Source organism: Penicillium oxalicum, chromosome VII (assembly GCF_001723175.1).
Source record: "Penicillium oxalicum strain HP7-1 chromosome VII, whole genome shotgun sequence".
NCBI lineage: Eukaryota > Fungi > Ascomycota > Eurotiomycetes > Eurotiales > Aspergillaceae > Penicillium > Penicillium oxalicum.
Window position 1 is genome coordinate 255,709 of NC_064656.1, and position 1,069,323 is coordinate 1,325,031.

General features: G+C 51.1%; 377 protein-coding genes and 4 non-coding genes across 381 annotated transcripts; 193 read left to right on the forward strand and 188 right to left on the reverse strand.

Moving 5' to 3' along the window:
• Positions 1-2,320: 2,320 nt before the first annotated feature.
• POX_g08615 (uncharacterized protein) lies at positions 2,321-5,739 on the reverse strand (the record flags this gene model as incomplete). The annotated part of the gene is made up of 10 exons (XM_050117386.1): positions 2,321-2,422; positions 2,477-2,512; positions 2,571-2,801; positions 2,938-3,028; positions 3,073-3,914; positions 4,381-4,472; positions 4,561-4,720; positions 4,777-4,887; positions 4,942-5,176; positions 5,546-5,739. The coding sequence occupies 10 exons, from the start codon at positions 5,737-5,739 to the stop codon at positions 2,321-2,323; spliced, it is 2,094 nt and encodes a 697-aa protein (XP_049965530.1).
• Positions 5,740-6,964: 1,225 nt separating this feature from the next.
• On the forward strand, positions 6,965-7,922 carry POX_g08617 (uncharacterized protein; the record flags this gene model as incomplete). The annotated part of the gene is made up of 2 exons (XM_050117387.1): positions 6,965-7,088; positions 7,474-7,922. The coding sequence occupies 2 exons, from the start codon at positions 6,965-6,967 to the stop codon at positions 7,920-7,922; spliced, it is 573 nt and encodes a 190-aa protein (XP_049965531.1).
• A 4,202-nt stretch (positions 7,923-12,124) lies between these two features.
• Positions 12,125-12,930, forward strand: POX_g08618 (ADP-ribose glycohydrolase MACROD2; the record flags this gene model as incomplete). Its single annotated transcript, XM_050117388.1, has 2 exons — positions 12,125-12,756; positions 12,825-12,930. 2 exons carry the CDS (start codon positions 12,125-12,127, stop codon positions 12,928-12,930), a joined length of 738 nt encoding a protein of 245 aa, XP_049965532.1.
• Positions 12,931-13,733: 803 nt separating this feature from the next.
• On the forward strand, positions 13,734-14,760 carry POX_g08619 (uncharacterized protein; the record flags this gene model as incomplete). Its single annotated transcript, XM_050117389.1, has 2 exons — positions 13,734-14,245; positions 14,385-14,760. The coding sequence occupies 2 exons, from the start codon at positions 13,734-13,736 to the stop codon at positions 14,758-14,760; spliced, it is 888 nt and encodes a 295-aa protein (XP_049965533.1).
• Positions 14,761-15,044: 284 nt separating this feature from the next.
• Positions 15,045-18,560, reverse strand: POX_g08620 (uncharacterized protein; the record flags this gene model as incomplete). Its single annotated transcript, XM_050117390.1, has 3 exons — positions 15,045-15,599; positions 15,676-18,390; positions 18,453-18,560. The coding sequence occupies 3 exons, from the start codon at positions 18,558-18,560 to the stop codon at positions 15,045-15,047; spliced, it is 3,378 nt and encodes a 1,125-aa protein (XP_049965534.1).
• Positions 18,561-19,178: 618 nt separating this feature from the next.
• Positions 19,179-20,063, forward strand: POX_g08621 (uncharacterized protein; the record flags this gene model as incomplete). The annotated part of the gene is made up of 4 exons (XM_050117391.1): positions 19,179-19,329; positions 19,393-19,451; positions 19,522-19,640; positions 19,757-20,063. 4 exons carry the CDS (start codon positions 19,179-19,181, stop codon positions 20,061-20,063), a joined length of 636 nt encoding a protein of 211 aa, XP_049965535.1.
• Positions 20,064-20,987: 924 nt separating this feature from the next.
• On the reverse strand, positions 20,988-22,445 carry POX_g08622 (uncharacterized protein; the record flags this gene model as incomplete). The annotated part of the gene is made up of 4 exons (XM_050117392.1): positions 20,988-21,373; positions 21,482-21,956; positions 22,072-22,179; positions 22,290-22,445. The coding sequence occupies 4 exons, from the start codon at positions 22,443-22,445 to the stop codon at positions 20,988-20,990; spliced, it is 1,125 nt and encodes a 374-aa protein (XP_049965536.1).
• A 3,544-nt stretch (positions 22,446-25,989) lies between these two features.
• Positions 25,990-28,124, reverse strand: POX_g08623 (uncharacterized protein; the record flags this gene model as incomplete). The annotated part of the gene is made up of 5 exons (XM_050117393.1): positions 25,990-26,617; positions 26,673-26,889; positions 26,945-27,319; positions 27,381-27,877; positions 28,048-28,124. 5 exons carry the CDS (start codon positions 28,122-28,124, stop codon positions 25,990-25,992), a joined length of 1,794 nt encoding a protein of 597 aa, XP_049965537.1.
• Positions 28,125-29,034: 910 nt separating this feature from the next.
• On the reverse strand, positions 29,035-30,140 carry POX_g08624 (uncharacterized protein; the record flags this gene model as incomplete). Its single annotated transcript, XM_050117394.1, has 2 exons — positions 29,035-29,344; positions 29,410-30,140. 2 exons carry the CDS (start codon positions 30,138-30,140, stop codon positions 29,035-29,037), a joined length of 1,041 nt encoding a protein of 346 aa, XP_049965538.1.
• Positions 30,141-31,080: 940 nt separating this feature from the next.
• Positions 31,081-32,273, forward strand: POX_g08625 (uncharacterized protein; the record flags this gene model as incomplete). The annotated part of the gene is made up of 2 exons (XM_050117395.1): positions 31,081-31,821; positions 31,911-32,273. The coding sequence occupies 2 exons, from the start codon at positions 31,081-31,083 to the stop codon at positions 32,271-32,273; spliced, it is 1,104 nt and encodes a 367-aa protein (XP_049965539.1).
• A 1,044-nt stretch (positions 32,274-33,317) lies between these two features.
• Positions 33,318-33,761, reverse strand: POX_g08626 (uncharacterized protein; the record flags this gene model as incomplete). The annotated part of the gene is made up of 1 exon (XM_050117396.1): positions 33,318-33,761. One exon carries the CDS (start codon positions 33,759-33,761, stop codon positions 33,318-33,320), a length of 444 nt encoding a protein of 147 aa, XP_049965540.1.
• Positions 33,762-34,961: 1,200 nt separating this feature from the next.
• POX_g08627 (Protein sly1) lies at positions 34,962-37,281 on the reverse strand (the record flags this gene model as incomplete). Its single annotated transcript, XM_050117397.1, has 3 exons — positions 34,962-36,424; positions 36,489-36,830; positions 36,924-37,281. 3 exons carry the CDS (start codon positions 37,279-37,281, stop codon positions 34,962-34,964), a joined length of 2,163 nt encoding a protein of 720 aa, XP_049965541.1.
• Positions 37,282-38,851: 1,570 nt separating this feature from the next.
• Positions 38,852-43,084, forward strand: POX_g08628 (uncharacterized protein; the record flags this gene model as incomplete). Its single annotated transcript, XM_050117398.1, has 7 exons — positions 38,852-39,893; positions 39,954-40,452; positions 40,856-40,958; positions 41,011-41,531; positions 41,598-42,240; positions 42,303-42,926; positions 42,998-43,084. The coding sequence occupies 7 exons, from the start codon at positions 38,852-38,854 to the stop codon at positions 43,082-43,084; spliced, it is 3,519 nt and encodes a 1,172-aa protein (XP_049965542.1).
• Positions 43,085-43,849: 765 nt separating this feature from the next.
• Positions 43,850-44,821, reverse strand: POX_g08629 (uncharacterized protein; the record flags this gene model as incomplete). Its single annotated transcript, XM_050117399.1, has 1 exon — positions 43,850-44,821. The coding sequence occupies one exon, from the start codon at positions 44,819-44,821 to the stop codon at positions 43,850-43,852; it is 972 nt and encodes a 323-aa protein (XP_049965543.1).
• Positions 44,822-47,444: 2,623 nt separating this feature from the next.
• Positions 47,445-51,885, reverse strand: POX_g08630 (DNA-directed RNA polymerase III subunit RPC1; the record flags this gene model as incomplete). Its single annotated transcript, XM_050117400.1, has 2 exons — positions 47,445-51,693; positions 51,791-51,885. The coding sequence occupies 2 exons, from the start codon at positions 51,883-51,885 to the stop codon at positions 47,445-47,447; spliced, it is 4,344 nt and encodes a 1,447-aa protein (XP_049965544.1).
• Positions 51,886-52,572: 687 nt separating this feature from the next.
• Positions 52,573-53,511, reverse strand: POX_g08631 (Phytanoyl-CoA dioxygenase domain-containing protein 1; the record flags this gene model as incomplete). Its single annotated transcript, XM_050117401.1, has 1 exon — positions 52,573-53,511. One exon carries the CDS (start codon positions 53,509-53,511, stop codon positions 52,573-52,575), a length of 939 nt encoding a protein of 312 aa, XP_049965545.1.
• Positions 53,512-54,364: 853 nt separating this feature from the next.
• Positions 54,365-57,074, reverse strand: POX_g08632 (uncharacterized protein; the record flags this gene model as incomplete). The annotated part of the gene is made up of 2 exons (XM_050117402.1): positions 54,365-56,792; positions 56,857-57,074. 2 exons carry the CDS (start codon positions 57,072-57,074, stop codon positions 54,365-54,367), a joined length of 2,646 nt encoding a protein of 881 aa, XP_049965546.1.
• Positions 57,075-59,228: 2,154 nt separating this feature from the next.
• On the forward strand, positions 59,229-60,857 carry POX_g08633 (uncharacterized protein; the record flags this gene model as incomplete). Its single annotated transcript, XM_050117403.1, has 1 exon — positions 59,229-60,857. The coding sequence occupies one exon, from the start codon at positions 59,229-59,231 to the stop codon at positions 60,855-60,857; it is 1,629 nt and encodes a 542-aa protein (XP_049965547.1).
• Positions 60,858-61,716: 859 nt separating this feature from the next.
• On the forward strand, positions 61,717-64,353 carry POX_g08634 (Sucrose non-fermenting protein kinase 1; the record flags this gene model as incomplete). Its single annotated transcript, XM_050117404.1, has 3 exons — positions 61,717-62,126; positions 62,284-63,116; positions 63,191-64,353. 3 exons carry the CDS (start codon positions 61,717-61,719, stop codon positions 64,351-64,353), a joined length of 2,406 nt encoding a protein of 801 aa, XP_049965548.1.
• Positions 64,354-65,395: 1,042 nt separating this feature from the next.
• Positions 65,396-65,698, reverse strand: POX_g08635 (uncharacterized protein; the record flags this gene model as incomplete). The annotated part of the gene is made up of 1 exon (XM_050117405.1): positions 65,396-65,698. The coding sequence occupies one exon, from the start codon at positions 65,696-65,698 to the stop codon at positions 65,396-65,398; it is 303 nt and encodes a 100-aa protein (XP_049965549.1).
• Positions 65,699-67,119: 1,421 nt separating this feature from the next.
• POX_g08636 (uncharacterized protein) lies at positions 67,120-68,517 on the reverse strand (the record flags this gene model as incomplete). The annotated part of the gene is made up of 2 exons (XM_050117406.1): positions 67,120-68,309; positions 68,382-68,517. 2 exons carry the CDS (start codon positions 68,515-68,517, stop codon positions 67,120-67,122), a joined length of 1,326 nt encoding a protein of 441 aa, XP_049965550.1.
• Positions 68,518-73,871: 5,354 nt separating this feature from the next.
• Positions 73,872-75,392, reverse strand: POX_g08637 (uncharacterized protein; the record flags this gene model as incomplete). Its single annotated transcript, XM_050117407.1, has 1 exon — positions 73,872-75,392. One exon carries the CDS (start codon positions 75,390-75,392, stop codon positions 73,872-73,874), a length of 1,521 nt encoding a protein of 506 aa, XP_049965551.1.
• A 2,002-nt stretch (positions 75,393-77,394) lies between these two features.
• On the forward strand, positions 77,395-78,937 carry POX_g08638 (Endo-1,6-beta-D-glucanase neg1; the record flags this gene model as incomplete). Its single annotated transcript, XM_050117408.1, has 2 exons — positions 77,395-78,256; positions 78,336-78,937. 2 exons carry the CDS (start codon positions 77,395-77,397, stop codon positions 78,935-78,937), a joined length of 1,464 nt encoding a protein of 487 aa, XP_049965552.1.
• A 967-nt stretch (positions 78,938-79,904) lies between these two features.
• POX_g08639 (Phosphoadenosine phosphosulfate reductase) lies at positions 79,905-80,918 on the reverse strand (the record flags this gene model as incomplete). The annotated part of the gene is made up of 2 exons (XM_050117409.1): positions 79,905-80,653; positions 80,744-80,918. The coding sequence occupies 2 exons, from the start codon at positions 80,916-80,918 to the stop codon at positions 79,905-79,907; spliced, it is 924 nt and encodes a 307-aa protein (XP_049965553.1).
• Positions 80,919-82,004: 1,086 nt separating this feature from the next.
• POX_g08640 (Phosphoserine phosphatase) lies at positions 82,005-83,530 on the forward strand (the record flags this gene model as incomplete). The annotated part of the gene is made up of 3 exons (XM_050117410.1): positions 82,005-82,808; positions 82,881-83,138; positions 83,195-83,530. 3 exons carry the CDS (start codon positions 82,005-82,007, stop codon positions 83,528-83,530), a joined length of 1,398 nt encoding a protein of 465 aa, XP_049965554.1.
• Positions 83,531-84,233: 703 nt separating this feature from the next.
• Positions 84,234-85,490, reverse strand: POX_g08641 (Lipoyl synthase; the record flags this gene model as incomplete). Its single annotated transcript, XM_050117411.1, has 1 exon — positions 84,234-85,490. The coding sequence occupies one exon, from the start codon at positions 85,488-85,490 to the stop codon at positions 84,234-84,236; it is 1,257 nt and encodes a 418-aa protein (XP_049965555.1).
• An 819-nt stretch (positions 85,491-86,309) lies between these two features.
• POX_g08642 (uncharacterized protein) lies at positions 86,310-88,066 on the reverse strand (the record flags this gene model as incomplete). Its single annotated transcript, XM_050117412.1, has 2 exons — positions 86,310-87,311; positions 87,371-88,066. 2 exons carry the CDS (start codon positions 88,064-88,066, stop codon positions 86,310-86,312), a joined length of 1,698 nt encoding a protein of 565 aa, XP_049965556.1.
• A 2,189-nt stretch (positions 88,067-90,255) lies between these two features.
• On the forward strand, positions 90,256-92,060 carry POX_g08643 (uncharacterized protein; the record flags this gene model as incomplete). The annotated part of the gene is made up of 2 exons (XM_050117413.1): positions 90,256-90,600; positions 90,678-92,060. 2 exons carry the CDS (start codon positions 90,256-90,258, stop codon positions 92,058-92,060), a joined length of 1,728 nt encoding a protein of 575 aa, XP_049965557.1.
• Positions 92,061-93,592: 1,532 nt separating this feature from the next.
• Positions 93,593-94,186, forward strand: POX_g08644 (uncharacterized protein; the record flags this gene model as incomplete). Its single annotated transcript, XM_050117414.1, has 1 exon — positions 93,593-94,186. The coding sequence occupies one exon, from the start codon at positions 93,593-93,595 to the stop codon at positions 94,184-94,186; it is 594 nt and encodes a 197-aa protein (XP_049965558.1).
• Positions 94,187-94,766: 580 nt separating this feature from the next.
• POX_g08645 (uncharacterized protein) lies at positions 94,767-96,047 on the reverse strand (the record flags this gene model as incomplete). Its single annotated transcript, XM_050117415.1, has 1 exon — positions 94,767-96,047. One exon carries the CDS (start codon positions 96,045-96,047, stop codon positions 94,767-94,769), a length of 1,281 nt encoding a protein of 426 aa, XP_049965559.1.
• Positions 96,048-97,574: 1,527 nt separating this feature from the next.
• POX_g08646 (putative amino-acid permease) lies at positions 97,575-99,332 on the reverse strand (the record flags this gene model as incomplete). Its single annotated transcript, XM_050117416.1, has 2 exons — positions 97,575-98,991; positions 99,076-99,332. 2 exons carry the CDS (start codon positions 99,330-99,332, stop codon positions 97,575-97,577), a joined length of 1,674 nt encoding a protein of 557 aa, XP_049965560.1.
• Positions 99,333-101,368: 2,036 nt separating this feature from the next.
• Positions 101,369-102,371, forward strand: POX_g08647 (uncharacterized protein; the record flags this gene model as incomplete). The annotated part of the gene is made up of 2 exons (XM_050117417.1): positions 101,369-101,587; positions 101,667-102,371. The coding sequence occupies 2 exons, from the start codon at positions 101,369-101,371 to the stop codon at positions 102,369-102,371; spliced, it is 924 nt and encodes a 307-aa protein (XP_049965561.1).
• Positions 102,372-102,843: 472 nt separating this feature from the next.
• On the reverse strand, positions 102,844-103,198 carry POX_g08648 (uncharacterized protein; the record flags this gene model as incomplete). Its single annotated transcript, XM_050117418.1, has 2 exons — positions 102,844-103,119; positions 103,169-103,198. 2 exons carry the CDS (start codon positions 103,196-103,198, stop codon positions 102,844-102,846), a joined length of 306 nt encoding a protein of 101 aa, XP_049965562.1.
• A 719-nt stretch (positions 103,199-103,917) lies between these two features.
• POX_g08649 (uncharacterized protein) lies at positions 103,918-105,560 on the forward strand (the record flags this gene model as incomplete). Its single annotated transcript, XM_050117419.1, has 2 exons — positions 103,918-104,128; positions 104,209-105,560. 2 exons carry the CDS (start codon positions 103,918-103,920, stop codon positions 105,558-105,560), a joined length of 1,563 nt encoding a protein of 520 aa, XP_049965563.1.
• Positions 105,561-107,392: 1,832 nt separating this feature from the next.
• On the reverse strand, positions 107,393-110,939 carry POX_g08650 (uncharacterized protein; the record flags this gene model as incomplete). Its single annotated transcript, XM_050117420.1, has 6 exons — positions 107,393-108,393; positions 108,455-108,554; positions 110,105-110,170; positions 110,239-110,398; positions 110,461-110,552; positions 110,604-110,939. The coding sequence occupies 6 exons, from the start codon at positions 110,937-110,939 to the stop codon at positions 107,393-107,395; spliced, it is 1,755 nt and encodes a 584-aa protein (XP_049965564.1).
• Positions 110,940-114,001: 3,062 nt separating this feature from the next.
• On the forward strand, positions 114,002-114,641 carry POX_g08651 (uncharacterized protein; the record flags this gene model as incomplete). The annotated part of the gene is made up of 2 exons (XM_050117421.1): positions 114,002-114,450; positions 114,515-114,641. The coding sequence occupies 2 exons, from the start codon at positions 114,002-114,004 to the stop codon at positions 114,639-114,641; spliced, it is 576 nt and encodes a 191-aa protein (XP_049965565.1).
• A 500-nt stretch (positions 114,642-115,141) lies between these two features.
• Positions 115,142-119,717, reverse strand: POX_g08652 (Peroxisomal biogenesis factor 6; the record flags this gene model as incomplete). The annotated part of the gene is made up of 3 exons (XM_050117422.1): positions 115,142-115,598; positions 115,667-119,423; positions 119,528-119,717. The coding sequence occupies 3 exons, from the start codon at positions 119,715-119,717 to the stop codon at positions 115,142-115,144; spliced, it is 4,404 nt and encodes a 1,467-aa protein (XP_049965566.1).
• Positions 119,718-122,747: 3,030 nt separating this feature from the next.
• Positions 122,748-125,547, forward strand: POX_g08653 (uncharacterized protein; the record flags this gene model as incomplete). The annotated part of the gene is made up of 4 exons (XM_050117423.1): positions 122,748-123,234; positions 123,364-123,617; positions 123,783-124,006; positions 124,065-125,547. 4 exons carry the CDS (start codon positions 122,748-122,750, stop codon positions 125,545-125,547), a joined length of 2,448 nt encoding a protein of 815 aa, XP_049965567.1.
• Positions 125,548-125,628: 81 nt separating this feature from the next.
• POX_g08654 (uncharacterized protein) lies at positions 125,629-126,291 on the forward strand (the record flags this gene model as incomplete). The annotated part of the gene is made up of 1 exon (XM_050117424.1): positions 125,629-126,291. The coding sequence occupies one exon, from the start codon at positions 125,629-125,631 to the stop codon at positions 126,289-126,291; it is 663 nt and encodes a 220-aa protein (XP_049965568.1).
• Positions 126,292-127,137: 846 nt separating this feature from the next.
• POX_g08655 (uncharacterized protein) lies at positions 127,138-127,299 on the reverse strand (the record flags this gene model as incomplete). The annotated part of the gene is made up of 1 exon (XM_050117425.1): positions 127,138-127,299. One exon carries the CDS (start codon positions 127,297-127,299, stop codon positions 127,138-127,140), a length of 162 nt encoding a protein of 53 aa, XP_049965569.1.
• A 358-nt stretch (positions 127,300-127,657) lies between these two features.
• On the reverse strand, positions 127,658-128,712 carry POX_g08656 (uncharacterized protein; the record flags this gene model as incomplete). The annotated part of the gene is made up of 2 exons (XM_050117426.1): positions 127,658-128,020; positions 128,113-128,712. The coding sequence occupies 2 exons, from the start codon at positions 128,710-128,712 to the stop codon at positions 127,658-127,660; spliced, it is 963 nt and encodes a 320-aa protein (XP_049965570.1).
• A 1,861-nt stretch (positions 128,713-130,573) lies between these two features.
• On the forward strand, positions 130,574-133,799 carry POX_g08657 (uncharacterized protein; the record flags this gene model as incomplete). The annotated part of the gene is made up of 7 exons (XM_050117427.1): positions 130,574-130,688; positions 130,800-131,029; positions 131,106-131,414; positions 131,505-132,129; positions 132,195-132,291; positions 132,362-133,505; positions 133,575-133,799. 7 exons carry the CDS (start codon positions 130,574-130,576, stop codon positions 133,797-133,799), a joined length of 2,745 nt encoding a protein of 914 aa, XP_049965571.1.
• Positions 133,800-135,017: 1,218 nt separating this feature from the next.
• On the forward strand, positions 135,018-135,752 carry POX_g08658 (uncharacterized protein; the record flags this gene model as incomplete). Its single annotated transcript, XM_050117428.1, has 1 exon — positions 135,018-135,752. One exon carries the CDS (start codon positions 135,018-135,020, stop codon positions 135,750-135,752), a length of 735 nt encoding a protein of 244 aa, XP_049965572.1.
• A 462-nt stretch (positions 135,753-136,214) lies between these two features.
• POX_g08659 (Tripeptidyl-peptidase sed4) lies at positions 136,215-138,285 on the reverse strand (the record flags this gene model as incomplete). Its single annotated transcript, XM_050117429.1, has 5 exons — positions 136,215-136,566; positions 136,644-136,941; positions 137,019-137,112; positions 137,184-137,325; positions 137,387-138,285. The coding sequence occupies 5 exons, from the start codon at positions 138,283-138,285 to the stop codon at positions 136,215-136,217; spliced, it is 1,785 nt and encodes a 594-aa protein (XP_049965573.1).
• A 2,789-nt stretch (positions 138,286-141,074) lies between these two features.
• POX_tR169 lies at positions 141,075-141,162 on the reverse strand. The gene has a single exon. It is a non-coding gene; the product is annotated as a tRNA-Tyr (tRNA).
• Positions 141,163-141,375: 213 nt separating this feature from the next.
• Positions 141,376-142,963, forward strand: POX_g08660 (tRNA (guanine(37)-N1)-methyltransferase; the record flags this gene model as incomplete). Its single annotated transcript, XM_050117430.1, has 4 exons — positions 141,376-141,616; positions 141,689-141,790; positions 141,853-141,927; positions 141,996-142,963. 4 exons carry the CDS (start codon positions 141,376-141,378, stop codon positions 142,961-142,963), a joined length of 1,386 nt encoding a protein of 461 aa, XP_049965574.1.
• A 400-nt stretch (positions 142,964-143,363) lies between these two features.
• Positions 143,364-144,152, forward strand: POX_g08661 (DNA-directed RNA polymerase II subunit rpb4; the record flags this gene model as incomplete). The annotated part of the gene is made up of 3 exons (XM_050117431.1): positions 143,364-143,554; positions 143,687-143,814; positions 144,025-144,152. The coding sequence occupies 3 exons, from the start codon at positions 143,364-143,366 to the stop codon at positions 144,150-144,152; spliced, it is 447 nt and encodes a 148-aa protein (XP_049965575.1).
• A 1,990-nt stretch (positions 144,153-146,142) lies between these two features.
• POX_g08662 (uncharacterized protein) lies at positions 146,143-147,829 on the reverse strand (the record flags this gene model as incomplete). The annotated part of the gene is made up of 3 exons (XM_050117432.1): positions 146,143-146,292; positions 147,568-147,653; positions 147,715-147,829. 3 exons carry the CDS (start codon positions 147,827-147,829, stop codon positions 146,143-146,145), a joined length of 351 nt encoding a protein of 116 aa, XP_049965576.1.
• Positions 147,830-149,210: 1,381 nt separating this feature from the next.
• POX_g08663 (uncharacterized protein) lies at positions 149,211-151,454 on the forward strand (the record flags this gene model as incomplete). Its single annotated transcript, XM_050117433.1, has 2 exons — positions 149,211-149,599; positions 149,723-151,454. The coding sequence occupies 2 exons, from the start codon at positions 149,211-149,213 to the stop codon at positions 151,452-151,454; spliced, it is 2,121 nt and encodes a 706-aa protein (XP_049965577.1).
• A 140-nt stretch (positions 151,455-151,594) lies between these two features.
• On the reverse strand, positions 151,595-151,807 carry POX_g08664 (uncharacterized protein; the record flags this gene model as incomplete). Its single annotated transcript, XM_050117434.1, has 1 exon — positions 151,595-151,807. One exon carries the CDS (start codon positions 151,805-151,807, stop codon positions 151,595-151,597), a length of 213 nt encoding a protein of 70 aa, XP_049965578.1.
• A 1,184-nt stretch (positions 151,808-152,991) lies between these two features.
• On the reverse strand, positions 152,992-153,792 carry POX_g08665 (uncharacterized protein; the record flags this gene model as incomplete). The annotated part of the gene is made up of 1 exon (XM_050117435.1): positions 152,992-153,792. The coding sequence occupies one exon, from the start codon at positions 153,790-153,792 to the stop codon at positions 152,992-152,994; it is 801 nt and encodes a 266-aa protein (XP_049965579.1).
• Positions 153,793-154,114: 322 nt separating this feature from the next.
• On the forward strand, positions 154,115-155,266 carry POX_g08666 (Ribosome biogenesis protein nsa2; the record flags this gene model as incomplete). The annotated part of the gene is made up of 5 exons (XM_050117436.1): positions 154,115-154,117; positions 154,195-154,205; positions 154,301-154,843; positions 154,972-155,184; positions 155,251-155,266. The coding sequence occupies 5 exons, from the start codon at positions 154,115-154,117 to the stop codon at positions 155,264-155,266; spliced, it is 786 nt and encodes a 261-aa protein (XP_049965580.1).
• Positions 155,267-156,211: 945 nt separating this feature from the next.
• Positions 156,212-158,770, reverse strand: POX_g08667 (uncharacterized protein; the record flags this gene model as incomplete). Its single annotated transcript, XM_050117437.1, has 1 exon — positions 156,212-158,770. The coding sequence occupies one exon, from the start codon at positions 158,768-158,770 to the stop codon at positions 156,212-156,214; it is 2,559 nt and encodes an 852-aa protein (XP_049965581.1).
• A 2,547-nt stretch (positions 158,771-161,317) lies between these two features.
• On the forward strand, positions 161,318-161,425 carry POX_g08668 (uncharacterized protein; the record flags this gene model as incomplete). The annotated part of the gene is made up of 1 exon (XM_050117438.1): positions 161,318-161,425. The coding sequence occupies one exon, from the start codon at positions 161,318-161,320 to the stop codon at positions 161,423-161,425; it is 108 nt and encodes a 35-aa protein (XP_049965582.1).
• Positions 161,426-161,439: 14 nt separating this feature from the next.
• Positions 161,440-162,020, reverse strand: POX_g08669 (uncharacterized protein; the record flags this gene model as incomplete). The annotated part of the gene is made up of 3 exons (XM_050117439.1): positions 161,440-161,470; positions 161,602-161,898; positions 161,947-162,020. 3 exons carry the CDS (start codon positions 162,018-162,020, stop codon positions 161,440-161,442), a joined length of 402 nt encoding a protein of 133 aa, XP_049965583.1.
• A 2,855-nt stretch (positions 162,021-164,875) lies between these two features.
• On the reverse strand, positions 164,876-165,109 carry POX_g08670 (uncharacterized protein; the record flags this gene model as incomplete). The annotated part of the gene is made up of 1 exon (XM_050117440.1): positions 164,876-165,109. One exon carries the CDS (start codon positions 165,107-165,109, stop codon positions 164,876-164,878), a length of 234 nt encoding a protein of 77 aa, XP_049965584.1.
• A 1,315-nt stretch (positions 165,110-166,424) lies between these two features.
• POX_g08671 (uncharacterized protein) lies at positions 166,425-168,971 on the forward strand (the record flags this gene model as incomplete). Its single annotated transcript, XM_050117441.1, has 1 exon — positions 166,425-168,971. One exon carries the CDS (start codon positions 166,425-166,427, stop codon positions 168,969-168,971), a length of 2,547 nt encoding a protein of 848 aa, XP_049965585.1.
• Positions 168,972-169,910: 939 nt separating this feature from the next.
• On the reverse strand, positions 169,911-170,168 carry POX_g08672 (uncharacterized protein; the record flags this gene model as incomplete). Its single annotated transcript, XM_050117442.1, has 1 exon — positions 169,911-170,168. One exon carries the CDS (start codon positions 170,166-170,168, stop codon positions 169,911-169,913), a length of 258 nt encoding a protein of 85 aa, XP_049965586.1.
• Positions 170,169-170,625: 457 nt separating this feature from the next.
• Positions 170,626-171,888, reverse strand: POX_g08673 (uncharacterized protein; the record flags this gene model as incomplete). The annotated part of the gene is made up of 4 exons (XM_050117443.1): positions 170,626-171,303; positions 171,374-171,538; positions 171,633-171,723; positions 171,785-171,888. 4 exons carry the CDS (start codon positions 171,886-171,888, stop codon positions 170,626-170,628), a joined length of 1,038 nt encoding a protein of 345 aa, XP_049965587.1.
• Positions 171,889-173,084: 1,196 nt separating this feature from the next.
• Positions 173,085-174,768, forward strand: POX_g08674 (uncharacterized protein; the record flags this gene model as incomplete). The annotated part of the gene is made up of 4 exons (XM_050117444.1): positions 173,085-173,214; positions 173,284-174,222; positions 174,279-174,430; positions 174,487-174,768. 4 exons carry the CDS (start codon positions 173,085-173,087, stop codon positions 174,766-174,768), a joined length of 1,503 nt encoding a protein of 500 aa, XP_049965588.1.
• Positions 174,769-175,856: 1,088 nt separating this feature from the next.
• Positions 175,857-176,120, forward strand: POX_g08675 (uncharacterized protein; the record flags this gene model as incomplete). Its single annotated transcript, XM_050117445.1, has 1 exon — positions 175,857-176,120. The coding sequence occupies one exon, from the start codon at positions 175,857-175,859 to the stop codon at positions 176,118-176,120; it is 264 nt and encodes an 87-aa protein (XP_049965589.1).
• A 1,557-nt stretch (positions 176,121-177,677) lies between these two features.
• POX_g08676 (uncharacterized protein) lies at positions 177,678-179,205 on the forward strand (the record flags this gene model as incomplete). Its single annotated transcript, XM_050117446.1, has 3 exons — positions 177,678-178,204; positions 178,270-178,887; positions 178,947-179,205. 3 exons carry the CDS (start codon positions 177,678-177,680, stop codon positions 179,203-179,205), a joined length of 1,404 nt encoding a protein of 467 aa, XP_049965590.1.
• A 261-nt stretch (positions 179,206-179,466) lies between these two features.
• Positions 179,467-179,830, reverse strand: POX_g08677 (uncharacterized protein; the record flags this gene model as incomplete). The annotated part of the gene is made up of 2 exons (XM_050117447.1): positions 179,467-179,700; positions 179,783-179,830. The coding sequence occupies 2 exons, from the start codon at positions 179,828-179,830 to the stop codon at positions 179,467-179,469; spliced, it is 282 nt and encodes a 93-aa protein (XP_049965591.1).
• A 916-nt stretch (positions 179,831-180,746) lies between these two features.
• On the reverse strand, positions 180,747-181,703 carry POX_g08678 (uncharacterized protein; the record flags this gene model as incomplete). Its single annotated transcript, XM_050117448.1, has 1 exon — positions 180,747-181,703. One exon carries the CDS (start codon positions 181,701-181,703, stop codon positions 180,747-180,749), a length of 957 nt encoding a protein of 318 aa, XP_049965592.1.
• Positions 181,704-182,663: 960 nt separating this feature from the next.
• POX_g08679 (ATP-dependent RNA helicase eIF4A) lies at positions 182,664-184,332 on the reverse strand (the record flags this gene model as incomplete). The annotated part of the gene is made up of 6 exons (XM_050117449.1): positions 182,664-182,952; positions 183,026-183,390; positions 183,461-183,819; positions 183,897-183,965; positions 184,049-184,123; positions 184,296-184,332. The coding sequence occupies 6 exons, from the start codon at positions 184,330-184,332 to the stop codon at positions 182,664-182,666; spliced, it is 1,194 nt and encodes a 397-aa protein (XP_049965593.1).
• A 565-nt stretch (positions 184,333-184,897) lies between these two features.
• Positions 184,898-186,557, forward strand: POX_g08680 (uncharacterized protein; the record flags this gene model as incomplete). Its single annotated transcript, XM_050117450.1, has 2 exons — positions 184,898-185,184; positions 185,378-186,557. The coding sequence occupies 2 exons, from the start codon at positions 184,898-184,900 to the stop codon at positions 186,555-186,557; spliced, it is 1,467 nt and encodes a 488-aa protein (XP_049965594.1).
• Positions 186,558-186,692: 135 nt separating this feature from the next.
• POX_g08681 (uncharacterized protein) lies at positions 186,693-187,629 on the reverse strand (the record flags this gene model as incomplete). Its single annotated transcript, XM_050117451.1, has 4 exons — positions 186,693-186,810; positions 186,913-187,075; positions 187,245-187,449; positions 187,525-187,629. The coding sequence occupies 4 exons, from the start codon at positions 187,627-187,629 to the stop codon at positions 186,693-186,695; spliced, it is 591 nt and encodes a 196-aa protein (XP_049965595.1).
• Positions 187,630-188,060: 431 nt separating this feature from the next.
• Positions 188,061-189,094, forward strand: POX_g08682 (uncharacterized protein; the record flags this gene model as incomplete). The annotated part of the gene is made up of 3 exons (XM_050117452.1): positions 188,061-188,264; positions 188,475-188,699; positions 188,810-189,094. The coding sequence occupies 3 exons, from the start codon at positions 188,061-188,063 to the stop codon at positions 189,092-189,094; spliced, it is 714 nt and encodes a 237-aa protein (XP_049965596.1).
• Positions 189,095-189,528: 434 nt separating this feature from the next.
• Positions 189,529-192,894, reverse strand: POX_g08683 (Alpha-mannosidase; the record flags this gene model as incomplete). The annotated part of the gene is made up of 2 exons (XM_050117453.1): positions 189,529-190,156; positions 190,244-192,894. The coding sequence occupies 2 exons, from the start codon at positions 192,892-192,894 to the stop codon at positions 189,529-189,531; spliced, it is 3,279 nt and encodes a 1,092-aa protein (XP_049965597.1).
• A 3,583-nt stretch (positions 192,895-196,477) lies between these two features.
• On the forward strand, positions 196,478-197,820 carry POX_g08684 (Acetate permease A; the record flags this gene model as incomplete). The annotated part of the gene is made up of 3 exons (XM_050117454.1): positions 196,478-196,872; positions 197,063-197,228; positions 197,536-197,820. The coding sequence occupies 3 exons, from the start codon at positions 196,478-196,480 to the stop codon at positions 197,818-197,820; spliced, it is 846 nt and encodes a 281-aa protein (XP_049965598.1).
• Positions 197,821-198,777: 957 nt separating this feature from the next.
• On the reverse strand, positions 198,778-200,145 carry POX_g08685 (uncharacterized protein; the record flags this gene model as incomplete). The annotated part of the gene is made up of 1 exon (XM_050117455.1): positions 198,778-200,145. The coding sequence occupies one exon, from the start codon at positions 200,143-200,145 to the stop codon at positions 198,778-198,780; it is 1,368 nt and encodes a 455-aa protein (XP_049965599.1).
• Positions 200,146-206,167: 6,022 nt separating this feature from the next.
• Positions 206,168-206,524, reverse strand: POX_g08686 (uncharacterized protein; the record flags this gene model as incomplete). Its single annotated transcript, XM_050117456.1, has 1 exon — positions 206,168-206,524. The coding sequence occupies one exon, from the start codon at positions 206,522-206,524 to the stop codon at positions 206,168-206,170; it is 357 nt and encodes a 118-aa protein (XP_049965600.1).
• A 790-nt stretch (positions 206,525-207,314) lies between these two features.
• On the reverse strand, positions 207,315-207,743 carry POX_g08687 (uncharacterized protein; the record flags this gene model as incomplete). Its single annotated transcript, XM_050117457.1, has 1 exon — positions 207,315-207,743. One exon carries the CDS (start codon positions 207,741-207,743, stop codon positions 207,315-207,317), a length of 429 nt encoding a protein of 142 aa, XP_049965601.1.
• Positions 207,744-210,196: 2,453 nt separating this feature from the next.
• On the reverse strand, positions 210,197-212,000 carry POX_g08688 (LETM1 domain-containing protein mdm28; the record flags this gene model as incomplete). Its single annotated transcript, XM_050117458.1, has 3 exons — positions 210,197-211,258; positions 211,350-211,846; positions 211,934-212,000. 3 exons carry the CDS (start codon positions 211,998-212,000, stop codon positions 210,197-210,199), a joined length of 1,626 nt encoding a protein of 541 aa, XP_049965602.1.
• An 883-nt stretch (positions 212,001-212,883) lies between these two features.
• POX_g08689 (putative membrane protein) lies at positions 212,884-214,723 on the reverse strand (the record flags this gene model as incomplete). Its single annotated transcript, XM_050117459.1, has 3 exons — positions 212,884-213,622; positions 213,712-214,605; positions 214,662-214,723. 3 exons carry the CDS (start codon positions 214,721-214,723, stop codon positions 212,884-212,886), a joined length of 1,695 nt encoding a protein of 564 aa, XP_049965603.1.
• A 1,081-nt stretch (positions 214,724-215,804) lies between these two features.
• On the reverse strand, positions 215,805-216,983 carry POX_g08690 (Arylacetonitrilase; the record flags this gene model as incomplete). The annotated part of the gene is made up of 3 exons (XM_050117460.1): positions 215,805-216,181; positions 216,257-216,696; positions 216,805-216,983. 3 exons carry the CDS (start codon positions 216,981-216,983, stop codon positions 215,805-215,807), a joined length of 996 nt encoding a protein of 331 aa, XP_049965604.1.
• An 838-nt stretch (positions 216,984-217,821) lies between these two features.
• On the reverse strand, positions 217,822-219,878 carry POX_g08691 (uncharacterized protein; the record flags this gene model as incomplete). Its single annotated transcript, XM_050117461.1, has 4 exons — positions 217,822-218,575; positions 218,656-218,817; positions 218,879-219,029; positions 219,095-219,878. 4 exons carry the CDS (start codon positions 219,876-219,878, stop codon positions 217,822-217,824), a joined length of 1,851 nt encoding a protein of 616 aa, XP_049965605.1.
• Positions 219,879-221,185: 1,307 nt separating this feature from the next.
• Positions 221,186-222,957, reverse strand: POX_g08692 (uncharacterized protein; the record flags this gene model as incomplete). The annotated part of the gene is made up of 5 exons (XM_050117462.1): positions 221,186-221,661; positions 221,726-221,911; positions 221,997-222,461; positions 222,550-222,745; positions 222,859-222,957. The coding sequence occupies 5 exons, from the start codon at positions 222,955-222,957 to the stop codon at positions 221,186-221,188; spliced, it is 1,422 nt and encodes a 473-aa protein (XP_049965606.1).
• A 616-nt stretch (positions 222,958-223,573) lies between these two features.
• Positions 223,574-224,299, reverse strand: POX_g08693 (uncharacterized protein; the record flags this gene model as incomplete). The annotated part of the gene is made up of 3 exons (XM_050117463.1): positions 223,574-223,625; positions 223,823-223,985; positions 224,107-224,299. 3 exons carry the CDS (start codon positions 224,297-224,299, stop codon positions 223,574-223,576), a joined length of 408 nt encoding a protein of 135 aa, XP_049965607.1.
• A 3,919-nt stretch (positions 224,300-228,218) lies between these two features.
• On the reverse strand, positions 228,219-230,010 carry POX_g08694 (Beta-glucuronidase; the record flags this gene model as incomplete). Its single annotated transcript, XM_050117464.1, has 4 exons — positions 228,219-229,032; positions 229,085-229,591; positions 229,667-229,766; positions 229,848-230,010. 4 exons carry the CDS (start codon positions 230,008-230,010, stop codon positions 228,219-228,221), a joined length of 1,584 nt encoding a protein of 527 aa, XP_049965608.1.
• A 1,036-nt stretch (positions 230,011-231,046) lies between these two features.
• Positions 231,047-235,087, reverse strand: POX_g08695 (Structural maintenance of chromosomes protein 1; the record flags this gene model as incomplete). Its single annotated transcript, XM_050117465.1, has 5 exons — positions 231,047-231,064; positions 231,129-231,803; positions 231,863-234,827; positions 234,904-234,997; positions 235,057-235,087. The coding sequence occupies 5 exons, from the start codon at positions 235,085-235,087 to the stop codon at positions 231,047-231,049; spliced, it is 3,783 nt and encodes a 1,260-aa protein (XP_049965609.1).
• Positions 235,088-235,611: 524 nt separating this feature from the next.
• POX_g08696 (uncharacterized protein) lies at positions 235,612-236,505 on the reverse strand (the record flags this gene model as incomplete). The annotated part of the gene is made up of 1 exon (XM_050117466.1): positions 235,612-236,505. The coding sequence occupies one exon, from the start codon at positions 236,503-236,505 to the stop codon at positions 235,612-235,614; it is 894 nt and encodes a 297-aa protein (XP_049965610.1).
• A 499-nt stretch (positions 236,506-237,004) lies between these two features.
• On the forward strand, positions 237,005-238,025 carry POX_g08697 (uncharacterized protein; the record flags this gene model as incomplete). The annotated part of the gene is made up of 2 exons (XM_050117467.1): positions 237,005-237,083; positions 237,226-238,025. 2 exons carry the CDS (start codon positions 237,005-237,007, stop codon positions 238,023-238,025), a joined length of 879 nt encoding a protein of 292 aa, XP_049965611.1.
• Positions 238,026-239,336: 1,311 nt separating this feature from the next.
• POX_g08698 (WD repeat-containing protein srw1) lies at positions 239,337-241,305 on the reverse strand (the record flags this gene model as incomplete). The annotated part of the gene is made up of 3 exons (XM_050117468.1): positions 239,337-240,688; positions 240,750-240,877; positions 240,986-241,305. 3 exons carry the CDS (start codon positions 241,303-241,305, stop codon positions 239,337-239,339), a joined length of 1,800 nt encoding a protein of 599 aa, XP_049965612.1.
• Positions 241,306-241,552: 247 nt separating this feature from the next.
• Positions 241,553-241,843, forward strand: POX_g08699 (uncharacterized protein; the record flags this gene model as incomplete). The annotated part of the gene is made up of 1 exon (XM_050117469.1): positions 241,553-241,843. The coding sequence occupies one exon, from the start codon at positions 241,553-241,555 to the stop codon at positions 241,841-241,843; it is 291 nt and encodes a 96-aa protein (XP_049965613.1).
• Positions 241,844-242,971: 1,128 nt separating this feature from the next.
• On the forward strand, positions 242,972-244,725 carry POX_g08700 (Aspartyl aminopeptidase; the record flags this gene model as incomplete). Its single annotated transcript, XM_050117470.1, has 6 exons — positions 242,972-243,029; positions 243,092-243,153; positions 243,213-243,314; positions 243,372-243,507; positions 243,567-243,659; positions 243,713-244,725. 6 exons carry the CDS (start codon positions 242,972-242,974, stop codon positions 244,723-244,725), a joined length of 1,464 nt encoding a protein of 487 aa, XP_049965614.1.
• A 321-nt stretch (positions 244,726-245,046) lies between these two features.
• On the forward strand, positions 245,047-246,240 carry POX_g08701 (uncharacterized protein; the record flags this gene model as incomplete). Its single annotated transcript, XM_050117471.1, has 2 exons — positions 245,047-245,282; positions 245,427-246,240. 2 exons carry the CDS (start codon positions 245,047-245,049, stop codon positions 246,238-246,240), a joined length of 1,050 nt encoding a protein of 349 aa, XP_049965615.1.
• A 282-nt stretch (positions 246,241-246,522) lies between these two features.
• POX_g08702 (ATP-dependent Clp protease proteolytic subunit) lies at positions 246,523-247,579 on the reverse strand (the record flags this gene model as incomplete). The annotated part of the gene is made up of 5 exons (XM_050117472.1): positions 246,523-246,947; positions 247,024-247,165; positions 247,228-247,253; positions 247,320-247,338; positions 247,403-247,579. The coding sequence occupies 5 exons, from the start codon at positions 247,577-247,579 to the stop codon at positions 246,523-246,525; spliced, it is 789 nt and encodes a 262-aa protein (XP_049965616.1).
• Positions 247,580-247,790: 211 nt separating this feature from the next.
• POX_g08703 (uncharacterized protein) lies at positions 247,791-248,945 on the forward strand (the record flags this gene model as incomplete). Its single annotated transcript, XM_050117473.1, has 1 exon — positions 247,791-248,945. The coding sequence occupies one exon, from the start codon at positions 247,791-247,793 to the stop codon at positions 248,943-248,945; it is 1,155 nt and encodes a 384-aa protein (XP_049965617.1).
• A 162-nt stretch (positions 248,946-249,107) lies between these two features.
• Positions 249,108-249,395, forward strand: POX_g08704 (uncharacterized protein; the record flags this gene model as incomplete). Its single annotated transcript, XM_050117474.1, has 1 exon — positions 249,108-249,395. The coding sequence occupies one exon, from the start codon at positions 249,108-249,110 to the stop codon at positions 249,393-249,395; it is 288 nt and encodes a 95-aa protein (XP_049965618.1).
• Positions 249,396-250,106: 711 nt separating this feature from the next.
• On the reverse strand, positions 250,107-251,477 carry POX_g08705 (Replication factor C subunit 2; the record flags this gene model as incomplete). The annotated part of the gene is made up of 4 exons (XM_050117475.1): positions 250,107-250,268; positions 250,332-251,144; positions 251,213-251,291; positions 251,353-251,477. The coding sequence occupies 4 exons, from the start codon at positions 251,475-251,477 to the stop codon at positions 250,107-250,109; spliced, it is 1,179 nt and encodes a 392-aa protein (XP_049965619.1).
• A 347-nt stretch (positions 251,478-251,824) lies between these two features.
• On the reverse strand, positions 251,825-253,134 carry POX_g08706 (uncharacterized protein; the record flags this gene model as incomplete). Its single annotated transcript, XM_050117476.1, has 3 exons — positions 251,825-252,402; positions 252,467-252,714; positions 252,815-253,134. 3 exons carry the CDS (start codon positions 253,132-253,134, stop codon positions 251,825-251,827), a joined length of 1,146 nt encoding a protein of 381 aa, XP_049965620.1.
• Positions 253,135-253,639: 505 nt separating this feature from the next.
• Positions 253,640-254,119, forward strand: POX_g08708 (uncharacterized protein; the record flags this gene model as incomplete). The annotated part of the gene is made up of 1 exon (XM_050117477.1): positions 253,640-254,119. The coding sequence occupies one exon, from the start codon at positions 253,640-253,642 to the stop codon at positions 254,117-254,119; it is 480 nt and encodes a 159-aa protein (XP_049965621.1).
• A 461-nt stretch (positions 254,120-254,580) lies between these two features.
• POX_g08709 (Inorganic pyrophosphatase) lies at positions 254,581-255,735 on the reverse strand (the record flags this gene model as incomplete). Its single annotated transcript, XM_050117478.1, has 4 exons — positions 254,581-254,716; positions 254,798-255,225; positions 255,326-255,445; positions 255,559-255,735. The coding sequence occupies 4 exons, from the start codon at positions 255,733-255,735 to the stop codon at positions 254,581-254,583; spliced, it is 861 nt and encodes a 286-aa protein (XP_049965622.1).
• Positions 255,736-257,407: 1,672 nt separating this feature from the next.
• On the forward strand, positions 257,408-258,811 carry POX_g08710 (tRNA-dihydrouridine(20) synthase [NAD(P)+]; the record flags this gene model as incomplete). The annotated part of the gene is made up of 1 exon (XM_050117479.1): positions 257,408-258,811. The coding sequence occupies one exon, from the start codon at positions 257,408-257,410 to the stop codon at positions 258,809-258,811; it is 1,404 nt and encodes a 467-aa protein (XP_049965623.1).
• Positions 258,812-259,592: 781 nt separating this feature from the next.
• POX_g08711 (ATP-dependent helicase fft2) lies at positions 259,593-263,000 on the reverse strand (the record flags this gene model as incomplete). Its single annotated transcript, XM_050117480.1, has 1 exon — positions 259,593-263,000. The coding sequence occupies one exon, from the start codon at positions 262,998-263,000 to the stop codon at positions 259,593-259,595; it is 3,408 nt and encodes a 1,135-aa protein (XP_049965624.1).
• Positions 263,001-263,515: 515 nt separating this feature from the next.
• Positions 263,516-263,960, forward strand: POX_g08712 (Vacuolar ATPase assembly integral membrane protein vma21; the record flags this gene model as incomplete). Its single annotated transcript, XM_050117481.1, has 3 exons — positions 263,516-263,610; positions 263,666-263,757; positions 263,824-263,960. 3 exons carry the CDS (start codon positions 263,516-263,518, stop codon positions 263,958-263,960), a joined length of 324 nt encoding a protein of 107 aa, XP_049965625.1.
• A 419-nt stretch (positions 263,961-264,379) lies between these two features.
• On the reverse strand, positions 264,380-264,979 carry POX_g08713 (uncharacterized protein; the record flags this gene model as incomplete). The annotated part of the gene is made up of 2 exons (XM_050117482.1): positions 264,380-264,814; positions 264,884-264,979. 2 exons carry the CDS (start codon positions 264,977-264,979, stop codon positions 264,380-264,382), a joined length of 531 nt encoding a protein of 176 aa, XP_049965626.1.
• Positions 264,980-265,422: 443 nt separating this feature from the next.
• POX_g08714 (putative mitochondrial phosphate carrier protein) lies at positions 265,423-266,935 on the forward strand (the record flags this gene model as incomplete). Its single annotated transcript, XM_050117483.1, has 6 exons — positions 265,423-265,713; positions 265,766-265,930; positions 266,003-266,256; positions 266,344-266,689; positions 266,766-266,785; positions 266,866-266,935. 6 exons carry the CDS (start codon positions 265,423-265,425, stop codon positions 266,933-266,935), a joined length of 1,146 nt encoding a protein of 381 aa, XP_049965627.1.
• Positions 266,936-268,335: 1,400 nt separating this feature from the next.
• POX_g08715 (uncharacterized protein) lies at positions 268,336-269,239 on the forward strand (the record flags this gene model as incomplete). The annotated part of the gene is made up of 4 exons (XM_050117484.1): positions 268,336-268,378; positions 268,526-268,626; positions 268,893-269,015; positions 269,114-269,239. 4 exons carry the CDS (start codon positions 268,336-268,338, stop codon positions 269,237-269,239), a joined length of 393 nt encoding a protein of 130 aa, XP_049965628.1.
• Positions 269,240-270,370: 1,131 nt separating this feature from the next.
• Positions 270,371-271,837, reverse strand: POX_g08716 (uncharacterized protein; the record flags this gene model as incomplete). The annotated part of the gene is made up of 5 exons (XM_050117485.1): positions 270,371-270,978; positions 271,041-271,100; positions 271,159-271,284; positions 271,428-271,505; positions 271,648-271,837. 5 exons carry the CDS (start codon positions 271,835-271,837, stop codon positions 270,371-270,373), a joined length of 1,062 nt encoding a protein of 353 aa, XP_049965629.1.
• A 5,380-nt stretch (positions 271,838-277,217) lies between these two features.
• POX_g08717 (60S ribosomal protein L33-B) lies at positions 277,218-277,781 on the reverse strand (the record flags this gene model as incomplete). The annotated part of the gene is made up of 2 exons (XM_050117486.1): positions 277,218-277,315; positions 277,457-277,781. The coding sequence occupies 2 exons, from the start codon at positions 277,779-277,781 to the stop codon at positions 277,218-277,220; spliced, it is 423 nt and encodes a 140-aa protein (XP_049965630.1).
• Positions 277,782-281,235: 3,454 nt separating this feature from the next.
• On the forward strand, positions 281,236-283,672 carry POX_g08718 (Glucose-6-phosphate 1-dehydrogenase; the record flags this gene model as incomplete). Its single annotated transcript, XM_050117487.1, has 8 exons — positions 281,236-281,279; positions 281,335-281,424; positions 281,473-281,734; positions 281,829-281,849; positions 281,950-282,300; positions 282,401-283,046; positions 283,114-283,485; positions 283,560-283,672. 8 exons carry the CDS (start codon positions 281,236-281,238, stop codon positions 283,670-283,672), a joined length of 1,899 nt encoding a protein of 632 aa, XP_049965631.1.
• A 2,001-nt stretch (positions 283,673-285,673) lies between these two features.
• On the forward strand, positions 285,674-287,486 carry POX_g08719 (uncharacterized protein; the record flags this gene model as incomplete). Its single annotated transcript, XM_050117488.1, has 6 exons — positions 285,674-285,787; positions 285,842-285,908; positions 285,971-286,042; positions 286,128-286,317; positions 286,393-286,508; positions 286,582-287,486. The coding sequence occupies 6 exons, from the start codon at positions 285,674-285,676 to the stop codon at positions 287,484-287,486; spliced, it is 1,464 nt and encodes a 487-aa protein (XP_049965632.1).
• Positions 287,487-289,163: 1,677 nt separating this feature from the next.
• On the forward strand, positions 289,164-290,036 carry POX_g08720 (uncharacterized protein; the record flags this gene model as incomplete). The annotated part of the gene is made up of 3 exons (XM_050117489.1): positions 289,164-289,230; positions 289,323-289,559; positions 289,645-290,036. The coding sequence occupies 3 exons, from the start codon at positions 289,164-289,166 to the stop codon at positions 290,034-290,036; spliced, it is 696 nt and encodes a 231-aa protein (XP_049965633.1).
• A 1,317-nt stretch (positions 290,037-291,353) lies between these two features.
• Positions 291,354-294,913, reverse strand: POX_g08721 (uncharacterized protein; the record flags this gene model as incomplete). The annotated part of the gene is made up of 5 exons (XM_050117490.1): positions 291,354-293,862; positions 293,950-294,178; positions 294,254-294,347; positions 294,425-294,582; positions 294,724-294,913. The coding sequence occupies 5 exons, from the start codon at positions 294,911-294,913 to the stop codon at positions 291,354-291,356; spliced, it is 3,180 nt and encodes a 1,059-aa protein (XP_049965634.1).
• A 462-nt stretch (positions 294,914-295,375) lies between these two features.
• POX_g08722 (uncharacterized protein) lies at positions 295,376-296,090 on the reverse strand (the record flags this gene model as incomplete). Its single annotated transcript, XM_050117491.1, has 2 exons — positions 295,376-295,606; positions 295,656-296,090. 2 exons carry the CDS (start codon positions 296,088-296,090, stop codon positions 295,376-295,378), a joined length of 666 nt encoding a protein of 221 aa, XP_049965635.1.
• A 2,342-nt stretch (positions 296,091-298,432) lies between these two features.
• POX_g08723 (uncharacterized protein) lies at positions 298,433-300,400 on the forward strand (the record flags this gene model as incomplete). The annotated part of the gene is made up of 3 exons (XM_050117492.1): positions 298,433-298,488; positions 298,571-298,727; positions 298,784-300,400. The coding sequence occupies 3 exons, from the start codon at positions 298,433-298,435 to the stop codon at positions 300,398-300,400; spliced, it is 1,830 nt and encodes a 609-aa protein (XP_049965636.1).
• Positions 300,401-301,824: 1,424 nt separating this feature from the next.
• Positions 301,825-302,358, forward strand: POX_g08724 (uncharacterized protein; the record flags this gene model as incomplete). The annotated part of the gene is made up of 2 exons (XM_050117493.1): positions 301,825-302,002; positions 302,105-302,358. 2 exons carry the CDS (start codon positions 301,825-301,827, stop codon positions 302,356-302,358), a joined length of 432 nt encoding a protein of 143 aa, XP_049965637.1.
• A 1,032-nt stretch (positions 302,359-303,390) lies between these two features.
• Positions 303,391-304,689, forward strand: POX_g08725 (uncharacterized protein; the record flags this gene model as incomplete). Its single annotated transcript, XM_050117494.1, has 1 exon — positions 303,391-304,689. The coding sequence occupies one exon, from the start codon at positions 303,391-303,393 to the stop codon at positions 304,687-304,689; it is 1,299 nt and encodes a 432-aa protein (XP_049965638.1).
• Positions 304,690-305,301: 612 nt separating this feature from the next.
• On the reverse strand, positions 305,302-308,221 carry POX_g08726 (uncharacterized protein; the record flags this gene model as incomplete). Its single annotated transcript, XM_050117495.1, has 8 exons — positions 305,302-305,637; positions 305,729-306,018; positions 306,138-306,315; positions 306,399-306,662; positions 306,726-307,007; positions 307,065-307,181; positions 307,258-307,818; positions 307,910-308,221. The coding sequence occupies 8 exons, from the start codon at positions 308,219-308,221 to the stop codon at positions 305,302-305,304; spliced, it is 2,340 nt and encodes a 779-aa protein (XP_049965639.1).
• Positions 308,222-311,870: 3,649 nt separating this feature from the next.
• Positions 311,871-312,947, forward strand: POX_g08727 (uncharacterized protein; the record flags this gene model as incomplete). The annotated part of the gene is made up of 2 exons (XM_050117496.1): positions 311,871-312,748; positions 312,815-312,947. The coding sequence occupies 2 exons, from the start codon at positions 311,871-311,873 to the stop codon at positions 312,945-312,947; spliced, it is 1,011 nt and encodes a 336-aa protein (XP_049965640.1).
• A 1,035-nt stretch (positions 312,948-313,982) lies between these two features.
• On the forward strand, positions 313,983-315,099 carry POX_g08728 (Sorcin; the record flags this gene model as incomplete). The annotated part of the gene is made up of 3 exons (XM_050117497.1): positions 313,983-314,023; positions 314,093-314,111; positions 314,209-315,099. The coding sequence occupies 3 exons, from the start codon at positions 313,983-313,985 to the stop codon at positions 315,097-315,099; spliced, it is 951 nt and encodes a 316-aa protein (XP_049965641.1).
• Positions 315,100-317,413: 2,314 nt separating this feature from the next.
• On the forward strand, positions 317,414-319,383 carry POX_g08729 (Efflux pump dotC; the record flags this gene model as incomplete). Its single annotated transcript, XM_050117498.1, has 3 exons — positions 317,414-318,039; positions 318,102-318,223; positions 318,278-319,383. The coding sequence occupies 3 exons, from the start codon at positions 317,414-317,416 to the stop codon at positions 319,381-319,383; spliced, it is 1,854 nt and encodes a 617-aa protein (XP_049965642.1).
• Positions 319,384-320,464: 1,081 nt separating this feature from the next.
• POX_g08730 (uncharacterized protein) lies at positions 320,465-322,103 on the forward strand (the record flags this gene model as incomplete). Its single annotated transcript, XM_050117499.1, has 3 exons — positions 320,465-320,559; positions 321,304-321,388; positions 321,573-322,103. 3 exons carry the CDS (start codon positions 320,465-320,467, stop codon positions 322,101-322,103), a joined length of 711 nt encoding a protein of 236 aa, XP_049965643.1.
• Positions 322,104-322,815: 712 nt separating this feature from the next.
• On the reverse strand, positions 322,816-323,859 carry POX_g08731 (Glycine-rich RNA-binding protein GRP1A; the record flags this gene model as incomplete). Its single annotated transcript, XM_050117500.1, has 6 exons — positions 322,816-322,856; positions 322,927-322,959; positions 323,097-323,326; positions 323,403-323,509; positions 323,604-323,676; positions 323,840-323,859. 6 exons carry the CDS (start codon positions 323,857-323,859, stop codon positions 322,816-322,818), a joined length of 504 nt encoding a protein of 167 aa, XP_049965644.1.
• Positions 323,860-326,472: 2,613 nt separating this feature from the next.
• Positions 326,473-328,418, forward strand: POX_g08732 (uncharacterized protein; the record flags this gene model as incomplete). Its single annotated transcript, XM_050117501.1, has 4 exons — positions 326,473-326,542; positions 326,605-326,954; positions 327,012-327,081; positions 327,142-328,418. The coding sequence occupies 4 exons, from the start codon at positions 326,473-326,475 to the stop codon at positions 328,416-328,418; spliced, it is 1,767 nt and encodes a 588-aa protein (XP_049965645.1).
• A 942-nt stretch (positions 328,419-329,360) lies between these two features.
• On the reverse strand, positions 329,361-329,813 carry POX_g08733 (uncharacterized protein; the record flags this gene model as incomplete). Its single annotated transcript, XM_050117502.1, has 2 exons — positions 329,361-329,464; positions 329,531-329,813. The coding sequence occupies 2 exons, from the start codon at positions 329,811-329,813 to the stop codon at positions 329,361-329,363; spliced, it is 387 nt and encodes a 128-aa protein (XP_049965646.1).
• Positions 329,814-330,220: 407 nt separating this feature from the next.
• On the forward strand, positions 330,221-331,545 carry POX_g08734 (putative eukaryotic translation initiation factor 2 subunit beta; the record flags this gene model as incomplete). The annotated part of the gene is made up of 4 exons (XM_050117503.1): positions 330,221-330,232; positions 330,480-330,585; positions 330,692-331,290; positions 331,372-331,545. The coding sequence occupies 4 exons, from the start codon at positions 330,221-330,223 to the stop codon at positions 331,543-331,545; spliced, it is 891 nt and encodes a 296-aa protein (XP_049965647.1).
• A 778-nt stretch (positions 331,546-332,323) lies between these two features.
• Positions 332,324-333,711, reverse strand: POX_g08735 (uncharacterized protein; the record flags this gene model as incomplete). Its single annotated transcript, XM_050117504.1, has 4 exons — positions 332,324-332,542; positions 332,622-332,971; positions 333,074-333,610; positions 333,672-333,711. 4 exons carry the CDS (start codon positions 333,709-333,711, stop codon positions 332,324-332,326), a joined length of 1,146 nt encoding a protein of 381 aa, XP_049965648.1.
• A 2,955-nt stretch (positions 333,712-336,666) lies between these two features.
• Positions 336,667-340,385, reverse strand: POX_g08736 (uncharacterized protein; the record flags this gene model as incomplete). The annotated part of the gene is made up of 3 exons (XM_050117505.1): positions 336,667-339,512; positions 339,652-340,189; positions 340,293-340,385. The coding sequence occupies 3 exons, from the start codon at positions 340,383-340,385 to the stop codon at positions 336,667-336,669; spliced, it is 3,477 nt and encodes a 1,158-aa protein (XP_049965649.1).
• An 844-nt stretch (positions 340,386-341,229) lies between these two features.
• Positions 341,230-342,176, reverse strand: POX_g08737 (uncharacterized protein; the record flags this gene model as incomplete). Its single annotated transcript, XM_050117506.1, has 4 exons — positions 341,230-341,285; positions 341,347-341,577; positions 341,641-342,049; positions 342,120-342,176. The coding sequence occupies 4 exons, from the start codon at positions 342,174-342,176 to the stop codon at positions 341,230-341,232; spliced, it is 753 nt and encodes a 250-aa protein (XP_049965650.1).
• A 948-nt stretch (positions 342,177-343,124) lies between these two features.
• POX_g08738 (uncharacterized protein) lies at positions 343,125-343,619 on the reverse strand (the record flags this gene model as incomplete). Its single annotated transcript, XM_050117507.1, has 1 exon — positions 343,125-343,619. One exon carries the CDS (start codon positions 343,617-343,619, stop codon positions 343,125-343,127), a length of 495 nt encoding a protein of 164 aa, XP_049965651.1.
• A 1,155-nt stretch (positions 343,620-344,774) lies between these two features.
• POX_g08739 (Multiprotein-bridging factor 1) lies at positions 344,775-345,324 on the forward strand (the record flags this gene model as incomplete). The annotated part of the gene is made up of 2 exons (XM_050117508.1): positions 344,775-344,930; positions 345,016-345,324. 2 exons carry the CDS (start codon positions 344,775-344,777, stop codon positions 345,322-345,324), a joined length of 465 nt encoding a protein of 154 aa, XP_049965652.1.
• Positions 345,325-347,534: 2,210 nt separating this feature from the next.
• On the reverse strand, positions 347,535-348,799 carry POX_g08740 (Eukaryotic translation initiation factor 3 subunit I; the record flags this gene model as incomplete). The annotated part of the gene is made up of 4 exons (XM_050117509.1): positions 347,535-347,894; positions 347,968-348,084; positions 348,182-348,700; positions 348,773-348,799. 4 exons carry the CDS (start codon positions 348,797-348,799, stop codon positions 347,535-347,537), a joined length of 1,023 nt encoding a protein of 340 aa, XP_049965653.1.
• A 942-nt stretch (positions 348,800-349,741) lies between these two features.
• On the forward strand, positions 349,742-352,905 carry POX_g08741 (C-1-tetrahydrofolate synthase, cytoplasmic; the record flags this gene model as incomplete). Its single annotated transcript, XM_050117510.1, has 5 exons — positions 349,742-349,862; positions 349,939-349,959; positions 350,013-350,062; positions 350,132-352,659; positions 352,797-352,905. The coding sequence occupies 5 exons, from the start codon at positions 349,742-349,744 to the stop codon at positions 352,903-352,905; spliced, it is 2,829 nt and encodes a 942-aa protein (XP_049965654.1).
• A 452-nt stretch (positions 352,906-353,357) lies between these two features.
• Positions 353,358-353,630, reverse strand: POX_g08742 (uncharacterized protein; the record flags this gene model as incomplete). The annotated part of the gene is made up of 1 exon (XM_050117511.1): positions 353,358-353,630. The coding sequence occupies one exon, from the start codon at positions 353,628-353,630 to the stop codon at positions 353,358-353,360; it is 273 nt and encodes a 90-aa protein (XP_049965655.1).
• Positions 353,631-354,821: 1,191 nt separating this feature from the next.
• Positions 354,822-357,136, forward strand: POX_g08743 (Isocitrate dehydrogenase [NADP]; the record flags this gene model as incomplete). Its single annotated transcript, XM_050117512.1, has 6 exons — positions 354,822-355,148; positions 355,707-355,717; positions 355,788-355,821; positions 355,895-356,033; positions 356,104-356,140; positions 356,212-357,136. 6 exons carry the CDS (start codon positions 354,822-354,824, stop codon positions 357,134-357,136), a joined length of 1,473 nt encoding a protein of 490 aa, XP_049965656.1.
• A 3,253-nt stretch (positions 357,137-360,389) lies between these two features.
• On the forward strand, positions 360,390-362,095 carry POX_g08744 (uncharacterized protein; the record flags this gene model as incomplete). The annotated part of the gene is made up of 5 exons (XM_050117513.1): positions 360,390-360,527; positions 360,643-360,679; positions 360,741-360,808; positions 360,882-361,264; positions 361,348-362,095. The coding sequence occupies 5 exons, from the start codon at positions 360,390-360,392 to the stop codon at positions 362,093-362,095; spliced, it is 1,374 nt and encodes a 457-aa protein (XP_049965657.1).
• A 241-nt stretch (positions 362,096-362,336) lies between these two features.
• On the reverse strand, positions 362,337-364,473 carry POX_g08745 (uncharacterized protein; the record flags this gene model as incomplete). Its single annotated transcript, XM_050117514.1, has 6 exons — positions 362,337-362,476; positions 362,540-362,870; positions 362,923-363,098; positions 363,192-363,463; positions 363,565-363,874; positions 364,005-364,473. 6 exons carry the CDS (start codon positions 364,471-364,473, stop codon positions 362,337-362,339), a joined length of 1,698 nt encoding a protein of 565 aa, XP_049965658.1.
• Positions 364,474-365,418: 945 nt separating this feature from the next.
• On the reverse strand, positions 365,419-366,729 carry POX_g08746 (putative exopolygalacturonase C; the record flags this gene model as incomplete). The annotated part of the gene is made up of 1 exon (XM_050117515.1): positions 365,419-366,729. The coding sequence occupies one exon, from the start codon at positions 366,727-366,729 to the stop codon at positions 365,419-365,421; it is 1,311 nt and encodes a 436-aa protein (XP_049965659.1).
• Positions 366,730-368,084: 1,355 nt separating this feature from the next.
• On the forward strand, positions 368,085-368,735 carry POX_g08747 (uncharacterized protein; the record flags this gene model as incomplete). The annotated part of the gene is made up of 1 exon (XM_050117516.1): positions 368,085-368,735. One exon carries the CDS (start codon positions 368,085-368,087, stop codon positions 368,733-368,735), a length of 651 nt encoding a protein of 216 aa, XP_049965660.1.
• A 606-nt stretch (positions 368,736-369,341) lies between these two features.
• POX_g08748 (uncharacterized protein) lies at positions 369,342-370,541 on the reverse strand (the record flags this gene model as incomplete). The annotated part of the gene is made up of 1 exon (XM_050117517.1): positions 369,342-370,541. The coding sequence occupies one exon, from the start codon at positions 370,539-370,541 to the stop codon at positions 369,342-369,344; it is 1,200 nt and encodes a 399-aa protein (XP_049965661.1).
• A 3,915-nt stretch (positions 370,542-374,456) lies between these two features.
• POX_g08749 (uncharacterized protein) lies at positions 374,457-376,390 on the reverse strand (the record flags this gene model as incomplete). Its single annotated transcript, XM_050117518.1, has 2 exons — positions 374,457-376,174; positions 376,246-376,390. 2 exons carry the CDS (start codon positions 376,388-376,390, stop codon positions 374,457-374,459), a joined length of 1,863 nt encoding a protein of 620 aa, XP_049965662.1.
• A 499-nt stretch (positions 376,391-376,889) lies between these two features.
• POX_g08750 (AMSH-like protease sst2) lies at positions 376,890-378,541 on the forward strand (the record flags this gene model as incomplete). The annotated part of the gene is made up of 2 exons (XM_050117519.1): positions 376,890-377,036; positions 377,102-378,541. 2 exons carry the CDS (start codon positions 376,890-376,892, stop codon positions 378,539-378,541), a joined length of 1,587 nt encoding a protein of 528 aa, XP_049965663.1.
• A 120-nt stretch (positions 378,542-378,661) lies between these two features.
• POX_g08751 (uncharacterized protein) lies at positions 378,662-379,018 on the reverse strand (the record flags this gene model as incomplete). The annotated part of the gene is made up of 2 exons (XM_050117520.1): positions 378,662-378,829; positions 378,905-379,018. 2 exons carry the CDS (start codon positions 379,016-379,018, stop codon positions 378,662-378,664), a joined length of 282 nt encoding a protein of 93 aa, XP_049965664.1.
• Positions 379,019-380,723: 1,705 nt separating this feature from the next.
• Positions 380,724-382,127, forward strand: POX_g08752 (uncharacterized protein; the record flags this gene model as incomplete). The annotated part of the gene is made up of 1 exon (XM_050117521.1): positions 380,724-382,127. One exon carries the CDS (start codon positions 380,724-380,726, stop codon positions 382,125-382,127), a length of 1,404 nt encoding a protein of 467 aa, XP_049965665.1.
• An 80-nt stretch (positions 382,128-382,207) lies between these two features.
• On the reverse strand, positions 382,208-383,083 carry POX_g08753 (uncharacterized protein; the record flags this gene model as incomplete). Its single annotated transcript, XM_050117522.1, has 1 exon — positions 382,208-383,083. One exon carries the CDS (start codon positions 383,081-383,083, stop codon positions 382,208-382,210), a length of 876 nt encoding a protein of 291 aa, XP_049965666.1.
• Positions 383,084-385,838: 2,755 nt separating this feature from the next.
• On the forward strand, positions 385,839-389,729 carry POX_g08754 (uncharacterized protein; the record flags this gene model as incomplete). Its single annotated transcript, XM_050117523.1, has 11 exons — positions 385,839-386,082; positions 386,152-386,334; positions 386,396-386,657; positions 386,707-386,727; positions 386,787-386,856; positions 386,907-386,999; positions 387,063-387,187; positions 387,239-387,502; positions 387,582-387,760; positions 387,821-389,399; positions 389,513-389,729. The coding sequence occupies 11 exons, from the start codon at positions 385,839-385,841 to the stop codon at positions 389,727-389,729; spliced, it is 3,237 nt and encodes a 1,078-aa protein (XP_049965667.1).
• Positions 389,730-390,471: 742 nt separating this feature from the next.
• POX_g08755 (Oxidation resistance protein 1) lies at positions 390,472-391,739 on the forward strand (the record flags this gene model as incomplete). Its single annotated transcript, XM_050117524.1, has 2 exons — positions 390,472-391,499; positions 391,595-391,739. 2 exons carry the CDS (start codon positions 390,472-390,474, stop codon positions 391,737-391,739), a joined length of 1,173 nt encoding a protein of 390 aa, XP_049965668.1.
• A 517-nt stretch (positions 391,740-392,256) lies between these two features.
• Positions 392,257-392,330, forward strand: POX_tR159. The gene has a single exon. It is a non-coding gene; the product is annotated as a tRNA-Val (tRNA).
• An 845-nt stretch (positions 392,331-393,175) lies between these two features.
• POX_g08757 (uncharacterized protein) lies at positions 393,176-394,947 on the forward strand (the record flags this gene model as incomplete). Its single annotated transcript, XM_050117525.1, has 6 exons — positions 393,176-393,476; positions 393,558-393,858; positions 393,930-394,027; positions 394,075-394,352; positions 394,403-394,570; positions 394,633-394,947. The coding sequence occupies 6 exons, from the start codon at positions 393,176-393,178 to the stop codon at positions 394,945-394,947; spliced, it is 1,461 nt and encodes a 486-aa protein (XP_049965669.1).
• A 796-nt stretch (positions 394,948-395,743) lies between these two features.
• Positions 395,744-396,802, reverse strand: POX_g08758 (uncharacterized protein; the record flags this gene model as incomplete). The annotated part of the gene is made up of 3 exons (XM_050117526.1): positions 395,744-395,995; positions 396,074-396,581; positions 396,642-396,802. The coding sequence occupies 3 exons, from the start codon at positions 396,800-396,802 to the stop codon at positions 395,744-395,746; spliced, it is 921 nt and encodes a 306-aa protein (XP_049965670.1).
• Positions 396,803-419,905: 23,103 nt separating this feature from the next.
• On the reverse strand, positions 419,906-420,966 carry POX_g08759 (Efflux pump himE; the record flags this gene model as incomplete). Its single annotated transcript, XM_050117527.1, has 3 exons — positions 419,906-420,159; positions 420,226-420,614; positions 420,692-420,966. 3 exons carry the CDS (start codon positions 420,964-420,966, stop codon positions 419,906-419,908), a joined length of 918 nt encoding a protein of 305 aa, XP_049965671.1.
• A 509-nt stretch (positions 420,967-421,475) lies between these two features.
• POX_g08760 (uncharacterized protein) lies at positions 421,476-421,613 on the forward strand (the record flags this gene model as incomplete). The annotated part of the gene is made up of 1 exon (XM_050117528.1): positions 421,476-421,613. The coding sequence occupies one exon, from the start codon at positions 421,476-421,478 to the stop codon at positions 421,611-421,613; it is 138 nt and encodes a 45-aa protein (XP_049965672.1).
• Positions 421,614-423,729: 2,116 nt separating this feature from the next.
• Positions 423,730-424,739, reverse strand: POX_g08761 (uncharacterized protein; the record flags this gene model as incomplete). The annotated part of the gene is made up of 3 exons (XM_050117529.1): positions 423,730-423,944; positions 424,007-424,553; positions 424,644-424,739. 3 exons carry the CDS (start codon positions 424,737-424,739, stop codon positions 423,730-423,732), a joined length of 858 nt encoding a protein of 285 aa, XP_049965673.1.
• Positions 424,740-425,309: 570 nt separating this feature from the next.
• Positions 425,310-425,861, forward strand: POX_g08762 (uncharacterized protein; the record flags this gene model as incomplete). The annotated part of the gene is made up of 2 exons (XM_050117530.1): positions 425,310-425,540; positions 425,661-425,861. The coding sequence occupies 2 exons, from the start codon at positions 425,310-425,312 to the stop codon at positions 425,859-425,861; spliced, it is 432 nt and encodes a 143-aa protein (XP_049965674.1).
• Positions 425,862-426,288: 427 nt separating this feature from the next.
• Positions 426,289-426,482, forward strand: POX_g08763 (uncharacterized protein; the record flags this gene model as incomplete). The annotated part of the gene is made up of 2 exons (XM_050117531.1): positions 426,289-426,331; positions 426,400-426,482. The coding sequence occupies 2 exons, from the start codon at positions 426,289-426,291 to the stop codon at positions 426,480-426,482; spliced, it is 126 nt and encodes a 41-aa protein (XP_049965675.1).
• A 1,093-nt stretch (positions 426,483-427,575) lies between these two features.
• POX_g08764 (uncharacterized protein) lies at positions 427,576-430,836 on the reverse strand (the record flags this gene model as incomplete). Its single annotated transcript, XM_050117532.1, has 1 exon — positions 427,576-430,836. The coding sequence occupies one exon, from the start codon at positions 430,834-430,836 to the stop codon at positions 427,576-427,578; it is 3,261 nt and encodes a 1,086-aa protein (XP_049965676.1).
• Positions 430,837-431,968: 1,132 nt separating this feature from the next.
• Positions 431,969-434,588, reverse strand: POX_g08765 (Vacuolar import and degradation protein 27; the record flags this gene model as incomplete). Its single annotated transcript, XM_050117533.1, has 3 exons — positions 431,969-432,790; positions 432,871-434,438; positions 434,570-434,588. The coding sequence occupies 3 exons, from the start codon at positions 434,586-434,588 to the stop codon at positions 431,969-431,971; spliced, it is 2,409 nt and encodes an 802-aa protein (XP_049965677.1).
• An 866-nt stretch (positions 434,589-435,454) lies between these two features.
• On the reverse strand, positions 435,455-436,720 carry POX_g08766 (tRNA (guanine(9)-N1)-methyltransferase; the record flags this gene model as incomplete). Its single annotated transcript, XM_050117534.1, has 1 exon — positions 435,455-436,720. The coding sequence occupies one exon, from the start codon at positions 436,718-436,720 to the stop codon at positions 435,455-435,457; it is 1,266 nt and encodes a 421-aa protein (XP_049965678.1).
• Positions 436,721-436,921: 201 nt separating this feature from the next.
• Positions 436,922-437,572, forward strand: POX_g08767 (uncharacterized protein; the record flags this gene model as incomplete). Its single annotated transcript, XM_050117535.1, has 4 exons — positions 436,922-436,972; positions 437,062-437,168; positions 437,293-437,445; positions 437,524-437,572. The coding sequence occupies 4 exons, from the start codon at positions 436,922-436,924 to the stop codon at positions 437,570-437,572; spliced, it is 360 nt and encodes a 119-aa protein (XP_049965679.1).
• Positions 437,573-438,253: 681 nt separating this feature from the next.
• On the reverse strand, positions 438,254-442,339 carry POX_g08768 (uncharacterized protein; the record flags this gene model as incomplete). Its single annotated transcript, XM_050117536.1, has 6 exons — positions 438,254-440,368; positions 440,425-440,496; positions 440,548-440,672; positions 440,730-441,201; positions 441,265-441,453; positions 441,512-442,339. 6 exons carry the CDS (start codon positions 442,337-442,339, stop codon positions 438,254-438,256), a joined length of 3,801 nt encoding a protein of 1,266 aa, XP_049965680.1.
• Positions 442,340-444,261: 1,922 nt separating this feature from the next.
• POX_g08769 (putative glycosyl hydrolase) lies at positions 444,262-446,639 on the reverse strand (the record flags this gene model as incomplete). The annotated part of the gene is made up of 3 exons (XM_050117537.1): positions 444,262-444,882; positions 444,950-446,200; positions 446,256-446,639. The coding sequence occupies 3 exons, from the start codon at positions 446,637-446,639 to the stop codon at positions 444,262-444,264; spliced, it is 2,256 nt and encodes a 751-aa protein (XP_049965681.1).
• Positions 446,640-447,145: 506 nt separating this feature from the next.
• Positions 447,146-451,556, forward strand: POX_g08770 (uncharacterized protein; the record flags this gene model as incomplete). The annotated part of the gene is made up of 3 exons (XM_050117538.1): positions 447,146-447,261; positions 447,329-447,529; positions 447,590-451,556. The coding sequence occupies 3 exons, from the start codon at positions 447,146-447,148 to the stop codon at positions 451,554-451,556; spliced, it is 4,284 nt and encodes a 1,427-aa protein (XP_049965682.1).
• A 211-nt stretch (positions 451,557-451,767) lies between these two features.
• Positions 451,768-452,496, reverse strand: POX_g08771 (uncharacterized protein; the record flags this gene model as incomplete). The annotated part of the gene is made up of 1 exon (XM_050117539.1): positions 451,768-452,496. One exon carries the CDS (start codon positions 452,494-452,496, stop codon positions 451,768-451,770), a length of 729 nt encoding a protein of 242 aa, XP_049965683.1.
• Positions 452,497-452,745: 249 nt separating this feature from the next.
• POX_g08772 (uncharacterized protein) lies at positions 452,746-453,618 on the forward strand (the record flags this gene model as incomplete). The annotated part of the gene is made up of 1 exon (XM_050117540.1): positions 452,746-453,618. One exon carries the CDS (start codon positions 452,746-452,748, stop codon positions 453,616-453,618), a length of 873 nt encoding a protein of 290 aa, XP_049965684.1.
• A 344-nt stretch (positions 453,619-453,962) lies between these two features.
• Positions 453,963-454,943, reverse strand: POX_g08773 (uncharacterized protein; the record flags this gene model as incomplete). Its single annotated transcript, XM_050117541.1, has 2 exons — positions 453,963-454,816; positions 454,889-454,943. The coding sequence occupies 2 exons, from the start codon at positions 454,941-454,943 to the stop codon at positions 453,963-453,965; spliced, it is 909 nt and encodes a 302-aa protein (XP_049965685.1).
• A 728-nt stretch (positions 454,944-455,671) lies between these two features.
• POX_g08774 (uncharacterized protein) lies at positions 455,672-457,002 on the forward strand (the record flags this gene model as incomplete). The annotated part of the gene is made up of 2 exons (XM_050117542.1): positions 455,672-455,877; positions 456,006-457,002. 2 exons carry the CDS (start codon positions 455,672-455,674, stop codon positions 457,000-457,002), a joined length of 1,203 nt encoding a protein of 400 aa, XP_049965686.1.
• Positions 457,003-457,223: 221 nt separating this feature from the next.
• Positions 457,224-460,334, reverse strand: POX_g08775 (Tripeptidyl-peptidase sed3; the record flags this gene model as incomplete). Its single annotated transcript, XM_050117543.1, has 6 exons — positions 457,224-457,502; positions 457,575-458,442; positions 458,500-458,575; positions 458,669-458,808; positions 458,868-459,350; positions 459,445-460,334. 6 exons carry the CDS (start codon positions 460,332-460,334, stop codon positions 457,224-457,226), a joined length of 2,736 nt encoding a protein of 911 aa, XP_049965687.1.
• A 1,485-nt stretch (positions 460,335-461,819) lies between these two features.
• POX_g08776 (uncharacterized protein) lies at positions 461,820-463,250 on the forward strand (the record flags this gene model as incomplete). Its single annotated transcript, XM_050117544.1, has 4 exons — positions 461,820-461,937; positions 462,002-462,162; positions 462,228-462,953; positions 463,044-463,250. The coding sequence occupies 4 exons, from the start codon at positions 461,820-461,822 to the stop codon at positions 463,248-463,250; spliced, it is 1,212 nt and encodes a 403-aa protein (XP_049965688.1).
• A 379-nt stretch (positions 463,251-463,629) lies between these two features.
• POX_g08777 (uncharacterized protein) lies at positions 463,630-465,174 on the reverse strand (the record flags this gene model as incomplete). Its single annotated transcript, XM_050117545.1, has 3 exons — positions 463,630-463,663; positions 463,731-464,811; positions 464,931-465,174. 3 exons carry the CDS (start codon positions 465,172-465,174, stop codon positions 463,630-463,632), a joined length of 1,359 nt encoding a protein of 452 aa, XP_049965689.1.
• A 1,325-nt stretch (positions 465,175-466,499) lies between these two features.
• On the reverse strand, positions 466,500-467,455 carry POX_g08778 (uncharacterized protein; the record flags this gene model as incomplete). The annotated part of the gene is made up of 2 exons (XM_050117546.1): positions 466,500-466,720; positions 466,801-467,455. The coding sequence occupies 2 exons, from the start codon at positions 467,453-467,455 to the stop codon at positions 466,500-466,502; spliced, it is 876 nt and encodes a 291-aa protein (XP_049965690.1).
• Positions 467,456-470,090: 2,635 nt separating this feature from the next.
• Positions 470,091-471,143, forward strand: POX_g08779 (uncharacterized protein; the record flags this gene model as incomplete). The annotated part of the gene is made up of 1 exon (XM_050117547.1): positions 470,091-471,143. One exon carries the CDS (start codon positions 470,091-470,093, stop codon positions 471,141-471,143), a length of 1,053 nt encoding a protein of 350 aa, XP_049965691.1.
• A 345-nt stretch (positions 471,144-471,488) lies between these two features.
• POX_g08780 (uncharacterized protein) lies at positions 471,489-475,478 on the reverse strand (the record flags this gene model as incomplete). The annotated part of the gene is made up of 2 exons (XM_050117548.1): positions 471,489-472,578; positions 472,633-475,478. The coding sequence occupies 2 exons, from the start codon at positions 475,476-475,478 to the stop codon at positions 471,489-471,491; spliced, it is 3,936 nt and encodes a 1,311-aa protein (XP_049965692.1).
• An 805-nt stretch (positions 475,479-476,283) lies between these two features.
• Positions 476,284-478,306, reverse strand: POX_g08781 (uncharacterized protein; the record flags this gene model as incomplete). Its single annotated transcript, XM_050117549.1, has 3 exons — positions 476,284-477,084; positions 477,141-478,026; positions 478,095-478,306. The coding sequence occupies 3 exons, from the start codon at positions 478,304-478,306 to the stop codon at positions 476,284-476,286; spliced, it is 1,899 nt and encodes a 632-aa protein (XP_049965693.1).
• A 469-nt stretch (positions 478,307-478,775) lies between these two features.
• POX_g08782 (5-demethoxyubiquinone hydroxylase) lies at positions 478,776-479,513 on the forward strand (the record flags this gene model as incomplete). Its single annotated transcript, XM_050117550.1, has 1 exon — positions 478,776-479,513. One exon carries the CDS (start codon positions 478,776-478,778, stop codon positions 479,511-479,513), a length of 738 nt encoding a protein of 245 aa, XP_049965694.1.
• Positions 479,514-479,831: 318 nt separating this feature from the next.
• Positions 479,832-480,523, reverse strand: POX_g08783 (Low molecular weight phosphotyrosine protein phosphatase; the record flags this gene model as incomplete). Its single annotated transcript, XM_050117551.1, has 2 exons — positions 479,832-480,328; positions 480,460-480,523. The coding sequence occupies 2 exons, from the start codon at positions 480,521-480,523 to the stop codon at positions 479,832-479,834; spliced, it is 561 nt and encodes a 186-aa protein (XP_049965695.1).
• Positions 480,524-483,219: 2,696 nt separating this feature from the next.
• Positions 483,220-486,191, forward strand: POX_g08784 (chitin synthase I; the record flags this gene model as incomplete). Its single annotated transcript, XM_050117552.1, has 4 exons — positions 483,220-483,408; positions 483,476-485,512; positions 485,590-486,108; positions 486,177-486,191. 4 exons carry the CDS (start codon positions 483,220-483,222, stop codon positions 486,189-486,191), a joined length of 2,760 nt encoding a protein of 919 aa, XP_049965696.1.
• A 581-nt stretch (positions 486,192-486,772) lies between these two features.
• On the reverse strand, positions 486,773-487,691 carry POX_g08785 (uncharacterized protein; the record flags this gene model as incomplete). Its single annotated transcript, XM_050117553.1, has 3 exons — positions 486,773-486,939; positions 487,051-487,549; positions 487,620-487,691. The coding sequence occupies 3 exons, from the start codon at positions 487,689-487,691 to the stop codon at positions 486,773-486,775; spliced, it is 738 nt and encodes a 245-aa protein (XP_049965697.1).
• Positions 487,692-488,599: 908 nt separating this feature from the next.
• POX_g08786 (uncharacterized protein) lies at positions 488,600-489,733 on the forward strand (the record flags this gene model as incomplete). The annotated part of the gene is made up of 2 exons (XM_050117554.1): positions 488,600-488,758; positions 488,909-489,733. 2 exons carry the CDS (start codon positions 488,600-488,602, stop codon positions 489,731-489,733), a joined length of 984 nt encoding a protein of 327 aa, XP_049965698.1.
• Positions 489,734-491,046: 1,313 nt separating this feature from the next.
• POX_g08787 (General alpha-glucoside permease) lies at positions 491,047-493,310 on the forward strand (the record flags this gene model as incomplete). The annotated part of the gene is made up of 3 exons (XM_050117555.1): positions 491,047-491,187; positions 491,531-492,139; positions 492,231-493,310. 3 exons carry the CDS (start codon positions 491,047-491,049, stop codon positions 493,308-493,310), a joined length of 1,830 nt encoding a protein of 609 aa, XP_049965699.1.
• A 287-nt stretch (positions 493,311-493,597) lies between these two features.
• POX_g08788 (uncharacterized protein) lies at positions 493,598-495,500 on the reverse strand (the record flags this gene model as incomplete). Its single annotated transcript, XM_050117556.1, has 3 exons — positions 493,598-494,493; positions 494,645-494,959; positions 495,176-495,500. The coding sequence occupies 3 exons, from the start codon at positions 495,498-495,500 to the stop codon at positions 493,598-493,600; spliced, it is 1,536 nt and encodes a 511-aa protein (XP_049965700.1).
• A 1,358-nt stretch (positions 495,501-496,858) lies between these two features.
• On the reverse strand, positions 496,859-497,705 carry POX_g08789 (uncharacterized protein; the record flags this gene model as incomplete). Its single annotated transcript, XM_050117557.1, has 2 exons — positions 496,859-497,067; positions 497,171-497,705. The coding sequence occupies 2 exons, from the start codon at positions 497,703-497,705 to the stop codon at positions 496,859-496,861; spliced, it is 744 nt and encodes a 247-aa protein (XP_049965701.1).
• Positions 497,706-499,982: 2,277 nt separating this feature from the next.
• Positions 499,983-502,309, forward strand: POX_g08790 (uncharacterized protein; the record flags this gene model as incomplete). Its single annotated transcript, XM_050117558.1, has 11 exons — positions 499,983-500,063; positions 500,124-500,268; positions 500,330-500,470; positions 500,536-500,600; positions 500,665-500,710; positions 500,773-501,215; positions 501,284-501,374; positions 501,439-501,744; positions 501,812-501,908; positions 501,970-502,096; positions 502,163-502,309. The coding sequence occupies 11 exons, from the start codon at positions 499,983-499,985 to the stop codon at positions 502,307-502,309; spliced, it is 1,689 nt and encodes a 562-aa protein (XP_049965702.1).
• A 462-nt stretch (positions 502,310-502,771) lies between these two features.
• On the forward strand, positions 502,772-503,389 carry POX_g08791 (uncharacterized protein; the record flags this gene model as incomplete). Its single annotated transcript, XM_050117559.1, has 3 exons — positions 502,772-502,827; positions 502,931-503,012; positions 503,192-503,389. The coding sequence occupies 3 exons, from the start codon at positions 502,772-502,774 to the stop codon at positions 503,387-503,389; spliced, it is 336 nt and encodes a 111-aa protein (XP_049965703.1).
• Positions 503,390-504,097: 708 nt separating this feature from the next.
• POX_g08792 (Deoxyribose-phosphate aldolase) lies at positions 504,098-505,065 on the forward strand (the record flags this gene model as incomplete). Its single annotated transcript, XM_050117560.1, has 2 exons — positions 504,098-504,658; positions 504,820-505,065. 2 exons carry the CDS (start codon positions 504,098-504,100, stop codon positions 505,063-505,065), a joined length of 807 nt encoding a protein of 268 aa, XP_049965704.1.
• Positions 505,066-506,966: 1,901 nt separating this feature from the next.
• Positions 506,967-507,107, forward strand: POX_g08793 (uncharacterized protein; the record flags this gene model as incomplete). Its single annotated transcript, XM_050117561.1, has 1 exon — positions 506,967-507,107. One exon carries the CDS (start codon positions 506,967-506,969, stop codon positions 507,105-507,107), a length of 141 nt encoding a protein of 46 aa, XP_049965705.1.
• An 854-nt stretch (positions 507,108-507,961) lies between these two features.
• POX_g08794 (uncharacterized protein) lies at positions 507,962-508,801 on the forward strand (the record flags this gene model as incomplete). The annotated part of the gene is made up of 2 exons (XM_050117562.1): positions 507,962-508,310; positions 508,560-508,801. 2 exons carry the CDS (start codon positions 507,962-507,964, stop codon positions 508,799-508,801), a joined length of 591 nt encoding a protein of 196 aa, XP_049965706.1.
• A 345-nt stretch (positions 508,802-509,146) lies between these two features.
• On the reverse strand, positions 509,147-509,389 carry POX_g08795 (uncharacterized protein; the record flags this gene model as incomplete). The annotated part of the gene is made up of 1 exon (XM_050117563.1): positions 509,147-509,389. One exon carries the CDS (start codon positions 509,387-509,389, stop codon positions 509,147-509,149), a length of 243 nt encoding a protein of 80 aa, XP_049965707.1.
• A 140-nt stretch (positions 509,390-509,529) lies between these two features.
• Positions 509,530-511,271, reverse strand: POX_g08796 (uncharacterized protein; the record flags this gene model as incomplete). Its single annotated transcript, XM_050117564.1, has 7 exons — positions 509,530-509,608; positions 509,667-510,122; positions 510,203-510,474; positions 510,547-510,812; positions 510,886-510,949; positions 511,006-511,092; positions 511,182-511,271. The coding sequence occupies 7 exons, from the start codon at positions 511,269-511,271 to the stop codon at positions 509,530-509,532; spliced, it is 1,314 nt and encodes a 437-aa protein (XP_049965708.1).
• A 1,316-nt stretch (positions 511,272-512,587) lies between these two features.
• Positions 512,588-512,821, forward strand: POX_g08797 (uncharacterized protein; the record flags this gene model as incomplete). The annotated part of the gene is made up of 1 exon (XM_050117565.1): positions 512,588-512,821. The coding sequence occupies one exon, from the start codon at positions 512,588-512,590 to the stop codon at positions 512,819-512,821; it is 234 nt and encodes a 77-aa protein (XP_049965709.1).
• Positions 512,822-514,738: 1,917 nt separating this feature from the next.
• Positions 514,739-515,506, forward strand: POX_g08798 (uncharacterized protein; the record flags this gene model as incomplete). The annotated part of the gene is made up of 1 exon (XM_050117566.1): positions 514,739-515,506. The coding sequence occupies one exon, from the start codon at positions 514,739-514,741 to the stop codon at positions 515,504-515,506; it is 768 nt and encodes a 255-aa protein (XP_049965710.1).
• Positions 515,507-520,997: 5,491 nt separating this feature from the next.
• On the reverse strand, positions 520,998-522,679 carry POX_g08799 (COP9 signalosome complex subunit 2; the record flags this gene model as incomplete). The annotated part of the gene is made up of 4 exons (XM_050117567.1): positions 520,998-522,218; positions 522,285-522,345; positions 522,408-522,566; positions 522,636-522,679. The coding sequence occupies 4 exons, from the start codon at positions 522,677-522,679 to the stop codon at positions 520,998-521,000; spliced, it is 1,485 nt and encodes a 494-aa protein (XP_049965711.1).
• A 1,273-nt stretch (positions 522,680-523,952) lies between these two features.
• POX_g08800 (GTP-binding protein RHO3) lies at positions 523,953-525,082 on the forward strand (the record flags this gene model as incomplete). The annotated part of the gene is made up of 8 exons (XM_050117568.1): positions 523,953-524,002; positions 524,067-524,117; positions 524,223-524,240; positions 524,332-524,348; positions 524,416-524,430; positions 524,494-524,615; positions 524,695-524,896; positions 524,964-525,082. 8 exons carry the CDS (start codon positions 523,953-523,955, stop codon positions 525,080-525,082), a joined length of 594 nt encoding a protein of 197 aa, XP_049965712.1.
• A 479-nt stretch (positions 525,083-525,561) lies between these two features.
• Positions 525,562-526,449, reverse strand: POX_g08801 (Octanoyltransferase; the record flags this gene model as incomplete). The annotated part of the gene is made up of 1 exon (XM_050117569.1): positions 525,562-526,449. The coding sequence occupies one exon, from the start codon at positions 526,447-526,449 to the stop codon at positions 525,562-525,564; it is 888 nt and encodes a 295-aa protein (XP_049965713.1).
• A 1,123-nt stretch (positions 526,450-527,572) lies between these two features.
• POX_g08802 (uncharacterized protein) lies at positions 527,573-528,427 on the reverse strand (the record flags this gene model as incomplete). The annotated part of the gene is made up of 2 exons (XM_050117570.1): positions 527,573-528,184; positions 528,311-528,427. The coding sequence occupies 2 exons, from the start codon at positions 528,425-528,427 to the stop codon at positions 527,573-527,575; spliced, it is 729 nt and encodes a 242-aa protein (XP_049965714.1).
• Positions 528,428-530,253: 1,826 nt separating this feature from the next.
• POX_g08803 (uncharacterized protein) lies at positions 530,254-531,526 on the forward strand (the record flags this gene model as incomplete). Its single annotated transcript, XM_050117571.1, has 2 exons — positions 530,254-530,929; positions 531,042-531,526. 2 exons carry the CDS (start codon positions 530,254-530,256, stop codon positions 531,524-531,526), a joined length of 1,161 nt encoding a protein of 386 aa, XP_049965715.1.
• Positions 531,527-531,574: 48 nt separating this feature from the next.
• On the reverse strand, positions 531,575-531,787 carry POX_g08804 (uncharacterized protein; the record flags this gene model as incomplete). The annotated part of the gene is made up of 1 exon (XM_050117572.1): positions 531,575-531,787. The coding sequence occupies one exon, from the start codon at positions 531,785-531,787 to the stop codon at positions 531,575-531,577; it is 213 nt and encodes a 70-aa protein (XP_049965716.1).
• A 1,458-nt stretch (positions 531,788-533,245) lies between these two features.
• On the forward strand, positions 533,246-535,102 carry POX_g08805 (uncharacterized protein; the record flags this gene model as incomplete). Its single annotated transcript, XM_050117573.1, has 7 exons — positions 533,246-533,385; positions 533,441-533,525; positions 533,693-533,850; positions 533,918-533,964; positions 534,039-534,134; positions 534,195-534,862; positions 534,959-535,102. The coding sequence occupies 7 exons, from the start codon at positions 533,246-533,248 to the stop codon at positions 535,100-535,102; spliced, it is 1,338 nt and encodes a 445-aa protein (XP_049965717.1).
• Positions 535,103-536,241: 1,139 nt separating this feature from the next.
• Positions 536,242-536,964, forward strand: POX_g08806 (40S ribosomal protein S27; the record flags this gene model as incomplete). The annotated part of the gene is made up of 3 exons (XM_050117574.1): positions 536,242-536,244; positions 536,399-536,461; positions 536,782-536,964. The coding sequence occupies 3 exons, from the start codon at positions 536,242-536,244 to the stop codon at positions 536,962-536,964; spliced, it is 249 nt and encodes an 82-aa protein (XP_049965718.1).
• Positions 536,965-539,293: 2,329 nt separating this feature from the next.
• On the reverse strand, positions 539,294-539,990 carry POX_g08807 (uncharacterized protein; the record flags this gene model as incomplete). Its single annotated transcript, XM_050117575.1, has 2 exons — positions 539,294-539,594; positions 539,926-539,990. 2 exons carry the CDS (start codon positions 539,988-539,990, stop codon positions 539,294-539,296), a joined length of 366 nt encoding a protein of 121 aa, XP_049965719.1.
• Positions 539,991-540,491: 501 nt separating this feature from the next.
• POX_g08808 (uncharacterized protein) lies at positions 540,492-541,361 on the forward strand (the record flags this gene model as incomplete). Its single annotated transcript, XM_050117576.1, has 1 exon — positions 540,492-541,361. One exon carries the CDS (start codon positions 540,492-540,494, stop codon positions 541,359-541,361), a length of 870 nt encoding a protein of 289 aa, XP_049965720.1.
• Positions 541,362-541,784: 423 nt separating this feature from the next.
• POX_g08809 (26S proteasome non-ATPase regulatory subunit 12) lies at positions 541,785-543,538 on the reverse strand (the record flags this gene model as incomplete). Its single annotated transcript, XM_050117577.1, has 4 exons — positions 541,785-542,954; positions 543,026-543,262; positions 543,332-543,388; positions 543,455-543,538. 4 exons carry the CDS (start codon positions 543,536-543,538, stop codon positions 541,785-541,787), a joined length of 1,548 nt encoding a protein of 515 aa, XP_049965721.1.
• A 1,650-nt stretch (positions 543,539-545,188) lies between these two features.
• POX_g08810 (Uroporphyrinogen-III C-methyltransferase) lies at positions 545,189-546,981 on the forward strand (the record flags this gene model as incomplete). The annotated part of the gene is made up of 2 exons (XM_050117578.1): positions 545,189-545,510; positions 545,603-546,981. 2 exons carry the CDS (start codon positions 545,189-545,191, stop codon positions 546,979-546,981), a joined length of 1,701 nt encoding a protein of 566 aa, XP_049965722.1.
• Positions 546,982-547,365: 384 nt separating this feature from the next.
• On the forward strand, positions 547,366-548,229 carry POX_g08811 (uncharacterized protein; the record flags this gene model as incomplete). Its single annotated transcript, XM_050117579.1, has 3 exons — positions 547,366-547,406; positions 547,480-547,932; positions 548,028-548,229. The coding sequence occupies 3 exons, from the start codon at positions 547,366-547,368 to the stop codon at positions 548,227-548,229; spliced, it is 696 nt and encodes a 231-aa protein (XP_049965723.1).
• Positions 548,230-548,405: 176 nt separating this feature from the next.
• Positions 548,406-550,875, reverse strand: POX_g08812 (uncharacterized protein; the record flags this gene model as incomplete). The annotated part of the gene is made up of 6 exons (XM_050117580.1): positions 548,406-548,811; positions 548,882-549,411; positions 549,474-550,153; positions 550,210-550,523; positions 550,662-550,768; positions 550,843-550,875. The coding sequence occupies 6 exons, from the start codon at positions 550,873-550,875 to the stop codon at positions 548,406-548,408; spliced, it is 2,070 nt and encodes a 689-aa protein (XP_049965724.1).
• A 1,361-nt stretch (positions 550,876-552,236) lies between these two features.
• On the forward strand, positions 552,237-553,413 carry POX_g08813 (uncharacterized protein; the record flags this gene model as incomplete). Its single annotated transcript, XM_050117581.1, has 3 exons — positions 552,237-552,497; positions 552,612-553,037; positions 553,096-553,413. 3 exons carry the CDS (start codon positions 552,237-552,239, stop codon positions 553,411-553,413), a joined length of 1,005 nt encoding a protein of 334 aa, XP_049965725.1.
• A 527-nt stretch (positions 553,414-553,940) lies between these two features.
• On the reverse strand, positions 553,941-554,578 carry POX_g08814 (60S ribosomal protein L37; the record flags this gene model as incomplete). The annotated part of the gene is made up of 4 exons (XM_050117582.1): positions 553,941-554,080; positions 554,199-554,270; positions 554,433-554,495; positions 554,575-554,578. The coding sequence occupies 4 exons, from the start codon at positions 554,576-554,578 to the stop codon at positions 553,941-553,943; spliced, it is 279 nt and encodes a 92-aa protein (XP_049965726.1).
• Positions 554,579-555,234: 656 nt separating this feature from the next.
• POX_g08815 (Pre-mRNA-splicing factor slu7) lies at positions 555,235-556,623 on the reverse strand (the record flags this gene model as incomplete). The annotated part of the gene is made up of 1 exon (XM_050117583.1): positions 555,235-556,623. The coding sequence occupies one exon, from the start codon at positions 556,621-556,623 to the stop codon at positions 555,235-555,237; it is 1,389 nt and encodes a 462-aa protein (XP_049965727.1).
• A 399-nt stretch (positions 556,624-557,022) lies between these two features.
• On the forward strand, positions 557,023-562,225 carry POX_g08816 (DNA polymerase zeta catalytic subunit; the record flags this gene model as incomplete). Its single annotated transcript, XM_050117584.1, has 2 exons — positions 557,023-557,257; positions 557,328-562,225. 2 exons carry the CDS (start codon positions 557,023-557,025, stop codon positions 562,223-562,225), a joined length of 5,133 nt encoding a protein of 1,710 aa, XP_049965728.1.
• A 478-nt stretch (positions 562,226-562,703) lies between these two features.
• On the reverse strand, positions 562,704-567,018 carry POX_g08817 (uncharacterized protein; the record flags this gene model as incomplete). Its single annotated transcript, XM_050117585.1, has 4 exons — positions 562,704-565,960; positions 566,034-566,496; positions 566,557-566,713; positions 566,783-567,018. The coding sequence occupies 4 exons, from the start codon at positions 567,016-567,018 to the stop codon at positions 562,704-562,706; spliced, it is 4,113 nt and encodes a 1,370-aa protein (XP_049965729.1).
• Positions 567,019-567,761: 743 nt separating this feature from the next.
• On the reverse strand, positions 567,762-571,403 carry POX_g08818 (uncharacterized protein; the record flags this gene model as incomplete). Its single annotated transcript, XM_050117586.1, has 8 exons — positions 567,762-568,331; positions 568,394-568,510; positions 568,574-568,702; positions 568,819-570,015; positions 570,294-570,914; positions 570,970-571,064; positions 571,119-571,266; positions 571,326-571,403. 8 exons carry the CDS (start codon positions 571,401-571,403, stop codon positions 567,762-567,764), a joined length of 2,955 nt encoding a protein of 984 aa, XP_049965730.1.
• A 641-nt stretch (positions 571,404-572,044) lies between these two features.
• On the forward strand, positions 572,045-573,971 carry POX_g08819 (D-lactate dehydrogenase; the record flags this gene model as incomplete). Its single annotated transcript, XM_050117587.1, has 4 exons — positions 572,045-572,362; positions 572,420-573,310; positions 573,375-573,719; positions 573,786-573,971. The coding sequence occupies 4 exons, from the start codon at positions 572,045-572,047 to the stop codon at positions 573,969-573,971; spliced, it is 1,740 nt and encodes a 579-aa protein (XP_049965731.1).
• Positions 573,972-574,768: 797 nt separating this feature from the next.
• Positions 574,769-575,997, forward strand: POX_g08820 (Aspartate-semialdehyde dehydrogenase; the record flags this gene model as incomplete). Its single annotated transcript, XM_050117588.1, has 3 exons — positions 574,769-574,799; positions 574,859-575,116; positions 575,192-575,997. 3 exons carry the CDS (start codon positions 574,769-574,771, stop codon positions 575,995-575,997), a joined length of 1,095 nt encoding a protein of 364 aa, XP_049965732.1.
• Positions 575,998-576,485: 488 nt separating this feature from the next.
• POX_g08821 (40S ribosomal protein S4-A) lies at positions 576,486-577,712 on the forward strand (the record flags this gene model as incomplete). The annotated part of the gene is made up of 5 exons (XM_050117589.1): positions 576,486-576,499; positions 576,564-576,791; positions 576,874-577,158; positions 577,301-577,456; positions 577,520-577,712. 5 exons carry the CDS (start codon positions 576,486-576,488, stop codon positions 577,710-577,712), a joined length of 876 nt encoding a protein of 291 aa, XP_049965733.1.
• Positions 577,713-579,797: 2,085 nt separating this feature from the next.
• Positions 579,798-580,447, forward strand: POX_g08822 (uncharacterized protein; the record flags this gene model as incomplete). The annotated part of the gene is made up of 2 exons (XM_050117590.1): positions 579,798-580,059; positions 580,206-580,447. The coding sequence occupies 2 exons, from the start codon at positions 579,798-579,800 to the stop codon at positions 580,445-580,447; spliced, it is 504 nt and encodes a 167-aa protein (XP_049965734.1).
• A 2,702-nt stretch (positions 580,448-583,149) lies between these two features.
• Positions 583,150-584,856, forward strand: POX_g08823 (uncharacterized protein; the record flags this gene model as incomplete). Its single annotated transcript, XM_050117591.1, has 3 exons — positions 583,150-583,875; positions 584,047-584,445; positions 584,539-584,856. 3 exons carry the CDS (start codon positions 583,150-583,152, stop codon positions 584,854-584,856), a joined length of 1,443 nt encoding a protein of 480 aa, XP_049965735.1.
• An 872-nt stretch (positions 584,857-585,728) lies between these two features.
• On the reverse strand, positions 585,729-586,324 carry POX_g08824 (uncharacterized protein; the record flags this gene model as incomplete). The annotated part of the gene is made up of 2 exons (XM_050117592.1): positions 585,729-586,134; positions 586,263-586,324. The coding sequence occupies 2 exons, from the start codon at positions 586,322-586,324 to the stop codon at positions 585,729-585,731; spliced, it is 468 nt and encodes a 155-aa protein (XP_049965736.1).
• A 640-nt stretch (positions 586,325-586,964) lies between these two features.
• Positions 586,965-589,096, forward strand: POX_g08825 (uncharacterized protein; the record flags this gene model as incomplete). The annotated part of the gene is made up of 3 exons (XM_050117593.1): positions 586,965-588,055; positions 588,112-588,141; positions 588,199-589,096. 3 exons carry the CDS (start codon positions 586,965-586,967, stop codon positions 589,094-589,096), a joined length of 2,019 nt encoding a protein of 672 aa, XP_049965737.1.
• Positions 589,097-589,998: 902 nt separating this feature from the next.
• POX_g08826 (Sorting nexin-3) lies at positions 589,999-590,717 on the reverse strand (the record flags this gene model as incomplete). Its single annotated transcript, XM_050117594.1, has 3 exons — positions 589,999-590,027; positions 590,124-590,445; positions 590,640-590,717. 3 exons carry the CDS (start codon positions 590,715-590,717, stop codon positions 589,999-590,001), a joined length of 429 nt encoding a protein of 142 aa, XP_049965738.1.
• Positions 590,718-591,561: 844 nt separating this feature from the next.
• On the reverse strand, positions 591,562-591,867 carry POX_g08827 (uncharacterized protein; the record flags this gene model as incomplete). The annotated part of the gene is made up of 2 exons (XM_050117595.1): positions 591,562-591,625; positions 591,680-591,867. The coding sequence occupies 2 exons, from the start codon at positions 591,865-591,867 to the stop codon at positions 591,562-591,564; spliced, it is 252 nt and encodes an 83-aa protein (XP_049965739.1).
• Positions 591,868-592,164: 297 nt separating this feature from the next.
• On the forward strand, positions 592,165-594,600 carry POX_g08828 (LEC14B protein; the record flags this gene model as incomplete). The annotated part of the gene is made up of 4 exons (XM_050117596.1): positions 592,165-592,537; positions 592,623-593,425; positions 593,501-594,266; positions 594,341-594,600. The coding sequence occupies 4 exons, from the start codon at positions 592,165-592,167 to the stop codon at positions 594,598-594,600; spliced, it is 2,202 nt and encodes a 733-aa protein (XP_049965740.1).
• Positions 594,601-595,204: 604 nt separating this feature from the next.
• POX_g08829 (putative transport protein Sec61 subunit gamma) lies at positions 595,205-595,634 on the reverse strand (the record flags this gene model as incomplete). Its single annotated transcript, XM_050117597.1, has 4 exons — positions 595,205-595,245; positions 595,326-595,353; positions 595,438-595,496; positions 595,550-595,634. 4 exons carry the CDS (start codon positions 595,632-595,634, stop codon positions 595,205-595,207), a joined length of 213 nt encoding a protein of 70 aa, XP_049965741.1.
• An 866-nt stretch (positions 595,635-596,500) lies between these two features.
• POX_g08830 (uncharacterized protein) lies at positions 596,501-597,900 on the forward strand (the record flags this gene model as incomplete). The annotated part of the gene is made up of 3 exons (XM_050117598.1): positions 596,501-597,012; positions 597,089-597,705; positions 597,794-597,900. The coding sequence occupies 3 exons, from the start codon at positions 596,501-596,503 to the stop codon at positions 597,898-597,900; spliced, it is 1,236 nt and encodes a 411-aa protein (XP_049965742.1).
• Positions 597,901-599,832: 1,932 nt separating this feature from the next.
• On the forward strand, positions 599,833-600,291 carry POX_g08831 (Thioredoxin; the record flags this gene model as incomplete). Its single annotated transcript, XM_050117599.1, has 2 exons — positions 599,833-599,855; positions 599,904-600,291. 2 exons carry the CDS (start codon positions 599,833-599,835, stop codon positions 600,289-600,291), a joined length of 411 nt encoding a protein of 136 aa, XP_049965743.1.
• A 1,339-nt stretch (positions 600,292-601,630) lies between these two features.
• POX_g08832 (60S ribosomal protein L21-A) lies at positions 601,631-602,482 on the reverse strand (the record flags this gene model as incomplete). Its single annotated transcript, XM_050117600.1, has 4 exons — positions 601,631-601,961; positions 602,120-602,167; positions 602,247-602,314; positions 602,447-602,482. The coding sequence occupies 4 exons, from the start codon at positions 602,480-602,482 to the stop codon at positions 601,631-601,633; spliced, it is 483 nt and encodes a 160-aa protein (XP_049965744.1).
• A 255-nt stretch (positions 602,483-602,737) lies between these two features.
• On the forward strand, positions 602,738-603,581 carry POX_g08833 (40S ribosomal protein S9; the record flags this gene model as incomplete). Its single annotated transcript, XM_050117601.1, has 4 exons — positions 602,738-602,751; positions 602,813-602,869; positions 602,945-603,043; positions 603,170-603,581. The coding sequence occupies 4 exons, from the start codon at positions 602,738-602,740 to the stop codon at positions 603,579-603,581; spliced, it is 582 nt and encodes a 193-aa protein (XP_049965745.1).
• Positions 603,582-603,945: 364 nt separating this feature from the next.
• POX_g08834 (uncharacterized protein) lies at positions 603,946-604,947 on the reverse strand (the record flags this gene model as incomplete). The annotated part of the gene is made up of 3 exons (XM_050117602.1): positions 603,946-604,370; positions 604,441-604,660; positions 604,741-604,947. The coding sequence occupies 3 exons, from the start codon at positions 604,945-604,947 to the stop codon at positions 603,946-603,948; spliced, it is 852 nt and encodes a 283-aa protein (XP_049965746.1).
• Positions 604,948-605,606: 659 nt separating this feature from the next.
• On the forward strand, positions 605,607-608,712 carry POX_g08835 (uncharacterized protein; the record flags this gene model as incomplete). The annotated part of the gene is made up of 8 exons (XM_050117603.1): positions 605,607-605,704; positions 605,778-606,269; positions 606,379-607,006; positions 607,440-607,570; positions 607,662-607,940; positions 608,047-608,179; positions 608,249-608,306; positions 608,423-608,712. 8 exons carry the CDS (start codon positions 605,607-605,609, stop codon positions 608,710-608,712), a joined length of 2,109 nt encoding a protein of 702 aa, XP_049965747.1.
• Positions 608,713-609,867: 1,155 nt separating this feature from the next.
• POX_g08837 (uncharacterized protein) lies at positions 609,868-611,213 on the forward strand (the record flags this gene model as incomplete). Its single annotated transcript, XM_050117604.1, has 5 exons — positions 609,868-609,973; positions 610,044-610,374; positions 610,450-610,506; positions 610,611-610,772; positions 610,874-611,213. 5 exons carry the CDS (start codon positions 609,868-609,870, stop codon positions 611,211-611,213), a joined length of 996 nt encoding a protein of 331 aa, XP_049965748.1.
• A 2,703-nt stretch (positions 611,214-613,916) lies between these two features.
• POX_g08838 (uncharacterized protein) lies at positions 613,917-615,698 on the forward strand (the record flags this gene model as incomplete). Its single annotated transcript, XM_050117605.1, has 2 exons — positions 613,917-614,407; positions 614,525-615,698. The coding sequence occupies 2 exons, from the start codon at positions 613,917-613,919 to the stop codon at positions 615,696-615,698; spliced, it is 1,665 nt and encodes a 554-aa protein (XP_049965749.1).
• A 1,480-nt stretch (positions 615,699-617,178) lies between these two features.
• Positions 617,179-620,298, forward strand: POX_g08839 (uncharacterized protein; the record flags this gene model as incomplete). The annotated part of the gene is made up of 2 exons (XM_050117606.1): positions 617,179-619,872; positions 620,005-620,298. The coding sequence occupies 2 exons, from the start codon at positions 617,179-617,181 to the stop codon at positions 620,296-620,298; spliced, it is 2,988 nt and encodes a 995-aa protein (XP_049965750.1).
• A 2,708-nt stretch (positions 620,299-623,006) lies between these two features.
• POX_g08840 (uncharacterized protein) lies at positions 623,007-623,297 on the forward strand (the record flags this gene model as incomplete). Its single annotated transcript, XM_050117607.1, has 1 exon — positions 623,007-623,297. The coding sequence occupies one exon, from the start codon at positions 623,007-623,009 to the stop codon at positions 623,295-623,297; it is 291 nt and encodes a 96-aa protein (XP_049965751.1).
• A 1,180-nt stretch (positions 623,298-624,477) lies between these two features.
• POX_g08841 (Glutaminase A) lies at positions 624,478-626,938 on the forward strand (the record flags this gene model as incomplete). Its single annotated transcript, XM_050117608.1, has 7 exons — positions 624,478-624,671; positions 624,745-625,037; positions 625,093-626,116; positions 626,180-626,382; positions 626,467-626,610; positions 626,671-626,806; positions 626,869-626,938. 7 exons carry the CDS (start codon positions 624,478-624,480, stop codon positions 626,936-626,938), a joined length of 2,064 nt encoding a protein of 687 aa, XP_049965752.1.
• A 928-nt stretch (positions 626,939-627,866) lies between these two features.
• Positions 627,867-629,784, forward strand: POX_g08842 (uncharacterized protein; the record flags this gene model as incomplete). Its single annotated transcript, XM_050117609.1, has 3 exons — positions 627,867-628,222; positions 628,315-629,654; positions 629,750-629,784. 3 exons carry the CDS (start codon positions 627,867-627,869, stop codon positions 629,782-629,784), a joined length of 1,731 nt encoding a protein of 576 aa, XP_049965753.1.
• A 2,081-nt stretch (positions 629,785-631,865) lies between these two features.
• Positions 631,866-632,547, forward strand: POX_g08843 (uncharacterized protein; the record flags this gene model as incomplete). The annotated part of the gene is made up of 2 exons (XM_050117610.1): positions 631,866-632,163; positions 632,264-632,547. The coding sequence occupies 2 exons, from the start codon at positions 631,866-631,868 to the stop codon at positions 632,545-632,547; spliced, it is 582 nt and encodes a 193-aa protein (XP_049965754.1).
• An 881-nt stretch (positions 632,548-633,428) lies between these two features.
• On the reverse strand, positions 633,429-635,286 carry POX_g08844 (uncharacterized protein; the record flags this gene model as incomplete). The annotated part of the gene is made up of 3 exons (XM_050117611.1): positions 633,429-633,474; positions 633,535-634,677; positions 634,733-635,286. 3 exons carry the CDS (start codon positions 635,284-635,286, stop codon positions 633,429-633,431), a joined length of 1,743 nt encoding a protein of 580 aa, XP_049965755.1.
• A 48-nt stretch (positions 635,287-635,334) lies between these two features.
• POX_g08845 (uncharacterized protein) lies at positions 635,335-636,520 on the reverse strand (the record flags this gene model as incomplete). The annotated part of the gene is made up of 2 exons (XM_050117612.1): positions 635,335-636,107; positions 636,388-636,520. 2 exons carry the CDS (start codon positions 636,518-636,520, stop codon positions 635,335-635,337), a joined length of 906 nt encoding a protein of 301 aa, XP_049965756.1.
• Positions 636,521-637,581: 1,061 nt separating this feature from the next.
• Positions 637,582-639,316, reverse strand: POX_g08846 (uncharacterized protein; the record flags this gene model as incomplete). Its single annotated transcript, XM_050117613.1, has 3 exons — positions 637,582-637,649; positions 637,717-638,641; positions 638,744-639,316. 3 exons carry the CDS (start codon positions 639,314-639,316, stop codon positions 637,582-637,584), a joined length of 1,566 nt encoding a protein of 521 aa, XP_049965757.1.
• A 4,268-nt stretch (positions 639,317-643,584) lies between these two features.
• On the forward strand, positions 643,585-645,934 carry POX_g08847 (uncharacterized protein; the record flags this gene model as incomplete). Its single annotated transcript, XM_050117614.1, has 3 exons — positions 643,585-643,753; positions 643,842-645,689; positions 645,747-645,934. The coding sequence occupies 3 exons, from the start codon at positions 643,585-643,587 to the stop codon at positions 645,932-645,934; spliced, it is 2,205 nt and encodes a 734-aa protein (XP_049965758.1).
• A 736-nt stretch (positions 645,935-646,670) lies between these two features.
• Positions 646,671-648,814, forward strand: POX_g08848 (uncharacterized protein; the record flags this gene model as incomplete). Its single annotated transcript, XM_050117615.1, has 5 exons — positions 646,671-646,827; positions 646,883-647,681; positions 647,748-647,996; positions 648,048-648,333; positions 648,395-648,814. The coding sequence occupies 5 exons, from the start codon at positions 646,671-646,673 to the stop codon at positions 648,812-648,814; spliced, it is 1,911 nt and encodes a 636-aa protein (XP_049965759.1).
• Positions 648,815-649,085: 271 nt separating this feature from the next.
• On the reverse strand, positions 649,086-649,491 carry POX_g08849 (uncharacterized protein; the record flags this gene model as incomplete). The annotated part of the gene is made up of 2 exons (XM_050117616.1): positions 649,086-649,195; positions 649,284-649,491. The coding sequence occupies 2 exons, from the start codon at positions 649,489-649,491 to the stop codon at positions 649,086-649,088; spliced, it is 318 nt and encodes a 105-aa protein (XP_049965760.1).
• Positions 649,492-651,830: 2,339 nt separating this feature from the next.
• POX_g08850 (uncharacterized protein) lies at positions 651,831-653,850 on the forward strand (the record flags this gene model as incomplete). Its single annotated transcript, XM_050117617.1, has 7 exons — positions 651,831-652,182; positions 652,259-652,476; positions 652,534-652,578; positions 652,661-653,003; positions 653,085-653,147; positions 653,234-653,438; positions 653,499-653,850. 7 exons carry the CDS (start codon positions 651,831-651,833, stop codon positions 653,848-653,850), a joined length of 1,578 nt encoding a protein of 525 aa, XP_049965761.1.
• Positions 653,851-654,593: 743 nt separating this feature from the next.
• POX_g08851 (uncharacterized protein) lies at positions 654,594-654,947 on the forward strand (the record flags this gene model as incomplete). The annotated part of the gene is made up of 1 exon (XM_050117618.1): positions 654,594-654,947. The coding sequence occupies one exon, from the start codon at positions 654,594-654,596 to the stop codon at positions 654,945-654,947; it is 354 nt and encodes a 117-aa protein (XP_049965762.1).
• Positions 654,948-655,520: 573 nt separating this feature from the next.
• On the forward strand, positions 655,521-659,456 carry POX_g08852 (uncharacterized protein; the record flags this gene model as incomplete). The annotated part of the gene is made up of 3 exons (XM_050117619.1): positions 655,521-656,012; positions 656,064-657,436; positions 657,497-659,456. 3 exons carry the CDS (start codon positions 655,521-655,523, stop codon positions 659,454-659,456), a joined length of 3,825 nt encoding a protein of 1,274 aa, XP_049965763.1.
• A 251-nt stretch (positions 659,457-659,707) lies between these two features.
• Positions 659,708-659,938, forward strand: POX_g08853 (uncharacterized protein; the record flags this gene model as incomplete). The annotated part of the gene is made up of 1 exon (XM_050117620.1): positions 659,708-659,938. The coding sequence occupies one exon, from the start codon at positions 659,708-659,710 to the stop codon at positions 659,936-659,938; it is 231 nt and encodes a 76-aa protein (XP_049965764.1).
• Positions 659,939-663,221: 3,283 nt separating this feature from the next.
• On the forward strand, positions 663,222-664,912 carry POX_g08854 (Retinal dehydrogenase 1; the record flags this gene model as incomplete). Its single annotated transcript, XM_050117621.1, has 4 exons — positions 663,222-663,284; positions 663,345-663,414; positions 663,507-663,940; positions 664,013-664,912. 4 exons carry the CDS (start codon positions 663,222-663,224, stop codon positions 664,910-664,912), a joined length of 1,467 nt encoding a protein of 488 aa, XP_049965765.1.
• Positions 664,913-665,095: 183 nt separating this feature from the next.
• On the reverse strand, positions 665,096-666,417 carry POX_g08855 (Protein fluG; the record flags this gene model as incomplete). The annotated part of the gene is made up of 2 exons (XM_050117622.1): positions 665,096-665,224; positions 665,281-666,417. The coding sequence occupies 2 exons, from the start codon at positions 666,415-666,417 to the stop codon at positions 665,096-665,098; spliced, it is 1,266 nt and encodes a 421-aa protein (XP_049965766.1).
• Positions 666,418-667,211: 794 nt separating this feature from the next.
• On the reverse strand, positions 667,212-667,922 carry POX_g08856 (uncharacterized protein; the record flags this gene model as incomplete). Its single annotated transcript, XM_050117623.1, has 1 exon — positions 667,212-667,922. One exon carries the CDS (start codon positions 667,920-667,922, stop codon positions 667,212-667,214), a length of 711 nt encoding a protein of 236 aa, XP_049965767.1.
• Positions 667,923-668,970: 1,048 nt separating this feature from the next.
• Positions 668,971-671,085, reverse strand: POX_g08857 (uncharacterized protein; the record flags this gene model as incomplete). The annotated part of the gene is made up of 5 exons (XM_050117624.1): positions 668,971-669,878; positions 669,950-670,130; positions 670,199-670,260; positions 670,302-670,594; positions 670,661-671,085. 5 exons carry the CDS (start codon positions 671,083-671,085, stop codon positions 668,971-668,973), a joined length of 1,869 nt encoding a protein of 622 aa, XP_049965768.1.
• A 3,434-nt stretch (positions 671,086-674,519) lies between these two features.
• POX_g08858 (uncharacterized protein) lies at positions 674,520-676,147 on the forward strand (the record flags this gene model as incomplete). Its single annotated transcript, XM_050117625.1, has 5 exons — positions 674,520-674,643; positions 674,709-674,734; positions 674,812-675,015; positions 675,089-675,465; positions 675,592-676,147. 5 exons carry the CDS (start codon positions 674,520-674,522, stop codon positions 676,145-676,147), a joined length of 1,287 nt encoding a protein of 428 aa, XP_049965769.1.
• A 1,272-nt stretch (positions 676,148-677,419) lies between these two features.
• On the forward strand, positions 677,420-678,391 carry POX_g08859 (uncharacterized protein; the record flags this gene model as incomplete). The annotated part of the gene is made up of 3 exons (XM_050117626.1): positions 677,420-677,474; positions 677,558-677,943; positions 678,017-678,391. 3 exons carry the CDS (start codon positions 677,420-677,422, stop codon positions 678,389-678,391), a joined length of 816 nt encoding a protein of 271 aa, XP_049965770.1.
• Positions 678,392-678,782: 391 nt separating this feature from the next.
• POX_g08860 (putative succinate-semialdehyde dehydrogenase) lies at positions 678,783-680,524 on the forward strand (the record flags this gene model as incomplete). The annotated part of the gene is made up of 2 exons (XM_050117627.1): positions 678,783-678,812; positions 678,992-680,524. The coding sequence occupies 2 exons, from the start codon at positions 678,783-678,785 to the stop codon at positions 680,522-680,524; spliced, it is 1,563 nt and encodes a 520-aa protein (XP_049965771.1).
• A 409-nt stretch (positions 680,525-680,933) lies between these two features.
• Positions 680,934-682,391, reverse strand: POX_g08861 (uncharacterized protein; the record flags this gene model as incomplete). Its single annotated transcript, XM_050117628.1, has 4 exons — positions 680,934-681,246; positions 681,312-681,915; positions 681,971-682,263; positions 682,315-682,391. 4 exons carry the CDS (start codon positions 682,389-682,391, stop codon positions 680,934-680,936), a joined length of 1,287 nt encoding a protein of 428 aa, XP_049965772.1.
• Positions 682,392-683,453: 1,062 nt separating this feature from the next.
• POX_g08862 (uncharacterized protein) lies at positions 683,454-685,062 on the reverse strand (the record flags this gene model as incomplete). The annotated part of the gene is made up of 2 exons (XM_050117629.1): positions 683,454-684,622; positions 684,702-685,062. 2 exons carry the CDS (start codon positions 685,060-685,062, stop codon positions 683,454-683,456), a joined length of 1,530 nt encoding a protein of 509 aa, XP_049965773.1.
• A 1,185-nt stretch (positions 685,063-686,247) lies between these two features.
• On the reverse strand, positions 686,248-687,892 carry POX_g08863 (Pantothenate kinase; the record flags this gene model as incomplete). The annotated part of the gene is made up of 3 exons (XM_050117630.1): positions 686,248-686,575; positions 686,628-687,508; positions 687,671-687,892. 3 exons carry the CDS (start codon positions 687,890-687,892, stop codon positions 686,248-686,250), a joined length of 1,431 nt encoding a protein of 476 aa, XP_049965774.1.
• Positions 687,893-690,270: 2,378 nt separating this feature from the next.
• POX_g08864 (ATP-dependent RNA helicase ded1) lies at positions 690,271-692,618 on the forward strand (the record flags this gene model as incomplete). Its single annotated transcript, XM_050117631.1, has 8 exons — positions 690,271-690,605; positions 690,672-690,747; positions 690,807-690,942; positions 690,999-691,353; positions 691,414-691,493; positions 691,565-691,910; positions 691,989-692,137; positions 692,227-692,618. The coding sequence occupies 8 exons, from the start codon at positions 690,271-690,273 to the stop codon at positions 692,616-692,618; spliced, it is 1,869 nt and encodes a 622-aa protein (XP_049965775.1).
• A 1,127-nt stretch (positions 692,619-693,745) lies between these two features.
• On the forward strand, positions 693,746-695,365 carry POX_g08865 (uncharacterized protein; the record flags this gene model as incomplete). Its single annotated transcript, XM_050117632.1, has 3 exons — positions 693,746-694,821; positions 694,886-694,971; positions 695,046-695,365. The coding sequence occupies 3 exons, from the start codon at positions 693,746-693,748 to the stop codon at positions 695,363-695,365; spliced, it is 1,482 nt and encodes a 493-aa protein (XP_049965776.1).
• Positions 695,366-696,185: 820 nt separating this feature from the next.
• Positions 696,186-697,612, reverse strand: POX_g08866 (uncharacterized protein; the record flags this gene model as incomplete). Its single annotated transcript, XM_050117633.1, has 2 exons — positions 696,186-696,512; positions 696,587-697,612. 2 exons carry the CDS (start codon positions 697,610-697,612, stop codon positions 696,186-696,188), a joined length of 1,353 nt encoding a protein of 450 aa, XP_049965777.1.
• Positions 697,613-699,485: 1,873 nt separating this feature from the next.
• Positions 699,486-700,685, reverse strand: POX_g08867 (Phosphopantothenate--cysteine ligase CAB2; the record flags this gene model as incomplete). The annotated part of the gene is made up of 1 exon (XM_050117634.1): positions 699,486-700,685. One exon carries the CDS (start codon positions 700,683-700,685, stop codon positions 699,486-699,488), a length of 1,200 nt encoding a protein of 399 aa, XP_049965778.1.
• Positions 700,686-701,089: 404 nt separating this feature from the next.
• Positions 701,090-701,401, reverse strand: POX_g08868 (uncharacterized protein; the record flags this gene model as incomplete). Its single annotated transcript, XM_050117635.1, has 1 exon — positions 701,090-701,401. One exon carries the CDS (start codon positions 701,399-701,401, stop codon positions 701,090-701,092), a length of 312 nt encoding a protein of 103 aa, XP_049965779.1.
• A 282-nt stretch (positions 701,402-701,683) lies between these two features.
• On the reverse strand, positions 701,684-703,291 carry POX_g08869 (Autophagy-related protein 29; the record flags this gene model as incomplete). Its single annotated transcript, XM_050117636.1, has 6 exons — positions 701,684-701,802; positions 701,861-702,565; positions 702,618-702,671; positions 702,739-702,926; positions 702,990-702,999; positions 703,066-703,291. The coding sequence occupies 6 exons, from the start codon at positions 703,289-703,291 to the stop codon at positions 701,684-701,686; spliced, it is 1,302 nt and encodes a 433-aa protein (XP_049965780.1).
• Positions 703,292-704,446: 1,155 nt separating this feature from the next.
• Positions 704,447-705,352, forward strand: POX_g08870 (uncharacterized protein; the record flags this gene model as incomplete). Its single annotated transcript, XM_050117637.1, has 1 exon — positions 704,447-705,352. One exon carries the CDS (start codon positions 704,447-704,449, stop codon positions 705,350-705,352), a length of 906 nt encoding a protein of 301 aa, XP_049965781.1.
• Positions 705,353-706,945: 1,593 nt separating this feature from the next.
• On the forward strand, positions 706,946-708,703 carry POX_g08871 (uncharacterized protein; the record flags this gene model as incomplete). The annotated part of the gene is made up of 2 exons (XM_050117638.1): positions 706,946-707,905; positions 708,050-708,703. The coding sequence occupies 2 exons, from the start codon at positions 706,946-706,948 to the stop codon at positions 708,701-708,703; spliced, it is 1,614 nt and encodes a 537-aa protein (XP_049965782.1).
• Positions 708,704-709,153: 450 nt separating this feature from the next.
• Positions 709,154-710,172, reverse strand: POX_g08872 (uncharacterized protein; the record flags this gene model as incomplete). The annotated part of the gene is made up of 2 exons (XM_050117639.1): positions 709,154-710,022; positions 710,085-710,172. The coding sequence occupies 2 exons, from the start codon at positions 710,170-710,172 to the stop codon at positions 709,154-709,156; spliced, it is 957 nt and encodes a 318-aa protein (XP_049965783.1).
• Positions 710,173-711,630: 1,458 nt separating this feature from the next.
• Positions 711,631-713,491, forward strand: POX_g08873 (putative membrane protein; the record flags this gene model as incomplete). Its single annotated transcript, XM_050117640.1, has 2 exons — positions 711,631-713,033; positions 713,143-713,491. 2 exons carry the CDS (start codon positions 711,631-711,633, stop codon positions 713,489-713,491), a joined length of 1,752 nt encoding a protein of 583 aa, XP_049965784.1.
• A 1,640-nt stretch (positions 713,492-715,131) lies between these two features.
• POX_g08874 (uncharacterized protein) lies at positions 715,132-715,682 on the forward strand (the record flags this gene model as incomplete). Its single annotated transcript, XM_050117641.1, has 2 exons — positions 715,132-715,221; positions 715,356-715,682. The coding sequence occupies 2 exons, from the start codon at positions 715,132-715,134 to the stop codon at positions 715,680-715,682; spliced, it is 417 nt and encodes a 138-aa protein (XP_049965785.1).
• A 224-nt stretch (positions 715,683-715,906) lies between these two features.
• POX_g08875 (uncharacterized protein) lies at positions 715,907-716,728 on the reverse strand (the record flags this gene model as incomplete). The annotated part of the gene is made up of 1 exon (XM_050117642.1): positions 715,907-716,728. The coding sequence occupies one exon, from the start codon at positions 716,726-716,728 to the stop codon at positions 715,907-715,909; it is 822 nt and encodes a 273-aa protein (XP_049965786.1).
• Positions 716,729-717,661: 933 nt separating this feature from the next.
• Positions 717,662-719,719, forward strand: POX_g08876 (uncharacterized protein; the record flags this gene model as incomplete). The annotated part of the gene is made up of 9 exons (XM_050117643.1): positions 717,662-717,710; positions 718,018-718,148; positions 718,206-718,360; positions 718,430-718,623; positions 718,706-718,813; positions 718,872-719,081; positions 719,146-719,242; positions 719,313-719,392; positions 719,502-719,719. 9 exons carry the CDS (start codon positions 717,662-717,664, stop codon positions 719,717-719,719), a joined length of 1,242 nt encoding a protein of 413 aa, XP_049965787.1.
• Positions 719,720-720,290: 571 nt separating this feature from the next.
• POX_g08877 (Protein yae1) lies at positions 720,291-721,100 on the forward strand (the record flags this gene model as incomplete). Its single annotated transcript, XM_050117644.1, has 1 exon — positions 720,291-721,100. The coding sequence occupies one exon, from the start codon at positions 720,291-720,293 to the stop codon at positions 721,098-721,100; it is 810 nt and encodes a 269-aa protein (XP_049965788.1).
• Positions 721,101-725,898: 4,798 nt separating this feature from the next.
• Positions 725,899-728,382, reverse strand: POX_g08878 (uncharacterized protein; the record flags this gene model as incomplete). The annotated part of the gene is made up of 2 exons (XM_050117645.1): positions 725,899-727,639; positions 728,264-728,382. 2 exons carry the CDS (start codon positions 728,380-728,382, stop codon positions 725,899-725,901), a joined length of 1,860 nt encoding a protein of 619 aa, XP_049965789.1.
• A 6,048-nt stretch (positions 728,383-734,430) lies between these two features.
• On the forward strand, positions 734,431-738,355 carry POX_g08879 (uncharacterized protein; the record flags this gene model as incomplete). The annotated part of the gene is made up of 3 exons (XM_050117646.1): positions 734,431-734,492; positions 735,299-735,565; positions 735,865-738,355. 3 exons carry the CDS (start codon positions 734,431-734,433, stop codon positions 738,353-738,355), a joined length of 2,820 nt encoding a protein of 939 aa, XP_049965790.1.
• A 1,031-nt stretch (positions 738,356-739,386) lies between these two features.
• POX_g08880 (uncharacterized protein) lies at positions 739,387-741,555 on the reverse strand (the record flags this gene model as incomplete). Its single annotated transcript, XM_050117647.1, has 3 exons — positions 739,387-741,139; positions 741,215-741,324; positions 741,397-741,555. 3 exons carry the CDS (start codon positions 741,553-741,555, stop codon positions 739,387-739,389), a joined length of 2,022 nt encoding a protein of 673 aa, XP_049965791.1.
• A 1,001-nt stretch (positions 741,556-742,556) lies between these two features.
• POX_g08881 (pH-response regulator protein palI/RIM9) lies at positions 742,557-744,394 on the reverse strand (the record flags this gene model as incomplete). Its single annotated transcript, XM_050117648.1, has 4 exons — positions 742,557-742,561; positions 742,621-742,802; positions 742,867-744,124; positions 744,205-744,394. 4 exons carry the CDS (start codon positions 744,392-744,394, stop codon positions 742,557-742,559), a joined length of 1,635 nt encoding a protein of 544 aa, XP_049965792.1.
• A 4,221-nt stretch (positions 744,395-748,615) lies between these two features.
• On the forward strand, positions 748,616-751,249 carry POX_g08882 (uncharacterized protein; the record flags this gene model as incomplete). The annotated part of the gene is made up of 2 exons (XM_050117649.1): positions 748,616-748,664; positions 748,794-751,249. 2 exons carry the CDS (start codon positions 748,616-748,618, stop codon positions 751,247-751,249), a joined length of 2,505 nt encoding a protein of 834 aa, XP_049965793.1.
• A 637-nt stretch (positions 751,250-751,886) lies between these two features.
• On the forward strand, positions 751,887-752,516 carry POX_g08883 (uncharacterized protein; the record flags this gene model as incomplete). Its single annotated transcript, XM_050117650.1, has 1 exon — positions 751,887-752,516. One exon carries the CDS (start codon positions 751,887-751,889, stop codon positions 752,514-752,516), a length of 630 nt encoding a protein of 209 aa, XP_049965794.1.
• Positions 752,517-752,902: 386 nt separating this feature from the next.
• Positions 752,903-755,533, reverse strand: POX_g08884 (uncharacterized protein; the record flags this gene model as incomplete). The annotated part of the gene is made up of 7 exons (XM_050117651.1): positions 752,903-753,955; positions 754,036-754,394; positions 754,445-754,505; positions 754,567-754,769; positions 754,851-754,926; positions 755,059-755,292; positions 755,342-755,533. 7 exons carry the CDS (start codon positions 755,531-755,533, stop codon positions 752,903-752,905), a joined length of 2,178 nt encoding a protein of 725 aa, XP_049965795.1.
• Positions 755,534-756,523: 990 nt separating this feature from the next.
• Positions 756,524-758,449, forward strand: POX_g08885 (Alpha-glucosidase; the record flags this gene model as incomplete). The annotated part of the gene is made up of 3 exons (XM_050117652.1): positions 756,524-756,995; positions 757,069-757,849; positions 757,921-758,449. The coding sequence occupies 3 exons, from the start codon at positions 756,524-756,526 to the stop codon at positions 758,447-758,449; spliced, it is 1,782 nt and encodes a 593-aa protein (XP_049965796.1).
• Positions 758,450-758,765: 316 nt separating this feature from the next.
• POX_g08886 (Molybdopterin synthase catalytic subunit) lies at positions 758,766-759,302 on the forward strand (the record flags this gene model as incomplete). Its single annotated transcript, XM_050117653.1, has 1 exon — positions 758,766-759,302. One exon carries the CDS (start codon positions 758,766-758,768, stop codon positions 759,300-759,302), a length of 537 nt encoding a protein of 178 aa, XP_049965797.1.
• Positions 759,303-759,586: 284 nt separating this feature from the next.
• On the reverse strand, positions 759,587-760,666 carry POX_g08887 (Protein SCO1; the record flags this gene model as incomplete). Its single annotated transcript, XM_050117654.1, has 4 exons — positions 759,587-759,708; positions 759,768-759,816; positions 759,864-760,091; positions 760,190-760,666. The coding sequence occupies 4 exons, from the start codon at positions 760,664-760,666 to the stop codon at positions 759,587-759,589; spliced, it is 876 nt and encodes a 291-aa protein (XP_049965798.1).
• Positions 760,667-761,113: 447 nt separating this feature from the next.
• POX_g08888 (uncharacterized protein) lies at positions 761,114-761,845 on the reverse strand (the record flags this gene model as incomplete). The annotated part of the gene is made up of 1 exon (XM_050117655.1): positions 761,114-761,845. The coding sequence occupies one exon, from the start codon at positions 761,843-761,845 to the stop codon at positions 761,114-761,116; it is 732 nt and encodes a 243-aa protein (XP_049965799.1).
• A 695-nt stretch (positions 761,846-762,540) lies between these two features.
• Positions 762,541-765,059, forward strand: POX_g08889 (uncharacterized protein; the record flags this gene model as incomplete). Its single annotated transcript, XM_050117656.1, has 2 exons — positions 762,541-763,059; positions 763,113-765,059. The coding sequence occupies 2 exons, from the start codon at positions 762,541-762,543 to the stop codon at positions 765,057-765,059; spliced, it is 2,466 nt and encodes an 821-aa protein (XP_049965800.1).
• Positions 765,060-765,614: 555 nt separating this feature from the next.
• POX_g08890 (Quercetin 2,3-dioxygenase) lies at positions 765,615-766,582 on the forward strand (the record flags this gene model as incomplete). The annotated part of the gene is made up of 2 exons (XM_050117657.1): positions 765,615-765,963; positions 766,068-766,582. 2 exons carry the CDS (start codon positions 765,615-765,617, stop codon positions 766,580-766,582), a joined length of 864 nt encoding a protein of 287 aa, XP_049965801.1.
• A 1,097-nt stretch (positions 766,583-767,679) lies between these two features.
• POX_g08891 (uncharacterized protein) lies at positions 767,680-769,362 on the forward strand (the record flags this gene model as incomplete). Its single annotated transcript, XM_050117658.1, has 4 exons — positions 767,680-767,813; positions 767,908-768,502; positions 768,562-768,924; positions 769,021-769,362. The coding sequence occupies 4 exons, from the start codon at positions 767,680-767,682 to the stop codon at positions 769,360-769,362; spliced, it is 1,434 nt and encodes a 477-aa protein (XP_049965802.1).
• Positions 769,363-769,589: 227 nt separating this feature from the next.
• On the reverse strand, positions 769,590-775,463 carry POX_g08892 (uncharacterized protein; the record flags this gene model as incomplete). The annotated part of the gene is made up of 6 exons (XM_050117659.1): positions 769,590-769,621; positions 769,706-769,835; positions 769,916-770,998; positions 772,984-773,309; positions 773,376-774,654; positions 774,735-775,463. The coding sequence occupies 6 exons, from the start codon at positions 775,461-775,463 to the stop codon at positions 769,590-769,592; spliced, it is 3,579 nt and encodes a 1,192-aa protein (XP_049965803.1).
• A 1,002-nt stretch (positions 775,464-776,465) lies between these two features.
• Positions 776,466-776,684, reverse strand: POX_g08893 (uncharacterized protein; the record flags this gene model as incomplete). The annotated part of the gene is made up of 1 exon (XM_050117660.1): positions 776,466-776,684. The coding sequence occupies one exon, from the start codon at positions 776,682-776,684 to the stop codon at positions 776,466-776,468; it is 219 nt and encodes a 72-aa protein (XP_049965804.1).
• Positions 776,685-777,411: 727 nt separating this feature from the next.
• On the forward strand, positions 777,412-778,401 carry POX_g08894 (uncharacterized protein; the record flags this gene model as incomplete). Its single annotated transcript, XM_050117661.1, has 2 exons — positions 777,412-777,705; positions 777,805-778,401. The coding sequence occupies 2 exons, from the start codon at positions 777,412-777,414 to the stop codon at positions 778,399-778,401; spliced, it is 891 nt and encodes a 296-aa protein (XP_049965805.1).
• A 144-nt stretch (positions 778,402-778,545) lies between these two features.
• On the reverse strand, positions 778,546-780,145 carry POX_g08895 (uncharacterized protein; the record flags this gene model as incomplete). Its single annotated transcript, XM_050117662.1, has 2 exons — positions 778,546-779,967; positions 780,023-780,145. 2 exons carry the CDS (start codon positions 780,143-780,145, stop codon positions 778,546-778,548), a joined length of 1,545 nt encoding a protein of 514 aa, XP_049965806.1.
• A 642-nt stretch (positions 780,146-780,787) lies between these two features.
• On the forward strand, positions 780,788-782,563 carry POX_g08896 (DNA replication regulator sld2; the record flags this gene model as incomplete). The annotated part of the gene is made up of 2 exons (XM_050117663.1): positions 780,788-780,938; positions 781,032-782,563. The coding sequence occupies 2 exons, from the start codon at positions 780,788-780,790 to the stop codon at positions 782,561-782,563; spliced, it is 1,683 nt and encodes a 560-aa protein (XP_049965807.1).
• Positions 782,564-782,748: 185 nt separating this feature from the next.
• On the reverse strand, positions 782,749-783,917 carry POX_g08897 (uncharacterized protein; the record flags this gene model as incomplete). The annotated part of the gene is made up of 2 exons (XM_050117664.1): positions 782,749-783,659; positions 783,713-783,917. The coding sequence occupies 2 exons, from the start codon at positions 783,915-783,917 to the stop codon at positions 782,749-782,751; spliced, it is 1,116 nt and encodes a 371-aa protein (XP_049965808.1).
• Positions 783,918-784,318: 401 nt separating this feature from the next.
• Positions 784,319-786,251, forward strand: POX_g08898 (uncharacterized protein; the record flags this gene model as incomplete). Its single annotated transcript, XM_050117665.1, has 5 exons — positions 784,319-784,415; positions 784,483-784,530; positions 784,598-784,779; positions 784,850-785,118; positions 785,177-786,251. 5 exons carry the CDS (start codon positions 784,319-784,321, stop codon positions 786,249-786,251), a joined length of 1,671 nt encoding a protein of 556 aa, XP_049965809.1.
• A 992-nt stretch (positions 786,252-787,243) lies between these two features.
• POX_g08899 (uncharacterized protein) lies at positions 787,244-788,252 on the reverse strand (the record flags this gene model as incomplete). The annotated part of the gene is made up of 4 exons (XM_050117666.1): positions 787,244-787,622; positions 787,690-788,017; positions 788,088-788,156; positions 788,222-788,252. The coding sequence occupies 4 exons, from the start codon at positions 788,250-788,252 to the stop codon at positions 787,244-787,246; spliced, it is 807 nt and encodes a 268-aa protein (XP_049965810.1).
• Positions 788,253-790,172: 1,920 nt separating this feature from the next.
• On the reverse strand, positions 790,173-792,498 carry POX_g08900 (Exodeoxyribonuclease 1; the record flags this gene model as incomplete). Its single annotated transcript, XM_050117667.1, has 3 exons — positions 790,173-792,216; positions 792,286-792,433; positions 792,486-792,498. 3 exons carry the CDS (start codon positions 792,496-792,498, stop codon positions 790,173-790,175), a joined length of 2,205 nt encoding a protein of 734 aa, XP_049965811.1.
• Positions 792,499-792,885: 387 nt separating this feature from the next.
• On the forward strand, positions 792,886-793,539 carry POX_g08901 (uncharacterized protein; the record flags this gene model as incomplete). The annotated part of the gene is made up of 3 exons (XM_050117668.1): positions 792,886-793,057; positions 793,117-793,201; positions 793,257-793,539. The coding sequence occupies 3 exons, from the start codon at positions 792,886-792,888 to the stop codon at positions 793,537-793,539; spliced, it is 540 nt and encodes a 179-aa protein (XP_049965812.1).
• Positions 793,540-794,406: 867 nt separating this feature from the next.
• On the forward strand, positions 794,407-795,500 carry POX_g08902 (uncharacterized protein; the record flags this gene model as incomplete). The annotated part of the gene is made up of 4 exons (XM_050117669.1): positions 794,407-794,587; positions 794,713-794,893; positions 794,950-795,413; positions 795,475-795,500. The coding sequence occupies 4 exons, from the start codon at positions 794,407-794,409 to the stop codon at positions 795,498-795,500; spliced, it is 852 nt and encodes a 283-aa protein (XP_049965813.1).
• A 1,385-nt stretch (positions 795,501-796,885) lies between these two features.
• Positions 796,886-798,553, reverse strand: POX_g08903 (DNA primase small subunit; the record flags this gene model as incomplete). Its single annotated transcript, XM_050117670.1, has 3 exons — positions 796,886-798,023; positions 798,091-798,288; positions 798,363-798,553. The coding sequence occupies 3 exons, from the start codon at positions 798,551-798,553 to the stop codon at positions 796,886-796,888; spliced, it is 1,527 nt and encodes a 508-aa protein (XP_049965814.1).
• Positions 798,554-800,127: 1,574 nt separating this feature from the next.
• Positions 800,128-801,562, forward strand: POX_g08904 (Circumsporozoite protein; the record flags this gene model as incomplete). Its single annotated transcript, XM_050117671.1, has 2 exons — positions 800,128-800,626; positions 800,694-801,562. 2 exons carry the CDS (start codon positions 800,128-800,130, stop codon positions 801,560-801,562), a joined length of 1,368 nt encoding a protein of 455 aa, XP_049965815.1.
• A 1,338-nt stretch (positions 801,563-802,900) lies between these two features.
• POX_g08905 (Threonine synthase) lies at positions 802,901-804,834 on the reverse strand (the record flags this gene model as incomplete). Its single annotated transcript, XM_050117672.1, has 5 exons — positions 802,901-803,603; positions 803,669-803,844; positions 803,937-804,477; positions 804,552-804,697; positions 804,793-804,834. 5 exons carry the CDS (start codon positions 804,832-804,834, stop codon positions 802,901-802,903), a joined length of 1,608 nt encoding a protein of 535 aa, XP_049965816.1.
• Positions 804,835-805,542: 708 nt separating this feature from the next.
• Positions 805,543-806,770, reverse strand: POX_g08906 (NADP-dependent alcohol dehydrogenase 6; the record flags this gene model as incomplete). The annotated part of the gene is made up of 3 exons (XM_050117673.1): positions 805,543-805,833; positions 805,919-806,530; positions 806,594-806,770. 3 exons carry the CDS (start codon positions 806,768-806,770, stop codon positions 805,543-805,545), a joined length of 1,080 nt encoding a protein of 359 aa, XP_049965817.1.
• A 1,036-nt stretch (positions 806,771-807,806) lies between these two features.
• On the reverse strand, positions 807,807-810,447 carry POX_g08907 (AP-1 complex subunit beta-1; the record flags this gene model as incomplete). Its single annotated transcript, XM_050117674.1, has 5 exons — positions 807,807-808,248; positions 808,335-809,265; positions 809,358-809,995; positions 810,045-810,279; positions 810,327-810,447. The coding sequence occupies 5 exons, from the start codon at positions 810,445-810,447 to the stop codon at positions 807,807-807,809; spliced, it is 2,367 nt and encodes a 788-aa protein (XP_049965818.1).
• A 177-nt stretch (positions 810,448-810,624) lies between these two features.
• On the forward strand, positions 810,625-811,218 carry POX_g08908 (uncharacterized protein; the record flags this gene model as incomplete). The annotated part of the gene is made up of 3 exons (XM_050117675.1): positions 810,625-810,860; positions 810,892-811,069; positions 811,132-811,218. The coding sequence occupies 3 exons, from the start codon at positions 810,625-810,627 to the stop codon at positions 811,216-811,218; spliced, it is 501 nt and encodes a 166-aa protein (XP_049965819.1).
• Positions 811,219-811,405: 187 nt separating this feature from the next.
• On the reverse strand, positions 811,406-812,516 carry POX_g08909 (uncharacterized protein; the record flags this gene model as incomplete). The annotated part of the gene is made up of 2 exons (XM_050117676.1): positions 811,406-812,200; positions 812,271-812,516. 2 exons carry the CDS (start codon positions 812,514-812,516, stop codon positions 811,406-811,408), a joined length of 1,041 nt encoding a protein of 346 aa, XP_049965820.1.
• Positions 812,517-813,382: 866 nt separating this feature from the next.
• POX_g08910 (uncharacterized protein) lies at positions 813,383-815,871 on the forward strand (the record flags this gene model as incomplete). The annotated part of the gene is made up of 4 exons (XM_050117677.1): positions 813,383-814,079; positions 814,158-814,182; positions 814,236-814,799; positions 814,866-815,871. The coding sequence occupies 4 exons, from the start codon at positions 813,383-813,385 to the stop codon at positions 815,869-815,871; spliced, it is 2,292 nt and encodes a 763-aa protein (XP_049965821.1).
• An 843-nt stretch (positions 815,872-816,714) lies between these two features.
• On the forward strand, positions 816,715-817,264 carry POX_g08911 (uncharacterized protein; the record flags this gene model as incomplete). The annotated part of the gene is made up of 2 exons (XM_050117678.1): positions 816,715-816,897; positions 816,953-817,264. The coding sequence occupies 2 exons, from the start codon at positions 816,715-816,717 to the stop codon at positions 817,262-817,264; spliced, it is 495 nt and encodes a 164-aa protein (XP_049965822.1).
• Positions 817,265-817,806: 542 nt separating this feature from the next.
• On the forward strand, positions 817,807-818,577 carry POX_g08912 (Mitochondrial FAD-linked sulfhydryl oxidase ERV1; the record flags this gene model as incomplete). Its single annotated transcript, XM_050117679.1, has 2 exons — positions 817,807-817,949; positions 818,067-818,577. 2 exons carry the CDS (start codon positions 817,807-817,809, stop codon positions 818,575-818,577), a joined length of 654 nt encoding a protein of 217 aa, XP_049965823.1.
• A 557-nt stretch (positions 818,578-819,134) lies between these two features.
• POX_g08913 (putative coatomer subunit alpha) lies at positions 819,135-823,282 on the reverse strand (the record flags this gene model as incomplete). The annotated part of the gene is made up of 8 exons (XM_050117680.1): positions 819,135-819,389; positions 819,464-820,548; positions 820,616-821,211; positions 821,270-822,236; positions 822,299-822,634; positions 822,705-823,024; positions 823,096-823,145; positions 823,253-823,282. The coding sequence occupies 8 exons, from the start codon at positions 823,280-823,282 to the stop codon at positions 819,135-819,137; spliced, it is 3,639 nt and encodes a 1,212-aa protein (XP_049965824.1).
• Positions 823,283-824,150: 868 nt separating this feature from the next.
• POX_g08914 (uncharacterized protein) lies at positions 824,151-824,675 on the forward strand (the record flags this gene model as incomplete). Its single annotated transcript, XM_050117681.1, has 1 exon — positions 824,151-824,675. The coding sequence occupies one exon, from the start codon at positions 824,151-824,153 to the stop codon at positions 824,673-824,675; it is 525 nt and encodes a 174-aa protein (XP_049965825.1).
• Positions 824,676-824,963: 288 nt separating this feature from the next.
• On the forward strand, positions 824,964-826,439 carry POX_g08915 (uncharacterized protein; the record flags this gene model as incomplete). The annotated part of the gene is made up of 3 exons (XM_050117682.1): positions 824,964-825,988; positions 826,066-826,280; positions 826,342-826,439. The coding sequence occupies 3 exons, from the start codon at positions 824,964-824,966 to the stop codon at positions 826,437-826,439; spliced, it is 1,338 nt and encodes a 445-aa protein (XP_049965826.1).
• A 981-nt stretch (positions 826,440-827,420) lies between these two features.
• Positions 827,421-829,110, forward strand: POX_g08916 (putative secreted protein; the record flags this gene model as incomplete). Its single annotated transcript, XM_050117683.1, has 3 exons — positions 827,421-827,680; positions 827,765-828,963; positions 829,022-829,110. 3 exons carry the CDS (start codon positions 827,421-827,423, stop codon positions 829,108-829,110), a joined length of 1,548 nt encoding a protein of 515 aa, XP_049965827.1.
• A 965-nt stretch (positions 829,111-830,075) lies between these two features.
• POX_g08917 (Efflux pump dotC) lies at positions 830,076-831,764 on the forward strand (the record flags this gene model as incomplete). The annotated part of the gene is made up of 2 exons (XM_050117684.1): positions 830,076-830,682; positions 830,770-831,764. The coding sequence occupies 2 exons, from the start codon at positions 830,076-830,078 to the stop codon at positions 831,762-831,764; spliced, it is 1,602 nt and encodes a 533-aa protein (XP_049965828.1).
• A 470-nt stretch (positions 831,765-832,234) lies between these two features.
• On the forward strand, positions 832,235-833,723 carry POX_g08918 (uncharacterized protein; the record flags this gene model as incomplete). The annotated part of the gene is made up of 2 exons (XM_050117685.1): positions 832,235-832,249; positions 832,314-833,723. 2 exons carry the CDS (start codon positions 832,235-832,237, stop codon positions 833,721-833,723), a joined length of 1,425 nt encoding a protein of 474 aa, XP_049965829.1.
• A 145-nt stretch (positions 833,724-833,868) lies between these two features.
• On the reverse strand, positions 833,869-836,540 carry POX_g08919 (uncharacterized protein; the record flags this gene model as incomplete). The annotated part of the gene is made up of 2 exons (XM_050117686.1): positions 833,869-835,046; positions 835,100-836,540. 2 exons carry the CDS (start codon positions 836,538-836,540, stop codon positions 833,869-833,871), a joined length of 2,619 nt encoding a protein of 872 aa, XP_049965830.1.
• Positions 836,541-836,804: 264 nt separating this feature from the next.
• On the forward strand, positions 836,805-837,305 carry POX_g08920 (uncharacterized protein; the record flags this gene model as incomplete). The annotated part of the gene is made up of 2 exons (XM_050117687.1): positions 836,805-836,831; positions 836,910-837,305. The coding sequence occupies 2 exons, from the start codon at positions 836,805-836,807 to the stop codon at positions 837,303-837,305; spliced, it is 423 nt and encodes a 140-aa protein (XP_049965831.1).
• Positions 837,306-837,636: 331 nt separating this feature from the next.
• Positions 837,637-839,326, reverse strand: POX_g08921 (uncharacterized protein; the record flags this gene model as incomplete). The annotated part of the gene is made up of 3 exons (XM_050117688.1): positions 837,637-838,552; positions 838,626-839,069; positions 839,151-839,326. The coding sequence occupies 3 exons, from the start codon at positions 839,324-839,326 to the stop codon at positions 837,637-837,639; spliced, it is 1,536 nt and encodes a 511-aa protein (XP_049965832.1).
• Positions 839,327-841,856: 2,530 nt separating this feature from the next.
• Positions 841,857-842,969, reverse strand: POX_g08922 (Farnesyl pyrophosphate synthase; the record flags this gene model as incomplete). Its single annotated transcript, XM_050117689.1, has 2 exons — positions 841,857-842,774; positions 842,859-842,969. 2 exons carry the CDS (start codon positions 842,967-842,969, stop codon positions 841,857-841,859), a joined length of 1,029 nt encoding a protein of 342 aa, XP_049965833.1.
• A 1,826-nt stretch (positions 842,970-844,795) lies between these two features.
• On the reverse strand, positions 844,796-845,862 carry POX_g08923 (uncharacterized protein; the record flags this gene model as incomplete). The annotated part of the gene is made up of 2 exons (XM_050117690.1): positions 844,796-845,426; positions 845,489-845,862. The coding sequence occupies 2 exons, from the start codon at positions 845,860-845,862 to the stop codon at positions 844,796-844,798; spliced, it is 1,005 nt and encodes a 334-aa protein (XP_049965834.1).
• Positions 845,863-846,803: 941 nt separating this feature from the next.
• POX_g08924 (Acetyl-coenzyme A synthetase) lies at positions 846,804-850,553 on the forward strand (the record flags this gene model as incomplete). Its single annotated transcript, XM_050117691.1, has 6 exons — positions 846,804-846,889; positions 846,947-848,147; positions 848,207-848,467; positions 848,521-848,650; positions 848,709-848,986; positions 849,045-850,553. The coding sequence occupies 6 exons, from the start codon at positions 846,804-846,806 to the stop codon at positions 850,551-850,553; spliced, it is 3,465 nt and encodes a 1,154-aa protein (XP_049965835.1).
• A 569-nt stretch (positions 850,554-851,122) lies between these two features.
• POX_g08925 (uncharacterized protein) lies at positions 851,123-853,228 on the reverse strand (the record flags this gene model as incomplete). Its single annotated transcript, XM_050117692.1, has 1 exon — positions 851,123-853,228. One exon carries the CDS (start codon positions 853,226-853,228, stop codon positions 851,123-851,125), a length of 2,106 nt encoding a protein of 701 aa, XP_049965836.1.
• Positions 853,229-853,545: 317 nt separating this feature from the next.
• On the forward strand, positions 853,546-855,063 carry POX_g08926 (uncharacterized protein; the record flags this gene model as incomplete). The annotated part of the gene is made up of 4 exons (XM_050117693.1): positions 853,546-853,648; positions 853,856-853,962; positions 854,019-854,642; positions 854,704-855,063. The coding sequence occupies 4 exons, from the start codon at positions 853,546-853,548 to the stop codon at positions 855,061-855,063; spliced, it is 1,194 nt and encodes a 397-aa protein (XP_049965837.1).
• Positions 855,064-855,767: 704 nt separating this feature from the next.
• On the forward strand, positions 855,768-857,271 carry POX_g08927 (putative formamidase; the record flags this gene model as incomplete). Its single annotated transcript, XM_050117694.1, has 5 exons — positions 855,768-855,842; positions 855,913-855,931; positions 855,997-856,285; positions 856,350-856,626; positions 856,693-857,271. 5 exons carry the CDS (start codon positions 855,768-855,770, stop codon positions 857,269-857,271), a joined length of 1,239 nt encoding a protein of 412 aa, XP_049965838.1.
• Positions 857,272-857,385: 114 nt separating this feature from the next.
• On the reverse strand, positions 857,386-858,823 carry POX_g08928 (uncharacterized protein; the record flags this gene model as incomplete). Its single annotated transcript, XM_050117695.1, has 2 exons — positions 857,386-858,518; positions 858,631-858,823. 2 exons carry the CDS (start codon positions 858,821-858,823, stop codon positions 857,386-857,388), a joined length of 1,326 nt encoding a protein of 441 aa, XP_049965839.1.
• Positions 858,824-860,147: 1,324 nt separating this feature from the next.
• On the reverse strand, positions 860,148-861,567 carry POX_g08929 (Peptidyl-prolyl cis-trans isomerase D; the record flags this gene model as incomplete). Its single annotated transcript, XM_050117696.1, has 5 exons — positions 860,148-861,088; positions 861,152-861,238; positions 861,316-861,325; positions 861,393-861,460; positions 861,555-861,567. The coding sequence occupies 5 exons, from the start codon at positions 861,565-861,567 to the stop codon at positions 860,148-860,150; spliced, it is 1,119 nt and encodes a 372-aa protein (XP_049965840.1).
• Positions 861,568-861,923: 356 nt separating this feature from the next.
• On the reverse strand, positions 861,924-862,817 carry POX_g08930 (D-aminoacyl-tRNA deacylase; the record flags this gene model as incomplete). Its single annotated transcript, XM_050117697.1, has 5 exons — positions 861,924-862,070; positions 862,150-862,376; positions 862,445-862,487; positions 862,573-862,751; positions 862,811-862,817. The coding sequence occupies 5 exons, from the start codon at positions 862,815-862,817 to the stop codon at positions 861,924-861,926; spliced, it is 603 nt and encodes a 200-aa protein (XP_049965841.1).
• Positions 862,818-863,407: 590 nt separating this feature from the next.
• Positions 863,408-865,425, forward strand: POX_g08931 (uncharacterized protein; the record flags this gene model as incomplete). Its single annotated transcript, XM_050117698.1, has 3 exons — positions 863,408-863,575; positions 863,745-865,276; positions 865,365-865,425. The coding sequence occupies 3 exons, from the start codon at positions 863,408-863,410 to the stop codon at positions 865,423-865,425; spliced, it is 1,761 nt and encodes a 586-aa protein (XP_049965842.1).
• Positions 865,426-870,226: 4,801 nt separating this feature from the next.
• POX_g08932 (uncharacterized protein) lies at positions 870,227-871,788 on the forward strand (the record flags this gene model as incomplete). Its single annotated transcript, XM_050117699.1, has 4 exons — positions 870,227-870,470; positions 871,014-871,141; positions 871,246-871,528; positions 871,592-871,788. 4 exons carry the CDS (start codon positions 870,227-870,229, stop codon positions 871,786-871,788), a joined length of 852 nt encoding a protein of 283 aa, XP_049965843.1.
• On the reverse strand, positions 870,338-870,589 carry POX_g08933 (uncharacterized protein; the record flags this gene model as incomplete). The annotated part of the gene is made up of 1 exon (XM_050117700.1): positions 870,338-870,589. The coding sequence occupies one exon, from the start codon at positions 870,587-870,589 to the stop codon at positions 870,338-870,340; it is 252 nt and encodes an 83-aa protein (XP_049965844.1).
• Positions 871,789-872,588: 800 nt separating the features above from the next.
• Positions 872,589-873,372, forward strand: POX_g08934 (uncharacterized protein; the record flags this gene model as incomplete). The annotated part of the gene is made up of 2 exons (XM_050117701.1): positions 872,589-872,995; positions 873,126-873,372. 2 exons carry the CDS (start codon positions 872,589-872,591, stop codon positions 873,370-873,372), a joined length of 654 nt encoding a protein of 217 aa, XP_049965845.1.
• Positions 873,373-874,296: 924 nt separating this feature from the next.
• Positions 874,297-874,764, reverse strand: POX_g08935 (uncharacterized protein; the record flags this gene model as incomplete). The annotated part of the gene is made up of 1 exon (XM_050117702.1): positions 874,297-874,764. The coding sequence occupies one exon, from the start codon at positions 874,762-874,764 to the stop codon at positions 874,297-874,299; it is 468 nt and encodes a 155-aa protein (XP_049965846.1).
• A 948-nt stretch (positions 874,765-875,712) lies between these two features.
• POX_g08936 (uncharacterized protein) lies at positions 875,713-877,710 on the reverse strand (the record flags this gene model as incomplete). The annotated part of the gene is made up of 5 exons (XM_050117703.1): positions 875,713-876,039; positions 876,121-876,447; positions 876,540-877,014; positions 877,077-877,230; positions 877,314-877,710. The coding sequence occupies 5 exons, from the start codon at positions 877,708-877,710 to the stop codon at positions 875,713-875,715; spliced, it is 1,680 nt and encodes a 559-aa protein (XP_049965847.1).
• Positions 877,711-878,582: 872 nt separating this feature from the next.
• On the reverse strand, positions 878,583-879,182 carry POX_g08937 (uncharacterized protein; the record flags this gene model as incomplete). Its single annotated transcript, XM_050117704.1, has 3 exons — positions 878,583-878,774; positions 878,991-879,070; positions 879,101-879,182. The coding sequence occupies 3 exons, from the start codon at positions 879,180-879,182 to the stop codon at positions 878,583-878,585; spliced, it is 354 nt and encodes a 117-aa protein (XP_049965848.1).
• A 537-nt stretch (positions 879,183-879,719) lies between these two features.
• On the forward strand, positions 879,720-880,067 carry POX_g08938 (uncharacterized protein; the record flags this gene model as incomplete). The annotated part of the gene is made up of 3 exons (XM_050117705.1): positions 879,720-879,753; positions 879,820-879,920; positions 879,984-880,067. 3 exons carry the CDS (start codon positions 879,720-879,722, stop codon positions 880,065-880,067), a joined length of 219 nt encoding a protein of 72 aa, XP_049965849.1.
• A 735-nt stretch (positions 880,068-880,802) lies between these two features.
• On the forward strand, positions 880,803-881,909 carry POX_g08939 (uncharacterized protein; the record flags this gene model as incomplete). The annotated part of the gene is made up of 1 exon (XM_050117706.1): positions 880,803-881,909. The coding sequence occupies one exon, from the start codon at positions 880,803-880,805 to the stop codon at positions 881,907-881,909; it is 1,107 nt and encodes a 368-aa protein (XP_049965850.1).
• A 130-nt stretch (positions 881,910-882,039) lies between these two features.
• Positions 882,040-882,876, reverse strand: POX_g08940 (uncharacterized protein; the record flags this gene model as incomplete). The annotated part of the gene is made up of 4 exons (XM_050117707.1): positions 882,040-882,245; positions 882,306-882,341; positions 882,411-882,489; positions 882,580-882,876. The coding sequence occupies 4 exons, from the start codon at positions 882,874-882,876 to the stop codon at positions 882,040-882,042; spliced, it is 618 nt and encodes a 205-aa protein (XP_049965851.1).
• Positions 882,877-884,821: 1,945 nt separating this feature from the next.
• POX_g08941 (Dihydrolipoyl dehydrogenase) lies at positions 884,822-886,843 on the forward strand (the record flags this gene model as incomplete). The annotated part of the gene is made up of 4 exons (XM_050117708.1): positions 884,822-884,960; positions 885,103-885,182; positions 885,448-885,930; positions 886,004-886,843. 4 exons carry the CDS (start codon positions 884,822-884,824, stop codon positions 886,841-886,843), a joined length of 1,542 nt encoding a protein of 513 aa, XP_049965852.1.
• A 556-nt stretch (positions 886,844-887,399) lies between these two features.
• POX_tR168 lies at positions 887,400-887,471 on the reverse strand. The gene has a single exon. It is a non-coding gene; the product is annotated as a tRNA-Glu (tRNA).
• A 1,057-nt stretch (positions 887,472-888,528) lies between these two features.
• On the forward strand, positions 888,529-890,547 carry POX_g08942 (uncharacterized protein; the record flags this gene model as incomplete). Its single annotated transcript, XM_050117709.1, has 3 exons — positions 888,529-888,838; positions 888,934-889,851; positions 889,943-890,547. The coding sequence occupies 3 exons, from the start codon at positions 888,529-888,531 to the stop codon at positions 890,545-890,547; spliced, it is 1,833 nt and encodes a 610-aa protein (XP_049965853.1).
• Positions 890,548-891,705: 1,158 nt separating this feature from the next.
• On the reverse strand, positions 891,706-891,777 carry POX_tR167. The gene has a single exon. It is a non-coding gene; the product is annotated as a tRNA-Glu (tRNA).
• Positions 891,778-893,371: 1,594 nt separating this feature from the next.
• Positions 893,372-895,813, reverse strand: POX_g08943 (Phosphoribomutase; the record flags this gene model as incomplete). The annotated part of the gene is made up of 10 exons (XM_050117710.1): positions 893,372-893,550; positions 893,611-894,287; positions 894,349-894,647; positions 894,705-894,888; positions 894,955-894,964; positions 895,042-895,060; positions 895,140-895,459; positions 895,515-895,575; positions 895,631-895,741; positions 895,805-895,813. 10 exons carry the CDS (start codon positions 895,811-895,813, stop codon positions 893,372-893,374), a joined length of 1,869 nt encoding a protein of 622 aa, XP_049965854.1.
• A 318-nt stretch (positions 895,814-896,131) lies between these two features.
• On the forward strand, positions 896,132-897,872 carry POX_g08944 (Delta 8-(E)-sphingolipid desaturase; the record flags this gene model as incomplete). The annotated part of the gene is made up of 2 exons (XM_050117711.1): positions 896,132-896,334; positions 896,402-897,872. The coding sequence occupies 2 exons, from the start codon at positions 896,132-896,134 to the stop codon at positions 897,870-897,872; spliced, it is 1,674 nt and encodes a 557-aa protein (XP_049965855.1).
• Positions 897,873-898,113: 241 nt separating this feature from the next.
• On the reverse strand, positions 898,114-900,210 carry POX_g08945 (uncharacterized protein; the record flags this gene model as incomplete). Its single annotated transcript, XM_050117712.1, has 1 exon — positions 898,114-900,210. One exon carries the CDS (start codon positions 900,208-900,210, stop codon positions 898,114-898,116), a length of 2,097 nt encoding a protein of 698 aa, XP_049965856.1.
• A 446-nt stretch (positions 900,211-900,656) lies between these two features.
• Positions 900,657-901,277, forward strand: POX_g08946 (40S ribosomal protein S20; the record flags this gene model as incomplete). Its single annotated transcript, XM_050117713.1, has 3 exons — positions 900,657-900,698; positions 900,860-901,083; positions 901,193-901,277. 3 exons carry the CDS (start codon positions 900,657-900,659, stop codon positions 901,275-901,277), a joined length of 351 nt encoding a protein of 116 aa, XP_049965857.1.
• A 326-nt stretch (positions 901,278-901,603) lies between these two features.
• POX_g08947 (uncharacterized protein) lies at positions 901,604-903,641 on the reverse strand (the record flags this gene model as incomplete). Its single annotated transcript, XM_050117714.1, has 4 exons — positions 901,604-903,095; positions 903,151-903,184; positions 903,452-903,538; positions 903,596-903,641. The coding sequence occupies 4 exons, from the start codon at positions 903,639-903,641 to the stop codon at positions 901,604-901,606; spliced, it is 1,659 nt and encodes a 552-aa protein (XP_049965858.1).
• A 978-nt stretch (positions 903,642-904,619) lies between these two features.
• On the reverse strand, positions 904,620-905,695 carry POX_g08948 (uncharacterized protein; the record flags this gene model as incomplete). The annotated part of the gene is made up of 3 exons (XM_050117715.1): positions 904,620-905,165; positions 905,219-905,448; positions 905,542-905,695. The coding sequence occupies 3 exons, from the start codon at positions 905,693-905,695 to the stop codon at positions 904,620-904,622; spliced, it is 930 nt and encodes a 309-aa protein (XP_049965859.1).
• A 308-nt stretch (positions 905,696-906,003) lies between these two features.
• Positions 906,004-910,553, forward strand: POX_g08949 (Structural maintenance of chromosomes protein 4; the record flags this gene model as incomplete). Its single annotated transcript, XM_050117716.1, has 3 exons — positions 906,004-910,248; positions 910,320-910,397; positions 910,458-910,553. 3 exons carry the CDS (start codon positions 906,004-906,006, stop codon positions 910,551-910,553), a joined length of 4,419 nt encoding a protein of 1,472 aa, XP_049965860.1.
• A 673-nt stretch (positions 910,554-911,226) lies between these two features.
• POX_g08950 (uncharacterized protein) lies at positions 911,227-913,278 on the forward strand (the record flags this gene model as incomplete). Its single annotated transcript, XM_050117717.1, has 2 exons — positions 911,227-911,281; positions 912,947-913,278. The coding sequence occupies 2 exons, from the start codon at positions 911,227-911,229 to the stop codon at positions 913,276-913,278; spliced, it is 387 nt and encodes a 128-aa protein (XP_049965861.1).
• A 2,722-nt stretch (positions 913,279-916,000) lies between these two features.
• Positions 916,001-917,179, forward strand: POX_g08951 (putative extracellular glycosidase; the record flags this gene model as incomplete). Its single annotated transcript, XM_050117718.1, has 2 exons — positions 916,001-916,803; positions 916,882-917,179. 2 exons carry the CDS (start codon positions 916,001-916,003, stop codon positions 917,177-917,179), a joined length of 1,101 nt encoding a protein of 366 aa, XP_049965862.1.
• Positions 917,180-919,293: 2,114 nt separating this feature from the next.
• Positions 919,294-922,967, forward strand: POX_g08952 (Bifunctional cytochrome NADPH reductase; the record flags this gene model as incomplete). The annotated part of the gene is made up of 6 exons (XM_050117719.1): positions 919,294-919,414; positions 919,490-919,735; positions 919,828-920,268; positions 920,340-921,326; positions 921,422-921,883; positions 921,955-922,967. The coding sequence occupies 6 exons, from the start codon at positions 919,294-919,296 to the stop codon at positions 922,965-922,967; spliced, it is 3,270 nt and encodes a 1,089-aa protein (XP_049965863.1).
• Positions 922,968-923,534: 567 nt separating this feature from the next.
• On the reverse strand, positions 923,535-925,066 carry POX_g08953 (uncharacterized protein; the record flags this gene model as incomplete). Its single annotated transcript, XM_050117720.1, has 3 exons — positions 923,535-924,199; positions 924,312-924,930; positions 925,031-925,066. The coding sequence occupies 3 exons, from the start codon at positions 925,064-925,066 to the stop codon at positions 923,535-923,537; spliced, it is 1,320 nt and encodes a 439-aa protein (XP_049965864.1).
• Positions 925,067-926,051: 985 nt separating this feature from the next.
• POX_g08954 (uncharacterized protein) lies at positions 926,052-927,146 on the reverse strand (the record flags this gene model as incomplete). The annotated part of the gene is made up of 2 exons (XM_050117721.1): positions 926,052-927,032; positions 927,087-927,146. The coding sequence occupies 2 exons, from the start codon at positions 927,144-927,146 to the stop codon at positions 926,052-926,054; spliced, it is 1,041 nt and encodes a 346-aa protein (XP_049965865.1).
• An 835-nt stretch (positions 927,147-927,981) lies between these two features.
• Positions 927,982-929,451, forward strand: POX_g08955 (uncharacterized protein; the record flags this gene model as incomplete). The annotated part of the gene is made up of 1 exon (XM_050117722.1): positions 927,982-929,451. The coding sequence occupies one exon, from the start codon at positions 927,982-927,984 to the stop codon at positions 929,449-929,451; it is 1,470 nt and encodes a 489-aa protein (XP_049965866.1).
• Positions 929,452-929,655: 204 nt separating this feature from the next.
• On the reverse strand, positions 929,656-931,972 carry POX_g08956 (uncharacterized protein; the record flags this gene model as incomplete). The annotated part of the gene is made up of 3 exons (XM_050117723.1): positions 929,656-930,000; positions 930,074-931,815; positions 931,897-931,972. 3 exons carry the CDS (start codon positions 931,970-931,972, stop codon positions 929,656-929,658), a joined length of 2,163 nt encoding a protein of 720 aa, XP_049965867.1.
• Positions 931,973-932,007: 35 nt separating this feature from the next.
• POX_g08957 (uncharacterized protein) lies at positions 932,008-932,360 on the forward strand (the record flags this gene model as incomplete). Its single annotated transcript, XM_050117724.1, has 2 exons — positions 932,008-932,201; positions 932,246-932,360. 2 exons carry the CDS (start codon positions 932,008-932,010, stop codon positions 932,358-932,360), a joined length of 309 nt encoding a protein of 102 aa, XP_049965868.1.
• A 1,653-nt stretch (positions 932,361-934,013) lies between these two features.
• POX_g08958 (uncharacterized protein) lies at positions 934,014-936,101 on the forward strand (the record flags this gene model as incomplete). The annotated part of the gene is made up of 4 exons (XM_050117725.1): positions 934,014-934,165; positions 934,244-934,380; positions 934,462-935,145; positions 935,236-936,101. The coding sequence occupies 4 exons, from the start codon at positions 934,014-934,016 to the stop codon at positions 936,099-936,101; spliced, it is 1,839 nt and encodes a 612-aa protein (XP_049965869.1).
• A 339-nt stretch (positions 936,102-936,440) lies between these two features.
• On the reverse strand, positions 936,441-937,652 carry POX_g08959 (uncharacterized protein; the record flags this gene model as incomplete). Its single annotated transcript, XM_050117726.1, has 1 exon — positions 936,441-937,652. One exon carries the CDS (start codon positions 937,650-937,652, stop codon positions 936,441-936,443), a length of 1,212 nt encoding a protein of 403 aa, XP_049965870.1.
• A 753-nt stretch (positions 937,653-938,405) lies between these two features.
• Positions 938,406-939,986, reverse strand: POX_g08960 (uncharacterized protein; the record flags this gene model as incomplete). Its single annotated transcript, XM_050117727.1, has 1 exon — positions 938,406-939,986. The coding sequence occupies one exon, from the start codon at positions 939,984-939,986 to the stop codon at positions 938,406-938,408; it is 1,581 nt and encodes a 526-aa protein (XP_049965871.1).
• Positions 939,987-940,475: 489 nt separating this feature from the next.
• On the reverse strand, positions 940,476-945,039 carry POX_g08961 (uncharacterized protein; the record flags this gene model as incomplete). The annotated part of the gene is made up of 7 exons (XM_050117728.1): positions 940,476-941,684; positions 941,749-942,210; positions 942,279-942,294; positions 942,364-942,718; positions 943,874-944,450; positions 944,513-944,694; positions 944,784-945,039. 7 exons carry the CDS (start codon positions 945,037-945,039, stop codon positions 940,476-940,478), a joined length of 3,057 nt encoding a protein of 1,018 aa, XP_049965872.1.
• Positions 945,040-946,684: 1,645 nt separating this feature from the next.
• POX_g08963 (uncharacterized protein) lies at positions 946,685-951,597 on the forward strand (the record flags this gene model as incomplete). The annotated part of the gene is made up of 4 exons (XM_050117729.1): positions 946,685-946,731; positions 946,805-949,076; positions 949,413-950,795; positions 950,860-951,597. The coding sequence occupies 4 exons, from the start codon at positions 946,685-946,687 to the stop codon at positions 951,595-951,597; spliced, it is 4,440 nt and encodes a 1,479-aa protein (XP_049965873.1).
• Positions 951,598-952,548: 951 nt separating this feature from the next.
• On the forward strand, positions 952,549-953,873 carry POX_g08964 (uncharacterized protein; the record flags this gene model as incomplete). Its single annotated transcript, XM_050117730.1, has 3 exons — positions 952,549-953,169; positions 953,305-953,749; positions 953,803-953,873. The coding sequence occupies 3 exons, from the start codon at positions 952,549-952,551 to the stop codon at positions 953,871-953,873; spliced, it is 1,137 nt and encodes a 378-aa protein (XP_049965874.1).
• A 1,294-nt stretch (positions 953,874-955,167) lies between these two features.
• POX_g08965 (Plasma membrane ATPase) lies at positions 955,168-958,264 on the reverse strand (the record flags this gene model as incomplete). Its single annotated transcript, XM_050117731.1, has 3 exons — positions 955,168-955,953; positions 956,004-957,745; positions 957,865-958,264. The coding sequence occupies 3 exons, from the start codon at positions 958,262-958,264 to the stop codon at positions 955,168-955,170; spliced, it is 2,928 nt and encodes a 975-aa protein (XP_049965875.1).
• Positions 958,265-958,845: 581 nt separating this feature from the next.
• POX_g08966 (uncharacterized protein) lies at positions 958,846-960,814 on the reverse strand (the record flags this gene model as incomplete). Its single annotated transcript, XM_050117732.1, has 3 exons — positions 958,846-959,099; positions 959,944-960,050; positions 960,582-960,814. The coding sequence occupies 3 exons, from the start codon at positions 960,812-960,814 to the stop codon at positions 958,846-958,848; spliced, it is 594 nt and encodes a 197-aa protein (XP_049965876.1).
• Positions 960,815-964,382: 3,568 nt separating this feature from the next.
• Positions 964,383-964,625, forward strand: POX_g08967 (uncharacterized protein; the record flags this gene model as incomplete). The annotated part of the gene is made up of 1 exon (XM_050117733.1): positions 964,383-964,625. The coding sequence occupies one exon, from the start codon at positions 964,383-964,385 to the stop codon at positions 964,623-964,625; it is 243 nt and encodes an 80-aa protein (XP_049965877.1).
• Positions 964,626-968,196: 3,571 nt separating this feature from the next.
• On the forward strand, positions 968,197-968,406 carry POX_g08968 (uncharacterized protein; the record flags this gene model as incomplete). Its single annotated transcript, XM_050117734.1, has 1 exon — positions 968,197-968,406. The coding sequence occupies one exon, from the start codon at positions 968,197-968,199 to the stop codon at positions 968,404-968,406; it is 210 nt and encodes a 69-aa protein (XP_049965878.1).
• A 4,838-nt stretch (positions 968,407-973,244) lies between these two features.
• Positions 973,245-973,397, forward strand: POX_g08969 (uncharacterized protein; the record flags this gene model as incomplete). The annotated part of the gene is made up of 1 exon (XM_050117735.1): positions 973,245-973,397. The coding sequence occupies one exon, from the start codon at positions 973,245-973,247 to the stop codon at positions 973,395-973,397; it is 153 nt and encodes a 50-aa protein (XP_049965879.1).
• An 11,016-nt stretch (positions 973,398-984,413) lies between these two features.
• Positions 984,414-985,683, reverse strand: POX_g08970 (uncharacterized protein; the record flags this gene model as incomplete). Its single annotated transcript, XM_050117736.1, has 4 exons — positions 984,414-984,604; positions 984,709-985,074; positions 985,202-985,349; positions 985,444-985,683. The coding sequence occupies 4 exons, from the start codon at positions 985,681-985,683 to the stop codon at positions 984,414-984,416; spliced, it is 945 nt and encodes a 314-aa protein (XP_049965880.1).
• A 997-nt stretch (positions 985,684-986,680) lies between these two features.
• Positions 986,681-987,304, forward strand: POX_g08971 (uncharacterized protein; the record flags this gene model as incomplete). Its single annotated transcript, XM_050117737.1, has 1 exon — positions 986,681-987,304. The coding sequence occupies one exon, from the start codon at positions 986,681-986,683 to the stop codon at positions 987,302-987,304; it is 624 nt and encodes a 207-aa protein (XP_049965881.1).
• Positions 987,305-987,789: 485 nt separating this feature from the next.
• On the forward strand, positions 987,790-989,873 carry POX_g08972 (ABC1 family protein lscO; the record flags this gene model as incomplete). The annotated part of the gene is made up of 3 exons (XM_050117738.1): positions 987,790-988,544; positions 988,662-988,893; positions 988,953-989,873. 3 exons carry the CDS (start codon positions 987,790-987,792, stop codon positions 989,871-989,873), a joined length of 1,908 nt encoding a protein of 635 aa, XP_049965882.1.
• Positions 989,874-990,417: 544 nt separating this feature from the next.
• Positions 990,418-991,176, reverse strand: POX_g08973 (uncharacterized protein; the record flags this gene model as incomplete). Its single annotated transcript, XM_050117739.1, has 1 exon — positions 990,418-991,176. The coding sequence occupies one exon, from the start codon at positions 991,174-991,176 to the stop codon at positions 990,418-990,420; it is 759 nt and encodes a 252-aa protein (XP_049965883.1).
• A 981-nt stretch (positions 991,177-992,157) lies between these two features.
• Positions 992,158-993,068, reverse strand: POX_g08974 (uncharacterized protein; the record flags this gene model as incomplete). Its single annotated transcript, XM_050117740.1, has 2 exons — positions 992,158-992,784; positions 992,835-993,068. 2 exons carry the CDS (start codon positions 993,066-993,068, stop codon positions 992,158-992,160), a joined length of 861 nt encoding a protein of 286 aa, XP_049965884.1.
• A 1,237-nt stretch (positions 993,069-994,305) lies between these two features.
• On the reverse strand, positions 994,306-995,571 carry POX_g08975 (Ran GTPase-activating protein 1; the record flags this gene model as incomplete). Its single annotated transcript, XM_050117741.1, has 1 exon — positions 994,306-995,571. One exon carries the CDS (start codon positions 995,569-995,571, stop codon positions 994,306-994,308), a length of 1,266 nt encoding a protein of 421 aa, XP_049965885.1.
• Positions 995,572-996,009: 438 nt separating this feature from the next.
• On the forward strand, positions 996,010-996,416 carry POX_g08976 (uncharacterized protein; the record flags this gene model as incomplete). The annotated part of the gene is made up of 3 exons (XM_050117742.1): positions 996,010-996,037; positions 996,149-996,210; positions 996,276-996,416. The coding sequence occupies 3 exons, from the start codon at positions 996,010-996,012 to the stop codon at positions 996,414-996,416; spliced, it is 231 nt and encodes a 76-aa protein (XP_049965886.1).
• A 396-nt stretch (positions 996,417-996,812) lies between these two features.
• POX_g08977 (Dolichyl pyrophosphate Man9GlcNAc2 alpha-1,3-glucosyltransferase) lies at positions 996,813-998,712 on the reverse strand (the record flags this gene model as incomplete). Its single annotated transcript, XM_050117743.1, has 3 exons — positions 996,813-998,190; positions 998,259-998,421; positions 998,475-998,712. 3 exons carry the CDS (start codon positions 998,710-998,712, stop codon positions 996,813-996,815), a joined length of 1,779 nt encoding a protein of 592 aa, XP_049965887.1.
• A 998-nt stretch (positions 998,713-999,710) lies between these two features.
• On the forward strand, positions 999,711-1,001,347 carry POX_g08978 (Protein gar2; the record flags this gene model as incomplete). Its single annotated transcript, XM_050117744.1, has 2 exons — positions 999,711-1,000,307; positions 1,000,373-1,001,347. The coding sequence occupies 2 exons, from the start codon at positions 999,711-999,713 to the stop codon at positions 1,001,345-1,001,347; spliced, it is 1,572 nt and encodes a 523-aa protein (XP_049965888.1).
• Positions 1,001,348-1,002,697: 1,350 nt separating this feature from the next.
• POX_g08979 (uncharacterized protein) lies at positions 1,002,698-1,004,259 on the forward strand (the record flags this gene model as incomplete). The annotated part of the gene is made up of 2 exons (XM_050117745.1): positions 1,002,698-1,002,842; positions 1,003,025-1,004,259. 2 exons carry the CDS (start codon positions 1,002,698-1,002,700, stop codon positions 1,004,257-1,004,259), a joined length of 1,380 nt encoding a protein of 459 aa, XP_049965889.1.
• A 1,706-nt stretch (positions 1,004,260-1,005,965) lies between these two features.
• POX_g08980 (uncharacterized protein) lies at positions 1,005,966-1,007,245 on the reverse strand (the record flags this gene model as incomplete). The annotated part of the gene is made up of 8 exons (XM_050117746.1): positions 1,005,966-1,006,035; positions 1,006,100-1,006,326; positions 1,006,388-1,006,421; positions 1,006,484-1,006,573; positions 1,006,640-1,006,799; positions 1,006,869-1,007,063; positions 1,007,125-1,007,136; positions 1,007,209-1,007,245. The coding sequence occupies 8 exons, from the start codon at positions 1,007,243-1,007,245 to the stop codon at positions 1,005,966-1,005,968; spliced, it is 825 nt and encodes a 274-aa protein (XP_049965890.1).
• A 2,260-nt stretch (positions 1,007,246-1,009,505) lies between these two features.
• On the forward strand, positions 1,009,506-1,010,625 carry POX_g08981 (uncharacterized protein; the record flags this gene model as incomplete). Its single annotated transcript, XM_050117747.1, has 3 exons — positions 1,009,506-1,009,793; positions 1,009,990-1,010,237; positions 1,010,295-1,010,625. 3 exons carry the CDS (start codon positions 1,009,506-1,009,508, stop codon positions 1,010,623-1,010,625), a joined length of 867 nt encoding a protein of 288 aa, XP_049965891.1.
• A 5,113-nt stretch (positions 1,010,626-1,015,738) lies between these two features.
• On the reverse strand, positions 1,015,739-1,016,254 carry POX_g08982 (uncharacterized protein; the record flags this gene model as incomplete). The annotated part of the gene is made up of 3 exons (XM_050117748.1): positions 1,015,739-1,015,845; positions 1,015,929-1,016,136; positions 1,016,228-1,016,254. The coding sequence occupies 3 exons, from the start codon at positions 1,016,252-1,016,254 to the stop codon at positions 1,015,739-1,015,741; spliced, it is 342 nt and encodes a 113-aa protein (XP_049965892.1).
• Positions 1,016,255-1,021,382: 5,128 nt separating this feature from the next.
• POX_g08983 (uncharacterized protein) lies at positions 1,021,383-1,022,429 on the forward strand (the record flags this gene model as incomplete). The annotated part of the gene is made up of 2 exons (XM_050117749.1): positions 1,021,383-1,021,494; positions 1,021,783-1,022,429. 2 exons carry the CDS (start codon positions 1,021,383-1,021,385, stop codon positions 1,022,427-1,022,429), a joined length of 759 nt encoding a protein of 252 aa, XP_049965893.1.
• A 2,123-nt stretch (positions 1,022,430-1,024,552) lies between these two features.
• Positions 1,024,553-1,026,127, forward strand: POX_g08984 (uncharacterized protein; the record flags this gene model as incomplete). The annotated part of the gene is made up of 1 exon (XM_050117750.1): positions 1,024,553-1,026,127. The coding sequence occupies one exon, from the start codon at positions 1,024,553-1,024,555 to the stop codon at positions 1,026,125-1,026,127; it is 1,575 nt and encodes a 524-aa protein (XP_049965894.1).
• Positions 1,026,128-1,027,788: 1,661 nt separating this feature from the next.
• Positions 1,027,789-1,029,310, forward strand: POX_g08985 (Argininosuccinate lyase; the record flags this gene model as incomplete). Its single annotated transcript, XM_050117751.1, has 2 exons — positions 1,027,789-1,027,843; positions 1,027,971-1,029,310. 2 exons carry the CDS (start codon positions 1,027,789-1,027,791, stop codon positions 1,029,308-1,029,310), a joined length of 1,395 nt encoding a protein of 464 aa, XP_049965895.1.
• A 319-nt stretch (positions 1,029,311-1,029,629) lies between these two features.
• Positions 1,029,630-1,031,109, reverse strand: POX_g08986 (uncharacterized protein; the record flags this gene model as incomplete). The annotated part of the gene is made up of 2 exons (XM_050117752.1): positions 1,029,630-1,030,525; positions 1,030,791-1,031,109. The coding sequence occupies 2 exons, from the start codon at positions 1,031,107-1,031,109 to the stop codon at positions 1,029,630-1,029,632; spliced, it is 1,215 nt and encodes a 404-aa protein (XP_049965896.1).
• Positions 1,031,110-1,032,123: 1,014 nt separating this feature from the next.
• POX_g08987 (putative succinate dehydrogenase [ubiquinone] flavoprotein subunit) lies at positions 1,032,124-1,034,406 on the reverse strand (the record flags this gene model as incomplete). Its single annotated transcript, XM_050117753.1, has 6 exons — positions 1,032,124-1,032,343; positions 1,032,406-1,033,794; positions 1,033,861-1,034,024; positions 1,034,089-1,034,162; positions 1,034,233-1,034,287; positions 1,034,365-1,034,406. 6 exons carry the CDS (start codon positions 1,034,404-1,034,406, stop codon positions 1,032,124-1,032,126), a joined length of 1,944 nt encoding a protein of 647 aa, XP_049965897.1.
• A 1,059-nt stretch (positions 1,034,407-1,035,465) lies between these two features.
• POX_g08988 (26S proteasome regulatory subunit 7) lies at positions 1,035,466-1,037,001 on the reverse strand (the record flags this gene model as incomplete). Its single annotated transcript, XM_050117754.1, has 4 exons — positions 1,035,466-1,036,345; positions 1,036,413-1,036,642; positions 1,036,706-1,036,820; positions 1,036,907-1,037,001. The coding sequence occupies 4 exons, from the start codon at positions 1,036,999-1,037,001 to the stop codon at positions 1,035,466-1,035,468; spliced, it is 1,320 nt and encodes a 439-aa protein (XP_049965898.1).
• A 354-nt stretch (positions 1,037,002-1,037,355) lies between these two features.
• Positions 1,037,356-1,039,306, forward strand: POX_g08989 (T-complex protein 1 subunit delta; the record flags this gene model as incomplete). The annotated part of the gene is made up of 7 exons (XM_050117755.1): positions 1,037,356-1,037,400; positions 1,037,454-1,037,505; positions 1,037,558-1,037,580; positions 1,037,639-1,037,668; positions 1,037,731-1,037,760; positions 1,037,818-1,038,390; positions 1,038,449-1,039,306. 7 exons carry the CDS (start codon positions 1,037,356-1,037,358, stop codon positions 1,039,304-1,039,306), a joined length of 1,611 nt encoding a protein of 536 aa, XP_049965899.1.
• A 681-nt stretch (positions 1,039,307-1,039,987) lies between these two features.
• Positions 1,039,988-1,041,332, forward strand: POX_g08990 (uncharacterized protein; the record flags this gene model as incomplete). Its single annotated transcript, XM_050117756.1, has 5 exons — positions 1,039,988-1,040,053; positions 1,040,141-1,040,814; positions 1,040,873-1,040,902; positions 1,040,966-1,041,189; positions 1,041,244-1,041,332. 5 exons carry the CDS (start codon positions 1,039,988-1,039,990, stop codon positions 1,041,330-1,041,332), a joined length of 1,083 nt encoding a protein of 360 aa, XP_049965900.1.
• A 1,022-nt stretch (positions 1,041,333-1,042,354) lies between these two features.
• Positions 1,042,355-1,045,259, forward strand: POX_g08991 (putative dipeptidyl-aminopeptidase B; the record flags this gene model as incomplete). The annotated part of the gene is made up of 3 exons (XM_050117757.1): positions 1,042,355-1,044,719; positions 1,044,802-1,045,071; positions 1,045,132-1,045,259. The coding sequence occupies 3 exons, from the start codon at positions 1,042,355-1,042,357 to the stop codon at positions 1,045,257-1,045,259; spliced, it is 2,763 nt and encodes a 920-aa protein (XP_049965901.1).
• A 331-nt stretch (positions 1,045,260-1,045,590) lies between these two features.
• On the reverse strand, positions 1,045,591-1,054,408 carry POX_g08992 (uncharacterized protein; the record flags this gene model as incomplete). Its single annotated transcript, XM_050117758.1, has 3 exons — positions 1,045,591-1,054,056; positions 1,054,153-1,054,242; positions 1,054,337-1,054,408. 3 exons carry the CDS (start codon positions 1,054,406-1,054,408, stop codon positions 1,045,591-1,045,593), a joined length of 8,628 nt encoding a protein of 2,875 aa, XP_049965902.1.
• A 2,631-nt stretch (positions 1,054,409-1,057,039) lies between these two features.
• On the forward strand, positions 1,057,040-1,059,436 carry POX_g08994 (uncharacterized protein; the record flags this gene model as incomplete). Its single annotated transcript, XM_050117759.1, has 1 exon — positions 1,057,040-1,059,436. The coding sequence occupies one exon, from the start codon at positions 1,057,040-1,057,042 to the stop codon at positions 1,059,434-1,059,436; it is 2,397 nt and encodes a 798-aa protein (XP_049965903.1).
• A 1,665-nt stretch (positions 1,059,437-1,061,101) lies between these two features.
• POX_g08995 (uncharacterized protein) lies at positions 1,061,102-1,061,242 on the reverse strand (the record flags this gene model as incomplete). Its single annotated transcript, XM_050117760.1, has 1 exon — positions 1,061,102-1,061,242. The coding sequence occupies one exon, from the start codon at positions 1,061,240-1,061,242 to the stop codon at positions 1,061,102-1,061,104; it is 141 nt and encodes a 46-aa protein (XP_049965904.1).
• A 2,868-nt stretch (positions 1,061,243-1,064,110) lies between these two features.
• POX_g08996 (uncharacterized protein) lies at positions 1,064,111-1,065,028 on the forward strand (the record flags this gene model as incomplete). Its single annotated transcript, XM_050117761.1, has 2 exons — positions 1,064,111-1,064,421; positions 1,064,743-1,065,028. 2 exons carry the CDS (start codon positions 1,064,111-1,064,113, stop codon positions 1,065,026-1,065,028), a joined length of 597 nt encoding a protein of 198 aa, XP_049965905.1.
• A 1,246-nt stretch (positions 1,065,029-1,066,274) lies between these two features.
• Positions 1,066,275-1,067,249, forward strand: POX_g08997 (uncharacterized protein; the record flags this gene model as incomplete). The annotated part of the gene is made up of 1 exon (XM_050117762.1): positions 1,066,275-1,067,249. One exon carries the CDS (start codon positions 1,066,275-1,066,277, stop codon positions 1,067,247-1,067,249), a length of 975 nt encoding a protein of 324 aa, XP_049965906.1.
• Between the last annotated feature and the right edge of the window lie 2,074 nt (positions 1,067,250-1,069,323).

Below are 1,069,323 nucleotides of genomic sequence, written 5' to 3' on the forward strand. Positions count from 1 at the left end.
GACAAAGCGGTTGAGCTTCGAAGATGAGGAGTGGACCTTGCGGCTGCTGGACGACGAAGGTTGTATTTTCACTCAGAATTTAACAATAGTCAGGCTGCGAGAGGAAAGAGTCCATACTCTATTGACATTACGAATCGATCGTGTATACATTCTCTCTATGGATCTCAACTTCTTGAGTACGCTCCAGGTTCACAATGCCTGGAAGATACACCGGCGAAAAGAGGGATTATTGAGCACACAGGATGAGAACCTGAATGCAGGAGAAAAGTAATCAGCCATTCCGACGGTCGCTTCCTGACCTAGTCTCGGCCTTGGCTGACATTCCAGTATAGCCCGATATCCTTCCTCTTCCTTTGCATCAGTTGCATCAATTATGTCATTTCCGAGGACGAGCATGATTTCGGAGGCATACGGGTTTGGCTAGGCGGCCCATTCACGGCTGAGGCATGTCGACATGTTGCAGGTCCTCGAACGAGACGGATTTTCTCCAGTAGCAGTGTATAGGAGCATCAACACGCTGCGCCTGCGGAGCCCAAGTTGTGTCCCATGTTGATCATGGGTGACACACCATACCCTTCTGACCTTGAATTCCTCTATAGCACCAGAGACTATAGCCATGGGCACCGTCCGAAAAAAGGAGACTACTCTCACCTACCTGGGAATTGAAGACCGGGAACAATGTAATCTTTCCGGGCCACACGACCTCAGCCTTCGTCGTTCATCCATTCTGCTGTGTTCGCATTCCAATAATGACCGAGACAGTAGTAACGCTAGCGTAGGAACCCAAAAAATCGCCTCCAGGACCGATACATGGCTTTGTCGTAATCTGCACGCCGCTCAAAAAGGGTCATACCCGGTCCAGACCAGTGAGGTACCCAGGTCTCGGGGAGAAGAAAAAGAAAGCAGATGAGGGTGGAGAAGCTAATCTACACACGCCCTGAGAAGAGCGACAGCACGGTTCATGCTGCTCGCTCCCCATTTCGGATTCTGAACGCCCAACTCGGTTAAATCTCCGCTCAGAGAGAACGCCACGATGTGCGAAAGATCTGAGCTAAACTAGCCCGCTTCCATTCTGGATGAGTTGACGATGCGCCCCTCAGTGCCATAATTTCTTGAAGGTGTCTTGATCACCGTGTCTTCTCACCCGCCTTGTAGGATGTGGAACGAAGGAAGAAAGAGAAAAGGGGGCGAGTGGATTCAACCCGGATGAAGTGACGCTTGTGACCGCGTTGTTGGCGGTACGAAACTCTCCGAGGAGTGGAGTCGGATCGTCTGATAGTTACTCCGATCTGAGATGGGAAGACACTACACTTGAAACGGTTGGTGGTCGCTCTATCGAATAGAAGATCTTTTTGCCGATGGAATTCAATATAAAAAGAGAACAAAATATAAAAAGACTAGGAAAAAAAATGAATCTAAAACACGGAAAAGTAATCAATGTAAGATGACGAAGGGTTCCACGGGATCTCGCTCGTAATTCATCGAGACTTACTTGCACTTATCTGATTACTGGATTGGGACCGCGTGGAGTCCAGCTGGACCAGGGTTGTCCCAGCCTGGTGGACAACGATCTCTTGCAGTCGAAGATAGGCTCATCATGTACATCAACCTATCCATGTGCATATAGTGCCGTCTGAATCCAGACTTCCCCGCAAGACCCCTAATGTTGTTATGGTAGTCCTTTTACAGTTCGACTTCCATCAGCCATCTAATTCACAACAGATGCCAGCCGACGAGTCCAGACCACAATCTTTTTTTTCTCCTGGAATGGCAGTACGCGGTTTTAGCGCCCCCTGTAGGATTAAACCGAAATCTACGGCTCCGGTAAGTGTCCCAGGCTGGCAATATATCCGAACACTTCTGTGGCAACGGCTAGTGAGAGATCCGAGATCTCGATATGGAAGTGGTGACGTTAGAGACCGGGAGCTCTCAGTGGAGTGTGTATCGTTAACTGTGTACTAGTCAATGTTGTGGTTCAAGTCGGTTGGGTACATTTATTTCCACCTCAAGTGCATCTGCTTTCAGGTTTACATCACAACGCTAGGGAACGGTAAATTCGACGCCGAAAGAGGCTATCTTTGACGCTGTTTCAATTTCTACTGTCACCACATTAATCATCAGCAATTTCCCAAGTCAACTATGCCTTTTTTTTCCGGCTCGGGCGGCTTCGCAAGCTTGGATAACGCGTATTTCAAGTTTTGTTTTTTTTATAATTTGGGATGACTTTGCAAACGGGGTGGATACAAAGGGATAAGAAAGAAGAGACTGGAAGAAATTGTGCTGAATGGAAAATTAGTGGCTAGACAGGTGCCGCGTCCAATCATCTCCAAGTCTTGGATATTTGCTGTGCTTGATCATCCAAGATCTTCTCCCATTTATCAGAACCCACGAGAAGCGCATTAGGCAGTGGTCTCTCGTCACGCTATTCAACGAACCGTCAGCAATGATTTGACATTAGACATAATGGAACGCCTACCCTGGCGCTCGGTGTATCCTGTTCATCGCCATCATACTGCACAAAGGAAAAAAAAAAGTCGGCACGATCATACCAAAATCCTGGAAAATCTCACATTATTAAAGTGCTCATCCATCCGCATCCTCAAAAAGCACTTAAACGGCATCGTTTCCTGAAGAATAAAGTCGTACAACTCCCTGGCCCGCGGATCAATGTCCGGATTCAGCGCAGCAGTAACCTCGTCCCGGATGATCATCCATCCATCATGGCGGTCCAGACCGAGTGCGTAGACCAGATTGCCCAGGTGATTCTGGAAGATGGCATGATGAATCTTACTCCAGATGCTCTACAGATCTTTCGTGCAGCCTGGAGAGGTCATGCACACCTTTATGCCAAGATTCTCAAGTGTGGGCAAATGCACCTTGATGTCTTCGAAGTCTCGAACAACGAAGCCAGTGATTTTTTTTTGTCTGGCGACACACACGAACCAGGGTGTTTTGACCATGGGCTTCCATCCCGATGCCATACTGCACCAGCGGGAGGAGGGCAGCGCGCAAAAAGCCCGCCACATACCTAGACAGATATTAGTCGCCTTTTCCATCGCATTCTAAGGAAACTCTCTGAGCCACTCTTGTTTCTGCTCGACAGATTCAAGACCAAGGACAATCTCCGCATGCGTCCGAGGATCGTTCGCAGGCTGCTGAGCCAGCGACCCCGCGATGATTAGCGCCTCATTGTTCGCGTTTGCTCGAGCCTCCAAGTCCTCACGTAGTATGCAGCCGATATGACGCGCTTTGTCTTCATTTGCTTGCGAGTGTCCCTGCGCCACCTGGCTCCCCGATACAGAAGCGACCTCATTGAACCACCATAGATCCGACGGGAAGAATTTGTACAGCTGTTTCCCGACCAGCTGGCCGCCGACGGTCTGACAGGGGCGGATCGCCCGTACATCTGAAGTGATCTGGCAGGCAATAGACGATTTGATATGGTAAGGGAAGTTGAAATATGAACGCACGGCGAGTGTGCGCATCGACGCTTGCGTGTCTGCACAGCCGGAAACTGTCTTCACCACGACGGCGCTAGGGAAGTGTTGGAAGACACAGGGCAGTTGGAGACGGAGACAGGGGACAATGACCCTGTCATCGCTCTCGGGAAAAGGGACTTCCAATTGCGCTAGAAGAGGCTGCAGCAATTCCTCGAATGGGCCTGCGAGGGAGACTTCTGCTCGTAGGACGGACACAAAGGCCAATTTTGGCGTGAGAAAATTGGGCAGGTCTTTGGATTCAACTGGAGGCGGGCCTTCCCTTGCATAGCCCAGTCGATTGAGCCCGCTGACCAAACCTTCGTTCAGAACCTGACAGAGAAGGCGTTTGGCCACCTCGACCGAGCCTCTCTCTCGCGAACTGACAGCACAGCCATTTCCAGTGCCTCTCTGGCTATCGCGGAATCCGCGGATGTTCTATGAAGATTGGAAACCCGGCTGACCTGACGAGATATGCTCTGGCTTCTACGAGTTCCAGCTGGAGCTAACTCGATCCCAAATAACATCTGCATGGTGCATTTGAGACTGCCGATGTGCGTGAAATCAGCCAAATTTGGAAGAATTACGCCGCTGGTCCATCTACATATGCAGAATACGATATACAGTTCTTCTTGGCAGACAGGCAAGATTTCGCAAATCTACCGGTCTTAGTCCTGCTCTGTCCTGTACCTGGAAAGTAAACACGGGGCGATGCGGATGTCGATTGCATGGGTGATTGACAACTAGTAAATTGCAATTGCAAATTTCCAATATTTCCGAAGACAGACACAATACAACATGACAAGCACAATAGAGAATGAGCATCCTTTTCCTTTCCCTCTTATGTGGTGACTGTTCCTTCGAGCTAATTGCTCCAGCAATCCTCGATAATCTTCACATTCACTGCGCCCTGGATGATTGGCGCAAATTGGTGAATAATCTCCATATCTGCCGCTGCCGTCTCGTAGAGCTCCATCTCCCACCGGGAAAAGAACACTGCGAGGGACGTATACAGCATCATATACGCCACACTAGAACACCCTGCCTAGCTTCAAAGTTCACTGGGAAATTGGAGAATACATACTTCTTGCCGATGCATTACCTTCTCCCCTCGCTGAATGCAATCCCCCACTGGTCCAGTGTGCGGCCATTGTCGTCCAGCTAGCGCTCGGGGATGAATTCGTGTGGGCTTGGGAAATCTCTTCGTTCAATTCGACAACGGGGTGGATCATCGATATCTGAGTCTATTCGACCTCATATTAGGATTTCGTCCTCCATTAACGGAACGTATGTTACGTACCCCACCGGGAATATGGTGACCGCCGATATTCACTCCACTCTTGGGAACGACCCTGGGAAGGAAACCCGGCACGGGGTTACTCAACCGGAGACACTCTTTCGTCACCGCCGTCTGGAAGAAGTCAGACTGTGATTGAAAAAAATGAATCCTGGCTAGGAAACGTACCAGATAAGGTAACGTCATGATCTTGCGATGGTTAAATTCCTCGCGAATGAAAGGACTCACTTCCCGCAGCTCTGCTTCCAGCTTCGCCTTTACATCGGGATTGTTAAGCAGGAAGTATGTTCCGAAGGAGAGCACGTAACTGGTCGCCTCCATACCGGCCACCAAGTCATTCAGGATATCGTCGAAAAGTTGATCCTGGCGAAGCAGCTCGCCGGTCTTGCGCTTTGCTTCAATGCTTTGCTTCAATGATCAGGTCGAAGTAGGTATCGCGGCCCTCGACGGGCTTTCCCGCATTGTGTGCTGCTAGACGCTCATCTAGCCATGTTTTAAGGAGCTAGAAAGTCTGATGGTATCAGATTCAGCGAGAATGCGAGGATCGACCTCCTGCAAACTCCTCAGTCCCGGTTGAAGTATCTCCATCACAAAGGTAGGAAATGATTCAATGCTTCAGCTTAAGATCGGGTAGTAGAATCCTGTGTGATTGGACTTAGCGACCTCTCCCGTGTGGCACAGAAGTTGTTAACTTACTGGGCCAGGTTATTCTAGTAAACCTGTCAATGCTCAACATGAAGGAGTGGTAATGATCCGCATCAGTCGATCAAACCCAGCGGCCGATTGAACAGCAGGTACGACACCATATCTGCCTGTGAGGATCCAGTGGGTCAACGGGGTTTCAGTCCAGCCAGGAATGCGGTGTTTTGCCGCGACTGACCGGTAGACGCGTTGGATGACGGAAAGGTTGCCATCGCTGGCCTGACGTGCCATCGACTCGGCCGACTTGTTCAACAGCGTCGCCATTATCGGGGCAAGGTCGTCAGTCGTCTTCTGGGAGAACAAGGAGCTGACGATGCTGCGGTACTACTTGTGCTCGTCGGGATCGATCCATCGCTGCCGAGCAACTTATAGACGGCAGAGTCTTTGCGGTAGCTCGTGCCCGAGTTGTAGATACTAGGCATATACGAGTTTATCTAAGTATCCCATGAATCTTACACAAACGACCCGTGAACTTGGCACAGATGCTACTGAAAATCTCAGCGGGAAATATTAATATGTGTATAACATCACAATACGTAACCAATCTCAAGAGCCACGAGATCTCATCCGGATGGATCGACGAAAGATAATTCATCACATTTGTTCTTTACAAAAATCGAGATTGATGGCTGGGGTTTTTAGCTCTATCTGAACGGGTCAAGTTCCGTTCATCTTACGCTTAACAAGTACCCATCCGCAGCTTCAGTGCACCGATTAGGGAAACCCCCGTGTGCACAGAAAGCTCACTGGTGGAATTTCAATTCGAGAAAACACCATGCCAAATTAGATCCAAATCTACCTTTTTGACGAAATACAGCCAAAATGTCTTCCACTAACACAACGGTGATAGATAGCTACGTTGCACATGCACACTCTGAGCACCTCTGCTCCACATCCAATCCGTTGGTACAAACTAGCGCGTGGGAAGCTTTATTCGAGGTTCTGGGCAAATCACAAACCCGGAGACTCCTCGTCATTTCTGGCGAACATTTGTTCTCCTATTCCCGACCCTCTCCAGTTCTCCCCAATCAAGCATCTGCCCCGGGTCGATGGCGCGTAGCCACCGCCCTTTCGGAACGTGGACTCGACGGTTTCCTGCGCACGACTCATGCATATCCTTGGCGTGGACCGTGATGACCGTTGTCTGTGGAGTGTCTCATCTCCTAATTCCCAGTGGACTGGGTCGTCTGAGACCCTCTCTGGCCCCGGGCAGATACCGCCAGTGAGGAACCGACGGTGGGCATCGACGCCGGCGAATCAACCACATCTCATGAGTCGTGTTTTCCCGATCATGAAAACCTGACCTGCGATGGTTACGCGGACCGTTCCAACGTCGTTGGACCCACACTCGGTCGTTGACCGCTTCGATCGGCGCGTGGAGCTGAGCAGCTCAATCCACGTTGCCAGCCATCCCAGATCTGTTTCAAGGTCCCGGAGAACTTGGGCGTGGATGCGCCGTTTGCCCCCAGCCCCACGCCATCTTAAAACAATGGAGCCCAAAGAAGCGAATGAGTCCGTTGACCCACTTCACTCAGGGCGCCTCTATCCTGCTTGTCTGAATTCGACTCTCTCGAGGGTCAATTCCGAACTCCCGGAGATGATCCAAATGCAGGGTAGCACCTGGTGGCCACAGCGGATCGGGAGACTAGATAGAAACAGGTTACGCTTGACGGCACTCAGACATCGGAAATTCATGTGAATCGGACCGGCACTTCGTTCGACAGGATCTGACAGCAGATGATTGATTTTCGATTGAGAGTGCGAGGTGATCAACTTCGGCGATTGCCTAACAATCTACTTTGGGAAGAAATCCCGACCGGCCATTTAAATCCTTTGTTTATGTTCCTCGATTATTTGTCTTTTCTAGTGTTTTTTTCTCTTTTTCTTTTGCGTGGTGAGTTTGTAGTTTATTGCATATCTTGGCGACAACGTTGATGCCAATACAGAGAGAAAGACAGAGAATCGGCGCTGACTGAATGTCTTGATCTCATTTCACAGAACCATTACTTGATATTGTAGACCTATTCTATCCCTGGGTACCACAAAATGGAAAGAAGAAAAACCTCATACAGCTAGACAACGCAGAAATTCACTCCAGTGATTTGATAGACTCGTACAAGCATTGCACAGAGCACACTGCAATCCCACCAGCCCGAGGAAAGCCCGCCGCCACTGGATCGATGGAGCCAGAAGCCCCTGCCCCAGTGTCTGGGTCTTCTTGTGTGCAGTACGAGAATCGATCGAATGCAGGCCAACGAGTCAAGTTTGGGATTGTGTATTACGCTTCAGATTCGTCCTTCGAGGCCCGCTACAGAGTTCGGCGCTGCGCTAGGGAATCCGCCATCCCCAGTCGGGCTCATGGGTCCGGTGCAAAGGCTCAATTATCTTCGTCGCCACGTGTATTCCTGGCTGCCGCACGATCGCTACACTACGATCCCGTGTCTTAGATTTACGATGGAGCCGGTGGGATTGGAAATATGTGGGTTGACTTGGTGGCGACGGCCACACTTTTGGTACTCTGGTGATGCACTGCATGTATTGCCGATGATCGTACAACGACAGTACGCAAGAAGGGTTGTATTTACGGTATAGCAGGTGTATACGAATTGAAGTACATGGTACTTGTCCTTCACCTCTTCTGCTCTCTCTCTCTCTCTCTCTCTCTCTCTCCTCTCTCGCTATGTGCTCATGCATCGCTCAAGCAGTATTGACTGGACTGATCTCTACAGCAATTTCCCCAGAGAGAACTGTCAATTCCCGCAAATCTCATCTCCAGCGAGTGAAAGTGAGTTGAGACGTCCATTCATTCTGTTATTCTAGACGGTCTCGGCGTTGCGGCATTTGTTGCAACATAAATGCCGTGAGCCCATTTTCATAAAGACGGAAAGCCTGTTGCTGACATTCACTTCGTATGACTGTGATACTATCAAATGCATCCCAGAGCCACTTTATGGTAATCAGATTACCTTTCAGCACAGCTAATGTACCTTCTTTCATTTCAATCTTTACTACCGACGTGGTCTGAGTTTCCATTCTGCTCAACAGTAGCCTGTCTCAGAGTTGATCCATTTGCCGCTAACTTCCGAGCTCCATCGACTACGCAATCGAGATCTCAACCTCCCTTGCGGACACTGCATTGTAGTTTCTCCCCCCTGAGGTAATTGTAGAAGGCTTCAGATATGGAAATTATGTTTATTTTTATTTTTTTTCAACATTGAACATCAGCATCATAGGCAGTGGATATATTTCCTTATATGGGTGTCAGTTTCCGATTGATGGTCAACTTCGTTGTCGAGGGCCCAAACTCCGGAACGGAGCAGGGTCTTGAAAGATGTCAGTGAAATGAAATTTCTTGTAATTCCTTCTTAGTAGTCAATCTCGTAAGCCTAGCCTTTCTTAGCTTGCAGTGGAAGAGGTAAGTGAAAAAAAACCCCCGTTTTGACATTGACTGTACAGAGCCTCTTCCGAATCTATCGGTGAATTCACTTGCTCAGCGGAAAAACAAATACTTCCAGCACAAGAGGACTAATACCTATCGGCATTGGGAACCACGCACATGTCTAGGTAAAAATTAGGGCCCGAAAACCTCCCCGTAATAGCAAAGCCCTCTACGAAAATGTGTATTATTTACTCGCTGAACACGAGCCCCCTAAATGAGGGTAGGGACATGTATTTCCGTGTCAATAACAGAGCTCCTTCCACTGTACCATGTTGTCTCTAGTGCTTGCAATGATGGCCTCCGGCGGTCATCGTGAAATATCTTCTGCTCACGATGATTGGATATTGGAGTTGAGGTGATACTCTTCGGCAGCAGGGAGGTTGTTGCCCCTTTAATTGGTGGAAAGGGTATTTCATCCATGCTCTTTAGAATACACCCTGTAATACTGTAGGACTGGAGGCTTCTCATCGTATCTTCCGTAGAGACCTAGCGAGTTGAAAAATGCGCTCTCCAGACTTTCACCGGGGATGTTTGTCCGCATTATATGGATATTGGAGGCTACTGTGTCACCGAGGTGTCATTGCAAAAATATATCTGCGTAATTTGCATACAATTACTTACCTTAGAATAGAGTTAAGAATCGAATTCAATCCGGAAAGTTGTACGTGATGTGGCCTTTCTGCCATGTAAGTGATGAACCGCGTGATATAGCATCAAGTCAACTTTAGGTATAAACTTAGCCCATATTCCACCACCAGGAAAATACGTGTGTCTTTTCATAGCATTGATCTATCGCTAGTTTTTACTTCAAATATACTAATTTGCAAGGTTCTTTGGGTTGCAGACAGAAGCAATAAGCTGAAAGGTTGAGAGCCACTCCGAAGAAAGATACTCAACCCAGAATCTGGCTATCTTCGCCCGTACCTACACCCAAGCTGAACCTCATCTTCTGAAAGGGTTAAAGGATGCCTGCAACTAAAAGACAGCCACTGATCTGCGAGATTTATCGGCTTGATATGAGAATTCATGAGATGTATCCTATGTATATCCTCAATGAAATTGGAAGCGGCAGCCGTGCCTATCCTAAATTTTTTTGGAAGACAATCCTTTCGTGAGCCATGGACGTTGTGCAAAATACTCATGGAATTATATCGCACCTAGAGAGCATACCCTAACATACCGGGCTTTGAAATTGAAATGTTGCAGGAAATTATCTGAAGTGAGAAAGGTTAGCTTTAAAGAGTCTACGTAGTAATGCAAAAAGCGAAATTCTTGCAATTCAAATAGTTCAAGGTTTGCTGCACATTGACTCTTTGAACACCACGTGAAGATGCTATGGTTGATAAAAGTAGGCCAGCTCTCGACGATGGGACGAGTTTACCCCATGATCAGTACGATTATTTGGGCAATTCTCCGGCAGAGATGGTCCAGACTAGGAGAAGGAAAAAGAACTTGTCAAGATAATTTACAGTGCAAAGTCCGCCATCTGCCCTCGATTGAAACAGAAAGGGCATCTATCTCCATTCCCAGTCTACAGCTGCCATGTTACTCATTGAGTACCCACAGACCGATGGGCCTGACTTGCGGAGTGTCGTGAATAGGATAGGCGGATGTCTGGGGTCACTTCTCTATCAGGTGAGATATTGAGCGTTCTCTGTAGGAAGTTTTTCATAGCAAGTGCCACAACAGCCGATCGATCCTTTCGCTAGTGAGACCATGAGTGATCTTGACTCTCAATGAAGAAGAGAAAGTCAGTCAAGCCCGCTGATAAGATCATCGATTGGCTAGTCGCTGCCATGTCTATCTCACTTAGCGATCTTGTGATATAAATACAACACTCGATCCTTGCTCCCCTGGAATAGTATTTCACGTAGAAGTCCAACTCAGGCTCACACTGGGATCGCCAGACTCCTCAAGTCCAATCGATCTTTCCACCTCCTGCTGCGCACACTACTCTCCCGTCCGAGGACTTTGGTGTTTCAGATAACACTGGTTGGTGATTCTGGATTAGCACTCGCGTTGGATGCAGGATGATTTTCAGTAGTCACTCTTGACTCCTTGACCTGATGAAAGGAAGGTGCGAGGAGAATTGTGTGGCGGTGGACCAGACGAGTCGGCCGTTGAGGCTACACTATCGTGACAGAAGAAGAGATAGTCACTAGTCTCACCACAGATGACGGCCGGCTTTTCAGAATCTAGGGAATGAACCACTCCGGGCCCACGGAGACCTGATTGAAATTGTGACCTTTGGCTGCGTGGAACTGATATCTGCAATGCAGCTTGCCGTATGGAGCTGCAGCCCGATCGAGTCATTCGGCATGGATCATGTCGAATAGCTTAGTCTATTTCCTGCTTCTGGTATCTTGATCACTGCTTCCTCGCTGTCAGGGCAAAACAGCCTGTGTCTGAGCCTTGGCTCTGAGTAAGTTGATAATGCGGTGGCTCAATCATCATCATGCATATGGTGCAGAGCTTTGGATCGTGGCCCATGGCTTTTCCCAGTGGCTCTGAGAAACAAAACTTCTTTCCCCCCCCCAGAGGCTGAAAAGAACTCAACACATTTTCGTGTAAGACCCTTGAGGTTTTGTGATGTCGAGTACGATACTGAAGGCGCCGGTCGGGTTTACTACATGAGGCACAAGTGCGCAGGAACTTTTATCTGATCTGGATGAAAAGTCTGTCACGGTCTGGAGGTAGCCCGGATATTGGATCATTGTTGAAAATCTGTACTCGTCTGAACTCATTATCATATATCATGAGAGGACAAAGCCCCATCCTTGATAAGATCTAAAGCTTTCTCGGCGGTGGTGCTGAATGAAAGCCTTGACAGAGTCGGGAACTCCTACCAAAGGTCACCTTATATGCATTTCTCGACGGCGCTTTACTTCTCGGCATTGGCTTGTGAAGGTTTCACGATAGTCAGAAGCCCACTCCACCCCACGAGTCAAGATTTCCGCATTCGGAAGAAAACGAACTTGTCATCGTAAACGTTCACACGATCAGACAAGACCACCTGAAAGTTGAAAAAAAAGCGACCGTTCGACTTTTGTTGCCCACGTGACTCCTCCCAGGTAAGACGTCACTGGAGGCAAAAACAGGAAGAATCGAGTATTGAACATATTCACTAATAATTAGGTCTATATTCAGCCTTTCAATCGCTGCACTAGACCCCTTGAGGTCTCACTGGGTGATCTGCATTCTACCGGCGATATGGCCCGATCCATGGTTCTCGCAATGTCCGACATTCCGACAGTGTCGGCTCTCTACCGGTCAGGATTCCTGGCAAAAGTGGACTCGGAGCGAATGCCGGTGCAATCTCTGAACGATACTGTCTCACTGGTGTGCTCAGACATCACTAAACTCAAAGTGGATTGCATTGTCAATGCTGCCAATCGCTCTCTGTTGGGTGGTGGTGGTGTTGATGGTGCCATCCATCGTGCTGCCGGGAATGAGCTCGTCAAAGAATGTGCTACTTTGAACGGCTGTGCAACCGGTGATGCAAAGATCACTTCTGCATACAACTTGCCCTGTGAAAAAGTCATCCACACCGTCGGTCCGATCTACAATGCTGAGCGACGCAAGGATCGTGAGCGTTCCGAACAATTGCTTCGCTCATGCTATCGCCGTAGCCTCGAAGTGGCCGTGGAGAATAATATGAAGTCAATCGCTTTCTCTGCCATCAGCACCGGCGTGTATGGTTATCCAGGCAAGAAAGCCGCAGCCGCAGCCAGTGATGAGGTGCGAAATTTCCTGGAGCGGCCGGAGAACAGCCACAAGCTGGAGCGTGTCATCTTCTGCAACTTCCAAGAGAAAGATCAGATGACATATGAGCGAATCATCCCGTCAGTGTTCCAAAAACCCATCATCGTGGCCCATTTACCGGGACTTAAGAGCTGATTTATCTTTACAGGTCAATTTTCCCGCCCACCGAGACGGATGTCTCTCTCAGCTCCGACTCCGAAGACTCTGATACAGTCGAAGCGGCTGAACCAGACGTCATGGAGCAGGGCATTTGATGCAGGTACTCCAAGAGCTCCAAAGCTTAGCGATAGTGACAACCATGGTACCAAATTACCTAAACGATCAAGATCAAGAAATTCCATTCCATTCCAGTGAAAAAGTTCAATATCGAGGGTAGACATTGCGAGCCAACAAAGCAGCAGTTCTGACAAAAAGACCGGATGAACTCGGACCTGGTGGAGGACGGTCAAGTTCAACTCATCTCTTTCTGCAAGTGATCACAGGCTCTTAAATTAGATCTTGACAGCTCGCTTCCATGGCAAGGGAGCAGGCATGAGACTTTCACGTTCAGCCCCCGGCCTTTGAAGGGCAAGAGGTCTTGGTGAGCAGGGCACTTCTGCGACGGTTCATGTAGCCGGACGTCCTCTTTGTTCCCCAATATTGCTCAAGACTTTTCCCCTTGAAGACCCAGTCTTTTGGCACTTGATATACACGGTGTCACTCTTCTCGTTTCTTCCGAGGTTTATGAATTTCATAATTGAACATTGAGAACGTGGAAAACAATACAGTTGATATGCGGGCTCTTCCACGATCACCTCGCGACAAACGATGCAAACACACATCGATCCCGCTCTCCACTTCTCCGATTTCCCGTAAGTTTAACCAGCGAGGAACCACCGCAAACCAAGCACGAAGATCATCCCACGAAGCAATCTGCACATGGTCCCTGGAGTCAACCGAGTCGCATGAACTGTGAGCCATGAACTGCGAATTCAGTAAATTGTGAACTCTTTCAGTTCCTTTCACACCGAGCAAAACCCTTTTGTCGCCCATCCATTTTATTGTTCTCGTCGAAAACATGCCACCGCCGAGCCGCATATTCCCCAAGGTATCGAAGCTGCGCGCGATCAATCACCCCCCCGCGGCCAAAGTCGATTTTCGCAATGGGAAACCTCTACCAAAGCAATCTGCTGCTCCTCCACAGCTAGCGCCTCAGCCATATCCAGTTTATCCCTCAGGAGCATCAGGAGCATACGGTCCGAGCCTCGCGCGCAGGCGGCTTTTTCCACATCTTCGCGATGCTTTCGCCAGCTTCCGCCAGCGCTGCAGAAGCCTCCCTCAACCGATCCAATTATCATTCCGAACCTTTGTACTCATGTTGCCAGCTATCCCGATCGGCCTTTTCATCCACGAAAATGTGTTCCGATTAGTGAAAGTCAACGGTCCGTCAATGACGCCGTACCTGAACGAGGATTATGACCTGATGCATACTCGGGCCGATACGGTGCTTGTAAAGCTATGGTCCAAGCATCAATGGATACCATGGAAAGATGGCCGAAGAATAGAGAGAGGAATGGTGGTAATATTTAGGTACGGTGCTTCCCTTGCCTTGTTATCGATCTCGTGAAGCGACGATCCGCTCGCAAAGTTAATCGCTGTTGCGTGAGCGTCCGCAGTGCAATTCGTGCTATTCGAAGCTAACAATGTGCTTCTTCAACATCATGTACAGATCACCTGCCAATCCATTCCGCTTAGCTGTGAAGCGCATCGTTGGTCTTCCCGGTGACCGTGTCACCCATCGCGACTTCCCCGAGAACGACTCGTACCTCGTCCCCTGGAATCATATTTGGGTGGAAGGTGATGCGGCGGATCCGCACCGCTCGATGGACAGCAATACTTACGGTCCGATATCCATTAGTTTGATTGAGGGTGTGGTTGTTGCGGTGCTGGGCCCACGCATGCGCTGGCTAGATTGGAAAAGCTGGGAATCTGGCGACGTGGATGATGCCGGGCCAAATGGTCGATTGGGCCCGAATTATCGCCAGAGTATGCGGAATCGCGTACTAAAGGACGCCGTCAAGTTGGAACGACCCCCTGAGTGGTAAAGGCCTGCGAGCCCAAAGATACCCGGAGTTGTCTCCATCTGAAAAAGAGACTTCCAGGAGAACTGTCCAAGCAATATGCCCGAAGATGTTCTTTGGGAGGACATTGTATATTTACATTAATATTCACTCGTCACGGTATAAGTATTTACAAGAAAAAAATAAACCCCCATCACTGAGATATGTCCCTGGTATGATCCACCTTATTCGTATGCGTTTCCGTGAAAAAAGGTTGTGCAGTAATTGGCAGCGGGTCGAAGGGTAACTCTCTTGACACGAGGTGAATCTTAAGTAGAGATAATGCGCATTTCCTCCGGCATCTCTTCCTGCAGCCGGTCAATCTCCGACGAAATGCTCAAGACCCAACGGTCTCTCTCCACACGGCTACGGGCTTTGAAGACAATCGTTCGGCCAAGCTTGCCCAGTGTTGACACATGTCGCAGGGATCTCGTCACTTTGCCCTGGGTAGCTTTATGCTCGGTGCGGAAGAAGCTCTTTCGTAGAGGCTGCCAAATTACGAAGGTAATTGCCGTGTCTTCGTCCTGGCTTGTGAATGTGTCTGACGCAAGGTACACTCGCGGGAGAGCATGCACGCCCGGATTGTTGCTGTCAAATGTTTGGTTGGCGTAGAGCAAATCGGCTTCAGTCGCAAGTCCAGAGTAAATGTAACAATCGCTCAGGTCAATGGTGGAATCATGGTCTTGATGAATGTGGGGGACTTCTGTACCACTCCGCTGGCGAAGTGTGCTCCGAAAGATGACTAGTTTACCTGCTGTAAGGACAACCTGGCATTTGGCAAATGTCGCATGGCGGCGGGGCTTGCGATAGAGCTGACCAGCCATCTGAATGCAGAGAATTGAATCATTAGCACCAAGTATTCTATCGGAAGCTGTGCACGAAGCCCAATGCCTGTCTTACCTTGATCGGCCGACAACCAGCCAGCGCACACATGTTATGTAAGTGTGGCGATGCCTCGGCCTTCTTCAGTTCCCATTTCTGTGCAAACTGCCCCACGATTGACTCCAGCTCTTCATCAATCTCGAGAATTTTCAGATTTCTCTGACGCACAGAGTGAAGTTCAGCGGCATCGTCAAAACAGCGCATCTTCCAGTATTTCACCAATGCATCCATTCCCCTGACCCACTGATCTCTCGTAGCTTTGTCAAAAGCCTGGAGGCGAATAACAAGTCCGTTCTCGAGAACCATTTCGAAAATCCGATCGGTCTCGAACTCCTTGGTCGCACCGTCCTCTTGACGATTGTCGTTGGGCTCTGGATGAAAGTCTACCGAAGGCCCTTCAGAGATATTGGGATCGGCGGGAGAGCTGCCATAACACATGTTGCGAATTTTGGTCACTTTGCAGAGATCAAGATATCCTTCGGCTTGTCCAATATTGTGCACATTTCTCCGATACTGGGCAAACGCCTCTTCGTCATGATGCCGAACAAAATCCGGGTTGCCACTCTTGAGCCAGGAAATTTCCCCGTCCTCTAGAGGAAAGGGCTCAACGTCCCACCACATTGGCATTCGATCCATGATCTGGCGCGTAGTTGGCATATCCGAACCTTCCATGAACTGTAACTTTGGCGGTCCAGGCGGCATTGCCCTCGCTGGCCGGCAGAAAAACAAGAAGTGATCATGTGAATAGAAATATAGTCTTTTGAAAAACATCTTGTTCATCCGTTGATGTAAGCCTTTCTGGGAGGTCAGTCGGATGAGGAAGCCTTCGATAGGAGGAGGTTCCACTTCTTTGGCAAGTCCCTTCTTGGTAGCTGTGGGATAATGATATCGTGGTCGTAGCTCGAGTTCATGTGCGGACTGCATCGCCATCGTTCCATACATGTTCTCTTCCTGTGCCCCGTGAATCCATTCAAGGCGGTCGTATCTCCTCCAAGCAAGACCCATCTTTTGCGTCTTTGACCAAGAACTCAGGACCTCAGACCATTCCGGGCAATCTTTCAAAATCTCTATGCAGCCTTTGACAATAGCCGAGGCTACAAAGCCCTCGTGTGCCGCAGCCCGACCTAGTACCGTCGTGTGCTGGCCGCCATCATTCTTCAAGCCGAGCCGTTCTTCAAGTTGGCCGAATGGGTTATTGAAGATGAGGGAAACACCCAGATCAGGCACGCTAATTGGAAGCATGCTCGGGCGCCGCCATCCAAGAATCTGTCGGATCAACGTATACCATTCCGTGGCATGAGCTGCAGACTTTGGACGGATGATAAATATTCGGTTGCCACGCTTGCGGGGATGCCATATCACGATAGTTTTGTCGAGAGCTGAATAGAGGTTCACTTTCGTAGTCTTCTTATTCAGGCGCACATTCCAGTAAGGTTTGGATTTGCTGCTCGGGCTTTGAGCATCTGGAATCACACGAGTGCGGTACATTTGCAGAACGAAGGGGCTCTCGTCGGTGGATCCTTTCCGACAAACGACAAGAAATTCTTTCCATCTTTCCACGGTCCGAGATTCCATCCGTAAAGAGTCATTCTCCTGATAGTCTTGCGGCAAGGTGTCTTGGAGCGTCTCCTCGACCAGGACGAGCATCTTCTCTGCCTTGATGATCTCCCCATCTTGCACTTTGCGCCGACGCGGACGGTTCGCAGAGATCGCGCCGTGGGTTCGAGTAATTCGGGAACGCAATCTTTGCTGCTTATCCAAAACATTATCGTCCAAGTTGAATCGGGCGATTTTCTTGGTGATTTTCCGGTGCCTTGCTCGTTCATAAATGGAGCTTTCCTGTCCCACATCGTCCTCATTTTGCGGCTCCTGTCGATCCAAAGTCTTTCCAGACGCAGCAGATGCTTTACTTTTTGATCTTTGGTATTGAGGCCTGGGCTTGAGCAGTCTAGTTGTAGAGTCAGCTTCGCTTGGAGCCGCAGAAGGACTCGAAGTGAGGGGACTGCCGTGCCTATCCTCGACGATAGTCAAATGCTGCGACCTTTGTGACCTCTCTCGATTTCCCAGCGATGGTCTCGAAGGCTGAATAGTGGAGGAGGTCTGGCCCGTACCAATGCTGCTTGCGACTTCTTCCCTCGCGGTCACGTACGACGAGGCTGTTTTACCATCGTCGCTCGCATTATCACCGTCACTCGAAGCCTCAGACTCACCGCTGCGAATCTGGGCACTCGCCCGTGGAGTTGCATCGGAATCTTCTTCGGATGGGCACCCGCCTTCAAGACGCGTACTCGCACTTTCGTTCTCCGGTGTAGGGCGAGCAGTAGCATTTGATTCTCCGGATAGATCCTCGTCCTCGGGTTGCATCTCGATCACTTCGTTTTCCGCCGTGGGGTGAGACAGGGTACGCAACTCCCCGGGGCTGTCTTCATCATATTCGACTGATTCCGCTGCGCTATCATCCTCTGTGCCTGATCGATCAGGTGAATCGCTCAGCGTAATGATGGCTTCTTGAGCCGGTTGATTGTCCATATGTTCCGGGTCGTGGATTTCCTCCTGATTATAGTGGGCAGCCACAGGATCGATGGAAAAGGAGAGCGACTTCGACGAGTAATTCTTGAATCGTAAGCGAGCATGGTGCCATGATTTTCGATGGCCATTGATCCATCCCTCTGGAATCGGTCCAACGAAGAAGCGTCGGCTGGTCATATGGAGATGATGGGCAGATGCATGGCGCTGGGACGAGATTTTTCATCAACCAATGTTCTTTTGCTTATATCGTGCCACTAAAGACCTACCAATTGCTGCTCCGTATATGATCCTCTCCGCAGCCCCTGATATTGCCCCTCGTCCATCGCGCCTGGGCACTGCGAGCCAGTCTCGTTGGATTGGACCTGGGGAGTCATGGCATCGAGGTCAGATGCCTACCACGAGTGATCCTCGCTGAGCATGAGTGGCAGAGTGATGAATATCGAGACGCAAGGACACACGCAGAGTCGGAACACTGGGTCAAGATTGAGGATGGTCCGTGTTCGGATCGACTCCAGGCACTGTCCAATTCAATGCGAATGCTCAATCCCGACGATCGATCCAGTGGACCCTCGTGGACTGGCCAACACAGTTCATGACGTCACCTGCAGGCAACTGCAAACTGCATCGGGCAAGCTCCATGTGCTAGTTGTGTTTGCAAGGTTTGCACTGTTTGCTGCAGAGCCACGGGGAGTGGAGAGATACACGTAACGCTGTGGTGACTCCTGAGAGTCCTGAGGCGCCAGAATTCCCACTATTGTTTCACCGCCTGCCCGCCATTTGATTGGGAGCTGTTGGCGGTGAAGGAGACGTTGAGCGTGGGACGGGGGTTCTGGACAGCTGTAGATATTATTGTTCCCCGCCTTAAAGTGGGCTGTTTGAACTAAGTTTAACTCATCGCCCCTGGCGCGCTTCGTTCGCATCTCCTTTTTCTTTCCTCTGCACAATTCACTTTTCACCTCCAAGTATTCTACTGTATCTTGCATCTCACCATCATGCCTCGCACCAACGAAGTCCACGCTCCCGGCACCTGGTTCAGCACCATCCCTCGTTCCTTCGAGGAAGTGCCGATTGATACTGCCAACGGCAACGCTATTTCGACCGTGGAATTCCTGGAGGCTGCAGGATCCTTGGTCACTCTGTTTGGTTTGTGATCATATTGCCTCTATTGGATGCAAGACCCTGATGCTCATTGTGCCCTTCAAATAGATGTGATTGGAGGCGTTGGCTTGGCCGCGGTCAAGAGTGATCTGACGGGAAACATTACGGTATGCATCAGACCTGCTGGATGGGACTCTGGACATATTTGAAGATTGCCCCGCTAACTCTTGCATGCAGAAAGTTCAAGAGCGGTACAACAAGGCTCCTGCGGAATCCCAGACTCTGCAGGATCTGGTCCGAAATGAATTAAAGTCCGGACAACACAAGGCGACCGAGGGACTCCTTTGGCTCGTTCGGTATGTCAAACATTTCCCCTTCTGATCGGTTGGCAGTGCATGCACAAGTTGCTTCAGATCAACTTTGACAAATCAATGCCCGTAAATGATGATCTAACGCCACGCTTCGCTCACAGTGGCCTTCAATTTACCGCCTCTGCCCTCCGCTTGAGCATCAACAACCCCTCCGAGGAACTCAACGCCTCTTTCCTGGGAGCCTACAAGGCCCCTGGTGGACTCAGCACTCACCACGGCTACCTGATCCGCAAGGGTACCGAAGTTGCGATCAAGTCTGGTGTGCCATACCGCAAGGATTTCTACGCCAAGTTGGGTGAGAACCAGGCCGAAGTCAACATCGCCCTGGAGAAAGAGGTCAAGGCGTTGGAGAATGTGGTCGACATTCTGCTGAAGTTCCAGTCCACCCCTGAGGCTCAGTGGAAGTAGACAGCCACAGCATCATGTCGGGTTCGGCTGCGGTAGAATCGCTCATCCGCACCGTTTTTGCGCTCTGTACATACCCTTCTTTTTTTTGCCTCTCTCTCGAGCGATAGCATTCTCTGTTTGCCATCATAGCAAAATCAAAATGCCCTAAGCCCCGGCGGCTTTGCGACTGACGCGTGGGTTCTTTTTGCTTGGTCGATGATTATTAGACTTGCCACACGGGGAACTTTTCCAGAACGACTACTTCAATGTTGACATTGGTGCTTTCTTCAGTCGACATCGAGTACAGTACGTTATATTGATAGATGCAATGGACTTGGGTAGTACAAGATCTCACTGGAGGACGATTCCCGATAGTTCCCCCCTGCTTAGATTCCTAAATGGATGGGTACCTAGTAACCTACAAGTCACGATTGATATGCGAAGCAATATGCGGTATCAGATACAGCCTACCGAAGAAGGAAGTAACAGGGCTCATAGGCAGATCAAGTGACGATGTCTCTTTGAATTGTCATTATAAGTGGTACGAGTTCGTTGGATAGAATCTAGTCCAACCAGGGATCTGGAAAGGTCCAATGGACCTCGGGTAGGGAATACCGAAATGGTTTTACGCTTGTGACAGTATTATATCCATCCACTCACCTCACTTCAAAAGGGGGGTGAGTGCGCAGGACTAGGTTTCTCCGTGGCACCAGAAGTTGAATTCCGAGTAAAGACAAAAAAAACCCCCCCGACGTTCAAGACTCCCTTTAGGCGGCCGGCTGAGATTTGAGATCTGAGATCATCTCCAGCAGGCTCCTTGAAACAGAAAGAGAGACAAGGCAACCTTGAGGTCTCATGGCCTTAGACAAGACAGATGGAAGGAAAGATTAAATATGGGATATGCAGCGACGTGTGACACGCTCGATTAAAGATATTCGACACGTATTATGACTGACTCCCGGACACGAAAAAGGTTTTATGCACATTGACCCCCTGGAAATACGTCCCATCAGATGCCATCTTTTTGGGATTCAAATCCTCCTGGCTACTTGTCCGACTGTCATGGTTCCCCGAGGTATGCACCGTCGTGATGATTGCGCGGGAATCCTCGGGATCCAAATCTGGTCGCCAGTACCGAGGGGCGGAGGGGTCGGAGCGAAGTGCATTCACGCTCGAAATGGGTATACTGTCCCCCGTCCGCTTGCTGCGACTTCCTCCATGGCTTGTATCGCGGAACCAGCGGAAAAGAGGACGGAGGGTGACAAGACTGCCGGCGGCGATGCCGAGGCTGGCTTCCACATTGGACCAGATGGAGATGTCGGTGGTAGCATCTGTACGGACGGACGAATAAACAAGAATGTCAGTTCAATGATTGCAATTCGTCACATTTGTGGAATTTTGGGGTTTATGGGGGAAAAGAAAAGAAAAGAAAGACTCACATAGGAAATCGGGATCCTTGTAATCATGTAGGAAAGGGATGCGGACAATGACCGCCGCACTGGCCACACAGCCCATTCCCAGGATTCCAGCCAAAGCAGTCTTTGTCCGGACGTTCATGTGAAGTTTCCAGACCAGGAAGATGGGCAAAAGACCCAATGTGAGATCACAGAGAGTGGCGGTGACACTGTAGACATAGGCCATATTGATGATGATGTCCAGGTCCAGACAGTGACCATGAACAGGTGCGGTGGGGTCGAGCTGTAGGCGTACTCGTTGCCAAAAGAATGAAATGGGCTGACATTGCAGCGTCAACATCAGCCAGAAGACCAGTCCTATGATGCTGGTGACGGCAATGACCCCCCAGAGGATCAGCGTATGAAGTCTGATGACCGTCAGGCGCAGGAGTGCGACGGCGATGGATGATTTGGCAATGGCGCATACCCAGACATAGCTTGTCTGGCCGAGCCACCACCACTTGAGAGAAAGAAAGAGATCGAGTTAGTAATTATCATCCCATGACGAGCTGGAGCACGGGACTCAAGATATCTCTGCCAATCGGTCGACCGGTATCAGCTATCATTGAACTCACAAACATGGCTGTCTCCATCGTCCCTCGCTCCATCAGCACCTTCGACCTTTGCCCCATTCCATAGAAAGCGCCGGTGATTCCGCAGAGGGCAAATAGTACATTGAGGAACTATATATGAGCCAAATATCAGCCAGTGCCCTTTTTTTTCTTTTTCAAAAAGGAAATGAAAGAACAGGGACCAGAGAAATTTCCTTGAAAAATTCCAAGCAATCACGCACCATTGCAAAGACCATCAGACAATCGTCCCAGCCAAAGGCCTTAACAAGCTTGATTCGGACAAAACATCGCAAACAGACTGCGATGAAGGATAGTCCCAAAAAGACAGTAGTAACCACAAAGATCGCCGTACTGCGACCCTCAGACAATGGCTGCATTGTAGATAGCCAGCTAGGTCGATTCACTTGATCACCTGTGGAACATGGTTTTGAGTGCCGAAAAAAAGTATATTGAGCGCCGAAGAAGATCACGTCTGTCTCATCCTCTTAATGGCGATTTGTGAGAAATCAATCGACGATGAGGGAGGTCATGAACAGGTCAAATGGAAAGCTGGACAGATGACACCACCGACAGCTAGCTAGAATACTCGTGTGGATAGAATCAAGCGTTACAACAACGGCTGGAAGTGGCGAAAAAGACTAGCCCTGCACGTTGACCAGGGGTGCATGCGACACTTTTGTGTATAAGTAGCTCTCGAACAATCTGACTTTTATTATCCTGCGGCGCTGAGTCTGATGAAGAAATCCACACTTTGACCTGCGGTTTTGAGGGGGCCCAAGGGGGAAAAATGGAATTAAATGGAATCTCCTGTATACGCACCCGAAGGCCCACGGAAGCACAGTCTAGGCTAGCTAGTTCAAACCTAGCGCTTGTGATCGACAAGCCTTTGCGCCAGACAGATGAGGCAATGATGGGACTGGGGGGATCGTCACCATCATGGAAGACATAGAAAAGAGGACTCCAGTTCCCCATCGATCAGTAGTGTCGGCAATTCCAAGACATTCCCGGGCCACCAGAACGTGAACGTGCGCATGGCTGACTGGGATCTGGTCCAGAACGCAGTTAGTGAGTAGAGTCCGGACCATATCAAGTGGGCTTCTGGACCAGCGGAATGCATGTGTTCCTGTCGAACCTCGTCTAAGCATGACCATGGCTCTTATGCAAACCCAATGGCTTGTGCTTGCCAAGGAGAGTGGACAGTCAAGACGCAGCGGCTCACGAGGGCGCGCATTTCCCCACGGATATCCGTGAACCAAGAGTAATGATGCAGTGGTGGACGTACTGGAGATGGTTAACAGCGGGTCCAGAATGTCAGATTCTGTTCGGAAAGCTTGCCCCACTGGAATTGTGTTCACTGGACACCGTTCCAGTGGAAACTCACTCGTTCACTCTCACACACACACACACACACTCTCTCTCTCTCTCTCTCTCTGCCCTGAGAAGCGAACAAGAAAAATAGCATTATACGCCTCAACCAATAATGACCGTTCTGGATTCGGGAATGTCTTAGTCGAGAACCGTGTCTCGAGTTGGCTGGACCTCGACAAGTCTCCCCTTGAGGCCTGTCATCCAAAGTCAACTGGAAAAATGACCCGAGGGACACCGGCATGCACCTCTGGTACAGAGACAGTAGAGGGGTGGGGCTATGTATAATAGACATTTGAGCGATGCGCCAGTGCACAGCATGATTCACCTTCTACCCGATAAATTAGGTTTGTAATGAAACCATCGTCGCTAGTCGCTGCAGTACTATGCCCCGAAGAGGCATCGCTCAGCGGAGGCCAGAACAAGAAATGGCAAGAACCGAAAGATCCCTGCCAAGATCGTGCCTGTCGGATGTTTACGCACAATCACCTTGTCGAGAGAGAACGGTAGTCGGCCATGAGTATACTCCTGGCACCATCAACCCGCTGTTCCACAACCGAGTGATGCACGATGTACTGCTCCAGGGCCATTTCGAGAGATTACTAGAGTCCTGCAGGGCATGTAGAGCAAATCTCCTAAGCCACGGTGCGTGAGACTCGAGAGATAATTGAAGACTAGACCTCCGTGGCTGGCATCAACTCGATGGAAACTTTCCTGTCAGGACAGGACGCCCATACTGGGTGCGATTCTCTGGTAACCGAGGCACAGTATTCCACGCTTGTGAAGATAACGCCCTGCCAGAACGGTAGAGGAAGGTCCCCGCGGGCTACCGCAAGCCTAATTGATCCTTCGAGTGGAAAGCCACAGCCAGGCCTGGGACTCAAGCCTTACAGGGTATAGCTACGGGTGCGCATCAGCAGGAGGGAACGAGCGCCCTTGGGATTAGGAAGTACCTGTCACGACTTCGAACCATGCGCTGCAGTCGTGCAGCGTGAAGGAGACGGTGTCTTTGGGAGCTGTATGGTTAATGGCCAGTCCAGTATCCCACTACCGAACACCTCAGTGCCGAGTGAAGATTCTCAAGTCGGAGAACCATAATGACCTTGGGCCCTTCCCGTTGGGTGGATCGGCCCAGTCCCTCTCTCTCCACTTGAGACTCAAAGAGGCGAAAGGAGTGACAGCCAACAACGCAAATCCCTGCGACTCCCATCCATGATTTGACCATAGCCGAACCAGCCTTTCTCTTTTCCCTGGCGGATCGCATCTCCTCCAAGCGAGGTTCGGTCTGCGGATTGGAAGAGCTTTCAGGAAATTGCTCGGCCAGTGTAGGTCCACTGTCTCCACGCTCGGGAAAGCAAGTGGAGATCGACGTCGAGATATCGGCACCACCAAATCACTGGAACGGAACGGGACACCATCTGGTTAGGCCTGTGGAGTTTGGATCTTTTCGCGCAAGTGGGACATTTCTGACCCAGGTCAATACTGTATGGCAGAGAGGAGAGAGAGGGTGTACGCATGTCTTTGTGTCCGGTAATCCGGCTATTCACGGGGATCAAATACGAAGAGATCCGTGAAATATGTGGATTGATCACTGGATGGGATCGTCCGCCTCATGTATACTGTAGATAGGAGGACACGGTGATTCTCAGACAATAGTCTGTCGGACAGTGAATTGCACGTGGAGAAGATCAACCCGACGTTGCATCGATGCAGGTGGATGCCTCAGAGAGCCCCACTCAGCAGCCACGAGCATTGGAACCGTTCCAATGGAACGGTACTTCTGAGCGAATAGGTAGAGACGGGACGTGGACTCCTTCGTTCACGTCGCGTAATATGCGTTTTCAAGGTGCTTCTTCATCGAGGAAGCGGGCCTGGCATCTTGATCAGCAGGCAGTACAGTAGTACCGGCAGTACCGGCATTGGTGCATCATTGCATACTGATACACAGAAGGTAACTTGAATCCTGTCGGGTCTGACCTTGTTGGAGGTTGCCGTTCGCATACGCCTGACTACACACATATAGTCTGAAGATCGGCGCGTGCATCAATTAAAAGCCGAAGCTTAGATACGAATGCACATCGGCACCTTGTAGAGCTAGAACTGTACCTTCCGCCCTCGCGGGGGGGGGGGGGGGGGGGGGGGGGGGGCGGGTGGACCTACAAAATTTCAAATGGGGAGCAGGACGAGAAGTGTCAAGTGCACCTTTGGCGGTGCTGGGTACTAGAAAATATCTCACATGTGGTCGCGCACCGTCAAAGACTTGATTGATCAACAAAATGTAATGGCTGACCTCGGATCTGGAGACATCCGAGCATTGTGGCTATAGTCAACTATGCCTCCAATAACCTTAGACTGCAACGACTCCGGGCTATGCACACTCAATTCAATGTCCGTGAAAAAGGAAAATCAAGAACGCTCATTAAAGAAGAAAAACGAAAAGAAAAGACAAGGGGGGCGGAAATGCCCCGCAGAGCCGCGAGTGCCTCTGCATGTAGCAGAGGCTTATAACAGTGAGCGTCGTGAAGATTACGGCAAAAGATGGTGACCGGAACCCGACTAGACGGTACCCGTGTAAACACCTTCAAAGTCTAGCGCTGCGAGCATTCCATTGACGCTGTCAATCTCGCGGCTTAAATCCTCCACATTTACCGCTAGACTGCTCACTTCATCGAATTTGCGTCGTCGGTTCGCATCAGCAATCATCTCGGAGACAAAGAACTTCTGCTCTTCCAAGACAATCAACCGTTCCCGGAGGGCTTTCTCTTCCGCCTCGAGCGCGGACACCGCGCTACTGGCATCGCTGCCTAGGCTACTGTCACTGCGACTGGCGGCCGCTCGCTCGTTATATTTGATGGATGCAAGTGCTGTTTCGGGAGGGCGGGACCCGGCCGAAGGTCCATTGTTCGGGATGCTTGGGGAGGACGTTCGGCTGGTTCCGCCATTGTCGGCATGTGCAGACTTGAGTACTTTGGGAAGAGTCTTCAATGGGAGCATATGCAGATGTAAAAAATTGCTGGCTTTCTGATAGATCGCTTTCTGTAGTCTCTCTTGTGAGGGAGATTCGGTTGGTAGGTCCCGAATGCGTCTAGCTGCGATATCGTATTTGGCAAAGGAATCGATCAGTCGTTTGCGAACCTTCGAAGCGTCCGCGATCTGGGCCGAAGATGGGGGTCGTCGCGGGTCCCTGCTGATCGTCAACAAGCTGGAATTTCAGTCAATTTCTCACAGCTTTAACATACTGGAGAGTGGTCAAAAGCTTCTGGAACCGAGGCAGATGAAGACGAATGCCTCTTTCAAATTGCACAAGGTTCTCGTACGCTCGCACTTCGGGCGGGGTTCGTGACACATCTGCTTGAAAATCTCGCCGACTGAAGATTGTCCCTTTGCACTCCTTGCATAGACGAATGTCAACGTTGACCGAACCCTTTGGTGTTTGTTTTTCGGATGTTTTGGAGACTAGAAGCTGGTTTTAGTGCCGTGTTCACAGACAGTACCTTACTGGTCTACTTACTCGGCGCAACACTCAACCCAATTTCACTTGAGCATGCTGTGCTCGGATCACCACAGACCACTCGCCCGCAAGTTCGGCAGTGGTGCCTCCGAAAGGAATACCCAGAGAAATCTTGTTGGCAAAAAGGGCATCGCGAGACGGTTGCATCGTCTTGCCAGCTGACTACAGTTTGCTCTAGAGCTTTCCGTTGGTCGTTATGCCAGCTAAGAGAGAATATTTTTGCGGAGCTGTTTTGAATCTGCTCGGGTGGTAAGCTTGCGAGTAGTTGGGTGAGCCGGGTCAACCGTGTCTCGAGCCGAGAGACCTCAAGGAGGTCTTTATCAACGGTCTGTTTCCGGATATTCCGGAACATATCGGTGTGGTTTCTGATAGCTCCTATTAAAGGTCAGCACAAGTAATGCCCACGAATTGCTTCCGTGTGCGTGAATCGACTCACCGTTGTGGTCGTTGTATCCTTCCCGGGACTTGTAGCATGTCTCACAGACCCTAGCCCAAATACCTCGGACTGGCTCATGCAATGCGGACCGGGATAATTTGATCTGATACATGGTGTGCTCATCGCAGAAGAGTTTCCCACATTTGCGACAGTTCACACATCCGTTGGTGGAATTCAGTCGTTTCCCGCAAGAGGGCTCAAGGCAGACGTCATGAAAGCCCACCGCTTGCCAATGCTCCTTTGTGATCAAGTCTTCAGGGTCCAGAACCTTGTGCGTCACCGTAGGCTCCGACATGCCCATGCTTGCAGCCGGGGCGCGATTGACGACGGAGGTGCCATGGTTCTCGTTCGACTCGAAGACATCCAAGCCCTTCAGCTTCTGATTGAGCACAGCCAAAGGCTGAAAGCGTTTCGCCTTGTCCATTTGGACTTTGAACCAGTCCTTCACTTCGTCTTGTCTGTCGTCCTCGAGGTTTTGATGGCTGTCATCGAGGTGCCTAGAGCGCGTCAACAGCTGCACCGAGCGAAAAGGGGAATTTGATTAGAGGCAGCGAGATTTTACCTATTGAGCTGCAAGAGAGTCATCTTATAAAAGTGTCAGTTAATTAGACTTTTTCTGCGCGCATGGCATGTCCATCTTCCGACATCTCAGAGGTCACTAGCATACCATGTCTTCACTGCAGATCGGGCAAGAGAGCTGAGCTCCGGGCGCTGCCGGCGGCGCAGATATTGAGGTTTCGCCATTTTCCAAGGATATTCGCGACGTGAGATCCTGGGTCTCTGCGGAGAGAATGGATGTGGAGGCCTGGGAGCTTAGAGAAACGCTGCTGGCTGTCGGCGATAGTAGCCCAGGTTTCGACTGCGGGGACGGGGCTGATGGAAGCGCGCTTGGAGTGCCTAAAACACGACCTCCGCCCAGCGTCCTCCTGGACATGTTTACGGGAACATGAGCAGTACAGCGTCGGAAATTATCCTTTCAGATACGCACCACACGCTGGTCGGTCAGGTTGATGAGGGATTGGAACGGACAGACTAATCATACGTTCGGGGGCTTGATGATGATGTGGTGGACCCTCACTGCTATCTGAAGTGCCTTAGGCATCAGTCGACCTTGAGCCTCGGGCGATCAGTTCCGGGAAGATTATGACGGCATCAATTGATGACCGCTATGTCGTTCTCAACATAAAAACGGCTACTGCCTACCACAATCATGTTTAGGTGGTGCGAAGATCCTCAAATTGAGTCGACTTGGACTTTGGTCAGAAGCTATGTTGAAGCGGATGCGTTTATGACCGAGGAGCCATGGACTGGTTGTTTTGTTGTGATCAAGTTGCCGAGACACCTCTCGGTGGATATATCCCCAACTCCACAGCACGACAAGACCCGTCTTCCAGAAATTCCGGGCCAACATGATCTACCAAGCATGTATGGAGGCGGGTGAATACCTGGTATGAGATAATTTCCAGAATTCATCCATATAGATTTGTTGAAATGGATCTGACCGGGGGCGATTCTCGATTATGGAATGGACGATTTCCAGACACCCTAGGAAGTGCCCGGAAATTACCTAACTGGTACATCTATGCCGTTTCCCAAGGGGTTTGAATACCTGTGATCCACTGGTAAACTACAGTAATTCGAATATAGCTGCATTTCATCTCTCGTTCAAAAAAACTTCCTCGGTCTCACCGGTCGACTCAGCTTCTTGAGCATCGCGAGCCGCCTCTTCTGCAGCCCTGGCCTTGAGAATTAGTGCCAATAGGAGGCCTGCGAATTGCTTGACCTCTTCGCGCGAGGTGAGACGCCAGGGTCTCCACTGTTTTATTCGAAGAAAATCATTCTCACTCTTCGGCTTTCCCTCGTCCTCTGGCACTCCAACCCCAGACAGGAATCCAATGTATTCATCGCTGGCGAAAGCTTTCGCCAAGTACAGCTCCTGATCGTCTTGAGAAACAACAATTGCCCTAAAAACAACTGTGTACTCAGCATGTGTTCTGTAAGGAAATAGTCTTCAAGTATGTCGACCTACCGGCTGGGGTGCATGCCCTTCGGGGATGACATGCTCAGAGCGCAGACCAACTCCGCTGCTTCCTGCCAGAATACCGGGGCACCATGCTTTTTTCGGGATCCAACCTTAGTCTCAACGAGCAGCTCTATCTGCCTTGTCAAATCCGAGACCAGCAGCCCGTCAGGATGACATTTCATTGTGCCCTTCTTGAATTTTGCGGCGAGGCGTACACGTTGAGGCGTCCATCCCATCATTGATGCCAATGCTGGGTGCTCAGCGCAGATTGCAAAAAGAAATGTGAGTAGCGATACATTGACGACCTCTTCGTTCGGGCTTCTTACGTCGTTCCGGTATGCTTTCACTTGAGCGAGACTTTTGGTGTGAAGCTGCAAGACAAGAGGATATTTGAATTGTCCCAGGTCGAGGTCGCCATTAATTCCGTTGACCAGGCAATTTAGAAAATTTTGGAAGGGGCGGAAATGAGCAAGCCAATTCGTGGCCTCAATGTGAAATTGACCAAGCTCTAAATCGTCGCGAGCCTTGTGTATACCCTGTCTTTTACTCCAGAGAACTCTCAGTTGGAGGTACTGCCTGAATGTAATCTCAGACCCAGACCTCAAGCCGGCTTGTTTGTGAATTGAAGTGCCCCAAACTCGGCGTTGTCGGGCCTCCTTCTCCCAGTTTGACATTTCCTCGGGCACCGATATACTTAGGTCTTTGGGAATCTTCTGGGGAATCTTGGGACGAGTCATATCGGACGAGTGAAACAGTAATTGCAATATTTGGACGAAAAGTTTGTCGGAAAGAAGAACAATCGGAAAAGTGGAAAGAGTTGAAGTCAGCGAGGCAGGTAATGTTGTGTTTTGTGATAACACGTGAAATATCGTCGTACGACTAAACATGAAGGCACGTGTACTTTCTCATCTTTTGGCAGGACCAGACCTGACAAGATTGTCAGATACTATCTCAGCAATCGATAGGGTCTTTCAGTCCATCAGACGGTTTATAATACATAACACAACTACTACTGAGTTCGAGCCTTCGGCAACAGGACTTTGAAAGATCTTAATCGCATGTGCTCCATATGGCGAACTGTTTTGAGTCAAAATTCTCATTAAGAGCAAAGAATTCTTGCCCTTCGCAAAATCTAGTTGAAGGTTGAACGCTATTGAAATAGCTTTACCCCGGGACGGCTCTTTGACTGCGCATCGCACGTCTATAGGAGGTCAGCGAGGACTAGTGCCAGTCCCCTGGTGAGGCATCATTCTCCTAGTGAGCTACTACATATCTGACTCTACGGGTTTTTTCTGGTGGTGTTTTAGTGGTCTTTTTGATGGTCTTTCTTATGGTTCTCCTGATGGAGTGTTCTCTTGAGACTTGACCGGCTGTTGTATCTTAGTAGAATGATCGCAAGGTACGTTTGATCATGTCGCTCCCAAGTTATGCCAGGACAGGATTTACAAATAATTCCAGTAGTAGCATGGAATGGAAACTAGCCTCTCGAAACATGGTAGCGGTTCTCCGCCGGGCGTAGCCTGATGCAATGTTCACACCCACACTCAAATTAGTATTATTCATCCCCCCCCTCCCCCCCATTCTTCATCAACGTTTTTCCTTTCCTCACCCCTTCTATACTCCTTCGTTTTCACTCTTCCCAAACTTCACTGTTCTTTCCATCCCTCAAATGACAAGATGGATCTCTCACTCGATGATACTGCAACAAGCTGCGACTCTCTCAGGACTAGGTATAAGAGGGCTGTTACGGACCTTCTGAGATCACTCAAATCCGACCCAAAGCTCAATTACTCGAGCAATGATCTCATGGAGCTTAATGTCAATCTTGGAATGTTCAACCCTGAAGATCCAGACTTTGTGGCGTCGCACGTCTGCCTCTTCAAGCCTATACCGTCCGATGAGTTCGAAAAATTCACCTTTGATTTATCAAAGGCATCTCGAGACACACGCGGCTCGCACGATGAGTACGATAAGCGCTACTTTGAAATCTCTGAGGATGTTACAGAAGGCCGCTGTCAGCCTGACCGAGAAGAGGTCTTCGCCATGAGTCAAGACGCAGAACGCACCGCTCAATACTTAAACATACGCTACGAATACTCACGCGCAAAGACATCGCGCTTCAAGACTCTTGCTATCATCTCTGGTTGGACTCAAATGGATATTGAAAACTCTTTCTCAAAGCTCCCAGAAGGTTTCCTCAGTGGCTTTCAGCGGTGCCAGCAAATTCCAGATTGGGACATCAGGGCCGACTACGAGTGGCAAGACAAGAAAACAATTTACCCGCATGTTATGCTTGTTATGCGCTCTGGAGCGGTCGCGGTTGAAGGAAAACTTTTTCTCGGCGAGCTTGGATCCATCGCCCAGGTCATCAAGAATCGCCTAGCGCAGAAGGAATTTGTGACAACCTCGCTATTCCCGGTACGTTCCGTCAAGATCTACTTACAGAATCTACGGAGCTACAAAGCAGTGAATGCTAACGTGTTTCCAAATGAATTTGAACTCTATAGGTCCTTGTGATCGCGCTCTATGGACCGCGAAATGGTCGTCTCATCCAGGCAAGATATGACAAGTCCGGGGTCTTGAAAGTCAGGGCTTCGCCAATCTATTCCTTTGCGGAAAGAGAAAAGGCACCCTGGGACCTCTTCCTACGCTATCACACCAGCAAGCAATGCGATGGCCCAGAAATTGAACTTGGCTATGATCAAGTGGAGTCTGAGTATGTCCCCATTGAGACCGAATCCTGCAGAGGCATCGATGTTCTTGCCCGGGAACCCAAGCACGTCCCCAAGAATGGTCTCGAACCTCACCAAGCGAACAAAGAGAACATCCCCCCTGGCAATGATGAGGAATGGCAAGCTGACGAACAATGATAGCTCCTGCCGTGTCGACCTGGCTCACGGTCCTAGATTGTCAGAGACGGCTTGTTTGTCGGCCGCGGCCTTGAATGGTAGGGGCGCACTACCCTATTCATTTAGTTGTCATTATTTTCAATGACTCTGGTAAATCAATACTCTCCAGCCCTCGTGGAAGCATGCTCGAACAGTTTCTACAATAAGTGAGGCAGATGACTCCTGGAAACAAAGGCAACGATTATGTTTCTCGCCCAGACCACCCACCAGGTCTGTGGAGCAAACCTCCCAGGACATAGATGGAGCATCCTCGGCATCGTCTCGACAAGCGGCCAATCTACTCATCTTAGCCTCTTCATATATCTAGCTGCAAGACCTTCCGAGTGATTCCAGCCAATCACTTCTGCTAACAGATACGCTCCGGTCAACACCAAGCTAGTGCGGTCCCAAAGGGCGCTTGCAAGACATGCGAGACCAACCACGTTTAAATGACGTTGCAAGACATTCGGGACCCTTCCTTAAACGAATGGTTTTGGCTTAGTAAGACATTTTGGCTTAATGCTTAGATACCAGATGAGTAACGACGAGGGTGGATTCCATAGGTTCAAATTCACGAAGTTTTACTGTACTATCTAGTTACCAAGGTAAAGAAAAGTCATAAGAAGCCGGCATAGATTATGTCAAGTTATATGTGTAGTTCGACAAAAGACTTCTAATCAGATAGGTTCAAACGAGTGTTCGGTGTGTATTCGATATGTAACGACCGTGATTATGTTCATCAACGCTAATTAGAGCAGTTCCATCAAAAACAGACGCTTCCCCCGAGTTTCCCAAGAGATTCAATTCTTTTTTTGTTCAATTTGCCGATTTTCTTTCCAGGGGGTTTTTTGTTTTTTCTTTCTTTATGTGCTTTCGTTGATTTCTACCTCTCGCCATACTCGCCTGCTGGACAAAAAGGTGGCCCAGTGAGCGTCATAATTGGGCAGCATCAAAAGGCAAATGAAAAGTCAACCCGGGTCATCATTTCCAGGCTGAGATTTGATGTCGAAAGCCTCCCCCAGCGATCTAACGCTCGTAGTCCCGATGATAGCTGGTACCAGTGTTCGGGTTGTCATATTCTCTGTGGACATGAGTGGTACCATCGTCTCGACGGTCAACATCCCGATGACGGTAAACTCCATTAGAATCCAGACGCTGCCGGTGATGGCGTCTGCCTTCATTGGTACGATAGTCTAGATGTTGGTCATAGGCGCCGGTACTGGGATCGTAGGTGGTACTACCGTAGCCCGTATCGTAGGTGGTACTACCGTAGCCCGTATCGTAGGTGGTGCCATAGCCAGTCCTGGCGGCGCTGTATCCCTGGGATCCATATCCGGTGGTGCCATAAGTGCTGTAGCCGGTAGGATCGTAGCTCGTCCCGGTGGTGTCGTATGTTGTGCCCGAGGTATCGTAGTCGTAGTTGTCGTAAGTACCACTCCAGGTACGGTTTGCGCTGCCAGAGTCGGTCATTTTCAGAAAAAAAAATATCTTTCCTACTTCCTTAGAGAGAAGTCGGTTGAAAATAAGTGTTTTGTTGATGGTTGAAAAGAGAGTATGCGGCTTGGTGATTGCAGATTTGAATTGACCGTCGAGTCGCTTTCATGCTGTCTCTTTATAATTGATTCCGGTGGCGCTCCGTCGTGTACTCCCTACTACCAGCGTGACTATTCCCTGACATCATCTATAAACCCGGCTCACGAACGATTCACCATCGTGGAGGCAAACAAGACGACTGAGGCAAAGAACCGAGGTTCAACATGACCTATGTGGCCGAGAAGTTGAGCCTGTGTTACTAAGAGATTGCTCTAGGTTGTCGCCATGGAAGGCGAGATTGATTAGTCCGCGATTTGATGTCCAAAAAGATGTTGCTCAAAAAGCATATGGCGCCATCCTTCAAATTTGAAAGACGACCTTGGTCCAAATCATCCCTTTTTTCAACTCACGGTTATTAACCATCCTTGCGTATGAAAATTATGAGGATTTCATGACCATTCGTACTTAGCCACTCTGCGCCAAGGCTGGCGACGGGAACCCGACCAATTGTGCTGACTTCGTCAGGCCAAACTTCATTTGCCAAAGAGACCCAGGGCTACCACTGGCCTTCGCCATGCTGCAATTGCAGTGTCACTGGAAAAAAAAAAAAGCGTGAATATTTCATTTTGACAGGGTGTTGGAGAGGATTGATCAACCCGGAAAGACATTTAAGGTTTTTGCGCCGATACATAATGCTCCATGTATACCAGAGCACTAAAGTGCTAAATTGGGTTGGCAAACGCCTAACGACGAGGGGAAGTCCCCACAAAAATCTACCTACCCAAGTGGCTTAGTTGATCTATGGGGAAATCCCAAGGAACGGAATCCAGGATCCCAGACGCAGGTGTTTGTACAGAGTCGGAGTTACGGAATATACAGTCCTCCTACTGCTAGAACGACAACCTGCTACAGGATCTCTTGCTTCTGGACAGGGCGTGTCTACGCGGCCCGAAACGGTGTCCAGCAAAACTACACCTAGCATTTCAGACCGGGCAGTTGCGCACGTCATTGAAAATTAAGAGGTATAGATATGATACAACAATGTGATCTTGTAAGCTTGATTGATAGCACGTCATCCTTTGATCCGGCTCGGAACGCGGATTGTGAATACTGCACCAGCCGAGGCAGAGACCACGTCTAGCTCTCACGGCCAAGAGGAGCTAAGGAGTCTCTGAGGAACTCGGTCGCATTCATCAAGTCGGTACTACCATAGACGACCCGACGACGACCGGTATGACGGTTAGCGGATGGAGCACCATCTGCACCAGACTGGCCGCTTGTCCGCTTGACCCAATCCTGCAGATTTCCGTATTCATCCATACTTCCACCACCCACTGTAAAGACGATCGCCTCATTGAAAGCTTGACGGCGTTGTCCAAATGTAGCGTTGATTCCAGGCGCAGTCGCACCCATGCCCCCAGCGGTCTGCGCATTGCGCGATGTCGATGCAGGGGGCATGGCACCGCGTGCGTTCGCACTGCGTGGATCAAAGTACAGGTAATTCTCAGTTTTGGCGATGGCAGAGCTTGACGCTGTAGTGGGATCCATGATGGACTCGGTGATCTTTGTCACAGTGAGATCCTTGTTTGCAGGCAGGAAGTTCTTCACGCCTGAGATGAGGGAATCGAAATTGGCACCCAATGCACCCGAGGTGATGCGGTCAGTTAGACGATTAGAAAGTGAAGAGAACCCCCGGAACAGGTCGGAAGATTGTTGTTCAGGAGCAGCGGTGGTCATCATGGTCATCCGAGTAATTTCGCGGACCTGCCGAACATAGGCCAGAGGTGAAACATCCTCAACCCCGGCCTTTGACAAAGCCTCTTCAAATTGAGTCATCTCGGCCCGACTCAGCTCAGTCTCTGTACTCAGGAACCAGATCAAGAAAATACGCAGTTTATCAAGGGGGTTGCTACCCTTGGCGTTGTCGTTGATCAACTCCAGCAGCTGTGTCTTGGATTGTTTCGTGATATTTTCTTCCAGTTCAAAGAAATTATCCAGCTGACGGTCCTTGATGCCTTTGAGCAGGGCAGTAGCAATGTTCATATGCATATCGAGTACCGCCTTACGCTCCCGCAATTCAGGAAGAAGGGTGATAGCGGCCTTCAAGTGCTGTGCGGATGCGCTAGTATCGTTCTGAAGATCTTCGATGGAGGATGCTCCCGTTTTCTTGGTAATTTCGTTCGCATCCTCTTTGTACCGAGTCAATTCTGCGTCAATATCCTCCGCAACCTGAGGGAAGGGTACTCCAGCATTACGCTGCCAGAAAAAGTCGTTGCTGTTCAGGTCGTAAGATTTCTTGGTGACTTTACCGGGCGCTTGCTCATCTGCGTCCAAAGTGATTCTATTCAGACGCATTTGCAGAACATCCTGCACCAGCGACTGGTATGTCCAGGAGTGTGAGAGCATAGGAACCAAGTCGACATTACGGTCCATGACGATCAGAACTGGCCTAGAAGAAGGGACCCCAGGTACTGTTCGCTGGTTTCCAGAAAACAAGTTGTCCTTTGAATTGAGGATGTGGTCGCGAAGCTTTCGGTCCAGCTTTGTAGCGATCAGTTCCGCTGCACCTCCCTTAGGGCACCGAATGATCGGAATTGTACCTATGACCGCGGAGTCAGAATGAAGGAGCTCCGAGACATCGCAATCCTCGAGCACAGCACTCACCCATTGTTACGCTCACACTGAATAAGCCACTGACAACTTTGTCGACAATAGTGTCCAGATCATCATCACTTGTCTTCCCACTGTTTATCTTGTAGTACGCATCATTGCCAAGGCCCAGGCTGAAAAGGTCTGGTTCGGCAACTATGAAGTTGAGATACTGATCGTAGACCTGGGCAATGTGCTCCGACGCCCCGGAGGAAGCTATTTGTGAAGCGAAATCTTCGAGAAGTGGACGGGGCACGGAGGAGAGAAAGTTCACATAGGCTGGGGAGTAGAGGCCTTGTGTGAGGTCGCGTGTGATGGCCTGTATATTGGTCTCGTTGGGCTCTATCAGATAGACAACTGGAACATCGGGAATAGGGTATCGTTGGGAATGTATGTTCCTGAGGGAGTTCTCAGTAATTAGCCATTGTCAAGCATAATTTGCAAGCATACGGGGAAGGAGATTGTACAAGTGAATTGTCACTCCCCACGTCCGAAGATCGTTTACTCGCAGGACACTGCTGATGACATCTCTGCCCATGCCGTCAAACACCAACACTTTCCAGATCGGATCACCATCCTCGTTCAAAATGGGAGTACTTTGAGGAATAAGACCATTATGCGTTGCTGGATCGTGAGCGATATCATCTGCAGGCTTTGGGTCATGATTTAAGTTAAGCAGTTTCTGGATCGAAGCTATTTCAGGTCGGGGTTCAGTCAGCTGTTGAGCGGTTCCATTCGCCAGATCGCGGGGAAGAGTATGCGGCCACCTACCGACCTGTCGATCGCGCAGGGACATGAGATGCGCCATATCAGACCTGAGCTTCAGAAGCAACAGGAAGAATCACAGTCACGGTGATAGTAAGCCAGTGACATAGGCTAAAAGCCGGATGAGGATTGAATGGTAGCTGAGTCCCTTGTCGGAGCTAATATCGTCCTCTCATTCATTCACTCCAGCTGGCCGCATCCCGTCCTCCGCCCGGGACCAGGTTGACCAGTAATGACCACGGTGCTTCAACTTGCTGACATAATACCTTTGCACAGAACAAACTGTGCAAACTACAGCCGCTACTGGAAGCTGTAAGATTTCAAAAATAGGAAAACAGAGTTATGATACACGGGTACGATAATGAAATGATACTCCAAAGACGATACAATACAGAGCCTCTTCTTCATACAGTAGGCGTCTGTCTCATTGTCGAGTTCGTCCCCTTGAAAATGAGACTTTACTCCTTCAAGAACGAGGCAAAATATTAATCTCGCTTGGATATGAATTAGGAAGATGTATATCTGGATGAGTAGACACAGTTGAAGAGCATATATAGACATACCAAAGCTTTACATGCGCTATGGACATGCCGTATACAATGTATACTGTATTGTATTCATTTCCATACCGAGGCTGTCTGTACTTGCGTGACAGCCTGGTGGCCCGTGTTGTCCCAGACTCACAGTAGGAACCTCCTAGCCCAACTTCCCATCCATTTCATTCACCTTCACCCCCTCTCCTCTTTTGCCCCGTCTCCCTTCTCTTTCTCCGTAATACAAATGACTATGATGCTAGGTTGACTCTTTGTGTAAAGAGTGCGGTGCATCGCTTCAATCATAAGAGAAGGTTTTCTGAGGCATTTCTGAAGGAATCATCGGAGACCCGAGGCAAGTTCTGCAGAGGCCAGCAATCAGCCTTGACCAAGTACACACGTGGAGAAAAGGAGACACCAGATTGAGAGTGGAATAAGGCCTCGTCCAGTCGAGAGACTCGTGATTTATCTCTTGCCTGTCACCAGTATACTGCAAGTCGCCCTCTTAAGTCGTTTTAAGATCCCGACCAAGAGGCCAGGCAGTTGCTGTCAAGGCGTCAGTCACGGGCAAAAACCACAACATCTTGCAGCGGAAGGCCTGAAAACGGGGGCAGATCAAGTCTTGCGTGGAGTGCCCCAGGCACTCGCAGCTGTATCACCCTTTTAGGCCTTTGACAGTGTTCTGAACAGAGGAATTGTTTTCTTTTTTTTCCCCTTCAGAACGAAAGGAGAGGAGGTGAAACTTGTTGCGGAAACTTTCAGAGCTCGTGGGAAGCGGTTTTTTTAATACTTTGCGACACATCCGATACTGCAATTCGTGTGATACCTATTCTGCTCTTCGTGTTCACTGAGACCCTGCGCTTCTCACCCACCTTTCCATCGACTCTAAGCAATCCGCACGGCTTTCGGTCAACCCCCGCAAAATCCTCGGTCGAACTATTATCCGAACACAAAAAGTTTGTGGCATACACGGCAGGCGGTGACAAGGTCCTCGGGAGGATTTGATGCACGTGATTTTGCGAAAGTATCTAGCAATAAACGTCCCTGACACAGTCAATTGAGATTGTGGAAGGCACCACCATGGAGCAGTCGTCGGCTCAGAACCAAATGCCGGGTCTGCCCCATGTGGGCGCATCCCAAGGTGTTGCATCAGTGGTCGACTACTGGCCTTCACTGGATATGATGTACCCCGATTCTCACCTACAATCGCAGCCAGCCCAGCCATCTCAAGCCCAGAATCCACCTACGCAGCAACAACAAGCGCCAATGGGAATTACCTGGGATCACCCCGTCTTTCAGCAACAATCACAGCGCGCATCACACCAGCAGAATCCCCTGAACGCGCATGCGGATCCAAATCATGGCATTTATTCTTCCATTACACCCCCATCCTGGCAACACAGTCCATTACCATCCTCGGCCCGATTCGATAGCTCCGCTCAGTATGCGCCCCAAGCCCAAACTGAGCCATATCAGCAAGGCCAGCTGTCCTTCGAACCAGGCTCCATGGCGACACCAGAAAGCTCGGCCTTCCCTTCCTACTCCTATCAACCGAGCTACTTCCACCCCCAGCACATCTCCTTGGAGGATACATTTTCTACTAGGTCTTCTCAACCACAGCAGCCGCCCCAGCCACAGCCATCCCGACTTCAGCATCAACAGCACCAACAGCATCAGCAGCAGCAACATCAACAACCACCGCCACCACAACTACAACCGCAACACCGACACCAGCAGCAAACACAACCGCCACAGCAACAACCACCATCTCGTCCACAGCCGCAACGCACACAGCACCTCGAATATACAAATGGGGGGCCGCAATCTACAATGCAATACTCGTTGCCGGCAAGCTATCCGCAAGACCTGATGTCGAACACAATAGACCTTACCGACGATAATTATTCGAGCTCAGCAACAGCTTCGCAGCAGACGATCGACCCTTCATATCTAGACGGGATCACCCGTTCTGCGAGTGCATCTCACACTCTGCCGAACAACTTCCCATTCGGAAGCCCGGTGGACTTTCAAAGACCGGACGGGCTTTTCAATTACTTTCAAAATGACTTCCCTATCCAGTCGCAGATTAATGTTGCTCCTAATAATGGAGGACCTCAACTTGGTATAAGAACGCCAAATTTCAATTACTCTTCCCAAGCTTCTTTCTCATCATTTGACATAGGTGTCCTCGCTCCGCGGCCGTCTGGCGTTCCACACCAACCCGTCCAAGCCACCCAACCAACCAAAACCCAGCCTAGTAAAGCTTCTCAACCCAAGAAGGCCGCGAAGAAGAGCCAGAAGGCCCGCAAGGAGGTTTCAGACAGTGGGACCTCTGACGACTCCGATTTGGAAGTTGATCCGGAACCATCCCCACTTCCTCCATCTCGTCCAACTGATTCGCTTGAGGCCGCCGGTTATGACACGACGAAGGCTGTGTGGTCTCCACGTAACTTGCGTGTTTCTGCGGAGAAGGTAAAGGCTTCTTTGGTAGCATTTAAGGATGTTGTGAAAGCACTCCGTGATGGCTGGAAAGACCAGGTCCAAGCAATGAAAACTGCAGAGAACCAGGGAGAAAATGAAAAAGCAACTCAAATAAAGCAATCGGTCTTCCTCTACCGTCGCACCATGGAGAAGGTCATTTCAACAACATTTGAGACAGGTCATCCTGTGATTATTGAGAAGTACGCACCCCCTGCCCCCGTGCCCCCGTGCCCCCTATTCGTGAACATGTTCATCTACCTGTCAATTCATCATGGTCCATATCATCCACATCAAACCTTGTCTTGTCATATGGAAGTCATCAGATGATTCAGCCATATAGAGAGATTCGAAAATAAACTTCGGATCTCCTGTTACAGGATGAGAGGTTATTGATGAAAAGAGTCTCAACGTGGTCCTTGCTACTGGTGAATCAGCACATTGGGCATTCTAGGACAATCTCCTAGGACATTGCCATGTCTCCTGATGCGAGTGTGGATGTGCCGCATGCGTCTTTGTTTTCTCCAAGTGGCTTTCCCGTCAGCGCTGTGCATCTGTGGGGCCTTGTTCATGACCATAACGCTAATTTGAATTCTGAAAATGTAGGCTCGGCGAACACCCAATGACTCTATCGGTGTTTTACTCGTTCCTAGCAGATCGATTCCAGGCCGCAGATATGGATGGCTCGCTAACACTCGGTCTTCTGAAGGTGCGTTTGGCCCTGTCAATGCTTCGTGGCCACCAACTAATAGGTACTCTAGCTTCTTGCACGGTTCGTGACTGTAGACGAGGAGATGCTCCAAAAGACGAATATGGCCAAGTTGCTTCCTCGATTTGTCAAGAAGGGCACATCATCCACTAAGGAACTCGCACAAAATATCCTAGACAATGCTGCTGCTTCTACCAAGAGGAAACAAAGTAATGCGAAGCCCGCTAAAGAGGAGTCACCTGCTAAGGGCGACTCGCCAGCGGCGGAAATTGCGGGTGTTAAGCGTCCACGTGATAATGAGGGCCAACCCCAGCCTGCTACGAAACGCATGGTGGTCACCTCCAATCCCAAGGACACTGCAAAATCATCACCTGCGCCGACTGGTCCCATCAAGCGTGGTGAGAATGGTACACAGAACAGCAAGCCTACTACTGCGCAGGCCGCTCCTCGTCCCAAAGCTCCAATTGCCCCCCCTAAGCCTACTGTCTTCTTCGGCGCACTGAGTTCCGCCTCGAAGAAACTAGGCACTACCAATGCAGAGAGAAAGGCCGCCCAAGCAGCCGCCAAATCAACGTATGACCATATACTGTCATTTTTCAAAATTGATTGGATTATGCAGAAGCACTGACATCCCCCTAGGCCACCTCCAGAAACCAAGGAAAAGACAACTGCGCCTGCTCCGAAGCCAGCATTTTCCTTTGGCGATCTCATGGCGGATCTAAACAAGCCAAAGGAGGTCGTGGTAGCGAAACCTGCTGAAGACACCCCGCTGGAAACCGACGAGGAGCGAGAGAAGCGACTCCGGAAGGAAGCTCGACGCAGACTCCGTGTCACCTGGAAACCTGATGATTCCCTGACCGAAGTGAGACTTTTCACACATGATCCCGAGGAAGAACTTGGCCCTGGTGATGGACCTTTACGTAGTATGGGTGACGTCAAAGGAGAAGGCAGTGTTCTCAAGCTGCACAAGGATCTGGAGGAGCTTGAGGAAGACGACCTCGGCGGAATTCGGGAGGTTTCGTTGAATCCATATACGGAGTTGTCTCCGATCCTCGTCGAGTCTTCAGAGATGAAGACGACTAACTTTATTAAGCGGGGCGGTGATGAGCAACCCGTCAGCGCGGAAAAGGCTGCACAAGACGAGCGTGAGACGATGACGCTCATGGTTTTCCATGCATCACCGGCCGACGTTCCATCTACTCCCAAAGAGCCTGCTGCTGCTGATCCTGCCGAAGGCACCACAGAAGTGATTCCCTTTGGCGAAATACCCGACAATGTGAGGGTATGTACATAGCGCCTTTAAGATCGTTACGGTCACGAAAAGTCCACTAACCGCCATACTAGGTTCGGCAAGAGCGATACTACGATTTTATTAACCCTAAGCCCGCACCGGTCTCTGGTGCAGCACAAACTCCGGCAGCGCCCGCTGCTTCTGCTCCTCAGGTTGGAGCTCCTGGTTTCGACATCTCCAATCTGCTGAAACTCATCAACACTGGTACGGCGCAGCAGCCACCTGCAGCTGCGCCAGCACCACAGTCCCAACTGCCAGCCCAGCAAGCACCTCTGGCGGATCTCGAGCGAACCATCAACATGTTCCGTCAGCAACAGACTCAACCCACAATTCCTCAAGTTCCTCAAGTTCCGCTTCCCCAGGTCCCCCAAGCCCCTATCATACAGTCGCAAGCTGCGTCTGGTGGTGTCAACTTCCAGCAGCTCATGAATGTCATGCAGCAATTTCAGCAGGGGGGTGTCTTCCCTCCGAATCAATCAGCGCAACCACAATCGACAATAGCCCCTAATCTGGGTGCCATGTTCTCCCAATTCCCCGGGCAGACTCAACAGCCCACTCCGTCGGCTCATTATGAGGACCCTGAGCGTAAACGAGTGCGTGACGGCGGTCAGTACGACGATCAGTATGACAGCCAGTGGAGTCGTGGCAAGCGAACTAAAGCCAATGACCCTAAACCCGTAAGTACCAAGAATCTTTGAGTCTCAATCAAGCACCCAGAGCCGATGAAGCTAATTAAATTGGGTAACAGTACAAGGTCGGATTGGTCGCGTGCCGATTCTGGAAGGAGGGCAAATGCAGGAAAGGCGATAACTGTACCTTCCGACACGACCCATAATCTCCGCCGCCCAATAACAAAGCAACGAGCGGAGTCGTTCACCTGAGTCAACTTTTTGTTTCGTTTTTTCGCCTCGCATCCTGCCCATTATGGCTACCGTGACTCTCAAGCTTTACTTTGTATTTCTACCTTTCATCTTTTACGACAACGCATATCCTCAACTCGAGCTTTCTTACACGCGAAGAAGGCTCGGAGTTCTCCATTCAATGTTCACACGAGTCATCTAAGATTCGGTTTTGGGTGGTACCATGTTGACCTTAACTCTCGAAAACTTGCATATCGCCCATTACATGGATGCATCGGATGACATCAGGCGTTTCTCGATATCTCTACGCACTTCCACTTTATCTTTTTTTTCTCATGACTTGGTGACAGGTTTATCTGGGATCTCATCGGCCCTCATTCCTTTGGAGTTGTTTGCGTGGGTTTTATCCCCGGCTTGACTGGCTGCAACCATGCATTCGATGGCGCACGTGTTTCTCACTTTGTGCTTTACCAGAACATTTCGCAGTACGGTAAAAATGTGGTTGGAGTTGGGGCCACAATCACATGTACAACAAGATATTTATTTATTCTTATTTAAGATCGTGGACATTCAATTGATTACCCTTGCGCAGAAAAATGAAGTGGGATCGAGACGCGAATGCTATCATTAAAGCCGAGCACCTATGCTTCAGGCGACGCATCGTACCTTGTATTATAGTCATGATTAGGTTTACGGACAAGAGTATGTATCATTGCGACTGTTTCTGAGCGAGTCTCATGCTATAGGGGGAAAGAATCTGGTCTTCTTCCGACTAGACGTGAAGTACCTTCGTACATCCGTTCTAGAATCGTCCGCATAAGTTCAACATCAGAGGACTCATTGCTCCACTCTCTCAATGTTCGGATCGACATGCTAATGAGCGCAGACCAATTTGGTGGCAGCTGAAGTGTCCAGCCAGGCTTGCAGGCGTGGAAATTGCTCAGCACGGCAGCGATAATCTGCACGGCGGCACCGAAGGTGCTTCTCATGATATTCCAAATCCACTCGTGGCGAAACTGGTACCACCAGTACGGAATGATTTCTGCGCAATTGTTGAGACCTCTTTGGGCATGAGTAAAGATTTCCTGCAAAAGTGCCGTGTTCTCCTGGGCTTCGGGTGGTAATAAGTGGACGTGACATGCTAAGTAGAGTACTGGACGATATATCTTTTCGAAAGACATGACGCGCCGACCCCAGAGGTAATACTGCACACGCTCAAGGTCCCTTGCTTGCGATGCGCTTGAGACTAGTTGTTCTCGTGTCATGTGATACCTACGTAGATAAACAGTGAGAAAACGAGCGAAAAAGGTAATCTCGATGGCAGTTGGATCTGAAGGATGGTCATATGAAATGCGTGGTTCCATTGGGTCGCAGTCGCGTTGAACATACCATTCGTCAACCACTTGAACGGCATCTGCTGTCCTACGAATCACCCGGGTGGCGTCGTTGATCCATCGTCTTTCACCGTCCCGCCATAAATCGATAAGTGTATCGTTGACGGTCCGTCGATTGCAAATAGCACCAATGTAGAGGATCCAACCTTTCGATTCGTCTGATTCGCTGAGACTGAGCTCGCTTTGGGTCTTGGCTGGACTGCTTTTATCTTCATCCATTTTGTCCTCCGGTGATGTGGAATTGGTCTTTGAAGGAAATGGATCGGAGTAGCCAAGGTTCTCCAAGCCACTACTCCATAAGGGCAGCTCGCTTTGCATTTCGCTTGAAAGTGATTGGAATATGGTTAGCGCATGGCCGCAGGGTCGTGCAGGGAGTACTCGCCAACATATTCGCCGGTGCTTACTGTTCAGCCTGAATACACGACCAATAAAGACGGGACTCCAGATTATGATAGTCAGTGTCAGCCGCCCACTGCTTCCTGCATATGGATCGAAGGCGAACTTCAAGCCTACATGACGCTTGTTGGAAGCAGAACCAGGCCTGCAACGGACGCATCAAATGCCTGTGATAGGATCCAGCGAGCAGAAAACAGGAAATGTCCGTGGGGGATGTATGGAGCGAGCCGAACCGTTGCTTAGCCGCATTAAAATACGCTTCCGCTAGCTCCAGATTGTTGTCCGACGGGGGTGGCTTAGGTACGAGATCCAAATTGGGATGGACATTTATCAGAGGTACGAAGTTTGTTGCTGAACAGCATCCGAGTGCACATGCAAGGAGCTACAGAGTCCGCTCAGAACTCATCAGGCCTTCCAATCAGCTTTCGTGATCCGAATTTTGAACAACAGAAGGAGATTTGAGTAACGTGTCAACCTACCACCTGACAAGATGGCCCATCCCATCCTAATCCATGAAGGGTGACCTCTCTTGCATAGCGTTCAAGCTTATCTCTGTCGACGACAGGATTTCGCGGGTGTATCACCCGGATGTATCGGTGGCATAAACTCTGAATTTCATCAAGTAGCAGCCCGGCCCCAAGCTGCCGGGGCGGTGACACCGCCGAACTTGGTTGGCTATCTAATGAATCAAGGAGGAACGAGCGGATATGTTTTTCAGCTTCGGTGACAACTTGATCGTAGACCGGCCATCGGATGATGTGCTCTGGGGAGTTGGCTGCATACAACTTCAAGGGATCATGGTCGTCTGGACGATCTTCGGTCCCAGAAGTACTCGCGTGTATATGACTGCTGCCCGAGCGAAAGTCATCGCGGGGACTAGACTCGCTTTGCACTTTAGTGTCAAAAAAAGAGCTCCTGATGGATCGACCGGAGGACAGAGTGGATCCCCCGTCTCTCTTGATATCCTCCAGTAACGAAGTAATATGTCCGAGTCGGGAAAGGATCTCGTTGCTGGCCGAGTCAAAGCTACCCCTTGAAAAAGCGGCAATAGCTTAGCTACAGTCCTTTTGAGGTCGAAAGAAGCAATGGGGTCAGCCACACGTCAAACTCACTGGGTAGGATGAGGCGAAGTCTCAGGGTAGATGCATTCGACCCCTTGAATGGAGCAATAGCTACAGATTGGTCTCGCATTGTCGCACCGAGTCTTGCGCAGGCGACAAGTCTGACAGGCGGTTGGAGCTCGTGTGCGACTTTCGCGCTTTCTGGCGAGTCTGGGCTCCGCGATATCCATGATGTTGGCTTCCAAAAGGAGGTTCATTAGTTACCCTGTTGAGAAAAGCTGGGTTGGGGTTATGCAATAGCCCTCGGGGAGTATCGGGGAGCCGGGGAGAATATATTGTTCTCGACGTCTCAAATGAGGCGTGCGTGACCCAGGGACATCGTCATGTAGAAAAGAGAGGGGCAGAGTCCGGCCGTCCTAGTTGACAAAAGTCCCAAGCTGGGACACAAAGAACGGTGATTGATCCATCCCAGGTCTCCCGCTGCCTTTTTCATATCTCGTGGGTCGTGTAGTGTGGCCGGATCAGGCAAAGGCAACTGGTCGTGGACAAAGAAAGCAAGAATTCGTGACTTGGATTCGTCGGCCAATGCCTCGGGCACGCTTGTCAGACACTCAGCTTCGAGCAGGGATGCGATCTCGGGTACCCAATCCAGTTCCATTCCCAAGCCAAGTTCTCGCTAGACATTCTCTTTCCAGGTGGCTTGGCGGACTGTACATGCCTCATGTTGTGGAAGACTTAAAATGCGCAAACTGCACAAATTGGAAAGTTTGAGTGCAACCTTCAGAGATGTGATGCCAACATAGCTCCAACGACCTTCTGAAAGGTCTCGCTTTTCCCAGGAGCTTCGTGGATGCTTGGCTGTCACGTCCGCTTAACTTGTCGGACCGAGTGAATGACATCAATTCAGCCAAGCTCTCTCCTTCTGGATGACCAAAGCTTGAGCCCGAGCTCCAGTCAAGTGACACTGGTTCGTCGATCAAAAGTCCACAGGACTGCCATGTCGAGGCTCGGGATGGGAATGTATTCAAGGCATGTCCAAAAAAAAAAAGAAAAAGAAAAAAAGAAACATCTATAGTGTCTCGAAGTTTTGGAGGAAGTGGATGGAAAGTTACATATTTTACGGGATCAAGTCGGATAAGCATGTTTCCTCTTTCAATGCAGAAAAGCAGCCCACATGACTGTCCCGTGACGCCACGGGATCACTACACTGGGCTCCAATTCGAGATATGCATTATAGTGGGATCAAGCTGCGATATTAGAGGACGTGAAATTGTCCATTTATTTCATCAACATCGCTAACGTTAAGAAGGAAAAATACAGCCGTTCCTGAGCGCTGAGAAAATGGAATGTACATGTATCGAATGGCCCTGCATAGAGACCAGTGCATCCAACGCCGAACTAATAGGGATGAAACAGAGATGCAATAGGAACCACGCCACAAGTAGGAACAACGATCACATTTCCGACACCGGAAAAGTCTGCGATCAACGAACTCTCCGCTTGCTCTTGCTTTGGGGCACTTCACACAGCTCAGTCCAAGCATCTTCAAACGCAGTTTTACGGGCGCCAATCTGGCCTTCGTAGAAATCGAGCTTACGAACGACTTCCATGGCGCCAGTACCCAGACCCATCGTCTTGCCCATAATAATACATTCAGAGACACCCTCGATCAGATCCGTGCGACCCGCTCCGCCGGCATCGAAAAGATGGTCGGCAGTCTTCTCGAACGAGGCCAGCTGGAGGACAGAGTCACGCATCTTGGCCAAACCAAAACGGGTAATACCCAGCACCTCGCCCTTGTAGGTCATCACGTCGGCGAGCAGTTGCATGTGACGCGGATCAATGTCCATGTCCTTCATGACCTCGCTGATTTCAGTGATGATGGTACTCCGAGCAGCTTCGATGCCAAGCACCTCACGCGCTTCCATGACATTGTTGGTGCGAGTGCGGAGACCATCGACACCAGCAGTGGTCATACACTGCTTCAACCCGTAGCCTTCAACCAGCAGGGTGTTGGTAGTGCCCTTTTCATCAGTTCGGATGATCGCACGCGCGGCCTGTGGATGTCCCATGATCTGAATATTAGGCATCATACGCTTCAGATGCTTGAGACGCAGGAAGGGGTCTGCACTGGTCGCCGCGATTTCGGTCTTGGAAAGTCCCTGCTTGCTGGCCGGGTCAAGATCAATCAGGAGAGTGATGGCATTGCGGCTGGTGCGGAATTTGAGATCGTCTCCCTTGAACCGCTTATGGTTCTTAATGGCGGCCACGATTTGGGGCATGGTAATTTCAAGCTGCAGGTTGTCGATCGTCTGTTGGTTGATCTTAGCAGTAATGTAGGCTTCGCTCCCCGTCCACACTTCAGTGATTGAGTGTATCACGTCCCGCAAATAGGTCTTTTCAATGCGACCCTTCACAATGCGAGCCGAGGCAATTTGATCCTTGGTGACTAGCTCACATGCAATAACCGGAGTACTGATCTCTTTCGACGCGTTGATAATTTCCTTAATACGAGGCACACCTTGTGTGATACTCATACCGGCAACACCTGCGAAATGGAAAGTTTTCAGTGTCATCTGGGTACCGGGTTCTCCAATAGACTGGGCACCGACGGCACCCACAGCGTGACCCGGCTCAACCTGAGCCTTCTTGTACTTGAGCAGACAGGCGGTGATGAAGGCTCTGAGTGTGGTCTCAGTCAACTTTCCAGTGTGATCCAAGCCTTTGCGACTTCTGGCATCAGAGGGATCAATATCACCACCGCGAGAGATCAGCTTCTCCGCCTTGTCTTGGACGTATTGTTCAATGGAGTCAAGGAAGTCACGAGCACTCTCGAACTGATCGACGCCATGATCGCTTCTGTCCATGTAACCGAGTTCATTGCCCATGAGATCCTTGCGAACAAGCTTCGCACGCTCTTTCTCCAGCATCTCGGAACAGACATCCATGATTTCCTGCGGGAGTAAGCTGCGCTCGTCATTGTTGTAAGTGGTCGACTCGGAGTGGATGAAAGTCCGGTCAAAGTGAACTGGTTTGGCCTTGCCCTCCATGTCAACGGGGTCCAATTTGTCATCACCATACTGGAACTGTACAATTGCAGCTGAGGAATTTCGCACGGTGTCATCATATCTGGTGGATAAATCCTCTAGGGACTTCATCAAACGACGAGACATGTAGCCGGTTTCGGCAGTCTTGACAGCGGTATCGACCAGACCCTCACGACCAGACATGGCGTGGAAAATGAATTCCGTGGGCAGCAGACCTGAGAAGAAACTGTTTCGCACGAAACCCTTTGACGGGGGCTGGCGTGCGTTTTTGGGGAAATGAGGGAGAGTTCGGTCCTGGAAACCATCCTGAACACGCGAACCACCGATAATTTGCTGCCCGACAAGAGCAACCATTTGAGACACGTTGATACTGGAACCCTTGGAGCCGGATGTGGCCATGATCAAAGGCGAGTTATACTTGCTGAGCTGGGCAATACATTCGTCACCGGCTTGTTGACGGACTTTACTGAGAATACCAGACAGCTGGTTTTCCATTGTTTGTAATTCGTCGCAACCGGGATATTTCTCAAGTGTGCCAGACTTGTACTTTGCAATGACTTCATCACAAGCAGCGTAGGCCGCCTCCACCAGGTCGTTCTTCGACTGGACCAGTCGGGCACTTGGGTATACGTCTCCAATTCCGATAGAAAAGCCGATGTTTGTGAACCAACGCGCCGACAGCTTTGAAAGACGGTTCATACCCTCAGCAGCAGCGGGTGGACCATAATCACGAAGCATAATGTAGAACACGTTGTCCTTCTTACCGGAACCAATTGTGGATTTGTCCATGACACCGCACATGACTTCGGAGTTACGAATCACGAGCCAGCCATCATTTGGATCCAAGTCCTTCGGCCGACCATCTTTTGGTTGCTTAAACTCTCGACAAGCAGCGTCAAGATTCACAAGGACTGGGTCTTCCTTGTTAGGGTGCATCAGAATGTTGAAGACTTGCTTACCAGTCCACAGCATCTGAGGTTTCAACACGGAGGGCGGTGGAAGATCGAATTTAGTTTCGTGACCCAGCATGTAAAGACAAATTTGAGTGAACGAACGACGGTCAAAGAAGTTGTCCTTGCTGCTTAGCAAGTAGGCCGCACTGATAAAATCCTGAATGGCAGAAATAATGGGCTCGCCATTCTTAGGCGTAGCCAAGTTGTTCTTCACACCCATCAGCTCCATGGCTTCTGCTCTTGCCTCTTCTGTTTGAGGCACATGCAAGTTCATTTCATCTCCATCGAAATCTGCATTGTACGGATTGCAAACACATTCGTTCAGACGGAATGTACGATGCGGTCGAACTCGGGCAAAATGGGACAGAATACTAAGCTTGTGCAGCGACGGCTGTCGGTTGAACAGAACGATATCGCCGTCCTCGATGTGACGCTCCACGGTGTCACCCTCCTGTAACTCGTTGGCAACGTGCTTCAGGTTACCGTACTTCAGCATCATCTTGAAAGTAGAATCCTTCTTCATGAGATAGTTCGCACCGGGCCACTTCTTGGATCCATTCAACACTCGTTTCTGGAGCTTCTCTTTGTTGTAGCGAGTCACAACTTCAGGATAAGTCATGTTCTTGGCAACCAGTTCAGGCACAGCGACCTCATCAACTCGCAGATTAGGATCTGGGGAGATGACCGTTCGCCCAGAGAAATCGACACGCTTTCCAGACAAGTTTCCACGGAATCGGCCTTGTTTACCCTTGAGTCGTTGCACAAATCCACGGATAGGCTTCCCTAGATCCGCCTTGTTTAAGCCGGGCACATCGCTGTTGATGTAGACAGCGATTTGTAATTGCATATAGTCCCAGCACTCCATGATCGTCTGGACAGGAGCGCCCTTCAGCAGAGCGTTCTTCAGGTTAATGTTCGACTGCACGATATCTCCAAGCTTAGCGGTCAAGTCGTCTTCCGTTGAAGCACCCTCCTGACCCACGGAAGGTCGGATACACACTGGAGGAGCTGGAATAAACTGCCACAAGAACATTTCGGGCCGAGCTTCTTTCGGATCGAGTCCGAGCAGCTCACAGTCGCTGTTGGAAATTTTCTTGAAAAGCTTCAAGACCCGCAATGCATTCATGTCATCCTGTGCTTTCTTGAAATGTTTCTCGATTTCTGAGTTGGCGTTTCGTGCCTCAGCGAAAGAGTCATCAAAGACGGTTTTGCTGATGGGCGGCTGCTTCTTCACGGATGTTGAGGAGTTGAACGCGCGGAATTTGTCGTGGATGATCTTCAAAGCACTGGAGCCAGCCTTTTTCACGACACCATTGATTGCCTGACAGTGCTCGCATTGACGAGTCTTCCGGCACCGCTCGTTAATACGCTTAGCGATCTGCATTCGTCGGAGATTGTCCAGCCCCGGTCGGCGCATTTCTCGTAAGAAGGCACGACGCTCTGCCTCGGGAAGTAGGATGCGAGAGCATTCCTTGCAAATCTCTTGGAGGATACCGATCACGCGCTTAAAGTAACCGACATGGAACGCAGGTAGAACAAGCCGGACATGACCAAAATGCCCATTGCATTCTTTCAACATGTGTCCGCAAGTCTTGCACTGTGCCGTCTTGTTGGAAATACCCATGCGCGCATCAAGCGGGCCGTTGGAGACAACCGCTCGGTCATGATCGAGATCGAAGAATTTGCGGTCCGAGACTTCAACGACAGCTTGGCTAACAATGTCATCATTCGTCCTATATGAAGCAGCAGACACTGCGTTAGTGGCTGACTTCGCGCGAAGTCAAGATTCATTTGACTTTGCATGCAATAGTTGTCGATGAATTTACTCACAAGACACCAAACTTTAGCTCCTTAATAACTTTGGGAACGCGATCGATGACCTGGGCTTTACCCAGGTCGATCTGAGAGCTCTCTGGGGGCTGCATTGCGCCGTGGTCAAGGACAGGACATGGCAAGGTGACTCAAGGCTGACCAGGCTGTCACAGGCGGGAGGCGGAGGGGATCAAGAATGACCCTGGTGTAATTGGTATTCAAAGTCCCACCGTTGCTCAAGTCTGCTGAAAGCAACGCCACGGAGATGAAACACCAATGCCGATCGTGAGTGACGCGATCAAGTGGTTTAGGGCGATGGCTAAAAAAGAATAATCAAGAGTATCAGCCGCGGCGGGGTCCGCGAACTTTTTTTCTGCCGAGGAAGCTTACACCGCTCTAATGCATGAATGATGACCGACACATTGGGGTAGCCAATGAGGGTACCGAAAACGAAACCACGCGTAGTATACCCTACGTGTCTGCGGAAGGTTGGAGTCAGTATCTTGCAATGTTGCTCCTGTAGACCATTGAATATATTTAACAAAACACATGTGCATAGGTTGATTGCGTGAAGTATCAGCATAGGTCTGTGTCCGATTGTGAAAACCCCAGAGTCTACTACCATGCAACCAATAAGACACTTCCAGCGCCTCGCTGACAGCGACCTGCAGAAGGATCTGAATTACTTGTGATCTCTCAAGTCCCTCAACACAAACGTGACTCGTGGCTCATTGATGATAAGAACTTTCTATTTTACACATATAGACTTGTTCTGCATGTCCATCTTGGCAAACTGTGTCTCAAGACTGGTTCAATCTCGAGAAGCCACTCTCGGGGGGCTGCAACCAGTTTCTCTTGTCATATTCCCAGCCTTCCGCGCCCTCAATGACATGGAAAGTGTACGCGTATCGACTACGGGGACTGGTGTTCTTCTCGCTCTTGTGGAGCACGTTTCCATGAATGAGAACAAGAGACCCAGCTTTCACTGTAAGAATCTCTAGATCTTCATCAGTGGGTTCCTCAACCTTGTCCTCCTCCATTCCCTTTGGTAACGAGGAACTTTCATTCACAATGAATTCAGTTCCCTTGTTGTCGGCCTTTCTCACAAACCGGCGGGTGATGTGCCCGCCTTTTCGCCCCTTGTGGGAGCCTTTCCACATGCCCAATGTCGCGTTACCAGGTCCGGAGTCCTGCAGAGCATACCACCATCCAACAGCAGACGGTGGATCAGTATAAAGAAACTCAGAGTCGCGGTGCGATGGAACTGCTCCGCCAATTGATGGCTGTTTGCAGATGACCATGCTTTGAAGTACGCGCGGATCAACGAAGCCGAGAGATTTGGCGATAGCGGCATTTTTCTCATTGAGAGAGATCGCCTTGAAAGGTGAAGACAGCGAGTGCAAAGAGTGGCCAATTTTATTGACAGCAAGATGCTTTGGTTTGACGAGCGCAGGACGGCCCGTCAAGGGATCAGGCTCAGAAGTAAAAGCGTCCGGCTCGAAGAAATAGCGGATCTTGTCACCAGAGTTCAGAAAGTAGTCGTCACCCACGTGATCGGACTGCTCATCATCACCAGTGGTAAACTGCGTGAGGGGATGCGACTCCAGCGAGAACTCATTCAGCAACTTGTTGGTCTCGTTCAACACGGCGTCGATCTCCTCTTGACTCAGGTAGTCAGGGATGACGAGATAGCCATTCTCGAGGAATGAAGCCACTTGGGATTCAGTCAAACCAAGCATCTTAGTGCAGCGGTGACTTGTGTCGGGGATCAAAATGGAGATGTCTTTGGATTGTGGAAGAGGCGGGGAAAGGCGATAAGCGATCTGGAGAAGTGGTCGACTTACCACAATTAGGTTGGGTTGGCTATCGGAGGTTGCCGTCGGCAGTCGGCAGTCGGCCTACTCGTGCCCGAGATAAGATGAGCTCGATAGGCAAATCGGGGACACCGCCACTACAAAGGTGAAACTTGTAAGGAAACTTCAAATTCTTACGAGCAATTTGTGGATACTGGTACAATTTGACAGAAACATCAACATGTGATACACGCGATTTGGGCTTGTGCAACATCAATTTCTCGAAATTCGCCGTTTGCATGCGTCTTGATCACAAGTTCTGTGATTGAGCAAGACCGACCTACTGCCTTAATCTACTTTGAATTTCAGGTTTCAACTCAGGTGAGTCGTGGCCGCCATCTTCATAGTAAAGTACTGCCTACTGTGATTAGTGTCCACATCCCCAATTAGTGTCTGATTGAAGAACCCTTTGCGAGGTTGTCGCCTTGATCTGCGGTGGAATAAAATATGATTCCATGTGCATCGCATTGAATACCGGAAAGAATCAAAACTGGTCAAAAGTGGTTTTTCAAATGAAGAAACAATACGTAGAGCCAAATATGGCAAAAGTCAAGCAAGCTCTTAAAAACGCCGAAAATTGTGGGATATCTGAAGAAAGTAAGTACTGGCTTTCTGATGCAGACTTGTCGTGCCGTAAATCATTTTGACCAATTGCTCCAAGGATGGGAACCGGCAAAGCATTGAACCGTCTCATGAAAGTCGACGATAAAGAAATTTGTGCTTCCCTCATGCTCATCTATCAGCTGGCATAACCCATAGTCACCGAAGGTCGAGGGGGTGCATATTTGCGCACAGCCCTGCTAGGGCTACAGCCCACGGAACCAATGTCAATCGTTTTGAGTTCACGGCTCAATGCATCCATGCCGGGATTACCAGTTACTGCCCGACTAGCAGCGACTGGATATTCTGGAGAACCATAGGAAACGGGCACTTTGGCGGGAAGAGGAGGCCCAGTGCGGTAGTCGTAGAGCGGGGCTCGAGAAGTTGGAGATGGAGATACCGAGCCTCGCGATGAGCGTGGGCGCTCTCCAGGAGATGGATTACCATAGCCCCGACCGTGTGAAAAGCTACCGAGACCCTCCTGGCCCCGATCTGTGCGAGGGGGGGTCCGGTCCACGGGATCACGATTGTGAACGTGTGTCGGACCGTATGCTTGGCTTGGTCGATCATACTCGGCAGTCGTGCGGAAGCCCACACGTGGTGGCCCAACAGCGCGAGCAGCATCATTACCGCGAGAAGTAGGACGCTGAGAATGTTTAAATCGTATGATCACTTCAGGCTTGCGGCTCTTTCTTTCAGGCTCGGGTGCCCAAGTGTCTGTGGGAAGGTGGTCGGATGGATCAATCTCGCGTCCATCATCACCAATAATGGGTTGATCGGGGTCTCGGCGAGGTTCGACTTCGCTACGAAGCGCTGCATCTCGAGCTTGAGATAAAGACTCGTATGCGGGTAAATGCTCCGAGCCGCCAGCTGAACGGGAGGATCGCGGGTTCAAAGAGTCATATGAATCCGGCGAAAATGGGACCGAAGAGCCCCGAGACATTGCGGGCGCGGGACTCACTGATTTTCTTGCAATCACCATACGCGAGTCGGAATTGATGGAACCCCCCCTGTGTCTGGCTGAGCTCCGATCGTCAATGGGCTGTGGAGATGTTTGGAGAGGATAAACAGCATTCTCGTAGGTTGTGGAGGCTGGTGCGGGTGCGTATGATTGCATTGAGGGTGGAAGCGTGGCGGAGCTGCTGGATGCTGACAAGGGCAGCGGGATCATCATCTCATCTTCAAGGTGGCTCGTGCTCCCCGTGCGGCTCGTTCGTCCTTCATAGACTCGGTCTTGCTCTTCACCTTCATAGCCCGCTACCAGACTTGCTGGCATTGATGGGGATCGGTTGTCTACATACACAGCGCTATATGGTGTATAAGGCTGCTGTGAGTGACCCGTCGACGGCTTCAAAAGTGATGGCGGTTGAGCCATGCGAGTCCGGTGCACTGGGGGCGGTGGCGGTGGAGCATCTTCTTCTTCATCCTCAACTCGCGGTTGCATTGTAGCGTACTCCGGGTGATATGGATCCGCTCGAGGAGCAGGGAGAGCCTTGAGAGCCCCCGGGTGATACCTGAAATCGTCCACTGGGCCGGAGGACGAACCTGGTCGCGAGTAATGCAACGGCGCAGGCTCCTCGGCATAAGCTGATATGCGCGGCGTAAAAGTCGAAACATGGCCGAACGTCATTGGGTTTGCGGTATATTGCGGGGACACGATGGAGCTTTGCGTGTTTTGCTGCTCAGTATGTCTATCGTATAGCATCATGTTTGAGGCAACCGTGGGCTCCATGGACGGCTCGGGAATTGGGCGATATTCCTGGGGGGCCTGATCAAACTCGCCATGGCTACGAGATGAGGGTACATGGCGGTTCTCGTAATGAGCATGGTGATATTCGGCAGTCATTCGAGCATCCTGGATGTCGTGTCTGCTCGTATTCAACGGGTGGGGAGATTGAGGCGGGGCGGAACCTGGGTTATCGCGCTCACGGGGGTACGTTTCGACAGGGCCATGTGTTTCCCTTGTCCTCATACCTGAGCCGGAGTGGTTGTGGGTCGACATGTCGCGAGTGATTTCTGATGGATTGACTGCATAAGTTGTGGCATCATGCCGTGGAAGCTGGGTGGGAGCGGGCACGCTATGTGGTTGCTCTCGTGCGGCTGGGCGTGATAGATGGGGATGTTGAATCGCGGCGGGGGCGGAATGCGTATGCTCTACCGCAGAAGGTCTAGGGGCAGGGGCAGAAGCCCCGGAAGGACCGGTAGGTAGTGGACGCCTTTTCACTTTCTCTAACGTTCGAGGACCTGATACGCCAGTAGACGAAGGTGCGCTGCTGACGGCCTTGCCTTGCACCCTTTCTGCTGCCTCCTTTCGCTTGACTATTACCGCTTCATCCTGTTGTCGGGTATCATAGTAGGTCATCTCGATACGAACATCGCCAGCGTATTTTCCGCGGCACTGCAGGGGATGCCAATGATCGTTTTGGCTCCCTCCTGGAATGATCAAGTTCTGCAGGTCAATCCAGGTCTCTCCAATCAGATCGGTCTTCTTATCGTCATTGAAGATTGACACCTTAAGTTTGAAGTAGTCTGGAGACTCGTGCACTGTGAAACGAAGCTCATGGTCCCTGTAGAGGCGCCGATGTCAGTCTTCAATCGAGAACGTGCGAAGACGCCCTTCCGCAAACTCACCATCTTGGAGTCTGTCCACCACGTAAATCTGTCGGCGTCTTTTTTGCTTCTTTACCTAATCGTGCTGCACAGTAAGGATTCTGCTTTCCCATGGTCTTTCGATTAGGCAAATTTTTCGCACGATCGATGATCGCGACCAAGGTGCCAATCGCAGGACCGTCAACAGACATGTCCGCAAAGATACCGGCGGCATGGTTGATCTTGGTCAGCTTTGACATGATGGGTAGAACAGCAAGTACTTTGGAGCTTGCTCGGTCTCAGTTGTGATTACCGAGAGCTCAGTTGCATCAACAAGGCTAGTCAATGCAGCGGCCTTGGAGATGATGTCGAAGATGAAGAGCAGGAGGAGGGGAAGAGATAAATGCGCTGTGCAAGGAATGTCAAGATTGGTATTGAGGGGGCTGGGGATCCCCGCTTGAGATCAGTTGATTGGGCAGAACCCCTGATCAGATCTGATTTGAGTGTCTCGAACGCGGTGGATCCGGGAAATGTGACAATACATGACCGTACAAGAAGTACAAGATCGTTGATCAACAAAGCGACTGTCTCGTAGCTGGCCGGGGGCTCTCCGAGTCTGGTCCAGAAGCAAGTAAATAACAAACTACTCTCTGGAGGAGTCCGTCCGGTTGGGTACAAATCCAGCCCACTTCTATTGCAAGCTCAACCTCTCATGACTTCAGCCCTATCCTTACCACCCCCGTCTTACACGTGCATGTGAATGACCGCCCATCTCTCCAACCTTGCAGTGCAGAGTAAGGTCTGGAATGTACTTTGATCACTGACAGGCCTCCCATTCCTCATGCGCATTCTGATATCAGACTGTGTCCAGCCCCATCAGAAATTCAAGTCCTCGAAGGAAAAGTGGATTGACGGTCGGGATGCATGTAGTGGCGCCCATTATTGTCATGTATGCAGCATGCACCATGTACAGATTCCCCAGCCACCACACCCGCTAACCGCTGCATGGGAGGTGGAACAACGCTAGAGGGGCATGTTTCTTCCCCACCAGGCGGTGCAACGATTGGCGAACTGACTAGAAGATTTGATCATCATATTTCGGCAGAAGAGACGTTGTGTCCCTGTTTTATCTGACCACAAGATGATATTTCCACAGAGTCATCATCGGGCGCACAATCGTCTACCTGGACTGATTTTATAAACTCTGCTGGAGTCAAGTGGAGAAGCATGGGTCAGGTCGTTAAATTGGCCGGGATTGCCATGACGACAGGTAAAACCTGCCGCCTCTACGACCGTACCCATACAATACTACTATACAATGAACAGAAAATGTTCAACGTACATTAAGCGCTACGCAATACCTATCGCGAGCACGGTCTCGCCTATAAGGATTTTCAGTGCCATGAGCGACATTGTTTATTGAGAATGATAGATTATGTATGAAGAAGGCCCCACTCACCGCCAATGAGTGTAGTGGCAACTGGACACTAGATAGGAAGTCGGAGTGTGGCTCATATCATGCAAGTTAAGGAAAATTGGCTGTTGCCTGCAGCCTTGCGCACGCTCGATTAAAGCCAGAATGGGCTACGCTTCTTGACATCGTTCAACACACGTCAGTCGTTTTCTGCAAAAATAGAATTTCTCGTCTTCAGAGTTGATGGAGCTGCCTATGTAGGTAGTGCTCAGTCAGTTTCTGTATTAGGCAGTACGTCAGCATCCATCCACGATGCCTTCCTCTAGGCACAAGAAAATATGGAAGTCAGGAAAGCACATCCAGGGCAAGCCCTAGCAGACTTTGACTGCACGCGCCTAGTCCTGCTCCCATGGATAGAAGCTGTACAAAACATTCTATAGTCAGTCGGAAGCCGACACAGCAGCAACTAGAGGAGAGGGAAAGGTTGAATCCGAATCCGCACGCAACATATAGCAAGCCACAAAACAATGAGAACGATTTCAAAAATAATCGTTCCAAAACAGCACTGGATTGTATGGTATTCCCTCAATTATCTAGATACACAGATGACTCGGGAAGACGTTTGAGTAAGTCGATGGATAATAGAGAACTCTACAGCTCACGGCGTTACACAAATCCAAAGGCAGACTCTTCCAATACAGGAGATCTCGCCATGAGAGGACATCCGGTGCTAGGATAAGTGCCTTGTGGCCTTGTAAAGCTAGACCAGCTTGGCGGGAGGGCGGGAGGCCCAAAAGGCTTATATGCCTCAGGCTCTAAACATCTTGCCGCCATTCCCAAATTGGTGCAACTTTTTGGATCGGCAGAAAAAAAGATCCGCGACGTTTTTGTGACCGAACATCTCTGCGTGCCACAAGGACTCAGAGGAAAGTATTGCCACCAATTTACCGAAACATCTTGAATCGTATCCTTCACTCGACTGCAATATTCGCCAATCGTCATGGCGGCGCCCGTCCTGCCCCTGCAGCAGGTGAAACTTGCTTCGCTGCCCTCCACCCGCCTGACACCAGAGCAACAATACTGGCGCACCTTCAAGAATCCCCTTCTTATTCCTTCGCCTGCCAATGGCCCAGTCAATCTAATTACACAGCCTTCGGCGCCGTCCTCGCCCGCTGCATTTCCGTCCCTGACCCAACCGCCAGACGTTTTCACCGTCACCACCGGCGCACGCGTGCAGATTTACTCGATTCGTACCCGAAAGCTTCTGCGAACGATCACTCGATTCGATGACACCGTGCGGGGCACCGATGTCCGCCCCGATGGGCGGATTTTTGTGGCGGGTGATGACACAGGGAAAGTGCAAGTGTTCGACGTCAACTCGCGTGCGATTTTGAAGACGTGGACGGATCACAAGCAGCCGACATGGGTGACCAAGTTCTCCCCCAGTGACCCTACAACACTCCTGTCCGCAAGCGACGATCGCACTGTGCGCCTGTGGAATTTGTCCTCGGACTCAAGCGCGCGGACCTTTGTCGGTCATACCGACTATGTCCGAAGCGGCTCCTTCATGCCTGGCTCAATGGCCTCATCTGGATTGCTCGTTTCTGGCTCCTACGATCGAACTGTCCGCATCTGGGACCCCCGTGTGGAAGGTCGCGCCGCGATGACGTTCAAGATGGGTGCTCCTATTGAGACTGTGCTACCTATGCCGGCGGGCACCACGGTTTTGGCGGCCGCGGACAACAAGATCGGGGTCCTCGATATTGTGGCTGGAAAGCCGCTCCACATCATTCAAAGCCATCAGAAGACGGTTACATCTCTCGCGTTGGCCTCTAATGGCGAGCGTCTCATCAGTGGTGCTCTTGATGGCCACATGAAGGTCTTCGAGACGACGGGATGGAACCCTGTATCGGGGACCAAGTACCCGTCCCCGATCCTCACGCTCAAGGTGATCACCTCTGGTCTCGCATACGAAGATAGACATATTGCTGTCGGTATGCAATCTGGTCTTCTGTCGGTCAAGACCCGACTTTCTGGTCAACAGAAAGTTAAGGAGCGTGAACGCCAGAAGGAAATGCAAGCCTTGCTGGAGGGCAAGTTGGAGGAACACGACCGACAAGTTGCAAAGAAACAGAAACTCCGCGGTTCCGGCTGGGAGAAGCGTCTTCGTGGACGCGACTTCACCGGCGAGGGAGTGGACATTATCATTGAGGGCCAGGACCGCAAGCGACGCAAGAAGGAACAGCCATGGGAAAATGATCTGCGCAAAGGACGCTATTCCGTCGCACTTGACCAAGTGCTCTCTTCCACCGACAAGACTGCGCAGCTCACCCTCTTCACAGCGCTTCGACACCGCTCGGCGCTGCGTGCCTCACTCAAGGACCGCGATGAAGTCACTCTGCAACCCGTTCTGCACTGGATCTACAAACACATCCGCGAGCCTCGTCTTGTGAACCTGTGCGTTGAGGTTGCGATGAACCTCCTCGACATTTATTCAGGCAACCTCGGTCAGTCTGCCCAAATTGACAAGCAAGTAGAGCGTCTGCATAAACGAGTACGGGACGAGGTCGAGATGGCCCAGCATGCGTGCCAAACGAAAGGTATGCTGGATATGTTGAAGGTCACCTAAGTAACCCTGTTGCCTGCGTTCAAGCTGGCTTGGAGTTTGTGCATATTATCGGCAGGTGTCTCAGGGATCTGGATTGCTTTTTTTTCTTCTCTTTCGTTTCTGTCGGTGTACATGGCGGGCCATCAAGCATTCTGTATATTGCATAGTACTCAAAAGTTGATCGATGCTCCATGAAAATTGTCCACAATTCAAGCCCGTTGTCTATCGCTTCCAATGTAATCTTGACAATCGCAATTGAAGGCGCATCTAGTATCTTGGAATTAAGGTTGTTGGCTGCGCTCAGGTCCATCTGTGCTGCTCCGAAGTCCGCAGCCATTTGCCTCGACTACTCCGCCCCGTCCGTCAACCTCAGGCCGGATCATTCTTAGCTTCCTACAACCCACCGCTGCACGTGCACTCTCTCCAGACTAGAGTCAATTCATCCGAAAATCAGGCGAATCCTTGATACACGCACGATCCAGACCCGAGCATCAGCGACACCCCTTTTTTCATTGCTGCAGGTTGATCCTCTCCTTGTTTAACCTTGGGCAAGTGACTGGCACGTTTGACGAGTCACCCAAGCGGACCCCCATCTTCCCCCTCTATCCGCCCCGCTTCCACCTCCCCTCGGCCACCGAAGCAGCAGAAAAAAATAGAAAAGCACTACAGCTGTCCAGCTCCACCCTCGGCTCTATTGTGGGGAGGGTTCGAGACCGGTTGATTGGCAATGCGCTGAAGAAAGGAGAGCAAATATCGAGCCCGTCTATTTTCCAAATCGACAAGCAGTTGGAAGTTGAAATCCACGGCACAGTCAGCACCTCAACCGCTGGGCCGACCCAGAAAATCAATCACGTCACGATAGTCACGCCGGTACTTCATCATGGCCGCCGCCCTCAACGAGGAAGACCTGTCCGTTTCTCTTGCTCCCTCGGAACTCGATCAGTCGCGAGACCGCAATCGCGAACGAGAACGAACGAACAAGACAGCAAGTTCGAACCCGTCCGGAATGGCGATGCCTCCGCCCTCGCGACCGACCGGCCGTCTCGACTCCACGACTCAGTCACCAGCCACAATGCGCGACATGCAGCGCCTTGATCAGTACCAGACCGTCAAGATCCTCGGTGAAGGTTCATTTGGCAAGGTCAAGCTTGCCATTCATCAGCCTAGTGGCCGACAAGTTGCACTGAAGATCATCTCACGGCGCAAGCTTCTTTCGCGGGACATGGTTGGGCGGGTAGAACGAGAGATTCAGTATCTTCAACTATTGCGACATCCACACATCATCAAATTGTGAGTATGGGCACTACGCTCTCGTCTTTTGATCGCACTCGATGAGGTGACTCGCATTACCTCTCTTTTTACATCATCCCACTTCGTCCGGCTTGCCGCGGGCACAACGCACTCTGTTTCGAATCGACTGACCAGGTTGCCCCGCTTTCTTCATTAGGTACACCGTGATCGCAACCAAGACCGACATCGTCATGGTCCTCGAATATGCCGAGCGTGAATTGTTTGACTACTTAGTTCGAAAGGGAAAATGTGGAGATGACGAGGCACGCAAGTTCTTTCAGCAAATTATCTGCGCCGTCGAGTATTGCCATCGACACAAGATCGTCCACCGAGACCTGAAGCCCGAGAACTTGCTCATCGACAGCAACAAAAGTGTTAAGATTGCTGATTTCGGACTGAGCAATATCATGACGGATGGTAACTTCTTGAAAACTAGCTGTGGTAGCCCGAACTATGCCGCACCGGAGGTCATTTCTGGTAAGCTCTACGCTGGTCCCGAGGTGGACGTTTGGAGCTGTGGTGTGATCCTCTATGTGCTGCTTGTTGGTCGCCTGCCCTTCGACGACGACTACATTCCTGCTTTATTCAAGAAGATCGCTGCAGGCAACTTCCATATCCCAAGCTACATTTCTCCTGGGGCGGCCCGCCTCATACGTGCAATGCTTCAGGTTCACCCCGTGCACAGAATTACCATCCCTGAAATTCGACAAGATCCGTGGTTTACCAAGAACCTACCGGCGTACCTTGAGCCGCCACGTGAAGAGTTCATCGCTACAGATGTCGATCTGAGCAAGATCGACCCTCGGAAGATAGGCTCAGGTAAGCCGGTGCCTGTGCAGCATAAGATTCATCAAATTGCCGTTTCGAAGCTCGAACGGAGCATGGGTTACGACCGAGAAGATATCGAAGATGCATTACGCCATCCTGAGCCGAGTGCCATTAAGGATGCTTTTTCCATCGTCGTTGAAAATGAAATGATGCAGACCAATTGTAAGCTATCGTTTTGGCGATCCTCAGTCTTGGCAATTAAAATTCCCCAGCTAATAGGTACCTTCTGAATTTAGCGCCTACCGACGACACTTTGCTCGCCCAAAGTGTGTCTCCACCGCCCAAAGCAACCGTTTTGTCGTCCTCTCAACGCGCCCACACAGCACAGCGAACCCAGGAAAAGCCCGCCAGTGACCCAGAAGCCTCGAATGTTCCTCAACGTCAGCACACGGGAAAACAGCCACCTCAATCCGAAGACGTGGAAGATTTCGAAGCTCCACGTCTCAGCCATGTCCGGATTCTTCCGACAAGCTTGCCATACGTTCATGATCAACTCATGGAACAACGGGACCGAGAGCTTAGAGCTCGTCTCGAGGAGCGACGACGTGAAGCATCTCGAACGGATGAAGAACGATCTGGCTCTAACCGCCAGGAGTTAACTCTGGAGGAACAAGCCGCCACAGTGCGCGCATTGAAGCCTCATTCACGCAGCATTGTCGATTTGGATAAGCTTAAGTTTGAACCGCCCATTGGTCATCCAATTACTCAACAGCCGAAGAAATCTCGAAAATGGCAATTTGGCATCCGCTCACGAAATCAGCCTTACGAAGCGATGTTGTACCTGTACCGCGCTATTGCTGCTCAAGGCGGCGTATGGGACATTCAACCGGTTGATTCAGGGTCAGATGTGAATACTGATGCATCCAACTCGGATAGCCCAAGGCCACTGCAAAGCAAATATCCCGACCTTCCGTCAGACTACTACATTCCCAAGGATCCCTGGTTCATCCGCGCTCGCCTGCTAAAAGAAGGTGTTAAAGCTCCAGGCTCCTCAACAAGTGTCTACAATAGTCGAAGCGACCTCGAAGAACTCCGTCGACGCTTCCACATCTCCGGCATCTCCGCTCCTGTCGAAGACAAGGAGAAGGACATGAAATCTCCTACCTCTGATAATGGCGGAATATCTGCACCTTCCTCTGCGACCCAAGCTTCCGGCTTACCCGCCATCTCGCATGGAGTCTGGGTGTTTGTCGATATTCAACTTTATCAACTCGAAGAGAATAACTACATGGTGGACTTCAAGTGTGATGGATACCAGAACGTCATCCGGCCTCATGGCGATACCGAGTGGCACCCTATCAGCAAACGATATCTCAACAAAGAGAAGGAGATCACTAGTCCATACCCATTCCTCGACGTGGCATCTGACCTTGTCGCACAACTAGCTGTCGCCAGCTAGGCTGCACGAAATTTGCACTCCCCTTATGACTTCAATTTTTTCCAAGGGCTGAAATGCCACTTATTGTCCAATTCTCTCTCTTAACTCGGTGCATGCATAGATGTGGGTTGCATATGTTTGTACATGAACTTTCGATTTCCATTTGATGATTTCTCTCTATCTTTCCTTTTTAGCTACGCAAACCTTTGCTTTTATCCACAAGCAAGCGTGTCTTTCTTATTTGTTTCTTCTCATTCAAATGAGATGAAAGTGTGTGATCATCCTCCTCTTTGGCTCGGTATAATCGACCTTCGCAACCCCCTATGTCAGTATATTTTTGATTCGGGAAATGTGCACCAAGGGATGCAATGGGAGGTCTTGAATGATGTAGATCGGTCACTGCTTGGCGAAGGTCACATTCGCGTGGACCACCTACTTGTGCCCTCAGGTGCCCGGTTGCTGAGCAGAAAGCCAACTTTGAGTCTGATGATAGGCTTTCCCAATTCAAATTTGCAGCAACCTCCATTACCAGAGCCGGTCGGGCATGGATCGTGAAAGCTTGCCGAGCAGAGGTAGACTCTTCAATGAATTTGACCGGACGTGGCTTCTTCGAGTTTTAGACTTCACCCGTGGATTTGCATGTACTAATTAATAAATCAGAGAAACAGAGATCCTATTTCCTACTAGGTTGCCTGCTTTCAACGGGTATCGCGACTTCTAATTTACTGAGACAGAATCTTCGTTCCGGTACCTGAGAGAAGTAAAAATTGCCACCTTACTGAAAGGGCTCTCAAATTATGGTGGCAAGGCTTGAATATGTCTTGGAATTCTCATCTTCCTTTATACATAACTCTTTTAGCACGCTATGATAGTCAATTGTCAGGGGTTGTTTCAAAAAGAGAGAGTTGTATTGGACTCGCCCCATGATAACTGTGTAGATCATCACAGGACAGCCCTCGAATTGAGCGAAATGAGAGCAAAAAAAAAAAAAAGACACGCATTGATCTACCAGGATCAAAAAAACTGAAGTAGAGAGACAAAGAATCAAAGTCATCGATCAGACTCAATTAATCTGAAGCTGTCGAAGTCGAACGACCAAATTGTCCATGATGCGTAAAATATCACGAGTTAACCGTTGCTTTTTTCGGAGCTCATGACTTGCAAATGATAGGATGTGCTTGATTTGGTCGCAATTGTAGTAGAAGCGGCCATTGCCCAAGTCTTCATACAAGCTGATGTCCTGGCTTGCTTTGTCGAGAACAATGGCCATTGCCTCTGGGGGAATGAAGTAGCTGTTGTTGACCCACGCGGTGAGACTGTCGATGAGCTCATACCGGAGGCTAATAAATTGCTCGAGAAGATGCATGGTGGATTATGAGAAACAATGAAGGAAATTACTTCAAGCAGTTGTGTGCGGACTCTTTTGGTTCTCGTGGCAGCACAAAGACTTGGTTTGTTGACGGTGACAATGGATCGCCGAGAGAGGATTTCGGCACCGTGTGGAAGGAACAGAATGCACGATAGTATGAAGACTGGAACGCTTGCTTCCAGTGATTCTGAAGATCTTTATACCAGGAGATTGAAGCTAGGCATTGATGACATGAGTAGGGTTAGCATAATGATATGATCTCGCTGGCACTTCATTGTTTCATCATGTCCAAGTCTGGAAGCTATTTAAAGATTCTCATATCTTTTACTGGCCGAAATTGAGCGAGAAGGCTTTTTTCCTTTTCTAAATAAACTGCGCTGGACTTATTTTTAGACCGCAAGAGGTGATTTCTTTCATTCTGAATGGAAAATGCCAAAATTTACCTACCCTAATCAAGGACCAAGTGTGAGAGAGCCCAGGACGGAAGGCTGAGCCCTACACACTTTGTGTTGACATGCTTCATTTTAAGAATGAAAATCGAACAAAGAAGAAATCAGCCGTCAAATCTATTTGTCTGTCCGCTCCATGTAACATATTTAGCAACTCAGAGTGACGTAGCACAGCTACCTACCTCATGACACAGGAACCCTGGTAACTCGATAAATGCACGGTCCGTGGTCAAGACCAAGATGTCTCTTGCAACTGTAATATACTTCTTCATGCAGTCTGTCCGTCGCGGTGATCATTATCTGACGGGTCAATGGTAACAAGCTATCCCTCTCAGTTTAGATGGAGCCACCGCCTAATCGATGCCCGATTTGATGTTTGGTCTGTTAATGGAGTTTTTGTAAAGTAATTGACGGGCTGCACCAACCATTCTTTATTCGGGGTCTATTATCAACCATCAGATAGGAGGAGGAGGAGGAGGAGGAGGAGGAGGAGGCTAAGAAGGTAAGAAGGGGGGCTGGAGGGCGAGAAACCTGATATTTAAAACTTATCACGCACACAACACACCACCCTTCGTATATGGAAAACTGGAGAAAGCGTGCAAGGCTTGATAGGTACTACGGAATCAGGTCTATTCGTTGATGCACGTTGAGAGCCCCTTGATGCTAAATAACCTGCCAAGGTCCTACACTGCAAGGAAAGCGGGGATGATTCAAGCAGTCTTCATCGACTCCCTAGAAAGACGGATGCAGAAGGGATCATCATAAAAACTCATGATCTAGATATCATTAATACAAATAGCACCTGCCACAATAGCTGAGATTGAGTCACTTTGCACATTGAATGTTGGGTATCACAACATCCAACCCGACGGAAGAGAGAATCGGTCTGCGGAAGAAGTAGAAGCTGAACCATCACATCGACCAACGCCTTTTCAAGCAACAAGAGCCCTATCAATTCGGCCCACCTCTTCAAGTCCGTCCATCGGCACCTTGATCTCTCGGTTTCTTGATGGCACCTCGAGTAGACACACGAGGTTCCCCTCCTGCCCGAGAATTCCGTTGTCTGTGAGGCTGAGCTGCCGGAGCAGAATCGCCATCCACAATTGCAGGGCGCTCGTTACAGGTCGTGAATGATCCACCATGGCCGTGTTCCTGTGATGACCGTCGCTGTGGATGTTCAATAGCGCTGGGATAAAAGGTCGGGAGGATCTCAATATCCGGGAATCGTACCGCAGTCGTCCGCCGCTCGTGATATGGTGAAGCTGACAGGCGAGCATCCGAAACCCCCTGTGCCTGCTTCAACCGAGTCTCATATTCCCGAAAGTTGGAGAGATATTCACGAATCTGGCCAACGAGATGACGGATATCGTCAAATGTCTTGTTAATCCCTACCTCCCGCTGTAGCCACTCTGGGACTGGTGCGATCAAGGCGATTGGTCGGCGCCTTCCACTTGCCAAAACCCGAGTAGGAGCCATTTCGTCCTCTTTACCGTTCGCTCGCATGGCCTCCCGACGACGAAGACGAAGCTCGAAGCTTTTCACATGACCCCATACTTGCATCCGGCCCAGGGTTTCTAGCAAGAGGTCACACTGTGTGAACGGCCATGAGTCCACGCGGTACTGGGCTCTTTGATAATGCTTCCTGCAATAGAAGACCCAAGCTGACTCAGGAAACATTCGTGTCGAGGTTTTGTTTCGGCCAAAAAGATGCGAAACCACCTTACGCAGGTGAAATCCGTCTGGACTAGGGCCTACGTTGCATTGACTAGAAAACTCGCATACCGGCGTAAAGTCGGTACTTTCTGGTTGATTCTGTGGCGTGTGACTCTTCGTGACCGCCATCTGTCGAGTCTGGGGCTCGCTCGATCCCTGCACTGCAGGAATATGCTCGGGTCTAAGATATCCTGATCCAGGTAAGGTGAGAGGATAGAAAGAGAGCGCTGGCTGAGACGTGATGGGAGGGAGAGGCGAAGCTTGAGTATTCGTACCCCAGAACTCAGCATCGCCTGTGTTCAAGATTATTGAGCGAAGAGGAGGGAGTATGATTTGAGATGGCTCTGGTGAGGGCCATGCCCACTGACTGGCGCTCAACCGGGTAAAAGGGTCTCCAGCTATGAGTCCCTCTGAAGCCTCCAGTCGGTCCCTGTTCTCAGATTCCTCTAGTACATCTTAGTAAATCTTTGGCAAAGGCTCTGAAGTCAAAATTCGGGGCTCTGCAGAGCAAGACATACCTCGTTCTACGAGCTCTTCTGGCTCTTGGCGACTTCCCGGGAGTGAAGACCAAGGGTACTCTTGATCATTCAGATCGGAGGTGCCTACCTCACGATCGTCCGTACCTGGAAGTTGACTGCCCGGGTTGAATGCCATGCTGTCTTGAAAAAAAAGAAAGCTGAGATGCAGGAGAGGTACTGCCTTGTGTCTAAATGGCGGAGGGATAGTTGACTGGGGATACAAAAGAGGGAAACGAAGATGACGAAGGTATAAAGTGAGGTGAGCAGAGATTCGTGTCTCAAGACGAAGAATCTCTTCCTTTTTGTGGGCTGTATTTGTTTGTATAGGGCTGCTAGAGCTTCACACAAGATTCAAGCATCTTCCACGCGTCGAAAGCAAACATCTACCTCGTATCCACAGAAAGTCATTACTATTAGCTATCAGTCTATAACAAAATGTTTGTTACATTGGAATGTTCCTGATCTTTCCTAACGCATCAATTTGAAGGTGATGAAGGATGTCAAATTCAACACGAAGCTTATGGAAGTGGATCAGTATGATTTGCTGTCGAATATTACAACTGTAGCGTGACAGACGTGACGAACACAAATTATCGATTAATAACATGAGAAAGAGACAGCATAAACGTGAAGCCTGCAGGTGGATACTGCCTAGTCAAAGATCTCTAGTGGAATATAGCGAAGCTAACATAGCTTCAACCCAGTGTTAGCAAAATTCTAATTCAAGAGCCCTAATAATTCGGTTTTTCGCGTGTGGAAACATGTCAGCCTGACTATTCAAGAAGGATGATATCAATCATTGCTTTTCATGAAGATGGAAAAATTCACTTCTCGACGAAATGAGCTTTGATTAGAACTTTATAATTTTGCGCATTTATTTTTGTGGGGCTCAATATTGAATTATAAGTAGAGTGAGAAAGAACTGAGGTCTTCTTTTATTAAAGATGACTGCTGGGTGAGATCGACGTTAACTGATGTTCGCCCCGAAGTGAGGGTATTCGCAGTTCAAAGCAAAGGTATAGCCAGCTGTATATTGGCATTCCGAAAGTGAGGCCTATCAGAGAAAGCATCCAGCCCGAAATACATCAGGGCCTGCAGAACAAATTGAATTTTGGTATGTCTGATGTGGGGATCTCAGAGCGCACCATGACTGAGTGCCCTCTCTGATGAAAATGATGGAGCTAATGGGAGCTTGAAGTACCACATGGTTCGGCTCTGTTACAGCTCGCGTTGCGCTCGGAGTGGCCTCTGTCTCTCTCCAAATTGGTCGGTCCCATACGCAGAGCTGATTATTGCTCTCGGCTGCTTCTTGGCCAGTGTGAGTGGTCCCTTCAGGGCTCCGGATTAAGCACGGAAACCCTGCAAGCTGTCCTTCTTACATGTCCATTTAACAGACAGCGCCGACGTTTCCGTGTCTGTACGCTTGATTGAAACGTGAGTAGGATTTTAATGCCAGGGAACTTGACCATAGTGTCTCTGCGCTTGTAGGAAGGGGTGGACTCTATCTACAATCTCGAGGAATAAATTGGCCGGTGGAAGGATTGAGAGCAGTCTTATCCTCTTGCTGGCTTGAGAAAGCAGATCATGGATACTCCTGAAAAGCAAGGTAAGATCTACAGACGTTCGAATCCAGGACGCCAGGGAGCTACGCAGTTGCCAGAGTTGTATCTTTTGATTTTCGGTAGACAGAGAGGGTGTGTATTTGCGAGAAATGGTTATGATTTGAACAACGAGAACGAACATTGTATCGATGGGCTTGATATTCAGGACCTCGCAATCGAGCTGACCGTCATGTTAGCAGAAGAGTGAAAGAAAGAGGGATGGGAAGTGAGGTTTATGAATAGTCTGTATTTCCCCGAAGATAACCACCCCCCACTTCTGGAACTTTGGTCGTTCCATTAAGCTTGTTCATACAGAATTTCTGGGGCTTTTTGCAAACTTCACGAATATTCCATGGGCTAAAAGCAAATATTGCTCAATATTCCAGGCCGTAATGTAATATTTAATCTAATTTGTGAGGCAATTAATTATATCTAGGGCTTTTGCGTGGTATATTATTACAGTTTATTTTATATACTTAAGGAAAAGAAGTTGAGTTTTAGTAGTCATATCGAGCTTCGAGTGTATCTCAATACCTAATTTCCAAGTGAAGGCAAAGCACGAGAAGGGTGATAAAATCTTACACATGAGATGGCCGCCATATAAGGCGAATGCGGGTCAACCCATTTCCAGAACTGAATGTTGATTCTGTCTAGATCTGGTAGAGAGCTGAAATAGGGCAGAAGTGAGATCGAGAAGGGCTCTGACTAGTACCACGCCCATGAAACTTTTCAGGATGAAGAGAAAGTTGGACCTCTTGTTCCCAGACACTTTTTTGGAAAGGTAGACAAAGAATCTCTGCCATAGAAGGCACATCTTTTGGAAAGATATGAGGCGCTGGTCATGTATGATCTCTGTGATCTATACTCATCAGCATGAATCAAACTTGAGAGACAATTGACCAAGTTGCAGTGTTCACTATTTGGTATGAGATTACTTGAGTTCCTCATAGATGAGCAACATCTTACTTTATTCCACCCGCTGAGTAGAAATTATATCTGATCAAATGGGGTTGGAATGTATGGTAAGAATTTGTCTCTATCAGAGCCTCTATTTAGACCAGCGCCGATGTTTCCGTATCTGCACGCTTGGATGAAACGTGGGGAGGATTTCAATATCAGGAAACCTGACCGCTGCACCCCTACACTTGTAAGAAGGGGTGGGCTCCATCTGCAAGTGCAGGTGGTCCTCGGGAATGAACGGCGAGTGTTCATCAACCTCTAGGCCTGTCTCCTCCCTTGTTCTTCCTGGCGAACTCCCGCGAGGTATCCCCGAATGCGTTCGATAACCCGTCGGATATCGTTGAAGGATTTTCCGGTACCAACCTCTTGGTGTAGCCAGTCGGACACGGGTGCCGTGTAGGCAGTCGGATGACGACGGCCACTTTCAAGAAGTCCTCGAGGCGTCGGAGCAGTTGGCTCTTCACTGGCGCGTAAGGCCTCACGGCGTCAAAGGCAAAGTTCGAAGCTCTGAACTTGTCCCCATCGCTCCATTCGCCTGAGTGTTGTCAGAAGTAGGTCGCATTGGCCGAAGGGCCACTGTGCGACGCGATAGTGAGCCCGTTGGTAATGTTTGCGACAGAACCAGACCCAGACAGAATCTGGAAAGGCTTGGGTTGAAACTTTGTTTCGACCAAAGAAGTGTGACACTAGCTTCCAAAAGTGAACACCATCAGGACTGGGGCCTATCAAACATGGGTGGGAGAATTCACATTGAGGAGTAAACGTCGTAGTTGCTGGAATCATGTCGACTGTTGTGGTTTCTCTCGGGCCTTGAACTTCACGAGGGTGCTGAGCTAAGCTCACTTCAACATCAAAACAGATATCATTTGTCTCGATATCTGAACGTGGTTGTAAGGTGAATTCGGTCTGAAAGAAAGACGGATTGATTCAACGACCGATTTCATGTTGGGCGAAACTCATTTGTGGGAGACGACGACCCCTAGAGAGATATGTGTCCAGACCTAGCTCAGTGATTGAAGGAAGGCGGATCTGAGCTGACCTGTGGGCTGCACCCTGAAGTGACTCTTCGCTGAAGCTACTGAGAGCCTGAGTTGACCAAGGATATTGTGGGCCGCTCAGATCAGAGGTGCCCACCTCATCATCTCTCACACTAAGCAAATGATGGTTCCAGTTATGTGCCATTCCGGTGATAACGAGGAATTGGAAAAGTCGGTACCGGTTATCGTGGTTTCAGATGGAATCAAAGATCGAACAATTCACGATAAATGTGAAGATCCGATACCGAGGGAAAGAGGTGAGAGGCGAGAAGATGTGAGTGAGGCCAGTGAGGTTTTATATCCCACAGAAGACCGCGTTCTTTCTTGGTCCAGAAAATGGTTGCTTCTCTGAGCTAGCAGAAATCCTCCTAGTCTTGAATATTCAAGCATCTTCCAAGTGTTAGAAGCAAACATTTGGTCACCTCTGCCCATCATGAGAAACAGTAGAAGCTGCAGCTTACGATGCTGTTCGTAGCATCATTGGTAGCCACCCATGAAGCAATCGTCACATCGCGAGCGTCACTTTAATTGGGTCATCAACTCTTTCAACGCTTATAAATATCAAGACAGCAATTATGTCACAAGTATTAAAAATTGAATTCATAATTGCCCTGTTGAAGAGAGTCTGATGCAAGAAGATCATGGGTCTTGGAAGAATACCCGCTTGCCCAAAACAAGTTCAAAAAGCGAGAGTAGACGAGTCTGAAATGGGCAGTTGAGATTGTCGACCAGCAACTCGGTGCTTGCAGATGCGTATAGCGTACATCTTCGGTGAACTTCCATCCTTGGAAATTTTGTAGAAAACGAATAGGCATCACAAAGCACCGTCAAGAGCGTGACAGTATGTTTGAATAGAGGTTCGGGGGACTTATGTTTCTCTCTGGCTATGGGTAGATAGTATTTAGCGTCTCAGCTGCAGAGTGAACAAGGGAAGCCTGAAAGATTGGGGGGGACAGAGTAGAGATTTACACAGTCGATGGGAGACATGGGAATAACTTCTGCTAAGCGGAAGGCACCGGCCACCTGCACCGGCACCGTCAAACGAGTCAGCCAGAAGGCGGAAGGTTGCTCCACGAACCTGGTTAATCTTGCGCAGCGATACACAGATGTCATTCAGAGAACTGACTACTCTGTAGGTCCTAAAACTGCAACTTCTTGATTCAACTGTCTTCTGTATGATTATTCACTTGATTTTCCTGCCCCGAGTAAGCCTAGATGCTCCAGACCTCACGAGTTCGGAAGCTTGCGCTAGGTCTGGCGTGTTCATAAGGTAGATCAACTCAATCAAGTGTGGCTAGCAAAGATAGAACAAGACGGGGAGATTAATTTTGCGATTATCTCTGGATCAAATGATTTCAATTTAGTCGGGTGTCAACACGAGAGTTGCTAGAGTCCGACTTGATGTTATTGGTTGGACGTTCGAGACAAAGCCAAAGTGATTATAGCATTGACGGTGCTTTACTCACTGAGTTCAAATACAATAGGGATGAGGATAGTCTCCTTATTTGACTTAATACAACTCGGTACCACAGAAACGAGAGAGTCGAAGCCATCAAACTGACCATTGGGGACACGGCGCGCCGTGAGCTTTGCTCTTCGACTGCTGCAGCCATGCAGTTCTATTTGGCATCAACAAGGTAGTAAACTCTTGATAACAGGATTTTATTGACACCTTAATATTTGGCATCATAGACTGCGCCATCTACTTATTGGTATCGGAGGATGAAGATGTAAGCACTTAAGGGGGAAAAGAAGAATCTTCAATTCGACATCATCACTTCCAGCAACAGATCTTTCGTACTCGCGCCCAGTGCTCACAAGCCCCTCGTTATTACACGTCCAGTAATTGCATTCCCGTCATGTCTGGTGCTTCCAAAAAGTGTTGCCTGCCTTTACTTTCTTTTGCCGAATTTTTGTTTGTCTGCGGGGCCTTCGGGCTTTGGTTTGCGCACGGCGCCTCTTGCAGACACTCGATTCAATCCTCTCGGACGGGGGGCCTGTCGACGGCGAGACCTTGGCTCGAACCCACGATCCTCACTGGGATCACTGTCGGAATGTTCCTCGCCCCCAGTTTTGTTGCCGCGTCTGTTTAGGGGCCGTCGCTGGGCTTGCACGCTCGGGTGAAAGGTCGGGAGAATCTCTATGTCTGGGAAGCGAGCAAAGCTTTGGCGCTCACGATAGGCCGTAGACAAAGAGACATGTCTGTTTTCATCTGAGAGAGCAACACTGTCACCTGTCTCCTCCTTTGACTGCTTGTTGTTGATCTTTTGTTGTCGCGCATTCGCCAGGTCCTGCCGGATCCGCTCCACAATGTTGCGAATATCATCGAAGGTCTTTCCACTGCCAACCTCCTGCTGTAGCCAATTAGGGACAGGGGCAGTAAATGCAGTCGGATGACGACGGCCGCTTCCAAGCAATCCGCTTGGCCCGGGTCTGTCAGCCTGGCCGTCGGCTCGCATTGCTTCCCGCCGACGAAGCCGAAGTTCGAAGCTGCGCACATAACCCCATCGCTCCATTCTGTCAAGAGACTGTAGAAGCAGCTCGCACTGGTTAAAAGGCCACTGCTCAGCTCTGTACCGCGCGCGCTGGTAATGTTTTCTACAGTAAAAAACCCAAACACTCTCGGGGAACAGCTTTGTTGATGCTTTGTTACGCCCGAAGAGGTGCGAGACCACTTTGCGAAAGTGTACCCCGTCAGGACTGGGACCCATTCTGCAAGGTTGTGAGAACTCGCATATGGGGGTGAATACTGTCTGTTCTTTTGCGAGTGCTGGTTTTGGAGATAGTAGCGTCTTGTCCTCCTGTTTGACTGAAGTATGGGTGGATCTCTGGTGGGAGGCAGCATTGTGTCTGCTTGTGGCGAGTTCATGAGGGGTCCAAAAGGGCGTATTGCTTCCTGGGGGCGGTAGCTGAATACTCATGTCCTCACTTGTGCTGACTCTGTGTTCATTTCTGTAATTTGTTGGCAGGAGAGATGAAGGCCCAGTGAGAGAGAAGTGAGGTGTGGCTGAATGGTCGTTCATCGCTCGATGAGAAGGACCGGAATATGGCGCATTTGCATTCTCGGAAGATGCTCTGCTGAATCCGAGGTCCGTGAGTGAGGGCAGACGTGGCTGAATCTGAATGATGCCCGGCGGTAGAATTCCCAAGTAACCTGAGAATGAAGCAGCAGGTGCGTAAACGTTCCTAGTCTGCTCTTGGGGTGAAGGCACATAGCCTACAGTTTCGGAGGATTGACTTGGACCAGTGACCAAATCTGCTGAATGGCTAACAGGAGTGAAATTTCTGACATGCTGGTCTTGAGGATCAGCAGCTTGCGAGGACCATGGATATCCGGGTCCGTTACTGAGATCCGTAATACCCACTTCAGCATCATCAACTCCATGAATCTGGTTGTCATCCGGCAAGGTCATGGTGAGACAAAAGGAAAGCGGTTGCAGCCTATGAGAATAGATGTAAAAATAGCGGATGATGGTGAGGTCGAAACCACGAGAAGAAAGACTGAATGACCGGATCAGGAGAGGAGAGGAGGAGGGAAAGGGCCTCGATGTTCGAAATTGGCGGCCTTTATATCACACGGAATGGAATCTTCCTTCTTCTCCTGGAGTCTGTTTGTATCGCGAACACTCGCTTGTTGCTGGTCTGCCTGTGGAAACGCGACTAGAAGCATCTGCGAAATAGGCAGATGCCAATGAAGAGCAAACAATTGATCAAGCATGCTGCTAGAGCATACCACTCAATGTTTGATTTATCTTCTTAGATGGTCACTCAACCTCGATCCAAGCTGCGTGGTATTACGAGGATCATGGGGAATACCGATGCTATTGCAAACACCTATTCAGCAAATGCTTCATCCTTCTCGCAACATGAAGAATCATGCTGTTGTTTGAACCGTCTGATCCGGAGGTAACTCAAACGAGACGTAGGAGATCTCCCTCGACACTTGACACTCGACTCCCGAATCTCACCTCTTCCATAACAGTATGGAGTCACGACGGCACGAACCTCTTCATCCCGACACGGTGTCATCGCTTTTCCAGTCAGCAGCTGCCTGCCCAGCTGGCGGGTGCAACTCCTAGAGAGCAGAGGGTTACTAGCAAGCTAGACAACACGGCTGCTTCCTGCGAAAATTCTCAAGCACATTCTGGGTGCTAACATATGTGACTCTTCTCCAGGCGTCATAACTTCGCGCGATTGTAGTACGTGCGCACGGTCACGGCATGGTTTTGACGCTTCCTTGGGGTGATTTCCGAATACTGATACAAAAGGGAAAACAGGCCATAATTGCTGCATGATACTGGAAGCTCGATGTATCTCTCATCTTTGCCGAGGGAAAGAGATGTCAGGTCTACTGGGATATCCTGTCCTAGATCAGTGGGCCACAAACAAATAAAAACCATCTCTCTCGACATTGTCTTTCAAGGTCGCCCAACATCAAATTTGACGGTCAAATCTTGAAGGGTTTGGGATTTCTTGTCGCGGTTTTATTGGCATCTTGCTGAATCAAACTTCCGTCGCTCGGTAGCCTTCCGAGAATTGCACCACATGCTGAACTGATTAAGGCGCACATCCAATTATGACGTTCAAATAAACACCAGTATGCTCAAGATGCACCTCAGAGGCTTGAAGTCTCTCAGTCTGCCCTCTCCGGGTCAGAGGATTTCTTGGGTCTACCTGCATGATCTCACTCGTTGAGTGAGCGAGGCTACCCAATGCACACTGCTCTGCTGATCCAATTCGTACAGGGCCTGTTTAATGAAGGTCCGTTCCTATGCTTACCTGCAGCGCTTCGGCAATTCCGACGAGTGAGAGTGGCAAGTGAGACCCAATAACAAGCTGAAGACCGTTGACGAATTTCCCAATGCAAATGCGAAGCTTTGCAGGTGGATAACGCAAAAAAGAGCGAGGAGAGAGATCACATTCTCCGAAATCCCCGCTGGTAAGCTTACACTAATTCACTCTTCTCGATGATCATTGCCCTATCGAGTGAAAGGCTTGATCGGCTTGGCTCAGCGTGGTATTGTCGGGTTGCTCAGGAGAGCGGGGGAGGTGAAGAATCGCCACGACGCTATTCCCGAGAGGGAAATTGGTTCATTTAGAAAAGAGCATCAACCCCTTCTGAGTTCAAGGCAACTCCCACTCTGACAGATGCACCGGACTTTTCTCCTATGGCTTGAAGACAGTGCCAGGAAAAAAGAGTACCTTCGTTATGGCACTCGGCCCACAATGCATTGACCATTCAAGCAACTTTTCGGGTACGCGGAAAGCTTGTTTGAGGGCCAATTTGAGGAGTATAAGAGGGCCGTCTCACACTTTCAAGGAATCAGTTTAGCAGTCTTTCATCGACCTTTTGTGATCTACAAAACTTCATCAGAAGGCCTCTATCATTTGATCTAGACCTTCTGTTTCGGAAAAATGGTCTACGCAGCCTGGGCTCTTCTGAGCCTCGCAACACTTGGTCATGGCTATGCGACCGAGAAGCGTGCTGGGTCAGCCTCTGCATTCAGCTCCAATTCCGCCGGCAACTACAAGCTATCTTCGATCGCCGCTCCGGTCCAAGGAAGTGGCAATCCTGGGTCAGAATCGACTTGGAAATTGAGCATTGACGATACCAGCTCGGGACATAAGCAGACCATCACTGGATTTGGCGCGGCTGTGACAGATGCGACAGTCACCACCTTCAACCGGCTCTCGAGCTCCAATCTGCAATCGTTGCTCGAGGAGCTGATGACCAACTCTGGCGCCGACTTTAGCTTGATGCGTCACACTATTGGCGCCTCGGATCTTTCAGGTGATCCTGCATACACCTATGACGATAATGGCGGCTCTGCGGACCCATCCATGTCGGGGTTCAATCTCGGTGATCGAGGAAATGCCATGGCGCAGATGCTAGCCAAGATGAAGTCGCTTCAGTCGAAGTTGAAGATTCTCGGATCTCCGTGGAGCGCTCCAGGCTGGATGAAGCTGAATGGTGTCATTGATGGCACCACCAATCAGAATAACTTGAATGACGGATACCTCAGCGGTGGTACAGGCAGCTCCGGCTATGCCCAGGCGTTTGCGAACTATTTCGTCAAATACATCAAGGCCTATCAGAATCTTGGCGCCAATATTGATGCTATTACCATCCAGAACGAACCTTTGAACAGCCAGTCGGGCTATCCTACGATGTACGTCTATGCAGACGAATCCGCGCAGTTGATCCAGAATTATGTCGGACCTGCTCTTGCCAAAGCCGGTCTCAACACTGGAATCTGGGCCTATGATCACAACACTGGTAAGCAAGTTCTCCTCTCGTAAAAGTCACTCAAGCCTATTTTTTTGAGACCTAACCGGACTCCCCTATTCAACGCAAGATGTGCCTTCCTACCCTCAAACCGTCCTCAACACCGCAGGACAATACGTGGACTCCGTGGCTTGGCACTGCTACGCCTCCAATGTCGACTGGGGTGTCCTGACGCAATTCCACAACTCCAACCCTTCCGTCAATCAGTACATGACGGAATGCTGGACTCCCGCCGGGACATGGAACCAAGCTGCCGACTTCACCATGGGCCCGCTCCAGAATTGGGCGTCGGGAGTGATCGCTTGGACTCTGGGCGCCGATGGCTCTGATGGACCCCATCTTTCCAGCGGCGGTTGTGGAAATTGTCAAGGCCTGGTGACCATCAACGGTGACAGCTACACATTCAACCCAGCCTACTATATGATGGCCCAATTCAGCAAATTCATGCCGCCTGGAGCAATAGTACTCGACGGAAGTGGCAGTTACACTTACTCCAGCGGTGGTGGTGTTCAGTCTGTTGCTTCATTGAACCCGGACGGAACTCGATCTGTCGTGATTGAGAACACGTTCAACAATGATATTTATATCACGCTCTCGACTAAGAGTGGACAGCAGTGGAGCGGGAACATTCCGAGCGAATCGGTCACCACTTGGGTACTTCCTGCGGTGTAATGAGAGGACGCAGATCTGGGTCTCATCTAATTGATAGGGCGGACTCATCTTGTCGACCTTGATCGATCAATGTATATAAGTTGAAGATGGTACTCATTCCAGCGCTTGGTCTCCAGGATGAAAATATGACAAAAAAAAGAATTTTTCTATGGGATGGTGAGGAATCAAACATCTCGTCATTTTATTTGGCCGTAATTTGACTGGAAAGGATCGCATATTATCGACCGAGCAATCATGGGTGCACCCTCCCAGCATTGAATTGGTCGTTTCGTTCACGCAATTCCATTGTGAGAAGCCCTGACTTTTCTGTTCAGATTCAGAATCCTACTAGACAATCACACAATTACCAAATACAACTACATTTCATGAAGCTGTAGTCGGAGCTCATCAATGGATTGGTATCACAGCCATTTCGATTGCTGGTCTTCTCTTCATACAGCCGGGAAGACGCCGGGCGCTCCCGCGGAGCCGACTGTTAGGGTTGTGAGGTCACGTGAGTGATGGCACCTGGAGTTACTGAGGCAATTCTTTGATCATTTTATTGAGAGGAATTTCACGGCTGGCGAAAATCATTGAGAAAAAAAAACGCAAATATCATATGCTGCTTTTGTATTCTATCATGTCGAGGTCATTAAATAGTGAGTCGTGGATCAACACCCTATATACCAGATCACACATAGATGGAAAGAGGTAGGGTGAGAGGGAAGATGGCCAAACACTGAGAGTCTTCCTGCTCAGTTGCCATGATTGTTGTCCAACAGGAGATGCAACCCCAGATCAGAATTCGTGATGTGGGTTGGGGGTAAGGGGGTGATCGCTAAAGGCAGGACAAAAAAGTGCGATGGGTGGGGAGAGCCCCAATAGAAGAAGGCCAAGAGTGAGAAGAACAAGAGAGACATAAAAACAAGAACGCCGAAGAGGGTATGCAAGACGTAAAGGGGAAGGATGCAGAATGAGGAAACATAAATTACTGGGCGGCGGAAGCAAGAGATGACTGCAGTGCCTGGGTCATGGCCTCTTCTTGTCGCTTACGCTCCATCTCCATCAAGTACTGGGCATATTTGGAGCGAGGATTGTGGATTCCACATTCGGTCTTCTGCTGACCCTTCCAGCGACCAGAGCGCTCGTCCTCATTTTCAGCGACAGGCTGTGTGGAGTGCCAGTCACCAATGCTCTTGTAGCCTCGGTCAAGGAGCTCGTTGTAAGGCACGTTGTGCTCCTTCACGTAGGCCTTGACTTGTTCAAACGACCAGTTGGCCAAGGGGTTGATCTTGATCAAGCCTGCTTCATCGACCTCGATGACGTCCAGGTCGCCACGCTTACCACCCTGGCTACGGCGACGACCAGTGAGAACAGCGTGAACATTCAACTCTCTGTAGGCACGCTGAGCGGGCTCAACCTTGGCCACCCAGTCATACAGCTGGTCGTCAGCCTCCCAAAGACGAGCTCCATACTTGGACTCGAACTCGGCAGGAGTGTCGGCACCCAAGGGCTTGTAGACATGGATGTTGTTGAGTGGGTAGCGTTTCCGGACCTTGTCCACAAGGCTCAGGGTCTCGGAGAAGTGGTGAAGGGTGTCAAGGAAGATGAGGTCAACCATTTGAGGGCGTGGCACATTCAGTTTTGACATCATGTCCAATGTGACCAGACCCGTCAAGCCAAAGGCAGTGGTCTGGAACAGGTGAGGCAGTGATGTGATACACCATCTCAGGATTTCTGTGTATAGATATCTTTGAGTCAGACCCTGTTCTCCAGGCAGAAAGCGGGGTTACCAGGTCGAGGCACCCGCATTGAAGTTAAACATACCTTGAGGCTCGAGAAATTGCAGTTGACGGTTTAGGAATTGAAGATGAGGCTTGGTGAAGACTATCTCGGGGACGTATTCCTCACTGGAGCCCCCGCTCACATATCCAGACTCAGTGTTGGCATCTCTGGAGTCGATGCCATTCTCGACATCAGAGGGATAGTTCTTTGCAGGCATCGTGTGAAGAGTCGGAAGATAATGCGAGTGCAATGTACAAGATGTGATGGATGTATAAAGCAAAGAGAAGGCTGGGACTTGTCTAGCAACACAAAAGTGACGTGTTGGACAATGGAAGGCGTGAGATGAAGGAGGCCGGTGTCGGTGCTGGTCTGGATATAAAAGAGGAACGAGTGGATTATCGAGCACGACATCATCCTGGCATCTTCATGCCTAGCATTTCTCATCCATCATCCGGTTCCAATGCCGTCCGATTCTGCCGGGCCAGCCGGGGGAGCAATCACGCAATTTTGGCGACCGCCTTCAAGCACGCAATTGTTGCATTTTTGGTACCTGTGGGGTACCGAAATCTCCAATTTTGTCAGAGTGCCCTGTCAATCGCATGCCTTCTTCAAGATTCGACTAGCTAGACGTAGCGTAGCGTCCATCTTGATTGGAAATTTTGCTTATGAAAGAGCTGATCCATGCGCCGGGTCAATAGCGAAGGGCGTGCGCGATCATTGCTTCTCGCTCATGGAGAACCCCATCCGGCTGACCAATCCATTCCTTCGATGGATGAGATTGCATCGCCTGTAAATCCTTTAATCTAATGGATGATGTTAGAATTGGTCTGAACATTGAGACAAAGACTGACTTGTCAAACGTTTACCCGATTTGACATGGATCCTGAGCCTACCTAGTACTGGTAAATTTGCGACATATCGAAAGTTCCGGTCTCGCCTTGACTTTGATGTCGATGGCACGGAGCTTCTCCCTTGGGTCATTATGCTGAGCGGTGAAAGATATTCACGTGATTTACAGTAGACATGGTCCTTCGTACGGCGAATGCGATGCGATGCCCAAAAGGGTCTGAAAAAACCACCAGCCTGCCCGATCCGCTCTCCAACGCGGGGGGCACCTTCCCAGATCTTGGTCGCAGTCAGGTGACATGGCGGGCCTTGGGAGTAACACGTGCTGATCACCCACCTGGGAAAGTGGGCTTGCAAGTGGACTCAGAATCAGCAAAGCTGCCTGAGGTCGTGTACAGTGCCGGTATCTCAGGCTATCCATCTTTTCTATTCATTCTTATTGTAAAGTTCTTCAGAGATGGCTGAATCCACTGCTTCCCGCCAACGCCCCTCGTTGGGCCAAATGCGCAGCAACTCGTTCCTCCAGGATCACCAGCAGTATAAGCCCCCCGTCAACCAGACAATCGGAGAGGTTCTGGGTGCGCTACCGGATGAGGTCACACTGAGCAACCCTATCAAGCCCGACCCGGAGCGTGTTACAGACAGTGGAATCATTCACAGTCTCTTCAACCGTCAGGCCAATCCACTTCCCCAGGGTACCCCGCGTATCGTCGCAACCATTTTCTACAAGTCCGCCAATCCAGTGCACCCGACGTACCACCCCGACGTTTCCCCCGCGTTGCGTCCTGGAAACAAACTTCCGTCGCCCCAGATCCCTTCGGGCTCAGCTCCGTCTGTGGACATTGAGAAGATTCCACGCGAACCGCCCGTGCCGGAGCCCGAGCCGCTCGACCACCTATACGGACCTTATGTCTCGCAGCTCTGTCTGACCAACTTCCTGCAAGTTTTAGAGTCTCTCCCTACCCCTTACCAGCGTACATACACATCACACAGGTGTCTCGACCGTGAGGAACAGCCACATGTGGTCGAGGTGACATTTTCCCCGCCGCCTGACCCGGCGTACCTCTCGTTCGACGATCTGCGCAAGCATGAGAGCATCTGGCGCTTCGAGCGCGAGTGGAACGTCGAAGTGGTTCTGCAGCAGGAGAGCGTCTTCCGCCGACACAAACGACTGGCGGTGTTCGATATGGATAGCACTTTGATTGAAAATGAGGTCATTGATGAAATTGCCAAGTTTATCGGTGTAGAGAAGGAGGTCTCGGTAGGTTGCGCAACACACCACACCGCGCCGTAGACGTTGTGGGCGATGTACTGATTCGCAGTGATGCCGTAGGAAATCACCGAGCGTGCCATGAATGGCGAGCTCGACTTCTCCGCCTCATTGAAGGCGCGTGTCAGTCTGCTCAAGGGGGTCCCGGCCGATGTTTTTGATAAACTCAAGTCTGTCTTGACTATCTCAAGGGGGGCCCGCGAGCTGTGTCGCGCTCTGAAGGCTCTTGGGTTCAAGATGGCTGTTCTGAGCGGCGGGTTCCAGCCTCTGGCCGAATGGCTTGCTGGTGAACTTGGCTTGGATTTTGCCGTTGCAAACCACGTAAGTAGCTCAAAGAAACGTCAGATTACAGCGACTCACGAATTTTTCTTCCACAGCTGGAAATCGACCCGACATCGCAAACCTTGACCGGCAAGCTGGTCGAGTCTAAGCCCATCATTGACGCGGCCCAAAAGCGCTCGCTCTTGCAGTCCATCGCAGCGGAACACAACATTCCTATTTCTCAGACTATCTCTGTGGGCGACGGAGCCAATGATCTTCTCATGCTGCATGCTGCAGGCTTGGGAGTGGCCTGGCGCGCCAAGACCAAGGTCCAGCTTGAGGCTCCAACTCGTATCAATGGACAGAGTCTCACTGACATTCTCTACCTGCTCGGCTTGGATAACGAGGATATTATGGAGCTATGTACTGGGCCGGCTCCTCAAGCTCAATGAGCGTCTTTGAGACGATTATTCGTCTTAGGTAGCTGGCTGGGCAGCTACTCGGCTGGTGAATCATTCACTGGTACCTGACGGGCCATGCACATGGACTCGGTCATTCGCCACACAACTCAAACACTTTTGCTCGAACTTTCGATGTTAAAGAAATCGCGTTCAACGCGCCAGCCTCATTATTTTACTTGGCTTGATCCATGGAAATTCTTTTCTCATATTTTCCCACTTGAGTCAGTGGAGTCAAGGCCCAGTCGTGGCATTGAATATTCATGTTCTGTCTCTGAAAGAAACCTGCGGTTGCAATGTAAATTTCCCCGAACGGCACAGCAGAGCGCAAATATAGCATCACGTAAACAACCGTTGAATCAGGTATGAATTACTTCCAATGAAGCCACAGGCATCCGAACCAAAACCATATAGTGAGAAAAGCGTCCTAGTATTTTTTGCGTGCCAGTCCACGCACGGAATCAATGTTCATGCAAGATGTACAAGAGAGCAAATATTGACGGTGATACAGAAAAGTAAGAGCCAGTCCCAATGTTGAATCAGATAGGAAAACAGCCCCCTGATACCGACCAAACCAATGCAATGTTAACGCCAAGTGAAACACAAAAAAACCATTAAGAAAAGGATATCCATGAGAATTATTAAGCCAATTGAAACGGCCTGGCCGCCCCTCGAACCATTTTAGAGGCACCGTTCTTCAAGCGACAGGTTTGTCCGTAGAAGCCGAGGCTGAATCCACGGCGGAAGTCACGCCTCCACTTGCAGCACGGCGTTTCTTGAGCACATTCTCAATGAATGCCTCACCCGCCTTGTAACTGCTGCGGACCAGAGGACCAGAGGCGCAGTACAGGAAGCCCATTTCCAGAGCTCGCTTGCGCCAGAATTCGAAACGATCGGGCGTGACGTACTCGTGTACTGCCATGTGACGTTTGCTGGGCCGCATGTATTGGCCAAAAGTGACAACGTCAACCTTGACGGCGCGCAGCTGTCGCAGAGCATCCTCGATTTGCTCGTCGGTCTCACCGAAGCCAAGCATTAGCGAGGTCTTGGTGATTAGATCCGGCCGAGCTTGCTTGGCAGCATCCAAAACCCGAATTGACTGCTGGAAGGTGGCGCGACGATCCCGAATGTGCGGTGTGAGCGCCTCCACAGTTTCGACGTTATGGGCATACACGTCCAGGCCGGATCGCGCAACCAAGGCAACCATATCCATGTTTCCCCAGTAATCACCCGTCAAACACTCGACGAGGATGTTGGGCGCCTTCTGCTTAATCTTGATGACAGTTTCAGCGAAGTGGCGGGCGCCGCCGTCTGCCAGGTCATCGCGATCGACACTGGTCAAGACGACGTAGCCAAGTCCCCAGCGTGAGATTGCTTCGGCGGTATTTTCGGGTTCATGGGGATCGAGAGGCGCTGGAGTGCGGCTAGTCTTCACGCTGCAGAAGCGGCATCCGCGCGTGCAAGTATCACCCATCAACATGATCGTCGCTGTCGCCGCGGACTTGTCACTGCCACCCCAGCAGTCGGAGATGTTGGGGCAGCGAGCCTCCTCACAAACAGTATGTAAGTTGAGACCTCGCAGATCCTTCTTCAACCGTTGGTAGTTCTTGGAGTCAGGGATGGGCGTCTTCAACCACGAAGGCAAACGAGTCATTTCCTTCTTGCGACCAGCGGGCCCGACCAGGGCCGTTTTGAGCTCATAAGCCTCCGAGGCGTCAAGAGGCTCCTCTTTGCCTCCTGATACAAAGTCGGAAAAGGAGGGGCCTGCATTCAATTTGTCTTTGAAAGTTGTGGCTCGCCGCCGCGTCATTGCATCGGACGAGGTTGAGGTGGCGGAAGAGGCATCAGTTGTGGCATAGCTGCGACTTGTGATAGGGAATACCGAAGAACCCAAAAATTGGCCAGTCGATCGAACGGACGATAGACGCTGGAAAGCTCTCGTAGAGGCTGACATTGTGGCGAGGGTGTGAAATTCTCGGACGTTTGCAAGTGAGAAGATCAGAAACCGTCAGGGAAAGATAAGACGCCGATACTACAGAATCCCGCGGGAAACCGTTCTGCGTTCTGACTAAGACTCGCCGTCTGATCGGAGCATGGTTGTTCCGCCGATCTGCAATAAAGCAATCCGGTGCCAAGGTTAAGCTACTGTTGAGTTGTGGGGACCGGAGATCACAGCCCTGGGCAAGGAACTACGGTCAGTAAGATTATTATGCAAGCCCCTACAAGGGGGGCAGGGTCGTTAATAATGATGTACGTTTGCCGGATACAAGTCAATAAACGCTACCCGTACGGCTGAACGAGGAAACTGAGATCTTCCTCGTGTTGATGGCGAAAAGAGATCCTTTGATTTTTTCGTTTTGGACAAATGAGATGTGATTAAGATTATGTATGGTGGTAGATGTTGTAGTAAGCTAATAATTCAATTTCCATGCGACCGATCGTCGCAATGAATCCGTAATGAGTTTTGGAACGCAAGCCGCCATGCAAGGGTATGGAAAAGATGAAAACAAAAGGATAGAAAAAAAAAACAGGTGACAGTAGGGAAGATTCGAGTCAATTGAAGATAGAAATGGTAGGAAAAGAAATCCAGTGAGTGAATGCCCGATAGAAGAGCAGGTGTGACAAAGGAAAGGTTGGAAGCAGAGAAGGGAGCGGAACGCTGAATGAGACAGGGCGATAAAGAGTGGAGGTTCTCTAGTAAAAGACAGTGGCAGCCTGACTCAAGGCAATTGTACGAGAAGTTGAACAGGATAAGGGAGGGTCAAGAGTTGTCTCAGACGTGTGTTTCGAGGACTTGGGCGAGTACTTCAATAGCTGATTTCAGCATACCATCAGACTGGCCACTGATGGCGAATAAAAGGTTGTCGATGATCCGTTCGATATGGTGACGAAGATCCGCAGTACGAGAGCCGGGCGCTGGGTCTTTAATGCGACCAGGCGACGCTGTGGGAAGCTGAATTCCCAAGGTGCTGTACGCCTTTGCGGGGACGGCCTCAATGTTGTAGTGTTCGCTTCGTCTTGATAAAGATGGTTTTCGTCGCTGTAACTTGCCAAGTGAATGGAGGTAGTTGCGTGCGATCAGTGCCGCACACAGACAATCCAGCAAGTTCTCTGCGACGGCGGGAAAGATTGTTCGGAAATGTCGCAAGAGAGTTTTTTCATCATTTTTGCGAAGGAAAACAATAACTGGAGAAGCAAGTCGTAGCATATAGCGTGGGAAATCTTTCACGGAGTGCTCAAGCTCACTGAGCGACCACTCATGGTCATCCAATGTCCATTGGTAGTCCCATGAGGCTTGTTTTTCAAGTTGTTCCCCTTCAGACGGACGTGGCGTATGACCTGGAGAGTGTGTGCGCAGAGACGGGGATGCCCTCGGACTAACGCTGCCCGAACGAATTTCTGCCTTGGGCGAACTCTCGTGCCCGCTGAAAGTCGAGTCAAGCCTGTCACCCGTCACCGTAGACGTAACGCTGTCAGAAGTCAACGATCCAGGATCTGAGAACATATCGTCGTCTGTGGAGTCAGTATAGGGACGAGTGTGACACCTTGATTCGTGGGTCTCATAGCCACTGTCAGAGGGGTCTGGAGGCGTCTCAAGGGGGGTGTCAGGGCTGAATGCGGAAACCTCTTCTTGCCGCTGATCTGGAGTCATCGGGATGCACGCCGAGTGATGAATGATGAATGGCGGTGCAAACGGTGGGCCTGGTGGCGCCATGGAGGGAGACAATTGTCGTGAAATGTCAACAAGTTTAGGCTTGCTGGCTACAGCAAATCTCTGTTTCAGGATGTTCGGTCAGATCGCGATAGCCGTGTGATATGGGGGTTTAAACTTACCACTGGTTCCTCAAGGGTTCTTGCCTCGGCAAGCAAATTCAATTTTGGCATTGACAGATTTTGTTCAATGATCTGGCACTTTCGACGATTGAATTCCTTGGGGTTCTCGTGCTTATCAAGCCTGTCGTGTGGAACACCTTGCAACCATGTCTCACAATACGAGAAATTGCTGGGTATCCAACTCGCTCCGCTTGAAACCGTGGTTGTGCGTGGCCGTTGAGGTGTCGGAGAGGCGGAAGACATGGAGAGTTCGACGCTGTAGTGTGAAGCAGGCGATTGGGGTGTTCTTTTATCTACACCTCCACGTTCCTCACTTGAACTGGAGGCTGCCAGAGTTTCTTCGCACTGTCGAATCAGATTCGAGTGTGCCTCGTGGACATTGGTGACATCCGTGCGCCGCTTTTCAGGTGCCTTGGCTTGCCGGTCTGCTGGTCGATATGGTTGATAGGAAGGTTTGGAATCCACAGCCGCATCCTGGAATGGTCCTTGATACGATCCCTTCTGATCCGTCCTGGGCTCAGTGCTCACAAACTGTGAGCTACTCATGCACCTTCTAGCAACGGATCCTGGTTGCAGATGATTTTTCTGGTGAGGGTTGGGATCTTTTTGAGTTTCAAAGTAAGATGCATCAGGCCCAGCACTTGCCGGCCTGGATTCGGAAATTGGAGGGCTGGGTAACAAGCCAAATGCGGCCATGCTCGATGATGTTAGATTTTGGTCTGATCGCCACGTTCTCAATGCATGGCCCGCCGGCGACTTCGATGACTGACGCGTAGGTCTCGTGGAGAAAGGCAGCGTCCCATCGCAGGAGGCCGATACTGGTGACGATGCGGATACAGGAGACCCTGGCAGCCTTAGTTGGAAAGGTTCCTTCATCTTCCGCACAGATCGAAAAGGTGAAGCACAAGATGATGTTCGGTCTGCAGTCCTGCGTGGAAGAGGCACAGAAATCTCATGCATGTCTGCTGATGGCAATGTCGGAGCTGGCGCAAAAGATAAGGACGGTGGATAATGTTTGCTTGTTCGGCGCCGAGGTTGATATGTAGGAGACCACCTTCGCGGGGACGGTATAGGGTCCAGAACACAATCCCGGATCGTCATACCATCGGGGTCTATTGATTCACTCCTGGAGGCTTGTCTCTTTATTCGGGTTTCAATTCGAACCGGTGGACATATGGGTTTGGACACTTGTGGGAGCCCAGGCTCCATACTGGTAGCCATGGCACCGGTTCCTAGATGGATTGAAGACCGGTTACTGCGTTTGGGCTGATCAAAGTGACCTGTCCTCCTCGAAAGCAATCAAATGGGTTGTATTGCCGTAGCGTGGTCGGGATTGCAATGGCACAATGGTCGGTGCCGTCGATTGTCGCAAGATTAGTTGTGATCAAAACAAAAGCGAGAGCAGTCTCCTAGGCAGGGGCTCAAATTGTCCTTATACCAGCACAGAGGCGCTGAGTTGAAGGCAGTGGGCAGGTGGAACGATCACCAGGACATTGAGACCTCGTACAAAGCCCCTTGACAGGATAATGGGCAAGTTTACTCCTGTCACGACAGATCCCTGGCACGTCTTCTCTTTTTTCAACCGATTTGCTCAGAGGAGAGCGTGGAGCGTTGTCACCCCTTCTTCTAGGAAATCAATCTCCTTCTCTCCAGCACCACTTTCAGGCTACTATCGGCCACGAGTCAGGGCAATAATAGTGGGAATGAGCTTACGCTATCCTTGCATTCCAGACAGAAGTGAGATTGCGAGCACCAATGCTACGTGATTGGGCCCATCATGAGTAGTCATGGAAGCCAAGGGTCTGCAGGAGCCCGTCAACGTGGGAAGACACCCTCGCTCAGTTGTCACCACCGTCATCGGTCTCATAGCACCGGTGATTGAGTGGAGTCCGGGAATGAGACATCTGGGTTGGGGGTGAAGCATTGTCAAGTTCGCAGCCCAATCAGCACCCTTTGAAGGGCAACAGGATCGACCGCAGGGTGTTCACGAGCGAGCAGCAACCGGATCAACCGCAGGATGTGTCTCGTCGCCGCGGGACAACAGGGGAAGGGGAGCTGCCCCTTGCATCGGAGCTCCTCATGCCTGGCTGCAGTCTGAAACTCGACTATAAAATGCTTCACCATGCCAAGAAATCGTCATGCGCAACTCTGCAGCGCGAGGTCAAGCTACGAAGATGCGGGCTGTTCTTCTGTGACTGCGTCAATCAGTAGTCCCCGCGGGGCGATCTCAAGTTGAGTCTCATTGTCAGAAATTCTGAAATGCTCGCCCTCGGTCTCATAACACGTAGGAGTTCTTAATACCCATGTCCACTGGTTCGTTCATGTAGCCTGTGGGAAAACGAGTCATGGGGTCCATCGGCTTTGCAGTAAATAGTCTCAATTATTACGGCTTCCGAGTCCGATCTCGATCTGTCTGGGTGGCGCTGGACCAATTTCTGGACAGGTCCAAACGCTGAGTACGGATCGGAAGATGACATGTATCAGCTTGACAGCCTCGTTCTTGGAGTCTTTCAGCCGTCAAAAATCTCCGCAGCGTGACCACGGACGACCGCGCTACTCCCACTTAGAGTTCCCGCGATTCATCACATCTCGCAGGGAGCTGATGCCGCGCATTTCTTGGAAAGCCTAAAGCCGGAGGTGAACAAACAATGCAAACTCTCCGTTATCAAGCTTATCGCCAATAATCATCAGAGGAGAAAAAAAAAGGATTGCGGCTTGAATCTGAGGAATGGAGCACCTATTCCCGACTGAAATCTGAAAAACTTGCACTTCATTACACTCGTCACTTCAGGGACACGATCTGTTCATTTTTCTCGATCAATCGAGTTGACCTCCGCCCGGCCTCTTCGGTCTTGAGCCCTGTGCCCGACCCCCTTCCATTCCCCATGCTCTCCGAATCATTTATCGCGTCGACGCTGTCTTCTGCGAAAACCCCGACGGCCACGTTACGCGATGTGGGAATTTGTCTGCAAGAATTCCAGCCTTCCCCTCAGCTTCGGTCCACGTTCAAGAAAAGCTCCACTTCAACCAATTGCCTGGCTGTGACTCCGTCACATATTTTCTCCGCCCAGGCGGACAAGGCTGTGGTCCATGTCTACAGTCGCGAAAAGGGCAACCAAGAAGCGCTGGTGCCATTCCCGGAGCGAATTCGCAGCATCGCGGTCGCCGATGCCAAGTATGGGGATGTGCTGATCCTGGGAACTGAGGGTGGTCGATTGATTCTGTGGGAGGTATGATCAAGCTCAATCGAGGATGGAGAGAAACCGGTTGGCAAGCAACTCACATGGCTTCGTTACTTTGATTCTAGACATGCACGGGACGTCAATTGGCAACGACTGCTTCCCATCTTCAGCCGGTCACTTCAATTGTGGTGGATCCCACCTCCAATTTTATTCTCTCCGGCTCCGACGATGCGAGCATCCATGTGTGGTCTATCCCGAATATCTTGTCTTTCTCCAAGCCAGCCCACGGTGCCCGGGACCGCCAACCGCCAAATGCGCCCATTCGCACATTTTCCAACCATCGTGCCGCCATCACCTCGCTGGCTGTGGGACACAGTGCAGGCCGACACAATATTGCCTTATCCACCGCCAAGGATAACACGGCCATCGCCTGGGACTACCAAACAGGACAAGTCCTCCGCACATATCTTCTCCCTTTCTCTGCGACATGCGTGACTTTGGATCCCGTCGACCGGGCCTTCTACGTGGGATATGAAGACGGAAGCGCTCAGTCGGTAGATCTTTACCGGACCAACTCAATTCAACATCCTCTGCATGATCCCTCGCTTCAGGCAACGCCCGCTCAGGTTTCCGCTGAAGACCGATGGCTTCCTCCCACTGCGGATTCTGGCGCTGTCAAGGCCGTTGCTCTTTCTTACGACGGCACGGTCTTACTATCTGCCCATGAGAGCGGCAAAGTCCTATCATGGAACATCGCGCGTCGGAAATTCACAGCCAGCGTCGCCGACTATACTCATCCTGTCACCAATCTGGTCATGTTGCCCCCCAGTGGCTTATCCTCCCCATCACAAAACCTCAATCGGGTCACACATACCATCGTCAAGCCACGCATTGACAATTCTTTCGCCGGTCCAGCACATGCGCCTGGGGCAGTCCCTGCCGAATACAAGTTCCACACACACATTCTCGCATCTTCTACTTCCTCCAAATCACCTAAGTCTTTTTTTTCTTTCTCTCAGGCTCTTACCCATGCCTACTTCCCCGATTCGATGATCGAGGAAGGTCTAGCCGAGCTTGCTGCGTTGCGCCAACCCGATGCCTCAAACGTAATTCGAGTCACATCTGCCACTGCTTCTGCGAGCAATTCGGCACCCATTCCCATGGAAGAGGACAGCCGAGTTGCAGATCTTGAGGAACAGGTAGCCATGCTCCAGAAAAAGCTTGCGCTCAACGACACCGCGCGCCACACAAACGCAAGCGAGGTTGTCCAGCTGCGCTCCAACGTGGCCCAATTACAGGATTATATCAGTGAGCTTCATGAGAAGCAGGAGGCGGCCCATGCGGACAAAGTGAAGCGGCAAGTGAGGAAAGAGGAGCGCGAGACCAAGCGCCGAGAGGCTTGGCTTGCTGCGGAGAAAAAAGGCCGCAACGGTGACGCAGTGATGAAGAAGATGGAAATTGATGAGGGCTCGCTGACCAGTGATTCTGACGAGCAAAGTGATGAGTGAGCATGGCACTCCCGTAGCGTCCTAGTTGTTCATGTTACTTTTCGAGACTTCCGGCATATGAGTCACGGCTCGGGAAGCAAATCAGTGCAGCAGTATAGCACTTACACTACGCATTCAATAAAATCGTTTTCAGAGAGACGAGGGCTCAAGCTCATCAGTCCACAACCAAGTCGTGAAAAGTCATTCCTTGCACATTTCCCTCGAGTAAAAAGTGTCTCCACATGCTTGCTAGATATTTGATGATAGTCGTCTGGCTATTTCTCCCCCTCTTCGAAACCGACTAGGTCTACTGCTCCATCTGTCTTTTAGCGTAATCAACGAAGGTACTTTTACTGTTCCACGTGGATCCTAGACGTCCCGCTATTTGTGATCTATCACCTCAGAATGTACCAGACTCCTGTAAATAATAAGGTTTTCAGCTGCACAGCCCTACGACTCGTTTCACAAGGCGATCGAGATTCCAGGCTTTAGGTAGCTAGCGCGAAACAAATAATAAGACTAAAATGTCCGAGGCTCCAAACGCAACCCACATCTTGGCACCACGCACGACTAGGTTTTGAAGGCTGTCGGCTGTGCTGCCCCAGTCCATTCTCATTTTTATTCTTATTTTAAGCCCCGAGGGGTCTTTTGTCTCTAAGATCTATCTGATTTCTGAGATCTATCCGACTACCAATGAACTGTATGAAAATCATGCCTGTTATACCCACACCGCGACTAGTACTCTCCACTAGTACTCTCCTACTACCTGATTCCCACCTTATTGCTTGGTAGTTAAATGAGGTACAACTTGGCCCTAGGAAAATTGGACATCCTCTCAACTGGATGGATATGTTTTCGGCGAGCCTGTGCAGGTATGGGCTGCAGCGCCTATCTCTCGAAAATTTTGTTTCGATTTGATTGGTTTTAGCACAAGGTTCTTGCCATACGCAAGGTCAGAATCGATCTAGTCTCACTGTGTCCATGGGCGTGCAGCAATCAGTGTGTGAATTGGTTGAGTTGCTTTTTCATCTGCCCATATTCGGGCATTCCTAGGCACCGTTCGTTTCCCCAGGCAAACCTCCAGCTCAACAGGGAGTAGTACCTACCTACTAGGCGAGGAAGTCCTATCTACGGTATTTTGCCTCCGCATTTCCAGTAGGTCGCCCGCTCGCGCCTCATCCATGATGTCAAACTTGCCTCAGATTAACGGAGATCCATATATCTGTGAATGGCCGTCATGCTGACCTCCTGACACGGTCATAAGCAGAATATACGGGCCGACCTACCTAGTCGCAAGTGTGAGCCCGCCCACTCTACAAATAAGCCATTTTCAATTACCAGATAAGGTGCGTGCTGTATTCCAGAAAATGCCTTTTCCCAAATCAACTCGTTGAATTTGGCTCTAAGCTCATTGCACTCGATCCGGACTAATACAATATCCTACTTCAGTACCTGATCTCCTCGTACACCCACCTGACAAACCTTTGATCCGTCCCGTGCTGAAGTTCCCGATCCGATACATCTGCCAACATAAAAACCTCCTTAACTGAAACATGTCCGACTCATACACAAATTCCTCCTTCTACTTCACATCCACCCACAACAACACCGACGGAACCACCTCCTCAACCGGACACCGCTACAAGACCAGCTCTCTCACCGAACCCGACGGTACAACCATCATCCGAACCTCGCGCCAAGACCTAGGTCAATCCCCCATCATCGAAGAACACCACTACAACAGTAGCAGCCAGGAACAATTCGCTCTACCTGGTCCAAGCCGCACTGTAGCCGGTGGTGTGCGCCGAATAGCCGAGATGGACGACGAAGAAGAAGGCACGTCTGAACTGTCCGCCTTTGGACCGGAGACACCGCGGCTGGACGACGGGGCGGCGGTACCGTTCGGGACCAAGGTGATCGATGTGGATACGGGGGCGTATGATGAACATACGCATTTTTACGGGGACAAGACGATGAGACATCATCGGGAGTTGAAAGATGTGGCTGGGCGGAAGTTTACGCGAGATGTGGATTTCGATCCGTCGGGGAGGGCGACGAGGGCGCATGAGCGGAGACGGTTTGAGAATCCGGAGACGGGGACCGAGGTCGAGCGAGAGAGTGAGGTGGATGTTTCGGAGGTGTTGTAGATATGAGGTAAAATCTCTTTTCGCCTGGGTTCTAGATGTGGAAGGTTAAATGGGTGGATGGATGGATGGGTATTGGGTGCTTTCGCTTTAATCTTAGGTGGAGATGGAGAGTGCTCCTCCCAGGTGTGCAGATCTTCAAAAATTTAGGTACAAGGCTTCCAACAAGCCAGTTGATTTACCTACGCGATGATTGCATACAGAGGGTTTTCCCATTCGAGCATCACGCTCAGTGGATGATGGGAAACCAAGTCTCAAGTTTCCATCGCATGTTTACAGCACCAGGTGCTCATATAAGCCGGATTTCTCAAGTTGCAACGCAACACCCCTCGGTAAAAACCGATTTCAGGATTTTGAGAAGGCAATCGTAAAGAAGATTAGGGATAGCTCGTGAAGAGGCAAGCCGCTTCTTGGGTCTAATTGCACATATTTATATTTCCAAGGCCCAGAGGTTGTCCGAGCATGGCATCAACAATAGGGGCAAAAAAAAGGTCTCGTGGTCTCGTTGTCATGATGGTGCGCTGTGCATGCTCAATATGCTCTATTGGAGAAAAAAACCCCTGAAAGCCAGGGGAAACACCATTCAGGGGAGACGAAGGCGCCCTTGAGACAAGCGACTGCGTCCTTGTTCCCACCAGCTGGGGATTTGGTACGCCCAATGACAAAACATCCCGGCCAGAAATCCCATCGCATCGTTCTTGAACCCGACCAAAACGCCGACGGTGACCATCATCACGGTCCACCGACGCTTTCGTTCCTCCTCGCTGCAAGAACCTTCAGTCCCACTGAGATCCCTAGCCCCCCGTGTGTTGAGACTCTCTCCCACACTTAAGAGCTCCAGTCCCGCAGCAATGACCATGACCCCCAAGAAGGCATGAGGGAAGCGCCTGAGTAGATCAATCAAGGATTTTCCAAAGAATACGCCGATGACCAGCTTGAGACTTCCCAGGAAGATGACACTGGCGCCGGAACGAGCACCAAAGCGGTGCTGTGCGGCCAATCCGCCGGATCCATGGCAGACCGGCATGGCTCCGAACCAACAGCCCAAGAGATTCATTCCAGCCACACTCAACCCGACATGGGAGATGGATGGAGTCTGTACATTGGGTAGCAGATCGCCTGCCAAGTACACAACCGCAACAACCGAGTTGAGCGTCGTCAAGGGAATCTGTCCGATACCCGCATCTACCGCACCCATCCACCACTGATGAGATGTGGGAACGACCAACCATGGATGCCAAATACCCAACGCAGGGAGGTGCTCCGCCACCGCGGTGCGGATGATTGCAAATACCAACCCGATGGCAGATAGCACCAGTGCATATGGGACCCGCCCACAGACACTGGTGATCATCAATGCGAGGAATGCCACAATCGCCCAAATTCGATTGTCCGCCCAGGATGGTTCCACCCACCCCAGTGGATGCAGCATGCCACCACATGCCGAGAGGATCAATGACAGGCCCGCACCGGTCTGGATGCCCTTGATAACGGGGACAGGAATGACATTGGCGAACCAGCGAAGCAGACCGGTCAGACTGAAGACCAGCAGACAACCTCCGACAAAAATCCCCGCAGCCGCAATTGCGCCGCTGGAAAAATTGCGGGCAATGGCCACCGCGGCGATGGCTTTCATGGGTTGCACCGGCAGTGGAATGCCAAAGAAGAGACCCGTCAGGATGTTGTACACTCCGGAGAAAATCAACGTGCTGGCCAGTGACACGCTGCCATTGACAGCCAGCGCAATCGCGATGGGTAGAAAAGTGCCCAAGTCGCCGAGTGATCCTGAGATTTCGGCAACATAGTTGCGTTTGAAGGTGCGCAGATTATACGCAGAGATCTCGCGGAGCGTTTGGATGGTCATATCTCCAAGATGAGGGGGGGGCTCCTATTCTTGCAGTCCTGTGCTGTCTTTCGTACTGGGGACTTTGTTCTTTTTTTTTCAGTGTCCGCTCATCGAAGGCGAGTGCCTTCAGGGTATGCACTGATGTGAAAGAGGATGTTTCGAATAGCCCTGGTCGGTAAGAGTAAATGAGTAAGGGACGCGCGTCGGTTGATAACAATCGCCCGCTTCCTCAACTGCGAAAGGCGGGGCTCGGCGAAGATAATGCGATTGGCAGCCGAAGGGCGGGTGACGTGCGGGTGAGGCTGGAAGTGGACTAGGCGTGTTCGTGGTGATCTTCATTGTAGTCAGTCCTGTAGTCGACGAGATACATCCGGGCGCACATTACGCTGCTGACAGACTACAATTGATTTGCGCGGCTCGAATGATGAAGAAAATGTGCAATATTGGTAATGAACGTGTGATTCAACAATTTCAAGTTGAAGTCGGGGCTTGGAAGGTCTTGGGATAGTATGTCTTCATAACTGGTGGAAGGAAAACTGGTCCACACACACGGACTACTGAAAGGCTCGAATCCATCCATGTGAGGCTTTCTACGGCTGCCAAAGGATGAGCACCTAATCCGCCAATTGGAGCTGAAAACGCGCGGCAAGGAAAAACGGTGACATCTTGCGCAGGCCGATGCGTCGAACGCGATGCTTACACTGAAACCTGATCCATCCTGGGCAGGTCGTGCAACTAATCGATACCTTACCTGACATCCTAACGTCGCGCCGTGAAGCGTCCCCGTCGGCAAGAGCTTTTAACGAATCAACCCCCAGAATCTACAATCCCCCAACCACCAAGCAGAGAGATACTTTTCAAGCAAGGAGTCCGACCTACACAGCTACAAGATTACGGCGGTTGGCTGCAAGCGCGGTCAAAGCCCACCCGTGATCCCGACCTCGACACAAGATCCTCCCCAGCCGCATCGAGGACTGAGCGTCACCTCTCGACGTAGCCCCAAAGGAAACGAGAGGTGTAACAACACCTTGATCGTCCAGTGCAGATCAAAACGCAACGGGTCAGTCAGTCGAGGCAGGCCCGGGTAGGGTTCGGCTGCGATGCAGACGCACGTCCAATGAATGCCTGCACATCCCAAAAAGGAAATCGCCACAGCAATACTGCTTGCCGGACTAGCAGCGAACCGCCAACCTACGAAAGAATAGAAAAGATAAAAGCTCCGTCAGTAGCATCTGCCCCAGGTCCATGACCTGGAGGACAGGACACCATGGCAAGAACAAAGCAGAAGAGGAAGGGAAACGAGGCAGGCATGTCCTTTCGCTGGTATTGTCCAGATCAAGTTATAACGGTAATTTCTCAGAACGAGGTCCACTTGACAGTGAAGCCTCGAACACCCGTCATGCGTGCTTCGTCAACTAATACTCACCTCAAACCACACTCCACAGGGCTGTGCGGCCGCAATCCCCTATCGATCCCTTTCCGGCTCACCTAATTTTCGAACCTACCTTCGTCTGAAGACCCGGCAGATCCAGACGATTCTACTGTTCAAACAACAGCCTCTTGCACTGGGAAGGGGGCAGCTGCATCTCGCTCCCTCACTGTATCAGTGTCGGATGGTGTGTCGGGCGTCTCAAGGTGCCGGAACCAGTCATTCTTGGACTTGCGCCACCATTCAAACACTGCGATGACGGTGACACCGCCCATGATGACAATAGCGTAATTGAACAGACCAGGATCTTGATCAATCGCATTATTGGGATACTGGGGGGCACAGAGCACTGCGAATGCAAACGTGTTCCAGACGAAAGTCACAAAGGCAGCAAACACCCCGAACCAACCCATGTCCCAAAAGCCGGGACGGAAGGAGCCCCGTGTGATAAAAGCCCGGCCAATCCCCACGAGGCCGTAGGCAGCGATCGAGCCCGCCGCGGAGGTCGACACCAAGCTGGAGAATGCCACTTGGGAAGGGAGCTGAGTGCAGAGCAAGAGTGCGGCGATGATCGCAATGAAAATCACGGCGTTTCGGGGTTGTTTTCTCTGGGAAACCCGAGAGAGCACGTCGCTGAATGGAAAGACACCATCACGGGCAACAGCAAAGACGAGGCGGGAGACGGCAACCAATGAAATCGAGGTATTGAGAATTGCGCCGATCATCGAGACGATGGTCATGACCACATGGGCTCGAGGCCCCAGCGCGAGAGCGTACATATTGATAAACGGCTGAGGCGCGGTGGTATTGTAGAACGTCTCAATCGGTGGCATGCAAAACAGGAACAAGATGATGATGGGGAATCCGCAAAGCGCGGAAGCAACCGTTGACCAGAAGACGCCCTTGGCAGCCGCCTTCTTCGCGGAAATGGTTTCCTCGGCCACATGGCCCGAGGCGTCTTCGCCAACGAGACAGCTCGAGACGAGGAACCAAGAAAGTACCCAATTCAAACCGGGTGCAGTCCCTTCGCCATTGTATGTAGTTGTGAAAACGTACTCGGCGGACTGAAACCCATATGTTTTGGACACTCCAATAGGCAACCAGATGAAATTGAGCAACATGTCAATGACAATGACTGCAAACCCCGTCCGGAAAACCCATGCGTACATTCGAGGGGGCAGGAAATTCAGAGCCGTCGCCAGCGCCAAGAATGCGAGGGAAAAGGCCCATGCAATCGCACGGGCTTTCACGTCGGAGGTGCTAATGGGGAAGGTCGTTTCTGGACTGAAGACCACAATCTCCGACAGGAGATAGTTGGCCACGCCGAAGGAATCACTCGCCAGAAAGGCCGTCCACGCCACAAGTGTCCAGGCAGCGATCAGATAAGAGATGAAACGGCCCAGGCGACCGCCACCCCAGGACCTAAAGGCCCAGTAGTAGATCGATCCTGCGGCAGGATAGGCAGAACAGGCTTCCGCAAGACATGCCGCGGTTATCACGCTGAGGATGCTGCCGGAAATCCAAGAGCTCCAACTAAAATGATATGGTTAGGAGGTGTGAACGATACACTTGAAACCCCACGAAGAGCATCAAATACAAGATATAGGGAACTCTTACAGAGCAGCGGGACCTCCATTGCTGAGGGCAATATAGAAGAGGACTCGAATCCCTCCAATGCAGTACAAGGCCGAGAACGAACAGGCAAAATTGTCAAAGGTGCCCCAGCCACGAGCCAAGACTGCACGGTAGCCAAGCTTCAGCAATTCCCGATCATCCTCACTCGTCTCCGCGACGCGATTCTCCGTTTTGGAGGTGACCAAGTCTCGCTCGGTCTTGGCGCCGTCTGACACGGGGAGAGCAGCGGGAGCGACCATCTTGGCAGAGTCAAATCGGGTTGGCATGGGACTGAAACAATTGCACTCGGCCGTCAAACACCCCGAAAAGCTTTCCAGTGATATTCAATCTCGAACAATTGATGAAACGGATAAAATGGAAGATGAATGACTTCTGCAGAGATTTTTTGAAGCCCTCTTTCTGACGCGGGCACGCCATCATTCATGGCTGGGTTGATTGGTTGATCAGCACGTTTGGTGCTCCGAGGTGGGGATGAAGCAAAGTTTACTTTTACTAGTCTCTTCGAGGTCCACGCGCAAGTCACCGCGTCCGTCGGCACGGCACGCGATGACTGTGGGATTTTCTTTTTCTTGGAAAAATCAATGACTGACAATTCGGGTGAGACTCGGTGACAGAAAGACAAGTTTCAAATCTGAGAGCATTGACAAAATAGGGCCTTGACATTGAGGTGGGTTCCATTCCATGTTCTTGCTACCCATAATTTTGTCGGGTCCGTTTCGAAAGATACATAAACCGGCGCGCTCAACCATGCGTGAGGCGGGCTCAAGTGTCGCGACTCAATGAGTAAGGCGCAATGCATCTTAGGTTCTTCTAATGAATCAACATCAGATGACGTCCAAGTCGTAGTCCAGGGGTACTGAGGCATATATAAATGTGTCGCTCATGTATCTTAGGTCCCGTCTGAATTTAAACAAAACTCTGGGCCACACTAATTCAAGGTTCAAACATACCATAAACTTCGAATCAACAGTCTAGGTGGCCATGTCGGACATGACATATTGATTAGAATAGAAAAAGAATAGTACTGCTCTCACCTCCAAGATTTCAATAAGCCATGAAAGCCGGGCTTATTCAGACTCAATCAGCTGGAAGAAGTCTCCCATACTCAGGATTTGGCTCTGCTTGAATGTGCAGTATTCAGTCTTCACGTTGAAGAAGTATGACGAGGTGTGAAACCTTTCGGCTGGATGAAATGCACACAACTCCGACGGGCATCTTTGCAATGGTGTTTCGAAGAGATTACCTAGACACTGAATCATGATACGTACTGTATGTTAATTCGACAAAACTTTCTTTCTTAGGGGTATCTTGGTCATGCGTGCATACGCCTGTCGCACTCATGTCAGAACAATTTTTGCTATTCGCCCCATGGCGTGAGCGGGTGAGATACGCCACTCCGAGTCACGATCGACATCAATCTACAACCCTGTTCCAGATAAGGTGATATGAAGCGCCTCGACATAGTTATAGCATTTTGAATATTCTTGATATGATCGCTGACGAATGGTGTTGCATAGAGCCTCTTTGAGCGAGCCACAATCTGTATTGCATGCTTGCACTTCTAGAGATTAACAGCTTCGGGCAATACAGGCCGTATATGCTCATCCAAGTCGTAAATATGCCCGAAAAATTAGGGGAATGGCCTCAAATCACATCATGCAAGTTGTGCCGAGACCATAGCTGAGGCTGAGGATGAGGCTCATGCCTACAGCTACAGCTTGAGGCGCGCTTCGCAGTGTGGTACTAAAGCAGATCGTTTCCCCTTTCACGGAATGCTATTCGCGGAGGACAACATGGTGAGCTGATACTATGACCATGGGACCCCTACCAAATGAACCGATTTCTAGTTCAGCTTGAGTTTTCTTTGGCCCCTTAGGTTCTACCCTTGTCTCTTTTCCACTTGCTGAATTCCAGTGCGAACTGGTGCGCAGAGCCCAGTGCAGTCCTCACTAGGATGGAAAATGTGCGCTTCTCCCATTGAGACCAGAAATTAGTTCGTTGTGCCTTTCGCCATTACACGATGGCCATTTCTTGGCGAAGGTATTGCTTGATCACCTTGCATATTTGGCATAAATATCGAACGGGTTCGAGTGCCTAGGCGTTGAATTTCTGGCAAGGGGTACTCTCGGAGGGGGGTTACGTGCCAGGCCTGCGTATCAGGCATGACCAAAGTCGGGAAGGGAGGGGGGTAGTCAGATCGACATATAAAGGGGTGCAAGACGTGGTCATGTAAAGACCCAAAGATCCGGGTATTCCGTTGGGTCTTACGTGCATGATGCATCTGTCAACCCTTCTCATCGCTGCATCAAGCATCTACAATGCCGTTCCCTGCTTGGCAACCTCCCAGGACACACTGGCTCCCCCTCCACCCACGAAGCCTCGCTACACGTTCGATGACTTGTGGAAACTGGAAAAAAAATTCTGGGATAATTTCCTCTACCCAGCAAATTTGAAGCAGACGCAGGGGAACGAATCAACTGTGTTTACAAAAGATGTGAGTGATGCCTGCATTACGCTCCCCGAAGGCGGTACCCACCAAGTGAACGCCAACCCATGCCCTTTTGCAATTCTAGGTGCAAGGTCGAGTAGATATTACTCGCACATTCGACGGGGATGAACTCAACCGAGAATACATTTTCGGTCTCTTTTCCGACCCGAATCATGTCAGTCTTGTGGGAGTCCCCATCGACTATAGCATCACCCAGTTCGCTGCCAACGACAACATCGCCAGCGCCACGACGGTGGTTACTTTCAATGCGACGACGTTTGGAATTCTCCTGCCCGTGACGATCGATACCTGGATCGCATTCAACGAGGACGGGAAAATTGAGCAATATGACGCGACTTTCCGATGGTTCGAGTATCTGCTGGATTTGATCCTGGATAGTGTTGGCAAGAAGATCAACGCGACTTCCCCTACTCAGACTGTGGCCTACATGTCTGACCTTTTGGCCAAGACGATCTGTGCCACTCATGAAGCATCCTGTACGGGTGCGAACCAGCAATACAACAGCACCGAAGCCTGTTATAAATATCTGACTGAGTCTGTGCGCTTCGGCAAGAGCTACGAGCTCGGTCGGAACACCCTTTTATGTCGCGAGGTCCACGAGCACATGGTCCCCTACCGACCGGACGTCCACTGTTCCCATATTGGACCGTCGGGGGGTAGCTACTGCGTCGACGATACCAGCTACAGTCAGACTGTGCTGGCGAAATACTTTAATGAATCGTGGATTCCATTTGGCTATGGGAAGGACCAAAACGTGTGGTTAGCTTGAAGGGGATTCTGGGCTTTGACGCAAGGAGATTCTGCACTCGGTCTTTTTGTGTCCCTCATTGGTGAATGACCAGTGGTGTGTTCCTCTCCGACGAGTCATCGCCATTTTCTATAGAAATAGAAATCTTTGCGACTTGGATCATGTCTTGACAGAGCCACACTTGTCTCTTGAACGATTTGATTCGTGGGCAGTCAGATGCATGATTGGAATCACCTTTTGACTGGTCGATCCTCCTCGATTGCGGGGGCTTCCACGTGGATCATGAGATGAGACCAGATCATGCCACAAGCAATATTAGGTATTTTACTTGAAAGATTACTATACTATGAGACCAGTATGTAGATCAAGTCATGCATTTTATTGAAGATCACGGCTGATCCGTCCAAGTTCAATGCTGAACCAGCCCCTTTGGCAGGAATTTCAAAGGTTGGATACAGTCGCCATCTTCAACAGACCTATATCACCCCAGTACTCACGTGCTTCCACCAGATATCTCGGCAATGATATGCTGGTACTTTGGGTGGCTCCCGGTACCCTGAACCTTACCAATATCCGCGAAAGTTCCAACGACAATTTGTGGTTGAGCAAGCCCTAGCCCTCGACGGGACTGAACTCTGATGGTTGCGCTAAAAACTTTATTCTCGGCTCGTTCCTGAATGCAGCATTTGCTCCCCTGCTCGACCATGTCGATTACTTCCGCCCGTATCTCAAGGAGGTAGACGGCCTCAAGTTCAATGCGGCTCTGGACCTGCCTCTTGCAGAGTGCATGCTGTCTGTTACACAATCCATTTACGTACCCACAGCACTCCCAACCCACCGATTAGCATGGTTGAGTGTGGTGGCGCTGTGCGATAACGTGCGACCAGGAACTTGGGAGGTAACTTTAGGGTACATTCGGGAAGACCCTCCACGCTTAAGCGCGGCCGGTGGATCCCGCAGGCTAACCTCGAGCGGGCGACCGGAGAAAATTTAAAGCCGAGCCTAAAAGGGTGTCGTGTGACTGTGAAGAAACTCAGATGCTCGAGACATTCACCGCAACAGTGTCAGCAGAGACCAAGTTTCAACTCTTATACAATCTTATATGAGACGTCTTGTCATCAAATGCTTTCGGAGTTGAACCTTGTGTCAGTGAGGCCGGTGGCCATATTGCACATCACTCGTGATTTGAAGTGTGTTCCTGTGGGGGTGAAGCGGCAAGTCTCCACTGTATCCTAGTCAATGGACTCAATCCGGTGGTCCACGAATCCACGATGGCCAAAATTTTCGCTCAGATCGTGACGATCCACTCCAAAGGGGCGAGATTCGGAGGATCTTTCTCCATTCAAGCTAGTGTTAGTCATGGGGGAAGACACGTCTTGATCCGTGCAAGACTTGCGTCTTTCGCAAACATCCGCATCTGCAATTTTGCAATCTGCAGCATCTCGGGAAAGGATTATGCTTCTTGGATGAGACGGGCTGACCGGCGTAACGAACACGAATACTCCGCGCATTGCAGGTGAATCCACGTGGTGTGACCGAGTTAGTATCTGAACTTGATCTCGCAACCATGACGAGAAAGCCATATTTTGGCCTGCAGGGCAATGCATTGCTGCGCGCAGCGCTCATGCTGGTCGTCTGTCCGACTTTCACCTGCTATGGCTACAACATGAGTGTGGCTGGTGGTCTTTTGACGCTCTCGGCTTTCAACACCCAGTTCCCTCGCATGGACACAATCAACACGACGGGTGCGGAGCAGGAGGAAAACTCGCAAATCCAAGGTATGCACCCAAAACCATGCGGAACTTCTCGACCTTCGGAATCACATCTCTAACCAACATGGGGTTTTTCTTGCGATTAGGAACGGTGATTGCTCTCTATACCGTGGGCGGTATTTTTGGCGCCCTCTCCTGCGTCTACCTCGGTGATCTTCTCGGGCGTCGCAAAGTCATCTTCTTCACTACCTTTGTCTCAATAATTGGCGCTATCCTCATGGCGACCTCCTTCCAGTTCTCCCAATTTATCGTCTCCCGGATCATTCTTGGCCTGGGGACGGGCGGCTATATCGCAACGGTGCCAGTCTGGCAATCGGAAATCTCTCCGGCAGATAAGCGCGGCTCCAGCGTCGTGACGAACGGTATCTTCATGGGCGTGGGCGTCACCCTTGCTCTGTGGCTCGACTTGGCATTTTACTTTGTGCAGGGTAGCTCTGTCTCGTGGCGGTTCCCGCTTGTCTTCCAGGTGGTTCTGTCGGGAACGGCCATGGCATTCATCTATTTCCTTCCTGAATCACCTCGCTGGTTGATCAAAACGGGTCAAATTGACCAGGCACGACTCGTCCTCGCAGCTCTCCTCGAAGTCGACTCTGATTCGCCCACTGTGACTGAGAATGTGGAAAATATCGAGGCTTCCCTTGCTCTCTGCGGATCTGGAAAGTGGAATGACATGTTTACCAATGGGAAACAGCGACTGTTTCACCGTACCTATCTCGCCGCCACGGGCCAGATGTTTCAGCAAATCTGCGGTGTCAATCTCATCACATTCTACGCCACCAACATTTTCGAGCAGTATCTTGGCATGGACCCCGTACGAGCTCGCGTGCTCGCCGCTGCCATGGGTCTCATGCAGCCCTGTGGTGGTTTCCTCGCCTACTTCACCATTGACCGTCTGGGTCGCCGTCCACTCATGCTGTGGAGCGCCGGGGCCATGGCCATTTGCATGGCGGGACTTGCAGGCACGACGTCTCAAAAGCACAACACCGGTGCTCTGGTGGTTGCCGTGATCTTCCTTTTCGCCTTCCAGTTGATCTTCACAATTGGCTTTGCCGGAATGACATTCCTCTATGCTGCGGAGATGGCTCCGCTGCAGATTCGAGCTGCGGCCAATGCCGTGTCCACCAGCACCGTGTGGGCATTTACATTCTTGCTCGCTCAGGTCACGCCCCTCGGCTTTGCGACCATCGAGTATCGGTATTACATCATTTTTGCCGTACTCAACGCAGTTATCGTTCCATCGATCTACTTCTTCTTCCCCGAAACCAAGGGCTTCTCGCTGGAGGAAATTGACGCGATATTCGAGCAATCAAACAATATCTTTGATCCACCTCGGATTGCTCGAGCCATGCAACAGGCACAGGCTAAAGGTGCTTTTTTGAAAAAGGAAGATGGAGCCGCCGCATGCGAAACTTCCCTCAAAGAGGCTGCCAAGTCTTGAAAATCTACGAGCCAAATCTGCTGTTATATGGTTGTGCATCTGTCGTGATATGCTGAAAGACTGTCATATGAAAAATCTTGAATAATTAATGAACGAATGATGCTTGGATCTAACCTCGCTATTTCAAGCTTTCGAGTGCAGGACACTCAAGTGTATATGTGCTGTGGAAATTTACAGTCAACCCATAGCCAGACGTGATGACTTTTTGAGAGACATTGTAGTGTATTGGCTCAGGAGAACTGTCTCCCTGTATGATTGCATCCGCCCTTTTTGATGAAAACTTTTGCCAGTCAAGTTATATCAACGTAGTTCATGCTCTTAAAGGCATTCATAGTTGCTCGAGACGCTCTGGTGAATCTATATGCAGTAGTTTGAATTTTTCCCCCCGTCGTCTTCGCCTGAATGAGCCATCCTGGAGACACTCATGCAGGTGGTCTCAATCTTCATTACCGGCTGGGCCATTCAACTGGACGTCCTCGGCCATCAGAATTGGGATTCAAATCCCATTTGGGACTCTTTGAAGGATACTTAGTCTCTTACATACTAGACCTACGTCCGTCGATACCCTTCAATTGCCAGTACTTGCCGTGTATAAGCTAGGTTGCCAGAAGATCAGCCAGATCTGCTTGACTCCGTGTGTACTCATTCCAAAAAATAGCCTGATTCTATTGTGTGGTAAATTCTAAACATTCTGAATCATGAAGTTCAATAGAATGAACTGCCGCAACTGACTAAAGCTACGTCACACATGTGCGTCACATCCCTTTTCCCTGTTGCGCACGGGAGTCGCATACCTCGACAGTTGCACGGCACTCACTCGTCACCTTTCCCTTTTGCCATAGCATAAATCTCGAGAGGCCAGTAACTCCTGGAGCTCCAAGGGATTCAAGATACACCAAATAAGGATGTCTCTTGTCGCTCTGGCCTCTTTCAGCGCACTATGCCCATTTTCTCTCACTATATTACCCTGGCGAGGAAAGCTGATGTCAGGGTCATCAGAGAGTAAATTCGTTCATTTGAAAAGTCAGAAAAAACTGCTTCATTGGAAAGATCTTCAAAGGTTCTTGGTTTGTGGAAAGCGAGCTGTCCACGTTGTGCCACTGACTGGCTGTTCCGGCAGAGCCGTCTCCGGATTAGCAGTGAGTGTCTGACGCGCAGTACTCTGGGTGTTTTGTCCCCTTTATTGATCACCTGTTTCCCCGTTGGACAGCATCTTATGCTTTGAAGCAAATTCATGTTGGCAGGTCTTTTGGCGCCTCGCGCTTTTCTCGTCATTGATGGGTTTGACCTTGCGTATCAGGAGATATCTAGTCAGTCTGCAAGCATGTATGATCTGCCTTCAAGAATCTCCAATCTTGGACACAGTTCTGGTATAAGGGACCAGGTGAGAAGAAAGAGGAGGTGAAAAATGATTGTGTGGAGGTAGATGAAAAAGTGAGAAGAAGGAGGAGAGGAAGGAGAGGAAGACAGAAGGAACCTGCCGTTATTCAAAGAACTTGAAATAGAACTGCCAGGACCCGTACAGGATTGGGATATATGAGATTCAATAGCTAACGAACTAAAATGAATATCATGTGATGTTTTCACTGGGTACGTATCCGAAGAGGTAAACTTGAATCTATTCAGAGAGTCGCAGAAGCAAGATTGTATGTAGGGAAGTATATAGGGAATCTGAATTACAGACAAGTAAGAGTTATCATCTGGACCACTATCCATTCTTCCATCTAGCACATCCCCTTACCTCAACTAGCAAACCCAATCATCCGCAACGCTGTTCAATGCGACAGCCCCATTGTATTCCTCCAAATTAACCAAGGCAAAGCCCAAGCATTCTACTGGGGGTTCTTCACATCATCACCACTGTCCGCGGAAATTGACAGCCTAGACACCATGAGTGCCTGGGATAATTGCCCAGGTATGCTTTGGTTCCTCCGAGACTCGATTCCTAGGCTATTTGACTCGATGGGGTCAAGCCGACTAGTGACGCTTGCCCGAGCTCGCGTAGCCCACTGCGACAATCTTTCAGGGTCCCGAAGGCACCACAGCAAAACATCCCGGGTAGCTTGGGAATCTTCCAGGGCGCTGTGGCCTTGTCGTCCAGTCTGGATAGATCGGTGAAGAAACTCTCGGGCCAGCGTTTTCAAAGACCAGAGTCTTTTGTTCGAGAAATCCGGGAAAATAGCTTCGTTGGTCAGGATCGATGTGTCCACGATCCGAGGGTGGACGATTCTCAATGCATCTAGATCATTCCGGATGGCATGGCCGATCAAGACCGTTTCTTGATCCGCATATCTCCACAGGCGCTCGCGAGCCTTTTCCCAGCCGTAGATCACTTTGCCTTTACGTCGAGCAGCCTTCATACTCTGGACACTCACTCCGCTCCAGCGAGTGTTCCATCGCGTCACTTTTTCTTTTGGCTGGACGTGATGGTCGATCAGGATTTCTCCAGTCAAGAAATCGATAGCGCTTAGGTACGCGAGTTCTGACTGGTTTCCACACATGACCATCTCGCAGTCAATTGCAATGGCTTCTCTGGTGCCTCGCAAAGGCATCTGATGAGCCCCCTGATTGAACACATGATGGGCCTTGGGAAATGGCTGAGGAGTCATTCTGAAGAGATCCACAGAAAGACAGGAAATGGGCGCGCTTGCACCCTTCTGGAAATGTCCGGTTTCGCGTTTTTCGGCCTCGAAATCCAGCTCCACCTTGATTCCCCATGCTATCAGACGGCTTTTTGGATGGCAGTGCGTCCGAAGGCACATGAGAATCCTTTTAGACTCATCTGGAGTCAGCGGTTCACAAATGCCATCACTCGTGACATCTGATGTCGGATCTGAGAAGCGAGGAGATCAGAACTGACTTCATGACTGAGGTCGACGTGGTAATGATCTTACTGGAATCAGCAGAGATACCTCCAGGCTCGGCTCGGTGATTCTCTTGATTGAGATGATTATCAAGAGTATCAGAAGGGGACGAATGAGTGAGCTCGGTGGCCTTTGAACAAATGGATGGTGAGTGAATGGTCTTAAGACGTGGAAAGTTCAGGGAGACCGACAGATAGGAAAGACTGCATTCTGTCTCCCTGTCTGGGCCCAGATACAGAGACAACGATGTTTCACACAGCTTAGAAAGGGCGCATTTCAAGTGAATGAGACTCAAGAGAGAGAATACCGGTTGAGAGGTGTCGGATAAGAGAGTTTTAGATGGAAACTAACAAAGGTGCTTTCGCGAGGTGAGCTATTCTCAGAGCAATAAATAAGAGAAAAGTCAGTTCTGGAGGTGCTAGGTGAAAAGGAATAGGAGAAGATGGGAAGATTGTCGTGGGTGATTCTGAATGTTTGTACACACTCCAAAGTGAGGCCATTCGCGAAAAGATCAAGATTAGTCCAAGCAAACGTCCCGTGGGGTCTCCACGTGCTGCATCACTTTCGTTCAAGCTCTAGAGGATTCTTTCGAATTCAATCAAGGCAAAGGTCGAGACTAGAAGCCCTAGCCTAAAAGGGCAATATCTCGATCGACAAACAATCGCAGCCTAGAGCCTGAATACCTTGTCTAGGCAGTGAATTATAATTTAGTGCTAGATATTGAAGTGCAACAAATTAGTAGATGGACTTACATAAGTACCTTATTTATCTTAAGCCCTTAGTGTTTATCGTATAAATAGCTCATCTGATAAGCTTATGATACATGCTAATAATCGTCTAGGCCGTGAACAGAAGCGGGTTGACGAGAGACTGACAGAGGAAAATAAGAGCGAGGAAACGCGGAACAAGCGGGGTAAATCAGCTTTATCTGTTTTTCTCGAATGAGGAGCAGGGGAGCTTGATACGACCACCTAGTCTCAATGATAAGCCTCTATTAGGGTTCTTTTTCGTTCATGCCTTTTTATCCATTGTAACCATATGGATATGACAAAGTTCGCGAATGTCGGTAACCCTGGGTTTATGAAATGAAATTTCATGGAGCTGTGTCGATGGATCGGAGAAATTCTTGTAACCAAGAAACGTCAATACACGCATCACGGCGGAGCTCAATCACGGAGTTTTGGGCGTCATACCCTTCCATTACATAGAAAGCCCGAGTGCATGCAAATCGAGTGAGTCACTTCGGCCCTAGTGATTGCGCCAAGGCCTTGGCTTGCTATTGAGGCCCTGCGGCAGGATATGAGCCTCCGCCATAAGGAGCTGCTAGATTTAAAAAGCCACCAGAAAGTTCAAAGATGATGTTCTTCAATGGTATCCTCAAGGCTACTCCGTATGACTGGTCACATGACGAGACGACCTTGCCAACGTGGCGGGAGCTTTCCATTGGAACGTTTTCTAGTAAGGTTGTACCTTGCTGACTGATCCAAGCTGATTGGTTCTCAGTGATCCCTTTCCCTCGCATTGGCGTTGGTTGCGTGAGGTCCACAGCAACAGTACCCTTCACATACACGATCCCTCGCTCAATCTCAACCCCAAGTCTCTTGTACATATTCATCATGCACTTTCATCTCCAATGCTTGCTCTTTCGCAACCACACGCAGTTCATCCAGCTCAACGAACCCTAATGTCCGCAACCCGACCACTAGGCGTCTTTCCCACATTGGCTTTGTCTCCTTGATTTGCGGACTGTGTATGTGCAAGTCAGTATAATAATCTATCATATGCGTGAAGCAAGGTGAGCAGACGAAACTTACTCCCTCAAAGCCTGCGACTGACGCGACACCCACTGATTCAAACTCCTGGTCAACGACATGGCCAGTAAAAACACCACCGAGGCTCCCGGCACTTGACTCTGATGTATGCTGAACACCGCCGCCAGGGGCACGGAGATCGCATAAATTGTGCTCGCCTTGACTAAGTCGTTCAGATATGGTGTTCGGGAGAAGTAAAAGATTGCTAGCCTTGTCCAAATAAACCCCTCTAATGTATACACACTGAGGGTATGGAGACTCGGGATGCGAAAAAGATATGCCGCTGCGGTTGCAAAGGGCCGCATACAGGCGGCGACCTGATAAGGGGGGCGTGTTGTCAGAGGGTCTCCTCGGCGCAGTGTGCGTACCAGCATCAAGCTCGTCCACGACCAGACCAGGCTACACAATAAGTCCAGCTCATCGGGGAGAGGGACCGCGGTTTGTGAGGTATAGAATTTGCTTCGCGCTGTACTGAGCCAGTATCGGAAGTACTCGAAGAGGCCAGTGACGACGTGCAAAGAGAGGCCAAGTTGGCTCTTAGCGAACTTTCGGTGATATGTCGGGGCGTGCCAGATGGTGTGGTAGAATAATACGGCGGTGAATACGACAATGCGACTGAGCAAGGCCACAACTTTGGGGTCGTACCGAAGATCGAGGTGTGTGTGAAAGGTGCAAGGATTGATGTGGGAGAACGCGTGTAACATTCTGTCGACCGATGCCCGACTCTCTACGAGCAGCTTTCAAGGTTCTGCGTCAAAAATAAAAAGAGAGAATATACCTCGCGGCAATACGGAGAGGGATTAAACCCTCTTCGACCTTGCGGCGCTTCGACTAGGTTTATATCTTGTACGTTGAGCTAAGTCCTCTTTCTGCTTGAGCTATATTGCGCAAACATTCTTAGCATGTTCATCGATCAGCAGAATTCCTGCGCCACACAGATAGGGTGGCGAGGAGATTTCATCCGTCCAGCAGCGCTTCTCTTCAGTTATGACTTCGGGGTTTCGATAGGTACGTAAGCTTTCTGGTCAGAATTCATCAGCAGCTCTATTTCCACCCTCGCATTCCAGCCGAGTCTACCTTGTGGTTCACGATATGGAAGTCCCCGGAAAATAGTGCCAGAGCCGCATGCATCTTCATGTCATCCATTTCCCCCCTTACTTTGCTTCTGTAAAGCCCTAACACCCAGCCTCGTCTACAATTAGACTTACAACCCTTGGATGAAGATCAGTTGCCGGATTTAGATTCTCATGCAGACACCCACGCATGACACCTCCTCTTTCGCATTCCCACCAACTCCATGTGTCCTCCCAGTGTGACTTGACTACTCGTAAAAGCCAGCCGGTCTCGTCAGAGGCGAAACCCGCAAAAGAATGACGTCGACAACACCAATGGGAGCTACGTGATTGACAACTCCAGCCTTCAAGGGCAAGCCACTCCCTGTCGAGCATTTTTGGTCTGCTGACATGTTGCGAACATCAAAGAAGCGTAGGAATCACAACCATTTGGGTGGTAATCAAACCCAATCATCTCATGACGCCAAAGATTAACTTGGGTGTGTTCTGGAGGACTCCCGGGGTAGGCGCCCGAGGAGGGGGTCATGAGTAGACTGATAATAACCGTCGCAACTGTAGCTCTTTGGACTAGCACGAGCATGTTACAATGCTGACTATATGAGTTAACCCGGTATACCATACAAAAAGCTATGGAGGTGTGGGTAGCCGTTGAATCAGCCAGCTCTCAGTTGTAAAATAACTTCCTTCAGCTCGACAGATACTCTCAATATCATATTAACAAAGTAGATTCTACTACCCGCATATAAAATTCTTGTTGGAAAATAGGAGGGAACATTGTTTCTTGGTTCAGAGATCTGCCAACGATGCGGATCACAAGACTATAGATGAGTTCGAGATATAGTTAAAAGAAAAAACTGAAGCGCAAAAGCTTGCGCTTGCAGACCCAGCAGATCAAGAGGGAACAAGATCAGATTAAGCAGAGACCACTCGATAGATCTCATACTCTGTGGCCGTCCAAAGTACCTTTCTTTACCGCTTAGTTATCAAAGATATACTACTCCATGGATGGTAGATTTTGAGTGGTGCGGGTGCTATTTGCCAGTAGAATCATAGCGCCTTACCCCGGATGTCACAGACTTTCACGATGCCACTGTATAGAAGTATTTGGACCTTGATAATTCAAACTTAGATCCGCTTTCTTACGGGTGCGAGATGTGACTGTGCGACTTGATGCGTACCGCGCATAGTATATGTATATCCCAGGTACCATCGCGTAGGCTCGGATGCATTTCAATGCAGTGCCCAAGTGACTCTCTATAGCATTTCAATCGCTCATCGATGAATCAGCTCCGGATTGGTACTTTTTGCGGCCCACATCGGCCAAGTCTGCTGCAACTCGGATGACCTTTTCGCTTGAATAGAACATGTAGAATTATACGTAGCATAACCTATAGTATAATACTCACTATACTAAGTTCACCTCATAGAGACTAGGGACGGAAGAATAAATATGATATACTACTACTAGGAAATATAGTTAACAGGGCCTCTGGAATATAAGGCCGCTAAAGATACTGTTACGGGAAGCGTCCTGGGCGAAGGACACTCACCAGACCATAAAAGGTCACTCATGGCCGCGGCTGCGGATATTGCCCAAAGTCCGATATACATCATCGCCTGAGGCATCCATAATCTCATTCATCCTTGAATACTGATGGACAATTTTGGCGCCTCGGGAATTCAGAATTCGGTGTACGATAAGGGCCAAACTAGGCCGCACTATTAGCCCCTTCATAGCGGGCGGAAATATCAATCTCGACCAAAGATGAATCGAACGAATTGCAGAAAGCGGAGGGTGAGAGCTTCGAAAAGAACGAACGGGTCATTCGGCCATTCCCGGGCCATCACCTCACATGTATTTGCGTCCCGATTAGTCCAGAACCGGGCTTGATTAAATACCCATCTTGAAAAGGCACCGGCGAGGATATTGACAGCACTGGACGAGTGGAAGTCCCGGGTTGTAATGAACGAATTGCGCAGAATTTTATGGGATATTGATTTGAGCTGGAAGGGGATCCAGTTTGATGGCCGATGCTGACCAGAGATAATATTCCTCTTTGATTTGGGAATCGTCCCACTCGCCGTGCCCTGCCAAGCACTAACAAGCATTGAGCTGCCAATGCCTCAGCGGCTTAGCTCGATGCATGTCACGCGAGTGTAGATTCGGATGAAGAGGGTGAGGCAAAGTGGAGAGCCTCCTCGCGGGAACTGGATCATCTTCACTGTGGCTACGCACTTTGGTTAATTTTTGCGATCCACCTGTATTTTTGTGGCAGCAACAGTCTGCCTTCTCTTAGCGCTATCATGGGGCGGCACTACATATGCATGGCACAACGCCCGCATCGTCGTCCGGCTAACCACCGCGGGTGTGTTATTCTGCTCGTTCTACGCCATCGAACGCTGGAAGAAGGATAACGCTATGATTCTTTGACGATTACTTCGCAGGCGAAGCATAGGTGCAGCTATCTTATTTGGCATCTGCCTCGGAGGCATGTTCTTTGTATGCATTCCCAACACAGACTCCGCCCTGGATCCTGCGAATCAAGACATTACTCATCGTTTTAGGTCAATGTTTACTGCATACGCGAATACCGAATAAATAAGAATGGCCGGATCATTTCTAATCAAGACTTTAAGCGCTGTGGTTCCAACTGGTCAACAACTTTTCTGCCGTGGAATTCGCGATCCTAGTTATGCCATTCATGTTCCGTGTCGTCGGCGGACTCGTATCCGCTGGCTTTGGGACCGCTGCAACGGGATACTACACACCTTTCGTCTACGCCGGCTCAATCCTCATGTTGATCGGCACTGGTTTGCTGACAACTGTCCAGCCTCATCCGACCTCGCGGGCTGAATGGATCGGATTCCAGATTTTGTGTGGAGTCGGAATCAGCTTCGGAGAGGAACAAGGAATCTATATGGTGCAGACAACCCTCCCCGAACAGGATGTAGCAATTGACGTTGGCATCATTCCCTTCGCACAAACATTTGGTGGGACTCTCTTTGTGTCAGTGGCGCAGACTGTTTTCCTAAAGAACATCAGCGAAGCACTCAAAATGATGGCCCCGAATCTGGATCCTCAGAGTGTTCTCAATAGTGCATCCGCAGGCTCTGCTCAGACTCCACGAGCATTACAAGCAGTGTACGCCCCAGCAATCAAAAACGCTCTCCGGGCTGGCATCCATGATATTGGCAACTGTCTCAAGTTTAGATGCCTTGCTGTATGATTGGAAAAGTTTCAAGGCGAAGGATGATAATGGAAACAATGGACCTAGCAGGGACCGAGGAGCAGAGCAGGAGGCACCGGTTCGAACAGAGGGAAAGAAGGTGTAAGAAGTTTACTAGTGCCATAGGACTAATGCGCGCATTGCATAGAAATTTACTTATTTCATGATTCAGACTACTATCGATGTGTCGGGTCGAGTCAATAGTGATGTCTACTCAAGATGAAAAGTGATTCGAAATGGAGTCCGGCCAGAGAAAGGTAAGACTCAGCGTAAAAGGCTTTGAAATTTATATATATTGATAAAACCGCTTGCATCAACTCGAGTCTGGAAGCGCCCCTTACTAGGTAGAACGACTTTTGTGGAACGTTGAAAAAGAGAAGACGTTGCTTGAACTCTGACGTTTCAAGTCCTGAAGATGATAGCCAAACTACTTGTTGGATTTTTTTTTTAAAAAAGCTCCTCATTCATGAAGGGAAAAAATGTTCATTGACATTGTGGGGTGTGGAAACAAGTCAAAAATAGTCGAGGTTGCGAAGAGGTATAATGTACAATGAAATATCGAGAACTGGGGTTGTAAAATTGTCCAGAGCATGGTCAAAGGCACAATTACTCAACCTCTTCCATGGGATTGGCAAGATGTTGGGTGCGAACGATGTAATCGTCCTCTTCCTCGTCCTCTTCCATCCGGCCATCAGTCATATCTTCATCATCACCTTCCAATGAGGCATCAGAGTCGCCATTCACTGCTGAACTCTTGCCCTTCTTGCCAGCAGCAACCTTGCCTTTGCCCTTGCTGCTACTAATCGAGTGGCTACTGGGGCTGCGAACAGCGCCACCGGGCCATTGCTTCAAGCCCTTGATCCGGCCGTGGATACTGCCGATCATAGCGCCATCACCATTACTGGTGGGCGACCCCAATGGGACAGGTGAGCCAGTCGTGTCACGATTAAATGCTTCCATGGCCTCTGCTATCGTCTGAGAACCGTTGTTGGCGGTATCCTGCTTCTTGTCGACCGACTCGAATGTTTGGCGGATTCTTTCAAAGTGCTCTAGTTCCTTGGCGCTGCAAGAGGTTAGCCTCCCCAAAAAATATACAGAAGTTTCAGTTGGGAACTATGATTCAAAACTTACCTGACACTGGGCACGAGTTCCCCTTGCGCGGAGAGGAAGTCTTCTTCCGTCACCGTCACAGAAACGTCCTCGGGTGTTGCCAGGTGGTCAAAAAAGTAAGCAGTGGAGACAGGTCCACCAGGGAGCTGTCGGATCTTTTCATCGACGGCGGTCGACTTTCTCGTAATCGCTTTGAGCATGGCATCAGAGCAAAGCGCGTACAGGTCAGCACCGGTATACGTGAGAGGGAGGCGTTCTGCCACACGGTCCAAAGACACATCCGGGTTGAGTGCAAACTTTCGAGTAAGGGCCTCGAGAATGGTTGCCTGCTTTCGGTGCGTATCAGACACACCCAGATACAACATTTTGTCGAAACGACCTGGACGCAGCAGGGCTGAATCCAGCAAGTCAGGACGGTTGGTCGCACCGATAACGAAGACGCCGCCGCTGTTTTCCTCGCCACCGTTCATGCCATCCAGCTCAGCGAGCAACTGACTGACAATACGATCCATGACACCGCCACTGTCTCCCTGGTTGCCACGCTTGGGCGCAACAGAGTCCAGCTCGTCAAAGAAGACAACACATGGCCGGGCGTCACGCGCACGTTGGAAGACTCTGCGAACATTCGCCTCAGATTCACCAATATACATATTGAGCAATTCTGGCCCCTTCACTGAGAAGAAGTTCAGAGAGAACTCGGTCGCAATGGCCTTGGCCAAAAGTGTTTTGCCAGTTCCTGGAGGCCCGTAGAATAGAATACCACTGCGTTTCTTCATACCCTTGGCAAAAAGCTCTGGGCGTTCAAGAGGGAGCTGGATCGTTTCAATGAGAGCATCTTTAACGTTTGTCAAGCCACCAACGTCCTCCCAGCTGACGTTGGGGATCTTAGGTGCACCGATAGAATCAGCAAAGTTCTTGCGAGCCGCCTCCACAGCAAAGTCGAAATCGGCCTTTGTAACTCCACGAGCGCCATCTCCGCCAGCGACGAGAACATCTCTCACGCATACTTCTTGGCCAGAAAGCTGCTTCGTTGCTGCTTCGGCAAGTGCCTCGAGGCGAGCGGTGCGCGCAGTCGCAGCTCGCTCAACGACGTCCACAAGATCTCCGGCGACCAAAGCAGCAGTTTTGAGTGCCACGGTTCCCAGATCGACATCGGCAGCCAGTTTAATCCCACGCTCCGCGACCACGTTGCGTAGGATACCCTCTCGCTCCTTCTCCTCGGGTGCACCCATCTCGAACTCGTGGGTGAAAAGACTGCGAATCCCCTCTGGAATTTGCTCCACGTCAGTCGTGGTGGCGATAATGACTCGAGCCTCCCCAAGAATCTCATTCATAGCAGTCACAATACGGTCCGCTGTCAAGACCTCGATGTGCTTTATCAGCAAAGCAGTGCAGTTTGCACCGCAGTGAAACGCGCGTTCGGCACGAGCTTTGAGGTATGCCTCGGTCTTCACGTCACCACCATTCGCACCACCTTCGGTAAGAATGTCATAGGCATCGATGGGGAATGTGTGAAGGCCAATATCTGCACAGGCGCGTGTTGCGACAGTTGCCTTGCCAATGTGTCGCTGCTGGGATTTCAACAGAATGACAACGGGCTTCATGCCTAGCTGAATGGCCCTCGGGCTCGTGGCAGCAGCCATCAAGTCACGAATCCGGGGCTGTAAGGGGCCCGTGAAGCCTTGTGGGAGATCCGTCACAATTCCATGGGGAGCCATGGCTTCACTAGGTGTCTTGGGGACAGTCTTGACGCCAAGCCAGTACTCCCAGCCGTTACCCATGTTGCCAGGCACACGACTGACATCGCTCCCCGCCTGGACCATCCGGGTGCTGCTAGGATCGATGACCGCAACGCCTCCCCACATGTCCTCGCCCGCTTCATCCACTTCTTCTGTGCTGGTGGGGGCTACATGGCCTACGCGGAACCAGGCGACACCAACCTGACGGGGTTCCCGACCACCTCCAGACTTGCTCTCCTGGCTCAGCTTAGCTGTAATGTCATCTTCTGGGCCAGCACCTTCACCCGCCGCTGTACCAGAAAACACAGCGCGGCCCAATCCTTCATCCACGTGAATACCGACAAGATCGCCACTTTTCAAGATCCGTCGCCGAGACTCAAAGTACTGTTTCAACCCAGCAAAAAGGGCCGGCTGAAGAACTCGGTCCATCGACAAGGGTGTGGAAATCTTGAGAAGGGTGACCTCCTTCGCCAATGGTGGGTTCTTGATAGAGCTATTCTTCATGTGATGCAAAAGACCCGGTTTTGTGATGTTGGTGGCAGTCGCAAAATTCATTGGAGAGATGCGGAGATATTTGGGATTTTCGATATTACTGAGCAGCATTGGAGGGACAAAGACCGACGGTGTAAGACGTGTTGGACCCAAGTGCGAGATACTTGAGCGACGATCGCCCGCTTGGTTGATGGCGTAGCGTGGCTTGGCTGATGGAAGACCGGGCAGGCCAAACACCTTGACGGGTCGCCAATCTCCCGCTTCCTCTGTCATGTCATTGTTGAGACTGCCAAACTTGAGCGATGCGAACATATTTTGTTGCGGCTCCTCGGCGGCCTCAATTTTGACCCAGTCGCCAGAGAAGCAGCCGATCTTGGCAAGCGTGTTAATGTCGACAAAGATGAACGAATCCACATCTTCGTCGTCGCGTGGTCGCGGGTGCAGAGCTTCGTTTGGGACCTGTTGCAAGAGACCCTCCACCTTGAAGACTTTCCCGCCACCACGACCGGGGCGCATGGTAGCAGAAGTGAAATTTGATGCTACGGAACCCGGGGTATGAATACCGTCCATTCGCCGGCCACCGGCGCGAGGTGTTGCCGAGGTCATTGAGGACATAACACCCGAGGGTGGCTGGGGCAGCTCTGGCGCCGAGAGGGAGATCATATCTTCTAGAGAGTCATCGGAATCATCACTAGTTGAGGTTACTGATCCCTCGGTCTCAGACTCCTCCGCAGCCGACACTGCCTCGGTTTCCGCGCCACTTTCTCCGGCCTTTTCTTCGGCGGCGGAAAAGAATTGTTCATTGGAGGTGTCGTCTGCTTCATCTTCTACCACGTGTCGCAGGAGCGCGGATCGAGTGGGCAAAACGTGCGGCTGAGCCCGGTTCCCCTGCTGTGAACGAGCTTGCACAAGCACTACCTTTGTGGTTGGTCCTAGAAGACCTTGGGATACCGGCTCGCAGAAGGATACACGTGCCGGCGGGGCGGGCGCATAAGTGATCGGGTGTGGAGGAAGGGGAAGAGGCAGGACATCGCCCATGTGAACAAGTCGCTGTGTAGCCAATGCCTCGCGAACGGCCGCAGTCAATCGCTGCTCGGCATCCGCGGTTGTCTTTTTCCCTGGTTTTCTTGCGTCGAGGGTTTTGGCGTTTTTCAACCACACTCCATTGGTGCTGGTGGCGTTGGAAGAAAATCCACCGCCAAACCTGCTCTGTACATCGTCGTGGTTACGCAGCAGATGTTTCTCCACCGTGACATACACGGTATCGAGGTGTAGCGGGGCCACGTCAAGCAGTCGGATCTCTACCGACCGGTGAGTCTGGAGCGCATTGCGCGACCCGTCGAGCTTCGTAAGCGCCTGGACAAAGGGCTGTAGCGTGTCGGCAGAATCGGGGAATAGGACCGTAGATTGTGAGATTGCAGTCTGGGAGCGCTCTGAGCTGTGTATTCGCACAGGCAAGATTGTCCAAGCCGCGTCTTCCACCGAAGAAAGGATCGGGGAATGCGGGGAAACAGCTATATAATGGATCCCATCATGTGTCGCAACATCTGAGGAAGAGAACAAACCAGATTTTGTCAGCAAAAGGATACTCTGAAACCAATCAAGCTCCCGGGTCCCTGCTTGAGAATAACCTAAACCGTCTTCCACCCACCTTGAAGTGATTGTTGCGGGAAGAGGTCCTTGGCCAAGTCCTCCGATAGGAGACCGACATTGCCACGCAGCTGTCCATCTAGCGCCAGTCGTGCAGTCACCGGGTTTCTATTTCGAATGCGCCTTTTGGCGGCGCGTTTCCGCCGCTGGCGAGGCCGAGGGGAGCTCTGCCCGTACTGCTCAAAATCCATCTATGCGGTGACTCCAACAGCTCCCGGAACAGGTATGGTGGGAAAGGTCTCAATGGAAGCTCCGAGGCAGTTTAATCACGGACAATGATGCACAAATATTCTCAAGCCCTTGACTCACCATTCAGCCGCGTCGAAGACTTGCAGCTGTCTATGTTCATCGCGGGGAAGAGGGAACAAGTTCACCGGCCCTCAGAATCCGGGGGAAATCAACATGCGGGCAACTCGGCACCGCCCGCTATTCTGCCACTGGCTGTCCCGAAGCCGAGGTTCATGATACGCGCTGGATCAGCCTGGGGGAGTAGCTCCACCTGCACTCGAACCCCGGAGAAGTGTCGGCTTTCGGCTTTCTATCCTCTCGGTGCTGTGCCTTGCCGCCTTCTGCGAGCATCAGGCATCTCCCAGATGATACGACCGCAAGGTACGGCCTTCTCCCCGCGCACGGTGAACTACAGACCGCATGTCTAGGCTGAAGTAGCGTTGTCAACCATGGGATTTCTATTACTCCAGGAGGTAGCCCGCGCGGAAAACGCCTGAGCATGACCTTTTGAGACTTGCTGTAGGCTGAAGTCTCGCCCCACGGACATGAGGATACGACAAGCAGTCGTTGAGCTCTTGAATTTGGAGTTGGGGACTGGCCATCCGGGTGGGATCCTTCCAGTTCATCTAATCTGGCTTGATCGTTGGAAGCCTAGCAAACAGTGTTCTGGATTATAAGCTGGTCACCGGATATACAGGCCCTTCATCGACCACCAAATAAGAGTGGAAATGAGACTGGCTCATTCTAAAAAAAAAAGAGTGATCAAGAATTATAATACACCATCAGTAGTCGGCCAGAGAATGCGATTGGCCGTTTTTTCGATCCCTCGACTGGCCAACAAAGCACCACAGTACCGGATGATCTCACGTGATAGACACACGGAACGGTTTAATTGCCGGATGGACGTTGGCGCCTACTGGCGCCTAGAGCGGTGCCTATTCTGGTATACACTACAGCCTCATCGCCGCTCTGTGACTCAAGGCTTCCAAGCGAATACAGACACTTCGGAAGGATGATAAATAGAAGGAGAGCCCCGTAGAGATTTTGGAATTGCTCGAAGTTTGGATACCCTTTCGGAGATTCGCAAGGAATTGCAGCAGTTTGATCGAGGACTATGCTGTGCGCCATATCCCTGTTCGAGTCTCCTTCCATTACAGGCAGCGACCGCCACCGCAGTTGAGCGGTTGCATCCTGCTCAGGCTTGCTGAGCTCAATTAGAGCGCGAGAGAGCAAATACATCCCTCGAGTTAGGAGGTATTCGGTCATCAAGAGCTCCCGGACCTCGCTCGCTGCTATCTGGCTATGCAAGTGAGTCTGTGACCCGCAGGAATCCGAGGGCGCGGCCTTTTAGTTCGGTGCAATCGAGTGAACGAGATGGCCCTAATGTGCTCAACTGAACGCCAGTGACGATGGAATCTGGGTCGAGCCTTGAAAGCACCAGGCCATGATGGCCTCGCCTAGCCGTCACGAGCTCGACGTGGTCCCGCAGTCATTGCAATTGGGACAGGCACTCGACAATGATCCAGGTGCAGTACACCACTGCACATTCCCTCCCTAGGGCCCCAGATAGGATGGCTCTCTGATGGAAAAGGGACCCGCGGCCCACTGCCTCTGCGCTTCTTGTCCAGTCTTTCCCAACGGATTCTGCGGATCCCCCTTTCGAGGGTTTCGCCGGAAGAAGCCAGCGGAAAATTGAGGCTCTTAGGCTCCCGAGGCCACGCACGTCCGCGTCGAACCAACGCTTTCAAACGACGCCCACCGTTCAAAGATCGGAGCCATTCTGGGTCCGGGGGTCCCGGCCCTGTTCCATTCTGGGAGAGTCACGAGTGGGGTCTGGTAATTCTGGTACCATTACCGATTGCACGGCGAAACACGGGAAGATCCCATGATCGTGATCACATCCGCTGCCGTGACTCTCTGGAGGCTTGAGGGGGCCGGAAGATCCTACCTGACATTGTAGCCCGCGGCACCAGAGACCTGCTCTCCACAGTATCGCAAGGGCACCGTCTGAACGTCTCCCGTAGAAATTCCATGACTCCTCCATCCGTGGGAATAACAGCATAGTCATACATACAATGACGGTGCTGTATGTCTCGTCCCTCGTCTGGTACGGCTGCCGCCCACCCGGACGGCGGCTCCGACGAGGCAGAGTGTAACAATACCATACCGCCGTCATTTCCCCAATCATCGAGCACAAAATCTGCTCAGCCATTGCGCACGATGCCCCATTGGTGCTAGTGTCTGGGACCTCCAGGCAGACATCTAACACGCAAGTCCATCTTCTCCCTGTGCCCTGTCATCTTCATTTCATAATCTTTTCCTTTCCGCCATCAGTTGCCTGCTTCTCGACGTCGAGTGCTCCATTTGTTTCGCCTCAGCTCCCTTTGTAGGACTCTGTCCTGACCCTCGTGAGGTTATACTCGCTGGTTGAACGTCCTCAGGTGTGCATCGCTCTGGCTATCGATAAGGCCTTAGAACGGATCGACAACCGCTGCGCTCGCTGCGGCAGATTATAGCATCGTCTCCATTCCGTTTGCCTCCAATACATCGTTGGGGGGCTGTTGTATGCGATTTGGAGACTTGCTCTCGAAACTGCGCCGTCGTATACTCCGTCACTCTGTCCAGTGCCAAAGGCCTGCAAGGTCGCCTTCAGCTTGCCATCGTTCGTCGTCATCGAGCCTCGCCTCCACATTTGACGACCATATCATATGATCATCATTTATCTTTGTGGTCTCACTTGTTCAAGCCTGTCTCTTGGAGTCGAAACGCTCGATCCGCTGTCTTTGTAAATTCGACTTAAAGCTGTGATCTCTGGGCCGGAACCAGCTCAACCAAGGCTTTGATTTGAGTCCCCGCCGACGTGTGGAATAGTCGAAGCATCTCCAATTAGTGAGTGTCTCAAATTAGCCATTCGCCATGAGCAAAGGGGGGGAACCAATCTGCGATGCAAATTCATGATACTGACTTCGCGCAAAGTACAAACCTGAACCATCATGGCGTCTACACAATTTGAGTCGACCCGGGTGCATCCGCGGCGTCGGCCTGTTGTGAACACATCTTCAAACTTGGCAAAGACAGACGAGGAACCAACCGCCTCCAAACTCCAATTGAAGAAGGGTGAGACGTTCAATGCGCCGACAAGCCCTCCATCGGCGGAGAGCGATCCCGTAATGAACATTCGATCCCTTCCTCATCGATCGCCAACCTCGCTTGATGCGCTTGCCGCTAGCGAGGAGAGCATGTCATCGATTTTTGAGCGTCTGAATCTCGACGAGAATTCCGAGGGCCAAGGCGCGTCAACTGACAACCAGTCTGCTGGTGCATCCACCTTGAATTCAGCGGCTGATAAGGATGAGCACAACTCGTTTCCGTCGGTGAAGAAGGTCAGCACACAGCAGGAAGACCACGACCACGATTCTGATAGTGGGCTCGGGTCATCTGTGAGTGATTGCGACTCCATGTCCGAGATAAGCGAGCAAGGTGCGTGACGTCCGACTCGTCCACTCTAGAACAATCGCGAAATCCTAGCTTAGGGTTGTGTTTTGCTGCCTCTGGAGCAGTGGAAGTGTGCCTGCTTGCTAACCCCAGGATTGTTTGCTATTTGTATAGACAATCACGATGCTTCCGTGGAACAGGACTCCACCATCACCAGTCCAATCGCTGCCTCTCAAGGCACCAACCCTAGACATCAATTACCTCTTTCGGCATGCAAACAAATTGAGCGCTACCTCCTGGTGCCACTACTTAAGGAGCCCAAGCTCGAAGATTTCCATCCTCTTGTTCGATCTGTTCCAACACGCATCGCCAACAAACAGATTGTCTGTCTTCGCGATCTTGAGAAGATTCTCTTGTGGCTCGCCCCCGTAAGTGCACTCAAAGCTTCCCTCACTTGACCTCTCTGGCCCAGCACTTCCCATCATCTCTCACTTACCCTTCACCTTACTCACACACGTCCCTCTACTTTCTCGTCATCTCTCACTTGCTCTTCACACCCGTGCAGAAGCTGATCGCCTTTCTCGCACTCTTAGAAATTCTCAAAATCGCGATCCTCTTACCTTTCCTTTTGCGAGTACACTATCCAGTGTCTCCACACCTCGGTCTCTCACCTGAACGCCAAGGATCAGCGTCTCCCCGCTGATCGTCCGTACACAAACGGCTACTTCCTTGACCTAGTTACTCAGGTCCGCCGGTACGCAGCAATGGTTCAGGCCAGCAAGGCCGAGGCCCTCCAGTCCAACAAGGACAAACCTTCGTAAGTGATATCTTTCAGTCTGAACTTGTATAAACCTTCATCCTGACCTCTCTCGCAGTGTTCCCCCTGCCTCCCTTCAGGGAGGTCTTTCAGTCAACGGTTGTGCCGCTGAACTGGTGATCATGACGGACGGCCAAGTCATTTCCTTGGCCACTGGTAAGCCCTTCGAGGGCGCCGTCTCGATCAAGCGTGCCCACGAGACCGTTGATGAGGTCACCGACGAGGGAGTTGTGCGCTCCATGGCTCGTCGCAAGAAGAACGCACCGCCCATGGACATCAACCAGAAGTGCGCTCACTGCGACAAGGTCTTCAAGCGGCCGTGCGACCTGACCAAGCACGAGAAGACTCACTCCCGCCCTTGGAAATGCCCGGACACGACCTGCAAGTACAACCTGGTTGGTTGGCCAACGGAGAAGGAGCGTGACCGCCACGTGAACGACAAGCACTCGGAAAACCCCATCATCTTCAAGTGTGAGTTCGGCGGGTGCACCTACACCTCCAAGCGGGAGAGCAACTGCAAGCAGCACATGGAGAAAGCCCACGGATGGAAGTACAACCGCCAGAAGAGCAATTCGCGGGCTCGAGGCTCCAAGAGCAAGCGTGGCACCTCCCTCCGCGCTGCGTCTCATCAAGACTCCCCCAGCACTCCCGATGCCATGACCCCTGCATCCGGCCAGACCGACTTCAACACCCCCAGCCTCGGTCCCACTCCCTCGCCTTGTGAGCCATCTCTCATCTACTCCGATGGCTCCTCCTTCATCAACTTTGCGGACCCGCCTGCTCCGGTCCCGGGCAACGGCTACTCGGCCTTCTACAATGCAAGCGTCGTCAATCAGCCCGAGGCTGCCATGTCCTATCAGGCATCTCCGGAAGGAACCGCCCCCTCCTACCAGACTCCTCGCACCTACCAAACTTCCCCCGATGCCACTATGGCCCACGATTTCCAGTTCACTGCAGAGGACATCGCGAATTTGGGCAGTCTCGGTAGCCTTGAAGCTCAGTTCGCCATGGGCAATCCTAATGAACTGGTTTCTCATTTGAACATGCATCAATCGATCGTTGCGTCCATGTCCTCCGTGCCCTCTGCCTCGTCCGTCCCCGATCTGAGCGGATCTGTTTCTGCGTCCCAGGGTAACTCTCCCTGCGCCCCTGCCGCTTCCGGGGGCAATCTGTGCGACAATATCGACTGGACCCGTGTTGAGTACTCGCTTCAGAACAACATCAACGACCTTCATGGCGGCAATGACAACGGTAACGATCAAGCCATGATGATGTCGGGTCTTTCGCCCACAGCTCAAGGTCATCTCATGTTGTTCTCCCCAGACAACGGTCTCGCCGCGGCCAACATTGGCGCCTCTTTCCCCTACGGTGGACAGGACATGCAGCAGAACTTGCAAGACTTCAGTGGTCAGGAGTTGCAGGACTTCACTCTTTTCGAAACCCCCATGCCCACATACCCTGCCGCGAATCTCACTGACCCCGCCTTTAACTGGGTTGGTGGTCCGTGGCCTGGGATGGACAAAGCCATCGCGTTCGATTAGGTATTGTTCGTCGATGAACTTAACCGGTGCATGCGGATGGAGAAAGAAGCTGTAGCCGCAACTACGAACCAACTGTTGGCAATGCTCGACCTACCTCTTCCAACCGCTGCAGACGATGGAGGCGTTGGATTGACCGGAGATGATGTTTTATTGGAGCCGAACCCCGCCAACACCCTTTCGTTATCCCCTCCGTTGGCCCATGTGGCTAGCTCAGCCACTGTTCAACCCGTCGATGCAACTGTTGGACTCTTTGGAGGAGATGATTTCCTGGCCCAGATTCCCGCCATCAACACTTCTTTCTTCCCTTCGTCTGCTCCGATGCTTGCTTGGTCTGGTGTGCAACTTTTTGATACAAATGCTGGTTTCTTTAGAGGAGATATTTTCCTGGCGCAGACCCCCGCCAACAACGCTACCTTTACCACTGTCTCTCCTTCGATGATTCCGCAGCCCACTACGCAACCCACTGATGCAAATGTTGAACTCTTTGGAGGCGATGTCTTCCTGGCACAGAATGGCGATGTCAATGCTCTTTTTGGCCCTATGTTGGCTCCTATGGCGGCTCCACCTATTGCGCAAACCATTGGTTGGAATAATGAACTCTCCGAACAAAATGTCGACCTGGCGCAGGACCCTGCCACCGATTTTCTCTTTGCTCATGTGCTAGCTCCGGTGGTTGCGCAGCCCGCGGACCCGTCCAGTGCTCCTCCTTGCCTCCCCCCTAATACTTTCCTTCCGACCCAGTAGTTGATGACTTGATGACTTTTCTTTCTTCCTTTGTTTCTTTTAGCTTGGAGCAGTTTGGAGGAGCCTATTTTTTGGGAGTTGGTGGTCTCTTTTTGGTGTCCTTTGGTGTGTTTTGTTCTGAATATCAAGAAGCTGCCTCCTCCTTGTAGGCTAGCTGGCTTTGAGTGATTTGCATTTTTTATGGTTTTGTCTTGACCGTCGAGAAACTGCCTGTCGGTCTGTAGGATAGCTTTCTCTGGGCCATTTGGTCTTTTCTCCACTGTCAGGTTGAACTGCTACAATGCCAAACATGTTTTATTTTGATTGAGATCCCACATCACCGTGCGTGTCTGCAAAGTCTGTATTGAGTCTAGTCATGATTCTTTTCTCGGAGCGCTACAGAAGGAGGCATCGTCTCCATTCCACATCTAGGATCGGCTGTCTTTCAGACTCCCCAGCGCCTGTATTCGCATCACGGACGCCGGGCTCCAGTGTGGCTTGGGCCGTGGATGTTTCCAGTGGGGCGATCCAAGATCCAATCTTATCGGTGTCGGCCCGATGGATCGCAGAATGCCACACATGTCATTCGATGATGCTGTCCAGGAAACTAGGACTCTGAGCTGGTCAGAATACTAGTATTGATGAGGAGGGGGAACCGGGCTATCAAACGGTCCTCGTCACATTGCCTGATCACTGTGGCCGCTTCAAGATGACTGATATAGAAGAGCAAGAATGGGAAAATGTATTTGAACAACAACCCATTTGGACCTGGGAGAGACCTCTCATGATGGTTGCTTTAGGTAAAGGACTTGACGGTACTCGTTGGCGATGTGATTACCACTTGGAAACTGCTCTGCAAGACGCCAATTATAGACCGGAAGGCACAAAGTAGCGTGCAGAAGGCGCAGCACCTGCAGTGATCCAAGGACCTCGACGTTCTGACTTAGCGGCGTACTGATTATCGGAAGCCCCCACAGGCGTCATGATCGTGATGTTCTTCTGCTCCATCAGATATTTCCCCACCTTCATGGCTTACGGTAGGTGTCGAGGTCTCCACTTTCTGTCCATCACAGTCGTGGTGTATCGTGAGGGTGTGCAAACAAGGCTGGGCCATGATCCGTCAAGTTACTAAAAGAATTATGCTTGGAGAGCCGGAGCTTTCGCCTGACTTGCTTCCCCTCGGCTAAGTTGGATGTGGTGCAACCCTGTGGCGATTTATTCGCTAAGCCTATGAATACAGCAAGTGCGAGCAAAGTGAAGAGGAAGCATAACAATGGTTCTCGTAAAGTAGAGCGAATGAGGGTATAACAATGGACCTTGGAAAGTGGAGCGAATGAGGAGAGAACTTTGGGACTACCAAGACGCAGAGCAGGCTGCAGGGAAATCCTCAGTCAAACCAGATAATCAGTGCAAGTGAAGCGGCCAGCAGAGAAGTTGCCGGGCAAGTTCTCACGACGACCTGCGTGTCGTTACTGGGAACAAGGAGGTCCCCGCCTCGGGGTGCTTCCTTTGTCGTCGAGCCTTTGATAACATCGGCGCTCTTCCAGCCACTGGGGGCTTGCTGGCTTGGATTTGAAAGGGGACGCCCAGTCCAATACCTGGTCACTGTGGACCATTCCTGGGCATTGGGCTCCCAAACTTCAAGTGACCGAAAATCTGGGTTTCGGAATACCATCACGGCGCCTTCTCTGCCTGCGTATTCCAGTGCCAATTCAAGAGAAGGAGTAGTATAGATTCCAGGCCCAAAGTCCTGGTCCATGTTGTGGGGACTTATCACGGGGAAAAGACAAGCCATCGATGAGACAAGCGCGCGTCGACTCAAGCCGCGAAAGAGCAAGTCACCACCCAGCGAGGGGAGCACATTGCGCTGAATCTCTCGGCATTCCGTGACTTTTTCCATTCCTGAGTGATCTTGATCGACTGTACTTGCTGAGGGAATGGTTGTGGATTGCAGAAAGGAAACAAATTTTCCAAGTCGTATGTCTTGACGGTCGAGGTGATTGACGGAGGAATCGGAACATGCCTGGCTGGAAAACCGGCCACCGACAGAACTGGTGGAGGCATCAAGTAATTTCGGTAAACCGCCCCGAGAATTCTTCCTTCATCGTGGAGCAGAGGCAGCATAGTTCGGATACGCGCATTGTAAGGAATCCTGATAACTTGGTCCTGCATGGTGAACTCGGGACTGTCAATGGCTGCAACAAGGTCATCGAGGCCTGCCAGCCAAAACAGGCTGGACATGGGTCCAACCAGCCTTGGGACCTTATCACGAGGATCTTCAGGGTCGAAAACTTCCGCGATGTCATCCGGCAGTGGCCCAGGGTAGCCATCCTCCATGGTCCATACGGGGCGAAATCCATTCGCAACTAGATCCCGGGGATCCTTCTCGACATAGTCGGCTGCGCCATTCCTGATCGATTCTATCTCCTCGGCAGTGGACATTTTGCGTTTCTGAGAAGGAGGTCCGATGCCTGTGTCGTCTTTGCGAGAGCTTTACGAAGGGGTAGAAGCCGAGCTCATTCCAGATGTGCTGGTCTGTGAATTAGACCCGGTGCTGCTGTCTGACGGGGTCCGCTTCCGCTTTAGGTCCGACATCGTCACGGTGACACGATGAAGAGGAAAATGATAAACACAATACCGATGCGAGGGTAATCTCTTGAGACTCGAGTTTTGAAGTATGAATCGAGAAACAAATTCATCCTGGTCGGTTTCTATGTTATCCGCTGCCCATGGTCCAAAGGGATTCCGAGGAGAGGAAGGCGCCGTCCATCGAAATGGAAGGAGCGCATGTTCGATCAGGGTGACAAGATCGGATTGGTCAACTATACGCAGCAATGAGAGAAGGCCACTCCGACATTCATCATAGAAGCAAGATCGGAGGTGATGGAGATGCTGGGCACCAAATACCCCCTTCAGCAGGCATCAAAATGCACCCTTCACCTTCTCTTTCGTCCATTATCTGGGTCTTTACATCGAGACATTGACTACTTCTCAGAGCCTGATCTTAACGGCTGACGAGGTCCGTTTTCGCTTTGGTTACAACATCGTCACAATGGGCCGCCGACGAGGAAAAGTCAAAGACAAACTTCGATGCGTGTGAATTGGTTCGATCATGGATGATATGGAGTATGGGCCGAGAGACGTTCGACCTGTGTGATCTCAAATTCAATCTATAAGACATCCAAGGGGCCACCTCCACGCAACACAGAAATTAAGTTGCGCCCTCCTTGAAAGGTATAAGAACTCTGGTTTTTCTCATGAACGAATGTTAACCGGCGCACTCCGAATCCCTCTCGCCATTTCAGCGACTCGAAAGACATGGATGTAGTAAATGTCAGAATTGGTTTTTCTCATACATTGGCCGGAGGAGTCTTCAAAAACAAAGTACTCAAAAGAAAAGCCTTCAGAAGAGCCATTGAAGAAGTGCTGGACAGAGGGCCTATCTTCCACTAGTAGAATTCCTCCAGGTATCCAAAGACCCCCCACGACATTCAAGTATAGCGGCAGGTTCCTGGTGCCTCCCAATACACCAGCGCCTGAAGGCGTGAAATCATCTGGATTCTAGGAGAACATATGTGGACTCGTGCGATGACAGCATGGCATTTGCAGCCTTTTACAAAGCTCTCGCTGGGTCAACCCGTCATGCGTTATCTCGTGGGAAATATTTCTGGTGATCAGATCAAAAAGACACATGTAGATTCCACTTGTCGCCCTCGTGCCTGGTGCCAGCTCCACCCGAGTGCCACCAGTACCCCAAGTACCCCAAGTCCCGGAAGTACCTCCACGCCTATTTTCTGCGCGGCTGGCACCCCGAGGTACCTCTTCGCCGGGTCTTTTTCTGGAGAAAGCAAAGCAGTGACGACATTTGCCCTTTGGCTTTCTGGTCATCGTCCAGGGCACCGCCCAGCGCCCATTCAGGTTTTATTGAAGTCTGATCTCCAGCATCTTCCCCATGTCGTAATGGTCCTATTGCCCAAGTGTGCACCACGCGTTCGCACCTCCATCCTTGCACTAGAACGCTGGCGATCGCATTGCTGACCATCTGACGCGGTCCAAGAAGAACCGACGGGGCGCATGGGTGGGTTGCTGCTCAGCCCAGTCCAGTCCAGTCCAGCCCGCGATTGAAGCTCGGCGATAAGCCGCCGACCACCATCCCCAACCAGGCAGACAGATTTCTCCTCTCTTTCCCCTCCCCCACCACCATCACTCAACGTGGTATTTTTCTTTGACGTTACCACCCATGTAACCGGATTGAAGAATTGCATCTGAACTTCCAATCGCAACCCGCAACCCCGCGTCCACGATGTCGGCGCTCGATGACATGGCTATCGCCAACGGCGGTCAGCTGGCGGCTGACCGCGATGCATCATCGTCAGCCCCACCAAACACTCAGATCCTGACGGGGAAACAAGAACACTGTAAGAGGCTTCTGATCGTGGAAGATAATTAGGCAGGCGCCCGTCGTGACCGACGCGCCGCCTCTCTGTTAAACGATGGACTAATCTTTTCGGATGGACCTCGTGCTGTAGACCTCAAGCGTGAGCTCATCTCCCGCCAGGTTCGCGGCGAAATCTCCGAACTCAACTCCCCGACTGCGCTTCAACGCTTTGGCGCACCCTTTCGTTCCGACTTTGGCGAAGTGGCTCCAGTCGACTCCGAACTACCTATTCTGCGATACATCTTTGTGCACCACGTTCGCAACTTCCCATTCCTTGACAAAGCTCAAGAGAAGCAATTTTGGCAGGACAAACTACAAGTGGTGCGTTGAGTCTCTTCAATGAGAGTGGCTGGGCGCACACACAATCCACTGACGCGTCTGTTACACGGGGTGTTAGTTCCTCGAGTCATTCGCCAACAAGCATGTCTCGTCCTCAGAAGATCGTTTGGAGGAGACAAAGCGCCGGAAGCTCGCCCGTAAGAGTGAGAAGCTAGTGGAGCTGATGATGGTATCTGGAGTCCCGACCGCGTCGGGTTACGAAGAGCGCATCTCATTCTCGGAGATGGAGGTCGTGGAGCGGGGTGCCAGTGAAAAGGGGCTGTTGGTTAACATGCCCGAGGGCCATGCCATCAACGGCTGGGACGTTAATGTGGCCGCGGTCCGGGTGACTTCGATCAAGCGGACCGTCCGATATCATCCTCATGCAGTGAGTGTGATCGCTCTATCCCAACGAGGCTAGGTTTCGTCATGACGCAGAGATTGTACTGAGAGCTTACCTTCTTTTACTACTTGACAGGAATTCATTCTCCGCGTACGTCAAGAAGGAAAGGGGGAGATTCATGTCGGCCGGAGATACGGTGAATTTGTCAGACTTCATCGCAGGCTGCGCACGGAATTTCCGGGAAAGTATCTACCACCGTTGCCGCGCAAGAACAAGTCATCCACAACGTCCAGCTGGTTTGGTACAGCAGACGACGACAATGTGTCCATCTCGTCGCAGTCAACACAGGGCAATGGTTCCGACGAAGCGATCCCGACTTCGAAAGCGTCGCTCGCTGCGGACAGTGTCCGTCGTTCCCTGTCCAAAAGCTCGCTGCGATCCTCCAGGTCTCCGCGCGCATCGACTGAGGTCGTATCGCGGGAGACGGTGCTGTATCGTGAAGAGCAGCGAGTCTCTCTCCGTGCATTCTTGAGAACTCTGTTGCAGAACAAACGCATCGCCGAATCCAAGGCCGTCGAGGAATTCTTGACCGCCAAGCCAGTCACTCTGAATGAGGAAGAATGTGCCGATATCCAGAAGCGAAAGGACATGGACGCTGTGCGAATTGAGGAGCAGAAGAAATTCTACGAAATTGCCCGGCAACGTGCCGCTGAACTGGACGTGTACATGGAACAGTTCCGCAGGGACATCGTGGAGAGTAGTATGTCGTTACGACCCCCGCACCCAACAATCCGCTTTGCTAGTTTGGCACTGACCAATCTATAGATGGGTTGACGAAACTCTTTGCCGAGATACGGGACAAATCGTGTATTGCGGAGCTGAGCCCTCAATATCAAAAGTTCGCCGAGTGGCTCAGGATCGAGTGAGTCTCTCTTCTATACTATCGGTCGTGGCTGGCGGCTCAGAATATCTTGACTGACTGGCTGAATTAGGGTTGCCGCGACGGTGTACCATGTGTTCCTCGCCGAAGACAATTCGCCGGAAATGTTCGCTCAATTCAAGCGAATCCACGGTCTGGTACCTTACACCCTGATGAAGAACGTAATTCGTATTGCCAACCCGGCGGCCGTGATGTCCAGTGTGCTCGACATTTTCCTCGCACAGCCCTTTGGTTCGCGATCGCTATTACAACGGATCTTTTCAATGACACTGCATGAAGGCATCAAAGATTTCCAAAAATCGATCGGTCCCTTGGCTGCCAAGATTGATGACCCCATCTTGACGGGAAAGCTAAAGAGTTTTGTTGACGCAGACGAGGCGGTCAAGAACATTATCCGAGAAGAGGCAGAGGACGAGGACGTGGATATTGTGGTTGCCATTCTGCGGTCGGAACTCATTGAGCCTGCGCTGACTGCCGACCAAATTGGCCGGGTGTTCAACGGCTGGGTGGCCTGGAACCATGCGGTGGACAACGTTGATCTGGAGATGCAGCAGGGAGCCCAATGGTTTGCCAACATGAAGCAGCTCCTGAAGCTGTACACCCGTCAGCGCGATAAGGCGATGATGCTCAGCATTGTGGAGGAACCCGTGACGCTGCAGCTGTTCCGTGACCTGTTCACCATCTTCTACGAGCCCCTCGTGCGGGTCTACAAGTCTGCGAATGTGTACAGCAGCATCACCGACTTTGCCCAATTTGCCGACGACGCGATCGCTGTGATCGAAAGTGCCCAGCGTCAGGATGCTTCGGCCGATCCGAACCAAACGGTTCAAGCATTCATTGACCTCTGTGCCCGCCATGAGGACAACTTTTACAAGTTCATCCACGAGGTGCATCTGCATGATAACGGTCTGTTCCAGTCGCTAATGGCCTGGATTGAGGAGATCCTCGAGTTCCTGCGCAAGGGTCCTCGCGGGGGTAAGATGGACATGAATGCTCTCTTCCAGGGGGCTGTCGGTGTTGGCCAGGTTGACAAGGACGTGGCTTTGCAAGAGATTAACGCCCTGATCAAATGGCAGGAAGATCGTAAGAGGTGGCATCTGAACAAGACGCGACAGAAGATGGCTGCCGAAGGAACCGGGGGGGATACGATCCCGGGGGCATCTGCATTCCACAGTCTTGATTTTGGGTTGGATGAGGTCAGTTTCGCTTTCACTGTCCCCGTAAATCATGAGATGGGAGGGACTCTTTGAGCTAACTTTGCCCAGGCCGATCTGGAAGATCTCACCATCTCCGACGAGGCATCCGACTCGGAAGATGAAAATGAACAAGATGACGAGGATGATCCGATTGCGGTTGAACGGCGTCGCCGCATCAAGAAACAGGATCAGCTCCGCCGTACGGCTGGTGAGCCTGTCAAGCCGGAAGTGAAGGAGATTCCGAAGCTGATGGATTCGTTCGTGGTCATGCTGCGCCATGTGCTGGCTGATTGATTGGAAGCTTTTCGATCCTGAATAGGTGGTTCATGACTAATCTCAATCCCGTATGTGATGGAGAGGAAGGTTTAGATTCTTATTGCATGATTCATGATTCTTCTTGTCTTGCCACATTAGATACTGTTCATAATAGTGCATCTTTTCGCTCGGTTGCATTTTTTCATGAATCTGAGCTTTTACCCTTTGGACTTGATCTGATCGATCAGCCCAGAACGGATACTTTGGGAATGTTATTTCTGGAGGTTCTTAGCATTGCATCTCATAGACAAGCCATGAAGATGTTTCAAATTGTAATGCGAATGGATCGCAACAATAGTGGCCCTGGATGTGATCACATGCGAGAAACTCATCCCGGAATGCAGACCATCGCACATGACCGCCCACGTCTTCACGTGCTTTGATCTTATCGCACTCACTCCTCGAGTCCCACCGATAAGGACCCTGGAGTTTCCATGGCGACCACATGCAAAGTAAACGCCCGCCATTAGGTGGGTATGTACGTAGTAAGTGACATTGAAATCTTCAGTACTTCAATTTGACATGCTGATCGCACAGGTTTTCGCGATCTTGTCTCGTCTAGATGGAAGGAAGTCATGTGTCTCTAGGACTTGTGAGCAAATGGCATTACCGAGTTAGAATGGTTTTCAGTCACTAGGGACAAAAGTGCTTGCTAAACGGGCTGTTTATAGAAGGGTCCTCGGTGCCGTAAGGGTAATTGACCGCGTTCCTCTACAAGTACGATCAATCGCATTCATTTCTGAAGTTGAACAGGCTAGAATACTCTGTGTTATCAGTAGATATCCATATATTGCGCAGAGCTGCCTTTTTGGCGAGGGAGAACCCAGCGATCTCTCTCTTGGACTTACCCTGAAGCCTAACAAGATGCGAATATTGAAAATGATCTCTCACAGCCTCTAGGTGTTACTACTTTGACAGGAGCCCCCTCGGTTGATTTCATGTTGGAGCGACGGAGGGAGGTAGTTTTGCAGTCCATGGTGTACTCTATTTGTGTCTATCACACTGACAGCGCGTTAGTAGGGTGCTACTAGCCGAAAACGGCAAATCCAATCAGATTGCGTAGCTCACATGTCTCGCCATGTTCCAACCATCAACCACCAACACCACTACAACTACCATTACTACCTTCACCACCACCACCAACAATCATCGCCGGGCGACTCTTAGACCCCGCCGATGAGCGCCAAACTATGAACAATGCTGGAAGACTCGGATGAGTTTGGCTGGCATGATGAGTCGGACGACGAGGAAATTGCCAAGGTACTCGGATCATCCAGCCAGGCTACAGAATCATTCTACTCGCAGCCCATCTTCTATCCCGACTTGCCATCCAAAGCCCCTCGAACTCCACAGACAGCATCGCCAGGAAAGCGCAAGCTTGAACATTCGAGCTATTCTTTTGATCAAACCGTCTTTAGCGATACATCTCCAACCCCGTCTCCATCTCGATCTCGATCTGGATTTGGATCTGAATCTACAGCTGCATTTGCACTGGCAACGCCGACATCAACCCGCGCCTCCCAATCAACTTTTCAATCACGGTCTCAATCTCAATCCCAATCTTCAATCCTCAGAACTTACCCTCCCTCCTCAGCCGAGCTCTGCATGACACCTACTCCGGTCCGAAACCGCGACGCCCTCAGCTTAGACACACGACCCGATGAATCTGAATTATCCAAATCGGCCTGCTCCATCCTAGAAAAACACGGCGTGGTTCTCCCCAATAATGCCTACGACGAGCTCGTCGAGCTTCTGAACCGGCACGATTTGAAAATGAGGGGCGTCAATCGGGCGAGGGATATTCTACGAGTGGCGATGAAGAAGAAGGATGAGGAGATTACAAGGTTGAAGGAGAGAAATACGAATCTGCTGGCGCAGAATGAGATGGATCGAAGTATTATTGATAGGATGAGACGGAGGGAGCGAGGTTGAATGTTGATGGTGCTTCAAAGGTAGCTGGATAGTGCTGGGCATATCCTTCCTTTCCCCGTTTTTCTTTTTTCAACTTTCTCATGACTTGTGGATATTGTGCGATGGGTGGCATGCTTGAAGGTCTTTTCTTTTAACGACGTTATGAATTCAATGACGGAGCAAGTCAAGTCGACTTTCTTTCCCTGCTTTCTTTCTCATTAACCGTCCTGTCCGGGATCACTCTCAGACTGAGCGTCTTATTAGCATCTGGCGATGAGCATACCAATCCAGTTCAATTCGAATCTATATGGCAGGACTCGAGAGAATACTTAGCGAAAATTCAGGTTCCTTGTACCACAAAGAAAAGATGCGACAAGTGTAGAATCTTCGACCGTATATGCATTAGTATACTATTTTAGAGTAAATATACACAACTCTTCCCTTTGAGAAGCATGCTTCGGGACCTGGACCAACGGTCTTTGTTTATAGCCACATCACCAGATCCTTCAACTTCTGGAAATCAGGAGTTCCCAGACCAGTAACAGGGTCCCAGCCCTCGGTGGCGTTCCAATGAGCGCCGGGAATAACCAGACTGCCGCTCACGGGCTGGTCGCTCTGGGGGTCAATACCGCCGCACCCGTAGGAGCTTCCGCCGGTGATGTCGTTAAGACCCTTCTGGCCAAGGGAGTACAGGAAGGGGTTGAGGAAACCAAGAGGTCCCTTGCCAGCGCGCAGACGGGCATCGTTCAAAAGACCGACAATGGCGGCAAAGACGGGCGCGGCAGCGGAGGTACCACCAGTAAGGCCCTTACGACCCTGATAGATGATCTCGTAGCTGTGGGGAAACGGTCAGAAAAATGAAGGGGGGTGGAACGGACAGCGTCGTCGAATCACAGGTCCAGAAACACTTACTCGGGGTACAGGGAGTGGGCGGAAACGTCGGGGAATCCACGACCGTTAAAATCGGTGTATTGGCCATAGTATTTCTTGGTTTCCTTGCTGATCTTCTCGAGGTAGCCCTCAACAGCGGGATATTGGTACCAAGCACGAGGGAAGATGGAGGAGAAACCGCCGGAAGAGGCATTCCAGGCAACCTCGGGCATCACATCGGAAGTACCGCCGACAGCAGTCACGTATGGGCAAGTGGCGGGGAAGATAGGCTGGAATTGGGGGGTCTTGCCATCGCGAGACTGGCAAGCAGAGCCCACACCTTCAACGGACAGAAGAGTCAGAATCCCGAGGTATAGATAGTTATGCATCAACCAGTCAAAAGGGGGGAGACCTTACCCTCGTCACCAGAAGAGTGGAGAATGGTCAAGCCACGCAGGGTGTTGAGACCAATCAGATTGCAGACACGCTGAGCATACTTGATAGGAACGGTCTATAGCGAAGGCCATCAGTTAATGAACTATCCTCCTCGCAGTGAAAAGTTATAAATGACACAATTCATACCTGTTCATCATCACCGTAAGAGTTGGAGATCACTTGGGGGAGCTCAGAGTTATGCTTGGAGAGCAAGTACTCGTAGAAGATCAAGTACGGCTCGTTGGAGTCGCTCGCCTCAGTTGGCTCGTCGGCATCGGGAATAAAGGGCCTGCACGATATGTTAACAGTTCACTCTTTCCATCCACGCATCTTGCGTAACTGTCACTTACGCAACACCGCCAGTGATGTACTCATGAACAGGCAGAGGGTGCGCGACACCGACGATGTTTTGCACATCCAAGTTCGCCTCCCCAATGTCGTTCACATTGGCACTCTGGTTGTTCACACCACCATTCAAAACCTCCACCGTGAAGCTCTGAGAAGGGATGTTGAAGGTCTTCTCGTATGTCTCCAAGTCGGCGTAGATGGCGGATTGGTTCAAGAAGCTGCCAAACCCGATGCGGCTCCCGGCTGCCGGGTCAGCCTGGTAATCACCCACGTTGTACATCTGCTTCAGACACGACGGAGTGATGACCTTCTGACACGAAGCGTCGACCTCGGTAGTGATTGTCTTGCGAGCCTCGATATGGTGTGACATGATTGGAGCTGGGGCGGCGCTGCGAGTCTTGCCAAAGTACACCGTCGGTGAGATCACATCAATGTGGTCGGTCAAGTGGTCCGGGATCGAGTACTCGGCGGTGCGCAGCTTGACCGAGTCGCCATTTTTGTAGTAGGCGAAGGAGGTGTCAAGCAGCTTGTTGATCTTGTCTACGCTGCCACTGAAGCTCACTACGGCGCCATCACGGGCCACATTGGTGATGCCCGCGCTCTTCAGCCATTTCATGACGGGAGCATCGTCCACCACGGGGAAGTGCGTGTCGATGTCATCCTTGCTCAACCACTTTCCATAGGAGCCCTTGCCGGGGGTCGAAACCTCGGCGAGCTTTGCCTCGAGCTTGTCAAAGTTCTTGCGAGTCAAGGCAATCGAGAGAGCCATATTCGTATCGGTAGATGGCTTATCCACTAGCGACCACGAGTTGGGGACACCTCCAGCCGCGCTCTCCCAAACAACGGCCATCGACTGGCCGGCCAGGGCGCACAGCAGCCCAGCGTAGACGGTAGAATGCATGATGAACGCTTGACAGAAGCTCTGACTTGCCGTCTATGAGAATAGGAAAGGTCGAATGCACGGCAAATGGGGAGGGGATCGACAGGCCTATTTATCTCACCGTTCAGCCATACAGAAGATTGGTGGCGGTCGAGCGGCTCGCTCATGCTCGGGTCAGGTCAATCGGTTCGAGGCGAGAGAGCCGACTAGCCATTGTGTTTGCCGTGTGGAGAGAGAAAGATTTCTCCACGATCCTTTCGTGCTCAAGGCATCGCCCGGCGGGGCTCCGCATCTCAGAGGTTACATCGCGTGCGATGGGGTGGACAGTGCGAGCTCTGCAGGGACTGCTAGCTTGATCATGGATGGTGCTCTCAGCACCTCATGTGCCGAGCAGGTCTTGTTGATGGAACCTCGGAAAGAGGAAGGTGGATAACCACGCGACATGACTGTCGAATCAGCCCTTACCGTCTATCTCCAAATCCAAATCAAGAGGCATACCAATTTCATTACCACACAGATATTGTTAAGAAATCGCACTAGAGCCCGATTGGAGGTGCGGGGGCTCCAGCGACGAAAGAGCGACGAGGCGGGAGATAGCGATTGTCCACTGGTGTTTTCTATTCGCTTGGGGGACTCTCCGGACTCCGGCGGGCTTTCTGCTCCACGAAGCTTGGCCTGAAGAAGCTTCGCCAATTTCGCTGGGCGATTGCTTGGTCGCTCTTAGTTTTCCCTCGTAGGCGGCAGGATTTTACTTGATCTTCTGGACCATGGATTCGTGTTTGTCCTCATCCTCGATACTGATGGTATGAAGGCGTATTTCCAGGACATCTCAATGGCCGTGTGGTAAATCCATCGGATGCTCTCTGTGTGTGGGTGTGTATATTTGTGTGTCATCTGCCTCACCGCCGAATTCCGAGGTGGTTCGATAAGAGGAGAATCCCTGCAACAGCGTCATAGGGTTTCCGAGGGGTGCGTCGCACAGTCCCCAGCCTCCAGTCCTCGGCTTCTGACCCTTTACATGGATGGCTTGGAAACATGACAACGGTTGCTGTTTCCCAGTGGGCTCATTCGCCCGCCGGTAACACGGTGTGTGGACCCTGCATGGATGTGAAGAGGTGACAGGGCGGTGGTTTTGGCGATGGGGGCGCAAGAGCGCTTGGACATCTTATCAGTTGCATGCAGTCTAAGATTGGTAAATGGAATGAATAACCATCAGGGAATTACCATGAATGGTTTGTCACAATAGCCTGTGGATGAGTGGCTATTGTCAAGATCGTATGGCGCGTGGATTCAAGTGTCAATATGCAATTGTCTCATTCCGTCCATTTTCAAGAAGTTACGCCCGTCTCTCCACGTGAGACCACCGGCCGGAATTTCTTCATCTGCGAACGCTGTCGGGTACTGGACAGTGGTCGCGGGACATTGCTTTGGAGATTCATGATCTGATCAGGCCCAGCTCTATCGCCAGTGTCCCCGTGGCTTTTCGTAAATTGCCCTCTCCGGCCTCAACCGCTTGGTTTTTGCTATCATGGACTGTGGATATACCGGTTGCCTCGCTGGCTTGGGAATACATAAACCTAATTGTAATCATATCAGACAAAAGTAGTCACACCGTTGGGCTTCCCCAATTTGAAGGCCTCGATATTGATGGGAAGTGCGGCGCTCAACGACATGATACGACCTAGCCTCCCACCAAAACCCGAGCATGTGCCGCATTGATGAAGCTTTGGATTATTTCAGATTGAGTTTTGCGCGGATCGACGTGGTTCAGGGTTGGAATATGGCATTTGTTGTCCCTGGGACGCATCGATCCTCATGTGGATGCATGGACGCGTCCATGTAATAGAACCCGAGGACTTGGTTTTCGGCTGCAGGAACACCGGCAACCTTAACTCTCTCTGAAGGTTTGTGTTCCAAAAATATGCAGTCTTTAAATAGACGGTTCATTTGTCAATGCCCCGGGTGTGTGATGGGAACAATCGTGCGCCACCTGCCCCTATCTACCAGCTGATCGGAACTGGCATTAGCTTCAACCTGCACTAGGAGCTGTCGCACAACATGGATGGGGGAAGAGATCTAGTTCTCTCCCGTATATCAAATGCCAAATCGAACGCGTATATACTCATGTAGGTTGTCTCTCTTATTACTCTGATAGTGGCTTCTGAACAAAGTATCTTACCGGGCCGAATCCTATCCATGGGCCACCATTCCATATACTGGGAATATCATTTTTGCCAGGCACCCAGATACATCAGGTACAGTCAGCAACTCAAACCCGGGCAACTAGGATGCCGGATGTATACCTAGCTATAATTATCTCAGGCACGGGTTATAATTCGGTACATTGACCCAGCAGGACTGGGTAGCATTGGCAGTTTCGGCCATCATCAGCACGCTCAAGAGGCGGGACCCGCCAGTATTTTTCACCTTCTCAAGACCAAGGCCAAGGTGTAGTACAACTCAAGACATCTATAAATCAGAGACTGGGGTAGACTAAAAACGAGCACAGAAAGAAGAGCACATTTTCATGCGTGACAGATGGTGATCTGCAAGGGACACGGAGAGGCGAGAACACCAGGTGACCCATCTGCCAGGTACATAGTATGGATGCAGAATGCAGAATGGGAGATATGACGGCATTGGACCAAATATTTAAAAGCCCCACCCCCTTGCATGTTGGAGTGTACATACAGAAATCGAAAAGAAGTAGAAATTTATCGATCTAGACCCGGCAATCGAGATCAAAAAAATATAAGAAGACCGAGGGTGGAAGGGTATGGGGCCAAAAAACAGCAAAAAATAATCAATACTCCCTCGAACCGGAATCGAGCCGGTGACCTTTCGGTTATATGATATTCCATTACAGCCGAACGTGATATCCAACTACACCATCGAGGGTTAAGATTGATGGTGGAAACTGTCAAAATTAAAACATATTCTTTCAACTTTCCAGCCAAATGCAGTATCGCATCATCTCCGACATTCAACCCGAACTCTTTCTTGACCAAACAACAACGGACAAGACACTCGACCCATCCAAGGCAGACGGCCTTCTTGTCAATGGAGTCGAAAAAAGAGAAGCTTCAGGAGGTTCCACGTGAGCTACCAGCCATGTTTCGCCCCCCCGTCAACCGGGCGATGAAAACGCTCGATCGGTCCTTTTTCCGCAAAACTGTGCCCCTCGCTGCCGCCAAGATCTTCGAAAAGTCGCAAATCTCAAGCGTGCGTCAAGCGCTCGGCAAAAACCACGATCTCCTAGCTCTTCCCCGACTCAACGTCATTCGCGAGTTCAAGGAGCAGGATGGTGCTATCCGCAAAGGCCTCCTGCTACGAGAAGACATCAAGGTGGATGGTAGGTGGCAGTCTTCTTTTTGCGATCGACACAGGCCTCAGCTTACAATGGAGATCTGACTTGGGAGAACAGACAAGGCAACTTGGTCGCCGGTCATCAATGAGCTCGTGCAGAAAGGGACTGTCGCAGTGACGCCCTACGACCTGGAACTGGATTATGACTACTGGAGCTACGGTATAGTCATTCCGCGCGACCATGCCCGCGCGCATGGGACATCACCACTAACAACACTGTAGCTGAAATCGCTAGTTCGATTCTTCCGGAGGAGATGGAAGAGGTGCCTCAAGGATTCACGCAAGTGGGGCATGTCTGTACGTTTCTGCCCCGACCCCTCCTCTCACGATCCGACCAGGCGCATTCAAACTCACATGAATCATAGTACACCTGAACCTCCGAGAACACTGGCTCCCGTATAAACATATCATTGCAGAGGTCCTGAAGGACAAGAATCCTACAATCCGCACGGTCATTAACAAAACCGAAGATGTTGGCTCGCACAGCCAGTTCCGCACATTCCCTTTCGAGCTGCTCGCGGGTGATGCCGACATGAATGTGATCCAGCACGAGCAAGATTGCGAATTCAGATTTGATTACTCTCGGGTATACTGGAACAGTCGCCTGGAGACCGAGCATCGTCGTCTGGTAGACACCTTCGGAGCCGGTCAAATGGTTTGCGATGTGATGGCTGGAGTTGGACCCTTTGCCGTCCCGGCGGGCCGGAAGCGCATTTTTGTCTGGGCCAACGATTTGAACCCCCACGGCTATGAGGTGATGCAGGATGCAACTGTACGCAACAAAGTGCAGGATTTTGTTACACCATTTAATCAAGATGGACGCGATTTCATCCGTTTCGCGGCCAAGGCACTCCTCGAGAGTGAACCGGTCACTGTCACGATCAAATCAAAGGCCCGGAGAGAGAAGAAGGGCAAAGCAAACGACGGCAAGCCTATTGAGCAGCCACCGGATCAGATTTATACCCGTCCCCGTTTTGTTGACCACTACGTGATGAATCTGCCAGCGACCGCCATCGAGTTCTTGGATGCTTTCCAGGGCCTGTACACTGGCAAAGAAGAGCTTTTTGCACCCCACACCAAGCAGACCCTTCCCATGATCCACGTCTACTGCTTCTCCGGCAACTCTGACAACGAGGTGGATGATCACAAGGACGTTTGCGAGCGTGTGTCGGAGCGCATTGGGTTTACCATCACACCGGAAGACCGAGTCGGTGGGTCTGGTGATCAATCCATTGAACTGAACATTCACAACGTGCGCCTGGTCAGTCCCAAAAAGCAAATGTTCTGCGCAAGCTTCCGCCTGCCACCAGAGGTTGCATTCCGGAAGGTTTAGTGGTCTATATCTAAAGCATGAGAAGGCGTTGAGGTATTCCAAAGGAGGAGTTGAAGAAAAAAAATTCAATAGAGAAATTTAAAGATTTGATACCCAGCATCGCAAGCTCCTATTTTGGCTGTTCTTTGTACAGGTCTAATATGCTGTGAATTAACCATATATAAGTCTAGATTGACATCATCCAATCACGACCTGTAACCTCATCATCGGTCAACTCGCACCGCCTTTTTCTGCCCCGCAGACCTGGATGAGCTTCAACGAATTGATAGCGACTTTGAAATCATCAAACCACGACTCCACCACAACAAAATCTTGAAGACTTCTCTGCAGACCCCACAAGAAGTCTGAAATCCGCCAAGGAAACATCCTATTGATTGCACACTGCGGCGAAAACATCACGATGAGCGTTCAACTCCCGCCCGCGACACACCGGAAGCGCGCTCTCCCCCAAGGCGAGCTTGAAGCCGCCTCTCAGCTCAAACTTGGCGCCGATCAGCACACACATACACTCTCGCTTTCCGAAGCGCGTCTCGTCATTCACAAGGTGTTGGAGAATAAGCGCCGGGGAGGAGGCAAATATGAAGAGCCAGAGTACGTAACGGGAGGGGGTGCGCGAAGATCGGACCGCCTGATCCGCTGATCAGACGGCGCGCGAAGAGGCAGGAAATTTCAAGACGAAAGATCATGTCGCTGACTGCACGGCCCGTGACTCTGAATTGACAGGAACTTGACGAAAACGCTCGATTATTTGGACGTGTTTGCCCGGTTCAAGGACGAGGAGAACATCAAGGCGGTGGAACGGTTATTGAACTCGCACACGGAGCTGGAGATGTTTGAGAGATCGCAACTGGGTAGGTGCTGATGGTGAATTCAACGTTTGCTAGGCAGAAGACTGCGCATTCTGCATAATGCCACGATTGAATGAGTGACGAGACTCCGTAATCGACTCGGGAGACTCTCGTAACGAATCATGGCTATGTTGAATCCTGCGCTGTCATACCCGGGCCTGTGAAGCTGTGTTGGTTCCCGATTCACGCTGATCTTTGTTTTTGAATTTTTAGGAAGCTTATGCTGCGACAATGCCGAAGAGGCCAAGTCCCTTATCCCCAGTTTGCAAAACAAGATTTCCGACAGCGAGCTTCAGGAGCTCTTGGATGAACTGACCAAGCTGCGTAACTTCACCGAATAAGACTGAGGGAATTGGGAGCATATGAAGAGTTTTGGGGGGGGGGGGGGTTCATCAATAGCAATGGCTCTATTGAGCGGGGTGCCACATACTGTAAATGATTCCTGATTGTCTTGGCTCGGCCACCATGAGCCTCCTGCGTGTTTTTCTTCCTGCGCCGAAAGGGGGGGTATCAAACATTTATAGGGAGTTTACAGGCGTTTTGGCTCTGGTACAAAAAGCAGCATACGAATATCTGGGCAATAGCATGGAGGCAGGGCATTACACATACATCTTTGTGAGTGGTAACTGAAGCACAGATAATAAACGTTCAGAGGTATCACCGAGGTCATGAAGACGCTGAAGCTTTGAATCTCACCATGACCTAGTAGGTTCTTGTCCTGCATCCGTTTGAACTACATAATTCTATATTTGACCAAGAGTCAACCACGGCCCGCACCTGGACCTAAATACTTCGCACACGTACCTGACAGTGCACCCCTTCAATAGCCAGACTACCAACTGCATCACTCACCGTCACCTTGATTAGATCTAATCCCAGCGAGGACACATGGTTCAACTACCTCTCATCATCGTTGGAGGTTCTCTTCTATCTCATAAATGGATTACATGTGATTAAGGTGGTCAAGTATAGGAAGCCTATGTCCACTCCGTCTGATGTAGGTATGCCTGTAGATAGAATCACTATGGATGGAAGTGACGGGACCTATCATGGATGGATATTACCGCCGGGCTCACCGGGCATCTGGGAGAGATGGACGGATGAGGGCGAGAATGCATCTATCTCCAAGATTGGTCCCTGTCCGTGTACTCTCTAGATACACAGAAGGCTTACCAGTCAGCGAGCGACTCGAAATTTGATGTTGATATATTTATTTTTATATACCTGCAGCGATCATGTATATATGTAGTATGTGCCGGTCGTGAATTATTACAACATCCTTCTTGACTTGAACTTTCCCGTGATCCGAGAGCATAAGTGAGAGTATTGCACCTTGAACAGCCACGTACAAATGCCCTGTCTGAACAGGATGACTCGCGGGCCCAAGATTGAGATCCCTCGCCACCGGGCAGATGCTCCATCGCCGGGACTTCATAGACTCCATTTCCCTCCCAGCTGGCTAACCAGTGATCCCTCTTTTCCCAGAAAGGTACATGTACGCCAAGCCCATGAGCCTAAAACGGTCACAATGGCAAACCGGGGACTGAGTGGCTGTCTCCGTAGGGCCTCTGCGGCTCCACCGTGTGGGTCCTGCGCTCCCCCGGTTCAACGCTTCGATCAGGCCATTGAGCAGACGGGGTCGTTCAGTTCCACTCTTCAACTGGTCAGTCGACTGATTAATGTGGTCGGAGCACAGTGTGCCTGAGTTTTGGTTGGCTGGCTGAAGGGCGTGGCTTGGTACTTTCGTCCTAGACGCGTAGAGTAGTAAAGTATGTACTGTGTAGAACATCCAGAAATCGGGGCAGCTTGTAAAGATCATTTCCTTGCGCGGAGGACTAGGATAGCATGATCGGGCACGAAGAGAAGAGGAAATCTCCGCTATTACCTTATAGATAGTTTCTAAGGGTTTCGGTTTGAGCGGATGCGGGACTCAAGTGTGAACCTGCCTAGTCGACTGCTGCAGTGTGGTTGATTGTACGTAAAGCATTGCATTCTCGTCGGGGACGAGGCCTGGAGCGAATTTAGATGAAGGAGACCAGCAGAATCCACACTCCGAATGGGTAGAGGTTTGGGGGATCGGGAGGCTTAGACCCAAAGCGGATATATACCCTCGGGGGATACTCAGTACTGCTGGACCTCTGGAAAGGTTCATCTTCTTGATCACTGAGCAATGACATGTATTGTGAGAATCTTCTTTCTTTTTTTTTTCTTCCCCCCCAACTTGTCCGAGATTCCACCGCTCTTTTTCTAGGCAGAATCTCCACTACATGTAGGTTCAGTACGAGCATGTGTATGAATGTCGATTGTCATAACAAGATATGCTGGAATGGTTCAAGGTTGGCAGACACGGTTTCGCCAGAACTCGGGTAGCCATCTTGAGAGGAACAGTGCATGAGGTGCAGAAGTAAACTCGTCTCGTGTCTTGGGCTCGTGGGATCGAATCATGATGATTGGCTCCTCGATGCGCTGCTTATCACCACACTGTGATTGGTTAGAATATCCATGGCTTCCTGCGGGGACGGATGTTCAAATGGAGAAATGCGCCGGACTGGGGAGCCACTTAAGGCTTGACCTCTTGTATTTCCCCCCCAGAGTCCTGCCAGTGGACAATCTTGATTAACGCACTATATACACGCCGTCCACGGTACGGTGCCTCGAAGGATTCTCACCAAGTGCCCAAAGGTAGATCTGAGTACCTTTTTGGAAGCTTCGAGTTAGTCATAGACAGAGATCGCTGTCGGAGGCTGCGAAGAGGAAGTCCGTCGGAGGACATGCAAAAGTGCCTCGGCTCGGGTGATGGGTCCACGACTTGACTGGAAGGTTTATTGCCGTGACAAATGGGTGTGGATGTGTCTGCTTGTACCACTATTTAGAAAGCGGATCAATGGCTAAAATGAATCAGACTGTGGAGACTGCATGAGGCGAACCCTTGTCATGCGGCTAGGGTCTAATGGGGTCTTTGGACACTCGAGTGACGGTGTACCTGTACAGGCCACTGGTAGTCTGCACTCTGTAGTCTACAGTAGTAAAAAGCAGAGTAATTTCCATACCATTTCGAAAAGTTCAAGGACTGGGAAGATTCTCATGTAGCACAAAAGAACAGGAGGAAAAATGATGTTCAGAGTTGTGATCGGTGGTGGAGAGCACCCTTCAAATCAAGAGGTGGTGGCTTCGATGGTGCTGCGACTACCCGTTACCTAATTGCATGCTCGGTTGCGGACGCTACCTGTGAACTCAGTGTTCAGAGTAGGTAGTCTGGGGCTGAGGATCTGGAATTCGAATGACAATCATATCTTATCTCTCTCCCGCATCATAATTACTCCTCGCGCTGAGTGTTGGACTTATATTGCGCTCATGCTTGTATCGCGTGTACTCCACACCTGCATTCGTCCACGATTCATCTTCATGTGAATCTCAGCAAACCCCTTCCGCATGACCCAAATTAAGTCCTGACACCACCCTTTTGAAAAGCAAAGAAAACAGCAGGCCATCCGCCTGCCCTCACAATCCCCTGTCCGGTGCAAATTGAGCCACTAGATGGATCCATACGGTCGCATGTAATCATCTCTCAGTAGCATGGATTATTCATGATTGACGAAGGCGGACCCGTCGCGGTGCTTAAGTAAGATGGGGTTCATCGTACGTAATATGATGGCGGCTCCGCCGGTGGACCCAATCAGCGTGGTGGTGGTTATCAGAGATGACAATTGCGCCGACCTAATTTTTATTCATCGGAATGGCTCCCGTTTCAACTACCCGTGGTGGCCAGCACGCGACGAGTCGGACGAGATGAATGACACTGGCTGAGCCTCGCGGAGACGCGCTGGGGTTGGCTGCAGCGCCTTTTTCGTTACGAAACCAAAAAGCAGATCGCTTGGGACTCGGAATCCTATCTGCACGAACAAGCATGCATTCCATGAATTTCATCGTACAGGGTGAGGGAGAGGATCCCTCCGGTGCCAATCACCGTGCACCCAGCTGGGTTTTTCTCGTGGGCGCGGAGAGTCTCATGGCCCATGATTGAATGACCAGGCGTGTGAATCCATCCAGACTCCGTTGCCCCCCAAAGGAGATCGATTTCCCGTCCGGAGTATATGTCCTGGAGTCGATGTCATCATGTTTCCGCCAGTAGAGTCCTAGACGATAGCTCGCAATCTGGGGAACCTCCCTGTGCATCTTGCTTGAATTTTAATTTTAAATTTTTTTTTGGTGAAGAGAGAGAGAGAGAGGTAGTCCGTTCCATCTTATCTCCTCGACACTGCGCACCTTCTCCAACACCTGTGGACCATTCTCGTCTTCAGATGAACATCCCCGGTACTCAGCTTTGATTTTCTTTTCCCTCGCAGTCACGGTCCAGGAATGACAGCGCGTACCATTCGTCATCTCATCTTGTTGCAGTCTCTCGCAGGCACATCGGCCTGATTAGATTGACCACGGGATATACCTGAGTCGATCGATCGATTGATTCATTTGACTGGGATTTTTGCTTCAGGTGCACTATCTATCTGGGTCCGATTGCCTTCTGGTCCAGTCCTCCACCGCGCCGAAAGGACAAGTTCAGACCCGGTCGATCACGACAGTCGCGCCCTTTCTTATATCCTCTACCTTGTCTCCGGTCCCGGGGACTCCACGCCTCCTCCTCAGCCTCGATTCTCGAGTCTCGGATTCTCGCAGATAACGCACGTTATTTGCCTTGCCATCCCCCCCCCCCCCCCCAATTTTTTGATCGTTTCTGGTTCTTTTGGGGATTCAATACCGGCCGCCGATAAGCTCCCTGCGAGCTTCTCATTCGATGTACGCACCCGCTCCCCTGGTCTTTCTCCTGGGCCCTTTCCAGTCCCTTATCTCCGCGACTCTCTCCCTCTCTCCCTCGTGCTCCTCCAATTGTCCACTTGTCTCTTTTTCGTTTTTTTGATTTTGCATTTTATTCTCCCCCCGAATTCCCCAGAATTGGAATTTCTGCAAGCCCGAATGGTCTCATTACATGAATACCGAGCCTTTGGATGGTCATTAGCTAATGCCTGACTGCGGTTCCCGTTTACCAGACCTTTTCTAGAGACATACTCTATCTCGCCAATCCCGCTCTCTTGTCCCCCTCCGGACTCTCCCACAAGCCCACTAGATTCATATACTTCTCGGTGCTCCGAGGAGAATCTTGGTTACGTGACGGATTCAAAACGTCACCCATTGCCCCGTTATCAGGGCCTGTACATCCTATCTCGATTATCGCACCGGACACGGGACGACTCCGCTCACTCGCATTCCTCATTGAAGTCGACTCCCCAAGCTTTTCTTCCAGCTAGCTTACCTCCACCAGTGTGCGGCTGGTGGAGTCCCTCTCGTCAATTGGACCGCCTACCAGATCTATAAACGATTGCCGGCCTCGCGGGCTTTCTCTCATGGCGACCGTTATCACCATCCAACCTTCCTCCACGGCGGGCTCCACAACCCCCGGCGCGTATTCTTCACAGGCTCACCATTCCCCCTCTGACTCTCTCCGTCGCCGTCCGCACCCGTCTGCCTCCGCGACCCCTAACACGCTATCTCCCTCGCCGGTGCACGGCGCACCAAGTCTAGGTCGGGTATCAGGCCGGGATGGAGCTAGCTGCGACGCTTGCCTCGGAAGAAAAAGTCGTTGTGCCATGAACGACATCACCAACAAGTGCTACTCGTGTGATTTCCACCGGCAGGACTGTACATTTACCCTGTCAGCTGGTCCTGTAGAAGCCAACACGAAGAAGAGAAAACTCCCGGACACGGCGCGGGACCATGGAGAGATTACAAAAAGGTGAGTGCCCTCGGTAGTACTCTGTGATTGAATGTGTGGTCTAGGTGTCTTGGCCAGGCCGCGATGGCACCGACAGAGATAGATCATAAGCTCCGTGAAAACTAATCAAAGGTCTCCAAGCAGACTTTCCACCGTTCAGCCCGTTCAGCCTGCTCCCGAAAGCGAAGCGGCGCATCCCGCCCAACCACCCTCGATGATTCGCTCCGGCTTCTTCAATCAAACCACCCAGCACATTGGGATGACCACGGAGCTGGAGCCGACGCTGTTGGAATACCTTCCACTCGACGAATATGATGAATGCACCGTGTCCGCCTCGCGCATCCGTCGGTGTGCGGATGACTGCACCTTTATGCGTGTGGTCAACACGGTACCCATTGGCGACTCGCAGGCCGTGTCGCTGGATGCCATTGAGAGCCTGGTCGCTCCCTATGGCTCCACCCTGGTGGAGAAATTCTTCGAACATGTCCACCCGTCATTTCCCATTCTGATGGAGGATGCCTTTCGTCAATCCTATCGGGAGCGAAGGCATTTGTCTCCTCTCCTGCTCGCCGCAGTCTACGTGTTGACTCTCAAGTTTGTGGACGTGGGCACTGGATCGCAGACGGCAAGAAGGCCTGACGCTCAGCGGTTGGAGAGCACTGCCCTGAAGCTGTTGATTGACTCCCTTCCGTACCCCAGCATCTCCACAATCCAGGCCGGTCTGCTGTTGACCCAGAAATCGACCCTTGCGACAGCCTCCCTGAACGGTCAACTGGTCACTGCCGGCTTTGAGCTCGGACTGCACCAGGACTGCACGACGTGGCGTATGAAGACATGGGAAAAGGGTCTGCGAAAGCGTTTGGCCTGGGCACTCTACATGCAGGATAAATGGTCCTCACTCGTCCACGGCCGGCCCTCTCAGATCTTCGCATTCAACTGGACTGTCAAGGATCTGGTGGAGCAGGACTTCTCAGATGCCTTTGCATCCGGAACGAACTCAGTCCATGACGATGGGGATGTGGGCCATGGACCTCTCTTGTTCTGTCACATGGTGGCCCTCACCACCATCCTGTCCGATATCCTGGACCGATTTTATACCTTGCAGGCGATCGAGGATTTTCGCGCTGCAGGAAATCAGCGCACTCGGATCATTTTGGACAAGGCCAAACCCGCACAGATTCGACTAAAAGAGTGGTTCTCATCCTTACCTGCGGCACTGAAGATGGAATCCTCCACTGGCGAAATTGTGGAAACCATTACGGATGAACATGCCCGGAACGGCGCTTTACACTTGGCCTACTTTGCAACGGAAATCACACTACACCGCTGCATCGTGCGTTCTCTGGCCGGTGATGGTGCGGACCCCTATCTGGCCCACATCTGCCGTTCGGCAGCCAAGACGCGCCTGATCTCCGCCATGGACTTTGTGAACCGATTACGACCGGCTCACTTGCGTTCCTTCTGGCCCGCCTCTGCGCGCACCAATTTCTCATTGATCGGGTCGTTCGGGATGTTGCTGCGTATCACCGCCCCGACCAACGAAGAGGCTGAGTTCTACCGCATCCGCCTGTGTGAATATCGCTGGACCCTCAGTGTTTCCCACAAGAATGCTGAATTCATGGGCTTCGCGTTGGAAAGTCTCGATCATGCCACCATGCTGGACAAGCATGTCCCCGCCAAACCGAGTATCGAAGAACTGATGGCGAGTTCAGCCAAGCAGCCCTCGCGACCCACCATGGGCTCGGGTGGCTACGACGATGCTCTCGGCGAGGTCGACATGCACGGTGGAACGGGCGCAAGCTCCTCGGTCATCTCTGGCCTTGCCTCTCCGGCGACAAGTGTCAGTGATATTGACGGCGACGAGATGCCAATGTAGTCTCTCTGAATGCGCTCGTTGAAGCTCACTACATGCCCGACCTCCCCCCTCCCCTCTTTTCCTTTCCCCGATCCATAACACACCTCCTCTATCTCTTCAACCTCGACTCCTGATTCCCCCCCCCTTCCGCTGCTGCGGAATCATCTTCTGCTTCTCACCACATCTCTCGGCGTTGACGGACCTTTTTTCTCATTTCGGACAAAGGCGCTTGATGAAATACCACTTTGCATGTTTGAAACGCCGTGTCTCCTCATCCAACCAACGGGATGGGTTGAGTTATGTGTATGCTTTTCTTTTCTTTGGCTTTCTGTTTTCTCTTTGGATCTCTTCAATCGCTTTTCTGAACTTGACATGAAAGGACTATTCTGGTATGGTACATACCATGTTGGGACATGATATTCAGTGATTGATCGTTAACTTGGGGAAAGTCACTTTGCTTTTTTTTGGAATAGATTGGAATAGCGTAGAGCAGACCTTGAATGATTAATGAATTGATTTCAATTTGACTCTTAGAGTTTGGGAATATAAGAATATCAAGGAAACCTACATTTCTCTTGTTGGTAATCCATGCCCTGTTCCCACCCGTAGCCCGGTCTTCCATATTAGGTACCTCGAAAAGTCGAAACAGGACTCTTTCCATGTAGGACGGAATGAGGGATTCGGGAATAGGCTGCGCGGCAAAGCAGTCGAGATCCCAGCTCAGGTAGTAGATGAAGGAAACCCCAGGGACATCATTCAGTATTTCTTCAAGATACGTGGGATTGACCAAGGTCTTCCTTTTCACCTTTTCATTGATGAAATCAGTATTTAGTGTTGCTGTTACCTAGACAGGAGTAGGGTTCAAGGAGCTGAGATTTGTAGAGAGTCATGTCTACATTATGGATGATGTATATATATGTGTGGGTCATTTTTCTGGACTTTGGTGGTAGTGGTGGTTGATATTAATCCTACGTTGCTTGTCTGGGGGAGAAGAAGGGTGATCGATATTGTGGACAGAGGCACCTTACTTATGGGCTTGAATTGGGAATCGGAGAGATTGCCTCAGCTAGGTACGTGACTGATGGAAATAGATCGATGGTATGCGATGAGGTTCTGATCTCTTTGGATTTTGGAATCATGAACGGACGTTCTTCGTCGGGTGCCCTATGGGAAGATATTTTCCAAATTTTTAGGAATTTCGCGGGAAGAGTTCATAATGCTGATACGGACCTCTACAGATACCAGACTGGAAACCTAGTCATTTGCAAATTATCGAAGAAGAAAACACTGGAAAAAGTTGCATTCCTCAAGAGGGGGAAAATATTGAAGAGGAAAGAAAGTAAAGTACAATGCGCAAGAAAGCAGTCCCCCAAACATCCCATCTATCTGTACATAAGCTTGATGCAACTATCTCAAACGCATCAGTTCCTGGCAAGTCAAAATGTCAAATGTCAAATATCACAGTGGACCCCTCAGAGGTGTCCCAAAGCTCTCGTTATAGGATAGAATTTTCTTATGACATAGTCCGTCTTCACTCGGGTGACTTCATCTTGCAAGACTATGACCGAGCTTCAATTGTAGATGTATCCTCGCTGTCCTCAACGACAATAGCGCCTTCCTCCAGCAACTGCTCGGGTGTCTTCACCCTAACTTCCATCACACGCAGGATCGTATGACGGTGCTTGCTTCGAACTTGTCGAACATGGCGCTGTCTCCGCTTGGTCTTCTCCTTGATACGCAGCGGCTCGGACTCGACACCAACCACGCGGACGCGACACTCAAACAAACGTTCGTCGAGGTGTGGTGAGCCCTTCATCGTTAGATCTCGGGAACCCAGGGCGGTGGCGCGATTGAATCGAAGAATATCGCCCGATTTGACCTTGGGCATCAGGAAAGGAAGACGGACGTGGTCGCCCTCGGTCAACAAGTATGGACGAGCATGCAGCTCCGCGACAATATAGTGTGGCGATTGACCGACAAGATGAGGCAATCGGGACAGGAGACTCTTGCTGACTTCGAGAGGAGATTCAAAAGTAGGCGCGACGGGTTGCTTGGCGAGAGGAACGTCGGCGCGAGTTCGAGGCGTGGAGGATGGAGAAGAAGGGTCGTATGAGGGAACCTTGGGAGAGTGCTGAACTTCTGGTTCGGAGTCTTGGGCACGACGAGCAGCGCTCAGCGGTAATTCAGGGTTTGAAGACGAGGAGGATTGATTTGAGATCTCTTGTTGCTGTGTTCGGAGGAGACTGGTTTGGTGCAGGCAAGCTCGTTGCCGAAGGGGAGCCGCTGCGGTGGAAGTCGAGATCGGAGTGAACAACCGAAGGTCAGCGGCTAGACCACGGAATACTGATCGTGAGAACATTTTGACCGAAGTCTCCTTCGCGTAGACACGGAGGGTACGGGCGGAAATTGAAGGACTCTCTAGTTTGACCAGATGCCGTGCAAGAACGGCCGAACTGTATTTCCCTCGAGAAAATCAGTCCTTGCGCTTATGGCCGCCCGGCCGTCCGTAATGTATCACGTGATATACAGGGAAGCTCACGGCGGGCGCGATAAGGGAGGTCACATGATCTGCTATCTTTTGCCGCAGAGAACGACTTTTTTCGGTAAGCGATTAGATCTTGCAGGTCAACCTCCATACCTTGACCATCTAATACATTTGTGCTCATAAGTCGTCGTTCAACATGGTATGTAACATTCTCTTCGTATTTAAAAAGTGACTTCAACTTGAACAGATTCGACTGACAAAGTTTCCGACCTACAGCCTCAGAACGAGTTCGTGAAAAAGCCCCCTCCTCTCCCGCCCGCCTCAGATGGCTCGATAGAATAATTTTCCAGCATGTCAAGACTGACACAGTATCCTTTCATAGGTATATCGAGCGCTGGCAGAAGCAGCATGGTAAGCGGCTGGATCACGATGAGCGTGTCCGCAAGCGCCAGGCTCGTGAGGGCCACAAGCAATCACACGATGCCCAGAACCTGCGCGGTCTCCGGGCCAAGCTGTACCAGCAGAAGCGCCACAAGGAGAAGATTCAGATGAAGAAGCGCATCAAGGCCCAGGAAGAGAAGAACGTCAAGTCTTCCGCTCCCGACGAGCCTTCCCAGACTCCTCTGCCCCAGTACCTGCTCGACCGGTCTCAGGCTACCAACGCCAAAGCCTTGTCCAGTGCCATCAAGGACAAGCGAGCTGAGAAGGCGGCCAAGTTTGCCGTGCCTTTGCCCAAGGTCAAGGGTATCAGTGAGGAGGAGATGTTCAAGGTGGTCAACACCGGAAAGAAGACCCACAAGAAGTCCTGGAAGCGGATGATCACAAAGCCTACTTTCGTTGGCAATGATTTCACTCGTCGCCCCGTCAAGTACGAGCGATTCATTCGTCCCATGGGTCTGCGTTATAAGAAGGCCAATGTTACTCAGTACGTCCCTGCTTTCCACAAACATCCCGCAGCCTTGGAATCGCTCGACAGGCTCTTGTGTTGACACTAGACCTGGTCACTTTGGATACGATCAACGATAACTAACATTCATCTCTCTCCTCTTCTAGCCCCGAACTCGGTGTGACTGTGCAACTGCCAATTCTCTCCGTCAAGAAGAACCCCAACAACCCTCTCTTCACTCAGCTGGGTGTTTTGACCAAGGGTACCATCATCGAGGTTAACGTTTCAGAGTTGGGTCTTGTCACCACCACCGGTAAGGTGGTTTGGGGTAAATGGGCACAAATCACGAACGTGCCCGAGAACGATGGCTGTGTGAACGCGTGAGTGCCCCCCACACCAACCTCATTCAAACCTCGACCTCGAAATATTAACTCAGTTTGATTTAGTGTTCTCCTCGTTTAAAAAACTGCATTTTCCCGCCCAACCTACCAATCGCCATTTATCACCCCCTCCTAGCAGATTCCGACTATCTGCATTCGATACCACCCCATGTTGCGGATCCAACTTTGAATTGTTTATTTTCTTCGTCTCTCTTCCGTGGTTGATAGAAACCCGCTATCTCTCAGGCGTTGTGGCGCGAATTCTGTCGATTTTCTCCCCCTTTTTTTAACGAGAAAAAGTACAATAGCTCTTGCATGACCCAAGTTGCATTTCGAAATTCGCGCGAAGATCGTATGGCGTAAAGCTATTCGAATACATTGCAGCAAGATTTTGATGACATTGTGAAGGAGGCGAGGGCTTCAAAAGGGCCACCCGTTTCCGCATTACGTATATAGCAAAGATGTTTCCTAAATGCAAATCGATCGTCTTGAATAGGCATCTGGTGCAGAGCACAAAGACAGTCCCGCCGAGTATCTTGATTGTATGTATCCAGCAAATCCCATAACTGGGCATTGAGGATCGAGAGACCCGATAAACACCAATGAGGCTCCACTCCAGTTATCCACGCTCATACAGGACAACCTTTACAGAAGAAAGAAAAATTGTGAACAAGGGAGAAGACGTGGAGAAGCGGCAACCTTTGCCATGCAAAAGGAAAGAAAAAACCAAACCAAAGAGACAAAAACTCCATGTGAACAAGTCAAATAGAGGAGTGGCTCGCCCGGGGGCGCAGAGTATAGAAACGGAAAAAGGAAAAGGAAATGCAATGGAGTCAGATAGATCCAAATCAAATTGGCCATCAAATGAACCCCCAAGGGAGAATCCGAGCGCCAGTGCAAGAAAAAAAATAATCAAGGAACACCAATGGACACCAGTAGTCGTGAGAGTCGTGACAAGAAATGGAAGGAGACGAAAAAGACATGTATGGGAACAGAGGAAAGGCTGGGAAATGAGCGACAGAGGATATTAGACATTTTCTTCTTCAAGAGCCGCTTTGATTTTTGCAAAAAAGCCCGCAGGCCAGGCGGTCAGCTCTTCTTCCTTTGGAATGCCCCGGGCTTTGCAGTGATTGACGACATTGGCCAAGATGCGGCCAAGCATGTCTTGGGTGACGGGCACGGCGCCCTCCAACTGGGCGTCCGGATGCAGGAAAGGGTCACGGGGACCAAGCATTTCCTCAATCGTTGGGCGCAAGGTCTGATCTCGCTGAAGGCATCGCTTCAAGGTTTTGATCAGTCCGGAAGGTACTGGCACGCCGCCGACACCATGGCTAGGAAAGTCAATTTGCACACGAGGATTCGGAATGGCCATGATACGCTCGTAGTACTTGGCAATTTTACCAAAGGGCGGTTGCCCGTACACCATCTTGTATAGGATGCATCCCAGACTCCACACATCGCTGGGCTTTCCCAACTTCATCATCTTACCCATGCTTGCTGGCAAGCCAAGCGAGGCATTGGAATCCACCAACGCTTCGGGCGACATGTAATTGGGAGTGCCCACTTGTTGTTCTCGATGAACATTGACGGTGTTGTCTTGGATCGCGTTTGCAATTCCAAAGTCAATCAATTTCAGTCGGCCCTGGACCATGAGAAAGTTGGCTGGCTTCAGATCAGAGTGTACAATGTTGTGCTCATGTACAGCTTGCACGCACTCAAGCATTTCTTTCCAGTAGAAACGAGTAAAGTTGATATCAAACACAGCATCCTCGGCATTGAGACGGTAGGTCAGGATTTTCTCCAAATCCGACTCGCCGATTTCCATCAGGACGCTGAGACAGTGTTTGTCCAAATTGAGCTCCCAGTCGAACAATCGCACCACACGGTCCACGTTTTCGAGTTTCTTCAGGAGATCAATCTCACCCTTGTACCCAGTCAAGGTCACTGGATCCACGTCTTCCAAATTGACGCGCTTGAGCGCAAAAATCTTGTAATTCTCGGCCATGACACGATACACCCGAGAGCTGCCGCCACGACCAATGCAATCTAAGCGAGTGAAATGCTTGTGATTGATAGACACTTGTGTTCGCTTTTTCCTTGACTGGGATGAAGACGCACCGCCTGTAGCGGTTGCGGTCTCTAAGACTGACATCTTGGGAGGCGGAGGCGCTGGCCGGTGTGGCGTATTGCTGCTTCTGTGGGCGAGAACCTTTCGTGCAGGACTCTCGGCGGGAGTCTCTGCCGCTGCATCTTTCTTTTCGGTATCATATACAACAGAGATTCTCTCGGGCTTATCTAGCAAACCGAGGCCCTGTGATTTGGCACGCTTGAAGGTTGGTGGAGGTTCATTCTCTTGATCCCTTGCAGAGGGTAATAATGGTGGCAGTGACGGTACCTTGAAGACAGGCTGCTCTTTCCCACCCGAAGACTTGGAAGAGACCTCTGAAGAGGCCGGCGTGGACTTGGATTGGGACTCATTCGATTTGGGCGATGCGGACCTGGAAAATAACCAATCTCCACTGGCTCGGTTTGCAGACCTGTCGGAACGAAGACGCTGCTGATGTTGGTCGTACCCGTTTTCTTCTGAGGTAGGATTGGGATCTGCCCATGATACCTTGGGCGAAGATGCTTTCGTAGAGCTTCGGGGCTGGTGATGACGCTCGTCATCGGCCTCTTGTCGCGCATCATGCTCACGAATGATATCCTCATTCATCATGTGATGTTCTTCATTGTTCTCCTCGCTTTGCCGACGCAGGACTCCTCTACGTGCTGGTCCATTGAGGAATGTTCCGGTAAGCCGCCCGACGCGCTTCACTCGTAGGGAACTGTGTGGTGCGACTTCGTCACCGGCGCGACTGCGCAAAACCGAGGATGCTCCGACTCGGGACAGATAATCATCTTTATGACGCGACTTCCACTCGCCATCCGAACGCTCACCACTGCCATACCCCTCACCCGATTGACGATCTGTTGCGCGTTTTGCGGAAGGCGAGACAGATGAAGGGGAGCGGGTGTTGCTCCGCGACGCATTGATTCTGACGCTTCGTGGTCGCGGCGCGGGCGTTATGAAATCGTTGGGGCGGTCTTGCGCTTCCGATTCGGCATTGTGACTGTGTGCCAATGGGGAACCTTCGCGAGAGAATCTGGCCGACGAGGACGAGATGGCACCAATTCGAACGACTCGTGGAACAGGACTCCCATTGGATTGATCGTGAGGCGAGGCGTTCCGAGGCGATTGGCTCTGTTGTCGCAAGTTGGCGGCCGACCGGCGCTCATATGAGGAAGGTTGTTGTTGTTGCCGGTATTGATACTGTTGTTGGCCTCTGTGGAGATGAGGAGAAGATCCCAACCCATCTCCGTCCAGGAGCGCCTTTACCGAGGCGCTGAACTTTGGCTCTGGCACTTCATCATCAGAGCTGTCCCCAGTATAGGTTCTTGCGACCGATGGTTTAGACTCGGCGTACTGTAGCGCTGGCGACGCCCGTCTCGACCCGGAACGAGAGACCACAGGACGGGACATTGGTCGGGCGGATTGTTGATATAAGGCGGAATTGTAGGCTGACGAGAGTGAATTCGGGGACGCCATGTCGATTTCAGCCCTACATTGAAGTCGTGTATCAATGCTGGCCTTTGGCGGCCCGAGGGTATCGTATGTTTGTTGTTATTCACAATGGGAAAGTCCAATCATCTCGAACCCGAGGATCCATCGCGATTTGTGACGGCGCGCTGATTATCACGTGATACTTGGTTGTCATGACAACGAGCTCCCTCGTTCATGTATTTGATCCGAATGACTTTGGCAAAACGTACAATACAAACATGAATCCCCTGGTTGTTCTACGGCTCGCACTCGATGCCGATCAGGTGTCTTTATTGAGTAATAGGCTGCTGATATATTCAAACGACATGTTGATCAGAGTAGCTGTATGTGAAATATACATGGACAAAAAACGGCATGTAGCCCTCTTACAATACAATACATAGTTTCAGCGCAGCGCGCCTTTATGTTGATGTCACCAATCTCTGCCCTGTACCCACAGTCTCAATGATCTGCCCCCAACTTGAACATTGTTTGAATTTTCAGCACGAATCCAATCCTTGGAGGCAAAAAATCTATTGGTTTGAATCCTTCTGTAAGCACTTAGAATCATTCATGCTTCTACCTCCTACTCCCTCGAAGTAATCCTGAAAAATCGAATATCGAAACAGATCAATATGCAGGTAGGTAAGTACCCAAGCTCGAGGCACTACCCCAAGCTAGAGGTTGGAAGTTGCAGTGGATTGGCGGAAATATATCCATTTCACCAGCCTCGGGACAGGTTCCAATTGCTATAGTGAACTTCGTTCATGATTCCCCCCGCTCACACACCTATGTCAACTAATATCTCTGGAAAAGACCCATCGAGTGACTAATTCATCCATCTCATCTGGCAATTTTAGTATTTATCCCATATTTTGTATCTTCGATCTATGCCGCTCACTTGAAATGCCCAGTCTTTATGTTTAGGCAGACAGCACTCTATTCGAACATATTTGCACATTTTTTTAAAAATGGGACTTGAAACTCACCTGTGGAACGGCACATTCTGCACCAGTAAAGTTGATAGTCATTCGTGTATACTGAATTGTTCGAATACGAAAGTGCCACATGTTTGAACGTGCTCAATCATCAACCAATGCAAATGTCATGCACGAAAACTATCCGCACGAACTTAGGCAACTCACTCATCGCACACCAATTCTATGGCGCTGGCTCTAAATGAAAGTGCCGTGGACAAGAAAGAGCGCCTTCGAATCTGGCATGTTGAAAGGTATCGAAATCAACTTACGTGTCAAGCAATGCAGCCATTACTTCACCGACGTCTAGGCCTACCTACATTACATTGGAGGGAGGTAAGGTTACTATCTTCTGGCCAAGTATGACTCAAGGTAGTCCAATAATTCGGACAACTGCGCACTTGTTGACTTCAGCTGTCGAAGTCTCTAGGCGCGTGACAGCTCAAAGCCCTTGGACGAGTGAAATGCGCGAAATAAATATGTAGACTGGAATTGTCTTTCCGTACATTATCCATGCTGGTGTCCCATTTCTCCCCAGCTCTATGCCCGGTAGACCAAGAGCCAAGAGATAACAAAAAAATCATAAGCGGATGATTGAAGCTACGGTCTCAAAGGTGAAATTAACACGCTCGGTTCAAAACTATTGGGCATAAGTTCCGTGGAAGCGGTTGGTTACATGTGCAGGTGCCCGTCGAACGGAGAATGGATACGAATGTTTGTCCTGTCTGCTTAGAAAGTAACCATACGTACCGAGTTGTTCGATCGTGAGGTTTCTTCCGAGAAGCGGGATACTTGGCTCACTCAGTCCAGTTCCTTAGCGTCCATGAATAATGCAGATCAGAAATCATCATCAATAGATTTGGCCAAGAAACACAATCAGGATTCGATCTGCACTTGCATTCCAAGAACTGCCAGCCTGCAGGGGTAGCTTGGAAACGTGCCGAGAGAGGAAACACATAGTGCGCACGAGATCTCTCACTGCGTAAAGTCAAAGCTCAGATGCTCTTAATTCTCACCTGCCATCTTGGAGTATTCGCTGGAGAATCAGGGAGTGCAGAAGAGTGTGTTTTGCTTTTGACACGCAATGAATTGTGGGGAAGAAAAGAAGCCATGCAGAAAGATTTCACTGACGAGTTGTTCTGAAAATGACTGAAGCAATCCTTCCAAGAAATTTAGATGTCCACCGGACCTTGCATCCTGCAAGAAGGAACCGTCGAAACATGGGTGCATACAAAGTGACACGACGGTGCATGTCATGAGACCCAAGAAGATCAGTAGTCTATAGACCCTCAACCCAGGCATAACGATCCCAGTCAAGCCTCAGCCCTCGATGCAATTGTCCGCGACACTCGAGGGCCAGATGAGAATTCTTCTGCGGGAACCCATGCATTGCTTTTGACACGAGTCATCTCCCGGAAAAGACGAAACGCACCAAAGCACAAGCTGCATGGCGATGCCAAACGAGATTCTTGCACATGTTAATGGTCCGGGCTGCATGGCAGTTTCATGAATTCCATTTCACGTGTAATTCTTGCGACACACTACCTGCCATCAGGGGAAATGATCAATGCTCATGATGGGTTCATTTGATGGCCAGTGTCATGGTCGAAACGAAGAAGACTTTGTTCTATACCCGGACAAACACTTGGACCCATCCGAAGTCCAGAAGACCTGCGAGATCTAGTCACCTTGACGGTGTCATCTCAGCAGCTCTGGTGTTGTATGACATCTATGAAGCGCGTGTAAGAAATGAGGAAAGAGTCAGTTGACAGGAGTACAAACCATTACTCCGTGAGCTCTGATGCTCTCGAAGCGGAGAATTATAAAAAAAAAAGCAAAGCAACAAGTTTCACGCCTCACCTCTTACAGTCGCTCGTGTCTGCTTCTCGGCCGGTCAAAAATAGCGCAGTGACAAAAACGTTCTTGGGGACCAATCGCAGCAAGCCAGGGATCAAACGCCCCTCTGTGCCTCGACCACCACCCAGTCCTGTCCAGAAACGATCAGTCAAAAGAACTCTCACCACACAGATATTGCGTCCGTAGAGCCGACGGAAGGAAGCGAAACCCGTTGGTCGGCTTGATGGGGTATCGTAGTCGGATGAGAATCCACCTCCGTCACAGATGTCAACAGACTTTTGGGGCACGGATCGGGGGAGGCTGTTCTTTTTTTAGTTCGTGACGAACCACTCTTAGATCCGCGCAAACCTATGCGGAGTAAACAAGCTTGACAAGCAAAGTTGCAAGTAATCTATCTGTGACGGGGGGCACGAACTGCTCATGATGGAATCTTGAGGTTGGGCGACGTGAGGCTTGGTACGGTGGACAAGCCTGAAACCGCGATCGCTTCAAGATCGCCCCTCCCAAACCGTGCGCCGAACTTTGACGGTCGCATTTCGCCCTGTGTCCCCATCCGTAAGCGATCAGGAGTTCGTGCCCATGCTGCAAGTGGGACTTGTATACTGTTTCAAGAGACTGTGAGGAAAGTGATATCATCATAAAAAAAAAAAAAACCAATCTTCATCCGCTCGTAGCGTGTGGATTGTGTGGATTGAAGACTGGAGCTCTGAACTGCGAAACTTGCGTGGTGGAGTCGCGAAAGCTTAACAGCCGCGACTGGACTCGCCTGAAAAGAGAGTCAACTTCTGGTGGCCTCGCAGCACTAATGTACGTTGCTGACAGGCTAGCAGAAAGACAGGCTGTCTGCCTTGTTTTCGATTGTCATAACCTCAATTCCCAGCCTTTGAACCTACACTTGCCGGTTGTACCCTCCTATCCGACTCAAGCCATGTGACCTGATCTCAAATGTGGTCTGACCAGCTCGGCAGTTCTCGGAGGGGACACAACACTAGTGATCTCAATTTTGAGCAAACACCTGCATCCATCGACTATGGAATCACAACCTTGCCAGCACGAGTCTTGTGGGTGCTGTGGCGCATTCTGACTCAGGCACAGTCCCATCCACTTTGACTTTGCGTCCTCCTTACGAGTAATTCTGGGCTAGCACATCTCTCGGCGGAGAGAGGGAGAGTCGAGATTCTCGGTCGAATGCAGGAGCTGGAGTGGTTCCCACTCCCGAACGACGGAGCACTTTTGCATCTCGGCCCTCCAAACTACAGGACTGCCCTGTGCGCCACATTCAAGGTACAGTAGTTGGTGACTTGATCTGTATCTGAGCTAGGTCATGACTCCACTGGACGGCTGTCAGCTAGTAGGGCCGTGACATTTGAAGATTGATAGTATGATAGCCTGGGAAAGCATGACTGAGCCTAGTAGTATACTAGTGCTGATCTCAAGATCGGGGCCCAATTTTTCAAAAAGATCCTATACGGAATAATTCAGGTCGGCTCTTCAGTCTAGCAGCATTGATGACTTGGACCGATTGATCAGGCAGCCACAATGGATTGGTCAGTCTGTTCCAGCGGTGACTATGGGAGGTATTGAGTGGCGATGGACGTGATGGCACGGCGCAGCCGGGCGCCGTGCTACCTCTGCCTCATCCTCCGTCATGAACCTATCCGTTGAATGCCGAAAATAGCAGCGGGCAGGGAAGCGATGAAGGGGTGGAAGTTTGGAAACAGCCCTCGACCATGGGTTCGATTCCTCAAGCATGGATCTTGTTCGCCTTCTGGGGTTGACTGACTCCTTATTTCGGGAGCAGGGCGTTTCAGATTCCGAACCACAGCCAAACCGGGTTTCTGAGCACTTTCTTGAAGAGAGCCTCATTGGGACTGAATGTGGCCAATGGCTGGAAACACACTCCTTTTACCACCGCCGACTATCAACAATCCGACAAAATTCTAGTGGGGGGGGGTATCTCCTCATGATTGAGCAGGTTGGACTGGTCGGACCGGATTTTACGCATCACCGCTAGCAGCCCAGAAAATGGGGAAGAGCTTGTCTGGATCTGATCTAGCGTGCCTTCTGATCGTAAGTCTTTCGGAAAACTCACTTTGGCTTGACCAGGGCCTGTCTGGAAGCCAAGACGCGAGTTGACCCCATTGAGCCTAACTCCTGCGAGGATCTGCATGTCGCATTGCGGTGCCTGGTACCTGACCTGGACCCACGACGGCTTATGGTAGTAGGTTTATGGGGACAAAGTCAAACACCCTGCATGATCTTGTTAGTATCATTATCCAGTGCACACGGAACTAGTACTACCATCAGAAATAGGGTGGTTTATCCAGATGTACTCGGATTTGTACTTTGTACGAGTTTATGAAACCCCTGCCGACCATTCTCAAGAGACCAATCATCGGCGATGAGAGAGAGAGCTTTCCAATCTGTCGCGTTTGCAGTATTAGGCACGATCGCAACCTGATGGATTTGGAGGCTTTTGCAATACCACAATCAGAGCATTGATCATCATGTTTCTTCCCATTTTAAAGCGAGGAGACGCAAAAGACGCAAAAGGAAGCCAGAAACGGTTAGTGCCTCCGAAAGAGCACGTTCTATTGTCACTGGACTGATGGACCCTAGGGGTTATGATCCACTCCGCGTGAGAGCGGGAGTCGAGTGGACCTTGCGGAGTAAACAAACAATGACTGCACTGCAAACTCGACATTGATGAAGCTCACACAACTGGCTGGACGCTGCTGGAATCATTTCCGACTCCTCACCAAAACTCAAAAAAGGGGACATGATCCGCCAAATTCTTACAAATGTAAGCCACAGACTGCCGTCAATCCGTCAATCTATTGATCCGTATCTCAGCAACCATGTATTGTTACACTGTAGGACCTAGACTAGGTGCGGTGGTGTACACCGCTATGTTTGTACCCACAAGTATACAGTAGTAACAGTAACTCGGGGCTGTTCAAAGGTCAATCCTATGATAGTGAGTAGGGAAATGGCTTTGGATCAGATATTTTAATATACTAGACGTTCCAGGTATTTGCGAGTCCAGCAATGAGAAGTCAGAAAGAGAAAAACCGAGTGCTTCCTGTTCTTAAGTTTTGAACACATTCAGTTTATTCGATTTAGGTGACAGGGGCGTGGACCATGGAGATTGATTCGATCACTATATCCGCGTGGCGACAACGCATATTGATCCTTCAACAAAGGCTTTCGACAACCCCCCTTGATTGTTTTCACTTGATCAACATGAGAAGCATGCTGAACGGAATAGTAGCGAAGCTTAGCCACTGCTGGATGCGAGATTGGAGAACTCAGGTGTTCGGAATTTGGCCAGTTCGTACAGGAATACGTTGGTTGATTCTTTGGGCGGGTCTATTGGACTAAACTTAAACAGGCTTAGCTCCACCAGCGTCCAGCCCAACTTGGTCGCCCTCAGGATTGCAGAAGCACGCATGATTCCGTGATCCATCACGAGCCTGCACGCCGCGGATGCTTCTCGCCCGTTGAACCACATTGTGATCCTCGCAACCCCTGCCTGATTGGGGGAATTTCCCACGGCCGTAGACCCGGTTCTCGTCTATCATCAACGTCGGATCTGAGCGACTGGACCACGGCCGAGGGAATGATTAGTCTCGACCGCACAGTCGGATGGCTGCTGTCCTGAATTGAGCTTTGGCTATCATCGACGGACTCGCTCGAGACAGCCCCTTTCCCACGATGCGGGCGGCCATCACCGAGTTGTCACACGGCTTAACTCTCATCATCAAGTCTTCTGAAGTATATTTCACAAATCCGACCAGATGGTAATCAGTCTTTGCCGCAAATTGATCTTCTCACAAATGATGGAACACCTTGATGACTGTCCAGAAGCCTATCAGACAAGATCAAAGGACATGCCCAGGCCAAGACTTGGATGAAATTTTGGCCAAAGTTGAAGCTCGCGCGCTGAAAAAGTTGGCAATTGTTGAGACGACGCATCGCTCCACTCAGCCTGGGAGTGGATCGCGGATCAGCTGCCCGGTACCTGTCCGTCGCCATCTGCAACCCTCGATTCTCCAGCCACGAGAAAGGGGCAGCACTAGGCTAACTAACTGGGAGTTGGCCGTAGTGCACACCCTAGTGAGTTAGCGGCCGCTCCGTAGTGGATCAAAAACTCTGGGCAGAGATCCACTTGACGACTTGCGAAACTGATAGCTCCATTATTGAGCGCTGAGCACTCTTTTCCCCGTCGAGCCCGGGGTAACACCCACTGAGTGGCTTTTACAGTTTGCTCTTTGCACAGGGCTTGAAGGGCCCTCTCCACTTAGGGCATGGTGCCGCTCCATCGTGCTCCCGGAACTGGTTGAAGGAGCCAAAAGGGGAAGAAAAGAGGGAAAAGTGGAGCAAAAGACGCTAGTCGTCTCAGAGTGTGCTATTCTTTGCTACGGAGTCAGAGATGGAGTCCAGAGACACCATGGTTCTTACGGCAGTGACGGTCTCTGGCTGGCAGCCGTCCCCAGCCGGTCAAGATCTCGAGGACGGTCGAGCGAGGTCCAGGGGTTATATAAAGGTCAAAGATCGTCGCCTTTGAACGAGGTTATTATTCACTCTCATCTTCATCTTTCTTTTCTTTCGTTGCTTCAAAAACGGCTTCTGGTCCGTTCTGCACTGTCATTTTCACATAATCTTTCCTTGTTTTCTTTTCCTCGTCCAATCGCTTTTCTCGTCTTTATTCGATATCTACTTCAAGCCACCGTTGCTATACACTCACTACAATCTCCTCGTTCGATCCAATCTTCGCATCGACAACCGAACCAATTGACCGTCCACTCCTGAGGATCATATCAATCATGCGTTCTGACATTCTTTTCCTTGCCTCTTTGGCAAGCACTGCTTTCGCTTATCCTACCGAAGTCGCCGTTGAGCGTCGCACTCTCGGTCTGCTTTCCCACCTCCTGGGCAACGCCGCTTCCGATGTCGTTGGTCTGGTCGACGCAGTTCTCGGTGGAGGTGTCCACGGCTCCGTCTCCGTCTCCGTTCTCGGTGGACTCAGCGCCTCCGGTGCTGCTGCCCTCGGAGGAAGTGCTCTGGGATGCTCTCACGCTAAGATCGGTGCTGATGCTCGTGCTGCCTTGAAGGTGTGGCTTGCTGGTCAAGCCCACATCAAGGGTCACTTGAAGAGCTCTCTCATGGCATGGTGCGAGGGTCATGGCTCTCTCACTCTCGATGCCGACGTTATGGCTGCACTGTCAGTCTTCATCCCTACCTGTGCGGAAATCGCCGCCAAGGATTCCATCTACGTCACGATTGATGGCATTTTCCCTTCTGCTCATCTATCTTCGACTCTCGTTCTCGACGCTTCCCTCCAGGCTAGTCTGGCCGCTTTCCTCCACGCTCACGCCCACGCTGGCCTCCACGCCCACGTCTCCGCTGGTCTTAGCGTTTGTGCCGCTGGTGGTGTCCTGGGCAGCTTGGACGCTGGAATCAAGACTTCCCTTGTTGCCTGGTTGAACGGCTCCGACTGCCCTCTCGAGGCTAGTCTCCGCGCCTCTGTTCTGGGCTGGTGCCACGGTACTCACGTCGGTGGTCTGGTGGAGATCGGTGCTATTGCCGATACTGCCCTCTCTGCCATCTCCGTTGGTGCTTCCGTTGGTGCTTCCGTTGAGGCCTCTGGTGTTCTGTCCGTCCACGCCCAGGGCTCCCTCGCTGCTTTCCTCAACGGTCAGGCTGCCGCTGGTATCGATGCTGGTCTCCTTGTTGGCCTGAACGCCTGTGCTGGTGGCAAGCTTGCCGCTTCTCTTGATCTCGAGGCCCGCACTGCTCTTGCTGTCTGGCTCACTGGCTCCAGCTGCTCCCTCGGTGTCGAACTCAAGTCTATTGTCCTCCTCTGGCTGTCTGCTGCTGTCTCCGCTGACGTCTCTGTCGGTCTGATTGGTGGTCTCACTGGCGACATCTCTGCCTTGCTCGGTGGTGACATCTTTGGTCACCTCAGCATTGACCTCCGCGGTGCTCTCGGTCTCCTTGCTGGTGGCGAGAGCCTTCTTGGTCTGTCCTGGGGTGCTCGTGCTGAGTTGGCTGCCTTCCTCGGTGGCTGCACTGGCCTCGACATTGGTGTTTCTACCCAGCTGATCATCTCTCAGTGGTTCACCGGCTGCAGCCTTCCCGGTGCTCCTTCCCCCTCCACCTCTGTTTCCACCCCCAACGGTGCCTCGAGCAGCAGCCTCATCCCCTCCGGTGCCTCTCCCACCGGCTCCAAGCCCTCTGCATCTGTCCCTGCTGGTGGTGTTCCCACCGGTGTTTCTCCCACTGGAAGTGTCCCTGCTGGAAGTGTCCCTACCGGCTCTGCTTCTGGTTCTACCTCTGGCTCCGCTAACGGCTCCAGCTCTGCTTCCGGTTCTGCTTCTGGCTCTGGCTCTGCTAACGGCTCTGGCTCCGTTTCTGGCTCTGGCTCTGCTAACGGCTCTGGCTCTGACTCTGGTGTTTCCGCCACTGGCAGCTCTGGCTCTGGCTCTGCAAACGGCTCTGGCTCCGTTTCTGGCTCTGGCTCTGCTAACGGCTCCGGCTCTGCTTCCGGTTCTGCTTCTGGCTCTGGCTCTGCTTCTGGCTCTGGCTCCGTTTCTGGCTCTGGCTCTGCTAACGGCTCTGGCTCTGCTTCTGGCTCTGGATCTGCCAACGGCTCTGGCTCTGACTCTGGTGTTTCCGCCACTGGCAGCTCTGGCTCTGGCTCTGCTAACGGCTCTGGCTCTGCTAACGGCTCTGGCTCTGCTTCTGGCTCTGGATCTGCTAACGGCTCCGGCTCTGACTCTGGTGTTTCCGCCACTGGCAGCTCTGGCTCTGACTCTTCGTCCTCTTCTTGCGGAGTTCCTGCCTCTGAGACTGGGCCTGCTTCTGGCTCTGGTGTTTCCGCCACTGGCAGCTCCGGCTCTGGCTCTGCTAACGGCTCTGGCTCTGCCAACGGTTCCGGCTCTGTCTCCGGCTCTGGCTCTGCTTCTGGCTCTGGCTCTGACTCCGGTGTTTCCGCCACTGGTAGCTCCGGCTCCGGCTCTGCTTCTGGCTCTGGCTCTGCTAATGGCTCTGGCTCTGCTAATGGCTCTGGCTCTGACTCCGGCGTTTCCGCCACTGGCAGCTCTGGCTCTGGCTCCGCTAACGGCTCTGACTCCGGCTCCGGTTCTGGCGCTGCCTCTGCTTCTATGCCTGCTGGCGGTGATGCCGCTCCTACTGCCACTGCCTCCGGCTCCAGCCACACCGCCAGCTCTACATCCTGGGCTACTACCTGGACTGTTGGCGGTGGTGCTCCTGCCCCCACTGCTGCTCCTGTCGTCACCGGCTCCAGCGGTTCCTACAGCGCCTGGACCGAGACCGTCACTGTCTACCAGACTGTCTGCGGTTGCGAGTAAGCGGTTGAACACTCTGTCAACCCAGGCGAACAGAAATCTACACTACCTCTCTCAATTTCTCCATTCGCGCTGCTGTTCTTGCACATTCCTCACGCCAAGATGATTTTTTGACACCCTTCGATTGGGGATCCCTGAAGTCACTGAGTCAGGCCTGTCCATGATGTCCGGCTCAGCTCCATTTCCTCCCGAACTCTCTCTCTCTCTCCGACTCTCTTTTGCCGATAGCGTTCTTTCCCATGACTCTCTTTCCTTCCCTTCTGTGGATCTTTAATTATAATATTAATCTACAATAGGAGCTACAAACATACTTTCGCTTACAAATTCAAGACCACTTGTCAATTATTACAATATTCCAAGAATGTAGACATTTCTCTAAAGCTTGCATGGTGAAACGAGACTCTTCGCTTCATCTGAAGACAGCTCCAATAAACCAAATAGTCTCATACTCGCAAAGTCAAGTCTTTTGAAATTCTCTGGTACGGCCATCCAATACTCAAGGCTAACTAGGTCCATGGCAAGCGAGTCTTGTTCCAACTTCTCTCAATTCTTATGCAGCTCATCCATCGTGATTCTGCATGCCCATTTCCCATTGACCATTACATGTCCAGGTCTCCACAGGTAGGTTATCGCAATGGAACCCATGACGAGCGAGAAATTGGGATCACTGCAGCGGTAGTGAACTCACAGATCTACGGGCTTGACTAGCGGGCGTCTACTGACGAGAGGCCGATTCTCACATATGTCTATAAGAGCCAGCACTCACAACCTGATCGTCCTCTCTTAGGTGGCTGAGGGGCTACCCGTGTGTGATAAAGACGATCTGACCCAGTTGTAGGGCTGACCTGATGCAACCGAGAAAGAATTAGGTATTATGAAGTAGGGAGACGCAAATGCACTATTGAATCAACTCAAGGACGCCAAATTGATCAACCCAAAACATTAAGTCGTGTGGTCATGATAATGACGGGCAGCATTTGTGTTTGATAATTCATGAGTATCCGTGGAGAACAAAGAGCACATCACTTGAAGAACTAGGCTGGGGGAAATGGGTATCAAGGAGAAGAGATGGCAAGAGGTATGAAGAGATACGGGCTTTCGAGACATGCTGAATCCGCTTAACATCGTCGATCGATTATCAATGTCTGTAGGCTTAACGTCAGTCCGTTTCTGCCCAGCCCTGCTCAGTTTCTTGTGCATGATCAAGAGACGGCTCATTACGCCGGGGCGTTTCAGACTGTCACCATTGCAAACCATGATGAAGCGAAGTGACCGAATACTGTTTAGGGTACGAGAGTTTGCGAAACGTCCCGCATGGAGCTGCAGAGAGATCGTGGCCTGTGTGATCTCGCAATGTCAAAATAGACCCATCCGTCGTGGCCCATGATTCGCAGAATAGTCATGAATGCCCAATTTGCCCAAAGGTTTTGTGCGATAAACGAGCCGGAGGCCAGCACAGTATTGTTCATGTTCGGTGGAGAGAAGAGCCGTGATGTTTGATATGCATGAATGGATCGTAGCAAGAGGAGGTGTAGTTTGAAGTCGCTATGGAGAAGAGGCTAGCAAAGGAGGAGGAATATTCTTCCGAGCGGTGAGCAGATTGCCATGGATGGTAATCGATCAGTGACTCTGGCTTACCATGAGCGGCACTGATTGTCTAATCTCTGCGGTTTCTTGTCGAACTACGACTGGATCGACGTCGCCCAGCACGGTCATTATGGTCGGGGCTCGAGGACCGGCTGAACGAGCGGCGGCGGTATCGACGAGGCGACGGAGAGGAACCACGACCGTGTGACGGCGAGCGTGTCGGGCGACGGAACCGGCGAGGGGATCGAGAAGATGAGCGAGCATCGGGAGGGGTGATGTCTGGCCGATGAGAGCGACGAGGAGATCGCGAGGGAGAGCGAGCGCGCGGAGGGGTCACATCTGGTCGACGGGGACGACGAGGGGAACGGGATGAGTGGCGAGCATCCGGAGGTGTGACATCTGGTCGGCGAGATCGCCGGGGAGATCGTGAAGGAGAGCGAGCGCGTGGGGGAGTAAAGTCTGGCCGACGTGAACGACGAGGAGAACGGGAATCGGAACGACCGGGAGGAGGAGTGCGGTCCGGGCGCGTAGACATACGGCGAGGAGAGTCACGGTATCGTTGTCTGGAGTATTGGCCAGCAGGCGAGCGCGAGCGGCGTCGATCATGATGACCTCGTCGCCAGCCGCGATCCCCTCGCTCTCCTCGATCTGAACGTTCCCGCCGTCTCATATCGTTTAGTTCACGCTCTCGAATTCGCTCTTCTTCTCTTTCTCGCCGAGCCGCCTCAGCAGCCCTCTCGGCTTCGAGCTTTGCGAAAACATCAGCCATGGATTACAGCCAACGATGGAGCGGAAAGGGAGCATGATCGGATTCGTACCTTTTCTTGCATCAACTCCTGCTTTTTAGCTTCCAGTAGCTCTTTGGGAACACCCTGGGGATTTTCCTGGCCACTCAGGCAGAGAGACCACAGTTCTTTGCAGAACTTTGGCGTATCTTTGTCAAGGAACCCAGTGAGCTGAATCTGAAGGGACTTGATGTCCGGCTATTGTGGAAGTTTGGTGGGTTAGCATTTTCGAGGACAGACCAAGCTATGCAAAAGGCGGCGCGGCGTGGGAGTCATGAGGCACGCAACATACAAAGCGAGTGCCTTCTAACAGATTGAAGCACAGTTCAATGACGACGTCATCTTCGTTTCCGAGAATATCGGAAATGCGCTTAGCTATCCATCTGCAATGACTGTCAGATCCTTAAAACCTTGAGAAACCTAAAATCCGGGGTAGCAACTCACTTCTTCATAACCTCGATATTAACTTTCGTCATGTCCACCTTACGGTTAAATTCAGGAGGAAACTTGGTCCTCTTCAGAAGCTTCGAATCCACTGGAGTCGCCATTTTGGAGGGCCAGAGAGCTTAATGGACAACGTGGATCGTGAACGCGTCTTGAGAATGCGGAAAATGGGGGAAGAAGATGCGGCAGATGAGAAGCTATTCCATAAGGCGGTCAATGTACTGCCATGGCCGTTTGTCTTTTCAGAAGGCGGTCTGAACTGTGATGAATGACATCAGACAGCCGGGCGGTCTGGTGATCACGAGGCACCTGCCTACTAAGGTCTCACCATACAAACACTATCTAATCTCACCAAGATGAAATATCCCAGCATCACGTAATGCTTTGAACATTTCCACAGAATCAACTTGTTTCTTGCCAAAGCTTTTTTTGTCTAAGCTGCAGTATGGGGATTTTATTCCTACACAAAAATGAGAGTCTTCGAGGGAACGAACGCCCTCGTGCGACTACCCAAACAACAGACCGGAAGCTTAAGCTCCTATTACACGAAAAAAACGAGGAACTGCGATAGTAGATTCTCGGCAGCAGATGCGCAAGACGGTTTCGTATTGAGGTTGTCAAAGCAACGTAGAGACTTTCAAGCTGAATCCATTTTGAAAATTCGTTTTGACAGTATGCTGCCAAGATACGCTTAATTAAGGTGTTCGACTCGGAGGCGTTCGGCGAAGTCGAAAAGGGCGGCGTGTCAACTGCCAAGAAGCAGTTTCATCCCGAGTTTTGGCAGTCATGCAGCTTCTTGCAATATAAATCAATCTCATGGAGACTATAGAGATGTCTCATTGGCGAAAAATGCCTGTACCCCAGGGCAAGATTGAATGCTTGGGAGTCGCATGAACCAGAAAACCAAATGCGTTTTGGGACTGGAGAAGGCCCTTCTCAAGGCATTTCAATAGTCTTTTCGGGCGCTTTCAGGCTGACATTATTCACAGCAAATGTAGCATTGACCGGGGCGCCATGAGATATCTACTGTTGGTGAAACTCGCACTTACAGCTGCCGGGCAAGAGGTGCCCTCAATAGTGTGTAGAGTGAACAAACGGAGACCCGGTGATCCCAAGACTGGCTAATGCAAGTAAAAAGCAAACCATCGAATGCATCACGATTGGAGCTAAAAATAATCCTCCCCCACACCAAAGCCTTACGAGACGCTTCTGTTGCATGCGCTTCGTATCAGCTGTATCTTTCCCCGCTTCCAAATCTCCAAATTCCTCACTTCGCCACATTCAAACTCGAGTCGATAGAATGGCGAACATCACTAAATTTCCTGTCCAGTCAAATATCGAGCACGACGTGCAAGCCCAAGACGGGCACGAATCTGGAGAACCGGAAACTTCCAAGCTCGCATTTTGGAGCCGACAGGGGCAAGTGTCTCGTTCGGCATGTTCAAAAACCAGAGCACCTTTCCTTGACTGATAAGAAGAAATCTCACGCAGATTTTCAGGATCTCTGATCTTTAACCTCGCAACTTTCTCCCTGCCGGCTCTATACAGCACCCTCAGCAAGCTGTGGGTGGCACGTATAGATTCGAGCCTTGTGGTGTTAACGGATATCTACACCTACATCGGCATCATTTCGGAAGTCTTGAATGAAGCATTTCCCCGGTCAGCTTGGAATGTGATCGGAGATTCCAACACACGGTCAGTTGGCCCACGGTTACATTTGGCTCACACCTTGATATTGGTCACGGCCATTCAAGGGTTCGTTCTGACGATTGTGTTTCTTGCCTACCCGCAATGCCTGGCGTCAGCCTTTGTCCCAGAGGAGGCCAGAGACACGTCTATTGTCTATGTGCGATTATCGGTGGTTCAGTTTTTGACCTCGGCCACCGAGGCAGCTCTGTCTTCCTCGACTCGAGCTCTTGACAATCCCGATGTCCCGTTGGTCCTCAGTTCAGCCAAGTTTGTTCTCAATATGGTACTGGATCTGTTGCTTGTCTCCAACTTCCATGTTATGAAGCAAAAGCCCACTTTGATCACTCAAGGTGTAGTGAGACTAGCATGTGATGTGATCTCCGTGCTCGCTGGTCTGTTCTACTTTTACTTTGTTGTGGTACGCAAAGCGCAAAAAGAAGCAGAGGGATCTCATAGAATAACGCCGACATTTGCGGCGTTCAGGACGCTCTTGAGACCCAGCGCCTACACTTTTGCAGAGTCTACAATTCGAAATGCAATCTATCTTTGGTTAGTCAATCGCATTATACAAATGGGAGAGGTCTATGCTACTGCGTGGGGTGTCTTCAACACCATCCGCTGGGGCTTGGTCATGGTCCCCGTTCAAGCATTGGAATCGTCGACGCTGGCCTTTGTGGGCCATGCTTGGGGAGCCTTTCGCGCAGCGTCGGATACTAATCACCCGACAGCTTCGCGGAAGGAAATTCTGAGTAAGTCCAGCTCATCATTCTCAGTCAATCCCGAACCTTCCGCTGATATTGAAAAGCGATTGTCCGACCGGCACTGTTATCGTGTGTCATGGCTGCGGGATTTGAAACAGTCATATGCATTGCCCTTTCTGTTCATGGCATTCAAAATTTCGCCCACTATCTATCTCAGTCGAACGACGTGGCGGCAGTCACTCAGGAAATGTGGCGAGTGAGTAGCCTCCTTGAGATGAACATGGTGACGCATCTGCTGATCTGTCTCTGCAGGCAATTGACTGGACCTATATTTTCTACGCAGTCAACTACCAGCTCGCAGCGATCTTACTGGCAGCTTCGCCTCGTTGGTATTTATACCAGGCTCTCGGATCAAACTTCCTATGGATGCTTCCATGGGCTATAGTCATGACTTTAAGTGCGTTGCCCAGGTCCGAGGCGTGGTTATACTACGCTATCATATTTGGCGGAGCCATGGTCTTTGATTTTGTCGATGTCGCTCTCACACTTTCTCTCTGGATCTGGAGGTTGTCCAAGGGGCGTCTGAGAGTTTAGTTTGGCCGGGGCTGTTTGCGTGATTCCAGCAATTAGGCCGGAGCGTCTTTTGATAGGAACATCTCACATACCCGATTGCTCGAGATTGCCTTTGTCAATCTAACCGAGGTGATTACTTGCTGCACTAATGATGACGTTTGCCGATCAGCGCGGCCCATGTTGACCTGTAGACAATCATTTTGCCTATTTGGACTTGAGCTCTTTACTGGTATCGCCAATGACTGGCACTTGATCCCCTGTGGAAGTAACTACAGAGCGAAATAATGCGCCATATAATCTAAAACCATGACCAAACTTTAGCTACACTATTCAAATAAAAATCAATTCAGCCTTGATGCATTGCCGACCCGCAAAATAAATATCAAAATTAACATGAGACTTATGATCATGTTCATCATTCATATTCCATAACGGATTCATGATTAGCAATTGTGTACGCGGAGATACAACAAGCCAGATATCTACTCGAATCTGATCATAAGTGGCCACTGAGCACGCTAGTTCAGCCCGTAACAATGCCTGCCTGTTTACGTCACATTATTGAAGTATTCAGTGCATTGGGATTCATATGAGGCATGTGCTAATCTTGGATTATACCGATTGCAGATCATTGCATCTATGCCGCGGGAGCCGAGAGATCGCATGACCAAGGACGAGAGCTATCAGAAAAGCAGGGGTCTTCGATGAACAGGTTCAACTTCATGGCCATTCTCAAGCTTTGGAAATGGGACATATCAGGGGCCTGGGATTTGGCCATTGCATGGGACTGCTATCATCGATGAAGTTCTCAAATCTGAGACAAAACATTACAGAAGGCAGGATGGTCTCTTGGAGTTACACAGGTTTCAATGTAAGGGATAGAGGATTATTTTACAAGAATGGTTAGATAACAGGGGAGAAAAAAAGCAAAGAAAGATTGATGAGCTTGGGTTGTGTCGGTCGCACTGAAGTACCTTGCATGGAGGTCTCAGCGACCACAGCACTTGTCCAATGCCAATTGTTCGAAAGAAAAAGACAAAAGGTCCCTCACGGCCCGAACTATGTTTGGAGCAAATCTTGCAGTTCAACTACAGCAGCCAATTGATGCAATGTGGAAGACTAGGAACTGGCTAGATCGCAACTATGGATCAATTGCGCCGGTTGTCGGCGAGCGAGTTGTTCGATGTGACAGTCGCACTGACGAGGAAAATCAACGGCCCTTGACGTCCCTTTCTGCAGCAGAAGAAGCGGATAAATCAAAGGCCAGATTTGTACTTGTCCTGATCTTCTCAGCCGTGTGCTTTGCGCTCACGGGCACTTTTGTTCTAGCCCTGGTGATGACAGAGTTGTCGAAAGTGGCGAAAGAATCATGAGCTAGTACGACTGACGGGATGAATTGTACAATGTGAGTTTATCTTGATCAACTATGATCCAGAAACTCTGGGTTATCGCATCGTTTGGTGCTCACGCTAATATGGCCTATATTGCGGTACTCAGTTGTCCCCCTAAGACGTGCAAACTACCAGCATCTTGGCTTATTTGTCCGGAGAGGCATCTGCATGGATGACAGAACCACAGAATGTGGATCCATTATGAGCATGTTTTCATCAAGGCCCGAAGCCGAGAAAACATCTTTGACCATTCGATTATGGATCAAGTATTCAACATGACTCCGAATGTCAAGACCTGCTCGCCGAAATTACAAGAACCTCGATGTGCCTTGGAGATCATGAGGACGGGCCTGAACTCTAGCCGTCATTCTCAAGCCTGAGCGACCGGATGATTGCCCATTCATTTGAATTCAACTGGCGAGGTTGATTGGAAGTGACAGAATACTGAAATGAGTCGCTCTTAATAAGTCCATCTGAGGCATTTTCATTGCAGACCAAGGCTTCTTTGAACTTGACTTTCAGTGAAAATCGAAAACCATGTCCTTGCGAGTTTTTTCATTCCTTTTCCCATTCTGAGCCGCTCGCAACGCCGAGGTGTCGTCGGGTGACCCCCCCTGCGATTTGGGGGGAGGGGGGGGGGGGGGGGGGGGTAATACTGAAGCGGACAAAGAGAAGTGACAGAGGTGTACTCAATGGAAAAGAATCAAAGCTTCGTAATTTCATTCTTCCCTTTAGACCGAGTACGCGGCAACCACTCAGAGCCCGATCATCTGATGAACAGAATGTAAGATGAAAGCATGTGTAACCCATCATTGGAGATTGACTCCGCTGATGACCGGGGTGACCAATGTCTGCTTTCATGCTGTACGAGCTTTGAGAGTCTCGTCTTAGAAGAATTTTCATGCAACCTGTAGCTTCAGGGAGATAGGTGGGAGGTCAGCATCGGGGCGAAGGCCTCGAATCTGCATAGTTGATCAGCCCATTCTGGCGATGGCACGTAAACAAGAGACATGTGGTTCTTTGGCGTTGAGGAAGTAGATAAAATCAGTGAGACACCCTTTCAGCCTCGTGATTGCATGACTCAGGTACAAACTCCAAGGTTGAGAAAGTAATACTTGTACAGAGAGATGCTTGCTTGCTCGATCATGAGCTCTTGGTGACTGTATGGTCGACAGGGATGTGTTGATCCAAACTAGTCATCCCGAGTACAGGGTACACAAGACGCAAGACCTTCCCCTGCGACATGAAATTCGTATGAATCAGCCATTGATAGGTGACATCAAAAATTTGTACAAGCAATGTAGTTCAACCAGTCCTGAGCAAGGTGGTGCCACCTAGAAACCGAGGAGCCATTTCCCGTGCTTCAGAAAGGAAGTTGCATTGGAGATTGTAGGCGCCTTGCACACTCATGCCCAGTAGAGTTTACCAGGCTCTATATCTTGCGTATCAAGATCATATTCAAGGTCTCCGGAGTCAAAGATTCCAGAAAGACTCGCTCCGGAAGCATCATTCGGGACCAGCAGTCAACAGCTAGTCGACATGCCCGCAAGAAGAATTCTTTTCCTCACCAATAGCGAGCTTGGACAGTGTAATGTCGCTCTCGCAGTTGCCGAGGAGTTTCTGCGCCGCGGCGAGTTTGCTGTCCATATTGGATCATTTAAACAACTAGCCCCCCTAGTCGAGGATATGAATCAACGCCTTCATTGCGGACAGGCGGCGATCTTTCATCAAGTTCCAGGTCCGTCAATGAAAGATCTTGCCGATCGTGTTCCCTGTGACCATATCTCGCACCGACCCGGTGTGAGAGGGTCAGTCCAGGGCTATCGCAAAGTTTTTGGAATCTTGCAGAATTGGCGACCTGCAGAATATCTCGAGGCGTATCGAGCCTGTGGGCTGATGATTGAAGATCTGCGTCCAAACATCGTCGTCATAGACCCCATTTTCCAGCCTGGTCTTGATGCATGCCGGAATACCACAGTCCGAGTGGCTATAATCTGGCCGGTACCTTTGAAGGACGTGGTCATCGGTATCCAGCCCAAGGGCGCCATTTTATGCAGGTATCCAGCGTAGGTTTTCCAATGTTGACTCTCCAGATTCCAGCGCAGCGAGGAAGGGCTGATGATCTTACCAGAACAGGCTCGGGCTTCCCGTTCCCAGTGCCTTTGAGCCTCGTTCTTTTGAATATCTTTTTGATAGTCAGAGCACTTTTGATGATGGCCACTGCGAAACCAGAGCCCGATAAGCTCCAGGGTGGCAAGAGACCCAGCGGAAGAAGTCCTTTCCCACTGATTCAAGCCTACACAAAGAATTGGCTGAACCTAACTCCCGCATTCGAGGAGTTGGATTTTCCGCTCAATGTCCCGAACAACGTCATCTCCTGTGGTCCCGTTCTTCGTGGACATCTACCTCTCTCGAAGGCGGATGCCGAGATCGAGGCGTGGCATGCGAAACCCACTATCCTGATCAGTCTGGGATCGCACGCTCCGCTATCAGAGACCAACGCTTTGCAAATGGCAAAAGCGATTCAAGCAGTCTTAGCTCAGCAGCCCGATCTCAAGATTCTTTGGAAGCTGAAATTTGCCTGGGAAAACTCGAAGAAATTCAACGAGATTTTGAGACCATCAATTGAAAAAGGTAGTGTGAGAATCGTTTCATGGATTCGGGCAGATATAATGTCCATCCTGGATTCCGAACGTGTTGTGGCATTTGTGCACCACGGCGGGGCCAATTCGTTCTTTGAAGCATGCAAGTAAGTTCTGATCATGTCTATGGCCTGCATAGCAGCAGAAGCCTGATATGTATCTTTAGGGCTGGCGTATCTCAAGTCGTGTTACCGCAGTGGCTTGACACTTACGATTGCGCGACTCGGGTTGAGTGGCTTGGGATTGGAGTCAATGGCAGCCGAGCTGCAGCTCCAGATATTGACGCTGAGGAGCTTTCTCAAGCGCTGTGCCGTGTGTTGACAGATGAGAATATACGATCTCGTGCAAGAGCTGTCAAGACTCTATGCAAAGAGGAAGGACGCGTGAAGGCTCATGACGAAATCCTCGAATTTTGCACACAATAACTGGATTCCACGGCAGACACCTACCAGGCGGCCCAAGCCGCTAAGGGACTGTACTGAGCAATGCAATCGATTGGAAATAAAACATTTTTTTGCCTTGAAATTTGACACTCATCCGATAGAAAAGGGTTTCATGAAGTCTCCCCATGCCGAAGTTAGGCTGGTCCAGTTCGGCGCGACTGCGCGCCTGCATTGTTGCGGCAGCTCGGTGAAAGATTCCAACCCCAGCCAATAGCACAGCCATCTTCATTGACCTCGAAATTGTCACGACAACTCCATCACAACCCTTTCAACGGCCTCTCTGGCTTGTTGGAGCTCATTGTCGACCTTGCCATTGGCATGTCGTGACTTCACTTCATAATGCAGTTGCACAAGTTCTTTCGCTCGTTGTAAAGCCTCATGTTTGGCCGCTTGATTATTTGCAGTCATGGAAGGATCATCCTCAGTTCGTACATCTGCGGAAGACACCGTGACGAGAGAGAGGGCCTCCACGTGTCCCTAAATAGAGTTAGCGTTTGGGTCTCGATGCTTCGTCACGGCCTGGTAATTTGTCGCCGTTAAGTGTCAACAGAGGACTCACACAGGCACGCAACGAGGTGATATCGGAAAGGATCTCGGCGACTTGCATTGAGAACAAGCTCCAGTGCCTCGTGTTGACTTTGATTCTCTTCCAGGTCCAGGTATACCACTTGTGAAGCTGAATGTCGATGGGGGAGGAAAAGTGGGGCGGTATGACTATCTTACAAAGAGCTGCCCGAGGAAGGACCGTCTTGGCAATTCTGCCGTCACGGGCCCTCAGCGAGCGGTTGGAGACAACTTGTTGATTCTTCACTGCATTCGTAGACAAGGTCACGGCAAACGATTGGACCTAGCGATCACATCCAAGTGCGATTTTCTTTTCTCTTTTTTTGGGGAAGGAAATCAAGGAGTCGGCGAATGGGTTGCTCTTGAAAGTGCGCAACACTCGACTAACTGGACGAATTTTAAAACGAGTCGATGGTAAGTCTAGAGTGCTGATACATGAAGAAAAGGAGAACCTCTCGCAATAGAGTCGTAGAATTCAAGAGGACTAGAGAAAGAATTCAGAGGAAATGAGAGTAAGAGACTCTACGATGCACCAAGAAACTTGTAGAATCCTATGCCGTGAAACTACGGCCTGCTGGAAGGGACCTTGCCCTGTACTCTCATGGTTGGCTCCAGAGGCGATAGACTCAGGCGATCAATTGATTACTGGATCAATGCCAAGTTCCTTCGAACGAAGCAGCGTCCCTGGGAAGCCAAGATGGTGAGCGGGGCGAACGGGTTGCTCAAACTGGAGAGCTCAAGCCGGTGGGGTCGCTTCAGGTTCAAGTGGCTCTCTGTGTCTGAGACGCATGGTGATTTCGAGTTTAGACATGGCAAAAAAGGTAGCTCATGCAAAATCATCAACAGAACGCTTCATCAGGTGATTTGACAGCTGGTGTAATGATAAATTCATCGCAGGGGACGTGCGAGCATGCGACAATGACATGGATCGCTGCTTGCGTTCCATCAAGCTGCTGCTTCTAACCCGCCAGGTCTTCTTCGGTGACGGGAGGCAGGGCCACGACACGGTACTTGCAAGTACCATCAGGTCGGAAGAAGGCCTCGTTTGTGGTGATGTGCTCTGAACCGTGATCGTCCCTGTCCATGTACTCTTGTTCAATGAGAATGTACAGGACCTCGTGGGTGAGCCAGGTCCAATACCATCCGCCCTTTTTGAGGGCACGAGTGAGACGCTTCCGGAAGAGATTGTTGTCGAGCCCGGCCAAGAATCCCTGGATGAGTTTGGCGTCATCAGCTTGACGCAGGCGAATCTGATAACGGCGGAAAGCGCACGCCTCGTCAAAGTACTCCTGGAGCGGGCGTCCGTTCTGATGCATGACCACGTCGAGCTTCATGGCGAGGGCAGCTCTGGCCTCTGCAGCTGAGAGCTGACGCTTGTCGGGGCCACAAATGATGGATGGACTAGCGCACGAAATGTCGTGGCGGGTCTCATCCTGAGAACCCGAGGAAGGCGATCCGGGGGGGCTATCTGAAGCGCTGCTGAGGGAAGATGAAAGTGAAGGTGCAGGTTCACTCGCATCAGTGCTGGAGAAGACCCCTGGCAGATTGTGCAGCATTTCAAGCTGGGCGATGCAGCTGGTGAGAGCATCATTTCCCAGCTTGGAGCGTGCCTCATGGTCGTAGAGGGGCGCCAGGGTCTGGGCGAGCAGACCGCGAAGGTGACGAAGGCGGTGCTCTCCGCCATCGGAAACGTTGGCCAGGATTGTCAACATCGAAGAGATGATGACAATCAGATCGTTCAGGACCTTCGAGAGCAGCTCGTTGAGCTGTCCTCGTCCTTTGAGCTGGTCCTTGATTCCCAGCAGACGGGTGCTCAGGATGTCATTCTGGCGACGAAACTCGTACGACCAGAGGAGGGCGAGAGGATACTGTCGGGAAGCCGACAGGGCACGAGCGACCTGGGTGTTCACAGCCATGTCGACTGTCCGGCTTCCGTCGGGTCACAGACGATAGTGTTGATGGGGTTGTAGGAAGCGAGGAAGACGTTGGCAGCTGTGAAAATGGTCGGGAGCAAAGTTTTCAACAGTGTAGTCGCTGAGCATCCAGTTGACGGAAACTAAGAGCGGTTGAGAGGAGAAGAGTGAGTGCGAAGTGAGAGAAAGCGAGGAGTTTATAGCTGGGAGATCTGGCGCTAAGCTGAGAGAAGCGTGAAGAAGCTGATCGGTAGCCTTCAGAGGCACCAATCTGAACCCAAATTGCCAAATTAGGAATTTAGCCCTAACACCCAGAAAGGCAAGGATGCTGAGATGCCTTAACTCTAACCACAAGACAAACAACAAGACGCAAACAAACGTGCCTCCTACCATTGGGCATACTTGAACGGCGTCCAGGCAGCCTGGGGATACTAGCAAACTTCGCTTAATCAACGAGCAGTAGAAAAAAGATGCAGGAACGGATTGAGACCAGACCAGTCTCGAGTCTACTCGTACCATGTTCAGCTGTCTATGCCTCACGCAGATACAGTACCTGCTGTATGATTGATTAGTCAACTATAGATGGAAGAAGCGTGTTTAACCGTGAGGAAGGAATCATATTTTGGCCCGATCTATGTGATTAAGTACGAGAAAACGACATCCTTAACCAACGAGAGCGAGCTACATACAAAGAGAAGCGGGAGAATCGACGCGGAGACGAGGGAGAAAAAACCGCAAGAGCATAAGGAAGCATGAGCATGTCACGCCTTCGTAACATGTGGGAAAGGGAAGACATAGAAAAAGCATAGCATTGTCCCCTAGAAAGATGGCCGACCTTGATGATCAGTCATTCGAGAATGGTCCCATTACATACCATTAACCCCGGGGAAACAAAAAGCCACTTTTGACGCAGGTTCTGCGATCATAAAATCCGCATCAAGATATCATGAAAAGTTGGGGCGTTTAGATGAGGTCAGCAACGTTCATGGGCATCTCCTCGATCTGGGTGCTGTAGAACTGCTCGATCTCACGGAGCATGCGAACATCGTCGGCAGTGACGAAGTTGATGGCAACACCCTTACGACCGAAACGACCACCACGACCGATACGGTGAATGTAGTTCTCACGGTTGGCGGGGAGATCGTAGTTGATGACCAGGGAAACCTGCTGGACATCGATACCACGGGCAAGGAGGTCAGTGGCGATCAGGACACGAGAAGAGCCGGAACGGAACTCCTTCATGATAACATCACTAAAGTTTGGGAAAAAGAAAATTAGTACTTCAGAAAGTGACTCCAGAAGAGGGGAATTAAGATGTAACATACCGCTGGCCCTGCTCCATGTCACCGTGCATGGCGCTGACGGTGAAGTCGCGAGCAGTGAGCTTGTCAGTGAGCCAGTCGACCTTTCTGCGGGTGTTGCAGAAGATGACAGCCTGGGTGATTGTGACGGTCTCGTAGAGATCGGACAGGGTGTCGAGCTTCCACTCCTCCTTCTCAACGGCGATGTAGAACTGCTTGATACCCTCAAGGGTGAGCTCCTGCTTCTTGACCAAGATGCGGACGGGGTCACGCATGAACTTGGTGGTGACCTCGAGGACGTCCTGGGGCATGGTGGCGGACAAGAGGGTGACCTGGGTAGACTGGGGGAGCAGCTGGAAGATATCGTAGATCTGCTCGGTGAAACCACGCTGTAGGGAAAAAGAGACAAGGTTAGCACTGTGATCATCCATGAAGATCGCCAGTGAGGGGTGTACGTACAGACAACATCTCATCGGCCTCGTCGAGGATGAAGAGCTTCATGTGGTCGGTGCGGAGAACACGGCGCTGGATCATGTCCTGGACACGACCGGGGGTACCGACGACGACCTGGGGACCCTCACGGAGAGCGGTCATGTCCTCACGGACATTGGTACCACCGATACAGGCGTGGCACTCAAGGGTCATGAAGTCACCGATGGCAACAACAACCTTCTGGATCTGCTGGGCCAACTCACGGGTGGGGGCGAGAATGAGAGCCTGGCAAGCCTTCAGGTTGGGGTCGATCTTCTGGAGAGCAGAGATGGAGAAAGTGGCAGTCTTTCCGGTACCGGACTGAGCCTGGGCGATAACGTCGTTACCTAGACGGGTCGTGTTAGGCTGAATGGCTGAAAAGACATCCGCTAAGGATGCATGAGGAAAATGCGAGGCGACTCACCCCTGATGATGGGCATGATAGCACGCTGCTGGATAGCAGAGGGGCGCTCGAAACCGTAGGCGTAGACACCTATTTGGTCAGGTTAGCGATTTTTCCCAGACAGCCCCGCCACGGGCGGGATGTCGGTCCACCCCACGAAAGGATTCACATACCGCGAAGCAGCTCAGGCTTCAGGTCCATGGCATCGAAAGAGTCGGTAACCTCATCGTAGTTGGACTCGATCTGACCTATAAATTCGCAAGGATTTTCATGTCAGTGGAGGTTCTTTTGATAGTTTGTTGCGTCTTCACCGGCTACCGCCATGCAGAGGGGGTTTGAGACGTAGGGGTCAAGCCTATGTACACTGCGACCAAGGGCATGTCGCTCAAAGATAAGCGACGGGGAAGTGACGGTACATACCTTCCTGGAGGTCCTCAAGACCCTTGTCGGCCGACATGATTGTGATGGGTGGTGATTGATCACAGGCGACTCTCCGCTGTGACCGGGTGGGGTTACGTGAAGCGAACGTGCCCTGTGGGGGGAAAGTTCGCGAGCGAGTGTCGAAAGGCTAGTATCAAAGGCTCTTCAAGTTTGAAGAGCGCAACAAGATACTAGAAAATGGGTGTGATATGGATGTTGTTTTGGATTCACAAAAAGGTGGGAGAAGAGAAAAAGGAAAATTTCCTCGGCGGATCGTGCCTTTTGCTACAACGCTTTTTTTTTCACGGGTGGGCAGATTCTGACCGCCTGCTAGATTTGAGGGGCCATGTGCACGGACCTCTCGCCAGCGGCTTTGGGCAGATTCGTAACAATAATCATAAAAACGATTATTATCTGTTTCCACTTCATTTCTTAAAAAAATCTATTTGGAAGATATTTTTCTTCGGGGAAGTGCTAGGCTCTTGAGTCATCCGTCTGTTGGACTATCTTGGCCTACACTCTTGTTGCTTATCGGGAAATCTCCGGAGCAGCGGACAGAAAAAAAATTTACTGGAGCCCTAAAAGGTTTAAAGTGGCGGACAATGCCTGACATCACAACTCTGCCCATCTATTCGTCAGTGACGGACGACCAAGAAGGCGACGAAGCAATTCCCAGCCATCCACTTGGTGTGAAGCCGACCGGGAATGGATTACTGGCCTCATGGAGTCTGCGCGACTCTATCGGCTCCTTCCAGCGTCTGCCCGATGAATTGCTACTGGAGCTGCTCGAATACCTGAATGGATCAGACTTGCTCAAGCTTGGACGCACGTGCAAGGCGTTTTATGCATTCACACGTGCTGAAGAGTTATGGAAAACTCTTTTTGTTGGGTAAGAACTTGCTTCCATGGATGCTTTTGAATCCTCCCATGCAATCTGAAACAGGCCTTACGCAACATCGTGTCCGAACTCGCATAAGAGTCAAGATGGTGTCCATGTTTGAAACTACCCGTGATGGAAAAAAAAGGCTGCAAACGCTGGGCGATCGTTGGGAAGAAACCCGTTACTGACTTGTATGCTGCAGATCTCCGCCAGAAGATTTCACCTGGCGAGGGACATGGCGCTCCACGTATCTCAATCTCCCCCCATCGAAAGTCTCAGTGATCGATTGCTCCAATCTTTACTCTGATGCCCTCTATCGTCCCTTCAATTGCGCGCATATTTCTCTCGAGCCCTATGTGACGAAGATCCCCACGCGCAACCAGATTCCTCGTTTGCCTGATCTTTCATCAGACGAATTTCATGAGCAATGGGCCGACAGGCCCTTTATCTTGACCAAACCTGTGAAGGATTGGCCCGTTTATAATGATTGGAATATTGGAACCCTCTTGGCTCGTCATGGCAAGGAAAAGTTTCGTGCAGAGGCCGTAGACTGGCCGTTAGAAACCTACAGAGACTACATGGCAGATAATGCCGATGAGAGTCCGCTGTACCTGTTCGATCGTGCATTTGTCTCGAAGATGGGTCTTGCGGTGGGCCCGCCCGAATCGACCCCTAACGCGGCATACTGGCCACCAGCCTGCTTCGCCGAGGATTTCTTCGCCGTCCTTGGCCAGGACCGTCCAGATCATCAATGGATGATCGTGGGCCCCGAGCGCTCAGGCAGCAAGTTCCACAAGGACCCGAATGCGACCAGCGCCTGGAACGCAGTTCTTCGGGGACCGAAATACTGGATCATGTTCCCATCGGGTGACAAGCGGCCTCCGCCACCAGGTGTCTTTGTCTCCGATGATCAGAGCGAAGTCACTTCGCCATTGAGTATCGCCGAGTGGCTGCTCAACTTCCACGCCGAGGCTCGGCGCACTCCAGGCTGTATGGAGGGTATCTGTGGCGAGGGCGAGATTCTGCATGTTCCTTCAGGATGGTGGCATCTTGTGGTCAATCTCGAGTCATCCATCGCTATCACTCAGAATTTCATCCCCCGGTCACACATTGGTGCCGCGCTGGATTTCTTGGCGAACAAGCCGGATCAGGTGTCTGGGTTCCGCAAGAATGTCGAGAATCCCTACGAGCACTTTGTCGACGGCATGAGAGAGGCTCACCCTGAGCTCCTGGCACAGGGTCTTGAAGAACTGCAGAAGAAGGCCGACGGCAAGAAACGCAAATGGGAAGAGATTGTCCACGGTAAAGGTGAACAGGATGAGGGTACCTCGGGCGGCTTCAGCTTTGGATTCGGGGATGACAGCGATGTTGAGGTTCCTTGAATTCATCCGACAAAAAGAAGTCTACGTCTAAATCGGTACGCCCGACGCGAAGTGATTATGATCAACATCCATGCGTCCAATTTGTGAATTCAACCAACGACACCAAAGAGATCAACCAATTTATTAAGATCAGCCTCAGTGGCAGGCGATGGATTTTGTCGCCGGAGCGTCATCAGCAAATACCAAGTATCCGACAAATGCACCAACAGCAACCGCGAGCATCACCATGCCATTATAAGTCATGAACAGAAGCCTGGCCAAAGAAGGTTGGCGTATCAGCATTGTTCCCATCCCCGCCAGAAGGGGGGGGGGGGGGGGGGGGGGGGGCTTCGATGGGCAACGGGCATTGACTCACATAATGAAAAAGCTGTAAAAGACCTGTATGGCATAAAGTGCGGCCAGAACAAGTCTTCCCCGACGTGCAAGGGCACTCCTACTGTCCCTCCCTACAATTAATGGTGAGCTCTCGGTTTGAATCTCGTGGATATTGACTGCGACCGGAACCGGGATTGCATCAACTGCGGAGCAAGGCATCAATGAACGGGCTCTCGCCGAAGCAGAGAAGATACTGGGAACCAGGAACCTTGGAAGCCTCGGTCTGCTACGCCGGTGCAACACAGCCCCTAGCTGGCATGTATCTAGGCCACACAGCGGACACCAAGAAGGATAATGGAAATTACAACATACCTCCACCTGTACTTGTCGATACAGCAATGCTGTTCAACCTCTGGTTGTGGCCAGACTCGTATTTCCGAGTTGCTTGTCGCACGCCCTCGTAACCCGCCGTGAGGAGAACAATCAGTATAAGCGAGAGAAGGAACGACACTGGCCCTGTAATGCGCCACTGGCGGAAGATAATGCAGAGGTTTTTCGAGGACCAAGTGAATATCATCTAGAAGATTGGGCAAGTCAGCTTCCATTGATTAAAATGTGAAAACAGCGTTCGTCAAAACTACTAGAAACTGACATTCATGCTGCACTGGCCCATATCCATGTCACCATGGTCCATGCCCCCATGATCCATACCCTCGTGGCCCATACCACCGTGATCCATGTGCATTGAGTGGTCCATGATCGTAATTTTTCTGGGATCTCTCCTTTCTTTTCAACGACAGGTATCAGATGCAAGAAAGTCAGGTCTGGTCCAATCTCGGTGATGCAAGTTCCAATATACTCCGATATCCTGGGCATGAGGGGGATCAACATCACGATCACGGGACGCAGCGCGCGGTAAGTGTGCAAACCATACAAACACCGATAAGCCCGCCAACTTCCACTTGAGCCTCGCAGTCCCGCAACCGCGCGCAGCTCATGACTTTCTCCGACGCCGACCTCCGCAGACTGTTCGCTCTTGGCCGCTCTCTCTCTCTCCGATCACCATTCCCCCCCCCGATTTCTTCTCACCCGCACTGATCGACTTCTCAATCCCCTCTCTGACACTCAATTTGGCCATCCAAAGAACAAATTCAAGAAGAAAGTAAAACCAGACAGACCCATCTTGACATGGCCGAGACAGCGCCAGCACAGGCCGCCGTGCCCGTCACCGGCGCGCCAACCACTTCTGCTCCTACGAACGGAACCACGACGGTCTCCGCCAATGCGCATGCGGAGCAAACCACGGCGAACCGAGGCCTGCCGTACTACGAGAAACTCCGACGGGATCTTCGCGACACGATACACAAGAAGCGTCTAATGGATAAGAGCATGGTGAGTTTTGGGGGGAAAAAAGGAATCTCGCGTCGCGTGTACACTTGCGCCAGGAAAGATCAAGGCGATCTTTGCTCAGTTGGGAGCGATGCGGTTTCACTTTCTTAGACGCAAGTGTATCTGTGTTCAGAGATATGGGGATCGTGAGCGGGCGAAGAATAAACTATACGGTTCTTGTGGCAGGAGAGCTAACGCCGTACCTTGAACCAGGCTCAACTCGAAGACCAGATTTTCCGATTTGAACAGAACTATCTGGAGGAGACCACGGCGGGAAACATTATTAGGGGGTTCGACAACTATATCAAAGGTTCTTCAAGTGGATCGAGTCTCGGGGCATCGGGGCTCAGTCTGGGATCAGGTGCTGGAGCCCGACGAAAGGCACAGGTCACTGAGTCAGATCGGGTATTCTCCCGGAGCTCGGCAAGCTTTAGATTGGTATGTTGGGCATCAAGCAGGCGCAGCGTGGCCGTTCGAAAACCGCATAACAAATGGGGGTTAAAAAAAGGAAACTCCAGCTCGTGATGCTAATCGCAACATATAAACAGGATTCCCCCGGTCCTTCTTCCGCCCAAACTACACCCTCTCACGCAGCAACACCAACATCGACAGCCGGCGGAAATGCGCCGTCGAACAAGAGCAACGTCGGAGATTCAGGGACAGCCTCCAAAGCTAGCGGCGGTGGAGGTGGTGGCGGCTCTTCCAAAAATAAGAAAAAGTCCAGCGGCGGATCCAAGAACACCAAGGGGAAAAATCAAACAGAGGATCTCTCAGATGATGCAGATTCCAAACCACCCGTCAAACGCTTGAAGATCAGTTATGGACGAGACTAGAGAGAAGTCTTCTTTTGGTGGTTGTATGATTCTTACCAGCTGGGCTTTTCTTCCCCCCCCCCCCCCCCCCTTTTTTTTTCTTTCATGTCAAAGCGGAGATGGCGTTTTGGGGTCTCTCTTTCAATATAACATCGCGGAGTTCTGTCGGTGATGGGATGAGGAATGGGTGCGCTGGCACTCAAGAGGTTGACGTTTATCCTAAATTAGCCCTACATGTACATTATGATTCAGAGGACGGTATATTGTGATTGTCGGCAACATTGGATTTGGGAAAGCCGCGGTCACGGGGTGGCCATTTTTACACCAAATCTTCTGTGCTACTTGAAATTTGTAATGACAGTCAAGTGGTAATGGCCGGCCGCATCAGCAACAGTAAGGTTGCCGGAGTAACAAGTGAAAATGTCCAAGATGCACACAACTAGGGCCCGAGGCACTCAAAGCTGCAGACGGTATGTGGCGATCTCGAACGCTCTCAGTTCAATGTCCACAATGACCGTGTTATCCTTGCTCTTCGAGAATCCGAGTTCTTCCTGGTCATCCTCAAGAACATTGCACTTCCAAACGCGCTTGACAGGGAGGGAGCTGTGGATCGAGGCACGGGCCTTGCCACCCATGGACTCATACACCCGTAAAACAATACTCTTACCCGGCCGAGTCGGAATGCCGCCTGTCGAGATATCCTCATCATCTTCACCACGCTTGACAGTATCCATGATGACGGATGGATTGCCTTGCACCGACAACGAAGCGAATACATCGCTGCACTTTGACGTTAACGCGCCTGCCTGCTCGACCACCAGCGGGTGGTTGAAGTTGTAGCCGGCTCGCACGGTCCGGGCGTCGAGATTGCCTGCGTGAGGGAGGATGCCGTAAGTTATATGGTGGCGGCCCATGTCGGCGTGGGCGTCGGGAGCTTTGGGAGAACGCAGTAGTGATAGACGCATCATGTTTCCGCAAGTAGCAAAGCCGTATTTGGAATCGTTAAGAATTGAGACACCGTAGCCGTGCTCCGAAAGATCAGCCCACTTGTGACAGCAGACCTCGAATTTGGCCATGTCCCAGCTTAAGAAGAAATGTCAGTGGCTCTGTGGGGGGAGGAGGAGGTTTGGTCCATCTTCTGCGGTTGGAATCCTCATGCGAAATACATACCTTGTGTTGTAGTGCGTCGGTCGTCGCACGATACCATACTGAGTCTCATAAGACGCCTCCGTACTGGTCACATCAACGGGGAATTCAACCTTGAGGAATTTCATCGTCTCAAACCATTCAACTTCGCATACGATGCTGACCATTGAAAGATCGGATGAGGAAGATGCCTGAAGACTGATGTATGTCATACAAGAACTCTTGTCGCTGATTTGGGTTTTGGTCGCGACGGTAACGAGCTCTGGGTAGTTCTCGACGATCGAAGTCTTGCCCGACTTGAGCTCCTTCCGTGACTCCAGGTGAAAGACTTCCACGTCCCAGGCCTGCCAGTACAGTGGCTTGTCATCGAAAATGACCAACTGACCTGCCTTGCCACCCTTGGGAATGACCTCTCTCTGAGCATCGATGTCAAACAGGGAGAATATCACACCATCTTCGACATCGACCCGCAATTTGCCATTCTCGAGGCGGAACACTCCAGGCCTGATCTCGGATACAGTCACTCTGCTTGCAGCACTGATTTGAACAGGCTTGCATGGAATGACACCTGTGGGGCCATCGATCAAAGCAAACTTGGAACCGTGGGCGGCAACTAGAGGTGCGGGAACCTTGACCACCTCGGAACGAGGCCAGGGCAACGTGTTCAATGCCATCAACGTCTGTGTTCCGTTCAATCCCAAGGCAGCCAAGGCCTCGTTGCGGAGCCTTTTTGCGATTTGGAACATCTCGGAGTAGAGTTCATCAGAGTCGTCGTAGCACATTTCGATAGAGCTGCCCGGTAGGCAGTCGTGGAATTGGCAGAGAAGGGTGCCTTCCCAAATTTGGTCAATTTCCTTCTTGGGATACTTATAATTCTTGTCCAAGCCGCGAAGCGTCGCCAGCGTCGCCAACAGCTCGATTTCCCGTAAGCGAAATTCCGACTTTCGATTGTTTCGCTTGTTGTTGGCCTGGGTTGTGTAGGTACCACGGTGCAGCTCAAAGTACAACTCGCCATACCAGGTCGCAAAATTAGTACCAGCCGCAGCTTTTCTCTCCAATCTCTCAAAGAAATCGTCGACCGAGTCACCCATCTTGACTCTGGGGAGGGACCCCACCTTATCGCTGAGGCCGCGGCACCGACGAAGCTTTTCCAGGTGCTCAAAGGTTGGACCACCACCCCCATCTCCCTTGCCGAAAACGAGAAGGGACGACTTGTCTTGGTCCATGGACTTGTGCTGAGTGATGCTGCGCTTGAGATCTCCGAAATGGGCCTCAGCTGTGTAGGTCTCGGAGGGGGGCATATGACACAAGACCTGGCTGCCATCCAGCGCAACCCACTGGAACGTAGTGTGGGGGAAGTTGTTGATATTGTTCCAGCTCAGCTTCTGCGTGAAAAAGCGATTCATGCCCGCGAGGCGGCAGATCTGGGGAATCTGGGCCGAGTATCCGAACGTGTCCGGGAGCCAAAAGGTACTTGCCCGTTTACCAAACCGGCTCTCGAAGAAGCGCTGCCCGTAGAGGAATTGACGGACCAGAGACTCACCGCTGGGCATGTTTGTATCGTGCTCGACCCAACTGCCTCCAATCGGTTGAAAGTGGCCCTTGCGAACCCACCGTTTGACGCGGTCAAAGACGGATGGATAGTACTGTTCAAGCCACTTGAATTGCTGCGCTTGGGACACGGCAAAGCGATGCTCTGGATACCGCTCCATCAAGTCACATTGGTTGGACCATGATCTCGCAACTTTGCGCTTGGTCTCTGCCCAGGGCCACAGCCAGCATGTGTCAATATGGCACTGTCCGATGGCAAACACAAACGGGCTGGTGTCTTCCGCGTAGACCGCAGCGGAGTCCACCTTATCCCCCAGATATCGCTGTGCGATCTTTCGGGCCTCTTTAATCGACTCTTGACTTCCATCGCCTGCGATGAAAGCGTCCATCATCGCGTTGGCGACCACATTGGCTTCATGGGCCTCCCACGAGTCACCGGGGAATTCGCGAGCAGCATCCCCGATGATCCAGAAATCGTAGTAGAGCGCTCGAGCCTCCAGATTGACGGCCACGATCTGCGCTTTGCTGAGCTGGTAGTACTTGTTAGGGTTCGGCGGTTGAATGGAGTCACCGCCAGGCGCATTACCAAACATGCCATTGCAAGCCATCTCGATGTAGAAGACGTGAGTCTTTCCATCACGCCAAGCATCTGGGATGATCCATTCGGTCCGCTCCCCGCCGCCCGTCAGTCCTTGCAGAGGATGCCCTTTCTCCGTCCAGACCATTCCCTCGTTGTTGGCATCCCAGTGAAACTCGAGCCTCTCCTTTCGGAGTAAGTGCGAGGGGACCGTCAGATGAATCCGGAACCAATGAGTCGACCAACTTGGACCAAATGATTCCCCAACCTTGGTCGGTCTGAACTCATGGGAAGTGGCATCCTTGAAAGTCGGCCGGGCCAGATCTGGGACAGAATAGACGGACAGCTGAACATGCTTGTCGTCGGAGACCACCGCCTCGTAGTATTTGGCGACCAAATTCTGCCCTTCATACTGCCCATGTGCCGTGAACTGACGCAGTCGCTCAGTATAGATCCGGTTGATTCGCTGGCCGACCGGACGCTCTGCGAGCTTTGGCAACGACTGCGAGGCCGGGGTGGGGACCAAATGCGGAGCTTCTCCACCCATGGCTGTGGGAATTGCTTCTTTGAGTAGGTGGAGAAACCAATCTGAACTCGTTGCCAACTGCAGAGTTGACAGTTATGCTTTGTTTCTTCAATTTTTTTTCTTTGAGGATGGTCCTGATGAATCGGTGCAGGAGAGCATCGAATGTTGAATGAGAATGCCGAGAGAATCAGGGCGAGGAAAGAAGGAACGCAGTGGGTGGGGCGCCTGAATGCGGAGAAGCTCCAGAGTGTGACCTCACCCCGCAGAATCCACTCGCTGGCGATCGACAGCGCGCGGAGCATCGGGTCTCGCACGGGCGTGGTGATTCTTCCGTGGAAGATGATCTAAAAGGACTGTCCATGCGATTTGATCCGAGTATAATTGATGCTTGTTGCAGATGCCAGTCTATCGAGTGGTTGCAGACCTTGGAGGTTCTATCCGGTAGAATGGGAGTTTTCTCTATGAAGCTTGCGATTCTGCACCAGGCCATGGATTGTGAGGTACCGAGGGCATGTTGGTGGTTCAAGTTGACGGAGGTCAAAGGGATCAGCCCGATTACAAAGAAATAAGAAGAGTTCAAACGTAGTCGCAGCTCAACTCTTTCACAATAGTCCACCTTCCCCCTTGGCTTGAAACTTTCAGCTAGGATTGCCCATCAAGTTCCAGTGCAGTCAATCGGTAGGCTGCCTCTCAAATCTCGGTAGCTTGATACACCCTTTGAAGTTGATTTGGCTACTCTCGCTCCCCTTCGTTCATTTTGGACCAAGTCATCTCGGCTCCGCCCCAAAGCTCTTCCTTCAATGCTGGAAATCGGGATGATCGGAGCATCAAAACAGTGCCGAGGGTAGAGCCATAGGCGCTACACTCCCCGGTCAATACCAACGCATGAGTTCATACGCCTAGAAGACTTGATTTAAGTAATCTGGATCTTCAAAAATTTCATTGAGTGGTATTCATGTGTAGGTAGAAGAGGGCTCATGACCAACAGCTGTCATTCCAAAATAGACGAAACACAAATCCTGCGATGATGCTCCCACGCGCGCACCAGGCGTAAGTAAGGAGATTCACTTTCGCACATCGGGGGCTTTTTTGCCGATCAGGTGCCGTTCTAGGATCATGCCTGCACTGACCGCTGTATCCATGACTCGGGATCAATATCCATCTGGATGTGGAGGCCGTGGAGAGAAATGAGCGAGATGCGCTAGTAGACCAGCACTGGTTTATACTTCTTGCGGCATGCCGAGGGGGGCGATCTCCAGGTGTTTGAAGAATATGTTTATTTCAAGGCCCCTCGACGGGAGGAGCGCAGGGGATCCAGATGGTATCTCTTTGGTCAGTAATTGAGCCCCTGAGCTGTCACAAGGCGTCAAACTTGCCATGTAAATGGCGCAAGTAAGGTAGATGTGAGCCTTTCTGTAGTGTCCCAATGGAAGAATCTTGACTTCCCCGTCTGTCTGCGCCAGAGACTCTCAAAGGAGATGATACCCTTGCCATGCTCCCGGGAATATTCAGATATTGGACTTGAAAAACAGGTTCAAACGCCTGGTTGACCGAGGACAAGCCCTCTCACTGGTATCGCTCTACATGACGCCCACTGTCCATTGACGTGGAAGTTTATGCAAAGCTCTGAATCTGGAATCAGCCACAACCACAACCTACCACACCGCTATGTGACTCCATTCACAACATTCTTTTTTTCTCATCCAAGAGAATGCAGATGGGGGATGGAGAGGAGATTCTCACAATCTCAAACTCTTGGTTTAAAAAGTCAAAGGGATTGCATGTCCGCCACGAGACAATGTGATCGCACGGGCCCCAGTGTTTTAGGCCACAGGCCAGGAGGGTCGGCACTGCAGAGCAGTTTCGCCGCGATCACCAGTAGATCCATCTAGATCCTTGTATGCATGCACTAGCCACGAACTCGATGTATTTTCGGTACAAGTGGGTAGAGTCCATGGCCTTTGATACATTCTGCAACATGGTTCCAGACCCTAGCAGATCTCTGCCGAGTGCAGCAGGTAGTCTGCATCCTTCAGAAGCGCGCGTTGGTTCTGAGGGGTAAGAAATCCTCCGAGTCTTTTACAGGTCTGGAAGATGGATACCCACTACGGTTCGTGCCGAGATTAACCGCGTTCGCTGGAGCTGCATGATCTTGGCCCTAAATGTCTGGATCACCGGGGAGCCCTGGTTCGCAGATGCTCTTGCAGGATGATCGTCTGCAGTGACATGGGGGGAGGAATGAAAAGAAGTAGCTACTATCGTGAGTGATAGAGCAGTATCTCGTCTCTGTCAAAGGATTGGAGTCATGCAGGGCCGGTCCTCGAGGACTCAATCGAGGATTCCAAAGTGAAGATGGAGAAATCCTCGAGGGCTATGGGCGGGATGATGTGGGTCCATTTGACTCGCTTCTTTTGCGCTCTTGCGGGGAACGGCGGCCTCCGGAAAACAGTTACGCTTGCCGTTTGTGTTGCGACACATGGCCGTCTTGGAATTAAGTGCAATGAATCAAGATCAGGTGGGTTATCACTGAGAGAGAAAAGCCGGTAGCCGTTCTTCCAGAACTAGCTAGATCTACACTTCCAAGTCATTTATTGTCAGTGACGATTTGTCGCTCTTAGTTCCCTGGACTCGCAAAGATCAGGGTCACGAGCTACTCCCTGAAGCTGTACAGACTCCACTAGGATTTTGCACCCTCAATTGTATCCCTTTCTGTATCTGCTCATAGATAATTTCATCTTGCAGGAGCAGTGCGAATGCGGTCGGGTATTTCGTCCTCGTGCGCGAGCCTAGACTCCCATGACAATTGATGCTATCGTCTGCAGAGCCCCATACGAATGTCACAAGACATTTCATATTGTGTCTTAAGAAATTCCATGCTTCAGACTGACACCAACACTGTCCGGGGAGCATGACATGAAGTAAGGGAGTCAGCAGAAGAAGAAGAGATAGTGCGACGAAAGAATTGAAAAAAAAAAAAAATTTAAATTAACAAATAACCGACATCCCTCGTGGGCACATGACAATCGTGATGCACGATTGAGTTGAAACTCGTTACGGGCCTACCCGCTGATTCCACCTTGTTCTCCGGGATTTGCATCGACAGAGTCGAGACCAGCCTGTCAGACTCCCGTTGGAAAAAGACCGACGATGCATTTTCCATGTGTCATGGGCGTTTGTGAGTGGACAGAACTGCCGGATGTCGCCGTCGTCCTCGTATGCACGTGGACCTCATCGGGGATTCCTTCGGTCATGACGGGTGCAGATCAAATGCATGTAGATGGAAATTCCAGATATCTGCTTTCACGAACCCTGGCAGAACACAAGGAGTCTGTTCGACTAGGATACCCTGGGGCTTTACTTTGAATCAGTCTCATTGCGTTGCGTCGCTGAGACGGCAAGGGACCTCGCCGGCGTCTCTTGTGCTCTGAGAGTGTTATAAAACGCCTATTTGCTCCGTCTGGAGCATCTATATGCTACCTAGCCGTGTGAATTCCTATTACAACAGACTGGATTGAGATTATTGGGATATATTCCAGCTTCTCCTCACTATATCTACTTGTCCATTCCATCCATCTCAATCATCATCGTCATCACCATCACCACCATGGACCCTATCACCAAAATCGTCGACATGCAACATGAACCATTCAAGCAAACAACCTCCATCCCCTCCAGTCCCACATTCATCCCAGATTCACAAAGCTCCACTCCCATCTGCTCTCAATCTGACCGCGTCGAATACGTCTTGATGCCTCCCCAATCGCCCATTCTTCCGGCCAATCCCACCACGCCAGCGCAACATGATCCCGAAGCTTTGATCCTCACCACCCCTCCCTCTCGCATGATGGCCAACCCGGCTCCCCTGGGTCTGTCTGCCTTTGCCCTCACGGCATTTCTGTCCAGTATGATGAATCTCCGTCTGGGCGTGTCGATTGCGGCGGAGAATGTCGCGTCGGGGTTGATCTATGCGGGTGCGGTGCAACTGATTGCGGGTATTTGGTAAGTTTTCTTCTTCTTCTTCTTCTTCTTCTTCTTCTTCTTCTTCTTCTTCTTCTCTACCCGTGTGCAGCAAAAATGCAATTCCAATTTCAAAGGGTGGGAGAGGGCAACAGAGAACCGAGAACTACATAAAAAGAATCTTGAAATGACCCCGGTTGACTAACTATACTCGAACTACTTTACCCTGCAGGGAAATGTTCCTTGGAAACACCTTTGGTGCCACCTCCTTTACATCGTACGGCGCCTACTGGATCTCCTGGGGTCTACTCTCGACTCTGGAAAAGAATCAAGTTGTACCCGCGTACGACGCCTCTGCCGTCTGCCAGAAGGAAACGGTCACGGGCATATTTCTTCTGGTAAGTCTGATGGATTCCATTTCAATCTCTCTTGATCTCTTCAACACACCTACCTGGAGCATGCTTCCCTCTCTATCAATTTTGAATGTGTACATGGATACACTACCTACCCTACCCTACCATTCATACCTACTCTAACTCTGTATACCCACCCTTCGCCATGTACCTGATATACCCATTGAACCCTCCCAACAAACCTCCCCAGCCCTACACACCATATCTAGGGAAGTGCGGGGGGTCAGTCCACCCCGGTACCAAGCCCCTACCTTGGAATTAACACTAACAAATCAAAACCCCCCACCTACAGTCCTGGTTCACATTCACAACCCTCCTCCTCCTCTGCACTCTCCGCACCAATCTCGCCACCATCCTCATCTTCTTCTTCCTCGACCTCAACTACCTCTTCCTCGGCATCGCCCATCTCCAATGTTCCGGCCAGGGCCAGTTACCCACGACCATGCTCAAAGTGGGTGGATCGTTTGGACTCTTGGCTGCGTGTGCGGCGTGGTATAGTGCGTTTGCGGCGCTGTTTGATGCGCAGAGGGGGTTTGCTCGGGTGCCGGTTGGGAAGTGGGTGGGGGGTCTTTTTTAGAATTTTGGCGGGGTGATGATGGGATGAGTGGTGAGTGGTGAGGGCGAGGGTGAGGTGTGGTCAGATCAAGTATATAAAATTGTGGGGAAGAATTGAAGGTCTGGAGGATTGTTGATGAGATGAGGTCACCCTAGATGATGGGATGGGGTGATTGATTTAATGGAGGGGAGGAAAAATAAACACGGGACGGTCCAGCAAGGGCTGGAGGTTTTCGGATGGGATGATGTTTCTCGGATGGTGGTATGCTCTCCTGTTCGCATAGTAGAGAGATATGGCCTTGAGGAACTCGGATTCGGTTGTTGTATTTAGAAGACACTCCCTTTGGAAACGGTACTCGATGCACTCAAATCCAACAGTGGAAAGAAGCTCTAGTGAGATTGGGATTTAGGTCACGGAAACACACTTAAACTGAAGAAAAATGGCTCATGCACTGTTCAACTTGGTGTCTATTGAACCAAACCTACTGTCAGCACAAAAAAACCCCCAAACGAACCATCATCTCCAAAAGATGTTATTGCAAGAATAAAAACGCCCCCGGAGAAAAATGCAGATTGCCAACACCCAAACCATGTCCATGCTTCCATGTGCCCGCCCCCCTCATGCCGATAACCAATGCCCAGACGGTGCACGAGACCGCTGCCCGACATATCCCATACGCTGAAGACCATCAAAACACCAATGTGCATCGAATGCAATCCCAAGTGGGACCAGAACCAAAGTGAAAGAAGCAAGAGAATCAAAAAAGAAGGGGAAGAAAGGGAAAAAAAAAAATGCTTTGCTCAAATGCAAATCCCAGAAGTCGTGGACGTCGTGAAAAAAAAAGGACCCTCGAAAAAAAAAGAAAACAAATACTTCTCTCATACAAAGGAGAAGAGAAAGAGGTGGGGAGAATTGTGGAAAAGCGCAAAATAGAATCGACAAAAAGGGGTTCAAGAGGCAGCAGATACGACACTCGTATCACACCCAGGTGGAATCAGATCGCATACACGTGTATGGATCCACCGGCCCGATCAACTTGATCTGAGCCTTGAGCTGCTCGCGTCGCCGCTCATCCTTGGAGATCTTCTTCTTCGCACCCTCGAGCGTAAACGTCACCGAATGTTTCCCGTGCGGCACACCAAACCCGTCCCGAGGCACGCTCTGGGAAAAGAGCTTGGTGGCCGGAGAGTGCGGGGGCGTCAGGGTACTGGGGCCCGGGAAATGGCCCGTGATGGGAGAGGATGGGTTGGAGACGGAGGTCTTGCTCTTGGATTTGTTGGGTGATTCCCAGATGGCTGGCCCGTATCGCTGATAGTTGGTCATGGGAACGGCCAGTTGCTTCGGCCGAGGTGGAAATGAGCGTGGACTGGCGGGACTCGGGGGCAAATCGCCACCCACCGAAGCAGTCGAGATGGACAGTGCGTGAAGTTGCCCGTTGAGGTCATGGTTGGGCACGTACTTGCCCTGCTCGGTCGTCTTGAGATGCCCCGGTGTCGGGAGCTGGTCGACCGGAGCGGTGGAGGGACGAGGGAAGATGTCCCGGGCCTTGGACTCGCCCGAGTCCCGCGAGAGGGTGCGGTGCACATACGTCTTGATGGAGTCTCGCATGCCAAAGGCGAGCCCCAAGCCGGCGCGGTCCAAGGACTGCCACTTGCCGCGGGACGCGTTCAACCGCCCTTCCTTCCTCCGTGACTTGGAGGCTCGGGAGCCAGTGCTGACGAGACTGGCCGGCTGCGCGGCCGAGGGGGCCAATTCGGGGAAGAAATCCCACTTCTTCTCCCGGAAGTAGTGATTGGTGCCCCCGCGGGTCTGCGACCACTGAGAGTATCGACCGTACGGGGGATCCGAGTTGGAGGTCAGCGATCGTCCTATAGATCTGGCGGCCGACATGCTGCTTCCATTTTCACCATTCTCTGCCTCCTCGTCCTCCCCATCTTCTTCGTCTTGCTCATAATCGTCGTCGCTCTCCCCGGACAAGGCGTCCTGGTGGCTCAGGGACAGGATCGAGTCCGTGCGGGACCGGGTGTCAGCGACGGTGGTTGGTGGAGAGGGCGAGTGGATCCGACCCGGTCGGAGGACGTGTGGCCCTGGATTGGACGGGGCGTTTGCGGGGGCGTGACGATCGACCACGTCGTCATAATCCGAATCCGTACTGACGAAGATGGGATAGCTCTCGGAGGAATAGCGGGGGTTGCTGCGACGGTCGCTCACGCTTTCCGCCATACTGTCGTGGTCGTCGTCGTCGTGATCACTGTCACTGTCACTCGAGTCACTCCACATGACCGAGATTTCAGGCTCGTCATGCAGCAGCAAGGGTCGGGCGGGGAGCGGTTTGTTGAGACCCATGTCGTGGCGGTGCACGACGCCGTGGGAGGGGGGATAGACATGAGTCGAGAAGAGCACCGTAGTGGAGGAGGGGGACGTCGTGGTGGTGGGTGTGGATGTTGCGTTATACGTGGTGGCGGGCAGGGTTGGCGGCACGACTTGCTCCAGACCTTCGAGCGACCGTGACGGCCGGACGGGGGTGGAGAGCGAGCAACATACATCTTGGAAGAGAAGATGGAGTCGGTGCAGAGGAGATTGGTAGTTGTCAAGTTGTGGTTCTCGTTGATCGGGAGGCAGATGTAGTTTGATATCACCCACGGTGTGACGCCGTCAAAAGGGTGTACAATCGAGGTGGGGGCCGTCTCCCGGTATTTACGACAAACCAGGGCGTGTGTGGATGGGAGTGAGATTTGGGGGGACGAGGTGGACGATAAAAGGATGCGATCGGCGAGATGGATGGGGTCCGAGGCGTCGTGGCGGCGAGAAAAGAGTGAGAGGCAGAATGATCAAGCAACCTCGGAGAAATTCGAGGACGAGTTTCGTTGTTTCCTGTCGACAAAGAAGACTTGCAGACCGAGGTCGTGGATCACGAAACTGTTGACAGCGCGATCCACCCACGAAAGGAGGGAAACAAAGACACAGGCCGGGGGGAGATCGTCGGCTACTAATAATAATAAATGGGGCCAGCGAGAGCCTCTTTCGGGTCTCAAGTGCACTGCGCAGAAAGCGAGGAGGAAGCATGCATCTGAGTTCAGGCCCCAATTCACGCGCATCCACATCGAAAAGGGAAGGGAAGCCAAAATGGGGACATCAATCATTGACCAGTGAGGAATTCAAGGCAAAATGGGTGTGGGTGGACCATCCATGATGACTTCAACCCGGACCGGGACGAGAGAGAAAGAAAGTCCAGAATTCAAAAGGTTAAAAAAAATAGAAAAGGAAACAAAAAGAAAAAAGACAAAAAAAAGAAAGTGTAAGATGCCTGTCGGAATTCAACGTGGTCCGCAAAGAATGGATAATTAAACGCCATCATCGCGTTTCCGGGAGGATGGAAGAGAGAGACAGAGAGCGACTGAGACGGCGTGGTTGTTGCCGGAAAAACAAAAGGTAACTTGACCCGATGCAGTAATCCTTGTTTTTTTTTTCCATGACATTTTTTTTCTTCTGTAGGTTCCTCGCTTTCTGTGTTTTTATTCACAAATAGAGAAATCCAACAAGAAAAAAAATACCGCTTCAAGGCGTCATGTTCAAGGCCGTCAGGACGTCGAGTGGGGTCATGAGCAAAAGCAAACCACGCGAGGGATCAGAGACATCATGACGATGACCCGGAGGAAGATCCCCCCTCTCCTCCAGCGCCGCTTGGCAGGGTCCGTTCCTCAGGGCATTTTCAGGCACTTGTCAGGAACTGCAGGCGACAATTACAGGAACCGTCGAAGCGAGGAACGATATACGCATCTGGTATGTTAGACCGGCAGACCTCTGGTTATGTCCACCAATCTGGATCTGGATCTCGAGAAAGAGGGACAGGCAAAGACTGACAACGGGAACCGAGACGTACTCTGACCTCCAGTGGAAGCTACGTACTCACTGTGGGACCCACGGCCATTTCGTATGGAATGCAAAGTCATGAGCAAATCTACCTGGGCGTTCGAGGAATGCACGTAATCTCGGCGGGAGGGGGCCTTTCCGATCGATGATGCAGTCCTGGAGACTTGGCCCGGATCGTCTCGGCCGGACGATGCGATGTGGATCCATTGTCGGTCGCGCACCTGAGGTTCACCGTCTACAGCTCAGCTCTGGACAGGGCGAAAGTGTCTACTACTAGTGACTCACTAGTAGTGAGTGTCTAGTGTCGACCAGACACTGGACAGGCAATGTTCTGGCAACGATGGACAATTTCGATCCTAGGCCTGTCCGGTTTCTTCATGGAGCAGGGCAGGGCGTGGTCACGGCTTATTGCACTAGATCTACCGCAGCTTGGTCCATATTTCTAGCCTTGACCTCCCCCTCTACTCTGCAACGAGATAACCTTGTGTATACATGGGCACCTGTGCCCATGCGAAGCGAAAAAAGTGAAAAAAAAAAAAGTTTAACCTGACCAAGACGAAGCACCGAGAGAGTAGAAGATGATGTGGACAGATGTGTGAATATGGATCCCCACTGGTAACTCTAGTGACTGACGGTAGACTCGAGCTGGCCCCAGTTCCCCCCACCGACAGCGTTGAGCCTCAGTAAGCGATCGGCGTCGCCGTCCACAGTCCAGCCCAAGTTGGGATCCCGATGCGACGAAAGGGAGTCAAGTACCTTCACTGGGTCGACCACCGAGTAGTCAGTACAGTCAGACCGCATCCATCAGCCATTCTCTCTCTCTCTCTCGCTCTCTCTCTCTCTTGTGTCTTGGCATACCCCATAGTCCTATAGAACCAGATATTATAGAAGCCGTATCCTTTGCAGCCGAACTACTCTCCCAGTTCCAGTACCCCTGCATCGAATCATGTGCTGACCACTTCAAATCAAACCTCCCACGCAGGAACAATACCAAGAACCGAGGGATCCTCAGAAAAAGCGAAGGAAATCAGAACAAACGGAGGCAATAATATCAACCTAGAGTATAATAACATGAATAATTGACTCTCTGACTCTCCCCCGAGAACCCCCCCCCCCCCCCCCCCCCCCCCTTCTCTCCCCCTGCCATCAGCACGAATAGACCGAGCACTTCCCAAAGCACAGACGGTTTACTACTGGGAGCCCAAAAAGCCCTTCCAGCTGCAAGGGATAAGGGAAAACAAAAAAAGAAAAAAAAGGGAGGTCCAAGTCAAAAGCGGTCATCGGGAGGTTTGGTTGGTCCCAATATGGAGTGGGGGAGGGACTCGTACACTGCCCAGGCGATATGATTGATCGGGCGGGCAGACGCACTTGTGCATTTTGGAAGGTCAAGACGGTTTTGAATGAACAATCCGGGCTCCAAGCGCGGGTCAAAGGGTAGATGAGGAGAGTTGGGATTCAGATCTTCATATTGATCGGGTTATCGGTTCCATGAGAAAAATAGTAGTCAGTTTGAAAGCCAGTTTAGTAAGGTGTAGTTTTTTTTTTTTTTTTTGATAAGGATCGTGAATCGTGAATCTACACCGCTGGGGGAGAGACGGCGAGAGGTACAAGTTTTAAGTAAGTGGAAAAATGTCACTACTGTACTTGGATCTTTATGATGGCAGAGGGTTAACCCGTGTCGTCTGCCTTTTTCGCCCAAGGTACATTGAATGACTCCCGTTGATGTTGTCCCTGTATGATCACGACGGGGCCACAGGTGATCCCATCTGATTGGAAGCGTCGTTTACTTCCGTGTGTGCCTACATACTACTTTCTACTATCCCAGTCATGCCGTTGCGAGAACAACGAAGAATTGATTCTCAACTTGACCGCGACTCTGCACCTCATCTATCCTTCGCACACATTCGACGCAAAGAGGGAAATCCAAAAAAAAAAAAAAAAAAAAAAAAAAAAAAGAGAGAGAGAGAACCCAAATTGGCAATCAATCAGAACAAACAGAGTCCACAGACACGGGACCATTCTCCCATCCCTACTGCGTCGGGTCTACAAAAGACAGGCAGGATGTTCATGGACTGGACAACTCAACGAGTCCTCCCACCTGGACAGTCGCATTCCCAATCTCAAGTCAATAGTGATCGCTCACGCAAGGATGTCCAATGACCTGCAGGTGAGCGGAGAGATCCACTCGGGTCCACTTGGGTCCAACGAACAAGTAGGCGAATAGGCGAACAATAATCATATTTCCTGGATGATAATAATGATGATGATATGATGTCCTACTACTTAGGTATGCGTATGGACTATCTCGTAGATGGAAAGATTGCCCGAAATCGAGAATCCACAAGACAAGGCATTCCTCTCAGAGCGGTGGTAACGAACTATAGGAAGAACCTTGATAGAAGCTTTTGTCGGAATCTATTCACTATACCTGTCACCCCTGTATACATAGGTGGAGGTACCAGAGTGCCCGGACTCGGTCAAGTACTCCATTCTTGTGCCCCCACTACCCACTCACCGAAATCAGACCATGTCCTTTTTCTACCTACTGGAATCAAGCCACTACATACTTTGTCAACCTCCCAAAAAAAAACCACTTTCCACGTCCTAAACTACAAAGAATCATCAATCCGAGTATATATGGAAGGATAGTACCAACTTGAAACCCCAGTCTGGAGCCCTCAAAATCTTCCCCCCACCCACAATATATCAGACTAGACCCTAAAATTAGTAGGTAAAACCACCACCGCAGCTCAAATAGATGATCCATCCAGATTTCTCATTCAGCTCAACCCTCAGCGCCCCCAAAATCCACCCTCTAATTGTATACACCAACGACGGCTACCTACTCAGTCTATTTAGTCAATGGAAGGAGCCCGGCCTTTCCTCCTCTATCCGTATCTCCTCCTCTCACGAGCGCATCCCGTCCACAATTATCCGACAAGCTGAACCGGAATCCGAAACGTTACTACCCACCTACCTACGTCCTGTCTGATCCGATGGAGAGGAGGGGCTACGTGATGGAAGCGCGGTCAATGCTGAGACGGGATTGAAGATGGTCGGGGACCTGATCTGACGCGTGCTTCTGTTTTCGAATTCGAATGGGATGAGCTTGCCCTTTGATTTAATTCTTTATTTTACAAGAAATTGATATTATTGAAAAGATAGATAATCCTGAAAACTAAACAGGTGAAGACAGAGAGAGAGAGAGAAAGAAGAAGGATAGATCCAGCAGAGCCACATTTCCACAAGCCACATTCCTTGAAAGATTTGGGGTAAATTGCAAAGAATTACAGCGAGATAGGTTTGTAGGAGGGAAGGAAAGTGTGACCACCGGCTGGTCGAAGAATGTGGAGTCAATTGTATCGAATGAGGAGATGAGAAGAAAAAAATGAAAAGAATTCAGAAAAGACCAGAGAGTAGTGAGAGAGAAAAAGGAAAAAAAAAGGGGAGGCAAAGAAAACGAGATCGTGGTGATTCTATCCGAGGAATGCGAGTCAGATCACAAGGCTGTCTCCGGGGCCCCCCCGCTGATGACAAGATGGAGGACTAGATCCCCAGGATAGCGATTGTATATACACGGTGGAAGCCATGTCGCGAGGAGAAGTTTAATTTGATGATGATGAGAATGAGGAGCTGAAACTCATCTTCTACCTGAAAGACAAGCGAAGGCGAGTGTTGTCAGAAAATACCCCGGGAGGTCTAGTCTGCCTGGGCGTCTGGGCCGGTCTTTCGCTTCTAGCGGGGCTGCGGTTGAGGGGAAAACAGACGAGAGGAGAGAAAAGACTCGAGTGACGGGTGGCGCGGTACATGGGAGACTACTCCTCGCTACGCTACCCCCGGATACAGTCTACTTCTATCGATGGAGGGTGTCTGATACGTACATAATGAATAGAAGCTGCTACATGTACACAACTACCTATGAACTATGAACGTACTTTTGAAAAGAGTCAGAAATTCAAAAGTAAAACGTCAAGTTCTCCAACTCAATACACTGACTTACATCAAACATAACCATAATATGTACATACTACCCGCGCGACGGTTGGTTTTTCCCTCCATTAAAGTTTTTTTTTATTTTTTTAAAAAAGAGAGAGAGGGAGAGAGAGAAAAAGCAAGAGTCAAATCAAAATAACTCTATCTAGACGAAAGAGTCCCCACGGTTCGTGGACGTATCGTTTCCTGGGTACAAAACCAAGGCACACACTAATCCAAAGCAAGTAAGTCTGCATCTCCATCTCCATCTCCCGTCCGATCCAGACCTCCAGGTCACTCGTCAGAATAATAAGGTTATCCTATCCATCACATTTGCACCTTTACACATCGGCTCCGCGGTTGATCGGTTCCAGTCACGGCCAGAAGCTCGGTTCACGGAATGACTGTAGAATATCCATACTTGATACTTAGTTCGGTAGTACACGGACAAAATCTAATAAACGGAAATTCGTGAAAATGAAAAAAAGAAAAGAAAAGAAAAGAAAGAAACAGGTTGAATGGCCTAACTTAATTTCGCTGCCCTCTCCATCATCTCCCGAGTCAATTCCTCTCCCGGCCGACGCTCGTCCCTCAATCGCCCCAGCCGTCGGAGTTTCGAGATCATCTCCTCGTCTCCAAAATGGCTATTATGGGCAAATTCCGGCTCCCGCGCAAACGCAATCCGGGCCGCATCTACCAGGATCCGTGCCGTCATGCCAAACACGCGATAGTGTGGAACCTGCCCACTTTCCTCCTGTCGGGTCAAAGTGTCCACGGCGGTGTTCTGGTCCTTGTTGCTTCGGCTGCGTGGTCGGATGGCGCGATGGGCGCTGTGAACAAAGAATTGGTGCACTAGACGGAGAGGGGTGTGTTCCCCCATTTTCTTTTAGCATGACCGGGTCATTTGTTGGAGGATAAAAGCAGAGAGTGAGGAAATCAGAAAAACCCCCCATATTGAGGAATAGAATCAAAGGGGTAGCCAGGCAAATTGAGAGAACAGGGGGTTCAAAGACAATGATGTCTGTCCTTGAGAAAGGAAACGACACCAGATGAATCCCTCCATCCCGAGGAAAGGGATGTTTTGTCTCTCTGGTCTCTCGCAGGGCAGTGCAGTTTTTCTTTCAGCCTCCAAGCCTCGAGCCACATCTGCGACCCGCACCGAGAGCAGACATAAAACACGAGATCAAGAAAGAATGGACAACCAAACCACAAAAGAAAGAACCACCCGGGTATGACCACACACCGCATGCAAGTTCATCGGCGCGCCCTGTCTTTGCCACGCGTTGGGTGACGAGCCATGTGCAACTGCGGCCAGTTGATCAGGCCACCTTCCCCCCCAGGCCACAACGTCTTTTAGACCCGATGGTAATGGAATCTGGCAAAGGGCAGTGCCAACCACTGGACCTGCAGGAAGCAGGGGTGCAGATGGAAAAAAAAAACAACCGAGCCGCCAAGGAGAGGGTGGGACAAAGACAATCTCAGCGAGAAATTAAACCGAGAGGCAACGGAATGTGACCCGGACAGGCAAAAGGGAAAATGAGACATGTGCCGAGTGACAAGCTCCGCTCTTCACGCTGGCCCTTTTCGGATCTCCCCGAAAAAGACAAAAAAAAACTTGAATCTCGACAAGAGGAGAACAGCCAAGGATACACTTACTTCGCCAATTACTATTATGCCACAGACTCCACGAGCCCTTGTACCAATCTCCTTCTCCTCGCCCTCGGAGTTTTGCAATCGTAAGAAATCATCAATCGCGCAGTAAACACCGCCGCAACTTCCCGGGCATCCAGTCGAGGAATCAGCTCCGTCTCTGGATCAGCATTGATTCCCGTTGCCGGGTCAAACGAATGCAGAAGCGCCACGCAGGGTCGCACCACCAGCTCTGTTTTGGCCAGGTTGGCCGGGAGTTCGCAGAGATGTTCCACGGAAAAGGGTGCCGGGAGAGGCTGATGGATGCCGGCGAGACCAATCTCTTCGCAGGCCTCGCGGCGAGCGGTTTCAAAGGCGGTTTCTGAGAGAGTATCTGCTTTGCCTGATGGGATGGGAACCAGCAAGAAAAGTATCAAGGTCAGATCAGCGGAGAACCGAGATGGGAGCATGCGTGAGGTGGAAACCAGTTTGAAGTGTAGATTGTCATCTTGACAAAAAGGAAAAAATGAAAAAAAAAACGAAAAATGAATATGCAAGAACAACCATCATCACCCGTATCGTGCTTATTTTGTTGTCTTTTCCGTCGAGCGTCGTGGGATGATTTGCTCTCTCAAAGCCGGGGCTGCGTTTGCGTGGTCGTTTGCCCGGATATTCTTCACTTGACTCCAGACCAGATTGCCACCTGATCTCGGAGACTCGTATAGATCTATAGACCTACACGTCTTTCTCACTCCATCTCTCATCCTTCTCTTATTCTTCCGGGCCAACGGATCCACGATTCAAGATGCAACAAAACAAAAATATAAGGAAAAAAAAAAAGAAATACGTACCTCCAGGTACAGCTTCCCCTGCATCTGGACATCCAGGAAAAAAGAGAAGAAAATCAAATATGTTAGTTCAACTAGCCAAACACCATGAATCCAAAGCATAACAGGTCTCCTTTTCTTAAAAAAAACCAAAAGGCTGCGCTGTACTGCGCTGCACTGCGCTGGACAAGGCACGCATACATGAACTTAATGTCTTGGCCCGAATGGTAATCACCACCGTAGGTCACCGTGGAGATCAGCATACAGCAGTATCAGGACCGCCGCCCGCCGAGACAGCGGCATTTCGCCGTACGCTGTCGGTGGGGCGTGTACCTGCGCAGACGATCGACAGCTTCCTATTGCGGGAAAAAAAAGCATCAGCTCAGGGGGCTCTTGTGCCGAGGATGCAGTCGTGTCGGGTTAAGATTGAGGTTTTTGGGGGGGGTTTCTTTTTTGGATTGAGTCTCCTCCTAGATATTGTCCCGCGGTTGGTGGTTCATCTCAGAATCATGCGAGGAGAAGCCTCCCATCACGACTGATATTTCCTGATTCTCCTGACTCGGGAGAAACTTGGGGATGGTCATCCACGTCTTCTGGAATAGAGGAAGGTGACCATGAAGTGCCAGTATGAATGTAAAACAGCATTGAGACAGCCGTCCATGAGTCCTCACGAGACAGACATGAAAATTCAAATCTTGCTGAAGATTTCCAAGACAACCCCCCTCCTTTCCAGACCGTTCATAACAGTGACCTCCCGAGATAGTTTCTCGACCTCCAGGGACAATGTATCCACGCGGCTGCACACGCAGTTGCAAGGGTCCAGACTGTCTCGCAGAGCGGATATCCACGGAAACATTTGAATGCAGACTCAATATCTTATGCTGCACTCATCGTGCAAGCTTTGAATCCCTTCGGACTTCCACAAGGCAAGCTGAAAGACCCGCTCGTACAACGACGGATGGGTGCTTCGGTATCAAATCAGATACGTACCTGCGAAACAGCATTGAGAGGAGCCATTGGAGCGGGTCGTGGCTGAACAAGTAAGCGACGCTGTGCAGAACAAGTGAGGCGCCGGTTGCAGTGAGTGGGATGGCTGGGCAACGAGAAATGTCCGTGGGGCGGAATGTTCTCTGCCAATTCGTCGAATGGTTTCAAGCAACCGAGCGTGTCGATGGCTCATTCCTTCAGGTCGAAAGGACAATGATCACCTATGCCAGGTCGGTTGCAAGCTTCCTCGGTGGGCAGTAAGTCCCTCAAAAGCCCTGACAAAGCTTCCGGTATCAAGTCGAGTGGATCGCAAGTCTGTCTTGGCCGTTCGCGGGGAAAAGTATTGGCTCGCCGCGGTCTCTCCTCATTTCGTCTGGGGGCGGCCAGTTTCCCCCACGGGAAACAGCCGAGGCTCGGTGGTTAAAAAGTGGATCCCGCCTGGAGGACCAACCTGGACCACAGTAGAGCAAAGTAAGAGCGCGAGAAAGATATCAGAATGCAGCCCCTCCCGTATAAAGGGCTCTGACTGAGCATGTACACGGGCTATTCGTGCTCAACTAATGCGTCGCAGATAAATGCGTGGCTAAAGCACCACAGAGTGAGCGCCGTGCTGCGGGTCACGTGTACCAGAGCCAGCCCTTGGGGCGATGCGTTCCGATGCCGAGCCGGCGAAGAGTGGAAGACTACTTACAAGACCTAGAGCTAGAGAGTGAAGAAAAAAAAATCGAAATTCAAGAGAAGGGGGACACATTGATTGGCAGGTACTAGCGATTGCAAGCCAGTTTGAACAGACATCATGCAAGAATACAAGGTGGAAATGGCCAGAACAGATGAGATGGAAGCGGGCGGCCCTAATATAACAAATCTATCGACATCAATAGCGGAGTGAATAAGACATGTGAGAGAAGGAGAGGTAATCAAAAACAGGGTGGTCAGCAGCCTATGGCTCAGGGAATGAGGAGAGGAAAAAGAAAAGAGGGAGATAGCCAGGGACTAGAAAAAAAGAGAGGAAAAAGAAAATCTAGGGAAACATGACCAGATATCTCATCTAAACCCACAACGCGCCAGCACAAAGATCCTTCGTGCTGTATATCCCCGATTCGCCAAGCTCACTGGTTCGCCTTTCTGTCTTCCCGGTAAACGGGTGGGTCTGCGACCTTGGCACCCTCGGAGAGAGCCTCCTTGGCCTCGGAAGATTGCTTGTCGATAGTCTCAGCAGCGGCCTCCATGCGGTTCTGCTCCTCCTTCTCGTCGATATCGTCAATATCCTTGGGGGGTGAAACGCCCTTGCCCTCATTCTCACTGTTCTGCTCGTTTTCCTCCTCGATCAGCTCTTCCTGCTCCTTGATCACCTCCAGGCGCTGCTTGTTGGTCGCGGCACCCTCGGCGTTGTGCACCTCGAGCTCAATCTCGTGGAAGAGCTCTTCGGGGATACTGGAGAGCACAGACTTGAGGGCATCAATCTGAGAGGCCATCTCGGACTCCTTGCCACCTTGGGTGTACATATACGCGTTGCTCAGAACCAGCAGGGTCGAAGGAACGCCCTGCTTGAGACGAAGGTCCAGCCACATGGTCAAATCTTCACGCAGGCGGGCCGGAGACACGCCGTGAGTACGAATACCACGGCTCGCGCACGCCATTTGCAATTCAGGGACAGACAGGCTGTTGACGCCCTCGTAGGAGATGGCCCGATCATCGCGCTTGATCTGTCGCATGCGGTGGCGAATATTGTAGCGCAGCATGGCGTCAGTCCCGAAGGTGTTCAGGTTCATGTAGCGGCAGATGGCCACAAGTTGAGGGCGTGACAAGTTATCCAGAGTCAGATCATCCTTGAAGATCTTGCAGACCTTGATCACATCTTCTGTAGATGGCGACTCGCCGGTGGTGCGGATCTTGCGGAAGAAGTCGGCAAATTCCTCGTTCTTGACTGTCGCGGCCGTCAAGGGAAGACCACTCTCCCGAAGTGTGTTGCGGAGGAAGGCAGACACCTCTGAGCGGGTCGAGCTCAATTTCAAAGCCTTGCTCTCCCGGCCCTTTTGGCCCTCGTAAGTGCTCGGAAGCATGTTGGGGAAGATTTTGAGAGCGATGGGCAGCAAAAGTTCGGCGAAAGGCACAATAACAAACATCGAGAAAGGAACCAGACGTCCAAGATCTTTGACCGTACGTTGGAGCTGTGGTCAACCGGAGATTAGCAATGGCACGAGAGTTCCATCTGGGAGAGGCCGGAAAATGATAGAATCCACTCGCACGGAAGGCGCTTACCTGACGGTGTTCGCGGCGGCTCAGCTCGTAGCCCGCTGCCATCTTCAGTGCCAATCGAGAGCTAATCTTCACCTCGGTGGCGAGCAACTTGGTACCATCCCAGTAATGTTGAATCTCCTTCTTGACCTTCTGACCAATGGTCAACTTCTTGGGCTCCTTCTTCTCCTCTGAAACGTTCTTCGAGCTCTCCGCAGCAACGGCTTTGCTTGACACCTCGGACGAGGAAGCCTTGACGGCGTCTGGCTTGGGCTCGGCGGTGGGTTGCGCAACCGAGGACTGTTGTTGGGGGAGCGGCTTCTTCGCTTGCTCCGCATTGAATCCCGGTGGCGGATATGACTGGGATGAGGACGATGATGTATTGTGCTCGGTAGCGTATCCACGGTGCGGCAAGAGAATTGCCAGAGCAGAGACTTGTGCTGGAATCCCTCTGCCATTGAACAACAGACCGTTCGCCGCAGCCAGGGAAGCCGGACCGAGCGCGCTGGCGCGAGAGCGAACTATTTCGGGAGAAAAAAAAATGATTGTACAGATTAGCCAATTTGGCCGAGTCATTTTCTCCAAAAGATCGCAAAACGCATACTTACCGGTCAAAGCTGGCCTTAAAGCACTGGTTTGGCGCACCAGTCGGGCTGATCGCATGGTGGCGGACATTTGCGGGAAATGTTGGGAAGGAGGAAAAGGAACAAGCCCGGAGAATCGAGCAGACGGCAATGACGGATGGCGCAGCAGCGGCAGCAACAAATATACTGGAACCCGAAAGCTGCAAGTGAAGGAAGCTCAGTACCTCGAATATCAAAGTGGACTGGACAATGCAATGATAAGAATCGTTGAGGATGACTTGAAAGATGTTTTGTGACGCCGGGAAACCATCACGTTCTTATCACGTGATGTCATCCGGCTTCGGGACTTGGGGGGTTCGGAGTTAATTGGATGGCCGATTCGCCCTGGAACTTGCGTGGTTTCTCTTCTTCCCCCGCCAGAAGTGGCCGGTCGACGGCGATCCCGCCAAGGCTGACGGAGCCGAACGGATATTCAGTGCCGGAGGTCTCGCTGCGCCGATCGGGCGAGACTGTCCAACCCACCGACGGTTGAGATGAGGACGCAAGTATGCGTTTCTTTTTCTGGTTTCTACCTCGTGTCCTGATTTCATCTCTTTTTGATATACGGGGGGTTTTTTTTTCATAAAAAGTTCGTGGCAGCCTGGGCAAATACAACTATCACATTTAACACATCGGAGAGTATGAACATTGATATCGTGGAATCATGGGCTGTAGTAACAGAATGCAAAAAGTAGGCCGTGAACACGTTAAGTCAAACGAAAAGAACACACATCGAATCGAGTCAGACTTTCGCAGTGGACCGGACCAACCCGTCCAGCCAAGGGCTAAATAATTTAAAAAAAAAAGGAAGGCGATATAGGACAATGAAATGTTGAAACAAATCCTACTGGGCGAGAAGGGGCAGTTTCTCAAAATGAACATGTGTCTGTGGGCAAGGGGTATCTGGAGCGGAAACGATTAAAATGCTGCAGCGGCTAGAATTTCTCGCGGACAGGGCGATCTCCAGTCTGGGGCGCGTCGTGAGCGGTAGACACCGAGGCCGACGTGGAATCCAAGAGCGGAATGCGATCAATGCTGCCGCGTTTCTCCATGGGAGCAGGAGCACCGAGGGCCCCACTCGCTGGAGTATCAGAGTCGGGCAGTATGAGCGGACTGGTGGCATAGTCGGGAGAACTCTGCCACCGCGCCACATCCTTCTTTAATTGCTCCAATTCCTTTTGGAAGCGCTTACCAAAGACATCGATATAGTAGGTGGCACCGTTGTGGATACTCCAGATGAAGAGAGCAGACATGTAGAGTCCACTCGCCCATCGCGACCAAAACCAGATGGGGCATGGAATCATGGTGGATAGAGCGAACGAGTATTGAATCAACATGAAAGCCGGTTCTTGCAGCGACTCGGGGAGACTCAGAACGAATTTGCCGATCCACGCCTTGGCGTACGATTTGCGAAGCCAGGTGAAGCTGGTCGGACGTCCTGCGGCGATCTTGTCGGCACGTCGAACGGTGATCATAAAGTGGTACGTGAGCTGCCACACCAGGTACGGCACGGTCGCCCACACAATCATTGCGCCAAGAGAATAATGCTCGGGATCTCCAGGCTGACTGAACTTGATCGCATAGACTGCGGGGAACCGCTCCTTGAGCATCTCAATTGGAGTGAGATGAACAATGCAGTGGAGTGTGGCCGGCGGCATGATGTGGATAAAAAGGCTATTTGGGGACGAAAAAGTCCGGGCGTGTCAGCTTCAAGAGTTATGACTTTTCTGCCCTCCATCTGTCCCGAAGTCGAGAATACATACCTAACCACCTTGTCCATGCTGTGAAAAACCAACGAGTTCCGCCACATGGCAATCGCCGCCGCATTGTTGCCAAAGGTCAAACAATAGGTGCTGATGAACAGTCGCTTCGACCCCGGGAAAAACCAGATCGAAAACATGCAGAGGAGGTTCACGAAATAGCACAGATCGGCCAAGAAATAATGATATCCCTTGGCGTGATAGGTGTACCAGCGAATCGGCATAAAGTAGGCGAGCTGTACCGAATACCAGTAGTAGAAGAACTGTGGATAGGACCCCATCAGGTAGCCACTGATGAAGATGTTGAGCACTCCAGCAATGAAGGAGATCTTCTCGCGCAGGGTCACCGTAGCAGTCTTGTTCCATTGCTTTCCCAGGCGCTCCACGCCCTCCTTCATGCGGCCCCGGTACTTCTCCAGTTGCTCATCGGCGGTGGGCACGCGACGCCGGAACTCACCCACCACACGTTCCTTGGCATTTGCACCCCTCGATCGCAGCTTCTCACGTTGTTTGCGCACCTTTTCCCGCTGCAGAGTGATTGCATTTTGCCATTTCTCAAAGCGCTGCGACAGTTGAATATTGTCCAGCAAGTCGAAGATGGTGAGCTTATCGAGCGGAGGAAACGTGTCCCAGTCTTCCTGGTAAGAACCACTGTTTGAGAAAGAAGGATTGCGCGAGAGTCTGCCGGGGGTGTCCGCTGGCAGGTAATCTTCATCGTGGTCATAGTCGTCAAAAGGATTATCCATGATCTCGTCGATGGAGGGAGTGGCGGCCACCGAGTCCGTCCCCACGGTGGAAGCCGACTTGCGGCGCTCCCGCAGAGTTGAGTCCTCCATCAGAAATTGTTGTTGAAAGGAGAAGATAGTAGGGCCGTCCCGATAATGGGGATAGGGTCGACTGAGAAACCGACTAAACGTTAGCATTCCCATGGTGCAAGCGAGCGAGCGATCTACCGCGCCAGGAGGTCGAGACCGCCGCCGGGAGAGCGGCCGTCAGCCTTCTTATCTGCGCGCATTCCCTCGAGACCTCTAGAAACTTTTTGTGTCTTCTCTTTCGGGGGAGGGTAATAAGAATTTTGAGGGGGCAAAATCGTCACGAGAGAGAGCGTTCCGTACCCTTGAGACCGTAAGAACCACGGCAAGTATCACGCGGGGACTATCGTCGTGCTGTGGTTGGTGAGCGCGATCGAACGGGATGCAAGCACGAGCAGCTGCACGCGGAAAACGGCTGAACCGATGAGTGGTCGAGTGGAGGCACCAGCGAGATGTTGAAGGTCAGGATGGGTCAGGACAAGCGCTGAGGAATCGCAGTGGGAAGCATGTGGGCAGGTTCATGAAGCTTCGGCGTTGCAGGGGGGGAGGGCAGCTCCAGCAAAGCCAAACAAACCAAAGCGCAGCGTCATCACACACCGTCCCGCAGGAGCTCGTCATTGGGTCCTACTCAAGACCCAATCAGAGTGGCCCGTTGCGCCACAGGCCCTCCCCATCGATAACCCGATTCACCGCTGCCACCACGCCAAGCCTGGCGCTCAAGTTACTCCACGATCTTCCACGATCCACAGAATGGAGTTTGGGAAGATCTTCGCTATCGTCAACAGAGACTTTGAGTTACTGCATGTATATATGCTCAACAGTGTGGATTTGATTTTCAAGGTCTTGATTGATTCACACTTGACTCATCGGCGCACGGTGAGCACCAGGTATTCCCACATGGAACAGAACTCAAACTCGGATTGATTGCGACACTATATGTAAGCGTTGCGTGTCAAGCATAGATATCTCGAATTCGGTGGAAGAAAGGTCATGGTAATACCTCCGTTTGACTGAGCCACCTATAGGTATTGCCCATCCATTGTATATATATGTATGGGGAACCGGGCGGAAATACTTAAGCCTTGTTACGTCCCTAATTACTGGATAGTGAATTTTGGTTTTCGTACTGGCACACCTTCAACTTAATCCATCTCGACAAAATATCATTGCAGCACTAACGCTCATCTCGAGTCTCCGCCGTATTTACAATAGTACCCCAATATCAAGATCATTCAGATCTCAATTTCTCGGGTGCTCATCTGTCACATACACAGAAGGCGAACTTCATCCAGCCCTAGACTGCTCTCGCACCGGCTTCTTGACATTTTGATCCACACCCAGCCACAGAAGATCTGGCCGACTATAGTGTCCACAGACGTCGATGAACGCTTTGGACTGAAGCACTTCATCCAGATTCAGCGTTGCATAGATGATTCCCTCCTCCGTCTCGGGGATATCCGTTGAAATCTGACGCCCATCCGGGGCAAAAATGGCGGAGCTTCCGCCCCCTGGTGAGCCCATGATATTTCCTGGTAAGTTCTGCATCCGATCTATTCCGGCTTGACTGATCACGGCCGTTGTGTGCAGCACGAATGCCTGAGACTCGATCGCGTATGTGCTGGCGATGGCTCGGGTGCCTGGTGCGAATCCATTATCAGTTTCTGTATCGTATCATATCATTTAAACTCCACTCCTTCATGTCTTGCCGACGAGTTCTTCTTGAAGCAAGCACTCACCCTGAAGGGACATGGACCAAAGTTCCCCGCCACCGTTATGAGAGAACAAAGGTGGCCATGCCCCGACATGGATCTGTTCTCTCTGTGCGTAGGTGTGGTACTTGAGCAAAGGCTGCGTGTGCTCCCAGCAAGAAAGTGCGCCGATCCGGGCCACCGGGGTGTCAGTCACGGTGTTGAGGCACTCGGCAGATGCATCTCCAAAGACCGTTCGCTCCATGTGCGTGGCTTTGATCTTGCTTCGAGTTGTGAGGATTTCCCCGTCGGAGCCAATGATCGCTTGCGAGATATACAGCGAGTTATGGCGGTTCTCTGAAAAGCCGAGGACGACGATGATCTTGTTCTTTGCAGCGCAGCTCTGAATCTGGATCATCTGGGGCGAGTCTAACTTGAGGGAGTTGAGGATGTACTTTGAATGCAGTGGTGGGTCGACGGGGCGTGACCTAGAACGTGTGTCAATGATTGAAGTTGTAGGCAGGCTTGCCGGTGCTGGCAGACTGGCTCTTCATTCACCAGAGACCGGGACGATGAGAGGAAGAAGGTTTTCTCACCAGATCCACGCTGGATAGCCGGGAATCCAACATTCAGGGAAAGTGATCACCTCGGCCTGATTCTCAGCTGCCTCGGTGATGAGCGCGCAGGTCTTTCGCACAGTTGCCTCGAGATCGAGCCACACGGGCTCAGCCTGGGTCACGGCAACTCGAACGTGAGTTTTCCTGGCATCAGTCATTGACGCTGACTTTGACACCATCTTGCTCGGCTTTGACAATGTAGAATTCCGCTGTTTGGTCGTACAAGTGGATCGTGGGTATGGCGACAGTCACACTTTTTGTATATGGTAATGAGTGTCCAGTGCCCGGTAATATCTCAACACATCAGTCAGACAAGATCTCACTTCACCTCCGCTCTTTGGGGTTCTCCCCCCTCATCTTTATAAACCGACCAAGATGCCCCACAGGAATAAGCTTTGGTCGGCCGATTTATCACGGCGGCGATTTCGTCTCCGCCGATAACGAATTGCCCGCACGCCAATCAGCCTTCACCTCATCACTCTGTCAGTCGGAAGATGCAAACACAACACACGTCTACGGAGTCTTGAGTGGTGGGGGATCAGTCAAGCCTCACTCGAGACATATGCTATTTTGATGAGTTCTTTTTCACGAATGCAATTTGTAGAATGCTTCGTTCTGATCCAGCTGTCGATTTCCAGCATCCTCGTCGGTTGGAAATTTCCATGGGATGTTGCACGATCAAACTGTATAGACCCGACCCCCCATGCAGGACCTAGGTAGGTATTACTGGAAATTTCAAGCCCGCGGAGAATAAAGGCGAGCTACACTTGATGCTCCAATCAGCCAGATGCGGTTCACTCATCACGGACCTGTTCTGACCCATGTTGTGTTCATATTCATGTTACTGTGAGCGATGTCCCGCCTACATGGTTATTTTAGGAAAGACACATAGCTGTACTTAAGTGATGCTCGATACTTCCTCGACATCCTGGTCAAAATTCGCATAACTGCGCCTCCATCATAATGAACATTTCTGATTCCGGGCTATTCTGCGGCTTATACCCAAAAGTCTAGCGTATCCAATCCCAGGTCCCACGGATCAAAGCCAGAGTAATCGAAATAGTCGAGACTAGCCCAGTCAAAACCCGCATCAACTACTTCAACGTCGTCCAGCGCTGAACTTTGAAGCTTCAGTGACCCTGTTTCACAGGAGCAGGCCAGCTCAGACTCCGTCGTCAGCTTCGACTGGCGCTCCATCGATACAGGAACACTGTAACGTATCGGTAAAGCTTTGATAATGTTCCAGCGATGAGCCAACTCTCGGAGTACAGTCATGGCGTTGCGGGCCCGTTGCCACCGTGAGCTCATGGCTTCCAAGGCGTTGAAGCAGACGCGGAAACGACTGATTGACTGGCTTTTCAAAGATGGTTCTGTCGAGGTCGCATTGAGAAGTAGGGTGATTGCTGCTGTCTGTACGCTGTGTACAATAAATGGTGGGGCTTTGTCGAAGTGCGCCAGTCTCTCGTATGCTCGAATCAGTCTGACAATCTCTGCTGCTTCCACCGCCATGGATCGAATGGAGAGGCGATGGATATGAGATCCCGGCGGCTCATTGAGGTAGGGACGGTGGATGAGTAGTTGAGACATGTGGTATGACATGTGACAGAAAATGAGGGTAGGTTCGGTCACGTCTTTTGTCAGTCGCAGCCTGGAATTTAGATCTCTGCGGAAAGACAACAGTCGCTCACGGGCATCGATCAGCATGCCATGTCGTTTTTCCATGTCGAGATCCAAGAACTGAAATGAGTAGCTATACCAGACTCAGAATTTTAGATTCAATATTCAATTGGCAGAAAATGAGATGAGAATAGACGAGAATCCTCTCCTTACATGCTGTCCATGAATTGATCGTGTATGAACCAAAGCCGACAGTGGTAGTCAAAGATAACTGCTTGGAGTGGCACATCCTGGTCAACAACGTCCAGATAGAAGGGTGCCGAGACTCGTCGCCAAGGAATGAGACAATTACGTCCCAAGAGCGAGGTTGCGATTCTATTTTCACGGGTTAATGTACTTTCATCCTCAATGATGCCAGCAAAGATCTGGCACACACCTATCCAAAAGAATGACACTCCAGAGGGACTTGACTCTCAACTGGCGGGATTGCAGCGCTTGTGGATTGGAAGCTTCGGACTCATTTGTCTGCAGAGTTTCAAGGGAGCTGACGGTAAGTCCAAGGTGAAGTGCCAGGCTACAAGCCATGCCTTGGGAAGGTACAAAGTCAGTACCATCGTTCTTTCGTGACCTCCTTGGCTTGTTAGAGTCGTACCGTTGTACATCCATGCCATCTTTTCATTATCGAGTGCAAGTTCCCGCCAGCACATGATAGAAAGCGCCTGGATCGTGCTGAGCGTGGGAGTTTCTCGACAGGTCTTTAGCGCGGTGGCCTCGACGATGGCGGCCATTTCGCTCCCATAACATTTCCCCTCAACGCTATCTGCGTACAATGAGCCAGCAGCCAGGGTTGCCATCCCCAGAAACGTCATGTCTGCAGTTGGGCTGTCGGCCATTTCAACCAGTACATCTTCGTCAACCAATTGATGAACAGGGTTGATGAACTTTGTGAATAATGTCACTAGATTCTTAACAACTTGTGAAACATCGAGGGAGTTTTGATCACTCCCATGTTCGCACCAGGCGTGTTCATGTTCAAAATCAGGTTGAACAGGGTTAATCGTAACGCCTGCGCTATCCGTCTCGAAGCAAAAATTGCCCGATGGCCCAATAAGGGAAGTTTCACCCCCTTCGCTTATCTTGAGCCGCCACAAAAGAGAACTGACGTCGTTGATTGCCGTTGAGATGTTTGTTCCATGATCCCCTTCCAGATCTGCTTGGACAGGTGTTCCTGAGATTGTATCATCGGCTGTCATTATCTCGGCAATACTCTCCGACACTGCCATGGAGGGATGCAGATTCTCCAACCGGCGAATCTCTGCTTTAAGCAATTGAACTTGGATTTCGAGCTCATTCATATAGTGCGGGTCATGTTTTCTCCTACAATCTCGCGTGATGAGTCGCCGAACTCGATGCGGGTCTAGAGCTACCAGGATCATACTTTGCTGGTTTCTCGAGAATATACTGACATTCTAGATCCCGTGTACAGCACCATGAACACGCCGGCCGTAGCTTATCGCACTACATGTTAGAAAGCCATTAGCTTGATGCAGGTCTGGACCCCAGCGGCAGGGTATAGCCGTGGGAAAAGGTAGACGCAAATGTCGATGGGCAGATACCTTGCGCTTACGCTTCCGGCATGCTTCGCAGGCTGGCGCATTGACTTTGCGTGTGTCATCGCTCCCCGAATTACACCCATCCATTGATACTGATACGAGCTGGGTCGTTTCGGACCAAGGGAATGACAACTCGAGATTTCGAGAGGGTTTCCTGTGAAATGTGTGAGCTGCAACACAAAGGCGCCAGCTCGACAGATTTATTTTCTTCGCTTCAGGTGTTTTCAGACCCGTTTCCGAGGTCTCACGGTCAGCAGTGCATAGCTGGACGTTTTCTTATATTGAAGAAGAGCAGAATGCACGAATGACATGCTCAGGTCTACAGACCAAAGAGGGAAAAGTTGAGGTCGGTGGGGCGTAAGCTTCAAGACGAGTTGAATCATGTGCTCTTCCGTTACAACTTGTGACTACTGCTCGATCAAGTTAGTACTTACTAGACCACTCATGGAAGTACCAGTGATGACCCTGTGTCCAATAATGACCGACACCGGTCTCCGCAGTACGTCACTATGAGTGGGCGCCAGCCGCGAATCACAGGTACCTCCTCTGAACAGGTCTGAAGAGGAACCCTGGCATGTTTGTGAAAACGGGGTAATTGAATCTTGACCGAAACCGAAGCTTTGAATCCTAAATAGTCTACTCGGTAGTCCGTCTGCCTTTGGAAATGCGCAATGAATTGTGAAATACACAAAGAGTTCATGCCTGGTATTTGTAATATCATCACTCGATCTGATCAATTCAGACGCAGGCCGTAACAAAAAGGTTATGCACCTTGGATTCTGCTATTCACGCTCAGAAGAAGTCGGGGAGCTTTCTCCCTTCAAGCGGGAAGTAGATGTACCTCAGTACTGATCCCAATCTCCAATACAAGCGCTTCCACATTCATGTGCTTGATAGAAGTCCAAAGACCTTCTCTAAGTTGGGGGGTCACTCCACAGAATTAAGGATCAAATTCAGAGGTATCTCATCAGGATCCATTGAATGGATAGATCGGTCTTTGCAATCGGATTCGTGATTCGTTTATACTCCGTCCATAATGCTATACAGCCCCGTTGAGCTCAAGACATGCAGATATACCAAACAGGATGCGAATTCTTATACAAGAAAAAAGAAAAACGAAAAGGGTATTTCTAGTATCCAAACGACGAGTTGTGAGGCATTTGCGGCATAGCGGGCCAGTACCCCGCCGACGGCTTCACGCTTGGCATGAACTGCTGTCCATAGCACGGCGATAGATAAGCTGGTTCGATAGGAAGATCCTTGAGAGTGGATGGGGATTGTTGTGAGGCCATGACGTTTGATGCCATGGCCGCGTTGTATGCTCCGTATGTTCCTGGGCTATGGGGGCCACTGGAGTCGCTTGCTGTGGGGGAGAGGGGCAGCCCGTGGGAGGGACCAGGCCGCCCTTGGGAGTTGGGCGGGCCGATTGAGAGGCCGTCGTCGAGTGATAGATGGGGGTCGAGTCCGTAGACGTCGTCTTCTTGGTCTTCTTGTTCATCTTCTGTCAAAGAGATTGGCGCGATATAGATGTTTGAAGAAAGGTCTTCCTCGTGGCAGATGGCTTCGGGCAGATGCGTGTGGCGGAGTTGGATGCGAGCGTTGGCATCTGTACACTGCACTTAGCAAGGTTTGGTTCCTCGAGGATTGCCGTGGATGAGTCCATCACATACCGAGATCTCCGTCCAGGAAGCGCTCCTCCATCTCTCTCACAAAGTAGATCTCATCTAGTACCTGCACGCGGTTTGCGGGCGTAATCTGGCGTCGAACATCTTGTCCTGCATCGCGGAGCTTCTGTGCAGTGATGCCGTGGCTGTCTTTCAATTCGCACAGAATGTGGACGAGTAACTTTAAGCGATCTGGACTCGGGACGAGAGTGATTAGCTCAATCCATCAGGTCATAGCATCCCTTCCCCCTTCCGCGCCGTCGTCTTTCACACTCACCTCTTTTGAGCAGGTGATCTGGTTCCCGATGAAGGACACCGACAGGCCACCACGCCGGCTTGGTCTGTTCCGGGTCGACACGCTGTGCTACTCCCGCAATCACCTTGCGTCCATTGTATGGGAAATGCACTTGCTTCCTCGGCTCGACGAGTTTAATGTAGGACTTGGCGATGGTTCGACAGTTCAACTGCTGAAAGTCTTCAAAGGCCTTTTCGTAGTATCGGCGAAGTAGATCTCGGTCTCCGACTCGAAGGACCGTGTGTCCTGGGCGAGGCGTCGGCGTGGGAGAGACTGGTTTGTATTGAGGCTGAGCGTTACTGGTTCGCCTTGAATCGCGTCTCCTTCTCTTATTCTGGTCTAAAAATTGGCATGGGATCATTTCCGCCGGTCCAGCCGGTCCGGTGCGCATCAGACCCGGGCTCGAATGGGTCATGAACGGAGATCCATCGAACAATTGACTGGGGCCTGGATTGTGACACATCAGCGCCGAGTCTCCAAGATGTTTGCATTGCATAGCTTGAAAAAGAAGAATTGGACAGGGCTCCCAACTCACTGGCATTCATGGATGGAAGGGTGCTGGCGACCGGACTGGGGTTGGCCAATTTCACAAAGTTGTCAGTCACCTCGGGGGTGAAGATGGCACCACCGCAGCCAGCCATTGAAGCCGACGCTTTCACGCGGAGCTCGCCATTGTGATCGAGATAAATCATGGCATAGTGGGGATGTGGAAAGTCGATCCCCGCGTCTGGCTGTTTGTATTGCCCTTAGAGTCAGTCAACCAGACTCCACACGACAATTCATCACCGGTCATAAGTTCATATGAATTGAGAGGAGGAGGGGGGTGGAGAGGGTCATGTTGTACCATTTGCATTTGTCCATGCTCGCCGGGTGAAAGGGATGCATCCGAATGTCTGCGTTCAAGACCATCACCAACTCCCAGGTGTGGTCGATTCATATCCATGACTGGCTCTTGGAAACCCGGGCAGAGTATACAGTGAGAGAGGTGTCCTGGACCCTTCCGAGTGTGGGATTCTGTGCAGTTCTCTCGGTCGTACAATTATAGATTGCTGTGATATGATGGTGATGCTGGTCCGTGAAGTGATGCTCACACGAAAAAAATCGAAACTAAAAGTATTTCGATGTGGTCTGAAAGTCCACCGGGGAGGGTAAATTTAAGGGATTTTGACTTCTTTTTTCGGTGTGAGACGCGGCCGATGAGTCGAGCCAGCCAAAAAGAACCCGACCAGCGACGTTTCGTCCAAATGGTGATTTGATGGAATATCGCATCCGCCGCCACCTGCAGGGAAGGGGTACTTACACACACCGCAGCGACTCTACGAAGCCAAGCAGTCGAGTTCGGGCGAGATCTTGCCGGGAGACGATGGACAGAGTTAGTCCTTCCAGTAGGTACATTGGTACCTCACCACCAGAAGTACATCCTGTATGTATGCCCAGACGGTCTCGGTTCATATCTTTCTGTTTTGGGAGGGGGTTTCGATTGCCTTTGGTTTTTATTGAATTTAAATTGGAATTTGATTTGATGGCACATTCTGCTCTTTCTTCTTTGGTCTCTGCCTTCACGGGCAAAGGATCGAAGATGCGGCGGATTCCCCACAGCCCACAGGGTGGCTTCCAATCTACAGTATGCAGTCGACGATGGGGGGTGGAAGCTATTCCCAACTCATGCAAGGATGAGGTGGGAAGAAAGAAACAAAAAAGAAAGCGTGGGGCTCCAGTCGAGTGGCAAAGGGTGGGCCGGTCTGTCCGTAGGTCGCCTTCCGAGTATGATGAATCCCGTCGTCGGCCCTGGATCGTAACCGACGTACCTTTGTAGGGCAACCTTGTTGGACGAAGGCAGTGGAGATGTTGCGGTCAGGACTTTGATGCCCGGTCGATGCGTAGCATCATGCATGGCACCTTTCATGCACCCAAACCCAGAGTACGGAGCCCGTGACGGGCATGTCGACTTGGGAAAGGTCCTTGGTGGACCTACCACCGAGTCCACTTGGATGGACGAGTTGATCGCAAAAGTGACACAACAGCGTGAGGTATTCTCCATTGTTCACACCACCACTACTCCGAGTGTCTATCCTTGAAGGGGCTCACTTACTGTGGTCGTGTAAATCTGCCTCCAGTGCCTCAAATGTACTCAACTCAGCCCAATTGACGCTCGGACCTGATTCCCCGGCCTCAGACCGATGTGGGAGATGCACACCAAGACGAAGCCGATTCACCTTGCGAGATGCACAGAATGACTGCCCGACCTGACCAATGAACAGCTTCAGGCTGAGCGATGTAGGCATGATTCGAATCTCCGAGTATCCCGAGAAAGCATAATCTCCTTTGATAGGGGACCGTACCGGAAATAATTGACCACCGACAAGAAAACGCAAAAGACAGAAAGGCAAAGGTCAAAGCAGCTCTGCGCAGGATCACACTCACGAGGTCCAAATGAGGACCGGACGAGACTCGATCCCGGCTGGATCGATAGATCGACTCGGCCGTAAATAGGAAAATGACTCCCGGACGAATGAGTCCAAGGGAGCGCGCCGATCCGACTGGAAAAGAAAAACTATGGATCATACTCCTCGCAACCTACCACTGAGAGAGGACGAAACTAGTGTTTGAGATGGTACATGTACATAGCATAGCACGTCCACAGACAACACATGGAGTCGTAGTGCAGAGGTATAGAGCCACAGGCGCCTCTGGCCGCGTTGCTGAGAGCGCCAATGCAGCAAGAGCTGGAGATCACGAAAACGGTGAAAACGCGAACAGACACACCTGTCTGCGGGAAATAACTAGTGAGGCATATAACGCACATCTCCAGGCCTCCATGTGGTGGAATGAGCCCTATTTCCAAATATCTGTTTAACCGTCTTAAGCAGGCCAAGTGATTCACAAGGAGAGCCACCCCCCGTCCAGGCTGGGCGTCGCCAAGGATTCCAAGCTCACGCAGAGTCTATTTTGAAATCATGCTTCATCTTTCCCACAAGTCCAGCCATGATCGAGTCTGATATCCTCATAGGGTGCCAGCTCCAAGATCTTGCTGGCTTAGAGGGGGCAATTCATGGGTCAGTGCATCTTGAATCGAGCGGTGGTAGCGACGCTTCGAGTTGGAAGAGTGGACGCATAGGGCATCAACTTGCCAGCACCATCCATTGCCCGGACGCTGTCATGGCTCATTGACTTTGAAATGAACCACGGATCATAGCCACAGCAAGGCCAGAGAGTTTGGTGACCCCCAGACCCCTTGTTTTTACTTAATCGGGGGGTGTACTTCTTTGGCATGACTCGCGCGCGAAGCCGAGACAGCGTTCTGCGCGGGGACGCGGAAATAGAGAAAAGACTGTGAGCTTATCTTGATGGAAATCCCGTCCCTTGAGCTGCTTGATCAATCAAACCCAAGAGTGTGGTGCAGTATGTCCGGCGTGAGAAGAGAATGTTCAAACTCGGTATATGTCAATCTCAATCAAGTCAGAGATCCCGGAACTTTGGTTCGATGGAGCATAAATCTCGGGCACTCCTGTAACACGGCGAGATTCACTGATGCAATGTATATCCCCCGGATGGGATTGCCAAATGACTATGGTGATAGTCTCACAGCCACGCCTTGATTGGGTGGAACGGGCAAGAATAGAAAGGGGGGGGCCATGAGAATTGGTATCTTTGGTTTGAACCTGGAACCCGCTGGGGTGGTCGGTCCTGCGCTCAGGTGTCTACGGAGCCCATTGTCCAGTAGGAACACTTTCCTAGATCCGGATCGACAGCCAGATCTTCTTCTTCAAAAAGGGCATTGTGTCATCCGACGGAGAGAAAGTTTGAGTCGATGTAGGGTGCTGAAAGCTTCCATCTTAGCAGTCTCTGGTCAAGCACCTGCCAGGTCACAGGCAACACAAAGATGTTACCTCATTTGCAATGGGCATCGAAAGACCGTGTCAATGCGAGAACATGCTACTTGAAATACAAAAGGTTTCTCAGAGCTATTAGTGTTCAATGATCGTTGTTTCGTGACTGGGTCAATATCTATGCAATGTCCATACCTTCCCTTTCCTTTGCGAAATTGAAGGACCGGGGGAGAGAGGCCTGTCTGTGCGGTCGAGCTATCATAATCCCCAGTCGGGCCGGTGCCTTTTACGCGGAAAACTCTCCCTGATTCCGAGCTTGTGTGCCAGCCAAAAGAAACCGGGCAACCAAATGGTTGTGGTCTCGCAGGCCCTGGCGAGTTCAGGTCTGACCGTGCGAGAATCTCCACTTGGGCGTGGCTCCAGCCCCACCCACAGGCGCTCTGCTAAAGACCCACAGGAGGTGAGAATCATCAACACCCAACGAACCAGGCCCAGAAGACAGGAAGAAGTAAATCCAAGCGCAGAACGGGTTGCATAATTCAAGCGACACAGAACATTTCGGGACAGTGTGTACATATGCAGGAGACTGGCTGGCACAACTCCGGCGTTTCAATGGTCGCAACTCAAACCACCGGGCAGGCATGGAGGCATGGGCGGAGGATAGAATGATTCGACGTGTCGAATGGCTTTGCTACCACCCCTGATTGGAAGTCCTGCCCTTCCCAACCTTCAGCCTCCGATCTTCAGACTAAGGAGCGAATACGGGGCCCCTCGTCGCGAATTAGCCTCATCATGGCGTAAACTCAAAGCTTGCGAGACCGTCTCGATCATCCACAATAACAATGATTATGCAGTCGACCCAGCTTCCGGGTCAACCTCCTGCGGAGGAGCATTAGCTCAGGGATCACCATGGGGCGTTGGCCGCTGGTCCAAGATCGACCAGTTTCTCCCCGGGCATTGTCTTGGGTCGAAGGAGAGTCTTCGTGGGAAGGGAGGTGGCGTACATGGCGCGGGCCTCCTATCCCTTGCGTGACAGCGGGGAAAGGCGAGATGCTGTTCTGTAAAAGTAGATGCACAGCATCACAGCATCTTTGCATTCCAGATTCACCACACAATGCCCTTGTACAAGCTCATATTATTGTGCTGAATTCTCATCGTGCTCGAGGCGTGTTCTGCACCCTCCCGCGGGAAGATCAAGCGGGTCTGGGTACAGCCCACCACTAGGTGACTATCCTGACTTCGACTTCTCCTGTCACTGCCTAGATTCAGGCATCTAGACGAACCTTTTCAGCATGACTCTATGATCGCCCTTCGACGAAAGAGCGCATGCTGGAGGTCCAGAACGACCCTGGGCTGGCGTTAATGCCGAGTCCTGCGGCCCCACGGAGACGTGGCGATTGCAACATCCTAGGTTCAGGGATCAAGCTTCTCGGATTCGCATGCTGATCGTCGCCAAAACACGCTGGCTTTTCTTTGATCTCAGCGCCTTGAGGGCAAACGCCGGCCAACAATTAGTCAATGACAGATCTGGGGTGTCGCCAAATGGAATCATACTCGCCGGGATCTGCTTCATGCCATTCGAAATGTGTCAGTGAGCATCCGCCCGGAGTGAGCTTTGACCAGGTGCCAGGTACCCTCTTGAATGCAAGAAGGAAAGCGAAAACGCTGGAGACAGAACTGAAAAAGGTACAGTTTAAGAGTTGCGTATACGTCCATCCGGGCATGGGTCCCTGCTGTCGTCGGAGGTGATGGCTCTCGAGAGTCAATTTTTAGTCACTCCGCCAATATCGGACATCTTTGCATTAGAACCAGCACGTGGTCTCTCCGAGGGTTGTTGTCTTTTTCAGTCATTTCTCCGCTTCTCTCCTGCTCTGTACCAACCTACTCACTCTTCTCATTTCTCTCTCCGGCTCGTTTTTCCTCGCGAGTCCAGTCCGTCAGAGGTCATCAGCATCATGATGAGAGAAACCGCAAGAAATAGGCTGGCGTTTGTCTCTCAATACGAACTCACGTCTCTCGGGGTTCCAGTTTATGCTGATAGGAGCAGGAAATTGGCATGAATGCAGGTGAGGTCGATTTGAGATGACAAATCCAACTTGCTTGGCAGATTGCGCGCGTACGCGCCATGCCATTGATGTGCTGTAAACCACTTCTTTGCTGCACTCAAGAAGACGGCAATGTTGGAGTGGGAGCTCGGCAGGCGCTAGCCTTCATCAGTCTCCGCGCTTTTTGAAAGTCAAAGTCACGATAACGCTCATTTTATTGAACTATGTACATTGGAGAGGAGGCGAGCAGACTGCAAAGACCTCTTCCGCAAGAGTCACAGATCTTGAAGGCGGAATGAGGCGTTCTGAATCGAGCCTTTTTGGACTGTTTAATTTCCAAAGCTCAGCAACGCAGCGCTCGATAATGGCAGCTCGACCCGAATGATTCCATCAGTGTCCGCTTGCACCGTCTCGCCAATCGTGACATTAGACAGCCGAACGGGGTTCCCGCCGTCCAACTCGTAATTATAGGACCATCCATCCCAGGTGATCCCAGTGATGGAGTCGGTACCATTCGCCATCAATCGTCGTACAGGGATGGGGTTGCTAGAAATCCCGGGCACATGAAACTGATAGCTCGTAGATGGTCGCACCACGGCGGTACTCCCTGTATCAACGGTGTAGTTGTACTGCTGCATGTTGACTACCCCAATCCGGGACAGCTTGCCGTCCACATAAGCCGCATAGGCCGACTCTGTTTCCTGTTCCATAGGGAGATTGACCACTTGTACATCTGCATGGCTCCTGTTTGTCCCCACACTCAGCATTGCTGCAACAAATGCGTTGCCGTAGTATGGAGCCTTGGTTCCAATCGAGGTCTTGTTGGTTTCGATTGGCTGCCAGGATGCGTAGCGGTAATTTGTTCCTTGGTGCATGTGTGTTCGCCGAATGTTTTGAGAGGCACAATAGAGATTGAAGTCCACCCCCCACAGGGCGGCCCCGAATGAGTTTGATAGACCGGGTTTGCCTTGGTGGTAGAGGGAGTTCATTTCTCCGAGGATGTACGGGACTCCCTTGGCGAGACCCTTGGCCTCGAGGCTTTTCATCACAGCAACGTGACTTTGGACTTTGGCAACGACTGCGGTATGATTCATGAGGGTACGAGCCAGCGTGACCCCGGGAGAATCTGCACCTCCCATGTAGCTAGCGGTTGTCAGATGCCAGTAAGAACAGAGACTTCCATGCCATGACTCACTTGTGCATTGAATTCAGTTTGATGTCTGCATCCGAATCAATCCCAGCCTGCCATGTTTTGACTGGGTCTAATCCATTGGCGGTGCCTGCAAAGGACGGAGCAAGATAATTGTACTCGTGAGCCAAATGGGGACAGGCCCTCATTAGCTGACGGTGTATGATCCGGGATTTGGACAGCCACTCCTCCACGTAGTCAATTTCCTTCCAGTTTTTCGGACGCACTTGACGGTTGAACAGGTCTGGCTCATTTCCCAGCTCCCAGTGGGCAAAATTGCCGTGGCTGAGAGCTTTACAAGCCAGCGGCACTGTGGCAAGTAGCGTGTTGAGGCCCTCGGTCGTATTCTTCCCCAGATTGAAGCCATGGCTAAATTTGACCCCTGGAAAAGTATCGTAGGCTTCGAAATAGGATGGTCCAATAGATATTATGGACGGGTAGTCTTCGGAAAGGGAGGGTATCACAGTCCCATTGATTTGGGTCTCGAGGTTCGCATCATACAAGGCAAAGTCTCTTTTTGATCCAGCCGTCATTAGCCCCGGACTTGATCTTGTTTACTTGTCCTCGTGCGCTTAGTGGGACTCTTACTGAGTGTTACCCCCAACGCGAATATAAGGTTTGACGCCTTGTATATGGCCAAGGTTTTCCAATAATTGATTCGAGAATTTGTTAGGCTGAGATTTGTTGCCTGGGCTATTTCAGTACCTCGCCAAATTGATTCCGTTCAAGGATTGAGGTGATGAATCCATGTAGAAGAGATTATTCATACCTGCGAAATCTGGGAATGAAGAGAATTCAATTGAGAACGAGACGAACGGCGCTAGAATGCTTGAAGCTGCGTCCACTGGTACATCTTGACTGACACGAGTTACCAAAGTCGAAGCTGTGGCTGTCACCACCGTGGCGGCACCACAAAGCAACGAGAAGAGCATCATTGACACGACGACTTTCTGGAAAGATACTCAAAAGGAGTGCAAACCAAAATCAGAATGAAGTCTCAATACCAGAGTCGCTCTGTATTAATTGTCATTGATCACAACATTGCCAAGGCGAGACGATCTGCCTTTTATGGCATGCCTTCCAGCTCAGATCTGACAAGCTCGTCGAAGATCGGGGAAGTGTAATAAGTACGCGTCTTTGTGGTATGGTTACTCCAGCCCAGAGGTGAGATTGAGGGTCATGGCGCCCATCTTCAAAAGCCGACCGTCCAACCGCAGGCGTGAAAACGGCCCATTGAAACTGATGTAATGGCGGAAGTGATTAGAAATGAAACCTGTGGAGGACGATCGATGCGAACAGATCAGCGATGAGCGTGGAGGCGTCCCCGACGGGGAAATGCGGGGGTTACATTCAGACTCGATCTGCAGACGTGGAGAGGCCGACTGTCAACGTGTCAGCGAAACAGCCAGCACAAATCGGTTATTGAGAGTCATTTTGACCTGTTCGAGTCGGCAATTGACGATGCGTTTCGCCTGTCAAACAAGACGATAAATGCACATTGTCTCGATTAAGCTTTGTGGCGCTCCCCGTGAATGAAGAAGAAGCCCGACAGTCAGAGATACCACATCACATTGGAGGAAGTAAACAGCACAGAAAAACGGCCGGTCTAATAACAAGCCGACCAGTACATCTTCTGCATTTTGCTTCGTCAGGGAGTAGGGTGAAAAATGGGGGTTGGGCGGGCTCTAACGCACTTTTCAACCCGTGTAAGCCAGAGGTGATCGAATCGATCATCGCCATTTGCTAACATATCAAAAATCGTAATAGAGTCAAACAATAATTATATTGAAAGAACAATTCCCTTAAACCAGCCGTCCGTGGCCATTGCATCATCATCCGCTGACAATCAAGGGTCCATATAGATAAATGTGAGGGGGAAGTGGAAGTGTTTACAAAAAAAAAAGACAAGTATGCTAGAAGGGGAGTCATAAATTCCATCGCGATGGATGATTTTCTGATTTAGCATCCTTAGGTGTATTTCCGAAGCTAAAGCAACAAGGTCAGTAAAGTTGACGAGACGCGATGGTGCATAAAGGGACCTAATACTCACATCGAGGGTCAGAGACTTGCTGCTGTTCTCTACCTGATCACGGTAGATACCAACAAGAGCTTCACTGTTTTGGAACAATCCTGCCTTCAGACTGATGACGATGAATTGCATCCCAGGGGCAGCGTGGTCGTGGATATAGTTGGCGATGCGAGCAACGTTGGTGTTATCGAGCGCAGCATCAACCTCGTCCAACACGAAGAAAGGTGACGGTTGATAAGAATGAATGGCAAATAGTAAAGCGAGTGCGGCCATGGTCTTCTCGCCACCGGAAAGATGCTCCATGTCTCGGAAACGTTTCAATGGGGGCATAGCATGATACTTAATACCATCCAAGTATGGCTCGTCGGAATCTTCGATATCCAAGTAAGCTTGTCCGCCCAAAGGATAATTGGTACTCCGAGTCAACTCGCGATAGATCGGACCAATCTGTTCAGAGATGTGCGTGAAAGCTTTGTTGAAAAGATCGGATCGTTTCTTCATGACCGCTTCAAAGTCTTCCTTGGCCCGTCGAGCGTACTTGCGAGCATCCTCAAAGTCCTTCTCAGTGCTTCGGAGCTTGTTTTCAACGCTTTCCAGGCGCTCCATGGCCCTGGTGTTCGGAGCCATTTTGTCCAGTTCATTGTTGAGGGCCCGCACTTTCTCAAGCAGCTCTTCCTCAAGCTTTTCGTCGGTACCCTACACATTGAGCCGTTAATACAGAGACTCAATCAACGACTGAGTGTCAAGCCACATACCTCTTTCAGCGACTCCCCGAGGGAATCAAAATCGACTTCGATTCCGTAATCTTGCACAACAGGAGTCTCGTCCATGTCATCCCCCTCGTCCACGTCCATTGCGTCGGGATCGGCCGCACCCTGCACCAGGTCATCGATCGGAAGCTTGTCAAGGCCGTAGGAAGAGTCCGTGAGCGGAACATCAATGTCCTCAAGCTTGCATCGTCGCAGAAGTGCATATCGGCTGGAAGAATTTCGCTGTATTTCAGCCTCAAGGGCATTGATTTGCTTAAGAGTGCCTTCAATATGCTTGCTGCGCTTCTGCAGTTCTCTTCGTTGTTCGGCAAGGTTTTCAGCAGCTTGCACATAAATTTCCTTTTGCTCCTCGAGGTTTTCGCGCAACAGCTCCAGTTCTGCGTTAGACTCATCGAGCGCATTGCGGATCTCCTCTTGCTGGACCTGGAGCTCCTCGATAAGACTCAGGTCCCGCTCGTACTGAGCCTTGAGACCACTGATCCGATCATCGGTGGCTTGGATTCGCTGCTTCTCAAAGCTCAGTTGATTCTCGATACGACTCTTCTGCGTTGTGAATTCGAGTTTCTTCTGCGAAGCCTCCTCTTGCAGTGAGCCTTGCTGCGCTTCGTATTCTCGGATGTTCTCAAACCCTAAACGTTTGCAGAATTTACGATAGATCTCGTCCTCTACCGTGCTGACGGAAGCTTGGGTATTCTCAATGGTTTCGTCCAACTCATCGAGGTTCTCTTTCCTCTCCGTATATTTCGGTCGCAAGTCTTCATGTTGACGTTTGACGAAGTCAAGCTCGCTTTTTTTGCTTTGGATGTTTCGTTCAAGTGCTTTCAACTCCTCCTTTGCGTAGCTTAATCGCTGTTCCAGACCGACGAGCTCCCCTTGGAGTGTTTCTTCTTCAGAACCACGCCGATGGCTCTTGGGAAGAGTAGCAAGATCACCCATAAGCTTATCTTTGAGTTTGTGAAGGTTCTCAACTTCAGAGTCCTCCCAGCGCTTAGACGAATTCTGCTGTGGACCACGTCCACCGGTCATAAGGCCGCCCTTGTGGATGACGGTGCCATCTAGAGTCACAGCCTTGGCATCGACGTTTCGCTCGTAGCACAAGTACTTTGCTGTCGCAAGATCATCACAGACAATCGAATTGCCACAAGCGTAGCTGATCGCCCGAGCGACAGAATCATCGTAGTCGATGGTCTCAATGGCGGGGCGCATTCCCCTGTGCATCCCCTTCAGGTTCGAATTGAAAGCTTTCACCTGGATTGTCTCCAAGGGAATGAAAGTAGCCTGACCAGCACGCTGATCACGCAAATGCTGAATGCATTCTTTAGCGGTCTTCTCATTGTCGACCACGATCGCGTCAAAGTGACGACCGAGAACTGTGCTCACTGCGTCGGCATACTTCCTCTGCTTTGGGCGACACAAATCACTGACACGGCCTTTCACACCGGGGAAGATGCGCTTCAAGGTCGAAACAAGTTCCTTGGCCCGAATCTCACGCTCATTCTGCTTTTTGCCATCGTCGGCTTCGAGCAGCTTTTTGAGCACAACCTGGAGTTTTTCCTCTAATTCAGTGCGCATTTGGGAGATTTTGAGACGGTCGGATGTGAGCGCATTCAAATCCTTCTTTTTGCGATCAATCTCCTTGGTGGTTGTTTTGATAGTATCGTTCAGTGTTGCCTTCCTCTCATTCATGGTAGAGGCTTCTGATTCCAGATTTTTCAATTGCCACTCTGTGCTTTCGAATTTTCCCTTGAGACTATTCACGGCTTCGGCTTCGGTCTTTCGTTGCCGGCGCAGGTTGTCGAGGTTCAACTGGTCTGCAGAAGAACGCTTGCTGACTTCTTCTCTGAGCTTGTGGTATTCCTGCTGGTCCGCCTCACTCATTTGAACACCTTGCTTGCTCATAGTTTTCTGCCATTCCGACTCCCACTGCGTCTGTGCTTTTTCGACAAGTTTGAGGTCCTTCTCGAGCTGCTTTGCATTGCTTGCCTGAGCTGCGCGCTCTTTGTCGATTTCCGAAATTCTCGATGAGTAACGCTCGACCTTTTTCTGCGTAATGTCAATTTTCTCGTCGATTGGGACGAGAGAATTTTTGAGGTCTTCGATATCTTTTTCTTTCTTAAGAATATTCTTCTCAGCTTTCCCAACGTCCCTGCCAACACGGGCGTGATCCTTTTTGGCCTCCTCGACGTTGTTTTCGTACTTTTCCATGCCACGACGGTATTCTTTGAGTTCCTCCTGGTATTTCTGGATGTCGGCACTGGACTCGTCGATGAGACGCTGGAAATGGAAAAGCTTCCACAAGATATGGGTGATAATAGCCTGATCACGCTCCTCTGCCTTCTTGGCATAGTTCTCTGCTTCTCTCTTCTGCTCTTGGTATTGCTTGACCTCCGAGTTGATGCCTCGCCGGCGATTGAGCTGCACAGTCTGCTGCTCTGCAGCCTCCTCCGCCTCGGCTTTGAGCTTTTCGTACTCTGCCTTGTAATCTAGACTGCCGGAAATCTGCTCGATGAGACGAGTAAGGTCTCTGGGCGACTGCGAAGCGATAGCTTCGACATCTCCTTGGAATACAAGGAAATTGCGTGCACGAATCAGAATATTCTCTTCCTCCAAGGCTTCGTTGTATTGTTGGGCAGTCACGATTCGGTTGTTGATGCGGTACTCGCTGACTCCTGAACTGGTGATAGACCGGCGCCACTGTTGCTCCTCACCGGCGTCGTCCTCGTAGACCGCCATGACCCAGGCGGTTTTGGGATCGTTTGCGCCACCTGTGTCCTGCGACTCATCCATAGCATCGACATCCTCCTCTTGCTCGCCTTCCTCTCCATTGGCAGTTGGCTCTCCATCTAATTTCGAAGTGCGCAAGACACGCCCACGGTAAACCAAGTCGCGAAGATTCGTGGATCGTAAGTGTGACGATTTGATTCCCAGAACGAACGAAATCGCGTCCATCCTTCTCGATGTTAGCTGGAGTGCGCATTGACAACCGCGGGTTGAATAAAAAGAATGACGGGTGATATCCGACTTACGAGTTCGACTTTCCGGAGCCATTAGGCCCAATAATTGAAGTGAAGTATGCATCGCCAAAGAGAAGGGTATGGTGACCTTTGTAAGACTTGAAATCTATGTGAACCGATGTCAGCTATTCTGCGTCGCGCAACAACTCTTTGTGAGTTTCTTACTAAAAAGCTCCAGTCGAATGAGTTTTCCCATTTTGATCCGAGTGAGCTTCCGAGGAAGCTGAGCTCTCACAAATTCCAGGCGTCGGAGTCGATTCCAGCAGCGGGAATTATGAGTAAAGCACCGGAAGTCGCTCGTGGTGGGAGGGGCGCGATATGGGGAACCGCGTCGGGGGACGCGCCGGCGCAATCACGTGATATGCGATATCCGCTACGATGTAGTGACCTGCTGTCAAGTCCGCCTACCTGGCTGTTTGAAGTCGAGAACATCATCATCTAGTGCATATATGCGTAAAGCCATGGAGTTCCCTGATTTACAAGATGAGATGAAGATGCAATTTCTGGTCTTCCTGATCTATATTTGCCATATGCGCCGTCATTTAGGGCCAGTTTCACCGACGCTCCTTGCTACTGTTCTGAATGTTCAGCGATGTTTGGATGTGTTTCAAGGGTTCCTATTAATACAATTGACCGAGAGTCTGTTCAAATATTCCGTACAAGGTGACGAATGAGAACAATAAATATGTCTCAGGCTCGGCTCGGGACAGTCGATATGGATCAATTACTTCTGGCCATCCTGACGGGGTTGCCCAAAAGCAAGAAATCGCGGTCAACCATGCCGTTGGAATCCATTCGGAAGGTACCTTTGTGGCCATCAATCCTCATCAGAATGAAGTCTTCACTCGTAAAGATTTGCCGAACGGACAAGAACAGCCTCCAAATGCCGTGGCTCATTCTTGCGACTGGAGCTTGGAAGAACTTGGGCTTCGGCTCATTGGAGCCACCCAGAAGCTTCTTGCTATCTCTCTCAAAGCGCGCCACGGACTCTGCTGATACCACAAGCTTTTTCGAGATATGAATCTGTGAGGGTGCAACCTCGAACTCGTACTTCTTGAATGGCATCAAGCCTCGAACCTGGAATCGAATTCGGGGTTGCCCTTGAGAGTGAACCGCCTTGATGGATCGGATCATGTTACCCGTCCGTACAAAGAAGAGCGTCCCCATCACACTCATGGACACACAGATACCACCAAACAGCGCTTGCTGCCACATGGGGAGAACAGTGACAGGATCTCGAAAAACGGCGTTGGAGTTATAGACTGCATATGCGAAACAAAATGCCGAAAGACCGTATGCACTGATGTAGTAGCTGCGTTGCGAGCGCGCTTGATACAACGTCACATCGCCTTCATGAGCCACTCTGCTAAACAGTCTCCCGAGACCACCGGCTCTGGGTTGAAGATCCTTCGGCAATTCGGCGAACTGTGGATTGGAAGGCGCAGCCCTTCTTTGGGCTTTGGGTAAAGGTGCAGATCGAGTTGCTCTGGAAGCGAATGAGCGCCATGAAAAGAGGATTTCTGACTGTGCAGGTTTGCGTCCTGGAAAGCAGGCGACGCAGCCGCGAGGGCTCCGGAGCCAGACTGCTCGGATGGCGGAAGGTTTAAGAGACATGTTCGACGGAGAGTTGACGGTTCCTATCCGCGGCTAAGGGGTCAGCATGACAGTCACGGAATTGGGCTTGTGGTGCCATCACAAGCAATTGAGTGCCGAAGCATTGCCGCTGAGGAGCACTGTGAATCCAGTCATAAAAGCGCATGAACATCACTTACCAAAACCTTCGGGCGGTCGTCAAATTGCTCTCCTCGGAAAGTGCCGCCAGACGAAAACAGCAGCGCGCGACGGCAGAAAAATATTCCCGTCCCGGCCGCCGGTGAAGGCTCCCAACGCTCTCAACATCGACAAGTACCCATTCTACAGTCCACTCAATTCGCATCTCGATCATCTATACTTTCGGAAAAAGCGCTTACTGACGCGGTGGTGAGCTGTCGAACGCCCCGGTTTTCTTGCCGCCTTATCTGCTGCTCCGGAGAGTTGCGGACGTTTTTTGCTATCTCCGTCTACCCATCACCAAGACCAATTTCTCCGGCGGAGCTACAGAACTTCGAACAAAATGGCCGCGCGACTCCCCGTTAGCCAGATGCCGGCCATGTTTGTCCGACGACAGCCCAGAGTCCTCCGTTCGTCCCGACGTAAGTTTTGCTGCCAAGACCTGAGTTCTTTATGGAGATGCGAGGGAGCTACCCATGTCCTCACGACCGGCGCATGTTTCCAAGACGTTGGCAATGCCTACAGTTTATTGATCAACAAGGCACTAACGGCGATTCTGTCCAGGCCTTCAATCATCCTCCTCCATTCAAACCCAGAACCCCGCTTATCCTCTATACCCCTCCGTCATTCAACTCCTGCACCAGAAGGGAATTCCCGAGTCGGAAGTTTCCAAGATTCCCGCATCTGGCCCCAAGGGTCGTTTGCTTAAGGGTGATGTGCTCGCCTATCTCGGCCAAATTGCCGCCGAGTACCCAGCCAACCAAGCCGCATCATTGGCCAAGCTTACACACCTGGACCTGAGCAACATCAAGATTGCGGCGCCAGTTTCCAAGCCCGCCGCACCGGCCGCGGAAGAGAAGAAGGAAGTTGTCGTACAACCGCCGCGCATGACCTCAATCGCGATCACAGTCTCTTTGTCTGCTGTTCTCTCTGCGCAGAAGAAGATCCAGGAGAGCCTGGGTGTCACTGTGCCCTTGTCGCGCTTCCTGGCCATCGCGACCGATCTTGCAAACGATGCGCTACCACGCGCCAAGAACGAGAAGCCTTCTTCGGACGAGCTGTTTGATGAGGTTCTCGGAGCTGCACCTGTGAAGACGTCGCGTGGCGAATACATTCCCGAACTCAACGCCTTCGAGGCCCCCGTGACCCGTCAATCTCAGCCCGTGGTTGAGGACATCATTGACATCCTCAGTGCTAAGTCGGGCAAGAAGGTCGCTGCTAGCCCGGTTCCTGCTATGGAGGCGGGCGCCGCGCAGAACGTCTTCAGCCTCAATGTTCCCGCCGGCGAGGAGCTCCGCGCCAAGACCTTCCTCGAGCGAGTGAAGACTCTTCTGCAAGTTGAGCCTGCTCGCTTGGTGCTATAGAGCTTAAGTTCCCCTTACGATACTCTCTTCTTCCTCTTCCCCCTTCTAAACTCTCCTCACTATTCTTCCATCTTCACCATTTGTCAACTCATGTCATCTTCGATCCGTGATGGAAGGGTTCAGATTTGTATTCAGTGTAGCATAGATAATTTCATACCGGCCCCGTGGATCCACGGGCTTTCTTTTTTTTCACCAGTAGTTCAAGGGTCTGGATACGCATCTTTATTTGCGCATTTTTGTGCAGCGGCTTGACACGACTGTATCAAGCGGTTACTCTAGTAGCTTGGCGGATCCAGCAGCCATCTCCGGGGATTCTCAATGCGTACCGCACTCCGCAATGGTGGGCGATCACCAGTGTTCACCACAAAAATTCTACCATTACTGGGATAAAATTGCTGGTGGCTGTGGAAGGAGGCCTGAAGTATAGTTGTCGGTGGGGTTTCAACCTGCTCGTAGGGGAACAGGGTGGACTGGACGTACGTACTTGGGGATTAGGGTGCCGCTGGAATAGCTGTATATGCAATCGGCAGTAACAAGATAGCCCAGCTAAGTTCTAGGTAGCCCGCACATCCATATAGGGGCCCGTCAAATAAGACCCTAGTGTTAGATAGACAGAGCTAGATTGGGCATCAAACATAGGAATATTCTCGATGGGGGCAATTGAAAGTGTATGTGTAAATATCCATGCAAGAGAAATTGACTCAATTCAGTACAGGAATAGATTTAGTCCCACCGAAGGGAAGAAAAAGACCGAGGCAGATGATATTGAATTGCAAAGAGTGGTAGTCGTATCGATGTCATTAAGAGGAACTGAAAGCCGCTGGAAAGGGAAGAAGAAAAAGAAAAAGACAAAACCAGATAAATCATGCGCTATTCACATTTTGACCAAACGCCATGCATATGTATGATCCACGCCGCGATGGATTGGCCCCCAACACCTTGAGCGCCTCTGCTAGAACCGAGATGAATGTAATGCTGCGTGGTAAGAGACGATCTTATGCATAAACCCTGAAGATTACCCGTGGGTGACGAGGGTTGTAGGGAAATGTGGAAGTATGGAAGCAGAGGTGGCAGGGAAAATGGAAGGAGGGGCAGAATGGGTAAAGGGATAGTGAGGAGCAGGGATTGGCGAGACTGTGGGGGACAAAGGCAGCAAATAATTTCGCTGAGATTTTGTAAAATCAGGACCATGTCGAGTGTCCAGGCGGCCGATTTTGCAAACATAAAAGACCGCAACTCCGTGCCAAGTGCAAGAAAGTAAAACAGAAAAAAAGTCCTCCGAACCCCATGACCATGGCGTCGTGACACTGATCACCGGATAACTCCCCATTCCGAAAGCTTGCTTCCTTCGCGGCGCGACTCTCGATTAGCTCGCTTGTCATGGATCTTCCAGAAACGAAGGGTTTCATCACCGGCACCCGTAACGACAGTTTGGCCGTCAGGGCTCATGGCGAGGTACAACACACGGAATGTATGGCCCGTCAAAGAGACGACTTGTTCCATCCGCGGGTATTTCCAAATGACGATCTGATTTTGGCTGTAGCCATGAGTGCTGATAATCTCGTCGGAGTTTTTGGACCAGGATAAATTACAGACTTGGCTGCCTGTATCAACTTCCTTGATCAACGCGCCAGTCGATGTGTTCCAGAATTTTATTGTGCGATCGGCCGTGCCGCCCCCCGAGGCGAGGAGATGGTGTTGATGCGGTGACCAGGCAATGGCCTTGACAGCCGCACAGTGATCGTTGAAGCGATAGAGGGGTGTTTCGTTAAGCTTGTCCCAAACCATGAGCTTGTTGTCATTGCCTCCCGACGCGAGCTGGCCATCCTCGGTATTCCACTTCAATCCGCAGATTTCCTGCTTGTGGCCGGATAGCCGCCGGAGATATTGGTCAGGTGAGCGAACGTCACGGTGGTAGATCAAGCGGTCACGAGAACCAGAGGTTAAGATGTGATCATTCCACGCCAAGGCACCGACACGGTTGGTATGGCCAACCATCGTCCGAAGTCGCCGACAATGCTCTGCGTCCCAAATTTGCACGAGACCCTTTCCGGTCCCAACTGCAAGGTGTGTGCCTCTTTGAATCCAGCTCACACTAGTGATGGTGTCATCTTTCAGTTCGCAAAGCTTTGTGACTTGGCTTGACTGTGAATTCCACATATAGACAGAATTGGCCAGGCCAACTCCCAGCACATTCGAGCTCCCCCAGTCGACCAAATTTAGATAAAAGTCATCTTGGAGATCCGGGGCGTCGAGAACTTTGAAAGGGACCTTGTTGATGAAGCGGGGTTGTTTTCGGGGCGTTTCAAGAATCCGTTGGCTTTCGTAGCGAATGGGGGAGGTACTGTAGAGTTCAGAGCGGGGGTTCAGATTGACCGTGTGCGCGCTTCGAGGAGTCTTGGATGGGGTTGGGTGGCCCGACCCAGGTCTGGTCGGGCCATAATTCAAGATGTTTTTGTGCGGGGTGGACGGAGTGATGCTGGCTGGGGGGAGGTTGGCACCAAGGTGGGAGGGAGGGGTGTGGGATCGCGTCTTATCAACGATTCCCTTGCTGAAGCCGAGCAAAGGGTCTGATGAGAGGGTGTCGAGGCCAGGTTGAGGAACAGTGTTGCCAAACAGTTCACTGCGTAGCACTTTTGAGAATGTTCTGTTTGCCTCTTCGACTATTGACCGCTCATGTCAGCAATGCTGGTTGTACAGATGGTTGTCGGGCAAGAAACTTACTCTTTTGGAAGTGCAGTTCAGAGTGGGGAGCCCGGCGCTTCGACTTTGAAGGGGTTGCGGGACATCCATCCTCGTGCAGCAGGTTATAGGTGGCTTGCAAGTCTTGCCCATCACGATTGGGAATGAAGCTTGAGGGAACAGGTCAGTCAAACACTCATTCAAATTTCAACTCGAGTGACCAAAGGCGACACAGCCGGCGGCTCATCAACCCATTCAACGTTGCCAAGTAAACGTACCGGTCACCATAAACTCGTTGCCGCTTTCGACACGGGCTCATGCCTGGCGTGCTCTCGCGCTGACGTCCTGCCTCTTCCATGCCTCGCAATGCCTTCTCAAGTGCGCGTGCGTCCACAGGCTCAGACCCCACATTCTCGGATCTTGGACGAGCTTGCACATGCTCCTGATAGAAGATTGTCTTTTTGGCAGGCACACTAGGAGGAGTTGTCGAGAGCGGAGGAGAGACCATATTAGCCGCTGCTTGAGCGCGAGCTGCGCCTCTTGTGACCCGCCCACCGCTACTCATCGTTGCTGGCTGCTGTTGAGGATGCTTCCCCATCTTGGCTGCAGGTCTTTCGCACCTGAGAGCAGCCGCTTGCGCAACAATCGAGAATTGGCAGGGTTTCGCATGCGATAATAATGATTCTGCCAAATAGTATCGCCACGAGCTATTGCAAAGAGAAACGGCAGGGTATGACCACAAACGGCGGGAGGCGATCAGTCAGCCGAGCCAGGCGGAGCGCTCTCGTATGTTGGTTGTGATGACAGAGGGTCTCTGGACCATGAACAGGCGCTTGGACACAACAATGGCTGAGACCAACCCACCACTCTCGCAAACGGAAGATATAGCGTCGCTGTTTCAGCAGCACAAAGAAAATGAGATCCGAGAACTGAGCCGAAGGGGGGGGTTTCGGATGGAATGGAATGTCTACAAGGGAGGGCTGTTGATGGCTTGTCTCAGGCTCTCGACATCCCTCTCGCAAGTCACGCGTCGGAAGCGCTATACCCTTCTTGGGACTAGCGCAGGGCAGCCGGCTCCTGACCACACCACAGAACCGCTACATCCTGGGGGGTCCTCACTCACTAAGGACCTTTAATATGGGCCTCGCGGTCTCAAGCCTGAATGACGATGCTTTGTCGGACCATCTGGATCCACATTTTACTCCGCTGTCTTAATCCGTTGTGTTCGATCCGCTTTGAAAAACCGCCATGCAATGTGGTTGGTGCGGATTGACTGTATGTCATCCTGAATGACCAGAGCTTTCTTTGTATGTGTACTGCAGGGTCGCAGACGCTCAAATCCATGTTTCGTTATAGAGGGCGCTCGGGTTTTTTGGGTGCAATCATAGCAGTATCCACGACTCGCCGAAAACCTGCATTGTTGACTGGTCGCGCGATGCGACGCGTGCGTCTTATCGAGGGGTAGAAGGAGCTACGACACCGGTTTCTCATTGTTCACATTGGAATTTCATGATAGGTTGTGGTGAGCTGTGAATAAGAAACGGATCGACGCGACTGGCGGTGTCGTCGCGCCTCTGCGCGAGCTCAACGCGCCAAGCTTGGGCCAGCCCGGTCGTGGACACTTTACTCACTAAGCCTCGGGAATTTACTCCACTGGAAATGATGGCTTATCGCCTCACACCTCTCCAGCAAGGGCTTGCTGACCAGGAATTCAGTCCCGTCCGTTGGATCGCAGTATCGTTCATCACTCATGTCTGATAATTTGAGTGCCGCCTCATGGGTATACTGTATGTATCTGATACATTGAAATGCACATTTGGTTCGATTTTATACTAGACCCATTCGATCCGAATCCTGAAGGATTATGTGTGTATACACTGTCCACGTGTCGTTCGGCATTACGAAAGCTGTACCTCCACTTCCACAAAATTAGAGTCAGAATTCGAATGCTCTGTCTGAGGGGGAAGGAGATGCGAGCAGTCACGGTTTGATGCGATCTATCCGGTATTATCTCGGCAACACGACACTGGAAGGTGGTTGACAAGGAAGCGATAACGGTTCAATCGGTAGTGGCACAGTAGTGACTCCCACGCGCCAGTTACCGCCAACCGAAACCTCCCCCGCAGAAACCCTGCCCTTTTTTGTGACACCTTCCGCCGTTGGGGTTTACTATGCCTGCAGCGTCCTCCAAATCGGTCTTTTCCTTGTCCTCTCTGCGTCGCGGATTTTTTCATAAAGCCTACTACTCCTCGTATCCGAACACCATGGCCTCCAAGCAGCCCGCCAAGGATTTCTTGTCCTTTGTCAATGCCTCCCCCACTCGTATGGTTCTTCCAAAAGCTTCCAACCCCCCACCTAGAGCTTTGCCGTTGACCCAGATCTAGCGTTTCATGCCGTTCAGTCTGCCAAGGATCTGTTGACCAAGGCCGGATTCGAGGAGATCAAGGTATTTGACCTACCAGTACTGTTTGGTCCCTGCTGAACTGGTCTGACGCTTTTGATCAGGAGAAAGATTCTTGGGCGAACACCTGCAAGCCAGGTGGCAAGTACTTCTTGACTCGCAACACGACCACCCTGATTGCTTTTGCCATCGGAAAGCAATGGCAGGTCAGAAGCTGCCAGGCCCCAATATCCGTGCTAACCGACCACTGACATCTCCCACAGCCGGGCAACTCCATCTCCATGATTGGTGCCCACACCGACTCTCCTGTTCTGCGGGTGAAGCCCGTGAGCAAGAAGAGCGGGGAGGGCTTCCTTCAAGTTGGTGTTGAGACATACGGAGGAGGCATTTGGCACACATGTATGCCTTTGAATTCTTTCACTGCTCTTTGTGCTTTGACGCATGACTGACTCAGCCAGGGTTTGACCGCGACTTGGGTGTCGCTGGTCGCGTTATGACTCGCGCCAACGATGGGTCGATCGTGCAGAAGCTGGTCAAGGTTGACCGTCCAAGTAAGTATAGGGAGGCTCATGGTGAATTATGCATCTTGCTGACCATGGGACAGTTCTACGCATTCCAACCCTGGCCATCCACCTGGATCGGACGACTGACTTCTCCTTCAACAAGGAGACGCAGCTGTTCCCTATTGCGGGTCTGATTGCCGCTGAACTCAACCGCACTGGTGCTGACGGGGCGAACGCTCAGGAGGCCGAGAAGGTCGATGACTTTTCGCCTCTCAAGGCCGTGACTGAACGTCATCACTCGCACTTTGTCGAGCTGGTGGCCGCCGAGGCTGGGGTTAAGCCCGAGGACATTCTGGACTTCGAGTTGATTCTCTTTGACACCCAGAAGTCTTGTCTGGGTGGCATGCTCGAGGAGTTCATCTTTTCTCCCCGACTGGACAACCTCAACAGCTCTTACTGTGCTACAGTCAGTCTCATTGACTCCGTCGCCGAACAGTCTTCCTTGGACAACGAGCCTGCCATTCGCCTGATTGCCCTGTTTGACCACGAGGAAATCGGCAGCCGCACCGCCCAGGGCGCAGACTCTAATGCTCTGCCTGCTATTATTCGCCGCCTTTCGGTTCTTCCATCATCTTCTTCGTCGAACACCGATCTGTCGACGGCCTACGAACAGACTTTGTCTACCTCTTTCTTGGTCTCTGCTGACATGGCTCATTCGATCAACCCCAACTATGCCGGCAAGTACGAGCAGGATCACAAGCCCGAAATGAACAAAGGCCCTGTGATCAAAATCAACGCCAATGCTCGGTACGCGACCAACTCCCCGGGTATTGTTTTGCTCCAGGAGGTCGCTCGGAAAGCGGCGGCGGAGAAGGGTGAGCCCATTCCCCTGCAGCTGTTCGTCGTCCGTAATGACTCCAGCTGCGGTAGCACCATCGGGCCTATGCTCTCTGCTGCCCTGGGTGCTCGCACACTGGACCTGGGTAACCCTCAATTGAGCATGCACAGTATCCGTGAGACCGGCGGTACGTACGATGTGGCGTACTCTATTCGCCTGTTCACCGGTTTCTTCCAGCACTACTCAGAGTTGTCCAAGACTATTTTCGTGGATTAGATACATCTGTCATCCTGCACATTAGTGACTGAATAAAAACAAAAAAGGGGGGAGATAATCTCCCGGGATGGGACCTTGATTTTCTCAAGTAAGAGCATACAACAGGCCCACCTCTACGGGCACGAACTGGAGCCGAGCTTAGACGGCGGGAGCCCTCCCGCGGACCTGGTGGCGCTATCTTGCCTTGGCACAGCCGCTATCGGCACGTGCTTGCACGGAGTTCAATCCGCTCCCCCAACTCCACAGTCGTCTTATCGGACATGACACTCAACGGCGTCTAATCTTCAGTCAGCAACATTGTCCATGCCCTCATGACCCTCTATGACCGACGTCGGTGTCTTTAGGGATGCAGAGCACATCGCTGATGTCTCTGGCATTGCCTTTGACAATGTCGATGTCAATAGCTCAACGGCAGGCAGCAGCGCCGGCATTCGTGGCCAGGACCGCAGCCGTGTCAAGAAGCTCCAGACAGCCGCAAAGGTCGCGTTCATCGATAGAGCGCTTCGTGACTTGGACATCTTGATATATTGCCAGCTTTCTGCGCTGTACTATATGGAGTAAGTCTTAGATCGACGGTACAGATACGGGGCCCATCCTACAACTCCGACAGTTGTGAGACGCTATGCTTCGTGTTTCTCATGGTCGCAGTCGTAACGAATTCTGAACCTGGACGTTGATACTGATGGCTTGTGATTCAATAGCTGCTCTCTGATTCTTCTTGCCCTCCGTGCCATTGTACAATTAATATTCTTCACGCCCAAAGCGCCACCCTTCGATCCCACACGAAATCAGCCCTTCATTGGCGCTATTTTCGCCAGTAATATATTCTGCATGCTGTTTCATGGCTTTTTGATTCGCCCTGAAGTTGGGGAATTCACTCGTGGATATCAACATGGCGGGCTTTTTATCGACTTTATTGGGCAAAAGCCTGTACCCACCTTCCGGCTCCTTGTGTTCGACGTCCTCATCCTCCTGGTGGATCTTATCATGCTGGCATTGATTATCGAGCGAGTCAAAATCGTCGGCTCGAGGTCCCTCCTGGCTTCTCTCAGTGCAGGTAATACAGCCACCGCAAATGCCGACGCAAGTGCAGAAACAGCGCCGGCGGATACGCAGAATCATGACGCGGAAGAGCGAGGCGTGCGGAATAGCGACGACACAGCTGCAATCGATGGTTCCTCCACGGATCATGCCACCACCCATTCTGGACCTTCTGATGGAGTTGATGATGAAGCCTTCGACGAGAGGACAAGCCTACTTGCGGACCCTGGTATCGCCGGCAACGGATCACCGCAAAGGGGCGGCCACCCCTTGGATTTGTTCGCTTCTGGGCAATCAATCATCATGGAGATGGGCATCTTCAGTACAATTCGTGATCAGTGGCAGCATACAACAATGCCGGTTCGACGGAACGACGCGGGTTACACCCCACCGCCTCAGGCTGCGACATTTCTTCGTGAGCGCTTAGGGTTGCAAATGGGCGCTGATGGTCGGCTCGTGCGTATCAACCAATGAAGCCCTTATCATATACAGAGCACTGTGTTGTAGTTTGCATCGAAAATTTACATACTCCAAGGTTCGATTTAATTGCAGAAACGGGTTTGGTATCAGCCGTCAGCACGCTTACTGCATCATGGTCTGTAGCTGCATCGCCAATTATTCGAAGCTGTAGACTTGCACAAGGATATCACATAAGGCAGATTACACTCACTCGGGCCACTGACATCGCATTCGGATGATCAATGAGCAACTCGGCGAATTGCGTCTTCATCATTTGCAAACTCAATCCACCCATCCTTAGACCGCCGGTGGCTTTTCATCCCCATCCCCTCCCTTGTTCGAGCTCTGGACCCTTCGATCCAGAATCTCATCCACGATGCCCAAGTCCAACGCCTCCTGCGCCCCCATGAAGTAGTCCCGCTCCATCAATTTCTCAATCTCATCCAACGACAGTTGCTTCTTGCCGGTCAAGTGTCGCTGGTAGATCTTATTGAGTTGCTCTCTCACGCGCAGAATCTCCTTGGCATGGATGGCGATATCGGTCGCTTGACCAAAGTATCCTCCGGAGGGCTGATGGATCATGATTGAGCTGTGCGGGAGACAGTATCGCTTTCCAGCCTCACCACCGCAGAGGAGAAGAGAACCCATTGAAGCGGCTTGTCCGACACAGATTGTGCTCACCGGGGAAGCAATGTATGTCATTGTGTCGTAGATTGCGAGACCTGTATTGGTGGGAAGGCGAAGCGTCAGACTTGGAATACAAGCTATAGTGAGAAACACCGGTACTTCATATCATACCTGCTGTTACCGAACCTCCAGGTGAGTTGATATAAAGGTGGATTGGCTTCTGAGGGTTATCGGCTTCGAGGAAGAGGAGTTGCGCGACGATTGAGGCGGACATTGTTTCGTCGACTTCGCCGTTGAGACAGATGATGCGCTCCTGATGATGAATAGATCAGCAGGGTCTCAACCCATCTGGAAATTGGGGGGCTTCCAACGTACCTTGAGGAGACGAGAGAATATATCATCTGCATTGAGTCAACCAAGACGTTAGCGTACGAGCCCGGTTCAAAGGGCTCATGATCGAGTCGTACAAGTGTGCCAGCCCCCTCCCTAGCGAGCAATATTAGCGAGATCTTTGAGACCTTTGAAACATGCTTTAAGCTCGAGAACATACCACTGTCTCCGTCACAAATGGCGTTGGTGTCCATCCTCGTGGCGGCGTGCGTTCAAGCACTGGTATTGAGGCCGAGAACTGGCGCGATCCAAGAGCGGACTGAATACGCGGCGTCACACAGCGAGCCAGGGGTCGGTTAAGCTGTTGAAACCTCGTTCTGAAGAAAGCGGTATTCATTTTCATTCACTGTCGAGTTTTTACGGTCTTGTAAACACCGACCTTGTGAAAAAAGAACGTAAAAGATAAGAGCTGTTGTTGCGACGGGGCTGCGGCGATCAAGCGGAGTTTGCGGAGACAGCGACTGATAAGCGTGTGTTATCAGCGCTGAAGTGATAGTCGTCGCGACTTTTCCTGCACGACCTCAGTAGTCTCTCCGGATCTCTCAGACATGGAACTGGGCAGACAATACACTTTGGACATGCTACGACGGCCGAGAAGCCCGTTTCGGTCGCAGAGTCTGCTCATTTCACGCAAATGGGGTGGCAATCTCTCAAGCAAGCGAATGCTTGCCGATAAAGCGCCAATCGATGAGCTTCCTGCATCAAAACGTCTGCCGCAATCACCTCTGATCACACATCCTCGGCCTGATTTGACTCAATCTCGAAAGAGCCGACCTACTCATGCGGACAAGTCTGAGCTCGAGAAGAATCCATGGGCAGTAGCGCTTGCCTCGCCCGTGCGAATGTGCACCGTAACGGGCGCGCGTATACCGCGTGATCTGCTCGGTGAATGGGGTCTGGTGCGAAAGCCCGATACGGAAAATCACTACTTGCTTCCAGTTGGTCTCATGAAAGATGCTCTTCGGACGCGACCTAAAACCGAAACCGTCAATCCCGAGGAGATCTCAGATTCACACGCTCAGGAATCAATCACCGAAGATTCAATGACACCAAAGTCAATTCGCAATGAGAAGCCAGGACAACAGCTCCTTCTTCGAATGATGAATTCTATGCCGCTGCTGCAAAGATTATCTAAGCCATTATCTCGAAATAGTGGGAAACGTCCGGCCATTGGCAAAATTTTGCCATTCAGATGGAAACACCCATTTGGTCCTATCACTTCTCGCGTCGAAAAGCAATTACTCTGGAGGCCCGATATGGTAGACTATGTGTTGGAACAACGACGAAAAGGTGTCGTCGAAAATCTAGAAAAGGCCCAGCGGAGACACGCTCGTCTCGATCAGCCAAACGGAGCCTGGACTGTACTTCAGCTTCGGGACACATCGGTCGATGCGCTTTCGGATGCTTTGAGCCAACTGGGAGCCCTCGATCGGATGGCCGCGGGTGTAGTCCTGCTCCTTTCACCCACTCGGGGAATTCCGCGGTCTCTAGAGACCGTATACAATCCAACCACCCAGAGCGAGATTCCCGTTTTCGACTTGTCAGTGCTGCTCGCTGCTTCAGATTTGGCGAAGCTCCGCAAGACAGAGGCTCAGCACTTTCACCAAGACGCCCTGTTCTTTAGACCGGATAATCGCCTCGGTGTCGATACTGTGCTCTCACTTTGGAGTTTGCAGCGATACATGGCAGGCATCGTCTCTTGAACACGTCGAGAGCCTCATTCAGAATCTCGAATTCCGAGGAAACAGGGCATCCATTGACTCAGAACTACGTGGTCAATTCGTGATGAAACCTCTGATTAGAAGCTACGATATGCTCCATTGTTTTCTTTTCTGGGCGTTTTCAAGAGGTACACAGCTTTGCCCATGAATGGAATTTCACACACATCATCAGGCGCCGCAAAGGCCTTGCACAGTCGCCACAGCCGACTAGGCCAATTTTACTACGGAACTGCCTACAAGATTATTCTTCCTCTCTGGCATTTTGCCTGGAGACAGTTGATCAAATTAAATCGCAAGGCAGCAAAGCTACATGAAGTCGATACGAGGAATTTCTCTTTTCGAAAGTCAACAGAAGATTGGGGTGTTGGCAGACGTCTCCAGACGCCGAGCCCCAACAATATGCACCGCCGTGATCCGAGACTGCTCCCTTGAGCTAAGAGTCGAAATTCAACTAAAAGATGCTTCATTGACACTTTCAAACCTCTGCTGGTCTGTGTTGATGGTGACAATGACAAGTATTGCGCAAGAAAGAGAAGTACTTTTCTGTTACTCCTGGAATCCCATGCAGTATCCTCGTCTCCATCGGTACTCACCGTTTTGATATGCACTCGGGAAGATATTCAAGGATACTCTACGCTGGCAGATTGAAATTCTGCGATGTGTAGCCACTCTTGAGACACCTGATATGTCGATTGCGATAGGATCTGCCCAAAATTTTATCGCGAACAATCCCTTTAAATTTGCATTCATTGTGCCAGGATCATACCTAGCTTTGCGTAGAAATATTCGCCCCAGACAGAAATAATCTACAGTGGTGATGATCTTCGAACAGATTCGAAGATGGAGGCGTAACAAGTGAGGTCTTGGCGCTCTCTGTAGCCACTTAACTTTGAAGCTCTGGTCAAAAACCTAGCACTGATACAGAGCGCGCTTGGATAAGCGAATCACGCATAAAACATATAAGGGCGACAGAAGAAATACTGATGATGAGAAAAGGGCGTTAGGGTATCATGATTTATTTTCTTCCCGCAAACCAAAGATGTGATGATGAAATGCCGCAATGAGTCGAATCCAGCCAAACTCCGTCTAATCACTTCAAGTGCAGAGAGACTACACTCTCCAGTCTAGAAGGGCACTTTTGCACTATCCCCGAAGCACGTTTGCAATACGTAACGCAAGGTCGAGCACAGAGAGATGTTCATCGGCGCCATCCACAAGCCGTCGGTCCAGTTCTGAGAACAGCATGACAATTTTGTTCTTCTGAATGTCGGGAATTGCCTCGTTAAATACGACCCGTCGGTATAACTGCATTAATTAGCATTCACATTTTGATTTGATTTGTTTTTCAAGACGATCATAAGCACATACCTGAATGACCAATTGCGTTGCACTCCAGCCATCCGCAACTAGATCGGTTACTACCTTTGAAACGGCCTCATATGCCGAGCCCGTCGGTTTTGGCTGCATGGCCTGCATTAAGTTATCCAAGATATTTTCGGGAACGACACCCGCGATCTCCTCAATAGTTCTGACGGTTATAACCCCTGATGTAGAGTCATCCGCATCTACCATTTCAGCATCCTCGTCACCACCTTTGCCTCCCGTGCGCGTTGCACCCATCAGGCGAGCTGCGCTTTGAAGATACGTAATCGCACGACGCAGATCACCCTCACCACATCGGATGAGAGTGTCCACGACACCATCATCAAGCTTCAGGTTCTCAGCACGGGCGATCTCGGCAACACGCTCGCCAGCCGCAGCATTGTCGAGACTTTTGAATCGGAACTTGCTGCAACGACTGGCTAGAGGCTCGATGATCCGTGTGACGTAGTTGCAGACGAGACAGAAACGCGTGATGCGAGAATACTGTTCCATTGTGCGACGGAGCGCAGACTGGGCGTCCTGAGTCATGCTGTCTGCCTCGTCGAGGATGATGATCTTGAAGGGTGGGCATGGATATTGCGCACGGTACGCAGCATCGAGGCCGGTAGGTTGGGAGAGTTGCGCACGAGCAAAGTTCTTGACCTTGTCACGGACGATTCCGATACCGCGCTCGTCGGAGGCGTTCAATTCCAGAATGCGGGAGCGATAGAGGGCCGGACCGAAGAGAGATTTGGCCAATGCGAGGATTGTTGAAGTTTTGCCTGTTCCGGGAGGTCCATAAAAGAGCATATGGGGGAGCTATCGCAGGATGGCCTTTAGAAACTAAACCCGCCTTGAATTGTAGCCCGTCACTGTTAGGAACATACATTGGAAGCTTGTAGTGTCCGTTGGAGGACTTTTGTTGTGTGATCCTGTGCAGCAACGTCATCGAGCGTCTTTGGACGACTGGCCACATGTCAGCGAGTCTTGCAATTTGAGAGAGAACATCGTATGCGGCAGCACTCACTATTTCTCAACCCATGGCTGTAGCCGAGTGTTATCTTCCTTGCTGTCGGTCTGTTTCGTCTTGGATCCGCTCGAGGAAGCTGCAGCGGCTGCTCGGGCCTTGTTATTGAAGAATGTCGATGCCATTATGTGTTCTTGCTGGGTATTCAGGTACTGCAGAACAAATTGGATGCTAAAAGAAATCGAGCCAAGCTGCGGTGACCCAGGCCATGAAGCCGCACGCCGCGAGTAAAGAGACGCGTCTGCACGTGACACGCGTAGCACTTCCGCCGCCGCATCGAAAAGCAGGTGGCCAATCAGGTTGACTGAAGTCTATCTCGGTAATTGAAGCTTCCACTCTTATCAAAGTATTTCGATCCTCATCGAGGCAAACACATTTACGCGATAGCTTGAGGGATTAAAATAGTGTATTCTCCTCAAATGATGCAGGCTTGAACGCTTCATAAGACATAACATTTGCAATTTCCATGCTCTCAGAGCTCATCCCGGACAGGCTCCTCCTCATACATCCGTTTCTTCGAGTTAGGAACAACATCTTCACGGCTGTTCAGATCTTCAAGCGAATCTTCGTTTAGATCAGTCCCATCCCAATTACCATTTTCAACCATGTGCCCAATACGATCAATGAGTCTATCTTGCTCGGCATCATCATCCTGATCATGGTCCAGAATATCGTCAACGATGGGGACAGGTCCTCCTGTCATGGCAGTCGCGGCCTGGTGGATCGTTGCTGTGATATCGCTTGGCATCGATTCTGGTACGAGTTCGCTTCTTCCCTTCGACATTCCAAGAGCCGCCAAGATGGTGAGCATGAATCGCATGCTTAATTTCACCGGAAGCCAGACCAGCCACCACATAGGGCCGTAAAGCACGCGACGGAAAATAAGCCAGGAAATGGTTCCGACGAGAATGTAGAACGCGGTTTCGAGGTACCATGTGTCCGATTTTTGAGAACGAAGCAAAGAGTTGGCTAGGCTGCGCGAATTGGCAAGAAGCGTGTCAAGGCTGCTGTACGATTCTGATAGGGAAGAGATGGCGGCGGTAGATTGTTCTACGGGAAGTAATGTCAGAAGAGGGAGCGCAGACCAAGGCCAATCGACTCAGTGGATACTCACCAAGGGTTTCTTGGGCAAACTGGCTCCGAGACAGCTCGGCCTGCATCAACCTGTGAGTTCGGCGCAGAGCAGCAGTCACGTCGTTAGAGGCATTCAACACCAGGTCATCCTGCGTGAGTTTCTCTGATTGATTCCGCTTCTCGGAGGATGAATGCGACCTCATCAGCAACAACTCGCGCTCTTTGCGCTTGGCTAGCTCCGCATTTCGTTTGGCTTGTAATTGAGCTGTCCGAAATTCAGCTCGTGTTCTAGCAAAAAAAACATCAGCATCACATTTACTTATGAGATTGAACTTGGCAATTTCCTGGCAAACGTCTCCCAAGACCATTTTCTAAACAAAAGACGCACCTTTTCAACTCCTCTGCCAATCTCCCGGCCATCGCTACAGTCCGCTCCTTCTCGACTTCTTTATTCCCACCAGTAGCTGCAGATTTCCTCCTCCCATCGAACCCAGGATCCAATGCCTCGATATCCACACGCAAGAGCTCCAACTCTGCTTCCGCATCTTTTAATTGCGAGTGGATCTCAGCGCCGAGTTCCAAGCGCGCCTCATCCCCTTGACCAACCGAAGTTGTGAAATTGCGAAGACGGTCGACAAGAGGCTGGAGCTGACCAAGTGCAACGGACAGCTCCTTGAGGCGGGCCTGCAGAGCGGCTGCGGCAGACATGGTGGGCTGTAGATTGCGGTAATGACTCGTGCACTAACTCCAAGGACGGTTCGCTGAATCTCAAGCGCAAAAACAGAGCTCAAATTGAACGCCTTGGTTTCGCACGATCTCAATCAGGTCGTTTCAAGCTTTATTCAAAGTTCGACATGGCTTGAACAGCACAAGTCGAGGCGCACGTTTGAACAGCTGGCGTGGGCGTCACTGCTTGCCCCCATGCGTGTTTGCATTTCAGACAAACATGGATCGGACATCTCGTTCGCCCGCACCGCATTCCGTCGAAGAGTAGACAGATCCACGCGCGCAAATTGCAATCACCTCCCAAATAGCTTGTCTTCTTGGGTGTTATACACGTTCACTTGTCCGATCAGTCTGGATTCATCGAGACCAACGCCGATTCAACGAATCAAAAGGGCGCTGACCCCCCCAATCCTCTTCTCTTCACGCGGCCAAAAAAACCTTCCGGCTTTCGGATCATCGCAGACATCTCTACACAAGGTAACTTGAAATGTCGCAAGACTTTGAAGCCGCTCGTCTGACCCTGAGATATCAATCTAACACCATCATCTCAGTCTCTGAACGGTCCACCCATTTCTCCATACAGGAACACCTTTCGATCCGTCCACCCTCTACTGTAACAAATACAACCACGACCACGACCGCCAACATGTCCATCCCAATCCACACCATCACCACCTTCCGCACAACTTTCAACCCCTTCAGCCACGCCTCTCGACCTTGCCGCCTTGTTCTCTCCCTCCTCCGTACCCCCGCCTCGGCCTCTCCCGCGAGCCCAACACACATTGACATCAAGGTCAAGCAATTGCCGCGGAACTCGACAGAGCAGCCGTCCATGACGGTCGGCTTCAAGGGTGGAAAGGAGGTCACGCTCGAGGTGGGCAAACGAGGAATGAAGATTGGAGATGTGGTGGAGGAGATCTCTCGGATTGGCAGGGCATTGGAGCGTGAGGCTAGTCTGAAGGGTTAAATGGGGGTTGCATGGCTTGTTACATATAGATGCCGTTGTGTTTATGCTTGGCCTGAACTGGATGGTTGGCTTGCACTTGTATAATATCCTTTGTGGGTTTTAGTATCTCACAGTGCTGTTTTTGGCGCATCGCAATATGACCAATGATCGTGTTGGTGCCATGTGCAAATGATCTCAAAGGAGACTCGTTTTGGGAGAGCGCAGCTGTCTACATTGCGAGCTCAGGTGAAAAGTGTACGCTACCGGCCAACTAGGGACACCCGGATGGCCGACCTGGGCTCTATCCGGACGATGATCATCAAATGTGAAAGGCACTTGGGGCAGCTGTCTCGTACGCATCAGGATACCGTCTTGGGCTTTCCATTGAACTTCTAGCTCCACCATGCATTTCATGGAGAGTGAGTAGTGGGTAATATTTTTTTTCTTCAATTTAAACTGATTTGCTGTAGGAGTAATTTTTTTTAAACAGCAGCACCAGAGATGAAGAACCACTTGTCAATGCTGCCATCGATAGGCGCAGGGGGCAGGTTCTCGCCACGGGGGACGGCAGCGACCTGGGACTGCTCGGCACGGTTGTGCTCGAGCTGAGAGTTGGCGCTACAGATGGGAGAGTTAGCACGGATGAAACCGAAGGGATGGAGCGTAGTTCCCGAGGAACAAAGATCGGTTGAAACGTACAGGCTGATTTCACCGGGGCTGGTCTTGCCGGTAATGAGCTTCTCCCAAGCCTCGGAGCACTCCTTGATGACCTCCTCGGCGTACTTCTTGTTCTTGCACTCGCCAGAGAAAGCGAACTGGTTCTCGGGCTTTCCGTCGGGGATCTTGTAGATGCGGAACCACTCGTTGGTGGCACGCATGAGACCGGGCAGGTGGCGCTCAACATCCTCGATGTCGTTGAGCTTGGAGGCCAGAGGGTCGTTCACGTCAATGACGATGATCTTCCAGTCAGTCTCCTCCTCATCGATCAGGGCCATGACACCCAGAACCTTGACCTGCTTGACCTGACCGGGGTAACCGACCAGCTCACCGATCTCGCACACATCGAGAGGGTCGTTGTCACCCTTGGCCTTGGTCTCGGGGTGCACAGAGTTGGGGTCCTCCCAGGTCTGTTCCACGAGTCAGCATTTGTGATGATCATTCGACGGGTTCCACGATCAATGGGGAGGGCATTGAACGGGCGATGTGACAGGAGAAAGATTCACTTACGCGGGGGAAGGCACCGTAGTTCCAGAGGTAACCCTTGTGGGGGAAGCAGTTGCGGACGAAGCGCAGCTTGCCCTTCTTGGTGTCCTGCTTGATGGGGTTCAGGAATTCCTCCTTGGAGATCTAATGATGCAACGATCCGTCAGTATTGAGAAGAGGACCATTACGAATGGCATTGCCGACTTCATCGCAATGAGGGAGTCTTTGTTCTGGCGGGAGGAGATGCTCGAACGTACCTCCTGCTTGGCGTTGGTCCAGCGGGGGATCTCAACGACCATGTTCAGGATAGTCTGCTCCTCATTGGCGTAGAGGGGGATATCGTGGAAGGGAGAGACGGGGACGCCATCCTTCTCGATGTAAACACGGTGCTCCAGCGTATAGGGCTGGCCGATCTTGCGGACGGTGTACGACATTTTGGGAGAGGCGGTAGAGAATGGACGAGAGAGAAGAGGGGACCGGGTGCGAGGGGCGAAAGAAGTAGAAGTAACAGGAAGGACCAGGGCCGACTTGGTGGGGGCAGAAAAGGAGCAGGTCGAGAGAGGGGCAGCTGGCCTGCAAGTGGGGGGCGCCAGTGCGGTGGATAGGCGCCCGACTCGGCAGGCGGAGGCAAAGGCGGTGGGAGACGCAGCCCGTGAAGAGATGGGCAGTCGGGCCCAGCGGTACAACGAGGACGACGCCATGAGTACTTCGTGAGGTACTACCAGTGTCTCTCCCCAAGAGGATCGTTCCACTGGCACAATGAGAACGACCAAAGAGGAGTAATTGGGATTAAAAAAATAGAAAGGGACAAAAAAAATGGAAAGAACACAAAAAAGGTGATCCAGGATCGGCTCCTCCTGTCGACAGAGTTCCACTAGAGGAAGTCTAGGATATCCTAGGATCGCCGACTGGGTGGACTCGGAGACGGGAGAATTGGAAACGAGACCTGGCCCTGATCAACCTGGCAGCCCAGCAAAGTCAGTTGGCGCAGACCCGTTGCTGACCGTGCTGTGATTGTCTGGTCTGGACCAATTGACCGAATGGCGTGACCTGGATGGATCCTCAGTGGGCCGGATCGAGGGAAGGATAGGCGGACAGGCACGACTCCAATACTTGCACGGGGAGTCCCTCAGAGGAGAGAGTCCAACTGGAGTGCTGTCGGGTCTTATTGTCCCTCGGAATTGGGGTTTGTTGTGAAGTGAATTTCCCCCTTCGGCCGGTCTTTTCGCGGGTGGAGCCACCGACATTCGGCATTGCGTAAGTCCTCTGATGTGGGTTTCGGATTCGATGCCTTAGAAGGAAGATGTACTTGAGGAGAGAGGGCCATTGCGATGGGATTCAGAAGATGCTTATACCCCACGATCTATACATTGAAGCTGTCAAGAAACTACCGGAACCAGGAAGCACCTGAATACGAGATTTTGCAGGTCTCGTGCTCATCTTCCTCATGCGTCCATAGAGACCATCCTTTTCCAGCAAAAATTTGTACATCAGGAACTGTACATAGGCAGTACAGTACATACTGGGTACATATGTATGTACCAACATGGTCAGTCAAAAGTCTGCAGCGGCATGATATACCTATACTACACAATAACTCAACAAATTATTCGTCCAGTCCGAATTTTTCTCTGTTTAATCCATCAGAGGTAGGTCTTGGCTGAGCTTGCACCACCTTGTCCAACTTCGAACAGATATTTATTTGATGTGGAGGGGAGGTGGAATCCAACTCAAATCCTAGCTCATGCACATGAAGCATCTCCTTCGTGATTGCTGACTAGCTGTGAGCACAGCGGAAGATTGACTGTCTCACATAATTAGCGACCCAGCTGCAGAAATATACAGTGTCGCGCCAATGTACCGCCCTCGCCAAGGCACTGATTGCGGTATCGAGACACCACTGCATGAGTTTCCTATCTGGGCTACCAGGAGAAAAAAAATCTTATCACGTCTATCTCCACGTGACATAGTGGATTTATCCGACGGAGGCGATAATCGAAGTTGGAGATGAGTTCATTTAACGGCGCGATCGAGGAATCAACAGAATCTTAACGCCCTCAGCATTGTGAAACCCGCTATGCTATGATCAGAATTCTACGCTCCGCAATGTCTACAGTCGCTGAATCCGCCGCTATCGCCCCGGCCCACGTGCCGCGGGTGCCCATCCCACCTCGAGGCGTCGACTATCGCGGTAAAATTGTCCTCGCCCCCATGGTTCGCTCGGGCGAACTCCCCTCCCGCCTCCTAGCCCTGCACTACGGCGCAGACTTAGTCTGGGGCCCCGAAACTATCGACCGAGCCATCGTCGGTGCCGAGCGTCGTGTGAACCCGCGCAACGGAACCATCGAGTTTACCCGAGTCCCCTCGAACGGCGGCCGCGCCGAAAAGGCTGTCAAGGAATCGGTCATCTACCGCCTCGACCCCGAGCGTGAGAAGGGCAAACTTGTCTTCCAGCTGGGTTCCGCCAACCCGGATCTTGCTGTGCAGGCGGCCAAGGTCGTTGCTGGCGATGTGTGGGGGATTGACCTCAACTCGGGTTGTCCCAAGCCATTCAGCACCAGTGGCGGGATGGGTGCGGCTCTGCTGCGAACCCCGGACAAGCTGGTGTCAATTCTCGAGGCCCTAGTCCGGGAGGTCGGCGAACCCTACCAGATTGGCATCTCTGTGAAGATTCGTATCTTGGAGACCCCTGAACTGACCGAGGCCCTGGTCTCGCGTCTCGTCCGTACCGGCATCACCGGACTGACGGTCCACTGCCGCACAACGCCGATGAGACCGCGCGAGCGAGCTATTCGCGATCAGCTGCGTATGATCGCAGACATCTGCCACAAGGCAGGTGTGGCGTGTGTGATGAACGGCGACGTGACCTCTCGCGACCACGGACTGAAGCTTATGGAGGAGTACGGCGTTGACGGAGCCATGATCGCCGTCTCGGCCGAGGCCAACTCGTCCTGCTTCCGCACCGAAGAAGCTGGCGGACTCGCTCACTGGCGTGATGTCGTCTACCAATACATCAAGTTCTGCATCGAGAGCGAAAACCGCTACGGCAACACAAAGTATCTCCTCAACATGCTCATTCCTGGCAAAGCGCAAGAGTTCAAAGAAGCCAAGCAATCCAAGACATACACGGACGTCTGTCGTCGCCTCAAATTCGACGACCTCGTCCCTCAGGCAATGCAGCTCGACGAGATCCTGGACCTCACCCAGAAGCAGGAGTTGAATGGTCCCACTCAGCCCTCCGCCCCGAAAGCCGTGCAGAACGCCAGGGACAACAATGAATCTGCGCGTGCGGCCGGAGGCGATAACACGAGGCCTAACAAATCCAATGCCTCCACTACGTCCAATGTTGGTCCCATTCGCACCTCGTCTTTTCCACACCCAGCTAAAGCAGCCAAGCCTCCCTCTGCGGTCGAGACAAACAACTCTCCCTCCACTCCCGCCGCCGCCGTCGCCGTCGATGCACCGGTCTCAGCTCCAGAGATTTCGCAACAGCCTGGTGTGACTGCGTGAAACCTCCTCATTTTTCGCATGGTCCCCACCCTGTTTTATTCTCTTCTCTTCTCTTCTCTCCTCATTCTGCATAGCCTGGTTACCGGTTTTTCTTTTCTTTCTCTTTTTGTTTGGAGGTTATGATATCTCCTGGATGGGACATCTCATACCTGGATACTCCTCCTTTTTCTTGTCTATAGATTCCCCTTCAAAATTTACACATACAATACACTTGATTTGACATGAGACGTCTTTGCTCTTGACATTCTAACCCCCATTTTCATTGTAGATTGATTTTCCAATATTCACTTCTGAGATCAATGAAGACACAATCTGCGGGTCGATTCTCACTTCAACTCGCTGGTTTACATACATGCCTATCTCTCACAAATCTTTTACCTTATTTCTACTTCCATGTTGCCTTCAGCGCGCTCAGCCCTGGTAATCGAATACAATAGTGCCGATCTCGACCTGTTTCTGCATTCTACCGATTGAGTGGAAAGGAGCAGTGAAATTCAATCGCCATGCAGCCTTGGCATTGAAAAATCATTTACTTTTAGCAAAAATGCTGACATGCTAATGTATATATGATGGATGCACCCTCGCTCCGTCATGAATCCCGGCAACTCTCAGCCATGGATGATGAGACAAAAACAGGCCCAAATGAAAATGCAAAAGAAGAAAAAAAAGGAAAGAAAGGAGGGAAGGAAGAATTTTCAAGGAATTAATGCTCAAAACCAGGAGCCACTAGCCAACCCGCGCTGCTCGTTAAGGGGAATGCAGCTTGGGGATCGTCGACCGGCTAATCTGCTTTGGATTGAGCGTTGTGGCCATCCTGCTTTTCCATGTCCGCAAGAACCATGTTTTCCACGGCCTTCATGCCAATCTCCTCGCTCTTCTTTGAGGCGGCGGAATCATCGTCACCGGCGACGGCCTGGTCCAAGGCAAGCTTAGTCTGGCCAAGAGCGTAGATTTGCTCTTCAATAGTGTCACGAGTCACGAAGCGGAAGACCTCAACGTCGCGGGTTTGACCAACGCGATGGGCACGATTTTCGGCCTGGACGTCCTCTTGAGGGAAGGAGGAGTCAAAAATGACGACCTTGTTGGCACAGGCCAAGTTAATTCCCGCGCCACCAGCCTTGGTCGAGAGAAGGAAGACTGGGATTTCCACCCGTTCATGGAAAGCATCGAGAATGGACTGGCGGTCCTCGACGTTGGTGCGACCGTCCAGACGCACAAACTCGATCTTGAGGGTCTCGAGGACATTTTCGAGGATATCCATGACCATTGTGAATTGCGAGAAGATCAGTGTGCGGTCACCGTTGGCAATGAAGCGAGTGAGCAGCTCACGAAGCTTTTCGACCTTGCCCGAGTCCATCCACTCCTCATTCTTGAGCTTGTACCTGCCCAAAGAACTCGGGTTCTCAAGGCACATGTGGTGGCACTCAAAGTCATTATAGGCCTGCAGCTCCTCTTCAATGATGGCTGGGTCGGAGGCCGCCCACTTGTCTTCTTTCAGACAGCTCTTGGCCATCTTTTTGAGGATAGCGTCCGTATAATGACGCCGAGCGAGTAAGGGGTGGATGGCCGCCTGACGGAGCTTCATTAGGATGTTGGCGGACTTCGAGCCGGTCTTCTTGCCAGCAGCACGGTCTTCGAGGAGCTGTCGCACTTGCTCCTTCTCGTGGTCGTAAATATCCCGCTGCGACGTCTTCATTTCGCAGTATTCTACGAATGAGTGCTTGGCTGGCAGGTCGATGACCTGATACTTCTTCCGGCGCAGGACAAAGGGCTTGAGCATAGACTTGGCACGCTCGATCCGCTGTGCTGACAACAGCGCAGCGTGTGATTCGTCAGACGTCCTTGCCTTGTTGGCAAAGACAGCCTGCAGATCATCCTTGTGATCCTTGAAGACCCCAGGGAGGATGAACCCAAGCAGAGACGCCAGCTCTTGCAGATTGTTTTGCAAAGGAGTACCCGTGAGCAGAAGTCGGAACTCGGCGTTGATCCGGATGAGTTTTTCGTACAGAAGAGACTGCGAATTCTTGAGCATGTGCCCTTCATCGAAGACGCAGACACAGAAATCCATGTCGCGCAGGAACTTGGCGTCGACCTTGGCCTTGGCGATTGTGTAGGTGGTCACAACGACGTTGATTTCATCCCGGTCGCTTTCGAGCTGTTCACGGATGAAGGCGCGCTCGTTCTGGTTGGCATAATAAGGACGGACTTGCAGCTCAGGCGAGAACGTGCTGAACTCACGAAGCCAGTTCTCGATAGTCGATGAAGGGACAACGACCAAGTGAGGCCCCTTGACGCCCTTTTCGTACAGGTGGGACAGGAAGGAGATGACCTGGCACGTCTTCCCGAGACCCATATCATCCGCGAGGATGCAGCTCATCTTCTTCTCGAACAGCAGAGCCAGCCAGTTGAGCCCCACGATCTGGTAGTCCTTCATGACCAGGTTCTTGGCCATGATTGATGGCTGGGAGATGAACCCGGACTGATCATTCGACTGAGTTTTTCGTGACTTGGCGACAGGCCGAATCTCATCTTCGGAATCGTCAGCTGCGGGTGACGGATGAGTGGAAGATGGTGTTGCGATGCCTGAATCATGGGAGCCACCTAGCGTTGCAAGGTCAAGCTCGGCATCACCACGCTTGCCAAAGACGTCAACGCCCCACTTCTTCATCTCCTCGGCCACAGGCTTACCCAAGGCCTCGCATTCCGCCACGAGTGCATCAATCGCCAGGTACCCGGTCCACATTTCTAGACACTTATCGACGATTTTGTCGCCAATGGGCTTAGGAGCCTTGCGGCCCTTGCCCTTGCCTTTGGGTTTGGCGTTCTCGTCGACGGGGGCAGTGACCTCACGCACCTCGCCCAGACTTCCGAAGGGCTGCTGAGACGTGATGAGCTCTGCAGTCTCCTCAGGAACGGCGGCGATATCGGCAAGATCGTGAGGTTTGCAAGTGTTGAAGAAACGCAAGACCTTCTGTTCCAGGTCCCCGGCGTTGACATCCTCCTCGACCACATCCGAATCTTCTGAATCCGAGAGTACGGCCTCCGGGGTGAGAGAAGGAGCACGGCGTGGGCCTTTCTGTAGCCGCGAGGCTTTCTTCTTGGGGGGTGACCCATCTGAATCGATCGTAATTGTGTCTATGGGAGCTGTTGGATCACGACTCCTGGGGCCACGCATGAGACGACCACGAGGCTTGCCATCGTCTTCCTTTTGGGAAGTAATATGTCCTTTAGTGGCAGCCCATTTATCTTGGATGGTCCCACGGGCCTTGATCTTCTGTTTGGCGATGTGTCCCACATTACGGTTTGGTTGAGCGTTGAGTTCGTCCTCGGACGATTCAATCTCAATCACCGAGTCCCGGGCGCCAATTCCGTTTGCCTTGCTCGATTCATCACCAAGCAGGTCAAGAGCAAGATCAAAATTTCCATTGGCTGACATCAGAGCATCCACACATTCTTGTACAGACTTCGTCGGCAAGATTTTCAGGATACGTTCGACCTTCACTTTCACTCGGAAATCGGCAATGTCCAGCAAAGTCGAGATTGGAGCGTTCACAGGTTGCGCACGAGAAGGACCTGTCTGGCGGATTTTTTTGGTTGCTACGCCCCGAGGTGCACCCGACGGACTCATTTGGTCGGCAGACCGTTTAATTCCAGCTGAAGAAGGGTCGTAGAAAGCGGATGAGGTGATTTCTTTGAAGCGATCCATGGAGCCAGCCCCGTTGCGTATAGGTGATTCGGCAACCTTCTCAGGGCTGCGACTGGTCTTTTCAAACATTACAGGCTTGATATCAATGCGATTCTCATCGTCGTCCGAAGACCCGCCTCGGTAAGTGGGACCGTCATCCATGTTGAATGTAGGAGTTCGTTTGGTAGGTCGAACAGTGGTGACGGGAGGACGAAACGATGTACCAGAAGGGGCCATGAGCGAGCTTAAAAGGCCGCCACGGGGACGCTGGGGTGGAGGAGATGAGGCAGATGCAATAGGCGAGGAGGCAGCAACTTGGACGGTTGGATTGTTTTGACGTGAATAGGGCAAGTCAACCAGCTGTGTTGCCTGGGTCAATCGTTGTGAGGGAGTGGTGGTATGCGCCGGCAAGGTGGCGATGGTCTCGTGGTCACCTTCATCGTCGGAGGTGCCTGGTTCAGGCTTCTTCATCCTCGTCGGAGTGTCAGGTACAGTGTCGGTCATGATTTAGGCAGCGCTTGTCCTAGTCTGGCAGTCGAGGCCCGCCTCCTGTCTGATGTAATTCACCACTTTTTTCTACTTTCGTCAGGAACGCTTTTTTTCTGCCCGCGGAGACGCGAGTTGGAGACGCGCGTGAGTCACGTGATTTATATTGATTTTTTTCTTGAGCTGAAAATCCGAGTTCCTAGATTAGCGGAGCTCGAAGTTAATCTCGATGATTGAAATTCTTTCTTGAATGAGTGGTGTAGCTTGCTCTTTGACATAAGATATTGTATCCTCCTCACAGTACTTTTCCTCCCAATGATTGAATGAACTGTGCTGGGTTGGTGAGCAATTGGAGGTATGGGTCCCATGTGACCGGGAGCTTCCCTCTGGACGGGTCTCCGCAATAGATCAGATAGCCAAGCTCCACCCACTCTGATACATGTGGGCGGCGAATCCTCTGATTTTCCGCACGAAATTAAGACAACTCTGACTATTGGATTTGCAATTGGATCATTGCATTCATCCCCAAAAAAATGTCTGCTCGTCGTCCCCATGGACAAAGCTATGCCGATGCTGCAGCCCAGCCGGCCCAGGGCAGTGACTCCGACACCACACCAGCTGTTCCCGCGTACGTGCGCCATTCTATCCCACCCTAACAACGTGGTCCTGACTCTGGTTTATAGTGATGTGATTTACAAACTACTTGCTTTCACCGCTGCGATGGCTGTTGGTCCTATTGGTATCTACTTCCTGACTGTGAATACGATCTTCAGAGGTTCGTGCTCCTCAAAAATGACCGCCCTCTTTCCGCTGGAGTGGAAACCCAACTAAATCCAAACAGGCAACTCGACATTTGCCGGAATTGCGGCTGCTGTGGCTGCGAATGTAGTTCTTTTCGCATACATCTACGTGGCCTGGTTGGAAGATCAGGGCGATAGAAAGGCGGCCGAGAAAGCCAAGTCCAAGAAAGCGCAGTGAACAGCTTGGCGTTTTCGAAAATTTCTGTTTGTTTTTTTTTGTCCTCCTTGAAAGAAGAGAATCATTGTTCCTAAGCCACATTTCCCGCCATCTCACAGCCCAAACAGTCTTGTCACGGTGCTGGGGGCTTCGAAGTCGACTCTAGCCGCCGTGAGTGCCAGAATCGATAATGAGTCTACAGTTTAATCTCTGGCTATAGGCATTCTCTTCAAACTTCAGTCTAGGCTCTATGAAACTCCAATTGCGCCTCAAAAAGCTCCCAGATATCTTTTGTTTTTTTTCGCAATCTCGTGCGCACAAGAGAAGTGGTTGCGCACAGGAGGCGAGCATCCATAGAACCCACAAGTTCTGATATCTTCAAAATACGGTATGCCCCGGAAGAACACGATTCCGAGCCCATGATTGTCATTCTGAGCTCCTTATGCGGGTCTGCGTTTCACAAATTCCTCCAAATCGGACTTGGTCGCCACACCGAGCACAAACTTGCGAGTCACATCCGTGACCACCGCAAACTGCTGCTTCTCACGCTTCTCCCCGTTGGGCCCGGACTCGCTCTCGAAAAACTGTTCCAGCTCTTCCAATGGGGTCTCCATGGTAATCACCTGGTAAATACCACGCTTCCGGTTGAAGCGTTGCATAGCCACGGCCACCGTATCGGTATCCTTGACGGTACCATGTTGAAGGAGTTCCTTCAGTCGGGGAATGCTCAAGTAGCCGAGGAGGGATCGCTTCGTCGCGTCAATCACGGTGAGGTGGGTGTAGTCGCGCTCGTAGGCGGTCATCATCGCAGCAGCGATCGAATCATTAGGAGAGACAGACAGCGCAGGGGGAGGGTCCAGATCTTCAACGGTTGCCTATCGATTGACCTTCATCAGTTCCCGCATTTGTTGCCGATATTAAGGAGAAGAGGGGCGGAAGCGTACCCCGCGGTACTTGTCAGCCCAGGCGCCTTGCAGGCCGGCCGATCGGGCCTTGTTTTCACGGGCAAAGGCCTCACTGCCTGTTTGATAAGAAGCCATTGTATCAATAGAGAGTCGGTGTTAAGAGGGAGTTAGGAGATTAGCCGGGGAATCGTTGCGGCGTTGGTTCCGTCGTTCTGGTGCCTTTTTTTTTCGGACATTCGGCGCTTTTCCTCTTTCACCGGCGCCAAGACGACAGACCAGAAACGTCATACTCTGGGGGGCCGTTCGCCCCGTTCAGTGGAAGTCTTACGAGCCCTGCCAGTCAAGTGACTGTCAGACTCGACTCACCTCTCTCCTGTTTCACCACCAGGACGTTCTCCAGAAATTTCTCTTTTTTTCATCACTCGCTGGCCCTCGGCGAGATATCCTGTGGTATGTGACATATACCCCAACTTCATGCTCAATCAACAATCAACCCAACCGGTCCCGATCGCTGTCTCCACTTTTATGGACCCGCACTGACAGATTCAAAGTGTGGTATTCGTTGACAATAAATCAACATGCTCCCGGACTCGGTCATCGCAGCTCTCGCGGCACAACACCCCCTGGGTGCTTTGTCAAAAGGTCGACCTGGTGGCGAGGTAGTCAATTCTGCCACTTCTCTTCGACGAGAGCCCTTTTCCGCGTGGAGTGCGATTGATGACGTGAAAAAGACCGCCGACTCGATCGCCCACGAAGCTGCGCGGGAGTATACGGTGGCCAGCCAGAAGGCACAGGAGAAAGCGGGCCACATTGAATTATGGACTCCCAAGTACTACGCTGCCTGTACTGTGGGAGGGCTTTTGGCCTGTGTGAGTGTTATTTGCCAAATTTGAATCAATGGGGCTCTGACGGGTGGTGTAGGGTCTCACTCACACCGCGGTGACTCCTCTGGATCTGATCAAATGCCGTCGTCAAGTCGACTCCAAGCTTTACAAGAGCAACATGCAGGCTTTCACAAAAATTCGTGCCGCTGAAGGCCTTCGCGGTGTCTTTACCGGTTGGAGTCCAACTTTCTTTGGCTACAGTGTAAGCTACTGCGTCTCTCTCAGCGTACCTGTCCATCCGCGGTAATTTGGCTTACAAGGACTATCTATCAAGGCCCAAGGTGCTTTCAAATATGGAGGCTATGAGTACTTCAAGAAGTTCTACAGTGATCTCGTTGGCCAGGAGCGTGCAGCCAAGTGGAAGACCTCTGTTTACTTGGCAGCCAGTGCCTCTGCGGAGCTGATTGCCGACGTCGCCCTGTGTCCGTTTGAGTCGGTCAAGGTGCGTATGCAAACCACCATTCCTCCCGACATTCGAGGCACTTTTAGTGGCATGTCCGCCGTTGTGGGTAAAGAAGGTGTATCTGGGTAAGTGTGGCCTCTGAGTTCATCGCTTGTTCTCGTCGAGACCAGGGTTTAGCTGTTGAGAGGGTGTTAATCGTAACTCTTTGCTAGTCTCTACAAGGGTTTGTATCCCCTCTGGGGTCGCCAGATTCCCTACACGATGATGAAGTTTGCATCCTTTGAGACCATTGTCGAAATGATCTACAAGAGCCTGCCCGGTCAAAAGTCCGACTATAACAAGGGAGCTCAGACCGTCGTGGCCTTTACCGGAGGTTACCTGGCTGGTATTCTTTGCGCCGTCGTCTCGCACCCTGCAGATGTGATGGTGAGCAAATTGAACGCGAACCGCCAATCTGGAGAAGCCTTTGGAGCGGCCATGAGCCGTATCTATGGTGACATTGGATTCCGCGGTCTCTGGAACGGACTTCCAGTTCGGATTGTGATGATTGGTACCTTGGTAAGTGATGATGACCATCTGAAGAGATTTGAGCCGCCAACGTCACTGACACATGTTTTCTCTCTTTTTGGTGCAGACCGGTCTTCAATGGATGATGTACGTTTGATTCCCCTCGTAGTATTCCGTGGACATGATTCGTTCTGTATCTGTTTGTTGGCTCGCTAACATTTTCGCAGCTACGACTCATTCAAGATCTTCATGGGTCTCCCCACCACTGGTGGAGGTTCCAGCGAACAGAAGAAGTAGGGAATCGGTGTCGTGTTGTAGTGCGGAGTGTGTATCTGCGTTAGCCGCCCTTTGATAGGATGGAGCTCTTCCAGTTTTAGCTTTCCTCATCTGGTCTTTACTCTTCCTCGTATAATCTACTTTTTCGCCGTCCATACATTGAACCTCTCCAAACGCTTTGTGCTCGTTTTTTTTGGGCGTGGTATAGTACGGTCTTTTTATCGCAGATGTACTTTTTTATAATGATTTTTCCTTCTTTTCTCTTTTCTGCTTTTTTTTTAGACATTTCCCGAGGTATCCAGCTTCGGTTCAGTGCTGTCTGGCTCTAACCGTTGTACCAGGACTGTAGTGTAGTGGTCTCCTCTCCTGTCAAAGTGCTGCGAAGTTCTTCGGACTCACTCGACTCCATCCGTACTTCCTCGAGCTCCAATCTCTTATCAGCCCCGTATTTTAGTCACCGACCCCACCAATCGAGCCGCCTTATCTTATCAGTCACGACGTCACCAATCGTAGGCGATCTCTGGCCAAGCCACCAACTTGATGGACGAGCACTCGAGGATGAGAGTGTCACGGATTGGACGTGATGCACAGAAGTCATTCCCCTTCTTGTTCGTATGTCAAAGTCATCATCGGTGCCATCAGATGACGGAGACCACAGTCACGCCGAAGTTCGGTCGACTCTCCTCCAAGGTTTGGTCAATCCTAGGGATCCTTTGCAGTGCGTAGATGCCCAAGACTAGATTAGATCCTCCATCTCCCCGACTTATTCTCGTATTCTACAGGCCTGCTTGTGCTCCTGTTCCAATATTTCCTTATATCATATTGACTTTGGTCTTTGTATCGGTCTCTCTCTTCCTCTCTTACCCCCCTTTTCTATATCATTTGATTAAACATATCACCACCCCAGTTCGCGACATTACCTTGACGATCAACCTCAGTCCCTCAAGTGCTGAGAGTTTCCCCCCCCTCCCAATAACTCTCCAGGTGAGTGTCCTTACGATCGGTATCTCGAGGAAGATCCGCTCGCGTACCTGCATTCGTTATGATCCCCAGTCTTGTCCCACCAGTTCCTTCACTTTTGTCTTACTGTGACACCATTCTGTCGCCCCCCCCCCCCCCCCTCCTTTTGTGCTTCTCCCATTTGCCTTTGTCTTTTACCCACACTGCACCTCTACCTTGATCAGCCCAAAAATCACGATCTGCACTGCTTCGCATTCGAAGCTATCTTGTACTGGGCAAGCTCCGCCCTTAACCTCCGCAGCTCCACTACACCACGCCTCGCCGCGCTTATCAGCCCCAACGTCAACCCATTTCACTCACGACTCGTTTCTCGTCTCACCCCTCGCGTCTTTGGTAGTCTTCGTTGAACCTATCTCTGATTCAATTCCAGCATCTCTCTTTCCACACCCCTTCCATTCAAGATGGTCGATCACGAACAACCAATGGTCTCGCACGGCCGTGGAGGTAAGCTCTGTCGACCCAAGATCGATCCGCGCCTACGTCGTTACTCCTCGCCCCATAGACCATGAAAAACCTGGTTTGGGAGCGCGAAAGTCAGCATTATACGTGCTGGAGACTGACTACCTGCGCTCGATTGTGATAAATACCTAGGCCAGGGGAATATCGGTAAAGACTCGACGCAATACGTTGATGGCGAGATTGTGCGAGAAGGTATCTACGGTGATCAGGGCGATGGCGCATACTCGGCGGGTGTAAGTCGGTTTACTAGTACTCTTCTCATGATGATCACTCCTTTTCTCCCTCTTTTCTCGGTCCTATTGTTCCTCAAGTCTTTTTGAGTTCCTTCACCTTGTATTCACACTCGATCTGTCTCTCCTGCTCCTCCTCCCTGTTTATCGCAAACTATTTCCCCAACTTTAACCTTCAGCCCTCACTTCTCTCTCTCTCTCTCTCTCCCTCCCTCCAATCCCCAATTATCAACTCTCCTTCATTTCTAATATTAACCCACCCACTCTAGCGCGGCGGCGTCGGTAACATCGGATCCCCCCGAGTCCGTCCCACATCCAAAGTCCCCCACGACGCAGAAATGATTCCCGAACTCGCCGTCCGCAATTCCACCGACGAAAACTATCACACCGGCGTAAGTCCACCTCCCCATCAATATCCCTCCACATACTATTCAGATTACTACAACTATATACCAATTCGTACCTATCCCCGACTAACCCCATCTCCCAGCGCGGCGGCCAGGGCAACGTCCACCTCGACCCTGAATCACGCAAGGAGAAAGAGGCAAAGAAGAAGAACCCGGTTCATGAGGGTCTGGCGGATAAATTGAAGCATAAGCTGATGGGTCGGAAGTAGTTTGGTGTGGGATTTTTGGGTCAGGAGCTCTGTCAAGGGGACCAGGGAGTGGGAGGGGGAGGGGGAGCCTCTTTATGATTATCTCTTTTTTCTTGTTTGATCTTGGTTCCCATGTTTTGCTTTTGTCAATGTTGTGTGTGTTTTTTTTGGGAATTCGGAGAGATGTGTCAATTTGATATCCCCTTCTACATTGGAGTGGTGTTGTGGGACTCGAGCTGGAATGAGAAACGGAGATGGAAAGTGTCTTCGAATCCGTAGTTTCATAGAACACTCGGGCATTGTTCCAGGAATGTCAGAAAAGTTATAGGTTCAGCTGCTCCAGGTTCAAACGGAAGAGTCTACATTCTTCACTCTCGGATTGTGCCTAGGGGGGTTCACCAAGATATCCAGGATCATCCGGTGAGAGACAGTGTTTTTTCAGGGGATCAGACCATCATTGAAGCTCATCGATTCCATGTCAAAGTCCGGTCTAGTGGCGTACATGAAAAGGAAAGTACAGACGAGTGACTGATATGGGCCAGTTAAACGGGTCATGCGAGCCACACCCCCCACATCACCTCCAAAGAGGAAAAAAAAAGAGGGGGGAAGCGGTACAAGAAACATCGAGGATCATGCACAAGAATGAATGCTTACACAGGACAGGCAGAATCAGCAGAAGGACTGAACTCGGCACCAAGAATGGAACCAATCAATAAAACAAAAAAGACAAGTAATCATCAACGTGTCGGGGAGTCCCGCATCTCCATATCCTACCCAGGGAAGGACATGAGTAAAAAACCAAAACATGCATCGTGACCTCATGAACCCATAAAGAGAAGAATGAACAGCAAGCGATCAAAAGGTAGCAGTCAAGGAGAACGGAGTGGGCCATTCGAGGGAAGATTTCGCAACCCTCCCGCTTTAAAAAAGCAGATTTGCATCACACTCTCCAAGCGGCAATAGAAGGTACAATGAGGGGAAACACCGAGATAACGCCATTCCGAGCAATAACGCGCTGATTAATAGAGTGATGGGATGGTGATATATCTCTGTGGGAAGTAGTAGGTCGTTCTTCGTTCGCCGTTCATCGGTTGTCATTTGTCGAAAGTTGGATAAACGGGGGAGCGACAGTCGAGGGCATTGCCGTCATCCTCACCCCTTGCTGAAACGCTTTTTGAACCAACTCTTTCTCTTATCTCCATCTTGCGTCTGAGGCTTGGGCAGCGGTGGTGGTCCCTTGCTAGGCGTTCCAGCCGCCGAGGGGCCCCATCCGGGCATTGCGGAAGTGCTCGACGCGGCGCCCCTTCCTTGACCGTTCATGGCGGATGCACCATAGCCTTGAGAGCCATATCCGGGAGACCCACGCTCATCGGACCGTTGTTGTTGCTGTTGCTGCCAGGCCTGCTGCTGCAGTTGGTCCATGGAACTGTTGAGACTGCTGGGATCGGTGGATTGTCCGTACGAGTCTGTGTAGCCCGAGCCCGATCCAGACATAGCCGCGACGTTGTCGTGCGACCGGTCATAATTCTGTTGCTGATACGCGTGGTGCCCGCCGTAGCCGTTGCCACTCTGGTCCGTTGACATTCGTGACATATGACGTGGGCGCCGACTATTGCCATTTTGATTATATGGGTAGTAACTTTCGGGGGCCTGGCTGGAACTGCCATAGCCATCGATCACGCTGCCCGGGCGGGACTGCGCGTTGCGGCCGTAGTAGGCTTGGTCGTTGTGCCCACGATTAGGGTATCCGCCATTCTGACCTGGATTTCCTTCTGTCAGTCGGAGACTCGACGTGTCCAAGAAAACGGGGCAATTCTCATACCTCCATGGTAGCTTGTTCGGCGACTGGTATAGTCGCCCATCTGCGACGCCGCATCATCTGCTAGTCCGTGATTAGTCTTCGGACTCCCGAGTGGGGAGCGGGACACGCGCGAACGAACCCGTACGGATATATGAACCTGGACGATTGTTGACATAAGTGCCATAGATAGCTGCTTCGAATGAGCGGATCGTATCCAGCGGACGCTCGTGGCGTGGACGCGTGGGGTTGGACCAGTCGGGGTCGGCTGTTTGCGATTAGAAGAGAGTTCTCGCAGACCAAAATAAAATATGGAGCGTGTGAAGACAGAGAGGAGAAAACGGGGCCCACGAGCCGGACTGTATCCTGTGTGTCGAGGCCATCGGGGGGGGGGGGGGGGGGGTTACGTACTGATGGGATTGCCATACTGATCCTTGTGCTCCATTGCGCGCAGAGACCCGAGGTTGGATTTTTCCAATGCGACCGCCACTAATCCCGTCTGTCAGCTTTTTGCTTCACTGCGGGAGATGAGACTTGGATGGGGTCAAGAATGTCGATCCGGGCCCACGTGGGTCATGGGGAGGTCAAGGAGGACCGGGAAAAGCAGGTGATAAATGATTCGCAAACCTACTGGGTTGTAATTCGTTCATTGCGACTGTCGGATCGGCCTTGGTCTGGAGACTGCGGCGATGTTTTTCCTGGGAGGATTCGGAGAGATGAGACTTGTGGCCGGAGGCGCTGGATTTATGGGATGATCCAGACTTGACGCTGAATCCACGATTCCGGCCGGAAGATGTGGTCTGCTGCTCGGGGCCCGCCATCTTTTTAAAGAGAGACTGGTGGGCTCGTGGATTCGTGTGGGGACTTTTCGTTGGTGCTTTTCTCGCTCCTTAGCGTCTGCAATTCAAGGCAATTTCCAGGTTGACCTGGTCGGTGGAGAGTGCTGGGGGGAAGGCCTGTCACTGGGTGATCAATCGAGCGCGCTGAAACGGTGTTGATCTGCTTTGGTGCACAGAGCCTCGTGCTTTGGCGGCCGTTGTGGAGCGCGCGGTGATAGTGCAAAGTGGAAACTGCCAAGCCCGAATTTGGAGCGGAAGGGTAATCGGTGTAGAGGAAGGCAGTCGACTTATGTCGAGGGGAAACTCAGGTTGATGGGGAGGAACTTTGGCGGAGGGGAAGTGGTTGAAAGGCAAGAGAGAATGGTCGGCGTGGAAAATCCGGAGAGGGCTTGTTTTGGTTCGGGCCAAAGAGAAAAAAAAAACAAAAGTTCGACCGTGAAATGGCTGGGGACAGAAACCACGGCTGGTGGTGTGACTTTGGGTGTCGTACGGCGGAGATGGCCTTCTGCAGGCAAGTCCTCGAGCAACCAGCCACAGGTCCGTGGGTCGGGCACAATCTCTACGGATAACCCAAAAAAAGAAAGAGGGTCGACAGAGTGAAGCGACTGGTGGGGGAAAATCGAGAAAATCGAAATAGCTGAGAGAGAGAGAGAGAGAGAGAGAGAGAGAGAGAGAGAAAAGAAGGAGAGCGAGAACAAGCCAAGGTTTAGTCGTGGATGCTGGCTATACCCGAAGGTTCCAGGTTTTTCATGTGTCGTGGAAAAAGGTGCCTTATGCCAAAGAAGATCCAAGATCAAGAAAGAATCCACCGACGCAGAAAGAGGCGTGTGAAGATGAACCGGCGTCCATTCGGGCCTCTTTAAGCCACGCCAGTCCAGTGGTTGACGACACACGCCACGCAATGTCCGCAGACCAAAGAACCTTGGGTACAGCGATCCAGACCAGGCACTGAAAAAGGCACACCTACAAGCCCTTAACACAACTCCATCCAATCATCATCACGAAGGGACTCGACGGGGACGGAATAGTGCATAGGCAGACACCTATCAATCTACCACATAAAAGCTGGGACTCTTCTACACAAATCTACAGGAAGTGGGGACTGTCGTGTATGGCGGGATTGCTCCATAATTCTTCTCTCTCTCAGATCCTCATGTCCACCGTCTACCCGTCACGATCGAGATCGACTGCGTCTTTGACGTCTCGAGATTGATGCTCACTGATGTCCATCTGTTTTCTTTTTTTTCCCCTTCAACAAGCACCTATTCAGAATGGGAAATTTCTATCACTTGAGTGAAAACATTGGGAATCAGAGTCGACTGTGCTGGTGCAACCAGTTCCTGGCCACCCGCGAGCCGTGGTAAGCTACACAGCCCGGTCCATTGCGTGGATGCGATTGGCGGTGTTCTTCCCACGCACTACGCGGACGAGACTTCAGGCCTGTGGTCGGAGCCGACTCATCGCCTGCCAGTCTCGTTTGTGACGAGTTTCACTGGTAGTTGATGATTGTCAATTATGAGTGAGATAGTCGAAAAAATAAAGATCGAGGAGGTTGACCATGCAACCTTGAAGATCACCAACGGTGTCTGGATCACTTCTTGTGGGGATCCATCTCATCTCCACCGGATTGAAAGATACAAGAATCGCTCTCGACTTGATCTGTGGCCGTGTCGGACACCACACCTTATTCGATGCTACACTCCCCTCAAGGATCCTGCAGGCCAAGGTGCATAACAGACCAACTCTGCTCGGGACCCATCCACTCCCAGCCGATGGTTCATGTCCCTCTGATCCTGTCCCGTCTGCACGATCTCGCCGAGCTCAGAAGCTCAGACGCACAGACGATACCCACTCCACCCAACTCGCTGGCTGATCGGATCTGCCAAGCTCCACTCCCCCATCACCGCGTTCACTTCTCGAAAATTCTCAACGCGATCGCTCTGCGGCACGCACTGCATCCCTTGGGAGTATGATGTATGATGATGCACCCATGACCATTGATACAACCCTTCTTTCGGCTACCAGCTGGGGAATCACCATGGTGTCAAGGCATCATCATTGTACTTTTTTTTGGACTTTGATAGCTTTTATTATTATCCTCCCCCTCTCCCAGCATCTCTTCCCCTCACACCCGAGACATTCACCCCCGCTTGTCGTAACAACGTTCTAATTTAGGATCTTTCAAGCCACGGACCACTCGGAGACCTTCAAATCTCACAAGCTCCAGCACTTGGCTTGGATCAACGCCTCCTTCCCGGATCTTGCAAGAAAATGTCAGAAACGAAAAGATCAATCGAGTCCAATTTTTTCAAGAGAGGGTGATTTATTCCCCCAAAAAAAGACCACAGTGCTGGTCCAACCCCACAGCGTGACACTCAAGCCCGGTGATCAAGAATGAGGTTTCACTGACACTGTTACCGTAAGCGGATCTCGAAAAAAACAGTGGGAGACATGGGTGCCTCGCTCGAAGATCAAGTCTTGATTCTGGAGTGACGGCCCAAGTTTGAACTCTCATCAACGGGCGTCTGGTCCGGAAGATTCCAATTGGTGAGTGTAGCCGGAGCAACCATCATCTCGGCAGGAGATGATCAGACTCAACCTCCATTGGAGGACTGTCCCTGAGTCCAATCGAGCAGTGAGCAGTGAGCACGAGCTATGGACGAACGCCCGCGACAGTCACTGGACACGAACTCCCAAGTCTTGTACATACTGTAGTAGCACTGTTGACGGGACAACTGCTAGGCTACAGGCTACTGAGCACTCCACGGTCGCGCCCAACAAGCATAACCCAGCGATTGACCTCGTCTGGATGAATCCGTGTTTACTGATGATCGCCAAGCGAGCTTCTTATCTGGTCGGGTGTCCATGATGGCCTCGGTTGATCTGTCTTGCAACAACCAAGCACCAAAGAAAAAGCGACATCAAAGAAAAATTGCACAATTGGTGTGTATCGGTCGCAGTGATGGGCTCTCTCTCTCTCTCTCTCTCAGTCTCTCAGCCCTGGTGGAAGTGGAGCGCTCTGCCCCCTAAGCTCGGAAGCTAGCCCAGCCGGGTTGCGGTGCCGACGCCTTGATCTCATTTCAATCCATGGAATTCACCAAATATCAAGATAGCCACTGGGCCTACATAGGAAGAATCCATTGAACATATCAAAGACTCTCAGTAGTCATGTGCAAGGTGCATCATACTCGGAATACTTGTTGCCTCGAGCATGAATGCAGCTCCATGTAGATGGTTTAATCACTGCGCACTTGATCCACACAAGGCGAATAGGGTCCACTTGACCAAGCCAATTCCCAGCCCGGTATATATTTTGCATCCAAATTTCACCATCACACACCACCCATCTCACCTATCTTACACCATCCAGGAACCCAGCTATCACCCGCAATTAGAAGCCAAAGGTCGTCGCGGAGATTTTCCCAGCCAGGCACACCCTGGTAGTTCAAATCGACTCCGTACCTACCTACCTAGAAAAGATCCAATTACCAACTAGCCCGAACAACGGATCACGAAGGTGATACCTCGACTTTGATTATGATATGGATACTTTTTCAATACCTTCACACGACGCTACCTGGTCCCGCCCTGCTACATCTAACCTACTAATACCTACTTAACTAGCAGCTCTGAGCCCGCAGCTAGATACCCAAGGTATTCATTCAGTCCATGCTTTACATCTAACCTATGTAGGTTATTATCGGTACCTACTTACCCGTCTGCAAGATTCAAAAGTAGACCGGACCTCCAGTTTATATGGCCTTGCTGCTAGGTAGCACGTATCCTGGTGAAAAGGTCGAAGAGGATCCAGTCTGGAGATTCCTCGGAACGAAAAAGAAAAAGAATAAAAAGGAAATTCGGGTTTCAAAATTGAATATATTTGCTAGATGCCCGATAATCCCGACTGGGGTCGGGTCATCCTCGAACACGACGATATCTACATGTCCACAACGCCGATACTTTCATGAAAATGGCACAGTACTGCTCACACCCCATTGTGGAGATTTCAACGTGGTCACAGCCCTGTATCTGCATCCAAGAGAGCGAGTTGGAGGAAACACGCGCTTGAATGGGTACAAGCCTGCGAAAATCGAAAGAGTGCACTGGGGGGATTGATCGATTTCTAATCTCATACCATCAAAGCAGAAAAATCAGCTAAAGAAATTGAGCTCCCCATTCTCTCAAAAGAGGACGAGGCATGAAACAATGGAAGTGCACTATGCTAATCAATTGTCTACTGGAGGAGCTCCTGCTGTATGACTGTATAGATTGGTATCATAGCGGAACCGACGTGGATCTGGATCGGACTAGTAGGTACTCGAGTTTGTTTGGCCCTTCAAGTTGAGTTGATTTGAATTTATTGAGAATGAGCATTTTGGTTGTTCTTTTTCTTCAAATGGCAAGAGTGGTGAACAACATATCTGGTCTGCTCTACCAAGAGCGGTTGGATGGAATGGAAGATTGATGTCTCCAATGTGCGAGCGTGATCAATCTGGAGAACTGTATTTCTAAATGGTGGGCTTGTGCGTGAGAAGACTGAAATGAGTCGTATCAATTACCTGGGATTCGCAATCGAAGGAGTTGGGCAGATGCTCTACGGAATACGTTACGGTGGGGGGTATTCAAAGCAAGCAGTCATGAATGCTGAATTCGATTAAGTGTGATATCAAAAAGGGGCATACAAAGCACATAGAACAATCACAGACTCGGTGCCCACGTAATTAGCTTCTCGAGGTCGATCGAATCTGGAGCTGGAGCTGGAGCTAGAGCTGGATAGAGTGAAAGGATAGAAAATTGATAATGAGAATGTTTGGCGATTCGAAAGCGTTAAATGTGCGTTGGGAGCTAGCGGGGAAGGGGAATAGAGCTGGAGAAGAGTGGACGCCAAAGACCATCATATCAGGCAGAAAACAACACATGACACGAGAGAAGATAAAATGTGGAGGGGAACACGCAAGAGGAAGAGGGCGAGACAGACACCGGACAAACTGGTATCATACTTGTGATCATCAGGAGCTCGAAGAGAAAGGAATCCCAGATCACAAATATAACGCAGCCGTAAGCGACAGAAAATGACCGTCCTTCCTCCTCGCCCTCATCCTCCGCCCATCCCCTTTCATCCCAGACAGTGAACGTTGTTAAATTTTTTTGATTCGTAGGCCTGGTAATATATTGGGCCCTGCCTTCTCCCACGAATGAAACGTTATCAAACCGCCAACTCCCATCACCTGACCATCAACATCCGGCTTCGATCCGTCTCGACTTTTTTAACAGATTCCATTTTTGCCTGACACCGAAAATCCGTCTGCGCGCAGAAAGGATCGAGGGAATTCGCCCACTAGATACAACATAGAGAAGCCGTTTAGATGTTGGAGGGGTAGAGCATGACGCGGACGGTGGCACCGAAGGACTTGGGGGGGAGGTTGTGGCGGAACTTGGCGCGCACAACACCGGAGTTGCCTGCACCATGGAAAAAAGACCATATTAGTCACTGTGCAAGACAGAGAAGAGCCGGCCGAGTATCTCGCTTTCACGAGTCCCGAACAGCCCAAAACTGTGCAGAGATGAGGGATTCTCTTCTGCTGCGGAGGAGATGCGTACCGTGAGGGCGGGTGACCTTGCCCCAGATCACACGAATGTTGGAGCCGCGGACCTCACGCTTGGCCCGGTAAACGAAAGCGACCTTCTTGCCCAAGTAGAAGCTGGCAGCCTTGGGGTCGGTGACACCCTCGATCTGGACCAAGCTGGTGTTGGGGTTCAGGTTGTGCTTGCCACGCTGGTAGCTCAGGTGGCGACCCCTGCGGAAGAAATGCGTATTAGAATGTTGATTCAGAATCCGAGGTGGTGATGCATTTTCAATGTCGTGCGTTGCGTTCCTTCCAGACAGTCGAGCGCAAACGAGTTCGATCACAGAACGCTCAAGCATGACGCCTAGAATGCGTGGACGAAATTCGGACCGGGAAACGTGATGGCGGATTCGGTTGCAACTTACTTGACGTAGACTATTAAGAAAACATGCATGTTAGCCAGCTATTCGCATATCATGTCACCAAGCCATCGTGCGCCTCTTGTATGCGCCGCATCTTAGGCCCCCTCTTGGCGATTCCTTTTCCCCTCCCCAAATGCCCATCGGTCTTGCGATTTCAAGATGGCGGTCCGATAACAAGTTGCGCGGTTCTTCTCCCGGGATGATGCACTCACGTCGGTGTCCTTGTTCCGAAGGCATTGTGACTGCTTTTCTCTGAGCGGCGGGCAAGGATAACAAGTCGAAAGAATGACCCGCAAAAGATCAGAGGTCGTGGCCGGTTGTCGTGGATGTCGTCGCTGATAGAGTCGAGCGCACAATCAATTTGGGAGGTGTGGTGGCCACTTTCGCCCTAACCCCAATCGGGACCTTAGCGACAGGGTAAGCGAGATCCCGTGATGGATCCGCTAGCCCCGACCGACTGATAGGGGAGAATCGTTGTTCCTGAGATCTCCATCGGGTGGATGGGGTCACGTGGTGATAGAGCGGGTGCCATCTGTATCGATTGCCCTCCTGTCCGCATTTCGCGTGGCCGGAACATCCTCTCCATGCCTGCACACGCCCGCCCTCTCTACTTGAAGCTCCTCCTTGAAAGTCCCTCCATTCCACCAAGCCAAAGCCGCCGGCTCATTTCCCCTCTGAATTAAGAAACCGACCTACAGCCACAGCCATTCAATGTAGACAGTGGGGGGTGAGTATGAGATGGGACGAAATTTCATATCCTCCTCGATTGGAGCGAGGGTTACAATTCCACATCGGTCTGCCAGATGTTGTCCACTCCACGGGACTTTCTTGTACTCTGTCAGTTTATACGATTTTACCGTAGTCAACGTTCGGATCACCATGGGCCATCCCTTCACCCCACTGTGCTTAGCCTCCCACAACCGAAGTATGCACCCATTGCGGAGTGTAACGAAGCACTTACATTCATAGTATTGTACGAGAAAAGCCAATGTGCAGATGGGGAGGGGGGGGGGGGGGGGGGGGGGGGGAGATATGGATACTCGTTACATTTTGAAGGTCATTGCCTCCCAGCTCTAGATGGTACTGGACTCCGTAGCCGATTTCACACTGTGCTGGTTGCCACGTTCGAGCTCGCGACCCTGATTCGAGCACGCAATATAATGACCAATGCTGACTCGTATCATTGGACATCCCGCGCTGCAGGCTAGAGCATGAGTCTCTGGGAAGTGTTTGCATTCTGACCCATGTGCCTTGTGCAGATGGAGATGGATCCCGCGCGCGTTGACACGGCTGCGTAGTCACGATTACTTCTCGATGAGACCAATTGCCTGTCAGGCGGGAAGCCAACGTACTGGCACCAGCGGTTAAAATGCAAAAAAATGGTCCGAATGCGGCCTCAGCGGGTCCCGGTCCCAACTGGGCCCTTGACGGTTCGGCGTGGGCATGACGGGAAAATACAATCCGTTTGGGAGTCATTTCCCAGTAGATGGTGGGATGGAGGATGACAAATGAGCCGATCGCGGGCCCTCAACCAACTTGGTCACCGGGAAGATACGTGCGGACCAGACTTGGAGTCCAAATCGAGGATCTTCTAACGAGACTTGGTGATCGAGGACCGACGGGATAAGAGTATGTGACGATGTGTAATTGTGTACCTTCTGTGCCTCTGTCCCCATGTGCGTCCGATTCAGAGACCACTGTCAATTCTGATGACGGAGGGTTGAGTGGGAGAGCGTCGAGACTCGAGACAAGCTCGATTGGTCTCCCCTTGGACCTCAGACGCCCTGTGAGTGACCATGATGGTCTGGCCGTCTCTATCTGCATTGGCTCTGACCGACAGTGCAGCTGCCGCAAGAGTGTACATTACATGACGGTTGTCTGCGGCGAGCTGGTGAAGATCCGCGGGCTGGCGCGGCTGATGAGTGCCGGGCTGTCCGAGGCCCCAATCACGCCATTGCATCGGACGTATCGAGTTATCAACAGCTCTTTGACGATCGAATACCGAGTCTCATGCCAAACCCTGCTGCTGTATCCGAAATGGGGAGTTGAAACCTTTCAAGAATCTTTCTAAAAAAACCTTCTCTTGTAGATTTGACACTTCAATGTCCGTATTTCTCCTGTCCCACCTGATCTTGGTCATGATGTTCCGAGGGCACCCCGGCCATCGAAGCTGGCCGTGGTCGATGGTGGAGTCCACCATCCATACCCGATGGCTTTCAGGCTGTTTCTGTTTCGGTCGTTACCTTACACGATAGGAACCAGCCCCATGGTGCAAAAGATCCTCCGGGTGTTTAAAGTCGGGCGGACAATTGAGTTTTCTGGAATTTCTGGAACTCGCTGTCGGCGTTTCTCTGGACCGACCGAGCACAGAGATCAGAGAGACTGAGGCGGGGTGGTTGACTGTTCAACAGCATGAAGCGGTGCTGCTTCATGAGTGTTGAACTAGACAAGCCTCGCTGGGTGGGTAATCGTCGGTTGGGGGCAGGGATTGTGTGGTGCACAAAAGTTCAACCTGCGCCTTCGAGTCGTTATCAACATCGCGTTGGCGGTCAGGTCACGGGAGATGAGATCTGAGATGTGCATGGGGATGGCTTGGTCATATGCTGACGGGGGATATTATCATCATCTCCACGGGTACGGAGTTATGGTCGGAGACAGATTCAGTATTACCGCTATGGAGCAGGCAACCTTACGCAACTTGATTGATCAGTAATCTACCCTTTTTTTTTCTCCTGGATTCTTTTTTCCTTCCAAAAAGAAAGAAAAAAAAAACCACAGAATCGAAAAGGAAAAGAAAAAGAAAACAAAAAAGGAAGAAGATATCGAATGCCCAGACTAGGGATACCTTCAGGTAGTTTCAATGCCATGGAGTATGAAGTGCTTTCCTCATCAACCTGGTGGATTGGGCGGAACAAAGAGAAACATGAAATACATTGGAATGAATCGGATTGTGTCAAGGAAAAGTGAACCTCTGACCCGTTTGCACCAGTACAGACAAGGAAATGAGGACCTCGGGGCGCACACATCATCGGTGTGCAGGATAGGGCCGGACCTACTGGGTCGCTTTTTACCCACCAGGATAAAATGACCGAATACCGAATAGTCCGGCGTCACTGGAATCGAGCAGAGCAGCGGACTCGAGAGGGGGGTTCACAGAGAGAGAGAGAGAGAGTACGTCCCCCAAAACGACCACCGGGCTACACTCCTCCAGCCCCACCAACAGAGCTACCCGTACGCAAGTGAGCCCCTTCAAAAAGTGTCCTCCGCCGGATCCTGTTGGAAAGCGCTTTTCTCTCGTGAACTCTCTCTCCGCTTATCCTATTTCCATTCTCACTTTCTTTTTCTTCCCCCTCATTCCCATCCCCTCAGTAAACAGTCATCCCCTGCCAACATGACGAGTCTGATCAACCAAAACGATGAGCGCCAGAACGCTGGGTAAGTCGCCTCTCTGTACTGCCTCGTCTCTGACATCACCTCCCCTCCCCTCCAGCACGGCGGCAGCGTGCCGCCAGACCACCGCAACCCCGGCCTTAGACCTCCGTGGGATACTCGACCATTGCGGAACAACCCTGCGTCTCTCGTGGGCAGCTTCCTGGTGACTTCCTCACCTCTTTACGTGGTCGACAAGCTCGCCTCTGTTCTCCGCTGCTGCGTCGATTGCGAAATGGAGTGGCCACCGTTCCCGCGGTCGTCGTGCCCCTCCGCCACCAGCCCCTCGGTCCCAGCCGTTTCTTTACCCAGACTTTTGGCCATTGCCCAGTCGACCATTCAACACCTCACCACTTGTCTTCATTCTAACAATGTTTGTCCCATCCAGCACCGTGGAATTGAAAGATGACACCGTCATCGTGGTGCTTGGCGCCTCGGGTGACCTTGCGAAGAAGAAGACGGTATGTATCATTCGCGCCATTCTGAGCCCTCTCGTGGATCTCATCCATCGCGGGCTCACCCCCCGAAGGCTACAGCGCTAACCGATTGATCCAGTTCCCCGCTCTCTTCGGCCTCGTACGTGCAGACAGCCATGATCACCACCCCGGCTGAACGTGGTCGGACCCCCTCCCCCCCCCTCCGCCACTTACTGACCTGTCTTCTTGTCTGCCCACAGTTCCGCAACAAGTTCCTCCCCAAGGACATCAAGATCGTCGGCTATGCGCGGACGAAGATGGACCACGATGAATATCTCAAGCGCGTGCGCTCCTATATCAAGGTCCCCACAAAGGAGATCGAAGAGCAATTAGATCAGTTCTGCCAGCTGTGCTCGTACGTCTCCGGCCAGTACGACCAAGATGACTCGTTCATCAATCTCAACAAGCACCTTGAGGAGGTCGAAAAGGGTCGCCAGTCCAAGACCCAGAACCGTGTCTTCTACATGGCTCTCCCCCCGAGCGTTTTCACCACCGTGTCCGAGCAATTGAAGCGCAACTGCTACCCCAAGTCCGGTCTGGCTCGCATTATTGTAAGTTCGCGCCTGGCATGCTTTGTCTTTTCAAATGGAGGAACCATTGGTCCTCACGGCCCACGCCCCCCACTAACCATGATGCGTGTGGTCGGAATAGGTCGAGAAGCCCTTCGGAAAGGATCTCCAGAGCTCGCGGGACCTGCAGAAGGCTCTGGAGCCCAACTGGAAGGAAGAGGAAATCTTCCGCATTGATCACTATCTCGGCAAGGAGATGGTCAAGAACATCCTCATTCTGCGATTCGGTAACGAGTTCTTCAATGCGACATGGAACCGCCACCACATCGACAACATCCAGGTGAGATTTCTCCGCGGCGCATTGGCAGGTCACCAGTTGGAGAGGTTCGCGAGTCTAACCAGAACATGTCTGCACCAGATCACTTTCAAGGAGCCCTTCGGTACCGAGGGTCGTGGCGGTTACTTCGACGAGTTTGGCATCATCCGTGATGTGATGCAGAACCACCTTCTCCAGGTTCTGACCCTGCTCGCCATGGAGCGTCCCATCTCCTTCTCGTCCGAGGACATCCGTGACGAGAAGGTCCGCGTTCTGCGTGCGATGGACGCCATCGAGCCCAAGAACGTCATCATTGGCCAGTACGGCCGCTCTCTGGATGGCAGCAAGCCCGGCTACCTGGAGGACGACACCGTGCCCAAGGACTCCCGCTGCCCCACCTTCTGTGCTCTGGTCGCCTACATCAAGAACGAGCGCTGGGACGGTGTTCCCTTCATCCTGAAGGCTGGCAAAGGTATGGTTTGGCCGGACATCGCGTGGCGGTAAGACGACCTGCTAACCTTTTTTTTTCTTTTCCCCAGCCCTCAACGAGCAGAAGACCGAGGTGCGCATTCAGTTCAAGGACGTCACCTCTGGTATCTTCAAGGACATCCCTCGCAACGAGCTGGTCATCCGTGTTCAGCCCAACGAGTCGGTGTACATCAAGATGAACTCCAAGCTGCCTGGTCTGTCCATGCAGACGGTGGTGACCGAGCTGGACTTGACCTACCGCCGTCGTTTCTCGGACCTGAAGATCCCCGAGGCGTACGAGTCTTTGATCCTGGATGCGTTCAAGGGCGACCACTCCAACTTTGTGCGCGACGACGAGCTGGACGCCTCCTGGCGCATCTTCACTCCCCTGCTCCACTACCTCGACGACAACAAGGAGATTATCCCCATGGAATACCCCTACGGTAAGATTGGCCCTTCCTGTCATCTGACCTCCGCCACCATGGCTTGATGCTGACCCGCTCTCGTCTTCTCTCAGGCTCCCGGGGTCCCGCTGTCCTCGACGACTTCACCGCTTCATACGGATACAAATTCAGCGACGCTGCTGGTTACCAATGGCCGGTGACTTCCTCCGCCCCGAACCGACTGTAATGACCTGACGCATCCGCAGGGTGGGGAGGCCTAAGCGCTGTTTACGATGATATGGAATGTGGAATCTACGAAGGCGAATAAAATCCATTTTCTTTTTCTTGTTTCTCTCTCTCTCTCTCTCTCTCTCTCTCTCTTACTTTGTCCATGAAGGTTGTCTTGATTGAAATGGCTCCGTCTTTTACTGTTCGTATCAAAGAATATATCTGTGGAATCATCTTCGCTCAAGTCTCCTTCTGGGGGGCCCGGGCTTGTGGTCGAGCGCGGAGGTCTGTTGGACCCTCAAGCATCTTGATCCGTAACTGGCAGCCCCTGTAGAATCTGCCGTATATCCCTAGTTGTTTCCCACACTAGGTATTGCCGTGGCTCGGAGAGCTGTATACCGATTTTCAACCTTAGATCACAAAGCCAGGTTGATAGGCTGGAGCCCGTCCACTTGGACGCGTAGCGAGGAGACACTTGTCGGTGGACACATGCGCTCATGATGATTTCATCATGATTCTCGATAGGCGGCGCCCTCTTGTTCTGCTAAAGGGCAAGGCTGCCCCACGGACAGAATGCATACATCTCATTGCAGTCTAGTGAAATTTGATCCTACCTTATGTCTTGAAGGCCCGGTAGACGTCTCAAGCCCGCACCGTGGATTGTTTGAGGATTCTCCTCCCAACGCCTACGACCCGGAAGTATAAATACAGTACTGCTTCACGTAAGCAATGCCTCCACATCAAGAATACACACAATCCATACTACGCACGTGTAAGGCTTCTCACATGCTATTTATACATGTAAAGGTTTGCCGAAGTAGCCCTCTCGACGCGTCAGTCCAGGCACCATGATGGAGTTGATCTGATCCACGTACACCTGTCACCCCTCTGGACTCGCCGACGAAACTACACCTGACAGATTGTGGCGCGAAGATCCATCTGAATTCCATCAATTGGACCATCCTTAAGCTTCTCGAGTACGTAACCGAACCGCCCCGTCCAGCCCCAGTGCGCTTTTCCCCCTTGGCCGGAGCGGGTCCAATTTCACGCCGGCCGCGACAAGTGCGGCCCGCATGAATGCGGCGGCCAGACCACGCCTCTGCTCTTTTTTTTTTCTTCCCTTTGAACGATCTTCTTTTTTGACGCAGTGTACGACTTTTGATCCGGGACGGAGATCCTGCGATATTTGATTTCAATCCGACTCGACGTTTGACCGACCAACAACCGATCGACTCGGCGGACCGTTGCGAGCGCTCGCACTTCTTTCCTCTTCGCGGACTCTACGAACACAGTCACAATCGAAACAGCCACCTGGGTTTACTCTCCTATCTATATTTGTGAAAACATTTCGGCGCGCAACACTACAATTAGAGAGAGGCGTCTTCTTTTGCTGGTCACGTGGCCCCGTATAACAAACGTGATACTCGCGCTTCAGTATTGCGACAAGCTCACCTTGCACTCGTCTGTCAGGAGAGGTTCGGAGGAAGTGAGAAAGCGCATGAGCATACCCGCCGTCTAGCCATGCCGCAGGCAGCGCGATGGGCGGGCACGCCGTCCATCAAGGGACGGAATGAGTCCACGCGCATGGCGCTGTTGACATTCAGTCTGGTGGGATTACAGTGCGTACCGCCCCCGAGAGCAGCACAGAAGTGAGATCAAGATCATTGGGCAGGGAGACAGTAAAGACCGAAAGAGGGAGACACAGAGAAAGAAAGCGCGCAGAACCCAAAATAAAAGTGTTTACTCTTCGGTGACTGACAAAGTACTTCGTTGAGGATGTAGGTTTACGTGGGGCACGGAAATGACCTGTAAGCAATTATCGACTCTGCAGTCAAACAGTCCGACTGCCCACACAAGTCCATCACTGACTGTGACATCCTTCGTCTCAAGATTGCACTCCGTACCTTCTCCAGCTCGGCTTGACGAAATCGAAAACCTCTTTGGTGTGGATCGCGGGGCCCTTGTCCGGTTTGATCATTCAGCCTCTGATAGGCGTCATCGCAGACCGATCCCGCTCAAAATGGGGCCGACGGAGACCCTTTATGATCTTCGGGTCGTTTGTTGTGGCAGCATGTCTGATCATATTGGGTGGACGTCCGAGATTGTGGGAAGATTTGTGACTGATCCGGAGAAGGTGAGTGAGGTGCAACTCTCAGGGAGGACTTGATCTCGGCTGAACTGTGCGCAGGCCAAGAATGTCACGATTGCATTGGCGGTGTCCAGCATCTATGCGGTTGATTTCTCGATCAATGTTGGTGAGTAGAACAGTCGGGGGTTTGGGTTTGACCATTGGAGCCCAGACTAATGTCTGCTATAGTGCAAGCTTGCTGCCGCAGTTTAATTGTGGATACCCTACCGATTCCATTACAGCAGGCTGGATCTGCCTGGGGTAAGCTGACGATCTCACCAGCTCGAGCATGGAGCACAAACGGGTCCGAAGCAGGTCAATTATTGACTCATCAACTTTCATATAGCGGGCCGGATGTGTGCCATCGGCCAATTGATCAGTTATGTCATTGGATCCATCGACACCGTCAGTATTTTTGGAAGTCTGCTGGGCGACACGCAATTCAAACAGATGACGGTCATTGCGGCCATGTCTTTGCTCCTTGCCGTCGCTGTGACTTCGTATTCTGTCAAGGAACGAGTCTTGATCTCCGCAAGGTAGGTGGTTGGAAAGACGCGGAATAGGCCACATGAAGCATGACTCGGACTGATTTCAATTCAAAAAAAAAATAGAGACTCCGATGGCAAGGGAGGCGCCATTCAGGCGATCTCGCAGCTGTTTAAAACGATCATGGAACTTCCGCCGCGTATCCAAGCCATTTGCTGGGCCCAATTCTGGGCATGGATCGGTATGAAGCCCCCATCGGCAGCCCTTTCATATCTTAAAGGGCACAGTTTTCCCCCGGACTGACTCCTCGGCAGGATGGTTTCCCTTTTTGTTTTACAGCACGACGTGGGTGGGTGAGACATATTTCCGCTACGAGGTCTCAAAGGACCAATTCACCAAGACCACCGACATGCTTGGCGAAGTTGGCCGTATCGGCAGTCTGTCCCTGACGGTCTTTTCGTCCATCACATTCTTAAGCTCTGTGCTGCTGCCGTTTTGCATCCAATCCCCCGAAACAAAGCGTACGCGCTTCACTCCCCGTCCTCCCCCGGGCATCGCTGCGATCCTCAAGAAATTCACCGCCGTCCGACCCGACCTCCAAACCGCATGGTTTCTCTCTCAGATCATGTTTGCCGCCACTATGGTCTTTGCGCCGCTCGCCCACTCCCGGGCGTTTGCGACCATCCTGGTTGCCCTCTGCGGTATTCCCTGGGCCATCAGTGGGTGGGCCCCCTTTGCATTCATGGGAGTTGAAATCAACAAGTTGACCATGAACGGTGGCGCTCCCGGCACACCGGCGCTGGCCGCACAAGCCACCCGCTCCGGTGTGACCATGATCACCTCTGCCAGCCTGCGCAATTCCGCCGCAGACACCGAGCTGGAGGTTCTTCGCTTGAACCACCGCGACATGGACAGCGATACGGACGAGGAAGATCCAGTCTCCAACATTCCCTCCACGGGCGAACTGGCAGGGATCTACCTGGGGGTGTTGAATGTGTACACCACCCTTCCCCAATTCGTGGGCACATTCATCAGCTGGATTGTGTTTAGCTTGCTGGAGCCGGGGGCACCCCCGGCCAAGGACAGCGACGCTTCAGATACGCAGTGGATGAATCTGGACCGGGACAAGCCGAACGCCATCTCGATCTGCCTGTTTATCGGCGCAATCAGTGCCCTGGTTGCGGCGGAGGCGACTCGACGCTTACGGTATGTTCCTTGAAGAGTGGGCTTCGGGTTGTGAAAGAGAATCACGCTGCATACCGAGTAGATAAAGTAGCTGTCCAGATCCCACCCGGTCCGACTACTCCAGGGGTGGGGGGAGGAACATTCAACGAGCGAGCCCGAGGGATTGATGATTGCCTCGACCAATGTCGGCACATGTCATCCACGGAGTACCGTTTCCAGCGAGGAACCAGACTGGGGTGTGAATCAGTATATACCACCTCATAATCATAATTATAATGTCTCGATGATGCGAGTCTTGGGCATCCATTTCAACCTTGTACAGTGCTACCTACTCCGCCCTTCGTCAGGAAAAAGAGTAATCCTCCGGGGGGGGGGGGGGGGGGGGGGCCCTTGCAGTGGCTGATGTCTCAAATCATGTGACCAACCCTTTTTTTCAAGCTTAAAACGCGGAAAGTTTCGCCAAGCGGTGAGCTAACCGTTTTCGTATCGAGCTACAGCATGTGAACGACGACTTGTCCAGTATTATTTTTTTTTTCTCTTTTTTCTGGGCAGGCATTAAGTGCTGACTGCAGAATGAACATCACACTCTCTGGACGACTTCTGTGTCCCACGAATGAACCAGCATGTATACCACAGCTGGCCATTACCATTTCCCCTTTACTGTGTTTAGCAACATCCGTACGTCCATCAATATATACGGACTGGTCATTATGGAACTCTATCAAACCCACACACCGCTATACTGAACCACATAAGGTGTGCAACCCCTCACATCGGGACAAAATGACAAAATGGCCGTCGGCGGATCTCCTTTTAAAACTCGGAGACTTCTGAAGGTGAGCTCGGCAGGAATCCCCGGGGGGTCTCGTCGGATTGCTAAGCAACGGTGGGCAGGGAGGTAAAATAAGGTAAATTAGGTAATTAGGTAATTGGGTAATTCATTCGGTGAAAAAGAGAGAGAGAGAGGGTACAAGACCGATGTGAGATCTCGAATGGGACTATCGGTGGTAATTTCCATCTTGGGTAAGAAGTGGGTCGTGAACTGATTTTAGGGTTGAGCCATGACGACATGGATGATGATGGGGGTGGTTGTAGTGCGGTGGAGAGCTTTTCTTTTCTCTTCTTTTCTTTTTTTTTTTTTTTGGTAGGGTGATGAATGTGATGAAATATTGATCGCGGGGGCTGTGCGATGGACATTGGGAAATGGGTACTTCAGTCGAGTAGAGAGTACTCCCGCTCAACTTGGGATACGAGTGGGGGGAAGGATTTCATTACGTGTGGGCGGTTGGACCGGATTCGAGTTGGTCACGATATGGACAAGGGAGAAGAAGGTATGGGGGAAATTGGTAGTGCCGTGCAACACGACTGCAGTTGTGAAGGAGGAGCCATCCTAGGAGCTGACGGGGGGGGTAACCAGGCATTGAAATTGAATCATGCCAAATCCTCATTCTGGACAAGCGTTGGCGTTGAAAACCGGTGGATCTGGTGAATGTCACTCAAGAAGCTGGGGGACGTGGTTTCTCCGGGGGACGACTGGGGGTGTTTCTTTATAAAATTGACGACATTCCCCCCTCTTGACAGCGGTTCATCAGTTTCATCCGTTGAAAGTATCCAGTTTTTACTTCCTCTTAACTCATTCCCCTCAACTTCTCGACCTTTTCAATCCCTTTTCCTCAATCTTACTCTCAAATCCTCATCAATCTCCTTCACCATGTCTCCCAAGGTCCTCGTCGTTCTCACCTCGGCCAACGAGATCCCCAAGATCCAGAAGCCCACGGGTTGGTATCTGGTATGTCCGATCTTCCCCAAGCTTTTCGCGAGAGATGGTTCCTCCGACTTACATGTTCTTCTCTGTGTTTGTGTGAATTAGCCCGAGTTCGCCCACCCCTGGAAGTCCTCCATGAAAAGGTCTCTTTGACCATCGCCTCCCCCAAGGGCGGCGAGTCCCCTCTGGACCCTTCCTCCGTCGAGATGTTCAAGTCCGACGAGACTTCCACCAAATTCCTCGCAGAGCAAAAGGCTCTCTGGACCAACACCGAGAAGCTCTCCGATGTTCTCGCCCGTGCCGATGAATTTGACGCTCTCTTCTACGTCGGCGGTCACGGTCGTAAGTCCTCGAAGCCTTTCTTTCCCCCCCTTCAAACACCCAATAGTTTCAATTTTTAACCCATTTTTTTCCCTTTCTATTCCAGCCATGTTCGACCTCGTCACAGACTCCACCTCTCTCTCCCTCATTCAAACCTTCGCCGCCGCCAAAAAGCCCGTCGCAGCTGTCTGCCACGGTCCCTGCGTCTTCCTCAACGCCACCTCTCCCTCGGGCGTTCCGCTCATCTCCGGTGCCACCGTGACCGGTTTCTCCAACACCGAGGAGGACCAGGTCCAGCTCTCGGACGCAATGCCCTTCATGCTGGAGACCGAGCTGCAAAAGGTTTCGGGCGGTGGCTACGTCAAGGCTGATGAGCCCTGGGGTGAGAAGGTCGTCGTCTCCAAGACCGCCGGTCTGGGGGGTCCTTTGATCACCGGTCAGAACCCTGCTAGCGCGACTGGAGTCGGTAAGGCTATTCTGCAGGCTCTGGGCTTGTAAAAAAAACCAAAGACAACGAGTGTTCTGGATGAAGTGTTTCCCCCCCCCCCCCTCCATAATTCTCCAATGACCCCCTTTTCACGGATGAGAGGAGAATCTCAGAGTGCAGTTGGAGAATCGGGGATGGATTGTGTAATGATATAATATCAATGACGTCATGTGATTCCATTCCGTGCCGACAATCGTAGTACATCAAATGCCGATCAATAGGGACAGTGTCGTTTCCATCTATCTTGGATAGCAGGTACCACTGTAGTGCGGGCACTGCATTCAAGGAATAACCGATGATATGATATGCGGGACATGAGTACTAAGGTTGGACCCATCCTCATGACACATGCTCACTCCACAACTACCTAGCAGATCCCTCCCATCCATCTTGTCTAGAAGAGGGAAACGAAAAAAAAAAGAAAAAAAACCAGTCACATTGGAATTCCTCCCAGATTGTCCAGAAATTGAAAAAAAATTTATATTAATCGTCGGGTGGGTAAAATGCGACCAAAAAAAAATAAGAGAGAGAAATAGATGTATATATGTAAAATCACCAGAGAAAATCAAATCCAATAGCGAAGAGGGGAATAGAGCAAGCAGGAACAACAAGAAACAACAAGAACAGTAGTGGTGTCAGCTGTACATCAAAAGGGTCAATTGAATCGAGCCTGAAGAAATCAAGAAAGATGCTCAAGGTCCTTGCCGAAGCTCCGACCAAAGCACAAGTCCCATCGTCGAGCCCGAGTTTCGGTCCGTGGATATGGGGGGAATTAACACACATTAACACACAGCCCACTGCATAAGGGTTGAACAAACGGATATTCAAGGATCAAGGACCCGAGGACGCTCCAGCATGCTCGAGTGGAAGAAAAGTGGGAGAAGATAGAAAGAAACTGAATCAAGATGTAAAATCACAAAAACCGAAAAAAAAGATGACCCGTTATTCGTATCATGGCGTTTCGTTGCTGTGGCTGTCACCTCCTCAGTCGTGTTTCAAATTTGGGTCGTCGATACGGCGAGCGGAATCTGGAATGCCAAAGCAGCCAAGGCCAAGAGGCACACCAAGAAGTGAGAGGACGTGGACCCGTGAATCTAAAAGGGCAGGGATGCTCACTCCCCGCATTGCCCGCATGGGGCAGTATTTTTGAGGACAGCGGGGCTGGAACGAGGAACGGCGAGAATATTCAAGGAGAGAGAAAAAAAACAAAATATGCAAGGCATTGGAAAGAGGAAAAAGAGAATGCCAGAGCCCTCAAAATCTCCAAGGGGGGAGCATAGATGAAAGACGGGAAAATAATCTCGAAAATTTTTGTGTCAATGTTCATATTAGCGCGCGGCTTCCATGTTGCCAGTTAGCTCGGCCACACGAGCTTTGATCCGGGCCACACGAGACTCAATGGTCTCTTCACCACTGGTATCGCCTTCGTCGGTACGCTCGGAATGGCTTGTCCGCACTTCAGGTTCCACGACGGGCGCAGTAGCTGCCTCGCGGCGCTCGGCCGCATTGCGACGAATCTGAGCCCAGCGGTCTTCGGTGCTCGCAAAACGGCCAGGGGAGGCGTCTTGGATGGGTCGGTGCTGTTCGGGCATGCCATTGCCATAGCCATTGGGTGGAGTTTGAGGCAGATTGTTCTCCTCGTGATAGGCGTCCACGAGAACATCGTCGGGAACAAACGCAGGTTGATCGACGAGGGGACCCTGGTCAAATTTGGAGAATTCCTGGGCAGCAGCCGCAGCCTCGCTGGTGCCTACTCGGGAGAGCGCATCATACTCGACAGCACGACGAGTTTTTGGTGGACTTCCATTGCCTGGAGCGGCCGGGGAGAATGCGCGCGGCTCCTCATGTGTAGGCCCGGACGTCGGGTCGGGAGTCGAGGTGCCTTCCACAGTAGGCTCAGCCTTGGGCTCAATCTTGGGCTCGGGCTTGGCCTCGGACGCTGAATCGAGAGGTGCAGGCACGGGGGCAGGAGCTTCGACCGGGGCAGCAGGAATAGGTGCTTTGTGGACCGGCTTCTTCTTGATTACGCCGGGCTTAGGGGAGGACTTGGGCCCGTTTTGCGATTCTTGAGCCTTGGCCTCCAGCGCGGCACGGGCCGCCGCCACCGTGGACGTTTCTTTGCCACTGGTTGACCTTCCGTCTGGCTGTGACGGCTCAATCTTCTTTTTGGTGCCAAACATGCCCTTGAACCCAGCATTTCCGGTCTTCTTCTTGGCTTTCCTGCTCGCATCGTCGAGTGATTGTTTAGACGGCGCCTCGGCAGACTCCTCGAACACCACGGTCTTCACATTTTCATTCTTTTTCTCCGTACTTGTCTCTCGTGGAGCTTCTTGCTTCACGGGCTCGGGAGAGGGCGAAGGCGAAGCCGGTGGCACCGCAGCTCCCGTATCCTTGGGAGGCGGAGGAGTTTTGGTGGTGCTGCGGACCGAAGGAGGAGCAGGCGAAGCGGGCGGTTGTTCTCTCTGAACATCGATCGAATGGGCTTCAGCTCCATCCGCGATGGAACCCGTTCCCGCGCGGGTGTCACTCAGATAGGCTGCCCGGAACGCATTCTTGTCGTAGTTACTTGCCCACTTCAACGCCGAAGAGGCTTCATTCACGATGGCCGGTTGGAGTGTCATCACCGAGTTCGTCTTGGTGGATCGCGCGTCACTGCCGGGGTTCATTTGAGCCTGCTTCGTCTCGGCCTCTTGTTCGCGATGTTTCCTCTGCAGCGCCGCGGCAGCAGCCTGGATTCGCTTGTGCTGATCCGGCCCAATACTTGACTTGCTTTGAGGAGCCTGGTTATTGGTCCGCTTGTACGATTCCTCAATGGAAGGAACCTTTTTCGCGGTAGACTTGCTTCGGCTGAGTTTTCCGCCCGGCTTGCGACTCCCAAAGCTGAAGAATCGCTTCTTTTCAACGAGGTGAGCCCCAAACTCGGGCTCGGGCGCCGCGCCCTTGACCTGCTCTTCCAGAACAAGCCACTTGGTGTCCCGGATGCGGGTCTCGATGAGGGCGCACCGACCAAAGACTGCCTTTCGAGCACTGGGCTCGTCGGCCGAGAGACTGCTGATCCAGACCCACCAGAAGGAATCATCCAGGTCAAGACTGGTGATACTGGCCAGCTCGGCGGGCTCGAGCGGATCGTCCGCGCTCATGGTGCGGCGGTGGGATTGGGAGCTTTGGCCTCGAGGGGTCACAATTGGAGGGAGGACCTTATCCGGGGGCAGGAGAAGAGGACCGACTCGGTCTTTGAGATTCTCGTCCGCAAAGCCCGAGGACATAAAGTCAGCCCACGATGGTGTGGTTGGACGGCCCAGGTCGCCGCCCTGAGAGTGCGGCGCGGTCCGGATCCCGCCAAACACATCTGCCTTGGAGATGGACGGCCGAGCCGGAACTTCGTCTTCATCCGACTCGATCGACCCGCCAAAGCCAATGTCTTCAAAGCGAGACCACGAAGCGTCCCGCAAACTGGTGGACTGTTTGATGCTCGACACGCTGGATTCATTGGTGGAAGAGATGCATTTCAGCACTCGCAGACATTCATCAGTCAAGGCTTTGACGGGATCTTCATAGTTGGCAAACTCCTGCAGGTGCCAATGCTCGTCCCGATATTCAAAATTCTTGGCTCGGCGCAGAAGCGCGAAGGGCGTGGGCGAGACGGTATCAACGATCATCACCACCTTGGTGGTGGTCACTTGGAGCAGGGTGGGAGTTTCGGGAGGATACTCCGTCGCTTCCACCAGCGTTTGGAGAGACAGCGGCAAAGAGGAAATTCCGGTTACGCCTCGCGTCGTATCGGGGGAGAGAGATCGCAGGTAGGCGAAGAATAAATGACTTGTCGCGTCAGCGGCACTACACCAAGGGTTAGCAATAGTTTCTTTAAAAAAAAAGAAAACCCCAGCACGGTTTCGCCCATGCTACGGGAGGGTGCATTCGTACGCCGCCCAATTCCTGTAAGAAGCTTCGAATCCCTTGCCAGTATCGGTATGCTCGAAAGCCCACCAGCCGGCGTATCGGGAGAGCTTTCGGCCTCCGAGTCCATTGGACTTGCCGTGCGCCGCGATGGCGGCCAAGAGATCGAAAAAGTCCAAGATGATCTTTGTGCGCGCATCTGAATCGACACTGATGGGAATGAATGTGGCAAAGGCGTCACGGGCAAAGTCCGAGTCTGGCAGGTATAGTTTTAGTCCCATGTCACTTCATCACATGCCATTCTCCCGTCTCGAATTGTCCGGTCACGTACCTTGTTCGCCCACCTTGAACAGTTCGTAGGCGTCCCATGTGACCACGCCTCCGGCGAGTCGACTCCAGCACCATTTCAATACGCTGCACAGAACCTTTTTGCCCACGGAGTCGTCAGCCGTCCGATCTCTTGTCTGTCGTCCGAACCGTCGACGGGGAGGGGTATGCCTACCATTGGCTCTGTGAGCCGCAGTTCCTGCATCAACTCATTTCCACTCACGGGGGCACCCTTGTCAAAGGACTGGTTGAAGTAATTTCGAACGAATGTACGGGCGGCGCTCGGATCGGAACTCGGACGGAATGGCAGGAGGAGGAATGGCGTGTCGAGTGCTGAGTGCTCCGTAGGAGATTAGCGATCCGAAGAATGCGCGTGACGGGCCGTTGCCGCGCTGCCTCTGGCCCTCATCGATGCTTCGACTCCGGGACCTCTGGCCACCATCGGGTTGAAAGAATGGGAGGTGTGCGACATACCGCGAGCTTTGATCTCATGGGTACACCCTCGAATGAGATCCTGGACTTCTTCCGGGGCCACTTCGGTCCGTGCCCAGGCATCCGACCATTTTGGTCGTGCGGGAAGTGAATCCGCCGCCGCTGCGGGTTTTGCGTGTTTAAGGGCGTTGGCGTCTTTGCTGCGAAAGACTCGCGAAAAGAACGCTGGCATGGTGGCAGCAGAGGGTCGGTTGCGCGCGATCACTCGGCGAGGCCAAGGAATTGGGTCAGAGTCGAGACTGCGCGACCGGGATCTACCCAAGACTCTTTCGGCGGGCTGAGAAAAAAAAGTCCACCAGGCACGATGATGTACCTTTTTCCTAAAATAATTCTGTTCCAAGAATGTCGGGCGGAGATTCTGGATCCAGGCAATGCTGGTCGCGTCGGGCACGCAGTGTGGACAGGAAGATTGCGTGGGGACAAAAAAAAATGCAATCTGGAAGACGAACCAGAAATCACAATGAGCAGCAGCGAGAAGGTCAATTCTGATGCCGAGAAAAAGAGAGAGGAAAGGAAGGCAACAGGGAAGAAAAAAAAACCAAATTAGTCGTCAGAGAAAAGAAGCAGCCCGATGGGCCGGGATGTTCTGCAGCTCGGGGGTAGGCTCAGACGACGAGTCGACGGGAGTGTTCCCCTAGAGCGCGGAATCGCTAATGCTCGGGCGCAGATCGCTGGACGGGTTCTGCAGGAGAGGACTGTCTGAGTCTGGCGTGGTGTAGAGAGGAGCAAGTTGAAACGAAGAGACTGTGGAGAGAAACACAGAGTCTGAGGGGTCACCGATGGGGAAAAGAAAAGGTCGCGATACGATCCGGGAGCTCTCTCCAACTGCCCAGACCGCGTGTAGATGGAGATGCACTTTGTTCGGCTGGTTCCAGGCGGGTTCAGGGGTAATCGGTCGACCCTATCAAACGGACCACCTTCGGCGTAGATTTCCACACGCCGCACACCCTTTGGACCAAAAGAGAAACACACGTGAAACCATGCGAGATGGTCCAGTGGCCATTGATTGCCCCGTCCCTCAAACCTGTCTCGACTTTCCTGCACTGGATTGGTCTATATCGAGGACTTGAATTCATCTTTGTCACTTGTGCCCATGAGCCCAGGCTCTCATCATTGACAACACTGGACCAAGCAACCACAACTCCAAGCCCATCGCGATGCAGAGGGCCTGTGCGTGTCTGTACCGGTGGATGATGGTTATGGTGATCCTCATCATCTCCAAGTTCCAGCCTCCGTGAGGGTCCACTGGCGTTGTTCAGTCCAGTCGACGCCCGTTTGGCAGCCTGAGCCATGGTACTGCAGACCTGGCCAGATGGGAGCATGAATTCCAAGTTGGCAGGACTGATCATAGCACAGCGAATATCCACTAGTATTTTTTTTTGGTGCTGTACTCAAAGGATACTTTGAAAAAGAGCATTGTAATGTGTTAGACCTGGTATAGTGACTCAAGGCTGCAAGGGATTACATCCCCCAACAATTCTTTTGCGGTTATACCTCCTCTCCAACCTTATCTAAGAGTTGATCCACGCTCTAAGGTTGCTCCCTCATATTTAATAGGGCTTTTGGTCGAGAACAGATGCCTCCTGAAGGGGGGAACGCCTTCTTCCGGTTTACAGCCTGCGCTTTATCGAATCTGCTCTTCAGATTCATGCAAAGGTGACCAGTCAACCACGCCAGAGCCAATCAGTGGCCCGAGTGACCATGTATACGGATCACTCAAGAGGCGTTGTCAGCGATCGTCCACTTGGCGTCCGAGCGGGGGTGTGTCATGGGCACACCGGAATCATCAATAACCTTAGCCTCCATGCTGAGTCGGACCTAGCAACATATAATAGTATGACAAACTGCAGACATCAAGAAATATACCTCTCGCATATGTGAAGGCTCGTGCAACATCAGGAGATGCATTAATCACAAAGTCCCGACGTAGGTGACACTGCTGCAATCAAATTAAGCATATCTAGGAGGAAGGGCATTTCAGGGCACATGACATGGTACTTACGACCGGGCGTTGACCGCTTGTCCCTGATACGATATGGTAGGACGGACCTTATCGTCTCTTTTCAGAAAGAGTGCCCATCCTGCGCCACATCGAGCCACACTGGTCCAAGAGTTATTTGGTCGAGCGTGACTTGTAGGGTGATCATATGAACCCTGTCCCTTTAACCTCATTGGTAGGCTCTGGCGCCTCTCAGGGAATGAATTAATCCTTAGTAGGCGATCTGTACAGCAGCCTACCATATTAGTTTGCTGCTAAATACTGATAGACACCCAAAACACCACCATGTTCCAAGATCCAGGCTCGATGCTCACGCTTTAGAAAAGTCTAGAAGAGTATGTGAGGTGTCTACATATGTTACGGGGCACACTTCCTATATTTTCCTTCGATCCATTACGCTATCCCTCTCATCGTTCGCTAAGTATCCACCTGTGTATGCTTGTTTCATTCCCTTTCATCACATCTCGTAGGTGTGGAACACCTGTGGACCCCAGAGGCTTGATCTCTCTTCACTTCCACGAATGCAACCAGTTTATCAGTCCCTGCCTACAACGACCGAGTGAGTGAAAAGCTCAGGGAACATCGATTGTCCGAGAGAGCTCCATCTCGGATAGAAGACCGATGCGTTTGATGGTGGACCTGCAGTGGCGGCGGTGAACATGCGGAAACTCCGGTGAAGTAGCTGCTATTTGGTAAGATGTTGAAATCTATGCACGCATGTGATGGTGCCTTACTAGTGACCCGATGAATTTTTACAAAATAAACCAGTCCATCGGTATCTATTGAGCCATAAGTCGGTATCACCGTTTTATAACAAAGGCACTCGTTCAACTATGGCAACTTCGAGATGCAGAGTAAGTATGAGCCATGCTTACTCACCTGCAGCATCCTGCTGATTCAGATCAGTCAATTGGAATCTAATTATTACGATATTGATGCTTTGGAGCGATCTTGCTGTGTTGCATATCATATCTCAGGGCTAGAGAAAGCTCGTACGCATACCGAAATCAAGTGTTCTCGAGCTTGACCACACTGCCTGGTCAGATTTCTCCCGTCTGGGATACCCCATGTGTTGAGTCACGTGTGTGACTGGGTGAGGTGGAGTGTGACGGGATGTGCCGAGTCTGCGCGTGTATTAATAGAACGCCTAAGGCATAAGCGGATGACCTAATCGATCTTTTCCCTTTTGCTTTCCCCCCTCTCCAAGGGAACGTGATTCTATCTTTAGAATCAACCTTTTTCTGCATCGTCAATCAGCCCCTCCGTTGTCTCTATCGACTCCACGCTATTGTGCCGCGGGTTTGTGGCCCATTCAAGGAGCACCACCAATATCAAACTGGGCTCTCATAGTATTGTCTTGACCTCCCTGTTTGATTCCCCGACTCCGGGTTAATCCTGTCTGCAAAGCCTGTCAGCTTTCTCCGACCACGGGGTACCCAAGGGCCATTCTGCCTCCCCGAGCGGCACAAGCAACACTTTGTAAACCATTTCTGCCATTCAATTCCGCGTCGTATTCTTTCTGCGCGTAGGAGGAAGAGCTCATCAGATTCTTTGTGAAACCAAGATCTCGAGGATTCATCCCCGCCGGTAGCTGTGAGACACGCGTCTCGGAGGAAGCAAGACAATCTCCATCCCCGGGGTTGACATCTTGCCGCGCGCGCCTGTTGCGCAACGCCTTTGCCCTTGCCGATCATGGGTCGAAGGAAGATTGAGATCAAAGCGATCAAGGATGATCGGAATCGTTCAGTGTAAGTGTGGGCGCAACATCTGTTGGGGGCCTCAAATCTTCCCGGGTCACCTCCCAAATCCACCGTGCTGACTTGATCGCAGGACTTTTCTCAAGCGAAAGGGCGGTTTGTTCAAGAAGGCCCATGAGTTGGCCGTTCTATGCTCGGTCGATGTCGCGGTGATCATCTTTGGTCAGAATAAGAAACTGTACGAGTACTCTTCATGTGACATGCAAGAAACTCTCGGTCGCTATCAATATGTATGCCATGAGACTCAGGAGCCAGTGGTGATCGTCGCATCTCGCATGCTCGGTAGATGGCTAATTTGTCCCAATCTTTCTTCCTCCAGTTCGGTCCACCCCATGAACACAAAGGCCCTGATGATTTTTCTGGCAAGCGCGATGACGACGACGACGAAGATGATATGACCCCGGCCCCCGAGGAAATTCAAGCCCAGCAGTCGCATCCGGGAGTTCCCGCTCATCTTCAACAACCAGGTTTCCAGCATATCAACCATGCTCCATCTGCCTCTCCGCCGGTGGCTCACAACGGTCTTCCTGGGATGCGACATGGCACACCACAGTCGCAGTCGTCTCGTCCCACATCCCGGAACCACGTTCGTCGCATCAGCTCGAACCTCGGACCTCAGGGCCATGCGACGCCGCCTCCACCGCCGCCCCCGCCGCCCCAGAATGGGTATTACATGGCGAACCCATCCATGTACAATCCGAATGTGCATGGGCCGGTCAGCCAGGTTCGACATGCAGGCCAGTACGCACAGTTCGGCCAAGCCCCCAATGGCCCTCCCGGAAACCCATCGCAGATGCATCCGCAACATCCCCAGGGCCAACCACTGCATCACCCTCACGCGCCACACCACTTTCAGCATGTTCACATGGTCACCCAGCAGCAGATGGGAATGCCATCCGTGTCGCATGCTCCAGTGCAGCAGATTCCACCGCAGCCGTTTATCTCGGAGCCAGGGAGAGGGTCGATGCCCCCGGCGTTTGCACCAGAGTCGCAGTCCGAACGAACGGTGCCCGTTGTGGAGAACTCGCAGGATAATCCTGCAACTGTCGTCAAAACCGAGCACAGCCAATCGCCGCCGCAGCCTCGACCCTTGTCCAAATCGCAGTCTCGCAGTATTTTCACCCCCATCGACGACCGGGGCTCAGTCTTGGCGCGCCAATTCGGATTCTATGACTCCCCGCAGAGCCAAAGCAACCAACTCTTAAAGCCCGAATTTCCCCCGGAGAACGGCCATGAGGTCAAGTCGGCTCCTACGATCCCCGCACCCGAGCCGACGCGGTCGCTCTCCAGACCGACGGCGGTGGATCTCAAGCCGCCATCACGGTCCAACAGTGGCCCATTGCCCTCAAAGCGGCCGCAACTCAAAGTGCAGATCCCAAGCGAGCACTCCGACCATGGTAGTGCTACAGGCGAGTCGTCCTCCCGCGACTCTGCTGGTCAGAAGACGGCGACCCCAGCCAAGGATCCTCACCCTGCTGGAGTTGTACTTCCACCCCCGTCCCCCTCTGCAGGTGTTATTCTGAGTGCCGGCGCACAAGGGCCACCCAACCCGTTTGCTCGGCCCCCTCCCCCAGGATCGACAGGCCAGGCCAATTTTGCCGGCAGTGGAACCGCCGCCGGAAACGGGAACAATGGCTCAAACAACATTGAAACTCCCATCTCGGCGCTCCCGAGTCGTTTTGTTTCGGATAACCTCCTCCCTTCGCCATCCAGCTTTTTCCCCGAATGGGGCTTTGGTCGCTCCGGCCCCGACTCGAACCTCCTGCCCAGCCCACTGACTTTCCCCACGCCGGCGATCCCTACCGGGCCAAGTTTCTCTCGAGAAGATGAGCAGGACAAGAAGCGAAAGTCTCCTGATGGGGGCAGCTCTGCGGACGGGGCGAGCAAGAAGCCCAAAACTTGATCACATTTGGGCCGGATCACGTCCCGCGAAAGCAAAAACCAAAAACCAAAAAAAAATGTTGCAGCGATCGAACGTTATCGGTCAGGGAGAGACGTCCTGGTTGATGATACCCCGGCCTCTCACTCTCGTCCCTCCCCTGTCGTGTGTTTTCCTTGCGTCAAATTGTGGTGTTCTTCTCCTTTCTCTCCCTTTTTTCCAGTTGAGTCTATGATCTTTCAACTCTCTATACCCGATTTTTGTTAGTTCTGTCAGATTTTGCCATTGATTGACTTGCCCCCGTTGTCTTTCCTTCCCTTCTCTTTGAGTCTCATTATCGCCTTGTCCATTGCTTCTTGACGGATCTTGTTGTGTCATGGGACGGTCCGGTTGGCCTCCGTCATTTCCACTCCCCTGCTCTCTCAGTTTCCCCACCATTTCTCTCATCTCTCGGTATGGAGTTCTCCACCAGGCTTGTAAAATTGGCGCTGGGTGTTGGGGGCCGATGTACATAAGCTCATCTGATCTACAATACTAATCCGATGTCTATGACCGTTGTTGGCTCGCCGTTCAACCGCAAACCCCCACCAAAGCATGACGCAATTCGCAGCCAAAAAAAAGGTCCTGTTCGGCCACCGTCGCAGCTCCTTTTTTTTTGCGCTCCTCGTACTTTTTGCCTCGTTCGCCTTCACCAAACCTCCCTCCCTTTTGTGAGGTATATTTGCATCGCCTCATGAATGATCATGTCCACATTTGGCTCCATCGGGATCGCCTTCCACCCCCTCCATTGAGTCGACCCACTTGGACGAGCTTTGTGCTCTGTCACATTTCTCGCCTTACGTAGGCAGCCCCCCTGAGCGAAAGTCCGAAAGCCCGAAACGCCCCTGCAACAGCTCAGCGTCGTGCCTCTCGATGGTTCCATCTGTTGACACACTACGTCAAAGTCGGCCGGTGATTACCGCTTCGGGCCAATGAAAGTGGGGAACGGCGTTGGAGAAGCGGGGGAGGGGAAACGATCGAAGAGATCGCAGTCGAAGAAAAGAACAAAGTCGGAACCCGGTGAGGTGCACTGGCTTTCTTATAAATACGAGTTCCAGCACCTGTGTCTCTATCCTTTTTGATTCCACCAAGGTACACACACGGACTCTCTCTTCATTAGAGCATTGACCCACCCAATCACCCACAATCCCATTGTTACTTGATCCAGTATAACTCCGACGATCTTATCTCAAAATGACTCTCACTGGAAGCTGCATGTGCGGAAGCGTGACATACTCGGCCGAAGGTAACTCTTCCACTGTGTTTATCGACCATGTCCATCCCGATTGTTGATATTGCATGAGTTGAGGCCGATGGGAGCTAATGCGAGACTTGTCCGACTCTACAGCCACCGAGTATCTGTCCGCCTTGTGCCACTGCACTGACTGCCAAAAGGTACGTTGGCGGAAATGGAGCCCCTACTCAAGTTCCGTCCTGTCATGCTCGAATCCACGGAGGGATGCATGGATGCCACCTTCATCAGACAGCCATTGTTGACTCCATTTTTCGTCCTGTTTGAACAGTGGACCGGTGGTGCTTTCACCTCCAACGCCGTCGTCCCTCGCTCTTCCTTCAAGGTTACCAAGGGTATGTAGTTGAATCTCTCTGTTCTCTCTCATTCTCATCGCGAAAGAAAAGAAGAAGAAGAAATGCCCTTTTTTTTCATTGTGTCTAATCATCACGCTCCAGGAACCCCTTCCACTTACGATGCCATCGGCAACTCGGGCAAGATCAACAAGCACTTCTTCTGCAGCAAGTGCGGCTCCGGCTTGTACACCGAGCTGGAGGTGATGCCCGACAACACCGTCATCAAGGCGGGCACCCTGGACGGTGGTGCCGCGAGCTTGGGAGGCAAGGTGGATGTTGAGTTCTACGTCAAGGACCGTCCTTCTTACCTTGCGGCGGTGCCGGGCGCCAAGCAGGAGCAGGCTTTCGGTGCTTAAGCGGGGGGAAAGCTGAAGGTTTTTCCTTTGACAAAAGCACTGATTTGATGATGATGAACGACGACGTTGATGATAGATTGAAAATGATGATACAGAATCTGAACCGCACTGACATGAGAGATACGTTGCCATGGCGTCCTTGTGTATATGTAGGATTGTTTGATGTATGCGAAGCATGGCCAAGGAGGTTTGTAGGTTTGTACCATGTAGTGGGTATCTTTGGAGACATCGTAACTTGTATTGTACCTAGGTGGCAGCCATTGAAATGAGAGAAGATCTTGCAATGAGATGGAAAGATAGGCAGTTGTCCTGTGAAATTCAGTTCCAATCCCTAGAAAGATGTATGAAGTTCAAATGCGAGTTGATCCTCTCCTAGTGGCTGCACCTTTACGAGGTTTTGATCTTTTGAATTTTTGCCCTTTCATTACTTTTATTTTTATTTTTCAATTTCTAACTTCTGAAATTATTTATCAACCAGGTATGGATGAACATCCATGTTCATCTGCAATTCTCACACTACCACCCAATTCACATCTCCTTTTCTCCCTTCTCGGTACATTTTCCCTCGACGTGCCGAAGGAAGCCGGTTGCCGCCAAGTTCCAACTCTAAAATGAAGACCCGCACCGCACCGGAACATGGCCGGACTTGACCAAAAAAATTGAGTCAATGCCCCCCCCCCTCCTCATCTAACTGAAAGAGTAAAGTATATCAGCGGGGTCATTCGTCTAGTCCAGGTGGAACTGTTCAACTCTTGAAGCTGACCAACACATCGCGGGCGGGGGGACACGGCCCAAGGGAACCTGGAACCTCCTGGCTACTGATACCACGCCGAGGTCGGACAGGAGCCGTGATATTCCTTCATCGTGCACAGCACCGGCAGCAAATTCCTCTCTTTTACGAAAACATCGAGAAAGAACCCGGAGCGTCGGATTGGACAAGACGGATAGAAACTAGATTCTCACATTGAAAGGAAGAATTACACAAGAAAAACTAAAGGGCACTGAAGAGAAAAAACAAAATTTCTCATCAAGATGGCGCAAACATCGACCATCTCCCGACGGGCTCAAAATGCCTCCATCGCAATGGGCTCCAGTACCATGTGGGAGGTCCTCGTCGACACTTGGTCCTCGACCAACCCAAACGGCTACATCAACGTCGGCGTCGCAGAGAACGCCCTCATGCACGCCGAACTCCAACAATATCTGAACCGTGAAAGACTCAATCTGCCCGTCGAATATCTCACCTACAACGACGGCGGACACGGGTCGACCACCCTCCGTCGCTCCATCGCCCACTTTCTCAATCGACACCTGCATCCGGCGAAACCGCTCGACGCAGAGCAAATGGTCGCGACGAACGGGTGCTCCTCGGCTATTGAGCATGTCTCGTGGGCGTTTACGGATCCCGGAGAGGGCATTCTGCTGGGACAGCCGTTCTACGGGACTTTCATTCCGGATATGACGACGCGACCGGGCGCCGCGGTGGTGATGGTGCCGTTTGGCCAGGTGGATCCGTTCAGCCTGGACGCCGTGTCCAAATATGAAGAGGCGCTGATATCTTTTCAAACGTCGACGGGGAAGCCCGTCCGGGCGCTGATGCTGTGTCATCCGCATAATCCACTTGGACGATGTTATCCCCGCCAAGTGCTGATTGAATTGATGCGACTATGTCAAAAGTATCAGATCCATCTGATCAGCGACGAGATCTACGCGCTGTCCGTCTTCGAGAACACCGTGGACGAGTCCCCCGCGCCGGTCAAGTTTGAATCCGCCCTCTCTATCGAGCTGGATGGGATCATTGATCCCGGCCTCGTCCATGTACTCTGGGGTATGAGCAAGGACTTTGGCGCAAATGGAATTCGGCTGGGCGTTGTCATCTCCCAGTCTAGTCCGGAGGTCTTGGGTGCTTTGAAAGCGACCTCTTTGTATTCATACCCCTCAGGGATCGCAGACTATCTCGTCGGTAAATTGTTGGCCGACGACGACTTCACCGATCAATACATCCAGGAGAACCAAAAGCGACTCGCCGAGTCGTACGCCTTTGCCGCCAATTTCTTCAAGGCGAACAAGATCGACTATGCACCCGGTTGCAACGCCGCTTTCTTCCTGTGGATCAACCTTGGAAAGCGATACCGCGAGCTGCATGCAGATCTTGCCTCGGAGGAAGCAGTTGGAGAGAAGGTGATGCAGAGTCTGTTGCGCGAGAGAGTCTTTTTGGCTGATGGAGCCGTATTTGGATCGGAGAAGGACGGATGGTTTCGACTCGTTTTTACGCAGCCGAGAGCTTATCTGGAGCTTGCTTTGGAGAAGATCTTTAAGGCTTTGGAATAGGCCAATGATCCATCTTTTGATTTCGAGACATAATTATCTCTCTGGAAATTATTGAATTTTTATAATTTTTGATACGGAATAAGTCTGGATTGTGTCTCGTCCTGCTTCACCATGACTTTTTCAGATACACGAGCGAACCCGAGGTCGATTTTACTGTAGCCTGGGGCATGTCCTTCACGATGAGCTAATAGTTTCTCTCGTTTTATTTGGAAGCCATGAGCTCTTTTTTCTTCTTGGCCGAAGCGGATGACCCTGGGAAGAATAGAAACTTCCCAGCTGTTGCAAATGCATCATCCGTGGACTCGCACCAAGATTACTTCCATCTTTGGGGCATGCAAGCATTTCTGGATATTCGAAGCAGTACAAGTCTAGTAGAGGTAGAGACAAGAGAATGTTCTAACATGGCCGAGGCTGTTTTTGTTCCATGTTTTGGCTTTTGGAAAAGAGGCATTACTATCATTATTGGTTTTCTTCCAAGAAAAAAAAACAGCGCGCACAACCCGGGATTCACCAACATGGGAAATAGTCGGCGCCATGTGAATAGACCTTCCAAAATCCATAAAATTCAGGCTGATTGCCAAACTCCTAATAACCGCTACCTGATACTGCTCCTCACTCCGTAGGACACCAGTCAAGATTACCCTCCTGGTTGTTACCCCACCAAAGAGGGAAAGGGTGCTGCCGTCCACCGGCACCAAAGACTGCAAAGGAGAGAATAAACAAGACCGTGAGACTGGCACCATCGAATGCACCAGTGACCAGGTACGAGTAGTCCTTGAAGATACGAGGACGGTAGTTGCGCAGGTAGTACTGGACGTAGAATCCTGCAATCGTCCAGCTGAGGATCACACAAGTCTGGCTCTGGTTGTAGGGAATGTAACCCGCGTATTGGATGAACTGTGGCAGGTTGATTTCACCCACGTCGAAGCTTCCGATTTTGGGAACAAACTATAATAAAGGTCGCATTAGTATGCATGAGAAGTTTGCGCGTTTCTGACTGCCTGTAGACCTGGAACAATGTTGGAAAGAACCGCCGTACCTTGAAGAATACTCGGTGGGCAACCACAGCTGCAGCACCGATAGCAATGCCAATGGGAACAATCGAGTATCGTCCGCCGCTCTTGTAGAGATACGACGCCAGAGCCCATGCTGTCGCGTTGGTGTTGTATGCCTGGATGGTAGCACCGCTCCAAGAGTTATCCCCGTTGGAATTGACGAGCGACTCGCGATTCCCCGAGACAATGGAGATCATCATCACATAGTTGATGAATCCACCTAGAATGGTGCCGTAGATTTGGGTCGCGAGCATCACGCGCGGTGCGATTTTGACTGTATGGCAAGAAAGCAATGAGTTTTTTTGAAGTTTATCTTCCACCCGCAGCCAATTCAATTTCCACCACACATCTACTGTCACCGGGGGATTAAAATAACTAGGATTGTGGACTTACGGTATTCGCCCATCTTCAAGTCCTGCGCAAGGTAGACCGTGTTCGAAATGACGTTGTGTGACCACGCAGCAAAGTACATGTTTCCCACGGGGCGACCGGGCAGGATAAATCCCGCAATCATCTTGGAAAGATTGTTGGTCGCAATGCCGTTACCAAAGCGGGAGAAAAGAATGGTGCTCTAATGTTGTCATCATGGTCAGCTTTTGGGGCTGTGGTTTGAGGGAAGAACGAGACGATGTCCACGCGGGAGAAATGACTTACGAAAGGCGCAATGATGATGCCGGTGAGCAAGGACACCACATATGCCCAAACGGGAAGCGTGATGTTCTCTTTGAGCACAACAATCAGGCCGAGAATGAAGCTCAGAACCAAAATTCCCGCATACCAATACCAGGGGACTTCTTTGTAGTGCTTGGTCATGTGTTCATGGTGACGATCATCAGAGCGGCCCTCTTTAGCGCTGGAGTAAGCTCGCTTGATGTCTTTACCCCAGAACAGAGCGCAGTGCGCGATCAGAGCACCGATCTAGAAGAAGAGTCAATCATCAGCACGACTGCCTGGGGAGGAGGAATCAGGTGCATGACTTACCGCAGCATTGGCCATGAACATCGCAAATGCAAATGTGCCAGTCAATCTAGGTATGCCGTACTTTGCCAGTTGGCTTTCGTCAAGCTGTCCACCAGGGAAGATCTTCGCAAGAGGATAGGCTTTTCCTTCCTCGGTGAGAAGTCTCGTCGACATGAATGGGAGTGACCTGGAGCCCCACACGTTACCGTAATAGATCCCAAGCATGATGAACGAGCAGAGAAGGAGACCAGCGGTTTGGTGAAGTTGCAACTTGAACGGAAGCGAAGTTTGAAAGGAAGTAATCTAGAAAAATGTTAACTGGTGACCCTAGGATTTCTAGGTGGAAGGGTTTGTACTTACGTATTGCCAGTCAAAGCTGAGCGAGAAATATCCCAGTCCTTCATTGTTGGTAGCACCACCAAACAGGGTCGTCAAGACGCTGCCAGTGTTGCCAGTGGCTTTTTGAGATGCCAGGCACTACAAATAAAGTGTTAGTTCGGATTGGGGAGCTTTGATCAGTCAACATCTTTTTCTTCCTCCTTAAGCAACTTACTGGAATCGAGATCGAGTTCAACCAAGGAAAGACATACGCAGGCAGGATCTCATAGAGCGCCATACCACCGAAAGCGTACCAGAACACCCGGAGTGGCTTGGAGTTCTTCACGTCCTGCCAGTGAAGGGCTTGTAGACTTTTCACGGTAGGCAAAGTACTCCAGTAGACAGCTTCAGTGTGCCACACCGCAATTGGACGCATCAAGCCAGCTAAACCGTAGCCAAACAGGCCGATCGAAATCACGCTCAAGATTACCTGAGCCGGCCTTAAAGGCATACCATAAAAGAGATCTTGGGCAGCGAAGACCTGGATGGTAATAGCCGCATTGGAGGCAGATGTGGCCGTGATCGAACAGATGGCATGTTCCTTCAAAGACCATGGTCCATTATTCAGAAGCTTTGCCACTTTCACATAGAATGGCAGGGCTCCTTGACCACCGCCACTCCTCCACCGTGCCTCGAGTTTGTCACCACGAGGTAGGATCTTTGCCCACCCGTTGCCCAGGAAGTAGGCAATCAAAACGATGAATGTACCTTGGATTGTAATGGCCGTGGGTTTGAACTAAACATTCCCATGAGTAGAACATGTCAGCGACATACCGTGACAGAAGTGCGACGAATCTGGAAAATAGATATCAAAGTGGCTCTCCTACCTGGTAGATCTGGTACATCACTGCCGAGAAGCATGACAGGCCAGTCGCCAAAAACATACTGCGGACAGTCAAGGCCCGATCAAAATCATCGCGGAGGGGCAGCAGATGGAGAGCCGCGTCGGCACCGGTGACAATCACCACGTCTGCACTCTCACGATCCGACTCGACACCGTAATTGCCCACCGGTTGGATTTCATGATCGAGCTTGTCCGGGAGAACGGTGACGGTTTCTTTTTCATTGACGACCTCTTGCGAGTCATCGGAGATATGGTCCTTTCCAGCCAAGGAATCAGGAGCATTTGACCGAGCCATGGTATCTGCGAGTTCGCTTTAGTAGAAAAGCGTGGCCCAGCTGATTGTTGTCTCGTCGATTGCACCTGCCCACCAAATAGGGATGAGAAGAGGTTGGGATCTGGCTTTCCTTTTATGAACAAGCCCTCATCAACGTGACAGCAGGCTTGCCATCTGGAACACCTCAACCCCCGTGACTTGTGATACCATCGGGTATTCAAATGAGACAATTTTCCGGCTCCTGTGGCTTATGTGCATCCTTCCGAACTGTGAACCTGCCCTCATTTTGATGACAATACCGGAACTCCGGCGAAACACGAATATCTGGAGTTGAGCTAAAAAGACTAGCGCCTGTTTGAACCACCCGGGGGTGTTGATGGCGTTATCTCTATCCAATACCCAGTGGGGACAACAACCGCACGCTTGGCCCCCGAGTTGACCTTGTCAGTACAGTACTTTTTCCGCCGAGTCGATGAGATGAGAATTAAGCTGGTTTGCCAGGGGATGCGTTCGGCAAGGCTCTAGTTTGAATACGCGAGTCCATATCGTGGAATGTGACAGCAGCGGGTTCTTCCATCCCCTCCGAAAGAAGGTAACCACGTGGAGGTCAACGGCTATGAGAAAGAAAGAAAAAAAAATCGTGCCGAGAAAAGGGTCCACATCTCTGTTCATTCACATTTTGAAGCACATCGAATATTACAGAGCGCGGTGAGTCCAGAGAATATTGCTACACCTGCAATCAAGAGAGCGGACCTCAGGGGTCCAACGCTCGCTCAAACCTTGTGAAATACTTGACACGTGCAATTACTACAGCCGTCCGAGGGCTGCTCGAGTTGCTCACAATATGGCCGTACTTCTCATTCTCCCATGGACTCTTGAGAGATGACCGTTATGTGTTGCGGTGGTCACAACTTGGTCCTCCGCCCCGTTGCGACTATATGGGCCGGTGCCAAGATTGCGCCATCTTCCCCAAGACTGGAACGCCGACGGGCTATCCATGAGATTCCCGACGATAGCAGTGGCGGAATTTGGATTGGCCAATCTGTACCCCTAAATACCTCTTGGCTCTCGTCTACGAATGCCCCCAGGTGTGCAAATGTCTCTCTTGTATGAGGGTTGAGCACCACCGACGACAGGTGATAAGGAGAGGCGGCCTGACCTTGCGCCCGCTGGTTGTGGACCACAGGCAGGAAGCTCTATGGAAAATTGATCCGCTTCCTTTTCTTTTAATTTTTACAACGCAATTTTTAAACTGGAAAAAAGAAAAAAAAAGAGCGATTTACCACTGGGTCACCGATGCATAATGCTTCTCATCCCGCGAGTCCCCCCACTCACTCACACTCAGTCTTTCAATCACTCATATTTTGAAATATGCTCAATATCTTAGCTATCTTTGCCCCAGCCCCATCTCCACGACTCCCTGCGTGTCTGAGATTATGAAAGCCGAGGCAAAAAGGACCCCCCTTCAGCCCTCCTTGCTAGGTAGGAGTCGCCATGGCCGCGGGGATCACGCAACCAGCGCCACCCTTTTGCTACATCCAAACCGAATGTAACCTTCCCTCCTCAAGATAAAGGTAGATTGTTGGTAATTTAGCTGTGCGACGGTACGGTGATAAACGTGATTGATTGGACGCCACTATCCGGCCCGTACAGCTCAGGGCAATTAGGCTTAAGCCGAAGCGCCCACTTGGCCCCCGGACGGGTGGATCTCGGGGTCTTCCTTTCCATAGTATAACTGTACGACGGGCCACCTAGCGAGCAATTTTGACTTTTGGTGTGGTCATGCGTCTCGTTGGGTACGATAAAGGTAGCCCATCTCGGGCGTCCTGCGCATGGTGCATCCTGCATGCATGGTGATTGCCTGCAGGAAGATAGTCAACAGAAGTGTTGGTTTCTCAATCAGAAAATCATTTGAAACTCACTTTCCAATCATACCGGGGCCCATCCCAGGGCTGCTAAATAAGGTTATCTCATTCTTCGAGCTCGGCGGTCAAGTCGACCTGATCGGCTATACTTCCCCCCCTTTCTTTTCCCCTTGTTCTCGAATGATCCAAACTCCATGGGGGAATTCGATCCGATCCGATCCCTATCCATAAGAAACGATATCGCTCCTGGTTACCGGAAGAGATGATTGACAAATCACCAGAGGCTACACAAAAAGTGACGAAGCCAACAAGACAAATGCGAGGCTCTGTCGACAGAAAAGGGCGAGGACGGTGCTTTTGGATGGTATTCATCAATACAGCAAGGAGGGTGCGAACTCACCACCACCCCTAGGAGCGAGTGGTCCTGGCTCCATTGTCTTTTCCGATGGAATTATCCTCCTGCAGTACTGGTCTCTCCCTTTCGATTGTAAATTGTTGTCTCCATGACTATCTGTCATTGGAAATCACCGGGATAGATCAATGGACAATTGAGTCTCGGCTCCAAATCAAACTGCGCGTTTAGAAAGATTTGTGAGTATGGCCCGGTTCCTTTTTTGTCCGCACGCGAATACAGCGAAATCGATGGTGGGCCTGGAGCTCGGAATCAGACCCGCCCCTCGTTGACCACCTCCGGACCAGGTGGGTTGTCATGTCTCGCTTCAAAAATCAAGAGTCCTGCACATAGAAGCAACACAAGACCGGACCGTTTTACCTTGGCTCCAACATCATGATCTATTGATTAGGCAATAATTAGGCTATAGAAGTGGAGATGATGTCCCTTGTAGGTCGAATCCGGGGCTGTGTAGCTCTGTGCTGATAGCGCTCCGCTAACCACATTGAGACGCAGCTGATGAACGGAAAGTGCACACCACAATCTCGTCAGATACGGGACAAGGCCTATCGGTTGCAGCCGAGACAGATTTTATCTCGAACTGCGGGGAAACCATCCCTGTTCTTGATATCAGGAGGTTCTACAGAAGGGACACGGATTTCGAGGTGCATTGCCTTTTCCCGTTACTTCCCGCTTCTATGCGGGAGAGACCATGTTCCGCGTGTAGGGAAGTCAAGGTAAGTTTTTATCTGAGCCATTGTGTGAGTTTCGCCATACGTTGTGTCCGCCCTGGGACACCAGTCGGAGAGCTATCCTGTGCGATTGTTTCAACAAGGGTTGTCTTCTTGTCAAGGACCACTAGTTCACCTTTAGGGAGATGAACATCTCTCTTGCGCTGCGGATTGTTTGAGGAGTGGTGGACGGTGTCAATTCGGGCAATTATGATTTGAGGTCAAAAACACATGATAGCTCCACCTGGCCGTGCGGTTCCATTCATGATGTGAATCAGAGTGGCAAAGAGTGGAAGAGAAGCAAAGTTCACTGGCACTCGGGCTCGACGGTATAAGCACGAGGCTCATGCCGCCCGGGTCCACCACTGGCAGTCCATCAGGCGCTCGTCCAGTTATCGGGCTCAAGTCCCTACTCGGGTACCCCCAGCCCTGGACCTCTCAGGTGACCTCTGGACGGAAGTTGGCGCACTCGTGTGACTAAGCGAACACAGGCGGGTCCAGGGAGCCGCAGCTGGGGGTGGGCAATTAACGGGTCCTGATTACCCAAGAACAAACGACTCGAGCCTCGGCGGATGAAGCAACGCCAATCATCGAAGCTTGCTTTCAATTACTTTCCACCAAAGGAGCTTATCACTTCTTAGCTGTGCCACTTGGCAGACACAGAATCGATAGAACCATCTCAAATGGCGGGGCTTTTACGATTACTGAAGATGCAGTACACCTTACCTGCGGACCCTCTCACCTCATTCGCTGGCAAGACTGTGCTGTTGACCGGCGCGACTTCGGGACTGGGCTATGAGGCGGCAGTTAAGCTTCTCAATCTCGGCGTGGACTCTTTGATCATTGGAAGCCGCAATATGGAACGTGGCAATCGAGTCAAGCACGAGCTCGAGACCCGTACCAATCGACCCAACACCGTCCAGGTGTGGGAGCTTGAGATGAGCAGTTTCCAAAGTGTAAAAAAATTTGCAAGCCGTGCCAACACCGAGCTGAAACGGCTGGATGTTGCGCTCCTCAATGCCGGATTGTGGAATCGTGAGTATCGACAATCCCCCGAGCACTGGGAAGAGACCTTGCAGGTCAATACCTTGTCAACATCGTTATTGGCGATGCTGCTTCTGCCCAAGCTCAAAGAGAGCTCAACCGAGGCCGAACCGACGCATCTTGGGGTTGTCTCGAGCCAACAATTTGCACAGGTCAAGGCCGAGAGCTTGCGGACTGACGGTCCGCTACTGGAGCATTTGAATTCTCCGCAGCGGTTCCATGGACCTAAACAGTATGGTATATCCAAATTGCTACTGGAGTATATGATGAAGACCATTGCTGGATTGGTGCGTGAGGACAATGGATCCGTCCCCGTGATTGTCAACACCATCAGTCCTGGCCTGTGTCGATCTGCTCTGGGTCGACAGTACGATCGGTTCTATGAGCGATGGCTGGTTTGGATCATGTATAAGCTCTTTGCACGGACGACTGAGCAGGGTAGTCGCTTATTGGTGACTGGAATTTTGCAAGGCGCAGAGGCGCAGGGCAAGTGCTGGCGGAATGACGGGTATCTGGAGTAAGTTTCGTTCACCCAGGGACCCTTTCGGCACTTGAAGCAACAAGGTTCTGACTGTTTATCTAGCGAATCCCGAGCATTGACCACCAACGAAGAAGGCAAGGCTTTTCAAGCAAAAGCGTGGAGGGAAATCTCGTTGGTCCTGGAGCACGAGGCCGCAGAGATACGCGTTCTCACGCAGCAACCCCTCGGTACCTGAGATATGCATACGAGTACGAGTACGTACCGGGGATTGCTGGTGCAATGTGGGTCTTCAGTCCCCAAATTTTGAACCCACTTATAGTTGTGTAGAGAAATCCATCTCCCTTAGGGTTGTCGGCCCTAAAACACAGCTGAAAATATGAGCGCAGATCGCCCTGCCAGATGACAGGACCGGATGGGCGAAGTCCATCTCCAAGGGGCCCAACGGCCCAAGGCGTAGTCGTGGATTGCAAGCCCATTAATCTACGGTCTCCTGGTGCTAAGAGATGACTGTGCAGCTGCCTCTGGCGGCTGACGCAGGCCTACCAAAAATCTATCGTCACGCTTTGTGAATCAGGAGGCTGCCAAAAGACCTCTTGGCTTCGGGCCATGAGGAGTAGGGCCCAAAGTCCAGGGGTTCGTGATTGGTGATCGTGCTTGTCCCCAGGGGTAATCCGGGGTCACTGTACCTTGCCAGCAAGCTAGCAGCCTGAGTACCCATCCAAGCGCGTGGAGAGAACAACAACTCAGAGAGGAGGATGCACAACAAGCAGTGCCCCATTGTAGGCAATCATCAAGCCTGCATTCTCTCGGGGCATTGGTATAGTCGAGCAAAGTTGGGATCGACTATAGGGTTAAGGTTGTTAAGGCTGATCTCGACCGTCTACTGCAGGTGTACTTTGTGGTACCCGTGCTGCAGCACCCGCTCGTGTCGCCCCAGCGGGCCGTTCGCTTTCTCGGCGTCGGGCAACAAAAAAGAGAACAACGAAGAGAAAAAAAAAAAAAAAAAGACGTCCCCGAGCCCCACGGCTCCGCTTCGGACGAATGCAAGTCATCCTCAACGCTATCGGCTCCTTTTTTCCAACTTCTACAACTTCGCTCAACTACTTGGTTGATCATACTCTTGCTCCCCGGCCACTTACTCTGAAATTCTTTCTTCCTTCAAGTTCGTGGGGTTTTCAGGACTTTCAATTACGAATCGTGCCGGGGCAAGTCCAGTCGTGGTCATAGCTCGTGCTGCATCCCGTTATCATTGCGTCAGAGCCAGGCCATCATGGCTTACAACAAAAGCTACAATCCCGACGCGCTGCCAGCGTAAGATTCCTATATGCTCGACAAGACACAGGATATACATCTAACGTTTGATTGTTATCACCTCCTCAGGCATGCCGAGCCAGAGCAGGTAAGAAATGCTCCTTGAGACGCCTCCGACGTGGCTGCCTGCTCCACCCAGGATCCGCGACGATGGGCAGTATGAACTGACCGAACAACGCACACAGGTCGCGCAGATGCTCGGAAACATGGAAATGTCCGGAGGACAGGCCCATGCGGCACACAGTCAGAAACCTCTCCCCTCTCGACCACAAATGCAGAAATCGTCTAGCGGTCCGTCGCCGCCTCGCGCGTCCGGGTCAACCCCAACGCCGCCGCACGCATACAACGGCCGACCCTCACCCGCAAATGGAGTTCATCCAGCTTCAGGCCAAGCTCGACCTCACCCGTTGCATCCCTCGCCACCACCTCCCAACTATGGCTTTGGACCGCCCCCCTCGCAGCCGCAGCGTAATCGGCCCCCGCCTGCCTCGCGACCCCCTCAGTCACCTCACCCCCCACTGTCCGCGCCGAGCGATGACCCGCAGCAGCTGTTCCCTCTGTTTCGCGCCGCAAACACCTCCCACACTGGTTCGCTCACGGAACATGAGCTCGGATCGGCTCTTGTCAACGGAGACTATACCTCATTCCATCCGCGGACGGTGAAGATGATGATTCGCATGTTTGACCGAGATGGCAATGGATCGATCAACTTTGACGAGTTCGTGTCGCTATGGAAATACCTGGCCGCATGGCGCGAGCTCTTTGATCGCTTTGACGAGGATCGCAGCGGACGTATCAGTTTGAAAGAATTTGAGAATGCGCTGGTTGCCTTTGGCTATCGCCTGACGACGAAATTTGTGACCGTCCTCTTCCGTGCATTCGAGAGCAAGGCCAAGCAGGTCAACGGGCCCTCCCGCGGTCCGAATCAGCATGGGATGAGCTTTGATCTGTTTGTCCAGGCTTGCATCAGCCTGAAACGGATGACGGACGTGTTCAAACGCTATGATGAGGATCGCGATGGATATATCACCGTGAGCTTTGAGGAATTTTTGACCGGTAAGTCAGACCCAGTGTAGTCTTCACCTTCGGTGTTACCCTCCTGAGTGATGCACTCTTCGGCCCCTGCGCCCCTTGCCTTCTGTGCTAACATTCCATCTACAACAGAAATTATCCTTCTTCAGGATTGATTCAGTGTTACTTGGCAGTCCCTAGTCATTGTCGTGGTGTTTTGATTTTATTTTTATCCGAGCATCTCGAACGTTGTGTTTGAATTTTATTTTCCCCATGTCCGCCATTGGTCTGTCCCAGCTGCAGTTTTCATTCTGATTCTGATGCCAGCTGGGAATTTGACCTCGGCCTTTCTATACCCAAGTCTTTTTGCCTTTCGTCTGCACAAGAGATGAAAATTCGAATGTTGAATGGAGCTGTTCAGCCATTTTGAAAGCCCTCGTCAAATCTCTGACGCCAATTCTTGCAGCATGTTTGATCTTAGATTCAGGGGGATGAATTCCCTTGCTGAAACACGGTCGATTGATTCATATTGTCAAGCTCAGTAGATCACCAAGGCTCGCGGAGACTGCGTCAACGCAAGTGTTAGTCGAGAGCACTATAATCGGTGCCGAATCCACGTGACAGTCAGCTCAGCAACAAGACAGCTCCTCCTAACTTGACAGATTTGCTTGTTAAAGGTTACTGGGGCCAGAATGGCGGAAAGCTCGACTAGGTAATCTATCAAAATCGGAGATGAAGCAACACGCACCAGGCAATGAGCGGACGGGTGACCTATGCGGTGACCCTCCGATGGCCGCCGAACTCGACAAAGCTATAGTCTGCCCCGGTCGCTACCTAAACATTTCTACACTGGCAGGAACCACGATGATTGACTGCCTGGGCATCAAATTTGAGGTTTGTGAAAATGCGCCTTGCGACTGTAGACTCAGCTTAGGTTGAGTCGGATGATGCATCTGCATCTATTTTCCAGGGCTATGGTGTGTACTTGTCTGTACCGAGTACGGGCTGTAACCCGCAGGAGGTTGTTGTTAAAATGGACCTAAAAGAAGAGCCTTGGGCGCGTCCGCGAACCTATTCGGCCTTGACAGCGGCCTGAACTACGACTCGTGGAGTTTTCGTTCGATCCATCCTAGCTAATGATTTTCGCGGTCCTTTTATCTCTGAAAGGGACCGTCACGATGTCAGGTGAACACCATCATCTACACCAAAGCTGCCGTGTTCCGGTGTTGTTTTTCGATTGGGAGTCGGGTATATTCTTACCCAAGAGATTTACTTTTCCATCCCGTGAAGGTGGAGTCAATTGCAATCTCAGATTCGGGTCGGTGGAGCCTCTATTGTATTCCACACAGCTCCAGGGGGAAGCTGTCAAAATATTCAAACTTCAGGGACTTTTTGATCCCCCATCGTAGGACGGTAATAATCATCATCAGATGTTTGCATCCTTCGGGTCAGTCAACAGACCGAGCGCGAGATTCGGACGTAAACTATGACCGGGCGACGCATCCACCTCCATTAGCCTGCATGAACCTTGCTGTCCACTTCGTGCGGTGCAATGGACGACGCCGGTGGGCACCTTTTTGATGTGGGGCATCACGATTTGTACAAACGGCTCCATTGAACCATTCACACGTGAAGAAATTTGGGTGCCTTGGAGCCTACATATTGAATTGAAGAGGCTTGTTTGACACGATGGAGCAACGGCCAAGAATCAATCAAAGATCCTTAGTGGCTGCCATGGCTTGCGATCAACCGAGCGTCCAGCTTGGCTACCGAATGTCGGAGTTTTCAGAGTCCTGTCTTTTCACTCCGATCGATGCTCCGGACCGCGATCTCATCAGGAAGAAGATTCTGGACATGCAGCAGAATCTGACAGTTCATCTCGTTGAAGGATCCAATCCTGGGGGTCCTCGTTAGCCGAAGTGCGTATCATGTGTTGGTGACGTCAAAAGAGTCGGCACTTCGGCACTGATAATCTCCGACCACCGCGTTTATTTTTCAGTCACCTCCGCGCGACTTGTCTACGGCATCCCTTTCCCACGATCGTTGAACCACGAAACTCGGCCATTCACATGTTACATGTGACTGTAAGCTGGACGTGATCATCAGCTTTGCTGCAATTATTGATCTTTTCCCACATTTTCCCTAGATCTGGTGCTAGCTTGATTCCAGACGAGGGCTCGGATCTCTCCACAAGGTCCATATCGATCGATCGATTCTAATCGCCGAGTACCTTTGACCGACCATCTCCCCACGTTTAATTCCGTTTACATAACAACAACATTCCCTCCTTTTTTTCTTTTTTTCTTTTGCCCCAGGTCTTTCCACAGCAATCTACACTCTCTTCTTTGAACAAAGGTGCAGACAATACAGCCTTTCCACATGACGTCCGCTCAGCAAGACCGCGATTCGGTGAGCGGCGACACGGCGGTTTCAAAAGAACAAGCGGAAAACTCCCCCACCCACACACCTTTCCCCGAAAGCCAACAGCAAACGCTTGAGCACAACCAAGATGCACACACATCCCAGGAAGCAGATACTTTCGGGAAAAATAATGAAGACGATATCATCGAGAAGCAATCCTCTCGGCCGCCGCTGGAGCGCACTACCTCGCAAGCAGCCAAGATGGGCAAGAAAAAGATTATCGTCGTCATGACGGCGCTGTGTCTGGCGCTCTTCCTGGCTGCGCTCGATATGACGATCATTTCAACGGCTCTCCCGACAATTGCTGCAGACTTTGGCGCCTCGGAAAGTGGTTTCTCGTGGATTGCATCGTCGTACTTGCTGGCAAATGCGGCCTGTATTCCACTTTGGGGGAAGCTCAGTGATATTTGGGGTCGGAAGCCGATGATCCTCTTTGCCAATATCTGGTTCCTGGTCGGTAGTTTGATATGCGCCTTGGCAAAGAACTTGGCGATGATTCTGGCAGGTCGGGCCATTCAAGGTGTTGGAGGCGGAGGTATCATTATTATGGCAAACATCAGTGTGACTGATCTGTTCAGTATGAGGTAAAGTTATTTCCCCTGTGCGATTTGTAAATGCTTGAGTCCTTGCTGACGTGTTTGTGCAGAGATCGTCCGATGTATTATGGTATATTTGGAGCAACATGGGCCATTGCAGGGGCTCTGGGTCCGATTATTGGTGGCGCTTTCACCACGAGTGTGACCTGGAGATGGTGTTTCTACCTAAACTGTTCGTGTTCTTATCGCATTCTGAAACCGAGACACTAGCTGACCAGAGATACAGTGCCCATCGGTGGCTTCTCGCTGCTGATTCTCTTTTTCTTCCTCTCGATCGAATCTCCCAAGACTCCTCTCTTGGCCGGATTGCGGAGCATCGACTGGGCAGGGACATTCTTGATTATCGGGGGTACCCTCATGTTCCTGTTCGGACTTGAATTCGGCGGCGTCAACTATCCCTGGAAGTCAGCGACCGTTATTTGCCTCATCGTCTTCGGAGTCGTTGTTTGGGCTCTTGCTATGTTTGCCGAATGGAAGCTGGCAAAGTACCCTATCATTCCACCGCGATTGTTCAACGAGTGGTACAACGTCCTGATTCTTATGGTTTGCTTCTGCCACGGCTTTGTCTTCATCGCAGGTGCCTACTACCTTCCTTTCTACTTTCAAACCGTTCTCCTGGCATCGCCGATTCTCAGCGGTGTCTATACTCTGCCCATGGTTCTTTCCCTGTCTTTCGTGTCGGCTGCGACCGGTATCGTCATGAAGAAGACGGGCCGCTATCGGGAACTCATTATCGGTGGACTCTTCTTCATGACTTTAGGCTTTGGTCTCTTTATTGACCTCAAGCCCTACGCCTCGTGGCCACGAATTATCATTTTCCAACTCATCGCCGGTGTCGGTGTTGGCCCCAATTTCCAGGCCCCCCTTGTGGCTTTCCAGGCCAACATTCGACCGGCAGATATGGCCACCGCGACTGCAACCTTTGGCTTTGTCCGCCAACTGTCGACATCCATGTCTGTCGTGCTTGGCACGGTTATCTACCAGAACGTTATTAGCGGACAATCTGACAAGATTGTCGCGGCTATCGGTCCCGAACGCGCGGCCGCAATTTCCGCCTCATTCGCCGGAGCCTCCAAAGAACTCATTCAAAGCCTGAACGAGTCGCAGCGCAAAGTCGTTCTTGACTCTTTCACTTTTGCACTGAGCCGCATGTGGATCTTCTACACGGCCGTTGCGGGCCTCGGATTCGTCCTTTCGTTATTCATCGTTCCACGTGAACTGTCCAAGACGCATACCATTCGCAAGACTGGTCTTGAGGAGCAAGAACGAGCGCGTCAGGAGCTAATTGATTCCAAGCGCAAATCCGACGGAAAGCCTGAAACCGAGGCTTAAAATTCTATTTTTTATTGTCGTCTTGCTCAACCCGATATACCCTTTGCTATACTTTTCAGCATCTAATAGGTCTTTTCCCCCCTTCAAAGTATCTCCTCCCAAATTGGAGGGGAGTTCTCTGTCTATGTATTTTAATTGTTCTTCTTGGGAAGCAACCTCGATACGGTGCTATAGCACCTTGTTTTGCCTTGTATAATTTGGGTCAAATCTGTTGCAAATCTCCTCCAGCTCGTGGTGCTAAGAAATGTGGGTATTGTCTGGCATTTTGGGGATGTGAAGGGGAACTGGAACCGATTTTACTCATTATAATGCCAATTACACTCATCTCTATTCTACAAAAAGGGACTCTCAAAGAATTGAAATTTGTAGGAAAGTAGGAGCAGTACGAGCATTAGTCAAACCATGGTATGAAGCTGAATTTGTGCGAGAATGCTGCATCTGGCCTTAGTAGAGTGTGTGGATGTTGGATGATATTCGGATCTGAAACTCGTATAAATTCAGATACTTTCTCGCAATGGAGCGATTTCTCATGGTTTACTGGTGGGTGACTAGTAGGAAATTCTGTCAATGGCGCTGTGTTGGAGACTACGTACTAACACCCGACTATCAGTAGGCATGTAGATTAGCCCAGTCACTTGACTAAGTTCAACACTCATCCTACACCCATAACTCGAACAAAAACATCCCGCCTCTGCGCTACTCCACCCTCCACAAAACAAACACTGCAAACATCGGCATCTTACCCGAGTCATCTGCTTACGCCGACACTTGAATTCAATAGCGCTCTCCCCTTCAAAGTCCGAATCACTGATCACTTATCTCTATCTACTGTACATCAACAAGTATATCGACAGCCCCAGTCACAGGATATTCTGTCTGGGTTTCCGGGCAGCACATACTCGTGAATTAAACTGCACATATCCCTCCCGTTTCCAAAGACGAGCTCTTTCTGCCCATCTGGATCTATTCTTTTACTTTTTATTGAACGATTGAACACGTCTATCTTCCCGTCTTATATCCAATCAATCCAGTCCAGTCCCATTTTGCTGGCCAGCTGGGAGAAAATTGAACTTCAAATTCAATGGCAGCCGTGTTGCAGGGCCATCAAGTGCATCCCGATGGGAGAGCGTGGAAAACGCATTTTCCCGAGGGTGATCTTTGGGTGTTTGGTTATGGGTGAGTTGTTTATTTGCGTATATTAGCTAGTATATTGTTTTTTCGGGGGTCAATTTTGTGTGTGTCTCTCACCCTCTCTCGTGTTTTAAGTTAGTCTTTTTTTCTTTTTTGAAGCTTATACAATTGTGAAGCTTTTTGCTTTTTGCTTTTTGCGCTAAGGCTGATTAATTTCATTTTTTTATTTCCCCCTCTGGGTATCACTAATTCATCGTTCAAATGTAGGAGTTTGATCTGGAAACCACCACCACATTATGGTAAGTTGTCATTAGTCTACTCAAAAGCACAACATGGCATGGATCCCTTCCATGAGATATTTTGGTGGTGAAGAAAGACGAAGATGTTCATGCATCGAAAATATCCAATTCTCTTTCAACTAAATGATTTCGAGGCTAATATTGTCAACAAAATCCAGATCAGCGCGTACCAGGCTACATTGATGGCTTCGTGAGACGATTCTGGCAGGTATGATTCTTTTTCCCTGTTTGAAAATGGATCAGACTTTGCCGGTCTGTTTGGTATTGATTGCTACTGGTCCATGTGAAAACACGATGATCGGGTTCTTGGGGAGGAATTGTAGCTGACATCTGGGCTCGTGATGTCTCTTTTGAACAGGCTAGGTGAGTCTTCTCTGCAGTGAGCTGGGAATTTTGGATTTCCAGCCGACAAAACCTGGCTTTACTTGCAATTATTCTCGACTTGCAGGCAGAAGTTGCTGTAAGAGAGCTAACAACGGGGTTCATTTAGCACTGACCACCGTGGAACACCCGAACAACCAGGACGCGTTGTCACTGTGATCGACCGCGAATTCTGGGAAACGCTCGATGATCCGGTACGTGATCTCTGAATAAAGTCAAGCGAGCAAAATGTCGAGATCAACGACGACAACCCAGTCTCGTCCTCGACCATTTTCAGTGAAATTTATCGTGCCAAAAAAAAGATTTCAATGGCAAGGTCTCCATGTCTCTTGTCGCTTATCATTCTGACCCGATGGATTTTGCCCACTCCAACTGCAGCATGCCGAACTTGAATCCGAATCTGCCTCAACGGGAAAAGTCTGGGGTGCCGCATACCACATCCCAGCCTCCCATGCCGAGGAAGTTCACGATTACCTGGACGAGCGTGAAATAGATGGGTACAGTGTGCGTTTCACTCCTTTCCACCCTACTCCAGGCTCGTCTGCGGACCAGCAAGGTCACCCAGACTCGATCATCCCAATCACCTGCATGGTGTATATTGGACAGCCGACCAATCCGCAATTTCTGCGTGAACCGGAGCGTCGTGCACCAAAAGATGTGGCACGGGTCATCAGCGCAGGGCATGGACAGAGTGGGAAAAACACAGAATACTTGTATCTTCTCGAGAAGGCGTTGGAGGGATTGGGACTGGGGACGGCCGATGTGCATGTTGCCGATCTGGTGAAGAGGGTCAAGGCTATTGAACTGGCTGGTCTGGCAGATCAAGAAGAACAGCAGGCAGAGCGAGACGTGCAGGAGAATCTGGCTCGGGCGCCCGAAGAGAGTGTGGAGAGACAAAGCATCGAATAAGATCAGAGGGGGTAAGGGGAGACCTTTCCTGCAATGGAGGGCTGTCGTTCCAGGGACATGTGGATATAGATTAACATTGTTAGAATCAGATGCACATACCTCATTCTTCGAGAGAGCCCCGACGGATGCGAAGTTAGAAACGGGTCGAGAAAAGCAGCAAATCGGTACGCATTACGTGGGAAATTGCATATGACACTCATCGAGGCTCGCCCTTGCCAGATAGAGTCGTGCATGCTTAAGAGAAAAACAAAAAGTCACAACAAACACACATACGCCCATCGAGATTCTGGTTGGGAAACGAGGAGATGGAAGCAAATTTCAGTCCGTATTTCATGCCCTTGTCCAGGAACGATCAAAATCCATTGGGTATCAGCCCCGTGCTGCCTCAAGTTCAAGGTATCATCAACGCTGCTTTTCGTGCACACAGGACGAGACAAAGTGGAGAAAAAAAAAGAACAAGTCAACAAGAGACATGAAAAGCATATCCAGGGTGAAGATCTCTTGCGAGTCTCAGTTCAAAATGAAAAGCTCCCGGTCCACGATTTCATGAAAAAAGCACCCAGTCCCGATCCGATCAAGTAGAGCAATGCGATCCGTCTCGTTGATTCGAAAAGCAGGTCGTCGTCAACGTTGCGTGTATTTGGGGGTGAACAAAACAAATCCAAAAAGACGTCAGTGTAGAGGGTATGGCGAGCATCAGGTCGTGAGTGCGTTAGTTGCCTTCGGGAGCAGGGCCCTGGTTGTTACGCCAGCCTGAAGAACACCAGTCAGCTTCATGGTACACAAATTTGAAAGTTATTTCCCTTGCGGTGAAGAGACTCACCACCGCCGCCACCGTAGCCCGAGTTACCGCCACCTATCATCGTCAAAAACAGGTTAGTTTCACTGCAGGCTCATGTACGATACCCAAAATTGCAGATGGCCGAGGATTGAGCACCCTCAACATAACCATCCGCTCACATCAAGACTCAAAGGTGGGATCCCCCAACTTACCATAACCGCCGCCGTAGCCGCCGCCACCATAGCCGCTGTTACCGCCGCCATAAGGCTGCTGCTGCTGCTGGTAACCACCACCGTATCCGCCACGGTTGTAGCCACCACCACCGCCGCCCTGGTAGCCTTGGTTAGGGGCTTGGTTGTATCCTCCGCGGCCCTGGAAGCCACCCTCGGGGCGGCTGGGGCGGTCAAGAGCCTTGTCAACACGAATGACACGGCCATCGAATCTGGCACAGGTCAGATTTCTTCATTCAGACACGCGATCAAACATGATCCCCAGGTTAATCAACGCATGGTGCTTACTCCTTGTTGTTCATCGCGTCCATGGCGGCATCGGCCTCGGCGTCAGTCGCAAAGCGCACGAATCCGAATCCACGGCTGCGCATGGTGGCGCGATCCTTGACGACGATCTGAATAGAAAGTGATGAGATTCTACGAGCACTTTGATCCAGAGAAGCATGCCTCGAGGGGGGATCGAGAGTCTCGGGGCATGGTGATACTCACGGCCTCTTGGATCTCGCCAAACTGGGAGAATCCTTGACGCAGAGCGTCATCGTCGGTGTGCCAGGAAAGGCCGCTTCATGTGGAGAAACGTCAAGTTAGCGGGGCATATCGTGATGGGAGCGCATGGTGCAGTTGACTGCTGTCTCCTGAGCCGATACACGGGAAGCTTCGGGCCAAGAGGGAGATGGCAAACTTCAAAGAAGCGGGGTTGAAAACTCCGAGGGGATCCAACATACTGAACGAAAAGCTTCGACATGACGTTGAGAATGCGCGTGCAACAGGAAAGCTGTGGGAAGATGGATAAGCGACCACCGCCTGTTTAGCACTCTTGAAGGAGTGGACTTACGAGGAGATGAAGAGACCGAAGAAAGGTGAAAAAATCGATCCAGGGACGGGAGTGTTGGAGTCGAAAAGAGAAAGAGAAGGAGAGAAAGAGGAACCCCCTCCCTCAAAAAATAATAAAAGGTTGTGCTGCGCCAGTGGCCGCGAAGTCGGAAGGGCGATTGCTTAGTGGTAGGTGAAACGAGTCAGCCCGTCCAGAGACCGTGTAACAATCACACTGCTTTAGGGCTTTCTAATTTAATCCCTGAATTATTTGATATTTATTATTTGCAGAGTCCATCTTTCTGCTGATCCATCACCAATGGAAGAATGTGCTGAACCCAAAACTCTCATTCTCACTCGAAACTCCGGCGCAAGCGGACCAGTGAGCTGCTCCTCTGGCGTGCAGGACGATGTGCGCAGTAGGGGCAGCAACGGGAGTTGACAGCTGACAAGGTCCCGAATGGTGGCCAAGCTGGTCCAAGTGGGGGGGTAAAGAGGGGGAATTGAATCGTGACTAAGGGAGAATCCAGAGATGGTCACTCTGAGGACACTGTTTTTTCTGGCTGGCTGCCAATAACGATTTAGTTTAGGTGTCATGATTTCTTTTCATGAGGGGCCCGGACTTTGGTCAGAGCAGGGACTCTGAAAGTCACAGAGAGCGATGGTACCATTGGTGGCCGATGGGGAGATTTCCTCAAAGTGTGGTTGGTGTATTGAGGGGCCACCACTGGCCACAGAAACAGCTGGTTCGTCCTAAGCCGCATTCGCCATGAGTGCTTGCACCCCTCAATTCTGGCTAGCGGCAGTGTGGGATATTTTCCACCTTCAAAGTCCCGCCGCGGCGCCGCGCTAGCCTGTAAGTTGCTGCACTGTCGGGTCGTAGCGGCCGCTTCTCACACACTATGCCCATCCATGAGAGGTGACCCGAGGCTAGATCTGATTCTGGAGATTGTCAGCCACGGGGAAGTTCCCACCGACGCTAGCAAGCACCAGCTGACGACCAGGGCACCAAGCCCCCTCATCGGCCTCGTGCCGTGCCTTGGTTGCTTCAGCTCATTCCACAGGCCCGCTCCGACAGACGGGATCTTCCTGCCTTGAATACGTCCTTTGGCTGTTTCATTCACTCTGCCCAGGGGGCATCGAGTCGGAGTCTAGTTGCGATGGAAGTTGGCCGACAGGCAAGGAGACTGCGGTGGGCACTGGGCACTGGGCACCAGCTACAGTCTCCACTCATCAGTTAATCAGCAGCTCAATGTTCGAAACGCTACAGCAGCAGCCTTGCAATCTGGGTACCTTTGAGGCCACCCGCAGTTGGGGCGGGGCTGTTCCCAGCCATTGCGATTCCCGACCCATAATTCGATTTGGGTCAGTACCTGACTTCTCAGAGCTAATGCTCGACAACAGGCGTACAGCCGAGCAGCGAGAATCCCGAGTAAACGAAGAAGCATGAATCGTATGCGACAAATGGGCCAGGTCCCATGAATAGGAAGCTGAATGTAATTCGCTGGTGCTCGATCCTTTTCCCCATGTCGATGGCGGCTGGATTTGCTAGAAAAAAAAAGAAATAAACGGGGCAGCGATGTTGTTCTTGGCCCATATCTCGCAGCCACTAGAAAGGTACATGAGAACTCTGAAGTGCACAATGAGCAGTGCAGTACGGTAGCAATGAGTCCACGGACGTCTTCAGGTCGCAGAAAGGTTATCCGAGATTAGAGAGGCCCTGCAATCCAGGTCTTCTTGAGCCCGCGCCCGCGCCCGCGACTGCAAGTATCTGCATCGATCATCTGACGGGAGAATCATGTAAGCCATCCACGAGAGTCCCATACCCATGCACTGTGCGGCGTGCAGTGGGAGACAAAAGGAGCCCCAGGACCCACTGTCCGCTTGAGCGTATGTATCTGTTGCTCTGAAGGTGGGGACAGCATACTGGAGGATCCGCACCTGGATCGACCAGATCTTCCAATGCGATTCTATTGAAAACACAGCGCTCAGTCAAAGAGTTTCCACACCATCACGCATACACTTGAAAGTCAATCCTAGCCCATCAATAATTGCCAAAGACATGGCCGACGGTATACTTACGGCGAGAAACGATGCACAATCGTGATCAAGCTCGATCGAGAACCATTTCGCTCGACGCAGCTCACGAAGAGACATGGGAGAGGGGAAAGGTTGCAAAACGGAAAGCAAAGCGTCCAGAGAGGGAAACCAACCCATCGCGCATTGGGCATGATTCAAAGCTCACTCGCGAAAAATGGGTCAATTTCGATGATTGATGACTGCCGTTTCCATTCGAGACTATGGTCTGAAGGAAAGTGCATTCTCCAGAAGTGATACGGCCACTGGTTAAAAAGATGCGTCAAGAGCGAAGCAGTTCAGGAAGGATGTGGTTGGAAGATGAAGGGGCGTGACTTCCTCTTACTACTAATTCCGAGGGGGCGTGATATGCCCGTGACTGGCAAGTCAGGTTGATGAGTGTGAGGAGCTCGACAAAATTCCCAGAGTCTATGAGCATTCTCGAAGAGGTTACGATTCACTCTATACCATGACTTACGATTATGTACAGCAGTGGCTGGCGAGTGTACCAGAAGGCTCGCTATCCGAAGCAGGCTGGGGTAAGCTGTCGTCTGGAAAGATGCATCACCGCGTGGCTTGGAAGACTCACGCTCAAAAGCAGACTCGACTGCAGTACCGCGACCTACGACCCTCGAAAGCGAGGGCGAACGCCACGTTCCACTGGAGCCAACAGAGATTGTCCCCTCAATGCCAGCATTAATTACCAGAGGCAAAGAACAAAGAAAGCAAGATTTCACTGCACAAGCTAGTCATCGAAGTACCGTCAACCCTTACGAGCGAAAACCTCGGCGCAAGACACGGGATGACAAGTACGAGTACAAGCGGCAGACTTCAAAGACGATTGGGCAGTCTGAGGGAAGAAGAGACAGAGTCAAAGGAGCACGTGTGAGCAGAAAGTACACAATCAACGATGCATTTCATGCCTCAAATGTAACTCAAGGCAGACTGACTGTTAGTACACAATCAGCTTCAAGTAGAGTGAGTGTCGAATACTGATCAAAGGCGCAGCTTCGTGACAATTTCAATGTTGGGATCTTTGGCAAGGGGAAAGCCTCCCGGCCAGTCAAGCTCCGAGCAGGTACATTTGCAAATTGCGAACTTCTGGATTGAATCGCGGCTGATAAGACTTCCCATGAAGTACAAGCAAATTCCTTTTCTGAAACGAAATCTCTTGCATCACCCCATGCCTCAACTGAAAGAGCCGCGATTGCTAATGCTTGCCCTCCGAGAGCAACTGGTGGACACTCTGGGCTGCATCAGACGTCTGCCAAGAAGTCACGCTCGAGCGCATTCGAATGTGACTTCCGTAAGCCTTCCAAATCGCTTGATCGATATGAATTTCCAAATCACCGTGCATTATCACCGATTTCACGCGCTCAAGAGGTCCAGAGCGAATTCCAAAAACCACAGCACAGGATCTCCTCATCCAAATCCGAAGGCTTCAAGATACCTCAGGAGTGGGCGCAGGCCACGAACTTGAAACAATGTTCTCCCTCAATTGCGCGATCTGCCACACCATACTCATGGTCCATCAGTAATGGGACAGTATCACGAACGAGCCAGATCCTCTGTGACAAATTGTTAGATATTCTACATACCGGTCTATTCCAGAAGAAAGAATACCCAGGCTCAGGTGATGCAACGAAAAAGTATTATAATCTTGAGGATTTGAAATTCCTCTTGCGGGCTCGGAAAGCATCTTGGGAATCTGATTCCCCAGCTACAGTTTCCAACTCCGACGTCGAGATGATGCGCCAAAGCCAGTACTCTGGCTCAAATGCGGTCAATTGTCATGCTGATTTCATTACTTCCACATCTGCCGGGCATGACCTCTTTTCTTCAGAAAGGGGAGCTGGCTGCCAATATCCATCAAAACAACGACAGACGTATCAAGTCCCAGCCACCAGGACGATCGCTCAGCCCATACCAGAAGCTTTACAAGCAGAAGTCTTTACGATCCATGCTATCGAAGACGATAATTCATTCTTTGAGAATCTTGATGCAGCGTACCGCGAGATAGTTAGCCAGGAGAGCCTTCAAGAGACGGCACATGACAACTTTTTCCCCGTAAGATCTGCGCCGACAATGAGGGGTCTGTCTTGCACTGCTCCTGAACTAAAAGACCTGTCGTCTTTTCATCCTGAAAACGTCTCAATGCATCACAAGCTAGATTCATTCGACATCCCCGCGGCGAGATTAGCCAGTCATGCCATCGGGCCTGCGTCACATCCTTTTTCTTCACATGAGGCTGGAAATGTGAGAGCCCCGTGGCTCAGAAAAAGCACTACAATTATGGAGAGGACACTCGACAAACCCGCAAAGCGTCTCGAGACTCCCACCGCCATCACAATTCATCAGACGGAATTAGATCTGCCTGTTCCACCGGAATTCTGGAAGCAGAAAAGATTGTTCTAGGCACAGAAGTCTGTCTTTGTATTCGCATATGAATTCAGCTCCATCAGCAATAGGCTGTGTATATCTTCTGTCTGATAAGTGACTTTCTTTAATGGATTTTTTTAATTTCGCAGAAGTTTATACCCTAGAATGACCAAAATTGAAATACTTGCAAATTGAATTTCTTGACGTGAGATCATCCATTTTGAGCGTCGGTGGATTTCTTCTTTGGTGGATGGGCTGGATGAATGGGGCCCAATGGATGAACTCTTCTCTATGTGCATGGATCTTGTCTACGTCAAAAACAGCCCCTTCGCCGAAAACCATCCCCATTTTTGTCATTTGTGTCCGTCCCAGGTTTGGAACTTCATAGCTGACGTGTATGCACAATCTGCATTTATCAATTCGGCGATTTGAATGTTGAGTTTAAAATATTCGGACACTCAGGGAAATGATGGAAGAATGTGCAGTGAGGCGGCTAGAGACCAACGTCCCTTGAACGTCGATAGTGTCGGAGAGAGCCATGAATTACCTATCAAGCCTTTGAGTGATACTGAATCAACATCATCATTTCATTTACAGTAAAGATAGAATGAGACAATGCCAAGAAAATTGATGCGAAAATGATTATTCTACAATCAGTTGTAGAATGGGTATAAGATAGGTGCTCCATCATGGGTGTCCAGTAGCATTTAGCCTGCCAGGTATAACGCATAGAGCCCAGATGATGCAGAGACGAGTAGTCACATCCTGCTTCTCTTGAAAGAAAGAGTGTTCATAGTCAGTGGCGATGACTGATGTAGGCCTGAAATGACTCGTGGCTGCGCAGTCATCAGCCATTCTTAAACACTGTCAACGCCATCGTTGGTTGGGGGAGATGCGCCGATAGTTCATCGATATGAAAACCGTTCGAAGACTGGCGAATTGAATGAAAATGCGAATGCACAATTATTGGAAAGTCTACTACAGAGTTGCAGCCGCCTCGACGACACCGGCACCCTTGAAGAAGCCAGGGTTGGTGATCTGGACCTCGACAGGATACTTCCATTGCATGAACCTCGTCCAACCTGGAATATTGTCAGCAATGTGCAACTACCTCCCATTGACCTGCTTCTTGTGCGCATTAAACGTACTCCAGTAGGCACAGCGACGGCCCAGGTACTTGCCAACAAATGGCACTAAGACCATTGTCAACATGAGCTCCAGTTGTTCGATGCTTTCCCGCCACTCCGCCTCGGCGTCAGAATAGTCGTCGGAAAGGGTCTCCAAATCTGAATCGGTGGTTGACTCTGAGGGTAAAGAGGCGATATCATCATCTGTCTCCGAGGTGTAGGAGTCTTGGCTTGAGGGCATCATGTATGCGGACATGGAGAACGACGGATTGGAGTCGGAGGAGGCAGGAGGAGGGGTGGTCATCGTGGGAAAAGGACCTTATGGTCGAAGCAACAAGGTAGTTGGTGTGGAATTAGAGCTTACGGAGCAGTGGCCTGCCTACTCTCCGGACACGAATGGAAGCATCAGCTTGTAAGTCACAAATAACAATAAAGGTGGCGGCTGCCTGTGGACCTTAGAAGTTGCTGAGCTCCTCGGCGACGCCAAACGTAATGACGAAACACGTGACCCAGACATCGAGGCTTGACTCAATATCACGTGAGTTCAATCCGCGATAACAGACTCTCCTCTCAACAGAGGGCGGCGATCTTAAGAATTCGATCAAATTCGGCTTTGTCGACTTCTCCACGAATTTGCGACAATATTGAAAGCCCACACGTCACTCTTTCCTCCCGTGTGCTCAAGTGCCTCGAATCAAACAACCACCCAACATGGCGGACACTGTACGTTGCACATGATGCCAATTTTGCCGACTCTCCCACATTTTCTTTGAGCGTGCACAACCTCCCCCGCTATTCGCCTTTTTTTAGCTCGCGCAGACTCGACTCTCCGCAAGCTGAATAGAGAGACTTTGATCTGTTTCCCGAACCAGACTTCTGCTCTATCTTCCAAATCTTTTTTTTCTCATCTGTTTCGCTATCTTCCTTCGAGCTTGAAAGCTAATTCTGGTCCCTTCTTTGGCTATAATAGGAAGTTGAACAAAAGCAGCGCAAGTCGGTCGCCTTCAGCGAAGGCTCCGTGATCATGGACACCAACGGCGAGGTTACAGATACCCCGGCCGCCGAGAAGTCTGCCGGTATGAACTCTACCAATACATCGAAGCCTCATACAAGACCAACATAGCTCGAGCTCCGCAGGCTTATTTGATATGGACCAGCTAATGAAGTCATGTTTGTAAATAGACAAGGAGGTTGATGAGATGACCGACATGTTCAAGGGTCTCTCCAAGAAGAAGAAGACCAAGAAGTCCAGCAAGGAATCTGGCGACGCTGAGGAGCCCGCCGCCGCCGACGGCGAATTCGACGCCTCTGCCCTCAAGAAGAAGAAGAAGAAGTCCAAGAAGGACGCCGGTGACTTTGAGGCCAAGCTCGCTGAGGCCGGTATTGAGGGTGAAGAAGACAAGGCTCCAGGCGAGGAGCCTCTCCCCGAGGGTGACGCTGAGGCCGGAACTGGTATCTGGGCCCACGATGCGACCCAGGTCATTCCCTACCCTCTCCTTGTCTCCCGTTTCTTCACCCTTGTCCAGAGCCACCACCCCGATCTGCTCGCCAGCGGCACCAAGGCCTACAAGATTCCTCCTCCCCAGTGTCTCCGTGAAGGCAACCGTCGTACCGTTTTCGCCAACATCGCCGAGATCTGTGCTCGTATGAAGCGTTCCGAAGAGCATGTCACGCAATTCCTCTTCGCTGAGTTGGGTACAAGCGGTAGTGTGGACGGAAGCAAGCGTTTGGTCATCAAGGGTCGATTCCAGGGCAAGCAACTGGAGTCTGTGCTCCGAAAAGTACGTCACGACAATCTCCAACCGAACCTCTTCCTTCCCAGATCACACCCCTTTGAAGTATCTGCTGACTCTCTTCCTTAGTACATTGTCGAGTACGTCACTTGCAAGACCTGCCGCAGCCCCAACACCGAACTCAACAAGGGTGAAAACCGTCTCTACTTCATTACTTGCAACTCTTGCGGATCTCGTCGCTCGGTCGCTGCTATCAAGACCGGTTTCCGATCCCAGGTCGGCCGCAGAAAGCGTGTCGGTTAAAGGGGATGCTGAGGCTGGCTGGTTCGGCAAGTTCTGGAAGAGGGAGTTGTCTTTATTTTTTTTACTCTTCTTTATGGCGTGTCAATTACTTGGATTTCCAGTTGATGACCAAAAAAGGGGACTTCCCTAGGCTGGTATTGTATCTTTCTACTGCATGGAATTGAAATGAGAGAACGATACGAAAGATAGAGACAGCTTGACATGAAATGGACCGATATGACCTTTATTTTTCTACTTTTCGAACCCCCCCCCCCCCCACCTGTTTTTTTGTCTTTCAACACGCCCAAGTAGGAGCCAAATGAGCTGACCCTATGAACTGAGACTCGACGTGACATAGAAATGACATTTGGGCACCTAGCAGCAGCTCGCCATAATTGCTTACATGCTTTGAGGCCTTCGCAAATCTTAGTCATGATGGTCTCAGTCACTCCGCTTGCCAGCGATGTCATCCCGTGTGACTACAATACAGTCCTGGAATTTCGGTCTTTCCTCTCATACACAAGGTGAAGTATTTTTTGCAAACGCTCACGCCAGTCCCCGTCTTCGCCTACTGAGCCCAAGTCATATGACGATTCGGTTATATTCATGTTGCTGCTGGACATCTCCCACAATATAATTGCAATTTGCCTGCCTTCAAACGCTCAAAAAACACCACGGCAGCTATCCCAACGAACAAAGAAACATGTAAGAAATTGTGACCCGGTAGATGACCTGCCATTAATCCTGGTTGTTTTGATCTCATTCGATGCGAGGAACTGGCTTTCATGGTCCAAGCAACTTATCCGCTCGCGGTGCTGACCTTCAGTTGACCCGCAAAAGCGTTGAGATTTCGTGTCTGGAGGTAAACTGTCCCCGGGCCTTTGAATTTGCAAGCGAGACCTTCTCCGGAGCTCAAGCCCGAAATGATGCCGCCGGATGCAACTCGCTCAATATCGTAGTCGCAATTCCAGCAGACTAGATGACCGTTGTCTATGAAATAGGTCTCGCCACGGCGGAGCTGCGAAGTCGCAAGTGGACTGGTTAGTCGAGCGTACGGGGACAGGGACGGACCACATCCGTGGATCAATAGAACCGACCTCTTTCTTAATGATTGCTCCAAAGCTTTGCATCCAGAGGAGCCCACTCCCGGCGATCTTATACACAAAGAACCCTTCCCCCGAAAAAAAGCCCTTGGTGAGGCTTTGTGCCTGGTATTTGTGGCTCACGCCCGAGGTGCAGGCTAGAAAGGAGTCCCTGCCTATTTTCCATTCGGCCTTGCTGTCTACTCGTAAGACAATCAGGTCGCCCAGAACTGACGGAGCGAGTAGAAGCTCGCCTGGGCCAGTGTAGTGAGACATGGACATTTCACCGCCGGAGATGAGCTTCTTCCATCCAAACGTGATAGTACCTCTCAGGGTAATGCTCGACGACATAGCAATCATGACACCTAGAGAATTTTCACAAGGAGAAACCACAGTCAATTTCTTTTCCCCTCCCTTTCTTTCGAGGATATCTCCACACATTCATAGGGGGAATCCAAATCTCGTACCTGGCTTCACCGTCAGTGGACAACCCATAGCCAGCTGCAGGGTGAGCAGTGAATTTGAATCGCGATGACTGATTCTGTAACTCCCCCCATTGAATGTGCCCACGCTATCTTCATTGGCCGCCTGAGCTCCGATGAACTGGCCCGGTGCGGGGACGCCTGGAAGTTGCACGGCGGGTAATGACTGTTGTGAGAGAGAGGGAGTTCGTGATTTCTGGAACTGCCCGGCTGCGGTGTTTTGTTGCTGATTTTGCGCGTTTTGCTCGGCATACTGTTGCTGCAACCACTGCTTATCCTCATTCATCGGAGGAGTGGGCACTGGCGGGCTCACAGACAACGGAGGTCCTGGATATGATCCTTGATGAGGCGGTCCGTTGGGAGGCGGCGACTGAGTGGGCGGCGGGGGATAACTAAAATTGGGGGGTCCTTGGGCTTGAGATGCTTGTGGTGGCGGCGGAAAAGCTGGACGGGTCAGAGCAGAGTCCAGGCTGGAGGCAGTTGTGTCACCATGGGACATCTTACAAGTAACATGGGCGGGCGCTGTGGAAAATTGGGTCAATACGATTGACAATTGCAGAGAGTGAGGAATCAGAAATCTTACCTGACATGGGCGGGGGAGGGTAATGAGTCTGTTGTGCCATAGTGAGGGACACCAGCGATGACCGAGTCGCCGCTGCCACCGAATTAGAGGTTATTTAAAGATGGTGTTTAAATGACTTGCTCCTGGAGGCAAGATGGACGGTGAAAAGCCAGAAAGTAGTAAAAGTGAGAGAGGGAAAACCAAAGCTTCACGGCCAAGTAATCCCTAAATACAATATCGTAGAGGAGAGTGAGGGGCAATGACAGCAGTTGAGACGGAGGGCTATCATTGATCTATTAATCTCACATGCACCTACGACCAGCTGAGCTTTCAAAACTCCGCACCCAAGAGATGGAACTCACTGCTCCCTCGCATCTTATTAGTCAATGCCAAGGTTCATGGGGTCATAAATGAGCTGCATGCCAAAAGCCCGTTAAATGGACGTACTGCATCCACTTTCCCTATCACAACCGACTACTGCGTGATACTCCCACCTGGCGCGTACACGATGAACTTGAGCAACATGATGGGCTGCTTAGATTTGGCGCCAGGTCATAAGTGGAGCCGGCCAATGTATTCCCGCAATGAGCAGCCCCCGTCCCGTTTGCACTTGAATTGGGCCAAGGATGGCCGAGGAACTCTCTGGTGCGCCACCTCCTCGCGGGAGCGAGCACCCCTCCATTTTCGGGATAGGACAAGTGACTGTCGTTGTCTCAACAGGCAAGATAGGTTAATCATGCTACTTGCCTTCCCTTCTCTGCCTCGCCTTCTTCCCGCTTGTTGGGGGAATCTATCGACGTGCGCAGGCGCTGGTGTGAAAGGCAAAATGCCTAAATGTGAAGGATGCTCCAATAACGTAATCCACGGCCGACCGGTATACACGGTCGAGCGGCACACCCACCCCTATAATAGATTTTTAAGGCATGATAAATCAGTCAAAACGCATTAATTTAGCTATACCTATCGTTTATTATAATGATTAGCCCTATGCCTAATTTCTCCGCATCCTCTATACTTAGGCAGAGCCCTCCTGCGCGGCTGATCCTGCTAAGTAGGCAAATCGCCCTGTTTATACGATACTACCTTATTAGCTTTAGCAGGTTAAATTGGCTGCTAAACTAGCTATAGGCCCTCTTTAATCGATAGGCCCCCTTCGTGTATAATCCGTATAGTCGATCGAGTGCGCTTTTGACGTTTCTTTTATTCGCTACGCGTAGATCGGCGTTCTCCCGCGCTAGTAATGCACTACTATGTAATAAGAGATAGGCGCCCTTGATAATCTAATTAAGTATAAGTTTTGATAGCGTAGGCGGGCTATGCGATCGCTATTTAAGAAGCTCTTTAAGTATAGAAGCTTGCTTCTCTAGCTGTATTGCTATCTTGGGCGTTTTTAGGGTAAACTAGCTAGATCTACTACTTAGTCGGCTTGGTAGTAACGAAGGCGTATAAAGCGATATATTAAGCTTAGAAAACACTCTTTCGGTATTAACTAGTACAATACTAGTAGCTACGAAGCTGCTTTGAATAATATTTAGCTAAAAAGCTTCTATCCTAGCGCGAGGATAATCTGCGAGAAAATTAAGCTTGTCGATATGATTATAGCCTATTCGAGCTAGGTCGCTCACGAAGCGACCGTACGCACGCTTAAGTACTACAAAGCACCTAATATTAAGCGGCTATAGTAAGTAAGACGAATATAAAGGTATACAAAGTAGTATAATATCGTTTTCGGTATATATTCGATCGAATTAAGATATAAAATAGCTACCGTAACCGTTAAGGATTAATAGCCGAAATCGCCCTCGTATACGCGAAGTAGTGCATAGAATAAAGAGCTTTTGAAGCTAGCGAAGGCCGATCTTATCGGTAGTCTAGCTGTTATTCGACACTTCAATTCGCTAATCCCTAGGGAGATTTAATTCAAACTAACTAGCGATATAAACCTAGCCTTTGAATATAATATAGGGCGGTAGCGAGAAGCTATTAGCGTATATTACTTCGATCGTAGTAACCTATTCGCGATTACTAGGCTATAAAATCGATCGCCGACTATAGTATTTAGCTCTTATAACCACCTTCTGCGATAATATAAGGCCTATCACAAAGCCTGTCTTATCAAACTTATAGATATCCTCTAGTTGTATCCCGTTCTTATTAATCGTACGTTACACTATTAAAAACCACTCTTTAATAGCCTTTAGATCCTTATTAAGAGCGCGCTAATAATTATATCGCCTAGAATAGCGCGATTAAAGCTTATCGCGCCGTTTCACGAAGGTTGATGCCTAATTAACGCTAACGGTCAATAGGGGGGTGGTTCCACGCGCTACAAGAAGGATATTAGCTATCTCGCGAACAGTAGAGGGCCTAGGCGCTACCCCACGCGTATCTATAGAGAGGATCTATTTAGTAAGCGAATCCTCTTCGTATTGTGTCAATTTATGGCCAGATAGGCGCTTATCCACGCGTGCTGCTCTCCCACTCGCGCGTGCAGCGAGAGTTCGGTAGGGTATATCATATAGCTTCGCTACCGCACGTATAGATTTAATACGGTCATTCTGAATATCACCAAGGGCCAATAGGATCTTCCCCTCTTGGTTAACCAATTTTTGGCTAGATTGACTACGAATTGGTGGCATGGTGGGTAGTTGAATTAGATGCGTTGGTAGGAAGACGCGATTGTTGATGGGGTGTGCCGCTCGACCGTGTGTGCCGGTCGGCCGTGGATTACGTTACTCGTCCTTGCCTGACTCCCGAGGCACCGGCTCTCCATCAGTTGACCCGTGCGGTCTTCGACTGTGAAGACTGTACACTCACGGTTTATCCCGCCTATGTTCGGACCAATGATCAAAATGAGGTCAATGGCTGACATCAAGGAACTTTTTGCAGACGAAAGAAGATAGCTTCCTACTTCAACCAAAGATGAAAGGGATGGGATTGATCATTTCGGAGAGCTCGCAATACCTGAGCCGTTGGTTGCATGGATGCGTGGAAGTTAGTGACCCTGTCTGGTCAGTCAAGACTGGATATCCCGAATCTCAACATCATTGATGGCTCCTTCCAACATGGCCACAATATCACTCCGTCCTTTCCTTTTTGCGTAGTCCAATGCACTCAGCCCCTTGGAGTCACACGCGTCAACTCGGGCTCCTTTGAGCAGAAGAAGACGCACTATATCCGCAAATGACGTCTGAGCCGCAGTGATGAGAGCCGTCTGGTTGGTGGTTCGCTCGCGACCGTTGATGTCTGCTTGTGCTTCCAGGAGTACCTCCACCATCTCTACCAGGCCATGGAGAACGGCTATAGTAAGCGGCGTGTATCTGTCGGAGCCCGTTGTTTCAACGTCGGCTTTCCGAGACAGTAGAAGACGTGCTACATCCAGGTGATTCTCCCGGACCGCCCATTGTAGTGCAGTCAATCCTGCAAAATCTTCGGCCTCGATGTTCGCTTGGTGATCTAGAAGTAATTGTACGATTTCCGTCGCACCCTGCATGGCGGCGAGAATGATTGGATGTGCCATTCTTGTTCTCTCTCGTCCATTGGCTCTGGCGCCATGTGCGAGCAGAATCTCGGTCGCTCTTGTATCTTTTTCATTGATCACCTCTTGCAGAGCGGAGACCTCACTTCCCAAAGTGTCGATATCGATACTTCGTCGCAGCAGAATCTCAATTCCCCACGTGCTGTGACACATCGCAGCAACTGTGATGATTTGCTTTAAAGCCGGTGGGAAAGTTGTCCCAATTTCAATCCACTGAAGGATGAAAAAATAGAGCAAGGCATCATAGCCAGTGGTGCGGACCCACTCGTAGGCGTTCATATCGCTGGTGTCATAGGAATGGTCAGAGTCCAAAGACCTGGAAGCAAGCAAATCCCGGACATACACAGCCTCATTCTCGGCTGTCCCGATAGCTTGAACTGTTAGCTGAGAAGCTTGCAGCATCTTATGTGCTTTCCGGTGAGTCAACGCCGGTTGGATCCACTTCGATTCTTTGACGTTGCTCGATATATGCCATGCAAGCCATCCTAGCTGTTGACCAAATGCAACCCACCAGCTGAGGAAGCTGGGAGATGATGGCCATTCCCGCGGCCGCCTCAGCCCTTGCGTAGTGAAGAAGTCTGTTTCAGGATCAGAGTCCAGTATTTGACACACGTTTTCCAATCCCTTTTCTTGGGCGGATTTTGAAGGGTCGAGAAGTGCCCGGCGACACAGATAGCCCAGTTCATAGGCAGAGATCTGAAGTTCAACTCCATCACTCCTTTCGCAGATCCACCGAATTAGATGAAAGGCATTTTCCCAATTATTCTGTTCGATGAGCTGCTGAATGCGCTCCCTGACGCTGGGTGCATCCGCCGACAACTCTGGAAGAAGATCTCGCTCTTTCAGAACGAGCACAATGCACAAGAGTGCATCTTCCCGTGAGCCGAGACCACAGTTCTCGAAGCAATGCACCATTTCGTCAACTCGGTCATGGTGCACTGTGAAAGCCTCGTAAGACCCATCACGATGCAAAAGTCTTGTATCTCCGCCGAGCTCGGAGACTCTGCCAAGTGCCGTAAGAAGGTATTGCACGAAAATATCTTGAGCGACCATCATCTCAATTTCATTCTTCGTCCGCATGACAAGAATTTCTTTCGCGGGGTGGTGCTCGTCTGAATCCAAGTCAAACCAGCCAAACCAACGTCGCGAATGATCAGCCATTTTCGCAGACGTCAATCGTGCGTCTGTCTGTCGGTAAACCCATTTATGAAACAGGCGGTAGGTTTCCTTTTGGCTTGCTTGGCTTATGCTCAGACCGATCATGCGACTGAGTGGTCGGTGTAGGTTTTGTTCCTCGGACTTGTACAACGACCAGACTGAAAGACCTATCATTGCCTCCAGCTGATTGACATTTATTGTCCATCGTTGTGAATCACCGCAACGGGTCATTGCGAGAGGAATCATTTCTCGTATCCGAGGGGAGGATCCATTTGATGCACGCTGGCATTCTATCTGAATATTGAATTCAAAAGACTTTGTAAAGGCGTCACTCCATGCTGAAAGAAGGTTCGTTGTAGATTCGATTGCCCGTGCCAAGCTTTGAGCTGCATCCCGGATGGGCATTTTGTTCCAATCAACGATGAGGCCCTGGTTGGACATTGAGGTCAACTCAGCCAGACGAGTCCTAGTTCGAACAATTTGTTTCACACTGTTCGTGCCGGAATGAGTCGAATTACTGGAAAGGTCCGTTGAAAGCTGAGAGGAGGTGGAGGGCGTCAGCATTTCAAACGATTCAATTCCGTGAAGATGAAACGTCAAGCAATCAAGCTCTTGGTGTTTGTTTGATATGATTCCTCTCTCATCGCGGATCCTGTTCTCATCATGTGGCATGCGCTCTGTTCGAAGACAAGTTCGCAGGATGGACATGATGAACGTGGACCCCAGTTGTGCCAGAATCACAGAGGCGTGGAGACCTCTTAGCCCAATGAACTGAAAAATAAAGCCCAGCAAGGTCGACAAGACAGACACGTAGATCTCCATGGATCGACCGTCGTATTTTCGAACCCGGACCGACTTGATATACTCCATCTTTTTGGTCAGTGTACCCTCGGACCCTTCCTTGACCGCCAAGAAGGCATTGAAGACTTGGTCGCCGACATTTTGCTTGCCGGGCTGAAGCCAGAATAATTTACTGGGCTTGTTTGGTTTGAAGTAGATTTCATCTGATGAACGTTCGATTATGATGGCGCAGAATAGCATTCCAATAAAGAGCAAGACTGATCCGAGGATATAAAATGGAAAAGCGTAGGATGGCACAGCACTACCGTCTTTTTCAAATGTCGAAGGGAACACAAAGACTGTGATACCAGCATACACCATCGAGCCTGTAAAGAAAAAATCATATTACATCAGTCCCGTCCGGTTCGAGCTTACGGGTCGTCCATGAACCTATCCTTCAAGGACATCGGATGGTAGCCCGGTTGACTGTAAGGAAGGCTGAGGTGCCCAGCAAGTTCCACTTACCAAGTTGCAACAGAACCCCAATGATAGCCACACAATAGAACCAAAACTGGCCACGACATTTGATCCCCTTATTCAATGATAAGTTCGGGACATCCAGCTCAGGCGTATTGACAACCGCCTTCAAATCTTCAAGCGACAACGCCGAATCCCTGGCCGACCAAGCACCGCATTGAAGCGCATCACGAAGTGTGCCAATCTTTATACGGTCCTCCTCATTCTGTGCTTCGTCATCATTCCACATCACAATCTCCACGATCTTAGGTCTACCAAAGACCCTCGATATGCCCCCTTCATTGAAGAGTTCTGCCGTAGACTCGGACACGCAGGGTAAGAGTTCCGCCTCGGCTTCAGCAGGCCCTTCTTGCGCTCTACCAATGAAGGCTCGAAGAGAAGATCCGCCGCAGACGCGGATCACAGAGACTACAGCAGTCAGGACTCCCAGGGGCGATAGTGCAAAGATGAAGTTGTCGAGAAGACTGATGGATTCGGACAGAAATTGCTTGGTCAGTCGTTCGCCAAAGAGAGTAATTAGAGGTGCCTATTTGAGAATCATGCTGTTAGATCAATCTGCTCTCATCAAAACCCGGGAGCAAAAACATAGTTCTGATGGGAAAATCGCCACGCAGTCTGGTGAAACCTACCAGGTCCGTCGCGAGGTTATTAGTAAAATCCTCCCAATCATCAGCCAATACGCAGGGCACAAAGATCAGAATACACAAAAGAATAGATGGCATCGTTTCACAGGATTATCATCATAAGTTTAATTCTCGCCGGAATAATAAAAAGGCATTGTCAATAATGAATTCATCTATCAACATCTCCCGCGCGATGGACCCGATTTAATAAAACGGCTCATAACCATCGGCCAGTCGTTCAAAAGTACTGCACTTGGAATCAGGATTGCCTTCTGCCCGAGCCGCCCGGCTTGACTCATAATAGATCGAACAGGTTGGTTGAAAATGCGAAGCCATACCTCTCCGGAACTACTTGCAGGAATCCAAGCGCGCGCCCCGTTCCATGGGCCCTGGTGATCCAGTGAAATCGCATTGCTTTCTGGCGCTAGCAGCGGCCCGCGTCGGGCGCCCAAGTACTGCGCCTCGAGCTCGTAGAAATGGTGCGGCCCTGCCCGCCCTCGATTTCCACATGTCCAAGTGGATAAGTAGACTGATCGACAAGTTAGATTGCCATCTATCGAGATTTTGGCGGGTTTGAGCGCCAACCCAGACACCAGACTCTGGCCTTACATTCCCGACTTCGCGCTGCTATGAATAAATACCCCCAGCTTCCAGCTCTCTCCAATGAGGGCTCCAGTGAGATGATCTGTGTTTACCTGCTATGTTTCTAATTTGGATACTGATGATTCATAGGATGCACGAATCAAGATTGCAGCAGAGACGAGTTTGATACCACCCAAAAGCAAAGAAAAACGGCCCTCCATTGTAACTAACAGCAACCCGAGCCAGCGTGAAACCGAGTCCAAAAAAACGCCATTCGATGAGATCAACACGTCCACTCGCCTGATGCAGGGTACCCTGGATGAGCTTCGACCACGGAGGCCGAGTGGAGCAGACAAGACGCTTAGAAAATGCTATTCACAATGTTGGAACCAACCGTGGCACCCGCACCGAAGATGGCTAATGGTCATATTAGCAGGGGGGGTTTCCCTCAAGAGCTAGCCAGATGATGGTGACTTACCGGCATTACCCAGTTTCTTGCCGAACTTCTTGCCGTTTTCCTCGAACTTGCTCTTCTGTTCTGGATCGTTGGAGGCCGGGTTCGACCCACTTTGGGCGACAGCGAGAGGCATATTGCCATAGTTCGTAGGTGGAGGGGGTGAGTAGATACCCGCCTTCTCGTCGAGCGGCTTCACATAGCTCTTGGGGAAGATACCTTCCTTGCCGGTACGTTCGTTGCGACCACGCCACCCTGGGCACGTGTGTTAGCTTCCCAAGCTTGAACCAAAAGGTAACCGAAATTCTCTGGACTCACAGTCATCATTCATGTGCTCCAAAACGACAATACGATCATTCTGCGCCAGCGCCAGATCGCCCGCATCTGTTGGGGTGTATGCCCACAGGGCAGTTGCGAAGCCCAGCGACGGTGGGGCCTGAGGGTATGCCGGCGGCGCCACAGGAGGCGGAGTAGCATACTGGCCGTACGCAGGCGCCTTCTCATGCATGGGCAAGCTGGATGGCTGCGACACTGGTGGCGAGTAGGGGGCAGGAGGAGGCTGCGCCCGAATAGGTAGAGGCAGGGGTTGCACCGACAATGGGGACGGGGTGGTTTGATTCTGGCGAGCGGCAGCTGCGCGAGCGTCGGTCTCGGTAGGTAGTTGAGCCAGGATGGCGTTGAGTTGGTCTCGCTGAATGACGGATGAGTCTGCAAGGAATTCGAGCTCCTGTATCCTGGCACGTTAGCGAGCGCTTGGGGGGGGGTTCGATCTCAAGATGGGCCGCTGGCAGACGTACGTTTTTCAGAATGCGAAGCGACCGGATGGTCATTGCTGACTGGAACTCGCTCGCCATGATGGATGCGATCGTCCTGCGCGGATGAGGAACAAAAAGACCTGAATGTCCAAGATGGAAGTTGAAGAAAAAAAAGACTAGCCAAAATGTTCGGTCGGGTCAAGACAGAAATCAAATAAAAAAGGCAGGGACAAGGAGGTGTGATCGAGTGGAGGGGGGGCGTCTTGGAAGGTGCTAATTGTGGAGAGTCCAGCACAGGCCGTGAGGGGTGGTTTGTCTCACTAGACTCGTCTGCCTGGGGCCAAGACTATATTTTGAGACTACGGTCAGTTGCAGGTCGGGTGTATCACATTCATGCCTCGATATCCAGGTCATACATTTCATGAGACGACCACAGGAACAAGCAAGGCCGTGTCGAGCGAATTTGGAGCCAAAAAGAGAAAAAGAAAAAAGAAAAGGTCATCAATGATCAGAGCCCAACAACAATTGGGGCATACAATTGACGGACGACTCCCGGACACAAAGTTCCTGCTGCCTGGCCCCATAACTCGCGTGGATGGTTGGGTTGAGCGGGGCTCCATCGATGCCACACTCACGGAAGGATATCCGGATCAGATTAAGGTTGAGGCTCGCCGATGATCAGATGAGGGTTCCTTTCTACCTGCGAGCTTCTACTTATTGCCGTTCTTCAGCCGGTATGATGTTGGCCCCGAGACTGAAGACATAGCTATCTAGGACTTTGACGCCTATCACTACTTTACCCAGTGTGCAACAGTGTATAAGTCCATGTAACAGGCACCAACTTCTGGATTTGAATGTTCATGCCTGCAAGCAAGGGGCCGTCTCTGGTGAAATGTAGAATGATTTTCAGCCCTACATAATGGAAATGGCGCATAATCGACATTAAGATCAACCGGACCGAGCAGGCTACAGGCTATGGGATGGAAGCTGTTACCACCAAAAGGTCATGGCAGAGATCATCCGTGTCGTGCAATCATCGTCCCCCTCTCAATTACTCCACTGTCTCTTACACAACACGAGTCGATAGCCATCAGGATCCTCAAGAGTGACGCCCCACGTGTTCCAATACGGATTCGGTGATTCCACCCTCTTTCCACCGGCCGCGAGCAAAGCATCTACGACGGCGGGATCGACAGGTCCATCCAGATAAATCACCAGTAGATCCTCTTCGGTCGGGCGTGGCTGCATCTCTTCACCATCTTGATCATGCAGCTGCACCAGTTCAAGATGCCACGAAGCGCTTGGCCAGCCCAGCATGAGAAGTTCATGGCCACCTTCAACTGTCTCGGCGGGCTGGGCGCGCCAGAGGACCTCTAGGCCCAATCCATCCTTCCAAAACCGCTCGGCAGCGGCGAGCGATCGCGACGGACGTGCAATGCGAATGTGGCTGGTTGGGGTCGGACGACTACCTGTACCACGCTCTGCAGCCATTGGTAAAGATGGATCTCGATCTGGATGACTGTCCTCTGTAGGGAAAGTCATTGCTGGCTCTGAGTTGCAATGGAGATTGATAGTGACTCCAAGTTGTTCACGTGATGTGATCTTGCCCCTAGCAAAGGATGTGCGACGAGGATGCCTTTAGCTATTATATACTTCCGCCGTGGGAAACTGATCAGAATCACCCTACTCCTATGTTGAGATATTGTGGTGTCAATTTGACAACTCCCGAGGCCCAAGATTTGTCATATTGAGGGGTCGAGGCGAGGGCTAATTTGTAGTTCAGCCATTCGGGGATGGCGGGGACCCGAATAGGCAAGGGACTCATGTGCAGTTGTGCACGCCTGAACTTGTATACCGCGCCTCTTTCCATGAGGCGTGCTTTAGCAGAATATGACCAAAGCAGAGTGGAAACCATGTCTTCTTGCAATATTATCCACTGTGGATTTCGGTGTCTTAGTACGTATGCGGTGTCCCAACTAGGAGCTTGCCTGCAATGCTCAATTTCCTTCTCTTCGTGAAGCACGAGGCAAATGACATCAAGTGGGTCGGTGAGATCACTGATGCGGGTTCCTTTACTGGAGCGCGATCCTAGTTTTTCCTAGTACATCATTCAGTGAGACGGGTTTTCGAAGAAAAACCCGAGATTAAATGGGATTACAGAGATAATTTGGCAGAACGCTGTGATCGATGGATGTAGAAGTGTGTGTCGACATGGTCCGACGAAATTCCCGGTTCGTGAACGGATAAATTGACGAAAGGGGGGGGGGAGTTTTGATGTGGCAAATTGGGGCTTTATACACCATGGGGGCTTTTCCTTCTCGACACTGAACATGAGCGCTGATACCTAGCCATGGAAAGAGGGAAGGGAAACATTGACCATGGATAGTATACTAGACCATTTCCGAGGACACATTATCAGCACAATTGCCACATTTACAGCCATGATGACAAACTTGGACGGAATCTCGAAATCGACAATCGAAACATCGAGGGATGACCCTCCACGGCAAGACCCGCACTAATCCCTTTTAGGACTAGGGCATGACTCCCCTCCGCCATTGATCGAGAAGCTTCTGTGCCATATAAATTGCATTTTCAACCTCACGCGAGCGTCGTTGCACTTTACAACTACCTACCACTTACTACTACTCCCCATTACACCCTCCCCGTCTATATACCACCCACACTTTCTTCAAAATGAGCGACTGGGACACTGTTACCAAGATTGGCAGCAAGGCTCGCGGCGGCGCTGCTCCCCGCGAGACTGTTGTCAAGGGCAAGAGCGCCTTGAACGCCGCTCAACGTTCAGGCTTGATTCTCGGCACAGAAAAGAAGTACACAACCGGCAACTTGGTAGGTTTTCTTTCCCCCTCCGGCACGTTGCAATGGTCGATTTCTCGTGAAAGAGCCAGCGCTAATCACGATTGCATCCTTGCAGGCCTCGAAAGCTGGCGCTCCTGATGGTCAGCACTTGACGAAGGTTGACCGCAGTGACGACATCATCAAGCCCAAGACTGTTGGCCACCAAGTTGCAGATGCTATCAAGAGGCGCCGAACCGAGGAGGGATACAAGATGACACAGAAGGAACTCGCCACAAAGTGCAACACCACAATGACCGTCATCCAGGACTTTGAGCGCGGTACCGCCACACCTGACCAGAAGGTCCTCAGTGCGATGGAGCGTGTCTTGAACATCAAGCTCCGCGGCACTGACATTGGTGCGGAGAAGTTCCCCAAGAAGAAATAAGCCACGCAGCCTCTGCTACAAAGCGAAGCTTTCTTTTTATACGGGCAAGCTGAGAGCGGAACATGATTGAAGCACTGCATTTGTTTTCCACCACCGAACTGGCTTTACGGTGGCCTATTTACCACTTCCTCTTCCTCTTCCTTTTTTTTGAACTTTTTTTGTCCTCACGACCATCATGTCTAAGTGGGAGGCCACTCTCGATTATTTGGGATGCCTTTCTTATTTCTGTTTCTTTATGGTTTTATTTTTCAGCTGGCTGTATTAGCGTCAGTCAACGCATGGAAATGGGCTTAGAGAAAATGTCATGAAACTGTATAAACGAGACATCAACCTGTCACCTCCTGTCACCCGAGTCATATTCATTTCTCTTAAAGGCGAATCAAGCCCTTTACATTTCTGCGAATGATGACTCGGTGTATCTGATTACGATTGCCGTTGATTCCTGAATTTCCTAGAGGTATCCAACATGAACCGGGAAGACTGATGAATAGAACGGATCGTTCTCTACAGGAAGATGCAAGGTATTGCGGTATCAATCTTCATATTGGGTCTCCCCACCTACCTATCCAGTCATGAACTTGATTTTCATGCCTGAAAGAAACTTAATGTCTGAGCTCCGGCCGTTGCAGAGCCTGTGCTTATGAAATTCCTTCTAATGCTAGTTGGCTACCTACACAGGTTCGAGAGATTCGCTTCCTACCGGGCAATTCCATCTTCAGCGGTGAGCAAAAGCAGCAAGATGCAAATGGAAGTCGTGGCCTGGCAAGCCCTCAGATAATCAGCAGCGGATTTCACTATCCCGTTCAAATGGCCCGAATGAAGATCTGGGTTCTGTTCTACTTTTGGTAGAGGTAGAGGTATAAATTAGGTTGAAGACCTTGATAGCTCATATTGTACGCCGGCCACATCCAAAAGGTAGGTACCTATTCCAGCTTCAGGTGGGAGTGCAGGGTAGATTGGGAGCAGTACACTTGTCAACAATGCATATGGATGTATATTTGGAGCGGAAGAAAATCGCACCATTAGGTACCCGGCGATCAGAGGTGGAAACATAGATGGTAACCAGGTTGTCAATCTGACTGCCCAGCTAATGACCCAGGACCACCCAACTCAACAAGCGCACGACTACAACGTATTCCAGCCGTATGCATGGACCTACCTCCATCCAGTGTTAGAGCTGAAGCGAGGCTCAGATGGAACTACAGAGAAACTGATGTGTAGGAATGACCGAATACTTTAACCGAAGAGCAGCAAAGTTTACGAGCTGGTCTTTTTGGGGCAACAACTGAAGGTCTTTTAGTACACCTATATATTGTAGAATTGCGAAGAAGCAGAGTCACAAAATTGACAATTCCATAACGGCTGACGTAGAATCAGCCGGGGCAGGGATGTTCATGATAGTCCCCCTCGTCATGCCCCCTCGTCATGGCAATTTGTAGAGTCTACAGTATCCGGAGATTGGGCTGTTCAGCATTAAAACGTGCCCATGACTACTTTCGACATGCGAACCTTAGGTAGTGCGCCTCGAGGGTGCTGACGGGTGGCTGGAATAGGTGAGGTATTCCATTTGAAACACAAGGGCTGCCTGGTCCAATGAGCTGCTTGATGAAAAGCTTAGCGCGATATCATGTTTCTCATCTAGATGTAACTTGAATTCGAGCTCATTACGGTGCGATACTATCAGAGCTCGTTCGACATATGCTTGGAACAGGTGCTTCATAGACGTAGGTGTGAGCGAGTCGTCCAAGGTGACAGTTTTGCAAAACTTCGTGTTGTCTATTTCGCGATTTGATCGCGATATGCATATCCTCCCCCCAACTAGCTCCTCTTGTCGCCAGGTGAAGAATCGACAAATACCCCGACCAGCGCAGAATGGGAAGTGTGCCATCTGATTAAAAAGGGAAGAAAAACAAAATGAATATTCAAAGGGTGGTACCAACTCCGGTTGATCGTGGAATCGAGTTTGTGATGAGATACCTAGCCTGAAGGAGGTCATCATATCATTCCGTATGCCGGACTCGAGGGTGCAAAGCGTCGAAAAAAAAAGCAAAACGCTGCCCCGAGTCTTCTGATTGTATCATGAAAAACAAATTTTGACAAAAGACACATCGATTGACTCGCGTCGAATCATCTTCGTTTGAGCCTTCGTCTGCTGCAAACTCTTCTTCGTCACAACATATCTTTTCTTTTTCTCTTCAACGTGTTTTTTTTTACTTCCGCATCTGCTCACGCTCAACCTCGTACATGAAGTCGAAGTAAGGCTTGTCGAAGTGGTGAATGCGAACGTAACCGTCCTCACCACCGGAGGCGTAGGCAGTACCCGCGGGATGCACATCAATGGTGTTGAGGGGACCGAAGTGACCACGGACACGGCCAATCTCGTCTTCGAAGACCTTGTGGTAGAAGCGGGCCTCGAACTTTCCTTGGCGAGCAGATGTTGTTGTGACATCCATAGCAGCTTGTCCACCACCCAGGATCACGTAGTCCTTCTTGGGGGTAATAGAGGCGGAGTTGAGGGGGGTATCGGCGACGTAGGTCTTGAGGATGGCGAGGTTGCTGGCCGCCATGAGCTAAAAGAACAGGTGACATTGTTAGCATCAATCTCCTCGAAAAGGAAATAAACAGTCGCGCTAGTGAGCTCACCTTGGCGGACTTGTCTTTGGAAGCGGTGATGAAGTAGGTGCGGTCGGGAGAGAATTGAAGGTCGTTGATCTGGTGGTCGAACTCGTGGGCCTGGACGTTCTCCAGTTGGTCACCAGACTGTGAAAATGTCAGTATATAAGCGGTTGTGAAGCAGATGCCAATGAAACCATCAGATTGCAAAAGGTGAGGCAAGTCGGCGAAAAGCTCAGCGTACCTTAGGATCGTACTGGCTGACGCTGCCATCTTCGTGTCCAGCAATGATATATCGGCCCAGGTAGCTCCACCCCGCAACGGTGGCCTTGCTCTCAGTGCAGGTGATTCGCAAGGTTGGCTCCTCAGCCTGAGCATTCAAGTTGCTCAGGTCACCGTCACCGTAAGCGATATCGAACACCGCGATTGTACCCAGGAAACCCATGCGCTTTTCCGTCACAGCCAACAACTTTGATCCATCGGGAGAGAAGGCCACACGCTTGACAGCGGTGGGGAAATCCCAAGTCTTCACGCACTCGCCAGTCTTCACATTCCATAGCCGAACGGTGTTGTCTGCAGAGCCGGTAGCGAGGAGGACGGTGTTGGGACTGACGTCGACAGTCCAGACGGCACCCTGGTGGCCAGCATATGTTCCCAGGCGCTCGCCGTTGGCAGACCACCATGCGCACACAATCTTATCCTTGGAGGTCGAAAAAAGCAGGTCGCCATCCTTGTTGAACCTGATTTGGGTCAAAGACCGTTCCTGGAGAGAGATGCCGCACGGGCATGATTAGTTTTCTTCATTGCATTCCAGCGCGGTAGAGATATCACGCACATGGCCGGACAACAAAATAGGCCGCATCTTGATGGGTTGCGACTCGAGATTTCCAGTCCTGAGTCGATAAAAAGATTCGAGGGAGATCGGCCAACGATGGATGGGGGGGAGGAAGGGGTCGAAGGAGGCGGGTATACCGGAGGGGGTCAATCTTGTCAACCTCACTTTCTTTGACTAGTGATTTTCCATCGCACACTCGAGCACCCAGTGCCAAGACCTGACCCGTATCGGATCCCACTTTCCGGAGGAACTGATACTCCGATATCTTCACGTGATGCGACCCCTCCAGCCCTAACCCTACAAAGACTATCGGAGTTATGGAACTCCAGGAGTGCTTTCCCGCGGCGAATGACAATGACTCATCGGCTTTCCGATTTTCAACGTTACCTCGCATGCCCCAGGCACCAGTAATTATGGGGCATCTCGGAGTGCCTCATCCGTAGGCCCGAGTCAGAGGTTTGGATGGACATGGGTCCAACAACTCTAGGGCGCATGGCAACAAGAGCAGAATAGTTGAGTAAATCGAATGTGTCGGACCAAAAACAGCAAGTGCAATTGCCAAATCTGTGACAAATTCAAGCAATTCCTCTGTCCAAGCATTCTTTCTTCCTGACAATCCTTCTTGACGAGCGCCGTTTTCCCGTCTTCAATTCCTGGCGATACCGATCTGCAGCAAGCTAGCTCCGAGGGTCGAGGTTCTCGCCCCGAAAGAAGCAATCACGCATGCTGTCTTTCCCCGCCGCGGGACCCCGCTATCGCTATTTCTGCGAAGCGCGAACCGCCAAACTTTGCCTCCGCATCCTTCCTCCCAGGTCTTCAAGCCCATCCTCCTCCTTTATCTCTTTAAGAGAGGCCCGAGGAACCGTCGTGCGGTCTATATCATCATCGACTAGTTGTGCTTCCCTCCGCCAATCCATTCACAATCGCACGGCTATTCCCCGTTGTCGCAACTTTTCTAGCTCGTCAATCATGGCGTCCAGAATCGATGGCACCGCTATTGCGAAGAGCATCCGGGAGGGCTTGAAGAGCGAGATTGAAAAGGCACAGGCTAGCAATCCTCGTTTCAAGCCAAACTTGGTGATCTTCCAGGGTAAGTCAAATCTTCTATGCGACTCTGAACGAAACAGCGTGCAAGAGCTATTGGCTAACTAGTACTCGACCGATAGTGGGAAATCGTTCCGATTCGAGTCAGTGTTGCCCAAGCTTGTAGCCACTGGTGTGACACGTCCAGACTAATCAGGCGACAACACAGGCACATACGTTCGAATGAAGTTGAAGGCTGCTCAAGAGGTGAGACTGCGCCTTTGCTGAACAAATGCGCAACAGGCCTGCTGACTCTACTCGACTTCCTTCTTGCAGGCCAACATCATTTGCACACTCATCAATGTCCCCGAGTCTAGTACCGAGTTGGAGCTTCTCCAGGAAATCACAAAGGCCAACAATGATCCTTCAGTCCATGGTATTCTGGTGCAACTGCCCCTGCCCAATCACATGTCCGAGCACACCATCACATCAGCTGTGGCCGACGAAAAGGATGTCGATGGATTCGGTGCGATTAACATCGGTGAGCTGGCCAAGCGGGGTGGACACCCTCTGTTCACTCCTTGCACACCTCTTGCTGTGATGGAGCTGTTGAAGGCAAGTGGCGTTGATCCCGCCGGCAAGGAAGCCGTTGTCCTGGGTCGAAGTGACATTGTGGGTAGTCCTGTCAGCTATCTGCTGAAGAACGCAGATGCCACCGTCACAGTCTGTCACTCAAAGACACCTGATATTGCGCGGGTAGTTAAGAATGCCGACATCGTTGTGGCCGCCATCGGTAAGACCGAATTCGTCAAGGGCGAGTGGCTCAAGCCCGGTGCTGTTGTTATCGACGTCGGTATCAACTACAAGGAGGATGCGACGAAGAAGTCTGGACAGCGTCTCGTTGGTGACGTTGAATTTGATTCCGCTGTCCAAGTCGCCTCGCAGATCACTCCAGTTCCGGGTGGCGTTGGTCCCATGACCGTTGCTATGTTGTTGAAGAACGTGGTCTCCGCCGCCAAGCACTACTTTGATAGACAGCGAGACCGTCACATCACTCCTCTGCCACTCAGATTGCAGACACCCGTTCCATCTGACATTGCAATCTCCCGTGCGCAATATCCCAAGCCTATCACTACAGTAGGTTCGGAAGTCGGCATTGCTCCTCACGAGCTCGAGCCGTACGGTCACACCAAGGCCAAGGTCAACCTTGGAGTACTTGATCGCCTGTCACACCGCCGTAATGGTCGTTACATTCTGGTTTGCGGTATCACCCCTACGCCCCTTGGCGAGGGCAAGTCTACGACTACTCTCGGCCTCACTCAGGCTTTGGGTGCTCACTTGAACCGCATTGCGTTTGCCAACGTTCGTCAGCCCAGTCAAGGCCCGACCTTTGGTATTAAAGGTGGTGCTGCTGGCGGTGGTTACAGTCAGGTCATCCCAATGGACGAGTTCAACTTGCACTTGACCGGCGACATTCACGCGATTACTGCGGCCAACAATCTCCTTGCCGCTGCAATTGAGACTCGCATGTTCCACGAAGCTACACAAAAGGATGGCGCTCTTTACAAGCGCCTTGTGCCAGCCAAGAAGGGCGTGCGCGAGTTCAAGCCTATCATGTTCCGCCGATTGAAGAAGCTCGGGATCGAGAAGACCAACCCCGACGATCTGACCGAAGAGGAGATCCGACGCTTTGCTCGACTGGACATTGACCCCGAGACCATTACTTGGCGTCGTGTTCTCGATGTCAACGACCGTCATCTTCGTGGCATCACCGTTGGCCAGGCTCCCACTGAGAAGGGACTGTCCCGTGAGACCGGCTTTGATATCTCCGTTGCCAGTGAGTGCATGGCCATCTTGGCTCTCAGCAATAGCCTGGATGATATGCGTGAACGTCTTGGACGCATGGTTGTCGCTACCTCTCGCAGTGGTGACCCCGTGACCTGCGACGACCTTGGTGCGGGAGGCGCTCTTGCGGCTCTGATGAAAGATGCGATCAAGCCCAACCTCATGCAAAGTCTTGAGGGCACTCCCGTCTTGGTGCATGCTGGTCCATTCGCCAACATTAGTATCGGTGCTAGCTCCATCATTGCAGACAAGCTGGCTCTGAAGCTGGCGGGTACTGAGCTTGATGAAGACCACGACGCCAAGACCGGTTTCGTGGTCACCGAGGCTGGGTTCGACTTCACCATGGGTGGTGAGCGGTTCTTCAACATCAAGTGCCGCTCGTCCGGTCTTTCTCCCGACACGGTCGTGATCGTGGCTACTGTCCGTGCCTTGAAAGTGCACGGTGGTGGTCCCGAGATCAGCCCTGGCGCCCCCCTGCCCGAGGTGTATCGGACGGAAAACGTTGACGTTCTTCGCGCTGGCTGTGTCAACCTGCGCAAACACATTGCCAACGCGAAGCAGTACGGTGTCCCCGTTGTGGTTGCCATCAACCGCTTCGAGACTGACACTGAGGCTGAGATTGCTGTGATAAAGGAGGAGGCTATTGCTGCTGGTGCCGAGGACGCGGTCCCGGCTAACCACTGGGCTGAAGGTGGTGCGGGTGCTGTCGATTTGGCCAAGGCCGTGCTTGTCGCCAGCTCCAAGCCCAAAGACTTCAAGCTGCTGTACGATCTGAATGGCAGTATCCAGGAGCGCATTGAGCGCATTGGTAAGGCCATGTACGGTGCCGAGAAGGTTGAGTTCAGTGAGCTCGCCCAGAAGAAGGTCGACACATATACCAAGCAGGGCTTTGCCAACTTGCCCATCTGTATTGCCAAGACACAATACTCGCTCAGTCACGACCCTGCCCTGAAGGGTGCTCCCACCGGATTCACCGTTCCCATCCGGGATGTGAGATTGGCCGTGGGTGCTGGATACCTGTAAGTTTTTTTCCTTTTTTTTCTTTCATTCTCTCCACCTTGGCCTAAACAGTCCATGGTTTCTACCTGTGCTCTGAGCGTTTGAGGGTCGATCCAGCCATGCCTTTGAGACACTCTGCTAACCGTGTTGAATACAGCTACGCCTTGGCCGCTGATATTCAAACCATCCCCGGATTGCCCACTGCCCCCGGGTATCTAAACGTGGACATCGACACAGAGACTGGAGAGATTGACGGGTTGTTTTAGGGTGTGAACTTTTACCGATTGATAGGACGGAAAGCAGATAGATATGACAGTTTGTATATATTTCACATTTGGTGGCTTTCCAGGGATGGACGACATGGGCACTTTTTGACTTTTTCAACAACGACATTCATGGCGACCGACTGGCGACCGAGCGAGGCCAGTCTGGAGTAGAGGGATTGATACCTTTTCAACATTCAAAGCCCGCATGTTTTCGGGTCATCTCATTTTTCCTTTTTTTTATTTTTTTTTAAAAAAAAACCACAAGAGAAGCAAGTATCATCAAACTATTAGATTTTCACACCCTTTTTCTCCCCTTTCCAGGGATATATAGGCTCGTCCGGGCATTTTTTGTGGGCTGGATCTACCCGTCGGAGTTCTCCAGGGGCATAGCCTTTTCAGACCTCGAAGCCTTCCGCGCCTCACAGGATCCGCCTATCGCTTAGATGATGACATTACAGCAGTGAGTCAACCCAAATGGATTCTTGGAGTGCCAAATGGCCCTCTCGGTGAGACTTTCGGAGGGGCGCTCCGAGCTCCGGTGGGCGGTCGCGCACGCCGCCTGCGTGCGGGTCGGGTGTGGAGACGTGCAGAGCGTCGCTGAAGCTCTCTGACTCGCCCAGGTACCGCGGCGAGCACGGTGAGATAAGAGCTTGTCCGTCATCGAAGGGCAGTTGAAGATCCCCAGACTCGTGGGTCAATGTGGTGGTGAGATCACATAAAAACATTAATAAAATCACGGTGCGGCTTGCTTCCTGACCGAAACATAAATACGGACGAGGTACCTAGTAATAAACCCGAGAAATTTATTTGCCCACCAACGGAAAGTCCTCCATCGTCCAGTCGACAATAGTACCTCTTGTATCTACCTACCGACAGAGTACTACTACCGTAGGCCCCTGCAACGTTTAGTCCAGCGAAACCCCCCAAGAACTGTTGGTCGTGGTTCCTTGTGAGCAAGTCGGTAAGGATCTATCACCGTGTGTTGTTTCAGTGCAGCAGTCCCTCGTCTCGTGACGTCCGGCTTCGGCGGTTTGCTCAAACTGCGGAGGTGGACAGAGTTGCGGGCCCAAAGCGATCAAACCTACTCATTCACCACATCACTTCGTCGCAGCGCTTCACTCTCCGTGCAAGGAAAGAACTTTTTCTTCTTCCGCTCGTCTTCTTGAAATCCGAATTCGCCAGTCCTTGTGGTCGAAGTGATTTTCCCACTCTCTCTCCGGGAGCTATCCGCTTTACCAGTGCGCTTGTCCACTTGTCCACTCGGTAAGTTCAGCCCCTCTCTTCTCCCCATTCGTGTCGCGTTGGAATAACTGGCGAAATCCGGACCATCCCGTTGCTTGTCCGGTCCGATTTTCTCTGGAGCTCCAGCTTCACCTGTCTCTCAAGGTTATGGATGAGTTTGAAGAGCCCTGCTGGCGAGGACTTTGTTCCTCATGCCCTTGACTTTTCATTTCGCGATGAAGTCGTTGATGGTGGTGAGCGCACCGGCAGCGGCTCTCGACCATGAATCCGTAGCTTTGGGGAGAAACAACCTGCACAAGAGCAGACCACCTCACGACCTACGGGCACCCGCGGCCAGCGGAAAGAGAAAGTGACGAGATGCGGGAAACCCGGGGGCTAGGCGCGTTTGACTCCACACCCGCAACTCTCCTTTCTGCCGAAGATCGTTGGTCTCTTGCTCTTTTCCCTCGGCTCTTTGTTGTCTCTATGCCGACGGTTTGACGGCTTCACACGTTTCCTTCGGTTCACTCTATTCACTTTGCCCCCCCACCTGGTCCCAAGTTCGGCCGATTCCACCAAACAGAACGCAAGTTTCTTGTGGAAAGCCGTGAGAAGCCACTGGCATTTGCGCTAACCATCCGTCCACGGGCTATCGTAGTAGTGTTGAGCAGTTGCAAATCGCATATCCCGCCAACATGATGAACGGCTATTCCCTTCGGTCCGCTTCCGCTCTCGCGCGCCGGTCCCTGGCGACCCCTCCTACCGTTGCCCTCCAATCTTCCTCTTCTTCTTCTGTGGCTGCTGCTCGTCTGCTTTCAACTTCCTCTACCTCCTCCGCTCTCCCTAGCTCTCGGCGATCATTCTCTTCCGCCCTCCGTGTCCCTCGTCCCTCTCGTGTTGCCGCCTCTACTCGTTGGTCCGGATCGACTCCCTCTCTGTACCTGAACCAATCCCGCACCATGGCCTCCGAAAGCACCAAGATCAAGGTCAAGAACCCGGTGGTGGAGTTGGATGGTGATGAGGTATGATTGAGGAACTACCCTTTGCCTTTTTATAGTTTCAACTCTCCGCTGGACCTCCCCAGTTGGTCACGAGCTTGCCTCGCCGCGTGCATCCTCGGGTGGATAAGGTCCCTGTTATCTCGTGAACACGGGCAAAGTCGGAGTGGCATTTACTTCGGAGTGGAACTCTGCATGTGCCAAAATGCCATTCCACCCGAAGCACGCGGTGCAGGGAATTAGCCAAGTGGCCGGCGAGGGGACTCTGGACATGATGCATACAGAGCATTTCGAAGCTGACACGAATACGATGTCGTTTGACTATAGATGACCCGCATCATCTGGCAAGAAATCAGGGAAAAGGTAAGCTTCAATGGGTACCTATCCCTGCCCTCTCACTCTCTTACCCTCTCTCCTTGCGATTTTTGACCCCACCTTTGTGGGCTCATGTCGACCTGATCTGGCTCTTGACCCTGCATGATCTTCCCGTGAACGTGGTGGCACCTGCAGGCCAGATTGATACGTCACATTCCACCTGGCCGCCCCGCAAATTCGAACTGAGGCTAATGCTGCATGATATAGTTGATTCTGCCGTAGGTGTCGCTGATCTGGATCCTGAAGATGGGTTCTATCTTGCAGCCACGATGCTAACCCCGGACCCAGATACCTGGACATCGATCTGAAGTACTACGACTTGGTGAGTGATCACCACAGCATGTCCAGTATATCTCTTAAAAGTGTTTTGATCTAATCCAGAATCTCTTTTCCAGGGTCTGGAGTACCGCGACGAGACCAACGACCAGGTCACGATTGACGCCGCTGAGGCCATCAAGAAGTATGGTGTCGGTGTCAAGTGTGCCACCATTACTCCCGACGAGGCCCGTGTGGAGGAGTTCAAGCTGAAGAAGAGTACGCTACCCGTGCTTTCGTGGACGACGCACGTTCTCAACCCGGATAGATTGCTAATCTCGTATCACAGTGTGGTTGTCTCCCAACGGTACCATTCGTAACATTCTGTAAGTCCTAATCCAAGGTGCTCATTGAGCACGGGGTGCAAGCCGAGCACAGTCACTGACCAGTGTCTCAGCGGCGGTACCGTTTTCCGCGAGCCCATCATCATTCCTCGTATTCCTCGTCTGGTGCCCGGCTGGAACAAGCCCATCGTCATTGGCCGTCACGCCTTCGGTGACCAATACCGTGCCCAGGACCGTGTCATCCCTGGACCCGGTAAGCTTGAGCTGGTCTACACCCCTGTCGGTGGCGAGCCCGAACGAGTGCAGGTCTACGACTTCTCGAGCGGCGGTGGTGTCGCTCAGTGCCAGTACAACACCGACGAGTCCATCCGCGGATTTGCCCACGCGTCCTTCCAGATGGCTCTCATGAAGGGTCTGCCTCTGTACATGAGCACCAAGAACACCATCCTCAAGCGGTACGACGGCCGCTTCAAGGATATCTTCCAGGAGATCTTCGAGAAGGACTACAAGAAGGACTTTGACGCCAAGAAGATCTGGTATGAGCACCGTCTCATCGACGACATGGTCGCCCAGATGATCAAGTCCGAGGGTGGTTTTGTCATGGCTCTGAAGAACTACGATGGTGATGTCCAGTCCGACATTGTTGCCCAGGGCTTCGGCTCCCTGGGTCTGATGACCTCCACCCTGGTCACCCCCACCGGCGAGGCCTTTGAGTCCGAGGCTGCTCACGGTACCGTCACCCGTCACTACCGCGAACACCAAAAGGGCCGTGAGACCTCAACCAACCCCATCGCTTCCATCTTCGCCTGGACTCGCGGTCTGGTCCAGCGTGGTAAGCTCGATAACACTCCCGACGTTGTCGCCTTCGCCGAGGAGCTCGAGCGTGCCTGCGTGGAGGTGGTCAACGATGAGGGTATCATGACCAAGGATCTTGCTCTGGCCTGTGGCCGCAAGGACCGTGAGGCCTGGGTCACTACCAACGAGTACATGAACGCCGTTGAGCGCCGTCTGAAGGCCAACCTCAAGGCTCGTCTGTAGACCATTTGGAGTGTTTGATTTGTTCTGATTCATCCGTCGTATTCCTTTTCGATTCCCTTGTTGTGAGGATCCCTGTGTCGATTCTTTAGGGTGCATGCCTTGATGTCTTGGTTGACCATTTCCCCCCCTTGCAAATGAGCCCCGGATCTGTTCCGACATGCGCTCACCACGACTTTGACTGGGCTTGTTGTACAGCCAATTTGAATAAAATAAAATTCTTTCATCGTTACAGAACAGTTTTTGCTGGCTTGAAACATTTCCCACGGAGGTCAAGAAAAATAAGGCGACGTCAAGAGGAAGTACCTTTGCTCAACCCCATAATGAGTGATTGAAGACTAGAAGCAGGATGACGCGACGGAAAGCACAATTGACGCCGAGCCGGGACAAGGACGCAGGAGTCTGATCGAAATCATACAGCCTTATAGGGATGCCTAGACTATACCGACTATGTAGTTCGAGCACACTTGCACCAAGCACGCAGCCGCTGTTGGGTACCTAGGTCGCGTCGCACCCGACCACCATGAAAACGAGTCAACCCATCAAAACCTGGCGGGAGCCCAGCCCAAGCCTAATAGGGCGGTTGATATCCAATACCAACTTGGGAACAACAATCGCCATGTTTTCTCGGCATTATTACCCTCCAACAAGTAAATCAATCCTCCGACCTGAGCAAGACCCGCACGACAGGAGCCGAGAGCGTCTCCCCGACCAATTCCATTCCTTTTCGCTGCGCCACCCCCAGATCCAGAGTGCTGCTTTTGAAGGGCTGCTCTTAGGCCGCAAAAGCCGAGGATAGGTTGAGACAGACCTTTGGATTCATCCGTTTTTTTGGAAAACTTTGATCGAATGGATTTTTTTTGGTCCCCCCCGGGGTGAGGCTCTTTGCACTTTGTCCCCCCACGTCCCTTCCCCCGAGAGGGGAGAAAGGGGAAAGAAGCTCTCGTCAAGACTCTCTAGTCTGGCCGGTAGAGCCTCGTTGAGATAGTGCTGTGTACTGGTCTAGTAGTAGAGATTACTTTTGATGCGCGTCTCTCACAGAACCAGTGAATAGGGCACACCGCCCCCGCCCCCCCCCCCCCCCCCCCCCCCCCCTATCTAACGCGAGTTTCTCTGCCCGCGGAGATGGTCAAGTGTCTCTTACATACGATGAAGAGCTACATCGAAGGCCGTGGTGCGCTCATCAGGTGCAGCAATGGTTGATTATCGGAGCGCAAGACACAAGAAGACCTGCGAACTTAGGAGATTCAATGGGGGGTGATTCAACAGACATAGTGGTAGCCGGGCTTCTCACTACTGACTGGGGTAGCCCGGGGAGGAAAAGGAGAGAGAGTGGTTACTAGGCTCGTTCCCCCGTTCATCCATGGCTCATTCTTGGGGTCCACGTATTGGAGATAACGGATGGCTGAGCACAGACTTTTTTTATGGTGTCGATCTTCGGCGTCTCCGGAAGGTTGTGTAGGTCGAAGTTGGGGCTGGAACGGATGGGTTGAATAAGTGGATGTCAGGTAGACGTTTTCGCAAAAGCGGCTGCATTGCCGACTGTAGGGTTGGACGAATAAGGTATCTTATCGTACAGACCGGGCACTGTACCGTTTGCACATTGTCTGCAACGACAATGTTAATTTTGTTATAGTCTGACCGATTGACCGATTATTTGTGGACCCCGAGCCTCTCCGCCTAGGAATCATCATTGGCGCATCAGAGGGTGTCATTCTACTCTTGCAAAAAGAGTACGTTGGCTTTTGGGCTGCTTCTGGCGTGTAGACAGGGAAAAGGCATGAAAAGAGAGAAATCTGGATGTTTACTTACCCTGTCACCCTAATTCTGGCGTCTTCAAGATTCCATGCCTCAACGGCAAGGGCACGTGGTGGTTACAGTGTAGACTCTTGTATCGGTGCTGGAGCAAAAGGACCGGCGAAGCAGGGAAGTGGTACCTATAATTTTGACTGGTCTCCGTCTCTTAGCAATAAGGAACTCGTGTCTGACAAACTTAAAAAGACTTGTCTAATTGGGTACCAGTTCTTGCATGACATTAAAGTAGCAAGAGTGATCATCGCATCGACATTTAGAGCAGCATCAGTAGCTACCTTAAGGGAGCATGGTTGCTATGGTGGGCGCAGCGCCTTATTTCCAAATTCGCTCGATTTTTCTTTAGAAAAAATATGAAGAACATCCAGACAAATACCACGAGGTGGTTAGTAGCTATTTGGCTACGGGGAGAAGAACATAAGCCACTTGAGTAGCTTTGAGAAAAGTGGAGACGGCGTTTCCCGAACGTTCTCGGCGTTACTACAGCAGTGCAAGACCCGGCACTTGGGGTGGGAAAACTTAACAGACCTCTGCACGGAGCGTTTCTTATCCACCGGGGAGCCCATCTTATTTTTGCGACACAGGAGTAGGAGGGTCGACACAAACTACATGAGTACGATGCGCAGATCATACGGTAGGAGATGCGACAAGCCACCGTAGTGGGTCTATGAGGCTTTGCGTGGCTCAGGTATGTCTCCCAAGATCGAACGGCCCCATAACCTTATTTCTACCCAATTAGAAAGTGTGCAAGTATGATCCATACCAATCAAAGTCTAGAATGAATCCCCCCAGAGGCTGGTGCGTCACCGGACAAACTCGGCCCGAGTCATTGACGTAACCGTGCTTCAGCGTCGCGCTACAGTTGCCCGATGCGGTCTTCCAGAAGAGCTGGTCGAGCCAACCAGGAGCGGGAGAGATGAATTTCCCAAGGTTGCAGGGAGCTTACAGCGAGTTAGCGACACTGTGATGGCGAAACGGAGTGACGATCGCCTACTGGCGCTTGCATGGAAACGGAAGAAGGCCAAGAGAATTATCGCCAAGCTGGGGCGGGACCTACCTAAACTCCTTGCCCATCAGTGGCACAAAGTTGCGAATTTCACTTCCGTGTTGTGGCGACAGTTTCTTAGCTATGCTCGGCAAATGCATGGCCTTTGGTCATTTTCGTTTTCTAATTGATCTCTGCCTCGTGTATCTCGACCGATCCCCATCACGGCGAATGGAGACAGCCCCCTGAAGGGTTGTGTTAGCACTCACCCACCTCTCGTCGTTTGAACATATTCAAAAGCCTGTTGAGTGTTCTCAACTTTCCTGTCCGAAAGCCGCTATAGCCAGCAAACAAGTGGTCTTCGGGACTGGGCTTCGCCAACGAAGCTGGTTGTGTAGCATTCCTGACTTTCGCACCGTTCAATGGACTGTGCGAGATACTGGTTCGTGCACCGTCAGGATGCTGGTCACTGTGGTCACCGTGGTCACCACTATCTTCACCATCTTGTCGATCTTATTCGTGGCTGCTCGACTATGGGCTAGATTCAAGATCGTTAAAGCACCTGGACTTGACGATCTGCTGATCGGATTAGCCCTGGTAAGTCTAATCTCATCGAGGTGTTCATATCCTTCTGGAATATGCAACTCGATTTTCCCATGAACCAACTCTTGCGGTCTTGCGATAAGTTCCACAGAACTGATGTTCTCAACAGATGTCAGGTCTTGTTCTCTATGCCATGATCTTTATTGGTAAGAAACACGCCGAGCTCTTAGTATGTTCATTTTGCCGTACTCACACCATTTGTCCCAGAAATACGCAACGGTCTCGGTAAACCCGAGGAGACCCTTTCCCAGAGTGTAATTGAGGAACATCTTCGAGTGCGTCTTTCCCAACACTGAAGTGTGTGGCACCTCGGTACTTCACTTACTAACATGTTTCATCTATTGCCAGGTCCTTTGGATCTCAATCGCATTCTACAACCTCTCTCTTATCCTTTCCAAGCTATCCGCTCTCTCCCTTTTTCTTCGCATATTTCGATCTCGAAAATTCGTCATCTTCACATACTCATTCATGGCTGTACTCAGTGTTGCAGGGTTTTGGATGGTTCTGAGTTCTATATTTTTCTGTCGACCTATATCCAAGTTCTGGAACGTCAATTATCCAGAGGACAAGGGGTACTGCTTGCCTAAGCAGGCCACTTGGTACTTCAATGCAGCCTTCCAGATCGCTTCCGACGTGGTGATTTTGATCATGCCAATGCCTCTGCTGTGGAAATTACATCTGCCTTGGAGGCAAAAGTCAGGCATCATGTTGGTGTTTGGTGTGGGAATTGTGTAAGCCACCCATCGAAGCTTCTACCGAACACCTTTCGAAATCATGGATATCCACTGAATGTGAGTTTACTAATTCTCGCCAGTGTCATTGCCACGAGCATAGCTAGAATGCTCGAACTCACCGAACTCTTCACCAGTGATTTCACCCGTACGTACCCAGAGATTTCCAACCGCCAAACTTTTCTCACTCAGAGAGAAGGAGAGAAAGAGAGAGAGGAATACCCCCCAGCTGACTTTTTCTTTTTCCGTTTCACAGAAAGCAACGCCAAAGCTGCCTTGTGGTCCGCATTGGAAGTAGATGTGTCCATCATCTGCGCATGCATGGCGCCAATTTACCCTTTTCTTTCCAGCATCTTCTCCTGGTGCTTCCGCCCACAGCCTTTACACTCGTCCCCCGCGACAAAGAATCACTCTCACTCGACTTTCGCCCACCTCACTTCTTCCCGTAAACATTCCGTCCACGAGCCCACATGCCCTGACGGTGGTGTCATCTACAACGACTACTTCTTCTCTGGCCCCGGTTCCTACACTGCAAGTATCTCCAAAATCAACACGAGTGAAGACGGTCCCAGCCACAAGGCCATGGCCGAGGGGGAGGATGGAATTCGTGTTGTGAGAGAGCTACGAATGGTCTCGGATGTGGCTCCCACCCCTGTATTAACACCGGGATGGGATCACGGGAAAGATTTTGAGATGGAGGCCGGCTTACATTTTGAGCCGCAGGCTTTGCATTCTGCAAGCGGGATTGAACATCATGACTTCCAGTATGACTGGGACTTGGCGGACTTTGAGTTCCCTGACTACAAAGAGCGGATGAATGCCCCTGTATGAATACTTTACGACTTGACTCGCTGTACATTATATAATATCATCACCGGCTTCCAGATTCTCCAACCCGGAATCAAGGGAACAGCCGATGAAAAATATGTCTAATGAGATGGAATACGATCAAATAGAACATGAGCCATGAATTCAGATTTATCAATGACACATATCTATAGGTATGTGCACTATACAATCCTACAGAGCAGTCTAATAGAACAAACCAGCCACCACCGACTCTGTAGACTCATCATAGCTTTGTTCGAACGCCATTTCTCCAGCGCATAGCCTGTTCGATAGCCTTGGCTACCGAAACACATTTCTCCTCGCCAAATCGACCACCTACCACTTGCACACCAACAGGCATACCATCAATCAAGTCAATATCATCTATGAATCATCTGCATCAGCTTCCTCTCTTCCCAAGAAACCGAAAGGAGGATGATAACTTACACTGCTCCTTATTGAACTGGTCTCCTGCATTCCGCGGAACATGCGCCAACCACTCATGATCTGGTATATCCTTTTCGCGCGACACGATCGTTGCCGGAACTGCTAGGGCTGCATAACCCAACAAGTTCCAGATACTGGTATATCCGACGTAAGCGTTGGACTTGACCCAGGTCCAAGGTTCGTAGCCAACCCAGGGTGTATTCGGCATGATTAAAGCATCGATTTTGGACGTGGCCCAACGCTCGAGATATTCGCTCTCGTACAGATATTTGTCTGCGTTGAGCTGCACCAAAAACACAAAATAATTAGTATCAGATCTGCCTTTGCAGCACTGTAGGTTCGGAAAGTTTTTCAAGTCATAGGAAAAAAGAAGGGCTTTATACCTGATGAGTCTCAGATGTGGTCAGGAGGTCCTTTCCTGTACCGACGAGCATCCCTTCAATCAGTGGCTCTCCGGTCATCTCAATCTTCTTCCGGCAACCCTCGCCGCCATCGGAAAGAATCGCCTTTTCCCAGAGCTGATATGCGTAGGCATGTGATGAGGCATCCCATTCAAAAACTACCACGAGATTGTTAGACCGAGAGAATCCTTAAGAAGCGCCACAGGACTGCCAAAGAGAGACGGAGAGGAGAGAGAGAGAGAGGCCCATACCTTCATGACCGGCATCTCTGAGTGCGCCAACGACTTCACTAACCGCCCTAGCAATCGGCGGTTGCACTTTGACAACCCCATCATCCACCAAGAATCCAATCCTCAATCGCCTGGTTGAGAGTGCCGCCAGGCTTCGTCGCCACGGTACAGGGGTGACATGCTGATCAATCTCCCAGGGCAACGCAGAAGGCAGGGCCTCCATATACCGTTCGATAGTCGCCAGACTGCAACTCATGGGACCGGCGACGGAGCGGATGATATCCTGTCCAGGACTATATTCAAGACAAACTTAGCTGAAATGCGAATGATAAGGCAAAGGCCATAACTCAGACGAGTTTGGATCTAGCCTGGACCTCGTAGTGCATCAACTTACTGTCCCCGCTCATACGGATGTCGTCCAGGACTCGGCGACAGACCGTATAATCCGCATAAGCTAGCTGGGATTCGAATTGATCCTCCCAGATCCGTTCCGATTCCAAGTGCGCTTCCCCGGGCAGCAACGAGGGATGATTCCCCACCAGAACTACCTCCTGAAATTAACCTGCGATTGAGTGGATTGACGCATTGTCCAAAGACGTGATTGTACGAATCGGACATCATCATGGACTGTGGGAGGTTGGTCTTCACATATAACACTGCACCGAGACGACGGAGCGTACGCGCGACGGCTTTGTCGGCAGGAGCTGGATTGTTGGTCAAACCGACCCAGCCTGAAGATGGAGGGAAAAACAAAAAAAGAAAATTAGCCTCAGTCTCTTTGAAATCCACATACTTTCTTTCCACTGAGTCAATCTCTAGTTGATTCACTCTCACCTATCGAAGTGTCAACCCCCTTGACAGAGAACAAATCCTTGATGGAAACAGGAAGTCCATGCAATGGACCAACTGTTGCCCCCGTCCGCGCAAGATGATCATCCAGGAATTTCGCAGTCGCGAACGCTTCTTCAAAAAATATCTCCGTGCAGCATGTTGTCAATTGATGCGCCACGGACGCACGCTTGGCGAATGCCCGGGTCAATTCTAGCGAAGTTACCTCGGCCGAGGACAATTTGCGGAGAAGGGCTGTGATGTCGGTTTCTTCCGTGAGAGCAAGTTCGCGCGGTGTCAGTTCATTTCGGATTGTGCCGAGTGCGTCTGGTTGAGAATTGGGCGCCGGGATCGAGGGTAGTCGCCATTCGGGTGGAATGAGAGCCAGTTGGCTGGCGCGCTTTTCAGCAGCGCGTTCCAGGTAGGATGATGTGGGTGTGGATGTGGATGTGGATGCGGATGATGTAGTTGTCATACTTGCGGCGCTTAGGGGCTGAAGTCGATATACAAGTCAACTGGGCTGATCAAAAGTCTGTGTCTGTGTTTGGGGTCGTATGTACTTAAATGGTACTTGGGTGGTTAGATTGTAGGGTGATCCCGTTGATAAGAAGTGCGGAGTTTGCGGGGAATGGGGGGAAGAATGCTACATCTAGAATGTACTTACTTGATTCGGCAACCGTGTGGGGGGGGGGTGGCTATCTGCGCGGTTATGAAGATTTTTGGTGATCAGACAGGCATCGCTACAAAGGGTTGAGAAAAGGGGGAAGCGAAAGAAGCAATAACAATAAAAGATGGTAGATTTGACTCCATTGTAAGCTCGCTATCCTTCTGACCGGGGGGGGGGGGGGTATTTTTTTTATTTTTTTTTCGCTATTGCTTCGCCGTGATCTCGGGCCTTTCACCTCGTCGAGGCCAAAATACCGAGTAACCCCGCACTACCTCGCACTTATAGCCGATCATCACGTGTATCGTATGTTGAATCTGAACGGACCTCTCACCTCCGTGCAAAAGAGGCCCAGGTGAGTAGATGACTCGAAATCATGGAATTGCAGGTTTACACTACATGTGCCTCATAGATGGCTACATTCGCAATTCTGCGGGCTATACTAATAACGGTGGGAATAGATATGAGTTAAAACTTTTATAAAGCAGGCACAAAAGGAGAAAGAAGAGTGAACCAAGGTGAAAAACGAATATGGAGCAAAGATTGGAATGAAAAGAAAGAATGGAAGCGAAATAAATTGAACTTTCTAATGGATAATGAGGGTGGGGAGTTGTATTTGATTGCTTCGACTCTCCTCGTCGCTATCTCTTGTGCAGATTCTATTGGATATACACTCTAACTTCAGCAAAGTGGGCCGCACGATACAATAACTTGTACACTCGAGGAGCTCCCATCGCCATTAGGTGGAAAGAAAAATCAGGAAGAGACAAATGTGCCGTTCTTGCACTCGAAGCCCAGATGTGGGTTGAGCTTGGCTGTCGCATTGATGCAGATCACACTGGGCTCGGCGAGATTTTGCGGAATGAGGTTGATATTCTGCAACTTAAAGTTCGTGCAAGAGCTCGCAGTATTGCACTCAATGATAACAGCCTCGGTATGTTTCAAGTCGGGGAGCCCGACGTTGTACCAACATGGGTCCGAAGCGCACGATCCGTCACCGGGATTGAACGTGTTGATGGTTCCGGTGAAGTCCTCCCAAGTAAAGTTTTCCATGGCGACAGATGCATTGTTGGCTCGAGGGGTCTGTGACGAGCCTTGGTTGAAGTAGCTCTGCGTGACAAAGATTGGAAAAGTGACGTTGTACACACGGATATTCTTCCAGCTGACGTTCTTGACGAGACCTTGACCACCAATCCAGGACTTGAACCGAGCTGCATAGACCGCATTGATCACCGTCACATCTTCAAAGTGAATATCCGAGACGTTGTTGAAGGACTTGGCATTGGATCCCAGGGAGCCGATACTCATGCCGTGACTCTGGTAGCCGATCGTGTTGTGCTTGAAGACGACATTGTGAGAACCGTCCGAGACCGCAATGGCATCATCACCGTTGTAGATGACACTGTCGGTGATTCGCACATTGGTCGCCGAGACATCGAAGCCATCCGTGTTGAAAGGGAAAGAATCATTGTCCGACTCGGCATCGATGAATGCGTGACTAATGTCGATGTTGTCCCCCTTCACCTTGACGTTCCACGCGATCGGTTTCCGCGACTTGAAATATTTCATTGAGCCATCCGTGGTCTGGAAGCTCATCAAGTGCGGCCGAGAGGCAATTCCTGTGCCATTGGCCGGGTTGGCGTCCCACCACGCCTGGCCGTAGGAGATGATCCATCCAGCGTTGATGTTTTCCGATCCGACAAAGTCGATTTGCGGCCCCGCGAATGTGAACCACGTGTGACCGTCCGAGTTTGGCACGCGATCCGTTCCATTCACAATGCGCTGGACCTGCGGAATACTTTGAGGCAAGTGAAGGTTGCCCTTGACCTGGATTTCCACATTGCTCAAGTTTGTCGCACTGATTGGTGTGAAGATATTGTAGTCCACGCCTTCTTCAAAGACGATGATGGCATCCTGGGCACATTGGGCAAAGACGCGGTTCACTGCACCCGAGTCGTCAGACGTCTTGTCCTTGGCCGCTGGAATCACACAGCGATGCGGTCGACGCGACGATGCCAAAGCAAGCCCAAAAAGCAGGGAGAACACGGGCACGTGTGAGAGCAACATGATGCGGTAGGTCCGGTTGGGCTGAACAAATATCAAGCATGGTGGGATTGTTAGTGGTCGGGGGTTGGTTCTATATACGTTTGATGAAATTCAAAATGACTGCCCCAGATTCACTCTAGTGATTGGGATCGTCACCACATCATCTCCATTCCCCGAGCTCTTCGACCCCATTAATGCGGGGATGATGGGCGGAAGAGTCCGCTTGTGGATGGACTAATTGCTCCGCCGCGGTGGAGTGGGAGTTTCAATTCGTGGAAATACAGCGCAGGCATACAGCAGCTCAAGCCTCCTGGAAGAATCTCAGGGGCCGTGGAGAAGCAGCAATAAAATGTCAATTGGACTACGACTGACGACAGATTTGAAGGATAATCTCAGCTTCTGGGTGACAGCAGTGATACCAGCAGGCTTCGACCCTTAATGTATAATATGTGGGTCAGAGATTCATCTCTTTACCTCTAATCCTCGCCCGGTAAGATATGGAACCTGACCGATGAAGCGAGAGACTGTTATGTTATTCGCAGCAGCAGTATATTGACATTTTTGATTCTGACCAGATTGTGCAAATTGGCGATTTGGGTTTTTTTTATTTTGGCAAGATCAATTGTGGAGCTGTCGTGAAGCCATAGTATCACGTGATAATTATGACCGTTTTTGCACCAAAAGGGAGAGTTCTTTTAGTAGGAATAATCATAAGTAATTATTTACGGGCGAATGACCTCGGATCAGGGTGACCAATTTAGCCAAAAAGAAAGAAAAAAAAGAAAAAGAAACGAGGAATCACGTGTTTTGGCGGTGAAGGGGTGCCGATTAGAATACATTCACCCAGACTATTCGACCAACCTGTCGCTTGGTATGTATATCTAACTGCTCATTGAGAAGGTTCCTACATTCTCAAATAAGGAGAGTAAGCTTTAGGTAGCCAGCTAGACTCAGTTTCGTAGTGGGGCTCTCGGAATGAATAAAGTTTTCAGAGTAAGTGGAAAGGTTGACAATGGTGGTACATTGCTACGAACTGTACTAACCTGCGCGACGCCTACAAATAGACGTGACATAAGTACTGCCCTACTCCCCGTCAATTCCATCATCAATTCTCCAGTCTTGCACAACCTTAGAACCAAACCAACAGTCCTTGCCAAGCACAGAGCCTATAGAGCACTTCTTGAATTTCTCCCACCTCTATCGACTTTGGCAACCATAAAAAACACAAAAACACAAACCAAACCAAAACAGCTCATCAGTCCCGGCTCAATATCACCCATCCATCCAAAACAGAGTATTCTACAAAAGAAGGGTCTCCGTCCATCTGTGCAGAAGAAACAAAAAGCAAAAAGGATAGAGAAAAAACGGGGGAAAAAATGACAACCACCCTCCAAGACCCCACAAACTCCACTCGATCAACCCCCAACATCACCGTCGAACAAGCCAACCTTCAAATCGGCAGCTCAGCCGTGATCGCCGCCCCCTCCACTCGCATCTGGGACATCCTCACCGACACATCGACCTGGCCAGAATGGAACACGTTCGTTCCACGAGTGACGATCCGGTCTCATCCCGATACCGAAGCTGAAGATACCGAGACTCTCTCGCCTCGGCTTCGTAAAGGGACCCGAATGACATTCCACGTGCACATGAATCCAACCTCGACCAAGCCGCAGACTGCGCGCGATACGCAACTCGTGGTGACTGAGTTTGTGGTCCCGGATCCGAGCACGAAGACGCCCGGGCGGATCGTGTGGGTGGCGGATGCGGATGCGCCGGGAGGGTTTATGCCGTCGCTGCTGTATGCGGAGCGCGTGCATGAGATTGTGGATGTGGATGGACACGGGGAGGGTGTAGGAAGTAGGGCCGAGGTGCGCAATTGGGAGCTACAGACGGGGTATTTGGTGTATTTGGTCAAGTGGATGTTTGGAGCGAAGCTGAGGCATAATTTTGAGCTTTGGATGAGTGATTTGAAGAGGTTTGTGGAGGGAAAACAGGGGGGCTCCTTGGAGAGTGTGGTTGCTTAGATTAATGTCGGAACTCTGTTTATGTTTTACATGCGACCTAATGCGTAAGTATCTTCAGGACTAGGTTCCAGATTGAAACCTGAACCTTTCGATTGCGAAGCAGCAATGATCAGCACTTAGAGAGTCAATTAAAGACAATGCCCGCTCGGGCACGTTTGATAGTCAGGTACGATTTGCAATAAACAAGCTGAAGAGAGGTACATGTCAAGTCCAATATATGTCAGCAGGATGAAGGTCACTCTCAGTAACTCCATCTTTATTTCCGGGTATCTCCAAATATGTCAAACGATCAAGCAATCAAGCCAACAAGAAAAAAAAAACAAGCTCTAAACGGGCGAAAATGGTACAATAAGTTGTAGAATGAAACAAAAGAAAGGGCAGAGTAGAAATGAGTAAAAGAAAAGAGCCCCGAAGATGCGTTCAGGGGGAGAAGAGAAGGGGTGAAAATTAGGGCAAGATGTGGCACAACATCAAGGCTGCCAAAATACTTCATAAGTCAGCATCCAAAAGTGAGTCGTGCATGATATAGGAGGACGGAATTTTGACCCGACAGTCGATCAAGTCCACAAGTGAAAAAAAAATCAAGCGCGGAACTCTCAACGATGATTAGGAAGACGCCAAAGTCACCCAGTCACTCGTGAGAATCCGCTGCGTAGGATCTTTGACCACAGCCGGCTGCACGAGCTTCTCAACGAAACCGTAACGCGGTACGCGGCACCCGTTTGAGCCCGCGCGCGTAAAATCTAAAATTCGATGACCGTCCTTGGCCATGGCCAGACGCTGGAAATTGTTGGAACCAGGATACAGAAGCAGGTCGCCCGTCGCCGCCGCAATCAACGTCGCGGCAAGAGAGAAGACATCTGATGAGGGTAACGGGGCAATCTCGCCGGATCGGAGCGATGCGAGGGAAAGTAGCTCCGGCGCCGTAAAGGGGGGCGTGAAGGCTGACATGGCCGCTTGGTTCGCACTCGAAGTCGAGTTCGAGTCCCGGGGGATTTCATAGGCAGAGGAAAAGTCTGCTAGGAGCGGCTCGTATGGAAAGGCCTCCGGCGAGTCCGTGGTGACTGGTCGAAGAAGCACGTTGTGAGGCTTGATATCGCCGTGAACCATGCCAGCCGTATCGTGCAGCCAGGCCAGGCAAGTGATCAATTTGCGCGCCATATCGCGCCACGAGTCGGGGCCCTGGACTGGTTCAAACATCGTGGCGGTGGAAGGGAACTGTTTGCGTAGATCGGCTTGGTCCTCAATGAACGTGGATAATGCGAGCGGAACCGCAGACATCACCAGCGCATCGTATTCAGGAAGAAACCCGTGAAAGGGAACGACGTAATCTTCACACCCGGGGATCAGACTCAGGCGAGTCATCGTCAGAGCCTCGCTCTGGAGAACCTTGTGCGCATCACGGCGCAGCGGCGCTTTCACTGCCAAAATGCGGCCTACGGTGGCCGGGGAGCTCGGAGGCGTGTGGAGAGGGCCCGTCGGTTGACTCTGGATACACCGGGCTCTATATACGATACTCCATGCGCCACGGCCAAATTCGAACGGCCGGCTACTTTGATCATGGCAAATATCAATTTCACCCGGGAAGATGAGGGGGGTACCGACGTTCCTCCTCGTGGCCGCGGAGAGTGGCTCTGAAGACGGATCTTCTACCGGAGAGGTCGAGTGCCGAGGTCGAGATGTGCCCTTGCCAATGGGGGTGACTGGTGGAGTCAAGGCCGAGTCTGCTGGGGGAGAGTGTGGCGGGCTGCGCTTCGCATGCGCTGTATTCACTGACAGACGCATGGGCGACGTGCAAGAAGCCATTGTCCGCACGATTTACCCTTCCCAAAGAATTTCAAAGGCTCAAGTCAGCCCGTAGTGATTCTTGTCGTCGAAAGGGTTGCAAATGAATTGATTGTAGTCGAGTCCAGGGGGGGAAAAAGAAAAGAAGTTGACCAGTATTGATAGGTCCCGGCGCGGAATCCGGGGCGCTTAATGAGCAATTGTTAATAGATAACGGGGATCATCCGGAAAAGACCGGTGATTTCGGGGTATGCGCAAGACGGATAATGGAGTCCGTAGTCCCGGCGGTATTGGTGAGATCCTTGACCTTGACGAAGATGACTCGTGCTGCCGTGCAGGGGCAAAGCTGCTGGTGTCGAGTATATCAGGCCGTTTCACGATTCTTGAGTGATGACGTCCGTGGGCGGCAAAAAGGCAATGCGCCAAAGGATGGTACCGTCGCCGTGGCTCCAAACTCAAACCGTCTGGTCTGGCAGGTGAATGGCCCTTTTATATGAGCATGGTGAACTGGTCGTGGCTGGTTGATCGTTTTGAGGAGAGGAAAGGACAGACAATGGAGCCGAAAGTAAGAGAGCACAGTCGAGGTGATGAGTGAAAAGGGTCAAGGTCGATTAGGATCACTGGGGCCAAGGGTCGGAGGGAGCGCGTCACATTCAAGGTCGGGGGTTGCATGGACTGGGACAGTATGGACAAGTCGCAAATCACTCGAGCAAGAGGCAATTGACGAGTGCGACAGACTTGGGCCGGGTGGTGGCACACTCGCCTCGAGTCGGCTTACGGACGTTTATCCACAACCTGGTTCGTCGTCTCAAGTGAGCGATAAAAGGCGATGGTTGGTGACCAGTCGCGAGGCGTTTGAAGGAACAGGATGAAAGGGGACTCAAAGAAATGCAAACTAGAAAAAGAAAAGAAATTTCATTCAACCTGGACGGCGCTCCCTACTGTGACTGTCTGGGGGGGTAAGTGGTCCACGATCCGACAGTTCCCATTCTCTTTGGCGCGTCCATTTCTGAAGAAACGGTGGTTCTTCCTCTTTTTTCTTCTTCTTATTTTTCCATTGGCACTATCTTTGGGGGCCAGACCATATACAGAACGGTGACTCGAGCGCCGTCAGCAGACTCCCGTGGACGCGGAGCAGAGAAAAGCGTCACGATTGTTCGGGAAGAGCCTCTGTGTAGAAAGGAACAGACCCCACAAAGTTCCACTCCGACCGCACGGGTATCCGGGCTGGGCTCTCTGGACTGTGGTGGATTCTCCGGATGGCCCAGACAAGACTTGTGGGCTGTTGATTGATCACGATTCCTCCCATTTGGCCGGCAACAGAATCAAGACACGAGAAGAGTCCCCGTCAGATTCTCAGATTCCCGGGACAGGACCCTGGTCTCGCTTCGACTTGACAGCACGCATTGTCGCCGGGGGCGATCTCAGGATCATTCTACTGTACTACTCTAACGACTCCTAGTACGCAGGCAGTGAGTGCTTGGTACCCATGTCACTGCCAACGGCAGACAGTCCTGGCTGGTAGCTCTACTTGTCAGCGACAAGAAGATCTGATCTTCCATGGCCGTGGATGAGTCCTAGACCGGGAGAGGTGAAAACCACCTCTCGGTGTTACGGTAGTAGTCGGAACCTCTGTGGGGGGGCTAGTGATTTCCCGTTTAGGGACTCTCCCTGCTTCAAAAGGGGGGAGATCCCTTCCGAGGTCTCTGGATCGTCCAGTCCAGATGGCAGTTTCATGTTCTTTTTCGTGTAGCTGGTGACTCAGTCAACTCGATCCTCGGGTACTGTAGTTGCGACTCACCAGGCGGGAAATGGCAGATCACACTAATTTTCCAGAAATGCACGAGAGGGAGAGAGAGACAGGGTGAGGATTTTTCCTTGGGATTGGATTACACTATTGAATCCTCCATCCACCAAGCTACTGACCCTCCGTCCCACGAGGCAGAGGAAGGTGAGGAGGCTGGGCGCACCGTGATCGGTCCAGACAACCCAATGTCGCCCGGCGATTGGCTCCCCGGCGAGGGTTCATTAAACTGGCTTATCAAACTCTGCATCTGTCAACGGAAACGAGATTCCTTTTCCTCTTCCTTTCCCTTTTCTTCCCTTTCTTTTTCCGATCACGTACAAATCACCGTCATTCTCTGACCAGGATGGTGGAAGCTTCAATGTAGCATCCGCCAGTTGACTTGGGTGTAAACTGTGTGTAGATCCCTAAATTCAAGCTGATCATCCTTTGGGAGCGGAAACACGTCTCAAGACGCCCTGTGCACCCATCGCGGTACTCCCTGATCATTGCTGTACTGGTCACCAAACCTGGGCTCCACCTCTCCCGCGTTGGAATATTATCGAAATGGATCCCATAAGATTGAGTGTAAACACCCTCTATCCATTCCTCGATTCTTCAATATCAAGCTGGTCAAATTCACGCATTAAACGTCTTTCCCTGAACTGCACGTTCAGGGTATGAGATAACACATCGCTATCTGCATGCGCCCAGGACTGACGCCAGACTTCTCGCCACGAGATGATCCCCAACTGCCGCCCACTCGACTCCACCAGTCGAGGTGAAAATATGCAATGATGCATCGCCCCCCCCCCCCCCCCCCCCCCCCCAAAACGCCAAAACGGTGCATTGCGGAATCCCAGCCACCCCAAGTGTCCAGCGACAAAAGTGACACCACTACTGGAACCCCAGTCAACACCATCTACCCGATGGACGAATGAGGCTCAACCTGACCGGGACAAGAAACAGGGCTGCAGCGGCAGAACCGGGGGTGATGCGGTCATCCAGCATGCGTCGCGACGAACGCACACGAGACACGCTCGAGGGCTGTGACAGCACCGCCTACTAACGCACAGCTGCATGTGCTGGAAAGATTCTGAATCACAGAATCTACTCGATTCGACATATGTGTGATGGAGTCATTGGTGGGTCCCGTCTTGAGTGACGCTACCGGTGAATCCATAACATTCAATCATGTCCAAAGACAACAGGTCCGGTACCTGTACATTTAGGTATCGACAAGTTTGACTGCCGAGAAACTCCCGTTGCCGCCTGTCACCCATCTCCCCTTAGAATCCAAGACATACCAGATCCTCGTACGCTGGACACTGGACCAAAATTGGAACAGAATCAGCGCAGGAAAAATGTTCCAACAAGTAATTACTTCTAGTTTACTTTTTTTTCCCTTCCTTCCCACGGCATCACATTCAATTGAAGGAGACTATGGATAACCTGCCAAGAAAAAGTCAAACGATCGTCAGGAAAATTTCCAACAGGTCATGTGCGCGGGGCGGGCTCCTGCAGGGTGCGCCGGGCCTATCCGTGAGGCCAATCATTTGGCCCCGTGCCCTCTCCGCTGGCTCGGACGCCGAGATCGACGGCGGAAAATGAGCCACCGCAGCAGGACGCTGCAAACAAAAAAAAAAGAACGATCGAACCCCAGCAATGACGAGCGAAGCTGTCGAGTGAGCATGATCTCGTCTCATCGCGATGATCGTCAATTTCTTGGGGATGGAGAGTTTCGATTCAGACCTCCTCAAAAAAGGAGCATCCTCGAACAAGTCCCGAGATGTGCACAAGGGGACATGGGCATGTGCGCCGAACCTTTACTAGAGTTAACCCTTTGATTGACAAAAGCGTTGCATATCTGGAAAGCTGTGCTCGGGGGGCCGAGAAGTGGATGAAAAAATGACGTCGCATTTGTACACTGATGCTGAGGGAGACCATGAGATCACAAGAAGCTCATCAGGATTATCTTACAGGAGTTGGGTTTATACAAATCTCACTTGTGCAAGTCTTGGCAACATGAGAAATGATCATGAACGTCGTGATACGATAGTCTAGCGCTGTAGGGAGTTGACCGCACAAACACTGCAGGCTCACAGAGGGAAAGAAAAAAACAACCATCCCGCCACCGCCGCGGGTGCGCGATGTTAGTGCATGCGCTTCGGCACCACCATGAGATTGCGTCCGGCGCGAAACGAGGTCAAAGTACCTCCGATCATGCGGCTGAATTGGGTCGGCGTCACGGTTGGCGCTTGCTTTTGGTACTCGAGGAGGATGTCCCACATGACCACCCCGGGAATGCATCGAAGACGAATATCTGTAAAGTCGTAGTCGAGGTTTTCTTGGAAACACATCTCCGGCTGTTGACTGGCGTCGGGCAGCGGGACAGGCCCGTGGCCGGGTTTGAGCCGCTTGCGGGCATATGGTGCCAGTGATGGCACAGCCTCAACAATCTCGTTGGTAGGGCGGTCCACGAACAAGATCTTGAAGAGCTCGCTGAGGGTGATATGATTGCGAGGGCCAAACACCGAAGACAGTGCCTCGAACAACCCTTCCACATGCTGCCGCGTTTCAGCCGGCAAGGGCCCGATCTTCTTGAGAAACTCGGGATTGGTCTCGGGCTCGAAGAAAACGACGGTACGTGGTTCGCGTGGGAAGAGCTCAAACTTGTCGATCAGTATCGGTTCCGAGGGTCGTCGGTCGTATGTCAGCACCGAATCGTCAAAATTGTGAGACGCATTCATGGTTCGGAGGTCGTCGACGAGCCGATCCCAACTCTTGTAGAGCCGATGGTGCAGACTTGCCAGCTGATCGGACAGGGCCGCTTTCTGCGTGGCGATAGTGTCATCAAGCTTTTGTAAGTCGGCAGCGGTCTGGCCGGGGTCGCCAGCGGCTCGAGAGAGCGCTCGGGAGGTCTTGTCAATTTCGATCTCGAGGTATGCCAGTTCATGTCGGCTATGGGCAATTGAATTCTCCTTGTGCAGGGCGGTCTGGGCTCGCTGTCGCGCTGTCTTCGCGGGGGACTTGACAATGGGGACCTTGGGGTCTTCCTGATCACCGGCCTCGATATCATCGAGGAGGGTCTGATGTCGCTCGGTAAATAAACGAGGACAGTGAGGGACGTCGGATCGATCCCGCTTCTGACAGACTGGGGCAAGTTTCAAGGGTGGAGGCTTCCGACGAGCAGACACAGAGACCTTGTGCGCCGCAGCTCGCTCTTCGACTCGCTCGCGACCCTTCAATGTCACCTCCAGAGGCTTGATAGTGATCCAGGAATGCTCCTCCTCATAGCAACTTGCCACCTCAAATGCTTGCGCCGCCACCGTCTCCGTCAGCAAGGCGGGCCGTCGACGCTCGGCGACGGTTCGGGGAAGAACACCCTCCACCTCGCCGGGCGGCATCGAAGCCAGGATACGGACACTTCCGTATTTATGTAGTCCTCTCTGCTGCATACAGCTCTCCATCATCGCACTCCACCATCGTTGGGGCGTGTAGTGGTCGGCTTTCTGGGCTGGAACAGGCGGGCTGGCCAAAACAAGAAGGGTATCGTTTCGAGGCAGTGCCTGGCCTGCGACTTCTCGGTCAGGAGAGTTGACTTGTTCGGGGAGGTATTCCTCAAATATTTCGGCCCAGTCACGGCGAGTGTAGATATCTTCGGAAATAAGTCTGTAGCTAGGATCGCTTTTCACAAGTTCGCGGAGCCAAGGCTCATAAGAGGGAAGGTCCGGCTCGACGAGGAGGTGGCGACGTGGACGCAAATATTTATGTATCGTCGCGGATAACAAGCCAACATTGGGCCAGAGGTCAAGAACGTCGACGGGGGAGTTTTTGCGCAGATATGGAGAGACGCGACGCACGACATCGGCTACGCGATAGAGCCCGAGTTAGCATGCGCCCTTGGATGCGTGGCGAGACGGGTTGGAGCTTCATACACACCACAGAGCTTGTCGCTAACGATGCTAGCTTGTAGTACTGTCCTTCGCTTGAGCTTCTTCAGAATGTGAGAGTGCATATCCTTGGTGAGCGGATACTGCTCTACTGGCAGCCATCGCTGCGCAAGCGCTCTCTTGGTTATAGACATGCTGGAGCAGAATGATGACGATCAACAAAGGGAACTATACACTGGAGAATTTGACACTCCAATTTGATCCATGATTGGATCGACAGGACAACAGCTTGTAATCACTGGAGTTCTTGGTCAAAATGGTGACGGTCAAGCTCGTCTGCTGCGTATATTTTTTTCTTCTCGAGGTTTCAGAAGATTCTTGGGGAAGCGGAGAAACTTGCGGCTTCCGCACGATCGCCCAGCCCGCATCAGGCCCCTCTCCCCTCATCGTCATCAAAACAGTCCGTGTCCCGTGTCTGCCTGCAACCAGTTCTCCCACCTCACCAGTCTCGCCAGTCTCGTGCCAAGGTGGTGATTTTCGCGGAGGGCCTCGGTGGAATCTCTGATATTTTCAGAGCAATCTTCAATCCCATGGTCATGCCCATTCGAGCGACAACTGCCTGAAGAGGGGCCACATCCGTGATTATCTGTCACGTCCTGGTCTTCTACCGATTTTCATACAGCCCCCTCCACCATGGCGTCCCAAGTTGCCCTTTCCGTTGCTGGCGGCAGTCCGCCCCAAAGTGTCGAGAAGATCACTCGTATCGCTCAAGATTACGACTACAACCCGGCCGTGGCTTTGAAATACTGGCTCAGAACCGCCTCAACACTGATGAGAGAGGTTTGAAGCGCCCGCTCTATCCAAAGCTTCTGATAAACGCCTACTGACATTCTGCGCTGAGATAGGCTCAAATATATGAGCGTGAGGGCCACGATGAACAGGTCTACCTCCTTCTCTTCCGCCATGCCCAGCTCGTCCTAGTCAATTTATCCAAACATCCAGATGCTCAGAAGAATGAGAGTGATCGTCAAGCTCTCATCAAAGCGGAGAAAGAGGTTGAGAAGAATCTGGCTAGACTTGAAGCACTGAAGCCGCGCATCAACAAGCGCTATGAAAGATATACCCAGCTGATGCGGGAGCGTGAGTCTCGAAGACTCTCGCCGGAGGTAAACGCACACCCTGCGGACCCTGCTTTAACTGGGGTGGCAGAGCCCTTGGAAGCAGGTGAGAACCGTGATCTCGCAGTCCGGCTTGCACATCATGAGCTCGACCGCCGGGCAACTGTGCGAAGTCGACGAGCGGCCGGCGAATGGGGCGAATGGGCAAACGTCTACCAGGCAAACCCCTCGTCTGCGGATATGGAGCTCAGCCAGCGGATTCAGAATATACGAAACAACATGGATCACAAATCCACCTCGAATCAGTCTCCCCATCAGCGACAACAAGGCTCGCTTGATGCAGGCTCGACTATCTCGGCAGCCTACAATTACCCCAGCGTACCGAGGCGCCAGATTGTAGAACCGGCCCTTTCTACTGCCCACGTTGCTATCCGAGACAACAATGCCGAACGCCAGATGCCTCCGATTTTGCCTCCGAAACAGCGCTGGGAACCAAATCAAGCGACTCTCGTTGATGGGGCACCGGGATCGAACGTACCTCCTCTACCCCCCAAACACCTCTCGGGACCTAAGCTTCCTGAGAAGCCGCGGGAGCCTCTCACTACTGTGCCTACGAAACCAGAACTCGACCCAGCAAGTTACACCTTCAAGCCATCTGCATATCTGGAGAATGGCAGCCCTCTGCGCTCGGTATTTCTTCCTGCGACACTGCGCTCGCAGTTCCTTGCCTTCGCCGCGCCAAACACCAAGAACAATCTCGAAACTTGTGGCATTCTCTGTGGTACATTGGTCTCGAACGCCTTGTTCATTTCCCGGCTTGTCATTCCAGAGCAAATAGCCACGTCTGACACGTGTGAGACCGTCAATGAGTCTGCGCTTTTTGACTACTGTGATGCTGAAGATCTCATCATGCTCGGCTGGATCCACACTCATCCAAGTCAGACCTGCTTCATGAGCTCACGTGATCTACACACCCATTCAGGATATCAGGTGATGCTTCCTGAAAGCATCGCCATCGTCTGTGCGCCCAGCAAGAGTCCTGACTGGGGGGTTTTCCGTTTGACAGATCCTCCTGGTCTCAAGACTGTACTCAATTGCACCCAAACGGGCCTGTTTCACCCACACGGGGAGGCAAACATTTATACGGGGGCCCTGCGACCTGGCCATGTTGTCGAGGTCCAGCAGTTGAACTTTGAGACTGTGGATTTGCGGCCTAAAGGACAATGATTGCGTGGTTGCACATTATAGATCAATCTTCTTTTATTTTCTTTTATTGCCTATGATACCCAGTTTTTCCTCTGCTTCGTTTCTGTGCTATTCAGAGCAGTTCGAGTCAACCAGTGAGGATCAAAATTTAAGTCTTGCCATGTGCCCCCCTCGGATTTTTAGGCTGGTGAAAATGTCCAGTCTTCGACGCCGTCCGTCTTTTTGACGCAGACCCCGAGCTAGCTCGGGTTTTGTTAGACGTTGTCGGAGATCGGCGTCGTTCTTGTTGACGTCGTGTCCTCCTTGGGCCTATCTGCGATGGGGTTAGACCCGATCTGTGATCTCTACAAGATGTTTACTATGTCATTCGACGGGGTGACCTACCATTGACTCGTCAAAATCCGCACCGTCGTACTTGTGGCCATGGGAGCGGCCCTTACGACCTACTTGGGTGATCTCTTCGACTGTATAGTCGCGGGATGTGCAAGTATGGACCATCTTGCAGGGTTGACGTGCGCTGAAATCCCAATGTCTGTTTTCTTTTGCGAAATCGCACTCGTCTTAACTGAATATTTGAATGGCTATACACACGGATCTGGTTTGTGCAAAGCATTTAAAGGATATGGTCCTTCTTCTGGATTGCCACACTGCCGTCATTCGAGGTGTGAAAGGCAACCCCGGGAAGAAGGTCCGTCCTATTGATTGATGACATTTTTTTGGGTTGTTCTGGGCTTTGCGTGACACAAGAGTAAACTCGAGAGAGTTCCATCATCAATCTGGGCGATAGACACTCCACATCGTCGGGCACCATGGATCAAGTATTTTTAAGGGTATGCAATTCAATCTTCTGCCTTGGGACTGGAAGGAAAGTTAAGATTCTGTCCAGCCGCGCTCATTCAATGATAGACCCTTGGACATGTTGTAAGTCTCCTGGAACGGGTACCTGCTCCCTAAACTAGTGTCCGAGATTTATTATATAGACCAAGAGAATAAAGCCTGACGAGGAATAGATACTGGGAGGGCATCGCCACATACCGGCAGTATTTACGTACGTTCGGTGACCGCCCCAATGTACAAGTGAACATCAATATCCATCACGGTTCACGCATGTACTTTTAATTTAGGAGGAACTGCCCAGGTAGTCATCAATCACTTGTGGCTCGGTGAAATCCAAGGCTCACATATACTACGAATCTGTTGAGTGGCAGCCCAGACCACGCACAGGCCATTGAAGGGAGGTCACCTTACTCCAAAACACTTTCATTGCGATATATCTACGTTGAGTAGGTATGCTCAATCACAATATATATTCTAGTCGTAGGCTATCTGTAGACTTCGCATGCTTAACTTTTGAACCTGAAGTTACTCCGGCGTGTAAACGCCCAGGGGTCCAGGCCCGCGGCTGGTACCTCTTGGATGTGGGGCGTACGGTCCTTGCGGAAACACTTGGCTGTCATTTATATTTCCACAGGGGAACCTACACCCCCATAGGGAGGTTCTTCCACCGGACGTGTGAGGTACCAACCTAGATAACGTGGGTTGAAAATTGCTTCTCAGCAGCACAAGAACAACGCTTATGGGAATTTTTGCCTTTCATTTCCAAGGCGGGTCCCTATCAAAATTTTCAATACCTCCTTTGGAAGCGTATTTGCGCTTACAGAGGCTAATATCGATGGGTCCTGGGTATCGTCTGCGCCAACATTTTTGTTCAGCCTATCAATTCAATGATCCACAATTTTGGGGGCCGCAGTCATACTACGGGGACCTCGAATCAGCCTTTTTTGCCCGAGTCTCCATTAGAGTCTTGCTAAGCCTCTCACGCATGCGACAAACATTGATACATAGACGCTATCTTATGCAATACAATTCTAGGCGATACCGAACCAGCAGGTGAGACGGCTGACAATTCTCGCTTATTCGATACCCGGCTTGAGACCAGGCTAAGGGAATGAGCCAGATGGTATGACCCACTTAGGTACTTAAGGTACCTAATACCCTTATTATCTTTCTCTCCTGTCCGGCCGAAATCTGATTCGAACAAGGCAAGATTCCATAGAGCCTCTCTGCGATACTCGGATTTCGAGAGCGTCCTGGTGGCTGCAGTAGGCCGAACATGAACATGGAAAGAAGCCAGGTATGTTTCCCATAAAAAGGATAATTTCATCCGCTCAAGGCTCCATTCTAAGTTGTCTAGAATCCCCAAATGACTCAAAGGCTGGACAGCTGTCCAACCGAAATCCTACAATTGATTTTCAACATCTTGTCGCCGACAGATTACCGTTCACTTTGCCTGGTCAATCACAATCTTCGTGCCCAAGCGGAGCCCTTCTTGTACTCCCAGATTCAATGGGTGTGGCAGGAGGCTCAGACCCCTCCTCCAATCATCAAACTTCTCCGATCGGTCACAGTGAGACCTCATCTAGCATCTTACATCAAGTCCATTTCCCTGGACGGCAAATCCTTCTGCAATGGTATCTACAGCAAGAGGATTCCCACTCTCGTGGACCTTGAGTCCGAGACGCAGATTGAGGAGCTTACCGCATTCGTCAGAAACACTCATCTGCCGTATGCTGACCGCTGGATCAGAGACCTTGTGAAAGGCACCATCGATGCCTTTGTGGCGCTTCTTGTGGCACAATCATCAAACATTCAATCTCTAAGCCTGGGCCCCGCTTTTACTCAAAGGAGTGAGATTATTGGCATGGTCCTCCGCACGGCTCTTTGTTCGTCCGTGGAAACCAATCTGCCCACATTCCCGCTCCTTGAAGATGTCTCGTTTCATCTTCGATATCGAGAAGATCGAGCTCGGGGCAACAAAATCAAGAACACGGCCGATGTTTTGCCACTGTTCTATCTTCCAGCCCTCAGACGCCTGTCAGTCTCGATCGAAAGCTCGCCAGCATTCTCATGGCCGACGTTACATCCTCCTTTAACGACGAATTTGACCGAGCTTGATTTGACACGCGTGCGTGAGAATTGTCTCGGCGGTGTCCTGGCCGCCACGAAAAATCTTCGCTCCCTGCGCTGGAAATGGTATTATGATTTTGGCCTCGACGACGAGGTGAACAAGCCCATCATTGATCTTGATCAGATCGGAGCTGCTTTATCCCATGTCGGAGCAACACTCACGGACTTATGCATCGTGGCCGACTTTGATATAGGAGGAAACGATCAATGTCTTCCTGGGATCAAGGCGGAAGGTTCCATACACAAAATTCTTAACTTGGTCAACGTGCGAAAAGTCCAAATCCCATGGGCCTTTCTCGTCGGGTTCGTGCAAGACACTTCCAAGCGGTTGACCGAGGTCATTCCAAGAAACATTGAATATCTCATCATCACAAACGATTTGAGGCTGCAAAACTACGATGGAATGGAGCCGTCCTGGCCGGAGTGGGATTGGACAGACGAAGCCATCGTGGCCTTGCTAGAGTCTTGGCTACGGGGTTGGAAAGAATGTATGCCGAATCTACGTGGTATATCGTTGGAGTGGATGGATGAAGGGTTTGAAGAATGGGATCCGCATATGAGGCAACGACTGAGGGAAGTGGGTGCTCATTTCGGAGTCCCACTGGACCTCGTGGTAATCAGATCTGCATACGCTGCGTAGTGTGATAGCGATATACAAAGATTTCGATCGGGCCCATTGACTCTGGCATTGAAGTATCATCATCCAGACTTGATAAGAAATCAAGAACTAGATGGGGCTGTGGGTGAGCCGCATAACTGAATCTGGCTGATTTCAGGCTTTCCGAGCAACTCCTCGAGATCGTACGGCAGGGCCGTGTCGCCCACGTCCAACGGGGTCATTCCCTCAGCCACGACAAACTTGTTGCAGCCCCAGACATCCTGCTTATTCTTAGACTCTGCTTTGGTAAAATGTGCGGTGCACGAGTGAGGGGGCTCACTTACATCTCTGTCTGATCCACAGGGATCTGTCTGAGTGGGGCTGGTGTCGCCTTTATTCAAGAGGACTGCAGCGATTCTGGCGCTCTTGGTAGCAAGTAAGGGCATGTCGTCCCCTTGCGAGTAATACAACTGCGCAACCATCACTTCACCGCAGTTGCCACGGTTTTTGTGTGTTTTGGATCCAAATCCCTCCTTCTCGAATTCTAGTTGGCAAAGCTGGAGAGTTTTGAGCACTTTGGTTTCCGGATATTCGTAGGCAAAGATTCCGGCGTTCTTGGAGGAGGAAGCCAGAAAAATCTCATTCTCAAAAGCCAGCACGACCATGGCGGTGGGTACATCTTTTGGAAGAATGCCGTACTGCTTAGAATCGGCAACCATTTCCGCATGTGCATCATGTGCGATTTGCCAAAGCTGCCCGTCAGAAAGGTCCTTGACGGATTTCTTGAATTTCAAATGGCTGCTGAACATGATCATTCTCCTAACAGCCGGCTTGAGTGTGATATCTTTCGGCCAACTTATCGCGACCTGGTAGTCAAGTCTGACTCCCAATGGGCCTTGAGGTTCATGTCGTACTGTGAAGTCTTGAGCGGCATTGAGTAATACGCCAAATCCCCAACAGACGAGGAGAACCAGGTACGAGACTCTGAAACCAACCATCATCTACAGCGATCTAGTATCAGAGAAGAGTGATCACCACGTAAAGATAATGTACGAGAAATGAACCCGACTTACCAAAGACGGATATTGTACCAATGATATGAGAACAAGAATGCCGATAATGGATCAAACTGTATATTTGCGGATTGCGGCCAATTTATATCACCCAACACGCATTTGTCTCCTTGAAAGTCCATACAGTTGATAAGACTTCTTTCAGAGCTTCCCGTTCAAACGGCGTCTAGACCCATCCCGTCCCGGCTTTGATCAAATAGAGCCAATTCCAAGTTGGTAACATCAAGCGAGTGATTAAATGACCTCGTAAGTAGAGGTGGATCTAGTAAGACCTCTTCGATTCTTCTACGCTGCACCGAGTACAATTGTCTTCTATGGTCTCGCCTCTTGAGCGGCCCACTATCATCGCTTATAGCTATATAAGCGCTAGATCTATTACAAGTGGAGTCAAGATTGTGGGCGAGTATCATCGTGGGTGCAGGGATAAATTTCAGACTAGCAAGGATACAAGCGCGACTTTAATGACAAATTGTTCAGCATCGCGGGACGGCAGTCATGTAAGAGGAGCCATTCAACCTATTGAACCGGATCGGTAGATAGATATTGAGTGCAAAGAAAATCTCTCAGTCAATATCTACCAGTAGAAAACTTCCATATGAGACTTCAAACACAAGAACCAACCTTGAAAGGAAAAAGAAAAGAAAAAGGAAGATTAAAAAAAAAAAAAAAGTTGAGATATAGCGCACTCATTTACTGCGAGTTTGTAACGCTCTTCAGCAAAAATCATTCTAGAAGGCTGCCATAAGGAGACTCGACCGAGGATAATTCGGTTGCACAGGCCGACTGGAGGCCGCCAGGAGTCTATCCGAAACATTGAGCAATCTGACATCAGCAAGACCAGATAGGACCCACTTTCACCTGCACAGTACAACCTTAATGCACCGTCTCTGCTGATCCTACCGAACCTCAAGAGCCTCCACCTCGGTTTTTGGAAATCTCAAAAGATTTGTTATTGTTCTTTCTCGGCCGCTTTGGTCATATGAGGCACAGATAGCCCATCTTCAAGACAGTCATCTCTCAAAGCATGGCTAGAAAGAATCATCGTCGACAGGCTCGAATGTATACTCGGGAATAATCTTGCAGTAACAATAGGCTTGGTTTCTCAGGTTTGTCACCCGCTGAGATAGGAAGTACGCACATATTTTGCAACGGAAGTAATTGCCCAAGTCACAAGGCATCTGCCAACCGCCCAAAAGCCGACCAAGCTTACATGCAGCGGACCGTCTTGGCGCTTTCAGATTGCCAAGCTCGGCACGGTCAGGGGTCCCTGAACACGGCACAACCTCGTGGCTTATTTGGAATAGGCGACGGTCAGCATCAATTGACCCACAACCGGATAAATGAGGCTACTAGGAGACTGTGAGTGGGGAACCGTCTACAAATCCTTCTAGCGGGCCCACGTGGTTCATCGCTCTCGACTAATCCATGCTGTTCCCCTGGACCCTCCACGAAAGAAGTCCACCTCGATCATGGGGCATGGTAAGCACTTGGTGGAAACAAGAACAAGTGAGACAATCGATGCGAGACTAGGTGACCACAACGGGATCGAGAAAGAGCCGCAAATTTCAGGGGTGCGAACGTTAGCCGATGAATCGACAGGATGGTATCCATTCCTCAACTGAGGTCCCAGCCTATCGTGAGAATTCACCACACACCCACCAAGATTATCTAGCATGGGGGCCGAAAGCTTCGGTCAATGCCACACGGACCTGTCACTTATTCTGGTGTAGCCATCTTGGCAAAGTCGACGTTGCATGAGTTTTCAACAGTACGAAAAGTCTATTTCAACCATTTTCACATTTTCACACGCCGGATAAATCTCGGTTCGACATTACCAGCCTGACATTCAAAGAACGAAGTTTAGCGTCAAGCTTCCGACGGCTCACATTGTGGTATCAAAAACGCCACAACTTCAAAGCGGTTTCGGGCGGCCGAGAGAGTCGGAGACGACTCCTCTCTCTGCCGGGTTTGCCGGACTTCTTCCGCGTGCCGCTATCATGTCGCGGGCGGATGGTGACTACATGACACGCCTAGACTTCGGGTGGGCGAGATTACTCATGAAGGGTTCTATGTGGGACACGATACTATTGCACCAGTGAATGACCGAAGCATCCAAAAGAACTTGTCTGCTCGGACGAGCCAGGAGCAATGTCCGTCTGACTGCTACCGAAGCTGACCTAACGCATCCACAGTTTCGGTCGAGAATACAGTCGGAAATTCGAGGACTTTCTCACCGTCAGATGTTCTAAGGGCATCGAGACTATCGCTTAGCACTGAAAGGCGGGTTTTGCTGATGGTCTACTTCAAAGGTTTAGTGATGAGAGACTGGCCGATTCGAAAAAAGACCGAGGAGGTAGGTAATGTCGCCAAAAGTTACTCTTTTCATCTCTGTAAGCTCTAAGCTAATTATCGAACTTCCAGAGCAGTGAATTTGGGAAGCGAGTGGGCCTTTTAATCCAGAATCAACAAGATGTATGGCAGACAAACACAGTTGGAAAGTAACAGGCAAGAGGAAGGGACTCAATCCTACTGAACGGCAGAGATCACTATGTCCTGATGGTGAAATACTATATATGATAGTTGGGACGCCCACCTATTTTCTATGCCGTACAAGCTTCCTCTCTCTCTCTCTTTCTTGTCTTTCTCTCTTCCCGTCGCTCTTTCTGCCTTTCAGCTCAAAATGCTGAAGCCACGATGGTGTGGTCTACTGCTTCTCACTGCTTTAGTGGATCGTGGCCTTACGAATCCGATCGCGGCGGGATATGCGCTCGGAAATTTGAGCTCGTATTCTAGTCAATTGGTAGGGAGAGATACTGGTGATGATTTTGATCCATCCGACCTTTCGTTCATTACGAGAATGGCTGCTATTGGTGACTCCTATTCTGCTGGAATTGGGGCTGGTGCTCGCCTTCAGGGAGACGGCGGTAGGTCTCAATCTTCCCTCCAATCGTGGCTGATGCATCGAGGCTAATGTTTATTTGTTTTCGGGAAAGATTCGGCATGTAGTCGATATGACAACGCATATCCAAACCTCATTCATACCGACCTTCGGCTAGGCGATCCGGCGACCCGGAATTTCCAGTTCAAGTCATGTTCTGGAGCAGTTATATCCGATGTGATTAGCGACCAGATTCCCCAAATCAGTGGGAATCAGCAAGTCATTCTACTTTCAGCTGGTATATCTCGCCAGAGAAATCTCACCATTGGCCTATCGGGACTAACGTGTGCCGATTCTAGGTGGAAATGACGCTCAACTCACAAGCATTCTCAATCAATGTGTCTTCCAATGGGCAGTCCTCAATGCCAATCAAGTGAAAACCGCAAAGGCAGCAAGCCAGTTGGATCCAAAGTTTGCCTGGGCATCTTCCGTCGACTGGGACTCCCTTGGTGTTGGCTGCGCCGGGCAGCTGGCTCAAACCCAAGCAATCATTGAGGGAAGCGAGTTTTCAAAGAGTCTTGACTCTGTCATCTCTGCGGCTAAGTCAAAATTAGCATCCGAGTTAGTTACCTTCCCTCTTGTGAATTTTTCGAAGGCTAATTGAAAATAGTGGCATGATTTACTATACGGGGTTTGTGACTCTTTCATTTTTTCCAAGCGAAAGACCAAGATATTAATGATGCTTTTCAGCTATGCCAAATTTTTCGCAGAGGATCTCTCGTCTGATTGTGATCAAGTCAGCTGGTCAACCTGGATTTACGTCAGTAACCCGTCTGCACTGTGTTCAAGATGATGCTGATGTCTTGCCAGAAACTTTACAACATGTTTCAGCCCGAGGCAAAACTGACAACGCTGAACCGAAGAGCGATGAACGCTCTTGTGGATTCTGTCAACTCGAAGATCGTAAGTCATCCGAATTTGCCTATTCTGTTGATTTGATTGATGAGCTGATCGCGTAATTTGTAGTCGGATGCGGTTAAACGAGCCGGAAATCAGGTGCAGTTTGTGGACTACGACTCTTACGTGGGCTACTTCAACGGCCGCTTCTGCGAGGCAGGAGTTGATGAATCCACGAAGGAAAGCAACACAAGGTATGTGGTGGAATATTTTTTGATTATATACCGAGCTGACTCTTAGTCCAGAACTGGTCTCATGTTCTACGAGCTCAACACCTTGGATCCCTTTGGAAGCAACCCTTGGAAGCGCAGTGAAGAAGATATTCCAGAGGGCACATTTGGGGGCACAGTGAACCAATATGCCCTCATCACACAGCTAGTGGACCCAGATGCGAAACTTTCTGAGGAGTCTCTAGTCGATAGCCAAAACTCTGCCGTTACTTTCTCGAGGCGTGCGTCAATCCAAGCCTCGGTACAACCCAGAACCATCCCGAATCTTCTTCCAGACGGGTAAGCAATATACATTTCTCCTTACAAATGAGGAAACTGAGATTGAAAATGTGGAGTTACTGGTACTGACAGCCCATAGATACGGACGTGTTTTCCATCCTCAGCCATTGCTTCATCAGCTTATCGCCTCGCTGGTCATCTATCATATGACCAATCAGAATGAAATCAGTCATGGATATCCGGAGATTCCGCAGAGTTTGGGATTCGACTCTTGTCCTTATTACCCTTCAGATGGCTCTAACTCCTCAGCAAGCGGACGTGCGTATTGTCGAATTTCTACTGGAATCCTCGGAGGCTAACACAGTTTCATCCATCTAGAGCAAGTCGCGGTAGCGTCTTACATCAACCCGCTGGCCGACCCTTCGGCTTGGGATCGCCTGGTTGGATACTCTTCGAGCAAAATGCCCATCCTGGTTGCTAATGTAATGAACGGTCCGGATTCTGTCGTGGATGACCACTGGACCGATGTCATTCAACGAGCTGCGGGCTCGGGTAAGACTGTTCTTGGATATGTGCGGACCGGCTATCTTGGCGTGAGCCAACAGAAATTCGTTACACGGCTGGGTTCCGGCGATTTGGCAGACTGGACTGCGCAGATCGAAGAAGATGTTGACATGTGGTATTCGCTGTACGGTGATAAGATCGGCGGTATCTTCTTCGACGAAGGTTGGCCTGAATGTGGTGCCAATAACGAATACGTCGACCTCTACAAGTACATCAACGCCTACACCAAGCGAGCCCACCCTGGTGCTCTCACCGTTCTGAATCCTGGATCACCTATGGCATCTTGCTTCGAGGACACCATGGATACTTTGCTGACATTCGAGTTGGATTACACGTCGTACAAAAACTCCTACACCCCCAACGACTGGCCAGCAAAAGACCCCAGGAAGCTCTGGCACATTGTCTACAATGTCCCCGAATCGGCGATTTCCGAAGTCATCAAATTATCGCAAGAACGCGGTGCCGGATTCATCCAGCTCACTGATGATCTTTTGCCAAACCCTTACGACAATTTGCCTAGTGATTCCTATGTGCAGAGCATGCTGAATGCGGTGGACGGCGGTTCTCCCATGAACGCCCCTGCAGCTGACTGGGGCTCAGGAGGGACAATTGGAGCAACCGGTGGCCTGTCAGTTGCCAAATCCGATTACAGTTCAGCCAAGCTATCTTGGAATGCAGCCTCCAATGCTCTGGGGTATCATGTCTATGCTGGAGATAGCCTTGTCGCGAGTGTTCCAGGCTCGATGACCAGTGTCACAATCGGAGGTCTCCAGCCGGGGTCGAGCACTGAATTCCATATTCGCGCCGTCGGTGGAAACGGCGACATGGGATTCTCTACCAGCCGAGTGACGGCTCGTACTTCGTCTTTGCCAGACGGTAAGACGGTCGCCAACTACCACTCCGTGCCCAAAATGGGCTCCACCAAAATTCAAGCGGATATCCTGGTCCCGTTTGCATTCATCCGTCTCTACATTTGGGACTCGGTGGGGTGTGATTTTGATACAGACCCAGGATGGAGTGTCAACTTCAAAGTGGACGAGTATGTTTGCACCAAGTACATGGTTGAGGGCACCACGCTGTACAAGTACAGTGGCGTCCTTCCCAAAGGGTCGACTGCACCGCCCTGGTCTTGGTCAGTGGTGGGAGATGTCTCTCTCGACATTTCTGGCTATACTTACACTTGGAATTTGCCCATCGGAACTCAGACTATCGACACAAGCAAGTTTGTCGTTCAAGCTCAGGGCTACAATCCACTCATCAACGCCTATCAGCCGTCTCCTGATGATTACGACTGCAAGGGCTCGTCGATGTGCTCCACTCCTGACTTCCTGAAATGGTGTGACCACGCCGTCAACTACCTGCAACGAGACGACTACAAGAGATATGCCACCGAGTAAGTCCTCTCCCGTTACTTTTGCTTCTTCAAATGACCTCCCATGGGCGCTGCAACTACTAGAACATCCTGTAAAGAGAATTGTTGGATCCGTACTAACGTTCGAGCACTAGTGGACTAAGCCTAACTGGAAATTGCTGGGGTGACAACGTTCGAGGCTGTGCCGTCTTTATCCAAGGTGCCAATTGCAGCATCAGTGGCAACGACCTGTGGAACGACTACCAGAACATTCGAAACGTTGGTGGATGCAAAAAATGTGGATCATTCCACCGAGGCGATGGCTGTCTGATCACAATCAATTATGTCTCTGACTGTGACAACCATGGCTAAGTGCGGCAAAGGTAGAGACGAGCGAAGCTTGGGAGGCGCTATATTTCCATATTTCCGTGAACTTCTTCCTAGATTCAGTCTGCTTCAAACCCATATTTGTATAGAATCACTTTGAAACTCCATGGGACCGGGTCACGCCCGGCCTCCAATTCTCCCATAAACCGTACGACTAACAAATAAACGTATCATCTTCTATCTGATCTACTTCTTTTTTTTTTCTCTGTGCGCTTTCAATTTCGCTTCAGACTTCAATTGAGCTGTGTGGATATACATGTGGGAAACGGTGTCAAATAAAGCACCGGAAAAGGATCATTCGTCAAGCACGTGATGGATCCAGTTATTTAGATAACCTCTTGAGAACATAAGGAATCGCGCGCGTTCCTGCCAATTGTTTCCACCCGTCGCTCATGTCATGCTGTTAGGCTCCAGCAATGCATTGCAGTGACTCTGAGCTGGTCAAAATGCCCCCACATAGTAGACATCGACGGCTCCGGTGGATCATCCCCGCCGCTGTCACCACGCCTTCATTCCCGAGCGCCGACTCCCAAGCAACCCACTAACTTTTGTGCCTTGACGAGTTCTTGGTCTGATCCACTCCCGCCGACATCACCACTTCACTAGCGCCTAGCTTGTCTCGGCTTGCGCCAGCTTCTCCGAACTGCCAACTCTCGGCTCTCTTGACATTGATTTCTCCAGCGTCCTGATACCGTTTTCTTCGTCATTCCGACCCCACACTGTCTGCATGTCGTCCTCATTGCAAGGCAGTCTTCCTCCCTCCGATCACCCCGCTACTAGCAGCATTTCTCACTCGCCTTCCACCTCAAGATCCGGCTCACGGACACCACAAGGAAACTCGGGCGCTTCCTCCTATAGTCAATATTTCTCTTACCCTGTCAGTCACGTTTTCACGGGTCTCTATCGCCGCTTGACCGACCCAAGCATTTCTACTTCCGCCATGCCTTCCTCGGTTCCGTGGTCGACCTCGTCGTCTTCACCAGAGGTCTTCACGCCGCGCCGGACAGCCTCGCCATTTCAACCTCCACCGCTGACCCCTCTCACCCTCACAATCCCCCGAGGCGCCGAGTTGCTGCAACAGCAGCTCCTCACCCGCTCGCTCGCCGAAGAAATCCGCCTCCTGGTGCCGCCCCGCCTCCAGCTTATGGAGACCTGGCGTCTCGCATACAGCCTTGACCGCGACGGTGCCTCTCTCTCCACGCTATATGATCACTGCCAGCAATTCTCCCATCGTAGCCCGCGGGCGGGCTACGTGCTCGTTGTTCGCGACTCTTCCCCCTCCGGCGGCGTTTTTGGCGCATACATGACCGACGTCCCACACCCGGACTCGCAGTTCTTCGGCACGGGCGAATGTTTCCTCTGGCGGGCGAGCGTTCTCCCACCTCCAACGAACTTGAGCCTCGCATTCAAGGGGGATGGACCACAATCGGTCGAAGCGCTGGAGCGAGCAGGTCTCCCGCCCCCGCCATCAGCGGACACTACCCACGCTGGTCGATGGAGTACATTCCGCAGCGACCCACGGAACAGGGTGAAGACCGAGTCGTCGCCGGCTCGAAATTTGAACATGAGTCTCAAGACCAACCTGGCTGCGGCCAGCGGTGGCGCGCTGGCGCCTCCGTCACCGTCCTCCATTGACACACCGTCACGAAGTGGGGCCAGCACGCCCGAACGAATTCGTTTCAAGGCATTTCCCTACAGCGGGGTGAATGATTATATGATATTTTGCGAGACTGGATTTCTCAGCTTGGGTGGCGGGTGAGTTGGGTTTCTGTTCTTTGTCTCTTTTTCTGCTTTTTGGGCCCTTTCTCGCGGCATCTAGGATCACTCGTCCCACTAACCCTTGCATTTAGCGACGGTCGATACGGTCTCTGGTTAGACTCAAGTCTAGAAAAAGGAGTCAGCTCTCATTGCCAGACGTTTGGAAATGAGCCTCTTGCCGACGAAGGCGAGAAATTCGAGGTTCTCGGCGTTGAGGTGTGGTACGTAGGAGCTTAAACGAGTTGTGTTGTGCTCCTTTGCGCTGGGCATTTTTAGTGATCAGGTGTAGAGAAATTAGTATTTCACATCACGTCAATTGGCCGGGTGGTGTAGTTGGTTTCATCACGCAGGCCAGAGTATGCCCGGGCAGCAGCTGAAACATCCATTTGCCATTCATGTAGGCACGACGTTCCTAGGAAGAGTTAGAATCCCTCATTTTACGAAAATTATCCGAAAGCGCTCCATATATATATTGAGGCCAACAGACTGGCCAAGAGTTCGCCAGCAGCACTCTCTCAGCCTCTCCAAGGGGGGGGGGAAGGCAGTACGCGAATTGACCGAACTTGAGTCGCTTTCCATTTGACCAGGGGCAGAAGTCAGGGAGCTAGGTAGGAAGCAATCTTGAATAGCGCAAGTCTAGACTGAGGATTATTCTCCGGGAATGAAGCAAACAGCACAGAGAATGTGTGGATCCGTTCTTTCTTGTTGCTCAAGATTCATGATTCAAAAAAAACGCACCAGGATATCCACATCTGGCCGGATGGTGTAGTTGGTTATCACGTGTCGTTAACACCGACAAGGTCCTGGGATCGAACCCCAGTCTGGTCACTTTTTGCCTCCTTTGCCCTCATGGAGCTCAATATTCCCTTTTTTGGTAGGGATCCCGAGACTTTGTTCGTTACGACGCCGTCCGTGGTTTTATCAATGGACCCGTTGCTTCTCTGAAAGTTCTTTCCTTCATCCTCAATGCGTTTCGCCTCTGTATGCATAGTGTTGGCGAGGTAATGTTGCTATTGATCCGGATCGCTGAGCTCTGCCACCCCGTTGTTCTTAGTGTAAAATGGCCAAGAGTCTGGCCAGGCCCGCCCGAGGTTTTATAACTACGTAGGTAGCGTAGTGGGGGGAGTGTATAGTAGTAGTTTATATCGACAGTCGGCGAAGCTGACCTCGACAATGGCCAAGAACGCGCTAATCCTTTTTGGTAGCCGAGGGTCGACGTCAGGTTCTTACAGTAATTAGGCTTAGCGTTACCCCTGTTACGCATATAAAACAGATTCGAAGTATTCCATTTTATATCCTCCGCCTACTAAATTTAACGCTATGAAATCAACCGAGCGATCCTCCGAGACAAATACTCTGGACGATTATTTTGATCGTCTGATTCGGGAGAAGGTTGCGTCCTTCTACTTTTAAATTCTTTGATAAAACAAGAGAAATGTTATTCTCGCTAGCAGCTTATCGTCCATAGCACTCTCACTAGTGAAGACGGAGACTGCTCGTCCGACGGGTGCAGTGGGCTTTTTACTCCTGACTTGGAAACCACGGCCGACAGGGCAGTGATGACATTTGCTATCGATCACATGAACGAGGAGTGGACTTTGTGGGGCCGGCATAAACGGGCTACCATCGTGCAACTTGTGCCGACATCCTAGCCGCCGTTTCATACTTCCTGAATGACTACGCAGATGGCAAAGCCGACCCTGCGAGTCTGCGTGACCTTGTTCGGTCGACAGGCCCCTCTAGCTACAGATCGAGCTACTCGAAAACCCTGGCCCTCTCGGTTCGGCAGGTATCCTGCAGTGTGGTCGACGATCCCCAACGAGTCTCTCAATAAAGGCAACATCCGTCCGTTCATCACGGAGGTCTCTAGTGATAGTAATATCGACAACGTAGACGCCATTGACGCCATCTCCCCTATGTTCTTTATCCTGAGTCCTGACCTCTCCAAGCTGCTCATTGCTCCCCCGCCCTCAAGTATATGGGTACACCGCTTGCTATTTATGTCATACTACCAAGCTCTTCTACTGCTTTGCTCTCCTGAGACTAATAGAACAGTTCTTGCCCTAACGGCTGAATGCACAAGACGTCTTTTCACGAACGTATCTAATGGTCTCCAAGGCTCAACTGCAGTTTTGCTCATCCTCAAACACCTCTTGACACTCCATACTTGTCCTCTGCAAACCCTTAAAATGCCTAAGCGCAAGCACGAATCATCTCCACCTCCACCCCCACCGCATGGAGTCTCTCCGTCCCAAGGGACATTTTGTTCAGCACCTAGCTTCACTGAGACTGAGGTCGAGAAGACCGAAGATGGCTGGAATTATCTTCAAACTCGCGCACATGAACGACTCAATCGGTTCGAGGTCACAAAAGAATCCGAAAAGCTGCTTGACTGCTTTGGGGGGCTGCTTGACTGGCTTCCGCCAGGAGGAGGAGACTCTATCGCGCACGTCATTCTCGATGCGGAATCGACGAGATGCTTGTGACTACCTTTGAGAATATTCGCACTTGTCTTCTCCAACCGAGTACGTGCATGCAAACTTAGCGTGAATATGTGACTGACCTCTTATAGTCAGAGCGTCTGGCGGAAAAACACCCACCCCTGTTGACTCACCGCTTCAAAAAAGACGCGAGAATGCTCAAGCCATATATGAAGTGATTGAGGAGCTGCAAGTGCGAGATTCGAATTTCCGCAAAGGCTGTCTCGAACGTGATAGAAATCGTTGTGTGGTGACGAAAGCCATATCGTTCGACAAGGCGGAAGAAATAGGGTCGGCGGAGGATGTTCTACAGGGAGATCTCGAAGCTGCGCATATCATTCCCTGGTTGTTTGCAAGCTTCGACCCCATGGTACTTTTCCTAGAGCCTTCTTGTTGAAGAGTACATACTAATTAGCGCAGAAAGGTGCAAGCATCATATCGAATATATGGGAAACCCTCTACCGATGTTTCCCTGAGATGCGCACAATCATGCGAAGTTCCAGAATTAACGAGATTGAGAATGGCCTCACGCTTCACCATTCTATCCACCGTGAATTCAGTCGCTTCGGATGTGCCTTCGAGCCGATCGTGCGTCTCTGTTCTAGCTCTGGAAACTGGAAGGGTTCGTTTAGGACTAATTATTCACTTAGGCCAACGCTCCGCATACGTACAACTTCGTTACATTCAAGCGCTTTCCCACCAAAATGAACCCATTCCTCCCCCACCAGGTCACTTTCGTAGATGCATCCCAGCCTGAGCCAGAGTCCGGTCTTCCACACCCGGTCTTGTTAGACTGTCACTATCGACTTGCGAAATTCTTCGACGCGAGTGGGATGGGCGAGGTCATTGACAGAACTCTTGATCTTTTAAAGGAACTCAAGACTGGTTCAGTCTTAGCTCGTGATGGTACTACTGATCTGGGGTCTCTGCTTCGATACGCGGTCTGGGAATCTGTCACGGTTTAAGCTGCAAGCTGTATGGTTTGGCTAAAAGCCATCGAGTCGTGGCACGAAGTCCTGAACAGGGGATAGAATCGGCGCTAGACCAGGTTCTCTGCAGGGCGCAGAACCATCGTCGCCAACTCGGTTGAGCTTTTCCCGGCTGTCACTCTTCTCGCCTTTCCTTTGACACTGCTCTATGGAGAAACAAGTGACCTGAGAATGAGAATGGATGAGGTGCAGCTTCAATTGAGATGATCTAAAGCGATGATCGTCCCTGCGGACGTGTGCCGAAACTCCCACCCACCGTGCCTCGGAAGGCAAGGCGCTTTCCTTCCGCATCTTCTTCCAGACGACGCGTCCTTTTCCCGCAGCGACTCCGCCTAGCACCTCTGCTCATCCCCGCGCTATGGAGATCTCGAGATCATGGTTTCAACTTACCCAGGCCAGGCCGAGAAGCGCACAGAGGAGACTGCAGCCGGGTTGGAGACAGCTCCCTACGTATAGATATTCGCAATGGTCGACGACAGGACCGGCGGTTCACTCGTCAGTCAATCACAGTCACCCGAACGCTACTACCTGGAGTTACCGGCCAGCGTATTACTACAGTGCTGAGTGCGTCTTCTTTGATAATGAAGTTCGAGGAGATCAACGATGGTTTGCCGTCCGCCAAACTTACCCACCCGGGGCAGACATGATGATCCTCATTTCGACGCTGGAGGAAATTGCGGGCAATGCATGGGATTATAAAGGTCTGTTGGTTTTTTCTGTTGATTTCCATCTGAGTCTCTGTTGATTTGCTTCACTTTAATATAATTATCCTTTAGAATTCGATGTATTGGAATTCCATGATTTTATCCCGCGCGAGACGTGAAGAGCACACCAAAAAGCAGATGTACCCAATGGCAATGCACAAAAGCTCGAAAATGGTGTCGAACCAAAGGACTTGGGTCCGATTAGATGGCACGCGGTGATTGAGCCAGCGGATAATTCCCCTGTCAATTGCGATCACCGCCCAGAAAAAGTTGACTGCGAAGAATAGAATACTCGACACCAAGAATAAGAGTGCAGGGCGCTGCAGTAGAAAAGATACATGTTAGGCCCGCTGAAATGGGATACCAGTCAATGGGTTGGCAAGCTTTGCGGTACTTACCTTGATTTGTCGGTCCCTTGTGTAGGATCGAATTGTGACAATTCCAGCCCAAGCCAATATCTCTGACGAAGCAAGCCAATGCACCAAGTAACGGGCACATTGACTCCAGTGAAAGGCCTCCAACACAGCCCGAGGGGCCTCGTTAGAAACCTCTCCACATGCATACGCAACATACAGTGACCACTCCAGCACACATGTCAGTGCTATCACGACGAGGCAGATTGCATGGCACAGAGTCAATGAGGGTGATGATCGGCCTGTGTGACGCCGTTGAAAGATGTGAGCCAGTCTATAAAGGAGATGGAATGTCGTGCATGTCGCGAACAGATACGCAAATTGCTGAATGAAAATGATGATCAAATTGACTCCAGCGGCTTGGGGTTGCGCAAGTTGAAGAGAGCTGACAACCAGGCCGAGAGTGTCCGTACTAGCAGTATCGATAATATGAGCATGAGGCAGGTTTAGGGAAGTAACACGACCGGATACTCCGCATTCGGAAAGCTGTGGTCTTTTCAAAGATTGTAGTCGGTCCAGACGTGATTCCCAATCGGTTCAGCAATACACTTACATGAAGTAGGCGACGCAAGAGACCAGAAGAGATCTACCAAGGATAAGATCTTTCCCTTGCCTTTTCCTTCTGAAGATGACGATAATGAGGCCCGCAAATACGATCCATTCTGCCAGGACAGCGGCTAGGATGATTGCGTAGGAGACCCGTGACTGCTCCATGAGGTCGCGAGCAGTCGAGTTTCCGTCTGCTGTGGAGAGCGTGCTGAAGATTCTAGTCTCCAAGTCCCAAGCTCCCGGTGCAGTTTTGAGGTCTTTAGAGCACGCTTGCAAGAGCAAACATCTGAACGACCCTGTTAGGTGAGTGTTTGATCAAATTCAAACAAGTAAGCACCTTATGCCCGAGAGCTCTTCGGGGCCTTTTGTACCTAGCTGGTCATCTTGTGGCCTGCATGACTATTGCACCAATAGGTACTAAATGTGGGACAAGTGGTGGCAGACAGAAGTTTGGGGCCAGGTCGTTACGATCCAATGGGATCGGGCCCTCGCTCACATATATCTATTGTAACGGGCGATGCGCAGTCAATTGACTCTTGGCAGCTTTCTTGAGTCGACCAATTTGTCAGCGCGAGTGCTGATCCCCGTGCGCTGGACAGATTCGCCTCCCACAGGCCATGTTGCGCTGAGAGGATTAGATGTGCGTAATGGGCTCACCTCGGGCTGATTGGATTGACAGCTTTCTACTTCTGGTACTTGACAGATAACTTATAGCACATCCCTGAGCTAGAAGTGGCCAGTGACCATTGACATTGCCACCCCGAGGTCCGCTAACTTCATGCTTGGCGACTCTGAAACATTGAGCTGCGTGAGTTTTTCAGACCACTCAGGGTGCGCTTGCCCTATGAGTATTTGGTCTTTCGATTGAATCTCACTGCAGGATCTTTATTGAGCCTTTACTTGGTGATTGCGCGATGTCCGAACCTTGGCCGCATTGAGTCGGTTCAACTATGGAAGTCAAATTGCGGGTGGAGCTTGACATTCATCTGGACAGCCGCTTGATCATGCTCTTAGCGGCTTCTATTGGATTGGTGGCGCACAGTCCTAAACGAACGTAACACTGGAGTCACCTTTTGTGACGGCGCGGGCTCATTTCCTTACCAAATATTGCCTCAAGCAATCCACGTCAAGATTCTGCTGCGGTCAGCGACGCGAGACTGTGGGATCTGCCCGCATTTTGAAGACGAGGGCGGAATTGTGATCGCCAAAGACACTTTGCGCCCTTTAGTGTACCATAACATCGCATTGCCATCGGACTGATTAGGTGGAACTCTTGGAAGTAGCCGGGTGTTCAAGCTGGGATGTCTGTCAACGCGCTCATTGTCGGCGTGACTCGAGTCGTCAACACAGATGATCTGATTCATGGCGACCGAGACTTGCTCGATTTTGAAGGACAAGAATGTTTCGTGTAACTCTCGATTCAGTTCTAGTTTGGTTCTTCAAGAAGCAAACCATCAGTCTCATCCGTAGTTTCGCATCAAGGTTTCATCTCGCTTTTCACACACAAAAAGCACACCCATGTGAGTCAAGTCGGGGCTTTCTCAGTCAGGAAACTACGAGCCTCGACTCTCCACCATGTAAATTCAATATCCGCTCCTACTTAGTAGATAACAAGACTGATCAAGCTGTTAGTCAGGTGGTCCATGAGGATAGATAGCACGCCTCACTCCCCATCAATCTTACCATTCCCATCTCCTTTTATTATCTATTCCCACCTACCACATAGGGTATGCTTTACAGGTTATCAGTCCTGTCTTGCACGATTATTACATCTTCACACGAAGACCCTGATATATCGGGCGCTTCTAAATAGCCTCGCACTTTCCAGCACCAGTGCGCACCTTTTGCCACGCTCAACGCGTTTTCGAGGTTCAAAGCTGCTTCCCGCGTGGCTTGGTGGGTCCCGACAATTTTAGACTCATGGATCGGACATTCCAGTGGAGAATTGCTCATACAGACCTTAACAGAACGAGTTCAAGAAACTATGCAGATAGCCAATTTTGGGGTGAGAGTGAGTGATCGGCTCAAAGCATAGCTTTCATGAAATAGCAACTTTGAAAGAAGTGTCAATGGATATCTACATCGCTTAAAATGTCACATGAGAACCTCGATCGATTGAAATTGTACATGTAGTTTAATAGACCTACAGGTCTACAAGGCAAGGAAGCAATCTGGAGGCGAGACAACTGGGATTGGGAAGTCTAGGGAGAAGAAGAAGAGAGAGAGAGGGAAAACCCACGATGGGGAAAAACCCTCAAGACACATGACCGCTGCTGGGCCTAGCAAACATCTGAGAGGGTAAACTCTCTCACACCCCCCCCAGGACCAGCAGCAATGTGAAGAATATCATATATGATGGTGTGATATAATAAAATTTTGAAGGGGAGGTTAGTTAGGATCTCTTATGTGTAATAATCTAGCACGATTATCTTGACAAATCCTATTGGGCTTAGTTCGGTGAGCTCTGATCCGTTGGATAAAGTTTAGTTTCTAACGTGAAGAAATCCCTCCCTGGTTCGGAATTAGGTCTCTTGGAATTTAGATTTAGGATCTAGTCGGGTATTAGGAGCTCTTTTCCTTAGTTGTATCGGTAGAATTTTGCGGTGTTAGGAAGGTTGTAAAATTAGGACATTTTGGTCCTCTGGCATGGTTAGTAGTATACTTAGAGGGTTTGGAGCGGGTTAGAGAAAAATTCGTCCGTCGCGTAATTCTGGGTCTTTTAGGGATTAGACTTAGGGAGGTAGGAAATCTTAGCCTTGTCCTTTTTTCTGTTAGAGAGGTGGAATTTTTGGAGTATAGGAAGGTTGTAAAATTCGGGTGTCTTTATAGGTATTGTAGTGGGGGATTCGGTTGCATGTACTTAAAGGCGGATATTCAGTAGTAGGAGATGCCTGAGAGCCTTACCGCCGAGGAAGGTTATCTAGGACCTAGCTTGCGGGATCCGGCATTATCATCGACGTGTTTGATCAACGGTTTGGATTGAGGATTCAGGACGTCTTTACAGTCAGATCCTTTATACTTGCAATGTCACACTCTTTTTGATTCCTGCCTTTGGTACCTGATATCGGATCTCACGATTACCTTGGAGGATTCCAGGACTTGCACGCTGGTGGTTTAGTTTGGTTCCTCTATGACTCGACCTGTCTGGTGAGATCAGACTGCCGTGAGCATTCCCCTCTTTTAGTGACCGACGCAGGGGCTTTGCAATAAAGGTGGCTGAGATAGAGGACTATACTATTCCTACGATGCGATTGTGAAAGGATCCGCTGCTAGATTGCTGCTGAGATTACTGCTAGACTGCTAAGACTGAGACGACTGAACGACTACTGCGACCGCTACTATTACGACTACCGCTATGATTGAGAAATTCTGCACTTTTCTGCAAAAAAGTGGGTAACGCGTTTGACCCTGACGAAAAATTGAGAGAAATTGAGACTATTGTTCGAAACTATACCTTATATTATAGCTAAATACGCGACTTTTATATATAGGGGGCTGCTCCTACCGAGGGTCTTACGGCTAATACTATGCCTTTGTTCGACCGGTATACCTAGCTCGTTCGCGGATTATTAGCCGATCGATACTAAGAGGATCGAGATATATTGATTCGATTGCTAAAAATGTCTCCGGACTAATTATATTAACAGATGAACTTAGTCTATCCGAACTTTATATAGAGTTAGTTTATCGCTTTGAAAGGTTTCTATAGGCGGCTAATATAACGATCTTACTAGAAGAGATATGCACTAAAACGGTAGTTACAAAATTCTTCTGTAGAAGAAAACACGAGAAAAACGTACTAAACGGACGACGAAAAGCGATAAAAAGAAAGGAACGGCTATAAGAAGAGAGTGAAAAACTAGAAGAAAAATCGAAAAGAATCAGGAATAGCGCTACTATCTAGACTAGCTACTAATTTTACGACTTCGTTAAATTTAAGAGTTAATTACCTTGCGAATCTTGCTATATCCCTCTAGATACTATTATACCTAAAAAACCCCAAAAATATCCGGACTAGACAGAGCCTACGAAGCTAAAGCAATTATCGTAATCTAAAACTAAACGACTACAGAATATCTTTAGATATACCTATAAATATAACCTCTTTCGATACCTATCGTGATCCTAGTAATCGAGCCCCTTCTGAGTCTGCTAAAGGATCGCCTAAAGGGTTTAGCGAGAGAGTACCGCTACCGCCGCCGCTACCGCCGAGACTAGCTCCTTCGCTATACTAACGCAAGTTTATACGCCTAATTCAGAGATACAAACTTTGCGATATATAGTTAGGACTACCTAAGCTAGGGACCCCTAGTACGCCACGATTCGAAGGCAGAAATATATCAGAATTCTTAGATAGTTTTGAACGTATATATAAGCGCTATAATATAAGAAACAACGCGCGAATTTTGGAGATCCTTCTAGATTACTACGGTTAGCTATAGCGTGTATAGGTTAAGGCGAATGCTAACTAGTAAGCGAAGAACAAGGAAGAGTTTTTCTAGGACTTTAAAGATTAGTATCGCGATACGGATAGCCTATAGGCTACCTATACCCGTACCTAGCTACAGAGTTTCTGCAGGAATCGTATCGAATAGGACGACTTTTACGTATACTTAACTACCTTTTCGTCTGTTTCCTCGTATCTAGTAAAGAGAGGAGATATTAGCGATTTAGAACGATATACTTAGTTTATCGAAGGACTACCCGAAAAGTTAAGATCGAAATTAATTAAGAAGGAGAAAATTAATATTAACTACCCTTCTAGGAGCAAAAGACGGATCTCTTTCGATTAGATCGAAAAAGCTACTAGGGATCTAAATCAGGACTAGAAGGATTACGATCTCGCGATAGGCTACGTAGTGCCCGAGAAAGGAATCTAGGTCTACGCGGATTCTAGAGAAAAATCGTACGAGGGACGGAAAATAATAGATACTCCGAAAAATAGAGGTTCTGCGATTAAGAATACGAGCTCTCTAAGAGGATAGGATTTAGAAAGTTTAACGAAAGCTTTTAACGGTCTGTCGGTAAATATGCTAAAGGTTATTAAAGACTAGCGGAAGGCTACCGATAAACAGAGAGTCTTGTTTAGTACCTAATCGCGAAAAATAATAACCGAAATAACCCTGCTTATATACCTGCAAGATAGATATCTGATAGTTACTACTAGTATAGGAATAAAGGGTATCGGGTACCGGTTATCCTGTCTATCTAAGCATAAAATAAAGGACTATACTACTACCGGAATAAACTAAATCGGGTAGTACTCGGAAGGGTTAGTAAGAATAGACCGGAGGCGCGCAAGAGAGGTGACCAATTTTGGAAGGATATAGTTCCGGACTAGTACTAGTAGTAGAAGAGTTAACGCGTAAGCGTTAACGCTATCTCTACTATTACTACGCCTTAATTATATTTAGGGGTCTATTCTTACTTACTCCGTAAATTTACTACTTAGGTAGATTTAGTAGGGATTTCCCTTAGAAAAGACGCTAATTTCGAAGGATTAGAAGGGAGCGAAGACGAAATGTAAGGGAGAAGTCTTCGCTATTAATAGATAACTAGCCGGTCGCAAGCGCTCTAACTAGTCTGGAAATTATGCGAAAGTGCGTAGTATACGTCCGAGTAGATACCGTCTAGCGACTATTAATAAAGACGATATAATAGCGGATATAGCACTAGCCCCTTTGCGAATTTCTTCTGCAGAAGAAATTTATAGGCGGGAACGGATCGCTAACTAAACGTTAGCCGCGAGATTCTTCTGTAGAAGAAATCTAAGACTAGGGTAGTCAGACCTAGAGAGCTAGTCAAGACGTAAGATTTTCGACGCCTGCTTACCCGTCTGGACCGGGAAATTCGTCGACTATCCAAAAGCGCCTAAAACCTTCCGCGGATGCTACTACCTAACGTAAGGAAGAAATTGCTAGAAAATTGCTAGCTATTCCTATACCGCCTACGATTATACTAGGTGATCTGATATTTATATCACCGTAACTACGTAGCTAAGTCAGAAATATTGCGAATTCCTTCGAACCTTCGGTGCCTATGATTACTACGGATACTACGAATGCTACTACGCCCGTATACTTCGCTACTACTTAGCGAGTTGCAAAAGTAGATAAAGTAACCGCGCGGGTGCAGGATCTTAGGAGATCGGTGCGAATCTCTGCGCCGCGAAATTCGGGTACGGTCAAGGAATATACTAGAGGGCTCTTGCGTACAAAGGTATACGTGTATAGGCATAAGCTTGAAGCTACGATTGATTAGGGATTATTAGTCAATCTTATTTCCCTAGAAACGGCACGTATATTGAACCTTGATATTCGAAAAGATCTAAAGCTATATATAGTGCCTGTTAATAGCCGAACGCGTCCCTTTTACGGAGTTACGGAAGGCTTGCCTATTTTAATCGGCGATATTATAACGCACTCTTACTTATAATTCAAAGGATTATATAGCAGAGATTCTCCTAGGACGAATCTAGTTACGCGATATAATAGCTTCTACTACGGAGAAAATTATAGTTCTGTTAAAATAGTAGTCTTTTCGGAAGACCGGACTAGGAAGTTAGTCTTTAAGGTATATTCTCCGAGTAAGAAAACTTCGGTCTAGGAGCACTAGCTATAGCCTAAAGATTTTGCAGAACCTGCGAATACGGAGGTGATTTTTTAGGATATCCGGAAGCCTATCGGCGATACTTCCGGTATAATAAATAAGACGCCGACGCTAAAAATAGGCTGTAATTTACTATACGTTTTAAGTGCCCTCTAAAACGCTACAAAAGCACCAAAAATATTTGAAAATACAAGAGACGGAAAGATATCAAAAATTTTGGATAAATTAAGATTTAGCTATAACTATAAGATTCCGCGTAGGTAGCCGCAGGATATTGCTACAAGATTTCTACGACTAAGGTATCTTTTACTATAAATCCGAGCCCTAACCCTACGGGTATAGGTATACCGGTTTACACTTTGTTTAAAAGAGTAGCGGACAAGATTAAACTAGTTAACGCGACCGAAAACGATAGATCGGTGCTAACTAGTTATGCGAATTAGAAGGAAATCTGCGAAAAGAAATACTTTACTAAATATCGCGTCTGATATTAAAAGTGAATTTAATATCTGCTAATACCGCGGATCTCTACGATCGCAAGAGGTACGCGTCTAATACCTAAAAGGGAGCAGAAAATGTTAATTAGAAAGGATCTTCTGCCGAAAGAAAAAGGATTATTACGCGAGATACTATTCAAAAGAGAAGGTTGTTTTGCGTAGGATTAGTCCTATATATCTTTGATTTTCCCGGAAGTAATACCGCGCAACGTATCAAGACGATTCGGTATAAGGCCTAGTAGTATCCTGATTTCGAATCCCGCTAGCGCTAAAAGGTGTGTTAAAGAGATATTACAGGAAAGATTGCAAAAAGGGGTCCTAGAATATTGCGATAGTCCCTACCGAAATCCTTAGTTTTTGTACGCAAGAAGAATAGAAAATATCGTAGTAACGCTATAATATATATTAACAAAGTAACAGTGAGATACGAATATGCCCCTAATACGGACGAATTCGTTAAAGAATTTTCAGGCATAGTATATATCCGCTATTAATCTATTTTCCGGGTATAACTAGATAACTCTAGATAGTCGCGATCGAAATATAACGGCGATTCAGACCCCGATCGGTTTGCTAAGGCAGACTATATTATTGCAAGGGGCTTCGAATTCTGTACCGTAATTCTAAAGAGTAGTTATATAGATCCTAGCTAATATTCTGCATATTACTAAACCTTTTATAGATAATATTCCGGTTAAAGGACCTAAGACCCGGTATAATAACGAGTTTGCAAGACTAGGGATTAGGAGGTTTGTCTTAGAATATATACAAAATCTGGACAAGACCCTGCACCTTTTAGAACTTGCGGGAGCGAGAGTTTCTGCAGAAAAATCGTAACTTTAATATCCGGCCTTGAAATTGTGGCTAGGTATACGATTCTAACGGGCGCAGACCTAATAAGCGGAAAATTTCTAAGTTAGCCGACTAGCCGGTCCCTATTAATCGCGATAAGGTGCGCTCTTTTGTTAGTCTTGCGGTCTACTTTCGAATTCTGGTAAAGGATTTTTAGTATATTATAGCGCCGTTATATACGATATTACGGAAGGATACGATATTCGATTAGGGTAATAATAAACAGAATACCTTTAAGAAGATCAAGGAGATACTATAGTTTTCCGGCGGTTATACTAGTCGATTATAGCTAGAATCCGTTAGACCTAACGCTTATAGTAGACGCGTTAAAAATAGGATAGGGTAGCGTTTTGATATGCAGAAAAGAGAAGGGGTACGACGAGTAGCACGATACGAGTTAGGGGTTTAGTCTAAATCAGAGCAAATACGATACTAGAAAATTAGAATATCGAGGAGTAATAAAGGCGTTCAAAAAGCTACGTATTAGCTATACGGGTAAGGTTTATATTAGAAACTAATACTAATATACTAGTTACGTAGTTAAATCGACCGGCTTCAGACTTACCTAGGGCCTTAGTAACGCGATAGCTTACTTAGATTCGGCTCTTCGATTTTGATATAAAGTATATTCCTAGGACGAAAAATAGTGCCGCTAATAGCCTATCTAGGAAGCCCGCTACGCCTAAAGAAATAGAAGAGCAAGAAAAGGAGAGAGATATTAATAAATTTATCGTAGCTAAAATCTCTTATCTTCGCGTTACGGTTTCCCCGGTAGAAACTATAGTTTCTGTTGAAATTCCTGTTTCTTAGGAGATTTCTTCTATAGAAGAAACGACTATCAATAGAAATTCTGGACGGATTATATTCAGAAGAATCTTAGAAAATTGCAAGGTTCTTAACGATACTGTGTAGGCCCGCTAAGATATCTCGTAGTAAATTTAGCACGTTCAAGAAAAAGGCTTTGAGATTTGTAGTCTAAGATCGATATCTATTTTACAGAGGGTATAGCAGAGAGCTAATTACGAAGGGTTTTGACGATATTAGGATACGAAAAGAGACGCTATAGCGCTTTATAAAGAATTAGGCTATAAAGGCCGCGAAGCTACTTACAACCTGTTAGCTACGCGGTACTATTAGTTAGGAATATATACGAGACTACGAAATTTGTGCGCGCATACTTCGAATACTAGGCGCGTGATCCCGTTAGACTATATAAACCTACGGAAGCGCAAGACCGATACGAATCTAGGAGAAATAGTATATTAATACTACCCCTACCTAACGAGGAAGGTTAAAAAGGAGTTATCTAAGCAAGAGATTTAGCTAGTAGGTAGCTAGAAGCAAGGATTCTCTAGAAGGTGATAGCAAAAGCGCTACCGGATTCGTTTAGGAGGATATTATCTATAGGTATAGGGTGCCTTAGGAGATTATTATTGATTTTAGTCCTAAATACGTTCGGAAATACGAAATTTTTTGAAATCGTACCGCGTCGATACTATTTTAATTTCGGTATACACCCGTAGGCGAATAGGGCGATTAAGAGAGTAATACGAACTCTGAAAGACGCCTTATCTAAAATAACAAATAGGTATAAACTATCAGAAGGTTAAACTAAAATAGTCCTAAAAGCTACCGGCCGCGATACTTGCTAACAGAGCGACTTTGCATGCGTATACCAGTATCTTACCCTTCCGATTTGTTTATAGACAAGATACTATCTTGCCGTAGAATTAGATATGCCTACCTAGTCGATACTACCCTAGGAAAAGGTAGAGACACGCGCAGATCTGATTACGTTACGAGCCGAATAAATTAAAAGACGAGACTAGGATATCTCTAATACGATAATACGGCTACAGAGGCTAAGAGCTTAGAAAAGAATATCACGACTCGCACAGAAACCTGCGAATTGCGCCCTAAAAGAAAAAGATTTGTCCTTCTCTATAATACTAGGTTAGAGGACGATATAACGTCAGAAATAAGCTCCGATTTAGATAGATAGGGCCGTATCGAATCAGAAAAGATCTGAAAAATAGCGTATACGAAATTAAAGAATTAGACGGCACCCTATACCGACAGATAAATAAGGTAAGCGCTAGTATTAATAGTAGTAGGCTAAAAAGATTTTATTACTAGGCGCTCTAGGATAAAAGAAATTTGGATAAGGATAAAGAATTAAGGCTAAGAACGGATTGCTACCTACTACGCAAAGGCGCAGAAGAGGACGGCCGCCGCGAGAGGGACAGGGTTAATTTAATTCGATATTTTTCTTTGTTAAAAAGGTAGTATATTAATTAGTTGTTTTACGAATATTTCGGATTTTTTTGTATTTTTGTTGATTTCTCTTAGAAGTAGATTAAATTTATTAGATTTGCTAATTTTGTCTTTTTGAAATTTAGTGTTTTTGAGACTGTTTTGAAAGGTAATAGAAAAGGAGCTTGCTAGGGACGGCAAGATTTTTGGAGGGGAGGGAAGTCTCCGGAGAGAGCTTAAATTATAATATTTTTCGCTAAGTGCTCAAATTTCTTCTGCAGAAGATATCGACCTATAACGATACGTTAACTCTGCGAATTTCTTCCGCGAAATTTCTTCTGCGGAAGAATTTAATATAATGACTAGGCTACGATATCCGCCGCAAGCTAATATCTTGATATTATGCCTTCGATGCTAAGTGATCGTTTAACAAAATCACTTCCCCTACTAAGATTATCGAAGAATTACGTACGCTACCTACGGACCAGGTCTATAAGACGGCAAAGCTCTATCTGTATAAGATTTGCGAAAAAGAGTAGGTATTTTTAGACTCGGTCGCGATCGAACTCTATACCTTTGTGAAGGATAGCGAATTTTGGAAGGGATATAAGACTTAGGAAGATTTTGAGGATAGCTAGACGGTAGCAAGAGAAGTAATTAATCGTCGCGAATATAAAAGAACTATATCTAGCAAGTAATATACGTAGCGCTATAAGCTTAGAATAGGGACGCTAAAAAGATTATAATCAGAGTCCGAACGAAAACGTTCGCCGAAAAGGTTAGCAAACTAGTAAGGAGCGGGATTAGTTTCGAAGAGATATAGCTCCGAGTTAATAACGCTATTCTCTAACGACTTAAGAAAGGAATATATAGGCGGGGGATCCGAAGAGCTAAAGAAGTTATGCAAGGTGATCTCGATAACGCCTATAAATCGCTAGATTTAACGGAACTAACGCTAGAACGGTTATCAAAACACTATCTATCGATTAATAAAGATAGATTTATATGAATATTATCGGATACCGCGAATTTTAGATAAGGTAGACAAGGATCAGAGCCTAGCTCTAGATAAGGATAAAAGCTAAATTTCTTCTGCAGAAGAAATTAATCGCAAAACCTAGATCTAGAAGGAAGCCGAATTTCTTCTGCAGAAGAAATCTAACCGCGTAAACGAGCCCGGAACTAAACGATAACGATAAACGATCGCAGGAATCAGAACTATTAACGGAGTCTGCTACTAAGAAACCGAAGACATCGCAAGGTTTATTAAAGTTAGCACCCTACGGATGCAAGATAGATACTTCTAGGCTAGCTAAAGTAGTTCCGAAGACGAAATTAGATACTAAAAGTAAGCGCGAAGCGCTAGTGAATTTTTCGGCTTGTTAGTAGGTCTATCCGCGAAAATGCGACCGAAATTAGCCCTGATTCGATTTGTAAGGGGTATACTTAGCTAGTATATCTTTTGTATATTTACACTAACGGTATCGATTACAGGACTCTAGTATAACGCTTGCGATGCCTTTACGCCCGGCTGGTACTAGGATAGGGCTAAGAAGGAATTTGAGGTTTAGTTTAAACTATCCTCTAGAAAAGAACTTAGGAGCTACTTTCGATTCCCTCCTAAGATGCGAAAACCTTTAGTGTCGAATTTCGAGAAGATATAGTATCTGACTTTTTAGGATACAAGTTTTCGCTATTTTGAAGGGTTCTACTAAGTTTTAGGAAGAAAATAGAGAGGGATTAGAACGTTAACGGAAGCGTGGTAGTACTAATTTTTGTATGGCTACGTAACGATTAGGACGGCTATTATCCTCGCGGTCTAATAGATATAATCGAGGAGGAATTTAACATATATGACTAGCATTACTAATCGCGAAAGCATACACCAAGGGTTAGATAGGCTAAAAACGCATGGTATAGTGGTATCTAGTAACTAGTACGGCGCGACTATGCCTACTACCTGCTCTATGTTCTGCTGCGACCGGATCATTAATATCGGCTGATTTCGTTTCCTTACTACGCGAAGAGTGTATATCCTAGTAAACAGACTGCTTTCCGCCATCTTAATATTAATATAACGGATCTCCTTGTATCCTAACGAATAGCGAATGCAATCTAGGGGATAGTTTTCTTTGACGGATGAGAACCTACGAAATTGCACTGAAATGCTGCTTGGGATGCAAAACCACCTCGCCGAGTAGTGGCAGAATCTACGCGATCGTGGTTACTAGAAAGACGGTTTAATCTATAAGATATCGGCTGCGATATGGACGGCAGAAGATAAGGAGAAATTTGGTCTCTCCTAGGAAAAAGTCATCTGTAAACAGGGAGATATACGTATTTCGAAGCCACACCTTCCTTATAGATTAACAGGACCGGCGACTTGTCTTCGGCGAACGGTTTTGCCCTGGTTTGTTAGTATCAGGGAAGATCATAAGACCCTAGATAGTCCTGAATCAGGCACTTAGTCTGAACTTTCGGCTTATTATCGCGATTTTTCGTTACCTGAACAGACTCCTTCCGGGTGGTCTAGTCAGAAATATAGTAGTCGGCTTGCGTATCCTTTTTCTGCATCAATTCGGTTACTAGAATCAAGTCCGATCGGAGATGCGCTAATCGGTCGCGAAAGATGGGATTCCCCTGTAGTTATCGAAGAATTAGACGTTCTTTTTGGCCGGAATTAGCAACGAGCGCACAGATTAATCCAGGAGCAGCGCGACCGGGCGAGACGGGCCTACCTACTATATTTTAAGATAACGATAAAGGCCGAACGGTAGCAATTTGGCGTACACTCTTATTTTCTGCGAAAGGAGAAGGGCCTATCGGTTTTGCCAAATTTTGTGTAGCCTAGTGAGTCAGCCTAAGGGTCTTTAGGAGATCTGACGTTACTATCGAGGGATACGGGAAATTAACCAAGGGACGGTAAATTATAGGGGGGGAGGTTATGTAGTGGGGGATTCGGTTGCATGTACTTAAAGGCGGATATTCAGTAGTAGGAGATGCCTGAGAGCCTTACCGCCGAGGAAGGTTATCTAGGACCTAGCTTACGGGATCCGGCATTATCATCGACGTGTTTGATCAACGGTTTAGATTAAGGATTCAGGACGGTCTTTACAGTCAGATCCTTTACACTTACAATATCACACTCTTTTTGATTCCTGCCTTTGGTACCTGATATCGGATCTCACGATTACCTTAGAGGATTCCAGGACTTACACGCTAGTGGGTTTGGTTTGGTTCCTCTATGACTCGACCTGTCTGGTGAGATCAGACTGCCGTGAGCATTCCCCTCTTCAGTATCTAGGCTTATATTAGAGAGCGGGTAGGTGTTACGATTAGTTTCTTCGTAGGTATCCGGGCGGGTAGTCTTTTGGTTAGGCCTATTTAATCGTTTCACGGTTATATCGGTTATCTTTTTGACATTTTGGATCTTTATATTATAGAGCCTTTCTTGCACAATCTGCTTAGTAGAAGGGTTTCTTTTGATTGAGGTCGTAGCGAGGTAGGGTTCGAGGCGATCAGCAAAGTCGAATTCTACTATAGCGATAAGATCCCGGAAGGGTGGTCACGTGAGTCATGACTCACGTGAGTACCCCCGTTCGGCCCCGTATAGCCCCGTGACTGTCCTTACAGACCCGATATTTAAGAGATACTATAGATATACTCCAAAAATCAACCTTTCTTTACTCTTCGAATCATATCTAGTAGCAAACCCTTAAAAGGAGGCGCCTTCTACGGCCCTCCCCGGAGGGGGGACCCCTTCCGAAAGGAAGCGCGAAGCCCTATATACTTCTCCCTCCCTCCCTAATCCTTACAAAAACAAGCACTCGTGGAGAAGGAAGGCAACCCTTATCTAAAGGACTCACGAACGAAGATGATAAGGGACCGGCTTAGGGGGGACCTCGTGAACCCTCGAAAAACGGTCCCGGGGGAGGAGGGCGTTTACCCCCGATATAGCCCTTACGGCCCCGCCTCTCCTCCTACGTTACCGATCCGCTATAATACCCGAGGACCTCGGTTACTAGCAGACCCTTACTACCTTCTCAGAAGAGTCCGGACACCCCTATACGGCTCCTTACGGACCCTTATACCTAGGAATAAACTATAAGAAAGGGGAAACCCCTATAGGTATAAGAGGCTACTATTCACGATACTCCCTATATCTCCTTAATCCTTCCTATTTCTAATAGATACTACTTCGACTTACGGACCTACCTCCGCGGACCCTCTCCCGCGAGAGGAACGCCTAAACACTCCTGAAACCGACCGGGCCCTCTCCTTCTTACCTCCGATCGTGCTAAAGCCTACCGAACGTAGCTTCGAAACTATATCCCGGACGACTACGCTAAGGCCTATAGGATATTAAGACTACCGCCTTTAGTGTCTACCTATAATAGAACACCTAGGCGTAGTCGAATACCTCCTCTTCCTCCCGGGCGGCGCCCGCTACTACCCCGGAGGAGACCGACTAAACTAGCTCTTCTCCGTCTCCGGTAGTTAGCTTAAATCTCCTAGAGATCCGCAAGGTCTTAAAAAAAAGGTGCCTAGTATCCGTCCCTACTCGGGAACGATCGCCTAAGACGCCGCTCGCGTATACTTACGCGATTACGAAAGGTTCTTCTATAAGGTCTCGTACCTCGTAGGCGCAGGAATTCCGGACACCGACAAAATTATCTACGCCTAAGGGTCCCTAACTAGGCGAGCTAAGAAGGTATAGAATACCTATCGCTAATAGATCGTTAACTAGTACGCGGAACCGATTAAGACCTAGGAAGGTTATCGCGCCTAGATCCTTCGGGAATTTTCCGAATACCTTAGCCCTAAAAGCGCTAGGATCGCTTCGCTAATATATATTAAGGATCCCTTACTTTCGCCGAATACGCTATAAATCTGTAGTAAGTAGCTATTAATACCGAGGTGCCCCTTCTAGAAGAAGTCGTTATCTAATACCTCCGAAAGGGTGCGAAAGCTACCCTCTAGAAGAAGTAGGCTAAGGATCGCGAATACCTAACTACTCTCCGAGTATGATCGACCGCTTTATCTAGTATAAGAGGGGAGAAATAATCTCCGGTTAGATCGGAAACTACTCCCCCTCTAAGGCTAGAGACGCTAATAGCGATTTCCGGATAAACGCTATAGCCGGCGGTCGCGATAGCTCGAGCACGGCCCCGCGAGGGAAGGTACGTAGACGGGCCCCTATAAAATACTATATATACGGGAAGCTAGGTTATATTAAGAGAGACTACCCTAAGGGAGTCCCTTTATAGCAAAAAAATATAAGCGGCTAGACGAATTAGAGGCCTTCGCTAGCTAGCTCCGACCTCTTGCGTGCCCCGCTTCTAGGACCTAACCCCTCGAACCTAACGCACACGAAGCCTCCCTGCTCGCTATCTAAGCGGGTCTCCTCTATTAGGCCCGAGTTAGCCCTCGGGAAGTACTAATACGCGCCCTCTTAGACTCCGGTTCCTCCTATACGTTTATCTCCTCTCGAGCTATAATATTACTAAGAGGATCCGTTCGCCTAAAGAAGCCTCCGGACGCCCTCTAGGTAAGGCTACCGATAGGCGGTCCCTATATACAGAAGGACGCGCTCGCGTCCTACTAAAAATAGGGATATAGACCGGAAGCGTGAAGGCCTAGATCCTAGATATCCTGACCTTAAGATCGTCCTTAGTCGGGACTTTCTAAAGTAACAGAACCCGACTATTAATTAGGTTAGCTCTCGGCTAACTATCCGTGATTACAGCGAATATACCTTATCGAACCTTGCGAGGCTCGACCTAATCACGAACTCGAAGAAGCGGGTATCTTCCTAATATCGTCTAAATAGATATAAGTAAATACGCAAGAAAGACGAGGGCACCCTTATAATCTCTATTAGGGCTCCTCGAGATAACTCCCCTCCTCTAGAGGCTCCTATCTTATACCCGGACCCCCGGATCCGGACCCTTATAGGGAAATATAGGAAGATTATCCGCGACGAACTCCCTAATACCTTGCCTCCGGAAAGGGAGATCTAGTATAATATTAATACTAGCGACGCGAAGCCCGTGAATATCTATACCTATTCTCTCTCTAAAGAGAAACTAGACGAATAGATACGCTAAGTCGATCTCCTCTTAAAGAAGGGACTAATCCGCCCTTTAGCTAGCCCCTAGGGTTTCTAGTCCTATTCGCCCCTAAGTCTAATAGTAAGTAGAGGATATATATCGATTACCGTGCCCTAAATAACCTAACTAAGAAGAACGGGTATCCGTTACCCCGGATCTAAGACCTTCTCGACTAAATCGGGAGCGTATAGGTCCTAACGAAGATCGACCTCGCGTCTAGATTCTAGCAAGTGCGCCTAACCGACGTCGCGTAGTACCTAAAACTACCTTTAATACTATCTAGGGAAAATATAAGTAGCTTGCGATACCCTTTAGTCTTTATAACGCCCCGCAACCTTCTAGACGGTTATAAACGAGGCCCTTTAGCCCTACCTTAGTAAGTTCGTAGTCGTATACCTTAACGATATCCTTATCTTCTCGGATAGTATAGAAGAGTATTACGAGCACCTTAAAAAGGTACTCGAGATCCTCGAGAGGGAACGACTAATCGTCTAACTAGGGAAGTACGAGATTATAACTAACGAACTAGAATTCTGCGGATATATCGTCGGGAACGGGAGCGTACGGCTAATACCGGCTAAGATCGATATTATCCGTACGTAGCTATAACCTTAGAACGTACACGAGCTACGATAGTTCCTCGGCCTCGCGATATACTATCGGCGGTTTATCTACGGGTTCGCGGAGATATACGTGCCCCTGCACGAACTCCTAAAAGAATCGGACGCTAAGCTCCGGAAGCTTAAGTTCCGCCCTATCCGGTAGAATATAGCTTATAAGGCTACCTTCCGAAAGCTAAAGAAGAAGTTATCGGAAGCCCCCGTTCTCTTATAACCGGATCTTACGTAGCTATTTACTATCGAGACTAATACTTCTAAATAGGCGATCGGCCTAGTCCTGCTCTAGAAGGGACTAGAAGAGGCACTCTACCCTATCGTATACGATAGGCGGAAGCTTATAGGCGCGAGCTTAACTACCCGGTGCACGAGAAGGAGTTACTAGCTATTAAAGAGGCCCTGCGGCTTTAGGACAAATATATTAATAACGGAACCTAAACGGAAATCGTGACGGACCACGCTAGCCTATAGTACCTATAGACGACCGTTACCTATAGTAAGCGCCTCGCCCGCTAGGTTAGCGAATTTTAGGAGTATAATCTTAAGATCCGATACGTCCGGGTACTAAAGCTTCGTGCCCGACGCCTTAAGCCGACGACCGGATTTTATTAAAAGGTTACCTACTAACGTTACACGAGATCGACCTATATAGAAGGCCGCCCTAAAGCCGTGAACGTAACTATTAAAAGGTAGCCGAGGATAAATAGTTAGCCGCGACCGTTAACTTCTTAGATACGGGAGTACTTCCTAATAATAAGCTCCTGTCTAAGGTAGTAACTCGATACTCGGATTACCTCTCTATATAAGACCGGGAAGACGCTAACGACCGCTAACTAACCTTTACGTATAAAGATAGCCTAAAAGTACCCTACCTAGAACCGGTATTTAGGGGTGATCTAGTTAATAAGATATACTTATAATACGGATATCTAGGATAGCTAGGCCTAAACGGTGTCCTAAGACCGAGAGCTTAGTAGCCCTAGATAAGAGCGGATATAGAGACCGCGGCACGTAAGTACCCTTAGTGCTAGGTTTCTTAGGGATCAAAGAAGGCCCTAGAACGGAAACGGCCTACTACCTAGTAACTAAAGGGATTAGGCCTTTCTAGAGATAGGGGATCGACCTTATCGGACGACTACCGATAACACCGAACGGTAATAGATAGATTATTATAGCAATCGACTACGCGACCGGATAGCCGATAGCTAAGGCCGTCCCGGAAGCTACGGAAGAAGCGCTTAGGACCTTCCTCTACGAGGAAATCTTTATAAATTACGGAGCGCTACTCGAGATCCTCTCCGATAATAGTTAAACCTCCTTTCGGGTACGGTTAGCTACTACCTAAACCTACTAAAAACTCGGTACCGGCTAACTACCCCCTACCCCGTACGAACAGGAAAGTAGAAAATCTTAAAGTCTACTCGGCCGTATATTAACAAAGTACCTTATAGGAAAGCTAACGAAGGCGTAGGACCTATATCTAGCGTAGGCGACCCTAGCTATAGGTCCGGGAACACGCGGTAACTAGATATAGCCTATTCTTTCTAGTTTACGGGGTCTACCCCCGCTTACTAGGTAACGACCTAACAAAAGAACCCTTAGTATTCGCAGGACGGACTAAAGAGCTCTAGGACGTAAGCGACGCCCGTACTAAAGCGAATAAACTACTACTATCCCGAGCGATCCGGACTAACAGGATTAGGGATAGCTAGGTAACGAAGACAAGCTTCGAAAAGGGAGATTAGGTCCTCGTTCGGAACGAATTAGTACAGAAATTCGAGAGTAAGTAGTTCGGACCTTTTAAAGTCCTTACGGCACACCTACTTAGTATATATATACTAGAAGAACCGAACGGACGGGTCCTAAAGAACCTAATTAATAGTTCGCGGCTAGTCAGAGCTAACGTAAAGGACCCGGGAGCCCTATAGATATCATAGGCGGCATAAGTAGTACTCCGGAGACAGGGGATCCGACTAAGACGACCCCGAGAGCTACTAAAAATTATCGAACAGGATAATACTCCCCCTATATAAGGGACTTATCTACCTTCACGAAGGAAGAATAGAATTAATTCCTAACGGACCGGGCTAATAGTACACGCCCGAGCAAAGTAGGAGAGGAGAACGTTATAACAGAAGCCCTCGATCGGAGCCGAAACGCATTAATAGGGAAAACAGAAAGACTAAGAAACGCGCGATAGACTAGGAGGAGCTCTAAGCACCTATATCTAGGGACGAGCTCTAGGACACGGACTCGTTAGGATCTAGTAGACTACTACTAGGGGACGTTCGGAATAGCCGGGACGCTAACTAAGACGAACGGGATTTATTTAACGGACCTCTCGTCGTAGTCCCTACGAGGTACTAATACTAATACAAAGTATATCGAATTTAACTACCTATACTAACGCCGAAAGCACACGAAAAGGAGATTACTTCCCTAAACGCTTCTTAATAGAGACGAACGGGTTATCGTCGCTATTACTATTATTATCGTTATTATCGTTATCGTTATCCTCGAGCTTAATCTGCCTATTCTCGACTAGGTACGCCTCTAGGATCTCGAGATCGCTCTCTAAAGCCGCGATTATCTCCGGAATCGCCTTATAGGCCTCTAACGCGACGTAAAGTCGTTCTTGTTATAAACCTAAGGATCCTTTAGGGGACTAGATAGCCACGAATTCTTAAAGAAGGTGCTATTATCCTTAGCCTTACCCTTACCCTTGTCCTTCCCCTTCTTAGGCTTATTATCCTAGCCCTTCTTCTTTTTAGAGCTACCCTCGCCGCTATCGTTTATACGGGCCCGCTTCTTGCCCTTTAGATCGCGCTACTAAAGGTTAGCTAAGGAGATCGGGAATAAACGAAGGGGAATATACCTTTTTATCCTTAACTAGCACGTAGGAGGGATAATCTTGTTATAATATTCCTATACCTAAGGGTCGAGGAGCTTATCCCTCCGCAAGGAGTACTAGGACGCGTTACTATTAAATTAGTAATTTCTATAGCCTCCGGCCCCTAACGGACCCTCTCGCTTAGTCCCGAAAACGCGATAGGAATCGAACGGACTATTTAGGTTGCTATATAACTAGTATTCCTTACCGTTAGGAGCCTGTTTACCGACCTATTAGGTAAAGGCTACCCGAACCTTCGTGAGGGTACCGTAATCCTTCGGGTTATCGTTCCTCTAGTCTACGTCTCGGACTCGTAAGCTATTCGTCTAGAAGTCCTTCGTATAGTTAGTCTTAAACTAACTCCCTAGAGGATTACTATAGGTATCTAAGCCCGTCTATAGCCCGTTAGTCTACGCGGTATTCGGATCGAAGTCCTTCTTGCGCGTATACGCGAAAATCTAGGCCGGAGTATACTTTACCGCGATAGCCCTCTTCCTTGTTACCGGAGCTATCCGCGACTAAGCAGTCTAGACCTAACGCTTAATAGAGCTACTAAGGGAAGGCTCAGGAGAAGACGACGGAATAGGAGCACGAGACTCTGAAAACTCCTGATCGCTTATAAGCTAGTCCTTAGATTACCGAGGGCTCGATAGAGCGTTAGCACAGGAAGTTTAAGGACGAGAGGAGATAAAGGGGCAGGAGCGAACTTAGCAGGAGGATTAACTACTAGCTCAGAAAGAGGATAAGGAGGAACTAAAGACCTATTAGCTACTTAAGGGTCTAGTTCGGACTCGGAGTGAGCTACCCGGCCTAGGAAAAAGTCTTAGAATATACGGGACAACCTAGATAGTGTCAGAAGGGATAAGGAAGAAAGATAAAGAGAAGAAGAAGCGATCGAGGGGATTCACCTATACTTATAGCGGGGGATCCTTTGTTCCCCCGGACTACCCTAATAGGAGCTTTTAGCGACTATTAGCCGCACACGGTAGTTGTGAGTAGCCGAAAATGATATTGCACCTTTTCCTTTGTTAAACCCCTGCTATTTTGACTTTACCGTGTATATACAAACGCACTAAGGCGGGAACCTACAGACATAACCGAACGGAGCAGCAGTAAGCTTAGGCTATATTACCCTAAAGCTCGGGGCGAGTTCAGTCTAAATAGGGGAGGATAAGATCCCGGAAGGGTAGTTACGTGAGTCATGACTCACGTGAGTACCCCCGTTCGGCCCCGTATAGCCCCGTGACTGTCCTTACAGACCCGATATTTAAGAGATACTATAGATATACTCCAAAAATGGACCTTTCTTTACTCTTCGAATCACAGCGAGGGCGTAGTACTCATCTTCTTCTTTATCAATTTGTATTACTATATTTGCGCCCGTATTGTCTTCTTCTTCAAGGTTCCTTTTAGATTAGGATTAGGATCCCTTTAAGGTGATCGAATTCTTGTTCCTATTATTCTTTCTAACAGAAATTAGCTTTAGCTGATTTTGATCCTAGCTACTGGTTTTCTTGATCCTGTTATTATATATTATAGTCCAACTATTTAGCGCTATTCTATTTAGATTATCTATGTTCCTCCACGGGGCATTCACCTAAATACCTTTAATAGATTTCTACTTTGCGGTTCGTGAGTTAATGACTAAATATACGCATTCCTTGGTAGTATAGCCCTTCCTTCCACAAAAGAAATAGTTGCCGTTCGGAGCGATCTGATTTAGGCCCTTAATCTATTCTTTTGCCTATTCCTATGGCGATTTACCTCTCGGGGGCATATGTTTGAATAGTAGTATTTATGCTTGATTGATAAGGATAAGGATAAGGATAAGGATAAGGATAATAGTGAGGATGATAGTGAGATCGGTAGGGAGCGTAGGGGCTTAGTAACTATAAGGGTTAAGAATTAGTAACTAGTGATTTCAAGCTTATGAATTACCTTAGTGAAGGTTCGGAAAAGGTCTGGGGCGGTAATCTTTGCGATATTTTCGTATCTGTTTAAATAGTCTGCTAGTCTAGCAGCCACAAAGGTTAGGATATTACTTGCAATTTATTAAGAAGTAGGGAAACGATTATACCTAGGGTAAGTTAGACTTCTTCCGTTGCTTTGGTGTAGGCACTACGAAATTTATGCAAAATCGATTGCCGATAGGTAGTTAGTTCGGTAGGTTCGTAGAACCCTGGTCACCTTCTTTTTGCTAGGAATAAAGCCGGTAGTATAGAGGGCCTTTTTTAAGCTAATAATATATTTATTAGCGAATTCGCATCGGAATCTTATAGCTTTGACTATTATATCGATGTCCTTCGAGATAGATTGTTGGAGCTATATCTGTATAGTATAGGAGTGTTCGACCTAAGTTTCTGCTTCGTTAGATATCACTTTAGGCCTGTTATATTTTAGGTTAACGAGGCGATAGAGTCCTTTCTTTTTAAGGATTTGGTATATATCTCTGAACTAGTCCTCGAAGTCTTCTATTCTTTCTAACAATTTAAGTAGGTTAAGGGTGAATTCTTTGGGGGCGCTAGTAAGTTAGTTTACTAGCTAGCCTCGGGATTTTAGGGTAAAGAATTTGCTATAGTCCTTACGAGATACAGGGAATTCTTTAACACCGGCCGCTTAGCCGAGGTCTTCTTTAGCTATAGTTAGTATTCAGGGATATAATAGAGATTTGGGTAAATTTAATAATTTGGGTAATTTGGATAGGATTTAGGGATAGAATTTAGTAAGGAGGGAGGTTTGTAGGGGATATATAGTGTTGTTATTAGTGTGTTGTGGTAGGGTTTAAAGTAAGAGATGTTGATGTTGTGGTGGTCCTAACAAATATTAACAGACGCGTCTTTCTTTTGTTAATATTGGATTTGGCTTCTATAGCCTAGTTAAATTTGTTGTATTTGATGAGTTTCTGGCTTCCATAGCCTGGTTGAATTTGTTATATTTGATAAGTTTCTGGCCTCCACAGCCTAGTTGGATTTGTTGATTTGTATTGGATTTGGTAATTAAAATTTGGTGATTTAGTGATTGAAAATTTGAGAACTTGTGGTTTTCACAAATTCAGGCCTCACTATTGCGATCGGGCTCATAACCTGATAGACCTACAGGTCTACAAGGCAAGGAAGCAATCTGGAGGCGAGACAACTGGGATTGGGAAGTCTAGGGAGAAGGAAGAAGAGAGAGAGAGGGAAAACCCACGATGGGGGAAAAACCCTCAAGACACATGACCGCTGCTGGGCCTAGCAAACATCTGGAGAGGGCAAACTCTCTCATAGTTTTTTTTGTAAAGAAAACACTGCATACATAAGCTTGAAAAAAAGCCACCCAGGATCAGAAACTTGGGTCGAAATCATGCATGAGCCCTGAGGACAGAAAGGAAAAATGATGACCTCGTGGCACGGATTACAGGATGTGAACCACGTGCACATGTAGTTGCGGTGGGTTTGAAATCATTTGAATCGATTATTCGATTCCTGGCTCATTAGCGGAATCGATGTCTCGACAGCCTTCAATTTCCATGGAACACCAAGACAAAAGCCCGGATGGAAGACTGTCAAAGCAGCAGTCGTGATTACGATCATTGCACCCTCAAGGATCATAAATAGCACCTCATCACCAGCCAATTTTCCCTGGAACCCTTCTCGGAGCTCTGCAACCCGATATACTGAGCGAACAAATATGGCGATTGCAGCAACCGCGAGACCTATCAAAGAAAAAAAAAAGAAATGAGCGCTGCACACTCAAGCATATGTTTGGAAGCCACACTTACTTGCTAGGAATGCACGCCAAAGTCCGCGATTGACCGTAGATGCCCCAAGTCCAGGATTCTTGCGATGCACAGCCCAGAGATAATAAGCTGCGCAGCTGAGAAAGACCAAGAGTGAGACAACTTGGAACGCGAGACCAGCAATCATGATATTGATGCCCATGTCTCCTTGGGCTCGAGCCTCCTTGCTTGTGCCATTTGACAATGATGCGATGGCGCCTCCGGCAGCTTGCAAAATCAGGCAGATGACATCGCAGCAGATGAAAATAATTGCAAGGATACGGGGCTTGAGCCCGAAGAGAGAATGCCCGTATATCATGGTGACGCGGTAGAAGCAAATGTAGATCACAGCGCTGATGAACGCAGGGGCCACAGTTAAGCAGACGAGATATCTGGACCCCCAAGCCAAGAGTTAGACAATCATTGATTAAATTGAGAATTTGCAACGCAGTCAGTTTGGACCACTTACATCACAAAGTTGTTGAAGTTGAATGGGTCATAGTGAAGCAGAATGCGACCAACATAGCCTACTATCTCAAGAACCAGACCTCCTACCATTCCGACCAAATGGGTCCATGTTCGGTATCTCGTACTCATCCATATTTGAGCCGCCAGCGCCAATGCAAAGATGACCAAAAAGACAACATTGGCGGCCACGTTTGGCTGATAAGGAATGACTGCCATTGATAAAGGGCAAGTTTGAAGGGTACAGGGAACGTACACTTGGGTCTTGTTTGATGCCATGGTGATTGAGTACTATTCTTCGACCAACACGCTCCGTAATGCCTTGCCAGATGATGATATTGTGTCCTTGGCAAGCGACAGACTGCCGGAGCCAGACAGTCTTTTATAGGCCATATGAAATCTCTTGGTCCGACCGAGAGAAACATGAGCTATGCTATTGCGCGCATTGGTTCTGCCAGGCAACCACTTTGGCTGAATTTGATTGAGAAGGTCTCTATAGATCTGATACCACAAATAGATATTGCGACGCTTGATTGCTTCCAAATTCGGCATGGCGCGATCTCCACCAAGCGGGGGTAAGTTGCAATGGCAGGTGGGCCCTGCAGCCTCGGGTCATGATCGGACTCAAGTCATCTACCCTGAAGCACCTCACACAATGGAGAGTAATTGATGAAAATGATCATTACCGAGCTTTAAAGATCGTAGAAGGGCTACGTGTCTATGTTATATATTCAAATTATTTTCAGCAGAGTTGGGAGTTTTCCTACATTGTGTCCATTCTTTGCAAGATGGACGGTGGGAGTAAGACGTCCAACACCCACCAGCGACGGCTGCAACAAGTCGACGGGAATGAGGAGCCATCAATCAAGCCAGAGCGAGATACAACAGCGCAAGATGAGCATTCAGCCGAGCTATTGTTCACCTAAGTATAGAGGTAGAAGTTCAAAATCTATCAAATCCCAGTCTGTGGCGTAGGCTTCCAAGTTTCATCATACCTAGTGCTTAGTGTTTAGTGCTTACCCGTTCTCAGCCCATAACTCCTCGGCTTTCTCACACAGGCTGCGAGATACCTTCCTCGCTTACTCCACGCTTGCGCCACGTCCTTCAAGCCTAGCGAGATACTGTGTTCTGGGTTCTAGGCGAACACGGCATGATCTAACCCTTCTCGGACATCTAAGCCTCATCCATTAGACTTTCGCATGAGAACTAAGCTGCCTACTGTGAATCTGTTCTTGATTTTTGTAGCGTGAATTGACTGGGGGACCACACCCGGAGAGCAATACCCGCCAGATGCCCCAGGCCCATTTATACTCTTGACCCAGCAGGTCAGTGCCGTGTGATGAGGTGTATCGTGCATCACAATGAACTTTGGGGACCGTAGTCACTTTTGCGTCTATCTCATCTTACTCCTAATGTTGCACAACAATAAAAATAAAATAAGTCACGGGCAGATATCGTTTCCCTTGAAGATTGGCACTGCCAAATAATGACCGCCTCACAACATCACTCCCATCCAGATTCAGATGCGTCCCGACAACATCGCTTGGGAGGAAGCCGAAGAGGTCTTCAATACTTGGCTGACCTGTTTCCCCAAGGTCGAAATTTGACGATTTATTACAAGATTACTTAACTTGCGCACAATATAGACACTGTCATCAAATTTGCTACACTCAAAATGCTGGATTTGATTCCACATTCAATGCCAATTTCCAATTTCAATGACGAATCCGTAAAGAATCCTCGATGTTTGATATTTTAGTCTCCGCTAGTTGGTCAAATACTTCATTTCTTAGAATACAGACTTTGTGAAGAATTCAATCTTGATTCAAGTTTTGTGTCACTCGCTTCGCTTCGTAGCCATTTCCAAGGGGGGCGAAGTATATCCCCCCCCCCGCCTCCCCCCAAGAAGGCTAGCAAAGGAAGAAACTACTTTACTAAGTACTATTTCTTGATGATGTAGAGCCTTTCTTACTTGTGCTAGCTCTTCCATTAATTATACTCAAGGCTGACGGGTTCAGGTCGATGAGCGTGCCGTTCTCGAGGTGCATGACGAAGTCGCCGTCTGCGCGACCTTTGATCCATGTCTTGATGAAGCCGTGAATAGCGAGGCTGCCGCTCCATGTTTTTTTTTTATTTCGAGATCAAATATAAGTATCTATCGGATGTAACAAGCCCATAGAAGGAGAAAAAGACTCGATCTTCTGGCCAATACGATGAATGTAGACGTACTGGTAAAGACAAAGGCCCACTCCTTGGAAAATCTGCGACGGTAGTGGTTTCATTCAGAAGTATCCCAATAGACTGGTCAGAACTTGCACAGTCCCGAAACACAGAATCGTTCGTTGATCCTGGATGAAGAGCCGTTGATGTAGCTGTCAATCGTCGGTTACGTTTCCTTCTCGGAGATGTTGTAGGCCATTGCAACGATTGTGCGTGCTTAATGGTAAATATTCGGTCGTTCCATTCCGACAGAACTTGATCCGATAATCCATGCTTTTCCGATATGGTTGGATTTCCCTTCATCATGTCCTCTCCTCGCTTTTGTAATTTAATTTAGATGCCTTTGTGATGGGATAGATTCAGGTCGTTACTCGGCGTTGTCCAAAATTCTTACCTGTCATCGGAAAACTCCTCGGTCCTTGAGCCAATGTATCTCTTGTACAACGAAGACACGACCAGTGTCAAGACTTCTGTGTTCCATGGTCGTCAAAAAGGAAGCCAACACCTCTCTCGAGACAGTAGAATGGAATTTTGGTTCTGCCTCACAAAGTGGTCCATAGCTTTGAAACCTAACATGCGACACTATCAACAAGCGTACTTGAGCAAACATTTTAATCATGTAGCCGACCTTGCCTAACTCAATGGTTCTTCCCTGTGAAAGGATCTTACAATATAGTTGTAGCTAAGACCAAGCCAGTTCGCACCATTCAAGTGTTTTATTAACAATAGCTAATCCTCCATGTGCTAGCCAAGACTAAGCCAGTTCGTACCACCCAAGTGTTTTGTTAACAATAGCTAATCCTCCATGGGCATCACCCAAAGCTACACATTTCCTTCTGGTATCCACGTCGGAAATTTTGAGCAGAGTTGCTCTTTTGCATACTTTTCGGCCTGTTCATACTCCTCCCTTCCCAGAAGTTCCACCACGTGCGCACGTATCTCGATCAAAGTCGGGGGGAGGTCGTTGCCAGTGTTGGAGAGCTTTTTCCATGCGATCGCATTGAGAAGCTCCGTCGCGTGATCCATGCGGATTTCGTCTATTCATTCCGAGTTAGCTGAGGGTCTCGGCATAAGCCCTTAAAAGGATATTCATGCTTACCAAGACGCACGATCTCCTGTGGTTTCATCTGGTACAGTGTTTCGATAGCCTTGTACACCTCATGGCTCGGCTCGAAAAACGCGAGAGCCATTTTGGCATCCTCATGTATGTCGCCTCCATGAGTTTTTTGATTCAAGTCTCTGATCATTTCCATGGTGGCCTTCATCTCCTCGTTCTCGGGGACGTTGAGGAACATTCTCCTTGCAGCCGGATTCCGCGGGAGCTTGGAGTCCCGGACGAAGGTTGAAATTATCCTTCGTCTTTCTTGGAGGGAGCGTCTCTGGAGACGTGTGGTGTTCGCATCCATGCGCATGGTGGCCTCATCCAGGCGTTTGAGGGCCTTCTCCAGGGCTTCCCTCGTCTCTTGCAACTTCCGGAAGAAGTCAATGCCGCGCTGGTTGGCAACGACATCTTCTTCGGCGTGCAACTTCATGGAAGCTGCTTGGATGATGATCGTCTTTTTGGCTGCACGGACCGGGTCTCGATCGCTCGCGGGCTCGGTTTCACCGGCGAGCAGGATCAACTTCGGAGTTGGCGAAGTAGGAGCCTTTGCGATGGATACGTTGTTTAGTTAGTGATTCAGGTGTAACAGATACAGGCAAGGAAGCGTCAAGGTCTTTAACTTGTGGTGACTCACGCTCTGTGCCATCCGAGCGGGCACCGACCATGTTTCGAGCGATGGCCGCTTAGCTGGACGCTCTGGGGACTCAAAGTGCATAGAACGTTTCATCATGATGATCTGTAGATTGTTCGCACTGTTTGATGAAGTTTTCAAGTACGAAAGATGATCAATTCTCGCCACAATGAAGAGTTTACAGGAGTTCATGTTACAATCATGAAGCTCGGTCATACTACTGTTGTTGCTACATCCTTTTGGGAAGGAGGGTTGGACTGAACTCGGAAGGCGAGGAAGGTAACAGTTGACTCCTTTGTGCGAACCGCTGCTGCTCATGGGGTTCTTGGCCGCACCCAGTGGACACCAGAGATGGACAGCACTACTCTCGAGTATGGGCCTGGTCCAATGGGCTACTCCAGCAAAGCGCTAGGTATCTCACTTCGGAAGTTCTGTCGTCGGATACCGTCAACAGACTTGTAGTGTCTCCCGTTTCTGGCGCCGACGTCTGGGTTCTTCATCGGGTCACGATTTCTGCCCTTTGGACAACGTCTGGTGTCTACACTAATCCTTCCTTTCCGCGTGAGAATCCTTCTCCTACAACAACCCTTTCTCATCCGGTTCACATAGCAAAAGCTCATCAGACAAAGCTCTCCCGTCAAACTTCTAAACCTTTTTTGGTTGTTTAAAATGGACTCCTTCGACATCTTTTGGGAGTTCGAGGACCTAGAACGACAAGCCCTTATTGACCGCCTGATAGAACTTGATGACGCCCTATCCTCTGTTGCTCGAGCCAGTCTGTTTGCGTTGAGGTTTTGCGATATTGACATCTTTCGAAGGGCAGTCAAGCCCGAGGAGAAAGATTTCACATGGACCTTAAATGCCTCTTGCAGCCCCGGGCAAGTGATCATGCTAGGATTTGTGAGTTAATTGGCTTGAGGCTTTTTGTGGTTTGTCCGAGCTCATCATGGTCCTGTTATACTAGGGGCTGGCAACAATGTCGTTCCAAATAACGAGCCAAGAGACAACATTCGTTCAGAGAACGCTAAGCTCCGGCGTATTAACCCAGAAGATGCCGCCGGTCGGATCGAGGCGATCGAGGAGCCAAAGACGCCTGAAGCCGAGATATATCGAAGCTCTGTGGTAGTCCTATCCCGGTTATCAGTTTCGTCAAACTTTTCTGCTCGTACGCAAAGCCCAAGACGTGGTGGCGATGTCAAGAAGCTCGAACTTTCAAATTGACCTCATCTATGTGGAGAGTCTCATTCAACGTTCCATTGCTGACTTTCTCAACTCACTCTAGGCATTGATTCGTGATGGGGAGCAATGTGTCCTCACAAAGCTGGTTCAACCCACGCTTCATGTGTCGCACATCATCCTCTTCAAACTGAATGGGTGACAGGCCGGAACGACCCGATTTGGCTCTGGCTTCGAGCGTTTTGGGGTGAAGAGAAAAACTGTTTATGAAAGCAAGAGCTTCTTCGGAGTGAGGAAGACCCTCTGATTACCGAGTTTGTCGCCAACCTGATGACGCTGAGTCTTCAGGCCCAAGGCTGTTGGAACGCCGGTCTCTGTGCTTTTCGCCCCATATCTGTCGATGAAGATAAGACCAACATGAAATTTCCTTTCACGTTGCCGTTGCCCATGGTCGGGGCTCGCCAGACAGATTATGTCTCTCTGCAATCCCATCCCTATCCCGAACAGCGGCAGGGGTGAGTGTATAACCCAAAGGAGGGCGAGGGGATCAAGGAGATGGGACTCTTCCACTATGGAAGTGAAGAAAACATCCGTTCCGGGTTTATACCCGAACTGAGCGCGGTGGATCCCAAAGGCGATGCCCCTACCGTATTTCGAACTGCTTGAGCTTCGGTGGCATCTGTCGCGAATCATGGCCATGCAGAGAGCAGCAGTGGACGAGGATGATGACGTCCATAGTGATTCTGAGACACCTCAAGTCCATTTTGAGTGAAAGGTTTCACCAGCCAGAGCCGAGAGTAAATAAGATGCATAGGAACTCCCAAGAAGATGGGTTTCTTCGTGGCTGCAGGGTCCAGCCGAAATCGTCGCTCGCCCTAACCAGAACGACCCTCCGTTCCGGCCAAAGCTAACTCGGCCGCACGTACGTCGCAGTTCGACCCGTCACAAGGGAAGCTCGATGAAAAATAAACCTCGGGGAACGAAAGCTGGATGTTTGTCACTGAAGAAGGCAGAGCCCCCAGAGGGGGTCTTCGATGGAAGCTCAAGATTGGGAATGGGCCCGTGGCCGCGTGGGTTGCCAGCCAGGTTGGCATCGCTGTTTTTTTTTTCCTTTTTCAAAGCGCTTTTTGATTGCAGAGATTGTTCTGTATTAATATCACTCATCTATAGATATCCATAGAGTCATTGCTATCATGAATATACACGTGTAAAATACAGTCAAATGCTACCAAGAAACTTGCTTCAAACGAGCGCATGATCTTGAGGCCTCATTATCGTTCCTTGCATTGATTGATCTTCAAAACCAGGTCCTTAGGCTCACCTCATCCCTCGAATAATTCAAGCAGACGAGCACTGATTATTGCCCATGTGCCTTTAGTTAAGGAGAGATGCGCGTGCCAGAATGCTCCAGATACAAATGATATACCATCACGACTGCGACACTGAGCCGTCGGCTACTCGTTCAGCACCACGTTCACTATTTCGCGCCTCTAGATCCGGGAATAGGTATAGGTATGGTGAGAGACAGCTCAATTCTTCTCTATCGGGTTCTATCGTGGCTTCTTAGGTGCTTCCAACCTCCTCCCCCAGGGATTAAATCTCTTCGATAATCGGACTATTCTTTGGTATTATGTTTGTCTCGTTTTCGTATCCAACATTCTCATTATTGCCAAGTTTATCAGAAGCCTTAATATAGTATCGTGCCCTCATCAGGAGCACACCAGCCAGTAAGATCCTCAATCAATCACAGAAACACCATTCAATCATACAAGTCGTACATAATTTCGTCATCATCACTGTAGTCGTCCTCGGCCATCATCCCATTATCAAAGAAGCCACCGTGTTGCTCACTCATGTGCCTATATATTGTCTTTTCATCCGACTTCTTGCCACAGAAGTAACACCAGTGCACTCCACAGTCAGGAATAGGGCAGTGGATGTGACCACATCCTGAAATCTTCTCAGACATCGTGCCGCAGCCCGGGCATGGCTTAGGATTTTGCATTTTTTGGAGATTTTCCCCACGCCTTGTGGTGCAGTCCTGACAGGCCCAGTTTTGAAGGATTGGCGGAGCTCCCCCGGCACAGATTCGTTCCATGTATTCCTTGGCTGAACAGCAGCGAGAACACCAGGCGTAGATCATAGTCCCCTTATCACGAATCGCATTTTCGAGATCTCGTACTGCGTGGATGCCCTTACCGTACTTGGCTAGAGTCTGTGGAGTAGGGAAGCGACGACAGAAGGGGCAGACAAGAGCTGCAGTATTGATGATGGTTCCTGGAGCGTTGAGGCCATACCATCCGGCCAGGCAGTCGGTGCAGATTCGCTGAAGGCATCCCCGTCGGCCGCAGGCAGAATTCAGTGCGTTTGGGCGAAAGCTTGCGAAGCAGAGCGAACACTCTGTCTTTGCAATTTTCCGTTTATCGACTTTGGCCTTGAGCAATGCGATAATTTCCTCCGTGTTGAGAACCGGCTTTCCGTTATGAACAAGGGGGAATTTCCGAGCTGGGAAAAGCTCGATGCGAGCATAAAATTCTTCAAGGCCAATGGCGGAAACTATGGCGAAAAGAGATTTATCATAAAAGTATCCTTTGGCATTGCTGTCTGAATCGTGGAAGAGCCATGTTTTGAACGGATTCTCGGTTGACAGAAGGTTTGCTGTGAGTTCAACGTCTGCGGCCACATTCATCCCGGCGGTGCATGGGGGACATGTAAACGTGCCATGCAGTTGCGACCCTTCTCGGTATTCGCGGGGCCAGATCATTCGATTGTGGCACTTTTCGCATTCTATGAGCGGCGCCTGGGTGCCATTACGACAATAGTGACACTTCGGTCGTACATTCAGATCCGCCACATTGTATACAACGTACTGGCCCCGGCAGGATTTATTCATACATTCAACCCAAGTTGCCTCGGATGTCGTCGTGAGATCCTGGGATACCCGTGCATGGATAGCGATGTCTCTTTCCTGTGAACTGCTGTATTCGGATACAAGGCATACACCACACTTGTTCCCCTCACCCATGATGGTCACCGACCGTGGGTAATGACACTCATTGCATCTGACAAGGGGTCCGATAGGGCCCGGTGACTTCTCAGGGGTCCAGGGGAGACGAGCGGACAAGGGGGCGTTCAGATTATACTGCAATATTTTGAACTGAACAAGTTTGGCGAAACGAAGTCGATCAGATGGTTCTAGGAGGGTTGTGAGCCTGGAGACATCGTTGGTGCTAGAGACGCGCTGTTGATGGAACCGATAGTTGTCGTCGGCATCCATCAACAGACTGAGACAGCCCATTGTCCAATTCTCTGGAATTGAAGGATCGTTCCATTTATCTCTGAAGCAGATCAATTGTTCTGCTGCCACTTCCATCAAGGGTCTCAGGCCGACTTTGAGGCTGAGAGCCGCGACCAAAGCGCCAGCTCGAGCGGACAGTCGAGTGCCTGGAATTATTAAGTGGAAGAGGATGCGCCAGAACTGACGCTTGTGGTGGTCCAGGGCTAGTGCCGTTGGAATCCGTGGCACTCGCTCCATATCAATGTTAGAAATGTGTTGGGGCATATCTTCTGGCGAGTTGACGAACGTCAGTCGCGTCAGGATGCGACTGATGCGTCGCAAGATGTTGCCATTGCAGGAGCGACCAATCTCCAATAAGTCTCCTCGGGTAATATTGTCTATTGACTCGTCGAGGCAGTTGGAGTCCATCGCCACGGGGCCATCCGTAGAGGATTGGGTGAAATTGAGAGTCGGATCCAAGAAGACACATGGGAACTGTTCCTCAGCAGCGACATCTTGTATAGTGGAGACGATCTCTGTTGTATAATCGTACGATTCGTCCAGCCACTTCTTCATTTTGGCCTGTTCATCCTCATCTCCCAGGGCTTCGATACTTCGACTGAAGGCGTTGGCTAGACTGTCTCGTCCAGCGTAATTCTTATCAGAGCACACCGTCCTCCACAGCGATCCAAAGACTGGGTTCACGGCCATGGCACAGACATCGGTCTCAAAAATTTCCAGTAAATGTTTCGAGGCAAGGTCTCTGTAACTGGGGTCTTCAAACCATCGTATAGAGAAACTCTGGAGGGGCTGAGGCTTCTTTGGCATCAAATTCTTCATTGATGATAGTGTCATAACCTGAGAACTAAGATTGCCCACTGTATCCTGCGACGGATCATCTTTGGAATGAAAGAATCGCGGGGCATGGCTTGAAATCTCATTCTCCACATCGTCTATGCCTGCAAGGGAGATGTACCGGGAAAACTTGGCGTACAGGCTTTCCTCTTTCGACTCGGTAGAGGTGTTGACAGCTTCGATACCCATCCATGACAGAAGCGAGTGAATCGTCACAGAAGATATAGTATGTGGGCACGTGTAATCCAGATGAATGCAGACGCCGTCGGTCATAGTCGCCAGGTAGTCGTAATAAGCCAATACACTCGGTTCACTTCCGGTAGACAGCACAGCGAACACTTGAGCGCGCTTCTCACCATAAGCCAGCGTCTTCGCTGCAGAAACCCAGTCAACGAACAGCGGCCCATAGCCTCCATACATCTCGGAATCGGCCTGACTTAGTGCTGCAAGTTCCTTCTCGTTGTTCGAGCTCCTCTCCCACGAGTACTCAAAGTTGGCATGAGGCGGTGCATCGGTATAGACAAGTATCAGCGTTTTTGCCTCCGGTCTCATGAGCTCGTATGCCTTTGCCAGTGCTGTCTTAATGGCCTCGGGAACGTCACCGCCCCCTGAAGCCTTAAGATCGGCGGCCATTCCTATCAGATTCGGGCCATCTTCAGATGTGTTCGCCGATGCGCCCTGCTGAGACAGCCAGCCAGACCATTCAAGGAGCTCAAAGTCTTGATAGTCCCGATAGGCCAAGAGACCAATGCGTGAAAAGCATCCGGTGAGCGAGGATATTCTCAGGATCTGAGGTAGCGAAATTTGGAGAGCACGGGAAAAATTCTGCATCGAGTATGTCGAATCGACTATAACGAGCAGGTCGTGTTCCATCTCTTTTATATCCATGATTCTCGATTTCAAGGAGATGGGAGACAATACATGTTCAAGAGTCTTGGGTGACGAGACCCGACGTATTGTTTTTGTACTCATATTTGGCCAGGCAACAGGCAACCATAGACGGGCACGGTGCTCCGTGAGTCAGACGCTAAGCTTTTAGGGCGAGAGACGGGACCTGTAGTTCTTGCACTAAAGCAGAACCATCTTCGTACAGCACAAGGTCGGCTTCCCTTTCGGGTAAGACTGGCCCAGCTCGCCATTTTCACTGCCAAGCGCTGCGAAGCAGGAAGCTGGCCGCACTTGCGGTACATGCGTCGCCAGAAAAAGAAGAGTGGGAGAGGGGAGGAGAAGAAATGTAAAAGACACGAAGCCTCACAGGTAGACTTTTTCCTTATAATCCAGTCTTTATCTTGATAAGTGATGCAGTTTTACCTAGGTAATTTGCCAGAGGGATAATATCTTACCACAGGGATTATATCTTGCCACAAGTCGCGAATATAGTTTCCCAGTCCCAGTTTGCTTCGAAAAAAAAAGTCTGCACCTCAGGGATTCACTGATGCAACGCTGATGAGTCAAGAGTTGAGCTTGGGTGATTGGAGTGAGACCACCTCTCAGGACATGGACTTGGGTATACTCCTTCAGGGCAACTCCAGGCCATTGTGGAGCTGAGACCATAAGTGGAAAATTCTCACAGTCATTCGGAGGGACAATCCGTCCCTGCTTCCAAAAGAAAATGATGACTACTTATTTTCATATAGGGCAATGCAGAGAGCGTGAAAATCCAAGCAGGCTGGACTTTTCTTTACGCGGTCTGGTCCCCTGGGCGTGGAATCGGCACTTATCCAGGAGGCAGAAATTACTGGGTATGGTAGAGCATGCAACCCAGTTGGGAAATCTTGGACGAGGTAAATGGACACTGGTTAAATCAGAGCGATAAGCCGAGCCGTACGACTTCTCGCCATCGCGCCTCTGCTAGAACGAGGCACCGGGGAAGGAATTTCAACACTGAAGTAAATTGAATTGTCGTTAAGCCATAAGGGGTATGAATCATGGTACAAGAAGCCAGTGAACTAGGATTTAAGTTGAAAAGACATAGGCAGAAAAGAAAGAGCGTGTGAGGGGGCGAGCGCCGCGGATCAGTCTAGTAGGGCGAGTTGACAATGTCATCGCGACCAAGACGGCTGCTCCATCTGCCATTGCGGGCGCGATTCGGGGTCATGGGCCCCGCAATACTCTCACGGGTGGGTTTCTGGAAGCTACGCTTGGCAACCATATTCACCTCGTTGGGGAGAGCGACAATCACGTTTTTGTCGGAGCCGAAGCGGAAGTTGTCTGCCATGACGTCCTCTCCATAACGCTTGATTGTATACGGGTCCTTCCGGCCCGCAACGATCTTCTTGAGACTCCAGGTCACGATGAAGGGACCAGTGGCAGTAATGATGGAGGTTTCTTGAGAATCAACACCCGTATTGAATCGGGCAGGGGTGAACGCCAGAGGCTTCTTCGTCTCATGCTGGAATTGGGCAACATGGGCAGGCTGGAGGCCAAGACGACGGGGCTGAGGTTTGGAATCTTTGGCAAAGGACTTCTCAAATCCGAGCTTGCCTTCATTCTTGCCCTCTTTCTGCAAAGAATCGATCAGAAGAAGATAAGTCCGGCAAGTAGCCAAGACCCAGCGACCATCCGCGGAGACATCCAATCCGATGATCGGCTCGCCAAGAGCGGGAATATGGGTCTTTGCGTTAATACCCAGTCGATCGAACATACGGATATCACCCTTGTTAGAAGCGACGGCCAAGTAGCCCTTCTCGGTTGTGGCCATGGCGGAGAAATCATTCTTGCTGGCGTACTGCTTCAAGTCGGAATCCACCAGTTTATTGCCAGAAAGACGAGGATCGATCCGGAAAAGCGCGTTCTTGGAGGCACCAACAAAGGGCTGAGCGGCAGTCATCTGGGAAAATTTCTGTGAAAGATGGTCAGCAAACCTTGCACATACTGGCGAACAAAAGACGGAGTGACACTCCAGTCAAATTTTGAACTCACGTTCTCCGGAGCGAATGTCTCGACGGGAATATCGTCATGGACCTTCCACTCATCAACCACCTTTCCATATTCCAAATCCATGCGATAAAGAGCGTTCGGGTCATCGCCGTTCTGAAGAATCATGTTGCGATCCTCTGCATGCAGCATGACTTTCTTTGGGCTAAACAATTTGCCCCCGGGGGTCTCAACCTTGGAAATTGTCGTAGAGAATTCCAAATTGTTGTTCGGAGTATGCTTGAAGACACCGATCTTGGATCCGCGCACGACAAAGGAGCGGTCATGTTTGTAGCCCACAGCAAGTTGAGAGTTCTTGTTGCCGTCTTGCTCGTGGAGGTTCACGTCATCTTCCTCTTCGTCACTATCGTAGTGCTCACTGCGTTGTCCGTCATCCTGCTCACTCTCGTCCTCCTCCTCTTCCTCTTCCTCTTCCTCTTCCTCCTCGGGCTTATCTTCCGCGTCGTCCAAGGTCAGTTCTTGGAATGCGTCCATCACGTATTCCCGATCGTTCTCCTTGACTTTCTCCCATTTCAACTCGTTCAGTTGCTCCCACAATGCTTGCATCAGGCCTTCCTGGAATCTCTCTTCCGACGACTGGTCCTTGAAGCGTAGTAGCCAGGAATATGCTGAGCCGTCTTCCGCATAGTGGTTGAAGATGAAGGAGAGGTACTCAAAATTGAAAACAGGGTTAATGTCACCCACAACTGCCTGACCGAGCCAATCCTTGTCCTTGCCGCTAATCTGCAACCAGTACTGCCAGTTTCCGACCTCTGAGACGGTCGCGATGACCTCGGGATCCTGCAAAACGAATGTACCAGAGGCGAAATCGAACATGTGAAGCTCCGCTCGCTCCTTCGCTAATACCTCCTTTGCCTCCGGCTGAGCTGCGGCTGGTGGTGCAGTAGTTGGCTTCTCGGGGCCCTCGGGAGCTTTGGCCTGTCCCTTGGACTGAGCGTATTTGACATCTTGCGCCATGGCAGCTGCCGAGTCGGCGGACGTGACCACACGTTCGGGCGACTTGGCTGTAGGAGAAGAAACGGGACTGGCGGACGGAATAGGTTCCTCTTGTTGATACTCAAATTCTTTGAGCTCGTCGTCAGTGGCTTTTTGCGCGCTACGGCGATACTTGCGCTCGTATTGGCACTGCAACGCCGCTAGTTCAAAGGTAGCGACCTTTTCCGCGGGGACGGAAGGATCACAAATAAATTCGTATAAATCGCCTTGGTCACCACTCAAGTCATCCCAGGCAAGGATCTTATTTCCGTCACGAAGCTCCGAGCGGAAGTGCAAAGACTGGTCAAGCAAAAAGATTTTTTCGTCTTTGTCCAGAATGTCTGCGACACCCTGCTCGTCTTCGTCGTCCGCGAGTTCCTCCTCTCCTTCTTCGTAGGCTCTCTGAATCACCAGCTGATATTGGAACTCTTGGCCTGTGCGTCGGATTGTCGCAGCGGCGTCCTTGAATATAAGCTCAGAATATCCCTTGGGTGATAGTGGGCGAACGATGTAGAGCTGGCCCTGGGGAATTTCGATGATGGACTCTTTGGAGGTGTCTCCAAAGAGGAATTTCCCAACTAATCAAACACAAATCGCGGTCTGTTAGCTCATATCCACATTTGTGACCATTTTGGGTGAAGGACCTGCACGAGATATAGGGCCGCGTGGCGGGGTTCCGAGAGGATGAGGGGTGTTTTTTTTTTCTTACCGTTGCGGAGCATAAACATGGTTGCGAGGGGTAGCAGCACGAATGACAGGGATGCGGAGGAAAGTGAATTTGAAAAGAGGAAGAGGAGTATTAGAAGCAAAAAAGTGTTGTGGGGTTGAAGGGAGAGATCCAAGCAAGCGGCCAAGCAGCTGTTTCTGCCACTGCCAGAGATCAAGAACAAAGTTAATGAAAGGAAATCTGGAAACGATTGTGAGAAAGAAGCATCACTGCATCATATCTGGAGAAAACGGACTTCGTCATTGTAATCGTGGCGTCCGGCACGTGTGGCTGAGATAGATTAAGTAAGCACACCGCGGTGAGGTGGACCAATGGCGGGCAGGTATGAGTGGCCTGCATAAGCAACTCAGCATGGATTCACACCATGGCGGACCTATAGGTACCGGGTGAGAATGCGACCAACCGGCCTGCATTGTTGAGACAATAGTCCATGAAATTGTAGATTCGGTTCATTTGTGCCATGGGTGACATGAATCTTTCATACAGACACTGGAGATATGCTGGCAGCACGAATGCCCATGATGTATAACAAAAAGTAGGCAATGTCGGCTTTTTTCTTGTATTCTTTGCTACATCCAGCAGTGCCTGCTAACTCACTACCTCAGTGTCTATTGCATAGTGATTGAAAGAGTTGACTTCAATGCTCGACCATTGTTGAGACGTGGTCAATTAATGGTATGACGTTTTGCCACAACTTCCAAGTCCACTTCATGGAGCATTGGTTGTTTATAGAGCTTTTCTCAAATGTGTTCTATCATGATGTTGCTCTGCTGCTGGCATCATTTGACAGGTGTTTTATTGTGCTTGCAAAATGCATGGGAAGAGCGGTATCTAAATCGAGAGTCTTGCAGTATTCATGATCATCGCTCAAAGGTCGGGGCCGCTGTTATGGCCATTCTCATCGTCTATCTCCGCATCAGCTTCCATCTGGTTCGCGATCTCCTCCAAGGTCTGCTCCGCCTCTGGCTCATCATCTGAGGCTTCGTCCACAGCTCCGTCGCTGCCTTGCTGACCCTTCAATTTTCCACCTTTTCTGGGCGGCAGAACTTGCATAAAAGCCTCCCCCCAGTCGCCTAGTTCGAGCCACTTCAACATAATGTCAACCACATGGTTTGTGGTCAGTACCTGGCGCGAGGTCATTTGAATGTAGTCACCAATCGGCAACTTTGCGGTTTTGAGCCCCTTGGAGACCGCAGATTTGTAACAGACAGCCTTGTGTCGGTTTTTATCCACAAGCCCTCCAATGATATAGGTACAGTAGGGTTTGAGTTCGGTCAAGACGTTGTCACTATCGCTGCTCAGATAGATCACTTCACCGTCCTCGGGTTTGGCATCAGCCTCGTCGGCAAATGGTCCGACCAGTTTTCCCCCTTTCGGAGAGGTCATTTGCTCCTTGGCTATCTCCGCAGCATGCACAAAGTCTTCCTGAATAATCCGGATTCCTTTCCAATTGCGATAAGGCGAGAGCACGTTGTCGAAGCGTTCCTTTAGTTGTTTATTGAATGAGCTGAACATGAGATGCGAGCGCCACATGGCGCGGCTGTTCTCTGAATAGGACCGTGTGAGCTGGCCGGCGAGAGAAATGCGCTCATGGGGGTTCATCAAATCATCATAGCCACAGTCAATCACGATTGATAGAGGTAGGAGAGTAGATCGTTTGGACTTGGAACGAGTGGTCTCCCACTGCTTGCGCAGTGCCTGAACGGCTTCCTCGCCACCAGCCTCACGCGCTTCGTCAACCATGCGCTGACGACGCTCCTTTTTCCGCGCCATTTGCTCTTTGCGCTTTTCCTTGCGCTGCTCGCGTCCAGCCTCCCATAGCTCCCTCTTACGGAGTTTCCTGAGCTGGTTTTTGGAGAGTTTGGGGGCCGAATCTTGGTCATTCTCTTGCGCCGTTCCCTCCGATGATTGTATCGGCAGGCCAGAGGTCTCATTGCTGAGAGTCAATTGGGATTGCTCAGGTTGCGCATTGCTGCTTGTAGCTTGCGACGGCTCGTCGACAATGGGCACAGCACCAGTCATTGCTGGGCCAAGCTCGGTTTCAATCGATGCCTCACTATGCTCCAGCTTTGCGACTTTTCTCGGTCTCTCTTCTTCGTCCATTGTGCAGTCGAGAATGTTTTCTTGTATCATAGTGAATGTTGATGCGCGCGTGAGCAGGATGATTTTCTGTACATCATCTGGCAAAAAATCCCACTTACCGCCCGCAACCAATCGCGCATGCCGGAGGTTGCTCACGACGAGGTGAACCACGTGACATGCATCACCAACTTCTCCGCTGGGCAACTCCTCGATACGGACTCTTAAGACTCCTACCCTCCCATAACCGCCATCATGCCTCAGGATATGCCCCCAACGGGGGGCTACGCGCAAGTTCAGTACAAGGTACACAAAAGATCCTTCTCCGAGTTCAGCCAAGCCAATGGACGCTGCGGCACAGTGATTCCCGCTAACCCTCGGTGCTCATTATCTAGCGGAACGTGCCTGCCCGTGGCTTCAAGCCTTTCTACTACATGGTCGGCATGCATGCGATCATGGCCTACGGTTTCTACAAGTACTTCCACGGAGTCCGTGAGCAGCGGTATGTCCGGCGCAACTGCGATCTTTCCAGGCTCCTCCGTTCCCGATGCGGCCCATCTGCCCGTTGAGCAACGCGACTTGCCAATTCCCGATTGACCAGCGATTGATATATGTGTTTTGTGCAGTGAGCTCGCCCGTGAGAAGATGTGGGGTCGCCTTTACCTCACTCCCCTCCTCCAGGCCGAGGAGGATCGTGACCAAGTCCGCCGCTACTACGCTGACAAGGCGCGGGAGAAGGAGCTTCTGGGCACTGAGCAGAAGGTTTACAACTCGGACCGGTACGTGATCACTAGCTCTGAATTGCATGGCTTACGCCATTTGTCAATTCTTTGACACTGATATTTTTCACGAAACAGCTTCGTCCGACCTACTTTCGTCTACACTCCCTCCCAGGTTACTCAATAGATTACCGTTATTTGAGGAACTGCTATCGCAATGTCATTCCTGTCCAGCTGTCACGAGTTCTCATGTACAACGCGGCTGGCATGGGGGGTTAAGAGCTGGTCCTTGATTTCACAGTGGAGGCAGAACTGGTTCAGACAATCATCACAGAAACACAGTTCGGCCTGTCTCGAGGAGCCGGGGACTCGAGGAAAAATTATGTAGATACACTGGTACCCGAGAGATTTAGTTACTGTCTTGCACTGAAATCTTTTTCTTGTTTTACGTCGTGAGTTGGATGGCTAGAGTGCGAACACACATTTAGAGATTTCGTAGGTGAGTACAATAGAATCGGCTATTGTCTGTACAGACATGGAAGGCTTTCTATTTTTATATTGGCCACAGCCGGGGGTATTCCATAGTGCGCAAACAAAAACGGAGAACTCTCATAAGTAATATCATGGACGAGATTCTGAACATCGAGAACACACGCTCAAGATGAATGAAACGACCACACCAGCAGGTTTCGAACATAAAGTGAGATCAAGCTGAGCTCTCGCGAGGACAAAAAGGCAAAAAGAAAGACGCTAGACCAATTTCAAGGCTCAGAGCCACGTCCTACTATTGAAAGGAGGAACTGAAATCGCCCGGACTGTTGGAATGTTGGTAGATGTGTATTGAACCCGGCGAACTCAGACACTTTATTTAGCCGAACATGTCGGCGACACCAGAAAGGTCGGGACCGTCGTTGATGTCGACGCGCTGAGCCTCCTGCTGAGTCTCCATCTCATTGGTCATGTAGCGATTTTGGATTGCAGTTCGTGCTTTGCGCCGTTCCTCCCGCGAGCCCAGAATCTTGCCTTGTTCGGCAATGCTCACACCACGAAGGGGCTCAAGGAGCTCGAGAACCAAAGCTCTTTGTTGGCGGGGAGATGTGCATCGCTGGAGAGAGATCTCCGTGTGTGAGACCTTTTCTGGAGCAATGCCTGGTAGAGAGAGGAACACGGAGCGAGGTGTTTCGCTGCAGACGCCGTATAGTACCCAGATTGAGGCGATCAGTTGGGCCAGGTCCTTTTGCATATCCACGAAATATGATTCATGAACCGAGGAGATACAGGCCTGCAGAACGTCGGTGCAAATGAACTCACGAATGGTAGCAATTGTCGGACTGTTGTGCGGGGGCGCGAAATCGGCCAGAATGGATCGCACCACCCGAGTGATAATGCTGCAGCAGCGTGTGTCGCGCATCCGTAAAGCGTGGGTACAGAAAAGCATGACAGGCTCAAAGATCTCTGGCGATGATAGGACAAAATGACGAATAGAGTCTGACAGCTCAGGTGGTGATTGTGGTGCACTAGGGTCTATTTCGGCTCGATCGGGGTCTAAGCGGATGGAATGTAAGTTTTTTGAAAGAAGCGACATTTGCTGCGCGAGTTCATTTCGACCATGTTCGATCTTCTGAACAGAAGTCCTGGAAGCGGGGCGCTTCTTACCTCCTCGTTGGGGATCGAATAGGCTCGCGACCATAATCACAGCAGCGTACGTCAATTGACGAAGAACACTTTCTGACTTCATCTCATCAGTGAGATCCCCGTCCATGCCACCGTTCTTCCGCTGCTCAATCGTTTCCCATTCAGTCGTAATCTTGCGATCGAGGCTACGGAACAAAGTGGCGAGCATTGGCGGCAAGAATTGGGCACGGTATCTGACCGGGCAATCGTCGATCAAACAACGCGAGATATTGAGGAGAACAGAGAACTGGTGCGATGAAAGGTGCTCTGCATCCTTGAAAAGCGCTTCAGACAAAGGGCCTGGCAATTCGGCAAAGCCGTAGAAATGGTCACGCATTCTGCTCATACTGAAAAGCATTGAGTAGCATGATTCTCGTACTGCGCGAATCTTCCCACGGACAGAAGATGCGAAACCTTCGAGGGTTGACCTGGAAGCAGTAATCTTGGCATAGAACTCGTCCCGACTACCTGTGGAAATACCAGCTTGCCAAAAGCGGTCCGTTAAAATGCGCTCCACCACAGCCCGTATTTCATTACTCACTGCCCAGTTGGCCGGATTGTGAAAAGCATGAGCATGGGTGAGTAACTGAACCATAGTGGGGAGGATTTGGGGAATCAGATCTTGCCACATGTCGCATGCGACCTGGTAGGCAGGGGAGGTTCTTTTCAGCTTGTCGGTCGACACGGCCAGCATAGTTTTCGTACCACGTAGAGGTAGCATCTGGAACTTTCGAGTCATCTCTTCCTGAACAACCTTTCCTTCATTATCCAGGGAGACAGAGGACCAATCTTCTAGTCTATGGGCCTGTTTTGCCTGCATATAAGATCCGACATTCTCCAGACCCAGCATGATGCAGAAGCCCTCGAATGTCGAGCTCATGCGACGGAACTCCTCGTCTTGCCATGCCTCTCGAATGGGCATCAAGAAGCTTGCCAATCGGCTGTGGCGCAGATTTGGATCCAGGCTACTGGCCCGCTGGATGATGATGAGAAGAATGGATGTCAACTCCATTTGGAGTTTGTCGTCAACGTGGTTGGCCTGTGTGATCTCTCGAATCTTGGGCTCCAGCAGATCATAGAAAGTAGAGAAGTAGTCAGCGTAGCGTATCGCTAGGCGCCGCAGCTCGTGGCTGGCTAGACCATGCAATTCCTTGACGGCCTCCGCGTAGACAGGGAATTCAGGCTGGTCAGGAAGACGCGTCATGAGGATGTGCTCAAGGACTTTGAGAGCATATGCGGGGTGGTTATCAAGTGCTTTGGAGGAAATGTCGACCACCAATTTGATGACCTTTTGCTTGATCATGGGATCCTGAGATTTCTCATTAGTGCAAATCTAGTGTGAGACGTGAGATGGGCACTACTCACATCAAATGTCCTTTGCATGAGCCTGTACGCCCAGTTCTCCACTGCATGCTCTAATTCTCTTCTTTCCTGTTCCTATTGCACGGGTCAGGGACAATTGCGCAAGGTAGCCAGAGGAATCCTTACATCTTTTTGGGGCGCCTTTCCGTGAGCCTCGATCCATTTATTGAAACCCTTTATCACGGCTTCCACGACCGCAAATTGCGCGTCTGCTCGCATCAGAGGGATCGATGACTTGCTGTAACCTCCCACTGTTGCCGATCATCAATACTGTTTCAAAGTTCGAAGTGAGCCATGAGGATTCTTACTTTGAAACGGCTCTACACCATTGTAGAGATTGTCTAGATTCTCATCGACCCGTGCCAGAATCTCGCGCACGGCCTCTTGGGCGCGTTTCTGCGTGATACTTTCGATGATCGACGAACAGTATCGACGATAATTTCCGAGGAATGCATGTCTCTCTGGAATTGTGTCAATGTCTTCGACCAAAAATTGGATAGTGGGATCCTCCGAGTCGGTAGGAAGTGACTCCCAACGTATCAAGCGTTGAGTGCAAATAGCGAGAAAGGTTGGGGTCTGATTGACAACGAATTCCATCGTGTTGATCTTCTGAATGCTCAAGAGTCTCGACCAAAGATGAAGACAGGGAATTGACACAGTCAAGCTTTGGTGCTGCATGATAGTCAACATGAAGTTGAAGAATGGGGGAAGGTCAAGACGGTGCATTGTGTCGCGCAGGAACCTCTCATCCTCGAGACATCCAGCGACATATGAAACCATCTGTAAAGAGTAATCAGCCTAGATCCTCATACAGACCACTCAATGGTTTCAGTATTGACAAACCTCAGACACTTTCTTCGAAATCAGATACTTTGGCTCATCGACATCTTCCGGCCCCACGACCGACCATTGATAAAGGTTCTGAAGGGTGTTCAGGTAGTCATTCTCGAAAATGAGACACACCAGGCCGTGAGACTCCTCATTTCCCATGTTGTTTCGACCATAGAGCGAATGCAACGCCTCAACTGCAGCCTAGAAAATCCCTTTAGACCCCATATTTAGACGCTGGAGTGTCGGCGCGCTTGCTTACCAATAACACTTGCTCATCTTGACAAGTCAATGCCCTAAAAATACTGGCTACGACTTGGCCTGCGATGACTGCCTTGTAGATTGACCAAGACAGCGCCGATCTCAAAGTCATCAGAGCCTTGACGGCCGCATCGCGTGCTTCAGACGAAGTAGACACATTTTGCACACAACTATCCAAGAACTCGCAAATTCGCACGAGCCAACCTTCTTGTCCGCATCGCTGAACCGAGTTGAGTGTCTTTTCGGCATGAATTTGTTCCACGATTGCAGCAGGAGTGAAGATCTCGACAAGGGCACGATTCAGTTCAGTTCCGCGCAGAGACGAGACCGTATCCTCACGAAAGAAGACATCCTCTGATAAGGTCTCCAATACGGAGAGCACCAGTTCATTGTGTACTAGCGACACCCCCCAGAACTTGACCAGTGCCTCATCCATATCCACCCAATCTAAGCCCCAGCTCTTCTTTGCTGCCTCTGACCAGAGCTGTGGGATCTTGTTGCGGAAATAACTTGGGTCCTCGGGACGAATGTTCTCCGCAAGTTGTAGGATCATCGATCGCAGGGCCGTGGATTCCTCCGGGTTGGTGAAGGAAAGGTGACGAAGAACGTGATCTAGTAGAGTTAGACCAAAATACCGTACAACAGCTGCATGATCTTCGCGTGAAGCCAAGAGGAATCCATTGCGAGCCGCCGCCTCATTCGCCTTCAGAGCCTCGACGAAGGACAAGGCTTCTTTCCGAAGCTCGTTCGTGGATGTAGGACTGTGGATAACTTCTAAGGCACGGATAATATCCGCCATCCCAGCCTCTGATAGATCTTCAGCCGCCATCTTGTCAACGCGATTAGTGGTTATTGGGCGGTGTTGAGCACAAAGCAACAGAAGGGTCGGAGGTTGGGAAGACGTCAAAAATGTCTCAGGCGCGTTCGGACGCCAACAGAGTGAGAGTTGCGATTGTCCTCGATGCAAATGGAATTTTTTGGAACTCTGAATAGATGCGATTGGTGTACCAGCCAATTCAATTGCTCAAGGCGTGGTGCGGTGATTGATATGGCCGTTGAACCTGTCCTTCAGATGATTTGGCAGTCGGACACAGCACCAACGGCCATTCAACTGCGGTAGTCTCGTGGGATTTAGATGGGTGTGAATGAACGTGTACGTAGGTGATCAATCGGAGCGGATGAAGGTGGAAAGCAGTTATTGTCAAGCAATCGCCCTAGCTTGTTGAACGAAGACTGTCGAAAGCCAAGCGACGCGGAAGTTTGGTGATTTGCTGGTCCGCGCTGAGGATTCTCCGCGGGCTAGGCATAACTATGGTCCTTTCCAGACACACCGCTTCTCTCTACTATTTGAAGACGATGAGAGAGACAGAATGCTCTAGATCTCCATCATCTTTCACATTTTAGGTACTCTAATTGTATCATTGAATTATCAGATGCCACTTTGTGATTACATTTTGCAACATATCTCACCCTCGCTGAATCGTTATCGATCTGTGCCTGCCCCTCTCCAATTCTGCGGCCAACACACCCACCGCCTAAGATTAGCGCGCAGGAGGCCCACAGTAGGTCTGTCTGGCGCCCACGTAAGTACTCGGTACCTATGGGATACATACCAGAGCCTTCACTATTCTGTTATGACGAGGAGTTCTATTGAAGTCGGACTCACAAATAGCAAGGCAATAAGCGAATACCATCTCGCAACTATCATAATTACTTTCATGAACTTGTCTAGTCCTGCTTTGGTTTGTCTCTCGCAAGATCGAGCCCATGCAAATCAATAACATTACCCTAATCCTTCTCTCGGGTACCTGTATCTGGTGAAATCTCACTCCCGATAAACATTGAAGTATATCCGGACCTCGGATATGGAAGCAGCTCTTCTCAAGCCGCCAAACGACCAGGGGCTACTTCTATTCGACGTAACTCTAAACCCGCCGGGTGGACCAAACATTGACCGAGGTAGGACTTAGCACTGGTAGATAACCCTTACTTACACTTGGTGATACACCGAAACTCGTTCTGTAGGTACTGTACATACCATGGCCTCCAATTACAGGCATAGATTCTGTTCTCATCGACCCACTCAAAGTAGTAGCGTGCTTAAGGTTGCCGTCTTCAGCCACATACCCGGATGAGTGAGGTTTCGAGTGGACTGTTCCAGATTTATTGATTTGGTGCTGCATCAATTCCTTCGTGTGACTGCGAAGGATATAGCAGTCACTGTGAGAACAGGTACCGGAAAGGAGTGGCATCTGTGCAGGGGACGGCTACATAGAAGACGGGCGATATTCGCCATAGAAATTGGTGTCCGCAAGACTACCCACTTCTGGCTGAGAGTACAATTTTACTTATGCGAATGATAAAGCTGATTAAAGAAGCTTGGGCCTTTCATTTGATATTTTAGCAGTCACTCGGCCGCCCAAAGGATATGGCCGGTTTTTCCTGACTCAAGAGTCCGATCCGTCCAGCTCGTGTCAATTATTTCCCCGCGTCTATGCTCTCTGCATTCAACGAGGCACCGCAAGCACCTATTTACCAGACAGTGAGTACTGATAATGAAATTAGCTGGGTACTATGCAACAAGGTAAATGTGCCGAGAACTTCTTGGTAGCTAAGCTCGGGGGCACTATACCGCGCTGCAGGTTGAATTTTCCGCAGGGGTATTTCAAGATTAGATTACCTAAAGTCTGTGCATGGAGTAGCCAATTTGAACAAACTTGACAAGGGTAAGTGGGTAAGACTAAGGCTGCATTACATGACACGACAATCCCCCTTCTCACATCTTTCCAAGTACGTTGCATCCTCACTCGACGAATCATCTACCTGCCCAGGCTTGCGCTTGACACCTTCAATCTTGATGCTTTGATCGCCCTCTGCATGCCACCATTGCAATCGAGGTACTTTGATAGATTGAATTTCCTGATAATCAATTTTCCACCTACCCCCGCTGACCGCAACAACAACCTTGCTCTCTGGGAAGTGGAACTCGGGCAGGTAGATCTCTGTTGGTGCTTCACTTGTCGTGGCAGCTTCTGCGGTTAAAGTCATCGTAAAGGTGCAATTACGAAGGTCAAAGACGTGACTTTGCAAAGAACCGCTCACGTAAATCGGACTGGGACGGATGTATGCCTCTGCAGCCCGGTATCCCTTGGGGGTCTGTGAGCTGACACTTGAGATCGACGGGCTTGTGAGGGCGCGCTTGAGGTTCCGGGGATCAACTTCTGGCTCATCGACGCTACTGTGACTCTCGGAGTAAGCCGGTGATTGGGGGTTCAGTGAGGTATAAGTGGCCTTATTTGGAAGTTCCATGTCGTCGCGAGAGTAAATCGACAAATCTTCTCCATTCCATAAGTCACCCCACTTGTGGTTGTTCTAGGAAATGGTCAGTATCACGTCCCTTAATTCTAACCCATCTTTGCACAATAAAGAAGACACCAACCTCTGTTTGATATAACCAGAGCGTAAAGCCATTGGCGGTGCTGCCTTCGAGCGCGAAATGATTTGCATCCATTGCACTTGTTTGGCTGCTGTAGTCTCCGTCGTCATAGGCCTTCTTGTTGTCCATGTCATAGGGGATACCAATCTCGGTGAAGAGTAAGGGATGATTGCCCATGTATTTCAAGCTTTCCTCCCGAAGAAATTTCAATTGATCACGAAGGCAGTTGCGAATTGCCGTTTCTCCCACCTTCACGGCGAATGCCGGGGCCCAGTACTTGCCTCGCAGAACACCAATGACATCCACATTGTAAAGCCGATTCCAATGCTTTGTCAAGAGCGTGAGGCCATCATAATAGTGGACAGCATGGACCATGTTGGGATCATCATCTTTGGTCCCCTTCAAGTCAGGGGGCACTTCCATAACAGGTGGCTGGCACAGTAGAATAGCTGCGGGCCATACGTCTCGAATAGCATCCCGATAAGCTCGATAATGATCCATGAAGTAGGAATTGGTGAATATTTCATAGGTCAGTGGCTTTCCAGTGCTTGGTACCTTCGAGAAATAATCTTTCTGGAGCAGAGTCTCCGTGCTTGGATCCCAGACACCATGCTGGGCCCATATACATTCCCCTAATTTCCAGTCAGGGTCGCGCCTCCAACCATACTTGCTATCGTCATGGTTCTTGGGCAGCCAGGCCGATTGCCCCTCTGGATCGACGAGTTTTCTGCCTGTCTTGTAGGGACCAAAGCTACCGAACGCCCAGGTCGTCTGCTCACACGCCCGGCCAGAACCGGTCAACATGGCTTGAAAGGCGGTAGGCGAGGTTCCAAGCTGAAGCTGCTGGTCGGGAGGAATCACAGAGATATCCTGGAATCCAATAAGCCCACGGTGAGGCTCATTCATGGTCTCCCAACCAATGACTACCTCATGCTCAACATCTGCAGCTTCATGGATACGAAACGCTAGATGCTTGCACGCTGCAATGAAATGAGATTGGAGATAATCTTGGATATTCATTCCATCAATGACCGCTTTAGGCGCAAAGTCACGACCTGCCCAAAAGAGTGTGAACATAGTCTGGCACACCAGGCGCGTGTAATTCGTACTCCAAATCATCTTCGGAAATTCAGCAGGATCGTCATAAGTATTGTGAACCAGCGCAGCCTCAGTGGCTTTGAATGCTCTAGGGTTCAGTCCTGCCGCATAGAGTGTCCACATAGGTGCGCCTGACCCCCCAGACAAACGCGACCACTGCCATCGTCAGCTTTGTACTCCAGTACGCAAAGCAGTTTGCCGTTCAACTCACAACATCCTGGTGGGGATCCATAAAGATATAAAATTCATACTGCTTCGCAACTCTGAGGACCTCAATCGTGAATGAGATCCATTCTTCATCATAAATACCCGGTCCAGCGTGCTCGATCGCCTCCCATGTGAAGATGTATCGTATGGCGTTGTAACCCCATCTACGTAGTCGCTTGAAATGGGTGTGTGCCTCATCCAACGAGAACGGGCGACCCACGAAGGAAACGTCATCTGCCTCAAAGAATCCTTCCGAGACGTACGAAGGCATATCCGGACTTTTCGGATACTTGGCATCTCCTGCAACATTGATGCCCCTCAAGACGATCTCTCGGTTTTGGGGATCGCGAAACACCTTCCCATCAACGTGCAGTTGCAAGAGACCCATTTTAATGTATTCACGCAAGCTGGCGAGCTCACTATCTTGGACAACAACAAGCGAGATAGAATCTGGTCTTGAAACCTCAATTTTGCCGTGGAAATATGGTAGTTCGAGAGGTTTCTTGAGCTGCCTCTACAGATCAGATGGTTGCTGAGGACTCGCTAGCTTGATGGAACCGCGAAACCCTATAGAAGAAGTTATCAGCCATTATTGACCACGGGTTGACCCTGGGCACAAACTGTACATGAGAGGAGCCGCTGATAGTGAGAATTGAGAGCAAGCTTCAGTTATGCCTTCCACGACAAGATTTAATGAGGGCGATTTCAGATCAGCCACGAGAAGAAGCAGCGTGATGGATATGCGGAGAGCAGCTGACCCCAACCCTGGCATGGCAGCCCGATAACCGATAAGCCCGCCGGCCCGTGACGTATCTGCGCTAACCGATCGACCACCAGTTCTCCAACACACCGAGAACCTCCCCACTCCCCTCAGACAGATCGCAATCGGGGATCATGTCGAGCAAGGCTGCATTGAAGGCCGTAAGAACCGCCTTGGACACCAAGGACTATGCGGCTGCTGCTGATAAAGCTAAGGCACTAGTCCAAAATGATCCCCAAAATTACCATGCGTAAGTTCTTGTCGCGTCTTTTTGTTTGATCCGCTGAGCTAATCCTGTTATCAATTCATTTTACCAGCAACGTTTTCCTTGGACTAGCGAACGACAGGTTGAATGAATTTGCTGCATCGGAACAAGCATACCTTGCTGCGACAAAAATCAAACAGAGCGATCGCACTGCTTGGCAAGGGCTGATCAATTTGTACGAAAAGCAAGGCGGGTCAAAGCTGGATGCATACCATGATGCGGTTCTGAAGCTTGGTCAAATCTTCGCAGATTGGTACGATCGTGACAAGCTCTCTCTTATATTTTAGCATGATCTAATATTACTACTTTCTAGTGACGAGAAAGAACGATGCCAGGATGTTGTCGACAAATACATCAAACTGGCTCGAAGGCAGAACGATAAAGCTCAGTACCGGAAGGCCCTCGAACTACAACTTCCGAACTCTCCGCTCTACTCTTTCCTTGAAGGCCGACTCGCCCACCCGTCCCTGACCTACCTTCGTATGATCGAAATTACCGAGTCGCTCGAGAAAGAATACATCAACCGAGAAATTGGTGAACGAAGAACACGTCTCGGTGCAACCAAAGAAAGTGTTACGATCGAGGTCAAACGTGATGCATTCCGTAAAAGCCAGCTTGAGGACCTGTATCGAGGCCTCATTGATTGGACAAATGACGACGCCGTGCGTCGCCAGTATGAAGAGAAGCTTTTGAGCCGGGCTTACGAGGAACTTGAGCTCCTCGGCACTGGAAAAAAGCCGGCCAAGAGGAAGGAAATCCTGCGTGCGGCGCAAGATATGGTCATCATCAAACATCCTTTTGAGCTTGCTTGGAATATTGTACTCGAGTGGAAAGATATTGAAGAGTACTCCGAATGGGACGTCGGTGTGCTGCGCGAGTACATTGAGTTTTTCCCCGAGAGCGGGTTGGCAAAGGTTCTCAAGGGTTTCCTTGCTACTGAACTGTCCCCTTTTCCACGGGAAGATAATGAAGCGAAAGAGGTTGCAGGCAACAAAGCCTTGGGCAAAGATGCTGAAAGTTCCGAGGCTGTCGAGGCCTTCGACGCTACAGATGCTGCCGAAGCAGGGACTGCAGACAGACTGATTCTCATGGCGGAGGGACTCGAATCAGCTCCGTCGTCTGTAATTGCTCACCGAATCATGGCCGATCTCTACTTGCTCCTCGAAGAATATGAGAGTGTCGTGGACGTTGCTCGCAAGGGCCTCCGAAACATTGCCGACTTCGTCAAACTCACCGGATGGAAGTGCCAAAATAACACGGACGCCTTAAATATCATTCTCGCGAACGCTCTCATCCCGTACCAATCGCCTCGACACCACCCGGAAGCAAAATCCATCTTCGAGACTATTCTCCAACAGAAGCCGACCTCCACTGTCTGTCTATTGGGGATCGGTCTCATCTTAAAGGTTGACCAGGATTACCAAAATGCAGCGGATTATTTGAACCGTGCGTTGGAGCGTGATCCCACGAATATCAAGATACGCGGCGAACTCTTCTGGTGTAAAGCCTTGAGTGGCGATCTGGAGAACAGTCTGTACGGTCTCCAAAGTGCTCTTGATCAATTGAACGAACAGCAACCGCAGAACAAGTCGTTCAAATCCGAGCTTCTCTACCGAATTGGTTATTGCCAATGGCAGCTTGACACTTCCACGGCTGCACGCAAAGATCGCAACGGCGCTTACGCCAGCTTCCTCGCGTCGATAAAGGCCAACATGAATTTTGCACCGGCATACACAAGCCTCGGTTTCTACTACGCAGACTACAAGAAAGACAAGACTCGAGCACGCCGATGTTTCCACAAAGCTTTCGAGTTGTCTTCTTCGGAGACTGAAGCTGCGGAGCGCCTTGCACGAGGCTTTGCTGATCAGAAGGAATGGGATCTAGTTGAGGCAGTTGCGCAAAGGGTTGTTGACTCAGGATATGCTAAGCCTGCCCCAGGCTCCAAGCGAAAGGGACATAGTTGGCCTTATGCGGCTCTGGGCACTGTCCAGATCAACCGCCAGCAGTACGCAAAGAGCATAGTTTCATTCCAAGCCGCGTTGCGGATCAGTCCGGAAGATTACCATTCCTGGGTTGGATTGGCAGAAAGCTACCACCATTCTGGCCGATACATTGCAGCCACAAAGGCGTTTGAGCATGCGCGGGAGCTTGAGTCGACTCTGTCGAAGGAGGAGAAAGATCACATTTGGTTCGCGCGGTACATGATGGCGAATGTGAGACGTGAGCTCGGCATGTATGACGACGCCATTGCCAGCTATGAAGATGTCCTGACTACACGCCCCGATGACATCGGTGTCTCTATCGCACTTTTACAAACATTGACTGAGAGCTCGTGGAAAAGTCTTGATTCGGGTCTGTTCAATGATGCGGCAGAGCTCGCCTGCAAAGCTATTCGAGTAGCCGGATCACTCGTGACTGCGGACAGCAACATTTTCAATCTCTGGAAATCAGTGGGTGATGCTTGTTCAAACATGACCTTTATCAAGAAAAAGATGAGCAAACTTTCTTTTCCGGAATGCAAGGCCTTGTTGACGTACGATTTGGATCCCGTTGCATTCGATATCATGGCAGAGGTTGATGGTGTGAGCCGGGATTGGCTTGACACAATTGACAGTGCCGGCGAGCAATCAGCCGATTTTGGTATCTTTGTGGCAATCCTAGCATACAAACGTGCCCTCTCAGTATCGAAACAAGACGCCCACGCGCAAGCCGTAGCATGGTACAACCTGGGATGGGCGGAGTACAGGGCATACCTGAGTGTGCACCGCGAACACGGAACTAAAGGCAAGAAGCCTCGGAAGTTCTTGAAGGCCTCGATGCGATGCTTTAAACGCGCCATTGAGCTTGAGGCTGGCAATTCAGAGTTCTGGAATTCGCTTGCGGTGGTGACCACCGCCATGAGTCCAAAGGTGGCTCAGCATGCTTTTGTAAGAAGCCTGCATCTGAATGACCGGAGTGCTCAAGTCTGGACAAATTTGGGTGCGCTTTATCTTCTGCACAACGACACCCAGCTTGCAAACGAGGCATTCACGCGTGCCCAGTCTACCGACCCGGATTACGCTCAAGCGTGGGTGGGTCAGGGTCTTCTCGCGCTTCTTTACGGAGATGCAAAGGAGGCGCGGGGCCTCTTTGAGCATGCCTTCGATATCTCTAATTCGTCTGCGATGTTACCCAAGCGTCAATACGCCCTCACTCTGTTCGATCATCTGCTTGGAGACTCTTCTGCATCGAACGAGGTCTCGCAGCTCATTCAACCTTTCTTTGCTCTGCAACAGCTCTGCTCGCAAAATCCATCCGATCTTCCCTTCATGCACCTTTCTGCCTTGCTGGCCGAAAGGATGGGCGAATTCTCTTGTGCCGGGTCTAATCTGGAAGTTGTTTGCCTGGCCATGGAATCGGAGTTTGAGAATACCGAATCTCCTTCCTCCTTGTCTAAATTTGCTCAAGCGAATGCAGACATGGCTCGTGTGCATCTCGCGAATCATCGTTATGCGGAAGCGGCCGAAAAAGCTGAGACTGCGCTGACATTGTCAGGTGAAGAGGACGCCGAATCATTTGACGCTGACGCGTGTCGTAAACTTCGGCTTTCGGCTCACCTCACAGCAGGTTTGGCATTCTATTTCCTCAAGTCCATGGATCAGGCCATCGATATGTTTGGAAATGCCCTCCAGGAAGCCAATAATGACCCAGACGTCGTGTGTCTTTTGGCCCAAGTGCTCTGGGCAAAGGATGGCGAAGAAGAGCGTTCTTTAGCACGACAGCAACTATTTGACTGTGTGGAAAGCCATCCTGAGCATGTCGGTGCCGTGACGCTTCTCGGGGCTATCGCCCTGCTCGACGAAGACCGGGACGCCATTGAAGCGGTCGAGGCTGGGCTTCACAACATCATTACGCGCGATGACATTGATATTCACGACCGCGCCAAAGTCGTGAAGCTGCTCGCCGCTATTTCAGCCATGGGATTCAATGACAGGGCAAACCTACCCGAAGACCTTCGCCAGATCGGCGAGGCGACTGCAGCAATCATGCTATCGCCCAGTCAGCCTCAGGGGTGGATGGAACTTTCCAAAGTTTCGGATAGCTCTTATCCAGCAGAGATTTCCATTCAACGTGCTCTCCGCAGCGTACCCCCTCACGGAAGTCTGGATGCCACCGACCTCTGCCAGGCTTACGCGCAAGCGGGCACTGCCGAGGATGGCTTCCGAGCTATCATGGTGGCTCCATGGAAAAAGGACGGCTGGGAAGAATTGAGGCATGGCTTGTCCAACGTTGGCGCGTAGTCACTCATTGTTGACCGATACTGTCCATTCTGTTGTCAGATAAGTCATTTGTAACGAATCCAGAAAAAACAGCCTTTCGCGCGTTTCGGTCCCTTCTCCATCCACTTCGTAAAGCGTAAATCGATAAACAATACCTGACACAGGCCAAGTTGCGAGGATGAGGGTTGAGATGAAAGGGGACCACCATTAAGTCACGGATGCTTTCGTAGTCTCAGGAGTTGTTCCCCATGGAATCGATCCTTTGCAGCAGTCTGGCCTTTCTCCCCTCCCTCCAGGGTTTGTCCAGACTGTCAATTTTCCCGCCCAGAATTGTACAAGACCTTGGGTCCAACAAAATCATGCCGCGTGCCACATCCACATTGCACAAAAGAAGTTTAGCACCAATAGGTAGCTTTTCCAGGGAGATGCCTTCAATGCGCTGAACCTCGATCGCAGCTACCTTCGTGCCGTTGACGTCCTGTAAAATCAGCCGATGGGGGCCATAACCACTGCTTCCAATGTTACTAGAATTCCCAGCAGTCGTGGTACTAGTCGTGCTGCCATTCTCCCTCTCTTCACCGGCACCTTCCACATTGACTGTGCGGATAATTTCCCGTCCACGGATCGCTTCGCCGCGCTCCACACGTTCAATTGCTTCGACCTGGCTCCAAAGGCTCGATCCAATATCTTCGATATCCAATACTTGGACAGGAGTCGAGCTCATGAGGCGTCTCTCTTGCACTGCAGGGTCTGATATGTCCACAGGAAAAGCGGAAGTCGCATCAGTCGCCAGAGATTCGCGGATATCCGATGCGAGCACACGGAACAAGGCCGTCTTGGAGAGTGCCGAGACGGGCACGTTACGCGGCGAAGAAGCCAAGAACGAGTTGAGCCATGTCAATGAAATGCATAACGACTTTGTGCTCATGATCTGCGCGGCAATCTGCTCTGCGTTGGCCATTTTCTCTCTTTTGATACCTCTACTTAAATGCTTGGTCTCGGTAGGTTTGGACAGACAGTCCGAAGCTCGGATAAGCGATAAGCCAGCGCAGATAAGCCCACCGCTTAACGCCGAGGCCTCGGGGTAGCAGTCAAGCTTCCTCTGCCTTTCCAAACAGCATCGACTCCGACCGTCGTAACCAGACAGGCCAGGGCATGAGTAGACTGGACAGCCTAGTGGACATACAGCCTTGAAGTCAGATACAACGCAATGTCTACAATCTCATCTCCTCGGCCGTCAATTGCCTCGTCGCGTGCTCACTCTCCGACACCCACCTCTGCCCGGCCATCTCTCGATGTGATCAACACAAGCTTCGCTGGCGGACTAAGCGCTTCATCAACGCCTACCACCGGCCGTGCAATCTCCCCGAATCCACGCCGTAATCGCTCTGCGCTTCGAGATTACTACAATTTAAAGCCCCCCGGCGTCGACTCTGCTATTCTTAGCGGGAGCAACCGATCACGGAGTGTGCCTCGAAACACCGATGCGGGGGAGATCTCGAATTCCGATACTTTAGCGTCAGGGACGGAACTGGACAATGCGGACTTTGACCCGCAGCGTTACGTCGACCATCTCCTGTCTACCTCATCCCTTTCCACGATTCTCAAAGCTGAAAACACCTTGGTGGGGGACATCCGCACCCTTGATGGAGAGCGGAAGGCTTTGGTTTACGACAATTATTCCAAGTTGATCCGTGCTGTTGAGACTATTGGGAAAATGCGAAAAAGTATGGATGAACGCGGTGCCCCCCTGACCATGACCAAGACGCTGGGCCCGGCGATTGCTTTTGTTGCGGAAACCGCAGGAGCATTGATCAAGGAAGGCGAAGAACAAAGCCGCCGGATCAGAGAGGACAAGGAAGCCGAGTCGGACAAGCCTGGTGATCCGGAAATAGAAACCGTACGGTGGGTTCTCGCTGCGCCGGAGCGTCTCGAGAAGCTCGTGGCAGATGGCAAACAAGAAGAAGCGGACGAAGACTGGATGGAAGTGAAGCACCTGCTCGACGCCTGGGGCGAGGTTCAAGGAGTCGCAGAGGTGCGCGCCGCTTGCGAGAAAGTCATGACAAAACCGAGCGATGGTTGAAGCGTTTGCGCTCTGTGTGAGCTACGCTTGACTCGCCGTTGACTCGTCTCCGACAAATTCGGCTGCTAAGACTCTGAATTACCTGGGCGGAGAATGGAGAACTCGCCTCTGCTAATGGCCATGTGCGTTGTCCCGCATGTGCCGAGCCCACGACAACAAGAGAGATCCGATGGCCAACTTTCGCATAGAGGCAATTTGGTGTCCCTTTGCCTGTTTTTGTGCGGCCGTCCTCCTCCTTGTATCTGCATCAAACCTTGTACATACACATCTAGATACCCCTGCGCATTAAAACTGTTTCATTTTCATATATGTGACGTGACCTCCTTGGATCTTCTCTTCTCCGCTCAGACCTTCCCAGCCAGGACATCATGACTGGAGAAGAGACTCGCCTTCAAGCCATAGTCATTATTCGACTTGATGTCCAGATACGTATACGCATCACACTTGTAATAGATCGGGCGCGACTTTTTGTCGACAAGCCCACGTGCAACAAGGGCGTTCAACACACGCTTCACGTCCTTCCGATCACTAAAATCATCCGTGTAAACACAGATCAAGCGCGCTTGGCCGGACCCATCATCAGTAGCTACTTTAGCGGCATCGCCCAACTCCCCTTCATCCCAAGCCGAGACGACCGTCTTCCACACCGAATCCACCGAATCCACAGATGGGAAAAGCATCCACTTGCCGGCCGTCACGCCCGTCTCCCGAGCCAGTTTAAAGATGTCTTGTTCCAAAGTGCGACGCAAGGGATTTAATTTCCTCGTCAAGGCCGCCTTGGTCTTCGCGCCAGATTTCTCATGGGCCTCACGAAGCTCCGACGCTTCCTCCTCGTAGGCGCGGAGAAGCGCAGTGCCTTCTCTGACAAAGGTGGCGACGTCACCTTCTCCGCCATGCGAGCAGGACTCGCGCATCCAGATCCAAGGGCCGATATCCGAGGCCCTTGTTCTCGAGGGTGAAAGTCGAGACAAGAAAGCGGCTGAGGACTCTCCGCGCCCCCGACTATCCCTTGGGCAGGAAGTCAATGCCTCGACGTCATGGTCATCCAGTGCGGAATTTGTCGGCTCCGGCTTGGTGCTCGGTGCACTGGAAGTATATTGGATGGTGGATAGGAGACGTGGATGAACATTTGCCCAGTATGATTCGGGGTCATAAGTGGCTACTTGCTCTTCTAGTCGCGCTTTCTCATCCTCGTCGCCTGTCCTTGATGGTCAACGTGGCTGTGTGGATCCGGGGATTCAAAGATCACGAGGATTGTTCGGGGACCTACCGTAGAAACTGGATTCATCAGAGAACATCTCTTCGACGATCGACATGGAGGACATTTTAGGGTTGGTTCTCACACTGTTACGTTGCCCTGTCACCTAGGAGAGATGGAAAGGACGACGAAGGCTTGGTTTTGTCACTCGCTTGATGGGTGAAACGCTTATATTTAACTCCTAGTAGGTCGCAGATCCGTTGTACTGTATGACTTGACGATATCCTTTGTACCATGGATTGATCAAGACACGGCTGACACAACATCAAAGAGAGGTGTGAGGTATTTAAACGTAGCTTTTATAAAGGTGGTATGGATATGTGCCAGACCGGGCTCACAGTTGCCATTCAAGCAAGTACTCATTTATTGGGCTCATACCAAGTCTATACTTGAACATGATGCTACTGATCCCTTCTCCCTCAACCAGAGGTACCGATCGCAGTGACCACACTCCAGCCTGCATGTTCATTCACCAAGTTCATTAAATCTGTCTTCGAGACTTGGCGCAAACCTCATTCTTTTAACGTCCAGATTTCGATGCTTCATCATCACGATCAGCTCTGGCTGTCCCCAACGGCGGCTGAGCACTCCGTTCCCATCGATTTCTGGCCCAAAAGGCCCCACACGCCACCCCATGCCGGGTTTTATTTTTCGAGCCCATCACCAGTAACGATCCTTGACTGGATCTGTTTATTGAATGAAGTGACTTGACCGATCGTATATAAGAAGATAATTCACATCGTCAAAGATCATCTGCAGGTGGTTAACAGTGCCTGGCCGACTCTCAACGCCAAGATGAGTGCCATCCAACGACCAAAGTCTGCGTCGACCGTCTTCCTCGACCAGCCGCCAAGCTGTCTCGAGTTTTGCCCTGAACTACCTGATCACCTCGTCATAGGCACCTATCTGCTCTCTGAGACGAAAAATGCACAGGACGAGGTTGAACAAACAAAGACGGGCAGTGTACAATTGTGGAAGTTGGACCCGAAAACAGAGACACTGTAAGTTGACCGTGTTTCATCTCATATGTATAGACCATTGATGTTGCTTTACGGGCGTCCTTATCCCGTGGAAAGAGAGTAGAATGCATAGCAACTTGTTGTTCGAATATTGATGTCTTTTTGGGCAGAACCCTGGTGCAAAAGATATCTCTTCCATACGCAGTGTTCGATCTGCACTTCCACCCAAGGGTCAAGGACAAATTTGCCATCGCCAGCAGCACAGGGTGTATATCTCTGTTCCGAGTGGACCAGGCACAACCACATCTCGAGCAACTATGGACAAAGAGTGTCCATGAAGACCCTTCTGTCCCCGCTCTCTTCTTTGCATGGACACCTTCCAAGTGGCTGTCCCGACCAGAAGCGGAGGGACTCGCTGTTACATTCTCCGATGGCCGAACCACTGTCTATGGCACGACCGAAGACATCACGAAAGAACCCTCCATTGCCGAGTGGGGGTCCTTTGAAGCCCGACAAATGATCGAGGTCTGGTTCGTTGCGCTCCTTGCGATCCCCATGGCGACAACAGGCGATGCACCCACATCCCCGATGGCCTCATTCATGTTCACGGGGAACGATTTTGGATCTCTGCATACTCGACGGTTTGACACTCAAGCTCTGGATGACGCACAGGAAGGAGGAGGGGAACCAGTGATGAACCTGCTTCTTGAACACGACGATCGCGCGCGTCATCATACCGCCGGAGTGACTGCGATCCTCCCTTTACCAGTGCCGTTGGTTGACGATGCTCCGCTCGTCCTGACTGGCAGTTATGATGAAGGGTTGCGGGTCTACCATGCGACGCGAAGAGGGGATGTCTTGGCTCAGCACGGCCTTGATGGTGGCGTGTGGAGATTACAACTTCTTTACTCCGGTGGATCGGACTCGGGGCGCCAATTCCTGGTCCTGGCGAGCTGTATGCATGCTGGGACTCGTCTGGTGCGGATCACGCAGACCCAACAGGATGGCCTGGGAGAATGGGCAATCGAGGTACTGGCGGAATTCACAGAGCACGAGAGCATGAATTATGCCAGTGATACCTGGAAAGGCGCGGCATCATCGGATCTGCTGTGCGTTTCAAGCAGCTTCTACGATCGGCGGGTGTGCGTCTGGAGGGCAAGTGTGTGAAATGGACGTTGAAAAGGGAACATTTCAAAAGATTCAAAATATGAGACAGTCGCAGACCGAATGGCTGCTACAAAGACGCTACGACGACGCCATGCAATCAGAAGGCAGATGTACTAGTTTTGCCGTACTAAAAAAAACGGGTTGTAGATGCCGAGGCAACAACAGATTGCGCTAGATGCTCCGTAGAAAAAAGTGCAGTCACCTTCAATCCGCGCTTGTAATTAAACGATAGTCTCTAGCTCGCGAGCGTAACCAAGTGTGTTCTCGATCACAGTGCCACTGGCCACCAGGATATCCTTTTCCGATCTCGTCGCCGCTTCGGGCTCAACGGGGAAGTATATCCGTCCATCACGAAGAATCCAGCCTCGCTGTTGAGCAAACTCGATGACTGCCCCTTCAGACTCGAGGAAAAGCAGGTTCTTGGCGTTGGAGATGGGGAGGGAAGGGTACGCCTTCTCGGAGCAGTCTGCAATCTCGCTGCGGATGGTGCCGACGAGAACCTGGGGAGCGCAAAATTAGCGATTGATCCGGCTAGATGTCAATGAGATGTCGTGAATACGAGTTCTACTCACATTGGAGAATAAACCAAAGTCCTCGGATGGTACACGCTCCGACTTTGTCTCGCGCCACACCTTGTCGTAGCTTCCCTCCATCAGATTCCGTTCCAACTCTACCGGGTACTTGATATATGCGTCGTCTTCCACACGACCGCCCTTCAGGCTAGCCTCTTCAACCAATCCCTCCAGCACCGTGTGGAAGTTGGCGCTGTCACCCATGCTCAAAAGCAGAAGCAGATATAGACCTGTGATCTTACTCCGCTGGCTGGTGCTAAAGTCCAAATTCGCAGAGTCCTGTCCGGGGAGTCCAGAGTGTCGTTCCAAGTCATAGAATGGCTGGAGCTGCTGATAGTAACGTGTGAAGGACTGAGCATCGGTCTGCCGGATGGAAGCTAGGGCACCAAGCTCAAGCACTTGTCGAGCAACAGCGACGAGTTGAGGTGGCGTTGAAGAGGTTGGAATGAGGGCATTTTGGGTGAGGAGGGCTCGCTTGGCTTGGCTGAGGAGGTTGTTCGCGGCGTCAAGCTGCTTCCGCTCCAGAGCGTTTTGCAGCTCGGGAACAATGGACTTGAGGTCTGTCATGGGGGCTGATGAGTCTGAGAGAAAAAGTGCGGACGGCAGATTTGGATGTGGAGAGGACGTCTGCGAAGCTGGCTGAATGCAATGACAGGACGGCGTTGATGTGTTGTGCTGGACTTTGAAGCACAGCTTAGAAGGTGAAGGCGCGGCCATGACGGAGCTGCCGCGGTGGGCGGTCAGCCGAACGTCCACGTGATTGCCCAGACGGATTATTACTGTGATGACCGGACGAGTATGGAGATTGGGATCCCTATTTATGGATTCGCCCAATGTGATCATGAAAGAGATGATTTCCTTTGCGCCACTTAGAGCCATGACTCAGATTATCAGCCTTGAGAGGTTTTTTCGAAATACAACATACTTGGTCCAAGCGACTTCCTCGTCCAATAGGGCCAATTCCGCCATCATTGGAAAGAGAGGCGTTCCTAATCCCGTTACTGGATCCCAACCTTGGGTAGCATTCCAACTTGCGTATGGAACGAAAGCACTTGGAAATTCAGAGCTAGTTCCTCAGTGGCAGCCTCGCGAACCACCCTCTGTGATATCTGTGAATGCTGTCCGTCCGATGCTATAAAGCCATGGATTCAGAAATCCCATGCGAGGTCTCCCGTTCTCCAGTCGGATCGCGTTCAGTTGTGATACTATTCCCGCAAAGACCGGCCCAGCTGCACTACCGTACATTAGTCGTCTGAGCGGAAGGCCGACAAGTCCAACGGAAGAGGGACGAACCTCGTTCCACTGATTTTCAGCCAAGTCTCATGGTCCCGAATGATGAAGTTCTTTGCCTGAACCGCGACGTCGGGAGTTGCCCTTCCACGAGCGTTGTAGTACCCATTCCATTTGCTGCCGAGGCGGCCAAGGTAGTCACTCACTGCGTGATCTTGGTAATGTGGACGAGGAAAAATGTCCGAGAAGCCTCCACTCGAGAAATCGATGGCGACTTCAGGGTCAATGCCTTCAACTCCCCCTACGGCCGTGACGAACGGACAAGACGCGGGGAAAATGGCCTGAAATCTGGTCTGGTTGGTCCCATCGTTGCTGAGGCATGAACCGCCTACACCAGAGTCTCCGCTACTAAAGATTACCGACACGCCCCGGGCGCTCAGCTGTGCAAACAAACCACACACCGATCTTGCATACGTTGCGGGGACACTTTGCTCAATCTCTCCATATGAAGTGGTAAGCACCGCAGGGAGCTCGTGGTCGGAAAGGCTGAGCAGAAAGTGCAGCTGGTGATACTGACGGTGCTCGCCCCGCCGTGGTGTAAAATGTCACTGGATTGCCGTGTGCCAGAGCTGCCGCATACTGTATGTCAAGACTGGCCTCTGTGCTACTGGCCGAAGAGTTTTCCGGATTCATCCCTCCGTTGCTGAACACAACCTCAAAGCCAGAACACGATGCATCTGCAGAGAAATGATGCATGAAGTCATGGAAATCAGCATGACGAGCGTATTGGTCTAGAAATCCCGAGACCCCTAGACGGTTCCGAGTATCGGGTGATGCTACTCTGCCCTCCAAACCATACAGGCTTCGAAGACAATCAGGCCGCATCACGATACCACACTCCGCGACGAGATCCTTTGCCGTGGCCACAATCGGCTGGTCAAGCGGTAGTCCCGCACGTTTAGACAGGTTTCGGCCCTTTTGAGCCTGAACCCCTCCAAATCTTGTCGTTGGCTGGATTGATAGCACATGAGGGAGAATCTCACACGGCACCGAATACTCGAGTGTTCTCACCAAAGACCGTTGGCTGGTGACGCTGTGATAATAGAAAAATTGAGTGCGAAGCAGTCTCTCCACTTGAGACACCGTTGCTTGAAAGGCGATCCAATTTCCGCGTATGTAAAGTGTCTCTTCAGACACGCCTTCAGTAGACAACCATGTCAAAACCATGTCAAGGACACTGGGGTCCGGTCGCAAAAGGTCAGCAACTTCATCCCGTTTCATATGCTTCCCATACCGAGGATGACCTGGTGTAGACACTTGAAGCACACTCGTCTCCAGTGTACTCGTGCCTGGGCTCTTGATCTCGAGCCGGAGCGTCAGGTTCGTGGATAACTCGGCTGGTCCACCCGTGGACCACCCTGCTGGCAAGTCGAGGAGCTTCTCAACGGTCCCGGAGCATATCTTGCGAGAGGCACATGTGGGAATCCAAGTGACTGCTTGAAGGAAAATCACCCAGCACACCCAAATCATTTCACAGGCGGAGACCCAGGTGTCTCAGACTATGATCTTGAGCTGCTGTCGAAGATGAGCTGTACTTTCGTCTTCCGTAACCGCCAGAAAGCAGTTCTCACGGCAAGACTTATACCCAGGAAAAACTATTTCAGAAGATTTACCATTGCGCTTACTATAAATCGTATTGAATAGGGCGCCAATCGAAAGTGAATCCATGAGAAACTAATTTCTTGGCCACTCGTTTCTTTGTCTGCGGCCACGGGCCGCAGTCAGGACTTCGGCGTTGAGGCAGGGGGCCAAAGCAAGCCTCGACACAACCAAAACACAAGCGATAATCCAGCCTGTCCATAGAGGGTATGCTATTAGATCCTCTGGTCATAACTTGCATACAAAGGATAACAGTAGAGACTCGGGCGAGCGTAAGACTGTTTGTGCCGACTGGGACGGTCGATAGCTCCGGGAAGGTCTCTCTGATGAGGCTGGCGCCCGAGTCATCACCGTACATTAGACCGATCACCCACAGAGTGCACAGAGTGATTGAAGGAGCTTCTTTCCATCCTTCTTCTCCTATTGTGCTTTTGTTCTGGTACCGTGGGCATTCCAGGTATCATCTTGGCCAAGCAGGGTCACTACCGTACACAGGAACCAATAGATGCAAAAGCTGTTGAGATCTTGCAGTGAAACATGTCGAGGGAGAGATAAATCATATGCAATCAATAGTTTGATGCACTAGCAAATATGAATTCCTTTCCCCCATTTCTCAGCCCCGAGTAACCAGGGCCTGGAACCTAAAAAGGCCTCGATGAGGACCAAGTATGCAACTGCAAGTACATCGTCGGCTCGGTTGACCAAGTGGGGATGACAGGCCGGATCAACTGCTGATCCGAGACCCGAAAATGCGGGATGATCGACGTCACTGGAGAAAGGTCCCGCGAGTACCGTCGTGCATGTCGTGCATTTAGCATTTTCTCTCGACTCCACTTTGACAAGAAGCTCTGGAATTTGTCAACAGTGCACTGAAAGGTTGCACCCCACGTTCCACACGGGATGTCACGTTGATCGTGTGCTTTCCTCCATCTCCCCCTCTTCTCTTCTTCAACTCCCACCCCCCCCAGTCAGTTCGATCCTCTCTTGCTCTTAGCTCCGCTCTCCAAGCTATACGCTGTGGAGCCTATCACGCAGTCGAAAAGAGATCGATTCGCGCCCGTTCTCTGAAGCTTGTCAATCAAGTGGGGACTCTCTCATCTCCCTTCCCCTCCCTTGAAGCACAATAACTGGGCCGGCTGGAGAAACTGTCGCTTTTGTGGCTTGCAGACTCGCTCGGGTGTTCTGAGCATCTCCTTCGGCTAGGCGAGGTGGTATGATCAGTTTGAGATAGTAACGACGTCATTTCCACTTCTCCTCAACCTTTTGAGTATTTACTAGGATCGCCTTCTGCACTTTACGACTCTGTCATCATCCAACAGTCTAAAAGCTTGACCTAACCCCACTCTTTCTATCATTATGGCGGATCTCGAACCCCAGCAGGTTCGCCGCTTCTCGGCTGATAACCAAACGGTGTCCAAATCGGAGATCCCCCTCAAGGAACGATTCTTTCGTTACTTCCAATTGGAAATTACTGGTATGGAATTGGGCAGTGCAACGGGGAAAACCTGAATATCGTTTGGCTGACAGGATGACGACAGCTCTTCAACAGCAAATGGACCGACTTGCCGATACCTCCCTAGTGGGCGGGGAGCGCGCTGATGCCACCGATCACTGTCTGGCTGGCATTGTGCATCTCTCCAACGAGGTCAAAGATGCAGCCAGTTACATTCCGACCTACGATCAAAGAGTTTACGCGGAAGTGAGTCACCACACAAGATCCGGGACCCTGTTTTCGATGTTCTGTGCTGATTCATTCCATGACAGGCCATCAAAGCCCTGCAGGAGAAGCTCAATGAGACACGAGCCGCCTTTGAACCCCGAGCCAAGTTCAGCTTCAAGACCAAGAAGAACGGATCTGCGGTCTCTTTGTCGGACGCGGCATCGCTGGCCGCGGATGGTCGCCGGAGTATTCCGGGCTATCGCTCCCCCGGTGCTTCGTCACTGGGCTCTTCCACTGCCAATACACCCAACTACCCTTCCACCCCGTTGAATGAACCCGACAAGCAGCTTCAGGAGAGGCCCGAAATTGCTCCCACCTCTTTCCCTGTCACATCCGACCCTGATTCAAAACCCCGGTCTTCCCCTGAGACCAAGTCAACACCCACATACGAGGTTCAGGGAATCTCCAATGTTTCTGTGGACAACCACAAGGGTCTGCACATCATGCTGCCTGCCTCTGGTTCCGGCCCCACGGTCCCCGCTTCTATCACATCTCTCCGGCATTGCATTGTGGACATGTCGATTCCGACTGCGGACGGCAAGCCCTACGCCAGTCTGACTGTGAAGAATATTGAAGAAAGCTTGTTGATTTGCGGACAAGTGAATGGACCAGCGCATATCACTGGAATGACTCGCAGTATCATCGTCGTCTCATGCCGACAATTCCGCATGCACAACTGCTCCAACGTGGATGTCTACCTCAGCTGCTCCAGCAACCCCATCATCGAGGATTGCTCTAACATCCGCTTTGCCCGAATCCCCAAGGCCTATGTACGTCTCTCTCCCCTTTCCATCTTATTCGGTGTCTCTTCGTTGTCAAGTGCTGACCTTTTCTTTTTTTTTTCTCTCTTCTTTGACTAGGCGCTGGACCATGATCGACTTGACCATGACGATCGTTGGAGTCAAATTGAGGACTTCAAGTGGATCAAACCCGAACCCAGCCCCAACTGGAGCCTGTTGGATGCGAGCGACGCGATTCCCGAAGAGGTCTGGGCGGAGATTGTACCCGGTGGACCGGGCTGGTCGCTGGAGGATATCCTCCATGCCATCAAGCTGGTGAAGTATTGAGCAAAGCTATCGCATTGTCGTTACAGAGGGCAGCCACTGTATTTCGATGTACTCCCATACAGACTGTCTATTACCTAATACCAAATTTGACCAATCTTAGCTGAAGCTTGAATTCGGATTCCCTTTCCAGTGTATAGATTTGAGTACTGTCTTCGGTTACGAAACGAAGTTGAGCTAGTCCGCTTGAGTATACATCTGCCAGTCTAACGAGAGGAAATCCAAGTTGGCTTTAAACCTTTGTTGTGTTATTATATACAATCCTACATTGGCTGTCATGCTGTGGAAAAATGGCTCCTATTGAGAAGAGCCAACAACAAAAAAGACAAGTCTGGTATCGAGCAGACTCGCCCCCAAAAAGGAATACGAGATGATATCCACTTCACGCAAGCTTCGAGTCACGAGGTGTATTATCCCTGCACATTGACCACACAGATCGAGTCAGCACCATCCATGCACCGATCCCAACACAAGTTCACTCACATTTGACCAAAGTACTCATCAAACTTCTCCTCGGCGACTTTGACACAGTCAAATCCATAAATCTCCCTCTGAACATCCGCATCCGCCCACTTATCCGGAACCGGGCCCTTGCCCTGCCGCAAAGCCGCAAATTGACGGTCTCGCTCCTCCTTCGCAGCGCCATCACCCAGATGTAACGCACGACCCGAAGCAGCCGCCATCTCGACCAAGGTCTCAGCACGGGACTTGCGAACCCGTTCATACACCCGCAGCGCCTTGTTGATCGACTCGGGCGTGGTATCGGGCAACCGGGAGAGAGCCACGGCCAGAACGGCACCGTCCTCAATGGCCTGCGCAGCACCCTGGGCGAGATGAGGCAGCGTGGGATGACAGGCGTCGCCGATCAGAGCGACGTTGTCGTAGACCCATGTCGGGAGGGGGTCATGAACGCGTAACTTCCACTCGCAGACTTCGCCTTCGGGGACGTAATCGAGCATTCGCTTGACCATGGGACAAAAGTCTTCGAAGACCTCCATCATGGCGCTTTTGGATCCCTTGGTGGTATAGGTGGCGTTGGTGGCGGCGGCAAAGTTGGTGTCGGGCTGGGCGGTGGAGAGATTGTAGATGGTGTTGTTGGAGACGGCGTAGGCGATGATGTGTCGTTTGGGTCCGATCCAGCGAGTTACGCGCGTGCTGTTGATCAGGGCCAGGAGTTCCGGGTCATTTTGGATCTGCTCTTTATGGATCATGATCCGGTAGGCGGCTTGGTGGGTATCGCGGACGCCGACGTTGACATTCAAGCGTTTGAGCATCTCCTGCCGCGCTAATGATTTGATTCCGTCGGCGGCGAGGAGGACATCGCATTCCACGCGAAAAGAGGGTTTACCTTGTTCACGCGGTACAGCTGTAAAGGACGGCCGAGATCCAAAGTCGACGTTTTCCGCATTGATGCCAAAGTGGAACTTGATAGCGGGTTGGGCCTTGCATCCCTCGAAGAGTCCCCCGGCTAATGAGGCTCGATGGCCTACCATGTGCTTGTATCCATAGGTTTTTTCAATGTATCCGAGCTCGACATGGGCAAGCTCATTATCCGTTGCACCGTCTAGACATTGGCATTAGTCTGATGAAATATTCCTCTCATGATCGACCAAACAGAAAGACAGCTTCAAAAGGGGAAACGAAAAGGAAGAGCAATAGATCCATGCAATTAGTAGTACACACCTCGAACAGACGTCTCCGAGATATCCACAGCTTCGGCTTCAATTCCACGCCAAACTCCCAATCCATCCAATACGCGGGCCATGTTTGGCGCCAGCTGAATCCCCGCGCCAACGAACCCCAAATCCTGTGCGTTTTCGTAAACGTCGATGCACTTGAACCCTCGTTTGGCCAGCGCCAGAGCCGTCGTCAGACCGCCCATCCCGGCGCCAATAATGGCAATCTGCAAGTCTTGAAGACTCGTCATTTTTGCAAACCCCCCAATTAATGAGTGACCGTAAGATCAAGACAGAGTCCGTGCTAGAGAACAGACAATATCAAAGAACATCCAAGAATCAAGAGCAATTCCAACGAGAACGGACTCTTTGGGGGAGTGGGACAGAGGGGAGAGACGATTCTTTAAGAACAAATACCTCAATCTCTATTCAACCGGGTAAAGTCTCGCGTTGAGCTGGATGCCGTGTCCATGTCACTTTTGCAATGGCCAGTGAGTGGAATCATCTTGATTCATCGTTCAACGCGTGAACTGCCCGTCCACCGGCTCGGTTGAGGACGAGAGGAGAACGAAGAGCGGCTGAGATATTTGCCGCGCTTCCCCACATTTACCCCACAATCTGAAGCTGATGAATATGAGAGAGAGAGAGAGAAGCAGTTTGTATTCGTGCGAAAATACTAGTGCTACCACTTCATTCAAGAAGAAATCAGCAATTTTATCATGCAGTAGTCCCGTCTCCTCTCGTTCTGACTGAACATGGACAATAACGCCAGCTGGATTCCTAATAAAAGTCCCGAATCACGGAGTTCATCGGAACTTCCCCACACTTTTACTGGTCTTTGATTTCCTGCCTCCCTTCTCCGAGACTGGCTCCCCTTCCAAGAGTTCGGAGTAAGTCTGTTTCTGATTGCCATCTAAAACTGCCGAGCCCGGGCCGTAGAGCTCTCTCTCGGTTTTCAATTGGGCGGATTTGACCAGGGCATGCGCGGCATTGACACTGCTAAGTGGCCATGGGGGTTTTCCTAGGAGATTCTAGCAAATTCCTGGCATCCGGGTGGCGGAAGTGGATCTCAGAGCCGGCAACTCTATGAAAAGGCTTCTTCTAACCTGAGGAATGTAGGAGATGGACTCACCATGAGATGTCTCTGAGTCGCCGTCAGCTCCAAGGTTCTACAGATACAGACCATAGGTGGAAGTTGAGTGGAACATGCCAGGTGGTGTGATATAATGACAGTACCAAAAGAAGCATTATTTGAATCTTGAGCCACATCAACACCTCCGCTCAGTATATTGGCATTGATAATGCGTTCACAAAATGTAATACAAATGAAAATGGGATATATTTGACATGTCGAAGATGAGAGAATAAGCAGAAGAAGGGAGAAAAAAAGAATTCTCAGATGTGTGGGATGAGGATTCTCGCGTAGACAGCACTGTAGATACGCTAGCGCGATAGCTGCAACTTGGACCAGAAACAAATTGCCCAAAGCCCATCCAGGAAGAGGTGTCAAGAAGAAAGTGAGATGAGCCGGAGCTCTTCAAATCAAAAAATAAAGTAAACAATCAACATGTGCCGTTTACAAAAGACCGGCGGGGACAACGCTGCCAACGGTAGAAGTCAGGCTAGACAGACCGAGCATAGACAGCAGACCGGTGGAAGTGCTGTCGACCTTCACCAGGAGGGCAGAGACACCGTCCTGGCCAAGAACGCCAAAAAGCTGGTTGGGGTTGGCAGCAACGTGCTTGGCGGCGGTGGTCAGGTCGGACACAGCGGGGACTTCGGCAACGACGGTGCCAACTGCGCCCTGGACAGTGGACAGGTCGAGACCGCCGAGGATGCTCAAGATGGATTGGTCAACCTGGACGTGATGGGGTTACCGTGGAGGTCGGTGACGGTCATGACCTCGGACAAAAGGCCGCGCTTGACACTGGTCGCGACACCAGACACCACATCCTCCACGTGGCCAACAATGGAGCCAACCAGAGAGCCAGCCTGAGAAAGACCGAGGCTTGAGAGGAGATCCTCCACCACGGCGTTGAGCTTGACGAGAGCAACGCTGCCATCGTGAGTGGCAACGGTGATCAGGCCGCCAGTGGCACCGTCGATGTGAAGCTCCTGAATGGTAGGTGCAACCTGGATGATCTGTCCGACAGATCCCTTAATGCTTCCCATGTGGAGGCTGCCGAGAAGGCGAGCCACGGTAGGCTCCAGCTCAACCTGAACCATCTTGCCGGCCTCATCGGTGACGCTCAAGACATCATCGACCTTGTCGGAGGCCGTGCCATAGACTTGGCTGGTCACTTCACCGGTCGAGACCTGGGCGGAGCCAGCGGAGGCTTCCGCATTGTAACCGTTGGCAGCAACGGACACGCTGCTTGGAACTCCCGAAGAAACGGACACGCCGGAAGGCGCGCAGCTGGGGGTAGGAAGGGTGGGGGGAAGGACACCGGAAGCACCGTTAGGGAGGATGCTCGTGGGCAAAGCCGCAACAGCGGACGCCAGAATGGCAGCGGAGAGGGCGAAGGACTTCATTCTGATGGTTGAAAAGAGTGAATGTGCTTGTAAAAAGCTAAAAGAATGGACGGTATAGAAACCGGGGAAGAAAGAGTGACTGAGCTAGAGAAGCGGGGAGGAAGAGATATTATTCTGGGGAGAGAAGTTGTGATAGTCGGGTGAGGGAGCTTGCTTAAATATCGCCAGTCTTCATCCTCAGGGGAGATTGGCACGATCCCAAGAATGGTTGATCCAGTATTATGCGCACTAGATGATGGAGACCGAAGCCTCAATTCCCGGACGATGAGACAATACAATACCACATGGTCCATTCAGTCCCCATCAGAGCGTCGGTGAAATCATAGACCCTGTTTGAGAACAATAATAAGACGAGATCTCAACGTGTGTTGACACTTCGGGATCCACTCTAGCGATCCACGATGAATGAGAAATGACATTCGTCTCTCTCAAGAACTAGCGGAGAAACCAAAACATCTCTTAGCTTGTTCGTTAGCTTGCCATGAGTGTTCATCCTCATTACCCACGTGCAGATCATGACTCCACCGATCTGCATAGTCCTCAAACCCACTGACCTTGAACGAAGTCTCGGTATTCATTGCATCCAAGCGCTCGTTAAGAACCAGATTACATGCTTGGAGGCGGATAGCACGAGCACAAATGACTTAAGAGAATATGACAAAATTTGTGGTCGTATTCAATTTGGTCATTGTCCAGCGCAGATTCCTGGTGTTGCAATAGTAAGAGCGTTCATACTCGCTCACTCAGATTCGTGTCTCCACTTCTTTTCGCGGGAAATTCCCCTCCAGCCAAGACGGCTTATTTCGCAGATGATCGGCATAAGAAGTGGGAAACTAAGATATAGGTGATCACCAGATCACCAACAAGTTGAGGTGATGGAGGCTGGCGTCATTTTGTGATGCTTAACACGGAAAAGAGAGTGCCTTGAGGCGTGTCGGAGATCGGCAAAAAATCTCTTGGGTAGGACACGTTTGGGGTGGCTTAAGTTCCGGAAACTTGCTGATCATCAGTAGTGCGAATTTTGGGTCCATGGCTCCAACTCCTGCCCTACAATGGTCATGATAAACTTACCTTTACACCAAGCCAGGATCTCCTCTCGCCAAGTACATGCAGAGGGTAGCCATACGTTATCTTCGACCTAGGAGAGCCCCGCGTAGCGCGTACTGAGTTCGATTGCCCGACTCACATCTGTCGAGTTGTGGCCTGCGAGTAGGGTAGCTGCTTCCCTTAGAGGCAGCAAAGTTGATGATTTCTGCCATTCATCGACGGATAGACCGAAAGTTTCAGACGTGGTGATCGGGTCTTGGTACGCATGTCAAGTGAGTGTACGCGTTTTACAAGCTCCGATGGTCGATGATGGCGATGGGTCGAGTCAGATCCTCACAACGCGATCCGTCCATAATGGCATGGGGTCCAACAGCGAGCATGTATTCCTATTTGATACGAGTTTCTCACACGTGCAGTCCCACACGGCAATCACGATCGTCAAGCCAGAATTGCGCCAGGGCCAGAGAAGTGCCGAGACGTGGCGGGAGATTTCAAGCCACGCCGCTGGTTGGGGGACCTGTGGAGTCCGAACAATTTCGAGACGCGGTTAACACACAATACCCCTGACGATCCCCATCTTGCATAGACAGTCGAAGCCAAGACCCCAAGAATGAGGGAGATGTGAATCGTCCTGCTCGGACCGGAAATTAGGTCGGTATTGACGAACTTGAACCTATCCATTACTGCTGTCGTCCAAGGAAATCAGCCGCTGGACCGGACAAGTTTTGATGCCAAGCGTAGACCCTTGAATGTGTGTTGGCTTGTTCCTCTCTCAGCCCCATGGCCACGGTTGAACAGCAAATTCCTTCAGGATGGATGAGAGAGGGTTCAACAGCAGGGTCATTAGTGCTGACTTTGCATCAGGTCTCATGCTTTTTGGTGCGATGCGGTTCCAGATAGGACCACGTCCGGGATAGTCAACTTTGGGATGTGAGAATCCTTCTTTGATAGATTTGAAGAGGAGAGGCTCCTTTGGTCTCAAGTTTCCCTTTACGCACGTGGTCCGGCTAACTTTGGCGGTGCGAGTCACGCCCTGGTCTTCTGTTCCCGCCGCCTTACGCACCAGTCTCGTCGAAGCTGCAGAGAGGGCAGCATGTTATCAAACTTCCTCACGTTAGACCTCAAAGTAGTCTTTCATTTATATCACGAGTTACCCCCTCACTCCTCCCTTCACTCATCTGAAAAAGGGTTGCATGCTTTTTTAAAGAAAAAAGTCTCATCTCTTCCATTTGTCGAGACGCATCCCGCTTATAGAAGGCCTCCGGATAGACTAGCCATCTTATCGAAATAGGATCATGCACCAATTCAAACAAGTCATAGACGTGAGCCACCAGAAAAAACAATAAGGAAGAATTTTTACCGTCAGGTGCGAGATTCAGAGAGACCACGAGATCTGATCAAACGCACAAGGTCCTGGAGAAACCAGCAGACCACAGATATGTGCAGCTGCATCTAAACTCGGTTCGCGATAAGAAATTGATAGGAACGCGTAACGGCATGTGTACCTGGGATCACTTGTACGTCATAGCAGAGCATCTCAACTAAAGTCAACTTTCAATTCACTTTGGACATTGAGCTTACCATCCACATGCACGCCAGCCATTACCTCTGTGGAGGCGCCCGCTCCTTCAGTCAAAGCTCAACTCGTCACCGTCGCAATCTGCTCCTCACATTTGACGCGTTTGAGACTCTATTCTACCCGAGCCCGCCCGTACCGGATCAGTACGCTGCGATCGGCCACGCGTTCGGGCTACCTAAAACCGTAGTTACCCCCAAGAAGCTCAAGGCTGCATTCAAAGATGCTTTTGGCACACAGTCCGCAAGATATCCAAACTATGGTCGGGCGGACGTGCTCGAGGGACGATATGGGGGACCCAAGCAGTGGTGGGAGGAAGTGATCCGCAACAGTTTCGCGCAGGTGTTGGCTCAGGAAAGCTCCGACGGTGTCTCTTCCACGTCAGTGTCGCGTCGCGGCAACACTGATCTACCTTCTGGGATGGTCGGGTCGTTGCTGAATCGATTTGCTGGGGATGGAGGGTATCTGCTATACGATGATGTGATGCCGTTCTTCGAGCGGATGCGTGAGATAAGAGCGACATCTTCGTCCTCAGGCAAGCCCTTTGATCGGATTGTTGTTGGTGTAGTATCCAATTCGGATGACAGGATCTCGGAGGTCTTGAAATCGTTGGGTCTACGGGTTGGCTGTACGCGTGCAGATGTCGACCGATCCAGTACAGAACTGCCCGGATTCGAAGAGCAAGTCACTCGAGGGGCCGACAGACTAGAGGCTGATTCCGCAAGCATGGACGCTCAACAGTCAACAGATCTGGACATGGTGATCACCAGCTATGAAGCGGGAGCCGAGAAACCCAACAGGTTAATCTTTGATGTCGCAAAGCGTCAGGCTCAGCGACTGGTGCAGCAGCAGGGTAGTGGGTTCGAGTCAAACTTGGCCTTTTCGGGGGAAACCAGTGACTGGGCTTGCGTGCATGTTGGAGACGATTACCAAAAAGACCTCATCGGTGCTACTGATGCGGGCTGGGAGAGCTTCCTTCTTGAGCGTGGCGATGGGGGAAAAGACCCAGCTACTACCATCCGCTCCCTGATGGATTTATTAAAAAGGCTGCAGTTGGACGGGTAAATAAAAAGTGTAACATCTAAGCCTCTCATCAGAGAACAGCCATCGCATTGGGGCGGGAGCCCAAACTACGTAGGAACAAAAGCATTCACAACATTGCATAATTGATCGTCAAACAACAATAATAGAGCCTTCAATTGAACTCGGAGGAAATGACCCAAACACTTCATATACAAATTTTGTACACCAATTAATCAACGCCACAGAATAATCATCGCCTATCCAGAATCAATCCTCCTAGTCGCGTTCCAAAAGCGGCAAATCCATGAAACCCAAAGTTAAAGATGCATCGCGAGTGAAAAAAAAAAAAACAAAAAAACAATACTATCAGACGGGCCAAATCTTCACCTACTCCCACTGATTCTTGCCAGCGAGAGCCCCCAGCCCATTGCCAGCATGCTTGCCCAGCAACTTGGCAATATTTGCACCGCCGCTGCGCTGCTTCATGCGGAGCTGCTTCTCCCGCTCCTTCTCTCGGGCAGCAGTGTACGAGTTGATTGCTCCACCCTTCTTGGGGCCCGAGGGAGCATGCTGAGAAACTCGATTGGTGTTTGAAGAGGCTGTGCTTGAAGTGGATGAAGTAGAAGAGCCAGTGTTCATACGGCGTAAAAGCTGAGGCGGACGGAATCCAACAGGAGAGTCAGCGTTGCCTCCACCATGGAAAGCTAACTTGCTGCTTGCAGACGGTCCTGGATTGGTGGTAGAGGCGGAATTTGATGAGGCCTGGCGAAGAAGAGCAAGACGATCCACCACCGTGCCCCGTGTGCGGCGCGGGTGACTCGGCACAGCGAAGCCATCTTTGGACTGCGATCTTGCTTCCTCGGACACGTCTTCAACCTGGTTGACCGGTGGGGCTGACTCATCTTCGACCGTCTCGTCTTCGTCAATGAAAGCATCTTCATGGAACGAGTCGTATTCGGGTGTCTCGGTCAAGAACGAGAGCGTTTCTCGGATTTCTGCAAGAGTGGCAGGTTTCTTGGACATGGCACTAGCAGGAGTTCGGCGGAGATGGGGAGGTGGTCGATTTGAAGCATCCTCAGCAGATGGTTCCAGAGGACGTTTGCGCTTTTTGCTATCCTCGACAGACTCATTCTGGTCCTGCGTAAGGTTCTGCGCAGCTTCATTTTGAGAATCTCCTGTTTTGTCCTCAAGGAAATCTAATTCAAAATCATCTTCTTCCTCTCGGTCCTCGATGGCTTTGAAGAAGGCTGCCTTCTTAGGATCTTCCGCCAGCTGGCCAACCTTGTCGTCTGCGAGGAGCGCACGACGCATCTTGGCAAATTCGCGCTGCTTCTCACGCTGGCGAGCCCGGCGTTCGTCATCCGAGTCGTCCAGATCCAAGTCGTCCTCCCCGCCACGTCGACGACGGAAAGCGCCCGTGGTGATGTCTTTGTACAACTTCGCAACTTCTTTCTCATCGCGCTGCCGTTGATGTAGTCTATAAATGCGGTTATTAGCATGAACATATTCAGCGGATATTCGAGTCACATACGCATTCATCGCAGCAAGTTGCTTTTCATCAACAGTCTCTCCGCTCTGGTCATTGATCATTTGCTGATCATATGCATCTTCCTCCCCTTCGCTATCATCGCTTGCTCCTCCTAGACCCGCATATTCGTCTTCGGATTCCTCGGCGGCTTCGTCAATGATATTTCTGGCTTTGCTGTTCTTCTTGTCGAACGGAACAGTCGACTTCTTGGCTGCCTTCTTCATCACATTAAACGCGTCGGCATTGATCTCAAAATCACCGTCATCCTGATTCTCCTCGACCGTTGATAGATTCGTCGCTCTGCCACCACGTCTGAGTTGTCTGTTCTTCCGCTCAGCATGTGGCGACTGACTCTGGCCTACAAGAACAGTGTCGACGGTCGAAGCAGGCGGGGTATCACGGAAGCGCTTGGATGGATCAAAGGGCGAATACACAAATCCTTGATCCTGCGTTGGGTCCGGCATCTGAGAGAATTGCGAAAACCGATGCGTGGCAGGGGATTCTGATACCCTGTTCACATTCTGGGTGTAGGCAGGCGCAGGGTCAGACTCGGCAGGCGGTTCCTGACTATCATGGACAAGGATTTCCGAGTCCTCGTGGCGTAATCGGGGAACGGGGAGACCGGGATCGGGAAGTGAGAACGGTATGATCGAAGAGGCTGGCTGACTTGAATCATCTTGATCGTCGGCCAAAGTGCCGGCGAATGCTTGAGTCAGGCCCATTGAGACATCCCCGGGTGTCTCTAAACCGGGGAACAATGGTCGCTGCAAAGACTGCGGCACTGATGGTGGGTTGGCAGGTGTATGCTTCATTGGAGTGGTGGGTACTTGAGGCTCATCATCCTCGTCATCATCTACCACTCGGGTTCGGCGCACTCGTCGGCTATTTGAGGCCTCGACTGGACCCTCCGCATCGGACATTGCATCCTCGGACATTTCGTCGTCACCTGAATGCTCATCTTCGCTAGCTTGATCGTCAAGTAATTCGGGGCGCTCCGCAAGGTCCAAGACTCCTTCGCCTTCATCCTCCGCCTCATCCATTTCGTCGTTTCCATCATCTGCTTCATCATCGTCTGAGCCTGAAGGAGCGTAGAAATCTTCATCATTATCATCGCTTCCATAATCCAGACCGTTGGCGTTTTTCTTCTCGGCCTTTTCTTGACGTGCAATCTCATCGGCCTCTTGTCGTGCCTTTTCCATCATGTTTTCAATGTCGTCTTCCATGGCAGCACGTTCTTCGGCAGTTTCGATGACGATTCCCTTCGCTCTGAGCTCTTCAATACGTTCTTTGCGGTCTCGAGCAGCTTGCTGGCGTGCTTTGAATAGCAAATTGGCAGACAGCTCAGCCGAGTTCATGCCAGTGCGCTTGCGGCTCGGCGAAGTCAAGTGGGCGAGGGCTTTGAGCTTGAGCATAGACGTAGATTCTTCAAGCTTTCGGGCAGGCAGATTCTCAAAGACAGCAACTCGGCGAGCCTTGGATGGCGAAGTTACAACCTCCAAACCATCACTGTCCGAGTCGTCCTTCTGCTGTCTGGCAACTTCTTGCCGAGACAAAATCACACGAACCGCAGGCCGCGTGGGTTTGCGAACCTCTTGCTTCGTGATGGCAGAATTTTGCAGTGGATCCACAACAATACGAGCGGTTGGAACATTTGCTGCGGCCACGACGGCAATGTCCGTTTTCTCCGCATTATGACCACCTGCTTGATCTGCATTCTCAGTGATGAGCGTTGAAACAGGCTTCTCCGAGTCCGATGGTCCTAACACAGGGGACGTGCCAGGCGTTTTGTCATCCTTCTTTGGACTTTCTCCATCAGAGGATTGCTGTGAGCCTGCTGTGGAAGATGAGTTGTTTGCTGGAGCGTCGGCAGAAGCAGGCTGAGGCTGCATAAAGTTGAATTTTGCAAACAGGCTCTCTTTCGTGATTTTCTTCTTTGTCTGAGCCTGATGAGCCAGCTGCATGTTTCGAGTCATTCGTTGGGTCTCCTGTCGCATCTCTTCCAGTGCCTTTTTGCTCGCTTTTCGAGGTTGTCGTGGTTTTTGGCTCAAATTCTGGCCTGATTCCCCCTCTTCGCCTTCCGTCTCTTCTCCGGAGACAATTTCAGAGCTGAAATTTTCCATCTGAGCGCGCCGGGCTTTCCGTCGCTCCTCTTCGATGCGTTCACGCTCTTCACGCTCCTGACGCTTTTGAGCAACAAGAGCGAGGAACCTTGCGTTGGATTTGGGATTATCGAAAGAATCGCTCCCGGGGTTTTCGGCGGCATCCCCATTGTGAGACGCAGTGGATGGTACGAACAATGGCGACGCAGACCGTGAATATGCAGGAGATTTGGACGAGTGCCGCTCAGAAATGGGAGATTGAGCTTTTCTCGTGTTCTTCCGTCGCCGCGGGATTGCTGAAGGTAATTCGTCATCGGTTGATTCGCCCACGGGCGAGGAAGGTCGGTTTACTGGGTGTTGCTTGTGCTCATCTTCTTTTCGAATCATTTCTGACAATCGTGCTGAGGCGGAGCCCTGTTGAGGCTTATGTGAGTCTGTCGTGACATCACTATCACCCTGCATTCGAGCAGCCATGCGCCCTTTGGGCCTGACAATTTGATCCTCTTCGTCCGATTCATCGTCCAAGTAATTGAGATTGTGACTCTCAGCAGAGATGCTCTTGTTGCCGAAGTCCAGCTTCGATATTGACGTGCGCGTCTTCTTCATTTCGGAGTCTGATTCCGAGTCACTGTCAAACTGAGCCATCATGGCCTTGATCTTCTGGCCGGGCGTCAAAATGCGTGGGGAATTCCCAGCGGACGAGGGGGAACGCGCTGAGCGCGTCGAACGAGGCGTCGATTGTGTGGACATGGTGGAAAATGAATTGGTGGGTATTATGTAGAGTAATTTGTGAGTTTCAAAGTGTCGTCTTTCAGATCATTTCGTTGGGTTGGCATTCAAGGATTTGGTGTATCATGAAGGATCCTGAATTCGCGGGATCTCTCAAGGGTGTACAAATTGAGTGGGTGACGCGATGATGCGCGTTCTTCGCGTTGCCCGGTCGCGCGGCGTGGACTCCTTATCTTATCGTTACTTCCCCATTTGATGAGCTACCGTCCATAGGGAGGCTGTTTTCGGCACTTATGCGCTGAATACTCAACCACCGCTCATTCAATTGACTTATTCTAAATAGGCGCATTTTGTAGGCTAGCTTGCAAAGTGATATTTGGATACTAGACTCCACTCCAATAGCAAATCCTTTGCTATTCGTTTTGTGTCTTTTCTTAGGATGTGGGCCAAGTACAGAGTGCTGGCGGGACACTGCTGGTGCATCATCCTTCTTTGTCTCATCTACTGCCTGGAAGACCTGCTGAATTGGATACTTGGAGATGTCCAAAACGCAAGCCCAGCTACAACCTATCATACCGCTGAGTACAAGTGTCGACAAGGTAATAATTTTAGAATTTTTTTCCATTTGCCCAAAGCGGTAATCCATATTGTTGCGTTTCACATTCCCACTGAATTCATACCCTTTAAACACCCTTATTCCATAGGTTGTTACAAGAAACGCCACAAAAGCCCTCCATACAGTAAGAGTGCCAAATAGAAACGAGGAAAGAGGCCAAGTGACGCTAAATAAGATGGTCTCTCGTGGTGTACATGCCTGCGAAGCAATCTATTTCACCACCTCTTTTGGGGGGGCAATCTCGGGAGCGACCTCGGCCATCATAGCGTCCATCTCATCCGCAAGTTGATCAGCCAGAGCAACCATGTGATCGTGATATGTGGGTGCATATCTGATCGCAGTCCCGCTCTTAGGTTTCTTTGGGAGGACGCCGGGCAGAGCCAATCGCTTAGCTCCGTCGTTCAGGGTCTTGGTTTGTTCCTTGGATTCGTCATGTGGAGCCGCAACAGAGGTAGCCTCCGGAGCAGAAGCATCCTTGGGTTTGTCCGAGACGTCATGATGCGTCTTGGCAACAGTGCGCACTCGCATGAAAGGATCCGGAGCAGCTTCGCCACGAGCTACAGCAGCGGCACTCTTGCGAGCAGCCTTGCGCTCTTCTAGCTGAGCACGGCGTACGTTCTCGTAATTCAGCTTCTGATTTCGCAGGTTGATTTGGTGGACGCGCTCAGCCTCAGAGAGCTTTTTCTCGTTGGCTGTTCGTGGTTTGAGGGATGTGCCCCAGGAGAGCTTAGGATTGATAATCTCATCCAGTTCTTTCTGAAGCTTTTCAACCTTTGCTGCATCGCCTTCAGCTTCGGCAAGTTTGATGTCGCGCTCAAGATCAGTGCGTCGGATGATGTTCTCATCTGTGTAAAGGACACCTTGCCGTCGCAGCTTAGTGGTCATCTCCTCGGGGGTGAAGACGTGGTTGATCAGGCGATTGATGTCAGCGACTTTGGTCGCCAAATTGCTTTGCGTGGCCATCTTGCAGTCTTCCACCACCATAGTCTTCCGATACCGACTGTATTCAGCCTCGAGGGGAGTCAGTCGAAACTTCCGCGGGTCAGGTTCATATAAGGAGCACGTACCTCTGTGAATGGAGAATCGGAACAAGCGATGAAGGGAAATTCCCGGACAGCTTTACCATGAGCAAGTTTGGCATATTGATCGGTGACGAATGGGCGACCATTCTTCCCCTCCAAGGCATAGGGTTTTCCGGTGTTGAATCCTTCAATCAAGCACATACGGTATTCATTCATGCCCGTCTCGCTGTTAGGACCAATGTTGACACGGGCGTAGCATCCAGTAATGGCGTCTTCGAACCCAGGGTAGAAACAAACTTGGGCGAAGTTGCTGCGACCGACACGCGCGCGTTGAATATCCCGCAGCTCAGCAGGTGGGTCGTCCTTCGGGGCGGATGGAGAGCGTCGATTGTCAAGTTCAAGGTCGCTCTCCATGTCAACATCCTCGGAAGATCCAAGAGATCCTTGGGAGCCATGGGAGCGGCGACGCGATTGCGTGGTGTCTCGGCGCCGAAGCTCATCCCGCTTGCCCTTCTGTTCACGCTGGCGCTTGTAGGCCTCGATCGCATCGGAAGTCTCGCCGACTTTACGGCCACCCAGAGTAGTCTTCTGTCGGGAGCTCTTGCGTTGAGAATCGTCGTTACCAGCAGATCCAGACTTGCGCTTCGCCTGCTTGGCAGCTGCACGAGCTTCCTCGCGCTCTCGGGAGGCTAGAAGACGGCGTAGAGCGAGATCTTGATTGTGGCGGTCGACCTGTTGAGCTCGCTCGGAAAGCAGCTCTTCTCTTTGGATTTCGGGCATGGCCATGATCTCTTGTTTCTCTTTCGCGGAGTAGTAAAGCTTCTCGTAGGGAAAGATGGGTTTGTCCTCGTCGTCAGAGGCCTCGCCAGCTTCGGACTCGGATTCAGACATCGGGGCTGACTGAAGGGAGTCGTGGGATTCTGCGTCAGATCTGACATGTGGGGTAATGTCAGTAAAATTCCACATATCAAAGATAGGGGAAAGTGTGGGATAACAGACACTTCCATGTCATCTTCATCTCTTCGGGGCTTTTTTCCACGACGAGTGGATATCGCAGTGCCTTTACGGCCCATGGTCTCTGGTGACTGTTCGCGATCTGAGGAGTGTGGTGAAGAATGATCTGGTGAATCATCCTTTTGAGGGGGGGACGAGTGCTCCTCGTCAGAGTCACCTGCCAGAGCCAGCAGCTCGGCGTCCAAATCGTCCGCCATGGTGATTGCCCGGGGTACCTGTGGACCGTTTCTGCCTGGGTCTGCGATCCGTTTGCTCTTCGGAGGACACTCTCACAATGGCGCTTTTTCAGCCGCCAAATGTCTCCGTTGTATTCGTTTATCAGGCGAAAGCACTCCTGAGAGAGGCTATATTCTTTCTGCACCCCTTGGCCGTATAATCCGTTCAGCTCAATGAGCCCCCTGCTTGCCTCTCCAGACAGGGCACACAGTTTTATAGGGCAAGCTGCGCAAGAATTGCAACAATCAAAGAGTACAATTTCAAAGAGATGGGACGAGAGGCGTATATTATTTGCGTCGCGAGTTAGCGTTAGCCGTCGGCGCATGACGTCCGACCGCCTTGACTGCAAGCGCGCGGCTAGCGGCTGTACCTTGTTCCGTGGTGGCGTCAGACGGCCACTTACAGTACACACTTGAGTCTCCAAACTTCTTTAATCGCCTATGTCTCATCATGGAAAGCATGGCTCTACGACGATCTTCAATGAGGCAGCTGCAGCGCTGTATGAGGACGCCATGTCCTCTCTACCTCGATTTTCTGGCCCCACGTCTTGGCCAACACACACGCCGTTTTGCTTCTACTACTTCCGAAGCCCCCCCATCACCGAAGCCTCGATACGTACTCAGCAAGCAACAGCGAGAGTATCTCGACAGTGCGCTCCGAGTCAATCAAGCCGGTGAGATTGCTGCCACTTTGATTTACAAAGCGCAGACACCGCAGGTAGTCCGGTCACATCCACATCTTCGACCCTTGATGAAGCACATGTACGAACAAGAGGCTGGACATTTGGAAACATTCAATCGATTGGTGGCCAAGCATGAGATTCGACCGACGGCAATGTATCCTGTGTGGCACGCTGCGGCAACATTCCTAGGATGGTCGACGGCGGCTCTTGGGCGTGAAGCCGCGATGGCATGCACCGAGGCAGTCGAGACGGAAATTGGAACACATTACAACGATCAAGTACGGGAAATTCTCTCATGGGAGGCGGACGCCGAGCGTCGTGGCGAAGAACTGGATGAAGAACTGAAGGAAATGCTGGGAATTTTCCGTCGCATCCGCGATGAAGAATTGGAGCATCTTGATCACGCCGTGGCCAACGACGCAAAGGAGGCCAAGCCCTACGATCCATTGGTTGATGTCATTCGGCTGGGATGCAGAACCGCTATCAAGATCAGTGAAAAGATTTAGAGGAGTGCGCCGGCTCCGCTCTGATATCGTCGTTTGGACTCTCAGCTCTGAGATAATGTGAAGAACATGTAGCACCAAAGATTGTATAATACTCTGCTGGACATATCGAGGAGATTGTTGTCCTAAAGAAATATCAATCCCATGGGATCGATCTCCATTTCAATATATCATACATTGTCATGATGCACATTCTGTTCAAGCGGAATTTTGGGTACAGTCATCTGGGCATATCTGTACAAAACGCTTCGATATTGATGCGCGCCCGCTCCATCTATAGACTCGGAGAAATCAGGTCGAACAAGACGGGGGCTGAGCAAACTAGCTCTTGCGGCTCTCCAGGTACTCGAGGAAGCTTTCCGAAAAGCGTACAACCTGCTTATAGACTTCCTCGAACCCATTGGCGCCACCGTAGTAGGGATCATCCACCACTTCACCCCCGCCGACTCGAGCATGCAGTTTCCCGCCCTTTCCAAAGTCACCAAAAAGTCGAACTTCGGCGACCTGAACGTCATCGCCCGACGTGGCTGCTTTGCGGCGCAATCCCGCAACCACCGAGTCTCGTACTTCTAGCAGATCCTGCAGATTGGACTGGTCCATCCCCAGAACATAGTCGAATTTCACGAAATCCTCCTTTGTGACTCTGCGCGCCGCATGCCTGTACCCCGTGATTCCGTGGCGGCGCAGGGTGGCCATGGTTCGGCTATCCGGACCCTCTCCGGCGTGATAGGCCGCGGTTCCTGCCGAATCGATCTTGCCAATAAGATCGTGGGTCTGGGCAACATTGCGAAAGACTCCCTCTGCCATTGTGGACCGGCCTGCAGTGGTGCGGAGTCAGGTTGTTGCGCGTCAGCACGTATACGAGGCAAGAGACACTCGACGTCCGTAGTACAGGTAGGTGGGCTGGGTTGCGCCAGCTTTGGCGGAGAGGGGGCGCAGGATTACGCACAGATGTTGCCTAGGCAGACGAATAGAACGTTGACCGGACGTTGCGCAGAAGGATCGGATGCCATGGTTGGACGGGTGTTTGACTGGGGAGGGGGGGGACTGAATGAATGAGATGAGTGTGACTTGAGCGAACTGAGTCCACACTTGAAACCGATCTCCAAAAAATCGTGGATGATGCCGTCGGTGGAGACCAGGGGAACAGGAACAGCCCGTTATCGATAGCGCTTTCGTCATCGGGTTCATTCCGCTTCCATACTTCACAATGAGGTCCATCTTGAAGGATAGATTGTTCAAATTGCATACTGCTGTATGTTGTGCGTCTATGATCCCACTAGTGCGACCATGAAAAGAAGATTTCATATTTTCTCTCGCACTCGACTAGATTCAGTCAAGTGTTACCTGCAATGCAAGGTTGAATTCGCTTCCCCCTTCCGTGAGGGAACACTGAACTCGTGCAACCTACGCCCGTCCCATCAATGGGGCCTGAAAGCCCACAAATATATGACAAGTAGATTAAGTTTCAATCTGTATTACCTAGCGTCGCCAAATCAGAAATCCATATGATGTGCCACTTCATGAGCCTCACGAACACCGGTCTACAGCATCTACATCAGCATGGATACTCATCTCTACTCCTCCATACTCGCAGCTTGGTCGTCTTCGACAAGTATATATAAGCATATTGTCGCAGGTACCCTAACCGCGATTCATGTGTGACAGGGCTGTGTAAATGGAATTGTACCTACTGCCAGCTACCGTACCTCCCCCGGGCCTTCATAGTACGGGCTGTAGTACCTCCAACGATAGATATGCCAACCCAACTTAAACACCTTTCCTTCGCAATTTTCCTCAAAATGAGAGATCCTGGCGAGGTTCCACCCGGCCGGCCACGCCTTCACACATTTGAGAACAGACCTGTATTCCCACATCATTTTGCCTCTCAGACGCTTCCAGCACAGCAAGGTCGTGGTAGTTCTGCGGCTTTTCAGTTATTCCATATACCAGAAACTCGCAATGCCCGATGATCATGGACGATCATGCGGCATCCCTCCCGCTCTGAGTGATTGTCCGTCTGTTGGACTCTTCCCTGGATGGCAGTCCACTAGAGGCGGGGATGAACTAGGAAAATACTACCTGAAAGTACAGTACTACTCTTGAAGGCCTATTCTTAGCAACTTCAAAAACCGACAGGGTTCCGACTGTGATCAGTTCTTGATCCAAATGGATCCGATGACCGGCAGGCAGCAGAGTTCTCCGATTCCGCATGACAAGAGGGGCTTGGCACGTCTACCTCGAGATATGCAACGCCGCAGCGCTTGGCAACATTCTTGGGCGTTGCAGCCGCCATTGCTGGGACATCCAGTCGGAGAAATCCGTTCACGTTATGTAAGCGCAAGGAAGTAGTGTCTGAGGACTAGTAGGAGGTGACCCGTCTGCGGCAGTGCAGATGAGGAGTTCAATCTCACGTCTGAAAATTATCGGGTGTGTGACTAAAAAAAGAACCCTCCCAAAGGAACAGAAAGAAAATATTTTTTGCCTTACCCACTTTCCAGGCCGTTCCCATGTTCCACGCTGACACGACCATCAAAATTCAAAATGGTTCCTGTACTTCGACAGGACAGACCAAGTAGAGATCGATGTGACCCCGCCACAGCGCAGCACGGAAGGGGCGCAGTCCACAGAAACCGTGGCTGGGCAGATACCTGGCGTGCCTGTCGTTGGCCCAGTGACGAGTTGAACTTGGCCCGCGGTGGAGAAGCCCTCCACTGGCCGATGCTCTGCCGCTGTCCGCCTTCAGTGCCAATTATCGATGACCCGCGGCGCTGCTCACTGCACGAAGTACATTCTGCATCTGTCCACGGGTCACCCCAGGCATCCAGGCATCCAGGCATCCAGGTACACATCTCGCAGTGCGAATGAACTGGGCTGCTCGCAAACTTCCCCGTCCACTCCCTTAGCCTGTAGCAATTCATTTCGAGCAGTCAATTACCTCTGGTCACTTTGGTGTTCGAGCCTGGAAGTCACACCTCAGGACGACTGCGACGAGCGGCGACTGAAATCCACACGACGCTGCGGTCTGCGCGCGGCATCTTATTCGCCTGGTGCCCACTTTGCCGTCATCGCTGCGATCGGCTAGAAAGGCCCTGTAAACACCAAACAAGAGACGAGGGGAGTTGGGGATCGTAGCATACCAGTTTGACTTCTTGCAACCTCCGAGGAAACCAATTTTGGTGACATTGTCTGGCCACTCTGTGTACGGTCGCCATTACTCTCTGATTCTTTTCCTTTCCCTTTGTTTTTCAACAAGGCTCGGCAGTTTGTTGCACCCGAAACGCCAATTCGTATCTTTACTGTGAAACCCTCAGCTGAGTTTCAGTCCCGTGTTTGGCCGTGGAAGGTCTTTTCCAACCCGCCATTCAACTTGGACTTCCGACTGGGAGCTCCAGCTGACGAAACGCTTCGAGTCCTCTCCCCTGCCACGCAGCTGAAGCGCGGGATCTCTACCTGAACCCAACCCACACTGCAAGTGTCAGACGCGATGGCCTATAATCGTGTTGGTAGGTCTCCCCTCCTCCTCTCCCCACAGCCGCCGGGTGCTTGGTGTGCTGCGCCGTTCTTCCAAAACGAAAATTGGCCTGCATTGCCGGTCGATGCAGGATCGTACTGCGACTGCGCAGCTCAAGAGGGCGAACTTTCGAAAACAACTCCGTGAGGGGGCTTTGCCCTTGCAGGGCAAGCTGGAAAAACGAATCAGTCTAACATGCCGATTTCAGATCCCTTTGGGGACGAGCATCGCTCACCGGTCAATCCTCCTCCCGTGAGCCATTATGATAGTCGCACACCATCTCCTGGCCGACCGTTGGATAGCTATCAACTTCATGACAACCCTTATGGCCCTCCGGGCCATTTACCAATGCCATCAAGCGATCGTCTGGCGGAGCAGCCCACAGTGAGTTGAAGCATCTGCGAGCGCGCAGCCGGACCATTGCTCTGACTGTGCTCATCAATATCTCTAGTACTCTGTCGAAAACGTTCATAACTCATACGGCCACCACGAGGCTTACGAATCACATGCTGGTGCACAACCCTACGGATACTCCCAACATTATACCGTCGACCCAGAAGCCCACCACGACGCTTACTACACACAGCCTTACGAACCAACCCCGACTCCTCACGACGACTATGATCTAGGCCAGTACCCCGAGGGGGGTCAAACCCCATACGACGATAATGCGCCCATGCTGCAGGTCGAGAATCCGTTTGGGCCGAATCCCTATGAGGCAGAATATCAGGACGAGCCACAGCCGACACCCAGTCCGGCGCCAATCAAGCGATGGAAGACAGTGAAGGAAGTGCAGCTGTTCAACGGCAACCTCGTACTCGACTGTCCCATCGCTCCCAAGCTGCTGAGCCAAGTCCCCCACGCAGAGCCGCCCGGTCGTGACGAGTTCACCCACATGCGGTACTCGGCTGCCACTTGCGACCCGGCGGACTTTTTCGAAGAGCGATTCACACTCCGGCAGAAGCTGTTCGCGAAACCTCGTCATACCGAGCTCTTCATCGTGGTGACCATGTACAATGAGGATGACTTTTTGTTTGCCCGCACCATGTCCGGCGTGTTCAAGAATATCGATCACATGTGCTCCCGCACGAGTAGCAAAACATGGGGCAAGGACGCTTGGAAGAAGATCGTCGTGTGTGTGATCAGCGATGGTCGTGCCAAGATCAATCCTCGCACTCGCGCGGTGCTGGCTGGATTAGGTGTCTACCAGGACGGTATTGCCAAGCAGCAGGTCAACGGGAAGGACGTAACGGCGCATATTTACGAGTACACCACTCAGGTCGGGTTAGAAGTGAAAGGAACACAGGTCCACCTGAAGCCGCGGTCAGGTCCTCCCGTTCAGATGATTTTCTGTCTGAAGGAGAAGAATCAGAAAAAGATCAATTCGCATCGTTGGTTCTTCCAGGCCTTTGGTCGGGTGCTCGATCCAAACATTTGCGTCCTGCTGGATGCGGGTACCAAGCCCGGCAGGGACTCCATCTACCATCTCTGGAAGGCATTCGACGTGGAACCCATGTGCGGTGGTGCCTGTGGAGAAATCAAGGTCATGTTGTCGCATGGAAAAAAGCTGCTCAATCCGCTTGTGGCTGGACAAAACTTCGAGTACAAGCTGAGCAACATTCTCGACAAACCGTTGGAGTCTGCATTTGGCTTCATCAGTGTGTTGCCCGGTGCTTTCTCGGCCTATCGGTTTGTTGCGCTTCAGAATGACAAAAACGGACAAGGCCCGCTGGAGCGCTACTTTTTGGGAGAGAAAATGCACGGTGCCAATGCCGGTATCTTCACAGCCAACATGTATCTGGCCGAGGACCGTATTCTCTGCTTCGAAATTGTCTCGAAACGCAAATGTCGCTGGCTGCTGCAGTACGTCAAGTCGTCCACAGGCGAAACTGATGTGCCAGATCGCATGGCCGAGTTTATCCTTCAACGACGCCGTTGGCTTAATGGCAGTTTCTTCGCTGCCGTCTACGCCATTGCCCACTTTTATCAGATCTTCCGCAGCGACCACAGCTTCCTCCGCAAGTTTATGCTCATGATTGAATTCATCTATCAGACCATTGCCATGATCTTTGCCTGGTTCGGCATTGGCAATTTCTTCCTCGTCTTCCACATCCTTACGACCTATCTGGGCAGCGATGAACTCCTGGGAACTGCTGGCAAAGTCCTGGGTATTGTCTTTGAATGGCTCTACCTTGCCACTCTGGTCACCTGCTTCGTGCTTGCGCTGGGCAACCGGCCCGGCGGTTCCAACAAGTTCTACATGACCATGGTGTACTTTTGGATCTTTATCATGCTATACTTGTCGTTTGCCGCAATCTTCGTTACGGTGAAATCCATCCAGAAGGAGGCCGCATCAGACAGTTTCTCCGTCAGCGAGTTGTTTACCAACAAAACCTTCTTCTCGATCATCGTCTCCCTCGGCTCGACGTACGTGATGTGGTTTGTCGCGTCGTTCATCTTCCTGGATCCATGGCACATGTTCACCTCGGTAAGTTTTTGAGTAGGGAAAAGAAAGAGGCGGGCCTATTTGTTCTCCCGAAAAAGTCTAATCTCAGTGTTTCACAGTTCATTCAATACATCCTCCTGACCCCAACATACATCAATGTGCTCAACATCTACGCCTTCTGCAATACCCATGATATCACATGGGGCACCAAGGGTGATGACAAGGCCGAGAAATTGCCTTCTGCGACGCTGAAACCCGGCGGCAAAGTCGACGTCAACATCCCCCAGGACGATGGGGATCTGAATGCCCAGTACGAGGCCGAACTGGCCAAATTTGCCAGCAAGCCTCCCAAGGAAGTTCACGCCGTCTCGGAGGAAGACCGTCAAGCCGATTATTACAAGGGATTCCGCAGTGCGGTCGTTTTGGCCTGGGTGTTTTGTAATTTTGCCCTCGGAGCCGTGGTCCTGAGTGCCGCCGGCCTGGAAACCTTTGACAACTCCACCAAGACCAGCAGCACCAACCAGGACTTTACCCAGAGTCAGCGATCTCTGATCTACATGGAAGTCGTTCTCTGGTCGGTTGCGGGTCTGTCCCTGTTCAAGTTCATGGGCGCAATGTGGTTTTTGGTCGTTCGTATGGTGAGTTTCTCTGTGCCTTTGATGAGTCTCTCGGGCGTCTCTTTAATTTCTCCGCTAACTCGTCACAGTTCCGTGGCGTTTGAGATCCGTCCTGGCATCGTGTATTGTTCAACGTGGGGACGATTTGTGCTTTCCATTTCCAAGCCTTGCGTCGCGAGTGGTCCTTTTATACGATATATTCCCCCTATGTTTCTGCGTTGGAGATGGAGCGTTGTGTTCTTGCGTTGATAACCTCGGCGGGTCCGGTCTGGTCTTTGGAGATTGATGTGATACATTCATGAATGGGCACGAGGGGGACGAAAATGAATTGGGGCCATGTATTATACATGTGATGAATCTTTGTTTTATCTCTTTTTGAATGGCGTCTTGGTTTTTTCTGTTTACCCCTGCTTACTCTGGGGATTTGTCTCACTGCCGACCAGACAGACCGTGGGTGAGACGGTTGCTGTTCTCCGAGTATGGGGGTTAGGATGCTGATGTACCAATGAAGTCTGATTCTAGCATCTGCCACTTTTCAAGTATCAAGCCTTTCGTGTGGTTGGTAATCTGGTACTATTTCTCTCAGAATCTCTTCACTGGAGAGATGGAGGACATCCCCGATCGAGATCCCACTTCGGCGGTCCATATCCTCACGCATACCCGTTCCCATTCAGAGGAGACATGCTCACCCCGTTTGATTCTTCGAATGTACACACAGGGCAATCCCACCGAGAACCAGCGCCAGCCCCAACCACGTCTCCTTGGCAATGACCTTGCGCTCAACATACCATTCTCCCAGAACGGTGAACAAGAACGCACTGGAATTGGCCAGCGGCACAGTGAGGGAGAGTTCTGCAGAGCAAAATAGAATTTGAAACGGTCAGTCCAACGAGCTCACAACCCCCCCTCACTTGACGTGTTGGAAAGAAGTGCATTTCACCAGCCTCCAATCTTGAAACGTACCGTGCTTGCCCACCAGCAAAAAGAACCAAATACTCCCCGTGAGATTGATCACCAGCGGAATCGAATAAGCCGGCGTCCGCAGAAGATTGACCACCGTCCAGAAGACCGAGACAATCTTCGTCCGTACCCATGACTGACGCGCAGAGGAGTGCATCCACGCCGGCGCGGGAATACCACCCGTATCACTCTCCTGCTGAACAACGTGATCGTGCCCATCACGGTGAGAGTGGCCACTCGGCTCCCCATATTCCAGCTCCTGCTCTTCTTCCCGCTGACGACTGCCGCTTCTCCTCCTCACCTCGTTGCCTCCATCAAGATCACCGAGGTCGATGACGTCCGGCTCGGACGTGGGCAACAATTCCTGCGCATCCTCTGCGCCACTGTTGGGGGATTGCGCTTGTGACCGCCCGCGGTCGAGAGATATCCTGTCAGAGGATGGAGAAGAAGGAGAGGGAGTGGCGCTGGTAGTCGTCGTAGTCGTGGACTGTTTTTGTCGTTCCTGACGCGCGTTAAAAATCCGCCGCGGCGCGACGACTAAAGGGCGTCGTAAAGCCCCATGCGACGCCCACGAGGAGGAACGAGAGGACGTAGTTGAAGACAGAGGGGGCTGGGTGGCCGGGGATACTGGCGTCGGGATCCATGTGGGGAGGAGAAGGTCGAGAAGCTGACAATTCGAATGAATAGAAGGAGACACGGAAAGAATCCCTTTGGCCTCGTTTGACGTCCTGCTTCACGTTGGTTTCCCTCGAAATGGTGTCCGGGGCGTTTATTGGTCCGAGCGTTCCGAGGAGAGGGTCGGACTGTTCGGTCGGGAGAATTTTGGAGATGACGGAGTCCGGGGAGATTTGGAGAGTATACAAGCAACCTGTGTCCCGGTCCGATAAGGAGATCAATCAGCCATGGCCCTAAAGTTCTGAGCTCGACTTGATTGCAACCGGGTCGGTCAAATGTTCATTTTGAAAAAAGTCTCCGGAGGTCGAGTATGGCGCTACTCACGGCGACCGGACACTTTTCCATGTGCCTGACAAATCGACACCCACCGACTCAATCTCCGTCAGGGACGGAATGGACATGCAGGTGGTTTAACCAACATGGGCTTAGTCTGTTGACACAAAGGGCCGAGCTTCTTCCCTCTGGACAGCGGAAAAAATCCGGTGCTGACATGGTAGGTCGGCTCAGACTGTGAACGTACTTTTTCAAAGTCGTAGATTGGAGATGAGGAGACAGACATGGTCTATGACATGGATACGAACTATCAGAAGCCCGCTACAGTTTCGAATGTAGTGATGCCTCACCTTGCATTTCTAATCAATATCAAGACCGACACAACCAATACCGGGGATAGAATCAAACTCAGATGATGACCAGCATCATCTATATAAGATTCGGTCCGCCAATGGTCCTAGAATGAAGCACTCATCCATACCATTCACCAAATCTCTGGAGAACCCAACAAAGAACGGCTGGTCTTGTGCTTCATTCTGCAATATTGCATCCAAGCTAACGACATCGACATTGAACGATCCTATCAAGGATGACCTGTGATGCAATGTCGCTCCCGTCAGACCCCAAACTCGAGGGCTTTGAGATAATTCAAGTCAATTACAAGCAAATCGGCGACCAAGGCATCCAAGCAGATATTTTGATTCCTCGCAGTCCACACACGGGTGCAAGACCACTGATTGTTCGCGTACATGGCGGTGTTCTGGTATCTCATCCCCTCTCCAACTCTTGCCCTATTTCTTTTTTTTTTCTTTTCTTCTTTTCTTTTCCCCCCCCCCCCCACATCTTCATCCCACAGCAAACATGCAGAGATCCAGACAATCAAGATATGCGGCGTACTAAACCTCTTCCTCAGATCATGGGCGACTCGCTCTACATGGATTGGTGGCCCCATTGGGTATCCGATCTCGCTCTCCAGCACAACGCCATCATCATCAGCCCCAATTACCGCCTCATGCCAGAGGCCACCAGCGCCGATATCTTCACCGACTTGACAGATTTCTGGACCTGGTTGCGATCCCCTGCCCTCAAAAAGATTCTCGCCGCTCACTCCCCTCCGACCAGCATCGATCTCGACCGAATCTTCGTGACGGGCGAGTCCGCAGGCGGCCTGCTCAGCGTCCACTTAGCTCTGACGTATCCCGACGAGATTCGAGCCGCGTCCGCGGCCTATCCGGCCGTGGCCTTGAATGCAGAGGCGTTCACCAAGCCACGGCTAACACCACCTTTTGGCATCGATGTTCGCGAGGCGTTGGTGAAGATGCATCTCCACGTGGCAGCGCTGGGTACGGTGAAATCCTCCATCACGTCTCAGGACAGGTTGCTCTTCGCTCTGGGTACGATGCAGCACGGGTATTTGTTCGAGATGTATGAGCGGGGCGCAGAACAGGTGCCCCGGGAGGTTCTGTATCCTATTCTCAAGGTGGCGGATCCGAATCTTCGGGTTCCTCGGGGGGGACTTGTGGTGCTGCATGGTCGTCAGGATACGGTGGTGCCGCTGAGTGATAGTGAGCGGTTTGTGGTACAGGCTCAGAAGGTGCTTGAGAGGCGTGGGGATGGGGGAGCAGGTGTTTCGTTGGTGGTGAGGGATGGAGAGCACGGGTTTGACGCCTCTGCGCGTCTGGAAGAGGACTGGGTGCAGAGCGCTATGGAACAGGCTATTCGGGTCTGGTTGGAGTGAGACGAGCATGATACCCTGGCTGAAGATTTGAGGCGATTCATCATGTCGTGATTCTCTATATCCACAAAGGGTGGACTATATGATTCAATCGATTGTCTGTTTTATACCATGCACGTTTTCTGTTGATGGGAGATTATGATGATCCGTTTCGAATCAACTCCCTCATCGATACAGTCTCCATCCCACGTGTAGTTCATCTCCAAGGATGAGATCCACACCCATACATCAGGAACCCAGTCTCGACGAATACGTAATTGAATTAAGGACGGGGAAAGTGCCAGCAAAGTGTAATTCCATCTCCACTCTATCGCCAATTACCCCCACTCACCTGGTTGAACCTACCTGGAAAGTACCCCATTAACCGATCTCAAGACTGTCGGCATTTCGACTCGTGCAGACCCTACGGGTACGGAGTAGTTCGTGACACAGTGGAGTACACCAGACACTTGCCAACACGCACCTGGACAATCTGCAATAGAAACGAGTCAAGGTAATAATGACCAGGAATCATTCACCCTCGGTTACAAATTCCCTGGAGCGGACTGGTCGGTTATCCTTCATCTTGTGGAGCATGGCCATCTGGGCAGGGTTCAAATGCCGTTTTTCGTGGCCGCCGTGGAAGATGTCACTGCGAGTAGTAAATGATGCTGAACATGACATGCCAAATGCCGCCCTGGCTCCATTTGATAAGGTGCCCGGCTTTTTCCACTAGTGTCAACCTAAATAGTTTTTAACATTCAAAACGAACGCGAGGTGAAAGCATGGTGGAAATTCCAGGCTAGCTCGAATGCAGGATAGTGAGCGCGCATCGAGAATCGAAAAAGGTCCTGGACTCTACTGTACCTTGATGGGAATGAATGAATCCCTCACTACTGACGGCAGGGTTGATTGGAGGCATCTCATTTCATACTGAAAGCCTCAACTAATGTAATGCAAAAAAAAAACCCGTCAATCTCGGGCAGTATTCAGGTTTCCCGTATAAATCATCAAGATCAATGCAAATGGTCCAGGTCATCAGGTTCACATGCAGTCTTGGTCTTAGATGCTCCCAGCACGTGGCTTGGCACGGGACAGAGCTTTCCTCTGATTAATTCTCGACTTCTCGTTTGTGGTTCGGTTCACCTTCTCACCTTTCCCTCCTCGGCCTCACATTGGTCTTCCATCCCACGTCGGAATTCAGTTTCCACCCCGCCGACCGCTCCGAGTTGGACGAAATTAAAGTTGAGACCAACCGCCGAGAGAGCCCAAATTCGGGCGTGATTCGGCGGCGGGGAACCCGTCTGGTGGGCCAGCCGGGGGCACATCAGACACCGATGGTCGGAATTGGGTCTCCGGTTGGCGGCATGTACGAGGCCATCGACTCTGGGCAAGAGAGAAAGACTGGAGCTGGAAATGTGGGTAGAGGTGGGCCGTCTGTGTTTGATCAATCAGTGCGATCAGCTCAGACCGGGTTGGTCAGTGGCTGGGTCTCTCACGACAAAATTGAGCCCATCCAGACCGGACGTCTGCCGGGCTCGTGCAGGACCCTGTTCGGTGCTGTCTAGTCTCCAGACTCCTCCTCTGTCTCCTCTGCAATCCAAGTTTCCAACCAGGTGGGGATGTTTACCCCACACAGACACGGATAGACACACGCTCTCTCACGGGGTCATCATGTCTGGATCTGGGGTAGGTGGGGGTGGAAAAAGTCCGGGGCAAGATTCATATATCTTTGCTACCGACTCCGCCATGAGCATGGAGTGTCTGTTTTCTTTTCTTTTTTTTTTGTCTCATCATCAGAAGTATCTACCCCAATTCTAGGCCGGCGCTCTTCTCGATCTCGAATTGGCCATGGCTCACGATGATCTCCCCAACAAGTCACTGCAAGCGGACACCGTTTCTTTGACGGAGAAGATGGATGCGAGTGCCGTCCACATTGAAATGGGCAAGAAGGACGAGGCCACACTCCTCGAGAATGCCAGAAATGCCACTGAAAAGGAACATAAGATGACCCTGTGGCAGGGGTTGAAACTATACCCCAAGGCTGTCGCATGGAGTGTGACCATCTCGACTTGTATCGCCATGGAGGGGTACGATGTCTGTCTCCTCTCGACTTTCTACAGCTTTGCTCAATTCAATGAGAAATACGGCCAGCAGTTGCCCGACGGAACATGGCAAGTGCCCGCGTCATGGCAATCGGGGCTCAGTAATGGTGTCAACGTTGGTGAAATTATCGGTCTGCTCCTCAACGGTTTCCTGTCGGAAAGGATTGGGTATCGGTACACAATTCTGGCATGTCTCCTCAGCTTGACGGGTTTCATCGCTATCTTCTTCACGGCCCCCAGCGTCGAGGTGCTTCTTGTCGCAGAGATCCTGGCCGGCATTCCGTGGGGTGTCTTCCAGACATTAACCATTACCTATGCTAGTGAGGTATGTCTCCCTCTCCCGTTCGCGTAACTTTGAGCCTTTCGTGGAAGTAGGCCCTACAGGTGCATCATCTCTAACCATGTCTGCCGCGCAGGTTTGCCCCGTCGCTTTGCGTGGATACCTCACTACCTACGTCAACTTCTGCTGGGGGATGGGTCAGGCGATCGGTCTCGGTGTGATCAAGTCCATGGTCAATCGGACCGATGAATGGGCATACCGGATTCCCTACGCCCTTCAGTGGATGTGGCCCGTCCCCCTCATGATCGCAATCTGCTTCGCTCCGGAGTCGCCCTGGTGGTTGGTCCGAAAGGGACGGCTCGACGAGGCCAAGAAAGCCTTGCTGCGCCTCACCAGTCTGGACCGTGAGACGGATTTCGACGCGGACGAGACCATCGCCATGATGGTGCACACCAACGCTCTCGAAGAAGCCATCTCCCACGATGCCACCTACCTGGACTGCTTCCGAGGCACTGATCTCCGCCGGACGGAAATCATCTGCATGGTCTGGGCCATTCAGAATCTCAGCGGAAACGCCTTCTCCAGCTACTCCTCCTACTTCCTCCAGCAAGCTGGTTTGCCCTCCAGCACCGCCTATTCATTCGCCCTTGGCCAGTACGGTATCAATATGGCCGGCGTCTTTGGCTCGTGGTTCCTGATGAGTGCCGGAGTCGGACGTCGATCACTCTACCTATACGGTCTCTGCGGTCTCTGCACGATGCTGCTGGCGATGGGTCTCTTGGGGTTCGTGCCAGAGGCGCACAAGACGCAAAGCGCCATGGCCACGGGCAGTATGATGATTGGATGGGCCCTGTGCTACCAGCTCTCCGTCGGATCGGTCTGTTACTCGCTGGTGTCGGAGCTGTCGACGCGACGATTGCAGATTAAGACCGTCGCCCTGGGCCGAATCCTGTACATCATTGCCAACATCTTTTGCAGCGTCATTACGCCGTATATGCTCAACCCGGGTGCGTGGGCGTGGGGCAACTTTGCGGGATTGTTCTGGGCGGGCTGCTGTGCGCTCTGCATTGTCTATGTCTTTTTCCGCGTCCCCGAGCCTGCGGGCCGCACCTTTGCCGAGCTGGACATGTTGTTTGAGATGCGTGTCAGTGCGAGAAAGTTTGCCACGACCAAGGTGGACGTGTTTACTGGACACATGGAGAATACTTCTTCGTGAGCAATTTTTCAAGTCCAGTTGCCGAGGGAGGAATGGGGTGGAAGGGAGGGGGGCATTGTCCTTTGCCAGCTTCTGTATTTCATATCATGACCCTTTTTAAGATGCAATTGAATGATGACCTTGATGATTCATCTATATATAAAACATGACATGAATCCATGAGACGATCCATCTTTACCGTGAACCATACCATCTTCCGTCAATATATTTGATCAAATTCTGACATGAGGTATATAACACAGGTAATATTCCCATCCTCCCCGTCACTCCCATGCATTCGGGGTAATTTACCGCACGAAAAGGAACCCCGCTCCAGCCAACGCCGAAAACACACCCAAAACCACACTACTCAAGATACCCGAGTCCACCATTCTCACCGACCCCGCGGCATTATGCTTACCCGTCGCAGTGGGTATATGGAACCCGATATCAGTCTGCGTATACGAATGCGTCGACGCCAACGCCAACGAACCCAACTGACCCGGCTGCCCCGGCACCACCGTCATGGTCTGCACCACCGTGACCGAGTCGACAAACTTCCAGGTGGGCGTCGCGGTCGAATTCTTCGGCGCAATCTCCACGATATTCGACCGATCACTATTAAAATTGGTCTTGGCAATGGCAATCTCCTTGCGTTCCAGATCGTACACGACATACGCCGAGCGTAGGAAGGTATCGCCGAGGAGAATCTCGTTTTCCGGGGCGGGAGACAGACCGAAGTGGCAGGCTGGACTGCCATTCTCGAGTTTTTGCTGTTTACCATTGGCATCTTTAACGGGGATGGCCATTTCGGAGAAGAGGACTGAGATGACGGGGCCGTTGGGACCGGCAAAGCCAAAGTCCAAGGTGCCGTTGTATTGGTTGACTGCGTCGCAGTCGACAAAGTCGAATCCGGAGGATGAGTCCGTGACGACGTTGGCGAAGGAGGCGAGTTCGTCGTATAGATCTTGGGGTACGTAGGTGAGGGTGGTGCCGGAGTCGAGCACGGCGGGGAGCGCAAAGGATTTGGGAGTGAGGACTTTGGTGCCGTGGGTGGGATCGTTGACGGCGAGAGAGGTCCAGGCGACGGTCATGGAGGTGATTTGGCCTGATTGAGCATCTGGTTGGACTTTCATGGCGACGAGATCGCCGTGGAATTTGGCCGTGTCGTAGCCGCCAAAGAGGATGTTGCCGGTTTGAGCATCTAGAGAGTTTGGTTTTTCGTCAGTACTTGTGCTTGTGCTTTCTTTCCTTCCTTCTTTTTCTTGTTTTTTGGGGGGGAAAGAAAGAAAGGAGATGGTTGCGATGCAGGCGCTGTTCCTGTTTTGTTTCACAGGTTCTAGATGGAAACGTACTGATATCATTCAGCCATAGACTGTAGGAGCGAGACTTGATCAGACCCTGTCCGACCATATGCGAGACGAGATTTCGGTACGGCTGGCCGCCCTGAGCAGCAATGGATTCATCCGACTCAAATCCAATGCCCATCACGCCGGTGCCGATATCTTTGACCTGCGTCGCGACGGCCAAAGTCATCCCCTTGACGGTGACCCCACCAATAGCAAAGTCATCTCTGATGTAGTCTCCCATGACTCCGGACCCGTCCAAGTACCCGATCGTGAAGCCCCCGTGCTCGAGGATACTGACCGTCGACGAACTCAGCTCGTCATCTTCAGGGACCCAGAAGAAAATCATCGTTAGTCTTGATTCGCAAACTCTCCATAACGCTCTCCACCGGCAAAGATGAACAAAAGACGAAATAATGGGAGAGGCAGCGGGGGAAGACAAAAAAAAAGAATAGCTATATTCTCAAATGATCCTTTGCTTTTTTTTTTTGATCTTCGTCCTCCATTCTTTGATCTTTCTTTCTGGTCAGGTAGACTTACACGATCCACCAATACATCCCGTACTGATCTCGATACAGGCGTATTCCCCCATCATCCAGATATCGCTACTCCCCGTGTCGATCTGCAACTGCACCGGCTGGCCCGGTGTGCCCACCGTCGCATTGACCCAGAACATGCCGTCCGAGTAATCGTTGCTCAACGCGGCGGTGACGGTATCCCGCTTGGCGAGGGAGCGATGCGCATTGCGATACAGTGGCAACGAGACGACCTGGGGTTCAGCAACCACGGTCGTCAGGAGAGCACCGTGGGCAATCAGAAGCAGTCCCGTCAGGCTGCGGGGGAGAGAACCAGTCCACCAAGCCATGGTTGTAAGCGGTTGGAGACAAAGGCAGATCCACTCGATGCTCAGAATTGAATGGATGCCTGGTCAAAGAGTATACAAGGTCTTGGTGCTGGTGTCTGTTCTCGTTCTCTTTGGTATCAAGAAGCGCTTCACCGTTTGCGATATACTCTGCGAGAGGTAGACGAGAACAGAAAACAAGAACACGAACACGAAATGGGAAAAAAAAAAGACAAAAGGAATGGAAATCCCTCTTCAGCTCCCAAATTGATATGAGTCGAGGGAGGGGGTCCAAGGCACACTATTTACCACGTGCAAAGAAGATTGAACCAAACAAGAAAAGAAAAGTCAAAGTCAGGAGTCAGGCCCCCAGTCAGTTTCGCAGACGAACCAATCCAACTCTGCACCAAAGCGCCCGGCGCCCGGTCGACTAGGCGAGAGAGAAACTAGTGAGAATTGGGGGTGAGCCGGTCCTAATCTACTGGGGCCAAAGAAGGGCACAGCCAATTGAGGGTCTCCAGTTTGTCCACTACACCGAAGGCTTGTCTCTCTTGTTCTGGTCTTGGCAATTCCGACGGAGAACGGAGATCCCGTCAGCTGGCGATGCTGACTGGATCGGAAGGGGACAAAAAGCTGACAGGGAGGTGAGAAGGGGAAACGCACAACCCAGTTAAGCTGACTTGAGAGCTTGGATGTTATTCATTTACACGGAGGAAACCTGTGGGAGACCAGATTCTAGTATCCATACGGTACTACTACTAGTATGAAGAGAGTCTTAGACAGTCGCTTTTCTGTTTTTCTTCATCTATTGACACGTGCTGGGTGTGGACCAGAACTGGTTGGGTCAGTGAGTGAAAGGACTGTTCTGGGGCAAAAGGAGCATCCTGTTGCCCCTGATTAGGCTTTGATCAAGACTGCGTCTGCGACACGTGGAACTTGTATCTATGGAGCGATGGTGCGATGCACATTCTCCCTGAATTGCACGGCCAGATGCGTGGGGCGTGGAAATCGAGCTCCGCCGATGGTGGGGAAAAAGTTGCGTGACGAGGGTCTCTTGAGCTAAGCGCTTTACGCACGGCTACGGCTGCGTCTACACACGTCCCTCGATCGAGTTTGAGCTTTCACGACGAGGTTACAAAGCTTACTGAATGCTGACGAGTGGCCAATGAGGTCTTTGCGCCCGACCAAAAGGGACAGAATGCAGCCGCAGAAGCGCACGGAGGAGGGGAACAATATGGGCCAGAGGGGTTGGCCATGCATTCTGCCAAGAATCCACAACTGTGTCTGCCAGTCGAGAGGAGGTAGTCCAGCTCCCGATCTCCGCTGCATATCCTCGAGTATCCAATGGAGAATCTTATCTTCCAATAATAACCATCCCGTCATCAACGAGCTGTGAGCATCCGGAGAATGGAGCTAGGAATCGCCCGCACAATCTGCCACATGAAGAAAGCCGAGTCTCGAGTGGCCGATGTGTCGTATTCAAGAGCCCGGGGAGTCACATCGGCAGCACCGAGGACGGTGTTGACGACCGCTGCGGGATAATTTTCTCGAAGATACTCGGCCATCAAGTCGTGACCATTGGTGACGCCGCCTAATGAAACAAGAAGAAAAAGGCAAGAAAGCCAAAAGTTAGATTCTGACACGCTTCTGCCACAGTAAAAGCTCTCTTCCCTCCCAGCTTCAAGGGTACCTACCGCACATCCACAGATTCCCATCACGAGTGACTCGCATGTTCTCATCCCAACGCTTGGTCTCGGGAAAAGTCTTCTTCATATATGAGATCAGGAATCGAGGTGCCGTGGCGACCCGGCCCTTGGTGATCCCCGCATGTGCGGCCACCAAAGATCCTGTGCAGATGGTTATGATGGTGGTGCCGGCCGTGTTGTGCTGTCGAGTGAACTCCAGATACTCCTCTGCCGGAGGCATGGCACGAGGGGCCGGTCCCGGCACGAAGAGAATGTCGAGTGCGCCCGGAGCGACCGCAGAATCCTGGAGAGAGTCGGTGACCTGGATGGAGAGCTGAGATGTCGCCGGGGCCATGGTGTTGGGACCTTCACGCGTGATGTAATGGATCTCACAAGGCCGGCCAAGATCCACGAGGTGCTGAGGCATACTGATATCTTCGAGCCATTCGGGACTCGCCATGAACAGCAGGTCCAGGGCCGCCAGGTCCAGTAGTTGCACGCAGTGGACCAGCAGAACACCGATGCGGAGAGGCTTGGGGGCCATTTTGGCGAGTGCTAGCACAGTGTCAAAGACCGGATCTCTGTTAGAGTATAGCCTTCACAGTTTCAATGAAACAGATCAAGTCAGACGGGACCAAAAGCTAGAATATGCCAGCTGTTTAAACAACGATGGGGTGAAAAATATGAAAGAAAAAAAGCTACTCAAGCGAACGGGCTCGACTGTTTGAAAACTCATGCAGGTCCTGCGGGAAACTCGTGACTTTCGCTTGCTAAGATGCCATGACTGGCTGTCAGAGGGAATTCGGAAGTCCCGATAGGATCCTCTGGCACTCACGATAAGGAACAGACACTACTTGCATACAGATCAACTAGGCCCGTTTCGAGCGTCTGACGCAGCAACCTGGACTTTTTCGTAGTGAGTGGCGCTCGCCCTGTCGGAGATGGGTCAGTACTTGAAAAGCCCCAGCATTAACAGGTACTGCAGAGCACGTGTTTGTCGGTCGGCGGTGACATGATCGAAGCTTGGAAGAGACTCACCTTTTAGTTCTCCTCTTCGGAGAGAACTGAACACCTCGCTTCATCTCGTTCCAGCTCCTCTCCTGATGGCAGTGCACTCGGTCCACTTAAGCGGAGGCCAACCTCCATCTGTACTACAAAACCACGTCAGTCCGGAAATAGCCCCTGTCCCCCCCCCCCCCCCCCCCCCCCCCCAACCCCCGACCCTCAAAAAGGAGGATTATCCCACAGTATCGTCCCAGTGCATGGGCCTCAAACAGGCTACACCCTCCAAGCGTTGTTGAATCATCGCATAATCTGCGCAATTGAGCGCAATGCACGTCGACAGTCGTACCATCTTGCGGTGGGACTTCTCCTCCGGTCAAGATATGTACACCGGAGGAGGTGTGAATGGACAGATCGAAGGCTTTGATTGTGATACCGGACCTTCACCAGGATCGGGATTTCAGGTCATACACGAAGACTCCTTCGGGCTGGTCTGGCCGCAGCTGAATCGGAATTTATATCGCACCCGCTCGTCATTTGTCCGCTCCCCTGCAATTACCCATCACATACCATATGGCTTAAGGCCAGGCAGATGTTAGGTGGAACCATCTACTGACATCGGGGACCACCTGGTATCTAAGTCACTGGGTCACTTGGCCAGGGTTGAGTGTTTACACTTCTATGACTAGCATGGCCCGAACCAACCATTGTTCTTTCTGGAGTATGGGGCCCCGCAATTTGACCTGACTCCTTGGACGACTCTTGGATGCGTGTTCCAGTCGAGCAAGACGGACGGTTGTGGGCCGCGCTCGGGCGCCTTCCAAACCCCAAAAGTCCTTTGCATGGAGTCAACATCGTTCTGAGTACCGCCGGGTCGAAGGGTCTATTAGGCACGTTTCCAGGGCCTATGGTGTGGGGAGTGAGGAGAAGAGGTCACATCCTCTCTCTCGATTTGGCATGTCTGACATGTTTGCAGGGCGCGTGTGTTGTTTTAAGTTGTGTCTCCCGCCATTCTTGGGTCAGTGGCAGTGGCGTCCCGAGTTAAAATCGAGAACCCGGGCCGGGTGTTGAGGCAACGGACCACCTCGCTGCCGTGGTGACTCGCGCGACAACATCTCCCAGTCGGCGCATGTTTCGGCCCAGTGATCGCAGATTCGGGGGGGATCTGTGACCAGCAAGATAAGGTGTGTCACTATCCTCCACTACAAAATGTTCGCAAATGAAGGACGGGAGAAAACTTGATTCCCCAGACCATCAAACTACATACTCGATGGACCCGACGGTGCCTTTCCCCAGCCCGCACGAGGCTTGTCACGGGAAACCTTCTGCTTCCCCGCATCGGCTCACCTTAAAATCCAAATCGGCCCGCTCTGCGAATCATTGGCAGCCAGTCGGCCTTCCTCCAATTTCCAGATCGTCAAAAGCCATGGTTGGTCGGAGCAGAGCCCTCCGCCACTGTCGTAACCATCTAGAATGACGGTAGAAGTCCGAGTCTGAATGCCACGAGGTTTTAAAAAGGGTATGAGCCGGCACAAGAGAGATCGGAGGAGAGCTCTCCGTCTCATTGCTCGTCTGAAGCTTCATCCAAGGACCACCACGGCTACGGAATCACTGAAGGCTTCTCTTTGCGCTCACCAAAGCGGAGCACTGTAGTCCTGCTTTCATTGCGATGCCCTTTCAAATCTGAACCCCCAAATCGCATCTGAAAAGGTTCAGGAAAAACTTATATAAAGGCTTGGGTACCCGGGATATTGTCCTCTTCATCAGGCTACTCATCAGCTCAGCCAAATACAGCTCTTGACGGGATATCTTTGAGAAAATGGAGCCCATCGTACAGACGGCGCCGAAGGGAGGCCTCGGCTTGGTCATGCAGAACCCTTATCTTTGCGGAGTGGCCTCGGTATGTTCAGACGGTACCATTAGCCCCCATGGTCGATTCACTGGCTAACGCTGGAAACAGTTCTCGACCTTGGGCGGTCTCTTGTTTGGTTATGACCAAGGCGTGATCAGTGGTGTGATCACCATGGAGTCCTTTGGAGCACGCTTCCCTCGTGTCTTCGTGGACAGCGGATTCAAGGGATGGTTTGTCTCGACTTTGTTGCTGGGTGAGTCCACGAAAAGCATGGACCAGGCCGACGGCTTATTATCAAGCTAACATCTGCTCAGCTGCCTGGGCGGGCTCGCTGGTCAACGGACCCGTTGCCGATCGCATTGGACGGAAATTATCTATCAATGTGGCTGTGGTGATTTTTGTCATTGGGTCCGCTATTCAATGCGGCGCAGTTGACATTCCGATGCTCTTTGTTGGTACGGATTCGGATCCTAGTCCTCCAGAGCTATTTACGGCTTGAGCTAATCTTGAGCGCTGACAGGTCGCGCTATCGCTGGATTTGGCGTTGGGATGCTCACCATGGTTGTTCCCTTGTACATCTCCGAGGTAGGTGATTCACCCTGGCATCCCAGCCCCTGGAAAACGAGACTCAATCCCATGATTCCTATAGGTGTCCATTCCTGAGATCCGCGGCGGGCTTGTGGTCGTGCAGCAACGTAAGTGCTTTGCCAACACCCGCGGAGTGGGGGATGTAATACTCACTGGAACCATGTCGCAGTGTCAATCACGATTGGTATTCTACTCAGTTACTGGATTGACTACGGTACCAACTATATCGGAGGAACTCGCTGCGCCCCACACGTTCCTTACACTGGTGGGACAAGTGCAAAACCCCAGTTCGACCCTTACCAGGATGTACCCGCTGGGGGTTGCACCGGCCAGTCTGAAGCCTCTTGGCGCTTGCCGTTGGCCATTCAGATTGTTCCTGCGGTGATTCTTGGAATCGGAATGATCTTCTTCCCAGAGTCTCCACGATGGCTCATGATGAAAGAGCGAGATGATGACTCGTTGAAGGCGCTGTCGAGGCTTCGGCGGCAGGATCGCAAGTCTCCGACTCTTCAGAACGAGTATTTGGAGATTCGGGCATCTATCATGCTTGAGAATACGTTTGCTCGGGAACACTTTCCCGGACTTTCCGGATTCCGACTCCATGCTGCCCAGGTGAGATTTTTTTGTTTTCGATTCGTTCCAAATGGGCAAGAAAAAGACTTGACTGACTTGATGTTAAGTATCTTTCGCTGGTTACCAATTGGGCGCGTTTCAAGCGCTTGGCTATTGGATGTTGCACCATGTTCTTCCAACAGTTTATGGGATGTAACGGTAAGACTTCATTGTCCAGGAGCTGTAGACACCGATATTCTAATTTTTTTTTTTGATTTCACAGCAATGATCTACTATGCACCCACGATCTTTGGACAGCTCGGTCTCAGTGGTAACACCACTTCACTCCTGGCGACCGGAGTCTATGGCATTGTCAACTGCTTGAGTACTCTCCCAGCATTATTCTTCATTGATCGCGTTGGCCGCCGGGTGCTACTCATGGCTGGCGCTACTGGTACCTGCATCTCCCTTGTTATCGTCGGTGGCATCCTGGGGGGTTATGGAAACCGCTTGATGGATCACAAGTCCGCCGGCTGGGCTGGAATCGCCTTTATCTACATCTACGATATCAATTTCTCTTACTCCTTTGGTATGTGACGATCATTCCCACCCACATCTCCTGCAAGCAGCAGCTTTACCCTGACAGTGCACAATAGCTCCCATCGGCTGGGTCCTTCCATCCGAGATCTTTAACCTGTCCATTCGATCCAAGGCAATCTCCATTACCACCTCCGCAACCTGGATGTGCAACTTGTAAGTTGTGCTTCAAGCTTAAGGCTCTTTCCGAATGCGGGCTGACTTACACTCTCGGTAGCATCATTGGTCTCGTCACTCCAGATATGCTTGATTCCATCACATGGGGCACTTATATCTTCTTCGCTGCCTTTTGCCTGTTGGCGCTTGCGTTTACATTCTTCTGCATCCCCGAGACCAAGGGAAAGGTGAGACACAACGACAAACCAGATAATGGTCATGGTTGTATGATGAAGCTAACATTTTCGACACAGACACTTGAGGATATGGATCTGATCTTTGGTGACACTGCCGCACACGAGGAGAAGGAGCGCATCAAGCACATTGAAGCTGAGCTCCGAGGCGAGGATCGCGAGGATCTCAAGCCTGACAACACACATGCAGAAATTGTCAATGTGTAGCCTAGATCATTTCTCTGGGCCGGCTGCAATGAGGGAGAATTGATGTTGAATCCATGGATATTCTAGTGATTGTACACTAACCACATGACGGGTGTTTAAGCCCCCCGATGGAATTGGTTTTCCAACGTTCTTCTCACGAATGAAAATAAATTCAAAATGTCATCTCCTCGTTCCTCTGTTTAGATTTTCGCAATGATTTAGCAAGTCAATCACGCAGCATCCCCCCACCCCCTCTCTTTCATCAAGGACTTTTCCAACAACAATTCTCAACACAGAGTGTCTATCGTGCCGCAAAGACACACCCGCACGAGTCAGTTGGCCGCTCCCGCCCGCAGTGGATGTCCATGTGGGTCACGCCTCCGTCCTTATCCTTATCGCCACGCTTTCCCCAACTTACAAACTCCACCTCATCAACTTTCGCGCTTGGCCGTCATCCCAATCACGAATATCACTCCGCCCGCCATGTCTTCACAGAAATCCGCTCCAGCATATGTCTCGAATGGACAGACCCTCTCCAGGTTCGTCAAGTTGATTTTCATCCCCCTCCCCCCCCCTTTGATCCACACCCACACACATACATGCATGCGAACCATTCAACTAACCTCGCCATGAACACCAAAGCCCTCCGCTGACCGTTCGCTTGAACCGCTTCGTTGAGAGCGTCTACCTCTTCTTGGGCTTGTACTTTGTCAGCTTGTTCTCGGTACGTTGCACTCTCTTTCTGTGGAGCACACAAATCTAAGCGGTAGCTCTTGCTTGATATCTCGCCTGATGAGGGGCGGGAATGTTTTTCAAACACTTGAATGCGGAACATTCTCCAGATCAAGCTGCGACCATACACGGAGAGAGGAAGAGAGGGACTGACACCATTTCAATCAACAGTTTGATGCAAATGCTTCGGCCCAGAGCTCACAATTCAACATTCACAATCGAAACTCTGTTTCGCGTGGGACATCGAGTTGGGGCTCCCGGGCTGGTGGTTCGTCGGGTCCTGCTTCGCGACGGGGAGGCAATGGTGGGGGGCCGCGCCTCGGTCGCGTGGATGATATTCGAGGACCGGAGTGCAAGAGCTGTCAATGATGGTTTGGGGTGAAAACTTTGTGTCATCTTGGATATATATTCGGGTGGGCTGGGGTTGGGTTTGAGAAGTTGAGAAGGGTATTTGGAATTTGAAATTGAGATTCGGTTTCCTCAGAATTGGAATCGTTTGGCTGCGGATGATGATTGGGGAGTATCTGCCGAATAGATGGTATCACTTTCCACTGCTTTGGGTAAGTAGTGTTTACCTGTTTGCGCTTTATCGTGTTGAGTCGCTTTTGCGTAGATACTCTGGATTTTGGAGGATGGATACACTGGGTCGATGGAACTTCCGACAGAGGAGTAGGGAGGTTCAAAGTGTCACTGTAGATGGACGGGAAACCGATGGATGCTACTGATGGGGAGTGAATCATGCCCACAAGACTTGCCCGAACTATGTCTGTTCATGTCTATTCTTCTGGATATGCCAGTGCTAGCTCACTCATATATTGGTTGTCAACCATATCCAATGACGACCGAGATCTACTTCTCCAAAGGTGAAGCGGACGACCGAGTCCAACTCTCCCGCCCGGTGGATATTGAGGCTTTTAGATCTTCACGTGATGATCACATCCCCCGCTCCGCTAAATGTTGTAGTCGGCATGGCTGTTAAGGGGAAAAGTGTCCTCTGGTTTCTAAATAAACCCTAATAGACCTCAGAAAAGCTGTGTACCAAACTGGTGTCCCTACTCAGCAACCTCAAAAGTCAACATGTCGACCATTCCCACCACCAACGCCGAGTGGACAGAGGCAATCTCTGCTCTGTCGGCGCAATTGACAGGCGACGTCCTGCCCGTTCCGCCCACCAGTCCCGAGCAGATCCCGGGCATGATTGATCACACCCTTCTCAAAGAACCCATTGAGCCTCAGCAGATCGACACTCTCTGCCAGGAGGCTCGCCAGCACAATTTTGCCACGGTGTGCGTTCGCGTGGGATACGTTGCGCAAGCGGTTGCCAACCTCAAAGACCTGCCCAATGTGGGGGTGGCCTGCGTGGTGGGGTTCCACGAAGGAACGTATGAAACGGAGTATAAAGTGTCTGAGGCCCGGGAAGCAGTGGCCCTGGGCGCCAGTGAACTCGATATGGTGATTGATTATCCCAAGTTGAAGAAGGGAGAATATACCGCCGTCTACGAGGACGTTCTGGCGGTGCGTCGCGCTGCCCCGTTGCCGGTTCTGCTCAAGGCGATTCTCGAGACGTCCGAGCTTGAGAAGGAGGAGATTATTGCTGCTACGTTGCTCTGTTGCATTGCAGGTGTAGACTTTGTCAAGGTGAGTTTGGACTCGAGTGGGCAACTTTGGAGAGAGAAGGAGAAAGAGAGAGCAAAGAGAGCGATTCTCTCTGGATATTCCGGGAATTTCTCAACTCGGTATCGAGACAGGCGTATATTGTGTTGAATCTATTCTAACGATTGCGATATTTCCCCAAATAGACCAGCACTGGATTCAAAGGCCCCGCGACGGAGGATGCTGTCTCATTAATGCGGACCGTCTCTCAAGTCGCTGGGTTCCCCAATGTTCAGGTCAAGGCCAGCGGTGGTGTCCGGACTGCCTCTGACTGTCTGCGCATGGTCAAGGCTGGAGCAACCAGAATCGGAGCTAGTGCTGGTGTGAACATCGTGCGCGAACTTACCAGCGGAGAGACTCAGGCCCAGTCCACGGGTGGTGACGGATACTAAGTTCCCGCTGGAAATAACAAAAAAAAAAGGAAAATGTCTTGATCAAGATCTCTTCACCTTGATCAAAATGCATAATCTCCAAAGTTCGGGTCTTTGTCCTGCCCTTTGGACCCGTTGACACCTATTGGGGAAAAAAATGAAATTCTCTCTGGCACAGCTCTACAAATCATTTTCCTCCCAGAGAAGATTTCTTCGGAACGAGCACCCTCGTTTCTCACCCCAGATTGGTTCTGGAAGTTCAGTCCTCCGTTTGTTGAGGTTGTGGCCCTCGTAGCCTGGCATTTGTCTCTTCTTCCTGGTAACGATACGCGTTCTTCCGATCAGCACTCTTTGTTTTTAAATCTCCGAGAGGAACTTTTCAAGGGGTAACGGGACCCCAGCCCAGCCTGGTCTATACTTCTGGAGGACAATCATGCGCCGATCTTCATCTACAGTACAGGGAGCTACGCGTCTTGAGGACAGATCAAGAAAAAAAAAAGGAATCCAAAACACAGGCCTCGTCTACTGACCAGTCCTGTTCTCATTGTTATCTCCCAAGAGTGTATTGTACGGGTCATCGACTTGTTGGCTTGAGCGCGCGATTAAAGACAGTCGTCTGGATTGCTCGCCTCCGTGAATTGATTTCCACATTTTCACCCCAATAAATGCAACATCGCCCATCACCCAGGAAGTCGGACTTGCCCTTCCATATTCATTTAGTTCAACTGTATTACCCCACTACCCTCTCTCTCTCTCTCCTGGTCAATGGATGTTACACACTCCCTTCTTCCACCTATCTACCTACCTTTGCCTCCATCTCGCCCTTCCCATTCTAGCACGTTCATTTTCCAACATCCACAAACCCACCACAGAGAGAAAAAAACATCATGTAGAAGCCGGTTGAAACTATTGATATAAAAAAGAAAGTGGAGCCAGAACCACATTTAGTCCCATCCAACTGTGGGGAGGTATATGTAGTGGCAATATTCCCATAGAACAGGAATGACATGGATGGGGTCTAGCTGACGACCGGATCCCAGCATTGCACAATGAGTCCCTGGGTATATGAGGTACATGTAGTCATGGACTGCCTCGAAAGCAACAAGTGCAGCTGGGGACCCGACGTCTGCTAGCTACCTATAGATTGTCATTGTGTGTCTGCTTATAGTTCAGCTCTCCCTACAATGTAGGGGGCTTAAATGTGAAAAAAGAAGAAAGAAATAGAAACGCACAAACAAAAAGAGGTCCACCTACTCAGGACAAATTGTGATTGATCCGACTTGGTAGATAAAACCTAGATGGGTCTGGTTTTGGTTGCTGGGGTGGGGGGAACAAAGCTTGGAAGCTTGGTACGGATCGACACTGACGTCTTGTTCGTTCGGTTTGACGTGGGATTTTGAGATATGGATCTTTCCAAGTATCATAATGAGTGGGTAGGTGACTGTGCTCTTCAATTGTCGGACTGGTGTCTCATGCCTACGTTTTTCCCTTGCACATTTGATGGATGAACGTTGCATATACGGGTTCCTTTTCGAGTGGCACATGACTTGTCACGACCACAACCGAGGACGGGACTATCCTCGATATTGAATCATGAATTTAACGGAATCCCTATGAAAATGACTCGCCTAGTAAGCAAGTAAATCCCCAAATAGTACCGCTGATCTATATATCCTATCGCACCTTTACACCTCACCCACACGTGCTTGAATTGAAAAAGCAACAACCTGAGCGAACCTCGGCAAAGAATGCCAGGCCAAAAATCTTGAATCTACAGCCCAGTCCAGAAGGTCCTCGACAAATTCCATTCTCCACCCATTTCTGTACTTATTAGCCAACTTGTCATGAACTCGTCCGCCCTCCAAGTCAACAGCAATTCATCGACCCAAACCCTCTGGTCAACATTTCCGATTCGAGTAACGATGAGCTGTCAAACCCAAGCAAGATGGAGACCACGAAAAAGCCCACATGGTAAATACCACTACTACTCTTACGACTACTACGACTACGACTACGACTACGAATACTCCAACTTAAGTAGTAACCACCCCATCCCAACCTAAACCAAACTCCCATCATCCATCTTCCGCCTCGCCTCCCTTTGAAACTCTTTCCATACTGATCTTGTATCCATCCACGAGCACAACGAACCAACAGAGCTCCATCTTCCCTCCCACAGCCCTCATACTCCATAATTCATCATAAAGTGGAGCTGAACCTCACCCCCGGGTTCAAATCCTCTCTTTCTCTCTCTCTCTCTCTCTCTCTTCCCTCACCCAAAAAAAGAAAAAAAAAATAAGACCGGTCCAGTTCATCGACCTTTTTTTTGCCCCTCCCCCCTTTCCCCCCCAACCAACCACCTCCGTCTGCACCGACGTCATTCCGAGGTTTGACTCTTCCGATCATCGAACTCGCTCTATACAAAGTGCGATTCACCGGTGCAGCAATCGCTCTGGATCGGAGTGGGATTCTGTCTCCCCCTCCACTCACTTTTTCCCACTCTCTTTTGACCCACGAAATGATTCAAGAAGAAAATGGAGAGAAAAAAAAGGAAGGGGAAGAACCAAAGAGGGAAGAGATAGAAGAGACACGCGAGGAATCCAGTGAATCAAGCGATATATACCGAAGAGTTTCCTCATTTCAGATCGAGTACAAAGTACAAGAAATTTTTGAATTTCTTACCTACTCCTTTCTATTTTTGAGAGGAGGGGAGCTACCTTTTTTTTAAATCTTGATAATTTCTTTCCTTTTCTTTTTGAGAGAGGTTTTGTTCCCCTTGCACCGGCGCTGTCGATTTACATCTCTCCCTCCCTCTCCCTTTCTCTCTCTCTCAATCTTTACTCAAAATCAGAAAGACCAAAAAAAAAGAAAGAGAGTGACCCAAATTACCAAAATCAATGTGCAGTATCTTCCCTATATGCCGAGCAAACTTTCCATCCTGGTGTTTATCGCCTCGCCTCTAGACTATGCTCGGTATCGGCATGCAGCGCTGTACTTTGAGTTTGAGGGAACGCCCATCCACGACACCACGACCAAGTCCAAGTTCAAGACCAGGTCCCCGCTAGGGATCCAGGAGCCCGCGAAAAAGCCAGATGCAGAGCTTGAATCTCCATCCTCGCGCACGCCAACTCCAGGTCTCTCGAGCGGCGTCGAGATCCCCGAAAGCCAGGCAGATATCAAATCCTGCATGATGGAAGTGGTGGGATCACCGGGCTTTTACAGCTTCCATGAGCGGATCAATATGGCCTTGCCTGTCGCGGCGACAGGTAAGTCATCCAGTACTTATGGCGAGGTGGTGGTGGTGCGAAAAAGAAAAAAGGAAAAGGAAAAGGAAAGAGACCTTCGACAAATTCAATGCTGAAATACTTTCGTGACCTACCTCTCCCGCTCCTTTGATCAAGACTTTATCTCTGCCATTCGGTTTGCTTTGACTTTCTCTTATTTTTTTTCCTCCCTTCAAACCCATCTCAATCTCTTGTCAGGCCCATTTTCTGACTGTGAGATGACATACACAGGGCTGGCTAGAGCTGCATTGGTAGCGTATATTCCAGACACGGTCTCGGTGTCGTCGTTGCGTGCGGTGATCTCGGGCACACCGGTCGCAGGTCAAGAGATGGACTGGAATAGCCAGAATTGGGTGGGCGATGCGCTGGAGCGTTTGGTCACCGCAGGCTACTTGACCCCAGAGCAGAAGGACAAGGGACTGGACGGGATGGTGGACATCATACTCGAGGCAACGGACGAAGAATCGGCTTGAATGTGGACGGGGAGAGATGGTCACACCAAGCAGGAGATAATGGATAGCGTCGGAATGTCTGTCAGTTTCTTGACTCCAGGGACGCCAGAATGTGAGGCTATCTCTATATGATTCTTGGGAGTGTAAAATACCCTCGTCCAAGACAGAGAGAGAGGGAGAGCCCGACAGAGATTTCATCCATATCGACTGTGCGGACTTGGCTTGTCAAGCAAACAGCTCTCGTAGACCCCCGCCAGGACAGGATACACCGAAACGCTCCAAGTTGAGCTGAATATCATATCCGTGGAAAGAGAGAAAAGTCTGTTGGACTAATAGGCTGGCCCATGCAATAACATAAGCCCCTCGCTAAGAAATACAAAAGTTCAACGCAAGCGGGGCCGGGAAAGCAGGAGATACCACCGCCTCAAGCTTGCTTTGAGCAGGGAAACATATCCCGAGAACAAAAGGGAGAAAAAGCACGCCCGAAAGAAAGAATGAAACAGAAGAAAAACGCGCTGAGTGAGCCAATTCGACGCTGCAATGAGAGGAGGGAGTAATCACAAAAGAAGAAAAGGGTGAGAGGGGAAAGACGCCATGTCCAAGAGTCATGCACAACCGATCGCATCGAGAAAGAACAACCACGTCAAAATCATTTCATGAATCTTATTGTCTGGAAAAGCCGCCCTTGAGCGAGGGGGGAAATGTGGAACAAAAAAAAAGAGTGTTCGTGAATTCGTCTCCGTGATCTTTTATTTGCGGCTGTCGTTAGGAGCCCAGTGGATGGGCTCGAAATCTTGATTGCGGAAATGGGCCTGATTGTACGGCGAACTGGAACTGAATAGTCAGCAGTCGCCCCCGATCAGGCTCTGTAGAGGTGATCGCTCACTTTTTAAACGGTGCAGTCACGGGCAAATGATTCAAGTTCGGTTTCATCACCAAGGGATTCAGTCGAATCTGCGGCCCATCTGTTGATCGGCTGGGGAGAGTCGTCATGGGTGGGGGCGCCGCGGATGGCAAAGAGGGGGTGGGTGAAGATACAGGAATAGGCGGCACCAACGCGTTGGTTTGCATTTGAGACGGGTACATCTCCTGGGTTGGGGAGAGTCGATATGGACTGGCGGGGCTTGGCGACACCGAAGGCACGGGCGACATGGGCGCGCCGCCCATGGCAAAGGCCGGATCCGCCATCAGGTTGGGAATCGCCATCAAGTGAGGGTTGGCATCAAAGGACAAAGCTCCCTGGTCCCAAGAAGCGTAGTCCGACGTCATCGCATACTGAAAGTTGACCACCGGTGCCACATTCACCGTCTGTTCGGCGCGGTAAATGATATCATAGTGGCCCCTGAAGAAAGGGAAAATTTCCGAGTTAGAGCACAAATCTCGGGCAAGTGGACAGGAAGGCAAGAGTGGGGTCATCCTTACGGTCGGTACAGAAGACGAATGGTAGCATCGCTGGGACAGGTTTGTGTGAATGGATGAGGAGTCACGGTATCGCCCTGACTGCGGTCAAGATAGAGGACCTCAACCCCGAACCCAGCATTGGAGATAACGCCATCGGTCAGAGCTTGCAACCCGACTTGGTCAATCTCACTCCGCACTGTGTCGATCTCGGTGGCACAATATTGATCCAAAGGAGCGGGTAAGAAGGGTTCATACTGCGCAGGATTTAATTTCATCCAGGCACTCGTGAGAAGCTACCATCCCGGGGTGGTCAGTCATCGATGTGGGATTGTTCGGCATAGAAACTCGCACCATGGGCCACTCACTCGGAGATGCATCACGATAGAGTTGGAGTTGTACTCGTCGTTGAACGCATTGACCAAAAATGACTCGTCCGGGTCGCTATTTTGAATGGCGGTGGAAATCTGCGCGAACATCTCGTCTGTGGCATCAGTGAACATCTCGTAGAGATGTTCCGCGTAGCCCACTTGATCTAAAGTATAAGCTAGAGATTTGATGCGGATCCGTTCCTGCTCAACACGCAAGATATCGCGGAGAGAGAACAAGGTCTCGAAGTAGCCAAACGCCATTGCTAAGACGCGTGTGAGTTAGTGGTCGATCGGAGTGGAGATGGTTTTGCGGTTTGCATGATCCCCTCCTCTTACCTCGCCAGCCACAATTCCCATCTCGCTTCATGATACGTGTCATGGGGTGAGTGATCGTCAGTGCCTGGTAGCCGTCAGCAATAGCGCAAAGTCCAGGGCGGTTCCAACATGGAGACTCACATTTGTCTTGGTGGCAAAGCTTGGATCGGCGTTGGCATACTCCAAGGCGATACTATGACTGGATTGTTTTGGCGAGACCAGCAGTCCCTATTCATGGACAATTTCAGCCGCGGTTCTCTTTCTTTCTTTCATCCATCGCACTCTCTCCGGGTCCTCATTCGTCACCGAATACATACTGGGACTTCCGGTTCAAACTCATTCGACAACTTTTGAAACCGCTGCATCTCATCCGGGGAGAGCGCGTTCATGTTGCTGGAATTGCTCATGATGAAGGAGACTGGCTCCAAAGCTGCCAAGTTGGACAAGCCAAGAGAGCGGAGGAACGTTGACGGAGCAAGCGCGTCCTGATAACAGCCAGGGAACTTCTGTTTTTCCGGGAACGAATGGTGAGGACCCCAATGACTCCAGGCTGGTTGGGACAAAGAGGACATCGCACACAGCCGCGAGAAACAAGATGGTGCGCGTGTGGCCACGGGTCGCCGGGGGGAAGGGAGAAGGGTCGTCTAGAAGCGTGCGATGGATATCCTCACGGGGGAATCGTTGTACTTCACCAATCTGGAGCTACGTGTCAGTCGTGGCCATCAGCCAGCCTCTCGACCAGGCCCATAGGGTTCATGGGTGGTTGTGTGTCAACTCACGGGACATAACTTGACATCGCCTATTTACGCTTCTTCTTCTTCTTCTTCTTCTTCTTCTTCTTCTTCTTCTTCTTCTTCTTCTTCTTCTTCTTCTTCTTTTTTCTCTCTCACACTCACACACTCACGCGATGTCGGGGGAGTTGGCCTTGCTCTCGGGTATCGATGTTACACAAGGACCCAACACAGTGGATCTGACCTTTCTCGTTAGCCTAAGCGCGACCATGCAGAGATGCTTCCGGAAAAAAAAATCACGAGCGCCCAAAATGTAAAGCAAAAACAAAAATAGAGAATACCAAATATCGGGGTTGCAGGGGGGAACAAAGAAACAAGGAAGAACCACGATCCAACCGCCACGGACGTGAAAGTAATGTGATCAGAGTCCAAAGGTCCGCGACGATGAATGGAGGTCTTTTTAATCAGTCGCTACCAATCAAACCGGGAGATGGATGATGAAGCTTGCAATGAGCGGCGACTGAGCCACGAGACGAGAACGCTAGGCAGCTTTATTGCTCCTGCTTCACGCTAACACCATGATTTGCGGCCCCCCTTGGATCCCACGCGACCAAAGCCTATTTGACGACCAGAGAGGCAGGGTCAGGTCCTTAGGGCGGACCCTCCATGGGACGTCAGCTTGACTCATTGCAGAAGCGAGACCCTCCATCGGTGGACTGGCGGACTGGCCAACTAAGAGTTGGGATGACGAACCCCATCACCACCAGGTAATGCGTGGAATGAATGAGCTTTGGGCAATTATCATCACGGGACAGGGATTCACAGAGGAGATTGGATATCACATTTTGGAGGGCCGAGTGATTGGCTCTTGGACCGGATTGCGGCAAAAGAGGCGGGGGAGGGAGCGATAGCACCGGGAATGGGCTGATGTCAGGGAGGTTCACGGTGTGAGATCTCCAACGGTTGCTCTGCCGGCTTGCGCGCCCTAGAGGATGATCCTCTTCGGCGAAGGCGCACGAACCACCCTGGAGGGTCAACCCCTCAGCCTGACGATGCCGGATCGGGATTTGCAGACTAGTCGGCTAGCAAATGAGATGGCGGGAGATGCCTCGGTGGAGGCCGGAAATCATTCCCGATGGAAGCTGGGCCAGCGGCAAGGCAGTCGTCGTCAGTGCAGAATCAATAACCGGGTCGTGCTCGACGGTGCAGTCGAGAAGAGAGCGTGAGAGTTGAGAGAGAGCGGGGGGGGGGGAGACAGAGAGAGGGAGCAACATCGTGGTCCTCGTCCACCGTCAGACCGCCCGACCATCTACTCCAGTCCAATCATCCCATCATTCAATTCAGGAAGTTCGACGTGGCTTGGCCAAAATGGAGGAGCTCTGGAAGCTCGAGAAAAAAAAATAACCCGACTTATGGTTTTTTTTCCCCGAGCGGGAGTCATGGGGGCCATTGAAGCGGGATCATCGGGATCAGAAAATAAGTGAAAGAAGAACACAGAAGAAAAAAAATAAAAATAAAAACAAGAACTGGGGGACAAAGAGGAATAATGCAATCACAAACAAACGATACGAGCCAAGTAGCAGCAAGGCGAAGGGGTCATCGAGATCATGACTCCATCCAGAAAAGAGAAAGTGGAACACAAAGCTGAAGAGGCGAAAGCTCAGACCTTTTGGGGGATGACTTCGGCAGAGGAGGATGGCTGGATCACCAATGTTCGCGATGCTGACCACGGAGGAAGGCGTGAGGGTCGATTTGGTCACGGTTCTTTCAGAGGGTGAGGCCACCAGGTCGGACTTGATGATCTTTGGGACGGTTCACGAAGGGGGGGGAAGGGCTGGAGATGGGATGGTGAAGGATGAAGTAATCGGGAAGTGATTGGAGGTCCAGGAATCAATCGCGGAGAGCAGCGAAAGATGGAAGAAGCAAAGAAGAAGAAGGAAACATTAGCGGGCGCGGGTGTGGACGAGGAGGGGGAGAGATGAAATGGAGCTCGAGACCCAGCAGGTTGGGTACTCCGCACAAATTGAGGGTCAAGTTGGGCCAGCTGGACGATGGGAAAGGTGATGGAGGAATACTGTAATTACTCATACGGCCACGACCAAAGGACGGAGACCAGAGCCCGATCTCCAGGCTCCACGGGTCCTGAGGGCCTTACGCTGAAACACGAGGCGGCGCAGGAGATGCATGTTTGTTGCTTCCGAGACGGATCGAGATCTTGGATACGTACCCAGAGGTAGCGATGGACACCAGAGGAGATTGGAGAGAGAGCATTTCCCCCCGGTCCCGTACCTTCAGCCGGAGTCAAAGTACACCGTTGTGAATGGAACCACTCGGCACAGGATTCCTGCGGTATGAATCACCGACTGGGGCACCGAGTACAGTACACGACTACAGGACTACATAATAGGCCTCTTGAAAGTCCGTGGGTCAAACAGAGAGTCAGGCTCGTGGGGCGGTGGACCGAGGTGCTCGTTACACAAGAATTGAACTGGACATCTTGAAAAAGCAAGCCACAAGGGACCATCATAATCAATGAGACCCCAAGCAAGCAGCAGGCCAAGAACCCGAGTCACGATTCAAACTCACCGTGGCGGCGACAGCGTCCGACGGCATTCTGACGGGGACTGGGGCTATTGCTGACGCGCAACGGCAATCTCGATTAAGTGTGCCAGAGATGGGACTAGGATTGCGCCTCTGACAGCTCGGCTGGAGATACGGAGGAAGGAAGATCTGCTAGGACTCACATCCTCGACTGATGTGGCTCAAGGTATCGTACTTTACTCGGGAGCCACGGGGAGCCAGGATCGTGGTCATTGGGTCGCCAAAATCCAAATCATTTCCAAGCGATCGGATCAGGATACCACGGTGCTTCGAGAGACAGTTGGGGACTCAAATGGATGGGTGCTCCTGTTTACATGACTCATCCTGGATGTGCCTGAGATGTCCTGTATCGCCCGGAGTGATCGGATAATTGCACCTTCAGAAGCGCAGGTCGGTAAGAATGAACACACACCGCGGACATTGTTCTAGGCCAGGTCCGGGTAGAATATAGTTGCGACTCGCCAGTCGTCAAAGCCCAACTAGTCACGAAACAGCCAGTCGGTTCGGTGGCTCATTCCATGCGCAACTAGCGTCACCCGGCCATGGGACCGGTGATGGAGGGAGTGAATCCCGTCCATCAGGAGGCTGCTTCAAGAGGCCACACGGCGGACAGCGGCCAGGGACGACACGAGTCCAGTTGCAAACTGCACCAGAGAGGCACCTTATCCGAGACCATCTCATCGAGTGCCTCCAGCCACCTCCCCGGTGTCTCCCCGCGTTTTTGCCCTCGTCTTCATTCCGGTATTTCCACGCCACGAGCCGTTCGTCGATTGATCCCGGTCCGTGCGCGTCTGTCTTCCGCCCGACAAGAGGCCGTGGCCATTCCACTCTCCGCCATGGGACCAGCGACACGAGAGCGCGATCGCTGCTCCCAATCCAAGGATTCCGATCGGATGCCTGCGGTCGAGAAGCGGATCCCCAGTGCCAACACAACCTCACAGATGGACCAGGTCAAGGTCAAGGTCAGGACCATGGGCCATGGCCCATGGCCATGCAAGAGCATGCGCCCCTCGGACGGGCTCATTCGCAACCCAGCTCGATTGGTAAGGATGGGCGGTGACACTCCACACTGCCATCACCGTGGTCATTTGCTTCTCGTGTCCCTTTGTGGTTTCTTCTTCTTCTTCTCCATCTCTATTGGCTTCCTACGGATTATCCACCAAGGGACCAACTGGAGGCTTTGTCAACTCACTTGTTGCTCTTCGGGGATCCGCGAGAGGGATGAAGTCTTGCGGTGGGAAACTCGCCCCATGGTCGATAAGCTTGCGCCGAGTCCAGCGGAAGAGTGGACCAGATCCTCGTTCAATTGATGGGTGCCCAAGCTATCAACCGGCCAGTGGTCGCTGCCAAGTAGCTTCATTAGCATAGTATCCACTCCATAAGCGCGAGTGTAGCGCGCTGCTCGTTTCGCAGGATTCAATCCAACCTCGCCAGAAAAAATAGTGCTGATTACGAATTGTGTGTTGGTGGTACTCTGCTCCGTAGTGGGACATTACGGAAACAACAGGGCTCTCAGAGGTCAAGATCCAGAGCTCCACGCGCCCTGGTCTCTAGAGAAAAGTGTAACCGTGTCTCCCAAAGTCAGCGGTAGAGGTGTCTCCGGTCCACCACTCGACCAATCCGGTGAGCCCCACAAACCATCTCCAGTTCCAAACTGCTCTTTTTTCTCCCCACACACAACGGCCGATTATGGGACTCGGCACGTGATATATCCACCAACACGACCCCGGCCTCGGACCGTTCCACAACAAGACCGATGGTTCTAACTGTCCACAGAGAGAGTGTCCCGTACCATGGAGCTCGTCTGCCATGTCCGGGGTAAATGCACCAGTTTCACACAGCGGAGCAATCTTGACAATTCCTACAGCATGAAATCCGACAAGGAGAAAAACTGCTCACGCTGTCGGCCCTACCCATTGAGTGCCATCAGCATTGAGATCGACCGATGATCGGTCGATCTCACCCACACACCCTCTCAACGACACGCGCCCCGTCTTTCAACTCTGCAACGCTGAACTCGGCTATATCTCGGCCTGTATGGTATATTCACAGGGCGTGCGCAGTTTCGTCGATGATTGGCTTTTATTTTATTCTTTTCCTTTCAAAGGGTTTGCCCTCCAGGAACTTTCATCCTCTTCGTGTCGTCTACTGATAAGCGGGGTCCACGAAACTCTGCTGGATGCAATCTTGAGTCCAATCACTGCGCAGATCACTTTGACCTCATCCAGAAGGGGAGGGGGGGGAGGGGTTGTTTGTTTTCCATTACAACCGTGGGGATCCAGCGACCATTTGCAAAACAACCACATAACGGTGGATGCAGACTCCAATATGTCCTGGACTACTGCATCAATAATACACCGAGTTCTCGCTGGTACATTTGATGGAGTCCAACTTCTCTCAGGCTTGATCGACCAGGGCTAAAAGGACCTTCTGGTCCATGGACTCAAAGTACCTACTAATAAATCATGCTTATTCAAATTTCTGCCGCGCGCAGTGGCCTCCTCCTCCTCAGCCCCACCGCCGTGCACGAATGATTGCAGCGTGAATGTACCGTCAGCCTGGTCCCCGAGGTCATTGCGGAAGGATCTGTGCAGCACCCAGTAGTTCAGCGCCAGAAGAAAGAACAAGGAAGAAGAAAGAAAAAAAGCAAACCCTTGGATTGTCACTCTGTCTGGACAGTCAGGGATCGAAGCGCACGATCGTCATAGTTTGAACTCTTTAATGGCACCTTCCACTAGGGAAACATGTACATGATACAGTGTCATGCGAGTACGGGACCTAGAGACAACCATTTTCTCTCACCAGAGGAGAAAACCGGGGGGGGGGGGGGGAATTGGCAAAGAATCTGTAAAGTAACGCATATGCCTCCTGTTGGCTAGAATGAGCAATTCCATCCTCTGCCTTGACCGGATGCATGAAGGATGCTTGTCGCATCCGTAATTTCCCAAGTTGGGAATAACCCATCTTAGTGCGGGATGTACGCCGACAGAGGTGCATTACTTCCATATTGACTTGGTCACCATATGAGCTTCAGTCAAGAAATATCTGAGCCCCCCGCACGAAGCTTGATCTCTTCGATTGAAAGATGATGATGATATTGTCTTGAACAGTTGAGACGCTTGGACGTACCTCGCACCTCGATACAGTATAAGCTGGCGTAGGCACGTATCAGATATGAATGTATTTTGGTTCTGCTTGTACACAGACCATACAAGTGGTCACCACGTACATACAGTAATACTATTCCAGCCTCCTAGATACCGCGGGTGAGAGTCAAAGACCACCTTCAGTAGAGGACGCGAACTCGATTCTTTGTCCTCGGCGAAAAGATCCTACGAAGCTAGCTGACGGGATGTAGCTAGACCCTCTTCACCTCACACTTGACTACAGCCCTGTACACAAGTACTGACAAACGTCAGTACTACTACTACTACCTATTGAAATCAGTATACCTACTAGCACTCCGTTCATGCTTCAGCTTGTACAAGTCACCCAGCAGGTACTACGCCCCAACACCTGACTCAGACCGCACAAAAGAAAAGCCCGCCGCATCCTTGTCCTCCCACGCCCGGTACCTAGAAATGTTTGATCAAACACTGCGCACGCTGCATCTGTACTCATTTCCACATCACCCCTCTTCCTGGGGACGAGACACTGATGGAGAAATAGATCTTCAATATAAAAGAGCGCAAATCGAGAATGTAATGAGCAAGCCTGAGTACGTCAGGCCAGCCTCATCACCTCATTGCTAAAATAACCTGCCTGCCTCTACTCCTACCTCCTACTCTGATCTACTGATGTACGTATCTTCCAATGTACTTGGTATCTATCAGTAGGATTAAATACTACTAGTAAGATCAAGGTCCCTGGATATGAACCCACTCAAGTAGACAAAACCAGACACCATCATCCATCTCACAAAAACCCAACATCCCAATTAGACAAACACCAACACTAACACAGTTCACCTCATTCTTCTCAACTCTAAATCAAGCGAATAAATTGCAAACCCCTACCAACCCCGACTGACCCAGTCACACACACAGCCATACCAGTCCGAACGCACGGTCCCTGAGCGGCTTGGATTTGCAATCACATACCCAAGTCCACACCGTGGCACCATCGCAACATGGCACCAGTAGACGCGGGCTGGGCTGCCCGAGTAATGATTTCTACTATTTACTGCATCCTACTGGACTTGACTACTAATTCTCTTCTTACAGGTACGATGTACAACTTATATTTTTGCTTTATAACTGCCTAGTCTCTACCGTCAATGTCCCTCCCTTTTTTTTTCTATAATTCTCTCTCACTGGCACTGATCGCTTCTCATTTTCCTTTTGGGTTTCATTTCGATTTCGATTTTACTATTGTTTTTTGTTGGCGTGAGATTCGGCCGGAAAGCACGGGACGTGCATGGCGTTTCAGCTTGAACTGTTTGACGCCATAAACTCTCACCTCCGTTCCTGCCATGGGTGGAAGCGTGTAGATACGAGGTCGGTACCGTAGGACCGGAGTACTTCTCTAGATATACACTACGTATGTAGGTTGGAACTACCTCAATTTTTGGCTCAATAGACCAAGAAAGAATATAATCTCATGGGGCTCAGGTTTCCCCATCATTTTCGAGGGAGGAGCAAAAATCCAGTGGGAGCAGCTCATGATGTTAAGTGGTACTGGGTAGATTTGATGTACGAGGAGGACGACCTAACATGTACTGGGCTGTATGCCCATAGAGAGAAAATGACCTTGACGGAAAGTACCTTATCAAGTCGAGTACAACAATAAGACGGGCATCATCACTTTAGCGGTAGATATGTAATAGGGAACTACTATGTATACGGTTTATCCTTGGTAATTTGCATATTGCATGTGGACGTATACTAATACTTACATGTACGTACTAATGTACCTTTAACCTAATTATTTATACTCCTTTACTACCTCGATATGAGAGCCTGGTCTCCTATACCGATTACCGGTAACTCCTGACAAGACAAAAAAAAGTGTGTACATGAATGTATATGAGTACATACCTACGAACTCTGATAGCTCGTCCAGGGAGGCGGGATCCCCCGACCGAAACCGCAGGCCGGGGTTATGACTCAAGCTAGTAGATGGATTGAGCCCTCGAGTACCGGTTATTCTAGTCCTATACTTGCTCAAAAGGGGGGGGGGGGGGTTGACTACCAGTGCTAGTCTGGTCAGTAACTTCAAACCTTACTATATAGCTGGTGGGTCTTGCCTGGACCGGCGAACTACGCATTCTTCTCCCTGTAACAACCTATGTAGAGGGCTGGTAGGAACTCTCCATGATGCTTGGGGCTATGTGGGTCAGTCCTCCTGCAAGATCCCGTCGCCGATGCGATCCGGGTAGAAAGGTGACAAGATAGTGGTTGTTTCTTTTCACAGTGCAGACATGTTCACAAACTATTACCCTCTTGCCTACTCCTAACACTTCAAAGTCGTCTCCGATCATCCTTGGTTACCCAGGTCCAGAGGCCAAGACAAAGGAGTGGGTCAGAGCGGGATCCCTTGGCCGGTGCCGTCATTGCGATTGAGGTGGTGCTCCTCCCTGTAGCCATGAACAAGAACCCCCTCTCCCCCCCCATTTAGGGTGTTGTAAGTTGAATTTTTTCCAGTTCCCGAGAACTCCGAGCCTTTCCCTATTTAATCGCCGTTAAACGTATCTCGTGACGAGGTTCGAGATAGAAAGTATGGGAGGGACCCAGGGACAACACCCTCGTCAGCTACCGATAGATTGAACCCCCCCCCCGGGTCTCAACTCACTCGGACATCTCCGAGCTGGCCGGTCAGCTGGCCGGCACTTGGAACGACACTATCATCTCAAACTAAGCCACTCCAGTCCATGTAAGATATGGATCCCTGTGCTACACCGGGTCTCCGTCATCTCAGACAAATGCCGGTAGCCGCTCTGCCAGCTGGAGCCGCACGGTGTAATGAGGCTCCGCCGGGGGTATGAGCGGTCTCAGGCAAGGCTAGTGCCGGATCATGTATCAGTTGGAGGATGTCAATGCCCGCGACCATGACGTTCGCAACGCCATCTGTCTCGAGTCTGCCTAGTCGGGTTTCGACCGATGGGGTTGGGAAGTCTTGATTCAGAAACAGGACATCGGTGCAGGTGTAGCTCGAGACCGGATCAATACAAAGGAGGGATGAGAGTCTGACATATGAAGTGAATCAGAGAGGCAGCGGCCAGGCTACGCAGCGGAAAATGAACCAAAGACAGTGCTCTTCAGAAGATGCGCTCCCGAAGGTGACGCGGATCAAATAATCAGTTGAAGGTCATCTTATCATTATTGAGCTGGGGCTATCGGGCTTTTCAATCGTGTCGAGGGCAAGTTTCCCCGTGTAGGTCCTCAGTACGCAGAGGCGGCTGACCGAATCATGAGGGCCCGAGCACCAGAGAACATCACAGTAAAGGCCCTCATTCTCTCGACAGTAGGGACAACGTCGAGTGGATCCAGGGAGTAATGACGAAAGAATCGTAGCGTGAAAAAGGTGGGATCGAGGCTATTGATCAGTCTAGGCCATCCTTCCTCGAGAACCGTCTTCTATCTGGCCTCAGAAACTGGGGTCGCGGCTCGTTCATTTTTACACAGAGGGCGTAATGGTTAATTTTCCGGTCGGTTCAGTCGTGAATTGTAGGCGAGGAGGAGAACACGAGTTGGTTAGTGCGGCTCAAGATCGAGTCCTTCGTCAACGAATCCGCTCTGGCCAAAAGCTTCAAAGCAGAGCAAAGGCCCTCAAGGGCGTGATTCTCGGTCGATCGTCTTTCCCTTAGACGACATCACTTATTTGTTGGCTGAGAAGTCCACGGCCCTTGAACTCGGGCTGACGAAGGGTTCGGGTCATCAACCCCATAGATGGGCCATCAAGAGCACCAGGGAAGGCCGGTCCGCTTTGGCCGCTCTCTTCCGGGCGGAATCCTTCGCCGTTCAAAGTCGCTTGCCAGAGGTTTCTGAGGGATGAGTTCCAGCTGTCGAGAGCATGCAATCGCTCTGCATCGCTGGCACTTTCTACGGTCACAATACCACTCTGCTGGTCAACCTGGGCCTTGAGCTTCCCGTCAAGGATCAAGAAACTCAGGATATCCATCACCTCGGGTACGGAGATCTTGATGCGTTTGGCAATGAAATCGATGGAGAAGCGAGTGTAGGGCGCAACCAGTTTCAGCAGTGCCTTCATACGCATGTTCCGGCTGACCTCATCGATGTTTTCTGCGATGAAGGGGTCGGACAAGACATCAGGATGCTTGCTCAAGACGTCCTCATAGGCGTGGATGTCATCGCGCTGGAACGCATCCACAAGGTCGGTCATGGCCGAGATTCGAGGATCGCTTTTGTAGGGCTTAGTCTCTTGGGAGTCGAATGGATTGATGTCCGACTTCATCAACATGGTGGTCAATACCAGATACTTGAGGACCTGGATTCGTTGCATCGAGCCGGCCTCGTCGTAGTTGCGAAACGATTCGAAAAAGTCACTCTGGGCCTCCTCCCAATTTTCCTCACTCATGTGCATCTTGCCACCGCACTCGCGGATGATGCCCATGATTTTGGGATGAGGAACGGCCGATCGGACCCGCAGTGCCCGCTGATAGAGGACCTTCAAACGCTTGTTGTTCTTCATCTGCGCGTACATTTGAATCTCAAGCGCAAAAAGCTCGAGCAAGTAGGTGCCCTTGCTGGTGTCATCGGTACCATCCTCCCGCTGGCAGGCCTTGTGCAGCTCCTTGACCTTCTTGGCGAGTTGGGTGAATTCCTTCCGTTCCAACCACAACCGACAGAGCTTGATATTGGTCTTGAGCCAAAGACGCTCGTTATTGGTATTCTGGAAGGAGTCGAGAGTCAGCGAGTAGAACTGTTCCATGCACTTATAGGCCTGCGCGTCGTCGGAGCCTTTCTCGATATAGTCGAGCATGTTGTTGATGGACTTTTCGGAGTAGTTTCGGGTGACGGCAGACTTGACGTAGGTCAGAAGCTCTCGGTAATGTTCAACGGCCTTTCATTAATGAAGCGCGTCAGTTCCCAAATGTCATCTGGAAGTTCCGCCAGGCGGGCTTCTTACATCACTGTAGCGTCCAAGCTTGAATTCAAGCTTGATGGCTTGCTTCAGACCCTTGAAGCCCCTGGGGTGAGCAATTCCAGTTAGCCCTCTTGGCCATTCAAGTTGAGAGCTTAGGCCTGTTACCATTCACTCTTGTCTTGTTCCATGGGAGGCAGGCCGAGGAATTCGTCAATGGCCTCCTCCGGGTTGTCGGCCTTGATCTGCTTGGCATTATAGTATTTATTCTCAATGCCAATATCGCCTGACTCTTCATCCTCGTCATCCTCGTATTCAAAGTCGTAGCTGCGGGGGGAACGAGTCAGTTCCGTTGCTGGAGGGAGACGAGCGGGGACGAGGTGGGGGACGCCTCACTCCTCATCAGCCGAATCTTGCATGAAATCATCATCGTCCGACATCTTGAAGGGTCACTCTTTGTGAGTGAAGACAGCTGACAGAAGAGCTCAGGAGAGAAATAGCAAGATCAGGAGCAGAAGCCAAAAGCGAGGATCGAAGAAAGAGGACGTTGGCCTGGTACGATGCGCTGGGGTAGACGTGGGGAGAGCGGCGGAAGGTGGTGAGGAAAGTGAGAGGAAAGAAGAAAAGTGAGGTGGATTGTTGCGAGAGGCAAGAAGCTCGAGATGTGGAAGGACACGTGAGAGGATTTGGAAGTGGGAGGTTAGTAGGTTTGGGAGATATTTGGAAGAGAAGGACAGCCGAAGCTTGAAGTTGCTTCACATCGGAAGGAGCTGCGGAGCCTCCGCCTGGCTAGCGTCCCCGCCTGAGGCCCTCCGCTGCTCACATGCTGTCATGCGTGCGCTCGTCGCTCTTCGCAAGTGCAGATCGAGGTCAATCCCGGTCTGCAATGGTTGCTTACTGACGAAACCATGAAACCTTCTCTATGTGACCTGGGTCATTTCAATCCATGATTTACCGGGGGAGCATGGAGATTGAAATTCTCGGCGTTGTGCCAGGTACTGTAATGATCCAGTTCGGCGATGGATCCATCGCCAGAAATCCAGCTATTTAGCTCCAGATCCACCCAAACAATGCCAGACATTCTTGTTGTGCCACACAGGGCATCATCGAGCGGACTTCTGCCTCTGGCACACAGAAATAAAGTGCGAGACTGCGAAACTCTCACGCCTAAATGAAATCCCATTGCGATGGTTACGTCGAATCACCCGAAGATCCATTTGGACATAGGTTGCCCGTACACATGGAAGGGGCTTGGGTGCTGGTCCACTCGAACTTGATGCGCAATCCCTTCAAGAGACGGGGATGCGCCTTTTAAGAATATACCTGGGAGGGCCCATTCATTTCCCATAGATCCTCTTCTCACCTTGGCAAGTACTTCAGGGCCTGAAGAAGAGGCTGCGATAGCCGAGCCGAGTGGACACCTATGTTCGGGGGTCCTGGCAATAGCAGAGCCAAGCGGGGAGCTTATTCGCCGATCCCTTTTTTCAGGGCGATGTCATAGACTCGGGGCAGTGCTGGAATCGAGTGTCTTCTCTCCTCGATAATCACTGTATCTTTCCCCCTCCCTCATATCAGCTCCTCAACCATCGCGCCGACAATTGCACTGACCTCGGGCCTCTCAGATCCTGGTCCGCAATCGCAGTCCGATATACTCCACAGGAAACGAACCCCCTTAGCCGCAGCGCTCGTACATCACATCACATACCCGTCGCAATGCCGTTATGCGGTCGCCAAAAAGTCGTCCAGCGCAAGATGGTGCTGCTGTTAGTTGGGACCCGACCGTCTCCAGGTGGAAGTGCAGGCTTGTGCTTACGATTTCGATCACAGGGGCGACGGTGCCTGTGGCAAGACGTCGGCGCTGAATGTTTTCACAAGAGGGTGCGCAATCCTCGACCTTCCTCCCGGCCCCTGGGCTGTCTCTTAGCTAGCGTTCCCCACACGCCTTCCGAATGGAACTGAGAGCTAATGACCCTGAACATTTAGATTTTTCCCCACTGTCTAGTAAGACGACGTTTTGATTTCTCTATCGGACGACGGAAATGTCGCTGGGAGGGAAAATATACTAACAGGATTTCTCGGAGCTGTTGTGCAGTGAGCCTACGGTCTTTGGTAGGTCCAGCGCTCTGGAAACAAATGCCGGGACAAGAGCCCTGTTGCTGACTTGGTTCGATTTCAGAAAATTATGTCCATGGTATGTCAACCCCATCGAACTGAACCCCCCATCCGCCACAAGCCCAGATGCTGATTCGTTCAGATATCTTCGTGGACAATGTACACATGGAACTCTCCCTGTGGGATACAGCGGGACAGGAGGAATTCGATCGGTTACGGGCACTGTCCTACGAGGACACGCATGTCTTGATGTTGTGCTTTAGTGTAAGAGCGACCAGCCGACGGCATTGGGAGCCAGGAACCGATCCGGGCCAGAGGGGGAAGTGCTGATAATTGATTGCAGGTCGACAGCCCCGACTCCTTCGAGAACGTCGGTTCCAAATGGATCGCTGAGATCAATGAGAATTGTCCCGGTGTCAAGGTCGTTCTGACTGCGCTGAAATGCGACTTGAGAAAGGACGAGGAGATGAATGACAATCCCAACGCAATCACCTTCGAACAGGGCCTGGCCAAGGCCAAAGAGATCGGGGCAGTGAAATATCTAGGTATGTCCTTTTCCTTCAGCTCTACGCTGTCCGCTTGACCATGCGCAGACTAACGATTTGGTACTAGAATGCTCGGCCGTCCAAAATCGCGGCATTCGAGAGAGCTTTTATGAGGCTGCCAAGGTTGCTCTCGAGGTGAAACCCGTGGGCGGAAACAATTCAGGCTCATCGTGTGTGATCCTATAATCTACGGTGCTCTAGACTCTCTTCTCGCTCTGCTATCTCGAACCCGATATCCGCTCTCCGGGACGGACCGCCGCCGTGCGCGCGTCCAAATTTTCTTTCTTCGATCTCCTTTTTTTTTTGCTGTCACGCTCGTCGGCTGAATCTCCTTTGCATTTTTGTGTCATTGAATATATGATTGTGACGGACAAAGGGTCACTATCATGCATTGCTCCGTCGCGAGGATTTCTCGAAGCGTTCCAGCGAGGTTGGCTCTTTCTTCACCTCGCCTTGCTCCATTTTTTTTCTCACCCCATGTTTGGCTTCCTCCCGTGTCTACCTACCGGGCTGCCCATTCCCCCTTATTTACATAATGCTTATTGACTCGATAATTGTACGACTCTACCGTCATGGTCAGCGCTATACCTCGAGGAGCACGAACAAGATATGATGTCACGCACTGTAGATTGACCGCGAGGCAAAGACGATACTTTTCTCAAGGGTCATTTGATCAGATCCTCCTCTTGAACGGGATAAACCTCTTCAATCCTCTCCCCGAGTCCATTCTTTCCTGCAAAATCCTGATTCACCCTCCGCACAAACGTACTCACAAAGTTACTCGCCACCTCATCAACGCCCACTCCAGTAACACCCACCCCCTCCAAACTCGTCGCCTCCCTCCCCTCCAACCCACACGCGACAATCTGTCGCAAAAACCACATCGGCTCCTCCGTGACATTCAACCCGATTCCAAAGCTGCTGATATTCCTTCGTAGATGGACCCCCACCGCAGTGATCTTCTTGGGCAATCCCGACTGAGCCGCATTCGCATCGTCCGCCACCCACACCCCGGGGTCCTCCGTCGTGAACCCCTTGACCCCGTACGATTTCAACACGTCAATGACGCTATTCTCCAATACCCGGATGTGGCAGCGGGGAGTGAGATTAAGTCGCTTCAGGTCCAACACCGTGTATGCGACCATTTGGCCTGGGCCATGGTACGTCGTTTGACCACCGCGGAGAGTAGGGTGGTATTCTGCTCGGGGAGGGTTCGCCCCTGACGGGGTCAGAAGCGCACGAATTGGCTCGAGAGGCGGAGGCAGGGACAGGTTGAATGGATCTCGGTCTTGAGGGCTGGTGTTGGAGGGGGGCAGGTCGCGGCGGCCGGTGGTGTAGACTGGGTTTGGGGTAAAGGTAATGATGGTGGGGTCCGGGGGTGGCGGGAGAGTCTTTTCCGCGGTGGAAGAGGAGGAGTGTGCATTGAGAGACGCTTGAGATGCTGGCGAGGCTAGTCGCTTGTGTTCGAGAAAGCGTGTGGCGAGCGCTTGTTGGATTGCGGAGACTCGCGCAAAGGGCGTCGTATGGGGGAGGTGGAGGTGTGCGAGTCTCATTGTTGTGAGGATTTGCCGCTTGTTGCGGGAGCTAGAAGGAAAAATGCGCTTCAATTATAGCTGGATAATTGTAATGGTTGTTTTTTTTTTTTTAGTGCCAGAGGTGTCAAGTAGTTTTTTTTTCTTTTGGTCGAGGTTGAGATTGAAAACCATCGGATTCCCTCGGAGAGCGTGAGGTTACGGAAACTTTTAGGTTGCGGAGAAAGACAGAGAGCTCCGCATTGATAAGGACCGGATAAGGCGTGACGGTGACGGGAAAGACGGCTGCATGCATACCTGCTGCGGCGACGGAATTTGGTACAAACCGCTCATACTCCGTCGCTTCCAAGTACATACTGTCACCCGCACGCTCCCTTTGTACATACCTTATCACCTCTGATGAATCTTACCTAGAATAGGTAATGCCTACAAAGTCATATACAGTGGGAGGGAAACCCGAGTCCTGTGGTAAATCTCGACTGAGCGAACATCACATCACGTAGATGGAGGATGCTTCATCTCGTTCGTCACTCGATTCCAAGATTTCCGACCAATCTTGAAGAACTCGTTCAACCTCGAAAGGCAACCATTTAGTGTAAGTCAAGTCTATTACTGTGAGTCATAATACGTGTTCTGATCTATTCAGAATAGCAGACCCTGCCTAGCAGCTAGGTACTAGGAGGCAGCGCACCCTCGTACAGTCCCGCCCAGGACCACTCAATAGGTGTCTAGTAAAAATCTTCAAGCTACCTTCTTTTGAAGTCGTCTATGGCATAGCAACTAGATGTCAACTGAAAAGAGATATGGATCCATGTTGGTACCACTAGGTTGGCACCAGTACCATTTGTATCATGTACTACTCTCTCCGACAATATACTTACTTTCTAAATTTGGGCACCCACACACATTGTTCTTTCAAGTACCCCTTTACTAGCTGTACGACAGAGTAAGCACCTGTACCCTGTCGGATCGGTTAGTGGAAGCTTTTCACGACATAATAAGTAAACATCTACAACACAATTAGACTGAGATTTGAAAAAATAGCCCACAGTCCAGACACACTATCAGTGCCGAGTGCCAGATCTCCACCTGAAACAATTCCATTTCTTCCATTTGATCGCTTCTCCCCCCCCAAACCCAGAGGCTATACCCCGTTGACAAGACCTTCTTGGGAGGTCTCGGAAGGCAGCAGGATCCAGTCACGTACTCCGCCCGTCCAATCGGCAATACGACCCTCGCGCACCCGCACAGTCACGACACGCACGTCGCCCTCAATGGTCATGCTGGGCCGCCGGGCCGCGGTATTGCTGTGCTGTTGTTGCCCTTGTCCGAAGATGTTGATCTCCTCTTCCTCGAAGGTGTTGTTCTCCAGGTGGCGCTCCTTGCACCAGCGCTCCTCCTCGGAACCGGGTTCCAAGAAGCGTGCCTGGCCCGTGATGGTGGTGGAAATACTAGACAGGGCACTGGTGTTCAAGTTCAACAGCAGGCTGGCCAAAGAGGACCGGGTCGCGGCGGGTGGGGGAGAGCCGTCCCGTTCACCCTGCCCACTCGGCGCCCGAGTTGGGGGACGATGGGACACCCAGTCGTGCACAAGCAGAGAAACCCGTGGGTTGGAAAGGAGATGGTTTGTTTTGCGGGATGCAGTGTTTGTGGTCATGATGATGGTCGGATACGGGTCGAAGGGGGTTGATGGCAGGTAGGTGTAAGACATCAATGAGATGTGAGGGGTCAGATTGTCACATGTTGCCAGATGCAGCTGTCGGTTGTATTGGTCAATTAGGTCAATCAAAGTCAATGGCGAGAGACCTCATCCCGATGCTATCGGAAAGAACAAGCGAACCCGACAACGGGCTTTCTTAGTCGGCCGTGGTGGAACACTTACAAAGCGGGAGTTCTTCAGGCAGGACACCACCTCCGAAGGTAGAGACGTTGCCTCATGGGGGTGAGTGGTTGTCGCAGAGGGTTCATAGGAGAGTGGAGGATTGATCGAGTCCGCCATATTGATAACAGGGCAAGTCACACAGGGTCTAGCGCACAAGGAAGAAGAACGGTCGCCGTGGACAATCGTCCGGTCTGGAAGAGCCGGGGCGTGGGGTGATCATTTTGCCGGGCGGTAAGTGAGCACCATCGACGTCATTCTATTGGCGTATCGCGATGGCTGTGACAGATCCGCCTTTTGCGTGTTTTCCACAGCTGGGTGGATGCCGCGTCGTCTGATGGCATTGGAGTGGGTTGTAATTGGTGTATTGTACAGTACAGGGCAATTGTCCATGGGTCACGGAATCCAGAGAGATTCAAGTCTGCGGTAGCAGTGATCATGGTAAGTAAATGAAGACTCAAATGGTCAGAGTCTTCTTTCACTCTTCGAGATATCGCCTCATTACGCCCTGATTCTGCCCTTCACACTTTATCGTTTGTCCAGGAGGCCGAAAATACCGTGAAGACAATCTGGAATGTGGAGTCATGTCTGCCCGACGATTCGCCAAAGGGCTTGGAACGATGTGCGGAATCGATGATGATCACCCGTCACTCAGTGTTATGTTTACACAATACGGTACAGGAATCTCCGTAGCTCTGAGCTTCGCAGAGCGGAATCATGCTGTCGATGAGTCCATAGTACGTACGTACTAGGAAGCCCCCTTGGTACCTTCGTGATGATTGGACACCGCCACAGATACCGATACGGTATTTTAATGTCATCATGACTTGAGGATCCGACACACAACTGGTCTGCGGTTGCCCAGCACTCAACGAAATGTTTTATAAACAGACAGTTCTCCCTCGGTCCCTGAATAAGAGCCGCCACGTAACATCTGTTCGATCTTGCTGCTTGATTGGCCATCCCATCATCATCAACTCCACGAAATTGCCACCCCTGCGAGTCTGGCTCCCGTCCTGCATCCCAATTGTTGGAACCTTCAGTACGAGTGTATCGTTGCCGAAGCTTGGGCCCATTGAGCTCCCAAGGGCCCTACCCGCAAAGCTCCTTTCCCCGCATCTCCCGCCCCCGGAGCTCCAACTCCAGGCTGGTCGGGTATTCCTTCAGACGCTCTCTGGTTCGTGGTAAGCTCTTGTTGTTCGCTGGTTGTATTACCGTTCCACCGACGATCGGATTGTAATCTCCTTGTCCACGTCTCATCACCTCTCGTCCTTTCGAGTCGTCCAATTCGGAGCTTTGTCCTCCGCGGTCACCTCACCACCACCGTGTCTAGGTACTGGAAGACCCGTCCTCTAAGAGCGCTCCTGAACACGACGGTATTGTACCATACGACAACCTGACAGGGTATATTGAGTGACCTGCAGTATATTGGCAAAGTGCTGCACACTTGCACAGTCTGACCCAGCTGCCATCCTGCATCCGGACGCCCGGATGCCAGTGGCCGCACTGTAGCTCTCTCTTCTTCCATCACTCTGCCACTCTGCCCCTCTTCTTACCCCATTCTGACACCCTGAGCTTTCTCCTCATTGCGACCTTAGCCTCTTCATTCGTGGGCTGTCTCCTCCCCCCCGTTAGTCACCCTCTTCACGTGTTGGGTGTCCATCGACGACCCCGGATTTGAATCCCCACATCCATCTCCTGTTTCTCCCTCCCCAAAAGGCCTGCTTGCCTCCAACAAGCTTCATCGATCTGAGACGCTCTCCCAGCTTCTCCCGCTTCCGTACCAACCCACGCTTTCTTGTGCATTTCCTTGCATCTCTCCCATTCTTGACAGGTCGCCCATCCCTTTGGTCCTGGGTTGTTCTCAAAGGAGCTCGCCTGTTCCCCGTCCATATCCATCGTTGCTGAACTACACTGTCATCTCGTTGCTGAACTACACTGTCATCATGTTGGGCCCGCGTCTGATCCGTCCGGCGACGACCGCGCTGACGCGACCGTTCAGCTCCTCCGTCGCGGCGTACCGCGCGCCTTCCATCAGAGACCTGACCGCGAATTCGACGGAGGAGTTCAACCGCCGGCAGAAAGAGTTTCGCGAGAACCTCGAGGAGGCTCGCAAGAGAAAAGAACTGCAAGAGAGTCAGTCTGTCGATGCTTCTGCTTCTGCCCCTGCATCCTCCTTCTCTTCCTTTGATCCTACTTCCCGTGAGTCTGCTCCCACTGCTCCGCACGTGAGCAATGCGAGCTTTTACGAACGAGTTCGCCCCGCTTATGACGCCGCGGAGACGCTTGACCATGGGGCACTGGGCTCACTCGCCATGCACCGCTATCTAGGAGAAGAAACCACTGCGGAGTCCGGGTCGAAGCGCGGCCCTCTATCTTCCCTGATCTACGGTACCAAGGAGGGTCAGCACTTCGACAAGGATATCGAGCGATCTTTCTCGCAGGTCCTCGCCCGTGGCAAATATGTCCACTCGATCGTCTTTCACGAAGTCAAGCCCGACAAGGTGGACGAGTACGTGGACTTGGTCGGCCAGTGGTACCCTCGCATGGCGGGTGCCGAGGAGAACCGCGTCAACCTCGTGGGCAGTTGGCGCACTCAGGTCGGCGACAACGACACGTTCGGTACGTCAACCCTCTTTGCTTTCCCATCCTCCCGCTTTTGGTTTATGGGTGATGGCAGAATGCTCGGCTAACTAAATGGCCTCTCTCTCGTGGTGGTTCCCGTGCGAATTAGTTCACATTTGGGAATATCAAAGGTATGAGGGCTACCATGCCTCTCTACACAACATTGCCAGTCATCCCGAGTTCCCCGACTTTGACCGCAAGCTCAAGAGCTTGATCAAGAGCAAGAAGACCTCGTTGATGCAGGAGTTCTCCTTCTGGCCCACCACCCCGCCCCGGAAGCTGGGCGGTTTGTTCGAACTTCGATCGTACACCCTCCACCCCGGTAACCTGTTGGAATGGGAGACGCATTGGCGTCGGGGTCTGCACGCCCGACGGGAGGTGATGGAGGGAGTGGGTGCATGGTTTGTGCAGATTGGTGATCTCAACACGGTCCATCATCTGTGGCAGTTTGCCAACCTGGAGGAGCGAAAGGTCCGCCGGGAGCAGTCCTGGGGGGTGGAAGGTTGGGCGGAGACGGTGCATAAGACGGTTCCTTTGATCCAGAGCATGCAAAGTCGGATTCTGGTCCCGATGCCGTGGAGCCCCGTCGGTTAAACGGAGGGCACCCTGGCCCCCTCCTCTTCCACGGAGAGGAGTGCGTCTTTACTGATTGGTGGTGACCCTCTCTCCGTCGTGGCATCTTCTCACGAGATCGTGTGGCGTTCCCTGCGGTCCCAATCGTTCCTGCGCGATGGCCTGGCCCTCCCGCACAAACGCTCTCGAAGCGCTCTCGAGCAAGGTGGAGCTGTTTGATGATGCTGTCATGGTCCACTGTCCCATAGTTCTCATCCAGACCAGGAATGATATATAGCACATCCATTTTAGTCTTCCCCTTTCCCGCTGTATACCATCTCCTCTTCCCCCTCCCTCCCTCCCTCCTTTCGAAAACGAGTAGAGATGACTTGCATTGTCCGATGCTCCATTTTTGACCCGTCTGGGTGTCGGATCACCCCACCCTTCTCGTTCTCTCGAGGTGGTCGATCGCTTCCCCTTGTAATGCATTGCAGTGTCCTCTTTGGAAGTATCACCGTCACCGCATCGAACTACTGCATGGGTGTGGACTGCGGGTATGGACTGCGGACCACAAGGGTTCACTTGTGACAGCCAGCCGGTCCTACCTTGCTTCCGGGCGACATCATGGCGCCTGGTAGAGGCCAGTCATACGCGAGTGGCTCCATAGGCTGATGCGTTTCTCTCTGGGATAGTAGAAGTACTACGACACTGGGATGGGGGAGGTTTCTTCATTAAAGCGAAAGAGAGAAGCCTCTTTGGGGTCCCTCGTGTGACTGGCCTGGTTGGTCCACCGTTGCACGTGGCCTCTCGACTGCGACAAGATTCGGGTTGTGATAAATTCGCGTGGGCCAGACCGGGCGTCATAGGCTGAAGCCACGCCATGGCCACGCAAACCCACCCTTTGAGACTATCCGTTGTAGGGCCTCTCTCTCGGAGCAAGAACATCAATAAACATGGGCAAATGAGGTCTGTCACGATGTTAGGACACGACCACATTCATCGTTCTCGATTTCTCCGGGTCCCGTAATGAGAGGGTGTCCACTCTCAGATCGGTCGGAGCGATGGCCTCTGACGCAAGAAGAAACACAAGTGCCGTCACGCATTGTTTACTGCCCACGCCCAGTGCCCACCCTCCCCGACTGCGTCTCGCCCGAACGGCTCCGTGGGCGTCACTCCGGGGTCCCCCTCCCCCCAATCCATGGCGCCCGCTGGTGATCCGCTCCGCTTCCCCCCCAACACCTGCGGGGCCCTTTTTTTTTGCCAGACTCGAGCCGCTTGTTCGTATTTTTCTTTTCCTTCTCTCTTCTTTGTTTGTTCTGTTCCCCTACTGCTCCGCCAGGTCTTCCACTTTACCTCACGACGTTACGAATTTTCTTTCCCCGGTCTCGGTCTTGCGCGCCCTTTTTAGAAGCTCTGAACTTCTCCCGTTGCCAGTATCACCTTGACCGACTTCGCGTTGTGTTTTTTTTTCGAGATCCCGCGGTGTCACTGCTACTGGAGCTTGTCTGGAACAGGTTCATTGTGTCCAATTCAGAAGGATTGGAGCGCATTGGAAGCGGCGCAGAGTGCAGAGCGCGAATTGTCAAGGCGACAATACACCAAAAGAAAAAAATCAACAGAATAAACCCCTCAAGGCCAGCGTAGCTTCGAGCTCGATTTGGTCCGCTGCTGGAATTGATCCAGTCCACCGGGTGAGATCAACACGATCAGACACGGGTATACAACCTCGAATAAGACCTCGGCTGTGGATTACTCGCAAACATGGTGTACATTCGGCAACAAGTGTTGCCCAACTTACGCAATTACAAGTATGCGGGTGTGGATCATTCATTGGTCAGTCGCTATATCTTGAAGCCCTTTTACAGCAAGTGTGTGATCAATCTGTTCCCCATGAACATGGCGTAAGTGATTGCCCATATCCAACAAAAATCTCTTGGTGATTCCTCGCGGTGGTAGGCTGGCTGGGCCCAGTCGCTGGACGAGCGACGGGCCCAGCTTTGGCCAGAGTTTTTCCTCCGGGCCCTCGCTGGTCGTGACGGAGGTCTGTCATGCGCAGAGAACCATATTGGCTAATCGTGCTTTGGTTGCTGTGGCTTTGCAGACCCAATCTCGTAAGTCCAATTGACCCGGTGTGTCCTCTCGCGGTCTTCGAACCCGAGACGGACGGTGAAGCGCTGTATGAGCTCAAGATTGATTGTCATCGACTAGATTACTTTGACTGGATTCATGTTCGTCGTCTTCAATTTCTTGACCGTGATGTGGTACAATCCAAACATGGATACGGACTGCCCACCATGGGTTTACGCAAGTTGCGCCATTGGCATGTTCCTGTATCAGACCTTTGATGCTGTGGATGGCATGCAAGCGTAAGATCCCACTGGTTACATACATGTTCCCCCCAATCAACACGACCGAGTACTGATCTTGGTGTAGACGGAGAACACGACAAAGTGGACCGCTAGGCGAGCTCTTTGATCACAGTAAGTCACCTTGGAATCGGCAACCTCGTCGCGCAGAGGACCCCTCGCACTGGGAAGCTAACGATTTCATTCAGGCGTGGATGCGTGCAACACCGCCCTGGGAGTGCTTATCTTCGCGGCTGCCATGAATTTGGGAAACTCTTGGATGACTATTTTGTGTCTCTTTGGATGTACGTTCCTCTATCTTTGTTTTATTCGAGAAGGATACCTCCCTCTAACTTGTTATTCAGCAACCATGACCTTTTACGTGCAAACATGGGACGAGTACTACACCAAGGTTCTGACTCTCGGTGTAATCTCTGGCCCGGTGGAGGGTGTCCTGACCCTTTGCGCGGTCTACGCCATTACCGCCTACCAGGGTGGAGGTAGCTTCTGGCACCAGCCTATGCTGGAGACCTTTGGGGTGGCCAAGCCCAGCTTCCTCTCGGAACAAGTGTACAGAATGCCCTTCACTCAATGGTACCTCGTTTACGGCGCCTTTGTGCTGTTCTTCGCCACTGGCTCCAGCATCTGGCATGTCATGCAGGTGCGCCGCCAGCGTGGCCAAGACCCATACACCCCGCTCTATGGCCTGTTGCCCATGATTGCGATCTGGACCCTGACCCCGGCCTATCTCTACCTGCAACCGGTGATCCTGGAGAACTACTCCATCCCCTTCAGCCTATACGTTGGTCTAGTCAATGCCTACGCGGTTGGCCGGATGATCGTCGGTCACCTGGTGCAGTCTGGCTTCCCGTACCATAATATTCTGCTGTATCCCCTGGCCCTTGCTGTCCTGGACAGTGCCGGATCAGCGGCCAATCTGTGGGCCGCTCCTCTCCTCGGACAGGGTCCCTATCAGATCATGTTCGTATTGGGATGCCTGGGCTTGTCAATCGGTATCTATGGAAGCTTCGTGGTAAGTTGTTGTCCGATTGCCCGCTCCCTCCCCTTACCCGCAGAGCAGAGCCTCGCACAAGGAAGTCAACACATCACTAACCCCCGGGCCCTGTAGTACGACGTGATTACCACCATCTGCGACTACAACGATATTTGGTGTCTGACCATCAAGCACCCCTTCGTCGAGGAGACCGAGCGCAAAGATCTGGGCGACGCGATGAAGCTCTCGGTCGATTCAGAGCAGAAGAAGACCTTGTAGGGCGGCGAGGCGCTATCAGCACGGTGACAAAGAACCGCATGATGGGGGGGGGGGGGGGGGTGCATCCATCGACTGAGTAGAGAGGACGAGGGGGTGGCCGTGCAACTTCCGTATGGTGCTGTATCGGTGGCCCCTAAAGTAAACCCAGTGGAGCGTGGAGGATGAAAGTAATGGAATCTTGCTATGAAGAGATCGCAGTGCATAGAGAGAGAGAGAGAGAGGACTGAGTGAATGGGGCAAGGTGCATGTTTTATGACTAGTCAGAATACTTTGTTTCTAATAATTAGCTTTTCTAATGGGAGAGGGGGAGGGGACATACTGTGAGAGGTTCAAAAAGTACCACACACATGAATGCCCATGTTGCTACACCTTTGACAGAGCCAAGATACTCTAGCAGGGCTACCTCGATATCTACAGCGTGCCATGTGCAGTATTGCAGTCGGGGAGTTGTAATTTCTTATCTCGGTAATTCATGATTCTTTAGGTTATTTAATTATACCTTGGTAACTATGGCCTTCGCCCTGTCAGCGGGCACTGTCCCCCGCTGATTGGCGTGCGACGTCCCCAAGCTACAGTATCGGTGTGGGCCACTGATACTCCGTCGACAGAATGTGGATGTCACTCGTGCCTCATCTATGTGCACTCCTCTTGCGGTCCAGAAGATGGGCCGACTTATCTCGGCAACTCTCTTTGCAAATGTCTCAACTTGGAAATTTTGATACACAATGAAAGAACAGGGAGCGGTGAAGAGAATCTCATCCCCCGAAAATGTCAAGTCCCCAAACATAGTCACGTCACGAATGAATGGTCCAGCCGCAGATATGGACAAGTGTCACGTGGGGCACGCGATCGAAGACGATCGAAGGGGTGAGCAGCACTTGACTGCCTGCCCAATTGTCCAGGCAGAACCTTGGCTGGAATCAGTGGCAAAATCCATCCGGGAGCCCCAAAAGCGGTGTGATTGGCGGAATGCCCCCCTCAGTGCCACCCTGTAAAAAGGCCCAGTCAAGCGAGGGCTCTAACCCTACCCCATCAAATCCTCTGAAACTTCTCCCCTACCCTCCCCATTCCCGTGTTCACACAAGGCCATCGCTATCAGCGCCATTCATCAACTCACTCGCTGATCAAAATCCGTCAAGATGGTGAGTTTCGCATCACCTCCATCTCGAGCCCTGTCCGTCCGAATCGACCTCGAAATTTTGACCCCACCTCGAGCAAAATTGGACAACTGGACATACATGGAGAAAATCGCCACTGGAAAAAGTCATCAACATGCTAACGTGACCCTGCTTCCAGGTTCTCGCGGTCGACCTCCTCAACCCCACGCCTCAGGCTGAGGCTCGCAAGCACAAGCTGAAGGTACGATGAAACACCCGTTCGCAAATCATTCGACTCGTTGGGGGGGAAAAAAGGGAAGATCGAGAGGGATGCGGAGACATTCTCCGGGCAGGCTGCAAATCGGTGCGGAAGACGCGGATAGGATGCTTCAACCCCATGAGGCATCACAAATCGTACTCGATTGCCCGCGCCGCACCTGCGGTCGCCCTGGACGCATTCTTTGTCTCCTAAATCTCAACTCGATGCAAAATATAAATTCCCAATCCCAATTGTCGAACTCGAAACAAACCGAATCCCGTATGTCGATCTTGCTTGCTGATAAGCTTCTTTGCTTCCCACAGATGCTTGTGCCCCAGCCCCGCTCCTTCTTCATGGACGTCAAGTGCCCCGGTTGCTTCACCATCACCACCGTCTTCTCCCACGCCCAGACCGTCGTCATCTGCGCTGGCTGCTCCACCGTTCTGTGCCAGCCCACCGGTGGTAAGGCCCGCCTGACCGAGGGCTGCTCGTTCCGCCGCAAGTAAACGAGACGCGCAAATGAAATTTTTTTTATTGTTATGTCTTGTTGAAACGCACAGAGGATAGCATGGAGCAATTAGGATGAAAATACCAATTCCGGGTTTTTGACCTCCTCTTCGGGTCGGTAACTACGGAGGCCGCCCGTCAAAATGTCACATACCAAATCAACCTTTCTTCTTTACCTTACGCCTCTTTTTTCGGGAACCCCGATTTCTCCTTTTTCTCGCGGGTTTTGGGGTGACAGGGTGCGGAAGGAAAGCGACGGCTGTATCGGCTTCGACTCCAGGAATGAATGAATCACGACCGTGACGATTTTGAAAGTTACTTGGCCTTCAAGTGCTATCGATTCTACCTTTTGTCGGCGTATTGAAGCGGGCCGGACACGACTTGCTCAAGCGGTTTACCCGGCCTTGTTCTCCTTCTGTGTTACCCTATCATCCTGAACCTGTGACGAAAAGCTCTTTTCTCTCTATATCCCAAGCCGGATTTGCCATGTGACACTTGACGGACACTGCGTGTCCTGAGTCATTCCTAAATTCGCTATTATATGCTTGATGAAGCTGTTTCAACAGCGTTGGCTCTAATTTCTTCTTTCTCCTCTCTAATCTCCCTCAACACCGGTTTTGGTGTCTTGTGTTTCCGTTGCGCATTTTATAACAGATAGAAGATGGACCCATGACCCCCATTGCCCCCAACCACACTTTGTATCCCCTTTCAACCCCCAAAAAACCGCCATTCGAAAAAAAAAACACCCTTCCCAAAACCAAAAGGTCATAGCATTTCAACAGCGTCCATTTGCTGAGGGAGTTCCGGATATCTGCCACATAGGCACTTTGCTTGCCTGAGTGCCTTGATTGTTTTTGAATTTCTGGTTTGATTGTTTTTTTTTGAATAAAATCTCTGGTTTGCGCGCCATCATTTGTTTCTCCGTGTAGATGCCAGATCCGATGGGGCCTTGTTTCCTTAGCCTAGTAAGACATTCGTTTCAGGGTGATTCGGCCTCCAGGGAACCTGTGTGAATAGAGGCGAACTGGACACATTCCCTAATATAGGATATCACTACTCACAGCTATACATCCATATTTCCTCCTACTGCGCGAAATACGATTGCCAGATTGGAAGATATCAACCATGCAGGTTCCGGGTAAGACGTCCCGGGGCCCCCTGCCACTGTGAATATAAGGAAACTCAACGAAAAAAAAGAACCTCATATCAGAGTGAAGATCGCCCACCTAGATTCTAGGAATATAAGCCTGAACCAACATGAAGTATGATAGTAGGTAGGTACCCTGCATTAGGTACTCATACCTTTTTCGGAAAGCGGGACTGCGTGGGGTATTCCCCTTAGTCAAGGGGATACGGATCATCTGTCCATCTTGGACCCCATTGTGAAGCAAGCAGCGTATTAGGTAGGTATCAGGGGCCCAATTCACAGAAATAGGAAGCGAGAAGTCATTGAGTGAGAGGGAGAGTCTCGTTCGGAAGGACCGTCTCGCTGGCTGGGCATTTATGGATATTATCTTTGCAGGTATTGAAGAGGAATTTAGAGTGGTAGTATGTGATTGAGTAGTAGCCTGCAAGAGGCAGATGCGTACGGTATCTTCGATATGTGAAATGGTGATATGCTTTGAATCGGGATGTTCTCTGACAGTTTTATGGACGGGATATCACTCTGCGTAGTTGAGTACATGCTAAGGTACGGATGATCAAAGTCTAGTGCCTTGGTTGTTTTCACTGGTTGCCGGTAGCCAGACTCAGGGTATCTCATTCTACTGGAATTGCAGGCAATATTCACTGGCAGTGTGTCAATTGGGTGTCCGCACAACTGGTTCTCATGGTCCCATCTGATTACTTGATGGCGATGCTGTTATAGTATCTCGATTCATTTGACCGATGTTGACTGCCATGTTGCCACCTTGAGATGTCTCAAGGTGCTCCTTTGGAAATGTAGACTCAAGGATCACAATACTCGTCCTGATAAAATCGTTGGGGTTTGACTGGACGAGATTGAGTCGATGTGAATTGGCTTTGTATGGAAATGGACTGCTGAATTGACTCAAAAGATAGAGATTTTGAGTTTTGAGAGCTTCAAGTTTGCTCACATGGCAAAACGAGGACCAAAAAGGGTGGACAAAGGGTTGACTGCAGATACAACTGTCAAATACAAAAATGACGGGTAAATTTCAGGTCGCTCTTTAGAGGCAGGGTTACGAACCAGTGGGCATGAGTGGAAGCGTGTACTCATCAGGAAACGCACAGCCAAAGAGTTGTGCTAGGGGTTTGGGGGAGGGACATCGGATTTTAAATGGAAAATGCTCGTAAAAAATGAACTCTCTAGAGCTCAGCCAACTCCTTGGCCTTGGCCTTGATGGTCGGTCCCAAGTCGACCCGGTCAGATGGGTCTTGAGCAGTCATCGCAGCCAACTGGCCGGTAGTATCGTTGGCGAGCAGGATAGCGAACTGGTTCCGGCCCACAACTTCTTGAATGGTGTCACGAGCCTGTTTATTTCCAGCGGCGTACTTCTCTGCGTCGACCGACTTCAACATCTTGTGGCTGTTCTTGACAAAGTCGCATAGGAAGAAGATGGTGGAGTGGGGGTTGGGACCCGCCATCCGAGGGTGGGCCTCGAAGGCTCTATTGAGAGTGATCAATAGAGGCCGAGACAAAGTGCGTGAAGCCGGATGAGAAAGGACTGCTATCAATGTCTGGAGTTGATCAAGAAAAGCCAAGGTTGCCCCAAAAGGGAGTTGTGTAGGTTACAATGAGAGGAACGATGCAAGTCAAAATCCACGTGAGTCTTGCCCAACCACAGACAAAAAAGTGCTAGCCATATCACATGATGTATTTGGGCTGACTTTCTGCGTGTGCAAGGGGGTCTGTATTCCCTGGCTCTGGCTCTCTTCTTCTCTTGTCCGACACCAAATTCTTTAGAATAGTGGTGGGATGAAGGACGAGGCGGACCTACTCAATCAGCTCCTTCGTCTTAGCATCGAGAACGGCAAGATCGATATTTTTCTGTTGAGGAGACATAGTGGGCTAAGCTCACGGAACACTCAAGTTGGTCTCTGGACAAGTGAAAGAACAATTGACAAAGGGGACAGATGTCACGACGAAGCAGACTGTTGATATGACAGCCGATAGATCGCAGACCGCTTTGGGCCACCAAGGGCTTGCTAAGCTAAGCAATGGAATGGGGAGTCACTCCCGTCGGGCCACTCCGCCACTCCCACGGGTGCCTTGGCCGTTCCCCTTTTGAGCGCTGCCCCTCTTCCCGATTGGGTGAAGCCGCCCAGCTGGAATTTCCCTAAATGGGATGAGTCCTTTCGGTCTTATCTTATCGTTTGGCAAACTAGTCCCCTCTCGGTCTCCGCAACACTCCTCGAGGACGCTACTGCCTCTTGGATTCTATATCTTGCTTGCGTTTAGATCTGGACTTTCTTTCCTACCCTCATGCTGAGGACCTCTCAAAGACTGTCCCTGATTCTGCGACACTCGTCCCCTTCGAGCCATCCTCGAGTCACCTTCAGCACCATGGCTCCAAATCCGTCCGCGGCACCGGCGCGCCCGCCATTGAAAATCCTCATGCTCCATGGCTACACACAATCGGGTCCCCTCTTCCACGCAAAAAGCCGCGCGCTGGTTAAACATATCCAAAAGACCTTCCCTACACATGAAGTCATCGCATCCTATCCCACCGGGCCGTTGAGGTTGCGACCGAGTGACATTCCGGGTTACGAGCCTTCCGAAGGGAATGCGGCGGCGACAGAGGAGGATGAGATCGAGGCATACGGCTGGTTTCGCCGATCAAACACCGCCGATCCACCCCTTTACCAGGGCCTCGAGGATGGTCTTGCCGCCGTGGCCAAGGTCCTATCTGAAGAGGGTCCCTTTGACGGCGTGATCGGATTCTCACAAGGTGCCGCCATGGTGAGCATGGTGGCGAGCCTGTTGGAGAATGGGCGGCAAGAGGCCTTTGCTCGATTCGAGAAAGCAGATGCCAATGGGGTGAGCGGAATTCCCTATCCAGCGTCATTTGCTGCGCCGGGCTTGAAGCATCCGCCGTTCAAGTTCGCCATCGCATACAGTGGATTCCCATCTCCGGGACCTCGGTATCGGGGGTTCTATGAGAGTCCGCCTCTGCAGACGCGCATTCTTCACATTTTGGGCACGCTGGATGCCGTGGTGGAGGAATCGCGGAGTCGGGCTTTGATCGATGTCTGTGCTGGTCAGCCCGAGGCAGAGGGCCTGGTGGTGTGGCACCCCGGTGGTCACTTCTTGCCCAGTCAGCGACCATATCTGGATGCAGCGGTACGGTTTATCCGCGAGCAATTGGAGAAAAGCGACGGCAAGAAGAAGACGGAAGAGGAGGAGGATGTTAATGATATGGATGTGCCCTTCTAGAAGGTGGCTAGTTCCAAAGATAAACCAGTCGCGCGAAAACGGTGTAGGGACATGTAAATAAATTCATAGAAGACGGATGCACATACATGGATACGAAGGTTTCTCATCAGCACGCCCAGGAGAAAAAAAAACGTTCAAAAAGGATTAGTGATATGCACCATCCCGATCTACTGCCCAGGTCTTTCTGCGCGGCATGAGGCATGCTTTTGCAAACTCAACAATAGTCTCGATCCCACAAGTACCGGGGGGGGGGGGGGGGGTAGGGGGTATGCAATTCTCGTGAAGAAATCGATTGGGCCGTCAGTGAGGCATAGAAGCCCGCTGCACAAGCCTCCGTCATAAGCGGTCTACCGGCGATAGTTTACAGATTTCGCAGCATTCCCACATTGATCTCGACGCCTGCCGTCACCCAGATCCCTGCCTTTAGCGCGCCTTACTCTTCTCCCCGCGCGAGGGCAAGATCCGAGCCATCATTTCCTCCTTGGTGATCAGGTGGTCGATACGCTCCAGCAACCCCAGCAGACTCTTCATGTCACTGCTCCACTCGTTGAGCACATCATCCGCATCTCGCGGCTTAGCAAAATTCACGAGCCGGGCGGGCCGGTCGATCTTTGCGTAGATAGTCTTGGATGTCACGAGCTCGCTGATGTACTTCTCAGTCTCCTCCTCGGTCAGATCCAGCAATTGGGTCAGGCGCGGCATCTGGATACGAGTATAGTACTTGGCCACCACACGCACGTTGTGTTCAATGACGCGCTTCCTGAGATCTTGCCATCTGCGGTGAGCCTGGTTGTCGGCAGACTGTTGGGGTTGCGCGTCAAACACGTCGGTCTTGCAGAGGTGAGGGCCAAACCGTTCGGCGACCATGGGCCAGCGCATCAGCTCGGGGATGGTAAATAGTTTGATAAGCTGAGCCTCCACCGGAACCTGGGACAATCGTGAGTCTTGCTGAATGCGGTGCAATAGGTCAGACTGCTCGTTGTCATAGGGGGAAAGAACGATGAAGTAGATAATGCGGGCAAGAGACTGTCGTTGAAGGAATTCGATGGTCAGTACTGGAGACTCGACTAGACTCTCTGAAATAGGATTTGGAAGCGAACTCACTGCTCGCAGTTGGTCTGGATTGTTCTGAACCGCCTCAGTATCCAGCACCTCTCGATAGTGCTTGCAAACGTCCAGATACTTAAAGTCGTGGTTTGCGAGGGTGATTTGCTGATCATAGTATCGTAGCTTGAGGTCGGTCACATCATCATCCACCTCCATTGGCGGCTCATCCGGCCCGCGCGTTTTCTCACGTTCTTCCGCCTGCTTCTTGAGCTTCTCAATCTCCTCGGCACTCTTCTTTGGCTTCCGGGCAAAGTACCGCTTGTTGATCTTGCGGATGAGAATGGATGCCTGTGTCCAATCGCCCCGTTCAATACACAGCGCCACTTGTTCCAGGATAAACTCGGTCTTTTCCCTCCGGGTCATAGAACCGAATGTCTCCACCTGCAACTCGCACAGGATGTCGGCCGCTGCGTTGAGGTCACCTTGGGATTTCTTGATGTTTGACAGAATGCGCGTGACACGGGCTCGCTCGACTTCGACGAAGATCTGCGGAAATGGACACGTTAACTGTAAGATCTGAATGATCCTATCTGGACTTGGGTGGTTTCCAAGCGTACCTTGCCTTCGGTGACCGTTCGTAGAGTCTCGATGACAGAAAGCTTAACTTCCATATTTGGGGTATCATCCAAGAATTTCATCACCTCCTGGACCATCCGCGTCGTCGCCTGCTTGAGCTGGGCATGTTTCTTGGAGAGGACCAGCACCTGGTCGTTGAGAAGACTCCAGTCACCGGAGTTCTTGCAGATAGTAACGATGGCAATCAACACACGGGAAGTGGTGGCGAGATCAGAAGCCTGTTGGAGGAGGCCGAGATGGTTAGTGGAGCTTCATTCGAGATGGTCGGAAATCGATCAATAGCGCACCTGTCGAGCTTGCTTCTCCAACACCAGCAGCTTGTCGATGGCACCCTGAGTGTCGGTCTGAAAATGAAGAGAGGAATTAGTTTTGGATTTACACTCAGTTCAACGTCTCTTTCTCGGTCGCACCTTCGCCAGGGCCTCGGCGTCTGGGATGAGCTTGTCGGCATCCTTGGAGAAGTCCTTCTCGGGCTTCAGCAGACCGTCAGACATGATGACGAATGTGATTGACGACGCTCCGATGTGATGTGATGGAATACAGTCGAAAGATGCTAGCCACGGTCCGTGATGGAATGACGAAAATTAGCAGTCAAAGAGGCGAAAATAGAATGCCCGGTGAGATATAGCGTTAATTGAAAGAGAGCGGATGACGATGTTGGAGCTTAGGCAGGCCGCCCTTGGGCCTGGGGTGCTGAAGCTGCGAGCTTCTCATCACGTGATATTACATTTGCCCGCAGTCTCCCATAGAATAGTTCTTCGAAAGATGTGGTATGGGTGTCCATGACTCTACTCGCGATGTGTACTGCTTGCTATTATTTCGAGTAAATAATACCCGAGTTGAAACAAATTTCGTTCTCCCTCTTTGAATTATTCGGTCGCCAACGCTGCCTGGCCGACGGGGCCAGGCTTATCTAGAGAGAGTTTCAACTCAATCCGAAAGGCGGAACACGATCAGTCATGTAGAAATATGTACAGCGGGTACATCTGTCATCAAAGTTGTTGCTCAGTGGAAAGCTGGATACTTGACAATACTCTTATAATGGACAACTGTACTCTCAAACTCCACGTGAATGTCTACTACCAACCTGAAGGGTACAGTATTCAGGTCATTCTAGAAACCTAAGTCGATGTATATATACTTCACGACCTGACCCAGATTGAAAGTTGGCCGAATCATAGTTGCTAGATCATATTGGAACTACTCGGTCTAGAATCAAAAGAGGTCCGCTTTGCTATCTCAAATGACTGGTTGAGTGTGTCAGTAATTGCATGTACCATTATCATATACTGCAGTACTCCCTCCATCTATCATGACTATAACATGAGCCTTAACTACAGAACTGCTCAGCACATTGAAGTCCTCATAGATCATACGCCCTGTGGTGCTACATAGTGACCGCCTACCTCCAGCTTACTTCAGCGATCCGATAGTTTTCTGCCGCCAAAATGCCCTAATCGATCTCCCGCCCTGTCCACCGCTCGCTATCTTACTAATTGGTGCTGTGGTCCGACCGAGTTATGTACGGACTTTAACTGCAGTGCCCGGACCGGGGGGATGCCCCCACGGCGGTACCTGATTATGTGAGTTAATCCTCGGCCCGATGACCGGGGCGATTGCCTGGAAGAAGAGAGAGAGCCATTGCAATCACGCAATTTCGCCCTAAGCCGCTTCGGGAATGACAGATGTATAGAAATTCTTTGGCTACCAGATGACTCCTTCGCTCGGCTCAGTGGGCAATTCCTTTGGAAATTTAATCTCCCTCTCCTCTCTCATCTTCTTCTATTCATTTTGCCTCTGTTCTCCTAAATCTCGCGGACGCAGAGCTCGACAAGGAGATCTCCGCCATTACCTATCGTGCCCTATTCGCCCGGAGGGGGTTCTTATCAGTATCGCTATCTCTCTTTCCGGAGATCTAATCGTGGAATCTCCGCGGAGGTCGCAGACAGCGTGCATTGACAGATACAAAGTCTGGTGCAGCCCGGTGAGCATATATTCGGGCTCGCGATATTAAAGTGCGCCTGGTTGAGTGCGATTCCACTCGAAATATCAACCGCGACTCCAGCACCGTTTAAACCGCGGCATCTGCAATCGCCGCTATCGGGAGGGGCATCCCGCATTCCGGAGAAATTTGAGACGGCATTATGAAGGATGCTTCCAATGGCTACGGCCCTGTGCCGATGCTGACTTCATGGCACGTCGAGTCGCATGTCCATTTAATTATTGGGGCCAACCCCCTGGCTGCCTCTCGATGCGCCAAAAGTCTCGAGGCTGGCGCAAAGCCTCTTCTCATCGCGCCAGAGGCTACAGACTTGCATTACACACTCTCTGAACACATCTCCCAAGGGAAGATCCAATGGATTCGTCGTGACTTTGTCGATGACGATCTGTCCACATTGGGTCGAGAGGAAGTAGATCGCGTGGTGGACGCGGTCTTTGTGACTTTGGGCGCTAGTCACCCGCTAAGTAGGTGTCCCCCTCCCCCATCTCTCACAACTGAGCTACAACGAGGCCAAAGAAAAAAAAATGAGCTCTGGCTAATGGATCGCTCTCTGAAGGCGAAAATATTTCACGGCTCTGTCGACGTCTTCGCATTCCGGTTAACGTATCAGACGCTCCGGATTTGTGTTCCTTCTCACTGCTATCCACTTACACTGACGGTCCGTTGCACATCGGCATAACCACATCTGGGCGTGGATGCAAACTTGCGTCACGCCTTCGAAGAGAAATCTCCGCATTTTTGCCAGCCAATCTGGGCTCGGCCATTGACCGACTTGGGAGCGTTCGTCGGAGACTGTGGGAGGAAGATCACGACGACGGGTTCGGCGAAGCGAATGTGGATGGCGATGATGACGACGCTTTGGGACAAAAGCACACATTCAATTCGCTCGTCACTGAGCATGATACATCTGCCGCCAAGACGAGGAGGATGCGATGGCTGTCACAAATATGCGAATATTGGCCGCTTCGGAAACTGGCCTCAATTACTGACGATGACATCGAGACCATTCTTCAAGCGTACTCGGCCGACAAAACCCCCACACATGAACATCCAGTGACCAACGGCGCGCTTGGTACAAATGGGGTATGCAAGCGAGGAAAGATCGTTCTGGCGGGTTCAGGACCCGGTCACCCAGATCTGCTCACACGAGCCACGTACAATGCTATTCAATCTGCCGACATCATCCTCGCCGATAAACTCGTGCCCGCACCAGTCTTGGAATTGATTCCTCGCAGGACAGAGGTCCATATCGCGCGCAAGTTCCCCGGTAACGCGGACCAGGCCCAAGAAGAATTGTTGCAGATGGGCATCGCGGCCTTGCGAAAGGGACAGCAAGTCCTGCGCCTGAAGCAGGGCGATCCCTACCTCTATGGTCGTGGTGCGGAGGAGTTTGAGTTCTTCCGTGCGGAGGGTTATACGCCCGTCGTGTTGCCCGGTATCACTAGCGCTATGAGTGCGTCGCTGTTCGCCGATATTCCGGCCACTCATCGTGGTGTCTCCGACCAAGTCCTGATCTGCACGGGAACTGGCCGTAAGGGTGCTGCGCCTGAACCGCCGGCATTTGTACCAACCCAGACCGTTGTCTTCTTGATGGCACTTCACCGGCTCTCGGCCTTGGTGGAGTCTCTGACCACCCACTTGCCCGAGGACACTTCCCGCTCTCGCCCTCTTTGGCCCAAGGAGACACCCTGCGCAATTGTGGAGCGCGCATCATGCCCTGATCAGCGTGTGGTTCGGTCTACGCTGGAGCATATCGCCCTGGCGTTCGAAGAGGCGGGGTCTCGACCACCTGGCTTGCTTGTCGTCGGCGCCAGCTGCCACGTCCTTCATCGACCTGCCCACGGCCAAAAGTGGGTCATTGAAGAAGGCTTCCACGGACTGGATGGACTCCAGCTGGAGAATGATGCTGCCATTTCCGCAATTGCAGCGCAATGATCTAAGCCACGTGGCGTCCTTGGTCGAGCAAGTAGACGTTGCCCGTTTTCCATTTGCTTTTTATTTGTCGAACATTTGTACATAGACCGGAAATAGATACCCACACGAGCATTTGACGGCTAGCCAGATTGAATTTCAAACTTGACCCCGTTCAATCTTAGTAGCTGTCCCAAACCCACAATTAGAATGGTAGAATTCACTTCTGGCTCGACGACAGGAGGGGCAGTGGTTCGAAATCAGTCATGTGATTGAGTGCATCTGCCATGACGCCACAGCTCTTCCGCCCTTCAACGGAGCCAGCCGGACCTCTCCCCTCTCTCCACTTTGCATCTCCACCTGCAACTGTACCTTCTCCAAGATTCATTCCGCTTCATCAAACACAAAATGTCCCCAACTTCGCATCTTCCTCTTTTCGGCGGACCTAGGTATTTTTCTCTAATTCACGAAAGACTTCCGCCATAATCTGACCTCTTGTACTAATTCACTTGCCCATTTCAGAGCCTGGTCCCAAGATGACTGGGTCGCCTCCGACGATAGAGTCCGCGGGGGAGCTTCCCAATCCGAGCTGACCTGCTCCGCATCTTCGCTCATCGCCAAATTCCACGGAACCCTCGACATTAAGACCCTCGGCGGAGCTGGTTTTGCTTCACAGCGTACACGGGGTGACGACAGAAAGTGGGACCTTTCCAGATACGACGGCATCGAACTTGTCGTCGACAGCTCCGACGGCAAAATGTACACTCTGACACTCAAAGATGAGATTTTGCCCAAGCGTCCGGACGGCCGGGAGCAGAGCACGATTAGTTGGGAATATGATTTCCGGGCGCAGGGTCATCAGACGATCTTCATCAAGTGGAGTGATTTCCGGGCGACCTATCGTGGGCGGGAGAAGGGGGATGCGGAGCCCTTGGATTTGAAGAATATCAAGAGATTCAGTATTATGATTAGAAGGTGAGTGAAATATTCGCTTGATGATTTCCGAGGCTTCTCTCGTCGTTGCTTCTGGGAGCTAAGCAGGCACTGATGTTCTTTTTTCCCTCTTCTAGCTTTTTCGGTGACCAGGAAGGGGCATTTGCCCTGAATCTCGTGTCTATTGCCGCATTGCGGACGGAGAGATACCTCGATGAGCCTGACGATCAGTCTGTCGATGAGGTCTTTTATGAGAAATCCAAAGAGGAGAGCGCGCAGTCCAGTGGGCCTGAAAGACGCCAAGGATGGCTCGGCTGGTTGACATCCTGCCTTCTGTAGAGCTCATGAATTGCTTTCAATTTGGCATGGCGGACCATTAAAACTGTAAATTTTACAAGTATTGCATTGGATGAAATGTACGAACACGATGTTATGGAAAGAACCCCTCGGTTCAGACACACTGCGACCCAGAGACTTGAGCTACTCTTGTAGCTGGGATTATCAATTTCCGTCTTTTATTCGACAACCGGGTAGTTGACCCATTCGGAAAAGTCCATTCCACTTTGACCGGGCATGTGTTGCTCAACTGGGAACAAGCTGCCTCCAAAGCCAGGGTCATTAAATAGTTGCTCGGGGAATGGCATGAACCCTTGTTGTAAGGGCTGCTGTTGCTGGTGTTGGGGATAGGACTGGTGAATGTTGCCCTGAGAAGCAAAGGCAGACATGATAGTGGGTGACGGGCCAAGAAGCCTATTGATCACCTCGTAGCATCGCTGGGCAAGTTGGTTGTGGCCCAGCGATGGATGCATCAGAAGCGCCTTGGTGGTTTCAATGTCCTGGAGCCAGCTTGAGGCATCGGAACTCGACGGGTCTGTCATGAAGAACACGATGGGAATGAGGCCGGCTTGGAAGAGGAAGTAGCTAGGTTGAAAACAGGTGTTAACGGACAGGTCTCGGGGAGCAACGTTCTTCGAAAACGCGAATCACATACAGCATGTACCACGCGCCAATCCGAGTGCACATAAAGTTGTCCATGTATTCGGAAATAGAGGTGATGGTAAGACGAGCGTTTTGGAGGCAACGCAACCGGCATTGAGTCTCGCAGGGATCTTCACTACCCCCATCGGAAGTGACCGATGATCCGTCGGAGCCACCACCCAGAGGACCCCAGCGACGGGCTGCCCAGCGAAGGACAATCGGGCGATAAATCAGGATCGTCAAATTCCAGTTTCGCCAAAGGAGACGGTACCGAACGAGCGCAAGGTTGTCAAGATCGGGCTTGGTGGGCGGCGCCGCGAGAGGCTGCAGAGGATAGCGCATATACGATGGTAGCCCGTTGTACCATTCTTCCATGGGCCTTTGAAGGCTTATTGTCTCTTCCGCAGTGATACTGGGAGTAGATATCAAGCGTTGATACACGCTATTAGTGAGGAGGTGGAACTGGGTTTGGGCAATCAACCCAGAATATAGTGTCGGGCCCGAAGACTCGAGAGGCAATGTTGTAGTGTCCGGGGTCAATGCCTAAGAACCGTGTAAGCTTTGCGCGTGGTCATTCGGCTCGCCAATGGTGCGATGATACTCACTTCGTCATGAATGTTGAGGACTTGTTTGCAGTCCATTACACACTCTTCGGGGAGGAGAATAGGACGACCAAAGGTTTTGGCAGCGCCGCTGTCGAAGATGAACACGCCCCACCATAATCGGCGACGGATTTCTCGCTGAAGAAGGCTGATTTTCCAACCAGGAAATTCCTTGTGCAACCCCAGGCTCATGGCCATACGGACAGCCAGTCCCAGGTAGTTCCAGCCAGTGTTGGGCTTGTTTCGCTTTTGAGCATAATTACTCAGCAGCAATAGGGCTTGAACAAGGGTCAAGTTTCCGATCTCGAATACTGAGAATTGCTGCAGACACGCGCGGGCTTCCTGGTAGAATGTGACATCGAGGTCGGAGCTGTCGTCTCCAATACTCCATGCTCCGAGTGCTAATATCGTGTTGAGGAGAATCTGCCAGGCGACGCCGTGCGGACGAAGAGAGGGGTCGTTGAATTGTGCCCGAAAGGTGGGTTCGTGAACGAAGGGATAACTAGTGTGATAGTTCAAGAAGTAGGCGTCAATGAAGGCTTGCTCAATCAAGCCAGAGGGTGCGCTCTGCAAAAGTTGCGCTTTGAGAGGCACCCCGCCGGATCTTGAGGCGCGGACGGGGACATTCAAGTCGAATCCATGATCGAAGAGTGCTCGTAGGGGAACTACGCTCGAAGATGCTCCTAAACGTGCGCATTAGAAGCTGCTCAAGCAGTGTTGCACGTTGGCCGTGACGAACCGAAATATCCCGCTCCTTCGGGCTTGATGGATAGGGCAGCCATCCCGTCAGCTAGATCCCCAAGTACGAGCTCCTTCTCTGCCCAGTCAAAGCCATCGGCCTGCTTGGGCAACGCCTCGGGTGCAGGCTCGGTTCGCTCGGCGTCAACTTTCGCCGGGGTCGAGTGTCTCGATGACGACTTTGACGATGCAGCTTGAGGGATTTCTGGATTTTGTAAAAGGGATCGGAGAGTGGCGTCAAGATCGCCGCCCGGAAATAAACGACTCAAAGCAGTCTCGAAAGCATGCAAACGATCTTCGACGTATGTCAAGTGCCTTCAATTTTGCATTAGCATCCGGCGTCAAAGCTCTCTGACAATATACACGGTGTACTGACTGTCTCGTGAGCGGACTTCGCGTGACCTTGGGACTGTATCTACAATCCTTGCCTAGTTGCTGGCATTGCAGACAAACCGGCCGATCTTTCGAGCACTTTCCCTGGCATTAGCAGTCGCTCCACTGCTCAAATCGCTCATGAGGCGAAGGCTCACTCTTGACTTTCTGAGGCGGCACTCGTCGCACTTTTGGTAGGAGTCAGTCGTGGGTTTCTCAAATGTACGTTGCGGTATCGAAGTCGGAGGAGCAAATGACTTACTGCGAACGAATGCGAATCTCGAGTGCTTGCCATTTTATCGTGGCAAATTCGTTTGATTGACTCGATTATTCAATGCGCTTTGACCATGACACAGCTCGGGAGTCATCTCCTCCATTTAGTTAGCGATATTTCGACATGCGGTTCGATATGGGCAGAATGTGCTTTTAGAACGGCTTCGAGCGAAACCTCCAAGGAAATTAAAACCATCGCAGCATGCCGGCAAGATTGTGTTTCTCTCTGACATTTAACTCTGGAGAGTCTGGGAAAAGAGTAGCAGCAAACGAAACATGGGTGACTCACGATCGGCGCTTGAGCACACATCGACCAGAATGGACAGGCCAGACTCGCGATGCGACAGATGAGTGTCCGACGATCCCCTCATCGATAGTGGGGAAGGGACAATCATGTGATATGCGGGCAACTGAAAATTGCGTCGGGGCCTGAGGCAGTGAGGCGTAAGTTTCTGGTTTTAGGCCATTCAAGCCATTTAATGGTCGATGCGACCGGTTTTCATTTAGTTGAGTGTATTAAACGAGCAAAGTATCCTACATCCTACTTGACGTACCTAATGTGGATTATACAGAGTAACTGAACTGTCTAGATTTCATACAAGTTTGCAACAAGAATGGCAGTGTTGTGCATACAACGTATTCAACTGCGCACCTACTACGTCAATATTTGTATGGATGATATGGACCTAATGGGGAGCGGAGCCTGCGGCGATTTCAAGTTGAATAATGAACGCATCCCACCAGCGGGCGTTGTATCGAATCCAATAAACCTGAACCCAAACTACTCAGTACCGAATCATACCAGTATAGGTGGTACCCAGGTCAATGTGAGATCTACATTGGAGTGTGGTGCCTCCATCAATTGTTGGCATGTAGCCGATTGCGAATGTATATCCACCCAGCTTGGTTGGCATTAGCGTGCTTAGGTCCAGTTGCCTGCCCGTCGATCACCAGATGGACCTAATTAGAGATAGATTCTTGGAATATCGAAATGCACTAGGTGGGCTAGATTCTCGAGAAAGCAAAAGCTCAATTCATTCCCCAAAAATTTGACAGGGTCATGGCTATAGTTCCAAGTAAATGTAGGTATTCCAAGGTGAAACTACGCAGTAGCAGCGGAAAACATTGAATGATCTTAGGTACATAATGTTGAAGATGGATGGACGTTCTTGGCAATCCCACTTTGTGGGCCAATCATCGCGTGAAGAGCACCTCGATTTTTATTCTGCCATCACCACCAGCATCAGCACTTCAAGAAGTAAACCTGACGATTGACGGAACTATACTGGCCCTACGCGGATGCCAAAACCTCACTTCATACAACCCTGATTTAGTTAAAGGCACATTTGCTCGTCCGTCGCTGTGTCAGGCCGGACTGTGAAAATGCCATCTCAACCCCCACTACCGCCACTTCTCTCGCCTTACCTATCAGACCAGCCGGAATCTTCACTTACTGTGGTTTCCTCAGTCTTGGGCGCAACATCAAATTGGCTTGTACTCAGATACCTCTATGCTGCTCTCTCAACAAATGGAAAAGTCAGCTCACCGGGGCACGATGAACTTATCCCAAGCACTCAGCAGAAAGTGGTGCTTGTGAGCTTCTTGCGAAGTTGGGACTTTTGGAGGACAGAAGCAAAGCGACTGGTAGGTCACTCATGAATTGGATGCTGGAACCTTTCAACGAGAGGTCGACAAGGTCCTAAAATCTTCAAAAAGCCATGTATTTGCCTGAATTTCCATATACTAAACTTTATCTAGGGACTGGACCTTGCGCGGTTGAAAGACAAGCAACAGTTTGTGTTTGTGGATGGACTTTCCGAGCTTTTTACTGCACCAGGGCATGCCTCAAGCAGTCCGGTCAATGCCGGAAGCACAGCACGCGCTAGCCTTCCCATCAGATCCCAGGCCGGTCCGGTGCCTGGAAGAGTACCGCTTCAACAACCGGCGCAGGAGCCTCGATCCCGAGGTGAACTCTCGGGTTTCATGAAACTGCATTTCCACGGACATGGGACAGCTGCTTTAGACGCGATGGAAAGAGATATCATCGCCGGGATCACGAGACAAAAATCTTCTGATGAAGTACTTTTGATCATCGACCAGCCTGACTTTCTACTTGCTGCAACGGGGCCGAGTCTAGGTATCGGAGCTACGGAGATGGCCGAGTGGGTGATGGGACTGCAACAGGTACGAGAATGATTCGACGGACACTATCGCAAGAATTCAAAGTTGACCATCTACCTAGCACGCACACGCAACAATCTTGACTTTAGCAGCAGACTCCCCACTGATACACAATGCTTCTACATATGGTCATGGGGAAACCACGCTAGTTGAGACAGAACATGCGAGCTTTGCGATTGGATTGGCCCACAGAGCCCGCACTGTGATGCAGTTGCGCATGCTGGAAACTGGAGCGGCGAGGGATGTCAGTGGGGTACTGAGAATAAGTCGAGGCGGAGGTTGGAATGCGGAGATGAAAAACGGGCTGGACGAGAGGGAGCTGTTGTATTATATCCAAAGAGATGGTGGGCTCCGGGTGTTTGGGCGCGGCGAGTCGTAGATTTGACAGTTGCTTCTCTGAAGCTTCTTGTGTCAATGATGTGTAAGGAAAACATGGGTGTATCAGAAGCTTCATTGAACCTAAATTGATCATATCGAGAGAGGAAAGGCGTGATGAACGCCGATTCTTTGAAGAGAATTGTCTTCGCATTGTTATCTGTCATGACATAGGGATATCCGCTTGTCATGAACGAGAAGATAAAAGGAAATTCATGCACTCTTTCAAGGCCAATACCTTGCTTTGTATGCCGCTTCTCCCCTCGTTCATACCTCCATCATGCCCATTCATTGGATCCAAAGACTATACGCAAAGGATGCAACAAAAAAGACGACAGATGATCGCAACCACACCAACTCCATGAGAAAAGCGATTTTTTTTATTTCGGAATTGCCATTTGCATTTCGAGTACATCTATCTCGCAATGCTAGGCCATGTCATGCCAGGATGTCCGACCCACCCCTCATATTCTTTTTCCAGCCTCTCCGAGCAACGAAAACGCGACGCCGATTGGGAAAGAATTGCTTGATTTAGGAGCTCTGGGGGCCACGGGCGCCCTTGGGGGTACCGACTTGGAAGCCGTTCGTGAAGCGGCGGTGGACGTCGCGGAGAGAGCGCATGCGGCCGGAGCCAGTGGTCTTGCGGCGCTTGGCCTTCTCGCTCCAGTTGACTGTTGTAAGAAGTGTTTCGCGTAAGCCAACATCCCTATATTTGAAGGTCCATGCTCTCTGAAGAGTCGCTCTGGTATCGTAGATCGTGTCAAAGAGTAGTGGAGGGGATATGCATACACTTGCGGGTCTTAGCAGCAGGGTAGCCGCAGTTGGCGCAGGTCGACTTCTGGATGTGGAAAGACCGCTTGCCTATCGAGTTGAGAATATCCGTCAGTCACATGTGCCGATTGTATTTCGCGATCGCTCTCCATCGACCTCCATCAGCAGTTTCCACCCATATCGTCCAAACTTGCAGATGTCGGCCGGGGACTGATCGATCGAAAGATTCCAGGTAGCGAGGAGAATACTAACCACAACGACGGCACAAGGTGTGAGTCTTGTTGTGGCGCTTGCCGAAGCTTGAGGTACCCTTGGCTGTGGTGTTTCGTTAGTCACTGAAAGATTTCGAGATTCCGTATGTTGGCGCGAATCGGGGTTTGGATGTTCGTCGTACTCATTTTGAATTAGGGGAACTGTCGAAAAAATGGGCCGGATGTTAGTACGTCAAGAACAATGTTCATTAATAGCGGTGCGGAGGGGAGCGGCATGCGAGCGTACCTGGCAATTCCGTTAAAGGGCTGTTGTCGGGGTCGTCGTCGCTAGGCGTATCGAAACTTCCCACGAGTGATGATGGTGCCCGGCTAAGCGAAAGCTGTGGGCATGTCACGGGACCCAGGGCACAAGCCCTGAGACCGATAACGTGACCAATACCACTCGAAGAACATAGGTCGGATACTGCAGGTGTCCTATCGCCACGTGACATCCCGCCGTCCTGGCGTAGGTTGAGTGGACCGGCATGTAGTGGGTCAGCTTGATGTGAACCCTATTTTTGTGACCAGTACTTTAGTAGACTTGGGAAGTTGCAAGATGTACCGTGAGGCCTCCTGTGTATGGCGTAGAGTTTCATCTAAGCGACTTGCATGTTTGAACGCAGCTTATCTTCACCACAACTGCATGGCCAATGTGGCCCAAAAGCATCCTACTCTCCACATTTGCCTTCAGCTTTTACCGGAGAGAATAATCAATCATAAATAAAATATTCCTCGTGATGAATGGGGTATTGAAAATGCAACGATCTAGAAACAGAAAATTTGCAGAGAAGACCACTACTCTCTCAGTTGTCCTCTTGAAGATTTCCGATAAACTTTGCCATGGGATCATCGGCAGCTAGTCGGCTTCGCTTATAGGACTCGAGCTCTTCCTCTGTGATGCCTGATTTGATCTCATCCAAGGTGCGTTTCTTATGCTGATTTGACGACGGAGGCTGGTCATCGTGCCCCTGAACGGGAGGAAGATCTCCAGCATCGTCATCTGCTTCCGGCATCAATAACATGTTGCCTTCCTGACGAAAAGCCTCCCTTCCATCCTCGCCAGTGCAGTAGCTGTTTTTGACAGTTGAGTAACAGCAGGCGTAGCCCCACTTGAACTCGTGCCACCAGCTGCCCCAGACCGATGTGTGGTTGTTGACCATGACGTCTTCGGCGTACTTCGACTTGGTGGCCTTTTTGGGCGCCCCTTTAATTGCACCAGATTCATCATACTCCACGAAGCGCTCATTCTCAATGACCATGGTGTCACGTAGCGGAGTGGCACCAAGATGCTCGTTCCCTCCATATTTCTCCAGAAGAGCTTTCCGCTCAGCCTTGCGTTTGGCCTCAGTTTCGTCCTTCTCTTTCTTGCGTAAGAATTCCCCAGACGTGGGATTAGCCTGTAGATGGATCTTGGCTTTTCCTGCTTCTTGAGCGTCCCAAGCGTAGCGCTGGGCTTTCTCAAACTCGGCGGCGTCGCCTGAAGCACGGATAAAGTTCTCTTCCGCTACCAGCGCAGAAGCTTGATCTTCCTGAGCACCCATATCCACCATTCGTCGAGTCTTGGGGTCATATTTCGCAGAGTCCAGGTCCAAATTCAAAAGATATTTTGCCGTATCTTCACGAATACGGAGGTTTCGTGTCGCAGTGCTCTGCTGTCGACCCATGTCGGACTCTTCAGCATATCGGAGATCTTCGTCCTCGGCGTCTTCTCCACCATCCTCGTCCTGCAACTTCTTGAGATCGGCTCCTTCCTTGGCAGCTCGCTTCAAAGACTCAAGTTCCTCGTATTCATCGATGACCTGGCGATATTCGCTCGCGTCGTATCCGTTCCATCTGTCCCTCTTCGCATCCCATCCCAAATCCACATTCTGAACCACCTCGTCCGCCTGAATATCCTTGCCGGTCCATTTTGCACCGTGCTTGCGTGGTCGGCTGAGACATTCCTTGGTTTTATGGGTCATCGCACCACAATTCTCGCAAGCACCCTTGCGATACTTGGTTGCAGCTGGTCCCGCGCGCTTCCCCCGGTCATACCATTTGGACTGGTCTTGAGATTTCTTTTGAAGACGCTGATGCTCAAGATAGTCGTCATTTGTTTCGTCTTCGACGTAGAAGGGCTTTTTTGAGATGAACGATGGGATATATTCGTTGCGCTCCTTGGCTGCAACATCTGCGGGCTTTCGTGACGACATGGCGATGTATGGGCTGTATGAATTGTGTTTGTGTATCGACGAGCGGGACCAAGCGAGCAGGACGATGGAATTTAAGTATGCCTGACTCGAAGTAGGCTCCCAGTGCAAGTGCTTGTTGCTCCTGTCAAACAGAATCAATCATGTGAGGGTCTGGATGGGTCGCTGGAGCTCCTTACCCACAGCCACGTGACCAAGGGTCCCACTTGCGCGCCGCTAGCGCGCGGCGGATCGGGAGGCGCATATCTCACGTCTCGCATATTGATCGGCAAACGCGTATGGGATCGCTGGATATCTAGTTCCATGTTGAATCAAGGGACTCCATCTACATGGGCAACTGTTCAGCTAGCGCTTTCTCGCGCGATGTCGATCTGGACTCTTGGATGAATCTAATTTCTTCTAATGGAGCCCTTTCGCGTTCGTCTCAACTGCATCGACCACTATCAAGCGACGGCCTCGGAATTGGATCCTCCTTTGCCCTTTCGGGATGGAGCCACAGAGAATGATTTCAGGCCAAAGGTGCCAGTGATTCGAGTATTTGGTGCAACTGAGACCGGCCAGAAAATCAGTGTGCATGTGCATGGTGCATTTCCTTACCTGTACATCGAGTACAATGGGTCATTGGAAACTGATGCAGGTGCGTGTCTAGACAAGAAGACGCTCATTGACATAAGATCCTTATTGACCGGCTGGGGCTCATTGTGTAGTGAATTCTGCGATTCGGACCTTACATCTCTCAATCGATCACGCTTTGGCAGTAAGCTACCGTCGCAATGCCCACGACAAAAAATTTGCATATGTCGCTCATATTACACTTGTAAAAGGAATCCCATTCTACGGTTATCACGTTGGATACCGGACCTTCTTCAAGATTTACCTACTCAATCCATTCTACATGACCCGTTTAGCGGATCTGCTGCACCAGGGTGCTGTGATGAAACGGCCTCTTCAGCCATATGAGAGCCACCTGCAATACATTCCGCAATGGATGTGTGACTACAACTTGTATGGATGTGGATACATGAATTGCAGAAATGTCAAATTCAGGGCTCCAGTTCCGGACTACCTGGAGCTAAGCAATCTCAACCATCGATGGCATGACCGCTCCATCGAACCAGAAAGCATTATCGATGACCCTGCCCTGCAGAAACAAAGTCATTGCGCTTTAGAGGTCGACATCTGCGTTCAAGACATCCTCAATCGAGCTGAGATCAAGGAGCGTCACTTGCATCACGATTTCACCGAACTATTGAGACCGGCAGCGCTGAGCGAACGTCTGGTTCCAAGTGTTGCTGGACTCTGGCAAGATGAGACCGAGAGACGCAAGAAGCGTATGGGGATCAAAGACCCTAAAAGCACGCCCTTCGGCCCTGAGGATCTGATTTCTATGTCTGCCGACCCTCGGAATCAATCCAAGGGAGGCTGGGTCCACGAGGAAGAATTCCGTCAATTGGCGCTCAAGATTGCCGACGACGAAAGAGCCGATGATAATGGAAGGGATACCTCTTTTGAGACATTTCTTGGTCCTGACGCGGACAAAGGCGATATCAAGACGGCTTTGAGCAGCGTGCAAGACTTCTATCCTGATAGGATTGTCAATTCGAGTATGCGCCCACCGCATGTCACCTCTTACGGAACTGGGCACCCTTCCGCCCATATCTCGGTCGACGAAAATCTTGCATCTCAAATAAGCGAGGATTCTGCCTCAGATGGGCAGCTCTCTGAAAATTCAATGAACAGTGGTGGTATAAGTAAGGGCCTACGGCAATCAGGGCAAGACACACCGGGCGTTGATCCTGGGGAGAGCTTTTACGAAGGTGTATTTGACGAGGTTCCGCAATTTGACAATGCGGAGGTTCAAGAAGATACAAATATTGGATACTCGGTTTCCGAGCCCGGCCAGTTAGGACACAAGACCAAATGTTCTCCCGGCAATGCAAACTCAGATTGCAGGCAAGCGCGAGGGGAGTGCTTGGCCAATTTGAAAAGGTCATGCACAGAGCTCAGCGGCGATGCCAGTCTGAAGAAGAAGCCAAGGTTCTGGATCAATGCAGGCGGCCGAGGCGCCGAGGAGAATCTCACATCCAGCAACTGTCATGTCCAAACTCTTAGCCATCCCAGTCAACCTGAAATAGGCATGGAACCTGCAGCGTATTCTTCCACGTCGTCTTCTCAGCGAACAATACGTCCTCCAAAGGCAATGCCCCTCGTTCACAACAGCAGATTGAACTTTCCAGTCGTGAAGGACCCAAATGACCCAATGACAATCTTACGCTTTAGCCAAGATGATGGGTCGCATCTTTTGAAAAAAGCCACCAGTTCCCAGGGTCCGCAATCATCACAACCTTTGGGCTCAGTGAATAGTGCAAATCAAGGCGTTGGAAGCGAAGATTCTTCATTGCATCTCAGTGCCCCCTCGAGCGCGCGCAAAGACGTTCAACTGCTCGATCCGCACGTCTTAGAGTTGGCGTCGTCTGTTTACGGTGCCTTTGGATTTCGGCGAGACTCAATCCTGTATCTGCCCAAGCTTGCCGGTCCAAGCTCTAATGATGTATCAACAACCATTGGATACTCGGGTCGTCCATCAGTGATCTACCAGCAGGCATTTTACGGTGACGAGAGCGACGTACCTGAGAAGCCCAGGCAGTATGCGGGTCGAGAATTTCGCTTGGGGAGCGACACTATCCACTTTCTACCAGACTTTGATGTTTCGGGGAACACCCTCGCTTTTGGCGAGCAACAAGCCTGCGCACTTCTTGATCGAGAAAAGCAGGAAAGTCTTGATCGCAATCTCCGAGAAACGTGCACTGCGAGAGTATGGGAATTCGCCGGCGCGCCGCCAAGTCGAGCTGAGGTGGTTGAGTGGTTCAACCAAATGGAGGCATCTATATGCTCCGCCAAAGCGAGGACCAGCACGCCTATGAAACCTAATTCTGGTTCTATCAAGACCATGGAAGCGCTGTCACAGATCGAGGGCCCCACTCAGCAAAACCCCTTCGGCTTCAAGTACTCACAAAAGGCTCAGAAGACGAGCGTGGAGCATCAATCTCAGTACATGAGCATTATGAGTTTGGAAGTCCACGTAAACACTCGAGGAAAACTGTCGCCCAATCCCGACGAAGATGAAATCTCGTGTGTCTTCTGGGGCTTGCAGTCAGAAGATGAGGATATCGAAGCCAACAGTTATCTCCCGAATGTCCATGTGGGAATGATTCATCAAGGTGAAGAAGACAGGTCTGAAGTCAAATTTTCCAAGGCGCTGAATATCGAGGTTGAGCATGAAACCACCGAGCTTGACCTCATCAATCGATTGATCGACATTGTTCGCCACCATGATCCTGACATTATCACGGGCTACGAAGTCCACAATGGTTCCTGGGGATATGTGATTGAGCGGGCGCGAAAGAAGTATGACTTCGACCTCTGTGCGGAGCTATCGCGAGTCAAATCGCAATCGAAATCAAAGTTCGGCAAAGACGACGACCGGTGGGGATTCGAGCACGCTTCCTCGGTCCAAATGACCGGTCGACACATGATCAACATATGGCGAGCAATGCGAGGCGAGATAACGCTACTACAGTATTCCATGGAAAATGTGGTCTTCCATCTCTTACAGCGCCGCATCCCGCATTATTCAGCGAAAAATCTAACGGAATGGTATACGAGCGGCAAACCTCGCAACATCCTCAAGGTCATAGAGTACTTCACGTCACGTGTTCAATTGAATCTGGAAATCATCGGGGCCAACGAATTGATTCCGCGGACGAGCGAACAAGCAAGACTACTTGGTATCGATTTCTACTCTGTTTTTGCCCGGGGGTCGCAGTTCAAAGTCGAATCCTTAATGTTTCGGATTGCGAAGCCAGAGAACTTTTTGCTGGTATCTCCGAGCAGGAAGCAAGTCGGACAACAGAATGCGCTGGAATGTTTGCCTCTGGTAATGGAGCCGCAGAGTGATTTCTACACGAGTCCCCTTCTGGTTCTTGATTTCCAGTCATTGTACCCCAGTGTGATGATTGCCTACAATTATTGCTACTCAACGTTTCTTGGCCGTGCTGTTCAGTGGCGCGGCAGAGACAAAATGGGCTTTATGGACTACAACCGACAACCGCGACTGCTTGAGCTTTTGAAAGACAAGATCAACATTGCTCCAAATGGTATGATCTACGCGAAGCAGGAAGTCCGTCAATCTCTACTTGCGAAAATGCTTACAGAGATCCTGGAAACACGTATCATGGTTAAGACTGGTATGAAGGCCGACAAAGACGACAAGATTTTACAGCGATTGCTCAACAATCGACAATTAGCACTCAAGTTGATTGCCAATGTCACATACGGCTACACGTCTGCTTCGTTCTCCGGGCGGATGCCGTGCTCGGAGATTGCGGACAGCATCGTTCAATCTGGGCGGGAGACCCTGGAAAAAGCGATTGCCTTTATTCATTCTGTCGAGCGATGGGGTGCTGAGGTTGTTTACGGAGACACAGACAGTCTTTTCGTTTACCTCAAAGGTCGCACACGTGATCAAGCTTTTGATATCGGCGAGGAAATTGCACAAGCAGTGACGGACATGAATCCGCGACCCATCAAATTGAAGTTTGAAAAGGTCTATCACCCTTGTGTGTTATTGGCAAAAAAGCGATACGTCGGTTTCAAATACGAGCATCGCAATCAGACCGAGCCTGAATTTGATGCCAAGGGGATTGAGACTGTGCGACGGGATGGAACGCCAGCCGAGCAGAAGATTGAAGAGAAGGCTCTGAAGCTTTTGTTTCGTACGTCTGACCTCAGCCAGGTGAAATCTTATTTCCAACGCCAATGTAGCAAAATCATGCAGGGTCGAGTTTCCATCCAAGATTTCTGCTTTGCGCGAGAGGTTCGTCTTGGCACATACAGCGATCGCGGCACCCTCCCTGCTGGCGCACTACTCAGCACGAAGCGCATGTTGGAGGATCCTCGATTGGAGCCTCAATACGGCGAGCGTGTGCCATACGTTGTGGTCACAGGAGCACCTGGGTCGAGACTTATTGACCGATGTGTTGCACCGGAGACACTTCTACATGATGCACAGCTTGACCTTGATGCCGAATATTACATCACAAAGAACTTGATTCCGCCTCTCGAGCGCATCTTCAACCTCGTGGGAGCCAATGTACGGCAATGGTACGATGAGATGCCCAAAGTACAAAGAGTCCGGCGTGTTGACGCCACATCGTCCGCCTCCACTTGCGCTCACGGGGACAGTGTCATCGCAAAGAAGACTTTGGAATCTTACATGCGATCTTCCTCATGCATGGTCTGTCGGGCCAAGCTCATGGATGCTGCTGTGCCTTTGTGCTCTGAATGTTTGCAACAGCCACAGCTAGCTCTTCTGAATGTCATGTCCAAGCTCCAAGAATCTGAAAAGCGAGTGAAAGCATTGGAAAAGGTATGCCGATCTTGCATGGGTGTATCACCTGGCGACACAGTTGCTTGCGATAGTATGGATTGCCCTGTCTTTTACTCGCGAACCCGAGCTACCGCAGGATTGCGACACACGAAGGCCGTCCTGGACCCTGTGAGGCAGTTACTGGAACAGACCGGAGATGCTGGCTTCAGCTGGTGATCCGGGAACTCTTTGTGAATGATACTATTATACAAAAAGAAAATACAACAATCCAGGATGATTCGATCGCGATACCTCTAAAAGCAATATATGCATTTGCTCACAGTAAGCCCCGAGGACACAGGGTCTTGGGGATTCTCAATCGTTCAAATAGAACGAGCAAGCCTCCTGTCATTGATAAAATGATCCTTGCTTTAGAAGCGTTTTTGTTAAATGACGAGACCATTCGGTTCACCCACTTTCGAATTTGATATTGCACCCGATGTAGAAATATGATGTGAGTCAAGTTCGCCTCTTGGCCATTGCGATAGACTCAACTAAACATCCAAGTACGTTCGTGGAGTACCAAAGCGCACCGAATAATATGCACGAAGCCACAAAGAATGCCGTGAGTAGATAAATTGGGAAAGAATGAGTCAGACTCTTCAGGTTGCTCCGACTATCCTGAGTCTTCTGTCTTGCATGGTACAACTTCCCATCAATCTCCCGCTCCAGCATCACATTCGTCACCCAAAAACTTCATGAGATGGTCATAGGCAGAGGGTTTCACGTCGCCTTCGCCTTCAATCATATCCAAGTCCCCGTCATCTTCATCGTAGGGGCCAGCGGAGTCTTTTGAAGAAGATTCCACAACATGATTCTCAGGCTTGATTGATCCCAAAAGGCCATTGCCCGCACTGTGCTCAGTCTCGTTCGTACTGGCGAAATCTCGGAATGGTTCTGTGCTCGACGCTACAGTATCGGATTTCTCGACAATATCGCTTTCGAAGAGCGCAGCCTCGCCAAGATCATTCATTTGATGTTGACCTGAGGGTTCTGGCCGGGTCCCAGAAGCTGAAGCTGGCCTAGAGATGCCCGCCCCGAGAGCAGTGATAGCGTCTGCTACATGTTCCTGACCAACGATATTCATGACTTCAGCGTGGGTGTACATCTTGGACTGGGTTTTACGAGCATCCGAGGCATGTGCTTCTGCCACTGCGGTTTGTAACTCGTGGCCAGAGCTTTGAGCCACTCTGCACAGTACGCTATCGAAAATCCATGGGAAACTAATAAGAGGGAGTCGACTGATCTCGGTTTCCACTTCATCTGGTAATTTTTCGAGCTCGTCCTGGTCATCATACGAATCCTCTCCTTTTAGGGTCGCCAGCGCTCCCTGCACTTGTTGGTGAGTGATGCGGTACATTGCGACCGCTAGTGGCGCAACATGCCCGAAATCTCGCTGGCCACCCAGAAATTTGTAGCCTCGCGCCTGAATACCCACCCGAAGACCACTGACAACCTTGCCCAAATCTTCGTGGAGCCTGAAGTCCCTGCACATCGAGTTGTGGCTGAGAACGAACGTGGACCAGACTTCGAACTCTGTTCGAATCCCGTACTGGGCCATGACTCGACGCATGGAAGTATCATAGTCCACCTTCAATTCGCTGGCATATTGCTCGAAGGGTCTACTTGCCTCTACCAGGCTGCAGTCAAGGATTCGAGAATCAAAAGGCTTGGTCAAGTTTGGCGAGAAGTCATCTGTCTTGACTGCGTCATACAATTGCCCCAGGATTTTGTTCGAATGGTACGTCCTCCGATTTTTCTTGTTCATGAAATGAGGCCAGACCCGCGGCTCCAGGGCTCGTTCCATGACAGCAGGTATGCCGGTCTTGTTGTAGTCCACGGCATCAGAGTGTAGTTGTGCAAGGCGAATGCATTTAGGCTCATAGACTCCGTTAGCCAGATAATCTGCGTGGGCCATGTGAGCGTGTGCAATTCGTGGTAAGCTGTCATTCTTCATATACGTGACGTAAAACGAGGTGATATCGCCAATCGTCACATCTCGGCCCAAATCAGGCACTTTCCGCGGAGCATATGTCAAAGGCTTGGCAAACCACTGCTGTGGAATAAGTTCTGGATCCCAAATCACCAGATAGTCATCACCGTCAAGATCGCCACCGGAGCACATGCTTGTGACATCCCTGTCGCCGGTTTGCGGGAACACAATCACATCGATGAGATGTCTGAGTGCTTTGCAATCCACAGCGCGTACTACGCGGACATCTCCCGGATGAAGCGATGGGTTTCGTGCGACAATACATAAGCCCTGGATGACTCTGGGCGGAACACCCTCCTCCAAGCTGCTGACCTGAACGAAGATTTCCGGCAGGGCAGCAAGCTTCTCGTTTTCTGACATGATTCTGCCAGTTTCTCTGCGCTCAAAATATCCGTCGAGAGATCGAGTCTCATCTAGCACACCAAGAAGCGATGCACCCTGTTCGACTAGGATCTTGGCCTTTTCTTTGAGATATTTTTGGTGCCACGACTTCCAAAGAGCAAGCATGGAGCAGACAAAAGGCTCGCTGGTCCCCCGAAATCCCGCGGAAACCATCTGTGCCATTGCGAGCGTCACCCGATTGGGATCGATGAATCTCCGAAGCAATTTTGTAGCTTCATCATCACTATGCATCGCATAATCGATACTTTGAAGCATTGCATTCAATCTGTCATGGAACACTCGGCCCCTCACCCCAAGCGCCGAGAGGACCAAGATCAATTGGCGATTGAGCGTTGCAGCAGAGAGCTGTGACCACCGGATAATTTCCAGACGCCTGTGCTCTGCCTCAAACTTGATCTGGCTCGGACGGATGTGGACGTCACTCACAATAGGGTCCGCAGAGACGGTCAACATTCCCTTGCATCCACCCAAGCGAAATTGGTACGCAGATGGAGGCTGACCATATGGATCAGAGATACCCATCTCCGCCGAGATGACTCTTGTTGTGAATTTTGAAATCTTGCCAATACCATCCGAGAAACAGTATCCATTGCGGATGATATCTGGAATTCGCTTGACCGTGACATTACAGCCAGCAAGAGCGCGGGTGGTCGAGAAACACTGACCGAGTCGAGCAGCGTACTTCGCAACGTGACGAATGTGATGAAATTGGCCCATCCATGCCCGAATGTGAGAGGCCGTGAGATTGGGAGTCGGAGCAAAAAAGTATGCTCCGTGTTCACGGAACTGAGAGTTTCCAAAAGCAAGAAACTCGTACCGTCGATCACCGATAGTAATGCCATTTGTGAGCGCTCTCTTGATTCGAGCAAACACCTCATCATTGGAGTTGAAGTTTGTAGAATAAATACGACTGCGCGGCTGCTCGTCGGTGAACCGAATCCGCAGAAAGCGATCAAGATATTCCTGATAGTTACGCGTGACGCGATTTGATGTATCGATAGTCGGCGTGTTATAGTGGACCGTTGTTGGAGTGATCCGCGCAGTGCGCATGAAGCAGCAGTACGACGGAATCATCGAATCAGAAACCCCTTCAGGATACCGAATTTTGAAGATCTCCATCGGATCGAGATATTGTTTTTTGTTCGTAGCAACATGCTCTAATAGTCTCACTGCAGCCACCTCTTCCATGGTCGCAAGACGCTCCACAAATTCTCGCGACATGGTAAATTCGGAGAGGTACCTGTTTGAGAGACACACCTCCAGCTGGTAGCGAACGTTGAAAGGTAGATAGATGTAGTCCTGATGTGCCATCTCCTCAAGCATGGAGCGAAACCGGTCTGTTATATTTGGCAGATCCACCCAGCGCCACACAGACTCCGGCGGCTGTGTTTGGAAAGTGAAATGCTCTCCGTCTTCAACAGAGATATTGTGATCTTTGAGCATTTCGATGAGAAGTCCGTAACCCTGCTCAGTGATGGCGGTGGTCGAAAACTTGAAGTGAAGGACATTCCATCTGCCTGAAGGTCAGATCAGTCAGCTGCTCATATTCCAATTATCGTGGAGTATTGAAATGTCACTTAAATAGCATACCCAAGTCCACGATCTGACCTGATCGTCGGAGGTTCACTGTGGTCAAATTCTCACCAACCACATGGGCGATCGATGTTTGCCGTTGCCACAGATCCGCCTCTCGCCAGCTGCTTGGATTGTTAAAGGATGCCATGACATTGGAGGATTGCCGATGACAAGTTGGAGGTGTGTCCAGAAAGATGACCAGTGAGATCTCCTGTGAGTCGGCATGATTGATCTCCCAGATTCGCGCCAGCTGAAGAAAGGATATCTTCAGCCTGAAGGCAGACTGCGTGCTCCTTGGTGCAGCACCCAAAACTCCGCTGGGCTCTCGAATAATCGCGTTGAAATATGCAAAGACCGCTTTGGAGCGCACATCGACAGCCATGTGTGGGTTCGCATCCATGCTGAATTCTCGCAGGATAGAGACTGTGGATTTGCCAACCGGCACACCAATACTCAGAACCTGGCACGGCAATTCATGCTATGGTTTTTCCGGGTCAGCAAGAAGATGGAAGTCTGCAAACAATAGGGCGCTACTCACACATTCTCGCGGGTAAAGAACACCTTCTCGGCTTGGGCTCTTCAGATGCACGCTCCCCTGCGCAGGATCCAGAGCCACTGAAAGCGTTACAAGCCGGCCACCAGGGAGACGTAGAACATAGCATCCAGTCTCCCAGAAAGCGACTTCCGGTGCTGGCCTGGAAACTCATGTCAGGGCTGCATTCTTGAAAGCATTGTAGAGCGCAAGGAAGGGTTTCAGAACGTACTTGAAGCGGACGCGACCGTTTGACCCACGCTCTCCGTGGCGATCATCCCAGATGTCGATTGAGCAAATACTCCCCTCTCTTGAAAAGGCTTCCCATAGAGTCCACGTAGACGCCTCTCTAGGAATCCTGTAAATGTTGACTGCGACACTCTCCCATCTTTTCCAGGGCAACCAGAGAGCTTGAGGATGAGGCTGAGCCATGAAAGGATGCTCACTTGATCCCGAGAGGGGGGACATACTGATATCTTGAGAGAAGGAAAGGTGGCCTAGGGCCAAGGAAGGGCGAAATGGCAGCTTGGGGGTCTCCAACGGCCAATGGGCTGAGATATGATGGAGGAGGGATGGCAGATGAAGAATCGAGCTTCGTAAATCGCATCTGCGGGCCACACGTAACGCGTGATATGAAGGACAAAGCAAAGGCAACACGCTTCTAAAGCCTCAGCTGATGGAGTAGACTTTGAAGCCTGGTCAGCTGGATGACAGGAACTCAGATTTACTGATCTTGGCAAAACTGGCAAGAAGGTAATGCTCCTCTCGTTGCAAGGCCTAAGTGTGCTCACTGCTGTGAGCAGGGTCTGTCCTGTATTGTTCGATGCTTCAAGATCATGAGGTGATTAAGATATCTGTAAATAGAGGGCCTCAAAGGTGAAGTAAGCGTTGGATGAACACAAAGATAGCCGATTCTCAGAGCTGGTGGGCACGGCCGAGAAGACTGAAGGAAAGGAAGATGGAACAAAATGGATTTGGATGTATAGCTGGACGCGTGTGAGCTAAGATCTAGTGATCGTGGGTAAACTAATTCGAAATCACCGGGATGTTCGTCCGTAACGCGACGGCTTTTGACCTAAATCTGTGCTAAACTGGAAGTGAGACCCTAGCGAAAGACTGATCAAAACATATGCGAGATAAGTATATGCTTAAAAGTGAATGAACTGACAAAATGCAACAGCGAGCCAGTACTTGATTTATTATAAATGTGACTAGATGCTCCCAGAGAAAGTCGTACTTGCAGAGAAGAAATCTTTCGGCAACTCTAGCTCCATGTCCAAGTCCAGGTGCTGTAGCCCATTCTCATGTTCAAAATCATCAGATGTCGCAGCTGGTTGACCTGACTTCGGCTCGGCAATCATGTTGAAATTAACAGAGTTGTTTCTGTTCGCTTCAACCAAAGCCTGCCGATTCTCCTTCACAGCAGCGAATGCGTTGCTTTCTGTCGTGGGAGCTTTGGTAGTTGCAATTTGCACCGTTCGAGAAGATGGGCTGCCGCCCCTGAGTCCTTCTAATGTGGGACCCTGAAGGTTCGATGCTAGGGACTCGAAAGATTCCGCAAGATCTTGTTCATCTTCATCGTCGATCGGAATTGACTTTCCCCGGCTCTGAGAATGGACGACCTCAGTACCAGCTCTGCTGCGCTGAAGTGAGTCTGTTGGCTTTCCTTCGGAGTTTGAGCTAGTAGAGAAGCCCATAACATTCATCAAGCGGCCGATGTGCTGCTGCGCTTCTGAGAATTCCCTGGCTTTAGCTGCCCTTTCATCACGGAGAGATTGGACCTGCCATGGTCATTAGTCAGACCGGGGTGTCTTCTTGCTATTTTTGGGTTGTGATGACCTACTTTTCTTTCAAGCTGGCGAATGCGCTTCTCCTTTGTCTGTAACTCGTTAGAAGCATTGTTGGCCGCAGTCTGCAACTCTCGCTTGAGTCGACTGATTTCTTGATGGTGCTGGGCTGCCTGAAGACTTGTTAGTTGACCGATTAACATAATGAATATGCAATTTTTCCCTGGCTGCCCTACATCTGAGCGAAGTATTGCGATCTCAGTGACGCTTTCGCGTTTGAAGGCTTCCAATTCTGCCTTTGCCTTGTCTCCCGTTTCTTGCAAAGCTTTACGTAGTTGCTCAATCACTTGAGATTGGTTCTCCATCTATCAAAAGCTATCAGCACGTTGGTAAAGGAAATTGCATCCAGAGATAGGAAAAATTGCCCAAGTGGCATTGCCAGTGCAAATTGAAAAGCAGAGCTGACAAACGGAGCACCTACCGCTAGTCGAAGAGTGTGGATTTCCGCATGTTGGTTCCCGCTCTCCTGCAGCAGACGTTCTATCTCCCCTTCCTTGTGATTGTTCTGTGCCGTTTTTGTTTCCAACAGATTCCCAAAGTTGACAGCCTCATTTTCCAGGTGTTTGATCTTTTCCTCGAAGCTCATCTTTTCCTTCGATGAATTTTGTCTTGTCTGCTCAAGACTTTCATTGGCGGATTCCAGTTGGCGCAGTGATTCTTGCAATTCTTCCAATAGTTCGTCCTTTTCAGTGGATGTGACAATCAACTCGAGTTCGATACTCCGAAGCTTTTCTTTCTCCTCCTGCAGTGCTGTGCTGGAGCGACTCTGTATGCTGTGTAGTTCTTGTCTAGCCAATTCCAGTGCTCTCGCCAGCTCCTCTGCGCGTGAATTTGTAGCTCCAGCAAGCTCTTGGTGTTTTGTTAAATCCTTCTGAAGTGCAGCAATTGCTCCTGTCGCACCCTCTAGTTTGTTGGTCAATTCTGCGTTTTCTTGTTTCAGCTGCTCTACATCTTTTCTGTAGAAATCTCTCTCCTTCTCGATTGATCGAACAGGCTCCTCGACGTCGTAGCAGCGACGCTCGAGGTCAAAACATATTTCCTCAACCTTTTTGAGAAGGGTAGAGTGCGACATATCTGCGACCTGTAAATAGGTTTCTGTGATAGCAGCACGCCAGTCTCGAATAACATGCTGCCTTGACGAGAAATCTCTTCGATCGCGCAAAATGAACGATGATCGGAAGGCACTGCGATCAGATTGTGAAAAGGCACAACGGGGCTGGCTCAACGACTTGGAAGTCCGTGCCACGAAAGATCTCAAGATCATTGCATCATTACTGTCACCGCCGTGTGATATGGCTGCTGCAGTGAAGATCTCGAAAAGATCTAGAATGTTTTGGTTCTGCAATCGACTGCAGGCACAATAGCAGACTAGCGAGTCCTGACACTGCTCCCGTGCTGGCCCCACAGGAAATCTCTCCAAAAGACCAACAACAGCGTGTTTTGTTGAAGCGGAGCCGAGCACAGACTTGACCATGGGCTGAGACAGGCCCGACTTGAATTCGGACAGAAGAAGGTCCGATATTTGGAGGTTGACCATCGAAGTGATCCCACTGACGTCGCCAGTCAGAGTATCGACAATGAATTGCAGAAGCTCGTGTGTGACAGATTCATCGTATTCCTACAGCACCATAATCAGTTAAATTCTATCTGGGCTCTCATCGGCAGGTCACTTACTGATAAAGAATGAACTAAGCGTGAGACCAAATTTCGAGGTAAGGCGGCAAGAATGGTACGACTGTCCGCGGAGACAAGAAGACGAAGCCCCAAATCACCAATCCGAGAGGGCAAAGATTTCAAACCTGTCAATGAGAGCAAGAAAATCGTTCCCTTTCCATGCCTGATTGTTAACACCATACGGGACTAACAATGAACCAGGCGTCACGGAAAGACACTCACCATTATTTGAATCTCTCGCTTCGAATTATCCCTGGAAACCTTTTCACAAAGCTTGGCAATTTTGGATGCGTTTTGAGAAATCCACGATGACTTCACATCCGGATCAACAGCATCGGCAATACAAACTGCGAGACGGATACTCTCAGCAGCCTGCGACGGCGTAAGGCTATTGCAGTTTGAGGAGCATGCAAGGATCACTCGCAACACAACTAAATCCAACGTCTTCATGCCTCGCCTCGGGCCAAAAAAATCGTGCGCATTCATCAGCCAGGATTGAATGCCCCTCCCATTGGCTGATTTGCGCTGTGATGAAGAAATCTCTGCAAACGTTGCCAGACCCAGGAGGTTTCCCATATGGTCGTCAAGATTGCGTAAAGTCTTGGTCAGCTCTGTCTGCATGTTAGACATCACCTCTGTAGGGATCTCATCAAGCAGACTCGGAGATCCCCGAATACCTATCATCAGGGTATGGAGGGGAGCTATCGTCTGTGCTTGAGGATTTGCGGCTATAATAGATACCAGTTTTGAGATGAAGCCAGCAAGACGAGCAGGAGGGACAAATCCGGCAGGTAGAGGTGAGGAGAGCAATGCGGTGCATGCTGCATGGTACTGTGTCTCTCGCTCACAAGATTAATTGACAGCTCAATATGTAATCAAGGTTCACTGGTTCACCGACCTCTGTTTCATTACCAACGACCGCTTTCTCAAGAAGCGCATCAAGAAGAATCGGTTCTTGACCGATAATGTGATCTCTGAAGATTGACACATGTCCTATGCTTGATCAGCGTCATCTTTCATCTCGGTGCCTTGCAGGTTTATCCTTACCAAATGCTGTAAGTAGCGGAAGCGCGACACGGGATCGCGCTAGGTTCTCCACAAGCAAAGCTGCAAGAAGCTCTACTTGACAGGGCTTTTGCAAAGCCCATGATTGGATGCCAGAGCGAGATGTGTTTTGGACCAGGGTATACAGATTCTAATGGCAGATGTCAATATCGCTCATATTTGATATGGGGCGTCTATGATCCAGTCTACCTGAAGGGAGGGAATATAGGGGGCTGTGACAACTCGTTCAACCTCTCGAACCAGTTGAGCGACCTCCTCTGCCATCATCGTGAGCGGCAGTTCAGTATACTTAGGTCGGAATCTAAATTCCTTCATCCGTCGCCTTCTTGGCACGAACACTCGGGAGAGGTGAGTGATTGCGGTTGCCTCGTCAACGGGCGGTGTCCCACTTCGGCCATGTTGACTGCGCAGTCGCACTTCGACTGCATGGGAAACTCGGGCAATCAGGTTGTCCCCCCTACAAAGAAGAATCAAGGGCTGTTTGCTACCTGTTGACAAGTCATGAGTGGGAATGCTGTGTGGTTTGGTGATATTGAATTGAATTCAGCAATAGTCCGGTTGTCAGTCATAATTGAAAATCAGAACACCATGTGGGGTTCATTTGCGAATCATCGCAAGGGCCTCGTAGCGGTGTCCCACGCTCTCAATGCCTTTCCTCCCCCACGCAGCGGAATAAACCCCGCACGAGAGGCGTCGCATCTCGGCCGAGCCCCGATGTGGGGATGATTGTTCTGCTTAGTTTCTAGTATGACAAGATGCAATGAGATGTCAGACACTCACGCAATTGACTCGCCTAAATTGCGCCTTAGTGCTTAACCGAAGACTCCTTCCTCGCCTTTAAGCTGGCGCGCAGGATTTGAACCCTTTCCCCATCAACTCTTTTGGAAAACTCACAATCTCAATTCAGTATGCGACAAGCATTCTTGATCTTGCGAAGAAGGGCAACTGCCCTTGGCATCCGCCATTGTCGGGGGTCTGTTGTAAATACTCAATGGCTGTCAAGCCGACTAACTGTCCGGGCCCAGTCAACAGGCCATAAGCACAACTACCAACAGCGTGACCAGGACGGAAAGCCCGCGGACTCGCAATCTTGGACGGCGGCCAGTCGGATATTCTTGGCTTCCACATTGGCTGCCGGCCTAGGATATGGCTATGCTTCTTACACACGCGAAGTCCCCAAGACAGCCAAGGGCCCTCGGTATGGGTCTGCACAGGATTTTGAAAAGGTGTGAGCTTTACGGTGAAAGAAAACCAATGCCAGCTGTTAATTTTCTGAAACCCAGGCAATTGCAGAGCTGAGACTCAAACTTGGAGATGACGCGGTCAGTACGGACGAAGAAGACCTACAGTATCATGGGTATTCGGAATGGTCAAGCCTCAATGCTGATCGACTCCCTGTTGCCATCGCCTATCCGACCAGCACCGAGGACGTTTCCGAGATTGCCAAAATCTGCTCCAAGTATCGAATGCCCATGATCCCCTTCTCTGGCGGCTCAAGCCTAGAAGCCAATTTCTCCGCGCCTCATGGTGGGCTTACCATCGACTTTGCCAAGATGAACAAAATCTTAGCAATCAATGAGGATGATCTGGATGTCGTTGTTCAGCCATCCATTCGTTGGATGGACTTGAACGAAGAGATCAAGGAAACCGGACTATTTTTCCCAGTCGACCCTGGACCACCAGCCATGATTGGGGGTATGGTGGGTACCAATTGCAGTGGCACAAATGCAGTACGCTATGGTACGATGAAAGACTCGGTTGTCAATTTGACGGTTGTTCTCGCCAACGGCGACATCATCAAGACTCGGAAGAGACCCCGGAAGACATCTGCTGGGTACAATCTAACAGGGCTATTTGTGGGCTCGGAGGGAACACTGGGTATTGTGACGGAAGCCACGTTGAAGCTGGTCCCCATACCGGAGTTGACCCGGGTGGGAGTTGTTGCATTCCCAACAGTGCGTGACTGCGCCTCGACCGCCATGCAACTGATCAAAAAGGGCATTCAGGTTCAATGTATGGAGATCATGGATGAGGTTCAGATGGATGTGATCAATCGTGCAGGTGGAACCGGGAAGACTTGGAAGGTCACGCCTACACTATTCTTCAAGTTCAGCGGAACCACCGCCGGCGTTGCCGATAGCATCAATTTAACCCGGCAACTTGCCAAGAGCAACGTGAGTGGTTTATTTTGAGGACAGAAGTAAGCCCACAATCAGACTAACTCATGCCGGGATCTAGAATGCAATGGAATTCATGTTTGCCAAGACCGAACAAGAAGCTCATGATCTATGGTCAGCCCGCAAGCAATCCCTCTGGAGTATGATGGCGTTACGCAAAGAGGGCTCGGAGGTTTGGTCAACGGACGTGGCCGTGCCACTTTCCAGGTTACCCGACATCATCGAAATTTCAAAGAAGGAGCTCGACTCTCTGGGCATGTTCGCTAGTATTCTGGGACATATTGGCGATGGCAATTTCCACGCAAGCATCATGTACGACCGGAAAGACGCTGCGGAACTAGCTCGAGTTGAAAAGGTCGTCTATGATATGGTTGACCGGGCCCTGGACATGGAAGGCTCTTGCACCGTACGTACCTGAACCCGGGATGGAGCAATAAGCGAGAGAAAGCACTGCTGACTGTGAACTCGACAGGGAGAGCATGGAGTGGGTCTGGGGAAGAAGGAATCCCTGAAGAAAGAACTTGGACCGGCTACAATTGGAGTCATGAGAAGTCTGAAGCGCTCTCTTGACCCTCACTGGCTCTTGAATCCAGGAAAGATCTTCGATTGGGAGGACGAGCACTGGGAATCTTGCAATGGGCACGCAAGGAAAGTTTGAGAGCGATTTATGATTGTGTACGTCAGCCAGGTTCTCCAGACAATTGGTAATCCAAGAATCTCTTTCACATGTGGCCTACGCATACACTGTGTTCCCCAGACCCATGCTGTAGAGGCTTTCCGTGCATATATGCTTAAAATCCGACAAGCTTCTTGGAAAGTTTTGTATTCTGTTCCCCTGAGTCATCTTAGGAGAGATATGTCACTCGGAACAGCGACTAGCTACTGCATCTCGTGAAATGATACCTTGAGACCCAATCTCACCCTGACATCAGCTTCAGAGTGCAGCCGAGTCAGACCAAACCAGGCTGCAGCCGGGGATGAGTCGTCCAACTCCGGTGTTGAAGCAGCCCGACCCACTGGTTAGCTGAAGGCTCCCGCTAGTCTGCCCGCTGCGGGCAAAAGTGATGAGTCAGCGCGGGGCCGCGGACGGTGTCGATTCAGATAATCGGCGCGATATCGCTGAAAGTTCATGTCAGACTTGAAATCTATCTTGCAATCCCATCTCTGACGCAGATTTGAAGGGTGAGTCTTCCATGGTCTCGGATTCAGAATGCATTGATTCTGTCTTCAACCCCTCCCCCTGCAATCATTCCGCCTTATTGTATTGCCCATGAGCCAGGAACTGTCATTGCGGGGCAGTCGGCATCTTGAGTCAGACTCGACCTTTAGCAGACAGTCCTCAATGACATCAATGCGCAATATGATTTAAGCTGCGCTGCCGTAACGGCCGGGTATACTGAATGCAAGTTGACTGTGATCTCGGATGAATAGGACATTTCGCAGAAACCATACGAAATGGCTGGCTCATATCCCAAGAAGAAGTGCGGTAGGTACTCCGCTATCATCTTCCATCTCAAGAGGCATGGCGCTAACTTTTATCGCCAGGTGTTTTGGGTGCCACTGGATCGGTGGGACAACGCTTTATCCTTCTGCTCGCAGACCACCCATTCCTTGAACTACATGCCCTGGGAGCCTCGGAGCGCTCTGCCAACAAGAAATACAAAGATGCTGTGCGATGGAAGCAGTCTGCTCCCATGTCGGAGAAGCTGAGCAACTTGGTTCTGCGCGAGTGTAAGGCGGAGCTCTTCAAAGACTGTGACCTGGTGTTTTCTGGCTTGAACAGTGATATCGCAGGCGAGACAGGTAAGCCCATCTTTCTTGTCCTCTATCTACCTTGTAACTCCTTACCATCAAATGACGGCTAACAATTGGGGATAGAAATGGCTTTTATCAAGGCAGAAATTCCTGTGTTCTCTAACGCAAAGAACTATCGAAAGGACCCCATCGTGCCACTGGTGGTGCCTACTGTCAACCCCTCCCACATGGACCTGATCCCTCACCAACGCAAACATTTCGGTTTGAAGAAGGGATTTTTGGTCTGCAACTCCAACTGTGCTGTGATTGGCGTCGTGATTCCGTTTGCTGCCCTTCAAGCCAAGTTTGGCCCCGTCGAGGAGGTCGAGGTTTTCACCGAGCAGGCTATCTCGGGTGCGGGATACCCCGGCGTTCCCAGCTTGGACATTGTCGACAATGTGATTCCATACATCAGTGGCGAGGAGGACAAGTTGGAGAACGAGGCCCAGAAGATCCTCGGTTCTTTGAATGGGGATGCGACCGCTTTCAACGAGCAGGCTGGATTGCGGATTGGTGCCACCTGCACCCGTGTCGGCGTCACGGATGGCCACATGGCCTTTGTCTCTCTCCGCTTCAAGAATCGTCCAGCCCCCAAGGCCGAGGAGGTTGCTCAGGCGATGCGTGAATACCAGTCCGAAGCCCAGAAACTCGGCGCTCCTTCAGCGCCCGAGTTGGCCATCAAGGTCTTCGATGAGCCAGACCGTCCCCAACCGCGTCTTGATCGGGATATCTCCAAGGGCTACACCGTGAGCGTGGGACGCATCCGTGATGGCGCCGAGGGCGGGTATTTCGATATTCGCTTCGCTGCCCTTTCTCACAACACGGTCATCGGCGCTGCTGGCTCTTCCATCCTCAATGCCGAGGTAGCTGTTATCAAGGGTTACATCTAGACGAAAATGTATAGCGTGCGAGGGCGAATCCCTTGGGATTGCAACCCACAAAAACAAAGCGAAAGTGCAGTCATGGAAACAACATTGTGAATAAGCCCTGTGAACTTGGTCTAGGCCATTGACGGCCCACTTGAAGAAAGGCCACACGCCAACAACTTACCCCATTGACGGATACTAATGTTCTGCACTTTACTCAAATCAATGATGTACATAACTCCGCACTTTATTTTTAGGCGGTCGGGCGAGGCTCCGCAGGCGGACTTCACAGGAATCCACCTGCACTTCCGGCCTGGCCGCCCGGCGATAAGGCGCGATAACATAAGCGGGTCAGTGACTCGAGAGCCCTTACCTTTTATGGACTAGCGTGTTCTAGGGCACAAACCCACAACCCTCCAAGCTAAGCGAAATACTCTGATCACTTGTGTTATCCGGGCGCTCATCCATAGTGACTCTTTGACAACCCATCTCCGGTCGACAAATCAATCACAATGGCTCGCGGACCGTAAGTGTCATGTTATCGCTGCGCTTTTCGAATATTGCCTGTCTCGTCAAATTTGGAATCTCAGCATTGAGACGTTCATCTTGACGCCCTGGCTTCACGAGAAGAATTTTTACATTGAACGCGAACTCGAAACTGACGGTCATGCTCTTTTCAGTAAGAAGCACCAAAAGCGCCTCAGTGCGCCCTCGCACTGGCTGTTGGACAAGATGTCCGGCACCTACGCCCCCAAGGCCTCCGCCGGTCCTCACAAGCTCCGCGACTGCCTGCCCCTGATTGTCTTCATCCGCAACCGGTACGCACACCTTCCGAATTTGAGCGCCATCGCGCGAGGCTACAGACCCCTGGGATCGTGTTCTAACATCGGTCTTCAATAGTCTGAAGTACGCTCTCAACGGTCGTGAGGTCAAGGCCATCATGATGCAGCGTCTGGTCAAGGTTGACGGCAAGGTCCGCACTGACACCACCTTCCCCGCTGGTTTCATGGACGTCATCTCCCTCGAGAAGACTGGCGAGCACTTCCGTCTCATCTACGACACCAAGGGTCGCTTCACCGTCCACCGCATTCAGGCCGAGGAGGCTGAGTTCAAGCTCTGCAAGGTCAAGCGTGTTCAGCTCGGCAAGGGCGGGATCCCATTCTTGGTTACGCACGATGCGCGAACGTGAGTGCAAACTCTCCTCGAAGTTCCGTGTCATTCAGTCGTTGGACCAAGCTTTGGTTGATCGGCGGAGGATGAATTGAACTTCGGTAAGCCCGCATTCAGCACAGAACAAAGTTTTGCTAATTTGAGCTTTGCCATGTAGCATCCGTTACCCCGACCCTGCCATCAAGGTCAACGACACCGTCAAGATTGACATTGCTACCGGCAAGATCGTCGACTTTGTCCGTTTCGACACTGGTGTCGTCGCCATGGTTACTGGCGGTCGTAACATGGGTCGTGTTGGTGTTATCACTCACCGGTAAGTCAAATTGCGTCTACTGCCTGCATTTGAACGCATTTCTAACTCCCACTTCTTTTCCAGTGAGCGTCACGAGGGTGGTTTCTCCATCACTCACATCAAGGATGCCATTGACAACACCTTCGCTACCCGCGAGTCCAACGTGTTCGTCATTGGTCAGGAGAAGCCCTGGGTTTCCCTGCCCAAGGGCAAGGGTGTCAAGCTCTCCATCTCTGAGGAGCGTGACCGCCGTCGTGCCCACGCCATCGCTGCTTAAGTGTCTCACGACACTAGTGGTGAGTAGTATGCTCGCTCATTGTTTAACCCTTTGGGTATTGACAGTGACTGGTCATACTCAAAAAAATAAACCCCAAAACTGCAGCTGGAAACAGCGTCTTGTCTTGCTCATGGGCTTGGATGGTGCTTCTTTTCCGTAGATTCGAACCATAGCAAACAAATCCGGGACGGGATTCTCGTCCTGTTTCCGAGTGATATGATACCTATTTAACGTTGACTTTCTTGAATGATTCACATGACCGTACCTCTTGTTGTCCCACACTCTGGCTATCATTCCCCATTCCGGTCTTCCCGTGTGTAGTCGAGTTCTGTGACCCTCGAAGTTGTGTTATCATGTTTTGGCCAGGGCAGCCACGCTTCTCTTGGTCAGGTTGCGTATGTTGGCGCGACCAGACCTGTTCACACAAGCTTGCAGTGCCAAATCCTTATGCCTGCAGAAAGCTGATTAGGAGAGAGGCGAGGTTTCTGACCTAGTATGTAGGTGTTGTTCACGATTTCGTTTGATACTTCTCATTCATTCCTGTTCGACTCTGCATATTCTGCACCTGAACATGTGCGCCACACGGAGTACTTGGCAATCATCTCGGACACAAGTCAGTTGGCGTTGGCAAGTTCTACACCTTCCAAGGTTGGCTCAGTGACGAAGTTGGAATTTTGCTCGGTCGCTCCAAGACACTTTCTCTCCAGGCACCCAAATGTTCAGGTTCTCCCGTCCCGTCGCGCGCAAGTGCAGTTCCATGATGTGCATGGACCATGTTTGTTATAGGCAATGAAGCGACCTCCGAGTCCAAGACTGTAGCCAAATCTCCTTCCTAGGTGGGCATGAAAGAATATATATATATATTTGGCACGTTGCAACCAAGTTGACGTCGAGGTTTATGAGAACTACTAAATGTATATGCCAAGTATACCCACCCAGTGATTTTTAAAGTAGGCGGCCCCCAAGTGTCGTCTGCATCGATGAATGCGCACACCTAGGCCTCACGATGCTGGGCACACTTGAAGACAAAGAATGTCCTCAAGTTGTCTCTTTTTTGGACTGGACTGACACGAAGATGTCATCGAGGCCTATTTCACCAGGCTCAATGACATGGATCTGTGTAGGTGTAGCACCTCTGCTGACCGTGCTCGTCTTCGTCTCTAGATAAATTGTAGTTGCGCAGAAAGAGACCTATCTTTACTCCTTGTGAGTACCCACGTAGATAGGGATTGACGTGGCTGTTGTAGTATTGGAGAAAGTTTTCAAAGGATACCTATCTTTTGTACAACTGCTAGGATTTTAACAAAACACACAACAAGTGCAACTAGATCTCAATGGGATTTCAACGTTGTTGAAATTTCCATCCTTGTCGTGGCTGTCACGCATGTGCTTTCAATTCAAGCCGATAGGTCCGGCACGAGCCTGCAGCGGTGCGCTGTTCAAGGCAAACCATCCCAAATGACTTATGCCACAATTTGGATCATCCAAGTACCTCTCTTGGTTTTTCTTGGCAAAAACTCAGTCGTGAAGATTTCCATTTCACGTGAATGCTGATCTTTGATTGTTTCTTAGGAAAAGTTTCTCATTCAAGAGCGGCAAATTTGATACATCGGCTTCCTTCAGCTTCGGTGACGCGTTTTCCTCTCGGGAAACTTATCCGGGGCTCGGAAAATTGACGCCCCAGCACGTAGGAAGTGATGTTTTACAGTAGCGTCTCTCTCACTTTGGACTTTGGACATTGATATTACGGTTTCTTTCATACATCTCGACGATCAAGGCTGTACAATTACATTCGTACTCTACGGGTACATTGGGTAAACTTACAGTACATTGCTGACTACCTGTCCAGTTTCAGCAATTGATAGCCGGTGGTTTACTTGATTGAAATGTTTGGGGTGTTCTCCACGACTAATTCCGACGTAAATCCTAGTCGACGGTCACATTTTTCCGATCGTGCAGCATTCTTCTTCCTGGAGAGCTGAAACGATTTGGAACGAATCATTTTCGCCCCTCCCCACAGTCTGCCGTACATGCCAAGTAGCCAGTGAGCCACAAAGGCTGCAAATCTCACTGTCCTCATGTGCAATGGCTAGAAAGTACTCTCAGTTCAACCGCCACGAACCGAAAATCTCTGTGGTTTCGTCAACAAGTGCGCCATACACGGCTCAGCGGCGACCGCGCCACACTCCTGATGAAGACGCTGACGCCGATCAACCAGCCAGGACCTTCGTCCGGATGGGTAACATGAGGCCGTGGGCCCAAGCCCAGGGAAGATTATCGCCGAACCCCTTACTAGGTCTAGAGAATTCTGCAAGAGATAGCTACCATGTCACACAGAGTTGCAATGGTAGGGGAAGTCAGGGCTTTTTGCAAAGCCACTAATTTCGTAGGTCAGATTTGAACGCCCAAAGCGGGGCTGGAACATTCTGAGGCCGTTTCGGTGGCCAGGGTGTGAAGTGGTACCTTAGGCTACTGATCCAACCCTACATGTAGCTTTTGTGAGAAAGGGAGGGAAAATCCAGTCTGGATCTTTGATTGAGGTCATGGAAGACATCACAGAGGGCGATATAAAAAGGATTAAACACCAGGCCCTTTTCTTGGTCCACCCCAAGCTTCGGGACGGTGGATCAACCGAGATCCGCTTCCCAGTGCCTTGGGCTTGGGATCCTGGGGCCGCTCCCAAGGAATCTCGCAAGGTCGCGATGGACATTCACGTGGCAGCAGAGTTTGGATAACGTTTCCTGCGCATCGACAATTTTGCCATCTTGTTGATATCGACAAATAGTTGAGCTTGGGAACAATATCGTTTTACCCGGGTTCCCCTTACGCAAACGTGAATGCTGTCCAATAGGACAGGAATCAAGTGATGCAGTGGCGAGAAGAATGAAAGGATGTTACTTGAATGATACCAGACGCAGAGATCGTCCGGACATCCACTCATACATACGGCTTTGAGTGAGCCGAACAAAACTGAGCCGGTTTCTGGTAGATTAGGAGGGTGGAATGGCGGTATCTCGGCCCCAAACACGTCGCTCACCAGGCGGAGGGAGGCATCGGCAGGTCCACTTGGGCTGGATGCCAATCATCAAATGTTCAGATTGCAGGGCTTGCAAAGGTCAAGTCGCCTGAGTGGAGCCGCAGCAATTGACCACCTGCATTAACTCACCTGGGAAGGTACAGTACCCACTCAACCCTACCGAGGGCTTTCTGCTCACTCGGTCAGTAAACACCAGGTCTGAATCGCATTGTTTCACGAAGCAACAACTCGCCGCGTCTTGAAAGTTGCACCAATCAGTGCCAGCGACCCGGGATGCTGGGAATTCGTTCTTCGAGTGTCCCACCTTCCGCCGTTATTTGGGAGAAGCCGTTTCAGTGAGCCATTGATCGCATTCACCGTATATTCGAAGTGATGCAGCCCCCACCCCACCCTGAGAAGCGGGTTGTCAACCTTGAAGCGATGAAGATCGCTTGCACTCGCTTAAACCGTTCCTGACTCGCTGGAGCCCATGATGTGATTGGACATCCTGTGCCAATCAAGGACGAACGTTGATCAGTGAGCCAAAGAACTAAAAATAATATACCGGCCTTCGTCAAGCAGTTATCTCGCTGTCAATAATGGACGAGCCGGTGTAATCCCGATTTGGATTCCATCACGATCGTCCGTTCAATTTCCCTTCCCCCACCCCCCCTGCCATGAACATGTAGTCCATCGGCTTCGTGTGTCTTCGGCCGCTCAGCATCCCCTGAAAAAGCTTGAATAATTACGAGGCTGGTTCATGAACTCCTGCTGATCCCGGTGATGCCATGGATCTCCTGGGAGCACGATGGTAAGGATTGTCGAGACTGGAACACCAGTGGCAAATTATGTCAGTGACCATAGGTCAAGTTGGATTCCTCAAACAACTTGGCGAGAAAAGGAGACCGCTCGCAGAGGGTCCATGCAGTTCCGAGGACGGAGGGGGGCATCACAGCGGAGTGGCCAGGTCCAGCCCACATTGAATCTTTTCTTTTTCCGACCTGTCCCACGCCAAACGTCATGTGAGGCAGGGGCATGCGGAGGACTCTTCGCACTCCGTGTCTTTGGGTGAATTCTCCCCGGGCAAGCCTCACCTTGTGCGAAGTCGGTCAATCGAACGATGTGTTCGAAATCTTTCTAGAAAACTCTCTCCCAGAGTTGTCACCAGTTCACCGCCTCCCAACGGATTTGGTCCCCGACTATGAGACCGTCCCGCGGCAGAGAAAGCGCACCGACAATTGGAATGTTGCTATAGATGGGATTGATAATCCGCCTGTTGCGGAAGCCCTGGCGGGTCTCGGTGCCATGGAAAGTTAGAGAATGCCACTGCATACTATCAGGAGGTTCAAAGTATACTCTGCGTGAGGCAGACGGGCTCCACCGACCCAAGATGAGCGTGTAGCCGTGTACACTGGAGAGTTTACAGGAACGCGTCCACGTTTGTATTGACGGTACCGAGCCTGCCCAATGCCGAGTCGCCGGAAGCTGTACTGCTGTTGTGCGGTACAGCCGCTGACAGTAGCTGGAGCCGTCACTGTACCTGTTACGAACCGACATGTTCGCCGCCAGTGGGCCCAGCCATTCTTTTCAGTGGAGACACAACCCATTCGGGGGGTCGATCTGGAGCCGGTGGAAGTATGAAAGAGTGGTAAACGCATTGTACTCGGCCAACCGTCAATCCAGTCCATCGTAGAAATCTAAAATCTGCCCCTTTTCTCGTGACTCGAGTTTGCCAGTACCTACTCAGCAGGCTGGGCCTTAAAAGAAAAAAAAAACAAATAAAGTGGCGTTGCCCCCCCCTGCCCGTTTTCGGTGGATCTGAACCATAATTTGGTGGCATTGACTCCATTTCTATAGCAATCCCGTGAGAAGTCGGCGATCTAACGTGGCAGCGCAGCAGGAAGCAGGAAGCAGGGATAAAAAGATTGAGACCTAACCCAACCTTGCTTGAATCTTTCTTTTTGATTTGATTTCTGTCAATTTTTTTTTCCAATTTCTCAAACATTCGATTTGACCGATTGCAAAAAGCTCAGTCGAATAGCGCCTACACGAGTCACGGAATTTCACGGAATTTCCTCCTGCATTGAATCGCAAATCCTGAGAAGCGTCTGTGATCTTCTCCCCTTTTTCTTCTTCATTTTGGTTTTGGGAGATCTTGCTCCTTTCTCCGTTGGTCGAATTCCAAGTCTTTCAATAATACAATTCCTCCTTGAATATCCTGGTGGTCGGGAATCTATCCCCAATAATACCATCTCCCAGCGAATGTGCCCTTCTGGACCAAGCGCCGCCACCTCATCCATTCCAATCGATTTCACAAGACATACACTGCACCACAAAGCGTCAATCGAGCCACGAATTTTCCCTTGACCAAGTTGTCGGGTCTGTCAATTCAGTCGTGCGCTTGATATGCTCCCCGCATAAATGCGCCTCGACCCATATCCCTCCAACCTCTGGCAAAATCAACCACCCAACCTGCAACGGTCACATCCTTTGGAAGTTCTACCTCCAGCCCTCAACTTGGATAAACTCAAGATTTCACGAACCCATTCACCACAGAGCATGGCGTCCGACTGCCCCACACCTTCCTACCCCTCTCCGTTTTACATCAGTGCTGAATTTCCTCGCTTCGCTATATCCTATCGCTGGTGGGAGGACGAGGCCAGAGCTGTCTTATGGGCCTTCAATATCCCCGAGATCTGTCAGGTCATCCGCTATGGACTGTTTCAGGACGAGAATTTCCCGCGCAGCTCTCTTCTCAGCCGAAACGCAGACACGATTGATGCTTTTCTTGTAACACTAGCACAGCGCCATGAGCATCAGCTGCTGGGCAATCTGTCGCATGTGCAAAGAGTGGAAGAGATCCTGCGACGCTCTCGAATCCCTCCTCTTCAGCCAGTGCCATGGATGTGGTTCCCGCCCCAGCCAGCCCATGATCTCGACGCCCGAGAGATCGCCAATGCCATCGAGGCCGAAAGTCATCACCAATTTCGCAAGATCGCATTTGAAGAGATCGTGCGCGCCTCTCTGGGATATAATGCGCCCTCGGTCGAATGGTTCCTGCTCCAACACACCGTGCTTTGTATTTACTTGGTCGATCATTTGCGGACATACCCAAAGGATATCTCTCTCTATCTGAAAGTAGAGGAGGTAAGATGATTCCTCCATCCCCCCCCCCCCCCCCCCTTCTTCCCCTGCTGGAGAAATCGTCGTACTCATCAGTCATGACAGCATTTGCGAGGCAGTAGTCCTTTTGCGCATCGTGCATTGATACACTGCATACGAGTTATAGACCCTGATGCAGCGCAACATTTGCCCCAGACATTTGCCCCCGGTTTCGCCTTCATAGCCGAGCCCGTACAGGCATTGTTCAGAGACCAACCGCCGAGTCTGACGACAATCTTGAAGATTATGAGTGTTCTCGCGATTCGATTCAGGCATCGATATACCCACTGCGCCAGAATGCAGTGGCATCATCCATTCGACACGTCCATTCTGTTCCTGGAAGATTATCTGAATGCCACATCACCCAAAGACTTGGCGCGCACGTTGACACGTACAGATGAGCTTGACTTTTCGGGACTGGCTCGCCAGAATATCGTTACAAACGATATTTTCGTACAAGCAATCTTGACCAATTGGCATGAGCTCACGACCTCAGTGTGGGAATGTTGCGCGGCACTACCTGACATTGTCCCATTTTTGCAAGAATGCACCCAGGTGAGTCCAGTGGTCGGGGTGAAAAATTGTGGTAATGAAACTCAGCATTCTCGTTTCTAACTTGGCCAACAAAAAAACCTTCCCCCCAATCAGATACTCCTCGAAGCAAAGAACTATCATTCTTTGACAGCTCTTGCTGCAGGCCTGCGAAGATACAACATTGCAAGCGCACAGTCGCGCGGTCTCATCAGCACTGGCAACGGAGTTATTACTCTGCATCCGATCCTCCCACCTGAGGTTGACATGATCATCGACACAGCCCAGAATTATGACTCTTATCAACAGCACTACCAAACCAACCCGGGAATTCCGTTCCTGACACCTCATATCCGGGAATATCAGCTCCACGGTGAACCTGCAATCCGAGATTTGCTCTTGTATCTTCAACGTCAACCATCCACCGAGCCATGAAACATTGAAACGACCAGAGTCAATGTGACCATCTGTTATATTTGGAATTCAAGCCTTCCCAGCGATATATGGTACTGTTGATATGTTCGTGCCGATGGTTTCCCGATCCCATGCCCACAACAACAAGAATCTTGCTATTGACTTCATGAGGCAAGCTGGTGGCGGTCTGTCAATCAAGCTCACCGACTCTGCTATGCTCTCTGGAAAGAAAAAGAATACAATAATTTGAAATCCCTGCGATATACCTCACCAGTATCTTACTTTCTCTGGTTTCTCCCGTCGTACTCGGGTTCTTCATCACGTGGTTTGAGGAAATTGTATGGATTCACGTTTCATCCGCACTGCTGATGACTAGTCCAAGCGTCCGGGTTTGTCATTAAGCAATACAACATCTCCATACCCTTCATTCGTGGTGGGTATACATTCTTGACCACGGTTATGCCCCTTCCCCGGCTCCTCTAAGGATCATTATGAGCAGGGGACATTATAACAATCCCGATTCAGACCACCATCTACGAGGTGCCACACCAAGCAAGTCGTGGGACGTGTCGAATTTTTGCTCGCTCGCAGAGAGCCTGCGCGCCTTGACAAGGAAATGCGGAAACATACGGTATGAATGCGCTGTCCATCTCGTTATGGCCCGTCATTGAGATTTGTATCATGGATCAGCCGAGCCATGACTCAAGACCCGGGAGGGACAGCCCTTGCGGCTTTGAGTCGTGCGCTATGATATGATTTGTGTTGCAACCGCCGCAGGTCGCCAGAAGGTCCCGATTCCATTTCTGTCGCCTGTACTTTGAACGGCGCAAGCTCAAAAATTCAAGACTCTTGGCCGCGCGACTCACATGGACATGCGACATGCGACACGCCACTCACTCCTGCTTCCCTCCAATTTTGGGCACTTTTGCATTTCCAAAGATTCCCACAAAGTAGGCCAGACGATTGACAAAAAGAAACGCGGTCGCACCAATGTTTCCCCAGGTCAAGGCATTCCAAGCAGCAACGTCTACAAATGCAGCCCAGCCCAATCCCATGTACGTCGCACAGACATGGCCGACATCGGCAATCGCCAGAGCGATCAGGTAGTTCCGCACCACCTGAGGTTCAGTGGTCGTATGTAACACGGCTACTCCGACCAGACAAAGCAAGGAATAGAGATTGCCCACCTGGTAGGCCAGTGACAGACTGCTGGGATGCATCACGGGCGGTGTCGCCTGGAATGTTTGGCCTGAAATGAAGCCCTCTACATCAACTAGAGGAGCAAGACTGCCAAGAACCCTGCGACAGAGTAAAAATCAGCGCCTCGGCCGTTTGATGATTTCCTTTTTCTTTTTTCCCTGGACATGTGGGAGGTCGGCTAAATCGCCTCTGGCGGTACAGCGCAGACAGACACGGTGTTTGCTTACAAGGAAATTGGCTCAAGCACCCCAAAAAGGAGATGCGGCCAGGGTGGAAGTATAGTTGGCATGTTGTCCAGATCTAGCACTCAGTTACGAGACCTGTAAGATTGCCTAAGAAATCGAAGCCCTGGCCTGCGAGCGTCAACTTGGTGAGCTCCGACTCATGTGGAGGAGAGGAGCCGATCGCGACTTACAGGGGGTTCTTCGCAACTTGCGCGAATGTTGATCAAGGATGTGGACAAGTCTTGCCAGATAGAAGAAAAAGAAAATTTACAGAAGAGCGACCAATGGCTGGGGCACATGCACATAGATATTCAAATATTCAACAATGATCTGAAAACAATAGGAACAGTGACGCGACGCTTCTCTCCAGATGGGTTTTGTCTCCATCCCAGCTGGCGCTGACGTACACGCCGCACGGGAAGAAACGCAGACCGATGCAGAAGCGGTCAAGTGGGCGGTGGACAAAGTGCCCATCCACCCGTCAACTCTCCCCACCCAACTTTAACCGTCGGCAGCCGCGGGCTCATCACTCGGTCGGGGGAAGAAAAAAAAAGCCACGGAAGAAAAGAAAGCCATTTCCAGGATTGAAGGGTGAGCATCCACCGGATGGGTTCGTTCACAGGATAATCAATATCAGATAAGCCCTATCCTTCGGGATGGTCAGACCGGTCTAGCGGGGCTTGACCGCTAGGTGAGCTGCAGAAAATGGATCCATCTGGGGCTCTCCGTCCCCTCGACGAAGCTTTACTCCGGGGGCCTCAATTGCCATTGCGTATCGCTCCTTTACGGGAGCCTGTCTCTTCGCGGGCTCTCGGTGCGCCATCGCCTCTAGAGCCAACCGCCATCGCTGCCAGGGACCCCAGTATTCTCCCCCAGAAGGCGTCCACGAGCGGAGCAGGCAATCTCGCCTCCAACCCCCAGACAGATCTCCCGACGGTGAAGGAGTGCCTTCACGCGGCACGAACTAAACATGCCGAGCCCTCGTCGACGGATCTTCAATCCAATGTGGAATCACCACCCAAACCCATTCTTCCGGCCTTTGTAAATCTGCGCGCTCTAGAACGCTTCCCATTTTCGTCGTCCTTTGACGATGATGCTCTTCATGGAACACGCAAGCGTCGGCGTATAGATCTACAGCCCGAGTCCTTTAGCGAACACCTTCAGTTACCCATCCCTCAAGCTGCTCACAAAGAGCAAAGACCACCGCCGTTTGGCCCCTTCGCCATTCTCAACGGATTGAACGAGCCACCACCCAACGCGGCCTTGCTGCCGCCGATCGAAGCTGCCTCTTCTATCTCCCAGCTACTGAACAAGCCCTCACGGCGTGCGGGCGCTGCTGCCGGTGACACCGCCAACCTAGCGTCTACCAACCCGACGCCTGATCCGCACCCGGAAGGTCAGCCGCCTGTAGAAAGACCCGATGTCAGAGCTGGTGAACTTTCTGGTGCAGGTCTTGTCGACAGTAATTACCAGCTTGACCATCACGGTCACGAGAAAGCGCAACGTGCACAGCCTGAACGCGACAACGGTGGCTCAGAAGATACCAGGCTCAATCATGGCGCAATCTGTCAGGCCGAAAGCGCGCCTATGCCTCAAGGCGCTCCCAATGAGGTCGAGGAGCCGTTATCTCCAAAGACTCGAGGACGTTCGCGGAAAAATCTGCGAAAATGGACCGAGGAAGAAACAGACGCCCTCCTTCGGGGTGTGATCAAATGCGGAATTGGCAATTGGACCGCAATTCTCGCTCAGCCCGAGCTCAAGTTCAACAAGCGGACAGCCTCAAATTTGAAAGACAGGTATGCCTACTCTTTGTTCTTGGCCCGTGGGGGTTTTCCGTTAATTGTGAACCAAGATTCCGAGTGTGTTGCCCATGGGCGTATCGGTGAGTTTTGCCCGGTCAAGACTATTACCAAGCCATGTCGACTGACAATGGATTCAGCGCGTCTGACCCCAATGAAGCCATAAAGCTGTTGCGAGACCAGCTCGCAAACTCATTGCTCAAAGCTCAAGCAGACAATTCCGTGAGCAAACCCGGCAGTATTCAATTGCCCACGCCGTCGACTTTCCCGGCCGGAGCCGAGCTAGGGTCCAGCCATGGAAGTACTCCCGGTAGTGCACATACTTCCTCCTCAGGGTCGAGCATGTCTGTCAGCACCCCTGACACAGACCATGGCAGTCTTTTGACTCCACCGCAGAGGGTCTCCCCAGGCTGGACTTCCTCCGTTGCCTCGGATCAGTCTCAATCCACCCTGGCGTCTCTAGGGCTTCCAGAAGCCCACGTTGCCACAAAGGTCAAACGACGCTCTCGTCGTCCATTCACCCCCGCTGAGGATGACGCTTTGCTCAAAGGCTACGCCATTCATGGCTTTCAATGGACGTTGATTCAACAGGACCGGCGGTTCAATCTTAGTCATCGCAGAGCCACCGATTTACGTGATCGTTTTCGAACCAAGTTTCCCCGTGTATATCGCGAAGGAGGCTCTGTCAGCGGCAACACCTCCAATCTCCAGTCCCGGGACGAAGCTAAATCCGCAAGTACTTCCGGCGTCGCGCCGCAGAATCGGGGACTGATCGATGCGCCCGTCGTGTCGAAGACTCCCCCGTTCGGGCATGGCCAACCAAAGACCCCTCATCAGCAACAATCCGGGTTTCCGAACGCCAGCGCTGCACACTTGGAGGCGGCACTTCTGCCTCCGCCTTCGAACTACTTTGAGCAACCTTCCACTGGGGCGTCAGGAAATCTCAGCGTTCCACCGGATGAGAACCTCGCGGCAGGAACGTCCTCTTCGTGGGAAGATAATACACTAGCGCCTATGATCTGGGATGATCTCAACTGAACCTCTGGTATCCTACCAGCCCCCCCCCCCCCCCCCCCACAAAAGAAAGAAAGAAAAAAAGAAAATTTCCCTCTATCTCGTTCGGATTTCTGTGTTCAAGCTTTGCCCGGCGTGTTCATTTCATGTCTCCTCCTATCTTCATCCTGATTTGTTCCTTGTGTCTGTCAAAATCTTCTTTTTTATGTGCTTTTTCTTTTCCCTTGCTTGTGTCCCTTTGCGTGTGTTTTTCAACTCCTCGATATCCCGCAGTATACGATGGCTCTCCTTTTAGATCGCACAATCCAAAAAAAAGTTCTTGTTGCAATGACCCGAGAAATTAAACGAAACGGTGCTTCACCGAGCGAAGTTGTAACAGTCGGTTTATTTGCAATGTATTAGGTACTATCCATGGATGCTATTTTATGGGTCAGGCGAATCAAACGTGCGAAATCGCATTCCGCAAAATGAAATTTTCTAAAACGGGTCCTAGTCTTAGCTCTTCAGGCCTAGCAGATCCAGTTGATTGGAATATTTTCTTCACTGGATTTGTGCATGGCCAACCGAGGGGACGCGCCTTGAGTTTCATGACAGCGGTTCAGAGAAACAAAGTGGTCAGATTCAAGTCAGGCACAGCGCAAGGTCATTTACGAAGACCATCAATTAGAGACAAGGCATGCACAACCCCATAGTATACACTTGTTTCACTCCGCAGAGATTTCAAAGAACATGTCGAAATGAGGTGGAAACCAAAGAATGTCTTCGCTATGTAAGGGCAGGAAGAAGCACCTCGCTCAAGTTGCAAGGAGGAAGGGGCCAAAAAAGAAGATGAAAAAAAGTTTTAAAAGAAAAGAGACGTAGGGGCATCACATGAGGGACAGAGAATGATAAAAGTGAAGCGATACAACATGACAATATGTAGTAGATTACCACGCATTGCGGTCCCAGTTCGGATCTGTCGAGCCGATATTACAATTAGTATGCCTGTGACAAGAAGAATTCCGGGGAAGGGTTTGTCCTCGGTTGAAATAGTTGAAGTCAATGCACGAACCCTGTATGAAGCTGGCCAACACCTTGCTTCCTGTCTGCAAGAGCGGGTGTCCCGCTACGATCTGCAGGAAGCGCTGAAGCCCCTCTCGCCGATGCTCAATGACGTCGTCGCTGAATCGGTTGGTGAAGACTTTACCCGGCAGCGGCGGAATGGTCACACGTGTGCTCTCCCGCTCGAGAATATCGCGGAAGTACTCGAAATCAGAGTATCGCCGGCGCACAACAGAGTGCTTCAATTTGAAGGCGGGGATGTTGGTGCGGCAGACAATCTCGTAGGAGGTGTACATGTTTCGCGAAGTTCCATGGGTTTGAGGATTGCGCACCTGAGAGGTAGGGTTAGCAATTGGGTAATGCGCCGGTGAGACCTGGGGGATGAAATTGCGGCAAAGTCTCCAAGATCTCCGGAGGGAATTGAGAGGGAGAGAAAGAGAGGCTGTCGTCGCTGCGCTTGGAGATTCCCTCCAAAGTCAAATCGACAGAACGGGAGAAAAGCGCCTGTAGCATCCAAACAACGTACCTCAATTTCCAGGAAATTCTCTGGTGGGCCGTAGATTTCCTCAAAGGTCTGCTGGCGTGACTCGGGGACGGACTGCATGATGGGCGGGGAGGGGTGGATTTCAAGATTCTGAGGATCGAGCCTAGCTGATAGGGACTACCAGAATTCGCGACCAGGATATTACTGAGAGAACGAGAGCAAAAAGATCGAGTCTCCAGCCTGTGGAATCTGCAGCCCGTTTTGAATAATCTCCGCACCGCAGCGTCAAAGAAGCGGAGGAGCGGGGGGGTCCTCGTGGGATGTTTGCTCAATGGCGATGACGAAGAAGGGAAAATAGTTGATCCGAATAGCTTGGCCTGCGTTATCAATCATGCGGATTGTGGGTCCACCACAGCCGGTCGTGATCGGCGCTGTCAGTAAGTATTGTTTAGAAAAATAAAGGAGAAGAAGAACTACGATCAGACTACCACCGTGATTTTAACTTGAGCAAGAGTGCTACTGATACGCGATGTCTCTCAGAAAAAATTGAAAATTCTCCAGAAATAGAGGTCTGTAGAAGCTTGTACCCATCCGTGTTCCGATGAGAATCTGCTCTCAAATATGTCGTGAAATCTGGCGTTCAATTACAATTTTCTTTTATTGAGAAACTTCATGTAAGATGAATTTCGTTTTTTAAAGTCGCTATGCTCAATTTGATGTATTGTCATTCAGGTTCAGCGACCACTGGGATGCCACGGAGTTCTGGTTAAAGATGGCGTCCGCTCGATAGTTTACGGCCAATATTTAATCACGTCCAAGGGCATACGTACCTACCTGGACAGAAACATCCGGTCTGAGAGGCCGACGGAGTTATCGAAGATAATTCAGATCCTATCTGATCTGAAACAGTAGGGTCTAGCTCAATGTTCAGGATAGGTACCTATAGATACACGAGCTCATCAAATCAATAGCCATCCCAGAAGATACAAGCGAGCTGAAGATTCCAAATGAGGAGAACCACCCATGGACTGTAACTTATGAGTCAATGCATCGTTTCAAGAGATTTCGATGTAGGAACTCGCCTAGAGAGCTTATCTTCGAAAGGTGCTGGCGAACTGGCGAGAACATAGGCATACTTGCCATCATGTACTGTTGTGGAGAATTGTGGGGTTCCAACTCTGCATTCCAAGCTTATTGCTTTGTAGAATAAAGACACCGAATCAGAGTGTATTGCATTGTTTGGACGTGGAGGATGCGGCTTCTGAGTCATGACTATCAATGATTGAATGGCTTGTATGCACAGTGGCTGCTCAGCATGATATGATTCCCGCGATAATCGACCCGAAACGAACCTTGCGGTTCAAGCCCCGGACTAGCGCCCCCGCCCCCGGAGATAAGTGGAGTTAAGTGTGGGATGACATACGCCCGGCGCTGACTGGACCAGACTGCGGCGGAACCAGCGGTGACTACGACTGCTATCGAGCCACCGATAAGCCACCCAGTCCTCCCCCATCTCCATCTCGCTCATAGAACCGACTCTCAGCCAAGACCTCTGATTAAATGACCCATGGCTTCATCCGGACAGTCATCGCAAGATCAGACCGATCGAGTCGAAGAGACTTCAATCTGGCATCCGGCCCAGGAATGGCCCGACGAGGCCAATGATACCACAGAGCCGGAGTACCAGCCCAGTCAATCACGGTCCGGCGACGATGAGTGGGAAGATGAGACGGATGAAGAGGCTCACTTAACGGCCTCGGAATCCAACGAGATCGATATTGATAACGTACGGTTCAGCAATGTTCAGGGAAATACAATACATATAAATGTTGGTGGCATCCGGGTCGAGTTTAATACGGAGGATATCGAAGCGGACGAGAACGCAGGCGCCAATGATGGAATTGTAGTCGGAGAAGATGGACAGACCAACCCCACAGTCGGTACGTGGAGATGACTGCCCTGCCCGATTTCTTTCCATGATCGAGCATGTTATGAGACACAAATTTGCTCACGGCGTTCAAATAGTTTCGAGATCTAGCATTCTCCAATTACTCGCCACGTCGGGTCTGGGTGATTTTTTTTGTGCCCAGGGCTGGTCACTAGGCCCGCAACAAGACATCATCGGCGAAGATGACGAGGATGAAGATGTTGGTTTTTTCAATAACCATATGATGAGGAGGGGCGGGAGACGAGGCAGGCCGAAATTTGAATGGCCAAAGGTACCCAGTGACAAGGGCACGCAATTGATGAATTCTGGCCATTTTGGTACGAATCCCTATTACGTGGATCGGATCAAAAAGCGCAAACAGGCCTTTGCATCTAATCTCATGTGGCGGGAGCTGGGTATTGGCTCGCATGGATTACGCATGAGAACGGACCAGTCAATCTTTCAGGTGAATGACTTCTGCCCCGATCACGCTTCAATTGCAAAAGCTGATAGTGAAAACTACATGCAGAATATGTTGCCTGGATCTCAGGCAGATAAGATCATCCATTATGACTCACGGAGCTACTCTGGACAGTTTTCAGATGACGGAAACTTCTTCTTCTGCTGTGAGCAGGACTTCAAAGTCCGGATGTACGATACCTCGAATCCGTACGAATGGAAATACTACAAGACGGTTGAATATCCATTTGGTCAGTGGACGATTACAGACGCCTCACTCAGTCCCGACAATCGGTTTCTGGTGTACAGCTCGATTCGAAGTGCCGCCTATTTAGCACCCACAGACCCAGAGGATGACACGTATCCGAATATTCTGGACTTCTCAATTGCGCCGGGCCATACCCGCCAGCATGTTTCCGAAAGCTCGCGATCACGCTTCGGTGTATGTATATGGCTGCTTGGCCAAAGCTTGACTGGTTGAGAGACCGAAACAAAGCTAACTTGTCACGCGTGCTAGATCTGGTCACTCCGATTTTCAGGAGACGGCCGCGAGATCGTCGCGGGCACCTCGGATGATTCAGTGATCGTTTTCGATTTGGAGACACGAACACCCGTGCTGAGTCTGCAAGATCGACACCAACATCATGTCAATGCGGTGTGTTTTGGAGACACCTCATCTCCGCACATTCTTTACTCTGGATCCGACGATACAACGCTGCGTGTGTGGGATCGCCGATCGATGGCCGATGGGCGCGAAGCCGGTGTCTTCATGGGTCATACCGAGGGACTCACATACATCGACAGCAAGGGCGATGGTCGCTACGTGCTCTCAAACAGCAAGGATCAAACCATGAAGCTTTGGGACCTGCGAAAGATGATGTCGGCCTCCAAGGCCGACGAGATTAACACATATGCATACTCGACTGAATTCGACTATCGCTTTGAAGAGTTTCCGGAGTCTCATCGGGAAGCGCATCCGGACGATCGATCGATAGTCACCTTTCACGGTCACAGGGTTCTCAAAACGCTCATCCGCTGTCATTTCTCTCCGCCGGGCAGCACCAACTCGCGCTATGTCTACACGGGCAGCTCGGATGGCCAGGTATATGTGTATAACATGGATGCCACCCTGGCCGGTACTATTGACGTCCGGTCAGCCACCATGAACTCGCGCCCGCGTGGGCCAGAGACCCTCGCCAACGTGTGGGACATGGGTGGAGACTCAACTTGGAGAACTTGTGTTCGCGATGCAAGTTGGCATCCCAATGTTCCAATGATAGCAGGTCAGTCGCACTAGTCACTCTTTGCATGACTCCAAGGTGGAAGGAGTACACTAACATCTCCGTCCGCTATCCAGCGACTTCATGGAATGGATGGGGTCTGTCTACAGGAACTTGCACCGTCCACTCCTGGAATGACGGAGCCGATATTGACGAAGGTGATCCGCCGATCGGTCGGAATTTCGATCACAAATTGAGAGCGCTCCCTCGGTACAACAACTACCGGGCCAATGCTCCATCTGAAGGCGCGCAACAACGTACACGGCGACCTCTTCGCAGTCGGCCTGTAGCTCGGATGTACACCGACGACTCCGACGAGGAAACTAGTGAATGGTGATCACACAAGGTGTCTGGCTCCTTCCTGAAGGGCTTGAAGCTCCAGGTTTTGAAAAAGTGGTTTAGGGCAAGGTCTGGAGACCAGAAACTGATGGTGTTTCCATCCGAATTACTCCTCCCTTCTCTTATTTACAAACAAGAACAATTTCCACCTGATGCGATGTTGCATCTCTCCGGGGCGATTTTTTCAAGGAAACGAAAAACAAACATATAATTGGTGGGCAAGTATTGATAACACTTCACCCTATTCGTACATAAACAAAATGGTATGTGGTATCTCAAGGGTAGCGACAAGAGGTTTGATGGTCGCGTCCCAGGTTTGAAGGGAAAAAAAGGTATAAAAATGCGCCAATGACTGGAAACTGTAAACTCCGCACACGTGGACATGGATCTCGACGCGGTGGCTCGGTTGATTTCCCTCAGAGGGACGGGGTGTGTGCTCTATTCCCGCCCAGCAAGCACAGGAGCCGAGTCGCCGTGTCAATGCATTGAATTCGCCGAGTAGTTTCTTCATCGTCGCTCATTTGTAGTGATGATCGTCTCGTCAGACGATCTCTCACGTTGCATCATTTGAGGGTGGCCCGCATGGATAAGGAGGTCGTGATTTATGCGCCACCGACCAGAACCTGGTTGACGGGGATGTGGACTGTTGGATGGTCGGATTAGCACCACGATAATATTTTAGACGATCAAATAGCGCATTGCATTTCACTATCAGATACTTACTCAACTTGACAAAGTATCCAATGGCACCCTGAAATTCGATGTTAGCTGTGTCGAGGCTGTTTCGTGGTGGTGATTGGTGACGAGGCGTCAGTGCAATGGAGAAAGCACTTACCATGACCAAGAAGCCCATACCAACGGCCTGGCTGATCTTGATGAACTCGCGCTTGTCGGCTGTAGCACAAGTTAGAATCTGGAACATGGGCCACGGGGGTGATCGACATTACGCTTAGTGCAACGGCGGATGAAGAGAGTTCCCTCCCGGACAAAGTCCTTGGGAATATCAGCGAGTTCTTGGAAAGTCTCAGACATTGTGAAAATGTGGTGTGAGAGAGATGGAGCGAAGAGAGTTGAGAAGAGGAAAGAGGGGGAGAATTCTGGGGGAATTTCGGGATCGAGGAGAGCAGCTCGGAGCGGAAGGTTGGCGTGGCCTTTCTGGGGATGCGAGTGACCCCGGGACCCGGAGAGACTTTGATCCTGAGCGGAGCTTAGCAGCTCTAGTCGCGCCTCGCCGCATCCTTCTCCCATCCACCATCCCAACTGCCCTTCAACTGCACCTCGCCCGTCAGCATCGGGTTCTGTCAGAAGGAATTGTGTGTGTGAAAAGATATTGGAACTCTCTTCATCAGTGTGGACAGCAGATCACCAGCTTGTGTGCTCTGCCCGCTACCGTTGCCGCTGCCTGTCTGTGGCAGACGCGCTCTTCTCTTTCTTCCTGTACCGGAACGTTCTGATCTTATCAAGTGGAATCGGCCTGTGCGTGCCTCCGCAGCCGGCTCTTTTGTTCTTTTATAGTCGCTGGGGACGATTGTTGACCCTGAATTGTACGTATCACGATGTTTCTCGTTCGTGTGATCTATGACCCATCAGCGCATTTTTCCTCTCTTTTTCCAACAATTCTTCCACAAGATCGTTTACTGGCGGGCTAGAGATCGGTCATAATAACTCTCTGTTCATGAGTGCCGCACCCGTGGGCCGAAAGGTATCTTCCTTTGCGCTAATCCATCACTTGTATACACAGACCTGTGCTCTCCTTGAATCCCACCCAGTCAATCGCTGCCAACGTCACGACGGGCCTCGTGTACTATCCCATTCCTAACTCCTAAGAACAATCAAGTCATTCAGACCCTTTTTTCTGCTGCAGATCGTGGTCGCTGACACGAACAAGACCCTCCACCATGGCGACCGAGGATGATAACTTTGACATTGACATCTATGGGGACGGCGGAGGCTTCAACGGCAACGATCCTGGTGACTCAAAACATGCCGGAGATGACCTTGACATTGATATTGGGGAACCAGAAGCACAGGCAAAGCCCACCGCGAACAATGCCCAACAATCATCTTCAACAACAACCCCCCAGAATCCGCCTTCCCACCCCACTCCTTCTTCACACGAATCCCGTGCCACGCATCCCTCACAGACCGCACCGCCTACCAACGGGGACCATTCCATGTCTCATGACCAGCGCCCCACGCCAGAGGGTTCCAGTGCGCCTCACGGTGTCAAACGCAAGGATTATGAGGATGGACCCTCTGATCCCGACGCCACCTCTGCCCTGATGATCTCGGACCTATTCTGGTGGACAACCGATGATGATATCCGTGGCTGGGTCAACAAAGCATCCGCGGAGCACGATCTCAAAGATTTGACTTTCAGTGAGCACAAGGTCAATGGCAAGAGTAAAGGGTGAGTCTTGAGTCCCTCCTCCTGTGGGCCAGCATGACTCCGATGGCTAACGAGGGCTTTTCTTGTCGAATCACAGGCAAGTCTATGTTGAGTTCACCACGGTACAAGCTGCGCGGGCCACCAAGAATTACCTGGACAATGCTACCGACCGTAAGCACAATGTTCAGTACTGCAGTGCTCAATTCAACCCCTTCAAAACCCTCCCCAAGGATGCTCCTATGCGCAAAGATGCCTCACGAGGTGGTGGGTTCAACTCCGGGGGCAATCAGAATTTTGCTGGCCCTGCCGGCGGCAACAATATGCACCCTGGTGGCTTCCGCGGCCGGGGCGGATACAATAACCGGGGGATGGGCAACATGGGCGGCTATCATAACCGCAATAACTTCAATAACATGGGTGGATTCCAGGGTGGTGCTGCACCGGCAGCTGGCGGCATGATGGGTGGTTTTCAAGGCAACCCTATGGGTGGCATGCAGAACTATGGCTTCAACAACCGTGGTGGCATGATGAATAACATGCGTGGCGGTCCCGGTGGTATGCGTGGGGGTCGAGGTGGAGGTATGGCTGGACCCGGCATGATGATGCCGGGGATGAATCCTATGGGTGGTATGGGTATGAATCCGATGGCGGGTGGCATGAATCCCATGATGGGCAATATGGGTGCCAATATGGGGAACAACATGGGCATGCAGGGTGAGTGACTACCACTATTCCAGTGGATCATGATGGCTCGCCATCGTCCATTATCCAGGTGAAGCGCCACTGACACGGTCGATGGCAGGTTTCCAAGGTCCCAACCCGGGATTCAATCAGAATTTCTTCGGGGGCAATCCTGGGGGAGATGGTAACTGGAACCCTCACGGCGCAAAACGCAGCCGCCAGGAATAAACCCCTAACTTCTTTTCCTCAACTCGCTCGCACGCCGCCTACGATTACGGTTCGACGGGGGTTCTCGATTCTCAAGACCGGCGACGTAGAGACCCTCGTCCTTGCCTTTTTTTTTTTCTTTTTCGAGGTTCAAGTCGTCTCTTCTTGCCCTCGCGCTGCCCAGCTACCTACCAGGCTCAAGTTTTCCCTGGAACAAGAGCAGGAGATATAGCTGGCGCAGAGATCACATTGACTTTATAAGGGAATTACATTCAGTTGGTATCGGATTGGACGGACCCGGTTCTTTTTTTTTAACCTTTTTTCTATCTATACCTATTTCTCTTCTCACCTTTGGCTGCTTCTAGACGTAATCGGGAAAATCTTTTACCTTGAACTCGTCATTTGTGCGATAGGGTCTGTTGCTCGAATATGGAGGCCATCAATGTCCTTATTCCTTATTCCTTTTGTGACAACATAAATGGGCGAGGCTACTACAGTACCAACATTGGCTGTGGTTTAGGTATTTTGGGAGGCGTTAGGTTCTAGGGGTAGGGGGGGGTCGCATATCTTGGAACGTGTCGCATAATGATAATTTATATCTTGATAATGCCAAGCTGGGTTCATGACAGGAGCACCTGCCATGCAGAAACTTCGAAGTGTGCCTTGAAATAGGGTAGACGATTGATCCGGTTTGGCTACCTGTACGGACCGCAGTATGACGAGAGTTAGCACGTGTAGAGGACCCACGTCCGACTGCCTGGATACGTCCATCTTGATGTTCAAAGGGGCGACACCAAGTAGCAGGTAAATTTAGTAGCATCAGAGGTAGATCAGTAAATCTCCGTAGGTCTTTTCAGTCCTCTGCTACCGTCCATGAGTCCTCGGAGGTCGGTGGTGACACATCGATCAGGCCATATCCGGTCATACCACCGTGACAAGACCCGCGCGACGTTACGTCCACTGCGGAGATACCGTAGTACATCAATGTCCGCTTCAGCGATATGATTGATTTGGATGTATATTAGGTTGTTTGGCCGGATAGTATCAGGCTGTCAAGAATGTGCTGATCAAGGCTGACAGAGGAATACAAGTCATAGTCCTACTAGTTCTAGGTAGCAAAAAAAAAAAAACAAGAGAAACGAAACGACACGAAAAACAACGAAGAAAAAGGTCTCTGAAGAGCACCTGATCTGATCTAAACACCTATGACTGTGAGGCTTGCAATTTGAAAATTGGAGACTAAAGTCGGTCTAAAAAAGGACTGGCTCTTTATGGGTACATATTAGAAGCGATTTACCTACTAGATTGATGAGATGAAAGGCCCGTAGCCTATGCGGAATAGCGGTGTGGCTTGTAACATCTGGATGGAAAAGCCTCGAGACTGGCTAAAAGACCCTAGCTAGGTCCGCAAGTCCACACTTGTATGGCACGACATGCACGATGCACAAGGCAGGAAGATCATGAAATGCCAATTTTGTGTCGCATATTATCCTGTAATTTTTGCCTCGGTCGGTGCAGTGACACTATCCGAGAATGCTGTTTGCAGTGGGAGAGTTTGATGTATATTCTGCCGTGCTTGTTCGAATCAAGGTGTATATACTTAGATACGTGGTCAAGTCAGTCAATCTCGTCAAACCCTGACTACTCTTCCTACTAAATCAAAGGACAAGTACAAGTTCAATGGCTGTCGAGAGAGGACTCGAGCACCACCGGCACTCAGGGTCGTGGTATGGATCACACGCCCCGCATCCGAACTCCCAATATAAAGACTCGAGGACGGGCATTGCAACCTCCTTTGATCTCCTTTCTCTCAACACAACCTCCCGCCTGTCTCCTCGTATATCACACATATACACACACACTCTCTCTCTTCAAAATAATCCATAATCGCAGTTTGGGACACATCCCTCCCACGCCCATTCCTCCACAGCACACCTTTTCACTCCGTCCAACATGTCTATCGAAGCTATCAGCAGGTGTGTAAATTCAATACACCAACTCCCAGTCCTTTCACCCCTACACAGCCCACGTCCCTCTCCCAGTCTACTCTTCCCAGCACGAATACTTTCCACTCCTCCTCAACGCGCCAACTCACATGCCCCTCCACACAGCAAGCAGGAATTCCTCGACAAGATCCTCAATTCCGATGGCCTAATCGTACTCGATGCCTGGGCCCCATGGTGTGGACCCTGCCGCTTGATCGCCCCCAAGATCGAGGAATTCAGCCAGGAGTACCCCAACGTGCAATTCTACAAGGTTGACGTCGAAGCTGTTCCCGACGTCGCACAGGAGATTGGGGCTCGCGCCATGCCCACCTTTTACTTTTTCAAAAAGGGAGAGAAAATCAACGAAGTCATTGGTGCCAATCCTGGTGCGGTCCGGAGTGGCATTGAGTCTCTGATGGCCGCGTAGGCCAAGGGAAGAATGGTCCAGGCTTGATCCATTTGATCCATAGTGGGTGGAAATGGGAAAACGGGAGGATTTGGTCATCTTGACACTCTGAGCGTTTTTCCTTTTCGTTTTTTGTTTTGTTCCCCCCTAAATTTCAGTATCCAAATATATATTGGCTCTCACCGTCACCAAAGGGAAAAATGGTTGACGTGCCCTCTTCCATTCTCCAGGTATATCCATCTTCGAGTCTCTCTCTTAGCAGACCCCGGGAAATAAATGACAAAGCCACCCGAGGAAGAAAGAATCCAGGCAAGAGGGCCATATTGTGCTACCTGTAACCTTCCTGATAGGTATATGGCTCTAGTGGTTGCTCAGCAAATCAAAGGCCAAGACAGTGCGATTAAATTGTATTTACCAGGGCTGAGCAGGTCATCCATCCACAATGGACGAAATATAGCTTGGACGCGCTCGCATTTTGACCGGCTCCACGAATCAAAGCTTGCTTGAGGAAATGTTGGTATATTGCACGCGTGGTGACGAGTGACTACGATTTCAAAACTAACCTTGGAATATCTATCCATGCAACGTCATTTCGATTTGCGGGATTCCTCGGTTCATCGAGGGGGGGGGGAGTTCTTTTGGCTTGCGACAGCCCATTGCTTTTCTCTCAATGGGTTGAAAAGAAGGATTGAGGTACGTAGTTGGTAGCCCTTACAGTTTCGTGAGTGGACAGCCATCGTCACATGTCTCCGGAGGTCACGTACGGAAGCAATACGAGGTAATAGTCGAGCGGCAGAGATTCCAAAGTTATTTTTGAATTCTATCATGCAATGAGGGAACTTCCCGGGTCCCCGCCGGAAACAGATATAAATGGATATCAATTTCCATCCAATATGGACAAAACCATTGCCCGAATGTGCATAGAGGTGGATATGCCGGAGGACTACAATTGAAAAGCAGTGGAGACACCACTTAGAAGGCGCAGAGATCCAAGCTTTATCAAGAGTCGCAATACCGTCCGGAGTCGGCCCATCGGAGAAGCCGGAGAGATCAGAAGGCGTTCCATATATCTTGTCAAGCTACCCGTCAGAACCAGCAAAAGTACGATGATCGTGAACTTGATGAAATTTTTGATTTTGTTTCATTCAGGGGAATCTATGCAGAGGCTCGAGATGGTGCCAGGGCAATCGGAAACCCTTTCACGCGTTGTCTCATGCAGCCAGAACGGTCTACCTTCCCACCTCCAACCCGAGGCTAGATGAGAAAGAAGCCGGAGTAAAACCCAGTTTTGTAAAAACGAACAACACCAAACAGCCTCGCGCACCATAACCCAGTAAAGCCCCAGAAACGGAGAAACCGTTTAGATGTGGGTGTCGTAGGGGATGGGGACAACGGTCTCGGGGGCGTTGCCGGCAGCGGAGACGAAGTGGCCCTCACGAGGACCAACAGCCTGGCGCTTCAGGTGGACGTGCACACCCTTCTCCTTGGCCTCGCGCTTCTTGAGGGCGTTCTCCTTGACACGGTTGATGAACTCCTCACGGGAGCGGGAGTGCTGGACGTGCTCAATGCGGACGTTGATGCGCTTCTCGAGGTAGCGGTTGTTGACACGCTTGTACAGGAGCACGCCGACGGAGGACTTGGTCACGTTGTAGACGACACCGGTCTTACCGTGGTAGACCTTGTGGGGCATACTGTGGGAGGAACACTTCAGTCAGTACGTGAAGCGAGGGTGAGAGGGAAAAAAATGTCGCTGATTCAGTGCCAGATGCGGAGAGCGAAACGGCGGAGCGAAATGAGGGATGCCGAGTCGTGGAAATGCGCGGGAAAGGAATTCTCGGATTGTACTGACCCCTTCTGGACGGCACCGTTAACCTTCAGGTCGACGATATCACCGACACTGCAAAAATTTCGTTAGTTCTAATGCACTCGCAACTCATGTTCAAATTTTGCGTTTTTCGGCAGGATTTGAAGCGTACCGGTAGGTCTTCATGTAAGTGGACAGGCGGATCATGCCATGTTCCTTGAAGTTGCGGCTGAAGGCATACTAGATTTTCCATCTCATCAGTATGCCGGTCTTTTTCGAATATCCCCCAGTTCGTCCAATTCATGACCGCGGCGGTGTCGGGCGGAAAATCATGCGACGAAGAGGTCGTCAAGCGAGGCATTTCAGACGTACCCGAGTGCCGGCGCGCAGACCGTACGAGTGAGGCATGACGGCGGTGTTGTGTTTTTGGGCGTGTTGAAAAGTGTCGACAACGAGCTACCTTCCTCGAATCCGTGTAAGTTGAAGCGGCAATGGATTGTGGTGTCGGGCGCTTACGTGATAGGGTTCAGCCCTGACCCACGGACCCGTTCGGGACTAGTGCCCGTCCAAGCGAACAACCTTCAATCGCAACTTAGAATGTAGTGGGTTTTCTCTTTCAAGTGATCTTTCGACAATCCCGCCAAACCAGGACACCCAGCAGCCATGGCTCCCGCTCCGTGAGTATCGACGGCCTCCGTATGCGCGATCGCATCATTCTGACTGATTTTTGCTGTACAGCCGTGTCTACTCCAAGACCTACAAGGTCCCCCGTCGTCCTTTCGAGTCCGCTCGTCTGTTAGTACTCTCCGGCCACTGAGTAGAAGCGTGCTTCTACTCATGTCGTATTCGATATTAATTCACTGTTCATAGTGACTCGGAATTGAAGATTGTCGGCGAGTACGGTCTGCGCAACAAGCGTGAGGTGTGGCGTGTCCAGCTCACCCTCTCCAAGATTCGTCGTGCTGCTCGGTATGTGTTTGCGAAAAGCTCCCTCCCTTTACATCCGTGGGACTTGCGCCGGTCGCGCTCGACCGGGCCAAAAAAGAGTCCGATGTGAAAAAAATTTGCAGGGCTAATTGTATCCGGTACGTCCAGTGAGCTCCTTACTCTCGATGAGAAGGACCCCAAGCGCCTGTTCGAGGGTAACGCCCTGATTCGCCGTCTTGTGCGCATCGGTGTCCTCGACGAGTCCCGCATGAAGCTCGATTACGTCCTTGCCCTGAAGGTTGAGGACTTCTTGGAGCGCCGTCTCCAGACTTGCGTCTACAAGCTTGGCCTCGCCAAGTCTATCCACCACGCCCGTGTCCTGATCAAGCAGCGCCACATCCGCGTCGGCAAGCAGATCGTCAACGTCCCCTCGTTCATGGTCCGCCTCGACTCCCAGAAGCACATCGACTTCTCCCTCACCTCGCCCTTCGGTGGCGGCCGCCCCGGCCGTGTTCGCCGCAAGAAGGCCGCCGCCGCTGCCGGTGGTGACGGTGACGCCGAGGAGGAGGATGAGGAGTAAATTACTCGCCCCTACAAAAGAAAAATGGGAGTACGGTCGGGTTTCGCTTTTGGCAGCTCAATTGTTCTGGGAGGTTCCTGGTGACTGCAGCATAAAGCGTTTCATGTTGTATGATCACGCAAATCAAAAAGAAACAATCCAACAGCCTCTATGGCTTCAATTCGGAACCCAAGTTCAACTGTTCAAAGTCTCTGGCCGCACATGTCAGCGGACTATATGAGGAACAAATCTCCACATGTAAAATTAAACGTCGTTCCATCAGGCTTGGTGGACACGTTATGCTTGAATCTGTAGTGATAATCCCTCAAAATAACAGCGCGGGGGTAATTTTTCGGACCCATAGGCAGAGTCAGTCCAGCCGAGTCTAGGCCTCCACGACCTGTTTCATTATTTGTTCCGCTCCCTTGTACCACCGTCCCATCTCTTCCAAACCATCACTCTCCCCCTGCTCCTTCTTCCTTTGCGCCTCACGAGCTTGATTGACGGCCTCGGTCTTTCGCCGTTCAAGAACGGTGCACTCCCGCTCAATAGCTTCCGCCTCGCGGGTCTTCCGAGGAAGTGCATTCTGGACGGCGAGAATCTGGCGATTTAATGCGGCGAGCTCTGCCTCTCGCTCCGAGAGAAGTGCCAATGTAGCCGGTAGTGGTAGGTTCTGCGAGGAGCGTGGATCCGCCGTAGTCATACCGGCGACCTGCTTTGCGCGCAATCCTGCAATTGTCGACTCTAGGTTTTCAATTGCTTCGGGGAGGGACGACAGCTGCGCCATCTGGATTTCAACGTTTTGGAAGCCTAAGAAAGATGCAATTGGCGTGAGCTGTGGGCTCAAGCCCTGATTCACAAGTGCCAATCGGTCACTCACGGCGTGCCAATTCACGGCTCATGGTCTCCATTTCCTCGATCATCAGACGGGCTTCTTCCTTTCGCGATTTGAGTTCGGCTTTGACCTCGGCCAGCTGGTTCTCCAATTCCACATTCTCATTGTGTCCGACCACGAGCGGCGGATCCCCCACAATGGCGCGGAGGAACTTTTCCTTGGTAACTTGTTCAAGATAGGAAAACCGTAGTTTGGAAAAGAGTTCCTGCAGAACGATGCGATGGGATCTCGGTCAGTGAAATGTTGGAATAGAGCCGATCCAAGATCTTCACGGAGGTTCCTTACCTTGTAGTGCGTCAGGTCGGACTCGAGTGACGCTGGCGTGGGATCATTGAGATTTGTAATTGACACGTCAGAACCGCGCTTTGAAGGCGAGAAATCCGTGTTGCCGACATCAGAGATTGGCTCGCTGATGCGAATAATCGCGAGCTCTTTCTTCAAATCGCCCTGCTCTCGTTCGAGCTGCTGCAATAAACCGCGGGGATTCGCCATCTCAACTGCTGCTCACATCTACCCTCTCTTTCATTCAAGATCGGTGATCCTTCCGACAATTATGAAAAGCGGCGGAATTGGTGGCGCGCATTGACTGCCTTGTCCGCCGACCGATGGATACCAAGATTGTCTATCGCGACCGCGCGACTGATAACAGCGGGGTCGAAGGCGGTCTGGAATCGCAGAGCCGCTGATTCACGCCGAGTTCAGGTCCACTGCCAGCAGACTGGGAGCATTCTGTCATATGCTTTTGGACATTCAAGGACAGCATCTGGATTCTGTCCATACGTAGGTCTGCTTTTTTTGGAATTCTGAAACAAAACTGCGGGTTACCAAAAAAACAAAATCTGTATCTGTTTCAACTAATCCATTACCGCTCTAGACCGACAACAAGGGCCAATTTAGGATACACCTACCTCCATACCTTTGGTATTGTCTCGTAGCTGAACGTGGGTGCCCGGCAGGACCTCTTTTTATATTTTGCCGAGATGTTCCAATTGAGACCGTGCGCCGCCCGAGACAGCTCCGCAACATGAGTCTGAATTTCGCGACTGTCGTTTCCCTCTACAATGGGCTAGAAAACCACTAGCTTCCCTTGCGCTACAACCGTGTCTTACACGTCTTGATGGAAGTCGGCATGTAAGATCTGCCTTTTGACCATGGACGACGATTACGTGGCGGAGGTGCTTGCACGCGAAGCGCGCGATACCTCCAAAAGATACCAACAGGAAGGTCTCGCTGCTTATATGCCGCAAAGGTAGCTCTTGCCTCTGAAATGATTTTGAATCATACTGGCGCACGTCTATTGACTCATCTCACTATCTGCCTAGGCCAAAGAGCAACGCCCCCAAACCCAACACCCGATTTCTGCGCCACCTCATCAGAGAGACGGATACCCACAATACAGCTCTTAAGCGCAAGGAAGACAAAGAAGCAAAAGATCGCCTGCGTCATCTCCGCGGCCCGACGGGAGATGAAGCGACTCCGAAACTGGCGTCGTCAGTACGAAAGGGTCGCGATTCACGTGAGAGCGTGTCGACCACGGACAAAAAGCGCAGAGATGAATACCGTGATCGCCCAAGACCAGATAAACCAGAAGATTCCAATTCTCATCGGAGACATCGGACACGAGAATCGTCCAATGATCGAGACCGGACTCGGCACAATCGCCACCGAGACGAGCATGGCCGATCATCGCGGGAGAGCCGAGAGCAACGGGGCACGAATCGCATAGGAGACGAACGCAGACGAGATCACGGGGACTCATCGGCGTCGCATCATCGCGCCAGTAGAAGACATCACTCGCGGTTGCGCGTTGCGCAGTCGGTCTCCGCGACGCGATCCCACTGTAGAGGGGAGCCATCGCCATGACAGACACCGGCACCGGCACCGATCACGGTCGCCGACTGGCAGACGTTCGCCCTCTTCCAGACATGGTCGGTCGGAGCACCGCTCACAGCGAGCCAGAGCCAAAAACACTCCACGCAAGTCATCATTGTCGCCGGCCGCAGAAGTCACTGGCTCCTGTGGGCAGCCACGAGGATCACCGGGGCCAAAAAATGCGGTTGACACTCCTTTGGAAGACGATTCTGATCCTTTAGAAGATATCGTTGGACCTTTACCTCCACTTTTTGATGGGGACCAAATCAAGCCCGTTCGCTCGCGTGGTCGCGGCGCGTACAGACCTAGCACGAGCAACATTGACGCCCACTTTGCGCCGAATTATGATCCGACCCTCGACGTTCAGCCCGAGGATGAGCTCTCGTCGTCCATGGGCAAGCCCACTCGTCGTCCTGTTGCGGGTCTCATGACAGCGGACGATGACTGGGACATGGCTCTTGAGGCTTTACGTGACCGACAGCGCTGGAAACAGAGCGGCGAAGAAAGATTGCGTGCGGTTGGCTTGGATGACCAGGTCATCGATCGATGGAAAACGAACACAGCTCTCGCGGGGGCAGGTGACACTGAGGCGAATCCGGAGACTGTTCGGTGGGCAAAGCAAGGTGAGGGCCGTGAATGGGATCGTGGCAAAGTGGTAGACTCGGATGGCCATGTCGACGTGCGTCCTTCGTGGTGATTTCCAAGCTCATAATTGCTATGTGAACGATCGGAGTCTTATTTGGAATGTCCATGGATCCCTGTCTCAAGGTTGCGTCTACTTTGTACCTTTTTTTTTTTTTTTAAAAAAAAAACAACCCCACAATTACGCAATATACCCTTTTCTAGAGACATTATCATGATGGTATAGTGTCAGGTCCATGAGACTTTGTTCCATGCGAACTGGACAACCCTTGTGAGATTGCCATTGCGCTTCCACCGTCAATTTCAGGCCAAGTCTGAATCCTCTTACGATTCTAGAGCAGTCAATATACCCAGTCATGCATCATGTTGTCATTGAACCTATGTGGCAACTATTCAAGATTGCTATAGTATGTAAATGATTCGAGTACATGGGTTGGCCATTGTCCTTCATCTTTCGGCGGGGTCCACAGTGCGGAAATGTGCCGTTGTGGCATCGCTGGATCTTGTCAGCCAAACTGGGCGTTTCCACCCGTGCCCGGGCAAACCGCCGGTTGCTTATAGATCGGGCTTTCATTGAAGCCGTCGGCTCCGAGGACCTTGTGTAAGCCGAGAAAGGTACGTCGTTGAAGAAGATATGTTTTATCTTTCGGCGAATCTTCTCCATTACAGATTTTAAGTGAACCGCTGCTCAGCAACTATAAACTAATTCCATTGACCTTCGGCCATTTCCTGCCGGCACCAGGTATCTCATCAGTACGAGAGGTAGGTACGAAGGAGGCACATCTTGAGACGGCATGGAAATTGTCAGGCCCCTCAATTCTTACGCTCACAAACCAACAGTCTCACCTCTTCATCAGGAACGCCGACATCTATCCATCTCCATTGATATTGGCACCCATCATGACCGACCAATTTGCCTACTCATACCCTTCCCCGCTGGAAGGATTCGAGAATCTGGAGCCTCTTTCTGAGTGAGTTTGTGCCTAGACGAGCGTCCCTCGGAGACAACCCCCGGCCTCTGTCAACCACCCCATCATTTATCTCGAATATCTCCTTCTCACCGAGAAATTTTCCCAGAGAGCGCAATGAGGACGGCAAATCCCTCGTCAATCCACAACATGGACGTCTGAGTAAGGCGTACGAGGAGTTCCCAGACCCGCTGTGTACAGGGCGTCGCGGTGGATTTGACATTCATATATACCATTATCAGGTCTGTCCAACCCGATCAGGTCCCGCTTTCACTTAGTCCTAGAACCGCATCTGATGGAGATGTGAGCAGACAAACCCGGACCAAGCGAAATTTGCGCGGGAATTATGGGAGCGCATTCGGCGCGAGTGTAAGTGACAAAAGACAATTTCAAGTTCTTATTTCCCCGCCTGATCTCCACCAAACTATCGACGTTTGAATCTCTGGAAACTCTGGCACTAATGGGATCTATGCATTGATTCACAGTCCCCGAGCTTCGTATCTACTCTTTCTTCGATAGACCCGTTGGTCCGCATCCCGTCGCCATGTTCGAAGTCAATGTTTTTACCCCGGCGCAATTTGGCGCGTTTGTTCCCTGGCTGGTCATCAATCGGGGACCCTTGAGTGCATTGATTCATCCCAATACAGTAGATGAGGAAGAGGAACGGAATCATACGCAGCGGGCAACCTGGTTAGGAGAGCGAATCCCGTTAGACCTACGGGTGTTCAAATTGATGCGGGAGAGACAGAAGAAGACGGCGGAGACGGCGGCGTAAGAGGCGATGGTCGTACTTGGTCTCTGCTAGAAGCTGCCTTGCATGAGCTGAAATAGGGTTCCTCACTGGGAAGGAAGAAATGAAAAAGTGAAAAGAAAAGTTTCCTTCCCTCGTTTCTATGAACTGTTCTCACTCAAGGCAAGTCAAACAAAAAGTTCATAGAAGGAACGACAGAATCCTAGGGATGGCCCAAATTGAGCGGGAAAGGGATCAGCTGTGGTTACCATTCCAATAGACTCGATAGTATTTGGTCAGTCTTTGCGAGTCTTTTGTAGCGAGCAGATGACAGACCGAGGTTTCCCCTTTGCTAGATACAAACTCTCCTATTCGCACACGGACTTTTAAATAGAGCCACAGAGTGTATTTGAAGTTCTCCATGTGGAAAGACCAGAACATTTCGACTTCACATACTCGGTGAGCCCCCGTCCTTTTGCCAAAATCACAAATCACCCGCCACGCAGCCCTGTCGATGTCTGCGCCGGCCACTTGACTCGATCCATCAGCAGGCTGCAGCATGGAAATGAGCACCGCCGCACACAACCAATCAGATGCACCAGATCGCCCTTGGACATACCAGGTGTCTCTGCAGACTGGACGGCACACTCACGACTCAATAACAAATGATCAACCTCTCCCGTACAACAGTTCCCTCTTTTCATTGCACTCCCTCGGAGCCTTCTGCATCATTGGTACTTTGGCTTATGCCTCCCGCCGGTCAGCAAGTAAGACGACATGCAGAGCTAGGGACCGGCGTGACTCTTTCCTGGCCGTCTACCACCCTTGAAAGACACGACTGCAGGGCATCCTTTGCCACGACCTGAATAGAGAAGATTCTTGCTACAATTTACTTTCCTTGGAAGTGCCCGACCCTGGTTCAGAATCTGAGCTATAAAATCCCAGGTCAACGCAGCCGATGGCGCCTTGGACAGTGTACAATTTCATGTTTCTTTCTCCCACTTGATTAAATTACAAACCCTCTACAGTCAACGTGAGCCATCACAGCTGGTGAGGCAATCGTTGGCTTTGGTTGCCCTTGGTATCAACTTCTCAACAAAGCAGCCTTGAGGTCGGTGAGAGTTAAATATAGGCCATCAATCCATATGAATCGAAATTCTAACCTCTTGTCTATGGACGACAGTGCTGACTGACGTGATCATGCAACTGATAACATTAGTATCATGCATAGCAGCGGTGGTCTTTCAGCTAGCAATACCCTCGGTCTGTGCCACTGCGGTGATTCCCCCGTACGTGTATGACTACGGTACGTTTGCAGCTCCCGTCTTCGTCTATTGACGATTCTTTGCCGGACTGATGGATAAATCCTCTTTCAGCTCCTCTGGTCTGGCTTCACAGTGAAGACCCCTATCGACCCAGTGATCTGCAAGCTCAACTGGACAATACCACACCCGAGGTCAACTGGCAACCCATCCAGGGTGCCCCTTCACCGGTCACCTTGGATAACCTGGACCAGCTCAACCATCTGGGAAATACCAGCGTTTATTTGACCTCCCACAAAGGTATTGCCACCCGTCCACAGCCAGCGTGGCTGCGGGGTGTGACACCCGACGCCCAGGGTCGAGCTGGTAACATCATCGCTTGCGCAATCGTGGTGGTTGATCATGGGGAGGGCAATGTCGATGCGTTCTACTTTTACTTTTACGCGTGAGTTCCATCCAATCGCAGGATGAGAGGGGGGCAGGATGCTTCCACAAAAGCGACTAACTTGAAATCCGTCAGGTACAACAAAGGTGATAAGGTACTAGGTTTGGAATTTGGTGACCATATCGGTGACTGGTAAGTTGGCTCGGCGAAAGGGGAAGGAAAAGAAGGGTTCACATTCTGGGGATGCTGTCGTGTCCTATCTATCCAGGCCAGCACTTGCTCACACATCTTGACAGGGAGCATAATATGGTTCGATTTGCCAATGGGGCTCCGCAAGCGTTGTGGTATAGTCAGCACGCCAGCGGTCAGGCCTTTACCTACCAGGCCGTCGAAAAGCAGGGTAAACGACCACTTAGTTACTCGGGTAATGGTACACACGCCAACTATGCCATTGCAGGGTATGTGTTACTTCTTCACCTGTCCTTACTCCCTCCCCTCGACTCTTCCTTGAAGCATTCGATTTTTCAAACTGACTGGGCTCTCTGCACCCCTTGCACAGCCAACATGACCACACCATTCCCGGCATCAACCTTCCCACCGGATTCCTTCTCGACTACACTGACCGTGGTGTTCTTTGGGATCCCACTCTCAACGCCTGGGCTTATACCTATGATGTGGGCACGAAGGTGTTCACCCCATCGAGCCCAGAGATCCCCGTTGCATGGCTGGATTTCAACGGACAGTGGGGTGATGACCAGCCTCCCGGGGAGCCATCGATCTTTGGAGAAGCCGAATATGTAGCGGGACCGAATGGGCCCAAGTTCAAGGTCTTGAATAGGTCATTGGTGTGTCCGTCGACACCTTGCATTGTACTGCCTTTCAAGATATGGGCGGCATAGAATGAGGAGTATACCAGTGGGGGTGACCCGTTCCTAGGTCTCTTTTGTGGTTGGATAGAATTATCCAGATACCTAATACCAGTACTAGGGATAGATGAAGTGAACAAGGATATTGCTTGCTGCTTGTGTGATGGAAGGGCGCAAGTTGTACATGGGCATTCAGGGCGTTTCAAGGCCAAGTGCAGGCGCATCACCTACAGTAGCCTCGATACGTTCGGACCGAGTGTGAGCTATACAAGTACCTGCTCAGAACAGTAAAGGCTCGCTCATGACGGTAGTCGAATGTTCGATGTGTTGCATCTACTTTCAGATTTCTTCGCCTGATTCGAATACAAATTTGATGGGGTTGATTATTCATATTCCAGATTGGTTGAAGCGAGCATTCCATAATGAGAGATTGATTTACTTTGAATGAGGTCATATGTCATATGACAGATGTTGGTAGTGTTCAGTCGGGGGTATGTCATTATCCTCAGCATAAAAAGCGTTTGTATTGTTGATCTAAAGACCACCAGCACTGACGCCATTCTTAAACTAACCGGGATCCCCTGATCTTGAGGTTGCTGGTCACCTGCCTAGTCACATGAAGCAGAAAGTCACATCGTCGTTGTCGTGTTTCTCGCTCATGGCCGGTCCAGGAGCACACTTGTGACTCATGTGGCGGGTTGCTGCTGGAGAAAACGAAAGGGTTAAGCAAATACAGAAATGGATCCGACCCCATTTGACCCCAGCTTGAAGCTTTAATCTGAGGAGTGAACATCATCGTAGTCTTCCCTCTCGAATCCGCGGCTGTTCCTCGAAGGACGACTGCCAAGTGCCTGCAGCAAGTTGCGCAGTGCCGATCTGCGAGTGGAGCAAATGATCCCGTCATCAAGCATCGATGCACGTGCGAGCCCGCCTTTTTTCAGGGGCAACGACCGAATTCCAACTGGCTCCCGCTTTTTTTTAAGGTGACCTCCACAAGAGACGCACAGCATCGCATGAAAGGGAAATCAGAGCGAGTACTCGACAGAACTATTGGTCTCTGATGAGAGCACTCAGTCAAAGTGATCAGAAGATGACAAGTATTGTTCCTCTTCCTCGGTTCCAAGCTTTGTGAGTTCTTTGACGCGGGCTGCTGCTCGCCCATCACAGAACGAGCTTGAAGCTCGTCCAGCCCGGGGTGGGACTTGACCCCATCACAACCGTGTGGCGGGCAGCCAAACAACGATGTGCACGACCGGACGAAAGTTTCAAGTGGGGAATTTCCTTTGGGCTCGGGACCGCTTCGATCGGTAGGTGTGTTTTTTTGTCTTATTTTTCATTTCATTCTGACTTTCGTTACCCCTGAAAATTGAATCAGCGTTTTCGACAGGACTAGGGGGAAAACAACGAGCATATAGCAAAGCGGCCAGGATAGAGTTCTGTCAGGGCCTGTCCAGGTATCCATCCCTATACAAATGATGAGAAAGCCTCTGATTCTTTGACGTCGATGGTCTCCGGCAATAATTGCTGGTTATCCCGTCCTGAATTACTCCACCGACTCCGACTACTTTCACGCCCTGAATGCGGCGATAAAAGCCTTTGTCGTACGTATCCCCGGAGTAGCCACCCATTCTCCCAAGTCCCGTACGATGTTCCCAATTCTGAGGAACCGTCAACCTGCTGATTCACCTCGTAATTGGTCCATCGCTGGCCCGTTCAGTGTGGCCGAAGGACCCCCTCCCCCTTCGTCTCTGCCCATCTCGTTGGCTCGCAGTCTCTTTTCTTCCTTGAGCTCCCCTTCTTCCAATCCCGGTCGTAGCTTTCTCCTTTTTTTTTTTTTTTTTCATCTATGCGCCGCCCAGCTTGGACAGCGTGAGCAGGCCAATTTGCAATCATCGCAGCGTTTAAGACCTGGAAATATACAGAGAAGCTAGTCATCTCATGGTCACGATCCTGATCTGAACATCGCATCCTCCTGACCACATCCTTCTCTCTGGGCATCTCCCGAAGTATCCACCCACCGGTATCCGCGCGTGGGCTGAACGACTTTTGTTGGCGCCCAAATTGATCGAGTCTACTACTTTTCCCTACCGCACAAAAAACCGACAAGTGAAATTGCTTTGTCAACTCCAAGGACAAGATTGGAATTTGTACCGGGCGATTAGTGTGGCCTTGCACCTCTCCAATTGCTGACCATTGCGGCCGCCTGTGTGCGATTGACCGTCTCGCTCCACAAAAAGCTGTTGACCTCCTGGAATCACCCCGAGCCAAGCTGCTGTCAATTTTTCCATTGTCAAGTAGCCGCTCGAAGTTTGTACAATAGCAGCGGCGCAAAGAAAAGACGCTTATTTTTCACTCTCAAGTACCAACTGGTTGATCCGGATCGACCTCGTGTGTCCCACGTGAGTGCCGTTGCCCCTTACTTGGTTCCTGAAGTGCCATCGATCGGGTGGGACATGTTTCCGCAGACTCCGCACGCGGGGAAAGGGACAAAGTCATCATGCTTGACAGATGTTCCCATACGCAATGGAATCCCGGCGATGCATGGTGCCAGTTACTATATGTGAAACTAACAAGGTGGCCTTGAAACATAGATTGTGACATCTCCGCTCAAGTCTCCTAGAATAGGACTAGTGACCACAGCACTATCCCCAATTTCCACCTCACGCACTGGCCATTGCCCACTGCCCATCACAGCGCTCACAACATAAGACAGTAACCTCAAGAACCTTCCCCAAAATGGCCACACCCACGTCCACCCACGCTCCTTCCGACGCGTTACTCGCTGAAAACAATCAAGCCGCCCGCCGCAGTTCACTCGGCTTTCTCCGTCGTTCCAAATCTACTGAACCGCTGGGTGACCGCAAAGCCTCAGGCAGCCGCAAGAGAATGAACAAGACCCAAGCCATGGAAGATGAACTTCGTCGTCAGCGCGACGCTCACGCCCCTCAGAATGCCCCTCGTTTGCCTGATCTGGCTCCTCCACCGCAGTTGGAGACCTTTGGGGGTGAAGAGCGTGATACGATCGCGGCCTCGCCCCCAATGCCTCGCCCTCAGTCTGGCGCTGCTGTCCCCAGCGCGTCAACAAGGTCCCCGTCCTCCGCCATGGACCCCTACGCTCGCACCGAGAGCATGACTCACCGTGGCCGATACAGCTATGCAAGCAGTGCCATGAGCAACGTCAACAGTCCCCGTCGTATTCGCCGCCGGAAGGACCCCACTCCTTACAAGTAAGTTGAATGTCCGTGAGGTTCCCAGGCCCAGGTAGTCCATGACTCTCAGCAGGCACCTGGGAGCCTGGGTCTCGATCAACCGTCCTGAATCTGAGCTAACCAAGAGCCGATTAGTGTGCTGGTTGTCGGAGCACGCAATGCGGGCAAGACTTCGTTCATTAACTTTTTGCGCTCGGCGTTGACCATGCCTCCGCACAAACATCCCACGCGTAGCCCAGAAGAGCTGGAAGAGCTCGAATCACAAACATCGGCTTACGATGGGTTTACCTCGCAATATCTGGAGACAGAAATCGATGGGGAGCGTGTTGGTCTGACCTTGTGGGACTCGATCGGCCTGGAACGAAACATTGCCGATCTCCAGATGGGAGCCGTGACGGGCTTCCTGGAGAGCAAATTCGAGGAAACGTTGGCCGAGGAGATGAAGGTGGTGCGCTCTCCCAATGCTCGTGATACCCACATCCACTGTACCTTTTTGTTACTGGACCCCGTTCGCTTGGATGAGAATATTGCCGCTTCCGAGCGCGTCGCCAACGGAACAGCCAAAGCCGGTGATGCGCCAGTTGTCGGCGTGCTGGATCAGAACTTGGACTTGCAGGTGCTGCGTACCATGATGGGTAAGACCACCATTGTGCCTGTGATCAGCAAGGCGGATACCATCACCACGGCACACATGGCGTTCCTCCGCAAGGCGGTCTGGAGTAGCTTGAAGAAAGCCAACATCGATCCTCTGGAGATCCTGACGCTTGAAGACCAGGAAGAGTACACCTCGTCAGAGAGTGCAGATGAGGAAGAGTCGGTGCAGGAAGAGGTATCCTTAACCGCGAACGAAACTGCCGACGATCCCACCGGCGGCTCAGGCGAGGAAATTAATGGAAACCAGGGTGAAACGACCGCGGACGACCAATTGCAGCCACGCGTCCCGCAGTCGCCCTCTCAGCGAAGCCAAAGCTCCTTCGGCGCCTCGTCTTCTTTCAATCCCCACGTTCCTTTCTCAATCCTCTCCCCCGATCCTCACTCATTGGCGTCTGGAGAACAGCCCGTGGGACGTCGATTCCCGTGGGGATTCGCCGATCCATATGACCCCACGCACTGTGATTTTGTGCGTCTCAAGGACTCGGTCTTCAGTGACTGGCGCGCGGAGATGCGTGAAGCCAGTCGCGTTGTTTGGTACGAGCGTTGGCGAACCAATCGTCTCAATCGCAATGGCCAGCCAACTTCGCCGTTGCCTGCGAAGAAATCGTATGCCGGTCGTATGGGACCCGGTGTGGATGGTCGTCGTACGCGGTAATCGTCACCTCGCAAGAATTGAGGCTACCACAGCCCCATCGCCTGTCCCCCATTCTCCCGTCTTCGATGTGCATCGTGTTCGGTTTGATTTTCTCCTCTTCTTCTTTTGCCTGTTCGCAGAGCGCGCAATCTTCTCGTACATACCCCAAGAGTTTTTTTTTATCTTCTTCTTTTTGTTACTGGCCTTCTCTTCCCTCTTGGCGCCGTGTCTGTATGGCAAAGGATTATCACTTTCAACACCTTACCTTCTCTTCTTGTCTGAGTATGACTCCTCAGCAGCCGTGTCGCCACTGCCTACATTTACCACTGATGGCTGTATCTATGCCCCCATGGCTCCCCTGTGTTTCATTTCTTATGAACGAATTATTGACTCTCTACATTCTTACCTATTTCTATGGCCTCTTCATTCGCATATCCTGCACCCAGTACAGGCTGTGAAGTCTTTCGCAATTATCATTCCTTGTTGGACTGACTATCCTTCACGTTGATTCCCTTTCACGTCCTTGCGTATACTGTACAAACTACAAGCTGTAGGCCAATCAAGCCATGACCATGTCACCGACACGGCAAGTGCCTTGGGCGGTTCCTCCCTCAGCTGGGGGGTGAAAGACCCACCACGCACGCTCTCACCGCCCAATGATTCGTCAGATGACTCCTCGAGCGGCTGAACGCTGCATGAATCCACGATCCTTGGCAGATGATCGTAAGCCGACCTTCTAATGGAGGCCTATCAGCAGCCTGGAGAGGCGACTGCATGCCGCATGGGGTCTGTGAGGAGGCCCCCGCCTGAAGGGCCATTTAGCGCTCACTGGGAGAGCCCTTGAACCTTGATAGTGTCCCTGGCGGACCAGTCAAGAGGCGTCTGAAGCAGACTTTGGCAGGCATCAGGGCGGGCTGACCGTGTGGGCTGCAGGTTTCCTCGCCGATGCACCTTATAGGGCATGCCATACAGACGAGCCTCTTCATGCACCTCGACAAGGTCTGCTTCGCCTGAGGTCTGGCCGGTGCTTGTGTGTGCGATGACCACCCGTGGGAATGCTGAGTCTTTCTCGGTTCAGTCTTTGTAGCTTTCTTTTTTCCCTCCTCTATTTTCGCTTCTCTCTCAGTCATTGTTGTTTGACTCGACATTTACTCCCCTTCACGTTGCTACGATACCTCAACCGGCCCGATTGCGACGGAGGTGGGGGGTCATAGCTCAATCCAGTACGAGGGTATCGTCGAGCCCACCGTTCCCACGCGCTCTTCACAAAAGGGACAGTCGATTCTGGTCTCCCCCGCTTCTCGCACAGATCAGGCACACGAAACTCGGCTCTGGGACTCGGACGACAGGTATCTCTTTATTTGTGTGCAAGGAGCTCATCGACGTTGACCACGCGGTGTCTGGTCTGGAGATTAAAGTCCATACTTCATTTTTCCAGTAGAAGATAAACACCACTTCAGTCTTTGTGGCCCACCACTCTACTGGAGGCTCTCGGATCGCCATGTCCCTCCAAGTCAATGATCCGCGGTCGCGCTCCCGTTCCAAATCTCCAGGTCGTATCCGCGAGCGTTCGCGATCGCGCGATGGTCGTACCTCCACCGTCGACCTGGAACCACCGCGCTCAAGACCGCGTTCGCGATCTCCCGCGGTGGAAGTGGCCTCCAAGTCGTCCTCGAGTAGAGATTATGACCTACCGCGTGCGCGCTCGCCTGCTGTCGAAATCGCACCTCGGTCATCTCGATCGGGGAAATCGTCCCGGGATTATGACCCGGACGTGGAAGCTGAGGTTGATCGCCGGTATAAGTTGATGAAGGAAGAAAGACTGCGCGAGTCAGGCGGAGAGGGCAGCCGGTCAAGCTCCCGTGTACCTCGCACGACAGGACGGTACGATGTTGAGAGGTCGGATTCCGAGGAGAGTCGTAGGCGGCGTGGAGATCACCGCGACCGTCGTCAGCGCGAGGATGCTCGATACGAGCACTCGGACGAAGACAGAGATCTCAGAAAAGTTCGGCCCAGGGATTCGCGAGATCCGAGAGGATCCAAGGACTCGTTGGGAGACTTCGGTCACACCGATCCCAGGGGCTCAAGGGACTCTTTTAAAGATACACGCGAATACACCGATCCAAGGAGTTCAAAGGATTCACTCAAGGGATCCGACCCAAGAGGGTCGCGAGAGTCTCTCCCTCGCGACACTTTGAGGGACCCGCGCGATTACGCTGCGCAAACGCACCGCCAACGACCCTCGTCCCCTTTGGCCCGTGATTCTCGGCTGAATGACTCGGACGAGGATTCGGATGACGGGCTAGCATATGGCGATACTCTGGGCGATCATCCCAGCTATGCGCGCCCAGGTAATTACCAGTATGCACAGATGGGAGAACCTGAGTACCACGGTCATCCTGACCCAAGGTCATCAGACTGGGCCCCAATACCCGAATGTGAGCGGCCCGGGTTCATTCCACCAGCATCACACCCTTCTTCGCAAGCGGGACCGCCCTCTACTATGCCGGGAGGCTTCCCTTCAGCCTCGCCATATACCGGAGCGCCTACCACATCGGTCCCTTCAACTCCGATGGAAATACCACAGTCGCAGGTTGCATATACTCAGAGTTCGTCAGGTCCTTACAGCCCATCGCACTATCGCACCGTTTCAGCGGCTTCTGTGAATGCTCCAGTTTCATTGTCAGGCTATTACGCCCAGCCGGCCCAGTATCAATACGCTCAGGTTGACCCAAATGTTCGATATACCTCCAAAGCGACCCCAGTCCAGCCTTATACGGCGTCCGCGGCAGAACAAGTTGGCACTCGTGAACCTCAACCTGCGTTGCCGTATAGGTATAGTAGTGAACCGCAGTTCAGTCTGAAGAAGCCGCAACCGCAACCACAGCCGCAGCCTCGTTCGTCACCACCGTCGCCGCCGGCGGCTCAGGAACCACATTACCAGTACCAGCAACCGCCCACTCAGCTGCAATATAGACACGGGCAAGGTCATGGCTCAGCATTGGGTCCGCAACAGCAGTCAGCACCCCCGCAGTTGATTGAGATCACGCCCGGTGGGGGACGAGGTCGTCCGCATAGTCTGTCTGTATCATCGGCGAACAACCTCACCGTCACGGGTGGCCAAAGTCTGACTGCCGGTCATCCTCCGGCCAGTCCTCTTCTGGAAGCCTATCATGGGACGTATCAATCTATCTCACCCATGCCGTCTCCAATCGTCATGCCCGCACGCGATGATGATCTCTCTGACATGGAGCCACTTGATGGAGGCTCGTCAAATTCCGAATCAGGACGGCTCAAGAAACACACTCGCTCCAAGTCCTCAACTAGCGAGAGGGAGGTACGTTACATGAGCAGCAAGGACAAGGCAAGAGAGAAGGAGAAAGACCGGGATTCCCGCATCAAGGATGACAGACGTCATCACCGTCATGACTCGGGCGTGTCGCATGACCGCGATCGCGAGCGTGATCGTATGGTGGTTATCACGCCTGGTAGCGGGCGCAAGCGTGTTTCATTCTATGATGCCGCCGGCGATGCGCTTGACATGCAGTCTGCTTTGAGCCATCGCACCATCGACAACAAGACCATCATTCGAGTTCTCCCCCGTCTGACGAGCGACGAAATTCTTCTCCTCCGCGCTGAATACAAAAATCGCGTCAAGATGCAAGGCAAAGGCATCAATCTTGCCAAGCATATTCGTCTCAAGCTGGGCAACTCTTCCTTTGGCAAAGTCGCTTACGCGACGGCTCTGGGACGCTGGGAATCCGAGGCATACTGGGCAAACTGCTACTATCAAGCCGGTACTTCTCGGCGGGAACTGCTGATTGAATCACTCATTGGCCGTTCCAACGCCGCCATCCGCGAGATCAAATCCTCATTCCGGGACACTCGGTACGACAACAGTTTGGAGCGGTGCATGCGCGCCGAGCTGAAAGCGGATAAATTCCGCACGGCCGTGCTGCTCGCATTGGAGGAACGTCGGCAGGAAGAGCGCGAGCCAATCGACGACCGACTGATTCGACAGGATGTGCAGGATTTGCATCGCGCGCTGATTTCTCGAGAGGGGGGCGAAACGGCCATGATCAATGTCATTGTGACGCGGAGTGATACGCATCTGCGAGAAGTGTTGCGTGAATATGAAGCGGTGTATCGAACGAATTTTGCCCGAGCGATGATTGCAAAGTCAAGGAATTTGGTGGTATGTTTCTCTTTTCTTTTCTTTTCTTTTTTTTACGCCCGGTTCCCCGGATCATTTGCCTGCCACAGTGTTATTCCAAGTTTTGAGCATCAGAGTGCGTCGATACTAACCTGAAATCTTTCGATCTGACAGGGTGAAACACTCGCTCACATCCTCAACGGTGCCATCAATCGACCCATGCGCGATGCTCTCCTCCTTCACCAGGCGGTGCGAGAATCCCGGACTGGTCGCGAACGGTCCGAGCTTTTAATCTCCCGCCTGGTGCGGCTGCACTGGGAGCCGCGACATTTAGAGCAAGTCAAGATTGAATATCGAAGACGATATAATGAGCGAATCGAAGAGGCGATTGCGGAGGAAGTGATGAGCTCGGCGACGGGGAGTGATTGGGGGGAGTTTTGTATTGAGCTGGCCAGGAGCTCGTCCTGAAGGTGACCGGTGGACTCAAAAATGTTTTTCTTTTTTCCCCTTGATGACTTGGAGTGGGCAATTCAATGGGCACCGAAGGAGGTGATCGATTAATTAGAGGAATGGATCGAGATCCACGCTGGATTGAATGCTGCTAGTGTGGACTTGAGACTATTCCGCCGAGTGTGGGCCCTATTAGCCTACTAATCTACCATCAAAACTACCGACAACGTGCCCATCTATCGGCATCTACTGTATTCAAGGGCAGGCCTCGATCCGATCCAAACATTTCCAAAAGACTCTTCTAATGAAAAGTGATATGAACTACAGAAAGCACATTTGATGAAACCCGTAGAGAGTCTTTGATCAGGATCTTCCAGTCTCGACTTGTGCACTCTCCAACCCAAAAATCAGCCATGGCACCAACCAAGGCATCCACCCACCGTAACAGCAATCTTGGATATTCCACGATTTCCACAGACACGCAGAAGTAGCATCTCCCCGAGTTAAATCAACTGATAATCCCTTTGCTCTTAGGAGAATTTAATTCACATCCATTCCCCGTCCTTAAACTCGGATTGGAAATTCATCTAGACTCGCTTTCAAGTTTGCACCTATATTCCATCTTAGCAGTCGCAGCCAGACCAAAGAGAAAGAGTTCACGTTTCGTCTATTTCCAATACATGGGGTTTTCCATCTTAGCCAAGAGGTGATTTCTTTCCTGGCTAACCTAGCCCATCACCACCTTCTGATTTCGAACGTGGATGTCCACATGACCGGGCAATCATGATTGATAATTGATGCCTTCTTCCGGTCCGCCCAAGAGATCTACTCTTGGCATGGTTTGTTCCTGTTCGTTCTTAGGAGTCGAGAGACTCTATTGATGTAGTATTCGTGTTGGAGGATCGACGGTTATGATGCTACTTTGAATAGATCGACAAGAGGGAATGAGTTGGTTGGTCTTCATGTTACTGAATTGTTGTCGTTTTTTATTTATTTGATAGAACAAAGCAATTTCCATTTTTGGTAAGTGGCTTGATCGCATGATACTGCGTGCATGGTCATCAGTCATCCATGATCCATGCAGAATCCATTCATCGGGCCAGCAACCTTAAGACCGAAAGTGTGAAGAGTGCGGGGGAACCTCGATGGGGGGATACCATTGGTAGAGTGCGGGGATAGTTGAGTAAATGGTTGGTTCATGTAGGGCTGGAGAGTCTCGTTGTGCATAGTCCCCAACTTTGAAAGGATGAATGGAATATAGTTGAGAAGGCGTTTATATTCCTCTGGTCCCCTACTGGATTCGGAAAGTGTGTATGGAGGTGGTGATCATATGGCAGGTGACCTTCAATTGGGACTTTAAAGATTTCAGTCAGGGCCATTACTTGGATTTATTTTTTCTTGACTTATTTGTTGGTCTGATTCGGTGTCTTTTCTCCGCGGACGGGCGGAGGTTGGCCACGATGATCGTTGAGGTTGCACCACGAGCCACGAGTCGTCGACTAGTCCCAAGCGGCCACCGTTGAGGAACGTGATCTTGTCAGACGGGTTTGCGGGTACATACGGGGTCGTGTGGGGTCAAACGAATACGACCAGATGACAATCCAGCATGGTGGATGGTCATGACATGGAGCGTTTGATAGATGTAGAAGATCGTCGTCACAGGGACGGTGATTCAATCTGATCGTTGATGCGTGCAAGCAAGCAGGGGTGTGTCGGGTGGGACTGCGGGGATAGACTTTGCGAAGGTAGAGAGGGTCGATCACGCGACTCAAAGAGGGCGGTCACTCAGCAAGGGAAAAAGGTGCTCGGAGAAAGTAAACTGCCGATGGTATCTACGATGAAGAGCCCTGGAAGCTTACGAGATGTGGATTCAGTCTGCTTACCGTTACATCCTTGGAAAGCGAGTCGGTGGACCTGATGATAGGATTCAAGTGACCAGAAACAGATCAGTAAACCAAGCAGCCCAACTAGGGTGATTTCGGAGTTTTCTCAAGTGGTCACTCTTCGATAACTCCGTGGAAGACGATCGCGTTCATCGTCAGTCTTCCATTCCGCATATATTTTTTCTCATATCGCGACACATGGATCGAGACGTGACATTGAAGAGACAACAATACCAGAAGGGCTCATATTGTTGGTGTACCTGTCTCTGTCGCCGGTCGTCCGCGGGAGCCACCCCGCCAGTCCTGCGACTTGGTTTCCAGGAACAGCCCGCATCAGTGCAGCCTGGCTCTCTCGATGATCCATGACGAGATGTATCTGATGCTCATGTGCATCGCGGTGAGGGTGCCACGTCCCGGCTGCGTGACTCGCGTCTGACCTCCGGATTCCCTCTACATCTCTACACCTCATTTCTCACTACTCCATCGTCCCACCTGAGAAAAACGCCATCCATCGATCTGACATGTCACAAGACCTCTTCCCCCCATCCCAGTAAGGAGGTCTGTTCACAACCCATACCCCAGGGTTAGTTCGCCACGTTGCACGACGATATTTTCACCTCAAAGGACTTTCGTGCAATAGCAGTGACCTCAATGTTGGCCCTCGAGACCTAATCCATCAAGGCTCTGCTTTAGTAATGACGCTGAAAGGACCAATTGTCACACGTAAGGGATATCTTTGTTGCTTCGCATCCAATGCAGGTGGAAATAAACACACTGGCTCCAAAGACCACCAGGCCTTTCGTGCGAGCCGCAATTCGATGCAGTGCCGAATAGACCAAGAGCATGAATGCGTTGGTCGATCTGCGAGACAAGTTCCTGGGAATCGAAGAGTGTCCACCTGATGGCACTTCTGGCATCCATTCTTTCACCCGGGAATATCCCAAACTTCAACGTGCTTTCCCCGCGAACGGCGTCATGTCGCGTCGAGCCTCGCGTGCTGGTGAGGCAGGTACCTCCCCTTCGAGAATCCCAAAGAATGCTCTCAACAGGACACGAGGCAACCCTCCTTCTGTTTTCCTATCCCCCACTCTTTTGGCCGTGGATCAACACGCTCTTTATCCCGAGTCTCGTTAAGATTCTCCAGGTATACTCTCATTATTGGCTGAGAAAGCGACTTGTGTGAATGCCATCATTTCTTGTCTTGCCAGACGAGCTTGATTTTTCGATTCAGTCATTTTATCACCTGCCAAGGGCACTAAACCTTCTCGCGTCTTTCCAGCGCCACCGGGCGTCGATCATTGCATGGACCGCTGCTTGTTCCATCCAGTTTAGATGTAAGCTCAGGCACCCTTTCTTGGCCCAATTGTGAACGTGGAATCTCTCATCCCAATCGGAAAAAAAAGGACCGCGGACTTAACCTGCGGGCCGAATGATCTCAAACATGAGCTGTCTCTCCCTCCCCCCCCCATTCCTTTTCTCTTGCTCTTCTCTGGCTGAGTTTTGGGTTCTTTTCTGTCGATCTGCCTGTTTCCTTCTTGGCAGAAACAGAATCCTCCATGTGGGGGGGGGGGGGGGGGGGGGGCATATGAATCTTGTCGGTCTGGACGCAAATGTGATCTTCATCTTCACCATCCCTACCGGACCCCTCGCATGTATTGGGATATCTGTTGTCCTATCGCTGATGAGCTACCCACATGGCTCCATGTTTCCCCTACTATTTGTTTTTCATTATTTGTTCTCACGTCGCTCCGCCCCGGATCTTCGGAGTGCCAATGCATACTGACGTTGATCAGCAGACGCCCTGGTCCTGACCTGTGTGCTCAGGCACGGCTAGGTCGGCTGCTTCATGCAATTTTTCTTGTCCATGCGCCGGGCCTCTTTCTGAGTGGGATGGTGGAGAGCGCACTGTGGTATGCGGATCAAGGTCTTGGTGACTCCAAAAAGCCTCCCCCTGCCTTTCTAGTTTTGAGGGGGTCTGGAGCTTTGTGTATAAAAACATTCGTGGCATTCCAGTCAACACAGACGCCAATCACTGCCACGGATATCATTTCTCAACCAGCCTGGGGTAGATTTCATCTCGCCGCGTCGGTTTTCAAACAATCGCCCTTTTGTCCCAACCATCTTCCTGTCCAACAACTCTCGTCTCTCCTTCAAATTTCACAGTTGTTCTTTTTTCTGTTGGCATTACAGCTCTGGTATTGCTGATGAGCATACAGAAGCTTCCAGCCTGAGCATTGTGATTCCGTCCACTCCTTACCTTACTTTCCTTTCTTCCTATTCGCATTGACTCGCTGAATTGGAATCAAAAACCACAATGCGGCTGAGAGACATCGGTGTTTTGACGGCGTCGCTGGTTGCCTGTGTTGGTGCCGCGTCAACCTTCTCGCCTGCACGTCCCCCAGCGTTGCCGCTGGCGGTCAAGTCCCCTTATTTGAGTACCTGGCAGGATGCCGGCAGGGATGGGGGCAATGGGGGATATTTGGCCGGGCAGTGGCCTGTCTTTTGGAAGTACGTAAGAAGCTCGACGATGACGATGTTCACATTTTTGGACGGGATATATCACTAACGAGTGTGCTTATAGTAACCAAGTGACGGGTTGGTGTGGTTTGATTCGCGTAGATGGTACCACCTATACTTGGATGGGTCTCCCCAACACCCAGCTGGTGGATCAAACGGCCTTCGAATACACTTCCACCAAGAGTATCTTCACAATGAACGTGGGCGGAAAAGTCGAAATGAACATCACTTTCATGTCTCCACTCACACCAGACGATTTTAAGCGCCAATCTCTCGTCTTCACCTACTTGAACGTCGATGTCTCCTCTTTGGATGGCAATGAGCATGATGTGCAGCTTTACGCGGATATTTCTGCCGGTTTGTCTTCAGTGACCCCCGTGCTATGCCTTCCCAGCATACTAATTTTGGATAGAATGGGTCACTGGTGACCATTCTGCTGTCGCACAGTGGGATTATGGAACGTCAGAGGGCGTCGCATATCACAAGGTGTTCCGACAGACTCAATTGGCCTTCTCCGAAACAAACCAACAAGCCGACTGGGGTAACTGGTACTGGGCAACCGACGCCACGAAGGGAATGACCCACCAGTCTGGCCAAGACTCGGTGGTACGAGGGCAATTCACAAACAATGGAGCTCTCACTAACGGCGTGGACACCAACTACCGCGCGATCAACAAGGACTGGCCAGTGTTTGGATTCGCATCCAACCTAGGTAAGGTCACGTCAACGCCCGTCAGCACTCTTTTCTCTCTTGGTCTCACTCAGGACGAGGCCATTCAATTCGAGGGCGCGTCTGGTTATGCTCCTGTCCCTTCTCTATGGAAAAGCTACTTCAACACCGACGTGGCGGCCCTTACATTCTTTCACAAGGACTTTGCAGAGTCAGCGGGTCTGTCGGGCTCCTTCGATAGCAAGGTTGCCAAAGACTCCATTGCGGCTGCCGGCCAGAACTATCTCACTCTGACCTCGCTGTCGGCCCGACAAGCCTTCGGTGCCACCCAACTGTGCGGTACGCCTGATCGGACCTATGTCTTCCTGAAAGAGATTTCCTCGGATGGTAACATGAATACCGTCGATGTGATCTTCCCCGCGTATCCAATCTTCTTGTATGCCAACCCGCAATATCTGAAGCTGGTTTTGGATCCCTTGTTCATCAATCAAGAGAGCGGGTATTACCCTCAGAGCTATGCCATGCACGACCTGGGCTCCAGCTACCCTAACGCCACTGGGCACAACGACGGGAAAGATGAGGCGATGCCCCTGGAGGAATGTGGAAACATGATCATCATGACCTTGGCTTACGCCCAAAAGGCTGGGGACACGGACTATCTTCACGCTCACTACAACATCCTCAAGAAGTGGGTCAGCTACCTGGTGGACGAGGCCTTGTACCCAGCAAATCAGATCTCTACCGACGACTTTGCGGGATCTCTAGCGTGAGTGCATCGGAAAACCTTCCAAGTGAGGACTGGTGAAGTGACGCTGACTTTTCAAATAAGTAATCAAACCAACCTGGCCCTGAAGGGAATGATTGGCATTCAGGCCATGTCCGTGATTGCTGAAGAGACGGGTCATGCTGACGATGCCAAGAGCTATTCCAATATCGCTCACGACTACATCGCTCAGTGGCAGACTCTGGCCATTAACTCAAAGGCCAATCCCCCTCACACCACCCTATCGTATGGGGATGAGAACAGCCACGGTACGGTTCCCCCCCCCCCCCCCCCTCTCTCTTCCCCTTGTATACCGGCTTCGGAATTAATTGCAATGCTCATGGTATCCGTAGGTCTCCTTTACAATCTGTTTGCCGATGCTCAGCTTGGGCTGCACTTGGTGCCTCAAAGTGTTTACCAGATGCAGAGCGACTTTTACCCTACCGTTACTAACAACTATGGTGTGCCGTTGGACACTCGCCACACATACACCAAGGGTGAGTTTCGCTCAATATAATCCAGATTCTTGCAGGTAACACAGGCTGACATGTTTCTAGGTGACTGGGAGTGTTTTGTTGCCGCCATTGCCAGTACCTCTACGCGGGATATGTTTATCAACGACCTCGCCAAATGGATCAATGAGACTCCGACGAACCGCGCCTTGACCGATCTCTACGACACCGTCTCGGGAGAGTGAGTACATTCGAAACCGTTCATCCTGGCCACCACTTGAGCCGTTTGCTGACCAACCTTAGTTATCCTGGAATCACTTTTGTTGCACGACCAGTGATGGGTGGCTCCTTTGCGCCGCTTCTCGTTGCGTAAAAAGGGAGGATTCTTCTGTTCGCTGCCTGTCAATTCTTCTTTCCTACCATTTCCTCGCACATGATCGTGGTGTGCCGATCGCCGCTCGCTCACTGTGATATCCTCATTCTTTGCCTTGCGATTGCGTCGCTGTATGTCTTGATACCCATTGATTAGCTCGCTGTGCTTTTCCAAATGGTAGGGCTTGATAATGCGCTCTTTGTTTCAATCGCGTCGAGATGTCAGGCACGCTATGTGCAAAGCGGAGCTGGGAGACAGGATGCGCTCTCGTACTGCTTCTGAAGATGGATTAGGGTCGACCATTAAATAAAGTCCAATATTCTTATTCTTATTATGATCATCATAAATTTTCTCCAAAAGCGCGTCAATCGCAGCCTAGCTTGACAATCCTTTATCCCACCTAATGCCATATTCTTGGTGCCTTTGAATTGAACCACAAGATAGCCTATCGTACGGACGATAACACCGAGAATACATCCCAAATTTTCTCAAAATTCAAACCTATCTTGAAATGTAGTCGTCCATATCTTGTATGCGTTGTTGATTAAATTCAAAGTGACAGTCTCCAACGACTCCGTGAGGCGGCAGGCCGAGTACCTCTAGAACAGGTCCGTTCCCGACCTCTTGTCTTCCATCTATTCCGATGCCACGACATGACTCCAAATTTGATCACTTCCTTTGCCGATCGTCTCGGCAACTCTCCAACCAACTTGGTCTGATGGCGTTGGGGTAACACCACAGTTGCAGCCACAGCCGCGGGGGGCCGACGGAGCGGCGCGTGTCGTGAGGGGGGAAAAAGATAAGAAGCGGAGACGTGAAAACGAATGAAGATGCAGACGTCACCTGCTTGACGACGATAATTGGAATCGAGATGCAGGACGACCTTTTTTTTTCTTCTTCCTTTTCTTCCCCCACGTCTACCATCACCATGAAAGGCTCAACGCTTCTAGGATGGGCATCAGTGCCCACGGCTCTTGCTCTGGGCATTCCCCCGCAAGTGGTGCTCTCTGGCAAGATCACCAAAGGACTCAAGACGTTGAATCCGTTTGCTGCCAAAAGTGAGGTCTGTCCGCAAGCACCCAAGATTACATTGCCTGAGGATGGGTTCCATTCTTCCTTGGATTTTCTCAAGGATAAGGAGTTCCGTGCGCGTCAGGCAACACGACTGTCTCGGGCAGTGCAGGTCCCGACGACCGTGGGCGATTTTGCGACAGATCCATATGATGAGTCCTTTGAGCCAATTGTCAAGTTTCAGTCGCTTCTCAAGGAGATGTTTCCTCTAATGTGAGTGCTCTGTCTTATTACCATCCAGACATGCAGTTGTAGTCCTTCCTGGCCGTGCACTGACCAGATCCTCGCCTACTGTATCTATCCAGTCACGCCAAAGCAAAAGTAGAACACGTCAATCGCTTGGGCCTAGTCTTCACTCTACAGGGAAGTGATACCGCCCGTAAACCGATCTTGTTCATGGCACATCAGGACGTCGTGCCAATCGATGACCCCTCCGACTGGACGCATCCCCCCTTCTCCGGTCTCTTTGACGGCGAGTGGATCTGGGGCCGCGGCTCGAGCGACTGTAAAAACACCCTGATCGGCGTACTTTCGGGTGTGGAAGATCTTCTCTCGCAGAAATGGCGTCCTCAGCGCACGATTGTTCTCGCCTTTGGATTCGACGAAGAGTCGCACGGCTTCCTTGGAGCGGGCTCCATCTCCGCCGTCCTCGAGGAGAGATACGGCAAGGATAGCTTCGAGTTTGTCCTCGATGAGGGTGGCACAGGCTTGCAGAGCCTCGGAAACGATAGCAATGTTCTCTATGCCCTGCCCGCTGTCGGCGAAAAGGGGAGCCTTGACCTGGTGCTGGAGCTTGCCGTCCCGGGAGGTCACAGTAGTGTGCCGCCTGCGCATACGGGCATTGGGATCATGTCTGAGATCATCTACGAGCTGGAACGCAAAGAACTGTTCTCCCCACGTCTTGATCCCTCGCACCCGTCCTTTGGGACGCTTGAATGTCAAACCCGGTATTCGCCGGACTCTGTTGAGCCTTGGCTCGCCGACAAACTGGCGGAAGGCGACCCTGAAGCGCTCGCCGAGGCCATCGCCAACTCCCGTGGTCGCGCGGTCCGGTATACTCTCCAAACCTCCCAAGCGGCCGATCTCTTCAACGGTGGCGTCAAGACGAATGCTCTACCAGAGAAAACTTCCGCAGTGGTCAATTATCGCGTTGCATTGCACATGACCCCCGACCAACTGCGCGATCGTGCCGTCCGGATCATCAAACCCATCGCCGATGCCCACAACGTCACTCTTCATGTCGATTTCCCTGGAATGGCCACTACCAGAGACGAATTTGGCGGAACGGGCGATCGTTCTCTGACCCTTTCACCCCTCATGGAGCCTCTTAGTCCTGCTCCCATCTCTCCCACCGACCCCTTGACCTCCAAGACCTGGGCGCGATTCTCGGGCGTGGCACGGAGTGTCTTTGAGTCCCACCCGAACCCCTTGATTTCCAAGGACAGTGCGGAATCCAAGTCGACCCCGACGGTTGTGGTCACTGGAGACATCATGACTGGAAACACCGACACGCGGTTCTACTGGTCTTTGACGAAGAACATCTACCGATGGAGTCCATCCCGCCAGGGTGGCTGGTATAATATCCACACGGTGGATGAACGGGTCCACCTTGATGTTCATCTGGAGGGAATCATGGTCTATTACGGTATGTTTATATATGTCATGGGTGGCTGTTTGCCGTGTTGCTTCCCAATTGACCATTCCTGGCTGAGCTGACTGATACTTTGTTCAATTGTCTAGATCTCATCCGTGCTTTTGACCATTGGACTGATTGAGTCTGGGTGACCTGATACAGCATATATTGCGAGAGGGTGGTATCACACCATGGGCATTCAGTGTAGGCTGACTTGCCTTTGATCAGGCCAGCTGAAATTTCGACCGGCACTGAGGGCAACTTAGCATGAAAAAGACTGGTAGAACAAGGATGCCCCTCGACCATGTAGCTCTTGTTGAGCTTTCCCAATTTCCAGAGTTGAACTTTTCTCAAGCTCAAATATGATGACCTTGCAAATTTAATCCAGTGCATACTGTAGGACTCATTGAACCAGAAATGAACTGATCAAAGGTGAGATGGATCATGCGGGGAACAGCATTCGCAGACTTTCCGAATGGGGAGAAATGCAAACATCAAAACTGGTCGCCCCCCCTTGACCGCCCCCGATCATGGACCAGCGATAATGTGCCCAGCCATTGAAGGTCTCACACACCCACAATGTACTACTATTGCAGGCCAATTGATCACAGTAGTCAGTTCCCGGTAGTGGTACACATACCTGATAGGTATATCGCTACACAAATTGGCAGTGACCACACACATGACCATATAGTACCGTAGTTGACGCTCATCCACACGTACCTCGGCATTGCTTTGTTTTCCCGTCCATCCTCCTCTGCCGCTTTGGCTGATCAACCCCTGGCTCAAGTCCCATGTATAGAATGTATGTAGTATGCACAAGGTTTTTCCAAAGCTCTGAATAGTCATGTACACCTCTGATTCTTCCTCAGCCATTCATTCCCAGAGTCAGTGGCGAGTGTCGACTGATCTCGGAGCCTCTCCCGTAGGCAAGGGGATCTAAAGTCGGGGGAGTTTTGGGGGTCTGACCGGATGTGGTTTCAGATGAGAGGTGGATATCCGGGGGGAGAGGGATCCAAAACGGCTCAAATGGATTGGTGTGTTAGTCCCTCAAAAAGCAGAAGGAAAGGGGGATTGACGAAAGGGAGGAGGACGAACCATAATCGGATCACTTTGTGAAGTGAAGCAGGATGATCATTCCACGAAGTCAATCATGACATGGTATAGGTAGAGGGGGTATCTGATTCTAATTATTCATCTTCCCCCCCCCCCCCCTTTTTTTTTCCATAAGGGTCTTGCTCATTCCCTCCAGTTCGATTTCAGACTTGATGATTATCCTCGACTATCACCTAAAAGGAGCGCAAAAGTAGAGCTAAGAAGGGGGGGGAGGGCAAACTAAAGCTAATTAGTTTTCCGAGCGATTCTCATCTCCAACTAGTGCTAGAATTACCAGGAAATATTCCAAATCAGAGAACCGACCCAGGAACAGGAAAACATGAGCATCAGCGTTTCAGACACGATCCGAATGGGGGGAATCTGACATGCACGTTTGGTTGGTGTCGGTAGAGGATCCACCTTTTTTGGGGGCGCACTGAGGCTCCGTACTAATCACAATTCATTACTATTATTATGATTGCTGATTCCTATCGGTCTGATGGTCGGTTGACTCGGTATTGTTAGTATGATTCTCACCAGGATCATCATCATCAGGGCCCATTAAATGAGTGGTGGATCTCTGACACAATTTCCCTCAATTAGGTATTTCCCTCATCCTAATAGTTTCCTCATTCGAGTTTGTCGTAGTAACCGAGCGGCCGGACAAACGAGTTTCTGGAAAATGGTGCATGAGCCTAACCAACCGCGCCCCCCGTCAGCACGACCGCAGAAAGGGTCGCAACGGATGTTCTTACAGGTGAGACATTTCATGATTGCGGACCCTCTTTTGGATCTTTCTCTTTCTTTTGATTGACCCTTTGATCGGTGGAGACCGGGTTATCTTCCCACCCCATAATTCCATAATTTGTTCTCGGAAAGAACGAGTGACGTTGGGCAAAACAGGGCGAACTCATCTGACAATCTGACAGGGGGTTCTCTCTCCATGTGGAGCATAACTGAGTGACCCAGTCACCTTGGATCGTTCTTTTTAAAAGGACGGACCCTGTCTTACAGGCAGAGAGAGAGAGAGAGAGAAGAAAAATTTGATATCTATCAGCCCGGTGCTTGATTTCACGATAATATCCGCCTCCTCGAAACAAAAAAAACCAAACACAACAAAGATCAAACATGTATACATCGCAAGTTCTCGCCACACTGGCGCTGGCAATGCCTGCCCTCGTGAGTGCATCGACACTCTATCCCACCATGGGCTGCTATTCCGATGTTCCCGACCTCAAGAACATGACCACCAACGTCTACAACTCCTACGGTTTCTGTACGGATCACTGCCGACAGGGCAACTATAAGTTTGCCGTCGTCAGCCAAGGCGACCACTGCGCTTGCAGCAATGCTGTCCCGCCCCCCTCCTTCAAGATTGACGACGAGAAATGCAAGATCGTCTGCCCTGGTTTCCCAGAGGATTTCTGTAAGACCAAAACCGGCCCTCTCCCATATTGCTCCAGGTGCTTTTTTTCCCCCCTCCCGAGTATCCGTGGCTGACCGAGTTCTGTTCCTCTGTTCAACAGGTGGTAGCAACGTCAGCTTCAACGTCCTGAGCGTGAAGGACTCCTCCGACTTTGTCAGCTCCGTGACATCCGCCCAGGCAGCTGCAACTGCTTCTGGTGGTATCGTCGTGGCCGCGTCCACCTCGACTCCTCTGACTGCTTCGATGGCCACCACCACCGATGCAACCTGGAGCTCTGCCAGCTCCACCGCCTCGGCCACGCCAACCTTCAACGCGGCCAGCTCCATGCGTGAGGGATCTTCCCTGGCTGGTGTCCTTCTGGCCGGTCTGACTTTCCTGCTGTAAGGAACATCGTGTCTTCATTCGTTCAAGCGCTAGGAGATGGGAAAGGGGGGGCAGTGGAAGGCTTGCATGCCGGGCATGGATCATCAATGGAGATTACGTCTCGAGACCGTCTTTGCACATATGAATTCGATCGGGAATCGGGCGGGAAATGAAAAGTGGCTGGAAAAAAAGGAATCCGACATCTCTTTTTCTCAAGGGACCCTGTCTGTGACTGGGTCGCCTGAGAGAGATGAAGAACAAGGCTTATGCGTTGTGCAGGTGGTAGAAGGCGTGATATAGCCAAAAGCTCGAGTTGGGCCACACCTACCGAATAGTCAGGCAGAGATCTCTGCATGAATGTGAAGAATCTCCAGAGGGCTTTGAGGTCCTCCCGCTCTTTCGAAAATGAGTGTTGATCATCACGGCGAAGACTGTTCATCTCCGTTTCAAATGAACTAGATAGACCTTTTCAACAAATCCAAATGAGTGGAAGCCTCAGGTCGAAGTATTAGCCGGATGCGGTAGGTGAAAGACTCACGACATCGTATGGTGACTGTAAACAAGGATCAAACCTGCTCTCGAAGAAGACTCAAATGTGCTAAATGCTTCGCAAGACCAAATCCAGTTCAAACATCATGAATTACGCTCTTGTCGGTCACTAGGTCAACAACGCCCACGTCCAGATATGTACATTCGTGAGGCCCGAGATTATGTACAGGGCAAACCCAAAAAGACTTGAAGGGGAAAAAAATGAATAAATGAACAACAACGGCTAGGGGGTATATCAATAACAAAAAGAAAAAAGCAAAGAAAGGCCCTGTGCCAGACACCCCAAAACGAAAGAAGGACGATGTAAGCAAGAGACCAGCACTCCCCACGATCCACACCACATTGATTCCATCTCAGCCCGTAACATGATCAAAATTCAGAGGCAATGGAAGGCCGCATCTATTCACAGCTTTAGTATCAAGAACACCGTATCTCATCAATCATTATCTGAAGACGTACCTGATGTAGTATTTTTTGAGAGTGCGCGCACGATCTTTCATGTTGACTTGAGTGCGGTTTCCAAGCTTCGAGCCACCCTCACTGGCAGGACATATCTGATCTTGGCGTTGAATCACCGCCCACTGAGTGCCGTATCGCGCCACAAGCATGAGCAATCTTTCATCTTCTTCGTCCGACCATCTTCGTCGTCCCTTGTAGGCAGGATATGTGCTGAGAGAGGGTAGATCCGTCGTACTGGGCAAAGAATTCTCGGCGAGCCAGCGCGACTCCTTTCGAGGTGGTTGAGTCGAAGAGGCCTCCTGGTTTGCAGACCGCGCTTGCTGTGATCGAGGTGATGACTGACTAGCAGTGGTAGCCTCGAGCAGCTCAACTGACCCGCGTTGGGTCTCGACATCTAATCGCTGCCGCTTCTCGCCATGGTGCGTCCGTGTCGATATTTGGGCTCTCCGTGCAGACACGTCGTGGGTGCGGGTGTCACGATCAAAATCGTCGTCATCACTGGAATCATCATCCGAGTCTCCGCGTCCTCGCTTTCGCGAATGTGATTGGCTGGCAGGCGGGTTTTGTGTGCTTGGTCGCTTCGAAGGCTCCCGATGTCTTTGGTTAAGATGGGAATCTTCTTCGGAATCGCCGGGGGAGAAGAAAATCTTGGATGCGGTGGGCTGGGGGTCGAGCAGTGAACGATGCGGCCATGCTTGCTTGCCTCGAGCCACAGAGGGAGAAGCAAAGAACGGACTTGGACGGTGGCTGACTCGGTTGATCCGTTCAGAGCCGCGGGGACTCGCGGACATATCTTCTTGATTGGGCTGACTGATTTCAAAGTCATAGTAACTTCTGTGTAAGGTATGCTCGTCTTTTGAGTGCGACGATTCGGGCCTTTGACGAGATGTCTCGGGCCTCTGTGTTGATACCGGTTGATGGGAAGCTGGTTCCGGCTCGAGTTCTGGCTCTGGTGTTCCGGCAATTTCATCCTTGTCCGCAGTGATACCTAAGCCGAGAGGTGACTCTGGACGAGCAGAATGCTCCCCCTGTGGAGTCCGGGTTGGCGGTGGCTGCGAGGGTGCTTTTTCTGCTTGCCGCCCAGACTGGATATTCTTTGCGAGGAAAGATAGCATATCCATTCCATCAGGGTTCCGCCAGATGCTAAAAAAAAACGAGTGAGCATTGGAAGGCCAGAGTTTCGTCGACGGGTACCTACCCTTTACCCGACTTGCGTCTATTGGCGCCCTTGAGTTCTGAAGTCGTTGGCTTCGGATCCGATCGGGGGGTTGCGACATGGGGAGAAAGTGCCGTACGATCGGCTTCACGAGAGCCTGTCATTTCATTAAGCGGGGTTTTGCTGCCTTTCTCTTGGGCACGAGGCCGTTCCTGTGGAGTGGCGTTCAATGTGATAGAGGGTGAATCGTAGACTGAATCTGCAAGAATTGATCGACTTGGAGTTTCTGCCATATTTGGTCTCCTTTGACGCTTGATAGCCTTGATCAACAGATCCTGCACATCGTCGATCCTCGGATGAGACGCAACAACATCCTTGAACTCCTGTTCACGGCGCTGGGCGAAGCGTGCCACACGTAAGCAAAACCGAGCCCAGCTGAAAGACTTTTTCAGGCCGCTCAAATCGAGGTTGTCCTCTGCATCAAAAAGAGATGTTTCCAAATCATCAATGCGCAGAAGCACGTCCTCGTGCAGATTATCTGGAAGGCAGCCGTTCTGATCCTGGAACGTTCCAGGAAGATTGAAACCACGCAGCATGCCAGGATCCAGTGTCGAGTGGGGGGGTTGACTGGAGGAAGGAACGCGCTAGAAGATCTCTTTCAAAACGGAGCTCGCATCAAATCCCTTTTCATCCTTGCGCCGTTCGAGTTGCAGGATGAGATGCTGCGTGCGAATTTCCACTGCCAGGTCGATTGTAAAACTTCGGGCTCGACTGGATCCACCCGACATCTTTTGCTCGGTGCGTACCAGCCGACTCAGGAACGATGCTGGAAAATGCTTATCGAGATCCTCGACCAGCTGTGCCTGATCTTGTGAGCCCACCGTGGCAGACAGAGTGGATAGTAGCAGCCACGCATAGTTTGCCCTGTAAAGATACGGTGCGGCTTCCCAAGGTTCGGAAGCATCCTCGACGGCAACTGACGGTATCAATTGCGAAATGCTCGCGACGTCAATGTAGCCCCCTTTTGTGAAAATTTCCATGCTGTCGGTCAATTTCTGGGACACGCGTTTGAGTCGCTTATAATCTTCATGACCCGGCTGATTGACACGCTTGGCAGCTTTACAGATGTTCTTTGCGTCAGACGAGTTGATGTCGAAGATCTCCAGCAAACGAGTGGATGCTTGTTGAAGATCTGGTAGTTCGTCGGCCAGATCAATAGCGTCGACTCTGACATCCACAGAGCGCGCTGAGTCTAGGTTTAACCCATGATTCGGGTCTTGAGCCAGGAAAGTAGTACCAGAGAAATCGGTATGTCCCTCATCATGGGCGGGTGTATCTGGCACCACTGAGGAACTCAATCGCGATGCTCCTGCCTGAGGAGTTTGAAAAGGGGATCGTTCGATCACGGGGGAGAGATCTAATCAGGTCAGATGAGTCCTTGACGAGTGGCAAAATACGGAAAGGCCGTCAACTAGACACACAGCAACGATGTTCAAAAGGGAGATCCAGGCCACATCGAGACGCAGTTATTCCATAACGGGATGCATGTCAGGGTGGGGGCATGACCGGCAAGAGCCAATCAGAATGACTCGTGGGGATATCATATCAACAATGCGGCAGTCGATCGCAACAGATCAAGCAGCTGCGCTCAACAGAAATGATGAAACAACACCACTCTCATTTTTAGCGGTACTCACTTTTGCTTTGAGTCTGACCATGAGGAGCTACTCGCTGGTTGTTTTGAGAAAGCAACTGCTTGGTGGTGATGATTTCATCACGTTCTCGACTCTGACTGCGCGTCACGCGCCGGGAGGGATTCGCCATCGACATGTGGGTGGGCGGTACGCTGCTGCTTTTGGGGGGGCGCGTTACTCGCCGCCAACCCGGATTCAGCCAGACTTGACGTGTCGCTTGTTCCTTGGGGGCCACAGATTTTCTAGTAATCGAAAACTCTCTCCGATTAATCTTTCAAAGCCACTGGACCTCAGGATCATACGTGGGAGTGTCAAAAATATAGTCGTTGTGGAGGAGGTGTCGTGAGCAGATGACCTTGTGAGCCGTTTTAGGGCTGTTAGGCTTATTGAGTGTTCCGGATGCGGATAATTAGATTATCCGTCAAGTCTAGCCGGAAGAGGAACGCTCGGCATCACTTGCAGGCCTGAATGCCTCACATTACAGGCATTATCGGGTGTCAACCCCTCAAACCCTCAGGCCAACTTTACGCTTTTGTGCTATATCTACCCCATCACGGCATTTTGAAATCTCAGAAGATGTTTGAGTAACTTAGTTCTCAAGAGTCACTGTTCGATTGAAGTTTTATCTGTGTCGGTGTGTGTCTTGGGTAATAATCTACAGTTAACCCTTCAGGCAGAAACCCTAAAACCCTAACCACTAGGCGGCCCATGACGGCAAAATTTGCTCGAATGCCCGACTTAGGTGGTTGGCGAGAAGGACCATCTCATTACGCTAAGCCTAGCGGAACATGATGATTGTGACACTCCGTTTGCTACAATGATCTGACTCGACCTCAGCAGCTACCATCTACATCTGAAAATAGTTAGCCCAGGCATCTCAATTTCTGGGAAGGCCAAAAAACAAGGCGCTTATATCTTTGATTGGCCCAGCCTGAAAAAATGAGCATCAAGGTACTTGAGGATTTCCACGGGCGTGGGACTCAAATGCGAGACCTCACCCCATTTATATACCCGGGCTATCCTTCTAAGACTAGGTATTTCAAGAGAAGCTGTTGAATGAGGCATGTTCTTTATTGATGCGGTTGTTCATACACCTATGTTTCTTACTTTATTAAACCCTTCCAAATATGTGGAATATCAGAGCCCCGATAATTAAAAATCGATGGGATGCATGATTGCCCCAAATGTAGCTTTTTTCTAATACAGGCCCTCAATGAGGTAGATAATGCCAAAGACAAAGAAAGCGGTGGCGCCACCAAGTGTAACTGTTATGTCCAAGTTAGATACGACTGGGAAGACGACAGGAACAAGTGAGTACGATCCGAGACTTACCAACGCGCAGACTCACGCGGCCGGCAATAGCTCGACCGCCAATGACGGCCGCAGCGGTACAGATTGCGTGACCGGTGATGGCACCGACAGTCACCCACCAGTAGTCTTGACCAGCAGCCATTGCAATTGTAGCAATCTGACTGCGATCACCCCACTCGCCGAGGAAGGTCATGACGAAAGTCTGGACCCAGGCGGGGCTTAGCAGAAGGGAGAAGAGATTGCTCACGCCGCTCATCATATCGTTGAAGCGACGACCCGGGGTTGGCGAAGAGCCACGCGAGGACGAGGAAGAAACGCTCTCGGGAGGAGAAGGAAGACGATTGGAAGAGCCCCGCGACTTGGCGCGGCCGCCAGCACGACCGGCTTCCAGCGAATGCGGAGTAACCGACGAGCGACGACGACCCATGCGTCGTTGCTCTTGCTCCTTCTCCTCCAACTCCATCTCAACCTCGCGCATTTCCTCTCCCACGCCCTCGTCCGGAGACATCTCACGACCTTCCTTGAACATCTTGGCGCCAAAGACCAGGAACAGCACAGCGGCCATGAGCTTCGTGACAGACTTGGGAATCAAGGTAGGTACAGCGTGGCCGAGAACAGCAGACAACACAGTCATGACAAACAGGGCACAAAAGGCGGCGGAGAAGACAACCAAACGCGGGTGTCTCATGGCCATGAGGGCAGCGACAAGGAAGGTTTTGTCGCCAATCTCAGACACAATGATCATCGTAAAGGAGAAGAGCAAGGAGTGCAGGCCATCGCTTGCACCCACTGTCGTCTCGCCTGTCGCCAGACCAGGGATCTTGGAACTGGAATAGGATCCCGAGACTGGGGAGCCTTTCTGAACAGCGAGTGGATCTTCTTTGGCCTGAGAAGGAGACTTTGGGTGTGGAATATCGTGAGGCTTGGTAGGAAGATCGGCAGGTTTCTGAAAGATAGAATGAACGTGAGTAAAGTAGACTTTTTGAGATCATCAAAGGCGCCGATAACTCCTACCTCCAACATTCCGAGCGCACTCACATCATCCGACCCGCGCCCGGCGCTTCCACCCATTGACTCGCTGTCGGTTGACTGCTTTTGCTTCTCGCTGTGAGGCAGTGGTAGCCTCCTTGGGGCTGCCGGGTACCTTCTCAGACTTGGCCTGGTTGACCTTCTCCTTCTCAGATACCCCTCCCTCAGTGCCCCTCGTGCCTTCTTTGGGCCCAGGCCGGCTTGGGTCATCCATGACCCCACCATTTGAATTCGGGATGGCAGCCTCGGCCTCGATGCCGGGACGATTGCCCGAGGAAGCCTTGAAGGTGTCTTTGGCAGACCCAGCGCCTGTCCCGTCGTTGCTCTTGGTCTTGCGATCGCGGTCCGCAGTGGTTTCCACCCAGGGGCCAGCATGCGGCTTACCGTCCATGCGGTCGACTGGGACATCTAGGGACCCCTTGGTCGCAGTGTCATATATCGCGGGCTCAGCATCGACGTATCGCGCATCCACACCAGATGATTCACTTGATAGGCGAGAATTTGGTTGCCGAGTCGAGTCGACGTCGGCGGCCGCGACTGTCAGAGCTGGAAGGAGCAGCAAAGCCAAGGACGAGGAGACAGAGAATTTCATGATGTGTGGTCGCAGTCTCTACTGCTGGCAAGACGGCTGAGGCGAACGGGCGTAATTTGCGATACGAGAGAGAGTGAATGGTGGCTTCGTTAAAGGATGATGGGTAAAATGAGGCTGATGACGCCCAGGTCAAGGAAGGACACGAATATCGATCAATGATCCGCCACGGACGTTGGTACGAGGGGGGCAACGAAATTAAGTCACGAAACAAAGTAGAAATGAAAGCATGCAGATTAAAATTTTTTAAACAGTCTAAGCTCGTCAATGCAAAGACGTAAATTCGACACACAGCAAAGCCCGATGGAAGTCAACACAAAAAAAAAAGCAACACCGGTATCACTTTGTTACTGTTCCTCGTCCAGGGGGTTTATCCCACGTGATCCGTGTTCCACCGGAAGCGGCCTGTGAGAATCTGGCCCCAAGAAGTCAACGGAGGTCTTCCGTCAACGTTAGATGGCTTTATGTAGATTCAATGTTATTTGGCATTTTGAAGGCGCTGTCGAAATGACAGAAGCATAGTACGTCCTTGATTGATGGGCCTGACGATCAATTGTGTGCTGTGTTTATATATATTTTGAAAACTGCCTGTCCGACTGACTCGAAAAGGTGACGGACGTAAACTCTATATAGCTGCCCGCCGCCCGATTACAGGTCGCATAGGTTTATTCGACGCACACCCCAAAACCGATATACCTCTTCCTCTCGGGCCATGAGGATCGAGGAGGAGTCAAATACACTGGGTCATATGAAAAACAGGTCCTTCCACCTGGATCAAGTGGGCCTGCTTGACAGTGACCGGGCAAGACTGAGACTATCTGCCCTCTGTTTATCAAATCGAGGATTAAATGGATGTAAGCAGGAGGAAGATGCGATTTTTTCTTGTCGACGGGAATTCTGCTACAATTAGAATGTCGAAGGAAGCGGGACGCTACTTCATTTGCACGAAGCCGGCTCATTCTGAATATAGCCTGGGAGCAGCGTTCAAAGGGAAGGGGGTTGTCGGACTAGCAAGTTAGATCATCTTAACTCTCCATCGGATCTTGATGCAACATTGGGCACATTGGCTTGGCGCTACTGTGCCGGAAGCTCTTATTTCAACAGTTTCCGCTTTAGCGATTTTTTCGTATCAAGTTCAAAGGCGAGGCAAACCAAGGCAATGCGAGGCTGGATAACGCTTGTACTTGGTGGCAGGATGAGATGTCTTCCATTGGGGGACTAATCAGAGCGTCAAGACATTTTCTGGCTCTGATAGAGCTACTCATGATAGAAAGATCGTCTTTCCGGGCTTTCGAGGGTCTGCATTGCAACAGTGCTGTGAATTACACTCGCATTGGCTTGAGAGCCAGTAAGCTTGCCATTTCTGGTTGTATCAATCTCGATCTTCAGCGCCAGATGGGTAGAGCTGCAAATGCCCCACCAGTCGAAATAGTCCCAGTGTGATCATAGCTCGTGGTTGAAGGGTAAATGCTGACGCGGCGGACCTTGCATAGTGACGTTTTAGGGAACATGGATGAAAGACCATACCAGCAGTGAGTGTCGTGATTCTGCCCATTTTAAAAGAGGCCGAACCTATCACGAACGCTGACATTGCTCATCAAGCCATGTTCCGAATGCAAAGGTATCTCTGTCGGGGGCTCGATAATTGACAGTTAGTGTAAATTGCGATGGAAGCTGACACTCGTCTAGTGACGCCAAAATGTCACTTTCGAAGTCGTTATTGTCTTACCGGGTCTCGTTGCTTACCCTCAACGAGACCCATATACCCAGGGGCATCCAGTATCTCGAGTTTCATGTACGCATTTTATGAGTTCAGCATTTTCTCCGGATATCTACCAGAATTATCCACGTCAAAGGCTCTCGTAAGCATCTGAACATGCAGTTGAGGCAATGCCAAGTTGGGTGGACGCGTCGCGGGGGGACTTGCAAGTCACGCAGCCGATAGTCATCATGTGACAGGACATGCCGCAAATGGCCAGCGGCCTTGGTCTTCCATCAGCCGCCGTAAAACGGCCAACAGACTTCATTCACAACGATAGCCAGCGTAGCCTCCAATGAGAATGGAACGAAATGAAGAAAGAGAGACATCCTCTTTGAAAATCCTGAATAGACACAAGAAAAAAGTGATATTGACGCAAGCACTTGCATCGCGCGATGACATTTGAGTCGATATCTACGCGGCATTCCTCGTCATCGGTAGGTGACTCTGGTACAGTCTCACTCCACGAACCCCGTCACCTCCTGTCTCCCAACGGGCCCGATGCACGATGACGGCAGTCTGCAGCAAAATGGTCAGCTGAGATGACTGAGCCCAGCGAGCTCCAAATCATCTGCACACATCTCCTGCATCGTGAAAGCTGATAAGTGAGTTCAATCTCAAGTAGCAGCCCACATGCAGCAACGGGGATGACCCCGCAGCCTCACAGCGCCCACAAAACGCGGCTCTCCAATCTCAGAGCTACCCAGGCTTGGCACCCGAGTAGCTTGGATTGGGATTTCAGAAATTGGCCGATTGCAGATGAACAGGCCGCCGCAAGCTTCTCGTTGGGGGGGGGGGCAAGTGCTGCACGGCTGATCCTCTCGGGTGCATACACCGCAGCATCACTGGCAACGGGAAAGGTTATTTTACTTTGCACATGCTTCCTGTCCAAGAACCATCATCCGGCTATCCAGAGCAGGATTTATGCTGCCTTGACCAGCGGCTCACCAGCTTGACGCCATATCACCTTGTCCGGTGCTCGTCCGGTGCTCTCGAAAGAGGGGTTAGGCCGACATGTGCACCGCTCATCGACTGTCGAGGATGTGGACCCAGTGGAGAAGTGGAGATGAAGATGCGCCCGGCGGAACGATGATGGACACCGTAGAGTGACCTTGGGCACTGGTAAGAGTATTAACTTGACACTGTTCGGTAGTTAGTACTGGAGCTGTATACGAGACAATAATTCGGGTTTGACGGCGCAGCCCTCGAAAAAAAAGGGGGGAGGAGGAGTGGTCTGCGTAGGTTTGAAAAAGTCATGAAGGAGAGCTGGGAAACAGTCACACTGTGATAGGGCGGGAGCTTTTATCGTGAACAAAAGGCCCTACCGACTTTCACGCGTAGGCTGGTCCCAATAAAGACTCTCGAGAAGACAAAGATTGCCCCATTTGGGTACATGAGGCAATCCACGAGGTGCTCCACGAGGCAACCAGCAAGCAATGTGGTGCGACCACCTCAAGTGTCAACCCAGAATAGGTTGGAAATTTATGTTCACGAAGCCAGGGGTAATTGTTCACAATCGAGATGAATTGCAAGAAGAGCAGTCATCTCTCTTCTCGTACTCTGAGTCTCCAGTCCACCGTCGAATAACCGCAGGAGAAACGCCGGCGCAGGTGACAGGATGATCGACGCGACTCACCGCCTATTGGATCCTCCCCCCGCACGCACCTGCACTCGCGATCGTAACTCGCCAGATACGGAGACCGCGGAGATACGGAGTTTGTCCCAGATACACCTCCATGGACAACGGACAAGGCATGATGAGCAGTGGATGATGCTCTCCCGGTGGAAAGTAATCGCTTGGCGATCGTACGTGCTTCTTTTTGAGTATGCTCGGGTCCATAGTAATATCCCGCCTTGAAACACTCCGAACCAAACGAAGGTAGCATTGGCAAGCCACCGCCCAAAGGAAAAAAAAAGTCTCCCGTTGTCATGACCCAAGGAGCTTGGGTCATCAGTTGGGCTCGCTTCTGTGCCTCTGAGATGGTTCTTGCGTCCGTTCGCATCCCGTGATCTATTTCTTGTCGACCCTTTCCTCGCTAGATCTTTCCCTCGTTTCTTGGAATTCAAGCAATGCCGGATCAAGGTCTCACTCGTGCGAGGTTGCTTGGTCTCTCTCTTAAGTATTGATCTGGGACCCCCCCCCGCAGCCCCTTACCTGTTCACCACCATCGGGGTTTTCTACGCGGAGCTTCACGGGTCTTGATAGGAATCACCACGGATTCCGTCGGTCCAGCCCATCGTCCCCTTGCGGAGGTGGTCGGCTTAGGTGAGGCTTCACAGCATTCTTCGAGAAGTCTCCGTCAGCAGCAAGTGCATCGGGAAAGTGAGATTTAGGTGAGTGAAATCCCTCCAAGAGCCTCCCATCTCAGATCAAATCAAATCCACATCTCTGAGATCAGAAAACCCTCGACGCAACATGGGATTAATCTCGTTTTTTTCACAGTTGTGCGCGTGCTTGCTCCTGTACATACGGCGCAGAGACCGTGTCGGGAAGTCATCGGAAGTGGATTCCATGGAGGAACCACCATCGCCGGCGATGGTCCCAGAGAAGAACACACGGGCGGTCCCTCGCTGGAAACGTCTCTTGGGCAAAGCATCACCTTCGGGCAGTGAGGATGACTCCTACCGATCCAAGTCGACGCTGGGGATTCTAAGTGACAAAGAGACCGATGAGGTGCCCGGTGAGCAAAGCCCATATTGGAGCAGATACCCTGATTGTCAACCCGGGCGGGCTGCAGAGGCTGACTGTGACTTGACATCATTATACAGGGACGGTCTTGCTGTTGTCATCCGACCGAAACGAGCCCCTGGGGATGAGACACCAACCTCAACGGACGTCGACATCGTCGCTTCACTCTTCAGCACCCCCCTCTCGATCTTCCTCTCGATCGGCCGTACCTCAAAAGAAACGAACGGCCAATGGGCAGATTGTGCTTGAGCCACAGCCTGATGATTCGGCCAACGACCCGCTCAATTGGCCCATGTGGCAACGAGACGCGGCTCTCTTCTCCCTCGGGTTTTACTGTCTCATGGGTGGAGGCATGACCCCCATTTTGGCGGCGGGATTTTCGGATGTTGCCGAGACCTACGATGTCACCAAACAGAAAGTGGCCTACACCACGGGTCTTTATATGCTGGGACTGGGTATTGGCTCGGTGATCATGTCTCCGACAGCCATTTTGTTTGGCAAACGCCCTGTGTATCTCCTGGGCGCGATCTTGTTTGTCATCTCATGTATCTGGTGTGCTCTGTCCCCCAACTATCCCAGTCTGGTACTTGCACGCATCTTTCAAGGTATTGCCGTGAGCCCCGTGGAATGTCTCCCATCTGCGACCATCGCAGAGATCTATTTCTTGCACGAACGGGCCTACCGAGTTGGTGTATACACTCTGCTGCTGCTCGGTGGAAAGAACCTCATCCCCCTGGCCAGTGCGGCCATTATCGGCAGTCTCGGCTGGCGATGGGTGTTTTGGATTGTCGCGATCATTGTGGGAGCCTGCTTCTTCCTGCTATTCTTTTTCGTTCCTGAGACCTTCTGGGACCGCACTCCTCGGCCACGCAAGCACCGGAAGCGTCCTCACATGGGCAGGACCGTGTCTGATCTCATGTCTCATGGGTTCCGTGGTCGGCACCCGCACAAAGAGCTACCGGGGGAGCTGGTAGAAGGCAAAGAACAGCTAGAACCGGAACTACCAACGACGCCGCGACAGGAGAAGCACGCGCATTTCATGTTTGCCGACGACACGGCCAACGAGAAGGAGAACCTCGAGGCGAATGAAGAGCCCACAACACCCGGCAATTTCATCCCTGTCAACCACGATAATCACGATGATCACATCAGCCACGAGCCCCTGCCGGGTACCGCAGGAGAGGGACCAAGCCACCTGCAAGTGCCACCGGCAGTGGTCGTGGCCCCCGAAGGTCTCGAAGACCTCGAGTCGGCCTACCGGGCGACAAAGTCGCCAACCCGTAGCGCGCGGAGTGAATCCCATTCTCCAGGAATGCAAATTCCAGCGCCTCAGCAGTATACCAATCGACTGCGCGACCGGCCCAAGGTCCCATTCTCCCAATTACTCAAAGTCTGGAACGGTCGCATCGCTCACGACAAGTGGTACAAGGCGGCTACGCGGCCTTTCATCCTCTTCGCTTATCCTGCTGTTCTGTGGTCCTCGGTGATCTACGCCCTCTCCGTGGGGTGGTTAATCGTCCTTTCAGAGTGTGTCGCGGTGATCTACGAGTCCTCTGAATACTATGGCTTCACTGCCCTTCAGACCGGTCTGATTTACATATCCCCCTTCGTGGGTGGTCTCCTGGGTACCGCCGTGGCGGGCAAAGTGTCCGACATTGTGGTACGATATATGACCAGCCGGAACGGTGGCATCTATGAGCCCGAGTTCCGGCTGGTGATGGCAATCCCCATTGCCATTTCGACGACGATTGGTCTCATGGGATTTGGCTGGAGCGCTCAGCTCATGAACGCGTGGATCGTGCCGACCATTTTCTTTGGTGTGATTTCTTTTGGATGCTGTCTCGGGAGTACCACCGCCATTACTTTCTGCGTGGACAGTTATCGTCAATACGCCGGAGAGGCTCTCGTGACGCTCAACTTCAGCAAGAGTATGTATTCGACTTTCCCCACACCTTGATTGGATCCTTGGCTGATTTCTCCTCTAGACGTTCTTCACGGTCTCATCTTCTCGCTGTTCATTGTCAGCTGGTTGGAGTCGGACGGCTCGCGGACCGTGTTCTTGGCTATTGGCGGTATTCAAATGTTTTGTCTTTTGATGACAATTCCGATGTACATCTACGGCAAGCGGGCGCGCATGTGGACGGTGCGCAGGCGACTCATGGAGCGCTTCTGATTGAGTACGAATGACGATAGATGATTTTTGGTTTGGTTCTTCGAAATCGGCGTCCGTGTGCATATAGACTCGATGGTCTGGCTGGTGATGGCCAGAAGATTTGATAACGGTGGCGCTTATTCTCAATAATGATTGATGACGATAGGTCCGTTTACTATGATTCCGTCTGCTACAAGATATTTGCTATGAAACATGTCTGCAATTGACGCCAACCTCAATCGATCAAGTTTCGTAACCAAAGCGTACTTCAAGACGCCGAGGCTGGAGTCGTCGCTTCAGTCACCACATCAACCGGCCCGGCCGTTTTTGATTGCCGTGTGCTTCAAACACAGCCTCATGACCAAATGCCATCCGTACAATCGATAGTCCAAGTTCACTGTGATATGACCCGTATCCGGAATAGTTAAAGGAAACCGACTCTCCACCCGCATCTGATGGCATGCAAGATGTAGAAAGTCGGTGATTCATCCGGCATTACCCACCGTGGTCACTGGAGCCGAATGTACGGCCAGTCCCGAGCGGGCGTGAGATTGGCTGCCGAGCCAATCGAGCTAACCAAGAATTGGATGAACCTTGTTGACCTCCCAACCAAGCCACCCTCCTATGGCGACCAGGAAACACCGCCCAGTCTGTTGCACATCCCTTAGTATGGAAGGCGAGAAGACAGTATGACCGAACGAGTGCGAAGAAATGGGCAGCTCTCTGCGTGCGAGCCCTGTCGCAAGTCAAAACTCCGATGCGACCACCACCGGCCCGTATGTGGCAGGTGTTCGCGGCGCCGCCTGACGGAGCAAGAATGCCTCTACCATCCAGCTCCGATGGCGAAACAGCTGACTCCGCAATCCGAGTTAGAAGGAGTGACACATCCTCAAGTCCCAAATGGATCTGCCAGAGTCAGTCCAAGTCCCCACGAGCTTGTCAACCTGAATAGCAATTTGATGTCCCTAGTGGATCCAAGCCCGTCGCGTCCAACTAGATCGTGTACCTCTCTCACGAGGACCGGCATAGCTTTAGGCCAGCCTGCCCAGCCTGATGAAGAACAGGTTCGCCAGGGGGCAAGACTATTGAATGAGATTGTGCAATTAGGTGCGGAGCTAGGAGATTCCATGAAGCGGTTTCTCGTGTCTGACAACGAGCTTTGCCTTCACTGCCCTCTCATCAAGTTGGTTTGGGATGCGACGGACCAGAGAATTCGAAATTTGCCTCGCAATATGTCTTTGCAGGACTTGAAACTTCAATCCCGAGTCATCTTTGAACAGACGTCGTCGCAGCTTGTCTTGCCTTCAGACCCAGATAATCTACCGTCGGATTTGTCCAGACAAGCCCTTCGCTGGGACATGTTGGGCATCTACTGCGCCCAATTCGGGCTATTTCTCGGGGGAGAAAAGGACAAGCTTGGCAGCGTACTTGTCCATGAAGCTTGGAGGGCTGACCGCCAAACACTCATGCAAAGAGCATTCCAAGCCTGCATACAGTGTGAATCCTTTTGTGACAGCTTGGGCGCAGTCAACGATCTGACGCTTTGGTCCCGCTTGCTCACCATTCTCTTTGCCACTTGGTGCTTTGGGGACGACTCATATCACGTGCTGCGCTTGCTGGGCAGCATGTCTTCGGTGTTCTTCGCATTAGGGCTTCATAAGGGAGTCCAGAACGGCCAGTCGATACCTTACTACATGATTGAGATTCGTAAACGGGCTATTGCCTGGGCCCATGATCATGATAAGGTGTGGGCAGCGTTTACATCACGGTCAGCCGCCTTTGGCTTCTTTTCAAACGATTGCATTTGCGCTGACATGATGCGCTATCCACGTAGACCTGCACACCTTAGTCGCCATTTCTGCACATTTGATCTGCCCCTCGACCTTCCAGATTCGGTGATTATGGGGCCATATGATGCTCTTCTTGAAGCTCGTCGGCATTTAGACGCAGATGGATGGAACACAGAGGGCGTCTTCTATCCTGTGTCTCGCCAGCGCGTGCTGCTCTTGCTTTGCATGCCACGGGAGGAGGCTTTAGAGTTGAAAATTGGCCCAGCGACCCATGACCTTGAATCCAAAGCCGAGTAAGTCCTCCTGCCCTTTGTGATTCTATCTTGTGCCAATGCAAGCTTTAGGCGAACATTGCGAAAACTCAAATCCATTTGGCGGTCGATTCCGTCTCACCTCAAATATGATCAGATGCGAGGGGCCACAACTGATCTGGATACGGTCATGATTTTGCGGTACTTGTGGCTTCAGTATCTCTACACGGAATTTATTCTCTACACCATTCTTGCAAATTACAGCCAAGGGAGACGTGAGAAATTGATGATCACCGCGCATGAGATAGTCGCCACGGTCCTCCTTCCAGCTCGAACCAGAGATGCACTGCATAGCTATAGAGCCGACATTGAATGGGCTGTGAGTTTTGGGGCTCAGCATACATTTCATCTGGCTTGATGGCCACTAACTCTCATTGTAGCTGGTATTTTATGGAATGCCGTGTGCCAGTGTACTGGTTCTGGAGTTGCTACGCCAAGATCCGCCCACCACAAACACATATCACATCAATCGAAGCAAAGTTATCCAAGACATTAGCATCTTGATCTCGTGCTGCGACTCTTGGACGGAACCTGGCCAGAGCAATTATCAAACCTGTCGCCAAGCTCAAGCCATCTTCTCGAAGAGTCTTGATTCGATCTTGAATTGCACTCAGCCTGTCTCAAGGCTTCACGTTGACGAAGCGGATGGAGATAGAGCGACGAATGACGAGGAGGCTTGGAAACTTGCGACTCCCGATGTGAGTCAAGATGCAGAGTGGACGGTGTGGCTTGACTCTCTCGGTCTTCAGGGTGATCTGTGGCAGCTACCAAGCATATCCACTCCGGAATACTTTGCATGAGAGAGTAAAACAACCGAAAAACTCATGGGGTAGCAAATAAATTCAAGATTACGAAGAACATAAATCCTTCCGGCTCCAAAATTTTACGTGGTATAATTCAAGAGGCTTCTTTCTTAGGGCTTTTTCCATCAATTTGGAGTGATTGGCAACATAATGGCAGGATGACAGGGAAAGCGCAAATGACCGACACCATGAGCACAACTCATTTGAAAACCGGGCGTTGGAACAAAATGGTGGGAAATCTCCGCAGTCAAGATAGCTTTGCAAATGCTCATGATGAGCTTCGCGGTGATTGCGTCTGATCGACCGATTTCTGGGCCTCCATTATCGAGTTGAAATACTTCTCCTGCACACGTGCCGGATGGTGTTTGTATACATCCCCTGGCAAAATCACTCACTTTTAGCACTTGGGATAGATGATATGATGTTCCATGTGAGGAACTTTGGATCTTGACCATGCTGCACTCACCTTTGACAAAGGACCAAACGGCCGATTTGATCTTCGAACCCGTCGACTGTGAGGACCGTGGAGATTGTGTGCAACTCTCCAGACTCTTTTCATTCTCAACATATTGCGGGAGTGACTCCTCTTGCGTGAGATTCTCCACTGAAGGGTCACACTCCAGCTGTCTCTGGAATGTGGATGTGGAGGTGGACGGTGATTGCGAGGCAGGCATTGTGTAATAGCGATCAATAGAAGGAAGGATTAACTAATGATTTAGCCGTGTAGGATTGAAGTGGATCGTTATCGTGAAATGGAAAATCCAGATCTAAAAAATAAGATTTGCTTTGCCAGGAATGATTTATGAGTGCGAGAATGATGGCTCAGCACTTCCAAGGCCAAATTTATAATGTGTGAAGCCCCCGAATGCCTTGGGTGCTCGCTATAGCAAACGTGTTGATACAATTGTGAGCCTCACGGCGCTCGTGGGCTCGGAGTCGGACCAAAAGGCCTCGGAGCTCGGTGTGGGGGCGATCTCTCCAGAGTGAATCATTTTTTTGACGCCCGCTGGTGTCCAGCCAATTCGCAGGCAGATCAGGTCTGGGGACCTCTCGATACAAGCTTTTGTCTAACGGAGCTGCCTGTCATTCACAGATGTCTCCATCCAGATTGGGACTCCGAATGTAGGTGGTTCAGCTGATGGTTGATTCCCACCCAACTATTCCTCTCGATTTGTTGCGGTTGAGTCACGAGTCATCGACGAGTGCAACTTCCAAATTGGAAATCCCGAACACTAGGGAACAAGTCTCAACAATCCCAACGCGCTAACACTGGGCCTCCCACGCCTTGTTGCAAACTTTCCTGAATTGCGTAGCTGACGTTCCATGTATGGCCTCGCTAGGCCCCCCGTGTCTGTGCGATCTCTGCCTTTGGCCTAGAGTAGAGCTTTACGTGTCTCCCGACGCTAAGCTTTCTCTTCACCTCCAGGTGGAATAATTCACAATCGCCGCTTACGAGTCTTCGTGGTTTACCGAGGCCAGTCAAGCCCATCCCGTCGGTTGGTATGGCGGTCCTAGGGTGTAGTTGCCAGCATCCTCGAACTTGCTCGGTCGGAGAATCAAAGAGTTGATCAAAATCAGATCAGATTAACCAGCAAGCAAACAGTCTGTGCCGGACTCGTATTAATGTGTCAGATATGGAAAGGTTTCCTATGCGAGAGAACTCCCCCCTCACTGAAATGCAAACTTTGCTCTTGCTCCGCAGTCAAGTGGGCTTCAAAATCCCTTCTCAATCGCAATGATCTGAACGAGGGGCGCACTTTAGTCAAAAAACCGACACACAGTCTAGGTATGTAATTCTTCATTGTATATTGGGGATGTACGCGCCCCAGACGGGGGATTTACTGCGTCGTGTACTGAGTATCACGACGATCAACGGCTACACGGATGCAGGGAAACGCTCCACCTCGCGACACTTGTATAACAATGACCTTTATGTTGATGTACCTCGGCGGATCCTGGTTGTTGGATTGATGAATCTGTGGCAATGATGTGTCAACGAGACCCACAAGCGTGCCCGAGAATTCTCGTCTGGATGGAGAGGCCTATGGTGAGTGTGGTGTGATATGGAAGTGGAAGTGAGAACCTATCAGCATGCATATGTACATGCATGCAAGTCTTCCGTTAAGAGACACGCGATGGATTTTCACCTCACCATAGGAATGACAGGAGTCCATTGATTTACTGAGAGGGGAGAGGGGGAAAGGGGAAGGGCCTGCTTTTCTGGTGTTCACTGATCCTTGTAGCAGAGTGGGTTGGGATATGTCCCAAGCCTTGCAGATTGTCTCACATTTGGAAAAAGAAGATGAATCCTTTACTGAACCTCGTGGAAGCGAAAAGCGGGACAATCCCGACCAGTCTGGGACCTAGTGAGATAGGGACGACGCAGCGTGACTACAGTACATGGTCATTTAGCCGAAATCGCCCAGACTGAGAAGGGAGACACCTTCTTCACCTTGTTGCCCATGAACAGAAACTTCAATGTGTGAGCGTTCAAGTCTGGCACCAGAGAAACTACTGTGCGTACTTGTCTGCTTGGCACGACTTGGCCAAATGCTGCGCCGTCTCAGCGGGCCTCGGGCAAAAGCCGAAATAGGACTGGGTGGTGCCATTCAGGAAATTTGTGCCGGGCCCAGGGCGCTATCTAATCTGATCCGATTTTTCCATGCTGCCTGAGACCAGCATCATAGCGGATCAGGTCTCCTAGGCCCTAGGCAGCTATGCTGTCTTTTATTGGAAGAAAAAGGTACATTTGAGCACGCGTCCTGAAAGTTTAAAGGTTTTGCTAGTTTCGAAGGATTCTTTATCTGATCGTGTTGTGCTCCACAGCGTTGGACGGTTTCCATGGACAGGAGCTTCCTTGGCTGCCACGAGGGGCCCCGATTTTTTGTGTATTTAAAATGAGTCTTGGTCGCCTCCAGATGCCTGCGTCTGCTGCCCACCCCGATCTTCTGCTATTTTCATTTTTCGCATCTCGCTCAAGCCCCGTGTTGTACCTGCTTTGCAACACGACACGATGGGAGCCGACACCTCAGCCCCGACGGTCGTTCAGGAATCGCATGCCGATGCAGGGAATGAAAAAGACTTGGTCAATCTGACCGTTCAGAGTGATGATTCGACAAGTCAATCTAGCAACGACATTAAACCGCCCCCGTTGGGAGCAAAATTGTTCGCGGTCTTTCTGATCTCATGTATCAGCTTTGGATCCCATTGGAGCTCTGGCGTGACGGGAGCGATGAAGAGTACGATCAAGAAGCAGATGCACATCACTAATGTGCAATTTTCCCTGCTGGAGGCAAGCGAGGACTTTATGGCCACATTATTGTTGATTCCCAGTGGATTGATCACAGATCGATTAGGAGGCGCGGGTAAGCTTCCGTTTTCTTCTTTGGTCCATCGCCTTATCGGCTCCCACAGTAGCGTTGCTAATTCGCGAGTCTTTAGAAATGATCGTGTATGGAAACATTGTCTACACAATTGGGTCAATTCTTGTGGCCGCGGCGACAACCGTCCGCTCCTTCAAGTTCATGATTGGCGGGCGAGTGGTTCTTGCTCTTGGAGACATTGCCACGCAGATCGCCCAGTATAAGATGTTTTCATCATGGTTCGCGCCTAGCAATGGATTCGCTTCAACACTAGGTTTTGAGTTGGCAGTCGGAAAGGTACCTTGCAATTTGCGTATGATGATGGCACCCGGCCGGTGATTGACAGCTCTTCAGATTGGCGGCTTTGTGGGCAAGTCTACAGCCAACGTGATAGCCAAGGTGAGAATCCAGCCAGCGTTCATGAACCAGATCCTTTTGCCCATGGTGATTTCGAAGATGGAATGCTAAACTCGGAACCCAGAACACCGGTAACTTTGCTTGGGTCTTTTGGACCGCTGTCTTCATGAATCTCTTTACCAATGCGGCCACGGCTGCATTCTGGGTGTTTAGCCGGTATTGCCATCGCCACTTCAGTGGGCGTCAGGATACTGCCACGGATGAGCTCTTGACGGAGAGGAACAAGAAGTTTGAAATTGCGAAGATCTTCCAGCTACCCTGGACGTTCTGGGCTGTGCTGGCTTTTTCACTGTTCCAATCGAGTACGGCTTTGACCTTTAATCAGAATGCCACGGAGCTCGCCGAGCACAGATTTGAGATTGGTGCAATCAAGGCTGGTTGGTATAGCGCTCTGTCACAGTATGCAGGTATGTGGGACGATCATCACACAGAAGCGTGGAAATTAAAAAAAAAAATAAAAGAACAAAACAGCTGAGCAGGTGATTTAGGATTCTTCCTGGTTCCTTGCCTGGGTGTCTTTATTGACATCCTCGGCCATCGTGCAACTGTCCGTAAGTCATAGCGCAACCCCAGGCCGGCCCATACGATCTTCGAAGTAAGAGAAACCTCCAAGGTCACCACTAATGCCCATCTGTAGTGTTCATTTGCGGTCTATGCTTGCTTCTCAGCATGGTCCTTCTCAATTTTACCTCGACGACGACCGGCACGGGTGTATCATTTGGAATCTATGCCATCGCTCTCTCCCTAGGGCCGACCTCAATCATTGACAGTATTCGCACCACCCTCTGGCATCAATCTGTCTTTGGCTCGGCCTACTCGCTCAAGGTGACCATGAACAACGCGTAAGTGCATCCTCGCCAATCCCGTATTCCGAGGCACATCCTGAATAACCGTTGGCGCAGAATGAACATCATCGTCCGAATCATCACCGGCGCGTTGCAGGATGCGGATGACAACTCCTATCGGCGAGTCGTCCATGTCTATCTGTTCCTCTCTGCGGCTGCAACTGTCGTAGGCGCTTTGATTTTCGTGGGTACCTTCATGACCGACCAGCTGGGTCTTTTGCAGTGGAGCCGCAAGAAACGCTTGATCTCAGGTGCGGAGATCATCCAGGCCCTGAAAGAGCAGAGTCTTGTGATTGACGCTAAGCGCACGCAACGAATTTCCATCGGTTGCTTTACAACCTTTGTACTGCTGGTTGTGGGAGGCTGGGTGGCGTACATTTGGGGTGCGATAACGGAAAACAATTCTTGATCACCTGGTGATCATTCCTCTCTTTCGATCAGAATTTGCGGAATAGTCATTTCCGCCCCTAAAACCCATGTATCCGAGACGAGAAATGTTCCAATGACATAGACGAAACGATTCTCCATGTCCAGGTCACGACGATCTTGAAGTGTTAGGAAAGTGCTCTGTCCTGTCATGACGCTCTAACAACGGGCAGGGAGCTGGTACACTACATGCAAAGATCCGGAGCACTGCGGAATTAAAGCTCACTCGTCCGAGCTCTAAAAACCCACACACCAAGGCGAGGAAAATGTATACAGACACGCTGTTGCTTAACCTTCACTGCAAACTCCGAGGCGGCAGTTAAGGTCGACCGAACATTCCCCGTGAGCTGCCACCCGCCAATCACCGGATGTGTCCTCGCCGAAGATGGCCTGAGGCTCCTCTCATCAATCTGATTCGCGGCTCGTTTCTCGACTTCCAGCAGCCTCCAACCCCACACAACTCCAAGCACCACTGTGCGGCGTCATTCGTTCGCCACTAGCGTCTTCATTTGAACTTTAAGCTTCAAATTGACACACAATTTCGATTTATCAAGCCGTCTGCAGTACCCTGCACTTCCGGTGACAGGAAGAATTGACAACATTGCTGCTGGACTGCTGGGGGCTTGTCCACAGCCTCAGTCCTCAGTGGCCCAGTGGCCTAGTGGCCCACTGTAGCGACCTGAAACCTCCACTCAACTGGCCAGAACCGTCCACTGTCCACTGTCCATGAATGTGTCTGTTGTGACCAACAGAATCTACAACGCTCATTGCTTCCCAACCTTTGATGCTGAAATCCACAAGTATCGTTTTGGGTTCTCCGCTTCCAAGGCAAGGACTCTTCGGTCCGTGGAAGCGGTGGAGAACTTGGGTGCATTCCTGCATATGGGATCGACCTGGGTCTTGCAGAACAGTTCCACTGAAGTCTCGTCCGCCAGTGATATGAGTCGGAGTCTTCCTTCCCCCCCCCATCCACGCCAATCCTCTTCGAGCTTGGCTGGCGTTCTGCCCCTCGTGAGTCGATGCACTGGTGACCGTCAGCCACGCTCGCTCCCGTTCCTCTCCTCTCGCTTCCCCACCTGACACACCCTTGTGAATTCGGATCCCTGTCCGACGGCTTATGAAGTTGTCTTGTAGGATTAGTTCATTGAGGAAAAGGAGCAGCCTGAGAGTTGACGCTTAGTGTTGACTCGGTGAATTTGTGATCTTTTTCGTCTTCTCTGGCACTGCTTATGATACATTTTGCCCGTACGATCGTCGACGGGCGGGTGAATGCTGACTCTCACGGTACAATCTACATCTAACCGGACACTGGTATCCGCTGTGGCCTCCGGTGCAAACTCGACCAGCGTTCTCCCCGAGTACCACGCCCGAGCTTTGATATCGCCCACCGCTCCCACAAAGCGCTGGCCCACTGGCGGCATTAAGTTTGTCAGCAAAGAGACTTTCCACCAGATACGCTCAATCGCCTTCGGCTCGCCCCTCATCTACATTTTTATCTGCCTGCATACAGCATCAAAACTGCGGCGCAGTTTTGACGGTCCTGTGCGGCGCCAACTCAGGCTTGATCTCTCGGGACGCTGACGGACAAATATCGCCCGTCTCCTTCGTCCCAGTCTCGCAAATCGAAGGATGCGATGGGGTTAGCCCGTCAACATGGATTCGACAAGGACACAGCAGAACGTCGAGCACAATGCTGATCGCAGAGCGAGAGAACTCTACCGTTACTATCAGCCCGCTGGCACGACGAGTTTAGTGCCTTCTTGGCTAGCTCCGGGTGAAGAAACCCCCTCTCCTGGTCCTGCAGGAAACATGAGCACCCCGGCTGCCGGCGACGGCTCAACACATGGTGGTAGTAGCGCGGCGTCCAATTCGTCAACAACGATAGGCCCAGAAGCGCTTGTGTTGGGTGCCAGCAACAATACCTTGACCTCCTTTGCGCAGCTGGCTGCCCTTCGATTGGGTGTGGAACGGGCTTTCATCGCAGTACTGATTCGGGATCGCCAATACATACTAGCAGAGGCCACACGCTCCGCCAGCTTGAATGAGAAACCTGAAAGTGATGAAACGGAACAGTCTTGGGTTGGGCCAGGCAGCGCACGCAAAGCATGGAGTATATGCCAGGTGAGTTTCAAACCCCTTGAACCGGTAAGATTTGTTGTGAACACGCTCAATTGACGTTAGATTTCGTTTTGACAGGATACTGCGGCTCTACCCCCATCTGATCGCGAATTTTCGACTTATGAAACTCTTACGGTCAACAATCTGGCAGAGCATGAACGATACAAAGATCTGTCTTTTGTGGCGCATGAGCCACATTTCCGCTTCTTTGCTGGCACGCCTTTAACGACGGACAATCGAATCAATTTGGGATGCTTCTTCGTGCTGGACACCCAACCGCGGCAAGGTCTAACGCCGCTCGAGAAGGAAATACTGGGATCGCTTTCTATGCTGGTGATGGACTATCTCAAAGTCTGCAGACAGGCGTCGGAAGGACGACGAGCTGCGCGTCTATCCCGTGGCCTCAGCTTCTTCGTCGAAGGAAGTTCCAGCTTTGTCGACAGCGCAGATCCGTCGCGCGCGGACAGTTGTCCCCCTCATTCCGTTACGCCAGCCTCCACCAACAACCGTGTCAGTATGTCTGGCGGGTCGCACGCCAGTCACAATTCCGACCGTCCGTCCCATGGGGTGTCACACAGCCCGCCAAATGATCGCTCACTCAGCAGCGACGCCCGCTCCATGACGTCGGGTGATTCCGGGGCTTCCTACTCCAAAGAAAATAGTGGTACCTCAGGTGCTGATAGTTCGCTCCCCGAATGGATCACTAGCAGTAGCCGGAATCGCCTTCCCCCTGACGATTCTCATGGCAATTCGTGGTGTTTCAGGCGCGCGGCCAATTTGCTGCGCGAGAGTCTGGATTTGGACAACGACGGCGCGGTGGTATTTTACGAGGCCTCCAACAACGCTTTTGTCGACGGGGATGCTGGGAGCGTCGCAAGTGGTGCTAGTGATTGCTCGGGTAGCGATACAGGCGGTCCAGCGACCATCTTATCCATGTCAACGAACGACGACCCGTTTGCCCCGCGGGCGGGCTCCAATGTCGCGTCTCCGGCCGCCAGTTTGGACCGCTCCTTTCTGAGTATGCTTCTTCGACGCTATCCGCGAGGCAAATTGTGGTCCTTTCATCGTGACGGTATAATCTCCGCATCTGATGACGATGATCTTATGCCTCGTGATGGGAGCAACACGCCAATATCACGCTCTCCCCCCGGAGCGCCACCCGTCGACGGTTCCCGACCGATCGGGAAGAGGAAGAGGGCCGCCGAAAATTCCTGGCTCAACCAGTACTTCCCGAACGCGACTCAGATTCTTTTTGTGCCTCTGTGGAACGCAGTCAGCTCACAGTGGTTCGCTGGATGCTTTTGCTACACCACGGTCGAATCCCAAGTTTTCTCTTCCTCCGTGGAACTGAGTTCCGCTCTTGGTTTTGGCTCCTCCATAATGGCAGAGTATAGTCGAGTAGAGTCGCTTATTGCTGATCGACAAAAGGGCGATTTCATTGGCAGCATCTCGTGAGTTCCGTATCCAGCTTTCAATTTGAGACGTTATCGGCACTGACGATTTCCACGCAGTCACGAGTTGCGCAGTCCTCTCCACGGCATCCTGGCGGCAGCGGAATTCTTGAATGGTACTCACCTAAACGAATTCCAAGATTCATTGCTCGAGACTGTGAATGCCTGCGGGAGGACGCTTCTCGATACTATGAACCAAGTGCTGGATTTCAGCAAGGTTGTCTCGCTGGAGCGAACGTGGCGTTCGATGAAAAAGAGAAAAGAATCGCCGCTCGACTTCAAGGGGAATGATAAGTTGGCAACACATTTAGATTCCTACGTGGACGCTGATCTCAGCATCTTGATCGAGGAGGTGGTGGAGGGAATTTGTCTCGGCCATGCCTACGGCTCAGAGTCTCCAGCCTCTGCCGATCTTCCAGTTCTCTTGTCGCACACTCATGCCAAGAATGCAGGTCCCCGCAACAACGTTGTTGTGTCTCTCGATATTGCTCATAAGGACTGGGTCTACCGAACACAGCCCGGTGCCTTGCGCCGAATCATCATGAACATATTTGGCAATGCCATGAAGTATACTGAAGAAGGCCAAATTACTTTGTCGTTGGAGGCCGTGAGCCATTCAGAGGGCCGGAGCCGGCGACAGGGCTTGGAAGACATGGTGACCTTGACCGTCTCGGATACCGGAAGAGGCATCTCTGAAGAGTTCCTGCGGGGAAAGCTCTACACGCCGTTTGCACAAGAGGACTCTCTCGCTGTGGGCACGGGCTTGGGGCTTTCCATTGTCAAAAGCCTTGTCAAAGCCTTGAATGGCCACATTCGCATACGCAGTCGCGTAGGCGAAGGCACCATGGTTAGGGTAACCTTGCCACTGGCAAGGCCAGTGGGCGAAGAGAGTCCACCTGTTGAGCCCCATAACTACGCTCTTCAGCAGCGTGAAATATTGACCCAGACCCTCATGCTCCACGAAGGATATTCGGGCAGACGCGCAGCTATCTGGGGACTTCATCCCGATGGTTTAGCGCATGACGAAACGTGGAGCGGAATCGCCAAATACCTTGTTGAATGGTTTGGTATTGAAGTTGTTCCTTGGCCCTGCTCTTTACCTCTGGATATCTTGCTCATTCGAGAAGTTGACTTGGAAGGTCTGCGGAATGTTCAACTATCAGCAACTCTTCCTTCATTGCTCGTTCTTTGCTCGAAACCGGTTGATTATAGCAAAGCGCAGTCCGAGTGGATTCCTCTCGCAACTTCTGTGGACATCATTCGACGTCCTTGTGGTCCCCACAAGCTTGCGCGGTGCGTCCTCAGGTGCCTGCAGAACTGTCAATCTACCGTCGTCACACCGTCGTCTGTGTTGAAAGACCCTATGGAATCCATGAACCTCGTGATTCGTTCGCCCAGGCTCTCGCCTATGCCACCCTCTCCATCCTCTCCTTTTCCCGCCAACGATCCCTTCTCCCTCCTCGAACCCGAAAAGGTTGTGGGACGTGGTCTATCCTGTGAGGCCGCACCTCCTCCCCATGCTCCCTCGGTGATCGCAGCATCACCAGAGGCCGTTGTCGCGGCTCCCTTACCAAAGCCCTTGGTAGAGGGAGCAATCGAAGTCAAACGACCCACCCAGGTTCTTGTTGTTGACGACAATCGCATTAATCTCAACCTCATGGTCACTTTTATGAAAAAGCGCCATCTGTCTGAGCTGGTCTCGGCAGAGAATGGCAAGTTAGCCGTAGAGGCCGTTGAGCGAATGCCTAACGGGTTCGACATTATCTTCATGGACATGTCCATGCCCGTGATGAACGGTTTTGAGGCGACGCGGGCCATTCGCGCGCTGGAACGGGAGAATGATGGCCGGAAACCGGCTGTTATCATTGCTCTGACTGGGCTCAGTAGCTCACGAGACGAAGTGGAGGCTCTGAGCTCTGGCGTTGACTTTTTCCTTACTAAACCCGTCTCGTTCCGCGAGGTCTCGCGTCTTTTGGATGAATGGGAGAAGGATGGTCTTGATGGAGAAAAGAAGAGATAGACCGGATTTCTCCCGTGACACATCCAATCTGGTCATTCCTCGGGTACCTTGCTCGAAGGGTGTTGTCGACTGGAAGATGCCTCTCTCTGCCAGATTTCTACCACCCATTTCAAACTGGTCTGACAACGTCAAATTGCACATTGTACGTCCTTGGGGTTCGGACATCGTTCCCGCCATCACTCACAAAAAGCGGAGTGATGTCTCTTTGACCACACGGCCAAAATGGCCCAAAACGAATCCGTGCTACGAACATGCTCGGTGGTTGTAGTGACTACTACAACTTATCAATGTTTCCAATCCTCCTTTCCAATGCCTCGGCACTACCACCACTACTACCCACAACGATAACAGCAACAACAATAACAACTACGCATCTCTCGACTCTTCCTTTTGAGCTTATGATACACGATTCGGCGCACTTCAATGCATGGAGGTCTTTGGGCTGGGTATATGAAAAGCTTTATGACCGGCGTTATCTGTGATTCCCCCTACGATTGTACCTTGTTATTTTATTTCCTGCCAAACACGATTCACCGTGAAACGCTTGTAAGTTACGGTCTTGTTGTTCCTTGATGCCATCCTGTCGGATGTCACATATATGTTTTTGGGGGGAGCGACAAGGCGGGTTGAACCTGAGAGTTCCATGTGTACACGATTTATGGAATTCATGTGGACGTCTTGTTTTGTAATGACACATTTCACGAATGATCAAATCAAATCCCGCCATATAGCGTGTCTCAAATTCTGGGTAGAAATTGTGCAAAAATTGGTTACGAGATATAGATATCGGCGTGATTGGGCGGTACCTGAATTTCCTAAGTACCGCCACGAGATGCATTTGGATCGAAGCAATAAGGAGTAATGGCTGGGATGCTTGAGGCAAATGACATTCGGACATCGATCACTTCGTAGAAGATAAAGGTAGGAACGACAGTGGCCCTCAAGGGTTTCTCAGGTACCTATCGCTGCGCCTTTTTGCTAGAAGAAAGCAAAGCACATAGGTAATCATACATGGGATGGAGTAGGTGCAAACTCATCAGGTCCATCAAGGATTCCTGCCATATTAATCACAGCAACTCTCGTATCAGAAGTCCAAGGTAGTGCTATACTACAAAATGCAGACATTGCACACCGTTATCAAGTTATCAATCGGGTTCAGGGAAGCCGAATTTCCGATTATCCAATGCCTTCTCGACTGTGGCACTTCTATACAATGGGGGCCAATTTTGCAACTACGCAGCGATGCGTGAATTGGATGATTGACTAGACGCTCTGAGGTATCTTCTCCAAACGGGTCTTCCGGTGAATGACATTATGTATCAGAATCATGGAGATGAGTGCTATTTCAAGATGTAAAGTGGCATAGGAGCGCCCCTTCATTCATGCTGCTGCGAGGGGAGGGGGTTCAAGCTTGATTCACCTAAACTCGAGTTGACCGAGGATGGGGCATCACCGAATTTCAAAGGTCCTGCTGGCAAGGTTGCTTTGGCAGCTAGTGGGCTTAATCCATTCAATAGTCAAACAAGTGTGGTCAAATTTCTACGCTCACTGTCATCCGGTCATGGCCTGGAACCGGGCCTCTTCCGGTTTATAGCTGATGATGGGCGCAATTTCAATATTGTTTCCATGCAGGAGCTCTTGCGGGAAAATGGCCCCTACTTTGTCTAGCCATTTTGGAGTGACTTTAGTTTTCCCTCGTTATCAATTTGATTGGTGTTTGTTCCGATCCAGAAGCCGTTAAAAATTATCGTGATGCTTGAAACATCCACGGAAAATTCCAAGAAGTCATCTGATGACGGTTTCTACGGATGACCCGATTCAAAGCATGCTTATCTCAAAAGACTACGTAGGTCATTGATATACGAGACTGGCAGCTGTGTAGAAAAATGCCACAGGTACGGCTTCAAATAATTGGGGATTTTAAATGATGTCAAGTGAATTATGCCTAGTTCTGCCTGCACGCCCCGTCTCTCGAAAAGGAAGCATTCTGCGACGACGGATCCATGTGTACCAAATGTAGGCGAGGAAGATCATCAATCCCATCCACTTCCCTGATCTATTGACTTATCGATGTAAATATAGCGGTCAGTCGGATGTAACGGAAAGCTGGCTAGGTGGAAAGCGTTAGGGCCTGGTAGGTTCCTCCTGTAACATGATGGAAGTCAGAGCGAGAGGAGCTGTGAGGTCTTGGTTGTGTTCTAAACTGATCAACATGGAGCTCGAGTTTGTATATCCTGACTACGCACGGGGAAGAAAGAGAGAAAGAAACGATCTTGATTGATGATCTACGAGGAGGCAGAACAGACACAGGAGAAAGGGAATGACAAAAAGAGAAATCCTGCAGACAACCGCTAGATTATGGAAAGCCCTCTAGACAATCCCATAGTCACCACTAGGCCTGATCTCGAAAAGTATCTGAAGAGGGCAGACTCTCCCCCCCCCCCAAAATCTCAGAGGTCCTAGAGAAAGGTCTGGGACAGAGAGATCCTGGCCTGTCAAGCTGTGGTTGTCTAAATTATCAAGCAAAAATAAGGAGATCTTACGTCTCTCAAAATGAATGAGCCTAGGGTGATTGATGCTCAGTATTATGAGAGTGAACAACTAGTGAGCCCGAATACAAGAGCTAGCAAAGAGAGACGGACGGGAAGGAAATGAACCGCCATTCAATCAACGAGTAAGATTGAGTACAGCCCACCAGATAGTTGACTTGTGTCTGAAATATTTCGGACTTGATGATTTTGATCACCGTTTTTCTGACATACAAGTGACCCTTTCCGTCTTAGGAGCTTCTCGACAACCCAGTTCGGCCTATTCAAAGGGGCAACTTGCTTCCTACTTCGACCTGATTTAAATAGGAGTGGATATGTCAAAGGGAAATAAGCACTAACAAGCTTCGTCCAGCTCAGTTTAGAACTCAAAACTTGACTTATCAAGATGAGTCACTCTCACACTGGGACCTAAAAAAAAACTCCCTACATATATACTGCCAATCAAGTACCTGGAGTAGATCGGTGCGCACCTCGCCTAAAAGCTTTAATGCATGTGATTCATACCCAGTCAGTAGATGATACTCCATATTGCGTTTGAGGATCGAGTACTACTATTTCGGCCCCCATGCGACCCATTGATCGCGGCACTTTGCATCCGTTTCACCAGACGCAGTCGCGGGTTATCCACTCGGGCTTGACGAATGACTTGGGCCCGCCCGCCGGCTCCCCGCATGCATAGATAGGTGTTGAAACTGGCAGTCTCGATGGTGATTGATTTCCAGGAAGAGATGGACGATACTGGTTGAAATAGACACTGATATGATTATCCGCAGAGGCCTCAATGAGAGAATAGAAATTTTTGTCCGACTCGTAGGCATTGGGAGTCAATCCGGCCGGTGACGCGGGGAGAGCGGAGGGGGAGGAGGAGAGGATTGGATATGGTTGATCCTGTTCCCGCTAAATCCCCGAAAGGCCCTCAACACCATGAGAAGCAGAGGCGCGTCTAGTCTAGTTCAGTCGTAGTGTCCGGGGTGGGATGCTGACGAGAGGTGGGACAGGGTGGATTGTAGTCAGATTGAATACTACCCAGTGCATCTTACCCCTCATCAGCAAAGGAACTCAAAACTGGGATAGATTGAAGGGCATCGCATTGATCGCCACAAGATTGACTTCGTGCCCAGCATTTTACTTCGTGCCGACTTCTCTTCCTCTGCTTACCTCCCAGCTCACTCTCCCATCTTCAAGAATCCGGTACTTTGAAAGACAGCGACCGATCATGACGATCACTCAACAGCCCAAGATCACGTCGTTCGAGACACGGTTGTTCATTAACGGAGAGGTATCTCGTCCATTCTGGGAGACGGCGACCAAGCTCAATTCTAACCGATATTGAGTCCAGTTCAAAGATGCGTCCGATGGCGGAAAGTTTGATCTTCATTCCCCTGCGACAGGAGAGAAATTTGCCGAAGGTAATAATACCCCAGGCGTCTGTTCGAAGCCTTTGGCCCCAGACAAGAAGCAATCCGGTGATCTTAATGTCTTCTTTTCCCCTCTTTTCTAGTCGCCGAAGCTAGCGCAGATGATGCAAACGCCGCCGTGGCAGCAGCGAAAGCTGCCTTCCCAGCTTGGTCCGCACTCGCCCCCGCGCGAAGAGGCTTATACTTGAAGAAGCTGGCCGATCTGATCATGGAGTCTCATGCCGAGCTGGCTGAGCTTGAGGCCATGTCGATGGGTCGCCCGGTGTCTCATTATGTTGAGTCGTATGCTTCCGCCCAGGCTTTGAACCACTATGCGGAAAGCGGTTGCCAGGTGCTTGGAACTTCAAGTTTAAACAGCCCCGGATTTGTCAACATGACCCTACGACAACCATACGGAGTAGTCGGTGCCATTATTCCATGGAACGTGCCCGTGTACTTCCTGATCTCCAAGGCCGCCCCGGCATTGATTGCAGGGAACACGGTGGTTGTGAAGAGCAGTGAGAAAGCCCCCTTGACTGTGAGTCTCGAGTTAGCCCTAGTTCAGGTCAATGATTCAAAAGGCTGGTGCTGACGATTGTCCATTCGCTAGTCTGCCAAGGTTGCTACCTTGATCCAAAAGGCGGGCTTTCCCCCGGGAGTGTGGAACATTATCTCTGGCCATGGCCAAATCTCGGGCAACGTCTTGTCACACCACATGGACATTCGCGTGATCAGTTTTACAGGATCAGGACGGACCGGCCGTCTCATTCAAGAAGCATCCGCCAAGTCCAACTTGAAGAACGTCATTCTTGAACTGGGAGGAAAGTCTCCTGCGATCATCTTCCCCGATGCCAACCTCGAAAAGGCAGTGCAGGAGACGAGACATAGCATCCAGTTCAACAGTGGCCAAGTTTGCGTGGCAAACTCTCGCATCTACGTCCACGAGTCTATCGCCCCTCAATTCATTGAGCAGTTCCGAAAGAGCTTCTCTCAGATCAAGAGTGGCGACCCTCTGCTTCCAGAGACCAACCACGGCCCCCAGGCCGATGCCATTCAGTACAAGCAGGTGCAGTCGTACATCGAGGAGGGCAAAAAGGTTGGCAAGATGGTTTTGGGATCTGAACCATCTGAGCACACCAAGGGTTACTTCATTCAACCAACAGTCTTTGTTGAGACTCCGGAAGACTCCAAAATCATGAAGGAAGAGATCTTCGGCCCCGTGGTGAATATCAACACATTCACCGATGAGGATGATGTTATCGCCAGAGCAAACGACACCGAATATGGCCTCTACGCCTCGGTTTATACCAGGGATATCAGCCGTGCTTTGCGTGTTGCGAAAAGATTGGAATCCGGTAACGTGGGTGTCAACTGCACCAGCCCCACCGCTGCACCCGATATGCCGTTTGGTGGCTACAAGGCCAGTGGCACTGGTCGTGAAGGATGGACTGTGAGCATCGAGAATTACCTGGAAGTGAAGACTGTATTCATCAAGATTGATGATCAGTGATTGCCTGGGTGTAGTAAGAGGGTAAAAGTCCATGAGTAGACCAGGTCGATTTTAACGTCAGTAGACGTAGATACCAAGCATTGCTCAGTCCGCAGAAAAATCCGCTTCGAAACATCATTTGAAAATAATCGTACAGGCTGTTTGCCAGGAAAACTTTCTATGGTGAAGATATCGCCGACAGGATCAAAGGCTGTATTCTGCTGTTTGCCCGAGGGAGTAGAGCTTGTTTGCATTATTGAACAGAATGTCTTTGGCAATGTTCTTGGCCTGCATGATATTGCAGTCACCGCATTGAACGTATTCAATCAGAATCTTTGTGCTTAATATGTCAGCGGCGCTCTTGATCGGCCTCTGAGTGTTTGACTGACCTTTTCCAATGCTTGTCGAAATTGCCGATTCGACAGCCAAAACGTCTCCGGATAAATTTGCCCACCCGTGCTCCAAAGAAGGCGATTAGTAGAGGCGATCTCTAAACTCTCCCGGAGGATTCTTTCTTGACCATCGCGGCTAATACAAGGAAAGACTTTGCTGAAATCAACGAAGACGACCGGGTATCGACTGGCGAGATAGCCTGCCTCCTTCGTGTATGGATAAGCTGCATGTAGCAGCACGACGGGTGAACCAGGGTACTCGCGAATGATTGGCTGGAGCAAGATAGGATTTTCCCTGCCGGGCCTTGTCTCGCTGCGGCCCATCTCGTCGGTAGTCAGTGCAGTCGAAAATTGGAGGGGCTTTACTGATAGCCCCCCATACCGAGAGGAATTGCGCTTCATAATCTGCAAGACCATCCAGTCAAGAACTAGCTTCTCCTCGAACTTGTAACCGTGCTTCTTGGAGCCCAAGTCCAGGATCCTGTGCAGAGCTGCAGTCAATGAAGCATCGTCCGGCGATGTTGGAGCAACATCGAGACCACTTCGGGTACACACGTCTGTCTTGAAGGCGACAACGGCTGAGTCGCTCATGGCAAGCTCAATCGCATCAAGAAATTTAGTGCGAAACAGACTCCATACACTTTCTTCCGATCTGCGATCCTCGTTCATGATGTCGCTGAGCACAGACTCTGCGATGGTCTCAATGCAAACTATGATTTTCATGGGCGAGGGAGCAAAGCGGTCGTGCCATTCACGCGATTGAACCAGACCATCTCCATCTGAGTAAGTCCCATCTACGAGAGGATCACTCAAAAGGAGCATGTGCGTGCCGTGAAGACTGCGCCGCAGCATCCCGTTGTAGTCCTCTTTGAGATACTGAGTGCGTGCGGCGACCACATCCTCCCATGTGGAACACAAAGTTCCATACAGCTCGCCGAGTTGATTGATAGCGCGCTGGGATGGCAGAGAAGCATGGGAAGTTTCCAGGCGATGCGCCCAGCTCTCGATCAAGACACACTCTACCGGGTAATTGCTTTCATGACTTGCGGAATAGCGATTTGGTATGTGGTGTGCATGATGGTCAATATGCGGATGGTGACGGATGAAGTTTTTCAAGGGTAAGAGAGGATCCATCGTGACTGATCAATGTAGCCAACCGAAGGCCAAATTTGCTCCTTGAGACTTGCTCCCTAGTGTTCAGGATTTCTAATCTGGAAGTTTTCACGACTTAAAACCAACCGCGCCTTGAAGCCTCAGCAAGTGGGGACAGAGGGCAGACTCTGCGACGCGAGTCAGATTGCGGCCGGAATAAAAGTTTGATCGCGAGGTAACAAAACACAATCTTGCCCACTTCTCAGCTTGTGAAAATAATTGTTATCTCATCCAGAACACCCGAGTCCAATCTTTATTGGGTGTAGGCTCTTTCGAGGGCAAATAAAGGAGGAACAGAAACGCGTCGGGAGGCGAGGAAGAAACATGTGCAACCTGTAGATCAGGTGATTGAACCCTGATTTCTGGCCAGCAACTTTCTTTTTTGTTGTATGTACAAATTCCTCGTGGATTGATTGAAAGATGGCCCTACAGTGTATTCTCAGCGGAATTTTGGGCCCAAACCTGAAAATCCTTTCAGAGCCACGAACTGGTTGTTTGCCCATTAGCTGAAAAAAAACAGAGTCAAAGTGTTGGCTACAAGGAGAAATAGAGCTCGCTCTCCGAACAGGGAATTCAACACATTATCTTCAGAGACCAGAGGTAAAATTCAAAAAGAGAGGGGGTGTAACAGTACAGAATCGGGAGAGAAGGTAATGAAAAGATAAGACGACGAAAAGGACGAATGTCTTCAACAAAAAAGCATAGTCGCTGTGTGCTTGCAATAGCCATTTAACACCAACCAACACCTGAAATCCTGGAGACATGAGCCGAATTGTTCAGCAGTGAGACTTTCGTGATTCCCACCAGCTCTTCTCACTTGCAAGCATCTCCTCCCGCTGCCGATTGCTGAACGCACGTAATTGTCTCTCCTCGCCCACGAGGCGCACGCGTTCCCGACCCCGATGGGGGAAGCGCTCAGTTGTGCAGTACGCTAATGCTAGTTCAATCATCCCGAGAACAAGATAGGCGATCGGTATAAGAATGAAAATGGCTATTCCGACGCATTCTGGGCCATGCTTATCCAGAAGATCGAGTACATCAATGGACTTGAGGTATGTCAAGATGTTGGTGGCAGAGGTTTTGGGTAATTGATGAGCATCTTCAGATGACGATACCCCCTCCGTGTGTTCATTGTTGTCGCGTACTGAGAAGGCGATTGATTTCCCAAAAACTGCTCCATAATGATCGCGAAAGGCGCGGTCGCGCGCGTTATCTGAGTCGGCTTCGTGACTGGATGACGCAGAATAATGAGCCGAATGCTCCGTCACCACGGGCGATTTTGATTCATGGCGCAGCGAACGGATATAGTCGAGAAAGGCGGGCTTCCTCTCATGAAATCGTTCGGAGGGTGATTGCCCGGTTGCAGAGTCGCCGTTGCTGGATTGAATGGCCGAGGTCTCGCTGGGCGACACGGGTAGAGAAGGCAGCGCGGCACTGACACTGGCGTATATCAGTGTCGCTGCAAGGGCACTGGGTATTAATTTCATGGTGTTGTCTTGCTTCGAGACTGGGTTTGAGATGAGCTTAGTCGACCACGCGAGCTGAAATTTAGAACGGTGGATGTAACAATATTTTCTTTTCTCTGAACACTGTTCAAGTGTCGGGCAGACGGAAACCTATATAGAAGACAGGGGCAGACATGTCGATCCATCAGGACCTAAGTGGTTTCCGTTCGCAACTGCTGGACGCACCAGCTCTTGTTCAGAGTCTGTTTCCTCTCGGAGCAGTTTGGGATGCTTCATCGCCAGCGGTGCGACCATGTGGTGGGCTCTGCGGACGCTGATTGGTCCTCGTGGTACCAGGAGCCGCATTAAGCATTAGATATGCACGAGAAGACATGAGGGCGTCGAGGGGTCGTGGGGATTCACGGGGGTTAATGTTTCCAAAGTCGCGCAAAAATAGGAAGATGAGGAGAAAGAGATCTTTGGTTCGTGGGTACTCTGAAGTGTGATCACCAAGGGCCGAAAGATGAAGACCTCGAGTTACGAAGTTGAATCTTGTGTTGAAACGAACACGAGACGGGCGAATGCGAAGGTGGATACTTTGATCGTCTCGGCCAGGGTGCACGACCCTTGAGACTGGACCAGGCCGTCCAGAGAATGTCGATTTCTCATGCACTGCTGGAGCGGGGCCTACCTTACCTGACTCTTCACGAGTCATGTATGTGAACAGGGCAAATAGGAGGTAGGTGTCGTCTTCTGCATAGGGGTGGGTGGACCCAAATCGTCGCCCGTTCACCTTTAGATTGAGGTCCCTGTTGAACTTCTCCTTACCCACGGAAATGAATCATCTTGGGAATAAGTAAATCTCGTGCGCTAGCTAACTATGCTGGTACCTTTGAAGAGTTTCATCTGGCTGCAGTTTACGGAAGCCTCAATGGAATCAACTGCCACCTAGGAGCATATCGAGAAATGGTATCATGGTGGTTGATATTATACAATGTAACCCCGGCAGCTGCATCACCGGGTTCGACAAGTAACATATAGTTTTTTTTATGTTTCTTCAGAGAGGGTGAACTCATTGGTGTTGGAGCTTTTAGACAGGACATAGTCGTCCGTTTTGATCGGGGAGACCGTCCAAACTCTTCAAGGTCCAGTGCTCACTGCCAACGCCGGTCGGGGCATAGAAAAGACCGGTCGGGTCGTACCGCTGCTTCAATTTGTACAACCGTCCATAGTTGGAGCCATAGAACGATTGCTGGAAGTTGGGCTCCAGAATATTCGACTCGGACATATATGCACCAGATTCGGGACAGGTCTTGCGCCACTGGCTCATGATGTTATCAGTGAAGTCCTGCATGGAGGCCAGAATCTCAGCATTGGTGGCGCTATTATCCCACGAAGTGGAGGTGATGGCATGCATGAGGCTGTTACGGAAAGCGGGGTTGGCAGAGTTGGATGGATATCCCTCTGGAAGTTCAGCCTTCATGTTGAAGGCCAGAAGAGCGTATCCAGCAGAAATAGTTGAGCGGAGGGTTTCAAAGGTGGTGTTGAATAGGGACTCATCTTCAAAGTTGGCGCGAGGGAAGAGACGAGAACCGGTCAGCATGCTGGTGCTACCGACAATCTCAAGAGGGAAGCCTGCATCCCAGGCGTCGTAGAAGTTGTCGTAGTACTTCGAGTTGGGCGAGATGTCGATGCCCAGAGCCTTGAGATCATCGAACCAGGGCTGGACCAAGGTGTTGAATTGCTCCAGAGTGTGGTTGACAGCAAAGAAGGGGTTCATCAAGAACGTGAACTGTTCAGCTCCAGTGGGAAGAACCCAGAAATACGCATAGGTACCAGCATCCGCGTTGGCCGGGAACCGCTTCATATAAGAGCGCACTGCTGACCAGAAGGCATCCACGGAGACCTTGGGACCGGTGGAGAAGCTGAAGGTGGACAGAGTGACGCCCACCTTGGGGTAGACGCGAGAAATGACAGAAGTGACAATTCCAAAGGTACCTGAGCGAGTGCCGTAATGTTAGATTAGGACGCATCAAGAGAAATGGGTGGGGGTGTTCTCCGGAACTTACCACCACCGCCACCACGGAGAGCCCAGAACAGGTCCGGGTTGCTCTGCTCAGTGACTGTCACAAAGCGACCGCTGGCAAGGACAACTTCCATGGCCAAGACCTGATCAGCAGCCAGGCCGTAAATACTGGACAGGGGCGAGTGACCACCACCGAGGAAATAGCCACCAGCAACACCAACGGTCTGTGTGATAAGACAAACAGGTAAGTTTCCATGCACTACAGAATGATTTCGGCAAAGAATTCACTCACCTTGCCCTCGCCACCGACAGCGGTGAAACCAAGCTCATTGGCCTTCTCATAGATCTCGGAAGCTTGCACACCAGCGCCCATCTTGACGGCAGGACCCTGTAACCAGAAGCGCTGTAGTTGGGAATGTATTCAATCTCCTTCATGTTATGAGTCCAGAGGCCAAGGGCACCGGCACCAGTTGACTTGCCATTGAAGTCATGACCGGTGTTCTTGACCACCAAGCGAAGATTGGCGATACGGGCAAAATTGACAGCTAATTGAATCTGAGCTACGTTGCTCACATTGACGACGTAGCTAGAGTAGCCGCCAAGAGTGCAATCTCCGGTGCCATTCTTGTTTGGTAAACAGGTACGACCCTCGAAGAGAGGCCACATCACCGAAGCCGGATCCTCAGCACTAGAATCACTTCAGTCAGACAACGCTCCGAGTAACGATAGGAAAGGTGAAGGTTGGGATCCTTACTGGATGTGAGAGTTGGTCCAGTTGTTGGCCACAAAGTCGCACTCATTGGCGTCATATTCGGACCAGGAGGGGTAACAAGCCGCAGCAAGAGGAACTGTTTTGATCAGTGCGCCTCCGAGCACTGCGTCAAATAGAGACCACACCCACTTGCCAGGCCAGAGGAAGTCGCCTGGAAGGGCTTTGCATCCCCAATAGCCTCGAGCAACGAGGGAGGAGTTGTCACTGTCACCAAATTGGAAATAGCTGGACTGATTCTGGTCCAACTGGGCCAGCGCTTGCTCAGTCAACTGAAGGGTCTCACTGGGGAAGTATGGAGTACCAGCATCGGAAATCGATGAGACCTCGTCCGCAAGAAGGCCATTGGCAGAGCCCGAAAGCGTCAGAGCACCGAGCAGGGAGCCTGCCAATATGTTTCGTAGGGTCATGATTGCGACACACACTTTGCTCGTCAGGTTAGAAAAAGGATCTCTGCTGCAAAGACAGATTGGAGGCCAGAGGTCAACACGCGCGGTATGACTCTTTTCAAGACTTCCGATCGAGTACTAGACGATACTCGACTGAAAAGCCAATCGCGTTGCAAGAGTGAAATGACGCGAAAAGGGCGGCTTTTTAATCGCAGTTTTTTGACTCTGGGACTCGCGCAAAAGACCATCGCACGATCCGCTTATCAACATTGTAGTAACCACCAGGGGGCCGACCCAAAAAACCAATGATTGAACTCATGAATAATGCACGATCCCAGGGGACAAGATGGCGGGACATCGGCAATTCCCATGCGCAGAGGCCAGCCGGTCCATCTGGATTGGCTCGGGGCTTGACAATCGCGCGAAAAGAAATTGCCATTACTCGGGGACACTAGAGCGAAGCCCTGAATGGGCTCCGCTGCGACTCGGCCACGCTCCACTTTAATCATCCCAACGTGGATAGCTTCCTGCTCATGGCTTTCTCGAGGCAAATTTCCTCCACTCTGGGTGCATCCACTCGCCCAATTTGGAACTCTTTGCGGGTAGTCCGATCTTCCGCGTCGTGGCGATAATTGGATTTAGTGACAGATTCATCCTATCGTTTCGTTGACGGGGTTCGCGATTTCGGTCGAATGGCCACGTTTGTGCGACTAAACTATTGTCTTTTAGCGCGAGCCTTGGTCGAGCAGTGCACCAGTGGAGATGATCGCGATGCTCGATAGTTCCTTGTGTGGGCTTTTCTGCGGCAGGAAAAGAGCCCTTCATTGGAAGTGTTTGCGTCTTTTTGAAAGATTCCCAATGCTCTGGACTAGACATGGATATTGTCTCAGTGTTCGGTGGTCCGAGTGAGTTCAAAAGGTGGGTCGATCGAGTCTACCAACTTCAACGCCTGCCGGTGCTGTGAGGCTAGCCTTCTGTGTCGGTCTTCGGTAGCGTGAAGGCGCAGTTTAAAAAAATGGAGTCTGCTACAAAGCCGACAGAACGAGCAGGCGTGCAAACTACAGACACCTTTCACTTTGGAACTTGCTTGTCGATTGGTCCTCACGTGAGGGCAGGCTGGTTGCAAAGCTGAGGATGAGGGGAGCTTCGACCTTCTTCTTTCCCCCCACGAGAAAACGGCATCACGATTCACTTGTTCGATTTAGCTGGTTGGTTAATGAATGATAGGAGGGCTAAGTCTAGACATTCAGCATGGAGAAGATCGAGATGGCTCATCTTTTGCGCCCCGGACCGGCGTACACGTACACTGTACGGTACTTCGCACCGATCGCACGTGGCTACATGCATCAGATGAGGGCCTAGCTTCAATCGCTCCGGGCACTTGGATTCCGAATGAACTGACTGAGTTGCATATCCTCACGAAGCTAGTTTGAGTCCCACGTGTTTCTGTCTCCTTGCAGACGTCGGGTCGGTTGGAAGACACGATACATAGTCATAATTGCTAGTCAAACCAAGTTCTCGAAGCGAAGGATGCAGGAGTTGTTTGGCTAATTTCATCGTTTCCGCCCTGAGTTGCAGCCACGGTAACAAAAAAAAAAAGTGGACCCGATCGTTCTTCATACGCTGGCACCTCTTCTGCCGTCCGTCTTTTGACAGCTTGTCATTTGTGCAACTGGTACATAAGCTGACGAGGTGACCACAAGAATCCACCGGCTCCACCCGTCGCTCAACCGAATCGGCCGGATTGACACAGATCTTGAAACGCTTAGACCAGAAGCAGAGACCTCCGATTGTCCGAGTCAGGGACCTGATCCTGCAATTCTTTTGAAGCATGGTCTGTTTGGGAGAATATTTCCTGCCGTCGGTCTCTCTGGCATCGGCACCGCTATCGCAAAGACTAGCGTGCTCGAGCACTGCGTGAGAAGTGGAAGTGAAGGACCTTTTGTGTGGGCTTTGGGAAGATTTGCCGGAGGAGACTGCCGGTGGCGGCGTCCTGCCAGGATCGCTTCCAGTCGAGGGCTTTTTCCCTGACATTTGCTTAGCAGCAAGCCAGGAGAGATGCCTGGCCCAGGTTCTGACGAACATTCCACGTCCACTAATAATGAGCTATCATGTCAGAGAAAACCCACTTTTGTGTCAACTGTGGCTCGTGGCTGACGGCTGGCCGGCAGGGCTGCCAACCGCCGAACGTCTTGTCAAAAAGAATAAAAAAAGAATAAAAAAAGGCAAACAGAAATACCCTCACATACTCCAGCACTGCACTATTCTAATGACCACGAGTACACAATACGATGGATCATCGTGTTATTTTTGCAAAAATTACCACAAAGGTAAATGCCGCTCGGCTCTTCGGCCGGAGTATGACATGATAATATCGACGCCTCATTCACTAGTTCTTGATCCTGGCAGAGACAACTTCAACCTCAAACGGCCCCGTTTGGGCAATGGTCAAGGTCTCACTGAAGCCGAATTGGGTCATTGTTCTTGGCGGAGCGACATCCGGCTCAAATGAATTTCCTGAAGTGCGTTCGTTTTATTCAATGTCCACTGTTGCGATTCAGCTCTCGTGGCAAATCATGAGCCTAGATCTGTCCTCTGGGTCAATTCGTCTGACATGCATCAAGGCATGGTCAATGTCTGGGAATCACCAGATGTTGATCTCTACTACATACGGAGATTTTCTAAATTTGAGTTGCGATCGCTGTCTCAGATACACATGTGTCGTCGATGTTGGACAGGCAGGCATCTCCGCAATGCTACCACTATACCCACAATCGAATTCTTCTCTCTTTATTCTCCGCGCAGTAGAAATTGGTTTTTTTGAACCGTCACTCGGGCTCTGGCCGTTCCATGTTGAATGCATTTGGTCTATCAAAATCCAAGCCGACGGCCTGAATGGCATGTTTTCCTTTCCTGAGTATTTTATCTTGGAGTCAGCTTCCCCTTACAGTTGCTCTTGACCACGTATAATGGAATGAGAGACTTTTGACATGCTCATGAAGCTCGCTTTCTAATTCGATGTCTCTTCAATGCAGAGGTAGTCGGTCCAACTTCCTTGCTGGGTCCGCTCCTTGTGGATCCATCGCTTCGGAGTTGCAACAACGCCAGGTAAGCCCCCTAGGCCAGAGAATGCCTCGGCTAAAAACAATGACCCAATGGGGGTTAATTTCATCTAGGCTTCCTCTCTGAAGGAAAATGACTGTGCGCGCTGCAACAGAAATGGAATAGTTCATGGTATACCGCAATTTTTTTTTTTTTCGCTCCAAAGTAGTTTCTGGATTGTGAAGGATCTGATCCACAAGTAGTTTGCAGTTAGAGGCTGTTCCGAATGGATGTAAGCCCGCATGTGTCTGGGATTCTTAGGTTGGATGACTTGCCCATAGCCACGGTGATTGTCTGTCTTTTTCGTCTTCGACAGATCGTCTGGAGGTTGTAAGCTTATTACACCCCCAACGATGGCGAATACTCCTCTGCAAGATGCGGCTCTGGGGATATTGATTGTATTCACTGCTCTTGGCGGGATCGCAGTGGGTTTGCGACTCTGGAGCCGGAAGATCAAACGATCGGCACTGAGTATTGGTGCGTATCGCATGGCACTCCATCGATCGGCTATTGAAGATCATCCGCTGATTGATTCGACCCAGATGATTATTTGATGGTGATAGGATATGTATGCCTTCCACGAGGTCGCAGTTTTGCTGTTCTGCATTCGAGTCATGACCGCGAGCTCACGCAAGAACCTTATAGGCATTGTCTGTTGTCCAAACGGTCACATCCTGGTATTGTGAGTATGGAAAAGGGCCCCTACTCAGCAGGCGAGAGATCATCTCGCATTCGGTGGGCGCGCGGGACACTGACTTGAGGAAAACCTCAGACATCAAGGCCAACTATGTCGGATGGCATAAAAAACAAATACCGGTGGAAGAATATAACCTCAAGACGGCGATGATTGTAAGCACTCGATGAGAGTTCAGGGGAGGCCATGTTGTCAACTGTCGGGATGAAGCTGACACTGGGTGCACAGTGGAATTATGTCGTTCAGCTCGTCTACAACCCAGCATTGACGTTCATCAAGCTGTCTATCTTGATGTTTCTGCGCCGACTCGACAGCCGTTCCCGCATCGTCACAATTCTTATTTGGTTCTCCACAGCTTTCGTAATCGGTCTCTTTGTCACGGTTCTCTTTGTCGACATCTTTCAGTGTCGTCCAGTTGCGCGTGTCTACGATTTCTCGCTGCAAGGCTCATGTATCAATCAAGGTGTCTTTTACGTTTCGACTGCGGCATTGAACCTGTTCACGGATCTCGTGGTGATGGCGATTCCAATCATCATCACATGGAAACTTCAAATGCCCGTGCGACAAAAGGTGGCAGTATGCTTCATCCTGTCTCTCGGTGGAATGTGAGTGAAACTGCCCATGTCAGACGGATTTTCCCTCGCGTTCCAAACTTTGAGCCATAAGGGGAGAAAAGAAAGGGAAAAAGGCCCTTCCAAAGTACATGACGCTAATTCTAGCCTGTCATCAAGTGCGACTGCCATCGGAGTCTGGCGCATTGTCATCCTCGCCCAAGCCTTTATCGTCAAAGCGCCGAACCCAGATCCCACATATGACATCAGCTTCGTTTCTTCGGCCGTCGAGTGCAATGTCGCCGTCATCACCGCCTGTGCCCCGTCGCTGAAATCTATTGCACGAAAATACATCCCCAGACTACTTGGCACCTCACGCCGCGATACCTCCGGCTATGGGGCTGGAACGAGCGGCTCGCGCAGTCGCTTTCCGGGATCGAAAATATTCACGGGAAACAAGTCACAGCTCCGCTCCAACGCGGACGATGACTACGAGATGGGCAATGCAACGGCTGGGGCCGCCGTCAGTGCTGGTAACCGGGGCAGCGGGCATTTTGACATGCGCAAGTATCGTCGCAATGGAGACAGTGTCAGTCTCAGCAGTGGGAGCTTGGAAGGAGCCACCGGGATTGTCAAGACGATGGATGTGTCGGTCAAATACACCGATGGTCGAGGGACCATGGAGGACGGGCGGTCCAGAGACAACAAGCATTCAAGTGTCGACAGTCTCGTATGAGAAAGTGGAAAGCGACCAGACCTTTCTTCCCCGATGGCGAGTTCCCGAATCAAAGGGGGGAAAAGACAAGACTTTTTCCCTTCCATGTGTTGTGGGAGGACATTCGACTTGTCCCAAGTCTTGGAACCTAAACCGAGATCAAATCAGTATAATTAATGCCTTCTTTGAGAACCGAGGTCAATTTTGAGGCGACGTGATACCACCTAGTTGTCTCCACGAGGCCCCCCAGAGCCCAGATCTCCGGAATGAGAGTCCTCGCAGAGTGCCGGGGCGCTGGTACTGGTACATCCTGGTGCCCGGATCTCGGAAGGTGTTTAGCGGACTTGGTCTAGGCCAGGTAGTGGAAACGTGGTTGAGGGCTTGATCATGGGAATTGTTCATGCTCAATGCGGCCACACGGCCTGTTGGGGGGGCTGGGCTCTGGTTGATCTCGTCCTCGAGGCCGTATGCAGGTTCATTATCCACCCAAGCAAATTGCTGAGAATGGAAAGGTCTCCGAATGAACGGACATCTCTCCACGCGATCTCTAACTATCCCGAACTTTTTCGCGAGTCAAAAGGGAAGAAACAGACCAGTCAGTAAATTTAATTCGAGGAGACAGGCTCGTAGTGGAAATGAATGACGGTCTCGGAGACGATCATCTATCATCCGCCAAGAGCGTATTCGCGTCCCCTGGCGTCCGCCCATGGCCAGCAAAGCTTTTCAAATAATTGGGATTTCCGGTAGAGAAGCATTTTATTGAGCTGCGATAAGTGAGGTGTCTCAAGTATTGATTTTTCGCGCGGTCGTTTCCAGATTTGGATGTCGCAGCGTCGGGTATCATGCACGTCAAGTGAACCATATTTGGGGTGCCCCCACTACCCTTGAAAAGCCCGTGAACCTCCAATTCGAGAAAATAGTGAAAGTTGACCGAGTCATTGACTTTGCATTGCTATTAGACTTCTAGAAGCTCTTAGCTTGGGATAGAGCTAATCGTAGGGAACTGTAGCATCTTAGATCCCGATTAGGCTCGTTTTTGCGCCCAAAACCTATGTTTGACATTTGGAGGAGACAAGATGGGGTTACGAGTATAAGCTGCCCGCAAGTATCAAGTCAGGAAATTCGCATTTATAAATGAGGTGACTCTCTGCTTGTTTCCTTGAATAGATTTCATCTCTCATCTTGCTTTCCACCAAAGGCTATAAGAGGACAGAGAAAAGACTCCAGTCGAGACCCTAGGTGCACGCTGCAACACTCTTCTCCCCTCCTCAGGGCAAAGGAGCTTATTTCACAATGGTTGGCTATATCTTCTCGTCCGAAGAAGATGCAAAAATTCTGATGTTACATGGTAAGAAATTCACCAAGATTGGACTCTTTAAGTGTTGCTTCAATTGTGCTAGGAGCAACAGTTTACACCCTTTTCATTTTCAGGAAATGGACAATCGCAAGATTTTTTCGAACGCAAGACTCAATTTCTTCAGGATGCGATACACGAGATGCTACTAGATCAGCGGTCGGAGAACACCTCAAGCAGTGAACTTCGGAATGTCCAGTTTGTCTATCCTTCTGGGATTTTGCCTGCCAATCCTGATCATTCATTTGATGAAGAGCCCGGCAGTATGCGGTCTTGGGGATACGGAGATCCCAGATACGATCAAATCGTGGGCATCGAGCGCGCGGTTCATCACGTCCTTGCGGTGATGGAGACTCAAGGCCCTTTTGTCGGTATCGTCGGATTCTCTTCTGGATCTGCGGTCGCGGCAATAGTGACCTCCTTGTTGGAAAAACGGAAATCCATATGCGGGTTTCGCCTCAACGTCAGTGCTAGACTCTATGTTCTCCCTCGATATTTCGTCTGGTAGGTGAGGCACTGACACATTCCGCTGCTAGTCGACTCATCCTCGGCTCAAGTTTGCAGCTTTCTTCAGCGGCTTCCAACTCGAGCATCCTCGTTATCGGTCAATCTACAGCACTCAAATAGAAACGCCCACCTTGCATGTCATTGGAACTTTGGACGCAATGATCTTACCATCACAGTCCCTGCGACTCGTTGCCTCTTGCGACAGACCCGAGGAGTTTCATTTCTTCGGGGCCCATTATGTCCCTCGATCAAAGGCATTGATCGAAACCTTTAAAGCGTTTGTGAAGGGTCATCTTATCGACGACGACACGGATGCAGAGGACAACTGGGAGGATTTTGATGATTTGCCCAACAGCTGCATCACTGTTTTAACCAAGACAATGGACTGTGCACACTGGGTGTGATATACAGTTATAGCTAGCTAGGTATATTGAGACCATCAAGACATGATTGGAGTGGACACGGGTGTCATGGTGTCTTGTGCTCACTTGGACATGGTGAACAAGAAATTATGACAGATGCGATACTCGTACATCCTTTGATATTCTTTGCCCCGAGAGCATGCGAGCTGTTACATGGAAAACCTCAGTGATAATTTCAACGGGAACATCGCCGATCGTGACGATGAGGGGAAACCTTTGCTGTCTCCAATAATTTTACCCCAACTTTTTGTGCCTCGGGAGAGGTTTGACTTTACCTTGTCTCTTTCCCCTCCAACTTGCAATACCTACACGTCGTCCAGTCTTTTCTCACCTTGGAGGATCTGAGAGATTGAATTTCAGCAAGTTTTTCATTATGGCGCAACAGTACGAGCTCCCGTTCAAGGTATGTGTGATCGCTCGTCTCTCTAGTCCACTGCGCATGTCCAGCTTCAGTAGTCCTCAGCATAGATGGCGGGGGCCACTTCGGAAAGAAGTCCGAAGTGTTTGCCCATGCAGATGAACATCTTCCTTTCGCGCCATGAAGAATGTCAACACAGGCTAAGTCGTCGGTACAACCACTAGCTTCAAGATCCGTCTTTACTCCATTTTGACTCCTTTGTCGGCAATGCATGGGTGACAGCCAAGAGCGGAAAGCGCTTCGAGGTAGTTGACCCAGGTACTGACACGACATGGGCGAGCTGTCCCAACAATAGCGCCGAGGACGTGGACGCCGTCGTGAACACGGCACACGCTGCCTTTGAAGAATTCCGCAAAGTGAATCCCCGTCAACGCGCCCAATGGTTGCTCAAGTGGCACGACTTGGTGACGGAGGCCAAGGACGATCTCGCGCAAATCGTCACCCACGAGACTGGGAAGCCTCTTGCCGAATCTTACGGTGAGCTCGATTACTCGCTCGGATTTCTCTGGTGGTTTGCTGGAGAAGCAGAGCGCATTCAGGGATCGGTCTCGGTGCCTGCTGCGCCCAATCGCCGGCTGTTCACGATCAAGCAGCCGATCGGGGTGGCAGCTGCGCTGGTACCTTGGAATTTCCCAATCGCGATGGTGCTGCGAAAAGTTGGCGCAGCACTCGCAGCTGGATGTACGATGATCGTCAAGCCCAGTCCTGAAACGCCCATTTCCGCACTTGTGCTAGCCGAGCTGGCGCAACGCGCAGGAATTCCCGCCGGAGTCTTGAATATCTTGACAACAGACTTGGAGAACACTCCGTCTCTGAGTGAAACACTGTGCAAGCACCCACTGGTCAAGAAAGTGACTTTCACGGGCTCGACCCGAGTTGGCAAGCTAATCGCCGCTCATTGCGCACACGGCTTGAAGAAGCTCACTCTCGAACTCGGGGGAAACTGTCCGTTCCTGGTGTTCGATGACGCAAATCTAGATCAGGCACTGGATCAGCTGATGGCGCTCAAATGGCGCCATGCAGGCCAAGCCTGTATCACAGCCAACCGTATCTATGTCCAAGCCGGCGTCTACGATCGCTTTGCGTCAATGTTGAAAGAGCGCACGAGTGCTCTGAAAGTCGGTCATGGTGCTGCGGACGGTACCACAATGGGTCCCTTGACCACTCCCCGCAGTATTGACAAAGCCATCGCTCAAGTTGAAGATGCTCGCAAGCACGGTGCAGAGGTCCTGCTGGGAGGCAACCGGATGAGCGCGCAAAAGGGATACTTTTTCGAGCCAACCATTCTCACAGGAATGACAGACAAGATGCAGATTTCGCATGAGGAGTCCTTTGCCCCTATCGCGGCATTGTACCGGTTCGAGAGCGAGGAAGAAGTGGTAAATTTGGCGAATAAGACTAGCATGGGTCTAGCCAGCTACGCTTTCACCAAGAATATTGATCGGATGTGGCGCTTGCTCGAGAACCTTGAGGCTGGCATGATCGGTATGAATACGGGTATGTTTTTTCAAGCGTCTCCTCGATCGTTCGCATCTCACAATGCTAATGCGGTGCTCGAAGGAAATTCATCTGCTGCTGAATCTCCGTTTGGCGGCATGAAGGAATCAGGATACGGTAAAGAGAGTGGCAAAGATGTTGCCGTCAACGAATATCTGGTGACCAAAACGGGAACTCTGACAATTGAGGGCCAATACTGAATGCTTGAGATTAGTGGACACAGGAGAGGTGTCTACTGGACGAGGTCAACACCTGTTTACTGTGGCAGTAGCGCTTGAGTAGAGAGACCAGTGTGTCTTGAGGCAGAAACACTCTGATGAAGGGCTAGTGCAGACGGGTGTCGGCGGTCGTCGGAATTTTCAAGTAGGAGAATCGATTTGATTGTTACTTTATTCGAGACTGGGATACTTTGAATATTAAAAGGTAAAATTTGGATTGAAAGACATTAATATTAACCTTGGTAAATTTAATGCGGCCTGGACAGATACGGAGGCATCTTTGAGCATTGAAGTATCGTTTGACAATAGAGGGGTGACAAGAATAAGTTCCGCGGCCGAGACTCCTCAATCGCATTGTGTTCTCATGCCACTGCGCCTTTGAAGTAGTACCTCATGCATTGCTCACACCATCCTGCATGGCTTTGAGATGCGCAAAAGAGTCAGTGTCCTCGCCCAGCGACCACGCCATCACTCCACCAATGTTCTTAGCCTTGACGATGTCCGCAAACTTGCGAGCAATCAGCTCCGGAGTATCCCAGGACCAGAACAGATTGGTCGACTCATCCCAGTAGTACTGACCACCAGCCTTGTCGTCAGTCATGCCGTCCTTAGTGGCGCGACGCCAGGAATCGGTGATAGAGATGCCCTTGCAAGTGCCGTAGTCAGACTGGCATCCAGCCATGCAAAAGTCGTCCCCGGTGCCACTTTGAGCAAATTAGCAATTCGGCATTAAGAAAGAAGTTGGGGGATGAATCTTGGAGATCCTTACCAATTGCCATACGCACTGCAGCAAGATCCCTCGGGACATTTGGAAGCCTCAGCATATCCACACTTGCCGTTGGAGGACGCCTTGAGATTAGCGGGAGGAGCAGCCATATTGCCCTTCTCGAAGGTAAAGGCACCGCTCTTTCCATTGTCAGAACCATCGTCGTTCTCCAGCTGGATGACGCTGCAGCCAATGGGGTGCTCTTTGCAGTCGGACTTGGGGTCGGTGGTGAACCATTTGGCGTAGTAAGCAAAGCCAAGGTTCAATTTCTCAGGCTCAGCACCAATATCAAGGTATGCCTGGATGGTGTCGAGGGATCCTTGCACATCGGTGTGGTGCGCGGTGACATTGTCGCGACGATTCATGAGATCGTATGTCATAACATTGACCATATCGACCGACTTGAAGATGGCTGGACCCTGCTCTTTGGTGAAGGCGATGAAGTCCTGGCGGCGGCCGGGAACCGCAATAGACAGGACCTTGTCACCAATGGCTTCACGAATAGCCGCAAGGAACAAGGGATAAGTCTCGATTTCGTCGACCTTGGCCGAGTTGGGAACTTGCTTGTAGTCCTGGCCGTTGCCGCCGGGATACTCCCAGTCAATGTCTACACCTGATATCAGAATCCAACACTAGAATGACAAGATAAAAGGGTTCCATACCAACACCGTCAAATTTGTTCGCATCCAGCATTGCGGCGACATTTTTCGCAAAGCGTTTCCGTGATGTTTCGTCTTTGGCCCCTTCGGAGAAGCCCGCTGTATCGCCCCAGCCACCAATTGCAATCATGAGCTTCGTGTCGGGTCCGAATCGCTTACGCATGGTATCCACGGGCTCAAATGGTGTGAACGCGGGAGTAGAATCGGAGTTGAAGATTTTTGTGGGAGCAAATGCCATGATTGCATAGTCGATGCCGGCTGTCTGATCGCTCCCGGGAAGATCGACAGTGTGATATCTGAGCGTCACATGAGTCCCGGCTCAATAAGACTGGGGGAAGCCAACATACTCATCGATGTACATGCCGAAGCGTAACGCAACGGCGCTTCGAGCGGCCAGCAGGCCGAGAGCGATGCGCTTCAGCATCACGTAAACCTCTGCACGAAATTCCCAACACTTGGTAATTCTAAAGAAAGCTAACACAGCAGCGTCTTGAGGGCAGCCCGAGTGTGAGGGTACAGGCCCAGACTGATCTCGAAAGATATAGGAGAGTCGTGAGAGGGCGTGGCTACGCTATTAAATTGGCGGCAGGGTCAAACAGTTCTCCAGGTATGAACCTGGTCTACAACTGCTTTAAAGTGTCGAGCCCTCACATAAGAAATGGCAAAACACTCGTTGAACTAGACCGTCGATAGTTTCCTATATCGGTCAGAATGCGCGTGGGCAGAGCCTGCACCCTTCATAGTCAACAATGCAGCCCAGATATTCGCCTGTGATGCATAGAAGCAATGTGTGGAGTGCACGCGCCTCACTGCATCCCTGTCTCGAGGTGGAGCTAAAGCGGAGCCTTGCCGCAGTTCAATATCGCACCAGTATCTTGATCGTGAGTTAATCATGGGGAGAGGGCCACAAGTCAGAGAAATCGGGCGTTCGGAATGCCCAGCACGTTGAAAGGCTTCGTGTCGAATCGAACATGAAGGGTGTCTATTGGGTCAAAGAACTTCATATTTGAGAAGTGAAGCAAGCTTGAATCAACAGAGAACCGGTAAAGTTGTTTCTGCGTTAGGAAGGGATCAGTCACTATGCTGACATGCCAGGCCGGGGACACGTCCATTCCGTAGTACATAACATTCCTATGCCGTTGCGGAATTTTGTCTCAAGAACACATTCTCCAATCATGATCTGGAACACAACCGTCTGTGACAGGTTCAGCTGTATCAAAGGAGACGAAACCTTGGGGCTGAAAGACGAAGCAAATGCCGTTGTTGCGTAGATGTGAACACAGAGATCTCTAAACTACATTCTCCCTCCACCGAGGGTCAAAAGGACATGGGAGGCATTACGTGACAGGGGGAACTTTGAAAACTTGGATTATGCAAAACTCAAGGGGTATAAGATGTGAGTTAGTAACACAAGACACGAGATGATAGAACGGGGTTGGTAAATGTATGAGAAGAAGACAAGAGAGCTAAATGGGCCGCTTGCTTTTCAGTTCCAATGCCGCCGAATGATGGGCCGTGCGGGATCCCACGGACCGATGACTACATTCTTGTACTTCTGCAGACTGATGAGCCACCAGCTACAGCCACCCATGGCGAAGGCAGTCAAGAGGCTGCCAAGGAAGGATCCAATGACCGCGGAGCCCCAACCTCCACCCAGTGTCGTGCCGACAGCACCTCCGGCGATGATGACCAGGCCCAGCGTCAGCAGGACATGACCGGTCCAAGATTTCTGACGTAGTTGACGCCGGAAGATGGGGAACAGCCCAAAGACTTCCATGGAAAACAGCATCAGACTGAACACGTGGGTGGTGGAAGGCAAACGGGATGCCAGCACGGTGGATGCCATCACCGCAGCATTGGTGGAGAGCGAAGCTGGGAACTTGGTTGTGGCGCCAGCACCTTCTCCACTCCCATAGTCAAATGAGAATATGTTCATGATCAATAGCCAACAGCTCAATGCCCAGATAGAGTCACTGGCGGTCGATTTTGTCAGAGATTTGAGAATGGGACTCAGTCCCAGCAGTGAAAAGTAGATGAGAAACGCTGATTTTACTGTTGCCAGCCGCTGACGATTACGGGATGAGAACAGCGATGCTCGCTCGATTTCCGGCAAATCTGCTTGAGCAACAGCAGTGCCGGGAGACGCCGAGGACACCGCGGAGTGTAAAGAGGAGTCCCCAATCCCACCAGGACTGGCGTTCTCATCGGCAGCCAGGTGGGACATACCATCCTTGGATGCCGTCGGAGAGATTGAGAGACCAAGCCCGTGGATGGTATCTGCTTTTGCGGCAGTCGACTGGGGGTCGTTGGCAGATGGATTGGGCGCACTGGCGATCGAGCTCGAAGTAGACTCGTCATCCTCTCCCCCGACACCGACGATGTTTCGTGCGAGCTCTGTCTGCTCTTCCCAGATCCAGTTGTCCCACAGGATCCAGCCCATGGCTGTACCGACACTACCCCAGCAAACAATCGAGACGGGGCTCACCCGATCTTGGACGATGCCGACGAAGCAGCAGATGAAAATGACGACTGAGCAAACATGCTGGACGATAACAGTCGAGTCTGCCACCAGAGGCCAGAAGTCGTAGGGCCTCACACGGGGGTTTCTTTGAAGGTGATCCAAAAAGGTCTCGGTGTCGGTATAGTTATCGGGATCTGTCGTAACGAACATTAGGCTTGAGAATGCCACAAGAGCCCATGCTCACTCGCAGCATGTGTGAAAAAAAAAACTTACACGACTGTTTGACCCAGAGAAGTTTCTTCCAAGCGCCTTTCCGCCTTCGACGCGCGCCTGAAGCACCAATCTTCCCCGCGTCCTTACGGGTGAGGTCGGCACCAAGGGTCCCGCGCGATGGCAACAAGGTCGCAAGGCCTGAATCGGCCACCCTCAAAGAACGCAACCCATCCTCGTAATTCAGTGGCACAGAGCGCACCCGTGATAGGGAATGATTGAAGTAGGCATCCTCTGGGGCAAGTCGATCAGGGTCAGGGATACGCTCTGGCCCGGGGGACTCAGGGCCTGAGACTCGATTCGGGTGCGTGTCGACGGGAACGGGCGGTGGAATTGGGAATAGTGACGAAGCTGGTGAAATCATCGAGCTTTGGCGACCAGCATGAATGTAAAACGGTCGCAGCAAGACACTCTAGGGAGGCCGCGAGTGACTGGAGGGCGCTTCAGCCATGCAGATCGATCCCTCCCACGTGTCTGCGGTGTCTGGTCATGTGACTTGTGCGGCCTTCAGCTATGGATTTGAGTCAACCTCGAGCGTCAATAAAACAATTGGAGTACGGCGGAGAAAGGGGGCTCCATCTCAGAGTCTCCATATATTGTGTCTCTTATAATACAGGTCATGACTTGACATTTATCGTCAAGTATCTTCCCAGTCATCTTATTAGTCCAGCGACGGTTATTTGTGCGCCTAGTAAAGTTCTGACAACATTAGGGGTGTACCTATACCTGGTTCTCTCCGCCAGACAGTGTTCTGGTTCGCTAAAGGTTATATAATCTTCCACATTGTATTGCTCCACAAACTGTGCATTATATTTGCCTACTTGTATATACCAAGATACATGTGCAAAGAAATTCATTTTTTTGACTAAATAACAAGGCACACGATGTTTAGGAAGTTTGACGCCATATGAGACATGTCAAAAGACGGAAGCCGCTCATATATTCTCTTTCTCAAGCGGAGGACTGCGAGAGTGGGGGGACGTTACGGGTTCTGAGTGAGCCAATTGCATGTGTGTCCCGTCAGATGGCGGGGTTCGAGGATCTTGAATCGAGCGTGGGCAGCAAAGCCAGGCGACTTGTTTCATGAGACGGTGGTTTCTAGGTGTGTGTGTATAACGATAGCAGATTTTGAGCGAGGTGGACGGGGTCCCGGCACAAAATATTGCTGTTTGGGTCCGAGACAAATTTTCATGTGAAGAAATAAATGTGAGAACATTGAGACCTTGATGGCGTGTATTGTTGCTGAATTGATGATTCTATTTGTGTATGCATTATATAGTCTTCTGTAAACCGTAGCAGAAGGTATAGAATAGTAAATGACCGAGAAAAGAGAGACTTCACCAATCAAAAGTCTCCTCCAGACCGGATTGGCGGGCAGAGATTGATGGTCTTTGACAACGAAATTCGGAAACGCTCGCCCTCAAAGGCTGATTGAATCATAAAATCGTAAATGCCACAGGGTATCGCGGGCTGCTTTGAGAGAGAGAGAGAGAGAGAGAAAGAAAGATGGGCAAGGGACGAGAAAGGTTTTGGGAGTTCCTCCCCCAAATCATGAGGAGCTCGAGATATTTTGATGATCATTGCTCTGATCAGAGTTCAAGACAATATTCCGGACAGCTTGTGGTGCAGCTATTTCATCAACGCTGTTCCTGCGGCCCCAGTTCTGGGGCTGGCGTCGAATAAAGGCGCCAACCGCACCCAGGTAGCCTTCATGTCGTAGGAAATAGGCCTGTTTCTCGCCTTTGGACCAAAAGCGGATGGCGTACGACAGTGTGTTAATGGTCTGTCGGTGGCCTCGAATGAAAGATCCCCCAAAGTAGATGTGCTTGACCTGATGTTTTTCCGATTGGAGATAGGCGATTTGGCCAATGTTGTTACTGAAGCAATCAGTCAGTGGAAACTCCATCACAAGATCCCCGGAAACCTTACCTGATGGCGTAGAGAAGACTTCGGCTCATGTCTTCATGTCGGAAAGTGACTCCTCCATTGCTGCGCTCGAATTCTTCGTCGTGGATCAAGCCTTCGCCATCTTCGGCGCCTCGTTCCGCGGCATTCTTCAAGCGGAAGACTTTTCCAAAGGTGCTCGCAATTGCCGTGCTTTTCAACCCGATCTTGGTGTAATCCATCCCGTAGATGTCGCCCACGAGCATGTCCACTCCCGCATTGTCTCCGCGATCGGCCATGGCCAGCATGTCATCGAACGTTCGTGCGCCGGTCAGCAGAGACATGAGCCCCCAAAAAGTACCTCCACCGAGGTGCGTGCCACCTACACGCTCAAATTGCCGAGGCCCCGACACCTTGATCATCGACACACCAGATCCTATGTTGACTAACAGATAAGGGTAGACGTCGGGCCGCGCTTCGGCAAACTGCATAGGTTCGGACTCGTTTTCGGTATAGACAAATACCTCATTCGGTATCTCGGTGATGAAAAAGTCGAGGCCTGTGGATGAGGTGGACAAAAAAGAAGAGGTCAGCCAGTTCCCCTTGACACGGCCCCGCTGCTTCCGCTCATCCAGGGACTCACCGATGATGAGACATTCCATCTCCTCCTCTCGCAAGATGTTGACGTCCAGCGCCTTTTTCAACTTGTCGTAGAATTTGAATGCACCGCCTCCCGTCGCCACGACACATAACTCATCCGGTGAGGAGCCATTGCGTTGTTGTTGCTCTTCCTTTAATTGGCGAATGAAATTGATGCAGATGTCGATTCGATGTGTTTCAAAATTGATGAAATTAAGACGGCCACCATTATCCGCCGAATCGAGCTCCCGTGTGAAATACACCAGCTTTGCTAGTGAGCCTCCGATCTAACAAATATCAATCATGGGTCATTAGTCACGCTGCCTCATCAGTGCTTGTGCTCGATAGACTCCTTTCGTCGGCGGGGTTTGCGGGGATGATCGGGGATGCGGGGCATTGAAGGGAGTAAAAAAAAATTGTTCAAGTCGCATCGGGAGCGCACGACTCACATCAACCGCGATATGGCTCACGACGCCGGTGTGATGGGGTAGACGAATGTCTTTATTCTCGTAATGGACTCCTTCGCCTTCGACGGGGCTGCGCGACCGAGGTTCATCGTCGATAATGAAGGCGCCGGTCACATTGATTTTGACGGCGCCGGGATTCGAGATGGCCTCTTCAAGGCGTGGACCCTTGCGACGAGCGTCCATTGCCGTGTCTGGAGGGGCCATGGCGAAGACAATGAAAGGCGACAAGCTCGTGGTTTGTAGCAGGAAGCAAGAGGGATGAATGCGATATGGCAGGTTGATCCCGTGCCCACGGTTACTGCGTATATTTCCTTCTACCCGTCTCCGCTTCCCCCGCCGGGTTGGCTCCACTTGTCCTTCTCCTTGCTGGGAGACTCCCCGCGGTCCAGAGGCGCTGGGCCGGCGACCGAGGATCAGTGCTTCCGAGGCTCGTACACTGTCACGAACCTGAATAGGCGATCGAGCACAAGAGCGTTCCGAATGCCCGACCGAACGTGGCCGCGAGAAGCCGACCGACCAGGCCTCGCCTGGCCGACGGGGCTTGACGGCCCACGACAGCACTGCGCCGAAACTGCCCAATCACCCTTTCTGCCAATTGTGAATGTAACGCCGTCTTGACTATTTAGGACCGCCGAGATGCCGATCCGTCCTTGAATATGCTTGTAAAGAAGCACAAATTGGTGGAAATAAAGGACAGCAGCGGGATATAGGTAGGCGGTTCAATGTCGGGTCTGATGTCTTTAATGAGCAAAGGCAGTAGCTTCAAGGGAGACTGAGACCAGCATCAGTTGCTGAAGAATATGGTAATAGATCCATCCTCCCTCTAGTTGAATCTAATATCCGATAGATGCCGGCTGCTGAAACCCGATGGACTTTGTTGGCATCATCGAATGGTGGACTGACTTCTATTTGGTCCGAGGGTGCATCCGGTAGATCACGGCACGATACTTCTCACTGCTGGAGTCCCGGTGACTTGTAAAATATTGAGAGTTCACATCGAAATATAGAGCCCTCAAAACTTACTACTCTTTGAACGTGCAGGAAATTTCCAATGGATTAATTTTCCCACAAGAAGAGGTTTAGATAATAATGTGAGGTGTCCCTTAGTAGATTAAACATTAGTGGACTCCGGGTACCCGGACTTTTACCTTACACGGGCGGGCGCCCTTTGGAGTCCGCTTGTGAGGATATGTTTACGTGGGTAAGATAACCGTTGAGCATATCTAACGCCAACTTAGGTATGAGTTGAACAGGTGCATATAGAACTTGATAGGTAGGTAAAACCAGGCGATATAGAGCCTTTGGATCTTCTTCGATTCTCATCTGATCTGAAAAAAGAGTCTTTTCATTATGCAGAGCCCTTTTATCTCCTAGGTCAGAATGGGGGTGTTGGTTTGCCTTTCCATTAGACGAGGGAATTGAGATATTAAACATTTCAGGCAACCAGCAATGGACTTGAACCACTCCCTAGGCTAGATGACTGAACAAAGTCCTACGAAGAGGAGAAATCTATGCTTTTGCTGTGACTTCAAAGCCGCTGGGGTAAATAATGACAGGAAACAAGCCGATCAAACCCGAACGGATGTATTCATCGCAGGAACCCTAAAGAAAGTGAATACATTTAGCTGTGTGCTGTGGACCACGTAACAAAATCACCCTTGGGGCTCAGTCGCTGCATCTCTGCAGATAATTTGTACCTACCGGCGGCTGCCCAATGTCAGACGGAATTGTTACAATTGATGCAGGCAACCTAGCCCTGTGGGGGCAGCTGAAGGTAACATACAGGAATAACACGGTCCGCATACTGTTACGATAGCCACCGTGAGTACAAACTGAATTCCAGTTCCGTGAATGTTATTTTGGTCATCTGATACAAGATAGATACCTCCACGTAAGATGCTTACTAGAGTATGAGTGGCCCCAAGTAGTTTATGGAGTAATGTTGAACCAGCTAATGTAGGGGCATAAGAGTAGTAGTAGTAGCTTTGTCCATGAATCTGTAAGAAGACTATATTCAAGTGAAAAACTTCTGGCCAGCTCTGACAGGAAGAGATAGATATATTGATAAGTACATATACGCAGAAACGACTATGCTACCTCGATTACGATGATACGGTACTGCTTTCCAGACTGTCGCACCAGAGGAGAACTTTCGAGACGGGTTCATCCTGTCTTACGGGTTGTTCCGCTCGGCAGTCAACGGGATCTGCACGGACTTCCGGGTACCTGCAGACGTCCCATGTAGCTACCAAAGTTCCGGTAGATGCGGGTACTGATCCTGTATAGTACACCCTGATGCTCAAGTCCATCAACATGCTCAATTATCAAAACAACAATACGACGACGAATTCGAGTATCATACGGTCGTTTGCTTCGGCGTCACACGGCCAGATGGGGCTCTACATAAACAATCTCTGTCTACTTTCCAGCTTTTCTTTTCTTCTTTTCTTCAAATCTCTTTATCTCTTTCTCCCCCAAACCCATCAAGATTATCAATCTTCCTCCTCTTGCTACTCTTTTTACACTCAGTTACTCTTGTTAGTACAACTTCAACAATCAGTCGATCCCCATAGATAGCCAGCATGGCATCTACTGAGGATTCCAACGATCCTTTCCTTGCCCAGGATCCTGTCAACCATCCTGAGAATGCCCCCGATTTTGCGTCAAATGATACTCAGGATCTCCAGGGCCAAGGGAACGATGACAATGAAAATGCCTGGACCACATCTGATCCTGCCATCCCTTCTCAGGGCACTGATAATGTCAACACTGATCCAGGTTCCCCCAAGTGGGGTGGTAATGCTGCTCGCTATGAGTGGAAGGATGAATATGGTGACGTCGGACCTCGAAACGAAGAGCTTGAACGTGAGCTCTTCCATGATGAGCACATTCCCCGCCCCGGTGATCATGCTGCCGAGTAAGTAACCCTACCTTCTTACTCTGATGTGGCCAGGCCCCGATTTTGGCTCTAAACTCTAGACAGCTTGCAGACCCCCGGAGAGGCGGCTCCCTACCATGTTTCCATCCAGAGCGATCTCAAGCTCCAGCCCGTTCGGGAAGTAAGTCTGATGGACTCCACGAAGACTGTTCAACACGTCGTCGATCTAACATGCTTTAGTTCAATGAGGCTGGTCTGCACCCAGTAATGGTCGAAAATCTGCAGCATTGTTTGTACTCGTGGCCTACTGCCATCCAGTCCTACTGTATCCCCGCCCTTCATGAAAACTTGGATGTGATTGGAATTGCCCAAACTGGTATGTTCACCCTCTTCACGTCTATTTGTCTAGAAGCATAACTGATGATCAATCAGGCTCGGGCAAAACCGCTGCTTTTCTGATTCCGATTATCTCGGAGCTGATGGGCAAGGCCAAGAAACTCGCCGCCCCTCGGCCATTTGTTGGAGACTCTAACACCAAAGAAGGCTATCGCGCCGAGCCGTTGGTCCTCATCATCTGTCCCACTCGAGAACTGGCAAATCAGATTTTTGATGAGGCCCGCCGATTGTGCTATCGTTCCATGCTTCGTCCATGCGCTGTCTACGGTGGAGCCCCCGTCCGACTTCAGCGTGCTGAGCTTCAACGGGGCTGCGACATCCTGGTCGGTACTCCTGGTCGTATTCTGGATTTCCTGCGTCAGCCCAATGTGCTCTCGTTCAACCGCATCCGGTGAGGATATCACATACTCTTGGTGTGATGACAAGAAGGCCAAGCTAACCAACGTCAAAGGTACGCCGTCATTGACGAGGCAGATGAGCTTCTCCAGTCTAACTGGGAAGATGATTTCAACATGCTCATTGGAGATATCGGTCAGGCCGTATCAAGTATCTGAGCTGTGCGAGACAAGTATAACTGATATCTTATCTGCTTTCCGTAACAGGTTCCGGTCGTCATGTCAGCCCCCGATTTCTCATGTTTTCTGCGACTTTCAACGAAGATTGCCAGAAGCTTGCCCAGAAGTACCTGAGCCCCAATTCTGTTCGCATCCAGATTTCACGTCCTGGAAGTACTGTTCGACAAATTCGCCAACAAGTCGTGTGGGTTGATGAGGACCGGAAGCGTCAAGCACTTGTCGACCTTATCATGGGGTTGCCCAAAGGTAGAACACTGATTTTTGTCAATTCTAAGATCGACGTCGATTACGTTGATGACTATCTCTTCAACTCTGGGTTGCCATCGACCTCCCTGCACGGAGACCGAACTCAGCGTGAGCGTGAAGATGCGCTGTAAGGCTTTCTCTTTTTCTTTTGAAAATCTCTATTTCCCACCTGTGATATACTAACCAGTCTCACTCCCGATATTAGTCGTGCTTTCCGTACTGCCAAATGTCCTCTTTTGGTTACCACCGGTGTGTCCGCGCGTGGATTGGATGTCATCAACGTCATGCACGTTATCAACTACACTCTTCCCCGTGATAACCGTGGTGGTATCACCGAGTACATCCATCGGATTGGTCAGTCATCTTCCACTGGGATGAATATTCTATGCCACTGCCAGCCCTTTACAAGCCAAGCTAACAAGGCGATTTTCGCGCTCACACAGGTCGTACTGCACGCATCGGCAATCAAGGTGTCGCTACCTCCTTCTACAATGACAACAATCGGGACTTGGCTCCTGCTTTGGCCCGACTGCTTCAAGAGAGTAGCCAGCCCATTCCGGACTTTTTGAACAAGTTTTTGCCCGCCCCTGATGCCCTCACTTTTGATGAGGACATGGCTGGTTCAGCCAAGAAAGACTCCGCTACAGGGAATACCTGGGAGCGTGGTGACGGAGCGGATTGGGAGGAGAAGCAGCAGCTGGATGAAAATGATCCTTGGGGTCAGCAGCGTGCTGGTTTGTTGTCTGGTCACGAGGAGCCAGAGGAGCGTTATGCGACAAGTGAAGGTGATGCGCATGACACAACTGCCTTCGACAAGAATGACATTTCCTGGTAAGTGAGTTGTGCCTGAGCGGTACTTGCTTGACGGCGTCTTGTCTTGATTACAAATTTCCTTTGACATTGATGCTTGAGTGTTCTTGCTTGGACACTTTCTCCTTTTCGATTCTTTATGCTTGTTTTTTGTAATTGAGTATTTTGGGTTGAGTTTTCATGTTTGGGTGTTCCTGTTCGGTTGCTCATTTTTGTTTTTTTTTATGCTTTTTCATTCATGTTTGAGTGATCGTCTTTGACATGCGCGCCTGATTGCTCCCTGTTCAACTTGTTGCTTCAACTGTCAGCTAGATAGTTGGAATTTGAAAGATTATATGTACAAAATTGGAGTCATCTGTAGGCATCTTTCAAGTGCATACATTTAAATTCGAATTCACCTTCACCTGCATCTTCGGGCTATTTCTTGAAGAAGAGCCCTCCACCAATGCATGCCTTTAATCCGTGCTATTCAATGGATCAACATATTAATTTCATTTGAACATGAAAGTCTTCCAGACAATGGACATGCCCTGTGGAAATGTATGGAAATAGGCAAGTGAGTTGTAAAGTCATTTCAATATCACCAGGTTCCACAATATCTTTGAGCCAGTCCTCTCCACAGCGTTGTGCTTCTTTGTAAATGATCTGGAAAGACGTCCATTCATCCGCATATTCCTTAATTTTTCAAGGGTATCGTGGTAGCAAAGGGAGGGGGGTCCAAGGTGATCTATATAGGTCTTCGCAAAGGGGATTATGATCATCTTCCGTAAAATCGTTATGTTATTGACAGACTTGGCTTCGAGAGTCAAATTTTTGGTAAGGGAAGCTTAGAAATTTCTTTTGGCTCGAAATTCGGTGAAAGGGTTGCCCTTGCAGCAACGACTCGCCGTTTGAAACCTCGGATTTGAGTCTGCAGATGGAACTGAGACGGAAGGAATTGCCTTCTTCATCGTCCAGATGCTTCATGGTGCTTTCCTTGCAATAGTCCCGAGGGCCACTGTCACTTGCCGACTCGTAATCTCCCACTGAAAGATTCTTCGTTTACTGACATTGTTGTAAGACCGCACCTCGTGTCTCTCCAGTCCCAGTATCTCATCAGCCCACACGTTGCCAGGACCAACTCATTATACATTCATTTACAAACCCGCCACCATGCAATCCTGTCGCTCATTGAAGAATCATCTACCACTTCTTTGGCTGGGACTCTCCGTCTCAGCACACGGTCTTTCTATCCATAGTCCATCTGATCGAGGACCACACGAACACCAACACTGGCTCGAAACTCGCCAAATACAACTGCAGCCTTCGGATGTATCCCAGACGCAGCAGTCACCCCTGGTCATTGACACCTTTCAAAGTGCTGTTCATAACGACTTGGGATTTTGGCACGGTACCGGCGAAGACTTGGCGATTGAGCATGAGCCCGGCGTCATGCGTCTCTTCCCATCGGATCCAGATCAAAATTTCCACACGCAGCTCGATTCCCACGCATGCTTCAGCTTGAGTCCATGGTCAAACCAATTCTTGCATGTCGTGTTCGACGGCAACGAGGATTTCACAGTGTCGTTAAACGAACATAATGCAGAGTGCAATCCGGCTCGGTCGCCGTTTCCCGGCACGGCAGATAGCGTGCAAGCTTCACGATATCTCTTGAAACAGAAGACGCCCCCGGAGGATGATGATGATGATGATGACGAGGGAGAGAACATGAACCAGTCACCACAGGCCACTCGAGCAACCCAGAGCCAGCATGGTTCTTCGTCGAGAGTCCGTGGTGGTGAATGTCAATCGCGCGGCTCTGCACGCAAGGACACTGCGGAGTTGTTCATTCCCTTGAATCACTTCCGCGTCAATCTCGATAGATTGATCTCGGTCTCGTTCAGCGGGTTTTTCACTGAGGAACCAATCGCACTTCATCGTGTCGAGATTGTGCCCAGCGTGCCGGCGCCTGTTGAAGAGAATGGTCACTTCGCTCTTCCCGAAAAATTGCCCACCGGCTCTTTAGTATTACGGTGTAGTCGTCCCAATTCCTTCGCGTTTGGAATCGACGACGGACAGCCGCAGTTTGCGCAGGAGGTCATGCGGATTTTGGACGAGGAGAATGTGCGAGCGACTTTCTTCGTGGTTGCCTCGGGCCTACGGGATGAATCCACGAATTTTACCAACTTCTATCGTGAGATGTTGAGCAAAGGACATCAGGTGGCCTTGCATTCGAATACGCATCCAAAGTCAGACCGGTTCACTGTCCTTATGCTGTCTTGGCTGGGACACAAAAGCTGACTGGATCTGTAGGATTGAAGCACTACCAAGTATGGAGGAGATTGATGACGAGATCATCCAGTCTATTGATGCCTTGCGAGAAGAGCTGCAAATAAGTTGTATGATGCCCCTTCCCTCTTCTGAATCACTCCGCTGAAGGGGACAAGCTGGACTGACTGCTTCCGCCACCAAGCGAAATACTTCCGACCACCCTTTGGTACCGTGGGAGCGCGTCTGCGCCAGCGGTTGGCCAAGTATATTGAAAATCCGTACGTGGTGAACTGGAGCGTCGACGTGGAAGATTGGCTGTGGGCCAATTCGCCCACGCCCGAGCATCAGCTCGATGCCTTTTATCGCGGCGTTGCTCGTGGCGGCAATCTTGCCGTGATGCATTATCTGCATCCGACTACGGTGGCGTATCTACGGCCGTTCATCCATTACGTGAAAAGTAAGGGTCTCAAAGTCATGCGAGTGGACCAGTGCCTGGAGGATCCTAGCAGTCCACCATTGTGAGTTGGGACTTAGATATAGAAGACAGGTGAAGAGATTGTTGCTCCCGCCAGTTGATTCGGGTGGGCCTCTGTATTCTTACAAAAGTGTCAAAATCACATCTGCTTCGTGGGCTCTTTGTTACTCAAGGGAATGACAGTCTTTTTTCTTTCTTTTCCCTCGTGTGGCCTCCAGGTTTCCATTCAAGATATTCGACGAGACGGGTCGATCATTCGAGGGGTAGTAGTAGACTGGTTTCTGCATCGGCGGCTAGTCGGAAAAAGACGAAGAACCAAAGGAAATTTTTGAAGAGCGCACAGCGTCGACTTTGTCATTTCGAGCAGGGTGCCAAGACAGAGAAGCACCTAATGACTCCATTGTTCTAGACAAAACCACGAGTCAAGCAGCTCGCCCAGAATACCGGTTCAAAAAAACAAAACAACTAACAGACAAGTAACTGACAGTCCCATGCAAATTCAAAGGACACCCGCACCTTACATCAACCAGACGACCATGCAGCACAAAAAGTAAAAACAAAACAGAAAAATGACTATCCCACGGCAAAGAATTTTTTCACCCAAAATCTATAAGAGCGTCCCTCAAATGAGCCCTTCGGTGCGATGCAATAATGAAAAACAGGAAAAACAGACAGAAAAGAAAAACAAGGACCATGTGGACAACTCCGCAATGCAGAAAGAATTCAAGATGAACAAGTCGAGGCAGTATACTATAGTACCATGTTTGAGACAGCATCAGAGAGGGAGAGGGAGGAAGGGAGGGAGGGAGAGAGAGAGAGGGAGGGAGGGAGAGAGAGGGAGGGAGGGAGAGAGAGATGATCACAGATCTACTCTGCTCCCCATTCGGTAGTCTTGCAGAAACCGCTTTTTTCCATGTTGGCGCGGATGCGATCCACCATCCAGCCTGAGACGGTGTTGGGGTTGGCCGCACCGAGGCGAGGAGTGCGACTGGTGAAGCAGGATTTGTCGCGGAAGGAGAATTGTGTACAGTCGTCAAGTTGGTCGCAGATTTGGCGACATTCTTCGAAACTTGAGGCGGTGGATTGCTCGTCGGCGGAGAGATTGTCCCACCCGATACGGGCGGGTTTCAGGGCGATGTCGGGGTAGAGCAGGTCACGGAATACATCACTGTGGAGGAGAACACGTTTGTCCTTCTGAATGGCGTGGACAAATCATGATTAGCTTTGAGCAGCGAGATGAAAGAAAAAAAAAGGCAAGAGTGACTTACATCCTGCCAACGCTTTTGCTCGTAAGACCACAGATCCTGAATTTTCTGAGCGTTGAGATGGTGGAAGGCGGCGGCCGGGAAGCACCATGGCTGGCGATAGAGGTCGACGTTAAATTCGTCCAGCTCGCCAAGGTTGGAGTTTTGGAGAATTGGCCAGGAGAAGTGGAGGTTGACGCCCGCGTCAGCCAGCACTTTACCCAGGACACAGTCACCTGCCCAGTGGCCGTCCGTATAGTGATGCAATTCGGTACGACGTGCGGTGTATTCCTCGGCCGCGAGCTTGAGCGCCGCATGGGAGATCATAAACCCCGAGCCGCCGTGCGCGAAGATGACGTCGGCGATCTGGGTCTCGGTACCGAGGTACCATGGCTTTTTGTGATTGAAGTGCTTGAGCCATGCGAGAAGGGTCGGCCATGAGATGTACGTGTCGGCTTCCATGAAAACATACCACTTGGCCTTGGGCTTGTAGCGCAGGGCCTCGATGATCATGGGTAAGAACTTCCACTTGTCCAACTTCCACCCGGGGTTGTTGGGTTTGCCCACGGCCGAGTTGGCCTCGTCCGCAAAGTCATTTTCCGCGAGACCCTGACGTCCGAGCTTCTTGATTCGATTGTAGAGGTCAAAGTCGGGAACTTGTGTCATCACGTCAGGGTCCATGCCTTGAAGGACATCGTAGATCTTGACGCCCTCGATCTCTTCTTCGAAATCGGAGTAGATCACGTAGTGTGGAACGCAGCGTAAGGTGGTCTGGAAATGCACCGGGACTTTTTCCTTGGCCTCGGTGACGCCGGTCTTCATGACGACAAGGATATCGTCCATTCCGTCCATCGGAGGACAGAGCAGCGTTGAATCGCCGGCATTTTCGGTGTCGGGATGGGTGGTTTTGGAGATGGGGTGGTGTATTGATGGAGATTGAAGATCGGATGGGTGGCCAGGAGTCAAGGTGAAGAAGTGGAAGAGACCGAGAAAAGTGAGGATGGCCGCCAGAGCTATCAAGCGGTGGCCAAATCGGCGACGGGTCACCATCGTGGGGAAATCCGAACTGCAATCTATCAATCACCCAATGGCTTCGATGAAAGCATCGTTGCCTGAGAGGAGAGAGGATAGAATAGGTGGGGAGGAAAGCGCAAGCCCCAAAACGAGCGCACGTCCAAGACAGTCAACCTGAATGAGGGAGAGGGCAAGAGGAAGAGAGAGAAGAGGGGACGTTGACTGGCAGTCTGGAGCTCGGACAGTTTGAGCGAGGGGGGGGTTGGAGTCGTCGAGGATTGAGCAAGGAATGGGGCGTCCAAAGAGCGGCCGATCGACGCGAGGCCGCGTCCTCAATCTTGACGGGTGCTTGGGTCTTGGAGTTCTGGTCCGAGTTCCACAGCGGGGAGTTGCATCGATATGAATTGCCCAGGCGCCAGCTTTCACGACGGACTTTTGTTGTTTGGGATCCAGCGACCACGTAACGGCGATGATCAAGCCAAGAGGAGGTCCACCAGTTCCACCGCAGCTCGGGAGCGGCAGGTCTGGAGCGTGATTAGGTCATCCTTCGAGGCGGTGTTCTAGCCCCTCCGTGAAGACAGATGACTGGCATCGAAGAGGCAGCTTGACACCATGCTTCATTTGTGACCTCCTTGCTGGAACAGGAACAGGAACAGGAACATGCATCTGTTTCTGTTGCTGGAGTGCATTTCATCTACACGCCCTTGTCTTTCAACTCGGCTACACATCTCTCCCTTCCTCTAATATAGATCTGTCTTCTACATAAAGTCCTGTCGGACGCTCACCAGACTACCTGTACCTTACAAAGCCCTGGATGCCAGAGGCTAAGGGGCAATTGAGATTGATTGTCATTCTCTATTCATTCCATTTCAATTCAGGACAAGCCATGGTTATGTGGGGTAAGAGATGAGCCGCCAAAGTCGGCTACCATAGCCCAATTGGGCAGAGACTTACCTGCACATATTCAAGTATACAATCCCTTAAGCTCTGTCCTCTATCTTGGTGTCTGCTAATTTAATAGTGTATCAAATTATCCAGAGCGTCCCCTGAACAGGGTATATCAATCACTAATCTACAGGCACTCCCTCTTCAGCTACACACCACACCTTTCCCAAACTCACCCCTTACCCCCCATCAGCACACTCCAGTCTGGAATGTGACCCCTGCACAGCCCCTGTGTACATCGAATCAATGGACTTTCCAAATGAAATAACCAATTCGTGTCCCCGCACTACTCTCAATATGATTTTTAGTATCCAAGTTGGCTTACCAACTTGGTTACTGCCCTTGACCGAGGTCCACCAATTCCTTCCACACTGGACTTGCCAGTGCTTAGGTTCGATAGATGGACCCTCTAATCCGCCAATATTGATGTTCCGCTCTCGCCATGCACAGCTTTCCCCTGAGTTCCGCACCTAGCCACCCCTGAGCTGTAAATAGCGACAAGAGCTGGAACTATTAAAAAAAACATACATCACAATCAGTAGTCGTTTCACCTTTGGATAATGAAAAGCTTGAGCGGAGGAGGACGGATTTACAATTGACCATCCAAGTATGCAACAGCAGTCATACCTACAGATAAATTTAGTTCATCACGCGCAGGCTGTCGGGCACTGGCGTGGGTGCATCGATTTTCATTACCGCATGGTTTCAAGGGCCGAGGGAGCCGGATTTTAGGGCTCCTGCCAACCTTACTGGGCTTCATATTGCCCACTTTCCAGTATACGTGCACAGGCGACGACACGAATCTTCGCCGAGGGACTCTACAACCTAGGTAGGTACTTCATCATGTATTGTGCCATGTTGAAAGTGAATGGAAATTAGAAATATAGGTCGATTTGTTATACTTTTCTTGAACCGATTTTGGGACCAGCCTCGAGTCCGATCATGCTGCTCATTCATGTATTCATCATTGTGCCTTATCCGTCCTGTCTTGAATCATCGCCCCGTGAAGCTTGACCAGCTCAGGGATGATGATGCTTTCAATCTCAATGCCATCGCCTGCACTCTCAGATGGAGGCTTCTCCGATTCATTGCTAGACGCTTCTTTGCCCTTTTTGATCTCAGCGAGGCCCACTTGGTCCTCGACACCGGAGATGCTCTTGCTGCGCCGCGCCTTGGGAACACGAATCCATCGTTCGTAGGGTGGGTTCGGTGTGATGAACACAACCTCCCACTTGCGGGTGGAGAGCAAGTTGCCAATCACAAGATGATGAGAGTATCGTTGCAGGGCGGTCTTGGCTTTGTATACCAGTAACGAAGGGTCGGTTTCGAGTTTGAATGAAACGACCATACTACCCTCGGGAGACCAGCCGTCGACCAGTCGATGAAGGAATTTGGGCACAGGGTCGAGGTCGATGACGAGCTTCTTGCTTGCTTTGGGCGGTTCGGGCGCGTTCTCGCCGGTATAGATCTCGTTTGACCCAATGGCATCTTCATGAGAGAAGTTGGCAGGAATCTCCGAGGACTGAATTTTGTGCTCGGCCATGCGGCTTCGCGGAATGAAGAAGTCGCTGACTGCGGCGGCCAGATAGAACAGCGCATTGGAGCCGAGCGGTTGCATCAGCTTGGCCAGTGACCGCAGCTCGAACATGTATTCGGACACGGTCGTAAAGGGAAGCAAGAGGAGGAGATTATTTTGTTTGGCGTAGCGGTATTTGCGCAGCACGTCACGCATCTCATCTTGGTATTCGCTGCGTACAACGATCCGGCCGTGATCGGGGTTTTCCGAGTCCGAGGTAGGAGGGGCTTCGTCCATGAAATCTAAGAAACAATTCGTCGAGTGACTGTAGTGCCGGGAGTATGGGAGGAGACTGTATTGTCGGTGCAAGAAGATGACCGCATATCCTTGCTCGAGAAAGTACTCTGCGGAGGTAGCACCACGGGTACCCGCAGAGAAATTGTCGATGAATCTCACGGTTTGCGCTTCAAGAGGCACTGTCGTTCCACCGGATGTGACGAGCACGACGCGCCGGTTCGCTTCGACATGACGCTCGATGAAGGCTCGCGCCAGAGCCTCATGTTTGGGTAGGGCCTTGGGAGGTGGGTATTCGTTGAAGTAGGCGGACTCTGCCTCCGCAGGTTCCATATCGCCAATTGAAGGAGACATGCTCAAGATGAGGTGAGTGGTTAAAGATGAGAGTCACAAAAGACTTCCAGCTCGGTGGTTTCGACAGGGACCGAGCCAAAAGCCAAAACTCCAGCGCCTGAATCAGAACGCTGAATACGGCGATTTAATGCCGAGGCTGCCGTTTTCGGTGCAAGAGGGGCCAGCGAAGACGAAATCGATGCGGGGATACGCCGACTCAAGATGACATAGAAATTGTCCAGTCTCCACTCAATTGCAATGCTTAGATTGAGCGACCGATAGCTTTGTCTTTCGTCAGCGATTAACTTGCTGCAAGACAAGGTCGGCTTGATTCGAGCTAATTTGCGGCTTGAAGCTCGTGTTGAGTACCCCGCCGACCTATCTGACTGCGGCGACTGATAGGGGGCGGGGTGTCCCTTTTGGTCTTAGCGCTGCCGCTGGACCGAGTCAACCGCCGCGAAAACAGGTCCAACCAGGTGAACGCAGCAACCAGCAACAAAAATCAAATAACACGCCCAAGGGTGGGCCTGGCTCAACCGGAGGTTAAGCGCCAACAAGTTGAGGCCGTTGGCCGAGGTGCTTGTGGTTCGGGCGGCACCCGCGCCGTTGACTCCAAACGCAGAGCAAATGCCGAGGTATGCCCACATTGAATGTGTTGAGATCACGTGTGCTTTCTCAACGAGAAGGCTTGTCTGCAAAATCTTATAGACGGCCAATGAATATTGAAGTAAAGACATTTCGACAGGAAATTGATTCACCAAAAAGGCAAAGACTTAGAAAACACGCGGTCTTGCGTGGAAGGTTCATGATGAGGTCGTACAGCCCAATGCCTCAAGATAGTGACGGGTCAAGCAATCGGTTCTAAGCATCACTGGCATGCGCAGACTGATTACTCATACGCCAAAGACTCCAAATGAGACTGCATAGCTTTAGACTTGGTCAAAATATTGGCTAATCTGAAAAATATGAATCAATACCCGGAAAAATTCCAAGAAATTTTCATGACAGCGTGTTGTACTTCACTGCAAATAGCGACTACGCAAAGCTTGACTGATGGTACTCATGCGGCTGGCCATTCCACCGTGTTGCATATTGCTCATGAGCGCTTCCTCGAGTGCTGACTGTGTGACGCTAGCATCTGTGCGTATTGTTAGTCCAGTCGACGAAATACTAAATATCTCGCAAAAGAAGCGTACCATCCAAGTCGCTGAAACTGCTTCCCATGCTGGGCGTCCCGTCACTTGCGTCTCGACCGGACGTTGTAGACTTGCGAGGACTCTGACGTGGGGGTTCTCCCACACGATGAGGACTTAATGCACTAGGAGGTTGACTCAGTCCCTGGCGATCGCTGTTTGATAAACTGGCCGGGGTCCCAGAGCTCATTGAGCTGTGCAGAGATTCGGCGGCTATTACTCGATTCGTGTCATGCCTCTGAGGCTTGTTGTGTCCATACGGGTCGGGTCTTTCCTCATTCCGGATCGTGGTGCTAAGTCCCTCCTCCGTCCGGCCCCGCAGGGAAGAATTCTTGTCTCTAGCCATAGGAAGAAATGCAGGTACGTCGTCCTCATCTTCATCTTCGTCATCGGGCAAACCAACCCGCTGAGTCGAGAATTTACCAAACTTCCTGAATCGCGGCATGCCCCGGCTGGATGTGACCTCGGAGTCGGTACCTGAATCAGAAGAACTGCAGCTCAGATCCTCTGCCAGTGGTGGTGACTGCATGTGTGCGGAAGATGGCGGCAGCCCCCGCGCCCCGGGTGCCAGGGATGGGCGGCGCACGAAATTCTCCCAGCGCCGTTCAGTTCCCTGGCCTGGCTCATGGTGACGAGAAGAATCCCGCGAATGACGGACCTGATTCAGAGTGGCAGTGGATGTAGAACTTGCGCGGCGGTCATCGGGAACTTCAGAAAAGTCAGAGTCACTGAATTCTGCGGAAGACGAAACGAGGCATACCTTGCGGGCGATTATCCTTCTGTTGGAAGGCGGGAAGGTAAGAACCCCGAGTCCCTGTGGGCGACTGAGAGTCAGAGATCTCTGGCGAGAAATATGATATCTCCTGACCTCCTGAACCTACCTATTTGTCGTTGAACTTGCCCTGCAAGAGCAGAGCTTTCAGACACCGAGTCGGGTGCGGGCGATGGCGGACTGGGCTGGACGGGAGGCACTCTGCGCATTTGAGCTCGCACTTGTGATAGCTGTCTATCGTAAAGCCATGCAGCTTGCTGGAGGAGGAATTGCAGGGTCACATCAAAATGCTCAGCTCTATACAAGGTGAATTAGTTCGGGGGTCTCCTGCCGTTAGATTCAGAATGGTGAGATCAGTACAATGCTTTCCCTGATCAATCTGTCAGTTTTCGGTAATAACAGTGTGTCCGTATTTGAGATGCTTTACAAGACATACAGTCAATATCATTTCCTTTTGAAGGTCGTGATAGCATATCCCATAACGCTTGGTCCTTCGCCGCGTTCCATTCCATCTGCCCAGGAAATTCAGCACGGAGACCCAAACGTAGCTTCTGCAGCTTCCAGGGACAAAAAGACGCTCTCACCGGAGGCGGGTCCAAGAACTCCCCTCTTGGAAATGGCAATCGAACAAAGACGGTAAAGTTGACGCCGCTAGAATCCATTTCGATTGTTTTCGCGTCTCTGCGACGAGTGATTATATGAGGAGAAAAGATGAGGGTTCGTCCTTAAGACATGTGATGGTAATTGTATGGCTTTTTCTGCATGAAATACACAACGAGCGGAGTGAAAAGCAACGACAAACCAGCCTGGACGAGTCCGTGTTGAGGCTGGATGACGATGGCAAGAGGGGACCATGATTGGTCGTCTGAAGACTAGCTCTTGTCATATGATCGTCGTGGCTGAGAGTGGGGACTGGGGTGGCGCAGCGCCAATCGCAGCTCTTCCTTTCCCGTCAGTAAAATCAGACAAGTTGGTGCCACTACGAAGTATTCTGGGCTCCATAAGGTAGCAATGGGCCAACTTGAGTGAGGATAAACGTGAAACTCGATGGATGTGGACAAGTCGCTTGACCCTGAATTACCTAGGTATGGTGCTACCCACCTTCAGACAAGGCGAGCCTGGTTTTCAGTCCCATTTGATTACATCGCTCATTTCGAAATACCTAGAATTGGCGGTTCTTCCAGTGGAAAATCCAATCCCTAGCCCCTGAACGGCATCGCTGCTCCGTAAATTCATCATCACGCGTGGGCATTGCTACTCCAGACAAAGATGTAGGCCAATCATCTAGCCACAAACTTCGTACATCGGCCGATACGAACCTCCTGTGGTTCAAGATTGACTCTGCTGAAATCCAGGTACATCCAGTCCTACTTAACCCGCTCAGAGGGAGATGCCCGATTAAAGAGCCGGAGTAATTGTGTACGAATCGCCTGGCGAACTAAACGCTTGATTTGGTAGAGCCTTCCTGTGGATGATCTACAGCCCGTGAAAATCGAACCTCGGCTTCGTCCGCATGACTTACAGAGAGCACCGCGCTGGAGGGCGGATTTGAACCAGCCTCGTCTAGCGATACGAGGTTACGCATTCGCAGTGCCGCATTCTCCTTGATGCTATAGATCAATTCCGGATGAACCAGCATACTGTATAGAGCCCTTGGCCCCTGGTCATCTGGTGCTGAGGTGTCGAGTTCGGCACTTGGGTACTTCGGTAAAAGCATCACGCGCCAGATGCCGTTTGGCGCCTGAGGGGATTCGAATTCGGTGCCCCCTCAGTTTTCTTTTCTCCCCGTCATTTATCAACCCGACCATTATCGCGCCATGCCATCACTTTGGACGTACTGCTACCTGAAGGTCGTGGCAACCCTTTTGCGAACTGTGGTCGCTTTGGAGGGATTCTTTGCAAATCCACCCAAGCCCCGACCGACGGCCATTCGACACATCGCATCGCGCGACGCGGGGCGGACCATCAAAATTCACGTGTATCGTCCAAGTCAGGCGACAACGGGCCCCAGCCCTGTACTGATCAACTTTCACGGCAGTGGATTCTTACTGCCGATGCATGGCGGCGATGAGGAATTCTGTCAACTCGTTCGCCAGCAGACGCAGTACACCGTTCTGGATGTGCGGTACCGCCTGGCCCCCGAGCACCCCTTCCCGGCGGCGCTGAATGACGTCGAGGATGCCATCAACTATGTGCTCGGACAGGAAGATGAGTTCGATCGATCGCACATTGCTCTCTCGGGCTTTAGTGCGGGGGGAAACCTGGCGCTGGCGGCCGCGGCGGTTCTCTTCCCCCCCAACACCTTCCGTGCTCTGTTGGCGTACTACCCAGTGCTTGACATGGCCACCGATGCAGCTCGCAAGGTGCCTCCAAACCTAGGTGGGAAGAGACCGGCGATTCCCGTGCCCGTGTCTCGTTTCTTCAACCGCTGCTATGTGCTCCCGGGTGTTGATAAACGAGATCCTCGGATCTCGCCCAAATACGCTGCTCTGGATCGATTCCCAACCCGCATGTTGATTATCACGGCGGCGGCCGACTCGTTAGCTCTCGAAGCCGAGGAAATAGCTCAGAAAATTCAGGCGCTGCCAGATCGATATGTGGTCAGTGAACGCATGGCGGGATGCATCCACGCCTGGGACAAGCGTACGAAACCAAGAACTCCGGAGCGGGAGGCCCGCGATCGGGCCTACGCCTTGGCCGTGGATGTCTTGAACGAGGTTTGATCGTTCCTTTCTATCTCTCTCTAAAATTTACACAAGCTTCTGATACCACCCTGCAACGGGTGCCCATGTAAATTATATCCTTTCTCCTCAAGAGGGAAATCAAATCATCGACCCTTGGAGATTGGGTTTACCTTTGCTTGTACCACTTTTTTTGTGCAACATTCTAGAAAGCTTGGCGGACCCCTCTCCCTCAACCCTGGTCCATTCGTGTAAATTGGATTTTTCACTGGTGAAACTCTTGAGAATGGAGTGTCCCTGAGCCGTTAGCCGCCCTGCCACCAACCCATGGCTCCTGATCGGGGGAAATGGTTTCCTGGGGTCGTCGTTCCTCGGGACTGGGTCGTACCTAGCAAAGATGGCCCGACTAGGGAGAACGGTGGACCCCGTCAAGAACGAGAAATCTCCATTTCTTAGCGTGCAAGTGGAGCCTGAGAGAAAAGCAAGAGGGGAAAAAAAAGAAGCAAAAGAAGAAAACCTTTTGGTTCCGAACCACCGGCAGTGGCAATGATGCTCTGGCCGTCTTGGTCTCACCATGGCAGCCGATCACATGGCGTGCTTGTCCCAACTGCGATATACACGATTCGAACAGTGTACGTCTATACTGAACCATCAATCAACCCTTTCCTCTGCCTTTAAGCGGCCCGGACTTTCGGCTCGGTCGGCCACTGCAGGCCGCCTATCATCGGCTTTGTCAGGCCCTAAAGTGAGAACGAGTGGCTCAATTTGCGATCCACCCGCAAGGCCATGAGACATGGTCGGATTGCTTCAGGATGGCCGCGTGGGTCTCTCCGGTTTCAACTCATCCCGTCAAACGCAAAAGCCACATGGCAAACGTCGGCATGGAGATCCTTGAAGAACAAGGGGAAAAAAAAGGGACAGAAAGCAGAAAAAAAAGGAGGAACCGGTGGAATCGTTCGCCATCGCTCTGAAGATATTCGAACACCCGTATTTTTTTCAGCTTTGTCTTTCCCTTTCCTTTTTCGGGGCTGACTTGAATGCGCTCAGCGACTCTCTGTCGCTCATCCTCTCTCTTTGCCCCTTTCCGGTTCACCCGTCACTCAGCGTGGGCTGCATCTGAAAGTTACGTTTCTCCGATGCGATGCCGTCGGGCTGATTGACGTGTGAACTGTTGACCTATCGATTAGGCTGAAGAAGCTTGGGTGTCTTGACCAACCGCCATCAAAGCGGAGTTGTCGCCCCTCATCCCACCGAATCTGACTGACGATTCATCATTTTCTCTCGATTCTCTCCGACATTACGTCTTCCCCTACTACGTTTCTCCCCGCCTGGTCCACTCAGGGCATTCCCCTCGACTGCACTCGCTTTCTCTGCACGCAAAAGGTCTTTCCACCACCAATCCAAACCCCCCTGAACCAGGCCGACCAGTGGATGCGGTCATAGTACGTCTACCCCTCGTCCACTGTTCCCGTGGTGCCGTGGACGAGTCTGTCCCTGTCGCAAAGAAAAATCCGCCCCCGCAGGACAATAGTCCGCTCGCGGTTTCAACTCCTATTGCTGGGCTTCCCTAGAGGCTGTATGCGCACGCCCACTGCATAGGCGCTCTTTGCCAATACCGGATTCGCGCACGACGCGATGGATTCCACGGCGATTTCCAGGGCCAGCGGCAGTCCTCTCATGTTTGACAGGGACCAATACCGGGAAGAGGTGCTCCGGCTTTCCACCGACGCAGAGAACGCGCGGGCGCAGCGGCTTTTGGATGATGCGCGGGCGCTGGGTCTCAAAGTTCCAGAGATTGAAATCTCCGCTCCGCTCGCAGCTTCAATGGCATCGGGACTGATCGATATATCTTCGCCCGTCCTGTCCTCGGGCTCGTCCGCGACAGATCGCAATTCCATTTGCGACGGGTCCATCACCCCGTCCCATGAACCGCTATCTGCGGCTCGGCTCAATGAAGTGGTGTCGTCCTTGTCGGAGGTCACAATTGCGTCGGATCGCATCAAGCCCGGCAGCACCAGATCGCTGGCGTCGCTGTCCACCCGGCCCACGTCATACTGTTCCAGTGAGAGTCGGGCGGTGTTGGGGAACCCCAGCAATGGGAATGAGACGTCTTCGCCCTCTCATCGTCATTCGGTGTTGAGTTTTGCCTCGACGGAGAAGAAAGAGAAGCGTCGCCAAAGCCTCAAGAACGCCATCGGCAGGATACAGTTCCGCAAGAAGCGAACTCCATCCTCGGCCATGCTACCGCCCGATGCGCAGATCATCTTTTCCAAGGGCGAAGGAGGTGTGGTGGATCATGTCTTTATTGAAACGCGGCCCGAACGATCGTCCATAAGTCCCGATGGTGACGCAGCCTCCAGCACCACGGCTGAATCTCTCCCGCGATTGGAGATTCCCATCTACGACAAGGACTCCATGCAACGCAGCGTCACCGAGCCGAGAATGCTGGAAATGTTGGAGCGGCATCAGCTGGAGAGAGATCGACATGTTGCCTTTCAGGAGACTGCACTGAGTATTCTGCGCCAAAGACACCAGACTGCTATATCGATGCGACAGAGTGAAAATGAGCGTTTGGAGGCGGCGAAGCGTGAAAAGGTAAGACTATCCTATTGATCTGACCATCTCTGATTCCTTTGGTCTTGATCTCTCTCTCTCTCTCTCTCTCTCTCTCTCTCTCTCTTTCCCTCTCTCTCTCTCTCTGTCTTGAACCCTCCGTCTCAATTTCAAACCTTGCCATAGGATATCGAGCACGCTGCACGAATGGAAGAACGACAACTCGTGGTTGAGATGGAGCAACAGCGTGACTTTGATCGGGCGAAACAAAATTCGCGCACACGCATCAAGCATATGGAAGGATACTTTCGGAACGCCAGCCCACCACCTTCGTCGTCACCCGTGACCCAACATTCCTCTGAATCTTTCTCCGGATCCGAGTCGACTACGCCGCCCACGCGCCGCTTCACACGCCAGCAAAAAGAGCAGCTCGAGCGACAGTATCGCGATCACGAAATGATGGACTCGCTCCATGAAGCCCGGATCAAGGTGCTTCGTGAACGGCAGGAGCTCAGGCTTCAAGAAGCAATGGCACGCATGGAGCGGGAGTTTAGCCAGATGTGTGCCGAACACTCCAAACTCATCACCGCGATGCAGGCCGACCACCGGCGTGAAGAATCGGGTCTCATTCAAGCGCTTGATAATCAGAAAATCGCTCTGCGGCACCGTTGGAATCTAGAGGAGGCCATTCTTCGCAAACAGCTGGAACTCCAAAATGGTCACATTTACGGACCATTGCCACCGATCTCGTTCACCGCTGCCAACACTGAAGCGACGGACTTGACCCCCTCGCCTCCAGCGCAGAACGACAGCCAAACACCCCCGGAAGCAGCAAGTTGACCCTGTTGATTTTTTGGCCCAACGCTTTTCCTTCGTCTTGCTACCCTGATCGGGAACCATGTACAACTCATAATTCACTAATATTTGCATTCACGACGCGCGCACTTTTGGTTCATTGGTCATGTCTTGCAACTTTGACTTTTTTCGGCACCAATCCTTGAGCGACTATCATCCTTGATACCATTGATGTCTACTACACGAATCTTTTTTGTAATTACTCTTTTCCCTTTTCAACATGTACACTGTCCAATTTTGTGCCACCTCTTCGCATTGCCTCTTGACGAACCATATTCGGGATTTCGTGGTTCTTTTTTATTACTATTCGTGCATAGCCTTGACCTGAATTTACTGCCACGACTTTGTTGATAAAACGTCATATCTCACAGTCAGAGTTTTCACTCGCAAAGATTAGTCGTAGTCAGGGTTGGCCTGGGTGGGTCGTGTTCAGCGTCAAAAAGCGCCAATGCGGTCCTTGAGCCGCTCAAGAAGAGTCTCGATCCGACCACCACTACTGGTCATCGCATCCTCTGTGACCTTGTCTCGTCCATTATCCCCAATGACCACAGCTCGCTCCACAATTCCGGAGTTTGACAATTTCAACCGCCCAACTCGCCCATCTTCCCACTCCAGTCTCAAGTATCGTGCCTCCGTCGACGTTGACTCCAGTGCAATGATCCCACCTCTTGCCTCGGGTGTCAATCGGTCCGCTGGATCAATCAGCAACGCTTCGCTGAGACCGAGCTTTTCGCGCAACAGCTCCACCGCGTCCCTGCGGAGATGCCATGCCGTCAGCTCGCAGCGCAACTCCCGGACAAATCCCCGGAGATCTTGGCTTCGTGCGTATTTCTGTCCCCTAGGCGCACCAGTCCTTTCTCCATCCTCTTCGTTCACCCCTGTCTTCGACCTAGTCGGCGACAAGTAAACATTCTCCAGCCGCGGTAGATCAATAAATGCGGGAATCGTATGCCGATGAACTGTCAATCGTTTCTCCCGAACTCCACGCCCACGTTCCTTGTTCAACAAGACATAGTACGGCTTGGCGAACCGGCCTCCACGCACACACACATCGATGCGAACACCAAGGAGCGTTTCAGAGGACGCGTTCGGCGAGGGATCCTTAAATGGGAAAGCGGTTGTACCGAATGCAATGCGGTGGTGATTTAAATCTGCGTGTGATCCCGCTGCTTTGACCAGAGGGGAAACTTCCTCGTGCAGAGATGTGAATGCTGTTTGCGATGGCTTGCGCATGAGCCTTTGGATGGAGTCGGACGATAGTAGACTCGATGCTAGATAACGTTTTCGGCATTGAAGAGCGCGTACTGAGGCAGATATTAGACCTCGTTGGAATTTGTGCTTCATTGCCGAGCTTATGAACACGTACTCTCTGCGCGAATAGTTTGCAAATCTGCATCGAGCTCCTCCTCCTGCGGATCGGGAGAGACTGTTGCGCCGCGTACTTGAAACGGCATTTTTTTCTCGCTTTTGGTTTTGTGTCTTCCTCCAGTCGAGTGCTTCGTTTCAAAAAGAAACCGATCGCGCAGACTGCGACTGGGTCACTGTCGTTCCGTCGGTGGCGTGGAATTTTAAGCGTTGAGCCCCTGGCAAGCTGGGCGATCTGCGGGGAGTTTGAGACGACTCCAGATTTAATGGATTTGTTTACATTTACATATCACGTGATCTTACATCATCCGTTTCTTATCGCGGGCTTATCGTGCAGTCTTACATGGAGATCGACGCAGGACGTAGTGGTCAATGGTTTGATGGCCTGGTCGTTTATGGACTAGTACTACTTGAGACAAAATGCTCTGAATGATGATTTTTCTACGTAGGAATTGGCCTTAGTGTAAATAATTTCAGGTCTTATTTGCCCACGATATAGAATCACGACCGTAGTTCTTCGTAATATCCGCTTTAAACATTTGCATTCAAACAATTTACAGTCGGGAACTTGAGAAATCCGAGATTAAAGATGACCAGACAATACATGGAGGTCTGGGTATATAAACATGGTTTGATATTAGGAGATGTTTAAGCAAGTCACTTATGTTTGGGTCTCCTGGATGCGTCTTACGTATTGTCGTGTGGACAAGAAGCCAGGTCCAAACGGTATAGATGACGCTTGGCGGCTCATAACCAGGATTAGAAAGATTAAGTTCATCTCGTTCCCGGCTTACCGGCTCAGACACAAGAATTGAATAATCATTAGACTTGCTACGATTCAACGCTTGCTGCTCGGTGTGGCCCTAATGTTATTGATAGGTAGGGTTCCCCTCAGATCGCGAAGTTGCTGCGAGTTGAACCGTACAGTACAACAGCGGGCCAGCAAAGAGAACAGTAGGCAAACACGTTGCTTATATGATGGGCGACATGACTCCTGTCAAAATGCAAAAGATTCAAGGATATGAGGACTGCTCTCGAGTGAGCGTTTCCCATCCATCTCTGTCAGCTCCATTCTTAAAAGCCGCAACCGTTTGTCTTACTACCGGTACCCGCTAAGGCCAGCTTGCCTCTCCGCGGCTGAGCCGACCCGCAGTTCCTAAATTCGCATTCTCAACCGAATCGTGTGGCTCAGCGACTTTTTGCCTCTCTTACAATCCAGCATGCCTTGTATTTAGAGGCTGACTCTTCCATTATCACGCCTACCTGGCCACATGTATCGTGCACTCTCTGCCTTTCTTTTTCCTTGAGTCGAACCGTGCCACCGAGGCCGATCCAAGCTATCCAGCACCTCTGAACATCACTTGTTCAATCTATCCGGAGCGATTTCTTCACTCAAATTGCGCCTGCCAACCCTGCGTGGAACCTCTCTCATTACCTTCGTTATCAAATATCTTTCACCTTCGGTTCACGATAACCGACCCGGTTCGAAGGGGCTTCCTTCTTTCGTCAGCTCCGCCAGCCCTGGCTCCCTTCCTTGATACCATTCAATGACACGCAAGAACGCCTCCCTTTCCAAGCGTCGCTCCAAACCGAGCCTTATAGTAACCACCGGCCGCAACGGCCATGTGAATGGAAACGGAACCGGCAACATGAATCAAAATATCGAAATGCGCAAGCGCGAGACCTCGTCCGAGTCGGCTTCTGATCAATCCTCCCGCCTTGTGCGAAGTCCCAATTTTTCCCTCGACGATGACCCAGTCATCGTGCCCCCGACCCCCGTCCTTGCAACAACCAGCTTCCAAAACCTTCCGCGAAACGACCGACGGAACTTCCTTCTTCTCTGCGTTCTATACTTCTTACAAGGCGTGCCGATGGGCCTGGCTACGGGATCGGTCCCTTTCTTGCTGAAGCCTTACCTCTCATATGGACAAATCGGTGTGTTCTCCCTCGCCTCATATCCATACTCTCTCAAGCTGTTCTGGAGTCCCATTGTGGACGCCGTGTGGAGCCCGCGATTCGGTCGCCGCAAGAGCTGGATTACACCTGTCCAGGTCATTGCGGGGTTGGCCATGATCTATCTGGGCAGTCACATTGAGGAGATGATGGAGCGAGCGGGAGCCAATGGCGGCGCAGGAGTATGGAACTTCACCTATTGGTGGTTCCTGTTGGTCTTCTTCTGTGCGACGCAAGACATTGCAGTCGATGGATGGGCGATCAGCCTTATGTCACCGCCCAATATCTCCTACGCGTCCACGGCGCAGACCGTTGGCCTGACCGCGGGGCATTTCCTGTCCTATACTGTCTTCTTGGCTTTCAACTCCAAGGATTTTGCCAACCGCTGGTTCCGGGCGGTGCCTGGGGAGGGCGGACTCATGTCGCTCGGAGGGTATTTGACCTTCTGGGGATGGGCCTACCTCATTGTGACTGTGTGCTTGGCTCTGTTGAAAAAGGAGGAGCGCACCAAGGAGCGCGACAGCATTCTGGATGTGTACAAGAGCATGTGGAGTGTGCTCAAGTTGAAAAACATTCAGACTATCATCCTGATCCACCTCATCGCCAAGATTGGCTTCCAGGCCAATGACGGTGTGACCAGCTTGAAGTTGTTGGACAAAGGGTTCGGCCAAGACAACATGGCCCTGGTCGTGCTGATTGACTTCCCTTTCGAGATCATGCTGGGCTACTACGCGGGCAAGTGGTCCACTGAGTATACTCCCATGCGTCTTTGGGGCTGGGCTTTTGTCGGCCGTCTGGCCGCTGCGGTTATGGCCCAATTCACTGTCATGATCTATCCTAGCGGTACCGACGTGCCATTCTGGTATCTTTTGACTGTCATCTTCGAACATGTTATCTCGACATTTATGAACACGGTCATGTTTGTCGCGATTTCGGCCTTTCACGCCAGGATTGCCGATCCTGCTATTGGCGGTACTTATATGACCCTCCTTGCCACGTGAGTAGCTCGTCTTTTCCGATGTTTTCCGGCTGCTCAATGTTCGAGGATTCACCTTGAGCATGGCTCTTTGCTTTTCTTCTTTTCTAGAGGCTAATTTTTTTTCCAGTGTCTCCAACCTGGGCGGTACCTTTCCCCGTTACTTTATCCTCAAGCTGGTTGATCTCTTCACCGAGGCGACCTGCATCCCACCCACTGTCGCCCCGCCGGCCGACACCCTCAAAGATACGCTTATCACACAGGCTTTCTCCTGCGCGCTTGAGCCCGAGAAAAACCGCTGCCTCAACGGTGGTGGTGTGTGTCAGGTCGACCGTGATGGCTACTATATAACGAACATGATCTGCGTGCTGATTGGCACCATCACCTTCTTCATGTTTATCAAGCCCGCAGCCACCAAGCTGCAGAGCTTGCCCCTACGCGCCTGGCGGTTGGGTAATGGTCCGGTCGGGCGCAACTGATAAGTATTCTGAAAAGAATCAAGGGGGTTGAATTCGAATCGTGCCGGGAGATCTCATGTGTGCGGTCGAAGGCTCTCATTCAACAAATTTATACGTATCACGCTCGTAATATAGCCATAAATTGAACTACAACTCACTCTGCTATGTCTCCCGCGCTTGCCACTCTGAAAATTGGCCATAGTTTGCTCTGCTTTGCATTGCTTCATCTTCAATATTTCGGAAGTTGGGGGATTTGTCCAGATTAGGCAATTGGTGTGAACTGGGCCAGGTGTGAAGATAGTGGACTGATCCGATTTGCGCCCTCGACTACAATATGGCTTAAGGCCATGAGAGTAATACAAGAAAGCTACATGTTACATTTAAATCCCTATCCAGGGAGGACGGGCGGGTTTTTGCCCCGGGAATTATCTTTGTATCTGCTTCCTGTGGACAATACAATCTTCATGATATAGCAGAGAGAAGGAGATGCACCATTGCTGCTCCAATCCATGGACTTTTTACCCTCTTCAGCGCTCCTTCACCGTCCCTGTCACATGATGCAATGTCATCAACGTAGTCACGTACCCTTTGAGACTTCCCGGCAGTTTCAACCCGATCCTGCAGACAGACACGAACACTTCTCCACCTCTCTCCCCCGCAGCTCGAGTCCCGCCGATTCGCCATGTTCCTGGTCCAAATATCAATACTACCCAGAGTTGACCCCTTCCAGCCGACAGTGTGTCTGACTGGTCGCAAAGATGGCAACAGAAAAGGGAGTTTGATTATGCACTACTACTATCCAGTGATGCAGTCACTCTGTATCCCACATAGAGAGAGAGCAGCATCTGCGCACTGACATGGGCAGACAGACAGACAGACCGTCAGGACAAGGGCCAAAAGTCATCGAGGGCCAATCATTCATGCTGGGCTACCGGTGCAACTTCGAGCTGGAGGCCTGCGGAGACAGAGCTGATGCAGAAGGACCCCTCCGCGAAGAGCTTTCTTGCTCCGGGGATTGGTCCGATTTGGGAGGAATACGAGGAGCGCAAAGTCCCAATCTCACTTTCCGCTGAGAGATATCATGCTCACCCTGGGGGATTGTGAATCTAAAAACCTGGTGTCTGGAACAATTGTCCCGTCCTGCACTCTACACCTGTGCTTTTCAGGTCGAGACCTGAAGATTTTGTGCTGGCAAGTCTGAATGTCGGCGTTCAAGCTGGGTTACAAACGGGGCAGGTTCCGCTGACGATCGGCAGTGGCGCTCGATCGAGGCGGGTCCGCAGCTTTTGTGTCGGTTGACGGTCCTGAAGGGCCCAGGTCTAAATTTTCAGCACGCATGAGCATGAAGTGAATGGGGGTGCTGGGACGGCGAGTCGAATCACCTCCGGCCAGCCCTTGGTCCTGGCACCGTGCATTAGCTTGATCAGAGACCCGCGGGCTCAGCTGGACCGTTGCAGAATTGCCTTTTTTTGGGGGGTCTCGGATTATAAAGAGTCCCCGGTTGTTTCCTTCGCGATTACACTCTCCATCTCTTCCTGCGTGTTTTGCATTGCTTTTTCAACATCCGTCTGAGGGTCCCATGTACATAGTCGGTCGCCTCTAGGACTCGTGCCGATTTCTTGACCTTTCGTCAAAAATTTTCATCAAAATCTTCGTCGAAAATGCATTTCAGTGCTCCACTCGTCGGCGCCTTTGCCGCCGCTGTGGTGGCCAGCCCGCTTGTTCCACCCAAGATTCTTGCCTATACAAGTGTGAGTCCATCGACAGCGGTAGACATGCGAGGAAATCGCCCTTCATCGTCATTATACGCGCTCCTCTTCCCCTCTTGAGAAAGCAACCAGGACAAAACAGAATCTTTGCTGACTGATCTAATCTTTGTATCTAGTGGGATTTTGCCCTTCTTGATACCGCGATTCCAGTGTGCAACCCCAACGTCACCGATTATAGCATTGTCATCTACCACCGCCGAGCCAGATACAACACTGCCTGCGATAGCATTTCTGCGGACCTCAACTCGACCAACGTCAAGAGTATCTCATGGAAGAGCCCCATTGATGATGACGCACATGACCTTTGCATGTTCAGCACGGATGACTGCTCGGGTGGATCGGGTGCCTTGTTGGATTCCATCACCGACAGGTGGGAGGTCTGCTATCCGTACAGCGGCTTCCGAAGCTTCTCTGTGGTCACGCATGGGGAACCTTGTGTTTGATTTAGCACAGCATTTCCCCTTTTCTCGCAGAGTTGCGAGATAAATCGTTGCTGACCGGGGCCTCAATTGTTCTCCTGCGGCTGCGGATGCTCGACTTGAGAAAGGCGACGCAGTATTTTGCAGTTGTCGCATGCACACTCGTACATATGCAATGAGTATAAGTAATGATTTAATTGTACAGTCTGTAATCTTGGCATTTCTCCCTATTTTCACTCGGCATGAGACTAAAGCTCATCTTGCGGTTGATTTATCATTTGGCTTCCTCCTGTCAGGGTGTGTGCATGCATCACCTCTCGCACCGCCTGGTCGAGAATCAACCGCGCATATCCTGCATGCAATCGCATCACCCACGCCGGAATCACCTTTTGCTTTTCGCGTTCGATCGCAACCATCTCATAGTCATGAGCCCCTGAGAATCGCACGTCCACAAACTGTCCCTGTCCCGGAACCTCATACATATCCGACACACTCATCTCGTGTCTACCACCCGACATCAAGCGCCAGGGGTATCCCCATCGAGCGAGGTTCTCAAAAAAGGCCCGCGGCGGCTCTGCCATCTCCCACGCGATCAGTAATCCACGACTATCAGCATTCGCCCCGGGGATGCGTTGCGTGTAGGCAACCCCATTCAGTAAGCGCTGTGGTTTCTCCTCGCAATCTTGATAAAACCCATTCTCACCGGTGTCTCCCGGGTCGAGTTTTCCTCGTGTCCAAAGGCCGAGCAAAGCACCTTCTGAGCGCAGAATGCGACTATTCAGCACGGCCCGAGCCCATGCTTCTTCGAGTGCGAGTCGGTTGTCTTGAGTCTGTGAGCATGCTCGCTCCTGTAAGGCTGCGAGTGGGATCCGCGCAGCAAAGATATCGGTGTATGCACAGCGTTGGGTATCCGGGTGCCGTGGAGATTGGAGAGCAACGCTGGCGTACCTGGAGGCCGGAAGATTGGGATAGTTGTCTTCCAAGTATGACAGACTTCGGTGGATACCATATGCTGCCGCTCCGAGAGGTGTCGCAAGGTACACGAGGCGTTTGCTAATGAGTCTCACCATGATGCACACTGTAAGTTGCGGACTTGATGATGAGGGTGCGGTGTGATACTTGATGGTACTTGTGTGGAGCAAGAGAAGGACAAGTTATCGGCTACTGCTTTTCCTGCTCGTCGCTCACGGACGCATCTCGTTTCGGGTCTCTCGGTCGCCAACTGAATCATACGATCGGGTTGCGGGTGGTCGAGATAAGTACCATTTTTGTTTTGTTTGGGGGCCAAAGTTCTACTTGGACTCAAATTTGAGCGCGACAGGTCGACTAATCAGGCATTGCGTCCATAGGTTCCAGTCATGGTATGTTGACAAGGCTCTATATGCGGAATGACGAGGATTTAGACCAAGTCTTCTCTTTGTTGCAAATCTTTGTGCCTAGATAGGCACTCAGGACCTCAATTACTACTACTGTTGGGTAGTCCTGCAGTGGTCGTAGTAGGTGGATGCCCCATATGCTGACTCATCTTGTACTATTCCCAGCGGCCTGTCGTCATCCCTCTCGCGACTGAAGCCCGATGGAGACCAATCTTTCTGGGCTTCTGAGCGCTTGGCGAGTCCCCATCTCTAGATCCACAATGGATCAATCAAGAAGGTCGCCATGATTGCGATCATTGGGACCTCGGAACAGAAGACCGACTCAGTGTGCAGAATTGAACACAACCTTCCCGGACAGCCTGCTGGTCTCGATGAGGTTTAAGGTTCTGCTTAAAGTTGCATTTGACTCCAACGACTTTTGCGGGGGGGGGGGGTTACGATGGCTGGTGCCTCGGACCAACTCCGACGCCGAATTGCTCCATTTTTCTACTCCAGCGGACGCCGAAAGGGTTTGCTCCCCGGGCTTTGGGTAAGTGGAGACGATAATCGTGAACATGGAACTTGTTTGCAGCCTCGATCCTCCACTGGGACAAGTCGAAATCGAAGACACATTCGGCACCGCTCATCATGATCGGCAGACAGTCGGCCGCCAAGGGCAGTGACGAAGATTGGACTAGTAAGAATTGAGAAGTGAACCCCCGTTCCAACTGTTTCCCCCACGACTTCTCCAAAGAAAGAGTCTACCCCACGTGTCGTGGGCAGACTACAAATACAGAAAGAGTCCGCTGCAGGAAATGGACTCGAGGAAGGATTCGCAGAAAGTAGGAAGATCGGCTATCGTCAATCCGCTACCCCAAATACAGTGTGTAGCAATCTTCTTTCATTCCCCAATCCCGTGGTGATTCTAAACTCACCGTGCTTTGTTTTCCAGACGAGGAACAATTTCCATTGGGTGATCATGACCGCGACATCTGTTTTGGTAGCTGCTCTGGCTCTTCTGGGGCCATCCGGAGCCCAAGCGAGCAAACTACCGGCCCAGGCCCAAGTCATCAATCAGAAAGCCTTCAATGTGCTCAACAACACCCAACCGCCCGCGGTGTTCAATGCCGACAATGTAGGTGATCCAGGTCCAACGGGAACGTTGTGGGGAATCGGCCTAACGCGGTGCTAGATCTTCGTTCCTCCCGGCTATACTGAGCAGGATCTGACGGAACGTCCTTTCCACGTGTACGATGAGGAGTTTTTGAAGATTATTGGGAAGGGCCCGACTTTGACACGAATCGCACACTCGCCAAAAGACCCATTGTATCACGAGGCTGTGGTCTGGTCAGGATCCCTCAATCTAGACACCAAACGTGTCATGGACTTCGCGGCATGCTAACGGGCTGCTTCTAGGTCGAAAAAAACAGATGAAGTCTTCTTTGTCCAAAATGCTGGTGCCAAAGCCTCCGGCACCGGGCTCAACAAATCGGCCATCATTGAGAAAATCTCCCTCTCCGAGGCCGCGGCATACTCCAACCAAAGTGATGCCTCCGGTCGTGTCAAGGTGTCCACTGTCCCCTCATCTCCTATGGTCATCAACCCGAATGGTAAGTGGCTCCAGAGCTCGCGCCCTCCCGGTCAATATCGATACAATTGCAGAACATTCATTGACTGGTTCGATATTCTCAGGTGCCACCAACTACCGCGGCGAGATTGTTTTCGCCGGAGAGGGTCAGGGGAACAGCTCACCTCCTGCATTGTGGGTGATGAATCCGCAAAGTCCCTACAACACGACTGGTGTGTACCTTGTCTTTCATTGCACTTGTACCGAACCAATCACTGACGCTCAGCACAGTCCTTCTGAACAACTTCTTTGGACGTCAATTTAACTCCTTGAACGATGTGGCCATTCATCCCAAGAGCAAGGACGTCTATTTCACCGACACCATCTATGGTTACGTGCAGGATTTCCGTCCCTCCCCGGGTCTACGGGACCAGGTCTACCGGTTGAACCCGAGTACTGGCGCTGTCACCGTAGTTGCGGACGACTTTGGCCATCCTAATGGTATGTTTTGACGGCTGAAAGTTGCAAAGAGGGAAGGAAGCGCGCGCTAACACTACGATGTCAGGCTTCACCTTCTCACCCGACGGCAAATACGCCTATGTCGCCGACACTGGTATCAACTATGGTTTTTACGGAATGAACTTTACCCAGCCTGCTTCCATGTAAGTTTGGATCAGACCCCGTGGTAAATCCCGATTTGGCAAGCCTCTAACGGATCGATGTTCGTCCAAGCTACCGATTCAATGTCAACGAAGACGGTACTCTAGACAACCGCAAGATTTTTGCATTTGTGAGCCCCGGTGCTCCCGATGGTAAGTAGTGCTCCTTTTTTTTTTCCTTTTCTGCCCCATTTGTGATGATTCCGCTCCATGTTCCGAAAACCAAAGGAAAACACCAAATTGATCAGCTTCTCCCATACAGGTGTGCACTGTGATTCCAAGGGAAACGTCTACGCTGGATGTGGCGATGGAATCCATGTGTGGAATCCATCTGGCAAACTCATTGGCAAGATCTTCCTCGGATCGACCACAGCCAATTTCCAATTTGTGGGAGATGGTCGCATGGTCATCTGCGCTGAGACTGACCTGTACTATGCGACAGTGGCTGCGGATGGGAATTATGTGGAGAGTGAGATGTAGGGGTTTTTCTTTGACACTATTTAAAATGTAGTGAAATGGGCAAGACGCGATGGAAATTGATTCGTTTGCATGGGCCAGTCCTCTTTTCAAAGCTGTGATGTTTTTAGCATTGCGGTGCTTAGCCGGATTCGAGAGAGAGCTTGAGGCAGTTTCTCGCTATTGATCTCCAGAGCGGCGGCATTGGTAAAGAGAAAAGAAAACGTAAGGGAAGACGGGCCAGGAGTCGCGTATACACTGCGGTCATTTTCCAGGAGGTCCTGTTAGACCATTGGGAGCCTGGCTTTTTTTTGGAATCGATCCAGGTCAGCTACGTAATACGCAGTCTCTATGTACTGTAGTTTCTTCGCGCCGAAACCACATCAATCTTGTGGATCCGGACTGTGTTACCGATCCCGACAGCGATTTCTTTTTTTTTCTTCTGATCGCGCACACCCCGCACTCATCCACGACTGCACCTTTCCGCAGCAAGCTATCGTCTAGCAGATTTCATCCCCAGACCAAGCCACCCCTGGGAAAGCAAACAAGAAGAATCAAGCCGGAGAAGTGATCGCAAGATTTGATTATCTCGCAGATGCCCAACTCACCGCACACCGATTCCAGCTCGGTTCTTTCTTCGGCGCCGCCTTCTCCCGCAACAACCATGAGCGTCACGCACAGGGACACAGACCCCACGGTCGACAACTCTCTCGACGACATCTTCGGCTCGTCACCCCCCGAGGTCCCGGCCATTCCTGTCCAGAGGGATCCGAACTCGATCTCATCTACGACTGAGCCGTCCGATCTGCCTTCTCTCCGTCGTCAGCACGTCACCGCGGGGTACCGCGACGGCGTCTCGATCGCCAAGGGCGAGCACGTCCAGCGTGGATTCGACACTGGGTTTCCCGTGGGTGCTCAGCTGGGTATGCGCGCAGGCACGATCCTGGGTATTCTGGAAGGAATCCTGAAAGGGTTGGACGATCGGTCTGCCTCGGGGGTGGTTAAGAAACCGGCCGGTCGCATGGGATCTGCATCGGCATCGGCATCGGCATCGCGGTCAAACGAGACACGTGCCGCAGAGGCTGACGAGGATCTGCGCAACCAGAAGAGAGAAGAGATTCTGAAGATTTACCGGGAAGCTGTCAAGGCATTGAGTGTGCAGTCGGTTTTTGCCGGCTCGGGCACAGCGGTTGGATCGGGGTCTCCTGCGCCTGCGGACTCGACGACGGGAAATTCAGAGACTGCGGAAACGCAACTGGGTCGAAAGGGTGATGCGGTGATCTCGCAATGGGAGGAGAAGATGATGGTCCATCAGTGGGAGCTGAACATGGAGGCCTTGGAGATGAAGGGACCCTCCGAGGAGTGTAAGCCCAATGCCCAGGGACCTGTTGGCGAACGAAGCTGAAGGGTGGATGGCGTAAATGCAATTGGGCGTACCATTCAGCGTGGCGCACGAATTCCCTCGGGTGGAAGCACCATTTGGAGACATGCACACTCACTCATCCACTCACCCACACGCACCGCGGCGCATGTGCTTCCAAAGGGGCAATGCTGCTTTTGTTGCCTAGTTTCTTATGCAGCCAGAAGCACTCGACTGCGCTCGCTGGACACCGTGAGCGGGTGAGCCATGCTATCTATCTTTGCTGGACCCGCTCGTCCGTCTCGGCCTCCTGCACGGCCATCTGGGGATGATCCGAAATCCCAGCGACCGGGATAAGTTGATCGCCCAACTGTAAGGAGTAGATGCAACGCAAGAGCAACAGGCCCGCGGAAGGACAACCCGATCGTTTCTGAATGGTCTCGCGGTCGAGGGGGAACGGCTCTCCCGTTTCCGAGACACATGGTGGAGCACAGGACTCCTTTGTTGTGCAGGGGAGAAAAAAGTTACTCAAACTGTGGATAGGCATAGTTGGGCCCGTGCTCTTTGAAGATCTTGAGTGGAGGAGATCATTCTGGAAAGGTCATCCGGTGCATCTGTGCCTGGTGTTTTGGAAGTTGCTTCGAGCTGGATCTGGGGCTGATGGGCAAAGTACGGATTGACAGATCATCTCGACCTTTCTTCACGGCCTTCCCCGGCGGATCAAGTGCTCCTCTGCAGACGATGCAGTTCGGTCGGCATGTTTGTCCCCTCAAGTCGGAGTTCGGGATTCCACGTCGTTTTTTTTGGCTTTTTCTATTAGTTTGCTCTCTTCTATTTGAAAAAGGAGAGAGGGTAAAGAAAGAGGCAAACGCACATCCCATAGCTAATCAATCTGACCAGCCCCGGGAGTAGGAGTATGTTGTTTGCTATACCCAAAAAACCTCGAAAAAGAGAGTCTTGAAATCCATCCAGCCGCAGCGTGTGAATATCAACTCTAAATTAATAGATCCAGAACCTCTTCTTCGAGGTACAGTGTCTCGGGCATCAAATTCGGTCCACCTTGCGTACTGTGGCTGACGACTTTGTGCCCCGACTTCAATCCATAGAGATACACAGTGGAAGGTGGTGAAACTTGTCAATTACCAATCAAATTCAAAATCATTCAGTACTTTTCAGTCGATTGAAAGTGCGAGTAATTGGAATTCTCGAATTCTTGGTCATATCTAGATTCCACCACCGGCAGATCCATCTACATATGTGGTCGAGCCCTTTATTTCTCTAGCTCACTGAACCAATTCTTACAGTTCTGTTGGAGAATCGGCAAGCCTAGCAAAATAAGTAACTTAACTCGACATCCATCTACTACAGTAGCCTGAAAGAACATGTATTGACACAATTATAACCCAAGTATGTATGCCGAGGCTAATCACCCACCACTCACGCAGCAAGACATCAATAGCGCAGATCTACGAGCCACCCACCTCCACCCCCCCCGCCCCCAAAAAAGGCAGGATGATCAATTGCGGAGGTGGAAGAAAAGAAGGGACATAGGGGGCCAAAAGACAAAGTACCGTGTGGCGTGAAGTCTCAAGTGCCAAGAATGCAAGGGGCCGAGGGAGGGGGGCTATTTTGAGGCTGAAGAGTAGAGAAGAGAAAGCGAGAAGAAGGGGAGGAGGAGGAGTGAGGGTTAAAGTTGGAGCTAAAAGAGGAAATTATCCAAATACCTGACTGGGTACTATTCGTATAGATCAGATCAAAATGGGACGAGCCAAAGGTCTTTTGGGGAGTTGTGCAATGCTAGCTGATAGGTAGATACTCTTGTTTTGAGCTTTTGTGCCGAGGTCAGATTGTGTGTCCACTTAGATGGTTTAGAGCCTGTCGGCTTCATGTCCGGACTGGTGAATTCAATGGAATGAGTATACCTTGGGTAAATGGTAAACGGGATGTCATGGGAGTACTTAGGTTGGAGCGGGGAGGTACTCTCTGGTAGACAGGGAGGTTATCAAAAGACTGTGAATACCCGATACCAGACAGCCTGTAATTGAGGAGGTTTAATGAATATCTTAGCGTAGTGCTCACATCAAGGTATCCGGCACTGCCACCCTAAAATATCTTACCTTATTCACTTTTGAATAGTATGTCCGGATCTGGCCGTGACACTATAATAGCCGACTTTTTCTAGAAAAATGGCCAGAGGTCGCTACAGCGGCTACGGCACGAATCCCTTCGACATCGGGTGAGCAATACTCAACACATAGTCTGATTCAGGCATCCAGCATGACCATGACGATGCATGGGTATCAGTCAATAAGTCGGGTGTAGGTCCTGGCGAGCAAGCGCAATTCCAACGGCGTCGAAAAGGACCTCGCTCACAAGATCATGCAGGCCTGTAGAATTTGATAATCTGGAGAATTGCGCGCGATTAGATTGGCTTGAAAGAATGCATCAGTTGGTCGAGCAAAGCTATCTCACCAAAAGGGGGAAAGGGGACCTCAGCTCACCTTGACGGTGTCTATACAAGGCGATTAGGACTGTAGCAACTTGAGTTGTAACGAATTCCTTTGGCTATAATGTTTTAAGAGAGAATGAGGCGCGTACTGTAGGTAATTTTCTGCAATGTTTCAAATTCAAATGCAGGGAAGTCCGTCTCACTATCAACCTTTAAGACAGCCTAGGGCTTCGTAGACCATTAGACGATCCCTTGACTCTAGAGTCACTTTGCAACAGATAAAGTTACCCTCAAGCAAATAGTCTGCCTAGCTTCCGGCCACGATCCAGATACCCCGTAAGCAAAATATTGCTGGAGCAACCGTGATGTTTTTACGTTGACGAAACCTCAGAGTGACAGTTCTGCCCAAGGCCCTTGCAAAATGAGTATCTACCATCTTTACAAACAGAGAACTTGTCTCATCAGTCATGAACCAAGTTGACTGAAAGTGCCTCGGGTTCCAATAGATTGTCTTTCTCGCCCAAAAAACTTTCCACACAGACACACACCTACACGCAAAAAAGTAAAGTACCTCATCCACTTCCACCTTCCCAGTATCCTCGGTGTGTCCGTTGAAAAAAGAAAAAGAAAGAAAGAAAAAAACAATGTGCAATGACAATCCATAATGCCATGTACAGTACTTAGTACCACTACACTACAATAGTATACCATCCTCGGTACGGACGCAGCTTGAACAATCCCCGAATCTTCATCCTGCGCCCTGCGCCCCCTGGCGTGGGTTTTCCCCTTTTTGCTTTCCTTGGGAGATCTGCGCTCGGAAAAAAAAAGGGTTGGTCGATCCTCACCCAACCAGATCAAGGATTGCAAAGTACCGATGGTAAGAGCTACATTGAAGTTCACAACTACAGTACATGTTTATACATAAATGGATACATGTAACTTGTAATGTTCCGCTCCTATTACTCCTGGAACCTCATAGGTAGAGGGAGAGCGGGTGTGAATGTGAGCTACTATCTAGTGGATTCCGTTCTCTAATGGACAAACAATAACTACAAGCCCCCTCGAAGAGCCTGGCTGTGTGGGGACAAATTGGAGATATGTGATATGATGTTTTCTTTGCACATTTTTCCGATCGTTTTTTCTTTCTCTTGGATAATCCTTCTTCCAGTTCGCGAATGATGAGGTGGTAGGATAAATGTCTTTCTTGGCGAGGTAGCTCCGCAACCAATTCTGAGAATAAACAATGATCCAGAAATTTACCCACTGCTAGTGGGGGATCTTATGAGGGAAGAGGAGATGGGCTGGGTGTTTTGCGAAAGCTTCTCGGGCATGTTTCAGGTTGCAATATGGGGCGAGTCTAAAGGTCTAAGCTCGACACTGAGGTGGTATTGTCGAATGCTTTCCGAAAGGAGTTGTGATAAGCCGGAATGGAACGGGAAATGGGACAGACGTTAGAGCAGGATAGATGACATTCCAGATCAAGGGGGGAGAGTGTTTGTTTACATCTGCAAAGTGGAGAGGCATGGAGTTATTAAGGTTTTTGGCAATTTTGTCTGATTGGATGGGCCTGGTAGATGTAGATGGTCTATTGATGGAGTACATAGGAGGAAGATGCGAAGGGATAGGAACAGGGACACTTTTGAGTTGGGCCCAAAGGAGGGTCGGTGGATGCGAGATGGGGAAGATAAGAAACGCGAGAGGAAAGGAGAGAAGAGACAGGGCGCGAGCGCAGAGTTTTATCGAGGTTGGCCATTTTCGCGGCATTAATTTAATATTCAAACAAAGGAAAGAGTACAACCAGACGGCAGTAGGTTGACAGGCAGTTTGACAGAAAGGGAAGTCATGAACGCCGCTGAGGCGTCAGTATCGGAGCAATTGATGATTTCAAGGTCGTTCATTTTGAAGAGAACAAGGTCAAATCATAAAGATGAGATATTCATGTCAACATCGGACACATGGGCGAAGGGGGTCTTCGCTGACCCAAGAGGTGGGCCAATGATACACCAAAAGCAAGGTTGGGAGCACAAAAGCCGAGAAGGTGCAAATGCACAGATATGAGTCTTGAATGTCAAGAAGGCATGGGTCATCTGAAATGGAATCGAGAGAAACCGCGATCGTCATAGGCGCGTTGGTGAGGGGGTAGAACATGACGCAGAGGAAGGCTATCTTCAAGTCGAATCGTTGCGCATCATAGCGTGAGTGAGTGGTGGCGTATTGCGTCTTTGTCGTAATGGATAAGCAGGAAATCATCCGACGAATGCAAAGAATTCAAAGGATATAGCGCGTATATGGGTTTGAAGATGTAGCAACACGAGAGCAAGAGGGCGAAAAAACTGGTCTCCGGGAACAGGCTGAGTGAACAGCGCACTTAAGCCTGGCCAATTGGGTATCATATTAGGGACGAGGGGTTGTTGATTTTGAGAAAGATTTTTGGCAACTGAGAGACCGTATAGAATCCATCATTCGCTTGAAGAAGGGCCGCGGGTCATTGGGCTCTTCAAAGGGCAATGGTGCGTGCTGCTCGTAACACATCGACGTCAATTTGTCAGATTCTTCATGAATACAACCGGACGAGTCAGAGTGTTGACGCCGTCGGGACTGGGCGTGCACGGCGGCAGCAGTCGATCGATCCACATCAGACTCACGAAGATGGCCATGGCTGTTGTTTCGAGAACGAGAGTGGAGCAGCGATGTAGAAGATGGTGCCACCAGCCGTAGAGTCTGAAGAGGATGGTGAGGACGAAGCCCGTCACGGCTGGCGCTGGGTCGGTCGAGACTGACGCCACGGCAAGGCTCAGGCATGGAGGGTCCAAAAACGTCGTCCCCAACACAAGGAAACCTCTCCGGTGCTTCGTACTCCAAGCTGGAGTGCTGGTTCAACCGGGGCTGAGACTTGGCGGCACGGAGCTTCGCACGACTTCGCACCTTACGCAAGGTATCGATAGGCTTGCGAGATAAAGACTTGTGACCAATCGACTCATTGTCTGAGTCCGATTCCCAGACCGAGTGCTCACAGAAGGCGTCGATTGTGGTCGACGTTGACGGCCTCTCTGCGGAGGTCGCAGTCCACTGACGAGAGATGGGAGGAGAACTGGCCGAAGGACTGGGGATGGGGCTTGGGCAGTCGTTGGCAGGAATGAAGAGCGCCTGTTCGAAATGGGTCGCATGAGGCTCCATGGTGATCGGATTGATCAGGGAGGGAGGGGAGATCATGGAGGGATCCAATGGAGTACGCATGCCGGGGCTGGCTTGCTTCTTTCGCGAACCATGAGAGCTGGGGCGACGAGCCAAGCTAGGCAGCGTGGGCGGGGCCTTGCGACGGCGCGATGAGGAGGACATACTAGAGGATTCGTATTTCATGGCCACGGGAGTCGTCGGTCGTGTGTAATTTCTGGGGATGGATGGAACAGGAGGAATGAAAGGCAGTTGTTGAGGAGGTGTTGATGCGGGCAGGTAGAAGACACGAGAGGGCGCAGGCTGCGCACGGTGTGCGTGATGGTATAGCTTCTCCGTTGCCTTGAGAACGGCGTCGGGGCACGGTGCAGAGGTGTAGGTGGAAGAGAATGAACTACTAGGAGTCAAATCAGGAGTGCTGGTATCACTGTAGACCGAACTGAATGATTCCTGACTGCTGTGTAGCACCCGAGGGGTATCTTCGGTCGATGAAGTATAGCGATGGAAGCGCCGGTTGTTCTCCAACTCAAGCTGCGCAATGGTGGAGCGGTCCGGACGATCGATGGCAGCGGACGTCTTGCGAGTGTGAAACAGGTCTGAATCGTGGAGTGATAAACAATACTGAGCCTCCTGGTCATTCAAGCTCTCATGGCAAGCCGAGGGAGTGAAGCTGTTCCACGATGGGGTGGCGGCGAGAGACTGCTCCAGATAAAACGGGTCTCCGAGAGCCTCGTCCAACACGCGCGGGCCGGCTTTGGGCAAATACGTTGATCCTCGTGTCAATGGTGATGGAGAGGGCAGACAGATGGTAGTTTCAGACCGATTCCAATCTGCACAGAAGGACGCGTCCAATTCGCCTGGACTGTAATGATCTCCGCAATCCATGGGCTCTGCTGCTCGCACAGGGTACCGCGTGCCTGTCAACAGCTCGGTCGCCGGGAAAGAGATGTGAGGGCAAGACCTTCAGAGCCCAGTGTTGGAGATTCCCAAGATGGAGAGGACGACGAACAGGATTGGTGATCCGAATAAATGGGATATTGGAGGAGAGGAGGAGGAATGGATTGAAACAGATCCAGGGTGAAGGGGATAGGTTTATAGATCTACTCTCCCGATTGGGCTTGGCAGAAGACAGAGGCTGCACGGTGGCTTAATGCCTTTCTTTTGTTTTTTTTCTTTTTTTTGGAGTATTTTTCGATTTGGGATTTTCTTTTTTTTCTTTTGGGCCAGAATCTATCCTGACTCGGACGTGAATTCTGGTCAAATGAGGAATTATCGTCATTTTCTTTTCTCCCTTTTCTCCTTTAGGTCATATTTGGCCAGTGCGTCCAGTCGTCTTTTGTTTTTGTTATTGTTTGCTTTTTTCCGTTTTCTGTTTCTTCTTTTTAGGATTTCTCCATTGGTCCAACGTCCTTTTTTTCGATTTTTTTTTTCTTTGCTTCGGCCTCACCCTCGCCTTTTACCATGCGAATGCATACGGGCGATCCTAGTGGTCCAAGAGAATCCGATGCAGGCCCATGCAGGTCAAGTACAAAAGCACCCTCTCTCCCGAGCCAGCACAGACACATCATGATCGATCCGACCTTACATGACGTCCCCTTGGACTGGGTAGGGATGCGCAGCGCCGTAAGGTCCGGTCGTTTGGTGTGGCCCAGCAAGGGCGAGGGACCGACTGAAGATGACCGAGTCCCGTAGTCTTGAGTCCATCAGGGACTCGGACGGACCGGGAGATGGGAGGCGAAGGACTTTTGTGCTCGATCTAGGTTTGTCATATCAACTTTTTCCGGCATTGCGAAAGAGGACTGAGAGGACTGAGACTGTCCAAATTTAGAGACCATTGATAGCCATGTAGGGTATATTGCTACCATTTATCGTATGGAACGTCTCAGTGGAGGACTCTCCTAGGGGATCTCATACAAGATATTCGTCTTCGTTTGTGTAGAGAAATATCAAGAGTCGTCGTGAGAGATAAGCATGGCCTCACTTGACTCGGGTTGACTAAGATCTCAGTTGGGTGGCTTTGTTCATCTCTCGTATTTCCCCGTCATCGTTGATCCTCGCCGTCATCCACATGAGTCTGACACTGATTCTTTGTCTCTTCCAAACTCCCTCCTCATCCACACAAACACACTCCCCCTGAACTCTCCTCCCCCCCACGTACTTCCATCGACACCTCATCGCGGACATTCAATCTCCTTTTTTGGGATGGAGGATCACTGTACTTTTGGACAGTTGTATCCTCTTTACTAGAAGCCTCTGATGCATACAGGTCCCGAGGATGGGGGAATTGGAATCAGATTCCAAGTGGCCAGTCCCCGTCTGCTGCAAGTCACGCCCAAACCCCTCGAGACGGGATGCCACGGCCGACAGCAGAAGATCACAAACACCAAAGATCCCATGCAGACGAAGGCTGGGGGCGATGAGAGAATGTGAGATATCAGTCTGGTCCCCACCGGCCGACCCAGTCCCGGGAACACTCTTCCGCTGCAGCCACAAGAGCCCTGCGCATCGACGCCCCACCGATCGACCGAGTCTTTGTCCAGACTCCCGATGGCAGCAGTCCCATTGACATTGGGTGCTCCAGAGGATGGACTCGAGTTGATGCCTCGCAATGGAGTCTCCAGGGTGCCGAGTATCAGAGTCGCCGCCGTGTATCTCGACGCAGCCGACTGGAGCAAATGTTGCCCCATCTTCGTGGCTCTTGTCCTGGACAATGTACTCCGACCGGCAGACCAACACTCTTCCCCAGTTCTCCCCCGCGTGGAGTGGTCGATGAGCGCGCCGTTCAGGGCATTCCATCGCAATCTTCATTCCTGGCAACCGCGCAACGGCGTGGGACTCGAATAAGCCAGGCTGTTTGGGGAAACCGTCACCCGGGATTGAACTGGGAACGAGGTGCCATCCTTCAAATGGCTGGGCTGACCGTCAATCCTACCCTCGTCACCAAAAATGCCATCTGCCAAGTTTATTCAAGACTAACTCAGCCTTGCGATGCTATCGTCTATGTAATTTGATCAGAACAAAAAGGCATCGACTGATGGCTCTGAATTTGGTCCGGCTGTGGTCAGTATGGCGCGTCAGTCATATGGGAGGTATCAAATGAGTCGTTCTGCATATTGCACATCAGAGGGCACAGAAGACTTCGGGAACGGACGCATCTTCACTGCGCATAGTCGTTCTATCAGCCTCTGCATATTTTTTCATCTTTCCCGTCCTGTGATGTCCTCTCTTCACGACCGACCGTAAGCTCACCTTGACCCGGTCCGTGCAGGAGGCCGTAAACTCTACCATCTACATGTTGCGTGGCTTGCGTTTGCCTGAAGACTGGACGATTTAGATTCAGATCGGTGGACCCGGAGAACGGAGCCATTCAGAGTCGTCTATTCGATTTGCGTTCTATCTCTCTCTCTCGTAAGGCAAACACAGGTTCTCCCCGCGGAACCTGTCGAGCTTGGACAGTCGACAACTCACATTTCGCGGCTCGCGCGTAGCTCACGCGACGAAGCTCATTCCTATTGGCCCTGATGGCTTGATGGTACATGTCCGCGCTCCAGGGGACCAATTGACAGTGGCCGGTTGGATGTCAAGTTTTGCATTTTTGAGCCCTTGGGAGCTGTCCAAAAGCATCGTTGGCTCAACGCGCGGGTGATGAATTTGGTTTGTATGAATAGTCTTCAGTTTGTCGTGTAGATGATATCACTCTGCTTCTCCGAGACACTTTTTTATCTTCCCCCCCCCTTCACTTGCTCATTCTGAAACTCGATTGAGGATTCTGTTCAGGCGATCTGAGCGATGAAGATTGGGCACGAGCATCACGAGTGCCCTCCCTCGATCGGACTATGTGGCGTAAATAACTGATCGCATAGCTCTCAGCGATCACCTGCACTGGAAATCAAAGCCCCCGAATCAATCACACATCGATCCAGCCGACCGGTCGGTTACTTTCGAAAGTGACCAAATTCCTCGCGACGCTCCTTCAGTCATCACCGACCCCAGTAACAGTCCCTCCTATCCCCCCCCCTCCCCCCCATAGCCGACTGCCCCCAGATCTTCCGGAGCTATACCCGACAAGACTCAATCCTTTGGTTCCATGATCTTCCGCAGCTCTTCACATTCCAATCTCAAACTCTGACGTGCATGACATGACGTCCGGTTGTACAGTACCGCTGCCGCGGGACGACTTTCGACAGACCGCGGTGCGTCCGCGGGCTCTGTCGCCCTAGATCTAGACTCGACCGCAGCACGAACAGTCCCCCCCCATTGCAGAGCAAATATCCCGCCTTCGAGTTTCGGGGCTTTTCGATTATATCCGTCCATCGGCCATCGGATGATTCATTTCTCCTGATCGCCACACTGTGGATTTTCGTGTGACCAGCGTGGTGGTCTCCCGGGCCAACGCCCGTCTCTGCATCGCCCTCGCTTTCTAGTCTTCTCCGCTCACATTCCTTGGATGCCGAGGATATATATCGATGAAACCCGAACCAGAAGCAGGAGGTCGATCGTGTGCTCTGGAGATTTGATTAGACCTGCCCACCTATCTAGTCGAGATCCACGCTGCGACTCAAGTCATACAAGATGATTCCAAATTCACCCACTAAAGAGCATTTAAATGTTGCAACCGTTCACCGCAAACAAGTCCCTTCTGTGTTCTGTGCGGTGCATATTGATCCTGCGAGGTACAGCTCGAGGGTGAGTGGGTGTTTGCCGACCAATTCCAAGACTAGTATCTCGGGTGATGTACAACTAATGCTGCGGATATTGATATGATGCTCGTTAAAGCTCTGGCCAGTGGCATTTTGTACCCTTTCATGCGTGACTCGATTGTCACTATCTAAGCACCTTGATTCGGGGTGCAGTATATTGAATACCCAAGGCACATCTTGCCGGGTATAGATTGTACATCATGACTTCAATACACATCAATGTTGGAACCTTGATAGCATCACACTCTCCAAGCTCTAGACACCCATCGCCTCAGTATAGCCCACTGGCAGCGCAATTGAACCATTCATCTCTCATCCACCAAATGAATTAAACCCATGTCTCAACGGCCCTCCACGATATCCTCTCCGAATCCAGTACTATAATTAATATCCATAAAATGTTCCGTTCCGGCACATTAACATGAATCAAAACCTAAAGCTCCCTCCCGTAGGAAAATAAACGAAAAAAGAAAAAAGAATACCCCACAGTTGACATGAACCAAAAACTCCTCTCCCATCCCAACCTTGTAAAGCAAATTAAACATCTCCACGATTCCCAAGACATCTGAAACACCAGCAAAAAAAGGAGCCCATTCAAGCTCCGACGGATGCGCCTTCCGGTCCCGACCTCACGATGCCCTGCAGTATCTAGATGGGTCTCCCCACCCCTGCCTGCAAGGCATACGTGAAACCGACCTTGTCAATCTTTAAAAACACGGCGCAAGGCGCTCTTGTCTATTTGGTGGGTTTGATTACTTATTAGCTTTTTGTTTTCGGATCCTCGGCCATCGACTCCCTCCCCCTGACATCCCCTCCCGAGTGAGGGCTATATTCAGATCGCTCGTGGTGCAATTGAATGGATTTGCAAAGTGGATTTAAAAGGGGAAAAGGGGGTGGGACGAGAGGAAAGTATCAGTACCGGAGGTTGTTTGTTGCATCCGCGCTGCGTTGCGGAGGGGCCGGAGGGGAGATGATGATTTTGGACTGGTTTGGATTTCCACTTTGAGGTAAAGGGGGGGGTTGCTTTGTTTTAAAATAGTAAATATGGATGGCTTCATTTGGAAGTAAGGTGTATTACTTGTTTGGGAAGTATGTTTATATAGTATGTTCATCTGTAATTTCCGGGTGCTTGGGACTGGGAGACAAGGTGCCAATGTCTGTGGTTGGATCTAGTGGAATTCATTCTTATCCTCCGAGTACGCTGGGCAATCGGACTTTCTTCTGAGGGCGAAGCTGTACTTTTTGGTGCTTTGATGCTTCCTTGCGCAACTGAAGAAGGTCCGGACTTGAGACTGGATCGGAAAGTCCCTCTATGAGTGATTATGGATCTTGGTGTCATGGCTGCGCACTAGGAGGAGATTTCGGTAGTGTGCATCATGATTCGCATTATTTGTGGGCATTTCTATCATTTTTGAGCTTTTGCGCTTAGGGAGATCGGGGTGTTTTGTATTTCTAATGATGAAAGTCTGGGCAGAGATGAATTGGAAGCCATTTCCCTGTGCGCCGGGTCATAAAAGAGGATCAATGATTCATGAATGGTGACGAAGTGTCGGTCAGGATGTAATTTCAAGATGATTCATTTGATTCATAGCACTTATTTGTGACCAGTCTCCAATCTGACTTACGTCTAGGTGTCGATGAGAGCTTTTTACTTCAAGTCGTGTCTATCGCTTGACCATGAATGTCAAGGAGAAAAGGCCCTTGTTCCAGAGTATCTAGTAGCTTCTTGCCCCGACGAGTCCCGGGTGAGAATCGCATGGCTGACGCGAGACCATCGGTTGAAAACTCAAGAGTGATATCTAAAGCCATGTATCTACGGTATGGGTAGTATCGAGAGTCGTGAGGTAGTACAACCTTCGGCATAATATACTGTATGTATTCATCGAGTGAGTTAGATCTTAGGATCATGCATCTGGACAGACCTACAGGTGGTTTGTTTACGTAGGGCATAGACATTAACCGTACATGCGTGAATCTCTAGGATAGATGAGTTCAATCCGCGCAGACTCGAGAAGATATATCTAGGGCTTGGTCCCTAGATGTCGAAATCCTTAGCATAAGAACAGTGTGCTCTTAGTTATCATCATGCAAGAGCTGATTCCAACCGCATGTACTTCATCAACATTTTCAATTGAACATACCAGGCTGTAAGCTCGGGTGTCCCTCGACTTTGTTTTGATTACTATCCGGGCTTCAGGTCGATGTGGGTTTGCTATTCAGTCATCGTGTTCATGTCAATACTTGATCCGTCATACAGAAGAATTTTCTATTAAAGAAGTACGTCATCTAGAGCAGAAACTCAGACTTCTCTTGGCAAGTATTTTTTGGTTGAGCATTTTGACGGCCCTTACGTGCAGATCCAACGCTGGTCAAGTTAATGTGAATACTTCAAGCGCTTAGATATACATTGACGGGCATTATGTCTCGATCACACCGCGGCTGCACCTCTTGAGACCCATGTCCGGCCTGATAGCTGGGACCTTCACCTTTTTTTTTCATTTTTGTCACACTGACACACAAGTAGCTTCCAGCGAGTTGCCCCTCGGGAAGGTGATGGCTATTCTTGTCATCTGAATGGGCCGAAGCAATCGAGCATCAACACGAGATCAAATGGTCAAAAATTGATGTTCCTCGGCAGTGGGGCCGAGACTCTGGTCAGGTGGGGAAGAGCCGAACACTTCGTTCCAGCGGTCCGTCGACTCGTTCCCACGATTCAATTCCAACGGAACCACAACAGGTCCGATCATCACTTGGATGTTGGGATTCAGGGGTTCCCAGATGAAGTGCTCTGGACTGTGGAAGCAGTGTGTCCCGAACAATCGAAAAAAAACACTGCACGGGGCACTTGACCAGGCCAGTACCCAGTCATCACGATGAGGATATTGCACAGTGTCACTTGCCGAGGACTGGTGTTCCAGCTCCACGTCTACGTCAGAACCCCGTCCATTAGTCTCTTTCGCGGAGGCTAGTTGACTACGTAGTTAGCGCCCGACTGCCAGCGCATCGGTGGGCTGGTTTCCTGAGGGGGAGACTCAGCCACGAGGGTTTCAAGATGCGTTACACAGTGGCATACCACGCTCTGTGTATGGAGTCCATACTAGTCACACTCTGTCGGTATGTCCCATGTTACTCTCTGGATGATAGCCGGAGGGGATGGGATCAAAGTAACGGAGACATCAGCCTGGGCATCAGTCACGACCTGGCTCAATGTCGGACTCTCGACTCGACCAGCATGAGTCTAGGTCATGGCCGAGTATTCTGGAGCAGTGAACACACCAATTATTCTATCATGGCCACGTCTCTCATGGAAGGCTAGAACAGTTGAACCTGCCAGAGCCACCGGAGGGAGATCGCTCCCAAGCCGGATTGTCGCCCAACCGTGGCACAACCAAGCGAGTCCGCCCTCTGCACCCTTTGGTAGAAGGTGGAGTGGGATCATGGACCAATTCCTAAGAAATCAACACTCGAGAGGACTTTGCTTCCTCCCCTGTTCCTGTGCCGGTTCCAAGCACGTTTTCATCGAGTGCCTTTCTTAGTCACCGCGACCGACCCAGTTCGCCAGTCTTTCGGTTCTTCGTCTGTGGATCGAGCGACCGAACCTTTGGAGCACCAAAATTTGTCACTGTAGAGAATGCTTCCCTTACAGCTTCTCCATGCTCCATGAGGATTCATCTACCGGTTCCGACTACTGAGTAGCTTGCACTGCATCTGCTCCCGGAGCTCTGCAGTCCCTATCGATCAATTTCCTGGCCATCCGCCGTGCAACAGGGTGTACTGGGGGTGCATACTTTTATTGGAGTTGGTGCTTCTTTATCCTCACGCCCGTAGGCGATCGGAAGCAGGCCCTTACTGAGCCAATTGACTATTGACCCAAAAGAAGTATTCCAGCAGGTGTTGAAGCCCAATTCTCGTAATCATAGGTCTGTGCTGTGCGCCGTCTGCTGGGAATTGCAATCCGCCGGGAACAAAATTCTTGGAAGAGACCGAGAAGCCCGAGTATTCGTCCTGCGATCACTGCGGAATCTTATCTCCGAATTCTTCATTCTTGACACCGATTCTCTTCTCAAAAGCACTTCCACCCTCATTTCTCTGTTGATCCAAGTCCCTCCAGCGATCATTGCCAACTGGCCTGGCGGTCTCGCCGCTCTGCTGTGGGTGTGCGAGAGGGTCCGCGCAAGCACGTCTGGGTGTGCTGCAGCTCATCCGGTGAACTCCCAGCCATCTCAATTAACCCCAGCCCCCACGGCCGCACGCCGACCCGATTCCTCTCTCCCAGGTATCTGCCTATGAGCAATTCTTGTCAGGGAGGTAAAGAAGCACTCCATCTGCCAAGTTCATCGAGCAGTGTCACTCTCCAGGTTTTCCATTTGGGGCGGACATTGAGACTGCGTCGTGACCGTCGCGGACTGCCTCATCGGCCGGCTTTCGTCATCGTAATCGGAAGAGCCTCCAAACGGCCATTGAAAGAGATCACGGACAATTGAAGAGAGTTGTTTCTTCCTGGCGCACTGAAAGCCTCTCACAATTACCACCTCCAACTTTCCAAACCTCCCTCGCCCACCTTGGAAGTGTCTCACCACACCGACCGAGCATTTCACGAAGTTCACGACCGTCACGACCTTACCACGTTTACGACCTCGGCGCAACAGCGTCCACACCTCTCTGCCGTTCACCCCAATCATTCACGTCCAATTGACCGTCGGCCACCCTCGGCGTCAGATTCACATCGATCGTTACGCAGGACCCGCCGCTCACCTGACGTTCGTCGTTTACCACACCGGCGGACCGTCTCTCACGACATCAGGTCTCCTGCGCAAGTAGTCCCCGTTGCGATTGTTCCTGAACCCACTCCTGCTTTTCCACCAATTCCGCCAGCTCTTTCCGAAGCTCAAACGGACGAACAGGGCTCAACCATCGACGACCCGTACCAGCTCCTGACATCCTCCTACTGGCCTCGCCGCACCACGGGCGTCTCTTCTCGAACCGCCTCGGCCATCCTGTTCGCTCTTGAAGAGGGTATCCGTCGCCCATTCGCCTTCTCAACAGACTGGGAGGAAGTGAATGCTTCGATGCCCAATATGGTAGGTGTTGCTGGCGCCGCTGCGCCTGTGAACAATGCCCGCATCGCAAACGGTGGGCCCCGCGTGCCTCCGGTGGCTGCTGGTCCTCCTCAAGCCTCTTCGACCCAGCCGCCGAGTGGTATGCGTACCCCGACGGATATCATGAGACAACGTCGGGATCGTGAAGCTCGCCGAAAAGCAGAACAAGAAGCCCGTGAAAGAGAGCAAGAAGAGATTGAGCGACGGCAACTGGAGCAGGAGCAACTGCAGCAACAACAACAATCGAAACTTGCCTCCGCCGAACCATACGCTGCACCAGCACCGGCGCCCATGGATTCAGCCCCTCAACGTCGCGGCCAGCCTCGACCGTCCCAGAGAGGCTCGCAAACTCAGCCAGCTCCAGAAAATGTGCCAATGTCTGCACCAGGCACTGCGCCAGGCTATCGACCATCAACCAGCGCCGGACCGATGGCGCCTCAACAAGACCATTCAGCTTCTATTGCTCCTCTTGCCCCGTCTGCGCGTGAACCGGAGATGCCATCGAACCCACCACGTCAGGGTCCAGCTCCACAGCATGGTCGCTCGCAGAGTGCCGCTGCGGCTCCCGGACAGCTACCCGGCGCAACAGGTTTCTCCAAGTCAGTGCCCGCTCCAGGAGCCAGCGCCCTAGAAGGTGCATCGCAGACACTTCAACAACCACGACGTGCAGGATTTCCGCACGCGTTTGAAAGATGGGAAACCCTTTCCTCTCATTGGGAAGGTCTGACGAGCTACTGGATTCGAAAGCTCGAGCAGCAGAATGAGGAATTGGAGCGAGACCCGCTCAGCCAACAGCTTGCCCGGCAGATCACAGACCTATCGGCCGCGGGTGCGAATCTGTTCCACGCTGTCGTGGAGCTGCAGCGACTTCGGGCCTCCTCGGAGCGTAAGTTCCAGCGCTGGTTCTTCGATACACGCGCCGAACAAGAACGGTCCAAAGAGGTACAGGGCGAATTAGAGCGTCAACTTCAAGCGGAACGCCAGAGCCGTATCGACGCCCTGGCCGCCGCTCAGGTGGCGGAGTCAGACAAGCTCAAGGCTGAAGAGCTACTGCGCGAGATGCGACGTGAGCTTCAGATTTCCAAAGAAGAAGCGCGACGCGCGTGGGAGGAACTGGGCCGCCGCGAGCAAGAGGAACGGGATCGAACCAACTCTCTTCGTAACGGCGAACCCACTCTGGTCGGTGGTGTCCAGGTCGTTCCCATGGTGCAAGGTGTACCCAGCCGCCATCCATCGCGACCCCCAACCCGGGATGGTCCCTACACTGGCGGTCCCACGGCGACGTCCGTGACCACGGACAACCGAGGAAAACCGACCGATCCGAACATGGGTCGTACCTATTACGACGAGAACACACCTGTGTCTCCAACTGGATCTGACCCCTTTGTGGAGCCGAGAAAGACCGACCCTCCAGTCTCCAAGGCGCAATATCCGCCCAGCAACCAACTGTATCCCCAGGAGCCTGCGACCACGCCGTATGTCACACCGGCCACTGAGCCCGATACCCATTCCTACATTGGTAGCAGCGACGCAGAAGAAGAATACGCCGACTATCAACGCGCCAACTCGCAGCAGTACCATCAATATCCCACCGCCCCCCGCTCAGAGGAAAGCGAGGAGTATGACCACAGCGTTGCCGAAGATCCCCATTACACGAGTGGCTCTTACACGACTTCAGGTAGCTCAGCGCCGGTGCATGCCCCATACCCCCCGACTTCAGCCGATTACAGCGGCACGGGATGGGGCGTGGGTACGGGGTGGGAATCGGTCACGCCGCGCCATCGTCACCCGACCCGTTTAAGCGACGTATTGGAAGAAGATGAACCGAGCCGAACAAGCCCAAGCCGTGCCAGTCAAGCCAGCCGCAGTATGCAGTGATCGACGGCCGTTCCAGGCGTATGTCAACTGGAACAGAGGGTAGCTAGGTGAAACTCGAAGAAACAAAAAAAAAATTACGCTCCTGAAACGACCGAGCAAGACGACTTCTTCCCGCCTCCCACCTGGTTCCTCGCAAATCTGGCCTCGTCCTTTTTTTTTCAGTCATTGCGTACTTTGCAACCATGCTTGAAAGGTGTCAGTGGGCGGACATACCCAAGCTTGCTACGCAACGCTGCTTTGAAAATTTATCCATGTTTTCGTCTGCCTCTTTCCTATTTCTTCCTTCCTCTCCTCTCCCATTTTGTTTTAACCCGCTCCTTTTTCTTTTTTCTTGATCTTTCCAACTTTTCCAACATTGCCATGATTCTGTCAAATGTACGAGCGAATCTCCCATCTTGCTGCACCTTGTTTATCATTCCTCCTTCATCCATGGGTTGACTTCACCACGTTAACCCCCACGTATTCCCCTCATGATTACCTCAGTTGATGTTGGACCTGGAGACTGGGAGCTTTAAGCTTTCGTTTCCTTTGATTTTCCCGCGTGATTCTCTTTGACTCGGTTATCTTATGGCTCGTTCTCTGCTGATATCTGGTTTTACTCTTTGCGTGGTGGTGATAATCTTTAATAAAGCATTGAAACCATCTCAATAGTTTTATTCTTTCTCAATTTTCTCTCCCTTTCTGGTGGTCTTTGGCCCTTGTAGGATTGCTTCGCCCTTCGCGTGCCTTGCTATTCTGCGTGCGGCCAGATGGGCTCACCGGGCTGATTCGATGATTCCTTTTGCCATCTGAATCTGGACGCCGATTTATTTTCTATCCTGGATACCAGCGGCCTTAACTCGAACTTTATCCAACTAGATACGCATAGAGTTTGATCAAAATGGAAGTCTTTTGTCTAGCCCAGACATGAAAAGACTTGCAAATGACGTGAGGTAAGGGCTTAATATTGGTTTTTCATATAGATCCAGATGTGATGAGCCCTGCTGACAGATATCCAGCGTCTGAAGTCTGAGGAGCCTGCCCGCGAGTCACTACTTCCTGTCACTCTCCTCATCCTCATCTCTCGACCTGAAACTTTGATCGTCGACTTCGGCCATCCCATTCTCTGAGACACCATCCGTCACATCACAACTGTCCTGTGCAGATTGACAGGTCCGACTTGCAGTTTTCAATTCCCGTTCCAGGGCTTCCGTCAATGCATCCAGTAGCCATACGACTTCACTCTTGCTTCCGATCAAGGGACTTTTCTTATCGAGCCAGCTCCAATTTTTGATCTTCTTCAATCGTTTCGCGCCATCCTTGGCTTCTCCCATATCTGATGACTCAACGGGGGGTTTGTGCTGTCCTGATATGAGGGCAAGGTAGTACTCCCACTCCAGGTAGTCGAATTCCTTGGAAAGGTTCGTGGTGGCAAGGTCGATCAGTTTTCGGATTTCACGAAAAAGCAGGTAGTGGTAGTGGTGCATATTCTCGGCGACGATATCGCCGCGACGTCGGGCAGATTCTTCCCTTTTACGTTCTTCGGCTTCGGCTTCTACGCTGCCTTGCTCGCTGTCCTGGTCGGATTCGCCAAGGGATCCTTGAGAGTCGGGCTCTTCTTCGCCTGTCGTCTCTTGTAACCACTTTTCGGTCCAGGAGATACTCAACAGATCTTTGACTCGCTCGTAAAAAGGTCGATCGCCGGGTAGAATGGTGATTTCACCAATGAACAATGTGATGTCCTTGACGATGCGAATCAGAGTGTCGCCGATATTGGAGATGAGGATCGTGATAGCCGGCACGGCCAGGAGTGACCAGAAGACAAAAAACGCCTTGCCCAGACTACTGGTTGGATAGATGTCTCCGTAACCAATGGTCAGTAGGGTTGTGTATGCAAAGTATAGCGCTTCAAAGTAGGACCATTGACGGTGAATCTCCGATCGCCAAAAGACCACTGCACCGAGCAGCCACAGCGCCATCCAAACTATCAGTGACGTGACCAAAGACACCCATTTGTGCTGAACAGTCGCAACTTGGCGAACGCGCCGCATAGTGATGAACTCGCGCTTCCGTCGCTCACGATCGCTCAGCTCAGTCACATCGTTTGGTCCAACGTGCAAATTGGGCACCAGTCGAGATTGCGTATCTTCGGAATAAGCTTGTTTTAACAGAACTTTTCGGGTGTGCGCGGTGATGAGGTCGGCAATCTTCTTCCGTCCATGCTCTAACATGAGAGTCCGGATAGATGAGATGATGAGACCAAGGATGACGATACCGCCAACCGCGTAAGGGAAGAGTAGTCCACGCCCTAGATGAGTTGCCGGAGCAAAGTTGCCAATGCCAATTGTGAGCAAGGTGAAATCAGCCCAGTACATCGAGTCCATGAATCTCCAGCCTTCTATCCGGGAAAACACCGCCGAGCCACCAAGAAGGTAGATGAAAAATATAATCGTTTGCAGCATCAGTGTGCGCTGACTTGTTGTCAGCTTGTACTCTCGGCTGTAGTGACCCTTGTGAGCGCCCCACGCCGTGACCGACATCAAGGATGCAATCACGAAATAGAGCCCCGCCGCAAAAGTCCCATAGAAATATGTTTGCGTGTAGGTGTATCCCGCATTCTCTGGTTGATACATCAAGACACCCAAGGCGATTAGATCTCCAAGCAGCAGCAACGACGAGATATACCACCCAACGATGATGATCGGCTGGGCGATCCTGAACCGGATTCGTCTGGCCATATTCAAGGAGAGGGCCAGGTTCGCCACGAGGGCGAAACACAGCGAGACGGCATTGATGGCGAGTTCCCTGGACAATGTCACGGAGTGGTGAGCATGTTAACACCGGCGATAGAGTATTGTCGACCTTGCCTCGTTGGCTTACCAGGATGGATCAGCGACATCGCGCTGCCCGCCACCGGACAAAATTTCCATGCGCCATGGTTGCGATAGTGAGCAAATGCTAAAGGCACTGGCCATGGGTCCAAATGTGCCCTTAGGAGGTGTGAGTGATTGATTTTTCCCCCTTTCTTTTGCCCACGCGACGACAAAGGGTAAGGAACATACCGCGATTAATGGATACGCTGTACTGGCAAGCCACCATCGTGCCGCATGTGGATAACTGGCATCTATCTCGCGAGTATCATCTTTTTCGACAGACGAGGAGTTATGATCGAGAGCACGGGCTTCATCTGCAATCGCATCGTCGAGACCAGGATCGTTCATGCTGATCGAGTGAGTCGGAAAACGTGTCCATGGAGGAAGAAACCTTTGCCGTTACTTGAAAGCTAAACATATACAACAAGCGTCACTCCAGAAGGAGAACGCATCACCGAAAACACGGGCAGCAACAACAGCCGCCCCGCCTAGAGACGGTTTGTACAGGCCGTGCGCCGAATCAGCGCCGGAATTCTTGGTGGCATGGCCTCGAAACGATCAAGCTTTATGTCAACGGCGCACATGGAGGCGCCAGTCCGGGGCTGGGGGGCCAGACTCATGACATCATGTCACGTGAAAATACGCCAAAAGGCAAAACGAGGCTACTCAGCCATACTCGATGAAGGTTGATGGGAGGCTTAGATTGGGATATTCAATTTGAAGGGATCCGATAATTGTAGAGTAAGTGAAAGCGAATCTATGCGAATGCATCCGTGTTTCACGAAAAAAAAAAGATCAAGAAGCTGAAATTGGTGACATATAGTGCCATAATCCACTAGTTGGCGTCACCTTGAACAGAAGTGGCTGGCACGAGCCAGGAAGAAGTGGGAATACAGGAGATGGACGAAAAGCACAAAGAGGATATGTATTTGAGCCACATCAACAGTTTTCTGTACAAGTTGATGATTGCAGTAAACGCAGGGAAATACTCAAACCAAGGTAGTCTGCTGGTGTGTCATCAGGGACGCACAATGCAATAAGAACTTCCCGTCAGGCTCATTGACAGAAAGAGTCAGGTTGTGACACGAAAAAGTGCGGCCAAGGCAAGAGCACTAGAATACAGACCGTCAAATCAATATGATTGCGACGCCAGAAGCAACGTTCTTGTGCATGACCTGCGCCGACGTAGTTTCAAAAGCGAAAAAAAACCGGCCTGTTGGTCCCAGGAGGATTCGACGCAGATGGGAAGGACAGAAAAGAAGCCAAACGGAGAAAAAAAAAAGAGAAAGGTAAGGGTATCGCAAGCGAGAAAACAGCCGTGAGTTATAAACATTGCAAAGCTTCCTTCATTAGACTATTTAAACTGTCAGCAAGAGTCATTCTGAAGATCTCATTCCCGCAAGTGAGACTCACAATGACCACTTCCGGGTGTCAAAGAGGGCGGAAGCGATGACGAAGGCTGCGGCGAAGGCCGTTGGGCAAAACGAGGATCAACATCTTCATAGTAGTTGGTAGAGCCTTGACCGGTGTGGTGCACAGGCGGTTGGGGTGGCCGTGGCGACATGTTCCACTCTGCTCGAGGTGGCACGTAGGACCTAGCAAAGCGCGCGGTCAGTCAAGTGGCCGGAAGATGACGTAGTTCAGGATAGAGGAACTTACTCAGTAGGGGTATAGACGCTAGACGGACTCTCTAGCGGAGCGTGGGCACCATCTACGGAAAGGGCGTGAGGCGAGGGATCATTGGGTAATGATGGATCTGAGCCATATGCCTCTGGCCGGCGCGTTTGAGGCTGCATCTCAATGGCATGCCCCACTGATTCGGGCGACACAGCCATGCCGATAGCCCCCGGAGAAGGTGCGCGCATAGGACCGCCCGACCCTGGCCCTGGTGGGAAGTAACCATCTGTCGGCCGCCCATACGAATCAACACTGCGGTTGAGACCAGCCGAGTACCCCGGGGCAGCACGTGGTCCTCCACGGCCAGGCATCATCCCACCTCGACCGCGCGGTGGCATTGGCCCTCCCATGTAGCCACCTCGGCCACCGGGAGGACCTCTGGGCGGTCCCCCATAGGGACCACCCCGACCATATCCTCCCCGAGGCGGGTATCCTCCTCGACCGCGCGGAATAAAGCCAGGGGGACCGCCCCCACGCCGGGAGCCCATACTACCGTCCGAGTACTGGGGTCGTAATCGAGGGTCGGATGGATTGCGCATCATTTGCGGATGGCCGTAAGGACCCGACGGGAGCATGCTTGGCGCCTCTTGCGGACGGTACGGAGAACCGTGGCCATCGGGATACGGATTACCAGATGGCAGTGCGTCCTGCGGACCGGGCACGTTTTGATACTCATTCAGGGGAGTGCGATCGTCGTCACTCGTCCGGGTGTCGGTACGGAAGGAGGCGAATGTTGGACCGGAATCAGGGGTCGGGGAGGTCGACATGGCGGGTTCTTTGGTCTCGGCCACCATGGGCACCGTAGCTACAGCCGCGGCAGCTGCGTTCTGGCGGTTGTAGTAGTTTTCACCACTCATCTCTGCATTCTCAGCAATGCGACGCTTTCGCGCCTTTCGACTGACAAGCGTGCGGCGCATGGCACAGGTCACGACTCCGCAGGAGACTAGGATGATGGTGGACGCCAAGACTATCCATCCCCCCCATCGTAAATGTGGCACAAACAGCAGAATATCGACGAGGAAAGCGAGCAGTGTCACCAAAAGGGTAGGCAACAGCAAGATCAAGAGCGCCAGCAGATATCGTGGCGAATGGGAGGGCCCGTGGAAGTGCGCAGCTCCCGCAAGACAAAGGCACACCAGAGTGAGGAAAGCCGCGACGGGGTGAACGATGAGGATGGACGAAAGGGACTTTCGAGTGCTAGAGGGCAGATTGAAGTCGCTGCCGGTGCTGTCAATGTTATCTGTGCCAGGTCCGACTAAATTAGCGACGAGCTCACGTGCAACCGGCGGGGACGCTTCACAGTGCGCACGCGCGACTTACTCCCAGTATATCCCACGTGGATCTTGGTGCATTGATTGCCCTGGCAGTATCCAAAGACACCATAGTCAACGTTTTTAAAGGTGGCCAGGGGAATGCCCTTGATGATGGGGGTGGAGAGGCATGATAACAGCAAGAGGGCAAATGCGACGAAGAGCAAGATGGTCAGCGGTGTCGCGGGTTTGAGCAACATGGTGAGTCGAACGATCGTGAGCTGACCCTCGACTGATGCGACTCCCAACCCAGGATAAAGGAACGAGGAGGTTCCACACGTGTGGGCGCGCGTTGTAGTTGAGGCAAAAGGAGTACTTTTATTGCTGCATGAGGGTAATGACTGTCTGGCCAGCCGGGACCCAATCAGGAAGGGATGTGAACGGAGATTAGAACGGAGGCCGCTGGACCGAGAGAGAGAGAAAAAGAGTGAAAGGGAACGAGACTAGAATGAGGAGGTTGCGAAAGCAGCCAGTCAAGGCGTGAGGGATGACCGTGAGGGGAACGCAAAGGCAAGCTAAGGCTAGTGAAGAATTAGGCCTAGGATGACCCAGTCAAGGCAAGCTCTTGGAGCAGTAAGGCAGGAGATGAAAAATAGATTAACGAGAGGATGTGCGCTCTGGGATGATAAGCCCATTAAGACGAGTTAGTCTCGATGGAGTCATGCAGCCGGCGCCCGTTGCGGAGGCGAAAAGACGCAGGCAAAACCGTGGAACTTTGAAACTCTGGGGAGTGTTGCAGTGGCCCGAGGGGGGCAGCAACAGTCAGCCGGTCAAGGGTACTTCAAAGTTCGGTTCAGTGGACGAAGGTGGCAGTGTGAGGCTATGAGTACGAGTCTCTCAGCCATTCTGACGCTCCCTGTGGCGCATCCCTGCGACGGAGAATCTTGTGAGGTTGAAGAGCGTCCAAGTCTTTCTTATCAAAAGGTTCAGTTGGGTGATGAAGGGAGCATTTGCAGCCGAGTATCCCGTGAGCGCTCGTGACTTGAATCGCGACTGCAGACCGAAACTGCACTTCGTCCGGTCTACGTATTGGATACCTCAGGCAAGTACTCGTTGTTCCTGGAAGAGGCAGTACTCGCCATCGACAATCATACAGTCTTGAATGTACGAATGTAATGATATGCTGACGTGGCTGTGTACTGGTAAGGGCCTGTTTAGACAAGGCCAGACTATTTGAATCGAAGATGTCATCTCGAGGCTGAATGATTATTCTTCCTTACAACCAACTCGAGATCGTCGACTAGTAGACCAAACCAGCAAAGTTGGTCGATACATAGAGTGCCCCCTCCTAACCGGACTGGGTACTAATCTTCTAGCAACGTGATCAGTCAAGTAGCTCGAGTGGCATTGTCCACCGCCACCAACTCGTATAGGACCTTTGAATGCCACTGCGCTATTGCCCTGCTAAAAGTGTATGTAGATCACGTCCAAGGGCCAGGCAGCATCTGTACAGCACGTACATGCGTCTCGCTCGCTAAATTTAGTACTTTCTTATCTCCACACCCTACAGACTCATACGTCTGAAGCGAAGCAACCTAGGCCTATTTTCAACCAACTTCCAAGACTTGACCATGAATCTCCCTAAGCCAACACCCTCGGAGCAACTGGGCGTCGCAATCAGTACGGTGCTCCAGTATTCACGTGTACGTGCTGGGTCATGTCGTCCCTCCACCGCCGGTTCTCCATTCGACGGCTGTGGTCGACCAGAGTTGCCGAGCGGCCAAACTACTAGCGCACATGGGGTGCGCAAGTGGAAACTTCTGGGCCACGGAAGCACTTGCCAAGTTACCAGAACCTGAAGCTACGACATGAACAAGCAAGTTGAACCTCCTGAGACCACCTATCGGAGTTTCAGCGGTAGCTTCGTGGACGAGGGAGCAGGGCACGGGCGGGCCAATTTCCACAACCCGGGACGATGGCAGTTGGAGAGTTTTTGGCGTATTTACCCCCCCCCCCCCCCCCCCCCTTCCCCCCGGCTGTAGCTTTTGACTTCAATCTAGACTTCGAAAAGCCCACATCCCACGGCAAGATTAGAGATACCTGATTGAACACTCCGCCATTGAGCGCTTGATTATTCTTGTCTTTCCTCCAGCAATCTCCGCAGAAGCTTCGTACAGCAGAGCGGAGACTTGGACAAGACCACAGCGTGACCCGCACCACCCAAAACAGAGAAATTCTGGCTGTTTGAGAGTCGAACCCACTCCAGAGCAAAGTGAAGTCTCTACATCGCAGGCGGTTGGTGTTTTCTTTTAAATCAATCTCCTGACCAGACATGTAGCTCACTGAGCAGTGCTCAGTGGGCACAATGAAAGAGGGCCTCGAGAAAGTTGGAGGCCATGAATCTGTGAGCCGACACCCCCATTCAGGGTCCACGAGGAGAAGTGGCTCAAGTGGGGGCTGGAGGGGATCCTTGCGGGCGTTGATCCCATCAGTGAGAGGCAGTTCAGGCTTGGACCAAGGCACTAAATCGGATGAAAGCAAGAATGGATTCGCGCAATCTCCGGTGGCTGTCCAGCCCCGCTCACGGACTATTGAATAAACCTGCGAGCTCGCACTGAGTTTGCTTCTCGGCAGATACACTTGCCAGAGCCTGGGGGTCTATGCCAACAAGCAGTGCCGGCTTACGAGGATTAAAGTGTCAGGATGCATTGGTCGACCCTGTATCTGGACCAGTGGACACTGGTCAGCGAGGTCGCCTCTCTTCGCGAGACTCACTGAGCGTCGATAGCGTTTCGCATCAACGTAACACGGATACGATCGAACCCAAGGGAGAACTTACTCAGGCTGAAGCTCTTTGACCTGCGTGCTGGCCGTCACGCTATCACAGCTCCCCCTTGGCAAGTATACTGGGGTTGCCAAGCTCATCCTTAGTGTCGCTGTGGGAGAAAGACGGCTCGCTCGGTTATTGAATAGCGACGCCAATGAACGGCAACCCCCTGCCATCTTCGCAGTTTCTGGATCCGTGCTCCCATTGATCCTCTCTAAACTCATGCGGGGAGAAGGCTTAAATAAAATTCAAAGTAGTACCCCAATTTGATAGGGGTGGACGGGCCGATCGATGACGAGTCGATGGGAACTCCAAAGTCGCAAAGAGATTGTTAGCACATGCTCTTGTGTTGACTTCTTTGACAGAAGGCGATCACACGCTTTTCAAGGACGGCCGTGTGATACAAGCGTCGGCTCTTTTATCGTCGAAAGCAGAAGTTGCTCATCGTTGACTTTGAGTAGATGAGAGGTTAGATGGTGTGCCTCCCATGCAGCAAGAGCGAGACCATGGACGAGCTCGATACCCAACCAGGTGTATGTGAGAGAGGATGAGATCTGGGTCCAACAGCTGACATAAACGATGAATGCACGGATCCTCACGAGCTTGCCCGTTGACATCAATAAGGTTATTTATCTCCTCAGTTCTGCAAAGATTGTAAAGTCACGAGGTTGTCGCACTCTTTTCAAGTCAACCCACGGGCTGCAGGTAGTAAATCCTCAGCCCGTCTTATGCTGGCATTTCCAAATTGCTTTTCTCTTTGAGTCAAACTTCAAGTGAGCAGCATCATAATAAGTAGCTATTCGAATGTCAATGATAAATCCTCCCTCGCCTCGTGTTTTCAGCGTTTGATTCAGACTTGACCTGGCCACCGCCAGACGGACCGTTCAGCCCCTGTCAAGCCAGCAAGGGGGTGGAAATAACCTTGAATATCCTAACTTTTGATTGCAAAAAAGACAAAGAGACATACGTGAGACCTTTCCCAGCAATGATTGGAGAGACATCTCCCCTAGACCTGAAGAGTTGGAGTGTGCTGGTTCCTGCAGTCATGACTCGGCATCGCCAGATCGGTTCGAACCGAATCTATATCGAAATGCCGCACTACAACAGGATGCGATGATTTGGGTAGCTAGATTTATCTCACAGGACGTGAGATGATCACACCAGTATCTTATGGATCATGAGCATGTTTCGAGTGTTCTCTCTGCTCATACTTACCGAGGAATCAAGCCAGAGCCTGATTAACCCAGGACCCAGTGCGATCGGAATGTGGATGGGCGGGATCGGGCCGTCACACGCCTCAGCAGCTCCATCAAACTGAAACGTCAGACCGACTGCACTCCACCTCCTTTCGAGTCAATACATTGAATCAGTCTCATGGCACTAGAGAAGTGAGAGAAGGAGAGGCCATGCCAGCGACCTTATGTCTTAGCTCTCCTTATTGGCCTACAGGTGGGAGCCTCATCGTTTGGGTGGCTGGGGGAGGCTGGGAGACAGCCCACCCCTGCGATGCGATCCCAAACAAAAGCCCTCATGGGCTCCAGCCCAGGTCCCTAGGAGACTCATATTGCACTCGAGAACCATCGGCTCTCTTGGGAATGCTTCCAGAGTGAGATAATTCAAGACACGTGAAGCTAAATCCCAGTCCCCGGCCGCCATGACGGATCAATCGATTGCACCAAACTTCAGCCTGCGTAACGTCAACAGTAAGTACCAGCCCGAGCCTCGTGATATGGTTAAAAGTCTCCCATCAGCCGCACAGGATGGGTTGATCCTTCACAAGAAACGTGCTCGACCAGTCTCTCTGACTTGACCATTGATTGACTCTTGCGCAGCAAGCCGACCGCAAGTCTCTCGGACAGGCTCTAGACAATCGATCGCTGCCTCGGACGACTACTATTCCTTTTCAGACCGCTCCACATCAAGTAATCCGGACAGCCATCTCACAGCAATGCGCTTTGAGACTGCAGAGTCGCATCAGTCCTCTCAGGCGTCATCTCCTACAGTCCCGCGGGCCGAGTATCTACAGCCTCAGGTCATGCCTCATTCGGATCCATACCATCCTCAACCCCACCGACCTGCTCAACAAGAACTTGAATCCCCTCGTCCAGGTACAAGCAGTACCGTGCGTTTTGGAGCCGACAGATTTGCACGCTTGAGTCCGAAGTCGGATGACACAGTCAGGCGAATCGCGGCGGACTACGCTGGCCCAGCACCGACTCCCGGGCTCGATGACTCGCCCTACGTCCGCTTCGCCATCGACCAACTGACTCGCGATCGAGCAGCGGGTGTTCTTCAGAGACACGACTCCATCTCGACCAATCAAGACTTTCCAAACGATCGGCTGGTGTGGGATCAGGGGCTGGGACAATTCACCCGTGCGCGCACTCCCATCCGGTACACTCCTACACCACCGAGACCCGGAAATTTGACATCGCCGTCCCCTCAAGCACTGCCTCAAAGGCCCGACTCCGTTGACCCAGAATCTTTTCTCGCCGTCGGCCCACCCGAGGAAAGTCTTCAGTACCCGCCTCTCGACTATATGCCCCTTGTCCTTCAGCCATGGGCTCTGCTGTGCTTAATTTTCTGCGGGCTGCTCATGATTGCGGGCGTGGTGTTTTGCAATGTCTGGTCTTCTCAACATGAGGGGCTGTGGGACTATGAAGGCCAAGGAGGTGACCGCTACTTTGTGATGCAGTTTCTTCCTCAGATTTTGGCCGCCCCGATCATCATCTGGAGCTTTGTTGTGCAGGCCGCACTGTATCGGATTTCTCCATTTGCAATTATGGCATCAGCACGACCACGCGGATCGGTCTTGCAAGGGTTATCTGTGCTTCCCAAGAATTTTCTTCTACCTGACTTCTCCCACTTCCGATCGGGGGAGCTTCTTTTCGGAATCTCGCTGTTCTCAATCTGGTTGGCGAATTTTTTCGCTATTCCTCTCCTCAGCTGCCTGTTTCAGGCCAAGTACTACATCATTGAGGGGCAAGGTGTGTGGCGATGGACATCTGTCGAGGCAGTCGGCTGGACTCTAGTCGGAATATACGGATTTCTGGCGATTGGCTTAGTTCTCCTGGTGGTACGATTCATTCGAGCATCGACGGGCCTCATGTGGGACCCTATCAGTCTGGCAGATTTGATCTCGATCATTCAGCGGTCAAACATTCTCCATGACTACGAGCACTCTGAAACTGTTCCATCCGTGAAACAGTCGCTGGATCCTCGCACTGTTCGCCTCGGTTATTGGAAGTTGTCCGCAAAACCCGGATCTGACATCTTCTATGGCATCGGTGAAGTGGACGCTCCAAATCGGACACCTTCTCTCCATCAGACGGAGAAGATGCGGGACTTACAGCCTCAAGGAATGACCAGAGTGAGATTTGATCTGGAGCATAGTGGTCCATTCACCAATGATTCATCTGATCATCACCTCCACTCTCCATTCGTCCGGCACCGCTGGATTCCCTGGTTTCTTCGTAAGCCGTCTGTTCTGATTTGGACCACTCTTGTGTTTGCTCTGTTTGTGGCCTTCGTTGTTGTCAGTTTTGTACACAACGCGATTCGAACTGGTTTTCCTCCAAAGCTGCCTACTTTGCCCTCATCGACTGCGTTCTCGGCCTCAAATTTCGTCTACAGCTTCATTCCGGCTCTGATTGGAAATGTTCTCTTCCTCGCCTTGCAGCCGATTGACATGTATTTCCGTGCTGTTCAGCCCTTTGTTGAGCTTTCAAAAGGTGCATCGGCAGAACAGAGTCTCCTTCTGGCATACCCTTACTCCCTACCTATGCAAGTGTCGCTACAGGCGATCATCAATCGACACTTTCGCGTTGCCTGGCTGTCTTTCATGAGCTCCGTATCGATTGCCATTCCAATTCTAGCTGGGGGCGTATTCATCGCACTCTGGTATCCAGATTCTCGTGATATCCGCATCTCCTCCCTGATGCCGGCATTTTATGCCCTGATTGCATTTTGTGCCCTGTACGCGCTCACATTTCTCACAATCTGGCCTGCCCGCTGCCATTTTCTCCCGCACGATATCACCACCCTCGCCGATCTCATCAGCTTCCTCTATCAGTCCCCCCTTCTTGCGGACAAGCTACTCCGTGAGCCTCGCAGCAAGACGGACCTTGTGACTCGCCTCATCGTTACTCCACCTTCAGAACGTACGCTACCCATGTACGGCTTTGGCGTTTACATCGGACGCGATGGCAAAGAACACCTCGGCATTGATCGCTTCCATCGCCCCGGCCGTGCCGATATGTTGATTATGACCGAAACGACGAAATTCTAGAATTTGCCTCTGGCAAGCATACAACCTGCCCCTTTTCACCCTGACGATCTTGACGAATTATGACATTACATTGGGTTGTCGTCTCGCAGCGTTCTTTGAATTTTATGCCCCCATTTGACTGAACAGCTAGCATGTGCTCATCCTCGCCACGTTTAATGTTTGACAGCCTTTAGTCAGGCTCGTTACTTTTAGGATTTTGGTCCCTCTTTGATATGTCTCTTGTCCTTTTTCTTACATTATGGATTTGATAAAATGATAGATTAATGATGGGTCGTGTTTTTTGGAGAGCTATCCGAGGGCCCTTCATCTGCGTATTATGAGTCGAGGTATTCTCTTGAAACGACAGAACCGTGAAAAACGCCAAGCCACGTGACCCTGGATCGACGTCTCCGCAATTTTGCGGCCCCATCAAACATCTCCGTCAGACGATGCTGACTCGTATGTCAACATTTCACTTGCAACACCTCCGAGGCAACTGGTAAAAGATCCGCCTTCCATTCCAGAAACCTTTCGAAAAAAGCAACTCGTTCTTGCATCAAGCTACACTTAACTCTAACCACAAATTCGAACCCCAGTCAAGTCAAAAAGACTGATTCACATTCACGAGACCCGAATCCCACCACTCTCCAACTCAACGATGTTCTCCTTCTTCGGCTGGGGCTCCAACTCCAGCTCCCAACCTCAATCCCAAACATCTCCTGAGAAATCACAAATCCAACACCAAGAAGCTTCACACCATGACGAGTCGAAGCGCACAACACCCTCGTCAAGGTCCAATCTCCCCGCGCCTATCGCCTCACAAACACAAGCACCACCGTCCACCCGATCCGACAATACCAACCTCAAACTCTTCTACGGCGGCATCGCATTCTTCGCACTCTCCGTCTTCGTTACCCGTCGAGCCAGTCTGAAAAAGCGACTCGCCTGCATCCCTCCATATTACTCCAGCTCGGTATACCACCAACCCAGCGTGAACGGAGCAATGGAGGCGTTTGAGGCGCTGAACTTGGCCACGCTTAATGTCATTTCGTTCGGAATGATGGCTACCGGGGGTGTCATGTGTGCTCTGAATGTGAATGGGGTGGAAGATATGCGGAAACTCATGCGTAGCTCATTGGATGATGCCGCGGCGGGGAAATCGGACGATGAGTTGGAAAAGGATGTCGTTGAGTGGGTGTCGAGTGTGCTGGGAGATCGATTTGAGAAGCAATTGGAAAAGGAAAAGGCGAAAAAACGGACGTCAGGGTCAAGTGGGGAAAATGAGTGAAATCAATATGCCTCCTCGAAAAAACAAGAGAGCCGGCCTATTTCCCCCTTCGTCATTTGGGGGGTATTTTTTTTTTTTAAAAAAAAAAAGAAATACTCATAAGTGCTCGTTTGACCTGCGTGCCATTGGACATACTCTACTCATTTATCGATGGCTTCCTCTCATGTATACATTGTACGCATTTGCGATTTCCTTTTTCTCATATACCTGAGCATCGCCTTGAGGCGTTGACTGCAATGGTTTTATCACTCAGTGGTCCTTTTTTGAAAGATGAATGAACTTCTCTGCCTATGTGATATGCAATTTTGATGTATTGAATCTTGGGTTCGAGCACAGAATACTGCGACCGTTCAAAAGCTAGTCACCGGGCGTCTGTTGCCCGCAAGCTATGATCCCTGGTTCATTTGATCGTACCGTTGTCGAGCAGTCTCTCGAGTCTTTTCCAAAAATTCATCATATCGTCCCCTGGTATTTCGGCCAGCCTCTTCCACAGCATCACCCAGTTTACCTCCCTGGGCACCCAGACCAACACCCTGCGCGTAAATCTCCGTTGCAATGGGAGCAGTGACACCGGTGCCCGTTGCTCCCAGACCAGAACCGGCGGACCAGCCCATCTTGCTCAGGAGAGAAGCACCCTTGGAGGTCGTCTGCGCCGGTTCCTCATCCTTGGGTGCAGCGGCCTTATTGCGGGCACCGGACTTCTTGCCACGACCAAATGCCTGGCGACGCTCACGTGCACGGTCACGGTACTCAGCCGGCTGCGGAATGATACCATGCTTGATCAGCTTCGACATTCCACGAGCTTTGGCCTCCTCATTTTGAAGGTTTTCACGGTGCAGCTGGCTCAGACGTTCATGGCGGTTGACGTTGGCAGAACTCTTGAATTGCCGCATGCAAAGGTAGCAACAGTTCCGAGTGAGATCGGCGAATGATTGAGCTGGCGGAGCATTTGCATCCACTAGTGAATTGGCTTTTTCCAATTCACCTTCCACGGCCGTCTCCGTTCCCTCCTTGGAAATGCCATGAAGTTCGGCATGCCGATTGCTCCAGAACTGTAACTGAGACGGCATAGCCAGTTTCTTTGCGGTCGCACCCGCGGCGGCTTCAGCTTTCCGTTTCTTCGCTTTCTCGGAATCCCGGGCGCCTTTGGCGTCGCTTTGCTCTCGCGACCCAGGGCCTTTTGCGCTTGTTGGCCTGTCTTGCTCAACGTTCTCTTCGCCCGACGCAAGCATCAGCTCACTCGCGTACCCCTCATCATCCCAATACATAAGCTTTGCGGAGGGATTTGCCAAGGGGCTGAAGGTGAACTGAGCTGCACTAGGATTTGGATCCATGACCGGAACAAAAACACCAGCGTGAATATAGCTGACTAACACGGGTTTGGACGAAATGGTGAATTTTTCGAATGAATTCAACCGTGCAATGGCGGCTTGCGCATCCTAATGGCATATATTGGTCAGCATATCAGCCAATCTCTGCTTCAGGATTGGAATGTAAAAAAAAAAACGACTTTTCGTACCAAGACATTGGCAAACTCGGCGAACCCAAAGCGCCAGCTTTCGTTTGTCTTCCGGTCTCGAACCAGCAGGACGCGGCGAATGGAGCCCTCGCGAGCACCTAGATTCGAATCTCCCGTAGTTGAGGCAACTTTGGCACCCTTTTTCTGGCTGGCTGATGTAGGGGCATCGTTGTTGCCTGCGGTAGGACGATAAAGTTTGGCAACCCCCTTTGCTAAAAGCTCCTCGGTCACCGACGATTCAAGCCCTCGCAAGAGAATGAATTGCGACGGCTGGCTATCGGGCGCCGCATCATTGTCACCGTTGTTGGCGATCTTTGGCGGGGGAACGCCCGGCGGGCCAACGGGGATTATCTCTGGACCTGGCTGGTGAGCATCTTGGACTGTGCCATGCCTGAATGAATGAACATACCTGGACGGGGAGCATTGCACCTGAAACATTTTGGTCGAGTCGCAAAATTGACTACGGCGCACTGGTTTCTCTGGATCAGTACAGAGCGCCCATCGATCTCTTAACACAAAACAGCTTCTTACCATGCGACAAGTCCAGTCTGCTTCGGTTTTGACCCGGTTCCTATCCTCTCTCTCTCGGCTGTATGCGATGCGAACCTTCGTGCTTCGATCATTCTCCCCCGCAGATGGACCGTATAGGTATATGAAAGGGTGATTTTGCTCGAGAAAGGCCCGCGAATCATCGATAGAGGCGAACCGCAGAAATCCCAATTGTCGTGACAACCCTGCAGATTGGGTTTGTTAGGATAGGATTTCACCTACAAACATCCACGAATTGACGACAATCACGGGTCTCTTTGACTTACTTGTTTGGCGATCTCGAATTACTCGGATCTCCTCCAATCCACTGATCTGATAAGCATTGTGAAGCTCCGCACCAATCTATATGTCGTGACAGAAAGAGTCAACATGCTGTCCTTCCACAACAAATTTGTAGTTTGCAACTCACGTCATCTTCCGTCATATCCACAGGAAATCCTTCCATCATAATCTCCCGGCTCTCTGTGCCGAAACCAGAGTGCCCTCGACGAGGGCTCCGGCTGCGGCTGTAGCTTCTGCCATGGCTGTAATCTGGCGACCGGTATCCCTCTCGGTCCCGGTCTCGGTAGCCCTGTCTTCCTCGACGCGGCGGTGATCGATGGCGATATCCCTCCCGGTCTCGACTCTCATAATGCGCTCCGGGATCTCCGTCTCTGCTGTATTCGCGCCTGCGGCCTGTTGTCCGTTGCGTAGGTGTGCGAGCGTGGTCTTTTATTCCCCAAGTCAATGCTCAGAACATTAGCGGCAACTCAAAAACTTCAGGAGGATAGGCTTGGTTCGAATTCGGAGCCACAAGCAAAAACTCAAGGACCATTGCCATGTAGGGAGGAGCGTGTACCGCCAGGCGAGCGTGAGCGTGAGCGTGAGCGATCATCGTACATTCGGCCGTCCCGATCATCTCGTGGGGCAAATCCTCTTCCCGGGGGATCGAGGTACGGCCGACTTTCATCTGGGCGACGGGATGCCATGTTTAGAGTTGATGAATTGCGACTTGCGACTTTGGGAAGCTCTGAGCTACACTTCAACAACTTGATATGCGATAACAGCCGGCAGAAACTTGACCGCTTTAGATTTACGAAAACGGGGAGAGATTATATTGTCAACATCCTTGATTTGAATATCTTTGTCTAAATCGAGCCCTCCGGAGATTACCTGGAATGAATCAATCAACAATTGAGACATGAACAAGATATCGTCAGTCTTATCAGTACGTTTGGATGGGACCAGTCAAAGGTCAACGGGTTCAATTATCGTACTTTCCACATGTGGCTGAATATTGGCGGACCGGGACACGGGCCGTGTGCATGTGATATGCTTCACTGAGATGGTTCGGCGTCTGACGATTGCACAATTGCCCGCTTCCTAGCTCTGAATGGACGAGGTCAAGTCTTGCGATTGCTACAAGAACTCACCATCTTGAGGTCATCCACCCTCCTTTGAGACATTCAAGTTGGCTATGCGACCACTAGCCTGTTTCCCACATGGCCATGTCCTTGAGGAGGCGGGATAGTGCCCGCTTTATCTCATAAGGGTGGAAGCGATTTGTCTCGAGGAAAATGAAAGGAACTGTCGAATTATTTAAAAGATTTTTCGGTGGTATCGCTCATTTGGCAGTTCATCTTTGCATGGCCTTGTCCCGATAGCGCTGCCCCATTGAAGAAGTAGACTGTGCTGTCCCACTTTAATAATTGTACTCGTTAATGATCTACCCCAGACATTATCCACTCTCGAGGTTCCTTTACCCCGCGTTGAGGTTCGTGTATGTAGGATATGGTCCGAGTGGATCAGTAAGTTGCGACGTGGTCAGCTCTGATCGTTATGGGTGGGCGCTATTTAGGAGAGAGTTCTCACCTCTCCTCTCTCGAGGGGATGTGACACTGTTCCATTGCGCATCGATTTTCCACCACTTCCCTTACTTGCGCAGCCTCGACCATCCCTCATGTCGCCATCTGCTCAGTCTGTCCACCGGGCATGGTGGAAGGAGAGTTCTGTGTATCAAATATGGCCTGCATCATACAAGGATTCCAATGACGATGGAATTGGTGACATTCCAGGCATCATCTCACAGTTGGATTACATCCAGAAGCTTGGAGTCGATATTTTGTGGCTCTGCCCTTCGTACAAATCTCCACAGGTGGATATGGGCTACGACATTGCTGATTATTACAGCATTGCCGACGAGTACGGCACGGTCGCGGACGTTGAAAAGCTGATCCAAGGCTGCCACCAGCGAGGAATGAAGCTTCTGATGGACCTGGTGGTCAATCATACAAGTGACCAGCATGAATGGTTTAAGCAGTCTCGCAGCTCCAAGGACAATGAGTACCGCAAATGGTACATATGGAAACCTGCAAAGTACGACGAAGCAGGCAATCGACAACCCCCAAATAACTGGGTCTCTCACTTTCAAGGTTAGCAAGCACACGGGGCAGGCTTTTCCCTCCAAAAATGATTTTCCTGGTATGGAGATGTGACTGGGTGCAGGTGCTGACGAAGAGTCTGCAGGTAGCGCTTGGCAGTACGATGAGCTGACGGATGAGTACTATCTTCATCTCTTCGCCACCGAGCAACCCGATCTCAATTGGGAGCATCCTCCCGTGCGCAAAGCAGTGCACGACATTATTCGATTCTGGCTCGACAAGGGCTGCGACGGATTCCGCATGGATGTGATCAACTTCATCAGCAAGGATCAGCAATTCCCCGACGCAGAGGTCAAAGATCCCAACACTCCCTGGCAGTCTGGAGACAAGTATTACGCCAATGGACCTCGATTGCATGAGTATCTGCAAGACATTGGCAAGATATTGAAGGAGTATGATGCATTCAGCGTGGGTGAAATGCCCTTTGTCACAGACGAGCAAGAGGTTCTTCGTGCTGTCCAATTTGACCGCAACGAGATCAATATGATTTTCAGCTTTGAGCACGTGAACGTTGACCACGGAGATTTTGGCAAATTTGAGCCTGGAGCGTGGACGCTTACGGATCTCAAGGAATTCTTCCAGCGATGGCAACCTTTTATGTACGAAAATGACGGTTGGAACGCACTTTATTGGGAGAACCATGATCAACCGCGGTCCATTGATCGTTATACCAACGCCAGCGAGGAGCATCATCTGGCTGCGGCCAAGATGCTGGCGGTGGCATTGACATTGCAAGCGGGTACCCCGTTCATCTACCAGGGTCAGGAGCTCGGAATGCAAAACGTTCCCAAGTCGTGGGGTATTGAGGAATACAAGGACATTGATTGCCTCAATCATTGGAAAATGTGAGTATAGAAACTACCTGAACCGCCAAATCCTCACCGAGAAGCAAGCATGACATCTAACCATTCTCTAGTCTGGTCAACGACAAGCCTTCGGACACGGCAGCTCAGAAAATTGCTCTCCAAGAATATCAGAAAAAATCTCGCGACAATGCCCGGACGCCAGTGCAGTGGTCAGATGCACCCAACGCCGGATTCACGGGGCCCTCCGTCAAGCCTTGGATGTCCATCAATGACAACTATCCTCGCATCAATGCTGCCGCTCAAGTCCAGGATCCGAGCTCCGTGTACCATTTCTGGGCATCTGCACTTCGTCTCCGCAAGGATTTCAAGGACATATTCGTCTACGGTGATTGGAAGATCGTCGATGCACCCAGTCAGGACGTTTTCGCGTTCACTCGACAATATGAGAATCAGAAGGTTCTTGTTTTGTGCAACTGGACCGAACGGAGTTTGACCTGGGATGCGCAAGGCAATGGGGTATCTACTGTCAAAGATGTACTGTTGAACAACTATGAACCGTCTGCTGGAGCATTGAAACGCTTCGGCGGCGGCTCATTTGATCTGCGGCCATTTGAGGCTTGTGCTCTTCTGCTACTATGACGTTAATGGTGAAATATTACGAAAGTCCCCTTTTCTTTGATTCTGAATCTTCATATATAGGTCTCATGTTATCAATTTACTCTAAAATCAATTTGCCAAACATCGCTAGAGATCTGGCTTGGCTCGAGGACATTCGTCGAGCTCTCTACACCCCCCCGCAAGTGACCCGCCAGCCTTCGTACCTCCCACACGGCAGTTCCCCGCAATCGGATAAGACCCTCGAGGAAAAATGGAGATATGCTCACACTCCTGACATCACCGCCAACCCCCCCACCATTCTTGCACATCGAGAAGTACCTTTTACCAAACCTCAAACATGACAGCAGACGAATCTCCTCTCCCAGCACACCTGGACCCATCCACCTATCCCCGAACCCAGCACGATGCCGCGCAAAACATCCACCTCACCCTGACCTACTCCCCACTTGATCCAAACACCTATTTGGCGGAGACCTCGTCGGCCGCGGCCGGCGCCAACACTCTCTTCCTCGGAACCACGCGGGATACTTTCGAAGGCCGCTCGGTCTCGCAATTGAGCTATACGACCTATCCGCCTCTTGCGCTGAAGACGTTCAAGGCGATTGCGGAAGATGCGGTTCAAAAACATCAACTCAAGGGTGTGAGCATTGCGCATCGTCTGGGGGTGGTGCCGATCAAAGAGGCCTCGATTGCGATTGCTGTGAGTGCGGGCCATCGTGCGGCGGCGTGGAGGGCGGGCGAGGAGATACTTGAAGCGTGCAAAGAGAGGGCGGAGATTTGGAAGCGGGAGGAGTTTGTGGATGGGGGCATGGAGTGGAGAGCGAATGCAGATCGTGATGCTGAGGGGAATCCGGTCCAGAAAACGGGTTCATGAGTGAAGAAGGTCTACTGAATGGTGGAACGACGATCTTTGACTTGGACCATCCAAATGCTTGCAAGTCGCACTCGATCTTGAGTAGGATCGCTTCTAGCTCACAATGAGTGCACCGGCTTACATCGCGACTGTTTCGGCAACGTCGACCGTACAATTGAAACGCCAGTTATTACCTACTCTGCTACATTGCCTTGGTCAGCTCCCCGAAGGGAGTAGAGTGAGCAGGGTATTTGCGCATTGAACATTGATATAATACAGTTTTCGTACATACGATCCCAAAGACACTACTGGGTCTTCAGTGGCTTTCCTTCCCTCTTCCAGTCATTGATGTGTTCGAGAATGACCTTGGATGCGGACTCGGGAGTATCCTGTCGGCCAATGCACTCGACGAAATCATTGTCGGGATCTAGGAGGATAAGTCAACAAGTGTTGTATACGATGTCACAAAGGTCGATGGAAGCTTACCCATCAAATAGAAGTAGATGCTGTGGTCGACCAGATAATCCTCGCCGGCCTTCACATCCTTGGGGTGCTAAAGTACACGCGATACTGCCGGCAAACGTTCTTGACTTGCTCGTAGGTACCAGTCAAGCCAATAATGCCCGGGTGGAACTCCTTCAAGTATTCACGGAGAACCTCGGGGGTATCACGGGCTGGATCACAAGTGATGAACACCGGAAGGAAGATGTTCTCGCCCTTGGTGGCCTCCTTAACCTTTTCGATAATCTCGGCCATCTTGTCCAATTCATCGGGGCAGATATCCGGGCAATGCGTGAAGCCGAAGTAGACCTAATTTTTCAAAAAAAAGCCCCCTCATTAGTACACAAGTGACTCACACGGAGGGAACGAAGCTCTGCGCAGAACTTTAACAGAGGACTCAGCCTTACAAAGCTATATTTGCCCTTCAAATCCTCCTCGGTGAACTCCTTGCCATCCAAATCCTTCAGAACAAAGGGTCCGCCAACCTTGGGTCGACCAACACCTTTGCTCATCTCGGCAATGCGCTTTCGCTCCAGACGGGCCTTCTCTACGCGGAAGTAGATGACCATGCCTGCACCAGTGAGAACAAACAACAGCGCAGCCTTCCACGAGAAGGGCCCGGTCGAGTTCCGCTGTCGCAGCTGACCCATCGTCTTGGCGCGGGCGCGGAACGCCGTCGTAGAGAATTCATGGCGTGCAGCAAATGTGCCTGGGAACTGCTGCGCGGACCGGGGTCGCTGCGACTGCGTGTAAGCGCGGCATTGCGGTCCGCTGGCGTTGCGGAGGGCCGGGAGCAGGCGTTTCGTAGGGGCTGCCTCGATGTTAGCGAAGCTGCGAGTGGCCCGGCCGAATATTCTGGAGGCCATCTGGAGTGAGGACGGCATTTGGGACCGAGTTTTGCGTTTGGAACAGACGGGGAGAAATGCTACTGTCGGACGATGGATGGCACGGGAATCTCCAAATCTTACACATCGGGACTAGTTGTGAGTGCCTGAGGCCACCACTGGGTGTGGCCTGTCGTCGGATGATCAACTCATTCGCCGGCTCGACGTGGACATACACATAACAAAAGTCAAGGGTCAAGTCTGGAAAGATTGAGAATGGGTAAGAAGCGATAGGGTTTGAGATTCAGCTAGTGCTAGCAATCAAGAACAGTGACTCCAGACAACCAAGTGTCATGAGTGCAAAACTTGCAACTACATCAACATTACATCAAAAACTCTAGGGGAGAAAAAAGGGCATTGGAGCGCAAGAAAACAGGTCCTGGCTCTTAAAATCCACCGCTGCCAGGTACATTGATCGACAAGATCGGACCCAACGGTACTTGAATCTCACGTCGTGATCATGAGAATCTTGTTCTCATATTCTTTGGGTTTCTTCATGATGAGATTCTCCGCAACCCACCTCCCAGAGTCCTCCCTCGAGATGAAGTATCCAATCGCACACGACTCGCGGCCAGTCTGCGGATCTTCGATGCCAACTCTGACGGCCTTCTCCGTTTCCCCGTTCGTGAGAAGACTGCCTCGAACGATCGTGAAGGCCTCTCCACTCTCCATGATGCACTGCTCCGTGATCTCCTTGTCTGTGTGAGCCTCCTTTAGAAGCCAACCGTAGATCGGAAACAAGGCCAGAGGATAGTCGCGTCCGTATCGCGAAATCCCTGTAGTACTGAAGAGCACAATGTAGGGTTTCCCCACTGCGCCCTGATTTCGAAGTTGAGAGATTGCCTCTGTTAGAGTGGCGGCACCTTTGCGACAGCACTTTGGATCTTCCAGTCTCAAGGTCGGCATGACTGGTCGACTACCGAGAGTAGTGATGATCATGTCAACGAGATTGCCATCGTCGGTGCGAATGCAGTCGGAAACGGCTTGAATGTCATGGGCATTGCCTTGGATAATTCTGAGATTCGGGGTCGAATCTGCAGGAAAGATGGTTTCGAGCTTGGATGGTGTTCTGCAGAGCGCAGTGCATTGTATGCCCGCGGCCAAACTGTGCTGGAGAGCAGCTAAGCCCACTCCGTTGCTAGCCCCGAAGAAGGCGATGGTTTTAGGGGCAGAATCCATGACTGAAATTAGTCAGGATTCTCGATGGGGCAGGCGCAGATAAGGGTGTTCGAGCTGATGAAGAATGAGTGTTGATTTTTCCGGAAGATGCCAACGGTTGTGATGGCATCCTGGAGGGTTTTTATTACCATCGTGACTGTCATCAGAACCCGTGGACCTGAGCCGAGAGTTGAGCGACTCTACCACAGCGCCCGTTGACTTGATGGAAGAAAAGGGCGGACCTCGCGCGTTTTTCGGCCTTTTCAGGTCAGCTTGCGTTCCACTGTATTGCGACGTACCTTTATTGTGGCGCGAAAGACCGATGCATGTCGGAAGGTCTTGCGACCGATCCGAAGTCGACTACAGTCTCCAAATACCTCTTGACATTTCAATGTCTTGAATCTTCAAACTATTAGGCTGAAGTATTTTAACGAATGGGCACCGTCTCTTGTCATGAATCAAAAGGATGACGAGGATTAATATTAAGTTTAGTTAGCTGGTGGTTGCGACTAGGCCCAAAGGAGCAAGCTGCCTGGTGTGTGGTGTGTCGAGGACTCGTATCTTACTCTTTTTCGGGTAGCACTTGGGCAACAGCTTCGTCGGTATGTGAGACTCGCTCATGTGGAGAACTCCGTGACTAACAGGAGGTGTATCAAGAAATCAGAGAAAACAGAAATCCAAAGGAAATAAAAAGACAGTGCGCTACAACGGGCTCCATGGCAAGCGCAGGGATCGCGGACGCCTCGTTTCAAAATGCCGAAAAAAGCGCGAGCTCGTGTACATCGTCGGCAGCTGTGCAGGCAAACGAACGCTCCAACAAACCGCGCAGCTGCACCATCTGCCGGAGTCGTAAAGTGCGCTGCGACAAGCAATCTCCTTGCTCAAATTGCCGTCGTGCAAACATCGCTTGTACCTTGCCCTCAAGGGATCGACCGCCGCGATGGGCTCGCCGGCTTGCACAATCAGCCCCGGCAGATGTGATGGACCGAATTCAATCTTTGGAAGCACTTGTCAAAGATCTCAGAGGTCAGCTAGAAGAGGCCAACGCAAGAGTAAATGGCTGTCCGGGCGCTTCTTCCTCGGTTCATTCGTCGGAGCATTCAACGGGTGAGCAAATGGGTTCGTCGTCGGCTCGTTCTGACCATGCACCGTCGCCCGTTGGGCGGCTTGTGCTTCGGGACTCAAACCAAAGTCGATATATAGGAAACAGCTTCTGGTCAAGAATCACCGATGAGGTGAGTAAGACCTTTGTCCCTGATGAAGACGGTCTCAATAACTTGTGTCCTAGTTGAATGACTTGAGAGCTGTCACGGAAGGAACAACCAGATGTGGTGAGCGCGAGTCCTCAGATGAGGAGGGTCCTGGGCTCTCAGGATGGCCATCATCGACGAGAGAGACTGAAGAGCGCTCGCCGCAGGATCGAAACGCGTTTGTCTTACGCCACAACCTCATGCCATGCACTACCAACCTTGGCTGTTTCCGTCCTCTTCCTTCGCAAATACCTTTCTTGATCAATGTATTCTCCGAGAATATCAACTTCATCATGCAGGCTGTGCATGAGCCGAGTGTGGCCAAAATGATTCGGGACTTACGCGGCGACTTGACTACTCTGACGCCAGCCACCGAGGCGCTCATGTTTTCTATCTACTATGGCGCCGTGGCTTCAATGGAGGAGGAGGATGTGCTGACGAATTTTCAACTCCCAAAAGCGGAGTTAAGTCGTCAGTACCGTCTGGGCCTTGAAACAGCTCTTGCAAAGGCCGATTTTCTTAGTGCCCCTAATCTCCTCCTGGTGCAAGCACTGGTCAATTTTTTAGCTCTTGTCCGCCGCCACGACAGTCCGCAATTCGTATGGATGATGGTTGGCCTTGCTATCAGGATGGCCATCTCGCTTGGCCTTCACCGGGATGGAACGCATTTCCCTGGTCTGTGTCCATTCGAGATTGAAATGCGCCGACGGGTGTGGTGGGGCTTGTGCATGCTCGACGTGAGAGCATCTGAGGACCAAGGCACAGAATTCACTATAGCACTGGATAGCTTTGATACTCAGATACCGGCCAATATCAACAACCAGGACATCCAGCCAGACTCGACAGAGATGCCACCGACACACGATGGATTGACCGACATGTCCTTAGCCCGGGTATTCTTCAAAATGACCGAATGGTCGAAACGAATGGTGGCCAACGGGCCAAGGTCCCCCAGTCTGGAAGAAAAGGAACGCATGCTGCAGAAAATGTACCGAGAGATGGACGAAGGGATCTTGCGCCATTCAGCGGAGAACAGCATATCGTACTGGACCGTCATCACGGTCGGCCGGCTGATGATTGCCAAGATGACCCTGTTCATCTACTTGCCTTCGCTCTTTTCTTCTTCCCGGGACGATTTATCGGTGCAAGTTCGGACGAAGCTCCTGATTGCCGCCGTGGAGGTTGCAGAGTACAATCACGCCCTCAACGCCGAGCGAGCGTGCCGACAGTGGCGCTGGATCTTCCAAACTTACACACATTGGCATGCCATTGTTTATATCTTGATTGAAATTTCTCGCCGCCCCTGGTGTCCTCTTGTCGAGCGCGCCTGGACTGCTCTTCACAGCATCTGGCTGATTCCATCCCAGTCGAACATGCGCAAGAATATGCGAGTCTGGTTCCCTCTACGCAAGCTGATGCAGCATGCACACTTGCATCGCGCAGCAGAAATTGAACGATTAAAGAGCGACCCTTTGGCTGTCGAGAGCCTGCAACGAGAATACGCAGATACTCCGATCCCATCCAGTGATCCCGTCTTCTCTTCTACGAGTCCACCGGCAGATACCCCTCTCCAGTGTTGGAAGCAAATGCTCCACCCATCGAGTGTGGGCGCTGGATTAATCTCCGAGTCTGCAGCCGACACAGAAGCCCCGGCCATATTCACAGAAGAGCCGTTCAAAACATCGCAAGTAGACACTACAATGGCAGGTGATACTCGCCATTGGCAAGAGAATCGGCCTCGTGCGCCGGATTCGGCAGCATTTTCAACCATGAATTGTGCTCAGCTCTTTGATCCGGGTAATTTTCCATTTGAATCGATTATTCCAGACCATTCGAGTGTGCTGGAGCACTTGGACATGGGTGCATTTGGCGGAGATTGCGATCTTGAGACAGGCATCGACTGGTACTCGTGGGTGCAGTCGGCGCAGGGAATGGAGTGGGACTCGTACTCCAAGGCGACTGACCAAGAACCTCGATCTGTTTGAGAAGTTTCATCCCGATCCAAGCCATCTCAGAGGCCACGATACTATGAGGTATTTGAATGTTCTCGTCCATTTCTCATCACATTATTCTTTCGAACCATTGAACCATGATCGCCTGAGGCGTTTTACTTGTTTGACGTGAATCGAATCACCTGTCCCGTCATCGTCATGTCGAAAGTGGACTCGTGGGTCAGAGTAGAGCTGATACGAGGCGCTAAACCTCTTTCAGACTAGCGCTATTACAAAAGGCTTACAATTGATTACATTTACCAGATCTACAGTATTAGTACAGTATGGTATTTGAGGATGAGTGCGGCGCATGATGACTGGCGATCCCTAATGCTTCCATAATCGATCATCGACCAGTCGAGGCTTCTACAGTCATCTAGAGACTGGACCTGCCACCCTTTAAATACCTTTGATTTCACACATCATTGCTAGAATATCTCAAGTTTTTTTTTCTCTATTATCTTCATTTCCAACAAGAAGACACAATTGGCAGGAGTGTGTGTGTGTGTGCTATTCCAAGAACAAACATCCCCTAGCCGAACAGACACCATGTCCGCTCCTCTTTCACATGCCAAGATTGTCCTCCGCCGCTCCAGCGAGCGCGGATATGCAGAGCACGGCGGCTGGCTCAAGACATTCCACACCTTCAGCTTCGCCAACTACTACGACCACCGATTCCAAAACTTCGGCAGCCTGCGTGTCTTGAACGAGGATCGAGTGGCTGCTCGGAATGGCTTCGGCACACATCCGCACCGCGATGCGGAAATCTTCAGTTACATTCTGAGCGGCGAGTTGACCCACCGCGACAGTATGATCAAGAAGGGCGCCGAAGGGTCGCAGGGGAAACAATTCTACCGGATGAAGCGTGGAGATGTGCAATTCACGACCGGAGGAACTGGTGAGTAGGCTGTGATTCTTATTTTCTCGCCTTTTTTTTTATACATATATACATAAAATCCATCAGGCTGACTGTTTTTCTCCCCCTTCGTTTCAAATCAAAAGGTATTGCTCACTCTGAACAAAATGAGTCGACCAAGCCGGTCCACTTCTTGCAAATTTGGGCTCTTCCCTGGAAATACGGGCTCAAGCCACAATATCACACCATGACGTTTAGCGAGGAGGCGAAGCGCAAGGCGTTTGTGCCTATTCTTTCACCTCTGGCGGCTGGTCCGGAGGCCAAGCCGGCAGATGAAGATGCGGCGATTCCCAAGATCGCCGGAACGATTCCGATTCATGCTGATTTTGTCATGGGGGCGGGCATCATTGCGCCCGAGTCGTCATTTACGTGGACGGTTGGCGCTGGCGATGCGGTGAGCTCCAGGAAGAAGCGCAATGTGTATATTCACCTGCCCATGACAAATCAGGGGAAGATGATCATCAAGCTGAATGGGAGCGATGATGCGATTCTACACGAGGGAGATGGTGCTTTCATCACCCAGGTGAATGCGGGGGATGCCCTGCGCGTGGAGAGCGTGGGTGAAGTCGAGGCTGAGGTGATTGTGTTGGACAGCGACTGAAGAAAGCCCGGCACGAGTTTGATGGGAAACTTGGAAGTCTCCTGTTTGTGGGACTTGATAATGACGAAGTGATGTACTGTACTTGAGAAATTGGAAGAGTAGAGATTTTTTATTTTGACCAGCTTTCATCGTAGCTCGAGATACACAGTTAGAATTGGAGTCGTGTAATCGCAGTCTGGAAAAAGGCTCCTCACATTTCATACTTCCATCGGACTTGGCCAGTTGATCCGAGGTCTCGCCCAGTTCCACGTCCTCTGCACTTGTCAAATAAGTAACAACATTCTGTTCCGACCATGACTTGTCCACAATAACACCATCTTGAACGAGAATCCAGGTGGAAAGTACCATGTCCACCACAGCTCCATGAGTATGTCCTCCATACTTGATACTTACCAATCTCCGTCTCCCCCTCCACGTTCCTGGAGACGACCCACTATGAGAAATCCAACGACCAAAAGTGCCACCAATCCTGGTTCTACCGACGGGTTGATCTTAGCCGCTCGGCAAGAATCTCAGGAACAGCCGAACTCAGTATGAGATTGAGTTTTTTTTTACTTTTTTTTTCGCCCTTTGTTTTGGGGGAGGACATTTGAGTCTTGAATGTTTCGCAGCTTCTCCTGATCAAGGACGAGCGAGCAAAAAGGAGTCAGACACGAAGATTATACGTGTATTCTCAAAAATCAAAAAAAACTTTCCCCCACATTTCTGGAAAGTTTGATTTGGGGGACCACGGCCACCAAACTTGTCCAAGTGCGATCGCACTGCAATCGCTCATCTCACAGGTCGTCGAGAGTTGTCGCGGGAGTCTTTCATCTCCATTTGGGGCTCGGTTCTCCCGCATTTACCACTCTTGCGAAGATTTCACCTCCGATTGCGTGATATCGCCGAAATATTTTCGTACTTTTTTTCCTCCGTCAATTCGAACATCAAGTGCACAAGCTGAACTAGGGAGTGTCAAGGACATCTTTCACGCTCGTCGGTTTGGAGAGATTATCTGTCTAACCTTTCCAATTTCAAGTGGAGCTCGTTCAAGGCTCTCACGTATCGACAATTCTATAACCTAAGCTATCGAAATCACAAAATAGACAGCCCACGCGATGCACTCGATCAAAAGCGTGGCTGTCATCGGCGCTGGACCCGCTGGGGCAATCGCAGTAGATGCATTGATGCAAGAAGGAGTCTTTGACACGGTTCGCGTTTTCGAGCGACAAGAGAAAGCCGGAGGTTGCTGGTATGTCAATCGGAACGATCAACCTATGACCTCTTTTTTTCTTTGCTTTTCCTTGCACGATATCAAACTCTGATTCTAAGCAAATGATTCTCAGGGTCTCACGGGATGATCCTCCTCCGACAGAGTTTGATCTGGATGCATTGGCTGCACGTACAGCCGATGCACCGCTCCCGATCCCTGATCGTCTGCCTTGCTGGGCTCCCATCACCGCACAGGATCGGTTCACGGACTCGCCCGTGTACCCGGGACTAGAGACAAACGTGGATGTGAGTGCCATGTGCTACTCGCAAGAGCCGATCCCCACGGTCCGGTCCCAGTGGTCCATCGAGCGACATGGAGACGATACGCCGTTTCGGCATCACTCGGTGATCAGGCAGTACGTTGAAGATCTCTTTACTGCCAAGGGATATGAGAGACTGATTGAATACAACACCACCGTGGAACGTGCGGTCAAGAGTCCGACTGATCAAAAGTGGATTCTGACTCTACGACGCACGGGGATGCGTGAGGGAGGAACGTGCGCGGATTTCTGGTGGTCGGAGGCCTTTGATGCGCTGGTTGTGGCTTCGGGACATTATGCGGTTCCTTATATTCCTGCCATTCCTGGTCTGGTGGAATTTGCAAAGAATCACCCGGGCAGTGTCGAACATACAAAACACTTTCGTGGACCAGAAAAGTATCGAAATCAGGTATGTCTTCTTTTTCTTCTTTTTCTTCTTTCCTCTAATGATTGATCAAACGTCCCCAGAAAGTCATCACGGTGGGAGCCTCAGTGTCGGCCGCAGACACGGCTGTCAATCTCCTCGACAGCGCTCAAGATCCCATTCATGCCGTCGTGCGCGGTCGATACAACGCATACTTTGGCGACGACGCCTTCAAACACCCCAAGATTCGCCGTCGAGCCCCCATCTCCCACATCGAAAGCGACTCCCGGACCGTCCACTTTGAAGACGGCACCTGGGAATCCGACGTCGATCGCATCATCTTCGGGACCGGCTTTACGTGGACGATCCCCTTCCTACCTCAGGTCGAGGCTCGGAACAATCGCATCCCGAATCTCTATCAGCATGTCTTTTATCGACTGGATCCAACTCTGGTTTTTGTGGGAGCTGTGAGTGTCGTCTTGACCTCGTTTTCTGTCTTCATCATTCCCCCCGGTTCCAAGAAGCGCCTTGGAGATGGTTGCTAAATGAGATTTTCCTCACAGGTCGGTGCTGGTCTCACCTTCAAAGTCTTTGAATGGCAGGCTGTCGCTGGAGCACGAGTCCTGGCGGGTCGTGCCAGCCTTCCCAGTCTCGAAGCGCAGGAAAGATGGGAACGGGATCGTGTGGCCCTGAAGGGAGACGGGCCCGGGTTCACAGTGATCAATCCCGACTTTGAGTCTTATTTTGAGGGTCTACGAGAACTTGCGGGAGAACCGAGCCAAGGTGTACCCGGTCGAGTTCTGCCCCCGTTTGACCAGACGTGGGTTGAGGATTTCAATGCAGGGCATGAGCGTCGAAAGCAAATGTGGAGGAGGTCAAATGCCGCGGCGGGCGCAAAGTTGTGAATTGAACATGTACAGAGCAATTCTTTGGGAGGATTGATACCTACATGGTAGACAAGCACTGCGTTTGAGTGATTTCGGTGCTGCCTGCTGGAATTGAGAGGACGCGGGCGACGCGATGGCGTGACATTGAGGAGTAAGAAATGTTACTGATCTCTCCCAAAAGGCAGAGTGCGCAAAGGTCATGTGTCTGTCACCAATCACAAACATGGACAGTTTCCTCGGACAATCTATAATGCCGCAAGGACGGCCATCCAAAGTCCTACTTGATTCATGCGTCAGTGAGAGAAGAAAACAAAAGAAAATTTCGAATCTATGCCCATGGGCCAGACGTGGACGTTCATACCTAGTATGAAAGTCATGTACATGTCCGGCAGACGGAACATCATCGCAGCGCCGCTTTGCACCACAATGCCCTCCAACACGACGGGCCAGCCCTGGTCATACTTGAGGTAATTGTATCCTAGTTGCGCTTGCTGCATCAATCAAGACAGTTAGTATGGATTCTTCGGGGGTTGCAGGTCGAATCCCCCGCCAGACCCAGTCCGGCACTCACATCATCCTGAAACCCTATAGACGTGTTCAAGTAGTGGTAGTAGAGAAGACCCGGAGTTGACGAATTTCCCGGCAGAATCCCCAGTCCTCCAGGGGCATATACCAAGCCATGATTCGAGGCATACACCACCGTTCCACCTCCATCCAGCAACCGAGTTCCCGTCCGGTCGACAAACGGGCCTCGCACATTCCGCGACCGGCCCACCCGGATACTATACTCCTGATCTCGATGGGGAAACCCACGTTTCTCAAAATTACAACAGGTCCCATGGCTAAACCAGAGATAGTAATACCCCTCATGGTAACTCATCCACGAGCCTTCCTCCGGTCGAACTGTCTCATCCGGCACAAATGTAAGCTGTGTGGCATTCGGCTTGGCCGGACTCTCAATCGATAACCAATCGTCCGTGAGCGCCACCTGCCAGATATCATGCCAGAAACTGCCATAATTCAAATAAGCTGTGCCAGTCTCGTCGTCCCGGATGAAAGAAGCATCAATGGCATTGGTCACTGTGAACGGCCACACTTCCGATCCGGGCCCATCGCCCGTTCGAATCAATGCCCCGTGGTCCGTCCAGGGCGAGCCATCGAGCGCGGTGCTCGTGGCCACGCCGATGGCACTCTTCCGCGAGCCAGACGTGCTGAGTGTGTAGTAGCAGTAGAAAGTCCCATTGCGCTCCACCGTCGTTGGGGCCCACGGTCGTGATCGATTACCTTGGTGGATGATGCTGTCGCCCCCGAGGACGGTGCCGATGGGTGTCCAGGGCCCGCTCATGCTGGCAGCTTTGAAGAACGGGATATGCACGCCGCCTTTGAAGAGATAATAGTGATTATCCCAGAGGACCACGTTGGGATCATGGACCTGCAAATGGCCCTCGTTGGGGAGGGGGATCGTGATCGTGGTCTCGTAGACTTGGGGAAGACTGGGTCTTCCGGATGGTGTGGACCGTTGGCAATTGACCAACGGCGCCAGTAAGGCTCCCACCAGGATGAAGCAGTAGAAACGCATGGCGATCATGGCAGCGAGGAATTGACTGGCAATTGAACTGGAGAGGGCATCGTGCAGGTGGCGGGCATTGTGCAGCTATTGACTGGTGCGCGACGATGACATTGTGAGAATCAAGGACGAGGTAATAATCGTGGTCACTGGGGAGGCTGTGCAAAGATGATTCAGGAAGAAGATGCAGAAGAAGAGAAAATTAATAAAAAAAAAAAAGAAAAAAAAGAAAGCAAACCTCTAAGCTGACCCTCCGACTTGTCAGAAAGTTCTAACAAGGCAAAATAGGCTGGATTTAGAAACGCCAACAGAACACCAAAACTCCCTGAACAGGGGCGGGGGAGGGGACCCCCCGATGATCAACTGGAAAAGAAGCCAAGCGATCCAGGCGACTATCACCAACGCTAATGGAAACGCCCCCCCCCCCCCCGATGGAAGGCACCTTTCGACTATCTTCTTTAACCCCCTACGCCAACCGGAGATAAGTAGGAACTATCTAGGTGACCATGTCAGGGTGCTTTGCGTTTCGTGCTCCGTGCTTCGTGCTTCGACTAGAAACATGCATGGCTGATCAACCCAAGTGTTCAATCCCCCTGATCGACACGACCCTGGCACACGGGCAGACAAGCTTCATCAGGTGAACATTTCCACCGGCAACGTAAGCATCGTGTCGATGTGACACGTGGGGTATGATTGGCTTGGAGTCGAAAGACGGGGGCCCAATCCACTTTCCAATCGATCACTCGGAAAAACGGGGGAATTCCTGTTGGTCCGTCGTGGAGATGTGGCTGCGATCATAATGTTGGTGCCTGTTGTGCCTCTGTGGAGGGATCCGGCATGGAAGTCGTTGAGCCCGTTGGACACAGAAAATTACTCCCGAAAGACCACAGTAGACCTGGATGGAGATTGGAGATTCTATGATTGTGGCGGGAAGAGATTTTTCTCTCTGTCGTCTTATGGAACTGTCACGGATTATCTGACCGGGAAACAGTTGCATCGAATCTTGTGTAGAAGAACGTGGAACGGCCTGCTCCAAATTCCTGTTGCTGCACTGTTGATATACGATACGCTTGCAGGCACGGATGGGACCCCGCTATGGTGGCTCGAAAGTGGCCAGTTTGATGCATTCTCACGCGGTACAAGAGTATCGAGTCATCACGCCAAGTGGCAATCCGCACTCTAGAGGATCACAAAGGTCCACCGCACCAACTCTATCCTCGCTGCTACCTTTCATGAGAGTGCGCCACAGTCTCGACGGCTCCCGTAGTAGGCGACTCGGTGACTCGGCCGTCTCATCAAATTTAAATCACAATGGCATCAATGAGATTTCTCAATCCACATATTCCGCGAATCCTCCACTGATCCACCTCCGACTTGAGAAGCATCAAGGACCTCCCCTGTCATGTCTTAAGGCGGCTCGTCTGGCTTTCCTAAAAAAGGATCTGCCTGCGTCCCAGGGAGGAAATAGATGAACAGCGTGTAGCCCAGGAGCCACCATTGATCTGTTTATTAGTCTGCCTGCCACGCCCTGCAGGTGGTAGCATGCATTGTTTGTCAAAAAGGTGGCCAGAGATCCCCGATCGCTACCGTGGATACCACCACGCAGATGAACGCACACAACCATCGTCACGACCGATTGAACCGGCCCTTCACGGAATAATATACAAGTACACTGGGTGATGACGGCCGTCGACCAGGACATCAGCTGCCCACCGGGGTTTCTGTCACATCTTCCCAGTCAAAGACATCCAAAAATGGGTCAAAATCATCCGGAGGCTGTGAGGACAAAAGGTCATGAAGGTGACACCGGTCAGCATATGATTTTGTCGTTCAAGGGTATGAACTCGGGTCAATGATAGAAGAAAAAAACCAAAAGACACGAACCGTGACTGCAACGTGTGATGAAGGCAGACAGCCATTCATACCTGACGAAAGGAGAGGAGACATCCCTGGATTTGCAAGGAAAGCTGCGATCTACGCCAGAGCAAGAAAGAGAAGTGAGCACTCCTCAAGAAAGAAAAAAGAATACCAGGAAGTATTGAAAGGGAAAGACAGAAAAGGATGAGACGGACCTGGTTATTGTGGAAACTGCCCATGCCCAGTTTTCCCAAATGCTCACAGCCCGCGTGCCGAGAGAAAAGAGTTTGCGCAAACAGGAGAATGCGTTCAACCACTTGCTGCTTATACATGACTGCCTGGCCAGGCCATTGCTTACTTTTGGCCAGAGCCAGAATGGTGGAGAGGAAAAAGTAGTCCTTGGCGCCTTTCAGGACAAGCCAAAACCGGCCTTCAAGCGCCATCAATGCTGTCTCGGCCAGGGAGACAAGCGACTCCGGTAAGCCGGGTAAGTTCTGCAAGATGGATACAAATGATGATGATAGTGGATAAGAGGATGAAGCTACAGACACCACAAACGGGTCAGTTCTGCCCGTCCTTCTAGCTGTCTGATCAGACGGCAACTTACTGTTCCGAGAGCCCTGTGCATGAACGACCTGGCAGATGGAGAGGAAAGCCTGGAGGGTCCATTCCCCCAGCATACATAACGATAATGGTCGGGAAGTGTCGAAGAGGCGTTTCTGGGTGGCGAGGATCATCGTGGCGGCATCCAAACGAGACCGAGCCGAAGGCGCGAAGAGAGGCTCCCGTAAAGACTCAATGGCGAACGGCGTGTGGGTGGAGAGCAGAGTTTGCGCCAGCTTTGTTCCAATGGCCGCTTTCCAAAGGGTCACTTTGTGCTGTTTGACCAGATCATCCGCCTCAATATGGTCCCACGGAGGGATTTGAGACAAGTGGCGACTCAGCTCCCAGTCCAACCGCTGAATTTCTTCATAGCGACAGCTGATCCGAGGCGAGTGCATCAGTTGACAGGCTTTGAGCCGCAGCGGAAGAGATCGACCGAGTGCAGTCTGGAAAGACGAGTCTGTAATGTCACTGATCGGCCGGTGTGCTGGGGCTACCGTAGAGTCTTGATGAATTTCGTCATCATCGATGTTCAGAGGAGGCAATGTGTCATAGTCCATGGCCTGGACAGCCGGCGGCATGCCTCGATCGATCGCAACTTGAAGGTCCAATTCTACCATGGTCATCCAGATGCGCCGGCGCATCTCTTTGTTGAACAGTGAGATTTGAGCATATTGGTCGGGGTCTCGGTGATAACCCGAAAGCATGGCCTGTCGAATCAAGGTGTTTGTGGCCAGCCACGCCTTGCTGCGTTTCATCCCATGATAGTTCTTGGCCATGATGGACAGAATGGAGAGCCTTAGTGTGGTAATCTCCTGCCGCCTAAAGTGCGCATTCTCAATCCATTTTTCTGCATGCAACACCCATTCGACCGCCGTATAACATTTGAGCGGGGTCGCGCTCTTCTCTTGCAGACTGCCCATATCGGCGAGATTCCACGCACACGCGAGGACCAACAGTAGTTGCACCACAAACGCAGCAGATACAGCACTTGGGGTAGATATCATTCGCCAAAAATCATCTAGCTCCGTCAAAAATGTGGGAACGTGGAAGATACGATGCAAAGATTCAATATACGTGAGGTACACCCCAATAAGTTCATCGGCTACCGACCGAGACGGTAAGAGTGCGATCAAAGACTCAATAGTAGGATCGGCAAAGGCCTGTTTGAGTGGCTGACGCTTCCACAGTCCCTTGATCACCCGCTCCAGATCGGGCCGCACCTGGGAGAGAATTGGATTGGCGTGTCGGATCTCTTCAGCAAATGCCCGAATGTCCGGAAACTAGAATACATGTCAATTACAAGGATCGAAAGCGGATTACAACGGAGAATAAGAGCGAAAGCACGTCAAAGGAATGATACCTGAGGGACCACATTGGCGTAGATTCCCGAGCCGCTGAACCGTGTCTTGGTATCTCGACCTCTCATCATCATACGTGGCGACAGATCCAGCTCGTGCGATGGCGACAACACTCCATCTATCTCTGTATCGTCGCCAGTGCTGAGCCTTCGTGGCCGCGCCGAGAGGGGCGTGGATTCTTCAATCGCCGGGCGTCTAGGACGGTGTAAGACATCTGTGTTGATATATGGCTCCTGATCAACGGCCGCTTTGGGCGCCCCAAGGACTGTCTCTAAAAAGCCCTTCTCTTTGCCCGCAGGGCGGCTCTGTCCACGATATGCATCGTCCCCTTCGGGATAAGCCGTTGAGCCCTGGTCGGGCGCGACTGTTGAAAGGAGAGCATCCGCCCGAGTCAACGGTTGCCCGAGGCCCGAGCTTGGTGTCGTTACCACATTAATCAAGCCAGTCTGCGCGGGACGAGGAGCACTGGAGACCTGGGCCAACGGGTCCACTGGCCTGTCGGTTGAGACTGACGCCGGAGTCGGCAAGGTGGCCGGCTGCTGCCATAAGAAACCATCCTCATAGGTGCATTTGCTCGGCGTCCGACTCTTCATGCAGCGGGTGCACGTTGGATATTCGCGATCGCAGCGCAACTTGCGACTGCGACACTGGGTGCAAGCCATGGTGCGCCGGCGTCTTTTACGTGGTCGGTCGCCCCGTGGCGTACGGCTTGAATCCTCTACATCGGCCATGGTGGCGATGAGAGTGATGGATAGAAGTGAGGATTACTCCAAGAGATCTTCCGCCAGGACATGGGCGGACATTGCTGCTGTGCCTCCGAGCTATGGTTACTCAGGACCCTTGGAACAATCCCGCACGGAACACTGGAGTGCTAAGCGCCGAGCACAGCACGGGGGGGACACCGGGGAAGGGCAGCAGCTGGTCAAGTGGAAGTGCCTGCCGCTCGTTCCAGCTTACGTGGAGTGGCCCACAGGGCTACGGACGGCTTCTTTTTTAACCTCAGCTGGGGGCCCGGAGTTATGTCGGTCCTTTCCGACCTTTTCCAGATTGGAGCACGTGAGGCGTTGATGGTCTGGGCATGGTCGAGTCACGGGTCGGGACTTGGGCGGTTGGGACCGGTCCCTGGCATTCATGACACAATCCTCGCCCCTGCGATTGGAAGCTTGGTACCCGCGGGAGCCTAGCAGTCCAGCTGTGTCGATCAATAGCGCCAAATGCGATCCACTGAGATCTCCATCATAAGATTGTGTCATTGAGATCGGGCGAAGCTGGCCATGCATTCAATGTTGCATGCATGCTCATGTGTCGTAGACCAAGGAAAGACGACCCTGAAATGCCAGCCGCGCTCGCCTCACCAGTGAAGAGTCCTCATCGCCGGCGGACGAAGGTGTTTGGTCGCGACGGGATAGGAGTTATCGGTGATCGAGCGCAGCTGCATCACCTTCGACGGCAGTAGTGTTCAGCCCCCGATCCGCTTCACGCCACGAGTGTCGGAGTGACTTGGCTCCGACACAGCCAATAAGTTGAGGTGCAATAATTTTTAAAGCATCGCCGCCCACCCAAAGAGCCTATGTATTTGAAACCCCGTTGATGACGGTGGATCAGCTTTGGCCTGTACGCCAACACTTGATTGGAAACGACTGTCTTGGATCTCTTCTATTCCATCCGCCATGACGCGGTGATGAGTTCTGCTTCAGCTGACTTTCGCTCGGCAGTCCCTCGTTCAGCTCTCTTCACTGGGGAGAAACTACGTCATACCATAGTGGCGGCTCTCGTTCTATCGGGCTGTATGGTTGATAAGGCTTACTCTCCATTCCATGTTCTGCCTCAAGCTCCGAGAAGTCGTGGTCTTTGTATTGTCTGTCCCGAAGCTTGGGGTATTCAATTTCCAAGAATTCCCTTGCCTCATGTTCAATCCTGACCATTGTCGCCACATGCAAATGACCTGGCATTCAGACTCATCTGCCTGGCTATTTTTTTCAAACTGAATCCTGTAACGCCCGGGTGTTCTTGGTGCGCAAATCTAAAGCTCGAGTGAAGAAGGAGACACAAACTCAACACCCTCTCGGATATGGGACGATGATCAACATGTCATCCTTGCAGGGTGAACTTGGTACTAGGTATTTCTTGCCTGAATCTCTCCTCACGATGCGAGTCACATAGAAATAAACTCAATTCAACAGCATCACGTGAATGTACATAGTTGGAGTGGATTAACGCATCGAGAGACGATGCTGTCAAGGTACCGGGCGACCTATCGATGGTGACATGTTCGGACTTGAATCAAGCGGCTTCCAATAACATAGAAACATTGTTCAACCGGCAAAAACGAATTCCAGGACCTTGACCGTATTATGAATGCATTAAGCATTCCTAATCAATTAATGAGATCTTGCCTTTTCATTTCCTGACCGTTGGACGTCGAGGGCGGCTTTCGGACCTCTTCCTCGGGGCTTGAATGCTTGATTGTTCGGGGATACGAAGTTTCGGGAAAAGCACTTCTCGGAGATATCGCACTTGACTCTCACCTCGTATTATAATACAACGCATCACGCTGCCTCGACTCCAAATACTTTCAAACCAGGAGTCATCCCATCGGCTCCCAAAACTTCAAGATTTCTTCCAGGGTATCTCAAAAAAGAGAAAGAATAAGCGTGTGTGTGGCAAGGATAGCTCCCCATGCTTCGGTCCCTGTATTCTCTCGCCCTCGGCTTTGAGCCCGAGTATATTTTTCCCAAAGTGAGCACCGAAACAGATGGGCCGGAATGTTTGATGGACTGCGCCGATTGCACGACACATTTCCCCGAGAAACTCAAGATTGAAGAGTATCTGCCGCTCTATGGGTTCATCAAAGAGTTCCACTCGCATGTGCTCATTGCCACGGGACGCTCGGACTGGAAGGAAAAGGTCGAGCAGGAGAGGGGGAGTTTAATGGAAGCATTCAATGACTCCTCAGCGAGATCGAAGCGAGGTGTAAGTTGATCAACTAATTGAACGATCAATTGCCCACGGTCAGGTCACCCAACATTATGAATCATCCAAACTAATTGTTTTTTCGGTTTTGTCCGCTAGCGCTACATGGTCTCCGCATCAAACATACAATCACCACTCAACGCATCCGGATCGGAAAAAACCCCGGATGATGCGACGACAGTTTTGATTTTACCACAGTTCGTGTATGTTGACTCTGTTACTCAGGGTGATGTTCCGTGTCTGGTTCGTCAACTCGTCGACTATCCTCACGTTTTCGAAAGCAACGAAACTCAAACGAACCCTGCCGATGGTCTGGCCACACGACCATGTGAGCTGGATTATGTGATTCTGCTCTGTTCCCACAGACGACGGGACGCCCGGTGTGGTATCACAGCACCGCTGATCAAGCGAGAAATGGAGAGACATCTACGGCCATTGGGATTGGACCGTGACATGGATGACTCGCGATCCGGGGGTGCAGGCATCTTCTTCGTTTCCCACGTGGGCGGACACAAATACTCAGCCAACGTCCTCATCTACCGGAGAAAAGAGCAGCAAATGATCTGGTTGGCTCGTGTGCGACCGGAACATTGTGAGGGTATCGTGAAGTACACTGTCCTCCAAGGGAAGGTGGTCCATCCCGAAACGCAACTACGTGGGGGATTCGATCGTCTACGGGGGTTGACAAGCTGGTGATACCAAAGTGGTAGATCAGAATATTGCTCGCTGATTTCATTGCAACAATTTCGAGTGGGATATCGGTCTTCTCATGCAGAGAAGTCGAGGGAAGAAGTATCAAGCAAGAGCGTGCCTCGAGCAATGGTGATGCTAGCCGAAATTTCATGAATCATCCCTTTCAAACCAAATCTTCTTCTCTTTCAGTGCTGGCTCAAGGGGTAGTCCGATTGTATGAACATTTCCAGAAGCAGTGACATGGAACTCTGCGGGAAAGGGTTCCAGGGGCAGAGGGTTGCTCGTTCTCAATTTTGCGACGAAGAACTCACCGCTCGCATGGATCAGGGCCAAGTCAACAGGAATAGCACCATGGGAGTTTTGAAGGCTAAGATTGCCCTCATCGTCCAGAACGATGGTAAGCCAGAAGCCAGTTGGATGCCTGTAGACGCCGGTGTATTTGTGCAGAGGGAGAGAGTGAGGTATTGGAGGGCTTGCGAGGGAAGGGAACAGCCTTTGCTTGATAGCTTCCACATTCTCATCCTCATGATTGATGAGTTTCATCCTTTCCTCTTCCTGTCGAGCGCACAACTCTGCCATCTTTCGTTCATGCACTGGGTCATGCGCTAGCCCAAGAATCTTGTCCATGAGGTGGATGGATAACTGCGAGTTGAGACAGCCCGCCGATGAAGAATTTGCCATTAATACCATGCCAAATTTCCTCTCCGGGATTATTCCCACATAGCTAGAGTAGCCAGGCCAGCCGCCGGTATGTGAGTAGAGGTGCTCGCCACGATAGTTCCACACGAACCAGCCCAATGCGTATCCATGATAAGGCATTGGGTAATCCGTGGGACCTTGCTCGAAGCTGAAAATTCGAGGTTTGGTGAGGGAGTCGTGACCGCTCAGCGGGCCGTCACGATCGAGCAACTCTTGCACCCAGCGCGAGTAATCCAAGACATTACTGACTATGCCTCCGGCGGCTGTCTTTGCGCACCATGTCGCCTCTGGCTCTTCAATCCAATGCCCACCATTCTCTTCGGCAATCCAGCGGTAGCCCGACACGATCTTAGCTGCGGCCTTAGGATCCTTTCTGGCTTCCTCTTTCGAGAAGAAGGTTTCTTCCATGCCCAGAGGGCTCCAAATCCGCCTTTTCAAGAATGATCCAAGTGGCTCTCCCACTTTTGTCTGCAGGGCATGTCCTACCGCGATGTACATTTGGTTCGTGTACTGGAACTCAGTCCGTGGAGAAGCAGACAGCGGTAGGTTTCGAAGCGTGCGGACATTCTCCTGCACAGTTGCATTCTTGTCTCCACAGAGCAGACCCCAGTCGTGGGCAGGAATACCGGATCGATGAGACAGAGCATCTTCTAGAGTCGTGTGCGCGGTTGCGTGCTCTTCTGAGAGGACAAAGTCCTCCGGAATGATGGAAGCAAGCGGAGTATCCCAGTCTATCGGAGATGAGGAATTCTTACTCTCCTCGATGATCATGGAAGCAGCCGCTGCCGTGAAGGCCTTTGTGGTGCTTGCCGCCGAGAACAATTTGTCTGTAGTCATTGGTGTGTCTGGAAAACTGGCGAGGCCGTACGCCTTGAGCAGAGACTCAGCATCACTGCATACTCAAAACAGCACGAGTTGCATGTACCTTAGAGAATGTATGTCCATTGCAAATAACAGCAATGTTGATCCCGGGCACTTTCCATTCGTCAAGTCCCTTTGCGACGGCTGCATCAAACTCGGAGTCAAATGGGCTGGGAACGACAGCCATGCCAAAAAACCTCTGGGACGGCGAATACTCCGCCGTGTCGCCTCTTTTTTACTTCTTGTTGATACTGCGATGAAGAAATACTGGTGAGGCTTGTCGAGCGGGGGAAAAGGAGCGAACACAAGCAATTATCTGTGCTCAGACCCTCCATACTGCTGGGAGCCCCCTCGATGTGAATAGCATTGGCTGATTACACATGCACAGTCAGATCCCCTGAGGTAGTATCACCGACGGAGAGGCCGAGCCATAAGCGCTAATAAGACATACATGGATTGGCTGGACACTCCGCTAGGCTTCAGTCAAAAGAAAAATCATTTTACCAGAGTGTCATGACACACCCGAGCATATTTGAAAGTGTAATGCAACGGGTAAATATGAGTGGACCATAAAAGGCGTTCTGCTTTGAAACAGCCCGGTGATTAAGAGAATTTGACGCTGCGATGCTATTTTCTACAAACGTTCCAGCGGAGTCTCGGGCGGTGCGTGCGAGTTACGGCCTGGGGGCGGAACCGCGCGACGTCACACCCAAAAACGCGCTTTAATTGGATTTCCTCTTTGGTAATCTGCATGTCGCGTGTCACGCGTCAGGCCCTTTTTTCATCTTTGCTCCCCGCGAAATGCGGCTTGACACATAATTCCTTAACAATGGCCGACTACGCGTTACAGTCAAGCACTGATGTTGCGGCAAAGGCACTCGACCTTCGAGCTGAATTAAAAGCCTGGGAAAAAGCCTTTGCAGCCACACACCAGGGCCGAAAAGCTGGCCGTGAAGACATTAAACAACACCCAGATATAGGTAGGTGACTGCGTGCGCAGGAGTACAAAGCACATGGCCCTGGGCTTGGGAGAGTATCAGAAAGCTGACTTCTCTCCTGTGGGTTACATCTAGCCAGCAAATATAAGGAATATGGCCGACTCAAAGCTCTGGAATCGACCCTCAGCCGACGAGAGAACCGGCAAGGTCCCCTTGAATCTCAGTCGAGGAAGCGAAGACATGCATCTCCCAGCGGACCGGAGGCCGCACAATCAATAACAACGCCCAGAAAAGCTGCAAAGGGAATATTTGCCACACCTACCAATAATCGAATCAAGCATGAACATCAGGTGGATGAGTTTGTCTCTCCAGTCACTTTTCGCAAGTTGTTTAGTCCAAGTTCTCACCAACGAGGGGCTTCGACCGCCTCGCCGCTGAAAGCCGCCATCGGACCAACACCGCAGCGAGATGGAAAGGCCTTGGGATTGTTTGACATGCTCTCCGAATCAGGGGGGAGCGGGGCGACGCCGTCAGCAAAAAAGCAAAGAGACTTCTTGGCAGCAGGTTTCAACACGCCGTCCAGAGGGAAGATGGGCAACAAGTTAGCAGATGTGCCGGAAGTGGATGAAGGAGGGGCAGACGAAGAAGAGGAAGGGCAGGAAGAACATGCGCGACTTTCTCGCACGCCAGCGTCCTCCACGAAACAGTTCTACTTGGCCAATCTTTTTGCGACCCCGACGACGATGCGCTACGCGGCGATGGTTGAAGCCAAGGACGGACAGCCAGCCCAAGATGATCTGCATTCTCTAAGGCAAGGCGCTACATCACCGGAACCAAATACGTCCGATACGCCCTCCTTCCTCCGACGGACAAACTTCAACAGGCTTCCACCGCCCACCTCCCACATCGAAAGCGTAGGCCTCAGTCCAATCGCAGCACGGAAGCCCTTGAAATTCGCCGCAAAGGGCCTTTCACACCTTGTGCAAGGGTTGCGAGAAATGGAGGAAGACCGCGAAGATGACGAGTGGGACATGCTTCGAGAAATCGAGGCTGAGCAGGAAGCCCACAGCTTCCAAGTCGCGCAAAGCCAACAAGTGCCGCAGGAAGGTCGGCCATACAAGAAGAAAGGTCAAAAGCGGACTACGCGCAGGGTCGTTATGAGGCCAGTTTTGACTCGTCCAAAAAAGTCGGACCCTGCACCTATTGAGAATGACGAGGATACGGCAAATGAGGACGCGGAGGTAATTGGAGTTCTCGAGACTCAGCTTCCGGCCGGCTCAGAAGTGATTGACGAGGCTTCGAATGTCGGCTACGATGAGACGACATCGTTACACACTGTTTCTGATGCAGAGGATAAACGATCGGTCTCTGAAGAACCTGATCTCGATTCAGATGACGATTCGGAGTTTGGAGGATCATCCAAGCCACTGTCTCGGCCAAAGAGCTTCTCCGAGCGGATCAAGGAAGCTGTCTCGATGGCCAAGCCTGCGCCGAAAGAAGAGCCCAGAGCAGAGCCGAAGAAGGCACCGTTGGTTCCACAGGCAGAGGCAACAGCACCCAAAACACGCATGATCAAGGCGAATGCCCGGGTACACACCAATTACCGGAGCCTGAAGATCCACCACCGTGGCAGCACCCAAGCTCGTGGCCGATTCCGCAGAAGATAGGAGGAATGGCTCGGTGACTTTGTTTTTTATGAATATACGAATTGCACTTATGACCAGATACTTAATGTACTTCGCTGGTCGAAGTTACCTAGTTCTATCCGAATTTATAGTCTGAGATAAGATGTTCATTTAAATTGGACCAAAGAATCGCGTGAAGAATCGAATGCCCCGTTCAGCTCGTCGCATCAATCAGGGATATACCTGTCCAGAAGATGCCGGTTGCGCTCCGGCCAGTCAGCTCCTCGATTTGAAACTGGCCTCGAAGACCGCTCCCTGCTTCGATCGGGCCGCGTCGGCTGAGGCCGCGAGACCCGTTCAAATAAGCTTCGATCGGGCTCTCTGGAAGGCGACGTGCTACGCCCGCGCACAAGATCTGAACGCGCAGATCTGCGTTGAGGAGAGCGCTCATCCGGAGCCCGGCTACCGCAGGACCCACGAGTCGAAGTTGGATACTGTACATGACGATCCCAATCCTCCAAGGATGTATACGGGCTCCGGAGCCATGCGAGCAGCTCGTGGAGAAAGAGACGGGCATTTTCTCTCCCAAGAAAATCACGTAACAGCTCCTCCGCTTGACCAGCGCTGCCTTTGATGTCCACAGTCCGCAATATGGCAATTATGTACTCAAGCAGAAACTCGGCATTGTTGGCCCTCCGCTGCTCCAGTCGCTGCTGTCCAGCCCGAGGAACTGGATTCCGCGGTTGTGGAGGTGCATCTTCTGTTTCCGGATGAAGGAAGCTGAAGACTTGCAATTCGCGACGAATCCATTTGCGAGCCCGTGAGACAAGCGCCTCATCTCGATTGAAGTCATTTGGCGTCACCTCAGTATACCGGGAGAGCCGATTCGAGCCAACGCGAAGCGAATAAAGCCGGTTATGATACACATTTCTCCGGACTGAAAGCCAATTGTTCTGAGCAGCCGAGGCACCGGGCACGGGGAAGCGCTGTCGACGGGATTGCTGTCTTCGTGATCGGGTCTGGTGTGCCAGCGAAGGGCGTGGCGCTACATTCGTAGTCCCCAACGGAGGGACCTTGTATGTCTTTGGGCCTCCAGGCCCTTTTAGATCAAATTGGACAGCACTGAGGCTAGCCTTACCTATGAATCAACCAAGTCAGTCAACGGTCACTAAATTTTGAAGTCGTACATACACAAGGGACAGTTTGGCTGCTGCTCCAGCCAGCTTAGCAGACAGAGATAGTCGAAATTGGCATGATGGCAGGGAATGCCGACGCATGGCTCGGTGATAGCGTCCAAGCAAATGACACAGGGATCAGCATCCTCCACATCATCATCAGCTACCTCCTTGAGTGTCTTCTGAAGAATTTGTCGCTGCAGATCTCCATGCTCTCCCATCAAGGCCGAGTGTTGGTCAGTGGAGGGATGATGTATATGCGGAGAGTCTTATCTCCGGTGTTATCGCAAAGTCACGTTCGAAGGGTCGCCGGACCGCCCGCGGCAAAAAAAAATCCAGGCTCGCAGCTTCCTCGAGCTGGTAAGCTACGAAGAGCTCATACGCCAATCAAAAGCACATCCTCAAATCAAAATAAGAAACTCCCATCACGCCCTCGTGGCCAGAGTCATCTCTCCTAAGGTCCCTACTCATATTTCCTTGCCGGGGCATCTCGATCGCCACCGAGACGCGCATTCGCGTCTGCGACATTTCCGGATAACGTGACTTGCGATAACCCTCAATGCGTTCAGCGAAGGCTGTCATTTCAGAGAAATTGGCACGTCTGGGATCCCTGAAACCAAACATGGCGCCTACGAATGGAACTTTGGCCTCACAGCGCAATAATATTCACACGTTGACCTCGCTGAAGCGATGGTCAGTCGCGACAAGAGACCTCCCAGGTGAGCACTGGAAGCCCGCCGGCATGTTGTTCTTCTTGGCGGGATGAAAGCTCATCTGCGCCCGCAGCCGTATCGCAAATCAAGACCATCCATGTCTATGACTTTGATAATACATGTAAGTTTCACCCCCATATCCTTGTGTTTGTGAACGAGAAACTGATTGCGCCTGGATTGTGACGCAGTGTTCCTGAGTCCTCTGCCAAACCCGCAATTGTGGAACAACTCCACTATCGGCTTTCTGCAGGGCTGGGAAAGCTTTGCAAATGGCGGCTGGTGGCATGACCCCAATATCCTCTCTGCCACTGGCAAGGGCCTAGAGCTAGAGGAGCCAAGGGGATGGCATGGGTGGTGGTACGAGAGTATTGTAAGGAATATTCCTCTCTCATCAAGATCCTATACTTATGGCTCTTGAAAGCTGACCGAATCTCCCAAAGCTGAGTCTAGTTCGCATGAGCATGGACCAAAAAGATGCCTTGACCGTCCTACTGACCGGACGGGGCGAAGCCAACTTTGCGCCCTTAATCAAGCGGATGGCTGCAAGTCAGAAGCTTGAATTCGATCTTATCGGCTTGAAACCGGAGGTTGGACCAAACGGCCAACAATTTCCTTCCACCATGGTTTTCAAGCAAAATTTCCTTGAGGACCTCATGTGCACTTACAACCAGGCTGAAGAGATTCGGATTTACGAAGACCGTCCCAAGCAGTAAGTGATCTATTTCCCACGCAGCCTTTCAAGGGGCATGAATTAAGCTGTGCTACAGTGTGAAAGGGTTCCGCGAATTTTTCAATGGTTTCAACCGCAGTCTACAAGCTGGAAACGGCCAAGCACCGCGCCAGCCGTTTGCTTATGAGGTGATTGCAGTGACTGAGGGTTGCACCTACTTGGATCCTGTTATTGAGACGGCAGAAGTCCAGCGTATGATCAACTCTCACAATTTGGCTCGTCGCGATCCATCTCTAGCGAAGATCGGCTCTCGATCCTCTAACTTACGCATCAAACGCTCGATTTTCTACACGGGCTACCTCATCTCACAGCAGGACTCGCAGCGCATCATTGACGAATTATTAGTTCCGATGCTCCACCAACAGGGACTAGCCGAGTCAAACGACGTAAAGTACATGGCTAATAGTATTCTCATCTCACCACGTCCTGCAACTCCTGCCATTCTGAACCGAGTTGGAGGGAAAGGAAAGAAAGTAACTTGGCAGGTGACTGGACTAGGCTCATTAGATCAGAAGGTCTGGGCTGCTCGAGTAGAACCTGTTCCGTCCACCGAAAAGGTTCATGCGGAAAACTCACCTCCCTCTGTTGTGCTGGCTTGTCGCAGGGGCACTCGTCCGGCTGATGCCAACAAAATTCACAATTGGCAGAACGTTCCTGCCGGAAAGGCATTGACGTTTGACACAGTGGTGGGAGAAAAAGTCGTGTTGCGGGTTGAAGAAGAAACCTCTCATGACGGAGACTGGGATGGTCAGCAGGCCCACAGAGGCAGCAAGCGGCGACACCAGCAAGAACGAGATGAAGAGGTGCTGTATCCTCACCAACAGGGTCACGCAGGTGGCTATGAAGCAGTCGGCCAAGGCTCAGCGCAGGGATTCCATCCCTATCAACGTCCCCACGATGACACACCGCGGCGAGGTGCATACCGAGGCCGAGGTCGTGGCTCTGGCCGTGGTCGTGGATCGGGTCGTGGAGCTCGTGGGCGTGGGCGTGGTGGACGAGATGGCCCATCAAACCCGTATTACAAGTCACTGGACGACCAAGGGGCTGGTGGGTATGATGGTCCCTACGAGAAGAATGGCAATGGAGGCGGAGGCTTCTCGATGGACTATTAAGCCCATTCAAGCAGCTTGAGAGAACGTGAAGCAATCCCCCACAACGCTGTAGACTATTCCTCATCCTTTCTGATCCCACATTATCCTATCATAGTATTTTTCGCCTCGGTCAGGAGTCGTGTGGGAGAGCACCATCCCTATTGACCGAACATTATTACCAAACTCATCAACACTGCATTTTTTCTGAACCGGTGATTTTCCAGGATTCTCTTCAGCCTGTCCAGGGTAGTCTTGGGTTCCAGTACCGTCCGGGCTGGCTGCGGGATACCGTCTGAGCCAATACCGCCAGCTCGAGTCCATTCCAAGGAAGCTGACCGTCTTGTTCCCCATTGAGAAGTCTTCTAGGAGCCGATGACAATTCAAATGGCAACTCGACTTACTAGGTTGCTGTCACGATGAGCAACAGTCAGTCTTCCTTCAAACACTCTTATGTTGGAAAGACTGGATTAGGACAGCCCTGAGAAGGGCAAGAGAGACTAGATCTGGGAGGAAAGAGGTTCATTTCCATTTTCAAAGATATAATGGCATGTTTCTGGATATAACGTGCTATAACACAAATGAGCAAATGAGCAGGCTCGAAAAGCTGTACGAAAAACTCCCACACAATAGCTTCCAAATCGCGGCGTTGAAATGGGCAATTGATTCAATATTTTCTCAAATCATGGGACAAATTCAGCGGAAAGTTGTATAGATATCATGGGACAAAAGAATGATGATGAGGAGTCTGACATGTCCGCGGAATTCAACTTGTCCGAGTTCCACCCGATTCCATATTCAAGCTTTCCTCTTCCGGGGGTTGCGTTTCGTTGCATAGTAAGCCATTTCGATCGTTGTTTCAGAGGATATTATTCATGGGTGTGTCGTGGGTGTCGTGCGGTTAAACAAAAAACAAGAGGGAAGAAAAGGTCAGGCGTGAGGGGGCGTGAGAAGGGGGGGGAGCATAGACAAAAATGAGAAAGGCGTTCAACAGATTCTGCTTAGTCGCCCGCGACCTATTCCTCGTCGGTCAATTTCCTGAGCATGCTAATGCTGAGGATCATGATAAGAAGTCCAATCGTCACGATGACTAGAAGCACGAATCCGAACCAACCGAGGACCATGGCGGAGGTGCCGACGCCGCTCTTGACAACGCTGTTTCCAAAGTCCTGAGCTATCGTGCTGGCTGCTACCGAGGCAGTGTGCTGCCACAGCACTGAGACCAGAACGAAGACGGAAGACACAAAGATTAAAGCAAGAGCTGCTTGAGACACAGGCCTTGAGGGAAAAGGCTTGACTTCCACGGCAGACCCAGACTCATCAGGCTCCTCGTGCCAACCCGGGAAAGTGGCGAGAAGAATGAAGCAGAAGAATGCGAGAATGACCGCGACGATACTATACCCGTATCAGTATCAAATTGCAAGAATAGAAAAAGAAACAATTACTGTGTGATAACACTCACAGAAGATACGGAAACACAACGGCATCCTTGAATGTTGAGGCTACCCAGATCAAGTTGAGTGGGTCAGCGTCGACGTTGACGATCTCGGCGAGCGCAGTGGCGTTGGCGTTGCAAATAAAAGAACCCTTGTCGGGTTGAATGCAAATTCCAAAGTAGCCCACCCGAACTTCCAACTCAGCGCTGCGGACAATATTGGACAGAGGCTGTACGACGCCCGGGTACACTTGTGCTAGGTTCAGTACCGGGTCGTACTTCTCGTAGTACATGGAGATGAGGAAAATGTCCGGTATTTGTGGAGATGACGATGAGCAACCAGCCAACAATAATGCTATGAATTGTTAGATATCATGAGTAAAGGAACGAGACCATGTTCAGGTCGTAGTTGAGCAATGACGTACATAGCAGGATAATTGCGATTGCGATGAGAATCATCAGTACATGGTGATATCCAACCATGGGAATAAAACCTGCGAGCAGATTTAGTTCACATACTCATGAGACATTTGTATTAGACTCAAAACGCTCAACTTACGGGCAATGCCCTGGCCAAATCGAATCGCCATTTTGACCGAAGATGTGCCGCAAGAAACCTGCTCTTTCTGATTTCCAGCAGACGATTGGGCTCGCTTCTCGGGGGCTCCGAGAAGGAGGTCGCGTGTACCGACACAGAATCACCACTTCAATGCAGCCGGCGAGTCTCAATTGCGATGCGATACTTGAGAAAGGTGGGTAGTTCTCGATCCACCGGCAACGATTAGATCGTGGGTATGGAATGTGGAGCGCAACGAGGAATGGAAGGTCGGGTTTCGATTGAAGGTCGAAGATCGAAGGAATGTGTCAAGTCCACACAAGCTGAAGGGGTGAAAGGCGACTCAAAAGACGAGGATCTTTATTCGAAGCTTGATCCACACCTAAAAAAGCAATCTTTAAAGTGGTCAGAAGTCTCCCAGACAATAGCAATGTTGACGGATGATGGAACTGTGTCCGAGGTCAGGGCAATGTGTATGTGTGTGTGTGTGTGTGTGTGTATGTGGAAGGAGTGAGAGGGACACAAGAGGAAGAGAGCGTAGCTGCAATTCAGGAACCGGCGTCAAAACTCGAAATGGGTTGGCAATGATGCTTTTGGAGGCTGGGAATGGAGACGAAAGCCTAGTAATCGGGGAGGCTGGGCCAACCATCATTGTTTACCCTTTCGCATCCCGGGCAACCGCACTCCACCGCCCGCTCGATCTGGTAGTTCTGCCAGTCATTGTGGCGGTAGAGCAGCCCAAGCTAAGCTTAAAGAGGGTCAGGTGGGGTCGATCCACAGCAAACCACAGCCCGGGGTAAATCACGGGCTGCCTGACTACCCGAACAAGAAGGCAGAGAGAGACTTCTACGCTGCAGTGTCCAGGAAAAAGTAAAAATCGTGAGGTCAAGTAGTAGAACTATTCCATGAAGGCTGGTAGACATTAAGAATACACAAACCTTAATACAATGCTACCACTAATATCACGGAATATGGAGGTACAGTAGTCCTAAAGTACTAAACCAGGCAGAGACTTGGGGAGTGGGTCATCGGTTGGTGGTAGTGGTAATACTACGCAGGTGGTAGCTCATTTCCTCGAATCCGGCGCTAGTGCTCGACTAGATAAGAAGACAAGGAAAGGCCCGCCTAGGTCAGTAGTTGTGTGAATTGGTACTCTGGAAATTGACCAAGTCTGCGATATGGCCTTGATGCCCGGGAATCAGAGCCCATTGGGCAAGGCTGGGTGTACCTACTGCCTTCTCCTATAGAGTAATACCATTGGGAGAGTGGCCTTCTTCCAAGTCAGACTCACCAGGAAGTACCAGGAAGTAGCTACTTTTCCCATCGTCTTCAGTCCAGCCTGGCGCGAGAAATTCACGTACCTACATAGGTACTTTATAGACAAGGCCGCCAAAGTCATTTCCTAGCAAAGCAGACACTTTAGTGCTAGGTAGTCGACGGGAGCGAATCGATCTGACTGCAGCTCTCACGGGCTGGACTGACTTGACTTAGCCTATGTCCGGGATATGTCACACAGACAAGTGAGTTCCGTTGTCTTCAAGAAATCTCTAGGCCGATTATAGGTATTCAGGGAAAACATCCATTTGCAAACAGCAACATCTATTTGAGACGTCATTCAAGTTTGCAGGGAATCTCTTAGACTGTCCAGGAAGAGGGACGAGATGTGAGATGAATGTAACTCAACTGTAGCACAGTGGAAGACGGTACCAATAGTAATACAGCGACCATAGAAAGAATAGCAAATGGTGATAAATGTATATGTTAATGAACGTGAAACGCCGTGCTAGGTCGCCATGATAAAAAGAAACTCTCGCCAGAATAACACCAGAGGATGATCCCTTCAATGCAAATGCATATCGATTCAAACGACGCTTTCGGCAGGGACGCATGCCGTAGCAAATTTAACAAAATCCCAGCCCAAACTCCATGTTCACGGATCAGATGCGATTTTTTTTCATCTCGCTGCAAAAGAGAAACGCTGAAGATCCAATGCGGGAGTCGGTTTCTCGAGAGTTTCGTTGTCATCTTCTTCCTCATCGCTTTGGGGAACAATGAAATCTTCACTCCCCTGGGCTCCTTCGGCGAGAACCCGGGATTTGAGTGGAGATTCTCGATCACTCTGCACGTCACTGAATTCATTTCGTCGAAGCTTTGTGGGGAAATTAATGGACTGGCAGCGTCTTAATGCCGTGTGTCCGAGACGCTGCAAAGGTGTAAGCCTCTGGCGCTGAGCGCCTCGATTCTGTGCGGTAGTCGAAGGTGTTCGCGGCGCTGCAGGTGGCGTGAGTTTATTGCCAGATTGAAAGACCGGAATCTTAGCCATCGACAGTCCTGTAGCAGTTTCACTAGAGCCGGCCGTGAAAGTGTACTTGGATAGTATCTGCGAGTTCTGTCGCTGGACGTGGTAGTTTAATGCCTGATCAAAATCATGGTCTTGCGAGATCTCGTTTACCGCGGACGTCTGGTCCTCCCGGCAGAGTAGGTCCTCCTCTTCCTTGCTTGCCGCGGGCTTTTGTTCGTGTTCCGACTGAGGTTGTGTTGAGTTTTGACTAGTGGCAGGTGTTTCGAGCGAGCCCAAGGCATCTGACTGGGAAGATTGGTCGGCAATTTCAGAGAAGATGTCTTCCGCCAACTCATCAGAAAAGATGCCTAGGTGAGACTGGCGCTGCTTTTTGCTTCGAGTGGCCTTTTGTCCACTAGGACTGGCTGGGCTTGCTTTGGGAGAGAAGAATCGACTGAGTGATTCTGAGTGCACCGGGAGCTGGTCATCTTCATACTCGGAACAAAGTCTTTGTCGCTTCGTTGGTTGAGGTGTGGCGTTCGCAGTCTGAGCCAAGGCAGATTGGCGTTCAAGGCTTCGGATCAAAGGACTGGGGTGTTGGTCGGACAGAGTTCGAACCGGAGTCGACCGACTCTGGGTGGAGCGATAAGGAGCCGAGCTTGCTTGCCAGGAATTGTTCCTGTTCCTTTCCAGAAGACGCTGCTGGCTGGGAGACGGAGTGAGACTGTTCGGATCCAGCTCGCCAAGAGGCACTCGCTTGGGCGTGAAGAGCGAACTGATGGGCTTGCTTGACTTCAGCTCGGAAGATGAACCCAACGTTTGACGGCGAGTGATCCCAAGGGGAAATTTACCTCGGGTCAATGGTTTCAATTCAATTGGTTGTTTGGTTGTTGGGTCCAGGTCACCGCATGCAACACCCACGGCAACGTCCGCTACCACGTCTGGGCCAATGAAGGAAAGCTCATCAATGTTGACGCTAGCCTCTGGCACAGTCAGGGTCACCAGCTTTTTGGCATATGGACAGAAGACTCGCTGGTACAGGAAGGTGAGCTCGGCCTGTTTGAAATTTGCGAGGTAGTCTGCTGGAACCTGGATATTGCTCTCAAACTGCAGCATGCGCACGGTCTTTTCAACAGTTTTGTGCCTGCGAATGCTGCGATATGCCGTTTTCAGTCCCATCTTAGGGATATTGGCCAGATAGTCGCACCCACTCAGAATGCACATTCGCCGGAAGTCCTCATCACTCCAACCGGCAAGACTCACTTCTCGACAAGCTGTGAAGTCCGATCGATTTATTTCAATGCAATCACCATGCTGGTCCATCTTCGATAGGAGTCTCTTTGCGCCGAAAACCAACAGATCTGAATCCTCGGAGATGATGCCGTCAATGACGCCTTTCTTTTCCAGATAGACCAACTGGGCGTCGGCCTCGTACGGGGCCACGACGTATTGGACATTCATCTCTTTCAACTCCTCGATCAACTGCCGAGCCATGTAAGGTGTCACATCAACAGCTTTCTGAAACTCTTGGTAGGCCTCGGGTAGGCGGCCCTTGCGCTGTAGCTCTAGACCGAGTGCTTTGCTCTCCTGGCGGCGCCGATGTCTGTCGCGCTCAGTTCCGGCCTTACTGGGTAAGTTGTCGCCATCGAAAACGAGATACGGAATGACACCAAAGAATAAGAGCATCCGAACACGATTTAGAACAAAGTCAAGATGCCTGTCGGATGAGACGTGAGATTAGCAAGGACATTTCTTCTCTGAGGGTAAAGCTTTGAGTATCTCTTACTTCCGCGTAGGTCTCTCCAGGACCAAGTCAACGGAGCAGGCCACTGTACCACGGTGAAGCCATCCATATGCGTCCACGCCGAGAGTCTGTCCACTAAAGCTTTTAACATGACAAGGCTTTTGTATGGACTTCAGTAGCCCATGAAGTCCTAACTCCAGTCAGTTCCTGTCGTTGCTCCCTGACATTGAGAGCAATCGTACCTTTGATGCCCATGGCGGGCACCAGTCAAAGGACAAGCGGGTCCTCGAATTTACTGTAGAACGAATGACATGTATGTTGCAGATGACCAACCACAAATCCACGGTAGCAAAAAAAAAAGGGAATGCGTCTTGAACCACAGTTATTAAGAAGATTAGAATAGCGGAAAAGGACGAGCCCCAGCTGTCGCTGGAATGTTTGTCCTCGCTTGCTCCCCTCGACGCGCAGACGCGATGCAAGAGGTGATTTCAGGCAGGCGGTGATGTGGCTGCGACTCCCCTGGACCATCCTCGACCGCCATATTCTGCCCGGTCTTAAAAAAAATAATTGCCAGTGCCCCACAAAATTGTACGATAGTTGAAGTTGCATTGAACAGCATTTCAGCGAATTGTGACCACCATCATGCCCAGTGTTTCTCTTTCCAAGGTGCACAAGCACATCTCAAAGAAGCGGGGGGCCATGGACTCCATGCATGAGAACAGTCGTGACGCTCGGCGTCTGCGCCGAGCAGGTTCCAGAGAAGAACGACTTTCTCACCATGCTGGCATGGTGCTCAAGGCTCGCCAACCCTACAGTAAGCAGGGCTTCTCGGAGTGACAACTATTCATTTGACGCTTACAACATTCTTATCAGTGGAGCGCATTCAATACTTCCATGATGCCATTCAAGACAAGGAAGAGCCGTTGTCTGACACTCAACTGGCGGAGCTGATTCTCAAGTATGGCATCTATTCTCGTTTCTCTCTATAGGCCCAGGCAGCTAATAGACCGCAGTTGCATTCACAGAGACGACGATGAACTTACGCGGCTTAAGTCTGAGCGCCGAAAAGGGCGGCCGCCAACCCGACGAGAGGAGCTTTTGAACCAGCGAACCGAAACCGAGGAGAAGGAATTCAAGACCGGCTTCTGGTTGCCTGATTTGGGTGATGCCGATGTATTGCATGCATTGAAGCAATGGAATGGACATTGGGCCGGTCTCAGTTCGGTGAAGTTTATCCGTATTACACAAGAAGGAGCGAAGCAATCCTCAACTTTCCCTCCGAAGGGCATGTCATGATTACGGGATACCCTTGCATTTTGCCGATCAGCTGGAATAGGACTGGCGTTGGCGGAGTTCCGCTGTGTACTTTTTTCCATGTGAATACATTTTTGGGCCTACGAATCAAGACTACAACCTGTGACTATCCATGAATCACAACTTTGGTGATCTTCCTAGTGGAATCTAAACGACTGGATTACAGCTAGAATATAGGGAGAAGTATGAGACTACGTCCTCATAGTACCCTCAGTCGCGTCTTATGATAGTGTAACATCTAGACTAATGACTATAAAGGAACCGAGAGAGCCCTAAATACTAAATGATATAGCTATATTCTAAGTCTCTAGCTCGGAAGATTTTAATATTTCTAAATGAGTGACGCTGTTGGCACACCCTGAAAGTTATGCGGCACCCTCTTGGGCCCTAGAAACGGGATGGGAGCCTGAATCCTTGCCCAGATCGACGGAGTCAGCATTTCGCCCCTTCCACCACCACTCTTTTCATCACCTGCACGCACTACTACGTATGTCGAAAGGGCGAGGTCGGGTCTTTTATGTCGGAGCAACGCAACGGAGGGAGAGCTGACAAGAGAGTGTATTCAGACGCTCGTAGGTCGGGAGCGGCACAACCAACCGAATATCGTAAATCATAGGTCCTACTATCACAAAACATATAGTTTATTTTATTCCTTGTTGTAATAGTGCAGTGCCCGATTAATAACACGTGAAATAGTCATGTGAGACTTCAGCAAATCGGCATACCAAATTTAGGCGGTCCCGAAGATAGTGCGGGTCTTGGCACGGGAATCAACCGTTGAGCTCAGGCGCGTCTTTTTCTTCCGCAAGTTGTTCTCCTAGCTTCACAATCACATTCACAAACATCAAGATGCTTTCCCTTCGTACACTTGCTCGCGCTGCTCCGCGCATCTCGCGCTCTGTCACTCGCATGCCTCTGTGCTCAACAGTGATTGCTCGTCCGGCTGTTGCGCAGTCATGGAAGCAGACCGTCAAGCCTGCATACGCTGCTTTTTCAACCGCTAATGTCTTCCGTGAACCCGCTGGTGAGGGTGAGTGCGCTGTACTATTCCTGGCATTTCCTAAATACCTGGGGGAGATGCTGGCTATCTAATCCAAGATGGCACCTCTTGTGCTTGCGGACCCTTGACTGATAGCCTTTGGGTCATTTTTGCAGGTGACATCGAGCTCATCGCCAAGCTTGAGGAAGAATTGAAGCACGAGAAGGCTTCCGGCCAGGAGGATGCCCGAGAGCAGCAAGCGAGTATCGACTACACTCTGGAGGCTGGCCAGTGGCAGGTCAAGGATGTGGAGGGTGAACAGGAGGTGGTCCTTACCAAGACCTTTGGCAATGAGACGTAGGTTTCTCATATCAGTTTTCCTTTGATTATCAAAACTGACCAGCAAATTCCAGTATTCGTGTCACGTTCACCGTGGCTGATATCAACAACCTCGCTGAAGACCCGATGGACGACCTTACCGACGACGCTCTTGCCGATGAAGGCGACTACCAAAACAAGCCTGCCGAGAACGAGGACGAGGCCCTCCCCCCAACCTTCCCTGCCCGCGTCAATGTCACCATTGAGAAGCCCAACAATGGTGCTCTCTTGGTCCAGGCCGTCATTCAGGACGGCGACCTCCAGATTGAAGAAATTTCCCACTTCAAAAATGCCGACATCGCCAATGCACAGACTGCTGAGAAGGATTGGTCGCGTCAGAGCTTCTATGCTGGCCCTCCTGCCGAGAATCTCGACCCCGAGCTTCTTGCTTTCTGGGGTCGCTACCTTGAGGAGCGTGGCCTGAACCTTGAGTTCCAGAACATGGTCACCGACTACATTGCCTTCAAGGAGCAGAAGGAGTATGTTCGCTGGTTGGACAGTAAGTGAATCCGTGTCTGTCCCCCCGTACTTGGAAAATTCTGTACTAACCCTCACTCAAGATGTGCGCAAGTTTGTTGCCGCTTAAATGACTCTTTCTCTGCCTGTGTCCTCAGATATCTGCTCAGGGGCCATTGCTTCGCTGCGTTCCGGATCCGGTTGCAATACCTGGAGGGCCCCTGCACTATGCTCCTCGTTCCACACTTCTCTGCTGCTGCAGCTTGCCTATCGAATTTGTCCACCTTGGCAGTGCTCGTGTTCGCAGTCTTATACTTGTAACAATATTATGAACCACATATCAACAATTCGCTCGGTCGATGGTAATCTTTCCTTGGCTTCCTCAATCCGCAATATCGCCGTAAACTTAATCTCACTTTGTTTGCTACTGATTCATGATCTAAGCTCAAACATTAATCTCGGCCATTATCCGGGGCACCCCAGGAGAGCTTTCACTGCTGCAGGCAACCTGCCAACATAAAAGCGCATACATTGACATTCAAAGTATTGGACAATGGAGATCTCAGTGCCTTCGAGCTGTACTCTTCCGACCAACCCTATTGAGGATGTGACCTTCCCAAATTGGATCAGCATGACGTCTGGTATGACGCATCGGAACTATCCATGTATGGGTAGATGCAACCCTGCAAAACGCTGAGCGGAAAGACTAAAGAGAGGACTCTTTCTCTGGCCCTAGCAAATGGAAGCCCCCTAAAAACTATCTTTAGATCATTTCTACATTTATGTAGGGAACCCCCCCCCCCCCCAAGCTATGTACCTTACTACCTAGCGATACCGGCAGGTACCTGTATGAACACATTATTTTCCCATTTCCACAGCCTCTTCTCCATGAACCAATGTCAACTGCTCTGATCTGGAAGCATCATATGTTGATCACTTCAAGTTTACCTACCTATGCAGAAAACCTCTCGTGCCCAGCCGCAAGTTATATGTCCCTATCCGCTCGGAAAATGCGAATCTACCGAGATCTAGGTACCCGACTTACAGGAAGGTGATAGACATTTGCTATATATTGGATCCAGCAAGCGATGTTTAGTACTGCTCCCGCCCGAGTAGTCCAGTCTTCTATCTTGACCTGGCAGTTGAGCACCGAAATATCGAGAATATCTCTATCCAGGACTTGCTGAGACACATTTCCGGCTTTCAGGTCCTCGTGGAATATTGGAAGTACATTATGGAATTCGGAACGAAGTATGACTCGTTCGTAAATTCAAGTCTGTTGCACTTGTAATTGAAATATTCACAAGCACACTAAGACGAACGATGTCATAGTGCTGTGAAAAAGAGACAAGAGTTTCGGACTCCTGTTCAAAGTAACCAAAAGAAAAAAAAACGCCAAAAATGACAAAATACATAGCTGATGGGAATTAATGGAAGCCAGGGGCCAAAAAGCAAAATCGTCGGGGCATACAATTCATGAAAGCTGGAAAAGTAGCTTAACGAGCTGTTCGCGCCTTAAAACTCCATAGGATCAGCCTTCAAGGGCGGAACTGTTTCGTCACGCTCACGTTTCCCTGCGCGCTCCTCCTTGAGGAGGTTCGCAATGAAGGAACGGAAAAACTCGATGTATGGTTTCAGACTGGTCTTCTCGTAGTCTTGAATCTTGCGAGCGCCCCTCATATCTGAGCCATTCGGCATGCTGCCCTCGATTTCAGGTACAGCTCCGTCTTCAGAACCGACAGGTGGATGCTTGGCGTCATATGCGTCAATTTCACCCAGCAACTCCATGACAGTTGGGACCGATAAAGGGTCGAATTCCTCGGCCTTATGCGGATCGATTGGTACACAGATTCGTCCTGTGCCCGGATGGATGACAAAGGGGCTCTTCAACAAGTGAATCATCTTCTTGCTGACTTCAGCATCAAGACGGGGATAGGTGTATTCGAGGACAATATCTTGCTTGGCATCTCGAAGAGCCGAGGTGTTCAATGTGTTGCTTTTTCCAGTCTTCGCAAGTGCATCAATATCAGCCCACTTGCTGGTGCTAGGCCGATCGGGGGAAGAATCCCACTTTCTTTTGAGAGATTCATTCAAGGTCTTGTCCGGAAGTAGTCCCAAGAGCTTCTCCGCTTGCTCCGCACTTGCAAATGTGTTCTGATCCTTGAGGGTGGTCTGAGCGAAGTAAGTCTTCAAGATATCCAGACTGCGATTGATGTGAGGATGAAGTGGTCGCCGAATGTTCACTCGTTTGCCGCTCTGTGACCCTCCGCGAAGGATCTCAAGGTAACCAGCAATAGCCCTCCTCCGGTCGTCCGGCAAGTTGCGCGCACGAGCATCACACACCCATGCGTGAGCACCACGACGACCAGAGTAGACCCAAAGGATGTGTTCGAATCCAAAATCCTCCCGCAGAGCGCTGTCGATGACTTTGATAGCCATGGTCACAAATGCCCAACATTTGTGGCAAATGTTGGCTTTTTGACAGCATGTTCGGATGTCATCGTAGTCTGTCATGTCGATATCAAAGACTAGCTCTTTTGATACCGGTTTCATCTGGCCGCCCCGTAGCGTTTTGCGATCGCGTGGATTCGTGCTGTATACAGGACCGATTTCGAATCGCGACGGATTCATCTTGAGGATGTCCTTTCGGAATCTGTGATACCCAGTGTTAGACGTATGTTGTCGTTATTGCGAGTCTTGATGCGCTGTGAATGCCCTACAGGTCTGCGGTGGGATAAGACTGATAACGAAGATATGCGTCATTTTGAAGAGTCAGGGCGAATTCTCGATTGCCAAAATCCTTTGTTGGCACAACACCGTGATTGAGCCACTGGAAAAGGTAGCGGAACGGGAATAGACGCTGATAGAATGCAAGCATAACATCGGTATCCACGCCAGCAGGAGCTGCGGTAGGAGCACTAGATTCCGACCAAGCAATCAGATTGGATCATTGCTTCTTTTTTCTTTCGGCGACCGAAGAGCTGTGACCTACCTCGCTGGTGCGGGAGCCGGGGATGACTCCATCTTCACATCCTGGGCACTAGACGCTGGAAAATCGTCGTCCTCATCGTCAAACATGTCTTCCAATTTCACCCCAGAGACTTCCTTCTCACCCACTGAGGGTGCATCTGGAAGTTCCTCGTCATCACCGCGAGGAGATTTTGGAGATACTGAGTGTGGCATGATTGACTCGATTTGTTGCGAGATTCAATCCGTCGGTGCAGGAGAGTCCCGAACGGGAAAGCACACAAGACGCGTCTTCACGCGTCGCGTTTGGCTGGGTGGGAAGGTCATGTGACTTTGTCCATCTTACCCCATTGGGAATGCCGCTCCAGTGGGATCTCCATCGTACATCTAAACGTGCTAAAGCCTCACGGGCGCTCACCGTGTCGAATCACGGTGGTCGAAAAGTCTGCTGCAAAAAGGTTTCATATCCCAGTGGTCGGTTTGACACACAACTGCCCCCAGGTGGCCGAGCCTACGACGCCTGTGGGGTCATCATCTTGTCGCCGCATGCGTCTCTCTCTACGACTGTTCCTGTGCCTCGCTCCGAGACAGTAGATCTTGGATGACAGCATGACTTTGTATGCCAGGAGCAGCTCCACAGCTCAGGCACAGCAGTCATCATTGATTACCAATAGCTCATCTCCAACCGTATGAGACGACAGCCTGAACTGGCAGACAACTCGTTGCTCGCATGTACTCAACGTTGACTGACCCTCGGCCATGATCGGCCATTGCCAAATCCGGCAACTTGTACTTCCATTGCGACTATGAAGACAGATGAGGGATCGGATATGGCCAAAGATTAACGACTTCACCTGCAACCACATACTACAGATCTGAACTCGCTCCGTGCTACTCATCCGTCGCGGGAGGCCCACATTCTTCTGGTCCTCACGCCCTGTAGAGGATGTGATCCGTGCCTATACCGAGCCACTTGCATTCTTTTGACTTTGTAAATGGCGAGGTGATTCGTGAAATCCCCCGTTGAGATCCATCCCGCAATTTCGATCTGATCGCTTTTGTCCACGTTTCCAAGAACCTGGAGGGTGGAGTGATCACCATATTGTGATGCTACGCCCGGACTTGGTCACCTTGACCGACAATTCAGGGTTGAGTAACCCTTTGGCGAAGGCTCACCCAGCCCAATGAAATGAACACTGAGATAATAGCACATCATGATACTGTGCGATCTCTTGAGTAGCGCACATTAGCCTCCATTTCAAGTCATTCGAGTGAACGAATTGATCAAACGTGTCACCCCATGGACTGGTTTGCTATTCAAGGATCAATGACAGTGGTGTGTCCTTTCGACTTGGTGGCCGCATTGGGACCCTGCGGTGGATCTCGTCCAGACATCTTTTCACCGCAATGGTACTCCAAAATGTCACCTTTCCAGAGCACACTGCCCTTTCTGTGCCCTGGGTCCGTCATGTCCTTACTGCATTGCACCAAAAATCGCTTTGATTTTGAGGGGCAAGTTGTTGCAACGTCCAATCTTGATGACGGCCAACAATTTGTGGATCTCAGGACGTCCTTTACGTCTCCTGGACTCTACCATGGCAGCTACTTGTCCACCGTGAGTTACTATTTTTGCTCATCCTGAGAAAAAGCATATAAACCACCTCTTCGCCATCTCCAAGTTCCTTTTCTCCCAAACATCCTTCTTGAATACATTCGTTCGTTCGTTTCCAATTCTTCAAAATCTTCTTGCTTCTAAGCACACCCAAAAAAAATCCCACCAATTTTCCAAAATGGTCAACGCTGTGGCAATCCTGGCACTTGCCAGCCCCGCCCTTGCCGGTGTCATGCAGGCTCGAGGAGGCGAGTATATTCGTCCATCCTCTGCCGTTCAGTCATGGGGCCATGAAAGCGAAACCTCTTCGTGGACCACCCCGTGTACCACCTCGACCAGCGTGACTAGCACTCCGCACTCGACTAGCACTCACTCGACTAGTACTCACTCGACCAGTACTCACTCGACTAGCACCCCGTGCACCACCTCGACCAGCGTGACTAGCACTCCGCACTCGACTCGCACTCACTCGACTAGTACTCACTCGACTAGCACCCCGTGCACCACCAGCACCAAGGCGACCACCACCCATGCCACTAGCACTCACGCTACTAGCACCAAGTCGTCCAGCACTTCTCCGTGCCCGACTTCTACCACCACTGCGAAGCCCTCCACCACCCATGTGAAGCCTGGCCCGAGCACCACCGTTGTCACTATTGTGACCACAACCTGCCCTGGTACGTGCTATCGAACGCCCTTTGGACCGAGTCCGTAGCTTGGGCCACTTTAACTAATCATGTGCAGTCACTTCCTCTGTGGTCACCTCTGGCACGACCACCTACACGATCCCAATCACCCAGACTAGCACTATCACTTTGACCAAGACTAGCATCGTGGACAAACAGCCCACTATGGTGTACTCTACCAAGGTTCCTCCCGTCACCGCTAGCGCTTCTGTCGTCCCGCCTGCCAAGCAGCCCTCTGTCGTGCCTGTCGTGCCTGTCGTGCCCGGCGAGTCCCCATCTGTTCAGCCTGCCCACCCTGCTCCTAGCAAGCCTGCCGAGACCCACCCTGCGCAGCCCGGTGTTTCTGTTGTCCCTGCTCAGCCCGGTGCCCCTGCTGCTCCCGCTCAACCCGGCGCTCCTGGTGCTCCCGCTGCTCCTGGTGCCCCCGCTGCTCCTGGTGCCCCCGCCGCTCCTGGTGCCCCCGCCGCTCCTGGTGCCCCCGCCGCTCCTGGTGCCCCCGCCGCTCCTGGTGCCCCCGCCGCTCCTGGTGCCCCCGCCGCTCCTGGTGCTCCTGCTGCTCCTGGTGCCCCTGCTGCTCCTGGTGCCCCTGCTGCTCCTGGTGCTCCCGCTGCTCCCGGTGCTCCCGCTGCTCCCGGTGCTCCCGCTGCTCCCGGTGCTCCCGCTGCTCCCGGTGCTCCCGCTGCTCCTGGTGCCCCTGCCGCTCCTGAGGCTCCTGCTCAGCCTGCCCAGCCTGCCCAGCCTGCCCAGCCTGCCCAGCCTGCCCAGCCTGCCCAGCCCGGTGCTCCTGCTGCGCCCGCTCAGCCCGCTCAGCCCGCCGCGCCTGGTGAGTCGCAGCCCGCTGGTCAGCCCTTCACTGGTGCTGCTTCCGTTGTCAAGCCCGCTGCTGGTCTTTTGGCCGGTATCATCGGCCTGATGGCTCTGCTGTAAACCAGCACGTGATTGCCGTGGACTCTGCTCTTTCAATGGAGGGTTCTCCATGACAGAATACGCTTGTCCTGCCTGTGCTGTCTAAGGATTTGTTCTGTTTGATCCTCGTGGTGGGGACAAAAGAGCAAATGCAATTTGGAAAATTGGTTGTTTTCGCGTGTGCTTTTTTTTTGGTCAGGGTTGGAATCCGTTTACAGGCCCGCACAGCTATTTTCTCGTTGTGAAGACGAGGAGATTGTTGGAGATGCTTGGTCGTCACAAGGATATTTCGTTCGCTCTTACCCATACTTAGACCATCAATTAGTAGTAATAATAGTAATACATAGCTCTTGATTTTTATTGATCTTTGTTTCACAGTTTCACTACTCCCTCTGCGTAGGACCATTTGCCTCTTATAATTGACTCAATCCGAGTCCATTTCAAGACAAAAGTCCAATTTTAGGTTCTCCTCCACTGCCACTGCCTCAGACGGATTTAGGAAATTTCCCCGTCTTCTGGCATGAAAAAAAGAACGAGGCAATAATCACAAACTAGCTAAGGATACCCAACACTGTTCAATATCGAGAAATAATCATCGGATGTCGATACGCACGTATGTTGTCATGTGAATTATCCTTATACGTCAGGTACAGTTACGTGTCCAAAAGTACTTTGTCCTCTGGTTTCTGGGTTGTGTTTAACCGGCAATTCCAATTGAAGGTTACCTATCCGTACCTACGTCTACCAGGAAATCTCACAGAGTACTAGAGTTAGCAATATCCTTTCCTCCGTTTCCTACTAGTTACCAGCTTGCAATCCTAGTCTATTTGAACTGGATGGATGACAATTTCAGGCTGGGCCTGAGCTTGATGGATAGTAGCCTTTAGGTAGGTCACTTGGGCAGTTCACATGTGGGTACAAAATTGGAACTCGGTGCCTGACGGTGCTAGCCGTGTAAGTCATGCCTCGGCGTGTCCGGGGAGTAGATATCAATTAAGGTTGCTGACTGCCAGAGGTTATTCATATACACTAGCTCGGTGGATTCTCGGCACGGTGGTCTGGTTTAAATCTATTGATTGCAAGTAGACAATACTGGGTTCCATGGTTTGTTGGTTATGTAGGGAGCACGGACTGGTAGATACAGGAATGAATCAACTCGCTGGGAATTTTTGATATGGTTCATGTCCCAAGTTTAGCTCAAATGGGAAAGAAATAATTCAACAATGAATGTAGATCCCGCTGCGACGTTGAAGGCGTCTACTCTGAGTTCAAGGATATATGTAATTACAAACAGAGCAGAAGAAAGGAAACAAAATCTATACAAACTAATTCAAGAAAAAGGTCCGAGGGGTCGAATTTTTAACGTTGACCCTCAAGCTCCTGCTCCACCTCGGCCTTGACAATTTCACGCACGCCCTCCCAGCCTGCACCACGAGGCACCGCCGTGACGCGACGCTCACGCTGCTCCAGGCCCACAAACTCCTCGGGGAGTACTTCACTGAAGCTGTAACCGTCTTCCTTGCTCAAAGCCAGATCCACTGCGCTCGCGAACTTGGCAGGGTGTGCCGTCGACAGCGAAATGTGGCTTTCACCGGGATTTCGCTGAATTGAGCGGCGGGAAGCAGCAACACCAACAGCTGTGTGCGGGTCGAGAATGTAGCCGCCGGTCTTGGAGCTTCTGGGGCTACCAGCGGGAAGATCCTTGGGAACACAATTCCTGTAGGTTTCCCGGATGGTCTCGATGGTTTCTTCATTGCTGACTCGCTCGCTCTCGAATTCGGCCTTGGCGGCCTCGATGATGGCGGCGGGGACTTGGAAGCCGCCCTCGGTCTTCAGTTTGTTCAACCAGCTGCTGACACTTTCGCAGGCGTGCTTACGGCGCTCGTCAGCGGTAGCGGCCTTGTCAGTCTGGAATGCAAAGAACCAGAGAAGACGCTCAAAGTTGCTGCTGACGAGAATGTCCATGGCCGGGCTGTGGGTTTCCTTAACGCCCGCGTCCGTGGGCGCGTCAAGAGGCTTCTTGGTGTAGTGACCGTTGGTGCGGAAGAATCGGTCGAGGATACTACGTCAAACATCATGAGTGAATGATCTCCCAAGAAAATCGTGGAACAAACAAACTGGACTTACTCGTTCTCGTTGGTGGCAACCACCAGCTTGGAGAAGGGTAGGCCCATCTGCTTGGCGAACCATCCAGCCAGGATATCTCCAAAGTTCCCGGAGGGCACCACAACACGCACACCGGTACCCGGTTTGTAGTTGGGGGATTTTGTCAGGGAGAGATATGAATAGAAGTAGTAGGTGATCTTTGAAGGAAGCGCAAGTTAGTAAATTTTGAGTGTGGGGATGAGTGACATCTCCAAAGGTTGAAAAGAATTTGAGAGAAATCTTGACTGACCTGAGCGAGAATACGGGCCCAATTGATCGAGTTGATGGCACCAATATTGTGGGTCTTGTTGATATCAGGATCGGCGAATATGGCCTTGACGATGTCCTGGCAGTCATCAAAGGAGCCTTCGACAGTGAGGTTGTGGACATTCGCATCGAGTACGCTTGTCATCTGCGCCTCCTGAATGGGGCTAACCTTGCCCTTGGGGAAGAGAATGAAGACAGACACATCCTTCTTGCCTCGCAGACCATAGATGGCCGCCGAGCCAGTATCACCGGATGTTGCGCCCACAATGGTCAAGTGGTGACGGTCCTTGCCAGTCTTTCCCTGATTTTTGCGCACGAGGAAATATTCAAAAAAGTTACCCAAGCTCTGGAGCGCAACGTCTTTGAAAGCAAAGGTTGGTCCGTGGAAGAGTTCAAGGAGGTAGAGGTTGTCCTTGGGATCCAATGCGGCGACGGGTGTACGCTCCGGGTGACGGAAGGTCGAGTAGGACTTTTCGACGATAGCCTTCAGATCTTCAGAGGGAATTTCAGAAGGAGAGATGTATCTATCAGCGCATACATATCAGATTAGCGGCCGCTTCAATTTCAAGTCTTCATCCACAACGCAGTGTCCACTTACAGGGACATGATACGGTGCGCCAATTCGGCGAAGGACAAATCCCGCCACTCACTCTCCCATGACGGTGGCAGAGAAGGAATCTCCTCAGGAATGAATAGACCACCATCCGAGGCAAGTCCCTTCATGACAACATCCTCAAAAGACCGCTACCGTGCGAAACAAACAATTAGTCCAGGTGCTTCCCCAAGACACCTCATTGAGGCTCGGAGGATTGCAGATGTGGCGGAGATCTTGTACGTACTCCGGACTCGCTTCCACGAGTACTGAGATAACGCTGAGACATGGTGACGACAGCAACCACAGCAATTGACCCAAAATGCCCAAAAAGAAATCAATGGACAATGCTGGCGAGGGAGAGAACAATAAGAAGAATCGCGATCTGAATCACAGCGGGGCCCTGTGAATCATTTCAGTCTTTTGCTTATGCGCGCGGGGATGCGCCGTGAGACGCTGTTCCACCTTGGGACTAGCGTCTCCGAAAGCGGCCTCACGTGGGCGGACTCGATCTGCCCGATGGCCGGCGGCGGGCATTCGCATCCATCCACTCAACGTCGAGAAAAAGATCTGGACCCTTGTGGCTGACTGTACATCTACTTGATTTCACCTGCAAATCTTTTGACGAAAGGCAGGGACAGTGCCCTCGAGAAGCTATTTTACGTGAAATTCCGAATACACGCAAGCAGTGTAGATGGTCAATTGAAGCCATCTAAAGTAGAAAACTGGCAATCATATAACTTGAATGATGGTCGTCCTCCGTCTGCCTGCTTGCAGCTGTGATCCATATCACTCCCTCTTATTGAAACCTCAGGCAGAGATTTTCAAGGTCAACGACCAAGGCGCTTAGATCCTGCAACGACCACAGAGCTGATATAGGTCTATAGTCATGACCAGATAGTAGTATTCTTGCGTCTATCTTGACTGAATATGTACACTTCTTGGTGATTACCTCGGCACGGTTTTGGTTCGTTCACTCATCCTCATTTAGCTGAAATCACTGATTGACCAAGACGTAGCGGTAGCGGGCCTTGCCATCCTCCATATCCACAATGGCCTTGTTGGCTTCCTTCATAGATACCTCCTCGATCCAGGGTTGAATGCTCTTTTCAGCGACCAGCTCGAACATCTCCCGAATCTCGCCAGGGCTACCGACCATGGAGCTCTCCACCTTGAGTCGGCGAATCAGATTGCGGACAGGTGCGTAGAGGGTTCCGTCGTCAGGCAGGCCAACCTGCACCAGAGTACCGTTGGTGCGCAGCAGACCCAGATACTCGGCCATTGGCATCTAAATTCGAGCGAGCGAAACATCGTCAGTTCCCGGGTGTCATACAGTGAGATTGCCAGAACCAGGTGGGTCATCCTCGGCTTACCTTGGAGGAAGAAACCGTGCACACAATCAAGTCCAAGGAGCGAGCGTGCTTGGTGGCCCAGTCAGGCTCGTCGTCTGTGGCAATGTACAGATCCGCACCCATCTTGATCGCATCCTCGCTCTTGGCGGTCTTGCGAGAGATGGCCACGACCTTGTCGGCTCCCATGGCCTTGGCAAACAGGACACCAAAGTGGCCGAGACCACCGACACCGATAATGCCGACGCGCTTGCCTGGACCACAGTTGTTGTGCTTCAGCGGGCTATACAGAGTCACACCACCACACAACATGGGTGCCGCGGCAGCCGACGGGATGCTGTCGGGGATCTTGATGGCAAAGTGAGAGGGCACCCGGTTATAGGTCGCATAACCACCGTAGGACTTGTCGCCATTGTGGTACTTGCTGTTGTACGTGCCGGTGATGCCCTTGCCACAGTACTGCTCCCATCCCATCGCACATTCTTCGCAGTCGCCCTGGCGGCCCAGGCAAGAGTCACTCTGCGCGCCAACACCGACTCGGTCACCGACCTTGATCCCGTTGGTTACTTTAGATCCCACGCGAACTGCCGTTCCAACGATCTCATGGCCAACGCACACTGGATAAAGACTGGGTCTCTGGCAAATAATTAGAATTGCAAAGTTCACCTGGGAATAAATATTGAGGAGAAGCACACTCACCCAGCCACTGCGCAAGGTGTGCAAATCAGAACCACAGATACCACAGTGGGAAATTTTAATGTCGATATCGGTCTCCTCCCAGGTCTTGGGCTGGAATTCTTGCCAGACCATCTTGCCCTCGACGGAGCTGGAGTCCAGCCCCATCCAGCCCTCGAACTTGTAATCGGTCTCAGCCATGGTGGTGGTATACAATTTCTAGCGTGGTCTTTGTGAAAATATCTCCTGGAAGAAAGAAAAAGAGCTGATCGGCTGATTCGCGATCGGTCTATTTATGTCATGCCCACTCCAGTCCTCCCACCTAGCCCACTTGCCCTGGGGAGACTTCTGGAGCGAGATCCACTGGCTGGTTGGAGACTCGACGGAACCTCGGCACCAGCCGGTCTTCACCAGCGATGGAGGAAAATTGGTAATCAGTGCGGGTTTTCTGGTGGATCGGGGCATGATACCATCCATCCAACGCCTTTTCACTTCGGGCCCAGCTTGCCCAGTATGAAGCTTTGGACGTGGCTATCGTCGAAAGTCGACAAGGAGACTATGCAGGGGCGAGCATGACACGGATTGCAGTTCACGACACTATGTAGGTGACAGGGCAATCATACTTGGCACTTCACATCTCTAGCTGATGACGTGAACAGGGGTGGTCTAGTCGATGCTTAACTTCTTCGTGGGCTTGATCGGGCTGGGAGATTCCGAGTAGAAGACGAATGATCTCATCCACGTGCGGTGCCCAGTGACCGGGTGGCTCCACTGCGGGTCACTTCACCACGCCCCAAAATAATATTTCGAGTGTAGGAGCCATGTTCCATTGTGACTTGACATCTCCCTGTCGAAAATATTCATATTGGTTGGTCCATGGTTCCAATTCAAGCCACAGACGTGGTAAGTGGTGGCTCGGATTGTGTACTGATTAAGAAGTCAAATCGGAATTGACTGCGTCTCGTCGATGAAGGGGGATAAAAATGTACATGTATGGAACCCCTGAGATGTCCTATAGAGAAGAAACGCAGGGACAACCTCGATCAGGAGCGGATATTAAGCACATTAAGAGGCACAGAGAATCAACAGACCCTTCTATCTCATGCTGTCCAGAACGTCCATCCCTCTCGCGAGCAAAATACTGAATGATAGGGAGATGGAGGAAGGGAGGCCAGGGGCAGATTTGCTCTGCAGGTAACCAATGCAAGATAAGTCAACACGTGCCAGGCAGTAGGTCCTAAATAAGGTCCATCATATCATGACTGCCAGAGTTTTGCGGGGTACTGTGAGAGGCAGAAGCTTGATTTCCAGAGAGATCAAGACCGGAGAAACCATTCATCAAGTCACCAGCACCTCCACCAGGGGCGCCCCCGGTTGCTGCTTGTGAGGGACCGGAGTCGCCAAAGACTCCCAGCAAATCGTCCAGATTGTTGCTCCCCTGAGCCGGAGGTGCACCCGCGGCAGGTGATTGCATCCGAACGGGAGTACCTGCCAGCCCTTCCAAGCCGGACAATTCGCCAGAGGGTTCTTTTTGGGCGGAGGCGGGGGCACCACCGTCGAAATCGATGTCCAGCAAATTCTCGACGTTGTTTTGTGCCTGCGATGAAGATGTAGTGCCGCTGACTGCAGCCGCAGCCGCAGCCGCCAAGGGATTTTCTCGGGCATTCTGAAGTTGTTCCCTGGAGAAAAGAAAAAAGAGAGAAGAAAAGTCAGTACCGGCTAAAGCTGCGTAGGATATCGGTAGGAAAAGAGGGAGTTGACTTACTCGATAGCGGCCCGTTGGACGGCATCGGCGCCAAAGCGACCCTGCCCGACAAACTGCTCTGGAGGCTTGTGGTAGACAGAAGACAGAGTGGAGAGTTCCTGCAGAAGCTGGTCAAGAAGCGTCGGCGGTAATGAGCTGATGGTAGTGACGATGGGAGGCTTTTCTGAAAGGACAATGTTCTTCGTGGCATTCTGATCACTTGTGTTGGAGAGCAAGCGCCAGTAGATGTAAGCACGGTCACGAACGTCTGGGTTGTCGTTCTCGGCGGTGGCGGCTTGAAGGACTCGCTGAACGAGGCCTTGGGCCTTTTCAGGCCGCTTGAGGAAGAGCTTGACGACAGCAGTCAGAATCTGTAATTGAGTCTGCGAGAATTCCTCATTGAACCCGTCAACAAACCCGCCTAGGATGTCACCGGCGTTGCTGATCTTTTCGGCATATTCTCCCACAATCCAGATCAGAGCAGCACGAGCATTGGGCTCGTCGAGTTCATCGATGCACTTGCACAGAGTGGGAATGATGCCCTCGTAGCCAGGGTATTTCCGGAAGATATCCTTGATCACGACAATGGCCTCCTGCACGACATAGTTCACCTTCGTGTTGATCAGGTCCAACAAGGTGTTGACACATTTCTCACTGGCGCTCTCAATCTTGATGGCAACCTGCCCAATAGCCTTGACGGCACGACGAACAAAGTCCATGTCAACTTCAAGCGCATACTCCTTCAATTCGGCCAAGAGCTGGTCCACGTTGCGGTCGTTTGCTATCCGGACCATGATTTCCAACTTTTGGAACTTCACATAAGGCGGGTCGTTATACTTGCAGAAGAAAACACGGAGTTCCTTGTTCAGAATGTCGGGCTGCTTCTGGAGCAGGAGGTCGATGTTTCGCAGGGCGACATACTGAACTTCGGGCGCCGAGGACACCAAGGTCACTAAAAACCGAGTCAGCGGTCCCTTCGCGTCGCTGCCAAAAGAAAAGGGAAAAAAAAAGCAAAGAGGCAAGAGAAGGAGTTATGCCACGTACCTAAAGGTGGAGCCATCTTTTTCAGATAAGTCTTGGCCAACTCAGGCCCAACGTACTTCATGTGCAAAAAGACCACCTTCACGGCCGCCAGAACCACGCCGGAGTTGACGTGCTGGAACTGAGGCGACACACGCTCGCAAATATGCTCCGACTCTTTCACATCCACGGCACGGTATTCAGCCAACGTGGATAGAATCGTCACACGACCCCACTCCGTACACTCGTTGAGAGCCATGAGCATCTTTCGCAACGTGTTGGCAGTGACCTGCAGGGCCTTGGTTTCCGGGGCCGTGTGCTGAATCTCCGATAGTGCAGTGACGGAGTTGGCGACCACCATCGGATTTGGGTCTCCAATCATCTCCTGCAGCATCTCGAGGAATCCATTCTCAAGACACATCGCTGGGTTCAGATCAAAAAGCTTGGCCACACAGATTGCAGCCGTCTTGCGTACGTACGGCGACTCGTCGCGGAGTGTCTTGCGTAGAGGCTCTTCCATGTAGTCCACCATCTTGTCCACACGAATGCAGCCCATCGTGCGGATGGCCAGAGCGCGGATCAGCGGATTCGGGTCTTCAGAGTCTTGGACGAAGGTATTGACGGCGAGAATGCAGAGGTCAGGGTGTGATTTGGCGTAATTCCTGAAAACATCAGCCCTATCCGTATCAATGATTGGCAACAATCTCTCACATCAGATATAAGTAGACCAATTTCTTCTGCTCCAAGTCTGCGGTGGCAATGTTCTTCAGCACATCAGGGAAGAGAGCTGATACATCTTTGCCCAAGGTCATAGCCATGATCGTCTTTTGGATTGATTCTTTGCTAATCAGACTGTCAGCATCATCGCCGTGTTCCGAGCGCGGACCTGTTTTGTGACCATGACGGTCAGTCTTCGTGGACACACCGTTCATAGGCATATTGAGATCTGTGCAAAGGGTCAGCATTGCCAAGTCGCATTCGTAGTTGCGCTACACCGAGCTGCTGTGATTAAGACACGGGGGAGGGAAACTTCGTACACCAGGCCAGCTCGCAACTCAAAGGTCTCTCCTTTCCGGGGCACCGCAAAGGCACCGCGGATCTTGTTCATTGCCATATTGAAATGAGAGTTTCAGCAACGACTGGGTCGTGCGTCCACTGGGAAAGTCGGGGAGGAAAGGGGAGTTCAGTCGGAGCCGTTGAGCGACTGCGGGGGAGTTGCAAGAGCTACCGCGGTCGCGCGACACGGGGAACGGAGAGATACAAGCAGTGATCGGAGACGATCAGTCAGACCATGTCACGACAAGCCCGCGAACAATTCCGACAAGCTCTATGGCGAGTGACACTCAAAGCAGGACGCAGAGGGGATGACCGGAAGGCGACCGGGGTGTTTTGCGGTGATCAAAAGTTGTCCACAATGGCGGGCTCTAGACCCCCCCCGATTGCTGTCCGCTTTGGTTACGGCTCCTGGCTCCAACTTCGTCGCTCCGCAGCTTCTAGTTACCCCCTGACCTTATCCTCGATCTTTGCGTTCGCCTCTATCTGACTAACAACATTGAAGAGTGACAAGCATCGCTTTCTTCCAGTACAGATGGTCAGTGACTTTAAAAACGCCCAAGACGGGGATTTGTGAGCGGTACAGCGCTGACGATCCGAACAAGGCCAATTTACCAAATTTGCGCCGTCTCTTTGTCGAGGCTCGGACAGAAGTTGAAGAGAATGAGTACTCTCGAACAGCTGTCAGTGGTTCTTTCCTTGGCGTGGCTACAAAATAAGGCGTGTGTACTGATGGGGTGAATAGTTCTACAACTTGGTCTTATTCATTTCGTCCGTCGCGATCTTTAGTCTGGCTGCCCAACGAATGAGTGGGCCAAAGGCTGCTCGATGAGAGTCAGCCAGTGCGACTCTCTGAGACATACGCCTGATACGCTGCTGTTTGAAGTCGAAAGCGCGCACATGTAAAATGAGCGGGCATATCGCCGCCTTATCAGACACGCGCAGTGTACGATTGAGTATCCCGGTGGGCGTGTCCGAGCATTCCGATCGGCGCTTGACGACCAAAAGTGGTGCGGTCGTCAGTCAGTCTCTTCTCCATCGCTGTCTAGAAAGGCCAGGGCTTGGCGCCCACGCGCTGCACGGCGAGGCCTTGCTGGCCCATCGTTGTCCTCTTCATCCTCTTCCTCGTCCTCTGCTCCCCATTGCTTTGCGCCTTGCTGGATTTGCTCGAGATCGGCCTTTAATTCTCGCTCGTCACGGATCTGTCTGGCTTTCTCGAGAGAGTAGCGACCTTTCATCCCCACATCTTCAAGCATTTGTTTGAGGTGCTTGATCTTGGCCTTGGGGGTCTCGTACGGCTGAAGCTCTCGCCACCACATCTTTCGGATTCCGCATTTGACCAGCCATCCTTGCAGCCGCTTGATCTCTGCTTGATCCGGGTCCAGGTCTTCATCTTTTCCCTTGGCAGCGCCTTTCTTGGACACGGGTTTCTTGGAGACGCCCTCACTGCTTTTACTTTTGCGGGTTGGCTTGGGTTTCGGCTCCTCATCGTATACCACCGACATCTCGCTTTCTGAGTCATATTTGGTAGCATCTGCATGCAGATGGCCAGAGTCTTCTTCCTCATCCATCTCCGACTGGTCAGACAAGGTTTGCTTATCTTTCCTCGATGAACTTGTTTTCGCCGGTGATGGCTTATCACTCTCGTCGGAAGCTGGCGCTTGTGCCTTTTGGCGCTTCCTGGGCTCTTTCTGAGTATTGGGTCCTTGCCGCTTGATCTTTGGACTCCTTTTCGGTGGTTGAGCGGGTTCTATCTCATCCGTTGATTCATCGGCTTCTTCGTTCTGCTCCGGTGCGCTTGTGCGAAGGATTTCCTACGTGGCGGGCTTCCATCAGTCTCCAAGTCCATCCCAAGCTTCTCTTCGTCGTCTGGGGACGTCTCACAAATTCATCCTTGATAATTTCCTCACTTCGTGTTTTCCATTCACCCGTACCCTTGAAGTAGCCTGGCTCCAGGCCTAATTTCTCTTCAACCGCGTGACGGACGCGTTTGACTGTGAGCTCCTCGTAATTCTTCGCGCGGTACTTCTCCCCCACTTCTGCCCGCAATGCCTGTTCCAGCACTTTATCCGAGGGCCTCGTATCCTCTTGCTCTGAGTCGGAGTCTGAAAGTGTGTATTTGGGCGCCATGATCAGGTCGTCGCGTTGAACGGGGTCCAATTGTCGCGTAAGCTTCGGAATGAGTAGGTCTGAGACGGTCTCAATTCTGTGCGATAGCGATATTTACAGGCATCGAACAAAGAGAGTGAAGCGATGAGCTGCCCTAAAAGCGAAATCGACCTGGATGAATTTCTTATTCAAATCAAAGATCCCGACGACGCAGATTGCTTTTGTTGATCCATTGGCCATGCAAAGGCGCCACGATACTTGGGAAGCGTCAGTCCCGAGGCTGGGAAGGCTCACCGCCCGCGAGTGAACGGGGAGCTTTCTCGAGATGACATGTTTGGCTTGAGATGAACTGCAATACAGGGCACAGACAGCAACAGAGTCTGACCTTTAGGTGGATTTCAGAGCCCTCAGCTCTTTTACTCTGGTTGGTATGAGTTCCGACTGTTGGCTCTCCACCGTGGATCTCAGCGGTCTGGGTTTGATCTATATCCCCAAACAAAAACCTATTTCTACTTCCGACGCTATTTTCCCAACCGAAAGGCAACTCAGAATGGCCTGAGGTGGTCGACGTTTTCTATGGCAAATTACTTCTTATCTTAACATATTTTCTTCTGAAGCACACAAACCAAGTCCGGCCCTTCAATAAGAAGTGCCCGTAAGAAATTAGCGTCACAGGGTGGAGTACGTGGTGCCTATAGCCTTTGCCCGCTACCCCGCCATGCTTCGTGGCGTGGCTGCATTTAAGCCGTCGGACAGCTTTAAGGAGAGAAAAGAATAGAGCAATAAACAAATAAGGATCTTGATCGAAGCTAGTATCGGTATCCGATCATCGTGACAAGTGCGACGCGCGATTCCCCAAATAGGTGTGGCCAGCAGAGCGAGGAGACATGGATCCAATCTCGATATTCGGCTTGGTGATCGAGGTTGGCCATGTCCTCGCCAGCGTGATCAACTATGCGCAGACCGTCAAAGATGCCAAATCAGATATTCGCAAATTGAGCGAAGAGCTCTTTGCCCTCAAAGGGATTCTGGAGCATTTGTCGACTGGAATCGGCGACAACTCTTCTGATCCTGAAAAGCAGACCGAGCTGGAATCATCGTCGATGATGATTGACAAGGACGTGATGGCGCGCGTGTTGTATACGACAAATGATTTCTTGCGCACTCTTCTCAGTGAGCTGGAAGAGCCGGCGACCAAGTTCAAAAAATTGAAGCAGAAGTTGGAATGGCCGTTCACGCAGGATCAATTCAATGCGCACCTGGCTCGATTGGAGAGGGTCAAGTCGTGGTTGATCTTGGTGATTACGGCAGATGCGGCTGTGGTCGAACGAGATTTGCATCGCGAAGTGACCGATTTGGCGAAGAATTTGAAGGACGACCTGCGCCTTCGAAAGCAAGAAAGGAGGGAGAGAGATAACTCCGCCCTGCTGAAATGGATCGCACCGATCAGCCCGGCTGATTCGCACATTCGCGCATCAAGCAGTCGACCTCAGAAGATTGGGCAGTGGTTTACCAAATCCTATCTGAGAATCTGGATGCGTGATACATCAGATGAAAGACGTGTTTTGTGTCTTGTCGGGAAATGTAAGGATTCTGCGGAAGTTTAATGTGCCCTTTTTCTTTCTGGTCGGCCTGTGTGTTAATCAAATGTGCTTTTCGCAGCTGGAACCGGGAAAACTACGCTCTTGTAGGTGACTTCTCAATGAGGATTTCTGACTTGATATGCTGACTGGCAAATAGTGCTCAGACCGTGGAGGATCTGATTGCCATGGCCGCGCATAATCCAACGAGTTGCCTTGCCTATTTCTACTGTACAATCACCGACACTGCCTCCCAGATCGCCGTCAATGCGCTTGGCTCCATCGCAAGCCAATTAGCTAAGAGTATTCCGGCTCTCTTGGACGAAATCAGGTCGATATATGAAGGGTTGCCCAAGAACCAAGTCCACAAGCCGCCAATCAGCCTATCTGGTTTGGAAGATGCAATTGTGAAACATTCAACTGCAATGTCCCAGATTGTCATTCTCGTCGATGCCCTGAACGAGAGCTCGGAAACGGAAAAGATGGAGCAGTCCCTACTCAATCTGGCGCGTAGGGCTTCAAATGTCAGAGTGATCGTCACAACGATATCGACGAGATTATCTCCCAGAGAGGTCAAGTTTCTGAATATCCGAGCGGACACGATGAAGTATGACATGAAGGCTGCCATTCAGTACCGTCTCGAGCACGATCATGCACTACGAAATCTAGCTCCAAGCTTTCAAGCTGAGATTACCGAGACCTTACTTAAAAACGCCGATGGATCGTAAGTGCGAGGTGCTGGACACAGAATCGAGATAGGATAGTACACTGACCAGATTTGTATTTCAAGATTCCGATGGGTCCAGCTTTCTCTGGATAACATTTGTTCCCAGCGAACGGCCAAAGCGATGCGCTTGTCGCTGTCGAACCTTCCGAGCACTCTGCGAGAGATGTATGTGAATGCACTCGAACGTGTCGATTCCAACGACGTTCCTCTCCTTCGCGACGCGCTATTTTGGCTCAGTTTCGTGAAGCAGCCCCTCAGCCTGCGCAAATTGAATGAGGCCGTGGTCCTCGAGGATGATTGCACCATCATAGATGAGGACATGATGCTTCACCCGTGGGATATCTTACTTCAGATCGGCCAGGGTCTCATCACGACCGATCAGATCGGCAACGTTAATTTGGCCCACTCCTCCGTGAAAGACTTTCTGACTTCGGAGTGGATTCGCAATTCCAAAGTGAGCCAATTTACTCTTGATCCCTCCACCGCAGACGCGATCATGATGCGCAAATGTCTGCAATACCTGTGCCTCGACAACTTCAAACACGGCTATCGTGAGTATCGCAAGCACACCAAGGTTCGCGCATTCCTTCAATACGCAGCTTACTTCTGGCCTGTCCATGCGTCTGCCTGCGTCATGGGAGACGCGGAGCGTGATCTGGTCAATCGCCTCTTTGCATCGAGGGAACTCCCTCGCCGTGGTCAATACGGCGTCTGGATGGAAACCTTGATTCCCGGCGTGGAGCCTGCAATCGTGGAGAACACTGATCCGCTCTACTACGCTGCCTCGTTCGGCATGGCATCTGTTGTCAAGGCTATCCTTGCATCTGACTCAACCGTGAATGTCAACGCTCCGGGAGGCCGCGTGGGAGCAACGCCACTGTTCGCTGCCGCTTGGCGCGAGAATAATGAAGTGGTAGAGATTCTGCTGCAAGCCGGAGCTGACCCCACGATCGTTGACCCTGGGACGAGGATGAATGTGGTCGAGTTGGCTAACTGGAGACACTATCGCCCTCTTCGAAACATTCTGGCTTGCCATAATGTGGACCTTGATCCGGAAATCACAAAGTAGCCAACTCACTTAAGCAAGGAAAGGCTATACGTTCAAGGATCCCGTTTGCGTATAGAGATGAAGATTAAGATGAGGATAGAGTACAGGAAACTGGCAAAACTCACGTGCGTTGAGAAAGATAAAGTAGAATTTGGAAGAGCTTAGTAATATCAAGAGACACCACCTCAGAGCAGAGAAGACTCAAGGAATTTGTAGGGCGTGTGAAGAGTGTAGTAGTCTCTTCTACTCGACGACCAGAGTAACTCTCTGCTACCACTCCCGCCTTCTCAAGACTTGCCTTACCTGGTGACGATGTTGCTGTCTCGTCCTTATGAATACCTCACCCAAGGTCTCTACTTGTGCCCTCTGAACTGTAATCTCCTCTTGCGTTTCTTCTTCTGCATCACATCTCTCCGCCCAAATCCCTTCATCGACATGCTGCCCCCATCAACGGTGCCCTTCTCCCTCCTGGACAGCACTGAGTCGGCGACGACCACTGGAAGTCCTCAAATCACTTTCATCGGATGAGGCAGCAGCGCGAGGCTATGGATCGTACCTGACATTCGAAATTCCGGGTGCGGTGATGTTGTAGGCCCCCTCTATTTCAGCCCTCGGGCAAACTACGAGTGATTTCCATCATCAAATTAACTCCGACCCATCTTATTCGAATTAGTTTGCTATCGCGTAGAACCTGTTCGACAAGTATAGGAGCTTCTCGGTGGAGATCGAAATCCCCTTGATGTTCCCTACAGGTTGACACTCGATACACAGCACCAGCAAGCAATCATTCGAATCCTGCCCTCGGGAGCTCATGGGCGAGTAACGCGATGATTTTCAAGCACACTTGCTCTCAAATTGTCCGAAATGGGAATCACTCTGCATCCTTACACTCGCAATGCGGCTACCCGGTATCACGGAGAATCATGCAAGAAAGAAGCTGACGAGTCTCTCACTCCATTGAATAACCCTTCGGATGATTGGCCTTCGCTTGTGAAAGTGACCGGTCTGTCTGAATCTGAAGGCACAACTACGGGCCAATGCGAGCTAGTAGTTCTCAAACCCCAGCTACCAAGTGGGAATGGTCCTACTTATTCTAATACAGAGATCTCCCGAGCGCAGGGTCATCTTGAAGCTCTATAATCTCAGACCATTCAATCCCAGGATCACTCGTGCACTACAGGCAGAGGTTGAGCGCTCTCTGTTATCCAATAATTCGACCCCTCCAACAGTGTCATGGCCCTACCTGGCGGTGGATGAGATTGTCATTACCTCGACAGAGGTCGAGAATGCTCCAATGGAGCTACAATTTAGAGCCTTGATAGGTCGCCCGCCCGCCCTCAACACGAAGGGGAAAAAATGGGTTGCCTTCACGGCCGATGATCTTGCTGAGTGCTGCCGCTTCGCCTTTCAGTGAGCAAAAGTTTGCTGTGTCCTACTTTATCATGTATTCTTATCAATAGCAGAAGATTGCTGCATACTACTTTACAATGCATCATTATCAACAACTTCAACCTTAGTACCCAATCCATTAGACCCCAAATGCGTCATTGAATCAACAGCACCTAATTCAGTACACAATTTATCACGAAGATTATCAGTCGAGAAGGAGAGACAAGACAGTTTGAGGAGTCACCACACCAAAATATCCATTCACGTCGACAGAACTCAATCCAAAAGAGCTGCATGGTATCCATCTACATTTGCTGTCAGAATCAGAGAGAAGGTCGGGCTCCACATAAGAAAGCCGGTGCTCTTGCGTCGACCTCCCGGAGCTCCGCATGTCAGCCGAACAAGCCGCCCGCCGCATTAGAAATCACAAAATAAGCTTGTTCGCAGGTCTTCCACGACTCCCAGAAGCATCACCCACCTGCAGATCTTGACATATATTGCTTTTTCACAGCATTTCCTCTTCGTCCGCCATCTGATCCGAGTCTCCCATTCAAGAACTCCCACAAAATGACAGAAGCACAACCGGAGCAATTCAGGGCGCAATCGCACGCCTTCAACCAGGCGCTTCCCAAATCCACCGACGAGTCGCACGGCACCGACTCCAAAGCACCTTTACCCAAGGGTGTCGTCCTAGACAAGGATGGCAAGCCGTAAGTGTCTCTTCTTTTTCCCCCTCGATTTGAATCTAGCCCTTCATACGCGATCATCTCATGGGCGAGGGGAAGGGCGAATTCATGTGTTAACTTCTTTCTCTCTTCCCTACACAGTTGTCGGACCTGTACCTCGGTAGCCTCATGGCGCGCGCTCACAAAACAAGCCCAACAATCCTCCTCCTCCTCCAAAACAGACTCCTCGACATCCTCCGCCACGCAATCAATGCCGGCCACAGCCGCCAGATCTACACCGCAACCCACAGAGTTGCCGGCGGATTGTCCGCCGGATGTGGAACAACTCGGCCGCTCGACGTGGACGCTCCTCCACACGATGGCGGCCACATATCCGGAGAAGGCCTCGGCGCAACACCAAGAGGACATGCAGGGGTTTCTCAAGTTCTTCTCAAAATTATATCCGTGCTGGGTGTGTGCAGATGATTTCCGAGCGTGGATGGCACACCCGAGTGGTCGGAATCAGCCGAAGCTGAGCGGGCGCAAGGAATTCGGATGGTGGATGTGCGAGGCCCATAACGAGGTGAACCGCAAGCTGGGGAAGAAGGAGTTTGATTGTCGATTGTGGGAAGAGAGATGGAGGACGGGTTGGAAGGATGGCCGATGCGACTGAAACGGGGACAAACTCCGCCTGTTGACTTGGTCGTCCATGACGGATGGCACGGATTCTTGTATGATAGCTATGGAGAGGGGCGCCAGGTCGCCGTGTAGGCCTTCTCCCCTCCCTCTGACTTCCAGTTGACCGTCAACTCGGAACGATGTCCCGGATCAGAATATCTCCCAATATGTATATGTACGCTTACGTCCTGGCCCAAGATACGTGTTTGGATTAAACAGGGCATATTGATGGCTGCAAGACCTTCAACCTAGGGGGCAAGGCTGGGACTGAAACATGAAACATTCGCGTACACATTGACACCGCTAAGTAATTAGAATTTCCGATACAGGAACGTCTAGAAAGGGAGACGAAGAGCGCCAAACACGCTCGTGATCCTAGGAAGAAACAGGCGCCGCAACAAGGACACGACAGCCCCGAGGACCGCGGAAGAGGGGGAGCCACGGGCAACGGAAAGGGAACCTATTTTGGAACCGCACAAGAAAGAGATAGAAGAAAGGGATGGGAAAGAACCGTCAAACTTCGTCATGTGGCGTGAGCCCAAGTCCATTGCTCTAATATTGAGTCGGAACAAACAGGCGCAGGCCGCTCGCGGGCGCGCCGATTTCGGTCACGTCAGATATCCGGCAAACACTACCCTTGTATTGCTCGTGGTACTTGGCGCCCGTGAAGGGATCAATCACGCAGGGAGAACCACTGAAGATCGGGGTAAAGGAGGCGGCGCAAATATCGAATTCGGCGAACTGGTCGAACTCAATATCGATCGCATCTTGGGGGTTTCGCTCACATTGAGCCTTGATCTTCTTGGCCTGTTCAAAAAATTAGTCGAGAGATTTCAGGCACAGGCCAGTGGTTCCTGGGTTAATGATCGTCATCAACTTACCTGATCCAGCAGCTTGGCGGATCCACCGTTGGCAAGCATCCGGTTGGCGAAGCCCAGCGCGGAGTTGTAATTTTTGTTGGCGAACGCGAGCTTCATAGCTGCCATCAGAGCCAACTGGCGGTGAGCAACCTCAAGCTTGGGAATCGTAAAGTACGCCGACAACTCCAGGCTACGCTTGAGACCCTCGGGAGTATCGGTAGACAGGGAACGACGTGCCAACTCAATGGACATGGCGAGAATGTACTCTCTGGCAGTGGAGATGATCTTCTTCGCTTGCTCAACCTCACTTTCGGACGAGACGGTATTGACAAGCAGTGTGTGGAGAATGCGCTTGAATGTCCTCACGCCGTCCTCGAGCTTATTGGAGCGCATGGCGGCGTATCCTTCCTGAAGATCAACACTGGCCACCGTTTCGAGATCGCGGGGAATCAGGGGCAGGACCTTGCGGCTGTCCGTTTCCTCGATGGTTCTTCGCACGTAGTTGGCCAGGGGTGGTAGACCACTGGAGGCAGGCAAATAGGTCTTGGAGCCCTTGTAAATCTCGAGGAATCGCTCCTTGAGAGGAGCAAATTGAACCGCACCGACTTGACGGTTCAATAGCTGCATTGCCGTATCGAACGAACCAGCAGCGACGTGGTCAGCTGCCAATGGCGAGTTGCGGGCCCACAGATCAGCCTCAGAGCTGCCTGCGCCAGCTTCAGCGCTTTCGACGTTGACAAATTCAACATCTTCCTCGACGTTGATATCATCTCCCATGTCCCACCCAGAAGCATCTTCCTCCTCTTCTTCCATAGTGTCCTTGGTGACAACTGCCGCTGTCTCATCGTCCTGAATGTCCAAAGAATCGGCGGCAATTTCTTCCTCATCACCGACCTCCCCCAGGAGGGCCTTCTCGAATGAAGAGTGACCAGCGGCTTTCACAGGCCAATTGGACCTGAAGGTGGGAGCAATAGGGTGCGCGATCTTGAGGGGCTCCTGGAGGGACGGCAGGGTGATTTGATCCTCCGTGAGACCACAGGCTTCGAGAATGGACTCGGCCTCTTCCGTCAACCCATGAGACTTGGCGGTGAGGTAAGCCAAAGGATCTGTGCAAAGGTTAGCATCGTGGAAGTTTCAAAAAAAGCAGAGTTAGCGAGCCACCAAATTACATACACTGGTCGACCTCCTTGAACATCTGAATGCGATCCTCAACGTCGCCACGATAAACAGCGTTCTGGAAACGAGAAGTAAAGTCTCCCCGGTGCTCCGCGATCTTTGCCATGCGAGCAAGCTTCTCTTGATCACCCGTAGCAAGGTAGAGGAAAGAAAGTTTGTCGAAATTGCGCTGCTTCTGGTAGGTCATCTCCACGGTCTGATGGTTTCCGTGTGCCAATGCTTCGGCCCCCAGTCGACTCCAAATTTGTGGCCGATCAAGTTCACGGGCCATCTCAGTCGCAACTTCAAGGTTTCCACACTCCAAGGCCAGATCAAATCGAGTCTGTGGATCTTGCACGAATTGAAGAGCAATTTCAGGATAGCCCTTCTTTTGAAGATAAGAGATGATGCTCTGACCAACCAAGCTTGAAGTCTTAATGATCTGGAGCATCTCGTCATAATTCCGCTTCACAAGGGCCAGCTTGAAACGGTACTCTGTAGGATCGATTGCGAGAATCTGGGGTTGAGCATTGCGATCAAGGCAGTACACATTCCGTCCCTTAACGCGGACCAAGTAGACCGTCTGATCAAGTGTTCGAATAATTCCATTGTCGCTGCAAGTCCGTGGTTAGTATATTGGCACATCACTCCATCATCCGCGAGATTACATACCCATTCAGCAGGGAATATTTGACGTGGTTAAGGGTTGAATAGATGAGTACTCCAGTGTCGTCCCATGTTGCGCTCTTGATCCGGATAGTCTCGTGCAGGGTGCTGACCTGTTCGAGAGTCTTGGTAACAATCGTCACATTGTGCTTGCTCAGGAGGGCACAGTAAAGACCATCGTTGGACCAAACAACATATTTCACCCCGCTGACAGCAAGCTCAGCAAGCTGCTTTTTCTGCTGAATATCGAAAAGCGTGACCGTGGTAGGCGTAATAAAGAGCAGGCAGCCAGTGCCGCCAAAGTAAATATCAGTTGTACCAGCGGGGGGCTTGATGGTTTTCGTGGTAGAATTGCTAAGATCTTTGATGTCTACCTGCTGGCTTGCAGGATTGAAGACGGCGAATCGGTTTCGCGCAACAAAGACAGCCGACGTAGCCTGGCCACGCTTCACATCAGTTGGCTCCACAGCGCCCGTTGCATCTCGAGGGAGGTGAATTAACTCGTAGGTGCCGCTGTCGGTGGGAGATGTGACCAGAATGGCACGCTCAGCGGGGTTGTATGAGAGGGTTCGAGGTGGGACCCAGGGAGAGCCAAGCTTCCGGAGTGACAACATAGGAGGGGATTCGACATTCTTGCCAAAATCGTAAGACTTGACATGCTTCTCCTTGGTGATGTAGAATAGCTGGTTTTGGTACACAGCAGAAGCGGGACGCTCACGCTCCAGTTTGAAGACCATAACACCAGTGTCGTGACCAGCAGCAAACAGGTTCATCTCCGGATGGGCGGCGATTACCCAGAATCGGTCGAGGTCTCGTTTGAATGACTGCACAGAAGTGCGCTTGTTGAGGTCCCACACACGAATCGTCTTATCTTCACCAACGGAAAGAATGAGATCCTGGTGCGGATGGAAAAGACACGCAGAAGCATTCTGGTAGTGTCCTCGGCACGTGTCAACCTCCCATGCCTTCGTGTCTGCAGAGAACATGTAATCAGTATTGCTACAAAACGGAGGCAAGTTGGGTGACAAAACTCACCACTCATGCGCCACAACTTGATCAGACGGTCATCACCAGCGGACACGATCAAGGGCAGGGTCGGATGGAATGACACCCAGTTCACACCACGATCATGGCCTTCTAACACGAATTTTACAATGGCGTCGGTGTTTCCAAACATGTCAGCTTGGTTGGGATTGGCACGAGCCATTTGATCCTCAAAGGACACGGAGGTAGGAGCAGAGTGCTTCTTTCGCAGGCCGGAAATATCCCAAATGCGGACGGATTGGTCCAGTGACGCGGAGGCGATGAGGTCTTCTGTAGGATGGAATTGAGCGCACATGACATAGTGGTTGTGTCCAGTCATGGTGCAGACTGAATTTACACGGAATATTAGCAAGTCGCAAAGGATAACCGTGCAGAGTACCGAGCGCTTCTAACTTACTCAGAGAGCGATTCTGCCAATTCCAAATGCGAATGGTCTGGTCATCGGAGGCAGACAGGATCCATGGCAGCTCAGGGTGGAAGAAAACGGTGCGCACATAGTCCAGATGCCCGTTCAATGTGAACAAACACCTCCGTGTCTGGTAATTCCAGACCTTGATCTTGTAGTCATCACCACCGGAGACGAACAGGGGCTGCGTGGGGTGAAAATCGATTCCTCGGACAGGGCCATCGTGCTCTTCAAATCGGTCGATGAGAGTTCCCATCCGGTAATCCCATAACTGAATTGTGGAGGAGTGAAGGGAGACAAGGATCCATGGTCTGGTGAGGCACAAAGACAGGTTAGTGCGACTGCTCCAGCGTGTTGTTGTGTCCCCGCGGACTCGACGTACCGTTTCGGGTGGAATGCGATTCCCTTTGCTCTGGAAGATTTTGACTCAAACTAAGGAAGACACATTATGTCAGTATAGTCCAATTGTAACCATCACCCCTATGTACGATCTGGAGAGCTCGTTGTCGAATGTTGAAGTTGATCGAGGGGCGGCGTACCTTAGTGAGCATGTTTGGGGAAGACTGCATCTTGAAAGAATTGGCCGGAGCCGCACCAAACAGCAGCAAGCTCCGCACACGAGAGAAATTAAGTCAACAGAGAAAGCCCCTGCATTCAACAGAAAGCGTAAAACGTCGAGACAAGTAAGTCGCAGTGGTCGTGGAGGTCTATGCTTGAAGAGCAGGGAAGGTAAACTAAACGTGGACACAATTGTGGGTGGGTAAGGCGGTGGCCAATCAACCCGTGGGCGGTGAGTGAGCAGGGGTCTTTAGTAGACTATTGCTCGAGCAGTGACCACAATGGATAGCTTGACATTGAATGGGAAATGATCTTTAGCTTCAATTTTGGCACTATGACTGGCTACGTTCAGTCGCTGGAGCTCGTGCGTGACTGTATATACTCACATCTTGCTTGGTGGATCAAGGTGTTTTAGAAGCCGTCCACCGCACGCATCGAGGATTGGGGAACCGGAGCTTCCCCTATCCCCACTAGAAGCCTCTGGAAGACTCGCATAATGTGGTATTCCAACGTCTCACAGTTGAACTCATGCTTCACAGCGAAGTTCTTTCTGGACCTCAATATCCCAGATTGAACCGTCTCAAGGGAGAAGGGGTACTCATTCGCCAGAAAACTCCGTCTTGTTCGAGCTTTTCCCTCTTTCTTCAATTCTATGACGTGATGTGATCGAAGTACCGTCGGCGCCTTTATACACGGGTACATTGCAGATCCGGCTCAGCACCTGGGCTGAGAATGGAAAGGAGATTCGTCCGCCAGAGACCAGATATCAAAAGATACTCTTTTTCATCTACAGATTGCTTGCTTACACGGGTGACAGACGGGAGCGTGCAGACTGACGACAAACCAGTCAAATCGGCTCACGAAGATTCGACAGAGGAGATGGCGACGGAGGGTAATGTCGAAGTCTTGCGGCCCTATGCGATCGAGGAGCCTGCCGACGATGCACCGGAGCCTGCATCTTTACCGCGACGACTGGTTTTACCTTGTCCCCCCGACCAGCTTGAGCTGTGGCAGCCCGAGGTAGTCGAGCGCATTGGCGATACTGTGGAAGGGGACGAAACTCTGCTTGGTGAAGAAGTTCCGTCCGTCTTTACCAAAAGAGGTCAAAAGCGAAAGCCAGCTGGAGCGGCTAGTACTGGCCCGTGTCATCCAGGCTTTCACCGATCCAAATCAAAGATAAGAGACGGAGATCCTACATTGCCTGGATGGGGTCTTCATCCAAAAAGGCGTCGCAGGCGTAGTAAAGCGATGGACGATATGCTCAAGGGTCAGCATTCAACCATTCCTCTCCATGAATACCGCATCGCTTGTGCTCAGGAAAGTTCGAGCTCGGACGTTCCCTCGTCCAGCAACAGGGAAGCTACGAGGGAATTTGCCACGGTCGATGAGATGGACATTGACTGAGGCTTGCTGATTTACGGTCAGGAATGGAGGATCCTTGAGGGACAAGAGGTGTTTGTTGAAGGGTCGCTCAGGTTCCAGACTGAAGTATGTACAAAGTATGACGTCATTGATGTCTCACGGGTGCGCTCCCAGTCTCCGGCTTCATCTATACGTCAGTTGTCCATGTCCGGCAATCTCCCTTGCAATAAGGCATTCATTATTGCCCACATGGAAACAGTCAACTTCGCATAATTCATTCCTGAAGACCAACCGCCGAAATCCGCTCTCGGAAGTGATCAAAACTCAGTCATGGTCCGTACGTCGTCGCGCCAAGCGGCTCAAAAGGCCAACGAAGCTTTGACTAGTCACAAGACAGGTGGAAAAGCGTCAGCGGGTACAAAGAGAAAGGCCTCTCAGACTGCTACTTCCGAGCCTAAGAAAGAAAAGATCGAGGAGCGACGGCGAAAATCACCGGAGGAATCAGAGAAGGAAGCTGGTGCAGAGCAGCAGAACAGGGTGGATGAGACAAAGACAGACAAGGAGTCCGATCCTAGTGAGCTGGAGAAAAAGCCAGCACCCGATATGAAGACTCAGCCTCAGCAGCCGGGCAAAGACTTAGTGAAGGAGGAACGAGCAGAGGAGGGTCCGCAGGAAGCAGCCCCCAGACAGGAGAGTGCAGACAAAGCTGCCTCTGCAAATTCGACCTCTGTGGCCCTCGAAAATGCTGAAACGGACTCCAAGACTGAGCTGGGCGTCCATAAGTCTGAAGAGCGGGAGAAAAATGTTTCTTCTAATATCCTCGAAAAGGGCATCATCTATTTCTTTTATCGTGCACGTGTGAATGTCGACGATCCTCACGGGATGAAGGACATTGCGCGCACGTTTTTCGTGCTCAGACCGACCCCAATTGGAGCTGAGCTGGACTCCGTGCAGGGATCAGTGGACCGAGAAGCCCGATGTCGCCTATTAGTCCTTCCGAAAAAAAAGTTCCCTACGTCTGGTAGCGAGCGCGACATGGCTTTCGTGGAGAAATCGAATCAGTCAGTCAAGGACCTCCAAGAACACTTCATTGCCGGTTCGACCTACCAGACGGCCACCCGGGGTGAGCGCCATGTTGAAGAGGCTCAACCGCTCGCAGAGGGTGTCTATGCTATCACATCCGCAGGTCGGGCCTCCCACTTAGCCTATCTGTTGACGATTCCCTCGGACCCCGGAGACCTTCAAGAAAACTTCGGCCTGCACAAGCGCGGTAGCTTTATCGTTCAGTCCAAGAATCCTAAATATCCTGGACCCGTCTCCGCTCAACTTCCCGACCAGCCAAAATATCCTGATTCGTGAGTCTCCATGCGAAAATGGCGCACTGAGTGTCAGATGAGTGGGAGATCAGCAGTGACTGACCTTGAATAACTAGCATTATGGAGCAGTTCCGTGACCTACGATGGGCACCTCTCCGACCAGAATTTCTGGATTATCCGAACGCCCAGATCCTGATGATTGGCCAGGCGCATGATTCATTGGGCAAAGCAGCCACCGCCGAGGTCGAGAAGAAACCGCACGAGAGCCAGCCGGGAGAGGAATTGGAGGAGTTGGAGCATGAAAATGAGCTTCGAGTGCACGCGCTCAGTGGTTAGTCTGCATCGGTCAATCACCTCTGACTTTGGCCGGGGGCTAATTCAATTGAACATAGGCGATGACACCATTTTCCAAGATCTTGGCCTCGATGCAAAGAAGCATGACGGAGTACCTACAACATGGGGAGTGGCAGTGAAACATGAAACAGAGTAAAAGTCACTACAAAACTCCGACATCGGCCGCCGTGAACGGTTCTGCTTGGCCGTAATGCACCTGAAATCGTTTCCCGAGGGCTCCGCGTCCCTTGATAGGAACTTTTTTTTTGCAATTGTGTGGGATTGGGAATGCAAGCAAGTCATTCATATGAAGGAAGATTGCAAGTGCGAGCGAGGAGAAGTATTGTTCTTCAGTTCTGTTGGGCATTCACGCAACTCAGAGCTACGAGCTACTGTTATATAACAGACAACATTCGGCAATTATCTCGAAGTGATCTTTCGCTGGGAGAGATTCCTTGACCTTTGAGTTCAGATGGACGTTTTCGATGGGAGTACCTGCCTCAATGGGTCATTGAGAGCCTTGTAGGAAGAAAACTACGTAAATGGTGAAAGACATAGCTTTTGAGGCGGCAGCCTCCACCCTGTGAGTCCGCAACACACTTCCAGTGTAGGTCAGGACGTCCAAGATTTGGCCCCATCTGATAGGTACATACTTCCTCCAATGTACTGGGCAGCCATGATGGTATGTGCCTATTGGCGGGTCCATCTAAATCACTGCCAAACGCACCTGTCGAACATGTTAAATACGCCATGGCCCTAGAGCTCGGCATTTGGCAAGTCCACAGCTCATGTCCTCGAAGTATGATGGGCGACAATGCGGATTTCCAAGTCAACGACTTGTAAGCAACGCAGTTCCCTTCGAAATTTATTGGGGAAACTGCGGCTCAGACGCTTGAGAAACTCGATTGGCGATGTGCCACGCTTACTCTTGGCGAAGTCAATCTCGTCTGGCGAATAACGATCGCCATTTATTGCACGTTGGGATGTGGAAATCCTAGTTCCCGTCTAGCGTCGCGTGCGACTCGGAGCATACAACTTTTGATGCAAATTCCAACATCCAGATAAATAAGATGAATTTCTCTCACTTTCCGCCCATGAATGAGTTTTTCTTCGGTGTATCCCGACACTCGCAGTGACTATGAGGACGACATTCACCATTGCACTCCTGGCTTCGGTCGCAAATGCAGCCCATGTGATAAACCAAACCACTTGCGCGGGTACTACTCATAAATATACTGGCCTGGCGGGTTATGGTTTCATCCCATCCGACGCAACAGACAAATACGGTGATACCATTGGGGGTATTGGCAGTTCAATTGCGATTGACCAGTCGACATGGCGTAAGTTGAACGGTGAGCAATACTCCGGGACAGTTTACGCAATTCCGGATCGTGGCTGGTGAGTCTCACCTGCTGAGCGTTTGCAGGGGCACACGCACCTTCTTATTAACTTGAGAGGGGAACTCACCATCCATTTGTTCAGGAATACCAATGGTACATTGAACTACCAAGGGCGGATTCACAAATTTGATTTGACCCTCAAATTGGCCCACAAGGCCTCGGCAAGACATCCATCTGAGCCTAATCTCCGGTTGAAATATCTTGACACGATTCTCCTGACCGGTCCGGACGGTCAGCCCACCACAGGCTTGGATGCCGATGCGCTTGGGGCGGCCTCTTACCCCGGGTTTCCGCCTTTGCCAGTGGCAACCTACACTGGCGACGGCTTTGGAGGTTCGGGCAAGGGAGGCAAAAGGATTGCGATAGACGCAGAGGGATTAGCGCTGGCTCAGGACGGCGGCTTCTGGATCTCTGACGAGTATGGTCCGTACGTCTACAAGTTCAGTGCCTCTGGGCGCATGGAGCTCGCAATTCAGCCTCCCCAGGCCTATTTGCCTCGCCGTAACGGTACAGTCAGCTTCAGCGCCGACTCTCCTCCTTTGTATAATCCCTCTGAGAAACCGGATCCCGAAGAGACCCAGTCTGGGCGAAACAATAACCAGGGCTTCGAGGGTCTCACCGTCTCACCGGATGGAAAGACACTTTACACGTTGATACAAAGCTCGCTTGATCAGGAAGGTGGTCCGGAAAAGCAGAATCGCGAGCCTGCTCGCATGCTGGCGTACGATATCTCCAGCAAAACGCCTCGTTTTATTCATGAATGGGTCGTGATGCTGCCGAGATACATCGACTATACTTCCAAACACGCCAGCAAGGCCAACAAAGTTGCTTCACAGTCAGAGATTCATCAATTGCCCACGGGCGATTTCTTGATCCTTTCACGAGACTCAGGCTTCGGACACGGGCAAGATGAGTCGCGCTCCGTCTACCGTCAGGCAGACATATTTTCCGTACTGAACAACCGTTCAGTCACCGATTTCAGAGATCAAAGTGACTATGACACTGCCACGGGTGCCATTGCTTCATCAAATGGTGTCTTGAAAGCCGGCATCACTCCGGCCGAGTACTGCCCTTTCCTCGATTTCAATGTGGATTCCGAATTGGCCAAATTCCGTCTGCATAATGGTGGACCACAGGATCGCTACTTGTTGAACGAGAAATGGGAAAGCCTGGCAATCGTGCCTGTACATCCATCCAAAGAGGAACATCATTACAAGCAACGCGAGCCGCAGGAATATTTCTTGTTCAGCCTCAGTGACAATGATTTTATCACTCAAAATGGTACGCAAACCATCCACTATCTTTCATATGGAGCATTCTCACTGACAGTGCCGTCTAGGTCATATGAATTCGGGAAAGTTCTCATACAAAGACGGATCCGGATACAACATCGACACACAGGCCTTGGTATTCCGAATAAAGTTCTAGAAGGCATGCGAGCCCGATGAGTGGACTCTGTCGTTACTCGAGCCAATTCTCCAAATTCTCAATTAGCGTGAACGTCGCTGCGGCACACGAGGTACTCAATCTAGTTTCGAGTCGCCACTCGGATTGTGGGCTTCTGACAGATTACGGCCACTCTCCACTGGCCGGGATGTCAAGAATCACTGAAGGGCAAATGACTAGCATTCACTTGCAAGGCCGTCCTTGTTAATACCAGAATTAATTACGGTTTCCACTCTCGTACCATTCCCACTTTCTTGTAAAAAAGACTCAAGGACTCCTGACTCCAACCCTCTAGGTTTGATTGTGATAGCTATGCACACCGCATGACTCATGAGTTGGACTGTGGTGGAAATCCCGAAACTATCGTCATGACTCGGCACATGCTTGGAACCATATTCAACTATTAAACGAGTCTCTGAATGTTACTTAGACGATTTTGCAAAAGGCGGACTATGACTCTGTCTTGCAGATCTCTAGGTATCTACCTTTATTTTACCGGAAATTTTCAAGGAAGCAGGAAAGACTCTCTTTTGAAAGATGCCGTCCAATGGGTTTGTTCCCTTGGCTGTGATTGCCAAGATTTCATGCGCCGGCGGACAAGCACAACCCACATCGCGACTGGGCCCGGCTATCGCATGGATCAGCGGTTCATCCATGTCCTTCGTTCTCTGGACAAAAGTAAATAAGATCACGTATTCCACTCTGGTGGAAGAAATGGAGGAATCTAATCCAGAATCGGTAATGTTCACACTACACGGAATGACCTGTTGGCCCAGACCAGAGCCTCCCTTGGCGATCCTCACATTGCGGCAAGTGGTCCCGAGTGGGGATGGGTTCAAGTATTCGGAGTAAATGCGGGCACGAGTAGTTTATCACGATGAAATCCTGGGGTAAATTTGCTCTAGAGACTATTTTCTTCTGTCTCACCTAGCCTCAGAGAGCACATCATGGCAGATACAATGAAGCCTTCGACGCAGGACAAAGTTGTCGTGGAAGGGACGGCTGCTGTGGAAGATGTTGAGCGCCTTGACACTCACGCATCCACCTTTGAGCCTCCTCCAATGCGCCCATGGCAGCGACGAGTTTTAATTTTATCGCTCTGCCTGTCTCTTTTCTTAGGTGCGCTTGACATGACCATCATCGCCACTGCACTACCGACCATCGCGAATCATCTCAATGTCACCTCCCGAGAGTACGCTTGGATAGGAAGCAGCTATACCTTGGCAACAACCGCTTCAACGCCAGTCTGGGTCAAGATCTCAGACATCTTTGGGAGAAAGTCTAGTATCCTGGTGGCTGTATCGATCTTCATGGTCGGAAGCCTCGTGAGTGCTTTGGCCAATTCGAGTGTCTCACTCCTTGCTGGGAGAGTCGTGCAGGGACTGGGAGGTGGCGGCTCGATTGTTCTCGTGACGGTCATTATTGGCGATGTATTTGCACTTGCAGATCGACCCAAGTACTATGGTCTCACTGGGATTGCTTTTGCATTGGCAAGTGCCATTGGCCCTGTGCTGGGTGGTGCTTTTACTGACGGGATCGGATGGAGATGGTGCTGTGAGTTGTCTTTCTCCTCAGATCATTTTGAAGTACTGTATCCCTGCTAGAGAAGGATAGCTTGCTAACATTCTGAAAACATGACAGTCTATATCAATCTTCCATTCGACGGAGTCGTCTTGGTCCTACTTTTTTTTACGCTGAATGTGGCCATCGAAAAGGAGTCCCTCGCCAATGGAATACGAAGTATAGATTGGACGGGCTTCCTATTGATCATCGGCGGAACCATCTGTTTCTTATACGGACTCGAGACGGGCTCGAGTGGGCTATTACCATGGAAATCTGCGACGGTTATTCTGCTTGTCGTTTTTGGCGCGACCATCCTGGTGCTTTTCATGGTTTGGGAGGCCAAATTCGCCAAGAACCCTCTCATCCCATTTCGCATTTTCCAAAAGCGAACTTCTGTGGCCTCATTTGTGGTCGCTTGTTTCCACTCCTTCGTCTTCATATCTTTCGACTTCTTCCTGCCCTTATATTACCAGGTGGTCCTTGAATTCAGTCCCTTGATATCCGGTATCACCCTCTTTGCCCTGATCATCCCGATGTCGATATCAACCTTCTTTGGTGGCTTCTATGTCCGGAAAACTGGCGACTATCGGGCCTTAATATTCATGGGAACTATTCTTTTGACGCTGGGTACGGGCCTCTTTATTGATTTGGGGGTGAGTAAATCGTGGGTCCGCATCATCATCTTTGAAGTTGTGGCGGGCGTTGGAGCTGGAGTCTTGTTCCAAAGCCCCATGATTGCATTGCAGAGTCACCTTCGTCAGTCAGATATTGCAGCAGCAATGTCGGCGTTCTCATTCCTGCGGAATCTATCTACTTCTGTTTCAATCGTGATTGGAACTGTTCTGATCCAACAGACCCTCCACTCCGACAGCCTGACCACGGCGATTGACAACAGTAGTACGGCCGTCGAGGACAAAAAACTATACGTGCATGGTCTGCGTAACATGTGGATCTTCTACACATGCATGGCATCTCTCACCATCGCCGCCACATGCTTCATCAAGCCGAAGGTGCTGAAGAAGAAGGAGTCTCAGGAGGAAGTCACAGATGTCGAGGCGAGCACGGAAAAATGAGCAATGGTAGTACTCACATAGATGGATATAATTTGAATGAATTGAATTTCATCGAAACTTGTTTTTATTAATACTAGCGAAGGAAATAAATCTCCCCGGGCCCTTTCTACGCCTTCTCGAGCTTGCCATTCAAACGTAGAAAAGGTGGAAACTGTCTACTTTTGACTCAAGCATGTCTCGCAGTACCACAAATTCAAGGGAATTGAAAAACAATTACGAAATTTACTATCATCAGGTCAACATAGTAGTAAGCAAGCACATGCATCCATCGAGTGAAAAGACATGGGCGATGATACTTGAGGAGATTAGACCAAAATAAGCTTCCCCGCAGTGCAGGCCTGCCAAACCCCAAAATCTCCAATTTCTTATCAGCTCTGACATCACCTGAGCCGCCCGAGTTGAATTCCAACCTCAATCTCCACGATGTCGACGCGCCACGACGCGTTGCACCAGCCTCTGTGATTGATCAAATGCCTCCGCCGGTGGTGCGTTAGTTAGTCCCCTTATTTCGGTCGGTCTGGAATTCTGTACTCATCTCAAGGACTCCAGACCCCGTCCCCCTTCCGCCCCTCCCGCCGGTATCCTCCGTCACGACGCAGCGGGCCACAGTTTGCCAACTCGCCGCGGTTCTTGTTATCGCAGTCAACACCACACAGGGGCGATATAGACATAGTCGACGATGAAACTGCTCTGCTGTCCACAGCTTCACCTACGAATGATGTAGTCGTGCAGCTTATATCAAGCACTACCCAGTCCCGCCGACAGAGGGAGTCGATCGATGATTCGGAGGACGACAAATGGTTGGACAATGTAGACCCCCGAGAAAAGGGAGAGTCGGGACTTGCAACCGATCAGATCGAAAGCTCTCCACCTTTAAATTCCCAAACACCTGGATATGATGATGCCAGAGATGCCGGCACACGCTTCGCCTCAGCCGGAGACGGCAACAAGAGAGTACGTCTCTCCATGCAGGGTGTCCCACCCCCAGCGAGCGTGGGTGATGATCTAGACGGGGCACTCTCGCCCTTGCCAGAGGTACAAGTCCCAATACCGCATGCGATGCGAACGCCAGGTCCGCGAATACCTCAACGGCCCGCTGTTACGCAGGATGGGAGCGTGGGCGGCCTCCGGGCAACTCCCGACACGCACGGAAGACCACGGCCACCGGTTGTCGAGACACCTGGTAATAACACACAAACACCATTTCGAAACAGGCCGCGATTTATGCTGTCGTCGCAAAAGCCACGAAGCAGTCAGCCTGTACTCCTTGCTGAAAGTCCCTCGGCGACACAGTCCAGCTCACTAGAGAGGCGCAAGCCTACCTTTGTGCTTCCGCGTTCGCCATCCCCAAAACATACAGAAGACGACATCCCTGCCCCGTTCTCACCATCTTCGAAGTCGCTACATCGACGTGGGAAGAATCGGTCAGGATTGATGGGCTATGTGCCCGGGGGGATGGCAGCTGAGGTGCGGAGCTGGATTCTTGAGACAGGATCCAGGCATGAGCAGGTCGGTTCGAATCAGAGTCTTGACATGTCGAGCAGGCAATCTGCCGAATTGCATTGCTTCCTTGTAGCTGCTCGTGTCCTTGAAGTGAGACCCGCAGTTCTTAGTGGCTCGGGTGCACTATCATTCATTCGAGCTGAGAAGGTCGCTGTCTTATCAAATGAAGATACGCTGAACAACGAGTATTTCAATATCGTTCTCATGGGACCCCCTCGGTCGAAAAAAAGAGTTGTACAGCCGCCATCGCGAGATGGCGAGTCCTCAGACACAATCTCTCCGGGGGATTTGCTGGGAGTCCAGAGAGGTCTCTCGTGGTATGTCACCTTGGCTGAATACCAAGCGCTATACGCTGCCAGTGGCGTCCTAGACCCAATGGCTCAAGTCCGCAGACCTACCGAATCCGAAGAGTGGCTAGTTTCCATGCAGTGGGAGCTTGTCCAGAGGGCCACCTAGTTCACACCAGATACGACATCATAATTGGGAAGCAAGATTAATGCGTGGCGGCTAAAGCCATGAGTTTGGTGCTTATTCTCTATAGCAAGGGGTATATTGTTTTGAGCAGAACATGATATCACAAATGGCTCCCATCCTGACATAATCATTCCTTGACGGCTTTCAGTGCATCAACCGCCACGTTGCAGCCCCAGCGAACCAGCTTTTCCTCCTTTTCAGTAACAAGATCGGTCTTCGCAACAACCTTGCGGATGAAATAGATCAGGCCTTTGGCAGCCTGGGGAGTCTCCTGAACTCGCAAAAAGATTTGCATAAGAGTCTCCTCGTCTCTTGTGTCGGTAAAGTCGGACTTTGCCTGCTTCTTTTTCGAGCTCTTTTTCTGCTTTTGCGACTGCTGGATGACACTGATGATCAAGAGCTCCACAAAAGTCTTGGTCTTGGGCTGGAGGTAGGCAAAATTGAGGTTCTTCAACACGCTGAGAGTGAGCGTTCCATCGGCAATGAGCATACCAAACATCTTGGCCAGATTCACCACGGCTTTCATGCTCACACCTGTCTCCTCATCGTCGGCGTCAAACTCCGCTTCATCCTCGTCGTCGTTCTGCTCACCCATTCGCTTGAAGACATTCCACAGAGCGAACATGAACGACATCTTAAGCCGACGGCCAGACTCTCCGCAGAGACGTCGCGCGATCAATGCGTAATAAGGATTGTGTGCTTCCTCCTCCATGGCGCAATGCAACAAAACGCGGGGAATCTCGAATTCCTGCGCACGCTTCAGGCGCAGCTTCGTCAAACGCACTTGCGCATCCTGGTAATCTGTTGCGGACATGATTGCCACAAAGATCGACCGGCGAACGTCTGTGTTCATACGGTGGGCTCTGGCGATTTCGCCCAAGTCCGGCTCGGCTTCGCTATCATCTTCCACCGCATCGGCACGCTTAGCCTGAAGGTCAGATAGTTCCTGGCGAGCAGAGACCAGAGGGTCCTCTCTCCAGCTTGCACCAACAAGCCACCACTTGCCCTTCTTGGAAGAATCATGGATATCCGCCCGGGTGATGTTGATTGGCTCTGAGGCGCGAATGACACGGGAGTTGTTCAAAGAACCCAAGATCTTGCGCATCTTGGTAATGTGCTCCGAGGTCACCCCGGCACCAATTCCAGACTTGACTCGGTTGTTCTTCAGATCGGTAATCGTATCGATCATGAACTTTGTCCGCACTGACAGATTACCCTCGCCAATCTTGGCGACAGCAGGCTGAATGAGGAGAACAATATCTTTGAGAGCAGAGGGATCGTCTTGGCGCAATTGGGGACCAGCGTCTATGACTGCGTGAGCAAACCGATTTCCCCAAGTCATCAAGGATTGTACTTACTCCGAATGATCTTGAGCAGAAGCTCCGTGTTTGTCTCATTGATCTCCTCCAGAAACAGCCGGATGTAATCAAACATCAAAGGATGTCCAATCACATGGAAGTTGTAGAGTTGGCACAAGAGGGAGACGAGGTTGATGTACTCTTTCCCCTCCCACTTGCCACGTTCGTCACCACCAGCATCCATAGATTCGACAATCTTCTGAACAATCTCAGCACCAAAGTCCATGCCCATGATTTTGTAGACCGCGGCAATGAAACCTGCATGGAGCACAATGAAAGTGTCATTCAAAGCCGACCTTTCGGCAATCAAAGTCATCAGCAGAGTGATCAACGTGGAGGTCACATGTTGGCGGGGATAGTCTCGGTAGAGCTTCTCAAACTCTCCCAGGATGGAAACTAGATTCGCCTCAGAAAGCTTGTTGAGGTGTCCCTGAGCTTGACGGCGCAGTCGAGTGAGCGCTTCACTCTCTGGATCTCCACGAGCGCGTAACGATGGCGGGATGTACTTCTGGGCAGCTGCAGGCTCGACTTTCGAAACAGGCGCCACATATGGGTTTTCCCGTTGTCTGGGCTGCTCCTTCTCATTCTCGTCAAACCCGTCAAAGTCGCTGTCGTCTGCGTACTCTTCATCCTCATCATCCTCCGATCCAAAGATTTCCTTGTCCAGATCATCCATCTGGTCATCGCTATCGTCTTCATCCTCATCTTCATCTTCGTCCGTCTCCGGACCTGGTGCCTGACGCTGCAGAGCCTTTTGTCTTTTGCTTTGAAGCCACTCATCAGCTTCACGCTTCCGCTTCTTGCCATCATCATCGGAAATCTCAGCCAAATCTCCCATCAGCTCCTCAAGACCATCTTCAGCAAAGGCTTTGGGGAGCTTCTTCCCCTTTTTCAGACCAAGCTTCTTCTCCAAAGCAGCGATTTCGGCATCATCTTGGGCGATCTTAGATCTGACCGTTTCCGAGATATGACTTGCCCGTGGGACGTTTGCGTCTGCCTCGTCAGAGTCCTCAATGTCATTCTCATCGTCATCGAAGTTCCCTTCGTCATCGTCGTCCTCGTCCTCTTCTTCTTCTACCACTACGAGTGGCCTATGTTGTTCAGTCTTCGAGGCTGGTAATTGCTGTGGTTTCGCTGAAGTTTTCTTGCCTTTCCGCCTGTCGTTTGTGTCTTCTTCGCTAAGAGAGTCTTCGTTCAGGTCTCCACGGTAATCCTCGTTTTTGCGGTATCCATTGGAACCAGAACTCCAGTGGGTGTTCCTCCTGGCAGGCGCGGCTGCTGGTTTGCCGGGTTTCTTATTGTTTCGTTCTTCTCGGCGGCGCTCTTTTCGACTTGCCGGGCCATTTCGCTTCTGCTTCTTGTCACCGTATGTATCTCTGATACCGAGCTCATCACGTAAGCCCCGAGGGAGGGAAGTGGTATTATGCTGAGGCCGTGGCATCGTGGTTGAGTGTTAGGTTGAACCCATTCTTCGGTCTCAGAAGGCTCCGATAGCATGGCGGTCAGTGAACTTTTTTTTCGACTGCCACATTTTCTGCCCGTCAAAAGCCCGAGGCGGGCGGCGGGCCTGCACACAGCGGAGGATCCCGCCCCCCCCGCGATTGATGCCACCGCTGATCGATGGTCGTGAACCACCACCTCTGATTTCTAGAAATCCAACAGCTACCGATAATCTTGCACATCCGCTCAAACTTTCAATTCCACAATGGCTCCTCACTTGAGCAATGACGAAGTCTGTCAGCCCTGAATGAGTCGAAAATCAGGCCTCGGCTGGGGTTCCAATGCCAGGTGATCATTTGCCATTGCGCAGCACACCGCTAACCTGGCTTCTGTTTCCAGTTCTTCACGTCCCTTGCGGGTCTACTCACAAGACCTCTCAAAGATCTCGTGGCTCCGTGTTTCTCTCTCAAAGCCCCTGGTTGACGGCGTCTCCAACTCACCACCATCGATTTTGATCCGGGCTACGGACGGCAACACCAGCGCTCCTAACCCTAAATCGACCGGCAAGGAATCCAGCATTGCCAAGAAGCCATCTTCAACAAACAAAGTCAAGTTCTCTACAGTTGTGAAGCCGGAGGATCTTGAGGCTTTCTACACACGATATGCGGACGTTTGCAAAGCTGGAATGACTGGGTTGAAGAAGCGAGACCGCAGCAAGCGCAAGGCGAAGGGCAAAGGTGGCGCGGCCAAGGCGACAAAAGCATGAGGGGCTCGAGATGGATCTCCGTCATTTTTGTTTATAATAATCGATGGTTGCATGCAGCGCGCCATATCTCAGGGGACTTGTTCATATTTGCATTTTCTGGCGTTCATTCGGCGGGTACTTGTCCTGAACCGGACGTGGTGTTGGATTGATCACAAGCTTCATCTTTAGGAGGCAGATGCCTGATAGTGCGTTGATGTGTTCTTCGGCTCCTGGGCTGGCTCTTTCTTAACCATCTAGCTAATTTTCTGATAAAAAAACGGCGTTGATGATGATCATTTGAAACTTTTCCCCCGCCCTGATTTCTGCATACACGTTCCGAACGAGTTCACGACTATCCAATAGCCAAGGGAAATTGACCCTTGCCTTCCTCCACGTGGAAGCCCCATTTTACTCCGGCGTACTTTTCACGCAGCGTTGGCTTGACCGGGAACTTTCCTTTGACTGGGCCCGTGATGGAGACCATGCTCGTCTTGACCTTGGGGGGCTCTTTCCACACTCCCCCTACAGGCTCGAGATCGTACCGGAGCATGACCATGGCTACGAGAAGCAGGATTTCTGAGCTGGCAAAGTGTCGACCGGGACACACCGTTGGTGAGACGCCAAAGGTCATGAAGCCACCGGTGCGTCTCCCATCTTGTTTATCGCCCGTGCTCATGAACCGCCGCTCGTCAAAGACGGCTTGGCTCTCCCCCCACACATCAGGGTGTTGTGCGAGTGGGATGGAAGGCATATTCACAGAGTTGCCAGCCTTGAGAAGATATTTGTCCGCAAGAAGAGTGTCCTTTATCACGATCCGCATGGGTGACGAGTTGGACCGGAATCGGAGAACCTCCTGGAATGCGGAGAGCAAAAGTGGACATTTCTCTCGAATGGAGGTCAGGTCGATGCTATGCGAGCCGTCGTCGGCCACCCTGAGCGCGTTGAGCTCGATCTCTTGGCGAAGTTCCTCCAGAAGTTGGGGCCGGGAATGGAAATCAAACATGCACCAGAACATGGCGGGGACCGTGTTGGAAACGAACGCCAAGAGCATGCTGACTTCCAGTAAGCAGTATTCTTCGAGTGAGAGGCCACTTCCCATGGTTGCCTTGAAGCGCACATTAGCCAGCTCAGAAGCTTGCTTGTGGCCATCTGCTTGGGTGTATTTGTAGACTGCATCTGCAACCTGTTGACGAGCGTAGTATGGCTTGCGCGCCAGGAGTGACGGCCAGATATTAGGCAGGAGGAGGCCGAGGCCACCTTCAAAATCCCTGCGAGAGCCGTTAGATATACAGCACCAGTTGACTGGGGGGCCTACTCGCCCGCGGGTGATTCTTCACTTACCACCAGAGGTCCTGGATCTTCTTGTCGGCGTACGGGTTCAAAGGGCCATAAGTGGCTTCAGTGCTGGCAGCCATGGTGGCATCTTTGCACCATCCGTATAGGTCGAAAGTGGAAGTCTGACTGAGTTGCTCAATAAATGGCTGAATCAACCGAATCATATGAATATTCAATTTATCCAACGGTTTCCCAACTAAAGTCGGGATCATGGAATGCATAATTCGCAGGCCCAGACCCTCACCACCCGCGTCTTTATCTCTGAGGATGTGCAAGGATTTAGGATTCTTGATCCCGGAGATGGACTTTGCACTGAACAAGAGCAGCGGACTAAAAGTGAGTGTCTTTGAATTGCGCTGAACCGCCTGAACCAGGTCGGGCGAAGTCACAACGTAGAACTTGTTGACCAGCATGTCCAAGCCGATGATGGGCTTGTCGCGGTGCTTTTTGCTAAGTGGACGAGTCAATTCGGGTGTCATATTTCCTGGGGGGAGGCAACTTCTACTTTGACCAGTTCGGCACAACACTTACGCTTGATCACCCCAATGTCCGACTCCATTCCACAAAAGGCCGAATGCGTGTCCCACGATCGGGATGCCGTTGGTCACCATGGGCGGTTCGCGAGGATCATAACGACGGCCATGGAGGAGAATCAACCCCAGCGCCACCACGGCACCGAGGATCAAAAGGTGCGTCGTCTCGATCATACCGATATGGGGTTGTAAACTGGAATCACCCGATTGTCATGGCAGCCTTTGGCAATTGGCCTCTCTTTGTTAGAAAAAAAAGGGGGGGGGGGGGGGGGGGGGGGGGGGAACGGCCAGATAATGAATGTCCGACGCGGCTGCGCATGGAGCTAACCAAACTATGGGCTGTCTACTCTCCTCGAGTACACCGCATAGTGCGTAATGCGTGCAGTTTGGAGCCGCGAGCAGCCATTAGTCAGACCAGAGTCGGTTCGAGTCAACTCCTCTTGAGGTAATGGAACTTGGTCAGTACCGAGATGTCTCAACTCCCAACGGGACCTCTCGTTGGCACCGGAGAAAGCTTAGACCATCCACTCTCCACACTTCGCTTACAGTGTTCGTTTCCGCGTTTTCTATCATCCACCATGTACTGTCTGTGCCAGTATATACTTCCAGGTAGTATATAAATTAATTTCCGGCGGGTAGATCTTTCCTGTCTAGGCTGCCACAGCTTTTCTGAGGACGCTCAGCTTCCACAGATTCACTGAGGAAATGTCATCACCGGCTCAACTCCTGTGATCGTTGCCACAATTGAACTCGCGCGAAGTGTTCCACACGACGGCAGGTCAGCGGACATCTCTGTGCCTAACTACCTACAGTACAGTACTGCCCTCCAAATGCATCTCACCGCCTGTCCTATACTCACGTCACATTGAAGTGCTCCTATCGCAGATCACGACTAAAGTTCTGTTTTATGCAGTAGTCTGGAGCGTTCTTCCTCTCGTCTTTCATCGATCATTATCTAGCTTCTCTACCCAGTTCCACCTCCCCTGTCCTTACACATCCCCCATTTGACCAACATATTTTGTTGGTTCTCATCAGTAGTATTCTCCTCATCCCACAAGACCAAGGCCGTCGAGTCGGCGAAGACCATCGGTAGTCCCGAGTCACACTCACTCGTCGTCGAGCCAGTGAGGCTGAGGGACTGTGATTCGTACCTACCATTTGAAATCTCAAATGCTGCGGTATTATTGGACCCCCTTCCTTTCTTTTCTTCGGGCAACCGCAAACGATGTCTACTGTCATATCAGATCCGACAAGGTTGACTCCTATTCGAACCTGTTCTTTGCCGTGTCAAACATATCCCAGCCTCTCCAGGAACAACTAAATGAAGATCAAAGCCCTCTTGATGCTTCCTGTAGATTGACCTTTGCTCGTTGTCGAAACGGGTGTTTTCCGAGTGAAGCACCACGAGCTAGGTCACGTCTATCAACCAAATCAGACATCTCAGGGTCGGCAAGGGGATGAGGACGGGACTACCACGGAAGTAACAGAAATGGAGCGCCAAGAGTTGGCGAATATTATCCGGTATATGCATGCAAGGCTGAGGTTTGACTCGATTTGCCAATTGGCCATCGCTTGGGGGGGGGGGGGGGGAAAGCCCGAAATGGGTAGTTCATCCAATTAGTTGAACCATCCTTGTCCCTGGTCGAAAAAGTTTCATCTGCACCCTACTACTCTCCTTTCCTGTTCCGCCCCACTATGCCGCAAATAGTATTGACTCAATACTATTGAGTACTGTCAATTTTTAGTGTACTGGCTGCCTGCTATGCCATCATTGATGTACACGCCATTAGCGTTGAAGCGCTGTTACAAAGGGAGATCGAGGATCGGAGGAATCTGGCCTCTCATCTTGTTTGGATGATCCTGTAGGTTCGTAATGTATTCTAACCGATTTGGTATTTCCCATTTCCAGAAATACGCCTCCAGCTCAGGATGGAGCAATGAGAAAGAGCGGGATAGGTGCTTGAGCAGTATGTTATTCTCAGGGCGAATGGTCCGGGTCGCTTGGGAGGTCAAGACCCAGTCGTATCCACTTAGGTACTCCTTCCGCGAGGCACATGTGTCCACAGCGGATTCTCTGAAAATTGGAATCGGTGAAACAGGCTAGCCGATTGAGCTTATACAACAGGCCTCCAATCTTACTGGGTAGCTATAGTGGCTGACCAGCAGATCGTGATGATGAAGGATTCCATCTGTGAGTGGCAAAGGAAGAACCATTTATTCCAACCTAGTAGGAGTGGAGACTGGGTCATCTCCTGCACTGATGCGTCGGACTAGATCGCTGCCGGTCTGTCCGATCACGTGCAAGGGCTTTTCGTCAATTGAGATCAAACACAACATGTAGACGGAACAGCACACTGGCACAGATCACAATATGGCCTATGTACTGAGTACATGATCTCGAGAAGGCTCTCCACTACACTTAGAAAGTTAAGTATAAGACAAGGTGTGCGGTCGCTCTGGATGGTGGGATCGTTCTTCCTCCTCGGAGCCCAGTGGTCTCTGTCATTGGAATGAATAACTGATCGAATGACGACGATCGCATTCAGCAGCAGACAGTATTGATCCAAATCTGCAGCCTATCCGTTCCATGAAGCACATTCCAAGCTTTACCAGCGCTGAGTAAGAGAGGAGGGAGTCAAGAAAGGAAAGTTCAAGTCAATCTCTAGCTTTGGAAGATTTCTGGTGTTAAAGTGCTATACCGAGTCTATTTATCTCGCCGCGATATTTTCTTGAGAGTTGACCGGAGGGCGACTTTGAGGTCTTCATGCTCACCTCCAATTTGATCAATCTGTGCCTCAAGATCACGTTCCTCGGCAATTTCCACCCTCCGAAAGCAATTCTCAATATCGACCTCGCAAAAGAGCTGTTTCGCCCGGTCCTCTGCTTGAACGCTGGGTCTTCCGTAGCAGAGACTGAGCAAGGCCTTCTGTTCAGAATTGCAAAGCTCAAAAGCCTTGATAGCGACCCATGAGCACTTGTTATCCCGTATGTCTGTCCCAACCTTGCCAGTAGTGTTCGGATCCCCGAACACGTCAAGATAATCATCCTGGACTTGAAAATACCATCCCATTCGAAGAAGAACCCTTTGCACAATCTCCACGGTCTTCGGATCCGCAAGTTGAAGATAATACAGGGCCAGCATCACGGGAAGACAGAAACTGTAGAATGCAGTTTTGTTCTCTGCGATAAATGTGTAGCGCTCCATGGTCATATCAGCGAGGTGACATTGGTCGCTGGTCGTCATGTCGGCAAGCTGACCGAGCTCTGTCCGAAATGCGGCTTCATGGAAAAGCGCCTCTAACTGGCTATAGCACGGATGATCGAGGAAGTAATGCCGTAGGAGTGCCCTAATTGATGATTTGATCAAGCACGCATCGTTCACGGCACTGAGCCCAACCCCATCTCGGCGATACCAGCAAGGTTGACCGCGACGGTACTCTGAGGCGTCCATTATGTCGTCCCAAATCAGGTATGCAGCCTGAAAGAACTCGGTGAGCCAGCCCAGGATGCTGAGATGCCGAGTCTTTCGTGGGCTCAGAGGTTGAGATGACATGAGCCGACCAGTGCTCAGGACAATGCAACCGCGGTTGAGTTTTCCGCCTTGGACGTTGTACTTCACACACTGCACCGTCCCGGATGATCATGTTTCATAGCGTTAGTTTGGACTGTGAGACGAACAATAGAAGGGTTGGCGAAAAGCGCATACACTGAGGAATTGAGCTGAAAGTGCATCAGGAACGCCATTACGAATGAACTCATTCTCTAAATCTGTCAGGACAGACGGTAGGACAGCCTGTAGGGTGTCTCTCTCCGCCATCTCTAAATGCGATCGATATGCCTCGGTTGCAAAAAGGCCAGGAAATTCCAACTGCCGCCAGCTTTCGGCAGTCAAAAGGAACGTATAATGAGACAAGAAGATAGACCACAGTCTTGATGAGAAGAAAAATTCTAACTAAATAATGAAGGGGTCTAGGAAATCAATCACTCCCAAGCTCCTTCCGCATAGAGAATGATGCAGAGCGGTCTTGGTAATTCCACTCCGTTTAAGGTTATTCACCACCGAGGCAAAAGAATTAGCGGGAGACCACGCTATTGAGGATCGGTCATAGTACGTAGAGATTAGTATAGAAAATAGAAGATAAAAATAATTTTGCCGTTCTGGGAAGGTCGGAATCCTTAACAGGACACATGAGGACATAGCGGGTCAGAAGCTGTCTTCCTAACCATGAGGCGACAAATCATTTGCTTGATTCCACCACGTTTTGTTTTGAGTATAATGTGGATCGGGGGCTGGCAGGTTGTTCATGCGAACTTGTGAATTTCTCTGCTACAGATGGCTCCTGCAATTGAGCTCGAGCCTCCGGTGTATGTAGCCACCATTATGCTGTGTAACTCAGTCTCTCAGGGTGCTGTACATGGTCACGAGGGGTTGATTGGCTCTTCCATTTTATGCGGGAGATGATCATTCACCGACCCGTCATACTAGCACAAATCATGCGTCGAGTCTACACAGTCGACCTCCATCTTCAGGATTCAGGATGGGGGTGCAGGAAGGGTGCTTGAGAAAGTCAGGGTGTGCTGGGGATGTAAGCCACCATATGCATTCTATCATCATCGCCCTCTAGCAGATTGATCCACTTCTGTCCCAGCATGGAAAGATGGAAAAATTCCACACTACCAGATTGGCATAATGACATACCACCTGCATATGATAAACAAACTGTGTAGCGGATCGGCATCCTGGACATTCTATGCCTCTAAGTGGGTTCCTCGTGATCTATGCATTGGGTCACTGCAGGTTCTACCGTCATCCATGGGTACCTAGTAGTAATTAAATACTGCGTCTCGTTCCTATGAGTGTCTTCCAAAGAAGCTTGCCGGTTTCTGCCTCATGCAGTCAAAAGTCTTGTGCGACCTAGAAACTTTAGGCCTACAAAGAAACATCTAGCCGTATTCAATCAATAGGTATGAGGATTTCAGCCAAGTTTTGACGTAGCTCATTATGAGTCCGAGCCAGTAAAAAATCCCTCAAGGCGACCCAGGAGGAACTCTGGTACTTCCCGTCTACATATTAGAGACAGGCCGAGTCTGTCCACCTGCATCTATTTTTTTCGAAGGCCGTGCGATCGGACCCTGCCGCTATGTATGGGTGTGACTGATTCAAGGAGCAATTCCGAGCTCCTATGACTTTCAACCGAAAATTGATAGCCCAATCTATCACGTTTTCAGGGCCTACGTGGCGGGGATCCCGAGGCATATGCCCTTGTCAGTGGCCACGGTGCTAAGATAGACTCTGTATCCAACGCCACGCACTCCCGATGGCCATGCTTTCCTACAGACTGGAGGGACCTATACGGACAAGGGTTGGGTCTCAAAACCAGATTTTACAGATAGGGCGAAAAGCGGATAGACGCCTTAGGTTCAATATCCGAGGTTCCAGCAATAGGAACTTGATTTGATCATCTCAGTGCGTGAACAGTGGGCCAGGTCAACTGTGGAACTAAGCTGGCCGTTTGACCAAGTGACAATTTTCCGTTTCCTTTTCGAACGCAGACGAGACGGCTCACTTTAGTTGAAAGCTGATGTGAATTGATTTGTATAGGTACAATATGAAGAATGAGAGATGCTTCACCCCTCAAACTGTTAATCACAGTAGGGTGGCAGATAGCCCTCGTCTTCAAATAACTCGAAAAGGTGGTAGCGGCGGTGGGAGGTACACAGAAGAATCCAACCATTGATGTAATCTCGCACTACTCTCTTCATGTCCTCTCGACTTCCCAGGATCTCATACACTGAGTGTACAACTTGCGGGGCGTAACTTGTCAAGTGTTTGAGGACGTCCAGATGGGATAGTCCGTGCGTCTCCGAGAAATTGGCCACAAAATTACCTGTTTCCTGTTCGATGATAAACTCTTTGTAGTAAGAGAGAATATCGTTCGTAAAATCAGTGAACAGGACAAGCTCTTGCACGACGGGGAAGAATCGGATCAGGTTCTCTTGTTCCGGGTAGGACGCCTTAGGCCATAGCAATGAGATGAGAATCTCAGCTGCCCCAACTTTGGTGCGTAGAAACATCGGCATCAGTCGAGTCTTGGCTGAGAACTTAAAGTCGGACTGTTCCATCTCATATTCAATGATACGGCCGTTGACGTAGTCGAAAGCGGACTTGATGATTGTCGAATGGCAATAAGGTCCGTAAAACCGGCCAAGATATCGAAGGTGTTTATCGAAGCCGTTAAGTAGCGGGTGATGATGATCGTTGTTGAGCGCAAAACTGACAGAAAGTTAGTTCAAAGTGCTTCTCATCTTGAACGCTCTTTATCGAGCTCCACTGACTTTTGACAAAAGGAGCGAAGTTCGTCAAGGAATGATAACGCAATATCATCCACTAGGAACATGTAGAGAAATTGAATGGCGCAAAGAACTTTGTTCTCGAATGGCAGGGATTTATAGGCGTTGAGAGTGAGGGTCACCGATAGCTTCAGAACGCGATGGACAGCTTTTTCAATCTTCGGTCCCAGATTCTGGGATTTGAAATATGCCCAGACGGCGACTTCAAGCTCCGAATCCTTGACAAGTGGTGCGTGGCGGTCAAAGTCGACTCCCTCGAGAAACGATTTGATCAACGACTTGATCACATCTTTATCGGTAGATTCACCAGTATCGAGGCCATGGTAGACGAAAGCACTTTCTGGACGAACAGAAGACATTTTCACTGGGCGAATATGTTTCTCGAAAAGAATAGACGAGGTCGGCATCTCCTCGCTCCTTGTCCCGGGACGAGACTTAATTATAGCATACCTTGGTAGCTATACCAGCCTCCAGACTATGACTAAAACAAAAAGTTGTATCGCGATAGGTGCAAAGAAATTTCATTGTTGTCATTACTTTGGCCTCCTGAGCCATGCCTCTCGCCCTGAGAGCAATCTTTGCTTGCGTCATTCGATATCCACATCTTGGAGACAAAGTGTCTTGATCCATACCTGGATTTTGACTTGCTCGCTTCCGTGCGATACATCATATGCCGCATTTCAGGAGAGCTAAAGGGGGAACTGGTGGAGCTGATGCATCATGCAGTTGGGCCTCATGGATCCCATTCATGACATTCTTGCCTCGCAGAGGAGTGAGAAAAGGTTGCCTGACGTGGTGATGCAGCTACATGCATGGACTTCTGCATCTCTAAAAACTTAAAATTGCGCACGTAGAGTGAATACCGATCATTTATTTCCAATGCAGCAAACTACTTACATGGAGTACGACGATCAGCTTGGCAGGAATTATTCAATAGTTCTTCCAGAGTCCGGACGTGCGGTATCACTTGTGTCGGTCAATCATGCCCGAATATCTCCGTCGTATACTTTTTATGCATGACCTAGACCTCAATGAAGTACGATGACTTCATGGCGGATGATACAAACCTCCGAGTATGATTTGGCAAGCCAAAATTAGTGGATTTTCGGGTCAGCTTGCTCACAAGAGGCGCCTTGGTGTTCCGAAAAACCGCACAGGCAGAGATGACGGTTAATTTTAAGGAACAGGAGAATGATAAGAATGCGTCTTTCACCGCTGGAAACCCACGATTGACAACAGACTACAAGAATCCCCGCCCTTTTCCATAGCGAGACAACCTCGCCAAACATTGGGCACCGAGATGACCATCTTCCGACAGATCAAACGGAAGGACAATCCGGCCCCAGCCCGTTCCTCCAACATCACCATCCCCGAGACGTCCGTCCGGTAAATGAAGATAAAAGATCGATTTACTTTTATAGACCCAGCTAATGACATCGATAGACAGCAACCGTCTGTACCTCCTACACACGACCAGAATGATTACAAGAACCTCTATCGACGATCCATTGATCAGCCCGAAGATTTTTGGTCTTCGATGGCCACAGATCATCTGCAATGGGACAGTCCATTTCGTAGCGTCTATTTGAATGGTGCTGACGCCAGCACCCATTCTTGGTTTGCGGGAGGGAAACTGAACGCTTGTTTCAACTGTGTCGATCGACATGCATCGCACAACCCCCACAAAATGGCTATTCTCTATGAACGAGATGAGCCCACTAGTACGCCGGAAGGAATGACGTTCGCGGAGCTACTCAGAGACGTATCGAAGTTGTCCTGGGTGTTGAAAGACCTTGGCGTTCAACAGGGTGAAGTAGTAACCGTGTACATGCCGAATATTCCGGAAGCAATTGTGGGTATGCTGGCATGTGCCCGCATTGGCGCAGTTCATTCGGTTGTGTTTGCTGGTTTCTCATCTCAGTCGCTCCGAGGACGATTGGACGACGCCAAATCAAAAGTCATCCTCACGGTCGATGAAGGTGTCCGGGGTGGCAAGGTCATTCCCATGAAAAACCTGGTTGAAGACGCACTTGTTGAATATGAAGGTCCCAGAGTGAAATGTCTTGTTCTCAGGAGGACCAAGAATCCGGTCCCATGGTGCCATAGAAGTACCGACTTCAATTGGCATGAAGAATGTGCCAAGTGGCCGTCCTACTTTGCACCGGTGTCAATGGGGGCGGAAGACCCTTTGTACCTGCTCTATACTTCAGGGTCGACGGGGAAGCCCAAGGGCCTGATGCATTCCACTGCAGGATATCTCCTAAGCTGCGCTGTCTCGGGCAAATACGCGCTGGACCTCAAACCAGCCGACGTCATGTTTTGCGCCGGCGACGTCGGCTGGATCACTGGTCACAATTATCTCGTTTACAGCCCGCTATTACTTGGAATTACGACCGTGATATTCGAGGGAACGCCAGCATACCCTGATTTTGATCGATTCTGGCAGATTCTCAGTCGATGCAAAGCTTCTCACTTCTATGCAGCACCCACAACTCTGCGAATGATCAAAAAGGCTCGTCCCGATGGTAATAAAATGGCCTTGAAAGATTTGAGAGTCATTGCATCAATCGGCGAGCCTCTAGCTCCCAATGTTTGGGAGTGGTGTTTCGAGATACTTGGACGTAAAAGGGCCTGTGTCTTGGACGTGAGTTTTGACGAGAATAAGAAAAATTGCAGTGCATCGAAGCTAACATTTTACATCAGACATATTTTCAAACTGAGACTGGATGCCACGCGTTTACACCACTGGCCGGTGTTACTCCTATTAAACCCGGTTCCGTTGCTTTGCCATTCTTTGGATTCAATCCAGCATTGATTGATCCCGACTCGGGTAAAGAAGTAGACGAAGATGAAGGTCAAGGGTTGCTCGTATTCAAGCGGTCATGGCCGGGCATTGCGCGTACGGTATGGAGAGACCATGCCAGATACATAAAGACCTATTTCAACGACTCAAGAGGATACTTTGTAAGCAAATTGTTCCTTCTCCCTCGTTGAGTACTTGCTGAAACTCCGATGAGATCACTGGTGACGGCGCCAGTCGAGATCGGGACGGCTACTACACCATTCTGGGTAGGGTGGACGATGTGGTTAACATTTCGGGTCACCGTCTGTCAACCGGGGAGATCGAATCTGCTCTTTTGAATCAAGGTAACGCCTACCCAGCGTAGAGAAGTGGAGATTCGGATCTATTACTGACTATACACAGGTCCTTTCGCCGAGGTTGCCGTTGTCGGCGTGCAGGACCAAATCACTGGCCAGGCGCTGAATGTCTTTGCCGTCCTCAAAAGGCCAGGGACTGAAGACAGCAGGGAAATGAGTACATCGGCGCAAGAGCATGTCGGAAAGGCGATCGGGCGGTTTGCTGTTCCCAAAAATGTTTTCATTGTGAATGATCTTCCGAAAACGCGATCAGGAAAAATCATGCGACGGATACTCAGGAAAATATTGGAGGGTGAAACCGATCAATTTGGTGATACTTCTACTGTGAGTCCTCAGAATTCACAAGGGAACGAGGTGTCGGTGGCTAATGAACAAACCGCAGCTGATCCATCCTGATGTCATCTCACACATCGTTGAGCAAGTGAAAGGCCAGAATGCACCGAGCTCAGGAACCTCGAGGGTAATTGATACGCCTGGCTCAACAGCAGGAAGTGCCTCTTCAATTACAGACTATCCTTACCAATTCTCGGATTACGAGCTCACTTTGCTTGATCACATTCTGCCACCTTGCCACATGTTCATGTTCCTCTCATTTGGCGCAGCTTCCATCGAAGGCATCGACGCCCTCCGCCATGGTGTTGCCCGGTTGAGTGACTCTCTTCCGTTTCTTACTGGTGTAGTGGTGCCATCAAGGCATTGTCAGGATAAAAAGGATGCATTCGAGGTCCAACCAGCAGAGAAGGCGTTCCTGCAAAAGTATCCCATGCTCAAGGTGGCATTCAGCCCAAAGATGGATCAAATTACACCAGACGACTTCATCCAACAAGATTATTTGCCTATTCCATTCATGATGCCCCCAACAGAGCCCATGCCGCTGGTGCGGTTTCAAGCCAATGTTACAACCCGACGAATCGTGCTATGCGTGGCATATAACCATCGGGCATTAGATAGCACGGGCGTCTCGGTCGTTCTCAAGACTCTGGCAAGACTTTGCAGCAGTCCAAAAGACCAAGCCGAGAGCCTGCCTACCAGTGACGATATTGAGACTTCTACTCGCCAGCGCATCAGGAGCTCTGCATCGAAGGAGCCAGTGCCGCTAGGATGGACACCGGTTCCCCTATCTCTTGATGCGGGTGCGACTGAAGATTCCTCACACGAGGCTGTCAGCCGCAAGTTCAGTCTCAGTGCCAGAAAGATCGCGCTGTTGAAAGAAGTTTGCAACTCTGCCTCGACTGCCGAAGACCACGATGGTTCTGGAAAAAGGCGCCATTGCACGTCCAACGACGTGATCTCGGCCTTGGTTGGAGTTTGCGGCAATGCAGCACGCCGTGACATCGTGCCGGACTGTGTCTCGCCACCCAGAGTGATCATCGCAGCAAACGTGCGGAAACAGTGCCAACTGCCTCCCAATTACATTGGAAATGTACTTGTTGCGGCCGAGGCCACAGATCCAATCTCATTAATTTCTTCCCACATGAAGATCCCAGATGATCTCAGAAGTCTGCGCCAGGAAGATCTCACCCAGATATGTGGCTATGCTCTCGCTCTGCGGGATCAAATTGCTTCTATCTCGGAGAGCTATCTGCGCGGCATTCTGCATACGATCTCGGAAGCTTCCAGCTTTTCGTCCATTACCCCTGCTTATGGGAAGAGCATCATTGTGTCAAGCTTGCGCTGGATGGACTTTTATTTGGATTTTGGCCCATTAGGCAAAGTTGAAAGATACGATATTCCGGAGACGAAAGTCAAAGGAGTTTGCTGGGTCCTGCCGCTGCATGAGTTGGAGGGCGGATCCGAATCAGAACCGTTTGAGCTCCGATTTGTTCTCGAGCGCGCCGCCATGGAACGTTTGCAGAAGAATGAATTCTTCAGATGGGTGACCTCGGATTAATACTTAACACTTCGCTCGAAGAAATTTGGCCCAGGAACGAACGCTCTCGCTTTTTTTCAATTCCCTGGCGGGATTAGGGTCTTTGAAAAAACCTACTGCAGAGTAAATGTTGGAAATCACTTACACGCACTATCACGGTGATGATTGCCATGAGACTGAATGTGCGTATTAAACTCATTATCATATTGAAGACTCATCATAGTTTCCAACGACCGGCTGCTGTAGGCGCAACTAATTCTACACACTGCAAGGCAGTGCGGAACACCACCTATCATACATCAATTAAACCTATACAGAATCAAATCCGCGCTCCGAACGTGTCCCCTCCAGTAAACAGGCATGCAAATCCGAACAAAATCATGAAAGCCGGGAATGGCAGGAAAGAAATATAAAAAAAACAAGAGAGATCACAGTGTCGCATGCACGTTGGGGATAAAATCAGAGAAGGGAATCATTAAATCGGGGAAAGTATCGAAATCGTAATATTGAAAAAGTGAAGGGTAAAGGAGGAAGGAATGGTCAGCAGACCAAGTGGACAGATCTCTTGAGCGTAGGAGATACAGCCAATGTTAGTCAAGATCCCAAGGATCAAGCTTCCTTGTGATCCGTGCGTCTTCGTACTCCGAAGAACTCTCACGCTCCAGCGGAAAGCTAAAGTCATCCTCTGTGGATGAATTGTAAGGCAATGCTTTCGAACCTGAGGTGAAGCCTTCTTGAGCAGAGCCGATGGCGGGGCTGATGACAATCCGAGCAGCCACATGCAGGAGAATGATAAATAGATGAATAGGCGGCACCAAGACTAATGAGAGTGCCTTACTGAGAAGAGAGGATGCCTGCTCATTCGGAGGAGGCTGGTAAAGGGCAGATTGCGGAGGCATAGGCGACACATCGCGCTGCCTTGTCGCCTGCGCCCGCCGACGAAATTCGGAGCTCATGTGGTCCATATCGGGACTCAGGAATGACGCACTCGTGTCATGCAGAGAAACGCTTGAAGACGAGCGGGAGGCCGGTTGCTTGGGAGGTTCCTCTCGTACAACGTAATGAGGCATTTTAAGCGGCGGGCTCGATTCTTCGCTACTCAGTGCCTGTGCAGAGGTATTTGCAGCCTGATCTTGTGAGGCCAAATGAGTCCCTGAAGACACAGCTGCGGTGCGTTCCTGTGAAGTGGCTTCAATGTTTGAAGCAACATCACTGTTTGGTGAGGAATCACCATTGCTACTCGTTGAATCCCTCATCGATGAAGATGAATGATGTAGCAACAATTGATCCGCATCGTGGTTGACGGACTTGGGAGTTGGCAACCCATCTTCATGGTCGGGCACCGCGCATTCGTGCGTTGGAAGCACGGACAAAGAAGTCTTTTGCGCTGGGGATTCCAGTCGATTTTCGCTAGTCGTCGGTACGCGATCAAGTTCAGGCGTTGCCGACAGGTGGTCGTATCGCTCAATGTATCTGTCATCGGCGACTGCACCCAGGGCAGGATGGGTTTTCAAGCCCACAGAAGTATTGGAGGGACTCTCCAGCCCTTTCAGCATCTCCGAGACCGAAGTAGGTTCCAACACTTGTCCGTATGGTGTTTGAGAGTTCTCATCGTGGGTAAAATTCTTCATACCGCTTGTTTGACTTCCTTGAACGGCCGTTGAAACGCTCATATTTTGCTTGTCACTGATGAGAGGATCAGCAACGGGAATAGTGGACGTTTGGCCCGGGAGTGAGACATCGTCGAGGGCCATGGTCGCTGGCATTTGTTCGTTTTCTTCTTGATCATGAGAGACTTGCGATACCGGGGTGGCATCGAACTTCTCGCGCAAATTCGTAAATGTCTGCTTTGTTTCCGGTAGTGAGCTTCGACCCATTGGTAAGCTGGGAGTCGCCGTGCTGGTATTGTCCGTGGGAATAGCTTCGTTGTCCAAGATTGTCTCCGAGGTTGTACTGTTCGTCCTTTCAGAGGTCAAGCCACTGTCATCTGTGGTGGCTCCATCAGTGTCATCACCAGTGCTGACAGAATCAGGCCAGTCCACTTTGGCGTCGATCGAAGGCCTTTGGCTGACCGGCGCCGCAACAGATAACCCATCTTTGATTTCTTTCGGTTTCCACGCTTTCTTGCGTCGGGGTGCTATGGCCTCTTCGGGCAATTCGACGCTGAATGCGCGCTTAAATGGGCATGGCGTGACCTCGTACCGGAGAATGTTTGGCAAGGCGGCTTTGAGATCCTCCACTAATGCCTTGTCCTCTGCGGTTTCATACGGCAACTCGATGCGATAGTATGTGAGAGGGCGGATGCGCAACACAAATTTGGAGACCCCGTCAACACACCAACACTGAGAGTTTCTCAAAATTGCGCGGACCACATTTCCGCATTTCAGAAAGACTGTCAGGCCTCTTTCTAATCTCAGGGGCGCGGTTGCGACCGTTCTTTCGGTGGCCGAGCGCCAAGGGAGAGTCTCGATCGTGTCAACGGGATAGTCGAAATCAGAGGGCGTGGAGCTGGAAGGGATCGGAACGAGTGCTCGAGGCGCAAAATGAACGATTTTTGCAAAAGGGTGGTAAAAGATGACGTTCTCTGAAAGGTTCCCCTTGGAGCGCTGCGCATGCGGATTTAACTTCGTGGGGAGAGTAACCGCACGGCGGATGGAGTGTACTGGACCCGAGGTGTTGCTCTGAGGCTCCGGCATGGTCAAGACAAAGGGCTGAGACGCAGTATGAAGATGGTGCGTTTTTCACATGGGGGCGCGATCACTGCAAGACCATCATGCTCGAAAGAATCATCGCCCAAAGCAAAAGCCAGGTGACGCGATTTACACTTGCCTAGAGTTTCTCGTCGCTTTGCGCCCGCGGGGGCATGTACTGTCTGCCTCAGGCTAATAGAGTCAGGTGATCGCCAATGACGCAGTCGTACAGGGCTCACCAAGTGGTATAAATGGTTGCCTTGTACCTGCATTGACCTCCACTCGTTCTGAACGCCATCAAACCCATCAGACGAATTCGAAATATGAGCTCCTTTAAGGACCCTCCTAGTACGGGGGCGACCTTGACCATGGCCAATTTTGAGCCCAATGCGGTCATTCGCGGGTTCCAGCTTACTATAGTTGGTAGTATGTTTTCCAGCCTTGTTCTTTGTCGCAGTTTGATTCTCGCTGAGGGCGCCCATGTTCATGGAATCGGTGTGCTCGAGCAATGAGACCGAGGTCTTTGCTCGTATGAAATCTTCATGATTCATACAAACCCAGGCTTCGAAACGCAGGCCTTCAGCGGAGCTCGGGTGTAGGGACACCAAACGTGAGACTGACGCGACGAAACAGCTGTGCGAGCTTTGAAGAATCCTGATCTCTTCAAGTACGAGCATTTCCGGCAGGCAGCTCTTGCTGTTGGTGTCGGAGTCATCATTCAGCTCATCATCCAGATCCCGGTACGCATACAATTTGGTGCCAGTAGATTGCATTGATTACTCACACGTTGACAAAGATGATTATTCTGAAACTTGCCATTTACTTGTCCTCTTGGATTGTAAATTTGGATCAGGCAACTTGGGACGAGAAGCTTCTCGGTGGCATGGATTTTATGTCCAAATCAGTGCTGCAAGTCCCGTTCCTGTTAATGACCTTGATGGGTTACATCACTCCGACCCTGGATGAAATGTTGGTCAACCCCGCCCAAGCACGCTTATTACAACCCGGTGCTTACTGTTGCCATAGCTTCATGCAATCTGTTGAATGGGTTGATTCAACGTACATTCAAAAGCACCAGTCCGAGAACCCCGACACTCTGAGGGCCATGTACTACCCCAGCCTGGTGATGTTTCCGACAAAGACTGGTCCGCGATCCTCACGGCCAAAGTCCGAGGCCATCAAGATGTTTGTTCAACGATATGCAAAGAGAATGGGAACGCTTCTTGGCGTGTATCTTCTCTCTCTCACTCCCGTCATTGGCCGCTTCGTGATGCCTGCTGCGAGTTTCTATACATTCCGCAGTCATGTGGGCACAGCTCCAGCCGCAGTCATCTTTGGCGCTGGTCTGGTGCTTCCCAAAGCGATGATCGTCAAATTCCTCCACACCTATTTTGCGTCAAGAAGTCTGATGCGTGAACTTGTACGTGCATGCTGTTTTACATTGAATTCCCTGCCCCCGCCACGACTGACCATGTCAACAGCTTGAGCCATATTTCCGCCGCATCAAATTTACCCCCGATCAGAAGCGCCGCTGGTTCCGTGATCGAGAAGGTGTTCTTTTCGGATTTGCATTTGCCTTTACCATTGTGTTGAAGACCCCTTTTATTGGAGTGCTCATGTACGGAGTTGCCGAAGCGTCCACAGCCTACCTGATCACCAAGATTACCGATCCACCTCCCACACCAGCCGAGAGTGAGGGTTTCGCCGAAAGTCAAGTGACGTGGAAGAACAAGCATGACTTTCTGCGGTTGTCGCTCGAAAATATTGACAGGCTCAATGTGGTTACAGACCAGAATGGCGCTCAAGGCTCTACCACGGTACCTAAAAAGGAATTCTCTTGAAAGAGGACGAAAGGCAATCTATCGCGCTAGACTGAACTTTATGGGCATACTGGAGAATCTCACACTCTCTAAGGTCGTTGGCGTCTGTCAGCAGCCTTTTGTGCTAGAAGTTCGGCGCAGTCGGGCGACATGTTACAATACATTGAGCTGGTGCTTGTAGAAATTAAGCGATGAATGCAATATCACTGTTTCCCTGCTTATCGAAGCCGAGGCTTTCATTATGCCCCAGAGACAATTGATAATTTTTCTAGGCTAATGCTCCAATCTGTCGCTGCCCTCTCCTCCAGTCTCCCGAATATATCCAAACTCAGCGGGTGCAATCTCGTTCAATGTAGATGATGATAGGCTTATCTGACAAGAAGCCGATCATTACAAATGTCCCCGCGGACCCGTTACTCAGCGGAAACACTGAAGATAAAGCATCATCGGAGATAGTCGGTTCTGAACTGGTCATCGAACGCCAACACCAGCGCGATCGCCCAATTGGAGCCTGTCGTCCGCTGCGGGGAGAAGCGCCTGAAGAGAGCGTCCCCCCCCCCCCCCCCCCCCCCCCCCCCCCCCCCCCCCCCCCCCCCCGGTCGATCTTCGGGTATTCATCAACCCCTCATTCCTTTCTCCAAATATGAATGTACATCGTCATCACTTGTTATTCTCCAAGAACTGCTTTCTTTTCATTGTTCAGTCCCAATCCACTCATCGTCAAAATGGGGGTCAAAGGGATTCGAACCGCTCTGAAGGTTGATCTCAACAAGCACGCTCGCGACCAGCCAGGTCTTCATGTAGGTCAAGTTATCAAGGCCTATGGCTTTCATGCCGAATGCTGGCGCAATAGCTGACTGTCACTTGTAGAATCGATGGCATCCTGATAGTAGGTCACAGAGAGAATGCAGTGTTGCAATTCAAGTCTGACTCGGTGTGCCACTTCTCCTCTAGTTCCGGCATGTGGCAAGATCGCCAATAATGAAGTCGTCAAGATTGAATGTCTGGACTGGACGGGTGGGCAGATCAAGAACGATGATTCCGCGGAGGATGTCAGAACAGTCGATCTGACCGAGATCCATTATCTATCGGGTCCGTTTGACGTTGAGACCGCCGAGCCCGGTGATGTTCTGCTGGTGGAGATTCAGGATGTGCAGCCCTTCCAAGATCAGCCATGGGGGTTTACTGGTGTCTTTGCCAAAGAAAACGGGGGAGGCTTCTTGGACGAGATCTATCCCAAGGCGTTCGTGCATTCTGCCTGTCCCTCTTCTCCGTGGCTACGCTCTTTCTAACCGCAAGCATTGCAGTGCCAAAGCAATCTGGGACTTTGAAGGTATCTTCTGCTCCAGTCGACACATTCCCGGCGTACGATTCGCAGGCTTGATTCATCCCGGGATTCTTGGATGTGCTCCTTCGGCCGAGGTGCTTGCTGAATGGAATCGGCGTGAAGGAGAGCTGATCGCAGCAAACACGGTCGAGGGTCGCATCGTGGCTCAGCCGCCGCAACCGCAGAACGCCCATGCTGGAAACGCCACCGAGGACATCAAGGAGAAGATCGCCAAAGAAGGAGCGAGAACCATTCCGGTAAGCCTCTACATAGCACACCTGTCCAAGACTATGGAGTCATTCTGACCGAAACGGCGTGTCCAGGGTCGTCCTGAACATGGTGGCAATTGCGACATCAAAAATTTGTCGCGCGGATCCAAAGTCTATCTCCCGGTTCACGTCCCGGGCGCCAAATTCTCGGTCGGTGACTTGCACTTTTCCCAGGGAGATGGAGAAATCTCCTTTTGTGGCGCCATTGAGATGGCGGGTGTCATCACACTCAAGTTCTCGGTGATCAAGAACGGCATGGCCAAGATGGGCATGAAGTCTCCCATCTTCCTCCCTGGTCCGGTCGAACCTCAATTCGGACCTGGACGGTACCTGACCTTTGAGGGCTTTTCGGTTGATGAGAATGGAAAACAGCACTACCTTGACGCCACGGTCGCGTATAGACAGACTTGTCTCCGCGTGATAGAGTATTTGAGACGCTATGGGTACTCGGACTACCAGATTTATCTGCTTCTTTCATGTGCACCTATTCAAGGGCACATTGCTGGGATTGTCGATATTCCCAATGCCTGTACCACACTCGGGGTCCCCATGGATATCTTCGACTTTGACATTAGGCCCGAGGCGGAGGTGGTGAAGCGAGACTTGGGAAGCTGTGCATTTGCAAACCAGTGAATGCCTACGATACGTATAATGAATGCCAATTCTTTCTGTTTTCTTAATTATCATTCCTGTGGGGGCTTCTTTTTTTTTCATTGGGGCGGGCAAAACTGCTTCGACGATCGTTGTTCACTTGTTGATGCAGGTCCACTCGTCCTCCTTAATCTCTTGCAAATTCATGACCTTGTGCAGACCCCCATGCCGATTCTGCGTAGAATGCCAATCCCGATCAATGGCCATCTCCGGCCGCCACCGCACCACGTTGCTCAATTCATCCTGCAACTTCCCTTCGAGTGCGTCGACGATAAATCCACCAATGGCCGGCATCTGCATGGCTCCATTCCCAGACCCTCCCACGGCCACCACAAGGGAGGCATATCGAGGATGTCGATCTATCAAGAACGCTCGATCGACCGTGTCGGTGTCCCAGCAGATTCTCGCGAATGCGAGTGGCCGATCCGCCAGATGAGGCATGGTTTCCTGCAAGAAACTTCTCGCCCGGGCTTCCGCTTCCAGTGGAATTTGTTCTCTGGCAAATGGGACACTTCTCTCTTCCCCTGGTCGTCGGAAATCTTCCACGAAATTGCAGTATCCCGGATGCTCGTCACAAATTTTCAGCTCGTGGTGGTCCTCGTCCGGTTCAATGAAGAAGCCCTTTCCAGGATTAAATAGCACCGGTAAGTTCCGATACTGCTGCGCCTCTTCGGGGGACATGCGAATATGGGAGATCGTCCAAGCCGTTGGGCGGAGCTGCTTCTCAAAGTCCAGAAGCTGATCAGATCCAGCACCGGCCGCCAGAATTGTATAGTCAGTCATGTGTCGCTTGCCATCCGCTGTCGAGGCGCCCTTGACGTCCCCGTTCTCGTAAATCAGCTCCACCACTTGGCCCTCGGGACTCCCAGTGATGAACTGAACCCCGAGTCTTTTGGCTTCCGTGGCAGCCGACACGATGGCCTTGCGCGCATGAATCCATCCGGTATCTTTGCGGCTCAGCCATCCTTTCCAGCCGGGGAAATCCCCCGTCAACACGCCCGGAGGCATGGTATTGCGAAAGTCCGCCGGCGTCTGCAGATCCTCAAAATCAGCTTGCATGGGATCGATCTCTTGCTTCTTGAGATGTGCGATGAGCTCGGGGGTGCTTGCGGCAACGATGAATCCAGTCTCGTGGAAATATGGAGCAAAGACGGGGTCTGTTTGCCATCCCTTCAAAGCTGCTCGGGTACAGGTGACGAACGCCACACTTTTGGGATCGCGATGGTTTTCTAATTAGGCAAAAAAAAAACAGAGAATTTGAGTCAATACGGGGGCGCATAGTTCGTCGAATGTGTCTGCGTGGGCAGATGGATTGTATTTGGGGTGAGTGAAGAACGATACCTTTGAGCTCCTTATGCTCCATGATCTTGTTGATATCATTACCTGCGGCAATGGGCGATGGAACGGCGAATGGATCGAGAACTCGAACATTCCGATATCCTCGACGGGCGAGATGAAGGGCCGTTGAGCAACCCCATGTTCCGGCGCCGATGATCAAAATCGAGGACTCGAGGGTGAGCGGCGGTCGAGTCATTTGATTTTCTTGACGTGGTGAAGACGAATGATGTGTATGAAACTAGAGAGAGCAGAACAGCGGGGCAAATTGAGAATATCCTGAAGACTAGGTAGTAGTCAGATGGAAACTCAGATTTGATTCTGAAGGATAGTCTTACAATGAGCATTTCATACTCGTGATTTATAGGTATTTGCTTACAAGGTTGTGCAACTTTAGTACCTTAGTAGTCAACTAGATCGGGACATCCTCCGCCAGTCACAATGCCGCCTGGAACCTACTGTCCAGCCGAAATAGGTGCCTACAGCCATGAATTGCCAAAGGCGAAATCTCATGGACGTATTTCGGGTCCATTATTGATATTATTGCATAAGAGAGGTGTGTCTAGCGGTATCCATTCACTCGCAGCAACTGGACCTTCCAGGAGCATCTTCCATCGCGTGGACCTTCCTACTCCCAGCCTCCACCCCCAGACTCGACCTCGAGGTTACCTCTCTAACCATCTTCCGGCTTCCAATCCGTTCTACTTGTTCACCATCTGTCGAGTGGCCTATCGGGTAAAACCAAGTGCAAGCTAGTCGGTTCATCCCGCTCGGGGGAGGATCCTTTTTGGGGAGAGGTCCAGAGGGCCGTTTAGTGTAGTGCACATGCAGGATCATTAATGTCCTGCGAAGGGTCTACTATAAGCATTACTTTTCTAAGTAAACTGGAAGAGAGAGCTACAGTAAGTTAGGAGATAACAAACTGGTCTCATTCAACCAGATGAAAGTAGCGGAATATTTCCAGAGGTTGCGCAGCATCCCTGTCGGGGCGTGGCTGTTGGAGGGATGTTTCACAGAGTACAAACACGAGTCTCCGTTCTTCAATGACGACCACCTCAGGGTACAACTAGGACTTTGTACGATTGGAGACTCACGAAGTATCGGAACAAAGATCTGCAGACAGAGACCTCCTCTCTTATCGGACAATTTAGCACATGGAGCTATGACTCCAAAAGAAACCATTTGGGCCGGTCGGATGACGAGCCTTTTGGCCTCAAATTCGTCGAATGTATTCAGCAACATGTAGAACTCAAGCAATATTCAAGTGATTAAAGCAAAACTTAATATATCTCACAAAACGGTGTAAAGATTGCTTAGTTGGTATTTTAGCCGGAAATACAAAAGCGCTCTGTTACAAAAGCAAAGCGTTCCGTGAGCTTCGAGCTGAGCTGTGGACGTCAAGGTGAAAGCTGGTTTGATCTGGGAAAATCTGGGTTGAGATTTCAGTGATGTAGTAGTGGTACATCGGCGGGGGCAAAAAAAAGCGGGCAGAATCACTTCGTGAATCATTAAATGCGAGCTCCTCAGGAGAAGAACTTGCGGGCGGCAGCCTTGTCCTTGGCATCACGGTCCTTCATGGCCTTCTTGACCTTGGCAATCTCGTTGGTGATACCAGCATCGGTAGGGGCCAGCTTCGCAGCCTCCTGGAGGTCCTTCAGCGCCTCGTCTTCCTCCTTGAGTCCCTCGTGCGCGAGCGCACGGCGGAAGTAGACCTTGGCCAGATCAGCATCCTTGGCCTTGGCGGCCTCGGCAACCTGGAGAGCGTACGAAGCCCAGCTTTGAGCTTGCCGGTATTGCTGGAGCTTGTTGGCAAGCAAGGAGGAGTTGGAGTGAAGAGTGAAGCGGAGGGCCTTCATCTGCTCGCCCAGCTCCTTGGGGTCAGACTCGGCGGGCTCGGGAAACTCATTCAGGTACCGCAGACCCTTCTGGTACTTCTCAAGACCCAGGTTCAGCTCGCCCTTCTTGAATGCAGTGTTACCGAAACCCTTGAGCTCGGTAGCGATCTTCAAAGCAAGAGTGGACGTTAACTCTTCACCCTGGTGGTCCTCGGGAAAATCCTCGTAAGGATCTCCTGTGGCATCCTGCACCCGCTTGTCGGCGTTGTCGTACTCTTCTCCGGTGAGCTCACCGCAGTCCACCACCGTCACATCAACCTTGGGCTTGTCGGATTGGGTGGGCATGTTCTCGATCTTGCGGATGATGCTCTTGCCGTTGAGTACCTCTCCGAAGACGACGTGCTTGCCATCGAGATGGGGAGTAGGGACGGTGGTCACGAAGAATTGACTACCGTTGGTACCGGGGCCCGAGTTGGCCATGGAAAGGAGGAAGGGACGTTCGTGCTTGAGGTCGAAGTTCTCATCATCAAACTTTTCGCCGTAGATGGACTCGCCGCCGGTGCCGTTGAACGCAGTAAAGTCACCACCTTGGATCATAAATTGCTTGATCACACGGTGGAAAATGGACCCTAAAATGGGAGCTGGTCAGATGAAGACTCGGGGCGCAATGGAAACGCAGGCGAGTAACGTACCCTTGTAGGTCAATGGCTTGCCCTGCTTGCCCGTGCCCTTCTCACCGGTGCAAAGGGCACGGAAGTTCTCGGCAGTCTTGGGAACAACTATCGCAGGTCAAATAAATTAGTCTCCAGTTTGCGATCGCGATCGATCATTTCTCCGCCAATGCGCTCGCACGTACCATCGTTGAACTGGACAAAAGGTGTTAGCGTCTTGGGTTCCTGTCCGAGTCTGCGCAGGAAGAGGGCGGTAACTCACGAGCTCAAAGTTCACCCGGCCAACCTTTTGGTCGCCAATCTGGATATCGAAGAAAACACGCGGGCGCTCTATTCATCGCAATTAGCCGCTGTAAAATCTCACTCGGAGAGCGCGGGGCCGAGCCATTGAACCCCGCACTGAGACTAGGAGAAAAGGACGTACTGGACTCGGCCATAGTGTTGGATAGATGCGGAGAAAGAGCGCAAGGGAGGTAGAGCAACGAGTGAGGTGGGCGCTGGAAAATTTCAGAGAGCAGGGAATCTCGGGGTTGACGAGGAAGAAATTGAAGAAGTTGAAGAAGTGGAAATGACAACGTTGACGTGGGGACTCTCTGGGCGGCTTTCCTGCGGTTGATCTTCAAGAAGCTTCCATGCTCAACCCTAAAAATACACTCCGGCGCTTTGCGTCGCAAGGATAGTGATCCACGTTAGTATTGCCAGAACGCCCATGAAATTGAACACCATTCTAGGGTATATACGAATGAACTATGTACACCAACGCCGGTCCACCAATGTAAATGCTAACCCCTTTTTATGCCAGTAATTCGGGTGGGATTTGAAACTCGAAAGTACTCCCCGTCTTGTCGTCGTCCTTTGCATCTTTCCCCTTGGCGCTGCCGTCGTTTTTCGGCGCTTGAGGCTCCTTTTTGGGGAGATTAGTATCAATCTCAATGGTCACCTAGGAAAAGAAGGTACAGTTCATCAGTCACAAGTTCAACAGCGGCGCAAAGGTGTCAAGCCAGACAGGCATTATGTACCGCCGCATCTTCACTGCGGTAGTCGACACCCACCGGCCCGTCGTTCTTCAATTCGACATCCATCATGGCTTGAAAGACGCCATTTTTCACTCGGTCTGGGACATAGCTCTCTCTCATCTTGTTATAGAAATGGTCATAGAGTCGCCGTGCTGTGGTCGCATCCGCCGCATCGTGGAAATCCGGCTTGTTACCCTTCTTAATCTTGCCAAAAAGAGTGAATTGGGATACTATGATTGGAAACATGTCAGGGACGCTGTCGGAGTTGATGAGTCTTCACAAGAACAATGTGGCGTACCACAGAGAACTTCTCCCTCAATTTCCTGGACATTCTTCTTCCACTGGGTTGGGAAGAACAGACACAAAAAGGGTCAGCATGGGGTGCGTGCATCAGGTCGACAAAGATCGCCAAGGCCGTGTCTATACCTGTTTTCCATCTTCATCAGGCCAGAATTTGGCTTTCAAAACTTTGTTCACAAGATTCTCGGCCTCTTTCTCAGTGTCATCTTTGCCCACCCCCGCAAAGACCAGTAGTCCCTTGCCAATGGATGAGATGAGCTCAGAGTCAACGGTGACGGAGGCAGACTTCACTCTCTGAATAACCACTGAGCGCCATTTAGCGCAAGCTCCCTAATTCCAAGATTGCATTATTGAGGATGCATACGTTTCATAGCGTTCGTTCGATGCGATGCCGAACTGGTCTGACGCATGAAGCATTAGCCAACGGGGAAACCCCACATAGAGCACAATCCCTCGGCGAACCGTCTACATACCAATCCTGAATTGTTCTCCGCACTCCTGATCCAGGTTCCAGCGACGGTGGCCTCAATTGACAGGTGAACTCAAAGAATTTCTGGATCCAGAGTTAAAGAATCACTCTTTGATCACGGTCCCAGTCACACGAGGTTTCGGTAGAGTTTTGCGCACGCGCTGGTCAGTCCCCAACGGCCGCAACCTTGGCTGTGAATTTGGGGATCCTACCGCCTTCCGCATCTGGGCTTCTGGAAGCTTTCCACTTACAAGGACGACGAGAGTAGCAAACTGCTTGCAATCGCGCCATTCGGAGCTGATTGACTTGGTGTGACTTTCCCCGCGGAACCAGAACAACACTCACGTGCTCTCTTTGACAGGCAGTGTTGCTGACTGTCCTTCTTCGCAGCACGCATCGCAACAAATTCGTTCCCCACCGCAAAGACACCTTCGAGACGACCGAGTGGACGGGACACTCCACCTTCAGATCACCCCCAATCTCACAGTCAATATGACGTCTCGAAAAACGCAACAAGAGATCGACAAGACTTTCAAGAAGGTGGCTGAGGGGATACAGACCTTTGAAAGCATCTACGAGAAAGTCAAGGCGGCCACAAATCCTACACAACGTGATAAGCTCGAGGAAAATCTGAAGCGCGAGATCAAGAAGCTGCAAACGGTTTCCGCGATCAGATCAAGTCATGGGCTGCTGGAATGAAGTCAAGGACAAGGGCCCTCCTGGAGCAGCGAAAAAACATTGAGACAGTGGGTGTCGACTCGCATATGGCAAAATGCCAAAGGGATCAAAAATGGATGTGGAGATGGAGCTAACGTGTTCTGGGAAACAGTGTATGGAACAATTCAAGGCCGTGGAGAAGGAGATGAAGACGAAAGCATACTCCAAAGAAGGTCTTTCCGCTGCATCTCGACTCGATCCAAAGGAGAAAGAGAAGGTTGAAGCCTGCGAGTTCCTAGCATCCATGGTAGATGAGCTGCAACTCCGAATTGAGGCGATGGAGGCCGAGGAAGAGACATTACAGGCGCAAATGAAGAAGGGCAAGAAGGACTCGAACAAGGCGAATCGAATGGCCGACATTTCTCGGATCACAGAACGCCATAAATGGCATGTCAACAAGCTCGAATTCCTCAATCGATCCTTATTAAACGGCAATCTCGAGGTGAGCCAGGTCCAGGACCTGAAGGAGAGCATAAAGTACTATGTCGATGAAGGGCATAATCCCGATTACTCGGGAGAGGACGAAACGCTTTACGATGACTTGGATATTGGCGAGGATGTTGAGGCTCAATTCGGCATGGGAGCAGATAACGATCGTGTATCGTCTCATGACGCCCAGTCGGTTCCGGACGATGAACCGGAAACGAAACCGAAGCCCTCCAAGGTGGATGCAACTTCACATCGCCGGCCCTCAGCGCAACTGAAGTCGCCGCTCCCTGTTCTCGCCACTTTGCACTCATCTACCTCGTCCAGTGCCACCCCGGGGATGAAGCCCGCCCCATTGCCGACTCGCTTGCCTGGGGAAACGCTCAAGTACGCTTCTGCGGCGGCTGCCGCCGCCGCCAGCGATAAAAGCGGAGTGGGTATCCTGCCTCTGCCTCCACCACCAGGAGCCAGCCCGGCCTTCTCGCACGTCCTCCCAGTCTCGAAACCTTCGTCCGTGGCTTCGCCCGTGGTTTCTTCTGTGCAACCAGCGTCCAGGCCAGCCACAACGGCAGCTCCAGCAATCTCTGCGACCTCTTCTGAAGAGGCGGTGCCACTGGCTGTCCGTCCAAAGTCCACTGCTGGTGCCGCTGTTTCCGGCACCTCTTCACCTGCGCCCACGTCGACGCCCAAGGTGGACTCAACAAAGGAGAAGCCCACGGCGAATGGACGGAACACGCCGAAGGAGCCAACCGACCAAGAAGAGTGTATCTACCATCTTCCTCCGGGGTTACAAGACCTGATCCAATCCTTTGAGGTGACCAAGGAACGCGCCACAGCCAACCCCACACCAGCCGTGCAACGGCTTCTCGCGACCGCGCTCACAACGTGTCCCGAGCCTGGTGACGCAGAGAAGCCCCGTCATTACAAGCCGCAGAACCCCTACAACACGCCTCTGTATTACCCGCAAGAACCTCTTTCCATTTTCGATGACCCTCGCTTGTACGATACTGGCCGGATCGACACGGATACACTGTTCTATCTCTTCTACTACCGCCAGGGCTCATACCAGCAGTACCTCGCCGCCAAGGCTCTGAAGAATCAGAGTTGGCGCTTCCACAAGCAATACCAAACGTGGTTCCAACGCCACGAGGAGCCGAAGAATATCACAGAAGAATTCGAGCAAGGGACGTATCGCTTCTTCGACTATGAGAGTACCTGGTGAGTTTCAAAATACCCCGACCCTCTCCGTCCCGACAATGACCACCGTCCAGTTCTAATATATGCTGACCGTTCTTGTGTCGTCCAGGATGAACCGTCGCAAGGCTGATTTCAAGTTCGTGTACAAATATCTCGAGGACGAATTATGATTTGACGTCGATTCTCTGGCAACCGGGCGTTCTCTCGCTGCTTTCTGTGTTTCTTTGTTCGTGTATTCGAGTACGACTGGTAAAAAGCAGCTCAGACTGAATCTCACCCGCCACCGACCCCCAGCTCGCCTCCCCCTTCTTTTTATCCCCGTTCTTCCTCCGTTTTCTTTTTATCCTTATTTTTCAGTGCATCACTTGCGTGCTGTCTCATCTTTTCCGCTTTTTGGAGGGCGATCTGCTTATCGGATTGCTCACGGAAAATGAATGAAACAGGAGGACATACGGCAAATCCACCCATTGGACATGTCATAGAGGGACGAATTCGATCTACCGGGGGGCGGCCCGGATTGGCAAGGCGTTAGTGACTTGGCGGCTTTTTGTGTGCTGGTGTCTTTTTCTTTTGCTGCCATTGTGTCGAAGATTTTTCCTCTTTTTTTTTTCTTTTGCTTTCTCTCCTTGTTTCTTCCATGGGACTGAACCTTGTCTGGTCGTGCCGTCGAAGCACACGATCAATTCAACGAACTTGGGAGAATGCGAATCCACCCGTCCCTGTGCTGAAGTGATGCCCGATCCGATGCGGCTCTGTCAATTTGGGCTTACTGATCGGGTCAATCATCCGCATTGGAAGGCCCATCGTACTTTTGTAAATCACTCCGTTGCTGTGCCCATGAGAGCAGGTTCCGCATCGACGCCATGCCGATCAATCGGCTTCTGTGGTCATGGTTCGATGTTTGAGAAAGCGCCAGACCTGGGACTCGCTGATGACGGGAGCGAAGCCCTTGAGTGTATAGTGGGACTGTATATCAATGTGTGTCCATTATACAGATATAGGTGCATCAATGCAAAGCTCGTATTCTAGGTAAGAATATGACCAACCGGGTTCTTGCATTCCCCCCCCCCCCCCCCCCCAAAACAGACTCAGCCACGAAAGAAATCCCAAATCCATCAGAGGAAGAGCAGAGAGAAGGAAAATTAAATCTCCGATTAAGGGGTGATGCACATGCGCGTGACCTTCCCCTCGGAGTATTTTGACCAGCCGTATCCATTCGTTCGATTCCACTTCATCAAATCTGCACTCCAGAGTCGTGATGCATGAACCTCCTTGGCCAAAGCGATAGTATGTTAAAGTGGGCCTTTGGATGACTGTCGATGCATAGGTGATTCCTGATTTTTTTTTTCTTTCTCTTGTTCCGGGAGGGGCCTTTTCATTTGCTTCTCTGTGGGATTTAAGCCACGAAGATAACTGGGCTGTGCTTCATCCATCCCATGTACTACTATACTAGGAGGGGGACTACCAAACATCTTCATGTCTCCATCTGGTCGGGGTATGTATTGTATGTACTTGCCAAGCTTGATTTGGCCAATCAAAACCAGTTGAAAAGGCAGTCTCCCCCCCAAACACAGCCTTGTCCCAAACAGCCTTGCAGGGCAGAAATCATCGTAGCTAATAAAGTCCTTGCAGCGGTCGTCACGAGATCCAATTTCGTCAGAGCCCACCCGCCCCCGACCGCAACCTGCTCAGCAGTCAGCACAGTCTCTCGGGTCAATTGGGAAGCACGGGTACTCGGGTACTCGGAAACATTATGGGTTAGCGTGGCACGGGGTCAAGTCTCGTCAACTGAAACGGGAGGTACTTTGTGACCTGTCGAATGGATCATCGACCACTAGGAGTGATGATTTGTAGCACACTAGCGTTAATGAGAATGGAGGTGTGTACAGTAGTTGGTACAGATGATCGCAGGGGAGGGGTTGGGCGATGGAGTGGCTAGAGCGTTCATCCTCTGGGGAATCTTGGAGCCCGACGGTAGCGTGGGACTGGGTATGTGAGACAATCCTACTATTGCCTTAGTCGGGAGATATATGCCCGTCGTGGGTGTGTAGCTACCTAGGATGAGGATGGATGAGGCGGGACTTGGAACCTCTTGGAAGGTTGTGTGAGAGAGGAGGTATACATATGGGTAGTTGATGGGATATATCCATCTAATTTGAATCTTCCATTCCAACCAAAAGGGTCAAGGACGATGGGTAGCTCTGGTTCTAGATTCGCCTCAGTGACAATACTTGCAGTCCATGATGTAGTAGTCTTATTCAAGTGCATGTCTACCTCCCTCATACTTTGAGAATTGACCGAATATAGTATGTAGTGAGTTATTCCATGCACACATCCTTGACTAGTCAGCCCTGTGCGTCAATAACAAAGTTCCTCAGTCGCCACTTGTAGATCAGAAAATCAGCCTTGCAGTCATCAATTCCCGCGCCCATTTAGACGACTCTACTGGAAAAAATCACCGCATAGCCCTGTCTACACAACGACTGGTACATCGTCTAGACTACCTATCAATGAGTATATCATGGATTTGATGGACCCGTAAATCCCTCACACGGTCACTCTCCATCAATGGTTCCAGTCCGACTGAAGGGTTTCTTCCAAAAGATTGTATAGGTGAAGATGCCACCAAACCTACCCAATAGCCAATCCACCTCCATGGGGGCAGATGACACGCTGATGTGGCGGGGCTTGGCAGGAGATTTTGTTCTTCGTGATCAGGTATCCTACTGCACTATTCTAGTATTCGCTATTCGGGGGCGGCCTGTGTCTCCCTGGCTATTTTTCCATGTTTTCTATTTCCTTTCTAGAAGTGACCGGGATCAGGGGAGATGAGGGGGGAGGGGGGGGGTGTTCACTAGAACATCAAATCATGCAAGCCAGTCCCCCAGAAGAAGTATAAGAGGGAAATTATTACATCAATCGGTACATCCAACATACTATCGAACGATACACGGACTCGTGGACTGTTCCTTCGAAAAGGAGAAATAAGGAAATGAAAAAAAAATCCCGGGGCAAGTCATGTGCACATATGAGATTGCAAAGAGGTGCCTCGTTTATGGAAGAGACAATGCAGGACCAGTTGCAGGGTTTTTCAGCAAGACCCCGGCGTCGACTGCCCCTCTCCGATTTGAAGAAACTGTCCAGCGACAAAGAAAAGATTACAGTACCGGAAGGAACTCGGAACGGAAGCTCAACACGTGATAGGACATTCGGAGTTATGATTGGAGAATTGCTAGACAATTCTCGTATTCGGGAAAAACCAGGCAGCCTGTCAGCCTGTTTCCTATCTCTCTAGGGAAAATGAAACAAACCGATAAAGAAAAATAAGATTGACGGAGAGATGCATAGTCTGATACTGTGCGAGTCGTCGAGAAGAGGGTTAAGAAATGAGAAAAAAAAAAGGTAAAACTTGTTTGATTACATATTGTATCCGACGTGATGACAGCCGTGTCATCAATGATGTGCTGCGCATGACGAGTCGGAGAGTCGGGTTTCGGTTGGGACGACCAGACGTGTAAAGGTAGGTAGAGTGTTACTATCCAGGTGCTCAGTGGTGTTGGTGCCATGCGTGGTGACTTTGAGTGGCTCATTTTAAATGTGGACGGCTGCAGGTCGACAGGTTCAGTCTATCGCGACATTACACAGGCGAATCATCACTAGGGGACAGATCGTACGTACCTTATCTTACTTTTTCACCATTTCATGGGCAACGTGGATAGAAGTTTATTCTATATTTGTTGCTGGACACTGTCTGCCTTTCCGTCTTCCTCTCTCACCCTCTCTACCTTTACCTCGCCCTCTGTGGTTGTTGCCTCTCTGGTACATTTGCATTATATCATCGATGGCCGATCACTCCCAACCCCGGTTGAGAACAAAACGGGCTGGCCGGTGGACTCCAGGGAACGGGGACTCGGGAGATCACCAAAGTCGCTGGTTGGAAAAAAAAAAAACCAAAAAAAACCGGACCCGCGATTGGGACGGCACGGGAGAGAACATCCGACTGTGTGTGATCTGGTTCCGAGAAAAACAAAAAAACAAAAACAACCCTTGCGGAAATTGGAATCCACACCATATCGTCGTCATTGTGGGTAGGCGGTGATTGTAGTCTGTCTTTGTCTCTTTCTATTTCTCTTTCTTTCCTTTTGGGGGGGAGGCTGGAATCTGGTACGTTCTATTCTCAGTCACGGGTGAGCATGAGGAGGACCAGGTTGAGTTTCAAGTCAAACGGGGGGCTTCCAGCATGTGGACAGCTTGGCGTCGGCTTCGGCTGACGCAGATCTGATTCTGTTGAGAACCATTGACTACCTGAAAGTGAGTGGGCCCCACGGTACATCATCGACCCGGAGGGGGGGGTTCTTGAAACGGTGTGCTATTCTGGGGGTGGTGGTGCCAGCAAGGTTGACAACTGGACATCTTCATCACCGCCGAGTTGTCCTATGACTAACAGGCAGTAGTCAGTACTAGGAGGTAGTACTGCTGTCCATTATTCATGACCTGCCGTTTTCCCCGTCTTCTTCAGTCGATCGGGCGAAACAATCAATTGAGTTCCTTGGTCGTAAAAAAGAACAAAAGACAGATAAATCAACACAAGCAGCAGTCGAGCTGGGGGGTGGAAGAGGAGGACAAGGCAATCTGGGGAGCCCTCAATCCTGATTCGGGAACAATCTCGATCATGATTCCTGGAGACCCCCTTCCACGGCTTCCAGAAGAACTCCTGACCCGCGCTAATCCCCGACCGATCATCACCCAGCGCGGGAGGTGTATGTACATCATGTTCAGACAATCCATTGGTCATTCCTCCTGGGAGATGGGATGACCTGGGGGGAAACACAAGGTGGACCCAGAAGGTGGCGCTAAACTCCTTTTGATCTGGTCGAGGCTGGCGAATTCGGAACTCGGGAGACGGAGAGGAGCGATGAAATTCGAAATTCTGTCAGTGGTCCACCCACGCACATATGGAGATACTAGTACATGACCGCAGACAACGGGGCTGGTGCAAGTGATCGGCTACAACGGAAGCGACAGTCAAGTTCAGCAAATGAGGCATTAATCGTCTATCTCACGGGCACTAGGGCATTGGACCTAGCAGGAGGTGTGAGGCGACAAGTCTGGAATCGCGGGGTAATCGCGCGCCTGACCGTGGGACCAGGTGTGGACGACTTCTGGACAAGTCACAACGATGCGGATTGGTGGAACCGTAGCGAGACCGATGGCGGTGCAGACCGTAGACGGTCGAAAGTAGATGAGAGGAGGCGAGGAGTTACGAGTAGTGCTGGTACAGAAGTACTCATCGACCGCTTCAAGTAGCTCGGACGGGACAAGAAGAGCGCGCATACTGAAGGTCCATTCATCGATGATGCGTGAGAGTGACCAACAACGTGACTGGTCTGCCCACCAGCCCAGGTCGCTCGTGTACTAGTGGCTTCGCCAGCCCGGGTTGACCTGCGTCGTGGTGACCTTTTTAACTGGTCATTGGCGGGTAGGCTTTTGCATTAGCCTGCATTGGTCTACGTTGACCTGCATTGGGGCCAACCTGAGTCCGAGTGGCCATCCATACCCCCTCGGTGAGCCCTTTGGCCTCCTTTCTTTTTCATTTCTTTTTTTTTTCATTTCATTCTTGTCTTTGCTTTCGAGTAGAATTTGACATTCCGACGACTGGTCTCGTCTGTGGATGCTCTGTATTCCTTCAAGTTTTAGGCCCCCATCTTCTCCAACTCCATAGGATCTCTGCTTGAACGGTACCGATAACGCCCATCAGACGGTGGAGTGGGCCCTGGAACAGGGCTGGGAAGGATCCCGGAAGTTGGGAGCCTGAACACCGCCCTTTGGACGCGGCCTGAGAGCCTCGTGGAAAAGCTGAGACCCAGAAAAGAGAAGGGTGAAGGTGTGAGAGAGGGAAGAAAAAAAGAAGAAAAAAAAACACAAACCGGAGCAGAAGCGGGGGTCCGGGTGGATCCAAAGGCGACTAAAACACGCTAACCTCACGCTAGTCGGCGCTAGAAGCCTTCCAGAAGGCCCAAAGAAGGGAGCCATTCGTGGTTCATGAATCAGCAGTTGCTGCTTTGGGGTACATCGGGTGGGGCTTCATGCCGCTCCTTGTGCACGACTCCATCGAACAATCTCAGGGTAGCCCTGGGAGGCCTGAACCGAGACAGACCAAAAAGCCGCAGAACAACGGGCGATCTGCCTCTCGAGTGACGCTCACGGGTGGGGCTATGCTTCAGAGGACTTGTCCATGGCCCAGTGATGATCCGCAGCAGGGACCCACTCAAGGTGATCCATCCACTCATATCGGGACGTGGAACGTGTCGAGGCTCTAAGCCCCTAGGTTTGTAGGTCGTGGCTCGGTGCCAGGTGGTCTGGTCGACCTGGTGATCACTGAGCAGTCTCTCCAGGGGACTTGCACAGTTTTGTATATTCGTCTCGAGGCCGAGGATGTGGAGCTCGAGCTCACAGCGTCATCTTTCGCCGGCTCATCGTGGACGACGATCCACGAGACTGCAAGCCATGACCAGACGGGGAGACGGGAATGAGCCGCAGCACCGTGACGAGACACACGGAGATCTTGGCGATGAAGAAGAGCAAGAAGAAGAAGGAGACCATGAGATCTGAGCTCTGTTCATTCATCACCCATCGGTATTTCCTGTCGCCCATCCTCTACCCGGATGGCCTCATTGCCGATATTCCCAGGCGGCTTTGCCCAACCGGCAGACTTTTCCATGTCTCTGGAGAAAACCCTCTCTCCGGTTCGCAGTCTCGACTCTGCAGGGATTTGATACGGGTTTGAATGATTATCCCTCAATTTTATGATCATCATGGGGAATGCTCCTCTTTGTTGACCTGGATCTTTTTGTGATTCGATCGACCCACTCGGCCTGAATGGCCAAGCCTCCCCCCTCCTCCTCAGCACCCAAGCACCGACCCTCGCACCCATTTCCCACTTTCCACGGCGTCATCGACAGGATTCGCACCAGCGTCTCACGATGGTAGGTCAATCTTGGTTCCTCACTAGTCCTTCTTGGTCACTAGTGGCCTTCTCCCGCTTTTCTGGAAGGACTTGTCTGATCGCCCGCGCCCTGGCGCATATTAAAAGTAGACCTTTTCCCTCTTGTTGGAGGTTGATCTCCGCGAACTGCTTCTACAACTGTTTCCTCTTACTCTTCTTCCATTATTATCACTACTCCTACTACTCCTACCCACCACTCCTCTCTCTCCCATTGCCCTTCCACGACAGTTCTATCCCCTCCAGTCCAACCATTCAATCATTCAACCATTTATCCTCTTCCTCTTCCTCCTCCTTCTCCTCCACCACGACCACCACGTTACAGACAGTATGCAGTCGCCATTCCACTACTCCGACTACGCACCGTCGTACTCCTCGTACGCATCCTCCCCGGGCGAGATCGACTTCTTCTTCTATGGACCCACTCCACCAACCTACGACCCGGCCCTGGGGGACCTGGACACGACCACGCCCTTTGGCGTTCCCGAGTTCCTCGCCGGCAGTGCCTCTGCCTACTCCTTCACCAGTGCCCCATGCATGTACTCCCCCGGGCCCGAGGTTGCTCCCGTCTACGACACCCCGATCGCCACCAGCGCGCCCAGTTCTGCGGGCAGCTCATGCGGCAGCGTCTACGGGGGCTCTCCCTGGCACACCACCCCCGAGGAGCAGCTGCCGATGCCCAGCTTCCCGCTGCAGTCGGACGACTCGGGCCCCGATTCCCCCATGTCTCAATCCAAGTGAGTCTTTCCAGTCTTGTGTTTTTTCTTCCCCCTCTCTGGTTCCCTACAATTCGTTCCGGCTAAAGGAAATCATTTATATTTTCTCTTTTTTTCCCCCAAAAACTAACGCTGGTCACTTCTTTCCTAGGCCCGCAAAGCCCTTTGGTTGCGATGCCTGCGGCAAGTCCTTCACACGCTTCGCGGACCTGAAGCGACACTCGACCAGCGTGCACTACCCCGTCTTCCGCAACTGCCCCGTCGAGCACTGCTCTCGCAAGGGCAGCAATGGCTTCCCTCGTCAGGACCACCTGGTCGAGCACTTGCGCTCCTACCACCACCTGGACGTGCCCAAGCGTCGAGCCGTGAAGCGCTCCGCCAAAGCGGCCGACCTCTAAGTCGGATCGGTTCCTTGCTGCGCTTCCCTCTTCTGCAAAGATACCCCCTCCCTCGCCGTCCGTCGCAGACCGGTGGGGCCACTCTGATTTTGACGAGTTTACGAAATTCTCCCCATGTCCCTATCTTTCTTTTCTTGTTATATATGCTTTTGGTATTGTCCCTCCTCATTCATCGCTTGGCGCTTTCCTCTTGCATTGGCTTTGATTCTCCGGCCGGTTCAACGAGCCGAGCGTATGTGCATCTCCATTCTGGCTCATTTCCTTGATCTTTGCCGATAGACTGCGATCTGCATTTTCGTGTGCGTATTATAGAGGTTCCCTTTTTTTTTGTGGCTTTGCTGTTCTTTGTGCACTACTCTGATGCTTGATGTCTGATGTTTCCTCTCTTCTTGTCCATGGTTTCAACCTACAGATACTCTAATACCTATGTCTCTTCTGCTACTATCTCTTTTTCATGTCCTGTTCATTTGGTGTGTGTGTCTCCCTCCGCAGAGTTGGAGCGGGAAGACACTTTCTTTCGTTTGACGGTAGACGGCTCGGTGGGGAGCGAATTTCAGTGACGAGGTGTCTCGAGATCCGGTCTCGGTGATAGACCACGATGGACTCTTGCAAATCCATGATGACAGCATCGATATCTAATGAAATCTGTGCATACTCAACGAGACCTCATTCACCGTGTAGAGAGTACCTGTAGAGAAATCTCGAATCTCGCCTCTCAACCTTCCACAAGTACAATTCCCCAGGTCCCTCCTCCACCACTCAAAACTACTGCCACAGCTTTCCAAGTCCATCCCACCACACAGCCAATGTAATCAACAAAAGATCCATACAGATCTCACCCACAAATACTATTAAAAAAACCCCCGCAACCTTGTCCCAGAGAGATAGATTACTCCCCGTGAACCATGCCACACACCCATCTCTCTATCTAGAAACAACCTCCGCCCAATCCCGAAATTCCCCAAAACACACCCCCATTACTTTCCCCTCGGCATCAAATTCCACCCCTTCTCGTTCCAGCCGCACCCTCTTCTCCTCCTGAAACCCTCCCCCCGCCACATGGCCACTGACGCTCCATTCCCCCTTATACCCGCCCAGAGACCCATTGGCCGCCAGCACCCGATGGCAGGGCACCTCGGGCGCGAACGGATTGCGGCGCATCGCGTTGCCGACGGCCCGCGCGCTGGACCCGAGATACGTGGCCAGGGCCGAGTAGGTGGTCCATCGGCCGGGGGGGACGGAGAGGAGGACTCGGTAGACGCGGCGGCGGTAGGGGGTGAGGGTTGGATGGAGGGAGATGCGGCGGAGTTGTTTTTGGAGGGTGGGGGGGATTTCGGGGTTGGAGGGGGGAGGGAGAGAGTGGATGGGTGGTGAGGAGGCCTTTGTGGACATGGTGAGTATTGAAGGATGGAGAATCAAAGGGATGAGATGAGGTTCAGATCGGATGAGTCAGTTGGCAGTTTCAATTGTGAGCTCTGGGGTGGTTGTTGGCAGTGGGTTGATGCACTGAATTGGGTTTCTTTTTGGTGAAGAGTAAGTGGATAAGTTCGTCGGAGGGAGAGGAAAGAGATAATTTCTCTTTTTGGTTGAGAAGCGGCTCGGAATGGTTACGATTTGAATGTGAATGAATTGTGTAGAAGGCGATGGGGTAGTCGGAGCGAGCTACGAGGCTATTGTACTTGTATGGGGAAAGTGGTCTCGTATCGGATGCTCGGCGGGTGCCTGGGCGCGTCCCCTCCGACTAACCGGGGTTGTCGACGGGAAATTGACCAATCGCGTTGGTTGTTCTTCGATTCCAATCTGAACCCGTTTCGGTTAGACTGGGTTGTGGATCAATTTTCTCGAATCTGCCGCCTGTGACCGTGAAACGCATGCTTCAAGGTGGTAGACGCCCTGGGCTCTTCAAGATGAAGAGTGCGATTGAGGGCTATCGGGGCTGGGTTCTAGGAGCACCTGTTTTGTTTGACCAAAAGCATGCTCTGTAGACTGCTTGATGAACAGGGTAGGGCTGATGTCGTCTTTTATGAGGCAGACACCAAGAATAGGAGGGTAATAGAGAGATTAGAGTAGAGAGATGATATTCTCAGGTTCATTGTTTGATTGCCAGCCCAGCTTTCGATTAAATACTTTCAACAAAATATTATAGGCAGAGAAGCACCCACATAACTAGTCGTAGTGCATTATTGAGTTCCTCTCAAAATTTCACGGCCACGTGGATATATGACCCGTTCTTCTTCTTCTTTCCCCCCTCTTCTTCTCTCTAGAGCAGAAAATCCAAATCAACCAGTCTTCGTCTAAACTCGCATATCAGTAATTGCGCCACAAGGTACTAAGATCCTCTTACGAGTGATCTACATGCTCAGCCGCGACCGTGTCCTGATTCTTTGCGATTGCCCCGTGTCCGCTCTCAGAATCCAAAACGCTGTTTTTGTGGTTCGCAATGTCAACCAGGCCGGGGTTCTCGGCTTTGAGGCGAGCAAAAGTCTTTTCGGCATCCCATGTCCAGGGCGTTTTGGCGGCAAACAAAAGATCCATGTCTTCGAGGGTTCGTTGGTTGCTCTCGGGATAGAGGGCCCAGACCATCGGAATGGTAATCACGTTGCTGGCTCCGAAGATGTAAAGAGTTTTTTCGCCAATCGAGTCAAACATGACGGGACACAGCAGAGTCTGGAATAAGTAGAAAGGGTTGGTTAGCAAGGACCCAAAGAAAATGAAAGCAATAAATTCATCACACCGAGTGATACGTACCAGCCATCCATTGCCGATACTCCAGCCAACGACGCCCCATGCATTGCCTCGGGCACGCACGGCAAGCGGGAAGATTTCGGCTGGGTAGAGCCATGGGACGGTCAACCACGTGGCACCAAACGTTGAAGTGAAGATGAAAATCATCGAAGCGGCCGCGGCACCGTAGGAAGAGGCGGAACTCGCGTTGCCCGCCTCACGGGCATTAATGGCAAGGCGGGAGAATCCTCCAGCCAAGAACATGGAAATTCCCTGGACAACGGAGCCCCAGTAGAGAGTCCAGCGTCGGCCAATACGATCCAGGGTGAACACGCAGACTAATGTGGCAAACTATGTGCGACGGTGGAGTGAGCATCACACTCCAAGAGATCTAGCCGCTGAGAGCCCAGCTGACTACCTCCTCAGACCGTGGAATTACGTACCATGTAGAAAATGTTGTTCAATCCACTGATCCATTGACTTTTCGTTGAATCAAATCCTGCAATGCTAAAGATGGTGGGTGCATAGACAGTCACACCAGCGATACCCACCCACTCTTGCATGATCTGCAACCAGATGACCAGTTGCACCCGGCGGCCAATGTGCAAATCGCCCGACTTCCAGCCAAAGAGCATGGAGAGGTAAGAGTTGCCGTGAACAACAGTCTTTTCCATCTCGGCAATGTTCTGAATATCCCGAAATTCGGCCTCGGCGCGCATGCTGTCTTCGGGGCTGCTACCACGGAGTCGTTGAAGGATGTATCGTGCCTCATCTTCGCGACCAACCTTGACAAGCCAACGCGGAGACTCGGGCATGAACCAAACCGCAGCAAACAAAACCAAGAGAAAAACGATCTGGAATGCAATGGGGAATCGCCAACGGAAGGCAGACCGACCGCCGTCGATATATGAGAGACCACTATTGAAAAAGGTTCGGGTCAGTAGTTTGTTCGTGAAGCAGCGTGAGCAAGGGAAGCTTACAATTCAAGCCAGTAGGCTAGGACCACACCAAAGATGTTCAATGTGAATTCAATGGCGATGAATTGTCCTCGTGAGGTGTGCTCCGCTGTTTCCGTGGCCCATACAGGGACAATAGCATTCAGGATACCAGTGCCAATTCCATTGACGGCACGTGCTGATTCTTATCGTCAACAAACTGAACTTTTTCCCTTCCCGAGGCTGATCATGTCTGAACTGTAGCGCAACTCTTTCACTTACCGCAGATCATCCAGTTGTGGTTCTGCGCTGAGCATTGCAGACTTGCACCCAGTACAGCCCATGCAGCTCCTGCGGCAATCGATTTAATTCGACCCATGCGATCGCCGAGCCAGCCACCGAGTAAAGCACCAAAGAGTGTCCCAAGATAGTACACCGCCACGATTCCACCTTGAAGCAATGAATCGGTCACCACCGGGGTCGCTTCGCCATTTTCAAATTTCGTGTACCCAAATCCCATCAGATCGATATAGTCTTGGGCGTTATTCACGCCGGCCATCATTCCTTGGTCATATCCGAAGAACAGAATGGACAATGCGGCCACGCAGTTGATCGCGATGAGAAGCTGTCGCTTCTCAAACCTGTGGACAAGGTTCCACGAGGGGATTTTGTCACTCATGGTGGAAAAAGATCAAATGCGGTCCAAAGGTATCTTGAGAATTCGAGCTGTCTTTTGCCGACGGGACTAACGGCTGACGTCCGAGCACTTGTGTATGTTCTCGCGGCGCAGCGGGAGGCTCTCCGGGGCGATGGATAGATGGGTTGCGATCCTTCACTACCAGCCTGAATACAGGCCCGTGGGGGTCGAGTGAGTCTGAAATCTGGAGGCCAAGTCACGACCTTTCTCTATCCAAGTGCGGGGGAGGGTCTTGTCGCGCCTCTTTATACAGATTCCAAGTTCCCCCTCACTCACGGCGTGTCTCCGAGCATCTCGCCTTCCCAGCCAGGAAATTCCCCACGATGATCGGCAGAGGCCACCCCCATGGAATACCCGCAACTAAGCCGACGTTGGGCCCCAAGTCATATGGCTCACGCCTTTTCACGATTGCTAATGAGATGAGCAAAGTCATCCTATCCCGATGCGGCTGGCCAGTCTAGACTGGCCGTCCTCCGGTTCCCCACTCCACTCGTATGTTCTCGTAGCGCTCGGCAGGACCCTGGAGCCATCTCGGTGTCAGTTCGGCTGACTATCTTCCGAATTCAATCTTTGAAGCCTTTTAGCCGATACTGCCCGATCGGAAGATCAATGAGACTGTTGCTTCCTCTCCTTCTCCTTCTCAGGGCTTGCTCATCAGGCTGGTTGACTTTATTTGACTCGAGAGAGTGTTCGCAGGAAGCCTGATAAAGCCTCTCGCTTTTAGCATCCAGATGGAATCATATTTTCATTTTGCTTTTGTCTGGTTGTGGAAAAAGTCATAGAGATTTACATCAAGCCTCATGCGGACAGGGTGCACCGTTATGGTCGCACCAGCAGGAGCATCGTGGGATTCATCAGGGCACGACAGGTTGCGTAGCCGCGGGGATCAAAATGCCGTCAGTGGCTCTCGAATGGCTAGCCGGATCGAGATGGTCGTTGCACCAGACGTGGGGGCATCGCAGAGTTGAGCAAACATGAAAATCTGGGTTTCGTTCGTCTTCCAGTGGGGAAAAATCTGTCGGACCGGCCTTGCGGGTTATATTTTCCTGAACGATTGGACAGCAGCGTAGACTCAAGTTTCTCATTCCAATATTGAGAAGTTGCTGTCACGCGAACAGCCGAAGCAGCTTCACAGGAAACACACTAAGAGAAAGCCTTGCGAAGATGTGTGGCGTGTGGAGCGCGCCGCCATCGTGCCATGGCTGTGAGGAGCCCCTCCGACAGGATAGCAATGTAGACTGAGCCGAGTCAATTTTACTCACCGAGCCTTCAATCACTGAATCATGTATATCATGGGCGTATTGCGTCTCTTTCGAAGACTGTCCGGTTCTTTCTTGTAGCACTAATGCAATGAACATGTAAGGTTAAATACTAGAAGTAGGTCTTTGTAGATCAGTGACCTTGTATGGTCGTAGCTCAAGTGACTTGGAGTCGTCTGGACTCCAAATCGTCATGTCGGTCTGCCCCATTTCAGATGCCGCGTTCGTGGTGATGGTTCGGGAAATTTCAATTTAGCCTATTTTACCCGACCGTAGTGGGGGGCTCGTGGTTGCGTAGCCCACGTAGTACGGATATCCCTTTTGTGGTCCATGAGCCTGATGCACGATTACAACTTCCAACTACGCATATTGGAACCAAAATATGTCTATTAGACGATTAAGAATGCGAGTAGACTGTTTTATGGCTCGGCGCGTCCTCGGCTCTGGCTAGATTGAAGTCTCGCTGAGTTCTATATCGCATGGGCTCATCCTTTGTACCTGCAGCTCACGTGAAGTACTAACTGACAACACGACGGGGCTGCTTGCAGAAACAAAACTGTAGCGACCAAGTGCGACCTTAATATCAAGAAAGATAGGAAAGGAAGGACGAGCTTTGCCTAGAAATTGAAAGTCTAATTATCTTCAGACCACCTATCATTGGCACTGTCTGTGATTATGGATAGGCCAGGCCCCTTGGAAGTCTGAAAACTGCAAGACACCCTACCTCAACCGATGGACATGGTCGGCAAACTCTTCCATGCAGCCTGTTGTTCCTCTTCGCCATGATCTCAGAATTTATTGAATGATCAAGAATTGCTGACCAAAGGAAAAGGTGCCACCGTGCGAAACCTCGGCGTGCGGATCATGCCCACACCAGTCAGCTGGCGGTTTACACTTGCGCTGGGAATACGCCGAGAAAGACGGCAGTCTCTAGTAGGCAACGGGTCCGATTAACCTACTCGCACCATATTTGCACTATATCTAATTACGTATTAGTGTAGTAGGTTCATTTTACGAGGGATCATGCAAAAGCACTCTATGCTTAACACTCCACCGGGGATAACGCTCAGACCGGGATAGTGGGTATTGAACACAGCGTCCCCACAATTCAAGTATATGGCACCTAGTGGAATATTTCTCGTATGCTGCAACATTCTGGCCCGTGAGTGCTTCGCCGTTAATTCATGTAATCGAGATCAATCTGCTGTCCGTACATTCGTGGACCTCGTGTCGCGCGACTAAGGTGAATCATGATTGATCAACTTGTAGCCCAGAGACCATGACTTCTCAAGATCCTCCTCGAGAGGAAAAACACTCCAAAAATAAGCACTGAAGCTGCCTTGCGAACGGCAAAACTTGATATGATATGTTTCTGCTAAGTAGAAAACTACTAGGTATCAGTTGCGCTCGATGCATAGGACGGATCACGTGGTTTGAAGCTCCGGCATCCAATGTCACATGTCTACACGCAGGGGTTGTGCAAACCGTTCTAGTGGATGTGATCCATGTATTTCTTCTATCGGAATCTCCACTCTTCAAAGTGCAATCATTACATCAACCATGCTTCGATTAAATAATTTTTTCTGTTTGACCAAGATCTTTCCAAACGAATGCTTTCCATGGGCTGGATATACTCGTGGAAAGTACGAATTTGGCGTATTTATTGGTGTTGCCTAGAATTTCACATGGCAGATCCGGACGGGAACCGCCTTGCCTGCTGTCGATTCGAAGGTGACTCGCGTTCCAACTCTCACTTCTACCAACATTTTCGTCCTCGTCACTTTCTTCATATTTTTCATGCTCCCTAGTACCACAATGCCTTCTTCGCCGGCAGACACTTCGTTCAAGATCCTCCCTTGGGCGGTCATCGTTTATCTGCAACCGAAGAATCGCCAGGAGCCGACATGGACGTACCGCCAGGCACTGATGAATACGATTTTGAAGGTGTGCTTGCACAAGTATATCTCGTTGCACAGGGAACCATCACGGCTCTCCCTCAAGCCAGGGTTTGAAAGAAATCGATTTATTCTCATCGAGCCCGCAAAACCTGCCCTCTTCACGGGAGTTGCTTCCAGCCCGATGGTCAGCCCGGAGACCATCGGGGCCACATGGTACCCTGAGCATCCTCCATCAGGTCTTGTCATTCTACAGGGCCAACACATCGTACTCCACATGCATGGGGGCTCGTATATCTCGGGCGATGGTCGAATGGGCTCGTGCCATTTCATTGCCGAGAATCTCCTCGCTCACACCCCCAGTCGGTATGTGCTGAGCCTCCAGTATCGACTTGCCGGTCCACCAAATGGACGATTTCCAGCGCAACTGCAAGATGCCATTTCCGCCTATTTCTACTTGCTCGACTCCCTTCACATTCCAGCTTCTCAGATCATTCTGTGCGGTGACAGTGCTGGCGCCAATCTTGCCCTTGGTCTTTTACGATATATGACTACTTTTCATGATAAAGCTCTGCTGCCTGCGCCAAAATGCGTGTGGCTACTGTCTCCATGGACGAATATTCCTGAAGCCATGAATTCGGAGGCTTGGAATCGTAGTCCACGTTACAAGACCGAGTACGTCCCCGCATCTTTCCCGGCTTGGGGAGCCACCTTGTTCTTGCGTGAGCTTGAAATCACCCAGTCAGTGGAAGAACATGTTGCCCCAATCAAACATCCATTCTATTTGCCCTCGCCTGTACTGGTGGTGACGGGAGGGAAAGAAGTGCTCTGTGAGGAACACCGCGAGTTCGCCCAAATTTACAAGTCTTTCGGTGAAAATGATGCCCTGGTGGGTTTCCATTGTTCTGAACCTGTTCCTCACGATCTGTTTATGATTGGATGGATTATGGGCTTCAAGAAAGAAGCACGCGAGTGCGCTGAGGCTGCGGGGAATTTCTTGCGGCAACACAGCGCGCGCCAGGATTGAGAATAGGGGCAAAACATTCTTAGCCTGCGTGAAAGCGAGAAATAACGCAAATTCTCGAATCAAGATGATGCTTAGGTCATTCTCTGGATATGTACAAAAATTCGTCGGCGCTAAACAGGCACTGCTTTGCTCATCGCCCGTACACAAGGACTCGCTTGTCCAAAGGCTCGAAGGCTTTCTCCCGAGGTCCAGGTCCAGTTGGCTGACCAAAAACCAGCTGCGCCTTGAGGCTCCAATCGATTGGGATGCTCCATTCTTGTGACACTCGTGCATCAATCAGAGGGCTATAGTGTTGCAAATTGCAACCAAGTCCTTCGGCCTCCAGCAGAGTCCATACTATTTTAGAGGCGACTGTGTCAGTCATTCTTTCACGGGTGGCAGACCGGGTCAACTTACAAGCAAATTGATGCATTCCGCTGGAATGATTTACCCCTACGAAGAAAAAGCCCGGTCAACAAATCTTCCAAAATCACCAGGACTTAAATCAGCATCAGCACATACACTCAGGGAACTTGTCGACCAGCATGGGCCACTTTTCTTCCAATGGTTTCAACGGGGCAGGATCCTCGTAAAACAACACCTGGTCACATAAAAATTTGTCTATTAGTTTGGATATTTCAGAGAATCACAACTCCAAGTTGATGGAAGTCTCAATTTCGCAAAGACTCACAGTCCCATAACCTGCCCGGAATCCTGCAATTCTCGGCTTGTATAAGTTCTCCAGTTGCTCTGGTGGGACTGAAGCCGTTGCCGCCTCGAGAGCGATATCCCACAGCCGTTCATGCTGTTCCTTCAGAAGGACGACCAAGCGGGCAGTTTGACTGTTGAAGGGGCTTGGTGTATGCATAACGGTCTCGGAGATCAATTGTTCAATCCGATCGTCTGGAATTGGCGACACATTGGTGAGGCTATAGATGGATCGCCGGTTCTGCATTCCCTCGATAATGGATGGTGCGATCTTCGACATGTTGGATTAATTCCGGTTGCTTTCAATTTGAGCTGCTATCAATGAAGAAGAGATTGGCGCAGACTGTGTTCAGAATCAACAGATACTTGCTTGGCTATAGAAATGATTTGCTATGCTTCGGTAGAAATTGTTGTTTATCTTTATAGTCTTCAAGACCTCCGGTGGTCGATACTTTGATCGGCAACACGGAGCTAGGCCACGCCGGGCGCCGATCTCACTCTGCCATTGCGATTGGTCCAGCGAGACCTAGCAAGCTAGCGCTGACGAGCCTCAACGCCTAAAGTCAATATTGTCATGTTATGACCCACGCTGGCAGAGATCATGCTGACCAGGCAATTTTGAGAGGGCCACGATTGATAAGCGACGTGCCTTGCAGGATTTACATTTCATGTCGGTCAACGGACGTCAAAGAGCCGACTCGGTATTCTAAGCATCACGACATCTACTTGGGTAGATTTCGTGGATCAATCAAAATACGGATCCGTCGAGTTCGGTCAACGGTGCACTTGACGCTGCAATACGTAGATGGGCAAATGATCTCCTCGGCGGGCATGAGCAGTATTGATGCCAGACTCTACCTATCCGCTCACTAGAGCCTGAATCTTTTAAAAGGCCGATCAGAAATAGCGAGGAATATGGATCGCATGAAATTGGACAGGAGAAATGTGCAGATAGCGATCCTCGAAAGCTATATCGGTTACTTTGCCAAACTCCTGTACTGCAACAGAGGGCATACCTCTGCCCGATGCTTTAGTGCGCACCAACCTTAAATCCGTAAAGACTGGATGTATGTCCTTCAAATGGTCGCCGTTAACACCTCCAACCTCACTTTTCTATCGATTCAACTAGTGCCGGGCTCTCCTATGGCAGTCCCTGACAGGCGTATCTGCTTTGCGCATATTCATCTCCCGTACGTACTTGACGACTAACACTGCAGACTTCCGGATGCGAGTCGCGCGTCCCGAAACAAGTCCCTACAACTGTTTCCCGTGGGCGCCGTGGAAAGGAAGTCATAGATCATAATCTCTGAATGGTGTTGTTACACCGAGTCCCTTGGCGAGTAGGCACATATATGGCCAAGCATGAAAGACGATCCTAGTACATTCGACGTGTGAAACATTGTTGGCTTTCCAGGCGAACGACTGCGAGCAGTAATTCCAGCTCCGACTCTCAAGGGGGGACTGCCGAGTGTAGCCGTCGGGGCGGTTGCCGGAGACGGCAAACCCCAATCGAGTTGATTGAAAGCCCGCGGGTAGGGGGGCGTGGATCACGTCAATCCGGGGCAGCTGTGACGGATACTCAGTGAGAGCCTCTCACTGAGAGACATGACAGTAACCTGAGTAGCGCCCAAAGTGAACATGATTGGAGTACTCTTTCCCCCCGGAATTTGGATGGCACGGGCTTGCTTGAGAGCGGGAAACTTTCTCTCGATGTCGAGATTCCCCGGCGACCACTGTCTTCAACCTATTTTGAGGGTGACGTTGTTATTTTCATTCTGTATTGCGATAGATTCGATAATCAAGTTGGCACCGTGGCATTCTTTTTTGAGAGGGGGGGGGGAACACATAATTTGATCATCTCTAATTGTCACGGTATACTGTCTTCCTGAACAACAATCCCAACAATTGCCCAGTTCAACTCCAGATTCCGGCCTCAGGCTGACTTACCCGTCCACAACCCAAGTCGCCCAGCCACTGGCTGAAGTACACCGCAGGTACCGACTCGACCCGAGTGCGGCTTACATAACCGCAACCTGGCCGGCAGGCGGCGAATCTCAAAATACCGCAAAGCTCAATCCTCACACCTTTCCCGTATCTCGAAACCTGATATCTTCGCTCCTCTCTCCCATTGCTCCCCTCCCGCTCCCCTTCCTCTCGGCCGTCGATTAAGGAGGAGTCACTGGTTCTCGCGACATATTTATTTCGGTCTCGCTCTATACATCGTCATGTTCCGCAACGTCCTTCCCCGGGCCACGCCGCGGGCTGCGCTCCGCGCTGCCGGCCCCAAGGCCATTCCCTCGACCTTCGTCGCTCCTCCTATGGTCTTCATTGGCCGCTCAAGACGTGGCTACGCCTCCGAAGCCGGTACGTTCTCTTCTATGAAACAACCGCAGCGGTGTTGATCAATGCGGCTGTTATTCGCACCTCCGCTTTTCAATTCTCTCCAAATTTTCCCATCTCAACTTTGCGAATGCTGATTGTATCGCTCTCGCGGGACGTGTCACAGCCGAACACGATCTGGTTATCATCGGTGGTGGTGTCGCCGGTTACGTTGCTGCTATCAAGGCTGGCCAGGAGGGTCTGAAGGTATGTCGAGAAAATTTATCCGAGAAAGAGGAGACGGCGAGGGGAATCCTGCGAGGTCTCCGATGATCGCAATGGAAAAGATCCCCACCCTCCTCATCCTCCTCCTCCTCCTCCTCCTCTCCTCCTCCTCCTCCTCCTCCTCCTCCTCCTCCTCCTCCTCCTCCTCCTCCTCCTCCTCCTCCTCCTCCTCCTCCTCCTCCTCCTCTTCTCTTCTTCCAGCCTGAGATGAGTATACAGTTCTAACCATTGGACTTCCTTCAACTAGACCGTCTGCATTGAGAAGCGCGGTGCCCTCGGTGGTACTTGCCTGAACGTCGGCTGCATTCCCTCCAAGTCCCTCCTCAACAACTCTCACCTCTACCACCAGATTCTCCACGACACCAAGAAGCGTGGTATCGAGGTCGGTGATGTCAAGCTCAACCTCGCCCAGATGCTCAAGGCCAAGGATCAGTCCATTGAGGGTCTGACCAAGGGTGTTGAGTTCCTGCTGAAGAAGAACGGTGTCGACTACATCAAGGGTGCCGGCTCCTTCGTCGATGCCAACACTGTCAAGATTGACCTGAACGACGGTGGTGAGCAGACCGTCCGCGGCAAGAACATTCTGATTGCCACTGGTTCCGAGTCCACTCCTTTCCCCGGTCTGAACATCGATGAGAAGCGCATCATCACCAGCACCGGTGCCCTTTCTCTCCAGGAAGTCCCCAAGAAGATGGTTGTCATTGGTGGCGGTATCATCGGTCTCGAGATGGTATGTGCGATCCACGTTTGTCACATTGGTGTTGGTAATCTGGAGCTAACTATGTATCTTTCTTTCTCTACAGGCCTCCGTCTGGTCTCGCCTGGGTGCTGAGGTTACCGTTGTGGAGTTCCTTGGCCAGATCGGTGGTCCCGGCATGGATGCTGAGATTGCCAAGCAGGCCCAGAAGATTCTTGCCAAGCAGGGCATCAAGTTCAAGACCGGCACCAAGGTCACCAAGGGTGATGACAGCGGTTCCCTCGTGTCTCTGAGCGTCGAGGCCGCCAAGGGTGGCAAGGAGGAGACTCTGGAGGCTGATGTGGTCCTCGTCGCCATCGGTCGTCGTCCCTACACCGAGGGTCTGGGCCTGGAGAACATCGAGATCGACAAGGATGAGCGCGGCCGTCTGGTCATTGACCAGGAGTACCGCACCAAGGTCCCCCACATCCGTGTGGTTGGTGACGTGACCTTCGGCCCCATGCTGGCTCACAAGGCCGAGGAGGAGGCTGTTGCCGTTATCGAGTACATCAAGAAGGGCCACGGCCACGTGAACTACGCCGCCATCCCCAGTGTCATGTACACTCACCCCGAGGTCGCCTGGGTCGGCCAGAACGAGGCCGAGGTCAAGGCTTCCGGTGTCAAGTACAACGTCGGCTCTTTCCCCTTCAGCGCCAACTCCCGTGCCAAGACCAACCTTGACACTGAGGGTATGGTCAAGTTCATTGCCGATGCCGAGACTGACCGCATTCTCGGTGTTCACATCATCGGCCCCAGTGCCGGTGAGATGATCGCCGAGGCCACTCTGGCCGTCGAGTACGGTGCCTCCAGCGAGGACGTTGCCCGTACATGCCATGCCCACCCCACTCTCTCCGAGGCCTTCAAGGAGGCTGCCATGGCCACCTACTCCAAGCCCATCCACTTCTAGACTTCTGTCTCTGGTGATGCCGTTGTTGTGCGATTCGATATCCCCTCAAACCCCCTCCATCCATGTATTAAACTTTTCCCCCTTTTTGTTTTCTTTCGCCATCTTAGTCTAGCTTTGCTAGCAAACTACATGTAGCATTTCATGTAATCATCTCTCTTCTGTTGTGAAATTGTCACCATGAAATGACCGATAGACTTTCATTCGCTGGCTACTTATCTTTAGACGATGGTCATTTGCCGTACTATGTCGTTTATGTAGTTTGGACGGGAATTGTGGTCATGAGTTTTGTCGCAGTATGGCCGTCGATCGGCTCTTCTTGACATATGCGAGCCGGCCGTCTTTTCCGACGAATGGTTATAGCTTCATGGCGCCAAGCCGGCGTGCAGATGAGAGAGAGGGGTGTCAGGCGTCGGAGCAACATTGTATTGCCCTTCTCATAGCAAGCCAGGTCTTAGTTGCCTCTGAGTGTGTGGAACATGGGGAATATGGAGCTCCTCTTGACCTCGATAGAAGCGAATAGCAGAAAACCCCAAAAATGAAAAAGTCCAAAAAGAAACTCCGAATAGGGGAATCGAACCCCTGGCTGCCGTGTGAGAGACGGCGATGTTAGCCACTACACCAATTCGGATTACTTGATGTAAGGAGGCATTTTTTTAATATTATATTCTTGGTTGTCTCACCACTCTCAAGATACGGACGCGGTAGTCACGGGCTGAATCTCTCTGGGCCAGGCCATCTTCCTGGTCTCAACACTACGCTTGCCATTGGCAGTCACCCGTGTCCTTTGCGTAGTATACATTTCAATACTTGTTTGGAAGCAACGATCTGCTAGGTCAATCCCAGTCCTAGTGGGGCTAATTTCAGATATATCCTGGGCCGTTTCACCTTTTCAGCTGCAGTTGTTCAGTGGAATTTCTGGGTATGACGGGGAGTATCCGTGACCAGGCACGTCACGCTATATATCATGCTCAGGTACCACTTCCATGATCAGTAGAAGCATACGTTCAAGCAATTACCGATTCCGCCACGATCGCCCGCCCGGGCACCTACCTACAACCTTTTATCTAGGCAGAAATAGAATTGGCCCCTAAAGTACCTATCCATATCCAATACCTCACAGGGCTGATACAATTGGAAGAGGACCCGTCCCTATCTCAAACCCCTACGCCACAGTTAAGAGTGACCAAGCCTATTCGGGTAAGCAGTGCGAGCGCGGGTTATGCTTAGTGACATGATGGATCAACGCTACCTAGTAAGCTGACTCGCCGAGGCCCCCAATCGGAAATGGACACAGACATTAGCCTCCAGCCACCCATGGAGGCTTCCCATCATTGAGCGTCTTACAGCCGCACGAAGCCTATTTCACTGCGTGCTTTTCGGATATGGACCAGCCCTATTGGGATCTTGAGAAAACCCACCAAGTTTGATCTTGGCCCGATCGCTGGGAGCCCCACTGGCCATTCAGTCAGCTGGAGAGAGAGAGACAAACCTTACCCAATACGGTAACCTGTTCGTCTCACAGCCCCAGGCTTCTGCCTTCGCTACTACTATGAACCACGCAGCGAGCACTGGAGAAAGAGCATATGTATATAAACAAGGGAGTGCATTCCCCCCTCAAAAAAAACTAATAGAATAGTACCTCCTTATCTCACTTTTCAAGTCCGTACCTCTCAACGCACTCAACCATGATTCTCATCTATAAGAAGATCAAAAAGCACAATCAAAGGAAGAAGCTGAAGCTGGATAAGGAATACACAGACAGGATCGGTCATGATGATGCAGCCCAAACTTCGACGCCACCAAGCATTTCCACTTCTCCCCAGCGCCAGGAGTCCCATGAGAGACCTGCTCCATCACTGGATGAAGCAACTCGGAAAAAGCAACGTCGAGTTTACAGATGGAAGATCATAATCGGTCTTTTTGCACCCTTTTGCCTCGAGTGTCTCGACACGACGATCATCGCATCGGCACTTCCCTATATCGCTCAAGATTTTGGTAAGACCCCCCGGCCCGGCAGCTAGAATATGGTGATCTCATTCCGATCACACGGCAACTTCAATTCTGACACATTTACTCATCCGGGGTCACAGACCAGGTCGGCCAGCTAAATTGGATCATCTCGGTCTTCAACCTTACCTCGGCGGCCTTTCTGTTCTTCTGGGCACAGCTGACGGATCTGTTTGGCCGGCACAATACTCTTCAAGCGGCTATCGCGGTCATGCTCATCGGGTCTGCCATTTGTACTGGCGCCCCCACATCAACCTTCAGCGTCCTCCTACTCGGACGTGCCCTGCAGGGAGTCGGAGCTGGCGGAGTCAACATTTCGGTCCGGGCGATCTTGGCAGATCGGGTCGATCTGTCAGAATATGCCGTGAACTGGACCGTGTTCGCTCTGATATCCGGCATCGGATATAGTGTTGGTCCAGTGATCGGCGGATACCTGACGACTACCTCATGGCGATGGTGTTTCGCCATAAATTTGCCTGTCGGTGTCATTGCGATGGTCTTGGTTGTGATTGTCCTCCGCAAAGAGCTCTTAGGACCGCAAAAGCTGCCCGAGCTTGAAGGTCGGGACATGTCCACTGCTCCTCGTCGATTCGTGACTCGTCTTTGCACCATTGATTACGGTGGTCAGTTGCTCTTTCTCTGGGGATTTGGCCTACTTATCCTTGCCCTGACTTGGGCCGGTGGTAATTATGCCTGGGGCTCGCCGGCTGTCCTGGCTCCGTTGATTATTGGAGCCACCTTGGCTTCTGCCTGGATCATCTATGAGCGATCGATGGTCCCTGGATCTGCGCTAGCTCGTTTATTCCCGAGACAACGGGCGATGGTACCATGGGATCTGCTCATTCAAAAGGACATGGGTCTGTTGTTTTTGGTGAATGTGTCGATCGGTATTTCTATGTTTGCAGTCATGTATTTCATGAATCTGTATTTCGCCCTCGTGGAGAAACGAAGCTCAAGCAGTGCCGGTGTATCTCTACTCTATTTCCTTCCCGGTCTTGCAGGTGAGTTACTCTTCTATTTCTCCACAACAATCTCTTTTTTTTCTCTTTTCCATATACTATTGTCGCCCCATACTGACGGATACCCTCACAGCTGGAGCATACATGGCCATGTTCTCGTCAAATGTCTGGCCACGCCAGACCCTCCCCGCGCTGATACTGGGGAGCATCACCTCCGCAGTAGGTATCACAGTGCTTGCGTGGGCCATCCACGCCGCCCAAACCAACACCATCTACGCGATGATGGCCCTAGTGGGCCACGGTGTTGGGATGCGCATGAATCCCGCCTCCCTGCACGGATTAGCGTACTTCCCTCAATTAACGGCTCAAATCTCGTGTCTGGTCTCCTTTGCTATCCCCTTTGGTGGGCTGGTCGGGCTCACAATCATGTCGACGGTGTTCACTAATAAGAGTGGTTTGGATCAAGCCGACGCCCGGCAGGGGGTTGTTTGGGCATTCATCTCGATGATGCCTCCAATGTGGCTCTCGGTCCTATTGACTACTTTACTCGGAAATGTCTGGCTTCGCAAGGAGGGTGGCCATGAGGTGGTTGATGGGGTGTATCTTTGGAATTGCATTGCGAGAAAACCACTGACTCGGGAAAAGAGAGAGCGAGAGTCGGAACAGGAGTTGATTCAGCGTTATGGTGCCGATCCAGTGAGAGATGAGGAACGTTGCGATAATCACACGAGAGTATAGTCCAGCTGTGTTTACATATTTTCGCAAAGGATTATACCTCGTTTTCATTCATTGCTTCATTGTAATTTGAGTCAATATCTACGCGCTCACTATTGTCCACAATTAAATCAGGACTGGGTAAAAAGGCGTGGTCAATAAAAGCTTTTTGGGCAGTGCTGAACTGTATGCCCGTCAATCCCTAGTAGTGTTGAGCTTCAAGTGACCTGGTATAGCCCAGGTCCGCTTGTCCTTGATCTGTTGAGCACTACCCAAATATTGTCAAGCACTACCCAAATAAATACATCAATTACACTTAATACTAGCAATTTTTGCTCGCTTGAACTAAGCAAGCCGCAATTCATTAACCGAGTCCACAGCTCTAGTCTTTTACTATATAGTCTGAGACAAGTCATGTGAGATTCGGATTTTTTGGGTAGTGATGAGTTGCAGCCTGTGCGACATACGTTCTTCAGCATTACCCAAAAAGCGCCTTTAAGGCCTCCCAGGCGGAGGCCTACCTAGTACTTTAATTTAACATCGGAAATTGAGAATCTCTCTGAGTGGTGCTACAGAAGGCTTGGGGTAGGTATGTATAAATATACCCATATGATGACTTCACACTTGTAAGGGTTCTCAGCGGGCTTTGAGTGGTGCTGGTGTCTACATGTAGGTGACATACAAGAAACATCGATGTGGGTGGTTAGCCCAGCTCCAATGTTAGGTGCGCAGGCTCCAGTAAACCGAACCGAATCAGACTCTAAAAAGATGCTTCTGCATAGAGTTGAGCAAGGGACCAAGCAGATGGAGGTGAGCGCATCAATTGGTGTTTCGGGGAAGTGTTCAACGAGTTTCGGGTATATCGTGCTGAGCCACACTCGATCAACGAGGGTCCAGATTCCTTAGTGTTCATGACGTTTGGGCCACATTTTACGCTCTATGTAAAATTTCAACTTGGCACTGTATATTTTCAAGCTTCCAGCTTTTCTATCTAGTAGAGCTTGTCATAACACTCTCCATCTACATTTGTCCAAAGAACGAGAAGCGCCAGTGCTTCCTGGTAAATGGTCGATGACTGACTTAGTAGGTGTGGTGAGAGGTAACTCAATCAGAATCATTTCTTTCCAGACAAAAGTCGAGATGGTCTAAAAGAAGAATATTCACCAAAAAGCAAAAGAAGAACTCCGAATAGGGGAATCGAACCCCTGGCTGCCGTGTGAGAGACGGCGATGTTAGCCACTACACCAATTCGGATGGTGGAACCAGGTACTGCTAGACTACCTGTTTGCTTGATGAAATTTAATCACATATTTGCATTCATGTTCATGTGGAAACTGAGGGTCCACGGTGAAGAGTTTTGGCGCCACTTCCAAAGACTCTGCCATGTCGCTGATTGGGTGATGGTCGCTCGAGAGGAGAAGAAGTGGGTCTCACTACTGCACGCAGCCGTTGATTGACAAACACTGCAAACCTGCAACGGCTGCCTTTGATACCGATCAATAGATCACCTATGCTGTTGGTTCAATCGGTGATTATGGCTGCTGATGATTTCTTTTGATGGATCTTGGATCTTAATGTGGTTATTTCAGGAGCAAATATAGCACAATACCAGTATATGAAGAGCGTTGAACAATCTGACTAATCGTCACTTGGAAGATCTCAACAAGGATTTCAAATCGAGTGTAGGATGCAGTCGCAGGCAAAAAGCATGTGGATATCCACCTGAGCAGTACATCTCCCATATCGACACCCGTGACAATTTTCATGTTGATGGCTATGCGTTCCCCTCCCCCAAGAGACTTGTACATGACTGAAGGGAGATGACCCAGGTAAAGTACGCGACTTTTGACAATCCATGCACGATACCGACGGAGAACAGTGGCGCCGAAGACATGATATTGGACCAAAGCTCTGCTCAAAATGACAACAGGTCTGATAAAAGGTGTGAGAACTACAGGCTTTGGAGCGCTGTTGCAGACTCTTCGATGGCCGATGGTGATGCCACTTTGACGAGTATACAAGCGCGCCATCACACCGTTGATGCCCCGCACAGTCGCCTGTTTCGAATTGCCCCGTCTGAATTTCACAAACAAGGCTACCGGAGGTAGTGTCCATGAGCCTTTTGAATGGTGCGTGGAATTGGGTACCTTGGACTAGAAAACTTACTGCCTGTGGTAAGCCGATCTGCATGGGCTGGAAGCGCATGTACAAGAGTGATGGATCTTCGTTTTCGACCCTGGCTGTTTCGCTGGAACCTGCATCGAAGGGTGGATGTTTTCGTTTGGAGATGCCAGGGGGCATTGACTGGGGCAGGGCATGGTTGAGGTTCTTGGGGATGCGAAGGGGGAGATGCCGTTGAATTGCGAAAGTGTAGAAGGCAAGACCAAAAAATCAAATAAAAATTAAAGCGAAGCGAGCTGATGGCAGGAGGTGAAATTGTTCTGTAATCTCGCTACTCTTTCTTGTGATAGGCACAAGGCAGAAAGAACGAGGAAGCCGGTCATATATAGTAGAGGCCAGCCCGGGCAGCAAAGTTCCAGTTACCGCTGGTACCTAATTCAGGCATTGATTCTATAACTAGGCCTCTTCGCCACTTGACAAGTGTGTTGGACCAGATAAGTTGTGCAGACGGGGGCTTGCAGCTTCAAGTTACACTCAAAATACAATGCATTCGAAACATTGGCTGCGTGTTGCTTCGAATACTGAAGTTAACCAGTCGACTTTAATAGGTCACATGGACTCATATTCACTGGATTGTAATCCGGTTATGACATAATGACTAAGGTCGAGGTTCAAACATGGAATTGGCATGGATCACTTCTCGCTGGATACTGCTCCGTCATTCATCTCAGACAGAGATTGACTGCTTGTCCACGAGCAGAGTGGACCCGGATGAGGTGGAAAGCTCATTGCTGTATGCCATCGAAGGGGCGTATTGCTGGACCCACTCTTTCAAGATGGTGAAAAAGGCCTCACACACCGATTTGACAGCATCCTCGCGAGAATCGCTGCAGCATTCGATGTAAACTAGAAATAGTCAGTCGACGAAATTATTCGAATCGCATGCTCTCAAAAGTCAAGACTTACATTTAACTTTGGGCTCAGTCCCCGACCCTCGCAACGTAAAGCGCAGTCCGCCCTCCAACCAAAGTGTAATCATTTGGCTGGTGGGATCCTCAGGTAGATCGGGCTTGTGATCGGACGACGCAGTGTCAAAGCCTTCAGTCAGATCTCTCCATCGCAGAATCTTGAAGTTGCCGAATTGCATCTGCTGCAGGAAGGGGCCACTCCTGATGCCGCGGAAGAGCTCAATGGTCTGCTGAGGGCTGGAGGATCGGAAGTAATTGTTCAAAGTCTCATGGTGGCCGTACTCGACAAAGAGCTGTTGCAGTTTGCCGAACACGGTTAAGCCCTGAGCTTTCCATTTGGCGGCCGCCATGGCGAAGACTGAGAGCGCGGTGACTCCGTCCTTGTCATAGCTCACGGCCGGGAACATGTAGCCGAGGGCCTCTTCATAAGCGAACAACACTGTCTGGCCCGTCTTTTCGAGGTCTCGCGCCACGTTGCCCATCCACTTGAAGCCGGTAAGGGTCTCTTTGAAATGAATGCCCTTAGATTCAGCCATCTTCTGAAGCATGCCACTAGATACCGTTGTGGTCAATACGCTGATCTTTGACGCATTTTGGGTCGAGTCAATGGTATCAAACAGATGCGAGGCGAAAAGAGCACCGACGTGATTCCCAGTGAGCAAAAACCATTTACCACTGCCAGAGAGGTCAGCCGTTTCACTTGACCATCAACAAGGGTAGGACCGTGTCTCCTTACTCGACTTTTTCAGCCACGGCAAAGCGATCCGCGTCAGGATCGTTAGCGAAGATCAATGTCTGGTTTTGTTCGTCCGCAACTTGAATGGCAAGGTCCAACGCTCCTGCTTCCTCTGGGTTGGGGAATTTTACAGTGGAGAAATTGGGATCCGGCTGAGCTTGCTGAGGAACAATCATATACTCTTGGCCTGATTGCATGCCCATCGAATTCATCAAAGGGTCGATTCGGATCGCGCCCACCCCGTGCATGGGAGTGTAAACGAATGGCCGAATGGGGTAAATTTCAGGCACGGTTGAGACCTAGATCATGCCATCAATGCCAAAGTCATGTCTTCTGTCTGAATCACAATCGCTTACTGCATATTCTTTGACACGACGTTGGAAAGGCTCCAGAATCTCGTGGAGAGCCTCCTCCGTGAAGTACTCGCTCGAGTGCCGGCCCTCCTCCCAGGCCTCGGGCCATGGCGTCAAGTTTTCAAGGATGGATTGCGCAATCTCAGCATCCTCGGGGCGATTAATTTGAGCGCCATTGCTGGAATAACTGCAGGGAGACAGACGTGTCAGTCTTTGCTGAACTGCTTTGTACCGCCACAATCCAGAGTCCTACACTTTGTAGCCTGTAATCAAGATCAGCCAGTCTGTCAATTGCTTGAACAAAGCCCTCTCAGGCGAGTCTTCCGGGGGCACCTCGTACCATTATCCTGAGGCGGGTTCTGATTTGACGTTCCAGTATCTCAGTTAGCAGTGAAACACAATCCACATGGAGCGAGGTCTTGGTCCGATCGTTCTTACGTGGCTTGCAGTGACTACCACACCTGCCGCCGCCTCGAAGTGTTTCACCCCAAAGGCAACAAGGGGAGTGGGTGCCGACTCCCTCACAAATTTGACCGGGATTTGCAGCGCGACAAAGGCATTGGCAGCTAATTCAGCAAATCGGTCGGACTGATGGCGCGCATCATGTCCAATGATGACCCCCTTGGAAGCGAATTCTCGCCCTTTACTTTGAACGTGCTTGGCAAGTCCTTGCGAGGCCTGAATGACCGTCAGGCAGTTCATGTAGGAGAAACCAGCAGCCATGCGACCTCGCAAGCCCGCAGTACCGAATTCAATGCCTGAAGGGCGATTAGACAAGTGACATGTATCCTAGAGCCTCTGGGATCGACATACGATTCCGCAAGCGCAGCTCCAACTCTTTCGTATCGCCCACATCACGCAGTTTTTCAATCTCCTGTCGAGTCACAGGATTCTACGTACCCCTCCAAAATCAGCTGGGAACATCATACCACACGAAGTACGAATTGAGCGCCACCCAATCTCTGGAGGGATTCGAGGGGTTGACGAGGTACCTGATCCCACTGCAGCCATGTCTCGATCAACGAAGACAGTTGTTCCTGCTGGACTATGTTATTATGACGATACCATGAAGCTCAGGCCCGGTTCAAAAGAGCGGGACCTACTTGAGCCATCTTGCTTGACCTCAGTTCTGGACGGACTGGGATTTGTAGTGTGCAATTTCCACTGTGGGCACACCGTCGTTGCAACGAGGCCGGCGGAGCAGTCCCCGCTTATTTGACTCCACGGGCACGTTCCAACCTGCCCCTGCTTTCCGTCCACCCACTTGTCCTTTAAACTTCCTCGGCCAGTCTTTGGTTCTGTTTACACCACTCCCGTTCGTCCTCTTCACGAACAATGTTTGCGTAAACCTCTTCATTCTGTCCTCTCCCACAATCGCTCAGACACATCCAACTTCACATACGGCACAGTGTATCGGTCACCAGCAAAGCATGGGGAGTACAACCCTCCGACCGTCCCGCAAGGACACCATCTTGAGCCGCCGGTACATTGAAGGTCAGATTGCAGAGGGCAAACATGTGGTCATTTTCGAGGGCCGGGTCCTCAAAGTGGACGCGTATATGAAGTTCCACCCAGGTGGTGAGAAGCCGATGAAGCATATGGTAGGCCGAGATGCAACCGATGAGATCAATGCGTATGTCTACCACTTCCCAACTCCAGGCACCCACACTTACTGATTGACCGTGGTGGATGTGATACAGACTGCACTCAAGGGAGGCTCGTGAGATCATGCTGGCTTATCAGATTGGTCGCATTGAAGGCACCTGGACCAATTTCCTTCCCCCCATTCAAGGCGGCAAGTTTCGCCCGTACCACGAAGATACCTGCTCGAGTGAGGACAACTCGTCGCTTCACGATAGTGCCAGCTCGGGTGCCTCCACACCACCATCGCCGATATTCGAGGCGATTGAGTCCAACGGCACAACCCATCGAAAAGCGGGGGCAGATAGCTCCGGGGTGTCAACGCCTCCGAACGAAGACGCTGCGCCCCGGCCACATTTCCTGGATGCACGCACCCGAGACGAGATTGTCTTCGACACTGTCAAATATCCATCCCTGGATGCTGCCAGTCAAGAGAGCATCAAGCAGAAGTACCGGGACTTGAATGAGCGAATGCTCGCCGAAGGGCTCTTCAACTGCAACTACACTGCCTACTTGGTCGAGTGCTGTCGCTACACCCTTTTCGCGGCTCTGTCGTATTGGTTTCTTCAATTGGGGTGGTGGGGAACGTCTGGGTTCTGGCTTGGCTGTCTCTGGCACCAATTGGTGTTTACTGCCCACGATGCTGGCCACATGGGCATTACCCACAATTTCCACGTCGACACGATCATCGGGATTATCATCGCCGATTACATTGGTGGACTGAGTCTGGGTTGGTGGAAGCGGAGCCACAACGTGCACCACATCGTGACCAACGAGCCCGAGCACGACCCGGATATTGAGCACATGCCCTTTTTCGCAATCTCTCACCGGTTCTTCGACAGCCTTCAGAGCACCTACTACGACCGCAACATGACTTTTGACGCCTTTTCCAGATTTATGCTCAAGATCCAAAACTACTCCTATTATCCAATCATGATGCTCGCCCGGTTCAATCTCTACCGTCTGAGTTGGGAATATCTGCTCAAGCGCCAGGCGCCCAGGAAAGGCCCAGCTCGGTGGCACGTGTGGGTGGAGTATGGCGGGCAGCTGTTCTTCTGGTACTGGTATTGCTACCTCGTGGTGTACAAGACTATTCCAGACTGGAGCAGTCGACTGACCTTCATCCTGGTCTCTCATGTCGTCTCGTCCCCTCTTCACGTTCAAATCACCCTGTCCCACTTCGCCATGTCAACGGCGGACCTCGGCATCAACGAATCATTTGCGCAAAAGATGCTGCGCACGACGATGGATGTTGACTGCCCCACCTGGCTGGACTTTTTCCACGGTGGATTGCAGTTTCAGGCGATCCACCACCTTTACCCACGCATGCCTCGCCACAATCTGCGCCGAGCGCAGAAATACGTCGCTGAATTTTGTCGCGACACTGGTATTCCCTATGCTCTCTTCACCTTTTACGATGGGAATAAGCAAGTCGTGGGCCGGCTTGGCGACGTGGCAAAACAACTGCGCATCCTCGAAGAATGCCGCAAGTCTATCGCGAAGGAGGGCGTATTCGCGCATCCCCACTGAATGTTCAATCAAAGAATCCATTTTTGTCGAGTTTAGTTAGCGAGCCCTATATTCATCCTCATCTCTCTCACCCTTGTACCTACGATAGAGCAGAACTATAGTTCCGAGTACACGTTGTCTTCATATCTCGTGATTCATCTTTGTGATAGCATGAAAAAGATATCTGCCGCTGTATTTTCAGCTCAATAGTGGGATACTTCCAGGGCTGTCACCAAGCTGAGGCTGTCTTTGATGATATTTATCAGCCTGGTAAGCCCCCCACTCGCGCAATCTTCTTGGCTCGTTGCTGACGGCGATTATGATTCGCCCGACTGGCCTTGTTTTGCTCCTTTCGCTGGTGCGCAATGGGAGTGTGCTGTTGTCCCTGCTCGCCAGACTGAGGCGGATGACCACCACCTCGTCCTCCCCTGCCACGTCCCCTACCGGGCCCGCCACGTCCACGGCCACCACGACCACCACGCCCGCTTCCTGGTCCAGAGGACTCCCCATCTCCGTCGGAATCATCGTTAGCCTGGGGCTTCCGATATGATGTCGGCGCAAGCTCCGGCTGATTCAGCGAACCACCTGCACCCCCACCAAGCTCGTCAGTGAGTTTGTTCTCCAGCTTGGTGAGGCGCTTCGGATCCCGGGACAGCATGACTGCCCATCCCTCAATGGCTTCATCGGTCATGTTGGTCTCGCGCTTGAGTGCAAGGCGAGGCTGAGCGCGACGAGTCGCCGAATCCCTAGCGAATATGGCGGGATTGGACTTGTAAGCGCGAAGAAGAGTCAGATCAAGCTGGTCGGCCGCAGCTTGTTGGTTCCGCGAAACCACCTCGGCCTCGGCGTCCGTGCCCGCTGTGGCACTGTCTACAGTACCGCCCACGTCCGCAACGTCGTAGGTATCATCTCGTTCGTCGTCGTCCGAATCAAATGTGGCCAGCGCAGAGAGAATTGCTGCCTTGTTGATAGCATGCTTGCTGCGATCTGCGAGCACTTCGTCGGCGGTGAGGTCCGGATTGGCACGCCCAAATCGAACCTTACCCTCTGCTGCGCCGGATAGACTGAGTTCTGCAAGGTCGACATCATCATCAAAGATATTTCTGCGTGAGGAAACTGGTTCTTGCAACGGCGATGCGACGGCTGGGGGTGTGGGCCGGGGTTCGAGGTAATTATGATGAGCCTCTGCCATTTCAGGGAGCTGTTCGGATCGATCGAGGGACTGGAGCTCTGACGGGAGTGAATCATCCAAAAGATGCGCAATGACTGTCTCGGGGTCGTCCCCAAAGGTATCCAGCAATCTCACGACAAAGGCTGAGCCAAGATCTGGGAACAAGTCTTGAACTTGGGACACGAGCGACATCTTATGAGCGTGCAAATCAGATGGGACGGCAGGCCCATTTGCTGCCTGCTTCCCCTTTTCCACTCGTTTGCGCCTTTGGTAGCGATTGTGAAAGGGGTTCATCTCCCTCTGGTAGTCGCGCAGAAGGACAAGAAGATCTTGACCTCGCTTTTGAGGACGACCAGCGAGATATTTTTCCAAACGCTGTAATAGGTCCGAGCTACATATGAGGTCTGATAGCAGGTTGGGTCCCCTTTTCACTGCAGAAGTGCCCACACCCGCACTAGCCTTGAGGCTGAAGAGCTGGTCCAGCAACAGCGACAGGTTGTTGGTGGTCTCTTTCATCAGAGACACCAGACCGACGTAGACATTAGCAACAATGATCTTGCGAAGCTCTTCATTGCTCGCCCTCATCTGGTAGGCTTCATTCAAAGTGTCGAGGTAATCAGACCCTGCCATCAGGATCTGGCCGCATTCTGGAAGGGTCGATACAAGGATCGTCAACCGGCGAATATCGGCAACTGTGTCAGATGAAAGCGAGGCGGCCCCTGAAGTGAGCTTTTTGATCAGATGTGATTTCCCCTGCTCTACGCTGGAGGATATCCTCTCGTGATGCAGATCCCACGCAGCTGATAATGACGTCTTCAACGCCGCACTGGACGGATAGGCACAACAAATATTGCCGAGGAGCTGCCAGCTCAAGAGACCTTCTGGCGGGCCGGAAAGCTCAAGCAAGTATCGTCTTGTTGTGAGAAAACAGAGCTTCCGTAGCTGTCGAGCTTTGGGCCCGGACTGAAGACCGGAGTCACCGGCAGCTGCATGTTGGTAAAAAGATTCCAGGAAAAAGATTATTGATGAGTCTTCAGCAGCGGATATTCGGAATTTCTGGTCTGGGGAATTGAGCCGGACTCCGAGCAAAGTCATCCATGCATCCAAGCACGCATCCCAGTCACTGGAGGGAATCGCCCTCCGCACCGCGGGGGAGGGCACTGGAGCTAGCGGCGGAAATGCTACCATTGAACACCGGTTGCACAGTGGTGAAAAAAAAATGAGCCGCGACGATTACTTGGGCGTAGCTTCGCGGTGCAACTCCAAGTACCTCAGAATCAAAATTTTCGTTGATGAGAAACTTGGAAGGTGAACTGTATGCTATACGTAACTGCCAAGCAACCGCACCTGGACACCCTTTACTGTTTAGCGGTTACCGCATGTGGTCCCCGCGGAGCTACGCTGACTCAGCATCACATGATGGCCTTGGAGTCCTGCAATCTCAGGCTGCAAAGTTCCCGTCCGTCCCCCAAAGGAGCTTAGTGTGCGATAACCGAAAACGCCAAGATTTCCCGCACTGAACCTTTTCGCTTCGCTCCACACAAAACTTCTATCGGCCATCATCACCTTACCGAACCCAGCAGTTCAGGTCTTGACCGGCATTCCGTCTTATACCCCCGACAAATCAACTCAAGATGTCTTTCCAGAAGCCCGAGAAGGAGTTCGGCGAGGGCCCTGTACGTTCGACCCGCGTGCCTCAATCGTCGTGGATCGCATAGTGGACAGAATATCGTATTGCGCCGCCGGCGCAACTCGCCGTGTGCACGATATCATGTCGCTATCCAACACATGAATCGCTCGTCAATTGCAACCTTTCAATTGCTAATGCCCACTGCAGAAGGTCCACAAGATCCGCATCACCCTCACCTCCCGCAAGGTTGCCTCCCTCGAGAAGGTCTGCCAGGAGCTGATCGACCGTGCTCGCTCCAAGTCCCTGCAGGTCAAGGGCCCCGTTCGTCTGCCCACCAAGACCCTGACCATCTCCACCCGTAAGACCCCCAACGGTGAGGGTTCCAAGACCTGGGACAAGTACGAGATGCGCATCCACAAGCGTCTCATCGAGTAAGTTTTCACCATCGCCTCCGACAGTGTGTCACAGCGGGGATAAGGAACCGCTGGACATGCATGGCCATATATGTCCGGACTGAATGGCTGATCATTGTCCGTCTAGCCTCCTCGCCCCCACCGAGACTGTCAAGCAGATCATCATCAACATCGAGGCCGGTGTTGAGGTTGAGGTCACCATTGCTGCTTAAATGCACTAGTTCCGCAATGGAACCAGGGAGGGTCTCGGGATCGATTGCCAGAAGTGCCGAGCAAAATGCAGGCGCTCAACAGCGGTTGGTCGTTTACTACGAGCCCGTGTTGGAATTCTGTGGTAGATACCCGCTACAACCTGGAAGACAAAAAAATGGAAACATCTTGAGAAAATAGACTTTTTCGAATCCGTCGTAGTCTCATGCAACCCGTGTGTTGCAACTACAATCATGACGCCATGGTTGTATGAGAAATTTCCATAGACACAGAACACCATCGCATTTTAATGAATGCGTTTCCATTTTCATTGACTTCGACGTGTGACCTAAAAATCAAAGCTGATGAAGTCCTTCCTGGGTGCCACTGGTGGTATCACGCCATCTTTAAAGTAGCCATTCTCGAGGAAGAATTTGTACATTTCTTCAACCTCGGGAGTGTATTCCTCGGGCTTAGCCTGGGAGTCTCGTAAACTCGCATCATCTGGAGGGCCGTCCGCGAAATTGATGCGAACGCAGGTCTTGTTGTCTTGTGGGTGTAAATAGCAGGGCGTGTCTTTGATGTATGTCACTGGACGGCCCTTCCAAAGAATTAGACGGTTGTTGGCAGGATCGCGTCGAGTCTCCCCCTCTAGAGGCGGCAATGGATTCAATTCGTTGGGATTGTCGATCTTTAAGAATGCGCGGGGCCCTGCATTCACCTTTTGCACAGGAACACCTTGCGAAACGGCAGGCTGACCAAAAGGCGAGGGAGCAGCTGCCGGCTGCTGCGGTTGTAATGATGGAGCGCCAAACGGACTCGGCGCCGTGGATGGCTGCCCGAAGGGTGCAGCTGCTGGCGGTGGTTGTTGCGGCTGCGGCTGCTGCGGCTGTGAAACCTGGCCAAATGGTGATGCAGACTGTGATGGCTGCCCGAACGGAGCAGGTTGGCCAAAGCCGCCTGTGGTCGCAGCTGGTTGTAGAGCAGACGGTTGCCCAAAGGGCGATGGTTTGGAGAGGGCAGCGAAGCCGGTTGCGGCCGGCTGACCTTGACTTGCCTGTGCGAAAGGAGACGCGCCAGTTGCTGGAGCGGCAGGCTGCGAGAAGCCCGTTTGACCGAACGCAGACTGAGTTCCTCCGGTCGTGGCGAACCCTGACTGGCCAAATGCAGGTTTGCCAAACGCTGCTGGTCCACTAGCTCCAAGAGACGAAGGTTGACCAAAAGCCGAGCCTTGTCCCAGCTGAGAGGGCTGACCGAAGCCTGTAGCTTGACCCAAAGCCGAGGGCTGGCCCAAGGCCGAGGGTTGTCCGAATGGCGATGGCTGTCCAAAAGCAGCTGCTTGCGCTGGTTGTGGTGCCGATGCTTGGCCGAAGGCTGTAGGTTGACCGAACCCTGAAGGCTTGCCCCAGCTTGCAGCAGCCGACGCAGCTGGAGCTCCAAAGGCATTCGTTGGTTGTCCTGTCGACGGTTGTCCAAAGGCGGATGGCTGGGGACCGCCAGAGTTTTGAGCTCGCTCGACAATATCAAGGCGATTCGGATGCTCATTGGCTCCATCGATGATGTATTTCACGGCGCCATTGAGATCATTCAGGGCAGATTCCATCTGATTGACGGACTCTTGCCACAAGGTCTGTGCCTCCTGCACAGCCTGGTTCATGTTCCCTGCTGCGGCGAGCTCATAGTGACGAAGGCGCATTTCCTCCATGCTCAGCTCTCGTTGAGGGCCGCCAAACAACTGTCGAGGGACATTGCGACTCGGCGCGTAGGATGAGAAGACCCATTCTGGACGTCCTTTGCCAGCAGTTAGGTCGAGCTTGATATCGTTCGCTGTGACACCGTAGCTGTCCCTGTTTTTAGCGTACGGAAGGGAATGATTCTTGTCAGAAGGGCACTCACTCTGTTGTTCCCTGAGCTGTTCCTCCTGGTTGACCTAGGACAGAATGACAGTTAGGCAAGAAGGCGACTGAAAATTTGGACATCGTGATGAATGGACAATATCTCTGAGTCCAAAATTATTGGGCAGCAGAACAAACATAGGGACCACTGGGATGATGTGAAAGACAGGTTGTACACTGCAAAGTGAGTCCTTGTAGTGAGGAGAGGAGGACACTCTATTCACTTCATAGAGAGTAGAGAGTACAAACACGTCCGCTTTTGAGGGTCATGGGAGTTTGTCCGAAGAGTGGGATTGGCTTACCTCCAAATCCTCCTCCTGAGAGCGCGCCGAATCGGTTGCCAGAAGCGCCGGCTGTGCCTCGTCCGGGATGTTCGTACTTGCAGCGGTCTGCATCAAAGTCAGTATAGAGGTCATTCATCCATCATACTAGACAATAAAACTTACCGCCAAATTTACAACGTCCCTGCTGGAAGAAGGAGCAGACGACCATGGTGTTGCCGTCACTGCATTAATGCTGGCCCTTGTTGCGATGAATGACGGGTTGATGCACCGCAGCCCCACGTGACGCGACACACACGCTTCACGTGCGTAATGCAAAGTTCGGGCTTCTTGGGTGAAGGCGACCGTGAAGCAAAAGTGAGCTCAATGATTCAGTGTGATATCTTACTTCAATGAGTCGTGGTCGGTCATACGTGTGAAATAGGATTGAAGCTGTTTTTTCACACTGGACGAGATTAGAACTTATCGACCATCGTTATCGGTATCGTGATAAGGCCCTGAGTATATCCTTGACTGAAGTAGGTGTGGATCGACTTGATATTTTTAGTCTTTATTCACACCACAGCCCGAGAAAGTCCCTAAGTAAATCATTTTTTAGCATAGAACATGGAGCTGAATTGTTCAAAATTCCAGATATAGTGTATTTTCAATCAAGTGTGTCCCGTTAACTGTTTTTTCTCTCTTTTTTAGCAAAGACCCTGTGGGGGAAGCTTCATTTTGATAATACTCGAGCAATAAACTCGTGAATTATGTTTTCATTGATTCTTTAAATGCTGTTGCTCCTGTCCTCTGATCTCCTTGCGGAATTAACGTAATTGGTCCATTAAGTAAGGCAATTGATATGTATTGATTGATAGAAAAATTTCTCACTCGAGCCTTCACCTCGAAAGCCTCATTTGTGATGGGACCACCCTGAGAGTTTGTTGTTGGCGTGAACTTAGGAATATGACTCTTGTTGGAATTTACGGTCTTTGACGATGAAATATCAAGCATGGTGCCGTACTCAGGTTGCGAACTGGCCACTACGAACAAGATTCACATCCACTGGCGGCCCAAATACAGGCAACAAGTAAGGTTCGGGAACGTTGACTTTACAATGCTACGACCGATCCCCGGTCCTTCTTCTGGAATGGCAGCGAAAGATTGGTTGTGGTAGGTAACTTATTAGCATTTGCGGGGTATATTTGTGTTAATTCTGTGTTCGTCGCATGCTCTCTCGCAATGTGTCCCAGTTCAGCCCATCTACTTTTTTGCCGCCCAAGGCCTCCAGCTCGTTGCCAAGTTCTGTGATATGCCCGGTGGCTAATCGTCGCATCATCACCGTATCCTTGGCTCCTGGCAAAGCTCTCGCAGCCCCATGCAGGAGTGTCTCCTCAAACCATGCCTCCTCATCTTCCCCCAGAGGCAGACCAACCAGTTCTATGGCGCGCTTGCTCCGTGTCTGCCCGGCTGGTGTCCTCATCACAAATTCAATGAGCTGCTCAAAGTAGATCCGTCGCTGAGACTCATCCCATTTACGAGTAAAGAAAAATGCCTCCGTCACGTTGGATCGGCAGAGGGTTTCAAAGAATGCTCGTTGCACCTTGGGGCCAGCCAGAGGAGGAGCGGTGGTGAGATAGTACGCAATGGCGAGGCTGTCGTCATGTTTGGGAAGATGCGGCAAGGTCAAGACGTAAAGAATATCATCTGGGAAAGTTGGGATGAGGGAGGGCTCAGTGAGGCATTCAATCGCGCGCTGCATTTTGTTAGCTAAGCCACAAAACCAAACGGTAGAAAAGCAAAACGAACTCGAAATTCAAGGCGATCCAAGTTCCAGAGACCCTCAATGAAAAGACGATACTTTTCTGGAAGATGGCAGTTCTGCGCAAAGTGAGAAGCTGCTTCCGGGGCACTGCGACAGTCTTTCAAGATGTAATAGATCAAGGCCTGCTTGTGATGAATGTCCAGTTCCGAGGAGACAATCTGGTCAACGAGCGATCGGAGTTCATCGTTCGTTTTGGGAGGATAGACCTGTGACACTATTTCCAGCAGCAGGAAACAACAAGCGCATGTTAGCGGAGAAATCTAGAGGTAGTTCTTTGAAGAGGCAAGGCAGCTTCGTATGATCTTACCTGCTTTGATGCCCGCGACGCCTAGCAAGCGATCAGCAAACAGCTGGTTCTCCAGTGCTTTACGGTTGGATATAATTTGATCAACCACTTTTGCATCATATGAGAGCTTTTTATTGAAATTGAAGATGTGATTGAAATTCTCCCACTGCGCCATGGCGTAAGAGTGATTCCTGATGAACAAGTGCTTGTCGCAGAGTGCAGATTGCGAGCTTTGAAGCGCCTCCTCCGCGGAGTGGTAAGATTACGCCGGTAACTTTACTAGGCGGTGAGCGATTTGTTGTGAGGGCCGAACAACACTTTGCCTGTTCGGGTGGAAGGTAAACAACCCACCTTTCCGTATATCTGCAATTCATCTTTTTCCCCTCATCTCATCAACTCTAATCCCCCACCCACCCGCATCCAAACTACGACTCGCTCGCTTTGATGACTTTGCGCCGCACTGACTAATTTGTGTGGCACAAAATGGCTTCGATCGCAAAAGCTCGGCCTTCGCGCCGTGCAGCCGCGCGCCGAAGCTATGTCGTTGAGGAGACATCAGAATCCGAGGACGCTGGCAACGTCACACCCACCGCCTCGACGCAAGACAGTGATGACGACGAGGATGAGAGCGAAGATGAACAGGATTTCACTCCCGTTGCGCAGAGGTCAAAGCGCTCCTCTGGGAAGCGATTGACTCTCGAGCCCGTCACCCCAGCCACTGTGAAACCGGCGCAAAAGTCACGACAGTCGAGAACGTCAATCGCACCGGAGACGGAAGAGTCGGATACTTCTCAGGCAGAAGAGACGGATGAAAATGAAGATGATGACGAGGGAGTCAGTATCGCCTCTGCCGCTGCTGATCCTGATTCTCCATCGAATCAAGCCGCGCTAAAGCGGAAGAGCGTCGAGCCTGCGGAGGCTGATCCTGATTCGCCTTTGAATAAGGCGACATTAAAAAGACAAAGTATGACTCAACCCCTCAAGAGTCGTGTTTCGATCACTCCGAAGTCGACAAAGGGCTCACTTCCCACTCCAGAGCCGTCCGCGTCGCCAGAGACCACTCCAACGCGGGCACATCGGGAAAGTGTGCCACCTCTGTCCGACAACACCAACTCCGCTACGAACTTCCAGACTCCCTCCCAGCGACCCACAGAAGCCAGACCACAAATCCCGATCATCAACCCCAACTCCACAGTACTTGAGCGCCCGATGGACATCGTGATGAAGTCCAGGAACATGCCACTGCCTGCGGTCGCCGAGGACTCTGCGGAGCCGAAGCCGCGCATGATTATCCAAAATCTCATTCTTACAAATTTCAAGAGTTACGCTGGCAAACAGGTTGTTGGTCCATTTCACGCATCTTTCTCATCTGTGGTGGGACCCAATGGTTCAGGAAAATCTAACGTTATTGATTCCTTGTTGTTCGTCTTCGGTTTCCGTGCGAGCAAGATGCGCCAGGGCAAAATCTCGGCCCTCATTCATAACTCTGCACAGCATCCTAACCTTCCTTTTTGTGAAGTGGAGGTTCATTTCGAGCAGGTCATCGATCTGCCAGACGGTCGCCACGAAGTTCTCCCCGACTCACATTTGGTGATTTCCCGGCGCGCATTCAAGAACAACAGCAGCAAATACTATATGAACAAAAAGGAAACCAACTTCACAGCGGTAACCACTTTCCTCAAGGACCGTGGCATCGACTTGGATCACAAGCGTTTCCTGATCCTTCAGGGTGAAGTCGAGTCAATCGCGCAAATGAAACCGAAAGCTGCCAACGAACATGACGAGGGCCTTCTCGAGTATCTAGAGGATATTATTGGAACCTCTCAGTACAAGACTCCCATCGACGAGGCTGCCGCAGAACTTGAAACTCTGAACGACGTTTGTGTTGAAAAGAACAGCCGTGTCCAGCACGTCGAGAAAGAGAAGGCTGCTCTGGTCGACAAAAAGGACAAGGCGCTGGGTTATCTCCGTGATGAGAACGAGCTCGCAGAGAAACAGTCCGCCCTTTACCAAATTTACATTGACGAATGCGCTGACAATGTCCGTGTAACCGAGGAAGCGATCCTCCAGATGCAAGAACTTCTGAACATGGAGCTGGAAAAGCACGAGGGCAACGAAACAGGCATCAAGGAGCTCGAGAAAGCCTACAAGCGTGGTGTTCGGGAGTATGAGAATATGGAGAAGGAGTCACAGGCAGTGGCGAAGGAGATGGCCAAGTACGACAAGGAGAACGTCAAGTTTGAAGAGAAGAAAAAGTTTCTTCTTGGAAAGCACAAGAAGTTGGAAAAGACAATGCAGACCAGCCGCCTGGCCGCTTCTGAAAGCCAAAGTCTTGTCGAGAAGTTCACAGACGACATCGAAAAGAAGACCAAGGAGACTTCTCAACTGGAAAAGGAGATGCAGGCCGAGGAGGAAGAGCTCGAGTCGATCCGCGAAAGTTTGAAGGGGAAGACACAAGGACTCTCCGAACAGATCGCAAAGAAGCAGAAGTCTTTGGAGCCTTGGAACGAAAAGATCAACCAGAAACAATCAGCCATGGCTGTTGCTCAAAGCGAGCTCGATATTCTTCATGAGCGAAGCAACGCAGGCGCTGTTTTGCTGGAAGAAGCGAAAGGCAAGACGGTGATGATCGAGGAAAACATCATGGCCAAGGAAAATGAGCTTGAAGAACGCCAGGCTCAGAAGGAGACTCTGGAAGCTGAACTTGCCAAATTGCAAAACGACCTTAGAAAGTATGGTGCTCGTGAGCCCGAGGTGCGGGCCCACGTCTCTAGTGCTCGACAAAAGGCCGAAGAAGCGCGGGCGAGTTTGGCGAGTACGCAAAACCGCGGCAGCGTCCTGACCGGTCTCATGCGGCTCAAAGAGTCTGGTCGTATCGACGGATTCCATGGTCGCCTCGGTAACCTGGGTACGATTGACGAGAAGTACGATGTCGCGATTTCCACCGCCTGCCCCGCGCTTGACAACATGGTAGTCGAGACTGTTGAGATTGGTCAACAATGTATCGATTACCTTCGCAAAAACAACCTTGGCCGTGCAAACTTCATCCTCCTTGATCGTCTCCCTCGTCGCGATATGTCAACTATCTACACCCCGGAAAGTGTGCCTCGACTCTTCGATCTGGTAAAGCCAAAAGATCCCAAATTTGCGCCTGCTTTCTACAGTGTCATGCAGAATACCCTGGTAGCCAAGGATCTTGAGCAAGCCAATCGTATTGCCTACGGGGCACGACGATGGCGAGTGGTGACTCTTGACGGTCAACTCATTGACGTTTCTGGTACCATGAGTGGTGGTGGAACCCGGGTCGCTCGAGGTGGCATGTCTTCTAAGCAAGTTGCAGACACTACTAAGGAACAAGTCGGGCGTCTTGAAGCCGATCTGGAGGAATTGGAACGCAAATTCCAAATCTTCCAGGAAAAGCAACGGACCATCGAAGCCAACATGCGGGAGAAGACAGAAGAGATCCCGCGCGTGGACACGAAGATCCAAAAAATCATGATGGAGATTGAGAGTGCGAAGCGAAGTCTTGCGGACGCTCAGCGGCGAGTGAAGGAACTGCAAGTCACGCATAAGCCTTCCAAGTCTGACGAAAGCCAGGCGGCCGCTCTGGAGAGGCAAATCGAGGCCATGAGTGATGAGATCGAGGAGCTCAATCAGGAGAAGAGCGGCCTTGAGGAGGAGATTCAAGAGTTGCAGAACAAGATCATGGAAGTTGGCGGTGTCCGTCTCCGTGGCCAAAAGGCCAAGGTGGATGGACTGAAGGAGCAGATCAACCTTCTCAACGACGAAATTTCCAATGCCGAAGTTCAAAAGTCCAAGAACGAGAAGCTCATCACCAAGCATTCGAAAGCCCGCGATACCTCGGAGAAGGAGATCAACCAAATCGCGGAGGAGCTGGAGAAACTCGAGGAGGATATTGAGAACCAAGCCAGTGATGCTTCAGACTGGAGGCAAAAGGCCGACGAAGCTCAAGAGGCTCTCGAGGCCAAGAAGGGTGAGTTGAAGTCGCTCAAGGCCGAGCTTGACGAGAAAGTTGCCGAGCTCAACGAGACGCGTGCCACCGAGATCGAGATGCGGAACAAGTTGGAAGAGAACCAGAAAGCCCTCACCGAGAACCAAAAGCGCAGTCGCTATTGGGAGGAGAAGCTGTCGAAGCTTTCTCTGCAGAGCATCAGCGACCTGGGCGAGGAGCAGGAAACAACCGAGCTTCAGACATACACCAAGGATGAACTGGATGCGATGAACAAGGAGTCGCTCAAGGCGGTGATTGCCGCCCTGGAGGAAAAGGTTCAGAACACATCCGTTGATCTTTCTGTCATTGAAGAGTACCGTCGTCGTGCCGCCGAACATGAGTCTCGTTCTGCAGACTTGGCCGAGGCCCTGTCCTCCCGGGATGCTGCCAAGGCTCGTTTGGATGGGCTTCGTTCCGCCCGACTCAACGGTTTCATGGAAGGGTTCGGGATCATCTCCCTTCGCCTGAAGGAGATGTATCAGATGATCACTATGGGTGGCAATGCTGAGCTGGAGCTCGTGGACTCGCTCGATCCCTTCTCGGAAGGTATCTTGTTCTCGGTCATGCCTCCCAAGAAGAGTTGGAAGAACATTGGTAATCTGTCGGGTGGAGAGAAGACCCTTTCGAGCTTGGCTCTGGTGTTTGCCCTGCACCACTACAAGCCGACGCCACTCTATGTCATGGATGAGATTGATGCAGCCTTGGATTTCCGCAACGTATGTCTCCTTTCTTGACTCTTTTCGGTCCCCCCCCTCTCATCCGAATTGATGGCTGACATGGTGACCAGGTCTCAATTGTGGCCTCTTACATCAAGGAGCGGACGAAGAATGCACAGTTTATTGTCATTTCGCTGCGCAACAACATGGTAAGCTTGGCTTCTTCCCTTCTGACCGATGGTACATCCGTTTGCTCACTCCCTCCACAGTTTGAACTTGCTTCGCGTCTCGTGGGTGTATACAAGGTCAATCACATGACGAAGAGTGTTACGATTGAAAACCGGGACTACATTGAGGGCCGGTGATGATTTGGGGTTCGGACACGCACTGCTCCTTGTCTTCTTTCCCCCATTTTCTTCGTCTTTATTGCATTCTTGGACATACTTCATTTTTTTCTTGGTTGGATAAGGTTGTCTATGGGTTCCTGTCGATGATATCATGGGTTGGGAGTTTGTGTGCTTATTTTGGAACTGAATGTTCCCTTCCTCCAATACATTCTTCTACCAGCTGTCGTTGGTTAAGTGACAGCGGACTGCGTTGGACTGATTCAGGTATGATACCTCTTCACTGGAGAGCTCTGGAGCCACCTTGTAACTTGTTGCCTTCAGCGTGGGTGGTCTTGAATCAGAGTTCATTTCAAGAATGAACAGGCTTTAAATTTCATGCCAGGGAGCCCCTCTCTCTACCTCTGCGCAGAGATCAAGCTGATGGCGACCGTATCGGCGATGGGGGATACGTGATCACTCGTCTTGCCCATCTTGTCCTGTGTTTGAATCGCCGTCTTTTGTGATTGAAATATCTGCTTGCTTCAGTTTTCTCTTCATTTCCTTTCTTTTTATTTTCATCCCACCAAGTCAGCAGAGATTCCCCCTCAGGCTGACCTGCACGCCCCCATGTTTGGAGACTGGCAAAAGGTTGGCGAGCCACGTGTAGATGGGGATGGGTGTGGGCTTGGCGTGACTTCAAAATGACGACGTCATGACACGGGACCTTGCACGTTACAGTTTTTCCGGTACCTTTAGCTCTCGTTCGTGTACGAGCTTGGCCAGGATGGACCTGGTTCTTTGCTCGAGCCGGATCGGCAGATGATGGAAAATTGACACCAAAATTGCAGAATTCGGACGACCTCCCGTCATCTATTTCAGGTGAGATTCGAAGATGTGTTAGGATCTTCTTTGACATTGTTGAGCCGCAGATCCCTGAGTGGTCGGCCACCGAGACTAAGAAAGGGCTAAGAGATGACCTGCATTAAGATTTTTGCGTTTGGACTTGATTCTCTCCACTCGGAGAGATCGAGATTCCAGGATTACTTGGATGGGTCCTGATGTTCTCTCTCTCTGTGATTTTGGAAATCTAACTTTCAACTCACCTCGTCGCATACTCCGCAACTCACACGGACTGAGGATCCCAGCCTCCTCGTTTCCCCCCAACTCCAGCTCTCAGCCAGGTCGTGCCTCTGTTGACGAGCCGCGACCATCCCTTCTGGTTTATGTTAGCACTCGATGCATCATTGGTAAATAGTTGATGGAGACGATGGTATGCCACCAAGTCAGATGACCAAGTAATTCAAGCAGTCCATCCGTGTATAGTCGTACTGCCACCGCAGTACAGTCTGCGTGTCTTTTAAAGACAGTATTCAGTTTGATAAATAGTTTAATCCCAAATAAATAGAGAGACAAATTGCCTGCCCACTTTCTAAACCAAGAACCGTCTCCTTGTCCCTTCAGTCTGCCGCTTCCACCCGCTGAACACCCAATGACCACTAGAATGAATATGGTTTGCCCCCTCTTCTCCCTTCCTGCCGTCCCATTCCCAGTTTCCTCGATATTCCGGCTTTCATCCGTCCAGTGGCTGGTAGTTGCCCATTCAGCCTTCAACCGTCCTGGATGTACCGGAGTCGATCTTTTGACGTCAGCGCGGGGATTTCTCTTCAGACTCGGGACGAGTTGAAAAGGACCTACTAGGTTAAATCCGGATGAATTGCATATGTGGAAACGATGAGATTTTGCTTTGTTGCTTGGAAAGTCTACTTCTGGACCTGGTTCCACTATAAAGTGTGAGCCTTGCGGCGGGCTGTCGTCCATGGGGAGAGTGAAGAAAGTGCTCTCTCAGTGGGGTTTTGGTACAATCGTGCAGCCGCCTCGAGGATCAGATACTGCTTTCGTCTGATTAAGACTGAGGGAGCGACAACGTGGTGGATTTGTATATGCAGCTATTCTGTCCAAGATAGAAAAGAGTGCTACTATCTACCTCTGTCGCTGTCCGCCTGTTCCTCCACCCGACGCAATTGTCATCCTTCAGCTTTCCGTCGAGCCATTCAACAGGAGCTATTGAGCATTGAGCTCACTTTTCCACATCACGAGGGATTGAAACAAAAAAAAATAAAAGACAGCGTGTCGGAAAGACTACTTCCATGGTGAGTTTATTGGTACTTTCAAGATATCAACACATCTGATCCAGAGACTCACCCGCACAACCATGGCTCCATATGATTTTCCCTTTCCCTCCCCACTGGAGTTACCACGAGTCGATCTCCAAACCGTCAACCATGGCTCTACTACATCACCCGCGATATAGAACCAAAACCACACCCACCACCAAAAATCACCAACTCTCTACTACCTCATCTCTCTTCCCCAATTTTCCCACTCACCTCCCTCCAATACTAACATCACACCCCCCCTTCTCCATCCCATAGGCTCCCACAAACACCCCCTCCTCATCCCGCGCGCCACAGACGATTGTCCCAACAACCTCAGCGGCGGCGCAATCGCCGGCATCGTCATCGGCTCCATCTTCGGTACCTTGCTACTTCTCTGGCTCTGGCGATTCCTTCAATTACCCTGGGCCAGCGACGATGTTTCAGACGTGGGGTATCGACCGCCTACCGTGCGGACGGCGGCGGGAGATGATCGACGCCGGAGACGACGACCGGCCACGACGGTGGATTATTATGTGGAGAAGCCGCGGAGTCGATCGCGGGGGTATCGTGAGGATGTGCGTCGGCCAGCGAAGGTGTATATTTCTTGAGGGGGACGAGGTGGTAGAAATGGGTAGGAGATAGGTATCATGTACATGAGGTGTCTGGGATGAAGTGGTCAGAGTGAGAGTTGGGATGAGAGGTATTGTGGACATTGCGTTAAATGGATACATGTGCGATGGATGAGAGAGTGATGGCAGGTGGATTCTTGATGATTAATGGACCTGGTGCATTGTATTGTGGACTGGAGTGATGAATTTGATGAGAACCGATGATAATGTTAATGGTGTGGATGCTTTTTGCTGAACTGTACTTGGGGGAATTTTTCATTTCTCAGATTCATTAGTAAAATTTCATCCGGTGCCCGATGGATGTATATAGAGTCAAAATGGAGCTGAGACTCGATCCATGCCTGTGGTTGGAAAGAGACCAGAGGATTAGCTGTGATTTGTTGCAGTATACATACATGATGGTCATTTCATGAAGCTAAGCTTGGCCTGGATGAACCTGAATCGCCGGGGTACAGACCAATACTACATACTAAATAGGAGATCTCCAAACAACGAGTTACACCATTGAACGGCTTCTGCGATTTGACCAGGCCCAAGCACGGATAACCAAAGGACCACCGACGACATGGCAACATGTGTATGACCCGATCTCAAAACAGTCACAAAGGAAACGGGCTGGATTATTTTGATCTAAGCTGGAAACCGCCCCCAAAGATTCTGGGAAGTGCAATACAGGACGCAGCGGGCTCGTATATGTATCGGCCGTAGAGTCGAGATTGTCGAGTAATTATCTAGACCCGTGCCTTTCATGCTTGATTCTTTGGGACCAATGCCGTGGAGAAGTCCGTGGTAAAGTGAAAAAAAAGAAGAGTTGAAGGTTCTTGCTTCGGCAACTGCCTGGAAAATTGTCCGGTTGGACGAACGGTCCAGGCCCAAGAGTCTTTTTCACTTATAGCCGAAGATCATGTACAAGCAAGGATCCATATGAGCACTGGCTGATGCCTACTGCGCCAATTAGCCTGGGTCCACCACATAGGTACCTGTATAGTCATCTGGGGAAAAAGAACCCTCCCGGGCTTAGTTGTTTCATCGTCGTCGGAAGGTTCAATGAGGTTCAGTTGCCACAGTGTATGGGCGTACAATCTCGATACGACCAGGGCTCACCTCTTGTACGAAAGGATCGCTGCTCTACGTTTTGAGAGGAGCCCGATAGTCTGCCGTGATGGACTACTTTACCGTCGGTCGAACGGTCATCCTATGCTGTGGTGGCACCACAGCAGCGATGCATCGCCGTCGGGCTGTTTTGTCAGATTCCGGGATACACTCTAGCTTGTCTGTCACTTCCCAGGGTCGGCGGCTGCACCAGATGATCCACTTTTTTTTCGTCTCCAAAAAGCCATCACCAATTCTCAAACCTCCATCCCCTCCGCCACTGCATTCGACCGTGGGTCCGAGTCCAATCGACGGTCTCTCATGGAGCCAATCAATACAGATGCGCCATTTCGTCGCTAACAACCCGCCCTCTTTCGAGGTTCACCTGGAACATGCAGCATGTTGTTGATCACCCTAGTGCAGTCAATGCAGTGTGCATCCACGTCCCTGACATGAAGATACCCGTCACTCTGATGGAGTTTTATCGGCAAGTGACCAACCACAGCGCCGACTGGTGAGCCCCTGAGTTGGTTCCATTCCAGAAATCGTCACGACTTTGCTGGGAAGGACGAGAAGGACGAGGGGACGGGCCACGGCAACTGGCCAGGGGGCAGCACGGCCAAGCACGGGGCCGCAGGCTGCTTCACAGGCGCTAACCAGAAACAGACTAGCGTTGATGGAGACGGACGGGATGACCCCCCGTTCATCTTATCGAGGCAACTTCATTGGTGCTGAGGTGGTGGGTCCCCCCAGCGGGTTTCCCCTTACCGTTCAAACCCAGTCCACTCGACCAAAAAGTCTCTGCAAGAGTATGAGACTCCGAGAGTAAATTAAGACCAGGTGCTACAGTATTTGCGGTGCCAAGTGCACACTCCAATCCCCCCCCTCAATAATGAGATGCCCAGCCCTCAGTATGGTCCCTGTGACAATACTTGTACAATCATACCACGAGGCACAAATCACAAATCACACCTGCCCTCTTCCCCCCTCCAAATAGGCAAAACACACCAACGCCCTCCACCATGTTGATGGTGTCTCGCCCAAGAAAAATTAAATAGAACTACGGTAATCCTGATTGGCACCTGCCACAGACCTCTCTCTTCGATCCACCACTCATTGGACCTGGGTCATGCCGTTTTGAGTTTTGCTTTCGTTCTCTCACTCCCTCTCTCTTTTCCCTCTCCTCTCTTTCTCCTGAATCTCTGATTCCCACGCTCATTGACGCCTCGTCCGCTGTCCACCCTCTCTTTTTGATCCACGAGGGATCCGCGACTACGCCTCCTGCTGCTGGTGGTTATTCCACCGTTCCAATCTTTCGATCTCGCGTGGTCTTGTGTGCTGGCGTGCAATCGCCCGTCACGTTCCCTCTTTTTCATTTCAAACAATCTTTCAGAGCTGGACTTGTCTATATTCACTCTTTTGCAACCTCTTTTTTGAGAAGAAGCCAATTTCGCCGATTTTCCAGCAGTCATTTGATGATCCTCGGGAATTTCTTGTCCCCCATACGGAAATCTAGACGTTCTCTGCGGTGAGAAACATTTGATTTTCAATCCTCTTCGTGTATCCAAACATTCGACCTCTGTGCTTTTTTCTTCTCAAATTCGCCAAGATGAGAAACTTCTTCGCCGTCGCTACCTGGGCGGCCCTGGCGGGCTCGGTCATGGCCCAGACATTCTCCGAATGTAATCCCATGGAGAAGGATTGTCCTGCCGATCCGGCCCTGGGCACCGAGCACACCTGGTGGTTTAACTCAACGCTCGATTCGAGTGTGTGGAACATGAGCACGGGCTCCATCAAATATGCCAACAATGCGGCCGAGTTCACCATCGCCAAGGTGAATGAGTCGACCCTGTTGCAGTCCAACTTTTACATCTTCTTCGGCGTGGTGGAAACGTGGGTCAAGATGGCCAAAGGTGGGGGTGTCGTGAGCAGTGTGGTGTTGGAATCCGACGACCTGGATGAGATCGATTGGGAGTGGGTGGGTTACAACACCAGTGAGGTGCAGACCAACTTCTTCGGCAAGGGTAATACCACCACGTACGACCGTGGCGGCACGCACTACGTCCCCAACGCCGATTCCGAATGGCACAACTACACCACCCACTGGGCCAGCGACAAACTCGAGTGGCACATCGACGGTCAGGTGGTGCGGACTCTCAACTTCGATGACCCCAAGGCCTTGGGAGGCAAGAACTATCCCCAAACGCCCTGTCGGGTGAAGTTCAGTAACTGGCCCGCCGGACGCGAAGGTGCCTCCAAGGGAACGATCGAGTGGGCCGGCGGCCTGGTCAACTACGACCAGGGACCCTTTACCATGAGCGTGCAGCGCGTGCGTGTTCAGGACTTCCACACCGGCAAGGAGTATACCTATGGCGACAGGTCGGGTGATTGGCAGAGCATCAAGGTCGTGAGGTGAGTGCTCTCTGGAAGCTATTCAAGGTGGCTGCCGTGGGGGGTTCGACTAACTTCTTTTTTTTTTCTTCTCTCTAGTGGCAATTCCACCGTCCAGGAGAAAATTGACGCACCACCTCCCAAGTCTCTATCCGAGAAGTGGGACGATCTGCCCAAGGCGACACACATCGGCGTGTACGCCGCCGCGGCGGGTGTCGGTGCCCTGATAATTGTCGCTCTGGGCTTCTTCTGCATCCGCCAGCGCCGACAAGGTCGCCTCGAGCATGCCTTGGCGGATTCCAAATGGAATGCCGAGCGAACGGAGATGGCCAACTACCAGAATGACTGGAACCAGACCGAGTATAGACACGGTGGCTACAGCCGGGTGAATGGCTAGATCCGCCCTGCTGATTTCTTGCACCCTTGTCCTCTCGTCTACCGACTGTACTTTTCCCTCTCCAGGGTCCTCCTCTCTGGCGTCTGTATCATGAATGGTTCTGCGAACCTTGCATCTCCGCTGTCTTTCGCCTGTCAGGTTCACTTTCATGTCGATGAATTTGGCGACGCGTTCTACCCCACCTCTCTTCTTCTCTCCCAGGGGCCGCTCCTTGATTACAGGCGCTGCTGTCCGACTTGCCATTCTAGAGGTGGAGGAGAAGAAGGCCTTGGCCCTGTGCGAGACACAAGCAAGCTTCCTCCTTAACGACCTTGTCTTTTGAATTTGTATGCAGCGTACTTCCGCTGGTTGCGATCCTCGTTTGCTCTCGTGTATTTTTGTTAATTACCCGTCCTTTTCATCTCTGCTGTGCGCTCTGAACTTTGATTCGTCAGGGAATCCCTCCACACGCTGTATATGGTCACTCGTCGTATTGTCGATTTAAGCACTTCGTCCGCTTTATTGTGGGTAACAAAAGGGACATGATTTTGTTGTATCCTCTGTATCACACCAGGTGTCATGAGCGAGCAGCAGATAAAGTGTCACGTCACTCTTCTTTGCTAGAAAGCATGATCGAAGTCTGGGCACCGACTCGTACGAGAGAAGTTCTTCATACAGGAGGCTCGGCCACACAGAGTCTGGAAGCATCAGAGGGCGTCTCTTAGACGCCGAGACGCCTTTGGTGGATCTGTAACAAAGGTCTGAACGACATGTGAGATGATATCATAACATCAGCTAATTCTGGTAGGTCCTGCGTGAGACTTGGGCATTTAAGACTTTGACTGCAAGACCTTTGACAGTTGAACAACATCGTAGGGGGACTCCGACAGCTCCGGGGCTCACTTGGCCGACAGTCGCTCGGGGCAAATTTACTTTATGACCAATTATGCACCAATAACTTTGGTTCCGAAACTCTCTCAGTTGCGCATCCAGAAGGAGCCCTTTTTTGATTCGAGCTCACCCTGTTCAGATTCAGCCACGGCATCTGTCATATGAAATATGCTCGAACGGACCCGTGAGCCTTGGGCGGCTTCGGTCGGCCCGATCGGTGTCCACTCTCCGTATCCGACCGATGTTCCATTTGGCTGGGACTCGGTGTCTCGGTGTCTCCGTGACGGGTGACCAGCCTGATCTCTCTACAAAGTCTACCACTGAGAGTCTATACTTAGTCACCGTGTCCAACTGTCATTTTCGAGCACTTCCCGTGATCAAGACGAGTGATGTTTCCGGCACAATCCAATCGAATGGAGATATCACAAATCGTCCGCCAGTGAAAGACTCACCTCGATCAACACAATGCGTTTATGGCGCCTGGTGGCGCATGGAACTCCATCAACTGACGATCAAAACAAGTAAATGATTGGACTTGCGAGGAGCCGAGGCTGGCGGGTGGATCCCAGCCAAGCTCGACAGGGTCCTGTCGGTCTTTCCGGTCCGACTCGATTCACAAGATCATACAAGGTTTGTGCCGACTTCTCCTGAGTTCGATTGATCGACGGAGACCTCGGGCATTCCGAGCTTGTGAAGCTTGCAAGAGCTCTGCGAACCCCGAATTCGGTGAGGGAGTATGACGCGGCTTTGTATACATTGGCGGCGTACATGGGAGGGGGTGAGTGCGTTTATACAGAATAAAAAGAGCATAGCAAGTCTACTTTTGGGAGATCGACCATTATCGATTCATTTTGGCCAAGATCGACGGCTTTTTGCTTCTTTTTTAATGTTCCTTGATGCTTCCATCACGAGCCTCTTGTCGTGACTATTGATTTCTGTGGTCCACAAGCAGAACCATTGACTTTGAAAAAGGAGCACCGGAGCGGAGCTGGAACGACGACACGACAGATCGCCGATTGGAACCCCGCCGTTGCCTCATTGTGGTTCGTTCATCAAGTTACACTTTGGACCGCCAAAAGTCGTAGAACATCACCGCTTCGTTCACCTTCTATTTTTATTTTATCTTTCACTTTCATCTTTCGCTTTCATTTTGAATTCTCTCTATCTCTTCTCTGCCCCTAAGTAAGAGATATCTTGCCGGGCGGTTTGAGATTCATCACACAAGCAGATCTCCATAGTCTGCCATGAGCACAACAAAAGAGGTGCCCATTCCTGGGCCACGCGGTGTTCCCATCCTGGGAAACATCTACGATATCGAGCCTGAAGTGCCACTCAACAGCATTGATCTGCTGGCAGACAATTATGGTGAGCGGCCTATCTTCCATCTCCATACATTGGGAGCAACCCATTTAGAGAGGTGCTAACGACAGACTCGAACAGGCGAGATCTTCCGCCTGACCACGCTGGGAAGTCCCCGCGTCTTCATCAGCTCTCATGAATTGGTAGATGAGGTGTGTAACGAGGAGCGATTCGGCAAAATCGTCACGCAGGGATTGAAGGAGATTCGCAATGGCACTCACGACGGCCTGTTCACGGCCAACTATCCCGGCGAGGAGAACTGGGCGATCGCGCATCGTATTCTCGTGCCGGCTTTTGGCCCGCTTATGATTCGCGGCATGTTTGATGGTAAGAGGTCCAAAATGAGACGGGGAAGGGGAAAAAAAGGCAAACCTCCTTGCCAAACATCAAGGGCTAAGCTGATAATCTTGCCAAATCAGACATGTATGACATCGCCACTCAGTTGGTGATGAAATGGGCCCGGCAGGGTCCGACAACACCCATCACCGTCACGGACGATTTCACCCGTCTGACGCTAGACACAATCGCTCTGTGTGCGCTGGGTACCCGATTTAATTCATTCTATCATGATGAAATGCATCCGTTTGTTGAGGCAATGGTGGGACTGCTGGGCGGTTCTGGCGCTCGCGCTCGACGACCTGCACTTCTCAACAACTTGCCTACCAGTGAGAACGCCAAGTACTGGAACGACGTGTCGTATCTGCGAAATCTGTCTCAGGAGCTGGTGGACTCTCGAAAGAACAACCCGGTCGACAAGAAGGATCTGCTCAATGCTTTAATTCTGGGCCGTGATCCCCAGACGGGCAAGGGGATGACGGATGGCTCGATCGTTGACAACATGATCACTTTCTTGATTGCTGGTACGTTTCCAATGGACTTTTCGGGGCCAGAATGCGACAGGATCGTGGAGTCAGCTAATCATCCATACTAGGCCATGAGACCACCTCCGGCATGCTTTCATTCCTCTTCTACTACTTGCTCAAGACGCCGCACGCATACAAAAAGGCTCAGGAAGAGGTGGACCGGGTCATTGGCCGACGAAAGATTGTCGTCGAGGATATGGCCAAGCTCCCCTACATCACAGCTGTGATGCGCGAGACTCTTCGTCTGAAGCCCACGGCTCCCATGATTGCCGTGCATGCCCACCCGGAGAAGAACAAGGAAGACCCCGTGACACTTGGCGGGGGTAAGTATGTTTTGCAAAAGGATGAACCCATCGTCCTGCTTCTGGGCAAGATGCAGCGTGACCCGAAGGTCTACGGACCCGACGCAGAAGAGTTCCGCCCCGAGAGAATGTTGGACGAGCACTTTGAGAAGCTGCCCAAGAACGCCTGGAAGCCATTCGGCAATGGAATGCGTGGGTGTATCGGACGTCCGTTCGCCTGGCAGGAAGCCCTTCTTGTGGTTGCCATTTTGCTTCAGAATTTCAATTTCCAGATGGACAACCCCAGCTATGACCTTCGCATCAAGCAAACGCTCACCATCAAGCCCAAGGACTTCCAGATGCGGGCTTCGCTTCGTGCTGGCCTCGACCCCACCAAACTGGGGCTGGTTCTGAGTGACACGACCGGGATGCAGAAGGATGCTGGTGTCGCTGAACGGGAGAGGAAGCCCAAAGTCGTGCCTGCGGATGGCAAAACTCGGCCCATGCACATTTTCTACGGTAGTAACACGGGAACGTGCGAGGCATTCGCCCGCAGACTGGCGGATGACGCAATGGAATACGGATTCGCCGCAAATGTCAGCTCTCTGGATTCAGCCATGCAGAACATCCCCAAGGAAGACCCGGTCGTGTTCATCACCGCCTCGTACGAGGGTCAACCCCCGGACAATGCAGCTCATTTCTTCCAATGGCTGAGCGAGCTCAAGGGCGACAGCCTGCAGGGAGTCAATTACGCGGTCTTTGGATGCGGACATCGTCAGTTGCCTCCCCCCCCCCCCCCCCCCCCCCCCCCCAAAGTCATGCTTTTACGCTTTAAATTCTGTTTTGCTGACTGCTTCTTCTCTCCCCAGATGATTGGGCTTCTACCTTCCACCGCATCCCCAAGGCCGTGAACGAGCTTGTCCGCGAAAATGGCGGCAACCGGCTCTGCGATATCGGGCTCGCAGATGCAGCCAACTCGGACATGTTTACTGACTTTGATAGTTGGGGTGAGACGGCATTCTGGCCGGCCATGACGGCCAACTATGGTGGTGCTTCGGAACAGAGTGTCAAATCCAAATCCTCGCTTCAAGTTGAAGTGAGCTCCGGCGTGCGCGCGTCCACTCTGGGGTTGCAGCTCGAGGAAGGGTTTGTAGTGGAGAACAAACTCTTGACCAAACCTGGTGTCCCAACCAAGCGTGTGATTCGATTCAAGCTCCCCTCCGACATGGCCTACCAGTGCGGCGATTATCTTGCAGTCTTGCCAGTCAACCCCAGCACCGTCGTTCGTCGCGCAATCCGTCGGTTCGATTTGCCTTGGGATGCCATCTTGCGTGTGCAGAAGCCAGCGACCGGCTCGGCACCGCCATCGATTCCCTTGGGTACACCGATCTCTGCCTTTGAGCTTTGTCTCCTGTGGACTCTCTCTCTAAGCGCGACGTCAAGCTCCTTGCCGACGCGGCCGTCGAGGATGCCGAGGTCAAGGCAGAGTTGCAATACATTGCCTCCAGCCCCAGTCGATTCACAGCCGAGATCGTGCAGAAGCGAATCAGTCCATTGGATATTCTGATGCGTTACCCATCCATCAAGCTATCCATTGGTGACTTCCTGGCCATGCTGCCCCCGATGCGGGTACGTCAGTATTCCATCTCCTCCTCACCGTTGTCCGATCCCTCCGAGTGCTCCATCACCTTCTCCGTTCTGAACGCTCCTGCATTGTCGGGTATCTCCGAGCCCGGCAGTGAGAGCCCCGAAGAATACCTCGGTGTGGCATCCAACTATCTCTCCGAGCTGCAGCCCGGCGAGCGCGCTCACATTTCCGTCCGCCCATCTGGCTCAGGCTTCAAGCCCCCGGTCGATCTTCAGACCCCAATGATCATGGCGTGTGCCGGCAGCGGTCTGGCGCCGTTCCGCGGATTCGTCATGGATCGCGCGGAAAGGATTCGCGGTCGTCGCAATTCGATCGATGCGACCGACGCCTCAGAAACTGATAAGCCTGCCAAGGCCATACTGTACGTGGGCTGCCGCACTGAAGGCAAGGACGACATTCACGCCGAGGAGTTGGCGGCGTGGGCGGCGCAGGGAGCCGTTGATGTTCGCTGGGCCTACAGCCGTCCCTCCGATGGATCGGCCGGCAAGCACGTGCAAGACCTGATGCTGGAAGATCGAAAGGAGCTGGTTGAGTTGTTTGACCGGGGTGCAAAGATCTATGTATGCGGTAGTACGGGTGTGGGCAATGCAGTGCGTGATGCCTGCAAGACGATGTATTTGGAACGTCGTCGTGAGGTGATTCGGGATGCGAAGGAAAGTGGGAAAGAGCTCGGTCCGGAGGCCGAGCTGGATGAGGACACTGCGGCGGATCGATTCTTTGATCAACTGAGGACGAAGTCGCGATATGCGACCGATGTCTTCACTTGAAAAGGCCCACCGGAAGCGAGAGAAAGAGAGAAAGAAAGAAACATAGGGAAAAAACGGGGGAGAAAAGGAGAGATTGGTGCGAGCCTGGTGCTGTCAATTTCTGCGAGTTCTTTTTCCAAGTCGAATAAGCGATCTACATAATATTGGCGAAAGCCGCGGGTTTCTTTTCTTACTCGCAATTCAATCCACACTCTATTGAGAGTTTTCTTATTTGCCGAGTAAATATGACCAATATGCTGCTAGACAACCCCAACCTTCTGCTTGGCGTAGTAGGCACGCACGCACTCACTGCGGTGGAATCTCTCAATCACGTTTAGAGAGCCTGCTTTTGTTCTTGTCTAACATTGGAAGAACAGACATTTTCATGAACCTCTTCGAAATTCCAACTCTCGAAAAGGCATGTATACCAGCCCAACAGGGACTCTTGCGAGTTATCTATTGCGTCTTTGATGATTTTCATCATCTTCTAATGGAGAGTCATTCATCCAGTCATGGCAACCCATGCCTCTGTACAAAGTCCACAGTGACCGAAAACTCTACACAAATTATCATTGCCACTAGATCATTTCAGCTCACCAAAGCACCCGGTAGTCCCTCTTTCTTCAAGACTACTCCTCCAACCCCTTCACTTTCCCCAAACGCAGTCTCCGATAACCAATCCACCAAACGACCACAGGGGGGGTCGATATAGACCGTCCACAGATAAGACATGTACAGAAGAGTGGCATAGAAAATCGGCACAGCAACCATAAAAGCACCCAGACCTCCTTTGTCCAGATATTTCGGATTTCCCTCCGCATCCACCGGGTAAAGCCCTTCCTTAATAGCGGAGTCCCGGTACACCAACCACGTCAGAAGCGTGCGTATCAGCGTGTTGTGAATCAAGTAGATCGGGAAAGAGATCCGGCCCAAGAAGTTCATGATCGGGTGAGACAGGATTTCGCGAGCGTCTGGGGAGAAAAAGACACCGAAGGAAATGAATGTTGTTCCAACGGAGATCACGTAGCGGTTGACTTCGGCGCCGGCTGGGACGAGGTATATTGCTACGGTGTTGATTGCGTTGCTCCAGGGCGTCCAGTCGGCGTGGTCTTCGGGGAAGGAGGCGAGGAGTAAGCCGAATAGAATCATGGAGAAAGACGTGATTCGTGAGAGGGCCGAAGTGGCGCGAGGTCCGTAGTCGACACTGAGTTCGGCGAGGAGCATTCCAGCATAGATGTTCAAGTCGGTGAGAGCTTGGTCGGGGTAAGGAGTTGTTAATGACTCAATATTTGAGAGAAACACGCACACGGTGGAAGAAGAGAAAGAGTGTATAGGGGACGACTCGCGGGAGATTTCAAGACTCACCTTGACCTCCGGCCCAGGCAAAGATGTACAGAAAGACAAGTATCGGTTTTGTCCAGCGCGGTTGAGTATACGCTGTGCCCAGAAGCGTGAGATACACGATCATCGAGCCCTTGACGAAGAATGGAATGGTCCAGTAGGTATGATCATAGATGCCAACTCCATCATGCCAGAATACCGTCAAATTGAGCAATAAGCCCTTGAGAGCGGCCCCAAATGTCGGACCAGGCGCCACAGCGCCCACACGGATCCAGAACGAATCCGTCTGTGCCGCCATATGGTATCCATTCAATTGACAGACCATCCATCCGATGATCAGGGCAGCATTGGTCGGAAGAACCAGTTTGGCTGTTCGTGAGAAGGTCGTTTTGGACAAACAGTGAAGAGCCAGACCGGCATCACCTTGGCGAACTCTCTTTCGGGTACTGTACGAATTGACATATCCGGTGATCAGAAAGAATAGTGCGACTGCTGTACGGCCTCCCATAAAGAGGCGCAGGAATGGATATTGAAAGAGAGAGACGGCGCCATGTTCATCGATTGCAGGAGAATTCAGCCAACTGGCAAAACATGAGCAGAGATGATAGGTCACCACAACTATGGCGGCAATTCCCCGAAGACCCTAGATGAAGAGGGGAAAAACATGGTTGTGAGTCAGTACTATCACTGTTGAGATATGGATCTTTGGCATTTTCGGTAAAAAGGAAGTATTGATCACTCACATCTATCCAGTTGTTTGCTCGGTGCTTGTTCGCCATGGCTTGAGCCTGCCGGTCGCTGGAGGGGAAAAGGGTTGATGAAAAAGAACGATCATATTGAATGTTGGCTCCATGTTGAGCAGGACCAGATCAATGAGCACCTAATCAATAGATTTCCGAATGCAACAAGACCTGTCAATAAGATACCTTTTCTGACTTTGTCAATGATCGAAGTCAAGGACCCAAGCACAATTTCGACCGGATGCAGCAGTTGCCGGCATGCCGACACGGACTCGCTTAGTGGGCGACACCTCCTGGCCGCCTCTTTTTGTTTAACAAGAAGCTGTGTAATGGGAATTATGTCTGATCCAGTAAGTCCTACATTTGATGAGCCTCGAGAAACACTTGTTTGCAATTTCTCACGTAGAAAGATCAGCATCAAGGCAAATAATCCTGCTTTTTCTAGAGTTGGCCCTAAATGGAATCATCTACGCCGAAAGACTTAAAGAATCTCTTTCACCCGTCCTGATATCAAGTCTGATCCATTTCAATAATCTGCATTCTTTTTTCCCCTTTATTTTTGTGCTCTTGAAAAACGTTTGCGACAAACAGGCAGTCTGAAACAGGGATAAGCACCGGACAAGTTTCCTCAGGCTGATAGGATGTTCATCGACCGAGATCTGCGCTGCCCATTCCAGAGCCGCCGGAGCATTCCTCCGGCTTTGTCTGACCAACTTGTTGCTTGGTGCTTGCTTTGAATTTTCTCTCATAAGTTCAAAAGGGCAGCATGGTCGCCTCTGTCAAAGGGCATATATCATTTAAAGCAACAATGAGATGAAAGATCACAAAACGATAGTATTCCGAGCGCTCAGCAGCAGCACCCAAGGGGCTCCTCCCTTGGACCTCCCTTTTCTTCGAGATTCACAGACCGTTCAATTTGTCTGACCCATCGCATCATCGATCTTCCTGCACAGATTTCGTGTCAGTCCATACACGGAAAGCACTTCATGCTATTGCGCCCGAGCGCTGATCACCACTCGCACGGCTACTTGCCGCCGCCTTGGAAAGCTTCAATCTCCGCAACGCCATCACGCAATTTGTTGGTCACCATCTCAGGAACTTCCACATCTTCTCGCTGGTCCCAGTATCTGGCCCAAGCACCTTCGCAGATATGATCACCTCCGCAGCCAGCAAAATGCACCACATGATCACCCGTTTCCCAGTGTAACCCGAGGGCGTTATAGTCTGGATAAGCATTCATAGAACGTTGGTTCATACAGGCCGCATGGTTTCGAACAATATCATGGTGCTGCCACATGTGTGTCCATCCATCATTCTCAGGGAAGACCCAGTTCTGAGAGATGTACAGTGGTTCGGTCCACATGTCCAGGAGCCAGTCGCTCCACTCGCCCCGTCGCATGAGAAAGTTGCCCACATTCATACCCCAATGATCCAGCGAGATGACAAATTTGATATCCTCATGGCGGTAGGTTGTCGGTGTTCGATAACCGGTGTCTTGGCCTCCAGCGCCGTTGATGGGATAATCAAGCAGGATGTTGCGGTCCATGCCTTGCGGGGACAGTACGTGGTCATAAATGTTGAGCGACATGTTCATGATGATAATGTCGATGTCCATCCACCAGATCCATTCTGCCTCTGGGAAACGGTCGAATGCATCTCGCAGGATTGGAATTTTATTCCAATAGATGGGTGCCCCGTCGGGAAGATTGTAGCTGGTCATGTTCGCCCACATGAACTCTAATCCGTGCTTCAGGGCGTATGTCATCCGATTCTCATATACCATTTCTTTGATGCGTGGCATGCCCAGCATTCGATTATTCCCTGTGCTGCCAGTCACCATGACGATTGAGCCGGGAGCATGTGTATCAGCGCCACCGGCAGAAATGCTGTGAGTCTTGGAACTGCCTCCCGAGTAGAGGCTTCCCACTCCATCTGATATTTTGTCATAAAGACCCGATGATGGAGGCCACGGTGGTGTTTGCACGGCGAGTGCCTTCCATAGAATCTAGTATAGATCTCAGTGTCACTAGCCCTCATCATGGCGCGAGAATCAACTCACCACGAAGCCCGTGATCAGCAGTACAGCCAGGAAAAGCTTTGGCGAAGCTTTCAGCCCCATTTCGGAGGGCGTCGAATCTAGGATTAAAGCGTGGAGTACGCTTGGTTGTCAATGACTCTGCTTCACTAGCCTCACCGAAGAACTGAATATCTATTGGCTTTGAAACAAAAAGAACCTCAGAGCGAAGCGCAAAGAGAGAAGTTAGGCAAGCCAGATTTTGGACATACGGGGACTTGCTGGGGAGGTCCATCTATGGGAGGGTCCGAGCAGTTACCTCCACCAACACAGAAGCATACTGAATAGACAACGCTCTTCCAGGACACCGTATGTACCAGTTGGTTCCCTGTAAAAAGAGCGCTCATCCTTGGGGTGGGAATCCTGGTCATCCGCATCCGGTCGCCGGCGTCCTTCTCAGCGTCACATTCACAGCAACTTGTAAGTTGCAGGAGGGCAGTCGCAAATGATTTGCGCAGTGAAAACCAGCATAATCACTCTTCACGTTGCTGACATATCCTCCATGGTAGATCACAGGTCTGCGTAATTGGTACTGTAGACCGGAAGTTTTTGAAGATCTAGTTAACCGTGGTTGGTGATGAGCTCAGCGATGCGTGCGGGAGCTGCGTGGCCGGCTATACAGAAAACCGCATCCGGGCAAACTCAAACGAGCCGAATCGAGACTTCTTGAGTCCTGATGCGGCGCGGGTCCAGGAATAGCTCAAACAAATGAGAGGAAAACAATCGTGGGTCCCAATTTCTTGAGCTCTTGTGTCTTTTCAAACAAGAGTTGCTCAAGTGATTTTGCTCCGCACGTAAGATCTCTGCGGCCATCTCAGTCTTGCCTATCTCTCGCTTTTGTTTGGAGACTCGAATTGCCAATGGGCGACACCAGCTCAAGATGAGCTTTGCACGAGCGTTACGCCGAGGCCGAATTCTTTTCCCATTGTTTCTCGGTGTTGTTCTCGTCTGGTGCCTGACAACACAGCTGGAGTTGGTGCAAAGAGCATCTTCGTTCAAGGATGTGCAAATCGCAGACTCTTACCATATCAACGAGCATATCGAATTTTGGACCGAATTTCAGCCATTACTTCTCGCCTTTGAGCCGCAATGTCGTTCGCCTCAGCGTCTTGGAAAAGCGCCCCCAATCGGGTTCACAATGTCCGATCCAGCTCCTCGACCCGAGCTTCTGAAAATGTCCCCTCGAGAAATTCTACACATGAAGAGCGCTCACAGTGGCTTTGTCAAAGCCATCAGTACAGACCCGCCCCGACTCAACTACACGGCAGGGACAAAAGGGCTGGTGACCACTGCAGGAGGTTCATACCTGCCCGTCTTGGTGGTTTCGCTGCGTATGCTGCGTCGGACAGGATCGAGGTTGCCAGTGGAAGTTTTCCTCGCCACGCACGAGGAGCATGAGGAGAAAATATGTGATCAAGTCCTTCCCTCGCTGGGAGCCAGATGCATTGTCATGACAGACATCCTGAACGCGGCGCCCGGAACGGTCAAGATCGAAAAGTATCAGCTGAAGCCATTCGCGATGCTCTTTTCCTCGTTCGAAGAAATTCTGTTCCTCGATGCCGACGCTTTCCCTTTATCGAAGCCAGAGTCCATCTTTGAGAACGAGCCTTTCAAAAGCACGAAGATGGTCACTTGGCCTGATTTCTGGGCCTCAACCGCCTCGCCGTTGTACTATCAAATATCATCGCAGGAGGTCGTGTCTACCAACGCACGACAATCGACAGAGTCTGGAGAGTTGCTCATCTCCAAGAAGAGCCATCTGAGGACTCTTTTGCTGTCCACGTATTACAATTTTTGGGGGCCTTCGCACTATTACCGACTCCTCTCGCAGGGCGCACCAGGAGAAGGTGACAAGGAGACTTTCATCACTGCTGCAGCTGCGCTGGGCGAGCCATTCTACCAAGTCAGCGAGCCGCTTCGCGCCATCGGCCATCGCAAAGAAGGTGGACTGGCCGGATCAGCAATGGTGCAATTTAACCCTGTCGAGGACTACAAGCTCACCCAACGAGGGCAATGGCGCGTAAAGGGAGACCAAGCGGTAGCACCGAGGCCGTTTTTCATCCACGCCAATTTCCCCAAATTCAACCCTGCGACAATTTTCTCCAGCGAGAACGAGGTGAAGCCAGTTTTCAATGACGACGGCTCCTTCACGCGGGCTTGGACAATCCCTGAAGAGACAATCCAGGCTTTTGGTCGTGATGTGGAAAAGGAATTTTGGGCAGACATCCTTTGGACGGGATGTGATCTCGAGACGGAGTTTGAGACTTGGAAAACCATGTCAGGAATTTGCGAAGGAGTCAAGAAGTACTGGGAATCTCAATTTGGATCAGAAAATCCGGCTGAGGCATAGCATTCACACAAAGATCCTCAAAATGGCCTCGGCTGTAGCTAGTCGGATGAAGGCATTCCTTCCATCTCAAAAAAAAATCAAAATCACACAAACGAGCAAACAAACACATTTCTATCATTAATCGTATGTTTCATGACCGTTCGTGACTCAAATGCCTTCTTCGCGAATTTCCGTGACATAGGTGAAGAGAAGCAGTTCAAGGGATCACAAATCGTACGGTGTATCTTTTCGCGTGACATAAATCTGGCCAACAAGGACAGTGCATCCAACGACCATCGAAATGGTGATGATCGGGAGATTGATCCTGGCAAAATCAATACTCTTGACACGAATAAACTTTCTGTTCAAGATATCACGCCATAACAGCCCAGCAAGCGATGCACTGAATGCGGTACTGAATGCTCCGTAGTTCACGCCCAAAGCCATGCTGTAGACAGTGGCCCAGAATGTGCGCTCGCTGATGGGTAATCCGTTCTGGTGATGTATTTCTTGCCATGATTGAATCACCCGGGAAAGCAGAATCGTCGTACCAATATTGGTCCCGGCGAACTAAATATCGACAGAAAATGATTAGTCAACAGTCGCCCACTACAGACGTTTTTGCATCAGTCACGAGTCTTACGTTGCATAGAATGACGGACAAAAAGCCCATGCCACCAATAGCGCCAACAGTCCCTGTCTTATTGACCCAGCGGTCCCACCCGTATGCAAAGACAGGAACCCAGCCCTTCGTCACGAGAGCTTGAACGAGAACAAACATTGAAAATGCAAATGGGACAAGTGGAAATGGCATGTGTGAAACCACGACGGTGACGGTTGGGAAGGTGACTTGTAACCAACGATAGGTCTCTTCGCAAAGCGAAACCAGAGTTCGTGGACCTTTCATCTCGGCTTCCTCCAAAATGTCCACTTTCTCACAGCCCTCAGCGAATCTTGACGTCTTTTCGACTGCCACTCGCTTTTTGTCTTGATCAGGTTGGCTTAAGTGATCTGTTCGAGCGGTAGCTTCTGACGTTTTCGGGGATGGCTCAGCGTACGGGCCTTCAAGCACTGGGAATTTTTCCTGACCAGCATCCGCTATCTTCAACCCTTGAAAATCGGATGGGACCATTTGACCTCCTTGAGTCGAGGTCTGGGATGCAATTTGGGCTGAGTTTCTCACGGTCACCGGAAAACTCTGTTCGTTGATTTCAGTTCCCGTGGCATTCTGGTCGTGCAAGGATTGTGGACGCTCTTTGGTGCCCTTTGCCTCCATGTCACGTTGTTCGATCTTCCGTTGGCCCTCAGCGGCAATTTCTCGTGTCTGATGGCGATGCATCCAACCAGATGCAAGATCCCAGCAGAACATGACAAAGGCTCCAGGCAAGGTGACCCAGAACACAGGATGTGTCTCACCCGACGAGAAGGCCGCGTTTAGTGCGAGAAGAGTGATGAGAGTCGACGCCATGATGAAGGCGCCAAACATCGCAGATTTTTTATCCAAAAACGGATTCATGACCTCTTCCAATGACAACAACTTGCTGTCCTCAGTGTCCACAGCTTCCACGTCAGCACCACCTCGGGCGTTAGGAATGTTTGGATTGATCGGATCCTTTTTCTTCACTTCCTCGGGAAGTTCGTGCATCTGGATCGAAATGGGGATCAAAGCCTTGTCCGCAAATATGATATAAAGTAAGAATGGATATAGGATAACTGCCGTGGCCACCACGGGGACGATCATGTTGGCAGTGTATTTGATGAAGGTAATGTTGAAGGCTCCCGCCAGTACCAGATTGGTCGGGTTGGAGGAAACCAGGATCGCAGATGCGATATTAGCGATCGCAAATTGAGTATGGATCCAGGCTCTTGGATGCATGATATTGCTCGATACCCGAGTCATATAAGCCAGGAAGGCTGTGCCAGACAAGATGATCGGGTCATTGCCGATGAAGCTGCCGAGTCCGAAGAAAAATGCGTATAGGTAGAAGAACAATCGATGACCAACGCTAGCGCTTCGTTGAAGAACCTTGAATGCAAGCCATCGGATCAAGCCCGACGCATCAATGGAGATGGCGATGTAGGCTAAGGTGAGGAAAAAGGCCATGATATCAATCGGTGAGATATTGTCGGAGCCCAGAGTTCCATCGTGAACTTCTTTGCGCCCAATGGCCAGGATGGCGAGCAAGAACAGATCGGCTGCTAAAGGTGCGGTCACAAAGTTTAGGGGAAAATTGAATCGTATGAATAATCGATTCTCGTCTCGCGTGGGCGAGGAGAGTTTGCGAGGACGAATAATGCGCACAGCGCTCAAGGTATCAAGAGCCGCATGATAAAGCCACCTTGGAACGAAGATGGGCACTTTGAAAGGAAAAAGCACAATGATGTCTGCGTGGCGACGGGAAACGCGACAATGGAGAGTCAGCCTGCCACGCTCGCAAGCACGGCTTTAGAGATCGGTGTACTCACTGGTGATTACAAAAACAATCAGGGTGACTATAGATCGCCAGTCCCTGATCTTGCTGGTATCCAGGTCTCCTGCCATTTCCGACACTCTGCCACTGTCGAGGTTTGGACACGATGCGGGGTTGCGGTGGCTTCAGACAGCCGACCGTGAGGGTTTTGGTTCTCGTCTACGGCGTCGACACCGGAAATTTCCCCCCCCTTGCCGCGTCTGCCGTTGATGCAATTTCCAAGCACTCAGAAGCGACCGACCTTCTGACCTTCTCCTCTGAGGTTCAATTAATGGACGTCGTGGCCAAAGTCAGCTTCGCGTAGATTCAGGCCTCGAATGTCAGCTGATTGCGCAGTTTCGCAGTGCAGTTCAAGTCCAGCAGATCTTCCTGTGGCATCGGCTTGAGGCGAACAGCGCCCGAGTCGGTCCAAAGCTGGCGAATGGCCCGTCGGGAATCGATTTTGAAATGATGATGTGACGATCTCGCAGCCTGAAGCTGGCTTTTTTTCAGCATGAAGAATGTGGGATGATCAGTCACCGGATTGAAGCCATCTTAGCATCGGATGTCCAAGAGTCGAATAGGCCGGATGATAGCATTGACCTTGCTAGCGCAGTGCAGCACGGATTTCCTTGTCTTTAAAGAGTGCAAGCTTTCCCCCATCTGGGCCATTTATCAACACAGCCCTGCGAGCATCCCTGGGCGAACTAGTCATCAAGTAAACTCCACACCGCTGCCCGTGTGTGAGCCTCTTTTCGGCCTGTTACAGCCAAGATGACTGGCATAAGGGAATAGTGACCCCGCCCGTGAGCACTCAGCCTTCAGACCGTCCTGTGCGAGGCCGCCAAGGGACCTGGTTATACCCTGGAGAGAATCGGGCAATTGGCCAGCGAAGGGTCTATACGTGAGGTGGGTGAAGGGCAAGAAGTTCGTGCGGAGAAACTCGATGGAAACTGTCAACATGACTGACGGACCACAGCCATGTGTCAAGGGGACAAGACTCGACTGATTTCTACGAGAGATCCCTGCTTAGTTCACCTTTCGAGGAAGCAATATTCAGGCACGATTTTACACTCTCTAAGCACTAAGCCAAAGGCACAGTAGAGAACAGAGGTCTTCAGAATCTCCCGGGAAATAATAAATGTGCCATTGTGCACAACCCTACACCCAACCACCCCACGCTGACGGTGAGTGGGTCACCTGAGCACTAGCAACCATGTCCATGTGGGAGTTGTTTATCAAACCATCTATTCACAGCCACGCCGTCCTCGACATCCTCGATCCATCGGGCCGTGTGCATACTTCGAATATTAGGGCTCAATGCTCATACTATATGCATGGCTGGGATGGGGACTTACAGCCACTGATCTTGACTGTACAAGATCTTCACCCACCTGAAGAATCGCACCAGTCGCAACGCAACGCTTGACCCCTCAGATTGGTGAGATGGACAAACATGCACGAGACCCTTGACGAAATGCTCTTAGCCTCTTCCAGAAAGACTAAGCCAACGAGAGTAACCGGAGGCTGGAGTCAAAAGAACACCCCCGGAACACAGCCCCCATGCACGATGCTATCAGCCCAATCAAAAGGGGATCACCGGTTGCCCGACGGCTGATCCTGCCCCGCCTCGTATCCTGCGAGGCCGTTGTGGTGGCCATCACTTGAACAATTTTCCGTTCAAGAGAATAAACCAGGGTGGGCGAAACCACGAGGTTGGTATAGCCTGAGCGTTTTAACGTTCGGCCAGGCCGACTCCCTATGATACGTCTCACCCCTCAGTGCATTTCCACGCGTGTCAAGTCAGGCCTGAGGCAGAGAGATGAGGCTCTGGGTGCTCTCTGCCTGCCAATTACCGTCGAGAGACATGCGCGGCACTAATCGCAGTGGACATGGATGCTGTCAATGCCGTGCCCCGGCTGCAGAAAGGTACTAGGCCCTTTTAACGCAGTCTCCCGTGATAACACCTTGGGATCTTTGCAACAAGATCATCTCAATCCACTATATGGATGATAGCATGAGACAGGGAGGTGTTCATACATGACATCCTCGGACTAGACACCCCCCAAATCATTTCGCAGACGACATTGCCCACTCTTTGCCTTGCAGGGAGTACATGAAGACCTAGCGGCAATGCCAGCTATTCCCTCATCTGTGCATCAGCTCGGAAATTCCCTCATTTATCGCAGCCTCAACGAGGCCTCACCAGTGACCACGCAAAGAGTCCTTGAAGTCGTTTGTGCCTGGCCTGTGTCAGGACAGTATGGGCCTGGAACGCGAGTCTTGTAAGATGCCTGATTGAACGCTCATCGTGCAGCTTGTGCAACGAAGGGAGACGAGCAGAGTCTAATGTGGAAGGCTAGGTATTACGCTTCGATAGCAGCCTGCATTGTCGCCCGCAAACAGAAGTGGATTCGCAGCGCCTGCCTTGCTGCTGCTCTTCTATTCCCTGCGGTTGCGGCTCTTCATGGGATTGTTCTGGCATGCCTTCACACAAGCGGTGAGTTTTGCGTAAGATTTGAATGGAAATTGGGGGAATGCATCGAATTACACAAGCAGATACTAATCTTGCTTCTCACAGGGGCTGTCGATATGGACGTATACGGAGCCTTTCAATTATGTGCTATTGGGATACTCACCGCACCGTTAACGGTGAGACTGTCGAAGACATATTTCGAAAGTCCCGGTCGCGACTTGATCTCCCTTTGGACCGTTCTCCTCCTCGCCGGACTCGTCAGTTTGACTGTCGAGTTCATCCGTCTGAGTCCAACCATTTGCCCTCCTGATGATCCAGCCTCAATCTCCTGGCACCTCACCGGGAATTTCTACTATAACAGCACCTGCAGTATGACGTGCGGTGAGGCGGGTCCCTTTTCACCACTACGACAGGGCGCAGCCAACAACATCTACGTGATTCCTGCACCGTACCAATTAACTTTCAATGCGGCAACACTTCTGGCAGCGGCCTGCTGTATTCCTGCAATATTGTGCCTTGTCTCCGTTTGGATCAAGATCCTGGAGAAGAACTGGGAGAACTTTGCTGGCAAAGGCCAAGTTGGTGAGGGGGCCGACGAGGAACCGATCATGGGCACCAACGGAATCACACCCAAGCAAATGAGCGAAATCACCAAGACAGTGTGGGATTGGCTCCAGTTCATTGAGATCCCGATCTTCACCGCAGCTGTCCTCGCCATTATGATAAAGGGTGAAATGAATTTCTTCAGCGGTCCAGTGGATTACCAAACGGAACCCATCCAAAGTATAGGTGAGTGGTCCTGCTTCCTTTTAAGTGTTCCGCTCTATCCGATAATCTGCAGCTCGTGAACTTTTTGCTGAGTTTCCACCGTAATTGCAGGGCAATGGGCGCCAATTGTGGGAACTACGCTTGCCGCATTAGGCTCGTTGTATCTTTCCTTCGCGACGGCCATGGACGCAGAGCAAAGGGCAGCGCTCCAAGGTCTCTACCATCCGAGGGCAGATGCCCCAATAGCGCAGCATATAGAGTGTCTTCAATGTACCCATATCGTTCCACATCACAAGGTCGAAGCAGCAATTGAGAATGCAAGCCCGGCATGCTCCAACTCCGACTCTTCCAGTGTGCCACACGCCTCCAGTAATCAAGCCAAGACTCAAGCCGAAATGTCTTTGAGCACCGGTGGGAGGACGACAGTCACAAACTTTTTTAATCGCCTCAGCAAGACGCTGGCTACTAAGGCCCATGAGCAAATGAATGGGTCCGGCTTCAATGCTACGAAGAAGTCTTTTCCTCAGATTCCGGGGGAGGGTCTTCGCAATGGAAGGCTGCTAGCTACCCAAGAAGCGTTCGCGCGCCTGCCGAGATCCAGAGCGACAAGCATCACTGGCAGTGTGATCTCTGTCTCAACTAATGGCGAGGGGAGTTCCAGGATACCTCTTCCCCTAGCGGATCAAATTACACTGCAAGTCCCAGCCCAAACTCACAGGCCCGGGCCTCGTTTGTATGCCCACTCCTTTCCATCCAACAGAAGCTCTTTAGAGAGGCCAAACACCCCTCAAGCCCAGTATAATGTCCCTGGGAGTCACGAGAATGTCTCTGCAATAGCCCAACAATCCAGACAGCCGTCTACGATGCAATCCATGGCTGTAATACAAAGCAACGCCATTTCGTCATCGGATATTCAACCGTCTACGCCGATGATTCTCATTTCTTCCAGTCATGAATGTGTGGATAGATCAGTGTGAAAATGGACACACGGTCCGCAAGCTTGACGTGGTGTATGATTGATGACCTTCACGATTTGAGATTCTTTTTGTGATAACCCCTTGTTTCTTTTCAGTATAGCGCCTGTACTATCTAGATCTAATCAATTGGAAGCATCAGCGTGTTTGAATTCGCTGTTGAGATTATCAAGACCCTTCTATTCTACCCTTCGAAAGGCTGAAAGATCTAAATCTTTAGTAATTTCTGAAGCCAGTAGTCATTTCGAAAAGGAATAGGTAGTATTCCATGATCATTTCTAAGGCCTAGAAATCAATCAATTTGCTCATAGGTTACATCCAGTGAAATATTTCTGTGCTCGATTATTTCATCTCAGCCAGCCAGCCCTCTACCATCTCATCAAAGTCGGGACTGTAAAGCCATTCCAAGTCGAAAGGCTTGGAATCAAACCCTGAGACCGTTGTATCATGGAGCTGAGGCATCCTCCGCGCATCAATTCGGGCGTTTAATTCCAAGACTTGGTCTATTCGCGCCTGGCGACCTTTCTGCCAGATCTTTAGTCCTTGCTCCAGATTTGCTTCATTGCACTTGGAAAGAATCACAGAATAGGTATAGACGTCCTCAAACGCCTGATTGACTCCCTGTCCAGATGTAGGGGGAATCGCATGAGCTGCGTCTCCGAGAATGACCACTCGAGAATGTTTTGAAGCCCAAGTGTCAAGCTTTGGAACCATGTAAAAGGGCCACAGATTGATTTTATTCAGGGAGATGTCGGAGACGGCCGATCGCACAATTTCGGGATAATCTTTAGACCCCTCGCGCAGAAAGTCCACACACCATTTCTTGTCGTTTAGTAAGTTGTTCCAACCATCGCGTCCGAGATCAGTAGCGCGCTTTTGTTTCCCAATCAGGACTTCCGATCCATCTGATAATTGCTGCGCAATCACAAAAGCGCCGTGCTTGGGGTTCATGATCGTCAGAGGCATTTCAAACGTCTCTGTCTCCTTGAGTTGGCTTGTCGGCACGGCGGCAGTGACGCCCATTGCGTTGGTGAAATGAGGCTCGAGGTCAGGGTACAAATATTGTCGCACTCGTGAGTGAATTCCATCGGCCCCGACAATGCATGCCGCTTGGCTAGTCTGGCCATCTTCGAATTCCCAAGTCACCTCCGTCTCTGACTCGCTCAGGATGCGAGTGAACTTTTTCCCATACTGGATGGGCACACCCTTCTCCTGGAGCGCAGTGACAAGAGCGTCAATCAGTTCGTGCCGGTAGATTCGTAGGGCATCGTAGTGGTACTTCTTGTTGTTTCCGAACTCGAATGAGTCGAGTGGCTTGTCGGTGTAGAAATGCAAGTTCTGGAACTCGAAGCCCTTGAATTTGATTTTCTGATAGATATCAAGACTGTCGAGAATGCGCAGAGCATTGGGGGAAAGCATAATCGCGCCTCCGATGTCCAGTGAAGCTGATCGGGCTTCGTAGATTGTGCATGGGATGGATTGTTTGTGCAGGGACAAGGCTAGAGCAAGGCCTGAAAGTCCTGCGCCGATGATTGCAACCTCGTTCGAAGTCATATTGATTGGGATTGCCTGATTTGCTCAAGCAATTTGAGGGGAGTGCAGGTGTGTTTTTGAAAGGTTGAAGCAGATATTTGAATTTTGCGTATCCGGAGGTATCTTGTGTGTTTTATACTTGCGAGGACCGAGTAGTTTCTCAGGCACCATCATCTCGATAACGACAAAGTGACTTTCCTATTTCGGAATGAGGCATATTCACCACCTCGTACAAACCTAAGCAAACTAGTCTGGCTGTGAAAGAGCATGTCAAACCAGAACAATGCCGTGATCGATGTGCTTCTCCGAAAACAAAGGCAGACGATTTCACATGTCTCGGATCCGAATGACCGGCTCCGGGCAACGAGTCCGAGAGCGCGAATATGGGAGGCGTCTCAAGTACATCGATCATTGCAGGGCACTAAGTAGTCAAGGTTGGGAGATTTCGAAGTAAGAATTACATATTGGTACAAAAAGTAGAGAGAAAAGATTTATTTAATTGAAACATGAGCGGAGTGTCGTGTCCCATGATTGCATCGAAAATTAAATGGATGTCCTTCCTTAGGAAGAACTTCCGTCAATATCACAGCCGCGGACAGGTACATACAAGCAACAGTCATTCCTTCACAGAAAAATTCGACTGGCAGGACAAGACAAACGAATCAGAGCTAGAAATATTCTAAATTGGAAAACCGAACCTCATGACAACACATTAAACATTGACCAATTCAAAAGCCACACGCAGGTTGAACGTTCATGGTGTGATCGCACACGTTACACAGCCAAGCCTCGCTCAAGAAAGTATTGCTCCAGCTGCGAGCCTAGAGATTCACCTTCAAAGATTCCGGCAATGTATTGATCTGGCCGCAGTAGATAGGCCGCATCTTTTTTGAATCCAGCTGAGGAGTGTTTCGTATTCCATTCAAAGACAAACAAGGAAATATGTTTGTCCTCACACCATTTCCGTAGGTTGACGTCGGGTAGACCATAAACATGGACCTGCCAAGATAGACTCTTCAAGGAGGAAAAGTTGTCGCAAGTATTCGTCTTGACCCATGGCAAGCGGTCACCCGGCTGGATGATCGCGGATGCATCACCGCGTTGATTGAGAGTGCTGTTTCCTCGATAGGAGCAGACTAGCTGGGATCCACGTTTGAAGGCTTCGTTTCTGACCCTTTGGAGCCGCATGACAAACGGCGCCACATATGGAATGATCCAATTTCGCATCATGTGTGCGAGATAGCTGGAACTGGTGAGGGTTGTGAATCCTTGATCAGTTGCGCCAACGATATTCAATGCGAAGGGTCGTCGCTCAGACTCGAAGGTGTCCAAGAGCGCATTTCTTGCCTCTTCTGTCATGGAGGACTGCTTGATCACAGTGGCCAGCTTCCACGCAAGGTTGATCGCATCCATGATGCCCGTGTTCATACCTTGGCCCCCGACCGGACTGTGAATATGCGCAGCATCTCCAACAATAAAGGCTCTTTTGCTGCGAAACTTGTCGGAGACGCGATGATGACTGCGATAAGTGGAGAACCAATTCACTTTTTCCACATTGATTCTCGAGGCCTTTTTAATATCCGGAAGAACGTCCTCAAAGGTCACTGCTGTGTGCGAGTACGCGGAGGAGACATGCGAAGTGCCGTCGTCTTTCGCCATTATTGTCCCAATCAACCGTACGCGGCGTTCTTCAACGAAAGGTAATACCAAATTGAAAGTATCATCCACAAAGGTAATATGAGCCTCACCATTGGACATAGGACTTTCTTGCTCTCCGGCTACCATGTCTGCGATGTAGAAAAGTGGGATATAGGTTTCCCCTTCGTAATTCGCACCGATACCATGGCGGACCACTGAGTGAGCACCGTCGCATCCGACTAGATAGCCAGCTTCGCAAGTTTCCTCCTCGCCATCATCGTTTTGCAGTGTCGCGCTGACAGTGGTGCCGTCATCAGTAAAACCTTTGAGTTTCGTCCGCCTCTCGACGAAGACACCGTTTGAATTCAATCGCTTCTCGAGCAAACCCTCATGCACATTCTGTGGCAACGTAAACATGCAAGGATAGGGAGTCAATTCAGACCCAAATTCCTTGAGGGGGATATGGGCCCTGCGAACCCCATTGACCCATACATTGGTAGCGGGTATCTGGTAACCTCGCTGGACCATCTCATCCGCTAAATCAAGTTGACGATAAAGCTCCAAAATGCGTGCATGTACAACAAGCGCGCGAGAATCAGGCGCTGGACCCGTTGATTGATCGATAATTCGAACTTTCACACCTTGGTGGTGAAGCCAAAGGGCGAGGACTAGGCCTGTCGGGCCGGCTCCCGCGATCAAAACGTCGATTTCAGGCATGGTCTGGCACAGAAAGGACACTTAAAAAAAAAGAAAAACAAGTAGGTTGAGGGATCAATTGATCTCAGGTGGGAGGGTATCGAATTAATGATTGAAATTTTTGAAATGTGACCGAAAAAAAACCAAAGCTGTCAGCAGTGAAGTCGAGCGCATTTGCTCGATATAAAGATGGTCATGCTGTCCATAGTGTAAAGTTTATTTGGGATGAGTCCGGCCTTCACAACCACCGACACCGAGCCTCTTCGGCGGGAAAGAAGAAACAATTTTAGCGCGACTCTCGGTGGTCGGCACGAGACCTGAATTTCCGGTTTTGCGACAGTCTGGCGATTGTAGTTTATCTCGAATAGGTTCAATATGGCGCCTACAAGGATCGCCGCTTGTTTTTCTCTCATGTGCAACTCTAGGGCCTGGGCTCAAAGACATTGATTGGACCGAGTCCAGTAGAGCGACTTGGGGAGCGTAGCGACCGCTCAGCTACCCTGCCAAGAATTACACAGACCTTGTCATCATCGTCATATCTTCGCCAAGGGGATCCTGACACTCATCCAATAGCCGGTCCCATTCGTTCCAGTCTAAGGGACTGTCACCGAGAAGACATTCAGCATTCTCGGCTCCAAGACCCAAGAGACTTTCGGGCGGCTGCTGGACTTGCTGCTCGAGAGCCTCACTTGCGTCTAATCCCGAGTTCCCGTGTTGAGCATTCGATTCTATGGTGCTGTCCACGTTGTCCAACATGTTCCTGATCACTGTCGGACAGGCTCTTGGCGGACAGCCATTTCTCCGGCAGTCGTCGGTGTAACCCCTCCACGATTTGATGAACAATCTTTGAAGCGCCCGGTGAAGGGCCGTTTCTGAGTTTTTCCATCTGTACCGCACATAACGACCGTAGATGCTGCCGATAATTTCCCAGACTCTGTTCTTCTCGCACAAGTCATCCCTTTGGCGCATCTCAGACAGGACGATGACGATGGCATCCCATGGCATGTGGTTGGCCATGTGCCAAGTGAATTGCTGAACATCTGGGTTTGTCTGGCCGTAATCGGCGTACTCTATCATTCTCAAGCAGTTCTCATAGACTAGATTTTTCTCGGGCTGAGAAATACGAGTACTGCTGTCCCGATGGTGGCGAGGATGATGTGCCAGCAGTCTTGTGTAATGACAGACTGATCGGATCATGAGGGTGGTCACCGAGTGAAGAGGGATTGACGGGTCACAATACCTCAGGAATTTGCGTTCCATCACTGCTTCTAGCTCATCGATAGATCGATCCTTCTCGCTCAATGACATTTCTGTGGACGTCAAAAATGCCCAGGGCGAGCCGGAGCCAGAAGCGTCGCTCCTCCAGCGTCGAAGCCAGCCCCCGAACTCGCTGCGAGCCAAACAAAAGATCATTTCCGTGGGACCTTCTTTCTCGCACGCTGGCTCGGTCATTCGCGGGTCAAGATCGCTGTCATTGACATTCATCGGTAATTGGGTGTCAGCATTGACAAAGGGAGCGGCAGCAACTCCGCAGAATTCAGCCGAGGTTCCTTCCAATATCACTAGCTGGAGCCAAATACGGCGTCGCATCTCGGTCTCAAAGATTGATAGGCCATGGTTGGAGCCATCACGATGGATTCCCATTCGTTGTGCCATACGTAACGCAATCCCACTCAGCGTCCAGATTGTGTGGGGATCAGAGAAGGATCGCATTGATAGCTGGACGAGGTTCAATCAGCAAATGCGGGTCATGGGTGAAGTAGAGAATGCTAGGAGAACACACCAAAAATAGCATGTATGCTTGAAGGACGACTGTACTTGATGAACGGAGAAACGAAGCATTCCGAAAAGCCTGCTGTGCTCCTCGTCGACACCTAGAAAGAAGGCTTTTTTTGGTTTCGCCAAAAGCTTTATCAACTTCTTCGGGCCGCAGAGACGTCAAGGCAGCACAATACACTGAAAACATCAAGGCTTCAAATTCCTTGTTGACCTTTTCTAAGTCGCTCATAGCATCCAGAATCTGCTGCTGAATAGTGGGCACATGCACAACCTTTGTCAATGGGTTCACTCTTTCCAGGAATGTTTGCCATAGTTTGAAGATACGCAAAGGGTCAGGGTGCAATCCCACTAAGCTTGTTTCCTTTTGGGGACCGGCCAGCAAGAAGGAAGCATCATCACCTCCTTGGGAGACAATATCACTGTTATCATCCGCTCCATCGCTGAAGATCTCAGCGGCATCGGGAAGCTGAAAGGCCATGTCAGAAAATCCCTCGATGGACCAGAGGCGCGGGAATATCGAACCTCTCGGCTTACACTTGTCCATAGCGTGCTAGCAAGACGTAAGTAAGCCAGGAGGGTTAGGAGGTTTAGAGAATTACACAGGTATCGGGCTGCTCACGTGTCCACGTAAAAGGAGTTGCCTTCCTTCAATATCATCTTTCCAGAACCGCCTCTGAGCTCCCCGGCACTACTCGTAGAGTGCTTTGCCAGCGATGTGTGCTTCTCTCTATCTGCTGCAACGGGTGTGTGTCTGGGTGTTTCCCGGACCGATCGTTCCTCTTCATGATGCGCATCTGTATCTGCATCGCGGTCTCTCTTGCGGCGCCGTGGAGGCGGTGGCGCTTGATAGACGCAGCCGACTCTTGATTTGGCGCAGTTTGAACATGGCTCCTGACGATCACATTTGACCTTTCTCCGATGGCAAACCACGCAGGAGAATGATTTTGGCTGCGCCGGTCGCATATTGCGCTCCTCTGCGAGATGTTCGTGTCGTGGTATCCGTTCCAGGCATCTCACAAACTAGAGCTAGAGCGTTGATGCTTGTGTCCTTCACAATAAATCAACTCAGATTGTACTTTTGAAGAAAGCGGTAGAGCTTCTTGAAGCTACCTTTTAGTCTCTGTTGAGCGACCCGATGCGTCGGGTAACGACATGTGAGGACGAACATTAGATCTCTGTGCCTTAGGCAATAGCCCCCCCCCTTAACTATTGATTACTCCTCACAGTCGAGGCCATCTGCCGCGTTCTGACTGCATCGGTCTCTACGTGCTCCAGACTCTGTTGTATTTGGAAGAGCCGAGCGATTGAACATACTGTCATTTCATATCATTGGGAATGCATCACTGACATCACCAATAATAGTCCGATTCATCGCGAAGAACGTGACCGCCCGAACATGCGAGCCACCCGCCTGGTCTAGCTTGATTTACTTGCTTCCAGGGCTGCTCACGAGGTCTTTGTTTTTCACTTTACTACTGGAAAAACCCCCCTACTTCAACGACATGTACAGCTCAAGGACGTGAAGTGCATTATTTATGACGTTTTGAATGACCATAACATGAAATCTCCAAGGTGATCATTCACCACAAAGTTTTGTTGTCTCCAGGATGTGTTCTGATGACCTGGTTTGAAATGGCACGGTGTATCGTGGAAGTGATGCAATTTCTCCCTTCAGTATCGCCTGGTGCCTGAATTTATGCTGTTGGCAGAATATGCTTACTTTCAGTCCTTGGAAAGGAAATTGGAAAACACAAGATATTTGTAATGAGCTCCTTCTTGAGACCTGAGTAGTCGAGAAATGGATATTTACAGGCATGGGACGTGTTTCATCGGGACGTCATCCCCAACGGTAGAAAAAGCACAGAACAGTAGCGAGCGGAGCGGATGCATCAGACATTCCGGTCAAGTGACGGGCAAGGAAAATGTGGCTCGTGCAGCAGACATAAGACAAGCACTAGGAACTGCTAGCGATTGGGAGGGCGCAATTGGCGTGGAATTAGTGTACAGTATGGGAAAAGAAGGGTTGGAGAATCGAAAGCATCACGAGATTAACACCCAAAGTAGGAAGAAAATCTAGATATATCCTTATTAGCTTGCTTTTTGTGAAGTCGAAAAAGACAATCGCATACGCACCATCAGGATTCCAAACATCTTGGCAATGAGCCAACGGTTACCAGAGACCCGGGTCCAGTATTTCATGAGCTCTCTCTGGGCCCCCTCGACATTGTCCACCACGTCCTCGGTATTGGCGTCAATACGTTGGATCATTTCAGACTGCTCACTGACCATCTGAGCCAATTGGCCGAAGATGCCACCTAGTTCATTGATGGTCCGTTCAATGGCCTCAATGGCCTCCCCACGGGCTTGAACATAGGAATTGCTTGACTGCGCTTCCTCCATGACCAGCAGTTGTTGATCTGAATGCATTGACGACTGTCCCAAGGGCGATGGATTCGAGGGATCCAAGGTTAATAAGTCGGATGAGTTGCCTTGGTACCCTGGTTGAGGAGTACGACGGCCGGAGGTATTATATAATGGGGAATCAGAACGCTGCGAGTCAAGTGCACTATGCGACTTGGACGAGACTGAGGACACAAAGTTTTCCGTTCTTGTTCGCGAAGCCTGGATATTTTTTGTTCGAATCTCCAGCACGTCTTTAAAGGAGGAGCCCACATCTGCAAGCTTGGCCTGCAGCATGACGACGACCTGCGAGCGGGGGACGGTCAGCCACCAAATGCCAGATTCCATCTTCCATGATCCCTACGCACATTGTCATTGTGTTCTCCTTCTTGATCTGTTTTCGAGCGGTTGGACTTTGGATGTTGCGCTTGTGTCAGTGCAGCTAAAGAGGCAATCTGCTGGTTCAGCGCAGCCAAATCTTGCTTGATCACGTATGTCAATTCGGAAATTTCGACCGGCCGATCGTCGAATAGGGTCTTTCGCTTCGCCACTGCGGATCATCAGATACGTTTCTCTCTCCTGTGCAGATAGATAACCAGGTAGCGCGAAAGGGAAGACTGCTAACGGTGCTTCACTTACACTCTGCCAAGCGTTGTAACTTCGCAGTCGTCCCAGTGATGCCTTTCCCAATGTCACGGGCCCTTCGCGCAAACTCCGACCGACCGGCTTTACGCTCCTGTTCAGGCGAAGAGAAGCCATTTGCCTGTCGCTTTTGAGCGTCGGTCAACAGTGCCTGTCGCTGTGATCCGGCCTTTGAAGCACCCAGACGCTTCTGCGCGTGGCCGAGGATAGCGCTGAACTCGCTCGTACGATCTTGAATAGATTGACCCGTCATAGTTGCGCGACCAGAAGTGTTTCGCAGCCGAGCTGACAAGGAGAGGCGTTTGGTGTTGTAGAGGTCTCGTCAACGTGGGTCAGTCTCGACCCAGGCCGGGGGGGGGGGGGGGGGGGGGGGATTTTGGACAAGAATGGGGCGGATCCAAGGCCGACGTTCTAATCGATAAGGGGGAGGCGTAGACGTGTCCGGATGCAGGTGGAGTGGCGTCAGCGGGAGTGCCTCGAGAGTCGCAGGAACGATCTCAAAAAGGATCAAGCTCTAGCCAGAGATCAAGGAGTCGCCGTGACGCATCTACCAGCCAATTCAAACTCGATCAAGCCCTTGCTAGGTCACTTGGCTCGTTACAGCGATCCCAGACCTGAGGCAACCTTCACACCTGCTGTGTAGATATCACGTGTTGCGGAATAGTACCGGGGCTGCGGCTGGGGGGTTGGCTACATGGTATCACATGATCCCTGGGGGATAGATGAGTCCGGCCTCGCACCTCATCAGCCTAACCATGCTCATCCTCTCGCACTCCGTTCTTGCCTACCACATAGGCCGCTTTTCATTACTAGGAGCAGATATCAGAAGGGCTACCGGTTTCTCATCTGAGACGGAATTAAGATCTTTTCCATCGAATAGACAAAGCCCATCATAGTCGCGGCTTCGTGGCTCAGCGAAGGGATATTACCAAGTGATTTTCAGCATATTATGAATAAACTTGAATTCTGCAGAGGTGGTTCGTTAGCGATGCAGGGCAGGTGCCCACCAAGTCTGCCACCTTAGCCAATGTCTGCAAACACCTTCGTTTTTGAAGATGGCGACGCAGAGTTTGGCAGTTGAAGACATTGACTTATAGATGGTTTGTTGGAGGCGACCCACAATACAGCCCTAGAGGGCATAGATAAACACTCCTTGCGAGTGATTCGATGGAAGCAAGATAGATTCGACAAGAATAACATACTATTGTAGAGTTTGTAAACGAGATTCCTTTTCACTGTAATATTCGTCCTTCTCACATCACTGTAGGTGAAGACCTTACCAGATCAATAGAGTACCCTCCTGACCGAAGTAGCCTGCCCGCTGTAACTTAGTTGTTGAAGGACTCCGCGGTTACGTCAGCAGCACCGTCCACTGCTCTAGCGGCGCCGTTCATCCTAATTTTAGCTCCGAGCGGATTGCGGCCAAAGACTTTACAAAGTGCCAGGGGAAATGTCCATCTTGCGAGAGTCGCGGCGGTTTCAATAATCCCTGAATTCGATGATTTCTAGATTTCAAAAGCATCATACTCTTTTCGATTCCTGATCATCTCCAAAGGCAGGCGGACAAACGTCATTGTGAATGCCAGGACTCCTGCGCTCCAAACATCATTCTTGGCTGCCGCCCGATCGTAGCTTAACCACCTGATTTGATCGGCGCTCGCATTGTCACTTGCGACACTGCCCACGCAGGATCCCCTCATTGAGTTCAGTACTTCTCAGTTGGCTCTGAACTTCAGCGCAACTCAACAAGACTTGAAGCGCATCTTCCCCTGGAAAGTATTGGGAGCACCATCCACCAGGTCTATCATTTGACCAGCCAGGCAGCAACCTATGCCAAATACTTCAAAAAACCATCGCAAGGTCCCTGTCTACTGTACTTAGCCCTTCACCCCCTCCTGATGGCGGACCATAATCCTCCATGGCATGGCCGAGTGGCCCAAAATTCGTGAGTACAAAGTGCTTTCTCCGTCGGCGATTATTTGTCTCTAAAGCGTAGAGACTGACCTTCGGCCTTTCAGCTCCCCCGCTGCGAATAGTCCACTCTCGCCTGCCGGCACTGGCAGCGCAACTCCCTCCTTCGAGCGCAACGTCAATCGTCAGAAGACCCAGCGTTGGGTCCAAGCGAAGCAATATTCCTACGACGGTGGTGACTGGGGCGACGATGACGATGATGAGGACGAAGACGAGCCGTCGACGGCGCATGCGCCTCCCTATCTCACACACAGAACGGCCAGCACACCTGAACTGAGCTCGGGGCGTCTACCTGGGTCTGCCCCGGGTCGGGATGAATCTCGCGCAAGCCCTCCTAACGATGCAAGTAGACAGCTTCCGACCGTCGGCGAGCAGAAGCCTCTGCCTTTCATCCGCCCTGTCGACATCTACAAGCGCATGCGTGACGAGCGAACCCCCTCGACTGAAGACGTCGGCCGCAGTCGTTCTGAAGAGCCTCCAAGCTTTGCTCAACCGGGTATGAACATGGACGAGACGGGTGCAATCAGTGGCAGCGATAGACCCTCGGCCGATGAACACAACGTCCCGCAACAGACGCAAACAGCCCCCTCTATCGCACTCCCAGAAATGAAAAGACTGTCAGGCTTTGGTACCGACTTCCTCGGTGCAAATGAAATGACCGTCTCACCGACGACGGGCAACACTTCTGCGGATGTTTCACTACACCACAATCCTTCGCAAGCCTCGCAGGACTCTCAGGCGTCCCTGGGATTTACATCGATCGTGCATCAAGCTTTTGATGTGCCGGAAACCCCTGGTTCCACGACCGGCAGTCTGGTGCGATCTGACAGCGACGGGACTTCACTCATCAGCCCCATAATCAGTCACCACGCCAGCAAGAGTGAGAGAACGCCGACAATACACGAGGAGCCTTCGGAGTTCAACACTCCGACTCACGAGGTTTCAGGAGGCGCCGGTGAGGCGCCACTTTTCAAACCCGGTCATCGACGGGATCTCAGCCTTCCCGATCGGTCCGACAGCCCTTCTCGACAGCCTGTCATCACGGACAATCAATCACCACCTGCTGGTCAAGCTGAAGTATCGTCTGTCAATGACCAGGTCCATCCGGAGGGACCGGGTTTTGCTCCCGCCGCGGCCCCCGCCGCTGGAGATTTCGTTGCTCCCCTCAATCTTGGGAGCAATGGCACTCCTGCGAGCGAAGGCTACAGAGGCGAAATCCCGACCATCGCTTCGGTCAGCTCTGAAGCCTCGCCGCAAGACACTGACAATGATCGACTGCGAGAGGAGATCATGCGATCTCTGAGTCGGGAAGGCTCCCACGAACCGGATCCTCAGCCAACCCCAATGCTAGAGGGGAGCATTCCACCATCTTCGGGCGGCCAGTGGAACGGTCCAGGGGCCTCGAATCCCAACGAAGGTTCGAGGCAAACACAAACTGAATCACACCCAAACTGGGAGAGCGCAGAGGCCTTGGCTGCTCAAAACTCCTCATCGTCCATACTACCAAGCACCGTGACCAACTCAGCCCGGGCGGAGCCTCAGAGACCCAAGTTAGGACGCCGTTTTTCGTGGGAGTCCGGCTCGTCGGACGAGGAGGCTGCTGTCCCTGACACCGTAATCCCCTCCTCAGGCTCAAACGTGGCTGCACACCAACCGGAACCTCTTGTGAAACAGGCTCAGGAGCCACCTTTGTCTGCTCACGATGTCCCTGAGGAACATTCGCACGAACCTAGACCTCGACTTTCGATCGTGCCTCCAATTCCAGAAAATTTCGATCCCCCGCGGCAAGTCGAGGATTCTGTTGCAGATCAGTCCGCCGACGGGCAAATGCCCCGACCGGCTGAACCTTTCAAGGTTGACGAAAGCAAGTTGCAGGGCTTCCGGGATATACTCAATAAAACGTCCCCCCCAGAACGTGTCCGCGCTTTCAACCAAACACGCGATCAGTTCGCGACTATCGATACAGGTCTCACGGCATGGCTTGAGTTTACAGTGCAGGCTCACCCAGAACATGCAGATCTTGTTTATTCTAGTCAGACACTGTCGTCTGGGCTCCCGAGAAGCTCTCCTACCACTCGGAAATTCCCCAAGCTGGCATCCTTGAGCAACTTGACCTCCAAGGACGAGGGGCCCCCTCATGGTCCGGGCCACGTCCGGCGTCCGTCGGGTCACATTGGCACTATCGTCAGCCGACAAAATGTTGAGCAGCGCGGCAAAGACTTCCTGCACACTGCCGGTGCATTCAGTGGCAAGGCCGGTGAGGCTGCTAAAGGCTTTTTCGCGAAGGGTAGAAGCAAGTTTCGGCCGAGTGGAGACAAGGTAGATACATGATCTCGTTTTTCTGTCTTGCTATTCTGTGTCTCTATTCCTATGCCTTGCTCATGTAGGCTTGAGGGTCTTTCTTGGGGCCTCATATGAGGGAGGCGTATGCAAAGCTCTACCACCCTGATATATACCCTTGGTCTGTGCGAGCCTTTTATGCCTTTGCTTCGTGCCTTGGACACAAGCCTGTATTCTATGGCTTAGGGCCTTGAAATGTGGGACACGGCACGAACGATTCCCATATTCTATATCTGACTCGATTCGGCTGTTTCAACCTCATCCCAATTCTCTGTCTATGTGGAGGCTAGTTCTGATCTGGGTAATGATATGTAGGTTGATCAATCGACTCGTTCTTCACGCAAAAGCTTGCTGTTCCAGCTCTCATCTCCGTCGGAGTCGCCTCCAGATGGGAAGCAGGACTCTGCCCATGGTAGATCATCCCTGCGAAATTCTGTGGACTTTGGAAGCTTGCCTTTCTTCAAGTCCGGCCAGAACCGCAGTATTACTGCTGCCAAAGCGACTGCAATGAATCCTGCCCCGTCAATAAACGATTGGGACTCCCCCAGTAACGAACCTACAGCGGATCCGCCTGCTGGAACGAACGGCTCCACAGACACGGCGGGATATAACAAGATACCAGCACGTCCTCGGAGTGAAAGCTTCGGTCGTCGCAAAAGTGACGGAGCCGTGCCCATGCGATCAGAACCTGCTATTGACTTGGAGCAGCAGATGATTACGGCTCTCCAGTTATCGCCTATTGATAGTCCATCGCACCGATCGATAGCTGTCGACCCCCTTTTTGGACCAAATGCAGCACCAGACCATTCACCTGTTCATGCAAGTGGATGCCGGAAAGATGAAGTGCCAAGATCACCAAACCACTGTTCCATTTGTATTCCCTCCATTCATTCATCAGCTGAGCAGGGCATTGTGCAAAATGCTATTTCCAACGACATCGAAACTGGAAGCTCATCTGCGAACGTTTCGGATGCCAGGCAAAACCCACCACTGCCTCTCCGAAGTCAATCTGGTGAGGAAGAAGCATTCTCTCATAATCTCATCCCCCAACCATCAAACTTGCACCAGCGAATTTCGTCTGTATCCACTCTTGGATTGGATGAGCGCCTGGTTGATCACTCTCCGGAAGGTGAAATGGGATCGCCTCCCTCGCCATTACATCCATCAGAGATCAACGAGAAAGAACGAGAATCATATGTCACCACGCACGATCAATCTGGTTCAGAGGCTCCGGAACCCGGGGTTGCGCTCCCATTCGCTCATAGAACTCCGGGGATAATTGCTCAACCACCCAGCTCCGCAGAGATTCTTGTCTCGAAGCGCATGTCGCTCGGCGGCTTACCCCCATCTGCCCCAGACGTCCAAAGCCCTCTGCGGAACGAAGTGGTATATACGCCTGGGACACGCAGCAGTATGCTCAGCTTTGGTAGCTTTGGTCAACATAGCGATCGCGACAGAGCCACGCGCCCCAGTACTCCTGCCAATGACTTGTCACGACCTTCTGATTCTGCGGAGTCAAAGCTAGGCAAGCTGAAGGAGTTTGGGCGCCGCCGCCGGGCGTCGGTGGGTAATGCACTTGCTGGATTTCAAGAGAGTGTATCAAAGGAGATTCAAGTTCTTCAATCCCGAAACTCTCAGGGCGAGGTTGAGCACGCAGGGACTGGCGGGAAGAAGAAACGAGCCATGAACCGGATCAGCGTACGTGCCCTAGTTGGCTGTCCATTTTGATTCAGGGAGTTCTTTGGTGCTGACAATTCTCAAGGGCCTTTTCCAACGACATCAAGCTGCACAGACAACGCGAAGCAGCTCCCACGTACCTTCTGCGGATGCTCAGTCTTCAACTGAACGCTTTGGCGGCTCGAATGCCGAGGAACATCTACCAGCCCGCCCTGGTCGTCCTATCCCAGACTCTAGCAAAGGAGAGCTTCCCGAGATACCCCTGTCTAGCTCGGGGGCATCGCCAGATCATTCGCTACGTGCAGCTAGCCCAACTCCTAAGCAGACAAAACCCTTCAGAGATCCTTCTCCGAGTGGGCGATTCTACTCCTCAATCCAGTCACCAAGTATTCAGACACCGGCTCAGCATTTTCACGGCAGTAGCAACACCCACCCGGTCCGGCCACTTCGTTCTCTTCCTTCCGCGACACTCAACCAGGGCAAATACAGCCCATCAAAGCAGATCTCCTCCGATGGAAATTTGCCATCGGAGCAAGATTCTTTCAAGGATCACAATGCCGAGCAGACCAAGCCCCCTTTGCCACCCAAGTCCTTTGAAACCCCTCAGGATCCAGGGACGGAGTCATCGGTAGGTACTGATGGCAAGGAGTTGCCCCCTGTCCCTGCTTCTTCGAGTGGCTCTCACTGGGCGAGTGCTCGATTGGTCAATCAGACCCCAGAGCCTGTCGAGCTCCGTGTCACGCGAGATGATTCTAGCGAGGAAATTCACATGTCTTCCACATCATACCCCGGACAGGAATGGAAGCCGGATAGTTACTTTTAGCGTGCGGCATGATACCCATGATTCGATGTTTGATTTTTGAAAATTGCATTCCCCGATATTGGCTGGCGATATTGAGCCACATACATCGTACTCGAAGCGTTCATCTGTTCCTTGCTGTTAGAAGCATAGGATCTGGAATGGTATTTCTTTCGAATGACAGTCTTGCTCACAGAGGGCATTGTCAACAAGATTTGTTCCCTTATTTCTTTTGCTGCATAGATCCATCGATCGGCTGTGAACAGAACATCTTGATCTCGAGGTCGTCCAGCCAAAGATGTCAATTTATCGATGAGTTACCTACCTATGAGTTACCTACCTATGTAATTTTCCGGGGCAATTGAGAGGCGACACAGGCTCTTCTAGCCCTGCGGCGATGTGCAGAGAATGCTCTCCAGAGACGCGGACTACGCAAATGGCTCGAGACTCGGTTCTTTTCTTTTGTCTCTCTCAGAATAGACAGACGGCAATGGATTCTTCCATCTTTGTACCGGTCCCTCTATTACTCTACGTCGACACTCGGCTCTTCCGTTGATTTCGACACCTCCCGTCTTCGTCTGTTTCTGCCGTCTCACAGGTGGAAGTACAATTCTCCGTCAACCCGCCATCTTCCCCCACTTTACCCCAGTTCTTTTTCAACTCGGCATGCGGGGAAAGAAACAAGCTTGGTTACAACCCCAGCTTGGTGATAGACGCTTGTTCTATGTGGACTGCCTAAATGGACTCAGATCATCTCCGGTCCATCAATTCCATTTTCGGCGATCATGGCTTGTCAGGAACAAACGCAGTCATCCCCCGCCGACGGAGAATTTCCCGCCTGTAGGTATGCATCAGTGAGGGTTGCTCTCGGTAATTCGCTATTTCCAGGGAGTTCAGGGCCATCTGAAAGAGCTATAAAAGGGACGAACACACCATATCTGCTTGTTCCAGCCCGTACGAGAAACTCGCGCCATCATGATTCGTTTCTACCTCGCGGCGATCTTCGCCCTCCTGTGGCATACGGCCGTCGTGCAGAGTGCAGCTCTGAACCATGTCTCCCGTGAGCGATGCCAGTTGTCAGGGAAGCATTGTCCCAAGGGCACAATCGTGGTCTCGGCCTCGAATAAACATGCCGATTTCACCACCGTCCAAGCTGCCATTGAATCTCTGCCGCAGGATGATACTGCCCAGACGATCCTCATTCTCGCCGGTACTTACAAGGAGCAAGTGAACGTCACCCGTGCGGGCCCGGTCACGCTGCTCGGCCAGACCTCGTCTCCGACAGATGCGACCAAGAATCAGGTCGTCATCACCTGGGCGGCGGCTAACCACGATAATACCGGCAAGTCCGTCGACAATGTCTTCTCCAGTGTACTGGTTGTTGCTCCCACTCTCGATGCTAGCGTGACTGGGTCCGGGCCTACTGGTAACCCAGTGCCGGAGGACACTCCCTTTGGAAACAAGAACTTTCGTGCATACAACATCGACTTCACCAATACCTGGGCGGAGTATTCTGATGGACCAGCCCATGCACTGAGCTTCAGCCGTGCCAATGGTGGCTTCTACTACTGCGGATTCTACTCATACCAGGACACGGTCAGTGAAATCCTCATATTTACCACACACTGCAGATCTAGCCGAGTCTCGATGGGGGATAGAAGATGACCATCCTCGTCCTTCACCATCGTCAGCCCGCAGTCAAGAGCCACACTCACTTACCCACCCTCCCAGGTCTACGTTGGTAAACTCGGCAACGCCTACTTTTACAAGTCCATCCTCGCCGGTCAAACCGATTTTCTTTATGGCTTCGGCACCGCCTGGATCCAATCCTCCGACGTCCTGCTTCGCGGCTGTGGCGGCGGCATCACCGCCTGGAAAGGCACCAACACCACTTTCCCCAACAAATACGGCGTTTATATCGTCGACAGCACCGTTCGCGCCGCCAACGCCTCCATCGCGCCCAGCATCGTGGGTGCCTGCGCTCTTGGCCGCCCATGGAACTCCCTACAGCGATCCATCTTTGCCAATTCCTACGAGGATGGCAGCATTCAGCCGAATGGGTATATTGACTGGATCATCTCGGGCGTGGGACGGTACGAAAAGGGCGTGACTTTTATGGCGGAATACCACAACCACGGGCCGGGATTCAATCAGACTGGTCGGATGGATTCCGGGTGTCGATTGTGCTCGATAAGAAGGGATATGAACCGTACGATGAGCCTCGGAAAGTCTTTCAAAATCCAGAGGGCAAGTTCGGGGATGTATCCTGGATCGATTGGGAGACTGCGCGAAGCAATTAAAGACGAATCAAAAAAAAGGGAGGGCGGAAGAGAGAGAAAGCTAGCAGAACATGAACCATTATTGAAAAAAAGAGGGGGAAAAAATGCGACTCTTCTCAAACACGTCATGAATGAAAAGACGGTCAGGAAGGAATGGAACTGGTGACTTACCTCGCCATTGAATGGATTTGTAAACCGCCCCCCAGTCTAAACAAAGATATCTCTTCCAGAACTGGCTACTATCTCCTAGAACTGATCCAGGCAAACATCCCCAAAGAGCAAATTCTCTCGGATGTACTTCACCTTTCAACTCCACCTAGTCAACAAAATCAGGCCGCCATCCTTATGCATATAAGTCAATAGAGCAGTTTGGTAAGAAGCTCATTTCATATCTACCTAAAAGTGTAACTTTCCTCCATCAATACCTCCCTAGGCCATTGGGGTCACGCGGAGCAGGCAGTTTGATTCCATTTCATTGCAGAAAGCTCGGGGAAGCTAGTTCTATTGATCGGATTAACATCGCCGAGGACTGAAGGTTGCAGCCAGGATCAGAAATGGGAGATGCTAAGAGAAAATGCAAATTCATAGCGTTTGTGGCTTTTCTTCAAGTGTCATCTGTGTATGATAAGAAAGAGTATCTTCTTGTTAGAGTTGAGGGATGAAAGAGTAGACGGAATGAGGCTGTGTCTTGAGGGTATGATGGGAAGGTGCCACACTTGGATAGTCAACCCCCAAGGCCCCGGAATGCACAGGAATTCAACCCGACGGACAATGGGAGTAACCTTTTTTAAGGCAAAGGGGATAGAGGCGACAAGGTATAATAGTACCTACGACGGTCTAAGAGGAAAAAAGAAGTTTACAATGCACAGTAAATCATTTGAAATCCTTCGATGGCTTGAACTAACTACCACTATTAACGACACGCATACACGATGAGAAGAAAAAAAAGGCTCGCAACCCATTCAGCCCGAAAGCCAAGGGGGGAAGCAAGCAATAAAAAACACAAAAAAGTCTATGATACGGGGGGTAAAAAGGGGGGTGTGAAGGGAAAAGAAAAAGGCGACAAGCAAAAAAGCAAAAGCCATCTTTTTCCTTTCCTCACGGTATGCAATGTCCAGATGGTTCGAGCAAAAACAGAGAACAGACGGGATCCGCGTGGTATCGATAGAGCAAGCGGCACGAAAGGACGAATGAAAGATTGGGAATCAGAAAAAGGAAATTGGATTATTGATCTCGGAACAGGAGCGAGTCAAGGGAAAAATTAACCATTGTGGGAGATGGGTAATGTCAAGGTGTGCAGCGGAGCGCACAACCTTTACTCATCCTCCTCAACATCATCGGCGCGAGCGCCGAGGGTGTAGCGGGACTTGCCCTCACGGTCAACCTCGTGCTCAATGGCCAGCTTGGACAGGTGAGCAATCATGTTCTCGATCTTGGTGTCAGCCTTGGAGCGGGTCTTGCGGCCAAGGTTGTCAAGGGCGGGGATGATGGTCAGGAGGTAGTAGGCGACAGCAATGATGACAGTGACACCAATGGAGTAGGCCCAGATGACAACGACGGTGACGATGTCGACGTGGCCGTTCTCGGTGAAGTAGGCAGGGTCCTTGGGGGAGGTCTGCTCGAACTCACCACCGGACAACCAACCGAAGAGACAGAAGAGGGTGGCAAGGACATCGACAATGAAGATGGCAATGACCAGCTGCCACGAGGGCCAGGTCTTACCACCACGGGTGACGAAGATGAGCCAGTTCTCAGTCAGAGCAATCTCGAGGAAGAGAATCTCCTGAGGAGAACCCCAGTTCTGGATGAGACCACCGTTGGACAAGAAGAGAGAACCACGAACGATCCAGGTAGCGGCAGCGAGAAGGACACCGAGGATGACGGAGATGACCCAGATCTTGGGCAACTGCCACTCGACGGGACGGGCCTCGAAGTGAGCGTTATCATAGGCAACGGCAATGGTGGCAAGATCGGCGAACAGGGCGATGAAGACGATGAGGTCGGCACGGACAGTCTCGTTGATGATGATCATGGAGGTGACGAGGTAGATCTCAAGGTGCAGGCAAAGGGCGATACGGTACTGGATGTAGGCCTTCATACGCTGGAAAATCTGACGGGCAAGCTTGATGGCATCGACGATGGTGGAGAGACCGGGGCCAGGAAGACAATATCGGCGGCAGCCTGGGCAGCCTCGGTGGAACCCTCGACAGCGATACCACAGTCAGCCTTCTTGAGAGAGGGAGCATCGTTAACACCGTCACCAGTCATGGCAGTCAAGTGACCACGCTGCTGGAGCATCTCGACGACCTGGTACTTGTGCTCGGGGAAGACCTCAGCGAAACCGTCAGCCTTCTCAACGAGATCGTGCTGAGCAGAGCCAGCAAGACCACCGTGGATCAGACGCTCAGAGTCGTAAACCTTGGTACCGAGAGCAAGCATCTTGCAAGTCTCCTTGGCAATAGCGATAGCGTCACCAGTCAACATCTTGACGGACAGACCAAGAACCTGGGCCTCAGCGATGGTGTGGGCAGTATCCTCACGAGGGGGGTCGAACATGGGGTACATGCCCAGAAGCTGCCAGGGCTCACCCTCCTTCTGGACGGCGACACCAAGGGAACGGAAACCACGGCGAGCGAACTCGGTAGCCTTGTCACGGTAGAGCTTGGCCTCCTCCTCGGAGCACTCAGACATGTTCAGGATAGCCTTGGGAGCACCCTTGGCGCAGATGTAGCGGACACCGTCGCAGGTACAGACAGTGGTGATGCGCTTGGAGACGGGGTCGAAGGGAGAGTACTTCTCGGTAACCCAGTTGCGGGCGAGAATCTCACGGGCCTTGGGGTAGCGGCGGAGGGTCAGGATGGTAACCTTGTCGATGGGGTCGAGGTTCTTGACGTTGTGGGAAGAGGCAATGGCGGCGACGGCCATCATCCAGTTGACATCAACACCCTCAGCGACGTAGGGCTCACGGATGGAAAGCTGGTTGGCAGTGAGAGTACCGGTCTTGTCAGAGCACAGAATGTCGACACCGGCGAGGGACTCGATAGCGGTGAGCTTCTGGACAATAGCCTTCTGCTCGGCAAGGTAGGCGGCACCGACGGCGAGGGTGGTGGTGGTGACGACGGGGAGACCGACGGGGACACCGATGATCAGGAGAATCAGAGTGTAGCGGAGGAGAGTGTTCTCAGAGTTCTCGGGGGTGGCGATACCGAGGTGACGGAAGAAACCACCGATCCAGGCGGCGAGAATCCAGAACATAACGAGGACGAGAAGAGAAGTACCGATGTTGTCCATGACAGCCTTGAAGTGACCAGAGTCCTTGGCACCCTGAACGAGAGCGGCGGTCTTACCGACGAAGGACTGGCGGGCAGTGGCGGTGACGATACCGTAGGCCTTGCCGCGCTTGCAACCGGTGGTGTAGTAGCAAGTGTCGGCCATGTACTTGTCGACGGCGAGAGACTCACCAGTGATGGCGGACTGATCGCAAGCAATCAAAGAGACACCCTGGTGAACCTCGCGAGAGTCCTCATCGTCATCCTCGGCCTTCTCCTTGAGAGTGTCATCCTGGGAGCTGATGAGGTACTCCTTGTAGGCCTCGAACATCTCGGGCTTGGAGTAGTCACAGATCAGGCGAACATCGGCAGGGATAACGTGACCCTCCTCGACAACGACGATATCACCGGTAACGAGCTCACGGGCCAGGATTTCCTCCTCCTGACCGTTGCGAACAACGATAGCGCGCATAGCAATGTCACCCTTGAGAGAAGCGACGACATCGGCGGCCTGCTTCTCCTGGTACCAACCGACGAGAGCGTTAAGCATCAAGATACCGATAATGACACCCAAATCGATCCAGTCACGAAGACCAGCGGCGAGCAGGACAGCAAGTTCCATAACTGTAAGGGAGAGAAGACGAAACATGTTAGAGAGTCATGATCAATGACGGTATCCCCGCCGCATCTGGATGGCATGCGGATGGTCGCAGGATTGGAGGGGGGGGATGAATTCTGCTCACCATAGAGAATAGGACCACGGAAGTAACCAATGAACTGGACGAAGATGTTGGTCTTCTCAGTAACCAGCTCGTTCCAGCCACACTTCTTGCGGCGGGGCTCGATATCGGAGGAGCTGAGACCGGAGCGAAGGTCGGTCTCGAGCCACTCGTCAGGGCACTGCCAGCCCTCAACAACACCATCACCCTCCTTGGCCCAGAACTTCCAGAAGGGCTTCTTCTTCTGCTTGGTGCTCAGGGCAGCAGCGCTGGAGGTAGAGCCACGGCGGCCATCGCGGGCAGTCGAAATGTAGCGGTTGAGAGCTGAGTACTCATCGAGGCTGCCGTCGTTCACATCACCGGCATCGCGGTGACGATCGCCGTTCTCGACGTCGGGAGCATAGGAGATCCTCCGCTCCGCCATTGTTGCTGTTGCTTCGGCTCACAAAGCTTCGGAACCCAACGATCTGAGCAGATGCAATGACACCAACACACAATGGCAGGGATGGCGTGAGACGGAATAGTCCTATGAAGGGAAGAGAAAAAAAGGAAAGGAGGACGAGGGTGGACGGGGACAACTTTATAACACCTCTGAGGGGGGGTTGTGGGAAGGGTTTGGAAAGAGGCGTGCGAGGAACCTGAGGGAACGGACACCAGTGTGGATAATGGGGCCTTTTTCTGTGAGGGAAATAGGAAATGGGAAAAAAAAAAGAAAAAAGAAAAAGCGCAGAAATGAATTAACTGGATTTCTTTTTCTTTTTTTTCCCTGGGACCCGAAAAAAGTCTGAAATGGCACACTTCCCAATGAGGATTAGTCGCGGATGGGATAGGGAAAGCAGGAAAAATTAAAAAATAAAAAACAGAGGTATGGTATTTGACCAGAAAACTGGGTTACCGCCGGCCCTGGTTACTATGGGGGCCCGGCTTGGTTGCTGGGGCATACCATTGTACTGAGGACGGGGCTCGTCCACTCAACGCCCAGCACCGCTTGCGGTACCTGATACTCTAATCTTGCTGCCAAGTCTCGATAACTTTCCCTGCGTGCCTCCCTTGCCCAAGTGCCAAGATCCCATCACGTATTTGATCTGCCCAGAGGTCTGATCCAGCGTGGGGAGAGAAGCCTTGGCCGATGGGAAGGGGGCGGGGGGAGGAAGGCAAGAATAGATCGGTTCTGATGCCTGTCTCAATGCAGACCATGTCCTTTGCACCCTCCGTTGGCCCATCTCCCAGTATGTCTGCGTGAGGTTCTTCTACGATACCTGCGCGTCGCCGGCACGTCAGTGAGCACGAGTTCGCGCTCGGAGAAAGCAGACCGAGAGCAGCCACTGACACCCACACTGTGTCCGATTGGGTCGGCTGAGTGGATTTGGTAACCGTATTAGGCTTAGTGTGGTGAATCATAACATCCATGATACCACTCACGGTATCGCACCGAAACCGTTGTGGGAGAGCACTAGACCTTTTGTGGGATAGGCGAAGACGAGTGAGCCAGAAGGGAAAAGAAAAGGGAAAAAAAAATTCAGACTCTTCTGGTCCGCGACCGGCACTGGTCTGCCGAGTACCACACGAGAGATGTCCTCAGTAACAAAAGCAGTAACATCGGTACAGTCGGTACAGTCGGTAAGGTCGGTACAATCGGTACAGTCGGGTGGACTCGGTGTCCCAGACTGCTCAGGGCTACCATACTGTCTGTACTTTGTATCACACAGGGCAAATCTACCCGCTGAGACGCTGATAATTACTTGTTCGGACTACCCTCACGGAGTCTTCGCCAAGTGCGGTGTTCCCCAGCTGCTTCCAGCTTGACTATGCGCGATTTTCTCTGGGGGGGGGCGCGTGTGGGATAGCGAAATCAGAGGGTGGTAATCTCCCATCCTGCCCCCCTCCAGACTTTTCTCTTCCCCCCAGACGAATGGATAAGAGATTGGAGTATTTGGCACGACTAATGCAATTGAAAAGGTTCATTAAAATCAACGTAAAAAAAACCTCCAAAAAAAAGGGCCTTTTCCCTAATCGCTCGTGAATCAGAAATTTGCCCGTTCTATCCGAGATGGATGGAGATATGATATGTCTGTACCTGAAGGATAGTTGTTTGTACCTCACTGTGAGGACCATTGGCACCTGAAAAGGCGTGCATGATTGTAATTTTCTGCCTGGGACGGTGGATATGACGCCGGTTTCCAATGGTGCAGAGGCTCCCCTTCAGTGCTCTGAGATATCAGTCAGGGACTGTAGCGGGAGCACTCGTCTGATCATGCATACATGTATTGATCAAATATTCGACGATCCCCTCCACGCCGTCGCACTCTACCAGGTCACGAGGCAGTAGGCATGAGTCTCTATGGATGTCCATGATCTGACAGTCTCAGGTGTCTAGACGGACACTCGGTCAACGTGGATCCCAAAGCTTTTACCCACGATTTAAGACAAAAGACTGGCGATGGAAGCATCTCTACATACTCGTCATGGAAGGCGTTAGAGTAGCCTCGTCGGTCAGTCCAGCAAATGCAGGCAGATCATCAGCAGTGAAAGGCCCTCAGCGGTCTTCTCACCCTCACCCTCGCCACGGTCATATTCCATCCATTTGAATCCATTTCTCCAGTCAAGCAAGGTGGTGAACCTCGCCAAATTTCCACCGATGCATCGCCCAAGTTGCCGTTTTTCTCTTTACGTCTATTGACGCTCCATTTTTGCCCCTGGTTCCAGATTGGACTCGGCCCTGGAACTCTGATCATGCATACAGCAACCTCTCTGACGGGAACAACGTGGCTACACCGCACGTTTTGGGGATTTGCCCCAGAAAACGGAAACTTGTGGATGAGGTCGGATCCAATGTTGAGATGGTTTCTTGTTGTTGTTCCCTTTCCAGCGTCTCTGCGCTCGGCATGATCCAGACCGGCCATATCTTCATTTCTCTCCTCTCCACGCCACCCCGTCTTTCCCGACCGAATTCTCCAAACATTGAACTGGGCATGGTCGGAGACCTCACTCGGACCAAGGCCGGAACCAGCCAAGACCACGCCCAAGGGCAACGATCGCCCCCCCCCCCCCCCCCCCCCCCTCTCTCTCACACTCACTTGTGGGAGGTGTATTCGAGGCCAGCCGTTTGCTTTTCTTCCCTCAGGCTCACTCCGACGAGTCGATAGTGTGGCACTCGGGATGGTATGCGTCGCCTTGAGGAGGACACCGGCATGACCTCACATCCATTCGCACCGACGACCCGGATTCAGTGCTGCAATGGCGCACTGTCTCATTCTCTACGTCAAAGGAGAACGAGTGCGCGATCGCGGTTCTTTTCTCTTTCCTCCCTAGTGAGCGCCAAAGCATCCCGTTACTGAGAATTAGTTAGCAATGTGTCGAATGTCACCATGTGGCCACAGTAAGTCATGAAGGTACCAGTCGCCATCAATCATCATGTTCCAATCCACACGAGGCTGGAGCTTCCTACTCAAGATTAGTACCAAAGAAGATCATTATGTCACTAGGTCGACCGTTTTTTTTCCCCCTTTGTTTTTTTGTTTTTCACTTCCCCCTCCATCTTTAGCGATAAAGTACATAGGTCAACTCGAGATGGAGGAATCGCTGTTCAAAAATAATGTCTTTTTTTTTTCCATCAACACATCCCCGCGGAGAGCCATTCACCCTCTTCTTCACAATCCTCGAGGATCCAGACAGTCGCATCCACCTGTCCCGACTAGTGCGCCCGTGGCCCTCCCTGCGTATCTCACTAACCATGGGCGATCGTTGCCCTCCCAGAGTCTCCACGAGCCCGGCGAGGCCAACGCGGCCAACGAAGCGACCGAGTCCGAAGCGTCATTTTATTTGGGCCTCCGTGAGTGGCCAGGCTGACCGGGCACGACTCCGCCCGCGCCAGCCCGACTTCGTCTGGAAGGACCCGGATACGCACCCAATCAGACGCGTCCGGTGTGGCCGATGATTTCATCGTCTGGATAGATCGGCGCACACGCGGATTCGGGTCTGACGCTCAACGTGCGAGTTTTTCCTCTTTTGGGGGAGTCAAAAGGTCGGCGGCGCCAGCGTAAATAATATGACCCTCCACAACGATAATCAGGACTACCGATGGGTGTCACTTCCCTTGTAGCAGGTACCGAGGGATCTGAGAGCTGAGAGTCAAGCCACTCAGAGTCGTGACTAGTGACCGAGTCAGGGTGTTTTTTGATCCCAGTTGCGGTAGCGGCAGCGAGTCACCTCACTTGTTCCCGACTCTGGATCACTAGGGAAAATGAGCGGTCTCGTGAGGTTGCACGGTTCCTGCAATGACATGACGGCGGCTGCAAGGCTTTGCGTCGAAGTGTACATTCAAGTCAAGTTGTCCCTAGGGCCACCCGTACGCGAAGGTTTCGGCTGGCGTACGCCGGCGACAACAGACTCCCTCATTCGAGATGGTCATGCCGGTCTATCAATTCAGCGTCCCGGCTGATCCGCCAAACCTGGTCCCAATTCGAGAAGGGAAAAAAAAATGAGGCTCCATCCATTTTCGCATGTCCACAAGCGAGAGAGAAGTTGGCCGAGCTGGTGCCGAACGGCCCGGCAGGAGGTCAAGATCTGTACTCGTCCATCGGTATATTCTCTTCGGTCATTTCAACGCCCCATCGATCATCGCTCTACAACGGAAAGGGAGGTAGCAAAGGCAGAGTAAGCGAAATCCTATAAAATCAAGCGCCGGGGAAGGTGGCGTTGGCGCCCGCTAGGCCTCCGAAAGAACCACCAGAGGAGGATGCATAGACCTTATTCCAGCAGACGGGAAAAAACTCTCACGCTGACATGTCATGACCTGAGATGACATGGTGCACACCAAAGGAATTGCAAGCCATCCAACACGGATGATGCGCATCCAGTTCACCAGACCGTCTGCTAAGCATCGCGACAACCTCGCCTACGTTCTGCGATTGGTGCTCTCTCCACCTTTTGGGGCCCCCTCCATCCAAACCCTGTAGGGCCAGCGCAACTCAATTCAAGCCCTGTCCATTTTGATCCAACCACAACTCGGCTTCCACGTACAAAGTTGCACACTGCACGTGTATGGCAGTTCTCATGTGGTCCTCCCCCCAGTAGAAATAGGCCCACTCTGTGCTACCGAGCGAATGATGGAAAATTCGAAGTCAAGGTTTTCCTCTCCAGCTGGTCCCTAGGATATCATCCATTTTCTTCCAACAGGACAATCTGTGAGTACTGCTGTCTACCCCCTCGTGATGAAAAAGCATGTTTGATCCATGATAAGCAAGACTTGATTCCTTTTCTGGAGGTGAATCCCCCGCTCTCCTTTTTTTTCCTTTGATTGACATCCGGTCTTTGCCAGAGGTGGTGTCATGGGGAGCGGGTGTCGAACCATCGGCACGGTGGTTTACCAACATGGATGGATCTTGGCAGTACTGGGACGAGGTCACTGGTGGAACTTGGGCGGCTGAAGCGGTACACTCTGGGTGACACCTTGAACGGCGCCACAAACATGATCAATCTGCTCAAAAAATGGTCTATAGATGATGCACTACGTATTTGGACCCGATGCCCAGAGCCCTGTCGAGACTAGAATCTCGCCCTTGACGTTCAGAAAAAGGAAAAAGGAGTGCCTCAACTTTCAGTAACGTAGGTATGATGTACCATGATGATGATATGATCGCTTTGATCGCCGCCCAGACCCGGTGCCTTTGCACATTTGCTCTGCTGTGTCCGTCCGGTCCGACGCGACAAACCACCAAACCTGAGGCACCTGAGGCAGCACACACATTCATTAGCCTGCCGCTGTACATACACCATCACACCCACGCACAGAGGTAGCAGTACTACACTGGTGACCATTAGCCACTGACTAGTAGTCAGTGACTACTACCCAGCAACTACTACCTATGCACCTTTCTTCCACACCCATCATACCCGATCTCTCTTCCTCCAAATTAACCATCAATCGAGCATCTGAGTCCCCATCTCCAAATGTATATAAATCCGTACCGAATTGGCGACTCGTCTTTCCCTATGACCCTTCGTCCGAAACCTCGCTCCGGTGAGGACGGCAGCTCAAACGGGACAAGACAAAGTCGTCAATCCAATCGCAACCCTCCAAGTCGAGGGGGACAGATCCGCATGTGTACAGGAGCTTGTTTCGGGTTCGCTTGATAGGTGACTTATTTCCAGCACCCGCCCCCAAGCCAAGTGGGCCGGTCTATCTCCTGAGCGCGGCAGACGGAAATTGGCTTTCGAAGGCGGGAGATCCAATCCCCCCCCCCCCCCCATTCACGGGAGAAGGGGAAGAGGAGACGGGAGACCGTGAGGGACAGAAAGAGATGGTCGAATTAGCTCTAGCTCTAGCTCTAACCCTGGCTCTTGCTCTAGCTTCTTGGTTTGAAAGTTCTGACTTTGGACCTTGATTGACGGCTACGACTTGCTCTGTTCAGTAGGCCGATGGGATTTGATCTAATGCGTCGTGGTGGAGTGAGGTTTTCTTGAAAGGGGAGAAAGGACTATCATGTCTACTTTATTACCAATGATATTCCGATAGTGAACCCGAGTTGACGCGAATGCCCATGAACTACTCGTTACAGACCTATATCCATCCATATGGATTATCGGATACACCCCTTCGTGGATATTTTGGAATGTCCGTGATATGGCCCGTGCAGGATCATAAAAACGACAACATATCATCCATAGACATGTTTCCGCTTCTCCAGCAGCACGCTTTCCAAGATCCTTTTTTCCCATTCCTTCTCAAGAGAAACAAAGGTAAGCTCCCCTCGGCCGGCTTCAGAGCTCACGCGACAGCCTAAGAACTGTACTGTACCTAGATCTCTAACCGTAGTATCGCTATAGGTACATCCCGCCTGGATCATCCCACCCCTGCAGGTCTATATTCCCCCCTACCCATGCGTAATCTTCAATGCTTATAAGAGCGATGGAGGCAACGCTTCGTCCTCCAGGGACCCCGTGCGAGCGATTGGGGGATTCTCGGGGGGCAAATTGAGTTACGATCCTTTCTCCGGGGGAGGGACCGTACTGTAGTTCGTATCTCCCTTTCCACTCCCCCCCCCCCCTTTTTTTGGGGTCAGTGTTGCTCCTCTTGCTGTCCGATATTTCCGAGGGGGGCTGCTCTGGCGGTCTCCGGTCGGAGTTGGGGGGGAGGGGGTGACTGAGTTGCTGATGACTGCATGAGGGTAAGAGGTCTATGGTTCCTCGGGCTGCGTTTGTCACTGCATACCTTGCAGTGCATAATACGTGGTCGAGTCCGAGATTATGCCAGAGATGGGGAGGGATTTTTCTTAGAAATTGCTTTCTTTGACACCTCGGCAGACAATCATCTCGAAGATACAAGATGTGGGTATCTTTGTGTTTTTTTCCTTTCCCAAGTCTGGTGTGGTGGTTACAGTATGAAAGTGCTGAAGTATTTCCCGTCCTGTCATTCGTCACCAAGGATTCTGTTTCGGTCTTAGTCAAATCGATAGTCCAAAAAAAAAGAAACAAGGGCCAGTGCTTCAAATGATCATCCGAGTTGATCGCGGGCTCCTACAGAACCGTCAAACTACCTTTACTGTTGCTTTTGTTTTCGTTTTTGGCGTGTGAATTCTCTCAAGTTATGTATTTCTTTAATGCTATATCCAAACGGATAATATCATCCAGTCCAAGACCAAGATCCAGAAGAGGAGAGAAAGGGAGCCGCAATTGAACCATTGAAGAAAGAGGAAAAGTGGAGTTCGTGGACGTGGCAGCAGACCAGTCATGATCCTCCCCTCCCCCCAGCATCTCATCCCATCCCATCCAGACCCGTCATACATGGTATTCCAATTCCACCGCGTCTTCTATCCAGTCTGTCCGTCTCTTCCTCGATCTCGCTTCGACCGCACCTGAAAGAAGAAACTTGACCGGCGATGGAGATGGAGCCTCGACGGCGGAGTCCGCTTATCGTGTGGACGGGAGGAGGACATTGGAGTCGTGTCGCGCGGTCCACACTATGTTTCAATACGCTAAGCTACATCTACACGGGGAGTGAGTGGTACGAGGATTTGATTGTCAGGTACATTTCAGTGCCGTTCTGCAATCCATGTGGACGGAGGTATCAAATTGGAGACGGACGAACAGGGAGACACGACGAAAGAGAGAAGAGAAAGCAAAAAATAAAAGTGGAGAGCTCTCTGGTGAGCTCCAGCTGTGGCAGCGGTAGACCCCTCGGTCTGGATGGACTCCCCGGCACGCATTACCCGCGCCAGAAGGACAAACTTACAGCTTGTGGACGCGGGACTGGAGAGGTGTGCAGACGGAAAAAGGATACAGGAGTGGAGTCGCCCGAGATGGAGATTACTACCAAGTCGAGTCCGGCGCCAAATGGGTCAGGTACAAGTCCGGAAGCATATGCAGCGGGAGTTTCATGATCGTGAGGATAATTCCAGTCGTCCGGATGGACTAAAGGGATGACGAGATTTATTTTTAGGGGGGAGGTTGAGGAAATTGGTGTCTTCAAGGCCAACCTTGGAGCTAGATGGAGGTCAATTCCCTCTTTTGGAGGGAGAGGTTTGGGAGGATCGACGGGATTCAACTGAGAGCGTCAGGAATGAGGAACTGCTCACTGCTCTTGATCATGATTTCCCGATGACCTTGGTCCATCGTGAATCGTACATACTTTTTTTTTTTGGTAAACTTTGTAGCTGTGGAATTCGAATCCAGCGCCGGATGAACATCAAGGTCAATTCGTTGAAAGTGACATACTGTACCAATATGAAAAGCCCAAGCTACATGTGAATGGTGTCAAAGGGACAAAACACAGAGATCAAGAACGATTGCTGATTCTCCACCGTTGTTCCGTGGAACGGCTTCAAATAGGTGGAAAACTAGCAGTGTAGCGTTCCATATGTGATGCCAGCTCCAGCGCCCAGTCCAGGAAGCCAGTCGGTTTCCCGACACGCCGTGGGCTATAAGGATACCACCGTTCGCGCAGACCTGTGCTATTCAAAACTGCGGAAGCCTGCTGAATCTCATCAAGCTCCTTCTTTCAGAGAATCTAGATTCCACCGGGAAGATCTGAGATTTCCGATCTCATTCCCACCCGACATTCTTCGAACCGGGGGCAAGCATGTACCAGTCTGCGATCTCCCCCCGCCTCCCGAAACCATCCACCTCGACGAAGATTCAAGGACGTCTGACCGATGCAGAGGTTCACAGGCTACGCTGCATAAATACGAAATCAGCATAGAATGCATCTCGAAAGGACCCTCGTCTGAAAATACCCCCCCCCCCCCAAAATGGATGAACTAGACCAAAGTAACCACGACAAGTTCTACAAGACGACAAGATCATGCTCGATTCAACGATGAAACGAAAGAGCGCCGCCTGGGTCTTGGGGATCCTCCAACTCAAGCTGCGCATCGCATCGCATTGCATTGCATCACATCACCGCGACCGTTGCGATGGAACACCCTCGGACGCATGGATGAGGCGCATCCCGAATCACGGTGCAACTCGATCATCCCCGGGCGCAAGGATCGTTTAGTGTCCGTTCCACCTTCTTCTACGCAGCCGATATCGCGGATCAAGTCCGAAAGACTCCTCTCTCTTTTTTCTTTCTCTCTCTCTCTCTCTCTCCCTCGCTGGGTCAGGAAACTGCACCCTGCTACGCACACGCGCACCCACAGAGAGAGAGGGAGGGAGCGCGCGCGCGAGAGAGAGGTTGTGTGCTATTCGTGGACGACTTTGACACCGATGGGTTCAGTACAGTCCTTGAATGCCCCTTTTGACCAACAAATCCCAATGACTGGATGACACTTCTCTTTCCAACTCCCGGGCTTCCCCGATCAACAAAGATCACCCTGCATGACGCATTGCATCGGGACCACACGTCTAGCAACATTCATCTTCACGTTGCGCTCATCCATTACTTGGCGGACCATTCTTACCCCCCCGGTGCCCCAGAGCATCTCCGAGTTGAGTCGGAGAAAACGGCAGAGGCCGTTTTGTTGCGTTTCGTCTACACGAGGTCTCCGGACCTTGTCATCCCGGTTCCTCAGCACGGGCGCATTTCATGCATGCAGATGAAAATCCCTCACGACTTGGCTAACCTTCTTCTAGACCCGGGCCCAAAAATGTCCGGGGAAATACGGACAAAGCGTCAAGGCTTCTCTATCTGGTACTGATTCGATCATGATAGAAGAGTTGGGTTTTCTATGGTAGGCAAATTAAGGGAAAGGAAATTTTTAAATTTTCTTCGCATAGAGTTTTGTAATTGAATGGATCGCCTTGGGACGCCAATCAAGCGCGAAAACACCGAATTGACTTTTCTTTTCTCTATCATCTTGACACTTTGGAGGAGAAATGATTTTTTTTTTGCCACGCCGGTCACCGCATGGCAAGACCATGAAGAAGATGGAGATGGACGATAGACCACCGCCAGGCTTGGCTTGGGGCACTTCCTCTCGAGGGCCAACGGGAGAGGATCGATCCCTTGTCCTCGTGCTCTCGGATTTCCATACGCGGGAAGAAGTCGATCTTTTCGAACCTTTTGCCGCGTTGGTTCGCCACCCGGAAAAAGACCCTGGACTTTCCTCGGTACCTCCTGTCCTCTAAGACTTCGTAGAGGATAGTCAGCTCGATGGAGATGTGTATATGCCATCCATTGCACTGCACCCACATGGAAAAGGGAACCCTCCCCGAAGCCTGACAACCACGATCATTGTGTGAGTTAATTTATCTCCTCGGAACCCCCGTTCAAAAAGACAGGGACCGACCGTAGAACAAATGGGCTTGACAATGCATCCACAAATCCAAATCGAGTCTTGCCCGGCATCTCGTTCCGTCGAAAATGGTCGATCAAAACGCCCAAATGTCCTGTCAGACCGACTCGATCACCGACTTTGAAGGAAAGTAACGGTACTCATCCACCCCCTACGGTCCTACGGTAGCCCTGAGACCCTGCAGGACCTGCTATACGCGTAGGTCCGAGGTAGTGGTACAGTCATTTCCCTCCCCCGTCTATCCGGTCGGGTGTCTTTGCGCGTCGAGCAAGTCTGGAGGTGTCACTTTTGTTTCCCCAGTGGGGTCTCCAGAGTACTCCGTCCTTGTGGGTGGCGGGGGGAAGAGGAAGAGAGGGCATGAGACGTGGGACTAGAGCTACAGCTGTTCATCTCCAGTCTCTAGGCTTTTCGATCGCCTCGCCGTGCTATGTACCTGGCTGTTACTTTTTCTCTTTCTCTGTCTTTCTCTTCTTTTTCTCTCTGTCTCTAGCTCGAGCATCCCTCCCTTGATTCGTCCCAGGGGAACCACAAGCATTGTCAAAGAAAGAACACAAAAAAACGACCAAAGGACGGATGACCTAGATTCGCAGACCGACCGATGGGACGGATGAGCCGACCGAGACGAGACGACTTTGGAATTGAAGCCGACTCCGACTTGCCGACCGTCTCAAGCAGCATGGCCCGTGAATGCCATCAATCAACAGGTCAAGTTACAGAGGGGAAAAAAACATGTATTTTATTGACCAAAAAACACCGTCTCCTCAACTCACCGACACCCAATCTGCCTATCCCCTCCCAAAAAAGAATCCCAGACACATGTACCACTACAGAGACAGAGACACGTCCCCGGCGGGTTCATAGATGAATAGGTCAAGGTATCATGATCCAGTTCCCGGTATGTCCCCCATTCACTCACCTTCCACTCCCTCTACCCTCCTCCATACCTCCCACTGTACCTCCTCCCAAATTTGCCCCAAGTACTGTAGTGTCAAAAAAAAGGAAAGGGTGGAGTAGTAAAAAAAAACAACCGGACAAACCAAAGAGAAGAGGAAGAAGTAGACAAAGAACCGGAGAGCCCCTCCCTCCCTCCACCACTCACAGAGTTTTTTTAAACATTTTCCTCCTCCGAGTTTGGTCTCCAATTTTTTTTTTCTCCAGTCTTTTTGCGTCTTCCAGTTGGAGAGAGGCTCCAGGTGCCCGAGATCGGGATCGTCGGGATGGGTTTTCTCGACGTTTTCCAGAAGCCTTCTATCTCCGGAGGGGGTTCCATGAGGGGATTCCATGGGTACGCTGCATGAGGATGGAGGCTGCTGTACGTGTCCTTTTTGCTGTACGACTGTACTTCTGCTTCTGGACCAGTAGTTACCTCATTTCCAGTACCGAGTGGGCATATCCTTTTGGGAGTGGGAGGGTGGTTTTTTTTTTACTTTTTTTTTTTCTCTCTAAATTTTTATCATCCCTCTTTTTATTGGAGGGCTCGTGATTACCCTTTTGGATTGAGAATGGCCTGCTTTACGCGTTTGCTGGTTATCGGGGACGATGGATCTTGATGGAAAATAGACCGTGGTACATCCAACTACACAGAGTGAAAAAAAAAAGTCAAAAAAGTATACTGTACATCTTTCTTTTTTTGCGGGGACTACATAGGCGTCAATAGGGTCAAAAAACCGAGTAGTCCAGATATCCATGACTGATTCAATCTGTTTAATTGTCTTTGAAAGATCCATGTATATCCGACCTTTTTCTTCCCTTTTTCCTTTTAACTCGAGGTCCCGAGTACCATCTCATGTACACATGTACATATATGCAGGCAAGTCGGGCACAGAGAACAATGATACATATCAACCAGTTTAGAATTCCTCCCCTCCCTCCTTCCATGCTTCAAAATCAATCCTTGAATATTCATTCCCATCTGATCTACCACTCAACCATCAGCGACAAACCAAAAACCAAAGTACTCTGAACTATCTCGCCCTCCCTCTCCCTCTCTCTCTCTCTCTCTCTCGCGGGGGACAATTAGACAACGATGCTCTCAAACGGCACAACCCCAAAAAAACCCTCAAATCTCCCACGTCATTGATCCGCGGCGCCGGGGCGGGCTTATCGATGGCCCGTCCGTGGGCGTCACCCTCGCACCGGGAGAGAATAAGAAAAGCAAAAAAAGGGTCCGTGACTTGCATGGACCGGCACCGAACTACCGTCATCGCGCCCGACGTAGGTGATTCCAATTGGGCAATGGGTCTCTTGGGCTGTTGTCGTGGGACAAAAGAACATTCAAAATATGTATGGGGAGGAAGAGAGAGAGAGAGCTAGCTTGTAAAGAGTACTGTATGTAGAAGTATGTGCTACACCTCTTGTATCTACAAATGTACATCTGTTTGTACGTGTGCTTGTGTCTCGTCGACAATTGTGTCTCGCGAGAACAAACGAGCCAAAAAAAAACAGAAAGAAAACGAAAACGAAAAAGACCAAGTGAGAAATCTCGGGGATTATTGATTTCGGGTTCAAGGAAAATCGGTGGGTGATTTGTAGGGACGACTGGATCAATATGTGGGAGCTTCCCACGACAAAATCCCGTGGAGATGCAACACTACTCCTACAGTACTGTGTGCGTGTGTGTGTGTGCGCGGGTAAAAAGAGAGCGCGCGCGCCCCCAATCCAAAAAAGGGCAGCTTGTCCTGAAACAGTCCTGATACAAGTATTGTATTGTACTAGGGCTTTGCCTAAGTGCGGGAAAAAGAATGGGTCAAAAATACGAGCACGAGGTTGTGTACTTTCAATCCGGGCACAGGAACGAAGGGTGTCCCGAATAGGCCTAAGTCAATATTGCAGTACCGTACTAAGCTAATCCTTCTCGATCGAGTAAGAGTCCCTTTTCTGGAAGAGGGCATTGTCCAATGATGGCCTTGGGTTTCCCCCAGATCCACCGATAGAAACCTGAGAGGTGACTGGTCTGTGGATGGGATGACGGTGGAAAAAGAATCGGTGGTCCATCGGAGTGACCTATGATGAAGTCCGCCTTTGCTAAGTCAGCAACGGCTGCCGTTTTTTCCGTTTGCGCCCCGGAAAAAACAGGAACAGGAACAGGAACGGACGGGGGGAGAGAGAGAGAGAGTCAGGGACAGGGGACAGGCACGCAGGCTCAGGTACAGTAGTACAGACTACAGATGGACGAAATGCCGGTCTTGCCAGAGCAGGTTGCACCTATTTTGGACAGGATGTCATTCTGGGTCCTTTTTTTTTTTTTTTTTTTTTTTTTTTTTTAATTCTTGAATGGGTGGTGAGATTGTCCTTTGCAGGAGATCTGCGGTAGGGTAGGAGGGTTGAAGACGCCCCCGGAGCAGCCGATTTACAACTAAGGTGCGGTGCGCGCGAGGCGATGGGGGGGGGAATGGTGATCCTGATGGTGGTCCTGCCCCGGCAGAGTACCCATCTGGCTGATCGTATAACCTCATGCCCGTGCTGGGAGAGGGATTTTCATTCCGGGTTGAAGGAAGACGACGAGGTCACTGGACGTGAGACTGATTCTCACGGAGGCGATGCGTGGTCTTTTTTTTCCTTTTCCTCTTTGTCCGTTGAAATTTTTGATCATGCAGCTTTTAGGCAGACATTCGACAGTGAGATCTTTTCTTGTCTTGTCTTTTTTTTACTTTAGGAACGTCATTGTCTGATGAGATGATGAGGGTAATAGGTACGAGGCTATAATGCCGTGATCTCTCTACCCACACTCTCCAGGTCGGCTGTCAAGGTCCAAGAGAGAGTTTCCGGAGTGCCGGGGCCCTGGCTCCTTGACAGCCCTCGTACGAAAGTTCAGTTGCTCTCCGACAGCCAAGTGCAGGACAGTACAACCTCACAATCGTACCTCCCGTCCAGTCCAGTCCAGCCCGATTTCCCCCCACGATCTCCCTCTTTACTCCGGACTTGGGGGGGGAAGGAAATACATTCGTCGGGTTAGGTCAAGGACGGGCGATCCCTTTTTCTCTTTTTTTTTTTTCTTTTTTTCTCTCTTCTCAATTGAATCCCCCCGGTAGCGAGTCAGCCTCGTAGCTCAATCACCGATAGATACGATTATGCATTATTAGCAAACTCGGTTTCTCATCACCGTGAGCCCATCTGTTATTTATTCTGGGGGAGGGAAATCATGATCACCTATCGTGTCGAGGTATTATTCGTATTATTCTTTTTTATCCCTCACTCCGAATCCACCCACTTCCACTCCCCCAGCCTATTTTCCCACTAGGGCTTGACCCATCCCTCTTGGCTCGCACTATGCAGCCGTGTACCTACGTTAGCGGCAAAATGTGGGATACACCCGGTGGGAAAAACCCCCCCACGCCAGATGTACACTGTATGAGCTCTCTCTCTCTGGCCTTTTTAATTGGATTTCCTCCGTCAAGCTTGATTTGATCCAATGGGCCTACGAGGTAGGTATCCCGTTCTGAGGCTCTTCGTACACCGAGGGCATGTACATTGACCAATTGAAATGGAGTTTTGGATTTCACACGCGAGTCAGGAACAGGAGTCTCGGTGAGTCGATGCAAAATCCTCCACTCCGTTCAATGTCTGCCCTCTCTGCATAGATTGCAGTGCTGTCGAACGAAGGAAAAAAGAGAAAGAGAGAGAGAGAGAGAGAAAGAGAGGGTGCGTGAGGGTGTATGTGTGCGCGCGTGGATGGGTGTCCGAATTGGGAAGAATCCCATTCGAGGCCGGATGGGTCCAAGTTCGACCTTCACCGGTGGGCCAGAGAAGCCTCGTGCAGGAAACAAGAAGGGGAAGACAAGAGGCGTCCAAAAAGGGAAAATTGAAAAAGAATTCTTTTTTTGAAAAGAAAAAAAGGGGAAAAAAAAAAAAGAAAAGCGAGATACGCGCCCCACAGGACGATCGCCCTGCCAAATCGTCGCTGCCGGTGCTTGGCTGACGCGAGGTGGTTTCTTTTGGTTTGGTGTTTGTGGTCCTTTGACACGGGAGTACCTCGTCTAGTGTCGGTCGTGTGGGCTTCAGAGTGGACTCTGCTCTGGAGAGGATTATTCCAATGAGCTTCTCCAAGGAACAGAGTCCCTGGGTCGCACCCAGGTCCAGGACTACCGAAAAGACCGAGTACGTCCTTGAACGAATAAAGAGGAGGCGATCGGGACAAGTTGACCGACTCATTGGTCCATGAATGTCAAGAGTAATTTTGGGTTGTGAGATCCTCCTCTCACCGAACAGAGACACTGACACAGCGACGGGTCAACGGGAGGGTTCGCAAGGCGTGCATCGGTCTGGCAAGTCCGAGGCCGAATGGGTACGCCTGTTGCCCGTTTGGGGAAGGGAAGAACCATCGTGAGGCATTTTTGATCGGGGCGTTTCCGTGTAGCCCGTGCAGGAAGGGCGGTCGCATGGCACTACGACGGCTTGGGGGAGATGCACCGGGATGTGCATGACGCTGCATCAAGTCCCGTACGAGGCGGAAATCAATCGGTGAGACCAAGGATGGCAAACCCCCGGACCGAGTTGGATCTACGGGGCGAGGCCATTCAGAAACACAAACTACACAGATATATAAAAGCTGTGAATCTTGACTACAGAGTGAACGATGAACAAGAACGAGCGTACGGTGCCGAGACCACACCACTCGAGCCTTGTCGGCTAATTTAGCCCCAGACCTCCTGCCATCGTCCCCCCGGGGGGCGCGCGTAACGCGCGCCAGGCTGTTAGATGGATCGGAGACTAAACCTGAAGCTTACTGCCACATGAAGACGAACGGTATATCCTTTCCACCACTCAGAGATTCTGTATGCAGACGTATTATAGGGCACCCTATCTGGAGGTAAAGCTTGTGTGTTCAGGACGTGTCGGAAATGACTTTGACAGGCTCTGGATGTTCGGGTCTCTTGGAGAGATGGACCTAAACGATTGCTCAACGGAGTGCACTCTTGGAGAAACCAGTTCAATCTGTGAATTCGGACCTGCATCACCTCGACTCGGGTGTCTCTCTCTCTCTCTCTCAGCCATCTAGTCCACAAGAACAGCAACAAGTGAGAATCTTCCCAGTTGTATGTCGTTGTCTACTTAGTCACACCGTGCTCCCGAGTCTCCAATATCGAACTGCAACTCGATCCTTGGAACCAAGCCGATAGATGAAACAAGCCCGTTGTAACTTGAACCTCCCCTCCCCTCCCCCCCCCCTTTCTCTTTCCCCCAAACACACCCAAATGTATACACTCCCTGTCCAGACAGGTGCCCAGACAAGAACTCAGCGGCTGTTTTCTCAGTGACAAGAACCACGCCGCACCCGGTGCACCCGGTGATCCATGCGTCCCAAGTCCCAAGGTTTGTGCCCCGGTCCCTCGTTTGAAAAACTCGCGGGTTCGTCTCATTCGCTCGGCCCCGACCAGGGATCGACAAAGGTGGTCAAGTGGCCAAAGTATCGGTGAAGGAGATCCATCCGCCAAAGTGGACACAGGGAGGGGGAGCTCCTGTACTAGTCTTGGATCACGGAGCTCTGTATCTGCCGTAATGGGTAGGTGTATGGTTGAAAAAGGTCGTTGCTTGGATTTTTTTGGGAGCTGCACATGTTGCACATTACAGGATGATGGGATACTCTGTTGAGATTCCGGGCAATAATGTCTTTCCAGAAGTAACGTGCGGTTGGTGTATATTTTACTGTCGGATATTCCAACTAGAGAGTGTACCTGGTAGTAAACTGGAGTGACGCTGTACTGCCCGGAGCTTTCTGCTCGCGTGACGCGGGCGCCGGGGGGGGGGGGAGGAATTGTCAGAAGCAAAGCTTCTTCTATTGGGGAAAGCGTGGGGAGAGCAGGAGGAGGAGAAACTATGACGGGATCTGATCTGCACGGCACGGCACTGCACGGTATAGCATGTTCCCTAAATCCGACGCAACAGTAGATCTCCATGTTCTTGATTGCGGACAACTTCAATTGTGGGTGTGCTGCGTGGGCGTCAGACCCAATCCTCCTGCCAAGAAAGGCACAAACCTGGGCGTGTGAGTATGCAAGGGGGACGAGCTTTGGGCGTGTGATACTAATGTAAAGCCTAGCTGTAGTATGAGTGGTACCGTAATGAATATCCCTTTTGATTCATAGATGGGACTATACTAGTACAGTAGTATTTTTTTCATCTGATCAGGTGCTGGTAATTCATCAACATGGCAAGGTCGTCAATTCTAGGCCCGAGCCCGCCAGGCCCAGTTATATTGACTCAACTTCCAACATTTCAACCCCCCCCTTCGGTATTCATACTTCCCGGGTGCCAAAGTCCCCGATCAAAGTCAACGCAATATACATCCCATCAACCAATCACCGCGGCGTCCGTTTGCTTTGAGACATTAAAATGATTTGGCTCTCTGGGCGTGTGGCTTGCAGCTAGAGGCAGGGATTCGACCGGATTGGCTTGGCACCGTCTGGTGTCAGTGTCTGGGTCTTGGTAGTTGAGTCTTGGCCGGAGATCAAGATCAATGAATTTCGGATTAAATGGCCGCTGGTGCATGTGATGCCATGAGAATATACATCTGGTCATCTGGTCATCCACAGATATCCCTGACCCGTTCTATATCATATGGCGCGATGCATTGCGATTTAGCCTATTCTTAATAGGCACTAGATTTTGTAGTCTGTTCCATCTAGATGAAGCAGACTTCAATCTGTACCTAGCAGGATGCACTGGGCAACTCATTCGATTGGGGAGGGGGTGTCCTATCACTAGGCTGGATGTGAAGGACTCGTTATTTTTACTTTTACTAGTATTCAAATTAGATATCCTCAGTCAAATATCTCAGAAAACGACAGATGACTAGAGACAGTAGTACCAGATACGGATGACTCAGAAGGGGTACTCTATAAGAGTTCGCGACGAGGTACCACCGCTGCTAGCGTGGTACTGCCATCCACAGTCTACCCAGAGCTACGACGCTGATCACTCGTTGGAGAGCAATATGGAGACCTACGGTGTGAGCTTCCAATTTTTCAAGGACAGAGATGAATCCCTCGTATGATTGGCCATGCGGGGGGGAAGGGGGGGGGGGGTTCGGTGGGTGGGTCTTCGTTTTGAGCGTGGTCGATATTTGAGGCTCGTACTGCTTGTCGCTTGGAAACCAAGCTGCAGATGAATCCCCCCCCCCAAACATGACATCAAATTCGATGACAACGTCATTGATAAGCTTGGAAAACCGCAGTTCTTGCAAAGGGAAACAACCACAAAAAAAACAAGAGAGGGAACTTCCATGCCCAACCAACAGCGTATCTCCTCCGGGTGAAGATTAGTGGACGGGGTTGTTGATTCTTCTAGATTTGGCCCCCCTTCCCCTCCAACCTCTCCCCGGTGCCCCAGCCCGTCCAGGTCTGACTCCAGTCCAGAGTGGATACCGTATTACATATCGATTATGGAGGGATGGGAGTGGCCTTGAATTCCATCCAGTGACAAGGGCATTCCGCGGTGGTCCGTCGAAGAATACCAGGCTGGGGGAGGGAGTGGTACAGTGGTAGACACTGAATCCGTAGCCATGGGTGGTAGATGAGGTTCAGATCCTGCGTTGACCTTGTCGTCATCGCAACATATTTGTACCTTGGTCCAGAGGGAGGCACAGTACTTCTCCGAGTACATCTGGGTATTACAGTAGTACCCATTTTCCTCCTGTCATATCTCGAATTCGGTGTGGCCCTACAACTGATCCCACGTGAGACACTCGACACTCGATACTGGACGACTGTGGACGGACAGGCCCCAGAAGACCCAAAGGAACCAGCGACCCTCAATCGGCTGGGCCCGACCTCGTCTCGGCCCATCCAAGGGTGTGCCCTCCAACCTCGGCACACAAAACTTTTCGGGGAGAGACACAGAGAGCCATGGACGGGAACACCTTAGCTGGGAAAGATACCCCGACGGAGATGCCGGGAATCCCGTGACGGGGGAAGAATAAGAATCCCATCGAAAGGTCTTCGGCATTGACCGATCGGAATGCCGAGTCCTCTCGCAGACGCCCCGGAGACCCCAACTGGGGCCGATGCGGCCACGCGGCAGAGCGGACAAATCGGCACCCGATTCTGTTGGCTGCTGAATTGGGGACCGTCCTCGAATCCCTCGGTCGCAGGACAGAGGACGATCGTGGGATTGAAGTGACCAAAGTTGTAGTCATCCATGCCTACATACTGTACCACCCTTGTGCCAGTCATCATTGTCCTATTGGAGTCTGGATACTGGATACCCAGAATTCGACTGTTCGAACAGTCTGCATGTCCCTGTTGCCCCCACACCGCTCCTACTGTACTGTAGAACGCTGCGTCGTCCATACCTTTTTGAACATGAGGCTTTTATCTCCCGCCCCATTTTGCTCGCGTACTGGAGCCGTGCCATCCGATCCGGTCAGCGATCAGGGACTCTTCGCGAACGGGGAGGCTGGCACTGGAGCTTTGTCTCTGGCGTTTTTGCGAATTTACGTAGTCTGAGCTGCTGTCGTCTTTCAACCGCGATTCCACGCCCGACTCAACAGACCGTCGACTAAACTTGGAGATAAGGCTCTACCGAGAAATCAACTCCTCTCACGCGACCACCGCAGTGACCGCCGATGTTCTGCCGAGCACTCACGTGATCAGTTCTCTCACTCACTCTCTGTATGTGAAACGCCTCGACACGGCCGACTCGCGCAGATGAATGTGTGCACTCCCCCTCCTTCTGGAGTAGACAGTGACACTCGCGAGCTCACAGTCCTCACTTCGAGCGAACGTGAGACAATCCCGCATCTTGATACGTAGAGATAGTTCGTGTAGTTAGGGACAGCAGTTGATGTGAGTTGTTCATCTAGTGGGAGGATATCGGAACCTGTCCGTCCTCTCTCTCCAGCTTGCGCGTGCCAGAGATGTGATAATTCCTGCACTTTACGTATTTAATTTCAGGTCAAATCCTCATGCATTTGTTTTTCAAATGAGAACCACCCCGATCGCCGAGTCTTCCCCCCCCCCCGGCCGAGGTAGCGTCGAGACTGGAGAGTAGTCGAGATAGATATCCATATGTTCCTCCTACGTAGCATTGAAGATTTCCATTAGTAATTAACGTCTATAATATATTCACACCGCTACGAATCACCTTTTCCCCCCTGGGGGGGGGGGCGGCCCTTTGACTCTTCTGCCGGATCAAACACACCTCGTCCAGAGTACAATCCCACGAAAATCATCATGAAAAACAAGATCCCAGGTCACCCGCCGGGCAGCCGCGGGGGAACGGAATAGGGAAATGCCAACATGGCAGACCCGTTGCCTTCTTCCCCCAAAACAGGAAAAACATAAACAGATCCCCCCCCGATAGAGACGAGGAGAACATGTATGACGATGTATGTCCAATCCGCCCACTTCTACTTGTCGGACTACAAATGCTACAGTACTGGTGTCTGATGACAGCAATCTCGAGTCCTTTGGCGGGAGAAAGGAAGAAGGGAAAAAAAAAAAAACACACACATACACATAAACAATCAACACACATCTTTCGAACTTTACCCCTGACACGATGGAGATCGATTGGGGGTATGAATGATCCAATCACATCTCCCCATTGACATTCCTGCCAGCCACATGCTCCAGGAACATTACCGAATCCGGACTAGTCATCTACACTAGTCTAGGTACACTCTGCAGTAGTCAAGAACTAAACATGCATTTTACCCCTTTTTTTTTCTCTAAATTTCATTATTTTTCTTGTTTTTGACTCTTTTTTTTTCTCTCTTTTCTTGGCTGGGTTTTCCTTCCCTCTACCACTGGGAAATTGGGAATTCTCGTGGCCTTGGAATCCTTGATCGTCAGGAGAGCAGGGTAAATTGCATGAACTCAAAAAGCTGATCATCGACGATTTCCTTTCCCTTGTGCGATGTGTGAAACTGCAAACTGCGAGCTGTTGGTGGGTTTCTGGCTGCGTTTGGGGCTGAAGATTGGATGGGTCGAGGAGATGGGGGTGGGGGGAGCTTCCATCTCCTCCTGCAGACAGGTTGCGAGGTACTATAATGGAATACCTAATTTGGTTCTTAGCCTTTAAAAGGTAAGATAGGTAAATCTCTCGCGGTCGGTAGCTTTGAGAACGTGACCTGGATGGATGAAACCTCATGTACACCTGGTGCCGTAGGATGCGATTTATCAACACGTACAGGATTCCATTTTTGGTCTCGATGGCGTCCGACACTAGTCCGGAATCGTACAGCTGTGACGGAGCTTCTCCAGCTTGGGCGGGGACCTGAGCTCCTGGAGCTGCAGGTGGCTGCACCTCATTAGCTCCTAGCTCCTCGCTCCTCGCGCCTCGTCCGAGTCCTGGTACTACCTGGTCCTCCTCCTACTGCGAGCAGGAGCTGGTCAGCCTCGGACCAGATCAAAGTTAGTTTTTTATGATGCGGGTGCATGGGATGTTTGTCAGGCATCCTGCTCACTCTCTCTCTCGCTCAGTTGGGGGCATAATGAGTGTCGAAGCTTGGTCCACACACTGCTTGCTGAACCACGAATATCTCCAGTATGACAGTCTTTCTCGCATGAGAGGACGGACTATGATTCAGTCCTTTTGGGGGAGAGGATCGCCAAAAAAAAAACGAGTCGAAAATTGACAAGAAAAGGCATCTCTTCAACGGGATCAACTCAGGGTGTACCAGCCTGAGCATCATCGTCATCTTCATACTTTGGGGCTTGTTGGCTGGACTGTAGATCTACGATGGGCCAGCCAGGTCAGACAGGGTGGGGGGAAGGGGGGATGAGAGAAAGAGGGAGAGTGTGAAAACAGAGAGAGACCGATGTCTGTCCAACATCCATCTTGATGGCGTCATGGCATTCCTTCGTGTACGATTCCACCGGAGTTTCCTGTACTTGATTATGATCGATACTAGCCGAAAGCATCTCATCCCGCTTGCGTTGGACTTTGGTCGGCGCGGAAACACCCGCGACCACGCAATGTAATTTGAGGGCACTCGCGTCGACTTTAATGGATATTAAACAGTACGTAAGAATTTTTACAAATGTTGCCCATACATTCATCGCTGTAAGTGTCAACTCCACGGTACAATCCTGTAGCTTGATCTTGCCTCGCATCGACCTCGTGACCACAAACCAAGACACATCTCCAGATCATCGATAGATTGCTACGCTCCACGGGGAGGAGAGAACTGGAGTGCTGCACGAATCTCTGCTCCCCCCACACTCAACATTGACTATTGGAGTATATTCCAGGCACGGCAGGTTCCCCGATTTAGTATTCGTCATGTCCCTCATTGGCATGGATCGACCTGGCCGGTGTATATTCCAGTCCGGCTGTCCATATACCGGAGTGCAATTTCGTGTGAATTCATGTGCCACTTTAAGCCAGATAGACCTTCACGCGGGTGCCCCTCAGGACGGGAAGATAGAGGGACACTCAAGTGGATAAAATGCGCTTGGCATAAATATCAATCCCGAGATGTAGGAATTCATTGTGAACAACATAGGTGCGGATTTGGTGTTCACTGACCGGTCACACTACAAAGATGAATGACTGCAGATCCGGCCGGGGTCAAAGCTGTATACTATTCTCATATTTGAGTCGGCTTCTAAAGCTCCATCTCAATCGATGCACTGATGCAGTTGTACAATTCCTGAGCAGTGAATAATCTACATTCATCGATTAAAAAGCCATCAAAAACTTTCCCATAATTGAAGGACCTTCTCACCGATGATCATTTGAAGGGGTGACTTTGATACTCCCCCCAACGTAGACATGCCGATATAGATGTAGCAAATTATACAGATTGAACCAGTTACCTCTAATGAGCCGAGTTGTACCTTAGACTGACGTATGATTAGATAGCAACCTTGATATCTTACACTCTCTCATTCACTCCAATTTGGCAATTTTTCTCTGCAAACCCGCCTCCAAATGAACTCATCCCGATTCATCATTTCAAGCCATCGCAATTGAATGGCCACACTAATCACCCTCGATGAACAACGCATTGCTTCATTTGATCACAATCTCAGAACCCCTCGAGCTCCAGTTTCATTGGCGTCTACCAGCTACCTACAAGGTGTACGTCAGTAGCCACCTCTGAACCCTCCTTTGGGAAAGTCGGCGCTCTCTCCATCTAGCTGGCCACATCCATGCTACAACAGGAATCATTCTCACGAGTCTAGAGGAGCCAGCGTCGTATCTGTCTCACTCACAGTCAATTTTACAGAACACATTCGATATGCTTGAGCAAGCTTTCAGACAGCGCTGAATGTGAAATGATATTGATGCTTGAAATATATTCTTTTGCAGCGTTTCGTTGGATATACTGTCACGTTCGATGATCCTTTTCACAGGTGTCAGTGGAATTGCAGTCCAGGACTGACTCAACCCGGGATTGCGGTGTGGACCAAGCTGATGTAGCTCCCACTTGGACTGGTTACCTCTTCAGCTTTATCTTGTCCAAGAATGGTGACTAGTGTGAGATGAAAAATATAGCTGACTTGATGCAACCTTGATTGCAACAGTGTATCACGTAGTCCAGCAGACGTACATGAAATTATGTGTGATCCAACACCGACTATACCCTCCATGCAGCGCATCTATTACTCACATTAAATAGTCTCCCGCATCGATAGGTTCTCTTGGCTGTGACAAACCCTTTTCTTGAACTGGACATATCTCTAACACTTTTGTCGAATACTCAATCTTCACACTCTTGTACCACCACCTGTAGTTGAGCACTCTACCCAGAACTGAAAAGTCAGCAGACATGGATCATCTGGGCACTGACTGTAACCCGTAAGGTCTCTACCCCGTTTATCACCAGTTTAATGCCGTTCTCCACAACCTCTTACATTGATACAGGACTTTTTTTTAATGTGCGACTATCATGGCTATATTCTATTCTGTCCTGAGTCTTGGCGCCAATGTTTCCTCCGCCTCCGGCGCCGAGTGAGGATTTGCATCGACATGGACGATGTATTCATCTTGGCTGTGCGACGTGGTGCTACGCTGTGATTGGATTCCGTGCTTGTGAAAAAAACACACTCGTCGGCTGTACGCGTGTGTCTGTGTAAGTTCAGAGTTCAATAGTTTGGTTACTGTATGGACACTGGTCCTATCGGAGGATAAATCGTGCAATGAATGCGCTTTGCCGTGCGCTCGGTTTGGTCGGTATCCCGATTGTGTTTTATTTTGTTTTGTTCTATTTTCTTTTCTATTCTTTTCTTTGCAGGGGCAGTATCTGTCTGGTCAGACTATTCAGTCTCAGTCTTGGACAGGGATCTTTCTTGGCATCATGGCTGATCTCTTGGTCTGCGAGTCTTGCCCTTGAAGCAAGGGCCGCTTTTCAATCTCGAGCTCGTACCCTATTTCCTAATGATGGTGATAGGTAGATTCTCGGCTTATCTGCACCCCTGGCTTTGAATCAATGGAAGTAGACCTATCCCGTGGTAGTCGTGGAACTCAAAATTCTATTGAGAAGTAGCGTAATACACGATTACATTGCGAGGATGACGGGATGTTTGCCTTGTGCCTTCCAATCTAATTCGGAGCTCTGGTGTGCCAATCGATGAGATATGTATACATTCCGACTGAGACACGATCCCTTCCCTTCCCTCCGGTCCCTCTCCTCTCCTCTCCTCCTCCACCCCCTTTCTCCGTGAATATGCCAAGAGAACCTTGGAAGATGCACTTGATAGGAGACTCCTTATCGAAGATGCCCGTATATGCCATGCATGTCAATCTCAGAGCGAGACTTTCGCGGTGCAGGCGAATTATTGTCTTGGCATGAGCCGTGCATGGCAGGAGGGGGGGAGCCTTCACTCGCGTCGGTCTCTGATATGTGTCTTTGCGCGTGTGCGTACACACTGCATCGATATAGTACGCATGGATCTGGTCGAGATGTGTTGAGGCTCCTTTTGTTTACTTTCTTGGATTTTTCTCCGTTATTGTGATATAGTGTGGTGTATATGGATGTCACAGGTCTGGTCTTCTCAGGAATTGGGGTAGTTTTATCACGTAGGCCAACTCGCCGGTTTAAACCGTGCAAGAAAGCGAAGCGTAGGAGCAATTTGATGTATACTCTGTACTTTGTAGTAGTGAAGGCTAGGAAGGTACCTAGGTCTACGGGGCTCATACTCGCAATGGAGGGGAAATAACATCCGAACTAAAACAGATCGGCAAGGAGGGTGCTTTATGTCTTGAGACAAAGGTCGAGTAGGGTCTAGGAGGGGAGGGCTCACGCATCTCAGGCCGATTCTCTCACCATCAGGGATTGATTTTTTGAGAGTCGTGCAAACAAACAAGGTCATTGCATCATGGTGTTGTATTTCCTCGAGAATGTCTTGTGGCACGTGGATCAGGCTGGGAATGGAATGTGTTATGATGACACCCTCTCGCGCTGTGTGGGCACACACACACGCAGATTCGAAAGTGGACTCAGAAAGTGTCAGGGAAGTCGAGGCCTAATGAGCCAGCTCTCAATGTGTAGTAATCCAGATGATACTTGCGAGGAATGTGAAATGGCCAGGAGTGACATGCCTCAACTGAGAGAGTCTCGAACCTCAAAACATTCGTGCTGCTGACCACTGAAAACTCAATGAGAATGGAAGTTTTGGGATTCCCACGTGCTGTTGCAAGACGCAAGTGTGCAACATGTACTCTCTAGTGTCTACATGGCCGGGGGAACATTCCTCGCTGAAATAAAAGGTTATGCATAACCAGGCCGGACAGCTCGATCCACTTGCGGCCCACCTTAGACATTTACCTAGACTTGACTTGTGGTATCATCCAACCTAAAAAGTGATTCGAGTCCCCACAGTACATGGCACCAGAGTTCCTGGCATTTGTTTCTCATGGCAAACTTTGCCCGCCAGCCGGTACAATGGCCTGGCATCAACACGGCGGGTCGAGTCGCTTCAGATCGGCCACTGTACTCTGCACCTGTGATTCATCGCTCGTGGCAAGATGAAAGCCCCCCACAACGGCATGAAGAGGGACTTGATTGCCCGTGAGGTGAAGGGCATGCCGGGTGGTATTGACGACACCGGCGTGGCTGCAGCCCGTAAAGACCACGAGTCCCTTCCCTGTATGAGCAATGTTTTCAGAACGATCAGCTGGGCATGTCTTGATATTGCGCGCATAGCGTAAAAAGGTTGACCCAAGGGAAAAAAAGAAGAAAAGAAGATACCTTTGAGATTGCAAGCCAGGAAACGTTCGTCCGCAATGACCTCGTCAGAGAACCAATCATCCTCGTCCGCATCATACTGGACTGCGAACTTCAAGCCAGTTTCGTATGACGTGAGCCGGGGTATCTCTCCGGATATCAAGAACATATCGTCCAGGATGGTGTGGGCTTCCTTGGTTTTAGTGACGGTAGCTCCAGCGGCGACAAGCTCGTCGAAGGTTGGATCGGCCTCGAGAGAGACGATTCGTTCAGGGAACGCAATCCCGCGGTAAATGGGTCGATTTGGATGAAGGTCCAAAGTCACGTCTTCGGTGCGGCCACTGACCTGTTTCTCCGTTCTAATCATGCGGATTGCTCGACCAAGGCCTCCTGTTAATGAAGAAAAAGCAAAGCCCGCATCAGCTCAAAGATTCCAATTGACTTAATCCCGGATCGCGGCTTTCTTTTTTTCTTCTTCTTCTTCTTTTTTTGGTAATCGTACGGATAGAGCACCCACCCGAGTGATCTCGATGCCAGTGTGATAACTGAATCACCTCAATTGAAGCCAGATCTGGTCTGAGTCGCCGCACGTTTCTTTCCCATGCGTCCTCTTCCGGTCCGGCATCGAAAAGCACGGCGTGTTTCCTGTCCCCTTGTGTTGCGGTCTATAGGTTGACCAATGGTCGAGTCAGCCGTCTGCGACCACGGTTGTTTGTCAGATACGAGGGGCCGATCTCAATAAATCCTATCTTCTCTTACCACTAGGATAGAAAGTCCATGCGCGGCGCAACACACATCCTCCATTCTGAGTTCACGACTAGCCCCGCCACGATTGGTTAACCTGTGCCTTGAATGCATCCCTATTGTGCGTAAGTTCCCCGTGATCTCGACGGTGTCGGGCGCGGGCGGGGACATCGGGTCCAGCTCATTGTCGATGATGACGATGGCTTCGAGGGAGTCCACCTCTTGGAGAGTGAGCATGTCTCTGGCCTCCTCCATAGTGGGATTGTGCTCTGCGAAAATGTATCCGGGTATGGGTGCCGCGTGGAAGAAGACCTAATTGTGTATTCACCCAGCAAGCCAACCTCCGAGGAGGGTCAGGTCAACAGGAGATGAATTCCGAGGGTCACAGTGTCCGTCGGAGCATGACTCCAGTCTGGGCCGCGCAAGTAATTACGTCGAGAAGCGATTTCGCCATCGAATTTCAGACCGCCTTGTTTTGTATTTTCGGTTTTTGATGGAGGCTTGAACGCAGAGATAGTGCTTCACATTGAGATGCAGACGTGGATTTGACTGCAGGCCTGACAACTCAAGAGGCAGAGTTTATGAGAAATCGAAATGTTGCCCGAGTCGGGAATGAAGGTATCGCCGACTCCGACGTCCGTTGAAAGGCTGCGGGGGTGGATACATTCAAGTTGGGGGGACTCAATGTGGATGACAGCACTTCGCCGGTGACAATCAATGTCGGATGTCCCACAAGTGTGTTCAAGCGAGTCTTATTCGAGTTACCATAGGAAAAGCCGGGACCAACTGGAGTAGCCTCACGTCCATCAATACCTTCGACAGCTCTCTAGCGCATGCAGAAATCAATTTTCCCCTCTCTCTTCTCCGCATTCCAGGCCAAGCGAAAGCACGCGCCAAGTGCTCTCGCCATCATCACTCCTCGAGACAGCAACCTGGATATATATCCCAGTCGATAGGACCACATTTCACTCTCTGAGCGTTGGATTCCGACAAATTCATCTACGAATACCTTTCCTTTCACCCACGCGCTAGACACCTTTACGCGCTCTGAAAGGCGACGCCGATTGCTGATGGCCCGTCACCGTGCATGATCGACAACCCCCGTCACATCCTAACCGACCACGGGAATAGTTCACGGTGACCGACACTGCCCGCATCGATTTTAGTTCTCGTCTTCGTCTCCTTTCAGCTTTCTCTCCTTTTCCCTCCTCTCCACCCCCAGCTCCATCATCGTATCCGCCTCCTCGCAAGAATGCGCCTGTCCTCAGACCGCGTCATTCTCCTCATCTGCCTGGCCATTGGCTCCGTCAACGCACTCGGCTTGTCATGCATCAAAGTCGCGTCCGCCCTCGTCGGCCGACCGACCCATCTGTACAATCTCTTCCAGACCGAAATCTGTGAACGCGGCTGTCAACCGACCGTGCCCCATTGGGATCTCTGGACGCGCAACAACAGCTTCGTCCCGGCGGTGCGCAGTATCATGATGCGCATGAATATCCCACACAGTGAAAATGCCTTGTTCAAGATGGGCGACGACGTGGCGGCCATCATCAAGGTGCAATGTGGACCGATGCTGGGAGACCGACATATCTGTGCAGACCCCGGGACCTTGGCGGATTTTGGAAATTGCTTCAAGCGGTACTTTTTCAAGGCGTCGCTCAAGTACATTCCGATCCTGCTGCCGATGGCCTCGGATGCGGCGTGCAAAGAGCAATACCAATATCTCCAAGGAAATGAGCTCTGGGATGAGACGATTCCGAAGAATATGCGAGAGTATGCTCGCGTGTGCCACAAGTTGGAGGAGGCGAGACCGGCGGCGCCGCAGGAGGCGCGAGCGAAACCCTCGACGGGGCGTGAGATTCACGACGATCTATGATGGATTTGTAACGATCATCTACCTGAGTGCATACTTGTAGCCAGCCATGAATATCAATTGATTCGTGTACATAAACTGCCCGTCATGTGTAGCGTCTCAAGTCCTTCTCAACTTTCTTCTTCTCGGGGTTCAGCTTACCTCTCCGTGCCTGGTTCCATATTTTTTGTATGATATTTTGGGCCGGCCGGATTCGTCGTGCGGGCGTCTCCAAAAGTGCTTAACTCCGTGCGTCGGGTCGGCGGATGACGACACACCGATCGATCGTATCGCCTTGGATCTCCGAGAGGATCTCACGACTCCGGTCCTCTTCTTCTCAATTCTCACTCACTACGTTCCCTCTTCCAGACGTGTTTGTCACTCACTAAGGCGATTAGTGTGATTCGATTCCACCTCAACTGTTCCGCTCCCAGAGCCATTTCTCCCTGCCAGCGTTCGGTCGCCTGCATCATGCGATAAGTCGCAGATCGCATATCCTCCGATGATCAATGGCACACGTGACGCTCCTCCGCTCCCTTCGGCGGCTGCCCACCTCACCTCACTCTCTCCTTCTCGCTCGCGCAGTACCCCGTCGTGCAGTCCACGCCGGTGAATTTCAACCGTTCGTCCCGCCATCGCCCAGCTCACTTGGGAAACCCGTCGCCGCAAAGACCTACACGCGCACACGAAAATGGCTGCGGCGACTCGTCTATACCTCCATCGTGACGGGAATCGCGTACGGGATTGATTCCCAGTTCTATGCTTCCTCCTTGACGAGAACCGCACGCACGTTCTCCGTCGGTCTCCTCGTTGCGTTGGACTACAAGATCAACTTCCGCCCGGAACCGCCTCTGGCCAGTTCCATCGCCGCCGTGCATGCGCGCAATGCGGAGCGGTTATCGGATCTGCTGCGCTCCAACGGGGGTCTGTACCTGAAGATGGGCCAGGCCATTGCGATGCAATCTGCCATCTTACCCCCCGAGTTCCAGGCGATGTTCTCGCGCATGTTTGACGATGCTCCCCAAAATGAATGGAAAGAGGTTGAGAAGACCATCCGCGAGGATTTTGGGAAATCTCCCGAGGAGGTCTTTGGAGTCTCCTTCACCGGTGAGCCCGGCAAGGGTGTGATGGAACAGCGAGCTCGAGCCAGTGCCAGTGTTGCCCAGGTCCACTGGGCGCGCTTGCAGGATGGTCGAGAAGTGGCCATCAAGATCCAGAAACACGAGATTGAGCAACAGCTTGCGTGGGACTTGTGGGCTTTCAAGTGAGTTGAGAGGAATTTGCGTGAAATCACAAGAAAGAGGATACTCTGGGTCTTTCGTGCGAGAACAACTCAAGACGAATTTGGTGGCTGACCTGTCTTCTTCTATCTTTCTCCTAGAGCCGTCACCTGGATCTACAGCAAAATGTTCGACATTCCCTTCTACAGCCTTGTGCCCTATATCAGCGAGCGTCTGTCCCTCGAGACGGATTTTGAGAACGAAGCCACCAATGCGGAGACGATGGCTCGACTAGTCGCGGGCGAGCCTCGTCTGCGCGACCGCGTGTACATCCCCAAGGTCTACCGTGACCTCACTTCTCGGCGAGTGATGACCGCTGAGTGGGTGGAAGGGGTGCGATTATGGGACAAGGATGCCATTACCCGCCGCCCTGGCGTGGAGGCTGGCGACAGGGCAGCCCCGGCTGTCAGGGCACCCCGATGGACCCGCCGAACAGCACGATACCGCTGTCAGATGCGCGCAATGCCCGAGCCGCGAAACTCAAGCCCGAGCGGACGCACTGGAAGGGACCCAACCAACGCGGCGGTCTCGGCGTCTCGTTGAAAGATGTCATGACGACCATGGTTGACCTGTTCTCGGCCCAGATGTTCCTGTTTGGATGGGTGCACTGTGACCCTCATCCTGGCAACATCTTCATTCGCCGCAAGCCCTCCGGCCAACCGGAGCTGGTACTCATCGATCACGGACTGTACATTCACATGGAACCTCACTTCCGGCACGAATACGCCCGGTTCTGGAAAGCGCTCCTGACGTTTGACAACAAGACCCTGGGTGCGATTGCCAAGGGCTGGGGGGTCAACAACGCCGACATCTTCGCATCGGCGACTCTGCTCCGTCCGTACCGGGGTGGAGACATGTCTACGCAGCGCGGCATCGAAGGGCTGAGCAAACGGGAACGCGCCGAGCGCCACTACGAGATGCAGCAAGCCGCACGCAAGGCCATCCGCGAGATCCTGGGCGATGAGAACAAATGGCCTCGGGAGCTGATCTTCATCGGGCGCAATCTCCGTATTGTCCAGGGCAACAATCAGTTCCTAGGCTCGCCGGTCAACCGGGTCAAGATCACAGGCATGTGGGCGTCACGGGCGCTGGTTGAATCACCCGATCTGCCGCTCCCCGAAAAGATCCGCAACTTTGGCCGCCATGTGGTGTTTCGCTTTGTCCTGTTCAGCAGTGACCTTTTCTTCTGGTTCACCAAGATCCGACAGTTTTTGAAACTGGGCGGCGGGATGGAAGACGACCTCGAAGCGCAGATGCAGACCATGGCCAAGGATATGGGGGTGGACCTCAACCACGGGGTCTTTGAGGGATAGGGTCTCTCATCACACTCGTGTTTGACAGCGGTATCGTGCCGGCTCTAGATGGTCCATTGCCCTCGCCAGGGCCATGCTCTGCGGCCGAGTCGGGTGGCGACTTGACGGAGATGTGGTTGGCACGACGTTTGCCATACACCATCAGAGTAGACACATTTGTCTCTCTCTGTCTTCGTGGCTGAAACTTCGATTTAGATTCACCAGGTCCGGGGATTCATGATGGTCCCGCGACCAAATCCAGAAAGCCAGCCCTGGAATATCACGATCGAGACAAGAACATAGACTCCTCTCCTAGAAACCAAGAAATTCATGATGCTTCCGGGGGATGACATAGACCTGGAAGCCCTCTTTGAGCACTCTATCTAGTTTTCGCTTCTCATATAGAGTCTTTGTCCCGTCCTACCGAGAGAGGGAGAGATCCAATGGCTTTTTGATACTCGACCAACGGGGCTGCCCGTAAACAGATTGAATTGGAGTATACTCATAGTTCTCATCTCATGATTGTAGACACTGACAGTAACATTTCTCTCTCTCTCTCTCTCTCTCATCCACAACTGCCATATACATTCAAACCCGCCCCCAAGACATCCTGATGCCCACTCTTCCTCCGATTCAACGCCGCCCTCGTCTCCCCCCGACCCTCCATCTTCTTCCTCTCCCCTTCTCCATCCTCATCCTGATCAAGATGAATCCCTTCCACTCCTCCTTTCTCCCCCAATAAATCCCCCAATCGGCCCCATCGAGCCAAATACGCCGCTCCCGTATCGGCCCAGATCCGATATTCGCACACTTTTAAACAACGCTCCTCTCCCATCTTCTCCCCTTCGTCAAGCTCCCTCCCAACACCACGTTGAACCTCATCGTCCCCCATCCCACCACCGCCACCAACGCCAGAAGAAGACCTTCCACTTACATCCGTCGCCAACGCAATCCGGTACACAAACTCCTCGTCCCACCCCTGCCGCGTACTCTTCCACACGAACCTCGCTCGGCCCCTTACCACGACCGTCTCAGCCTCTGCGTCCACCACCCACGTCTCTTCGGGCTCGAAGCGCATGTCCCGGATGATCAGGTAGTCGCCCAATAGCTCAAAGTAGCGGGCGATCCCGTCGGTGCCGGTAAAGGAGCGGCCGAGGAAAGGGGCCAATTGGGGGAGACCGTGTTCGTGGATGAGTGGGATGGGTTGAGTGGTGAAGGTGGAGAGGATGGTGGTGATGTATGTAGGGGAGGTGGGAGAGGAGGTGAGGGCTTCGAGGAAGGTGTGGATGGGGTTGAGGAGAGAGGGGGTGGATCGGGTGGTCATTGTGAGGTTTTGTTTTATTGGGGTTTTTGTAGGTAGGTGGGTAGGTAAGTAGAGAGAGGGATTAAGGTGGTTGAAGGTGTTGGATCATTGACGGTTAGCTTGATGGATCAAAGTGGTTCAATCGAGTGCTTTTGATGGGTGTAAAGGGTGGAGTCCCTGGTAGGTTCTGGAGAAGAATGTGGATGGAAACGAAGATGCCGGTCGAGGAGGCTGCACACTTGATGTGATGAAGAAGAAGAAGAAGAATGACTTTGAGCCCGGGGAGTAGCCCGTACGACTGACACTTGACCGAAGAATGACGTGGATGATTGCAGAGAAAAGAAAAACATCTGTCGTCGCTCACCGCGAGGTGCTACACGCGAAGGAGATGCGCATTGAAAATGCACAATACAGTCGATGTGATATCAGCCTGGACTTTGATCTATAGGCACTCTAGAAGGAGCAATGCACAAAATGTCCACTCTCTTGTACCAGAGAGGCGACAGATTGGACCCGAAAGCCTTGCTTCCAGAGCAATGCAATCGACTGGACCGTCAAGGATATGATTCGGTTGGGAAAGTTGGAAAAGGAAGACCTGGTGTAGGACCTAAGCTTATCCATTCATGGTAAAGACTATCGGTTTGATGGGGAAAAGGGAGAACGGTGAGAAAGAGAGAGAGAGAGAGAGAGAGAGAGAGAGAAGAGAGAGAGAGAGAGAGAGAGAGAGAGAGAGGAGGTGAGGGATAGAAAGAAGTAGGATAATAACAATAATGATAATGATGAAACGGCTCTCATTTCCTTTTTGACTATCGAGATGACTCGTGGCGAGCGCACGACCGAGCTTCATCCATGTGTGATAGCAAGCTGGGACATGGAATGCCTCCAAAAAAGTCTCATGCTCCACTCGAACCGACAGAATCCCCCTCCCTTGGCACCAAGGGTGACAACGGGGAAGTCTTCGGCTCGGGGTCTTTCCGTTTGCCTTTCCCCCCTTTTTTTTCTTTATTGACGCCACGACTTGCCGCAGTTCACGCAGGTACAGAACAAAGTCATCGGTTCGTCAGCACTGCGTGTCTGTGCTTCAGTGTAGGTCACCTTACGCTGACCGCACTTGCCACACTGCAGACTCGTACTGATACTGCGCTCGGGCTGGCCCACCATCGCCTTGTCCATGTTCAGCTTCTTAATTCGGGCATCCGCCTCGCGTTGCTCAGCGGAACGCAGCTCATCGGAGCTCAGCCGGACAAAGTCCTCCGGGCTCACCTCACCACCGAGCACGCGGGTCCGTAGCGTCGGGTTGGACTTGTTCTTAAGATTTTGATAGAGACTGCGCATCTTGGTGCGGTATTCCTCCTTGGTCTCGGGACCCAACAACGTGTAGGCGGCATTCTCAACGGCCGACGCCTTTGTCAGGACAGCCTTGGGAGACTCAGTCGACCCCAGACACAGTCCATCGTACATCAGCCCGATGCAGCTGTCACGCACCCGATTCTTCGTCACCGCCGTGTCCACTCCATCCGCCTTCCACGTGCGCTTGTCAGGCGGCACCGACAGTTTCGAGGTCTTATCAGACGGGTCGCCGAGGCAGGCGTGGAAGCTCCAGTGCCGTTCTGTGCCGGTCGAGGCGAGCTGGACCCTCGAGATGCCGCCGATGCGCCACCCTGCTTTTGCTTGCTGACTTCAACCCGCCATTTTGAAACGATCTCGCCCGCTAACCGAGCCACCTCGGGAGACTTGTGTTGCTTGAATTTGTTCACAATAATACCGATCCGGGTCTGCCGTAGCAGATCTTCCGTCGCCTTGACCCCTTGTTGAATTTCCTTGAGCATCGTCAGGATTGTAGACGCGGGCTCATTCTGTGTAGCCGCCTTGGTCAAGGCCTTGGCCTTGGCCTCGATCTCTTTGGCTTCCATGACTACGGCAGCAGCACGGTATGGTGATGTGAGGAAATATCCAGCGAGCGTAGATAGGCGAAGAGTAAAACGACCGAACGCGAAAGAGACCGCTGAAGCCTGTCTTTTCGAAACCCACGTAAGTCAGCAAGTAATTTTCAGGAAGAGCATGTGGCAGTGGAAGAAGACAAAGTCGCGGAACGTCCGGGAGCCCCAGGGTGTGTTTTGGCAGTCCGAAGCACGATGCGCTTGTTGACTTTTGACTTTGGCGCACAATCTGGTTTGAACAGGTCCTGGTGGACAAGTTCTCGATCTTGCCACTACTGATGCGTCTCGCGACGCGAGCTGTTTATGACACACAAGCAACAAGCGGGCCCTCAGATTGCGATAAAAGTCTTCTCTCGTGTATTCACGTGCTCACAGTCGAGTATCGCACTCGATAATGGGTTGCGAATGAAACGCGTCCGAAAACGTTTTTGCGACCGCGCATTGGAGTTGCTGAGGCTGGACGGAGACGGGAACATTGCGCAGACACTTACCCAAAGAGTAGCCAGGAGATTGGTCGGGATTCTGTGGAAACGGCGCGTCAAGTAAGGCGAAACAGATACGCCACGTAGAGAGATCAGGGCCGTACAGCAAGTGGATAAATAAAGTATGTTGGAAGGTTCGAGGAGGGTGGGATGCTCCGAGGTTGAATGCCAAGACAGGCCTTCCCAATCCGGCAATCCCTCACTCTATCAACGCGCCAACACCAGGACCAGGCGCATCGCAAGGCACGGGACGGAAGGCCTTGAGTTTTTGCGACCAGACGGGGTGAATTACAGTACAGAAGGGTGGATTTTCAGAACGATAACGGACGTTCAAAGTAAGAAGAGGCCCAGAGCTGGTTTCACATCTATATAAACACTTCTTTTCTTGTATCCTCGCCAGATACCGGGCCTCAACCAAGGCTATGCGTATGGTATGTGAAAGCAAGAGGGGTTATATGCAGTAGTCATCATCATCAACAGGGTATACATGAAATAAGGGAAGGGTTGTGTAGAGCAAGGACCAAAGGCCCGAATGCCCCATGGTGCTCAAATGGTCGGAAGGCGACAAGTTAGGAAGAAGAATTCTTCTGCGAAGGTGAAAGAGCAAAGTCAAAGCGATGCGTAATGCTCCTTGATCCAGAGATTGGACCCCCTATCAAGTGCCTTTGTCGGCACCGCCGTCACGGACCGGGGGAAAGATCGATGAGAGTGTGTGACATGGGTAGACTCTACAAGCCGGTCTTGCCGAGAACGTCAGCGAGATCATCGACATCCTTGTCAGACTTCTGGGACACTTTCTCCTGTTCGGCACGATCAGCATCCTCCAGAGTCTTCTCGGCCTTGGCCTGAACCTCCTCGTCCTCTTCAACTTCATCCTCGTCTTCATCCTCGTCTTCAGAATCCTCCTCCTCAAGCTCATCAAGCTCATCCAAGCCCCAGGTATCCTCAGGGTCATCGTCGGTACCATGTTCCTCCTGACGGCCCTCCAGCAGTTCACGCAAATCGCTAATGTTGGGATCGTCCTCGGAGAAGATGTTGCCGTTCAGCTCCACACGGCGAAGACTGGGGAGAGCAGTCTTGGCGGCGTGGGTGAGGGCTTTCACACCTTCAGCCTTGATCTCGTTGAACTGCAGACGCAGAGTTTGCAGCTTCTGGTTCTTGTTCGCGGCCAGGGCCTGCGCAACCTTAACACCGCCCCGAGCAGAAAGCAGGCAGTCCCCGACGCCCAACTCGACCAATGCAGTCCAACCCTCCAGGACTCCGGCGAGTGCGGTAGATCCTGTCACAGTGAATGTGTTGTCCTGCAAATCCAGAACCTCCAGAGCGGCGCAGTGACGAAGACCGTTCTTCAACAGATGTGAGATACCCTCCTGGCGAATTCCGTTCTGAGTCATCTTGACAGACTTCATACCAGCAGCGTGTTTCTCGTAGGCACGTGCCCATGCCTCCATACTGCCGTTTTCCAGACGGTTTCGCCCGCAAACAATGCTCTCAAGCATGGCGACCTGTTGGCCATCCTTGCGAGCTTCCTCCTTGCGCTCAGCGAGCTGGCTCAGGGCGTCGGCGATCAGAGTACCGGCGGCAGGACCGAGACCGTTGTTGTTCAGGATGAGATGGCGCAAGGGAACGTGACGTGACAGAAAATCGACGAGGGGTGCCTGCGTGTTGAGACCGAAGGCATTGTCGGACAAGTTGACCGTGTGGACAGAAGCAATTTCGAGGAGAGCATCCAGCAGTGACTTCAGGGCCGGGGGGATTTCGGAGAGAAGCCGAGAGGTGAAAATGTCCGCGAGATCGGCGACTTCCAGGCTCTTCTGAGTTGCGAGAGCCTTGGCAAGACGCTCAGAGGCGCCGACACCGAGAGTGTTACCACCGAAGCGGATTTCAGTGTAATCGGTAGATTCGAGAAGAGGTTTGATGTGGGTTTCGATGTCCTCAGCGGTGTCTAGCTTCAGACCCTTGCCCTCGAGAGAAAAGACCTTTGGAGGGGCCATGGCGGGGTACTGTGTAGTTCAGGAGGAAGGGAATATGTCGGCTGTTGGTGGGTGAAAGATGCTATTGGCAATAGCGTGAGTCAGTGCAATACTGCAAATGCGAATGCAAATGGACGAACTGAGATCGTCAATTTGGAAGTTTGAACAGCAACAGACGTCCAATGAGGCAGGAGGGGGGAGGGGCAACGGATGGCATAGAAGGAATCGGAGATGTTTTTGCCCGATAACCAAAAAAAGAAAAAAAAAAGTTACGGTGCGCGAGATGTGCCATTTATGCTGGATTATTAATGGCGCAATGATGCCGGGCCGCCGGGAGCCTCCAATCTGCAGGTCATCGCCGCTGTTCCGACTTATTTCGCCTTCACAAATCTCTCTGTCTCAAACTAAATCCACACAATCGTTGCAGCTTCAATCGCACTATATTTGCAGTCTTTGAAAATGTCGTGGCTCTTTGGATCATCGAATGGTAAGACTGCCATGGGCGTTTATCTCTATGGTGGAGCTGAGCGCATGAGCGTAACTATAGCGACAATATTGAGAGGGCGACCAGTTCCGCTAATGCTTCATGACTTGACAGAAAAGGCCACTGCTGCCACTCCGGACACCAAGACTCAGGCTCCTCAAGGTGAAAAGCCCAAGGTACATCCGCCCTTATGAATGGTTTCATACGACATCGGACCTGGCTGACTTCTCCCTCACTTCAGCCTTGCTGCGTCTGCAAAGATGAGAAAGCCGCTCGCGACGACTGCATGCTCTTCTCCAAATCCGACGATCCCGCCAAGGAGTGTCAGTCCTTGATCGACCAGTATAAGAGCTGCATGCTCGGTTATGGTTTCAAGGTTTAGACCATGGCTGAGCCCTACCCTGTTCGGCTTGTATGATATTGCGTCCTTTACTGCATATTGAGATTCACCGGCGGCGTTTTGTCTTTTGCACTTGCGAAATTGAGCGGACATTTGCTCAGAAGGCCTTTCTCGGAAGCCGCCTCACTGGACTGTTCACAGTCCTGGCTTCATCCATTTTGGGGGGAAACAGATTCTTGGGCTCAAATTAGAATATTTCTTGAACAGACCATCTCAGCTCAGAATAGAATCTTTGACCACAATTGACTAAGTGGGCCATTGAAGGCAAACCAAGGGCCTTGTCTATTCATACATCTATATGAGGAATCTCACTGATACTGCACAATTGCCAGGGTCTATTCCAGTAGCCCTGTTAAGAGATTCTTTGAAACCTCTTCCTCACTGCTTCTTTTTCTGACTTCCCTCAGCGTTGGCGCGAGCTTCGATCTCGCGGCACTGAACGACCAAGTTCCACAAACACCACAAATAAGCCAGCCCGAAACCTGCTGCACCAATCAAGGCATTGATCACTACCCACAAATCAGGCTTGCCTTCGGGAGGAGGTATGGCGGCTTCCAGAACATGCCAGCCAATCATAACCAGGTAGAAGGCCAATTGCACGAGCTTGCTGAGAAGGTGAGGTTCCAACGGCTTGTCATCAGGGGATGTTTGGCTGCGGAATATTTCAAAAGAGGTTGGGGGAAGTCCCATCAAATAGGCCCAGAGCAGGGTCAAGGTGAAATACGGCAACCGCAATTCTTCGCGTTTAAGAAGGGGGTACATGGTCCAGCAGCCGAGCACATTGGCCCAACCAACCCAGGCGCGGCTCTGTTTGCTGAGCCCGCCATCACTAGCCAGAGAAAGGGTCATGGGGAGGAGTGGCAGAAGAACGGTCTTCTCATGAACCTGGAAGGAGAAAAGGAAGAAGCCCCAGGCTACGCAGGACATGGCCGGGAGGAGCAAAGAAGCCCGAGGATGGCGGAATATAACAATACAAGGGACAAGTATTGAGCTTAGCGTAGCACCTAAGGATGCTCTCTGTAACAAGGAGGCATCGAAGCGGTTAAGCTTGTAGAAGGTGTGGATGGCACACCAAGCATTGGCAACCTTGTCCTCGAATAGACCTCGGGCGAATGGGAACACGCGATGGATGATCTGTGTTGTTTGAAAGAGCAGAGCATAGGCTAATGACCTCTTATTCAGAGACAAAGACAGCGCCTGCAAAAGTGGGGGCTCTGGGGACGATGCGAAAAGATCGCGTGCCTCTGTACCCGTGGCCCCATATAAGAGCGGAGCAAGAAGTAGAGCGAATGCCGCGAGGGTAATCAGCGCAATGTTGAGGAGTCGAAAGACGTGGAGGCGCGGAAAGACACACACGCCCAGTAGGTATGCGAACATGACGGGCGCATAGTAGAGAGCCATTTGCTTGAAGCCCAGGGCGCCGACAAAAAATATACAGGCCCACAGCATACGGCCAGCGAGAATGGCATCCAAGCTAGCGACCACAAGACCCAACATCACCGTATTGAATTGGAAGTGACCATGGTCAATCAAGATAGTTGCCGGTTGTAGAAGGATGGCAGCCAGAGCAATGGAGGCCGACCATGCATGGACACCATGCATGCGGGTATATCGGCGAAGGAATGTGACAATGGCGGGAATATAGATGAGATATTCGGAGATGAAGACGGTTGCGCGCATGTAGACCTTCACATCGGGCCCTTCAATGCCCCGCGAAGTGTCCAAGGCGAACCACGAAGGATCAAAGATCGCGCCACTGAGCCTGTCAGCACAATACACCACATAAAAAGGGCCAATCAGTGCGGAAAGTGAGCAACAACGTACATTTTGCCACAGAGCCAGCTATGGTAAGCTGTCAAGGGAGGATAGTCTAGACCCCAATATTGCAGATCATAAAGGTACCATTTGGCCATGGGCAAATGGGTTGTGATCTCCATCCAGTGCCTTTGAGCTTCAAGATCGCCGTACATTGGAGGAACATTGAACCCTGAGATTAGTTAGATATGCCTTGCTTCTCCGCGAGAGGACTAAGGGACGTACCAGAGTACCCCCATAGACTGACAGCCCACCGAAAAAGACCGACAGCCATGAGTGTCAAGGGCAGAATCAGCCATTGAGAGACGCCTGCACGAGCGGCCCATAGAAATGAGACCAGAGGGAATGCGGCATGTTGCGCTCCATCGTCTCCGTGTACAATCAAGCTGTTGTTTGAGCCTGGAGGAGTCGCATTTGTCCGCTTTTTGCGGGGACGATGCGAAGAGGCAGTTGGAGGGGCCATCATGATACTGGCCAGGTGGCTGCAGCAAGTTCCATTGGCCTCGCGGCAGATCTGGCTGGCAGGGACCGAGGGCCGGAGGTTGAGTCGACCTGTGATGGATTTCGAATATCACTGTCGACGCGTGTGGTAATGGCGCCGAGAGGACCAGTCGTTGTACGCGGATCGGGCGGTGTGGGGGACCAGAAGCAACGTTCGTTGAACACCGTCGTGACCGCTCTCGGAGTGGCAACGTACTTCACCCCAAGGTATCCGCTATGTCTCCACCGAGTGTCCACCACGTCCCTTTCTAGTGCCTGGGTCTAACTTTACACGGTAGGCGGAAGGGGTTTCTGCCGTCCGTTGAAATTTTCTGTCCAAAAATTTTTTCCTTATCAGAAGCTTCCCCCGGCCGCGTTGGAATTTTTTTGTTTTCTCCTTCATCCTCCATTCTTCATCCATTTCATCCATTGCTGTCACTTTTTTGTGTTAGCAATTTCATTCTGAAGCATCGTAATCTCGCTTCTACCACAATAAGTACAGCATCCTTCCCTTCCCCCCCAACTAACTGACGCAGCTGTGTGGGTTCCGTACTTTCAAAGTACTTCAACAGACAATTAAGTGGGCTTATCACATCGAGGGCTGTTGGCTTCTAAATACTGCACATCTTGTGGGCTCTGTGGGTTTATTCCTCGTGGGTTTCATTTCAGATCTGTTGCGTATCTGTGCCGGTCTCTGTGGGCTTGAACTCTGTCGGTTGTGGGTTACTTGTTGGGCTCTACCAGCTGTGATCAGCTCACTCCTGGTTATTCATATTTTCCGAGGGTTCACATTCGTTGCACATCCAAAATACTTACACGGGTTGGTTTATTGAGGGTTTTTGTTGGCTCTGCCGCACCAAGAGAAGAAAAAAAAAGACCACAAATCACTTGATCTCATTTACCGACCACTGTATGTGGGATGTGAACAACCCTGCGACTTGAAGACTGGAATGCTAACATTATTTCCATCTCTAGATCACAATGTCGAAGACCAAGGTTTCCACCAAGGCTGACAAGAAGGTGTCCAAGACCCTGTCCAAGGTCAAGGACGCCGGTGTCACCAAGGCTACTTCCTCCCCTGCTGCCAAGTCTAAGGACGTTGCTCGCAAGGCTGCTGCCAAGGAGTCCAAGTCCTCTAAGAAGAACAAGAAGAAGGAGCCCACTCCCAGCTCATCCTCCGAGTCTGAGTCTGACAGTGATGAGGACATGAAGGATGCTTCCTCCTCCTCCGAGAGCGAGAGCGAGAGCGAGGATGAGAAGCCTGTCAAGAAGGAGACCAAGAAGGTCGAGAAGAAGGTCGTGAAGGAGGAGTCTTCTGACTCTGAGTCCTCTTCTTCCGAGTCTGAGTCCGAGTCTGAGGACGAGAAGCCTGCTGCCAAGAAGGTTGCCAAGAAGGAGTCATCCTCCGAGTCCGAGTCTTCCGACTCTGAGTCTGAGTCCGAGTCAGAGGATGAGAAGCCTGCTACCAAGAAGGCCGAGAAGGTTGCCAAGAAGGAGGAGACTTCTGAGTCCTCCGACTCCGACTCTGACTCTGAGTCAGAGGATGAGGCTCCCGCTAAGGCTGAGAAGGCCGAGAAGGTATGTTTCTCTAACAGCTGTCCTTGAGTTCCATATTCGTTGCTAACCTGCTGTTATTTTCATAGGAGTCCTCTTCCTCTGATTCCTCCGATTCCGAGTCCGAGTCCGGATCTGACAGCTCTGACTCCGAGTCTGAGGCTGAGAAGCCCTCCAAGAAGCGCAAGGCTGAGGAGGAGTCCACCCCCGTTGCTAAGAAGTCCAAGAGCGAGGATGCTCCCGAGGGTGCCTCCGCCAACCTCTTCGTCGGTAATCTTTCATGGAACGTCGACGAGGAGTGGCTCAAGAGTGAGTTCGCCGAGTTCGGTGAGCTCACTGGCTGCCGTATCGTGACCGACCGTGAGTCTGGCCGCTCCCGTGGCTTCGGCTACGTTGAGTACGCCAGCGCCGCCGATGCCGCCAAGGCCTTCGAGGCCAAGAAGGGTACCGAGCTCGATGGTCGCACCATCAACTTGGACTATGCTACCGGTCGTCAGAACAACCAGCAGGAGGGTGGCCGTGAGCGTGCTCAGACCCGTGCCAAGAGCTTCGGTGACTCCACCAGCCCCGAGAGTGACACTCTCTTCGTTGGCAACCTGCCCTTCAGCGCTTCCGAGGATGCTCTGCGTGACGTCTTCGGTGAGCAGGGTACCATTCTGGGAATCCGTCTGCCCACCAACCCCGATGACGGCCGCCCCAAGGGCTTCGGCTACGTGCAGTTCTCGTCTGTTGACGAGGCTCGTGCCGCCCACTCTGCCCTCCAGGGTGTTGACGTCGAGGGCCGTCCCCTGCGTCTGGACTTCAGCACTCCCCGTCCTCCTCGTGAGGGTGGTGGCTTCGGTGGTCGCGGCGGCGGTGGCTTCGGAGGCCGTGGTGGTGGTGGCTTCGGCGGTCGCGGCGGCGGTGGCCGTGGCGGTCGTGGTGGCCGTGGTGCTTCGGCGGCCGTGGTGGTGGCCAGGGCGGCTACAACAAGGCCAAGGGTAGCATCCCTGAGTTCAAGGGCACCAAGGTCACCTTCTAAACTACGAGGCGTCTCGTCGTTTCCGCTTTGCTTTTGCTACTGATACGATTATCATCTTTGCACTTTTTCTAGGTGTCATACGGGCTATGGGGGTTTAAAAAGTTTCTGTATTTTCTTGTTGGTCATCTGCGAGATAGGATCAACTGTATAATTTCCATACTATCATCATCTCACGGATCTTTGTCCTTGTTTGTGTAGCACTGTAGACTTGAAGATCATATCCTCTATCTAACTCCTTGATCCACTTGCGATGGACTCCGGACCATCCGTATGGATTTTCGTTCCTTTAGCTCGGATTTGTGCCAGCTGTTGCCCTGCGACTATCCAACGTTCTCTGCTGAACTTTGACGCAGATCTTCTTCGGGACTCGTCGAGCACTGTGGGTCGTTGGTCAAAGTGCCGGGCAGGACACTCAGTAGAGCATACTGCCACTATGTACCGCTATCTCCCCCGCAGTTGCCACTTTGGTCAGAACCCACTTACTGGTCACCCTATCAGGTTACACCTTCTTGGGAGACCCGCTGCAGAAGAGGTTGACAAGCTTGCACTGAAGTCTAAAGTACCTGCTGCCTACCTCATCCCCTCCAGAGACGTGAGGTTCTCAATACTTGTTTCGCCAACCGAAGGGTCAGTGAGGGCGATCGTCGATCATCCATTGATGAACCCGCCCAACAAAGATACTTTTGCTATCCTGTCATTCATCATGTCCAAGGGTGTCTCGATTGCCGTTTCCCGTGGCATCCTTCTTTTATTCCAAAGACCAGCCTGCAGTTGGTGACACGTAGATACTTCCCTTGAGGTTCTCTTCGTTGCCCCTCGCATCAGTGAGGTCGCTGGTGCCCGTCACGGGTTCTTTCTCAGCCTACTCGTTTACCCTTTCCAGCCCCTCCAAGGCTCCCAGGCTCAACGCGGGCCATCAGCTGTTTCGTCGGCTGACCATCTCACCATCCATCCCACCCACTGGTCTCTTGGATTGCCTCTAACGCTCTGTTATTCTTGTTCTCTTTCCGTCTCTGCTGCCTTCTTGCCCCTCGTAAACTCTTCCTCCGCACTGCGTCATCGCTCTTTGCTTCCTTCACTCCGCCAGTTTCTATTCCAACGTCTCTGCATCCAACGACGGAGACGGCACAAGATCCCAGGCGGGCCTGCAGCCACGATCAAAATTGGGCATCAGCAATGCGGGTGTGGATCAGATCAACTCCACTCAGATAAGATAGCTTCATTGTTCTCCTCTTCCCCACGCTTGACCGCTCTTGCGCCTCGCGTCACCCACCCCTCCCTGCGAGTGTCGAGACGGTGGCATCGTATCCCTTATTTCTAGTCATCATATCCCGTCGATCCGAAGGTCTGGAGAGATTTTCATCACTTTCCATTCCCTCCACCCCATCAGGATATGCAGCCAAATCACTACGACCTTCTCGGTCAGGTGCGCGAGCCTAGAGCCGCAAGTCAACTGACGCGCGATGGACAGCCGCGCGACCAGCATGGTCATCCTGGCCAGTCTCGTTCATCTGGTGCCCCTCTCATGAGATCAGAAGGTATGCGAATGCCGTCATATATCGTTTGCTTCACGTTACTTGACTCTTCCTTTTTCTTTGCCCCTTCTCCCCACCCCCCCCCTGCCTTCTCTCCGCACCGAGTTGAGAGTCGTCATGCACGACACATTATACCACAATCTGCCCCTGATACTCGACCATGTACTCATTACGATATTACATAGATTCTTGGATTGAACTCTCGTCACAGCCCTCGTCGTCTTCATTATCATCGGCTGCAACGAACGACGATATCATCACAACCGGCTTACAAGTAGAACACCGAGAGAGAGGCATGTATCAACATCGCAGCCGACGACGACGGATGCAACACTTGGCCGCCGTGGCTACTGCGCAGGTGAACTACTCAAACGGAGAAACCAGTTTCGCCAGCAGCAGCCAGGAAGAATACGAAGAGAGCGAAAGCGAGTCGGACCCACCGATGAGCAGCTCCAACGAAGACATCACTCCCTCTATACAACCAGCCGCCATTCATCTACCCCCATCTCGCTGCTCGGATGAGGCAGACAGCGATGATGAAGATGACACATCCACGGCCCTGGGGATGAATATCAGTCCATCGCCCTTTGTTCCCCAACCAAATGTTTTCTCCCACCCTCCCGCCACGTTCGACCCCGCTAACACTCGCCCAACGGAATCGCGCCGCTCACAACCAAGTGCTTCGTCAAATACTCGCCGAAGGCCTTCGATTCGTCGAGAATCATACCCCATCACGCAAGGTTCTCGCCGATATCACCAGCTGTCACATAGTCCCTACAACATGATCTCACCGTCTCATCATGCCGATCATGATGCTGCTCTCCGCGCCAGCCTGTCGACTCTGCTCTCATGTGCAGCTGCTGCGCGGGGAATCCCAAAACTAGATCAGTCCAGACCCCGAGCTGGCCCATCCATCACAACGCAGACACCCTCTTTTCGACTGGTAGGTGAATCGGTGGCCATGGGTGACGAGGATGATAGTGGCGAGGAGCAGCCACTCTCGCCCAGGCAGTTGAAGACGAGCCCGCCCGTGGAGCCGTCTCGCCACAGGGCACCTTTGGTGACACCACCCAGCTCGGCGTCTTCGAAAGCCAAACGACGATCTGCGTCTCCCAAAGACCGTAGCCTGGCAAAGAAGAGTCGCAGGGCTAGCATCTCCGATTCTAATGCCGCAGTCAGCCCCACGGTCATGACATGGGTGATCAGTGCTGGCGTGGTCGTTCTCTTCTCTGCCATCAGTTTTTCGGCCGGTTACATGCTTGGTCGAGAGGTGGGGCGGGCCGAGATGGGTATGATGGGTGACGGCAGTGTTCCTGGAACGCGGTCCTCCGCGGCCTGCAGCCAAGAGGCGGTTCGCGGTGGACTCAAACGATTCCGCTGGGGCACTGCGGCAGCTGCTGGATCAGTCAGTCTGGCCTAAATGATGTGGTTGGCCCAGACCTTGCGCTTCACCAGCATGGGCTGGTTCCGATGGCTGGATTCGAATGTCGACAAGGACAAGCAGAATGAATGTGACGATGTGACATGGTTAAATTGTCAAGTGTCCCTGATTTGCCGCTAATATCTTCAATCTGGAGACTCTCATTGACGCCGAGGAGGAGTTTCTCTCACAGATTGGCCTGGGCCCTTGAAAGATCGATATCCAACAGACCTTTTCCTCATATCGTCTGGAAATTGTCCACTTGTGGATTGGTTCTCGTGGGATTGACCCAAGTTCAACACCCCCGACTGCTGTATATCCAGGGTGAGACTATGTTCACTATCCCAGGTAATCCAAAATTGGGCTCGTGTGGACTTGATTGATAAGAATAGTGCTTTTCACTTGGTGTTGAGGCGTACATGTTTTGTGCCTTATGCTGATATCAGGAGGGATCGGGCGCGTTCTTGACGAGACGATAAGAATGACTCCACTACGATAACATCTTTGATATGACTGTTGATGACACATGGTGTATTTGACCTTCAATAATATATACGTTTACCGTTCTTGAGATGCACCAGTACCTGTGAGACGGGCCTGCCGCATGCACTTCTTACGTTGGGCTGTACTACACCTGTTCTTCTGCTGTCACCCAGAGAAATACCGGGGATGCGATCTCAACAATGAAGAGCTGGAATTTGCAGGATTCTCCAAGGTCGTAAATTTACGAATATCCGGAAGCTAATTGTATGAGATAGTATGTGGATTTCGCGACTCGTTCTCTTTTCATGCGTCGCGAGGTACGAGAGCACCTGTCCATAGGGAAGTATGAAGCCTTGCCCTCGTCAAGATAAGAACCAAACTAGGGCTTCAAAAATTTCGATCGAACAGGCACCACACTCCATCTCTCTCGCCCGTTTTGGGTCCTTTGGAGAATGTTTCATATCCACCTAGGCTATTAAACGTAAAATTTCTTCCACGTCAGGCGGGGGCTTTTCCATTTGGAAACCGGCAGCAACCTTACACAAATAAAAGGTACTCAGTGTCAGGCAGCCCAGGCTCACCAAGTCAATTTGAGTCCGTGAGTTGGCAGCCAGACTCACTATGTAATTTTATTCCTGATTACGCTGAGATTTACTCGAGCTAACTCAGCATTGCAGTGGCTAATATTGATAGAGAAAGATATGTACTCTTTCTTCGTATGTATCTCGTTATTTGCGGCTCATATCATTCATGTATTAGTTTAAGCTCCCTGGAGCTAATATTGACTGATTCCGCGAGCTAAAATGAACGCTCTAAGACTCCCGGTACTTTATGTTAATTCAATATTATGTGGTCGATTCTAAATCTCAGTGCACCTTTCGAACAGGCTGACTCCATGAGACGTGAAAGCACACCGCGAATGAATAAAGAAATCATCATATCGAGAGCGTTGTTTCTAAAAGACATCCATGGTAAAGTTCCATTCATCCTTTCGAGCGTGTCCTGCCCTGAGATTATCCTCTTATTTGTCGTTATTTATTTTACAATGTTGTGTTCGACGGCAGAAACTGCAAAGAGTATTCCAGAAAACAAGCTTAGCCTGGACTGAGCTAGATACTCATCTAATTGCTGGGAATATCTTGCCCGAGACCTATCCCTATGGTGCTTTCGAAGTTCTCATCGCTTTAAGACGTGGGTATTCTTTTCATTCGATTGCTTCCAATTTACTCGCCAATGACTACCTTGACTTCGTCTCCGGGGTTTTCTGCATCGACGTATCTTTTCGAAACGTACCTAAATCTCGAAAATTTGGTTTAGTAAAAATAATAGAAACTTTGCGGGGGATGGAGCGGCTCACGACCAAAGAAGGAGTCCCTCACGACATTCCGTAAAGCTCAGGAGCAGCTTCTCAAGGGCTGGTTTGTACTCAGCTGGGACACTGTCGAGAAATTCGGTTTGTATAGACTTGTATGCTTTGTAAGACTTTGACACCATGTTCAAAGCTCGGTCGACTGCTTCTTGTATGGTATTCCCATCGTGGTACATAAATAGAGGAATCAGATTGTTGGTAAAGTGGCCGGATTTCTGAGTTTTTCTTAGTTTTTTCCTCCATCGTGAACGGGTCCGACGGACGGGATCGACTTACAAGCTCTTTATTTAGTGAGAGGACGTCATTTTCTCTGAAAATCAGGATTGATTAGCATAGCCCTTTTTATTTTGTATTTGGTTGTGATCAACTAACAGGGACACCATAATGCTGATATGCCGCATAAGCATTTGCATCTTTTCGTGTTCCAGAATCCATTCGGGAAGATCCAGATGATACGCATACCTGTTGGGCTGTCGATTTAGTATGATAAAGTTCGGAGTAGGGGAATCTCGAGAGGGCCGATCTCACACGAACAACGCTAATGTTGGATATGTTCCTGAATTATTCAACCGGTTCTCAATATAAGAATCCACTGTCATAATTTCTCCATCGTAGGCAGATCTAGTTGACTGGAAGATTGCGTTGACATAAGTGTAGAAGTGCTTGAACACAAATTGTTGCAAAACGTCTGTCTCCCAGGATGATCAGCCCCTAGTGCAAAAATCGATTCAAAATCGGGGTTCAGTGGGCCATATACCTGAGTTAAGACCATTACGAATTTGTGTGCCGATCTCGTAAAAAGAGCGAATGAATGGATGTGAAGGAGCAATGGCGACTAGATCATGGGTGGTCCCAGGCTCACTGAGGAGGCTCTTCCGAAGACAGTTGATTGTCTCCACTTTGAGAGAATCAAGGATTTCGGGCGAGGTTCGGTAATGGCCAGTGTCAAGGGCTAAATCTTACAAGTGAGCAGGTAGACCTTGATTCAGGGCTCATGCGCGATGTCGACTCACGATCGTCAACAGCTTGAAACTGCACCCCGTTCGCAAACGTCAGTAATCAGCTTCAAAGCAAGTTTTGGGGTCTCTGCCGCATACCCAGGAAATAACCAGTGCCGCAGTTTTCAACTCGCATAATCCCACATCTGGCCATGTAGCTCGGGTGAAAAAGGGTATATTTGCTTGAAAGTACAATTTCAACCACCGGGGGTCATCAACCCATCTTCATCGGTCTCGGTCAGCCCGTGCATCGAGTTCCATGTACGAGTGAGTTGATACTTTTTGTTCCAGTCATCAATGGCTTCCTTTAGGCCCTCATTGATCGGGTTCACCCGCCCAACCCAGCCTGGAGCAATTTCGAAAAGGTTAGGGATAGTAATGGTACGCCCAAGGCATTGTCGCAGTGAGAATCGGTCAAAGAATCTTTTTCTGATGGCAACATCCTGGAAATATGGTCTCTGGCGTGAATCGAGTCGTCATAACACAAACGTATCGTCGTGAACCATTGAGGTATCTCAACCTTATATAGTGATCATCGAGCGCCCATGTAAGGGGACTCAGCTTGATTGCCAGTTTGAGAACGAGAACCTGACAAGGAAAGCGTTTGCCGACGCCCCAGCGGAGGATTCCAACTAGTGACTTGGAATCTAAACTCAGTTGGCGCGTCAAGCTGCCGATCCTCTGCACGGATCATGATCACCGACGAACGACCTGCTGCTGGATCTGACTAGGTGAGTCCGGGGCGCACTGATGAATAAGCCATTGAGTATGGCCGGGCGTGCGTGTTGTAACTTTTATTAACCACTAGCTCTGCCACCGCCTATGGGGGATGAGAGTGTGGCGTGTTCATCACACAGCAAGTGCCAGGTAACTTGCAAAGCAGCAAAAGCTCTCGTGTGACACTTGGGGATTGTCCGAGATGCACGCTGTAGAGGTTAGAACACGATCATTGGTCCACCGAAACTTCATTTACATGCACCATCAAAACCTTCATACACCGGGTATCGCCAAAATTCCTTTCATCCCGGTCCAAGGATGGGAAAATAGAGATCTTATTAGAGGAGATGAGCTGCCTTCTCGCATGGTCTTGCCATGAGGCATGCTGCTTCAGGGGGCGCCTATGAAAGAAGTAAAGGCGCAGCTTATCTCTAGAGTCTGAAAAGCCGCTGATTGTAAACCATACCTCCAGCCTCATCTGTCCGTATGCCATTTCATACTCCTCCAGCGTGGGGTCACCGGAAATCGGAACTTAATTACTGTGGTTGACTAAAATGATCCGAAAGTGCGTCTTGTGAGGTAGCGTTACTGTGACTAGGACGCCAAGGCGTGCGTATACTTGAAATGAGAGACTAGAGGAACACAAGACGCACACAATCGATCGACTGCATCAACATCTTGGTGATGCCATCGGAGTGAGTTTTGCAAATCTTCAAGGGGGCGTGGGCCGCGGCGAATTGATAGACAAGCGAGAGCCAACCAGGCGCCAGAAACTAGTGACTTGCGTCCTCACATGCAATGCTCGCTATTAAAGGTTTCGACACGTCACGAAAAAGACCGTGGGCATGACTTTCGAGAACGGCAGCGATAAATGGCGTCACGTTGACCATCTCAGAATAATTCACAAATTCTATGGCAAAAGGGGCCGCTCCGGTACTGTGAAAGCCTATCTAATTTGTTTTTTCGAGAAACAGCCAAATATTGCTAGAAGTTTTTCTCCGTTGGATCATTAGCTTAGGAGTCAATGTCAGTGATCGATACTGAGTTGACCTCGCTAGCCAACTTTTTCTCTTTGAAGAATATAGAAAGGTAAAATTCTTGCTAAGATGGCCAGGCCCACCTTATCCTGCATTAATATCGCGTTCACCACGTATTCTTTACTAATTGGCTCATCGCTATCCACTGCTCGATTATCTTCCGATTTCGCGTATCCTTCCCATGCTAAGAGTATCGTCTGGAAAGGTGTGTCGAAGATCTAGCCCGCTATATAAAGAGCAGCGCAATTGCACCAAGAATGTTTCTCGGGATGCTTTCATATTCGCGAGTATCAATATTCTTCAATCATTCATCTAGCTCAAGTAGACCATTCCAACTTTCAGCATCAGCTTGACTACTATTGCAATGGCTCGAACGAATTTCGTCAGCCGGTCTGAACAGATACATGGTATGCCTCAGCTTCTTTGAAATCATCTCGTCTACCTACTCACAAAAAGTCAGAAAAAATTTGTGCAGATAAAGACCGCTCTTCTCTCCATCCAATAAATTACTGCTTTGACCACATCGGCGATAAAGCGCCCTATGTTCACCCACCTTCCCTGAAGCTCAACGCCTACCTTCAAGCAAAGGCTACACGTGCGCGACGCCAAACTTTGGAAGAGAACAAAATGAAGTCTAACATAATGCATAGTATAAACAATATTGACCTCTTTCCTACCCAAGCTGGTTTGCCATGGCACACTGGGTACGAGATTGTTCGACAGAACCGATTTTGGCGTGAGGCCCAGGAGAGATATCACTCTCTTCTGAGAGCCTTTGCGGAAGATGAAACGGCGCAGAAAACTCCACCTGGTGCCAAAATCACCATCGCCGACATTGCGAGAAAGGAGCTCAAGGGCGGAAGTGATCAAACTGTTCGTTATGTGCCGGTGTTGTTCTCAATGGGAGATATGGAAGAACAATCTTGGCCGGTGAGGCTTTGGCCTTGTGTATGATGTTTGATGGTAAGTTCACCGTCTGTTCTTGCTGAATAATTAATGGAATTGACAGGCTATATCTAGAGACATACGAGATTTTTGGATCCGATTATGTATGTTAAGATCTACCTTGAAGACAGATGCCAAATTGCTGGGACCCCTCCTTTCTCGATATACGCTGACTTACTAGGACCCTTCATTTTTACAATCGCTTATGCCTCCGCACAATAACAAGGATCTCTCACCCAAAACACCATTGCAGGAAAGAATCTGGAGCTCGCTTGAACAAATGCTCGAATGCGACCACATCTATGGCAATGGAGGCCGAGATACGATCGACACCCTTGTGACTTATGCCTCCCGTCCTAAGCCCCCTTCCAGGGTATACGGATCGATGAGCGACTACTACGACTTCCGCTACGAGGATGGAGGAATGGGGTATGTAATCCGGCTTTCCTACGTTGTTGAAGGACTGAAGTAACTGAGGACGTACAGACCAACGTACGCTGTGATCAAACTATCGATTGGCTCAAACGTGGACTTCCACGATTCCAAATTCACTCGCTTTCTGCGTCTCATCGGTGACCAGACCCTTGGTCAAAATAACATCGCCTCCTTCGACAAAGAGAAAGGCCACTATCTTGCTGGAATGTTTCCCGAATTTGAGCAGTCAAACGGGGTCATGGTGATCAAGAGGCTGCTTTCGCTACCCACTGATGACGCGGCAAAGGCCCTTGCATACGCGTGCCAGCTTGAGACTGAGCGACAGATTGACTTTGAGCTGGAAAGAATGACGTCGAGAGGGAACTTGGATCAAGAGGACTGAAAATTCGTTGACGCGGTATTGATGATGTCTATTGGAAATGTCATGGGGTCGATTACAATGTCGAGATATGGAGGGGCTGCTGCAAGATTGGAGGGTTGACATTGTCTTGATGATTTGGTTGAATAGTTCGATTTTGGTCTTATTTTCTGTCTTGTTTTGTAGAATCACTTCGTCTGAATTCAATAAATTCAATATTAGGTGACTTGAAAAGATCTATCTGAAGATATAGCACGATACATTAGTCAGTACAGATTGAAGTTGGAACTGGTTATTGTTGATTCGGAAACCATTGGATTGTTCCTTCGACACGGACAAAGCTTGGAATTGTAGCATCGGCTTTGGTAACGTTGATGCTTTGATGTACATATTCCAATGGACAAGAAGCCTGTATCTTGAGTATCATTCGCCGAGTTCTGAATGTTTCTCTAAAGACGAAAGTTCGTCGCTATATACATTTAACCGAATCCCTTGCCATAAGAGGTATTTTTTATGGGTCGCGCCCCAGGGACCTTAAGTTGGAGCCTGTGCTAGGTATCAAATAGCGTCAAAGGAAATCAAGCATATTCGCAACTTGTTTCATAAACGGGTTTCTCTGTGGAATCCGTATGTTATTCCTTCCAACTAGTAATATGGTATTTCTAGGTCAATGATCAGAAACAGGAATGTTAGCATGATGAGGGATTGGTATTGATTTGAAGAATATACGTATTCACTCGAATTCCACTTGGCAGTTCCCAACAAATTCCTCGCTCAAAATCCGGGAGACATGATTCAATCAAGTGATGAGATGAACCTGAGATAACGTAATCCACGGCCGAACCGGACACACGGCCGAGCCGGACACCCACCCCTATTACAAAACTTCAAATTCGATTATATCAACTAACACCTATTAATTCAACTAGATAATACGATTTTTACATGAAGTAATCCTATAGCTAGCTTGGCTATATCTACTATAGGTAGGCGGAGCCCTCCTAGCCGGTTGAATTGGCTGATTAGGCAAATCGGGCCCTTTATGCGATAACACCTTATTAGCTTCTACTGGCTGAATTGGCTGCTGGACTAGCTGTAGACCCTCTTCGATTGTTAGGCCTCCTTTGTGTGCAATCTGCCTAGTCGATCGAGTGCGCTTTTGACGTTTCTTTTTATTTACTGCGCGTAGATCGGCGTTCTCCTTCGTAAGTAGCGTAGCGTTATGTATCGTCGTCGTATATCCTTTAATAATTTGATTAAGTATAAGTTTTGACGGTATAGGCGGGCTATGCGATCGCTATTTTAGAAGATCTTTAAGTATAGAAGCTTGCTTTTCTAGCTGAATCGCTGTTTTGGGCGTCTTTAGTATAAATTGGCTAGATCTGCTGCTTAGCTAGCTACTTAGTAGTATAGGCGTTCGGAGAGAAATATTTAGCTTAGAAAGCACTCTTTCGGTACTAACTAGTACGATACTAGTAGCTGCGAAGCTACTTTGAACGATCTTTAGCTGAAAAGCTTCTATCCTCGCGCGAGGATAATCTGCAAGAAAATTAAGCTTATCGATATGATTATAGCCTATTCGGGCTAAGTCGCTCACGAAGCGACCGTACGCACGCTTAAGTACTGCAAAGCACCTAATATTAAGCGGCTATAGTAAGTGAGACGAATACGAAGGTATACAAAGTAGTATAATATCGTTTTCGGTATATATTCGATCGAATTGAGGTATAAGATAGCTACCGTGGCTATTAAGGATTAATAGCCGAAATCGCCCTCGCATACGCGAAGTAGTGTATGGAATAAAGAGCTTTTGAAGCTAGCGAAGGCCGATTTTATCGGTAGTCTAGCTATTATTCGATACTTCGATTCGCTAATCCCTAGGGAGATTTAACGATTCCAACTCCCTAGCGATATAAACCTAGCCTTTGAAAATAATATAGGGCGGTAGCGTATAGCTATTAGCGTATATTACTTCGATCGTAGTAACCTATTCGCGATTACTAGGCTATAGAATCGATCGCCGACCGTAGTATTTAGCGCGCGTAACTACCTTTTTGCGAGGATATAAGGCCTATCGCAAAGCCTATCTTATCAAAGTTTATAGATATCCTCTGATTGAATCCTATTCTCCTTAATTGTATATTGTACTATCAAAAACTACTCTTTTATAGTCTTTGGATCCTTATTAAGAGCGCGCTAATATTTATATCGCTTTGAGTAGCGAGATTATAGCTTATTTCGCCGTTTAACGAATATTGATGCCTAATTAACGCTAATAGTTAATAGGGGATTGGTTCTACGCGCTACAAGAAGGATATTGGCTATCTCTCGAATAGTAGAGGGCCTAGGCGCTATACTACGCGAATCTATAGAGAGTATCTATTTAGTAAGCGAATCCTCTTCTAATAGTGTTAATTTATGGCCGTTTGGGCGTATATCGAGACGCGCGCAATTTACCCTTAGCGCGATCGTAATAGGGTAGAACTTAGTAGGTCGTATAGCTTCGCCCCTACGCGAATAGATTTGATACGGCTATTTTTTGATATCGTCAAGGGCTAAAAGGATCTTGCCCTCCTGATTGGCCGATTTTTGCGAAGATTTAGTGCGAATTGGTGGCATAGTAGGCTGTTAAATTAGGTAGGTGGTAGGAAGACGCGATTTTGGGGTGGGTTATCCGGCTCGGCCCGTGTGTCCGGTTCGGCCGTGATTACGTTATACATATTTACCACCCTCTTACTCAGCGGTTCAATACCCAGAGCAGACAAAGTGGAGACTCAATTCGAAAGTCTAGCAAAAACGTGGGGTTTATCGTAAATTCTTGCTAAACCGGCCCGCCCATAGATATTGCTTACTATCTTAAATAGGAAAAAGCGAGCGCTCACATAGCACACCCACCACGATTATACCAAACTGCCACGGCACGTGCCATCCTGACCAGCTCACGCTTCGAGTCCAAAAAAAAGCCGACTGGTCGTGCATTTTCGGTAAGGGACCTTCTAGAATCTATCTCCCCAAGGCCCCGGGACCTCAAAGTGCCTTGCCTGTTGATATGTCATAATTGCGGCAATTGCTTTTTTTATTGGATTCCCCCCCCCCCTTCTTTCTCTTTCCACTTGTTTATTCCATTTTTTTTTGAAAAATAAAATTAAAAAAAAAAGATTTCCTTATGAATTATCCAACATCGCAGAAAAAGGAAAACAGTCCATCATGCATCATGATCCCTGACCATTGCCCATTACTATTCTTCCCCGGTCCGGTCATCCCGATGATTTGGTAATCAACGATCCCTACTAGCGCGTATTCTCTCCAGCGGGCACCTGCGCCACCCGCGCCTTGGACCTCTTCTTAGCCGGGGCTGGCTGAACTCACCCCCCACACGAGCGCGTCGCATGAAAAGGTTGGTCGAAAGAAAATCGGATAGAATGTTACCAGCGCCAGTCTATCAGCATGAATGGAAATCCGACAGCGCGGGCACTTGCAAGGAATAAGCTCATTCCATTTCGGGCTTCTACACGAGGTTTGGGAGACGAAACATGCACTTTGCTCCGTGTTCTTGGGGGTATGTGCATGCATTTCGATTTGATCTGACAGGTCATTTGGAAGTTGTGAGAATGGGGCAACGTGCTCCAGCCCTCCAATCCCCCCACCCCTTTCAACCTTCATTATCTAGGAAAAATAAGTAGGTGGGTTTCAAGGTACGGGGGGTTTTTAAGACGAGACGGATGGATGACAGGGGGAGCCGCAGTGATCTGCTTAAAGTGTACGGGAATTAAATCGTATTCACCGAGGTGAATCCCGTGGGCCCTCGAGGCCGGGGGATTCTAAGTAGGTGGATACTACCGAAGTTGAGCTATATCGAATTGTAGGTATTTCTTTCTTTCTTTCCTGAAGTCTGGAATCTCTAGCAAATGAAGTGAGGTGGATATAGTAGTAAGTGGATGGCAAGAGAGCCAATCAATCAACCTCGGAAAGATACTCTCACCACTACCTAGATAGGCATTGGTACCCAGTGGAACCGAACTGTCGGGAAAGATGGGGCTGACCTGAATTGGATGGGATGGACTTGGGCTTATGCTAGATTGGCCCTATTTTTCTTTTTTTTGTGAGACGGAATCACCGGTCGCTGATAACTATACTCTATATTGGATCCGGGGTTAGAGCTGAAGAGGTACTTTCTAGGGACACCCAGGTCTAAGTGGACTTGAACTCGCGACGGCCGGTTGCGTGGGTCCCTTGACCAGGTCAAGGAAATAGTAGGAGTAAGGTTGCTTGAGAATCTTCATGGTACCTCCAAACTAATGAGATTCATTTACCGATAGGCGCGTGTTTGTCCTTGCTGCATGTAGGTACTATAGGATACATGTCCTTATTCTTGACGCAACGTGCCTTCAAGGGCTGCCGGGCATCTATTATTGAAAGGACATTTCTACATCTATCTTGGTAAGACCGAAACTGAAATTGGAACTTACCCTCACCTTAAAACGATCAATGTCCATCCTTCGAGTCCCATGGAGGAAACACATTGATGCGGGCACGAAGCATCTAAACGGGTTACGACTAGAATGAACTATATGGAGAAGCTAACAGCAAGATTTTGATCGAATCTCTTTTATCAATTTGATCTCAGACTGAACCGAGCGGAACATATCATATGATCCATTGTTCAAGTCAACAGAGAGCCCGATACTCCAAGTGATCAAACCAAAATGTACACAAGCCGGTTAGAATGCGGTATCGCTCCCGGTCCCCTTGCCCTCGAAAATGCAAAATCAACTAAGTAGCCCAGAAACTCCTCGCTCAGTAATCCCGAATATATCGCTCCAGCGCACATGATGACAGTAATAAAATCACAAAACAAAAGAAAATAAGGACAAATGATAGACAAGGGGCCAGATCAAGGCGGTCGGCAATGAGATGCGGCGATACGAATCAAGCAGATGGATGCAGCGCGGTCAACAAAAGATGAAAGAATAAAAAAACAAAGCGACAAGAACACAGAGACGCTATTACGCAGTATGGCTTCAAATGAATGCAGAACAGAAAGGGAGAGACAGAGAGTATGTGCGTGTGAACAAAGGAAAATGTGCCGAGACGGAGAAAGAGGCCCCCCGGGGGGAGGTCAAGTGCAAACGTCAATTTAGTTCATGGAAGAAGACATCTCCGATCGACGACGTTTGGCAAGATCATCGCGTCTCAAGAAGCGACGAAGTTTGGAAAGTTTCGAGACAAAGCGACAAGATGATTCTGTGTGAAGAGCACCATTAATATTTTGAACATCATTTTGCTAGGACATCTAAGGATAGAGAGCAATGGGCGGGGGAACATACCTCGACGCGATGACTGAGAAGACTCCTCTTCCGATCGAGTGGTGTAGGCAGAAGCCCAGTACTCCGTGTCTTGATAGCCGATAAAGGTGTAAGTGTTGGGATTGTAACGAGGCTGGAGGGCAGCGACATGCGGATAAAGCTCGGCGAGTGGAGAGAGAAGTTCCTCGGGGAGTGGTGAGCGGCGACTATCAAGGCTTTCGCGGCTGCTCTATTGATCACGGAAGAACATAATATTAATTTCTGGATGTGAAAGGGTTGTTGCACCGATGAGATGGAATCTCGAGTTTGTCTGCACGTACATAAAGTTCGTAGTTGGTTTTGTACATTGTGGCTGGGATTGTCGACGTAGGGACCGGTAGTGATCGCTAGACCCTTTCAAATGAGAGGAGGGACGGCGTTCGAATGGTCGAGAGATGCAAAAGTTGGCAAAGGCGTCCGATAGAAGGGTTTTGTTTGATTCGATTCAGTGGGTGTGAGCGTGTTGGTTGGGCAAGTCTTGTTCAAGGCACCGAAGAACTGGGAGGGGTGGATAATTGATGGACGGGGGGGCCAATGTAGGGTTGATAGTTGTAGATTGGTGATTATCTGAGGATCCGCCTTGCTGCACTGCAAAGGATTGAAAATTGAGAGGCGAATATCTTTGCAAGAGACCGTTGATTGTTGCGAGGAGGAGAGATGTCCACTGATTGGGCTTGAAGGAGATCTATTGAGGAGAGGCGAGCGACGATGCTTTTAAAAGATGTTTCAATCGGATCGTGCTCCCGGGACAGTGGGAAGGCTGAACCAGCCCGATGGAGTCGATGACACGATCGGGGGATCCTCAGCCGCAGGACAAGGCGGGGACCTGCGAGAGTGGAGAGTGAAAGAGGATTGAGTGACTCGTAGAATGATGTGCATCATGGGTCTAGCTGCAGCGAATTTGGAAATGGAAAGTTTACGAGAAAAGGAAAAATTCAAAAAATTCAAATCACTAAAATTTAATAACTGTGAGCGTAAGACCATAATAACCATCATGATCAAAATCCAATCAATTGGGAATCACTGCGCCCGTCGCCGGTAAGACGATAGATGGAATCGTGGAGCTGAGGGAAGAGCCCCCCATCCAGGACTGAATTAGGAGATTGTGCGGTATCCGAGCATGGGTGAGCATGTGGCTAGATAGAGTGTGAGACCATGGGTGCTTCACACATGGTTGTCTGTTGCCCTGATTCGAGACCTGCTGCGTTGGAGGACAGAACTACTTGTCTGGAGTGCGTCCAACTCTACCAAGCCGTCGGAAATCAAGATTCGTGCGGTGTCCCCGTCGCCAGACTGTCAGCAGGATGATTGGGTCTGCCAGTCACCAGGGCCTGGGCGTGAGCGTCGATAGCAGCCGATCGGTCGGAGGCCCCGACTCCCGAAAGCGAGATCCATGCACATCGATGCACGTCGGTGGAGTGGAGAAGAAGATGAGACGACCAGGGTCGAGGCGTCAACCATGAACTAGGCAAAAGAAAAAAAAAAGGTCTGGTGGTGGATGCCCTGAATTAAATTGCATCATTCCAGTGAAAAAGTGGAGCGCATGCACCGATCGTGAGATCTGGACATGACATTGGACTCTTGTCCTGGAGTTGCTCGGGGGCCCAATTGTACTCGCAGCCCCAGGAATGAAGGAAAAAAAAGAAACCATGACCGTGCCGGATGCTCATCAGAATCCTCCTAGGCTCTGCAGGCGCAGACCAGTCATCTCGAGTTGGTAGGTGGTTAGCATGGACGGTTTCACATGTTGATTTTTGATTTGATTTTATTTTTTCGTTTTTGTTTCTGTCTTTGTTCTTCTCTTCAACTGGGTTGAAACCTAGAGACCTTCCATCTCCCAAATCCCGATCTCGGCGAGCAAGATTGGGCGGGCTGATGATCCCTGGGTGACCAGGATTCTTCTATTTATCTTCATTTCGCATTTCATCTCGCCTCGTCTCCGATCGGGTGTCTCATTGGCTGGCTGAACCCAATTCGACTTGATCCGACCGCAATGGATGACAAAAAAAACTCATTTCATTTTCTGTTTCTGAACAGAGTGGGGAAGAGACATTCAACGTAGGAAAAGAAATAAAAAAAAACGTGGTACAGGTACCAACTGGCAAAAGGGCCCAGCATGTGGATGCTGTGACCAAGAAAGCGAGAGAGAAGCGAGAGGCCTTATCCTTCACAGAGATCCTGATCGGTCTCGTGCAGTAGCCATCACAATCATTATTGTTGAACAGACGCACAAGGAGCTTGTTTGCTGGTCCAGATCATGGTTCGCCGTCAATGTCAATTGGACCCCTTGCAGTGGGCTGCGGGCCACGTTATCGATGGGAGGTTCGCACAGTCTCTCGTGGCCTGAAAGCATGTTGGGTGCCGGGCAGGTGGTCCACGTCATAGACTCCCATCGTACCCGAGGACCGTGCCTCGAGCGTCGGATCCGAGTCCTCCCTAATCAAGGCCCCCTTCCATACTACAGTATCTGTAGTACAGAAACTGTGGGTTGAGCGAAGAGGGTCTGCGTAGGCGAAGTGGTGGGAGTACGAGTTTAGGTGCCGGTACTCCTACTCAAGGGCTGGATCGCTACAATCATGTCTGGGTTTGGTGAGGAGTGGAGGAAAGATCACCAACCACGGTTAGCATGTCAAGTTATCGTCAAATGAGACCTGAGGCAGTTAGTCCATCGAAATTACCCATGGCTGTTCATCGGATGAAGATTCCAGATTCCGTTCCACTGAAACAGAGATATGGCCCAGGCGTTTCACGCGTCAAGATCGCCGTCGATCCCCCGGTGCGCCTCATTCAAAAAATTTGCGACAGATCATGACCCTGGCCACTCTAGCCCGGCTTAGTGTCTGCCGCAAACAGGGCGGGAAGAGCTAGGGCGACGCTTGCGACGCCCCGAACTCGTCCGTCGGAGAATTTTTCACCGGGTCAAGATGCCATCAGAATAACATCAGAAAAGGATCAGGGAGACCTCATGGGCGAGTCAGGATGAAGTGGTGGTCAGTTGCCTTGACCCATCAAAATGGATCCCGGAAACAAGTAGTGGAGGTGCTGTCAACAATGCTGCACGGATCAGGGATATTTCGTGGCTCGTGTAGCGGGTCCCCAGGCCGGCCCTGGAAGTGCGATCAGTGCAAGATCGTGTCGGACCTTGCAGATAGAACATCATTCTTCTCCCACCGCATGATAAGGAATACTATTATACCACTTCACCATGCTCAAAGATCACACGTTCCAGCTGAAGCTCGCCGTCAGATCTCAAGGTTCTGAAAATGGACCACTTCCCTAGATGTGCATAGAATCGCAGACTGGACTGGCCAGCAGTATGGTGTCGCTACAAAGTCCATCTAGAATTCAGACTGGCAAACTTAACTCCCCTACAACCTGACCCCGCGAGGGGTTGGGTAATGCGCACGGAGACATGCTTTCTCCCTGATCATTCACTGGTGCTGGTCTTTGCCAGGCCTGCAGATCGCTCACCAGGCACCATCCGATCGCTCCAGGTACACCAATGGCCTTGCGGAGAGGGGCGTTCCCCCTCTCGCCAAAGGCGGAGACCCTCCGAGCTTGGTCTTTTCCACCTTCCAAATCATTTTGGGATCTGTAAAGTTGACTACCACTCGGCGTCTAGGTTGTCTGCCCGACATTCTTCAGAGGCCGACTGAGAGTGACTCTCTATGTGGCCACAGCGCAGGGGTTAACATTTCCAGACTGCCAGAGCAATCAGAGGGGGAGAGGGGAATCGACTTTCGTGGAGTCGGGATGGCGCTAGTGTCCATCCGAGCCAGACTATTGGGACGCTAATCGGGATTGATCTGGGTTCCTTGGGAGTGATTGGCGACAGGCAAGAGGAAATAGCAACATGATTCATGACCGCCGAGTATTCAAGTTCCTCGTCGGGGATTCGGGCTTCGTCTCATGGGGGATGATCTCTGGAGACACGAAGAAGACCGACGAGAGAAGGACCAGGGCTGGTTCGTCAGTGCTCCGTCGACGATCAGGGCGGGCCTCTGAGTCGAGAAATGGAAAGCTTTCGTAAAGGAAATGGCGACCTGGTGCGGTGCCCGGTCGGGGCTGGTCTTGAAGGGCGGTGATCACACAGATGGACATAAGACCCATGATGGAGTTGTTGCTCAATATTCAAAGGCCATGATCGCTCGGAGAATGACTCCCAAACAAGACACTTGCCAACGGTCTTGAGTCAAAATATCAGGTGACTTTCTTAAATCGAGAGGTTCACCCTGTGAGGCGCCGACAGATTGACATCACCCGGCGGGCCGTCTATCATCCGTGCCGAAGATGCTGTGGTGCCTGAGGTTTTGTTCCCCCTTTCTACCTGGACTCCCAAACAACTGCAGTTCCGTCAAAAGTTCCCGTGTTACGAAAGCCACACTCCGCTCTCCCCCTGGATGCTGATGCTTGTACTATCCATTCACTGGATTTAGATCCCCTCATTTCGCTCGAACGTAAGAAGCATATTCATGTGAATGTTTAATCTCGACTTATTCTCATTGACAGAGAATTAGCTGTTTTTTGCGAGTGAACCCTTACTGTCGTTGAGATCCTGACAGCCGCTAAGCCACTCGGCCACGCCGTGGCTGGTGCACTGGTGGACATATCTTACTTGATGTGGTTAGTGGACAATCACGGGTTCGTCTCCAGCCGCCCAGTCACGATGAATTATCCTTCAACGCTTACGCACTTAATGCAGCTTGGTATACCTGAAATTGTACGAAGCGACAGGAGTGTGTTGCTCAAGTTGTTCAATTGCAGATAAAATCAGTACTTCACCCAGTCATAACCCATGGACGTGCAGATTCAAGTCTTAACATGAACAATAGCGATCTGCGTCATGCTCTTGGTCCCGCTCCTGTAAAACTTTAACGCTCGACTTCGACTCTTAGCCTCTCAGTCTTAGGCCTAAACTTGGAGTTCTCTTCGAAGGTTTTACCCTGTGGCTCAAGCTGGTGCGTCTGTGGCTCACCCGATGATAGACTTTAACCAGACGGATTCTCGTTCCCCTGCTCAGATCCACACTTGCCCGTCAAACCCCCCTCCATCCTCGATGGAGCCCGCCCTTGATCATACAGATGGGGGATTTGAATTAGGAAACAATAATTACACACCGACCTTCATCGACCACCCCTTCTCGGTCGGGCCGACTATTCATCTCAATGGCCTCCCTAGATCTCCAGTATAAGGTCTGCATGGCGGCTGCCCCCTCTTGTCCTGCTCCTTCGTTTTGTCGAGATAAATTCCATGCATATCTTCTCATCACAGCAGCGAATACTTCCCGCCGAGCTCACTTGTCTCACTTGTGCCGACTGGGACCTATTCTTGATCCTGCAAAGGAAGGAAAAATCATAGACTCAAGACTCACATAGTTCGTGGGCCTTCTACTTTGATCTGTCCCTGCTTTGTTTCTTATCGGTGACGGTTCCGACCATGTCACTAAGTATGCAGGACGCCACTGGAAGAGACTCCTGGGCAAACACTACACCTCATATGAACCTTCACGATCCTCGCTCATACGAGCAGCTCGATCCCCCCTCGGAAAGTAAGTTTCACTTGGTTGTTTCTGTTTTTCCCCCATTTCTCCTATTATTTTCTTTTTTTTTTGGTGCACGTTTTTCTTTCGGTCCTGACACGAGATGCTTCTGGTGCTCTGTCCGCTTGAATCCGCCTATATGGTCCCAACTGCGGCTGGGACGTTTTTTCCCCCCTCTACATGCGCATTTATTATCTTAATCTTGCTCATGTGCTTGATCCCACATTATCGCTGTTGTTTTCCACTTCCGAGCGACATACTCCATCGTGATGGACTCTAAGATCTTGATTTATTCAGGCTGCTTCTTTCCCGGTGCTGAGCGCCCATCCGAGAAGCATGAGCCCAATGCCGACCTTCACAATCCTGACATGATCGGCATTGAACCAAATTTAATTCCAACCACAAGTTCCGACAATCTGGACCCCAATCATCTCGACACCACCGGGTGGTATTCGCATTACAATCACTGTGTGCAGTATTTTGTCGACACGAGTCAGCACACACCTACCGTGCAGGCCATTGCCAGTTTTGTCAACATTCGTCTTCCTTGTCAGCGACCCGAAGCTCGCTCTCAGGATTCACAATCGTCCCCTCCGGCAGGCCAGCAGCCATCCAGCACCCAGATCTCATTACGACCCTATGTTCGCCGACTGATCGCAACCGCCCAAGACACTCCACTCATCATGGGCGCTTTCTTCGGGCCAGACTGGCCCGCTGGTGTGGGCGTGATTCACAAACAAGAGCGTCTAAACTATCTTTTCACAGCAAAGAGCTGTGGCTGGGCACAGACTAAGGTGGCCTATGATATACTCCCTGAGGAGCAGACGCCTTTTCTTCGACCATTACGGGATCCGGATGAGGAGGAACTTCGGGCAGCTGAGGCCCGGTGGAGCGAGTGGCTGGCGATGGAGGATTGGATGGTCGGTGCGCGAAGTCCATGGTGAGACTTTGCGTTGTGTTTTTCCCCCCTTTTGAAACAGACTTCCCTCTGCCTTGGTCCTTAATTGTGATGTTGAAGAGACTGCAGCTCTTTGGGCAGGATTGTTCGCGTGGCTAGGATCAAGGATTCGGGATCAGGCTGGAATGGGACTGCGAATTCGCTGGGCGAAGAGAGATTTACCCCAATGACCCTGGAAGTCTAGTTGCGTAGCTTCCGGCGTTGGTGATGAGACATGATATTTTACATTTACTGCCGGTTCTCTCGATTATTAGTTTCGTTGTTTTTGCCTCGTTAAAAGTCTCCCTATTTCTGCTAGGTAGCTAAAGCAGCTGACCAAGTGACTGCAATTGAATTGGCTGCATACTTTTATATTCTTCAATGCTCTCACCAAAACGCTCCCGAATCGACAAGGTTCCACATACCTATCTGTAACGGCCCAGGGGACAAAAGCAGAATTTCAAACTGGCCAGCTAATTCATAGATTTGTGAATCGGGACCCCTACATAGGTCATACTAGCTTGACATTTTTCCCTAAGTAAACCCCGATCAATCATCGATCGCTGGTCTCCTGATGTGTTTTTCTACACTCTCCTAGGCCATGGGACTGAGGCTTCGTCGTTCTTTCAATTTCGTCTCGATGGAATCGGAGATCGAGGACAACTTTCCTGAAGAGGTAAAGATCAGTAGCTCTACATCCATCTCCCTTGCCGAGTGAAGGGAGCTCGTTTGAAAGGTTGCCTGAGGTCACCCACGCAATCCAGGAGATCTCAGTGGTGACTGGGCTCGGGACTTGTCAAAATCAATAGTCGCGCACCGCCACAGGCACAGACCAACCGTGACAAATACCCTGAAGGGGAATAGCGTTGCCAGAGAGAATCACAAGGGTGACCCTTTTTTGAAATCCATGCCGGCGGTTAAAAGAGTCTTCAATACTGGGATGGCATGTCAATCCACACCTGTTCCGCCTGGAGCTGGGTATCTTTGCTTACTTTTGTTCTGGTTTTTTTCTTACTTTTTTTTTATTTATATATATATTTTTTTCACTTTGTGTTTTCCCACGGATCGAGGATCAATCTAGGCAAGCTAATTATCACACTGACATTGTGGGTTCGGCGTGCTCATGATGGGATCTCACAACATTAGTGCGCAACAGGCTAGTGTTGAATGTGAGGATGGTTCCCATTAGCATCACCTTCCTAGACGGGGCACAGTATACGTAGGCGATGGGTTAAAACTCCGCCCCCCCCCCCCCCCCCCCCCCCCTTTTGCATGATGCTCAGAGTAGATTTTGATCTCATAATCGAGATTTTCGGCATAACAGTTTCCTCGTAGAGATCTATCACTTGAATCCTAAAGCAGTCCCATGATCTGCATGAGTCGGCAATCAGTCGTGCTAGATGGTGTAAGGTATGTCTCTCCGTCCTACCATCACGTCTCCCGTCGAGGCGACAAAAACGGAAGTTTATTTACTCCTGTCTCTATGATTGCATTTTGGCCCCCGTCGGATAACAATAAAGTGCACTGCCCAACTCCACTAGATGTCCGTTCCTGGATTTTGACTCATAGGGGTCGAATCGTGCGGACAACAATGTGTCATCAGCTCACAGGTGCTAGCCTTCCAGGAACCCTTCGAAACGATTCGTGCGGGGCTCCACTCTGTGATCCTTCTTAAATGCTCATTCTCACCATCCACACATCGACGATCACCACTTGCTTTCCATCCGTCACCTCCGTGCGATCCTGTGTCTGCGCCCCATCCTTGCCGCTTCGATCACCTGGTCGACTCCCCGAGACCCGCATTCCTTCCAATAGTCTCAATTCCCCATTCGGGGAGATCGAGTCACCCTGATTGCTGGGTTCCCATGCGGTTCTGACACGTCCCAGATCCAAGGTCCTGGGTGTTCTCCCCGCATCTTGAAGACATAAGCTTGATTTGAGGGGTGAGGAGCCAGCTTAGCCTGTTTGGCAGAAAGACGACATAGCCTCGTTGCAGCATCGGGATTTGAACGTGATACTGCATCCTACGGTGACGATCTAGAACACCAACCCCCCCTCAAAAAAAAAGAAAAGGAAAAAGAACAAGCAACCCAAAAGGTTCACACTCTGAAAGAGGGTCTCATCATCGTCATGGCGCCTGCTCCAACTCTACCCGAAACGGAGCTCTGTACTTTCTATGAGCATCCGGCTGAGTCCATCATTCCCCATTTGGTCCGACAGATGCCATACGCAAGTCCCGTGCTTCGACGGATTCAACACTCACTTGCATATCCCTCCGCCACGGCCAGAATCCTGGCGACTTTCCCGCCAGGTGCCACCCCTGGATGCCCATCCCCATTGTCGGCCGCACCATCTTCATCCTGGCCGTCGTCCACGACGGAACCAACCCCTGCATCCCCTGCGCCCGACGCTCATCTCAGTTCTGCATCGGGTTCTGCAATTGCCCCGTCCACTACCACAACCCCGTGGCTGGTTGCACATGTGGATCTCTTCCGTGGCCGTGAGACTCAGATCATCCTTTACTCCAGCCTGGAGGCAGAATGTACTTTTCTTCCGCAGATCGATCCTGTTTCCAATGTCTTATCCAGAGACTCGGGTCCGGGCGAATCTGCAAAGCCCGCTGAAGCCGATCGGGATGGCAACGGCGCTCCGACGCATTCTCCCCACACGAGCGAGAACCACACGGATAGTGACGCTCAGTCGGGAAATGCTCAGCGGATTCCAAAATACGCTGTGGCTTCCCTCTCCGCAGACCCGGAAAGGCTAAAGGCCGTTCAGAATCAACTATTGGTCTTTCTCTCGTATCTGAAGACCCATTTACTCCCAGAGTATCTGGCCTCCATTTCATATGATCATGCGAGCTCGGTATCATCCGCCTCGGAGCCGATGATAGCGACCACCACGAAGACGACGCCTTCATCGTCTCCTTCAGCTGGCGCCTCTCTCATTCCACCGCCGGATCCGCGCGCCTTTCTCATCGGAACGTTTCATACAGGTCTGTTTGAGCTGTTGCTCCAGTCTGGAACTTTTCCACGCGTGAGCCTCGACGGGAAATCCATTCACGGGGCTGATCCCGATCCTATTCCCGGTCTGCGGATCCTCCGTTATGATAATCCACCTTACTACAAATATTACTTCCCCAGAGCCAAGTTCAGCTCTGACCGCGAGGTGGAGTTCGAAACTCCCTTGCCCCAGGGGTACAGGTACCACGATCGCCAGGGCCGCATTGGCGTTCTTCCGTTCCAGCTGAATCTGGTGCAGAGCCGGACCATCATTCCCCGGCCCCGACACCAATTGTTGACGCTGCCGAGCGTTGCTATCTACCACGATGACGGGAATGCGTCCGCGGCGCAGACTGCGAGTGAACACGCTTCGGCCGAAGAGGAGAGGGAGGAGATGCCCATTGCCTGGGCATTTTTGGGCGTCGATGGCGCCGTTGTGACTCTCTTTGTTGAGCCTGAGCATCGAGGCCGAGGTCTGGCCTTGGCGTTGTCCAAGGAGGTCATGCGGAAGGGCATGTCGCCAGATGGGGTCTTTGGAGCGAAGAATGCCGGTGTAGAGGATGAAGCAATGGTGCAGGCCCTGGAGGGCTGGGTTCATGCCGAAGTTGCGGGCTTTAATTGGGCCAGTCGAAGGGTGATGGAGAAGGTTGGAGGTGAAGTTCTGACGACTGCTGTTTGGGCGATTATTGAAGTTGTTGATTGATTCATCGATTGATTGATCACTTTTATTTTTTGCTGTACTGGACTTTGGCGCAGCATGGGAGTATATACTCAACGCACAAGATGACGGAGATGATGATTATGAGGAAGGGGCATCCCACGGATGCCTTGTACTGTATATAGCTAAAGATCGATTCAACACCGCAGCTAGACTAGAACATCGCTTGATTTTGCGATCTTGTTTCACAGATCGAAGATATTACCCCAGTCTTTTCCATGGCCCCACCTGTTAATAAAATACCCATAGGGAATTCCCCCTCGGAGTTTGAAACTCCAGGCTATATTTTTGTTCTACCTACTAGGTATGTGGTCCACTTCTGGGGTACATCTAGTGCTGTCTATTTGCAGGAGGCGGCTATAAGCGTCCACTGTCACCAGCCCTACATGGGAGGCCCTGTATGTAGATAGTTATCCCTCAGGTTTACCTCTTGGTTGATCCCAGTCAAAGGAAGAGAGCCGCTACATGTATCTTGTGCCCACCTACTGTCCGGAGCCTCTGATAAGTTTTCATCGGCCGCTCATCCAGCTTCGCCGACCTTTAAATTATCATCTCAGCTAATGTTCACAAAACGATCGTCCAATCAAAATTTTTTTTTTCTTTTTAGAGCTGCCAAGCATGACATTGAGAGCAGATTGGTGCTTTAGTTGGGACGAGACGCCGGGCGGGCGGGAGACAACCACCTGAAGTCCACTGCATCGTCTCTATCGTGCTCTGCTTCCGTGATATAGAACTACCGGAGACCCAGGCTCCACTTTCAACGTCTGTGTTTCTCAGATTAAGAGGTAGTCAACTTCCTAAGTCTGATCCATCATCCCGAGATTGAATCATTGAGAAACTCCAATTTCAAAGCATAAACCATCCGGCTAGTTCAACTTGATTGTTGAGCCTTGCAGAGTTGGCTTCGATAGAAATGTATTGCTTCAATCTGGTCCGATCTCGGTCCCGTCAGCTTCCTTCAGCGGGCGATCAATGATAGGTAAGCTCGCAGCTCTGGCTTCCTAAACGCAGAGATGCATCAATTATGCCTATATAGGGAGTCATGTACCTAATGGCCGAAACGCTTCCTGGGTGTTTACTCCATCAGGTTCAGCCTGAAAAGTACTACACACCCACAGAATTGTCCATCTATAAGTTCTCTAGGAGGCAAGAGAGGTAATTGTTAGTGTTTCAACCTCCTCACGCAGCCGGCGTGGTCAAGTATGTGTACAGTTTGTAGACCACATTCTCAGGAATTACCTACAGAATAGGTGGCAGCAGACCAGTCCCGCACACAAACATTTGGTCATTTTCTCGCACCCTGATGCGTCATGATTGATGACTCACGCCCATCAATTCTCACATCTCCACTTCGTTGAGTCTTCGTGGACTCCAGAGGTCCAAATGGTCTGTTTATCAGTCGAAAAGCTCGACGATTGTTTGCTGGGGGACTTCTCCACTGTGGGTTGATCTTTCCCAAATAGGACTAGCGCACCGATAATCGGGCCAGCCAACAGAAGCAAACGACTCGTTTCGAGTCATCGTCGACTGCATCTCCCTATTTATTATCGCGTGTCCCTCCCATCGTGGTCATCTCTTCACACTGCTTTTTCCCATTCTGCCCAATTGATCTTTTCTTTTTGCTGAACGCGAAATCACAAATCACAATGAGCAATTCCAAGGGAGTCGCCGAGAACATGCTCTGGGGAGGCCGGTTCACCCGTAAGTACTGAATACTCAGCATCCTTCTCTACCTTCTGTGCCTTGCTATCCTCCTGGGGCGCCAATTTTTGTAATCTCATGGCAGAATGACTGACGTTGAGCCCAATTGGGTGGTTCTTCTCAATAGAGGGTCTTGATCCCCTGATGGTGCAATACAACCAATCCCTACCCTACGATCGCATCATGTGGAAGCAAGACATCGCCGGCTCGATCGCCTTTGCCCGTGCCAACATGAAGACCGGTATTCTGACCCAACAAGAATTCGCCGCCATCGAGCGTGGCTTCCAGCAGATTGCGGAAGAGTGGCGCACCAACACTTTCGAAGCCAAGGAGAACGACGAAGACATCCACACCGCCAACGAGCGCCGACTCAGCGAGATCATCGGCAAGGAGATTGGCGGAAAGCTCCACACTGGCCGCTCGCGAAACGAGCAAGTCGCAACCGACATGCGACTTTGGCTCCGTGACGAGCTGCGAAAGCTGGACGCGCAGCTCTCCGATCTGATCAAGGTCTCCATCGCGCGGGCCGAGAAGGAGATTGATATCATCATGCCCGGCTATACCCACTTGCAGAAGGCTCAGCCCGTCCGTTGGTCCCACTGGATGTTGTCGCACGCGACTGCCTTTGCCAGTGAGTTGCAGCGCCTGCGCGAGGTGATCCGCCGTGTCAATCGCAGCCCGCTCGGGTGTGGCGCGTTAGCCGGGAATCCCTTCCAGATTGACCGCGAGGCCATGGCCAAGGAGCTTGGCTTCGACGACTTGTTGTACAACTCCATGAACTCCGTCGGTGATCGTGACTTCGCCATGGAGACGATGCAGTGGGGTAGCTCGTTTATGCTCAAGATCTCTCGCTGGGCCGAGGACTTGATCATCTACAGCAGTCTCGAGTTTGGGTTTGTCCGTCTCTCCGACGCCTACTCCACCGGCTCGTCATTGATGCCGCAGAAGAAGAACGCGGACAGCCTGGAGCTGCTCCGAGGAAAGTCGGGTCGGGCCTTCGGTCAAATGGCCGGTCTGATGATGACCATCAAGGGCTTGCCCACCACCTACAACAAGGACTTGCAGGAGAGTATTGAGCCTCTGCTCGACCACATCAAGACCGTCAGCGACAGCATTCTGATCGCCACCGGTGTTCTTTCCACCTTGACGGCCATCCCGGAGAAGATGACCGCCGCTCTGGCTCCCGAGATGCTGGCCACCGAAATTGCGGATTACTTGGTCCGCAAGGGTGTGCCTTTCCGCGAGGGCCACCACATCTCCGGCCGCGTCGTGCAGCTGGCAGAGCAACACGGCGTCCCCATGGACACGTTATCGCTCGAGCAGTTGAAGACGGTGGATGCTCGCTTCGACGAGGACGTTCAAGCCTGCCTCGACTATGAGCGAGCAGTTGAGCTGAAGGACGCCATCGGTGGTACCAGCAAACGTGCCGTTTTGGAGCAAACGGCCGTGTTGAAGAAACTCTTGTAATTTCATCCAAAATATCCGGTGTACTATTAGGCTTGGGGTTTTTTGCTTTTATTTTTTCTGTCTGAGGGAACATTCTTGAGCAAGGTTTTGTGTTTCAAGCATTTCGGGTGTATTGCTCTTTTTGTTTTTGAGGGGGAAAGACAAAAATTTTATATTCCTTATTTCTTCAACGTGCCTGCATCGAATTCAATTTAGACTGCTTGTTAACCTAAAAGAAAGAGACAGAACAGAAAAAGTAGTCACGCGGAAAAAGCCAGTATACAAAAGTGGAGCGCACGAGAGAAATTCATCATACAAGTGCTAATAGTTCCACACCCTTTCACTGCTCCAATGACCACCTCATCCTGGTTCCCGACGGAGACTTCTCCTTCTGACGAGGCGGTACTCCCCCAGATTCATACGCCGGTGGTGCCTCGTCACCCATAGCATTGTCACCCTCTCTGTTAATTTCCGCGGTTGTGTGGGATGCCACTTCGTCCCCTGTACAAGTGCCAGTCACCAGAGATCGGGCATTGGCTCGACGAGGCGTCTCCCGAGCCCCTGGAATGCCGGAATTTTCAGCACCAAATGTCATAAAACTCAAGACATGTCGGTTCCCGGAGCCATCTGCGGATGGCGTGCGCGCCGATCCAGAGCCAACCACGGGCGAATATTGTTCGAGGTTTGAGCCCAGAACGATACCTTCGCGAGTCACAATCTTTCGTACAGTCTCTCGATTGGTAAGTGATGCGGCTTCTACCTCGGAATGATCTGTTGCACTGGCGGAGTTAAGGACAAGGCCTTCAGGACTGGATCTTCCAGTAGTCGCAGTGGCAGTAGCATGATTCGATTCAGTCAAGAAATCTTGTGCAAGCGGACTTGCGCCTCGTCTGTTTTCCAGAGGGACATTAATGAGCTCTCTTTGTGAATGGGCGGATAGTTCAGCGCGTTGTCTGTAGAAACCCGTATCTGAGAGCTCAACAGCGGATTGATTGCTCCGAGGTATTGTCCCGAGCATTTCACCGGGTGGGGATGCTCTTCGTAGAGATGGCAGTCGAACGAAGCCATCAGACGAAATGGAGAGAATCCCCGAGCCCAGAGTGGAAAACCCAGATGAGTTGAAAGAGATAGTTGGAGCAGTCGTGGCCGAGTTTGCGGTGGGATTGGTCATTGAGGTATTGTCTTGTTCGCTTGGATTATTTGGTGGAAGAGGTCTCTGATGACTGTGAAGCGAATCTGTTGAGAATGAGTCAGTGTCTTCTTTTGGGACAAGGTCTGTTCTTCGTGGGAGGTATTCACCATTCATCGGTCTAGTTGGTCTTTTTTCAAGAAAGAAAAGCTCCGTCTTGGTTGGCGAAGAGTTCTCGCGGCCATTTGAGCATCTCTTGGATAAGCGCTGAAAAGCAGGTCCAAATGATTTCCCTAGTCTGTTCTTCTTGCGCGAACAACAACAGCTCCAGCAGAGAAGAATGAGCAAAATGAGCGCCGCGAGTGCTCCCACTATACCTCCAATCATGGGGGCTTTGCTGGGAGATGCCACATTCGCCGCGACATCGGAAGGCGAAGGAAGCGCCGGGGATTGAGAACTCTCTGCACTGGCAGTGGGTGCGCTCGACGATGCCGTAGAAGTTGACAGAGTTGAAAGGCTTGATGAAGGGAAATTTTGTAGGACCGTTGAAGGTGACACTTTGATAGCTGTGCTCAGGACCGAACTTGCACTGGCACTCAGAATCGAGGAAGACAATGACGACGACGGTGACGAAGAAGACGAGCTTGCAGCACTCGCATACGATGCTGAATTCGAGTCCTCGTCGGGACATATCCCAGTGGTACAAGGATCACTAGAGCAACATCCCATAAATCCACCACCAGCGGAGCAGACATACCACAGTTTCGAACCAGTGCAGCTCGTTGATACACGACGGGATAGAACCTCCATCATCAGGGCCGTGTCGGATCCAGAGGAGAATGTAGCGAGGAAACCTCCTTCACTTCAATGGCGAGACAAGATATTGAACAGGACACAACGAGGCCAAACAAAAGGACTGTTTGTGTGAACTCGACAGAATTCATTGCGTCGTCGATTGTTGGCACGACCGCCATGGCTGCTATTGTCCAGAGGTGTAAAGTTACCCCAGACCGAGTTCACAGCCACCCGGCACGGTTCATGCGACCACCGTACCTCATCAGTGGAACTGGTTTCTTTGTTGCTCGAGTAGCCAAGACCAGGATCGGTCTGGGTCAATCACCATTAATAGAACTGGTCGGCCGAGGAAGAATTCAGGGCTGACAGCCCTTTGTTCGGAACGACCTCACATCAACAGCCTCATTGGCTGTATCGGAATCACCATCACCGCAACGTAATCTCCCTGTGGACTGTAAAGGGACCCCAGATCTTTGACATTCGGTCCTGTGCGAAGGTGACCTCTTAGAGGAGAGGGGTCTTCCAGGAATGAAGCTGCCCAGATCTTTGCGGTGTGTGATGCTTCAAAGATAAGAAAGCACGTGGAAAATTTTGAAGGATGTTTATTCGACAGCTCTTGATGGAAACGGAGATGTCAAGAAACAGAAGACATGGCTGAAAGGGCTGAGTACACGAACGATTCGCCGATGAGCTTGGCAACAAAGGAAAAAGAAAAAAAATAGAGATAATATGGCTATACAGGAGAATAGATAACACACTGTCAAATAAACAAAAACATGCTCTTTTCATGGACTCCAACCTCGACGCCGCGATGAGTCCCCGAGTCTCTTTCAGATATACGATGTAAGACTGAGATCACTCTTTCGATCGTCAGGAAACGCTTCCGTGGTATCCTCATACAATGGCGATCTTAGTAAACACGCTTGAAGGGAGGAACAGGCTTGCACTCGTTCTCATCAAGAGTGTTGGCCTCCACAGCACGGTAGCTGAGATCAACATTGCCGTGAGCCTTCTTCTGCCAGGTGAGAGTGTGCTTCATCCAGTTCTCGTCATCACGCTCGGGGTAGTCCTCGCGGGCGTGAGCACCACGAGACTCCTTACGGTTGGAGGCAGCCACGGCGGTTTGGGTACTGTACAATGAATGTTAGTCAAGATATTCCCCCAAAATGCCAAATAGTTGAGGACTACTTACGCGCAAGTCAGGAGGTTACGGAGTTCAAGGGTCTCAACAAGATCGGAGTTCCAGATCATGCTGCGGTCCTTGGTACCAACCTGCTCATACCACTGGTCGATTTCGTTCACACGCTTGACACCCTCGTCCAAGCTCTCCTGGGTACGGAACACAGAGACATCAGTCTGCATAGCCTTCTGCATGGCGCTGCGGATCTCGTGGGTGGACTTGGGGCCCTCGGCGGTGCGGGCGAAGTCAAGATCCTTGATGGACTGAGCACCGGCATCGGAGGCAAGCTCCTTGTGGGGCTTGCCAGGAGAGGCAATGTCACGGACACGGTGAGAGACGGCACGACCGAAGACGACCAGGTCGAGCAGAGAGTTGGCACCGAGACGGTTAGCACCGTGGACTGAGACACAGGCGGCCTCACCACAGGCGTAGAGACCGGGAACAACGCGGTCGTTGCCATTCTCGTCAACGTCCACGACCTCACCGGTGTACTTGGTAGGGATACCACCCATGTTGTAGTGAACAGTGGGCAGGACGGGGATAGGCTGCTTGGTGACATCAACACCAGCGAAGATGGAGGCGGTCTCCGAAATACCAGGCAGACGCTCGTGGAGCAGCTCAGCAGGCAAGTGGCTCAGCTGGAGGTAGATGTGGTCCTTCTCAGGTCCGACACCACGGCCCTCACGGATCTCAAGGGTCATGGAGCGGGACACAACGTCACGGGAAGCCAGATCCTTGGCGGTGGGGGCATATCGCTCCATGAAACGCTCACCCTCGGAGTTGAGCAAATAACCGCCCTCACCACGAGAACCCTCGGTGATCAGGCATCCAGCACCGTAGATACCGGTAGGGTGGAACTGAACGAACTCCAGATCCTGGTTAGGAAGACCGGCACGGGCGACCATGGCCATACCGTCACCAGTACAAGTGTGCGCCGATGTGCAGCTGAAGTAGGCACGTCCGTAACCGCCGGTGGCAAGAACAGTGTGGTGGGCCTTGAAACGGTGCAGAGTACCATCCTCTTGGTTGTAGGCGATGATACCGCGGCACTCGCCATCCTCCATCAGCAAGTCGAGAGCGAAGTACTCAATGAAGTAGTTGGTGTTGTGGCGCAGCGACTGGCCGTAGAGAGTGTGAAGCAGAGCGTGACCGGTACGATCGGCGGCAGCGCAGCATCGGTAGGCCTGACCACCCTTACCAAACTCCTTCGATTGACCACCGAAAGCACGCTGGTAGATACGGCCATCCTCAGTACGGGAGAAAGGGCAACCGTAGCCCTCCAGCTCGCGCACAGAGGCGGGAGCCTCACGAGTCATGTAGTGAATCGCATCTTGATCACCGAGCCAATCCGAACCCTTAACGGTATCGTACATGTGCCATCTCCAGTCGTCCTCGTGCATACTTTGAAAGGTCAGTGTCCAAACCCCACGCGAGAAAAGAATTATTATCATGAATGCCAAAACCTACTTTCCAAGAGCTGCATTGATACCACCCTGGGCGGCAACAGTGTGAGAGCGAGTGGGGAAAAGCTTGGAGACACAGGCAGTGTTGAAGCCAGCCTCGGCCAAACCGAAGGCAGCACGAAGACCGGCACCACCGGCGCCAACCACGACGGCATCGTATTCGTGATCCTGCACTCGTCAGTTTCATTTATCGCCGGACGTTTAAAGAATCTGTCCGACCAATTCCACTTACGATGACGGGGTACTTCTCAGAGATCAAGCCTTCGGCGGCCTTCGCGCGCAGAGGGCCGGGAGTCCAGAGCCGAGCTGCCGAAACGGGATCGAGTTAGTGAATCGTGGACGGACTTTGTTGTGAAAAGGCCAAGCGAATGCGTACCAGCGGGTCGTGATGAGGAGAAAAGACGTCTCTGATCCCGTAAAATACGAGAGACCTAAATCCCAAGAGATCAATGATCAGTAAAGACTGGTCATGCCAGGCCACAGACAGATTCCCTCATCGTGGACACACCTTGTTGGCGGGAGCCAAGCTCCGCGAGCCCAAGAAGCTCATGATGACGGATCAGAAGAACACTGAATATAAGAAATCCTCAAGAATGGTATACGAGCACCGGCACTCGGTGTGTGAGTGTGAAAGAGAGGGAATGGGTCGGCAGAATTGGAGGAGGGAAGGTGCTGATTTCAGGATACGACTCCTCTGGCGATCGGGTTGCGGTTGGCGGTTGACGCTGACATAAGGCACTTCTCACTTGCCGACGGGCAGGACCGGGGCCGATCTGCCCAATCAGAAGATCTGCAAAGGAAAGCAGTTCTGGTAAAGCCTCGGGCAGCCGCTTGTCCGTGATTGGCTTTACCCACGTGACTCGCCATCTGTCTCGGCCGTGACGGGCAGAAGACAGTACAAACGTCACATCATTCTCGTGACCATCTGATCGGAGCTCGACGGTAAGAAGGTCGGAAGTGTTTATCCACTCAGTATGGTATTTTACTACAAGTTGCATTTACGAGTATGCGCAATGATCGTAATTCCACATGGTCGGGTATCATTTCTATCAATCGAACTAAGCAGCACGTCCATCACCTCACCAGCTGGATATGATGGGAAAGATCCCGCTGAGCCTAGCTTTGGACTGACAACTGGCCAGACGGGTGCCGATCTCAAAATCTCGATCTCAGATAACAAGCGATCTGTCTGACTTCACTTTTGGCTCAGACCGATTCGATATGTACCACCGATCTGCCCACCAAACCATATCGGGGTGTATCACATGACGCAAAATATGCTATGTTCCTGTTCGAGTACCCATCGAAAGCAGTGGCGGATATGGATTGATAATGAGATTAAACCTGACCCGGGCAATTTCACGTTCTTTAGATGTGCAGTGGACCGTAAAAAAAAGACGCCACCGTACAATGTGTGCTAGTGTAAGGAAATGGAAAGGTCAAAGCCAAAGACCATCCTACATCCGCCGCATTTTGCGCCCCTGTCGATTATACAAATTCGGACACTTGTTCCTGCGGCTTTAATTAAAAAAGGAATAACAATCTGCATGGCTGAATTCAACCGCCAGGCTTGTGCTGGAAAGAAAACTAGTGGTCTGCCCAAATCTCTCTAATTGTATTGCATGTATGTTGCCGTCGAGTTGAACTTGAGGTTGCCCTTGATGACCTTCTCCACTGATGCGAGGAAGTCCTTTTCTGTGGCAACCTTTCTCCGTGCACGAATCGCAAACATGCCAGCTTCGGTCGCAACACTGCGCAACTCGGCACCGGTAGCGTTGGGACACAGCCGGGAAATCAACTCCCACCGAATATCCCGCTCAACAGACATGCTCTTCGCATGAATGCGGAGAATGTTGGCACGACCCTCCACGTCTGGTAGAGAAAATTCAATCTTACGGTCGATACGACCGGGACGCATCAGAGCGGGATCGAGAGTCGAAGGTCGGTTAGTTGCGAACATGACCTTAATGTTACCGCGAGCATCAAAACCGTCCAGCTGGGTAATCAGTTCCAGCATGGTACGTTGAACTTCGTTGTCACCACCAGCGCCATCATCGAATCGCGCACCACCAACAGCGTCAATCTCGTCGAAGAAAATGATGCAAGCCTTCTTGGTACGGGCCATTTCGAACAACTCACGCACCATTCGGGCACCTTCACCAACGTACTTCTGCACCAACTCACTGCCGATGACACGGATAAAAGTCGCGTCGGTTCGGTTGGCAACAGCACGAGCACAAAGCGTCTTTCCAGTTCCTGGAGGACCGTAGAGAAGTGCACCTTTGGGCGGATCAATACCGAGGTTCACAAATCGCTCCGGTGATAGGAGCGGCATTTCGACGACCTCCCGTAGCTTCTCGATCTGCTCCTTGCATCCACCCACGTCACCATAAGTGACATCGGGCTTGTCCTCGACCGTCATCATCGTAACACTGGGATCGATTTTGGGCGGGAGTGGTAGCATAATTTGGTACTTGTTCCGGTCGACACTATGCCAAACAAGATCAGCAAGGGCGGGTAATTCAGGGGACCGAGACTTCAATTGCGTCGACTTACCCAACTCGCATGCCTTCTTCGATATCCGTTGGGCTGACGCGCTCTCCCAGGTTCACTACGAACTTGGCGATCTGTTTCACGTTGATCACATATTTGCTCTTGTCGGAATCTTTCTCATCCTGAATAATCTTTGTGCAACGAGCCACTTGGAGCGGCTGTTCTTCGGCCATTCGTTGCCGGTCGGCGGCAACATCCCAAAGATGGGGAGGCGCGAGACCCGTGTCGGATTCCTGAGGGCGTGTCAGCTTCACTGGCAACCTAAGTTATGGCGGCACATAGGACCGGGTAATCACCTTGACGCCAATCTTCTCGTTCACGCTTGCTTGTTTGTCCTTGATATCTTTCTCGAGTTTCTTCAGGGCATTTGCGTATGGCGCCGCGCCATAGGTCTTCAGTACTGCGATGTCGCTAACGGGGATGAGAGTTAGAATTCATTCCAACACTGTTATTCTTCGCCGAGATGCACCTCAATAGACCAAAGCTAGGAGTCGTACCTTTCCGTAAGAGGTGTGATCTTCTTCTCTGGCTCCTCGTCATCCGCATAGTTCTTCTGGTACTTCTCCCAGTTGGCTCCCGTGGCGCTAGGCATGATGCAAGTGTCGGCAGCCCGGAGCTGACAAAGTAGGAGAGCGAGAGATAATCGATGAGAAACAGGGCAAAGATAAAGTTCCCTTTTGAAATGAACTGTCGATGGTTGGTGTCCCTGAGAGTTCACGGGACGACGAGTAGAGAAGGCTGGCAGGCGTAGATGGGTTAGACTAGTGATGTAGCAGAGAGCTGCGGTAGTCGAAGCTCCCGTCCGGAACGGAACTCACTAATCAATGCCAAGCTTCATCACCGCCCCAGCACCTCGCAGAATTTCCTGTGTCCCTCCACCAAGCGCTACCTCGAATTCCCCTATTGAACTAATCTACCGGTTCCATTAAGATTTTTGACAGTCAAGATGGCCACCGCAATGGCCCAGGGAGGTGGTAATGCTGCTTTCAAGGTACGATCGTCGACACTCAATTTGTGCGAATCGGTTGCTGAAAATACACACAGGATAAGGAGAAGCCCATGGCGGTGCGGCAATCTAATATCCTCGCAGCCCGGGGTAAGTGAGCATGTTCCAAGATTGTGAATAGTCTGATGCTAAGTTACTACAGCTGTCGCCGACGCCATTCGCACGGTATGCTCTTCCGACTGAAATCGAGGGGACCGGAATGAGGGGCTAACGGGCAAAATAGTCTTTGGGACCCAGGGGCATGGATAAGATGGTACGTTGCGAAAGCGTTTGATTCTTGGGCATTGCGACGAGAGAATACTAACAGCTGTCCAGATTCAAACTCCCAAGGGAAACACGATTATCGTACGTGCACCGCTTTCTTGTCGGGTTCGACGCTCGCTCCGACTAACCCCGCCTTAGACCAATGATGGAAACACCATGTTGAGGGACATGAGCGTGATGCACCCAGCTGCTCGTATGCTGGTTGACCTCAGTGCCGCACAAGATGTCGAAGCCGGTGATGGTACTACATCAGTTGTCGTCATTGCCGGTAGCCTGCTGGGTGCCGCTGAAAAGCTGCTTTCCAAGGGTATTCACCCCACAGTTATTTCCGAATCCTTCCAGCGTGCTGCCGGTGCCGCTGTTGAGATCCTCCACAACATGTCGCGCCCTATCAATCTCACCGACCGTGCTACCCTCCTCCAAGCCGCCTCGACCTCCCTCTCCTCGAAGATCGTTTCTCAACACTCCAGTCTGCTGGGTCCGATGGCCGTTGACTCCGTGCTCAAGGTTGTTGACCCCAAGACAGCTGAGAATGTCGATCTGCGCAACATTCGCATTGTGAAGAAAGTCGGAGGTACTATCGAGGATAGTGAAATGATTGATGGCTTGGTGTTGAACCAGCCTGTCATTAAGAGCAGCGGTGGACCTACAAGAATTGAGAAGGCTCGGATAGGACTCATTCAATTCCAGCTGAGTCCGCCCAAGCCAGACGTATGTGCCTTTCAGATGATGGTGTAAGTCAATGCTGTTTTGCTGACAACGTACGCAGATGGAGAATCAAATCGTTGTGAACGATTATCGTCAGATGGACAAGATCTTGAAGGAAGAGCGCCAGTACCTGTTGAACATGGTCAAGAAGATCCAGAAGACCAAGTGCAATGTGCTCCTCATTCAGAAGTCTATTCTTCGAGATGCTGTCAATGACCTGTCCCTGCACTTCCTTTCACGCCTGAAGATTCTGGCCATCAAGGACATCGAGCGCGATGAGGTGGAATTCCTTTGCAAGACTCTCGGCTGCAAGCCAGTGGCCAATGTCGACTCTTTCACCGAGGACAAGCTGGGTACCGCCGATCTTGTGGAAGAAGTCCAGGCCTCTGGAGCCCGCTACGTCAAGATCACAGGCATCAAGCAACAGCCCAGTGCCGTTAACAACCAGACTGTCTCCATTGTTGCTCGTGGTGCGAATAGTCTCATTCTCGATGAGGCTGAGCGCTCCCTCCACGATGCGCTCTGTGTCATTCGCTGTCTGGTGAAGAAGCGCGCTATGATTGCTGGTGGTGGTGCCCCCGAAATTGAGGTTGCTCATACACTTGCCATGCGAGCTCGTGAGCTGACTGGCACTGAGGCTATTTGCTGGAAGGCTTTTGCAGATGCGATGGAAGTGATCCCCACCACACTCGCGGAGAACGCCGGCCTTAACTCCATCAAGGTTGTGACTGACCTGCGTCACCGTCACGCTCAGGGTCAGCACAATGCTGGTGTCAGCATTCGCAGCGGTGGTGTCAAGGATGACATCACCGAGGAGAACATCTTGCAGCCCCTGCTGGTTAGCACAAGCGCTATCGAGCTGGCCGCCGAGACGGTGAAGATGATCATGAGAATTGATGACATTGCTTTGTCGCGGTAAAAACATCATGCAGCGACTGCCGCTCTAAGCTGGACGATGAACCGGCGGTGAACGTGACGAGTAATTACAAACCAAAAAATGAACTGTACTGAATAAATCATGGTCATTCCATCTTCGGATAGCTTGGCAAAAAGAGAAGCGAGAATGCTTTTTCGTAGAGAGTATCAGTAACAACCGAACAATAGACAAAAGATAGGAAGTAACTGTCCTGAACGTTAGTTATGAGTATTGAATCAGTTTGAAGAGCAGGTCGTTGAGGGTCAACTCAGGGTGTACTGCTGCAGTGTATGAGCAGGTTCGTGCTATCTCTATTTGAGCGCTGTTCTTGTCTCCCGACCCCCTACATTGTAGGTACCTCATAAACCGCGTCTCATTAGTACGATGACACGGTACCTCCTAGTCCTACTGGCAGTGTAGGGCAGGCGGTCAGCAGCCACTGCACCGTTAGCCTGTAAGCTGAGCGTGAATCATATCAAACCACTTGGATTACCGCTTCTTCTTTAAGAGTATGTCCTCTCAAGCGCTCAGGGAGCCCTCCCGTATCGGGTTGCTTGGTGTTACCAAATAGTCACTGATAGCTAAACACATTTTGCTTGATACGGCTGCCTGTGCGTGCCAGCTCGAGTATTTACCTGCTACATTTGTACATTCTATATGCTCGTTTCCTACTGCGAATCCAAAATGCCACGTCGTTGTCACACAAAATCACGCAAAGGCTGCGTTCAGTGTAAAGAACGGCATGTCAAGGTGAGAGAACCATACGCTGGCTGCTTATCCCCATCCATCCCGGATCACATTTGTAGGACAAGGTTCAATGCTAATTGCTTTATGTAGTGTGATGAGCAGCAGCCCACGTGCGGTCTCTGTGTGAAACGAGAACTGACATGCACCTATGTTTCTCCTCCCCCAAGGCGAAAGTCTACCATAAAGGCTTCACAACCAGCAAGTGTTCGCTCTGTATCTGCTACCTTGAGCCCATTTGCAAACGCTCCGCACCTTCCCAGACTCGAAGAGATGCGGCTGTTTCACCATGCCCTTTTAGTGACAAGTCCCACGTTCATCAAAGATGAAATCGACCGAGAGTTCTGGCAGATGGTCGTCCCTCGCATTGCAACAAATCACAGTTATGTCCTCAACGGATTTCTAGCAGTTGCTACCTTACACCTGGCATCATTAGAGGCTGAGCGCTCGTCGCACTGGCTTGAAATTGCGTTGACCTACCATAATTCCGCCATTAATGGATTGCGTCAACATCTAGAAGCTAGCGAGCAGAATTGCGAGGCTCTGTTCAGTTGCTCGGTCCTAAATCTAATTTTTGTCACTGCCTCTCCGGGGATTCAAGGAGGAGGTGATCCTGTGGACCCATTGCGTGACATTCTCACCATGCGATCCTTCTTGAGTGGTACTGCCGTTCTCTTTCTCCAGATCTATCATGGCAAGGAACAGACCAGTATCGATTTTTGGATCCTCCGGGAGAAGAAAAAGGAAAAAGCGGTATCAAAAGATGGGTACGTCTTTATGCCTCTTTGCAGTTGGCCAGACATTTCAGCTGACATTGTCTCCTAGTGAGGACCCTCGGATGGTTGAATTACACCAGTAAGTGTGTGAAGTCTTTGACTCTGTGTTTAGACAAAGACACCAGCCAAATGACGTGAACAGGACCACGTTAGAGAAACTTCATGGATTTCGGAAAACCCTTGATGCACTCCGCAGTCCACACCTGGAGATTTATCAAAGCACTCACAACCTGCTTCGTAAGGCTATCGAGGGTTGGCCTACAGAAGACAGTATATCCTGGCCCATCGAAATCGGGGATGCTTTCCTGGAACTGGTGAAACAGGAAGACTGGATAGCTCGGATCATGCTGCTTTTTCACGGCCTAGGTATGCATCTGATGTCAAGAAAATGGTTTGCCAGGGGCTCGGGACGCAGACTAGTTTTGGGAATCCTGCAACCACTCGAGGGTCAAGTTCCCACCGAATGGGTGGACCTCGTTGAATGGATTCAAGAAGCAGTAAACTTGTGAGAGGCAAGCGGATTTTTATTTCATGATGTTCAATAGGATTTTTTGGGATTCTTTACGTTGCGGCCCATGCCGCACGATAGTCAAATCCGCAGAACCCACAACCCTCTCTATCGTTCAGACCTCGCAACGTGAGTGATCGCGGCGAGTGATGTCAAGTGCTTCTTACCTATGGAGCGAAACCCAGAGACTAATGCCACGATACTTAGTGACCCCTAGCTAATCCAATCTTAGGTAGTAGACTCGTGTGAATATTTCTCTCGTATTCGTCAGGGGCTCTTTCAAAGGCCGCCAAGTATGATAGTACCAGAACTTATGGATACGGTACCTCCCCTTTTTATCTGGAGGCAAGTAGATAAGTTATATTTTTTCTCAGTCGCAAGATTCTCCTCTGCCTGCTGTTTTCCATTCTCTCTCAACAAATGCCTCGTGCCGCATCTCTTTTCCGCAAATAAAGCAGAACCCGAAAAGTAGATTCAGGGAGCTGCTGTAGCTTTGCGACCCCCCAAGAACCCCCCCTAGGGAGTCGGAAGTGCACAACCTCCATCAAGACCAGCATGGCCATGTCAAGGAGAGGCAACAAATCGGCTCATGGGAGTGTGCCTCTGATATTACCCAAAAGGGTGTTGAATAGGGAAGCAGTTATTCCGTTTTGGGGACTCAATAGCGAGCTTTGTCTGCCCCCAACTCACGGCTAGCTTCAGCCCCCTCTCACCCTCCGAGTGATATTATTAGTGATTGGCAATGAAATGAATTTTACCTGTAGCTATTTGAGCTCCGAAAATGAACTTTCTCACCTGCATATATCTCTGTCAAGATCAATCGAGCACAATCTCCCCTTCAGCTTGTGTAACCCTTTCCAGAGCAGAGCCCTCGACAGTCTCAAGATCGACGTTCGGGACGTCATTGGCTGATTGAGCACTTTGGAGACTCGACTCCACACTCCCGCTGATAAGATCGGACGCCCGATTGCGAGGTACTCGTGACCAGCTCGTCCGTGACTTTCCCCCAGACAGTTCACGATCATGGGGAAGCTTGACGAAGGTGAGGTCCCAGAGACCGTACCACTAAACCGACCGCGGTTGGGCTCTACCGCATCTCACTCGTCCTCGGACTCGGGGCTCTCGATCGCCTCCGCAGCCTTTATCGATGCTCACAAGGGCGAGTTCGCGGCCGCCGGTGGAGAGGATCAACGATACCGAGATCTGGAAGATGGCGCTGAACCGGAAAGCGATGAGCCCTTCCTGCACTCGGCCACGACAAAGACGAGAGCAGTCTCTGGTCGTCGCTGGTGTTTATTGGGTCTTCTCGTCTGCGTGGTGATGGCCAGCGGCTGGATCGTTGCGTTTGTCGCCTTTCTCGTCCAGGGACGCAATCCAGCAGCGGCGGTATCCTCGCATTCTCAGATCGAAGTGCACGAGCCGGACTCTGCCACGGGGGGTACCAGCTATGGAAAGCCCGTGACGCTGAAACAAGTGCTTATGGGCCAGTGGTTGCCCCAGTCGCATGCAATTGCGTGGACGGCCGGACCAAACGGCGAAGACGGACTCTTGATCGAGCAAGGTGAAGACAAAGATGGGTATTTGCGGATTGAAGATATCCGGGACCGCAAAGATGGATCTGACGGCTCGAATGCGAAAGTACTGATGAAGACTTCGAGATTCCTGGTCGGCACTACCCCCGTCACTGCGTCTCGGATCTGGGTGAGCCCGAACCATGAGAAGGTCCTCGTCCTGTCTGACTATAAGTCGAATTGGCGACACTCGTACTATGGAAATTATTGGATCTTCGACGTGGCAACTCAGACCGCCGAGGCCTTGGATCCAGAAAACCACACCGGTCGCATTCAGTTGGCTTGGTGGTCTCCGGAATCGGATGCGGTCGTCTTTGTCTGGGAGAACAACGTCTACTTGCGCAAACTCTCATCTGCCAAGGCCATTCCAATCACCACAGACGGCGGCAAGGATGTGTTCAACGGCGTGCCAGATTGGGTATATGAAGAAGAGGTTTTGTCAGGTAATGGGGCAACGTGGTGGTCCCTGGACGGCAAATTCATTGCCATGCTGCGTACCAACGAGACAGACGTCCCCGAGTATCCCGTGCAGTACTTCCTTCATCGTCCCTCTGGCACGAGTCCTCCAGCCGGTCTGGAGAACTATCCTGAAGTCCGACAAATCAAGTATCCCAAGGCCGGTGCCCCCAACCCGATCGTCAATCTTCGATTTTACGACGTCGAAAAGGACGAGCTGTTCACGATCGTGATGCCGGAAGACTTCGTGGACAACGATCGGATTATTATTGAGGTTGTCTGGGCCCCCGGAAACAAGGTGTTGATCCGTGAGACAAACCGCGAGAGCGATGTTGTGAAAATATTTTTAGTGGATGCTCAATCTCGGAGTGCGAAACTTGTTCGGTCGACAGATATTGCGGCCCTGGATGGTGGCTGGGTCGAGCCCTCACAGTCCACTTGGGTCATTCCAGCTGATCCTGAAAATGGCCGACCAGATCCTGGATATGTCGACACCGTCGTCCACGATGGTTTCGACCACCTGGCATACTTCTCCCCCCTGGATAGTTCAGAGCCTGTAATGCTCACTTCCGGGCACTGGGAGGTGGTTCAAGCCCCCACCTCCGTTGATCTGAAGAAAGGTCTGGTCTACTTTGTCGGCACCAAAGAAGGACCAACCCAGCGACACGTGTATCAAATCAAGCTTGATGGCTCCGATCTCCGTGCTCTGACCGACACCTCTAAGCCTGGATATTATGATGTCTCATTTTCAGATGGCGCCGGATATGCCCTTTTAAGCTACAAGGGGCCTGCGGTGCCCTGGCAAGCCGTAGTCAGCACCGGCGACAACAAAATGACCAAGGAAATCATCATCGAAGAAAACAAGGAGCTCACTCAACAAGTTAAAGACTTTGCTCTCCCAGCGGAGGTCTACAGCACTGTCACAATCGACGGGTTTGAACTTCAAGTGGTCGAACGCCGCCCTCCACATTTCAACCCCAAGAAGAAATACCCCGTGCTGTTCCACTTATATGGCGGACCCGGATCTCAGACGGTAGACCGCAAGTTCACCGTCGATTTCCAGGCCTACGTCGCCTCCAGCTTGGGTTATATCGTGGTCACGGTCGACGGACGTGGAACCGGCTTTATCGGTCGCAAGGCCCGATGCATTGTTCGCGACAACCTTGGCTACTACGAGGCTCGCGACCAGATCGAGACTGCAAAGATCTGGAGAAAGAAGCCCTACGTGGATGAGACTCGTTTGGCAATCTGGGGATGGAGCTTCGGTGGCTTCATGACCTTGAAGGTACTTGAACAAGACGCCGGAGAAACCTTCCAATATGGCATGGCTGTGGCGCCAGTGACAGACTGGAGATATTACGGTAAGCCACGCAATGACTCGCGAGACTTTGTGACATTGCCTTTGCTGTTTCTATTACTAACCATATAATACTTCCCATTTAGACTCCATCTATACCGAGCGCTACATGCACAAGCCCCAGAATAACCCCGAAGGATATAGCAATTCCACAATCAGCGATATCACAGCCCTAGGCGAGAATACTCGGTTCCTCATCATGCATGGAGTGGCGGACGATAACGTTCACTACCAGAACACGCTTACATTGCTCGACCGAATGAATCTACAGAATATTGACAACTGGGATATGGTGATGTTCCCCGATTCTGACCACAGCATCTACTTCCACAATGCGCATACCGTCGTATATGAACGTAAGCACGCCTTCCTTGGACACCAGAAACAAGAACTCTGAACTAAAGTGTAATATCTAGGCTTGTCAAGCTGGCTCATCAACGCATTCAACGGCGAATGGCATCGCATTGCCAATCCGACCCCGGTGGAGTCATCGTGGAAGCTGGCGAAGCGTGTCTTCTCTCACGCATTCTCTTTTGCGTCATAATTGAATCTCAGCTTGTTCGGCCTTCATCTGGCCCCCCATAATACAGAATTACGTCACAAAAATACTAAGGGCGAATGTTTCCAGTTGAAAGATGTGGTTATATGATTAACATCGCTATGTGTAATCCCAAAAGATGGTGATATGCAGGTAGAAATAAAACGATATCAGAGTCCGGATATGCAGGTATGAGGCCAGCACATGAATGCTTTTTTGGCAGAAAAAAAACAGAGACAAACCAAGAGGATATAACGCTATGAGAAACAAAATAAGTATAAACAAAACTCCGGCCTGGTAAGAAGTTGGAGGTGGAAGAGAGGTATGTGCAGGGCCACTATTGGATGGAGGCATGGTGAGATCGAAGGAAGTCCTCCCGCATGTTCAGACTGACGTCAGAATTGCGGTACTGCATCAAGTCTTCCCGATGCAGTCCTCGTACTTGCTCACGGCCAGCCGTTGAGATGGACCGAGCGAAGGATTGAGGCCGTTGCTGTCCTCCAAAGGAGACTCGGAAGTTTTGTGGGGGCACAAGGCCGGGGGATTGGCGGCCGCTCGAGCTGACATTGGGGAGAAGAGTCTGGCGAGGAGCGAAAACGGGGAGACGCGCGAACGACTCGGTATCTGTGGAGAGAGAGAGCTGGCTGAGACTGACAGCAGATAGGTTGGATACGCCGCGCGAGTGCGAACGCATGTCCCGCAGAGGGAAATTGGAGACGGAGCTGTAGACGTCGGACATATTGGATGCCGCGGACGAGCGCCAGGAATGAACTGCGCTTCGGGGGATCGTGATGATTTCCTCGTCCACTGTGGTGTTGTTCACGGCAGCTGCAATGTCCGAAGGCTCAACGGGGTCACCTGCAGCGCGACTGGCCATCATCTTGGCGGACTTGCCAATCCAGAGCATCTGCTCGTGCTCACGCAGGTATCGGTCACCGCTAAAGGACTTTTGCACGATCTTGCGCGTCATCATTCCCAGTTTGCGACGCTGCTCACTCTTGGTGTACATGCGTCGTGTGATTGCCTCGACTTCTTCCCGGGTGGGTGCTGAGGTCAAAACAGGGGCAGGCTCGGTGTCATCGCTGTACTTGCTCCATTCTCCAAGCATACCGAGCAAGGAGATTTGAGCCTTGGCCAGCGCGTGGGCATCGTTGGGGGCGACGACGGCACTGAAGCGCGAGAAGTCATCAGGGTCGCTGAGCACACGCAGGGAGGCACCGACGTCTGTACAGACCACGGGCGCTCCGGTCAAAGCTGCTTCACCCAGCGCCAGTGGGAGTCCTTCGGACAGAGAGGAGTTCAGGAAGAGCCAGGTGTTCTCCAGCACCTTCATGGGGTCGGCGGTTCCTCGCAATGTAACGCGTCCACGAAGACCCTTGGAAGCGATGATCTCTTGACACTCTGTGGAGTATGTCGGGGCTTTGTCAATGGCACCGTAAATATCGAGATGGTAGTCGTCGAACTTCCATTGGTTGATAATAATATCGGCAGCGAGGAGAGCAATCTTGATATCCTTGGCATACCACACGTGAGACAACATTGTCACAGTTGGGCGCTCAGACTTGATCTCTTTGACAGGTGCGAACTTTTGCATGTCGGTGATACCGTTGACAACAGGATCAACCTTGCGACGGAAAGTATTGCGGTGCTCGATCGTGCCTTGACAGGTGCCGATCTCTACTTCCCAACCGGGGTTGAAGAAGTCTGCACATGGTAGGATGATATCCGCATGGTGAAGGGTCAGAGCGGACGTGATACGCATCAGACCAAGAAGGGCGTTTCGGACAAAGGGTGAAAGCTTGCAAAGAGCCGATGACAGACACAGGTTAGTCTCACGCCATGCGATGGCGTGATCCCAAATCTGCAGGGTACACTTGCGCTTGATCTTACAGACGACACCGTAAGATGCACTGACACTGTGATGCGACGCTTGGAAGACGCCGGGGATCTTGTCTGGCACGGGAATGGAGAAGATGAACAGATAGCGGTACCAAAGCTCCAAAGCAACATCGAGTGTACCCAGAGTAGGGAGTTCAGTGTCCAGCCATTCCGAAGACGGCGTGGCATTTTGCATCTCCTGAGTGAGCCACAGATCTCGCCAGCTTTGCTTGACCACTTCGCTGTTCCAGACCTGCGACCAGTGACGTGACTCTTGGAAGTAGGTGTTGAGGTTCACCAGAGCTCGAGTTGCCTGCTGGATGTCGGCCTTGGAGAGATAATTGGCTCGAGCTCCCTTGACCAAAGCTGTCAAGATTGGAATAAAGTTCATCTTAATGTCGAACTCGCTGGCCGAGGTGACGTTCTCAACTTCTGCGTCCAGCTTGTTGCTGAACAGGCCGTGGGTCGGCGTCATGAAGTCCAATCCCCACAAGGGAATGACCTTGAGTGACTGCACGTTTTTCTCGGTCTGATGCTTCGGAACACCAAAGTCGTTTGCAGACTCACAGATCATGTGCCATTTGATTGTGCGAAGAGAGTTGATCATGTCTCGTCGACAGGCAGAGACACCACCACCCTCGTTAGGCCAGGTACCGTTGTCTGCAGCCATGACATGAAGAGTATCTTCGGTGTCTGAGCTGATTTCCCGCGAACGCGTGGTCACGACTGCATCACCTCCAGGGCCAAAGTTGAAGAAGTCACTGATCTTGACAGCAAGGGGCGTCCAGCTGGAGATGTTGTTGTCCAGATCCGCACTTGCCATGACTGCGTCAGCACGAAGCTCCATGTACTTTCTCGCGGCTCGAAGATTTCCCCAGTCACGGCTTCTCCAATACGGTCGGAGAACTTCATCCTTGCGAAGAATGCGGTCATCCATCCAGCGAACGATAATTCCGTCCAAGTCATTGCGATCTTTCCAAGCCTTCCACATTAGTGAACGAGACCGAGACGTAGAAACAGCAAATCGCTTCTTGTTCCATCCCAGAGCTCTGGTCAAGACATTGGAACGCAGACTATCAACGTAGAAGAATGGGTTGTCGCTGGCAAAACTGGTATATGTGGGTTTGGCAAGCACGCCCAGGTAATCGTTCTCGATCATGGGCGGTGTCTGGACCTTCATACCATTAACAGTGGTAAAGATTGTCGGGTGGAACTTGTGATCGTAGAGCCAGCGACTTTCATAAACGTCGCCACTTGCCTGCTGGACAAAAGTGGCTTCTGTGACCTTGGTATGCGGAATCCAACGGTGCTCCTTGTTGCGATTGCGACGAGGAGGGGCGCACCAGGCAACATTGCAAGTAATATGAGACAATGAGAACTCGGCTCGGAGAAGCTCGTCACCAAAGCGTGGGTTCTTTCGATAGTGATATTGGAACCGGATCAAATTTCCATCCTTCATGTAAGAACCCTTCTCGACGAGACCCTTGGAATTGTATTGAATACTCTGCAAGTGGTTCTCGCCTTGGACACAACGTCGACCCAGAGGCATTCTCGACTTGGTAGATGTGCCGAGCTTGAGACCCTTCTTGAGCGGAGCTTGGTAATCGTAGTGGTATTCATTGACCAGTTTGCCGTCCTTGAACTCTTGTTTGATGAGAAGCAGCATCTCGCTCGTGTAGCTGCTGACGTATTTGAGCGTCCTGGCCTCCTTGTCCTTGGGCTCGGTCTTATGTTCACCAGAATATTGATACACTTTAAAGCCTCCATCTGTCTCTTGGTGTCTGAAGGCCGTGAAAGTGCCATCGAGTCCACGAATGATAACCCTGGTCTTCTTGAGGTGGATGGTCATTCCCTTTGTCTCGTCCCACAGCTGCTTGACATTCTTTCGGCCATGGAACAAGAAGAAAGACAGACCGATATCTTGCGTAATCTTGCCATAAACCCATACCAAATTGAAGAGGAAATTAACAGGCACACGGACAACCGTCGGGAGTGTCTTCGTGACGTGGTCAAATTCTCTCTGAAACTCAGGATCGGCGATCATGGCAACCATGGCAAATTTCACCAGTGTTCCTAAATTGTGGTAGAGATAGCTGGCTGGTGATCTGAGCAAGGTTAAGGGCAACGGCAGTTTTCGAGGAACATAAGAGATAAATTCTGCTGTCTGGGGCTCCGCAGGGATTGCTGATTCTCCAGTGCCGTGGTGTGTGTACTCGAGGATGCTGACTGCCATCGCTGCGCCAAGGTTACATCTCGCCACATGAACGTCCAGATATTCGGTGTCGAATTGGCAGAGACTCTTCTGTAGCCATTGATGTTCGCTGTCCTGCAGACCGCATGGTCTTCCCACACAGCGATTCAGCAACGCCTTTCGGACTTCCGCAGGTAGTTTGTCCCAGTGAATGTCTGGTTCAAAGCCAAGACATAGCTGCCGAAGGAGCTCCTTCTTCGCCCACGTCATGACAGAAGTGGTGTTTGCCTCTTCACGTAACATTCGAGACACTGTATGAGTGACACCCCCTGAAATGATCACTTCGGCCAAGCCTGCGTATTCGTGAGGAATACCCATAATCATCTCAGCGACAGAGTGAACCAGAGTTTCCGCAATAATTTGACAGTTGGCGCTGACATCGAGTCGCTCATCGTGAAGTCCTCGCACGCTGATTGCTATCTTGAGATGATCGCCGGTACTGCAGCTCAAAGCGCGGATACCAGGTCCCATGGAGCCATGCGCCACAAGTTCTAGACTGATATCGCCGTTCTCCCATGACGCGAGAGCCTGATCAATGATGCCGTCCGAGTTGGGGAACGCCTCCTCGACTCGGAGCTCTTTCTTGCGGTTCAGAAGGACATTCTTGATCTCGACGCCGGGATGGGCATTGGGATCCACTCTGAAGCGCGAATCGGCCGGAAGGAGCGACACATTCTCGAAATAGCTCTGAAGCTCTTGCTGGGACCATTCTGGGTCCGCCCAAGGCGTAGTAAAAGCATGGAATGTTTTACCCAGCTCGACAGGCGAATCTACCTTCTTTGGCATCCCCATTTTGGCATTCAAGAAGGTAAGAATGGCAATGATCCAAGTAGCGACCCCAAGACCGATAATCTGTGAGTACAGTGAAGTAGGGAAAGCAACCTTAAGTGCAATTCCTAGCGGCAAGCCAACACAGATACCAACAAGGAGCGGCTTTAGAGCATGAGGCCCAGTGAAAATTTTGGTATACTGGAACCAAATGAGGCCGCTATATGCGAAAACGTAGGAGAAGAAGATGCCCATGGCTTCCAGACGATACTGGAACACCCAGACAAGTGTTGTAGAGAAGGCAAGACTCCACACATGCCACAGCAGATACCGGTACAGAGTCTTCCAGTAAACCTTCCGGCGGAACGCGATGCTCTTCTTTTGGATGGCTCGGATTTCCTTTGCAGACTTGACGGCAGTGGGTTTGTCACCGCCGATTGCCGCGTGAAGCTCTTGGGCTTTCACGTCAATCAGCACGGCACCAACAAGGTAGTAGGCTAGAGCGAATCCAACAGCCATGCGATTAGCATCATTCACAGAAGCAGTCAGTCCGAGAATGCGATCACCGCTGAGAAGTTGAATCCACTTGTCGAGCAGAGCGATGAGGAAGTAAAGGATACCGCAACCGATTTCCTTGCTCGATTGACGCCAATGCACAAAGGCATTATGAAGACGAAGACCTTTTTGTGAGTTGCGGAGCACGTCGAGGGCGACCTTTGTCTGGATGTTCCAACCGGAACTGAACGGAATGGGTCGTGGGACGTCTGCATAGCGACAATACCAATCCAAAAGAAAGTTTGTAGACTCCCAATCCCGAACGAGCTCCTTGACCAGCTGGTCAGTAGTCGGCTTTGTGAACATCCGGCGATTCTTCTCGGCCATTATATCGTTCAAAAGAGCGTCCCGCGCCAATTTGAGAGCAGCAGGTTCGCTCATGGTGCCGAAAACCTTCTCGTTGTTATTGCCGTGGACGGAGATGTACCATTTGCGAACTTCCGTGTCGTCGGTACGTCTGATGGACTGGTACCATGTCACCCACTTGGAAAGTGTTGAGCGCAAGCTGAGAAGTAGCAGCCCATTGAAGACGTAGATGACGGCGAGGTAGACAGCGGAGTCGCTGCCAGTGAACGTCGTAATGATCGGAGACAAGAATAGGACCGGAATGCAGTAAATAATGGGTTTGCGACCGGACAGAAATGACGAGCCGGGATAACTGAAACTCGCGAGCGCAGCAAAGATGGAGAAGTAGAGGGTGAACCCGACCAGGTAGAGATAAAAAACGATACCTGCGCGTGCACCCCTGACACCAGAGATGGCGATGAATCCAATCAAGCCACCAGCCACTGTGAACGCGATACCCGCAATCAAGCGAATCAAGACAAACATGTTGGCGGCAGCAAAGGCCATGGAGATGAGATAGTACGGTCCACCGCAAGCAATCATCGTTCCGATCGCACCAGAGAAGAGCAGAGAAATCATCAAGCCCATTGTCGCACTATCCTGCTCGGCATGCGTCATGTAGGCTGAGAGGTATAGTCCGCGGCCGATGAGTGTAAGTAGGATGATATCAATCAGAGAAGGAATCGCAAAGACACTGAGGAAGGTGAATCTTTGATAGGATGGCATGGTCTTGGCCTTATCCTCTGGGTTCACATCAATCTGAGCACCAGCATAGGATGTGGCTAACTCTGGAGCCCCATTGATCCAGCTAGGCGGTTGATTCTTGGAATAGTATGCGCGGAAACGATCGGACAACAACTTGCCGAAAACACTCGGATTGACGCCGAAATAAGCCTCACATCGGGAGCCCAGCGCGAAGGATTCAGCAAAAGCGGCAGCCTGGTCAGAATGCTGGTTGAATAGAGGATTTCGGTCGGTGACTTCCGCGTAGATCTCATCGAAAGCATTCTTTCTGGCTGTGCAGAACAGGGCGAGGGCCAGCATATCCAAAAAGGCGTCAAAGTCACCGCTCTGGACCAGGTTGCAGAATCCAGTCGTGATGGCACTGAGCTCATCTTCGCGGTGATACTTGTGCATCTCAGTGAAGACGGCATCGACCTGGTGGAAAAGATCGAGAGAGGTGGAGAAAGACGGACGCGCGCAGCCTTGCTCTTCATACCAAGACAGGCGATCTTCGATCAATTCTTCAGCGCTCGCAGAGCCCTCCAGGTAGCCCACAGAGTTGAGCTCCCTTAGCTGGGCGAGAGACGGAGCGTCCACGAGTTGTTGCTGGATATAGGCACAAATGGTTTCAGTAACTTCGCTGTGAGCATCGGTGAGCGACAGGTGCTGCAGAAGAAGAAGTCGCTCCTCTGGACTCAGCCCATCGATATCCTGCACAAATCGGCGCGGAAGTTGCGTTGACGGAGCGAAATCCTCTGACCACCGTGCCAACGCCACCTCTGTTTCGCAACTGACATGGCGAGAGAATCCTTTGCCAGAAAGGAAAGTATGCAGGACGGTCCCCGCGAGACCATGGGCGTTTTTGGAAACAAAAACTTCAAACCTGTCCTCGTCTTGCTCAAAGACTGCCCAGAATCGGGTGTCGGAGGTCTTTTTAAGTCCGGAATCTAGCGCCAGATTCACCTTCAATGAGCCCTCGGCCGCCATCTCCGACAGGTTCTGGATAGCAGCCAGAAGAGGCGCATCTTGGCATGAACGGGCTAGATGCTCGTGGAAATTACGCATCAGCAGACCAATGCTCTGGATCTTTGTGGCGGGTACGGGATGAAGAAGTTCCAGTCCTTTCAGGCGTTGCTGAGATTGAAGAATTTCCGCAAAAGCCAACGGAGTAGGGTCGGATCCCAAGGGGAAGCAGCCCATGTTCACGTATTGTTGTCCTGACATTGAGACTGAGAGAGGATGCCCCGATGACTTGATCTGTGCCACCCACTCCGGGGGTTCTCTGAGGCGGAGGGAAGGACTTTTGACGGATTGGTTTGAGGTTTGCTCAGAGTCAAGGAACTTGTCAAGAGCTGGCAGAAGGGGTCGAAGTGCATCCCATCCCGTATCCTTCCGAGGGGAAGATGCGATATCACGATTAGCTCGCCATTTCTCATGAACCTTCATCACGTCTGCTTCCTTCAACCAACTGAAAGCTGGAAGAGGCTCCGTGGTCGGGATGTTCAATTTAGAGTCGTAGAGAGATGCCTCGCGACCGATCCAGGAGATAGCACTGTAAAATCCACACCAGAGAATCGATCTTCTCACGATAGCATTAGACAAGGATACATCATTGTCGACAGTCTCCCAGGCAAGCACCACGAAATCCCTCATGCAGGCCTCCGAAACGAATGCCTTGATCGTTGGCTGCAGCTGTTCCAGCTGGAAGTAGTCGCGCTTTTCTCCGGTTGGCATGATACTGGCGTTACGAATGACCAGACCAGAAACGTCCTCATTTTGCAATGCCTTGCGGTTCTTCAAAAACTTGGGCGCTTGCGTTTCCAGATAGACGTTCAGTCCAAGCTCACGAATGGTCTCGAAGAGCTTCGCGTAGAAGGCCGGGGTCAATTTCTCTTCCCAATTGGCGAAGACGACGCCAGAGAAACCGCTGTTTCTGAAACATCCCTCGAGTGCCTCCTCGATTTTCTTGACTACGGTCATAACCGGTTGCGCGGGAGCATGGATCTTGGCAATGTCGATCCGACCGAGTACTTGGCTGTCCTTGGAGCTCAGAGTCGCGCTTTGGACGCCTTTTTCGAATGGATCCACGATGACCACATCCCACTGATTCAGCAGCTTTTCCTCCGCCGCCGTCAACGGTTGGCTGAAGCTCCCCAAGTATACTCCGAAAGACGCAGGTTTCTTCCCGGCGGCTGAAGTGCGAGATATGTTCAGCTCTCGGTTTGCCAGTTGTTGAAGTCGTTGTGCGACATCGGGGGGAATTATGTCCGGCGTCGGGCGCGACTAAAGTAACGAGGAATATTTAGCACATGAAGCAAAAAGGGAGCAACTCTCGACACTCTATTGGTAGATTTTATCCCAGATGAATGGCCTACTCACCTTGTACCATTTGATACTCTTCAGCGTGATCGACCAAGCAATGTGCGAAAGTCCAATTGCGACGCATGCTGCTATAACAGCAATCATGAACTGTATTTCATTAGTTGTTTGAATGGCCCTGCCGCGATTTCTCGATCTTCGATCATGTCCGCGGGTTTGAATGTGGTCTGCAAAGTTGACTTACATATTGCCACCAATATTCCGTCAAATAAGGCCCATAGAGGGGATTAACCGAGAGAATTTTGCCATGAGCCATCTTGAAAGAGTCCCGGTCGAGCAGCGACTCTCCGCGACAATCGACTGTCTAAATCAAGAACGACAACAGTATGAGAGCTGGTCAGATGCACTGCATCACCCTTAACTCATTTGTGTCTGGAGCTCTTTCTACCATATAGCACGAGGCTCTTCAAAAAACGAGGAAACACACCCCCAGAGTGTAGATTGAGAAAGAGTTAACTGGGCAAGAGAACCAGGGAGAAGGTAGCGTGTCCAGGTATCGAGTTGATGAAGAGAATCGAAGTAACGATTGACAAGTCAATCAAGGTGATATGGTCAAGCAAAGTACTGTGAACTTGTAAATTCTGGCCCCACTCAGTCACCACTCTGCAGACAGCCAACGCAACTAGACTTGGTCCCTCGTCTCGCCTGGAGACTTTCGAGACTCGTGTTGAGAGCAACTGAGTCCGTGACATGCATAGTGGATCTCTCAAATGGCAAGGCAGGTGGGAGCCCAAACTTGATGCGCAAAAATAGCCTGCCGCTAAAGCGAAACGCTAAGGCTAGAAAGTCATCCACTACGGTTACAATTTTTGATATGAAAATCGAGGATCGGGAAAGAGATTAAAAAAAAAGGAAAAAAAAAAACAATTCGAAAATGGGTAAATCAAACGAAAAATGAGACATGCAGTGGGGTCGGACGTGGAGCTGCAACAACGAAGGCTCCGATGCCATGTGTGTTGCAAGTTTGCAATGGATCCCTGGTCCTCCACGCTCTCGGTCTATCCGTGGTCGTACAATCGCAGGTTCTTCTCACTTTTGCCTTCCGCAGATCACTGAGCATCGGCCCGTATCCCCCGAATCCCGGTACGTTGATCCCAAGATGCAATGTTCCTCCAGCCAGCGTGCGTCTCACCGTCACGAGCTCGATTGACAACACACATTTAGGTCCAGGGGCGGCTGGGGGGCTACGGTCAAGAATAGCAATTGCTTTGGTACAGTGGGGGTTATTGCCAAAGATTTTAGAGGAGCTTTTTTGAAAATGGAAAATGTAAAATGATCAGGGACCAATCCAAAAATGAAGTAGAAAGGTACAGTCATGGTCCTAAATGGAACAGGGCATCCAGACCCAAAAAAAAAAAAAAAAAAAAAGGATTTCCAGGTACTGTAGGGTTTTCCCGGCTGGGGCTTCCCGACATTGATCAGTACCGTATTGCAAAAAGTTTCTGGTATTGTAATCGATGTACCGTCAAAGTTTCAGCGGAGAGACAAGTTGAGCAATACGTAAATGTTTATATTGTACCATACTCGACCACGTCGTGCACACCGCTTCCATTTACGACCAGATCCCCCATTGGGTCCTTTTGCCACCGCTCCCAGATCCGTGGAAGCCCCATCGATTTACTTCGTGAGGGTCAACAGAGATCTCCAAATTCCTCAAGCCGAAGTTCCTACTCTGGTTCGGTTCAGGATGAGAAATTTCAACAACAGCACCCTCAGAACCAGCGGTCCATGTGCACAGACATTGAGTATTTCTCTACATCTGATTCGTTATGTACGCTGGTTCTGATGAATCTCAAAAGAACCAGTCCCTTGGAAGGGACCCGAGCGAAGGATTGCCTTTTAGGTTCGCCCTTTGGCCGATACTGTAGACCCTTGAGGGTCTGCAGTGGAGTGGATGTGAAGTTGACTGATGTTGAGATATCTGCTCTCCCGTGTGTAGAATCTGAAAATTATATCCGAGCCCCCAGCTTGGCGCAGGACCTTCTCGGAGGATTTGGTGCAATCGAGCACATGCTCCACGGCCGTTTGACATGTCTCAGCTGAAAACCTCGTCTCGCTTCACAAGCCTCCGCATCCCCTTTCTTGGGCTTTGACCTCCCACACTTGGGCTCGGGTACAGCGAGCTGTTTTTGTCCTATCTTCTGACAGCCAGGGGTCCTGTCGTCAACAGGTCGCCCGTCGAGGTGGGTTTGCGGCCTGCTATACGGGTTCGGACGAAGAGATATGGAGTGTAGACTGTAGAATCTGGATGTATGAGTTGGAAGTTTGGGTGAGAATTTCAACTCCCACGGCACAAGCTGTCATTTCTCGTCATCCGCCAATGATGTTGAATCCAACACCACTCACATTCTCCCGCTACGGACGAGTCATTGCCGGTCTAGTCCAGACTGTCCGCAATGATGCGAGAGGCTCTGGGGTTCGGCCCAAAATCGCTGCTTGTCGGAAAGTTCGCAATCTGACCTGTTCAGGTCCCAAAACGTGCTCCACTCCTACGCCACACATGGACTACGAGAAAAATTGCCGAGCTCTGGGAGATCAAGGCGCTTGACAGTGGAGTCTCTGATTCGTAATGCTGAGCTTGGAGCCGCATTTAGATCGATCGAGAGGGATGAGGGTGGCATGACTGATGCTTCTTTGGTACTTAAAGCCCTGGGATGGATCGGGCTTACGGCTGGATCTCAGATGTGATTTGACTCTCTTCACTTCGCATTCCACTTCAGTTGTACTCGTCATTCGTTTATTTTCTATTTTGGTTGATTTTGGCCCTTTTTTTCGCTAAAAAACTCTCTTTTTTTCCGTTCATCCAATTTCTTTGGGGTGCATGGTGTACGTGATCTGATCACTCGTTCCCCTCGTTCCTACGTCTGCACCGTCAGCTCCAATTGAAATGGTTCAGCTTCCTGCGTGGGCTGTTCCCACTGCATGCTTCACGGGCATTATAACTTGTGACTCTCGCCCAGGTGTCTGGCCTTCCAAGACTCCTCAAGTCATCTCGTGGAATTCTCCCATCTTTGGTCCCCATCCCCCTGCTCCTCCTGCAGCAAAGCCCACCACCTCTGCGCCGACAACCATTCTCGCGCCTACCGTCTCCCTTCATTCCTCCGGGACTACCAAGGCGGCTACCGTCGCGACAACCACTCTCTCTCTCGCCTCGACCTTGTCTGCGCCAACTGGTGTTCCAACCACATTGAGCACCTCGGCGATGTCTTCTATCGCGGCGATCTCGGCCTCGGCCTCGGCCGCTGTTTCGGCGGCGGCTACGCCCTCGGCCTCGGCCACGGCCCTTGCCCATGCCACTGTCGCTAACAACATTCTGGTCATTGCCAGAGATGCTGCATCGGCCAGTGTGGCTTCGTCGGGCCTGAACGGCTATGGCATTCCCTTTACCACGCTCATTGTGCCCCAGGCTGGAGCTCCGCTGCCGGCCCTGAACTCGAGCAACGCTGGAAACTTTGGCGGTATCGTGATTGCTTCCGAAGTCAGTTACGACTACGGTGCCACGGGCTGGCAATCTGCGTTGACTACCGATCAGTGGAACCAGTTGTATGCCTACCAGCTCGCCTATGGTGTCCGTATGGTCCAATATGACGTCTTCCCTGGTCCGCTTTACGGTGCCACCGCCGTTGGAGGCGGATGCTGCAACCCGGGAGTGGAACAGGACATCTCTTTCACCGACACGAGCGAGTTCCCTACCTCTGGCCTTCGTACCGGTGCCGGTGTGAGCACGGAGGGATTGTGGCACTACCCGGCCACGATCAGCAACACCACTTCCACCAAACAGATTGCCGCTTTCGCAGCGAACTCGGTTGTGTCGACCGACACTACTGCGGCGGTCATCAACAACTTTGATGGTCGTGAGCAGATGGCCTTCTTCATCAGCTTTGCCACGGATTGGAGTCCCACATCCAACTATCTGCAGCATGCTTGGATTACCTGGATCACTCGTGGTGTGTACGCTGGTTATCGCCGTGTCAACTTCAACACTCAGATCGACGACATGTTCTTGGAGACTGAGATTTACTACCCGGCGGGTAAAAACTTCCGCATCCGCGCTGAAGATCTGAGCAACATTCGTGATTGGTCCAAGACTGTCAACGCCAAGATGAACCCAGGCAGCATCTACTTCCCTGAGACTGGTCACAACGGTAACGGCAACATCGAGAACTCCTCCAGCACCGACGCCGGCTACACTGCGTGCAACGGTGGTGGTATTGAGTACGACAGCCCCGCAGACACTGCATTGGAATTCCAGAAGCCTCTGGGAACCGGCACCAACCTGTGGCCCAAAACCCCTACTCAGTACACCTGGACCACCGCATGCACTCGCCTCGATCCTCTTCTGCAATGGTGGAGTGTGCCTGAGAACCTGAACAGCATTGCTTCTCTCTCCCACACCTTTACTCACGAGGAGCAGAACAACGCCACCTACTCAGATGTCACCAAGGAAATCAGCTTCAACCAGGCATGGCTGAAGCAGAATGGCTTTGACAAGGCCCAGCACTTTACTGCCGACGGCATCATCCCTCCCGCCATCACCGGTCTTCACAATGGCGATGCGCTGCAGGCCTGGTGGAACAACGGGATTCGCAACTGTGTCGGTGATAACACTCGTCCCGTCCTGATGAACTCGGAAAACTCCATGTGGCCCCTGTTCACTACCGTGGCCGCCAACGGCTTCGCTGGTATGCAGGTCAACCCCCGCTGGGCGACACGCATCTATTACAACTGTGATACTCCTGAATGTACTGTCCAGGAGTGGATCAACACGTCGGCCGGCAGCGGTACCTTTGCTGACCTGCTCGCCGTTGAGAAGGCGGACACTATGCGCCATCTGTTTGGTCTTCACCACGATGGCTACATGTTCCACCAGGCCAATCTGCGCAACATCGATGTCTCTCCGATCACTATCAACGGTGTTAGTGCCAAGTGGTCCATCTTCCAGGCGTGGGTGGAGACTCAGGTTCATGAGTTCACTCGTCTGGTCGAATGGCCTCTGGTGACTCTGAAGCAGGCCGACATGTCGGCGCAATTCTTGGCTCGCTACAAGCGTGATGCCTGTGGCTACTCCTTGAGCTACGCTACCGACAACGGTAAGATCACCGCTGTCACCGTCTCCGCCAAGGGAAACACCTGCAGTGAGGCCATCCCCGTCACCTTGCCCACTGCTCCCACCAACACCCAGGGCTTCACCGTGGAGCAGCTTGGCAGTGACCCGGCCACGATTTGGGTCAAGCTGTCGGGCTCTCCCGTCACTCTCACTCTTTCTTCGCCCATCTCTCTTTAAATGATGATATCTCTGCGCAATTTCGGACCTTTTGAGTTGCGAAAGTAACTACTTCTTGTTTTGGCTTCAAAACCGTGCTGCCTGCCTGCGTGTCTCTCTCTCTCTCTTTCTCTCTTTCTCGCACGCGCGCGGCCAGACATAGTTTCACAGTACATCTTTGCCATTTGTCTATAATGAATATAATTCGGATTGAACGTTATTTATTCTTGGACTGACCCAGTTTTTCATCAATATGAAACCAGTTGAACACACTTCGTCGCATCGGGCCTGACTGGGGCTCCCACAGTAGAGTAGCAAATACATCCATGTCTCTCCCCCCTGGAATGCCATATTTTCTGAGTTGGATTGCTGTCAGATCCACTTCTACGTGTAAGAGCCTCCAGTCCGACCCTCCTCCGCCACTTCATGTCCCGTATTCAGTGTGAAACCAGAATTCCCGGCATCATCATCCGCACAAGTAAGTCGCAGTGTGCGCCGTGCACTGGAGGTCGCGCTCAGACTCTGCCCCTGACCAAATTAAACGTCCAGCGGTGAAGTCTCAGCCCAATACATGTCCGTCAGACACGCCCGGGCCCATCGACGTCTAATTTCTGCAGGTCCGACGCAGGTTCAAGTGACACAGCATGACCTCGAGAGCTGACCGATTCCACCCTTCTTCCGGCTCCGCCTCCGCTTCGCGATTGACGCATGGCCCCATGACCCTGTGAATTCACATGGATCGAACCGCTCCGTCGGAGTAAGCAAAGATCTCAAAACTACGAATCAATATCAAGAGGTCGAGGTGGCAGTGGGGAGGGGGAAGGGCTGGGGTGCATGAAATACATCCATCCCTTGACTCCGAGATGCATAGCGAGTACCGCGCGCTCACACTCGAGCTGGTCCATGTGCGCTTAACCGCGCGCGGACATCGATACATCTATTCTGACGAGACCTTCGGGGATTGATCAAGTACATAGGTATCTTTTGGCTTTCTTTTTCGCCCTTGGGGATTGGGTAAGAAAATTGCGGTATGCGCGCATTGACTTGCTTGGCGATCGCTTACGATGGCAGCCGTTGCCAATGGATAGTTCATACATACTTCATACTGTGCATGATGCTCGGCAAATAAGCACGACGACTCTTGGCTTGGTCTTGGTGAGACTCTATGCGTTGGCAGTTGGAGAGACTCTGTTCCGATTGTTCAGCGACTCTGGAAATTTATTGGAAAAACTGGGCGGCATTTCAAAATATTACTTGTAAAAAAAGAAACAAATGGTTCATAATGCAATGAGCTATGGTATTGCCCGCTTGTAACTTTTATTCTATGAGAAGACAGGCTAACCATGTTCTCATAGGGAATAGGTGGCTCCAGGTTCAGTTGGACAATGGAGTTTTCACGGAGTCAGTCAAACATGACAACCGCCGGCCGAGAGGACAATGTGGAAAGAATAAATCAACATCCATCAGAGTGATGTTCCCAGATGCAGACTTCAGCCGAAATTGTCCAATAGGTCAACGCTGACGTGCTCGACTACATCAATTGGGGGGCAAATCAACCACATACGAGGACAATGTAGTCACTGCCTCGTGGATGTCTCACTTTACTGCTCTATCGTGTCAATGTCCAGCTCGCTTGGGCTTGGGTGGAACTCTCGTAAGGCGGGCGAAACTGCATGACTATGGCCCTCATCCCACTATGTCCAGTGTATACGCATCGTACATCCCTATGCGCCTTACTCTGACTGATTTCTGCCCCTCCCCCAACCGCTGAGCCTCGATCAGAATCAACTGAGACAATTCCCTCCAACAAATGACAAATAATGCCATCAGAATGAAAACGAGGTGCCCAAGCTGTAACTGTAAGCCAGGCAGGTCCAGGCCCACGATGCTCTGGGCATAGTCCGATCGGCGGCTTCGGGGTCGACATCTGCAGGATGAACTACTGTACAGAAAAGTGTGTCCACATGTACAGATCAGGATGCTTCTAAGCCCATTTTTACCCGGCTCCCCTCATCAAGGGTGAGAGCGGCATAATGATTATCCTCTTGACATGGGTTTGGCTAGGGCTTCTTTCGAATCAAACACGCATGAGGGGGGCGGGGAATAGGAGATGGAATTGGGGCCAATTCCCACTGATGAGACTTTGCCTTCGGGCCTCCCCCGGGCTTACCAGGTATGCACCGGGGCCGTATCTCCATGAATCAAAATAGCCTCCATGCAGGAAGGCGAGAATCTTCTAATGCCAGTTCGGCCATCCCGGAGGGATGAAAGGGGCGGACTTATTGATGATGCGTCGCATGGCGCGTGGAGGGCGTGGGGAGGTAGAAGGAAGGATGGAAGTGGGATGGTGAGAAGGGGCTTGCATTGATGGCGTATGAGAGATGATTGGATTAAGCAGATGGATTCCAACTCCATGCTGTACTGTACATGAGACTCGGCTGGGTCCATAATGCACGCTGGCATGACGAATGTCAGTTGCTAGCGCTTAGTGGCTTGTTGTTTTTTACGGGGCGGCACCGGGGTAAGGTGACCGCGATGCATTTGGGCACGAGTACGAAATCCTCCTGGTTGAGTGGAAAGAACTATTCGTATTGATAGGCATCCAAAGTACTGGATAGGGACAACAAGAGCGGGAAAATCAAGTGAGCCAACTTCTGTGAGGCGCTTGTAGTCGTTCTTGGCACGTTTTGCACGCGGATCGAAAGACGGCAGAGGGATTACGTGGCCCTCTCTGGGACTTCTGTTGTATAATTCATGAATACAGTGAATACACTGGATAATAGTGTTGATTAAAAGATGTCTCGGAGAAGATTTTCATATTCCTGTGTGGGTACTCTGTACTGTATGGGGGCAACGCCGGCAGCATAGCCAGAAGCCCAGGGAGTCTCGCTCCATCCGATAGCTGAGCTAGTTAACAATTGACTTTTGGAAGGAGGCGGATGTGGCGCTCGGGTCGTCGACAGCGAGAAAGCGAAATGGACCTACAGTAGAGGTGGGCACCGTTTGTGAATGAGCTGGATCTTGGGACGTCAGTGTTCACTACGGGGACGAGAAAGTCAACGGGCGATTTTCTATTTGACTGTTCAGGCAAACAAACGAGATTTGTCTATCGATGATTGCTCGACCGCGGTACCGTATCTCGAGGGTATCAGCAAGACAGAAAAGGGAGATGGCCGAGTCGCTCTGTGCCCATATCATAGCCGACCATGTAAGACTGAGAGCAGACATATCCACTTAACTCGATGCACTAGTCGATCACCGCGAGCGGGCTTGTTGATGGCCGGCGGGAGCATGCAGAGTCCTCCCGAGACATTCCCTCAACTTCAAACGGGACGACTCGACCACCTCCTGTCCTGGTCAATGTGATTACCAAGCCTTTCACTCGAACGTGGGAACAAGTGGTATGAAGCTGGTGTCGTGGAGAATAACCGAGACAATAGCCTCGGAGGAGTGGTCTCAAAAAAACCTTCAACATTGAGATCAAATATGGTTCATCGGGTGGGTTATTGGAAATCGAGGCTGAACTATAACAATGGGAAGTAATGGTTCAGCATGTTTTCGGGGAATCTCATCCAAAATCCAGCTCTCGCCACCATCCCTCCTGTGATGTCTCTATTAGGGATATTGTCCGAGCAGCTAGGACACCTGAGGCACCGAGAGCGACTGGTAAAATGGCACAGGGGTAGACATTTGTTGTTGTGGCCTTTGGCTGTCCGTATTTGCTTTTTGTTCCAAGCGTGAATCACATTTGAAGTGTGGGCAACTGCTAAGGTCACAAATCGACTGGTTGAGTTTGACAGGGCTAATGCATCCTGTGTTGCAGTGCTGTCGCGTGGGGCTAGAACTGGATTGGATTGCGAAGTGGCGGTACAGCCTCAGCAAAGTTTACATGGGTAATACAGAATGTATCTGTATGTAAGTCTGCTCTCGTAATGTGAACCAGGGTGTATTGCAAAAAACAGACCTGCGAAGGAAAAAGGAGGGGAAAAAAGAAAGATCTTACGCACCGGCAGAGAAAGGTTTGCTTTCAAAGTTATGGATCCGACTCCCCAATAACCCGCTCCCTCAATCTCAATTCTTCACGGCTTCAATTCTGCTAGCGTGGATAGTTCCACCCACCTTTCCAAGCTGGGTTAGCCGCCTATGCACAGTGCTCAAATCGACCATGCTGACCCGGGAGACTTCGCTCTCGAAGCGTCCATGGCCCCGGGGTTGTACTAAAGTTCTCACGTTTTTCTCACGCTCACTAGAGTTAGTGTGTCGCAGTCCGCCATCGCCCGTGGCCCCACCTTCACTCCCAACACAGAACAGCAACTAGTCGAACTCACTAGCCAGCACATGCATCAAGATTTCGGGGCGGAGCAGGGTGAGACGCTTCGGATTATTGGCGGTGTTCCAGACTTCCGGCAGAGGTGCGACTGGGGTCAGGATCTCGTTCTTTTCAGCAAACCTGACCAGTCGCAGATAGATAGATCATCCGATTCGCAAATTTGGAACTCGTCCCGCTCGGCATGGTCAAAATTAAGAATGGCAGCGGGGGGGGCAAAAAAATTAAATAAGGAAAAAAAACCCAATGGGGGAAAAAGGCAGACAACTTAGGAATGCTGTACCTGAATAACGTCGTCGAACCATGGTCGGCTGGGTGTTTACATTCGTGGATTGGATCAGAATCTCGTAGATTTTGCGGGAGGCGTCATGGACACGGGAGTGGATCGATGGACCGATGTCGAGGGAGGGATTCACATCCAAAGAAATCTTCGGCTATCGAGACCCTTTTGGGACAAGGATGGGGGTGAAGACCAGAATGATGACGAGACCCGTCAGATGGATCGGATACGAGAGTGGCAGCATTGGCTTAAGCATGGGAATTTGAGAGAACAAAGTACAGAGTACAAGATCTCTGCACCTGTGTGCTCTTTGCACACCAGGTTGAGCAATACTATTGTGAAGTATCCTCTACTTCAGTCCGTTCTGCGGTGGGTCGATCGTCCTAGACGGAAGAGGGGGTGTGACTGTGGGACGGGCGCGGACTGGTCTTTGATGTCGGACTCCGTGGTCCGTCTGGTCTACACACCTGTTTCGTGTATTGACGAGACACCGTGGTATTGTAGTAACTTTAGTAGTACAGTACCTGAGTAGGTAGGTGTATGTATGATGCCACCGACTTAGGTAATCCACATCCACTCCTCCAGGGGTTCGTGCTTCTCTCCAGTCGGGAGACGTGGGCCAGAGTCAAGGCTCGCGTTGATGCACATTGTGCATTGCACACTGTGCCATAGTAATTTTGCCACTCAAATAAAGACAGTCGCTGACCCTATTGCCTTCAGACAACAGCCATCTAGTGTCCCCGTCCGAAGGTGGGCTTTCAAAGAGGGACAGTGGTCCAGTGGCTCGAGCCGAAAAATCAGACACTTTGGGATCTCGGGTCATGAAGCACGGCGAATCAGCCATAAAATTGGGAGCGCTGGACTCTGGGACTCTGCACCAGTGCAGAGGATGCGCTTACCGGCTGGACCTCGGTACCTTTTCCCATCTTGGTGCACCGAGCATGGCCTCGAGGTCTGTGCAAGACTCATCACTCAACTCATGCAAGCACTCTTCGTCTTTGGGTGATCTCGTATTTGTCATGGACTCCATTTGTCTAGTCGCAGCCATTCATCATGACTGGCCTCACGCTTTGAGAGTGCGGTGTTGTGCTTTCCAAGTCCAGCTTCAAAGGGGGATGTTCAATGCCAGGTGATAGACGCTCTAGGAACACCGAGCTTGATAAGCTTGTTTCGATCGGCTAAAGATTATCTTCGGGATGACTCGGCCCCCGAAGATCCTTTATTAGGTCCACCACCCTAATCTCTCTGCCCTACGGGTCATATCTGTAGGGCAGATGATTATTCAAGAGAACTCTCCTCTGTTCACATGGAGTAAATTCTGGATACTCTCGTTCTGTTCTCACAATGGATTCTAGCGATCGTGATTTGCTCCGCCTCCATTCGGTGGATCGCCCCTGTGGCATTGCATGGTGAACCCAGTTCCGTGACCGCGGAGGTACAGTATCGGCCTGAATCCCACGGAAGAGGGTTGATTGATACCATACTCTCATACTGCCAGATATCTCAGCAGTCAATCCATATTGGGGCTGCACATCCATCCTGGGTGACCCGATTCAACCAGCGGTTCATCTTGCAGCGACCGCTAGGCTGCCGAGTTTTCACCGGATCCCTCCTTCCCTCCGTAATCCGTATTGGCTGTGGTGCTGTACTGTCACCTGCCCGGTCGGCCCTCTTTCTGATCTTGCAGCGCTCTCCACAGCCACGAAAACTGCAAGATTGGGTCCAGTTCGTTAAGGGGTCTCCCTATTTTCAGCGGTGGTTGCCCATGGGTTGCATCTTTGACACCAACACAGGCGGCAATCATTTCAATCAAATCACTGGACCTCTTCCCCCCCTCTCCAACCGCCGCCAAAGCCAATTTGTGATTGGAATTTCTGCCCTCAGCCCATCGCCACAGCCCTCAGCCTCAACGCGCCGGTCTAGGCCCCCGCAATCCTCAAACTCTTCCCATTTTTCCTCCGACTGTGTTGGAGCTAAAAGATGCCAATTGCCCACTGCAGCCACTTGATTTGTTTGTGATACACCGATCGGCTCCAGTGATCTGCCTCCCTTGTGTACCCCTCAAACTCTGCTGATCCGGAGTCAAGCGGTTTCTTTGACGCAAACTCGGCGTCTTCCAGCGACCGTGTCGATCGTAGAAAGCCCTCGCCTCTAAACATTTTTATTCTGCGGTTGCCCCTCAGTTGGACTCTTTTCGTTCATCTTTTTGCCTTTATATTCTACCTCTTCGAGTATCTTCAAGATCCATCACGATGGACAAGGCGCCAACCAAGACGGGCTGGGCCGCCTGGACGACCAAGAAAAAGGCCACGGTCATCTCGGTGGTTGTCCTGATCCTCGTCGCGTTGGGCGTGGGATTGGGTGTCGGCCTCGGCGTCGGCTTGAACAACGGATCGGGCGGCGAAGAGGAAGGCAGTGGCAGTGGGAATGGGAATGGAGGCACCGGAACTGGCGGCAATGGAACCACCACCGGTAACGGCACGGTGAAATGGCAGCCCGACGTGGGCGTGAAATGGCAGATCGTCCTGCTGGGTGCCCTCAATGACACTTCCGTGGATGCCGACGTCTACGACATTGATCTGTTTGACAACGACAAGAGCACCATCTCGACCCTGCAGGGCCTCGGGCGCAAGGTCATTTGCTACTTCTCCGCCGGCACTTACGAGGACTGGCGACCGGATGCGAAGGAGTTTGACAAGGCCGATCTGGGGAAGAACCTGGCCGACTGGCCCGGCGAGAAATGGGTCGACACCAACTCGAACAGCATCCGCCAGATCATGCAGACGCGCCTCGACATGGCCGTGACCAAGGGCTGTGACGGGGTTGACCCTGACAACATCGATGCCTACGATAACGAAAATGGTCTCAAGTTGACCCAGGATGATGCGACCAACTACGTCAACTGGCTTGCGGGCGAAGCGCATGGTCGGAACCTGTCCGTGGGTCTCAAGAACGGCGGTGCCATCATCGACAGTGTCCTCGACAACATGCAATGGTCAGTGAATGAGCAGTGTGCGCAGTACCAGGAGTGTGACACGTATGCTGCCTTCACCGAGGCGAACAAGCCCGTCTTCCACATTGAGTACCCCAAGGGTGACAACACCAACAACAACAAAGATGTCACCACCTCGCAAAAGTCCTCCGCTTGCAATGCACCCAGTGCCGGGAACTTTTCAACTGTCATCAAGAACATGAAATTGGACAGCTGGGTGGAGTACTGTTCGTGATCATGCGACAGAAACCCGAGAATCCCATCTCGCATTCTTCCTCTTAGGCATTTTCTTTCCATTTCCACACACACCCCCTACTTATGGCGTCATATGCATATATCACTAAATAATTACTGGAAGCGAATTGGTTGAGATCTACTCATACTGGATCAATTGAAAACACATTGCAACGTCTGGCATCTAGAGCCTAGGCAGTCACTGAGCGAAGCTCTGGTCTTGTTCACGCTTTTCTCTCTCACGACAGGCCTAGAATAACTTGGGCGGCAGTTCAAATAGATACTGTTTGGAACGATGGACACCCAAGTCAACGCCATCGATCTTTTAGGCTCATGTACACCCCATTCTCCCATTTTGATGCAATAGCACCGGAGGAAACGTTGGACGTCCATTTTTCAGTATACTCTCGGCCAAAATTGCCTGTTTCCGTCTCGTCGTTCTAACTAGCGCCCTATGAAAACCCCCCAAAAGCCCAAAGCGAAATCCCTCCTCATTCTTGTCCTGTCGTCGTGCAAGCCACATGTGGCCTGAGCAACTCTTTTCCAGCGGAAACGCTGTTGGCAGGGGCCGCCATGCTTGGCGTGCTGCAAAAGAGAAAATATCCCCCTCTCCCCTTTTGACCCTCCGTATCAATGGTTTCAAATGACCCACGAAGCGACACTTTGACTCCTCTAGGTGCTTTTCAAAGTTCCAAGCTTCAGCTCGGCGATGCAGGCTTTCATTCCGCGGATGAGACTAATTCCGCCCTACAGGGAAACCTCCAATCTGGGAAGTGTATCTGAAGACCTTTGCCGCCTGGTATCATTAAGTAAAAAGACCCGTATTTTTTGTCAAATTATTCGGCTGGAAAGGACCCCCTGATTCGAGTCACGTACCCATCCCGTAGTCAACCGATAGCGGGGTTATTATTTATGAGCGGCTCGCCGGTTCCTGGTAATTCTTGGTGAAGTGTCGTCGATGTTTGAAAAGTGATCTTGGCGGTTTGCCAAGGTTTGCTCTGATTCTGCACATTTGATTGGATAGGTTTTACGGAGAAATCTCAAAGCCACGTCATTGGCGGGGTGACATGTATGTCGTCGCGTCTTGGAAACAACGGGCGCTTGGCATGCTTTCTCAACACTATCAGTGTCAAAGGCTGTCCCGTCCTTGGTGGGCGAAAGAGTGTGCTGTTCAGGATGGATCATCTGGGCAAGACGAGGCTTCTCGCTGCTGTCGCATGGTGGTCCAGAAATACATTCATATGTACTTTGGGCCCGTGGTATTGGTAGTGGTACCAAAATGTCCAGTCATGCTTACGGATAACCGAATCAAGCAGTATGTAACCTAAACTTACCCAGTTCGGCAGCTTGCTCATGATACGGTCTCGCCATCGGCTTGCAAAATTTCGACCGTGTGTCGCAACATTTAGCCGGTCCGCTGCTCATTGGAGAACTCAATTCATAGCTTGATGAAGAAAAGAAAAACTGCTGTTTTGTGCATGGTACAGAGCTTTTTTGTTCTTGCCTTTTCTGGGGCCCCCCCTTCCACCTTTCGCCCGTCTGGGGCCGAGGGGGCTGGCTGTTTGAAAACACTCGACAACTGCTTTTAATAGTAATATGTTCCTCCCATCCGACGACTTGAACCTTCACCGACCAATGATGCATTGGACATGTCAGAATGATGACTTCCAGGAGTAGTGTTGGAAAAACTCAGTTCGACTCAAGCATCTCATTAGCCGTGGAAGAGTTTTTCTACTGCGATAGGCCGGAGACGACTGGGCGACTTTTGATACTGCTCACCCCGGTAGACGGTGTAGATGGGACTTGAACCTCCCGCTGTGCTGGGGGCTTTCCGCCCTTGCATTATTCTAGATCTGGCGACAAGTGCCACTGACTGCCCTGACACCTAGTCACCTGAAAGTAGCAGCGTTGCCCGATGTCAGACGCATAGGAAGACGCAGCCACCAACCGTTCGTGGTGGCGCAGAGACTCTTCATTGTCCATGCTTCAACCGGTAGTGTCACGGAACCAATTAAGCATGTCGGAAAGCGAGCCAGTGGCGACAACGACAGTGATCTCTTCTTTTCACGCCCTTG